The sequence below is a fragment of the Cardiocondyla obscurior genome, linkage group LG16 (assembly GCF_019399895.1).
Source record: "Cardiocondyla obscurior isolate alpha-2009 linkage group LG16, Cobs3.1, whole genome shotgun sequence".
NCBI lineage: Eukaryota > Metazoa > Arthropoda > Insecta > Hymenoptera > Formicidae > Cardiocondyla > Cardiocondyla obscurior.
This window is the reverse complement of record NC_091879.1, coordinates 3,778,484-4,911,593: the sequence shown is the minus strand read 5'-3', so window position 1 is coordinate 4,911,593 and position 1,133,110 is coordinate 3,778,484. Positions and strand designations below refer to the sequence as shown.

General features: G+C 40.4%; 102 protein-coding genes, 7 long non-coding RNA genes, 1 other non-coding gene and 3 pseudogenes across 204 annotated transcripts; 53 read left to right on the top strand and 60 right to left on the bottom strand.

The window, feature by feature from the left end:
• Positions 1-30,222: 30,222 nt before the first annotated feature.
• On the bottom strand, positions 30,223-31,169 carry LOC139109096 (uncharacterized protein PF3D7_1120000-like). The gene is made up of 3 exons (XM_070667910.1): positions 30,735-31,169; positions 30,501-30,654; positions 30,223-30,371 (listed from the first exon to the last, which is right to left on the bottom strand). Exons 1-3 carry the CDS (start codon positions 31,167-31,169, stop codon positions 30,223-30,225), a joined length of 738 nt encoding a protein of 245 aa, XP_070524011.1.
• Positions 31,170-63,305: 32,136 nt separating this feature from the next.
• Positions 63,306-64,602, top strand: LOC139109095 (histone-lysine N-methyltransferase SETMAR-like). The gene is made up of 2 exons (XM_070667909.1): positions 63,306-63,734; positions 63,952-64,602. Exons 1-2 carry the CDS (start codon positions 63,306-63,308, stop codon positions 64,600-64,602), a joined length of 1,080 nt encoding a protein of 359 aa, XP_070524010.1.
• A 15,166-nt stretch (positions 64,603-79,768) lies between these two features.
• On the bottom strand, positions 79,769-81,332 carry LOC139108985 (uncharacterized; annotated as a pseudogene).
• A 51,778-nt stretch (positions 81,333-133,110) lies between these two features.
• LOC139109094 (uncharacterized) lies at positions 133,111-146,155 on the top strand. The gene is made up of 5 exons (XM_070667907.1): positions 133,111-136,172; positions 137,568-138,135; positions 139,775-140,180; positions 145,264-145,398; positions 145,875-146,155. The coding sequence occupies exons 1-5, from the start codon at positions 133,111-133,113 to the stop codon at positions 146,153-146,155; spliced, it is 4,452 nt and encodes a 1,483-aa protein (XP_070524008.1).
• An 8,240-nt stretch (positions 146,156-154,395) lies between these two features.
• Positions 154,396-159,741, bottom strand: LOC139109091 (uncharacterized). The gene has a single exon (XM_070667906.1). It carries the CDS (start codon positions 159,739-159,741, stop codon positions 154,396-154,398), a length of 5,346 nt encoding a protein of 1,781 aa, XP_070524007.1.
• Positions 159,742-163,050: 3,309 nt separating this feature from the next.
• On the bottom strand, positions 163,051-164,507 carry LOC139108934 (uncharacterized). Its single transcript, XM_070667620.1, is given in 3 exon segments — positions 163,051-163,786; positions 163,874-164,141; positions 164,371-164,507. Coding segments are annotated over 3 exon segments (831 nt in total). The 5' UTR covers positions 164,436-164,507; the 3' UTR covers positions 163,051-163,288.
• An 11,396-nt stretch (positions 164,508-175,903) lies between these two features.
• On the bottom strand, positions 175,904-177,349 carry LOC139109090 (uncharacterized). The gene has a single exon (XM_070667905.1). It carries the CDS (start codon positions 177,347-177,349, stop codon positions 175,904-175,906), a length of 1,446 nt encoding a protein of 481 aa, XP_070524006.1.
• A 128-nt stretch (positions 177,350-177,477) lies between these two features.
• On the bottom strand, positions 177,478-178,595 carry LOC139109089 (uncharacterized). Its single transcript, XM_070667904.1, has 3 exons — positions 178,061-178,595; positions 177,719-177,952; positions 177,478-177,650 (listed from the first exon to the last, which is right to left on the bottom strand). Exons 1-3 carry the CDS (start codon positions 178,593-178,595, stop codon positions 177,478-177,480), a joined length of 942 nt encoding a protein of 313 aa, XP_070524005.1.
• A 347-nt stretch (positions 178,596-178,942) lies between these two features.
• On the bottom strand, positions 178,943-179,707 carry LOC139109088 (uncharacterized). Its single transcript, XM_070667903.1, has one exon. The coding sequence runs from the start codon at positions 179,705-179,707 to the stop codon at positions 178,943-178,945; it is 765 nt and encodes a 254-aa protein (XP_070524004.1).
• Positions 179,708-225,524: 45,817 nt separating this feature from the next.
• On the bottom strand, positions 225,525-229,281 carry LOC139108823 (uncharacterized). Its single transcript, XM_070667418.1, has one exon. The coding sequence runs from the start codon at positions 228,888-228,890 to the stop codon at positions 227,370-227,372; it is 1,521 nt and encodes a 506-aa protein (XP_070523519.1). The 5' UTR covers positions 228,891-229,281; the 3' UTR covers positions 225,525-227,369.
• A 7,573-nt stretch (positions 229,282-236,854) lies between these two features.
• On the top strand, positions 236,855-239,440 carry LOC139108930 (uncharacterized; annotated as a pseudogene).
• Positions 239,441-239,453: 13 nt separating this feature from the next.
• LOC139109087 (uncharacterized) lies at positions 239,454-241,398 on the top strand. The gene has a single exon (XM_070667902.1). The coding sequence runs from the start codon at positions 239,551-239,553 to the stop codon at positions 241,396-241,398; it is 1,848 nt and encodes a 615-aa protein (XP_070524003.1). The 5' UTR covers positions 239,454-239,550.
• On the top strand, positions 241,393-242,484 carry LOC139108929 (uncharacterized). The gene has a single exon (XM_070667616.1). The coding sequence runs from the start codon at positions 241,466-241,468 to the stop codon at positions 242,084-242,086; it is 621 nt and encodes a 206-aa protein (XP_070523717.1). The 5' UTR covers positions 241,393-241,465; the 3' UTR covers positions 242,087-242,484.
• A 60,197-nt stretch (positions 242,485-302,681) lies between these two features.
• Positions 302,682-305,224, bottom strand: LOC139108954 (uncharacterized; annotated as a pseudogene).
• A 34,800-nt stretch (positions 305,225-340,024) lies between these two features.
• On the bottom strand, positions 340,025-340,948 carry LOC139109086 (uncharacterized). The gene has a single exon (XM_070667901.1). The coding sequence runs from the start codon at positions 340,946-340,948 to the stop codon at positions 340,025-340,027; it is 924 nt and encodes a 307-aa protein (XP_070524002.1).
• A 14,904-nt stretch (positions 340,949-355,852) lies between these two features.
• On the top strand, positions 355,853-357,608 carry Mrpl17 (mitochondrial ribosomal protein L17). The gene is made up of 3 exons (XM_070667851.1): positions 355,853-356,086; positions 356,289-356,499; positions 356,583-357,608. Exons 1-3 carry the CDS (start codon positions 355,892-355,894, stop codon positions 356,714-356,716), a joined length of 540 nt encoding a protein of 179 aa, XP_070523952.1. The 5' UTR covers positions 355,853-355,891; the 3' UTR covers positions 356,717-357,608.
• On the bottom strand, positions 356,736-359,144 carry Bckdha (Branched chain keto acid dehydrogenase E1 subunit alpha). 2 transcript variants are annotated; one of them, XM_070667840.1, is made up of 8 exons: positions 359,005-359,144; positions 358,467-358,625; positions 358,140-358,335; positions 357,906-358,067; positions 357,679-357,823; positions 357,404-357,607; positions 357,020-357,283; positions 356,736-356,932 (listed from the first exon to the last, which is right to left on the bottom strand). In XM_070667840.1, exons 1-8 carry the CDS (start codon positions 359,059-359,061, stop codon positions 356,851-356,853), a joined length of 1,269 nt encoding a protein of 422 aa, XP_070523941.1. In that variant the 5' UTR covers positions 359,062-359,144; the 3' UTR covers positions 356,736-356,850. The 2 variants fall into 2 exon arrangements, with proteins under 2 accessions (XP_070523941.1, XP_070523942.1); XM_070667841.1 differs by lacking the exon at positions 356,736-356,932 and having other exon boundaries at positions 357,177-357,300.
• A 74-nt stretch (positions 359,145-359,218) lies between these two features.
• Positions 359,219-361,078, top strand: LOC139109043 (dnaJ homolog subfamily C member 17). Its single transcript, XM_070667842.1, has 7 exons — positions 359,219-359,381; positions 359,532-359,660; positions 359,779-359,952; positions 360,080-360,292; positions 360,376-360,453; positions 360,574-360,771; positions 360,864-361,078. The coding sequence occupies exons 1-7, from the start codon at positions 359,313-359,315 to the stop codon at positions 360,978-360,980; spliced, it is 978 nt and encodes a 325-aa protein (XP_070523943.1). The 5' UTR covers positions 359,219-359,312; the 3' UTR covers positions 360,981-361,078.
• Positions 361,063-365,321, bottom strand: Dtd (D-aminoacyl-tRNA deacylase). 2 transcript variants are annotated; one of them, XM_070667834.1, is made up of 10 exons: positions 364,755-365,304; positions 363,624-363,742; positions 363,440-363,543; positions 363,207-363,371; positions 362,995-363,140; positions 362,629-362,863; positions 362,238-362,547; positions 361,846-362,156; positions 361,305-361,768; positions 361,063-361,228 (listed from the first exon to the last, which is right to left on the bottom strand). In XM_070667834.1, the coding sequence occupies exons 2-10, from the start codon at positions 363,691-363,693 to the stop codon at positions 361,063-361,065; spliced, it is 1,971 nt and encodes a 656-aa protein (XP_070523935.1). In that variant the 5' UTR covers positions 363,694-363,742; positions 364,755-365,304. The 2 variants fall into 2 exon arrangements, with proteins under 2 accessions (XP_070523935.1, XP_070523936.1); XM_070667835.1 differs by lacking the exons at positions 361,063-361,228; positions 361,305-361,768; positions 361,846-362,156; ... (3 more) ...; positions 363,207-363,371; positions 363,440-363,543 and adding exons at positions 364,140-364,375; positions 364,460-364,550 and having other exon boundaries at positions 363,682-364,033; positions 364,755-365,321.
• A 2,978-nt stretch (positions 365,322-368,299) lies between these two features.
• LOC139109044 (Golgi to ER traffic protein 4 homolog) lies at positions 368,300-371,078 on the top strand. Its single transcript, XM_070667843.1, has 6 exons — positions 368,300-368,819; positions 368,916-368,994; positions 369,249-369,483; positions 369,568-369,706; positions 369,869-370,009; positions 370,088-371,078. The coding sequence occupies exons 1-6, from the start codon at positions 368,707-368,709 to the stop codon at positions 370,335-370,337; spliced, it is 957 nt and encodes a 318-aa protein (XP_070523944.1). The 5' UTR covers positions 368,300-368,706; the 3' UTR covers positions 370,338-371,078.
• Positions 371,079-371,873: 795 nt separating this feature from the next.
• On the top strand, positions 371,874-374,408 carry LOC139109047 (15-hydroxyprostaglandin dehydrogenase [NAD(+)]-like). Of its 2 annotated transcripts, none has more exons than XM_070667848.1 (7): positions 371,874-372,173; positions 372,601-372,822; positions 372,896-373,022; positions 373,176-373,282; positions 373,402-373,575; positions 373,742-373,881; positions 373,948-374,408. In XM_070667848.1, exons 2-7 carry the CDS (start codon positions 372,727-372,729, stop codon positions 374,072-374,074), a joined length of 771 nt encoding a protein of 256 aa, XP_070523949.1. In that variant the 5' UTR covers positions 371,874-372,173; positions 372,601-372,726; the 3' UTR covers positions 374,075-374,408. The 2 variants fall into 2 exon arrangements, with proteins under 2 accessions (XP_070523949.1, XP_070523948.1); XM_070667847.1 differs by having other exon boundaries at positions 371,874-372,177.
• A 307-nt stretch (positions 374,409-374,715) lies between these two features.
• Stau (double-stranded RNA-binding protein Staufen) lies at positions 374,716-382,308 on the top strand. Of its 5 annotated transcripts, none has more exons than XM_070667827.1 (8): positions 374,716-374,893; positions 375,707-375,784; positions 375,909-376,117; positions 376,200-376,799; positions 376,934-377,481; positions 377,573-378,098; positions 378,160-378,368; positions 378,459-382,308. In XM_070667827.1, the coding sequence occupies exons 2-8, from the start codon at positions 375,732-375,734 to the stop codon at positions 378,717-378,719; spliced, it is 2,406 nt and encodes an 801-aa protein (XP_070523928.1). In that variant the 5' UTR covers positions 374,716-374,893; positions 375,707-375,731; the 3' UTR covers positions 378,720-382,308. The 5 variants fall into 5 exon arrangements, with proteins under 5 accessions (XP_070523928.1, XP_070523925.1, XP_070523929.1 ...); XM_070667824.1 differs by having other exon boundaries at positions 376,185-376,799; XM_070667828.1 differs by lacking the exon at positions 374,716-374,893 and adding an exon at positions 375,140-375,398 and having other exon boundaries at positions 376,185-376,799.
• Positions 382,309-382,520: 212 nt separating this feature from the next.
• Positions 382,521-384,183, top strand: Bug22 (cilia- and flagella-associated protein 20). The gene is made up of 3 exons (XM_070667850.1): positions 382,521-383,029; positions 383,105-383,451; positions 383,558-384,183. The coding sequence occupies exons 2-3, from the start codon at positions 383,176-383,178 to the stop codon at positions 383,861-383,863; spliced, it is 582 nt and encodes a 193-aa protein (XP_070523951.1). The 5' UTR covers positions 382,521-383,029; positions 383,105-383,175; the 3' UTR covers positions 383,864-384,183.
• Positions 384,184-385,204: 1,021 nt separating this feature from the next.
• Positions 385,205-392,028, top strand: LOC139109040 (zinc finger protein 771). Of its 7 annotated transcripts, none has more exons than XR_011546777.1 (6): positions 386,092-386,624; positions 387,842-388,075; positions 388,171-388,400; positions 388,479-388,904; positions 389,088-389,491; positions 391,852-392,028. XR_011546777.1 is itself a non-coding variant. In XM_070667837.1 (5 exons), the coding sequence occupies exons 1-5, from the start codon at positions 385,220-385,222 to the stop codon at positions 389,431-389,433; spliced, it is 1,404 nt and encodes a 467-aa protein (XP_070523938.1). In that variant the 5' UTR covers positions 385,205-385,219; the 3' UTR covers positions 389,434-391,615. The 7 variants fall into 7 exon arrangements, 4 of the variants coding, with proteins under 4 accessions (XP_070523938.1, XP_070523937.1, XP_070523940.1 ...); XR_011546778.1 differs by lacking the exon at positions 391,852-392,028 and adding an exon at positions 390,338-391,615; XR_011546776.1 differs by lacking the exon at positions 391,852-392,028 and adding an exon at positions 390,338-391,615 and having other exon boundaries at positions 386,093-386,624; positions 389,088-389,563.
• Positions 392,029-394,280: 2,252 nt separating this feature from the next.
• Naprt (nicotinate phosphoribosyltransferase) lies at positions 394,281-403,113 on the top strand. 5 transcript variants are annotated; one of them, XM_070667829.1, is made up of 13 exons: positions 394,281-394,428; positions 395,049-395,155; positions 396,172-396,370; positions 396,873-397,043; positions 397,125-397,251; positions 397,348-397,559; positions 398,336-398,454; positions 398,603-398,796; positions 399,552-399,740; positions 400,715-400,940; positions 401,011-401,343; positions 401,442-401,570; positions 401,663-403,113. In XM_070667829.1, the coding sequence occupies exons 2-13, from the start codon at positions 395,102-395,104 to the stop codon at positions 401,738-401,740; spliced, it is 2,031 nt and encodes a 676-aa protein (XP_070523930.1). In that variant the 5' UTR covers positions 394,281-394,428; positions 395,049-395,101; the 3' UTR covers positions 401,741-403,113. The 5 variants fall into 5 exon arrangements, with proteins under 5 accessions (XP_070523930.1, XP_070523931.1, XP_070523934.1 ...); XM_070667830.1 differs by lacking the exon at positions 394,281-394,428 and having other exon boundaries at positions 395,019-395,155; positions 401,023-401,343; XM_070667831.1 differs by lacking the exons at positions 394,281-394,428; positions 395,049-395,155 and adding an exon at positions 395,935-396,076.
• A 132-nt stretch (positions 403,114-403,245) lies between these two features.
• LOC139109046 (palmitoyltransferase ZDHHC22-like) lies at positions 403,246-404,687 on the top strand. 2 transcript variants are annotated; one of them, XM_070667846.1, is made up of 2 exons: positions 403,246-403,431; positions 403,627-404,687. In XM_070667846.1, the coding sequence occupies exon 2, from the start codon at positions 403,696-403,698 to the stop codon at positions 404,563-404,565; it is 870 nt and encodes a 289-aa protein (XP_070523947.1). In that variant the 5' UTR covers positions 403,246-403,431; positions 403,627-403,695; the 3' UTR covers positions 404,566-404,687. The 2 variants fall into 2 exon arrangements, with proteins under 2 accessions (XP_070523947.1, XP_070523946.1); XM_070667845.1 differs by having other exon boundaries at positions 403,246-403,555.
• Positions 404,610-406,504, bottom strand: LOC139109048 (stromal cell-derived factor 2). Its single transcript, XM_070667849.1, has 4 exons — positions 406,275-406,504; positions 405,830-406,025; positions 405,535-405,759; positions 404,610-405,447 (listed from the first exon to the last, which is right to left on the bottom strand). The coding sequence occupies exons 1-4, from the start codon at positions 406,336-406,338 to the stop codon at positions 405,279-405,281; spliced, it is 654 nt and encodes a 217-aa protein (XP_070523950.1). The 5' UTR covers positions 406,339-406,504; the 3' UTR covers positions 404,610-405,278.
• A 6,344-nt stretch (positions 406,505-412,848) lies between these two features.
• Positions 412,849-414,717, top strand: LOC139108897 (uncharacterized). Of its 2 annotated transcripts, none has more exons than XM_070667555.1 (4): positions 412,849-413,319; positions 413,524-413,689; positions 413,771-414,301; positions 414,377-414,717. In XM_070667555.1, exons 1-3 carry the CDS (start codon positions 413,094-413,096, stop codon positions 414,234-414,236), a joined length of 858 nt encoding a protein of 285 aa, XP_070523656.1. In that variant the 5' UTR covers positions 412,849-413,093; the 3' UTR covers positions 414,237-414,301; positions 414,377-414,717. The 2 variants fall into 2 exon arrangements, with proteins under 2 accessions (XP_070523656.1, XP_070523655.1); XM_070667554.1 differs by having other exon boundaries at positions 412,850-413,319; positions 414,374-414,715.
• A 77-nt stretch (positions 414,718-414,794) lies between these two features.
• LOC139108895 (uncharacterized) lies at positions 414,795-416,568 on the bottom strand. Of its 2 annotated transcripts, XM_070667553.1 has the most exons (4): positions 416,379-416,568; positions 415,956-416,266; positions 415,110-415,800; positions 414,888-415,021 (listed from the first exon to the last, which is right to left on the bottom strand). In XM_070667553.1, exons 2-4 carry the CDS (start codon positions 416,261-416,263, stop codon positions 415,016-415,018), a joined length of 1,005 nt encoding a protein of 334 aa, XP_070523654.1. In that variant the 5' UTR covers positions 416,264-416,266; positions 416,379-416,568; the 3' UTR covers positions 414,888-415,015. The 2 variants fall into 2 exon arrangements, with proteins under 2 accessions (XP_070523653.1, XP_070523654.1); XM_070667552.1 differs by having other exon boundaries at positions 414,795-415,800.
• Positions 416,569-432,431: 15,863 nt separating this feature from the next.
• On the bottom strand, positions 432,432-433,597 carry LOC139109166 (uncharacterized). Of its 2 annotated transcripts, XR_011546798.1 has the most exons (4): positions 433,305-433,592; positions 433,068-433,128; positions 432,804-432,953; positions 432,432-432,664 (listed from the first exon to the last, which is right to left on the bottom strand). It is a non-coding gene; the product is annotated as an uncharacterized lncRNA (long non-coding RNA). The 2 variants fall into 2 exon arrangements; XR_011546797.1 differs by having other exon boundaries at positions 432,804-433,128; positions 433,305-433,597.
• Positions 433,598-433,688: 91 nt separating this feature from the next.
• Not11 (CCR4-NOT transcription complex subunit 11) lies at positions 433,689-435,995 on the top strand. The gene is made up of 2 exons (XM_070668025.1): positions 433,689-434,112; positions 434,233-435,995. Exon 2 carries the CDS (start codon positions 434,303-434,305, stop codon positions 435,668-435,670), a length of 1,368 nt encoding a protein of 455 aa, XP_070524126.1. The 5' UTR covers positions 433,689-434,112; positions 434,233-434,302; the 3' UTR covers positions 435,671-435,995.
• Positions 435,996-436,142: 147 nt separating this feature from the next.
• On the bottom strand, positions 436,143-445,254 carry Taf3 (TBP-associated factor 3). Of its 2 annotated transcripts, XM_070668024.1 has the most exons (11): positions 444,841-445,254; positions 444,360-444,531; positions 443,934-444,176; positions 442,660-443,852; positions 441,950-442,543; positions 441,482-441,679; positions 441,306-441,406; positions 441,117-441,229; positions 438,977-439,074; positions 438,214-438,314; positions 436,143-438,130 (listed from the first exon to the last, which is right to left on the bottom strand). In XM_070668024.1, exons 2-11 carry the CDS (start codon positions 444,523-444,525, stop codon positions 437,995-437,997), a joined length of 2,943 nt encoding a protein of 980 aa, XP_070524125.1. In that variant the 5' UTR covers positions 444,526-444,531; positions 444,841-445,254; the 3' UTR covers positions 436,143-437,994. The 2 variants fall into 2 exon arrangements, with proteins under 2 accessions (XP_070524125.1, XP_070524124.1); XM_070668023.1 differs by lacking the exon at positions 438,977-439,074 and having other exon boundaries at positions 440,896-441,229.
• Positions 445,255-445,625: 371 nt separating this feature from the next.
• Positions 445,626-450,082, top strand: LOC139108967 (transformer 2). Of its 3 annotated transcripts, none has more exons than XM_070667680.1 (5): positions 445,626-445,783; positions 446,495-447,001; positions 447,246-447,460; positions 447,578-447,675; positions 449,097-450,082. In XM_070667680.1, exons 1-5 carry the CDS (start codon positions 445,712-445,714, stop codon positions 449,120-449,122), a joined length of 918 nt encoding a protein of 305 aa, XP_070523781.1. In that variant the 5' UTR covers positions 445,626-445,711; the 3' UTR covers positions 449,123-450,082. The 3 variants fall into 3 exon arrangements, with proteins under 3 accessions (XP_070523781.1, XP_070523780.1, XP_070523782.1); XM_070667681.1 differs by lacking the exon at positions 449,097-450,082 and adding an exon at positions 448,451-448,561 and having other exon boundaries at positions 445,627-445,783; XM_070667679.1 differs by lacking the exon at positions 449,097-450,082 and having other exon boundaries at positions 447,578-448,561.
• A 572-nt stretch (positions 450,083-450,654) lies between these two features.
• Positions 450,655-454,771, bottom strand: Fer1hch (Ferritin 1 heavy chain homologue). Its single transcript, XM_070667687.1, has 5 exons — positions 454,339-454,771; positions 451,720-451,838; positions 451,462-451,623; positions 451,205-451,360; positions 450,655-451,122 (listed from the first exon to the last, which is right to left on the bottom strand). The coding sequence occupies exons 1-5, from the start codon at positions 454,412-454,414 to the stop codon at positions 450,967-450,969; spliced, it is 669 nt and encodes a 222-aa protein (XP_070523788.1). The 5' UTR covers positions 454,415-454,771; the 3' UTR covers positions 450,655-450,966.
• Fer2lch (Ferritin 2 light chain homologue) lies at positions 453,740-456,663 on the top strand. Of its 3 annotated transcripts, none has more exons than XM_070667684.1 (4): positions 453,740-454,139; positions 455,532-455,633; positions 455,786-456,063; positions 456,159-456,663. In XM_070667684.1, exons 1-4 carry the CDS (start codon positions 453,941-453,943, stop codon positions 456,447-456,449), a joined length of 870 nt encoding a protein of 289 aa, XP_070523785.1. In that variant the 5' UTR covers positions 453,740-453,940; the 3' UTR covers positions 456,450-456,663. The 3 variants fall into 3 exon arrangements, with proteins under 3 accessions (XP_070523785.1, XP_070523787.1, XP_070523786.1); XM_070667686.1 differs by lacking the exon at positions 453,740-454,139 and adding an exon at positions 454,870-455,026; XM_070667685.1 differs by lacking the exon at positions 453,740-454,139 and adding an exon at positions 454,902-455,089.
• On the bottom strand, positions 456,476-464,556 carry Sl (small wing phospholipase C gamma 1). 2 transcript variants are annotated; one of them, XM_070667653.1, is made up of 20 exons: positions 464,193-464,556; positions 463,141-463,335; positions 462,903-463,052; positions 462,692-462,830; positions 462,390-462,552; positions 461,972-462,285; positions 461,671-461,877; positions 461,161-461,581; positions 460,734-461,045; positions 460,440-460,615; positions 460,140-460,317; positions 459,936-460,010; positions 459,661-459,852; positions 459,281-459,505; positions 459,001-459,207; positions 458,496-458,877; positions 458,213-458,352; positions 458,025-458,132; positions 457,815-457,918; positions 456,476-457,740 (listed from the first exon to the last, which is right to left on the bottom strand). In XM_070667653.1, exons 2-18 carry the CDS (start codon positions 463,313-463,315, stop codon positions 458,025-458,027), a joined length of 3,564 nt encoding a protein of 1,187 aa, XP_070523754.1. In that variant the 5' UTR covers positions 463,316-463,335; positions 464,193-464,556; the 3' UTR covers positions 456,476-457,740; positions 457,815-457,918. The 2 variants fall into 2 exon arrangements, with proteins under 2 accessions (XP_070523754.1, XP_070523755.1); XM_070667654.1 differs by lacking the exon at positions 464,193-464,556 and adding an exon at positions 463,790-463,983.
• Positions 464,557-464,680: 124 nt separating this feature from the next.
• On the bottom strand, positions 464,681-466,973 carry LOC139108972 (odorant receptor 4-like). The gene is made up of 9 exons (XM_070667691.1): positions 466,789-466,973; positions 466,580-466,699; positions 466,300-466,417; positions 465,908-466,169; positions 465,686-465,814; positions 465,500-465,590; positions 465,182-465,318; positions 464,979-465,111; positions 464,681-464,864 (listed from the first exon to the last, which is right to left on the bottom strand). Exons 1-9 carry the CDS (start codon positions 466,933-466,935, stop codon positions 464,814-464,816), a joined length of 1,188 nt encoding a protein of 395 aa, XP_070523792.1. The 5' UTR covers positions 466,936-466,973; the 3' UTR covers positions 464,681-464,813.
• A 182-nt stretch (positions 466,974-467,155) lies between these two features.
• On the bottom strand, positions 467,156-469,821 carry LOC139108964 (odorant receptor 13a-like). Of its 4 annotated transcripts, none has more exons than XM_070667674.1 (9): positions 469,657-469,821; positions 469,469-469,588; positions 468,954-469,071; positions 468,585-468,846; positions 468,381-468,509; positions 468,120-468,210; positions 467,898-468,040; positions 467,659-467,791; positions 467,156-467,587 (listed from the first exon to the last, which is right to left on the bottom strand). In XM_070667674.1, exons 1-9 carry the CDS (start codon positions 469,819-469,821, stop codon positions 467,537-467,539), a joined length of 1,212 nt encoding a protein of 403 aa, XP_070523775.1. In that variant the 3' UTR covers positions 467,156-467,536. The 4 variants fall into 4 exon arrangements, with proteins under 4 accessions (XP_070523775.1, XP_070523776.1, XP_070523777.1 ...); XM_070667675.1 differs by having other exon boundaries at positions 469,574-469,588; XM_070667676.1 differs by lacking the exon at positions 469,469-469,588.
• Positions 469,822-470,840: 1,019 nt separating this feature from the next.
• On the bottom strand, positions 470,841-479,215 carry LOC139109085 (uncharacterized). Its single transcript, XM_070667900.1, has 26 exons — positions 479,104-479,215; positions 478,210-478,903; positions 477,988-478,107; positions 477,639-477,756; positions 477,303-477,564; positions 477,028-477,153; positions 476,844-476,934; positions 476,627-476,763; positions 476,382-476,514; positions 475,258-475,377; positions 475,015-475,132; positions 474,635-474,896; positions 474,436-474,552; positions 474,240-474,330; positions 473,963-474,099; positions 473,751-473,883; positions 473,642-473,671; positions 472,713-472,895; positions 472,537-472,656; positions 472,293-472,410; positions 471,914-472,175; positions 471,714-471,830; positions 471,515-471,605; positions 471,236-471,372; positions 471,044-471,176; positions 470,841-470,963 (listed from the first exon to the last, which is right to left on the bottom strand). Exons 2-26 carry the CDS (start codon positions 478,351-478,353, stop codon positions 470,913-470,915), a joined length of 3,351 nt encoding a protein of 1,116 aa, XP_070524001.1. The 5' UTR covers positions 478,354-478,903; positions 479,104-479,215; the 3' UTR covers positions 470,841-470,912.
• Positions 479,216-479,946: 731 nt separating this feature from the next.
• On the top strand, positions 479,947-486,726 carry LOC139108963 (beta-1,3-galactosyltransferase 1). 2 transcript variants are annotated; one of them, XM_070667672.1, is made up of 6 exons: positions 479,947-481,078; positions 481,773-481,858; positions 482,053-482,290; positions 482,543-482,808; positions 482,899-483,170; positions 483,253-486,726. In XM_070667672.1, exons 2-6 carry the CDS (start codon positions 481,832-481,834, stop codon positions 483,674-483,676), a joined length of 1,227 nt encoding a protein of 408 aa, XP_070523773.1. In that variant the 5' UTR covers positions 479,947-481,078; positions 481,773-481,831; the 3' UTR covers positions 483,677-486,726. The 2 variants fall into 2 exon arrangements, with proteins under 2 accessions (XP_070523773.1, XP_070523774.1); XM_070667673.1 differs by lacking the exon at positions 481,773-481,858 and having other exon boundaries at positions 479,952-481,078.
• On the bottom strand, positions 486,715-489,430 carry LOC139108962 (myosin-2 heavy chain). Of its 2 annotated transcripts, XM_070667671.1 has the most exons (3): positions 489,389-489,406; positions 489,253-489,303; positions 486,715-488,917 (listed from the first exon to the last, which is right to left on the bottom strand). In XM_070667671.1, the coding sequence occupies exons 2-3, from the start codon at positions 489,299-489,301 to the stop codon at positions 487,506-487,508; spliced, it is 1,461 nt and encodes a 486-aa protein (XP_070523772.1). In that variant the 5' UTR covers positions 489,302-489,303; positions 489,389-489,406; the 3' UTR covers positions 486,715-487,505. The 2 variants fall into 2 exon arrangements, with proteins under 2 accessions (XP_070523772.1, XP_070523771.1); XM_070667670.1 differs by having other exon boundaries at positions 489,253-489,430.
• Positions 489,431-489,852: 422 nt separating this feature from the next.
• Positions 489,853-492,860, bottom strand: Rexo5 (RNA exonuclease 5). Its single transcript, XM_070667657.1, has 10 exons — positions 492,720-492,860; positions 492,432-492,577; positions 492,202-492,362; positions 491,849-492,092; positions 491,570-491,768; positions 491,279-491,501; positions 491,067-491,211; positions 490,759-491,009; positions 490,284-490,677; positions 489,853-490,212 (listed from the first exon to the last, which is right to left on the bottom strand). The coding sequence occupies exons 2-10, from the start codon at positions 492,555-492,557 to the stop codon at positions 489,919-489,921; spliced, it is 2,037 nt and encodes a 678-aa protein (XP_070523758.1). The 5' UTR covers positions 492,558-492,577; positions 492,720-492,860; the 3' UTR covers positions 489,853-489,918.
• A 151-nt stretch (positions 492,861-493,011) lies between these two features.
• On the bottom strand, positions 493,012-494,692 carry LOC139108965 (probable RNA-binding protein CG14230). Its single transcript, XM_070667678.1, has 6 exons — positions 494,433-494,692; positions 494,170-494,337; positions 493,894-494,087; positions 493,558-493,826; positions 493,243-493,479; positions 493,012-493,163 (listed from the first exon to the last, which is right to left on the bottom strand). The coding sequence occupies exons 1-6, from the start codon at positions 494,538-494,540 to the stop codon at positions 493,012-493,014; spliced, it is 1,128 nt and encodes a 375-aa protein (XP_070523779.1). The 5' UTR covers positions 494,541-494,692.
• A 250-nt stretch (positions 494,693-494,942) lies between these two features.
• Positions 494,943-498,568, bottom strand: LOC139108959 (sodium-independent sulfate anion transporter). Its single transcript, XM_070667658.1, has 11 exons — positions 498,053-498,568; positions 497,688-497,883; positions 497,350-497,570; positions 497,094-497,274; positions 496,832-496,996; positions 496,592-496,753; positions 496,175-496,315; positions 495,929-496,074; positions 495,586-495,747; positions 495,345-495,501; positions 494,943-495,259 (listed from the first exon to the last, which is right to left on the bottom strand). The coding sequence occupies exons 1-11, from the start codon at positions 498,254-498,256 to the stop codon at positions 495,084-495,086; spliced, it is 1,911 nt and encodes a 636-aa protein (XP_070523759.1). The 5' UTR covers positions 498,257-498,568; the 3' UTR covers positions 494,943-495,083.
• Positions 498,569-499,035: 467 nt separating this feature from the next.
• Positions 499,036-509,564, bottom strand: LOC139108961 (uncharacterized). 6 transcript variants are annotated; one of them, XM_070667667.1, is made up of 13 exons: positions 509,437-509,564; positions 506,854-506,950; positions 504,780-504,871; positions 504,603-504,665; positions 502,488-502,597; positions 502,123-502,245; positions 501,851-502,003; positions 501,591-501,772; positions 501,199-501,507; positions 500,915-501,105; positions 500,619-500,807; positions 499,948-500,004; positions 499,036-499,479 (listed from the first exon to the last, which is right to left on the bottom strand). In XM_070667667.1, exons 2-13 carry the CDS (start codon positions 506,942-506,944, stop codon positions 499,246-499,248), a joined length of 1,794 nt encoding a protein of 597 aa, XP_070523768.1. In that variant the 5' UTR covers positions 506,945-506,950; positions 509,437-509,564; the 3' UTR covers positions 499,036-499,245. The 6 variants fall into 6 exon arrangements, with proteins under 6 accessions (XP_070523768.1, XP_070523764.1, XP_070523769.1 ...); XM_070667663.1 differs by lacking the exon at positions 509,437-509,564 and adding an exon at positions 507,629-508,440; XM_070667668.1 differs by lacking the exon at positions 504,603-504,665.
• Positions 509,565-509,638: 74 nt separating this feature from the next.
• Positions 509,639-524,533, top strand: Npl4 (nuclear protein localization 4). Of its 2 annotated transcripts, XM_070667656.1 has the most exons (13): positions 509,653-510,063; positions 510,509-510,589; positions 510,676-510,880; positions 511,085-511,232; positions 511,303-511,440; positions 511,527-511,830; positions 511,957-512,094; positions 512,187-512,334; positions 512,581-512,741; positions 523,256-523,407; positions 523,479-523,617; positions 523,691-524,010; positions 524,399-524,533. In XM_070667656.1, exons 1-13 carry the CDS (start codon positions 510,052-510,054, stop codon positions 524,445-524,447), a joined length of 1,995 nt encoding a protein of 664 aa, XP_070523757.1. In that variant the 5' UTR covers positions 509,653-510,051; the 3' UTR covers positions 524,448-524,533. The 2 variants fall into 2 exon arrangements, with proteins under 2 accessions (XP_070523756.1, XP_070523757.1); XM_070667655.1 differs by having other exon boundaries at positions 509,639-510,063; positions 511,527-512,094.
• Positions 513,982-522,679, bottom strand: LOC139108960 (uncharacterized). 3 transcript variants are annotated; one of them, XM_070667660.1, is made up of 5 exons: positions 521,991-522,679; positions 518,921-518,977; positions 518,194-518,511; positions 517,331-517,480; positions 513,982-517,252 (listed from the first exon to the last, which is right to left on the bottom strand). In XM_070667660.1, the coding sequence occupies exons 2-5, from the start codon at positions 518,933-518,935 to the stop codon at positions 515,900-515,902; spliced, it is 1,836 nt and encodes a 611-aa protein (XP_070523761.1). In that variant the 5' UTR covers positions 518,936-518,977; positions 521,991-522,679; the 3' UTR covers positions 513,982-515,899. The 3 variants fall into 3 exon arrangements, with proteins under 3 accessions (XP_070523761.1, XP_070523763.1, XP_070523762.1); XM_070667662.1 differs by lacking the exon at positions 518,921-518,977 and having other exon boundaries at positions 521,991-522,678; XM_070667661.1 differs by lacking the exon at positions 518,921-518,977 and having other exon boundaries at positions 522,634-522,657.
• On the bottom strand, positions 524,211-525,819 carry LOC139108971 (EKC/KEOPS complex subunit Tprkb). 3 transcript variants are annotated; one of them, XM_070667689.1, is made up of 3 exons: positions 525,690-525,819; positions 525,552-525,599; positions 524,211-525,471 (listed from the first exon to the last, which is right to left on the bottom strand). In XM_070667689.1, the coding sequence occupies exon 3, from the start codon at positions 525,384-525,386 to the stop codon at positions 524,844-524,846; it is 543 nt and encodes a 180-aa protein (XP_070523790.1). In that variant the 5' UTR covers positions 525,387-525,471; positions 525,552-525,599; positions 525,690-525,819; the 3' UTR covers positions 524,211-524,843. The 3 variants fall into 3 exon arrangements, with proteins under 3 accessions (XP_070523790.1, XP_070523791.1, XP_070523789.1); XM_070667690.1 differs by having other exon boundaries at positions 525,556-525,599; XM_070667688.1 differs by having other exon boundaries at positions 524,211-525,599.
• On the top strand, positions 525,753-527,775 carry LOC139108968 (splicing factor C9orf78 homolog). Its single transcript, XM_070667682.1, has 6 exons — positions 525,753-525,965; positions 526,041-526,149; positions 526,236-526,384; positions 526,492-526,710; positions 526,797-526,930; positions 527,472-527,775. Exons 1-6 carry the CDS (start codon positions 525,847-525,849, stop codon positions 527,633-527,635), a joined length of 894 nt encoding a protein of 297 aa, XP_070523783.1. The 5' UTR covers positions 525,753-525,846; the 3' UTR covers positions 527,636-527,775.
• Positions 527,776-528,009: 234 nt separating this feature from the next.
• Flo1 (flotillin-1) lies at positions 528,010-532,259 on the top strand. The gene is made up of 10 exons (XM_070667317.1): positions 528,010-528,174; positions 528,595-528,670; positions 528,768-528,858; positions 529,015-529,158; positions 529,239-529,358; positions 530,175-530,390; positions 530,467-530,654; positions 530,719-530,929; positions 530,995-531,159; positions 531,235-532,259. The coding sequence occupies exons 1-10, from the start codon at positions 528,123-528,125 to the stop codon at positions 531,250-531,252; spliced, it is 1,281 nt and encodes a 426-aa protein (XP_070523418.1). The 5' UTR covers positions 528,010-528,122; the 3' UTR covers positions 531,253-532,259.
• Positions 532,260-532,544: 285 nt separating this feature from the next.
• LOC139108776 (uncharacterized protein CG1161) lies at positions 532,545-533,841 on the bottom strand. The gene is made up of 5 exons (XM_070667318.1): positions 533,607-533,841; positions 533,412-533,527; positions 533,175-533,289; positions 532,957-533,097; positions 532,545-532,856 (listed from the first exon to the last, which is right to left on the bottom strand). The coding sequence occupies exons 1-5, from the start codon at positions 533,667-533,669 to the stop codon at positions 532,707-532,709; spliced, it is 585 nt and encodes a 194-aa protein (XP_070523419.1). The 5' UTR covers positions 533,670-533,841; the 3' UTR covers positions 532,545-532,706.
• A 267-nt stretch (positions 533,842-534,108) lies between these two features.
• Positions 534,109-538,329, top strand: LOC139109140 (dymeclin). Of its 4 annotated transcripts, XM_070667972.1 has the most exons (13): positions 534,121-534,224; positions 534,480-534,653; positions 534,740-535,042; positions 535,142-535,336; positions 535,416-535,654; positions 535,724-535,939; positions 536,014-536,195; positions 536,284-536,409; positions 536,483-536,596; positions 536,666-536,956; positions 537,039-537,221; positions 537,286-537,402; positions 537,489-538,327. In XM_070667972.1, the coding sequence occupies exons 2-13, from the start codon at positions 534,559-534,561 to the stop codon at positions 537,654-537,656; spliced, it is 2,229 nt and encodes a 742-aa protein (XP_070524073.1). In that variant the 5' UTR covers positions 534,121-534,224; positions 534,480-534,558; the 3' UTR covers positions 537,657-538,327. The 4 variants fall into 4 exon arrangements, with proteins under 4 accessions (XP_070524075.1, XP_070524073.1, XP_070524074.1 ...); XM_070667974.1 differs by lacking the exon at positions 534,480-534,653 and having other exon boundaries at positions 534,109-534,224; XM_070667973.1 differs by lacking the exon at positions 534,121-534,224 and having other exon boundaries at positions 534,245-534,653; positions 536,017-536,195; positions 537,489-538,329.
• Positions 538,330-538,465: 136 nt separating this feature from the next.
• Cals (calsyntenin 1) lies at positions 538,466-556,013 on the bottom strand. Its single transcript, XM_070667969.1, has 4 exons — positions 555,554-556,013; positions 551,302-551,581; positions 547,743-548,554; positions 538,466-546,836 (listed from the first exon to the last, which is right to left on the bottom strand). The coding sequence occupies exons 1-4, from the start codon at positions 555,675-555,677 to the stop codon at positions 545,179-545,181; spliced, it is 2,874 nt and encodes a 957-aa protein (XP_070524070.1). The 5' UTR covers positions 555,678-556,013; the 3' UTR covers positions 538,466-545,178.
• Positions 556,014-556,431: 418 nt separating this feature from the next.
• On the bottom strand, positions 556,432-559,330 carry LOC139109141 (acyl-coenzyme A diphosphatase NUDT19). The gene is made up of 6 exons (XM_070667975.1): positions 559,188-559,330; positions 558,061-558,213; positions 557,452-557,788; positions 557,136-557,371; positions 556,910-557,062; positions 556,432-556,855 (listed from the first exon to the last, which is right to left on the bottom strand). The coding sequence occupies exons 2-6, from the start codon at positions 558,142-558,144 to the stop codon at positions 556,577-556,579; spliced, it is 1,089 nt and encodes a 362-aa protein (XP_070524076.1). The 5' UTR covers positions 558,145-558,213; positions 559,188-559,330; the 3' UTR covers positions 556,432-556,576.
• On the bottom strand, positions 558,706-560,348 carry Sdhaf3 (Succinate dehydrogenase assembly factor 3). The gene is made up of 2 exons (XM_070667976.1): positions 559,604-560,348; positions 558,706-559,521 (listed from the first exon to the last, which is right to left on the bottom strand). Exons 1-2 carry the CDS (start codon positions 559,778-559,780, stop codon positions 559,342-559,344), a joined length of 357 nt encoding a protein of 118 aa, XP_070524077.1. The 5' UTR covers positions 559,781-560,348; the 3' UTR covers positions 558,706-559,341.
• A 951-nt stretch (positions 560,349-561,299) lies between these two features.
• LOC139109193 (cysteine dioxygenase type 1) lies at positions 561,300-567,672 on the bottom strand. The gene is made up of 5 exons (XM_070668075.1): positions 566,573-567,672; positions 562,835-562,976; positions 562,660-562,765; positions 562,242-562,411; positions 561,300-562,130 (listed from the first exon to the last, which is right to left on the bottom strand). The coding sequence occupies exons 1-5, from the start codon at positions 566,812-566,814 to the stop codon at positions 562,095-562,097; spliced, it is 696 nt and encodes a 231-aa protein (XP_070524176.1). The 5' UTR covers positions 566,815-567,672; the 3' UTR covers positions 561,300-562,094.
• A 1,620-nt stretch (positions 567,673-569,292) lies between these two features.
• Positions 569,293-571,774, bottom strand: LOC139109174 (uncharacterized). 2 transcript variants are annotated; one of them, XM_070668039.1, is made up of 3 exons: positions 569,583-571,774; positions 569,443-569,464; positions 569,300-569,356 (listed from the first exon to the last, which is right to left on the bottom strand). In XM_070668039.1, the coding sequence occupies exons 1-2, from the start codon at positions 571,772-571,774 to the stop codon at positions 569,458-569,460; spliced, it is 2,199 nt and encodes a 732-aa protein (XP_070524140.1). In that variant the 3' UTR covers positions 569,300-569,356; positions 569,443-569,457. The 2 variants fall into 2 exon arrangements, with proteins under 2 accessions (XP_070524139.1, XP_070524140.1); XM_070668038.1 differs by having other exon boundaries at positions 569,293-569,464.
• A 479-nt stretch (positions 571,775-572,253) lies between these two features.
• Positions 572,254-578,386, bottom strand: LOC139109169 (titin homolog). 3 transcript variants are annotated; one of them, XM_070668032.1, is made up of 11 exons: positions 577,709-578,386; positions 577,153-577,472; positions 576,961-577,058; positions 576,503-576,841; positions 575,992-576,398; positions 575,738-575,924; positions 575,498-575,615; positions 574,712-575,372; positions 574,303-574,603; positions 573,822-574,058; positions 572,254-572,374 (listed from the first exon to the last, which is right to left on the bottom strand). In XM_070668032.1, the coding sequence occupies exons 1-11, from the start codon at positions 578,155-578,157 to the stop codon at positions 572,363-572,365; spliced, it is 3,129 nt and encodes a 1,042-aa protein (XP_070524133.1). In that variant the 5' UTR covers positions 578,158-578,386; the 3' UTR covers positions 572,254-572,362. The 3 variants fall into 3 exon arrangements, with proteins under 3 accessions (XP_070524133.1, XP_070524132.1, XP_070524131.1); XM_070668031.1 differs by lacking the exon at positions 572,254-572,374 and adding an exon at positions 572,762-573,588; XM_070668030.1 differs by lacking the exon at positions 572,254-572,374 and having other exon boundaries at positions 573,495-574,058.
• Positions 578,387-579,298: 912 nt separating this feature from the next.
• On the bottom strand, positions 579,299-582,244 carry LOC139109190 (DC-STAMP domain-containing protein 2). Its single transcript, XM_070668069.1, has 6 exons — positions 581,628-582,244; positions 580,708-581,249; positions 580,462-580,612; positions 580,216-580,375; positions 579,882-580,145; positions 579,299-579,662 (listed from the first exon to the last, which is right to left on the bottom strand). The coding sequence occupies exons 2-6, from the start codon at positions 580,893-580,895 to the stop codon at positions 579,445-579,447; spliced, it is 981 nt and encodes a 326-aa protein (XP_070524170.1). The 5' UTR covers positions 580,896-581,249; positions 581,628-582,244; the 3' UTR covers positions 579,299-579,444.
• Positions 582,245-582,262: 18 nt separating this feature from the next.
• Didum (dilute class unconventional myosin) lies at positions 582,263-598,217 on the top strand. Of its 2 annotated transcripts, XM_070668026.1 has the most exons (14): positions 582,263-582,769; positions 589,510-589,934; positions 590,100-592,461; positions 592,570-593,127; positions 593,308-593,607; positions 593,831-593,936; positions 594,040-594,226; positions 594,617-594,815; positions 594,927-595,020; positions 595,145-595,180; positions 595,376-595,537; positions 595,742-596,414; positions 596,486-596,768; positions 596,890-598,217. In XM_070668026.1, exons 1-14 carry the CDS (start codon positions 582,743-582,745, stop codon positions 597,007-597,009), a joined length of 5,532 nt encoding a protein of 1,843 aa, XP_070524127.1. In that variant the 5' UTR covers positions 582,263-582,742; the 3' UTR covers positions 597,010-598,217. The 2 variants fall into 2 exon arrangements, with proteins under 2 accessions (XP_070524127.1, XP_070524129.1); XM_070668028.1 differs by lacking the exon at positions 595,145-595,180.
• Positions 598,218-598,409: 192 nt separating this feature from the next.
• On the bottom strand, positions 598,410-601,556 carry Cct5 (chaperonin containing TCP1 subunit 5). Its single transcript, XM_070668049.1, has 7 exons — positions 601,336-601,556; positions 600,486-600,910; positions 600,215-600,407; positions 599,868-600,137; positions 599,332-599,517; positions 598,787-599,105; positions 598,410-598,704 (listed from the first exon to the last, which is right to left on the bottom strand). Exons 1-7 carry the CDS (start codon positions 601,441-601,443, stop codon positions 598,574-598,576), a joined length of 1,632 nt encoding a protein of 543 aa, XP_070524150.1. The 5' UTR covers positions 601,444-601,556; the 3' UTR covers positions 598,410-598,573.
• Positions 601,557-601,913: 357 nt separating this feature from the next.
• Mge (translocase of outer mitochondrial membrane 22 homolog mge) lies at positions 601,914-603,626 on the top strand. Its single transcript, XM_070668082.1, has 3 exons — positions 601,914-602,174; positions 602,603-602,708; positions 602,916-603,626. The coding sequence occupies exons 1-3, from the start codon at positions 602,061-602,063 to the stop codon at positions 603,119-603,121; spliced, it is 426 nt and encodes a 141-aa protein (XP_070524183.1). The 5' UTR covers positions 601,914-602,060; the 3' UTR covers positions 603,122-603,626.
• Positions 603,627-605,642: 2,016 nt separating this feature from the next.
• Positions 605,643-608,347, top strand: LOC139109192 (neuralized-like protein 2). Of its 3 annotated transcripts, none has more exons than XM_070668074.1 (3): positions 605,643-606,645; positions 607,031-607,351; positions 607,476-608,347. In XM_070668074.1, exons 1-3 carry the CDS (start codon positions 606,273-606,275, stop codon positions 607,592-607,594), a joined length of 813 nt encoding a protein of 270 aa, XP_070524175.1. In that variant the 5' UTR covers positions 605,643-606,272; the 3' UTR covers positions 607,595-608,347. The 3 variants fall into 3 exon arrangements, with proteins under 3 accessions (XP_070524175.1, XP_070524174.1, XP_070524173.1); XM_070668073.1 differs by having other exon boundaries at positions 607,019-607,351; positions 607,479-608,347; XM_070668072.1 differs by having other exon boundaries at positions 607,019-607,351.
• A 169-nt stretch (positions 608,348-608,516) lies between these two features.
• On the bottom strand, positions 608,517-611,095 carry Nachrb2 (nicotinic acetylcholine receptor beta2 subunit). The gene is made up of 7 exons (XM_070668085.1): positions 610,396-611,095; positions 610,238-610,282; positions 610,057-610,166; positions 609,693-609,903; positions 609,400-609,577; positions 609,175-609,327; positions 608,517-608,875 (listed from the first exon to the last, which is right to left on the bottom strand). The coding sequence occupies exons 1-7, from the start codon at positions 610,618-610,620 to the stop codon at positions 608,517-608,519; spliced, it is 1,281 nt and encodes a 426-aa protein (XP_070524186.1). The 5' UTR covers positions 610,621-611,095.
• A 109-nt stretch (positions 611,096-611,204) lies between these two features.
• On the bottom strand, positions 611,205-614,087 carry Nachra9 (nicotinic acetylcholine receptor alpha9 subunit). Its single transcript, XM_070668057.1, has 9 exons — positions 613,722-614,087; positions 613,234-613,634; positions 612,805-612,983; positions 612,635-612,676; positions 612,459-612,568; positions 612,159-612,375; positions 611,898-612,075; positions 611,685-611,837; positions 611,205-611,614 (listed from the first exon to the last, which is right to left on the bottom strand). The coding sequence occupies exons 2-9, from the start codon at positions 613,286-613,288 to the stop codon at positions 611,259-611,261; spliced, it is 1,290 nt and encodes a 429-aa protein (XP_070524158.1). The 5' UTR covers positions 613,289-613,634; positions 613,722-614,087; the 3' UTR covers positions 611,205-611,258.
• A 66-nt stretch (positions 614,088-614,153) lies between these two features.
• On the top strand, positions 614,154-624,294 carry Vha44 (V-type proton ATPase subunit Vha44). 3 transcript variants are annotated; one of them, XM_070668065.1, is made up of 9 exons: positions 614,154-614,365; positions 615,491-615,815; positions 617,989-618,612; positions 621,200-621,386; positions 621,463-621,561; positions 621,699-621,907; positions 622,055-622,199; positions 622,279-622,420; positions 622,534-624,294. In XM_070668065.1, the coding sequence occupies exons 2-9, from the start codon at positions 615,530-615,532 to the stop codon at positions 622,627-622,629; spliced, it is 1,788 nt and encodes a 595-aa protein (XP_070524166.1). In that variant the 5' UTR covers positions 614,154-614,365; positions 615,491-615,529; the 3' UTR covers positions 622,630-624,294. The 3 variants fall into 3 exon arrangements, with proteins under 3 accessions (XP_070524166.1, XP_070524164.1, XP_070524165.1); XM_070668063.1 differs by lacking the exon at positions 617,989-618,612 and having other exon boundaries at positions 614,166-614,365; XM_070668064.1 differs by lacking the exons at positions 614,154-614,365; positions 617,989-618,612 and adding an exon at positions 614,772-615,411.
• Positions 624,295-624,448: 154 nt separating this feature from the next.
• On the bottom strand, positions 624,449-626,315 carry LOC139109191 (S-methyl-5'-thioadenosine phosphorylase). The gene is made up of 6 exons (XM_070668070.1): positions 626,142-626,315; positions 625,779-625,939; positions 625,378-625,598; positions 625,101-625,303; positions 624,798-625,007; positions 624,449-624,736 (listed from the first exon to the last, which is right to left on the bottom strand). The coding sequence occupies exons 1-6, from the start codon at positions 626,157-626,159 to the stop codon at positions 624,698-624,700; spliced, it is 852 nt and encodes a 283-aa protein (XP_070524171.1). The 5' UTR covers positions 626,160-626,315; the 3' UTR covers positions 624,449-624,697.
• A 250-nt stretch (positions 626,316-626,565) lies between these two features.
• Positions 626,566-635,165, bottom strand: Mas (trypsin-like serine protease domain-containing protein masquerade). Of its 3 annotated transcripts, XM_070668035.1 has the most exons (13): positions 634,374-635,165; positions 634,159-634,247; positions 633,435-633,989; positions 630,577-630,890; positions 630,352-630,385; positions 629,701-630,230; positions 629,320-629,508; positions 629,025-629,145; positions 628,778-628,954; positions 628,350-628,605; positions 627,963-628,240; positions 627,730-627,884; positions 626,566-627,579 (listed from the first exon to the last, which is right to left on the bottom strand). In XM_070668035.1, the coding sequence occupies exons 3-13, from the start codon at positions 633,535-633,537 to the stop codon at positions 627,412-627,414; spliced, it is 2,325 nt and encodes a 774-aa protein (XP_070524136.1). In that variant the 5' UTR covers positions 633,538-633,989; positions 634,159-634,247; positions 634,374-635,165; the 3' UTR covers positions 626,566-627,411. The 3 variants fall into 3 exon arrangements, with proteins under 3 accessions (XP_070524136.1, XP_070524137.1, XP_070524138.1); XM_070668036.1 differs by lacking the exon at positions 634,159-634,247; XM_070668037.1 differs by lacking the exons at positions 633,435-633,989; positions 634,159-634,247; positions 634,374-635,165 and adding an exon at positions 631,255-631,440.
• Positions 635,166-635,168: 3 nt separating this feature from the next.
• On the bottom strand, positions 635,169-637,387 carry LOC139109083 (BRCA1-associated RING domain protein 1). The gene is made up of 8 exons (XM_070667899.1): positions 637,317-637,387; positions 636,963-637,151; positions 636,731-636,890; positions 636,569-636,649; positions 636,285-636,481; positions 635,995-636,210; positions 635,770-635,879; positions 635,169-635,665 (listed from the first exon to the last, which is right to left on the bottom strand). The coding sequence occupies exons 1-8, from the start codon at positions 637,385-637,387 to the stop codon at positions 635,169-635,171; spliced, it is 1,521 nt and encodes a 506-aa protein (XP_070524000.1).
• A 730-nt stretch (positions 637,388-638,117) lies between these two features.
• Positions 638,118-644,148, top strand: Spred (Sprouty-related protein with EVH-1 domain). 2 transcript variants are annotated; one of them, XM_070668060.1, is made up of 6 exons: positions 638,118-638,746; positions 639,807-640,107; positions 640,265-640,436; positions 640,916-640,941; positions 641,034-641,590; positions 641,786-644,148. In XM_070668060.1, exons 1-6 carry the CDS (start codon positions 638,727-638,729, stop codon positions 641,940-641,942), a joined length of 1,233 nt encoding a protein of 410 aa, XP_070524161.1. In that variant the 5' UTR covers positions 638,118-638,726; the 3' UTR covers positions 641,943-644,148. The 2 variants fall into 2 exon arrangements, with proteins under 2 accessions (XP_070524161.1, XP_070524160.1); XM_070668059.1 differs by having other exon boundaries at positions 638,120-638,746; positions 640,880-640,941.
• Positions 639,287-639,930, bottom strand: LOC139109200 (uncharacterized). Its single transcript, XR_011546802.1, has 2 exons — positions 639,792-639,930; positions 639,287-639,644 (listed from the first exon to the last, which is right to left on the bottom strand). It is a non-coding gene; the product is annotated as an uncharacterized lncRNA (long non-coding RNA).
• Fdx1 (Ferredoxin 1) lies at positions 641,033-648,145 on the bottom strand. Of its 7 annotated transcripts, none has more exons than XR_011546799.1 (6): positions 647,867-648,145; positions 647,719-647,770; positions 647,368-647,615; positions 647,188-647,292; positions 642,517-645,129; positions 641,033-642,115 (listed from the first exon to the last, which is right to left on the bottom strand). XR_011546799.1 is itself a non-coding variant. In XM_070668076.1 (5 exons), the coding sequence occupies exons 1-4, from the start codon at positions 647,970-647,972 to the stop codon at positions 647,189-647,191; spliced, it is 510 nt and encodes a 169-aa protein (XP_070524177.1). In that variant the 5' UTR covers positions 647,973-648,145; the 3' UTR covers positions 641,033-645,129; position 647,188. The 7 variants fall into 7 exon arrangements, 4 of the variants coding, with proteins under 4 accessions (XP_070524177.1, XP_070524178.1, XP_070524179.1 ...); XR_011546800.1 differs by having other exon boundaries at positions 641,033-642,715; positions 644,878-645,129; XR_011546801.1 differs by having other exon boundaries at positions 644,878-645,129.
• Positions 648,146-648,320: 175 nt separating this feature from the next.
• LOC139109181 (follistatin-A) lies at positions 648,321-673,054 on the bottom strand. 2 transcript variants are annotated; one of them, XM_070668055.1, is made up of 7 exons: positions 672,710-673,054; positions 663,477-663,809; positions 657,999-658,187; positions 657,660-657,878; positions 657,049-657,285; positions 651,895-652,215; positions 648,321-651,127 (listed from the first exon to the last, which is right to left on the bottom strand). In XM_070668055.1, exons 1-7 carry the CDS (start codon positions 672,735-672,737, stop codon positions 651,012-651,014), a joined length of 1,443 nt encoding a protein of 480 aa, XP_070524156.1. In that variant the 5' UTR covers positions 672,738-673,054; the 3' UTR covers positions 648,321-651,011. The 2 variants fall into 2 exon arrangements, with proteins under 2 accessions (XP_070524156.1, XP_070524157.1); XM_070668056.1 differs by lacking the exon at positions 672,710-673,054 and adding an exon at positions 665,036-665,721.
• A 505-nt stretch (positions 673,055-673,559) lies between these two features.
• LOC139109179 (angiogenic factor with G patch and FHA domains 1) lies at positions 673,560-682,272 on the bottom strand. 3 transcript variants are annotated; one of them, XM_070668051.1, is made up of 9 exons: positions 682,136-682,272; positions 681,665-681,851; positions 681,349-681,588; positions 681,081-681,245; positions 680,769-680,922; positions 680,542-680,702; positions 680,013-680,455; positions 679,821-679,923; positions 673,560-674,267 (listed from the first exon to the last, which is right to left on the bottom strand). In XM_070668051.1, exons 2-9 carry the CDS (start codon positions 681,827-681,829, stop codon positions 674,124-674,126), a joined length of 1,575 nt encoding a protein of 524 aa, XP_070524152.1. In that variant the 5' UTR covers positions 681,830-681,851; positions 682,136-682,272; the 3' UTR covers positions 673,560-674,123. The 3 variants fall into 3 exon arrangements, with proteins under 3 accessions (XP_070524152.1, XP_070524154.1, XP_070524153.1); XM_070668053.1 differs by having other exon boundaries at positions 681,665-681,854; positions 682,136-682,266; XM_070668052.1 differs by lacking the exon at positions 682,136-682,272 and adding an exon at positions 682,027-682,099.
• Positions 682,273-682,450: 178 nt separating this feature from the next.
• Ave (Protein aveugle) lies at positions 682,451-683,191 on the top strand. Its single transcript, XM_070668084.1, has 3 exons — positions 682,451-682,592; positions 682,670-682,783; positions 682,915-683,191. Exons 1-3 carry the CDS (start codon positions 682,551-682,553, stop codon positions 683,089-683,091), a joined length of 333 nt encoding a protein of 110 aa, XP_070524185.1. The 5' UTR covers positions 682,451-682,550; the 3' UTR covers positions 683,092-683,191.
• Positions 683,192-684,013: 822 nt separating this feature from the next.
• Positions 684,014-686,927, top strand: LOC139109189 (mitochondrial import receptor subunit TOM40 homolog 1). Its single transcript, XM_070668068.1, has 6 exons — positions 684,014-684,349; positions 684,671-684,785; positions 684,949-685,202; positions 685,325-685,477; positions 685,552-685,701; positions 685,778-686,927. Exons 1-6 carry the CDS (start codon positions 684,172-684,174, stop codon positions 685,915-685,917), a joined length of 990 nt encoding a protein of 329 aa, XP_070524169.1. The 5' UTR covers positions 684,014-684,171; the 3' UTR covers positions 685,918-686,927.
• A 2,018-nt stretch (positions 686,928-688,945) lies between these two features.
• On the top strand, positions 688,946-738,692 carry LOC139109170 (box A-binding factor). 2 transcript variants are annotated; one of them, XM_070668034.1, is made up of 8 exons: positions 688,946-690,004; positions 715,712-716,126; positions 716,546-717,502; positions 726,572-726,702; positions 727,115-727,426; positions 735,251-735,339; positions 736,546-736,867; positions 737,083-738,692. In XM_070668034.1, exons 1-8 carry the CDS (start codon positions 689,944-689,946, stop codon positions 737,460-737,462), a joined length of 2,667 nt encoding a protein of 888 aa, XP_070524135.1. In that variant the 5' UTR covers positions 688,946-689,943; the 3' UTR covers positions 737,463-738,692. The 2 variants fall into 2 exon arrangements, with proteins under 2 accessions (XP_070524135.1, XP_070524134.1); XM_070668033.1 differs by lacking the exon at positions 735,251-735,339 and adding an exon at positions 734,478-734,653.
• On the bottom strand, positions 738,683-748,210 carry LOC139109072 (uncharacterized). Its single transcript, XM_070667889.1, has 3 exons — positions 748,126-748,210; positions 739,368-739,511; positions 738,683-739,035 (listed from the first exon to the last, which is right to left on the bottom strand). Exons 1-3 carry the CDS (start codon positions 748,208-748,210, stop codon positions 738,953-738,955), a joined length of 312 nt encoding a protein of 103 aa, XP_070523990.1. The 3' UTR covers positions 738,683-738,952.
• Positions 740,026-757,390, top strand: LOC139109175 (transcription factor GATA-4). Of its 6 annotated transcripts, none has more exons than XM_070668045.1 (8): positions 740,026-740,350; positions 750,215-750,657; positions 750,737-751,343; positions 751,554-752,111; positions 753,003-753,128; positions 753,804-753,939; positions 755,190-755,355; positions 755,754-757,390. In XM_070668045.1, the coding sequence occupies exons 2-8, from the start codon at positions 750,224-750,226 to the stop codon at positions 755,845-755,847; spliced, it is 2,121 nt and encodes a 706-aa protein (XP_070524146.1). In that variant the 5' UTR covers positions 740,026-740,350; positions 750,215-750,223; the 3' UTR covers positions 755,848-757,390. The 6 variants fall into 6 exon arrangements, with proteins under 6 accessions (XP_070524146.1, XP_070524144.1, XP_070524145.1 ...); XM_070668043.1 differs by having other exon boundaries at positions 750,185-750,657; XM_070668044.1 differs by lacking the exon at positions 740,026-740,350 and adding an exon at positions 747,382-748,451.
• Positions 757,391-764,182: 6,792 nt separating this feature from the next.
• Positions 764,183-809,605, top strand: LOC139109184 (GATA-binding factor A). 2 transcript variants are annotated; one of them, XM_070668061.1, is made up of 6 exons: positions 764,183-770,260; positions 804,461-804,679; positions 804,756-805,021; positions 806,577-806,749; positions 806,981-807,263; positions 807,373-809,605. In XM_070668061.1, exons 2-6 carry the CDS (start codon positions 804,489-804,491, stop codon positions 807,696-807,698), a joined length of 1,239 nt encoding a protein of 412 aa, XP_070524162.1. In that variant the 5' UTR covers positions 764,183-770,260; positions 804,461-804,488; the 3' UTR covers positions 807,699-809,605. The 2 variants fall into 2 exon arrangements, with proteins under 2 accessions (XP_070524162.1, XP_070524163.1); XM_070668062.1 differs by having other exon boundaries at positions 764,184-770,260; positions 806,996-807,263.
• Positions 809,606-809,715: 110 nt separating this feature from the next.
• Positions 809,716-814,308, top strand: Hr83 (Hormone receptor 83). Its single transcript, XM_070667888.1, has 4 exons — positions 809,716-810,780; positions 810,891-810,982; positions 813,116-813,538; positions 813,657-814,308. The coding sequence occupies exons 1-4, from the start codon at positions 810,617-810,619 to the stop codon at positions 813,887-813,889; spliced, it is 912 nt and encodes a 303-aa protein (XP_070523989.1). The 5' UTR covers positions 809,716-810,616; the 3' UTR covers positions 813,890-814,308.
• A 2,468-nt stretch (positions 814,309-816,776) lies between these two features.
• LOC139109196 (sorting nexin-24) lies at positions 816,777-817,662 on the top strand. The gene is made up of 3 exons (XM_070668081.1): positions 816,777-816,929; positions 817,044-817,234; positions 817,340-817,662. Exons 1-3 carry the CDS (start codon positions 816,777-816,779, stop codon positions 817,500-817,502), a joined length of 507 nt encoding a protein of 168 aa, XP_070524182.1. The 3' UTR covers positions 817,503-817,662.
• Positions 817,663-818,531: 869 nt separating this feature from the next.
• On the top strand, positions 818,532-821,740 carry LOC139109176 (bifunctional purine biosynthesis protein ATIC). Its single transcript, XM_070668047.1, has 7 exons — positions 818,532-818,754; positions 819,138-819,341; positions 819,455-819,743; positions 819,811-820,302; positions 820,432-820,821; positions 820,912-821,176; positions 821,277-821,740. The coding sequence occupies exons 1-7, from the start codon at positions 818,736-818,738 to the stop codon at positions 821,394-821,396; spliced, it is 1,779 nt and encodes a 592-aa protein (XP_070524148.1). The 5' UTR covers positions 818,532-818,735; the 3' UTR covers positions 821,397-821,740.
• Positions 821,741-821,858: 118 nt separating this feature from the next.
• On the top strand, positions 821,859-823,807 carry LOC139109187 (uncharacterized). The gene is made up of 4 exons (XM_070668067.1): positions 821,859-822,564; positions 822,650-822,721; positions 822,963-823,271; positions 823,348-823,807. The coding sequence occupies exons 1-4, from the start codon at positions 822,139-822,141 to the stop codon at positions 823,570-823,572; spliced, it is 1,032 nt and encodes a 343-aa protein (XP_070524168.1). The 5' UTR covers positions 821,859-822,138; the 3' UTR covers positions 823,573-823,807.
• Positions 823,808-823,925: 118 nt separating this feature from the next.
• On the top strand, positions 823,926-823,998 carry Trnav-aac (transfer RNA valine (anticodon AAC)). The gene has a single exon. It is a non-coding gene; the product is annotated as a tRNA-Val (tRNA).
• Positions 823,999-824,211: 213 nt separating this feature from the next.
• LOC139109186 (protein AAR2 homolog) lies at positions 824,212-825,995 on the bottom strand. The gene is made up of 5 exons (XM_070668066.1): positions 825,513-825,995; positions 825,308-825,423; positions 825,089-825,242; positions 824,737-825,012; positions 824,212-824,641 (listed from the first exon to the last, which is right to left on the bottom strand). Exons 1-5 carry the CDS (start codon positions 825,683-825,685, stop codon positions 824,230-824,232), a joined length of 1,131 nt encoding a protein of 376 aa, XP_070524167.1. The 5' UTR covers positions 825,686-825,995; the 3' UTR covers positions 824,212-824,229.
• Positions 825,996-826,016: 21 nt separating this feature from the next.
• LOC139109177 (coiled-coil domain-containing protein 102A) lies at positions 826,017-829,931 on the top strand. Its single transcript, XM_070668048.1, has 7 exons — positions 826,017-826,130; positions 826,257-826,576; positions 826,791-827,524; positions 827,714-827,942; positions 828,026-828,235; positions 828,315-828,589; positions 828,671-829,931. Exons 2-7 carry the CDS (start codon positions 826,469-826,471, stop codon positions 828,786-828,788), a joined length of 1,674 nt encoding a protein of 557 aa, XP_070524149.1. The 5' UTR covers positions 826,017-826,130; positions 826,257-826,468; the 3' UTR covers positions 828,789-829,931.
• Positions 829,932-830,038: 107 nt separating this feature from the next.
• LOC139109168 (apomucin) lies at positions 830,039-836,080 on the bottom strand. Its single transcript, XM_070668029.1, has 5 exons — positions 835,582-836,080; positions 834,674-834,772; positions 834,479-834,610; positions 834,004-834,391; positions 830,039-833,775 (listed from the first exon to the last, which is right to left on the bottom strand). Exons 1-5 carry the CDS (start codon positions 835,639-835,641, stop codon positions 830,348-830,350), a joined length of 4,107 nt encoding a protein of 1,368 aa, XP_070524130.1. The 5' UTR covers positions 835,642-836,080; the 3' UTR covers positions 830,039-830,347.
• Positions 836,081-836,202: 122 nt separating this feature from the next.
• LOC139109180 (zinc finger protein with KRAB and SCAN domains 4) lies at positions 836,203-841,429 on the bottom strand. The gene is made up of 3 exons (XM_070668054.1): positions 841,306-841,429; positions 839,765-840,565; positions 836,203-839,175 (listed from the first exon to the last, which is right to left on the bottom strand). Exons 1-3 carry the CDS (start codon positions 841,376-841,378, stop codon positions 838,517-838,519), a joined length of 1,533 nt encoding a protein of 510 aa, XP_070524155.1. The 5' UTR covers positions 841,379-841,429; the 3' UTR covers positions 836,203-838,516.
• Positions 841,430-845,902: 4,473 nt separating this feature from the next.
• LOC139108821 (uncharacterized) lies at positions 845,903-851,809 on the top strand. Of its 3 annotated transcripts, none has more exons than XR_011546730.1 (5): positions 845,903-846,257; positions 846,502-848,380; positions 848,510-848,723; positions 849,231-850,634; positions 850,766-851,809. It is a non-coding gene; the product is annotated as an uncharacterized lncRNA (long non-coding RNA). The 3 variants fall into 3 exon arrangements; XR_011546731.1 differs by having other exon boundaries at positions 845,903-846,647; positions 846,853-848,380; XR_011546729.1 differs by having other exon boundaries at positions 845,906-848,380.
• Positions 851,810-851,854: 45 nt separating this feature from the next.
• On the bottom strand, positions 851,855-854,378 carry LOC139108810 (ribosome biogenesis regulatory protein homolog). 2 transcript variants are annotated; one of them, XM_070667408.1, is made up of 6 exons: positions 854,110-854,378; positions 853,763-854,021; positions 853,236-853,537; positions 852,976-853,155; positions 852,736-852,895; positions 851,855-852,229 (listed from the first exon to the last, which is right to left on the bottom strand). In XM_070667408.1, exons 1-5 carry the CDS (start codon positions 854,256-854,258, stop codon positions 852,754-852,756), a joined length of 1,032 nt encoding a protein of 343 aa, XP_070523509.1. In that variant the 5' UTR covers positions 854,259-854,378; the 3' UTR covers positions 851,855-852,229; positions 852,736-852,753. The 2 variants fall into 2 exon arrangements, with proteins under 2 accessions (XP_070523509.1, XP_070523508.1); XM_070667407.1 differs by having other exon boundaries at positions 851,855-852,895.
• Positions 854,379-854,384: 6 nt separating this feature from the next.
• On the top strand, positions 854,385-857,054 carry Syx7 (syntaxin 7). Its single transcript, XM_070667409.1, has 6 exons — positions 854,385-854,891; positions 854,995-855,130; positions 855,394-855,463; positions 855,574-855,748; positions 855,841-856,044; positions 856,128-857,054. Exons 2-6 carry the CDS (start codon positions 855,022-855,024, stop codon positions 856,374-856,376), a joined length of 807 nt encoding a protein of 268 aa, XP_070523510.1. The 5' UTR covers positions 854,385-854,891; positions 854,995-855,021; the 3' UTR covers positions 856,377-857,054.
• A 666-nt stretch (positions 857,055-857,720) lies between these two features.
• On the top strand, positions 857,721-862,502 carry Tm9sf3 (transmembrane 9 superfamily protein member 3). Its single transcript, XM_070667398.1, has 10 exons — positions 857,721-858,061; positions 858,440-858,635; positions 858,922-859,044; positions 859,128-859,381; positions 859,484-859,723; positions 859,804-860,088; positions 860,175-860,383; positions 860,464-860,610; positions 860,682-860,765; positions 860,855-862,502. Exons 1-10 carry the CDS (start codon positions 857,978-857,980, stop codon positions 860,997-860,999), a joined length of 1,767 nt encoding a protein of 588 aa, XP_070523499.1. The 5' UTR covers positions 857,721-857,977; the 3' UTR covers positions 861,000-862,502.
• Positions 862,503-862,917: 415 nt separating this feature from the next.
• LOC139108816 (stress-associated endoplasmic reticulum protein 2-like) lies at positions 862,918-864,996 on the top strand. Its single transcript, XM_070667414.1, has 3 exons — positions 862,918-863,118; positions 863,743-863,815; positions 864,144-864,996. The coding sequence occupies exons 1-3, from the start codon at positions 863,035-863,037 to the stop codon at positions 864,179-864,181; spliced, it is 195 nt and encodes a 64-aa protein (XP_070523515.1). The 5' UTR covers positions 862,918-863,034; the 3' UTR covers positions 864,182-864,996.
• A 138-nt stretch (positions 864,997-865,134) lies between these two features.
• Positions 865,135-867,693, top strand: LOC139108813 (uncharacterized). The gene is made up of 5 exons (XM_070667410.1): positions 865,135-866,102; positions 866,354-866,595; positions 866,745-866,928; positions 867,021-867,119; positions 867,181-867,693. The coding sequence occupies exons 1-5, from the start codon at positions 866,054-866,056 to the stop codon at positions 867,294-867,296; spliced, it is 690 nt and encodes a 229-aa protein (XP_070523511.1). The 5' UTR covers positions 865,135-866,053; the 3' UTR covers positions 867,297-867,693.
• Positions 867,694-868,611: 918 nt separating this feature from the next.
• Positions 868,612-869,666, top strand: Dhfr (dihydrofolate reductase). Its single transcript, XM_070667411.1, has 5 exons — positions 868,612-868,804; positions 868,869-869,024; positions 869,114-869,231; positions 869,332-869,441; positions 869,527-869,666. Exons 1-5 carry the CDS (start codon positions 868,722-868,724, stop codon positions 869,600-869,602), a joined length of 543 nt encoding a protein of 180 aa, XP_070523512.1. The 5' UTR covers positions 868,612-868,721; the 3' UTR covers positions 869,603-869,666.
• On the bottom strand, positions 869,630-870,899 carry Hint1 (histidine triad nucleotide binding protein 1). Its single transcript, XM_070667412.1, has 2 exons — positions 870,519-870,899; positions 869,630-870,035 (listed from the first exon to the last, which is right to left on the bottom strand). The coding sequence occupies exons 1-2, from the start codon at positions 870,717-870,719 to the stop codon at positions 869,766-869,768; spliced, it is 471 nt and encodes a 156-aa protein (XP_070523513.1). The 5' UTR covers positions 870,720-870,899; the 3' UTR covers positions 869,630-869,765.
• A 90-nt stretch (positions 870,900-870,989) lies between these two features.
• LOC139108808 (cyclin-dependent kinase 4) lies at positions 870,990-923,612 on the bottom strand. 4 transcript variants are annotated; one of them, XM_070667403.1, is made up of 7 exons: positions 921,780-923,612; positions 879,812-880,344; positions 878,113-878,235; positions 873,238-873,926; positions 872,657-873,016; positions 872,346-872,506; positions 870,990-872,220 (listed from the first exon to the last, which is right to left on the bottom strand). In XM_070667403.1, the coding sequence occupies exons 4-7, from the start codon at positions 873,904-873,906 to the stop codon at positions 871,998-872,000; spliced, it is 1,413 nt and encodes a 470-aa protein (XP_070523504.1). In that variant the 5' UTR covers positions 873,907-873,926; positions 878,113-878,235; positions 879,812-880,344; positions 921,780-923,612; the 3' UTR covers positions 870,990-871,997. The 4 variants fall into 4 exon arrangements, with proteins under 4 accessions (XP_070523504.1, XP_070523503.1, XP_070523502.1 ...); XM_070667402.1 differs by lacking the exon at positions 878,113-878,235; XM_070667401.1 differs by lacking the exons at positions 878,113-878,235; positions 879,812-880,344; positions 921,780-923,612 and adding an exon at positions 874,097-874,327.
• Positions 884,188-899,644, top strand: Pwn (calcium-binding EGF-like domain-containing protein pawn). Its single transcript, XM_070667415.1, has 16 exons — positions 884,188-884,746; positions 892,413-892,725; positions 892,807-893,142; positions 893,242-893,468; positions 893,699-894,526; positions 894,607-894,783; positions 894,950-895,148; positions 895,304-895,545; positions 895,619-895,746; positions 895,834-896,104; positions 896,207-896,423; positions 896,505-896,630; positions 896,729-896,811; positions 896,958-897,082; positions 897,162-897,404; positions 897,887-899,644. Exons 1-16 carry the CDS (start codon positions 884,689-884,691, stop codon positions 897,992-897,994), a joined length of 3,681 nt encoding a protein of 1,226 aa, XP_070523516.1. The 5' UTR covers positions 884,188-884,688; the 3' UTR covers positions 897,995-899,644.
• Positions 904,677-937,273, top strand: LOC139108800 (uncharacterized). 2 transcript variants are annotated; one of them, XM_070667387.1, is made up of 10 exons: positions 904,677-905,373; positions 921,511-921,585; positions 924,966-928,155; positions 928,285-928,477; positions 928,711-928,836; positions 931,555-931,722; positions 932,405-932,647; positions 934,160-934,426; positions 934,553-934,867; positions 935,009-937,273. In XM_070667387.1, exons 2-10 carry the CDS (start codon positions 921,540-921,542, stop codon positions 935,060-935,062), a joined length of 4,602 nt encoding a protein of 1,533 aa, XP_070523488.1. In that variant the 5' UTR covers positions 904,677-905,373; positions 921,511-921,539; the 3' UTR covers positions 935,063-937,273. The 2 variants fall into 2 exon arrangements, with proteins under 2 accessions (XP_070523488.1, XP_070523490.1); XM_070667389.1 differs by having other exon boundaries at positions 904,678-905,373; positions 928,729-928,836.
• An 8,003-nt stretch (positions 937,274-945,276) lies between these two features.
• On the top strand, positions 945,277-955,627 carry Nkcc (sodium potassium chloride cotransporter). 5 transcript variants are annotated; one of them, XM_070667394.1, is made up of 20 exons: positions 945,277-945,413; positions 949,133-949,267; positions 949,711-949,771; positions 950,203-950,467; positions 950,941-951,194; positions 951,317-951,431; positions 951,534-951,892; positions 952,022-952,253; positions 952,353-952,474; positions 952,564-952,763; positions 952,848-952,995; positions 953,086-953,327; positions 953,434-953,651; positions 953,733-953,844; positions 953,908-954,014; positions 954,171-954,285; positions 954,416-954,564; positions 954,629-954,740; positions 954,846-955,009; positions 955,169-955,627. In XM_070667394.1, exons 1-19 carry the CDS (start codon positions 945,406-945,408, stop codon positions 954,979-954,981), a joined length of 3,090 nt encoding a protein of 1,029 aa, XP_070523495.1. In that variant the 5' UTR covers positions 945,277-945,405; the 3' UTR covers positions 954,982-955,009; positions 955,169-955,627. The 5 variants fall into 5 exon arrangements, 4 of the variants coding, with proteins under 4 accessions (XP_070523495.1, XP_070523496.1, XP_070523497.1 ...); XM_070667395.1 differs by lacking the exon at positions 945,277-945,413 and adding an exon at positions 946,161-946,277; XR_011546725.1 differs by lacking the exon at positions 945,277-945,413 and having other exon boundaries at positions 948,108-949,267; positions 954,846-955,092.
• Positions 945,407-951,031, bottom strand: LOC139108820 (uncharacterized). The gene is made up of 3 exons (XR_011546728.1): positions 950,927-951,031; positions 947,439-947,757; positions 945,407-947,345 (listed from the first exon to the last, which is right to left on the bottom strand). It is a non-coding gene; the product is annotated as an uncharacterized lncRNA (long non-coding RNA).
• Positions 955,628-955,795: 168 nt separating the features above from the next.
• LOC139108807 (cytochrome P450 9e2-like) lies at positions 955,796-958,078 on the bottom strand. Its single transcript, XM_070667399.1, has one exon. The coding sequence runs from the start codon at positions 957,427-957,429 to the stop codon at positions 955,888-955,890; it is 1,542 nt and encodes a 513-aa protein (XP_070523500.1). The 5' UTR covers positions 957,430-958,078; the 3' UTR covers positions 955,796-955,887.
• A 142-nt stretch (positions 958,079-958,220) lies between these two features.
• Erp44 (Endoplasmic reticulum protein 44) lies at positions 958,221-962,371 on the bottom strand. Of its 2 annotated transcripts, XM_070667405.1 has the most exons (7): positions 962,166-962,371; positions 961,574-961,652; positions 961,289-961,444; positions 960,869-961,169; positions 960,669-960,716; positions 959,627-959,922; positions 958,221-959,538 (listed from the first exon to the last, which is right to left on the bottom strand). In XM_070667405.1, exons 1-7 carry the CDS (start codon positions 962,220-962,222, stop codon positions 959,192-959,194), a joined length of 1,284 nt encoding a protein of 427 aa, XP_070523506.1. In that variant the 5' UTR covers positions 962,223-962,371; the 3' UTR covers positions 958,221-959,191. The 2 variants fall into 2 exon arrangements, with proteins under 2 accessions (XP_070523506.1, XP_070523507.1); XM_070667406.1 differs by lacking the exon at positions 960,669-960,716.
• A 103-nt stretch (positions 962,372-962,474) lies between these two features.
• Glg1 (golgi glycoprotein 1) lies at positions 962,475-969,052 on the top strand. Of its 4 annotated transcripts, XR_011546724.1 has the most exons (16): positions 962,725-963,000; positions 963,133-963,490; positions 963,561-964,123; positions 964,224-964,641; positions 964,777-964,878; positions 965,063-965,341; positions 965,503-965,672; positions 965,789-965,906; positions 965,974-966,170; positions 966,245-966,464; positions 966,684-967,010; positions 967,094-967,273; positions 967,367-967,610; positions 967,721-967,827; positions 967,917-968,364; positions 968,817-969,052. XR_011546724.1 is itself a non-coding variant. In XM_070667391.1 (15 exons), exons 2-15 carry the CDS (start codon positions 963,179-963,181, stop codon positions 968,079-968,081), a joined length of 3,402 nt encoding a protein of 1,133 aa, XP_070523492.1. In that variant the 5' UTR covers positions 962,475-962,596; positions 963,133-963,178; the 3' UTR covers positions 968,082-969,052. The 4 variants fall into 4 exon arrangements, 3 of the variants coding, with proteins under 3 accessions (XP_070523492.1, XP_070523493.1, XP_070523491.1); XM_070667391.1 differs by lacking the exon at positions 962,725-963,000 and adding an exon at positions 962,475-962,596 and having other exon boundaries at positions 967,917-969,052; XM_070667392.1 differs by having other exon boundaries at positions 962,725-962,870; positions 967,917-969,052.
• Positions 969,053-972,155: 3,103 nt separating this feature from the next.
• On the top strand, positions 972,156-977,778 carry LOC139108805 (uncharacterized). Its single transcript, XM_070667397.1, has 2 exons — positions 972,156-972,446; positions 973,831-977,778. The coding sequence occupies exon 2, from the start codon at positions 975,322-975,324 to the stop codon at positions 977,215-977,217; it is 1,896 nt and encodes a 631-aa protein (XP_070523498.1). The 5' UTR covers positions 972,156-972,446; positions 973,831-975,321; the 3' UTR covers positions 977,218-977,778.
• An 8,911-nt stretch (positions 977,779-986,689) lies between these two features.
• On the bottom strand, positions 986,690-1,053,405 carry LOC139108819 (uncharacterized). The gene is made up of 7 exons (XR_011546727.1): positions 1,053,332-1,053,405; positions 1,053,154-1,053,258; positions 1,052,757-1,053,049; positions 1,052,597-1,052,640; positions 988,664-988,788; positions 987,865-988,517; positions 986,690-987,749 (listed from the first exon to the last, which is right to left on the bottom strand). It is a non-coding gene; the product is annotated as an uncharacterized lncRNA (long non-coding RNA).
• Positions 997,844-1,051,261, top strand: LOC139109070 (probable G-protein coupled receptor CG31760). Its single transcript, XM_070667887.1, has 12 exons — positions 997,844-998,055; positions 1,028,191-1,028,314; positions 1,030,190-1,030,333; positions 1,032,249-1,032,449; positions 1,038,961-1,039,029; positions 1,042,897-1,043,006; positions 1,043,972-1,044,186; positions 1,045,744-1,045,882; positions 1,046,668-1,046,773; positions 1,047,433-1,047,600; positions 1,048,042-1,048,276; positions 1,048,881-1,051,261. The coding sequence occupies exons 1-12, from the start codon at positions 997,844-997,846 to the stop codon at positions 1,049,189-1,049,191; spliced, it is 2,034 nt and encodes a 677-aa protein (XP_070523988.1). The 3' UTR covers positions 1,049,192-1,051,261.
• Positions 1,013,071-1,015,435, bottom strand: LOC139108818 (uncharacterized). Its single transcript, XR_011546726.1, has 2 exons — positions 1,014,358-1,015,435; positions 1,013,071-1,013,458 (listed from the first exon to the last, which is right to left on the bottom strand). It is a non-coding gene; the product is annotated as an uncharacterized lncRNA (long non-coding RNA).
• Positions 1,053,406-1,058,021: 4,616 nt separating the features above from the next.
• Hyccin (PI4KA lipid kinase complex subunit hyccin) lies at positions 1,058,022-1,065,543 on the bottom strand. Of its 4 annotated transcripts, none has more exons than XM_070667998.1 (9): positions 1,064,915-1,065,467; positions 1,064,463-1,064,597; positions 1,064,033-1,064,158; positions 1,063,695-1,063,912; positions 1,063,468-1,063,614; positions 1,063,181-1,063,311; positions 1,063,000-1,063,116; positions 1,061,538-1,062,039; positions 1,060,556-1,060,695 (listed from the first exon to the last, which is right to left on the bottom strand). In XM_070667998.1, coding segments are annotated over exons 1-9 (1,527 nt in total). In that variant the 5' UTR covers positions 1,065,065-1,065,467; the 3' UTR covers positions 1,060,556-1,060,694. The 4 variants fall into 4 exon arrangements, with proteins under 4 accessions (XP_070524097.1, XP_070524099.1, XP_070524098.1 ...); XM_070667995.1 differs by lacking the exon at positions 1,060,556-1,060,695 and having other exon boundaries at positions 1,061,022-1,062,039; positions 1,064,915-1,065,324; positions 1,065,401-1,065,543; XM_070667996.1 differs by lacking the exon at positions 1,061,538-1,062,039 and having other exon boundaries at positions 1,058,022-1,060,695; positions 1,064,915-1,065,406.
• Positions 1,065,544-1,065,978: 435 nt separating this feature from the next.
• LOC139109150 (PX domain-containing protein kinase-like protein) lies at positions 1,065,979-1,071,980 on the top strand. 4 transcript variants are annotated; one of them, XM_070667993.1, is made up of 9 exons: positions 1,065,979-1,066,395; positions 1,066,765-1,066,953; positions 1,067,039-1,067,135; positions 1,067,754-1,068,178; positions 1,068,265-1,068,441; positions 1,068,572-1,068,982; positions 1,069,073-1,069,229; positions 1,069,307-1,069,372; positions 1,069,616-1,069,755. In XM_070667993.1, exons 1-8 carry the CDS (start codon positions 1,066,294-1,066,296, stop codon positions 1,069,321-1,069,323), a joined length of 1,575 nt encoding a protein of 524 aa, XP_070524094.1. In that variant the 5' UTR covers positions 1,065,979-1,066,293; the 3' UTR covers positions 1,069,324-1,069,372; positions 1,069,616-1,069,755. The 4 variants fall into 4 exon arrangements, with proteins under 4 accessions (XP_070524094.1, XP_070524093.1, XP_070524091.1 ...); XM_070667992.1 differs by having other exon boundaries at positions 1,069,307-1,069,351; positions 1,069,616-1,069,747; XM_070667990.1 differs by lacking the exon at positions 1,069,307-1,069,372 and having other exon boundaries at positions 1,065,982-1,066,395; positions 1,069,616-1,071,980.
• Positions 1,071,562-1,076,689, bottom strand: Taz (tafazzin, phospholipid-lysophospholipid transacylase). Of its 2 annotated transcripts, XM_070667999.1 has the most exons (5): positions 1,076,365-1,076,675; positions 1,074,777-1,074,905; positions 1,073,648-1,073,891; positions 1,073,247-1,073,501; positions 1,071,562-1,073,153 (listed from the first exon to the last, which is right to left on the bottom strand). In XM_070667999.1, exons 1-5 carry the CDS (start codon positions 1,076,477-1,076,479, stop codon positions 1,073,114-1,073,116), a joined length of 783 nt encoding a protein of 260 aa, XP_070524100.1. In that variant the 5' UTR covers positions 1,076,480-1,076,675; the 3' UTR covers positions 1,071,562-1,073,113. The 2 variants fall into 2 exon arrangements, with proteins under 2 accessions (XP_070524100.1, XP_070524101.1); XM_070668000.1 differs by lacking the exon at positions 1,074,777-1,074,905 and having other exon boundaries at positions 1,076,365-1,076,689.
• A 194-nt stretch (positions 1,076,690-1,076,883) lies between these two features.
• On the top strand, positions 1,076,884-1,080,747 carry LOC139109153 (uncharacterized). The gene is made up of 3 exons (XR_011546794.1): positions 1,076,884-1,077,204; positions 1,077,347-1,078,480; positions 1,079,289-1,080,747. It is a non-coding gene; the product is annotated as an uncharacterized lncRNA (long non-coding RNA).
• Positions 1,080,748-1,133,110: the final 52,363 nt, after the last annotated feature.

The window sequence follows — 1,133,110 nt, the reverse complement described above, 5'->3', positions numbered from 1 at the left end:
AAGCTGTACAACTTGCGGAACTACACCCAGAATGGTCGATTAAATCGCTACGTTCGAAATCAACTCGATTGTTGAAAGATAAGTCACAATTAGCCAGATGGAAAATTGATATTGAGAAAGGTGGTACACGATATGATAAGCTTCAAGCTATTAATAATAACGTGTATGATCGATTTATTGAAGCAAGAGATCAAAGAGGACTTGTGACAACACGGATGCTAAAACAATGGGCGATGGCTGTTGCATTTCAATTTTTAGATGGTAATTTCGAATTCAATGCATCTGATAGTTGGGTAAAACATTTTAAGAAAACCCATAATATATCGCAACGACGAGTGACAAAATATGTCAGTCAAAAAGATAGGAGAACGTTTGAAGAATTAATAGAAACAGCAGCAAAATATCAACAGCAAACAAGCAGTATAATTTTAAATTTTAATCCGGATTACGTAATAAATACCGATCAAACTGGATGCGAATATAAGATCACCAGTCATCGCACTTTATCGCATAAAAATGAAAAAATAACTGAAATTGCTGTTGGGCAACTAAACAAGCTCTCACATTCTTATACAGCACAATACGCTATCACATTATCAGGAAAATTATTACCAAAGATTTTCATCTGCCTACAAGAAGTTTCCGGAAAATTTGGTCCACAAATACAAGAACAAATTGATCAGTGGAAAATTAAATATCCAAACGTTTTTGTTACTTGTACAAAATCAGGAAAATTACAAAGTGACACATATGAACTATTTTTGGATAACATTATTCAGCCATATGTTAAAAATGAACCATTTTTATATATAATTGATTCATGGAGTGGACAAACATCTTCCACCTTACATCAGAGCAAATTTACGGATAAAGATGGACTGCCAACGTGTACTTTATCCATAATACCGCCAAAATGTACACCGTTTTGTCAGCCGTGTGACGTCTATTTTTATCGACAAATTAAAAATTATATTAGACGCATACAGAATGCTCCGTATCTTTTACAGCATAACATAGAAATTACTTCTCGAGAGGATATGATTAAAATCCATTCAATTATTCACCATCAATTACAGTCTCCAATATACGAAAAAATGTTAAGGTAAATGAACAAGTTCTTTGACAATACATTTTTATCTGTAATAAAAATCTAAAAATATATTTTATAAAACTATAATTATATTTCTGCATTAGATATGCTTGGTATGCTGCCAAACTCCATGACACGAAAGTGTTTTTCAGTAATGTCAACGCTGTTGCATTCCCTGAGGAATTAAAGAAGAAAAGATGTGTTGATTGTGAAGATGATGAAATAAACGAACTAGCATTTATTCAATGTTCTCATTGTCGTCAATTTTTATGTTTTAATTGTTTTTATAATGAATACCACACAAATGATTGTAACAATTAATCTAGCCTAAATAAATTTATAAGTTTTATTATACGAATTAATATATCTATTTGTATGATTTATATGATACTCCACATTATTTGTTGTCTTCATATGTCATTGTCACACATATCGCTTACCTCTAACATTTATTCTTACGCGCTTATCATTATGTTTTATTACTCATATTACTTACCTCTGTTAGGATATATTACAATTATTAACAGCTATCATTTTAAGTTTAAAGTCGTAGCAAGATGTAACCTTCGGTTAAATTTTATTTAATAATTTTTAGAAACAAAAATGAATTAAGGGAAAATTTATTAATTAAAAAATTTTTTTTTTTTTTTTTTTAATTAACAATGTAAATATTAAATTATTTAAGACATAAAAAATTAATTATCTAAAGTTAAAAAAAAATACAATTATTTAAATAAAAAAAAAAAATTTCAAAAAAGTAACATTACGGGACGCGAACGCACGATCTTTGAACTGTGAGTCTGAGGCGCTCACCGTACGACCAACCGAACACTATTGAAAGACTCGTCGTAACATCTGTACATAACGCGCTCGGAAAACTTTAAACTTTGATTTCTCAAAAACTATTGCGTATCTACACCTAATCGTCGACGCGTAATCTTATATTTTCCTTCTCTACTACCATGCCAAAGCTCATTCAAAAACTGCGTTGGCACTTGGGAACCTCTCCTTGTGAGCCTACGATGCTGTCTCGTCAGCACTTGCATCACCGCGAGATATCAGCAGGAGGCAGTACGGCACTTGGCCACTTCCTTCTGCAATTACGCTGACGAGATATAAGAAAATAATATAAAATGCACGAGCCCCGAAGCTTGTGCAAGTCAGTGAGTTACGAGCCGTAAATCTATTCACGACAATTACATTGTACGCGATACAAGGAAAAAAAATAAAAAACACGTCGACTTTTATAATAAAAACGGAGGCTTTTATTTAAAACATCTATCGCCATCGCGACGGTCCTGGAGGACGGACCCCGTGCACCGCTCCGGTGCAACAAATTGGTGGCAACGGTGGAATCCGCCCCCGGAAGCGTGGTAGCTCCATCGACTAGGCCTGGCGGTGATGTTGGTAGTATATGCCTGAAACAAAAAAAAACATGGAACGTTAAAAGTGAGAACGCAGTTAACAGTCAAGACAACCAAGCAGCTCACGTTGCAGAGACCCGCCGAAGCAATTTACATAGCGAAGCATAAACAGAAAGCAGATACCGGTCGGCAACTAACGACCCAGCATGCGTTACATACCGCTTATGTAAGTCAAATTATTTCTTTTTCGAGCTGTTGCACCGCGGCCGGTGCTCGGGATCCATTTTTCGGGACCATCGGAAGGGTGGAAGGGCGCGGTAGATTTAATGATACACTCAGTTAATATTTAATAAAGATATTTTATGTTTCTTTTATACACTTGCTTCTTATTTGATTCTACCACGATTTACACTGCGTTGAACTATTGGCGTCCTCGTCTCTGCGAAGTATCGGTTGTCGGCACGCGTCCGAAGTCACGTTACGTGCAACGGTCACTGCACATTTTTATCTTTAGGAGTAACTGCCCGCAGCTAGTGGCCCGCGGATATTTAAAGGGTCTCTTATTTTTACGTTGACAGCAGGTTGCATGACCGTAACTCGGTTACCGGACCGATGTAATCTGAGCCGTTTCGGCAATAAGATCTCGCAACCTTTTCTTCTCGATTATCTGTTCTTACTTAATTATTTCATTTTTTTTGTTAAATGTAGGCTGCTGGCGCAGTTTTACTGGAATTGTGTTGCGAGGTTCTATTCCGTTATATTTTTAAGTGTTGTAATGGGGCTCGGGTTACAACATCCCTTCCCCCTAAGGAGAAGAAAAAATTGAGTGTGTTATAACAACTCAAACTTTTCTTCCTTACATGTATCTATGATTATAACTACTTATATGTGTATTATCGTCGGGCGCGGTATCTTTGGGGTAAATTTATTGTTTGTCTGTGGTTTTGCTAAATGTTTGTCTCTTACTTCTTTATTTTGTTTCGGTATTCTAATTCTAATTCTAGTTGGTAGGATATCTTTATTTATTTCTGTATTTTTTCTTGTCTTACATATTTTCATTATTGCTAATGTTCTTAATGTTATCGCTATTGCTACGCATATCGTGGCGCTTGTGCCTGTCGTGTACATAATTACTTGTTTCGCGAACGGCGACTCTTCGCCAATTTGTTTGTTTATTTCGTTGAATTCTTTTTTTAATTTATTTAACTCGTTCGGGTCTTTTATTACTGTGTCTCGTTTAATGTCTTGTAAGTCTTGTATGGGCGGATCATTCTGTTTGACTGTTATGTGTGATTATGTGTGATAAGTTATACTGTGGAATGTGTCTTTCTATCTGGCTTTCTCCTGTCGTACTTTTTGTTGTAATCGTCATGTCTGTCGTAGTTAATTTGCATGCTGCTCTTAATATTATTATTCCCAATCTTTTTATTTCTACCTTTTTACTGCTTTTTTGTTTACATTTTATTTCTATCGTTTGTTCTTCTGCTGTGGAGTATATCCATGATTGCATGTTATTTAATGCAATCCAAAATGTTGCTCGCGATGCAACTTCTCGCGTAACACACGTGTCCGGTTGTTTCGTCGGTTCCGTTATCGCTTTTACTTCGCACGGTGCGCTTGCCGTGTTATGGTATACCGGCTGACTACTGTTACACACATATTTTTTCTTATCGCTGACGCATCGTTTTATGTCTTCGTTATTTAATGCTATGTAATTATTGTTTTCTTTATCTATCGCTACGTAATCGTATTCTGTTTTTATTATTTTAAATATGTTTTTGTTTGATTGGTCCAATACAGGGAATGGCGTTACTCTTTTTAGTTAAAAATTCGTGCCATCGACTGTTGGGAATTTTATTACCGTAACTATTTTTTGTTCGTTGCTATAAGTGCTTATTTCCGCGTATTTCTTTATCGCGTTCAAATTTTTCGCGTCTATCTTAAAGGGAAAGTATGTCCCTTCTGTTAAATGCATTGTTGCCTCTTTAAGTTCTTTAATTATATTATTAATTGGTAGTAATCGTATATTTAGCATTCCTGTTTTCGTTTGCGTTATGAATTCTATCGTATCTTACATGTTGCTTAATAACTCTGTTATTAATGTTCGTAGCATATAAAAATGCTCTACCATTTCTATTTGCCCTGTTACGGCGTCTATTTGTTTACTCAAAAGTTGCGTTGCGTTAACTAATAATTTTTCGTGATATTGTGTCATTTTTTCAATTTTCTGTATGTGACCAATCGAACCGTTAATTACTTTTATTTTGGTTTTTTGCAATGTGTTGTAGGATTAACTGTCTTTTGTTTAGCATGTCTATTTGTTCGCTTATTAGTTTTTCGTCGTCTGCGTCTATTGTCCCGAATAGTTTTTTGTTTGTTGTCCCTATTGCATCTACTAATTTTAGTTTTGGCTGTTGTGTCTCGTGTGTTGTAAGTGTTTTTAGTGTGGTTGTTAGTTTGTCGTTCTGTGTTTGTACTGTTGCTACTAGATTTTTACATCTATTCTTAAAAAATTCTAGACAATGTTTTTCGCAAGCTTTTTTTGCTTCTATTACTCTTTTTGTAACATTTTATATTGTTCCTTTAATTTTTTTATTTTTATAATAATTACCAGCTTCCACAAAACTTAAGATAGCAACAGGTGTCCCACGCTCTCGTAGTGAAATCCGGGCTTGTTTGAAAACGGCGTAATTATATATGGTGGGTTTGTATTTTGCCTTTTTTCGCGGATGCCTTGCATTACGGTAATCCGGAATCTGTAAGGCGATTTGTTTTAAGAATCGTTTTCTCGCGGTGTTCGCATTTATTAACTATTTCGCGCGTGATGTGTTTTGTGTATGTGTTTGTGGTGAGAACAAGATTGTATTTTGATACAAGGTAAGCCGCTTTATTTTTTATCTTTGCTGTGTCCACGTCTCGTGTAGCAGTTATTAAAATTTTTAATATGCACTTTTTTTTGCCTCGGTTTTTTCTGCTCGTCCTGTTAGTTGTCGCTTGCCTTACATTCGTGACAATCTTAATTTATTATAATCGTTAATTAGTCCTTCAATTATGTCGTGAGTGTTTTTGTAGGCCTGCACTTAGGTTCGGACCTGCGCTCGGTCCTGCGCTTCAGCGTCTCTGCGCTGTTTCCCCTTACGCGCATGGCATAGACCACGCGAGCAAGGATCTCTCCTCCAACGCCTCAGATATTTCTCAAGCGGTCTCTTAGCCACTCTGGTTCTCACAAGTTTGAGAGAGGCAACGTGCGTGCGGTAGAAAACGTATTAATCGGCGAGCGGTATAATCCCAACAAGTTAATTAAACAAGTTAATTAAAGTGTTAGTAACAATTCAAACTCTATTTAATTGCCCGCTCATTACCGACTATCAGCATCTCGGTGGACGATCCACCTGGGGCAAGAGGATCGTCCCCACATTTTTTCTTTATGTGGCGACCCCTCGCGCTCACCGCTCACGCATTAGCGCCTACAAAATGGCAGCCCGGCACACGGCGCTTCGCGGCGCCACCACTAGGTGGCCACAAGGGTCACCCACGAGTAAAATTAGTGTGACCTCTGGATATAAGGACGCGCTCCATTGGGGATCAATATTATTAATCCCGCTGAGGAGTAGCACTCTACGTAGTCGCTCCCGAAGCATTTTGGAAAAATAATCGTGCCCCGTTTGCTCATTGGAAGCTCTATCTTCCTCTCCAGAAAAAGTCGTCCAGCCGCCTCGCAAGAAGACAAGAAGGAGCAGAAAGAAGAGGGCCCCGATCATACCCGCCTTGGTATCTAGCACACCTGACAGTACAACAGACATTCCACTCTGACCGATACCGCTGCTGTTGTCACCGCCTGCTTCACTCTGTGAAGTATTCCTGTACGTCGGCAAGTGCGGAACGAAGAACGTATTTTAAACTTGTTCAATTTTCGTCCGGAAACCAGTATACGACGTGCGGCACGTGAATTAAATCTATCGCGATATAAAATACATCGCACCTTGCGGGTCAATGAGTTGCATCTGTATCATTATCAGAGGGTGCAACAAATATTGCCAAAAGATTTCGAACAACGATTGGCGTTTTGTTAAGGTATTATTACTCATTTTTTATACTTTTAATGTAATTTAAAAGCATTATAATAATCACAACAATTTATGCAGGATTCCTCGCACAATATCGGCGGAACGTTTTATTCCCCGATACAATATTATGGACAGACGAGCCCACATTTACACCAAACGGTGTATTAAACTCTAGGAATCGTTTATACTGGTCGAACGAAAATCCACACGTCGTTCGGCAAACCGCATTTCAGTACCGCTGGTCAATTAACGTATGGGCAGGCGTCGTTGGAGATAAAATAGTAAGAATAAAAAAAGGAAAAGATTATTTTTTTATAATTAAAATATTTTTATTTTCTAGATTGGTCCGTATTTTTTCCCTCCACGATTAACTGCAAATATCTACAAACGTTTTATTGAAACGGATTTGCCGATTTTATTAAAAAACGTACCTCTTGCAATAAGACAACAAATCGTGTATCAACACGACGGAGCACCCGCGCACTCGGCACGAATAGTGCGCGAGGTATTAAACGCACATTTTCCCGATCGGTGGATGGGTCGCGGTGGTCCGATTGCCTGGCCGCTTCGATCACCAGATTTAAATGTGTTAGATTTTTTTATATGGGGCTACATAAAAAATGAAGTAGAAAATTATCGAGAAGCCGCTGTAGAAGAGGTTCGTGAAGCCATCGTTGCGGCTTTTCAAAATATCCCTGCAGATATGGTACAACGTGCAACACGAGATGTAGTTCGAAGGGCCGGATTCTGTGTATAACACAGAGGAGGGCATTTCGAACAATTGTTACATTAATAACAATATGTTTTAAAAGTGGACTAGGCCTACCGGGGATACCACTATAAAAAAAACGCACCATGCTATCTACCGTAAGGTGGTGAGGAAATGATAGCGCATCATTTCCCTAACATTAACGTCCTCGGCTCTTAAAATCATTTAAAACTTTAAATTATTTATAAAAATGAATGATATTTACGAACGACCGGGCTTGACAGATTACTTTTCGGTACGTTATTGTATGATCGCGTTTGTTTGTTTCTTTGCCGCGTGCAGTCATTTCCCGCTCACCGCTCGCCGCTCGCCGCTCCACGCGCGCTGGAGCGACAAGGAAGCTGCGAGTGACTGAGCGCGACAGGCGAATAGTTAAAAAAGCACCGTCGTCTGTCGCCCTCATTCACCCGCATTTTCCTTGTCGCTCATGCGTTATACAAATTAATTTTTTTTTTCAATAATGGTTACGAATTTTACAAATTCGTAAAGGACTTTTCGTCTCCAAATCTAATTTCCTACCCACAGTTTTTATATTCGAAGTTTTATTTCAGACACCTTGTATATATTTTTAGTTGTTTTTGTGTTACTTATGTGTTTTGTGTTTTTTTTAAATTCTTCTGTGGATGGTCTTTTTAATGCGGTGGAGTCTTCTCGTCGATGAGTGGCGTGTATCACCTGCCGGCGGGGTTTTATGGCCTTCCGGTGTTTTGATTGCCAGTTGAGTGCTGTGCCACCTGTTCGGACATTGGTTTTTCGTTTCACCTAAGTGCCAAATCTGCGTATATATATAGTATAGTCGTAGAGAAGAGTCCAGACGGCGAGCATCGTTCCATCTTTGAAATGACCACTGGTGAGTTTTTTGTTTTTTTTTTGTTTTTTTTTTTAATAAGGTCTTTTTAATGTTTAATAAATGTCTTTATTCTATTTGCATGTACAAAAGTACATGCAAATGTACAAAAGCATAAAATTGCTTCTTCTTCCGCCTTTTATTCTATAATTAACTTCTCCGCACTTTTTCATTATTGTGTTTGGACCTACCCATTGTGCTTCTAATTTCTTCGATCTTCCTCTTATTACTGTTTTATCGTGCATCAGGACTCGGTCACCTATCTTGAATTTTTTTAGTTGATCTTTTTATCGAAGTTTTCTTTTGATTTTTCTTTCTCTTTTTTTAGATGCTTTCTTGCAAGTAGATTAGATGCGCGTAATCTTTTTCGCAATTCTTGCGCGTAGTTGTCGTATGTATATGTGTTTCTTGGTGCCGTTGCCAGTGCCGTAGGCAAGGTAGCTTGGTGCCCGTACACCAATTCAAATGGTGTATATTTCGTCGTTGTGTATGGTGTCGTATTATACGCAAACATTGCGTATGGTACCCACTCATCCCAGTCTGTTTGGTCGCTGTTTATGTAATGTCGGAGATATTCGGCTAGAGTTCGATGTGATCTCTCTAGCGCTCCGTTGCTTTTTGGGTGGGTGCCGTTGTTTTAATTTTTTCTATTTTTAGCAGTCGGTATACATTTTTGAACATTTTGCTAACAAAATTTGTTTCTTGGTCTGTCAGTATTTTTTCCGGTATGAAGTGTTCGAAAATTATCTTTATTGCGAATGTTTTCGATATTGTACTTGCCTCTTGGTTAGGAATCGGTACCGCTTTACTGAATTTAGTTAATGCGTCTTGGAACGTCAGAATATATTTATTCCTACGTTCGTAACTGTTAGTGGTCCTACTATATCGAGTGCGCATTTTTTAAATACTTTTTTCGGCGTATCTGTTATGATCATTGGCATATTCGTTTTTTTACTTAGATTATTTTTCTGGCATTGTTCGCATTTACTGATATATGCTTCGACTTCTTTATTCATTCCTACCCAATTGTGATAGAGTTTGATTCTATCTAGTGTTCTTCTTACTCCTTGATGTTCTCCTAGTGGGCAGTCATGGTATTTCTTTAATATCTTTGTTCTTTCTTTCTCCGTATATTCCTTTTTTTCTTTTGATATCTTGTTTATTGTTGTTTCTTCCACCGGATTTCTACTTAGCATGTCGGTGTTTGTATTTTTCTTCCCTTCTTTATGAATTATTTGGTATCGAGTCTTAGTCTCCAGCGTATTAATCTTGATCCTGGATTGTTTACACTAAATAACCAAGTTAATGGTTTACGGTTGGTTATTATCTTAAATTCTGTTCCGTATATGTATGCTCGAAAGTGTTTTACCACCCATACTATTGCTAATTCTTTTTCCGTCGTGCTGTAGTTCCGTTCTGCTTTATTTAAAATTCTGCTGGTGTATGCGATCAGTCGGTCTTCTCCTATCGTGCCTTGTGACAGAATCGCTCCTATAGCATAATCTGATGCGTAGGTCGTTACCAAGAACTGTCTTGTGAAGTCCAGGTAATTTAATATCGGTACTGTCGTTAATTTTTTTTTAAGTATTTTAAATGCGTTCTGTTGTTCGATTTCCCGTTCAAATTTCTTTCCCTTTTCAGTTCATTTCGTTAGTGGCTTTGCTATTTTAGAGAATTTTTCGATGAATTTTCGGTAGTATCTCGCCAGCCCGATAAATGCTTGTATGTCTTTTACTTTCATTGGTGTCGGGAAGTTTTTCACTGCTTTTATTTTTGCTAGGTCTGGTTTTATTCCTTTATCTGTAATAATGTGTCCTAAGTGTTATATCTTTGATTCTATAAAAACTTTATTACAAAAACTCATTAACAAAAGTACTTATAATTATAATAGTAAAATAAACTTACCCCAGCTGCGGGTTTATAAACGAAACGTAGGATTTCTTAGCAAGCTCTAACGTGTCTAGTGCGTGTACGTCTTCTAATCGCTCTTTTGTCTTACGACGCCGCGCGGATCGGTAACTTAGAGTATCGATATTACAGATTCCGAATTATCATATAACACTAAGAATAATACTTTTTTTACGAAAGAATTCACACTTGTCCGGTTGAAGTTTCACAAGGGGAGGTCGCGCTCAACGGAACACCGATTTTCTTCAAACTTGCAAGGTTTGAAAACTGATGTTCCTAGTAATACGTGGTAAAACCATACGAAGCACTACTCAAAAATAAGAGAGAAAAGTTAGTTTTAACATTTCCTATGTCTTGAAGTACAGAAAAGTTAAACCTATTTTCGAAGCAGCGTGGTAGTCCAGAGCGGGCGGCTCAGGTCTAGTAAGCGCGGAATCACTGGTTCGATTCACGTTACGTATTTTTTTTTTTTTTAATTTTTACATTTTGGTATAAAATTTAACAATTATATATCTTTCTTTATTATTACAATATTAGATAAAAAGGAGAAATAAAAATAATGCAAGAATATATTTTTTTACAAAGTTATTTATTTTATTAATTATTTACAAGGTGTCCCAAAGTCATGTAGACAAACTTTGGAACTAGATAGATCTCATCATTTTAAGACGAAAAGTTCTTTACCATTTTTTATTTAGAATAATATTAAGCGAGATAATAATTATTGAAAAATGGTCTTTTGGGCAGATTTTACTGCCCCTCGCATCGCGCGGAGACACTTATCCGTCGGTAGTCCTCAATCCTTGCGTTCTCGATCATCGATAATTTTCTTTGTATTATTACGCGTCGTCACCTTTTTTTTATTCCTGATTTAGACCAGTTTATCTAGGCGGGCCGATCGTAACCGCCTGTCTTGCCCCGCGCGCCTTTACTTTCTTATCGATGATCGAGAACGCAAGAATTGGGGACTACCGATGAATAGAGCGTCTCCGCGCGGTGTGGGGAGCAGTAAGTTCCGCCCAAAAGACATAATTTTCAATAATTATTATTTTGCTTAATATTACTCGAAATAAAAAATGATAAAGGACTTTTTGTCTTAAAATGACGAGATCTACCTAGTTCCAAAGTTTGTCTACATGACTTTGAGACACCCTGTATACATAAAAACAATATTGTTATGTTGCACCGGAGCGGTGCACGGGGTCCGTCCTCCGAATATTACACGTACTGGGTGTAAGGTGGCGAAAGATAAATATACTTTATACGTTAATTGTGATTAAATACTGTGTGTTGTCTTTATTTTTCTTCGCAAACTTTGTGTATCGGTGATAGAGTTACGAGTCGCTAGCTCGTACTCTCGTACTGACTTGCACGAGCTTCGGAACTCGTGCATTTTATATTATTATTTTTGGTCTTGTCAGCGAAATCGCAGAAAGCTGACAAGACTGCTTCGTAGGCTCAGCAGATTCCAACGGTTTGGCAATCTGCTGAGTCTTGTATAAAAAATGTAGCGCACGCGGTGGTCAATGACAAGCGTGCCGTAACGGGTTACAACATCCCTCCCTCCTAGGGGGAAAAAAAGTGAGTTGATATTATTTAACTTAATCTTTTTCTTTTTACAATTATATATTTTAATCTATACATCGTCGTTCTCCGTCGCAGCGGAGTATCTGACTTTCGGTTTTAATGCCCGCGGTGGAAGAGCGGGTGTTTTATTTTTGTTATATTTTTTGATTATTATAATAGCTGTAGTTGCGATAATGCTTAATGTAATTACAAATATTCCGTCACTAGTGGTGTACACTATTATTTTATGTATAGGTATTTCGTTTGCCTCATCTATTTCGTCATCTAACTCGTCGAGACTGTTAGTTAACCGTTGTAGTTCTCCCGGGTTAGAGATAATCGTTTCGCTTTTTATCTCGTGTTTTAATTTGAGATTGCTTAACATAATATTTTTTTGGTCGAGTGTTAGGTCGTAAGCGGGTAAGTGAGTCATGATATGCGATTCATGCACTGTTTTGGTTCGTATTGTCATGTCAGCTATTATCACCTGACATTCACCGAAAATTGAAAGTTTCCCGATTTTACTTATTTTAATGGTATTCCTCGGGTGGTTTAAACAGAATATCTGGATCTCTTGTTCTTCAGTTGTCGAGAATACCCATGATTGGGCTTCGTGTAGGGAGATCCATATGGTCACTCTTGACAGGAGGTGTCAGATTTTGCACTGCGTCGGCTGTTGATCCGGTCTCGTGAGCGCTTGTATTTCGCACGGGGCATTTGCCTTTGCGTGGTACTGTTTGTCGCTGCGTTTGCATTTTTCTAAATCGGTCGCGGTTAATTTTAGATAATTATTGTTATCTTTGTCAAAGGCGATTATCTCATCGTCGTTATTTACGACATTAAATATGTTATTGCCACTATACACGAGGATTGCCGTGACTCGCATTATTTCAAAGATTTCATATCCCACTACCGGGAATTTTATAATTGTTATTATCGCATTCTCTTTATCATATGCGCTGATTTCAACGTATTCGTAAATATTATACCAACTTTGTTCGTTGATACGAAATGGGAAGTGATTTCCCCTTCTTAATTTTCCTGCAGCTTCTTTTAATTCCGCTAATATTTTTTCTAACGGAAATAACCGCAGATTCAGCATATCTGACTTTGAATGTGTCAGGAAATCCATGATGTCATGTACATCCTTTAATGTGTCAGTGATTAACGTTCTCACTATGGACACGAAATCTAAGGCGTACAGTCGGCGTGTTATCTGGTCGAGTTTCCAGCTCATTGCCGTTGTCGCGTTTGTTAGATTCTTAATATGTTGGTTCATCTTATTTTCTGCCTCTCTGATGTGACCTATTGTTGTGTTCAGAATTTTTATCTGATTTTTGGCGATATGTTGTAGAGTTTGTTGTTGCGAGTGTAGTATTTCTAGTTGTTCCACGATTTGCTTTTCATCGTTTACGTCCATTAGATCGAATAGTGCTTTTCCTGCTTTTCCGACGAAATCAATTAATCCTCTTTTCTGTGTTGAGAATCCATATATGACTTGTAGCCGATTTATTGCAGCTGTTAATTTATCGTTTTCAGCGAGCGCCGTGTATAATAGCTCGTTGCACTTTCCACCTATGTTTTCTTTGTGTGCCTCATGAAAGTAATCGTAGAGTTTTTCCGTCTTTTCTGTATAATTTTGTATTTTTTTATATTGTTCTTCGATAGTTGAGACATCGGTTATAATTACGAACTTTCATAAAGACGTTGCCATTTGTAGAAATTCCTGGCTCTCATAATACAATCCGGGTGTATGCGTAAAACGGGTGATTGAGTATGGTGGTTTACGTGTATCCGTGTTTTCGCCTATGTTTCTGGCTTGCGTTACCGCGAACGCAAGTCTGAAAAATGAGTAGCCTTTTCAATTTGTGTGTTAGTTCTTTGGATTTTGTATTTCTATGTGGAAGTGTCTGTCAGTGTTGTGGTGTCCAACGTCTACAGTGGGAACGAGCTTTTTGATGAGGTGAGTGCATATTCCGATTAAAATTTCACTTATCTAAATTTTTTATTTTTTACACGGCTCAAGTTCCTCTTTCGTTTACTGCTGCCTTCTAACTTCAAAGCTCTTTAGTCTGTTTCGTGTTGTCTTTTCGAGCGTACCTGCGTTTTAATAAGTACGAAAAAAAAAATTTATTTATTTATTGTGCTTTTCTTTTTTTTTTTTTTTTATAATTATGTGATGTAATGTATATGGTGGTTGGTGATTAATTTTTCCTTTTGCTTTCAGTGTGTGAAAACGTGTCCTCAGGGTGCTACCGGTGCGATGAGCTGCAATCTGCCCCCTTATGTTTGAGACACAGTATGGCTCGGGCATGCCTCCATTTTTGCCCTCGGTGTCGAAGTACATATAGCTAGCCCGCGTTACTGCGAGCTTTGCTCCGCGGCAACGTTGTCGCCAAGTTCCACCGCAACAACGGTGCCGGAGGAGTTGCTGGGCCCTTCAACATCAGCCGAGGGGGAATCTGTGGGGCTGCCACCCCCTCTGTACTTTCCATCCATGGGCTCTTTTCCCCCGATGGTCTGCAGGGGGCTTTCTATCGGGGAGACATTAGTGGAAGAGATACCCTAATTTTCGCATCTGCCTTCCTTCTCTCCGGCAGGTCCTTCATCCAGCCCCCTGCCATCACCGGGGGCAACATCAAGATCTTCTTCGCCGGTGGAGCCCATGACGCCGGAGATGGATCCTCCGTCCTTGGATCCTCCATACCGGTCGCCACCCTCCGAATCGTCTCCGCTACCATATTCACTGGTGGCTTATCGTTCGGGGGTGTCCGCGGCTCAGGATCCGGGACCCTCGACGGCGTCGAAGGAGGTGTAAGGCCTACGGGAGATTATCACCCGGGTGGAGGACTGGGATCTCCGTGTGCGGCTTACGAATGACGACTCCTCGCTCTATAGGCGTCCTGCAGTCTGGTGAGTAATTTTTTTTATTCTTACTTGCTGCTTTGGGCTTCGAACTCCGTCCCTTTAGGCTGCTAATCCGTCGTCCAGTCCCTTCAGCTAATGCTTCTTAGTGTCAATTTTCTGTTTTGTTCTCTGGCATAATTCTTCTTTTGCATGCTTTCTTACTGCCTGTTTTACCGACTCACCTTACTATTTTTCTTTCTTTTTGATGTTTAATAAATAATTTTAATCGATTTGCGTGAACACGAGTTGTTTTCCTTTCCTTTTTTTACTGTATAGTTTACCTCGCCGTGTCTGTCTATAATTATATAGAGTCCTACCCATTGTTCGTCGAGTTTCTTTGATCGCCCTCGCCGTACTGTTTTGTCGTGTAATAGTACGGAGTCTCCGACTTTAAATGATCTAGGGTTTGCTCGCGTGTCGAAATTTATTTTTGCCTTTATTTTTTCTTTATTAACGTGTTCTCGCGTTAAGAAATTTAAAGCCCGTAGTCGTTCCCAGAGCTCTTGTACATAATCTCCGTACGAATGCGTTTGTTTCGGTGTGCCTGACATTGCTGTAGGCAGCAAAGCTTGATGGCCATATATTAATTCGAATGGTGTGAAACCCGTGGCTGTGTGTGGCGTAGTATTATACGTAAACATAGCATACGGTAACCATTCATCCCAGTTTGTTTGTTCTTCATTTAAATAATGCCTTAGATATTCGGCGAGCGTTCTGTGCGATCTTTCTAACGCACCATTTGTTTCGGGGTGGTAGGCGGTCGTCTGTATTTTTTCAATCCTTAATAATTTGCAAGTTTGTTTAAACATTTCGCTCGTGAAATTTGTCCCCTGATCCGTGAGTAATTTCTCCGGTATCCCGTGCTCGAATACGATCTTCGTTATAAACGTTTTTGCCACTGTCAGCGCTTCTTGGTTTGTAATTGGAATCGCCTTACTAAATTTCGTCAAGGCGTCCTGGATCGTTAATATATATTTATTCCCTTCATTTGACACGGGAAGTGGCCCTACAATATCAAGAGCGCATTTTTCGAAAGGTCGCTTTGGTGTATCCGTAATTGTTAGTGGCATTTTTGTTTGCCTGCTTAGTTTATTTTTCTGGCATGTTTCGCACTTTTTAATATATCTTCAACGTCTTTTGTCATTCCATGCCAATTGTGTTTTAATCGTAGACGATTTATTGTCCTTGATATTCCCTGGTGTCCTCCCAGTGGAGAATCGTGATACTCTTTTAGAATTTTCTCTTTTTCTTCCGCTGTATATTCTCGGGTTTCAGCGGTTATATTTATGCTGACGGTTTTTTCGTGCGGCGGGTTTCTACTGAATGCGTCCGCATTTGTATTTTTCTTTCCTGCTTTGTGTATAATTTCATATGTGTATTCTTCTAATTTTAATCGCCATCGGATTAATCGTGAACCTGGATCATTCACGTTAAAAAGCCATGTTAATGGTTTGTGATCTGTAATAATCGTAAATTTGGTCCCGTAAATGTACGGTCTAAAATGTTTGACGGCTCATACTATGGCCAGTAATTCTTTTTCGGTTGCAATAAAGGTTTCCGGATAAGAGCCGCGTTGAGAGACAGCGTTGTGTCGACGCTTCGCAAACATTGCAGTTCGCATCATCAGGGCAGAAGCCCGATATTGAGCTTGCTTGTGGTTTGGTGGTCCTTATATACCTCTTATTTTTTTCTTCCCTCGTTGTGATTGGGGGAGAGGAGCAGTGTTTGTTGTCATTCAGCTGGAATTTATTTTAACGAGGAAACATGGGGAAAATTTCAAGCAAACTTCAAGATTATGAGCGAGTATTTAAATACAAATAAAAGGTTTGTGCGCGAGTCGGTACGCGAAGCGTGAACACGCTCGGCACGCGAGTATGCGGATTCCGCCCTGAATAGAGCGTCACGCGGTACGAGGATGAATTGAACACTGTCTCTGAATCTTTCTTAAAATTGTAACGTCTTTATTTCTGTTTTACAAAACTATATACACGCAACGGAAATCTTATCCCACCCTTGGAGGCTGCAAAAGACGTTCCGTCGAAAATCTTGAGAGGCGTCCGGGCGGGAGGCCTCCGCGAACGGAGATCTTGCACGCGTCGGCGTACGGGATGCAGCCGGGTGATCGCGGTCGCGCTCCTCGCTGCCGAGGATGGAGAAAAAGCAATAAATTGCCCTTGCTATATGATCGGGGTTTTGACGACGACTTGAGCGAGTCTCGCGAGTAAATTCAAGCTCCGGAGACGAAGCGTTTAGAGCTAAGTCACGACGAGACTTTCGCGCGCTGAGAGCTCCTCAAGTGCGTGAGCGACTGACTTCTCGTCGGGCTAGATCAGCCAGGCCGCTTATGAGTCCCCTTCGCGATCGAGCGACGATCTTCACGCGTTGAATGCATGATTCGTTTATGCTCGATCACGAAGGGAACACCTGACGTTTTCGTGTCGGGCGACCGAAACAATTTCGGTCGCTCGAACGAACCCTCAAGCGGGCGTGCGCGTACAGGGTTCAAGCCTGATTCTATCACTTTCGACAATATACTTATCAATTTCACCACCGCATACAGAGCGCGATCGATATTGGTGGCTTATAAGAAAACCGAAGAAGAGCAGCTCGCTGATAATTTGGTCGAAAATCCAGGAAAAAAAAGCGTGGATGAAGAAGATACGGGATCTCATCAACCGAAGAAACGAAAAAACTACACAATCGGAGTGGTAATGCAAAAAACCACATACGTGGGGCTGGAAAATATTGCAAAATGTGTCGACGCTCACTTAGAACTTTTACGCTCACAGGCGACGAGCGTCAACGAGTGCGCACGTAATTTGACTAAGAAAATAGAATTAAATCTTTCAAAGTTACAATTAGATTACAAATTTGTAAAATTAACATTAAGAGCGAATTATGACAATATTGCGCGCACTGTACGCAGTCAGTTACGAGATTTAGCTTTTCTCGATCTGTACTTCGACATTGTATATTTAAAATTAACTTAGCTGCGCTTTACTGAAATTTTTCATATAATTTCAAAAAATCGTACTATGTAACACAGTAAAATTTCACATGTTATATTTTTTGTCAAAAAGAAAATTTTAATATACTTGTATCTCTAATAACGTTTACATTATTTGGACGAGCCTACAAATTCTTCTTCTATTCTATTTTCCACAACTATTCTATTTCCAAGCAGATAGCCAATCAAAATGCGTAGACTCCTCTCCAAAAAATGCTCAAAAGTGCTTTCAGTGAGATTACGTGGTGACGCACGGGAGTCAACCAAACACATTTTGCATCTGGCACGAGAAAAGCAACTTACTAAGAAGACAAATATTACGTCCTGTAAACTCCAAATTTTTTTTTTCCGACACATGGTTGATAGAATAGATAAAGAGAAGTGTTAGTCTTCGACTCCGCGTCTCTTTTTTTCGACACGTATTAGAAAATTTAGTTAAGGGGAAGGTAGATCGTAGTCCATTGTAATACAAAAGAAAAACTTTAGAACCTTCTAGAAAGACAATTCATAACACTAACATATTCCGGTACAGGTTATTGCGTGAAAGCATAAAAAACATGCAACAAATTGTAAACGGGCGCCTACGAAAACCAGACAAAAAGAATTTATCTGGACATGACAAAAAAATCAAAACCTAAAGGTTCATAAATATCTCAACTCTGATTAGAACATCCATCATAGGAAAAAAAAAAAAACTTTTCTCTTAAAATATAATTGCACATAGATTCTGAGTCTTAGAAAACCAAGGGCGCGAGAGGCCCGTGATTACCGGAGTATGTGGTGCAAACAAAAGCAATGAAGTCAGGTAACACAATGCATCATACAGATGGTAAAAGTTTTCCCACCATTTCTCTAAAAATGATAATAAAATTCTGGAAGGCTCGAAAGGGATAACTCTTTGAGATGGGGTATCTTGTAGACATCTTATTCCTAAAAACCAATGGATCTCGGGAACTTCTCACCAAAATCTAGAAACTAAGGGCGGAAACTTAGAAGTTTAAGAAAATAGAGAAGGGATGAAGTGCGAATGCCCAAAAATTGTAAGACAGGAAAAGTGGAGGAATAAGCTCAGCAAATGAAAGATTTGAATTTCAGAAAAGTGAAAATTCGAGAATAGTCCTCCCCTTTTCCGAGCTTATAAAAACTTGTGTTTTGGCGGAGCACGCTCTCTTGCATACCAGATACCAGCGTATACGTTTCCTTAAAACTATCGCGAGTGCCAGTCAGTGCAAGATCGCAGAACAAACTCTAGAAGAAGCATCGAGAAGATCTCCGAAAAGTAAATTTCAACGATTAATTATGTATTCCCGCGAAAATCGATTCCACTAAATGTTTTTATTTAAATCAAGTGTTCTTTAATAATTTCAATCAAACAGAGAAGGGAATGTCCGAATCGGAGTTGCGGAGTTTTAATTCTGTCCGTTGGATTTCGTTGTGAATCAAATGTGTGAAAAAAACTGCTTCCGAATATCGGCTAAGATACGCCGTCGAATAACCAGCAATTTACTGTGGTTCACGCTGCGAAATGTTGCTGGAAGTTTGGCGACTGTCCACGGCTAAGAAAACGGCAAGCGATCCTCGCCAAAGATGAACTACGGGGATTCATTGATGGACGGGTTAAAGGCTTAGGAAATCGTCGGTGACGAGTCTCCTTCGACCCTTTCTTTGTTAAATTCTTAAATCCTGTTTTAATTAAAATTAAAATTAAATTATAAATTTTAGTGGAATCAAATAACAAGAAAATCTTAAAGAAGAGCCGGGCGCGACGAAACAAGCAGATCCGGAATCTAAAACAATTAGTACGTCGGTTTTTCGTCCAATATTTACTCGCGACGGCGCCAAGCGAAGAGGTATTTGTAACTCCTCCGCACAACGAGGAGAGACCGTGGTCCCCACGTCCGGGCGCTCCGCCACCGTCGTCCATCCATGGAGACCCGGAACCTTTATTCGGCTACGTCCCGCCCGAGGAAACTCCTAACGACCACCTCATATCATCAGCTAACATTTTAAACTTTTCGAATTAGTCCACGGAGCCGGGATCGGAACAATTCCGCCCCACGACTCTATCTTATACTCCCGATTCGTCCCTCATATCCGAATCACGGTTTCCCGGAGCTGAGTTTCGCGCCTGTTCCTCTCCTCTATCATTGCCTCCTTTTCCTTTGGAACCCTAGGAAGCCGACTCTCTGGGCGAAGATAAATCCATCTCGCTCCCAGAAGTAGACTTCCCCGATCAACCTTCATCTCCCGTCCCGAGTATCAAGGTTCTCGAGGAGCATCCGGAACCAAGAGAAGTTAGAGACCCTTTTCTGGAGTTTTTTCGCAGGGTCTGTACTCTGTGGACAGATCCTGTTCTGGAAAGGGCCTACTCCATATTGGCCCTGACCATATCGAATCCGAAGAGATTAGAAGACAGGCGGCTCGTTCTGCTCCTGATTCTCATTTCTTTATATATTACCCCGGGGTGGAATTTTCTTTCCTGGCCCCGATGCAGCTAGTCGATCTTGACTTTCCAAGGACCACGGCAAGAGTAGTGGAGATCGAAGAAATTACGTTAGATTAATTCACAGTTATACACAGAATAGACATTTTATACACAAACACACATTTTCTTGTAAATACACTCTGTTTTTTTATTACATTTTTTTGTAAATTGAGGCAATTATTAAGACTTTTTCTTTCTCTTTGTGTTTGTCGACGTAAAGCGAAGCACCGCGTCGAGCTCAGTTGCTGAGCTGTTTTCACGAACAAAAAAAAGGGTGCCTTTTCGCCTAACCGCACACATAAAATCAGTGGTCCTTCGAGCCGGATTCGACGCGTGTGCGTGTTCCTTTTTGTTTCTCGTAAGCAATAAAGTCGGTCGTCATGTCCGACGCCGTAAAGCAGCTACTGCTTTCACAAGGGCAACTGCAGCGGTCCATCGTTCGAGCTGTGGACAATCTCAAAAAGCTGGGTCGCGCCAACGTCACGCCTGCCATTCTTCGCTCTGGCATCAGCACCATCAAGGAGAATTGGGCGCTGTTCTTTCGCGGGCATGCTGACCTGCTGAAGTTAGTGAGTGAAAAGGCTCAACAGACCACTCCCTACTTCAAGGACGGTCATTACGATGTGGTAAAGGACGCCTATCAGTTTGCGCTGGACTACATGAACGAATCGTTGAAGTCGCTCGAACCGCCGGCCGTGAGTTTGAATCAAACCAGCAGTGAGGCTGGGTTCTCGCGGTCAAATTTCTCGTTGTCGCATTTGCCTCCGATTTCTCTGCCTCCGTTCGATGGCACTTTAACTGCGTGGGAGCACTTTCGGGATCGTTTCAATGCGCTAATCATTCAAAATCGCGATCTAAAAGACTTTGCGCGCATGCATTATCTCGTCTCGTGTCTCACGGGCAGCGCGTTAGAATGCGTTCGCGATCTGGCTGTCACCGCCGATAATTTCGAGAATGCGTGGCAAGCTTTAAATCTGCGGTTCGAGAATAAACGACGGCTTGTTCGATCGCATTTGTCCACGCTACTTAATCTTCCTACTGTTTCGAAGGAATCTGCCGAAGAATTACAAACGTTAATCGACAAAGTAAATTCAACGCTCACGTTGCTCAAAAATTTAAAGTGTCGTCCGAAAGACTTGTGGAACGATATTTTAGTGTACATCGTTTCTCAACGCCTCGAGGCACCTTCGCGAAAATCGTGGAGTATACGGATAAGTGATTCCGATGATCTCCCTTCGTTCTCGGAATTACTTGAATTTTTACAGCATCGTCGTCGCGCGCTGGACGATTTAATTGTTCCGGCAGCTCGCATTTCATCGGCGAAAGCGTTGCCGCATAAAATAAGTGCTTCCACGGCGTCTCCGACTTCCGCCTCTAGTTCCGGCAACTCCGCTGCGTCCTTTGCGCTTCCCGCAAGTGCACACCACGCGTCGTCAAGCGCCGGATCCAGCTCTTGCTGCCCGATCTGTCAGGCCAAGCATTATTTCAACGCATGTCCGTCGTTTGTAAAAGGGAGCCTGAGCCAGCGCCGCAATTTCGTGCAAGCGCATAAGCGTTGTTTCAATTGTCTTGGCGGAAATCACAATAGTCGCGACTGTCCCAGCAAATATACGTGTCGTCATTGTCACCAAAAACATCACACGCTGCTTCACAATAATGCGTCCGCAGGCTCAAGTTCATCTTCTTCGCAGGTTTTGTCCGTGAGCGACACGGTGAAATCCGATGATTCTCACGCGGAAATCACGTCGCTTGTTGCGTCCCGCGCTCCGCCCCGCGGAGCAACTCCGGTCTTGCTTGCCACCGTGTGGATCTCGGTGATCGGTCTGGACGCGAATTGCGAGTTCGTGCGCTGATCGATCAAGGATCGGAGATGACGTTCGTCTCGGAATCGGTGTCCAATATACTGCACTTGAAGCGCGTTCGGTGTCCGGTCACGGTCTCCGCTGTCGGTGGCCAGTCCGCCGGCACCTATCAGTTCGCGAGCAGTCTATCAATTTCTCCCGTCGGAATGCAATTATTGTCAATTCAAGTTCTCGCGCTAATCTTACCGAAATTGACGTCCTATTCTCCCCGTGGCGCTACGGATCTGTCCTCTTTGTCGCACCTTCACGGACTTATGTTTGCCGACGACAATCCGATCGGCGGAGAACCGATAAATGTAATTCTCCTGCGCCGATATTTACAATGGAGTCATTCTAAGTGGGCTTAAAAGGGGAGCGCCAGGGCAACTCATCGCTCAAAACTCAATTTTCGGCTGGATTTTGTCGGGTCCCATCGAATCTCGTGACAGCGATGCACGCTGCGCATCGCACCACGTTCGTATTGCCGCTCATCACGCATTCGCTCAGGATAACGACGCGATCGATCTTGCCGACGCGCTCGAACGCTTCTGGAAATGTGAAGAGCCACCGGAGCATCAGACATCGTCTATCGAAGACGAGCAATGCGAATCACATTTTATTAAAACGTATTCGCGCAACTCAGACGGTCGGTTCGTCGTTCGTATTCCTTTTAAGACACCTCCGCCGCTCGATATCGGTAATTCAAGAGCCAGGGCGCTCAATTGCATTAATTCGCTCCTACGTCGTTTTCGCTCAAATCCGGAGCAATCGGCAGAATATCGCGCGTTTATGAGCAAATATACAGCGCTAGAACATATGCGTCTTGCTCCATCGTTGGATCCGCGGGCCGTGTTCATTCCGCATCACCCGGTGTTTCGCCCCGACAGCGTCACTTCACGAATTCGCGTCGTGTTCAACGCCTCAAGTCGCACGTCGAATGGATCCAGCCTTAACGATCATTTGTATGCCGGGCCAAAGTTACAAAGTGACCTGCCGACGGTCATTCTTCGATGGCGAATTTTCCGATTTGTTTGCACCGCGGACATCGCCAAAATGTATCGCCAAATTTTGATAAACGAAAATGACATCGATTTTCAACGAATTTAGTGGCAACCAGATTCGTCGGATGAGATCCGCGAATTTCAGTTATTAACTGTCACATACGGAACGGCATGGGCTCCGTTTCTCGCATTGCGAGTCCTCAAACAATTAGCTCAGGATGATGGTCGTGAATTTCCGCTCGCGCAACATATTTTAAATCACCACATTTACGTTGATGATGTGCTGTTCGGCGCGGACGATACCGTACAGCTCATGGAGAGGCGAAATCAGCTCGTCACACTATTACAACGCGGCTGTTTCACTCTGCGAAAATGGGCAAGCAATTCGTCTCTTCTCTTGTCTGACATCGATCCCGATGATCACGGTCTCGCCTGCAGTCCGATTCCCGTCGCGGACGAACGTTTGAAAGTGCTCGGGATTCACTGGATGCCGTTTGCCGACCAATTTCAGATTCGAGTCACGGTCTCCGACGCGATACCGATAACAAAGCGCTCGATTTTATCCGTGATCGCGAAACTGTACGATCCGATAGGCTGGGTGACGCCTACTATTATTTGCGCAAAAATTGTCATTCAGCAACTGTGGAAATTAAAAGTCTCTTGGGACAATCCTGTTCCCCCATTAATAATGTTGCGGTGGAAAAAGGTGTACAAAAGTTTTTCTTGCCTAAATTCTCTCCAAATTCCGCGGTGGATCGGGGTTAGCGCGGCGTCGAAATTCATTGAACTACACGGATTTGCAGAAGCGTCTAGCGAGGCCTACGCCGCCGTCGTTTACTCCCGCGTAATTTCGAGTTCGGGGGAAATCACCGTCTCATTACTCATGGGAAAATCTAAGGTGGCTCCGCTTAAATTATTGAGCATTCCGCGTCTCGAGCTTTGCGCCGCAGTCTTGCTCGCCAAATTGATTGAGTTCGTCAAGTCGCTTTTCGCCGATTACACCGTTAAATGCAATTGCTGGACGGACTCATCTATCGTTCTTGCGTGGTTGCGACATCCGCCGTCGCATTGGAAAACGTTTGTCGCAAATCGCGTCGCGGATATTCAGGAGCGGATTCCAGCGGTCGATTGGCGCCACGTTGTCACAAAAGACAATCCTGCCGATTGCGCGTCGCGTGGATTAACGGGAGGTGAGTTGTTAACGCATTCGTTATGGTGGCACGGGCCTCCCTGGTTGAGTCGTCCCTCCGCGCAATGGCCAAACTCTCTCGTGACCATCGCTGACGCGTCATTGGAGGCAAAGGCTATCACCGCACACGTGAATTCTGCCGAACCTTTCGACTTGTCCGATCGTTTCTCATCGTGGCCAAAGTTAATTCGCGTTACCGCGTACTTGTTTCGATTCATCGCTCTGTGCCGACGGCGGTTCGATGATCGACAACTTGACTCAGTTCCTGGCGCATTGACCGCATCCGAGTGTGCTCCGGTAAAAATATTTTGGCTGAAATTTATCCAGGCAGCTAATTTTTCTCGTGAATTACATGCACTTAATTCTAGTCGACCGGTCTCGTCAAAGAGTCCTTTGAGCCCGCTCAATGTATTTCTCGATCGCGACGGACTCATTCGTGTTGGAGGTCGGATACGGCGTGCCCCGCTCACATTTACTCTACGGCATCCAATTGTCTTATCTGCTCATCCGCTCGTGACTCTTTTAATATCGCATGCGCATCTTCGCTCCATGCACGGCGGTTTGCAACTCACTTTAAATACGCTACGACGCGAGTATTGGATACTTCGCGATCGTTCCTTAACTAAGGTCGTAGTTCATAAATGTGTGACATGCGTTCGCAAACGCGCCGCGGTTCCGTCTCAGCTAATGGGCGATTTACCGGCCTACCGCGTATCCGCACCTGCCCGTTGTTTTTCGCATTGTGGACTTGACTACGCCGGCCCATTTCTCGTTCGCTCGTCGGGAGGTCGCGGCATCAAGTCTACGAAATGCTACATCTCCGTTTTTGTCTGTATGGCGACTAGAGCGATTCATTTAGAGCTTGTTCCGGATTACTCTACTCCCGCGTTCCTTAATGCGTTCTCTCGATTCTGCTCTCGTCGCGGCTGTCCAACGCACGTCTATTCGGACAACGGGACAACGTTTGTCGGTGCCGAGCGCGAATTAATGAACGCCTATCACGCAATTATTCGGAATCCGCTGATTCACAATCGGTTCGCCAGCGAAAATATTTCCTGGCACTTTATTCCTCCCGCGGCTCCCCGCTTCGGCGGAATGTGGGAAGCCGGTGTTAAAAGTGTCAAGTACTACCTCCGTCGAGTCATCGGGACGCATACCCTCATCTTCGAAGAGTTCTCGACATTACTCTGTCGAATCGAGGCTTGCCTCAACTCTCGACCGATTGCCCCGTTAACGGATTCTTGCAATTCATATGATGTGCTTACGCCAGGCCATTTTTTGATCGGGTCCGCTCTCACAGCTCCTCCGGAGGAATCCACCCTCGACTGCTCGGAAAACCGCCTAAACCGGTGGCAGTTAATCCGACATATGACGGAGCGTTTGTGGGCGCTGTGGTACTCAGACTACGTTAATACGCTTCAACAACGCGTTAAGTGGCGACGGTCTCAGCCCGTTCTTAAGGTCGGACAATTAGTTGTTTTAAAGAATTCTGCTCTCCCCTCGTGCAAGTGGGAGCTCGGCCGGATCACAGAATGTTTTCCCGGGGCTGACGGATTAATTCGCGTCGTCACAGTTAAGACCGCTTCCTCCGAATTAAAGCGGCCACTCTCCAAAATATGCATTTTGCCGATTGACGTTGAATCGCCACCGCCGGCTCCCATCAATCCTCGCTTAGTTCCGTAGTCTGGCGCTCACACTGTATTATTTCGTTGTTTTCGCGTTCATGTTAAATATGTGTGAATTTATACTGCACTGCGTTTCCGCTTATACCTTTGTTAAAGTTCTTTTGTACACCGGTCAGCGGGCTGGAAAGAACTTGCGATTTTCTTTATTTTTTTTTGTACTTGCGATTTTCTTTATTTTTTTGTATTTGCGATTTTCTTTATTTTTTTTGTATTTGCGATTTTCTTTAATTCTCTTGTTTTTTATTTGCGATGGAGTTCGTCGTAGTTGCGACTGCTGGCTGCATGGCGGGCGGCATTCTACACTTGCGTTCACTTGCTTCGATTTTCAGTACTCCGCTCCCGCTTCTCAACGCTCTCTGTAATTTTGAAATTCATAATTTCAAGGCGGGCGGTATGTTTAATCGTCTGAAAGTCTCTTATTAATTTGACTAGAATTTCATCGTCGTTCACGATACGTCCGTGTTTTTCGTTCCATGCTTTATTTAGTCGGTCGCCGCATTACCGCTTATTGTTTACCTCGACAGGTGAACTACGTTAACGTCGGATTAATCCGGTTTTCACCGGTTATCTCGCCACCTGTTTTGTTTTCATCCTCACTGTTCCGACGATCAAGGGCTCGGTTCTGCCGAAACGCGACCTGTTTTCGCTCGAAATACTTCACTTGTAAGTCCGCAGTGCTCACGTTATCACCGTCGTACAACATTCTCGCTCGGCCGCGATCATTGGATCCTCCGCGATCATTCTGTTCATTTTTTTTTTTTTTTTAAATGCAATAAATATTTATTTTCGGTAAAACTTTTGTGACAATATAAGGTGTTTATTTCTCCTCAGAGGTACACCGGGACTTTCGCTTCCCCAATTTTCTGTTTACAATTTCATAAAATATATTTTCAAACTTCATTCTTATCTCTAAACTATTTCTACTTTTATAATCTTCTTTCTTCTCACAGCCGTTTCCTGAAAGTAAAAACTTATATCTACGCCTTTTTCCTATTCTATTGCCTACGCGTCGAGAGAGAGAGATCACACTTCCATTCATACTTTACATTGTTTTGCCTTAATTTTACCTTAAATTCTATCTTTGGACCCCCGCTTCCGACGCTTTTTCTTTCATACTTTCAGTCACTCCTATTTTTCTCCCTTGTTCTTTCCAAATTTTCCAACCAATCTATCCCCCTTCCTTCCCCTCCCAGAATTTCCTCCACCATTTCCTCCCAACTAATCTCGTTTCCCCAATCTATACACTCCTCCCATATATGTTCCCACGTTTCTTCCTTCTCCAAACATATTCTACATTTTCTTTTCTCCTCTTCCTCCCAATATTTATTTCCTCTCATTTCCTCCCCTAATCTAAATTTTGCCATTCTTTGCCATTTTTCTTCTTTCCATCCCAATTTCAAATATCCTGGTATCCCTTCCTCTTTCACTTTTTATAATACTTATTAAATCTTGACTCTCTTATTTTTTTCCATCTTTCCTCTCTTTGCCATTCTTTATCCTTTTTCACCAAATATTCCCCCCTTATTTCCCCTCTTTCTCTTAAATCTTCCACCTCTTTTCCCGACCACCCAAAATTTTCAAAAAATTCCTCTCTTTCTTTTTCCCATTTTCCCTTGCTTCTTCCCTCCCTTGCTCTTTCCTTCATTTCTTCCCAGCACCATTTTGCTAGAACACCTCCTTTCCCTTCTTCTAACCTTTTTTCATATTTCCATGCTCTCATCCCTGCTCTACCTTTCAATTTATCCCTCTGTAGTTCTTCTCTCACCATATATCCTGGTACATATCTTCTTACTCCCAGCAACCATCTCAGGTATTTTTCCTGTAATATCTCCACCTCTTCTCTTTCCTTCCATCCCCATATTTCTACGCCGTAATTAATAACCGACCATACCAGTTTATCAAATAGCCATATTCTTTTACTCCAATCTTTTCCAAATTTTCTTTTACCTATACTCCACACCTGCCCCATTATTCTTGCCGCTCTTCTTACTCTGTCCTTTACATGCTCTTTCTGCTCTCCATTTCTCATAATTGTGTATCCCAAATACTTGAAACTTTTTACTTCCTCTATTTCTTCCCCTTTCCATACCCATTTAGTTTTTTTCCATCTTCCTCCCCCCTTTCTACACCTCATTATCTTTGTTTTCTTTACATTCACTTCCAATCCCTTTTCCTTTACATATTCTTCCATACTTTTAATCATTCCTTTCATGCCTGCCTCATTTTCTGCCAGTAGCGCAATGTCATCCGCATACGCCAGCGAGTAAACTCTCCTGTCTTTTATTCTTATACCCCCCCATCCTCCTTTTTCTAATTCTTCATCTATGTCTGCCAACAAGAGCGTGAACAAGCTAGGACTAAGCGGACAACCCTGTCTTACTCCTTTTGTTGTCCAGAAACTTTTCCCCTCTTTATCCTTCACCTTTACTTTATTCACCGTTTCCTCTAATATTTCTTCACACCTTCTTATCAATCCCTCCCTTACCCCTCTTTTCTTCATTGTTTCCACCAATTTTCTCCTGTCTACAGAGTCAAAAGCCGCCTTCATATCTATAAACACAATTACCATTTTACCTTCCTTTTCTTCTATCTTCTTATTTAGCAAATAATTTAACACATATATTTGATCCACTGTCCCCATGTCTCTTCTAAAACCGGCTTGACTCTGCGGTAATATTTCTTTTTCTTCTATTTCCTTTCTTAATCTTTCTGCTAACACAGATGCATACACTTTGTACGCAGTCTGTGTCAGCGTTATCCCTCTATACTCTTCTACTTTTTCCCCTTTTCCTTTTTTAAGCACCGGAACTATCACACCTTCTCTCCATTCCTCCGGCATCCCCTCCCCTCTCCATACCCTTTTGCACGTTTCCCATAATTTCTCTTTTACTTCCCCCCCCTCCCCATTTCCATATTTCATTTTCTAACCCATCACTTCCTGCAGCTTTTCCTTTTTTCAACTTTCTTATTACATTTTCAAATTCCTCTCTATTTATATCTTCCTCATTGTCTTCTATTCTCTTTCCTCCTAATTCTTCTCTTACTCTCCATTCCACTCCTCCTAACATTTCCTTAAAATATCCGTCCCACTCTTCAATCTTTATTTTTCCTCCACTTCCTTCCTTTTTTTCTTCCTTTGTTTACTACTTTCCATACTTCTCCCTCTGTTCTAATCTTTTCTATTTCTTTCTCCCATCTCACCTTTTCTTGCAATTTTTCTTCTCACATAGTTTTTATATTCTCTTTTCTTCTTTTTGTAATTCTCCTCACTCCCTTCCCCCTTCCTCCAATTTATCATTTCTTCTTTTACTTCACCTTTTTTCTTTTTACAATCTTTATTCCACCATCTTTCTTTTGGTTTTTCCCCCTCCTCTTTTTTCATTTCCTTTTTAACTACTTTCTTTGTTTTCTCCAGTTCCTTACTAAAACTTCTCCAATTTTCCTCCGTATTGTTTTCTTTCTCTCTTTTTTCTTTATATTTTTCCCTGAACATTTTCCTCTCCTTCTCACCCCAAGCCAGTCTCGTGCTCTTTTTTATACCATATTTACATCTTCTCCTCTTTTCTCCTCTCTTTTTTAATCGTCACTATTAACGGTAAGTGGTCTGAGTCCACTTCTTCCCCCACCTTCATTTCTACTATTTCTCCTTTTGATTCCACATTACTGATCACATAATCTATTACTGTTTTTCCTCTTCCCCCTACATATGTCCATTCACCCTCTTCATCTCCTCTTGTACAACCATTAACTATTCCCCATCCTGCTTCTTCCAGAACTTTACAGAATTTTTTTCCTTTTCCTGTAATTTTTTTATCTTTTGTTCTCCTTTTTCTCTCTTCCTTGTCTTCTTCTTCTTTTTCCTCATCCCATAGCCCGCCCTCTTCTCCCGTCCTCACATTAAAGTCTCCTCCTATCAGATATCTCGTTCCTTCCTCTTTTTCATCCATCCAGTTTCTCATGTTCTCTGTTATGTCTTCTAAATCCTCATATACCCCTGCTATTTTCCACCATACCTTTCCACTTTTTATCTTTATTCCTATCATTCCTTTTCTATCTTTAAATTCTAATTCTTCCTCTCCTTCCAATTCCTCCCTCCATCCCATCACCATTCCCCCCCATTGCCCTCCCCTTCTTATTTTTCTTTTCTGCCCCCTTATTTATCCATTTATAGCCCTTTGGCAATTTACTTCTTAACCCCTTCCATTTTTTTTCTTCCAACCAAGTTTCACACATATATATCACCTCCCATTTTTCCATGTTCTTCCAAAAATCTTCATCCTTGTTTTCTATTCCTGCCACATTCCAAAAAACTATTCTCACGTTTCTGTCTTTTACCTCCGCCTTTTCCTTTCCTTTCTCCTTTTTCTCCCTTTCTTTTTCTTTTTGTCTTTTATCTTTCCTTTTTCTATTTTTTTCTTCATCCTTTTCTTTTTCTCCTTCCTCCTCTTTTCTCTCCACTTTTTCCAGCTCATTTCGTTCTCTTCTTCCGCCTCTTTTTAAAAACTTGCATTTAGTCTGTCTGCTATCACCTTCTTTCTTTTATTCCCTTCTTTTTCAAATTCTTTCGCACCATCCCATTTTCTCAATTCTTCCTTCAGGTCATCCCATATCCACATTTCTTTATTTACCCATATCTTTTTGTACCCTATTTTTACCTGTTTTCCTTCTCTTTTCAATTTATCCGCTTCTCTCTTTATGAGCCATTCCACTTTCCTTTCGTATTCTGTCAGATCGTCTCCTATCCATTCCGTCCTGTCCTTTAATTTTCCCTTACATCTTAATATTTCCAATTTTTCTTTGAAACTTTCCATCTTTACCCACACCATACCATAACCTCCTTTATTTACTCCTCCTATCTTATTTACATCCTCTATCTTTGCTTTCACTCCTGTTGCTTCTATTATTTCTCCCACTTGTTCTTTCAGCGCCTTTTTTCCTCACTTTTTATCTTTATACCTCTTATTATTAAATTGTTTTTCCTCCATTCTTTCTTTTCTCTTTCTTTTGCCATTTCCAGCATTCTCGTTCTTTCTTCTAGACTCAAAACCTTTCCCTGTATTTCTTCTGGTATTTCCAGTTTACCTCCCTCATATTTTTTTTCCTTTATTCTTTTTTCCATCTCGTCCATTCTTTTCTCTAAGTCTATCTTCTCTTTTTTCCATATTATCTTCAATTCTTCTATTTCTTTTCTTATTTGTACCTTTATTTCCCTTACTTCCTCCATCTGCGCTTGAATCCTTGCAAATCCACTTCTCATTTCCTTTATTACCTCTTCAAAACCTTCCTTGCTTATTCCCCCTTCACCTCCCTCTCCTGTTGCTTTCACCGGTGATCTGTACACTTTCACACTTTTCCTAAATCCTTCCAAGCCCTCTATTTCGCTTTTTTCTTCCTGCCTTTCCTTCCTTTTCTCTCCTTGCTTCCACGCTTCCAAAATTGGCATACTGTTAGCCCTTTCTCTTTTAACATCTCTACCTTTGCAGGCCTTCCCATTTTCTTTTTTATTTTCTCTTCTCCTTTTTCCTCTTTTCTTTCCTCATTTCCACTCTCCACATTTCCTTTTTCCTGTTCGCTCATTTTTCAATTTTCCTTATCTCTTTTCCCTTTGTCTTTTATACCTCTACCTCTCTCCTTTGCCCCCTTGCCTTCCTCTTTTCCTTTGTCTTACCCACGGTTTTCACCGCCAACCTAACCTCAAAATGAACTCCTCTTTTTACCTTCCCCGATTTTTCCTTTTATTCTTACCTTTGCTCTTTCCCTTCACTTGCCCTTCTTAAAAACCCTTCCCTTTTTCCCTCAAACCAACCCTTTACCTCTGAGAAACTATTTTACTCCCCCGAAACCTTTTTCTACATGCACTCGCTCAGACACACAACCGTTCGCGCTGCTGTCGGAAACGAAAGTCCCGGTAAAACTTTTGTGATAATTTTAAATTTTCTAACGTTTAAGTTTTTTTCTTTTTTTTTTATTTTTTAAATACTTTTTTACTTTTGCATTTTTGCAACTTTCTTTCGAAATAAAATTCCTTTTAAATTATTCAAATATAATCAAAGCGACGATACGACTTATGTTTTACAATTTCTTTTTTTCGTAAAATTTATTTTCTTACACCAATTAAAACTTTTAATGACTATAAAACCAGCTCGATATTTTTTTCTTGAGAAAGAATTGTTTCAAATCGATGAAAAGTTTCAAGTTCGATGATTTAATGATATAACGTATTAATAAAATAAAATATAATTAACTGAACAATATTCGAACGTCGATGGAAAACATTGCTTATTTTCGGATCTCTCAATTCCTCGACTATCGCCGGTCGTCGACGAGATCGCGAGATTTCTTTCCCGACCTCGGCCGCTGCCGAGGGCTCTCTGTGCGGACGCGATGTACGACAGCCTCGCAAACCATAAAATTAATCAGCGCAAATAAACCGTACCGGTGTTTCCCGCGGGGTCTAGCCACCGGCCTTCAGACGCCCGTCGGCTGCCACTCTCTAACGTTAAGTCCTTGCCTCGCGACAAGGATCCACCAAATAATCTATCGGGCCCGCGTGCCCGTTTTACGTGGCTGGGTATCGTCTAAATCCGCGTCGGTCTCCCCGGGAAGCGGAGGGCTGTACAAAATAATAATTCCGCAATGCGGGTGGAAGATCTCACCGAATAAATATTTATTTGTGTGCTCCGGTAAAAATATTTTGGCTGAGATTTATCCAGGCAGCTAATTTTGCTCGTGAATTACATGCACTTAATTCTAGTCGACCGGTCTCGTCAAAGAGTCCTTTGAGCCCGCTCAATGTATTTCTCGATCGCGACGGACTCATTCGTGTTGGAGGTCGGATACGGCGTGCCCCGTTCACATTTACTCTACGGCATCCGATTGTCTTATCTGCTCATCCGCTCGTGACTCTTTTAATATCGCATGCGCATCTTCGCTCCATGCACGGCGGTTTGCAACTCACTTTAAATACGATATCGTAGCTCAATTAACAAAATATTTAGAAAATATTTTTGGGCAAGATAAAAACGTTTATCAGTTGCAAGGAGAATTAGGTAGAATTTATCAGAAGAACGAGGAATGTTGTTATTACATACGCAAACAGAGTACGACTCTTGGGGAATAAAATTATGGACGTGCATAAGAGAATGATAGACGATTATAAACAATTAACAGAAATTAGAAATTCTTTAGAAAAAGACGTGTGTAAATGCTTTATTCGTGGATTGAAAGCAGAGATCGAACAAAGAGTTAAGAGATTTAAATGTGCATGAAACCGTTACTGACGCTTTAAATAGTGAAAGAAAACTGCGTGAAATTACTGATTTACGGCACGGTAAAAATTCTTCCACTTCTAAACCCTTGAATATGGATCGTCCTAGAGAAATTTGCCAGTTATGCCTCAAAGAAGGGCACGCTGCCTCAACCTGTAAGAAATTAGCTTCTCACACGGGTAATTATTTTAATATACCAAATGAAATTTTAATTTGCCAAATCTGCAAAAAACGCGGGCATAGTGCGGATAAATGCCGACTACGTGAAACAAATAATCGTCGATTTATAAATATAATACAGGAGAATAAATTAAATTGCCAATTATGCAATAAACCGGGGCATAATGCGAAAAATTGTCGATTTAATAATAGCAACCAGAATAGGGCAACGTTGATTTGCCAATGGTGCGAAAAATCTGGACACACCGCAAATAACTGCTGGAAAAAGCAGCAGAAGTCTAGAATTACTGGGCAAAAACCGCGATCAGTGTGTCAAATCTGCGACGGATTCGGCCATTCAGCAAAAGAATGCCGAAATAATGCGAGGCAGAATAACTCTAAGGAAGCAGAGTACTGCTGTTATTGTAAAAAGGATGGCCACGTGTTAGAAAATTGCGAGCTCAGAATTACTAACAATAAAAGGCGTGAAGCAATGAATGCGGGAAACGCCGGTGGCCCCTCCAAGGTGGGTGTGCAGCAGGGGTCCGGACGGATCTCACACCCTGTAGTATCTAGCGCGAAAAGCATTCTCGACAAACTTTTTAAGTAAAATCGAGACTTCCATAAAAAGATTCCACGAAAACCAAAACTCCCTCAAACAAAGATTTCCCAAAAAAGAACCCCTACCAAAAAAGAACTCCCTAAACCAAAACTCCTCCCAAAAAAAGACTTCTCTAAAAAAATAATTTCTAAGAAAGACTCCTACAAAAAGACTACAAAAAAAAAGACTCCTCCAATCCAAAATAGAACATAAAATGTGTACATTAATATCAAATACTCTCTATAAAACTAATGAGATCAAATAATTGCGCCAAGAACCTGAAGACAATAGAAAATTATGTTTAAGCAAAACCAAGACTTCTAAAAAAAAAGACCCTCAAAACCAAGACTCCACTGAAAAAAGACTCCCCAAAAATAGAACATAAAATGTGTACTTTAATATAAAATACTCTTTATAAAACTAATGAGATCAAATAATTGCGCCAAGAACCTAAAAAAGCTAGAAAATTTTAAAAGTTATAAACCCATGTACAATCGTACACACGTAGACCTAGGTTCGCCCCGATAATAAAACGTTAACATTACAAACCCATGTGGAACAGTGCAAACGTAGATCTAGGTTCGCCCCATTATGATATAACATGGTAATGTAAAGAAAGAAAAAAAAAAACTTGGCGTTGCGAAACCAAATCTTTAAAATCTCAAATTATAATTTTGTTTTTTACGATGTACTATGCATCAGATTTTTGTAACCACACCGGATGTATATTAAAAATTTAAAATACATCCGACAGTCCGCAGTCTGTACAAGTGGGACGGCAAAAAATTTGTTGCATTGCCCATTTTCAATATTTTTGTTATTATTATATCTCTCACCTTCTTTACATCTTTTTTTTTATGGACGTGAAAAATTTGTTGCATTGCTTAGTTTCAATATTTTTTATTTAAATTTTTTTTTAATTATTTTTTTTTTACTTTCTTTATTTAATATTTTTTTTTTACTTTCTTTCGATTTTAAAGATTTGGTTTCGCAACGCCAAGTTTTTTTTTTTCTTTCTTTACATTACCATGTTATATCATAATGGGGCGAACCTAGATCTACGTTTGTACTGTTCCACATGGGTTTGTAATGTTAACGTTTTATTATCGGGGCGAACCTAGGTCTACGTGTGTACGATTGTACATGGGTTTATAACTTTTAAAATTTTCTAGCTTTTTAGTTCTTGGCGCAATTATTTGATCTCATTAGTTTTATAAAGAGTATTTTATATTAAAGTACACATTTTATGTTCTATTTTTGGGGAGTCTTTTTCAGTGGAGTCTTGGTTTTTCTTTTTTAGAAGTCTTGGTTTTGCTTAAACATAATTTTCTATTTTCTTCAGGTTCTTGGCGCAATTATTTGATCTCATTAGTTTTATAGAGAGTATTTGATATTAATGTACACATTTTATGTTCTATTTTGGATTGGAGGAGTCTTTTTTATAGTCTTTTAGGAGTCTTTCTTAGGAATTATTTTTTTAGAGAAGTCTTTTTTTGGGAGGAGTTTTGGTTTAGGGAGTTCTTTTTTGGTAGAGGTTCTTTTTCTATTTTTGGGGTCTTTTTTCAGTGGAGTCTTGGTTTTGAGGGTCTTTTTTTTTTAGAAGTCTTGGTTTTGCTTAAACATAATTTTCTATTTTCTTCAGGTTCTTGGCGCAATTATTTGATCTCATTAGTTTTATAGAGAGTATTTGATATTAATGTACACATTTTATGTTCTATTTTGGATTGGAGGAGTCTTTTTTTGTAGTCTTTGTAGGAGTCTTTTTAGGAATTATTTTTTAGAAGTCTTTTTGGGAGGAGTTTTGGTTTAGGGAGTTCTTTTTGGTAGAGGTTCTTTTTGGGAAATCTTTGTTTGAGGGAGTTTTGGTCTTCGTGGAATCTTTTTATGGAAGTCTCGATTTTACTTAAAAGTTTGTCGAGAATGCTTTTCGCGCTTATACTTGGCGCTTTTTATACCTTTTTTAAAAAGGTAATTTTTGGGAGATTTCATTCATTTTGTAGTTTAACAGTCCAACCAATCGCTTTCTAAATAGGTTCCGTTAAAAGCTTGTATATTATTGACCGTGCCTCTTGATTGATTTTTTTCGAGAAATTGTTTGACATATATAATAGATTTATGGAAGTCTCGATTTTACTTAAAAATTTTGTCGAGAATGCTTTTCGCGCGCTTATACTTGGCGCTTTTTTATATTTTTTTTAAAAAAAAAGTAATTTTTGGGAGATTTCATTCATTTTGTAGTTTAACAGTCCAACCAATCGCTTTCTAAATAGGTTCCGTTAAAAGCTTGTATATTATTGACCGTGCCTCTTGATTGATTTTTTTCGAGAAATTGTTTGACATATATAATAGATAGAATGGGCCCCAACCAAAGCCCATTCTCGTGAGACGCACCAAATTAATTAATACTTTTCGTCTCTCCGTTGCAATGTTACATTTGACACCTCTAACGTTTTTATAAAAATATTGTTCTCTGGCGCTCAGCAGCCTTTTGTCGGCGCACAGCAGCCTTCTATCTGTGTACAGTAACCAATATTTTAATCATTTCGCAAAATTTCCTATTCAAAGATATTAATATTTTCTCATCCCATCATTGTTTAATCATTACGCAAGGTTGAAACGACCGTAATTCCTGGCCGCGAATATCGTACAAGCGGGAGTGCCCGGACGTGCTCGCCGGACGGACAGGATTCGCGAGTTGAATTGAGAGGTCCGAGAATGCACGAGACGTGGTTTATGTAACAATTAATTGATGCTTTATTCAATTAATAAAACAGAAATACATTAAGCCAATTATGACGAACGCGTGATTGAGACGTCGCCGGACGAACACGAATTTAACAATAGATTCACGATGACGCGGTAATTGGCGCGAGTATGCGCCTGATCGGTACGGTGGTAATCGATACGCGGATCTATGACGGGCGGGCCGTTACAGGTTTTCGGCAGCCGCCTAGATAACGCCCTAATCGGAGCGCGGGGTTAGCGGCGCGAATATTTCCCCGAGTCCGGGCCTGGGCGGGGCCTGATCTATGCACGCGGCGCGAGACGCGGTGATCGACCTAACGTTTAGATCGCGGCGCGAACGCGGTATTCGGACAGCGGGAAGGATGGAGCACCTGTTCGGTGTTGCAGTAGCCGAGAGTACTCGGCCGAGGCGGAGATCTCTCCACCCCGGTTTTGTGCAACGGTGCGAATGGATATTTTCGCCTAGGCAAGCTGACTGTCGATCCGGGATCGAGATCGCTCGAAGGAGGCGAAGTGCGCTTCACCCCACGAGCCGGTCGTACAAGTCTAAGTTTGCTTTCGACAGGAAGATTCCTTTGCGGTGCAAGCGTCAGGAGTTCCTGACCGAGACGGAGTTTGCTCCACCCCGTTGGTTCGCTTGCTCCAGGAGTCGGTTCGGTTCGGATGTTCGCTGCGAGGCGAACGGCACGAGAACGGTGCGCGACTTCCCCGAGTTCGGCTTTTTATCTCGCACAAGGCGACATCCGGGGGTATCCTTGTTCGTGGCGCCGGCCGCGGTATTCCGCGGTACCGTGCGCGTCGCGCTCGCTCGGATGAGTTCGGGGCCGCTCGGATACGCTCGTTCCGCGGGACTTGGCGCGTTCCGCGGTACTCGTTATAATTACGTATTTCGATGATCGGTTTTTTCGGGAGCCCCCCGCGCTCCCTTGCCTGGCCGAGAGGATGGTCGTCTCGTCCGTTCTTCACCGGGAACGATGCTCATTCCGGGGGCATCGTTACATCGCCCCCTTCCTCAGGTTGGTGCATGTATTGGATGCACATCACGGCCGCTGGGACTTTTCTTTACATGATCGTAGGCGTCCGGCGGCGTCAAACCGCAGATGCCATCGGCGGTTTCCCAGCCGTGGCTTATATTGCCGGGCCACATGTACTGCGAAGTGCGGGATCTCCAACACTATCCCCGGCTCCACCTCCACAGGTATTGATGGCGGCGGTATCGGTCCCATCACGCGCAGCGGTTCCAGGGTCGGCCTCGGTGGTGCGGCTGGCTCGGTCCGTCGCTTGGACGGCGGAGGCGGTGGCGGTGTCTCCATGAGCCAGGCCCTCTTCCTGGCGTTCATTGCGTCGGACCGCTGCACCAAGGTCCCGACGCGAGGAACTGTTGGCCGGCTGGTTGTGGTGTCCGGCCTCGCTGCTTCCTGCGGATCCTCCTGGCGTTTCTCCGGCGAGTCGCGAAACAAGCGGACCCATTCGTCCCCGATCGCCGGTGCCGTCGGATCGTATCCCTCGCACAAGATAGCGTTTATCTCCGCTAGGATGTCTCGCTCCATGGCTGGTTCGACTGGTAATGAGAGCGAGATCTGTCTCCGGAGCTTCCTCGGCTTTACTTTGTTGTCGTCCTCGCTCGTTGTTTATTTCCCGGTCGTCGTCTCCTGTTGCCTCATCCTCCGGCCTCATCTTCAGATCCTTGACGTGTACGTGTCGGTACCACTTCCCGCGCGGGCTCCGCAAGTCGACGATCACCGGCGAAATTACGCGACGTATTTCGAGCGGCCCAACGAATTTCGGCGCGAGTTTGGCGTTGAACGCCGCGGCTTTGTTAGATAACGGTCGGTCGCGCTTCCAAACAATATCGCCTATTGCCGGTCTCCATTCTCTCCGCCGGAGATTATAATACTTTTCTTGCCGCTGGAATGCGCGCGCGAGGTGTACGCGGACAAGTTCGTACGCTTCCTCGAGTTGTCGCTTCCGTTCGTTCGGTTTGACGGCTTGATTGCGCGGTTCGTCCGGTCGTCTCAATTCTCGTCCGTGTGTTAAAAACGCGGGCGTATACCCGGTGGCCTCGCTGGCGGCGGTATTAAACGCGAACTGGAGTTCGGGCAGATATTCGTCCCAAGTACGGTGTTTTTGCCGGACGTATTGGGCGATCATCGTTTTGATCGTCCGATTTGCTCGTTCGACCGGGTTGCACTGCGGCGCGTACGCGGGGGTCAGGCGGTGTTTTATTCCGAATTCTTTTAGCATTTCTGTTAATCGTTCGGCCTTAAATTGCGTCCCATTGTCGGATAGAATTTCCTCGGGACACCCATGTCGGAGAATAATTGTCTCCCTCAAATGCTTTTTGATTTCGTCCGCGGTCGCCTTACGCAGTGCGCGCATCTCCACCCATTTCGTGAACCGGTCCTGCATGTTGAGCAGCCACGTATGCCCATTTCGCGAGCGCGGGAGCGGTTCTACTAAATCTATGGCTATCTGTTGGCCGGGATGGTCGATGGCCGTACTGTGCATGATGCCGGTCGGTTTGCTTTGCTCGGTTTTGTAGGCTAAACAGGTGGGACAGTTCCGTACGTATTTCGCGATGTCGCGGAACATTCCGGGCCAGTAATATATCCGAGCGATCCGCGCAATGGTTTTCGCGATCCCGAGGTGGTCCGCGGTCGGCTCATCGTGATACTTTTGCATCAATCCCGGTCGTTCTTCCGTCGGTACGCACTCTTTCCATTGTGCGTCGGTCGGCGTTTCGGTGAAATCGAGTTGATGCAAAAGATGCCGATACAGCCGTCCTTCCGTGATCCGTAAATCCGGATTTTCGTGCGGTTGTTCGCATGCCCGTTGCCACATTTTCCGATGCCACGTGCATTTCGTTTGTCGGACGCTGTTTACGTGATATTGTCGCGAAAGCGCGTCGGCTACTCGGTTCAGCGCCCCTTTTCGGTATCGAATTTCGAAATTGTATTGTTGCAATTCGAATGCCCATCGGCCGAGACGGCCCGTGGGCGATTCGAGTTTTTGCAACCACCGTAGTGACTGATGGTCGGTTACTACGGTGAATTCGTATCCTTCTAGATATCCGCGCATTTTCCGGATTCCCCACAGGACCGCTAGACACTCAAGCTCGGTCGCGCTGTAATTTCGTTCTGCTTTACTGAGGGTGCGGCTCGCGTACGCGACGACGCGTTCCCCCTCGGCAAAATGTTGCGTTAACACTGCCCCGAGTCCGGCGTTGCTGGCGTCGGTCTGGAGCACGAATTTTCGCGTGAAGTCGGGGCAGGCTAATATCGGTGCCGTGGTCAGCGTCTTTTTCAGTGAGTTAAACGCGGCCTGTTCTTCCTCCCCCCAGTTCCATTTAACGTTTTTGCGTGTTAGCGCGGTTAACGGCGCGGCGACGGTTGCAAAATCCTGTACGAATCGCCGGTACCAGGATGCAACCCCCAAGAAACGTCGAACTTACCGGACGGTGCGCGGTTCCGGCCAGGTGGTCACTGTGGCGGTTTTCTCGGGGTCGGTACGAATTCCGTCGCGGTCTACGATATGTCCCAGATATTTGAGGGAATCCACGCAGAATCGACATTTGTCGGGATTCAATTTTAACTTCGCGTCACGCAGGCGGCGGAATACTTCGGCGAGTATGCGTAGGTGATGTTCGAAATTCGGACTGCAAACGATAATATCGTCCAGGTAAACGAATACGTGCGGTTCGAGGGCGGGACCGAGAATCGTGTCTAGCAGTCGCTGGAATGTCGCGGGCGCGGAGTGTAGCCCGAACGGCATGACGCGAAATTGCATCAAGCCGCGCCCTGGTACGGTGAAGGCTGTGACGGGTCGACTTTCCGGTGCTAGCGGTACTTGCCAATACCCGTTTTTAAGATCGAGTGTCGACAAATACTTTGCTCCGCGTAATTTATCTAGCGTGGCTTGGATCTGTGGCAACGGGTACGCGTCGCGCGCCGTTACTTCGTTGACGCGGCGAAAATCTATGCAAAACCGGTGTTTGCCGTCTTTCTTCTTCACAAGTACGATCGGCGAGCTCCAACCGCTTTCGGAGGGCTCGATTACTCCGTCCGCGAGCATCTTTTCGACTTCGGTGTCGATGATATGCTGCATCGCGGGGTTCCGTGGTCGATAGCGTTGTTTAATCAGCGCGTCGGTTTGTACGTGTAAGCGATGCTCTAATTTGTCGGTCGGGCCTTGTACACTCTCGAATTTTCGCATCTCGGTCTCTAAAAATGCTTTTAGTCGCGATTCTTCTTCCCCCCCGATCGGTATTTCTCCCGTCGCGGTTTCGGTGGCGGTGACGTGCGGTGTTCGCGTGACGCATCGGTCTCGGTCGGGAGGTGGTGGAACGCTAAACGCGGCGCGGGCCCATATGTCCACCCCGATTAATACGGCGCTGTCGAGCGTTGGTAAAATCAGAAAGGTGTGCGTTAACTTTTTCCCCCCTATTACGATCGGCACGGCGATTTCCCCGGTGGTGTGTGTCGCCGAACCGTCGGCGAGCCGCACCTGACCGATCGAATCCTTGCATGCTATTCCGTGCGCGTGTAGTTGTTCGGCGGTATTTTCGTTGACGTACGATACCTCGGAGCCGGTATCGAACAACGCCTCATACGTCTGCCCGAGGATCTCGACGGGCAGGTGCGGTCGCGGATTATAATTTATTACGGGGACCGGGGTGCGGCCGCTGTTTCCCCGGTCCGAGTCGCGTTTCCCGCCGGATGGCACTCGCGTGTAAGCACCCCGTCTTTACCGCACTGCGAGCAGAATTTTCGCGGAATTCGCTTGCAGTCGAAGCGTGTGTGGCCGCGCTGCTTGCACCTCCAGCAGCATTCGTTACGGTCGTAACTGGTGGCCAACGCCGCGGTTTGACGGGATGCGGCCGGACGCGGCTGACGGTCGAGGCTCTTTTCGATTTCGGCCACGCGACGCGCGAGTTCGGTCGGGCTACGGACCGTGTCTCCGCAGATAAATAGACGTAAGCGCGGGTCCATATTTTCGAGAAGAATTTCCATCTTCTCTTCCTCCGAATATCCCCCCGCCCGTCTCATGAGGGTCGCTCTTTCGGTGGCGAATTTGCGGAACGTTTCGCCGGTCTTCTGCACGCGCACGTCGATTTCCCGTTTTAGCTGGGCCCGATAGCGGTAGGGTAGGAATTGTTCTCTAAACGCGGTGCGGAACGCGTCCCAGGTAACCCAGTCTTGCTTGTTATTGCGGTACCACTCGAGGGCCTCCCCCCGCAATAATTCCGGCAGCCCGCGGAGCATATGTATCCCGTTGAAGCCATATACGGAGGTCAACTCGTCGACGCGCTCGAGAAATCCCGCCGGATCCTTCCCGTCGAAGTGGCATCCCCATTTCCGTATTTGATTCATGATCTTGGCCGGATCGTCGGTGGGCGCGGTAATCTCTATTAGCGGAGTGGCCATCGTCGCGTGCGACGGCCCGGGCCGTGGTAAGAAATACGTGTCTGGATTATCGCGGACGTATTCGCTGAGGCGTTGTCGTAAATCGTCGATCGTACCGGTCGCGGCTATCTGCAGTTCCTACAGTTCGGCAATTAATTCGGCTTTAGTTAATTTATATATCCACTCTCGTGGCATTCTTCGTTACGGACTAGTGACTTAAAGTCCCTGTTCGGGCGCCATGAAACGACCGTAATTCCTGGCCGCGAATATCGTACAAGCGGGAGTGCCCGGACGTGCTCGCCGGACGGACAGGATTCGCGAGTTGAATTGAGAGGTCCGAGAATGCACGAGACGTGGTTTATGTAACAATTAATTGATGCTTTATTCAATTAATAAAACAGAAATACATTAAGCCAATTATGACGAACGCGTGATTGAGACGTCGCCGGACGAACACGAATTTAACAATAGATTCACGATGACGCGGTAATTGGCGCGAGTATGCGCCTGATCGGTACGGTGGTAATCGATACGCGGATCTATGACGGGCGGGCCGTTACAGGTTTTCGGCAGCCGCCTAGATAACGCCCTAATCGGAGCGCGGGGTTAGCGGCGCGAATATTTCCCCGAGTCCGGGCCTGGGCGGGGCCTGATCTATGCACGCGGCGCGAGACGCGGTGATCGACCTAACGTTTAGATCGCGGCGCGAACGCGGTATTCGGACAGCGGGAAGGATGGAGCACCTGTTCGGTGTTGCAGTAGCCGAGAGTACTCGGCCGAGGCGGAGATCTCTCCACCCCGGTTTTGTGCAACGGTGCGAATGGATATTTTCGCCTAGGCAAGCTGACTGTCGATCCGGGATCGAGATCGCTCGAAGGAGGCGAAGTGCGCTTCACCCCACGAGCCGGTCGTACAAGTCTAAGTTTGCTTTCGACAGGAAGATTCCTTTGCGGTGCAAGCGTCAGGAGTTCCTGACCGAGACGGAGTTTGCTCCACCCCGTTGGTTCGCTTGCTCCAGGAGTCGGTTCGGTTCGGATGTTCGCTGCGAGGCGAACGGCACGAGAACGGTGCGCGACTTCCCCGAGTTCGGCTTTTTATCTCGCACAAGGCGACATCCGGGGGTATCCTTGTTCGTGGCGCCGGCCGCGGTATTCCGCGGTACCGTGCGCGTCGCGCTCGCTCGGATGAGTTCGGGGCCGCTCGGATACGCTCGTTCCGCGGGACTTGGCGCGTTCCGCGGTACTCGTTATAATTACGTATTTCGATGATCGGTTTCTTCGGGAGCCCCCCGCGCTCCCTTGCCTGGCCGAGAGGATGGTCGTCTCGTCCGTTCTTCACCGGGAACGATGCTCATTCTGGGGGCATCGTTACAAGGTTTCTTATTCAGAGCTATTGAGATTCTTTTTTTTTTTAGCAAAATTTTTATAAATGTCTTAACTAACTATCAATTAGATTTTATTTTATTTTTTTAATTAATTAAATAACTTATTGGTCCATGCATGCAATGTTAAATAAATTTATTTTTTATCAATTTTTGTAAAAAAGTATATAAAGATCTTTAGCACCTCTGGGCCATTGTCTTTTTTTAATTCGCGCATTATCTATTTCAATCCAACTATTAGATTGTCTACAAATACTTCTATAATTTCCTTCTTCAATACTTGAACCATAATGAAATATGGCATTCATAACTTTATATGATTTTTCAGCTATTATTACTGTAGCCGTTGGAATATGAGATATATTACAACTACGTATTGCTTTTACAACTTTATCGTCTTTTAACGAAAATATTGCAAAATGAATAATAATTATATCTTTTGTCAATGTTAATTCTTTTTTAAACAGTACACTATTTCCTGTACAATTATCACAAAACCCGTTATCAGTTTGATGCCACTGAGAGTATGTAACATTAAATAAATCTTGTAGATTATAGCTGTGTTTGTTAAAATTAATAATAGGTATTGAAATAAATAAATTATTAAAACAAACTGTTTTTGTATATTGCCACGTAACACACCGAGTAGTAGAAGTTACTTCATGCTCTACTGATTCTCTTATACACTCGTACCTTGTACACAAAGTTGTTAAAAAATCGATTCCATCTAGTTTTATATTCATCGTAAACGATTCTCCTAAATCTTGTCGAACATCATATGTATTTAAATTACTCATTCCATATTCATACCGATGCATTAACATACGTAGAATATTTGATTTATCACAATTAAGCAGTTGCTTTCTAATAGGACTTAAATGAAATAGACATTGTATAACCGTATTAGCATAACATACAACATTTTCTGTATTTTCAAAACCACGTAAAACCCAAGTGGTATTTATTTGTAACATTTGATTTTGCTGACCATTCTCTTGAACGGCTTCGACTAGTTTAGATTGTATCCATAGAATATCTTTCACTTTGATACGACGTTCCTTTTGCATAGTAATTATTTCTGCCTCTGGTTTGTACTTATATTTTAGTCGATTGTACTCGTCAATAGCTTTTTCGTCAGCTGTCACTTTGGAAGGATCAAAGTTAATCAAATGCAATCCTTCCACAGTTGTTACTCGAGACAATGCAACGTAAGATTGACCACAATTAAATATAGAATTGCCTATATCAATAACAGCAGTCTGTAAACTCAATCTTTGACTTTTATGAATAGTTATTCCATAACTCAGACACAGTGGAAATTGTTTTCTTACAACAAATGCTTTATCCACCACTTCAAATTTAACGTTTACTTTTTCTATCAAATATTCTAATCCAGAAGGTAAAAGCAATTTAATTTTTTCCACACAATCAGTAGATATATCTCGTACAACTGAAACTACTGTAGCTATTGTACCGTTCACCAGACCCAATGTAGCATCGATATTACGCCTTATCATAACTTTTGCTCCAATTTTAATTACAATTTCTTTTGAAAGTCCAGCAGTTTTAGAATTATCATCGTCATTATTTGATAATACTTTTAATACTTTTTTTTTTAAATATGAAGTACAGTCAATTGTATCTTCAGCAATTAATAATATCTCTTTTGAATCAATGCGACTTAACATAGCTGTATTGAGAGCGTCACACATATGACGTGCAGGTAGGAGACAAACAGCGTCCGATGAACAATTATTAATAAAATCGCATAATTCCTTTAATCTGGATTCCAAAGAATCACCTTTAAAAATTATTTTTCTATTTTCAAGTACGACACGATCAGTCGTTGTCAATATACCAATACGAATTCTCGACAACAATTGCTTATATGTATCGTCTTCTCGCTGACGCATATTAATCGTCAATTCATCGTAATGAAATAACGTAGACCACAAATTAATAGCAGTTATAGAACCAATGCATTTGTTAATTTTATCATTTGATAATTGCGCAAAAATACAATCTTCACGTACAGGAGGCAATTGAAGTAAATCGCCAAATAAAAGAATGTGTTTTTTACCGAACCAACCATCTTCAACGTCATTTGTATCAAAGATTTCTGTCAATCGAAAATGTATATACATTAAAATCAAATTTGATATCATTGACACTTCATCAATTACAAAGAGAACAACTTCTTTAAGTTCAGTTCGTAAAACTTTTAATACATGATTTGACAATGGTTTATACTTTGAAGTCTGACCATGTTCAACAGGTAATTGAAGTAATCTGTGAACAGTCAAACCATCAATGTTAAACGCTGCTATACCAGTAGGTGCTGCTAAAGCGGTATCTTTGTTGAGATTATGTTTAATCCAACATTTAATCGTTTTAATTAAGAAACTTTTTCCAGTTCCACCTTCTCCACTAACATATAAACGTAATATCGAATCTTTCGACCTTACCGTATCAATGACTCTATCAAATACTCTTAGTTGATCCGCATTTAATTTTGCTATTATTTCTGAAACATCGATATTATCTATTTTCTCACCAAGATCTCTAAAATCTTGCATCGCTTCACCAGCTTCTATATTTTGAATACCAATCGGATTATCAGGATCATCCTGAGACACATTCTTTTGTTGTAATTCTTCATCAACTTGCTGAACCAACTGTTTTGCATTTTCAAATGCTTTTTGCAATTCTTGTACTTTTTCATGATATTGCAATGCCTCTGTAAGATGTAATTTTGCTTTTTCAAATGCTTCTGCATAAGTGTCACAATTATCTTTATTAAGATCGTTTAAATTTCGCCATGGTTTAAACATAAGCAGTAAAGAAAAGAAGTAATCTTCGGGCTGTGTTTCAACATTGTATTTATAGTGATTAATAAGACATGCACATCGTCGTCGTTTAAGAAAATGTTTTATATCTATTTTATAATATTCAATTAATTTATTCTTTGGCTCCGTTGTCGTGACATCATACCACTTTGCGAACTCGTAAAGAGACACTGATTCCAATTTTTCCACTCTATTTGGATAATAATCATCTACTAAAGCCGGACAAAATAAATCTGTGGATTCTTCATCTAGAGCTTCAATCTCTTTACGACTTTTTAATTTTTTCTGTCGTATACGATTAACGTTCAACCATTTAATAGTAGTATTACGATCAGTTCCATATAAAGGAATACTTATTAATGTATCTGCAGCTTCAAGAGCTCCACATTCCCTATTAGTTATAGATCGTAAACCATAATTCCAGAGAACACTGGCCAATGATTTATTTTTATTATTTTTAAAACTCTCAAGATCGAAGTTAGATAACTCACTTTTACCCGCTTTATTTACATACTTAGTAACATACCATGTAAGCAAGGTCGACTTTTCACCAATAAATTGTATATCCATATTTCCTTCCCATGCAGTAAGAAGCACGGGATTATAATCATTAATATCAACTTCATCTTCTGTTCTAGGAAGATCATACAATCTACTTTTATGTTTCAATTGCTTTCTACCTGCTATTGCAGTTGCTACATCTCTCATATACAATGTTTCAGTAACAGGTCGTGGAAATCCAAAACGACACCTACGAATAACTTTTCGTCCTACTTTTTTCGATCGTAGACAATAATCATTATGTCTGTGTCGTTGATGTTTATCAACACGACCGTACAATAATGGTGCAATATTTTTATCTGGCTTTTTGCAGCTAATGTATTGCGAAATAAATTTTAAAACTTCTTCTACAGAAGATTCTCCAAAAATTGGTGAATTTTTTATCCAAATTAATAAATGAAAATGTTGTATGCCTCTACTTTGATATTCTCGTCGCCAAAAATAGTGCGTTACTTCTCCGATCGGAAAATCTTTCGAACAAATAAAATCTATCATCGCTCGAAATTTATTATCAAGAAATCTCGACGTTGATACAGGATCTTTAGCAACAAGTACACTAGTACTCAACGAAGAATCTTGCCATCCATTAACTTCACGAATAAATTCACCTAAATCGTCCCATAACCATTCACTAAGACTTAACGTTAAAAACCATGTTGCAGGTCCGTAATGTCGAGCCATACAATCTAAATCGCTTCTTGGTCGACGCCAATATTGCTCTGTATTTCGAAGTACGGAAAATATAGTATTTAAATTGGACTCCAACAGTTCTTTCGACATAGCTTCTAAATATTCCGCAGCCGTATAACGGCTTCGTGGATCAATTATATTCATTTTATGATAAATTCCACGACTTAACTGACGAATATTTGCTCTATTTAACAAATAAAATAAGTATTGTTGATTCAGTCTAAATTGTGGATGCTTAGACATCAAACGACATTTAATAAATTCATGTTCTTCAAGTTTGTTTGGTCTTTTTTCATCATATTGTCCATTTTTACCGAATGGATATAAATCTGGAAAACACATCAAATCCAAATTCTTTTCACGATTATCCAAAGGTACATCTTGAATTTTTAACATTTGATACAAAGCAGTTGCAGTTTTATTTTTTTTTTTTCATATAATGGATATATAGTATATTGCTCGTAGTAACTCTCATTGTCATCTTTTTGAGTCAACATAGCCTTGCGCTGGTGTAATTGAACTTCATCATATGTCATCTTTTGCGTTTGCAAATTGGAATTATTTAAATCATTTTCTTCATTAAATGGAGCTTCTGCATCATTTTTTGTTTCTTGTGCCTGAAATTCTACGTTATTTAGACTTCCTAAATTTAATTGAACATGTGTTATGGGCAGTACAATGCCAGAATATAAAAAGTTATGAATTTTCAACCATTTTAAAGCTTGATATATTTTTTTTAAATCCACTAAATCTTCCCAAATAATTTTTGATTTAGTTGGAATATTTCTAACTAAGATACGTAATTCGTGATTTAAATTTATTGGATCAATTTTTGAACATAATTTATTAAAAGTTTCTTCTAAAGGAATTGGTAAATGAAAAGTTGAACCTTTAACTTTTTGTATTTTTTGTCTTTCTGGAATTACCTTATGAAAAACTGTTCCCATTTTAACCACAGTCTGAAAAGCTTTAGCTCTCTGTATAAGTATTTTCTCAAATTCGTTCAGAGAAGATATACACTCCGGTACATCATTTGCGAATAAATTATTTAGAATACAATAAGCAGGCAACAGTCCGCTACGAAATTTCTTATCACAATAATGACATATGTATTCAGGATTAATTTTTTGTTGATCTACATATGCCATTAAATCGTTCCAAATTGGATTACATCTACGTGTTTGAACTTTATTAATAACTTTAGAAATATTTTTCTTGTAACTAAGTCTTTCACACGATATACAAATATATCGTGGTGTATCAAGAGAACGTTTTTTCAAAACTTTAAACGCATTTTGATATTTTGAAATAATATCATCATCGCTCATAATTGTATCACTTTGCTGATGCTTGTATATATCCGCTATTTCTTGTGCTGAACGTATAATTTCCTGTAGTTTATCAACTTCACCACAAGTTAATGCTTCGTCCAACTGTAACATTTTTTGATAAGAGCTATAAAGTTGGTAAAGCAAACGTTTAATATATCTCACTTTTGGGAAATGCGGTGATAATAATTGAACTGGAATAAACATAGCTTTACAAAGATTTAAATTAATGTAACAGCTATGTGCGTGACCCTTTTTAGAATTTTCTAAATTTTTATCAAAAATTGTTACAGTGCAATCGTGAATTCTTTGTATTAGTTCTGGAATTTTCCTCAAAGTACACTTATTTATAGCTTCTAACAATTTTTGATATCGTTCGATTAGAAGCGGATCATTAACTTTACATAAAGTACCGCATAACCACGATTTTTTTGCTCGAGCTTCTACCAAAGGTAACGTATTAACAATTTGTCCTCTCGTATTTAACATTAAAGGTTCTGTTTCATTAACTTTGGATGAATTAATATCACAATACGTCGAATCAACGAAATAATTTTCAGACGAAGCTGTATGTCTAGATATACCACAAAATGCACTTATTTTGTCATCAACTGTAATACATTCTGCAGCAACAGACAAACATGTTTCAGATCTATTTTTGAGTTTAGCTAATATTTTATACATATTACGAACAAAAGTATCTCTAATATTGAAACACCACCGAACAATTTGTTCTGCTTTCAATCTTTTATCAATATAAGATTTATTACTATTAGTAATACCTTGTTTGTATAAAATATGTATCACATATGTCTCAAAAGAATTATGAGTTCTTAAATAATTTGTAGATCTAAATTTTGCATATTTTTTAAATATATTTTTGACAGGATTACTATTTTCCACTGCAACTGTGGACTCTAATTTTTGTTTCTGGTAGTATTGCTTATTATAAAGCCACTTACGCTCTGAGTGCAACCTGTAGAACGTTTTTGTCTTTTTGCACATGCTCTGAATTGAAAAAATAAAATATTCGTTTTCGTAAATGTTCTTTTTCTTTATTTTTTATGTATAAACATTGTTTTTTTATGCGATAAATTTCTTTTTTCCGTGCATAATTTTCTCTCCGTTTAGCAAGCTTATATTCGTTACTATTTTCACAGTCTTCTTTCTGTTTAGCACGTTTATTTTTTCTCTTATTATGTTCACATGGTTTTCTCTGTTTAACAATATTATTTACCGAATCTTCTTTATATTTACGCCGCTTTTTAGCACCTTTATTTTTTTCATCTTCATAATTTTGACAGCGTTTTATAGCACATCTCTTTAAATTTTGTGCATAATTCACTTGGTCATTATCATGTACATTGTCTTCTTGCTGACATTGTTTATTTTTATTAATATTATTTAATTTTTGTAATTGCTTCTTATCATATTGTCGTTTTATACGTTTCTTTGTTGCGTCTAACTCTTTTGCTCTTACTACAGCTAATGGTAACACTTTCTGTATTACGCCACATTGTAAATCTTATGGAAAATGCTCTATCATATTAGTTTCAAAAATTTTTAATAAATGCGAACGCATTTTACTCCAATCATACTTTACTTTCTCGGGTTTTATATTGAATAATAACGACACGGCGAAAGCTATGGCAAAAACACCGCAATCGTCACTATTTGGTTGTTTCTGAACAAAAGGAAATATAATTGAATTCTTTTTTTGGAAATCATATGTTGGAAACAACCTTGATAACATTATTAAATGATCTTCATGTACATTTTTTGAATTTAATGAATCATAAATAAATATACGTTTTGTATTGTAATAACTACATACCCAATGTTGTTGACTATATAATATTTGTATATGTTTTTTGTTCGGAGAGACAGGATTTATTGTTTGTGGTAATTGTATCCGCCACGTTGAAACAGGTTTATAATCTGAATGGTTTTCCAACAGATTGTTAAAATAATCCATATGGACATCACTTAACCAATCTCCCCGAGTAATTTCATCTTTTTCTTTAAGTTGTAAAATGACTTTTTTTTGTTTTGAAAACATGTTATTTATATTACAAATTTGTATTTATAAACAACAAAGCAATCGTTTTGTGCAGGCACACAACGGTCTGTGTTTTTTGGCACAAAAGCAGACTATGATCTTTGGTGCAGATACAACGTATAATCTTTGGCACGGAAATAGCCTATGTTTTGGCACAGAAGTAGCCTATATTCTTTGGCGCAAATAAAGTATATATTCTTGAGTACAAATGCAGCCTATATTCTTTGGCGCAAAAGTGGCCTATATTCTTGGGCGCAACTGCAGCCTATATTCTTTAGCGCAAATGCGGCCTATACTCTTTGACGCAAATGCAGCCTACGATTGTAAGCGCACAGCAGCCTACGTATGTAAGCGCACAGCAGCCTACGTATGTAAGCGCACAGCAGCCTACGTATGTAAGCGCACAGCAGCCTACGTATGTAAGCGCACAGCAGCCTACGTATGTAAGCGCACAGCAGCCTACGTATGTAAGCGCACAGCAGCCTACGTATGTAAGCGCACAGCAGCCTACGTATGTAAGCGCACAGCAGCTTACGTATGTAAGCGCACAGCAGCCTACGTATGTAAGCGCACAGCAGCCTACGTATGTAAGCGCACAGCAGCCTACGTATGTAAGCGCACAGCTGCCTACGATTATAAGCGCACAACCGCTTTTATTTTAAAAAATCCAAATCGACCTGAAAAAAAATCCTCCAAATAAACCTGAAAAAAGAAAAAAATTACATTCTAACGTAAAAACGTGGCGTGTGGAGAGAACGGAACGTATGGAAAGAATAAATAACGAGGAAAGAACGAAACATGTGAAAAGAACAGAGCGTGCAAAGAGAACGCAGTGTACGGAAACGAAAAAAACAGAGCGTACGGATCATTAATTGCGTAAATTTATACCAAAATGCTACAACCGCGTTTTCTGATTAATTCAGCCAATCAGAAACGATTCAGCCAATCAGAAGCGCGAAAAGTACAAGAAAGCAATAAAGAATAGATAACAGTCAACAAGAAAGCGAAAGAAAATACATAACAATCATTAAAAAATTTACAACCAAAATGCTACAAGCGCATTTTTTAGTTAACTCAGCCAATCAAAAACGATTAAGCCAATTAGAAGCGCGAAAAGTACAAAAAAGCGATAGAAAATAGATAACAGTCAACAAGAAACCAATCAGAAGCGATTCAGCCAATTAGAAGCGCGAAAAGTACAAGAAAGCGATAGAGAATAGATAACAGTCATTACTTGCAAAAATTTACAACCGAAATGCTACAAGCGCGTTTTTTAGTTAATTCAGCCAATCAAAAGCGATTCAACCAATCAGAAGCGCGAAAAATACAAGAAAGCGATAGAGAATAATTAATAAGATAGAGAATAGATAAATCAACAAAAAACGAATCATTAATTGCGTAAATTTAAATCGACATGCTACAATTGCGTTTTTTGGCTGATTCAACCAAGCAGAACCGAGAAAAGTACAAGAAAGCGACCGAGAAGAGATAACAGTCATAGCGAAAAAATAAGCGAAAATTGTAGGAAAAAACGAAAACGTATCTTACCCTGGTTATCACTATATGCACGACGAACAGTCCTAAGCCCAATCTGCACAGTCAATGTTAAAATTATACGCGATCTATCACAAAACCACAACATAAACAATATTTCACTCTCGCTGTAGTGACAGCCGTCACAAACTATGTAAATATACGTTACGAAACTCACCGTAACTACTATAACTTGTTATAAACTCACCCATAAAACGCAATCGTTTTTTGTTATACTAATCTCAGTTCCCGCCATTTCAAAATGGCGACAATTACGGACGAAGATCTTCAACAAATAGAAGAAAGTTACTTTATTAATTTTAGAAGGTAAGATTAAATGATAATTAATACACACACACACACACACACACACACATACACACACACACACATATATATATATATATATGTATATCTCTTTTTTTTCAGCTACATGGATGATACGGAAAAAAACCGGCAGTCGTCTCCTTGCGACAAGGAGACGGCTGCCCAACAGCAGCCGCCACCTCCTCAGGAAGGATCACAGAACGAGACAATCATAAATATGTTAACGAAAAGAATTGCGGAATTGGAAAACAAACTAAAAAAACGTAAGTATCTTCATAAGAATAATAACTATAATTTTTTATTAATAATTTTTTTTTTTTTTACAGCACCTCGCTGGCAACGAGCCGGCCGCAACAGGGGTCGCGGACGTGGCCGCGGACGTGGCCGTGGACGAGGTCGCGGACATGGCCACGGTGCCGGCGTTACGCATAATCAAACGTTATACTTTTATTAATTAATGTATTAACCAAATAATCTGTATTTCCAGTAATAAACAGTATATAAATGTATTAACCAAATAATCTGTATTTCCTGTAATAAACAGTATATAAATGTATTAACCAAATAATCTGTATTTCCTGTAATAAACAGTATATAAATATAAATGCTATTTACGATGTTATATCTCTGAGTGGTTTTATACATGTTGCAAAACTCAATGAAGTGTCACAAATCGTATCAAATTTATTTGTGCGTAATTTAAAAATTAGTGATGTAAAAAACATAGCAATGAAATTACTATAACATTGGCATTACAGCATCTTTTATGTAAATTAAACAGGTAAATTTATATGTTTAAATTTTATTGCAAATTATTTATTGTCATATTAATTTTAAATATAATGACATTTTACGATAATTTATGTAAATAATACATGTATATTTTATCGTTCAACACCCATTTTTGTGCCATTACTTTCATACATGTATTATTTACATAAATTTTCGTAAAATGCCATTATATTCAAAATTAATATGACAATAAATAATTTGCAATAAAATTTAAACATATAAACCTGTTTAATTTACATAAAAGATGCTGTAATGCCAATGTTATAGTAATTTCATTGCTATGTTTTTTTACATCACTAGTTTTTAAATGATACGATTTGTGGCACTTCAATGAATTTTGCAACATGTAGAAAACCACCCAGAGATATAACATCGCAAATAGCATTTACATAATATTTATTTACTGTAGTAAATTCTTCTATATTGGCAACGATTGTTACTTCATACGCTTCTCCAATGTGATCAAAATCAAAGATTCTCCTAATTTGCCAGAATTTAACGACAACAATTTTGTAGCTTCCGCTTCTTTTTGACGTTTATCTTGTTCATCGTGTACTTGTCCCATTTTACAAAAGCTTCTTGTAACTGTAAAAAATAAAATAAATTACTACAGTATATAAATATATTATTTACATAAATTTTCATAAAATGCCATTATATTCAAAATTAATATGACAATAAATAATTTGCAATAAAATTTAAACATATAAACCTGTTTAATTTACATAAAAGATGCTGTAGTGCCAATGTTATAGTAATTTTATTGCTATGTTTTTTTACATCACTAGTTTTTAAATTACGTACAAATAAATTTGATACGATTTGTGGCACTTCAATGAGTTTTGCAACATGTAGAAAACCACCCAGAGATATAACATCGCAAATGTTAGGTACAAAATTCTCTTTTTGTTTTCTAGAATTTGTATATTCCTTTTCCTCTTTAGCTTTCCTTTCTCTTTCTTCTTTCAGTCTTTTGGAAGCTTCTTCATTCCATTCCTCACCCTTGCGCAGTATACTCAACTGATCATCTGAAGGTGCATGCTCCCTCTTGAAGATCATTATATCGATCAACGCCTTCTTCACCAAAGAAATAGGCTAGGACACTTGCCACTTCTGCTATATCATAATAGAATTATTAAATTAAATTTAATCTCCTTAACATATAATTACATGTCGTTATTTCTTACCTTAACGGGTCATACTTACCTTAACTTAACAAGTAATAGGTCACACTTACCTTAATTAACAGATCATTGCGGATCACTAACCTCACACGTCAAACATCAACAGAGTCGATAAATCAAACAAACTGTCGATAAATCAATCCGCGCCATCTAGTGATGCAAAAACGAAAGGGACATTTTTCGAGACGTAAAAATGACGACGGAGAATCTTAAATAATTTTACTCTTGTAACCAAAACAATTAACGCGATATCTTTATTTATAGACAACGGAGCGAATTAATAAGAACACTTTTATTATATAAGTCGACCCTAATCTATACAATAAGCCTATTAAGAAAGCGATTGGTTGAGCCGTTATTGAGATCTGGTAATCTACGGATTCTCAAAACGTCGTCTCGCGTATAAGAGGCAGTGCCTCGCTGCGCCTATACTTGGCGCGAGGCACTACCGTGCCTCTTGATCCGGAAATGTGTCAAAGAATAGAGCCTGAAATTCGGCCGGTTACCGTAAATTTAGATAGGCATAGTCACGTACCCACGATTCAAGTAAAATTAAACAATCAAAATCAAAACGCGACTTTTATGTTAGACGCGGGATCGGGTCTGAATATAATAAAAGAAAATTTAATTTCCGATAAATTAAAAATTGACTACGGAAATATTTTAAGATTAAACGGAATAAATGATTATCCGGTATATACTCTCGGTAGAGTAATAATGCCGCTACCCAGTGAACATTATGACGTCTTAAAGATGTCTTAAAGACGTCTTAAATTTTACAAGACATCTTTCAGAACTGTCTGTAAGACGTCTTAAAGACGTCTTAAAGACGTCTTACGACTCGTTTTCTGACGCCTTAAGGATGTCTCTCAGACGTCTTAAAGGACATTTTCAAGACACATTTAAGACGTCTTAAAGAAGTCTTAATTCCGTCTTTTAGGACATGTTTAAGACGTCTTTAAGACATGTGCAAGACGACTTTCAGACGTGTTTAAGACAACTTTACGCGTTCCCATAATTAATAATAATTATTAATTTAATTGCAATAAAAAATACAGAAATTAATATTGTTTTTATATTTGTTTAATTACTTAAAAAATACATATATAAAAATACAATTTTTAAAAAATACAAGTATATTAACACATGTATTTTTTAATTAATGTATTTTTATGTTGTACATGTATTTTTTAAGTAATGTATTTTTATATATGTATTTTTTGAGTAATATATTTTAAAATACATTACTTGAAAAATACATGTATAAAAAAACATTAATTAAAAAATAAAAATATAAAAATACATTAATTAAAAAATATATGTATAAAAATATAATAATTGTAAAATACATATGTATAAAAATATATTTATATACATATGTATTTTACAATTATTATATTTTTATACATATAAAACAATTTATACATATATTTTTTACAATTATTATATTTTTATAAATATTTCGCTTCTTATAATATTTGTACGTAGTAAAAATAATTCGTTCCTATTAAAATAGAACATAAATTACTGACAAATATTTTGTGAATATGTAAGGAACCTTCAATTTTTTAAAAATATTTATTACAAAATTGTATTAATAATGAAAATAGTCATCTCGTGGAAGCAAAATTCAAATACAAAAAGATGCTCGAGGGAATTGTAATATACGTGATTAATATTTTTCCTTACCTCAGACATGATAGTTTGCACGAACGATCGTGATAACTTTTTGAGGTTATAAGACTTACAAATCGCGCGGATTTTTCAAATGTCTTAAAGTCGTCTTAATGTTGTCTTACAGACGTGTCGTTAAGACGTCTTGGAAAATACGTCTTTAAGACGTCTTTTCTAAGACGTCTTCACGACATGTCTAAAAATTGTCTTAAAGATGTCTTTCGGTTAAGTCTTAAAGACGTCTCAAAAATGACGTCTTTAAGACATCTTTAAGACATGCATGTTCACTGGGTATTTAAAAAACGAGTAATTTTTCATATAGTATCAAAAGATTTTCCCATTTCTCAAGCCGGAATATTAGGAAACGATTTCTTTAAGCAAACAAATTCGCGAATAGACTATGCCGAAGGACGTTTAGAAATATCGGGAGAAAGAATTTCATTTTTGACCTTCGAAACAATTACCGTTCCACCGCAAACCGAATCTCTATTCTTTGTACGCATTTTTAATCCGGAAATTGAAGTCGGATATGTACCGCGAATGAAAGTCATCCACGGTATTTTTCTGGGACATACCGTCGCCAGGAATAAAGACGGAAAGGCCTACCTGTATATCAAGAGGCACGGTAGTGCCTCGCGCCAAGTATAGGCGCAGCGAGGTACTACCCGTGCCTCTTATACGCGAAACGAAGTTTATTAATTTTCATACATTATCGGATCTCAACAACGGCTGAACCGATCGCTTTCTATGTAGAATCATTATGTAGATCAGGGTCGATTTATATAAGAAAACTGCTTTTCTTTTTTTGCTACGTTGCCTACAAACAAAGATATCGCGATGTAAAAATTGCCTGTAAAGAGTAAAAACATTAATATATTATTATTTTCTCGTCATCATCATCGTCGGCCCAAATTTTGTCCAACTTGTTTTTCGCACCGCTAGATGGTGCGGATTACATTATCAACTGTATATTGACACTGTTATCGACACTATTTATTGACAAGACATGTCAAGACATGTGATGTGACTAATGATGATCGCGTATGTATTTTGCGTGTTAATTAAAAAATAAGGTATGTAGTTCTTTAAAATCAGTTATCAAGACATGTGTAGCTAATAATTAATATAATCGTCATTAATATAAAGGTTATATAGGTTAAGAAATACATATGCAATATAAAATATAAGAAATATTAATTTTTATTCATAATTTTACATTTTCAATTATATATATAAATAGGTCGAACATCTCCACGCAAATTTCCCCGGCCGCCACGCCAATTTCCCCGGCCGCCACGCCAATTTCCCCGACCGCCACGCCAATTTCCACGGCCGCCACGATTTCCGTAACCGCCACGCAAATTTCTTCTTTTTTGAACTTGATGGCCTGCTCGCTGACCTCGTTTTGCTGAAAAAAATGTAAGTAATAATATAATTATTTAATTTAAGATACACAATTAGATATTAGATAATAAAAAAATATATAAAAAATATAAAAACTTACGTTTTAATTTTATTACCAGCTCTTCTAGCTGCTTTACTTTTTTCTTTAAAATGTCCACTTCTGCATTATCCACCTCGGCAACATTTTCTTTTGCAGCTTCCTCGTGAAGTTGCACGTCATCATTCGCAGCTTCTTTACGGGGAAGCTGCATGGCATCTTGTTAGTTTCTTTTTTCTGTACTTTTCAGCTGCTCATCCATATTAAATGCATCATCTTCCATGTGTAGAATCATGCTGAAAAGATATACAATAATAATTAAAATATTACAAGAGAAATAAACTAAAAAGAAACAAATTAATCTTACCTATCGACTATGCTGTTCTGCGACATTTTGCTATTTGCAACTTGTTTATTATAGTTATCAAGGAAAAGCCGTTACTAAGGAAAAGACCGCCAAAAGATCGCGCATGCTCTGTAACCATAGGTGTGTGCGAAATCGGGTAAACTTAACGCATCTATGTTGCATATAATCCATGGTCGTTTTATTTATTTATTTATTTTATACATCGAGAAGAAATGTGTTATTTAAGGAAAAATCAACTTTACTCAGATTTAAAAAAATTGCAGTTGGAGAGGTAATATATATATATATATGTCCAATGGCAGTTTCAACGACATTTTCATATATAACCTGGCAGTTTTGACGACCGGCGTCAAAAACATCGTGGTATAAAGGAAGTTTTGACGACAAGTCGTCAAAACTGCCGTTACAAACTTTTATTACAAAAATGTTAATTAAGCTTAAATGTATAAATATATTTAACGATTTAATTTCAGAATGCAGTTAATTTTGATATTACTACATAGAATTAGTACATTTCATATATACTGTCGCCAAAACTGCCATTGTATTGTTAGCATATGTACAAATAATGTCGTCAAAACTGCATATACATTAAAAAAAAGTCGTCAAACCTGCCAATGCATTGTTAGCATTACTATACGCACTGTCGTCAAAACTGCGCATACATTAAAAAAAAGTCGTCAAACCTGCCAATGCATTATTAGCATTAGTATACGCACTGTCGTCGAAACTGCCCATACATTAAAAAAAAGTCGTCAAAATTGCCAATGTATTGTTAGCATTAGTATATCCACTGTCGTCAAACCTGCCCATACATAAAAAAAGTGTCGTCAAAACCGCTATTTTGTACTTTACTTAATTCGAAAGCTTCAAAAAAGTAAAAACTATTATTGAACTGTATTTCACAATAACGTTACCACAAACTAATAATGAATAAAAGTGAAAACGGTACATTTTCCGACATTAAACCATTAAAAAAACTAAAGTAAATGTAATACACATAAAATACGTAAAGAAAGTTTCAAAAGCTAACAAGTTATTAAAAAAAGTTGATACGTTTTACTGAATCTTAAAACACAGTGGTTTCGCATTTAGTAACGTATAAATGACCTGAGATTATGTAAAATTAAAAACGCCATTGCATTGTTAGCATAAGTACAGACACTGTCGTCAAAACTGCCAATACATAAAAAAAAAGTCGTTAAACCTGCCAATGCGTTGTTAGCATTAGTATACGCACTGTTGTGAAAACTGCCCATACATAAAAAAAGTGTCATCAAAACTGCTATTTTGTACTTTACTTAATTTGAAAGCTTCAAAAACGTAAACAATATTATTGGGCTGTGTTTCACAATAACGTTACCACAAGCTAATAATGAATAAAAGTGAAAACGGTACATTTTCTGACATTAAACCAATAAAAAAACTAAAGTAAATGTAATACACATAAAATACGTAAAGAAAGTTCCAAAAGCTAACAAGTTATTAAAAAAAGTTGATACGTTTCACTGAATTTTAAAACACAGTGATTTCGCATTTAGTAACGTATAAATGACCTGAGGTCATCTAAAATTAAAAATGCCATTGCATTGTTAGCATAAGTACAGACACTGTCGTCAAAACTGCCAATACATAAAAAAAGTCGTTAAAACTGCCAATGCATTGTTAGCATTAGTATATCCACTGTCGTCAAACCTGCCCCTACATAAAAAAAGTGTCGTCAAAACTGCCATTGCATTATGAGCATTAGTATACGCACTGTCGTTAAAACTGCCCATACATTACAAAAATGTCGTCAAATCTGCCAATGCATTGTTAACATTAGTATACGCACTGTCGTTGAAACTGCCCATTGTGCTGAATTTATTCATTTAATAAATTTAAAAAAACATAAAAACAAAATTTTAAAACCATAGGTTGCTCTTTATCAAAGTCGGGGATGAACCCGCGACTCTGCCAGGAACGCAATGAACAAAAAGTTTAACACCGGCTATAATTCAGCACAAATCAAATTCGGAACGTGAAGAGAAATTACGCATACAGTCCGCCATGGGTAAACGCAACGCACACGAAAGCGAGAAAGATGCGCAACGCAACGGAGAAAGATACGCAGCGCAACGCGAGAAAGATACGCAACGCAACGGAAAAGATACGCAACTCAACGCGAGAAAGGTACACGCAACGGAAAAAGATACGCAACGCAACGCGAGAAAGATATACGCAACGCAACGGAAATGATCCGCAACTTGACGCGAAAAAGGTATACGCAACGGAAAAAGATACGCAACGCAACGGAAAGATACGCAACGCAACGCGAGAAAGATATACGCAACGCAACGGAAATGATCCGCAACTTAACGCGAGAAAGGTATACGCAACGGAAAAAGATACGCAACGCAACGGAGAAAGATACGCGACGCGAGAAAGATACGCGACGCAACGGAAAAGATACGCAAAAAAAAAAAAGAAAACTCTGGGCTGCCGGCACGCGGCGATACAATGCCCACCCCCGGTACCCCACCGAGAACGGATCGGCTTCCGAACTTTCCTAACACGCGCACAGGACGTGTCACGACACCCGCGAATTCCTGCTCGAAACTCCCCCTTTCACCCCGGGGCTCCACGCAACACGCACGCAAATACTCGCCGCACGCCGTCTTTACGTGATGGCTGCGACTCGACGTCCCACGTCGTGATGAACACGGCACTCCGCCGATTACAGCTTTTTCCCTCGGTGGCTGAATATACCCGGAGAGGCCGGTATAGTCCCACGGCGCGGCGGAATCCGTCGTCGCCGTCCTCAAATCTGCTCCGCTGCGGTACTTGCGCCGGCTCCCCGTGCTGGTCACGTGATTGGTGGGTGATCGGCAACTCCTCGCCGAATCTCTCAAAAGAGCTGTAGCACAGGATTGCCAGCCCCTGGCCAGAACGGTACGGCACGTGATAACTGCGTGCTCAACAGCTCGCCGGTCGCTCTCCCTCGTCGTCAGTCCCGCCGGGCAGAAAATTCATGTGAGATTCGCTCGGCGAAATCACTCAAGCCCTTCACGGGTGGAAAATCCATGGAAGAAGTCGGCGACAGCCTCCGCACTACCTCGTCGTCGTCGGTCCCGTCGGCAGAGTTCGGCACCTCGGTATCTGTGCGACTAACTCGAGACTCGCGAACGGGCCCGTTGCCAGGCCAACCGCGCCGACGCAATGCTCATTACGGTGTCGGTACCGCCAATTTTCGCGAGTCGGTAAATCGCCAGGTCGGTAAGCCGACACCAAAACCGCGAGATAACGCAGTTTTTCGTTACACCATACATAAAAAAAGTCGTCAAACCTGCCAATGCATTGTTAACATTAGTATATCCACTGTCGTCAAAACTGCTCATACATAAAATAAAGTCGTCAAACTTGCCAATGCATTGTTAACATTAGTATACGCACTGTCGTCAAACCTGCCTATACATAAGAAAAGTGTCGTTAAAACTGCCATTGCATTTTGAGCACTTGTACATTTCATATACACTGTCGTCAAAACTGCCATTGTATCGTTAGCATGTGTACATTTTATATACACTGTCGTCTAAACTGCCTATACATATAAGAAGTCGTCGAAACTGCCTTTCTGTACTTTATTCCACTTTACTCAAAAACTACAAACAATTGAAAAGTTAAAGTTGTTGGACTTTTTTTTTGTAGTAATTGTACATAATTTAACGTTGAAAAAAAATTCTGTCGTTAAAACTGCCCTTGAACATATACAGGGTGTCCGAAATATTATTAGCAATAATAAAACTGTGGGTAGGAAGTCAGATTTGGAGACGAAAAGTTCTTTACGAATTTGTAAAATTCGTAATCATTATTGAAAAAAAAATTTATTTGTCTAGCGCAAGAGCGACAAGGAAGCCACGCGGGAGTGAGCGCGACAGGCGACGGCGTCATTCTTAACCATTCGCTAGTCGCGCTCACTCACGCGCAGCTTTCTTGTCGCTCTTGCGCTAGACAAATTAATTTTTTTTTCAATAATCGTTACGAATTTTTCAAATTTGTAAAGGACTTTTTGTCTCCAAATCTGACTTCCTACCCACAGTTTTAATATTGCTAATAATATTTCGGACACCCTGTATATATACAGGGTGTCCCAAACATACGTAAACAAACTTTTAGGGTAGATAGAACGTCTAAAAAGAAAACGAAAAGTCCTATACCGTTTTCTGAAATTCTTACTCGTTTTCAATAAAAAAATTAATTTTTATACACGCAAGAGCGACAAGAAAGCGTGGCCTGAGTGAGCGCGCGATAGACAGCGGCGAGTATATCTTAAAAGCGATGGGCGGAGTCAGCGCGCTACGAGCGAGACGAAGCGACAGCGCGCGTTGTCGCTTCATTTCGCTCGTGTGTCGTCGCATCGTCTCGCTCGCGCGTTGTCTCCTTGTCTCGCTCGCTACGCGCTAGTTTCGCCCATTCTCTTTAAGCGATACTCGCCGCTGTTTATCGCGTGCCTACTCAATCCACGCTTCCTTGTCGCTCTCGCGCGTATATAAATTTTTTTATTGAAAACGAGTAAGAATTTTAGAAAACAGTATAGGACTTTTCGTTTTCTTTTTAAACGTTCTATCTACTCTAAAAGTTTGTTTACGTATGTTTGGGACACTCTGTATACAGGGTGTTAACGCAACATACACATCAGTATGTCGGGTTGCCTATCAACCTATCGACAGGGGCGGGCTACTAATTTATCGACACTATCTACAAATCGAGTTACCGAAATACTGCAAAATGCTGATCCCTTTTTCCGGCGGGAGAGAGATTAAGTTTTGGTTACTTTAATATAATATTAAATGTAAAATTTATAGCATGATAGGTATTATATTATATAATATAAGGTTTAAGTAACAAAAATTAAAATACGGGAAAATATATCGCCATTCTACGCATAAAATTTTCCCTCACTCGTCTCAGTATGCGAAGATGATTTCGGTACATGCGTCGCAAATTCTATTTTTTAGTACTTCGGCATGTTTTGATTCAGTTTTATACACATCATTTTTTAAAAGAACCCCACTCGAAAAAATCTAGTGGCGTAAGATTCGGAGAGCGTGGTGGCCACTTCTGAGAATTGTAATGCCGTTTATCTTTCATTTTAAAAAAGTTAACATCAAAACGAAGCGTGCATGTCACACAAGTCGCGTTAACATACACGGTCGGTCTCATTAACTTTTGAGAAATTACAATGGAAAAATACTCGTATGAGGAATTAACCGATATAATACTGATTTATGGTGAGTGCCAACGAAATCAGAGGCAAGCGGCTGCTCTGTACGCAAATAGATTCCCGGACAGACGTCGTGTAGACAACGGATTTTTCCACCGTCTCTGTGAGAGATCAAAAACAAATGGCCAGTTTTACAAATCCCGCAGGCCCATTCATGTTCCAAAAAGAAATCGGGAAGTTATCGGTGCTGTCCAAGAGGCTGTTGTGACAAATCCTCATACAAGTACGAGAGCAATTGCTAGGGACTTAAATATGTTCTATGTTGCCGTGCATAAAACTATAAAATATTCGTTAAATATGCATCCATTTAAACGGCATACTTCTCAGAAACTTACACTTGAAGATATGGACCAAAGATTAAATTTTTGTGAATGGATCATTAACCATGTAAGTTTGTTTAAAAAATTATTTGCTATTCTGTTGTTACAATATACTAAACGTAATTATTATTGTTTATTACTATCGATAAAACATTAAACTTGTAAAAAATGTTTTTAAGATGTCTTTTAGACTGTACAGATATTTTTAAAACGTTTTTCAAGCGTGCGTGTTGTACGGGTGCCATCAGCTTCGTACTAACTAGACTCCAATTTATAATTCGCAGGTAAATTTTAATGATGCCGAAAATGATCCATTCTTAAAAAATATTTTATGGACTGATGAAGCCGTTTTTAGAAAAAATGGGTACATAAACCGGCAAAACGAGCACCATTATGCAGAGAACAATCCCCGTTGTATTAAAGAAATAAACATTCAAGACAGATGGACTGTTAATGTGTGGCTCGGAATTATAGGAGATCATGTAATTGGTCCTGAATTTATTCAAGGCTATGTAAATGCTGAATATTATTCAGAGTTCCTTCTGAATCGGCTCAACGACCTTCTGGAAGATGTGCCATTGGCACAAAGACTAGAAATGAGATTCCAGCAAGATGGACATCCCGCTCACACTTCTCGTTTGGCAAGGAATATTTTAAGAGAAAAATTTTCCGAAAAATGGATCGGGCTTTATGGTCCTCAGGAGTGGCCACCACGCTCTCCGGATCTCACGCCACTGGACTTTTTTGCGTGGGGTTATTTAAAAAATAAAGTGTATAAAAATGAACCAGAAAATGCTGAAGAATTAAAACAGAGAATTCGCGACGCGTGTTCTGAAATTATTCCTCGCACATTAAAACAAGTAAGGGAAAATTTTATGCGAAGAGTGGCGATATGTTTGGAAAAAAACGGTGGTCACATCGAACATTTATTATAAGTATAAATATGTTTATGTTTTATATGTTATAAACAATACCGTTTATTATATGTTTATAATTAAAATTATTATATGTGTTGTTTTCCCGTATTTTAATTTTTGTTATTTAAACTGTATAATATTTAATACAATACCTATTATGCTATAAATTTTACATTTGACATTATATTAGAGTGGCCAAAACTTAATCTCCCTCCCGCCGGAAAGATGGATCAGCATTCTGCAGTATTTCGGTAACTTGATTTGTTGATAGTGTCGATAAATTAGTAACTCGCCCCTGTCGATAGGTTGATGGGCAACCCGACATACTGATGTGTATGTTGCGTTAACACCCTGTATATATATATATATATATATATATATATATATATATATATATATATATATATATATATATATGGCGTTTATTTCCCTTGCGGGGTACACCCGGACCTCCGCTCCGGTTACAAACAAATCAAATCTCATAATTAAAACATTAATAACTACATAAACTACATAAACTACAAAAATACAACAAACAAACGTAACTAAATATATTCTTTATCGCGAGAGAGAGAGAGAGAGAGAGAGAGAGAGAGAGAGAGAGAGAGAGGGAGAGGGAGAGGGAGAGGGAGAGGGAGAGGGAGAGGAGAGGGAGAGGGAGAGGGAGAGGAGAGGGAGAGGGAGAGGGAGAGGGAGAGGGAGAGGGAGAGAGGAGAGGGAGAGGGAGAGGGAGAGGGAGAGGGAGAGGGAGAGGGAGAGGGAGAGGGAGAGGGAGAGGGAGAGGGAGAGGGAGAGGGAGAGGGAGAGGGAGAGGGAGAGGGAGAGGGAGAGGGAGAGGGAGAGGGAGAGGGAGAGAGAGAGAGAGAGAGAGAGAGAGAGAGAGAGAGAGAGAGAGAGAGAGAGAGAGAGAGAGAGAGAGAGAGAGACCATCCTAATACCATTCATACTTTTCTCATTCATTTCAGGACTTCCACTTCCGGTGCTTCTTCTTTCATACCTTTAAACTTCTATCATTTTTACGGTAATTATGCATAAAAAGGTCATCCTCTTCGATTTCGATGACTTTGACATATGTTGTAGAGGTCACCTTCCTGAGTGACTTTGACCACTTTTTAGAGGTCGGCCTCTCTTCGTTAAAAAAATATTCACTAAGAAAATTTCAAAAATATGGCAGGTATTTATGGTATTGAGATCGGTATAAAAAACTATATTTACATTTTGAAAAAAGGTAAATAAATTTTAATTTTTAATTTTATAAAATTTATAATTTTCTCCATAATAAAAAATGACAGACAAAAGGTTCGGCTCCCCTGCGGGAAGCCTCACGATTGTTAAAACTAACCTAACCCATTTCATTGTAATTAATGTGTAAATTTTGATACGCTTGAACAGTTATTAACCCACGTAGAACTTAAAATGCAAAGAAATCAAACTGCTTCAGATATACAAAAAAAATATTCTTTGCATTTTAAGTTTTACGTAGGTTAATAACTGTCCAAGCGTATCAAGATTCACACATCAATTACAATGGGATGGGTTAGTTTATTTTTAACAATCGTGAGGCTCCCCGCAGGGGAGCCGAACCTTCTGTCTGTCATTTTTTATTGTGGAGAAAATTATAAATTTTATAAAATTATAAATAAAAATTTATTTACCTTCTTTTAAAATGTAAATATAGTCTTTTATACCGATCTCAATACCATAAATACCTGCCATATTTTTGAAACTTTCTTAGTAAATATTTTTTTAACGAGGAAGGGCCGACCTCTAAAAAGTGGTCAAGATCACTCAGAAAAGTGATTTCTACAACATATGTCAAGGTCATCGACATTGAAGAGGATGACCCTTTTATGCATAATTACCATTTTTACATCCATACACACTCGCCTCTTCCCTTACCTCTTCCAACATTTTTAACCACGATTTCCCCTTCCCATCCTCACTTAAAATATCTTCTACCGCTTCTTCCCATCCCCTTTTATCCCCCCAGTTTGTACATTGTGTCCATATATGCTCCCACGTCTCTTCTTCCCATTTACAAATTCTACATTTCTTATTTTCCTCATCACTCTAGTACAAATTTCCTCTCATATCATTCCCAAGTCTAAACTTTGCAATTCTTTTCCATCTTTCTTCCTTCCATCCCTTTTTCAAATAACTCGGTATTCCTTTCCCTTTTATTCTTCCATATATTTTATTAAATCTTGCGTTTCCAATCTTCCTCCATCTCTCTTCTCTTTGTAAACTTTTTTCTCTTTCAACCATTTCCTCCCCCCTCATTTCATCTCTCATTCTCATTTCTTCTATTTCCTCCACTTCCCACCCTAGTCCTGCAAAAAAATCCTTTCTTTCCAATTCCCATTTTCTTTTCACCTTTACATTTCTCGCTCTTTCTTCCATTTCTTCCCAACACCATTTTGGTAATGTACCTCCTTTACCACTCTCCAGCCTTTTCTCATATTCCCATGCTCTTCTACCCATTATGCCTTTTAACTTTTCTTTCTGCAATTCTTATCTCACCATGTAGCCCGGCACATATCTTTTAACTCCAAGTACCCATCTTAAAAATCTTTCTTGCGTACTTTCTATTTCGTTTCTTTCCTTCCATCCCCAAATCTCTACTCCATAACTCGCAACCGACCACACCAATTTATCAAACAACCAAACTCTCTTTGACCAATCTCTTCCAAATCTTCTTTTTCCAATACTCCATACCCTTCCCATTACTGCTGCCGCTTTCTTACATCTGTCTCTCACTTGTTCTTTTTGCTTTCCGTTTGCCATCATAACATAACCCAGATACTTGAAACTTTTTACCTCTTCTATCTCTTTTCCCTTCCATTTCCATGTCATCTTTTTCCATCTCCGTCCTTTTATACGACACCTTATTATTTTTGTTTTATTCACATTTATTTCCAGTCCCTTTTCATCTGCATATTTTTCTAAGTTCTTTAACATCCCAATCATTCCTGCTTCACTTTCTGCCATTATAGCAATATCATCCGCATACCATAACGAATACAATTTTTCCCCTTTGACTCTTTCCCCTCCCCATCTCCCTTTTTCCAATTCGTCATCTAAGTCTGCAATCAATAACGTAAACAAGCTTGGGCTCAAAGGACATCCTTGTCTTACCCCTTTATCTGTCCAAAATTTTTTCCGTTTCTTTTTACCAATTTTGACTTTACTTATTGTTTCTTCCAAAATTTCCTCGCATCTATCCACCAGACCCTCTCTTACCCTTCTCTTCCTCATGGCACTTATCAATTTATCTCTGTCCACTGAATCAAAAGCCGCTTTTATGTCTATAAAGGTAATTATCATTTTTCCTTCTTTTTCTTCAATCTTTTTGTTAATGAGGTAGTTCAAAATATATACTTGATCTATTGTTCCCATCTCTTTTCTAAAACCCGCTTGACTCTCTGGCAAAATATTTTTTTCTTCTACATCATTCTTTAATCTTTCCGCCAATACCGCTGCATATACTTTATACGCTGTCTGTGCCAATGTTATTCCCCTGTAATCTTCTACTTTCTCACCATTTCCTTTTTTAACAATTGGTACAATCGTTCCTTCCCTCCACTTCTGTGGTATTCCATCTCCTGTCCTAGTATGATAATGTATTTGTTAATTTTTTGAGCGATCAGAAAAAGCACCTAATTCGAGGTCTACGTATTCTTATTCTGGGTTAAATTGCGAACGTTTTGGTACCGTTTGTAAACGAGCATCTAATTTTTTAAACCAAGTTCACTCTTGGTGACCGCGCGCAGTATGGGCTTTTTACATAGCTTTTTGAGCGATCGGAAGGAGCACCTAATTCGAAGCGTTCATACTCTTATTCAGTCTTGGTGAAATAAAGCGATTTATTCATTAATCGATTTTTTATTTATATGTGTTTATAATACATGTAAAATTCTCAGTGAAACCGTCGTCATGTGTATTTTGTCATAGTGAAACTGTATAAAAAATGATGATTTATTACAATAAGATGTTTTACAATTAACGCCGCGGGGATGTTTCGCGGTCGTAGCCGGTTTTATTTAACACGAAAAGGCGGGTGTTAGTCCTTCATATGCGCGAACTACGCGGAGACACGCGTTGAGCACGTGGCCGTTAGATGAGATCGACACTGAGTCTATACAATGAGTTTTGCCAGTGAGTTAGTCTTGATTGAAATAGTCTGTTTAATTGTCTTCGAAAGTCTGCACTGAGTTGAACTGAGTCACAATTATATTAATCGTGAGATCACACGCTGCGAAATCTGGTGAGCTACTGAGCACGAGGTTCAACACGCCTCATGCTGCAGGGTGATGTCTTCCAGAAGATTCTTGGCGTGTTGCACACGGCGAGGATGCTCTGGATGAGTTGCACTGAAGACAAAGCGTTGAGTTTTATGATGAGTTGCACGATGAATAATAATTCGAAGAGAAGCACATTGCACGTTGTTGCACACGAGGCGATGCTTGGCACAGCTGAACGAAGACTGAGAAGTCTCGAGCCGGCAACGCTGTGGCGAGGGCTTAGGCTTCGCCACTAATGGGCGAACACCGGCCCAGGCAGCACCGGACGCGCCATAGAGGTTCGTCGGGCGACCACTGGCCCGACGAGAGTGCGCGCCGCCGAGGTAAGAGTGGGAGCTTCCCCACTCTTATTTCGGCGGCTATATAAGCCGAGCTAGTGTCAGAGCAAGTACCTTGTCTGATTCGAATCCTAGTACCGATCACATCCTCCAGCTCCTAAAGGCTTTGGGCGCTCCCGAAGCCTCTCGTATACTCTCCGACTCGGGCGCTCCTGGTGAGAGTCTTCCGCTGCCTTGGGCGCTCCCAAGGCAGATTATAACTCAGGTTCCTGGAGACCTCGGGCGCTTCCGAGGCTCCACCACTGAGGCGACCGGACACCGCCGGCGCCCCCGGCTAGCCCGGACCACCGAAATCCCCTGGACGGGCGCTCCCGTCCGGGCTTAAGGATCTGCCGTGCGGCACGCCGCCGACGACACCGCCGCGGTCGGGCGCTCCCAACTGCCGCAGATTTAAGGGCACATTGTGCCAAAACACGATCCCCCGGACGGGCGCTCTCGTCCGGCAACGGATCCGCCGCGCAACAACCAGTCACCGGCATCGCCGCGGTCGGGCGCTCTCGATCGCTGCTCTTCGGGTCAGCCCGAGCAACTTCGGTCTCCCAATGGGCGCTCACGTCGGCCCAGGCCGCAACTAAAAACCGAACTACCGAGCTCCGTCATAGCCCGCACGAACCCTGGCTCCGGCGAGCCTTCATCTGGCCAAACTACGCGACACTCAGAACGCTATCGTTACAATGTTTTCGAGAATCGGAGGCAATTATCGAACGACAGATCGATATCAATCCGTCGCCGGCGATCGGCCACGAGGTGCTGCCCCCGCGGCGGTGACATAATTAATTACCAAATTCAAATCTTTGAACAGAAACCGTACATTTGTATATTGCGTGTCATAATTCAATTTTTTTTAATATTTAAAAATGTAAATGTTTCCTATATGTATATGTATATTATTTCTTCCGCAACCTCTTCCTCTTCCTTTTCCTCTTACTCGTCCTTGTTCCCGACCCCGTCTACTTCCACATCCTCGTCCGTAATTTTGTTCATCTTCTTGGTCTCTTATGTCGAATCTTTGAAATTGTCCTAAATTTGTTACATTTGTGTTACTTGTTGGCAAATTTTTTACTTTCTTTAATTTTTTTAATATTTGTGTCATATTCGGTGACTCGTGTTTCTAATTAAATAAACGAGAATTATTTTCAATGTACAAAATAGGAATTATTTTATATATAAAATATTATAAATATGTATATAAATATTATATATATCTGTACATGCTCTAGTACAGCAATTGATGCCTGAGGTTGCTGTGTAGCAACCGATGTACCAGCAGTTTTATTTATATTACATGTTGTTGACGTGCAGGTTGCGGATCGTCCAAATTAATTTCTTGTGAAGTCCTGTACAAAGCTCTAGTTAAATAATTTTTTTGCAAATTTTTTTTTAAATTTGAACTGACAAAGAAGGTTAGGCAACCCGAAAATTTAAATGATACTTTGTGTGCATGTAGAGTAGTTCATTTGTAACACAAAACTATTTTTTGGTTGTGCCAAATTTTACTTTTAAGGAGTTAAACCACCCTTTACCAATAAAAGGGTTTTTTGCTTTTTTTAATATAACTCGAAAACTATTTAAGACATCAAAAAAAGTTTTATACAAAAGTTTATAGTAAAAACAACTATATTTAACTGCAGTAACAGAATTAGATAAAAAAAGTTTTTTAACAAAATTGTTTATAAAATTACAAAAAATTAATATTTTTTTTAATTTTATTATTGCAGTTAAACGGAGGTGTTTCTATCATAAAACTTTTGTATACAACTTTTTTTGATATCTTCAATAGTTTCCGAGTTGTATGAAGAAAAGTGAAAAACCTCTACATATAAAAATACATTATTTCCGTAAAAATGATTTTTGAGCCGCAACTAAAAAATTTTTTATTTTTTTGTTTAATCTATATGCGTAAAGCTTCTCATTATAAGAACGATTTAATCAAGTTAATACGCTCAATAATAATAATAAGATTTCCACCTGTTAGAAGGTTCGTTAATAGAAAGCCGTAGAATTTGCGCAGTAATAATATAATTGTCTTTATTTAATAAGATACGTCCGTCTTAGTAGAGCGGTCGGAACAGAATGAATCAATAGAATAAATAATATGAATAGCGTCGCAAAAGAGAATAGTCGAGAAGTCACGTAGCGCAAATATCGATACGTGTGACTCACCGGCAAGCAAAGAGAATCTAAAAGATAACTACCAAAAGAACCGGAGTGCGTCGATTTAAGACTTTATTTCTGACACCCCTCCTATCGACGTACTCACTAGATTTAATTGTCTCATACAGTTGTAATGTTTAATTGTCGACAAAGGTTTGGTAAGTATATCCGCTGTCATTGAGTCTGTACTCGTGTAAATGATTTTGATTTCGCCCTATTCCTGGACTTCTTTAACAAAATGGTATCTTAAGTCAATATGTTTACTCTTACAATGATGTACGGAATCCTTGCTTAATACAATCACGCCTTGATTATCGCAATAAATTGTGGTACAAGTATCTATACAATTTGATAGTTTTATATGTCGCAATCCTTTTAAGTAAATAGTTTCTCTCGTGATCTTAAACAATCCTATGTATTTGGCCTCTATGGTTGATAATGCCACAGAACGTTGTTTCCTTGCGTGCCAGCTGATTGGTCCTTTTGCTAGAATCATGACACTTCCCGTAAAAGATCTTCGATCGTCGATGTCGCTGCCCCAGTCGGCGTCGACGTATGCGTGTAATTTATTGCTGTTCGTCTTGTAAATAATACCTAGATTCGCAATTTCCTTAAAATAGCGTAGGGCTCATTTCGCTAGTTTCCAATGTGGTATTCCAGGTTGAGAGCAGAATCGGCATAGTATGCTTGCGGTGAATGTCAAGTCGGGACGAGCAGCGTTGGCTAAATAGATTAGTCAGCCGATAAATTCCCTGTACAGCTTATTTTGCATTTCTGAGAATTTTTTTTTTTTGATCGAACTTCTTTGATGATTTTGATGCCTTGTTCGATGGGGGTTGCTGCTGGTTTGCTATCTTGCATTTCAAATTTTGCGAGTAAGTCATTGATGTATCTAGTTTGAGTACGTTTAATTTTTTCTGTGGAGCCGTCACGTTCTATGTTTACGCTCTAGGTGTTTGTTTTAGCAAGATGAATGTCGCATAAGTAAATAATTTAACGAGTTCTCGATTGTCGTTATTTCCATCACGGACTTAAAGGGCCTAAGTCGTTCATTCTGAACATCTGCTGCATTTGTCGTTTTCTCTCATTTAATTTATGAATATCACGCGAACCTATTAATAAGTCGTCGACGTAAACGATAATTATTACGTCGCTTTTTGCGTCACTGCCCACGCACAGTCACCGGCAATAATGGCCTGTCGCACTGCGGCGACGGCGGCTCCCGTGCGTGAGGTGGGGTAGTGTGCCTGAGGCCTCACAGCGGATCGCGTACGTGAGGCGCGGAACGCCGAAAGGAGCGAGAGGACGGGGGAAAATTTGGTGGGGGGCGTTTTCATGCTCTCTCTCGCTCGCGATCCGTGAGTGTGAGAGAGAAAGCATGAGTGAACGCTAAGGAATTATTAAAGGCGCACCTTCGCTCTCTCTCTTGCACGCGTTCGTGTTTATACGGGTAGACAAGGATAGAAGTATATCGCGAGAGTACGCTATTAATTCTAGCGTATACTTTAAGACATTTCGCGACTTTTAACAATCGAAATTAAATACTCATGTTACTTATATTTTAAATATATATTTTTACATTACGTATAATTTAAATTTGAAATAATTTTCGTTTTCTGTCTTGAGAAAGAAATTGTCTTTCTCAAACACGAACGCGTGCAAGAGAGAGAGCGAAGGTGCGCCTTTAATAATTCCTTAGCGTTCACTCATGCTTTCTCTCTCACACTTACGGATCGCGAGCGAGAGAGAGCATGAGAACGCCCCCCACCAAATTTTCCCCCGTCCTCTCGCTCCTTTCGGCGTTCCACGCCTCACGTACGCGATCCGCGGTGAAGCCTCACGCACACTACCCCACCTCACGTACGGGAGCCGCCGTCGCCGCAGTGCGACAGGCCATTATTGCCGGTGACTGTACACACACGGATTTGTTTGAATTTTTTTTATGCCGATGTTTGACAGGTAAGTATCCAGTTTCCTGTACCATTCACGGCCAAATTGCTTCAGGCCATAAAGTGGCCGTTGTAGAGAGCACACTTTGTCCTCTTGACTCTTGATTTCAAGATCTTCAGGTTGGTTTATGTAGATAGTTGTGGACAGGTCTCCTTGGACGTATGCGGAGATAACATCCATATGGTGTACATGAATTTGGTTTTGAACACTTGCAGTTAAAAAGGTGCGAATGGTTTCATATCTCGATACGGGTGAAAAGACCGCCGAAGTCTATTTCTTTTTGTGCTCATTTCAGCGTACTACTAATTTTGCTTTATATCGGTCAATTTCTCCGTTTTGCTTGCGTTTTAGCTTGAATACCCATCTATTGGATAGAACTTTGGCGTCTTTTGGACGTTCCACAAGTGTCCAAGTATTATTCTGCATGAGCGAATTATATTCATTTTCCATTGATGCTAGTCATAAATTCTTATCTTCCCTACTGTAGATGTCTTCTACGCTGTCTGGTTCGTCGAGAGCCTTTTTGTAGGTAAAATTAGCTGCGTCATGGAATAATTTCCTCGGTCTTCCTGGCCAACCGGTTCGCTGGACTCGAGATTGTCCAGGCCCTCTCTTGTAAGTGCTTCGTATTTCTTCATTTTCGAAGGGTTCCGTTTTTAATGAGGTCGCATAATCTTCCGTGTTGTCTTCTTCAACGTCCTGCTTTTCAGTCTTGGAGACAGTTGAATGCGGTGTTTCCTTCTTCGTGTGTTGCTCGATGGTTCCCAGGATATCCGTAGGTGCTTCAAAGTAATTGTTGGTTCGGCTGTTTTCTCTGCTTAATTTTTCATGAAAACGCACGTCTCTTCGTTTAATAACTTTTCTAGTCTTTGGCTTCCAAAGGCGGTAAGCCTTTAATTCTTGGGAATATCCGTCTAGAATGTATTCTTCTCCTTTAAGTTCTAATTTATTGCGTTTATTTTCTTTGTTCAAGGCAATTACTTTGCTTCCAAAGATGCGCATGAAACCCACGTATGGTTTCGTGACAGTCCATGCTTCCGTTGGTGTCATGTTCCCAAGTTTTTTTGATAGGCATCTATTTCTTATAAACGTGGCTGTGTTTTTCGCTTTGCCCTATAGGCTGTTCGGTAGTTTTGATTGTAGCAGAATGCAGCGAACCATTTCCACAAGAGTTCGATTTGCTCTCTCGGCGATCCCGTTTTGTTGTGGGATGTATTTCACACTTAATTGTCGCCCAATGTCTTTGGTTTCGAGATATCCAGTAAATTCCCTTGATACATATTCCTTAGCGTTGTCAGTGCGGATCTTTTTGATCGGGCAACCGGTTTCTCTTTCGACTCTTTTCTTATAGATCTTGAAGGCGTTCAGAATGTCTGAGCGCTTCTTTAGCATGACCACTTGCGTATATCTTGTGTGGTAGTCTATTAATGTTGCGAAATACTTCGCTTCTCTTATGGATTCGACATTAAATGGGCCGCAAATGTCTGAATGTATTAGTCCGAGTTTTTCCTTGGAGCGGCTCGTTGACTCGGTATACGGTAATTGATGGATCTTCGCTTTGTCGCATATTTTGCAGATTAATTTTTCTCGTATGAACTCCATGCTCATATTTTGGACCATGTCTTTTCGTTTCTGCTTATTGAGGTCCTGATAATTCAGATGTCCATATCTCTCGTGCCATCTAAGCTGTTTCGTATCTTCCGTGGTAGAATCCAGTGCGGTGGCAGTGTTCGCATCCGTATATGCGGGGCTCGTGACGTATAGATGACCCTGCTTTTTTGCCCTAATTGCTACAGTTCCATTTTTGCGCTTGACCTCTGCAAAGTCTTTTGTAAATACAACGGTATAATCATTGTCCGTCATGCAAGAGATCGATAGCAAATTATTTCAGATTTTGGGAACTAATATAGTATCTTGTAATTTTAGATGGCTTACGGCGTTTCCTTTGGATTTCACACTTAGCTTTACTGTGCCCGTTCTGGCTGGCCTCATGCTTTGGTTGGTTGCAGTAAATACTTGGCAGTCCGCGTTGTTGTAACCTGAGCTGCACTTCGAAGAATGCGCTCTGGTTGCAAACCATTCCGGAAATACCTTGCGTTTTCGACATCGGGCAAGGACCTCGGGATTATCGCCCGATGTCGAAATAAGGAAATAAACTTACATTTAACAATTAATATAAGGCCGCGCGGTTGACGAACCTCTCCGGTCAACCACCGCGGCCGAAACTCGCTGAGGTTGCAACTCGGCTGAGTATATGAGCGACGGCTTGGAAGCCGTCGCGGGCACACCTATCAGGAGAAACGTGACGCGTGTCAAGTGTATCAACGAAGAAATAAATAAGTACAAAGCATTGCTAACAGAACATCTTTATCAATACTCCACACCCGACTCCTCTCAATGGTGTGGTACACGTTCCGGCGAACGGACCCGCAACCGCACCGTACCCCGGTGTAACAGCGTCTTCAGTTAGTTGAAAAAACTTCTTCGGATCATTGCGCATGTGACGCGTGGCTCCGCTGTACAGACACCATTCATTTGAGTGATGCGCTTCCAAGGAGAGTACGGCCGCAAACATTGCATCCTCCGTGTTTGCTTTGTATGTCTGCCTCTTTTTGCTTCTGCAGTCCGCTGCTCGGTGTCCTACTTTATTGCATTTAAAACATTTTTCTGATAACTTTAATTTGTTTTTAGAATCCCGCTGGTTTTGCTTAACATATTTATTACTTGATTTAAATTTGTCTTTAGCGATTAATGCGTTATTTTCCTTTTGAGTGCTGTGTTTGGCATCTTGTTCTTTTTGCCTCGTTTTCTTTTCTATTAGTTTGGACTTCAGGGCTTCTATGTTTGGTATAGCATCTTGTGATTCGATAGTAATACAAAAATTTTTATATTTAGAAGGCAGAGAATTTAGAATCATTATAGATTGCAGCTTATCGGTTATATATATTCCCGCCTCTTTTAATTCTTTCGAAATGTCGCAGAAAGAGCTAATGTACGATGTCATGCTTTGTGCCGAGTCTTTTCGCATACGGTAAAATTTTTTGTATAAACTGCCTTTTCTTACCGGACCCCTTGACTCGTATGTACCAGTAGGTCCCATGCCTTCTTTGCTGACTCGGCTCGTTTAATATGACTCAGTTGGTTGCTCTTGACACTCAAGGTTATCAGCGCCAAGGCCATCTGATCCTTTGTCGTCCAGTCAATTTGATTCTGTTTCGTTTTCACTATCGCTCCATTTGTGTAGGGCCACAATTCGTTGCAGATCAGCACACTTTTCATCATGAGTTTCCACGATTCAAAGTTTGCTCCGTCGACTTTATCAATGTTCTGTGCACTAGACATTGTTGCCGTGATTTTTACTGCTGAGCGCACTCACAAACAGTTCAAATAGTAAGTTAAGAATTTCGCGGCACTCGCGTATATCCCTGGGTTCATAACCTGTTGGGAGGTTTGTTAATAGAAAGCCGTAGAATTTGCGCAGTAATAATATAATTTTCTTTATTTAATAAGGAACGTCCGTCTTAGTAAAGCGGTTGGAACAGAATAAACAGTAGAATGAATAATATGAATAGCGTCGCGAAACAGAATAGCCGAGAAGTCATGTAGCGCAAATAACGATACGTGTGACTCACCAGCAAGCAAAGAGAATCTAAAAAGTAACTAACAAAAGAACCGGAGTACGTCGATTTAAGACTTCATGTCTGACACCACCAAAAAAAGTTAGAGAATCTTTAAATATTCAACATTGTAAAATTTTGTGTGCAATAATTTATCTTTGATATAAAACTTAATTGTTCGTACTTCAATTCGAGTAACTGATTATGAAATAGAAAGTAAATGTGAACTTTGCGTGATCTGTCGAATGACGAGAAATAACAACAAAAATGAAACGGAGTTAGGTTGTGTCGATAACCTTGTCAAACTTTCCGATTAACTTGATGCGGATGTTTCTGATTCTTGACTCTTAAAATATTAATGAGGAATTTTGTATAAAAATGTAACAATGTATGAATTATCTTATTTAAAAAGCGTGTTTTACGTCTGAATTTGCTGAATCTCGAAATCTTGAATCTATTGTTGCCGTTTAAAACTCGCGATGATTGGTTCACTCTTGCTTGGCTTGCTTCTCGCCAAGCGAGAGAAAATGTCAGCTGTCAAAAAAGAGGTTTTGAGGTTTGGTTTTGGCTTTTTTTTAATTGTTATTATTTTCTTGAATTAATGCGCGCGCGTAGCGCGCGCCTGTACTGTTCTAGTAATTTTTATAAATTTGTGTGGCGGCCGAGACGACAATCGGATAATTGACACTCGGCGCGCCACGATACAGGCAGCCTGGCATACATACGCGTAAGCCGGAAGGCCCGGAAGCTTGGTGGGAGAAAAAAAGCTGTGGGCCTAGCAGGTAGCAACTGCAGCCGCCAGGCGGCGCGGAGGATAAGAGCTTACTCGGGAGTCAAGCACGACAAGGATCGCTATATAAGCGGAGCCGAGGAAGCTCACAGCATCGCCTATCATAGATACGGAGATCATTTTTGTATAAAGCGAAGTAGTGCTCGGAGACGACGCACACCTTTGCCTGAGACAGAATAGTGTTCGGTGTTCCGAAGAGAGAACTCTAGCTGTATGCCGCTGCCGCTGACTGCTGGAGAAGAGCCCAGAGACTGGGGCGAGTAGGAAGAGAACACGAAGGAGCCGCCGTAAGAAAACAGCCCTCACACCGGAGACAGTCTGAGAGCTCTCCATCACCTCCGGTTGAGGCCGCACGGACGCCGAAAATAATTTCGATCAAGACGTTTCCTCCGCAGCAACCGTTGGCAGAAATTCTACGGCCTCCAGGACTGAAGAAGCCGGTGCGACACGCTAACCTACAACTGTTAGAGTGGAAGCCGCAGCTGGCTAACTTTACGCTGCTCAGCCTCACACAGCCTCCAAGGATCTTTCTCACTTCGAGAGACATAAGGATCTGGAGGTACAGTCATTGACAGAAAGGTTGCAACACTTGAAGTTAGGGACACGATTTTAGAAATAGAAATTTGATGTGAACCACTGCATTCGCTTATGCGGCGCTTCACACATATCAAGCGCCGCATAAGCGAATGCAGTAGTTCACATCAAATTTCTATTTCTAAAATCGTGTCCCTAACTTCAAGTGTTGCAACCTTTCTGTCAATGACTGTACACCAGTCTTCGGTGGAACGCAACATCAGGATTACTCTCGTCTATCCCACCAACTCTACCGGTGCGGATAGAGCGAGGAGTACAAGCCGGTCCTAGTACCACGGAGCGAGCGATACAACACTCCCGTGGTAACGGATACAGGGACACAGTACAATCCCCGGGCCACCACATCATCATCTGCAGCCGAACCTCTCATACTACCGGGAGACGACAAATGGGGTCTTATTAAAGTAACGCTAACGGCACCGCATATCTCATACAGAGAGAGAAAACTGTAACCGCGCCAAGCGCAAAACTTTTGTAAGCACCAGTGGGTGCGATTTAATACACTTACAAAGGTAAAATCTGTACATAGAGAACTTGTAAATATAATCTGTAAATAATGAAACTCTACGTCTTCTTTACTCAAACTGAACTCTATCCACAACTATAATACCTACAATTTGCATTGTTTTTTATTTAGTTAAACAGTTTATTTGTACGTATTTAAAACGTTTACATTTACTGTTTGTATATGCGTATCATAATTATACATTTGTAGGGAATTCTTAAAGGAAGGATATCAATACACTAAGTTTTATAAACGTTTATTTCTTAACACGAGGTCCGAGAGGCGACTGTACGCTCGTAGTGCTGGCAAGCGACTGACTCGTCTGTATCTTCCTTCGGCGGCGATCGCCTACGACAATTGACGATCGCCGTTCGAGTTCTCACGTGAACGCTCGGTGCTATCAGTTTTCGGAGATCGCTTTCTGAAACGATAGCAACCGACTAAGAAAAACCCGCGCGCGTATTATGAGGTACCGACAAACGTGTCGGCGTAATTCAATGGCCGTGTTGGCAACTCAGCGGCCGACTTGCTACACATTGTAAGAAATGTTTAAGTGTAAAACAGTAGATATGCTAAATATTATGGATTATAATTAGTACAATAATGGTATTCTTCATAAAAATGTTTAAAACAGAAATATTCACCACACCATGCACAGGGTATAAAAGCATCCATTCCACAAATTTTATATTTAGGTATATGTTTTTCATTTTTAAAGTAACAGAAATCCACTGGATTTTAAAATTCTCCAGAATGTGTTTTTACATATTCGCTTTTAAACCAAGCATATTTTTGAAAAAATTTTTGAACCTAAGTGAAAAAAGCTGATTGTGCGTTAGTGATTGCAACTTTATTTTATTTTATTACGTGAATGCAAATTGTACTTCTTTTTCTTTTGGAATCAATTGCTGTAACTGATTTGGGCAGTGTCCCGTTCACGAGTCAAGTAGTAGCATGCTTTTACGACCAGTATTCGGCAGGTACACTTCGCTAAACCAAGTTTTAAAATGTTCAGATGCAAGTTTCCCTGATTTCGAAACTTGAATATAGATGTTAACTGGACGGAAAAGAGATTCTTCCACTCTTGGACCAAACGTTTCAGTAGATTCCTTGAAATCCAAGTATAATGGTGAAAGAAGACCTCCACTTGCTGAAATAATAGTGTTGTAACCTGAGCAGGACTCTGAAGAATGCGCTCTGGTTGCAAACCATTTCCAAAAATCGAACTGCACTTTCGCAATTGGGCAAGGACCTCGGGATTATCGCCCGATGTCAAACAGGGCGATGAACTTATACGCGACAATTAAAATAAGTTCGTACGGTTGACGAACCTCTCCGGTCAACCACCGCGGCCGAAACTCGCCAAGGTTGCAACTCCGCGGAGTATATGACCGACGACTCGGAAGCCGTCGCGGGCATTCCTATCAAAAGTCACGCGACGCGTATTTACTGTAACTTAATCACAAAGAAAAAATAGAGTGTACACCCGAGATATCAAAAGAAGAATCTTTATTTCACCCAACACACGGCTCAACCTGGTGTATGGCATCGTTCCGGCAAACGGACCCACACCCGCACCGTACCACTGTGTAACAATAGGCATTATAGTGTAACTATGTGTCGTAGCAGATACCGATTGAACCGTTGCTTCAACTGTTTTCATTCCTATTTTCGCCAATGTTCGCCCAGAATGTATTTCAAGGTTGAAGCCACTCTCATCTGCATTATAAATTTCTTCAACTCCAATAACTGGAATGCTAGATTTTACGTTTGAAACAAACGATTCTGCGATATCTCGTAGATTTTCTATACTTTCAAGCGTAACTCGCGTCCTGAATGTTGTTTTCTTACGGGAAACAATTCTATGTACATTCTTACATTTTTTAATCCACCATTTACTTGCCTTAAATTCGGGTAAATCCACTTGATCCTTTGCTTCCAAGGCCCAAAATCTTAAATTCATATCATGTATAATAGTATTTCTATCACAAGCTTCTTCAAACTTTTGCAGTACATATTCCGTTATAAATGCAAATTTGTCTGCATTTGTTCCACCTTTCTCTATACTCATTTTCCATCTATGTAGCTGTTGTAACGATTTAACTTTGAGAAAACGGTTTTGTACACTATTTAAAGTTCGACGTGTCTTTTTTCCGCTTTTCCAAAATTCAACAGCTTTTTTTTGTAATGAAAACCGATCGTTTTACCTTTATCATCAATAATACATTCTTCAGATTCAAATGTGTCTTCATCTCTTTCTGCTGGTGTAATATACTCTACAACTTGTACATCGTGCGGTTCTAATGGATCAGCAAAATCAAGCATGTAATGATGTTTAAATGATGATATTGAACGTGTATCTTGACATTTTTGTATAATGTCACAAATTTCATTATGTACTTCAATTTCAAATGGAGTTAATGGTGCTTACGTGATACTTGCAATCTGAAATGTCGTTGCAGACATATTAATTACGTTTGCAATATTGAACGATGTCATAATAAAGAAAATTCTATCCAGAAAAGATCACAAACTTTTCAATATAATAATGACAGATTGCTGCCTTAAGTAAAACTGGGAATAAAATTTCCTACAAGTTTATACAGGGTGTCCCAGACATAACAAAGAATACTGGGAGGATAGATAGAATTGATTGAGACAAGTAGAAAAGTTCCGTACCATTTTGCAAAATTCTCAACCGTTATTGAGAAAAAAATTAAAATGTATAAATTGTATAGGCGTAAGAACGACAAGGATGCTGCGCGTGAGTGAGCGCGACAGGCGACGGCGCCATTTCTAGCCATTCGCCTGTCACGCTCACTCACGCGCAGCTTCCTTGTCGCTCTTACGCCTATACAATTTATACAGTTTAATTTTTTTCTCAATAACGGTTGAGAATTTTGCAAAATGGTACGGGACTTTTCTACTTGTCTCAATCAATTCTATCTATCCTTCCTGTATCCTTCGTTATGTCTGGGACACCCTGTATAAATCAAGAAACGCAATAAAACTCATTTTTATTAAATAACTTGATATCAATTTTGTTTGCAATAATGTAATGTTGTAACCCGAACCCCGTTACAACACGCAGCATGACGTAAAGCATTTCGGCATAAGATCTCGTAATAAAATAACATCGGAGGATGCGATATCAGCAAGCCGCTTTTAGCATTTAAATAATAATAAATAAAAGAGAGAAACAATTGCGAGAACTTATTGCCGAAATCGCTAAGGTTGCATTCGCTGAACAACCGAAATTCGGCATTGCAACCCGATGACGCCAAGGCCCAGCGTCACTATTAAATAACCGCGGACCGTCACGGACGGACAGTTACGTCTGAGTCAAAAGAGGAAGAGCCCGTGTCGGAAAAAAAGTGATACCGCGCGGTAATTAGAGTTCGGTCGCGTGCCGTGAAAGAAGAGACCTCGCGGAGCCGAGGTAGCGTGATAACGCCGGGACGCGTTCCGAAGAAAGCAAAGAGAGAACAGAAAAATCGGAAGAAATTGTAACACATATCTAATTAAAACAAATTGTGTATTTGATTATATTATAATTTACCGCCCTTTCCTCACGGATCCCGAAGGACGGACCCCGCGCACCGGCTGCGCTGCAACAGTAATATAGTGTTATTCATGTGATAAATAAGAGAGTGAAAACATCCGCATTAAGTTAATCGGAAAGTTTGACAAGGTTATCGACACAACCTGACTCCGTTTCATTTTTGTTGTTATTTCTCGTCATTCGACAGATCACGCAAAGTTCACTTTTACTTTCTATTTCATAATCAGTTACTCGAATTGAAGTACAAACAAGAAAGTTTTATATCAAAGATGAATTATTGCACACAAAGTTTCACAATGTTGAATATTTAAAGATTCTCTAACTTTTTTTGATAGAAATCCTATTATTATTATTGAGCATATTAACCTGATTAAATCGTTCTTATAATGAGAAGCTTTACGCATATGGAGTAACAAATATATTAAAAATTGTTTAGTTGCTGCTCAAAAATAATTCTTACGGAAATAAAGTACTTTGATATGTAGAGGTTTTTCACTTTCCTTCATACAACTCGGAAACTATTAAAGATATCAAAAAAAGTTGTATACAAAAGTTTTATCGTAGAAACACCTCTGTTTAACTGCAATAATAAAATTTAAAAAAATATTAATTTTTTGTAATTTTATAAACAATTTTGTTAAAAAATTTTTTTTATCTAATTCTGTTACCGCAGTTAAATATAGTTGTTTTTACTATAAAACTTTTATATAAAACTTTTTTTGATGTCTTAAATAGTTTTCGAGTTATGTCGAAAAAAGCAAAAACCCTTTTATTTGTAAGGGGTGGCTTAACCCCTTTAAAGTAAAATTTAGCACAAACAAAAAATAGTTTTGTGTTACAAATGAACTACTCTACATGCACACAAAGTATCATATTTTTTTTAATTTCCGGATTGCCTAATCTTCTTTGTCAGTTCGTAACATAAATGTATTAACTTGTTTTATTTTTAACTAACATGATGTTTATTATTATTTGTTGAGATTTTAATACAAGTGACTCGTGGTTGGTTTGATTAAATAAATTAATAAATATAGTATTTGTTTATAACAATTATTAATTCTTTATTGTAACACCTTATATAACGTACAAAGACAGTGCTTATGAGCTCTGCTCATGGACGCGTTAGATCAGGGACTGACGCCTTCGCCTGCCTATTGTTCTGTCCGTCTCCACAAGGGACTTTCCCTTGGTCTTTTTCTTATCAAGGTTTTAAGAATCTAATATCTACTACTTAATAGAGTCACGTACTCTTCTAAGAACTGTTTACTAATTAAATTGAGGTATTCTATATCCGATTAAATTATATAAATTTAAAAGATTATATTTAATATTTTAACACTCCTTCTTAAATTTATATCAGCTTACCTAATTATATTATATTTAACAATTTTCGAAAATTTTCAAATTTAATTCTGCCGAGAGATTTGGTGAATATATCTGCTAAATTATTTTCTGTGTTTATTTTTATGATATCTATTATACCTTGCATGTAATTTTCATGAACAAAGTGTGAATGAACCTCTATATGCTTTGAATTTTTAGTTAAGTTTCCGTATTTGGCAATAGCAATTGTTCCTGAGTTATCTTTAAATATATCTATTGGTTTATCAATATTTTCTCCTAAATCTCTAAACAAATTTATTATTACTTTTATTTCACTAACTGCCTCTAACAATGCAACGTATTCTGCAGCTGTTGACGATTTTGTCACGCTCGCTTGTTTCCTTGATTTCCAATATACAATGTGTCCGGTTTGTTTTGTCACTCCCGAAATTTTGGGGTAGACAAGAATATTTTAAGACGAAAAGTCTTATACAATTATGCAAAATTCGTAACCGTTGATTTTATAAAAATTATTATGTCTCCGCGAATGAACGCTAAGAAATCTATGGGCTGGGCGCGGCGATGGCATTGTTTCGTTTTCTGCAGAAAGTAGCCGAGTCGAATAATACTGATTAGCGAGCGGGTTCGGCGAATGAGCTCTAAGCAACTTAGGGGCCGGCCGCGGCCGCGGCGGCGACGGTGTTTTTAAAGATATAATCTGAGTCAACTCAGAAAGAAACAATCACATATTGAAGTCTTTGCGGCAAAGATGAAACGAATGCGCTCGCGATCATATGATACCGTGCCGACAAACAATTAAATGTTTCCGCGCTTCCGAAAGCACGATATTAACATTAACATATTATGCTGTCTTTAGGATTTCGGACATCAAATAAAACGTATTTTTAATATTAGGAAATTATTAATATTAAGATGTGCTATCATTTCCTCACTACCTAGCGGTAGATAGCATAGTGCGTTTTTTTTATCGTGGTATCTCCGGTAGGCCTAATCCACTGTCATTGTTTAATTTAAAAATTGTTCAAAGTGCCCTCCTCTTTGTTGTACGCAGAGTCGGGCCCTTCAAACAACGTCTTGCGTCGCTTGATGGACCATATACGGCGTAATGGTAGCGAAGGCCGCAACGATGGCCTCGCGTACCTCGTTTACAGTGCCGTTTCGCTGAGGCTCGACTAAGTTTTTTATGTGTCCCCATAAAAAATAGTCCAGCGGAGTTAAATCTGGCGATTGTGGCCAAATAATTGGACCACCACGACCGATCCACCTGTCGCGAAAGCGTGCGTCTAAAAGTCGACGTACTCCTCGACTCCAATGAGCCGGTGCCTCGTCGTGCTAGTAAATCATGTTTCTCCTTGTTGTCAGCGGAATATTTTCAAGAAGACCAGGGAGCTCGGTGTCCAAAAAATATTCATAAAATTCGCCGGTTAAACGTGGCGGAAGAAAATATGGACCAATCTAATACAAATAAAAAAAAATTTTTGTTACAGAGCATTTAATAAAATAATTGTTTTTTTCCGTTTGTACTTGCCACATGATTATCGATGAGTCCCGCCCATACATTTATGGACCATCGATATTGAAAAGCTCCCTGTCTAATAACATGAGGATTTTCATCCGACCAGTAATGGCGGTTCCTTAAATTAATTACGCCGTTTGGCGTAAACGTCGACTCGTCAGTCCAGAAGATAGAGTCTGGAAAAGATGCGTCTCTCCTGCTCTGTGCGAGGAACCCTGCAGTACGAACATTTTTTGATAATTATCATTCTCTCAAATTATGTTAATAATAAGGAAAACTCTCGTGGACGTATGGAAGCGAATATTGTTTATATTAATACTGTAATATCGAAAAGGAAGCCGTCATATTTAGAAAAGATCTGCGTGGTGGTAAAAATTAATAACCATAATTGTAAAATGGAAATAGATACAGGCAGCCCTGTTAGCATTATGAGTAGAGAGAATCTAAGGAAAGTAGCTGCTCTAATTAATACGTTGGAAAAAGTACATATTACTTTCATGTCATATACAAAAAATAAAATACCAATATTAGGAAAAACTAAAGTTTTAGTAAGATACAAAGACAAAAGTATAATGGGCGACTTATATATAGCGGATCAAGAATTAAATACGTTATGCGGTCGCGAATGGCTTCAGAAATTGAAAATTAATTGCTTAGAAGTAAATCAGTCACATATTCAAGACAATATCAACGTTAAGAAGGAAATCAACTTGCTAATTAACGAATATGAAGAAGTTTTCCGGAATGAAATAGGGCAGTAGATGGGTATAGGCCGGTTCTGGACCAATTCGTATTAGTGTGTCCGTGTGACCTAGGGCGAGGGGTAATGACGTCACGCGGGGAGGGGTGTTTTTCCAGGAATTGCTCCTTTGTCTGCGATTCTCGGAATCGATTGTTTATAAATATAACAATAACATAAAAGTTATGAAATTTGATATTTTAATTACGTAATTTGATATTTTAATTACGTAATTTGATATTTTTAAAAAATAAATAAGTGCGTTATCGCGCCGCGGTATTTTCCTGCGGCATCGCGAATTTCAAAGGGTTGGAATTTTTTCAAAAGGGGAAAGAGGGAGGGGTGTCTTATTTTTTACAGGGGGTAAAGGGGGGGGGGGTGATCACGCGAGTCTTAGTCATGGCGTCGGCGGCGGCGAGCGGCGGGGCGGCGGCGGATCGCAAAGGATCGCGCGCCCATCGTTCCGTCTCGCTCGCACCCGTTCGCGCCGCCTATCGTTCCCTCTCGCTCGCTCTCGTTCACGCGTTCGTCACCATCGACTACGACTCGCTCGCACCCGTTCGCGCCGCCTATCGTTCCCTCTCGCTCGCTCTCGTTCACGCGTTCGTCACCATCGACTACGACTCGCTCGCACCCGTTCGCGCCGCCTATTGTTTATAAACAATTTAGTACACGCTCATACGATTCGAATGCGGGTGACGCTGCACGTACACCCCCGGCTAATCGCTCCTCCTTATTATCTGATTTCTATCTCACTCAGATACGTATGTTGCATACGAACGAGGCGGACTCACAATTATAATAAAATGAAGGATGGAATAGAAGCGATTAAAAATGATACGTGCCGATTACAAAAGTATATATTTATTTTATGAATATGCTTTACAATATATTACACATTTTTATACATTTATTACAAGCGCAAGTAGTTCGCAATCTACAATTTGTTGTTCGTCGAAAGAATCGCTGCTGCGTATAGCGCTCACCGCCTCGGTGCGATTTCTCGATGCGGAAGCGATTTTGCAAAATCGCTCGTATTTGTTGTCGATCTTCGGTAGGACTTTGTTAAGTACGTTGAACGTCAAAGAGACGCAATCATCGAAATCCAGCATTCGCGTGAACGTAGCTTCGGTCATCGCCATATGTGTGTCGACCGATTCGAGTCGTACAAGTTTTATTTCGTTCATGCGGCAAATTCGTACTGTGAGCGAACCTATGTTCGCAACGTCGTACGGTTGCTTCGGTCGATCGCGAAGCATATTCAGAATTGTCCATCGATGCTCGCACAGTTTCTTCCAGGTGTCGAGCGACATGGTTAATTCATCTCTTCGATTATCACCTATGATGATCTACGCAAAATAACGCGTACCAACGTTCACGCCGATCTCGAGATATTTGTATCCCGTTTGGGTCAGCGGGTATCGCCGGCAGAGTAAGCGCGTCACGTATCGTTTCGGTGGGACGCTGAAAATTAAATAAGAGCAATCGTAAATATTAATATATTAATTTAAAGTAAATAATTTTTATAAGAAAAAAATACTTACTCGTTAGATGAGGAAGGTTCATTACCGCAATCAATTCGACGCACTTTGTAACAGTTTCTCTCGATGTAATACATTGTCGTATTCGTAATCGTAGACGTAGTCGTAGACGAAGTCGTAATCGTTGCTGCTGTTGCGGCCAAAGCGAAGAATGTACTGATTGCACGATCGGAGGGTACCTCGAGTCGAGGACGGTTGTGAAAAATCTCCTCTTTCATTATTTAAAATTTTGCATAGAGTGGGGTAATATAAAACGCAGTTAGACAAATTATCGGAAAGGGTAATTAAGAGAAAGTGATTGGTAGAAGGTAATTGAGAGAAAGTAATTAAGAGAGGGTGATTGGGAGAGGGTGATTGGAAAAGGGTAAAACAATCAAAAGACGTACATGTATAGGTATGTGATACAAAAAAGTTTTATTAAAAAATTATACGTCATTATTTTGATGGTTACGCCACCAATTGTACAATTTAAATACATTTTGTACGGCACAATTTGTGCAATGTCTTCTACAGCGGAAAGTATTCGAATCGTCCAAATCGTTGAGCGATTCAACGTTTTCAAAATCATCTTCGATGTTCCTGACAATCAGATTGTCTGTGTAGAATTTGATATCGTCATAGTCGTCGCCGTAGTAATCCTCTTCGAGCATATCTCGCAGCCAATCGCGTTTTTCGAGTCCTTTAACGTATACGATGGCGTGATCGTAGCAGTCCTCCTCATTCTGTAGAGCCCTGATGATCAGGCGTTTAGCCCGACTGTACGGAACGTCCCTATTTTCCCACGCTATGCCGTGAGAATTTCGTATTAGCCAGGTAACGAGGCGTCTGTCGTCTCGCGATACTGCACTCCACGGCATAGGAGTCGCAAAGACGTAATGCGCGAGAACGGCACCACCTTGCAGCACCGCCGCTTCCTTCACAACGAAACGTTGTCCAATAGAATAACCTTGCAGATCGACTAACGTTGGCGTGGCCATGATGAGATGGAGAGAGGGATGATGATGATGATGATGATGGCGTTTGACGATGCGACTCAATCGAAGGAAGTTACAATACTGAACACGCGCGAGCAAATTCATTGGTCTTGTTATTTTCCCCCTCCTTTTCAAATCGCATTACTTTTTTAAATGCTTCGAGACAAAATTCGTCACGCGTTTTTGAAGTCGTTCGGTTCGCAACTTCTTATCCGTTTGCGTGAATGCGTCAACCACTGTGTTTTCCGAGGGTGTCATTCGATACGTCATTCCTCTGTTCAATAAGTGATCCGTCGGTCTAGGATCCGTTTGCGTAGTTTTATCTTCCTTCATGCGACTCGCGTTCTCGAACCAACAAGACGGTTGATATTTTGATGGTTTCATGACGATGATGACAATCTCTCTTTCTCTTTCGTTCTTTCTTTATCGACGTTACGCATACGACGGAAGGAAAGTGAATACGCAACGTTCGTCGATTCACCGTTTTACATACACACGTCGAAGATCGTTTCTACGTGATCTTACGTACGACGTTGGTCAACGGATTGTATTGAACCAAACGATCGTGTATGATGAGACAGTAAGTCGTAGTATTCGGCGCTACATTGTCCTTGCACTCAAACTTCAATCTCACGTCCACGGTAGCGGTTTTAACCGACTCGTTTTGACGCGAGCAGTCGATGATGACGAACGGACCGTTGAGCAGAAACGACGTGACAGTGAAATTCGGTTCGAGATACTCGTAGCCGTAATACTCTTTGCAGAAACGCGCGTACGCGTCGTAGAGAATCGCGTATCTACGTTTGCTAAAGTCGAGGTTCATATCGTCGTACGGATAGCACTTTGAATTGAGATAGAGCTTCACGTTGGTCAGTTTGCAGTCGTCGAAACGACTATTGTCCTCAGACATGATTTTCTTTCGACCCGTCTGCAGAGCGAAGACGACGTATCGAGGTTTCTCGAGTTGCGTGGCGGTCTTGATGGCCCACTAGTGCTTGGTCGTGAGTTGCAGTAGCGGAAACTCGTACAGATCCCATGAGCGAAAACCCATACTGACGAATCGACCGCTCTCCAAGGTGCGCAACATCGCCAATTTTTTTACCTCGTTTAAAAGTACGTGAGGCATACGCCATTGTATTTTCAGCAAGTCAACCTTGGACTCGAGCGCGGAACTGCCCACCAAACAGTTGTTGTCGTTGCGCGCTCGTATGAGAATCAATTCGTGACGAGCGTTGATCACGACGCGCCTATAGTCCTCGCAAAATCCCAGCAGCATGTTGAGTGGTACGCAGAAATTGAAGTAACCGTTCGCATTGATCGTGGGACCGAGCTATCCCGCGTTCCGCTGAATCACGCTCCTGTTGGACGAAACGGTCGCGTAATTTTTCAGCGTGCTGGTTATGCCGACGTTTCGGTTATGATCAATCCCCACACCGTCGAGCTCGTATCGTATCTCGTCGAACATGAAGGCGATGCAGTTGTCTCCGAGGATCACGTCAGCTCCCGCAACAACCTTGCCCTTCGTTAATTTTCCCTCAACGTAGAGAAAACTCTCGTGCGGTAGCGTGTACAGATCTTGCTGCTGTATCGGTATTCTTATTTCGTCGCTGTGTTCGAACGTCGTATTGGCGAACGGATTGTAGGCGTGAGTCTCGATCTTGACGATTCGATTGTCGAAGACCGGTTTGTCTCGGATATTCAGAATGTCGGCCATCGTTCAAATAAAGTTATTTCGCATAGCGAATCCGAGCGATCTCAGAAATTCAACGTTCGTTTCGGTTAGTCTTCTTCTTCTTCCTATCTTTCCGACGCTATTTACAGCGAAATGTTTGTAACGCGGTAATTTTATCGGTGGAAAGCTCGCCGGGAACCGGGGTACGAGTAAAAAGTGAGACGTGATTAAACGTGAAAAAAGAAGTAAACTATACTTTATTATAAACTTAAAGATAATGGTAACACAAAATAAGCCTGTAACACAAAATAAATCTAATGCTAAAGTTAACCAGAAAACAAACAAAATACTACTAGTCGCTCGGCGGAACGGTACACGACCAGCCTCTATTACGCTAGTTGCCGAAGTGACGGATCGATCGGCGCTACGTTACGTGGGTGAAGGTACACGGCCGCGAGCCGGCTGCGCGTGGTCCAAAATGGGCCCCGTGTCCGGAGGGAATTACGCGGTCGTGAGGCGGCGGCGCAGTGTGTAGTGCAAGCCCTCCGGGCCGTATCGTTCGGGCGGAAGGGCGCGGTCACGAGTCGGCGACGTGGTGTGTACAATAAGTTCTCCGAGTCGTGTCGTTCGGACAGGAATACGCGGTCGCGAGTCGGCGGTACGATGTACAAGGTAAGCCGCTCAGGCCGTGACGGTCGGACAGGTTTCGCGGTCGCGAGTCGGCGGCGCCGGTTACATGGTAGGCCGTTCAAGCCGAGTCGGTCGGACAAGCCTCGCGGTCGCGAGTCAGCGGCGCAGGGTACAAGGTAGGCCGTTCGGGCCGTGGCGGTCGTACAATCTCCGCGGTCGCGAGTCAGCGGCGCAAGGTACAGGGTGGGCCGTTCGGACTGTGGCGAGGGAGGTCCGAGTCTCGGAGATAGCGGTGTCGAAGGCCGGGTGAGCCCGATCGAGGAAGGCTTGGGAGCGCCCAAGACCTGGAGGGTCGGATGCTGGAGTGCTCTCCAGCGAGGAAAAGGTGCCTCGTCCGCGCTCGAGGCGGTTTATATACCCGAGAGTGGGGGACCTCCCGAGCGGTCGGTGGCGGTGCGCGGTGTGGGCGGTTGGGCGGGCCCACGTTACTAGCCGCGGTGGCTCGCGCTACACGCTGCGGGCGGTTGGGTGGCCCACGATATCTAAGTAATTGACGGTGGCAGCGCGATTTTTCCTGGGCGATCGGTGGTGGTCGCGGCGTGGAGTTTGAGTTTCTAGTTTAGTGGCTTAGGGCAACATTACTCCCCTCGTTCAGTCTATCGTGACCTCCGTAACTTTGCGGCACATCGTTAGGCGGCCGTTCGTGGCGAATCGGAAAATCCACCTTCCCGTGGCGGTGCGGGCCCGCCATTTTCTGTTGTGCCGGATGGCGGACATAGGCACCGAGATGCAAGTTCCGTCCGGCAGCTGGATCGGCACTGCCAAGGGTATCCCGGGCCTGGAGATCCAGCCGTCTTTCCGCAAATAGGCTGGTGGAGCCGGTGGTGGTACAATTAACGGCGCTGCACTTGGAGAGGTGGCCGGTGGTATAGTTGGTACATCGGGCGGCCGGGCTGTCTGGTTGCTTGGTTCCCCCAGCGTCGTATTCGCGATGGTCGGCGTGGTTACTCGGGGGTCGACATGCTCTACCTCCGGTGGTGGCGGTGCCGGGCTGGACCTCTTGGTGGCCGCGATGCTGGCCACGGTCCTAATCCCCGTGTCTGGCTGCCGTATCACTTGCACCGAGCGTATAATTGGCCCGCGGCGTGCGGTGGGGCCGCGCTTTATCCCCGGCGGCAGGGTCGGCTTCTTGGTTGCCGGCTCTGTTACTCGGTGGCTTTTTGGCGGTCCCTGGCCGCTTCCTCCTGCCTTCCTCTCGGCTGGGCTGTTTGTTATCGCCCTCCCTGGATCAGTAATCCCCGGCTGGCTGCTGGTGTCGTCGCGAGGTGGCTTGGTCTCGGCGCCGGTACTGCCCGTGGTGCGGCCCTTTGTCCGAGGCGGCTGCTTGCGAGCCATCTTTGCCTGGCTGCCCGAGGCCGGCATGGCGGCGGCCGAGCTGCAGGGCGCCGCCATGTCCGCGGCGGCAGTGCGCCCTGAGGCCGTCTCTCCCTTGAGGCCGCTCTGTCCCGTCGTGACGGATCTTCGGCCAGTCTTAGGCGGGGCGGGCGGTGTCTCCATTAACCAGCGCGTGTGTCGGTCCCGACTGCTGTCTCCACGCTGGATTTCAGTCCCCGTTCGAGAAACACGGTGTCGACGTCCCGGATCGATTGGCGGCGGCCAGGCTCCCGGCGACGGGCTGTCTGGTAGCGAGTCGCTATCCTCGCTCAGGCTCCCGAATAATTCTTTGCACTTCTCTCGCTGGTTCATCGTCGCTGATAACTGCTCGAGTGGTATCTGGGTCAACGAGGCACGCTTTATATACCCTGATTGCGGGGGCTTTTTGATCGTGGATTGGTCGCTTTTCTTAGGTGGGGGATCCGGCTTTAAGTCCTGAACATGAATGTGCCGATGCCAGCGCCCTCGGCCGTTGCGAAGGTCCACGATGACCGGCGAATGAAATTTCATTACTGTAAACGGGCCCGAATACTTCGGCGCTAGTTTTGCGTTGAAACCATCGGTTTTCCGTGACAATGGATGTTCCTTTTTCCAGACTGAATTACCGATTTGAGGTTGCCAATCCCGTCGTCGTAAATTATACGTGGTTTCTTGACGCTGGAAGGCTCGGGCTAGATTTATTCGGACTAGCTGGAAGGCCTCGTGGAGCGTGCGCTGCATTTGATGTGGCGTCGTTGGCGTGGCGTGGCGACGGTCCTCAGGATGCGACAGGGCTAATTCTCGTCCGTGGTTGAGGAATGCAGGCGTGAATCCGGTAGCGTCGTGTTGCGCTGTATTGAATGCGAACTGAAGTGGCCCGAGATGTTCGTCCCATCGTCTGTGATTCTTCTGTGTGAATTGCGCAATCATCGTTTTTATTGTTCGATTGGTCCGCTCGACCGGATTACACTGCGGGGTATAGATCGGTGTCGTACGGTGTTGAATGTGCCAAGCGCGTAATAGGTTTCTTAGCAGACGAGATTTGAACTGGGTACCGTTATCGGAGATAACTTGGTCCGGGCATCCGTGTCGATATAAAATTTTCTCGACTATGGCGGCCGTTACCGCCGTCGCTGTGGCTTTTCGCAATGGGTGCAGTTCCACCCACTTCGAAAAACGGTCCTGCATAACTAAGAGCCATGCATGGCCTTTGCGAGAGCGCGGTAGAGGCCCCACCAAGTCCATGGTGACTTGTTGCCAGGGCGCCGCCACTGGTGCTGTGTGCAATTTTCCGGCTGGTTTGGTAGGCGATGCTTTATAGGCGAGGCAAGTCTTGCAAGTTCTTACGAATCGAGTGATGTCGCGGAACATGCCTGGCCAATAGAAGAGCCGGGCCATACGAGCAATGGTCTTGGCTGTCCCGAAATGCCCGGCGCTAATATCCGCATGATGTCGAGCGATGGTTTGCTGTCGTTCCGGTTTCGGCACGCATTGCTTCCATTGCATAGCCGGATCAATTTCTTTAAAATCGACCTCATGCAAAATAAGGCGGAATAGACGTCCTTGCTGTTCCTTGTAGTCTGGAAAGTCTGCAGGATGAGTCCGGACCCCGGTGAGAATGCGGCGGTACCAATTATCTGGGGACGGTGTCTCGGTGCTGGCTATAATTGGTTGGCGGGAGAGCGCATCGGCCACTTGATTGGCCGTTCCCCGGCGGTAACGAACTTCGAAGTGGTATTGTTGCAGCTCAAAAAGCCAGCGCCCCAGCCGCCCCGTAGGTTCGTCCAGGCGTTGTAGCCATTTCAAAGCTTGATGGTCGGTGATTACAGTAAAAGAATAGCCCTCGAGGTATCCTCTCATTTTTTGTATCCCCCAGATGACGGCTAGGCATTCCAGCTCGGTGGCTCTGTAGTTCTTCTCGGCCTTATTAAGCGTACGGCTCGCGTACGCGATGACGCGCTCGCCTTCCGCTAGGTGCTGCGTCAATACCACCCCTAGGCCGTTTGTGCTAGCGTCAGTCTGCAAAATAAAGCGGCGGGAGAAATCCGGGCAGACCAGCACGGGGGCGGTGGTCAGTGCGGTTTTGAGCTCGGTAAAGGCTTTCTCTTCGTCGGGGCCCCAATTCCAACGGGCGCTTTTTCTGGTCAGACGGGAAAGCGGGGCGGCTAGACCGGAGAAGTTGTTAACGAACCTTCGATACCACGACGCCATTCCCAAGAATTGTCGTACCTAGCGAAGGGTCGTTGGTGACGGCCAAGCGGTTACGGCCGATGTCTTTTCTGGATCCGTACGGATACCCTCGCGGTCGATAATATGCCCGAGATATTTTAGTTATGGCCTACAAAAGTGGTATTTCTCGGGGTTCAGGCGTAATTTTGCGTCCCGCAGGCGTTGGAAAACCATCCTCAGGTGAGCTAGGTGTTCGTCGAAAGTATGGCTCAGAATAATGATGTCATCGAGGTAGACCAGTACACAAGGTTCGAGTTCGGGGCCGAGCACCATGTCCAGGAGTCGCTGGAACGTGGCCGGGGCCGAATGAAGACCAAACGGCATTACTTTGAACTGCATCAGACCCCGCCCTGGAACGGTAAAGGCGGTAACTGGTCGGCTCTCTGGATCCAACGGCACTTGCCAGTAACCGTCTTTCAGGTCCAGTGTCGTGAGATATCGTTCCCCTCGCAGTTTATCGAGCGTGGCATTGACTTGTGGTAACGGATACGCGTCCTTCTCCGTGACTTCATTGACTTTCTGATAGTTAATGCAAAAACGATAGCAGCTGTCTGTTTTCTTTACAAGTACGATTGGAGAGCTCCAGGCCCCGCGGGAAGGCTCGATGATTCCGTCCTGCTCCATTCGCTTGACTTTTCGGTTTATTACAGCCTGCATGGCCGGATTACGCGGACGGTACCTTTGTTTGATTGGCTGGTCGGTCTTTAATCGTAACCGGTGCGTAATTTTGTCGGTGGGTCCTCTAATGTTTTGGAATTTTCCCAGTTCTAGTTCGAGAAAGTGTTTAAGGCGTTCTTCTTCTTCCGGCGATTGGACGGCGAGTCCGACTTTGTCGAGGCTATTTAGCTGTTTCTGGTGCGAGCTGCTTAGTGGAATTCGCAGCGTTAATCCGATCTGTTCCCACAAATCTACCCCTATAATCATGGGGCTCCGAGCGTGTGGCATGATTGTAAATTGATGCCGGAAGATGTCCCCTTTATGTCTGATGGGTAATAGCAGGCTGCCGGCGGTCTCTGTTGTTTCCCCGTCCGACAGTCTGATTTGCTGTCGGTCCGTCTGACTGCGATAGCCTAGTTTTTCGACTAGGCGTGCTACCTCGGCATTTACACATGAGAGCTCCGAGCCGGAATCTAAGAGAGCCTCTATCTCTGTATCTCCGAGTAGGATCGGTAGATGCGGTCGGGGCCGGAATCTTAATTCTGGCTGGCAGTGGGCCGGTCGGTGTTGTCGGTACCTACGGCCCGTTGGGCGTTTCCCGTAAACGGATGACACTCCCTGGTGAGTACGCCATCTTTGCCGCAACGAGAACAGAATTTGACGGCGGGGCGGCGGCATTCGGCTCGGGTGTGGCCCCTCTGTTTACAGCGCCAGCAGCACTCCTCTCGGTTATAAGAGGCGGCTGCGATGGCCGGGGGATGGCTGGCTTGGTGTTTCTCGGACTGCTCTCGGCGCTTGATGTCTTCGAATTCCGAGGCTCGCCGGGTGAGGTCTTCTAAGTTGTTTATGTCTCCGATTCTAATGTACAGCTTATACTCGGGTCTCATATTTTCGTAGACCTGGTCGAGAATTTCGTCGGTTGACAGTTTTTCAGCGCGGCGTGCCATTGTCAGTAAAGCGGTGGCGTATTGTTTGAACGGTTCGCCAGTCCGCTGTATGCGGCCATGAATCTCCCGGGTTAACTGAGCACGGTATCGGTGCGGCAGATAAAAATTGCGGAAGCTATCTTGAAAGTCGGTCCAGCACCTCCATCGTGCCTGGTTATTACGAAACCACAGTAATGCGTCGCCCTTCAACATTTCCGGCAACATTGCCGGCCGCGAAGGCCTCTATTTGAGCTGAGGTGTTTAACTCGACGCTGAGCTCTTCTCGGAGGCCGCCTGATTGCGACTGACTTTCCGGCTTTGGCGGCACCGTCCTATTTACTGCCATCAGGGGTTTGTAACTTGGGTTAGATTCCACGAATCTTCGCAGGCGATATCGCAATTGATCGCAAGGGCCGTCGTTATCGATTCGTAGGCGAGTCAATTCTTCGGACAAATCTTTTTTGGATAATTTGTAGATCAAGCTCTTCATTTAGCTTTAATCACGTCTCAGTTCGGTCAGGTCCCTGTTCGGGCGCCATGTAACGCGGTAATTTTATCGGTGGAAAGCTCGCCGGGAACCGGGGTACGAGTAAGAAGTGAGACGTGATTAAACGTGAAAAAAGAAGTAAACTATACTTTATTATAAACTTAAAGATAATGGTAACACAAAATAAGCCTGTAACACAAAATAAATCTAATGCTAAAGTTAACCAGAAAACAAACAAAATACTACTAGTCGCTCGGCGGAACGGTACACGACCAGCCTCTATTACGCTAGTTGCCGAAGTGACGGATCGATCGGCGCTACGTTACGTGGGTGAAGGTACACGGCCGCGAGCCGGCTGCGCGTGGTCCAAAATGGGCCCCGTGTCCGGAGGGAATTACGCGGTCGTGAGGCGGCGGCGCAGTGTGTAGTGCAAGCCCTCCGGGCCGTATCGTTCGGGCGGAAGGGCGCGGTCACGAGTCGGCGACGTGGTGTGTACAATAAGTTCTCCGAGTCGTGTCGTTCGGACAGGAATACGCGGTCGCGAGTCGGCGGTACGATGTACAAGGTAAGCCGCTCAGGCCGTGACGGTCGGACAGGTTTCGCGGTCGCGAGTCGGCGGCGTCGGTTACATGGTAGGCCGTTCAAGCCGAGTCGGTCGGACAAGCCTCGCGGTCGCGAGTCAGCGGCGCAAAGTACAAGGTAGGCCGTTCGGGCCGTGGCGGTCGTACAATCTCCGCGGTCGCGAGTCAGCGGCGCAAGGTACAGGGTGGGCCGTTCGGACTGTGGCGAGGGAGGTCCGAGAGCGCCCGGACGAAGGAAGGCTCGGGTGCGCCCGAGTCTCGGAGATAGCGATGTCGAAGGCCGGGTGAGCCCGGTCGAGGAAGGCTCGGGAGCGCCCGAGTCCTGGAGGTAGCGGTATCGAAGGCCGGGTGAGCCCGGTCGAGAACAGGCTCATCCGCGCTCGAGGCGGTTTATATACCCGTGGGCCCGAGAGTGGGGGACCTCCCACTCCCGAGCGGTCGGTGGCGGTGCGCGGTGTGGGCGGTTGGGCGGCCCACGTTACTAGCCACGGTGGCTCGCGCTACACGCTGCAGGCGGTTGGTTGGCCCGCGATATCTAAGTAATTGACGGTGGCCGCGCGATTTTCCCTGGGCGATCGGTGGTGGTCGCGGCGCGGGGTCTGTGTTTCTAGTTTAGTGGCTTAGAGCCACATGTTGTTGTTGTTGTTGCTCGTTCAGGCTTGTTATATCCCGAGCCCTTGGCAACAGAAGCTCGGGAATAACGCCGGTATGTCGCACGCGCACGACCGTTTAGCTTGATCGGCAGAATATCGCCGATCAAGGTAACCCGGCATTTCCGGCCGGGACGCGACGTCCGAGGACAGTTGCGGTTGCCACCCGCGATTCTGCTGATTGCTATGAATTTTTACATAGCAACAGCAGGAGATATATAGGGGCAGCCGCGGCCCGTACGGCCAGTCGCAATTAAGAAATTGAAGTAGAGATACGCGTGGCTTCGAAGACTGTAAATCGACAAGGGGAAATAAAAGGCTACAGCAACTTAAACGAGATATATATTTATTCCAACGACATCCCGTTACACTATCCGGAGAACAGACCCCACAGCACCTTCCCGGTGCAACATCTGGTGGCAACGGTGGGATTCGCCCTCCGGAATCAGGCCGCTGCAAGTCTAGTTTGCCTTAGACGGCTTGTAATGCGGGATCTCTGAAACAAACAAGTGAACAGACGTGAGAACTCATTCATAGAAAGGAAGACAGAAGAATATAAGAAGCAAAGAGAGCCGGACGTGAAACCCGAGCAACCACTGACCAGCGTAACTACGGAGCAGCAGCCAAGCAGGTAAGCGACCGAGCAGACAAACTACGGGACGGAGAAGCGTGCGAGCAGCCAAGTTGAAAACATCGCGACTCATCAGCAACCAAGCAGCATGCTGTTACCGACGCTAATGTAAGTTAGATATATATATATGCATGCAAGACGAAAAAGCGAATAAGATTATATGTACCGCGGCGAATTCCTACTACACTGTCACACGTCGCGCCTATCGTGGTTGAACGGCATTACCGAGCCCGAAAACCTACAACCTATCTTTAAAAGAATTCCGTGCAGGCTAACGAATCAAACGCAAAGTTTTATCCGCGAAATAACGGTAGGCGGCGAAATCTTGGACCGCGATAGCGCGATTTACGAATTTACGAACGGAATCTCCCTCCCTGTATCCATGTATTCGGGTAACGCGAATTTCGTGAATTACCGAGAAGCCGAAGAATCCGGTAATCAAAGTCGCCGATCGTCAATAGGATCGCTAGTGAGCGAAATATTTGCACCCGAAGACCAGCGATTTATATTCATGATGACCGATAACGGCGAACGGAACGAGCCCCCGCTTACAGGCGGGGAAGGCGCGAGAGCGCGAACCTCACAAGGCGAAAGCTCTATCGGCAACACGGAACCCAGCGCGAACACAAATATACCACAGCCGCAGTACCGACACTCCTCGCCAAACCCTCGACAAAGCGTCACGACGCGCGACGACGCGATGCTGACAATACTTGACGCGATATCACTTACCGCAACGCGAGTAGAGAGATTGGAAAACGAATACCTCGCGCAAAAATACGGCAACAGGCTCAACAGAACGGCGGACTCATTGCAGCATCCGGTGCCACCCCCGCGACGACCACAAAGAGATGTCCGGCATTCTCTTAATAACCCGCGGCAGTTTTTAACGTTACAAAACGCAATCGGTCTTATACCCACGTTTGACGGAAACGAAAGCAACGTGAAGAAGTTTATTAAGGCATGCGAGTATGCAGCGCGAAAAGTGGACCCGGAAGACGTAGACGAATTACTGGCGGCTATACTTTATACGAAACTCACGGGACGAGCACTCTCGCGATTCGAATCTAAACAAATTCTAAATTTCGCGCAATTCATACGTGAAGTCGAAGAAGGCTACGTACAGTCACCGGCAATAATGGCCTGTCGCGCTGCGGCGACGGCGGCTCTCGTGCGTGAGGTGGGGTAGTGTGCGTGAGGCCTCACCGCGGATCGCGTACGTGAGGCATGGAACGCCGAAAGGAGCGAGAGGACAGGGGAAAATTTGGTGGGGGGCGTTCTCATGCTCTCTCTCGCTCGCGACCCGTGAGTGTGAGAGAGATAGAATGAGTGAACGCTAAGGAATTATTATAGGCGCACCTTCGCTCTCTCTCTTGCACGCGTTCGTGTTTATACGGTTAGACAAGGATAGAAGTATATCGCTAGAGTACGCTATTAATTCTAGCGTATACTTTCAGACATTTCGCGACTTTTAACAATCAAAATTAAATTCTCATGTTACTTAGATTTTAAATATATATTTTTACATTACGTATAAATTAATTTTGAGATAATTTTCGTTTTCTATCTTGAGAAAAAAATTGTCTTTCTCAAGATAGAAAACGAAAATTATCTCAAAATTAATTTATACGTAATGTAAAAATATATATTTAAAATCTAAGTAACATGAGAATTTAATTTTGATTGTTAAAAGTCGCGAAATGTCTGAAAGTATACGCTAGAATTAATAGCGTACTCTAGCGATATACTTCTATCCTTGTCTAACCGTATAAACACGAACGCGTGCAAGAGAGAGAGCGAAGGTGCGCCTATAATAATTCCTTAGCGTTCACTCATTCTATCTCTCTCACACTCACGGGTCGCGAGCGAGAGAGAGCATGAGAACGCCCCCCACCAAATTTTCCCCTGTCCTCTCGCTCCTTTCGGCGTTCCATGCCTCACGTACGCGATCCGCGGTGAGGCCTCACGCACACTACCCCACCTCACGCACGAGAGCCGCCGTCGCCGCAGCGCGACAGGCCATTATTGCCGGTGACTGTACAGCGACGCGGTACAGCGCACCTTCAGTTAGAATTTAATCAGCTGCGTCAGCGCACAGGGGAAAGCGCGCAAACGTACGGAACCCAAGCCGACACGCTGGTAACCGAGCTATACGACGCGTTGAGCGAAGACTCCTACTCTGCAGACGAAAAACGCGGGATATGGAATTCGCTTCAGAAGCAAGTGTTGAACAATTACCAGACGGGTCTGTTGCCGCACTTACAAACAATCGTCCGGTCGCGAAATTACAGGACATTACAAGAAGCGATAGCGGGAGCGGCAGCAGAAGAGAGACAGCGGCGCACCCATACGCACATATAACGAGCGAGCGTACATCGAGCGAAATTTTCCGCGCACCCCGGCAAACCGCCCCCCCCCGTGCCAACGTGCAATAGATGCGGTAGACAGGGGCATCCGGGATTTCTGTGCCGCACCGGCAGATACGCGCCCAGGTACGGCTTGCCCAGGGCCGAAAATACACCGCGAGTTAGCACAACGGATAAGTTCTGCAACTATTGCAATAAGCCGTATCATACGCGCGAAGAATGCCGTAGATTAAAAAGAGACAACGAGTCATCGCAAGGAACACGACGCGATAACCGAGTCCCCCCGCGAAATCAACACACGACCACGGTGCATTCAACCGTACCGGAAGAAAGAGCAAGAGCACCGGCGAGACAAACGACACACGACGACAGGCGCGGAGATAACAAAGCACGCCGTTACGAGACACGGCCCGCGCGGGATTATCAGGTGTCACACATCTCGAACGACAACAAGAATCGTCATTTGGACTTAGTCACTTTGCCCGTATTGCAAGCCACGGGCGGAAAGATGACGTTCTTGTTAGACACCGGTGCAGCTATTACCCTCGTTAAGGTGGGGAAACTAAAGGGCGATACACCGATCTACACCGAATCGATGGCCCTAACTGGCGTAACCGGATTATAAGGCGCAAACGATAGGAACGACGCGTGTATTAATTTACCTGCGAGATAGCACGATCTCGCACACTATGCACGTAGTGCCCGACGAATTTCCCATTGCGTATGACGGGATACTCGGGATGGATTTCCTTAAGGCGCAACGTACCGTATATAACGTCGAAAACGGACTTGATAATTAATCGCGCCGCGATCCCGTTACAGCCATACGTTCGCACGACGCTACCACCGAGAAGCGAAACGATACTGCAGGCCGTGACCGATAGCAACCAAATCGAAATAATCTATGCCGATGAACTCAAACCCGGCGTGTTCATAGGCAATTGTCTAATTGCTCCTGAAAATAATACCTGTGCAATAAGCGTATTAAACACATGAGACACAGCCGTGCCATTCCTCACACCCGCAGTACATATAGAAGCGGAGACGCAATTATGCACAGTCAGCGCGCTCACGTTACGAGATAAGCCAGATATAGCCGCAGTACAGCAACGAAGAGAACGCATTAAGAAACAACTTAGAATTAACCACTTAAATAAGGAAGAAAAAGGCGAATTAATAAGGATTTGCAAAAGCTTCTGCGATATTTTTCAATTGCAAGGCGACCCGCTTTTCTTTACCGAATCCGTCGCGCATGAAATTGTTACGGAAAAGGAAAGTAGGCCAATTAGCTGCCGCCCTTACCGACTGCCCGAGAAACACAAAGCAGAGGTAAAGGAGCAGGTAAAGAAGATGCTCGACAAAGGAATCATAAGAACCAGCGCGAGTCAATGGAACGCACCAATACTAGTCGTCCTCAAAAAAGCCGACGCGTCCGGAAAACCGAAATTGAGAATAGTCGTCGATTTCAGAAAATTAAATGATATTACGATAGGCGACTCCTTCCCTATCCCGAACATAACCGATATACTCGATCAGCTCGGACACGCGAAGTATTTCACGACCCTGGATTTGGCATCGGGATATCACCAAATCCAGATGAAGGAGGAACATAAGCAGAAAACCGCGTTTTCTACACCCGAGGGACATTATGAGTTCAACAGAATGCCTTTCGGTCTTAAAAATGCACCGGCTACATTTCAGCGCATGATGAACTTGGTCTTATCGGGCCTGCACGGTATCAAGTGTCTCGTATATCTAGACGATATAGTCATCTACGGATCGACGCTAAAGGAACATAATAAGAGACTCGAAGCCGTTTTTAAAACGTTTGCGAGAAAATAATTTAAAATTGCAACCGGACAAATGCGAGTTTTTACGAAAGGAAGTATTATATCTCGGTCATCTAATAACAGAAAATGGAATTCGACCCGATCCTTCCAAAATTTCCGCGGTAAAAAATTTTCCGGTACCGAAAAACTAAAGGACATACAATCGTTTATCGGACTAGTCGGATATTACCAAAAATTTATACGAGATTTTTCAAAAATCGCGAAACCTTTAACAATACTCACAAAAAAGGACGAAAAATTTCGATGGGAGATGGACCAACAAAACGCGTTCGAAATATTAAAAGAAAACTTAACTACCTCGCCGATACTCAAATACCCTGATTTCACGCGCCCGTTTATCGTTACCACGGACGCCTCGGATCATGCAATCGGAGCCATCCTCTCTCAAGGGGAGAGAGGAAAGGATCATCCGATTGCATATGCAAGCCGTATACTGAACAAGACCGAAAGAAACTATAGTACGACAGAGAAGGAGCTATTCGCGATAGTATGGGCGGTGAAACATTTCCGACCCTATATCTATGGGACAACATTCACAATTGTAACAGACCACAAACCATTGATCTGGCTGTTCAACGTAAATGATCCCGGGTCCCGCTTAATAAGATGGAGATTAAAGCTCGAGGAATATAACTACAAAATAGTTCACAAAGACGGCAAGAAGAACACGAACGCGGACGCGTTTAGCAGAAACCCTCCGCAACAAGAAGAAAAGCTTCCAGTACACGTATTAAAAGAAGAAAGTACATATTCAGCAGAAGAAAAAGCAAAGCTCATACACAAATACCACAACACACCGATAGGCGGACACCAAGGCGTCACACGTACACTACATCGCATCAGATTACAGCATGAGTGGCCAGGCATGAGAAGAGACATAGAAGAATACATAAAGAAATGCGAACAGTGCCAGAAAAATAAATTATCAAAGAAGACGAAAATGCCGCTAGTAATTACCGATACGCCGACTAAATCGTTTGAGAAATGCGCCCTAGATATAGTAGGACCGCTACCAATAACTAACAGTAACAATAAATACATTTTAACGTTCCAAGATAATCTCACGAAATTTAGTAAAGCGATTCCTATCCCAAACCAAGAAGCCGCGACCGTAGCAAAAGCGTTTGTGACTCAAATAATTTTCGAACACGGGATACCGGAATACGTTCTTTCCGACCAAAGAACAAATTTTACAAGCAGCATTTTTAAAAATACCTGCAAACTATTACGAATCGAAAGAATTCAAACTACTGCTTATCATCCGCAAACCAACGGCGCACTCGAACGATTGCATCGAACACTGGCCGAGTATCTACGGCACTACATTAACGAAGATCAATCCGATTGGGATGAATGGTTGCCATACGCAATGTTTACATATAATACAACCCCGCACACGGCAACCGGATTGACCCTCTTCAAACTCATCTATGGACATCGTGCTACATTACCGACAGCACTAAAAACCGCGCCGAAAGAAACATACTCGTATGACGACTACGCGAATGAATTACGCGACCGATTACGGGCCTCTAACTCTCTCGCACACGATCACGCGAAAACCGAAAAAGAAAAGGCGAAAGAAAATTATGACAAAGACTCCCGAAAACGCGAGTTCAGAGTCGGAGATTCCGTCCTACTTTACGACGAAACGGTTCGACGCGGCCGGTCCAAGAAATTAGACGCGCTATGGATAGAACTATACATAATAATACATAAGCACAATAATGTTAATTACAGTATAAGGAAAGGTAGAAAAATAATTAGAGTACATGCAAATAGATTAAAAGCGTTTATAGAACATTAAGCATAAAAGCAACCGATTAAGCATAACACACACAAAAAAAAAAAAAATAATAATAATAAAAATATTTTCTTTTGTACTCACCTATAAAATTTCCAGGCACCACCTGGACCTCCCGATATTTGAGGTCACTATCAGTCCGCATGACTAGACGCGGCTCCAACCGGTGCCACAACAATTTGATCTCGTGCCGTGACTCCATCACGGCACAAGAAGGGCAGAAACCTGGCTTAAAAGCCAGGTAACATACCCGACACACGCTGAAGAATGTGTGTGGTTCCACTAAACACAAAAAATTTTTTTTTTAATAACAATAATTACACTATTAAAATTTACTAAGCATACGCATATAAGATAAAATACGCACTGTCAATATAAAATCCTTTTTAGAAAAATCTCTGTCACTAACTTGTCACTGTCCGCACGGAAAGACTAACCGTTACTGACAAGACAAACGAAAGACTCCAACGCTAAAACCAAGAACAAAATCTTGATTAATCAAAACTCCAAGAAAGTAATGATAATCCATGCACTGAACACTGAAACGACCCGTTTTGTCGCGGAAACCGAATATCGCTCTAGCGAGCTGGCCCCGGAGCGCTCGTCGGGATCCCAGGATTCGGTGGGTAGGGTCGCTAGAAGCACTCGAGATTGAATTAAATACTTGAATTAGGTTTATTATAAGTATCGAAAAATGTACAAATGTGAGAAATATTACGCTGCGATAATTTGATTGCGATTGCCAAGGTTCGCTCGACGCGTTTGACGAAACCGCGTTTACATTTATTATTTACACGGCGCCGAGCTGTCGGTCGTTCACCCCGCCGAGTGAGAGCGTCGTCGGCGCGAGCGGCGGGAGCGAGACGGAGCGCGGTGTTGATACGCAGAGCGTTACCCGAAATTTAAAGCGGCGTCGCGGAACAATTATTTGACGGACGCGGAAGATTTCCGTAAACGCGAACGCGTGATAACGAGAGAAAGATAGGAGAGTAGCGCCTGTAAAGCGTCGATCAACCGAGATAGCTCGGTCGAGGTAGAGATATCTCTACCCCGGTGTTCTCGACGGCGCGAAAGTAGCGTGAGGATGCCGCACGATACTACGACTGCTCCCGGGACCGAGAGTACTCGGTGGAGGCAGAGCGATCTCTACCCCTCGAGCCTGGAGAGTACGTAGTTACGGTACGGACTGGAGTGAGCACCAGGAGTGCCTGGTCGAGGCAGAGCTCGCTCTACCCCGTGACGATTATTGCTCGGAGTCGGAGTCGGTGTTCGCTCGGAAGCGAACGGATAGGAACGGTGTTTTACAGCTCCGACGTCGCCTTTTTATACGTAAAAAGGGTAGACGCCGGGGGTTCGCGGTAGGGTGCTTATCGCTCGCGGCGCTAGGTATTCGTCGTGGCGTGATCCGGAACGAGGAGCCGCGGTGCCGTTGGCTCCCTCGGATTCGTTCGCTTATTTCCGCGCGTGTTAAGGCGCCCCGCGCCCTAAGATCTTCACCGGACGGCTGGTTGGTTCGGCGGCAACGGCGGGTCGTCGGCCGGGAATGATGCACCGTCGGGGTGCATCGTTACAACACTATACCAAAGATAAAAAACGTACCTTCAGCCGACGTAGCACCTTCATTCCCACGATGAAGACGATCCGCAACACACACATTGCTTACCCTCAAGACAGCATTATATATATACACGCGCATATACTTAACTAATAAACATTTCAGGTTAACTTTTGCCATCGCAAAGGGCGCTATCGAAACTTCACCTTACACAGTTACACAATTCACTCATGAACCCGGATTATATTATGAGGACCACGGACTTCTTCACATATCCGACACGACATGGAAGTTAGTTTTAATAATAAACATTGCGGAATTCGAAATTAGATTTAAGAAATTACAACACAAAGTCGATGACGCAGAAAATGTCTGTAATAACTTACATGAAACGTACAATGGCGAATTATTAAAAGATAAGTGTAACTATTTAGCAATGTTGATTACCATGCAAAATAATAAATTAATTACGGCACTAGATAGATTAACTTCAACCTACGACAACTGTCACGCGAGAAGAGGACTTATAGATCTAGTAGGAACAGTAGGAAAAACTCTATTTGGTATAATGAACGCTAACGACGAGAAAATCATTCAAGAACAATTACAATTACTAAACGCAAACCAGCAAACGATCCAACACGTGGCAAAGAATCAGTTAAAAATAATAAACGGCACGCTAAGTCATATACAGGAGTTAGAGATAAAGCTAAAGCAACACGACCGCATCTTAACGAACGCGACTATCCTCCTAAGTCAGCAGATAAATAGAGTAACGCGGCAAATGGAGATGACAGAACACCTTAACACATTAAGAATACTCGTGACCGACCTACTGACTGACATACAAGACACCATCGACTTTATCTCTTGGACTAAAAAGAGTATCATTAACACACGGCTATTACCGATTGACAAGATCATAACAGAGCTACTACACGCAACTATTCAATTACCTGAAGGGTCACAATTCCCGTTCGATACCAATCCAAAGAACTGGAATCAAATCGAAAAATATATATCAATTACCGCACACTATCGCGATCACAATGCTCTCATGATCATTATCAAGTTTCCAATCGTTACCGATACGACCTACGAATTAAAAGCGGTCATTCCGTTTCCCGTGTATGACCACGCTAATATTTTTAAAACAATCAAAACCGCGCATGAATATATCGAGCTAGATAAAGAAAACAATAAATATATAAGCTTAACCCGCGATGAAATAAACAATTGTATCCGCGGCAACAAAAAACTTATATGCGAGAACAGCTTCGCGACATACCACGTATCGGATAACGCACCTTGCGAAGTCGTAGCACTCATCGAACCGGGACATCAACCCGAGAAATGCGAAACCCGCCATATCATATCTAACGTTAGTATATGGACAGCACTAAACGAACCTCAGGCATGGCTTTACTCCACATCTTCACAAATCATTGAACTGCGATGTAAACATAAGCCAAGTAAAAAAATAAATATAATCAGATCAGGTAAAATAATACTAAGAGACGCGTGCCAATTAAGTACGAACGATCTCACGATACAATCGAAAACCCTTCTAGGAGAAAGCGACATTAATATTTATATACCAACGTATAATATTACTATGATACCAATTAAAGATAGAACCAACATTGCTAAAATTACGTCACAGTTAAAAAATATACAAAGAGAACCGATTGTACGAAATAAAAATGAACTATTGCAACTAAGCCTAGATTTAAATAAATTACGTACCGATTTAGACAATAATAATATTGCGTCCAAAACAAAAACAATAATAGTGTATTCCGTAGGATTAAGTACAACATTAACCGCACTTACGGTCATTATTATCACTATTACTATAATAAGAAAGAAATATTGTAACAAAAATAGACTATAATTAACAGCAAAAAAAAAAAAAGAAAAACGTATCATATACTTAAAGTCTCAACGTTTTTCTTTTTTTTCTCCCCGAGGGAAAGGGAATTTGTAAAAAAAAAAAAAAGGCTTGAGCAAATTAAAACCCTCAACCCTTTTTCTTCTCCCTAGGGGGGAGGGATGTTATATCCCGAGCCCTTGGCAACAGAAGCTCGGGAATAACGCCGGTATGTCGCACGCGCGCAACCGTTTAGCTTGATCGGCAGAATACCGCCGATCAAAGTAACCCGGCATTTCCGACCGGGACGCGACGTCCGAGGACAGTCGCGGTTGCCACCCGCGATTCTGCTGATTGCTATGAATTTTTACATAGCAACAGCAGGAGATATATAGGGGCAGCCGCGGCCCGGACGGCCAGTCGCAATTAAGAAATTGAAGTAGAGATACGCGTGGCTTCGAAAGCTGTAAATCGACAAGGGGAAATAAAAAGGCTACAGCAACTTAAACGAGATATATATTTATTTCAACGACATCCCGTTACACTATCCGGAGAACGGACCCCACAGCACCTTCTCGGTGCAATAGGCTGTTGGATCGTACCAGCACCGAAACTGATCGTTGTAACGCGAGTCGTTTTGTTTGGTATTAACATAGCACGTTATCGTTGTGGCCGTCGTTGTTGTAGTCGCACGTGCAATCTGACGGTGATCTCCTCTCCGGGAAAGTCGAGCGGTCGACCGTTCTGGTTGGTGACGCGTATCGTGAGATCCGTAACGTATCGCACGATGATCGGCAGGTAAATGACTTGCATGGGCGTTTCCGTGATCTTATATCCCGGTGGTACTTTCGGCGAAAACTCGTGAATCGTGTGCACGCGTTCGCCGTTGCAGTACGCTCCCGCGGTTACGTTACATTCGATGCGGATAATATTCAGATTGATTATATTGATCGGTAAGTCGGACTCGTGCCATTTTCGCGGCTGCAGTACGCGGTGTGGCGAGAATCCCAAAAGCGGCCCCAACGAGTTTGGTTTCAAAAAGTTTACCGTGTACGCTGATTTGATCTCGCTTTTCATAGTGTTGAAGTCGGCGCGAATCGCTATCGAGAAATAATCGTTCTTATCGTTCTTCTCATTACGATTACCATCGACGGTGTCGCGTTGTCGCGGCATCGCATGTTTCAAAAATTTGTCTGTGGCCTGTATCTCATACGATCCCTCAAAAATCGTAATTTCTTTACCGTCCGTGCCATAGTAAAATTTGTTGTTCGTAGAATCGACGTTCGGTATGGTGTTGTAAGTCGCAAAGTCCGTGAGACCGAGCTCGTAATCACCATCACTGAGATCTAACGCCGGTGAGTAGCTCGAATGGAGAACACTGCTCCTACCGGTTAACGTGAGCGTGATCGACATGTTTGAAGTGATACTGAGGCAAAGTGCGTTGCGACGTCAGTTTTTAAACGTAATCGCGTCAAACGTAGACACAGCTGTCCGCAGATACTCTGATCGTACGTTTGATACGATCGTCGATTGTACTCTATCGATGAGACGTTGACTCCGAGATATCGCACCAATTCCACAGGCGGTCGGAGATTACCGAAGCCGTCAAAGTACGCGACGCGATCTCCCCTTTTGGCGTACGCTACCCAGTGAGTCCCCGGACCCGTCACGTTATCCAGGTTCACGATACCGCTCTCGTTTGTACGTGCGCCACTCGTAGGTAGGGCGTCGCGCATAAATACACCTCTGAAATAAGGAACGCGCATACGTCTGGCCAGATGATTTAATTGCACGTTCGTAGTAGCACCCGTGGGCATTTTTAACGTCTTCTCGACGTTTTTTTTTCCTCTCTTCGCAACAGTCGTACCTCTGCCGTACCTGTACGGCTTGAGAGAGAGACCCCGTCCACCGTTGTACGGGGCCAGATGTACGCCGGATCCACCGGCTGCTGCGCGCGCAGCTCTTTTCTCATTTACAGCTCTCGCTATACTCGCAGCTCCACCGACAAGCGATCCGACTGAGCCGAGAGTCGGAATAATCCGCAGCATGCCGCCGCGCTTTGCTGTTGCAAGCATGCGTTTTTTGCGAATCGTACTTCTCCGCCTCTTCGTAATCGTTCTGTTTCTCACAGTCCTCAACCTCTTCTTCCTAGTCGTAGTAGACATACCCATGCCAATTTTCGTTTTAGCTTTCATCGCAGCCCACACGGCTGCTGCGGCGGCTCTCTCACGTAAGCCTGAATCTCTCGCTATAACGCGTTTTCCCGCTCTCTTGGCGAGTTCTCTGTCCGCTGCGTGTCTGTCCGTAAGATCGTTGCTTCGCGCGTACGCCAAGTCGTGCTCGCGACACGCTTCGTCCAACGGATTGATGCCTCGATCACCTCTCGCTGTGCGCTCTTTCAATCGAGTTCCCGGGCCGCAAAATTGATAACCGGGGATGTGCAGTTCGAAGGGAAGGGCGTTTATCGCGCGATTCAACAGACCCTTGCCGCAGCACTTTACTTCCGACGAATCGGTAGACGACGTTGACACTCGCCGCACTCTCGGATTAACGGAGCAGGTCCGTCGATGTGCGTTTCTTGCCAGGGTTGATTGTAATGCTCGAGGCACCTACGGTAGGTTCGAACCTCCGGATTTTCCGTCAAGTGCGCGGGAAGTTTGTCCCACACGTGATGAATGTAATCACCGCAAACGTGCAGTAACACGTCCTTTGGTATGATGCTCAACTGTTCCGCGGTTAAGTTCAACACGTCAAGAGGATGTTTCAGCGCGAGATACATATCGATTAATGAGCTATTCGCGGGGTCGCGCGACTATAAATAGGCGCGCGAGTGATCGTCTCCGTACAGCGGGTACGAGATGCGGTTCGTGCGACAACCGCAGACGATACGCGTCGCGAATTGCGATGACAGATTACGACTGATGGACAGTCTCGAGAGGGAGAAAAAACGCAGAAATTGTGAGATGCTGCCAAACACCGTGCGCGCGATCGTGTGCGGCCCATCGAACTGCGGCAAAACGAACGTTCTGATCAGTCTGTTGGAGAGTCCGCACGGTTTGCGTTTCGAGAACGTGTACGTGTACTCGAAGTCGCTGCAGCAGCCCAAGTATCAGTACTTGGAAAGTCTGCTGACGCCAATTGAAGAGATCGGCTATTTCACGTTCTCCAACAACAGCGACGTCGTTCCGCCGAGCGAGGCGCTTCCGCATTCGATCTTCGTCTTTGACGATATCGCGTGCGACAAGCAAGACGCCGTGAGAGAATACTTCGCGATGGATCGTCACTCGAACGTAGACTGCTTCTATCTGTGTCAGTCGTACGCGAGGATACCGAAGCATCTGATACGCGACAACGCGAATCTGCTGATCCTGTTCAAACAGGACGGAACCAATCTGAAACACGTGTACAACGATCACGTCAACACCGACATGTCGTACGACGAGTTCAGTGCGTTGTGTCGCGAATGCTGGCAACATGATCACGGTTTCGCGGTAATCGACAAGGACAGTCCGCTCGACAACGGGCGATACAGGCGAGGATTCGACGTGTTCGCGGTACCGTCGAGTTGATTTAACAGGTTGTCGAAATCGCGCGACATCCAGTCGTCGAAGACGCTTTGTCGAGAACAGATCAGGGGGATACAATCGATTAATCGATATGACGGGGAAAGATGGCAACCACGACGTGCGCGAGCGTGAAAAGATTACGCGGGAGATCAAGAAGACGAGCGAGGCGATTCGCAGAAAACATCGAGCCATAAAAACCGACACGATCGACGCAGACATTGCGTCGGAGAAGCGTCTCAAACCCATCGTCGAACCTCTAAAACGGATGGTTGAGACCGTCGAGGAATCCGGTATCGCGGTACCGAAGATGGAGTCAAAATCGGAGCGTTTGCCGCCGAAACTGGAGCGACGATTGTGGTCGACATCAAAACCTGAACGGCGTTTAAACGTCACGTTTGACGATTCGTTGTCATCGGCAACGTTGGGTGATACGATTGTAGCTAATCCGTCATTTGGTGATACGACCGTCGATTCATACGTTACGACCGAAAACGTCGAACCTCCGTCGACGCCACGGCCCCGGGCATCAACGCCGCGGTCCGGCATATCGACGCCGCGACCTGGCGTATCGACACCGCGACCCAGCGTATCGCTGGCAACGATGTACCTTGAAGCGGCGAGCGGTGACAGAAGAATAAATATCGACGACGTTTTCGGTATATACTTTGACACAAACAAAGTAATGCTCGGGAACAAACTCGTTGAATTCGACCATAAGAACGACGATATAATCATCGCTGGTAAGAGATATCCTGGAACGGAAGGTCTGTATGAGTTGATTTTCAAGAAGGTACCCGACGTAACTGCTTACACCGAGGCGAATAAACGTCACTACAAAAGCATACTCGAAGTGACGAACGCGCATAAAAAAAATTTCAGCGACGACGGTCGCGTCATGGGTAACAGAGGCTCAAAGTACGTGAAGGTGATCGCACCGCTGCTGTCAGGCGATTCGGCCAGGAAACCGAGAAGAAAAAGTTCCGGTAAAGGATTACCTCACCTCATGACGTTGAATGATCACGCGATCGACTACGTGCACTGGAACGATCCCAACGAGCTCGTGGATCGTCTTAGATTGCTGGATGCTTCGCGCCGAGCCGGTCACAACGCTCACGACAATAAAATTCTGTAAATTATCGAGGAACTGCGTGAGGCTGGTTTGATTATAAATTAATCGACTGAAGGAATCAAGCGACAGAATCGGCGTGCTGCGGGACGTGATTGATCATGTCTAAATCACGCAAGTCTAACGACACGGGTCCTGAGAGAAGGCGACTTGTCGATGAGTTACACGCCCCGGCGAGAAGAAACTTTCCGCGAAGACGCGTCGTGGTCAAGGGATACGACGATTTGTGGCAAGCTGATATCGTCGAGATGCAACCGTACGCGCGTTTCAACCGAGGTTACCGTTACATTCTCACCGTCATCGACGTACTCGGCAAGTATGCGTGGGCAATACCGCTGAAGAATAAAGGCGGCAGCGAAACGGCTGACGCTTTAGCGGAGTTGATGCGAAAGAGCGGGCGATGTCCGAAAAATCTACAAACCGATATGGGAAAGGAGTTTTACAACGCCGACGTACAACGGCTCTTCGCGAAACGTGGTGTCAATCATTACTCAACGTACTCGGTGTTAAAGGCGTCAGTAGTCGAACGATTCAATCGCACACTCAAAAACATTATGTGGAAGATGTTTACGCTCAACGGCAATTACGAGTGGTTCGACGCGCTGCCGTGTCTCGTAAACGAGTATAATAGATTCAAGCACCGAACGATCGGCATGCGGCCCATCGACGTGACACCTGAGATCGCCAAAAAACTTCTCGACACCGTGTACAGCGCGATAAAGATAGCCGCTCCGGCCAAATTCAGAGTCGGTGATAAAGTACGCGTGAGCAAGTTTAAAATGATTTTCGAAAAAAGATACACTCTGAATTGGACCACCGAGGTTTTCACGATCGTCAAGGTGCAGCAAACCTATCCAGCGACCTATCTGCTCGAGGATTATCGCGGTGAGGCGATAGCCGGAGCGTTCTACGAGCATGAGTTGCACCGCGCGACACATCCGGACGTATATCTGGTGGAGAAGGTTCTGCGTAAGAAGGGTCTACGTGAAATGGCTGGGATTTGATGGATCACACAATTCATGGATCGACAAAAACAGCATCGTTTAATAAAGTTTTTTATTTCTTTTTACACATGTACATGCGATTCAATGTATTTTAAAATAAGAAAAATATATAAAACTGTTTACTGCATACATATATACCCTTATTATTTTATTTTACACATTTATATGCGATTCGATGTATTTAAAATAATAAGATATAAAACTACATACTGCATACTGCATGCTGCATACTGCATACTACATACTGCGTACATGTGTACTGCATACTGCGTTCATGTGTACTGTATACTACGTACATGTGTACTGTATACATTAACGCAATCTATAATACATTTGATACATCTGTAATACATATATAATTATAGAGGTATGCGATAATGATTCCATGGTAAGGTGTTGGTCGAGTCTGGCACGAGATATCGCTTGTCGTCATACGGACTCAAAGCGATCTTTGTCTCGGATACGGTGTACACTTGATGCAATTTCGATCTTACGCACAATTGGTCGCGAGTCATAGCGATCTCATTCTCGAGACACTTTACATAATTGTCGAACGTTATAGTTCGCGCCACGACTCCACTCTTTACACTTTTTGCTTTTTTAGTGTCACTTTTACCGTCCACCTTGATCGCGTACATTTTCGCTCTGAGTCCTACAAACTCTGTAACAATTGCACCGTTGCACTCATCCTTCATTAAATCCGGTATTTTTTTGTTCGCGAGAGGTATACCGTACGCGTTATCAGGTGGATAGTCGCTCGTGTCGAACCGCGCGATATCACGCTTCATCATCTCGTATACATCGTCACACTGGACGCTGTACACGAGACTGTCCGTGTCGGTATACATGACGCTACATTTGTCTCCAAAAGTTGGTAACATGTAATCGTGATGAAACTCGTACAAACACACCTTAGATATGTCGAGTATGGACATACCAACGTATATCGGCTTAGCGAATTTCACCTCGAGTTTACGCAATTCCACAGCCACCAAATTTTCCGCGAATACACTTCTGCTGTGAAAATTAGGTTTGGCGATTATCGCTTCCACACCGTACCGACCGTCCCACTACGAGAGCAATCGAACGTCGACGCGATTTCGTACGTTCTCCATCGCTTTACCGAACACCGCCTTGTTCATAAGTTTAAACAAATTTTTCTCGAAATCATTGGTTGCGCAAGTTCGATGTCGCGTGTTGAGCTCGATGTAATCGCGCAACCATGCTGACTGAGTGAATCGCAGCGCACGGTAAATCTTGGTGACGCGAAGACCGTGACGCGTGCACAGCTGCAGATTGCGATAGTGTATGACGTGTCGCTTCTTATCGTACAGCGTAGCCAAAAGTTTTTTATCATGTTTCGCCCCCGGTGGTTTCTCTCGTGTGGGACAGAACGGCAGATCGGAGTGCATGTCGTGCACGCTTGCAGGATACTCGAGATCCACCTCAAGGATATAATTCGTGAGCGAGTCCACGGCGATCGCGTCTACGTCGAGGTTCGCGAGTTCCTCGTCGTCGACCCATTCAAAATCCGCGTACGGTAACGGCTGACACATAGCCCAACCGTACAAGTTGTTTACATCGTAATACACGATGTACGACGAAGGTTTCGACGAGTCGTACCCCGACCGCGTGTATCTGTTATTAGCTCGCGCGTATCTGTTGGAGCATTGACTGAGACCGCCGCGTATACCGCGTTCGACGAACATCACCATATCGATGTCAGTCAACAGTTCGAAATTAATACGCGTATGCTTGAGCATCGCGTCCCACGTGAAGCCGGGCAAGGTGTAGTAGTGCGCGGGATCGAGTCCGTAACTCTCGACGCATCTATCGCGAAAATTTTCAAATACGTTGGCCAATAACAGTACATCGGTTTTGAGGTACAGATCGCTGTACTCGCCTAGAGTTCAAATAGATAATTGCTGCCATACGGTCTCGGCGTGCGCGTAATCTGTCTCACTCACCGTGTCACCGGTCAGCGAGCTGAAGAACGATTCGCGTGACGGTAGGCTCGACTCATCCAATCTTTCGACGCTGTCGACGTACTCGTACGCAAATATACCTTTTCGTGTCAAGAGATCGAAATTTTCCTCAGAAAGTTTTGCAAATTCACCGCGCAAGATTCGCATTTTATCCTTAATGAGTAAAGACGATAAATTGTCGAGGCTAGCGTTCAAAAATTTGTACGAATCTATGAAGCGCAATTTTATCGCAGTTCGCAAGTTCTGTCCCTTAGCTGTATCGTTTACGTGTTTCGTAAAGAGATGTATTTCTCCTTCGTTATCGGCAACAAATCGACTTTACCCTCATACGCCGTGGTGATTTTCTTTATGACAAAGTGTGCGTCGTAGCCTGACAAATTATGAAACACGACGGGGATGTAACGCGTGTCGCGGTATTGCAAGTTACATTTTGAGTGGCGGGACCTCTGTTGTAACCCGATACAACAATAGCTTTAAGTAAGACTTAAGTAAGAACCAAATAATGAAATGATACGGAGTAAGATCTCTAACAGATTTAAAAGAATATTATCTCAGCAACTCGATCAAATGAAAAGATTAAATAAATATAAATCCCGAAATAAAGAGTTGCGAGATCTTAATACCGAGAACAGCAGATTGCATGACCCAGTAACCGAGTAACGAAAACGCAATCTGCTGACATTGTAAATATAACACAGTTAAATACCCGCGGATCGGCAGCGACGGGCAGTTGCTAATAACCTCACGCGCGTAACGTGAGATCTGTCGCGTGCCGTTACCAATCTGACACCGCGCGGAGACGAGCTCCGCGATAACTTACGGAAAGAGACTGAAAGAAGTGAAACCACGACATTTGTGAAATTACAATAAAATAAAGGAACTTTATTAATAAATCGTCTCCTGACTGATTACACCCCGTTGGCTCCGAAAGACGGACCCCGTGCATCGGCCACGGTGCAACACCTCTATACCGACCGGTCATATGGCAATGATCGCGCACACGCTTCTCGTTCACCGCAAACGGACTTTCACACACGTGGCATACTGTCGCGTTCTCATGCTCCTCGCCCTGCGCATTCGACAAAGTCTCCATCGGGACGGTTTTCAATATTATAGTTTTTACGCGATGAGTCAGTTTCACTAACTGCTCAACGAACCACTCGATGCAATCGAGTCCGCGATGATATTCATATCTTGACACCGACTCGTCGAACGAGCATTGCACGTAGTATCCCACGCTGAATACTTCATGACGTTGGTAGTTAAACGTCGTTTGCTCCGGCGACGATGGTGGATCGATCTTTCGCAACACGCACTCCAGATCGGCGTATACGATGAATGGTACGCGCTCCTTGTTGTAGTGGTTGGAAAAGCTGAGCCATTTGTCATCCTCGCTAGGTAGTCGTATAGCGCAGTTGTTTAAAGTTCCACAATCCACGATATGAATCTTAAATTTCTCGCTCGAACTGAAGTAATGAAGACACCAAAAATAAAATATTTAAAAAAAAATATATTTAAAAAGAAAAAATTCAATGAAATATTCAAAACTATACGTACCGATCACAAATGTATTTACGATGCTCGCGTCCGCTTAGTTGTGAGCTGACGAGGCGTGACAGATTACTGATACACTAAAAGTGTCCTACTTCCTGTTCATCGTTGTCGTCGTCGCGTTGTACGTACAATAAATTTACATGTTTCTCTTTCTTCTCGTTAGTCAGGTGTACAGGTAGAACGTTAATTTCTTTTCCACATCTCTCAGTGGCGTACACATTGATCGAGATATCGTTTAATCGTTCGAGTCTTGCAATGTCTTTAAGAGTCGCGGGAAACTGTACACCCTCGACGTTCAACACCGTTGTGTAATGCGGGTACGACGAGTCCCGATTCACGTTCTGCTTTGCGGGATACAGAGCCGCCACTACCGACCACGCGAGACACTTGTCGTCCATCGACTTTACACATATCACTGCTTTTTTAGCGGCTAACTTCCGTGGCAATGTAACGTAGCATCCCGCGCGCATCGGATTGTACTTATTTACGTTGATTATCAAATTCAAAATTTGCGGCAACGTCCATCAGCTGTCACGCTCCTGAAACTCCTCGAGAGAAGCCAGCGTGGGTTTGACAACGTGTAGCCGGTACCACTCGCGCACATTCGTTTCTCGAAAAATCTCACAGTTTTTCGTGGTTATACTTTTGTTGGCGCGTTTGTCCCCGGCCGTAAACTCACCGTTGAACGCAGTATTCACTTTTACACAATTGTTTTTAAGCACGATGTCTCGTATGCGCTCATACACCACGTTACCGGCGTCCTCCAAGAATCGCAGCGGCTCGATATAGTTTGTTTTTAGGTATTTTAGTTCGCTGATAGGATAGAACACTGGTTAGAGATGAACCCTTTCTTTCTAGTTATGTACAAATATATTTACAAGATTATATACATTCTGTTTGAGTTCGTTTAAATCGCACCCACTGGTGCTTTTACAAAATAACGCTTTATAACGTTTATAACCGCCTTTCGCGGTATGAGATGTGTGGGGCGGTGAGCGTCACCTTTATCGGACCCCACTTTTCATCGCCAGGTAGAATTGGCGGCTCAGCTTCCGAGGATGAAGTGGTAGCCCAGGGATCACACTGGACTCCACTATCCGTGACCACAGGAGCGTGTTGTATGGCCCGCTCTGTGGTGCTGGGTCCACACTGAACTCCTCGCTCTATCCGCACCGGTGGTGTTGGTGGGATAGGCGAGAGTAATGGCTCGACTTGATTCCACCGGGGACTAGTGTATCTCCAGACACGTATGTCGCCCGGTGCCAGATAAATTCGTGGAGGCCTCGTTAGTCGTGGAGGCGTAAAGTTGGCGAGCTGTGGCTTCCACTCCAAGAATTGGAAGTGAGTATGACGTGGAGGCTTCTTAAGTCCTGGGGGCCTCAGGATTCCCGCCAGCGGCTGCTGCGGCGGAAAGACTTCGATAGACACGATTTTCGGTGTTCTGGCCTCTTCGACTGGTGGCGACGGAGGACTATCCGGCACTATCTCCGGCGTCAGCGTGGCCCGCTTCTTTCGTCGGCTTCTTCTAGTCCGCTTCTGTGGAGTCCCCGTCTCCGGACTCTGGCTCTTCGTTAACGGTGGTAAAGGCATACGGCTATGCTCTGCTTCGTGGCAACGACTACTGCCTCGTCTTCGTTCGATGTGCGTCGGCAGAGCACTACTTCTCGTACTGTGAAGTGTGCGTCTATACGAGCACTATCGATCGTATTCAAAAAGCGATCTCCTTATCGGATAAGGCGATATCGCAAGCTCCATCGGTGCCGCTTATATAGCGGTCCTTATCGCATCTGACTATCGCGAGAACTCTTATCTCTCGCGACGTCTGGCGGCCGCGGCTGTTATCAGCCGGGCCCGGAGCTTTTTCTCCCACCAAGCTTCCGGGCCTTCCGGCATACGTTCCTGCATGCCGGGCTGCCTATGTCGTGGTGGGAGGGACCGCTATCTCTTCTAGGACGTCACTGGACGCCCTCTGGTTTGATCTCGCGTTAGTGCCGGGACTATCCCGGTGCCCGCACATTAAACCGACGACCCAGTTTTGGCAGGGACAGACTGAGAGTAACAGGTCTCTCGATTTATCCTGAGCCAGCGTTTGTAGATGCTCGAGTCCTTCGGGGAAACTCGACAGCGTTTATACCACAAGCAGGCCGAGGGCAGCCAAAAAGGAATAAGGCAGGCATGTGTCTCTGGCTGTTCGAGGAATTCCCCTTGTGAAGAAGCTGCGTCGGCGTCCTAGCTTTACGAAGTCTAGGCGTCGGGCTGGGCCACCGTCGTCTGGAATCTGCAATTCCTAGCACTTGGGAACAGGTGCGTTGTGCAAACGCGAGTGATGCAGTGGGTTGATAGTGGGTCTTTGCGTTAGTGGTCGGGACGTGATGCGATTATATAGCCTCTCACGTTCAAGTCATAGCTCTGCCTCCTCGTGGCACTCCCGGGCAACGCTTTTGCGGCAAAACGGGCTATGGCGAACTTTCTTCCCTATCCAATATCCTATCCTAGTGTTGCTTGGTTGGCGTGGATTGTGTGTGGAATGCCTCGCTTGCGGGGCCTCTGCGCGCTTTCTGTGCCTTCTGGGCTGCACTTCTCTTTTTCCCCCTTTTTATCCACTTTCTTCTGGGCGGCCCATCTCTCTTTCGATCTCTCCTCCTTTCGTTTGCGGAAGGCTGAGAGACAGGGGCTGCTGCACGAGCTTCCCGGGCCCGGCGCTTCACAATGTGAGGTGACGGAACTGGGAGCTTTTAATCTTTTCTTTTATTTTTCAGGTTTTTCTCGGGGAATATCCCCACCAACTATTATGGACGGCACAACCAGCAGATATAATCTGCGCAGCTCTCGTGGCTGCGCACCGGCACGGGGGTCCCTTCGTTGCGCCGTCATCGTTGGTTGGTGGGTCGGCCCCCCCCGGGTCGTCATCCAGCGACGCCCACCACCCCCGCCTCACATGCACCGCGGGTGCGAGGACTTCGGGGACTGCTTCCGCGAAGAATTTAATCTCCGGTATCGGTCTTCGTACCGTCAGGGTGACTCTCACCAGATGTGATAGGGTTAATATTTTAGGTAGGTCAATGACACAGGTTAGTCATTACGTAGGTAGGAAGTCTTCACCGGTAATCTTCAATCGGGTGGACAGTCAGATAGCAGATTCCGCGAGCCTCGCGAGCGTCATAGCAAAGCAGGTAGGGCCCCACGTAGATTTAGGGAAAGGTCGGACTTCAGATACCTCAATTCTTCAAAATTGGGACTTGAGTGGGAACGATAGTGCTCCTGCGTCCTCTGCAATTTCTTTTTCCACGGGAGTTAGGGTGCTACAGTTGAACATGCGTCGTTCAACTGTAGTGACGGGTGAGGTGCGTCAGCTCGTTGCCGAAAAGCGACTTGACGTCCTGTTATTGCAGGAACCATACGTCAGGAAGCAGGGCAAGGGTCACACCTTCTATGGATTAGGTTCTGGGATGAAAGTCGCTGCTGTACGAACACATCGCCCGTGGGCGGCAGTAGCAGTCTGCAATCCCAATTTTGATTTTCTCTTTGTTTCGCAGCTTAGCACTTCTCATTGTGTTTGCGCAGAGCTGCGGACCCCCAGCTTCTCGTTCTACGTCGTGTCGTGCTATTTTCAGTACCGTGACGAGATTGAGAAGCACCTCAGACACCTCGAGATGGTGTTTCATTCTCTGAGGGGGGAGAGGGTTTTAGTTGCGGTAGATGCCAATGCCCGCTCATCGCTCTGGGGTCCCCAGCAGACAGATGAAAGAGGTGCCAGATTTGAGGACCTCATCAGGGCATTTGGCTTAAATGTTGTGAATCGCGTTGGACAGCCGCCCACTTATTGGACGCCAAGGTGTTCGTCATACATCGACGTGACTCTGGCTTCGCCATCCATGTCCCGATTCATCAGGGAATGGAAAGTTAGATGCGGTTGGACGACTAGTGATCACAATGCCGTAGACATCGGTTTGGGGATGCCGAAAAAGTCGGGCGGGGATCGGTGTGTCGCGAACTCTCGGTTCGATGTACGTCGGGCTGACTGGGAGCGATTCGCCGGGAGCCTGACAGACCTTTCTAGGTCGAAACTCGGGGTCCTTGAGCTGGTGTCGGCGGAAGATGTGGAAACGATGGCAGAGACGCTTGAGGGCGTCCTTTTGAAGGCCTGCACAGCGGCAATGCCACGTAGACGTGTACATAAGAAGTCCAACCCGTGGTGGACAAAAAGGTTGACAATCATCAAAAAGTCAGTGTATCGGCTTCGTCGTGACTTTCAAAATGAAAGCGATGTTTTGTTACGTTGCGCCAAAAAGGAAAAATACCGCTCTTCTTTGCGGAAGTATTCTAGAGAAGTTAGGGAAGCTAAACTTTCAAGTTGGCGTAAATTTGTCACGAAAACCGGAAACAGAGAACCTTGGGGTTTTGTTTACCGGCATCAGGCCGATAAGTGTAGGACGGACGATGTAATCAGTTCACTTAGACAAGGCGAATGCTCCACCATGACTTTGGAGGAGACAGCCGGATGTCTTTTAGATGTCCACATTCCGGACGACCGGGTTATAGATGACACGCCGATGCAGCGTGAGATTCGCGAACGTGCAGTTCAGGCACCGGATTCGGCTGATGCCTCTTCGTTTACTGCGATGGAGGTGGCCTCGACGATTAGGACTTTCAAAAATAATAAGGCCCCAGGACCGGACCTGGTGGAGGTTAGAGTGCTTAAAGAAGCCTATAAGATTATTCCCGGTCAGATAGTTAGATTAATGAACGGATGCCTTCAGTGGGGCGTCTTCCCTGCGGTCTGGAAGAGGGGCTTGTTAAGAGTACTTCTGAAAGATGGCGGGAAGGATGAAAAGGATCCGAAGTCTTATAGACCGATTTGTCTCCTCTCCGTTATAGGTAAACTTTTCGAGAAACTTCTTAAATTGCGCCTCATGGACACGTCATTGGCCCCGGATGGGGTCTCTGACCGGCAGTTTGGGTTTACGCCTGGGCGGTCGGCGGAGGGCGCTGTCGTGGAGCTGCGTCGAATGGTCGCTGCCTCTGAGAGGAGGTACGCCGTCGCGCTGCTCTTCGATATTTCGGGAGCCTTTGATAATGTCTGGTGGCCCCTTGTATTAGATAGTTTAAGAAATAGGAACTGTCCTCGAAATGTCTTTGAGGTGCTGAAAAGTTACTTCAGTGACAGAAGAGTGACTATCGCGGGTAGGAATTTTGAGGTGTCTAAGCGACCCACCAGAGGCTGCCCGCAGGGATCTGTTCTTGGTCCGACCTGCTGGAACCTCATGTTTGATAATCTTTTAAGATTGTTAGAGTCATCGATAGGGAAGCAGTTTATTGTCTATGCGGACGATCTTCTAGTCCTGGTCGAGGGCAACTCTAGAGTAGAATTGGAGAAAAATGGCCAGCGAGTCACGAACGAGATTGTGGCCTGGTGTAGATCCGCAAAATTAGAGTTATCGGCACGGAAGACTGAGGCCGTTTTCCTCAAGTCGGCTGAAATAACTAGAGCACCGATAGGCAGACGGGGAGGAACGCGTCCGGATCGGAAAAGAAAAACCACGAGGAAGATCGCGCGATTCGATAGTAGGCCGCCGATTATTAGATTAGGTAATAATAAAATTAATTTTAAGAATTCGATTAGGTATCTTGGTGTCCATTTTGATAGGGGATTGAGAGTCGGCTCTCATTGCGATTATATTAGCGAATCGGCCGGGTCGCTTATGTCAAATTTAGGTAGAGTCGCGAAAGCCAATTGGGGGCTCCGATTTAGGACCCTCTCCATCATCTACAGGGGTGCGTTCCTGCCAAAGGTGTTGTACGCAGCAGCCGGTTGGGCGGACCTCTGTACGGAGAGGGATATTAGAAAGCTCCGGGCGGTGCAACGCCGAGCACATATTAGTGTTACTGGAGCTTATCGTACAGCTTCCTGGGAGTCGCTTTGCGTCGTGGCCGGTGCTCTCCCCATCGACCTGCGACTGCGGGTGCACCGGGCAGTGTACGATAGTAAGGTAAATAGGGACACCAAGATAGGTGACTTGGAAATTCCCGCAAGCCTTCAAAATGCGGGCAGAGAAATAGAGGCAGAGGCATTAAATATGTGGCAGACCAGATGGTCTTCTTCTGGTAAAGGTCGCAATACCAATGCCTTCTTTAAGAATGTTCGGGAGAGAATGCAAGCCAAATGGTTAAACATCGACCACTGGAGCACTCAAGTTCTCACTGGGCATGGCAACTTCGGAGAACGTCTCGTTTCTCTGAATCTTGCCGAAACCGAGATGTGTGTGTGTGGTAAAGGGGTGGATTCGGTGGAGCACTTCCTGCTTTACTGTTCCCTCTTTGATGCGCAACCAGTTCCTTTGCGTGACGTTGTTCCGGTGGATAAGTGGAAATGGCCAGAGGCAGCTGCATACTTCGCATTGTCTCAAGAAGCTTTTTCTGTTTTTGCCGGTTTTTGTAGGGAAACTCTCTGGCTGAAAAGCTTTGAGAAATAATTTTCTAAAATATGTTAGGTTAGCTTCATAGGAGCCACCAACTGGAGGATTGTCGGAGTCTTTCGGCATGGAGATGACAGCCTCACAACCATCGTGGGATACTGCCGTCTCCCGGTGGTCTCAGGATAAAAGGTTGAACGAGTCAGCTGGGCTGGCCGTTTCATTAGAGGGATATTAGGTAGGGTTTTAACCTATAACCTATAACCAATGGTCTCTTGGCCATTTCCTAACCTTTACCTCTCCTTTATCCCAAACAGGGTCAGAGCGAGTACCAGGCTTGGTGCTGATGGACAGGCCTCCCCGTGGTTCCCCGTGGACACGATTTGGTGCAGTAAGCGCGGTGTTTTCACTGCGTGAGTGGGTGGGAATAGGGTGCCGATTGTGGCAAGCTGCACAAGTTGTGACCAAACTGTCCATTTCCGTGATAGCCCACGGACGCTGCTGGATTTTTCCATCGCCCGGCTCGGGGCCGGTTTCGATAGATGGTGGATGTGAAGTTGCGTATGCCCTAGTGGCGAGGTCGCACGAGACGCCGTCTTCGGATGGCGCCTCTCACATTAAATGCCTATGTCGTGGTGCGCCGAGTGCCAATTTACCGAATTGTCATCTCGGCCGCCACAGTGTTTATCACCACACCCGTTGCGATACGACTTTTGAACGCGGTCTCGATCTCACGCCAATCGAGTTCATTAGTCGTTTTGTCACCATCACCGTCGGCAGCACTAGTGCTCGCGTACTCATCACCCTGGTGCACGTAACGTCCGTATAAATGTTTCTTGGCACCCAGGAGTCGCGCGATACTCGCCACCGTGGATTGCGCGCACCCGACGGATACGCGCGCTCGCTTGGCGCGGCTGCGTTCCTCGAGCTGATTTACTAGCTCGTCGCATCTTTCAGCCCAAGTAAAAAATTTTACCAAGGTGGTCACGGTGTTAGTCTGCAACAGGAGTTCACGCTCTTCCTCGAGGAAACTTCGATCCATTTTTTATGTTTATCACACATCTCGCGCACTCAAAAGTTGAAAGACAACAACAGTAGCAATAAGTACGACAAAGACAACGACATTAACGATAAATACGGCATTAACAATAAATACAACAAAACAACAACATTAGCGATAAATACAACAAAAAACAACGACATAAGCAAGACAACATTAGCGATAAATACAACAAAATAAAAAAAAAACCTACATTAGCAATTAACGCGAATGTAGAATCAAAGTACATTGCTCGTTCACGCAGTTGTGCACACCGGGCACATATCACACGAGATTATAACAAACGTTGCAACTTTGCAATTCGAGCACCACGTACCGTAGAGACTGTCATAGGATCCTACAACGTGTTTGCGAATCTTGAAGATGGGGTCATATAAATCGTATTGCATCGATATCAAACAAGAAGCGCACACGTTGTATCCTCGCTCGTCACCGTAATAAAAATATATAGCGCAAAATTTCGTACGCGGAGTAATCGCGCTTAAATTCTGCAAATTGATCGTTTTCCGCGTAGTATTTTCAACCGTTTCATCGTCGTCGGTGTTGCAGGCACTATCCTCCGACAAGGGATGAACCTTGTCAAATTCTTCATCAACTTCGATTTCTTCGTTGTTTATTTCGTACGTAGTCGTCGATCGCTCAATCACTAGTGAGATTCGCGCATTGTGACAAATGATGTATAACGAGTGCGTTATATTCTACCCCCTACTATCAATTAATCATGTGATTTCATTTCTTACTTTTTCTCGAATTATATTGAGTCATTTACTAATATTCACGGTATTAAAAATTGTTAGTAAAAAACCGTTAGTAAAAAACCGTTAGCTTATCTCTTTCAGATAAAAAATTCAGTTACCCTCGTCTAAAATTATTTTACAAACTTTTACTTTTCGGAATTAAAAACGTGACTTATTTCTTTCCGACAAAAGAAATGTACACCCATCGAATAGCAGCTACCCTCTGTTTTGCAGAGTCTTTGCGTTTAGCCGCACAGCCTTTGTTCTCTGCGTAGTCTATTTTATAAATGAGGGTTGAAGCGAGTGCACATATGTTTACGAGGACAAAGTGAGTGAGAACGAGAATGATAATTTTTATCTCTATAAACATGAAAACAATTTGGATCAAGATGAATCCTTCAACCGTCGAGCAGTCAGTTCTTTGCAACCACTCATCAGTAATTGATCGTCATCGTTTGTCACCAAAAATTGTAAGTATATATTCTTATATATTTTTATATATTTTTAAATATTTTTTAATATTTTTTAAAAACCATTTAATACATAAAAAATTTATAATTTTATACTTTTTTAATTTTTTAATTTTTTTTTTCAGTTGATTTCCAACATTGACGTAAGACAACTGTCCACTTGGCCGATTGAGGTACGCGTGGTACGCGTACAATCACCAACAATGTTTTGGGTGAAATTAATCAACGACGAAGCCTCTCATAAGGAGATGATGGAACGAATGGCCTTACGCATGAGATTTGCAGCACCTCAACTGATACTGTCACCGAATGAAATAATAATAGGAACTCTCGTTGCCATCCGCGAAGGTACAAAATGGCAAAGAGGGATCGTCGAGTACGTCGGTGCTACTTCGATTACTGTAAATTTTCGCGACTAGGCTCGCACAACTGAAAGAATGCCGCATGAATGTTTACGACTAGAGAGCCAATTCCACGAAATGAGGTGGCAGGCAATACCATGTGTTTTAAATGGAATCTTGCCTCTGCGAGCTCAGGTATGGATGGAGCAGGAGGTTGTGCACGCAAAAGTCATCATGGAAAAACGCGGGGATGGATCATTATCAATGATGTTCTCAGTGACAATGCTGCACTTGTTTCATACCTCAGGCGGACAAACGAAAAACGTGCCTATGATAGATGTATCTACATTATTTATACAAATAGGTATTGCAAAAAAAATTTAAATGGGATAAAACGCCGACTGAATCAGTTGCACCGCGAACACAGTGAAAAAAACAATATCGTTATGTGCTGTGTGTAAAAAAGAGTGTTAGAAAAGGACCTTAGGTTCGTTTATATAAATATCCGCTTCTAATCATGAGTGCATTTACGAACACACTTATAAAAGCGGGGATAGAAATCCAGCACGGAATTTTTTCATTGTTCGCTCGTCAATCGGACGGTGAGGATCTCAGAAAAAAAATTATCAGTCATTAAAGTGATAATTATCTATCTGCTCTTGTTGTTATTTTGACTCTTGTTTTTATAATTGTTGTTGTTGTTGTTGTATTATTCTCTGGTTTTTTTTTACCATTTATTGAAAAATGAGTTGCCGTGATTTTTTAATTCGTGTGTGCCAACGAGAAAATTGCAGTAAATACCACGAAATACGCCGACGTACAAAAAATAACTGTACTCAAGGGAGCTTTTGTAAATACGTACATTTTAGCCAAGATGAAGTGGATAATATTAATAACAACATAAGACTACACAGCAATGAGGCATACGAGGAATTGAAACGTATTGCGTATCTCCTACGAGAAACATACCCGGAGGAACAAAAAAAAAATCATGCACGCTAGATTTATTAGAAGAATGTATATGGGCCTGTATAGCGTGTGGAACTGCAAATGCAGAACTGCCAACACGTAAGTATTTATTTGTTACGTCCAGGCCGCTGATGGTTTAAGATAGGAGGAAAAGGATGAGGCAGGTCTGGGTAACTTGACCTTAAATTCTCGAGATACACAACAAATAGTGTACTCGAGATACCGTTCACACCTAAAGCTACGATAAGAGTCAATGTCTCGAGAGACAATTTGACTTCTTATTTAAGCTGCGTGACCGGTGGCCGCTTATCTTGATAAGGTGATAGAAGAATCACCTGTTATCAGGGATGGGGCCGGTGCGACTTAAAGCTAAAATAATCAGAGAAGTCAGATTTATAAAAAAAACAATAACAAATATATTTCCGTAAACTTACATAAGTGAGGTTAATTACAAATTTGACTAATAATATTATATTAAAATAGGAATCCACAAAGATGCTAATTAACTGGAGAGGAAAAGAAATTTGATAGGTGTGATTCTGGGAGTACGAAGGGAATAGAATGATCGGGATGATAAACGTAAATGACAGGATCGTTATCGGATAATTCGGTTTTGACTGCTGGAAGAGGGAAGGATTGAGGTTCCGGAGGTTCTTGAGGCGGGTGAGGATATGTGGATGCTACTTGATCAAAGAAATGTCTGTATCGGTGATTAGGCAAAGAAGAGAAGGGGGAAGAGAAAGAATGTGAAAAACTTGGGAGAGGAACCGGTGGAGGAGTAAGAGGGCTAAACGAAGGAAGGCGGTTCGGTGATTCGATCGGAGTCGGAGAATACGACGGGCCTTGGGCCTCACAATAATCTGCGTAAAGTCGAAGCTCGGAATAGCAAATTTTATAATCGTAGCTTCCGCCGCATGGCATAGAAAGCCTTTTAAGCTCGACGAGTAAATAATCGTAGTCGGATGTATGGTTTTTAAATTCAGCGGAAGAGCGTGGTTGCGTTCGGCTCACTATAAATGAGCGATTTAATTTAGCAATTGTAAATGGAAATTCGAGAAAATGAGTGTTGGACTTACTACTTAGGCGGTTTTTTAATAAAGGCGGATGAAGCTTCGAAATGGCCTTGGCGTCTAATCGTTCTTCTGGCGGATCGGGGAATTCGTGAGATCGGCGGATTAGTGCGTTCGGAGGATCGGCGGGTTTGAGCGAGCAGCTGGATCGGTTGGTTTGAACGGCTAGCGGAACACTCGGAATAATCACACACGAATCGCGGGTAAAATAATGTCAGGCACCAAGAGACTTTTTGAGAATGATGATCCGATCCGCCTGCTCGGGCTTTTTATACAATTCAAAAGGGCGTTGTCGCGAGCTTCGCTTATCATAGGGCTGCCTGAATCATTTTCTTGAATTTTCCATTGTTGTAGATAAAATTCTTTTCTTATAAATAATCTACTTGACTTTTCGTTTATTATTAGTCATCTTTATGGATTCAGAACGTTCTAGAAAGAAAGTTTATTTGTGCCGCGTGTACCGCTTATCATAGGGCTGTCTGAATCATTTTCTTAAATTTTCCATTGTTATAGATAAAATTCTTTTCTACTTGACTTTTCATTTATTATTAGTCATCTTTGTGGATTCAGAATATTCTAAAAAGAAAGAAATTAAAAAGGGCGTGGACGTAACACTTGTGATAACTTAAATCTAATGTACGATAATTTCAAAAAAGCTTTGCTACAAGCTTCTCTTGCTTTTATATCAAATATGTATGCTTCTAGCACTTTAAATAGAACGCATGTTAAACAAATTATAGATTTAACATCGGAGTTGCTAAGTAGTACATACTTTTCTTTGTTAAAAACTAAAGTTATTAATACTTTACAAATATTAAATTGCAGCATTGAAAATTTGCAGGAAATTAGTACTATGTTTGATGATTGTAAAAATATTTTTGATGGCCTGCATACCGAACATCAAAGATTACAAGTATTTCAAGAAAGTGATTGTTACGTAGCTCCTGTAAAATATATTATCGGTAGTCATTATCGGCCTAAAACTCGAAATAACAAAACAATATTAAATCATGAATTTGATTATGGCCAATATGTTCCTATGAAGGAGGTTTTAAAACGATTTCTTCAGTTGCCAAAATGTTTTGAAACCATCTTGTTAAATTTAAAACGTCTAAACAAAACGATAGAATCATTGACTAACGTTGTTCAAGCCAAAGTGTGGAAAAAGAAAATAGCTACTCATTTTCAAGAGAAAATTGTGATTCCACTTTTCTTTTTTTTTGATGACATGAATCCTGATAATATTAGTGGATCACATGCGAGTGATCACAAATTAGGTACTTTATATTACACAATAGCGTGTTTGCCACAAGAATATATGTCAAAACTGGAGAATATTTTTTTGGCTTGTTTGTTTTTATTGGATGCAAAGGTTCATGGCAATAAAAATTTATTTCGACCAGTAATTAAAGATCTTATTGATCTAGAGAACAACGGATTAATTATATCTTCTAATGGAAAAAGCGAACATATTTATTTTAGTTTATGTTTATTACTTAGTGATAATTAGGTATACACACTATTTGTGGCTTATCTGAAGGTTTTAATGCGAATTATGCTTGTCGAATGTGTAAGCAGCACAGAAATAATATGGCTACTGCAACTATTCTCGATCATAAAACATTACGAACACCACAAACTTATTCTGATGATGTCAACATCCCAGTGAGAAATGAGACACCGAATAAAGATCGAATCGACATCGATTCAATCAAATTTGATCGATGCTCACATCGACATCGATTTGATGTCGATTCGATGTACTATTTATCTGAATTTTAACCACAAAATATCATTTGAATATTCTAACATACTGTTACGCCCGGTATGGAGAACGGCGTGAAGCCCGCTGTCTTGGAGCGGCGCAAAGTCCGAGCTCGGTGACGTTCGGCGTGAAGAGTTTCGACATGAAGATTCCGCGAGTTTCAAGTTAGCTGTCACTCGTTGCTAGGGGACAGTTTGTTGTTTAAAAAGAAATTTGTTAGTCTTACCCGTGACGTTGACGGGCGATGTCATTACGTTAAGAGGTTATTTCATTAAATCCGTTTCTTTCTTAAGTCTGAGTTTTTCTTTACGGCGGGAGTGACGCGGAGTGAGAGAGAAAGAGTGAGAGCGCTGCAGCGGAGCGTGTGTGAGTGTGTGAGAGGCCGCCGCCTGAGTTTCACCACCGTGCGTAACAATACATACTGTACGTAAAATATTACCAATATTTACCAATATATTAACAATAATAATCACATATTACCACTATAACATTTTTTTTCGTACTTATACATTCATAGAATGTTTTTGTTATGAATAATATTGATAGACATATTTAAAAACTCATAATAATTTATATTAAACAATCAAATTAGTAAATATTGCAATGAGAAATATTATCGTTCCAACATTGTCTCTTTTCTTTTGATGAGGGAAGAAAAAGTAACCTGTTGGTGCAATCAATTCTAGTACAAAAAACAAATATAATGCTGCTCGAACTGCTCGAAGTACAAATAGTGCAAAGTGCAAAAGAGCAACATTGGTGTCATCCATTTACTTTTGGCATCGTGCATTGTGTGATAACGTGATCCCGTTACATAAGCAAGTTATCTTCAAAAATTGTGGTAATCCTTTTACTTTTTATATTAAATACAGTAGCAGTGATTTATTTTTAATTTGTTGAATATATTATTTCAGTGCGTTTTGTAATAATTTGAATTATTGGACTATAAATTCAATATAACCAGAGTTGAGGTTATGTTAAGTCAGTCCTTGTACGTTGTTGCACCAAGTAACGGTGCAAGGGGTCCGTCCTCCCGGAACACTTGTGTATTCGCGATGAATGAATAAATGTAGACTTTTTATGTAGCTGAGTTTTATTTCCTTCTGTCAATCAGTCCAGGCCTCGGGCAGCGTTACCCTGGTGTAGTGATTATATGAATGACCCGCGGGCGTTCGGTGGCCGCGGGTTTTATACGCGACTGTTGCTAAGGCGGAAAAGCAACAGTCCGCGGATTTCGGGCGCATAGGACAGTGACCGCGTTCGGTCATTGCCTATGCGAAAAAGTGCAAGGCGTCGATCGGTCGGCGGATTCCGCGATCGGAAGATCCGATCGACGCTGGTTGTTAACCCGGCCTGCGCCTTCGCGGGCGCGGCCTTGCTGTTGCCAGGGTCGGGTTACAACAACGTGCTTTTGGTCAATGCAGTTAATTAAGAGACAATATAAGCAGATAGTGGACCAAACGTGCTTCTACGAATATATTGACAGTGCTTTCATTTTCAAGTACGTAAATATGTTGCTGTATTAATTATTACATGGTATGGTGTTATTATGATATATAATGCATTGTTACTTTCCTATTGTTACTTATTATCATATATTCTTGCATGAACATTTTTTATGTGTTATCAATATCAAAATTTCTCGCGATTTTAAATAAAATCATTAAGGTAACGAATTATATTCTTATTCTAGCAATATCTTAATTTTATATATTATTTGGGAATTATTCTGGAACGCTACATATTTTCCACCTTATATATTTTCCTGTAATTCGTCGACTATTGAAAACTGATGTACAATGTCGGAAGATGATAGGCCTGTATCTTTTTTTCAATCGAATGTATTATTTATTACATGTATTACGTCTCCGACTCCGCGTCTCTTTTTTTCGACATGTATTAGAAAATTTAGTTAAGGGAAAGGTAGACCATAGTCCATTGTAATACAAAAGAAAACTTCAGAACCTTCCAGAAAGACAATTCATAAAACACTAACATATTCCGGGACAAGTTGTTGCGTGAAAGCATAAAAAACATGCAACAAATTGTAAACAAGCGCCAACGAAAACCAGACAAAAGGAATTTGTCTAGACATAACACAAAAAATCAAAACCTAAGGAGCTCATAAATATTTCAACTCTGATAGCCTGTCCATCACAGGAAAAGAAAAAATAACTTTTTCTTAAAAATGTAATTGCGCATAGATTCTGAGCCTTAGAAAAACCAAGGGCGCGAGAGACCCGTGATTACCGAAGTATGTGGTGCAGACAAAAACAATAAAATCAGGTAACACAATGCGTCGTACGGATGGTAGAAGTTTGGTTAAGGAATTAATTGTAAAATAAAGAGAACAAGGGACAATGTATGCGGTAGATGTCCGACGCCGAGAAAACGATCTTCTCTTGGTATCGATGACGGTAAACAGCGAATTAATAAACACCGCGGTCGTCGACCGAAAGAACGACAACACGACAAAGGCAATGAACTCCGAACAATTTTGAAAAGGTACGGCGAAGCCTTTGTGTTCGGCAGTATAAAAACGCGGAATTTTCACGCGACGGCGGCACTCTTAAAAACCTCGCAGTATCGGTCCGCGACATTTAATATACGAAAATAACATTGTTACGCGCGGCGATTGCATCGACGGAGATCCAGAACGCGGATCGTACCATATCTTTACTTTTTGTAAAAACTCAGCCGCGAGAATTGCGGGAGAATAAACGAACTAATTGACCATATAATCTACGTCATTCGTCACATTCATTCCAAATCCATCGCGCGTCACGCGGACGGCGTGACGCTTCGAACATTTGGTCCTTCGAGCCGGATTTCTCATATCCGAGAGTTGGCGACCGGTGTCCGGATCAAAGAGATTCGTCGGTGTACGCGGACGGCGTGACATCTGAGGGTCGGACCGACCGAACGAGAGAAGGTCCGAATTAGACCAGGACAGCAACCCACGGCACGAGACGGCACAACTGACGCTGGTTGCGGCCGGGGGGAAGGAAGCGTGTTCGGACGGGGTGGACGCAGCCGGAGAGACGAGGCCGCGAGCGGAGCAGAGGCAAGCGGGCAAACAAGGAGAGGAAGCGCGTACCACAACGGAAAGGGTAAGCTGTGTAGGAGCTGCACCAAATTGTTAGATTCTATTATAAGGCCCATCGGTGTCAGGATCGCTCGAGGAAATAATTGTATTTAGACGCGAACAATTTAACGGAAAATGTCCACGCCCGCGACTCCGCCGGTCTCTGCGGCAGCATTAAAAAGGCGGCGAGCGACTATTAAAGGCGCATGCACCCGGATCGCTGCGTTCGCGAACGGGTTGCGCGAAATAACAGATGAAATACGCGAACAAGCTATAGAGCGGCGAAATCGGTTAAAAGAGTACTGGGAAGAATATGACCGCATTCAGTCCCAGCTCGAGGAGGCCGACGAGAGCGAGGACTCCGAGCGGGTCGCGTTTGAGGAGGGTTATTGTAGCGTAATCGGGAGATTGTTTCGAGCAATTAACGTCCGCGCACCGGTCGGATCGTCACCGGCACCGAGCGGTGAGAGCGGAGGCGAGCGAGGGGTTCATGCGAACATGCGGTTACCGAAATTGAGCATCCCGTCGTTCTCCGGAAAATATGAAGACTGGTTTCCGTTCGTTGACACTTTCAAGGGCCTAATACATAATAATCAGGAACTTCCGGGAATACAAAAGTTCCAGTATTTAAAGGGATGCCTCACCGACGAGGCGAAAGCACTTATCGCGCCCTTGGAAGTGTCAGACGAAAATTACGAAATTGCGTGGAACACCTTACACGAACGATACAATAACAAGCGCGTTATTGTATCCGAGCATATTCGCCTCATGCTGGAACTGCATCAAATGCAGCGCGAGAATGCAATAGAATTAAGAAGCATTTGTGACGGGCTAACGCGACATTTAGGAGCCTTGAAGGCATTAAAAACCAAGGCGGAATCGTGGGATGTGCTGTTGATTTATTTATTGAGCGCGAAGCTTGACCAGAACACTCGCAAGGAGTGGCACGCGTCGGTACCGGAGCATGAGCTGCCCACGATGGAGCAGTTCATGCAATTTTTAAGAAAACGCAGCTGCGTTTTGGAATCAATGGTCCATCGCGACGCGCCGGGGACCACGAGGCGGAATGACACGCGGTCAAATGCAAGGGGCGAGGGAAGGCAGCAAGCGTTGCACGCCACCGCGACGGGAGGCAGATGTGTGTATTGCCGCGGCGATCACGCTGTTTACTCGTGCGGGGCCTTCGCCGCGTTACCGGTTCCGCAACGTATATTTGAAATACGAAAAAGAAATTTGTGCTTGAATTGTTTGAGATCTACGGCACATAGGGCAGCTCAGTGTGCGGCAGGCGGATGCAAAAAATGTAAATTGATGCATAACACACTGCTGCACTTGGGGGATCTACAAAATCGCGAGGCATCGGCCGCGGGAACGTCGGCGGCCGAGTCGACGGTGGCATCGGGCGAGGCAACGGTCTTGTTCGCTCGGCCAAGCGCAGGCGGGGACCGGGGGTATGTATTTCTGTCAACAGCGATTATAGATGTGTTTGACGGCAACAATCAGCAAAAAAGGGCACGTGTATTGCTCGATTCCGGGTCTCAAGCGCATTTCATAACGAAAAGGTTCGCGAGATTATTGAATTTAAATATGCGGCCTGTAAATATTACGGTGACAGGCGTTGGAAGGATGACCGCGCAATCTACATGTATGACGCGGGTCCGACTAAGATCGCGTACCGACTCATTCGAAAGCGAAATAGAGTGTATAGTGACGAACGGGATTACGGAGAAAATTCCCGCGAGCGCGATAGGGCGCGATGCAATTAAATTGCCGACGGGCCTAAAATTAGCTGACCCGCAGTTCCACCAACCCGGCGAAATCGATATGTTGATCGGCGCGGATTTATTTTGGACACTTATATGCGTGGGGCGCATTAAGGCGACGACGAACCACCCTACGCTCCAAAAAACGAAGTTCGGATGGATTTTGGCCGGGCGAGTCGGGGGCGCGCCGGGCTATATCGCGAGCACGTGCGCATCACATGCGGCTGTCACATACTCAGACTTGAGAGATGCGATCGAACGTTTCTGGCGAATCGAGGAGGCCGCGGAACCGGTGATCGGCACAATGGACGAGCAGCGATGTGAAAAAGAATTTATTGCGAGCGTGGCCACGGATCAATCGGGCAGATACATCGTAGGATTACCGATAAAAAATAAAATAATGACGACGGTCGGACAATCGCGCGATATCGCACTAAAGCGATTTTACACTTTGGAGCGCAGGTTGAGTCGGGATCCGGAATTCAGAGCCGTCTACGGTCAATTTATGCGAGAGTACGCGGAACTGGGCCACATGCAAAAAATCGATGACTCCGAGACGGGAAAATCGGGAGCGGTGTATTTACCGCATCACGGGATCTACAAACGCACCGACGGTAACGCGAAATTAAGAGTCGTGTTTGACGCGTCGTGCAAGACCAGCTCAGGGGTGTCGCTCAACGACGCATTACAGAAGGGACCGACAATACAGCAGGATTTAACGTCCATATTGATAAGATTTCGCGCATTGACTTATGTCTTCTCCGCCGACATAGTCAAGATGTATCGGCAGATTCGTGTGCGGGAGTCACAGACTCATCTGCAACGAATTTTTTGGCGTGATACACCGGGGTCCCCGGTGGTGACGTGGGAATTGCTCACAGTCACGTACGGGACGACATCCGCGCCGTTTTTGGCGATCAGACGTTTACAGCATCTGGCGCGGAAACACGCGGCGGACTGTCCGATAGGCTCGGAGCGCATCTTACGCGACTTTTACGTCGACGATTTGCTCACCGGAGCAAATACGTTGGCGGAAGCGAAGAGGGCGAGAAACGAGATCGTCGAGATACTGCGTCGCGGATGCTTTCGCTTGAGTAAATGGTTATCCAACAATGATGAATTGATTCCGGACCACGAGATGCGGTGCCGCGATCCGGTGGCGTTCGGGACGGACGCGGAAAGTAAAATTTTAGGAATACAGTGGGATCCGTCGCGTGACGAGTTCGGATTCCGGAATAATTATACTATTCGCGGCGAGCGGATAACAAAGCGCGGTATACTTGCAGAGATCGCAAGTTTGTTCCACCCGTTGGGTTTGTTGGGCCCGGTCGCGGTAGTGGCCAAATTAATTTTACAAGACACGTGGCAGTGCCAGCTCGGGTGGGAAGAATCGGTGCCACCGAACATTCACCACCGCTGGCTCGAGTTTAGACGGCAATTAACGGATCTCGATAAAATACGCGTCCCGCGGTGGATAGGCGGCCGGGGGGCACGCGGCATCGAGTTGCATGGCTTCTGTGACGCAAGCGAAAGGGCGTACGGAGCGTGCATATACGCGCGAACCACCGATGAGACGGCGCAATTTAAAACACAGTTACTAACGTCAAAATCGCGCATTGCGCCGTTAAAGGCGATATCACTTCCTTGGCTGGAGTTAAGCGCCGCGGCGTTGCTCGCCGACTTAATGAAAAGGTTCGGGCGGCGCTCGGGGAGGTGATAAACGGCGTGTATTTCTGGACCGACTCGATGATCACGTTGCAGTGGATCTCCTCAACGTCGCGAGCATGGAACGCGTTTGTCGCGAATCGGATGGGAGAGATACAGAGAATAACTAACATCGCGGATTGGCGACACGTGCCGACTGCGGACAATCCGGCCGACATCCTGTCCCGCGGCATGAGCATAGGGGAATTGATAAAAAAAAAAAAATTATTTGGTGGAACGGACCGACGTTTTTATCGGATAATCAATCGTGGCCGGAACGGACGCCAATAAAGATAGACACAGATTTGCTTGAGCGCAAAAGGGTAAACGCAAGCGCGGTCGTGGTCGGAGAAACAATCGTCGAGAAATCGTGCAGGGCTTGCTAAATAGATTTTCGAGCATCGAAAAAATAATAAGAATAATTGCCTACTGCTTGAGACTCGGCGGGCGAGGCACGAGGACGGCAAATGCAAGCATTACGCCGAGCGAAGCGAAGGTCGCGTTACAAATACTGGCGAGGAGCGTGCAGCAAGAAGCGTTCCCAGACGAATATACGCGCTTGTTAAACAAACAAGAATTGCGACCGACAAGCACTCTATTATCGCTGACTCCGTTTATCGATGAAGATGGGATCATGCAAGTGGGGGGACGACTCAGACATTCCACGATTTCTTACGACGCGCGGCATCCGATTTTATTGCCGCAAAAACACGAATTAACGAGACGCATAATCGTGATGGAGCATGAGGCGACGTTGCATTCGGGCGTACAGACAACACTGGCGGCGGTCAGACAAAGGTTTTGGCCGATTGCGGCACCATCGTTGGTGCGCGGGATTATTAGAAGGTGTATTATTTGTTTTAAATACAAGCCCATTACAATGCGAGCGAAAATGGCGGATTTACCGGGGAGCAGGGTAACAATTGCCCGGCCGTTTACGCATACGGGCGTAGATTACGCCGGGCCCATACTAATTAAAGAAAGCAAGCGTCGCAACGCAAAATTAATAAAGGCGTACATTGCGGTATTCATTTGTTTTACAATCCGAGCGGTACATCTGGAGGTCGTGAGCCACCTAACGTCCGAAGCGTTTGTCGGAGCATTAAAGCGCTTTGTATCACGTAGAGAAAGGCCCGAGTGCATATATTCCGATAATGGCACTAATTTCGTCGGAGCCAATCGCGAATTAAGGGAATTACGCGAGTTTGTAAACGCCAAACGGACGAAACGGGACGTTCACGATTATCTAGACAAGGGCGGGACAAACTGGAGATTTATACCGCCGCACGCTCCGCATTTCGGCGGATTGTGGAAGGCGGCGGTGAAATCTACCAAAACTCATTTGTATAAAATAATAGGCCGAGCACATCTAACGTTTGAGGAGTCTCAAATGGTATTGTGCGAGATTGAGGCGGTGCTCAACTCGCGACCGATGGCGCCGTTAAGTAGCGACCCGAGCGATCTCGAATGCATTACACCGGGGCATTTTTTAATTGGTGCAGCGCTACACAGTTTCCCTGTTCCAGACTTAACGCAGATCAACGAGGGACGACTGTCGAGATGGCAACGAGTGGAACAACTGCGGCAACATTTTTGGCGACGATGGAGCAGAGAATATCTGCACACCCTGATCCAGAGGACTAAGTGGCGCACGGACCAGAAAGAAGCTGTCCACGAGGGCCAACTGGTCCTCGTACAACAACCCGGGCTCGGTCCTCTCCAGTGGCTGTTAGGGAGGGTGGTTAAGCTTCACCCGGGGAATGACGGCGTTGTCCGCACTGTCACCATTCAAACTAAAGGAGGGGAAATCACGCGGCCCACAATAAAAATCGCGGTCCTCCCCGACCAAAATTAAATGTATGCCCGTTCAAATCGTACGTTTCAAACAAATCGCGACGACGACACCCTCGCTTATCGAGCGAAATTGTTGAAGAGAATTCTTCAAGGCGGGCGGGGTGTTAAGGAATTAATTGTAAAATAAAGAGAACAAGGGACAATGTATGCGGTAGATGTCCGACGCCGAGAAAACGATCTTCTCTTGGTATCGATGACGGTAAACAGCGAATTAATAAACACCGCGGTCGTCGACCGAAAGAACGACAACACGACGAAGGCAATAAACTTCGAACAATTTTGAAAAGGTACGGCGAAGCCTTTGTGTTCGGCAGTATAAAAACGCGGAATTTTCACGCGACGGCGGCACTCTTAAAAACCTCACAGTATCGGTCCGCGACATTTAATATACGAAAATAACATTGTTACGCGCGGCGATTGCATCGACGGAGGTCCAGGACGCGGATCGTACCATATCTTTACTTCTTGTAAAAACTCAGCCGCGAGGATTGCGGGAGAATAAACGAACTAATTGACCATATAATCTACGTCATTCGTCACATTCATTCCAAATCCATCGCGCGTCACGCGGACGGCGTGACGCTTCGAACAAGTTTCCCCACCATCTCTTTTTAAAAATGATAATAAAATTCTGGAAGGCTCGGAAGGGATAACTCCTTGAAGCGGGGGTATTTTGTAGACATCTTATTCCTAAAAACCAATGGATCTCGGGAACTCCTCACCAAAATCTAGAAACTAAGGGCGAAAACTTAGAAGTTTAAGAAAATAGAGAAGGGATGGGGTGCGAATGCCCAATAATTGTAAGATAGGAAAAGTGGAGGAACAAGCTCAGCAAATGAAAGATTTGAATTTCAGAAAAGTGAAAATTCGGAAATAGTCCTCCCCTTTTCCGAGCTTATAGAATCTTGTGTTTTGGCGGAGCACGCTCTCTTGCATCCCAAATAGCAGCGAAAACGTTTCTGTAAACTATCGCGAGTGCCACTCAGTGCAAGATCGCAGAACACGCATTAAGAAAAAGCATCGAGAAGATCTCCTAAAAGTAAGTTTTAACGATTAATTATGTATTGTGGCGAAAATTGATTCCACTAAATGTATTGTTTAAATCAAGTGTTCTTTAATTTCAATCAAAGAGAGAAGGGAGTGTCCGAGTCGGAGTTCCGGAGTTTTGATTTTGTTCGTTGGATTCCGTGGTAAATCGAATGTGTGAGAAAAACTGCTTCCGAATATCGGCTAAGATACGCTGTCGAATAACCAGCAACTTACTGTGGTTCACGCCGCGAAATATTGCTGGAAGTTTGGCGACTATCCACGGCTAAGGAATTGGCAAGCTGTTCTCGCCAGAGATGAACTACGGAGATTCATTCATGGACGAGTTAAAGGCTTTAGAAATCGTCGGTGACGAGTCTCCTTCGACCCTTTCTTTGTTAATCTCGTAAAATTTTATTCAAATAAAATTAAAATTAAATTGTAAATTTTAGTGGAATCCAATAATAAAAAAAACTTTAAAGGAGAGCCGGGCGCGAAGAAATAAACAAATCCGGAATCTAAGGGAGTTAGTACGCCGGTTCTTTATTCAGTATTTGCTCGCGGTGGCGCCAAGCGAGGAGGTGTTTGTGTCTCCTGCGCGTAACGAGGAGAGACCGTCGTCCCCACGTCCGGGCGCTTCGCCACCGTCGCCCATCCATGGAGACCCGGAGTCGCTATTCAGCTATTCTCCTCCAGAGGAATCCTCCTCCGACTTCATAGAAAATATCCACACAAGTCCTGACAACACCTTGGACATCTCGAGACAGTCCACGGAGTCGGGATCGGAACAATTCCGCCCCACGACTCCATCCCACACCCTCGATTCATCCCTCATCTCCGAACCACGGTTTCCTGGAGGTGAGCCTCGCGCCTGTTCTTCTCCTCTCTCACCGCCTCCTTTTCCGTTCGAATTCGAGGAAGCTGACTCTCTGGGCGAAGATAAATCTATCTCTCTCCCAGAAATAGACTTCTCCAATCAACCTCCATCTTCCGCACGGAGTATCGGGGTTCTCGAGGAGCATCCGGAACCAAGAGAGGTTAGAGACCCTTTCTTGGAGCTCCTTCGCAGGGTCTGTACTCCGTGGACAGATCTTGTTCCGGAAAGGGCCTACTCCATCGGCCCCGACCATATTGAACCCGAAGAGATCAGGAGACAGGTGGCACGTTCTACTCCTGATTTTCATTTTTTTATTCATTACCCCGGGGTGGAATTTCCTTTCCTGGCCCCGATGCGGCTAGTCGACCTCGTATTCCCGAGGACCACAGCGAGGGTGATAGAAATCGAAGAGATCACCCTGGATTGATTCACCGTCATATTTGTTAAAAAACATTTATACATAGACACACACACACATTCTTGTAAATACACTCTGTTTTTCTATTACAATGTTAAAATTATACTTATTAATTATGTTGAGAAATAACTTTATATTAAAATATTATTATTCAAACTGAGTGTGCTATATTGTAATCTAATATTAAGTAAATGAAACGTGCTTTATAATCAAAAAGAGTGTGATGAACCTTAGGAACAAAAGAAAGAGATTCAGATGAATCATAAGTACGTGCGTTAAAGAAATTGTATCCCTAGATTAGAGACAAAAAAACGATAGGGCCAGCGGGCCACTAAATAAACCGGAGCATCTCAGATGCATTGGAAAAGCCACTCAGTGAACATCGTATGAGTACAGTGTATCTCCTTTGTTAATTATACTTTATATTAAATCAAACAATTAAATCTTTTTGCTCCAAATTTATTCATCCAACTCTACAAATTAGATTAAAACCATTTTCATATTTCTTAATTTTTTTTGCCAGAACGTTAATTCTATTTTTATATTTAACGAAATAATTAATATTAAAATTGTTAATTCTGCCTGCCAAAACAATAAATCTCGTTTATAATTTTAAACGTAATGATTAGTATTAAATTGGTTAATTTTGTTTTGAAAATTCTGAGTTAATCATTTAATAATTACCCCCATTATTCTCCATAAGCGAATAATCACGCCTGATTCTATCCCAGAGAATAAGGATTTACCTCCTTTCTCTAAAAAAAGAACCAATTACGCGCTCAATCTAAATCTGAAATTCTTGAATATCTAATCTGCGCGTAAAATAGCGTGGATTCGAATCTCGAATCCCACGCAAAATTCGGTGGTGCGTCAACTCCCTACCTTACCCACGAATACCTTTTCTGAGGATTTCCTTCAAATAACCATCTAATAAAAATATAATTTTCCTGACGTAACACTTGTGTTCTTTATTTTATACCTCAATATTGTATTTTGCATGTTATTTAAAGTATATTACACAAAGATGTTTTAAAAGATCTTTAAAACGCAAAGTGTTACTGCGAAAACGAGAACGCGAGTGCTGGGAAGTTTTTTTGCAATTATAAAAAAGAGAACTGATTAATTTGTTCTTATCTTTGAGATGCGATTTATTCTTGCTTTATTACAATAAGAATCTAAGCTGATTCGCGATGTTAGTCGTCGAACTAGCGTAGCGAGACTGACGCTGGGTCGGAAAAGTCGCTTGGATCTGCAGCGAGATCCTTTGTTCTAAATGTTATCTTCGGGGGTTCTCGACGCTTGGGGAACCAGACAGCTCAATTTTCATATGCGCTTGCTGTCGCCAGGCCCAATGATAGGGCATGCAATAAAGTTTTAAACGATTTCTTTTGTTAGCGGGATCCTACGCCGAAGATCTCATATTAACAGCGCATCGCTAGGGCGTCAGAAATATTATACACAGTTTTAGGTTCTTTTTCAACACAAAGTACAAAAGATTATTACAAAACGCCTAAGACTTGAAAGTATTTGTGATGCTTTGAAACAGCAATTCTCTAATAATGACAGTATTGATGAAATAAAAGACAGTGTTACATCTAGTAATGAGTCATTTGATGATGTTACTGATAATGTCATTCTTGACAATAATCAGACTGAGCAAAATAATGTTAAAGATATCGAACCTGCGCTAAATTTTTCTGACAATGAACCTAATAATGTTCATGTTAATGATGTGTCACGATATCTTCCCTCGTCCGCGAGGGAGAGAGTCGCGATCAAAAAGAGACGGCCGTGCACGGACGAAAATCCGTGCACCGTCATGACACGAGGGATAGGGAGGGAGGAGGGGTCGCGGTGCCTGGACCGTATTCCGGCGCGGGACGGCGGGATCTCACACGAATTCAATTTTGGGCGCCAGGCACGGGCTCAGCCGTGCCGATTTTTATCCCGGATCAGCTATCCGTTCCTTGACAATTAACACCGAACTCGAACCACCGTCACGCGCGGGGACTAGCTCATCCGAACGGAGAGGGGCGGGGTATTACAGACGGAATTTCTCGGACCGGCGGAAATGACGGCACAAAATAATAGGTACGCGGACAAAGCGAATACAATTTTCAATCCGTTTATTAACACGCAACGGAACGAGACAAATATGACGAGTGACAAAAAAAAATAACAAAATTATCATAATCGTACGCGGGCTCGATCTTTGTGCAATCACCTAGATCGCGGCTTTAGTTTGAAACGACCGTAATTCGTGGCCGCGAATATCGTGCAAGCCGGAGTGCCCGGACGTGCTCGCCGGGCGGACAGGATTCGCGAGAGAATTGATAGGTCCGAAAATGCACGAGACGTGGGGTGTAACAATTAATTGAGGATTTATTCAATTAATAAAACAATGTACAATAAGCCAACTGTAACGAACGCGTGGTTGAGACGTCGCCGGACAAACACGAATCTAACAGAACGTTTACGATAACGCGGTAATTGGCGCGTGTATGCGCCGGATCGGTACGGCGGTAATCGATACGCGGATCTATGACGGGCGGGCCGTTACAAGTTTTTGGCATCCGCCTAGACAACGCCCTAACGGATCGCGGGGCTAGCGGCGCGAATATGTCCCCGAGTCGCGGGCCTGGGCGGGGCCTGATCGATGCACGCGGCGCGAGACGCGGTGATCGACCTAACTCTTAAATCGCGACGCGAATGCGGTTTTTGGATAGCGGGGAGGATGGAGCACCTGTTCGGTGTTGCAGTAGCCGAGAATACTCGGCCGAGGCGGAGAGCTCTCCACCCCGGGTTTGTGCAACGGTGCGAAAGGATATTTTCGCCTTGGCAAACCGACTGTAGATCCGGGATCGAGATCGCTCGAAGGAGGCGAAGTGCGCTTCACCCCACGAGCCGGTCTTACGAGTCTAGACTTGCGTTCGGCTGTTAGGAAGATTCCTATGCGGTGCAAGCGTCAGGAGTTCCTGACCGAGACGGAGTTCGCTCCACCCCGTTGTTCTGCTTGCTCCAGGAGTCGGTCGGTCCGGATGTTCGCTGTGAGGCGAACGGAACGATAACGGTGCGCGACTTTTCCGAGTTCGCCTTTTTATCTGGAAAAAGGCGACGTCCGGGGGTATCCTGGTACGTGGCGCCGGCCGCGGTATTCCGCGGTACCGTGCGCGTCGCGCTCGATCGGATGAGCTCGGGGCCGCTCGGGTACGTCCGTTCCGCGGGACTTTGCGCGTTACGCGGCACTCGTTATAATTTACATATCTCGCACCGATGATCGGTTTCTTCGGGAGCCCCCGCGCTCCCTTTCCTGTCCGAGAGGATGGTCGTCTCGGCCGTTCTTCTCCGGGAACGATGCTTATTCCGGGGGCATCGTTACAAGTTCGAACCTCTGTTAGATTGCCACAAGGGTCCCCCGTGAACCTTGTTCTCCCAATCTCTCGCGTCGGCCCTGACTATTTTGGTTGCCGGCCACGCGTCTCCCTTGCACGCGACGTGCCTCCACGGGACACCACAACACGAAAGAATATACACGAAAGCTCGCCCGTCGTTAACGAAATCGCGGGATTTCAGTTCCCGACCTCGGCCGCTGCCGAGGGCTCTCCGTGCGGACGCGGTGTACGACAGCCTCTCAGATCATTACAGTTCTTATCGCAAATAAATCAGGTCGGCGTCTCCCGCGGGGCCCAGCTACCGGCCTTCAGACGCCCGTCGACTGCCACTCTCTAACTTTAAGTCCTTGCCTTGCGACAAGGATCCACCAAATTCTCTAGCGGGCCCGCGTGCCCGCTCTACGTGGCCGGGTCTCGTCTGAGCCTATGCCGGTCTCCTCGGGAAGCGGAGGGTCTCACAAAATAGTATTTCCGCTATGCGGGTGGAAGATCTCACCGAATACGCGTCCAGGCCTTCGAGTCGTCCTCGCTCTCTCGCACTCTCTCTCGCTCTCGCTCCTATCGTCTCCCCTAGCTCGGTCTCGCTTTCGCTCGCTCGTTCCTATCTCGATCGCTTTGGCTATCGCCCGCCTCGGTTGCCGGTCTACACGAAAGAGAGCGAGGACCGCGCAAATTTTCGGCACGAGGCCCGGCGTATCCCCACTCTTGCGTCTCGCGGATTTTTCCGCGCGCCACGCCGCCGATTTCCCGCGAGAGCCGCCGCCCTCACAGGGCCCTATTGGTACTAATAGGTTGGCGCGAGCCTCGGATCATCCGCGGTCGTGTTAATTTCCTCGCAGGTTTCTTCCGGCGCCGAGATGCGTAGGCGGCGGGTTTTCTCCAAGGCCCTCGAAATGGGTGGCCTCCTATCCCGGGCCCGTATCTGGTCATCCTCTAGTTCGGACGCTTGCGCCTCCGCGTATAATCCGCTCCGCTCGCTCCCTCCTCGGCCAGGACACCCCACAGTCTCGGCGACATACGGTAGCAACATAATACGCAAAATCGCGATCGTTAATTTTTGTCTCCCAATTAAAGATAAAATCCCCGGAGATTTCCGCAGCCCCTCCTCGCTTTCCTCTCTATCGCAAATTTTCGCGACGCCGCTACGCCTTTGTGACGGTCGTGGGGAGCTGCGACGAAGCAGCGGAAGCCGCCACGTCACAGATGACATTAAAAATATTTATGACAATGACAGTATCGTTTTATCACAAACAGAGGAAGTTGTGGAAGAGTCTGTCAGTTCTACTAAAAGTACATCATCAAATGAAGAACAAAGGTTTCATTTTGTTAATGAAAACGAGAAAGCTGAATATGATAAAAATGCAATACAAAAATGGGCTTGCAAACCAGGTAAACTTTCTAAAAGAAAGTTAGATAGTTTTCTTGCTGCACTTCATCCAGCATTTCCAAACCTACCTCTTAGTTATAAGACTCTTCTTGAAACCCCTAACATTAATTTGACAGCAGTTAATGGTGGGGAATTATGGTATAAAGGAATAATATTTAATTTGAATAATATGAATTTAGAAGAATATTTATTACGTTTTAATGAAATTGTTATCGATATTAATATAGATGGACTCCCTCTCCACAAAAGCTCCTCAGTTAAATTTTGGCCTATATTAGGAAGACTTGTGAGAACTAAAAACAAACCGTTTATTATTACAATTTTTAGTGGAAAAGTTGATTCATTAATTCGAAACGGTTATGCAAGCAATAATATTTCTTATAAATTTAGTATTCGTCATTATATTTTGGATGCACCAGCCCGTGCGAAAGTAAAATGTTGCATTGAGCATTGTTAAAAGATTTGAAATGCTAATTAGTTTTATCACCGCCGCGGAGGCAGCACCTCGCGGCCGATCACCGGCAACAGATCGATATCGATCTGTCGTTCGATATTTTGTTTCCGATTCTCGAAGGCGTTGCCGGCTCGAGTATCTCAGTGTTCACTCTGCTGTGCCTAGCATCGTCTCGTGTGCAACGAAGCTCTTTGTGCAACTCTAGAAGATTACTCATAGATCGACTCATCAGGAAGACTCAAGCCATTGTCTACAGTGCAACTCAGCCAGTGCATCTTCGCCGTGTGCAAAATTCGACGAATTGACCGGCAGACATCATCCCGCAGCACGAGGCGTGTTGAACCTCGTGTTCAGTTACTTAAAAGACTTCGCAGCGTCTTAGCTTCAGAATTTATATAATTTTGCTTGCAGTTTCAACTCAGTGCGAACTCTAACAAAACTCTCAACTCAACCGTGAACTCAGTGAAACTCATAATAAACTCAGTGCGGATCTCACCGGGCGAACACGTGTTCACCGCGTGCCGCTGCGTGGCTCTAACTCGAAGGATTTCAACCCGCCTTTTCGTATAATCTCAAACCGGCCACGACCGCGTAACATCTCCGCGGCGTTCTGTAATTCTCATTTAATTTAGTAACACTCAAAATTTATATAAGCATGGTGGCTATTGTGCTTGAGAGAAGTGTGAGGTGGTAGGGGAATGGATTGATCACCGAATGACGTATGTGAAACTTAATGAAATTTTAAGAACGGATCAATCATTTCGTGATCAAGAACAACCGTATCACCATCAGGGTTAATCTCCGTTGCTAAATATTGCTCTTCTAGTATCTCAATTCCGTTTAGATGCATTGCATCTTATTGATTTAGGTGTTTTTAAAAGATTTCTTTTAGTACTTTAGAAGTAGAATGGACCGTGGAAACTACATCGAAATACTATTGTAGCTATGTCTGAAAATTTAGAAATGTTGAAACATTCATGTCTATGTGATTTCAATAGAGTTCCAAGAGCTTTTGAAGATTTTTCATATATGAAGGGTACAGAGTTCAGACGACTTTTGTTATATAATGGTGTTATGGTTTTTCGTGATTACTTTCATAAAAATATTTATAAACTTTTTTTACTTCTACATTCCGCCATTTACATTTTAAGAAGTCCCATGCTCGTGAAAACTCATTGTGGTTTTGCTGACCAACTGTTAAGAACTTTTATTACACATTGTGCAACTGTGTTTGGCACAAAATTCGTAGTATACAATGTTCATAGTATGTGCCACTTATCTAAAGAATGTGAAGAACATGGCGAACCTGACAATTTTAGTGCTTATCCTTTTGAGAACAAATTATTTTCAATTAAAACGTCTCTGCAATCTGGTTTTAAACCACTGCAACAAGCTGCATTTCGAGATTTAGAGAAAAAACCTGTTAATCTTATATTTGAAGATAAAATTGAGGTACATTTAAAACGTAGTACATTTGTAATAAATGAAATAATACATGGTCAGCAGTTTAAAAGTATTACTTTAAATGGTACAAGTTTCAAATGTAATAAGAAAGACTCATGTTTTAAAACTGTGGATGGGAACATTAATGTTCTTCGCAACATCGTTAAAAGTGATGGTGACATTTATTTTGTTGGACACTCCTTTACTAAGATTGAAAACGCTTATGAGTATCCTTAGTCTTCGTCGGAACTAGGCATTTTAAAAATATTACATTTGAGTGACAAAAAACGTGTTTTTTCCGTGAAAGAAGTTGTCGCTAAATGCTGGCTTTTACCCGATGAAGAATGTTTTTTATGTTTTCCATTACTTCACACTATAATGCCCCTACTGAACTAAGTGTTATCTTATGTATATATTGTATATTTGTGGTGAGCACTAATCTAGTTTATTGATATTCGATTACTAATACAATAGTATGCATGGCATTTGTGTTATAATTTATAACTTGTATACTTGTATTTAATTAAATATGTATTTCTTTTTAGCTTTAATTTTAACTCTTAATATATAATAACTTTTATAATTTAAATATTTATTTTGCAGTTTGTGGTATTTAAATTTTTAACACACGAAGGAGAAAAATTAACTCCCGATGACGACGTTTTCTATGCTGTGGGTTTTACTCGATGGTTTGCAAGTGACCTTAACGGAAATATGAAAACGCTAATAAAGTGGTCTCTTAAATCAGTAGACGCAGGAAGTTTAGTAAAAAAAGAGAAATCGCCTGATCCATATTGGAGAGAAGAGGACGTTTTAATAAAAAGATTTTATGGTAAGTAACTTTTTAATAAAGGGAAAAGATGTCAATGCATATATATATATATACAGATCCTTTATTTTTCAGCTTCTAATGGCCAGTTTCTTCATTTCTGAATAAGTTTACCTTCCAGATAAATTATATGTTCGTCTTTGTCTAATTTCAAGCATAAACAAAGATGGACATATAAACTATCTGGAAGATAAACATATCCAGAAATAAAGAAACTGGTCATAAGAAATACAAACTTAAGTATTACTTATTTTGCTTTTTCTATGTAACGTAGGATAATCGCGATGCGAAATTACCGACGTGCGAGCTAGGAATTACCGGTTAGGGCGCAGCGGTGCGAACGCGTTACCGACGAAGTCTCGCGTCGGCGCAGAAAAAATCGCGATCGTGGCTCGAGAGGAAGCACGCCGGTGTGCTCTCTCGTGATTGTGCGTTCAAACGGAGCGTTTCGTGCGAATAAGTGAGTGCGGACTGTAGCGAGCGGCGACGAGCCACGGCGACGAGCCACGGCGACGAGCCACGGCGACGAGCCACGGCGACGAGCCACGGCGACGAGCGGGGAAAAACGGCGTATCGTTGCGTACCGGTAGATCGGCCGAACTCCTGGGTTCTCGTGCAGTTGAGGCCCCGGGTTAATACTAGATTACTCAACAGTTCAGGTACGGGACCCGGATTGAGGCGTGCCGTGTTCCCGGCGACCCGTAGGAGACAGTTGGCGTGCCGTGTTCCCAGCTCTCATACTTGGATTCGGCCGGCGTGCCGTGTTCCCGGCTTCCATACTTGGATTCGGCCGGCGTGCTGTGTTCCCGGTTTCACGTTAGAGTCTACAGGCGTGCCGTGTTCCAGAGGAACAATTATTTGTTTTTGTCATTGAACGAGGTTCGAGTACTAGGATTCCGGCGCGACGGTGGAAGTCATCCTCGTGCAACCCCTTTCAACGTAGGGAAGCGTCGCCGCCGTGGGACTCGAGAAGACCACGTGAGCGTCACGTGACCCAGGACTTGCGTCTGCCGGTTACCGTATGCGGGAATGCGAGTGCGAGCGTGTAGATCACGTGTCTGATGGAATGCGATGGCCGTTGCCGGAAAAGTTTTGGTTTTGCGTTCGTCTCGGGCAATTCTATATATGTTTAGCGTTAGCCCAGGCGAATTATTAAGGAGAGTATGTGTGTGTGTGTGTGTCGCGCGGAATGGTATATAACGTCGGCTCGCATGGTTATCGTTGCTGAGTGCATGTATAGCGAACGGAATTTTCCGATATACAGGGTGTCCCAGTTGATGTAAAAAAGTTCTTAGTTGTAGGTTGGGCTTCCGAAAATAAGTAGAAAAGTTCTATACGGTTTTGTAAGTTAGGCGTTAATAACCGAGAAAATAACATGTAAAGATTTGACGCCCCTCGTGCGAGTAAGAACGCGCCGCTGAAAGCTACCAAGACGTTAGTGGACCTAGAGGTGTGGCTTATCTTACTCTATTCACAAAGAAATAAGTAATCTATGAATCTCTGTAAATAGAGTGGTGGTGTGGCCCATCCCACTCTATTTACAGAGATTCATAGATTACTCATTTCTTTGTGAATAAAGTAAGATAAGCCACACCTCTAGGTCCACTAACGTCTCGGTAGCTTCGAACGGCGCGTTTTTGCTCGCACGGGGGGCGTCAAATCTTTAAATGTTATTTTCTCGGTTATTAACGCCTAACTTACCAAACCGTATAGGACTTTTCTACTTATTTTCGGAAGCCCAACCTACAACTAAGAACTTTTTTACATCAACTAAGACACCCTGTATATTAAGATACTCATAACTTATTACTTCAAGACTATCTTGATTTAAACGTGCCGTCATGATATATTTATAATTGCATTTTTCTACAAGAAAAGAACACAATTCCAATGTAGATTTAATAGTGATTTTTAAACCATAAAATGAACTGTTTGATATAAAATGATATCCATTAGCTTCACACATCTTTCCCCATTCCTTAAGATATAATGAGAATTCTGAAATAATCTGTATGAAGGAAATTATTTTATATGAGTTATATCAAAGAATAAAAGATTAATTTGTAAAGTATAAAATTTTTCAATTTGTATATTCAAAGTCAAATTGTGTTAATTTATACCTTCCAAGAGTCATTTCCTGGCGCCAAAGATGATATTGAGGTTCTACAGTTCATCGCATGAATAAATTTTTTCATTCGTCGGCAAAATTTTACGGTTCTTTCACAATCTTTTAGATCTATATGTCTACTTTTAAATAGATCCATAACATCCGCAATTCCGAAAAACTGGAATAATTAAAAATATTTTAGTAAATAAATAAGTGGATTTCCATGGAGCACAATTTTTTTTTTATTATGCATTTTATATCTGTTTAGATTTGTAAGTATATCATAGGACAAAGTAAGGTAAAATGGTATATACCTGAAAAGCTAAAGCCACATTTATTTTTTGAAAATATCTGGGCTGAACGTGCTCTTGTCGTAGTTTGAAGTTTACCTTCACTTCTAAAGACGTAAGGTTTTCTACATTCAATAAAGCGTATCAATGCTTCAAGCAAATAGGTCCGTCTGGAGTCTAAGAAAAAAGAGAAAGTACACATTACTAGTGTAAAATAATATAATACATAGAATTGACAGAATAATAAATATTAATACAAACTTACCATAATTAACTGGTACTTCGAATTATTTGTAAAAAAGTTTCTGATACACTTTATTAAATGTGGAAAGTCAGAGAAAAACCATAGACGTCGTGAAGGATCGATAATGTGCTCAATACTAATGTTTTTCTCCGATACTCCAAACATTTTCCACATGGCTCTGTTCCATGACCAGTGTTGTGCAGTACCTAGGTACAAGTACCTAGATACTGTAACTTAGGTATACATTTCGTACCTAGTAGCTGTACCGAGGTACTTTTTTTCTTTGGTACCTATACCTATACCTAAATACAATTTTATGTCTACCGGTACCTATATAAATTATATAATAGGTACATTTTATTTCAGTTACTTTTTAAATAATATTTTTTGTCAAGTAACACGCGATGACGCGAATAACGTTGTTGTATGTGAGTGTTGTGACACTTGTGACAAGGGTAAGTTTAAATTCACGCGCGTTTTAGAAAACTACCAGGCTTAGACGTTATTGGTTCCCTTTTCATCGAAAGACATGATTGGCCGCTTGAGAAACTAACACAGATGCATGTATACGTCTACGTGTAACCGGTAGTAACATGTCGAGCATGCAAGACTTCGCGTGTTCGTGTCAGAGAGTTAAGATTGAGTGCAATACAATTTCTATTATCGATCGGTTGAATAATTATCTCAAGAAAGACTATTCATACGTGTGATACGTGAAACGTAGATGAGACTTGACGAGTGAGTCGAAAGTCAAATGACGTATATATTATCAATCAGATTTTCTTTGAACGGTGAAAACAGCCACACGGGCTGACCTTGATGAGGAGAAGCTGCAAAAGTCGTGACTTTCGTGAGTGACAACCTAACAACTAACAAATGAGTCGAGACGTCGAGAGTCGAGTGACGAATATATTATCAGTCTATAACCTATAACCTACAACTCCTATAAGTTCTAAATCGTTCTACGTAATAAAATATAAAGTGAAAGAGTGTAATGTAAATTCAACATGTTAAACAACGAGTACAACGATATAGTCAATGTCAATATAGATGATCATGATATTTATGATGATCCACATGTGCAAAATCAGCAAAATAACAACAATAATAATGTTGACGGCGTTGACGCAGATTCAAATACTGTTGGTCATTTACCAACATATTTATTAAAATATTTTAAAATTAAAAGTATGAAAGAAAATTCATTAATCGTGGAATGTACACAATGCATTCGTACAAAAATCTTATCAACTCCCATAAATAGTACTGGAAATTTATACAAGCATTTAAGAGTGAGTATTTTCACTATTTTTGCATGTTATTTAAGATTACAAAAACTTCTTTTATATTGTTTGACAATTAGTTTTTAACTATTTATTCATAAATTATTAATATTATTATATTCCTAAAATTTGAAGTTTGATAATAATTATTTATTTATTTTAAGCGACTACATCCATCTATTCCAAATTCTATTAAACTAATAAAGGAAAAATCTATGAACCAAAGTAGTTTCCAACAATCACAATCAGCTAATAAGCATAATAATGTCCAGAAGCAGAACTCACTATGGAGTACAAGAATAAAAAATAAAGAAAAAAATAAAAAAAAAGAAAAGGTTTTTCTAATATTTATATACTCATTTATAAGTTAAAAAGACATGCACATATATGACATCTGACATCAATGACATGTATATATTTTCACTTTTATGGACCACTAATATTTTTCATTGTTTTAGGTGAATAAACTTATTGAAGAATTTATTATTAAAAAAATGCAACCAATATCATTGGTAGAAGATGATTATTTTATTAAACTGATAGAAGGTATATCTGGAATAAAGCCAATTTCAAGACATACATTCCAAAATAATTTATTAAGCAAGATGATGGCCATAAAATCTAATATGATAGCTACATTCGAAAAACAACCTTGGTTTTGCACAACAGCCGATATCTGGAGCGTCAACAATAAGTCATACATTGGTGTAACCTGTCATTTTATTGATAATTATCAAAGAAAATCATATATGTTATCTTGTAAACGGATTATGTTTGCGCATACTCATTCCGTAATTGCGAATGCTCTGTATGAAATACACAAAGAATATCATTTAAAATCAAAAATTGTTGGTATTATAACTGACAATGCAACTAATTTTGCTAAAGCTTTTAAAGTATTTCACACAGAGCCAGAAGAATCAATATCATTAGATGAGTTAAGCGATGAAGTAGACATTGTTACAATTGATTTAAAAAATGATTTGGATGACTCTGAAGTTAATCTTCCAAAGCAATTTCGCTGCATTGCTCACACCTTAAATTTATTTGCGTCTCGAGATTCACTGACAGCTCAAAATGATCAATCGTATTGTAAAATATACACGTCAACTTTTCGAAAGGCAACTGATATTTGGAATTTAGTCAGTAGATCGACAAAAGCAGCTGATATACTTTATAATATTTGTAATTGTCGCTTAAAAATACCTTGTAAAACAAGATGGAACAGTTATTACGATAGCATTAAATCTTTATTAAATATAAAAAATAAATTAGAAGATGTTTGTGAAAAATTAGGAAAACCCAAATTTACAGATAGTCAAATCTCTTTTTTGGAAGAATATACAAAAGTTATGGAACCTATTGCTTCTGCGCTTGACTTTTTACAAGGTGATAAGCATTCTTGTTTTGGTCATGTGTTATCTGTTCTCTTTCAAATGAAACAACAATTAAAAAAATTAGGAAATTTGTATTTTTGTAAAATTTTACGCGACACGTTACTAACAGCTGTAAATAAAAGATTCGAAAGTATAATAGATTTGACGAACACGCACAGTCAATATTATATATTAGCAACTGTTACCATTCCAAAATTTAAATTAAAATGGCTTGCAATGTCTGACTCTGACTGTCTAAATTTAAAAGAATTTTATGAAAATATATTATTAGAAGAAGCGTATACTTTTATTGATAAAGATGTATATGTAGAAAAGTCTTCATCAGAATCAGAAGAAGATACTTTTTTTTCTTTCTTACACGATAAAAATGTAACTGACAATGTAAATGATACTATGTTTGAGTTTCCAAAAACACTTCTCAATTTTTTTATAGTAAAGAAAATGTGGTTTATTAACCGAATAAAGAATATACAGAAAAAGTAATAAAATAAGAATAATGGAGATATAGAGAGTTAGTTCGATATAAATGGTTTGCCGGTTCTGCGACGCGCAAGCAAACCTTTTCAATTGCAGTTTACGTATAAATTGAACAGTTATATTATTTGCTAAGCAGCACGAGCTATTCGTATTGAGAATTGGAAAGCAACTAACTCGTCGGCGTGAAGGCTCGCAATATCTGCTTGCCCTACCTTTGTTCGTAAGGACAAGCGCATAATATTACGGGATGGCCCAGGTTCTCTGAAGATGAGACTTATCAGTCGGTCTACGTGACCGGATATTCAGTTATAAATTTCTTATACTAATAAGTAACAAAAGAAGAAGCAAAGTTTCTAAACGCATGAAACCTTTCAACGCACAAGCATCGCATTACATTTCTTGATATTCTCTTTTTTCTTAACATTCCGCCCGCCTCGTTCTCGCTGTGAACGAACATTTGCTTACGCTAGCATGTTTATGTTTCGGTTGCATTTGAATCATGATTTATTTCATTATCAGCAAACAATGGAACGATTTTAACTACGGGTCGCGTAAAAGTGGTTGTTGCAGTTTTAACGGTTACCACGCGAACTTGACCGTCGGCTCCAGGGTGAATAGCAATAATACGCCCAAGGGGCCACTTCGCAGGCGCAGTGCCTTCCCCACGAATTAAACATAGAGTATTAATTTTTAAGTTTTTCATTGCAACAGACCATTTATTTCTTACATTAAGCGTCGGAATATATTCATTGGACCATCGTTGCCAAAAGTGGTCACGCATTTTTTGAATGAGTTGCCATCGCTTTAGCCGATTCTCAGATATTTCTTGTAATGAAGGTTCGGGTAAAGCATTTAGAGGTTGCCCTATTAAGAAATGACCCGGCGTAAGTGCTTCAAAATCTTCGGGGTCATCGGAGATAGGAAGCAAGGGTCTCGAATTTAAGCATGCTTCTACCTGCGTCAAGAAAGTTGCTAATTCTTCATACGTCAGTGTTGCTTTACCGATTACCCGGTGAATATGAAATTTTGCAGATTTTACCGCGGCTTCCCAGAGGCCCCCAAAGTGGGGAGCACTGGGGGGATTGAAATGCCAAAGCACCCCTTTATTGGTCAGATTATTTTTAATCAATGAGTCATGTGTTATTTGTTTTATAAAATTTCTAAGTTGCGCATCTGCCCCTATAAAATTTGTGCCGCGATCACTATAAAGATGGGCACATAAACCGCGTCTAGAAGTGAATCGCCTGAAAGCCGCTAGAAATGCTTCAGTTGTATAATCTGAAACGGCTTCTATGTGAACGGCTCTGGTAGAAAAACAAACGAAAATGGCAATAAAACCCTTATAGGCTCTTTGGCCTCTGCCCTTTGAGGTTCGCATCATAATTGGTCCAGCATAATCTAGACCTGTATTAAAGAACGGTGGTAGCGGAGAAGTTCTCGCATGAGGCAAACTTCCCATAAGCGGGAAACATGCTGTTCCTTTCCAACGTATACATTTGGCGCATTTGTGTATGAATGATTTAACAATTTGGCGTCCGCCTAGGATCCAATATCTTTGTCTTATTGTAGCTAAGGTTAACTGCACCCCGCCGTGCAGTGTCATACGATGGCACTTATCAATTACTAATTTCGCAAAATATGAATCCTTGCTGAGAATGATCGGATGCTTTTGATTGTAATTAATAGACGAGTGTTGCAATCGGCCACCTACTCGAAGTATTTCATTTTTGTCAACAAACGGATTTAATTTATATAATGCACTTTGTCGCAATAATGTCTGTTTATTTTTAATAGCCTTAATTTCTTTGGAAAAAAATATATCTTGCGAATGCTTAATCCAAAGATTTTTTGCATCCTCAAGTTCGCTTAGTTCGAGATCTTGATCTTGATTTTTACGTTTTCGTAATCTTGCGGGCCAGCGACGGCACCAAGCAGTAATATGCAATAATCGTGTTAGCGAAGAAAATTGCAATAGCATTTCATTTTCCTGTTTTTTGTTTTCAACTATATGTACCCTAGCAGGTCGTTCCTCCTCATGCGTTCGAGGAATTTCTTGATGAAATAATCTCGCATTTAATTCATCGTATGGTGATAACCAAGCTGGCCCGGTCCACCACAGCGGGTGGCCTGCTAATTCCGATGGAGAAATTCCTCGCGACGCACAATCGGCCGGGTTTTCGTTACCGGACACGTGTTTCCACTGAGCATCAGGTAATGTTTCTTGTATCTCAGTTACTCTATTAGCTACATATGTTGACCAACGCGAAGAATGACCCCGTATCCAGGCCAAAGTAACCGTAGAGTCGGACCATAAATAGACTCTATTAATTTTAAATTTTGCAGCAAGTTTTATTTTGTTTACTAAACGCACTAATAGAGCGGCGGCATTTAATTCTAATCGCGGTAAAGAAATAGTTTTTAAAGGAGCAACTTTAGTTTTTGATTGCAAAAGCGAAATTTTGGAAAAGTGAAAGTCGTCATATTCGTCCGGACTAGTGCACGTTACTCGTAAGTAAACAACCGCAGCAATGGCTCTCTCGGAAGCATCTGAAAACCCGTGGATTTCTATACTACAATTTGAGGCAAGACTATTTATCCAGCGGGGCAAGGCAATTTTCTGCAGTTCAGGGAGTTCTGCTTGAAATTTTAACCAAAATTCTTGCTCCTCTTTTGGCAGAGGCTCATCCCAATCTAAACTTTTTAGCCATAATGTTTGAATAAAAATTTTCGCGCGAATGATAACCGGTGCTAGCCACCCAAGCGGATCAAACAGTTGCGCAACTTCTGATAGAATCTTTCTTTTCGAGTATATTTTTTCTGCAATTATATGGATATGAAAGGCAAACGTATCTGTTCTAGGATTCCATTGCATTCCTAAAATCGGGTGTCCCTCAATGGATTGCCAAACGACAGGCTGGTTTTGATGTTCCGTTTTGGGAATTATGTCCTCTATTAATTTCGAGCTAGCAGCCCATTTTTTTAACGGGAAGCCGCCCGCCATGCAAATCGCAACTAGATCTTTTATTAAAGCGCGTTTTCCGTTTACGGAACTCGCTCCGGTAAGAATATCGTCCATATAAGTTTCCGATTGCAACACGGAAGCGCCTATAGGATATTTTTCTTTTTCATCCTCTGCGAGTTGTTGCAATACTCGCAGGGCTACAAATGGTGCACAAGCAAGTCCATAAGTTAAAGTGTTTAACTGATAGTCGTTTACATTCTCAGCAGGGTCATAACGCCAGACAATACGCTGCATTTTTTTGTCCGCGTCGTCAACCAAAATTTGTCTGTACATTTTTTCTATATCCGCTACTATCGCAAATCGATGTCGGCGCCAATTGGTTATTATAGCAGGCAATTCTGGCAGCAAATTTTTACCCGTTAGCAAGACTTGATTTAAACTTATATTTTGTGCCATCCGGGCTGATCCGTTACAAACTACGCGTATCTTAGTTTTTTCCTCGGCTGATTTGATTACGCAATGATGTGGCAAATAGCAGCACACTTCGTCCGTCGGCGCGGGTGAAGTTACTTTAGTCATATGCTCAAGTTGTTGATATTCTGTCATAAATTCATTATATAATTTACGAATCTGTGGTTGTTTGCTTAATCGTTTTTCCAGAGCTTGAAGCATTTTAACAGCTATTGAGCGAGAATTTTTAAAATTTGGAATCGCGTCCTTGCTTAAAAATGGCAATCGAATTATATAACGTCCTGTCTCATCACGGCGATGAGTTTCTACAAAATGTTTTTCGCACTCAATTTCTTCTGCAGTTAAGGCCGGAAGAGACAATTTTATTTCCTCCTGCTGCCAAAATTGCTTAACTAAATCGGACAAATCTATTCCCGTGGTGCATTTATGCACGGATACGCCCTTGCCTGTTGACTCTCCGCCCGCCGTTCCGGAAAGTACCCATCCCAATGCGGTTTTTATTGCAATTGGAGCGTTTATATTTCCTTTACGAATTCCTTCTTCTAAAATAATAGCATATACTTCCGCACCTAAGATCAATTCAATATTAAAAGAAGCTCGAAAATCTGGATCTGCTAGTTCTAATCCGCTTAAATGCTGCCATTCATTGTACATATTTTCTAAACTAACCCCTGAGGCGGTGAGTCGAGACAAAATTAATGCTGTAATTTGTAATGAAAACGGAGTCTTTGTTCCGGATTCTATCTTAAATATTACTTTACCACGAGCATGCATATTTATTATTCCACCAATTCCAAAAATAGGCGTTGAATCCGAAAACCGCGGAAGTTTTAATTTTTGCATTAAAGATTCAGAAGCAAGCGAGACTTCCGAACCCGGATCAATTAGCGCACGCACGGTGTGTTTTTTACCAAATTTATCTGTAACGAAGACCCTGGCAGTCGCAAGCAAAACTCGTTTCCGCTCTATGATATTACGCAAGTGGAGAGCCACTGCTCCTTCCGTGCTGGTTCCGGCTGATTTTTCGGCTGCTTCCGAGTATTTCGGCGGCGCCGTCCCGGTGTTGATGTTCCTGCTGCTGGATGCGTTGAACTCCTCTGAGGCTCGATGCTCGATGGCTCTGGGTCCGGTGGTACGACGCTCTGCGGCGGAGGCATTGACTCTGGTTCGCATACTTCCGGTTGAACAGGCCTCATGGATTGTTGTATGATGTCTGTCTTTGCAATGGTAGCAGGTTCTGGTAGAAGGACACAGATCGTTTCGATGATTTCCAAAGCAGTTAAAGCACAAGCGATGCTCTATCGCGAATTCTTTACGCGCATTAGGCTCCTTTCTTTTAAATTCCGGGCAGCCCAGAATATAATGTTGTCCGTGGCACAAAAAACACGTGTTCGGCTTACCTCCGCTCTGTAACGGAGCTGGGTTAGAAACAAGTGCTCGCGTAGCCCGAAATCCAGATGTAGTTTTAGACGATAAATCACGTCCCGTCGGCTGGATCGCCTCCAAAGTTCGGAGACGGTTTTCCATAAACAGTCTCAATTCCTCATAGCATGGAGGATCTGTGGTATTTCCAATAACCGATTCCCACTCCTTTCGTGTATAAGAATCGAAAAGCTCAATTATTCGATGCACAAATAAATCATTTTCTGCTACAGGCCTCTGGATTCCTTCTAATGCAGCAACGGTCTGCAGCATTCCATTAAAAATCTTTCGCAATTCAAATGCACTCTCTCCTTTCATTTTCGGCAAATTTGAAAAGGAGGTAAGCACGGAACGCACAAGCAAACGCTTATTTTCGTAATGTTCCTGAAGCATGGTCCACACTCGTTCGTAATTTCCTGCGGTCGTCGGAATGTTTCGTGTTAATTGTTCCGCTTCCCCCTTAAGACTGCTTCTTAAGTAATGGAACTTCTGTATTTCTTGCAATGAACTGTCAGCTCCCACCATTGACTGGAAAAGATCTTTAAAATTCGGCCAATCCTCAAAGCGTCCCGAGAAAGTAGGCAATTGCAATCTTGGTAGTTGGCTTCGAAGGGGCTCCGAACTGCGCGGAGATTCCGGTGTCTTTGATGATCCTGCTGAGGGCGACAATGTTAGCATCATTTCTTCCAAAGTAGCCCGCTGATTGTAATAAACCTCTTCCACGATTGCATAATAATCTTTAGTAATATAGGCATGGGTTTTCACTTGTTCCCAATATTCTTCTCTTAATTGATCATGAGCCTTTTCGAATTTCGCCCAATTGGTATCCAGTTGATTGATTCTAATTTCTATCGCACTGGTTGTTATCTTTGCTGATCCCAGCTTACGCAAATTGTCTACGGCTCTTGCAATACGGCCGTGCAATTCCTGTTGGTTGTTGATTAACGTATCGTGATTCTGACTCATCGTAACAAACTTGAACAGTATAAATTTCACACTGATTTACACTATCCGGCTCGAAGGACCAAAAAATGTTTGAGTTTCCAAAAACACTTCTCAATTTTTTTATAGTAAAGAAAATGTGGTTTATTAACCGAATAAAGAATATACAGAAAAAGTAATAAAATAAGAATAATGGAGATATAGAGAGTTAGTTCGATATAAATGGTTTGCCGGTTCTGCGACGCGCAAGCAAACCTTTTCAATTGCAGTTTACGTATAAATTGAACAGTTATATTATTTGCTAAGCAGCACGAGCTATTCGTATTGAGAATTGGAAGGCAACTAACTCGTCGGCGTGAAGGCTCGCAATATCCGCTTGCCCTACCTTTGTTCGTAAGGACAAGCGCATAATATTACGGGATGGCCCAGGTTCTCTGAAGATGAGACTTATCAGTCGGTCTACGTGACCGGATATTCAGTTATAAATTTCTTATACTAATAAGTAACAAAAGAAGAAGCAAAGTTTCTAAACGCATGAAACCTTTCAACGCACAAGCATCGCATTACATTTCTTGATATTTTCTTTTTTCTTAACATACTATAATATCAGATGCTACGAAACCACTGGACGTAAAAGTACAGTGTTTAGCATATTTATCTGACAAATCAAAAAATTTAAATAGCTTAAATAACTACCCAATAATTAAAAAAATTTATATAAAATATAATACACTTTTACCAAGTTCCGCGCCTATTGAACGCGTTTTTAGTGCAGGTCAACAAATTTTAACACCGCGACGAAATAATTTGTCAGATGAAAATTTTGAATGTCTTATATTTTTGAAACATAATGCGTAAGCGTAAGTTCAGTAAGTTGCGTAACACATACATATATTTATGATGTAGAAGTTTAAGACTATTAAATAAACAATAAAAGTAACTGTAACTAAATAAATTTAAGGTAAATTTTATTATACCTGTACCTCGGTAAATTTTTTTTTCGAGAACCTATACCTGTACCTCGATACATTTTTTTCAGTGTACCTGTACCTGTACCTAGGTACTGAACAGAAAGGACCTTGCACAACATTGCGCTTTACATTATGAAATAAGTTTAGATAATGGCATTATCGTTCGGCGTCATGTAAATCAACTTCGTAAAATTGGGGAAATGACTCCGGCAGTCGTTTCAAATACGATCCGTTCTTATGCTCCACCACCTGGACTTGAAAAGAGAAACACTACCCCGCGGAGACACCCAAGTAGCACGGATTCACAATCCGCTGTCGAGAATACACTTGCGGATGTTTCACCCGCAGAAGATTCCGAAATAACGAGAACACCAGTAGTTTCTCGTAGGGGACCAATACGCGAACGTAAACCACCTACCCAGCTACAATACGATAAATTCTAGAAGGCCTTTTGCAAGTTTCTCTTTTTTTTCTACGAGGGGGAGTGTGATATTTCCCCGTAGTAATTCGTATCTCTTTAGATTAGTTTCTTAGTCACTTCGTAATGTATCTTCCGACTAGAACTTTGATACGTCCTTCGTCATTTAGAATGATAAAACACGCGTGCATCTCTCAGCTGCGCTTCCAACAATTTGATACCTAATATCAATATACAGACAACAAAGGATGTATCAACGGGATCGCTGCCTTGGACTTGTAACGGTCCAGAGCAGTTAGTCGCTCTCAAATAAAGCTACCAGATAGACCAACGCTCCAGTCTCACTCTCTTTATTCTAACCGCCTCCCATATTATACCTTAAATTACAACACTACCTAAAATTAACCGCGACCGAATTAGAAAAATGCAAACACAGCGACAAACAATACGTGTGCACTCAAAGCCATCCGATATACCACGCAAAGGCATATGCCCCGTGCGAAATACAAGCACTCACGAGACCGGATCAACAACCGACGCAGTGCAAAACCCGACACCTCCTATCAAGAGCGACCATATGGATCTACCTACACGAAGCTCAATCATGGATATTCTCAACTACTGAAGAACAGGAGATCCAGATATTTTGTTTAAACCACCCGAGGAATATTATTAAAATCAATAACACCGGTAAACTTACTATTTTCGGCGAATGTCAGGTAATAACAGCTGACATATCAATACGAACCAAAACCGTGCATGAATCACATATCATGGCACGTTTACCCGCATATAACCTGACACTCGACCAAAAAAACATTATATTAAAAAATCTTCAATTAAAGCAAAATGAGTTACAAGGCGAAACAATTATATCTAACCCGCGAGAGCTACAACAATTAACTAATAGCCTCGACGAGTTAGACAACGAAGTAGATAAGGCAAACGAAATACCTATACATAAAATACTTGTGTACTCTACCAGCAGCGGTACATTCCTCATAACAGTAACCATCATTGTAATCATAACCATCACAATAGTTAGGAAATGTAATAGAAATAAAACTCCTGCCCTTCCGCCGCAAACGCTAAAACCAAAGGTAAAATACTCCGCTGCGACGGAGAACGAAGAAGCATAAAAAATTGTAAAATATAAAAATTATAAATTGTAAAAAAGAAAAAGATTGAGTTAAAAATACTCACTCTTTTTCTTTTCCCCTAGGGGGGAGGGATGTTGTAACCCGAACCCCGTTACAACACGGAACATGACGCAAGGCATTTCGGCATAAGATCTCGTAATAAAATAACATCGGAGGATGCGATATCAGCAAACCTCCTTAAGCAATTAAATCATAAGAAATAAAAGAGAGAAACAATTGCGAGAACTTATTGCCGAAATTGCTAAGGTTGCATTTGCCGAACAACCGAAGTTCGGCATTGCAACCCGATGACGCCAAGGCCCTGCGTCACTATTAAATAACCGCGGACCCTCACGGGCAGGCAGTCACGTCAGAGTCCGTGTAGTAAACCAATACCGCGTAGTAATTAAAGTTCGGTCGCGTGCCGTGAAAGAGGAGACCTCGCGGAGCCGAGGACGCGTGATAAAGCCGAAACGCGCACCGAACTAACCAAAGGAAAATCAAGAGAAGCGAAAGAACTGTAACACTAAACCAATTAAAGGAAGAAGTATTTATTCTGATATCTTAAAATTATCGCCCTTTCCCACGGATCCCGAAGGACGGACCCCGTGCACCGGTTGCGGTGCAACAACTTTATATGCGTTAAATGCCAAATTTTGTGGCTAGTGATATGTTTATTATGTTTTTAAATTTTGTTTGATTTGTGCAATGATTAGCGCAAATTATTATGTACTGCGTAAACTCAAATATTTAATTTTATTTATTTTCTAATGGAAAGTTACGTAGTAATAAAGTGATAGTTTATTAGATAAAACGTACAAAATACTTTATATGCGTTAAATGCCAAATTTTGTGGCTAGTGATATGTTTATTATGTTCTTAAATTTTGTTTGATTTGTGCAATTTTTTACAATAAAGTGATTAAAGTTACAATAAAATTTTGATATCAAGTTTATTTCTTATATTTACATGTGTACAATATTACTGAATATTTATAATATTACTGAATATTTATACTTGTCTTAATCTAAGTCTCTGACATATTAAATCCTTCTTAAGAGAATATTATTAACAGCATAATAATTTTCAACATATGCTTCATTAACGATTTCTCCTTCGTTTTGATTTAGGACTATGTCCAGTTGATCTCCTCTCATTAAGCAGATGTTGTGGAGTACACAGCAAGCAACAATATGTTTGGGAATTATATCCATTCTTTTCAAAGGAAGCGTTGTTAGAAGGCTTCTAAATCTACCTTTTAATAAGCCAAATGCTCTCTCAATTGCAATTCTCGCTGATGCATGACAGAAATTATAATTTCGTTGGTGTTCAGTTAAATGTCCATTGTCTTTATAAGGAATTAACAAATTGTCATGGAGCTTATAGGCAGCGTCTCCAACCAAGTGACAATCCTCAGGAAATTTAGAGGCATCTCCTAAATAAGACTGAACCTCCGATAACCGAAATACACGCTGGTCATGCACTGATCCGACATGGCCAGCGTAACAATGAATAAATTGAGCATTGTGATCGCATACAGCCTAAAAACAAACATGTTAATTAATAAAGATAAAACTAATAAATTTTTAAAAATTAGATGCAGTGTGAATCCTCACTTAATGTATTACCTGCAATTGAATGGAGTGATGACCTTTCCGATTTATGTATGTTTCAGCGTTGTGTTTAGGTGCAGGGATATTAATATGAGTACCATCGATGGCACCTATGACTTTAGGAAAAGTACTAGTACTTTCAAATCCTAACCACGTTCTATTAATTTTTTCGCCTGTAGGCCATTTTATAATACGTGGTGCTAATGTAATTAATATATTTGTAACTCGTTTAGTTACATAGAACGCTGTACTCCTGCCAACACCAAATCTATCACTAATGGATCTAAAAACATTTAAAAAAGAAAACTACTTAACATGATATTAATTAAGATCTTATTGTAACAACATTGCATTATTCTGTTTTTTTTTTCATAGACACATACAAGAGTAGGAAGGTGATTTAATACAGTAAAACTTGATAGTGTAACAAAGCATTTAGAAATAATTTCTTACAAATTAATAAATGTAGACAAAATTAAGTGGAGTAAAAAAATTACACATATATAGCATACCTTAGTGAATCTGGTGTAGCAAACCTCTACAACGCTAACATTAATTGTTTCTGTGGATCAATCATTGGTGCTCCACTTATGTGCTTTATTAATTTTGCCTCAATGATAAATAAAATATATTGAAAACTTGCATAGGACATTCTAAATCAACATATTAATCAGTCAATATACATTATTTAAAACAATTAACTGATATATTTTACATGTACTAAGCATTTCAACTTTGTCAAATAGTACTAATATTTAAGAAAATTAATAATTATTTACCTGAAATGAGCTTTAAATTGTTGATCTGTTAAATTTGGTATTACTAATTCAACGTAATTTTCTATTCTAGGTACATGTTTTCGTTTTTTCAAGTGTACCTCTATTATTTCCATTTCTTCGTCACTTTCATAAGAGGATGTCTCTAATAACTCCCTCAGTAGGTATGCCACTCCTGCTATTATCATATTTCTTTCGTTTCTTTGTTTCATTGTTATTTAAAAATATTAATGTATATATAGTCTAGAAATATAAATGTTTATATAATCTTTAAATATAAATGTATAAATAGTTTTTAATTTTACTTACATTAATCACTTTTTATGATAATAGATACCTCTTATATGTAGCAATATGTAGTACGTACGGCATATGCTATTTCCTGTTCGTGAAGCTTACTATCACCAGAGAGAAGCCTGAGAGCGGCCACCGGCGTCGATAGACGCAACTGTCCTGATGCGCCCTCTGAGAAAGTGGACGTCAACTAAGTAGACAACGTCCACTTTTTGAAGAAGTGTGCATGCACTCAATATGTCTATATAATTATATAGTCGTTGCGTCTTTCTCAATTCAGAATTAAAGATGATATTCAAATTATTTTATCAATCGCATAAATGGCGTAAAATAATATTTTATTTTTTCACAAGTTAACATAAGATAATACATATATTATTTTTATATTTTATTTGTAACGTTCGAAACAATCAACATTGATTAAAGTTGTGATATATAATTTTTGAAATAATAGGAACATATCTACAAGTTTATATCTCTGTTATACTAAATATATTATATTAAATATTGCTACACTACTATTAAACCGTAAATTTAATAGAACTTTATATATTTTTTATAATGTTCTTTAATCAAGTACACCATCAAGTCGTCTTTACGTTTTGCGTTATTTTTGTAACTTAATATTTTCCTAATTATTTATTTGATAAGTTTTTTATTTTTCTATTACATGTATTTACCGTCTTTGCAGCCTGATTATTATATCGGGTACGAGAATATATTTTAACTATCATTAAAAATGTTACAGCTTGTTTGCGATGATTGTAACATTCATTATTTTTATCAAACCATCCAGCATGCATTTTATTCGTTGCCTGCATTGCTTCATTTGTAAGTTTTTCAAGAAGCTGTGTCGATGTCCAATGCTGATGCCATGTTCGATTGAAACTCATTAATTGTATTTTAATAATATCTGTAAAGAGGCGTGTTGGTCGAATTAATTTTGTGACTGCTGGAGCATCCTCATCTGCATTGGGATATTCACGATATTCTATATATCTTTCATTTGACGTTGCTTCTTCCATTGGTGTTTTCATCATTATTGAACGACAGTTTGTACACTCAATTTTTTTAAAACATTGCCGTGCTACATACCCTGCAAAATATGCTATTGCGTTTTCATTATAATTACTTATATTGTCCACATCATATTCGTGGAGAATGTCTGCATGATTATCAAGTAAATCTGTTATTAATACAGTAGCATCGTCATTAACATCGTCGTCAGTATCATCTACAGCAGCAATATTACTTTCATTCATACAATTTTCAACTGTCTTAATAATTGTATTAGGTTTATTGATGAGAGCTTCACTTTCTGGACATTGCACGTTACCTTTATCGCCTGTTAGAATGTAACCAGTGGATAATATATGTCTAATTGACAGTCGGACCATTCTTGCAGTTGGATTAGGATTAAATCCTCCGCGTTGTCGAAGTTTTGAAAATAAATGTTCAACTGAATCCTGATTGCATAAACCTGTTGCAAGTTCAAATTTTTCATTTTCACTTGTAAGTTCTTTATACAAAGAAAGAATTGCTTGTATTGTAATAATAAAACCTTTAAAACAAGGAATTTGATTTATTTTGTTCGGTAATTTGGACCATCCTGAAGACCACTGTACGAAGTTTAACAATAGATCTTCAATATCAGAATTTTTCTTTGATAATGGCCGTTTTCCGCCAAATGTAATATTAAGACTATATGAGTTACAAGCATCAATTACATTATTTATACGCTCTGCAAAATTAGCTGTTTCTCTCCATGTATTAGAATTTAATTCTTTTGCGTCACCAGCTGTTTTTATTGCAGCTGCAAATTTATTACTAAATAATTGAAATACTCTCTTTACGTTCATTGCTTCAAAGCAATTGGGATAAATATGTGCTTGTGTAATATGAGATAATAAATTTGAGCCTCCTGTTGTTGCATTGTCAATTTTCCAAGTTTCTATAAAATCAGAATATGACGCTATTATTTTTTCGTTGTAATATATATTGTTATGCGTCCTAAGAAAACTCGCTAATCTTTTAACTAAATGTGGAAAATCGTATAAACCATAATATTTTTTATTATTATGTATAAAATAGGGCTTTTGAACATCAATGCCTAATTGAGTATAAGCAGCTTGATTACTTGTTTCTTGATCACATGTTGTAAGTTTTACATTAGCACCCGTTTCACTCAATTTATCTATGCACATCTGAACCAAATGAACTATCTCATGTGATTTCATACATTTGCCTGGAAGAAAATACGCTAATGGCTGTCTCCATGGATGACGTGCATTTAAGCTATCAAGACAGAAGACAAAAACGCATTTAGATCTTTCTGTTTGTTTGCCTAAAGGTCCTAAATCAACGAGACCTTCTACTTCATCCAGTTTTAAAGAATATTCTTCATAGCTTTTAATTGACATTTCGTCCCATTTTAAAGCGCATATTCTTTCATCTTCAGGAATTTGTGCAAATTTTTCTTTTAATTTTTGAAATATAATGTCGCAAAATCCTGGTTTTATATTGTATTCTTCTATCCATCTTCTAATTGTCCTTTGTCCAGGAAAATTACAACCTGCTTTCTTTAATCGGCAAAACGCTGATGCTGAATAGTAATATAATTGTTTTGCAAGCATCTTTTCTTCCTCACTATATCGTGTACGTTGTGTATGTAACTGCAAATGTATCATAGTTTTTGCTACAGGATGTAATTCTTGTTCATTTATTAAGTTTTTTAATATTTTCTTTTTTGTTGTTGCTTGTTTTTGATGTCGACTTTTTGTGATTTTTTTATTTAATTGTTTACATTTACACTTTAGTGCCATTCTTTGCATTTGAAACTCCAAATCTTTTATTTTTTGTCGCAATTTAAAATTCTCGTTTTTTAGTGCTTTAATCTTTGCATTTGAGTTAATCTTTTCTTTATTTTTTCCTTCCATATAATTATAATTTTTATCCGTAAGTGGCTCCAAATAAAGCCAATCCATTGTGTCTTCCTGTTCAGTTTTATCGAAATTTAAAGTTGCAGGCCTATATGTTTGCAAAGTACATTGTGCAGATGTTTGGTTTTCTATGTCTTCATCACTGAGTGAATGTTTTGTTGAATCATTTCTTTGTTTTTTACCTATTTTATTTTCATCGTTTAACAATAAACCAATATTTTCTTGTGCAACTGGTACATTTTGTATTTTATCTACTAATTCATTTTCGATGCTTGTAGACGCACCAGTATCCTTTTCGGTGCTTGTAGACGCACCAGTATCCTTTTCGGTGCTTGTAGATGCACCAGTATCCTTTACGGTGCTTGTAAAAGCATCAGTATCCTTTTCGGTGCTTGTAGACGCACCAGTATCCTTTTCAGTGCTTGTAGATGCACCAGAATAATCTTCATGAGCAATTGGTATAGCATCTCTTCGTAGGCGTTCCTTTGTTGCACTCGTAAATGCTGTAGGAAGAAAATGGTCCTCGCATAATCCCAATTTTCTAAGAGTGTTAACAGACAAGTCCTTTAAAGCCATATTTCCTGTAACAAAAGTGCGATTAATTACAAAAAAATAAATTTTATCGAGCATTTAATATTTCGCATTTATTATTTAGGAATCGTATGTAAATTATGTAAAAACAGCATCTTTAAATTCACCATAATTTCATGGAAAGAAATAAATTTTTATAATTCTAATTTTCTCCTTACGTAAATTAAAGAAAATAATTTTCTAATATTTAAGTTTAATTAATATATTACATAAAATTTTATTACATTTTTAAATATACAAGGAGATCAATAAATTCTCTAAAAGGAATAGGTAGGACTTATCAAGTAGACAAGTAGAAAAGTCCAATATCATTTTGTAAAATTGTCAATCGTTATTGTGAAAAAATTAAAAGATATTAGCGTAAGAGTGACAAGGAGGCTGCTGGCTGAGTGAGCGCGCGACAGGCGGCAGCGAGTACTGTCTAAAAAGAATTGTCAGAATCAACGAGCAAGAATACTCACCGTCGTCTATCGCACTCACTTGCCCGCAGCTTTCTTGTCGTTCTTACGATAGACATTTTAATTTTTTTTTTTTAAACAGTCGACAATTTTGCAAAACGGTACAAGACTTTTCTACTTGTCTCCATAAAATCTCTCGAAAAAAAAAAATTTTAATAAGAACATTAATTTAGTATCGAAACGTTTATGTATAAATCATATCGTATAATCGTACGATTTTATACATATAATTTTACGTTTATGTATAAGCTGTAAAATTGTAAATTTTTGTGTTATTAACTTAATATAAAACAGAGACATACCTGCATTTTGTATCCACATATCACATCTTGTACCCGGTAGTGGAAATCTAAATAATCGTTTTCCATGCAAAAATTTTCCATTCTTGCACTGGTTGTATGCGCACTTATCATAATACGAATCTTTATGATACTGATTCGACATAATGTTTGTTTATTGCTAATAAATAATAATAAATGTCAAATTAGTTAAAAATAGTTAAAAGTAAAACAAGTTAAAAGATTCACGTTACAAACTGAGTAATCTTAACAATATTGTCGTTTAAAAGTAATTCGCGACAAGCTTCTTTGAAATGTATTATACTTTGACGTGTATTTTATTTACGTACCATATATTTTCCTTTTTGTTGAAAACAATTAAGTTTTGTAAAATAATAACTTAAAACTGATATTAATCCTCTTAAACACATTTTTCAAGTAATATCACATTTTTATACATTTTAAAATTGTATGAAATATAATTAACTTTATTGAAAAAGAATAGAGAGGCTGAATCTTTTCGTTTGGTTTCATATAAGCTAGGAGTGCGACTGACTCTCGATTGCTTTTATTCGTAATGCTTAGGCGTTAAACAGAGCATGATTAACAAAGGGACTTATTTAATTACTATTCGTTCTTACACAGCAGATACATTATATGCTAGCGATAACCCACTAAACATGAAACAATGTAACGTTTCAAATTGTTTCGTATATTAGGTTTCAAATGACACATTCTCTTTGTATGTTTATGACATATATGTTTTATAAATATTAACTATTGAAACATTTCATAACTGCGTTCTATAATTTGTTAGTTTTGATACATTTATTTCATTATTATTTTATGAATATTTTCGAAACAATTTTGAAATGTTTTAAAGATATCATATATATTGTTACGTCTGGTTTTCGGTGTAATAATTCTGCTTTCCAGTCGTCTTAGTTGTTGCTTAAGTTGCTTAATTCGTATCCTTTCAAAATTCTTGATAAGTTTGTTTAGAAATCGGTTTATCTTTCAGGTGAGTTTACTAATTTTATGACTTTTGATATCAGGAGAAATAGATTATTTCTTAATATTTTGCTTTTTGTTTTGATATCTCATTTCTTATTAATTATAAAAAAAGAATTTCCTCTCTGGAAGGTTTGAGGCTTGTTCGTTTCTTATTCTATTCCGCTTGATATATATTGTTTTATACTTAATGTGTGAGACTGATTAATTTACTTAATAAAATTATTGTCGACATAAAACTATAAAAAAGAAACGAGGACAAGAAAGGATAAGAAAAAGCAGGAAAAGGGAAAAGACACAGAAATAGAAATAAATTTATAACAACAAGAACCAAGTATATGTAGTGTAATATATATATATTTGTAACGGTGCACCCGGCGATGCACCGTTCCGGCCACAACAACGGCCGGCCGCCGGACACAACACCGTCCGGCGGGGACCCGGGGCGCGGTGCGCCCCAAACTTTATAAAATTGTACACGCCGGCACAGTACGGCAACGCGTAGCCGTTCCGCGGCTAAGTCCATCCGCGGACTTAGCCGAGCGTCTCCGAGCGCCGCCGAACCGCGCCGTCGACGTCGAGGCCCGTCGTTTCCGAGCGCGCCGCATCCCGGGGCCTCGGCGCCACGCGTCGGAACACGTCACGCACCCCGCTGAGCCCCGGCAACCCTGCGCCGTCACTTTTTACATATAAAAAGTCGACGCCAGGACTCAGCGGGACCGTCCTGATCCGTTCACTCTCGAGCAAACATCCGTCCTAGAGCACGAACCACGGGGTGAAGCGAACTTCGTCTCGGCCAGGAGATCCTGGCGCTCAGAATCCTCTCCGTACGATCTCTAACCGAACGCACGACTAGCTCGTGGGGTGGAGCGAACTCCGCCTCCTTCGAGGACTCTCGATCCTAGATCTGCGGTACGGGAAGACTCGGACGAAATACAAGATCCTGTCGCACCGTCGTGATCCACGGGGTGGAGAGATCTCCGTCTCGGCCAAGGACTCTTGGCTAAACGACACCTGGCAAGGTGCATCCTGACCACGCGCATCGCGTCCCCCGCGATCCACCAACGCATCAGTAAATTTCGACCACCGAACGAAATACATTGTATCGCGATCCATAGCACGACGGGCCCCGCCCGTCACGCGGCCCGCACCCCGCATCCTGTCGGTCCGCCCGGCAGGATCGATCGCGACACCGACGATCCGCGGCGTAACCGCGCCCACTATTCCGCGCCCGCGGCCCGCGTACCGCCGGTCCTTCCGTCAAGACCGATCCCGAAATTAACGATACGCGCCGAACACCGCGCCCACGATCTCGCGCCACCCACCGCGCCTCACGTGGTGCATCCGCGACCATCCGCGAATATCCGTATAGCGCACGCGTTTTATCGATCCGCGATCGAAGGGCCGACGCGCCCACCGGCACATTATATCCGCCCGCCGTATACACATTCATTTGTCATCTTCATTGTACATATCTCTATCGATCGGCGTCGCTTGACTAAGCGAGCGTCGTTGTTAAGAAATAAATTCTAATTTGTTACTTAATCCAGTCTCGGTGTATTCTCGACCTTAATATCTCGAATCCTGTGATCCGACGAGCGTCCCGGGCTCGCTGGCCCGTTATTCGAGGACCACGCGGACAGGTCGTTTCATATTTATTGAACACATATTGGAACAATAATGAGGACAAGCAAAATGCGAATAAAAATTTAAAAAAATGCTCGAGCATCTTTAATTCTGAATTGAGAAAGACGCAACGACTATATAATTATATAGACATATTGAGTGCATGCACACTTCTTCAAAAGGTGGACGTTGTCTACTTAGTTGACGTCCACTTTCTCAGAGGGCGCATCAGGACAGTTGCGTCTATCGACGCCGGTGGCCGCTCTCAGGCTTCTCTCTGCTATCACTATCGTGCTATTGGCTTCACGAACAGTTTTTAATAGTGTTTGCGTTGGTAGCGCGATTGCGAGCATTCCGAACACACCCCTAGCTTGCTCTTTCTCCGTCGCTCGGTCGCTCGCTCTCACTCTCACACAGTCGCTCTATCGTCCGCTATCTTCGCGAGTCCACACGGAAGAGAGCGAAGACCGCGCGAAATTTCAGCACGAGGCCCGGCGTATCCCCACTCTCGTGTCTCGCGATTTTTCCGCGCGCTACGTTGCCGAATTCCCGCGGGAGCAGCTGCTCTCATAGAGCCCTATCGGTACTAACAGGTTGGCGCGGGCTTTGGATAGTCCGCGGTCGCGTCACTTCCCTCGCAGGTTACTTTCGGCGCCGAGATGCGTAGGCGGCTGGTCTCTTCCAAGGCTCTCGGAATGGGTGGCCTCCCATCCCGGGCCTGTATCCGGTCATCTTCTCATCCGGAAGTTTGCGACATTACGCTTCCGCGTATGGTCCGCTGCTCTCGTTCCTCACCCGGCAATGATGGCCCGTAGTCTCGATAATATACGATAGCAACAAAATCAACCAAAGCGCGATCATTAATTACCGCCTCGAAAAATAAAAATATACCCTCCGGAGATTTCCGCGACTTTTACCCGCTCTCCTCTCTACCGCGATTCGTCCGGCGCCGCTGCGCTTTATGACGGCCGCGGAGAGCTGCAACGAAGCAGCAAAAGCCGCCACGTCACAGTACATATACCGTTATTAAAATGTTTAAATATTTTATTTTATTAAGAATCTTTCCGTTTACTTTTTATATTATTATTAGTTTTAAATCAATAAATTTATATTTTTATACTAAATGTAGCTAGATTATTATTAAAACTTTGTTAATTATTTAAACATTTAAAGCGTTAATTTTTCATAAAACCCTTGAATCCATTGTAAATTTTCAATAATAAAATGTAGACATAATCGTCTTATAGACTGTATTGCGCCATAAGTAACGGGTAGCGGGACACGATTTGGGTGAAATTATACACATGATCACAAGTAATATTATAGTTTATTTTGAGGCATAAAAACCCTCCCCCAGCGTGGAAGGAGGAAAAAGCCAATTTCTCTTTCACGAGGCTCGGTAGTGCCTCGCGCCAAGTATAGGCGCAGCGTTCTATCTGCCTATTATACGCGAGACCCATTTTAAGAAATTCGTACATGTTTGGATCTCAACAATTACTGAACCGATTGCTTTCTACATAGGTTTATTGTGTACATTAGGGTCAATTTATATAATAAAAGTGTTTTTATTTTTTCGTTACGTTATTTACAAACGAAGATATCGCGATGTAAAGTTTGCTTGCAAGAGTAAAATCACATTTTAACGTCGTCGACGACCAAAATGTCCTATTCGTTTTCGCGCCGCTAGATGGCATGGATTGATTTATCGACTCTGTTTCATTTATCGACTGTGTTTATTGATGAGTGATGATCGCGTAATAAATGTCTATTAAATATTAAAAATTTATGTGAAACCGTACAAACATGAACCTAGGTTTGTCTTGATACTTTGAATAATTTTTTGAATAAAATCTTCTCTACAAAAATATTAATACAATTTAAATTTGAAATAGACTTTACAATTTTTATTATAAAATGCGCTAATCAATTTTAATATTTTTATAATAGTTGCAAAGCAGTTTTTTCTGCTGAACAAAGCCAAAGATTTTTCTCGAGAAACTCGAGTAGTGATAAACAAAACTAAATATTGCAAACTTATATAAAAACGTATGAGGCGTCAATGAGGCGTCAAATGTAATACTACAACGGAGAGACAAAAAAAATTAATTTGGTGCGTCTCACGAGTTTGGGCGTCGGATGGGGCCCATTCTATTTTCTATAATATTACAAACACATGTCGAACCGTACAAGTGTGACACAAGTTTACCCCGAACTTGTTATAGCATCAATTTTATCAAACATTGTTCTAAAAAGTATCAATCGTACAGCAAAAATAAATAAAACAAAGAACGTGTATTTTATGTACAAACTTATATATAAAGGAACACGTTTAGAAAGCGATCGGTTAGACCGTTGTTGAGATCCAAACATCTCAATAGCTCAGAATAAAAAATCTTGCGTAATGACACGCTCGATCACGCTGCTTGTGCACGTAACGCAGAACACTAACGTGTCTCTAGATTATACTATAACTACAAAATAAATAATATTTCCTCCAAAAACTTACCTTTTAAAAAAAAAGGTTTAAAAAAAGCGCCAAGTATAAGTGCGCGAGAAAAACTTTCTTAAAAAAGTTTTTAAGCAAAACCAAAACTCCCCCCAAAAAGATTTTAACTACAAAATGAATGATATCCCCCCAAAAAATTGACCTTTTTTAAAAAAAAGGTTCAAAAAAGCGCCAAGTATAGGCGAGCAAGAAAAGCGTCCTCGAAAAAGTTTTTAAGCAAAACCAAGACTCCCCCAAAAAAAGACTCCCTTAAAATTATACTCTCCAAAAATAGACCATAAAATGTGTACTTTAATAATAAATACTCTTTATAAAACTAATAAGATAATGTAAAGAAAAAAAAAACTTGGCGCTGCGAAACCAAATCTTTAAAATTGAAAAAAAAAACAAAAATTAAAATTACAATAAAAGATAAAAAAAAATAAAATAAAAATATTGAATAAAAAAAAATAAAAGAAAAAATAAGAAAAGAAACATAATTCTAAGAAGACAAAACAAAAATGCTGATAACTTAAAAAATATGTATAATATAACAAAAATATTGAAAATGGGCAATGCAACAAATTTTTTGCCGTCCCACTTTTACAGATTGCGAACTGTTGGATGTATTTTAAAAATACTCTTTAATATACATCCAGTGTTGTTACAAAAATCTGATGCATAGCACATCGTAAAAAGCAAAATTATAATTTGAGATTTTAAAGATTTGATTTCGCAGCGCCAAGTTTTTTTTTTTTCTTTACATTATCGCATTAGTTTTATAAAGAGTATTTATTATTAAAGTACACATTTTATGTTCTATTTTGGAGGAGTCTTTTTTGGGGGGAATCTTGATTTTGTTTAAATATAATTTCTATTTTCTTCAGGTTCTTGGCGCATTTATTTGATCTCATTAATTTTATGAAGAGTATTTGTTATTAAAGTACACATTTTATGGTCTATTTTTGGAGAGTATAATTTTAAGGGAGTCTTTTTTTGGGAGAGTCTTGGTTTTGCTTAAAAACTTTTTCGAAGACGCTTTTCTCGCTCGCCTATACTTGGCGCTTTTTTTAACCTTTTTTTCTTAAATATAGAATTACACAGTTACGGGAATCGTTACCTTAAGAACGAAGGCTTGTGTGAATAGGCGCCCAACGTGGGCAAGATGGTCGCTGCCACGTGTCGCGGTGGCAGCGAGGTCAGCTCGCTGCCCTGGCTCTAGTTAGTCCAGCTATACACTCTCCAAATAGAAACAATGCCGAACAGCGGCGGCAGGCGTCAAGCCCCTCTCAGAGCCGTACAGCGGCTTCTTAACAATTACGCACGGCAATTGATTACTTTCTCTTTACGATAGCTCGCACTCTCTGCTACTACCTCGCTTCGCTCACTACTCACGCTCACGTGTGTTAACAGCGCCAAAAATAAGGCAGCGCCGCATGCGATGGTCCGGGGCGCCATGTCCGAGAAATACGAATGCGCATATTTCTCTATTCACCGAACATACCGCCCGCCTCGTTGACGACGAAATTGGCCTCCCCCGTTGGTTTGTGCTATGATGTCCACAGCTTCATTCTCTTCGTGAGTGTACTAAGCATCTTGGTTGACTGGGTCCAAAAGTGGCACCAATTTCACGATGGGTCTCTTCAGGGTTGAATTCTGCGTTTTCAATGTTACCACTCTTACTCTAATGTCAGTACCTGGATGTACCTCTAATATTCGTGCTAATGCCCATTTTGCAGGAGGTAACCCGTCTTCTCTTAACGCGACTAACTGATCCACCTTTACATTCTCCGCGTCTCTCAGCCACTTCGTTCTTTCTTGAAGGGTGGTCAAGTACTTGTGCGACCAACGCTTCCAATAGTGAGTCTTCATCTTTTGAAGAAGTTGATACCGGGACAGCCGGTTTTCAGGCACATCAAGTGCTTCAGGCTCAGGTATGAGGGTGGAAGTACTCCCTGTGAGGAAATGCGCTGGCGTGAGCGCTTCCAGATCAGCTGGATCCTCCGACAATGGATAAAGAGGACGGGAGTTCATACATGCCTCGATCTGCACTAATGCAGTGCTCAACTCTTCAAATGTTAGCTTATAGTTGCCCACAACCTTGATTAAATGTTTCTTCATGTTCTTGATCCCAGCTTCCCAAAGCCCGCCGAAATGCGGTGCTCGGGGAGGAATAAATCTCCACTCGGTACCGCAAGATGCTAGATATTCAGCCACGTCGTGGTAGAAGATGGAGTACTCGGCATACATATTACGCAACTCAACGTCAGCTCCTCGGAAGTTAGTCCCATTGTCAGAGTATAGGGTTCCACAGACGCCCCTGCGGCCTACAAATCGTCTAAATGCACCCAGAAACGCCTCGGTACTCAGGTCTCCGACCGCCTCTAAGTGGTCGTCAAGGCTCACAGCCTTGGTGGCTAGGCAAACGAACAGCGCTACGTAGCCCTTACACGCTGATTGTCCACGACCAGAGCTTCGTCGTATAGATATTGGACCAGCATAGTCCACTCCACTTTCTGAAAAAGCACGATCTAGATTAACACGTAGGACGGGTAAATTTCCCATTTGTTGTGACAATGGTAGAGAACGGAAACGAGCACATTTTATACAGTTGCGCACAACTTTTCGCACTAAATTCGATCCATCGATGACCCAAACGTGCACGCGTAATGTGGATAGAGTAAGTGAGATTCCTCCGTGCCAACAATTCTGATGTGCATGACGCACATATAACAGTGACAAATTTGAAGTCTTTGCAAGTATGGGTGGATACTTAGCATTATACAGAAGACTGCTGTGGCGTAGCCTCCCATTTACCCTGAGTAATCCTTCTTGATCTAAATATGGATTTAATCTTTTCAGACGAGAATTTCTTGGTATAATTCCATCCCGCTGTAATGCCTGAATATCCTTGGAAAAATCTGCTTCTTGAGAGCACTTGATCAGGGCATGTCGAGCCCTTGTCAATTCATCTACTGTTAGATGGCTATAGTTAACTATTTCCCTTTGCCTTCTTCGTTTGAGATTTTCCATAAACCTAAAACATTGAGCGATAACTCGGACAGCCCTGTTCAATGTAGAAAATCGTTCTAATATAGCGTTTCTCTCAAATCCCGTTTCCGGACCGGCCTCGTGCAGTAAATAGACTTGAGCTGCTTCTTCTATATCAATGGACGATTCTCCTTGCCCGGGCCAATGTTCTCGTCCTTGAGACAGCCATGATGGCCCTCGCCACCACAGCCGAGAGTTAGAGTTCCGCCGCCTTTAAACCTCGTGATGCTAAATCCGCAGAGTTCTGCTTGGAAGGCACATAACTCCATCGTGCATCTGGAAGCTGCGTTTGTATATAAGATACCCGATTCGCAACAAATTGCTTCCATCTACTCGGATGTTTCTTTATACAAGCGAGCGTGACCTGGCTGTCGCTCCAGGCCGTAACGGGCACATCCTTAAAAAAATCAAGTTTCCGGTAATGCCTCAGTAACCGCACCAATAGAGTGGCTCCACATAGCTCCAATTTCGGTATGCTAATCGTTTTTATCGGGCTTAACTTTGCCTTTGCAGCAATTATGTTTACGTGTACAGCTTCATCTTCAGTTATTGATCTACCATATACTACAGCTGCATACGCTCTAGCTGAAGCATCAGCATATCCGTGCAGCTCTACTTTACTAGTACTTGAAATCTTCAGTCACCTATCAATTTTAATATTGTTCAGCTCATTCAATGAGTTATGAAATTTACTCCATCTTCGTGCTTGAGACTCGTTAAACTTTTCATCCCAGTCAACCTTTGCAATCCACAATTCTTGCAGGAAGACCTTACCCACAATTGTTACTGGCGACAGCCAACCTAAGGGGTCGAATAGCCTTGAAAGACATGATAATGCCGTCCGCTTGTTACACACAGAATTCTGCTCCAATCTTTTCCTATCATAACTAAATTGATCTGACGACTGGTTCCACTGAAACCCCAATGCGCTCACAGTATCGAGAGTCTCTATATGTACTGTATTATTAACCGGTTTTGTCCGATGCTCTTCAGGAATAAGGTATTTATGATTTGTTGACCATTTGTCAAGCTCAAATCCCGCCGCTTTCAATAGCAATATTAGCTCATCACGTTCCTCCTTTGCTTCTTCGAGTTGATCTGCACTTCCAAATATATTATCTACAAAAGCTTGATGGCGAAGACATCTGGCGCCTCTTGGGAATCGTGCGCCCTCGTCCTCCACCAACTGATGCAGAGTCCGTATCGCCAGGTAAGGGGCACAACGCATGCCGTACGTTACCGTAGTCAAGCGATATTTTGTTTGTGGCTCCCCTTCTTTCTGAGACCAGATTATCCGCTAAAAGTCCTGGTCATCTTTATGAAGAATAATCTGCCGGAACATCTTCACTATATCTGTACAATATACATACAGAAATAGTTTCCAATTGGTGAGTATTAATGTTAAGTCGTTCTGTAATGGAGGCCCCGACAACAATGATTGATTGAGACTACCACGATTCATGGTTTTTCGTGATGCATCGAAGACCACACGAATTTTCCAAGTTGGTCTCTTCTGTACAACTGCGTGGTGCGGCAAATACCATCCTCGTGTTGTGGAAAGTTCCTCACGGAGTATCACTCCATATGCCCCATCAGCTCATAGATTTGCATGAAGCGATGGTATTCCTCATTTAATTTCAAATTGCGAGACAACCGTCTCTCCAAAGCCGCTAAAGAACGCTGTGCTATTAATCTGGTTTTCTGAATCGTTTCATGAGGTTCATATATGAAAGGTAAGCGGACCGTATAACGGCCTTTCTCATCGCGAGAATACCCGTTTTTAAACATCTCCTCACTTTTTTCCTCTTCAAGACTTAATCGCGATGCAGCTCCTTCAACTTCTTCTAGTATCCATAATCGTTGCAAATCTTGCCTCAGTTTCTCTTCCGCAGTACAGTACATTGCGATTGTTACTTTATTACTAATATGTTCCGCCCGCCTTGAACGATTGTACTCAGTAGCGCCTGACACAATCCATCCTAGTAATGTCTCTTGTGCAATGAGCCCTGTGTCAGGTCTTCGCAGTACTCCACTGCATATTATCGCATTATAAACAGTTGCCCCCAATAAAACATCAATCTTCGCGGACTCGTAATAATGAGGGTCAGCCAAATCTAAATTATCATAATACTTGTGACGAGTAATTTGCAGTCCGGTAGGAGGTAACAATCCAGTCAATTTCGACAATATTAATACTTCACAATCCATCTGGAAAGATTTATGATACTGGGAGTGCAGCGTGATGCTCATCACGGCTCGCACTGTACGTGCCTTCACAGCTCCTATTCCACAGAGCGGAATATGTATTTTCCTACGAGGGAGTAATAGTGTTTGCGCCATAGCCTCAGTTATAAATGAGGCTTGCGAGCCTTGGTCCAGTAATGCTCTGAACGGAATACGTTCTCCGTTGGCATCACTAATGTACGCCCGAGCCGTTGGCAGTAAAACACAGCGTATACTAGATAAAGTAGTTAAACTCCATGTGCCGACATCTAGTCACGCCTGCGTTTTCTCACTCTGCGTGGTAGATTTTTCAGTTGATGTTGCAGTGACATTATCTTGATGCAGCAAGGAATGATGGTCCCGTTTACATGTTTTGCAATGCCGTGTAGATTTGCAATTCTTGAAAGTATGGGGTCCTAAACAGTTAAAACAGAGCCTTAATCGGCGAGCTTCATCGCGTCGACCCTTTGAATCTTTCTTTTTAAATTCTGGACACGATCCTATATAGTGTTCTTGCGAACATAGCGCACATCGCCTTTTTGTTTTATTAGGTAATGATTTAGATGCTGCATGAAAGGCTCTCGCTACCTTTCCTCCTCTCAGGTTCGTTTTATTAGAACTCTTATCTGTGCTACCGCAGCCTCTTATGGATCTTAAACCATCACGCCGGCAATTCAGCCAGCTGACCAACTCAGCCATTTTCGGGTACAAAGATACGGCAGTAGTCTGACCTCCAGCTTCTATTGCTATGGATCCTGTTTGATTTTCACGATAGGCTAGCTGCTCCTCCCACAGCCTTTGAGTTTCCATGTCAAGAGTTTGTAGCAGACGATGACACATCAATGCTTCTATCAAATCGGTGTCTGAATGCGTTAATTTTCTCATTGCAAGGAACGTAAGATGCACCGCTTTAACCCTAGAATTCAGTAACTCGACATCCAACGTCTTTATAGGCCGCAAATCAGCCAATTTGTTTAGTAATAAATTTAGCTGGTAGCGGGGCTTATCGTAGGTATCTCGGAGTTCCTTCCACGCTATGGAATAATTATCGCCCTTCAAAGGGAGATGTGCTATAGTTCTCTTAACATCGTCAGGCAGACTTGCTAGCAGGTATCTAAATTTGTCGAGTTCTGACAAATTCACTCGCTCATGTATCGTGGACGTAAAATAGACGTTAAATGCATGCCAATCCTCACTTTTTCCTGAGAAACTCACTTCTGTCAACTTGGGAAGTTTACTTGTCTCGCTCTTATTTATCTCAGAATCAAGAGTGGCCGTTGAAGTCGATGGTAAAGACTGGGTAATTAATCTCAGAATCAAGAGTGGCCGTTGAAGTCGATGGTAAAGACTGGGTAATTCCTTCAAACTCCGTAAGCATGACAGTTAACTCATCTTGTGCGCTGCGATAATCAGTATCCACGCTCTGTATAATCTCTTCAGTGATGTAAGGATCCGTACTAGCTGAATCAATAACACTTATTTCCAAATCCGTTGAATAAAATTCCTGCCAATAACTCTTGAGATCAGCTAATGCGTTATTCACTTGTGCGACCGTCAAACTTGCTCTAAGAATACGTCTAATTCCAGGCACTATTCGTCGTAGAGCATCCGCTCTCCTCTTCTGTTGGCCTATCAATCTCTTTAGCTGCACGAGCACTATTCTAATATTTTTTTCTCAAACCTTTTGTATATATCTTCTCTCTCTAAAAATAATATAAGATATAAAAAATAGGGAAAAAATATAGATAAGATCCTAATAAGATAAATTGCATGCAAATAACAAAATATTCTTTAATCATCAAAGTAATTGGATTAATAATAAATATATTTAACCTCCTAAATTGCTATTAATTGAATTAAATAGTATTAAAGAATATAATATAACATTGTTACACTAAATAATTGATATGAATCTAATCTTAAATAATCATGCAATATATTAAAGTAATGCTAAATTTGAAACGTTTCCTTCTCTCTCCTTTGCTTGCCACATATAATTATATATATGACTCAATATTCATCATATTCTCAGCTCGACTTCCTTCTTAATTATCTTCTCTGAGGAGTACGTATTTATTCAATCTTGAACGCGTTCGTATATACCACAGTTACAATTATATAAACATTTTTCTTGTTCCCTGTGAAAGATTTCCTTCCGCTACGCTGCGCACAATTGCGATTTCAACCAAACTCGTGAATGCCACCCGTTATCCGGCTCGAAGGACCATGAATTTTCAATGATAAAATGTAGATATAATCGTTTTATAGACTGTATTGCGCCTTAAGTAACGGGTAGCGAGACACGATTCGGGTGAAATTATACACATGATCACAAGTAATATTATAGTTTATTTTGAGGCATAAAAACCCTCCCCCAGCGTGGGAGGAGGGAAAAGCCAATTTCTCTTTACAGAATTACACAGTTACGGTAATCGTTAACTTAAGAACGAAGGCTTGTGTGAATAGGCGCCCAACGTGGGCAAGATGGTCGCTGCCACATGTCGCGGTGGCAGCGAGGTCAGCTCGCTGTCCCGACTCTAGTTAGTCTAGCTATACACTCTCCAAATAGAAACAATGCCGAACAGCGGTGGCAGGCATCAGGCCCCTCTCAGAGCCGTACAGCGGCTTCTTAACAATTACACACAGCATTTGATTACTTTCTCTTTACGATAGCACGCACTCTCTGCTACTACCTCGCCTCGCTCACTGCTCACGCTCACGTGTGGCGGATCCCTCCGACGTCGCACGTCGGATGACGCCACCTCACACATTACCGGCCGTCCGGAAGAGGAAGCAAATTTTAATCCCGCGGCCTTTCTTTTAATATTACTCACTCCATGGACGGACTTTGTCTCGGGACTTCCCCGGCTAATCTTCCGGGTCTCTCCCGATTTACTTTCTTTGAACAACAGCTCTGGAGGCTCGTTGCGTCCGTCGAGCCCTCAGAGTCCCTCTGAGTTTCAGAGCGAGCACATCGCCAAGTTGTCGTCTTCCACGACACTTTATATTTTATACTTTATACTTTATACTTTCAACCGCGTTCCAGTTTGTGCATCGAGTGCATACGTGCGAATTACTCTGCGTGCTCAAGCCTGGCCAGGCCTTTTGCGACTCACGAACTGCGAATCACGAATTGCGAACCGCAAGCTGCGAACTGCGAGTTCCTTGCGTCTGCTGCCGACAGCATTCTTCCGCCGTTGCGGAATACAGATAAGTGAAACGCGGTCTATACCGACCCGCTTTTATTTCCTCAAATGAGAGGATCACTTCTTTTTATTATTTGTACTTTACTTTTCATTGTGTTTATTATCGCTTGTTATTTTCTTTACTTGTTTGTTAAATATATTTGATTATTATTTTGTGAATTTGTCAAGTGTCTGCCTTTCTGTCTTAAATTGTGACCCCTTATTCTGCGCGACTTGTAGCGCCGGCTGGGCACCGTCATCGTCCACACACGTGTGTTAACAGCGCCAAAAATAAGGCAGCTTCGCATGCGACGGCCCGGGCGCCATGTCTGGGAAATACGAATGCGCATATTTCTCTATTCACCGAACACATTGACTGCTAAAAATATCCGCCGGTTCTGACATGCGAGAAACTTTTCTCGCTCTTGTCCGGACGCTGCGCGCTCGTCCGCCACTTGCCGGTCACGTGATTAAAACATGCGGTGCTCTCCCTTTGCTTTACATCTTCTCTCTCAATATCCTGCCCAATACTTGACCAGCCCCTGATTGGAATTGGGTATAGAGAGCGAATAACTCGGGAAACCTCCGAGAAAAAGAAAGCCTTGGTCCTCCGTCACGGAACGAAAACTCATCGGTACGGCACGTGGATCGCCTTATAATACGGCGTGATACACTCATAAACGGCAGCCCGCCGGCCGCCGTCCTTCGTCGTCACTTCTGCTGGTCGAGCGAAAGCTGACCGTTAGTTTTCGTCGTCGGCACTCCTCGATATCTCAGTGGACGCCGACTCCTCGCATTCATCGTCGTTATTTCTTGAAGGTCGGAAAATCGTGGCACGCTGTCCTCACTGTCTCGTCGCACAATGTCCGTACTCACGAGTTTCACGACGCTTCGGTCCCTTACTCACTTCTTCACCGCACCGTCGCGATGGACTGCGTCATTTTGTCGGTATTGCCGAATCTTCGCGAGTCGGTAAATCGGCAGTGTCGGCAACTCAACGCCGAAACTGCAACATAACGCAGACCGTCTCGTTACATACATTTATGTTTTTTTTAAGTTTTTATAATAGGTGTACAAATAAGTTTCCGCCATTTGATCAAATTTGGCGCCATCAGTAAGTTACGGTTAAAATTAAATTTAAAACAAGTTAACCTTGACATATTAGTTAATTTTTATCAGAATAGTATATTCTTTTGTGTGCGAAAATGTCAAGTTTTGAACGAAATAAGCGTCATTTGCGGTAACTATTAATATATTTCTTCAATTTGAAGAAATCTGCAGCTGAGGTGCATCGATTGCTTATAGAAGCATACGGTGAGACTGCTTTAAGTGAAAGAAGTTGTCGTGAGTGATTTTAGAAGTTCAACAACGGTGATCTTAACATCGAAGGTAAAAAACGTAGCGGAAGGCCGAAAGTGTACAACGACGCGGAATTGGAAGAATTACTGAATAAAGATTTGTACCAAACGCGAGAAGAATTTGCATTTACATTAAAAGTGACTCAACAAGCAGTTTCATATTGGTTGAAATCATTGGGAATGATTCAGAAACAAGGACATAGGTTCCACATGAACTGACGTCGAGAAACATTGAACGCCGATTTTGCACATGTGAAATGCTGCTTGCCAGACAGAAACGAAAAGGTTTCCTGCACCGTATAGCCACTGGTGATGAAAAATGGATCTACTACGATAATCCAAAGAGGATAAAATTATGGGGACCATCTGGCCATGCTTCAACATCTACAGCTAAGCCAAATATTCATGGAAAAAAGCTTTTATTGTGTATTTGGTGGGATCAGGTTGATGTGGTATATTATGAGTTGCTTAAACCGAATGAAACTATTACTGGGTCTGTCTACCGAACGCAATTAATGAGATTGAGTCGTGCACTGAAGGAAAAGCGCGCGCACTATTACTTCAGACACGACAAAATTATTCTTCTGCACGATAATGCTCGTCCACATGTTGCGGCGTTTGTCAAGACTTTTCTGCTAACATTTAAATGGGAAGTTTTACCCCACCCGCCGTATTCGCCAGACATAGCTTCATCTTATTTCCATTTGTTTCTGTTGATGGCGTATAGCTTGTTTGAACAGCACTTCACATCATATGAACATACGCAAAATTGGATCGATTCATAGATAAACTCAAGAAGTGAAAAATTCTTCTGACGCGGTATTCGTATGCTGCTTGAAAGATGGTAAAAAGTAGTGTCAAACGACGGACAATACTTCGATTAAAACACAGATACCGTTTTTTTGTAACTGTTACGTTTGGAGCCATTTTCTTGAACACTTGCTTTCTAGGTGAACACTACTTTAATAAAACTTTGACAAAATTGAGGGTCCACGAGCATAGAGATAACACACTATAGCAAACAGAGGCGTCATCAATCGAAATTATTAAAAAAAATCTGGAGGGAAATAATATTTTTCCATACTCAGTGAGATAACCCGTCCAGTAGCCGGAAGTGGACAACTCCGTCCGATAAATCCGTCTAAAATTAGAACACAAAGAATTGCCGAAACAAGCTGATGTTGCGCAACGATCACCAACGGAAATAATAAAAAAAATGATGCCCAGCAACAGTTAAGAAGCGTCAAGACGGCCAGTGTCATAAAAATTCCAAACAATGACTCAGAATGAGAGCAGAAGCGGAAATCAGAAGATGAGACAATACCCCTTCTCTTCGAATTTTTCGGCTATATAAGCCTTGCGCTTTTAGGCCGAAAGCACTACCGAATTTAGAAGCACAGTATTAACACAATCGTCACTCTGCTCGATTTCCTCGCGAACGAACAGTGAGAAAAAAATATCATCGAAAAACTATGCAACATCTGTGGATCAGAGATTCAACGTCTTCTCCAACGTATTTAAACCAAACACACGAAACCATCGACTAGCCTACCCCGCTTACCCCTGAGGAAGCAGCAACTAAGGCCGCCCGAATTCAAGCCGCTACCAGCAGAAGTGAGTTAGAACATAAATCTCGATTATCCTTCTTAAAGAAAAAAGGAAAACATAACACCATTTAATAAACCCCCTGAAAATTACAGTGTCGTATCCCATAAGTTTAACGCGTCAACAACCTACTGAGAATTTGCGACTTGTTCCATCTGGACCATCACCACATCTTAATTTAGTTAATTCGACCCCTTTGCGCTTATTAACGAACCCTGTATAATTCAGCATATCCGTCCTTATCATGGTTTGTGCCACCATTTCGTGATAATGATCATCTAACAGCACAACAAACAAAATTTAATTATATATTGTCATCAACAAGAATGGCTGTTGAAAAAACATTTTACTGAATATAGACATATAGTTTCATTACAGATGTAGTTCCAGCTGCATGTATTTTACATCATTATTGTATTAATAAAAATGATATTGATGTTGATGAATATTATATAAATGATAATTGTATTAACGGTATAGTTGGTAATACTAATAAAACTGTCAATAACAGAGTCGTGGATCGAAGAACAATGTTATTCAATGAGTTATCTTCTTAAATTGTAGTTACGTATAAAGAGTTAAAAAAATTAATGTGGTGTATGTGTCTCGCAAATGCAGATACGTCTATCATGCAAGTCTTTTGACGTCTTATGTTACATGCATCATCCGATGTGAATTATTATCTGTAACGCTTCTATCTCTCAGAACAATAAAGTCAGTTCAGACCAGACCTTCGCCTTGATTAGACCTTCTCCCGATCAAATAGTACAGTGGCGACAAGGATCAAAAAGTTTACGGATTTAAAGAAATCCCGATGCCTACATCGTGGATACAGACGCTAAATAAACAGGAACTCATCGCAGTTTGTAAAGCAAGTAAATTACAAATTGCAGAATCGCATACGATTACTGATCTGCGAAGTTTATTACGCGACTTTGTCAAAGACTTAATTGCAAAAGGAAAAGGTGACAAAGTTAAGCAGCTCAAAGATATATCTCAAGAGAAACAAGCAAGTCAATAGAGTGAAGTAAAACAACAAACAAGTGCCAAAATGGAAATTTCGGCGAACCTTGATTTTGATATCAAGAAAAACGATTGGGAGAAGTATGTCGACAGGATCGAACAGTATTTCATAGCAAACAGTATCACAGATACACAAAAGAAGAGAGCGATCTTGTTAAGTAAAGTTAATGCGGAAACATATGACATAATCAATAAAATCTGCAAACCAGGTGCTAAATCCTACTAAGAAATAGTTAAGTTAGTGCAAAGTTATTTGAAACCGGATGCATCTTATCTAGTATATCGGTCAACGTTTTGTCAACGTATTCAGGGCAAAAGCGAATCTATCAGCGAATATGTTGCTGTATTAAAAAATCTGGCAAACAAATGCAAGTTTACGAACCTGGAAGAACAAGTGTTGGATCATTTGATTACCGGTTTACGGAGTAAGGCAATTAAAAAAGATCTATTCCAAATTGAAAATCCAACATATGCAGCGGCAATCCGAAAAGCGTTGGCGGCAGAAGCAGCCAGTAAAGGTGCGGAAGCATTACAGACGGGTGAGAATTCGGACAATGGCAAATTTTACAAATTTTACAAATTAAGTGAATCCAAGCGAGGGAAGCACAGAGATTTTATTAATCCATCCCAGTCATTCTCAGCTTCTAGAAAGCATTTGAGGTACTCGGTGAGAACGATGTGTGATCTTTCAAGTGATCCATTAGATTGAGGATGGTGGGCGGTCGTTCTGAGGTGTTGTATTCGGAAGCTCTTAGCAATATATTTAAATAAATTGCTCATAAAATTGGTCCCTTGGTCGGTTAATACGCTCCTGAGGCATCCAAATCGACAAATAAAATTATTTATAAAAGAAGCAGCGGTGGTTTCAGCCGTAAGATCTCCGATGGGAATGTATATCGAGTATTTAGTGAGAAGATCCTGAATTGTTAAGACGTACGCGTTTCCTTGAAAGGTTCTTTTGAAAGGTCCCAAGATCGAGAGCTATCTTATCAAAAGCGCGGCCTGGAGTATCCGTAAGCACCATGGGTTGTCGGATTTTTCTTTTTATTAATTTTTGCTCCTGGCAAGGACGGCATTGTTTAATATGTTACTGGATGTTGTGTTTCATATTTTTCCAAAAATAATATCGTTTAATGCGATTGTATGTTTTATTTATTCCTTTGTGTCCACCAGCGGCAGATCCGTGATACTCTTGAATTATTCCTTGACGCTCTTTAGGAGGAGGTACCGTTGTGGTGGCCGTGCAGATTGTAATAATTATCGGATAAAGCCTTGTAAGATCCTTTAATAATTCCATAGTTTCGGTCCAGGGAATGGTGGAAGTGCTTTTGGCCTTGCGAATACTAAATGAGTGAATTCCTAGCTCGATTATAACATTCAGAAAAGACCGAAAACATTCTTGAAGAATATTTCTGTCTTGCGGAGTATTTCTTTATTCTCTTATCGGTAATGCGATTATATAGCGCGTAGATCTGCTTGATTGTAAAACTCACACTCTTCCTAATGTGATTGTATCGATATTTGTAATTTGTTCGTATACATGGAGCTCATAGGGTCCGTCATCTAATGAAGATCCGTCAGCGGCGATGAAAATGACATTTCTTTCAGTCAGAGGTGCTCCGATTTCTTTAAATGATATAGAATTAGCGAGAGGTAAAATATTTTGGACGGGAAGGAAGCAGTGAGAAGAATCCTTGGATGCCTCAGATTTTTCCGAGTGCGTCACGGATGGTTTTGCTTTTTGATCGCCTTTTGAAGGGGGATTTTTTCTCGGTAAATCTTCATCATCGGTACCTTGGTCTTCCTCAACTACTTTCCATTGCTGATTGTGATCTAGACGGAGTTTTTTATGAATCAGATAGAGAGGAAGGTAAGAAATGTCTTGAATAGGATTTTGAGATAGAGCGTCGGCATTTTTATTCGCCGAACCGCTTTTATACACAATTCGATACTCGTATTCTTCTAATTTGAGGCGCCATCTCATCAATCGTGATGTTGGGTCCTTGACGCGATAAAGCCAGGTAAGGGGTTGATGATCCGTGACGAGCAGGAATTTTCTCCCGTAAAGGTATGGTCGGAAGTGATTTACGCTATATGTAATAGCTAATAATTTCTTTTTAATCGTCGAATAATTCTTCTCGGCAGGGTTTAAAACTCTAGAAGTATATGCTATTGGAAGGTCCTGCCTCAGATTACTCTGACTGAGTACGCTTCCTATCGCGTAATTTGAAGCGTCGGTAGTTAAAATGAATTCTTTCTCGAAGTTCGGATACTGTAAAATCGGTTCTTTGTACAATAGTTTTTTTAAAGAATCAAAAGCGTCTTGTGTTTCTTCATTCCATCGGAACGCAGCTCCCTTTTTTAATAAATTTGATAAGGGTCTAGCTATTTTTGAGAAATCTTTAATAAATCTGCGATAATAGCCGGCGAGTCCCAAAAATTGCCGTATATTTTTATAATTTTTCGGTGCCGGAAAATGTTTAATTGCGGATATTTTGCTTGGATCAGGGCGCACGCCTTCCTTCCCGATGATGTGACCTAAGTAAATTACTTCAAAGTGGAGAAATTCGCATTTGTCGATTTGCAATGTTAGATTCGCTTGTCGTAGCCGTTGCATCAATTTAGCAATTTTGATATCGTGTTCCCTCAGCGAGCTTGCATAGATAACGATATCATCCATATATACAAACAGCTCGTTCCCCTGGCGTTTGGTGAGCACCTGATTCATGAGGCGCTGGAACGTAGCAGGAGCGTTGCGTAACCCGAAATGCATCCGGGTGAACTCGTAATGGCCATGAGGAGTGGAGAAGGCAGTTTTATTCGCGTCTTCTTGATGCAAAGGTATTTGATGAAATACGCTTGCCAAGTCTAATACCGAAAAATATTTTGCTCCACCGAGCTGGTCCAAGATATCCGTTATATTAGGTAGCGGATATGCGTCCGGAATAGTTTTCTCATTGAGGCGTCTGTAGTCAATCACCATTCTCCACCTCTTGTTTCCCGTCGAGTCCGGTTTTTTCGGCACAATCCATACTGGCGAGTTGTAAAGAGATGTGGAGTGTTGAACGATGTCCTTGGCGAGAAGTTGGTCTACTTGGTTATCTAATTCCTTACGATGAATGGGCGGGAAGCGATACTGTTTTACGTTTATCGGAATATCGTCGGTCGTGATAACGCGATGCGAGATTACATGAGTTTTGTCTAATTGATCGTTCGGTAAATAAAAGCGATTGTGGTAAAGTTTTACTACCGTGATTATATTTTCCCTTTCTTTTTTATTTAAATGGTCAAGTCGCAGAAGCTGTAAAATTTGAAATACGCGTGAGTCGCTTTTGTTTGCTAAGATAGAAGTAGAATTTGGAAAATCTCCGGAAAATGAATTATTTTGAGAGTTTAAGAGAATCGTCGATACATTCAGTATTGACGCCTTACGAAATCCTACGCGAGAGTGATTTTTTTGAGGACCCGTATCGGGATGTGAGGATCCCACGTAAGATTTTTTTATGAGAGACATAGAGGCGGCTTCCGGGAGATCTTTATTTTTATCTTGCGGCGCGTTTGGACGAAGAGACTCGACAGCGTGTGTGTAGGAATTATACAAAAACGAACTGGACAGAATTTAGAAATTATAAAATATATTAGACGTTTCGAGTAGCAGCTAACATACGCGAGAAATAATAACAAAGACACCGCGAAACGAACAAGTCGAGTTAAAAATAATAGCTCATGTTTTTTCGAGACAACTGCTAAATATAAAAATGATAATAGAAATTCTCGAAGCGACTAATAACACTAGCGACTTAACCGACTACGGTTTAAAATAAGTGGGCAAAAAGACCGCGAGGAAGAAAAAGGGTAGGCATATAAAATAGGGAAAATTTAGTTGCGGCGTGGATCTCTCGATAAGTCTCGCGACGACACAGTTTTTATTTAATTTGACCGGCACCGACCTCCGTACTTCGAGACTCAACAAACGTACTTCCTGTAAGGTTTGCACCACAGCTCTGCCTCTTGCAGAGCGTATAAAGAAGTAATATAGCCAGTTAATTACCAACCAGCCTAAATTCATTTTAACCTGCGACGAGAACGGGCTATAGCAGCAACAGTGGTTGTCGCAAACTTCAAACAGTGTGTGTGAATCTGCGATGACCGTTCAGTAATTTCAGAGGGAGAAGAAGGAATTAAAATTTCGATTTTATGATTTAACGTATTAACGATAGGGATGTATGCTTTACCATTTACGCTTGATACTAAGCAGTCACCGGCGTAAGGGCCGCTGCACGGTACCATGCCTGGTACGTAACCCGTTTTCTTTTTTGGATTTGATATGTAAATTGTAAGCCAGGTTTTAGTTCGGGGCGGTATAACTACGGATTTTTGATTTTTGAACGACAGGGATCCGTTTTTCCAAGTTATTTCTTTAGTGGAATAATTAATACAAGTGTCGTTGCTAATAAAGAATTCCGAACCTAATATATCTTGCGTAACTATAGGAAAATCGTCGGTCACGACGTTGAAAGTTGTAAGATTTTTCGCTACGCGAATGGTCGCGGCACCGATAGTATCGGTTATTGTGTGAAAAGACGGGTTTCAATATGAGAAGTCTATATTTAACACTGTTATGTACAAAAAAAGGTTTAGAAATGCGCGACAGTATCGCAAAAACTCGCACGTGCCGCACGCGATCTATTTGAGACACCTGCCGTACAATGCTCGACGTGTCGAGTAATAGACAAACCGAAAAACCTAACAACGGGAAATCCTCACGCTGCTTTAGAATCGACTGTGCCGCATGGAAAAACGCTGCTCCTTTTATACCGCGAAACGCTCTCGCATTTTCTAGAATATGCCGGCATCGGAAATACGTCATGATGGAACGATCTTGATCGTTCCAGACAAATTTCTTGCCAGCATAACAAATGAAATGTAATTAATTTGAGGTGACTCGAGGCACATAGCGTCGCGCCGAAAATATTGATGCTGCGAGCTAGCGACGAAGCCAACTGTTCGGCACGCGAGCGCGGCGTGATCGACATGGCAAAAGCTCGCTACGTCGTGAAGGCGAAACAATTCCCTTTTTCCCGAACAGTTATAGACTCGGTTATTCTGGAAAGTTGTATTATATTTTTCTTATTAATAACGACGCATGGTTTAAGGCACCCTTTTTTTTATTATATTCGACTGGGCGCCGGTATCTATCATGAACGCTGTTGGGCCGGAAAAAAATTTAGAATTTAATTCGACAGAGGGAATTTCGTGATTGTTTCCCCGGAGGACGTGGATTGTAATGGGGAGTACTCGAGAGTGTGAACAGGACGCGTTGATCCGAGGCCTCGGTTCGTCCCGGTTGTCGGGACCTTGGAGTAGTTTCCCGTTTCATTTGACGAATTAATTACGCGTGCCTGTGCGTCTGCACTGGGCCGGTTTTCTTGCGATTGCTTTTTTCGACATTCGTGAATGAGGTGACCAATATTCTTACAATAATTACAAATTTTTTTCGTGGAATTCGCGAATATTTTGTTAGAATTGAAAGTATTTGTAGGAAGGGGGTGAGGGAAATTGTGCGGTGCCCGATATTCGCGGTTTCGCATTTCCTCTCTTTCCATGCGTTTATAATAATTGTTTTCGCGTATGCATCTGCAAAAGTAGTGAACCCTTCGGCGCGGAGTTTAATTCGGTATTCGCGTGGAAGTCCTTCGTAATAAGCTTCGAGTGTGAAACTATCTATCGCGGTAATCTCGGTGTCGGTAAGATCGCGAGCGAGATTAATTTGGTCTCCTTCAATTATAGCCGTTCTATGATTTTTCACACGCTCGATATAATCTAATATATGTTCTGTAGTAATAGTAGAAGTTAGATTCTTACTAGCAATTTATTCAGTATCATATAGCGATTTAAATATCATATCATATTAATTTTAATTCGGCGTACTCTTATCTCCTTGTACAAAATCCCCTAACTTGGCCCTGATGAGAAAGCTAACGGTGTATGTTGCAACGAGCGAGCAGTCTCGCCTCATCATTGTAGTTAAACGGAGGTCCGCTCGAACCAATAAAGATTACTTTATTTCGTTTACAAGATTCTAAACGGACTTTCTTTTATAATTTATCAGAATCCCTTACAGTGCATTGGTTTTCTTAAAAATTATGCTCAGTTATCCGCGGTAGTAATTTGCGCTCTTCCCCGGTCCGAAAGTGCGTTTTAAGATTTCGAGAAGTTTGTCGACCGTAGGAATAATTTCGTCTTTGACCGCGAGGTATGCGTGGTGACTTAGTTTGTTTTTGATTATTTGTACGAATAAATTTTCATTAATTAACGGTATATTTCTCTGAGCTCGTTTACAGGCTTTTGCAAATTGCCATACGGGTATGTTATGCCCGTCGTATTTCGATATTGACTCTATTGTATCGCGGATGTAGAATTTTGGGTACCCGGCGTCGTCGTTTGCGTCGAAATTTAGTGGAGAAGTTACCGGTTCTAAAACGTGGGTATTAGGGGTGAAGGGTTGGAATGAGGGGGGTGTGTGGTAAGGAGATTTTTCTAAGGGAGTTAATTTTCCTACATTCAATTTGGAAATAGCTTGCGTTAAAGTATGAAGCATTACTAAGAGATCGGATGTTCGCTGCGAAAGTTCTTTTTCGTACCTCTGTATATCGCGAAGCGTTTGTTCAATACCGGGTGTCTCGAGTATTTCCGACGTGGTCCTGGCGCTATCATATTCGGGTGAGCTATCGTTAGGATTCATTGTGAATATTGATGAAGGAATTAATAAAGGTAATTTGAGGCGCGATCGCTAGAGAGAAGCGCGTTTGAACCTGAGGTTTGTTCAATTATAATGCGAGTAGTTGGTTATACGTTTCTTGTATTTTCTTCCTGTCTGTACACCTCGGTAGCGCTTCCTGGAGGCCTTCGTCGTAGTGGCTCTTCGAGAAGATAATGCGGTCTCGAGTTCAAAATTTCGAGGGCGAGGGACGTACAGATTCTCCCTTTGCCCCGCGAAATTCCTTTGTTTAAGATTCTGATTTTTAACATTTTAGATAGTTTATTTTGCAATTCCGATATTTTTCCCGTTCTTTCTATATGATTACGATTTTATTGGTATGGGTCGCTTATTGTTAAGTATTTTATTTAACTATCAAATAAGAACATCGTTTTTTTTATATCTGGTCTTTACTTCCGCATTGCGAATATGTTCGAACTTAATTCTCTTATTTGATAGTTAAAATCGCGTTATGTTTTGATTTCCGGTTTACACGATTGTTGCTCGAGATTATTCTGACGTATTTGTTTTGTCGGTTTTTATTTGTTTAAAAAGACGTGCGGTCTTATTTTCTCCCCTTTCGTTTGTTTTGTTGTTAAAGGACCCCGCACATATCTTATGGAAATTGGCTCTCGGTTAAATTCGCTCAAATTTTGCTATCTTCTAGAATTTGTTATTCTGAACAAAAGTTTCCATGGCCGCAACAAGATCTGACGAGCCGTTTTTACTCTATAAGGGTTCGAGTATCGGTAATAATAGTTTAATCATATACGTATATGAGACTATTTTTACTATTCTTTTCGAATAACAGTACTTTTTGAGTTAATTGTTAAAGTACAATGAAGTTTCCAGCTCTTAGCATTATCCAGGATCAACGACATGGACGTGGCGGGAATCTGATCTCTTATGTGTACACTCGTGGTCAGAAAGGTTGCAACAGTAACAAAGTTAGGTACACAAATCTAGTACCTGAATGAGAACTGCTACTTTTACTCATGCGCAATGAATACGATATAAAGTTATCTAATAGGTATATACGCGGTGTATTTTGAATTATATTATTATATTTAAAGACGCATCGTGTTGCTTAATATATTCATAAAATTATACAAATCCGAATAATTATAAATAAATAAAGATTTAAATAAATAATTAAATTTTTGCGTTTCTTGAACATATAACTTTATTATAATAACTTTTGTAACATTAAATAAACATTTTATAAAAACATAAAACATAGAAAAACAATAAATATTAAACAAAACATTTTTTACATTTTAACAATTTTAAACAATTTTTTGTAACATAATTTTTAAATAAAAATAACTATAATTAAAAAGGCACAACATAAGAAAATATTTTAAATTAACTTGAAAAATAAACGAAAATGAAAACTAAACATGAAACTAAAAATTAACAATAAAATTTTATTGTTACAAAAACACATGGGATACTTGGGCAAATATTCAACAGGAGACAAACTACCGTAATAAATAAAAACTGGCGATCGAAAATTAAACCCTACTTATACCTTTTAATTATAGTACATGTGATATTCTCACTTTATCGTTGTTGCTAAAAAGTTACTGTTAAATCATGTATCAGTAATCCGACGTGGATTATTAAATAAAATATTGGCGATAACCTCGTTTATATTTACGCATTGACAAATAGCATATTATCGCGATAGAGATTACATTGTGTAATGTTATAAACACTAATCTTTTGAAAAGTTATGCAGAGTATGGATTTAATAAACTGTTGCTTCTTTAAACTTTCGATAATAAAAATATATTTTTTTGAGCAAATACATTGTTAAATTCCATCTTAAAACTTTATCAAATTTTTTGAAAAACAAATATTTTTTAATACGAGAAAATCTATTTAATGAATTGTAAACACGACAAGCGCAATTTAAGTTTAACATAAGTGAGCTCGGAATGTGGGCCAAAGAATACAAGTCTTAATACTGTCAACGAGAGAGTCGTATATTTACTAAATTGCGAAAAATTCGCACTAGTTTCACAAAATACCGTGGATGTTTCCGAGAACCTGCTACTTTTGACAAGTTTTTTTGTAACGCGACTGTGCAGAGCCTAACTAGCACCGAACTCAAGAGCCTAAACTCGCCGTGAAATCTCCTTATATACTTTTCTCCTACCTCTCGAAGGTTCGAGATATATCGAGCAAGCGGAAACACATCATAACGAATCATCGAGGAACTGCTGGAAGCTACTGTTCAATAAAATTTTTATAAGGAGAAAATTTAACATAAATAATTATTGCAATACATTAAACTGAAAACATACTGTTACGCCGCTCCTCGATTTTCTCGGACTTCCCGCAGCGTCCGCGAGCTCCAGCCACACTCACTCCCTCACTCACACCCGCGGAACACTTCCACACGGAATAAAATAAGACTCGTTACAAAAGCACAACTCAGAAGCTTTATTTCAATAAGGTTAAAGCGCGTCCGTCTTTGTAAGAATCACAAGGAAGACTGTCAATTAGCTATTTACATGAAGAGAGCTGTCTGTTCTCTAGCGACGAGAAAAACAGACTGACATGCTCTCGATAACCCGGATCATCTTCAGACACCGTTTTCAGACGCGTCCGCCTTCACGATAATCCCGCGCGCCAAAACTCGGAACGGAAACGGGCGTAACAATACATTGTTCGACATAAACAGAGAAAAACACTGACGCTTGGTCGACCCGCTGGTCGTGCACATGAACATCACGTGCAAACCTGTCATATAGAGCCGCTAATACCATAAATTGAAATATAATTCGAACAAAGTCATTTGGGAAGATGGGCTGCACTAGTATTTTTTTTTTTTTTTAGATTAATAATTATTAATAAAATCCATTTAGGATTCCTCGCGCAGTATCGGCGGAACCCGTTATTCCCGAATAAAATATTGTGCACGGACGAATCGTTATTTACTTTAAATAGAATTTTTAATTTCAAGAACTACGTCCTATGGCAACACGAGAATCCGCATGTAATACGGGAAGGAAGCCTCCTTTTGTAACGGTGCACCCAGCGATGCACCGTTCTGGCCACAACATCGGCCGGCCGCCGGACACAACACCGTCCAGCGCGGACCCGGGGCGCGGTTTGCCCCAAACTTTATAATTTTGTAACGCCGGAATAGAACGGCAACGCGTAGCCGTTCCGCGGCTAAGTCCATCCGCGGACTTAGCCGAGCGTTCCCGAGCGCCGCCGAACCACGCCGTCAACGTCGAGGCCCGTCGTTTCCGAGCGCGCCGCATCCCGGGGCCTCGGCGCCACGCGTCGGGACACGTCACGAGCCCCGCTGAGCCCCGGCAACCCTGCGCCGTCACTTTTTATGTATAAAAAGCCGACACCAGGACTCAGCGGGACCGTCCTGATCCGTTTGCTCTCGAGCGAACATCCGATCCTAGAGCACGAACCACGGGGTGAAGCGATCTTCGTCTCGGCCAGGAGCTCCTGGCGCTCACAATCCTCTCGTTCCGATCTCTAACGTACGCACGACTAGCTCGTGGGGTGGAGCGAACTCCGCCTCCTTCGAGGACTCTTGATTCTACGTCTGCGTTACGGAAAGGCTCGAAACAAATTAAGATTTCGTCGCACCGTCGTGATCTACGGGGTGGAGAGCTCTCCGCCTCGGCCAAGAACTCTTGGCTAACGACACCGGTCAAGGTGCATCCTGACCAAACGTTTCACTTCATTCGCGATCCATCGACGCATATCTATATTGTACCGCGCGCATAGATCGAACCGCGCCCATCGCGATCAATTGTACCGCGGGCCCCGCCCGCCGTTCCGCGCCCGCGTCCCAGTACCACCGGTCCGACAAGATCAATTGCTAGATCTACGATCCGCGCCGAAAACCGCGCCCACTGTTCCGCGACATCCATCGCGCCTCACGGGGGAGGCATCCGCGACCAGCCGCGAATTAACGTTGTAACGCGGTAATTTTATCGGTGGAAAGCTCGCCGGAAACCGGGGTACGAGTAAGAAGTGAGACGTGATTAAACGTGAAAAAAGAAGTAAACTATACTTTATTATAAACTTAAAGATAATGGTAACACAAAATAAGCCTGTAACACAAAATAAATCTAATGCTAAAGTTACGCTGAGGATACAGACAACAAACAAAATACTACTAGTCGCTCGGCGGAACGGTACACGACCAGCCTCTATTACGCTAGTTGCCGAAGTGGCGGATCGATCGGCGCTACGTTACGTGGGTGAAGGTACACGACCGCGAGCCGGTTGCGCGTGGTCCAAAATGGGCCCCGTGTCCGGAAGGAATTACGCGGTCGTGAGGCGGTGGCGCAGTGTGTAGTGCAAGCCCTCCGGGCCGTGTCGTTCGGGCGGAAAGGCGCGGTCACGAGTCGGCGACGTGGTGTGTATAGTAAGTTCTCCGAGTCGTGTCGTTCGGACAGGAATATGCAGTCGCGAGTGGGCGGTACGGTGTACAAGGTAGACCGCTCAGGCCGTGACGGTCGGACAGGTTTCGCGGTCGCGAGTCGGCGGCGCCGGTTACATGGTAGGCCGTTCAGGCCGAGTCGGTCGGACAAGCCCCGCGGTCGCGAGTCGGTGGCGCGGAGTACAAGGTGAGTCGTCCGGGTCGTGACGCACGTACAATCTCCGCGGTCGCGAGTCAGCGGCGCAGGGTACAAGGTAGGCCGTTCGGGCCGTGGCGGTCGGACAGGCTCCGCGGTCGCGAGTCGACGGCGCAGCGGCGAAATTTGCCTGCGAGGCCGAAAGCTAGGGTAGGGCCGGCAAGAAAGAGGGAGGTCCGGGAGCGCCCGGACGAAGGAAGGCTCGGGAGCGCCCGAGTCTCGGAGATAGCGGTGTCGAAGGCCGAGTGAGCCCGGTCGAGGACAGGCTCGGGAGCGCCCGAGTCCTGGAGGCAGCGGTATCGAAGGCCGGGTGAGCCCGGTCGAGGAAGGCTTGGGAGCGCCCAAGACCTGGAGGGTCGGATGCTGGAGTGCTCTCCAGCGAGGAAAAAGGTGCCTCGTCTGCGCTCGAGGCAGCTTATATACCCGTGGGCCCGAGAGTGGGGGACCTCCCACTCCCGAGCGGTCGGTGGCGGTGCGCGGTGTGTGCGGTTGGGCGGCCCATGTTACGCGTTACGGTGATCCGCGCTACGCGCCGCGGGCGGCTGGTCGGCCCGCGTGACTTCACTCTATGGTCGGGACCGCGCAAAATCTCGGGCGAAACGATGGTGGTCGCGGCGCGCAGTCTAAATGTTTTAACTCAGGGGCCTAGGGCCACAACGTCTCGCGCAAGCGTTATATCAATCGAGATCTAAAAGGCCGACGCACCCACCGAAGAATTATATTCGCGCCCGCATCATCAATTTTAATTATCTGTCTTGTATATATCTATCGTTGCCGCTTGACCAAGCGGACGTCGCAGTTATTTAATAAATTAATTTTCTTTTATTATCTAAATCCGTCTCAGTGCATTCACGACCTTACACACTCGGATCCTGCGTCCCGACGAGCGTTCCGGGCTCGCTGGCCCGACATTCGAGACCCGCTGCGCAAGCAGGTCGTTTCACTTTCAATTTAGGTGGAGCTTAAATGTGTGGGCGGGAATTGTGAATAATAAAGTAGTAAGTATGTGGACGATGACGATGTCCAGCCGGCGCTGCAAGTCGCGCAGAAAGAGGGTTAGAATTAAGCAAACAGAAAGGCAAACACTTGTATACAAAATACAACTTAATATATTTTACAAAATATATATAAACAAAATCACAAACAAATTAAATAGGTAAACAAAAATATAAAGAAAAGAATAAACGGTCCTCTTATGCGAGAAACCGAGAACGGGCCGTTATAGGCCGTGGCGCAAATTTATCTGAGTTTCGCAGGGCGAAAAGATGCTGTTCGGCAGCAAAACGCTATGGGCTTGCAAATGGCCTGGCCAGGCTGTGGAACGCAGGACATAACACGGAGACACTCGACGCACGGACTGGTACGCGATAACAAAGAAAAATGACAAGTGTTGTGGAAGACGACAGCTTCGATACGTATCGAAATCTTTGCGGCACGATTGTCTCCTTCTGAGTTGACTCAAAACACCGTCGCCGCCGGCCCCTAAGTTGCTTAGAGCTTATTCGCCAAACTCACTTGCCAATCATTATTATTTTATTATTCGGCTACTTTCTGTATAAAACTAAACATTGCCATCGCCGCGCCCAGCCCATAGATTACTTAGCGTTCATTCGCAGAGACATTATAATTTTTATAAAATCAACAGTTACGAATTTTGCAAAATTGTACAGGACTTTTTTGTCTTGAATTATTATTGTCTACCCAAAAATTTCGGAAGTGACAAAACGAACCAGACACCGTGTATAGCAGTTTTTCTTTCTGGGTACCACCCTTCTGCATGTAAGTTTCCCATTTGTACAAGGTTCCATTGCGACAAGGTCTTTACTTTTCTAATACAATTTTGTACTGTTGATAAATTAAAACGTGCTCTTTTTGAACTTTTCCAGAATTCAACTGCTTTTCTTTTATAATCAGCATTTACAATGTCATTCGTACAACTGTCATTTTTTTCAGTTATATCGCTTTCTTCAATATCTTCTATTTCGTTGGACTCAACAATTTCTGCTTCGGGTAAATTTGAGTTCCAATAACTCTCAAATTCTAATGTAGTTTCCGTTTGCGTAGTAAATAATCTCCCCAAAATTACCTTTTTTTTAAAAAAAAGGTATAAAAAAGTGTATGGTATCTACTTATTATGCACTTATATATCTATGCAACTATATCCTTGCAATTATCTTAATCACTTGGCGCTGCTAGTGAATCTGTAACATTATATTTTGCTAACCCTCGCTGGAAAGCCAGGCTTTGTGCTTGCGATTTTACAGCTTAAGCCTCAGAGATCGTTCAGCCGTCGAACTGTTTGTATGTAATAAATCTAAGTATTAAAGTATCTGTTTTTTATTATTTTGCGGACACCTCAAAAAGCGCCAAGTATAAGCGCGCGGAAAGCATTCTCGACAAACTTTTGAAGCAAAACTGAGACTCTTCCATAAAAAGACTTTTCCAAAACCAAGACTCTCTCAAATAAAGATTCCCCAAAAAAAAAACCTCCTCTAAAAAAAAAACCCCCAAAACCAAAACTCCCAAAAAAAGACTTCTCTAAAAAAATAATCCTCAAAAAAGACTCCTACAAAAAGACTACAAAAATAAAGCTTTTTTCAAAATAGAATATAAAATATGTGGCACTAAGCCACGAAAACTACACTTTCCAGACCCCGCGCCGCGACCATCACCGTTCGCCAAAGACTTAGCGCGGCCCCGGCCAAAATTTAATTTACGCGCGGGCCGACCAGCCGCCCGCAGCGTGTAGCGCGGATTACCGTAACGGGTAACACGGGCCGCCCAACCGCCCACACCGCGCACCGCCACAGACCGCTCGGGAGTGGGGGTCTCCTACTCCCGGGCCCACGGGTATATAAGCTGCCTCGTTCGCAGACGAGGCACCTTGTTCCGCGCTGGGGAGCACCCCAGCATCCGATCCTCCAGGTCTTGGGCGCTCCCAAGACTTCCTCGACCGGGCTCACCCGGCTTCCGAAACTGACTTCGCTCTTCTCGACTCGGGCGCTCCCGAGCCTTCCTCTGACCGGGCGCTCCCGGCCATCCTCGACACCGACATCTCCGAGACTCGGGCGCTCCCGAGCCTTCCTTCGACCGGGCGCTCCCGGCCATCCTCGACACCGACATCTCCGAGACTCGAGCGCTCCCGAGCCTTCCTTCGACCGGGCGCTCCCGGCCGTCCTCGACACCGACATCTCCGAGACTCGGGCGCTTCCGAGCCTTCCTTCGACCGGGCGCTCCCGGCCATTCTCGACACCGACATTTCCGAGACTCGGGCGCTCCCGAGCCTTCCTTCGACCGAGCGCTCCCGGCCGCCCTCGACACCGGCATCCCCGAGACTCGGGTGCTCCCGACTCTCTCTCCCTCGTTTCTTCGCGACAACACGGCCCTGGCGTTCCGGCGCGCGGTTGAATTAAGTTGCGGCGCCGCCGACTCGCGAACGCGAAACCTGTGCGTCCGATACGGCCCTCACGGCCTGGTTTGTAATCCGCGCCGCCGACTCGCGAACGCGAAGCTTGTGCGTCCGATACGGCCCTCACGGCCTGGTTTGTAATCCACGCCGCCGACTCGCGAACGCGAAGCTTGTGCGTCCGATACGGCTCTCACGGCCTGGTATGTAATCCGCGCCGCCGACTCGCAAACGCGAAACCTGTGCGTCCGATACGGCCCTCACGGCCTGGTTTGTAATCCGCGCCGCCGACTCGCGACCGCGAAACCTGCGCGTCCGATACGACCCTCACGGCCTGGTTTGTAATCCGCGCCGCCGACCCGCAAACGCGAAGCCTGTGCGTCCGTTACGGCCCGAGCGGCCCGTCCTGTAATCCACGGAGGCCTGTATGACCGACACGGCCTGTTACCTAGGATAAGTCTCGAAGCGACCCGCACTAGCGTTCCCTGGGAATCCAGCTCACGGCAGATAGCCGTTTTTCGTTGCAATTTATTCTTTAGTTTATTACTGTATATATTCCTTTTGTTAGACTAAGTATATCATTTTGACTAAATATTCTGTCTTTCTTTTATTATTAATAAATTCTTTATTTTTCGATTAAACCAAGTCTCGGTTTTCTTTATACTCGCACTCTGGCTTCCGACGAGCTCTCCGGACCGGAAATTACCGTGTTACAAATATGTACATTAATATCAAATACTCTCTATAAAAATAATGAGATCAAATAATTACGCCAAGAATCCGAAGAAACTAAAAAATTATATTTAAACAAAACCAAGACTCTCCCTCCAAAAAGACTGCCCGGAAGAAAACTCCCCCAAAATTATACTCTCCCAAACTTAAACATAAAATGTGTACTTTAATATCAAATACTTTATAAAAAACTAATGAGATCAAATAATAGCGGCAAGAACCTAAAGGAGCTAAAAAATTTTAAACATTACAAACCCATGTGGAACCGTACAAACGTAGATCTAGGTTCGCCCCGATATAATATGATATGTATAATACACTTTTTCTTACAATTTAATATTCTATTGAATACTATTAAATTTTAATACAATTTATATTATTAGCCGTATGAAAGGTTGCTGTTGTTCAACAAAGATATTTATCTTCTTGTTGTATAATATAATTATATTTATTGTACAAAAATACATTAGGTATCTTATTTGATAAATACCTAACACTTCATGATACAAGTGTCTTATTTTACTATAATATTAACGTACATTACATTTTCTATAATATTTATATTTAATGGAAGAAAACATTCTATCTGAGGTAAAAAAAAAATTATAATTATTTGAAGGTTCGACAACGTAAGCTTTATAGTGCAAACTATACTGAATAACTCTCATTTCTTCACAAATAAAAATACAATCTGAATTATTTTCAGAATGATTAAAAATTTCTGTAATTTTAAATAACATTGGAACATCATCTACGATATCAACAAAAATTATGTTATATTTATTAAATCTTACCCCGTTTTTTTCAAACCAAAAAATTTCATAATATTTATTTAAATTTTTCAACAAATAAAGTACAGAACACTTAGCGTCAATTTTTAAAATTTTTCCAATCTTTATACAGTCCGAAAAACCTACTTTTGACATACACCTATACATAAATTGTAATTGATTTTTTTGGCCAATGTTAACAATAAATTTTTTCTGCTACTAATATTATTAGCATTCCTCTTAAAATCTTTATGCTGTGCTTCAAAACGCATACATGATAAATGTGTAAGCGGTCCAATCTTTGATATAATATTAGGATAATGTAACAAAAAGTGATGCTTGGGTTTTAGACGTGAGTTGAATAAAACAAGATATGCATCATAATGTTCAGCTATTAAATATTTTAGGTAAAGTAACATTTCATGTGATATCTGCGTAGAAGTAATTATGTCATTTATTTCCCTAAGAATTAAATAAAATTGCCAAACTTTATTTTTTTGGGGAATGAGATTACCAATAATTAAATTAAAGTTTTTAACCAAGCATAGCATTTCTGATGCTGAAACGATAATGCAGTCATTTACCAAATATTCTTTACTTATTGGAGGCGATTAATTTTTTTCAAAATTGTGGTACAAATAATATTTAATTCGTGAATTCAAAGTTGTTAATAAAAAATATTTATTTTGTAAAAACTTTTGTATAATTAAAGCCATATCATAATGTTCCGGCAAGTTCTAGGATCTTAGGATAGAAATAAAAGTGTTAGGAAAAGTAGGTTATTTATTTCAAGCGTTCTTTGAATTATGCACTTTATTAATGTTTACTAAATGTAAGATGCTGTACAAAATTCACGAGCGCGAGCCGCGCGAGTTTAAAAGCGAGCGCACGAAGTCGCGTGAGTTTAAAAGCGAGCGCACGAAGTCGCGACTTGAAAATACACTTAAAGATGTTACAAAAGAAAGTTGCAATGGACACACGAAAATAAGCATGAAGTGTCGTCGGGCAAGACTCATTAGCTACTGACTGTAGTTAGCAAGCCGAAGGCAAGTGCTAAGCACAAACCCTTTGTTTAAGCGGGGACGCAATCCCGGGGTTCCCGGCGAGTGGATGTATATGGAGCGGTTCTTGATCACTACGTGTTAGTGTATCCGTGTGACCTAGGGCGAGGGGTAATGACGTCACGCGGGGAGGGGGGTGTTAACGGTTCTGGGCCCATGAGACCTAGGGCGAGAGGTAATGACGTCACGCGGGGAGGGGTGGGTATTTATAAATCGCCCCTGTGTCGGCGATTCTAGGAACGAATTGTTTAGAAAATAATAACAACATCGAAACTCTGAAATGTAATATTATTTTTTAAAATGATAAGCGCGTCGTCGCGCAGCGGCATGTTTATGCGGCATCGCGACTTTCAAAGGAGTCGCGATTTTTTCAAAAGAGTCGCGATTTTTTTCAAAGGGGTCGTGTGGCGTCGCGGCGGCAACGGGCGGCGGCGGCGGCGGCGAGCGGCGGGCGGCGGATCGCAAGGTATCGCGCCCATCGTTCCCTCTCGCTCGCACTCGTTCGCGCCGCCTATCGTTCCCTCTCGCTCGCACTCGTTGAACGCAAAGTATCGCGCGCCCATCGTTCCCTTTCGCTCGCACCCGTTCGCGCCGCCTATCGTTTATCAACGATTCTTTTATGCGCTCATATGATTCGAATGCGGGTGACGCTGTACACACCCCCCGGCTAATCGCTCCTCCTTATCTTATTTCTTTCTTTTTCAGATACATACGTTACATATGAACAAGGCGGATTCACGAGGTGGACTTACGCCTCGCAATTATAAGAAGATGAAGGATGGAATAGAAATAATTAAAAAATGTTACATATAGACTACAAAGTATACAGGGTGTCCCAAAGTCAAGTAGACAAACTTTGGAACTAGGTAGATCTCGTTATTTTAAAACAAAAAGTCCTTTACCATTTTTTATTCCGAGTAATATTAAGCGAGATAAAAATTATTGAAAATTAGGTTTTTTGGGCGGATCTTACTGCTCCTCACACTGTGCGGAGACGCTCTATCCGTCGGTAGTCCCCAAACTTTGCTTTCTTGATCATCGATAATTTTCTTTGTATTATTACGCGTCGTCGCCTTTCTTTGATTCCTGGTTTAGACCAGTTTATCTAGGCGGGCTGATCGTAACCGCCTGTCTTACCCCGCGCGCCTTCATTTTTCTTATCGATGATCGAGAACGCAAGGATTGAGGACTACCGATGGATAGAGCGTCTCCGCGCGGTGTGGGAGGCAGTAAGTTCCGCCCAAAAGACATAGTTTTCAATAATTATTATCTCGTTTAATATTACTCGGGATAAAAAATGGTAAAAAACTTTTCTTCTTAAAATAACGAGATCTACCTAGTTCCAAAGTTTGTCTACATGACTTTGGGACACCCTGTATATATTCTAAATATGCGATACAATATATTTCATTATACTTTTTTTCTTACACATTTATTATAATCGCAAGCAGTTCACAATCTATAATTTGTTGTTCGTCGAAGGAATCGCTGCTGCGTACAGCGTTCACCGCTTCGGTACGACGTCTTGATGCGGAAGCGATTTTACAAAATTGCTCGTATTTGTCGTCGATTTTCGATAGGGCTTTGATGAGTACGTTGAATTTCAAAGCGACGCAATCATCAAAATCCAACATTCGCGTGAACGTTGCCTCGGTTATAGCCATACGTGTGTAACGGTAGCGGCTTCCGAGGGCCGCGTAGTTTGCCGGATTTAGGCTCGCTGGAGCCAAGGTTCGTTAGAACGACGATAGTTCGGGCTTCTAGTTGTGGTCTAGGCCGACGGGAGCGCCCGTCGGTGAGACCGAGGTTGCTCGGGCCGGCCCGAGGGGCAGCGGTCGGGAGCGCCCGACCGCGGCAGTGCCGGCGACTGGCTGTCGCGCGGCGGATTCGTTGCCGGACGGGAGCGCCCGTCCAGGGGATCTCGGTGGCCCGGACTAGCCGGGGGCGCCGGCGGTATCCGGTCGCCTCGGTGGTGGAGCATCGGGAGCGCCCGAGGTCTCCAGGAACCTGAAGATATACTCTGTCTTGGAAGCGCCCAAGATAGCGGAAGACTCTCACCGGGAGCGCCCGGGGACGACTCGGGAGCGCCCGAGTCGGACAGTACTAGAGAGGGCTTCGGGAGCGCTCGAAGCGTTTAGGATTCTGGAAGGAGTGATCGGTTCGGTGATCAGGACCAGACAAGGTACCTGCTCTGCCGCGAGTTCGGCTTATATAGCCGCCGAGATGAGAGTGGGGGAGCTCCCACTCTTACCTCGGCGGCGCGCGCCATCGTCGGGCCGGTGGTCGCCCGACAAACCTCCCTGGCGCGTCCGGTGCTGCCTGGGCCGGTGGTCGCCCAGGACTTCCACGGCGACGGCATCGGCCGTCTAGGGGCTGGTGTTTGCCCTTTAGTGGCGAGGTCTAAGTCCTCGCCACACGTGCGTCGAAAGATTCAAGTCGCAAAAGTTTCATTTCGTTCATATAACATATTCGCACTGTGAACGAACCTATGTTCAAACAGTCGTATGGTAGCTTCGGTCGATGTCGAAGCATATTCTGAATTGTCCATCGATGCTCGCAGAGTTCCTTCCAGGTGTCAAGCAACATCGGCAATTCATCTCCTCGATTATCGCCTACGATGATCTCCACAAAACTACGCGGACCAACGTTCACGCCGATCTCGAGATATTTGTATCCCGTGCGGGTCAGCGGTTATCGCCTGCATAGTAAGCGCGTCACGTATCGTTTCGGTGGGACGCTGGAAATTAAATAAGAACAATCGTGAATATTAATATATTAATTTTAAAGTAAATAATTTTTATAAGAAAAAAATACTTACTCGTTAGATGAGGACGGTTCATTACCGCAATCAATTCGACGCACTTTGTAGCAGTTTCTCTCGGTGAAATACATTGTTGTATTCGTAATCGTAGACGTAGTCGTAGACGAAGTCGTAATCGCTGCTGCTGCTGCGGCCAAAGCGAAGACTGTACTGATCGCACGATTGGAGGGTATCTCGAGTCGAAGACGGTTGTGAAAAATCCCCTCTTTCATTATTTAAAATTTTGCATAGAGTGGGGTAATATAAAACGCAGTTAGACAAATTATCGGAGAGGGTAATTAAGAGAAAGTGATTGGTAGAAGGTAATTGAGAGAGGGTAATTAGGAGAGGGGTAAAATAATCCAAAGGCGCAGAAGTATAAGTATGAAAAAAAAAGTTTATTCAAAAATTATACATTATCATCATTTTGACGGTTACGCCACCAATTGTACAATTTAAATACATTTTGCACGGCGCAATTTTTGGAATGTCTCCTACAGCGGAAAGTATTCGAATCGTTTAAATCGCTAAGTGATTCAACATGTTCGAAATCATCTTCGATGTTTCTGACGATCAGATTGTCCGTGTAGAATTTGTGACCATCGTCATAGTCGTCGCCGTAGTAATCCTCTTCAAGCATATCTCGCAGCCAATCGCGTTTCTCGAGTCCTTTGACGTATACGATGGCGTGATCGTAGCAATTTTCCTCGTTCTGTAGGGCCCTGATGATCTGGCGTTTAGCCTGACTGTACGGAACGTCCCCGTCTTCCCACGCTATACCGTGATGATTTCGTACCAACCAGGTAACGAGGCGTCTGTCGTCTCGCGATACAACACCCCATGGCATAGGCTTCGCAAAGACGTAATGCGCGAGAACGGTACCACCTCGCAGCACCGCCGCTTCCTTCACGACGCAACGTCGTCCGATGGGATATCCTTGCAGATCGACGAACGTTGGCGTGGACATGATAATGATGATGATGACGATGACGATGCGACTCGATCAGAGGAAATTTCGTTACTGAACACGCGCGAGCGTATTCGTCAATCTTTTAATTTTATCTCCCTCTTTTCCAAATTGCATTACTTTTTTAAATGCTTCGAGACAAAATCCGTCACGCGTTCCTGAAGTCGTTCGCTTCGCGACTTCTTATCCGTTTGCGTGGCTACGTCAACCACTGTGTTTCCCGTGGATGTCACTCGATACGTCATTCCTCTGTTCAATAAGTGATCCGTCGGTCTAAGATCCGTTTGCGTAGTTTTATTTTCCTTCATGCGACTCGCGTTCTCACACCAACAAGATGGTTGATACTTTGAAGGTTTTATGACGAGAGTTCTTATTATTATTTCATTCGGTGACAGTATCAGTTGAGGTGCTGCAAATCTCATGTGTAAAGCCATTCGTTCCATCATCTCCTTATGAGCTGCTTCGTCGTTGATTAATTTCACCCAAAACATTGTTGGTGATTGTACGCGTACCACGCGTACCTCAATCGTCCAAGTGGGCAGTTGTCTTACGTCGATGTTGAAAATCATCTGAAAAAAGAAATTAAAAAATTAAAAAAGTATAAAATTATAAATTTTTTATGTATTAAATGGTTTTTAAAAAATATTAAAAATATTTAAGAATATATAAGAATATATACTTACAATTTTTGGTGACAAACTATGACAAACGATGACGATCAATTACTGATGAGTGGTTGCAAGGAACCGACTGCTCGACGGTTGAAGGATTCATCTTGATCCAAATTGTTTTCATGTTTATAGAGATAAAAATTATCATTCTCGTTCTCACTCACTTTGTCCTCGTAAACATATGTGCACTCGCTTCAACCCTCATTTATAAAATAGACTACGCAGAGAACAAAGGCTGTGCGGCTAAACGCAAAGACTCTGCAAAACAGAGGGTAGCTGCTATTCGATGGGTGTACATTTCTTTTGTCGGAAAGAAATAAGTCAACGTTTTTAATTCCGAGAAGTAAAAGTTTGTAAAATAATTTTAGACGAGGGTAACCGAATTTTTTATCTGAAAGAGATAAGCTAACGGTTTTTTACTAACGGTTTTTTACTAACAATTTTTAATACCGTAAATATTAGTAAATGACTCAATATAATTTGAGAAAGAGTAAGAAATGAAATCACATGATTAATTGGTAGTAGGGGTAGGATATAATGCATTCGTTATACCTCTTTTGTCACAATGCGTGAATCTCATTAGTGATTGAGCGATCGACGACTATGTATGAAATGAACAACGAAGAAATCGAAGTTGATGAAGAAATCGAAGTTGATGAAGAAATCGAGATTCATCCCTTGTCGGAGGATAGTGCTTGCAACACCGACGACGACGATGAAACGGTTGAAAATACTACGCGGAAAACGATCAATTTGCAGAATTTAAGCGCGATTACTCCGCGTACGAAATTTTGCGCTATATATTTTTATTACGGTGACGAGCGAGGATACAACGTGTGCGCTTCTTGTTTGATATCGATGCAATACGATTTATATGACCCCATCTTCAAGATTCGCAAACACGTTGTAGGATCCTATGACAGTCTCTACGGTACGTGGTGCTCGAATTGCAAAGTTGCAACGTTTGTTATAATCTCGTGTGATATGTGCCCGGTGTGCACAACTGCGTGAACGAGCAATGTACTTTGATTCTACATTCGCGTTAATTGCTAATGTAGGTTTTTTTTATTTTGTTGTATTTATCGCTAATGTTGTCTTGCTTATGTCGTTGTTTTTTGTTGTATTTATCGCTAATGTTGTTGTTTTGTTGTATTTATTGTTAATGCCGTATTTATCGTTAATGTCGTTGTCTTTGTCGTACTTATTGCTACTGTTGTTGTCTTTCAACTTTTGAGTGCGCGAGACGTATGATAAACATAAAAATGGATCGAAGTCTCCTCGAAGAAGAAGAGCGTCAACTCCTGTTGCAGGCTAACACCGTGACTACCTTGGTAGAATTTTTCACTTGGGCTGAAAGATGCGACGAGCTAGTAAATCAGCTCGAGGAACGTAGCCGCGCTAAGCGAGCGCGCGTATCCGTCGGGTGCGCGCAATCCACGGTGGCGAGTATCGAGCGACTCCTGGGTGCCAAGAAACATTTATACGAACGTTACGTGCACCAGGGTGGTGAGTACGCGAGCACTAGTGCTGCCGACGGTGATGGTGACAAAACGAGTAATGAACTCGATTGGCGTGAGATCGAGACCGCGTTCAAAAGTCGTATCGCAACGGGTGTGGTGATAAACACAAACTATATCGAGCCGCTGCGATTCCTGGAGGATGCCGGTAACGTGGTATACGAGCGCATACGAGACATCATGCTTAAAAACAATTGTGTAAAAGTGAATACTGCGTTCAACGGTGAGTTTACGGCCGGGGTCAAACGCGCTAACAAAAGTATAACCACGAAAAACTGTGAGATTTTTCAAGAAACGGATGTGCGCGAGTGGTACCGGCTACACGTTGTCGAACCCACGCGGGCTTCTCTCGAGGAGTTTCAGGAGCGTGACCGCGGATGGGCGTTGTCGCGAATTTTGAATTTGATAATCAACGTAAATAAGTACAATCCGATGCGCGTGGGATGCTACGTTACATTGCTACGGAAGTTAGCCGCTAAAAAAGCAGTGATATGTGTAAAGTCGATGGACGACAAGTGTCTCGCGTGGTCGGTAGTGGCGGCTCTGTATCCCGCAAAGCAGAACGTGAATCGGGACTCGTCGTACCCGCATTACACAACGGTGTTGAACGTCGAGGGTGTACAGTTTCCCGCGACTCTTAAAGACATTGCGAGACTCGAACGATTAAACGATATCTCGATCAATGTGTACGCCACTGAGAGATGTGGAAAAGAAATTAACGTTCTACCTGTACACCTGACTAACGAGAAGAAAGAGAAACATGTAAATTTATTGTACGTACAACGCGACGACGACAACGATGAACAGGAAGTAGGACACTTTTAGTGTATCAGTAATCTGTCACGCCTCGTCAGCTCACAACTAAGCGGACGCGAGCATCGTAAATACATTTGTGATCGGTACGTATAGTTTTGAATATTTCATTGAATTTTTTTTTTAAATATATTTTTTTAAATATTTTATTTTAGGTGTCTTCATTACTTCAGTTCGAGCGAGAAATTTAAGATTCATATCGTGGATTGTGGAACTTTAAACAACTGCGCTATACGACTACCTAGCGAGGATGACAAATGGCTCAGCTTTTCCAACCACTACAACAAGGAGCGCGTACCATTCATCGTATACGCCGATCTGGAGTGCGTGTTGCGAAAGATCGATCCACCATCGTCGCCGGAGCAAACGACGTTTAACTACCAACGTCATGAAGTATTCAGCGTGGGATACTACGTGCAATGCTCGTTCGACGAGTCGGTGTCAAGATATGAATATCATCGCGGACTCGATTGCATCGAGTGGTTCGTTGAGCAGTTAGTGAAACTGACTCATCGCGTAAAAACTATAATATTGAAAACCGTCCCGATGGAGACTTTGTCGAATGCGCAGGGCGAGGAGCATGAGAACGCGACAGTATGCCACGTGTGTGAAAGTCCGTTTGCGGTGAACGAGAAGCGTGTGCGCGATCATTGCCATATGACCGGTCGGTATAGAGGTGTTGCACCGTGGCCGATGCACGGGGTCCGTCTTTTGGAGCCAACGGGGTGTAATCAGTCAGGAGACGATTTATTAATAAAGTTCCTTTATTTTATTGTAATTTCACAAATGTCGTGGTTTCACTTCTTTCAGTCTCTTTCCGTAAGTTATCGCGGAGCTCGTCTCCGCGCGGTGTCAGATTGGTAACGGCACGCGACAGATCTCACGTTACGCGCGTGAGGTTATTAGCAACTGCCCGTCGCTGCCGATCCGCGGGTATTTAACTGTGTTATATTTACAATGTCAGCAGATTGCGTTTTCGTTACTCGGTTACTGGGTCATGCAATCTGCTGTTCTCGGTATTAAGATCTCGCAACTCTTTATTTCGGGATTTATATTTATTTAATCTTTTCATTTGATCGAGTTGCTGAGATAATATTCTTTTAAATCTGTTAGAGATCTTACTCCGTATCATTTCATTATTTGGTTCTTACTTAAGTCTTACTTAAAGCTATTGTTGTATCGGGTTACAACAGAGGTCCCGCCACTCAAAATGTAACTTGCAATACCGCGACACGCGTTACATCCCCGTCGTGTTTCATAATTTGTCAGGCTACGACGCACACTTTGTCATAAAGAAAATCACCACGGCGTATGAGGGTAAAGTCGATTTGTTACCGATAACGAAGGAGAAATACATCTCTTTTACGAAACACGTAAACGATACAGCTAAGGGACAGAACTTGCGAACTGCGATAAAATTGCGCTTCATAGATTCGTACAAATTTTTGAACGCTAGCCTCGACAATTTATCGTCTTTACTCATTAAGGATAAAATGCGAATCTTGCGCGGTGAATTTGCAAAACTTTCTGAGGAAAATTTCGATCTCTTGACACGAAAAGGTATATTTGCGTACGAGTACGTCGACAGCGTCGAAAGATTGGATGAGTCGAGCCTACCGTCACGCGAATCGTTCTTCAGCTCGCTGACCGGTGACACGGTGAGTGAGACAGATTACGCGCACGCCGAGACCGTATGGCAGCAATTATCTATTTGAACTCTAGGCGAGTACAGCGATCTGTACCTCAAAACCGATGTACTGTTATTGGCCAACGTATTTGAAAATTTTCGCGATAGATGCGTCGAGAGTTACGGACTCGATCCCGCGCACTACTACACCTTGCCCGGTTTCACGTGGGACGCGATGCTCAAGCATACGCGTATTAATTTCGAACTGTTGACTGACATCGATATGGTGATGTTCGTCGAACGCGGTATACGCGGCGGTCTCAGTCAATGCTCCAACAGATACGCGCGAGCTAATAACAGATACACGCGGTCGGGGTACGACTCGTCGAAACCTTCGTCGTACATCGTGTATTACGATGTAAACAACTTGTACGGTTGGGCTATGTGTCAGCCGTTACCGTACGCGGATTTTGAATGGGTCGACGACGAGGAACTCGCGAACCTCGACGTAGACGCGATCGCCGTGGACTCGCTCACGAATTATATCCTTGAGGTGGATCTCGAGTATCCTGCAAGCGTGCACGACATGCACTCCGATCTGCCGTTCTGTCCCACACGAGAGAAACCACCGGGGCGAAACATGATAAAAACTTTTGGCTACGCTGTACGATAAGAAGCGACACGTCATACACTATCGCAATCTGCAGCTGTGCACGCGTCACGGTCTTCGCGTCACCAAGGTTTACCGCGCGCTGCGATTCACTCAGTCAGCATGGTTGCGCGATTACATCGAGCTCAACACGCGACATCGAACTTGCGCAACCAATGATTTCGAGAAAAATTTGTTTAAACTTATGAACAAGGCGGTGTTCGGTAAAGCGATGGAGAACGTACGAAATCGCGTCGACGTTCGATTGCTCTCGTAGTGGGACGGTCGGTACGGTGTGGAAGCGATGATCGCCAAACCTAATTTTCACAGCAGAAGTGTATTCGCGGAAAATTTGGTGGCTGTGGAATTGCGTAAACTCGAGGTGAAATTCGCTAAGCCGATATACGTTGGTATGTCCATACTCGACATATCTAAGGTGTGTTTGTACGAGTTTCATCACGATTACATGTTACCAACTTTTGGAGACAAATGTAGCGTCATGTATACCGACACGGACAGTCTCGTGTACAGCGTCCAGTGTGACGATGTATACGAGATGATGAAGCGTGATATCGCGCGGTTCGACACGAGCGACTATCCACCTGATAACGCGTACGGTACACCTCTCGCGAACAAAAAAATACCGGATTTAATGAAGGATGAGTGCAACGGTGCAATTGTTACAGAGTTTGTAGGACTCAGAGCGAAAATGTACGCGATCAAGGTGGACGGTAAAAGTGACACTAAAAAGCAAAAGTGTAAAGAGTGGAGTCGTGGCGCGAACTATAACGTTCGACAATTATGTAAAGTGTCTCGAGAATGAGATCGCTATGACTCGCGACCAATTGTGCGTAAGATCGAAATTGCATCAAGTGTACACCGTATCCGAGACAAAGATCGCTTTGAGTCCGTATGACGACAAGCGATATCTCGTGCCAGACTCGACCAACACCTTACCATGGAATCATTATCGCATACCTCTATAATTATATATGTATTACAGATGTATCAAATGTATTATAGATTGCGTTAATGTATACAGTACACATGTACGTAGTATACAGTACACATGAACGCAGTATGCAGTACACATGTACGCAGTATGTAGTATGCAGTATGCAGCATGCAGTATGCAGTATGTAGTTTTATATCTTATTATTTTAAATACATCGAATCGCATATAAATGTGTAAAATAAAATAATAAGGGTATATATGTATGCAGTAAACAGTTTTATATATTTTTCTTATTTTAAAATACATTGAATCGCATGTACATGTGTAAAAAAAATAAAAACTTTATTAAACGATGCTGTTTTTGTCGATCCATGAATTGTGTGATCCATCAAATCCCAGCCATTTCACGTAGACCCTTCTTACGCAGAACCTTCTCCACCAGATATACGTCCGGATGTGTCGCGCGGTGCAACTCATGCTCGTAGAACGCTCCGGCTATCGCCTCACCGCGATAATCCTCGAGCAGATAGGTCGCTGGATTGGTTTGCTGCACCTTGACGATCGTGAAAACCTCGGTGGTCCAATTCAGAGTGTATCTTTTTTCGAAAATCATTTTAAACTTGCTCACGCGTACTTTATCACCGACTCTGAATTTGGCCGGAGCGGCTATCTTTATCGCGCTGTACACGGTGTCGAGAAGTTTTTGGCGATCTCAGGTGTCACGTCGATGGGCCGCATGCCGATCGTTCGGTGCTTGCGCCTATTATACTCGTCTACGAGACACGGCAGCGCGTCGAACCACTCGTAATTGCCGTTGAGCGTAAACATCTTCCACATAATGTTTTTGAGTGTGCGATTGAATCGCTCGACTACTGACGCCTTTAACACCGAGTACGTTGAGTAATGATTGACACCGCGTTTCGCAAAAAACCGTTATACGTCGGCGTTGTAAAACTCTTCCCATATCGGTTTGTAGATTTTTCGGACATCGCCCGCTCTTTCGCATCAACTCCGCTAAAGCGTCAGCCGTTTCGCTGCCGCCTTTATTCTTCAGCGGTATTGCCCACGCATACTTGCCGAGTACGTCGATGACGGTGAGAATGTAACGGTAACCTCGGTTGAAACGCGCGTACGGTTGCATCTCGACGATATCAGCCTGCCACAAATCGTCGTATCCCTTGACCACGACGCGTCTTCGCGGAAAGTTTCTTCCCGCCGGGGCGTGTAACTCGTCGACGAGTCGCCTTCTCTCAGGACCCGTGTCATTAGACTTGCGTGATATAGACATGGTCAATCACGTCTCGCGGCACGCCGATTCTGTCACTTGATTTCTCCAGTCGCTTAATTTATAATTAAACCAGCCTCACGCAGTTCCTCGATAATTGACAGAATTTCGTTGTCGTGAGCGTTGTGACCGGCTCGACGCGAAGCATCCAGCAATCTAAGACGATCCACGAGCTCGTTGGGATCGTTCCAGTGTACGTAGTCGATCGCGTGATCATTCAACGTCATGAGGTGAGGTAATCCTTTACCGGAACTTTTTCTTCTCGGTTTCCTGGCTGAATCGCCCGACATCAGCGGTGCGATCACCTTCAAATACTTTGAGCCTCTGTTACCCATGACGCGACCGTCGTCGCTGAAATTTTTTTTATGCGCGTTCGTCACTTCGAGTATGCTTTTGTAGTGACGTTTATTCGCCTCGGTGTAAGCAGTTACGTCGGGTACCTTCTTGAAAATCAACTCATACAGACCTTCCGTTCCAGGATATCTCTTACCAGCGATAATTATATCGTCGTTCTTATGGTCGAATTCAACGAGTTTGTTCCCGAGCATTACTTTGTTTGTGTCAAAGTATATACCGAAAACGTCGTCGATATTTATTCTTCTGTCACCGCTCGCCGCTTCAAGGTACATCGTTGCCAGCGATACGCTGGGTCGCGGTGTCGATACGCCAGGTCGCGGCGTCGATATGCCGGACCGCGGCGTTGATGCCCGGGGCCGTGGCGTCGACGGAGGTTCGACGTTTTCGGTCGTAACGTATGAATCGACGATCGTATCACCAAATGACGGATTAGCTACAATCGTATCACCCAACGTTGCCGATGACAACGAATCGTCAAACGTGACGTTTAAACGCCGTTCAGGTTTTGATGTCGACCACAATCGACGCTCCAGTTTCGGCGTCAAACGCTCCGATTTTGACTCCATCTTCGGTACCGTGATACCGGATTCCTCGACGGTCCCAACCATCCGTTTTAGAGGTTCGACGATGGGCTTGAGACGCTTCTCCGACGCAATGTCGGCGTCGATCGTGTCGGTTTTTATGGCTCGATGTTTTCTGTGAATCGCCTCGCTCGTCTTCTCGATCTCCCGCGTAATTTTTTCACGCTCGCGCACGTCGCGGTTGTCATCTTTCCCCGTCATATCGATCAATCGATTGTATCCCCTCCGATCTGTTCTCGACAAAGCGTCTTCGACGATTGGATGTCGCGCGATTTCGACAATCTGTTAAATCAACTCGACGGTACCGCGAACACGTCGAATCCTCGCCTGTATCGCCCGTTGTCGAGCGGACTGTCCTTGTCGATCACCGCGAAACCGTGATCGCGTTGCCAGCATTCGCGACACAACACGCTGAACTCGTCGTACGACATGTCGGTGTTGACGTGATCGTTGTACACGTGTTTCAGATTTGTTCCATCCTGTTTGAACAAAATAAGCAGATTCGCGTTATCGCGTATCAGATGCTTGGGTATCCTCGCGTACGACTGGCACAGATAAAAGCAGTCTACGTTCGAGTGACGACCCATCGCGTAGTACTCCCTCACGGCGTCTTGCTTGTCGCACGCGATATCGTCGAAGATGAAAATCGAATGCGGAAGTGCCTCACTCGGTGGAACGACGTCGCTGTTGTTGGAAAACGTGAAATAGCCTATCTCGTCGATCAGTGTCAGCAGATGTTCCAAGTACTGATACTTGGGCTGTTGCAGCGATTTCAAGTACACGTACACGTTTTCGAAACGCAAACCGTGCGGACTTTCCAACAGACTGATCAGAACGTTCGTTTTGCCGCAGTTCGATGGACCGCACACGATCGCGCGCACGGTGTTTGGCAGCATCTCGCCGTGCCTGCGTATTTTCTCTCCCTCGAGACTATCCATTAATCGTAATCTATCATCACAATTCGCGACGCGTATCGTCTGCGATTGTCGCACGAATCGCATCTTGTCCCCGCTGTACGGAGACAACCGCTCGCGCGCCTATTTATAGTCGCGCGAACCCGCGAATAGCTCATTAATCGATATGTATCTCGCGCTGAAACATCCTCTTGACGTGTTGAACTTAACCGCGGAACAGTTGAGCATCATACCAAAGGACGTGTTACTGCACGTTTGCGGTGATTACATTCATCACGTGTGGGACAAACTTCCCGCGCACTTGACGGAAGATCCGGAGGTTCGAACCTACCGCAGGTGCCTCGAGCATTACAATCAACCCTGGCAAGAAACGCACATCGACGGACCTGCTCCGTTAATCCGAGAGTGCGGCGAGTGTCAACGTCGTCTACCGATTCGTCGGAAGTAAAGTGCTGCGGCAAGGGTCTGTTGAATCGCGCGATAAACGCCCTTCCCTTCGAACTGCACATCCCCGGTTATCAATTTTGCGGCCCGGGAACTCGATTGAAGGAACGCATAGCGAGAGGTGATCGAGGCATCAATCCGTTGGACGAAGCGTGTCGCGAGCACGACTTGGCGTACGCGCGAAGCAACGATCTCACGGACAGACACGCAGCGGACAGAGAACTCGCCAAGAGAGCGGGAAAACGCGTTATAGCGAGAGATTCAGGCTTACGTGAGAGAGCCGCCGCAGCAGCCGTGTGGGCTGCGATGAAAGCTAAAACGAAAATTGGCATGGGTATGTCTGCTACGACTAGGAAGAAGAGGTTGAAGACTGTGAGAAACAGAACGATTACGAAGAGGCGGAGAAGTACGATTCGCAAAAAACGCATGCTTCCAACAGCAAAGCGCGGCGGCATGCTGCCGATTATTCCGATTCTCGGCGCAGTCGGATCGTTTGTCGGTGGAGCTGCGAGTATAGCGAGAGCTGTAAACGAGAGAAGAGCTGCGCGCGCAGCAGCCGGTGGATCCAGCGTACATCTGGCCCCGTACAACGGTGGACGGGGTCTCTCTCTCAAGCCGTACAGGTACGGCAGAGGTACGACTGTTGTGAAGAGAGGAAGAAAAAAAAAAACGTCGAGAAGACGTTAAAAATGCCCACGGGTGCTACTACGAACGTGCAATTGAATCATCTGGCCAGACGTATGCGCGTTCCTTATTTCAGAGGTGTATTTATGCGCGACGCCCTACCTACGAGTGGCGCGCATACAAACGAGAGGGCATCGTGAACCTGGACAACGTGACGGGTCCGGGGACTCACTGGGTAGCGTACGCCAAAAGGGGAGATCGCGTCGCGTACTTTGACGGCTTCGGTAATCTCCGACCGCCTGTGAAATTGGTGCGATATCTCGGAGTCAACGTCTCATCGATAGAGTACAATCGACGATCTTATCAAACGTACGATCAGAGTATCTGCGGACAGCTGTGTCTACGTTTTTTAAGTACAATCGACGCGATTACGTTTAAAAACTGACGTCGCGACGCACTTTGCCTTAGTATCACTTCAAACATGTCGATCACGCTCACGTTAACCGGTAGGAGCAGTGTTCTCCATTCGAGCTACTCACCGGCGTTAGATCTCAGTGATGGTGATTACGAGCTCGGTCTCACGGACTTTGCGACTTACAACACCATACCGAACGTCGATTCTACGAACAAGTTTTACTATGGCATGGACGGTAAAGAAATTACGATTCCCGAGGGATCGTACGAGATACAGGCCATAGACAAATTTTTGAAACACGCGATGCCGCGACAACGCGACACCGTCGATGGAAATCGTAATGAGAAGAGCGAGAAGAACGAGAAGAATGATGATTTCTCGATAGCGATTCGCGCCAACTTCAACACTATGAAAAGCGAGATCAAATCCGCGTACGTGGTGAACTTTTCAAAACCAAACTTGTTGGGACCGCTTCTCGGATTCTCACCGCACCGCGTACTGCAACCGCGAAAGTGGCACGAGTCCGACTTACCGATCAATATAATCAATCTGAATATTATTCGCATCGAATGTAACGTAACCGCGGGCGCATACTGCAACGGCGAACGCGTGCACACGATTCATGAATTTTCACCGAAAGTGCCACCGGGATATAAGATCACGGAAACGCCCACACAGGTCATTTACCTACCGATCATCGTGCGATACGTTACGGATCTCACGATACGCGTCACCAACCAAAACGGACGACCGCTCGACTTTCGCGGAGAGGAGATCACCGTCAGATTGCACGTGCGACTACAACGACAACGATAACGTGGCATGTTAATACCGAACGAAACGAGACGCGTTACGACGATCAGTTTCGGTACTGGTACGATTCAACAGCCTGAACCGCGACAACATATCGCTGTAAATAGCGTTGGAAGGATAAGAAGAAGAAGACTAACCGAAACAAACGTTGAATTTCTGAGATCGCTCGGATTCGCTGTGCGAAATAATTTTATCTGAACGATGGCCGACATTCTGAATATCCAAGACGAACCGGTCTTCGACGATCGAATCGTCAAGATTGAGACTCACGCATACAATCCGTTTGCCAATACGACGTTCGGATACAGCGATGAGATAAGAATACCGATACAGCAACAAGATCTGTACACGCTGCCGCACGAGAGTTTTCTCTACATCGAGGGAAAATTAACGAAGGGCAAGGTGGTTGCGGGAGCCGACGTGATCCTCGGGGACAACTGTATCGCCTTCATGTTCGATGAGATACGATACGAGCTCGACGGTGTGGAGATCGATCGTAACAGAAACGTTGGCGTAACCAGCACGCTGAAAAATTACGCGACCGTTTCATCCGACAGGAGCGTGATTCTGCGGAACGCGGGATGGCTCGGTCCCACGATCAATGCGAACGGTTACTTCAATTTCTGCGTACCGCTCAACATGCTGCTAGGATTTTGCGAAGACTATAGGCGCGTCGTGATCAATGCTCGTCACGAATTGATTCTTATACGAGCGCGCAACGACAACAACTGTCTAGTGGGCAGTTCCGCGCTCGAGCCTAAAGTTGACTTGCTGAAGATACAATGGCGTATGCCTCATGTACTTTTGAACGAAGTAAAGAAATTGGCGATGTTGCGCACCTTGGAGAGCGGCCGATTCGTCAGTATGGGTTTTCGCTCATGGGATCTGTACGAGTTTCCGCTACTGCAACTCACGACCAAACACTCATGGGCCATCAAGACCGCCACGCAACTCGAGAAACCTCGATACATCATCTTTGCTCTGCAGATGGGTCGAAAAAACGTTATGTCTGAAGACAACAGTCGTTTCGACAATTGCAAACTGACCAACGTGAAGCTCTATCTCAATTCAGAGTGCTACCTGTACGACGATATGAACCTCGACTTTGGCAAACGTAGATACGCGATTCTCTACGACGCGTACGCGCGTTTTTGCAAAGAATACTACGGCTACGAATATCTCGAACCGAATCTCACCGTTACGTCGTTTTTGCTCAACGGTCCGTTCGTCATCATCGACTGCTCGCGTCAAAACGAGTCGGTTAAAACCGCTACCGTGAACGTGAGATTGGAGTTTGAGTGCAAGGACAATGTAGCGCCGAATACCACGGCCTACTGTCTCATCATACACGATCGTTTGGTTCAATACAATCCATTGACCAACGTCGTACGTAAGATCACGTAAAAACGATCTTCGACGTGCGTATGTAAAGCGGTGAATCGATGAACGTTGCGTATTCGCTTTCTTTCCGTCGTATACGTAACATCGATAGAGAAAGAGATTCTTATCATCGTCATGAAACCTTCAAAGTATCAACCATCTTATTGGTGTGAGAACGCGAGTCGCATGAAAGAAGATAAAACTACGCAAACGGATCCTAGACCGACGGATCACTTATTGAACAGAGGAATGACGTATCGAGTGACATCCACGGGAAACACAGTGGTTGACGTAGCCACGCAAACGGATAAGAAGTCGCGAAGCGAACGACTTCAGGAACGCGTGACGGATTTTGTCTCGAAGCATTTAAAAAAGTAATACAATTTGGAAAAGAGGGAGATAAAATTAAAAGATTGACGAATACGCTGGCGCGTGTTCAGTAACGAAATTTCCTCTGATCGAGTCGCATCGTCATCGTCATCATCATCATTATCATGTCCACGCCAACGTTCGTCGATCTGCAAGGATATCCCATCGGACGACGTTGCGTCGTGAAGGAAGCGGCGGTGCTGCGAAGTGGTACCGTTCTCGCGCATTACGTCTTTGCGAAGCCTATGCCATGGGGTATTGTATCGCGAGACGACAGACGCCTCGTTACCTGGTTGGTACGAAATCATCACGGTATAGCGTGGGAAGACGGGGACGTTCCGTACAGTCAGGCTAAACGCCAGATCATCAGGGCCCTACAGAACGAGGAAAATTGCTACGATCACGCCATCGTATACGTCAAAGGACTCGAGAAACGCGATTGGCTGCGAGATATGCTTGAAGAGGATTACTACGGCGACGACTATGACGATGGTCACAAATTCTACACGGACAATCTGATCGTCAGAAACATCGAAGATGATTTCGAACATGTTGAATCACTTAGCGATTTAAACGATTCGAATACTTTCCGCTGTAGGAGACATTCCAAAAATTGCGCCGTGCAAAATGTATTTATATTGTACAATTGGTGGCGTAACCGTCAAAATGATGATAATGTATAATTTTTGAATAAACTTTTTTTTTTTCATACTTTTACTTCTGCGCCTTTGGATTATTTTACCCCTCTCCTAATTACCCTCTCTCAATTACCTTCTACCAATCACTTTCTCTTAATTACCCTCTCCGATAATTTGTCTAGCTGCGTTTTATATTACCCCACTCTATGCAAAATTTTAAATAATGAAAGAGGAGATTTTTTTTTACAACCGTCCTCGACTCGAGGTACCCTCTGATCGTGCGATCAGTACATTTTTCGCTTTGGCCGCAACAGCAGCAACGATTACGACAACGTCTACGATTACGTCTACGATTACGAATACGACAATGTATTACACCGAGAGAAATTGCTACAAAGTGCGTCGAATTGATTGCGGTAATGAACCCTCCTCATCTAACGAGTATTTTTTTATTATAAAAATTATTTACTTTAAAATTAATATATAGTAATATTCACGATTGTTCTTATTTAATTTCCAGCGTCCCACCGAAACGATACGTGACGCGCTTACTATGCAGGCGATACCCGCTGACCCGCACGGGATCCAAATATCTCGAGATCGGCGTGAACGTTGGTCCCGCGTAGTTTTGTGGAGATCATCGTAGGCGATAATCGAGGAGATGAATTGTCGATGTTGCTTGACACCTGGAAGGAACTCTGCGAGCATCGATGGACAATTCAGAATATGCTTCGCGATCGACCGAAGCAACCATACGACTGTTTGAACATAGGTTCGCTCACAGTGCGAATATGTTATATGAACGAAATGAAACTTGTGCGACTTGAATCTTTCGACGCACGTATGGCTATGACCGAGGCTACGTTCACGCGAATGTTGGATTTTGATGATTGCGTCGCTTTGAAATTCAACGTACTCACCAAAGCCCTACCGAAGATCGACGACAAATACGAGCAATTTTGTAAAATCGCTTCTGCATCAAGAAGTCGTACCGAAGCGGTGAGCGCTGTACGCAGCAGCGATTCCTTCGACGAACAACAAATTATAAATTGTGAACTGCTTGCGATTATAATAAATGTGTAAGAAAAAAAGTATAATGAAATATATTGTATCGCATATTTAGAAAATATATACTTTGTAGTCTTTATGTAACATTTTTAATTATTTCTATTCCATCCTTCATCTTCTTATAATTGTGAGGCGTAAGTCCACCTCGTGAATCCGCCTTGTTCGTATGTAACGTATGTTTCTGAGAGAGAAAGAAATAAGATAAGGAGGAGCGATTACCCGGGGGGGGTGTACAGCGTCACCCGCATTCGAATCGTATGAGCGCATAAAAGAATCGTTGATAAACGATAAGCGGCGCGAACGAGTGCGAGCGAGAGGGAACGATGGGGCGCATGATACTTTGCTTTCAACGGGTGCGAGCGAGAGGGGACGCTGGGCGCGCGACACTTGTGCGTTCAACGGGTGCGAGCGAGAGGAGACGATGGGCGGCGCGAACGAGTGCGAGCGAGAGGGAACGATGGGCGCGATACCTTGCGATCCGCCGCTTGCCGCCGCCGTCGCCGCCCGTTGTCGCCGCGACGCCACACGATCCTTTTTAAAAAAATCGCGACTCCTTTGAAAAAAATCGCGACTCCTTTGAAAGTCGCGATGCCGCATAAACATCGCTTTTTTTTAAAAATAATATTGCATTTCAAAGTTTTGATGTTGTTATTATTTTCTAAACAATTCGTTCCTAGAATCGCCGACACAGGGGCGATTTATAAATACCCACCCCCTCCCCGCATGACGTCATTACCCCTTGCCCTAGGTCTCACGGACCCAGAACCGTTAACACCCCCTCTCCCCGCATGACATCATTACCCCTCGCCCTAGGTCACATGGATACACTAACACGTAGTGATCCAGAACCGCTCCGTGCGTTCAACGGGTGCGAGCGAGAGGAGATGATGGGCGGCGCGAACGAGTGCAAGCGAGAGGGAACGATTAACACCCCCCTCCCCGCGTGACGTCATTACCCCTCGCCCTAGGTCACACGGATACACTAACACGTAGTAATCCAGAACCGCTCAGTATACATCTACTGAAGCGCAAATATAAAATAATTAACACAACAGTCGTCTATAAATGTAAAAATAAAAATGTATGTGTATATAAACGGTAAAAAACGGAAATCTGTACAAAGGGGTACGATGACAATCAGATAATTCTACTCGAGATCAATCTCGATGATCTCCGAGATCTTGGCCGTCGTTCTGGGAAAGACCCGATCAATTAACCTGATCGGAGCTAGGAAAGGGTGTTCCACCCCGGGATAAAAAACGAGGATGTTCTGATCAGGAGATGCCCTGCTGGCCTCTCTCCTGATCTCCTCAGGATCGAAATAGTCAGGGCCTATGGTGAAGGCCATTTCCGGGACAGGATCCGTCCACGGAATGCAAGTCCTCCGGAGGAGCTCGAGGAGAGGATCAACGATCACTCTCGGTTCCTCTTGCCCTCCGAGGAACTCCACACTTGAAGCGGGAGAAGGGGAATGTTCCGGGCTGTTCGGCTCCTGCCAAAAGACGATATCGTCCTCAACGAAGGAGCCGACCTTCTCGGGTTCCCCAGGATGTATTATCGGAGACGGGATGGGAGAGGAGCATGCTACAGGAGCAGCTCCAGGAGAGTGATCGGCAGAATTCAGAGAAATATCGGGAGTATAGGAAGGAGTAGTAGGGCGGAACTGCTCCGACTCAGGTTCAAATTCGCTCAAAGAGACATTCACTGGTGTCGGACTGGGAAGACGGGCCGGTTCCGCGGTAATGACTCTGTCTGGGGAAACCTCTTCTGGAGTCGGTGAATGCGGGGGAGCGGGTGGTTGAGGAGACCATGACCGCTCTCCTCTTCTACGGGGAGGCTCGGATTTTATCTCCCCTGGCGCCGCCGCAAGCAAAAATTGTACAAAAAAAAACTCTGTACAAGTTCGCGCAGATTCCTAATCTTTATATTTCGGCGCGCCCGGCTTTTCTTTATAGTACGGTTGTTTCTTGATTCCACTAAAATAGGATTTTAATTTAATATTTAAATTATGAATATTAAGGAGATAAATGTATAAGGGCAACTCGCCGTATTCTTTCTCCCGGTTCTATCCTTCCGCCCATCCAAACCTTCTCTCGGATTCACAATCGCTTGAAATCTCCTTTGAGTTCCGAGTCACAGATAGTCACCAGAATTTGGCGGCTTATCGCACCCATCTACTCGTGGAAGCTAAACATGCGAATTGCATAATCGGGAAGGCGGAAGACTTCAGAGATATTCCAAAGTTTCGACATGCGAACGGCACCCCCTCACTCTCCCGTAATTCATTTACTCAAAATATGTGTGACATCTTTTTTTATCCTCTTTTTATTTTTAGCGGAATCAAAAGATAAACAATGTAAAAACTTACTACTTGATGATCTTGATCTAGAAGTTGAAGCTCTTTTCCGTTGGCTCTTCACACTTAGACTTCCTTCACTAGTTATTTGGTGGCTTCTCTCTCACACACAAACACGTTCACTCGATTGAATTTTTAGAGACAATGAGAATGAGTCGCGCCAAAACACGTTGTTTTATAAGCTCGGGAAAGGGGAGGACCATTGTGGAGTTTCAGTCTTACTAAAAATTAGAATTTTATTTGCTGGGCTTGTTCCTCCACTTTTCCGTCTTCGCAATTATTGGTCGCCCTTCTATCAGTTTTCTTAATTTCTAAGTTTTCGCCCTTAGTTTCTAAATTTTGGTGAAGAGTTCCCGATATCCATTGGTCCAGGAGAAAATGTTTATAGGCTCCCTTCCACATGGCTTCAGTCCTTCCAAGCTTCCAGATAACAGATTTCAAAATGTTTAGATAACCCTTTTTATCGGCAGTGTGCAATTGCTGCCTGAATTTTTATAGTTTCCGCTCGCGTATCCTATCTTTATTATCGCAGGTGTTTTGCCTCTTGTTTTCCTAATTCCTAGGATCCACAGCGCAATCTTGATTTTAAAGAATTATTTTTCTTCCAGAATTTCCTTTGCCTACCGCCAGACATTTGTTGTTAATTTAAGACATTCCGAGTCCTTCTGAACTATTAATGTTTTTTATATATTTTGACAAGTCCCTTTGTTTCAATTTTTTTATTCGACATCTGTTGCCCAATCGTTTCAAGTTCCTTCTTTTTTATTTATACATCTGGCGATTCAGGATATTCTGTCAGTAAAAATTATTTTTCTGGAAGCTTAGAACCCTCTCCTTTGATACCAATACATTCGGTATACTTCTCTTTATCTACTTTATCAACCATGTGTCGGAAAAAGGAGATGTGGAGTTTACAGGACGTAACAAATATTTACGTACAATATCAGAAGATAGCTCAATAAATTTATTATTTAAAATAGAAACTTTTAGATTTTTTAATAAGTGGGGCACATCGGCAATAATATATAATTTACGATTCAGATTGCATGGATGTGTAATGTTATTTATAATTGTACAATGTCTACTAGCTGTAATGCCAAATGCTTTCCATAAAGCTTGGTTGCCAAATTCCATGTTGGAAGTAACAGCGTTTACTGTAAGTCCAAATGTTTTGGCTCTGTGAAGAACATCTATAATTATTGGTTGTAACAAAGCAATATTAAGGGGGGTTTCTAGTTTAGATCACGAGTTTTAACTTTATTTTTATGATTTTTTTTTTCCGAAAGTATTGAAGCAATCGATATGAAATTTAAAACGTATATTAATTCAAATCTTATCTATACTGTAGAATTTTTATATACACAAATCCTAATACACATTTTCTTAATTAATTAAAATATATATGTAAGAAAAAAAAACGGCGCTTCATGGTTGCCACGATTCTGGCCTTTCTGTTTATCTGAAACAAAAAAACAAAAAAGATTATTAATTAGTATGCCTGTGGTTATGGTCCGTACCAGAATTATTGAAAAATATTCATACAAAAAAAATTGACAGCATTTTGAAAATTAAGTTTCGATTTTTACGATTTTTTTTTCAATTTAAAGAGTTGTAAAAAATATTATTTTAATAGATATTAACTTGATCGTGGTAGGGACGATAGCCGCGAATGTGCTGAATATGTATAAAAAATTTCAGATCGATCGATAAAGTGGTTTTCGAGAAATCATGGCAACCAGTACGGAAAACATGGTTTCGAGAAAAACGCGTTTAAAGTTTTACGGACTAAATTCATAGAGAAAAATGTTACTTACCATCAATCAGCTATTCCCGGGTCGTACAAATATCCTTCCTCCTGCTCGTAAAAGCTGTTTAACGTTAATTTTTTCTCTCTGCGATGAATTCTTTTTTCAAATTCCGCCAGTCGTTGCTCCGCGCGAGTTATGCGATGTCGGTTTCTAAGCGTTGCATACGTTTCAGCATGGTGTCCAACTTTTATGCCCATCACATTTAATATTTTTTAAATTGGCATAAAGCCCTCATTAAAAATAGTAACAGCCAAAAAAGTCGAAATTTCAATAATTTTTGGCCCAGAATAAAGATGTTTAGGAGCGAAAGTCCAAATTAAAGAATTTAAAGACTCGTTATTTTGCGTTTCTGCTCCTAAACAGCGTTCCAGCAACTCGTCAGATGATAGTTCTTCGTAAATGGGCTTAATTATTTCTAAAACATTATCTCCAAGAGGCAGATTGTCATGGTGAAAATTTTCAAGTGTTGATTCGGCTTCGGCTTTACGCCATTTACACCAACTGTCTGTACCGGCAGGGCAGTTCTGATGCTGAGGCTTTTCATCGGTAGAACTCTTATAATAGTATGTTGCCCATATTTCCTTTTTCATTTCTTCTATAGAGTTTGGGTGTCTACGTATAGCTAAGCCATAATAAGTTGATAGTTCGCTTATTATTTTGTCTGTCAGTTTTCCGACACCTTTGCCGCCAAGACCCTTATGATTTTTTTTCGCATTACGAAGTCTCGTGCCCATTCTCTTTTGTACGTGACCGACGCATTCTTTCTTTGTTATAGTAACTTCATTTTCATACGGATTCATATTTAAGATTCCTCTGAAGGTTTTGCTATCTCCGTCTCCTATATAATTCGTGTACATTACTCCATACTTCTGTTTCAATCTTGCAAACATATCTGTGATAGCGTCCACCTCCATTTTACCTGCACTGCCAATATGATTTATGGAGCACGATTCTTTGTGAGTTGCATACCAATCTTTGTAATCTTTAATATTTTCATTTTTTTTATTGTTCCATAAATTGCAAGCTTGGCAAAAACTAGATTTATTAACGGCATCGATTACTTTGTTTGAGTATTTGCCAATTAGAGTCGATACACCAAATAAAGATGAAAAGCCTCTTTTTTTCCACGTACCGTCTCCAGAAACTGTTAAATGAGTTGCAATATTTCCTGCATTTTCATTTTTCTCCTTCTCTTCAACTGCCTTTTGTAAGATGCAGTTGTATATTGCAGATGATGCCACGTAGATATTTTCCAGGCACGCATAATAAGTATTTGTTGCCATTCCTTGGCAAATATCCATTAACCCGCAAAATAAATTCAAACCTTCTAATCCAACATCCAAAAGTCGAAAAACTAATACAATTCGGCGGTTTATTTCAAATGCCTTGTCAATTAACGGCGATGAATCGATATACGTTTCCTTGCAACTGCAACTCACGCAAATCTTGAATCCCAATCCACGATGTGATGACGGAGAGAACTCAATTTTTTTCTTGCAATCTTTACAAATTACAAGAGAGGCTATTGTTGCAAAAACTGAGAAAAAATTTATAATACAATAACCACATTCCTTTGAAACAGGGAAATCGATATTTCTTGAAGTGCTCAGTTTTTCCGCCGATGTACTAGCAAACGTCGAATCCTGCTCATATGTATGCTGATTGCCTCGAAAGTTTCGTTTTTTTTGACGACTTGCACGAGCCGCTTGATTTCTCGAGCCTTTTCGATCCATTTTTAACGATATTTTTTACTTGTATCTGCTCGCTTCAACGGTCAAAACCGAACTGAGAAAGCAAACGCTCTTTTCGTTTTAGATGTTTTGCTCGATAGTACACACATAAAGAACCTTGTTCTACCAGTTGCTTACCTAAGTATAACGTTACCTGACTCAACCGAAATATAATACAACAATAGGCGGCTGCCTCACGCATTACAAGGGTCACGGAGATATGTGCTCCGGGCGCTCCGTTTTGCGCTGCGCCGCAAGGCCAGACGAGGGAATGTTCCGGCGTGCATAGAAGGGCCCCCGAACTTCGGATCGATAAATCCTTTTGCGTATATATTTTCTAAACTATATACTTGCAAAATATGCAAAAAAATCGATTTTTTTGACCCGCTAAACTAGAAACCCCCCTTAAACCCATCCCCCGTAAAATAATATTCTATTATCTGTTTCCACCGACATGCAATTCCACTCAACATAAATACCATAGCGTGAGATGCTATACCTGTATGTTCTGGAAAAGTTACATCTCCAATATAATTTTGAGATAAAGTATCAAAACTTCTGTCTGATGAAATACTAATTTCATCATATACTAAACAAAATTCCTTATCAATTTCATTCCAATTCGCTACCTTTACTTTCAAAAAGTTGAAGACGTCATCCGAAATCCTGCTGTCAAATTTAAAGTTTTCTAGTTTTCTTCATAATGTACGAATTCCTTTACCCTCCTGGAAAAGGAATATTTTGGCGACAAAGTTTTTCATAACCATTCACACCACAAGAAAATCTTAATCGAAGTGCTTTTTCAATAGACTCATTATTCCATTTCTGCATATTTCGATTTGTTCGAGATTCTCCCAAATTATTTTACAAGAATTATATAGCCTGTAATTATTTCGTCGGCTCACTTTATTTCGTCGGCTCACTTTATTTCGCCGACTTCGTCGCCGTTATGTTTTTATAACTTCTTGTTTTTTCCTTTCTTTTGTCGGCATTGTTGATCTCGCGATCGTTGGCCTCAGCGCCAGGCTAATGCTCAATGCCAAATATACAGAGGCACTTGGTAATTCGTATGTATATTGTGTCTTAATGTGTCTTTAACCTCCGAGCATGTTCTTGAAGGCATGAGTATATAAAAAGGGAGATCGCGTCTCACAGCAGGTAGTACAATTAAAAATTCGATCGGAAGCGGAGTTCACCGCATGCAGTCCAACGTTGTATCAATTCTGAGATCGCTAGTCTCAACTCTTTCGTTTTCGTCGCGCTTCGACGATTCGTATTTACGTGTTTTTTTTGTGACGAGAATCTTACTTTCGGAAATAAACTCTTTTGTAACGTGGATCGCACTTTTTCTTTTCCTCGTATTTCGGACTGAATTTTTGGGAAGGAGATTCCCGGTCGAATACACAACACGATTATTGTTTAAAACTCTAATTTGATCATTGGTAAATATTTTTTGTATATTTTTAACCAAGGCTGTGTAATAAAATTTCTTCTCATCTTGTTTTTTTTTTATTTTTATTATCTTCAAAACACGTTGTACATTAACTGAACGATTGCGATAACATCTCAGTTTCACAGAATTTTGTTTCATAATGCGAGATTGTTTATTTATTATTTCTTGTTGTTTTTTTTTATTGTCCGTATCATATCTTGCATTGTATTATCGTTAATCAGTGGATTCTTCTCAGTAGGGAATAAACACGGGTTCTAACCCAGGAGCGTTGAGGGAGGCGAGGGGACGGGGAAAAAATTCGCGATGAGAGGAGCGCGGGGAGAGGTAGCCGTAGGTGGGAAGAAACCCGGGGGGTATCTGTCACCCATTCATTCCCCCGGTCTCTTCCCACCTACGGCTACCTCTCCCGCGCTCCTCTCATCACGGATTTTTTCCCCGTCCCCTCGCCTCCCTCAACGCTCCTGAGTTAGAACCCGTGTTTATTCCCCTTACAACACCCCGCGCTAGCAACCGCCGTTAATATATATTACAAATAAAATAAAATAAAAAACTTACGTTTTTTTTAATTTTGCCGTATTTTTTTCACCGGCGGCAATTCGCTGTCTACAAAGGCGAATCGTTTCCCGTGGGTGCACAAGTTCATTCGTTTGTCTATAACGTATCCACTCGTCACCCACGGGATTTTCGGGAACAGAACGAGGGGTTCTGTCGAACGTTAATGTCTCCCCAGGTTTGCACTCACCACGAATGTGGTTATCGTAGTATAGACTCAATTGAGCTGAACTGTTTTTTTGGTGTGTGCTACACTACACTCCGCCTGCACTAAACGGGGTGCGATTCCCCAACTCGCGGTGCGCAAGAATATGCAATAACGATGCACACTTTTTTTCCATTTAAAAAGTCTCTTAATTAGACGTGTTACACTTGAAAAAATCAGCATACGACTGGCAGGCGACAGTTACGAGCTCACTGCAGACAGTCAGAAAGAAAAACGAAAGCATTTTTTTATCAACAGCAGTCCCGAAGGTATGACATATACTCGTGAGAATCTTTACAGCGTTTAGCACGTTTGAAACTTAAGATGCATTCTATTACACAATGAGAGATTAAGAAATTATTTCATTTAAAAGATGTATCTCGAAAATGTGACATATACTTACGCAAATCTTTTTACATTTAATTCCGAGTTTTTAAAGAAATATGTATGAGATCAATCAATCAATAGTTCATGGATATTGGGGGAAAAATGCAACAATAAAAATTTTTTTTAATATAAACATTTTAATTATATATATTTATTATAAAATATAACATTATTTGTATATTTTGACGGCAATAAAAAATGTTTTAATATAATATAATATAATATAATATAATATAATATAATATAATATAATATAATATAATATAATATAATATAATATAATATAATATTACTTTCGCGCTCCGAATACTAGAGCTAGCAGCTCACAATCAACAATTTGATTCCCATCATAGCAATCGCTAGCATGTATCGCGCTTACAACCTCGTCACGAGTTTTAGCAGTGGAAGCGATGCTAGCAAATTGTACAAATTTCGAATCAATTATTTTAAGAAAAAATGTTAATTTATTAAACGCCAATGTAATACACTCATCAAGATCAATCATTTTAAGAAATGTCGATTCCATCATCATTAAGCATTTGCCAGCTGATTCAAACCGCAAGACATCCATGCCATTAAAGTTGCGTAGTATGGCTGTCAACGCACCGAGGTACACGAAGTCTTGAGGATTTTTAAAATCGTTGTGGAGCAAACTTAAAATGTTTGCATGATACTCGCAGAGTGATTTCCAAGCCTCGAGAGATAGCGGCATTTCCAATCCTCGATTATCGCCAATAATAATTTCCACATAACTTGGTGTTCCAACATTAACACCAATTTCTAAATATTTAAAGCTTGTAGCCGTCAATGCATATCGCTTACATAGAATACGGATTGCATGATCTTTAGATGAGCTAGTGTAAAAACAAAAAATGACCATATAAAGTTTTTATTAAAAAAAAATTTTTTTAGTTAGAAAAATTAATACTCACTCATTATTTACACATGATGTGCTAGATGCATTAGCTGGCGTGTAATAATTCATATTACACGCATATGATGTAGTATTAGCTGGCACATTAAATTCCATATTTGTATATGATGTAGTTGCTGTATTACTTGGCACATAAAAATCCATCACATTAAGAACGGTAATAACAGATCAGTTTGATGCGCGTGTTACATTTAATGTGATATAATTGTTTCGAGATTTTATATATATATATCCCCACCACTAATAAGAAATGCATCAATTAAGTGGGGGGATTAAATCTTCAAATTGTGTAAGTTTTGTTCCTAGGCAACACACACAGGACACATGTTGCATGGAATTATCATATACATTGGAAGTCCACAATTACCACATGATCTACCACATAATGCGTTTTGAGTATCAATTTCATGTTTGCGAATGGCAATCATTGGCCCACTCACATCAGCTAAATTAATCATACATGGTGCACATACTGCAATAGCTTCACTAGGTGTGCAATAATAAAAAGACAACATACAATGTTTAGTACGTCCATTAAGCGCGAAAAGTTGTGGTGAATCTATTTTTCGAGAAATACAATCTTCGAGATCTTCACTTTGATCACTCATATAATCACTATCGTTGGGCAATCCAATATCATCCTCATCAGATAAATCCATTAATTCTCCATTGTCATTTACAGCATTTAAATCAGCCATATTCTCTTAACACAAAATATAAATTTAGTGAACTGTCACCCGATGGTATTTATATAGATCACATTTGTAGGTAATAGTGGGGATCACAAGCATTAGTCTTAAAATAAAAAATGATATCATAAAGATTGCATCAGAAATGCAAGATTTGCGGGCACCACACGTGCTACTGCATTGCATTGGAAATGCAAGATTTGCAGACGCCGCACGTGCCAGTTATCTCAGGCAATGGTGTGGATTACAAGCGTTTAGTCTTAAATGAAAAAAAAACAGTGATTTTATATAGGCGATAATGTTATGAAGATTGCATCAGAAGCGCAAATTTGTAGGCGCCGCTATACACATGTGCTGAAAAAAATACTAAGCAAAAATTTGTAGACGCCACATGTATGTCACTTATCACTGTCGAAAAGGTCCGTAAATAAAAGGCCGCGCAACTTGAAAAGTACAAGAGTTTTATTTAAGAGAATACATCCGTCTTGGTAGAGCGATCGGAACGGAATAAAGACAATGAGATAGATAATGAATAATGAGGATAGGATCATAAAAGAATAGCCGAGAAGTCACGTAGCGCGAATATTGATATGTGTGACTCACGGGTAACAAAATCTAAGATAGCTAACAAAGACCTTGAGTTCGTTGATTCAAGACCTTATTCCTGACACCCCTCCTATCGACGTACTCACTAAATTTAATTGTTTTATACAGCGGTAGTGTTTAATTGTCGATAAAGGTTTGGTAAGTATATCCGCCGTCATTGAGTCTGTGCTCGTATACGTAATTTTGATTTCGCCCTGTTCCTGGACTTCTTTAACAAAATGATATCTCAAATCGATATGTTTACTCTTACAATAATGTACGGAATCTTTACTTAATACTATCGCACTTTGATTATCGCAATAAATTGTAGTACAATTATCGTAACAATTTGATAGTTTCATGTGTCGCAATAGTCCTTTCAAGTAAATAGTTTCTCTCGTGACTTCAGACAATCCCATGTATTCGGCCTCCATGGTCGATAATGCCACAGAACGTTGTTTCTTTGCTTGCCAGCTGATCGGTCCGTTTGCTAAAATCACGACACTTCCTGTAAAAGATCTTCGGTCATCGATGTCACTGCCCCAGTCAGCGTCGACGTATGCATGTAATTTATTGCTATCCGTTTCGTAAATAATACCTAAATTCGCAGTTTCCTTAAGATAGCGTAGGGCTCGTTTCGCTAGTTTCCAATGTGGTAGTCCAGGTTGAGAGCAGAATCGGCTCAACATGCTTGCGGTGAATGCCAGGTCGGGACGAGTAGCGTTGGCTAAATAGATTAGTCCACCGACCAGTTCCCTGTATGGTGTATTTTGCATCTTTAAGAATTCCTTTTCTGTTTTTGGTCGATCTTCTTTGGTGATCTTGACGCCTTGTTCGATGGGGGTTGATGCTGGCTTGCAATCTTGCATTTCAAACTTCGCGAGCAAGTCGTTGATGTACCTGGTTTGAGTAAGTTTAATTTTTCCTGTGGGCCCGTCACGTTCTACGTTTACACCTAAAATATTACTTAATGGGCCTAAGTCGTTCATCTTGAACATCTGCTGCATTTGTTGTTTTCTTTCATTTAATTTATGAATATCGCGCGAACCTATTAATAAGTCGTCAACATAGACAATAATTATCACGTCGCTTTCTGCATCGCTGTCTACATATACACATGGATCCGTTTGAGTTTTCTTCATGCCGATGCTTGACAGGTAAGTATCCAGCTTCTTATACCATTCACGGCCAGATTGCTTTAGGCCATAAAGTGGCCGTTGTAGAGAGCATACTTTGTCCTCTTGACCCTTGATTTCGAGACCTTCCGGCTGGTTCATGTAGATGGTTGTGGACAGGTCCCCTTGGACGTATGCGGAGATGACATCCATATGGTGTACGTGCATTTTATTTTGAACACTTGCAGCTAAAAAGGTGCGAATAGTTTCAAATCTTGCTACGGGTGAGAAAACTTCTCCGAAGTCTATTCCTTTTCGCTGCTCATTTCCGCGTACTACCAGTCTTGCTTTATAGCGGTCAATTTCTCCGTTTTGCTTGCGTTTTAACTTAAATACCCATCTATTGGATAAAATTTTAGCGTCCTGCGGACGTTCCACAAGCGTCCATGTATTATTTTGTATGAGTGAATTATAGTCATCTTCCATCGCTGCTAGTCATAAATCTTTATCTTCCCTGTTGTAAATGTCTTCTACGCTGTCGGGTTCATCGAGATCCTTTTTGTAGGTAAGATTAGCTGCCTCTTGGAATAATTTTCTTGGTCTTCCTGGTCGGCCGGTTCGTTGGACTCGAGGCCGTCCGGGACCTCGTTGGTAAGTATCTCGTATTCCTTCGTTTTCGAAGGATTCCACCTTCGGTGAGGTCGCATAATCTTCCGTGTTGTCTTCTTTGATGTCCTGCTTTTCAGTCTTGGAGACTGTTGAATGTGGTGTTTCCTTCTTCGCGTGTTGCTCGACGGTTCCCAGGATATCTGTAGGTGCTTCAAAGTAATCATTGGTTCGCCTGTTTTCTTTACTTAATTTTTCATGAAAACGAACATCTCTTCGTTTAATAACTTTTCTAGTCTTTGGTTTCCAAAGGCGATAAGCCTTTGATTCTTCAGAATATCCGACTAAAATGTATTCTTCTCCTTTGAGTTCAAATTTATTGCGTTTACCTTCTTTGTTCAAGGCGATTACTTTGCTTCCAAAAATGCGCATGAAACCTACGTATGGTTTCGTGCCGGTCCATGCTTCCGTTGGTGTAATGTTCCCAAGTTTTCTTGATGGGCATCTATTTCTTATAAATGCAGCTGTGTTTATCGCTTCGGCCCATAAGCTTTTTGGTAGATTTGATTGTATCAGCATGCAGCGAGCCATTTCCACAAGAGTGCGGTTCGCTCTTTCGGCGATTCCGTTTTGTTGTGGAGTGTATTCCACACTTAATTGTCGTCCAATACCTTCGGTTTCAAGATATTCGGTGAATTCCCTTGATACATATTCTTTGGCGTTGTCGGTGCGGATCTTTTTGATTGGGCAACCGGTTTCTTTTTCAACTCTTTTCTTATAAATCCTGAAAGCGTTCAGAATGTCTCAGCGCTTCTTTAGCATGACCACTTGCGTATATCTTGTGTGATCGTCTATAAATGTTGCGAAATATTTCGCTCCTTCTATGGATTCAACGTTAAAGGGACCACAAATATCTGAATGTATTAATCCGAGTTTTTCTTTGGAGTGGCTCGTCGACTCGGTATACGGTAATTGATGGATTTTCGCTTTGTCGCATACTTCACAGTTTAATTTTTCTCGTATGGGCTCCATGCTCATGTTTTGGACCATTTCTTCTCGTTTCAGTTTATTGAGATCCTGATAGTTCAGATGTCCATATCTCTCATGCCATCTAAGTTGTTTTGTGTCTTCCGGGGTAGAATCCAGTGCGGTGACATTGTTCGCATCCATACGTGCGGGGCTCGTAACGTATAAATGGCCTTGCCTCTTTGCTCTAATTGCCACAGTTCCATCTTTGCGCTTGACTTCTGCAAAGTCTTTAGTAAATACAACGGTATAATCGTTGTCCGTCATGCAAGATATTGAAAGCAAATTGTTCCGAAATTCAGGAACTAAGAGGGTATCTTGTAATTTTAGATGGCTTACTGCGTTTCCTCTAGATTTTACATTTAGCTTTACTGTGCCTGTTCCGGCTGGCCTCATGCTTTGGTTGGTTGCAGTAAATACTTGGCAGCTCGCGTCTTCAGTTAGTTGAAGAAATTTCTTCGGATCGTTGCACATATGACGCGTGGCTCCGCTGTCCAGGCACCATTCATTTGAGTGATGCGCTTCCAAGGAGAGTACGGCCGCAGACATCGCATCCTCCGCGTTTGCTTTGTGCGTCTGTCTCTTTTCGCTTCTGCAATCCGCTGCACGGTGTCCTACTTTGTCGCATTTAAAGCATTTTCCTGAAAACTTTAATTTATTTTTAGAATCCCGCGGGTTTTGCTTAACATATTTATTAAATGATTTAAATTTGTCTTTAGCAATTAATGCGTCGTTTTCCTCTTGAGTGCTGTGATTGGTATCTCGTTCTTTTTGTCTTGCTTCCTCTTCTATCAGTTTGGATTTCAGAGCTTCTACGTTTGGTATAGCATCACGTGATTCGATGGCAATGCAAAAGTTTTCATATTCAGAAGGCAGAGAATTCAGAATCATTATAGATTGCAGCTCGTCGGGTATGTCTATTCCTGCTTCTTTTAATTTTTCCGAAATGTCACAAAAAGAGCTAATGTATGACGTCATGCTCTGTGCCGAATCTTTTCGCATGCGGTAAAGCTTTTTGTATAAGCTGGCTTTCCTTACCGGACCCCTTGACTCATATAGTTGCACTAGTAGGTTCCATGCCTCCTTTGCTGACTCGGCTCGTTTGATATGGCTCAGTTGACTGCTCTTGACACTCAGGGTTATCAGCGCCAAGGCCTTCTGGTCCTTTGTTGTCCACTCAGTTTGATTCTGCTCCGTTTTTACTACCGCTCCACTTGCGTAGGGCCACAATTCGTTGCAGATCAGCACACTCTTCATCATGAGTTTCCATGATTCAAAGTTTGCACCGTCTAGTTTTTCAATGTTTTGTGCACTTGACATCGTTGCCATAATTTTTATTACTGAGCGCACTCACAAACAGTTTAATTGGCTTGTTATGAATTTTGCGGCACTCGCGTATAGCACTCTGGGTCCATAACCTGTCGAAAAGGTCCGTAAATAAAAGGCCGCGCAACTTGAAAAGTACAAGAGTTTTATTTAAGAGAATACATCCGTCTTGGTAGAGCGATCGGAACGGAATAAAGACAATGAGATAGATAATGAATAATGAGGATAGGATCATAAAAGAATAGCCGAGAAGTCACGTAGCGCGAATATTGATATGTGTGACTCACGGGTAACAAAATCTAAGATAGCTAACAAAGACCTTGAGTTCGTTGATTCAAGACCTTATTCCTGACAATCACAATATGCACGTGCAAAACTGCTAACATTAAAAAAAATATAAAATTATCAGGCGGCTTCCAGTGTTTCATCTGTTCTCCATCGTTATGAAGGTTAATACTTAAAATGCTGACATAATCGCTATGAATTCATTGAACTTACTTAAAAATGTAAACGTAGCAGTTTGTTATATACCACATATAAAACTGTGGAGCATACATCACATTTTATCATTTAGCATATTGAAATCTCGAGAATAAAATGGATCGACGAGAGCAACAGTTGACAGCGCAAGCAGATCGATTAACTTTAGAAGAATTTAATGCATGGAATCAGCAATGTGAAGAATATATCGAATTATTGGAGGACCAGGGCGAAATAAACGTGCAAGATTATCAATCGGTGCGAAGCAATCATTAGTTGCATGTATTGCACGTATCGAAAGTTTAAGAGATTTAACAAAACAACGTTTCATTCATGTGGGTGCTGGACATAATACAAAAAATAAAGAACTTCGATGGCGTGAAATTGACACAGCTTTTGAAAGCCGCATATTAACTGGTGTGGTAATTAATTCAAATTATATCGAGCCTCGCAAATTTCTGGAAGATGCGCAAGACATTGTATTAAAACATGTGCAAAATGTTATGCATAAACATAACAATATAAAAATTAATGTTGTATTTAATGGTGAATTTGTAGCTAACAATAAAACTGCAAATAAAAGTGTGTGCACAAAAAACTGTGAACTCTTTCGTTCAAGTAATCTACAAGAGTGGTACGAGTCACGCATTATCGAGCCTATTCTCACATCCTTGGATGAATTTCAAGAACGTGACAGCGGGTGGGCACTGTCGCGTATACATAATTTGATGATAAATGTAAATAAACACAATCCATTACATGCTGGGTGCCATGTGATATTACCACAGGAAATTAAAATGAAAAGAGCTGTGATAAATATACAATCTGCTGACAATGCATGTTTCGCATGGTCAGTGGTAGCCGCTCTATACCCAGCCGAGAAACATGTGGATCGAATAATATCATATCCACATTATGCAACAGTGTTAAATCTTGAAGGTATTGAGTTTCCAATAACTATGAAACATGTTAAAAAATTTGAAAATCTTAATAATATTTCCATCAACATATATACGATTGAGAAGAAAAAAATTCTACCAATACAACTCACAGATAAAGTACGAGAGAGACACATTCATTTGTTGTACACACAGCGAGATAATGATGTTGGACATTTTTCATTGATAAAAAATTTATCACGTCTTATAAGTTCACAGCTTAGTAAAACAAAGAAATATTTTTGTGATCGGTAAGTATAAAATGTAAGTAAAAAATGTTTTTTTCTTTTATACAATAAAAAATTTTTAATGCATTTATATTCTTTATTCCAGATGCTTACATTACTTTAGTTCAAGTGAAAGATTAATGGTACACAGCGTAGATTGTGGAAAAATTAATGAGTGCGCAATTATATTACCATGTGATGAAAAAAAATGGTTAAGTTTTGACAACTATACTAGAAAGGAACGAGTTCCATTTGTGGTATATGCCGATTTGGAATGCACCCTAGAAAAAACGAATGCTGACTCTACCACATCTACATGTGCACACCAACATCATAAAGTTTTTAGCATAGGGTATTATGTATGCTGTTCATACAACAAGTCGCTATCAATGTATCGGTTTCATCGCGGTAATAACTGTGTCGCATGGTTCGCCGAGGAACTTAAAAATTTAGCACATAATGTAAAAACAATTTTATCAGCTAATGTACCCATGGCTAATTTTACACGAGACGAGTTGGAAAATTTTAACAAAGCTACACATTGTCACATATGTGAAAAACCATTTGTATCAGATGACATACGAGTCCGCGATCACTGTCACTTAACCGGTCGATATAGAGGACCAGCACATTCAAATTGTAATATAAATTATATGGATTCGAATTGTATTCCCATAGTTTTTCATAATTTATCGGGTTACGATGCACATTTTATTATCAAAGAAATTGCAACTGCCTATGAAGGAACTATAGAACTGCTTCCCATAACGAAAGAGAAATATATATCATTTACAAAAAATGTTAGAAGCACCACCGATAATAGAAATAATTGTATAAAATTAAGGTTTATTGATTCATTTAAATTTCTAAATACAAGTCTTGAGAAGTTAGCATCATTTCTAAGTAAAGATAAATTGCGAGTGTCGCGATATGAATTTTCTAATCTAACTAATGAAAATTTTGATTTATTAACACGTAAAGGAGTCTTTCCATATGAATATGTTGACAGTATTGAAAAATTGGAAGATGTATGTTTGCCTCCACGTGAATCATTTTACAGCTCATTGACTGATGATACAGTATCCAAAAATGATTATGCACACGCTATAGATATCTGGCAACGATTCTCAATTCAAACGCTCGGAGAATACAGTGATCTGTATTTAAAAACTGATGTCTTGTTATTAGTTGACATATTTAAAAACTTTAGAGACAGCTGTATAGCGAGTTACAAACTTGATCCCGCATATTATTACACTTTACCAGGTTTTACGTGGGACGCGATGTTAAAACACACGGGTGTAAAATTTGAACTTCTTACTGACATTGATATGGTTATGTTTATTGAACGTGGTATACGCGGCGGTTTAAGTCAATGCTCAAGCAGATATGCATGTGCCAATAATAAGTATATGCAGTCATATGATTCATCAAAATCATCAACATATTTAATGTATTTTGATGTTAATAATTTGTATGGATGGGCGATGTGTCAACCGCTACCATATGCCGATTTTCAATGGGTTGACAATGTTTCTAATTTCGATGTGATGAGTGTGCCACTAGACTCACCCAATGGTTATATTTTCGAGGTTGATTTAGAGTATTCACAACGTTTACATGATGCGCATGCCGACCTGCCATTCTGTCCAACGCGCGATAAGCCACCTGGTAAGCGACAGGACAAGCTTCTCGCAACCTTATATGATAAGAAGCGTTACATCATTCATTATCGCAATTTACAGCAATGTATTAATCATGGACTGCATCTTACAAAAATACATCGCATATTACAATTTAAACAATCCCCATGGCTACGTGTTTATATAGAACTTAATACTAAATTTAGAACGCTTGCAAAAAATAATTTTGAAAAAAACTTGTATAAATTAATGAATAATGCAGTATTTGGAAAAACTATGGAGAACGTGCGTAATCATGTTGATGTAAGGCTCGTAACACATTGGGGGGGACAGATTTGGTGCTGAGGCATTGATCTCGAAACCGAATTTTCATAGTCGTAGCATTTTCGCCGAAAATCTGGTAGCGATTGAAATGCGTAAACTTGAAGTGAAATTTAATAAACCGATCTATGTTGGAATGTGCATTCTGGACATATCTAAAACATGTTTATATGAATTTCATCATGAGTACATGCAACCTCTTTATCAAAATAAATGTAAAATTATGTATACTGACACAGACAGTCTTATATATCATATAGAGTGCGAAGACGTTTATGAGATTATGAAACGTGATATTAATAGATTTGATACAAGTGATTACGCTTGTGACATAGTGTATGGTATTCCACAAGTCAATAAAAAAGTACCAGGTTTGATGAAAGATGAAAACAATGGAGCGATCATGACTGAATTCATTGGACTTCGAGCAAAAATGTATGCATTACGAGTAGATGGTAAAAAAGATACAAAAAAGATTAAAGGTGTTAAGAGTAATGTTGTCGCCAAGAAGATAACGTTTGATGATTACACACGATGCTTGAAGGAGGAAATAGAAATGACGCGTCAGCAAACATGTATAAGATCTAAGCTGCACGAAGTGTATACTATACGTGAGGAAAAAACTGCTTTAAGTCCATATGATGATAAACGATATATTATACAGGATTCTATTGAAACATTACCATGGGGGCATTATAAAATACCGTTGTAAAAAAAAATTTTATATATTATACATTATACATTATACATTATACATTATATATTGTAAATAAAAAAATTTTTTTAATTATATAAAATTCTTATAAAACGTTATTCTTGCATATCCATGAGTTATGTGAATTATTAAATCCCAGCCACTTTACATAAACATTATTTCCTTGTTTTCGTAACACTTTTTCAACAAGATATACATCAGGATTATTTACATGAAGAAATTCCTGTTCATAGAATCCTCCGGCGATAGGTTTTCCACAAGAATCTTCCAACAAGTACGTCACAGGATTAGTTTTTTGCACTTTGACGATTGTAAATACTTCCGTAGTCCAATTTGGTGTATAGCCTTTTTCAAATATTGTTTTGAATTTGCTAACACGTACTGAATCACCAGTTTTAAACCGTTGTTATATCCCGAGCCCTTAGCAACAGAGGCTCGGGAATAACGTCGGAATGTCGCACGCGCGCGACCGTTTAGCTTGATCGGCAGAATACCGCCGATCAAGGTAACCCGGCATTTCCGGCCGGGACGCGAAGTCCGAGGCCAGTCGCGGTTGCCACCCGCGATTCCGCTGATTGCTATGATTTTTGGCATAGCAACAGTAGGAGATATATAGGGGCAGCCGCGGCCCGGACAGTCAGTCGCTAACCAGAATCTCGTGTGAAATCTTTAATTAATCGACAAGTGTAAAAAAGGAAGGAAGGAAATAAAGAAGTGAACAAGAAATATCAAAGAGGCGACTTTATTCTCCCAAAAACATAAGTCTCTCCGGAGAACGAACCCCACAGCACCCTTGCGGTGTAACAATTGGTGGCAACGGTGGGATTCGCCCCCCGGAGTTTAGTCGCCCTTGTGTCGGCGCCTTCCGTCTATTGGGCGTCCGACTGGTAATGCGGGACCTCTGCAACAAACAAATAAAAAATCTGTGAAAATTCAACTTATGAATGAGAAGATAGAAAAAGACCACAAGCAAGGGAGAGCCGGACGTGCAACCTGAGCATCCCCTGACCAGCGTAACTACGAGCAGCAGCCACGCAGATAAGCAGCCACGCAGATAAGCAGCCACGCAGATAAGCAGCCACGCAGATAAGCAGCCAAGCAGACCGAATACGAGATAGAGAAGCATACGAGCAGCCAAGCTGAGAACATCGCGACTCATCAGCTATCAAGCAGCATGCTGTTACCGGCGTTATTGTAAGTTAGTTATATACATATTTGGGAATCTCACTAACTCGCGGGATAGGGAATGCGCAGGATAGCAAAATAACCCAAGAATAAAAGTACCATCAATAAAGTATATTTCACCAATATAAAACCAATATAAAAAGGAATTCAGACGATGACAAAGGAAATAAGAAGATTCGATACAAAGTTAAATGAAAATCGTCGCGTGCGCGCGGAACGACTTCGAGTGCTGGACTGACGCTCCGACGCGTCGCCAGCAAGGAAGCGCAAGAGGAAGTCTCTTTGTGGCTTATCAGCCCTTTGTTAAAGACGGGACTTCCCGATGCATCACGCGAGCTGATGCAATGCTGCGTCAGCGGAAGCTGACGAAAGAGCTTCCAGAAGGTATGAGATCCAGGGTCCAGGGTCCCGTTGCCAAGCAGGGCTGTTGCTAGGCAAGGGAGAAGATAGTGCGCGGCACTATCAATTGCTTGCGCCGACGGCCGGCCGCAGGTGATGCCGGTACCGTCATCCGTCGAGGTGCGGGCAAATCCGCACCCACATCCACTCCGCCCCTAGAGAGCTGCTCCGAGGGAGATGCGAAAGTCACAGTCCTTGAAGGTGGTGAAGGAGCTGATAATGTCCTGTCCGGATCCGCGGAGGTTGATTCGTTTTCAGCGTCGCCGACATCAGAGAAGGCGGGCTTCAGGCAATCCGTTGAGACTGTTTTCTCAACGCCGTCCACAAGGATGACAAAAACTTTGGGGTTGAGGCGAGAGACGATCGGATGCGGTCCGGTGTAAGGAGGCTCAAGAGGTCGCCGGATGGTGTGTACTCTCTTGAAGACGTGAGAGCAGGTTTCCAGGTCTCGAAAGTGGAATGGGCGTCTTGAAGAATGGTCCGAAGCCGGAACTGGGCATATGTTCTGCATGAGGTTCTGAAACTTATTGAGAAAGACACGGGGATTAGCAGAAAGAGAACGAGAGGTGAAAAATTCTCCTGGTAGTCGCAGGGTTGTCCCAAAAAGCATCTCCGATGGAGAGGCCTGTAGGTCCCTCTTGATGGCAGTTCGTAAGCCAAGAAGTACGGTTGGGAGAACTTCTGGCCAAGGTCGCTGGTTGTTGCACATCAGGGCCGCCTTCAAGGTCCGATGAAAGCGTTCGATCATCCCGTTGGATTGCGGATGATAGGGCGTTGTCCTGATTCGTTTGGAGCCAGTGATCCGAGCGAGAGAGCTGAAGAGGGATGACTCGAACTGCGTCCCTTGATCCGAGGTAATGGTCAGCGGAGTTCCAAACTGGCAGATCCAATGGTTGAAGAAGGCGTCCGCGACAGTATCAGCTGTCATATTCCTGAGAGGAATAGCCATGGGCCATCTCGTGAATCTGTCTATAATTGTGAGACAGTATTGAAAATCCTGGCACAGAGGAAGCTTGATGAGATCGACGTGCACGTGCTCGAATCGATTATCCGGGCAATCGAACTCTTCAAGAGCGGTACGGTTATGTTTTCCTATCTTCGAGCGTTGACAAGCCTCGCAGGAGCGCGCCCAGAGAGAGGCATCTCTCTTGATGTTGGGCCAACAAAACTTGGAAACGAGCAATTTTGTGGTAGCTCGTATGCTCGGATGTGCCGGGTTGTGTAAAACTTCAAATGCCGTTCTTCGTAGAGGCTCAGGTAAGTAAGGGCGAACGATGCCGTTGAACACGTCACAAGCTATCTTGTGACCGTCGATGGTGAGATCTTGTAGCTTCAGTGAAGTAGTCTCTTCAATGGTGGGCAGCTCGTCGTCGCAGAATTGAGCTCGTTCGATGGTGCCAGCGTCAATTCGAGTAGGCATAGAGATGGTACAAGTCCGTGACAGAGCATCAGCAACAGGGTTGAGCTCTCCTTTGATGTGCGAAATTTCCGCATTGAACTGCAGAATGAAGTCCAGCTGTCTGACTTGCCGAGGCGAAGCCTTGTCCGAACGTTGCGCTGCTGCGTACACCAGAGGCTTGTGATCGGTCCTGATCGAGAATTTCCGTCCTTCCAGGAAGCGTTGGAAAAACTTGATCGAAGCAAAGATCGATAGGAGCTCACGATCGTAAGTGCTGTAATTGCGTTCTGTCGGGCTAAGTTTTCTGGAGAAGAATCCCAGCGGAGTCCAGGCGCCGCTGGAAAATTGTTCCAGAGAGGATCCGATCGCAGTTGTTGAGGCGTCCGTTGTTAAGCGAAGAGGTGCTTCGGGGTTGAAGAACGAAGGCCTGCACGCACGAGAAATGCTTTCCTTGCATTTCTGAAAAGCCTCGTCCAAAGCCGTAGACCAGATGATAGGCTTCTTGCACTTTTTGGGGGCTCCTTTGAGAAGCTCGGAGAGAGGTGCCTGATGATCCGCCGCATGCGGAATGCATTTCCTGTAGAAATTCAGAATTCCCAGGAATCTCCGGAGTTGCTCAAGTGACTCTGGCCGAGGAAAGTCTTTGATTGCCTGAACCTTGGCCTCTGGAGGCTCGTATCCGTTGCTGGAGATGGTGAAACCGAGAAAATCGATTTTGTTTCTCCCGAAGAGACACTTTTCCAAGTTAATTGCAAGCTTGGCAGAGCGGAGAATAATGAACAGTTCCTTGAGGTGAACGAGATGCTGTTCATGAGTCTTGGAGAAAACCAAGACGTCGTCTAAGTAGCACTTGACGAAAGGCAGATGATCCAGCAGCCGATTCATAAGGCGTTGAAAGGTTTGCGAAGAATTCCGCAGACCGAGCGGCATGCCCAGGAATTCAAACAGTCCGAAAGGCGTTGTCACCGCTGTTTTCGGGACGTCCTCCGGAGCCACAGGCACATGGTAGTAGGCCCGCTGCAAATCTACCTTGGAGAAGACAGTGCTGTTGTGACACTCCTGCAACAGGTCTTCTATGATGGGCAGCGGGTAGCTGTCTGGTATTGTAACGGAGTTAATCTTGCGATAGTCCCCGGTAGCTCTCCAGTCTCCCGTCTTCTTGGGCACTAGGTGCAGCGGGCTCGCCCAAGGGCTAGCCGAGGGACGGATGATGCCCCTGGCAAGGAGGGTGTTAAACTCCTTGCGAGCTGCGGCCAATTTCTCACCGATCAGACGGCGAGGTCGCTCTGAAATCGGGGGCCCCTGGGTGCAGATGTGATGCTGCACCGCTTCCTTGATGTCCACGAAGACGACGGAGGTAGGCGCCGTGAGATCAGTAAAACTGGAGATAAGCTTCTCGTAATCTCGCGCAATGGAACCGGTCGGCAGTTGTTCCCGAGAAATCGGCGAAATGTTGAAGAAGGAGGCCGGAAGCTGAGATCCCCTGACAGTCAGCGATGTCAGCGGATCCTGCAGAAGTTCCTTCCTCAAATCCACGATGAGTCCGTAATGGGAGAGAAAGTCTGCTCCCAGGATAGCCGTAGAGATGTCAGCTATCGTAAAATCCCACTCGAAATCGCGGCGAAGTCCGAGATTGAGATTCAAATGTCTCTGTCCGAAGGTGTCGATGCGCGACGCGTTTGCCGCAAAGAGTTTGAGTCCGCACGGGCGCGAGTCTTCACAAGACGAGCGCGGCAGAAGAGAAATGGCGGAACCGGAATCCACCAGAAAGAATAAACGCGAACGACGATCGCGCACATGAAGGCGGTTTTCAGAGTTCAGCTTGCCAACGTGGACCGCCTGCGACGTTGGAAAGCTTAGTTTCCCGAGGGTGCCGGAGACGAGGCAGCCTGAAAATCGCAAGGCTGCTGACAGTTTTTCGCGGCCTTTCCCCAGCGCCGATGATAATGACACACTTTGTCCACACGCGTGCTGGGAGGCGTCGACAAAGATGATAATGATCGCGATCGCGGACGTTCGCGCGAGCGAGAGCGGCGCTCGGCAGGAGGATCGGCCTTCATTAGATCGAACATATTTCGGTTCAAGGTAATTAGCTTCGCGAGCGAAACGCGACAGGCGTGAATCGCGTCGGCCAGATCGGCGGCAGAGGAGGGCGAATCCTGGGATCGCTCGCGGTTGCGTTCGGACGAGGGAGACGGAGTTTCGGAGAACGTAGAAACAGGCGTCGCTGACGCCTCGGTTTTAATCTTCTTCGGAGGCTGGGAGATGGCCATGACTTGAGAGCCATTGTCCATCATCTCGTCGGCCGCGGTCGCGAGTTCGTCGAGCGTAGACGCGTGAAAGATACGCAAAAGTCTCTGCGAGCTAGCCGGAAGTAAATCGAGCCACTTGACGCGTAGAACGGCCTCGGTGGCCCTGTCGCCAGCCAGAGTTCGCATATGGCGAAGCAACTGGGACGGTTTTCTGTCACCCAGCTCTAGCTGAGTGAGAAGCTTTCGTAACTGGCGATCCGCGGAATCGCTTAAGCGTTCAAGTATGGATGCCTTAAGGCGATTGTACTTGCCGGAGGCAGGAGGCTTCTTGATGATGTCGGCCACCTCCTGGAGGCTGTCGACGTCGAGCTTGGCAACCACCATGTTGAATTTGCTGCTATCGGCGGTTATGCGGTGGATTTGAAAGGTGGCTTCCACCTGGAAGAACCACAACTCCGGGTTGTCCTTCCAAAAGGCCGGAAGTCGGCAGCTGGCTGCCAACTCCGAAGTTTCCTCCGGATGAGTGCCAGGCACGCGCGGCGGCGGAGGCGCCGCGTGAGGCGTTGATTGAGCCGCACGAGGGGAAGCCGTTGGCCCGTCGTTGCGAGTCAGGTCGACGTAATCGGCCGAGGCAGCCTCGCCTGTCGCAGGCTGGTCCGATTCAGCGGAGGACATCTCCTTCGACGGGGTGAGCATGTTGGCCATGTTCACAAGAACTCGCGCACAAATAACTTGGAGTCAAGTCAAAACAAGTTGTCACTTGGGCGACGGAACACTCAGATCACGTCGGGGTCACCAATTTGGGAATCTCACTAACTCGCGGGATAGGGAATGCGCAGGATAGCAAAATAACCCAAGAATAAAAGTACCATCAATAAAGTATATTTCACCAATATAAAACCAATATAAAAAGGAATTCAGACGATGACAAAGGAAATAAGAAGATTCGATACAAAGTTAAATGAAAATCGTCGCGTGCGCGCGGAACGACTTCGAGTGCTGGACTGACGCTCCGACGCGTCGCCAGCAAGGAAGCGCAAGAGGAAGTCTCTTTGTGGCTTATCAGCCCTTTGTTAAAGACGGGACTTCCCGATGCATCACGCGAGCTGATGCAATGCTGCGTCAGCGGAAGCTGACGAAAGAGCTTCCAGAAGGTATGAGGTCCAGGGTCCAGGGTCCCGTTGCCAAGCAGGGCTGTTGCTAGGCAAGGGAGAAGATAGTGCGCGGCACTATCAATTGCTTGCGCCGACGGCCGGCCGCAGGTGATGCCGGTACCGTCATCCGTCGAGGTGCGGGCAAATCCGCACCCACACATATATATGCAGGGCGAAAAAGCGAATAAGATTGTATGTACCGCGGCGAATTCTATTTACACTGCCACACGTCGCGCCTATCGTGGTTGAACGGCATTACCGAGCCCGAAAACCTACAACCTATCTTTAAAAGAATTCCGTGTAGGCTAACGAATCAGACGCGAAGTTTTATCCGCGAAATAACGGTAGACGGCGAAATCTTGGCCCGCGATAGCGCGATTTACGAATTCACGAACGGAATCTCCCTCCCTGTACCCATGTATTCGGGTAACGCGAATTTCGCGAATTACCGAGAAGCCGAGGAATCCGGTAATCAAAGTCGCCGATCATCAATAGGATCACTAGTGAGCGAAATATTTGCACCCGAAGACCAGCGATTTGTATTCATGATGACCGATAACGGCGAAAGGAACGAGCCCTCGCTCGCAAGCGGGGAAGGCACGAGAGCGCGGAACTCACACGGCGAAAACTCTATCATTAACACGGAACCCGGCGCCAACACAAACACAACGCAACCGCCGTGTCGACACTCCTCGCCAATCTCGCGACCAGGCGGCACGACGCGCGACGATGCGATGCTCACGATACTCGACGCGATATCACTGACCGCAACGAGAGTGGAAAGATTAGAAAACGAATATCTCGCGCAAAGATACGGCGCCAGGCTCAACAGGACGGCGGACTCCTTGCAGCAACCCGTGCCACCCCCGAGACGGCCCCAAAGAGATGTGCGGCATTCTCTCAACAACCCGCGGCAATACTTAACACTGCAAAACGCAATCGGATTTATACCCTCGTTCGACGGGAGCGAAAACAACGTTAAAAAGTTTATTAAAGCATGCGAATATGCGGCGCGAAAAGTAGACCCGGAAGACGTGGATGAGTTATTGACGGCTATACTCTACACAAAACTTACGGGACGAGCGCTCTCGCGATTCGAATCAAAGCAAATCCTAAACTTCGCGCAATTCATACGCGAAATCGAAGAGGGTTACGTACAGCGACGAGGTACAGCCCATCTCCAGCTGGAATTCAACCAGCTACGTCAGCGTACGGGAGAAAGCGCGCAAGCATACGGAACCCGAGCCGACACACTAGTAACCGAGCTATATGACGCGTTGAGCGAAGGCTCCAGCTACACGGCGGACGAAAAACGCGGGATATGGAACTCGCTCCAGAAACAAGTGCTGAACAATTACCAGACGGGTCTGCTGCCGCATCTGCAGACAATCGTCCGGTCTCGAAACTACAGGACGCTACAAGAAGCGATAGCAGGAGCTGCAGCGGAGGAAAGGCAGCGTAGCGCACCCCTACGCGCATACAACGAGCGAGCGTACATCGAGCGAAACTTCCCGCGCACCCCGGCAACCCGCCCACCCATACCCACATGCAACAGATGCGGGAGGCAGGGGCACCCGGGATTTCTGTGCCGCACCGGCAGGTACGCGCCCAGGTACGGTTTGCCCAGAGCCGAATATACACCGCGCGTTAATACCACGGACAAATTTTGCAATTACTGCAACAAGCCATATCACACGCGCGAAGAATGCCGCAAGTTTAAAAGGGACAGCGAGATATCGCAAGGAGCACGACGCGATAACCGAGCTCCCCCGCGAGCACCCCGACGGACGACCACGGTACATTCAACCTTACCGGAGGAGAGAGCGAGAGCGCCTACGAGACAACCGACACGCGACGACACGCGCGTAGATAACGAGGCACGTTATGAGACGCGGCCCGCGCGAGATTATCAAGTGTCGCACATCTCAGACGACAACAAAAATCGTCACTTGGATCTCGTCACCCTGCCCGTATTGCAAGCCACGGGCGGTAAAATGACGTTCTTGCTGGACACCGGTGCTGCTATCACCCTCGTCAAAGTGGGGAAGCTGAAGGGCGATAAACCGATTTATACTGAATCGATGGCCCTAACCGGTGTGACCGGACATAAGGCGCAAACAATAGGAACAACTCGCGTGTTAATTTACTTGCGAGACAGTACGATCTCGCACGTTATGCACGTGGTGCCCGACGAATTTCCCATTGCGTACGACGGGATACTCGGGATGGATTTCCTTAAAGCACAACGCACCGTATACGACGTCGAGAACGGGCTTCTGATAATTAACCGCGCCGCGATCCCGTTACAACCGTACATACGCACGACGCTACCACCGAGAAGCGAAACAATAATACAAGCCGTCACCGACAGCAACCAGATCGGAATAATATATGCCGATGAACTTCAACCCGGCGTGTTCATAGGCAATTGTCTAGTAGCCCCCGAAAATAATACTTGTGCCATAAGCATTTTAAACACACGAGACACAGCCGTGCCATTCCATACACCCGCCGTACACATAGAAGCGGAGCCACAATTGTGCACGGTCAGCGCGCTCGCGTTACAAGATAAGCCAAATATAGCCGCAGTGCAGCAGCGAAGAGAGCAAGTTAAAAAGCAGCTTAGAATCCAACACTTGAATAAAGAAGAAAAAGGCGAATTGCTAAAAATCTGCGAAAGCTTTTGCGACATTTTCCAATTGCCAGGCGACCCGCTTTCCTTTACTGACTCTGTCGCGCACGAAATTATCACGGAAAAGGAAAGTAGGCCAATTAGCTGCCGCCCTTACCGACTGCCCGAAAAACATAAGGTAGAAGTACGGGAGCAGGTAAAGAAGATGCTCGATGAAGGAATTATAAGAACCAGCGCAAGTCAGTGGAACGCACCCATACTAGTGGTCCCCAAAAAAGCCGACGCATCCGGAAAATCGAAACTAAGAATAGTCGTCGATTTTAGAAAACTAAACGACATTACAATAGGCGATTCCTTCCCTATTCCAAATATGACCGATATACTCGATCAACTCGGGCACGCGAAGTATTTTACGACCCTGGATTTGGCATCAGGATACCACCAAATCCAGATGAAGGAAGAGCATAAACAGAAAACCGCGTTTTCTACACCCGAGGGACATTATGAATTTAACAGGATGCCTTTCGGACTTAAAAATGCACCGGCAACATTTCAGCGCATGATGAACTCGGTCTTATCGGGCCTACACGGTATCAAGTGTCTCGTGTATCTAGACGATATAGTCATTTACGGATCAACGCTAAAAAAACACAACAAGAGACTCGAAGCCGTCTTGAAACGTTTACGAGAAAATAATTTAAAATTGCAACCGGACAAGTGCGAGTTTTTACGAAAAGAAGTACTATACCTCGGACATCTAATAACTGAAAATGGAATTCGACCCGATCCCTCCAAAATTTTCGCGGTAAAAAATTTTCCGGTACCAAAAAAGTTAAAAGACGTACAATCATTTATCGGATTAGCCGGATACTATAGGAAATTTATAAAAGACTTCTCGAAAATCGCGAAACCATTGACAACGCTCACGAAAAAGGACGAAAAATTTCGGTGGGAAATGGACCAACAGAATGCGTTCGAAATATTAAAGGAAAATTTAACCACCGCACCGATACTTAAATACCCCGATTTCACGCGCCCGTTTATCGTCACAACGGACGCCTCGGATCATGCAATCGGAGCCATCCTCTCGCAAGGGGAGATAGGAAAGGATCATCCGATTGCATATGCAAGCCGTATATTAAACAAGGCTGAAAGAAATTACAGCACGACAGAGAAGGAGCTACTCGCGATAGTATGGGCGGTGAAACATTTCCGACCCTATATCTATGGAACAACATTTACGATTGTAACAGACCACAAACCATTGATCTGGCTGTTCAACGTAAATGATCCTGGGTCCCGCCTGATAAGGTGGAGATTGAAACTCGAAGAGTATAATTACAAAATAGTCCATAAAGACGGGAAGAAGAACACGAACGCGGACGCGCTTAGCAGAAACCCCCCGCAGCAAGAAGAAAAGCTCCCAATATATGTGCTAAAAGAAAAGAACACATATTCAACAGAAGAAAAAGCGAAGCTCTTACATGAATACCACGACACACCAATAGGCGGACACCAAGGCATCACACGTACACTACACCGCATCAGATTACAGCATGAGTGGCCAGGCATGCGAAGAGACATAGAGGAATACATAAAGAAATGCGAACAGTGCCAGAAAAATAAGTTATCAAAGAAGACAAAAATGCCGCTAATAATCACAGACACGCCGACTAAACCGTTCGAAAAATGCGCCCTAGACATAGTAGGACCGCTACCGACAACGAACAATAATAATAAATACATTCTAACGTTTCAAGACAATCTCACGAAATTTAGTAAAGCGATCCCTATCCCGAACCAAGAAGCCGCGACCGTAGCAAAAGCGTTCGTGACTCAAATAATTTTCGAACACGGGATACCGGAATACGTTCTTTCCGATCAAGGAACGAATTTTACGAGCAACATCTTTAAAAACATTTGTAAACTACTACAGATGGAAAAAATACAAACGACTGCATATCATCCGCAAACTAACGGCGCACTCGAACGATCGCATCGAACACTGGCCGAGTACCTACGACATTTCATCGACGAAGATCAATCCGATTGGGATGAATGGTTGCCATATGCAATGTTTACTTATAACACAACCCCGCATACGGCAACCGGATTAACCCCCTTCGAACTTATCTACGGACATCGTGCTACATTACCGACAGCACTGAAGACCGCGCCGAAAGAAACGTATTCGTATGACGACTATGCGAATGAATTACGCGAACGATTACGGGCCTCCAACTCCCTCGCACACGATCACGCGAAAACCGAGAAAGAAAAGGCGAAAGAAAATTACGACAAAGATTCCCGAAAACGCGAATTCAGAGTCGGAGATTCCGTTCTTCTTTACGACGAGACGGTTCGACGCGGCCGGTCCAAGAAATTAGACGCGCTGTGGATAGGGCCGTACATAATAGTACAAAAGCATAGCGATGTTAACTTTAGCATAAAAAAAGGCAGAAAAACAATTAAAGTTCATGCAAATAGACTAAAAGCGTTCATAGAACACTAAGCATAAGCAAAAAAAAAAAAAAAATAGGCAATAAGCAAAAAAAAAAAATATATATATATATACATACAGCAACAACAAAACCATGTATAGTATAATAAAACGAAATAATTCAACTCACCAACATAGTCACCAGGGACGACAACCACCCTGCGATACTCCAGATCCCTCGTCGTCTGCATCCGCAGACTCGGCTCCAATTTGTGCCATAGATATTGAATGCGGTGGCGGCTCCTCACCCCCACGCATTCCGAGCACACACGAGGCCGAAAGGCTAGATAACATTCTTCACATACGTAGTAAAAAGATTGCGATTCCACTAAAAAACAAAAACACAAAAATAACAATAAATCACGCGAACGCACACACATACATATCTACAACTACACACGAAATAACAATTACTTTTCTCTTTCTCTTTTTTTTTCCTTCTCTAAAACAAATCACGATGCTCCCTTAACGATCGTCAGAGACTTACTAATGAGACAAGCGAAAAAACTTTGACGCTAAAGCCGAGAGCGAATTTTGATAAACCAAAGCTCCAAGAAAGTAATTGTTATCCGTGCATAGAACCCTATACCAAAGATAAAAAGTACGTACCTTTAGCCGACGCTGCATCTTCATTCCCACGATGAAGACGACCCGCGAACTCACACACCTATCCAGCACGATACGTTAACACCTTCACACACACATACTTAACCAGTGAACATTTCAGATTAACGTTCACCACCGCGAAGGGCGCAATCGAAGCCGCACCTTATACAATTACACAATTCACCCACGAACCCGGATTATATTATGAGGACCACGGACTTCTCCATCTATCCGACACGACATGGAAATTAGTATTAATAATAAACATCGCCGACTTTGAAATTAGATTTAAAAAAATACAAAACCAAGTCGACGACGCGGAAAATGCTTGTAATAAACTACACGAAGCATATAACGGCGAATTATTAAAAGAAAAATGTCATAATTTAGCGATGTTGGTTACAATGCAAAATAATAAACTAATAACCGCATTAGATAGATTAACCGCGACCTATGAAGTCCAACATGTTAAAAGAGGTCTCATAGATTTAGTAGGCACAGTAGGAAAAACTTTATTCGGCATAATGGACGTAACGACGAAAAGAATTATCCGGGAACAGTTACAACTGTTAATTGCAGGCCAGCAAACGACTCAACACGTAGCGAAAAATCAACTTAAAATATTAAACGGTACACTAAGCCATATACAAGAATTAGAGATTAAACTCAAGCAACACGACCGCATAACGAACGCGACCATCCTCCCTAAGTCAGCAGATAGATAGAGTAACGCGGCAAGATGGAGATGACGGAACACCTTAACACACTAAAGATACTTCGTGACTGACTACCGGCTGACATACAGACACCATCGACTTTATCTCCTGGACAAAAAAGGCATCATTAACACACGGTTATTACCGATCGACAAAATTATAACAGAGCTACCTACACGCAACGATTCAATTACCCGAAGGATCACAATTCCGTTCGATACCAACCCTAAGAACTGGAGATCAAATGAAAATCTATATCGATTACAGCACATTACCGCGATCACAACGCTCTGATGATAGTGTGTTCCAGTCGTCACCACGACCCGACATACGAATTAAAAGCGGTCGTTCCGTTTCCCGTTTATGACCACGCTAACATTTCAAAACAATTAAAACCCGCGCACGAATATATCGCGTTAGATAAAGAAAATAACAAATACATAACCTTAACCCGCGATGAAATTAATAATTGTATCCGCGGAAGTAAAAAACTCATATGCGAAAACAATTTCGCGACGTACCACATATCCAGATAACGCACCTTGCGAAGTCTTAGCACTCACCGAGCCGGGACGTCAGCGAGAAATGCGAGACCCGCCATATCATATCCTAATGTTAGCATATGGACAGCGCTAAACGAGCCCCAAGCATGGCTATATCGACCGCGTCACAATTTGAACTAAGATGTAAACAACAAGCCGAGGTAAAAAGATAAATATAATCCAGATCGGTAAAATAATACTAAGAGACGCGTGCCAATAAATACAAACGACCTCTGACCCATTCAAAAACTCTTCTAGGAGAAAGCGATATTAATATTTGTATACCAGCATATAATATCACTATGATACCAATCAAAGATGAGAACCAACATCGCTAAAATTACGTCACAATTAAAAAACATACAAGAGAACCAATTGTACGAAGGCAAAAACGAACTACTTTACAACTAAGCTTAGATTTAAACAAAAATGCGTTCCGAACTCGATAATAATAATGTTGCGGCAAGAACAAAAACAATAATAAAGCTATATTCCGTAGGATTAAATTGCAACAGTAACCGTATTCACGGCCATTATTATAATCATTATAATAAGGAAAAATATTGTAATAAAAATAAACTGTAATTAATCAAAAAAAAAAAAAAAAAAGAGACGTATCTAAGCTCAACGTCTTCTCCCCGAGGAAAGGAGATTTTGTAAAAGAAAAAGAGGCTTGAACAAAAAACGAAACATTCAGCCCTTTTTCTTTCTCCCTACTGAGGAGGATCGATATATCGGAAGCCCTTAGCAGCAGAGAGGCTCGGGAATAACGTCGGAATGTCGCACGCGCTATGACCGTTTAGCTTGATCGGCAGATACCGCCGATCAAGGTAACCCGGCATTCCGGCCGGGACGCGAAGTCCGAGGCCAGTCGCGGTTGCCACCCGCGATTCCGCTGAATTTGCTTCATGATTTTTGGCTGCGCAACGATAGGAGATATATAGGGGCAGCCGCGGCCCGGACAGTCAGTCGCTAACCAGAATCTCGTGAAATCTTTAATTAATCGACAAGTGTAAAAAAGGAAGGAAGGAAATAAAGAAGTGAACAGAAATATCAAAGAGGCGACTTTATTCTCCCAAAAAGCATAAAGTCTCTCTCCGGAGAACGAACTTAGCACCCTTGCGGTGTAACACCGTGCTGGAGCAGCAATCTTTAGGCGGCTATAGGCCGTTGCCAAGGATTTGCCTGCGTTTGCAGGGAGGTAACATCGACAGGTCGCATGCCAATAGTTCCGATGTTTTCGCATATTATAATCCCAAAACGAGCTGCTGCAGTGAATCAAACCATTTATAATTTACACATTGAGTGTAAACATTTTCCACACTTAGCGTTTTTAAGCGTTCGATTAAACCGTTCGACAACTGAGCGCTTTCATTACAGTGTATGTGCAGAATATTAGTTAATATTATGTTTTCAAGAGTTTTTGACACGTTTGCGTTGTAAAATTCTTTTCCTTTATCAGTTTGAAGATTATTCGGACATCTTTTATTATTGCGAAGATCTTTGCAATCGCTGTTGCAACTTCGATACTGCTTTTGTCTTTAATGGTACAGCCCATGCATGCTTGCTCAACATCGATAACAGTGAATATGTAATGGTAACCTTGGTTGACACGTGTGTATGGGCGCATCTCGACTACATCAGCTTGCAGTCATCATACCCGCGCACTATGACACGCCTTCGAAAAATTTTACAACTTCTCGCCAGTGTATGCAATTTGTTTACCAATTGTAGTTTTTCTGAGCTTATTTTCTTTGACATTTTTAAAAAGCTATGAGATTTACCGCACTATTAAAAAGTTACTTTTCATAAATATGAACAATAGCAACACCGAAAGCGATAACAAAAACGGTATTAACAATAGAAACGGCAACGGCAACGGCAACGACAAGCACAACGGAACATAAACAGCAACGGCGGCTGTTTAATTCTGTTCATACGAATAAATTTATGCAAGGCGTGTTTACCACAACCTGTAGACTACTCTGTAGTATTTCTATTTTACTTATTCAGTTCATTTAGTTGATCTTTTAAATTCTGCTTTCTGTTGAACATTATTATTAAATTTCACAATTTTCATTCTTTAAAATCTGTAAATTTTGTTGAACATATTGTTTGTTGACAGCATCATCATCGTCCAAAGGTTCAGCTACATGCTTAATTTTGCGTGATCGCGCGTCGTAATCGGTGGATGTTACACAAAGAGCGTTATCGCGCACGTAATTTCTAATTAACGCATTATATCGATAATGTTGATTATTATTACTTCTCCACCATCTTTAAGCAATGTTCCAAACTTGTTAATCGGCATTTCATTATCAAATGATTAAAATTGTGTATGCATGCTTCAATTTATAATAAGGCCCACTTCGCGAAGTTCCTCAATAATTGATAAAATCTCATTGTCGCCAGGCATTGCCAACCTGCATAGCGTGAGGCTTCGAGCAATCGAAGACGATCTACGAAACTCGTTGGATCATCCCAATGAACATAATCGATTTTATTATTGTTTAATGTTACAACGTATGGTATACCTTGTCAGATTTTTACTCAGCACAGGAGCGATTATATTCTTATATTTGTGACCCTTGTTACTCTTTACTTGATTTTGAGAATTGTAGTCACGTTTATGTGCATTCGTTGCCATGGCTATGCTTTTATAATTTTCTTTATCGGTATCAGTATAACTGCTCTCATCAGGGGGAAATCTCCATGAAAATCAATTCATTAAAAGTCCCACTGTTCCAGGATACTTTTACCATCTATCAATATATTATCATTTTTATCTAAATCAACGCAGCTTGTTGCCAATCATCGTTCCATTGTCGTTGGAAATAAACTCCGTAAACGCTATCGATGTTAATAGATTTTCCGCTCAAAACAGCGCCTAAATACTTTTGCCCCAACTCATAATGAGCTTGAAGAGTCTTCCAACCTTCTGATGTTTGCAACTTTTGTCGAATAGATGTTACCAACGGTTCGTCTGCGGTATCGAAAACGTCTTCAATGGAATGTGAGTGTGAACGTTCCCTTGATGAAAAATTTCGTTATTTGCGCGAACTTAGGCGCGTCTCGTTTAATGGACGGTATGGTGTGTGATCGTTTTAACGCTGATTTAATTGGATCGATGCTGTTATCGGCGACGTTGCATTCTGATCGTTTTCGTTTTGGTGTCGTCTGCTTTTTCATCTTCTTCTCCCAATAAAGATATCAACGATGTATTTATTAATCGATTCCGTTTTGGTGTCGATCTACTTTCTTCTTTTGTGGCGAGGGCTTAGGCCCCGCCACTAGACGGCAGATGCCGTCCCTGAGGGCTAACATCGACCCGAACAAGACCGAACGCGCCAAGCGGGTTCGACGGGCGACCACCGGCCCGACGATGGCGCGCTGCGCCGCCGAGGTAAGAGTGGGAACTCCCCACTCTCATCTCGGCGACTATATAAACTGAGCTCGCACGGCAGACCAAGTACCTTGTCCGTTCCGACTCCTCGTCACGAACACCAGTCCTCCAGATCCGATAGGCTTCGGGCTCCCGAAGCCCTCTCTGCTGCTCTCCGACTCCGGGCGCTCCCGAGTCGTCCCAAACGCTCGGTGAGAGTCTTCCGCTGCTTGGAGCGCTCCAAATTAAACTTCAGGTTCCTGGAGACCTCGGGCGCTCCGAGGCTCCACCACCGGGCGACCGGATGCCGCCGGCGCCCCGGCTAAGCCGGACCACCGAGATCCCCTGGACGGGCGCTCCCGTCCAGGTGGTAGAATCTACCGTACGGCACGCCATAAACGACACCGCCGCCGAGTCGGGCGCTCCCATTGCCGCCGCTTCCAGGGCACCCAGTGCCACCGAGATCCCTGGACCCGGGCGCTCCCGTCCAGGCCGTAGGATCCGTCGTACGGCACGCCGCCGACGACACCGCCGCGGTCGGGCGCTCCCGACTGCCGCTCTCGGATACGGGTAACCGTTTGGTTCTCTTGGACGGGCGCTCCCGTCAAGCTAAGTACTGCCGCACGACAAATCGTCATCGGCACCGCCGCCGTCGGGCGCTCCCGACGGCCGCCACCTCCAGGGCGCTTCGCGCCTTCACGCGATCCACGGACGGGTAACTCCCGTCCGGCAACGGATCCCGCCGCGCGACAATAAGTCACCGGCACTGCCGCGGTCGGGCGCTCCCGACCGCTGCCCTCAGGCTGGCCCGAGCGACCTCGGCCCAGACCCCGACCGACCGCTGGTCTATCGTCGTCTCGACGAACTCAGGCCCAGCGAGCCTTTCAATCCGGCAACCCCGCGGCACGGCAAAGACCCTACCGTTACGCTGGCGCCGAACAGTAAAATTGAACACCACGACGACGATGGTGGCTTTATGAAAACGTGGATTATACGAAAGGACTAAAAGGCCGAACTTGCGGCCGAACTAAGGCGTCTCGGTCTGGAATACGACGGACCGATCGACAGAAGCTGAGAACAGACTCAGAAAACCGTGGAAGACAATCCCGGATTTCAACCAATGGCAAGGCGGTAGACGCCAGTCGCCACCACACATCGCAATCAACATGATAGACGATGACGACGATAACGATGGTGTGCATCGATCGCGCCAGTCAACCAAGGAAAAGCAATGGACCAGATTGAAAATGGGGCTGCCATTTTGATGGCCGAGACCGCTCGGGTTCCTAGAATCGAGGAACTCCGAAGTACAGATCTGAGAACCACAGATGCTCCTCGGGCTGCCAGAAATGCTCCGTGGAGACGCACTCCTGTGGTACAGAAATAACCAAGACTCGTGGACAGCGTGGAAAGAATTCGAGGACAACTTCCGCGCGCAGTACCTACCCCGACGACTACGAACGCAAACGATGCGAGAGATTCAAAATCGGCTCAGAAACCGCTGGTCGTTCATATCGCAACGGCCATACAAGAGCGCTAATGCGTCGAACTGGAGGCATACCGAAGAAAGAACAGCTAGACTGGATCTGCAGAGACCTCCCTCCCCACGAATACAAACTGTACATACGAGTGAAGATGTAAGAATCAGCTGAGTTAAGCGAGCAGGCCGCGAACTACGAGGAGATCCGCAAACAGGTAGAATAAACAGGCGAAACAAAAACTGACTACACCAGTACCGACGGCCGCTGCGGTAACGCCGTCAAAAGAATGCTGGCGTTGTAAACAGAGGACACACCCGCCAAAGCTGTGGAGACCACCGATCAAATTTTGTTCCCAATGCGGAAAAGGAGTCCTCACACGAGGAATGCCATCCGCGCCGGAAACGAACGAAGGGCCGGAGCGACGCCGCCGCCAACCGGTCCAACACCAGCCGACAATAAAGGTTCTACCCGCGGCCACACCTGGAAGTAGCAATAGGGAGGACACCGGATACAGGCACTGCTGGATTCGGGATCCGGAAATTTCGTGCATCAACAAAGGAAACCATGCAATTGGCGGAACAGTTAAATTTCGCGCCAGAACGGACACAAGAACGATACGTTTGGCAGACGACCACGGACAGCCGGGAACAATAACGCTCCGGTGCACGGTAGGGGCGACTCTTTCTGGCACGAACTGCTGGTCGGCGCAGCGCTCAAAAAGAAGCGCAATGCTAATTAGGGTCGACCTGTGGCGCAAACTAGGGATAACGCTACACCCACCTCCGAGGCAAGGAGGCCAGGAGGCAGGACGAACCAAGACAAGTGCGGGATTAGCGGCGCATACCCAGGAGAAAGAGAACAACTAAACAAGTTCCTGGAAACCGAACTAGCACAATTCGAGTCCATAAGAGGGACCTACCGACCTGACCACGCACGAACTTCAAAGGAATAAAACCGGGCCAGACACCGAGCAGAGATACCGACCAAGAAACCCAGCAATGCAGGAAATAATAAATCAGAGGTAGAACGCATGGAACGGGAACACATAATAGAACCGTCAGCAGGAGCTTGGAGCTCGCAGTGGTCTTGGTAAAGAAGAAAAATGACCAGTACCACTTCTGCGTCGACTTCCACAAAGTAAACGAAGTCACCGAGAAGAAAGACGCATACCCGCTACCGCAAATTAAACGCCACGCTGGACAAATAAGAGGAGCGCTACCTAGCAACACTCGACCTGAAGGAAGGCTACTGGCCCAGGTGCCCCTCACACCCGAAAAGCCGCCCAACGGCCTTCACGGTACCGGGAAAGGCCTGTTTCAGTTTCCGGGTAATGCCGTTCAGGCTCACTCGGCACCAGCAACATTCCAACGGCTGCTCGACACAGTACTGGGACCGGAACTGAAACCGCACGTCCTTCGTAGCTACCTGGACGACATAATTATCGTAAGCCACATTCCAGGACCACCCTAGAACACCTAAGCGAAGTATTCCGGCGCCTGAGAACGGCTAAACTCCGGCTAAACCCGGAAAAGTGCCACTTCGAAGCCGAACGCAGCTGAAATACCTAGGCCACATAATCGACAAAAAAGGGATCCGAACAGGCCAGAAGGTTAGCGCCATCAGCAAACTGGCCAGTCCCACTACCGTGGAAGTCCATCAGTTCATGGGGATGGCGTCATGGTATCAGACGATTCATCGGGAATTTCTCAACACTAGCGGCGCCACTAACACCTAACGAAGGGATAAATTCTCATGGAGCGACAAGGAAGAAACGGCGACCAGCAACTAAAAGCGGCACTAACGTCACTCAATCTTAGCGTGCCCAGACTTTACGGCGATTCATACTCCAGACCGACACCAAGTAACGATGGCCCTGGGAGCAGTGCTGACACAACAGCAGGAAGGAAGATGGCGAACGCGTTATCGCCTACGCAAGTAGGACGTGAATAAGACGGAAAGCTTAACTATAGCGCAACGGAATTGGAGTGTCTAGCGGTCGTATGGGCAATACGAAAAATGGCTACTTGGAGGGCTACACATTCACGGTCGCCAATAACAGACACCAATCCCCGCTGAAGTGGCTGGCATTTGGAAGAACCAACCGGAAGACTGGGACGGTGGATGTTCGAACTCCAACAGTACGACTTCCGGTGCGATATGAAGGGAAGCTCGAACCAGGTGGCAGACGCGTTATCCCGCCAGCCGAAACATATACTGCAACTGAACGAACGAGGACGTACAGCGGCCGAATCTGACGGGAGTCCGCGCCACTGAAGCGTTCCCGGATTACGAGGAACGAAACGGACGACTATACCGCCATATCCTCCACGATGTCGACTTCCCGAGAGGTCGACCCGTCCGAAACAATGGAAACTGTGCATACCGCGGCCTGAAAGAGCGATACTCCTAGCCCGACACCACACGCCGAACCAATGGCGGTCCACCTCGGGGTCGCAAAAACAATCGCACGAATGGCCAGACTGTTCTACTGGCCAGGAATGTTCCAAGACATCACCCGTTACGTCCGCCAATGCGAAAACTGCCTGGCACACAAGGCTACATCTACCCGCCCAGCCGGTAAGCTCCACACCGAACCAGTCAGCGCGCCGTGGCAGCAAGTTACCATGGACCTAATCGGCCCACTACCACGATCAAAGAACGGTCATGTGTGGCTATTGGTCATGCAGGACCGATTCTCAAAATGGGTAGAACTACAGCCCCTCCGACGAGCCACCGCACCGGCGGTAACAAAAGCAGTGGTCGAAAAAATCCTGTTTCGCCACGGATGCCCCGACCAGATCATCTCGGATAACGGAACCCAGCTACGCTCGAAACAACTGGAAGAGCTACTACAAGCATGGAATATCAACCACCGAACAACGCCGGTATACACACCGCAATGTAACCCCGTGGAACGAACAAACCGATCAATAAAAACGATGATCTCGCAATATACCGGCCGCAACCACCGAAACTGGGACGAGCACTTGCATCCGCTACAATTCGCGTACAACACAGCCCGACATGAGGCCACGGGATACACACACCGGCATATTTAAATCACGGGGAACTCGCGTTACCGCACCGGACGACCGAAGACACGCCACATAAACACCGCACGAGACGCAGAGACGCCTCAACGACGCGCACGAAGTAGTACGCATCAACATAGCGCGCGCATTCCAACGCCGGAATCCCACCACAACCTAAGACGACAGAGATGGCGACCAAAAATAGGCGATATCGTGTGGAAACGCGAACACACGTTGTCGAACAAAAGGGCGGGAATTAACGCCAAACTCGCAGCTCGATACACCGGACCAATGACGGTCAAGAAAATCCATTCACCAGATAGTGGACTTACGGGATGCATGGAAAGGCGCACAAACACATTCATGCGCGACCTTAAGGCAGGCCCCCTGCCGGATGAGGAACCACGTGACCAGGAACCACACGTGACCGGGAACCACGTGACCAGGAACCACGTGACTCCCAGCAATCGGTGTATAAGTCGGTCAGATGGGACCACCGATTCAATATCTAGTAATAGAGCAGCAGAGATGGCTGAGCAGGACATTCTGGATATCTTCGGCGATAACCTTGGCAGTCTAAGCGACGGGAAGCGGGACCCCAGCAGGTACCAGCGAGAGAGGACGGATCCCCCGGACCCAAAGCTGGATGTCCCAAGAGTGGGATCACTCTGTACAAAGGGGCGACCAAGCGCAGCGTCGCCACACGCAGTGGCTATCAGAGCCACCCCCGATGAGGAGACCGGGGAGGCGGCGCCCAGCCGGCCAGCCCGCGGACCAACAGCTGGGACGGCGGACCCGGGACGCCGTGACAAGCGGCACCACGGAGAGGCTCGAGTCCCGAGCAGCGGGCAGACCACCACCACGGGCACCGACAGCGCCCAGGCTGCAGGACCAAGGCAGCCGCCACGAACCGGACCAACGACCCCACGCAGGGCGCAGTCGGTCCGCGAAGACACGAGGCCCACCACCATTCGGGCCACCACCAGTCCGGGCCACGGCCACGGCCCACCCCGTTCGGGCCACCACCGTTCCAGCCACCCCCGTTTGGACCACGCCAGGCTGGGCCAGCTCTGCCACCACCAGAGCAGAGGGAGGGCACTGCCAACGGGAACCGGCACACCGGCAGCATCCGGGGCGATAAACTGCGGGGCGGTGACGGTAGCAACCCCCGCCCGGTCCCGATGACCCATACGTCAGGGTCAAGCTACCAACGGAGGAGATGGTGGACGTCCCGGTGTCCGCGGTATGGAAGAACCGCAAATACCGGGCACGAACAGCCAGCGGGAGGTGGGCTGCTGCGATTCTCAGCAGATGGCACCGTCCGGTTATCTACCGCCGCCTAAGAGAGACCTTAAAAAGGGGGTGATGTGGCGGGGGCTTGGGCCCCGCCACTAGACGGCGAATACCACGTCCCCTGAGGGCTAACATCGACCCGAACAAGACCGAACCGCCAAGCGGTTGATACCAGCGACGATGGCGCGCCGCCGAGGTAAGAGTGGGAACTCCCCCACTCTCATCTCGGCGACTATATAAGCTGAGCTCGCGGCAGACCAAGTACCTTGTCCGTTCCGACTCCTCGTCACGAACACCAGTCCTCCAGATCCGATAGGCTGGGCTCACGAAGCCCTCTCTAACACTCTCGACTCAGGCGCTCCCGAGTCGTCCCCTTTATCCCGGTGGCTTCCGCTGCTTTGGGCGCTCCCGGCAGAGTTAAACGCTAGGGAGTTCCTGCAGGACCTCAGGCGCTCCCGAGAGGCTCCACCACCGGAGGCGACCGGATACCGCCGGCGCCCCCGGCTAAGCCGGACCACCGAGATCCCCTGGACGGGCGCTCCCGTCAGGTGGTCAGTCTACGGCACGCCGCCGACGACACCGCCGCGGGTTGAGGCGCTCCCGACTGCCGCCGCTTCCAGGGCACCCGGTGCCACAGGATCCCCTGGACGGGCGCTCCCCGTCAGGCCGTAGAATCCGTCGTACGGCACGCCGCCGACGACACCGCGCGGTCGGGCGCTCCCGACTGCGCTCTCCAGATCCCCGGGTAACCGTTTGGTTCTCTTGGACGGGCGCTCCCGTCAAGCCTAAAACCTGCCGCACGACAAATCGTCATCGGCACCGCCGCCGTCGGGCGCTTCCCGGCGACGCCACCCTCCAGGGCGCTTCGCGCCTTCGCGATCCCCGGACGGGCGCTCCCGTCCGGCAGCAGATCCGCCGCGCGACGACCAGTCGCCGGCGCCTGCGGTCGGGCTCCCGACCGCTGCCCTCGGGCTGGCCCGAGCGACCTCGGCAGACCCCATGGAGACCACTGGTCTATGGTCGTCTCGACGAACTCAGGCCCCGGCAGGCCTCAATCCGGCAACCCCGCACAGCACGGCAAGAGTACCGTTACACTTTTTCTTCAGGTAATGATATTGGAGATGCTGTAATTAATCGTTTTTGTTTTGGCGTTAACTTACATCTTTTTTCCGGAAAATACGATTCGTTCTTTGATATGGCTGATTCAACTTTGTTGTTCCCAACGGTGTTTTCTACAATCTGTTTAGAGCTCAACGATGGGTTTAAAATGTCGCTCCAACGCGATATCTTCTTCCATTTTTCCCGTCTTCATAGCATGATACTTTTTTGCGAATCGAATCGCTCGTTTGAGGCAATTTTCTTCGCAATTATCTCTCGATTTTAAGTTCACTGTTGTTATTCATATCGAGCTTGACTGATTATCAATCGGTGTATCGACAACGACTGATCTATGATACTACGAAGTCGTTAAATCCCTTTCTATAGCGACCGTTTGAAATAGCACTGTCCTTATCAATCACCACAAATCCATACTTTTATTTGCCAACATATTCGACACAATTTATCAAAATCTTCGAATGACATATCAGTGTTAACATGATCATTATATATATGTTTCATATTTGTAACATCCTGTTTAAATAGAATTAAAAAATTCGTATTGTCACGTATAAGATGCTTCGGTATTTTCGCATACGTTTGACAAAGATAAAAACTGTCAACGTTCGCGTGTCGCCTCATTGCAAAGTATTCTCTTACCGCATTCTGCTTATCACATGCTATGTCATCAAAAATAAATATAGAATTCGGAAGTGCTTCGCTCGGTGGAACAACATCAATATTATTTGAAAATGTGAAATAATTAATTTCTTCTATTGATGCCAATATCTTTTTCAAATACTGATATTTTGATTGTTGCAACGATTTCGAGTATACATAAACGTTTTCAAATCGTATACCATGCGGACTTTCCAACAGATTTATTAGCCATTAGTTTTGCCGCAATTTGATGGACCACAAATGATAGCGCGAATAGAACTTGGTAACATGTTTCCATCATCTATGTAACACACACTCGGATAATAACTTGTCATCAGGGAGTCACCACCTTGATTGAGTAGCGCTTGCTGTATGAACCGCATTCTACCTTCTAAATGAGATCAATATCATCCATGCTGATATATTTATAGTTGTGTGCATAAAAATTAAACGCTCAGTATTCACTATGTTTTTGTTGCTGTCGGACGATTATGGCAGCTTGATTTAACCGCTGAACAACTACAACATATTCCAAAAATATTCTTATTACAACGATTTTCGCAACATATTGACTATTTGTGGAATAAGCTTCCTAATGAACACTTAAAGGCTGATTTAGATGTTCAACAATACCGTCGATGTTTAAAACATTACTATAATTTATTGAGTTATGAAACGCATGTTGACGGTCACTGCGCCATTAATAAAAAACTGTATTGAATGTCACAGAAAATAGGCGAGGCTTGTTAAACAGAGCGATTAACGCACTTTCCGTTTGGTGCACATACCAGGGTACCAGTTTTGTGGCCCAGGAACTCGATTAAACGAACGATTTGCCAGAGGAGATCGTGGAATTAATCCGTTGGATGCGGCTTATCGCGATCACGATATAGCCTACTTACGTAGCAACAATCTCGCAGAGCTATCGTGGCTGACAATATTCTTGCCAACCAAGTGCTGCAACGTATTGTACCAGAAAATTCAGGATTTTGGTGAAAAGGTCGCAGCCACGACCGTATGGGCAGCCTTGAAAGCAAGAAAACAAAACTTGGTATGGGCTTATGTGTAGCGAGGAAGAATACGCTGAAGAAAACGGTGAAGAAACGAACACTTCCGATAGCAAAACGTGGTGGCGTTATACCACGCCTGCCCTTACTGGGTGCTATCGGTTCTCGCGTTGGAGCCGCAGGAATCGCAAAAGCTGTAAATGATAAAAAAGCCTCACAACGCCAACTTGAAGAAATGAAACGTCACAATTACGCCATGGAAGGTCGCGGTGTTTATCTCGCTCCACATACAAACGTGGTGAGTGGGTTGAAAAAATAATGGAAATAAGAAGGAAAAAAAACGCCGATGAGACGTTGAAACTTCCCAAAGGTGCTACTACCGATATACAGTTGCGACAATTAGCGAAACACATGCGCATTCCATATTTTAGAGGCGTTTTTATGCGTGACACTTTACCGATTAGGGGAATACATCAAAACGAGAGCGGTATTGTGAATTTAGATAAAGTTGAAGGATTAGGTACCCACTGGGTGGCATATGCGAAAAGAGGAAATCACGCTATGTATTTTGATAGTTTTGGTAATCTTCGACCGCCACAAGAACTTGCTCAATATCTGGGGAATGATGCAACACAAATTGAATATAATCGCTTACCATATCAACGATATAATCAAAACAACTGTGGGCAATTGTGTCTACAGTTTCTACAGACAAATTGATACACAATTTAAGAACAAACATTATGCTGTAAACTCAATTATCAAACATGTCGCTGACGCTCACGTTATCCGGGCAAAGTAGTATCCTCGCGGTGAGCTACTTTCCCGCTATAGATTTAAGCGATGGAGAATATGAACTCGGGCTGGTTGATTTTGAAACGTATTTTACAATTCCTAATATAAACTCATCAAATAATACATTCTATTTCGATAATGCTGATGATGATAATGATGGAGAAAGTATTACCATTCCCGACGGCTCGTATGAACTGTGCGATATTGCCGAATATCTAAAACGTACGCTCGACGAGCTTCATATCAATGATGTTGCAAAGAACGCGATTTCATATGGTAATGATGAAAAAGATTATCCTTTAACGATTAAAGCTAATAACAATACGATGAAAAGCGAGATTAAGTGTATTTATCAAATAAATTTCACCAAACCATGCAACATTGGATCGTTGTTAGGATTTTCATCAGATCGCATACTCGAGCCGTTACGTTGGCATGAATCGGACGCACCGATACAAATTATCAATGTAAATGTTATTCGCATTGAATGCAGTGTAACGGGGGGTGCATACAGTAATGGAAAACGTGTACATACAATACATGAATTTTCACCTAAGGTTCCACCTGGATATAAGATATCTGAAACTCCAACACAGATCATTTACCTTCCAGTCGTCGTACGAAGCGTTACTGATTTGACGATTCGCATTGTAGATCAGAACGGACGATTGCTTGATTTTCGTGGCGAAGAAATTACCGTGAGACTGCATGTGCGGAGACGACTTTAGTGTGAGATGCTCGTTTTGAATAAAACGTCGAACGTGAGACAAACTAAATACACAGCTTCCACCAAAGGGTTCAATTATTGAAGAAAAAACTTACTACATCAAACGTAGAATTTTTAAAATCATTGGGTTTCATTGTGTGTGCAACATCTAAAAATGGCTGATATATTGATTATTGATGATAAGCCGATCTTTGACAATAGTATTGTTAAAATTGAAACTCATACGTACAACCCATATGCTAACACAACGTTTGGATATAGTGATGAAATACGGATACCAATACAACAACAGGATTTGTATACGTTGCCATGTGACAGTTTTCTCTATATTGAGGGAAAAATAAAAAAAAAAAACCTGACGATAAGTTAACAGCTGCGCTAGGAAATAATTGTGTAGCATTTATGTTTGATGAAATCCGTTATGAACTCAATGGTGTAGAAATTGATCGCAACAGAAACGTTGGAATAACTAGCACTCTTAAAAATTATATATTACTAGCATCTGATAATGCTGTGATGCTGCAAAATGCTGGATGGAGTGAAACATCAACTACGTCAGAAGGATTCTTTAATTTTTGTGTACCCCTCAGTATATTGTTAGGTTTCTGTGAAGATTATAAACGAGTGGTTGTCAACGCTCGCCATGAATTAATTTTAATACGCGCTCGCAATGATAATAATTCCATTATTGGAAATTCGAAATTAGAGCCAGAAATTGAATTGCGTAAAATACAGTGGCGAATGTCTCATGTCATATTAAATGAAGTCAATAAATTATCCATGCTGCGAACTTTGGATAGTGAGCGATATTTAAGCATGACTTTTCGCTCATGGATTTGTATGAATATCCTCTTTGCAGAGTACTACAAAACATTCTTGGGCCGTCAAGGCTGCAACGCAACTTGAAAAACTTCGATACGTTATCTTTGCTCTGCAAACCGATCGCAAAAACGTTATGTCTAAAAAATCAACCATTTTTGATGATTGTAAATTAACGAATGTGAAACTTTTTCTCAACTCTGAATATTATCCATATGATGATCTGAATTTAGATTTTGACAAAAAAAGATACGCCATTCTTTATGATATGTATATACGTTTTCGTAAATGGCAACAGTTCTTATGAGGCTTTTTGCAATGTAGCAGCATTTCTATCATATGGACCATTTGTTGTTATCGATTGCTCTCGACAGAACGAGTCAATCAAAAGCGCCACTGTAGACGTGCGATTAGAATTTGATTGCAAGGAAAATGTTCCTGCAAATACAACCGCATATTGTCTTATTTTACACGATCGCATAGTTGAATATAGTCCACTGTCTAACGTTGTGCGCAAGGTCTTATAAAAATTGCTATTTCAGCAGTTTTTATCATATATAAAGAAACAATTTTATCTACACATCATTATTGTTTCAAACACGCGTTCATCATGATTGCGCCAACGTTTGTTGATCTTCAAGGTTTTAATATTGGGCGGCGATTTATTGTAAAAGAAGTTGCAGTGCTAAGAAAGGGTACTGTTCTAACTCATTACATCTTTAAAAATCCAGTGCCATGGAATTTTTTGGCACAATCTGAAAAATCATGCATTTCTTGGACAATAAAATATCATCATACATTGTCGTGGGAAAAAGGAACCGTGCCATACAACATGGCAAAACAATTAATTACAACAGCTGTAACAGGTGTAGATGGTGATGAAGTGTCACGTCTTATATATGTCAAAGAATATGAGAAATGTGCGTGGTTGGCTAATATGCTCGACGACGATGTTAGAGAAGATTACATCATTGAAACCTTAGACGCTAATTATGAAGATATTGAATCTTAAAATATTTTAGATACTATTAATACCGTGCGATGTGGAAATCATCTTACGCATTGCGCTTTACAGAATGTATTTAAAATATTCAACTGGTGGTCGCAGCGCCAAAAGAAATTATAAAGATTAAAAAAAATTTATGTTAACGGGGATGGCGATGAAGTGTGGCATCTTATATCAAAAGATATGAGAAACGTACATGGCTGATATGCTCGACGGTGATGTTAGAGAAGACCGCATCATTGAAACCTTAGACGCAGATAATGAAGATGTCGAATCTTACAAAATATTTTAGATCCTATTAATAATCATTTTACGCATTGCGCTTTACAAAAAAAATGTATTTAAAAATATTTAACTGGAGCATCAAAAGGAGTTGTAAAAATTTTAATAAACAAATTTATGTTAGCGGATGGTGACGAAGTGTAGCACCTTAAAATATTCAATTAGTGGTTGTAGCGTCAGGAGGAGTTATAAAGATTAAAATAAAAATTATTTTTTATGTAAAATTATGTTTTTTTATTTTAACAAATATATATAAAATATATAAAATATATAAAATATATAAAATATTTAAAATATTTAAAACATATATTTTTAATCTTAATCTTAATCTTAATCTTAATCTTAATCTTAATCTTAATTTAAATCAGGTTTTGGGGGCTGAAATATAATTATAAATTAAAAAAAATACAATTATAATATATTAAAAATATATATATTTATTTTTACCTAATTCCAACTATCCGGCGCAAAGGCGATGTCTTCTTCCATGTTAAACATGTTGCGCAGCCCGAAAACATCACCATCTTCATGAGGGCCCATCCAAATATATCTGTTATACTCCCTATCGCGACGGCGTTCATTTTTTCTCGCATATTTTTTTTTTATATTAATAAACCTTTTTATACTGATTTCTTCCGGATCAATCCAATCCTAAAAATTAAAAAATTAAATTATTTTATTTCTACATTCTTTATTATTTAAATATATTTTTGTGTAAAAAGATGACTTACGGGCTGTACGTGTGGAATTTTTATTTTCATGATATGCTTTATTTGCACCTCATGAAACGGTTCGCTGTCTATGTATATGCGCTGAAAAGTATTATGATACATTTTTTTTTTCATTAAAATAGTTTTCATTAAAATATTTTTACATGATAGTTCTTACCCCAATCGCTGGATATGTCACATCAATGTGATTTTCTATACAATCGTTATAAACAGAATCCATTTTTTAAACAAAAACTTTTATAATAAAAATTGGCTCACAAAAACTCAAATGCTTCACGACTGAATAGATTTTCATCTTACAGCCTCTCTTATATATATACATTTTTGCATATTGATGCATTTTTTAACAGCATTTTTTAAATGATTCGCACGGGTATATGTCACACACACCTTAGGATAGTAGATGATAAAAAATGCTTTCGTTTTCTTTCTGACAGTCTGTAATGCTCTTATTTTTAAAGAAAGATTCGCATGAGTATATGTTTTAAATGTTTATATTATAGTTCAAAAATGTTTATATTAAATATATTGTTTATAAGAAAAAAATATTTGTAAATTTATATTTTTAATATAAAATAATTTCACATTATGTGCAAGAATGCATCTTGAGTTTCAAACGTGCAGCTATAAGAAAAATTTGCATAAGTATATGTCGCATTTTTCGAGATACATCTTTTAAATGAAATAATTTCTTAATCTCTCATTGCATGATAAAATGCATCTTAAGTTTCAAACGTGCTAAACGCTGTAAAAAGATTCGCATGAGTATATGTCACACCTTCGGGACTGCTGTTGATAAAAAAAATGCTTTCGTTTTACTTTCTGACTGTCAGCAGTGAGCTCACAGCTGTAGCCTATCAGTCGTATACTGATTTTTTCAAGTGTAACGTCTAATTTCTCTCAAATGGAAAAGTGTTCGTCGCTACTGCATATTCTTGCGCGTCGCGAGTTGGGGGATCGTACCCCATTCAGTACAGGCGTTGTGTGGTGTGGTACACACCAAAATCACAGTTTAGCTCAATTTAGCTTATATTTAGACAATCGCTTATGTCGTGAAAGCAGCCGTGGTGGAATATTAATATTAGACAGAACTCTTCGTTCAATTCCTGAAAATCCCGTGAGTGACGAGCACATATATGTACTTGATAAGCAGATAAACTTGTGCACCCACATAAAACAATCCGTTTTGGCGGACAGCAAATTGCTGCCGATAAAAAGAATGCAACAAAATTAAAAAACGTAAGTTTTTTATTGTATTTGTAATATATTAACGGTTGTTGCTAGCGCGGGGTGTTGTGAGGGGGGGAATAAACACGGGTTCTAACTCAGGAGCGTTGAGGGAGGCGAGGGGACGGGGGAAAAAAATCCGCGATGAGAGGAGCACGGGGAGAGGTAGCCGTAGGTGGGAAGAGACGGGGGATATGAATGGGCGACAGATACCCCCCGTCTCTTCCCACCCGGCTACCTCTCCCGCTCCTCATCGATTTTTCCCATTCCTCGCCTCTCAACGCTCCTGGGTTAGAACCCGTGTTTATTCCCTACTCTTCTCGCAATTATTATTTTCGCAATTTTTATTATTATTTTCTTTTTTATTATTTTCTTTTGTATTATCGTTAAGCAGTGGATTCTTCTCGCACTGGATTCTTTTTTTTTATTTTTAATATCTTGCACTTCAGTTTCGATACATTGTTCAGAATGACTTCTCTGAAAAAAAAGATTTATTAAAATTTATTACTGCTATGTACAAATAACTGCTACCTTTTTCGCTTTATTTTCAAATATAGTTGGCACAGCAGTTATTTTAAGTTTTCGTTTTTCGTCAACACGAGGACGTTCCCACATATTATTTGCAAAGTACCTATATATAAAAACAAAAGCAACAAATTTTAGTATATGTGTCGCTTAATTTATACTCAGTAAAACATACTTCACATAAGTATGATTTATTTGTCGGTGTCCATCCCTCTTTTTAATATTTAAAATCCATTAAGCACGCGGAATGGGGTCACGAGGACTTGCATTAAAAATCCTTTTGTGTCAGAATTTGAACAGTTTGGTGCTGTGCAGCCTGTCATGTTCAAGATTTGAAGTTAGTAATTAATTATTTCACCGCCGCGGGGGCAGCACCTCGTGGCTGATCACCGGCGACGGATCGATATCGATTTGTCGTTCGATAATCGCCTCCGATTCTCGAAGGCGTTGCCGGCTCGAGGCTTATCAGTGTTCATCTAGCCGTGCCAAGCATCACCTCGTGTGCAACAATGTGCAGTGTGCTTCTCTCACAATTCTTACTCATCGTGCTACTCATCATTCAACTCATCGTTCAACTCATCGCCTTCTCTCCAGTACAACTCATCCAGATTATTTTCGCCGTGTGCAACACGCCAAGAATCTTCTGGAAGACATCACCCTGCAACACGAGGCGTGTTGAACCTCGTGCTCAGTAGCTTATCACATCTTGCAGCGTGTGAACTCACGATTAATATAATTGTGACTCATTGTTTAAACTCAGTGCGAGTTCTCAAGAACAGTTAAACAGACAGATATCAATTTAAAGACTAACTCGAGCGTAAAACTCATTTAGTAGATTCTGTGCGATCTCATCTACCGGCCATGTGCTCAACGCGTGTCTCCGCGTAACTCGCATATTCGAAGGACTAACACCTGCTTTTTCACGTTAAATAAACCGGCCACGACCGCGTAACATCCCCGCGGCGTTAATTGTAAAATCTCATTTTGTAATACTCATTTTTATACATTTAGAACTCATTTTTTATACATGTCATAATAATTAAATTTTCACAAAGAACAAAATCACAAAAATCACAAAATTACAAAATCACAAAACTTCTTGCAAATCACGACAAGAAGGAGACGTGGAAACGTACTCCGTATCGATGACATATGAATAGTATAGTATATGTCTGATGATAATATTCATAAATTGTTTAATTTTATTAAATTTTTATATATTTATTCTATAATATATTCAAATCTCTGTATATCTCAGTATCCAATACGCAAGCGCTATAGTATTATTCGAGGAAACATGGCGGAACCAATCAGGTGGCTTAAAAAGTGGGATTAATTTTACAAGCAGTGATGCCAGGCTGTGGATTTTTGCAGCACGCCGGTGGTGGGGATGAGCTCCCGCACACCAAGCCAGAGGCACGTCCGTGTACGGTAGACAGTACAAGGACGTGCCTCTGGCTTGGTGTGCGGGAGCTCATCCCCACCACCGGCGTGCTGCAAAAGCCCACAGCCTGGCATCACTGTTTACAAGAGATGATGGCCAAACTCTTATTTGAGGGTCTCTAGTCGCGTCTATCGACGCCGGTGGCCGCTCTCAGGCTTCTCTTTGGCATTACCACGGAATAGTATAAGGAGACTAAGCTCTGTATATGAAAGGTGGGACGACTTTTGGCCGAACTAAAGCGAAAATTGGCCAAAAGGAACATTAACGCTTCTTTCGGGAAAATTCAGTACTATAGCGTTTATGTGGCGCGGGTTGTTTGTAACGCTTTGATCTCATCCTTGTTAGTATTATTTTGACTGCCTGACATATAAAATAGAACAACCGGTTAGATCTTTGTTGAGAATATAGTAAATTAATATTAGAATTAGATTGTTATAAAATTTTTATGTACAATTAACTTTTAAAATTTATTACATTTTATAAGAAAAGTTGTCAATATAATGCAAAAGAGCGTTGAATTCATCGAACGTAGTAATTTTAATAAATTTTGAAAAAGGAATTATTTTGTTATTTATAAATACTTTGACACTCATATTATTTAAAACTGCTACACTTTTTTTTATAGTAGCATCATCTTCTATTTTTTGAACTCCAAAAAATAAGTCGTTTCCTTTTGTGTGACACCACATTTCATTTGGCAATTTTAATTTGTCTAAATTATTTTTTAAATAGTTAAAGTTGAATTCAGTTTGTGAATTTAGTGTTTTTCTAATACAGGTTTTTTCTTCATTGCTACTTTTGTTCTGATTTTGATGTATATTTGACTCCATGATGCTTATTCCACTGTTGGTTATTTAATATATGTTCTTAATTTTTCAATTAATGACTGTTTTAACAGAACCTAAAACATCCTCAAATTTAGAATTCACAAAAATAAATATAAATCAACAAATACTATATAATAAATACTTACATAAACTGCAAACAGTTAATGTGAATTAATTAATGTTCCAAATGCATTTAATTTAATTTATCCTTTTGGTCTTCTTTTCTATTTCATGGCCCCTGTTTCTATTTCAGTGATAACACGACGAAGCGTAATTAACTGTCAAATTCTTAATCTTAACTGTTTAATTTAATATATAGGTAAATTTGTGGAGCAATAATGCACAACGCTACATGGTTACTTCTGAGATCATGTGTAAGTTGCACGGACCGTCACACACAACGCGCTACTCACACAACGCGCGATTCACACAGACGCTATAGTACTGAATTTCCCCGCAAGGAGCGCTAGTGTTCCTTTTGGCCAATTTTCGCTTTAGTTCGGCGAAAAGTCGTCCCACCTTTTCGGTGAAGCGCCTGTAGCCGGCGGCGATGGGTAGCAATAAAGTTACTATCTAATGTACTCTTAGATTCTTTATTGGGCCTGTTCTCCGATCCTACCTCGACCGCTGTTACTTGCCGACTTTCCGACACGAGCGTGTGCTCGGCTAGCAGACGTTACATTTTAGAAGGACTCGTGCTGCTCTCGTGTGTTCACTTATATGAACTAATCGGTCTTGCCACCTTTATACGTGAAACTCGCAGGCGGCCAACTTAAATCTAGTCGCCTAGCGACCTAGCCCTTACAGCTCGGCCAGCCTGACTGCACGGCGACTCGCAAGTGATATGGCCGCCTAGAAGTCGGACAGCCATATGGCGCGTGCTATAACGTGGCTACAATACAGGTGAGTCTTTTCTAATTAATATAATTAACGCCCGCTGGCTCGCCCTTATGCTAGATTAACACCTTGCCAACATTTCGTTCGCGGTGCTTCCGCCCCTACACCTACGACTCGCTTGTCGTTTGCGTCGCATAACGCCGTCTCGCCTAATTAATTTAACAAAGGCTCGCCCATTGTCATGAAGCCCATATACAAAAAAGTAGAATATGTATATATACAACGCAGGTTAATAATTGATTTGTAGAAGAAATAATGGGTAAATGGCCTACAATGGCCAACGCGTGCGGTATCGCGTATACAAAAAAATAAAAATTCCGCTAACTAAACAAAGTAATTAACATAATGTGCGCGTAATTCGCAAACTAAATTAACATCAAATCGCACGGTTTTCCTGCCGATACCTCGCAGGCCGACTAATACATATCCATATCTAGGCTGTATCGCAACTTAATTACAGTGATTTTTCTTCTTTTTTTTTTCGGTTAATGTAGAAATGCTATGGCTCCAAGGCCCTTTATACTTTTTCGAATGGTTTGAGCTTATCGGCGCTTAGAATTGTATTATACACTTTGCCATGGAGCTTCATACCAGGCACTTCTGTCACCACGTATCTCCCGTTATTCAGTACTTTTGAAATTACATACGGACCCTTATAATGAGACTTTAGCTTCCGAGACTGACCCGGACGATTCTGAGTGTCTCTTACAAGAACTAATTGTTGCTCACGGTACAATGTGGTCTTTTTGTGCGACGCGTCGTAGTAAACCTTATTGTACGCTCTGATTCTTTCAGTGGCCTCGACAGCCAAATCGCGCGCCTTTTCTCGCTCGTCACTGATTTGACGATCAATGCCGGCTAGCCGGTCCACGAGCTCCTTGACATCCCGGTCGGCATGATTGCGTTGATCATACCCTAATAGAAGTTTACTCGGTGCATCGTTTAACGACGAGTGCTTGGTGTTGTTTATCACGTACTGCACCAAGGGTACGCTTTCGTGCCACGACGTCTCGCTGCTCGCCGCCTTCGTCAACGACGTCTTTATGAATCGGTTCGCGCGCTCAACAATGCCGTTTGCCCACGGCGACGCTACGGCTACTCTACGCACCGCTATCCTGCGCTTTTCGGTAAAGTTTACGAACTCGTTCGCAGTAAAAGCTGTTCCGCGATCCGTAACCAAAGCTTTAGGCGTACCGAATATGTCAAATAATAATTTTAACTGTGTTATAGTTTCCTTGGCCGTGGTGGAACGAGTGGTCATTAGCCACGTATACCGGGTGAACGCCTCGACTACTACGAGGATATGCCGAAATCCTCCTGACTCGGGCAAGGGACCGAAATGATCTACATGTACAATTTCGAATGGTGAGTATGGCCCTTCGACTAAATTTAATTCTCCTTCTCTTGAGTGCCTTGAAGCATTGGCTGTTAAACAAACAATGCAATTATCTAAGTATCGCTTAACTTGCTTCCTCATGTTAGGAAACCAATAAGTGTTTTGTATGCCTTCTAGCGTCTTGTCAAAACCGCAGTGGGCCATCTCATCATGATAAATTCGACATACGGGGTTCACCATCGCTTCTGGTACGTAAAATCTCGCTCTATCTTCGCCTGTCTTATACACTAATCCTTCGATTAACTTAAATTTATCGCTTTCTGCTTTTTCCAGATTCTGGGCAAGCTCCTGAATGTTCGGATCCTGAAGCTGCCTGAAAATTAACTCTGCTTCCAGAGGCAAGGCATCTACTAAAGCCACCTGCCTGCTTAGGGCATCGACATGCGTCATCTGTCGACCTGGACGGTGAGACAGTTTAAATCTATAGTTCTGTAGCGCGAGAGTCCATCTGGCTATACGAGGGTTTAAATTTGCTTTAGTTACTGCGTGCACAAGTGCGTTGCAATCTGCAACTACAGTAAAATCGAGCCCATATAAATATATGTAAAACCTTTCCATTGCCCGTACCACGGCTAGCATTTCAAGTTCAAAACTATGATACTTGTTTTCAGATTGATTCGTTGCCTGGCTAAAATAGGCAATGGGAGCCCACCCTTGGCCCGGCTGTCGCTGCACGAGGACTGCAGCAAGCCCTTGGCCACTGGCATCAGTGTGCAACTGGGTTTCTAATTCTGGATCATAGATCCTCAACACAGGGTATGATTTTAGTTCTCTTTTGAGTGTTTCAAAGGCTTGACTACAAGCTTGGTCAAACTTGAATTCTGAATTCTTTTTCAGTAGATTATAAAGAGGTTTGGCCTTCACCGCGAAGTTCTGGATGAACTTCCTGAAGTAACTGGCCAGACCTAAGAACCTCTGGACCTCGTGCACAGAACTAGGCCTGGGAAATCTGTCGATGACTTCCGTATGCCGAGGACTTAGAGTCATGCCTTTCTCATTTAGTATGTATCCAAGGTACTGTACCTCTTTCTTTAGAAACTGACATTTCTTTAGATTTAATTCAAAGCGATACTTTTTCAATAAGGTTAAGGCTTCTTTAAGTGACTCCAAATTCTCTTCCACAGATTTCGAGGCGATCATAATGTCATCGATATAAACGCTGGCTTTATCCTGACGGATTAACGGTTGCAGCACGTGAACTAGGCGCTTTTGAAATTCCGCCGGACTCTCGCAAAAACCAAAAGGTAAGCGTTTGAACTCGTACTGCCTGTCGGGCGTCGCGAACGAAAAATACTTTGTGTCAGCCGGGTTTACTTTAATCTGATGAAAGCCGTCTTTCATATCTAATACAGTGTAAATCTTTTTGTTTCCTAGGGAGAACAGACAGTCTTCTATTCTCGGAAACGGGTACTTTTGCTTAGCCACTCGGCTGTTCAAAGGCCGGAGATCTACGCAAAGACGTACGGCCCCGTTCCGTTTCTGCACCGGCACGACCCGGGCACAATACGGTGAGTTACTCGGCTGTATTATATCGCGTTCTAACAAATCGTCTATTATTTTACGAATTTCTAGTCTCTGTACATGTGCAAATTTTCGCGGCGAGTACGCATACGTTGAAAAGTCTTTTAGGTTTATTCTCACGTTATAATTATCATCCACGTACGGAATTTCAGCTGCCTCTATTTCTCGCACCAATGTTTTCATTTTTTCGTCTATTTCAGGACCGAAGTCGGTGTGTATATTTTCGACGGAACTTTCCGACGCTGTTGCTACCTCGCATACATCAAATTTCGGCAACAACAGTGTTTCTCCTTGGCTAGCCCAAGAATTCGGTATGTAAACCAACTTTACTTTGTTTGCTTCTAGGAAGTCACGTCCTATTAGCATGTCTAACTTGAACTTGTTATTTTCCAATATATAAGGTTCAAATTGAAATTCTAAATTGGGCCATTGTTCCAAGATAATGAACGTTTTTATTTTTCCGTAGGTTTTAATGGGCGTAGCGTTAAGCGCTTGAAACTGGCTTTCCGACGCATCGGGTTTTGAGCCATTACAAAACTCTGCCCAAACGTTCTCCCGAATGAAAGATACCGGGCTGCCCGTGTCTACTAATGCCCGTAAATTACAATTATTTTTATACATCTTAATTATTCTAACTGGTCGCTCGCTTACGCTTAATCTAACGCCGCTTTCCGCAACCGCCGCAATGACTTCATTCTCTGATGTTTCAGGTAGATCCTCTTCTACGGCTGCGACGCGGACTGCATTCCGCTGCTCGGTGCCGCTGTCCCTGGGCTGCAATGCTGGGCACTCCGGCCTCCGGTGTCCCGGCGCCTTGCAATGGAAACATCGAATATCCGGATTCCTGGCTGGCATACTCGGCCGCTCCGCTTTCTCGTACCGAGGCCTTTCGGTACGTCCGCTCTCGGCCCTCAAACCGGGATCCTTAGATTTAAACAAGTTTTTATTAGAATATGTTTGTCTTTTAGGAGCTTCACTCGACGCGGCCGTGATTCTACGCATCTCTTCCAAGAACTCCTCTACTGTCTCTACTTTGATCGTGGCGGCCGTCGCCCGGAGGGACGCCTTCCCTATTCCGCCCACTAGCAAATTAATTGAATCGCGCACAGGTAAATTTAGTCTTTTAATTAACGCGAGCTTATTTATCGCGTACGCGTGGAAAGTTTCTCGCGAATAGTTCCACCGGCGAGCTTCAATCTTTTGCATTTGTTGGTAGAACGGCGTGCGGTTCTCAAAGATGCGCACCAAGGCCTCTTTCAGCACTTGCCACGATTGCAGTACTGGGCCCGTCTGGAATTCGTACCAGGTTTTCGCCTCCTTGACGAATTTACTGGATGCCGCCAGCAAAACGGCTCCCGGCGCAATCCGATGAATTTGCGCTATCTGGTCGACGCGTTCGACCCACGCCAAGACATTTTCATCCTCTGCGCCTCCAAAAGTAGGTATTTGTTGCGCTATAATTCTTACTGAGTTAAACGGCGTGTACGTTACCTCAGAATATGAATTATTTCCGTTGCTTACAATTTCCACAGGAATTTCTGCCGGCTGCTCCTCCAGCTGCTCGGCTACGTGCTCCTCCAGATGCTCTGCTGCGTTCTCAGCCGGTTCGCTGTACATCGGCACCGTTACGGCTCCAGGTTGCTGCAGCAGCTGCCTCACCTGGTCCAGCAAAAGCTGGTTCTGCTGCCGGATCTGCTCCGAGAAGACCGCGATGAGATCTGCTACCGGGCGCTGGACCTGCATCCGCTGCCTTGGCCCCGCGGGGGGTGCGGACTTCGTTGACCGAGCCGTCGCCTCCTCCTCTTCGTCGCAGGACTGCTCCGCTCCGCTGGATCCCTCACCGGCGCCTTGGTCCCTCAGGTACTTAAGCATAGCCTCCACATATGCCTCCTTATTTCCGGTAACAATCAGCTCACGCTTCTTTGCTTCTTTTTTCAGAGCTTCTACAGTCATGCCTTGCAGGCGTGATCGCTCCGTTTCCTTATTGAAGTCGGTCATCGCTTAGCCGCTTCGATGCTGAGCAGGACTCTCTGCAACTCTGGATCAGGTTGTTTATACACGTAGGAGGCTGCCTACTGCGTGGCCTGCTCCTCTGCTGCCTATACTTCCGGATACCCGTATAGGTAGCACGTGTTACTCGGACTTGCTCCGATTTTTTGTCTTCTGCTCCTGCGTCTTCTGCTCCTCTTTGAGGGAGACGGAAGAAAACCTTTGGTAATCCCACTTCTGAGATTATTTCTGTAGCCGGCGGCGATGGGTAGCAATAAAGTTACTATCTAATGTACTCTTAGATTCTTTATTGGGCCTGTTCTCCGATCCTACCTCGACCGCTGTTACTTGCCGACTCTCCGACACGAGCGTGTGCTCGGCTAGCAGACGTTACATTTTAGAAGGACTCGTGCTGCTCTCGTGTGTTCACTTATATGAACTAATCGGTCTTGCCACCTTTATACGTGAAACTCGCAGGCGGCCAACTTAAATCTAGTCGCCTAGCGACCTAGCCCTTACACGCCTATAGAGTTTAGTCTTTTTATACTACTCCGTGCGCAATCCATAAGACCAATGTTTTAGTTGGTTGGAGCCAAAATGGCGTCCAAAGTTTGTTCTTTGAAGTGTTACGTCCTCGGACTCCACATCTCCTTTTTTCCGACACGCGTTCAATAAATTAGATAAAAAGAGTAAACCGTGACTATTTGGTGACGAGAGAGAACTTCCAGGCTTTCAGAAGAAATAATTTACACTCCGAAATCCTTATCGCCGGATGCTTAAATGAAACTTAGAACAATCACGGCATAGATACTGACGGAAAACATAAACAGAAAACTCTTTAAAGAATATTAGAAGGAACCTAAAACAATTTGGAATCAATATCAAATATCTGGCGATAAGTGAAGCACTTGAGACCGCGACTACGAAGCGTAAACAAACGAAGAGGGTGAAAGCTCCGCAGTCATAAGAATATGACACGCGGCCGGATCCCATAAACAAACGCGATCCGGTGATAACGAAAAGGGGGTCCTTAGGAATTTTCCCCCGACTATAATGACAATATTCTGGAAGGTTGGAAGGGGAAGTCATGCGGGCGGAGTTTCGTACAACCGAGTTTTTCTCTCGAGCCAATAGATATCGGGAACTCCTCACCACTAATTAAAAATCTAAGGACGAAAACTAGAGCTTAAGAAAATCAGAGAAGGGATAAGATCGGAGTAACCAATAATTAAGAAAAGGAAAAGTGGAGGGACATGGCCGCCAAATCAGAGCACTGACTCTTTCAAAAATGAAAATCCGGCGCTAGCCCACCCCTTTTCCAAGGTTATAAAACCGCGTGTTCCTGCGGGACTCACTCTCATTCAGTCTCTGAATTACATATATATATATATATATATATCGGATATATATATATATATATATATATATATATATATATATATATATATATATATATATATATATATATATATATATATATCCGAGCTATCGCCTTCACGTTTGTGACTAGTGACTTCATTGTGTCTTCGAGAGAAATTAATAAAGAAGTTGTCAAGGATTCGTCCGAGAGCAACCGAAGACGACAAGAAGTAAGTTTCATCATTTATTCAACCTTATTACTTCCGCCCCTTTGAAATGGTTCCACTAAGATTCTAAAATTCATATCTTTGAAAATGAATGACGTGGGTATTGCCAGGGTGCCGTTCGCGTTTTCCGAAATAGGCATCTCTCTAGAATCCCTTAGGTTCTCCGCTAACTCGACTCAGTTAATGGATTTCCTCCTGTCAGAGGTTGCGATATGCCGCCAGTAAATGGTGACTATCAAAACCTTAGCTCGAGTAAGGGTCCATCCTGTCAGAGGTACCGAAAGAATCTTTGAGGTGATGTATAGAGGGATCCAGAAGGAGCGATGCGGCGTGTTGCCCTGACATTTTTCCCACTAAAATCATTTCATTAAATTAAATTCAAATTGACACCTTTTAGTGGAATCAAGAAACCTTCGGTCAATTAAGAAAAGCCGCGCCCGAAGGAATCGGAAGATCCGCGAATTACGAGAATTGGTTAGGAGTTTCTTCGTCCAATTCTTATTCGCGGCAGCGCCAAGGGAGGTCACACCGGAACCTCCGAAAGTCAGATCAGAGCGGTCGTGGTCTCCTCTGCCCTCCGTACCTCCCAACTCACCGAGTAACAACAAAGACATTAAGTCGGAGAGGAATACTCCGGCGCAAACACCATCGCCGTCGCGTCCGAGGTCGACTTCGCCGCCTCAACCTGAGCCGGAGCTGTTCCGCCCTACTACTCCGTCCTATACTCCGGACGTTTCTTTGAACTCGTCCGGACCTTCTCCTGGAGCTGCTCCTAGGGCATGCTCTTCTCCCATCCGGTCACCGACTCCTTATCCTGGGGAGCCCGAGGAGGTCGACTCTTTTGCCGAGGATGAAACCATCTCTTGGCATGAGCCTGACAGCCCGGAACGTTCTCCTTCCCCCACCCCGAGCGTAGAGTTCCTGGAGGAGCAAGAGGAACCGAGAGAAGTCGTAGACCCTCTCCTCGAACTCCTCCGGAGCACCTGCACTTCGTGGACGGATCCCGTCCCGGAAAGGGCCTATACAATAGGCCTCGATTCCTTTAATCCCGAGGAGATCAGAAGGGAAGCCAGGAGGGCGACTCCTGATCATAATATTCTCATTTATTATCCCGGGGTGGAACATCCCTTCCTGGCTCCGATCAGGTTGATCGACAGGGTATTCCCGAGGTCGACGGCCCGGATAACAGAAATAATAGAAATAGACTTAGAATAATGTTCTCCATTCTAAATTATTATTATTAGTTTTTAAATTCTATTCTTAATTCATTTTTTTTCCTTTTTCTTTTTCGTAAATTTTAAAATGTTTAAATTATATCTTTTATTAAGTCCTCTTCCTTTTTCTTTTTATATCATTATCTCTCTAAATTCATTTAATCTATTTTTTTTATTCTAAATTTGTATTTTAATGAAAATTAAAATTGCCCATTACATTACTGGAATTTCTGAAACAGTTATTTCATTTTAACCTAAGTATCCTTTGTTGCGAAAAACCACCTCAAGTTTTATCCCAGGGAATAAGAATTAAATTTCTTTCCCTAAAAAGAACAAATACTACGCGCTAGTTTCTCTACGCAACCGACTCGAACCCATTCCTAGTGCGTTTACGCGTGGCCCTCCAAATACGCGCCACGCAAGGATCGGCTATTACGTCACTCTCCAAGCCCTTTTCTTCCTCCTTACCTACTCTCATGCTTTTTCCTAAGCATCCGAGTAGCGGTAAATGAACCCACTCAAAATTTCCAACCTTTGACGTAACGGAAGCTAAACTGGCTGCACTAGTTTACAGATTATCTCTTTTCTTCTTTGGTAAAAAGAAAAAGACAAACTTTAATCTATTCATGGTGCAGTCAATTCAGCTACAAAGAATGAATTTAGTAGTGTAGTACATACGTAGTGACGCCAATACATAGTTAATATTTTGTTGTGTTAAAAAAATATTAAAAAATGCCTGGTTGCTGTGTATTTATAATATAATATGTAAATTTGACGAATTATACTTAAAATTTCAAGAGTTTATTAAAAAATATATTAAAACCTACAGAATTAGTAAACAAATATTGTAAAATATATCCAACAAATTTTCCAAGGTGCCACAATGTTGTACAAAAGTTATTAAAATTATTTATAATTGGAAGAATACATTTTTCTTTTAAAAAAACTTGGCATGAAATATAAATCAAGCAGTTGGAGATTCGAGTCGCTCTGTTGCGATGAAACAAGCTGTAATTAACTATAAATGTATAAAGTAATATAATATATTAAGTAATAATATCCTATTGTTAATATTTAATATTTTCCCTTGTTTTTAACATGTGATTGAAGATGTTAATTTGAAGTATCCGCGAGTTGGAGCCAAAATAATAGACCATTGCGGTACTTTATATATATAGTGATTTTAGTTGAGCGACGAGCAGTGCCTGCTTGGAAAGAGCCGCGAAAGAGGAGTCGGCTGGTAGAAGTGGAGCTGAGCGGTTGTTCGCAGTAATAAAAAGCAGAAAAAGAGACCAGGACTTAGTAACTTAATTTCACTCCATACCAGTCGTTTACAACATTCATTTAACTCAGCAATTGGAAGAGTAACGATGAGTAAGAATTGTGAGAAAAGCACACTGCACGTTGTTGCACACGAGGTGATGCTTGGCACAGCTAGACGAACACTGATAAGCCTTGAGCCGGCAACGCCTTCGAGAATCGGAGGCGATTATCGAACGACAGATCGATATCGATCCGTCGCCGGTGATCAGCCACGAGGTGCTGCCCCCGCGGCGGTGACATAATTAATTACTAACTTCAAATCTTGAACAACCCCTCTTACCGCGAATTAGGCAGGTACCGAATTTTAGACTCCGTCCATATATTCTTACGTCCATGGTTAATCCACATTGGCAGAGAAATCAAGATTTCTAAAGTGGTCTCTTAACGTTTGAGCAGGCATTCTGGAAAATGTTATTGTTGGTTTATATTTTTTTGAAGAAAACCTCAATGAGGCAAACTATTTTAAAATTTCTACAAAATGACCTGCCCAACCTCTTAAGACATATCGATAATAATGTACGCAGACATATGTGGTTTCAACAAGATGGAGTACCAGCTCACAGATCTCGAGCTGTTACGCGATATTTAGACGAAAGATTCCCAAATAAGCGGATTGGTCTGAACAGCCGAATTCAAGAATGGCCTCCAAAATTACCCGATTTGAGGCCTCTAGATTTTTATTTGTAAGGATACATTAAAAACAAAGTGTATGCCAAAAAGTCAACAACCGTTGATAATATGAAAAATCGGATCAGAGAAACTTGCAGAAGTACTAATGCAGGTGTTCTTCAAAATGTTAAGGACGATTTTCAAGGTAGACTAGCGTTTTGCATTCAAGTAAATGGCCAAGTCTTCGAACACCTAAAGTAATTAAACTAAATAGATCTTTGATTGGATTATATTCAAATCTTGACTGGCTGGGTTATGTTATCTTGAAAGTTATTTTGAGGAAATGTGGTGGCCGAGATGACAATTCGGCAATTGACACTCGGCGCGCCACGAGATAGACAGCCCGGCATACACAGGTGTAAGCCGGAAGGCCCGAAAACTTGGTGGGAGAAAAAGCTCCGGGCCTAGCAACTAGCGACCGCAGCCGCCAGGCGGCGCGAAAAACAAAAGCTTTCTCGGGAGTCAAGCGCGGCAAGGACCGCTATATAAGCGGCACCGAGAAAGCTTATATCATCGCCTATCCTCGATAGTGAGATCATTTTGTATTAAGCATACGTAGTGCTTGGAGACGACGCACACCTCGGTCTAAGGCAAAGTAGTGCTCCTATACGACGCACATCTTTGCTCGAAGAATGGAATAGTAGTCGTTATTCCAAAGAAGAACATAGCTTCATGCCGCTGCCGCAAACACTGCAGGACAAGAGCCCGAAGACCGGGGCTAGTAAGAAGCGTACGAAAAAGAGTCGTCGCAAGAAAACAGCCATTACACCAGAGACTGTTCCGAAGAGCCCATCATCACCTCCGGTCGAAGCTGCCAGGACTCCTCGTATCATCTCTATAGAAACTTTTCCACCGTAGCAGCCGCTGGTGGGCATCCTACGGCCGCCAGGGTTAAAGAAGCCAGTGAGGCACACGCATCTCCAACTACTGGAATGGAAGCCGCAGCTAGCGAATTTCACGCCGCTTAGTCTCACTCGGCCTCCACGTATATTCCTCGCTCCAGGAGATGTTCGCATCTGGAGATATACAAGTCCGCGTTGAAACGCGACTTTAAGCCTACCCTCGCCTATCCCACCAACACCACCGGTGCGAATAAAGCGAGAAGTTCAGGTCGGACCCTGTACCACGGAGAGAGCAATTCAACACGCTCCCGTGGTAACAGATTCGGGAACTCAGTACGACTCGTGGGCCACCACCTCCTCATCAGAGGCAGAGCCACTAACACTGCCAGGAGATGATAAATGGAGCCCGATAAAAGTAACCCTCACTGCGCCTCACATCTCTTATAGAAAACGCAAATTGTAATCGCGCTAAGCGCAAGACTTTTGTAAAGCACCAGTGGGTGCGATTTTAACAAACATAACTTGTACATATTTGTAAATACACTGTAAATAGTTAAAAATTAACGTCATCTTTATTTAAACCGAAACAATTCTATCCGCACCGATAATACCTACAGGAAATAACATGACATTTTTCAGAAAAATGTTTCAGATAGAAGTTACTTACTTTTGGATAAAAAATAAGAATTTGCAATAAAAAGTTGTGTTACGTCCAGGCCGTTGATTATTAAAGATAGGAGGTAAGGATGAGGTAGGTCTGGGTAACTTGACCTTATAATCTCGAGATACACAGTAAATAGTGTACTCGAGATACCGTTCACACCAAAAGCTACGACAAGAGTCAATGTCCCGAGAGACAATGTGACGTCTTATCTAAGCTGCGTGATCGGTGGCCGCTAATTTTGATAAAGCGATACAAGTATCACCTATTATCAGGGATGGGGCCGGTGCGACTTACAACTAAAATAATTCGAGAAGGCAGAATTACAAAAAAAAAACAAACAAATATATTTCTTAAAATTACAGTAAAATGCGTATACAAGTTTTAATTAATTATTATTCACAAGGATGACTTTTAAGGAACAGGAGGAGAGAAAAATGTAGGCAGGTGTGATTCAGGGATAATAAAAGGAGTTTGATGTTCGGGATGATAGACAAAAATGACAGGATCGTTGTTGGAAAGGTTATATTCAGTTTTAAACGCTGGAGGAGGGAAGGATTGAGGTTCAGGAGTTTCTTGAGGTGGGTGAGGGTATTTGTCGGCTACTTTGTCGAGGAAATGTCGGTAACTGGAATTAGGAAGAGATGCGAATGGAGAGGAAAAGGAATGAGAAAAACTCGGGAGAGGAACAGGATGAGGATTATTTGAAGCAAACGAGGGGAGTCGGTGAGGTGACGCGATCGGCGATGGCGAAAACGATGGGCCTAGGGCCTCACAATAATCCGCGTACAATCGGAGCTCGGGATAACAGATTTTACAGTTGTAGCTTCCGCCGCATGGCATCGGAAGTTTTCTTTTTAACTCGGTAAGCAAATAATTGTATTTCGACGTATTCTCGTCAGAATCAGCGGAAGTGCGTGGGCAAGTTCGGCTCACTATAAATGAGCGAATCGATTTAATAATTACTTCACGGAAAATTGAAAGAAAAATGAGAATCAGACTTACTACTTGGCAGATTATTTAACAAGCGAAGTTTTAGCGTCAAACGTTCCTCTGGCGGAGCGGTGGATTCGTGATTCCGGTGGAAGTCCGGCAGATTTGAGCAGCTCGTGAATCGGGTGGTTAGAGCGGCTACGGATCGGTTGATTCTTCCTTCTGGTTTTTAAAGCACTCACGAATCGCGGTTAAAGTAACGGCAGGCGTCAAGAGACTTTTTAGAATGTACAATGTTCCGCCCGCTCGCGCTTTTTATATGATTGAAAAGGGCGTTGTTTACGAGTGCCGTGCGCACCGCTTATCATAGGGCAGTCTGATTCATTTTTCCGAATTTTCCGTTGTTATGACTCTTTTCTTAAAAACAATGTACTTGACCTTTCATTTTATCGTTAGTCATCCTTGTGAATTAGAATGTTCTAGAAAGAAAGAAATTAAAAGGGCGTGGACGTAACAGTTGGGGTTTTTATTTAAGATTTTAAAGTTGACCTTAAATGACCTACAAATTTGACCTCAAAGTCAAACATGAGATTTACCATCGGTTGTCTCATTTTGTTTAGAAAATAAAGAAAGGCTTCGAACTTTCTGTTGAAAATTTCCATAGCATAACAAAAAACCTGTGCTAGTCTGCAACGGTTCGGTTTATTGCCTTGGCTGTTGCTAAGCAGGCTTTTATTGCTTTATCGCTTGCAACAACTGCGTGCTCTATCTGTTATTGAGACCTGCGACCGAACTTTCGAGACCGCGGGAAGGCCCGAAATTCGAACCCCTTTGTCACAAGGAACAAAGGCTTGGGCGTGCTTGCTTAGCGACAGCCAAAGGCAAGTCAGTCGCAAACCAGAACGCGTACTAACCGCCCATTTTAGATAACTCTTAGCGGATACTTTATCCTTACTCTTTTATAATTGTCCTAGCTTGAGCAATTTATTCGCATAAGTCCGCGCATGGCTTTTGCTCTGTACAAAGTTTAAAATAAATATCGGCAACACTTTTGATAATCAAGTGTATTTACTCATCATCCTCGCAGCCTCGTTCTTGCGCAAACACCTTTTGAATCAAATAACTTTTGTCTAAAACATTTTTCCCTGAAACTAAAAATAATGAAGTTATTTGGGGTGCACACTTAAAATGGGACACCCTGTATAGTAAGTAAATGTTTCGTAAGTGAACACATAAAAAATAATTTTTTCGAATTTTTTATATCAAACTGACCTGTCTGGGATTCATAAGCGTGCGTATTTCAATCCTGGAGAAGGAGTTTCCATTCCGTTCAGCCGTTTAGAAAAATAGTCTTATTTACGATTGCGTAGAAAAAAAGGAAGATCTGATACCCTTTTACAGGGCTTTAAAGCCAGCTTTGAATGCACACCCTTAAATTTTTTTTTCCTCCACTAGAACGCGTGATCTTCTTCTTCTTCTACAATTAATGGCTCCTATCTCTTCCACGGGATATTACAGCCAGTTACAATGATGATGTTGCACAAGTCCAGAGGAAACATTAAATTGAAAGGTTGGCAGACTTGATGAATGAAACCAGAAGGCGACAAAACTTGAATGTGGTAATAGCAATAATATTAATTATGGTTTTTTTGGATGAAGTCGTCGGGAAATGATTTTGCTATGTATAAACGCAAGTAATGGGCATTAGATTCATAAAGATCACAATTGAAAATAACGTGATCAATGCTTTGAGAGGCGAAACCACAGGAGCAGAGATCTGTACAATGGAGAGATTTCTTGTACAGACTTAAATTTAAATTATAGTGGCCACCACGAAGTCTGTTAATCAAAACGATCATAGGGCGGGTATATGCTACATTATAATACCAGGGTTTAGCAGAATTATTATGGTAAAGATTAAAATATTGAATGCCCTTAGACAGAGACGATTTAGCCACAAAATTTTTTAAGTCAATTTTTAAAATAGATTTAGATATTGCTTGTAAATCAGAATATGGAATTTTAAAATGCGGAAGCACGTGGCATTGTAAATCAGATTTTACAATTAAGTCCGTATATTCATTTCCTGCAATACCGGCATGAGATGGAATCCAAAAAAAAGAAACGGAGCAAGAAAGATCCCTAGCTTGTATAAATTTAGACTTAATTAGAGTAATTAAATAATTGTCCTGGTTGATATGATGAGAGGATAATACGTCAAGACAGCTTTTGGAGTCCGTAAATATTACAGCTTTAGCAATTTTTACCTGAATAATAAATAAAAGAGCCTGATAGATAGCCCATGAGAAGAGTCTGTGAGGGATTTTGAAATTGAGATCTGAGGAATATATACCAGAACCAATAGCAGGAATAAAAGGATCCCTAGACCAATTCGTGTAAAAGGAAACGACATTATCTGTAAGATGAGAGGTGGCAACATTAAAAATTTAATTAATAGAAATATTACTTGGAGGTAAATTAATCTTCAAGGCAGAATAAGAAATATGGCAACAAAAAGCAGAATATTCATGATTGTATGGGGGAGGAAAGACAGACCTAAACACATTATTTCTTTGAAATTCCAATTTGCAAAATAAATCAAAAATCGGTATTTCGTTACGAGCTCTGGTCCTTTTACCCACGAAATAAAGATTGTACTTAATGTCATATAAACTGTTAAGAGCAATACTGTATTTGAACGAGAATAGTTTATATAAATATTTAGAGACAAGATATTTGAATCTAGAAAGTATAGGAGTTTCCTTAGCAATATCCAGAATAATATTTATCAGAATAGACTTTCTGAAACCTAGCGCGGTTTTAATTGCTCTGTATTGCGATCTTTGAATTGAAGCAAAGACGCACTTATTATTACAAACTCTGAATACCAAACTGCCGTACTCAATTATGCTTCTGAAGTAGGACCTGTAAATGTTTAAAAGCGATTGAAGATGAGCTCCCCACGAGGTGTTTGCAAGAGAAGAAATTATGTTATTTAATGTATTACATTTTTGCAAAATAAATTCAAGGTGCAATTTTCCATGCATTTTAGAATCTAAAAAGATTCCTAAAAATTTAGTTGAGTAAACAAAAGGAATAATAACGTAATTAATAGATAGAGGAGAATAAATCTGACGAATGGGAATTTTTTTAGAAAAAAACATATGTTTAGATTTATTGGAAGAGAGAGATAAACCTTTATGAGATCGATATTTACAGATACATGCTAAGAAGCGATTGACAGAGGCAGCGGCCAAAGTGGGATATTTGCTGGAAGAATAAAAAACAATATCATCAGCGTACTAAATAATATTGGTGTCTGGATCAATAAAATCGCCAATTTCTCTTAAATAAATGTTAAAAAGTATGGAGCTGAGAATAGAGCCTTGGGGAGTTTTTTTGTTTGCAAGAAAAGGAGTGGACACAACCATTAAGCAGAAAAAGAATTTCCCTATTAGTCAAAACGTTAAGAAGAAATTTCCTGACTTTATATGTGTGTACGCCGTTACGCGATGCGTATTCGCGAGCGATGAAATCCGGGACCACCCTGACGAGGGTGTCGCGAGATGAACGGAGCAAAAGAAAATTCAATAAATTCAATATCAAAAAACAAACCATCAACCACGGCTACTTTATTTCACGTAAATTGTTGCTTCCGGAACGATCGTAACATAAGAAACGCACGGAAATCTTGACTTGCCGATAAACAGCCGCCGTTCGACCCGGCGGAAATCTTGTGGAGTTTCAGGCGAGAAACCCCCGCGAACGGAAATCTTGAGGTAGAAGACGCAAGGCGGCCCGGCAGACGCGGCCCCGGATCGTTCCGCAAGAAAAAGAACAAAGATAGAGATGATAAAAAACACGAAGTGTCGAATGAGACGCGGGATCACCCACGGAGTCGTAACGCTAAGTTCGTAAAGCAAACCCGTGTTCGAAGAGAGGAAAACTGAGGCGTTACTCGCGATAGCTGGATTGCGACTGACGAGCCGACAAAGCAATCGGGCTCGGCAAGCGAGCCCAGGAATGCGAACACGCGAGCCGCGAAAACCAGCATGAAAAGATTCGCGATGATCCCGCGTGACATACACGTGTCAGGCGACCGAGGAGCTCGTGGGCTTCCTCGATCGCCTGAACTCAGCGACAGGCGTTCGCGAACAATATGGAATGCCTATTTTATGTAAATCTTGAATGAGGATGCTAGGCAGAGAGCTGAATTTTGGATCGCGGCCGGCCACGCGTACAGATGCAGAGGCTCGTCCGTGTGACGCCAGCGCTTCGACTGCCGTCGGATAGAGGAAAAGGCCAGAGCTATACACTATCTGTCCTACTCTTTCAAGGCGTAGTCGGTAACTCGGTAGTTTCGGTATCGCGCAAGCATGATGGTAACCGCTCGAATGCGAACGGCTGCTCTTATTTACCATGTACTATAAAACTTACCATGTTACCATCATTACCATGTAAAATAAAAATTGAAAATAAATAAATTGTTATTCATAAAGAATCCTTCTTTTTTTAAATTAAATCATTTTTATCTCATAAGTTAGCAGTACGAAGTAAGCAGAGTTAATTTTTATAAATTTGTAGCTAATTTGTTGTTAAAAAGTAATTGGCAAAGAAAAAGTTTGTTACTCTCTGCTTTTATTATTATACATTTTTTTAATAATGTTCAAGTAAAAGAAGATGAAGTTGGTCGCAAAGGAATTTAATCGAGATAACGCTTTGTTGCTTATTTATCGCTAAATATTTGCCAAAGGAAAATATTAAATTGCTATTTTCTTTTCTTAGTTAACAAATTGATATCTTCTACGTAAACGCTCGTTATTAGGTAACGGTTGTTGCTATCGATTCGGGGTTTCAGATATTTTGTTTAAAAACTGAAAAGAAGTCATTTCAATTGTTTAAACAATTTTTTTACAAAAAAAGTCACTCATCGGATTCGGTCGCCGGACGATGTTGCGAGTGACATAGTATAGTTTTTTTTTTCAATATTAACATTTTTGCTAGTTAACAAATGGATATCTCCGAGATCGCGTGTCCGACTTTTATAATTTTTTTTTTAACAACGTTACAGCATCGTCCGACGACCAAATCCGATGAGTGACTTTTTTGCAAAAAATTATTTAAACAGTTTAAACATTTTCACGATGTAAAATTGCAATACTCAAATTCGGCGATGCACTATATGAAACCGAGAATAAAAATAATTTGTTGATTCGCAAAGCTTGCTATAATTTCCCTGTTATTAGTCAAAATCCTAGACCTAGTACGCGTGTAAATGCCGCAAAACGAGGATTATCAATCCGCGGCGTGCGGCGTTGTCTGCTCAACGAACTCGCTGCTGTCCGCCGTTGCCGTTTCGCTTAGCCGAGTAATGCTCTATTGCCTGGCCAATACTTTGCTTTTTCGATCTGTTAACCGCCCACCGCCCGCCGCCCTCCGCCCGCTGTTGACCACTTGTTGCCCATGCTGATTATTCAGTTTTTTATTGAAAGTAAATTTCGATAATGTATAAGATAAAGGTTAATTAAAATAAGATGCTGAAATGTAGAAAAAACAAATAAAGTTTACTTTTTTTTTAATTTATTTAAAAAATTAACTTTTCCGAAATCGGAAATGTACAGAAATCGCTGTTCTTTGCACATGCACAATGTACAGAAATATGTTCTTTGCACAAAAAGATATAACGTTTTTTTTGTATTATAACAAAACTATCGTGCCTTCACAAAAGTCATATTAATTTTTTTTCTGATAGAATCGAACGTTAGATGGTTTTAATTATTATTGGTGTTAGCGATAAACGACGAGTTTAAACAGTTGAAATAAATAATACCCGGAGGAAAGAGAAGGGTAAGCAGATTGTTTTGTTTGACTCTATATAAAAGAAGGATCGTTTTCATAACGCGAACTTTAGTTAAAAGTGTCAGAGAAAAATTATTTGTGATAAAAAAAATGTCGCGTAAGTATTTTAGTATTATATATTTTTATTATAGTATTTAAACGTTTCTGGTTTTAAATAGAAATGTTTTTTTTAATTGTAATTATTGTTTTTTTTTTCCAGAAGAAGATTTACAATTAAGCGAGGAGAAATGTTACTTGATTTAAATATTAATGACACGCCGCCGCGCTGCTCTACAATTCAAGCGCTGACTTCAACAATTAAAAAACAAGAAAAAATGATAGAGCAGCTGCAAGAAAACCAAAAAAAACTAATCGAAGCGATGCAGCAGCAACAACAGCTACAGGAGCAGCAATCTTCACAGCAGCAACAGCAGCAGCAGACAGCAGCAAAACGCAGAAGCTGCTGACAGTGACCAACCCCTACTGAGGGGTAGAAAAATGTGTAAGTTATTTTTATTTTAAGTATTTATAACTTACGCGCGCGCGCACGCACACACGCACGCATTCGCACGCGCACGCACGCACGAACGCACGCACAAATTTGTATTTTTTTTTTATTTCAGATTCTAGAAGAGGACACGGACGTGGAAGAAGCCGCGCCGGGTGGTACGAAAGAAATCGGGGAAGAGGGGGAAGAGGGGGAAGAGGAGGAAGAGGAGGAAGAGAAGGAAGAGGAGGAAGAGGAGGAAGAGGTGGGCGCGGCGACTTCCACGTTAATTATTATTTTTAAATTTAATTTTTTTTTATTAATTTATTTTTTATTTATTTATTTATTTATTTATTAAAATTAATTTTTTTTTTATAATATGACGAAATTTTGGAATAAATTATTTTATATTTATAATGGATTTTTTATGTAAATTATTTGATAATTTAATTAATTTTTTGTTTTATGATATGACGAAATTTTGGAGTAAATTATTTTATATTTTTAATAGATTTTTTATGTAAATTATTTGATAAATTAATTAATTTTTTGTTTTATAATATGACAAAATTTTGGAATAAATTATTTTATATTTTTAATGGTTTTTTATGTAAATTATTTGATAAATTAATTAATTTTTTTTTATTGTTAACAAGACTACAATTGGCAACAAAATAAAAATTTTTTTATTGCTAATTTATGTATTTTTTTTATTTTATAACAATCCTCGCGTAACGCACAAATAATAAGCTCGATATACCTAAATAAAAAAAAGCGAAAAGAATTTTTTGTTTTATTGCAATTTTAAAGTAACTGTTAACGCGATAGTTACAAAATTAATTTTGAGACTAAGAGATGAGGCCAGACAGGTACATCGGCATTGACGGGAAACGGTGTATATAAACAGCCTAGCTAGGCAATGCAATAACAGCGGCCGATAGACAACATAGTTTAGCGAAAAGACCGAAAAACTTACAGATTACCGAGGAGGTTATTGACCGCTTCAAAATAATTCAAAATAAAGAAATTTAGCAAAATTTTTTGTCTCAGCGCCGATATTAATAGCGGAGTATCGACGTGCGGGAGTCAGGGTCGTAAAAAAAAAATACCTATCTATATTTTTAACTTCTTATCCATCGCGTGCGAGAGAGAAAAAGAGAGAGAGAGAGAGAGAAAGAGAGCGCTTATATCACTCATACTACATATATAATCATTCATTCCTTATTCATTTCTGGATTTCCGCTTCCAACGTTTTTTCATTAACCATACTTTTGTTCGAGCATTTAATTAATTACGCGTTTTTTTTTATTAACGACAAGCGAAAGACGCTTGATATAAAAACAAGTATAATGTAAACGCGCGATGTTTCACGAGTTATTATTGTCTACCGCGAGAAAATAAGATAAAAATGAACAAGCGTCGACCTAATACTAATAAGATCAAAATATATAATTAACACCGGCAGCAATCAATCCAATAAACACATCCTAACAACGACAATTAAAAACAGCGTTCAAATTTTTTTTTTCTCCTTTTTATAAAATAGTCTAATAATTAAATAAAGTATATAATTGTTAATTTTTGTATAAACATGTAAAAACATTAAAAAAATAAAAAAGTTACATAGGCCTGACTCGAACTAGCGATCCTGCGCTTATTAGATCAGAGCTGTCCGCGCTGGACTACCACGCTGCTTCGAAAATAAGTCTAACTTCTCGGTACTTCAATACATCGCAAATGTTTAAACTCGATTTTCTTTTTTTATTTTAGAGAAGCGCATCAAATGGCTTTACAATATTAATGTAGGAACACCAATTTTCAAACTCTGCAAATTTGAATAAAATCAGTGTTCCGTTGAGCGCGACCTCTCCTTGTTAATAATATACAGGGTAATCAGTGGACGAAGTTGAAAATAGATAGAACTAATCGAATTAAGACGAAAAATCCTTTACCATTTTAAAAAATTCTAAATTTCCGAGAAAAAAATTAAATTTATGTACTCGTAGGAGCGGTAAAGAAGCGTGGGCTGTGAGCGCGCGATAGACAGCGGCGTGTATATGTTAAAGGTGATGGACGGAATCAGCGCGCGGCGAGCGAGACGAGACGACAACGCGCGTTGTCACTTCATTTCGCTCGCGTGTCGTCACATCGTCTCGCTCGCGCGTTGTCTCCTTGTCTCGCTCGCCGCGCGCTGATTCCGTCCATCACCTTTAAGATATACACGTCGCTGTCTATCGCGCGCTCACTCAGCCCACGCTTCTTTGCCGCTCTTACGAGTACATAAATTTAATTTTTTTCTCGGAAATTCAGAATTTTTTAAAATGGTAAAGGATTTTTCGTCTTAATTCGATTAATTCTATCTACTATTTTCAACTCCGTCTACTGATCTGGGACACCCTATATGTTTAAATAAAATTTAGTTTTTTTTAGGCTCTAAAATTTGTCTCCCTTCCTCGTTTAGCTCTTATCATTTGATTAACATTGGTTATTCAAATCGATAAGATTACTAGGCATCACCACGTGGAGGTGAGGATAGGAATTGAGTAGAAAAAACTATACGACGATAAAAGTTATGTTCGAGTAGACACTGTTAGCATTATTAATGTGAAAGCAACGCATTGCATTATTGTTATTCATATCATTATTAACAACAAAAATAAAATGCATAACTTTTTTATATAACAATAGTAATGTCTTCTCAAAAACAACCAAAGTCGTGTAAAATGCTTTTAGTATCCCTTTGAAACCCAAAAAATATAGTGTCTCTTACAGACATGGTGTCTACTCATGACAATAATTAAATTAGCATTTTTTACATATTTTAAAACATATGCTATTAATTTTTTCTCACTTTATATGGTATAAAATAATATAACATGAAAATGCAATAGTATCATCTTCATTATTGTCATACGTGGAGTAGAATACTAATCTACTTTTCTTTTTGGTTTAACGTTTAGCGTACGAATGGTCTGTGGATATTACAGCCGTGACTATTTCATTATTATTAGATAAAGATGCAACAGCATCATTGTCATCATTGTCGTATGCGGAATACAATGTTAAAGTACTTTTTTTTTAATACAATGTTTAGCGTACAAATTGTCTGTGGACATTAAAGCTATGTGATTCTCATCTATACTCATATTTAAAATATTTTGTTTTTTTGTTTGTAATGCAGATTTTAAAACACAAATAGCATTAACACTAGCCGAAGAAAGTTGATTACGTTTTTTCGTTTTTATATCTGTTAAAAATAAAAATACTCTTTCAGAATTGGCATTAGAATTTGGAAATGTTCTAACTGTATTAATAAGTGATTTTAAATTTTCATATTTCTGTATGTTATTTTTACTTTAAAAAATTTCTTTCCACATATTATCAAAGTTTAATGTTGCGAGATGCTGTTTCTCTGCATCTGTAAAATCTAAATGTATTTTAGCCCATTCATTTTTCAAACCGTTCTTATCAAAACCACCGATGGTTTCAGCAACAAAAGAAACGTCATTAAACGTAATGTCTCTGTGTGCATCAAATAACGCTGCATGTTGGAAGACTTTTAATTTAAATAAAAATTTATTATTTATTGGTAATTTTTTACAAATTTGTTCCGCTGCAGTAACATAAAATTCTAAACAATTTTTTCTTATAATATTTGCTTCATCCGCGTGTCCGTTATTAGATAAATCATCTAGATATTCTTCACAATCTGATCCTAAAGTAATATTTTCAAGAGGTTTTTGATTTTCATTTGAAGCAAATGTAACATTAAGTACATTTTTTAATACCTCTTGTTTTAAAAAATTTTCACACAATTGAATCAAAAGATGCATTAATTTTGGATGCAAGAGATGTATTCTTGTTTCAACTGCTTGAAAAAATATATTAAATTTATTAACAAAAATTGTAAAACATATTTTAAAAATAAGAAATATGCCTTTAAGTCTATACTTTGCATAGTACATTTTAAATTTTCAGCTACACTCGATTTCTCATTCACAATCATGTCAGTCAAGAAATGTTTTATAGTATCCCAAGACTCTAAAATTCTTTCAATGCACATATGACGAGAAAGCCATCGCGTTTCACATAATCTTAATAGTTTGTGGCTTGTTTCTTGAAAGCAATTGCAAAATTCACGAAAAATTGCTGAGCGCTTAGGACTACTATTAACATAATATGCCATTTTTTAAATAAAATCCTCGTAAACATGAGGTATTTTATCACATGCAGCATTTGCAACCAGCGCAATAGAATGACATGGACATGAAAGAGTTAATACTTTTGAATTTATTTTTTTAAGCTGTGTTTTAAATGATAAATTTTTCCCTTTTATTACAGCTGCATTATCGCATGATAAAGCAACAATGTTTTAAAATGAAATTTTTAATTTCCACATTTCTGTTTTAAAAGCATTAAATAATTTCTTTGCACTGCAATCTTTTGCATCTAAATTTATTAATTTTACCAATTGTGAATGAATATTTAATGTTTCTGGATCAACGTATCGAACGTGAAACGTCATCCATTTTTCATTTGTAATATCTGACTTTTCATCTATAAAAATTGTAAATTTCGTATTTTGTAACGTTTCTATTACGCGATTTGTCTCGACTGGAGCTAAAACGTTCGAAATTATATTCGAACATTTTGCCGCGCTTAACTTCATACTTTTCAAGACATCGGGATCTTTCGTTACATCTTGAAAATAATTCAGAATTATTTTAGCAGTATCAAATAAAATATTTTTGTCAGCAATTAACGCGGCATATCGAATTTCCGCTATTTTTTTTCGATCATTGAAAGATAAAAATGTTTCATTATGTTCTGTGCATAACTCTGTGTTTGTTTCTTCATACTCTTTTAAATTATCAATGTGCGTTTTGGATTCTGCATGCCGATGAATATTTCTTTTAGTTACATATTTAAACGATTTCTTACAATTAGTACAAAAATATGAATTTTTATCGTCAAGTACTTCACGCAACCAAGGCTTAAATTTTGGAATATCAAGCCATTGTTTTCGAAAATTTCTATTGTATATAGATTTTTTATTAGTATCTTTTATTGAAATAACGGTACTACTTGATGTATTCTTTATTATATTATTTTTATGGCATGCAGATTCCATATGCTTAAAAACATGTGACAAATGACACGAAAAATTTTTATTACTTATAAAACAATGAAAAAGACTATTATTATCAGGAACTCTACCTATCCAAGATTTAAATCGATCGTCAAAAAGCCAACTGTCCGAAAAAACTGAATTCACTTTCTTTTTCGTGCCATCACATGCTTTAGATGCTTCCATTTTAATAAAAAAATATAATTTTAACAAAAAATGTAAAAATATAAATAATTCTAAAATATACCTTATTACTGCTTATCACTATTGCACCATTAAATTCTAGCTTATAATTTATACTAAGCCAGCAGCGTTATCAAGAGGCGCGGTAGTGCCTCGCGCCAAGTATAGGCGCAGCGAGGTATATTAATTACAATTGTGTTCTTAATTCGCTGTACACCTCACAAAACACTTGTAAATCTACTATCTACTAATCGTACACTCACATTTGCAAAAACACGCGCCCAAAGAATTTCGATTAAACATCTAGATTTTAAATTACGGCAAAAAATAAGATACTATAATATCAACACAGTACTTATTCGCGTCTTCGACGGTGCACGACTGACCAAAGAACCCGTTTTAATTTCCTAAACTCCAAGCAAAAGCGCGAAATTCGCGACGTGGGCTGGCTATCGCATAGTTTCAAAACGTATAACAAATAGCCATTGGATAATTTGAAAAAATTTAGACCAAAATGAACCAATGGTCAGTCGTACGTATGTTCTTTTCTCTGCTATTGGCGTTCACGTCGTTAAAGTTTATTGACGTCACTAAATGACCGCGGCCGCGACGTCGTCGACAAACTCGACGACGGCCGCCGCACAGCGCAATAAAAAAGAGTGAGAAAGAATGAACGAGTGAGTGAATAAGCACTTTACAAAACGCAGCGACTTTTAAAGTTTTCATTGTATCAAAGGACTTTATTACCACGTATCAATGGACTGTATTACCATTGTATCAAAGAACTGTATTATTACGTCTATCAGCTAACCCATAAAAATTGTAAACACATACGAAATATAGTTTCAAAAGACGCGCAAAAATTGATGCAATATACTTTCATGTTCTACCCGTTCTAACAATTCTGTAAATTAAAAATATGTCGACAAATAATAAAAATTGGAAATTTTTTTTTTATTAATAAGGCCCGGTTTTATCAACACACGAGTAAATCTAATCGGTTGGATAAACTTTCAGAATTGTAACTACCAAATAAAAAATTGATGATAAGGTGCAAATAAAAAATTAAAATCTGCATAGCGCTGTAATCGATTTAATTTATTAAACATCTCTAGCTCAACCTTTATAAAATTTTCACTTATTCATATTTGACGAAAGTACTGTAGTTTTTACGTCGAAATCTGAAGTTAGATTACATTAAATTAACAAGAAATGTTATGCAACATTTTGAAAAATGTATAACAGTTAAAAAGTTAAAAGTTATTTAATAGAAAAAGGCACAGTCAGTTTCAAATTGATCAACATAGACAACAAGTGGTCAGCGGCGGGCGGCGAACAGATCGAAAAGGCAAAGTATCGGCCAGGCAATAGAGCATTACTCGGCTAAGCGAAACGGCAACGGCGGACAGCAGCGAGTTCGTTGAGCAGACAACGCCGCACGCCGCGGATTGATAATCCTCGTTTTTGCGGCATTTTACACGCGTACTAGGTCTAGGATTTTGACTAATAACAGGGAAATTATAGCAAGCTTTGCGAATCAACAAATTATTTTTATTCTCGGTTTCATATAATGCATCGCCGAATTTGAGTATTGCAATTTTACATCGTGAAAATGTTTAATCTGTTTAAATAATTTTTTGCAAAAAAGTCACTCATCGGATTCGGTCGTCGGACGATGCTGTAACGTTGTTAAAAAAAGAATTATAAAAGTCGGACAGGCGATCTCGGAGATATCCATTTGTTAACTAGCAAAAATGTTAATATTGAAAAAAAAACTATACTATGTCACTCGCAACATCGTCCGGCGACCGAATCCGATGAGTGACTTTTTTTGTAAAAAAATTGTTTAAACAATTGAAATGACTTCTTTTCAGTTTTTAAACAAAATATCTGAAACCCCGAATCAATAGCAACAACCGTTACCTAATAACGAGCGTTTACGTAGAAGATATCAATTTGTTAACTAAGAAAAAAAAATAGTAATTTAATATTTTCCTTTGGCAAATATTTAGCGATAAATAAGCAACAAAACGTTATCTCGATTAAATTCCTTTGCGACCAACTTCATCTTCTTTTACTTGAACATTATTAAAAAAATGTATAATAATAAAAGCAGAGAGTAACAAACTTTTTTTTTGCCAATTACTTTTTAACAACAAATTAGCTACAAATTTATAAAAATTAACTATGCTTACTTCGTACTGCTAACTTATGAGATAAAAATGATTTAATTTAAAAAAAGAAGGATTCTTTATGAATAACAATTTATTTATTTTCAATTTTTATTTTACATTGTAATGATGGTAACATGGTAAGTTTTATAGTACATGGTAAATAAGAGCAGCCGTTCGCATTCGAGCGGTTACCATCATGCTTGCGCGATACCGAAACTACCTTGTTTCTTTTTTTTCGTTTATATGGCACCTGTTCTTAATATAACCCGAACAATACGGCCATGACTAACCAGTAGACGGCGCCACTTATCAACAGCGATATATTGAAAGTCGAAAGATATGATAGATCGAAGTTTTTAAATATAGTGAAGGCATAATATAATGAAGTTACAAACAAGTATAATAGAGCACAAAATAGCTATGGAGAATTAAATAAATAAATTTAAAGATTTTGAAAAAGAGAGAAGCAAATGACAAAGCTTAACTTTAGGAACAACGAGAAGCGGAGTGATAGAGCGATCGATAAAACATTGAGGCGATTCTTTAGCGATGTAAGAGCGGAGAAATTTAGCTTTAGATTCAGACAGAGGACAATTGAAAATAATGTGATTTATATTTTGTGGTGCGAGATTGCAGGGGCATCTATCCGTGGGAGACAAGGAGATGCGATGTAAACTTTGATTCAAGTTATAATGCCCACTTCTTAGGCGACTAATTAACGTAATCATTGATCTATTTAAATCAAGACCATGAAACCAAGGTTTGGGAGAGGAATTATGAAAGGTTGAAAAATGAACAGTTCCCTTGGACAAAGCGGCGTCAGATAAGAAAGTTTCACATTTGATAGAAGTTTCAATTTTAGCCTTGGCTGTGAGATCAACAAAAGGCGTGTAAAAAGTGGGAGAGGAACCTTGTCTGAAGGCTTGACAAGCCAATGAATCAGCAATTTCGTTTCCATGAATCCCTACATGTGAAGGGATCCACATAAGCGTGATGTCTAGATTATTAGAAAAGGCCTGAGAACATTTGTACCTGATGAGATGTATTAAATAATTAGAATTGTCGGGGGTCCTAGAAACTATAGCATCAAGAACACTTCTGGAGTCGGAGAATATAATAGATTTCTGGCATTTAATTGAATAATTGCAATGAGGGCTTGATATATTGCCCAGGCTTCGGCTGAGAATATGGAAGAGCAGGTAGGAAGTTTGTGTGAAATATTAAGCTTAAGGTCCAGAGAATGAATTCCTGCGCCTACGGATGGGATTTGATCATTTTTAGAGCCATCGGTAAAAAAGGAAATAGCGTTGTGGGTAGGATGAGAAGTAGCTGTTCGAAAAATATGATTGTAATTAGAACTTAGAGGAATATTTTTGACTTGAAAGAGAAGGAGAGGAGGGCGGTAATGGGTAGAAAGAAAGTCATAAAATAAAGCAGGAGGAATGACAGAAGAATGGATTAATTTTTTCATATGAATACAAGAGTTAAATTTTTGATAAAACGGAATATCTCTTAGAGCTCTGGCTTTTTTACTGGCTGTAGAAAGTTGGCTGTGAATTTCGTATGCACTATCGCAGACAGGGTTTTGACTGAGAAATAACTGTTTATAAATATATTTTCGAGAAAGAAAATTAAATCTGATAAGGAGAGAGGGTTCTTTGGCCTCATCTAAAATGACGTTGATAGGTGTAGAAGATCTATAACCAAATGCAAGTCTCAGGGCTTTTGTGGCGGATCCCTCCGACGTCACACGCCGGATGACGCCACCTCATACTTTACCGACCGTTCGGAAGAGGAAGCAAATTTTAATCCCGCGGCCTTTCTTTTAATATTACTCACTCCATGAACGGACTTTGTCTCGGGACTTCCCCGGCTAATCTTCCGGGACTCTCCCGATTTACTTTCTTTGAACAATAGCTCTGTAGGCTCGTTGCGTCAGTCGAGCCCTCAGAGTCCCTCCGAGTTTCAGTGCGAGCACATCGCTGAGTTGTCTTCCACGACACTTTATATTTTATACTTTAATACTTTATTCTTTCAACCGCGTTCCAGTTTGTGCATCGAGTGTATACGTGTGAATTTCTCTGCGTGCTCAAGCCTGGCCAGGCCTTTTGCGAATCACAAACTGCAAACTGCGAATCACGAATTGCGAACCGCAAGCTGCGAACTGCGAGTTCCTTGCGTCTGCTGCCGACAGCATTCTTCCGCCGCTGCGGAATACAGATAAGTGTAACGCGGTCTATACGGACCCGCTTTTATTTCCTCAAATGAGAGGATCACTTCTCTTTATTATTTGTATTTTACTTTTTATTGTGTTTATCATTGCTTGTTATTTTCTTTACTTAATTGTTAAATATATTTGATTTTTATTGTGAAATTTGTCAAGTGTCTGCCTTTCTGTCTTAAATTGTGACCCCCTATTCTGCGCGACTTGTAGCGCCGGCTGGACACCGTCAACGTCCACACTTTAAACTGGATGCACTGAATTTTAAAAAAATAGTTAAATTGTTGCGTACTTGAAAAATGTGACAGCCATACTCGATAACACTTCTAATCATGGATCTATATAAAGTAAGAAGGGCTTTCGGATGAGCACCCCAAGAAGTCCCGGCTAATGATGACATTACTTTAACGATTTTGGAACATTTTTGTAAAATATATTCAAAGTGAATCTTATCACGGAGTTTGGAATCCAAGTAGATACCCAAAAACCGAACTGAATCGCATGGAGAAAGAATGTGGTTTTTAATGTTAATATTGAGCTGGTTATGAGAAAGAGATTTCTTTCTAGAAAATAAATAAACTGCGATTTGGACGCGGACAGAGATAGACCTTTGTCGAGCAGAAATTTGTGAATGTTAGAAAGAGATCGATTAATGGAATTACTGGCTATCGCTGGATCCTTATGAGAAGAGTAAATGACCACATCATCTGCGTAAAGCAGAATTCTTGTATTTTTATCCACAACGTCAGTGATCTTTCTAATATAAATATTGAACAAAAGTGGGCTGAGAATGGACCCCTGAAGAGTACCCTTGTTAGTCAGAAAAGCGTCGGAGGGAGAACCCTGATTAACAAAAATGATTTCTCTGTTGGCTATGATATTATAAATAAAAATACGTATTTTTGCAGGGATGCCCAAATCTTCCAGCTCAGATAAAAGTAAATTGGGAAGAACGTTATCAAATGCGCTCTCTATATCAAGAAAAACGCAGAAGGTTTCCATATTATTGATAAAAGCCGACCTAATGTGATTAGTGAGGATGACCAGGTTGTCATTACAAGATTTGAAACTACGAAAACCAAATTGTACTTCAGGTAATACATCAGAAGATTTTAAAAACCATCTTAATCGATTATAGATGCATCTCTCTAGTAATTTAAGAAAACAAGAAAGGAGAGCAATAGGTCTCGCGCCTCTGCCGCCAGATTTAGGAATGAAAATAACGAGAGATTTTTTCCAGACCTCTGGAATAAGCCCAGAGCTAAGAATATTATTAAAAATATCCAGAATAATCGATAGTGCGCAGGACGGAAGGGAGGAAATAATCTTATTATCGAATTTATCGATGCCCGGAGCTGATTTTTTGTTCAATTTTGCAAGAGCAAGCTTTAGTTCACTATTAGAAATAGCCGAGTCGATCCAGACCTGTGAGGGAGGATTGTGAGACTCCAAAATCAGAAGAGAGTCGAGAGTAGGGGGCGAGGAGGTAGGACAGAAAGGGGGACAAATTTTGTCCATAATCTTACTGCAATCCTGTGAAAAGGCGGAGTTAGGAGCCAAGGAATTGTTGAGATGTCTATTTTTGAAGACTTTGGCAAGTCTCCATAACGCCGTAGAGGAAGTGTTAGTGCCGTCAAGGCTTGCACAAACCTTGTGCCAACTAAGAAATTTCTGTTTCTTAAGGGTTCTCCGACAGAGAGCTTTGAGCCTATTGTATTCAATTAAATTTTGAAACGTAGATGAAGATCTATAATTTTTTAAGGCATTTTTTCTTTGATTAACGACGACACTACAGGCGTCATTCCACCATGGCGCAGGAGGCAGTCTAGGAGGAGAAGTGAAAGAGTAATTAGATTTTTTAGTGGATGAATCAGTAATATCAGATATAGATTTTTCTAAAAATTCTGTAAACCGAGAATAATTTTCTAAATGATTTGAAGAGAGGATAGAACTAAACTGATCGAAATTATATTTAATATGACCGGCAAGAGTATCAAGATCTTCTTGTTTGAGTTTGAACTTGTTGCGTATTCTAGAAGTAGGTGGAAAAAAATTTTGAATGATAATACTTATGGGGAGATGGTCGCTACCATGAGAGTCTTCAAAAACTGCATGAGAACAGAAGAAAGCCAAATCTTGAGAGGATATAGAGAGATCGATGAGAAAAGAAGATTGAGTATTATAACTAATGTGAGTGTGTGCCGAGTCGTTCAATAAATGAAGATCGGCTTCTTCTAAGGCAAAGGCTAGATGATCATCCGTGGGAGACTTGCGTTGGCCGCCCCATAGCGGATGGTGCGAATTGAAATCGCCTAAAAAGGTGATGTATTTATAAGAATTTCGCAAATTAAATAAGTTTTGAAAAAAGGAAAGAGGAGTGCGAGAGCTGGATGTCTGTAGACGTTTATAACAGCGATCTTCTTATTATAATTATCGTGGATCAGGACACCAATTAATTCTATTGAGGAATGAGAAATGCTGGATAGATCAATAAAATTAGATCTTAATCTTTTGTGAACCAAAATGCCCACACCTCTTGTCTGAGAAGTGAAAGAGAGATTAATATAAGAGATGAAATTATTAAGTCGAAAATTCTTGATTTGATTAATTAGAATTTCCTGCAAACATATTATGTTGAATTCTTGAGATAGACTTTGAATTTCCGTTAATTTACTGAAAAATCCGCAGCAATTCCATTGAAGAATATTCAATGGAGGATGATGTTGTAGATTTGAAACTGTGAGATTAGAAGGAGTAGATATATATGAAGTCATAATTGAAAAATAAAAAATAAAAAGTAGTTAATTAGAAGGAGGAGAGATAGGTGAAATTAAATTGACAGTCTGCAGATAAGAAAGTATTTGTTTGAATAAATCAAGTAAGATTTGTTGTTGAGGGGCATCAAGCTGAGATTTGTTACAGTAATCCTGTAAGGTTGTATTAATAAGGTTACAAATAACCTGTGGAGAGCATGAGTCTGGCAGGTGTGAAGAAGAAGAAGGAAAACTTTCATTATATAAATTAAATTTCGAAGTATGAGAGAAAATAGGATGGGGATTAAGTTTAGAACGGGGGGCTGACGGAAGATTAATGCGTATATTTGTAGAATTATTGGAGAGTGAGGAAGAAGGAACAGAAAGAAAGGAAGAATTAGGATTGGAAAGTAAGAGAGAGGCAGCCCGTTTAGTTGATGAGCTATTATTTGAAGCTGAGGGTGTTTTAGATTTTGAGTTGAATTTGGAAAACTGAGAGGGGTGAATGAATTTAGGCTTGGTTACAGAAGCGGCGTAGGATGAAAAATGAGAAGAATTTTTAGAAAGATTGGATGAGAAAGGGGAGTTCAGTACTGAAAACTGATTAAAAGATTCAAAAGAGGAAGCACGGTGATTTTGAGAGGAGTTAAGAAGCGGAAAATTAGAGAAGTCAAATCTAGGGTCAGGAGTTTTTATACGTAGGGTAGAAATGAGATATTTTTTCCTTAGCGAGGAAATATGGAATATTTTCTGTAGCTGCGAGAGCCTGAATTTTTTTGTGTTTGATTATTTCAGTGCACTCGCTAGAAGTGGACCAATGATCACCCTTACAGTTAAAACATCTAGGCTTACTATTTATAAATTTACAGGGGTTATCTTTATCGTGGGCAGATTCCCCACAATACAAGCATCTTGGCTTGCTCTTGCAAAACTTGCTAACATGCCCTATCCGGAAACATGAGTAACATATTTTAGTTTTAGTAATATAGGGCGAAACATTGTGAAACATTTTAAAAATAGATATTCTTTTAGGTAGAGATTGACCCTTAAATCGTATACATAAATTTCTAGAAGGGACGTACTTAGTCCCATTCTCGTCTCTAATTCTACGATTCAGTCTGTGTATTTCCAGAATCTTTACATCAGAGCAAACTGATTCCAAAATATCATTAATAAAGAGGTCTTGTGGAACATCTTTGACAATGCCACATTGTGAAAGTTTATATGATGGTATAAAAGCTTTAAGATTATAATTTAAAAAGTCTGCACAATCAACAATTTTGTTGGCAGCATTAAAATCTTAAAATTCAACGAGTATTTTACCGAAACCAACTTTCTTGCATTCTTTGATATCTATCTTAAAGAGGTTATTGATTGTTCTAGCAACCATAAGAGGGTGTAGATTATTGCTACCTTTATCAGAGTTTGAATTATTGGACGGAATAATCATCACATAGTAAGGAGCGCAGTCAATATTAGAATATTGAACAGAGGGGAAACTAGATCTACCAGATTGAGAGAAAGGGGGAAGCGCCGGAAGGGAAGAATTTTTAGAAGCCTGAGCATGCTTTTTAGAAACATTATAATTAAGACTAGACTTATTATTATTATTGATAGAATCGATTGATCTCTTACGATCTGAGGCAGAATTGGAAAGAGAGTTAGTAGAAGAAGAAAAAAGCTTATCTGTAAGTTTTTGTGCTGCCGCTGAGTCCTCGGAAAGTTCCATCACGCGGGAAACAGTTGAAGTTTGAAGGGGGGATGGGTTCGCTTTTTCTGTCGAATCGTTGAATATCTGACTATGTCGATTGCAGAAATCCGTGAACTCGTTGAGAGACACACTTTTATTTCTCTGCGTAGACGTACAGGGAGACGAGTCGCAAATACTGTCTGAATTAGAGAGAAGGGAAGTAGAAAAAGTCGGGGCGACGTTCCCGCCGCCCTCGTCCTCCGTGTCCGCGATGGGACACTCGTCATCCATGCTCGGGAATAAGTCGGGATAACCGGCGTGAATTATTGCACCAATATAAAGCGCGGAACTGAATACTGAAGTCTCAAGCCAAACTATGGAAAAAAGCACCGCCTAAATATAACTGAAGGAATAACCACGTAGAGCTAATACGCCGCTAGGTTATAACATGTCCGCTCGTGACTGATACTCATGCGCAACTCACCGAAACTACCGAGTTACCGACGACGCCGTGAAAGAGTAGAACAGATAGTGTATAGCTCTGGCCTTTTCCTCTATCCGACGGCAGTCGAAGCGCTGGCGTCACACGGACGAGTCTCTGCATCTGTACGCGTGGCCGGCCGCAATCCAAAATTCAGCTGTCTGATGCTAGGAATGACATTATCGAATGCCCCTTCAATATCGACAAAGACACATACCGTATCCTTGCCAAGAATAAAAGCTGTTCTGACATCGTTTGTCAAAGTTACATGATTATTTAGACAAGATTTTGGGCGACAAAAACCAAACTGAAAATCAGACAGAATGAAATTGACCTCTACATACCACTTTAAACGAAGATAAATACATTTTTCAAACAATTTTAATAAGCAGGACAGGAGAGAAATAGGTCTAACCCCTTTATTACCAGCTTTTGGAATAGAAATTATGAAAGAGGTTTTCCATGAATGAGGGATAATATCCTGATCGAAGAATTGGTTGAAAATTTTTAACAAGACCGATTGGACATAATTAGGAATTGCACTTATAATTTTGTTATCGAATCTATCAAAACCAGGAGCCGAATTGAGTTTGAGGGAGTTAAGAGAAATTTTAAATTCTTCCATAGAGATGGCCTCATCCATAAATGTCTGACATTTAAAATTAGATTGATCCAACACCTGAGGAGCAGCAAGAGCCTTTTCAAGATCCGGATTACATGAGGAGGGGCATATCTTAGAGATAGAGGCCTCACAACCAATTATGAAATTTGAATGAGGAGCACTCAAAGCGTTAAATTTCCTATTCCTAAACACCCTAATCAACCTCTGCAAGAAATCGGAAGGAGTAAATTTATTAAAGTCAGAGCATAAATTCCGCCAACTTAAAGTCTTCTGTTTCTTCAATACCTTTTTACAACGAAATTTGCATCTTTATAATTATTAAAATTAGAGATAGAAGGATTTGATCTGAAAGCCTTTAGAAATTGTTTTCTTTCCTTGACAGCTGCTTCGCAAATTTCGTTCCACCAAGGGGCAAGGCTGAAATTTGAACGAGAAATATAAGAACCCTGTTTTTTCTGAGGTCTTTCGGGAACATTATTTATATTTTCTTCCATAAAATTGGAAAAGGAGCTGTAATCAATCAAAGGATTGCCAGAAATATTTTCAATTAAGGCCGGAGAATTGATTTTTAGTGAATAATCTAAAGATTCGATTTCTTTTTTATTTAATTTAAATTTATAATTATATTTGAAAGAGGGGTAAATGAAAAAATTAACTTTGATAAAGATAGGGAAGTGGTCACTGCCAAATAAGTCATCGGAAATATCAAACTCGCATTTTTTTTTAACAAACTAACTTACTACTAATGAGTTCTTAATTTTAGCGATTAATTATGTAGATTTTTCCAGCACTTTTCGCACTTCGCGTGACCATGGTTTCATTCGATTCGGAGAGAGTATTGAATTATACGAGCGCTGAGTTAACGCAAAACCGGGAACGTCGGTTATCACATATCGATTTTTATTAAGTTTTTTCGCAACTAAGTACGGGCCTTTGTAGAGAGGTTTAAATTTCTTTTCTTCACCGGGACGAACAACCTGATCACGTATCGCTACGAAATCGCCTTGCTGGTACAACGTTGGCTTCAAGTGTCGAGAGTCATAGTATGCTTTGTTATACGCTTTTATTTCGTGCGTCGTTAACTGTGCTACTTGTCTAGCCTCGTCGCGTGAAGCCACAATATTTAATGATTCTCCCGCAGTTTCTCTCAAAAACGTAACAAGTTCGCGATCGGCGTGATTACGCTGTTCGTATCCAAGGAAAACCTTGGATGGCGAATTTCCCAATGACGTATGATATGTATTGTTGATTACGTATTGTACAGTTCTTAATTTATTTTCCCACTCGCGCGAATCTTCCACGAGCTTCTTCAGTGAAGATTTGAGGAATCGGTTCACTCTCTCTGCCAACCCGTTCGCCCAAGGGACAGCGACGGCTACTAAGTGGTGCTTTATTTTGCGGTGTTCCGTGAACAATCGGAATTCATTGGCCGTAAACGCGGTGCCTCTATCTGAGGTAAGGCGTTCTGGATTGCCAATCGCGTCGAACAGTGCCGACAGTTGCTTAACTGTTTTGAGAGCTCCTACTGTCCGGCACGCTAGTAGCCATGTAAAACGTGAAAACGCATCGATTACAACGAAGATATACTTTGAATTAGCATGTGAAGGAATTAGAGGGTCGAAATGGTCCACATGAACGGAATCAAGCGGTCCTTTCGCGCTGAGCGTTATTTGCATCTCGCCTTCTCTAACGTTACGGCCATGATCAGCCATTATACAAGTTAAACATCCATCAATATTTTCGTTAACTTTTTTCCGTAACGATGGAAACCAATAATTAGTTTGGATTCCTTGAACCGTTTTCTCGCGTCCGCAGTGAGCCATCTCGTCGTGGTATACCCTTACTAGATTACGCCACATACCCTCCGGTACAACAAATCGCATACGATCAATTACTTTTTTATAAATTAAACCATCTATCATTTGAAATTCGTCGCTCTCATTCTGCTCTAATTCCTTCGCTATCGCTTGTAAGAACGGGTCGCTCAGCTGTCTTAGATTTAATTCATCTACCAGGGGAAGCGCCTCAACTAAGAAAACCGCTCTACTTAGCGCATCGACATGTTGCATTTTCTCGCCCGGACGATGTACAATAGTGAACTCGTAATCCCGCAAACGAATAGTCCAACGCGCAATCCGAAGATTAAGTCGCGCCTTATTCACGGCAAAAGCCACCGCATGACAATCAGTTACAATTATAAACTTGACGCCGTATAGATAAATATGCAGGCGTTCCACGGCTTTGACCACCGCTAACATTTCGAATTCGTAACTGTGATATGCCGCTTCCGCCTGATTAGTGGCTTGGCTATAATAGACGACTGCTGCTAGTTTACCGCACTCTTGTCGTTGTAATAAAATAGCAGCCAATGCCATTGAACTAGCGTCGGTATGCAATTCGGTATGCGCATCACGATTGTACAATCTTTACGTCGGATACGAGGTAAGTTCTCTTTTTAACGCGTCAAAAGCCGCTATACAATTCCCATCAAAACAGAAGGGTGATTCTTTTTTTAGCAGCGCGTGTAAGGGCTTGGCTAGTTTAGCAAAACCCTCAATAAAACGTCGAAAGTAACCCGCGAGGCCTAAGAATCGCTAGACTTCCGCAACCGTTTTCGGCCGTGGAAATTTATCTATCGCTTCCGTATGGCGGGAGCTCATGATTTTTCCCGATCCAGACAATACGTATCCCAAATATATAGAAATACTCGGTATACTTGTTTTGTTCGTTTCATTCGGTTTTAAATGAAAACTACTTTTTTGGTAAATTAGTATCGGGCGACACAGTCTTTATTTAATATCGAGGCGAGAGCTGGGAATAGAACTGACTCGCTCTTTTTCAAGCGGGTCTATTTATTTATTACTCGATGCTCTCCGAATTTTCTAAGTTCATCGGCTTCTTCCTTTGTTCGTAGGAAGAGCCGAGTTACAGGTGTTGTTTTCTTTTTTTCACGTCTTTATTTACCGTCGGGTAACCGTCTTTTATCATAAATTTACTGGTATTATACATTTTATAATTTTAATCCTACATTCGGCCATTTCTGACTTAAAATCTGTCCTCAGATTTCGCTTTGATTGCAGTCATTAACATCGAAATCGTCGCTTACAAAGTCTTCTACCCACGGCTTCATATGATCGGCAGCCGTTGACGTCTCGTTCGGTCCCTCGTGCTCGCCTACCTTCCTAACAATGTATCGTTCGTTACGGAGAGCTTTTATTATTTGATACGGCCCTAAAAATTTTGCGGCGCACTTTAACCCTGGACCAGCTTGTGTTCTTTTAATAGCTACTAGGTCGTCTTCGCTATATTTCCTCGCTTTCTTTCGACGTTTATTATAGTTTCGCTTATTTTCCTCCTGTGTTCGCGTTATACATTTTCGCGCTTGTTCCCTTATCTCATCTCGACCAACCTCGAACATCGCTTCCATTTCCTCTTCGATCAATTCTCTTAATTGAGGATTATTTTTGAGTCTCATATGCGTTCCAAACATTAATTGAAACGGAGTTTTGCCCGTACTCCGACTCGGTACAGCATTTAAGTATTGCTGTGTCTGATTTAAATACTTATACCATTCGTTAGGTTTTGGAGCGGTCAATTTAGTTAATACCGGTATTAAAGTGCGGTTTATCCGTTCTACTTGACCGTTAGCTCGAGGAACTCCCGTTGTAATTAATACATGTTCGATATTTTCCTTTTTACAGTAGTCGCGGAATTCGTTAGAAGTAAACGCGGCTCCTCGATCCGAGATTATTCTTCTCGGGTTTCCGAAATTTACCGCGAGTTTACTCAACTTATCCACGGCCTCCGACGTACCGGTCGATCGCGTTCCAAAAAGCCAAACAAATTTAGAGAATGCATCTACCACAACGAAAATATACCGATAACTCTTTTTCGTTGAAGGAAGCGGTCCTAGGTGGTCGATATGATATGTTTCGAGAGGCGTATGACCCTTAGGTATCGGATTTAAGTACCCGTCTAATTTACCCGTTTTTCTATTTGCCAAAATGCAATCCACGTAATTTCGGATAACAGTTTCGATCACGCTGCGCATATTTGGAAACCAGTAGTTTTGCCTAATTAACGCCTCGGTTTTTTCGATCGCGAAATGACCATTTTCATGCGCTTGCCGAACTATTTGCGTTTGTAATCGTTTCGGCACGACGAGTTGGAAGTCGCCTTTGTTTTCCCTATACAATAGTCCTTCTCACACGATATAGCCATCGTTTTTTTTCGATTCCGCCAGTAAATACATGTTTTGTAAACTCGCGGCTTCCTTTTGCGCCCTTCGAATTCTCGCGATCATGTCGTCCTCTAAATCGCTATTTAATAACATGATACTCGGTAATAGGTTTCGACTCAAGGTATCAACGTGTATCATGCTTTTACCTGGACGGTGTACAATCGATTAATTAAATTCCTCCAACAACAATGCCCATCTGGCGACGCGAACGCATAAATCTTTTTTGTTCATCGTTAGGGCGAACGCTTGGCAATCTGTCACGATTTTAAAATTAATCCCTAGCAAGTACACTCTAAATTTTTGCAGTGCCTTTATTATTGCTAACATTTCTAATTCATAGCTGGTATACTTCGCTTCGGCCTCTGTCGTTTTTCCGCTCGCGTAATATATCGGGTGTAAAGCGCCGTCGTCATTACATTTTTGAAATAAAATAGCGCCGAAGCCGTGCATTGATGCGTCCGTATGCAATTCGGTTTCTGCTTTCGGTCGATACAATTTTAATAGCGGTTTCTCACTTAATATTAATTTTAGTTTATCAAATGCCTCTTTTTCCTTCGCTCCGAATTCGAATTTTACGTTTGCTCTCAATAAATTACTTAACGGTCTGGCAATTAACGCGTAATCTTTAATAAACTTGCGAAAATACCCGGTTAGTCCTAAGAAACTTTGGATTTGTTTTATAATTGTTGGGTGCGGAAACCTCATTACGGCCTCCGTTTTATGCTCGCTCGGTCGCGTTGAGCCGTTCTCGATAATAAGTCCCAAAAATTTTACTTTCGTTTGCAATAATTTACACTTTTTCCAATTGATGTCCAGTCCAAATCTCTCGGCCACGTCTAAAACCTTTCTTAGACTCGATAGCGCGGTTTCATAATCTACAGATGGAATGATCAAATCGTCCATATAAGTTAACACTGTACCGTCTCGAATTAATTCCCGAAAGATCTGATTGATGAATCTTTGGAAAACGGCCGGTGAATTGCACAAACCGAAAGGCGCGTAAAGAAATTCGTACTGGCCATCGGGAACTACAAAAGATGTGTATTTCCTACTTTCTCTTGCTACCGGCACGTGGAAAAATCCGTTTTTCAGGTCGATAGTACTAAATACTGATGCCCCTTGCAATGCGTCTAATTGATCCTTGATTAACGGAAGCGGATAGCAATCTTTAACTATTTTTTTATTTAGTTGTCGGTAATCGACGCACAATCTTGTTCCGCCCGTTTTTTTTTACTAATACTACCGGACTCGCGTATTCCGAAAGCGACGGTTGGATGATGCCCGCGTTTAACCATTCGCTTATATGATTATCGACTTTTTCTTTTTCCACCGGAGATAAACGCCTAGGTCTTTGATAGACTGGTTCATCGTCACAAAGCATGATACGCATCTCGTAGTCAATCTTACATTTTCGCACGGGTTTATAATTGTTTATCATTTTATTTATTTTATTTTCATAATCGATCGTCAAATGAGACAGATCAACATCATTTATTTCGTTTTGGATTTCAATTTTGAATATTTCCGACAAATCGCTTGTCGTCGGAGCCTTCGCGCTAGGCTTGCGGATCGAAATTTTTCTCTCTTCGACGTATAAATTTACTTTATTTATTAAATCGGCTCCTAAGAGTAAGTCACATCGCAGCAGATCGTTTAGTACCACCGATAAATTGGTCGTGTAATGCTCATAGTCTATTTCTAATTTAATTTCGAATCGTCCTTTAGTTTTAAAACTCTGCGCGCCTATACCACGAAATACAGTTTCTTTATGGGTCAAGTTCGGTGACCCTATCTTAAAATATTGTTTTTCTGGAATGAGTGATAAATCACTCCCCGTGTCAATTAACGCAACTAGTTTTTTTATCTCCGATTCTCACATCTTTAAAATATTTCTGTCCCGACTTCGCGCAAATGCTTTTAATTTCATTTATTTTAGCTTTTCTTTTCTCACAATCTGCTCCGATATGACCGAATTCCCTACACTCAAAACATCGCCTACCTCTCGCTTTGTACGGACACGCCGTCGCCTGATGGTTTCGCGCTCCGCAGTTATAGCATGGTGGCCCTTGCATCTCCTTTGACTCGTTTCTCTCGGTGCGTTTTAGGATGCGCTGTTCTCCCTTGCTTTTCTGCATCTCAAGTTGCGTTCTTCCTCGCAGCGTTACCCGCTCGAACGCCTCGAGCAGTGCCCTTCTCGTCCGCATTCGCTGCACTCGCGCCTGATCCCGTAAGGCCAAGTCTGGGATCCCCTCGATGATGTACTCGATCAGCTTGTCTTCCTCGATCTTAATGCGGTTCCCCAAAATCACCTTTTGATGCAGGTATTCGTTGAAAGCTTTATCTTTATTCCAAATGCGTTTCTCGAACTGCTTTCGCATATGTACTTTCTCCATCGTATGGAAAAACATATTTCTCAGCTCCAAAAACAGCTCTTCTACATCAATCTCGGTGTATCTTTGATCGGAATGGAACCATTCCTGTGCTTTGCCTCTCAAACGCGCCCCGATCAAGATCCTTATCAGGTCATCTGACAAACCGTACGCACTTCTGAGAGATCCGACTCGCCTTTCCCATGCCTCGTATGTGTCGCTATCGCCTTCAAAATACGCCAACAAATTTGCGATCGCGTTGATGTTTATTGTACCAGAATCGTGTGAGATCGTCGGACTTCTCACCGTCTTCTCATGACCGCGAACGCCTCCGTTTCCACCGGTCCCCTGCATACGTCTCAGCAATTCGTTTTCCCTTTGCATCAACCGCAACTCTCATTCCATCAATTGTTTTTCCTTACGACAGAGTTCCATCTCTCGACGCATACGTACGACGTCGAAATCGCCCGCACTCGATCTAGCCGCGCTTTCGTTAATCTAACGCGGTTTCTCCACTTCGTTTGGCGTGTTGGGGATCCATTCGCCCGTTGGATCTTTCTCAAATAATCTGGCTATAAGTTCGTTCTTTACGCCAGTCGTCGACAATTCCATACTTCGCAGGATCTCCTTTAACTGGTCCACCGTTAAATTGCTTGCGTCCTTCTCAATGCTCGTCATTTTACGTTTTTTCTTCGAATTCGTTATTTGTTAAAATAGTCTGCGCTTCTCGTATCGTTGTCTGATTCCTTGATTCGATCCCGCAACTTCAAATCGCGGCACGAGCCCCCAAAATTTATAGAAATACTCGGTATACTCGTTTTGTTCGTTTCACTCGGTTTTAAATAAAAACTACTTTTTTGGTAAATTAGTGTCGGGCGACACAGTCTTTATTTAATATCGAGGCGAGAGCTGGGAATAGAACTGACTCGCTCTTTTTCAAGCGGGTCTATTTATTTATTACTCGATGCTCTCCGAATTTTCTAAGTTCATCGGCTTCTTCCTTTGTTCGTCGGAAGAGCCGAGTTACAGGTGTTGTTTTTTTTTTTCGCGTCTTTATTTACCGTCGGGTGACCGTCTTTTATCATAAATTTACTGGTATTATACATTTTATAATTTTAATTCTACAAATATTCAATGGATTTCATTAGAAATTTACATTTTTTTAAATTTAATTTAAAATTATTGCTTTTCAAAAGAACTAATGTCTCTTTTAATGTATTCAAGTTTTGCTCGACGGTCGTGGATGGAATCAGAATATCATCTATGTAAACCAACACACGATCTGTTCGGATGAGCGGCTGAAAAATATGTACTAATCGTTTTTGAAATTCCGCAGGTGATTCCGAGAATCCAAATGGTAAGCGTACAAATTCAAATTGGCCGTCTGGCGTCGCGAAACCAAAATAATGCGTATCGTCTGGATGAACAGGAATTTGATGAAACCCGTCTTTAAGATCGAGGAGGGTAAACACTTTTCTCCCGCTTAATCTCGTGAGATGATCCTCTATGATCGGAAAAGGGTACTTTTGTTTCACCACTTTCTCGTTTAAGGGTCGAACGTCAACGCATAAACGCATCTATCCATTCTTTTTCCGTACCGGGACGGCGCGAGCGCAGAACGGGGATACGCTTGGTTTTATAATTTTTCTGGTCATTAAGTCGTCGGTAATTGCTCGCATTTCAATCCTTTCCGTATACGCAAATCGTCGGGGCGCAAACGCATATGGTTTATTATCTTTTAAGATTACTCGTACGGGTGCACATTCCAGCGGGGGAGGAACTTGCATACGCTCCACATCATCAAACAATTTAATTAATCTCTTTTTATCGGACGGTAAACTTGTAACACCCTCCTTTCTCCCCTCCGTGTGGCCGGACACGGTCAAGCGACTCGCCGCGGTCGTCGGCGAGTCGTCGCGTGCGTCTAGGACCGGCCGGGGTGTCCGCGGAAAGGAGCGAAAGCATTCGAAGTCTCGTGTCTTTTCTTGTATTCTATTTACATTTATTTTCGGATCGGTATTTACAATGTTCTTATGTACAGGCGTTAAGCCGCGGCGCTTGTCGCACGGGCGACGTAAACAGAGTTGTCGGCGGTCGCGTGAGTCTAGGTTTTCTATACAGGCGTTTTTAGGCCGCGGCGCCTATCGCACGGGTGACGCAAACAGAATTATCGTCGGTCGCGTGAATCCGAGCGTGGCGGTGTAATAAGGGGCCCCTATTATGGACCGCGGTTGCTTTAGGAACGGGAGCGCGGGTGGCAATCGCCGAGAACGCTCGGCAGAGACAAAGGACCCTTCACCTCCGGATTGCGCCGCGCTCGTCAGGAACCGCCGAAGCGGTTGGAGATGCTGCCCGGGCGTCTGCCGCGGGATAAGCCGAGAACGCTCGGCAGAGGCGAAGCACGCTTCACCCAGCTTTATCCGCTGTGGCCGGCGACCTGGCAGTTTCGAAGGAAAGGAAGCGGTGTCGCGGCCAAGAACTCTTGGCGAAGGCCGAGAACGCTCGACCCTCGTTCTTAGCGACTCCTGGGTTTGCTTGGTTGTCCGGGAAGCTACTGAGCGGAGACCCGGAACGGAGCTCAGTAGATCGGAAGACTGCTCTCGATCGCTCGGTACCCGGCCTTTTTATTCGGTCTTTCGCGTGGCCCGGGGCGTTCGGGTTCCCGGGGGTTGGCGTCGCAGCGCTCGTCGCGGTCGTTAATAGTATTAATTTTCGCGCGACGCGGGACGGCGGTACGCTTACTTATAACAGCGCGCGTTAATCTTTGCGGTGTTTTAAAAAAGGGTCGGGGCGCACCGCGCCCCTATTCCCGCCGGACGATGTTCGGTCCGACAGGCCGGCCGATGTTTTGCCGGGGCGAGGTAGGTGTCTACCTCGTTACAAACTATCGGTATGTATATCTTGCCACTCGTCGGTGGTATAACTGACAATTTCGTCCACCGCTTTCCGATTCAACATTTCGGCAAACAACCGTACGGTTTCCTCATTTTCAGAATAATTCGATATAATAGTTATTTTATTTCGTCGGAAAAAATCGCGCCCTAATATTAGATCGGTAGGTAAGCTATTTTCGTTCATCACACACAAATCTACATTGTAGTTGATTTCGGGTAGCGATCGTAACATTATTTTCGCTGTAACTATCCCGCGTAATTTAATTGGTGTTTTATTAACAGCGCTATATTTGAATTCCGGTAATTTCCGCAACGCATTTTTATCAAATCGCAATTTATCGAATATAACAGAGCCGACCAAGGATATCGGGCTCCCTGAGTCGTATAATGTTTCGAGTTTACATGGGTTATTGTTGACGCTTATTACTTCTAAAATCGGCGGATCTATTTTTAATTCTAGGTTCGCATTCCTTGTTACTGCTGCCACGGTGTCGCTTGTTGATGGCGTGTTCTCGTCGTGATCGTCTGCTGGCGCGTTCGTGGTTCCGATGGCTGCTACTGCGGAAGTTTCCCGAGTTGACGATGTACTGGGTCGTTCTCGCCGTCGAAGACGAAAACAATCGGCTTGTTCATGTCCCTTCTTTCGGCAGTACACACAAAATAGTTCCTTTTCTGCCCTTGGTTTATCTCCGTCGGGCATTTGTCGGCTTGGTTTTATTTTGTCTTTTTCAGCACGATTCGCGATCACTCCCGGTTTTTTTTACCCATTCACCGTGTGCTATAGTAACATCATGCATTTTTTCCAAAAATTTATAGACTGAATAGGATGGTAACGAAGCAGTTACGCCGCGCAATAAATTACTATTTATCCCCGATACTAAATATTTTACCGTGTCACTTTCGGCAAGTCTTAACGGCTTGAGCATGGCCATTTTAGCTCATGCATAGTCGCGAAATGTTTCTTTCCCTTAAATCCATTTGCGTGCCTCCACTTTATCCAAGACGGCTTTATACGAGAAGCGCGCGCGAAAGGCCATGGTGATATCTTGGCGGAATGTTCGCCAGGATTCTCGCACCGTTAACGGTGCTACTTCCAACCATGCGCGTGCTGATTTGGAAAGTTTCTCGGTTGCCGCCAAGAGGAGGATATCATCCGAAACCGCGTGAATTCTGGCGACTCGTTCTACGGTTTCGATCCATGAGATCACGTCGCTGTCCGCCGAACCGTCGTATGCCGGCAGTTGCGCGGCCAAAAGTTTTACCGCATGCGCCGTCGATGGTGTTACTAACAGCGAATTTTCACTAGGTACCCTTGGAGCGGGCGGCTGAGGAGCGGGCGGCTGAGGAGCTGGCTGTGATTGCGACATTTGCGGGATCGTTTCTCTAAGCGCTCCAGCGCCGATGTAATTTAAAAGTAGATTGCGGAGGAGTTCTTCTTGCTGCTGAAAGCTTCTCTTCATTCGTTCTTCCTGCTTTCTCATCTCCTCCTGCCACACTTCTCATTGTTTTTGCTGCTGTCTGGAGTGCTCGTCTAATACGGCCCACACACCGGGTATCGGTACCGGCGAAGGAACAGGAGACGACGCCGCCGAACTGATAGCCGAACCAGGTATTACCGTTATTAACGGCTCCGGAACAGTGCGGCTTGTGCTCAGCGCCGCTGACATTTCGCCGCCCTCCGCTGCCGGAGCCGCGGCTTAAGCCGTCGTTTTGCTGTCCATTATCAGGTCGATGTATCCTTCCTTCGTTTTGCTCGACTTCAGACCCAGACGACGTGCCTCGGCTTGCAATTCTTTGTACGTCAGCGCGTCCAAAGCGTGCCGATCCATCAACCGATGCCTTGCCTTTTCTTTTAAAAATTATTGTTTTAACTGGCACGTAAAGTCCTGCTCTCAAAACCTCTCTGATTAGCACGAAAACTATATTTCCGAAGCAACTCACAAACTCGCGACTGCGGAATCCCACTTCTGAATTTAACTGTAAGCTACCAGCCGCAGTGCGGCCGAATTATGACGGGCAACAGGAATCGAAAGTGAAGGATCTGCTAGGGAAAATAGTGTGAAACGGGTCCGTCAGACTTTTTTTTAAACATTTTTATTCTGAACGGAGTACTGTGCTCGGAGGCTACAACTTAACTGATTTTTCGAAATATATGCGGCGGTAACGATCATCTCCTTCTTCTACCTTCCAGCCTATCGCAGCTTTAGCTCGCCGGTCTATCAATAATAGGGGAGCCACTCAATAAGGAAAGTTCGGATTGGATCTTGGTTGACCATAGCGCCGTTCGCCATAGCGCGTATTTCAAACGAGCCTTCCTCATTTTTACATACCAATCTTTTTGCAAACATTATTATTAGTATTAGTTGATTTTATAAGTGATTGTGTGACAAGTAATGGATGAATGTTATCGTTATTATTATTATTTGAGATTACCGTGAGAGTGAAGGGTGCTTTATCTTGAACTGAATCTTTTAACATCGTATTAGATTTCAATGCAGGAGATGAAACTGAGGGACTACTATTGTCATTTATATCCTGAGCTTGTCTCTTATTTATATTAGCAGCAGGCTGATTGTAAAATTTCTGCTGCGTCTTGGCAGCAGAGAAATTCAAAGATCGTTTTTTATTAGAAGAAGGGCTAAGATTATCGTATCTTGAAAATTCCGCGTCCCCATTGTCTTTGTTAAAATGCGCATCTTCCTGTATGAGAATATTAGCAGAGTTGTTTGAGACAAAAGGTGAATGTACATACGTAGATTCTGAGGTGCTATCGGTTATTATAATATCACTATTAAAGTTATTTGAATTGAGATTTTCGCAAAATTTGTTAAAGCTATCAAGCGGAATGTCGCCGTTATCAAGTACACTAGAGGAAAAGATGGGAGAGGAAAAGGGAACAGGACTGGACTTGTCCGGACTTGCCCACCCCTCCCTCTCCTCGTCCAAGCAAGGTAGATCTTCCATCAGAAGTACGGCCAAAGGCCGCAAAATCGTTTAGAAGCCCAAAAGATTAGTAGATGTGAAAGAAAACTGTTAGAATATTAAAAGAAGAAACGAATAAAACTCAAAGAAAGCGTAAAACTGACTAATCTATAACTCTGAAACGCGAGCACATGTGTCTCGAATGACGGCCATTACTTAAATCTAAAACGCGTGATATTTAACATTTTGTTAAAAACTTTAATCGCTTATACCTTGGTTTACAGGCGTCCAAAAAATATTTAAAGTAGAGTGTTTTGAAAGACTTTAAAACCCGCTTCGAATGCAGACCCTTAAATTTTTTTAGCTTTACTAGAACGCAAGATATTTGACGTTTTGTTCAAAACATTGATCGTTCATAACTCGATTAACAAGCGTTCAAAAAATATATAAAGTAGGGCGTTTTAAAGAGCTTTAAAGCTTGCTTCGATTGCACGCCCTTTGTGGAGCTAAAAATGTTAAGGGGATGCATTCGAAGCAGGCTTTAAAGCCCTTTAAAACGCTCTATTTTAAATATTTTTTGGACGCTTATGAACCGAGTTATGAGCAATCAAAGTTTTTAAAAAATGTCAAATATCTCGCGTTCTAGTGGAGCTAAAAAAAATTAAAGTGTGTGCATTCGAAGTGAGCTTTAAAGCCCTTTAAAACGCTCTACTTTAAATATTTTTTGATCGCCTGTGAACCGAGTTATAAACGATCAAAATTTTTAACAAAATGTCAAATATCTCGTGTTCTAGTAGAGCTAAAAAAATTTAAGTGTGTGCATTCGAAGCGGGCTTTAAAGCTTTTTAAAGCGCCCTACTTTAAATATTTTTTGAACTCCTGTGAACCGAGTTATGAACGATCAAAGTTTTGAACAAAATGTTAAATATCTCGCGTTCTAGACGAGCTACAGACTTGAGCGATAGCTCATTCGAAGCGGGCTTTCAAGGCTTTTAAAATGTTTTACTTTAGAATTTTGTGGGGCCTTTGTGATCCGAGTTATAAGCGATCAACGTTTTTCAGAAAACGTTAAATATCTCACGTTCTAGACAAGCTACAAACTTGATCTTACTTGATGACAAGGCAAAGGTAAGGAAGAAGTTCTAGCTTTATGTGGAATTCAAGTTTATTCAATTATTTTAACAGAAAGTTGTGTAAAATAAGAAAAATAACTTTTCACACTTTTAATCTCAAAAATGTAAATTTTACATTTATAAGTAACTGTCATTAATTTTCTACTTAATTTCCAGAATTGCCAGTGTGCACACCACTTTCTCAACATAGAATCTTGAAGATGATACCAGCAGAGCAGTTGTTCGAGCCCCAGGAGTCATGCTTATTTAAGAGAGATGATGGTATTAAAAACTGCGACCAAGACAAAGCACCTATAAGGAAAGCAACTAGTTATTACTTGAGACAGTAAGAAAAGGTAAGAAGAATGCACACACGTTGATTTAAAATGGATCTCTACATTAAATTATCTGTAAAATAAGTTTTTGTAAAATATGACTCTTTTAATCTCAAATATGTCAATTTCACATTTATAAGTGACTGTAACTAATTTTCTACTTAATTTCCAGAACTGCCAGCGTGCACACCACTTTCTCAGCATGGAATCTCGAAGATAAAACCAACAGAGCAACTGTACGAGCCCCAGGAGTCATCCTCACTCATAAGAGATCACAGGTTAAAATCTGCGACGTGCACAGTGCTTCACCATGAAGACTAACTAAATTGAATAAAATATTAACTGGATGACAAAAATAAAAGGGAAACTCTGGCTTTATGTAGAACCTAATTTTATTTAATGATTTTAAAAGAAAGTAGAGTAAAATAAGAAAAATTATTATCTTTGAGTCATTTTATGAATATTGAAATTAAGGGGAAGCTAAAGCCGTCGCCGAACTTGCACGGCGTCGATATGACTTCTTCTTCTTCTTCTGTTAAATGGCACTCGTTTCCAACATGGATAGGTGGCGGTGCAGTTGCCCACAGTTCTATTGCCCACGTAGCGATTGGCCACGTATCAATAGAACACAGTGCGATTGGCCACAGCTCAATTGGACACAGATCAATTGGACACGGTTCTATTGCCCACGTAGCGATTGGCCACGTATCAAATGGACACAGTGCGATTGGACACGAAAAGTTGCCCACCGTTCAAATGACCACAGATCAAACGCCCACAGAAAGTGAATTTTTGTTCGTTTGCCCACGGATAAATGCCCACCGTTCAAAAGCCCACAGATCAATGGCCCACCGTTCAATGGCCCACAGATCAATGGCCCACCGTTCAATTGCCCACAGATCAGTGGCCCACCGTTCAAAAGCCCACAGATTAGTGGCCCACCGTTCAATGGCCCACAGATCAGTGGCCCACCGTTCAATGGCCCACAGATCAGTGGCCCACCGTTTAAATGCGACTTTTATATCATATACAGGGTGAATCAGAAAATGGAAGTGCCACTTACCATATAAGACTGGTTACCGCAAAATATTAATTTAATATTATTATTTATTTGTGGACGCGTTGTTTATGGATATTACTTTGTGCGAGGCAGTCAGCGGCAGGATAGAATAAAAATAGTAATTAGGAAGTAGGTATTATGCATAGTGTACAGCATAGAAAATTAATCTTATTTAACAATAATTTATTACGTTGAATTTTATAATGTACTGTTTGTTACAGGTATAAAAATAGATTTAACGAATTTTAAAAGTCGTTGCGATATAAAAAAATAACTGTATTCATATATTTTGATATTTTTTAATAATCGGAAAAAAAATTAACTTACTAACTACACATTCATAACCAATAAGAAAAACAAAAGAAATCGTTACGACAAAAGTATTCACACGCAGCCGATACACATTAGAGTTCGAGTTACATCACGTTCTACGCTTGTAAATAAAATAATAGTATCTAAAGCTATAACGTATCACACTGTATCTAAGTCCATTTTGCAATCTATAAGTATTACAACTGCATGCTCGAATACTAAAAAATAAAACAAGTTACATCAGAATCTCTGCTACATTACAACGGTTTGGTAAAGCGCACTTTGGCATAATCGGATAAAAATATGTTTTACAATTACACAGTCATAAGCGACGAAAAGATACAAAAGCAACCGTGTTCGAGTTACATCACGTTCTACGCTTGTAAATAAAATAACAGTATCTAAAGCTATAACGTATCACACTGTATCTAAGTCCATTTTGCAATCTATAAGTATTACAACTGCATGCTCGAATACTAAAAAATAAAACAAGTTACATCAGAATCTCTGCTACATTACAACGGTTTGGTAAAGCGCACTTTGGCATAATCGGATAAAAATATGTTTTACAACTACACAGTCATAAGCGACGAAAAGATACAAAAGCAACCGTGTTCGAGTTACATCACGTTCTACGCTTGTAAATAAAATAACAGTATCTAAAGCTATAACGTATCACAGTGTATTTCAGTCCGTTTTGTAACTTATATGTATCAGAACTTTGTTCAAAAATAACAAATTATTGCTCGATGAATCTCATTGCATGAATCTCTGTTGCATGAACGAATGAAATAATCTCGACAAATCATAATTGCAAAGCAAAACTTTTTGATCGGTAATTAAACGACAAAAGCAAATAGCACAATTTTCAATATAAAAATTAAACGACAAAAGCAACTAAACAAAGGTGGTACGACATTAGCGACCAACACGCGTCTGTATCTTTGGTTAGGAAACACGTGGAGGTAAGATCGCGCGGGAAATGTGCATTAAGCTTGATACGCAATGCACGGTACACTGTGGCGTCATCCTTAGTCCAACAGCACGTGGCGTCATCCTTAGTCCAACAGCGCAACGAACAACCCAACCAAGTAGATGTGGCGCCATCCGTAACCCAACAACACAGCGGACTACCCTCTATATACCAAATATTCCATGATCCAAGGAACAGACCTGCAAATCAAAAATTTACAATTATTGTCTGGTCAGAAGTCGAACAGTTAACATCTTTTAATTAATTTGTACTTGTTAAATATATATTTTATATCAAAAGCAAACATTGTCATCAACCTCCGATCCAAGATCCCTACAAAATTGGTGACCCCGACGTGATCCTGTCGGAGGTTAGAAAAACTGCATGAAAGTGCCATTCTACAATTATCTACGGGGAACGAAGAAACAGGATCAAACAAAGGAGCTGTCAACGACAGAAACGGAGATGTCACTTCAACATACGCCGCCCTCAGCCGGATCTGATACTACGACGACGACGCGAACAAACCAGCAAGAAAACCCAGTGATGATAATCCAGGAGCCGGACCCCCAGGACGGAACCACAACCTCCGTGGGAGCGGTGCACGTCGCCAAGATTCCCCCGTTCTGGAAGGACAACCCGATTCTATGGTTTCTGCAACTCGAAGCAGCATTTGCCATCAACAGAATCCAGAGCGACGATTCGAAATACAGGTTCGTGATAGTATACCTAGACCAGACAATCCTTCCGATCGTAGCCGATATCTTGCTCAACTCCCCCGAAACCGGGAAATATAATAAACTAAAAGAGCGATTAATCTCTGCCCTCGGCGAATCGACCGCGACCAGAATTCGACGGTTGCTCGGAAGTCATGAAATCGGTGACGAAAAACCATCGGTGTTTCTCCAACGACTCCGTAACCTGGCAAGAGCACAAGCCTCGGATGGAATACTGCGCGCGATATTTTTGGAACAATTGCCAGAAAACGTGCGAACGATCCTCGCGATAAGTGAAATGCAAGACTTGGATAAACTCGCGGCCCAAGCGGATAAAATCGTTGAAATTGCCAAACCTCGGTCAACAACAATTAATGCTATAACACAGCAGCAGCAAACGAGCAACGGACTCGACAACATGACAGATTTGAAGACGGAAATCAATTTCCTAACCAGGGAATTGAGACACAGTCGCCGCCCTCGAAGTACCAGTCGAAACCGGGTTAGCTTCAAAGGAAGATTTCAGAACAAGCCCAGAAGAACGCAGAAAAGGGATTTCTGCTACTACCATAGCAAATTTGGAGAAAAGGCCATCAAATGCGCAGCACCTTGTTCCTGGAAGAAAAACGCACCGGAAAACTAAGATCGCCGTCTCGATTACAGGCGATCGAAGATGGTGTACCGAGAACTCAACGCCTGACAATAACAGATAAGAACGATGGGATTACTTACCTTATCGACACCGGAGCTGACGTATCGGTTCTTCCCAAGAGGTTGGTTCGCGGAACCCTGCATCCAACGAGTTTCAAACTCTTCGCAGCAAACAATACGGCTATCAAAACCTACGGTAGCCAGATACGCATTTTGAACCTCGGACTCAGACGACAATACAGATGGAATTTCATCATAGCGGATGTGCGACATCCGATCATAGGCGCAGATCTCCTGGGACACCACGGATTGTTACCGGACCTGAAACGGCGAAAACTGATCGATGAAAAGACGCTCCTCAGCACCAACACTCCGATCAAAACAACAACTGCAACAACAATCGCAACTGTAAACAAAGGGTGTAAGTACGAAAGTCTCCTAAGAAAATACATTGATATTACTCGTCCCACAGCCATCAACCAGCCAACCCACGAAGTATTTCATCATATTGAGACTCATGGACCACCAGTAGCCGAAAGGGCACGCAGACTAGCTCCAGATAGGCTCGCAGCAGCTAAACGAGAATTTGAAGGAATGATGGAACAAGGGATTTGCCGACCATCGTCATCCCAATGGGCCAGCCCTCTCCATATGGTTAAGAAACCGAACGGCAGCTGGAGGGCCTGCGGAGACTACCGCAGACTCAATAACTCCACCGTGCCAGATAAGTACCCACTGCCTCATATACATGACTTCACAAACCACTTGGCGGGATGCAAAATTTTCAGCAAAATAGACTTAGTAAAAGCCTTTTACCAAATTCCAGTAGCCAAAGAAGATGTCTGTAAAACGGCTGTTATAACTCCATTCGGATTATTTGAATTCACTAGGATGCCCTTCGGGCTGAGCAACGCAGCCCAGTCATTCCAAAGATTTATTGATACTATTCTCAGAGGACTGCCGTTCTGCCACGCATACGTGGATGACGTGCTCGTGGCCTCCAAAAACGAAGATGAGCACCGAGCACACTTGGAAGAAATCTTCAAGCGCTTTCGCCAAAATGGACTCTCCATCAACGCAACCAAAAGCGTCTTCGGAAAGCGCGAACTAGAGTACTTGGGATACACAGTGGGCGAACACGGAATCTGCCCCCCCGAGGAGAGAGTGCAAGCTTTAACTAACTTTAAAAAACCTTATACTATAAGTGAATTGCGTAGATACTTAGGCAATGTAAATTTCTATCACAGATTTATCAAAAACGCAGCAACACTGTTGGCACCCCTAAACGAATACCTAAAAGGAAGCTCAAAAAAGGACCAAAGGCCAATTCATTGGACAGCTGAAGCAGAAAACTCCTTCACTCAAAGTAAACAGCAACTCGCAGAAGCCGCACTTTTGGCGCACCCAATTGACAACGCCAAACTAATACTAAAAACTGACGCTTCTCAGTACGCAATTGGAGGTGTTTTAGAACAACTGCAGGAAAAAGAGTGGAAGCCACTAGGTTTCTTTTCCAAAAAACTAAACGAGTCACAACAAAAGTACTCGACTTACGATAGAGAACTCCTCGCCATTTACTCTAGCCTAAAATTCTTTCGACACCAAGTCGAAGGACAAGATTTAACCATACTTACCGACCACAAGCCTCTGCAATACGCGTTCCTCCAATCATCCGATAAGGCATCTGAAAGACAAAGAAAACAATTAGACTACATTAGCCAGATAACTACTAAAATTGAATACGTTACAGGAAACAGCAACGAAGTCGCTGACGCTCTATCAAGGATTGAAAGTGTCGACATGCCAGTCATTATCTCCACCGATGAGATCTACGAGGAACAGCAAAAAGATGAAGAACTCAAAGCAATCCTACGAGGAGAAACTACTCTAAACCTCAAAGAACTTCGCCTGGACAATGGCGACAAAGCAATTTATTGCGACACGACGAATCAAATCCGAGTATACATACCAGCTACACTCAGGAAAAAGGTAATACATACCACACATAACCTCTCTCATCCCAGCGCAAGAGCCACTAAGAAAATGATATCTCGACAATTCGTGTGGCCCAACATGCAGAAGGAAATAAGCTACTGGGTAAAAACATGCCTACCATGCCAAAGAGCGAAAATCGGCAGACACAACACCCGCACTCCAGAGCATATACCAGTTCCAGACGACCGATTCCACCATGTGCACATCGACATCATAGGACCTCTACCTTCAAGCAACGGCTACCGCTACTGCCTCACCATGATCGATCGAACATCTCGCTGGCCTGAAGCAATTCCCATTATGGATACAACGTCAAACACTGTGGCAACAGCATTCTTCAACACATGGATTTCACGTTTCGGAGCACCGGCAATCATAACAACAGACAGAGGATCTCAATTCGAAGCAGTATTCTTTCAATCACTCGTCCAAATGACAGGCAGCCACCACATACGAACAACAGCTTACCACCCCGAAGGCAACGGCATGATCGAACGCTGGCATCGAGCACTTAAGACAGCAATAAAATGCCACCAGACACAAAACTGGACGGAAGTCCTTCCAATGATTCTTCTAGGACTCCGAGCCTGCTACAAAGACGACATCAAAGCCTCTGCAGCCGAACTCGTCTATGGAACAACTCTAAAGCTACCTGGCGAATATTTTATATCAGAAGACCCCACAGGATACCCAACCATCCTCGCCGACCAACTTCGAGAGAAAATGCGAAGCATTCGTCCTCTACCATCAGCCCATCACGGAAAACGCAAAGTCTTTACACACGAAGACCTCGACACCTGTACCCACGTCTTCGTTCGAATCGATCGTCCAAGAAGACCACTTGAACCACCATACGAAGGACCGTATCCTGTTATCGACCGACTTTCCACATATCTATATAAAATCAATTTCAAAGGGACTCCAACACAAATCAACATAGACAGACTTAAACCAGCATTTCTGCAACAGGAAGATCAAGAAACAACAGCAAGACCATCAACTTCATCATGTATTAACAATATTAGTCTGTTACAGCTTCAACACAGAATCAATAACCACCAAAAATAATTTCGTGTCCCTCCAAGCGGTCCACTAGAGGGGGAGTGAGATGTGGCGTCATCCTTAGTCCAACAGCACGTGGCGTCATCCTTAGTCCAACAGCGCAACGAACAACCCAACCAAGTAGATGTGGCGCCATCCGTAACCCAACAACACAGCGGACTACCCTCTATATACCAAATATTCCATGATCCAAGGAACAGACCTGCAAATCAAAAATTTACAATTATTGTCTGGTCAGAAGTCGAACAGTTAACATCTTTTAATTAATTTGTACTTGTTAAATATATATTTTATATCAAAAGCAAACATTGTCATCAACCTCCGATCCAAGATCCCTACAACACGCAATAAAAGTAAAAAATACTATTGGTCGAAACGAACTTCTCCACTATTGGTTGTGCCTCTGCATTGTGTGCTTCCCGCGCGATCTTACCTCCACGTGTTTCCTAACCAAAGATACAGACGCGTGTTGGTCGCTAATGTCGTACCACCTTTGTTTAGTTGCTTTTGTCGTTTAATTTTTATATTGAAAATTGTGCTATTTGCTTTTGTCGTTTAATTACCGATCAAAAAGTTTTGCTTTGCAATTATGATTTGTCGAGATTATTTCATTCGTTCATGCAACAGAGATTCATGCAATAAGATTCATCGAGCAATAATTTGTTATTTTTGAACAAAGTTCTGATACATATAAGTTACAAAACGGACTGAAATACACTGTGATACGTTATAGCTTTAGATACTGTTATTTTATTTACAAGCGTAGAACGTGATGTAACTCGAACACGGTTGCTTTTGTATCTTTTCGTCGCTTATGACTGTGTAGTTGTAAAACATATTTTTATCCGATTATGCCAAAGTGCGCTTTACCAAACCGTTGTAATGTAGCAGAGATTCTGATGTAACTTGTTTTATTTTTTAGTATTCGAGCATGCAGTTGTAATACTTATAGATTGCAAAATGGACTTAGATACAGTGTGATACGTTATAGCTTTAGATACTATTATTTTATTTACAAGCGTAGAACGTGATGTAACTCGAACTCTAATGTGTATCGGCTGCGTGTGAATACTTTTGTCGTAACGATTTCTTTTGTTTTTCTTATTGGTTATGAATGTGTAGTTAGTAAGTTAATTTTTTTTCCGATTATTAAAAAATATCAAAATATATGAATACAGTTATTTTTTTATATCGCAACGACTTTTAAAATTCGTTAAATCTATTTTTATACCTGTAACAAACAGTACATTATAAAATTCAACGTAATAAATTATTGTTAAATAAGATTAATTTTCTATGCTGTACACTATGCATAATACCTACTTCCTAATTACTATTTTTATTCTATCCTGCCGCTGACTGCCTCGCACAAAGTAATATCCATAAACAACGCGTCCACAAATAAATAATAATATTAAATTAATATTTTGCGGTAACCAGTCTTATATGGTAAGTGGCACTTCCATTTTCTGATTCACCCTGTATATGATATAAAAGTCGCATTTAAACGGTGGGCCACTGATCTGTGGGCCATTGAACGGTGGGCCACTGATCTGTGGGCCATTGAACGGTGGGCCACTAATCTGTGAGCTTTTGAACGGTGGGCCACTGATCTGTGGGCAATTGAACGGTGGGCCATTGATCTGTGGGCCATTGAACGGTGGGCCATTGATCTGTGGGCTTTTGAACGGTGGGCATTTATCCGTGGGCAAACGAACAAAAATTCACTTTCTGTGGGCGTTTGATCTGTGGTCATTTGAACGGTGGGCAACTTTTCGTGTCCAATCGCACTGTGTCCATTTGATACGTGGCCAATCGCTACGTGGGCAATAGAACCGTGTCCAATTGATCTGTGTCCAATTGAGCTGTGGCCAATCGCACTGTGTCCTATTGATACGTGGCCAATCGCTACGTGGGCAATAGAACTGTGGGCAACTGACATACACTCCATGGATACGATCCGGCCATTTGCGGAATCTTGATTTAGTAGCTCGTATTGGTTGGCGGCTCATCCGCCATGTCTAGTGTCGAATAGCGTAGAGCGGAATGTTTGAAATGGATCAATTAGACATTTAAATCCAGGGATTTAAGAAAGGAGGAAAGGAGTCTAACGAGTTTAGGAATAGGTTTATTAAGTAAAGGAAAAATATCATGAGGGTTTTGAGGAAATTTTCCTGAAATAAATTCAATCAAATTAGAAGATTTCTCAGCAGTAAGAGGACAGTGGAATACAATATGATTAATATCTTGTTTCAAAAAACCACAAGAACAAGAGCCTGAATTAATAATGTTTTTACTCGCTAGACTGTAATTGAGATTATAATGATTACTACGTATCCTATTAACAAGAGTTATTTGATCTCTAAGTAAATTGTATTTATAAAACCAGGGTTTAGAATGCGAGTTAAAGAAAGTTGAAAAGTATTGACAACCTTTAGTAAGGGCGGATTCCTGCAGATAATCATTAAAGGCATCATTCAGTTTAATTCTTTGTTTATCAAACAAGTCAGGAAACGGTATTTTAAATTTTGGTTTCCTGCCTTGAAAGCGAGCCATTTTAGCAGTTTGGTCAACAGTTTTATTGCCTAAAATACCGCAATGCGAAAAAACCCATAATAAATTAATATTAATGCCTAAAGAAATGGCTTTAGTAATTTGTTCTTTGATAAGTGCGATAATATAATTAAAGTGTGCAGCCTCCAAGATGATAAAGCATCTAGAACACTTTTTGAGTCAGAAAGAATGACAACCGAAGTAATATTAAATTGAATAACTAATATTATTGCTTGAAAAATAGCCCAGGCCTCGGCTGAGAAGATAGAAGTCTTATTAGGAAGTTTGTGCATGATTTTGAGCTCAGGGTTAGTGAGAAAAATACCAACACTGACAGGAAAGTCATCAGAACTTTTGGAAGCATCTGTATAAATAAGGGTAGAATCAGGAAAGGAACGATTGATAAAACTATCCAAATTAGAGTTGATTGAGGAAGATTTGAAATTGGATAATTCAAAAGGATTAAAATAGAAGATTGGGGGTCTCGTAATAAAGGACTCATAGGAATAATTAAAGAAAGGAAGCGAAACAGATCTATGTACAATAGGAAGGGTAGTGTCAAGAAAATAAAAATTTTCCATAGATGGAATATTATTCATAGCAAATAAATTTTTCTTAATAGAAGTAGTTGTAAGAAAAGTAAAATAACTATTTATACGTTTTATTTTTACTTTATTCTTTGTCTCTTAAAATTTCTGAAAACACGTCTGGACTTGTCGAACAATCTTCTAGAAGTGACTTGTTCCTTCCTTTCTTCCTTCATTCATCACGTGACGTGCATAGTCTTTGTGACGGTCCAGTAGATGGCATTGATCCATCATTCGACAGTAGCGTAATATTGTATTTTATTTTTAAGGATAAATAATATGCGTACATAGTGTTATTTTGAATTTGCATAAAACTTTCAATTACCGGGTTATATTTAATAGACAAATTTTTAATTAAATATTTAGAGTTGAGAAATTTGAATCTTAAATTAAGCGGAGGTTCTTTAGATTCCGCTAGTATTACATTTATGGGGGTAGAATTACGGTAGCCAAAGGCGGTTCTAATACATTTGTTTTGCAAACGTTGGATAATCATGAATAAAGATTTATTTCTATGCAGACGCAAAACATGACAGCCATATTCTACAGAACTCCTAAACATTGATTTGTAAAGCGTTAAAAGTAGAAGAGGATGAGCTCCCCATTTGGTATCAGTTAAAGATGAAATAATGTTAGAAATTTGACGACCTTTATTTGCCAGACACTTGATATGAAATTTACCACTCAGGTTAGAGTCCAAAATGATACCCAGGAATTTAACTTTTCCTACAAAAGGAATACATTGATTATTTAGAGAAATATTATAGTTAATAACAGGAGAAACTTTTTTATTATGAAAAACTATACATTGAGATTTAGTTGGAGAGAGATCAAGGCCTCTTTCCTTGAGAAAAGAAAAAATTTTAATTAATGAAAGATTAATGTAGGAAATTGCAACATTGAAATTAACATTAGTAGAATAAATAACAATGTCATCAGCGTATTGTAATAGATGAACGTCAGGTATTAAATATTGATTGATGTCTTTTAAATAAATATTAAATAGAGTAGGGCTCAAAATGGAGCCTTGAGGAGTACCCTTAAATGTTTTAAAAGGGCCTGTAAGAAAACCATTTTGAACTGCAAATATATCTCGAAAGCATGTGGCATTATAAACAAAACAGGCGAATTTGAGCAGGAATACCAATGTCTTTAAGGTCATTTATTAAAATTTGAGGAATAACGTTATCAAAAGCAGCAGAAATGTCTAAAAAACAGGCGACTGTATAGTGGCCTTTCATGAAACCCAGTTGAATATTGTTAGTTAAAATAATAAGATTGTCATTACAAGATTTAAATGGGCGAAAACCAAATTGATTAGTAGGAATTAATTCTTTAGATTCAAGATACCATTTGAGTCTGGTGTAGATACATTTTTCTAATAGTTTCAGAATACAGGAAGTAAGCGAGATAGGACGATAACTTGTAGAGCCAGGTTTAGGAATAAAGATAACCAGAGATTGAGACCATACTGAAGGAAATTTATTATTTCCAAGGAAACGATTAAAGAGGGAAAGTAAGGCGACAAGCCATTTTTCCGGCAGTGCCCGAATTATAGAATAATCAATTTGATCTAGGGCAGGACTTGATTTTTTTTTGGCGGAAGAGACAGCTATGTTTAATTCATTTAAAGTAATAGGATTCTGAAGAGATAATTGAATTTTATTGTTAGTTAAGTCATCCAAGATAGAATCTTCTAAGGATTGAGGACCGCAAAAGGGAGGACATATTTTGTTAAGAGCAGATTTAATTGCTTCTTCAGCGTCAGAGAACGAAGAAGAGTTGAAATTTACATTAGCGTTTTTCCTTTTAAATGACTTGACAAGGTTCCAGATATAAAGAGTGAAAGTTTTGGAATTGAATTCGCTACAAAAGGATTTCCATCCCAGTTTTTTTTGTTTAAAAAGAGTTTTTTGACATAAGGAATTTTCTTGTTTATACAAATTTAAATTAAATAAAGAAGGATTTGATTTGAATCGAATTAGTGCAACTTTACGTTTTTTAATTGCCTGGTCACAGATAGAATTCCACCAAGGCGCAGGATTTGACTTAAAATTGATTTCTTTAGAAGTAAATAAATCAGGTAGATTGTCTCTAAGATTAACGATTAAATTAATGTGTTGTTTTAAACAGTCTATAAAATTTGAATATTCCGTAAGAACGTCTAGTGATTTGATGGATTCTAATTGATCAGAGTTCGCAGAAAGAGTTTCGCTAAGAAGGGAGAGCTCTTCAGGATTTAAATTAAACTTATATACAAATCTCCTGATTCGACTAACCGAAGAATTGACAGTGGTGAAAATCGGAAAATGATCGCTACCAAAAGAATCATCAGAAGTACGGGAGGAACATAAGGGGGTTAGCGAGGGAGAAGCTAGAACTAAATCAATGATTGAATGACAATTATGGGGATATGAAATTCTAGTCTCATTTTTGTCGTTTAAAACATGAACATTAAAGAGGTCAATATAATGCAAAAGCCTGTTACCGGAAAGATCCGATTTGGAACAAGACCAAGCTTGATGATGTGAATTAAAGTCTCCTAAAATTAACGAAAATTTGTAATTATGCATTAGCTGAAAAATTTGAGACATTATGGAATCAGGTGTTTTGGAATTTGGATGTTTGTAAAAATTAATAATTAACAAAGAATCCTCTTAAAAAGGGAATAGAAATTCCTAAGATTTTAATAGAGGAATGATTTAATGAAGAAAGATCGATAATTGAAAATTTTATGTTAGATTTAATTAAAATGCAAATACCACTTTCGCCTGGATTGACAATGTCTTTCCTTACTATATTAAAACCTTTTAAAGAAAATTTTTTTTAATGATTAATTAAAGTTTCCTGAATAAGAATAATCTCACATTGAGAAACTAGCTTTCTTATCTCTAGATCCTTGCTTTGAAGACCTCTACAATTCCATTGACAGATATCAATTTTTGAAATGTGGTTCAAACAATTACAAGCTTTCCTGTTCATTATTTAAGTTAGTTATATTTGTGGACGTTGACGGTGTCCAGCCGGCGCTACAAGTCGCGCAGAATAAGGGGGTCACAGTTTAAGACATAAAGACAGACACTTGACAAGTTTACAAAATAAGATCAGATATATTTAATAAACAAGTAAAGAAAATAACAAGCAATGACAAAAACAATAAAAAGTAAAGCGCAAATTATAAAGAGAAGCAGTCCTCTCATTGAGGAAACAAAAGCGGATCAGTATAGACCGCGTCTGACTTATCTGTATTCCGCAACGGCGGAAGAATGTTGTCGGCAGCAAGCGCAAGGAACTCGCAGTTCACAGCTTGCGGTTCGCAATTCGCGTTTCGCTGCTCGCAATTTGTGTACGCAATAGAGCCTGGCCAGGCTTGAGAACGCAGAGTGATTAGCACACATGCACTTGATGCACAAACTGGAGCGCGGTGATACGAATGAATTATACAAGGTAAAGTGTCGTAGAAGACGACAACTGAGCGATGTGCTCGCTATGAGATTCGGAGGGACTCTGAGGGCTCGGCTGATGCAACGAGCCTTCAGAGCTATTGTCTCTGAAAAGTAAATCGGGATAGTCCCGGAAGTTCGTTGAGGAAAGTCCCGAGACAAAGTCCATTTCAAAGTCCGATCACGGAGTAAATAATTATTTAGAAGAAGGGTCGCGGTATTAGAGTTTGCTTCCTCCTTCGCACGGCCGGTAACGTGTGAGGTGGCGTCATCCGACGTGTAGCGTCGGAGGGATCCGCCACATATTTAAAGGAGAGGAGCTCCTGGAGAAGGAAAATTGAGATGGGAGCGAATTATAATTGGAAAAAGACTGATTCATGAAATTACGAATAGAATTAATAACCATTTCTTCGATATTACGAAATAAAGGGGGAAGCCAACTGTCAGTATTAATATTTAAATTTACAAGAGGATCATTACAATTTTCTTTAATGAATAAAGAAGACGACGATCTATTAATCAGAGCAATACCATTACCACTATTCAAAGTGGATGTGGCACAGGCTCCAGATTGTTTATTTACAGGGGAATTATGCTTAGAAAGAATGGAGCGAGTTTTAACTAAATTTGTATTTTTGGTTAGGTTACGAGCCCGATGATTAGTGTCATGTTGATAAGATTTAGATTTAGAGATAGAATTCGGTTGAAAAGAATTAGAGTTAGGAGCAGAATTATATGAAGGGAAAAGGGTAGAAGGGGAAGAAGAGGAAAGAGAAGAAGAAGAATGATTAGAAATGATTGGTGCCTTGGTAGCACTACTGTAAGAAGGAAAGAAAGAAGAAGAATTAAAATTAAAAGAAGCATTTGCGGGATTAGATTGGCTGAAGGAATAATTAATTAAAGGATTAGTATTGAAATCATTACGTGAAGCAGAGGAGTTAATTAATGGAAAATTAACAAAATCAAAGGAAGGATTAGCACGAGCTGACAAATTAGAATCGTATAAAGTTTTCTTAGCATCCGCAAAAGGAATATTATTTACAGATGCAAAAGCTTTAACTTTTTTATGAAAAATTATAGCGTCACAGGACATTGAAGTAGGGAGATGAGAGCCTGAGCAGTTAAGACATTTATGAGGAAGATCTTTTTTAGGACAAATAGATGGATCATCATGCTTGTCCTGACCACAATATATACATCTGGCCTTACTTTTACAAGCAGCACTGACATGCCCCACTCTAAAACAGTTATAACAAATACGAGTCTGATTGATAAATGGTGAAACTTCTTGCTTTACTTTACAAAGAAAAATATATTTAGGCAACTGCTGACCTCTAAATTTAATGCGAATCGATTTAGAAGGAATATACTGAACTTTATTGTCTATTTTGACTTTTCTGTTAAGCCTATCAATACTTTCTACTTTAATTTGAGTGACGATATTCTCTTTAATAGATTTAAGATCATGAGACAAGGGAATGTCTTTAATTATACCAAATCTGAAAAGTTTAAAAGAAGGGATATAGGCCGTGAGGTTAGCTGCTTTCAAGACCGAATTTTTGACTAAATTATTAGCTATCTCCGCGTCTTGTAGCTCTACGATAATTTGATTTTTGCTAACTTTTTTAATTTCTTTGACACCGGTATGAATAGATTGAGCTACCGTTTTGCAAACATCAAGATAATGTAACGCAGTGTCGCATTCCTTGTCAGGGCGGATATAAACAAAAAACGGAGGTGCGTCGTTCACCGTGTATTTGGGTTCCAAAGGAGCATCGTCGGGGGGACAGGAGGAAGTATTTGGGTCAGTAAACTGTGTATGTGTTTTGTTATTCGCTCGCATAATTTTTTTTTGTTATATGGAGCGTTCTCGGTTGTCATGGAGATTTTGGAATTAGAATCGGGATCTAAATTTCTTTGTTTATCATTAAGAACGACTAAAAAGTCTGATACAGATTTGTCCAAAGCGTTAGATTTGAGGCAAGATGTAATATTTAATTTAGGGGGAGCAAAATTAATTCTTTTACCTTTAATACTGCAGGAATCCGCTGTTGAAGAAGCTTTAGAGATGTCCATGTGAGACACATTATCACCACTCGTTTGAGATATAAAATTTTCGATAACATCTAAGGGGACAGAAATATTTCCAGAAGGATTGTCATTGTAGGAGGAAAAAATTAAAGAAGTATGAGAGTTGGGAATAGGATCAGGGGGGGAAGGAACCCCTTCGCTTGCCAAGCAAGAGGCCGAAGCCTCTTGCATAATGAAATAACACGAAACAACTATTTAAAAGAGAATTGCGTAAAACACGAAGGATAAAAAAAAAATTCAAACACAAACAATCACAAGAGCCGGAAAACTCGGATATGACAAAACAAAACACTAATAGTCGTCCAGAGAGATTAGGTTATGCGTCCGTATCTTATCGAGTCTCGACTTTTGCCGCTCATGTTCAATTATATCGTTCCACCAATAAACTTGCTTATCTTTTAATCCTGGCATATACGATCTGCCCATAGACACCGAACAAGCATCATACATCACCGTTTCGAGCCTTTTCGACATTCTATCCGGATCCAGATTTTCATCTACTGGAAGCCATTCAAGAATATTCTCAAATAGATCAACATTAAGCTTAGAGCTCTTCCATCGTATGTAATCGTATTTATTTCTTTTAACTTTATAATTTCTTTTGAATTTAAATTTCCAACTTATCCAATCATGGTCAGAAAGATTCTCCTCTTCTTTTAATACTTTCCATTCGAATACACATTCTGTCACGTCATCGGTGCACATAGTAAGATCCACAACCGAAGAGCCCTGATACCGATTACATGTGAAATCTAAATTATTCAATATATTCATATTCTTGTCGAGACACCAATTGTACAATAGCTTCCCTCTCCAATTAGTTTTAATATCCCACTCAATTGAGCGCGCATTAAAATCTCCAGTCAACAATAGATTCCTACCTTCACTTAAGTTATATACATTATCTAAATCCAGTATTAAATTATCAAAATCTCTTCTTTCACAATTAGGCGAAATATAAACTGACGCAACATATAGCTTACCAATTTTAACCGCGATAACAAAATTACTCTTACATACAACTTGTGGAGCCGGTCTTAGCTTATTTGAATCAACATAAATAAAAGATGTTTTTAAATCGTTTGAATACCATCCTGAAAGTTTAGGTTTCCTTGGCATCTCCGTCGCAAATACAATGTCGTAATCAAATTTCTTAATATATCGTAACAGAATCCCATATGCTTCAAAAGACCTATTAAGATTAACCTGCATCATGTCTACGTACTTAATTTTATCCAACATTATAATAGTCGTCGCGATCTCCAGTATTTACACCTTCTCCGTTATTAAAATTATAATTACCTCCTTTCCTATTTACATTCTGAGCAGAGTAACAAAAATATGATCCTATCCTGTGCATGCTTCCGTACCCCGCCTCTTGACATAATACACAATTTATTTTTTGTTTACAGTCTCTCATTGCATGGCCCGCCTGTCCACATCGGAAACAATTCTTCGATCTGTCTTCGCTATTTCTGCATGTATTAGCCACGTGTCCAAACCTCCAGCACCTATAGCATTGTACCTTGCACGCCCGCGATTGATCCACTTTTGCAATGGACCAGCCCAGCCTCAGTTTTTGTAAGTTTGTTAATCTATCTATATAAGTTAAGGGGCCTTTAACCCAGCACATATTCATGCGATTTCTCATTTCTCTGATAGGACTCACCACGAAATCAGTTATACGCGCTTCCACCGCAGTGGCGATGACCCCCGCAATCTCCTCACACGTGATTGAATAATCAAAATTCGAAATGCGCGCTTCTCCCATTGCTACAGGTCTCGTTACTTTTGTCTTTCCTCGTAAAACTCCATTTAATCTTTCAAATAGTTTGTCAGCCCTTTCATGATTATCTTTCCCAGGTAACTCGAGCATCAAAGCGCCCCCCGCCGACATCCTTACTCTCACATTATCGCCGTACTCTGTAAGCGCAACTTCTTTCTTGGCCGCTTTTATAATATCCGCGTACGATTTTTTAATATCATCATCATCAGTTTTTATCGCAACAACCGCATTCCTCGGCGCTCGCCTTATTTTATTCACGTTATTCCTCTTCTTCCTATTTCTAACTAGTTCAAAGTTTAAATCATCCGCTGTTTCTATGTCTGTAGCGTTGTTTCTTCTTCCTTCGAATCGGTTATTATTACTCATATTATCTATAGAGTCATAAATCCCTTTATTTGCATTTCTACTAATCCTATAGGTCTTCGACGACTCCGTCATCTTCGAGTTGCTATCACCCATGATCGGATTATCCACCGGGGTACTTAAAAATTCTGCCTGTTTTTTTGCGCGTAATTTGAACAATTTCTCCATTTCCTCATCAATTAGCCTTGTATCCGCGACTATCTCATCCACATTTCTGCGATTCAATCTCTCCGGCGAAATAAATTTCCCTTTTAATACTTGAGTTATTTTTGGCTTAGATTTAACCCTGAGCGGCAGGTCCACCGGGCGTTTTATATTACCGCTACTCCCTACAGTCGACGAACCAGTCGGGGTATTTTTAACTTCAATATTTTTATTCTTCAGCTCTTTTTTAATCTTAATGTTTTCCTCCGTTACGTATTTCATTTGTTTTGTCAACGTCAACATTTGTTCTTGTATCTTCTCCATATTTTTAGTTAAGTCTTTTATTTTAACCTTTAATTCTTTATTTTCTTTTTTCAGATCACCATTTAACTGCCGCAGATAAGCCGGGTCACCCAAATCGGACGCCCTTTCCATCAGTTTTTCCACAATAATTTTGATGCCGCTCAGTCGATTCTTCATGTTTCCAGAAGTTCGTCCCTGCAAATTTTTTGACTTTGCGCGACTCGTGTCCACCTCCTCTATCCATTCTATCGCTTTCTCACCCATTTCTCGTATACCAGCACTTTTTTCTTTCCCTATTAGACTTTCAATAGGAGAAGGCTCCTTAGATATCCTCGATCACTTTCTTTCTTTTTTAACATTGTGCATGCTTATTAGACTTTCTGACGATTCATCACTTAGCGATTGTATGTCAAACGGGTTCTCTTCTCTCCCACTTGTTTCGTCCATGCTACTAATAATCGATTTTTTCCTTCTCGCTGTAATAACTTTCCTCGCGTTAGAAATTCCAATTGAATCTGAGGAGTTCTCCGACGACTCCATCACTGCTTTTCTTTTCATCCGTTTAGGCGTCTCACCTTCGACCACCATCTGTTTGGAAGCAGGCGACTCCATTTGCCGGTGTATAACAACCTCGCACGATGGAAGTACATAAGTATCAATTTTATTAACTTCAGTAACTTCATTCTCTTCTAGATTATGTATAACAGTTTTTATAGAATCATCCTTATCTATATCCTCCTGAATTTCGTCTTCAATCTCCTCTTCTTTCTTCTTTTCTCTGCACTTCAGCGAAGAAGCTCCAGAGATCGCGCCTTCACAACTAGCTTGGCTGACAGATGCATCTGCGGGCGGAGAGCCTGTCGGCACACCCTCCACCTGCCCCTCACATGCTGACGAACGCGCCACGTCGGGAACGTGGTCACGGCGGAGTGGTGACCCATCCAAGAGGTCACCAGTTTTATTTATATTAATAGACATTAGGAACATTGTACATATAATCTTGTCATTTATTATTTTAAAAACTGCAATAATTTATGAACCGTGCCTTCTGCTACTTTCAAAATCAGTATTTACATATAGTTTAGGCTCCAGATTAAGAATTTCAAATCAAAATTGCTCTAACTTCAATTGTTTATAATTTCACTTTTATACATATGTTACATTTTTAAAAATCGATTTTAACCCGTAATTTACAAACCATTGCCTCGATTCAACTGCAATTTACATATTATATACATCTTTTCATTTAAAATAAGAATATCCCTTCAGTTTTTCACTGCAATTAGCAGCTTCAATTTCAACAGTAATACAATTTCTTTTTCAACTCAATTCATCATAAATATAATGTAACATAATAATCAATCGTATATATAGTCATTAATCATTTTTAACACAGAAAACACAAACGAATGTCATTCTCTATTGCCTCATTACTCAATCTTTCGCATTTTATTATCAAATTAATATTAATTTTAACAATTCTACATTATTTATCATTTGAACAACTTCTCTTAAGCTTCATCACTTAATATCTTGCACAACGTTTTGCTGCTAGAGTCGGTTAGCAAACTAATACAGAATTATCTATCAATACTTCTCATTCTCTCTATTGTGAACTTTAAAACTTAATAACATTCGCCTGTACATTTTAATTAGCTTTTATACAACGGACCATCATTTATTCTTCACTCATACTTACAAGAACACTTTTTAATCATAATTCAGTATAAAGTCACAATCAATATTCATTAAATAGGCAATTATAAGGGGAACAGTAGATAAATAAATAATACACAGTATTCAGCTCAGACAACATTTTAATTTACAAAATTCCTTAGAATCTAATCGACAGACTCAGGACGGGAGCTATTGCCATTATTTAACGTCCCGGCAATGCCTCAATAGAGGCGATAATTCAATGATGAAGCGATGAGCGACAGCTGGGTCTCCACCAACCACAAACCTCATCCACAAACATCAAAGAATAATTAGCTCAAAACCTTCTCTAGGTGACGCCATAAACTAGAGAGCCACAAGAATATTCTGGTGACCTTCTACCGCACATGTAAACATACTGTCGGAAGGCGAGATTCAACAACAGAGAAGGCGTTTTATATAGCGGGGATTTGCACAAACATCCAATGTAATTTTGAATAGGAAACACATAAGAAGTATCAATTTTCCAATTAGTATTAGTAGAAAAGTCGCCAAAGAACTTAGACCACCTAGCAATCAAATAAGCAGAACCACGTGGAGGTATGATTTTAACATCTCCAGGAATAGGATTCGCAATACGATCAGCGATAACACCTGAAACACTAGTATCTGCATAATGATAGCAATCTCTCGGGATAACAGCACTTAATCCAGTCATGCAGGCTTTTAAATTTTCCTTAAGAATAAGATTCTCAGGATAAGCCAACCTCAAACGAATCTTGTCGGCACAAGACAAATAATTAGATAAATGTCTAGTAATAACCACATTCATGAAAGGGCTGTTAGACTGCTCCAGGGGTGCGATGGATTTGCTCCCTTGTGGATCAAACAAACAATCAGAATCAGTAGAACACGATGCATAAGCTGAAGTCTCATCAAAGATATATTTGGGAGCTGGTGGAGAAAAATGGCTAATATCACCAATAGGTGAAGCATTAACCAAAATAGCTCCAGATTCAAGCTTAATGTTTGGTGGATTATCATCACCAATAACATGTTCTTCCTTAATCTCAGGATAAATGTCAATCTCATTAGCATCATAATTACAATCGTTCTGTGAACACAGGACCCCACCATCTGTTGAATAATATAATAAAGAAAAAGATGGGACGGTAACAGGTGTAGAATCCAAATCGTGATCACGCATCAGATCCAGAAGGGCTTCCGAGTCTTCGATATAACAAGATGCAGCCTGGGTCGCCATCTTAAAAGCTCTAACGACATCATAATGTCTAGTGGTAATAACGCCAAGCTGATAAAGTTGACCAACAAATTTGTGAGACAAGTCTTTTAATACCATATCTCGGTAAATCTTGCTCTTCTCAGTATAGGCCAAATTAAGTTTAATTAAACGGCGCATATACATACGTCGTTCAAACGCAGTTTTCGAATTCTTATGTAACTTCGGCATAGCAAAGTCAAGAAGGGAATAGACCGTAATAGATAATTACGTCAGCGTATGAAATCATACACTAAATTCGGAACCTAACCTAACCTAACCTAACCTAACCTAACCTTTTTTTTTTTTTTTTTTTTGAGTGGAGAGAAAATGCCTTTATGCACACCTAAGGGCCGGATCCCTTAGGTAGTGTTGGACTCGCCGCTAGCCGGCCCTACCAACTAAAAACTCCACCACTTATAGGACATTCACTGGACAGACATAGAGACGGACGAACACTAAACGAGTAGTTACAACTAGCCCGTACTCTAATAGAAGTCCCTGTATTATGTACAAAACTACCGCGGTGAAATTACTGTAGTAAGAATACGATATTATATCCCAATAAACCAATAATAATAATAATACATATCCTATTCCTTAAAGGAAATAGATTGCCCATCCAGCAAATAAACTAAGATTAGATAGACTCATAAAAGATATCAATAGAGCTTAAATGGCTATCTATATATAATGTGTTGGGGGGGGGAAAGAGCTACGGAGGTCTTAAGCCTTTTTCTTTCAAAACATCTGTACAAAAAATTGCAAAAACCCCCCAACTCTTTTTATTTTCGCAAATTCGCTTAATTATTGTTGATAATTCGAAATCATTGCCAAATTCGTTCGATAATAAGACTCTATGTCTGTCCCATTTGGAGCAAAATCTGAGAGTGTGCTCAACTGAATCTATAGCATTGCTTCCACAATAAGAACAATCCAATGATTCAACCTTTCGAATTTGAAATAAAAATGGCGAAAACTCACCATGAGAAGTAAGGAATTGGGTCACATAGTCCAATTCACCATACGAGCGTTCAAGCCAACTCCAAAAATTAGAAAAAATAGCCCTAATAGTCCACGTAGCTATTCCTTTTGAACTAGATATGAAGTGGATCCATTGATTCCTTAAATGAGTGCCCTCTTCCGCTTTAATTTGTTTTATCGCTTGAGCCATTTCTCTTTTATTTAGCCTATCTTTCGCTCTTTTAGAGTAACGCCATCGAATATAATTATATTTATTCTTCTTAATTTTAAGTCTTGCTTGATTACAAAACTTCCAGGAAGCCCATCTGTGGTCGGATAAATTTATGTCGTAATCATACACTCGCCAGTCAACTATCGAATTCCCTAGATCCCTTGTCACCAAAGTGAGGTCAATAATCGAAGATCCCTGAGGACGTACGCAAGTCGGGATATTGTTATTTAAAATTGAAATATCCAAATTAACAACTAATTCCTGCAAAAGTTTGTCTCGCCAATCTGTAACTACATCGCTCCATAGAGCCGAGCGCGCATTAAAATCTCCAACAATCATCACATTCCTACCGCTATTTCTATGGATTATTTCGCTAATCTCGCTCAAGAGTGACTCAAAATCAGTTCTATTACAATGAGGTGAAACATATACCGAAGCAAGAACCAGTTTATCCAATTTTACCGCTATAACGTTTCTATTATTACATACAATAGTTGGGGCCGGCCTAATGCAGATCGGGTCAACATAAACGGCCACAAGCTTATTATCGTTGCAATACCAGCCAGGCGTCTGCGGAACACACGGTAACTCGAATGCAAATACTACGTGATAGGTGTTTCTTTTAATATAGTGCGTTAGAATGTCATAGACATATCTAGATTTATTAAGATTAGCTTGTATCATCTTTAATTCAGTTAAATAACTATTACCTCTGTTGCTTGGCATAACCATGATCCATATCAACCCTAGAATAAGTCGGATAATTCACATTTTTATTTCCATCACTAACATTATTCGTTCCAGGATTGTTAGCAGCAGTACAATAAAAGGAACCGATTCGGTGATTGTTACTAAGACCCAGTTCATCGCATATAATACATCTGTTCCTTTTTTTACAAATTTTAGATAGATGACCCGTTTCACCACAACGAAAACAGCATCCTGTACGATCAACTACTTGTGTACAATTATTGGCAGTATGTCCGAAAAACCAACATTTAAAGCACTGAACTCGCCTAGCCTTCGATTGATCCACTCGTGCTATAGACCAGCCCAAACGTACTTTTTTCAAATTAGCGAGTCTATCAATATATATCAGGGGACCACTAATCCATGTCATACACATACCACTCCGCATAGTGATAATATTGCTAACTTTAAAATCCGTGATTTTACCTCCAACAGCCGTTGCTATAATTCCTGAGATTTCTTCCTTAGATAATGATTCATCAAAGCCACTTAATCTAGCTTCACCCATCGCAATAGGTCTTGTAACGATGGCCTTGCCATTGAGAACTTTCCTAAGGTTTTCGCATAACTTATCAGCTTGCTCAAGCGCGCCACCACCAGGGATTTCCACCATCAATGATCCATTCAGCGCCTTTTTTAAGCGAACATTGTTACCATATTCCGTTAAATGTATTTTATCTTTGGCAACTTTAATTATGTCAGCATAGGATATATTGGAAGAATTATCAGCTTTTATTGACACTACGGTCTTCCTGGGTGCCCGTCTTATTTTCTGTCTCTTCACAGTAGTCTCCCGATGATTATAGTTATATGCAGATCCCTCGTCGTTAATCGGGATGTTCTCATCTTCCAAATCAGAAAATGCAACTTTTCTGTTATTATTATTTCTATTATTTGCGATAGCAGGGAAATTATCATTATAATTTGTTTCTTTATACCTAGTCTCAACATTTCTATTACTATTAGTTTTATAATTATATTCACAAACACTTCTTTCCGAACCGGACGTAGGCGTATTAAGATATTTATTATTTAACCTATCACGAATTGCGTTTAATCTTTCAATCTCTTCATCGATAGTTATTGCATCTTTAACAACTTCATCGGCCTTCCTTTTAGATAATTTCTCAGGTGTTATAAAATTGCCCTTTTCAATACTTATTATTTGCGGCTTGTTTGACAACTTCAAATTCTTCGGCCTATCCAACATCCTATTATTCTCGCTATTCCCGGCACTAATATTATTGGAGGATACATTGCTATTTTTCGAAAGCTCCTTAACTTGCATTTTAAGATTAGCGTTCTCCTTAATCAAAAACTCCATCTGTTTAGCCAGTTTAGATACTTGATCAGTAAGCTTCTTTACATTACTTTTGTGTTCGTTTAAACTACACTTTAACTCCTTATTTTCTTGTTTTAGGTACAGAGGATCACCAATATCTGCAGCTCTATCAACAAGTGCTTCAATAACCGTTTTAATGTTCCTGAGATTATTCTTCATGTCACCTGACGTACGCCCTTGTAAATTTTTTGATTTAGCGCGCGCCACATCCACCTCTTCAATCCATCTAACGGCTCGCTCGCCAATCGATTGCGCACTCAAATTCCTGTTACCGAAAAGATCATCAATAGGAGAATCACCTTTCTTCGATTTTCTAATGTTTTTAGATTTAGTTTTAACCTGCTTTTCTTGCTCCTCAAATGAGTCATCACTCAATGAAACAGCACCAGTATCAATTTCAGCATCATCAGAAGACTCTACGATCCAATCTCGACTTGTTAGTTTCCTTGATATTTTAGATCCACGTTTCGGCGGCGAATCATCTTCCTGTATGGCATGTGCTATAGTTCTCTTTTTTGGAGTTCTCATCGGCAGTGGTGTATCCTTACATTTAGTAGGTATCATAGATGGACCAGGACTTTCAGACTCAGAAAACGCAGACGACTCAGCTATAACTTTTTTCTGTATAATTGTAGTATTCAAATCAGTATCATCATCTTCAACATCGGTAGCGATATCCATATTAACATCAGCAACTTTTTTAATATTCCCCTTGCAGATTGAGGCAGATGATGTACCGGGGACTATACATTCATCACCACGCTGACCACCAGCAGTAACATTTTCAGATGGAGCGCCTGCCAGCACACTCTCCACCTGTCCCTTGCTTTCTAACGATCGCGCCGTGTCGGGCACACGGTCGTGGCGGTGCGGCGACCCACCCGAGAGGCCGCCAGATAAATTATTATTTTGAGACATTTCACATAGACAAAAATTTAGTTTAATTCAACAGAGTGACTTTCTCTGCGGTAAAATTTTAACCAGTGAAACCACACTGACCGGGTAAAAAGTTAGAACATTCAAACCTAAGATCCCGGACTTATAACTGTAATTATTGTAGGTCGAATGTAATTATACATATCAAAATTAATAATTATTCAGTAATAATATTGTTCGTCAATAACAAAAGAATCTTCAACAATTAAACAGTTCAAAATAATAATTTAGTACATTCAGTATATTTATTTAAAGTATAAACCTTATTCCAGTCATTATTTCTATCGCAATTATATCCACAGACCATAATTATGCCAAAAACGCAAATTCGATCCGCCAAATATCCAGCCTATCATTTTCGAGCACTAATCAGAGCAATTATTAAATAAATAAATAAATAAATAAGTAAACAGTAAAGAAAACAGCAAATAAATAAATAGATAAAAGATAAAACCAAAGACAAGTAGCCAACAACTTTACCTCGCATACGCATCCAAAACCAAAATAAAATTATAAAATTAATAACAATTGTACTATATATAACAACAACTATTAACAATTTAAAATTTATCAATCAAAAACTAACAATAAACAAAGTTATAAATTGCAGAACCGCGCATACGAAAGCAAAGCCATTAAACTGGCTCTACAAAGCTCATAATGAATGCTCGAATACACAAACAAATCAAATAACGCAATTATTTAACAACAGCATTCCCTGGATTCAACCGTAAAAAGCGGAAGAAAGCAATCACCCAAGCAACATAAAAATCACAAGGTGATCCAAATTCGTTTAAATAAAATCAACAGTAGGATTAAACACTCTCTTTAATCAAAACTTTTATCTCTCTTAGTACTTCATGGAAGCAAGCTATCGTTGACACACTTAAATTATTTGCTATAATCAATAAATATTAATCAAACTAATCCAACAACACCGCGCAAGCGATTCAATTTTCAACTTTCCGCTTTTCTCACAAGCGATTTTAAAAATCAATTCTCATCAATAATTTGCAAACTACTGCTTTAATTCAACAGCAATTCACATATCATGTGTAACTTTTTGTTCTGAACAAAGATATCACATCAATTTTCCTCTCACTTTAATATTTCAGGATTTCATTTTTACACTACTTCAACATTTCTCCCGTATGTACAATTTTATTTATCTAAAAACTCTTTAAATATTTGTCAGACCATCATCAAATTCGGTATTTACATAAAATTCGCAGTTCTCGATAAACTAACAATATCTTTTCAAGCCCCAAAGCAATAGTTTAATAATTAACCCCCCCACAAAATATGCACATATAATCTTATGTATAAATATTTAAAAACCGTAATAATTTATAAACCGTGCTATCTACATTCACCAAATTCAATATTCATGTATAGTTTATACTCCAAAATAAGAATTTTAACTCAATTTTGCTCCAACGTTAATAGTTTATAAACTCACTTTTGTACATATGCCATAATTTTAAAAAATCGATTTTTATCAACAATTTGTAAACTACTGCTTTGATTCAGCTGCAATTCACATGTCATGTGTAACTTTTCGTTCTGAACAAAGATATCACATCAGTTTTCCTCCCACTTCAATATTTTAGGATTTCAATTTTACACTACTTCAACATTTCTCCCGTATGTACAATTTTATTTATCTAACAACTCTTTAAATATTTATCCGACCGTCATCAAATTCAGTATTTACATAAAATTCGCAGTTCTCGATAAGCTAACAATATCTTTTCAAACCCCAAAGCAATAGTTTAATAATTAACCCCCCCACAAAATATACACATATAATCTTATGTATAAATATTTAAAAACCGTAATAATTTATAAACCGTGCTATCTACATTCACCAAATTCAATATTCATGTATAGTTTATACTCCAAAATAAGAATTTTAACTCAATTTTGCTCCAACGTTAATAGTTTATAAACTCATTTTTGTACATATACCATAATTTTAAAAATCGATTTTTATCAACAATTTGTAAACTACTGCTTTGATTCAGCTGCAATTCACATGTCATGTGTAACTTTTCGTTCTGAACAAAGATATCACATCAGTTTTCCTCCCACTTCAATATTTTAGGATTTCAATTTTACACTACTTCAACATTTCTCCCGTATGTACAATTTTATTTATCTAACAACTCTTTAAATATTTATCCGACCGTCATCAAATTCAGTATTTACATAAAATTCGCAGTTCTCGATAAGCTAACAATATCTTTTCAAACCCCAAAGCAATAGTTTAATAATTAACCCCCCCACAAAATATACACATATAATCTTATGTATAAATATTTAAAAACCGTAATAATTTATAAACCGTGCTATCTACATTCACCAAATTCAATATTCATGTATAGTTTATACTCCAAAATAAGAATTTTAACTCAATTTTGCTCCAACGTTAATAGTTTATAAACTCATTTTTGTACATATACCATAATTTTAAAAATCGATTTTTATCAACAATTTGTAAACTACTGCTTTGATCCAACTGCAATTCACATGTCATGTGTAACTTTTTATTCTAAACAAAGATATCACATCAGTTTTCCTCTCACTTCAATATTTTAGGATTTCATTTTTACACTACTTCAACATTTCTCCCATATGTACAATTTTATTTATCTAACAACTCTTTAAATATTTATCAGACCGTCATCAAATTCAGTAAATACATAAAATTTGCAGTTCTCGATAAGCTAACAATATCTTTTCAAACCCCAAAGCAATAATTTAATAATTAACCCCCCCACTAAATATGCACATATAATCTTATGTATAATTATTTAAAAACCGTAATAATTTATGAACCGTGCTATCTACATTTATCAAATTCAGTATTCAAATATAGTTTATGCTCCAAAATAAGAATTTTAACTCAATTTTGCTCTAACGTTAACAGTTTATAAACTCACTTTTGTACATATGTCATAGTTTTTTTAAAAATCAATTTTTATCAGCAGTTCGTAAACTACTGCTTTGCTTCGACTGCAATTCACATATCATGTGTAACTTTTCGTTCCAAACAAGGATATCATTTCGATTTTTCTCTCACTTCAATAGTTTAGAATTTCATTTTTACACTACTTCAACATTTCTCTCATATGTACAATTTTATTTATCTAACAACTCTTTAAATATTTGTCAGATCGTCATCAAATTTAATATCTACATAAAACTCGCGATTCCAAATAAACCCATTGCTCCATTTAATCTCCCAAAATAAAATTTCAATAGATTAAACATATCATTTAACATAATAAAATTCAATATGTAAAATATACAATTCTGAGCCAAATTCAGCACAGTTCAATAAATAACAGTCCAATAAATTAACAATTCAACAATTTAACATTGTAGCATAAAACACAGATGCATGTTTTGTTATACTTGACTATATTAAACATGTTCAACTCAGCAACAACAGCCTTCAATAATATAATTAAAAATAGACTTTTTAGCATTATTTATAATTCTGCTGCTGAAGCTATTACAATTACACTATACATATGCCATTGGAGTCGGACAATGGCATAATTCTCTTTCTTACTGTCATCAGTTAATCATTATAAAATATTCATCATTGTTAACTTAGCACTTCACGCACAGAATTTATCAGTCTTTAATTCAATGAATAAATAAGTCATTTTTCATCCATCTATGTCCTCTCGCTTTAACATTAGACAATAAACAATCTCGCACTCACCAGTCATGCTTTCAACATATTGTTTAATTAACATATCAACAATTCAATGCATCAATAACTTAGCAACAACTATATAGGTAGATCAATAAATATTAAGGGAGGGAACAATAAATAACTTCATAATAATTCACACGTCACTTTAATAAATAAGATTTCGTCCAACAGTGCCAGCTCAAGCTGACCAGGTTATGTGGTCATTCCATCCACCATGTCCAACCAGAGAGCTGAACTTTCGATCGCGGCCGGCCACGCGTACAGATGCAGAGGCTCGTCCGTGTGAAGCCAGCGCTTCGGCTGCCGTCGGATAGAGGAAAAGGTCAGAGCTATACACTATCTGTCCTACTCTTTCGCGACGTCGTTGGTAACTCGGTAGTCTCGGTATCGCGCAAGCATGATGGAAACCGCTCGAATTTGAACGGCTACTCTTATTTGCCATGTACTATGAAACTTACCATGTTACCATTATTACCATGTAAAATAAAAATTGAAAATAAATAAATTATTATTCATAAAGAATCCTTCTTTTTACAAACTAAATCACTTTTATCTCATAAGTTAGCAGTACGAAATAAGCAGAGTTAATTTTTATAAATTTGTAGCTAATTTGTTAAAAAGTAATTGGCAAAGAAAAGTTCGTTACTCTCTGCTTTTATTATTATACATTTTTTAATAATATTCAAGTAAAGAAGATGAAGTTGGTCGCAAAGAAATTTAATCGAGATAACGCTTTGTTGCTTATTTATCGCTAAATATTTGCCAAAGGAAAATATTAAATTGCTATTTTCTTTTCTTAGTTAACAAATTGATATCTTCTACGTAAACGCTCGTTATTAGGTAACGGTTGTTGCTATCGATTCGGGGTTTCAGATATTTTGTTTAAAAATTGAAAAGAAGTCATTTCAATTGTTTAAACAATTTTTTTACAAAAATAGTCACTCATCGGATTCGGTCGCCGGACGATGTTGCGAGTGACATAGTATAGTCTTTTCTTCAATATTAACATTTTTGCTAGTTAACAAATGGATGTCTCGAGATCGAGTGTCCGACTTTTATAATTTTTTTTTTAACAACGTTACAGCATCGTCCGACAACCGAATCCGATGAGTGACTTTTTTGCAAAAAATTATTTAAACAGTTTAAACTTTTTCGCAATGTAAAATTGCAATACTTAAATTTACAAAATTGTTAGAACGATTGGAACATGAAAGTATATTGCATTAATTTCTTGCGCACCTTATTTTTGAAAAATTTTGAATAATTTCCGAGAAAAAAATTAAATTTATGTACGCGTAAGAGCAGCAAAGAAGCGTGGGCTGAGTGAGCGCGCGATAGACAGCGGCAAGTATATCTTAAAGGCGATGGGCAGAATCTGCGCGCGGCGAGCGAGACAAGGCGACAACGCGCGTTGACACTTAATTTCGCTCGTGTGTCGTCATATCGTCTCGCTCGCGCGTTGTCTTTTTGTCTCGCTCGCTACGCGCAGATTCTGCCCATCGCCTTTAAGATATACTTGCCGCTGTCTATCGCGCGCTCACTCAGCCCACGCTTCTTTGCTGCTCTTACGCGTACATAAATTTAATTTTTTTCTCGGAAATTATTCAAAATTTTTCAAAAATAAGGTGCGCAAGAAATTAATGCAATATACTTTCATGTTCCAATCGTTCTAACAATTTTGTAAATTTAAGTATTGCAATTTTACATTGCGAAAAAGTTTAAACTGTTTAAATAATTTTTTGCAAAAAAGTCACTCATCGGATTCGGTTGTCGGACGATGCTGTAACGTTGTTAAAAAAAAAATTATAAAAGTCGGACACTCGATCTCGGAGACATCCATTTGTTAACTAGCAAAAATGTTAATATTGAAGAAAAGACTATACTATGTCACTCGCAACATCGTCCGGCGACCGAATCCGATGAGTGACTATTTTTGTAAAAAAATTGTTTAAACAATTGAAATGACTTCTTTTCAATTTTTAAACAAAATATCTGAAACCCCGAATCGATAGCAACAACCGTTACCTAATAACGAGCGTTTACGTAGAAGATATCAATTTGTTAACTAAGAAAAGAAAATAGCAATTTAATATTTTCCTTTGGCAAATATTTAGCGATAAATAAGCAACAAAGCGTTATCTCGATTAAATTTCTTTGCGACCAACTTCATCTTCTTTACTTGAATATTATTAAAAAATGTATAATAATAAAAGCAGAGAGTAACGAACTTTTTCTTTGCCAATTACTTTTTAACAACAAATTAGCTACAAATTTATAAAAATTAACTCTGCTTATTTCGTACTGCTAACTTATGAGATAAAAGTGATTTAGTTTGTAAAAAGAAGGATTCTTTATGAATAATAATTTATTTATTTTCAATTTTTATTTTACATGGTAATAATGGTAACATGGTAAGTTTCATAGTACATGGCAAATAAGAGTAGCCGTTCAAATTCGAGCGGTTTCCATCATGCTTGCGCGATACCGAGACTACCGAGTTACCAACGACGTCGCGAAAGAGTAGGACAGATAGTGTATAGCTCTGACCTTTTCCTCTATCCGACGGCAGCCGAAGCGCTGGCTTCACACGGACGAGCCTCTGCATCTGTACGCGTGGCCGGCCGCGATCGAAAGTTCAGCTCTCTGCCCCCCTGCATACATCGATGAAACGGCGAGAATGAATCAGGCGAGCATCGAGCATTTAGTGAATAAATTAAGATACAATGTCAAGCCACGTCGAAGGTTTAGCAATCCCGACGGTCCGGAGGGACGTCTTCGCAAATTTCAAAAAACTCTGACGGCATTGATCAAGTACGAGCGACTCGAGTTGAATTATCAGAGAGCCGACGAAACCAGAGGTTATGTCGACCAGGTATTTGTATTATTAATTGTCATTCGCAATACATTATTCAACAATGATTGTTGTTTTAATGTCGTGATTTTTTTCACCGAAGCTCATTTTCTGCACTGTCAGCATATTAATAATTTTAATTAGTTTCTGCGATTCACGCTTGTTTCGAGGCAGCTCCGTACCGTATATCCGATATTAGAAATTTCATAAATTATTTTTATAGTTAATATTCGAAGCAATACGAAATGGACCTGCACATAAAGAAACAATGGATTTGGCCAATTTTTGGATAATAGAAAAGCAACTGGTGCACAAACTGTTTAAAGTTCTTGTGCCAAGGTATGAGAATTACACTACCTCATTTACAAAGCTTCACAGAGCACCGCATGATTATCCCGCGAACTACTACGACAGATCAATTTTGGAACTCAGAGGTAGGTGTTATCCTAGAAATTTTTCGATAGGCCAACAAAGAATTTCATTTATTTATACAATTATTTATCCCTTCTTTTTTTAGGTAACATATATCCAAATGTAGAGCAGTACAATCCATACAAAAGGAATTTACTTCATAATCAGCTGCTTGACGCTGCAAAGAGAGACTATAGGATGGAGAAATACAAAGAGGTTGCAGACAATATAAAACAATAAAAATGGAAGGCAAGGAGAGTTCTCTTAAAAAACGTTCTTGTACAGTCTGTTTTATTAATTATTTAGGACTTTATATTATTAAAATAGAAATAGTATAAAATTTACAATATTAAACGAGGATAAATTTCATTTCTTTACTTTCCGTGAGCGAAAGAGCTTAATGGGTAATGCTCTTTGAATTCTTCCAAATGCTTTTCCATAATATTCATTTGCTTCCTGAAATTTTAAAATTATTAAAAATGAATATAAATTTGATACTAGGAATTCTAATTAATATTTTCGTAACTGTATACCGCGCCATACCTAATGTGATCAGGGATTTCCTTGTAGACGTCTGTAAATAGATTCTTCCAATGCGGCTTGATCTTACGTTCCGCATTCTCGAAAGCATGAATAATTTCCTTTTTCGTGGACTCTGTTAATTCTTGTTCTCTCTTTGCACACCATAATCCAAGCGATTCTAGATACCGGCGGAATTTTGAAACCGGCGCATTGGCATTCCATTTGGCGATCTCGTCAGTCGATCGGTAAGACGTAGAGTCGTCTGACGTACTGTGATGCCCAATTCTAAAAGGTTTTTTTCTCTTTTTTTACAACGAATAATTAATTAACTATATTAAAACTTTTACTGTGCAGAAAAGTATCTTAGTGAAAAAGATAAAATTAATATATATTATTATTTCTCACCTGTAAGTCATGGCTTCTATCAAGACAGGTTTCTGTTCACTTAGGCACAACTTCTTGGCACTTTTTGTGGCATTGTACATCGCGATCACGTCGTTGCCATCCACTCGGATCGTATTAATCCCGTAAGCTGGACCCTTGGCCGCAATACCATCTCCATTAAGCTGTTCTTTCACTGGGGTGGAAATGGCATATCCATTGTTTCGGCTGATTAAAGCAATATCTAATTATCGTTCATTAATTTGAAGATAAAAATGAGGATTACTAAAAAAAATTACCAAATAAAGACGATGGGACACGATAAAGTGGCCGCGAAATTGAACGCTGCATGAGTATCGCCTTCGCTCGCTGCGCCTTCACCAAAGTAACAGATCACGCATGCCTCCTTTTTATCCAATTTAAAGGCGTAAGCAGTTCCTACAGCTATAAAAAGTATAAATTTTTGTTTCAAAAACAAACGCTTGCACGTTTGTCACGATTATTCGTCAAATTTGTGAATGCCAACCTTGCGGAAGTTGGGTCGCTAACGGGGACGATATAGTTGTAAAATTTAATTCTTTAGAGCCATAATGCACTGGCATTTGCCTTCCTTTCCCTTCATCCTCACAATTGCCATAACACTGATTCATGAACTTATCCAGTGGATGGCCACGATGCAACAGCACACCTGTCGCATATTATACTATATTTTAAATGCGTGTAATATGACAGACGAATAATGCACGACTCAGTCTCATACCAGCCTCACGATACTGCGCGTAAATTACGTCTTCCAGCGTCAAAGCTGCAGCTGAACCAATTTGCACAGCTTCTTCGCCAGTATTCGTCATGTAAAACGAAATGCGACCCTGTCTGTGCGCTTCATACATGATCTTGTCCATAATATTCAAAGTCACCATATCCCGATACATTTTCAACAGATATACATCGTTTAGCTGTAATAAAAAAATAACGTTCAATGTTCCGTGCTTCATTTCGGTATTGTTTTTAATTAAAAATTTTGTTTTATTGCTAATACTCGTTAAGCTTAAAAAATAGTCATCGTTCTACCGTTTGTCGATCAAACCTTTTCATCTTCAGGCAATTTAGCCTGAGAAGAATCTATAGTCCTATATATTGGAATAGGTCCATAATTATTTCCATTGATGAACTGAATATTATTCGTGAAAACATTATTAATCCCCAGGAATTGTGGCTCACTTGATTCACTGCTGTATTGTTTTATCTAAAAAAAGAAAAAAAAAGAACTTTTCGAAAGAACAAGACTACGCGAGGCTGTAATTAAACAAATAATTACACAATCGCACAGTATATATGATTAATGGAGTCATTATCACATACGTGAGTTGCAATTCCGTAAATGTATTTTATAATGAATTACATTCATTTTTAATTTACAGATTAATTTCTAGTTGACTTATTTGTTATCTTTATCTAGCTTTAAGAAAAAAAAAAAAAAAAATAGAAAAAAAGAGAGAGAGAAAAAGAATTAAAATGGAATTAAAATTAATTTTAATTATGAGGCGATAAAATGTTGAAAAAAAATTGTGGAAGAATATTACAAGAATCGATGAGCAACGGTTCGTTTACGTGCGAGTAAGTACCTGTAGTAGAATACGTCGAAAACGCGGAGCACTTCGGAGTAAATTTCTCGTCATCATCTTGGATTATTTCTGCGATTACTCCAGTCCGGTACATGAAGCAATAATGCCTGGGAGAACTCACGCAACACACGTCATGCGTGTATACGTAAGCGCGACACACTGGTAGGATAAGTGAGGATAGGCGAGCGATAAACTGAGGTTAACGTAATAACAAGTGTGTTTACATCGATTCATTTTGACATTAAAAGCGAGATACATCCGGTATTCATAGTGAATATCGGTATTCATTATAAACGACATAAATAATCATGGATCCATTAACTCAAATGGATTTATATGGACTGCTTGGTGTAGAACCAACGGCTTCTATGCCAGAGGTAACGTATGCATTTTTACGTTGTTTTTTTTTATACTTGCATTTATGTGTGCAAAAAGCATGTACTTTTATTTTATAATGGAGCCAAATATATCACGTAATTAAGAAATATTAAGAAAAAAAAACACTGACAATATATATATATTTTTAGATTAAAACGGCATATCGTAAAAAGGCTTTGACTTGCCATCCTGACAAGAATCCTGACAACCCGAGAGCTGCGGAATTGTTTCAAGAACTCTCGAGAGTATTGGAAATATTAACGGATACTAAGGCCAGAGTAAGTATATTGATATTTTTTTAAACATTATTAACATTATCATTAAATATTTTTCTTCTTAGACTTTTAGAAAGTCTCATAGCTGGTTTAATTTATTAAAAATATATTATAAAACAAGGCAGCATATGATCAAGCTATTGCTGCCAGGAAGCAGGCAAAGGAACGTGTAAGACAGTTTGATGCCAAGAGGAAGAAATTAAAGGAAGACTTGGAGGCACGTGAGGAAGCCTATAGGAGGTCATGTGAGCCTGCATCTAAATCCCAAAATAAATCTGATGAGGAACAAACAAAAGTATGTGACTTAATTATTTGTAAGATTTTTTAAATTATTTTATTTATTTATTATAAATTATAAAATATATATTATATTTTATTAAATTTTTTTTATTTAAATACATAAAATATGTCTAATTATTTAGGCGGAAGTCAAAAGATTGCAAGAATGGTACAAACAAATAGAAGAAGAAATGGTTTTTACACGAAAGCTCTTTTTGGAGAAACTCCATGAATCATCAAACAACTCTACATCTGATGTGGGAGACTTTCGAATTAAAATTAGATGGAAGGTACCAGATGGTGATTCAACAAATGGTGGATATAATTATGATAATCTACATAAAATATTTTCCAAGGTAACGTTATATATTTTTAATTTTACTTTTTTTTTTTCGATTTTAGATATGTTTAAATGTTTTTAAATATTATTTTTCTGCAGTATGGAGACATAGGTGCTCTTGTCGTATCTACAAAGAAAGGCAGTGCCATGGTTGAATTTGGAGATAAAAATGCAGCAGTAAGTCTAGAAGATGTTCGATAATAATAAAAAAAAAAAAAAAAAAAAAAAAAATAAAAAAAAGATTACATAACATTAAATATTTAAATTAAAAATTCTGTAATAAACTGTTTATTTTAGGAAACAGCACTTCTAGCGGAAATCGGTTTAGCCGCCAACCCGCTAACGTTACGTGGTTTGTGGGATACACAAAAACGTTCAAGCAATACTGCGAGTAGTACAAATTATAACATCGGAAAGTCTACATTTCCTGCAGCCGCACATATGAAGAGTAATCCGTGTGCAACTGTTAGTTTTTCTTCTGCACCTAATATATTCGTACGTATTATTTGCAGCTTATAATAAACTGAAGGTCTTAATTTATTGCGCGCGTAATAACACTGTAGTATTTTTTTTTTTACTTTATATAGACACAGCAACCGAAAATGTCGGACGCAGAGCTTGAAAGTTCTGTTTTGGCTAATTTAAGGAGAGCGGAGGAACGCAAACGTCTCATAGAGAAATTAAAGGCAGAGGAAGAAACTTAATCGTAAAATTAATAGAACTTTATTTATGTATTTATTTTTTCTATGTGAGAAATGTATCCGTGATAAAATAAAATTTAATCTTTCAATGTTTAACTCTACTCAATTCGTCAGATGTAAAACGCAATACTGTCGAAATAGCATTTAACATGTGCCGTTTGCTCGACACATCGTTCGTTGTTAAATAATTAATAAATACATTTTTCAGATATTCCAGATTAGCACCCTCTCTCGATTTGCATGCTTCTAATCTGTAATATAAATTTTTTTTAAATTTGTTCTGCATGTAAAATATCTATTTGACTGTTTTTATTACATTATAGTTACCTAGTGATATGCGCCTTTAACTTTTTCATTTCTTCCAGTTGCTGTTCTTTTATGTGAACCATTTCTCTTTGTTGTTCTCTTAAAGTAGCTTCTAATTCCAAAATTTTTTTCCTAGATGATGACATTTGCACTTCTTTCCTGGCTAATTCTTGAGTATAATGTAATATCGGAGGACTGTCGTTCGTCAGCAATCCTGTTACCAAATCGTTAACTGGCTCGATAGTATTTTCGTATCTCTTTAAATGCATATTATTTTCCGTTGCACCGGCAGTATCTTTATTAGGTAATAATGCTCGAAATGACGTTTTTAGTGTCAATATTTCTTTATCCTTCTCCTCCATAAGAGCTATAGATCTCTCCCTTTGTCGCAATAATTGTTGTTCCAATACGGAAATTCTATTACGATACTCGTTATCTTTTTGGTGCAACGTATGCTCTAGTTTTGAACATTCTTCTTGAAATAGCTGGGAACAGTTTGATTTATTATTTTTCTAATGGAAAATTATATATATTAAAAATTAATTATTATTAGGATAATTACTTTTTGTTGATGCTCCAATTGTTCCTGTAAAACTTTTTCTTTATTTAACATTTCGCTGTTAATCGTACGTATCCTTTCCTCCAAATTGCTATTATGAATTTTAAGTAAATTCAACTGAGTTTTATCGTGATCTTTATCATGCATCAGAGTAAGACAGTGCCTTTGTTGTTGAGTATTACGAAGTACATTAGACGACGTATTATATTTGCACATTATTTGATGCTTGTAATCTTCAAATTCTTGTAAAAGCGCATCATATTTTTCCTTGTAATCCGGATGTTCATCCCGTAAATCTAAACTATTTAGTAATGCTAAACATATATATATTTAAATTATTTATTTAAGATCATAATTTTATCCTCCACGCTTTATCAAATGTTAATGTCACTTACATTTTACATAGGCCGAGTCTTTCTTTTTATTGTCAAGATCTAATAAACGAGTATATAAAAATTTTATCTTGGAAATAATTTCCTCCGGATGATCACTCGACGTTATTTCGTTGTGTTCGATGTCCTGTAAAGCAGCTAATTGGTCCTTTAATTTTTGAATGACTAATTGATCCTGTTGCCTCAATCTGTCGTAACCACCAACAATTTCAGAAAGTTCAGCTAATCGAGCCTCCAAACCAGTGACCCTTGTCTCGTGCACGATAACCGAGAGTCTCGCTTGCTGTTCTGCAGCAGCCACTCTTTTTTGCTCCTACATTAAAACATACTTAAATTTGTTACGTCTCAACAACTTCGCCATATAACGTGCAAAATAATTTTCAAAAAATCTTACTTCACGAATTGCATTTAAATGTTGCTTTTTCATTAAGGCCATCTCAGATTGTAAGGAAAGAAGAAGCGGCGGTGTCTCTTTTGCAGCTTCTTCAGCTTGTTTCAGCTTGGTTTTGGTAATTTCGAGCTCGGCCTCGAGAATCTTGCATTGCGTCTTATTCGCAAGATGCGTTTTCAATTGCCCTTCCAAATGTTCTTTACTACGTTGCTCTTCGTATAACAATTTTTGTAATTCTCTGAAAAAAAATTGTTCGTGGATATAGCTTATATAGTTTTAATGTAAGATATTAATTTTTATATTCTGATCGTAATCGTAAATATTTCTGAAATATATAAATTTACATGATAAGAAAAATTATAACAATACTTTAATTTTTTTACAGATTCAGCATGTTCTTTCTCCCTATCGTGCCGCTCCATGATTAATTTACACTTTATATGCTCAATTTCGGAATGATTAACATTTTGAGCCTTCTTTAATCTGTCTTTCAGATCTTTAATTACTTTTTCACACTGCAAATATTAATGTTTAATTGAACAATCCTGATAAAAAATTAGATATTAAATTTTTCATCTTACTTCATCACGTTCGCTTCTTAAATGCATCTTATCCACTTGGAAATTTGCTTCCATTTTTGACTTTTCTGCTGATAGAGTGGCCAATTGATTCATTAATATACCTAGCTGATTTTTTAAATGCTCTATAGTTTCGGTATCTTCCGGATCTGTTTGACTCGCGCGTGTCTAAAATTGATAAAAATCATAGAACATTATTAATATAATTAATTGTATAAGAAAAAAAATTATCCTACCTGTTGGTTGGATGTATCATTTTTAAGAATGGATTCTTCTATTTTGGATTTTTCTACTTTGCTTGTATCTTCTATATTTTCATTGATTATTGCAATCTTCTTATCTAAGATAAGAATTTTTTATAAAGCAATGTATTAAGAAATTTCTTTAGCGGTATATTCGCGTATTAAAATAAGTCTGTACCTTGATTTTTTTCTCCTGATAAATTATTCTCATTTTGCCCAATGCTCTTTTTCTCTTCAGAAGTTGCCATTATTGCTTATCAAATATAAATTATTGAATATTTTAATTCGTTAATCAGTCTGAAAAAAAATTATTAAATTCGACTTTAGATGTTAATGTAATTTAAATTTTAGAAAAATTTATTTAACATGATTAGGTTTAAAAACACATATACATTAAGTTTTAAATAAGTTTATTTAATCTAATATGACATATTAATATATGTAAATATTTGATTCAGTCGGAAACTTTTTTATTCTCTGCATTCCCAGTATTATCATTACAAGCAGACTTAGTTGAGGACTCTATTTCTAGTGTTACTGGACCGCTATTCTGTATGCAAACTTCCATCATTGCACCAAATTTACCATCTGCATAAATTTGTCAAAAATATAAATTAAAAACTTGTTCATATTTTATTTCATTTTTAGCAAGTACAAATAAATTAATTATACATTTATTAGACTATCATATTACCTTTAATCAATTCTGGGACATATTCTTTACGAAGTTCAGCAAGAAAATTCATGTAAAAGGACTCTGATTCTTGAGCAGGCATTGCTCTGTGAAAATCTAATTTATTCCCTTTTAATACATGATATAATGTAAACTGACTAATGCACAATATTTCATATTTTTTATCTGCTACACTGGCACCCCATCTTTTACCCTTGTCACCATCAAAAATTTTTGTATTTAATATTTTCCTTACACTAGGACAGAAAAATTTACATTTAGTTCTGTATGTATACATCTAAAACTATATTCATTAGTATTATTTCTTTTTATTTCTTTACATGTATTTCATATCTGCCACTTCATCATCTCTTTTTATACCAATTAATACACATAGTCCATTCCCAATGCTACTAATAATTTCACCATCAACTGAAACATCAAATTTTGACTTTAACTATTGTCATATAAAATCCCATATGATTCAAATTATTTTTTATTAATCTATTACAGAAACATCAAGCATTAACATTCGTATTATATAATAAAATTATTTCTTTTCGTATTAATACAAATTTATGCAGATTTGTAAACATTTCGGCAGGAAGTATGTCTAATTTACAAATATAATTTTACCTGAAACTGAAGCTTTCGATACTCGTTGTATCACAGCCTTCATATTAGCAATCGTTCAATCTCACGCACGAGACTGATACGCCCTAATGCTAGAGCTGATAAATATTTCTTTTCAGAATTGAATGAAGTGGGCCTTCTTCGATTTGCTGGACGTCCAGTTCAAAGGATCCAAGTACTAATTGCTACAATACAATTATTGTAGTCGGTGCATTAAAGGCACAACATGCGCTCTCACAAGAAAACGTTCTCAAAATACATGACACATGCGGCATAGATTGGTCCATCAATTTTACTTTATCAAGTTTACTTGTTGCAAGAACTGCAGCGATGCAAAGCGATGTTATCAGATGTTATGTGCACAGCTGTTTGAGATTTCAGACTTGCTCTTTGTAATTGAACTACACGAACTAGTTCAGAAGTTATCTCTTTTTTTTCTAATATGCAAAGAGAGAGATAACCTGTCAACTAGTGCACAGTGGTCGCAGATTTTAGACGGGCACATACGCACACTAGGCGCAATGCCGTGTCCGTGTGTGCCCGTAGCGCCTGCTAATGCCTCGGACGCAGAGAGTCCAACTCGGAATCGCGGCTTCCACGCGACAGATACAGAGGCTCGTCCGTGTGAAGCCAGCGTTTCGGCTGCCGTCGGATAGAAGAACAGGCCAGACCTATACCCTGTCTGTCCTGTTCTTTCGTGGCGTCGCCGGCAGATATCTCAGATCCGCTTCTCGGTAACATCGCGGAGTCTTAAATAATTTTAAATAGTACGAAATCCGAGTCACCGAATTGTGTACGGTTCAACATTTTTAAAGTATAATGTAATATAAGTTTTTAATGTACAATGCAACAAAAATTTTCCGTCCCACTTAAACAGACTGCGGACTGTCGGTTGTATATACTTTTCATATTTTCTGCAAGTACAACCGGTGTGGTTAAAAATTTTTGATGCATCCTACACATCATTTCTCCTAAAGCAATATAATATTAGTGCAAATAAATATATGTAATATATGTATACAGGCGCGCGCCTGTATTTTAATTCAAGGAAATAAGACAGCTGTCTTATTTAATTCATTAAATAAAAAAATTGTAAAAAAAAAGCATCATTTCTCTGAAAGTAATATATATTAAAGTATATGCATATAAAAATATATAAGTATACATAAAACATATGTAATATAACAATTAAAATAAAAAGAAATAAAGACAATTAAATAAGAAATTTCTAAAAAAAAAAAAAAAAAAGCATGCGACTCACGAATCTGCATGAGCTTCAGCGGAGTTGTTGCCGGTGACTGTAACATAAATAGGAAAATATTAATCAGATATGTTAGTTAGTTAATAAGACTCATATAAAAAAAGTAAAGGTTTCTTTTTAATAAAGATTTTGATTTAAAAATTAATGCTTACCTTAAAGTTGCTTCGCCGATGCAGGATGCCCCCCGGGTCTGCTCCTCCTCTCAGATGGGAGGTCGTCGTCGTCGAGTCATCTTTTCGCGCACTGGAAACTCTCGCGAAATACTGTCATTAACCACCAACACTATCACTCATAATTTAAATTATCACCCATTAGTTTACATTATCACTCACAGTTTAAATTATTATTAAAACACGGCACCCCGTATTATAAACGAAAACGCGACACTGTACACTCACACTCACACTCACTCACATAATATTCACCGCGCACTTCATAACACTATGACTCATATTCACCGCGCACTTTATTACACTATCACTCATACCAAGTTTAAATTATTATAAAACAAGGAAAAATTGTTCGAATAGGACTTTAAAACTACTAAAATACGCGTAGCACAATCCGGCGTAACGCGAATCTCTCAAGCAGAAGATACCGTTTCCCGAATTGCATGTAATAGTAGTGACCTTTAATAACGGCATGACTCATTGCGGCAACGGCGACTAACGCGCGTAAGCTAGGGTAAAGTGCGTCAGGCCTTACCGCGGATCGCGTACGTGAGTCCTGAAGTACCGAAAGAAACGAGAAAACGAGGGAAAAGTTGAAGGAAGGCATCTTCATGCTCTGTTCTGTTCGCGACCGTGCATGTGAGAGAGAACGCACGAGTGATCGCTAAGAAATCATTAGAGGCGCCTATAATTATTTCTTAGCGATCACTCGTGCGTTCTCTCTCACACGGTCGCGAACAGAACAGAACATGAAGATGCCTTCCTCCAACTTTTCCTCGTTTCTCGCTTCTCTCGATACTCCAAGGTTCACGTACACGATCCGCGGTAAGGCCTAACGCACTCCACCCTAGCTCACGCGCGTTAGCCGCTGTCACCACAGTGAGTCAGGTCATCATTGCCGGTCACTATACACTATTAGCACGTCTTACCGGACAGAAAATCAACACTCCGCAAGAGATAACGCGTACTCCGGCTGTACGACGATCAATTAAAAAATAAATTGAAACGCGAATTACTATATCCCGAAAGCGCGAAACAATATTCCGATCACGAAAAAGCATCCTTGTTTTATGATAAAATAACGTTCTCCGCGCACTAGATCACTCGCGGGATATTCACGACACTTCCGTTAAATCTTTAAACACGACCCTGAGACGTAAGCGCGGTCTAACTGTCACTTTAATCCTTCGGTCGGTGTAACGAACGATACAAAACTTGCACGAAGCATCGATATAAAACGGGCCGCGATATAAAATATTCCTACCGCGGTAGACACTCGCGGGATAGTCCACGACACTTCCTATTAACCTTGGATCCCGACACAAGAATCTAACTGTCACTTCAAGCAAGGTCCACGTCACCTTGTTGCGCGGTCAAAAGTCGTCGGTAGAATGACCGCGAAAACTTCCCTCAACCCCTTCCATGTTTTTCCTACTATCGCGCGGGATATTCTTTACCCCCTTGTGTTACCCCCACCGGGGGGGTATTCACTATCCCGCTTTTTATCTCTACCGTTATTCAAAACGCGCAACGACCTTTTTCGTTAAATTTTTTATTTTGACTCAAGAAATCAATAGATCAATAAGATATCGAACAAAATAAAATATTATTTATAATTTCACTCTCCCGCGTTTTATTTCTACCGCACTTTAGAACGCGTTACCGCCTTTCTCGTTAAATTTTTTATTTTTATTTAAGAAATCGATAGCTCAATAAGACATCGAACAAAACAGAATATTAATTGTAATTTTTCTGTTTCAGATAGTACTTTAACATTGAAGGAAGGACCGACCCGACATTCCGCAGACATCCTGAGAAGAGGAGGAGAACCAGGAAGGGTATCAGGCATCGGCGGAGCAACTTTTTGGTGAGAATTAATTCTTTTTTATAAAATCTTTATTAAAATAAAGCTTTATCTTTACATTAATTTAAATGCTAACATATCTACATTAATATGTTTTATTTTATGTTACAGTCACCGGCAGAACTTTAGAACTCTGCTGAAACACATACAGATTGGTAAGACATGATTTTCTTTTCGTAGTTTGTAATTGCGGTTTTTTAAAAAAATAGCGCGCGCATAGTTTCTTCTAGTAAATTATAAAATCATTACAAAATCTTTTTATTTTACTGTTAAGTTTATATTTCTGCTCTCATCTTATAACTCGGTGATGTTAGTGTGAAGCGAATCTGTGATAACTGCCGGCGACGCCGCGAAAGAGTAGGACAGACAGGGTATAGTTCTGGCCTTTTCTTCTATCCGACGGCAACCGAAACGCTGGCTTCACACGGACGAGTGCTGTATGGGCTACTGAATGTCTCGATCGGGTCTGACGCGTCGATCGTACTACTAGGCCGAGAAAATAATTTCTTCTATTAGGCACCACTGATTAATTGAAACAAATCAATAAAAAAAATATAATAAATTGCAGTAAAGTAAAATAGGCAGAAAAAAGAACGCGCACGTGTACCAACGTTGCCAGCAGCGCGTGCGACCGCGCGAGGTCCCCAAAATAGTGTAAACATGGCCTCGCGGTACAGTCACGGTGTCCAGCGAGTTTTAGCGAAATTAGAAGCCTCGATAAATTCGGAAAACTATTATGAAGCCCACCAGATGTATCGAACTTTGTATTTCAGGTGAGAGTCGGCCAAGCCGACCGCCTCGCGCCGTCGAGCCACGTCTCCACGTCATTAAAAATTTTGTCCGTCTCTAACCTCCTCCGCGCTTTGCAGATATCTCAGCCAGAAAAAATACTCGGAGCTTCTGGAGTTGCTTTACAATGGGTCGATGCTTCTATTACAGCACGAACAGGTACGCGTAATCGTTCACGCCTCGTGAGTCTCAAAGAAAAAAAAAAAAAAAAAAACGTGTTTCTTTTAAAATAATTATTACCATTTTTGTTGATGAGGTGAAATACTTCCTTACCTATGTGTTTTTAAATAAATAATTAATTAATTAATAGCCGAGAGATGCGTCAATAATGGGATATTAATTGCAAGGAAAACCAGGAACAGTTTTAATAATATTATAATGCTTAATGTTTTACAATTTATGTATTTTTATAGTATGCAAGTGGAGCTGACTTAGGAATTTTATTTGTCAATGTTTTGACACAATCTGAAACAGTACCTGTGCAAAGTTTCTTTGAGAAGATTACAAGCCTGTTTAGTTTAATGAGCCCTACATCACCTGAAAGAGAAGTATTTGTGCAATCTGCACTTAAATGGAGTGTAAAGAATACAGATTATAAAACTGGCCATCCAGATTTACATCAAAAAATAGCTCAAGTATTTTGGAGAGGTAATTTTGCAAGAATTAATACATTTTATATTTAATGCACTCATCCTGGATGTGGTATGAATAATGAATTTATTTTTCATTTAGAAAAGAATTATGTAATGGCAAGGCAACACTTTATACATAGCAGAGATGGTTCTGGGTGTGCAGCTATGTTGGTTGAACTTCACGAGCAGCGCGGATACATGAATGAAATAGATCTCTTCATAGCTCAAGCAGTTTTACAGTAAGCTTTGATTAACTCTACATCAATTTTAATATTAAAAATTTTAATAAGAGATATATGTTATAATTAAAACAAATGTAACTGGTTTAAAAATGTAAGTGCATTAGAACTACTTAGCTTAAGGTTTTGACATTTAATTCTATATGTGCATATTATTTTTAGGTATCTTTGTTTGCAAAACAAAGCAACGGCACAAGAGGCCTTTAATTCTTATACTTCAAGGCATCCAAAAATAAATAGTGGCCCACCATATCTCCTTCCTTTATTAAACTTTTTATTTTTTCTACTCAAAACCATTGATAGGTACGTCATACTTTATGTAAGTGATATATTTCTGATTATATAAGTACATCCTCCATTTTCCAATCTGGTGTGTTGCAGTGGTAAGCTAGCCGTGTTCACAGTGCTTTGTGAACAGTACCAGATATCTTTAAACAGAGATCCATTTTATCGACAGTACTTAGACAAAATAGGCCAACTTTTTTTCAATATTCCACCTCCACGTCCACGTAATCAAGGATTATTCGGTTCGTTATTGCAATCTTTCTTTAACGGCCTGGAAGATGAGGATTCGGACGACGAGCAACGAAACACAGCCTCAACGTCGCATGCCGCGCAAGAACTTGATTGATTAAAGGTGAAGCAACACTGTGCAGTGTGATGCTGGATACCGAACTTTTATATATTATTCTTCGACCCAAATATTTTCACCGACTGCACCTGTGTTAACTGAAAATGGAATTCCAAATTATGGACGTTATGTTCACGAAAGGGGAAGAATACTAAAGAAATTACTGTTATTTGAAGAAACGGTAATTATGAAATATGTAGAACCCTGACAGTACACTTGGACGACTTACAGGAATTTATCAAAGTTGTAAGTTATGTATACTGAATTCACAATAGTAGAATTCAGATAGGCACCTTGCGTATATATTTTATACATATCTAATACTTTCTATACTCCTTTTAGTCAAATAAGATTCACATATGTGCAATAACGTAACGCATGCTTTTGAATAAAGTCTTGAATGATTAATATTTGAAACGAGCAATAACGATAAGTTATTGAATTGTGTGTAAAAAAATTGGAGGAAACGTGAATTAACGTTATGATAGAAATTAATATTCTTCTCATTTTGTATGTACATGCTGTTATGAATTCAGGAATCACACTTGGACTTTGAATAAAATCCTTGCCATTAGTTACGACTTGTATACCGTGCATATAATCATGAATATACATGTATGTAACTGCAGGATCGAAAAATTATTTTATATAAACTGAAATACGTGTGGACAAATAAATGTGGCATAATTGTAGCTTCCGAAAAGAAAGAAAAAGAAAAAAAAAAAAAAAAAAAAAAAAGAATGCTTACCGAGACTGCTTGTTGCCGAGAAATCGAGAGATGTACACTCGGCATAACAAGCGATATATTTATTTATTGGATTCTCTATTGATATGGGTAATTATTTAAAACAATAGAAAAATACAAATTCATATATTTAATTAAGAAAATAAAATGACCATCGCACTGTGTAATAAAATCTTCACAGCATTAATTTAATAATATAACATAGCTGTGTATTAAAATAAAAATGAAATTATAGCCAACATTTGACTAATAAATTTAGCTTTGTAATAAATATATCTCTAGAAACACTTGTAAATGTATCCTTCATTATATTTTATTGTCCATTATATTATAGAATAATAAAATGTCTGATTTAGCATCGGTTTACTTCCACCAATATTAGATTGTTCGATTTGTCATCGGCGATAGTGCCGCTTACGTAATGGACTTTCTCGAAATTAAAATAATTATTTGATTTTACACTGAAAAGCAGATATGGCATGGCATTTGCTGAGGCGACGGCAGCTAGCAGAACGCGACTTTAGCGTCGTGTGCGTCGAGTTACATATGTGCCGCATGTATTTTATACCGCGCCGGCCGGTTTGCCGAAGACTGATTTTTCCCCCCGTTCTCTCAACCCTTGCCTCTGCCGCTTAGAATTACGTACATACATACGTATATACCGCGCCGGCCGGTTTGCCGAAGACTGATTTTTCCCCGTTCTCTCCTCTCATCTCCTCTCATCTCTTGGCTCTGCCGCCTAGGATTACGTACGCTAGCCGCTGTCGTTGCAAAAAACGCTACGTCTGCTCTTCGGTGTATGGACTTAACATACGAAATGACGAATTTGTCGATCCCAAAGTTTTTCAGCGCGAAAGCTCGGCACCTCCGCCGTGCTACCAATTTACTCTTTCTAATCTTCTGATATTTCTCGAGCGTTTTCGAAGTCTCCGCGCCGAGAAACCTCGTTACTAACGAATTTATCATTTACTTAAAATTTCTCGACCATCTAAAATGTCTTTATTGTTTTTTCTAGGTTAGGTCGTTAAGTTAAAGTTAAAGGAAACTATTTTACGTTTAATAACTTTCGCCAAAAAACTTATACGAATGCAGTACGTACGTATATGAATCACATTTTTAATACTAAGATAAAATTAATAATACATGAAATAAATCGTGAATATAATTATATATTAGTATAGTGTATATATTAGCTTTAATCTCTTGGCGAAAATAATTTATTGCAATATACATATATACTAAAGAAATACAAATTTTAAATTACAATTGACATGCACAACTAACAGTTGTGATATATCTTAGCGCGATATACATTGCGATTACTAAAGATAACTTGTAAATTTTTTTTTTTTTTTTCTCTATTTCACGCTATTTGCATTCCAGCTGTTAAATTTTTTAACTAGAACACTCATTTAAATACAACTGATAATTATTATAAAAGTTTTAGCGATAAGTATGGAAATAGCTGATTTAAAAGTTAGATATGTTGTTTAACGTTCTTTATACAATTTATTTAAGCGCGAGTCTGATTGTTGTCATTCAAAAGCTGTATACGTACGTACATCCTCGAACTCTATTTCGTACACAAGGAATTTTGAAACTTGAGCTTTCTTACCACAATATCAATCGTTAACGTCAACGATAATGGACAACGTGAAGAATAAAACGGCAATCGTCACTGGCGGCGGATCTGGCATTGGCTACGCCATTACAGAAGATTTATTGCACAAAGGTGCAAAGGTATTTAACACTTGAAATTAAATTTGAGAAATCCAGAGAAATATTTTACATTTTTACTCTTTTGTGATTCTAGAAAGTTGCCATAATCGATTTGCCACTAGAGCGCTGTTACAACGCGACAGTAACTTTGCAAGAAAAATTTGGAAAAGACCGTGTCGTCTTCTTTCCAACAGATATAACAAACGCAGAAAGCTACAAAGGTAAATGCAGGATCTCTTAAATATTTTTAATTACAGAATTTATTACCAACGATTACGGCATTTATTCTATTTTACTCTAATGGGTACATTTTTATTAAATTAAAATATTTAATTGAAGTATTATATAATATAAGTCGTTGTTTTAATTATCAGAAACCTTTAAAGATATTGTTAATGTTTTTAATGGTCTTGATATACTTATTAATAACGCTGGAATATGTAAAGACAACAATCCTGAACAAACGTTTGCAATTAATGTCGTGAGTATTGAAACTTTGAACTTTCTTTTCTTTTCTCTTAATAAAATATAATTTTTTAATAAGGAAAAAAAAGAATATTTTTATAAATAAATTATTTTACAATCTTTTTATTTTTATAGGTAGCGCTAATTCGTGGTTCGATGCTTGGCTTAGATTACATGGGTAAACATAAAAATGGTAAAGGAGGTACCATAGTAAATATATCATCTTTGTCTGGTCTTGGACCTTTTTTTTTAATGCCGGTATACTGTTCTTCTAAACATGCTGTTATCGGATTTAGTTCTTGCCTTGAGGTAATAATTAAAAGTACTTAAGATCTGGTTAAACCAGCCCTGGTTCAAACAGTGAGATATATTCCAAGGAATCTTTTTTAAAGATGTTATTTTTTAGTATTTATATTATCTTTCTATACGTCAAAATCATTTACGATGAGGGTAAAATATTACGTCTTTTTTTCAGAAATTTTATGACAAAACCGGAGTTCGGATTCTAACAATGTGTCCTAGTTTCACAACAACGTTAATGACTTCTGTTGCTCAATTAAACGAATCTTTCGATATTCTTGACGAAAACTTGTTTAACAATTGGAATCATCAATCGTAAGTATACGTGACACGATAAGAATTTCTCGTACAAAAGTCTGTTCAATAATATATTTATTGCAGAGCCACACATGTGGGACAAGCCACGGTTACGGCGATTCAGAAAGGTGAAAATGGATCATATTGGATTGTTAAAAATAATGAGCCACCATCTCCGATCAAATTGGTGAAACATACAGAATGGCTATAAATTTAATCTTTTAAATATAAACTTTATTTAAACAAACGGATTTTTGTTGAAAGAAAAATCAAAATAATTAAAAGACTATATACAGTCAGATCATAAAAAAAAAAAAAAAAAAAAAAAAAATATATATATATATATATATATATATATAAAAGGTATTATAATTATAACGTACGTCTTAATAATTTGTTTGTAACGTGACTCGAAAATAAAACCTGCAGATTAAAAATGTAAATTGCAAAGATAATTTTAATTTAAAAGTTTGCATATATATACATACATACATGATTGTATTTCAAATAAACTGAGACAATTATTATTTCTCGCCGAGACCGTTTATATAATTTTTGTACCGCATTTAAATTGTATACGCTCTCATGAGTGTAAACGAGCGGATGCTGTTCTCTTTTAGTTTAAAGATTGAAAAACAAAATCTGAAAAATCACGAAGCACGTTGCGATATTTAATCGCTGATGTTCCTTATTCGTTTCGAGATAAGTTATCTTCGAAAAATGAAGGGGAAGAAAAAAACGAGACGAAGAGTAACGGTAAGATCTTAATTGTCGCGTTCGTCATTTCCCTCCCGCCGGAGCACGTCCACCGGGACGTGCGGGAGCGCGATGACGTCACCGTGCCGCCGCTAGCTCCACATCAAAATGGCCGCATTTTAGTCCACCGAGTACTTTTCTTTACTGTTTGCCAATAGCCGTGCTGAGGGCCTGGCGGTGTTGGTTTGCGTCTGAGCGGATCTGTTTCGCCGGAAATTTCCCCGTAGTGTGCGACGCGCCCAAAATTTCCGCGAAATAGAACGAACGTGACCGGGTAAGTGTCGGAGAAGTGAGAGCAAAAAGGGAGTGCGCGCCGCGCGCGCGGCGTGGCTCCGTTTGCACGTACAAGCCGCCCGCCGGACCAAGCCCATTCGGTCGGTGAGACGGCATTTTATTTATAGATATGGGACGAGGCATCGACGTCGCTCGCTCCTCCGCAAACCCCCGAAACACGCATCGCGCGTACGAAATTACGCGCGGCCGCGACGACGTGATCGCGTCCCGCGTAAATAAACCACCACCCGTTCTACCGGCTTGCTTTTCCCGCAAAAAGGTTATATCGTATTGTCCTGCTACCGTCGCGACCGACCGGATCGCGTTCACGCCCGCAGATTGCCATGCCCGCCCTCCTCGAAGCCTGCGTTTGTTTCCACGTGGAAAGAGGAACGGGTGGAGGGGAATACCTCGTGGACGCGCGACGTTACATTTTGGAGTAAATTGTGTTTCCCGGAGCCGTGTCTTTCTTTATTAACCGGCGAGGTCATCCAACGGCACGAGTGGTAGACTGGACCACTTATTTATTGATAATCGCCAAGTATTTTCTTTTTTTTTTTTTTCTTTTTTTTTATTACCTCTTCCTTTTCTGATTAGCTAAATTGGCAGGAAAGATTCGTAGTCTGCCGATCGCTAAGCTGCAGCTTATCGTGACGAGCGAGGGTAAAACAAATGTATTTTGTGCTCAAAATTGATGCCAAGATTTTTATCTTTTGAATAATTATACGTAAAACGAATGTAAAGATGATACGTAACTCAATCGTTTTGAATTAGTTAAAATGGGATTGAATGACTTTGTTCTTTCGTTTTGCAGGTTTGTCTGTGTAGATTTTCATAAGATGTTACGGCACCAACATCACGCAATGCAAAATCAACTTCGTGATCACAATAGGTTAATGTTCTAATCAATTCTTATTTTTGCATGTCTGTAAACTTGCGACAAGTTAATATAAATACAAGGCATTTGTCTAATGCAAAGACTGAATGCAATAAATAAAAAAAAAAAATGACTGCAGAATGGCAGGACCAATGCGGCCTATGCAGCAGGCTAACATGCCCCAGCTACATCAGCCTCAGCATTTGCTCCCGCATCGGAATCCACATCAACAAATACTGTCCATGCCCCCTCATCAACAGCATATCCATCACATGCAGCATCCTGGCCCACCGCATGGAAATCCAAGGCAACCGATGTTGATGGGTATGAATACGCACAATACAAGCAGTAAGTATCGATATATAATAAAAACTTTGATTTTTATTTTTGATTATCTATATGAAAATTGATGCAGAATATTTGTTTTTAGATACCATGGTTAGCGTTAGCATGAAGGACCAAGCAAATACAGTTTCTGTGACTCTTCAAAATGTACAACAGCCTCAGTATTCACATCAGCAGCAGCCTCAACAACAACCTAATAATCAGCAAAATCAGCCACCTCAACAACAGCCGACGCAACAAGTACAACAATCACAATCTCAGCAGCAGGCTCAACATGTGTCACAGCAATCAAATGTGGAGCAATCGAAAGTGTTATCGAACGATGCTAATGGAGAGTCAAGAGACGACAATGGATCTGGTCAGAATCATGCCAACGCAACTAATCCAGCTTTGGCAAACATGAAAGAAAAAACACCCATGTGCTTGTTAAATGAATTGGCGAGATTCAATAGGATTCAGCATCAATATAGACTGACCAACGAACAAGGACCAGCGCACAAAAAAAGATTTACAGTGACGTTAAAACTGGGAGAAGAAGAATATGTCGCCGAAGGTCCTAGTATAAAAAAGGCTCAGCATAGTGCAGCCACTGAAGCATTGACGAAAACTTGGTACCGTCAACCTCCACCTAAACCTACCAAGGCTATGAGAATCGGCCATCTGGGCAAATGTCCTACAGGTTCTGGTAATTTCGTAGGGTGAATTTTATATATAAAAAATAATGTATAGAAACCTTTAATTTTATTTTTTTTATCAGAATTTTTTTTTTTTTTTTATTTTTTTTAAGTATTCGTCTAAGCGTATTGTTTTTTGTTACAGGACATTTGCCACCCACTGTCGAATTGAACGCGTTAGCAATGAAACGAGGTGAACCAACTGTTTATACGTTCCGACAAGCTCCTCCAGCTGCGTTGCAACATCAATTTATGCCTCATGGATTTGGTAGTTTTCCACGAATGTATAATCCGCGACTAGCATACAATCGTGGAGTTCACGCGGACCTTCAAGGATTGTATCTCGTCACTTTGAAGGTTGGCGAACGTGAATTTACGGGTAGAGGTTTAACGGGTCAAGCAGCACGTCATGATGCAGCTAGCAGAGCCTTGGAACAATTACGTCAGTTGCCATTACCAGAAGAAATAGGAAATGTTAATAATGCCACCGAAAACGGCTCCCTGAGTGGCATTGATGATCCAAACGCGGAATTGAAAAGTCCTGTATCTCTTGTTCATGAGACCGCACTAAAACGTGGTTTGCCAGTCAGTTTTGAAGTCGTATCTGAAAGCGGTAAACCTCATATAAGAACTTTTATGACAAAATGTACTGTCGGCGAAAAGGTTACTGTAGGAGAAGGATCCTCGAAAAAAGTAATCTTATTTTAACATTTCTCTATGTAAAAAAGAAAGAGAGAAAAAAAAAAAAGCAATTGCTTACGTTTATATTGTTTATATTTTTTAGGTATCGAAGAAACGCGCCGCCGAGTTGATGTTGGACGAATTAAAGCGTCTTCCTCCATTACCGGCTACCATACAGAACCGATCAGTGCGAGTAAAACGTAAACCACCAGCAACAAAGAAGAAATCTCGTAATTTAATTAAAGTTTATCAGGAACCTCGTGCGGAAAATGAAGCTGCAGAGGAAGTTAACCCAGTTTCTCGACTAGTTCAGATTCAACAAGCAAAACGTGAGAGAGAACCAATTTACAATCTAATAGATGAGAAAGGCGCCCCAAGACGCAGAGAATTTGTTATGGAGGTAATCATGGGCCAACATTCCGCTCAAGGAATCGGACCTAACAAGAAATTGGCTAAAAGAGCAGCGGCTGAGGCTCTCTTGGCACAATTGGGATACAGTAAACCGTCACCGCAGCCTGCAAAACCGTCCATAAAGACGGGAGACAGCGATAATACAGAATCAAAGCCTAGAAAAGTTACATTTCTTGAGGATGAACAAATAAACGACACTCAGCCTCACTCGGTAGGAGGTAAGAAAAAAATATTGACGATAGCTAAGTTCGACAGATAAAAAATTTTGATCGTTCTTAGGTACCATAGGCCGCCAATTAGTACCTGGTCTTTTATTGGTGGACGGAGGTCAAGAATCTAAACTGGGGAATGGACCCAGCGTACAAATAGTCGCTGAAGAATTGCGCGAACAGCAGCAGCAGAATACAGCTGGGGTTTCACCCAAGGATCAATTGCATTATTTATCTCAATTATTTAATTTCAGCGTAGAATTTAGTGATTTCCCGAAGGTAATTTGCTTCATCTACAGTTATTAAAAGAATATTACAATAATTTTAATTATTTAAACTGGAATTAAACTATTATTCTTTATTGTTTAGGGAGTGTCTATAAATAAGGAATACTTGTCACTTGTGTCGTTAAGCACTGATCCACCGCAAGTTTGTCACGGGAATGGAGCGACAATAACCGCGAGTCGCAATCAAGCGGCTCTAAGGGCGCTTCGTACACTTAGTAAATTGGGACTTGATAATGCCTCGAATACAGGACAAGTGAAGAAGGATAAAAATGCATCTGGTGATGGAATACATATTAGCATTCAAGTTAAAAATAACATTATGGATGGAACTATCGATAAGTAACTGAATAACACTTAAGGCATATATAATATTGAGTTACATTTATTCTTAGAACACTGCAAAAGAAAGGTAAATTAATTTCATTGTCATAAAATTCTTTTCGAAATTGATATGGTTAGATAAGATTGTTTATTAATTGATAATTTTCATATTTTTGAGACGGTACATTATTTTTGATAAAATCTTATTTTTCCATCGTAAATCTGAATTTTTGAAAATCTGATTTCTTTATTCTCTTTACATGTATATATATATATATTTAGGTAAAAACTCTTGTATAATAATTTGAGATTACCTATGATTGTAAAAATATATTTGTCCATTACAAACGCGGTTACCAAGAATTTATGAAAGCGTTATGCATGCTCTAAATATTTTCATTTTGTATTTATTATTTATATTGCTAAACTGCTATTATAGTAATTACTAAGATGCATCAAAATCGATATTCTTCTACTTGAATAAATTTATATAAATTTAATTAAAAATAATTTTTTGCATACGTTAATATGACATCTTTGGATCTTTTGCAGTGTCCTAATTACATTGAAATAATAACGTTCAAGCATCAATAAGCGATATGCATTTAATAATTGTGTAAGAACTCTTTCGTTTAATGAACACGTCTGATTAGTCACAGTAAACAACGACACGTTTCTGTGACTATTGGAAATCTGTTGTTATGAATTGTAATAGGGTATCATTGAACGATTTGTGTATTATAGCAAAATTAATAGTGCTATAAAATTGCAAGGAACAATATTGGTGTTTGATCGTCATTGCGATCCTAGCAGTGACAGATATAACTGCTATATTTATTGCAACATTTTCATTGGCAGGATCACAATAGCAATATACGTATCTACAAATGATTCAAAACGGTCATTCTCCAGTTAGGATCAGTCTATAATATATAATGAACACTTGTAGGGAAACATTAAATAAAGTCACACCTGACCTGGAGATGAAATGCGACCATCTCTTAACTTTTCAATTAAATTTACATATTATCTTAAATAAAAACTTTTGTCTTGTTACGTAATATGTTAATAATCATAATATGGTTTTTTTTTTTTTCTTTTTGTTTTAAATCTTTGGCTGTTTGAAATTGATCACTTGATATTTTTTGTGTGTATAGTTTTCATTATCGTACATAGAAAAAAAAGAAAAAGAAGAAGCGAGTTAACTTTCTGTTATGAGTCGCATGTAAAAATTATACACAAAATCACGTATTTTTCCAGAGTAAGCTATGGCTGCGTGCGCTGGAGATATACATTGATTAAAACAATTGTGTGAGGAATTAAGTAGCTTTAAATTGATAAAACATAGATAATGCGAAATACACTGTCCGTATGCCCCAATTTGCTTTTCTACGGGGGCCAGAAGCAATCTGGGGTCACATATTCATGTATCGTAAAATATTAAGAAGTGATGATGGGAATAGAAATTTCCGTACATCTATCGTTCGAATGAAAAAGTAATGATACGTTGTATATAGGAAATTTCGATTAATATAAATCGCAACAAAAAGAGAATAGTAATTAAAAAAAAGAAGAAAAAAAAAAAAAATGTTTTTCGTTGCGTCAAGACCATTACAAAATTGTTGTAATCTCGATATATAGAAATATCATCACGAAATAAGCGAATTTTGTCTGGTTGAGAAGCGAAGGGAATAGAAATTTCCATACACCTATCATTCACGCGGATAGACAGTAATGATAAGTTGTCGGAAATTTTGATGAATAAAAAGGTAATGTACAAAATTTGTGCTGTTGCATCAAGACTATTATGAAATTGTTTAAATTTTGCTGGGAAATAATCGTGACGCAACGGTGAATTTTGTATTATTGCATTGAAAAAGAAAAATTAGAGCTCGGAAAAGGAACCGAATAGCAAAGTAAACGGATCCCCGTCCGCTCACTCGTTACCCACGATGTAATTATTATTATTACGTAATTCGAAGGTATCTGTATTACGATACGAGTATCCACGTACGGATATCGGAACATACAAGTATTCGCGAGACTGGTTTAGCCCCAGGTAACGGACGGGCGAGTGGGTATCCGGATACCCCGGATATTCCGAGCTCTAGTAGGAATACTAAAGTGGAGGAGATGTAATAATGAATGAAGATAAACATTGAGAAACGGTACAAACTTTGTTTGTACAAATATTCACGTAACTTTTACTTCTCGAACTTAAGTTCTATGTGCTTCGTGCAAACTATAACGAACGTTGCCTTTTATTGATACGGCGGTGTAACGACACAGAGCTTTGTACCGGCGTTCTCAACCAAGCGACTTGCTATCTTCTATTCATTGCTCTCGTATATTACATTGCGATTTTCTGAACAAGAAATTAAACAGTTTACATTAACTGCGACTGTATATAGCGGTTAATAAACTGTACTTGTTGATTAAAATCGTATGCAGTTTATTCATAATGCCCGATACTCGGTACATTGAAAAATTTGTAACAAATGTTCGCGGAGCTGGATCTGTCGGTTAAATCGAGATTTGTTTGAGATATTTGCTGGGGAAGAAAAATTATTTATTGAATCTTCGAGACTAGGTGGGTTTTGTTTTGCCTGATATCGATCGCTTATCATAAGTGGGCCTTTCTTGTTCGTGTGGCATTCAGTATTATGAGACACGGTAGTAGATTCCATTACATACATATAGTTTTTCAAGAGCCGAATAAGATGAAGATGCGACTTGAATCATTTACATCGTATTATACCCTGTAAGAGGAAGAGGAAAACAATTTCATGCTATGAACTGTAATATCGTATAATTAATATTAACGAATAGATAAGCGAATATAACGTATCAATTTACCGAGATACCGGAAACGAAGTCCTTGGACACTTTGAGGAGAGAAAAGCTAACGCATCGCGTTCTGCTTGATCTGTGCAAAGTGTCGAAGAAACCGGGAGGCTGATGCGTCGATATTGTCAGGAAGAAGAGATTGTGAAATAATTTAATGCGTAATCCACCATTCGTTTTAAATATCGTTTTATCGTACCGTTTTTTTAATCATACATTTATACAAACGCGCCACGTTTGCTTACTTTCGTTTAGTATTAGAACGACCGCTGCTGTTTCACTAAATTACGACGTTATTATTACGTAAAGCTTTTGTAAAATATACCAACTACTTGCAGTTTTTCAATTAGTTGACGGGACGAAAACGTCCCGGATGCGACACGTCGTAATATTATATTATATTATATTATATTATATTATACAATTATGTTAGAATTACGATTTTTAAGTGAAACAATGTCTTCGTACGTTATTTATAACGCATACGCTGTATGAAACAATCACGTAAATGCGAATCCTCGGCAACCTCCGTCGAGAGAATGATCGCCTGCCCCTCTCGAGCGCGAGTAGACGTGTCATTTGCCCTCGATGAAGCTCTAATTGCATTTTCGTAAGTGAATTGTACGACGTATAGGAATCTACTGCTTTCCTCTATCCGCATCAGTTTGTATTTGACGTTGATGAAGATCGTAGAAAGGTTTCACGTACATGTATATGGCCTTTTTACTGTGCGTTTCAAATATACGCATGACAAGGTGGCACACGAATACCCAAACCTCACCTCATTTTTACCTCGCCTCAAGACTTAAGTTTTCATTAAATGTATTTTAGTTTATTTGCCAAATTCCTGCGAGATGCGTCGACCCCACCTCGTGGCGACGAACTCGAGGAACTTCTCATTTTCCAAGTAGCAAAAGTGATGGTTCTTTTTTTCCGTGACAAAAATTCATTTACGGGTGTTGCCGTCAGGAAAGGGAAAACAGGGAGACGCGCGTAAATGAGAATCCTTAGAGAGTTGCAGTTCCTTGTTTCGCCGCGAGATGCTGCTCTCCGCCGTCCCTTCAGCTTCTCGCGACTCGATTTACGTTCGATGGTGATGTTTTTTTTTTTTATCATTGCAGCTTCGCACGTGGACCGGGAACTAAAGTCGAATGTGTCTTAAATTTAAGAACGACATTGGCAGCTGATTCTCGTTTGTAATCCCGTCGGACGTGCACTATTTGCAATTCTAAATTTTCCCAAGTGGTTACTCGATTGTGCCTGGCGCAAACCTTTATTCTACTTTTATCCAACTTTGGGGTAAATCACTTTAGCGCCTCCCACTTAGACTTTGATCTTGATTTCGTTAGTAAAACATTCACGTTTGAAGAGAATATGTAAGAACGTTTTACGTAAAACGTTAAAATTACACTTGACGCGCCCTGATGTTGCACCATGTTACATAGTTCTCCTAACTTCCAAATAGAAAGACCAAAAAGATGGAACAAGGTTAGATCCGTCGATTCCTCGGTGTTGCTCGTCGGCGTTAGGGACCAAATTTATCATTTAATTTGTGTGTTACAGGTTTGACGGAAAAATAAAAGTGACGGGGTCACATTTTCGAATATACAACCCAAAAAAATTAACGGCTAAAAATGTTCAAGAACACCTTCCAAAGTGGTTTCCTATCCATCTTGTACAGCATTGGCAGCAAACCATTACAAATCTGGGATAAGAAGGTAAGAAACGGACATATCAAGAGGATCACCGACAACGACATCCAGAGTCTCGTTTTGGAGATACTAGGCAGCAATGTTAGCACAACGTATATTACGTGTCCCGCTGACCCAAGAAAGACTTTGGGTATCAAGTTACCCTTTCTGGTAATGATTATCAAGAATTTGAAAAAGTACTTTACATTCGAGGTTCAGGTAAGAGTTTATTATTATTATTATCATTATTATTATTATGCTAATTTATTAAAGAAACATTTTTTTTGTCATCTTTAAAAAAAAAAAAAAATTTATATTATTGCAGATAATTGACGACAAAAATGTACGTCGTAGATTTCGCGCTAGCAATTATCAATCGACAACAAGAGTGAAACCGTTTATATGTACCATGCCAATGAGACTGGACGATGGGTGGAATCAGATACAATTCAACTTGGCAGACTTTACACGTCGTGCATATGGGACGAATTACGTGGAGACTCTCAGAGTCCAAATTCATGCTAATTGTAGGATACGACGAGTATATTTTTCAGATCGCTTGTATTCAGAGGACGAATTGCCGGCAGAATTTAAATTATTCTTGCCCATTCAAAATAAGGCAAAGTGTTGAGAGTTGGTTTAAAAAATACGCGATATAAAAGAAAACAAACGTTCGATACAACTTGACTTTCTTTTTAATTTGTTCGAGTTAAAAGAACAACATAATAAATATAACTTATTGACGTTTCTTTACCTCAACTTTATGTTGCTTAGAAATCACATTTAGTAATTAATGTAATTAGTTTTTTTTTTTTTTTTTTTTTCCGTGACTCGTCGGATGTCAAAACATAATCTTTAATTATTTCCTCTTGCGATAAAATAGAAAATAAGTTTAATTGTATTATTTTTATTCCGGAAGAAGATTATTAAAGGTTATGTTTCTCTTCGTTATTGGCATTTGCTTTTCTTGCGCGCTATTTATGCGAGACTGACGAAAACGGTGCGAGGGAACAAATATCGGAAATCTAAATTCTGCACAAAGATAATAATGTCCATTTTATAATAGTAACGCTAAATTGTTAAGATAATTAGCTTTAATAACAAAGTATATCTTTCAACGTTCACTCGAACGTTTATTTAATTTTTCATCAATTATTCTTGCAACCATATGCCGCGAGAGAAGCCAGCTAGAGGCAATTTTTTCCCTTTCGTACATCTTTATCGAAATGTTAATTATACGTTTACAATCATGGACGTAATATATTATTCGTTCCATTTGCTTTACCGACGTTAAATCAATGTATTAGGACACCCGTGCTAATTACGATTGTGTCGAAAATGTCGACGAGATAAGACGTCATCGCCGATCGGAGGCGTCATCGTCATCGTCATAGTCATTGTCAGTTACGCGTCGCGATAATTACGTTTCTCCTCCCGCCCCCTTCCCCGAATTCATTCCGAAATGTGCGAATTCGTTGCGCGAGGTCCGAGGAGGGAAGGGGGAGGGGGAGCGGGAGCGGGAGAAGCTGTGCCTTTTTCTACCTGTCGATTCCGCGCTCCAGCGAAAATCATCCCGCTGCGCCGGGAACAAAAAGGGGCGAGGAACAAACGTCGATACGAATAATTAACGAAATAATGATCGTGTCATTATAACGAGCCCGGCGTGATTAAGGGTTCGGGGGGAGGGAGGGGAGGAATAGCAGGGCAGCCGGGGCGTTTCGCGGAGCGGCGAGAGAGAAGCGGGGTAATCGCGAGCGCACACACACGTACCCTCGGCGGGCGTATTAATTGCTAATTATTAAGTATTGATTTTTTTAAATGGGGACGTGGAGCGTAGCGCCGGCTCCCCGCTTCGTCTCGCGGGGGGAGGTGACGAGGAGTGAGATGGCGAGCGGAAGGGAAGGGAAGGGAAGGGGGCGTCCGCGTTGTCGAGTGGCGGACTATTTTCCGCGGCGCGCGCGTCGCGTCGCGGCGCCTGGCGAGGGAAATGGCGGGAAATCGCGGGCAACGACGGATTGCCGACGGCACGGCGGTACAACGGCACGCGGCGAGAGCGAATGAGCGATGGACATCGGCGACGGAATGCACGTGGCGGCCGCGCGGCGGCCTTTTGAGATTGAAGAAGAAAATCGGCGAGGGTCGTAATCGAGGCTGCGTGAGTACTGAGCAAGATGGCGGACCAATTAAGAGAGGGTCGCGACGCCGATGCGCGTTTTATTCTTTGCGCGACGTCGTTCGTCGCATCGATGTAATATACGATTTTCGCGAACGGCGGGGACGGCGGCGAATACGTGGGACGCGCGCGCGGCGCCGCGCGCCGCGCCTCGCCGCGCCGCGCCGCGCCGCGAGGCGCCGGCGGAATCCATAAATAAAACAATTGGTTATATACATATGTTTTTCAAATCGACGAATGCTATTATATATTTTGTATTGAGCACCCGCGGAGCGGCCGCGGAGGGGCGCGGGGGCGACGGACGGGGGACGGACGCACGCCGACGCCCGACGACTACCCGCGAGGCGAGCGCGCGTCTGTTTTTATAAAGAGCACACGGGCACGACGACTCGCGTCGCGTCGCGCCGTGCCGCGCGGCTTATAATCTCGCCCAATCCGCGGCTCCACTCATAAAGTATACGGCGGAGCAAAAAAAGAGGGAAAATCGTTATAGAATAATCAAGCCGTCGCCCGCTTTCGGCCCGCCGCTGCCGTCGGGAGAGACCCGCGGCTTCTTCTCGCGAGCGCATCGTCGTCGTCGCCGCCGCCGCCGCCGCCGCCGCCGTCGTCGTCGTCGTCGTCGTCGTTGTCGTCGTCGCCGCCGCCGCCGTCGCCGCCGCTCCTCGCGACCGAGGATGCTCCAACGTCGTTGCTTGGCTACGTGAAGACGTCGCGTCGCGGGCCGACTCGGTGATTCGGCGCTTCGCCCCGCTAAGGTCGCCGTCCGTTTTTTTTTCTCCGGTTGAGAAGAAAGAAAGGAAAAGAAAAGAGGTCCGATCTTCGCGACGTGAAAACCCGCGTGCGTGCTCACCCCGTTAACTCGACGACCCGCCAAGGATCACCCGCCGAGCACCAAGTCTTCCAGCGGTGGAACGAGAAGAAAAATTATCCCCTCCTCTCTTTTCATCTCTCCCGACACTCCGTGCTTTCTTTTTTTTTATTCCCTTTTACCGTTCTTCCTCCTCGCCACCCTCGGTCGCTCTCACCGTTCTCTTTTTGAAAAATGAGCACGGCGGCACGCGATTCCGAGCAGCGCGATCGGCAGGCGGACCGGTTCGCGGCGCATTGCCGGATTTGTGCAGCTGACATCGCCACCGATGACGACGGGATGCACATTTTCGCCGAAGACGGCCGGCGTCATTATCTACAGACCAAAATACGGAAATATCTGCACATTCTGGTGAGTGAGAAAAAAAAAAAAGAAAAAGAAGGTGACGCGAGCGCGTTTTCGCGCGTACACTTTGCGCGGCGAGCCGGTTCTGCTTTTTTTTCCTCTCCCCCTCTTTTTTTTTTTTTTTTTTTCTCTCTTCTGCTCGCTCGCTCGCTCGCTCGCTCGCTCTGCCTTTTTTTTTCTTTCAAAATTCGTACCCTTTTGCGCAGTGATCACGTGCCGGTCATGTTTCCGGCGGAATTATGAAACTGTATCGCCGCCGTTCGCCAAACGTTGCCGATTTTTGGAATCGGCCTCGGGGAAACGATCGTGATCAATAAAAAAAACAAAACAAAAAAAAAAAAAAAAAAATTAACGCCAAACTGGATCGCAATCTCGCGATCGTTCGTGGACCCTCTGTTCATCGAGAAACAACGACGAGTTCGCGGGAACGAATCGACTTGTTCGTTCTATAAATATAACTGCGACATTTTCGCGAACGGGTTACGCCTTAAAGCCGCCGGCCGAAAAATTAATCTGCTCCGCAATGAACCGCGAAATGTCACGACGTGTCTCTCGCGTTCGGGAAACGTGTCGCGTGCGACACGACGTGACGATTTAAGGGAGCGTGGCTGCATGCGAGGATGACTCGCGCGGAGCTGCGGGGAAGGGGGTACGTCGGCCAAGCGCGACCATTTTGTGCGGGGCTGCAAAAGTGTTAAAAATTAGCATTTTATTGATTGCGATAAGTATACCGTGCTCGCTGCACGTGTGTGTGTGTGTGTGTGTGTGTATCCCCGCTATATATAAGCCGACTACATCTATAAATACAATCGGAAATGAGGGAGGCGCGGATGGCACGGGGAAATGACGCGCGCGATGAATTGCGTCGGTCGACCATCGCGATCGCCGCGAAGGAAGAAAAGTAAGAAAGAAGACGAGAAATTTCGGAGCGAGACTTGCTTTCGAGATAATGGAAATGTTTTCTTCTGCATTTCGGCAACGTCATCGGTGCCCGCGAAAGTTAGGTTAATTGCTGGATGATGGAGGAAGAATTCGAGGGATGATAGTGACGAAATGATAACGCTACGCTTAGTTCTGCAATTGACGTTAATTGCGGGACGTCGGTCATCTGGAAATGACATTCGTCACTTTGCGTCGAATTGATATTTGTCGATGTATAGAATAAAATTATTTTTACAAAATTAGAGATGTGCAGGATGTTGATTTGTGTAAATGCTTTACAGGTGTCGTTGGAGGACAAGTTTTCGAAGATGGTCTGTTCTACGTGCATCAAGAGATTGGAGGGGGTCCATCGTTTCGCAATGATGGCATATCGTACCCAAGAGAAGTTGAGATCGCTGCTTTATGATAACATTGACAATACAAATCCTGTACAAGATGATATAAAGATACAGAATATTAAAGACCCTGCAAAGAAAGCGGAAAACCGAGGGCTGTTACATTCGATATTGACAAAGGTATGCATAGTAGGTACTTCTTTAGAGATAGTTTTTTTTTAGATATATTATATTTTTATCTGTAGTGTATAATGTATCGTCACGGTCGCCCGTAGGGTGCAATAGAAATTTTAACCGAAGACGAGCCAATGGGACCACAGGAATCAAATTCTCAAGAAGACAAACGTTGCACTCCGAGCATGGAGGAAATGGAGGTAAAAGTGGACCCAATGCTATTTTTACAGTGCGGGATGGAACAGTCTGGGTCAGAAGCTTCAGATTCCTCAGACAATGAGGAAGAAATAACGAGGACGCATACGCCAGAGCCATTATCTTTAACAAACAAGTAGGAATCGTTGTACTCTTAGTGGTAAATATTGTATCGATGTCCGAGCGTGCTGGCTTTAACTATTCGTTTGTTTAGAAATACTCGAGTGGAAGAAGATGAAGAAGAAGAAGAAGAAGAAGAAGACGACGACGACGACGAAGAAAAGAAAGACAAATATGAATCTAAATCGCCAGAGGACAGTAGGAAAAACTTATTTCATGCACCACCGAAACCACACGAATGTACGATATGTACCCGATCTTTTATATCGCAAATTGGCTTGCAAAATCATTTGTGGTCACATTTACCCAAAGAGAGAAAATTTGACGGAAAGCCTATTTTACAATCTCAACACGTTTATTCCACAAATGGCGTGCTTCACACGAATAGTGATAATAATTCGTCCAGCAACTTCATCTGTCCAATCTGCAGTAAAAAGATTTCTACAAAGGGAAATTTAAAAGTGCATTTAGAAACTCACAGGCCTAAAGGAAAGTATGGCTGCGACATATGTGGAAGAATGTACGTTTGCATTCTTATAATAAATTTTGTAATTATTTAATATTTATTTGCGTTATAAACATTTGAGTAAAATATTCAATAACTTAACTTTCGCCTGTCTGATAGAGTGTAAGAAATATTACTCATACCATTGTCTTGACAAAATATTTAATTAATATTAAAGAAAAATATAATTCCTTACAGTTTCAAAACTCAGTCGAATCTATTCAGACACAAGGAGTATCACGGCGGCGTACAGTTTCCTTGTAACGTGTGTGGGAGAGTATATCCAACGAATTCGACGTTACGCGCCCACAGTATAACACATTCAGACTTGAGACCGCACGCATGCCCGCTTTGTGATAAGACGTTCAAGCGAAATCAGGATTTAAAATTCCACATAAATCAGCACACGGGTGCGAGGCCTTATCAGTGTCCTTACTGTCCGAAAGCTTTTGCGAGCTCCGGCAACTGTTTTTCACATCGTAAGAGAATGCATCCCCGGGAAGTCCATCGAGATCGACAGAGAGCGGCGGATTTAATGAGATGAACCATGGGCAGTCAGTACGAGGACTGGTCTTAGAATTTCGGATGAATACTCTGCCGAGGTGATCGTATATTGATCGTGTATTAATATCTGTCGTATATTAAATTTATTTCCAGAGATTAACGGTGCTAAGGTACGAGCAATTTTGTATGTTTTATTCTTAAATTATTTATATACATTTAGCATTAAGTACGTTGTTGTTGGTATTGCATATTTTGTTAGTTATTTATTGAATACGTATGTCTTTCTACCGTCTGATAGAAATGTTCGTTAATATGAGATATTGATGAACTTCCATTAATCGTTAGTAAGCTTAGCGTTGAAGCTTTCCTACAGCGTAGCAAAGTAAGTTTGAAATTTCATAGCCAGATTTCAAGTGTTAATACTCTTAGTTTTATTTTCTATAATAATAATAATAATAATAATAATAATGATGCAATTTATACATCTTATTTAGCGTAATAATAATTATTAAATGTTTTAAAGAATATAATTTTTCAGTAATTTTGTTATTACAAGGATGTCATTTAAATCTTAACAGATTTCGTTGCGTTAGCACAATTAATTTTTTGTGATAATAACGTTTACACTGCCAATTTATTTTTTATTTTCCTAACGTTAAAACATTAGGATAATTAGTAATAATTAAGGTTTGCGGACGAGGAGGTATTTCCAAGAAAGTTTACATGTGTAGGAAAACGTGTTATAAAACTAATTCTATTTTACACTATATAACATTATCTCGACAACTCTGTGATAATTATATTGGTATCTATTTATCCTGGTTATGAAATTTACAACTTACCGTGTAATAAGAATATTAATCTATGAGCAGATTATATACGATTGTAGCAGATTATTCAAACAGTGACGAATATTCTAAAGAAAAACATTATTTTACTCACAGCAATCAAGCAGATATTCCACAGGGAAGTTTGTACGGAACATATGACCAAAAAGTGAAAAGAGAAAATTTTACGGAAAAAAAAAAAAAAAAAAAGAAGAAGAAGAAGAAGAAGAGGAAGAAGAAAAAGTTTTGTAGTCTGTGACATATTTTTAGCACAATACAAACATCATCATAAATGTTAAGACTGTATACGAAAATTATGTGTCAAATTAGATAATAACTTTAAGAGCGGATAAGATCGAATATTATATGAAACAAGTCTAGTCGTCTAGCAGTATTAATTATCAATAAGCAAGACGTGTAGGCGCTGTAGTCGATATTACAAATACGATCATGACGTTATTCTTATAAGTGAGATATATGAGGTAAATGTTAAACAGAAGTCTGAGTAGTTCTAGGAAGGAAGATTAAGTTAGTTAATTAGTTAGGTAGTTTATGTAACGTAGATACAATTAGTCCGTGCTTCCGTATACATTCGCACACGCGCTAAACGTCACAGAAAGCGTAATAGAAATCATTACAGGCCCTGAGAAAAAAAAGCAAGTACACACGCAACATTCAGTACGTAAACAATAAGTAGTTTGTATTGCAAAGACAAAAAGAAAGAGAGGAAAAAAAAAAAAGAAAAAGAAACCTAACCACCATGTATAATCACATTAAATTGATACAGCATTATTAGCTCATAGAGATATAAGCGTGTATTTTGTGATTACGTTTTTTCCGGACGCTTGCCGATATATTATAATTATATACAGACACTTATAGATATAGATAACAATGAATAGTGATATTGTATATACAAAAATAATCAATTTTTGACAGAGAAAGAGCATCCGGGAAACCGCTCTAGTGCTCGCGGCTCAATCGTCGTCATTCTTGCATTTTAGACCTTAGAGAATCAAAAATTGAGTATTTTTCTAAAACCGACACGCCAAAGACACGCAGTCCTAATAATCGAAGCTAGTAATTAACAATAATTCAAAAGTGCCAGTTGTAATGCAGAAAATTAACATAGCGTATTTAACAACAGACAAATACCACGGAGGATCATTTTGTAGAATAGTTGGTGTTAATAAATACACCAACTGTGACGTTTTATTTATTTATTTATTTATATATAAATAAATAAATAAATAAATAAATTCACTGTATATAATTAGTTGGACTTGCATCCCGCGTTCATGACATATCCATATAAAAAGAAGTGTCTGTCATTGAACTGGCGTGTGCGTTATCGATGACCCATGTAATTATGAATAAAAACAACGCAACTTCAAACGGCCATATCATTGATTTGGAATAGAGCGGAAGAACATTTTATCAGCTCGTATAAATGGACGACGTGCACAACGTGCGATAATACAACCATAGACCAACGTCGTAAAAAAATTTTATAAGGTTTTCGTTTCTGAGCTGTAAAAATTGAAGCGGATATCAATTTGTTATTCAAGTAAAATGAGTAATTCTTTTATTATAAAAAAAAGTAAAATATTAATCGAATCATTTAATTGCAGATATCTGATAGCGGAGTTGGACGGATTTTGCCGTTATCACGCAAATGAGAAAATAGGCGACAAATTTCTCGCGCAAGGATATCCGCAAATGTGCTCAGCGAAACCAAACGATTGACATAGATCCCAGACGACTTTGCTCAGGAATAAAAAAGCACTGGGAAAAAGATAAGATGCAACGTAATATATCAATGTCGTAATCGGTATACATTATCGCGTCAAATTACACAATATACACATCGAGAAATATTGATCGTGATTTGAGATAAAAAATCTTTTTTCTGCATGAATCGCTATACTAGTTACCGATAAACAATAATGCGATAACTGACGTGGTGTACGTATACTGATTGCGAGAGACATTTGTCACGGAGAGCGTCCGACCCTATCGCGATCCCCGCTACTTCTTCCCTCATCCTCTCGATCAGCATCCTTCGGGCCCAATCCAGTCTCCCTCAGTTCTCGGTAGTTCGCGCGATATGCCAACTGTGGGTTTCGTTTCGTGTGAGGATCGACGCACATCGCGATAACGTCGTATGTACCTTAACTGCCGCTGCTGACGCCGCGGCAGTTAATGCCGTATCCTGCCTTTCGTTTACACACGTGCACGTTGTACGCGCATTGCGGTTGCGAACTGCAGAAAGAAGATTAACTACACTTTGCTCTATATTTCACTCGTATCTTACCTGAACATCGTTACTTTCCTTTATTAATCGTTATCTCATTGGAATACCATTCTACTGTTTCTCTCGAAAAAGAGATATAAATCGAGGATAATCAACGCAAAGAAAACACACACAGAATGAATTAATGTTCAATGAGCTTCTTATCACTTTTGCGTTATATTTATACAAACTCTGTCATATCTTACGATTAATTAACTTTATCGCTTGGACATGAATCTAAATAGATGAATGACATTCTATAGATATATAATATTATATTTGAGAGCTACATTTTAAATGAGTGATAAGATAACTATATATGTACATATTTTTTGTTTAATAGTTTATTGTAATGCATCACGTGCACGTCCTGGGTGGTGATCCGGTATCAGCCAAGTAATAAAAATTTATATGAGATAATATTTTAAAGAATTTTATCGGAGAATGTTTTTGCTTTCAACTCTTTCTCTTGGTACTTATATCAAAGTTATTTGACTGATGGAAAAATCATTTTATCACTGATAATGTAATCGAAATAAACACAATTAAAAATATTAAAAAACAAAGGAACGTAACGATCTTCAGAGTAGAAATGTCAGTGATCCGCTATCTCGATTTTGAAATAATAAAAATTAGTTTAGTTGTAAATTAGAACGAAATTGCTCGGATGCGATAATCTCGTCTAACATAATATAATACAACGATTGGGAAAATTCCGACGTGACTAAAAAGAATACGTCTTTGTAGACTTGATAGCGTGATTCATCGAAATGAGACTCAAAGTTCCACTTGGCGACCACAATTCCAACCGTGGAAGAAGTGACACGCAATTTATAAATCGAGAGTCTCCCGCATTAATTCTTTTTTCCCGCACGTCAACTTTGACCGGATTCGAAAAGCTTCTTCCTTCCTTCCTTCCTTCAGCTGTCGAGAAAAAGATTGCCGCAACGACGTTGCGGCAACGTGTTGCCCTTAACGATACCTATGTTTAATCGAACTGTTAGCTAATTGCCATCGCACCCTATTACTACTTCTCTTTCTGCAAATGTCTAAATTGACGTAAATTAATTCTCGAAAAAGACATAGGTGAAAATACGTAAATAATAATAATTAAATGATTTTTTTTTTTTCCTACATTTCTTTCCATATTACAAGAGAATCCTTAACGTGCCGAAATATGCAATTTTCTTAATAAAACTCGTAAGAAATTTTGCTGAATTTTAATACAACATAATTTATTTTTTCTACTTTGATCTTTTTATAATGATAAATATCGTTCTTATCTGTAACGCAACGAAAAAAGATTCGATATTTGCAAAGCTAATTAAATTGTAGATAATATACCGCGCATTAGAATATTTACGCGTGACAATGATCTATAACTTATATACATATCTTATCTTTCATACAATCTATATTTAAAAGAAAAAGATCAAATTAAAAGTAATAGTCGCAGTAAAATATCCTTTTGTATGTATATGTGTAATTTGTTTTTATTATTTTTTATAGCAGGGATAAAAAAAAAAAATATGTTACCATTTCGACAAAAACAGCCAACACTTGAGAATTGATTCTTGCATCAAACCCTTCAATTACTGCATCACCCGGCTTATGTCACGAATTAGCAGGAATGCATGCGCAAGCACGTTTGTGGTGGAGGGACTACGAGTCGTTCCTTCACGGTTCAGGCCTTTTCTCGCAGAGTGTCTCGACGCTTTGAAATAAGACGGAAGGCGAACGGCTGAAACCTTGGCACAGCTGAAAATATCAAGGAAATTAGTGCAAATTTGTAGACTTACGGACTTGTGTGTGATTCCGAAACACGCGTATGTACAAGAATTACTTATAGAAGTGAACAATTGGAAGAATCGGAAAAAGAAAATATTTTGCGCAATACGAGATCGACGATAAAGTTGTAAGTAAACCACCAATTATTAAGGTAGAACTCGGTCTATTTAATATTTAAATACGAAATTAATATAATTATTATAAAATTAATCAAAGTGCTTCTGCATGTGTTCCTGCATCAGATACATCTTTTACTTTCCATCTTTAAAAAAATACACTTGTTGGTCACAGTTCTTTTATGCAGGTGCAACTTGTATACATCTTAAAAGTGAACTAATCGTAAGGGAACGTAGGCCTTGCAATATTTGCCTTTTATCTCGTTAAATTCTCCATTTCTTTTTTTAATTTAACAGTGAAATTGCTCGCGAGATAGAGAGATACTATTGTTGACCTAGTATTTATCTGCAAAAGATCTGGCACAATGTATTATACTTGTAAATTGTACTTGAAGAATTTCAATTTGTAAGATAAAGATGTTGAGACCTTTTTAAAAAACGAGAACGTGGGAAAACAAATTACACTATCGCAAAAGTTTTTTTTTTTTTTTTCTTGAAATAAAAATTGCAGCCAAGAATTCTTTCGTTTTTCCAGATTAAGTAAATTTTTCCCAAAATCTCGTTTTTTTATTAGATTCTTTAACAAATATTTGCGTTTTTTTTTTTTCAAATAAAAAATGTTTCTCCAAAGGAAAAGCGCTTTGCGGCACGAGGGTTGTACTTTACAAGGGCTGCGCGGGCAAGATGAAACGCACAGCTGAAGTAAAGGATCCCATTCATTCCACTGTTCACCTACAGGTAAAAAAAACCAATTCAATAAAGACAATTATTATAGGACAGCTAACAATAAAAGTATATGTGCTTTCTTGAGTCATCGACTTTAAAGAATTTCCTGAACTTGCACGAGAATAAGATACCAAATTACACAATTCGTAATCTTCTTCCGCACGTGTTAAGAGGGAGATTAAAGTAATCTGCGCTAATTAACGTCATTTCTACCGATGCGGACTAACTTTAATCTCGGTTTAACTTACTTTTCGTCTCTTTCGAGTTCTAAGAATCAGAAATGAGAGCTGAGAAGTTAAGTCGAGATAAGATAAATCTTATCGGTCCTTACTGACGAGTAATCGTGCTCTTTGCCTACGCTTTGTGCGTGTGGCAACCTTATGGTTTTCGCGCGTAGACCACCTGAAAGTTGGGTGCGCGATCGCGCAGACCCACGATAACCGAAGGGCTTGGCATCAGCGGGTGTAACAGGCCGTGCCAACGACGTCGCGCGTCCTTGAAACGTTCCCTATCGATTCCCGCGAACCGGCAGTACACACAGCGGCTCGCGCCAAGGCATGCTAGTCGACGACGTTATCACGTCGTCGTCACAGGTTCGGATAACCTGGTGCCCGTCACGCGAAGTAAGGCCCCTCCGCCTCTCGCATTCCTTTCCCTTTTTCCGCTCCTCCCGTTCCACGGTGTGCTTGGCTGCTACCCGTACCGCCACCCTCCTCCTCCTCCTCCTCTCTTTTCGACCCCGGAGTCGCGGAGGCTCCGTCGACGTTCAGTGAACATCAAGCTCTACCCCAAGCTCCAAGTCTTATCGTTACTTTGTCAATCGTTGCCGTTATCGTGTTTTTCCTCGCAAGATAGAACCAAGTCATAAAGGTTACTTACGCGACTAGATTGATGTAATATGCGTCCGCGCGTCTAGCGGGACGGGTAATACGCGTATGTGTATAATCTTTGAGTGTGCGTGCGCGCATGTGTACGTACGTACGTACGTACGCGTGTCTGTAAAAGTAATGCATCCGTTCGTTTTCAAGATGCAGAAGGTGCAGAAGGTGAGCGTGAGTACTGCAACTGCAAGTGGAAGCGCGGCTGTTGCGGAGAAGGAAAGCGCCGAAGTTTATTCGGGGCAGTGGGCACACGCGAGCGATCCTCCTTTCGAGATGTCGACGGACGACGACGGCGGGACGTGCTGCAACTCGCGGCAGAACGGCATCGTTCAGCCGCTGCTCACAGGTACACGATGGGCAAGTGCGCCTCCAAAAGTTCCTCCTCCCTCAAAGCTAACCTCAATTGTCGCAGGCTCGTTTGCAATTTCTCCCTTTTTTTCTCTGAAAAAAAAAAAAAAAACCTACCTACGAACATTACGCGAAAGACGAAAACGCGTTTCGTCGATCGAGCACGCGGGAGTACATGACGTAACGGTGTAATAACGTTTGTAAATAATATTCTGCAACGATGACGTAAGCTACGTTCGAACATCGGCGGCGGGCTCATCTCACGTTGGGGCATTTGTCAATGAATGTGACACAAAGTCTCTTTCACATGCAAAAGTGCACGTGCGAGCGTTTCTCGTAGTGCGCAACGCAGAGTTGATTTTTCTTTTGTTTTTCTTCTTCTTTTATGACTCATTCTCAACTCATCACATCCTTTTCTCTGTAAGATTTTTTCAAACTGTTTCAAATGGTTTTTTTATTTTTTTTATTTTTTTTTTATGACGAACAACGCTTGCTTTCAGACTTGTATCAAATTACCATGGCTTACGCTTACTGGAAGAGTGGCAAGATGAACGACCACGCTGTATTCGATTTATTTTTTCGCAAGAATCCTTTCCAAGGGGAATTTACAATTTTTGCCGGTCTTGAGGAGTGCATAAAGTTCTTGAATAAATTTCATTATTCCTCCAGTGGTACAGTATTTTCTCGAAAGCTTTTTACTACATATATTATTTTTTTTATAAATTATATCATATATTTTTTTTTTTTTGCAGATATCAAGTACCTGAAGTCGACTATGGATCCTACGGTAGACCAAAGATTTTTTGATTATCTGCAAAGTCTTACTGCAAAGAATGTCACAATATATGCAATTGATGAAGGATCAGTCGTATTTCCAAGGTAAATTTATGTAAAGTTATTTTTAAAAATAACATTCCAATGTGAACAATTTTCATCAAGTATATATATATGATTAATTGTTGATTTTAATTATAGAGTTCCATTGCTAAGAGTAGAAGGACCATTAATAATGGTGCAGCTCTTGGAAACGACTTTGTTGACCCTGGTTAACTATGCAAGTCTAATGGCAACCAACGCGGCAAGATATCGCATGGTTGCTGGAAAAAATATCACGTTGCTTGAATTTGGTCTTCGACGAGCGCAAGGACCAGATGGAGGATTGAGCGCATCCAAGTACAGTTATGTTGGTAAATATATTGTTTTACTATAATTTTTAATTTAATTTAATAAAATTTTCCATTGTGGTTCGTCATTATAAGTTTATTTAAATAAATTGGAATTTAAAAATTGTCACATAAAAAGTCAAATTCAATTATCAGCTGCTATTTTTATTTGCGTGACGCACATCCGTTGTAGCGATTATTATGCACGGCAATTACTGTACGATATCGCAACGTCTTATATTGCGAAAACTTACATGACGTAAGCGCATTTTTTTTTTTTTTTTTTTTTTTTTTTTTACACTCATTTTATGTTATTTTTCTATTGCTGATAAAATGTGTAGTTATCTTTTACGTAATATATTTTGAACAATATTCATATTCTTGTCTATTATTATATGCAAAAAAACTTTAAATTTAACGACGCCAATTCGTAATATAATATATAATAAAAACGAAGGTGTCTGGTATCACTCAATCACCCTTACACTATACTCAACAATTTTGTGATCAATACATTGTACCGCTCGGTGCCAGTTGGTCCTGCCTAGGTGATGAGTAACAATTTAGGAGGTCAGACTGAGAGTATATAGTTCCAATTTGACATATATATATATATATATATATAGATTACATCCTCAACATATGCATAAATATATACAGAGTGTTTCATAATCAGTTGTAGAATTTATTTAGTTATAAATTATTTCACAATTATTTAATTGATTCAAGATATATGAAATATAAATTGAAAAAAATTAAAGGCGATTAAATAAACTTTAATATAATTTACCATGGTACAGGTGGATTTGATGGCACTAGTAATGTCTTGGCTGGAAAGTTATTTAATATACCGGTATGCGGCACACACGCACACGCATATATTACATCTTTTACCAGTATCAGTGATTTGCAAGGGAAAGTAAGTGCGTTCAAGAAAAATTATATTTTATCAATTAATAAATTAATATTAGATAAGCATTTAAATTTTAAATAACGAAACCCTATGAGAAATCCTGTTATTATCAGCAAAAGTAATTAAAAAAAAAATTAATCGATTTTTCTTGCAGACATTAGCGCATAAGGAAACGGGAATCGTTTTAGACGTATTGGAACTCGCTTGCAAGCATCGTGATACTATTGCCAGTGAGTTAGGAGCTTTAGCCTCGCAAGCCTCTAACGGAGAATTAGCTGCTTTGATCAGTTATGCCGTTGCTTTCCCAGAAAGGTTTACTGCTCTTGTGGACACGTACGATGTTAAGAGGTATGTAATTAGATCGCGCACTTATTTAACGCTTTTAAGTAGAGCGTTCAATACTTTTTTCTTCCGAAAATTGCATCTTATAAGCTTTTTTTCTTTTATTTTTGTATCAATTTTATATTTATTTTTCGCATGACGTTCGCATTAAATTTATTTGTATTGTTTTTTCATCATTGGTATACTATAATGTCTCATATGTTACGTTAATCGATTTTACTTTCATTATTTGATAACCATTTTTACATTTCTATCTAAAATGTATTTTTATCTCGATACTTAACACGTAATATGTGTATTAATAAAGATGCAAATAATTTTTTAAGAACATCATGGAATTTTTAAAATTGATTTAAAATATTATAAACATATTTTGAGACATTACGTATACTATGCACGCCAATTATTAATGTATAAATTAGCTTTTATGCGGTAGGGGTAGGTTGTGTGACATATATACGGTTAGATTAGTTCTAACTATGCGCACAATGTAGTAATTTATTTTACTTGTTGTAATTTTGGTTGTGCAAATAAAATGTATTTCATACATTTTTTTTTTGTCATCTTATAAATTGATTTTTAACTCGAATAAATATAATTAGTATGATTAAATCAGTATTTCGAAGAAACGAAATTACATTTTTAATTTGATCTTACTAGCGATTGTACATTTATTTTTATCAGCGCGTCGCGCGAACAGGCATTAAAACATGTATATGTACACACACACACACTGTAGTTTAACAGGAATGTGTTTGTAGCATTGAGACGTCGGCCACGAGGCAGGCACAAGTAGCCAGCCTAAATGTAAAGAATAAACTTCTAACTAACGGGTCCAATACACACGCTCAAAATGGTGTGAGAAACAACCCCTTTATATCAGAACCAACTTCGCAACCTCACAAGAATGGCTTTTTAAGACGATGCGAATTGGGTGAGCTCTATGTGAGGTACGATATCGCTCTGTTTGCCTGTTTTGCCGAACGCAATTCTTTCCTTCCTCTTTCTTCTTAGAGCTGCGCTTTGCAAATTATATTTTAATATTTATTACGATACCAAAAGCTATTAATATCCTTTCATAAATAATGTATTGTGGTTGGAAATTACACATTAATAAAATATATAGGACGTAAATTGTCGTGTATTTCTATAATTCTTCTGTTTAAAGCTGACATAATTAATTTAATCTTCTCTTCTTTTTACTTAGAAAAAATATTAAATGGAGAACAGAATTCTGTAAAATGGGCAAATTGTTAACTATGTTATATAATATTATTCTCATGACATGGCAATTGAAAAACGAGGAATTTTTTTTTTTTTTTTTTTTTTTAGAATTTAGTTGTATAGAATATAGTAGGTACATGCCATACTGTTGATCTTATATAGTGCCCCTCCCAATTCTGCTTCTTAATTCTTTCGGTATTTGATATGGGCACATTCCATGTTACACATATTTGTTCCCTGTCTTTTGCCTGTTATTTCTAGATAAAACGTAAAATTATCATGACGTTTCGGTATTAAGTATATCGATTAGCAACATTTTTGTTTGTCCAAATATCTAAATTTTTTTTTAATTTGAACAGTATATAATTGGTTGAAGTGCTGATTCTATTATATTTGTATTAATTAAATGAATGCTTAAGTTAGATTTAGTCTTAGCTCTTTTACAATGCTTACTTACTCTTTTATTGTGCTTAATTTTTTATGTGCAGTGTTTTTTATTTTAGTTTTAAACTTGAATCTGATGTTGCAAACGGTATAAAAATAACGTGATAAAAATTTAAAAGATTTGTTTTATAATTTAATGTAGAATTATAAAAACCGGGTGTTTAAATTACTTTTTTTATTTAATATTTAGTTGTAATTAACAGCGGAATAGTATCCATTATCTAAATGTCTCATAGATAATATACTTTTCAAATAGAAGCGGTCTTTTAAACTTCTGCGCGGTAGCGTTGGCTTTGAACGATTTGGGATACAAAGCTCTCGGTATTAGGATCGACAGTGGCGATTTGGCATATCTCAGTAACGTGGCAAGAGATATTTTTGAAAAAATAGCTGTCAAGTACAATATACCGTGGTTTGCCAAATTAAAGATTTGCGCATCAAACGACATTAACGAAGAAACTATAATAAGCTTGAATGAACAGGTAAAGATTTTCAAATTATGAATTTAGTAGATGAATGAAAAAGAATATAAAGAGTATGAAAAATATGAAGAATATTTTCCAGAGTCACAAAATTGATTGTTTCGGTATTGGAACCCATCTCGTAACATGCCAAAGACAGCCAGCGCTGGGTTGCGTATATAAAATGGTCGAAATAAACAACGAACCGAGAATCAAGCTCAGTCAAGAGGTCGGAAAAGTGACGATACCAGGCAGAAAGAATGCCTATCGATTGTATGGATCTGATGGCTACGCCCTGATAGATCTCTTACAGAAAACAACAGAAGAACCACCGCAAATAATGCAGAAGGTTCTTTGTAGGCATCCATTTCAACAAACTAAAAGAGCTAACGTCACACCGACCCAAGTAGAATCTTTGCACAAGGTAACATCTGGCTATAATAATAAATTTTTAAAGAAAAATTATTTATATTTAACACCCACACATATGATACGTTTAACAAATAAAAATATATCTTATAGATATATTGGAAAGACGGTAAGCTATGCCAGCCATTACCTACGTTGCAAGAAATTCGCAACAGAGTACAAGAGTCCCTTAATACATTACGTAACGATCATAAAAGAAACTTGAATCCAACACCCTATAAGGTAAAAATTAATATTTAATTAAGTTTAATGTTGAATATATTTTGTAGGAATTATTATTATTATTATTTAAATTTTTTTAACGTCTGTTACAGGTAGCTGTCAGTGATACCTTATACAGATTTATCGATGAACTGTGGTCACAAAATGCACCAATTGGAGAATTACGGTGAAGCATACTACTCTTATGCAAGAATATTGTTAAACTAGTCTCTAGCAGTTATAAATATCAAGTAATAACAGTATCAGAAATCATATATTTGCAGGTGAAATACATAATGATAAATCTTTTCTCTAAGAGCAACGATAAAGGATCGTCGCGATCGAGTATACATGCATATAAAACAAGAATACAATTGCGCCTTGCTACATTATGAGAGAAGAAGAGAAAATATCCTAAAAGCATATTTTTTACATTTTTCATTGTTGAAAGTTATCGAGTTATATTATCACCATCGCAACAGTATATTTTGGTAAATCTTGCGCAAATCATACTATAACATATTTATATAGTTTTACACAATTTATAGAGCGAAATATTCCGTTATAGAAAATATCTATTTACAAAAGGTAGTTTTTTCGCGCGCTCACACAAATATTCTTATTCCTATTAAAAAAAAATACAAGTACAAAGTAATGTACAAAAAAAAAAAAAACAAAAAAAAACAAAAAACAAAAAAAAATTGTGCTTGCGTGTTAAGGCATGCACAACTTATATAGTTAACATTACAATTAATTCTGTAGAGAGACTAGTTTAGATCAAACGTAAACACACAAGATTAAAATACTTAAAAAAAAATAGCAATATATAATAGTATAATTTGTTCCATTAGTTTGTCTTACTCTGATCACATTATCGTTACATTACTAATCTTTCTCTTTCTTTTTTTTTGTGCTTTTGTTTTAATATTATATATTTATAAATTTTAATTATATTATTACTACATGTATAATTTATAATTGCTGAAGACTGTGTTTAATAATATTCTCGTATAAGAGTTATATTATTCAGCATACATTTATCGTTGTTATTTACAAATGTACAAAGAGTGTAAGTGTATTAATTATACATATTTATAATTTTACACTTATGTACATACAATATGTATAAAGATCATATTGCTGTATGTATATACTCCGAAAAGAAAAGCGGAAGAAAAAAATGAATAATGTATTTATCTCAAATTGATACTTTACAATTAATGAGCAGAACTCAAAGGTGGATTCTGTTTTGTCTCCACGTTTTAATGAATTTTTTTGGGAGGGATTTTTTTCTAGTATAGGCTAATATATGAAGTGTCAAATATTTATCCAAGGAAAAAGTTTGTTATCTGTCATTAATTGATTAATGTTTAATTGTATGCTACATACAATATTAATCTGTAATTAATTGCTTATGTTTTACCTTGTTTTTTATCATGGTTTAACTACATACTTTCAACACAGATCTGTTATCGTTTTGTAATCTTTGTTTAAAAAATGTGTATGGATAATTGTAAAATATACCGGTTTTTTTATAGTGAGAATAAATATCATAGAGCTGTTACGTATATTTATAAGATTGAATTAAAACCTTCGACGATCATCTGTTCTTTTTTTTTTTTTTTTTTTTGTTTTTTTTTTTTTTTGCAATATACATATGTCGTTCGAGTAAAATAATTTTTTATTCGACTATAAGAACAAAATTATTTTATTATTTATAAAAATGTGGTTAAATTTTTTATAATGAATTAATTGCGATATTTTTTACAAGTTAACAAGTTGTTATCTCGTCAATGTCTATCAACAATATAAACTCTATTACACATATGGCAGGCATGTTAAAACGTGTCTGTCTAAAAACATGCGTTATTACTGCAAAGACGTGAGAATATTTTCATGAAAATTATATATAACGATTGCCTTCCAATGATCGTATTTATTTATAAACGTAACAACGATCTGGGAAATTAAATAAGCTTGAAAAAACGTGGAGAAATGAATTGGAGGTTATAATCAAGGCCAGTGAATGATTTTACAAGCTGAAAATTAATAATAATATTCATTAATTTGGTTTCAGAACTCGGAACGTGTTATACGTTTGTAAAAATTAAACCTTTACATCATTGTAAAAGAATTATCTATTGTTATGCCTCAGCTGCAGTATATAAAAACATGCATAAGGATAGTCAAACAATCGTGCCCTTTAGTGACGTTAGTATCCACTATATTCGTCATTGGGATTACGATTTACATAAGTCAAAAGGTCTCACCTGTCTTTGTCTTTCTCTGCATGCAAGTGTATCTAAACTGGTACTCGGTGTACAGCATAAGCTGTAAATCAAATCCAATGAAGGTCAAGGAAATACAGAACAACCTGTGCAGCGTAGTCACGCAACAGCAGCGCAAGTTTGAACAATTTGACAATACGCAGCTACCGGCTCACAATACGGCCTACAAGTTTTGGCATTGCGAGAAATGTCAGAGTTACATGTGCAAGCCAACTCAGCATTGCAGTTTCTGTCAGAAGTGCTTTCACTTCAGGGATCATCACTGCTTTTTCCTGGGTGCCTGCATACTTCGTCAGAATATGGGCAATTTTATATTATTTTGCTTCTACACCTCGTTGACATGCTTGTACTCCCTGTGTGTGTTGGGTCCTTACATGTACGAGAACATTAATCATATAGTGAAAAGTGATGCGGATTATTTCAATGTATTTTTAAACTTTTGTTTCCCTATCGCCCTGGCAAAGTTGCTGCACTCCAGAGACAGCTCGAGTATACTTTTAGTCACGGTATTCGATACCCTGATGTCAATTCTCTGCATCTGTTTGGTGCTCGGTATCTGGAAATTGCACAGTTGTTTGACTGGTAAGCAACGCTACGTCAACATAACAGGAAAGCAAACTGTGAGAGAGATCTTTGGCAGCTATGGTCTATCAAATATCATTTTTCCATATAACGGTCTCGTGGGCACGCGAGATATCAACGGCAAGTACGAATTGAAGGAAGTATGAAGTTAGTCAAGTAATACAATTGGATGAAAAAAGTCTAAAACATATACTTCTTTATCACGTATTTATGTAGCAATAAATATATTCATATGTACAATACAAATGTATTCATACACGACAAAGAACACATGCTTAAGTGCATTTTATAATTACCACATATTTTAAGATATCGATAAGGTTTATAAATGTCGTTTGTCAGCAGATTACTTTTTTCAAACCTGCAATTTATGTAATTGCATGGTAATCCACTTCTACAGTAAAGATATTTTTCTCTAAAAAATGATCACTCTTGAATCAATATTAACCAAAATTATCCTTCAACTCAATTACGCGAGCATATTTATTCATTTATTAATTTTTTTAGTTAAATATTCCATATAAATCATATTGCATTTCTTATTTATTTAATTAAATTATAAATTATCGCTCATGAAATTAAACAGTAATGAGAATAAAAAATAATACCACAACTTTAATCCAATTATTTAAATTTAAACAATTGACTTCAATCTTTCTTTAAATAAAATATAATACCAATATTATTTTGAAAGTCTAACTTTATTATAAATTAATTAAGCTCGAGAAAAGAACGTAACTTAACAGTTGAGCGATATTTTTTTTTCTTTTTTGGTAATATAATTACGCATATCTCCTTAATTTATTCGGTTTTTCTCATATATACACGTCTTGTAAATTAAACTTTTCATAGATGAAAATTACAATTCTGTATGTCGATAATGCTGCGCTTTTAAATCGTTAGGATGAATAAACAGCCCTTCCATTACTGACCATTGTATGTTAGAACTGCTCAAAGAGTATTCACCTACTATTTCATACTGTCCATTAATCGGAGTGCCATAGGTCCTGCTAGTTACAGCCAAATATCTAAAAATGTGCGATATAATTTACATATTTAATTGCACAGCATTAATTTTTACTTACATTTAATTTTATAAAGACAAATATCTTTACCTGTCAGTATCTATGTGTTTTAATGTAACTGTATCATCTCTCTCCCAAAAATCACTTTGGCATATCAACATCCAGTTATCACCGGAATCACCCTCACCCTTATGATCTCCATAAGCAGAGACTTCCTGTTTTCCAGACAGGGGTGAGCTAACGAGATGTGAGTGAAGATTCTTCTTTGTTGCAACATGTTCTAATCTAATAGTATCTCCACAACTAATTGGCTTTCTATAAAATAAAAATTGTTACAAGTTATACAGAAATAAAATTCACAACACAAGTATTAACTATGACTCACCCTCGCATGCATTGCTTTCCCGATTCAGCTTTAACCAACCAGTAAGAATTACCATCTTCTTTGGCACTGGTACCTGTTACCGATTGCTGTCCACTGCCACTACCATACTTCACTTCATGGGAATGCAATCTCACACTCAAGTCTACATTCATTAATTTTAGTACAGAGCCACAGGTTACATAGGGCGTCCCTTTAGCTGCAAAATAAACACAAAATTAAAATCTGTTTCATAAAAATTGCATGCACATTGTTTTACTTCAATATCGAGATATACCAATTACATATCAATGCATTTATAATTTAAAATGTTTAATTGAGATGTAATAGTACTAAAAAATATTAGGATAAAAAATTTGAATGCATGTATATCAGTTTGATGACGAAATATCATAACCAATCGGCTTTACACTTAATCGTGTTCTAACGAAATAAACGCATACAATACCTTGAATATAATTTATGTGAAGCAAAAATATTACAAAGCTTGAAAAAACCATCACGTAATCCATTTTAATTTAAACAGTGCTTTTGACAGCAATTAGCAACTAATCGAGTAAAACTGTTAGAGGTGATAATGACACATACACTAAATTTCTATCGAGAGTTATCAGCAGTTATCTGAATCCAGTCAGAGTCGCGTTGAGCTAAGCACGCTGACGCGGGTGACGTGTTATTATTTTATAAGTTACCTTTTTATTTTGCTTTATTTTATTTATATTTAACTGAATTTTACTTAATTTAATTTAATTTTACTTTATTTTATTTTATTTTAAGATTTCTGACTTTTTATTTTGTTAAGTAAAAAAACTGAATAACGTTCGGAAAAGCATCTGATATTGTGCAAAAGAATTTAGCCAATAAAAGCGCAGAACTAAGTCTGACATGAATGTAATGACTTGAGGAATAAAATTTCGTTAAATTAATCATAATATTGAATCAGAAGATTGCAAATTAACGTTAAAAATAGGAAAATACAACAAAATTAATAAATAACGCAAAAAAACAAGCGTAAATATCTCACAATTGTTATCAACCAATAGAAACATAATATTAATTCCGATATCTATGCAACGACTCGAGAAATAAAATTTTGTCAAATTAATTATTATTTCCAATTAAGAAGCTCTAAATTAATGAATAAATAAAGAAAATGTATATTAAGTAATAAATAACGTGAAAAATCAGCGTAAAATATCGTGCAATTGATATCCACCAATAGGAACACAGTATTAATTCTGACATTTATGAAACGACTCGAAGAATAGAATTTTGTAAAATTAATTATTACATTGCATTAGAGTCTAATGCAATATAATAATTAATTTTACAAAATTACAGTCTAATGATTAGACTATCGTAAATTAACGTGCAAACTAGAATGATATATAAAAACTAACAAATAATGCAAATAACAAGTGTAAAATGTCACGCGATTGTTATTCACTAATAGGAACATAGTATTAAGGGGAAGCTAAAGCCGTCGCCGAACTTGCACGGCGTCGATATGACAGGCCAAGCGCAAATTCCGTACCGGAACGTGGCGACATCTGGAGCCTTGTAATACGCGTGCATATAAGAATGTGTGACGTCTCGACTTATAGATTTAGGGATTTCTAGGGAAATAGTGAAAAGAACCAGAGCGTCGATATTTTAATTCTCCACTCTAGGTACCCTAAGGCAGAGAGCTGAACTTTCGATCGCGGCCGGCCACGCGTACAGATGCAGAGGCTCGTCCGTGTGAAGCCAGCGCTTCGGCTGCCGTCGGATAGAGGAAAAGGTCAGAGCTATACACTATCTGTCCTACTCTTTCGCGACGTCGTTGGTAACTCGGTAGTCTCGGTATCGCGCAAGCATGATGGAAACCGCTCGAATTTGAACGGCTACTCTTATTTGCCATGTACTATGAAACTTACCATGTTACCATTATTACCATGTAAAATATAAATTGAAAATAAATAAATTATTATTCATAAAGAATCCTTCTTTTTACAAACTAAATCACTTTTATCTCATAAGTTAGCAGTACGAAATAAGCAGAGTTAATTTTTATAAATTTGTAGCTAATTTGTTGTTAAAAAGTAATTGGCAAAGAAAAAGTTCGTTACTCTCTGCTTTTATTATTATACATTTTTTTAATAATATTCAAGTAAAAGAAGATGAAGTTGGTCGCAAAGAAATTTAATCGAGATAACGCTTTGTTGCTTATTTATCGCTAAATATTTGCCAAAGGAAAATATTAAATTGCTATTTTCTTTTCTTAGTTAACAAATTGATATCTTCTACGTAAACGCTCGTTATTAGGTAACGGTTGTTGCTATCGATTCGGGGTTTCAGATATTTTGTTTAAAAATTGAAAAGAAGTCATTTCAATTGTTTAAACAATTTTTTTACAAAAATAGTCACTCATCGGATTCGGTCGCCGGACGATGTTGCGAGTGACATAGTATAGTCTTTTCTTCAATATTAACATTTTTGCTAGTTAACAAATGGATGTCTCCGAGATCGAGTGTCCGACTTTTATAATTTTTTTAACAACGTTACAGCATCGTCCGACAACCGAATCCGATGAGTGACTTTTTGCAAAAATTATTTAAACAGTTTAAACTTTTTCGCAATGTAAAATTGCAATACTTAAATTTACAAAATTGTTAGAACGATTGGAACATGAAAGTATATTGCATTAATTTCTTGCGCACCTTATTTTTGAAAAATTTTGAATAATTTCCGAGAAAAAAATTAAATTTATGTACGCGTAAGAGCAGCAAAGAAGCGTGGGCTGAGTGAGCGCGCGATAGACAGCGGCAAGTATATCTTAAAGGCGATGGGCAGAATCTGCGCGTAGCGAGCGAGACAAAAAGACAACGCGCGAGCGAGACGATATGACGACACACGAGCGAAATTAAGTGTCAACGCGCGTTGTCGCCTTGTCTCGCTCGCCGCGCGCAGATTCTGCCCATCGCCTTTAAGATATACTTGCCGCTGTCTATCGCGCGCTCACTCAGCCCACGCTTCTTTGCTGCTCTTACGCGTACATAAATTTAATTTTTTTCTCGGAAATTATTCAAAATTTTTCAAAAATAAGGTGCGCAAGAAATTAATGCAATATACTTTCATGTTCCAATCGTTCTAACAATTTTGTAAATTTAAGTATTGCAATTTTACATTGCGAAAAAGTTTAAACTGTTTAAATAATTTTTGCAAAAAGTCACTCATCGGATTCGGTTGTTGGACGATGCTGTAACGTTGTTAAAAAAAAAATTATAAAAGTCGGACACTCGATCTCGGAGACATCCATTTGTTAACTAGCAAAAATGTTAATATTGAAGAAAAGACTATACTATGTCACTCGCAACATCGTCCGGCGACCGAATCCGATGAGTGACTATTTTTGTAAAAAAATTGTTTAAACAATTGAAATGACTTCTTTTCAATTTTTAAACAAAATATCTGAAACCCCGAATCGATAGCAACAACCGTTACCTAATAACGAGCGTTTACGTAGAAGATATCAATTTGTTAACTAAGAAAAGAAAATAGCAATTTAATATTTTCCTTTGGCAAATATTTAGCGATAAATAAGCAACAAAGCGTTATCTCGATTAAATTTCTTTGCGACCAACTTCATCTTCTTTACTTGAATATTATTAAAAAATGTATAATAATAAAAGCAGAGAGTAACGAACTTTTTCTTTGCCAATTACTTTTTAACAACAAATTAGCTACAAATTTATAAAAATTAACTCTGCTTATTTCGTACTGCTAACTTATGAGATAAAAGTGATTTAGTTTGTAAAAAGTTCTTTATGAATAATAATTTATTTATTTTCAATTTATATTTTACATGGTAATAATGGTAACATGGTAAGTTTCATAGTACATGGCAAATAAGAGTAGCCGTTCAAATTCGAGCGGTTTCCATCATGCTTGCGCGATACCGAGACTACCGAGTTACCAACGACGTCGCGAAAGAGTAGGACAGATAGTGTATAGCTCTGACCTTTTCCTCTATCCGACGGCAGCCGAAGCGCTGGCTTCACACGGACGAGCCTCTGCATCTGTACGCGTGGCCGGCCGCGATCGAAAGTTCAGCTCTCTGCCCTAAGGTCTAGGTTAAAGTTGCTCTTCTTTAGTTTAAGGGGCAATCTGCATGCATCGATTATACCCCGGGATGGCAAGAGCCGTTTGGTGGCGGTGCAGTTGCCCACAGTTCTATTGCCCACGTAGCGATTGGCCACGTATCAATAGGACACAGTGCGATTGGACACAGCTCAATTGGACACAGATCAATTGGACACGGTTCTATTGCCCACGTAGCGATTGGCCACGTATCAAATGGACACAGTGCGATTAAACACGAAAAGTTGCCCACCGTTCAAATGACCACAGATCAGTTGCCCACCGTTTAAATGCCCACAGATCAAACGCCCACAGAAAGTGAATTTTTGTTCGTTTGCCCACGGATAAATGCCCACCGTTCAAAAGCCCACAGATCAATGGCCCACCGTTCAATGGCCCACAGATCAATGGCCCACCGTTCAATTGCCCACAGATCAGTGGCCCACCGTTCAAAAGCCCACAGATCAGTGGCCCACCGTTCAATGGCCCACAGATCAGTGGCCCACCGTTCAAAAGCCCACAGATCAGTGGCCCACCGTTCAATGGCCCACAGATCAGTGGCCCACCGTTCAAATGCGACTTTTATATCATATACAGGGTGAATCAGAAAATGGAAGTGCCACTTACCATATAAGACTGGTTACCGCAAAATATTAATTTAATATTATTATTTATTTGTGGACGCGTTGTTTATGGATATTACTTTGTGCGAGGCAGTCAGCGGCAGGATAGAATAAAAATAGTAATTAGGAAGTAGGTATTATGCATAGTGTACAGCATAGAAAATTAATTTTATTTAACAATAATTTATTACGTTGAATTTTATAATGTACTGTTTGTTACAGGTATAAAAATAGATTTAACGAATTTTAAAAGTCGTTGCGATATAAAAAAATAACTGTATACATATATTTTGATATTTTTTAATAATCAGGAAAAAAATTAACTTACTAACTACACATTCATAATCGATAAGAAAAACAAAAGAAATCGTTACGACAAAAGTATTCACACGCAGCCGATACACATTAGAGTTCGAGTTACATCACGTTCTACGCTTGTAAATAAAATAATAGTATCTAAAGCTATAACGTATCACACTGTATCTAAGTCCATTTTGCAATCTATAAGTATTACAACTGCATGCTCGAATACTAAAAAATAAAACAAGTTACATCAGAATCTCTGCTACATTACAACGGTTTGGTAAAGCGCACTTTGGCATAATCGGATAAAAATATGTTTTACAACTACACAGTCATAAGCGACGAAAAGATACAAAAGCAACCGTGTTCGAGTTACATCACGTTCTACGCTTGTACATAAAATAACAGTATCTAAAGCTATAACGTATCACAGTGTATTTCAGTCCGTTTTGTAACTTATATGTATCAGAACTTTGTTCAAAAATAACAAACATCAGTATAAAGTTATGTTGTATCTTTTCCGCACGAAGTAACACGCCTAAAGATTTTATCTCTTAAATCTAAACATATTTTTACATAAATATGCTGTAATGTCTTATGGTTTTCTAATCCTTATGTAGGTTTCATACGGGTCGTTGCATATGGGACGACGCTTAGCTTCCAAACGTTTGATACATGTAACGCAACAGGCAAGATGTCCACAAGGTACGAAAGCATGTGTGCGCTCGTTAGTAAGGCATACCGTGCATATGTCTGAAGAAGATTTTGCTTCTGATGGACTTAGAGACAAAATATATGTATACAGTTATTTTTTTATATCGCAACGACTTTTAAAATTCGTTAAATCTATTTTTATACCTGTAACAAACAGTACATTATAAAATTCAACGTAATAAATTATTGTTAAATAAGATTAATTTTCTATGCTGTACACTATGCATAATACCTACTTCCTAATTACTATTTTTATTCTATCCTGCCGCTGACTGCCTCGCACAAAGTAATATCCATAAACAACGCGTCCACAAATAAATAATAATATTAAATTAATATTTTGCGGTAACCAGTCTTATATGGTAAGTGGCACTTCCATTTTCTGATTCACCCTGTATATGATATAAAAGTCGCATTTGAACGGTGGGCCACTGATCTGTGGGCTTTTGAACGGTGGGCCACTGATCTGTGGGCTTTTGAACGGTGGGCCACTGATCTGTGGGCTTTTGAACGGTGGGCCACTGATCTGTGGGCCATTGAACGGTGGGCCACTGATCTGTGGGCTTTTGAACGGTGGGCCACTGATCTGTGGGCAATTGAACGGTGGGCCATTGATCTGTGGGCCATTGAACGGTGGGCCATTGATCTGTGGGCTTTTGAACGGTGGGCATTTATCCGTGGGCAAACGAACAAAAATTCACTTTCTGTGGGCGTTTGATCTGTGGGCATTTGAACGGTGGGCAACTGATCTGTGTCCAATTGAGCTGTGGCCAATCGCACTGTGTCCTATTGATACGTGGCCAATCGCTACGTGGGCAATAGAACTGTGGGCAACTGACATACACTCCAAATCCTTCTCCTATTCTATTTCCCACAACTATTCTATTTCTAAGCAGATAGCCAATCAAAACGCATAGACTCCTCCCAAAAACGCTCAAAAGTGCTCTTAGTGAGATTTCGTGGTGACGCTCGACAGTCAACCAAGCACATTTTGCATCTGCCACGAGAGAAGCAACTTCCCAAGAAAAAATAAGAAAGCAAAAATGGAAAACGTGGTAATAAACATCTCGCACCCGGTCAGAGAAATAAGTATATTTTACACGAATATAAACTCTTAATTATTTTCTTTAAGCGTAAATAAAAATAAAACGTTGTGGCCTGAGGCCACGAATAACTTCAGACTCCGCGCCGCGACCACCACCGTTCGCCCAAATTAGTCGCGCGGTCCCGTCCACGATTAACATTAAAGCTGGCCACACACAATTTCCGTAACAGTAACAGTAAGGCTTTCGACCAATCGCGTTGCTTGATTTGGCCGTCCGTAACCGTGGCCGTAACAGTAGCAGTAGCCGTCGAAAATTTCAATATGTTGGAATTTTACTGCTACGGTTCTTACTGACAGCCAATAAGATTGCGAGATTGTCTGACGTCACAATATATCGACGAAATGGCAAATAACTTTCAGAACTGTGCTTTTGTGCAATTATTTTTAGTTAAAATAAATCATAATGGATCACTTATACGACAAACAAATATACTCCCAATCAGATGTATATTTTAATGAGTTTGAACAAGATATAAGTCTGAATGAAGTAAATACAGAAGATGATGCAACTCTGATTGACATCATAAGAGGTTATCCTCATCTATATGCAAAAAACTTAAAAGATTTTAAAAATAAAAATGTACGTGAGCAATCATGGTTAGAAATAGCATCTATTTTAAAATGCTCAGGTATGTAAAATTTTATAAATTTACAACTAATATATAATTAATATATATATATATATATATATATATATATATACATATATATACATATATATATATATATATATATATATATATATATATACATATATATACATATATATATACATATATATATATATATATATATATATATATATATATATATATATGTGAAATTATTTACAGTGGAAGATTGTCAGAGACGATGGTTACGTTTAAGGGATAGATTTTCAAAAGAACGAAGATTACGAGATACAGAAATACGAAGTGGTAGTGGAAGGGTACCAGGAAGAAAAGAATTCTGTTTATATGACAATATGATGTTTCTTTCAGAACATATACAGTCAAGAAAGTAAGGAAATAATGTAGATAAGAAATATGTAACAAGGTATCTTAAGAATATATTAATTGTTTTTACATATTAATGTTCCAGAACCTATACAAACTTGCACGTGGCTAAACAAAAATCAGTTAATCTAAACCCAGCATCTCCCATTTCATCAAGCATTCAAACATTTCAAAATCCTTCATCTCCAACATTAATATCTCTATCACCTTTAATGTCACCATCAAGTTCAGAAAATTCTCGAAATACTCCATCACCTCAAATACAAATTTGTCAACAATCTCCAACTCTTCAAAATAATTCTCGAAATACTCCATCACCTCAAATACAAATTTGTCAACAATCTCCAACTCTTCAAAATAATTCTCGAAATACTCCATCACCTCAAATACAAATTTGTCAACAATCTCCAATTTCTCAAAATATTTCAAAAAATGTTCCAATAAGAAACTCTGCATTACTTTTACCACATACTATTTCAACAGTCACCTCAGAATTTAAGTATTCCTGTAACAACTCCACAACCGCTTCTAATTCCTCAGACTTTATCTGACTTCGATAAATCAATAAACTCAGAAGAATCGTCACAATTAAACACTTCGACACTTAAAGGAAGATGTAAGTAACTGTTTTTAATGTATTAGCTGCAACTTCATATTTTAATAGTTAAATAACTTAATTTTGTTACAGCAGAAGAAATGCAACAGCGAAATGTACACCAAAGATGGATCAAAAGAAAAAAACCTAGTGACTGTATTGAAACAAATTTTTTAAAAATATCATCGGAAATAAGTTCATATATTAAAAGTTCGCAAAATACAACATCAAATGCAGGCGATGTGGAATCATTCGGAAAATGGATTGCATGCGAATTAGAAAAACTATCTCAAATAGAGAAAAAACAAAAAATGGAAAAAATAACACAGATCATATTTAGTTAATAAGGTTTTTATGTTTTTTATTATAAGTATTGGATAACAAAACTAATTATATTTCGTTATTTTGTGTTTTCTTAAAATTATACAATCAGTTACAAAAAATATATATATATATATATGTATATTATGTTATATGTATATAAAAGTATAAGAATATAAAATAAATTTATAATTATTAAATTTTTTTTACTTTTTAGTTTTTATTCTCTGTATGTACCTCTTCTAATATAATCGTACTGCCACGGAATCTCTCCTGCTTTGGTGATAAAGTAATTTGCTAAAATGTCACGTTGTTCTATTGCGTTTCTAGTCGCTCGATGTGCATTACTGGGTCGTATTTGTTGTGATTGCATCTGTTCATTCCTCCAAGTTCCTTCAATTATTTGACCGTTTTCTAATTCTAAATCAACAAAATGTGATGAACAGTATAATCGTTTCTCCGGCACATTTTTTTCATCTTGTGTTTTTAAAAAGTTATGAAGACATACAGTACTTATTACTATTTGGTCAACAGCTTTTAAATCCAGGCAAATTGGTCGACGAAAAATTCTCCAACGTGCAGAAAGTATTCCAAATGCATTTTCTATCGTCCTTCTAGCACGAGATAATCTATAATTAAATATTTGTTTTTTCTCTTCCAATCCTCGTCCAGCATAAGGTCTCATAAAATTTTTCATCAGTGGAAAAGCTTGATCACCAATAAAAAAATATGGAGTAGATTCATCACTGCCAGGAAGTTGTATATGTCCTTGTGGTACACCCAACTCATCATGTTTAATTGCTTGGCCTATTTCAGATGAAGCAAATATACTTCCATCACTGATACTACCATTGGCACCAATGTCAACAAGAGTAAATTTGTAATTAGAATCGCATGCAGCTATAAGAACAATGCTGAAATGTTTTTTGTAGTTGAAATAGACACTTCCAGAATTTGGCGGTGCTTGAATATTTATGTGTTTTCCATCAAAAGATCCAACACAGTTTGGAATATTCCAATCTTGAAAAAAATTTGTAGCAATTTCTTTCCATTTTTCTGACGTTGGAGGTACCAAATATAGTAAAGATAATACTTTATTTAATACTATACAAGTATGTTTAATGACTGAAGATGCTGTTGATTCTCCAATTCTATAAGCAAAGGCAATAGACAGTATCTGATAACCAGTAGCCAGATATCTGTAATGACAAATATTATTTAATTTATTGTGTCTCACATTGTGTTTGATCAAAGTGTTTACTATTAAAAAGAAAAATAATCTACATATATCTTCTATTTGCTATAACTGTGCAAACTACACAAATTCATACATAACTGAATACACTTAATTAACCTTAAAGTCAGAGACAAACGTTGCTCTGGACATAATGCTCTCCAGTTTCTTTTCTTTAAAAATGGTTCTACCAAGTTTAATAATAAATAAAAATTATCGACACTCATTCTTGTGTATCGAAAAAACATTTCTGTATCATCCTTTAGTTCTTGAAATAGAGCATTAAAATCTCCTTGCTGATTGCGATTTTGATTGATATCTCGAACCCACCATCGCCTATTAATCCAACGCTTGGTATAATTTCTTTTGCGTAAACAAATGTATCCAAACATCCAGTAATGGATATGTAATAAGAACATATTATCCATAATCTAAAAAAAATTTTACACTTTGCTTAAAAATTAAACTTTTATGTTAACTAATTTATCTCTTTATTACTTTAAGTTTATAATATTTATTTAACTATAATAAAATTATACTTACTCATTTATATTTGTACTCACTCAAAATTAATATAATTAAAAAAAACTTTTAATTGTAATCATCACAAGCACTCAGAGTCAAAATAAAAGTTTAAATCCGCCATTGTTACCGTGGCAACACTGCGTTACAGAACATAGTGTGTTTTGCAGATTTCTACGTTACTGTTACTATTACTGTTACGGAAATTGTGTGTGACCAGCTTAAGCACGGGCCGACCAGCCGCCCGCGGCGAGTAGCGCGGACCCTTCGCAACGAACGACATGGGCCGCCCAACCGCCCACACCGCGCACCGCCACCCGACCGTTCGGGAGTGGGGGCCCCCACTCCCGGGCACACGGGTATATAAGCTGCCTCGAGCGCAGACGAGGCACCTTGTTCCGCGCTGGGGAGCACCCCAGCAACCGATCCTCCAGGTCTTGGGCGCTCCCAAGACTTCCTCGACCGGGCTCACCCGGCTTCCGAAACCGACTTCGCTTTTGACGACTCGGGCGCTCCCAAGCCTTCCTTTGACCGGGCGCTCCCGGCCATCCTCGACACCGACATCTCCGAGACTCGGGCGCTCCCGAGCCTTCCTTTGACCGGGCGCTCCCGGCCATCCTCGACACCGACATCTCCGAGACTCGGGCGCTCCCGAGCCTTCCTTTGACCGGGCGCTCCCGGCCATCCTCGACACCGACATCTCCGAGACTCGGGCGCTCCCGAGCCTTCCTTTGACCGGGCGCTCCCGGCCATCCTCGACACCGACATCTCCGAGACTCGGGCGCTCCCGAGCCTTCCTTTGACCGGGCGCTCCCGGCCGTCCCTGACACCGACATCTCCGAGACTCGGGCGCTCCCGAGCCTTCCTTCGACCGGGCGCTCCCGGCCGTCCTCGACATCGACATCTCCGAGACTCGGGCGCTCCCGAGCCTTCCTTCGACCGGGCGCTCCCGGCCATCCTCGTCGCCGACCTATCCAAGACTCGGGCGCTCCCGACTCTCTCTCTCGTTTCTTCGCGCCAACACGGCCCTGGCGTGCCGACGCACGAACGATTCAAGTCGCGGCGCCGCCGACTCGCGAACGCGAAACCTGTGCGTCCGACACGGCCCTCACGGCCTGGTTTGTAATCCGCGCCGCCGACCCGCGAACGCGAAACCTGTGCGTCCGACACGGCCTTCACGGCCTGGTTTGTAATCCGCGCCGCCGACTCGCGAACGCGAAACCTGTGCGTCCGACACGGCCCTCACGGCCTGGTTTGTAATCCGCGCCGCCGACCCGCGAACGCGAAACCTGTGCGTCCGACACGGCCTTCACGGCCTGGTTTGTAATCCGCGCCGCCGACTCGCGAACGCGAAACCTGTGCGTCCGACACGGCCCTCACGGCCTGGTTTGTAATCCGCGCCGCCGACCCGCGAACGCGAAACCTGTGCGTCCGACACGGCCCTCACGGCCTGGTTTGTAATCCGCGCCGCCGACTCGCGAACGCGAAGCCTGTGCGTCCGACACGGCCCGAGCGGCCCGTCCTGTAACCCTCGGAGTCCTGTATAACCGACGCGGTCTGTTACCTAGGATAAGACCGGAAGCGACCCGCCCTAACAATCTCTGGGAATCCAGCTCACGGCAGGTAGCCGTTTTCGTGACAATTTATTCTTAAGTTTATTTCTGTATATATATATATCTTTCTTTTCGTAGATTAAGTGTATCATTTCAACTAAATTCTTTATTTTTTCCGATTAACCCAAGTCTCGGTTTTCTTTATACTCGTGCCCTGGCTTCCGACGAGCTCTCCGAACCGGAAATTACCGTGTTACATGGCGCCCGAACAGGGACCTGACCGAACCGAGACTCGAGTTAACACGAATGAAGAGCTGGATTTACAAACTGTCCAAAAACGATCTAGCCGAAGAATTAGCGCAAATTCACATTGACAATAGCGGCCCTTGCAGTCAATTACGACACCGACTTCGAAGGTTTGTAGAAACCAATCCCGACTATAAGCCCTCGATGGCTCTTAATAGAACCGATCCACCGAAACCACAGTGCAAATCACAATCAGCCATCCTCATGGAGGTACCAGACGACGAGCTACACGCCTCCAAACACCTGGATGCGTTTGCGGCTGGCACACCGCAGCACCAACCACTTCCAGCATTCAGCCACGTGGAAGAACTGTTACCACTTCACGCCCCGGCACCAGAGGCTCGGATGGAGGGTGCCGCCATCAGTCGGGCCGAAACAAGTTCTTCTCGTGAGGACGAATCTGTCAGCCTGACCGATCACGCGAAAGTTATCAATCAAATTAGAAAATGGGGCGTCCACTTCGACGGAAGAGACCCGTTCGCCTTTCTCGAGCGCATCCAGGAATTACAGCGAGCATACGGCTACCCGGGGGACCTCTTGCTGCTAGGGCTACCCGAGATGTTAAAAGGAGATGCTTTGCTCTGGTTCCGAAATAACCAGGACCAGTGGAAACGTTGGACCGATTTCCAGGAGAGCTTCCGGAACTATTATCTGCCCCACCGATATCGCGCCCAGCTTACGCGAGAAATACACGGCCGAATACAACGAGCGGGGGAACCGTTTAAGCAATATGCTACCGCACTGCTAACCATGGCCCGTCGAGCGGGGAACCTGTCCACCGACGAAGTACTAGACCGCGTCTACGAGAATATGAGGCCCGAATACAAATTATACATCCGAATTCGAGACGTGAACAACTTGGAGGACCTCACTAACCGGGCAGCCGAATTTGAAGATATCAAACGCCAGAAAAAGGAACATACCGAGAAACAGCAAGCCAGTCGACCACCGGCAGTAGCCGCCGCCGTCGCCTATAGCCGAGAAGAGTGCTGTTGGCGCTGCAAACAGCGAGGCCACACCAGAGCCGAATGCCGACGCCCCGCCGTAAAGTTTTGCTCCCGTTGTGGCAAGGACGGCGTTCTAACAAGGGATTGCCACCCGTTGACGGGAAACGCACAACGGGCCGGGGGCGTCGACCACGCCGACCGGCCCAGCACCAGCCAGAATTAAGGTTTTGGCCCCGGCCGCACCTGCCGATTACGCTCGGGAACAACGAGATTGAGGCATTACTCGACTCGGGATCCGAGCTGTCATGCGTCAATGCCGAGGTAGCAAGGTTGGCCGAAGACCTGGGCCATCGTCGGTGGGCGAATCAACAGCAGGTCAGACTGGCGGACGGAGAAACCACGGAGACCGCCGGTAGTCTGCAACTTCCAGTCTGTTATAAAGGGAGGACGTACCAGCACGAGTTTACAATCATGCCGCACGCTCGCACGCCCATGATCATAGGGATAGATCTCTGGGAACGGATCGGTTTAACCCTGCGGATCCCACCTGGCAGCACTCGGCTGAAACGAGCATGCGTTTTGAACAAGGCCGGGTTGGCCACGCAAACACCAGAAGAGGAGGATCGCCTCAAACATTTTCTCGAGGTAGAGCTTGGAAAGTTCCGAGATGTGCGCGGGCCTACCGACAAAATTACTCACCGGTTACGCCTGAAAACCGATCAACCGATTAAACAGCGATACCGCCCACGCAACCCAGCCATGCAGGAGGTAATAAATCAGGAAGTCAACCGAATGGAGCAAGAGGGAATTATCGAACCCTCCCGCGGGGCATGGAGTTCGCCAATTGTGCTCGTTAAGAAGAAAGACGGCCGGTATCGGTTCTGCATCGACTATCGTAAGGTCAACGAAGTAACCGAAAAGGACGCATACCCGCTGCCTCAGGTTAATGCCACGCTCGACAAGTTGCGAGGAGCGCGATACCTGACTACACTGGACCTGAAGGACGGCTATTGGCAGGTGCCACTGGAGCCGGAAAGCCGACCAATCACTGCGTTCACGGTCCCCGGCCGAGGCCTGATGCAGTTCAAAGTCATGCCGTTCGGACTGCACTCAGCGCCGGCCACGTTCCAGCGGCTCCTGGACGCAGTGATCGGCCCCGAATTTGAGCCGTGGGCACTGGTTTACCTCGACGACATCATCATCCTCAGCCGTACGTTCGATGAACATCTAGACCACTTAAGGACAGTTTTCGAGCGCCTGCGTGATGCGAAGCTACGCCTAAATCCAGAGAAATGTTATTTCTGCCGACCACAGTTAAAGTACCTGGGACACATAATCGATCGCCGGGGTATACGCACCGACCCGGAAAAAACGTCAGCCGTAACCAACTGGCCACCACCAACAACCCTCCGCCAAGTGCGACAGTTTTTGGGCATGGCTTCATGGTACCGCCGATTCATCGAAAATTTCTCCAGCATCGCGGCCCCGCTGTCACGTCTTACCAGGAAACATGCCCGCTGGAATTGGGGCCCCGACGAGGAGAAGGCGTTCTCCGGCCTGAAAACCGCACTAACAACGGCGCCAGTACTGGCCTGCCCGGACTTCACTCGCCGCTTTGTGCTCCAGACGGACGCTAGCACCAGTGGCCTCGGCGCAGTATTGACACAGCACTTGACGGAGGGAGAACGGGTGGTTGCGTACGCCAGTCGCACACTCAACAAGGCGGAGAAAAATTACAGCGCCACGGAACTGGAGTGCTTGGCGGTTGTCTGGGGTATACGAAAAATGCGTGGATACGTCGAGGGTTATTCTTTCACGGTAGTCACCGACCACCAGGCATTGAAATGGCTGCAGCGCCTGGAGGAGCCCACTGGACGACTGGGGCGATGGCTGTTCGAGCTGCAGCAATTCGATTTCGACGTACGTTATCGACGAGGGGCGGCAAATCAAGTAGCCGACGCACTCTCCCGACAACCGATCGTGGCCAGTACCGAGGCAGTAACCTCCGATAACTGGTACCAACGCATCCTCACCGGAATTCGGGAAAACCCAGCAAACTTCCCCGACTACCGAGAACAAAAGGGGCGCCTGTTCCGTCACATCTTACATGAATTAGATTTCAAAGAAGTCGAACCATCGACACAGTGGAAACAATGCGTACCCAGGCCGGAGCGGCAGCAGACGATAGCTCGACATCATGAGGACGTTAACGCAGGACATTTTGGCACCGCCAAAACCATTGCCCGTATGGCCAGATTATTCTACTGGCCAGGCATGTTTCGCGATATCACCCGCTTCGTAAGACAATGTAAGAGCTGCCTCGCCTACAAGGTATCACCTACGAAGCCAGCCGGAAAGTTACACACAGCACCAGTAGCGGCGCCATGGCAGCAAGTAACCATGGACTTGGTCGGACCCTTGCCACGCTCGCGGAAGGGCCACACGTGGCTGTTAGTTATGCAGGACCGGTTCTCAAAATGGGTAGAACTCCAGGCATTACGCAAGGCAACTGCGGGGGCGGTGGTCACCGCCATAGCAGAAAGAATCCTGTACCGGCATGGGTGCCCCAACCAAATTATCTCAGACAACGGCACGCAGTTTAAGTCCCGCTTGCTAAAACGACTACTGGCATCCTGGCACATCCAGCATCGTACGACGCCTATCTACACCCCTCAATGCAACCCGGTCGAGCGAACTAACCGTACCATCAAGACGATGATCGCACAATACACGCAACGACATCACCGGCGCTGGGACGAACAGTTAGGTCCCATACAATTCGCGTTTAACACCGCTCAACACGATGCAACCGGATATACGCCCGCCTTCCTAAACCACGGGCGCGAATTGGCGTTTACACATCCCGACGACCGCCGGCACGCCACACCGACAACGCCGCACCGAACTCAGCGCGCGCTGCACGAGGCCTTTCAAGTGGTCCGGATTAACTTAGCTCGAGCATTTCAACGCCAAGAAACCGCCTATAATCTACGACGACGAGACTGGCGACCTAGAATCAACGATACCGTATGGAAAAAAAAGCACCCGCTGTCACGGAAGACCGACGGCTTTAATGCAAAACTGGCACCAAAATATTTAGGCCCGTTTACAGTGGCCAAATTCCATTCGCCAGTGATAGTGGATCTCCGCGACGCCCGAGGGCGCTGGCAGCGGCGCATCCACATTCAAGACCTCAAGCCGGACTCCCCACCCGTAGAAACCGACCAATCCCCGACTGAGACGGCCCCACAGCTAGGGTATATAAAGCGCTCACGGCCACGGCCATCATCAGTCAGTCGACCGAAAGCAGCAATGGCTAATCGAGAGAAGATGTACGAGCTTTTTGGAAGCCTGAGCGAAGGGAGCGAGTCGCCGCCAGCCAGCCCGCCGCCAGGGGCCTGGCCTCCGCCGATCGACCCGAGCCACCGCTATCCGGTGCCACGTGTGGGGACGAGCGTCCAGCGAGGAGACGGCAGTCAACGGGATCACACCCGTTGGCTGGAAGAGCCACCACCCGCTCTTCCGAAGGCGCCCCGAAGAGGCCAAGGACGTCCGCGGGCTCTGCCAGATTCAGCCGCCGGGGCGACCAAGACCACCGTCGCCCGCTCAAAAAAAGGACCAGGGCAGACGACGGCAACAGGCCCGCAGGGATCAGCCGGGAAGGCGCAGCCCGCCAGAACGAGCACCTCGGGATGCCGCAGAACCGACGGCGGCCCAGGCAAGACAACGGCGCCCGAGGCCCACCAAGGCGAAACGAAAGATCCGGGTACGAGCCGGCCACAAGCGCAGCCGCCAGGACCATCGGCGGCGCGTAAAGATCCGGCCGAACCATCTGCGAAGCACAGGCAAAACCCGCCACCACGCCAGGGACCAACGATTTGGGCCATGGAAATTCTCCAGCCGGCCCGACGTGAGCCAAGAAACATCGCCGGAATCGAGGTCAGCATTCCGGACCGAGGCCAGACGGGGCTGACTGCCATGTCAGGAGGACCGCTAGCGCACGGCAGAACGACCAGGCTGAAGGCGCCGCGCATTAGGCCAGTTACCGTAGCCGCAACGACCGAACCGGCAACAACCAGGGCTCGGGAAGAAACGGTGAGCCTCGCGGCAGCAGCCAGGATGTCAACTACCACCAGTACACCCACGGTTCTGCCTCTGCCGCCATTTGCATTAGAACTAAGGCAGACCACGACACCACCAGTGGCTCCACCATCAACGCCACCTGTGGCCCCACCGACGACGACGCCTGCGGCTCCACCACCGACACCTCTGGCAGTTCCATCGCCAACGCTAATGGTGGTTACATCGCCAGCACCACCCGCCTACGTCCGCGAAAAAGGATGGACATCGAGGCCAAACATCCCGCTCGCTGTGCCAGTCCAACTCCCAAACGGCGAAATTACGTCAGTGCCAATGTCCGCTATCCGCCACAACCGGAAGTGGCGGGCCCGGACCGCAACCGGCAGGTGGCTACTGCGCTTCGCCCCCGATGGCAGACTCACGATGTGCCGAAAGATCCAGGGGGAGGCCTCTGAGTAAAAGAGGGGGTGATGTGGCCTGAGGCCACGAATAACTTCAGACTCCGCGCCGCGACCACCACCGTTCGCCCGAATTAGTCGCGCGGTCCCGTCCACGATTAACATTAAGCACGGGCCGACCAGCCGCCCGCGGCGAGTAGCGCGGACCCTTCGCAACGAACGACATGGGCCGCCCAACCGCCCACACCGCGCACCGCCACCCGACCGTTCGGGAGTGGGGCCCCCACTCCGGGCACACGGGTATATAAGCTGCCTCGAGCGCAGACGAGGCACCTTGTTCCGCGCTGGGGAGCACCCCAGCAACCGATCCTCCAGGTCTTGGGCGCTCCCAAGACTTCCTCGACCGGGCTCACCCGGCTTCCGAAACCGACTTCGCTTTTGACGACTCGGGCGCTCCCAAGCCTTCCTTTGACCGGGCGCTCCCGGCCATCCTCGACACCGACATCTCCGAGACTCGGGCGCTCCCGAGCCTTCCTTTGACCGGGCGCTCCCGGCCATCCTCGACACCGACATCTCCGAGACTCGGGCGCTCCCGAGCCTTCCTTTGACCGGGCGCTCCCGGCCATCCTCGACACCGACATCTCCGAGACTCGGGCGCTCCCGAGCCTTCCTTTGACCGGGCGCTCCCGGCCATCCTCGACACCGACATCTCCGAGACTCGGGCGCTCCCGAGCCTTCCTTTGACCGGGCGCTCCCGGCCGTCCCTGACACCGACATCTCCGAGACTCGGGCGCTCCCGAGCCTTCCTTCGACCGGGCGCTCCCGGCCATCCTCGTCGCCGACCTATCCAAGACTCGGGCGCTCCCGACTCTCTCTCTCGTTTCTTCGCGCCAACACGGCCCTGGCGTGCCGACGCACGAACGATTCAAGTCGCGGCGCCGCCGACTCGCGAACGCGAAACCTGTGCGTCCGACACGGCCCTCACGGCCTGGTTTGTAATCCGCGCCGCCGACCCGCGAACGCGAAACCTGTGCGTCCGACACGGCCTTCACGGCCTGGTTTGTAATCCGCGCCGCCGACTCGCGAACGCGAAACCTGTGCGTCCGACACGGCCCTCACGGCCTGGTTTGTAATCCGCGCCACCGACCCGCGAACGCGAAACCTGTGCGTCCGACACGGCCCTCACGGCCTGGTTTGTAATCCGCGCCGCCGACTCGCGAACGCGAAGCCTGTGCGTCCGACACGGCCCGAGCGGCCCGTCCTGTAACCCTCGGAGTCCTGTATAACCGACGCGGTCTGTTACCTAGGATAAGACCGGAAGCGACCCGCCCTAACAATCTCTGGGAATCCAGCTCACGGCAGGTAGCCGTTTTCGTGACAATTTATTCTTAAGTTCATTTCTGTATATATATATATCTTTCTTTTCGTAGATTAAGTGTATCATTTCAACTAAATTCTTTATTTTTTCCGATTAACCCAAGTCTCGGTTTTCTTTATATTCGTGCCCTGGCTTCCGACGAGCTCTCCGAACCGGAAATTACCGTGTTACAACGTTTTATTTTGTTAAAGAAAATTGTGGTCGATGAAATAAAGCTGGAGAAAGCAAAAATGGAAAACGTGGTAATAAACATCACGCATCCGGTCAGAGGAGTAAGTATATTTTACACGATTATAAACTCTTAATTATTTTCTTTAAGCGTAGATAAAAATAAAACGTTTTATTTTATTACAGAAAATCGTGGTCGGCGGAATAGAGATGGAGAAAGTGCAGCTTCAGCGCGAGGTGCGGGTCGTCATCCCACCGCAGGTAGGTAGTATATGTGTAATATTCACTCTCTCAAACAAAATTTGTAATTTAATATTTATCTTTTTCAGTCTTTCGACATTCGTGAGGCTATCTTCCGAGGAAAAATAATTAACGGATACCGCATGGATCACATGCGGTACGAGAGAAAAATCTTGCGGAGGAATACAGGCGAATTGTGGGAGATGAACGTATTTGACACGTTCGATCTCCGATTGCTTTTCAACCTCCCGTCTCTCTCTCAGGAGGAAATTAGAAAAGCCCACGGACTCGAGCCAATGTGGGACGCCTCTGAAGACGATTTTAAGACTGCGGTCGGGAAAATTATACCAAATTTCGCGCAGGAAGAAGAAGAAGAAGAAGACGATGATAATGAGGGCGAAGAGGAGAACAACGTAAATTAATTAAATGTAAAAATATTAAAGTAATTGTGTGTATGTGTGAGTGTGTGAAAGCGTGTATGCAAGAGTATGAGAGAAAAAATAAAAATATTATTTTTGTAAAATGTGTAAATAAATTTCCTAATTTAAGTTTTTAACATTTATATTTCTTATTTCTTTCACCCTTTACGCACATTTTCTTTTTCTAACTTAAAACTCTACCGTTTATAAGAAAAATTCAAAATAAAAGAAAAATTAAAGTAAATAGTAAAAGTAAAAAAGTAAAAAGTAATAAGTATAAAGTAAAAAGCAAAAAATAAAAATTAAAAAGCAAAAAATAAAAATGAAAAGTAAAATGTAAAATGTAAAAAGTAAAAAAAAGTAAAAAGTGACAAAAATAAGTAATACAATAAAAAATTGAAAATAAAAGAGAAGAAAAGATTTAACATAAAAAGCTAAAGCAGTAAAATAAAAAGTATTTGGAAATAAAAGAAAAATATCGAGGGGGGTACATCTTTGTGTAATGTTACGCTTCTTTTAACCTGTGAGAGAAGGAGGGGGCGAAAAAAAGGTGAGAGAAAGAAACAATACTCTGCGAGTAAAAAGTCCGCCAATAAAAACAGCGTTAAAATTTTCCTGGCTTTTTCGACTCGAGTAATTTTTAACTCTTAGAGCTTTAGAGCTTACTATGTTAATATAGATCGGGCCTAATTCTAAGAAAAGCTAGCATTTTACCTTAAAGCATATATTACTGGAGGAGGAATAGCCTATAATTTCCGTGTTAAAAGTCTGTGACCAAGTTCAGTGTGAAAAAGAAAGGTAAAGTATTACCATTGTTCTTAATGCGCAAACGCGAATGATTTATTTTATATATTAATTTTTTTTTTACGATATTTATACATTTCGACTCTTACTTCATGCATTTCGCTAAATAAAAAACATGTACACTCAATTTTTTTAAAACATTGCCGTGCCACATACCCTGCAAAATATGCTATTGCGTTTTCATTATAATTACTTATATTGTCCACATCATATTCGTGGAGAATGTCTGCATGATTATCAAGTAAATCTGTTTTTAATACAGTAGCATCGTCATTAACATCGTCGTCAGTATCATCTACAGCAGCAATATTACTTTCATTCATACAATTTTCAACTGTCTTAATAATTGTATTAGGTTTATTGATGAGAGCTTCACTTTCTGGACATTGCACGTTACCTTCATCGCCTGTTAGAATGTAACCAGTGGATAATATATGTCTAATTGACAGTCGGACCATTCTTGCAGTTGGATTAGGATTAAATCCTCCGCGTTGTCAAAGTTTTGAAAATAAATGTTCAACTGAATTCTGATTGCATAAACCTGTTGCAAGTTCAAATTTTTTATTTTTACTTGTAAGTTCTTTATACAAAGAAAGAATTGCTTGTATTGTAATAATAAAACCTTTAAAACAAGGAATTTGATTTATTTTGTTCAGTAATTTGGACCATCCTGAAGACCACTGTACGAAGTTTAACAATAGATCTTCAATATCAGAATTTTTCTTTGATAATGGCCGTTTTTCGCCAAATGTAATATTAAGACTATATGAGTTACAAGCATCAATTACATTATTTATACGCTCTGCAAAATTAGCTGTTTCTCTCCATGTATTAGAATTTAATTCTTTTACGTCACCAGCTGTTTTTATTGCAGCTGCAAATTTATTACTAAATAATTGAAATACTCTCTTTACGTTCATTGCTTCAAAGCAATTGGGATAAATATGTGCTTGTGTAATATGAGATAATAAATTTGAGCCTTCTGTTGTTGCATTGTCAATTTTCCAAGTTTCTATAAAATTAGAATATGACGCTATTATTTTTTCGTTGTAATATATATTGTTATGCGTCCTAAGAAAACTCGCTAATCTTTTAACTAAATGTGGAAAATCGTATAAACCATAATATTTTTTATTATTATGTATAAAATAGGGCTTTTGAACATCAATGCCTAATTGAGTATAAGCAGCTTGATTACTTGTTCCTTGATCACATGTTGTAAGTTTTACATTAGCACCCGTTTCACTCAATTTATCTATGCACATCTGAACCAAATAAACTATCTCATGTGATTTCATACATTTGCCTGGAAGAAAATACGCTAATGGCTGTCTCCATGGATGACGTGCATTTAAGCTATCAAGACAGAAAACAAAAACGCATTTAGATCTTTCTGTTTGTTTGCCTAAAAAGCCTAAATCAACGAGACCTTCTACTTCATCCAGTTTTAAAGAATATTCTTCATAGCTTTTAATTGACATTTCGTCCCATTTTAAAGCGCATATTCTTTCATCTTCAGGAATTTGTGCAAATTTTTCTTTTAATTTTTGAAATATAATGTCGCAAAATCCTGGTTTTATATTGTATTCTTCTATCCATCTTCTAATTGTTCTTTGTCCAGGAAAATTACAACCTGCTTTCTTTAATCGGCAAAACGCTGATGCTGAATAGTAATATAATTGTTTTGCAAGCATCTTTTCTTCCTCACTATATCGTGTACGTTGTGTATGTAACTGCAAATGTATCATAGTTTTTGCTACAGGATGTAATTCTTGTTCATTTATTAAGTTTTTTAATATTTTCTTTTTTGTTGTTGCTTGTTTTTGATGTCGATTTTTTGTGATTTTTTTATTTAATTGTTTACAATTACACTTTAGTGCCATTCTTTGCATTTGAAACTCCAAATCTTTTATTTTTTGTCGCAATTTAAAATTCTCGTTTCTTAGTGCTTTAATCTTTGCATTTGAGTTAATCTTTTCTTTATTTTTTCCTTCCATATAATTATAATTTTTATCCGTAAGTGGCTCCAAATAAAGCCAATCCATTGTGTCTTCCTGTTCAGTTTTATCGAAATTTAAAGTTGCAGGCCTATATGTTTGCGGTGGCGGTGCAGTTGCCCACAGTTCTATTGCCCACGTAGCGATTGGCCACGTATCAATAGGACACAGTGCGATTGGACACAGCTCAATTGGACACAGATTAATTGGACACGGTTCTATTGCCCACGTAGCGATTGGCCACGTATCAAATGGACACAGTGCGATTGGACACGAAAAGTTGCCCACCGTTCAAATGACCACAGATCAGTTGCCCACCGTTCAAATGCCCACAGATCAAACGCCCACAGAAAGTGAATTTTTGTTCGTTTGCCCACGGATAAATGCCCACCGTTCAAAAGCCCACAGATCAATGGCCCACCGTTCAATGGCCCACAGATCAATGGCCCACCGTTCAATTGCCCACAGATCAGTGGCCCACCGTTCAAAAGCCCACAGATCAGTGGCCCACCGTTCAATGGCCCACAGATCAGTGGCCCACCGTTCAAAAGCCCACAGATCAGTGGCCCATCGTTCAAAAGCCCACAGATCAGTGGCCCACCGTTCAAATGCGACTTTTATATCATATACAGGGTGAATCAGAAAATGGAAGTGCCACTTACCATATAAGACTGGTTACCGCAAAATATTAATTTAATATTATTATTTATTTGTGGACGCGTTGTTTATGGATATTACTTTGTGCGAGGCAGTCAGCGGCAGGATAGAATAGAAATAGTAATTAGGAAGTAGGTATTATGCATAGTGTACAGCATAGAAAATTAATCTTATTTAACAATAATTTATTACGTTGAATTTTATAATGTACTGTTTGTTACAGGTATAAAAATAGATTTAACGAATTTTAAAAGTCGTTGCGATATAAAAAAATAACTGTATACATATATTTTGATATTTTTTAATAATCGGGAAAAAAATTAACTTACTAACTACACATTCATAACCGATAAGAAAAACAAAAGAAATCGTTACGACAAAAGTATTCACACGCAGCCGATACACATTAAGGCTCATCTACACGACGAGGCGTAAAAGCGCAGCGCAAGTGCGCAAGCGCAGGCTCAAGCGCAGGCGTAAGAAGTCTACGCCAGAGAGCTGAACTTTCGATCGCGGCCGGCCACGCGTACAGATGCAGAGGCTCGTCCGTGTGAAGCCAGCGCTTCGGCTGCCGTCGGATAGAGGAAAAGGTCAGAGCTATACACTATCTGTCCTACTCTTTCGCGACGTCGTTGGTAACTCGGTAGTCTCGGTATCGCGCAAGCATGATGGAAACCGCTCGAATTTGAACGGCTACTCTTATTTGCCATGTACTATGAAACTTACCATGTTACCATTATTACCATGTAAAATAAAAATTGAAAATAAATAAATTATTATTCATAAAGAATCCTTCTTTTTACAAACTAAATCACTTTTATCTCATAAGTTAGCAGTACGAAATAAGCAGAGTTAATTTTTATAAATTTGTAGCTAATTTGTTGTTAAAAAGTAATTGGCAAAGAAAAAGTTCGTTACTCTCTGCTTTTATTATTATACATTTTTTAATAATATTCAAGTAAAGAAGATGAAGTTGGTCGCAAAGAAATTTGATCGAGATAACGCTTTGTTGCTTATTTATCGCTAAATATTTGCCAAAGGAAAATATTAAATTGCTATTTTCTTTTCTTAGTTAACAAATTGATATCTTCTACGTAAACGCTCGTTATTAGGTAACGGTTGTTGCTATCGATTCGGGGTTTCAGATATTTTGTTTAAAAATTGAAAAGAAGTCATTTCAATTGTTTAAACAATTTTTTTACAAAAATAGTCACTCATCGGATTCGGTCGCCGGACGATGTTGCGAGTGACATAGTATAGTCTTTTCTTCAATATTAACATTTTTGCTAGTTAACAAATGGATGTCTCCGAGATCGAGTGTCCGACTTTTATAATTTTTTTAACAACGTTACAGCATCGTCCGACAACCGAATCCGATGAGTGACTTTTTGCAAAAATTATTTAAACAGTTTAAACTTTTTCGCAATGTAAAATTGCAATACTTAAATTTACAAAATTGTTAGAACGATTGGAACATGAAAGTATATTGCATTAATTTCTTGCGCACCTTATTTTTGAAAAATTTTGAATAATTTCCGAGAAAAAAATTAAATTTATGTACGCGTAAGAGCAGCAAAGAAGCGTGGGCTGAGTGAGCGCGCGATAGACAGAGACGAGTATATCTTAAAGGTGATGGACGGAATCAGCGCGCGGCGAGCGAGACAAGGCGACAACGCGCGTTGACACTTAATTTCGCTCGTGTGTCGTCATATCGTCTCGCTCGCGCGTTGTCTTTTTGTCTCGCTCGCTACGCGCAGATTCTGCCCATCGCCTTTAAGATATACTTGCCGCTGTCTATCGCGCGCTCACTCAGCCCACGCTTCTTTGCTGCTCTTACGCGTACATAAATTTAATTTTTTTCTCGGAAATTATTCAAAATTTTTCAAAAATAAGGTGCGCAAGAAATTAATGCAATATACTTTCATGTTCCAATCGTTCTAACAATTTTGTAAATTTAAGTATTGCAATTTTACATTGCGAAAAAGTTTAAACTGTTTAAATAATTTTTGCAAAAAGTCACTCATCGGATTCGGTTTGACGATGCTGTAACGTTGTTAAAAAAATTATAAAGTCGGACACTCGATCTCGGAGACATCCATTTGTTAACTAGCAAAAATGTTAATATTGAAGAAAAGACTATACTATGTCACTCGCAACATCGTCCGGCGACCGAATCCGATGAGTGACTATTTTTGTAAAAAAATTGTTTAAACAATTGAAATGACTTCTTTTCAATTTTTAAACAAAATATCTGAAACCCCGAATCGATAGCAACAACCGTTACCTAATAACGAGCGTTTACGTAGAAGATATCAATTTGTTAACTAAGAAAAGAAAATAGCAATTTAATATTTTCCTTTGGCAAATATTTAGCGATAAATAAGCAACAAAGCGTTATCTCGATTAAATTTCTTTGCGACCAACTTCATCTTCTTTTACTTGAATATTATTAAAAAAATGTATAATAATAAAAGCAGAGAGTAACGAACTTTTTCTTTGCCAATTACTTTTTAACAACAAATTAGCTACAAATTTATAAAAATTAACTCTGCTTATTTCGTACTGCTAACTTATGAGATAAAAGTGATTTAGTTTGTAAAAAGAAGGATTCTTTATGAATAATAATTTATTTATTTTCAATTTTTATTTTACATGGTAATAATGGTAACATGGTAAGTTTCATAGTACATGGCAAATAAGAGTAGCCGTTCAAATTCGAGCGGTTTCCATCATGCTTGCGCGATACCGAGACTACCGAGTTACCAACGACGTCGCGAAAGAGTAGGACAGATAGTGTATAGCTCTGACCTTTTCCTCTATCCGACGGCAGCCGAAGCGCTGGCTTCACACGGACGAGCCTCTGCATCTGTACGCGTGGCCGGCCGCGATCGAAAGTTCAGCTCTCTGCAGGGGGGCGAAACTGAGTCTTATAAAAAGTGGGGACCGATTTTCAGCGCCTCTATCGCTGTCCCCGGAAATCACAAACTAAACGCGATGACGTACGATGGCGCGCGGAGTTCAAATTAATATGCCTGGGCGCGCGCGCGCATATGCTTTTTCTATACAGTTCCATATTACGATATAAATATTTATTTCATTTATAATTATAGAAACATTAAAAATGATATAAAATAACAATATGTAATATTTATTTCATTATAAAAATTGTAAGTACAAATTAATATACAAAGAATATAAACAAGAAGAACACTATAACTATATCCACTGGAATATAATCGTAAATAAGTTGCTTTGCGGCTGGCAGTCTTCTTACTCTTTTACTAGCTTCTAATATGAAACTTTGTAGTTTATTTTTTAATATTGTCCATCCGGGAACTGGCTCTTTCCACGCACTTGCAACTAAAGTAAATATGTACGAGTTAGTCACATACAACACTTATGTCTCTATATAGTAATTATATATAAACTTAATGTAACTTAAATAAAATAAATTAAATTAAATTACTTAAATAAAAAATTATATGTAATATAAACTCACTCATTATTGAATGTGTAATTTGCATGATGTAATATTTCTTGCGTCTTTGAATTTAAAGTAGCGTCTTCCAACGTGTCAATCAGATTGAGAAATGTCTTTAGGTCCGCTGATGCTGGGTAGATAATCTTGTCGACATCATGAAATACTGGGCTGCGTTCAGAAACTTCCCCGGGTAAGTAAATGTTACCCAAATTATATATTTGAGTGCTTGTTTCCTATGTTGTTTCCGGTATTTCTGAACAAATTTGGGTAACATTTACTTACCCGGGAAAGTTTCTGAACGCAGCCTTGAATTAACATTATCACTGGAAACTTGAATCAACGCCTGAAAGAACAAATGTCATAAGTAACAATATTAATATTGAAACGTTTGATCGTAATAATCCCAAACAGTAACCACACGTCCAAATGTTTTAATATTATTACTGATAAAATTATGAATAAATATATTTTAATTAATAATATTAAAATAATTTATAACATTGTATATGTTATACCTACCAAAAAAAATTATGCACAAAAAGTGTCCTCTTTCTTAAAATTGTTTGTAAAATCCTCTTCAGGAGGGTCCTTCCTCGTCCTTCCTTCCCTCCTGGTCGATGCCTAATAAATTTCTCTAAATTGATATCGTGATGTCAACTAATGTCAACACGTCAACACTCGACACACTCAATCAACTCAATGCTCAATGCACGCAACACAATAACACATTGTATCTCACGTATACTAAATTGGCGGGAACAGTGCAGAAAGTTGCAGTCAGATACACTGGTACAACTCAATTCAATATGGCGGCCGATTGTGCTGCCGTTTGTTGCTGTCCCCGCTGTACTGAAACTTCCGTCCCCAATGAAATGGTGGAAGTTTCGCCCCCCTGCCGGAGTGAGATCAAATGACAATCGCTCGGATTAATGGCCCGTCAGTGGTGTGGGATCAGGTCAGTGAAAAACATTCGATTGGCGGCGAGCGTCATCTGCACCTCTCTGGCTGGATAAAACATTCCACAATGGACGACGTGAAGAGCTGAACTGGCTGCACAGGCTGCACTCTGCAGTCTACACCGGTTCAGAAGGTTATCTTCCTCCTCCCTGCGTTTAAAAAACAGAGAACGACTCCGAACGGGTGCAGGCCGTTAATCCGAGAGGAGCAGGTCCAGCTTCGGCAGTGAGAAAGAAATCGTTGGTAAACAAACTTGCACAGCGGAGGAAAAGCAGACGAAAAAGACTAGTTACCATTTTATAAAGCTGGAGCAAAGACGTCAGCTGATCAGCGACGCTGTTTATTATCTCCGGGATCCTGTCTTCAAAAGGCATGCTTTTAAAATAGTTCCTACCGTCGAGAATCCGTCCGTAATTTGTCTAAACACGTATGATACTTCCATGCGGAAAGTAACTTCGATTTTGTATACATACATGATTTTTTAACGAAGGGATAAATGCGGAACGTTCCGTCGAAGAAGAGAATTTCGTCCCGAAGATTTTGTTTCGCACGTATCGAGGATGGCTGAGCTTAGCCCGAAGGACATTGTGAAACTCCTGGACTTGCTCAAGGAGGAGAACCTCGACACAAGCCTGGAGAGCCTTTGCAGTCAGCTGCACCAAACCTTCTCTAAGGAGGAGCGCTTCAAAGTCGGGACCGTTCTGCTGCTTCAGCTGCAGCACGTCGATCTGTTGCCTAAGCATGTTCAGCGGACCATAGCGTTGACGTTGCTGTACGATTTATATCGAGGTGAGCCGCTTGCCTCCACGCCTTTCGCTTCTGTGTTCGTCCAGGTATTAAAATTACAGGAAGACACTAACGGCAGCTCGAAATCACCGAGCCACACCGGCCATATACCGTTCCTTTCGAATTGCGAGAAGAACCTGCTGGTCAATTTGATGGGATACAATCAGAAGGACACGATGAAAAAAACACCACGCCAGATTGTGGACGAGCTCTCGTTCGCCGCAGTGCCGTCCATAGATCTGACAAATTTACAACTCCAACTGGCTGAACACCAATCCGAATTGCCATCCGTTAGTAAATGCGGAAATCCTATAATACTGCCCGATATGGACCACTCCAAAGGGATGGAGTACGACGCAGCGACTGTAAAAAATATAATCGAAAGTCTAACTATAGGCGATCCGCCTCTGTGCAGGCAAAGCTATCGTCCGGAGTTCCTGAGGCTTGTGCCGCCGATTTATCACAGCATCAACGAGCTGGCCTGGTATCATGTCACGGAGCCGACTCAATTTACGATCGAGTACGACACTAGCATGTGCGTGTCGAACTGTGCCAGCGCTGAGGCGCGTAAACTCATGGGCAAGGCCTTTAAAAATGTTTTAACGCTGACGCAGCAACAATATTTGATCAGTGAATTAGAAAAAGATCCGAAGCTCGTTTATCACATTGGACTCACGCCTCCTAAATTACCCGATCTAGTCGAGAATAATCCTTTGATCGCCATCGAAGTTTTATTAAAGCTAATGCAATCCAGCCAGATCACGGAATACTTCAGTGTTCTGGTGAATATGGAGATGTCCCTTCATTCCATGGAGGTTGTGAACAGATTAACCACCACGGTGGATCTGCCGACGGAATTTGTGCATTTATACATCAGCAACTGTATATCTACTTGTGAAACTATCAAGGACCGATATATGCAAAACCGCCTGGTGCGACTAGTTTGCGTATTTCTGCAGTCGTTAATAAGGAATAAAATTATAAATGTGCAAGAACTATTCATCGAGATACAAGCATTTTGCGTTGAATTCAGTCGCATCAGAGAAGCAGCCGCATTGTTTCGACTTTTAAAACAACTCGAATCCGGCGATACCGGAGGACTTAATGCTCCACCTACCAGAAATAGAACAGATTTATGTTAAAATGCACCATATTTTTATTTCAAGTTTATCTGGAGTAAAAGAATATAATAAATCGATTAGGTAATTAAATTTAATAAGAAATATAATTATTTAAGTATTTTTACATCACATTTTATGCATCTAATCGAATAAAACAATATTGTGGATTATATTATATTATTATAAATCGAAAAAAAATTAAAAAATTAATCATGTATTTAAAAAAAAATTATCTTGTTTAACAAAACATAAAGAGTCTCTCTTGAAGAAAGTTTGAGTTACAAAAATTTATGTTATTTTATTGTAATGTTGTATGTATGGAGTAAATATAAATTTTTTATGTATATATATATATACATACATAATATGTATACATAAAACTTTGAAATTATTTATATTTTAGAATACGACTTGCAACGTTTTTCCATATTCGTGGTAATTCATTTAATTTCATGGCGAGATATTTTATCATGCAATAAATACACGCTTTGCAATATATGTAAATAACGAATTATAATTGTACAATTTTTACAGATTTATACCTTATCGTACTCTATACTTCAAGTACAAAAGGAATTAATTACAATAATTGCAGATGATATAATTTGATTTCTTTTATGTTCTAGATGAAATGAACAAGTACGTGTTACGTTAACGTATGTACGTATATGTGCATAAATGTATATATACATTTCGTGACGTTAATATATAATCGATAATTTTTTCATCAGTATTTAAAGAATTGTTTTATAAAAGGAAAATCTATGGTGAACATAAATATCTTAATTTTTCATAATTACAAATTCCGGCATGATAAATTGTTTTAAACTATTATAATTATGTTCGTATTAATAGATTCATGATCCCATTTCTTTAATTATTTTTGTAGACATAATTATGCAGATCGTGAGGTTCTGTATACAATAGAAAAAAATATTAGAAAAAAAAATAAATATTAAATATTAAGAATAAAATTAAATATAACATAACGAAAAACAGTAAATATCGGATATAAACGTGGAAAATTGCAAATATTTAAACATTCCGTCACTTTCATTTGTTATGTTTAATTCTTAATGCATCGGATGTTAATCCATTAAAATTCCATGTCTGGAAATAGAATACTTCCTAATTTCTAATATTTTCTCGATTGTATTCAGGGCTCATATATATGTATAACTGGTACAATTCTTATAAATTGGTGTTTGTCTTACTGCTATTATTGGTCTAAAAAATAGCTTTTTTTTCTACTTAAATCATATTTCGACACACAATATATTACAAACGTTTCAAAATTAAATATTTTATATCTTGTACATACGATACAGTACTATAAGTTATTAATGCATACATTACGGTTTTGTGAAATGATTATTAGCATAAAACACAGTAAAATTCCTATCAAAGTACTTTGTTAATTATTTTATTTGCAAACTGTTATATATAGCCTTCCACCATTAACCATATGTATGTATTTATATACATATATATACATAAGAATGCATATATTTATGCATATACATATGATTGTAAATTTATTTTTAAACTGATTACATTAATTAAAAGCCGATTTCTTTTTTACTTTTTGTAAAAAAAAAAATCAGTTTTGAATTATTATAATCAGTTTCCAAATCATTTATTTTATATTTATATGACAAGTAAATTTAAATATTTATGTAGTTACATTATTAATATCATTTTTGCACACAGCTGATTCAGCTGGCGTATGTGGCATTAAAAACAATCAATTTGCATTTTTTGAAGCGTTTTATGTTTTATCTGCCAATAATATAATGTGCATTTCTAATATAACTAAGAAAATATACTACAATTCTTCTTGCCAAAATTTGCAATAAATTACACAATAATCGCAACGTAACACATAGATGTATATAAAGTAGAAAACCAAAAAAAAAATTTGTCTAGTTGTACAGAGACAGTTACGACATTTGTTGATATTTTAAATAGTAAAAAATTTTTTTTTTTAACAATTAAAATATCGATAAATGTCGTGACGGGTTTAGAAAATATCTGTACAGACTAGTAGAATAATTATCATTTACATTTGTTCAAAATTCAATTCCTGCCATTTAAATTACATTGCACAACTTAATGACCTCCTACTTCTTTTTTACACTCTTTACTTTCATTACATTTTTCGTACTTTTTCCTTTAACAGACATCGACTTTCCTTTTACCGACTTTATCTGCATCTTACCGTCGCCCTTAGGCATCTTTTTCGTTTTCACGCTCTTAACGTCGCTCTTGTTATCTTTCGCCTTGACTTTGGCAATGCTTGGTATAATGACACCGGGTCTCACGAAGTTAGACCCGGCTGACTTATACTAGGCGGTTACTTTCACCTTCTTTTTCCGTTTTTTCTTTTTCTTATCGTGCACCAACTCCTGCTTCTTCGCTATGCAAAAGCGACAGTACCAATCCTCATCTTCAGCCGGTGGAACTTGCATTCCGACACACACCCTGAAATATTAAAGAGTAATTTTTTTTGTAAGAAATTCCAACATTGTATGCAAATTATATAGATGATATCGGATTTTATTTACCAGTGGTACCATGCATCACAATCATCGCAACCGATCATCGGCGAGCCATCATCCTGCTGGCCGCACGCCGGACATATCCACACTTGACGTCCCACTCGATCCTGTAACACTCATCTCAGGATAAACAGAACTCGGCGAACATTCATCTAAACCCAACCCATCTCTGACGAACTCGCTCTGGAGTTTTGAAAATTAATTTAAACATTTTCCGACATTTGTTATTCATCAAATACCCATATATTTTAATGGAATGCACATATAACTTTCCGATAACACAATGATTTTACAAGGACAGAGCAGTGGACTTCCGGTTAAGGTATTTTGTTATGTTGTCCATAAATATTCTCTCTTACTAAGAAATATTTTAATATTAAAACAAGATATCAACACGATACTTTCATAGAGCCTTTTTGCAAATCGTTGCAAAAGTCCTTAAAGAATGCGTGAAATATATGTATCTTGATGGAGCAATGATTTATGATAGGATGAGTTGGAGATGAACTTGTCTCTTCTTTTTCAGCATTTAATACACATTTCTTTTTTTTTTTTCTTTTTTATGAATCGTATCCTAGCTTTTTTTATTTCTAAATTTATTCCTATTTAAAGTAACTAACGTGCGCTTTGTTACTTCTGTATTTATATTTTTGCAATATACGTTTTGTGTTGCAGCTAACATATGAAATATGAAAACTAATTGTCCATAGCATCGGCGCACAGAAAATACCTTGCAATGTTCTTTAAAAGAGGTGTAAAGCGTACTCACCACGGTGGTGGCTGGTGTTGTAGGCAATACGTTCCTGCCATTTTCTTTGTCTTCTTTAGCAGCATCGTCCTTTTTAGGAACTGGATCTGCTTTCACCTCTGTACCGTTAAAACCGTCGGTTATATTCCTAACGGATCTCTCATGCTAAATTTTTTTTTTATGCAACGTGCAAATCTCATGCAACAGTTTACTTTCTTTCTTTTTTTTTTTGCTATATAAACTTCTCAATATTTCTTTTGCTGTTTGTTAGTACATCATCAAACTATGTATCAATAATCAGAAACTGTGAGTATACTCATTCATTAAATGAAGAGAAATAAAAAATTATTAATTTATCATTATATCTTGAGCTAAGTAAATTCTTATAATAAGGTTCATGTAAAAATAAGAAATGTGACATTAGTTACATTAGTAACTGATAAAACGCATGCTCTCTAATGCTACTTAGTCAACAGTCAAGCAGTAAATTCAGAAGTGGTACAAACTTCTATTGCATCTTGTAACTATTTGTATGTAGAGAATATGTATGTATGCGCTAATGTGACCGTACTTGCTAAATAAAAAAAAAAGGAATTAACGAGAAGCAAAGGCATGTAAGATAAAGTGTATAGTAAAAGAAACTATTTCCTTCACTAATGCCGAAAAGTCGAAAATAAATTGCATATTAGAAACTGACATTGTTTAAACTTTAACAAGAGAATTGAACACACATTAACGGCAAAACGATAATTCTGCGTTTTAAAGACACAGTTGATATCAATTACGACACATTTTTACAGTAACGCCTCTAACAAAATTATTATTTAAACTGCGAACAGATATTAAATCTCTCGGAATATTTGTGTAATTTGTATAATCGCTTAAATATGTAATAAGAAGAGACAAGTGTATCACATTATATATTATATGTATATAATGAATGATAAAATGATGACGATAAATGATATCTTATCCTTAAAATACTGGATTAAATTTTCTTAAAGTTAGTATTATTTGTTTCTTATGAAGAATTATATTTGTTCTTGTATGCAGTACTCAATTCTACAAATGGCAAATTCAAGATGCAGCTGTTCAGAAAAGCTTGTATATTCAGAACATTGTGAAATATAAGAAAGAAAAAAAGTTATCAAATTTATTAATCGATATATTTGTTCTGGAAAATATTAATTAAATAATTCTTCATAATTTGTGAGATTTAAACTCATGAATGATAAAAAAATGTCTTTTCTGAAAAGCTTTTTGTACGCTCTAAGTCTTGCAAGACGGAACGGTGAAAATAGATGGCAAACAAGCATTTAAGATTTAATACGTGAAAATTAAGAATGAAAAAATAGTTAAAACTCAATATGAGAAATGGAAATATGAGCACTGAACTCAAAAAGAGTGAATAAGATAATAATTGCAACATAAATACACAGTAAATCTAATATAGCTATAAGAGAGAATGTGTACTACATTTATTATTTGGACAACATAACAATATATAAAAAAAAAGAGCGTGATTTAAGGGGAAACAAAAAAAAAAACTAATAATAATTATGATACCGTCACCACAAAATGTAAAATGCATAAATTGTATGAATAGAAAATTGGAATTCTGGATAGGTTCGTTATTAAATACCGATGGGTTGGGTTTATTTCTTTACACAATAAAATATTATGCAATAATTTAAATTATTTTTCTTCAAAATTAATTTTTAAACTTATTAAAACAAATTTTACTATCAGATTGAATCGAATTTAATTTAGTTAATCGTTTAAAGCTTCTTCTTTTAAATAAATAATTTATTTAATCATTTATCTATTTACCAAAGACTGTCTTTCAGAAATACTACTTGTAACATTTCCATTCCAAAATCTTGAATTTTGATATTAATTGTAAATCTCCAGTACGTAAGTATCGTAAAAAATGTACTTACAAAATAATATGGTAGTTGTTGTGGCGGCGCTAGAGGGTTCGGGAGTTTAGGAGGATTGTCAAACTGGGGTGTAGGTATTGGCTCACTTTGAGATAGATTTTGGAAATTTGATTTCTTTGCTCGAGGAACTGATGCAAGTGGCGCACTAGTAAGATTGGCAGTGAAAGAGTCTGTGGGAAGAGCAGGGCTTCCATCTAATATTCCCTCCTCTGTTTTCTTACTTGCTGACTTTTGCTTTGGTGGTCGTGTTACTAATGCCGATATTTTCGCCAATTCAGGGCTAGGTTCCCGCTTGACTTCTTCTTCGGGCTTTTTCACAAGTGGTTTAATAGTTCTGAAAAAATAAAAAAAAAAGTAATGATTATTTGTAATATAAAATGGATATAATATAAAATTTATTTATAACTTACATTTTTTTCATAGGTGCGTTGTCCGGAGTTGCAGGTCTAGGAGAAGCCGTACCTAATTTTAACGTAATCTTTGGAAGAACCTCTGGATTCTTTTCTTCCTTCTATAATAATATACGTAAAATAAATTAATAATTATTGTTTTTTACAATTATTATTAGCGACAAATGTATAAATACCATGTTCTTCTTGTTTTGATCTTTATCCTTTTTCTTTTCCTTTTTCTCTTTCTTTTCCTTGATCTTTTCCAATTTTTCACGTTTCTCAGTCTTTTCCTTTTTCTCCTTCATTTTTTCACCTTTATCTTTGTGCTTCTCCTTTTTATCTTTTTTCTTCTTCAACTTATCTTTCTTTTCTTTTTTATGTTCTTTAGATTTCTGGAAATGTTACAAATACATACGTTAAATTATAATTATTATGCCTTGTCTTAATTAATTCTATAGTTATTTAATAAAAATCTATCAAATAAATTAAGAAATAGTAATAATATATTGCGTCATTGATAAATACAAATGCAAATATTATCGTGCAAAGGAATTCTGTTCATTAAAATTAAAATAAAATAAAATAAAATAAAAAACTTAGATATATGTGATTCGAAATATGATCGGAATATCTAATGAGATATGGTATCCTGTCGAATTTACCATATCATTCTTCTCTGTTTTTTCAGGTTTAGAGTTTTTCGACGGTGGCATTTGCGCAACGGGTACTGTTTGTGTGGGAAGCGTGTTTGGTGCGACAGGTGCAGACATTATAGGCGGTGCAACGCCTACAGGTAGTACCTTCTCAGGTACTTTCATGAAAGGCGATTCTTTGTTTGGCTTAAACATTTTCGTAAGTTTGTTATCCACCTTCTCTTTGTCCACCTTTTCACTCTCGTTTAGAATCGATGAAGGCGTTGGCTCTGCCGGTGGAGGGATCGATATCTTTTCACGTTCCATAGGTTTTATTTTAGATAACGGATGATCCTCGGATTTTATGGGTGGACTGGTGAAACGCGGCGGTATTGGTAAATTCGGCATCGCCGGGTGAGGTCCTGGTCCGCCTCGTCCGAGCGATAACGGAAATCGTGGAAACATCGGAGGAATTAGACCAGGCGCCGAAGGAAATGGAGGGAACGGAAAAGGAAACGGAAGAGTGATCGGAAGAATAGGCTCTTTGTGCAGTGGCTCAGGTGCCTGCGGAGTTTTGGGCCGGTCTGGAATATCCATTTCTGTCGTATCATTTGAAGGTTTCGTCTGAAAAGCAATAAGCAAAATGTATTATTTTATTAAATTAATTAAAAAATAAAATCACATAAAATTAATGCACATACTGAACACGTTAGTATCGCGTATTTGAGAACGTATCTTACCTTTTTCGGACTAATACATGGTTTCGGATTTTTTATTTTAGGTTCTTTCTTTTTGCTGCTCTTCTCTTTCTTCTTTCGCTTTTGCTCCGGTACCGTGGGTACGCTCAATTCAGGAGTTTTCGGTGTGCTCGGTGTGCCTGGTGGTGAAATGTCAGCGTCGTCAAACATATAAACGTCTGACGATAAGCTCTGTACGTCTGCTAAATCGCTGTCCGATTGTATATGCACGTCTGGAGTGTGAGGCGTTTTCTTCTCTTCGCGTCCTCCCTTCGCATCTGTATCGTTACGATGTACATGTTTCTCTGGATTTTCCATATCTATGATCAATTCAGGTGAGTTTTCACGCGAATCAAGAATATCTTTGAACTTATGTGGCTCCGTCGTTTCTTTATCTTTTTCTTCACGAGGTTTCGATATCTTTTTAAATATGTTCAGCTTTTGTTTATCTGGCTCCGACGGCAATTTGTCGACGGTTTCCTCTTTTTTTTCCACGACAGGAGGAGCGTCCGCAACATCTACTACCTTGTCGGCTTTAACTTTCGGCTGCGTCGTTTTCGATGGCTTCGGACTGCCGGTGGTTGACTTCGGTGACGCGACTTTCGGCGTCGACGGCCTACTACCCAAGTGCTCTTGTAACGTGGTAGATTGTGCTTTGCCGCCACCCGGCTTTAATGGTTTTAATTTCGCCAGCTCCTTCATGCCAACCAATTTTTTTATTTTGCTCTCGTCAATTTTATCCGGCTTGAACAGCTCTTTTGCGCCCTTTTTTTTCTTATTCTCTTTATCCAGCTTACGATCTTCGCCACCTTTCTTCACAACCTTCTTCGGTTTTTTATCAGTCTTGAGTTCGGGCGGTACCATCGGATAAGAGCTCGGCTGCGGCGAATCTGATCGAACCTGATGTGGTGTTCTTGCTTCAGGTAATTTTCCTTCTCGCGCGGGTGACAAAAATCCAGAGGTGGTCATCATAACGCTACTTATTTCACGTAACGGTCTGCTTTCTTCTAGAACCTTAGCTCGCTTCACTATGGGACTTTCGAAAGACACCGGATCGCCTGGCCGTTTAAAAACGACTTGTGGTGACGTTCTATGAGGCGATGTGTTGTTCGAATTGTCCGATGACGTTCTACTGCTGGATGTTAAATCTGCCGTGCCGTTCGTTAAACTTTCATTCTTATCTGGTACGTACTCCTCTGTAATTATTAATCACAAGTAAAAAAATCTAGCTTAATCCTGGTGTAATTATTAAAATTGCTTAATAAAAGAAACATTACCTTCGGTATCGGGATACATAGCCGGCAAATGTTCATGCACGTGTACCGGTCTCGTAACAACTTCGCGACTACCCGGTTTTAAAAAATTTAAATGATTTTCACGTCGAACTGGATACTGTGGTATTTGTATAGGACATGGAACAGAATCTACATTTTTCACATATTCAGCTAATTCCTGTATATCAATATTCATGTATTGAAATGCTAGTCCTAAATCGTCAAGATTTGGCTCTGTTCTTCCCACTGTAAAAGCATTTTGATAATATTTAAATTACATTTAAATATTTTGATTCATAAAATATTAGAAGAAATTAGTATTTTATATTTTTTTCTTTATGGTTTATAAAATAAAATATAAATAAAAAGATAAAAAACTAATGAGATATAAGGCAATTGCTGTTAAAACTAATAATATAAGTTACTTACAAACTTCTGAATATTGATGAGTGAGTTTTGAGACACGTAACAAATATTCCTGCATAAGGTCCACCAAAAATTCCATTGGTGAGGTATTGATAGAGTGCCATCCTATTGTCTGGCAAATCTGTGCAACAACTATTTTTAACACATTCCTGCTGTATTCAGCTGACATTTTTACCTATAAAAATATATAAATGTATTATATTCATATATTATTTTTAAAATTATATAAGCAATTCTCATAATTAACAAATACATCGACGCAACGTTTCCACTTATTTAAGCAATTTATTAAGCAACTCTAGGAAGCAGCCTCAAGAAATTACAAGCTATCTTAGAGGTTAAATATAGTGATTAATTGCGAGCATTAAACATACGGTAATTACAACCACCAATATACAAAGTATAAAAATCAAATCAATGTATAAGACGCTGAAATAGCGTCGATAAATTAAAACGATGTAGCTGGAGTTAAAAAAAAATTTACCGTGATCGCAGTGATAGCTGTCTGTAAAACATGCAGGGGACCAGAACGGATCGCCGCGGGAATTCGCCGTCGAGTTTCTGCCGGCACGGAACCAACAGGTGGTCCAGGTACCTCAGGAGAAAGGTCGTCTACAGTCTGTCACCAGCTCGAAGAGAGAACCAGGTCGCGAACGGAATGTCCTCTTGCCCGAAGAGGACAAGCGCGACGGTGAGGGTGTCTTCTGATTTATTTTTCCGATCGCTACATCACATAGCCGACGCGTGCAGGGTGGAAGGTAAGTCGAGCACCCACGGTTTTCGCGAGAGGGTGCCCGTTCGTCGAACGGCGCACTTCGAAAAAACGTTGCCACGAACCACGCTACTCGCGGTTACTCGCCACCGCCATCAGCCGCCATTGCTCTCCTTCCCGCGGAGTCGCAGCTTCGCTGTGCTCCGCTGACAGCGGCACGACTCGGCGCGCATATACGTAGCCGCGCGGACGCCATCACGCGTGCGATACAAGAATAAAACAGAAAAAAAAAAAATTCCAAAGAAAAAAATTTCGAAGAAAGAACCCCGTGCTTAGAACAACGTGCAAAAGTAAAGGAATCGATATCAAATAAATTATTAATAATATTCTAACGTCTCAATGTTAATTTTTCAGCTCACGGCTCTCGGAAAAGCGCAACTTAGCGAAAATGATTCGACCACCGTGGACGGATGCCGCTATTCGTTGCGCGCACGCGTCGCGGCACCGCGATGCTGTTTGGTTGCCATGGAGACGTCGCCGGATGTTGGTGCGTTTCGTGCGCGTCCCGGGCCCCGGCGTTTCCTGTGACGGCAAGCCTTACGCCATATTACCGTCGAGCCTACGAGAGTTACACGTACGACGCATGGCATCTTCGCACATTTCGTTCGTCGCGCGAATCTGCACTCGAGGGAAGACGGCGATGAGCGATATCGAGGTGAGTACGAGGAACAAATCCCGGCCAGATCGCGCCGAGCCGCGAATTCAACGGTAATCGCGAGGAACGGCCTCGGCATAGCCGTTATCGATCCAGCAACACGCAGTTCTTGCCTCCAGCCATTATTGAGAAGGCGAGAGCTCGCGACGGGCTCGATACAAGGATGCCGCTTTGCGTTATTTTGGTCGCGGAATGCGCTCCGGAGTGAAAATGCATCGTCGAACTCCTGGGCGAGTTCCACGACGACTTCCGGCCCGAAAATGACTCCTCGCAAGGTTATAAACTTGGATATCCGAGTATGGATTGCTCGGCACCGCTCAGATGTTTAGAATTTGCGATCGCTATCGCTGGCAGGGAATTTAATTTTAATAAGATACATAAGGGTAGTACATATGTGTCTTTTAGGTTAGATCTTTGTGTGTACTTTATCTGAAGCAAACTTACGCTATTATATTCTTTTTTCTGTTCGCAAATCTATCTTAAATTTTAAATAATTAATATTACTATTTATTAAAGTATTTTGTTAATTTTAAATTTAATTCACATGAGGTATACGGTATTGGTACATGTTTCGTCTTTTTCTTTTTTTTTTTTTTTTTTTTTTTCCTCAAATACTTTTTATAAAATATAGCAGTGATTTAATTGTGTATCCTTGTGTGTGTATAATTTATTTTTTATTAGACACTTCTAATATTCGTCTGTAATTTGTAGAGAAGTGGCAGTCGCAGCGCGAGCCCCCGTCGACCACGGACAGCGGACGGTGGCCAAAGGGACTCACGGTCGCACTCGCGGTCGCACTCCCGGTCGCGTAAGTCTCGCGAGCGGAAGGACTCTCTCAGGGACGTTAAATATTCGAGGTCGCGCAGTCGGTCCGCGTCACGCGGCCGGAAGTCATACCGCGGCAGCAAGTACACAAGCGTCAGTCACCGAGGGAGCCGTAGCCGGACCCGTTCGCCGTATCGAGGAGGGCGTTACTCCCGCAGCAGGTCCCGCTCGTACTCGCGTTCGCGGTACTCCCGCGACAGACACGTATACCGGTCACATTCTCGCAGCCCCATGTCGTCCAGGAGGCGGCACATCGGCAATCGGGACAATCCTTGCCCGTCCCGATGCCTAGGTGTTTTTGGCCTCTCGATTTTCACGACTGAGCAACAAATTCAACAGATATTCTCGAAATACGGCCCGGTGGAGCGAGTACAGGTCGTTATTGATGCAAAGGTATGCCCTCGATAATTATTTTTGCACGTTAAGATGATAAAAAAAAGTCCCCACGGGTAATTGTACCGGGGAAAAATAACTGCCAGAAATATAGAACGGTCATACTCGAGGGACATGTGACGCGTTAAAGGCTTCTGGCCACATAACTTTGCATGAATTTACACGTATAACGATCCAGACGTTAAACGTACTTTGTGACTGTGCAATTTTACGATGTCGCTCATGTAATTTGTATTTTTTGCAGACTGGACGTTCCCGAGGTTTTTGCTTTGTATATTTTGGATCGTCCGAGGATGCGAAGGTGGCTAAACAGCAGTGCACCGGCATGGAAATCGATGGGAGAAGAATTAGAGTGGACTTTTCTATTACGCAACGAGCTCACACTCCTACTCCAGGAATATACATGGGGAAACCGACACATCTGCACGACAGAAGCTGGGATGCACCGAGACGTAGAGAGTAAGCCAAGAATCGCTTATTCTTTGTGAAGTAATACAATAGTTTAAGCGCACGTTGGAAAATGTAATTAATATAATTATTTCATTTTTTTAATATGCTATTTTAATGTTGAAACAGAGTTAGCTACAGAGGAAGCTATCGTCGCTCACCCAGCCCGTACTATAGCCGCCGACGTTCACGCTATGACCGTTCTAAATCACGTTCTTATTCGCCACGTAAGTACGATCTATATTCTAATTTGCATTATAATATAAGCTGTCTACATAGATATGTGTCTCTATATTAAAAGTGTATGTTAGAACACATGTGATCATATTGTGTACTTACATATATAGAACTGTAAATCTGTCCAGCAAAAAAATTTTATTTTTCATTATTTCTTGCACAATGGTGCTTACTGTACTGTACATTTGGTTTGTTTTACTTCACTGTTCCATTTTATCGAACACTTGACCGAAATGTGGAGAATTTTTGCATGTTTGATTATTTTTTCAGAGAAAAACATGACTTTTTGTCATAATTCTCTATGTTTAGCCGGGGTTTTTTTTTTTTGCTATGTCATGTACATGTCATTAATTGCTTTTTTGAAATAATTTGAGAAAATTATGAAATGAATAAAAAATTGTATTTGCACAAGACGTTTAAAAAATAATTTATATATGTAATATATTAATAATTTGTGCTGTTCGTTATTAATTTTAATGAAATATGCGCGGAACATTTTATCTATTATTTTACCGTATTGAAAAGGAGTCTAGCAATGTACGACATAGTAGCATTTCTGCCGGATTCATATTTTCGTAGACTGCTTATATTTCTAATCGACATGATAATGTTAATTAAATTGCAAAGTAAGTATTTAAGTTAGCAAGAAAACGGCAGACGGGAGCATCAAAGAAATGCACTCGATAAATCGTACGGTAGTAGCTAAGCAGTGATCCGTAACTTGCGTAAACAATCATGGTTTTTTTGTTGCTTAATGAATTTCAGGTCGATATTAAGTGACATGAAGTGATGCGAGGCCAGGATTTCGGCAGTTCCAATGTCATTGACCCAAATATTTCTTCAATGGGTCAAAATTATAAAATTAATGAAATCACATTATATTACTATTCTTACCTTACCCAATTCTGCATCGTATGCGATACAATCTTACAAGCGTTTTAGTTACAATATTATAAACAATATCGATTACGAAAAAGAAATGCAAAATGTAGTAGTGTGTAGCATACTGTTTGCATGAAAACCAGTAAGGTTAGAATAGGCAAAACCTTATTTTCATAAATTTATATCGCTTCCTATCATTGTTATGAAGATAAGGTTTAATTTGTGTTATAATACAAGGCTATAATGTGAAAGCTGGAATATAATTGAGCGCTTGATATTTGTGATGCTTCTAGCTTACAGTTGTATTCCAGCCGTCGGTTAGAATCTTTAAAAGAATGTGGACGTATTCTCTTTAACGCAAAAAAAAACAAAAAGAAAAAAAATTAATAATAAAATAGACTTAAATAAAGCAAGAAAACGAAACGCAAAGACACAGATAAAAAAAAATAATAAAAAATAACAGAAAAAAAAAATTAATCACAAGCTTCGAATAAAAGTAAGTTCTCTAACCTGTTTGTTTGTTTATAAGGTTTTGAATCAAGAGGTATTGGATGATAGAGGGAAGTTTGAAGTTTCACTCTGAAAAAATGAGTTTTGAAAAATCGAAGACAAGATATTTGAAGAACACGTTTGTCTTGCTTGCATTATCAAGAGTCAGAAGGTTTTCTCGGTTGCTTGTGACAAAGAATATGATCTGCAATTCATTTCCGGCTGAGAAGCCTCAAGCCTAGAAGAAAACGTCAAGTAGTGCAAGCCCGAAGACAGAGTCGAGTTGATCGTCAAACCCCCCGACCGGGACGGAGTTCATTTTGGTTGGGGGTGAAAAGCAGGGGCGAACGTGTTTCCGAAAAATATTGAAGAAGTCCATCGAAAAATCTTTTGTAGAATAGGGACGAGCGTAAGGTGCTCCCAGACCTTTATACCGATCATATTCTTTATCAGTTGGTTTGGTTGCCGCACGCCATTCTATTCGCTCTAGAAAGTTGCATATACATATATGCACGTATATGCAAAAACCTTTACATATGCATACGTGAAAATAAAGATAAAGTTTGTATGCTTCCTTTGTCACATCCTTTCCCTCCACCATCCTGACACCTCCGTTATTTGCAAAAGGACCTAGTTCTATTATGAACTTTACTTGGCAGTAATAGAACTACCATAGCATTTGAATGATAAATGTTACTTCCGTCATTATTAATAAATCTTTTTCTTTTTTTTTTCTTTTTTTTTTTTTAAATTATTTCTTTTTTTTCCTCTTTTTTTTTCTTTTCTTTTTTTTTTTCTACATCTTACAGTTCGATGCGCATTAACGCAAATCGCTTTTTACACTTAGGATAAAAATAATATTACAGATTAATCCTTTCCACAATATTCCTGCGCGTTATCGTTACTTTCGTAAATCTTTAATGATCTTAATCTTGTAGAAGTGTGTGTAGAAGTGACGAAAGCCCAATTGTCGGGACTTTCTCGGTCAATGCCAATAAAGTTTGCTTCCAGCAAAAAAAAAAAAAAGTTTATCTGTCAAATATCAGTTCCCGTATCACGTGTATCAATTATTTATGAACAATCTACGAACTTTAATTAATTAAATCGATGATTAGATTTATAAAATAAATGTCACTTCATTAAATGTATAAAATTATTTTTTTCTTTTAATTTAATATAAAACAATATGTAAAAAATGTATTGAATAAATGCTGTGCGCGGGAAAATTTTTGTCGCTGCGTTTGATAGTGTGTAACATTATACTTTTTCAACCGTCTGTATTTGTAATTTGCGATAACAATTAAAAAGCATTAAAATTAAGAGATGTACTCTGAAAAGCAGATGACATTCTCTGTGACGAGCGGCGACGGGCGGCTGGCGTACGTGACTTTAGAGTCGTGTGCGTCGAGTTTCAACATGTACCGCATGTATGTACCGCGCCGACCAAATTTCCGATAACCGATTTCTCTCCCGTTTTCTCATTCCCTGCCTCCGCCGCATAGAGTTACGTACGCTAGCCGCCACGAACGTCATTCCCGACGGTGAGTACACATCGCTTTAATTTGCGATCACAGAAATTACCGCTGGATAATGCAGCATTTAAAAATAATGATTATTTATTCATTTATTTATTTATCAAGGATAATATACTTATTATGAATTAACAAACATTGTAAACACGTACTCTTACAATATTATATATTAGGCCACATTTAGAAATATATTTGAAACGAAAAAAACTGTCATTACATCTTGAATTTCATAGTAAAATGTAACCGAGGGTATACGTAACACATAATAATCTGCATTATACAATGTATTCTAAACGTGGCCATTAAAAATTTATAAACGTTTATAGATAAGAATATTTCGAACTGAATTTCGGTATTTTTATATAGTCAAAAAAGTTTCTAGATTTCGCCGCTCAACAATTTCTTATCGAACAAAAATTCACCCAAAGGTCCGTGCGCTTGCATCATTTTACCCAATGTTGATATTTTCCCAGCAAGATCGCGTTCTCCCTTGTATTGTTCGTCCAAGAAATCGCTAGTGAGGTAATCTACCAACTGCGAACGATTGAGACGTACAGTGAATATCATTTCATATAAAGTTTGTTAATTAAAAACAATTTTTTTAATCGATACTCACGTGGTAGTCATTGAAAGAAGATGTTTTTGGATTTTCGCAAGTTGTGATTATATCACGAATGCTGCGCGTAACTTGGGTCTCCAATTTCAAGGCTTCAGCAAGAGCTTCTTCTCCGCTGTTCCATTCTTGACGCATTGGGTGCGTGCTGTTAATCGTCTGTACGACGTAAGAACAAAAAGAAACGTGTTACAACTAGCTTAGCTGCGTTTTCTTTTTTAATATTGCACAAATTTATTAACGCAAAATAAGATACGTACCAAAGGATACTTGAGAAGCTTACTAACGTCGTTCGTAAGCTGTCCACGCATCAGCAGATATTCAATGAATTTTATTGCATGCTGCCTTTCCTCGCTCGCGCTTTCGAAAAAGAACTTGCTGAAGCCAGGACGATTTATAGTATCGCGTGCAAAATGGGCACCCTAATAAAAAAATATATATATGCAATTTTAACGTACTACGTCTGTTATCAATTATTTGTTATAAATTATTAGAGTAAAATGTTAAGAGATATGTACCATTGCGAGGTACTTCATCGCAGCTTCCATCTCGGTCTTAACTTGAGCCTCCATGAGCTTTATGCAAGGATCAACCATGTCTATCCATGATGTTGGTATATCAGCAGGTTTAAGTATACCTAAAAAAAAAAAAAAAATTAATCAAAGTAATAAAAATATTAATTGGTCTTCTAAGTAAGGATAGTATAAAGGGTAATTTAATAATCATTGTTTTACGATAAAATTTCTACAATATTGTGTAACAACCCATCTCTTAAATAGATAAGAAGAGCACGTACTACTTTATCAATATGTTATCGAAAAGATGAAATATTTTATCAGTGCGTGACTGATTGCTGACAGTGCTAATAGCATCTGTTTCTAGATAAAATGTAGTTTAACGTTAGGGGTAAATTTTTTTTCTTTGTGGCCAAGAGACAGCTTTCTTTGTCCTTACGAGCGTAATTTTCTTTTCATTCGCGGCTCGTTAGTAAAAAAAAAAATTAATTATTCCAAATTATAAAACTGTTATCGTTAACGTTTCGTTACATTAAAAATTAAAAGCTGATTAATAATTTTGTAAAACGCAATTCTCTTTTCTTTTTTATTTTACACGTGTTTCATTTAAATTAAGTCGTAACATTAATTATAAATTACGCTTGTACGACAACGAAAACTGTTTCGTACAATATGCAATTAATTCGAAATATTAAAAAAAAAAAAAATGACTTAGTATCCATGTAATGAATCTGTGCCAAACGGAGAACTCAAATCCATGCATGTGAATGAGTCATACAAATGGAAAGGGACTTTGGAATTGGTACGAATCATCATCGTCACAATTTATTATCAAAAGCTGGCTTTTTTTCTTTTTTAACACATGTGCGCGTAACGCAGAGAAGATTGTTACTCCGTTTATCCAAGTAAAAACATTTTATTCTATTTTTTAAAGAGAAGAAAAAGAAAAAAAAAACGAAAAAGAAACGAAAGACTTTTATCGCGGCAGAAAAATATTTGCTTTCGAGTCATATAATTCACATTCGTCTAAATGTAATATTTATTTAAAATAGCTAGCACGATGCGAGATGCGCGCAACAAATTATAGATATTGCGAGAGAACAAAGCTGAGGCAACTGCGTATTCGTATGCGAATATACAGTCCGGTTTATCGCGCATTGATAATAACTACGCCGATTTCCCGAGAACTAATTTCGTCTAACGACTCTAGTTTCATCCTCGTTTATGCCGTGCGGATTGACGATATTGGATCGAGTTATAAAAACAACATTTGATAAAATCACGCCATTTGCACGTAAAAATGTAGGCAGATAGGGATTGGGAAAATATCTTGACGTATGCACATGTGTCACAAAGATCAAACGCGTCTTCGGACTTGTCTCAAACTTTCCAAGAGCATAACTGGCAATGTCTAATAATTAATTTATCGTTAATAAGCAGAATTTCATCTTACAGCTAAGGTAAAAAAAAAAAAAAAAAAAAAAAAAAGAGAGAGAGAGAGAGAGAAAAGTACATTTTCAACCGAGATTATCAATCGTTATTTGCATTCACATGTATTTGCTTACAGGCAGTGGCTCGAAAAGACATTAACGTTGCCAATTTATTATTATACACGATTAGTTTAAGCCTGATCAATATATCTATGCTGAATAATATATATATATATAAAATTTCGTCACTCTTGATTAATCATTAGCAAACATTGGTAACAAGAGAAGCAGAGAGATGTGATAAACATCAGCTGTGAGTGAATCAGGAAGAAACAATCGGCTATCTTTGGACATGTTTAATCTATTTTTGCTTTTTTTTCTTGCGAAGAGTGAGCTTGCTACTATGACCAGTGCTCAACAAAAGAATTTAAAGCTGCAATGTTGTTTTCTAACTTAAATAGGCCCGTATTTTACAAGGTATGTAAAATTTGTACCAGAGACTTGTTTCTCAAGATAAAAGTGGTAATTCTTGTAAGTCTTGTAAGGAATAAATATGTTTTTTCCCCACAGATCACGTTAGATCCATGTGAATTGTAAGTGGATATACATTTGACAGACGGCAACAAAGCCATGACAAGCATGATACAAGGGTATTTCTCACGAGGAGCGTGTCTTCGAGCGTATGTAAATATCAGCAGCGAATTGTGGAAGAAGAAGCAAGCAATATTAGCGATGGAATACTATCGGTTTTGTCAAAATTGTCCGAGTGAAGGCACCTCGATAGAAGCCACTTAATGGAAAAAAGCAGCTTGGACTGCGTCCAAAGATACGATTGCTCAATCGAAGGAAATTATTGCGTTTGTTCCGGTAAATCAGCCGATTGTCTCAACAAGGTGCACTTGGTGCTCAGTGGGAGGACTAGCCGCAGGACTCCGTTCATTTTTCGGGTCCTGAGTTTCCTGACAACATTCTACTGTCCTATTTTAAAATCAGGTACCGAGGAGCTGGAATCGAGACCGAAAAAAAAGATGAAACGCGTCAAGTCACGCTCGTTCTTATACATAATGAAATACAGAAGATATTGCGTCGTTAAATCAACGCGCCGAGAGTACGCTCGTGGGCGCGCGGACACATGCGTGCCTGTAATTTGCCCCGCGAGACGAATCCGCGACGTGTCGATTTGTAAACTTACACTTGAGTCCATCGCCGAAGGTGCCGCCGATGCAGACCAGGGTGACGAGAAAGACGTGGAGCGGCAGCTTTGTCATCGTGATGTTGCGTGCGCGCGCGCGGGAGAGAGATAACGAGATACGTGGAGGAAGAAAAGAAAGAGACGGTCGGTTCGGTGGACGTAGCAGGCAGGCGGACAGGTTATGGGATCTCGGGGAAAATGTTGGAGAAGTAGAGAATTTGTATCGCGAGATAGGAAGCGCGGCGCGGCGCGGCCTCGTTCAGAAGCAACCTTTATACGCACTGGTATAGAAGGCTGGCTTCGTTGGAGCTAGATAAGAGAGCGCGGCGGCTAAATGCGTCTTACGGCGGTCATCGATCACCTAACGAACACGACAATCGTTGAACGAACGCGCGACATTCGCGGCGCGGCACCTCGCACTTTAACCGCAGGAAAGCGAGGGGAGCGGGCGGGCGAGGGGAGTTTTCCGTCCGGCGTCCTGCGTTTCAACGTCCCTCGCCTAGAGCGCGACCGTTCGCGCATGCGCCGCTCGTCAGCTGACTAATTGAAGTATCGCTCGCTATCGCTGCGTCACTACGAAATCTCCCATCTCCGAGTGCGTGCAACGGGCAACGTTCATTGTCGGGGGAACGTCGAAGCGAGAGTATTCACGTTGCTTCCCATCGAGCGTTGCACACCGCCGACCCAGGTATTCCGCCATTTCACTCGACAACCGCCCAAGTCTTCGCGAGCCGATAACTGTCTTCCGCACGTATGTAGATAAGAGAAGTTATTCTTAAGAGGATAACGTGCGCGTTTTCGAGGAAGATGGAAGAAGGAGGGAAAGGGGGAGGGGGACGTCTCGTTTTCGCGCGACGTACGAAACGTATTGCGCATTTGCTTGCGCGGCCGTGTTCCGTCTTTGTCTCGCCTCCGACCTGTGACTCCGTCTCGCCTCGCCTCCGACTTCTTCGCCTTCGCCTTGCCGTTATTCACCGGGCGGCTGCGAGGCACGTGTAGTCTGCTCCGAGAAAGAAGACCCGCCGGGTTTCTCGATATAAATTTGAATCGACATGTAACACGCGTATTTTCCCCTTAATTGTAAAAAATTGTTTCTTCGGGAGGGATTTTTCATAATTGAAATTCACCTAAAGCGTCGAGTATCATAGATGTTACTTTAGAAGAGATATTTCATTCCTATTAATTATTTTCAGGAAAGATGTTGTTCTTTGGAGTGCTGTCCGTTCTTTTCCTGACCGTTTCCGCGGAGTATTGTTACACCGACGTTGAAAGTGCCTGTGGCACAAATCCCAAAAGTACGTATATTAATACCCGATTGTATCAAGAGCAATTGAGAATATTCCAAGCTGTTAATTTCAGCGCATGGATATTTCAAATTAATTTTATTGACGAAAGTAATCAGTAATTAAAAAAATATATTTAAAAAAAAAACAATTAATGCTTGCAGATGGTGGATTAATATCGAATTGTAATGCCAAGTATGGAGCTATCGATACCCTTCAAGCTGATCTTCAGGCGTATGCGAATGCTAATATTGAAACTAGCTTTGAATTTCTCCTGATGTCCACACACTTCGGAAATTACGAGGCTAATAGACAAGGGTTTAAGGGGCTGTACCGCAAACTTTCAGATAACTCTTGGGAAGAAGCTATAAATTTGATCAAATACATCGCACAGCGTGGTGGCAAGATGGATCTCAATCAACTTCCACGTTCTAAGAAGCCTGTTAGTATCTTTTATAAATTAATTTCAGTTTGTCCGTTAGCTTTTCTCGCGAAGACAATGATAGTTTCATTATGCTTTGTTGTTATTACTTACAGATCAAGGATAGCAAAGTATTGGAATTGACCGAACTGAACAGCCTGGCTAAAGCACTTGACAGCGAGAAACAACTTGCCGATGAAGCCTTACGCATTCACGCTCAGGCGCAGCATCACACCAAACAGGATGCGGCTGTCGCGCATTATATTGAAGAACATTTCATGGAATCTTTGTCCGAACGTGTCAGACAGCTGGCAGGTTATTCAAATGACCTCAAGAACATGCTGGAGGAACGTGATGCATCCCTTTCCATATTCTTATTTGACGAGTACCTTAAGCAAACTTTGTAAAAAGCTATCTACTGTTATAACTTAGAACGCGTATATATTTCAATTTGTATAATTCAATTATCATCATTATTATTATTACTATCCTTGTCTATACCTGTTTCCAATGTGATCCTTCATATATAAAGTACAAGAAATAAACGCATATAGAACTTTATTTCTTACGTTCTGTAACAATATATGTATGTATGTTGCAATAAATAGAATATTGAAAACATATCAATGTACACGCGCACACACACACACATTCTTTATCTTTTTATCAATTACAATTCGAATAACGCATAAAATTATTTAATTTGGTTGTCCACTCGTATCTGTAAGAAAACTAAATTTACACGTTTATTTTACGCAGATATGTCTTATCGCTCATCACATAAAGTACATACACAGCAAACCTAACATACGCTACTATTAAATTCTAATTTACAAATATACATATTTAATAATACAATGATCAAAATTTAATATTCTAAAACATAACATCAAAATATATAAAGATAATTTGTATATGTATCGATTAATAATTAACATTTTGCGATTCGGAAGACGTAGATATTGTTAAATGATAAAGCTACACAGCTATAAAATTGTATGAGTAATGTATTGCATACGTACGTATGATTACCGAGGAAGACGCTTTTTGCCATAAATGCCCAATATAATAATACTACGAATATTCGACAACTACTTAATTGAGAATTGTTATAATCGAAAGATATTTATAAAGTAATTGAGAAAAAGATATCTTTATTCTTGACCGACTTAATTGAGCATTACTCATCGTTGAAAAATTAACAATGAATAGAATATTACATCTGAATATAACTCGTTATGTATAGAAAAACTGCGCAGCGATCATGTTTAATGCAATCCGTGTGCGCGCGCGTGTGTGTGTGTGTGCATGTAAAACAGTCAAATATATTACAAGAAAAAACTAGATTAATATTCGAATATACTGTATCGATTCTATCCATCATCATATATTTATAGATTGTCTCTCTCTACCTTTTAAATTTGCTTTTTATTTATTTTAATTTTTAATCTTTATCCTTCTTTCATTAAGAGCACATTAAATCGAAAATAATTATTTAATTTTTTTTTAATATCGCAACTATGTAAATAGGTACCTCTAACAAATTTATCTGTACTCATATATCTCTAATTTGTCAAAATCTAACGTGAACATATATACATACAATTCTCTAAGGATATATAATCTGATATAATACATCATTGATCTTATAACTGTGCCATCGTGATTAGATTTTATTTTACGATGATTTTCCATCACCTGAAATAAATTAACGATTTATTAACGTATACGGGTACAAAAGTACGCGATGTCAAAGTAAGACAAATACTTACTTTCAATCACTATCCTTATACCGAATCAACAATTTTATTCGTTTGTATAATTAATATTTTTTTACCGACTTAATTTTTGATGCTTTATTTTACACTCGACGTATCTGTATGAGAAAAAAAAAAAGAACTTATTAAAAATTAGATCATATTGCATAAATTATAATTTAAATATCAGTGTATTAAATAATGTTAAATTAAATTTATTATTACCTATAAAGTTGTGATATTAATATGTACTAATAGGGAGGCAAGCTCAAGATCTTCGCTATATACGTTTTTTAATGGAACGCTTCTATATCCCGTTCGTAGACAACGTACCTAAATAAAATTAATTTTAATGAAAGAGAAAAAGAAACAAAGGTTGAAAAAAAGTTTTAAATGTTAAGATAAATACTCACTGGATAGGTAGCTTGTCCTATGAAATTGTTATCGCCGAACATATCTTCGTCTTGCACTAAAAATCGTATAAGAGCAAAATGTGGATTGAATATCTCAAATTCGCACGTTTCATTCCACATTGGATTAAATCCATTATCCTCTGTAAGTTTAAAATGTACATTTAAAAATATGTTTACTATATAATTCTATCTTAAAAAATTGTAGTTTGTAATTGGGGTCCCTGAAAAAATAACGCGCGCGTGGCTTCTTCTAGTTCTTGTAAATTAAAATGCAGATACTTACGTATTGTCTTTGTTGTTAATTTTGTGCCAGAGTCGAAATCCGCACCTATAATTTCGACTTCGACGGACGGGCTGGCAGTACCTCTTCCTGATCTCATTAAATGTCTCGCTCCAATAATTTTTAAACTAATCTTTAGCGATTCGACACCATACAGTGTATTTTTGTCATATGGATTAAATTCAGTGCTGAACATGAACTCCGGTTTCAACAAATAGCCACAATTGCCATTTTCCTTAAATTTAGCTTGATTCAATTGCATTGATTTATCTCCTGTCTGATAATTCAAAGCTACCATTTGACAACCAGAATTCCACATTGGTACAGGATTATAATTAGATGAATCGATACGTTGTCCCTTCGGATAAACTCTACTGAACTGAACCTAATAAAAAAAAATAGAATTAGTTAACCAAACGTTTATTAATTAATCAATAATCAACATTTTGACATTTTAATGCGTTCGCTTATACGCTCTTTCTCTCTTAAAATACTGTGCACACGTTACCTGATGATATTTTAGAAAAAATTTATTTTCTTGTTGACACATTAATTTTTCAGCCTTTGTTTCGGGAAAGCTACTCATTTCAGTGAACGTAAATCCCTTAGTTCTTATTCGCTCTATGTTAAATGCAACTGATCTACAATATACTATAAGATTGGACATTTCCTTGGCTATTCTCCATGCTCTTTCCATTTCTTTATGTTGACTTTCCTAACAAGAACATATATGCTGTACATAATACGAAGTAATATCTCAATTTTATTTAATGAAAATTAATATTTACCCTCACGCTTGCATTTTGTGCAGTCTCTTTGATACTTGTCATCCACTCGTACGCGGTATCTTTTGAAAGTGTCGCGACTTCAAATACTGAACACATATTAGGATTTTGTATTCTTAACATCCATTCCAAGCCCGATCTTTCTCTAACCGGAATCAACTCGACTACAGCACCCGTAATATCTAATGAACCCTTTTGCAAGCTACCGAGCATCATAGAATCTGCCGACTGATAAAATAAAATATTCTCAAATTAAATGCATTATATGACGATTATACAATAATTATAGTAAAAATATGATTGTGTGTTTTACATTCATTATTATTTTATCCGATCATTATTCACGTGCGTAAATACATAGTTCGAAATAATTTAAAACTCACATCTCCTTGAAGTTCTTGTTGATCAATTTGTTCCACATAATTAGCAGGAAACCAATGCTGTTTTTTGCCACCATAATCACCTCTCCACCATCCTCCGCTTAGGGGATTAACGTTAGTAATTATAGCATGTTTGACCAACGTCAATTCGTCGTCTCTTTTAGCTTTATAGTCGTAAATAGCTTTGACGGTAACCTTTTAAAAATAATTTAATACATTAAGACATATATTAATACATTTATTAATTATAAAAAAATTAATTTAATTGAATAGCTTACTTGTGAATTTACATTTGTGAGACTTGTAGGGTCCATATAACCTGGGATACCGTAAGATCCATCATCGTTATTATCCTAAATATTGAGAAAGAGTAATGTATATCATAGTATTCTTTATTTTTCTCAACATTTTAATATGTAGAATTAAACATGGAATTATATTCTATAAATTTGAAAAAAAAAAATACATAAACGAATACATACCAAATCCATTTTTCTTGCCATATCCTTACTAACGGGATGGCTTAATTTAATTTTTTTAAATAATGGATGCCGTTCGTAATAATTGACTAATTCAACTAAACTTTCAAATTCTACGGTTCCAGTAGTGTAAAGTCTCCCTTCAAGTTTTATTTTACAATGTTTTATTTTCTTTTCCGCTCTATAATAATTAAATATAATTTAATATTAATATTAATATTAATTATATTAGTAAGAGCGAGAAACGGTCTGTATAGAAAACTGGAAAACACGTAAAAAAGAAGACGCTTTAAGAACACGTACCTAAATGAAATTGCGTAGCAATTACTGCCGCTAGGTCTTACTAAAAATGCACCATCCGTAGGGATACGCTTTAGCATTTCTTCTGCTACTATTCGAGTACAATCCGGATGCCACCACTCTTTTTCCTCGTGCTTGTTTGGCTGCGGCACTGGTTCTTGCAAAGTAATTAGAAATTCCTGCATAGAGAAAGGCACGGCATAACAATATACTGTCTCGTAATTTCAATTCGCAATAGATTCTTTACTCGTATAATTTATATCTTTACATTAAAATATATTGTATTTTCTTACTTACTTGGCTTCTAAGTGGGTGATTACGATAATGAGTGATTAAACTGTACAGACTATCAAAGCAATTCGTATCAATAAGATAATACTGAGTTTGGCCCATTTCTTGCTTCAATTTAATACGACAATGGTTCACCTTTCCTTTACGCCAAAATGACAAACAGTAATCACCTACAAATGTAACGCATTGTCGCACTAAAAAAGTACCATCTCCAAGATAGGAATAACGTCGTAATAATTCTTCAGCTTCTTCTCTTCCTCTAGCTAATTTTCCGTGGAACCATTTCTCCCCAAAGTGTAACTCGTTATTTGGCGCGCCCTTTTAAAATTACAAATGTTAGTTATATATATAATATTAATGTAACATGTATTAAAACATTAATTTATAATTATATATATATTGTAAATTGCAATAATTTATGGTATGTACATACATCCAATGATCGTCGAACGTTGTTTTCTTCATCGTCATCATGTTCAGTTTCTTGTGCTCTCGAAAATGTATCTGTATAAAACAGCTTTTGTTGCGTTAATACGAAAAAATGAGGATTCCATTCTTTATCGATAGGATCTTCCAGATAAAGAATTCCATTTTTCACAGTATTCCTGAGATCCATTTCTTGTCTGCTTTCATCATTTCGAACAAGAAACGAGGATTCGTCGACACCGTCGGGAAGTTTTTTATGCTTTAGCAAAATTTTTCTACGTAATGCGTAAGGCGAAGGTAGAACGGTTTCATTCTTGTCAACAGGTTGGACTAATAACATGTCGCCAAATACCTCTTGCATAGTCGTTGCCATTTTACGTTGTTGAGGTAAGGTACAATTATCCTCGATAGATAAAATAACAGGATATCTGCACATAAATTTTGCCAATAGAAACTAAAATAATTAAAAAGAGAAGTTGATCTGTTTGTTTCTCCATCTCGCTTTTTATCAACTCACTCAGATGTAGCAAAAGCATGCTCTTTGATAGTTTTAATAACATCCAAAAATTTAATCTTGGTGGTGAGAGTGTGTCCATGAAATATAAATGGCATTCCATCTGGACCATCCCAACAATCAAGCTCTATACATCGGCAACCCGCTCTTAACGCACGCACGTAGGCCTGACAGCTGCTCTCGCTGCTGATCTGATCTCCCATCAAATATCTAGAAAATTACATTGTATGCTTTAGACTTAAAGTCTAGTTAAAGTAAAAAAATACGACGCATTCTTATTTATTTCATTAGAAATGTTACGTACGTATTATGTGATGACGCGATCCAATAATGCGCAAGAGGTCTCGTCATATCCTGAGAAACTTGATTAAACTTTTGATTCCATATATCATTGTGCTTAGAAAATAAATAATCTATAAATTCTGAGAAAGTAAAATATGGTTCTTGTATGTCTCGTTGAGAATCTTGTAAATACTCTCTAATAAAACGTGATACTTCTGATTTATTATTTCCTAAGTTATCTTGCTGTTCTGTTAATAAGAAATTTTGAAATTCTTGAAGCGTGACAGTTTGTCTACTCTTAGAATAATTTAACAATTTATTCCAATCCGTGAGATTCTGCAAATCGATTATACCAATTATAATTTGCATTGTAACTGACAAAATGTTATAGCTAATTATTATTTTTAATCAAGTTTAATCAGTTTAAAATATTTACTTACATTTTGATCAAACATTAATTTGTGATATAGAATAACAAAATCATCAAAGCCAAGTTCGTTCCGATTTCTTACGTCTACCTCTTGAAACAATTCTCTAAGTCTGTTTGTAGCAATTTTGCAATTAACTCGAGGCAAAAATGCTTTGACATCTTTTAATGTGACCCTGTTAACCGAGAGAAAAAGAAAAGAAAAAAAAAAAGACATTAAAACATGACATAGCTAATATACACGTTCGTTATATTGTAATAAAACGTATGTAAAAAAAAAAATAATTAATGAATTTTGTTAAAAAAAGAACTTGCGTTTCACGAGAGTTTTCCATTGTGTAAAACTCTTTTCTTAACCATCTTTCGACTTGCAATGGGTACGGTGCGTTTATAGTATCGTGCACTAAGTGACGCAATCCTTTGATCCACAGCTCACATTCTTTTTCACTAAGAGCTAAGAAAAATACAATGGCAATAGTAGCAAAAATAATTAACAGCAAGATCAATAGATACACATGATAATCACCAGAAATGGAAAGAGTTTTCAGTCTAAATTCTGATCCATAATATACCACAAAACATCTTAGATTTTCAATTCTCTTAGCATCTTCAGGCCATTTTTCAAAGTCTTTAGATTGTTTTCCTATCCTAACTTCTTTCATCTCTCTTATTTCCACTGTAATAAGTATAATACATAAAAAATTATTATTTCAGTATTATTAGAGAAATATAATTAAAACTAATTTGTGAGAGAAGCTTGTTACCTGAGCCATCAAAAGGTCTAAAGGTTGCACTTCTTGACCAAACAATCTGCCTAGTTTCTCTCCTAATCATGAGAGTTTTCTTTTCCGGTCGTTTTCTTGGGAAAAATTTTGTTACCACAGTACCTCTTTCAAGTTGGCTGATAACTTGTTCCATTTCAGGAATAATTCCATTCATTTTGGATAGATATGTTGACTCTGTAATAATTAAAAATGTAATGTTTGACTTGGAAACAACTAATGGTCTTGTAATTTTCAAATATTTCGAATGTTTTACTCTGTAACTAGCCAAAGACAAAAATGTGAGTACTTGCGCGAACGCGATCTATTCGATCATGTAGAATAAAAGCTTTTACAATATCTAAAGCTTATTTTAAAAATCCGATTGAGGAATCGGATCTGTACCATTGTAACATAAAAGGTGAGCACAAAGGAATTATTTTTCTCGTTATCCAAGACGTGAAAAGTACGTTACAAAATATATGCCGGTGTACCGGATATGAATGTCATTTTTTTTCGTAGTTTGCTGCATAAAAAGGAGAGAGTGACGCGCGATTACAAAATTACGTTTCTCCGAACGCGCTACGTCGCCGACGCACCAAGTATGCAAGCGGTACGTGCAATCTGATTAACGAGTTGATTTATTCCTCACCATTCGTTTCGATGTCACGCGCTTGACTAGAGAAACGATATTTACATGCTCAACCTTTTGTATTTACGAATTATTAGGCGAGGTAGCTTTTTCCCCGTAACCCCTGGAAAAGCAATCATAACCTAACCGAGTATCCTCGGGATCATTTTTGCTAAGTAACATGACGAGTAAAAACGACGCGATTAGAATTACGGTTCCAGCCGCGCGCATTTCTATAATAAAACGCTCCCGTTCGTCCCTTAATTGGCTCGTGGGGAGTCAATTAAAAAGAAGACGACCCGACAAACGTGACGTTAGTCGGGTATCGTGAATGTTTCCTCGAGCGGTCGCGCGCGCGCGCGCGCGCGACAATTTCCATCACATTTATCATGACGTTCGCAATGCAGTTAAAGATATGTCATACCTGTCTCAGAAACGATACGCTGTTAGTTACACGATAAAAATATGTTTCACTTATCATGTGTAGGTATCGTTTGTGATTCGCGTTTACATGAATTAGAGACTTGCGATTGTTTCCGGTGCGAGGTGCAAAGACTGCAAGGTGCAAGAGAGAGGACCGAACGTTTCATTCATACGGCGCTACATGCCAGATATCACTGTATGTGCAGGCTCGGACACACGCGAGCACACACGTACGGCGTCGTAAATGCCTCTACGTCTCAAAGTTGGGCGCGTATCGCGCCACTTTTGGAACACATGTGACTTTCCAACCGCCACGTACTTGGTTATTTTCACTTCGTGCCGTGTCACAATTGACAGTATAAAGATTAACGTTCTTATTATTTTTTTTTTCTTTACTTTTCGACGAACGAAAGTACTCGAGTGGCATAAAATTAACGACTCGTCTTCGTAATGTCGATTTCTATTTATTGGCGATACGGTTACAAATACTTTCCAAGTTTGTATTTTTTTTTTTCTCCTTCCTTTTTTTAATTCCACGATACATTCGCGTTTATTTGCGTGTTTGTTGATAAGAAGGTGCTTATCTCTAATGAATTTCCGTAAACGCTTTGTCGCGCAAGTTTCACTCCAATGTTGCGAGGACCGTAAAGTATGACATCGAGGTTTGCACGACCTTAAAAGTAAGTATATTATTGAAATCACGTGAAAATTATCTTACCAATCGATACATATTTGGTGCAATTGCGTACGTATTTACTGGTAAAAGTCACTTTTTTTTTTTTCCTACCGTGGTGAAGTTTTCTATTGAAAAAATGTAAATCTTGCAAGCGCTTAGGAAAATAGGATTAAGAGCCTTTTCCATCACAAACATTAGCATCTTTTGCGACTGGGCAGACATTTTATACCATGGACTGTTATAGCTGCAACGCTATGAATGGTACGCTAACTAAACTTCAATAAAACAATTAATTAACGTAAAATTAATCTTACATTTTGTCGCGGGTTTGAAGACTGTGATCGATTAGCTTCTGTCCTTCGAAACTTAGGCAGAATAGATGAATCAGCTGGCTTAAGACGAATAGCACATACCTGACCATTATCAAAATTCCAGCGTTTTGTTGCGTAATCTTGCGTGTGAATATGAAAAAAAATATATATATACCATTTTAATTTCTCGCACGTTTGCAGTGTTTTGCGTTGAAATAATTGTAAAGTGCGTTAAGTCTCTCATTCTAATATCATAACGCGTAAAGAACAATGCAATAAATGTATTTTAAAATCTTGCGTCAATTAAATCGAGATACATACTTGTAACAAGGTAATGCTGATCATTATTGTATTAATCACTATCTGTATGGCGAGCGTTAACGAGAACGTATCTTCGATCAGCTGAGCGAATCTACGGCAAATATAAGATGTGCACGATCGAGTAAAAAATTTTCTCGCTGCAAGCGTAAAAGTTTTTTCACCGTCGTACGTACACGAATCACTCACTTTAAAGCCTTTCGATGTGTGCACACGGAGAATGTAATTTCTTTACGATGCACGTCACTTGGGCCCGCATGAGAATATAAAGCGTTTACATGGTCGTTACGCTTACGCATCAATCGCTCGAATCGCAATCTGTAAATATACTCGCAGTAATATCGTGGCGCACATAACACGTACGTTAATTTCGGTGCATGATAATAACGATAATGATAACGCTCTTTTTACCCGGCTAATGTCAAAATACTGCAAACGTGCTCGATGTAAGTTAGAAGCATACAATCGTGAGCCACTATCCCTGTGACGGCAATTTCCCAAGCGACGATAGCGTGTAAGAAGGTGTACGTAAAATATTCTCTCTCGTCGACGAAATAATGTCCCGGGTAAGCTGGTAGCACAGGACGAGATTCATTCAGAGGTAATGCAACATCCAGTATCGGTGGTATAAGTGACAGGCATATAAATAGAAATCCAGTTATGAAGCAGTACACTGGAAAATAAATCTAGTAATCGCCGAATGTAGTCTGCAATTGCTTGAAAATTGTAAGCGAGTTTGAACGACGTTAGTAAACGCCAGGATTAAAGCTAAAGATAAAAAGTATATATTAATTAATACTTACGTGAGTATCCTAACGAATATCGCCTGCCAGTTTCAGCATATCTCTGCATAATCTCGCGCTCTTCCGGCGTTTTCAATTCGTCCCATTCCATAAACAGCCAATCAATTAAAATTTTTATCTAGGATTGATCCGTCAATTAATAATCAATTTCTCCATAGCATGAAATACGCTCTACAATATACGTTTAAGTTTATTGCACATATATTAAAGCTTAAAGATACCGCGAAATCGGACGCGCATAACGAATCGAGCGTCACGTAACATGACGCTAAACATATACCTTATATTGGTTGAAGCAACACGTGTACAGTTTGATCAATGTTATAACCGCCAACATGTGTCCTGCCAAGGTTTGAAATATACATTGCAAGTCCCCTTTGCACACGACAAACTTAGCCATCTGGAACGATATTCTATTTGTGAAAATGTTCGTTACGTTCATTTCTTTTTTTTTTTTTTTCCATTTTTTTTCTCGAGGATGTCAGTTACCTGTGGAACAATAATAGAAAATGTACTCAAAGTTACGAGGCTTAAGCAGAAAATTCTCATTTTTTGATTCTGATACGGCCATAGACCTGCCAATGATGCAATCTTTTTAATAACGCTGTAATAGTGGCTCCTCGAGGTGGAACCCATAATTCAAAGACACCTCTGTCTGATCGACTAGCTTGAGAGTTTTTTTTTAATTTTATCCATGGTCTTCGTCCCTCTCGATATGAAGATGTAAAAATAACTTATAGACATTGGACATGTCAAATGTAATTTACATGTACAGTAAGTGCTACGCGGTCTCCCTGTTTTCGCGTATGCGTTTCTAATCGCGGTGGGTTCCCCCGTGGCAATGAATGACACGTAGTCTTTACTACGGGCATTTATTTGCTTGACAGTAAATACAATGTAGAGAAAAGCGACGTTCTGCTGATGGTTATACCGTTTTGCAAGTTCCCTCCGAATGGAACGTTGATCGCCTAGGGAAAGTCTTATATTTTTTCTCGCTCGACAAGCTCTTTGGAAGTTGAACCGTCTCATTTGAACGAATCAATTTGTATACAACACACAACCACACACGGACTATTTGATTAGCATTCAAGCATTAATTAAGTATCGAACAATAAATTAATGTAGAATAAAAATATGTAACGTAGATACGATTAACAATAATGTATTATTTCTAACGGGAGGATTCTTCTTTCGACGACACCAGTTCGCGTAAATAATTAAATGGCACAATTGAAAATTACTGAAAGGACGCGAGCACCGTACAATATGACATCGAAGTTTGTAGAACCTATAAAATAAAAAGTGCCACGTTAAAATGGAATTATTTTAAAACGCTCATAATAAAGTCATTCTTCTTACCGTGGTAAAGCTCTCAAGAGAGAAAATGTAAATCTTGCCAGCGCTCAAATAGCTCAGTCGAAGACTTTTTATCATTACCAGTGTAATTAATTTCTGTGATTTAACGGATACTTTGTACCAACAGCTATTATATCTATAATGTTACAGACGAATGTATGTCATACGTAAAAATTTATGCCGATACAGAATAGAGCTCTCAAAAAGAAAAAAGAAAAAAAAAGAAAAAAAACGGCTTTTACATTTTCTCGCGTATCTGAAGACTGTGATCTATCAGCTTTTGCCCTTCGAAACTAAGAAAGAACAAATGAATCAATTGTCCAAAGACGTATAAGGTGTATCTTATTGTTTGTAAAATATTACTGCTGTCGTCCTGTTGTACCATCTATAGAATAATAAGTATTTATATTACATAAAATACGTACCGTTTTCCGTGTATGGATAATAAACGTACGAGTACGTACTTGTAACAATGTGATGCTCAATGCTATCGTCACTAGCAGTATCTGCATCGCGAAAGGTACGGTAAAAGTATCCTCAAGAAGTTGCGCATACCTACGACACAATTAAAACAAGATTTTATTTAATAACGTAGACTTTTTTTTAAAGAAACTTTGAGTTTTTTTATTGATTAATTTTGTGCGTTCTTTTATTTTATTAAACGAAACATTTCTTTTCACAACACACGTCGCTAATAATCTAATGGTACCTTTTAGTCAATTTACCTTAAAGCATTTCGATGTGCGTGCACAATAAGCGCGATTTTTTTGCAGTACGTATTATCCGTGTTGTCGGTATTAATAAACTTCGTGGCTTCGTTATTGTGATTACAGAATAAGCGTTCGAAGCGAGACCTGAAAGCAATTCGTATGTACAACATATTTTATATAAAACACGAGCTTGAATCTAAAAACATATTTAATACTTACCCAACTACGTTAAACATACTGCAAACGTGTTCGATATAAGTTACAAATATACAGTCGTGGGCGATTATTCCACTTATAACAATTTCCCAAGCCACGACAGCATGCAAGAAAATATAAAAGAAGTATTCTCTTTCATCGACGAAATAATGTCCTGGATACGTCAGTAGAATAGGACGGGATTTGTTAAGAGGTAGTATGATATCCAACACTTGCGGTATAAGGGACACTGACATGAACACGCACACGGCGAAACAACAATATACTGCAACAGCAAAGCGTTCATTATGCGCAAACCATAGCTAATCTGCAATTAAAAATAATCATAAAGTCAACGGTGTATAGGCGAAAAATTGCACGGTTTATTCTTACACGAATATCCCAAAGAATATCGCTTGCCGTTCTCGGCGTATCTCGCTATAATTTTGTACTCTTCTGACGTCTCCAATGTATTCCAATCGATAAATAAATGGTTGGTGAGATCCCTCATCTAAAAAACAAAGAAAAATATAATACAATGTTTTAAGTATCTTAGTAAATTGGCTCGTTATGATAAAATTCTAAAGTTTAAGATGTTATAAATTTGAAAGTAATTTAAAATAATTTTTCTAATAATTCAACAGATGCAACGTAATCGCTTAGATGTGCGTAAGTGGGTGGCATGCGTAATGTGTGCGTACTATAAAAAAAAAAAAAAAATACGATTGACTTGAATATCGATTGTCTTTTTTCGTTATGTCGAGGGTGCCTACACGTTCAAGTTTTATTGCGAACGTATATGCACATAATGCATATACATGTATGTATATGCCTCCAACTCGATCTTAATTTGTTGAAGAAGCGCGCCGAGACTTTAAGAGAAATAAAAAATTATATATACACAGTACTTTGTAGCGATTAAGGTAGCACGTATACAGTTTCACCAAACTCATAGTTGTTAACAACAACGATGTCATAGTTTCAAAAATACATTGCAAATTTTTGTCACATACCACAAATCTGGCCATCTAGAAGTACATTTTGCATTATTAAATTAATGCATTAAAATGAAAATGTTTCATATAAATCTTCTTACCTGTGACACATTTATAGAAAGTGCGCTCAGAGTTATTAAACCGACACAGAATAATCTCGTTTTCAATTTTTGATACGGCCACTGCCCAGCTAATGACGATACTATTTTAACGATGTTGTAATGATTCAACATAATGGTATCCATAGCTTGCTTGTGATCCTTCATCTTTGGTCTCGCACAAGCAACTGATTAAAAGTTTGCCGTCATAGTTATTGCACTTTGCTTTTGTACCCTTGGTGCGAGAAATATGCCCCGAAAGAAATTTCAAACATATATTTATCACATGCATAAAACAAACGCATAACACAATGATTATGCGTAACAACTGCGTTCCCGCGACTAGTTTCCGCATTTCGTGGAGTGACATGTCGATTATATGTCTGTTATTGAACAGGAGTGACACTTGCGTACATGCCTCATCCGTGACGAACACGTTTTCTGCGAATTTATTTTACAAATTCTTTCCTGCGCGCGGGACGTATCGACCAACAAAATTTTTTAAAGTATTCTTTTAACACACGAATGATCACGGTAGATATATCCTCGTTCCGTCTCTTTCTGTCTTCCTAGAAACTGACGAAAGTACATAAAAGATTTTATTGCACTCCTCTGTTGAATTTTAAGTTGAGAATTAATAGCAGAATATATTCGTCTTCAAATTTTAGATCCATCTTTAATATTTTAATTAAACGAACGTGATCAAAGTAGTAACATGAACGCATGCATACATAATATGCAACATGTAATATGCATGTATGTATTTTAATAAGCGGATGATGGAAATAAAAAAGGCAGACTTTATCTCACAATTTTCGCGTTTTAACAACGAGTGAGTATGCTTATATAATTTTGTACCTTGCAATTGTATCGTGGAAGTTCATTTATATTAATTGTATCACAAAAAGAATACTAATTGCTTTATAATTATTCAACCGCACAACTACAATCAAATACTTCCAGTACATTAAATTTTTTATTATACAAATTATTTTCTCGTTATGCAACTTTTGTTTTATTCTAAATATATTAGTACATGTTTTTAGAGATGTAGAGATAAAAGTTATAGAGATAACAGTTATAGAGATAAAAAGCGAGTGATATAAACTCGTTACTATTAATACAATATTATTACGTAAATGTTACTTACACACAAACGGACAATAGACTTGCCTTGAAATATCACATAAGAATTATATTATACTTGCGACCGCGTTGAATACAGATTTGATACTAAAATATTGACCGCCACTTTTTAGTTAGTCAAAAGACGAAAGTACGGTAAAGTATGACATAGAAGTTTGCAGAACCTGAAAAAAACGATGCACATAATTAAATACAGTATCATCTTGCACACAACGCTTAATAACAATGTCTATTATAATTGTACATGGGAATAGTTCTGCATTGAGAAAATATAGATTTTGCCAGCGCTTAAAAAAATGGGCTGAAGACTTCTTTGCATCACAAACAGAATCATCTTTTGCCACTTGGTGGATGTTTCGTACCATAAGCTGTTATAGCTGCAACAGAATACTTTAGTGGATCAGCAAGGTAAACTTCATAAAACGTTTCATCTTACATTTTGTCGCGAGTTTGAAGACTGTGATCGATCAATTTCTGCCCTTCAAAACTTATACAGAATAAATGGATCAATTGACCAGCCACGTAAAATACGTATCTTATTACTTCTAAAATATTGGCATCCTGTTGCGTGATCTTCGACACGAAAAAAAAAGAATATTTTAACTCTCTTTCCGTATTAGCGTGAATTTTTTCTTATTAATTGATAAAGTACACAATTATTTTATTTTAAATGAAAGTACGAAGGACACATGTTAGATGAAAACTTGAAACGTACTTGTAGCAAAGTAATGCTGATTACTATCGTATTTATTGCTACTTGTATGGCGTACGCTAACGAAAAACCATCTTCGATCAGTTGAGCGAATCTGTAACGAATATGTGACATACGTGCGAATCAAAATTTTTTTTTTTTTTCCCTTTCGTGGCACCATCGTCTTCGTTATTTTCTTTACGTCAATCAACCAAATACTCACTTTAAAGCTTTCTGATGCGTATGGACGAAAAATGCAATTTGCTTGCGGTTCACCTCACATGTGTGAGGATGAAAGACATCGGCGGTTTTATTGCATATCATTCGCTCGAAGCGAAGTCTGTAAATATATTTATATATTAATAATAATAACGTGGTTGATAAGAATTTTTCCAACAATCACAATATAATACATTTTTTTACCCGATTAGCGCGAAAATACTGCATACGTATTCGATGTAAGTTAGGACCATGCAGTCATAACTAACGAGTCCAGTCAGAGCAATTTTCCAGGCTATGATGGCATGCAAGAGAATGTAGTAGGAATATTTACTCTCGTCAACGAAGTAATATGCTGGATACGCCGACAGTCGGGGACGTGATTCATTGAGAGGTAAAACAACATCCAACACTTGCGGTATAAGGGACATTAACAAAAACACATACAAAGCAAAATAACAATATACTGCAACAGAAAAAAATTCATTATGGTCAAATTGTAGCTGGACTATAGTTAAATTACAATTACATAGAATTATAAAAACGACGGTATATAGACGAAAATTGCACGATTTATTCTTACACACGTATCCTATAGCATATCGCCTGGTGTTCTTGGCATATCTCTTCATTATTTCGTATTCTTCTGGCGTTTCCAATTCATTCCAATCAATGAATAACTCGTCAATGAGAACTTTCATCTAAAAGCATTAATGTCAACGATTACCATTAAACAATTTCTTTTTTCATAAATTAATATACTTTAATAATTAAATCCATACTAATAGGCACGCAAAACACCACGAGAAATAAATAATTTTACGTACCTTACATCGACTGAAATAGCATGCATACAGCTTTACTAATATTGTAACTGATAACATGTAAGACGTCGTAGCTTCAAAAACACATTTCAAATCTCTATTGCAATTAACCATTTTGGCTATCTAAAAATTAAAATGTTGAAGCTTGGTTGCACAACTTATTGAGAATTGATATGTACCTGCGGAATAATTATAGAAATTACACTTAATGTAATCAAAACGACACTAAACAGGTTCCTCGTTGACTTCTGATAAGGCCAGTGTCCTGATATTGACGATATTTTCTTTACCATGCTGTAATAGTGATTACAATTGGCGTTCATAGTTATAGTCACAGGCCGTCTTTCGTTGCCGACTTTCGTCTAGATAACTGATATAAGACTTTTACTTTATCTAAAAGACCCCTATCTCTTGGTACGCAAAGAATAGTTTGACTTTTGGACGTGTCGTACATAATGCAAATTCTGCATACTTGCAATTGGCTTTACAATAATTGTATTACAGAACACATTTCTGTGAAACATTTACAAATGACAGGTAAATGATACGGATGGAGAATAGCACTTATATCTGTGACACTAAATATAATGTAGAGAAAGGAGAAAAGAAAAGGGATCGAAACTTCATTGATAGACGTATTGCTTACTATGTTAGCAAGTTTCTTCCAAATAAGACTTTTCAATCGAGCGCTCCTTTTCTTTTCTCACGGCATTTCTGATAGCAATGTTCGAAGATGTTTGTTAAATCTTTAAAGAAAAAACATGTCGTGCATCATTAAAGAAGATCCGAGAATGTTTTGCGAAGTAAAAGCGAAGTAAAGAAAAAAATTCCAGTGTATTTAATTTTATATTATACAAATTAATTTTCTCGTGATGCAGCTTGTGTTTTATTTCAAATATATTAATACATGTAGGTCAAAAAGCGAGTGATATAAATTCTTTACAGTTAATACTACATTATTACATAAATAATACTTACGCACAAACGAAAAATAAACTTGCCTTCAAATATCACATAAGAATTACATTTTACTTGCGACCGCATTGAACACAGGCTTGATACTCGAATATTGGCCGCTACTTTTTAGTTAGTCAATAGACGAGAGTACGGTAAAGTATGACATAGACGTTTGCAGAACCTGAAAAAACGATGCACATAATTAAATACAGTATCATCTTGCGCACGACGCTTAATAACAATGTCTATTGTAATTTTACCGTGGAAAAGTTTTCCATTGAGAAAATAAAGATTTTGGCGGCGCTTAAAGAAACCGGCTCAAGACTTTTATGCATCACAAATAAAATCATCTTTTGCCACTTGGTGGATGTTTCGTACCAAACGCTGTTATAGCTGCAATAAAATACTTTAGTGGATCAGCATTACATCGAATTCTGTAGCAAGGTAAACTTCATAAAATGTTTCATTTTACATTTTATCGCGAGTTTGAATACTGTGATTGATTAATTTCTGTCCTTCAAAACAAAAACAGAATAAATGAACCAATTGACCCACGACGTAACATATGTTCCTTACTTTATGTAAAATGTTGGCATCCTGTTTCGTGATCTTCGACATGAAAAAAAGAATATGTTAATTCTCTTTCCGTATTAGCATGAATCTTTTCTTATCATTTGATAAAGTACACAATTATTTTATTTTAAATGAAAGTAAGAAAGATACATGTTAGATGAAAACTTGAAACGTACTTGTAGCAAAGTAACGCTGATCATTATCGTATTTGATGCTACTTCCAATGCGAGCGCTGACGAAAAGGCATCTTCCATGAGTTGAGTTAATCTGCAACAAATATGTGACATACGTGCGAATCGAAATTATATTTTTTTCCCTTTCGTGGCACCATCGTCTTCGTATTTTCTTTACGTCAATCAACCAAATACCCACTTTAAAGCTTTCAGATGCGCATGGACGAAAAGTGCAATTTTCTTGCGATTCACGTCACATGTGTGAGGATGAAAGACATTGACGGTGTTATTGCATATTATTTGTTCGAAGCGAAACCTGTAAATATATTTATATATTAATAATAATAACGTGGGTGATAAGAATTTTCCCAACTATCACAATATAATACATTTTTTACCCGCTTAATGCAAAAATACTGCATATATGTTCGACGACAGTTAATAGCAAGCAATCATGACTAATTGTACCAATTGAAATAAATTTGTAGGCTAAGACGGCATGCAAGAGAATGTAGTAGTAATATTTATTCTCGTCAACAAAGTAATATGCTGGAAGTATCTGCAGTTTGGAACGCGACTCATTGAGAGGTAAAACAGCATCCAACATTTGCGGTATAAGGCAAATTGACAAATTTACATATAAAGTAACATACCAAAATACTGCAACAGCAAAGAATTAATTATGCACAAATTAAATATCTCAATTTTAATGACATAAAAATAATAAAAAAAAAAAAAATGACGATGTATAGATGAAAATCGCACGGCTTATTCTTACCAAAGTATACTATAATATATCGCCTGGTGTTCTTGGCATATCTCGTCATTATTTCGTATTCTTGCGGCGTTTCCAATTCATTCCAATCATTGACTAACTGATCAATGATAATTTTCATCTAAAAGCATTATGTCAACGATTACCATTAAACAATTTCTTTTTTCATAAATTAATATATTTTAATAATTAAATCCATACTAATAGGCACGCAAAACACCACGAGAAATAAATAATTTTACGTACCTTACATCGATTGAAATAGCATGCATACAGCTTTACCAATATTAAAAATGATAGCACATGAGCCGTCGTAGTTTCAAAAATACATTCCATACTTCCATTGCATTTAACCGATTTGGCTATCTAAAAATTAAAATGTTGAAGCTTGCTGTACAACTTATTGAGAATTAATATGTACCTGCGGAATAACTATAGAAATTACACCTAAAGTAATCAAAACGACATTAATCAGGTTCTTCATTGATTTCTGATAAGGCCAGTGCCCTGATAATGACGATATTTTCTTAATAACGCTGTAATAGTAATGATAATTGGCATTCATAGTTATAGTCACAAGCAGACCGTCTTTCGTTGCCGACTTTCGTCTAGATAACTGATATCAGACTTTTACTTTACCTAAAAGACTTCTATCTCTTGGTACGCGAGAGATAGTTTGAATTTTAGACAGGTCATTTATAATGTAATATCTACATATTTGTGATTCGATTTTACAATAACTGTATCACACAATACATTGTTGCGAAGCATTTACGAATGTCAGGTAACTAGTATGGATGAAGAACGGCAATTATTCCTCTGACACTAAATATAATGTAAAGAAAGGCGAAGTAAAAAAGGGTCGGAACCCCATTGATAGGCGTATTATTTAGTATGTTAGCAAAGTTCTTTCCAAATAAGACTTTTCGATCAATGGAGCTCTTCTTTTTTTTTCTCACGGCAGTTCTGATAACAATCGCTTCGTTCAAAAGATACAATCTATTTTTTTTTCTTTTTTTTACATTTATTTAAATGTAATAAAAATGACTCTTACTTTTACTTTTGATAAAAACCTGATATAAATTAGGTATGTGGATTACAAATATTACGTATATGATTAACAAAAGTATATTATTAAGTACTAAAAGTATTAGAGAAAAAGAGAGACACATATCGTTTTCAATGGCTGATTGCTGACATCGATCAGTTGATTGATACAGGAAGTTACGTAGGCTATTGAAAAGTTGCGAGCACCGTAAAATACGACATTGAAGTTTGTAGAATCTTTAAAGCCGAAACATGTCGTGTGTCATTAAAGAAGCTCTGAGAAATTGTTTTACGATTCAAAGGAAAGTTTCGTTTTACCTTACCATAGTGAAGCTTTGAAGAGAAAAAATATAAATTTTGCCGGCGCTTAAAAAGCTCGGTTGAAGACTTTTCATCATCACCATCATAACTAATTTTTGTAACTTCATGGATGCTTTGTACCAGAAGCTGCTGTACCTGCAATATTTTTGTGATAAAATACACGAAATAATGAACAGTTAACATATAATAAAATATAATTTATAAAATATGCCTCTTTTTTTCGGTAAATTGAGTATAATTATCTTACATTTTATCGCGTATTTCAAGGCTGTGATCTATCAATCTTTGTCCCTCAAAGCTAAGAAAGAACAAATGAATCAATTGGCCAATGACGTAGAACACGTACCTCGTTGCTTCTAAAATATCGCTAGTTTCTTGTGTAATCTGTAGTACGAGAAATAAATTGTAATATTTTTTTTTACAGAAATAATGGGTGTCGAAATTTTTCGGATTATTGGACGTACTTGTAGCAAAGTAATGCTCATCCCTACTGTTACTATCAACATCTGCACAGCGAAAGGTACGGTAAACGTGTCTTCGAGAAGTTGCGCATATCTGTAACAAACGAAAAAAAAGAATGTCTCTATTATCAACGTGCATTCTTGTAAAACGAGCCCGTTACTCGTGTGATTTACGTCGTTTACTCACTCTAAAGCTTTACGGTGCTTCCGCACGAGGAACGCAACTTTTTTGGAATAAGTATCATCGCGATTAATTGACGACATAAGTTCCATTTTTTTTTTGCACTCGTGAAACAAATGTTCATAGTGAAATCTGTACAGTTTATGAATTTTTAATAGTTAGCTTTGTCAGATTTCAAGCACATTATGCACATATTGCGAAACAAACAATATATAGAAGGAATAATATATGTACGTTTTTCTTTTATAAATAATATTTTGTAAATGAAAGTTTTTTCTTACCCGGTAATAGCAAACATGCTACAAACGTGTTCGACGTACGTCACGAACAAGCAATCGTGAGCAATTATACCAGCTATAACAATTTCCCAAGCTACAATAGCATGCCAGAGAATTTGAAAGAAATATTCTCTTTCATCGACGAAATAATATCCTCGGTACGGCGGCAATATAGGGCGAGACTCGTTAAGAGGCAGTACGATGTCGAGAGCATACGGTATAAGGGACATTGACATGAAGATGAATATCGCCGCGAAGCAATACACTGCAACGTATGGTATTTAGTGTGCACATATATATTTTTCTCTCTCTCTCTCATAATTACGTGTCTTGTCTCACCGGAGTATATCAAAGAGAATCGTCTACTATTTGTGGCATAGGACTTCATAATTTCATACTCTTCAGAACTATTTAATTCTTTCCACGCGCAGAACAAATGCCGAGTGAGGTCTTTAATCTGGTAAAGAGCATCGATCGATAGTCACTTGTTACAGATGAATTTCTTACGATTTACCCGAATTAGTTAGAATTAAAGAAAAAATGTATATTATCGTTTTTTTTACGTTTTCCCACTTTTTTTTTCCTAATTTCTAATTATTTGCAATTTCTTCGGCTGGACACATACGATTATATGTTATATATATACATATAATCGCGATATAATTGATACGTATGTTGCAAAACGTACTGTACGAGTGTTGAATTGGAAGGTGTACACCTTTAATAGAGCTACAAATGACAGTAAGTATGCGGTCATTGCCTTAAAAGTGCAATTTAAATCTCTTTTGCACATAAATTGATAAGCTAACTGAAAAAAAGGAAGAAAAAAAAAAGTTTAAATGTTTTTTTTCTAACAAGTATTCTTTTGTCGGCTCAACAAAATAATATATATCGTATGTGTTAATATTACCTGCGGGATGAGTATAGTTAACAAGATTACAGTCAACAGGGCTATACGTAACACTTTCGTTTTTGGCTTTAGATACGGCCACATGCCGGTCAGAGATGATATTTTGCAAACTATATTGTAATAATGGCTGCAAGTAGTTTCCATAGTTCCTCCTCTTTCAAAGTCACCAATCAAGCTGAAACTTTTTGTTAATGTAATTGTGACTACTGGCAACGTACGTGTGCTCGCATCACGTTCGTGACGACGAACGAATTAAAAAGTCTTACCGTCGAGGGATGTAAATAACATGTATTCCTCCATCGAGCCCGTGACGAATGATTGCCACTTGCGACAATCATTTCTATCCAAATGATTGACACGTAGGTGTTGCATATAATGCTGGCTAGAGTTTGCCGCAGCATTTCTTCCTTTGACGTTAACCGTAAAGTGAACAAAAGTAAAGAGAAATCCCTTTAAAGTATAAAACGTATCGATTAAATAAAAAAATAAAAATAAAATAAAATATATTATTCGCAGGATTAACGTGAGGTCGAGCGCTCGGTTGCAACGAACTTACGTTTCGAGATTGCTTCTTGAATCCGCCTTACGCGATAATATAAGAATATAAACGCTGCATTCAGACTTAACGGCATCAGATACGATCGACACTTTTATAATTACGTGGAAAAGAAAACCCATGGTACCACGATATATCCTTTACGAGAAATGAGACTGTTTCAATAAACAGGTTTCAATAAACAAGATAAAAAGCGATCACTACAACCTTAATTACAGGTTTTATAGAAGGGGTTGTACTGTTCAACTGTCTCATTAGGGTAATGTTACATTACATGCGACAAACAATTGAGGAGCGTTGATTGATTGGAAAATATTCATAGAAAATGTGTACAATACCTTTCCGTCGCTTCAAAATCTGTCGCCCAAGTTACGATACCCAGCCGAGTTACGTGCTTCTTCTGTGGGTCGTGATCAACTGTTTTCGGGATCTGACGTCCTTTGATTCTCTCCATTGCGTGAGTGCTGCCTTAAATTTGCCGCGCCTCAACCCAAAACTATAATTATCATATATGTCGCCGACCGATGGCGCTCGAAGTTCTCTTCATTGGCCGTACATTTGGGTTTGGGTCATTTGGGAGCTCGTATTTTTAAAATGTTATAAATGTTATAACATCAGGAGCCGTATGTTCCAACTTCTTAGCAAATTCACCTGTCAGGTAAACATATTCCTATCTTTATTTTCGATTTATCGCGAATTTCGAACTCAATTATATTTTCCGTAATTATCTTTAAAAAATTAATTAATTTAATTAACATAACGTCCGAATATAATGACGCGTGCGTAGCTCACGCTTTGTAATCTCTAATATATTATAAAAATAGATCTCTATTGTTATTAACTTTTCTTTTTTTTTTTTTTACACTTACAGATGAGTTTGCAGAAACGATTTTTAGATTGAGATAATTTCATCTTTCGTCATTTGTTATATTACGACTGGCAGGCTCGAGGAATTTGAAAGAGATAAGTAAATTAAACCGATCAAAGTTAATTTGCATTAATAAAAACGGATGGCATTAATTACCCCGTGGCGAGTGTACCGACGTCGAGAGGGAAAAGGGAACGCTCGGAGTTGATCGGAGGTGCAGAAAGTGCGGGCGACGAGCGAACGTCGCTCGGTCGCTCGACGCTCACTTCATTTCGCGACAGGTTTCTCGCGCCTCGATCCTCGTCTCCCTTCTCTTCGTCTACGAACGCGACGACGTTCAGTTCGCCAGCGAGCAGCAGCCACGAGATCGCTTACGCGCGCGGTTTCGCAAGAGCTGAGATATCACATGAAGTAGTGTGGGCGATTACATTGCGGTTGCTAAGCCAGTGCGACGATATGGGAACGTGAGTGTATCATCCTCGTCCGTGTGTTACGCTACGTGCGTTCGGAACGAAAGCGACGTGAGGAGACCTGTTCCGGGTGTCGCGAGGGCAAAGACCCGGGCAGACTAGAAGCGAAGGAGGAAACGTTTCACGGCGAGGAAAACGAGAGTCAACGGATTCCAATGGGGGACGTCCACCCGGACGAGTCCGGCCTCGTCTGCACCCGTCCCGTACCCGTCGCGCTTGGTGTGATGTGAGAAACGCGTGCGTTCCTCGCGTAGACGCGGGAAAAGGAGAATCATGATAAATCGATCTAATCGAATTTTAATCGAGCGATTAAATTGAAAGCGCGTCAAGAGCAACAGTTCTGTCAAGTGTCGCGTCGCGGCTAAGTTCTCCGCGGTCGGTGTATCGCGATAAAAAATTTTTTTTTTTTAATAAAAAAAATACCCAGCACATATGAAAGGTTTTCTCGATGTCGTGAGAAACGATAAACGCGACTCGCGGAAACGTGACCTTTTGAAAAAAGGCTCGATAAATGCGTGCGATAATATTTATAACTCGTTACGGTAATTTGATGATTGTTCGATTATCGCTCTCTGTTTTATCGCGATTGAGGATATTAATTAACGTGCGGGCTTGTTACCGTGGGATTACGAAAAAAATTACCGCGCGCGGTGGGAAGCCGGTGCAGGCGCGCAGGCGTACGACGTTCGCATGCATACGACTTCCTCAGGGGCCTCGAGTCCTGTGTTAGGGCGTCGCGTGACAGTGCCGGCAGAGCGACGAGAAAACGAGACAAAGAAAGATCGAGGAAAGGGTAACGAGCGCGACGACGTGGAGATCAATGCGTTATCTATGCTTTTCGCGTAACCGTGGCACGTATCCACACCTTTTCCGCGGTACGCGATGTTTCGGTGAGCCGAGCTGTCATTCCACACGGACGAGGTAAATGGAGAGGCGCCAGATGCAGCGTGGACACGCAGTCATCGCGGCCGCAAGGTAAGGTTTAGTTTATTCGCTCACTCGCTGTCACGGCGAGGTCTCATTAAGACGCGAGACGCGCAGATAAACCGGGTGCAATCTAGTTCAGGCCCTCGCTCGCGAGGCACGAGCCTCCGGGTACACGACCCGTCGCCGGATTTCTGGCGCCGTGAAGTAATTGGAATCACGAGATTATTGTTAGATCACCGGTTGGCGATTGATAGCTCGTTTGACACCAAGGCCAAGGTTCTCCGTTGTTCCTTTGTAAGAGTAATGCATTGCCGTCGGTGTGCATTTCCGCAATTACGAGCGGATAATCACGCTGATGCCTACAGTTAAATATACCTCTGATGCGGAGGGCAGAGGCAAAAATAATTAAAATTAAAATAATGAAATGGTTTCGTGACTGTTCTCGATTACATGATGTAAAAATCTCTCGCGTTTCAAATTTAAAACCTGCAAGATTGTGTTTACGTTACCAGTGAAATAGTAACTAGTTTGTGATAAGGCTAATGGAAAGTCTATTGTTGACCAATAACGTTCTCCATCGTATGGCCGGCCAGATTTTTTAATGGCCTTTGTTATGGCAGCTGTATCTCGTGAACTAGTGGGTAACTCAAACACCCATTCAAAGTGGCATTTTTTTTGCTTGTATCCTGTACAAAAAAAAAATAGTTAAATGAAAGAGATATTCTGTATTGCAAAATGCTAGGACATCTATATGTTAAGGGATAACGAATTCTCTAAAGTGTACTACCAATACCTTGCCAAATGTTGAGGAATACATTAAAACTCAAGGTAAATTATAATTATTGCAAAAGCAAATCTTTAAACTTGATAACATTCTCATACAGAAAGATTTTTTTATAACTCATATATTTAGATTATTTCCGGTTACTTAGACTGTCCATTATATTCCAATTTTAAATCAATGTATTAATATATTTGTTGTTGAAGAATTGATAATTAAGGTTTTTTTTTTTTTTATATAGATGGACAGATCGCGATTGCTGCCCATGGATTCGCACGCAATCACTGTCAGCAGTAGTGGCAGTGTCAAAGGCAGGGCATCTTTTGTTCGGCGATTGGCAATAGGATTTGTGATTCTGGCCATATTAGGCCTTTTATATGTGCCAGCGTATCATTCTGCTCAGAGTCCGTTTTCAAGTTTCAGTGAAACTCCATCTTCTGCAGAGCTTCTTGGCAATTCCCGTTTAGCACCGTCCGTGGGTATGCATCTATTCCTTAATTTTTTATAATAACATTACTTTGATAATCTGTAAAAATATAGTTTTATTAAAATGTATATCAAATAATATAGTAAAAAAATAATATTAAAAAAAAATTTGTAATAAGTAATAAAAACAATAAACGAGCAACTACAAAACAAACTACAAGAAATTAATAGAATACAATATAAAACCGTAGTTTTTATACGATGACATTTAAAAAATAATATGACGCAAATAAATTTAATTGCAGCACAATTGCCTGGATGGTCGTATAACACATCGAGAGATCTTTGTGTGTATATTCACCCGGAGAATAATACATCGATTCTCAGTCCCACCGGTATCTGTTCACTACCGCCATACCTACTAATAATTATATGTTCGGCAGTCGCAAATCAAGAGGCCCGTGCAGCTATTAGAAGTACTTGGGCTAATAAATATAACTTAGATAATTTGTACAATTCAACAATAAAAATAACATTTCTACTAGGAAAAAGTGACAATGATACACTCAACGTAAGTATTTATAAATTTATTCCTGTATATTGAATTTAAAAAATTATTTTTGCAATTTTACGTTTATTTATTGCATTTTTTTTTTTATAGAATTTAATTGTCGAGGAAAGTTCTCAATATAATGATATTGTACAAGAGCGTTTCTTTGATACATATAACAATTTGACACTAAAATCGGTCATGATGCTGAAATGGGTAACATCGAATTGTGATCAAGCTAAATACCTCATGAAAACGGACGATGACATGTTCGTGAATATTCCCTTACTTCTGCAAACATTGCGTTCGAGACCACAAGCTGAGACTCTCCTAGGTTCTCTCATTTGTAATGCTAAACCAATACTAGATCCTAAAAACAAATGGTAAGTGTTTTCTTATTTCTACTACTCGATGAAATTTTATAGGAGGAAAATAATTTAAGACGGCACAATTTTAATTGCATAGGTATACACCCAAGTATATGTACTCGGAGAAAACATATCCAAACTATTTATCAGGCACAGGGTATGTTATGAGTATGAATGTGGCAGCTAAATTATATCAAGCGGCATTGGTAACACCGTTGTTACATTTGGAGGACGTTTACGTCACGGGTTTATGCGCGAAACGCGCGAGAGTTCGGCCCGTCAACCATCCTGGATTCAGTTATACACCTCGCAAAATAGATCCTTGTGTGCTTAGGAACGCTATCACTACGCATAAAGTTAATGCATCTAATATGTATGTGATTTGGGTAAAAGTGAACGATACGAGTGTTTCGTGCTGCAACCGTACTCGTATTGATAGAAAACCGATCACTCTGAGCAGAAGTGGCAGGAATACCGGCTATTACGTCTTTAAAAGAAAAACTATAAACAAGTGCGTATAAGTATTATTTTAATTAATTCCACGCATTATAAGACTAATTTTGTTTTTTTTTTTTATTGAGCTTCCTATTAAGTGCGAGTGGAATCAAATAAGACGAATAATGCAGAAGCTGTGAACTTCCCAATTTAAAGCTTTAAAGAAACTTTCTTCGATTCCTATAGAACAAAATATTTATTTACAAATCTCTGCAAGCATCGAAATATTGTTAATTACTTTCTATCATTATACCGTTTCTATTTATGCAGTTTACGGATTTCATTATAAAAAAAAAAACGTTACCTAGTTTTAAAGCGATGAAATCAACAATTAGTTTTCACAAGTCTTCGATTTTGTCAGGCTGTGTCGAATTTCCATGAATAGTTTACGATTAATAATAAGTCTTTAAGTTTTATAAGACTGCAGCCAATTTGCACCGATCGTTTATTGGTCAACGATTTACTTTCTTTTTACAAATCGTAATTTTATGTGCAGCGTAAATGGAAAATTTAAATAATTTCCTATGTGTCATATAATGTACACAATACGACTTTAAAAGGAAAACCGGACTCTAAAAATTCTTTGATTGATAAAGTTTTTAAAAGTCTACATCAATCAGAGATCGCCTAGGGTCACAAACTACGTTTAAATAGCAACCTCAATCGAGTTTAATACATCTGTAGTTCTTAAACTAGGCAATCACAACTGTTCTTTAAAATAATCAAGTGGCTGTGATTGATTAGTCTAGTAATTATCGATGTTAGATTAGGATGCTAATTATTTTTTTTTTTTTTCTTACAATTAAATAAAAAAAATTTTAAGCTAACATCCTAACCATAGGCCTTTTTAAACAAGGTTACAATAAGTGCATAAGCGCATTTATTGGTTAATTTTCTTGTAATACCTTGTCTTTTGATATATTAACGTTAACCATTGACATCTGTGCAAGTGGTATGTGGAGTGATTGTAACAGATAATATAACGAAGGGTTTTTTGTATATTTTTCTATTTGAACCAAAGTAGTATCTAAGAATAAGGTGTCAATTAAATCTTTTATGTAATTTACATTATCTATTTCTTTTATTCGCGTAAGATATAAAGAGGAAAAGGTAAGAAAATTGCAAGATTGAAAATATAATCGGCAAAAGAAAAATTACTGTCACGGACAGATTTTTTTAAGTGTTAGACGTCTCGTTTGTCACTTCCTAATGAAGTCGTAATGATTTTATCTACGAAAGTATTGTAAAAAGTTTCCCAGAAGGTGTGATTTTGTTACCATGGGTTTTTACAAGAATTTACAGTTGAATATCTTATTTGTAGTCGAAAGTTAAAGAAGTAAGGTTTCTTTTATTTTATTAATAGAAATAACTCTTCCACGTACTTATGTGAAATTATTTAGGAACGTGCTAATATTGATTTGTATTTCAGCATCTCTTAAATAACCTGATGTTTCTTCAGTATACATATGACATATAAAATACGAACAAACTGCATCCTCAATTTAATAAAACGCAAAAATTATTTTCAAGTTAAAAGCAAAAGTAATGAGTTGTACGAATAAGTTGTGCGAGTCTATAGTCCATATGCAGTTTGCAGAGATAAAAATTAAGTTGTCTCCAAAACATATCTATTCAACTTTATTATAAATAATAAGCATTTTTATGCGTGTACTTTTTAGTATTAATTTTTTAGAACAGAAGTTTCGTATAAATTTTACATATGTGCAACATATTTACTTATTACAGCTTGTGAATTAGATTTTTTCAAGAGCAAGTTTTAGATATGTACATAAATTACATTGCTTTTAATTAATTACAATAATTATGTAATAGAGCATTTATCGAAAATAAAATTAAACAAAATTATATTGTAGTGCGGCAGAGTTTGATACTTTGTTAAATACATTTTTATATGTACACCGAAGAGCAGATTAGCGTTTTCTGCGGTGATAGCGGCTAGCGTACGTAACTCTAGGCGGCAGTGGCAAGGGATAAGAGAACGGGGGGAAAATCGGTCATCGGCAATCCGGCCGGCGCGGTATAAAATACATGCGGCACATATGTAACTCGACGCACACGACGCTAAAGTCGCGTTCTCTTGGTGCCGTCGCCGCAGCAATCGCCATATCTGCTTTTCGGTGTACCAGTTAACGATCTGGTTTACAATTTATGATATTTCTATTGTTTGAAAATTTATTTATTAAATTAAAGCCGCACTGCAGTATTAGAAAAAAAAATATATATATATATATATAAATATAATAAAGAGAGATAGTAATAAATTATTACAATAATTGTTAAGAGCTTGATGATATAGCCTAACACTTGCTTAAAAATCTTTGATCTAAACTCTAATAGGAACTCATTATAATTTAGCGTTTAAACATAATTCGAAATTTGTAATACATCGCGTATATCATTTTATGTCATATCAGGATGAAGAAACTGTTAAAACGAACAAGAAATGGTTCAAAATTAATGTATTCCACGGTCCATTACGAGATAATTGTAACTTAGGGTAAAAAAAATGATTGAAATGATTCTATGGAATACCCTAGTGGCCTTAGAAAATTCAATTTTATTTTATAAGAATAGATCTACGACGCTGAATTTTTTACTGTTAGTCTCCGTGCTAAGTGATTATGATACTTGGTGCTATGCAACATCCGAACGTGAGTGTTGGCGAGTTGTAATATAATTATTGATACATATTTGCGAAAATACATTACACAAATGTAATACACCATTACTATCATTTTGCAATTTCTGTCACTTTTCATATAGAACATAAGTCAGCCGAAAGATACACTTCTTCCCATTTACAGATACAGTTTCGACGGTCGTATATGAAACATAAATTAGATACATTTTATATCCTATTATAGTTATCAAGATATTAGTTACATCTGTGTAAAAGCATTTCTAACGCTTAAAAAAAAAAAAAAATTAAGAAATAAAAGAAAAACAAGAACATCGTCTGAACGTACATACAAGAGGAATTGCCGTATAAGATAGATAAATGTAAACCTTGTTATGTTGCATTTCGAATAAAACCAAAAGAAAATGTTGATACAAATATTTATTAAAAATATACATATATCGATTCATATTTTATATAAAACAAATACATTATGTATGCATTGTATTTGTTTTACGTATATAGGAACTTTACTTATGGATATTGATTTTTAATAAAAATTAAGGGGTTTAAGAATAGACCGTTTTAATCAAATATGACATTAACAGAACGTACAAGTAACGATTTAAACTCGTGAATTTTATATTTTAATTTATAGCTATTAGTATTTAATTAATTTTATTTAAGATATACATGATTTATATAGTGATATAAAATATAAACAAGAGCATTTTTTACAATGATGGTTTAGAGTTGTTAATGCTATTTATCAAGTATTTATTATTAAAGAAACAATTGCAGTTACCACTCTTTCCGAAATTGTTAATAAGACAATTTACATACGCCACAAAATTAATTTATATTATTAAAAGGGGTCGCGATCATATTTAATAAAAAATTATTGTAAAAAAAAAAATAATTACATAAGTTTTAATAAATTTTTTGTATATAATATAAAAAAATCAAAAATAAAGTGTGCGAAATACATGAATATAAAAAAATAAAATTAATTAATTTTGATTAAACTTATACGAATAATTTGATAACTGTTAAAATTACAATTGTTTTATCAGTAAAGTAACAGGCTACCTGCTATTAAATATTTTGAAGACAATATAGTTTACGTTACATTCTTACACATCATTTTTACACCAAAAACATATATACAAAAAATTAATTACTCGAGCATTATTTTTGGTGTACTTTTTATCTTCTTTCTAAACAGGTGTAAGGTGAGTTTGAGTGGGCTTATTTTTAATAGCTTTTGCATTTACTTCTTCGGTAAGGCCAAACGCCGACAAGTTTTTTATTACAGAATTTAAATCGAGCGTTAAATGTTTATTCCTCAAATTTTCGGTAATCTTTTTCAAGCATTTTGAACGATAACGCTTAGCTTTTTTCTTTTCTATTGTGTAATTCAGTCTGCAGGCTCTAAATTCCTCTTTCAGGTCTACCTCGCGATCGTTATTTTTCACGACAAGCAACGCGGTATCCTGCTGCCAAAACTTTTCGTTATTTTTCAACTTCGAAGTGAACTGCTTCGAGGTGCATATCGGAACTTTGAAATTGTAATCGGCGTCTACTTTCTGCTCCTCCGATTCTATGTCAATTATTACTAAGTCCTTTGACCGATCCGCTAATTTACTTTTCTGAATATGACTTTTTAATTCCGGGCATAATATTAATTTACGTTCAATGCCGTCTTCATTGCTTTCAGACGTTCTTTGTAACTGCAACACGTTCACGTCGCACTGATCTACATTCGACATGAAATTCCTACTTGTAGTTTTAAAGTATATCTGTACTTCCTTCTTATCATTTTCAAGTCTATCTGGTATATCATCCAACGACGACACGAACGGTCTCAGATCCGTTTTGTTACCTTTTAAATAATGTCTGAGTATACTTGGCTCCAACCTTTTGCCTTTACCTTTTTTCATTCTTTTGTAAAGTTTTCTATTGTTGAAAAAATTATGTTTCTCTTGATTACCTTCTAGATTACACGTGCTGAGCTGGGTGACCAGCTTGTTCACCCTTTTACGTTGCTTTTTCGAAAGTTTGTAGCCGACGTCGAAACATTCTTTCTCCTCGGCCGGCGACGCGTTTTCTATTATACAATCAGCCTCGTGCTCGTTCTCCTCCACGTCCAATTCCTTGCTCACCTTCCTGTAGGCCATATCGTTCTTTTCAGTAATATTAGCGCTCAGCACGGGCTTGCGTAAAATCAAGTTGTTCTGCTCCTCGATCCTTTTCAATTTTCCATGTATAAAATTGTGCTCCGACGGTTTGTATATCGTTTTGGCCGTGTATCGTATTTCGCTAACTTTCTGATGATGCAGAGGCGGGTAAACCTTTGCGGTTATGCTTTGCGGTACGAAATTTTGCCATTCGTACAACTTCCAAACCACGGCCTTGTCCTCGAGTTTGTTTTTGCTGAGCGCGGACTCCACTAAATTAACGCCGTCGTCTTCGTGCAGCTTGCACTCAACCTTAACGTTCTTGGTGGTATTGTCGAACAGCTTTTCCCACCACGGCTCGTCCTCGTCGTATCCTATACCAGTCTTATTCTGATTTGACGTTAATTTTATCGGCTCCTTTATGCCGTTTCCATTTTTACCGAGTCCTTGCCCTGTGCATGCGAAAAGATAAAAAAAAAAACAAAGATCGACCTTTAGTTTCGTTTAGTTTCTGTATCCCGTTGCCGTCGTATGCGGACAGCCGTGTCTCATGCGATGTTAAAAAAAAAAAAAAAAAAAAAAAGGGAAAGTAAGAAAGCGAGAAAAAAAAAGTATTAAAAAGCCAAACAAAGGCAGGAAAATCAGGAAACTTGGCGATTAGAAAACGAACGAAAATATTAAAGTTACGCATCCGCCATACGACGGAGAATAATGCGTTGCATCGCGCTGTTTTTTTTTTTTTTCTCTCTCTCTCTTTTTTTTATTTCGAAGACTCGTGAGATCATACCTTCCGTCCAACCGTACTTCATCAACTGTTCCTTCGCGAAATTAGCCATCTCTGCGGACGATAAATCTCGTGAGATTTTTCACGTTTAACGTGACCCGGTCACACGTTCGTACACCACGTTGCTTCGTGCACTAACCTTTGTAGGTCTCATACTACGGTCGAAGGAAGAGGGGAACTGAGCCTAAACCATAAACCTCTAGTTCAGGCAAGAGGGGACGTTACACCAGACATGCGGGAGGGACTGCCCTCCGCCATTTTAGTTGCCCGACTCAGCTGTTTAACATATTTGTCATATGCTCACCATAACCCGTGGTCACCCGTGGTGGATCCGTGGTTTCCTAATAAAAATTAATGCATAGCTCCAGGATGTTTCATGCAATAAAAAAAAAAAAATAATTGCACTGTTCTATCTGCTGAAATTTATTAAACTTTATTTGTGAGATTCGTCACAAATAACCATTTATTTCAGAAATATAGTATAAGATAAAGAAAAGGATTAGAAAATATATTTCTATTAATAAAAATTATTTGTACAAGCGCATTAATCACCTAAATTAATACATAGCCGAATAGGTTCTTCCTTTACGATATTATCGAGTATTATTAAATTTATTTAATTTTTTTTTTTTTTTTTGGTACAAAATTTTCAGATTAATATTTTTCTTTTCAAGCTCGTATGACAACGTCTGACGATACTTCAGTTTTAATGTTCAAGAAGCAAGAACCATTTGCATTATTTTGTTGTCCACTAAATATGACGCAGCCCAGACTGTTTATTGCACTGCATTGCCAAATTTTTTGAATCCATTGGTTTACGATACCAAATGTCTCCTCCAATTCTTCATTTTTCAATTGCTCTTCCTTGAGTTTTACATGGCACAGAACAAAGGAGTGTTCCAACATGATTTCTAAAGTTCGTTCTACAGCGTGCTTATCGTCATCCGCTATTACAAGGCGTACCTATAATTATAAAAGATAAATATTAGATGTAGTTAAAAATTTATGTTAGATATTCATGTGTGCACACTAACTTGATCATCCTTCGTGAAACTCTCATCGTCCATGACATTAAGAGAAGAATTTGTTAAATACTTGGAATATTCGGACATTACGTCATCATTGCCTACGATAGCAGCGGTGGCACCTTTATTTTTCGTTATATGACTAAATATCGATGTGGCGTATTTCTTCATCTCTGTTTTTTGCGACGTTCGTTTCTCGTTGTCAATTTTCATTTTTAAAGCTGCTATGCTACGATCACCGATTAACACAGCATCTCCGTAATCCACGCTATTTGCTAATTTTAACTTTACCAATTTCATGGAAGCCTTTGAATCTTCTGTTGAGCAATGTCCATCTTTGTTGTCTTGAATAATTTCACCAAGAAACTCGCGTGCCAAAATCTGTAATTTTGTTTTCCTATACCTGTGTCAAAGAAACGGAGGATTAATTGAAAATACACGTGTTTCTATTAACAATATTTGCAATAGTAATATTTCATATTACCTGTCCCCGGTAAGATTAAATATTACGGAAGTATCAATTATGTAAGGATGCATCATTTTTAGTGTATGCAAATCGGAATTTAAGCTCTGCCCTACAAGAATCGCATCCGAAGGAAGTAACGTTCTTAATTTTTGCTGAACATCGTGCAACGTAACCGTGACATCCTGCAGCATACTCTCAGTAATACCGCTGTACCGAGTCAAATAATTCGTTATCGGGTTCTCTGGTTTTACTAAAGTGTCGTAAATGACCTGTAATTAAAATAATTTACAAATTATCCTAACACACGAGCATACGATTATACTTACATTCATGCTCTCATCAACAATACTTATTCTGGTGAGTTCGAGATTGCCACTTGTCGTCAGGCACATTTCGCAATCCAAGCCGAACATCGGTGACGTTGATGTGGTTTCTTTATAAATGTCTTTTGTAAAAATATATGAACCGTACCTACAATTTTATCAACTCGATTAATTATAGTTTTATAATTAATCTACAAATTTAATTATTTTTTTACCTTTCCGCTAATGTTCCTTTCAGAGGTACGGGATAATTTTCCTCCACCATTTGCCATAACGACAAAAGCAATTTTGTCCGACAAAATTTATCGGTCGGTGGCAAAATTCCGTAAGAGTTTATCCCCGTTTCATTAGTATTAATTGAATGCATTGGAAAGACAGTTCTTAGTAGTCTTATAACATTTCCATTTGTTTGCAAAGCAGTTTCTAAGGAGCCATATTCTGAAAATAAAGATATTTTAAAATATGCAAAGTATGCCGAAAATAAATTTTATATTTATTTAACATACGTTTAATTAATCTATCGCTTTGAGTTCCTGTTAAAGGAACAGCTGCAAGTTCCTCTGTTATGGATGCTCCATAGACAGCAGGCGTTATCACTTCTAAACGATGTTTTAAGTTGTTTGCTATATGTGGGAACAGGTTCTCGTAAGCCACATAATGATAAGAAGACAAGCCTTCAAGCACAAAAACTACGGTATGGCTTATCTTTAAAAAAAAAAATTATTATAAATTTTATAATTTAACTAGTCTCAAAATAAAATAGCTTAATGCAACATTAGCTAAACCTTATTATATTTTTCAAGCTGACACCATCGTGCTGGTAAATAAGGTGAATGATGTCCAAGCAATGAATATAATAAAAGATGCTGTATATCACTGAGAAATATTGGTATCCTTTTTCCGATATTTTGGACATTTAGAGTAGCATTTTCACCAACTGCTTTGAGAGTGAGCCTTGGAATTGCTTGCAGCCTTTTTTTACGCTTCCTAAGTTCTTGCTTCAAACTTGCATATTGTTCATCACTTAATCTGTACATATGTAAATTATAAGCACATGTATACTTTTCCAAATTAATCCAATGTATTTTATACATATAAAGCGTTGTTTAAATAAAGCATTATTTACGAGACAACAAACCTAGGTTTTTTATTATTATCCCGTGATTCCGATTCATCGACAATGTTCTCTTCATAGACTTGTGAATTGTTCGAATTTTGCTCGCACGATCGCTTACGAGTAAAACTGTCGTCTATAATATCATCTTTCGAATTGCTACGCGCGTCAGTGACAGCTTCAACCTAAAAATAATTTCGTAAAAATAATTTCAAGAACATTGTTCCAAATAAATTAGAAATTAAAATACAAACCTTCTTTAAAGCCTGTAGCTTTGCCGCCTTATCTTTATCATTAAGTTTTGCAATTTCTAAAAACGCTGCCATCTTTGCCGTCTTTTTTTCCAATCGTTGTAATTGTTTAGCCGTGCGCTCTTTCATAATTTATACGATCTGATTAGCTAAGAAATAATTTATAAATTGCAATAAATAAACGTACAGGTTATAAAATCATTTCGATATAAATTTGATGTTATTATATCGCATACGTCGTTACGAATTTCATTTATTTCCAAAGTTAATTTAGCAACAAATTAACATTACCTGTTGACGGGGTTTAACATTATTCTGATTCATTAATATACCGATAATAATACATTACTAACACGCACGTGCTGCGTGAACAACATACCACAAGAAACATATGATTTTCAGGTTAGACAATTTAATAATGGCATCGTTTCGGCGACACAGAACAGATTATGCGCGAACGAAAAATGCTGCCGATGGTTCGGGTTGTTGAAGCCCGTTAAATAATGAAGCATTTTACGAAATAACACAGGATAACACAGAATATAGGACTGCTAGCGATATACGTTGGATCGAGAAATATTTATTAAAATCTTTTTATTTTCCTTTTTGTACCATATGGTTGATGTCTTCTTATATTATTGCGAATTTTCATACGAACAATTGTTTTCAATTCACGTCTTAAATTATTGAGTTCACCACTCGAAGCAGCTTTTGCACTGAAGAATTTTATAGCCTCTGAAAAAAAAAATTCGTATAATCCTATATTTTCGTTTTATTAATTTTTTTTTTTTTTTATTTAATTTTATTTACATACCATTAAACCGCATGTCGTTGTGATCAAAAAATAAAGTATCTTTACAGCCAAACAGATTATTTTGTTGAATATCTTCTTCAACTTCCGAAATTATTTGATGTTTTTCATTTTGTATTTCTTGTGCATTTTCATCATCAGATAAATTATCTTTAAATACATTATTCGCATTAAATCCAAACTTAAATTTTTGGATATCTTTATTTTCTACAGCGAATGTATCGTCATCCTTAGTGTTTTCTGAAAATTAAAGTAACATAAATGAGTGCTGAACTGAAATAATGTAATATTAAAAATATTATATTTTTTAATAAATACTTGAACTTTGATTTTCTTTTCCGTGCGTTTTTAGTAAGCTAAATTCTTCTTTCTGTTTCAGACTTTCGGTCAAGACGTTGGATACAGTAAAATAAATGTCCTTTGATACTTCTGGAAGTGCAGGATTCTCAATTTCTAAAGGTATTTTATCATGCTTCTTTTTTTTAGTATTGGTTTCCTTAGTTTTCAGTTGTGCAGATTGTGTAGGTTTTACTTCATATTCCCCATGTCCATCTTTAGTTGGATCATATCTTATCATCAGTCCTTTTCTGTAAATATTTTAATATTAAATAGCCCAAACATTAATTATAAATTGTTTGCTTAATAAATTCTTACTTGGTAGCTTCAGGTTCCTGATTTTTTACACTAAGAGGTATTCCTAAAATATTTTCTAAGATATCCAACTGTTTTTCTTTTTCCTTCTGTAAGTTATATTCATTTGTGTCTTCAATTTTACTTTCCTCAGTCTGACAATTATCTTCTGTGAAACGTTTATCTAGAGTAAAACGTACATCGTTGCCGAGAGTGGTCTGAATAATTAAATTGTACTAGTATTATTATTTCAGAAGAAAACACATAAAATATTTTTTTACTTAAAATATATATATTTACCTTTTTATCTTTTTTTACTTTAAATTCTTCTTCATTCCACAAGGAATCTTGTTCATTATTATCATCGTCATTATCGAACAAATCTTTCTTAATCTTTCTCTTTGATTTTAATGACTGCTCTTCATCAATGTCATCAAATATAATTTTTTTATTATTTTTAGTATTATCCTAAAAAAATGATAATTATACAAATAAAATACTTCGTATATAACTTGTAATAAAAAAAAAAAATATGTATATAGATTTAATATGAATAAACTTACCAAATTACTTAATGCTTGCTTTATAAGTTGTTCCTTTGCTTTAAACGACTGTTTTTTTTCCTTCAAAGAACGTAAACGTTTCTTCTCAGATTCCGTAATTATGCTCATTGTTTTAAAAGCTATTGTAATTAAATAAAAACAGTTATTTAGTCATGCGCCTGTTAAAATAAACAAGAAGTTAAAAATAAGATAAGAAATTCGTCAATTCTGGCGTTTTGCGGCCGGAGATGTCAGCGATTCTTCTAACCTCTCTATCTATCTCGCCGCGAGAACATGTAAAAGTATATAGATAAATTCTCGCATGGTAGAGTTAACATGGCGATTAAGCGGTACATTTTTGAATTCAAATTTACAATAGAAATAAATTAAATGGGCAAACGGAGAGTCTATGTATAATTAAATGTCGCACAACGTAAATAAAATAACATATAGTAAAATAATATACAACATACATTACATTTATGTTAACATTATTTAATAGATATTTAAAGGAAAGTATATTATCAGGGATAGTAAAAAAAAAAACTTTATTTTCAAAGTCTTTTAAAATCTAATATTTTTGTTATAAAAACACAATTTAATTCCAAGTTACTATTATTCATATGTATATAATTAAAATAATTAAATTAAACGAAGCCAAAGTCACTTTAATTATTGTTGTATCTGTGACGATATTAAAGTTAATTCTTCGGCGTTGGATCCAGAATTCTTTCGTCGAGTATTCGTGTATGGAAGATTTTCATAACTCAATTTCTCCGTTTCTGTTATTTTTTTTACTGTAACATTGATCGAATCTTCAGAATCTTTAGTATTAGATAATGCATCGTCTGGAAAAAAAGAATGTTCATTAAATTACATCCTAATTATTTTGTAGTAATTATATTGTGTAGCTTTTAATTATTAAATACGCACTATAGAGAATATCCCCGATGCTTTCATCTTTCTCAATAAGTCGAATGTATTCGCTGTCAGCGAGAACGTTAATGCTTTTTATAACGTCAGAATTAAGATGCAAAAGCCAGAATCGGTTTCTTTCGCAGTTTAATCTATTCGATAAGATTTCAATACCCTATAAACACCATATATAGTTCAAATAATACATTTGCTAATTAATAGAGAGAAATTATTCAATTAAAAAAATATTATCTGTTACCTTGATTGAAGTATAATCGAGATTAGTAAAGTTTTCGCAGTTTACAATCAACGGAATATTGTTTTCAGCTAAACTCATGGTCATATTGCAGAAAGACGCTACTGCGGGATAATGGAGACAGATATTAGGTTTTAGCATTACGTACCTATTTCCTAAATGAGTCTGGAAAAGAGTAATGTTAATTTATCAATTTTATTTCGGTATATACTCGATACATTTTGTTTATACCCTAAGAAAATTGAAAATAAATTATCTTATCTATTACAATATACTATATTAGAATATATTAAATAAAATATATGAAAAAAAAATTATTTTCGAACAGTATATTATTCAAATTTACCTTGCAATTGGTTACATGTAGATTCAATTTTGTTGACAGTCGGATAAATAAAATCAAGTTGAAGAGAACTCCTAGAAGAAGTCCAATTTCAATACCGATAAAAACGGCGAGCGCAAAGGTTCCTATTGCCGCAATAGCATCCGTTTCTACAAGAAAAGAAATATTACATAAGTTATTCGTATGTTTCATCTCTCGTTTAATATGTGTATACACACGCGCGCGCGTGGAAACATGATATATACTGACTGCTTCCTCTCCAGAGTAATTTTATAATCTTTAGGTCAATCATGAATAGCACAGCGCTTATCAATACAGCAGATAACGTCGCACGTGGAATGTAAGAAAAGTAAGGCGTTAAAAAGCTCAATGCCAGCAATGCCATAGAACCTGCAAAACACAATATCGTCTATTAATTTTTATCGCATCTTTTTCTTGTGCGCTATACTACAGATTCTCGTATTATCATGCAATGTCATACAGCATATTACGCGCTATCGCATCAAGATTAGAATCATAAATTTCTCTAGTTATGCATGAAAGTTCCGTAATAATAAATTATGATAAAATGTAATAATTCTAGCTAGAAACCTATTCAATTTAATTAATTTTTTATTTTAATTTTTATTTTAAATTGTAAATTTAATGCATTAAATTCTCTACTACCGGAATATAAACCAGCCATGGGTGTTTGTATTCCGCTGGCACTGCTGACTGCACTTCGAGTAAACGCCCCAGCAGTTGGCAGAGATGATACGAAGCTACCGGCTATGTTGCTGAGACCAAGGACCAGCATTTCTTGCGTCGCGTCGACATTGGCGCCCATTGCTGTGAAAATTAAATTAAAATTATTAACAAATCTTTTATTTATTTAACAATTATTGAAAACATTATGAAAATCCATACCGAACGCTTTAGCTATCGCTACGTTCGCCAAAACGGATATAACAGGAAGAATTCCTAGTCCAATTCCGTAATGAGCACACATGTCGATAAATGTATACGTTTGATTTCCCACTTGTGATGAAAAAGGTGGTAACGAGACTTTCGGTAGACCGGGCTCTATTTTTCCTGAAAAATTTATAAAAGTTTTATTAAAGTCCAAAAGATAAAAACCGTTCTCAGTATAATTGTAACTAATAAATAATAGATTAATACAAATCGGTACCTGAGAGTCTAAACGGAACAGATCCTGTAAATACCTCGAATTGATACGCTATCGTGGAACTTATAAGTACAACGAGAGCGTTTCTGCCAATGGAAAAGTACCAAAGTGTTTTTTTTATTGTTGCACTTCTGGAAGCATTTTTCTGATTTTTTGCACAAGAGCAGTCGATATCTTTCAATTTCTAAAGATAAAGTCTATATAATATTTGGGCCATAACAATCGTTTTAAATTGTCCGCTTATAATCCCGGCACTCACTCTAAAGATCAAGAGAAACACGAGGCTGAAAATCCCGAGTGCGAAATCGGCCGGCTGAATTTTATTAATATTCTTAATCATTTTATACAGATTGTCTGCAATATTTTCTGACTTATATTTTAATCCTAGTAGGCCCTGCAGCTGAGCGATTATTATAATTACCGCTCCCGCCGACATAAAACCAGACGTTACAGGGACCGATATAAAATCCACCAGGAATCCTGCAAGAAAGATAATATCGATTAACATTATACAGAAATAGTTGCAAAATGAGATTATAATTTTGAAACAAGAATATAATTAAAAACTAATTAATTTGATCATTTCGAAATACAAGCCTAGATTTAATACGCCCATTAAAAATTCTATGCATCCAGCAAGAAAACACAAGAGTATTACGAACTCCTGCGGCATGTCTCTTGTGTACTGCAGTGTTAGAAGAGACATTAAAGATGATGGGCCAATTGAGACTTCTTTGATAGTTCCAAAGATAATATAAAAAAAACCACCGGCGAAACAAGAGTACAGGCCATACTGAAAGCATCATTTATAAGCGTCGCATAATATTTTTAACAACATAAAAAGATGCGTCACAAAAATTATATTTTTAAATAGATTAAATATTAATTAGATTAAATTAGATTAAATATCCGCGTAAGCATAGTCTTAATTATATTATAACTAGTAAGAAAAATTGTAATACCTGTGGAATTCGTTCAGCCAGCATCGCATAAGCCATACTTTGAGGAATCATAGTCAGACCCAAAGTGATGCCCGCTATGAGGTCCGAAACGGCTTTCAACCTGGTGTATCGTGGTAGCCACTCGAGCACCGGTATGTATTTCTTTACTGTGAAGCGTGGCTTCCGCTTCGAAATCATAATCGGCGGACATTCTTCCTCGGACATATCGCCGGTGTCGATGAGATGCGAGAGTAAAAAAAATTTTTTTTTAATCCGGTGCGATTATTTCACTCTGACGGGTTCGAGATCACGAGCGTGTTTCAACATCTGATCTCTCGGCGCTCTCGCGCGAGATCTTATCATTCCCGCATGCGTCTATCCCCAAAAGCTCGCTGGAAAAATTCCCACGTGAAAATCTTATTAATTGCGCGATTAACTGTCGCCAGTTTCATATTATGCGCGCTGTTGACAATTTGATAAAGAGCCGTCCAAACGGGCGCCAGTAACTTTGTTGTGAGATTAGCAACAACAGCTGACTTAGCACCTACTTATTAACACGTTCTACATCTGATTCTCTCGCAATTTAGTGCAAGATACTTGGCAGAGTAATCCCAACGCTTGAGATTTGCCCTTCTTTTTTAACATCTTTACAAAACTACGAAGAAAAAATAATACGTTTTACAAGAAAAGTCGCTGTTAATGTCAAAATTTTATTACGTTTTCGCACGACGCTCTTCGCCGTGCAAAAAACAAATATATGATGTGGAGTGTAGACGTGTGTAAATGCTTCAACACGCCGTTATTCGGTGCAGCTAATATGGAGATTAGATTCAATGTTTAATTATTGTATGCAAAGCATACCATGTGCATGAGGTATGTAGAATGGGGAATGTTGCAGGAGTATGGTGTGTGATATGTTACGTGTAAGTGGATTGATTGTATGATTAATGTAACGAAGAAAGGTGTGGACACGTTTGTAACCTTTAGGGAAATAAAAATAAAGATTATTATAATATACATATTATAAATATTATAATAACAGAAATAATTTATAATTAATCTTTGTAAATAATAATAGTAATAATAAATGATTTTTTTTTTTTGATAAAATCTCTAAGTAAAAATTCATTTTAATATAACTTTACTTGTAAACCTAGCGAAAGCGTGTCCAGTTTTATTTCGCACTTAAGAAACACGACATTTTCGCCCATGATTTAACGTAGCTTTTTGTTAACTTGATCGATTTGTTCGTCAATTCTCTGGGAGGTACCCTTGAATTTGCTTGGTTCGGGTCCGATCATTTGTATCAGCTGCGGCACCTCTTGCCCGCTGATCTGCGTGAAACGTGCTAGCGACTTCATACATGTGAATAACTGTTCCTCCGCAGGAGTGCCATTGAAATATTGCAGCAACGCCATTGTCAGCTCCACTGCGACGTCATCGAATACCTGTAATTTACACATAACGTGAAAATTTAAGACTACATTTTAATCATCAATAAAAAAAAGAAAAATGATATTTATGTTAACACTTTATATGATGCGATATCAAGCAAATAATTATAAGATTGCAATATTAAATGCGAAATGTTTGAAAGCTCCATGTCCATTTCAAAGTTAATGTAATTAAATTAATATTTTTTTCTTAATGTTCGCAAAAAAATAATTACACATAAATTTTAATTTTTTTTTTAAGTCTGAAACTATCGCTGTTAAATAAGTCCTCTGTAAACGTTAACATATGTATATAAAACATTATCGAACACTCACACGTTCAGGAATTAATCACGGTCGTTGCGTACATTATGTTATATATATATATTACGCACGTGTATTCGACAGTACGCAAGACGTCGATTAACAGTTAACGACTTACCGCAGCGCACGGTTCGATTTAACATGGATTTGGATAGGTACCTTAGAAATGCTGCCTTTTGGTAAAAGTCGCCGCAGATTTTTGCTTTTGTTCATTTTCTGAAAACACAGTATCCGATTTCTGGAAGGATATCCGTCACATGCTACACTATCATTGCCGCACGATTAAAGAGCTTCAGTGTGCACATGCAAACGAGTATCGAGTGAGTCATGTATCCTTTGAACCGTTTTCTTTTTTTTTATTAATGGTAAATGCGGGTATTCTCTTATATATTCTTTTCGTTGCTCGTTCGAATCAAGTTACCAGGAGTGGACGTCCACGTCAACGGTCACGTTTAGCATTGACAGTGATTTAAATAGCTGATATTCTCCTTTTTTTTTTGTTATTAATAAAGGCAGCACTTCTTTTTCAAGGCACAGTGCGAGCTTGTTCTTTTGAGATATCGGCAAGCATTCCGAAAGCGGCATTACAAATAATCGTGCATTGAAGGAATGCTTTAATACTAGAATTTCTAAAAAAATTATTTTAGAAAACTACTTGATGTAATTAAAAACCTATCTTCAAATAAAATAATTGTAGAATTGAAAACTACGGTAAGATGCCTTCGATTTGCGAAGCGTTTGCAGTAATGAGTTACAAAAATAAAAGCACATATCGGCGAATAAGTGAGAATGTTAATCGGACGAGAAAGGATACAGACCACAGTTTTTACCTCCTTGCAGGCAAGATTGTGGATGATGGCCGCACCGCGGATCTGCAGATCTTCCGAGTTTGAGAGCAGCGAGTGTACTGCAACCTTAGTTGTTACTCTTATATTGCTGACGTTCTGATTTTGATGCTGCCACTCCGATATATAGAGCAACCATTCCGAACTGCTGAGATTTTCGAACATATTTGCCAACTATTTAAAACAATTAAAAGTATAAATTTTATAAATTTCTATCAATTTCCAGTTAAAAAAATATAATATAAATTAACGTAACATTATAATAAGATACTAGTACTTACGAACTGTGCGAGTGGAAGCTGCTCCTCCGGTGGATGTCGATCAATATCGAAAGCATAAGTCATGATAATATGCTCTCGCCTGTCCTGATGCAATAATAAAATCACATCGTCCTTCAGTGCGGCGACAGAAAGGACATTCAATAATTTTACTCGTACATCGCTATCTAACGATTTGTCGTAGAGAACTCGACCTAAAATTTAAATGTTAACATTTTTTTTATTTAATCAAATAAAGATAATTTTTTAACTATAAAAAACGAATATGTATTATTTCAATAACTCACCAACAAAATTTAGAAAATTGTCGCCTAAAGCCCAGGAGCCTTCATCTTCCAAGACATATTGCCGTAGTTCGTCTAGGCATCTCTGTTCCTCGTCGTTCAATTTTCCTTTAAGAGCACTTACCAAGCTTTCATACTCCGTTTGCACGTCTACCAAATCTTTGAACACTATCGGTGGATCTCGATGGCGCTTTTTCTCTTCTTGTTCACGTTTCTCGTCTTCCTCCATCAGTTTCACTCGTTCAGACGGAAGCATTTCCGCGGGCGCATTTTCTCCATTAGCTGTCTGTTGTTGCGCTTCGCCAACTGCATCTGATAACCAATAAACAAATAATTAACGTCAAAACTTCTTAAATTTTAAAATTAATATAATCGGGATGTTAAATTTGACATACTCTCGCTTTCTGCCATATCTGTGCAGTAATTACTCGGCCCGGTACTATTACTATCGCTACCGGTGGCTTCCCTGCTGCCCTTTTCCTTCTTTTCCTTTTTCTTCTTTTTCTTCTTCCGGTCCTTTTTCGCTAGCTTCTCGTTAATGACGTTTCTCCGTTCCTCTAACGCGATTGAATTCAATCTGCAAGTGTGTCATTTGGAAATTTTTGTAAAATATTTACGAAAAGAGGTTGATACGTAATTACGTGCAGAACTGTACCTTGCTTCTTCGATAGCTGTGTTCAAAAGTTGATACTCCGGGGAAGTTTCTCTTTGAATTCTCGCCTCGACAAATCTTTGACCGACTGTAAATCCAGCACTCGCGTTGCTGCTCAAACTTTCTATCAACGGTCCTAAAGCTTGCCCGATTGGTCTGAGAACAAACATAATTCGTAAATGAATAACGCTTTAAAATAAATTAAATTAATATTTCGATTTTTTTTTCTGTAATAAACATTACATCGAATATCATATCATGGCGATAAAACGTACGTTTGTAATATCTCTTCCGGTAAGTCAAGGATGTACTTGGGAATGCCGTTGCCCACCAGGAAGTTGCTGACCTCCTCAGTGAAAGAATTACAATTGTGTCTGAAGAGATTGTACGTGCCCGGTCTAAAGGAAGTAAAGTATAAAACAAAGACAAAGCAATTATTATTCGGGTATTAAAATAAAATTAGATATTAAATAGCGAAGCCTATACAACAATAGAACAATATAAGTGCACGTAAGATAATGCACGTGAAGTATCCTTCCGGATTTTAATTTCAAAGTCAAGATTTAAAAAGATGCAAATTACGAACGCGACAATTTCGGAGACGTACGCAAACAAAAGTATATGAGTTGATGATACTCACGCGAACGTGGACGTTCCCAGGCCGTTTATGTACTCCAGAAAGACCGAGTAGGGCAGATAAGTTTCCCCGAGCTTCTCGATTCTCTGCGGATCCCGCAACTCCGTGCCGCCCTAAAACACGAGATCCTGGTGTGCGGTACGCTGTTAAAATCGCGTTCGGGAAAACCGCGGCGCGTCGTCAATGTCAATTTTGCGGCAGCTGCGCCGATCCCGCGGCCGGTTTCGTTCGTCAGAGTGACAGAAGGGAGTAAAAGAGAGAGAATGAGAAAGGTATAGAGAACACCCCGCCCTCCCTCCCTGGCATTAGTGATGCGCGTAATTTTAGAACCACGACAAATCTCGCCGCTTCGCCGCGAGGAATCGCCGAAAATAGATGCCCGCGGTTGAAGCCGCGACCTCTTCTAGAACGCAAAAGAAAAAGAGGCGGCCCGGCGGAAACGAAGACCGAGAAGAGAGAAAAGACGGGAAGGTGTCTATTATTCTGAGGAGAGCAACAAATATATGGACACTCTGATAGGACCACCGTTCAGGAATTGCGTTATTTAATTAGCGCACCAAATCACCAGGCTGTAAACTTTTCCATTCAAGCTACCTTGAAGAGCTACAAGCTTTCAAAACTATCACAGATATTTTAACAACGTGTTTTTATAATTTTTTTTCATTAAAAATTATCCGCGAAACCGTAGAGATGCTATTTTTTTTTTTTTTTCACAAAAACTATAATTTTCCAAAGTACGTTTCTTCACTTTCCATGTTCGTGAGCCACGTAAACTCCTCTTCCAGCGGCTACGATAAGAAGCCGGAAATGCAAACCGTCAAGCACTTGCGAACTCGAGAGGACTTCGCGGTAGGTAATTAATTAAACGGATGAAGAAACGAAATTTTAAAAAGCCGCTTTCCCTTCGCTCTTCTCGGGAGCGTTCCCGGGAGTAGGAAACGATTTCGCACGCGGACTGCCAGTGCTCAAAGCCGCCACGGTAAACGAAACACGCCGACGACGTTGAAGAATACTCGTGTGGCGCGCGCACACACTTCCGAAATTGCGATACGCGTTCCTAAACCACTGGCCGAAGACGCCGTACGGAAAGAAAAAATAAAAAAAGAAAACATTACGATTATTGCTTCCGCCACCGGCGGTTGCTTCGACTCGCACGAAGAAACTACTCGAGGAAAGATATTCGAGGCAGAGTGATTTCTGTTCCTGGTCTCGCTCTCTTTATCTTCGAATGAAAAGATGACTGTAGGTACGTATTTCATCTAAGCTCAAGTAAAATGAAGAGAAACTGTTTTAGGGTAATCGCACTATCTAGTTCAGCTAGATAGAAGGGTGAATTGGCTATGCAAGTACAATTTACCACACTGAAATAATCAGGAAACATTTCGTTGCATGCGGGATGTAAGCACGGATGGACTCACCTTACCCTCGCCTTACGTCGAGTCTGAACTCGTGGAGCATGGGCAGAAAAGAGAGTGACCGCGAGAGAAAGAAAGACAGCAAAGAGAGAGAGAGAGAAAGAGAGGAAATAGATACGTACGTGCACGCACGTGTGTGCGTGCGGGTGTTCACGTTTGTGTACAGCGGAATTATTTTCGGATTGAACCGCACCAAATTTAGTTCCCGCTCGTGTCTAGCGTATCGTATGGCCCGTCAGGCGACTCCGCCGCTCTACGACTAGACCTTCCGATGATCGGTTCGCGACTCCGAGAAAGCCGGAGGGTAGATCGGCGCAGCCCAATAGGTCTCTGATAGGTTCACCAAGCGGGAAGCGGCCGGGTCATTAAATTCCCTCAGCTCGGTTGATAGCGGTGATAGCACAGTCCCGGTTATTTATACATATTGCACTTGCCCAGCGATGAACCCTCTCGGACGGCGACGAGGTCCGACCTGAGATTGTTAAATCTTGCTTCGGCAACGTAAAAAGAGAAAAAAAAAAAAACGTTACCGGCGTGGGAGTGGAATATGCCACTGGAAGAATGATTCGGATGTTTATTCGGTAAACAGAAATCTCTCGCCCTCCTGAGAGCTCGGCGGAACATGGTGCTTACGAGAAACGTTGTTGACACTGGCTCCGGCCAGAAGCCGCAATCGACGTTTTTTACGCGTGGGAATACTTACGAGAAGAGAAGAAAGCACTCGGGCGGAATATCGAGTACGACGCGATAGAAACCACCTGCGTGACTGAACGAAAAACCCCGCGTTGTATTTCACCGGCTATCGTGATATGAGAAACGCTAACTAAACACATCCCGATCGAGATAATCGGGCCCGTCAGAGGTGGCGGAGGATACTCACGGGTCGGATACTCTGGATGCCAGCAGGACCGAAGAAATATTCCCTTCCGTACGCGACTATTGCCGTGTGCCATATTCCGTTCAATTGGCGACCTACGGATTAAAAAGTCAGAATTAACAACGAATAAAATGTAATAAAATAGAGAAAATAAATATTAAGATATTCGCATATATCATGAGATATTTATGACTTCTTATATTAAATAAAAAATTTAAATTGAACGATAAATATCTATCAGTCTAAATAACATTAATTTTATAAAATTCAACGATGTAAGACATCTCTCATGTAAAAATACGCATATGTTTCTTGAAAGAAAATAAAATCAAAAGAAAACTCGCTGCTTTGAAATTATTGCGGAAGCTGAGCTAGTTCCAAGTTGTTCCGAAAGAATTTAGGATTATATGAAAACGGATTCTATTTGTATCATCAATGTAATCCAACGAGGCAACCTCGAGACAGGCTTATATTCAAGCTCACAATATTTGTTCAAGGACCGACGGGGGCGATATAATAATTGTCACGTTTTGTCCTCGTATAAATTCACCGGCTAGATCGGTGCGCGAAATATCGCGTAGTCCCGGATAAAGCTCGGGCTTGCGGACCCGTATGTTCCTCCTTCGACCCAGTTTTGCCCGCGGAAATAGCTAAGTACATCCGCGTACACGCCTTGCTTCGTGGTTTTCTCATTGCGCCTCGCGGGCCTGCCGGTGATGTCGACCTCGCAAGAAATAACCCAGCCGTTATAATTACTTCCAGAGCGGGACGAGACGTCGACGTTTACGATAAATTCAAAAGTGGCGAAGTCGAGGCTTCCGATGCCGGTAGATGTAATACATTTATAGAATGCATTTATGTAATAAAAAAAATCTTCAATTTACCACTTTATAATTAAGAAATATGTATCCTTTGTTACAATAAAATACTTTTCCAAACTGAGTAAAAAATAATTACTAAATAATAATTCCTTGACTATCACATGTAGCATTAATTTAATTAGAAATAATAAATTCTTGTACTTTAAAGTTTAAAAGATATTTCACAAAAGATTTATAACTCACTATCCTTTTATCAAAATAATTTACATCCACAGGCATTGATCCTCCGAGATCTAACTTGACATTTGTTTGGTCTGGAGTTACTGCCAATTTCCAGATCAAAACTTTCTCAGAGTCGAATGAACGCTGCACTCGACGCAATCGAAAATAGCTCAAGAGTGCGGGAACGTGGCTCAGGCACGTGGAGCACCGCGATTCGCGTGTTGCTTCGCGCTTTACGCCATCCGCATGGAATTTCGCATGGGATTACGGGGCAATTCCCGCTCCGGTACCTCTTCTGGCACAGCTTCCGCGTTGGTTCCGTGTCGCACGCGCGATTCCATAAATTATTGCCGTGCATACCGCGCGCGTTTACTGTTTCTCCTACGATAAACTGTCTTTCGAGCCATTCATTTCTACATCCCTAAAAATTAGTCTAGCACCTGCGCCGCGAATAAACCTGCTATTTATATTAATTTTGAATTCCATTTTCTATATTTTGAGAAAATGACTCCCTATCATTTGGACGCGTTTCTCGTTGCATCGTAGTAGAATATATCAGCGATTAATCCGACGCACGTAGGTCATGCGAAAACAACGTCGTCGGTCTCTAACAATGAGTCATCGTCACCCAAAGTGTCGTCGATTCTCGATTTGGCTGTTTATATTTAAGTCGCAAACTTAATTTGAACCCGCCTATGCAATCTGGCGAAACTTACAGTGTCACGAGAAGAAACAATGCAACAATAGCGATAACCTATGAACTAATGAGCGAAAATGACTAAGAAGAATTGAACAGAATAAATAAAAATATAATCGCGTCAACTTCCTTGTTATACAAATTTAAATCGCCGCACTTCAACGATATCATAATCATAAGTTTGAAATGACAAATATCTAAGACCACGCCTAACATTCAGAACGTCTACTTTGATCCTAAAAAAAAATCAATTTAAAGAGATAAATATAAGTGATAATTACATACATACAAGTAGATATTAATATTGTCACTTATGTTATAAATTTCTAATGCTTACCGATGAGTATCGGTGACATAATCGCTGCCATTCCCTTGGTAAGATCATAAATGTACAGCTCCACTGTCGTCCTCATATCTTCTTCCTCCATTTTGCTCTGAAAATATTCAATTCTATATTAACAATTAATTAGCATGATCTGCGCCGGTGAGTCAGCGATTTAGACGCGTTTATACGCGTACGCTGTGTAAAGGCTATAATAGCTTTAGCTTTATGCATGAATCGTTTGATTTGATTTAAATAAAGTAAAGAAAAAATTGTGAAAGTTCCAAATACCGAAAGTCAAGCGTGTAGATGCAGTGCAAATTTCGTTGAGTTATTATGTACTAAAAGTAGATATTAAAGAGACTAATCAAATAATTGTCTTTGAATATATTGCTCCTCGAAGCACGTTCTTGCCAATTTCGAAACTTGTATAAGCCAAACGTATCTATAAACAAACGTGGGTATTTATCAAAACTCTTGGAACGATAAGACGGCGGCGTCTTAATTCGAAATTTGTGAATACATAACTGAATCTTGAGATTTAATCGTTATGTAACTATTCTACAGTGGCATATCTACTTTTTGCCACAAAATAACATTGTGCGAAAAATGCTCTGCTTTCTGAAATGAATCCTTTTCACATTAGTATTAAAATACAAGTTATTCGCGTCGGGGATATATCATTTGGAATTAAAAACAAATTACTCAAATTAAAAAGAAAAAAAAAAAAGGTACAAGGATATAAATCAATAGCGGTTTCGGGGATCAAGAAGAGGAAGCTTTGGCTTACCTTCCTGCTCTCATTGACAGCTTAACAGGTGGATTATCGAGTATCTCCGTGGAAAGGAGGGAAACAAACGGACCCAAGCAAGTTGACCGAGGGACGAGAAGCTGACGTGGCCGATGCCCAATGCCAACGATGTGGACAGAAGGTACTTGACGCGCGTGCGAAGGGTCTTCTCGCGAAGGCACCCGGGATGTGCCTCTCGCGCTAGATGGCTACCGGCTAGCAAATGCAAACTGATCGCGCCGAAATTCTCACCGGGGTACGCGGCCTCCGCGGACCGCGGAGATCCCTCACGGCGCGGTAGTCGTTTCTTGGCAGGAAGAAACGGGCAAAAGAGGGTCATAAGCGGCGGTATGCCGGTAATCGCTGTGACGCGTTCTCCTTTCGCCAATTTATTCCGCAATTTCGCATCGTCAGGATTTATTCTTGCAATGGTCGTCCGACGTCACGATTATCGCAAACGTCTAGCTCGGGTGAAGCCGCCTGGAGGAGGATCGGCACGTCCAAACGCGTTGGCGCGTGACTATCCCGTTCTCGCTTAGTCATTGTCGTTCTACGTCGAGTGACGCGAGCACTCGCCGCCGGTCGAGTTCTCATACGCAGTATACTATTATAGAGCGTATCTCTCTCCGTCCTCCGTAGGCGTATCTCTTTTTTCTTTTTTCCGATACACGATTTTATACGTCCCTCGTGATCTCGCAGCTATTCCGAAATATATAATGGACGTTGGCCAGAGACCCTGGCAGACGCATTTTGGAATATGCACGCGCGTCAAAAATACGCGTGATTCTCCGTTCCGGATGAGAGAGGATGCGACGCAAATCGTGGGGGGTATCTCTCCGTACCGTTTTCTGAAAGAGAGAATATTTCTAAATTCGAATGCCGGACGGTTGTGCGGCGAGGGAGACTAATTTTTAGCGGCTGAAATAGACGTGCCTTCTTGGAATCAGCGTGACGTCGTGGGACGGCTTAATTCGCGATCGCGGGTATTCGTAATTAGCAATTAAGTAACGGAAAGATTCGGCTAATTCGTAAGGCACGCAGAGTTCAGGCTGGCCGAGGTCTAATTAGCAAAGTTCCATTGTTCACCGGCGAAGGATGCGTTTGATTTATTTATATCCGAGTGCGATGCACCTGGTGGAGCGGAGCGGCGACGGCCAAGAGCCGGATGGACGCTCTCGGTACCGGCGAGTAATCGTTTGGCGTACGAAGAGCCTGCGAACGATTATTTTTATAGAAATTCTACTTCGAGTAAACTCGCGACGTGGATCAATCGCGAATCAAGCTAATCAGAGTATTACCTGACATTTTCTCTAATCACGAGCGGTCATACCGCTTCTTCCTGAGATCGAGAGCGGGACGAAGCACCCGGCGGGTTCTCCGGCCAACGATGATTCCTGAACGCGCGCGCAAAGCCGGAAGCGCGCGACGCGCACCAACCGATTTCGCGAGCGCAGCGCCGGAAATGCTACATCGACGGCGCTACGCTCTTTCGAAAGTGCGCCCAGGGGTCGGCGTCCGCTTCTACCCCGCCGTAAAACGGGTTGCATAGTGGATGGAGATCGCCGCGAGAGAGGAGAACGTGTGACAGAGTGGCGTTGTCCTCGTCGTTCTTGTCGTCCGTCTATCGCGCGCGCGATTACGATCCGACGATCAACGACGTCGAGGCGGGGAGAGGGAAAGGGAAAGGAAATAAAAAAAAAAAGGGAGAAGCGAGTCGCGAGGAGAATTCGGAGCTTCGAGGGAGACGGAGCGCGCTCGAGTGAGAGAGAGAGAGAGAAAGAGAGAGACAGAGAAGAAAAGTGACTTACCTGACGAAGCGGAGCGTGGAAGACCCCCCTCGGAAACGTGTGTGCAGTGGCACTACGGCAACTCGACTCGACTCGTCTCGATCGACACTCGCCCACACTCGCCCTCCCGGTCGACCAGCGGCAGACGCGTTCACCTAGCTCCTGCTCGTCGAGATCTCTCGCGGGAGTTCGTTGTACCGCGGCGAACAGTGACGGTGACGAATCGGCCGTGTATCCGCGGAGTGCTTTACGTTGACGCGCGCTCAGCTGACTCCTGTCTCGCGTCTACGGTTCACGGCGTCGCGGACGTACAACGGTCGGGAACTGAAGAGTTTTGCGTGCGCCCGCATTCGGCATTCGGTGGATCGTCGCAGACGGCACGGCTCCTGTCGCCCGCGAAGAAAGAGAGAAGCGAATAGTGCGCGAGAAAGACGGAAGAGAAGACGCGAGAAAGGCGAAGAGCAAGAGAGACAGCGCGGAGGTTAGGTCGTAAGCCCCACCGACGTTGACTCGACAGTTTTTCCTCGTCGCGCGGAGCGTCATTGTGGGAAGCTAGGGACTTTGGCGCCACCACACACTCGTGCGGCCGTACGACACAACGGATTAAACAGCTGATGCACCACCGACACCGGCGAAATGTCAAATATTGTAAGTGTACGCAACAGCGGCGGCTCCGCGGCCCGCAAAACGTCCTCTTTGACGCGCGCGAAGCTGCTTTTCCTTTTTCCCTTTTTCGTTTTTGCCGTCGCAACGTATCCGCGAGAGAAAAATTCCTAGACGCGAACGCCGACTCGCGTGGCGAAGGTTATCTGGATTTCCTTTATTTACCTTTAAATTTTTATTCCGAGCGAGTAAAATTTATAACGTTCGAAATTTTTATTATTATGTTAATTATGCAGTTTTTATAGAGGGAGGAAACTTCCTCTCTGACAGGTTTTATTATTACGATGTCTGACGTGGACCTTTGTATGTACGTGACAGATACTTTTTCCTTATTTGGTTTTTTTTATTTTTTTTTATTTTGAAGAATTTTTACTTGCGGTAAAAAAAAAAAAAAAAGCTTGTGCATTATATGCTGTTCATTTATTTCCAGATCCTGCGTGTGCAGTCTCCAGAGGGTACCAAACGTATAGAAGTACTACCTTCTGATACAGTTTCTCAACTTTATGAAAAGGTATAGATTGTAAAAAAATATTTAATTTTTATAAATATATACCGTAAAACGTTAGTATAATTAATTTTTCTTTATCTGTTGTCTAGGTTTATGAAGCCTTTGATTTGAATAGTTTTGGATTTAATCTCTGTAAACAACGAAGTCAGAAAGAGCCACTTACCTCTACTCGAAGTAGAACGGTGTCAGGGATCGGTCTTTCCCATGGAGATATACTTTATCTTGTGCCAGCCAATGGCACCCAACTCTGGAGTGCTCCATCAACCAGTAGTGCCTCCAATAACACTTTCACAGGTATCGATTTTCTTTTTTTTCTTATTGCACTAGTGACAGAATTGCAACACAAAAGCAATTAGAATATTACGATAATATTACGAAATAATATTACGATGCTAGATTAAAATAAAACACTGTCGTTCAATATTAAAAACTGCACACTGCAAAAAAAGCGATTATTTTGTTTTTTAAATGTTAAACCTTTTTATATTGTGTAATCAGAATCAGGCCCGATGGATACTGCAAACGGCGTTACAAATCGTTCGTCTGGTATTTCGCGACCTTCTCTGTCAAACGTAGTCGAGAATGATATCGATGAACAATTGTGGAAGTTGGATGGCACGATTCAGCGGAAACGCGACGAAAAGCTGTAAGTAATCTTAACAATTTAGAAACAGTGACAGAATAAAAAAAAAAAAAAATTAATTGTATACTTACAGTTGTCGGCACGGAGCAAAAGGATGCTGTGTTCATTGTTCGCCGCTTGAACCTTTTGACGAAATTTACCTGAGAGAACAAAATATCAAGCACTTATCCTTTCATTCATATCTCAGAAAGCTCACTGCCGGTGTTGATAGGTACGTGTGAGATGATGCGTCGTGAAATAATTTCAAGTGTTACAAGATATTCGACTGTATCTCGCATATGTATATATTTGTCGCAGGGGCAAGTTTATACAATTAGACGACATAAGCTGCCGTATAAAGACTGGCTGCAAGGATCATCCGCCGTGGCCGCGAGGAATCTGCAGCAAGTGCCAACCGAACTCAATCACGCTGAATCGCCAGACTTATCGGCACGTGGACAACGTTATGTTCGAAAATGCTAGTTTAGTAGAACGTTTTCTTAATTACTGGCGTAGCACTGGGCATCAACGTATCGGCTATCTATACGGAAGATACGAAGTACATTCGGATGTTCCGCTAGGAATTAGAGCAGTCGTTGCGGCCATATATGAACCACCGCAGGTACATAGCGCTCGTACAATCTTTGACAAATCTATAAACATACATTTTTGGTTAACAAATATCGAGATAATGTTCGCGTTATTTTTTTTTTTGTGTTTTTTTTACTTTTTTCTATTTTTTGGTCAGGAAAGTACAAAAGACACGATAAGACTTCTGCCAGACGAGAAGGAAGCGTTAGTCGAGGAATTAGGCCGGACACTTAATCTGAGGAGAGTCGGATGGATTTTCACTGACCTCATAGCCGACGATATCAAGAAGGGAACGGTAATTTGATACACTTTTATTCCTTATATGATTAACTCTTAATTCCGAACTCGTACGTGCGGCGATTAACTTTGTTAGTTTTATTCAACCAGGTTAAACACGTCCGCAATATAGAAAGCCATTTTCTATCCGCTCAAGAATGTATTATGGCTGGGTATTTCCAAAATCAATACCCAAACCCCTGCCGCTTCTCGCCCAACGGTTTTTTCGGCTCAAAATTTGTAACTGTTTGCGTCACAGGTATGTTAATTTTACTTTAACACATGTATTCTTTTTTGCTTCGAGGATGTTAGGTTGACCAAAAAGATCGTTTCTCGTTTCATATTTAGGACATCGCATAGGAAAAGAGGAACGAATTTCTTTGATCAACCTAATAATACACAATAATAACAATTTTCTTCGTACATTACGAAAATTTTTGCTACGAACGCCATGCAAAACTAGTTGTCTGATATACATCCCTTTTTTTTTTCCTGAATATTACAGGTGACGATAAAAATCAAGTGCACATGGAAGGCTATCAGGTATCCAATCAATGCATGGCGTTGGTACGAGACGGCTGTTTGGTTCCTACAAAAGACGCACCGGAATTGGGCTATGTGATCGAGTCGACCGATAAGCAATACGTTCCGGATGTCTTCTATAAGGTAAGTTTAAACATATCGTTTTTATTTTCTATTCGATTACGCTTTCCTGAATCACTTCGATCTATTAATACATGTATATATCGAACGAGTGCCTTCGAATTTTTCACATATGTCTATCGCAGCTTAATATTTATTTGGAATTTACGCAATTTCGTCGCACAACTTAAGATATAGATATAGGATACAAACAAATTATAATACATGAAGAGGGAGAAGAATAGTTTTATAACTCAAAATCGATCGATTAAAAGTACAAGAACGATGAACGTTCGTTCACTTCGTACATGTATAATGAAATAATAAAATTCGTTCAAACGATACGTCCTACGGTGTGATTACCGCGAACCTGGAGAGAAAAGGAAAAAAGAAAAAAAAAAAGATCTTTGCGTTTTCAATGATTGCCGCAATTCGAGAGCGAAAAAATAAGAGAGAAAGAGATAGAGCGGAAGTAATACAAAGGAGAAACACCGAGGGAAATAATGGCGAGGTAGAAAGGCGAGGAAAAAACTTGTCCAAGTGCTTACAGCCGCTCAATCGTTTAATCGCACGCGAGGGGCCAGGTAAATCGGTCGGTCGTTAAAATCGATATTACAAGCTATGCGTTGTTACCTCATCACGTTCATAAAAATATACGTAGTTTATATATTTGTATATATATATATATTATACGCGCGCGCATAGGTATCTGTATTTGCGTGTGTTTCGTGTGTATGAATGTGTACAGGTGGGCCTGATCTTTACTCGCTTCGATACAATATGTTCTTTTTCTCACGATTGCGACTACGATTACGTGCTAAGAGTTACAATTTGTCGAAGTCTTTCCCGTTCAAGAACGAAACGAGACAATTCGTTCATTCATCCATCCGTTCGAACACACAATCATCCAATCTCCCCCCTCAAACCCCCCTTACGGTCGTCGTGTATACAACATTGTACATGTGCAATCGATAATAAAAATGCCTGTCCGGGGAGATGCGTTACTTTATCGAACGTTTTCTCTGTCTGCAAGCTTCGTCGGACGTTCTCTAGATCTTAGATAGGTAGCTAGAGTCGGCCGCTGGTCTCTCTTCTCTAAAGAGGAGAGAAAGAGAAGCTCGACGTAATTCGCTACATTTTATTAACGGACAGCATTTCCACTCTTGATCGTACAGGAGCGAGTCATTTATCCCTAAAGACAACACGAGACGTGACGCATTTTCGCATTGCGTCAATCATCGCGATGTCGATCGCGAGAGACGCGTTCTTTTTTTTTTCTTATTTCTTTTTTTTTTATTTATTTTTTAATCAGCTAATCAACAAGTGTTAAAACTTTCAAGTTCAACATCGAATGAGGCTTTTCTTCGAGAAGGCATATCCGCGACGACGCGAGTGTGCGATTTCTGCTTATTACGCGTGAGTGTGCCTTGCCTTGTACGCGCGTGGAGATATTACGCACGCACGTGTGTCGCGTGAGAGGGAAAGATACGCGTCCGTTCTCCGCGTACGCGCGCGCGTTTGTGACACTGTATGTAACGATAATAACGCATGGGACTTCATTACGAGGATTCAGACGAGTAATTATAACGCAGTTACATTATATCGTAGTATTTTCGATATACTATAGCATCGAGGAATGATTCGTTTAATATATATATATTTATATATATATCCGCACATTTCTTTCTTTTTTTTTCTTTCGTTTCTCGATTAAACGACACGAGGCTTACGGTCTACGTAGTAGTATTTAGGCCTTGCATACATATGCGACATATTGAGATCTAATCTTAAATACAGATATAACCCACGACGGTTCGCAAAGAACGAAAAGGGAAACGAGTTCGGGCCGCAAGTAATCGAGCAGCGGTGTCGCAAGATTCTTCTTCGCAAAACGCGCGCGCGCGATGAATAAAATCTCGTTTACTTTTTTTTTTTTCCTTTCTTTTTTCATTTTTTTTTTTTTTCTTTTCCCTTTTAGCTCTTTTTCCTCGCACCTCTGGAACGGAACGGGACGATACGCAATCGCCGTGTCCGACGAACCATAAACCTGCCCTCCTACGTGATTAACTATGCCGATATCTCTTCTTTCTCTCTCGGCTAAAGTACCTAAACGAGAGACTTGCGTACATGGAATCACGCGATTCACGACTTTTAACAGCAAGTCGCGAAAGTCGCCAAAAAAAAAAAAAAAAAAAATAAAATAAAATAAAAGAAAAACGAGAATCAAAAGAGACGATTTATTTTGCACGCGCGCAAAATCTAGTTGTCTCTTTCGTTTCTTTCGTAAATGTGCCACGCATACGCGATTGACACACGGATTCTGTTACTTCCGACAGTTCGCTATACTTAAATTCCCAGATTATTAACTACGTTGCGTGCTTTTCTTTCCCTTTTTATTCGCTATCTACGACCCTAAAACATTAGTTGCGCTTTGCAGCCGGCCGGAGAACCGTCTGCCGCGAATTCGCGCGGTATTATTTTCTCCATTATATCACGTTCAACGCGCGCAACCACGCGTTCTATGAACTACAACGTCGTAGAAGAGTTAATGCCGATAATAGCCAAAATAAACGTCAGACCTCTCTCTCCCTAAAAAACAAATACGTCGTATCAGCTAGAGAAGTCGTATCGATATCACGGTCGATCTCTGAGGTACGTATGTGTGTGTGTATGTGTATCATCGTCGTTATTGTTAGCAGAATCTCGTATCGATTCCCAGTCAATAGCAAAATATGGATTTTTATCTCTTTTTCTTCTCGCACACGCCCATGTTTTAAAAATAGATTCGACATCTTTAGACACTATTGTTAATAATTAATTAAGTTGCATGATCGTACGGAGCGTTCGAGGATTCGCGGAGCTAATAAACGATGTCGCGATGATGTCCCCGAGCGGACTTACGCGCGGTGGATATAATATAACAATAATCGTCTCCCGTCGTCGGACAATTACGTGAACGCGAATTTCTTTTTTGCACATTTCTTCTTACGTATAGGTTTATCTCGCGGCCGCAAAACGCGCGAGCGGGGACACCGTAGCGACTTCTCCTTCGGTTTATCTAGAGCAGGAAAACGTATTGTATACGGCGTTATATCATATATGTATACGGAGTAGTACACTCTTTTTTTCTCGGAGATTTACCCGGCGTTACAACAAACCGCGCGACAGCGATAGCATAAACGTTACAATTTACCGCATTTTGTGATTAGAATATTCTTGGTAGGCTTGCCGGTTTGGTCACCGAACGTAGATATCTTCTCCACCAACTCCAATCCCTCGACTACGTGACCGAATATGCCGGTGAAGCCGCGCATTTCTTGTAGTATTATGCGAAATTGTGAGCCCACCATGCCGAGGTTGTCGTGACGTTTTTGGGTTCGCCTCATGCCCACCGCGCCCCTAACCGCTGGGAACTTGGTATCGTCTGGCATGAAATAACCGTCCTCAAATATGCTGCGTCCACCGCGGCCGTTGTTAAGCTCGAAGTCGCCCGTGATGACGGATTCGCCTTCCCAACACTGGAATATCGTGCACCCCTTGTAGCCAACTCCGGCCTCCCCTGTCGAGAGCACGCTGAAATTCTTCGCCATCTTCGGTGCCGCATCTGGTCGTACCTCGATTACAATGCGACCGTGAGGCGAGCCGTTTACCTCGATGTTGAAGTAGTACAGGGGATACGGATTCGTGGGGCCCCGTGTCAACGTCGCCGTTATCGCATTGGACGGCGGCTGCGGGGACGAGTGGACGGTCACTAAACTACCGCCGCCGGCGCCGGTACCGACCGCGTCAGGCATAAACGTAGACTGTTGTTGCTGATGCAATATAGCATTGGGCGGTGCAGGCGGTACGGGTTTAACGGACGGTGAACCGGGTGGAATGAGCAGCTGCTGAGGAGTTTGGTTGGGCCCCGGTCCCGGTGGCGGTGGCGGTGGACCCTGATGAACGTGAACGGATGGCGCCTGTTGCGGCGGCGGCATCATGTTTGAATGGTGGTATTCCATCGAGCCATTCTGCATGTGTTGTTGCTTGCTGACGACGTGGCGCGTGTACAATTGTGACATGCAATAATTCGCGAGGAACAAAATCGGATTATGCGTGGCCGCGAGGTGATTTGACAAACGGCCACCGTTACCCTGAGGAATGATTGGATCTCCCGTGTGTATGCCTGCTAACGCCTGTTTTAGCAAAGCAAAATCGAAGATCACTCCAGAGTTGCCAATGAGATCATCGAGCTGGCACTGCAGCATCATGTCCTGATATTTCGACTGCAGCCTTTGTTTCTCGAGAATTAGCTGCGAGTGTAGACTATACACGTCGTCCGGGGTTTCGCTCATCTGCAGGCCGATCTTCGTCTTACCTAGGGTCTCGCGCGCATCTGTTATTTCGTGACCCCAGCCGTTCCGCAGATCCGTCTCTACATGCACCTTCAACGTCATGCATGCCTCCAGCACTTTTAACAGAAAGTCGCGTTGCTGCGCAGCCAGTCTTTGAATCTCCGTCGACAGTTTATTCACGGTGACTAACTCCAGTTGAACCTGCAAAGGCATTTTCTCGTTGTTAATTTTTCATTTCCCCTCGCGGGAATCGACATGAACGAATAGTCAGGGACTTACGTCGGATATGAGCTGTTCTTTGGCATCGGTTTGCGATTTGATCTGATGGTTTGGATGATCCTGCGGGCTTGCGCACGCTCTACAAAGCGCCGTGCAACATGTCGCACACCACAATGCCAGCGGCATTCCGTGTGTGTGACAGTTCTCGCTCTGCGAAAATATTTAAGCGTTATCGATCTACGAATAGAGAAATCATGCACGCGTTTACACGATAAACACCCCAAGTTCGCGACCTGCCGGCAGGAAGTGTCGGAAATAAAAATACGAAATTCTTCCCGTTTCTTCGAAGATACTCGGTGGAATTTTTTTTAAGGGATAAAACACACGAAATTATCGCGGCCTTGAAAGTAGTCTGTTCACCCTCGGGGATAAAAGAAGAGCGATGACGCTATTACAACATTATCCTATTATTGCCGGAATCGTTCCTTCTCGATATGGCTTCGCGTACGAATCCTGCGTTTCGCGTATCATTACCTCGTTCCTCTCGACAAGTTATTTATTTGTAACAATTTTATTGCATCCCGAATAATGTCGTTATTCAAACCTCGCGTAATATTATATCACAAAAATTATTCCGACCTTTTATCTTGATGCGTTATCAGCGTTGTAATTTAGTCGATTGTTTCAAAGTCAAACACACGCGTATTCGGTACACTCGCCGTATCCGAGCATAAAGAATGCAACAGGTCACGTTATTCTCTTACGATAATCATTCTAGTCGGATGGTTGCAAGCTTGATATTTTTATGCACCATTTCCGTTGAACTACCGTCGAATATTTCACGGACAACGTCGAGCCAGCCCGCAAAGTTCAGAGAAAAAAAAGAATTGCGCTCGCGAAGCGTTGAAACAATCGGCAATTACCTTCCTCTCCTTCTCGATGAGTTTGCTGGAAGTGTTGTTCGACGTGATTTTTAAACACGGCAAATTATTGGCCAGGGCAAGAAGAGCAGAGTGAGTCGGTAAAGCGTCCGGGCCCTGATCACCCAAGTCCGTCTTTTTCCAGCAGTGAGCACAGAATAGGTCGCGTCCTTTCAACAGATTGTTCTCGATGCACCGTAGGCAGAAATAATGCTTGCAGCTAAGGTACTTTGGGCACTGCTCCACGTCATTGTACTTCTGCTTGCAGCAACCGCAAAGCGTCAGCTCCTCCAGGTCCGTTAGCACGCTCGGATCCAGCATCTGGAAGCGCAACACACACGTACACATGTGCGTGCGTATCCTCCTCGTGCCTCGCTATTTCTTTTTGCCAAAACGCGCGCGTTAACAGGCAAGCGGTGCACATACACACGAATACATGTAAAAACCCTTTTTTTTTTTTTTTTTTATTTCTACTTTTACACCGCGTGAAGGAACATCGGACTCAACGGGACATTTCCACCGTATCGAATCGCGAATTCAATCGTCAATCGGTATCTAACGCAGGAAAAAAAAAATCGTGATAAAAAAAAAAAGAGAGAAAAAAAAAAAGAAAAATTCTCTACTGCATCGTCATTGTACGAATTTCATTCATTCACTCTCGCTTGCCGCGCTATCCACCGTTCTTCATTCATATCCCGCTCAACTTCATTCTGGGAGAGGTGAGATTTACCTGTTTGAGCAACATCACGCCGCGATTTACGAAGCGTAGCGTCGGTTAAGCGTGCCCCTGAAACAGATCGCGATGACGTTTAATCGCAACCGATGGCTCCTTCGCCTCCAGGGAGGATGTCGCAAGGATTTTTATTTTCGCAGATACGCGCGCGATTCGCAATCGGCTCGAGGGTTACGCGCGGCAAAAGGAGCTTTCTTTCACGGCGAAGCTGCTTTTGGCGAAACTAACGAGCTTCACCGCGTGGTCACGTAGGCACTACCGCGATTCACGTAGAGAAAGCATTTTCGATGGATAGACTTGGTATATAAGGTCATGCCGTCAACCGCGTATGTAAACAAAACGCTCGGTACCCTCCGTCGTTCTCTCTTTATCTCTCTTCTCTCGCCGCGTACCGTTTTCTCTCCTCGCGCTGCCTCGCTCGGTATTTCCAATTTCACATATCTGCCTTTTTTTTTTTCTTTTTTTTTTCTCCGTGCTCGCGGAACCTGTCCCTAACGTTATTACGACCACCACGTAGACTCCGTGCGCCGACTCGACCGTAGACTCGTCTGCTGTGCCGTCGCCCGTGGACTTTCCCGGTTTCAAGAACGCGCGGCGCGAAACCGCCGCCGCCGTCGTCGTCGTGTCGGCCTATATTCCTTGACCCATATCGCACCTCGTGCGTCATCGAGTCATCGACGTTTTCCCTGTTAACTGTACCTCTCTCTCTCTCTCTCTTTCGCGTGCGCGCAAGGTACGTACGACGGCGTTGTCTCGAGGTATTGTTTACGTCCTTACGTTAACAGCTGGACCGCCTGTTTTTTTTTTTTTTCCTTTTTTTTTCCTCGCTCCGAAGCTTGAACGTGCGATTCGGAGGAATCGATACGCCACCGCCGCCACCGCCGTGTCGTCATCATTCTCGCACATGTGACGACGAGTAAACACTCGCCGCGCGAATCCAATTCACGTCCGGGACCGAGACTCGTACGACGGGAAAAAGCGAGGTCGACTTGAGCTCGCCCGCGATGCCGCTCGCCCTTAACCCTTTTTTTCCCCCCTTCCCTCCACCCCCCCCGTTTGCCACGATCACCTTGACCGTGCGACCCGGAACAATTTCCGATAAAGCGTCGTGTGCGTGCAAATTACGATACGCAACACGTGATGACGCGCTGCTGAAACGATATCTGGATTATTTTTTTCCCCGAGACGCTGCTCCACGTTTCCGAGAGGTAATCGATGGCAGCGAGTTATCTCGATATCTAATTTTGAACTTGACGCACACGAGACCGATATCCCAATTTTCGTTACCGCTACTGCGTCCCGCTTCGTTCCGATAAAATCTAAAAAAGAACAGTCCACCGATTATTAGCGTACCGCGGAAATGTCGAATTTTGATTCTCGTTTTTCTGGCCGCCTACCGAACAGTCGAGCGTCTTCGACACAACGGAGATAACGTGATCGAAACAGGTCCCGGTATAAAATTCCTGCCCGAGGGTTTTTAAACGCGCGATCGAGACAGCGAGGCACGGTTTACGTTGGAAGCTTCGCGTCGGCGCCGATAATAAATGCTAATTAAATCTCATTTCCGGCGTGAGCGCTTTAATCTGAGAATATTAACCTTTGAACGGAACCACCTTGATCGCAGTGATATATCTCTTCGATTAATCGGTCGATCTTTAACTTTTCTCCCGCGCGAGTCTCGGAAAAATTTGTACAAGAACCATACCGGATTACTTTTGTTTTTTTTTACAATAAAATCCTGATACACGCTCGTCCACGATCTTCCACGTAAATCTTTCGGGCAACATGACTTTCTGCTTCGAGGCACACGTTGTATAAACGCTCTTGTAAAATCTCTACAAATGAGAAACTCGGTCTTTAACAATCGACATAACCACTTTTTGTAGCAGCGAATTGAATTTACGTTCCCCGGGTAAAGTGAAAGAAGACTCACGGTCTGCTACGAACCTTCGTACTCGAAACGGTCATCGCGGATGTCGCGTGCAACGGCGACGGTGACGGTGCCGAAGTTGCCGCTAGGCGCACGCTCACCGTACTTTCCGCGGAAACTTCAAGGAAGAGGGGTTAGGTGGACGGGACTGACGGTATCCAGCGCGATATCAGCGTGATAGATAAGTTGTTATGCAACGAGGGACCTCGGGAGAAGCCGTCGGCTCGTTCGCTTGCTCGCTCGCTCGCTCGTTCGTTCCGGCGCGTACGAGAGGAAGACCTACGGAGAGAATGAGAGAACGATACTTGGCGACGGTCGCGCGCATGCGTTGGAAATCCCGCCAAAACCATCGCGGGGAGTTCGCTCGTGGAGCCACGGGGTTTCGCCGTTCCTCGGGTACGCGACGTCGTGCCACTCTCGCGCGCGCGAAACACGCGCGAGAGGGCGAGGAGGAAGGAGACGAAGGCGCACGAGGGGGGTCGGGAGGAGGGACGAATCCTCGGATCGGAGGCGCCGGAGAACGGGCGGACGGAGTGGAGGAAGAAAGGACGGACGTATCGAGTGTACGAGGCGCTTCCTCGCGCGCCACACGTCGCGTCGTTAATCGTCGACGGCAACGATCACCGGCAATTCGGCAGCCGCGCGTCTCGGTCGCGAGGGTTTTACCTGGTGCGCGCCAGTCTCGCCGACGGCCGAGCCTTCTGCCGATCGCCGACTCACGGCGAGTCACAAGCACGCGGAGCGAAAACCGCTCGTCGACTACTGCGTGTTGGATGGATTCCGCGCGCGGGAATGTTGCGCGCGCGCGTGTTCTTCGTCTCGCTCTTCCCCCGTCCGTGGAAGTACGCGCGCGCACTTTGCACGAGTATATATATACATATATATCTATCTATATATATATATATATATAGATATACATATATATATGTATATATATCATACAACATACGTACTTTCTCTTTCTCGCACACTCTACGTACATGCTCGGACGTGCTTTCTCTTCAGGTCTCCCTTTCGTGCACGCATACACGCAGCCGTACACGCACGCACATTCAGACGCTCCGACTCTCTCGCGCCTCCGCTCTCTTTCTTTATCCCTTTCCCCGTCTGTCTACACAGGATTCGTAGCTTCCGTACCGTGTATACGTCTCGCGTACGTCTCCCTGCCACGCTATGGAGGCTGACCGTTGGCACTCGTCACTCACGGCGCGTGCCGCGGCGATGCTCACTGCGCGACGTACGGTTCGGCAGCTTTGATTTACATCGGGTCTGACGTCGCGCCGCGCGCGGTCCCGCTCGCACCGCGGAACAACAACCACTACCACTACAGGAACAACAACCAGCACCACTACCACCACCACCGTCGCCGCCGTCGTTTTGTCGTCGTCGTCGTAATCGTTGTTGTCGTTCTCGTCGCCACCGCCGTCGTCAAGTCGTCTACGCGAGATCGTTTTTCGTTAAATCGTTTATGCAGGTTCCTTACTTTATTTCTCTCTTACTACTATTCGTATACGTATTCCCTATCTCTCGCTTACTCGCTCGTTCTCTCTCTCTCACACACACACACACACACACTCTTTCTCTCTCTACGCGTGTCTTCTTGATGTATACTTTTTTTTTTGTACTTTTCGCGTTACGTGGTTTTATATCTATTTATCGAACGTCGTGAGTGTTACGGTGGATAACATAACGACGGCGTGCCGGTTAACGCGGCGTGGCTACGGGCCTCGGCTCATGCGAACGTTCTGCCACATCATGATGTTTAGTTCACTAAACTAACCACTAGCATGGCGGCGACCGACCGACCAACCGACCGACCGACCGACACACACCGCGTCGCGCGCTCGTCGCTTACGTGCTTCTCGCGCTCTACCTCTCCCCCTTCGTCTCCTCTTCCGCGCCGTATCGCCGACTCGGTTCTCCTCGTCCCGTTTCGTCGCTGCCCTCCACCTCACTCCGTTCGTGAGCGTCCATACGTTTCTCTGTCGCCAACCAAGTACCCTTCCCACCTCGCCGACGTTCGTCGCCGCGTCCGTTTCGTCCGCTCTCGTGATCTCGTCGCGTGCGTTGCGTGGCAAATGGCCGCGCGACGATAGTGTCGCCAGTCATGTGCGCGAGCGCGCCAGCGTCGCCTCGCGGCGGCATGTCCGACTCCTTTTTCCTTATGGCGGGAAAACGTAAGCCGTTCTGGAAGAGAAAAAATAAAAAAATGCAATTGAATTAATTAACGATCTACTAATCAATCTTCTTGAGAAATCGTTTAATTTAAAGATCCTATGCAGGATGAGAGAATTTTTAGATCTAGGTGACTATCAGGAATCGATTAAATTATTTTCTTTCTTATCATTGTCAGCGTTAAAATATTAAAAACTAATTATTGATTTTTTTTTTATTTTTTTTAGGAAAAAGATACGTACGGAAATGAGGTCACGAGATTAGCAAGACCTTTGCCAGTAGAATATTTATTGGTGGATGTACCTGCATCCACCCCACTCACTCCACAATTTACTTTTTTTACCGATGATAACATTACGCCGTTTCCAGTCGAAAACAGGTATGTAGACGAACATAAAATCACATGAATGAAATTAATGAAGTAGTTAATATTCCATATCTTTGTTTCAGGCAAGTCGATGGACAGGTGCAGGAATTCAATTCATTATGCACCTATATGCAGCAGTTTAACAGCGATCAATTTCTGGAGGCGACTTCTGATTTTCATTTACTCCTCTTCATCGCTACCATGGATATGTATCCAATGAAGGTACAGCTTCGTCGATTTTTTTATCTATAAACTGGCAATGTAATAATTTTCATCGATGAATATCGTCTTGCAGGATCATATGTTGCCGCTGCTCGAAGCAATTCATAAAAAGGACAAACCGAAAGCAATGGAGTGGGCCCAGTCCGAGCATTGGGCAACGGTAGAGCAGCTCATATCTGTGTCCTCCACATCATCACATCCTCCGCAAACTTCGTCTTTCGGTAATAGCTCGAGGACACTGCCTTCTGCGACCGCAGAGGGCAGCGGAGGGGTAGGCGTTGGTACCGAGCAGATTGTTAATCCACCACCCGACCAAGCTCTTTGGACCTGTTCCCACTGCACTTTTCTCAATGCTGCGGATTTAGCAGTTTGCGAGATGTGCAATCTGCCAAGGTACTCGTAATAAACTGTCAAAGCACTAACGGCAAATTCAGTGTGCGTTTTAAGGGGTGCTGTCTTTGAATCTACTACTTCGCTTCCGCAGGATCTGACCGTAATGTGTCCTCGCGGATGTAATAATTGTTTTCTACGCATCTTTGGCCTTATTTATGAGTGAATAAAAAAAAAGGGAAAAAAAAAGAACACTACAAAAGTATTTTTAAACTGCCATTTTCCCTTCCCGACAGGCTTCTTTCCATGTTCTTATTTTTAACTGTAATTAGTTTGCATTAATCCGACAGCTTAGATATTAAGCGTAACAGAATGTCTCGTAAAATTGTGACTTAAATTAAATTCTGAAAGATTGGCGATATTTACTGTGGGTTGTTTTATGTGTTTCCAGAGAAGATGTTGAAGAATATGATGAAGAAATGATGAGGGAGTTGTTTTGATAACAAAATCGTGAGTTCAAGAGTTCAGTCAAGCCTAATGATGTTACAATGATAGAAAATTGCATCAACATTTCAGCATTAAACACTTAATAATCGCACACATTTCACAAATATACTTTTTTCATAAATAATGCTCGATTATTACTTCTCAGTATAAGATACAAGTATATTTTACAAAATAACTTGTAAAAACGATCTTCAAAAGCGAAATGTAAGGGTATATAATTGACTGATAAAAGTTAACTATAAACACACGGGCTGTTAACATGTTACGTACATATCCACTATTTACTTAAGTCATATTTCAAATAAAAGTTCTTTTATCCTTAATAATAATTGACATATAAAAAAATGAAAAAAAAAAAAAAAAAAACTATTGTTCTATTTTATCAATCCTTAATTCGATAATATAAATTCCTTACAACTAATTCTCGAGACAACGGTGTCAGCAAGACTCGAAACCCGCAGTTCGTTCTCGTCGATCTTGTAAGTCTTTTTTATCAAGTTGACATCTGCAAGCTCCGACAGTTTCGATATAGGCACTTTCTCGCCCTTGATACTTTCCGAAATATTCTGCAGCACGGCTTGTTCCTCGCCAGGCTTGTGTATTACTATCACCAGGATGCTCGTATCGTCGTCGCCAACACCGAATTCGGCCAAAGAACGAGATATGTTCTTCGACATTGACAGATAAAATAAAACCTCCGTGTACACGGTCTTCGTGATTAATCGATTCCGCTTGGCGTTGAGGGCAGCTTTATTAGCAGCGACTACTGCCTGGAGAACGTCTATCACGAGAGAGACTTTTGCCATGCAACAGTGAAGTTTCCCACTGATAAGTTCTTGGCGCACCTCGGAAGCATTCGTGACAGTGTTAAACAGCTGCAATGTACAGGACAAACCAGTCTCCTGGTCCAATTCAACGGAGTAATCATCCATGTCACGTATTGTAGTAGCAGCCTTCGATCATGAATGATAATATCGGTAATATATCAGTCAACTCTGCTCGGATAATGAATTCCTTCTGCAAACAATAAATCGTAACAATATTTGTACGATCATACGTTACGTTTTAGAAACTATGCCGAGCGGCTAATGTAATACTTGCGCGCACAGCGTCCATTTAGTAACGTTAAATTTATTATATCAATCCTGAAACAAAAAAAAAAATTAAATTAAGGCTGCATAAAATACATAATGATTATAATAAATATCGTAAGGATATTGCGTTCAGTTTTTCACCTTTCGCTGCTCGTTCTGTTCCTGCAGCGTTCACTCGCACGTGAATATTCTAACGACATCTAGCAAATCACGATGGAAATAAATTTAACCTATTTGCTCCGTGCTTTTGCTCCGTTTTGCTGGAAAGAAAATAGTTGTGATTATTAATGAATATACAATGAGCAGCGACGACGATAAGACGCCCACCATTCAGTTTAAGAAGAAGAAGAAAAAATCCTTGAGAAAACGCGAGGTTCAGTCAGACAATGACAGCGAGGAGGAAAAAGTGTCTGTCAGGCAGGGATTTAATATATTCTGTATTTATTAATTAATAGTGTAGAAAATTTAGATTGACCGAGACCTTTATTTCAGGGAGAAGGTTGAGGAGATGAAAATTATTCAGAAACTCCGTGAGAGACCTGCTGGGGTCGATGTCGTTGGTTTGGCTCTTGGAGAAAACGTTGCGTCTGACGCTATAACGGTAATTTAATTATTTGTCATACATTTTTGTATTATTACATTACAATTAAAACGCATTATACATTTTTTTTTTTTTTTTTTTCTTAGTCGGATCCTTTTAATATGAAAACTGGAGGAATGGTAAATATGACTGCGCTAAAAAATACGAAACACAAACCGGCAAACGATGCATATGAAACTGGGATTGGAACGCAATTTAATGCGGAGACTAATAAACGCGACGAAGATGAAGAAATGTATGTCTGGCCACAGGTTTTTTTTTTTTTCGTGCTTGTTATATTTATTGGTATTTAATCAGTAGCCAATATATTATTAAAATTATTAAATTAAAATTATTTTTTAGGGTCAAGTACATAGAAGAAGAATTATCGAAACGCAAGAGTAAAAATAATGACGATGCGGCGAACAATGGGAATAACGATAAGGGATCGTATTGCTCGCCTGAAGAGGCAGCATTGCGAGCAGTGCCAGAGCATTTGAGGCAAAGCTCTGCTAATCGTAGCGAGGAAATGCTTTCGAATCAAATGCTGTCTGGTATTCCGGAGGTTGATCTTGGCATAGAGTGAGTGAATTATAATACTGTTATAAATGTATTTCTAAGGTAAAAATATTTTTTACTTTTTTACGAAAGACAAACTTGATTTTCAGAGCTAAAATTCGTAACATTGAAGCCACTGAGGAAGCGAAATTAAAGCTTCTCTGGGACAGGCACAGAAAGAAAGATGGACCATCACAGTTTGTTCCCACTAACATGGCTGTAAATTTCGTACAACACAACAGATGTAAAAATTTCACTTATTTAATTTCGTAATTATATATATATATATATATATATATATATATATATATATATATATATATATATATATATACAGAGTGTATCATTCCATATTGACAAACTGTCAGAATTAGATAGGTCTCGTGGATACAAATTAATAAGTCCTGTGCCATTTTGCAAAATTTTCAATAGTTATTGAGAAAAAAATTAATTTGTCTAGCGCAAGAGCGACAAGAAAGCTACGCGTGAGTGAGCGCGACAGGCGACGGCACCATTTTTAGCTACTCGCCTGTCGCGCTCACTCACGCGTAGCTTCCTTGTCGCTCTTGCGCTAGACAAATTAATTTTTTTCTCAATAACTATTGAGAATTTTGCAAAATGGCACAGGACTTATTAACTTGTATCCACGAGACCTATCTAACTCTGACAGTTTGTCAATATGAAATGATACACCCTGTATATATATATATATATATATATACGACGAGAAACGATATGTACGATATTCCTAAATTATTAAACAATCGATTTATTACTAATTTCAGTTAACATAGAAGACGCGGATTTCCAAAAATCTCAGCAAGATTCCGGCGATAAGAAAAAATACCCCACCAAAGAAGATATTCGAGGAAAGCGAAAAGACAACGGTGAGAAGGCGACGGACGATTACCATTACGAAAGATTTAAAAAACAGTTCAGACGATTTTGAAACCTGTCGATCAAAATCACTTTTACAATTTATCATTTTATTACATATTATGTATATATTTCAACTGCGCCTCTTACGTTTAATATTATATTTGTAACGCGATTAAAAAATTCCGGAATAATAAAACGTTGTGTTTTAAATCTCTGTAACTTTTATCACAAGATGTAGAATAAAAGGAAAAGATAAGGATTATAGAAAAAGCTCGTTTTCTTTTTTTAAAAAACCTCGGACCTTTAAAATAATTAATTTCGATAGCGAAAGATTACCGAGCTCTTCCAGCTCCGCTCATGCGCTTTGTGCTTCGGAGACTCTGGACCAGCACCAGGGGTTGGGGGGACGAGGGAAAACGCCGGTGGCAGGAGGGAGGGGAGGGATTTGCGCTATCGTGTTGGACGTTTATACTACAAGAGGCACGTCGACGTCAATCGACTGCGTGGAAACTCACGGTCTTTACGCATAGTGGCCGTCTTTACTTTGACGCGTAATTATGAGTTGCGGATTCGTCACTTGCGGCCCGAACGAGGCTCTCGTCGTCTCAGGTAATAGAGTGCGGGGTTGATCTACTCTCGACCGTGTCACTCTTCTACATATTTCGTCGCCTATTTTTCTCCGATCTAATTGCGCTCGTAGAAAAGAGGAAAAAAAAAACATGGAAGAAGCGTCCTCGAGCTTCCTAGATAATTGATCCGCGTGACGAGACGGCGGTGGGGAAGCGGGAGATCGATTGGGAACCGCACCTATATGATGCCACGATCGCATTAGAATCCCAGATTACTGTCTGCTACCCGCGAATAATTGAGTTACCGCCCGACAGATCATATATCGTACACAGATCGTACGCAGAATTGCATGCAGCTAAATTATATCATTCGTTAAGAATTTAATAAACCGCAAATTCCCTCACGTTCGCTCTCGGCTCTGTATCGCCACTTTTCTACTTTTCATTGAATGTTTTTCAGGATGCTGTTACAGCAAACCTCTCTTGGTGCCTGGAGGCCGAGTATTTGTATGGCCCCTCGTGCAACAAGTACAAAAGTGAGCTTATTATAAGTATATGAGTCGTAAATAATAATTCTGGTACTTACATAGCATGATAAAGCCTTCATCTTCGTTGTGCATTTTATTTTTATAGAATTTCATTAAATACGATGACTTTACAAGTCGAGAGTCCGACGGTATATACCTGCCAAGGGGTCCCGATATCTGTAACAGGCATAGCACAGGTAGTTGAGAAAGAATATTTGGATATGGAAATTATGTCAAAAAATATTACATATATTTATTATGGTTGTATGTAATAGAATTGACATAAAAATATACGATTTAAATTAAATTGGCAATCACTTAAAATTATTTATTGTAAAATCGATTTTCTTCAGGTAAAAATTCAGGGACAAAATGAAGAAATGTTATCTACCGCATGTGAACAGTTCCTTGGAAAGTCTGAAGACGAGATACATAATATAGCCTTAGTTACTTTAGAAGGACATCAACGAGCTATTATGGGTAGTATGACTGTAGAGGTAAGTAAAATATTGGCATAAATAGATGTACATTGTTGTATATTAAATTCTATAAGCTCATAGTTTGTTTTTTGCCACAGGAAATTTATAAAGACCGTAAAAAATTTAGCAAGGAAGTATTCGAAGTCGCGAGCAGCGATTTAGTTAATATGGGCATTACTGTCGTATCGTACACGCTGAAAGATATTAGAGATGAAGAAGTAAGTTTGTTGCATTTTTTACTGTAAAAGCAAATTACCGGTACCTATTTATAAACACACAAAAATTTATAAATTAAACGCGTGAGCATTAAAATCTTTGATTAAGAAAAATAACGCTAGTAACGTAAAAACTATAATTGAATTACTAAAGTATACGTAGTGTAGACACAGAGTAATTCAAAAGACCCCCTTTAAACAATTCAATAATGTTAATTAATAATTAATACGTGAGTATAAACTTTTTAAATAATTAATATAGTTAGATTTTGTATGTTGCAAACAAAACATTGAATACATTTTTGTTTTGCTACTTGCAGGGGGCAAAGGTACGTTCAAATTTAATTTTATCGCTATTGTATCTGATGTCACAACGCACATCGCTATGCCTTCTAACATTATTATTAATTCTTCAGATTTTAAAACAAGAATTTTTACTGCTTTTTATAACAACACAGTTGTGCACACCGATTTGGCACTCGAGTATTTTTATATAGTAAAGTATGAAAATATTGCTGAAATTAATTTTTTATTAATAAGATATAAATAAATTTTTATAAAAAATAATATTTAAAAAAAAATACTATTTCGTATGCGATATCTTCAAATTTTTCTATTTAAAAATATTTTAAAATCTTGATATTGAAACAAAGATGTATAATTTTATATACATATGCATATATGTATATACGTATACATATATGTTGCCTTTTTATGTCTCTTAGACATTGCTTATTCAAATGCTGGAATCATTCATTATTTGTTGTTATAAATTTTATTATTGCGTGCAATAATTATGAGTGTATAAATTATTTATAGGGGTATCTACAAGCGCTCGGTATGGCACGCACAGCGGAAGTAAAAAGAGATGCCAGAATAGGCGAAGCAGAAGCTCGCAGAGATGCTCAAATTAGAGAAGCCATTGCCGAGGAACAGAGAATGGCTGCGCGTTTCTTAAACGACACGGAAATTGCAAAAGCGCAACGTGATTTCGAATTGAAAAAGGCTGCTTACGATGTCGAAGTTCAAACCAAAGTACGGACATTAGTGACGCGAAAATCCGCAATATGTTTCACGAACAATTTTTGACATAGGTATTATTTATTTATAGAAAGCTGACGCAGAAATGGCTTTTGAGTTACAAGCGGCAAAAACCAAACAAAGAATTATGGAAGAGCAGATGCAAGTAAAAGTTGTGGAGCGCAGTCAGGAGATCGCGGTGCAGGAGCAGGAAATGATGAGACGCGAAAGGGAATTGGACGCCACTGTACGACGTCCTGCCGACGCAGAAAAATATAGGTATTCGATATTACTTATAAATAAAGAACTTTTTGTTGTGCATCAATTAAGATTTGATTTTTAGATTAGAGAAAATGGCCGAAGCAAATAAATTGCGTCTTGTTATGGAGGCTGAAGCTGAAGCTGAAGCTATTAAGATTCGCGGTGAGGCAGAAGCATTTGCCATTGAAGCGAAAGCTAAAGCAGAGGCAGAACAGATGGCAAAGAAAGCTGCGGCATGGAGCGAATACAAGAGCGCAGCCATGATCGACATGATGCTTGATACGCTTCCAAAGGTACTTTTATCGTTTAAATATCTCATTAACATAACCGGAAATATTAAAATTTTAATTCATCTTAGGTTGCTGCCGAGGTGGCCGCTCCTCTTTCCCAAGCAAAAAAGATAACTATGGTTTCGAGCGGAAACGGCACTATTGGTGCGGAAAAATTAACCGAAGAGGTTTTCAATATTGTACAGCGTGTGCCAGATCTTGTTAAAAGTTTGACCGGCGTGGACATTGCAAAGGTACTCGTAAAAAACTTGTGAATATTTGCTTCATAGAAATTTAAGTCAAATTTTATCACGTATTTTCTTTCACAGTCCGTACACGCTGCGTAAATGAGAGATATTTAAACGAGCGACATGAAGAACAATTAAGTAATTTTCCTCATCTGTTCTTCAATGTACATTTATAAAAAGTATTCAGTGGATTCCTCCGTTATATATACATTTTATTTAAGTATTTTACTCTGTAGTGTGGGCCAAGTGTAATTGATCGAAATTTCTATATAAAATCGAACACTTTCACTGCCATATTAGAGTATCTGTTTAAAACGTGTGTAGCTATATGGTTTTGAATTTACTCATTACATTCGGTTTCGAGTATTACTAAGCTGGTACAAGTGATCTGATGATATTACAAAAATTTAAAACACTCTCTGTAACCTACCTCGCACAAGGAATTTCGATTCAATTTTATTCATTTTAATATCTTACTAATCCAGTCAGTGAAAGTGTGGTATAGCATTACACCTTCGCTTATTACTCATATTATTTTTATACCAATCAATTTTACGTAAGATTTTTTAACTGCTTAATATATTTTCCTAACTCGATGTATTTTTAAATAAAAAGTGTGTGCGTTGTCGAATCTCTTGAGGGCCGATTATGACGGGCCTTCCGTTTATCTAGAATTTTATGCCAATATGTGCCGAATGCAATTTCTCCAAATGTTCTATTACATGTATCTGATAAATATAACTTGTCGAGTAACTGTTTAGATTTATTAGATGAAAATATTTCATGTTTCTTAACATCGCTTAATACCGTTCAAGGTAAAAAAAGATCTTTCATATAATCCTGAAGATAAATTTATACATAACATTTGGCGCGAGCATTCTATTTTCTGTATTGACAAAAATAAAAAAAAAATAATATATTTTATCCCACGTTTATATGCGTACGAAAGTCTTAGAGATCACTGTGATCCAATCAATCATTTATATGAATCATAGTTGTAACTTTAAATAAAAGTCTTATAACTAAATGACCATGTAAAGAGCTTTAAACAAATATATGTTCGATTTTGTGTAAAACTGACACACAATTAAATAGTTACGAGCACACTCACGTGTTTTTGTTATCTTATTCATTACACATATATATTCGCAATAATTTTAGAAACGAGAATAAAAAATAATGCGCGCTCTGTAGTCTAATTAGTCTAATAGATAAAAAAAAAAAAAAGACTCGTAGCTTACTATGTTACGTTTTATTTCTTTGACAGCTGATGTAAAGATACGCGATGCTAATTTCGCGTTAATTATTTTAGAAGAAATTTTATTAAAGATATAAGGGGTAATTTCTTTTTCGCAGCTGAAACTATTTTTGAAAATAATTGCAAAAATAGCTGCTGACGCTTAATATTGCTTTATTACTGCAATACATTATTTTTTTTAAACAAACTATTCGCAGAGAGTTTGCTTTAAAAGAATCAAACAAATCATTCACCACAGCTAGAAGTATTCGGGGTGAATTTAAATAATTTACATACTTTGGGGACAAAATGTGACTTAGTTCAACATAGTATGACGATCGTAAATATTCCGCCTCTGTTCTCGAACCTGACGCTTCCACTTGTCTTGTTGGTGTCCAACACGATTTAAAACATTACCTCTTTCTCCCATTGGATGAGATGTTCCAGGTGCGATAGACGAATCGTCCTTTATAATAAAATAAAAAGAGCAGAATGAGCATACTACACACACTTGAATACAAATCAAAAAAAAAAAATACAAGGCCAAAATTACATTATGCATTTACCTCTTCATTATTATGTTCATGATAACCAATATTCACTGAAGCTTTGTGTATCCGCTTATTCAGCAATGGATCCAGACAAATTAAGAACAACATATAAATTACTAACAATGAGATAACCCATATAACTATTATCACTACAATCTGCAACATAAAATTTTTATCACATTATAAGATCATTAGAAAAGCAGTGCAGAGTTTATCAATAGAAAAATACATACCTTAATGATAGTAGTATTTCTATTTTCATACTTGCAGTCACATCGAGAGCAAAACACTTCCTCTTTACCCTTTATTTGATCACCAAGTTGTGGCAGGACAACATTTTCGCACTTGCTGCAAATTATAACAAATCGACAATAATTGAGAGACAAATATCACATAGTGTGGGCGCATAATGCAAAAGAATTGTTGATCAATCTCAATGCATGCATTTTTACGCGTTCAAGCGGAATTACCATTGCAATGGTGGGACGTTTATAATGTATGTGGAACGCTCCGTCGACTGCGTCGTGTTTATAACGGAGGAGAGACTTGGGCAAATGCACTTGCATCTCTTGTCGTCATACTGTGCCTGGAATCAATCGCAGTTGTTAGATAAAAGCGTCCGGGTTCCCAGTGGAACAGAATATCGCGAGAAAGTGCGCTCTAACCTCAGACCGTTGCGACAGGTAGACGACGATGATTACCGCGACGGCAAAGACGTGCTTTAGCATCGTGCTCTTCTCATCGGTAAAAAAAAACGTAATCCCCGTAGGTGCGACACGCAATCACATGTGACGGCGATTAGGGAGTGCGCAAAGCTCTCGTTAAAAACATAATACACCAAGTTGTCAAACAGTCACCGTTCACTTTTAATCCTCCTCTTATTGCCAAGTCGAAACCACGAGATAGTACAGGGAGAATTAACGAGATGGAGCCTACGATCATGCAACAACTACTGGAATAGAATTTTGCAAAGTTAATAATTAAACAATGCTCACGCTTCGCGTGCACGTCATTATAATTGGAGGCATTAATTAATTAGAATTTTTTTATTACCCCAAAAAACCGAAGTTGATTCGCGTCGCGAACGGGAATAAAAAACCGCGTCTTCGAAGCCGTGCAAGTAATTCAGTTGCTCGGACATTTCGCGCCTCTGTTCTTGGTCGGTAAAAGAAATTCGTTGCGGACGACGATGACCAAGTCGTGGTTCTATCGGTACATTTAATGTCAATGTAAAACTTCTCGCTGTCCATGCGTTATGTTCGTGTCAACTGACCAATAATTTTGTAAGTGCGCTTTGTTTCGTCGCTTGAAACGTATTACTCGAAGCAGCGGGAGGCTTTGATTCTAAGGCGGTGCCGAAGTAACGCGTAGAGCGAACCGTTCTCTGTACACTAAGGTTCATTCGGAGGTTATTAGCTCGCCCGATTCGTCGCGGCGTTTACGCGTACACGAGATAACGTGTCCTTTTGTCGTAACAAAAGCTGTACTATCGGAGCGTAGTCATGTACAGCTAAACGAATATTAATTGCATTTTACAGTTAACCGTACGTGTCTATTTGTTCATGCTGAAGCGTCGTCAAACCGAACTGTCAATGTACTGTCAATTGTATTATTTTTATGAGAATTAAAAGCGAGCAATTTTCGCATTTATCTCTCCATTCATGGTGCAAAAAATATCTTTCGATCGAGAGAAACTCAATCTTACATATAATGTAATTATTATAAATATAAGCGCTTAATATACAAGCAGTACAAATAATTGTAATGGGTATTAGAAGTTGTCTTTCTTTCTTTGTAGAATATTAATTGGGGCAATGGGTGCAACGCCGAGTCGTTATGAGGATCTCTCCAAGAATGTACACCTGGGAAGATTTTGTGGGAAGGAGAGCATACTTGCAAATGATCCATTCTGGAGTATGTTTCTTTCTTACAACATAAGACCACCAATCACAAGAAATGATCAAATAGAATTGGATTCTCGGTTAGATTTGTCATGCCAACAGTTGCTTGTTAATAATTTAACTACTGGCAATTTTGGTACTTTGATACAAATAGCTTTGGTACGCATCAATGAACTACTAGCACCTGTACAAAATCAAAGGTAAGCATTTATTTCTTTTTTATTAACGTTTGACTGTAGTATTAATTAAATAGAAAAAAAATTTCTTTTTTCTAAAATGATACATTGTGTTATTCACAGCATAATATCAGCATGGCAAACCTACAATGCATTATTTGCTGTGAGGTGCATTTTGAAGTATCTTATTGAGACAGTTGGTGAAGAACAAATGCTAAATCATATTGAAGCACCACAAATAACGAATGAAGCACTTCCTTATAGATTGACATATTTTATTGAAGCATTAATAGAACTTATTACTAATGTACCTTTATGGTGGGTGAAAACAATTTATATATTTTTTAAATATTTCTAAAAAGGCTACAAATATTTGTATCTTTTTTTTTTTTCACAGTGAATTTACATATGTCGTTCATTTGGAGGCAATTAATTGCTTGCTTGTACTTCTCTCGGTACAATTATTTTCTCAAACTGCAGCTGAATACAGTAAAGTGTATAGGATAGCGATGCGTTTAAATCAACATGCCCCTGCTATGGTGTGTACTCTGTTACATAACTTTATCCAACAAGAACACGCTCCTCCGGGATTATTGACGCAACAATCCGGAGGCAGTATTGTATTCAGTATTGCCGGTAAATATGACAATGTAACAAAATATGACAGTTTATTTTATAAAGTATTAATATGAAGTATTATTTTAGCGGGATTGTGGAATGTAATAAGAATGGGCATAGGTAGCAGTTCGAAAAATGTACAGGTCGCACATAACGGTATTGCTGAGGATGAAGAAAGAAAACGTGACACGGAAACTCCGCTTGCTAGTCAATCCCTATTACTTTTACTGGTTTTATCGAATCATTGTACTGCTATACAGAATCCATATAGAAACGCGCTTTTCTCTTTTATAGACATGCAAGGTAAAGCAGATTTTGTTCAAGACTTCTGAGTTTCTCGGCGTACATCGCATAAATTAAAATATATTTTGTTACAGAAGATCATACTATATCGCAAGGACAAGTGACGGATACCTTCAAATTTAATCTAAATAAATTATATAGTACGATTTGTAAGATACCAAATACGGATGAAGTAACGCTTTTGCTTTACATGCTATTACACAGAAATTCAAGTGTGAAACAAGATATAATGAGAAGGCCTGACATACAATTATTGGCAAGTAGTTTGTAAAAGCATGTGCACATATATATATATATTTTTTTTATTAATATTGGATAATTTCGTATTATTTTTTTGTTCACAGGTAACTCCGATATTACAAATATTATACCATGCGCCGAACAATACATCCCATCATATTTATATGTCTCTCATCATCCTACTAATTTTGAGCGAAGACGAGACGTTCAATAAACGAATACATGAAATTGTAAGTATCAATACTTTGTACAAATATCATCTTGTAATAATGATTGTCATAATTAAATTTTTTTTTTTTTAAGACGCTTAAAGGTGTAACATGGTACACTGAAAGATCGATAAGTGAAATATCATTAGGCGGTCTTTTAATTCTCGTTGTGATACGCACGATACAATATAATATGTTTAAAATGAGAGTGAGTGTAATATTTTTATTTAAAATATTCGAATCTTCATAAAATATAATATTTTTTATTATTTTTTAGGACAAATATCTTCATACAAATTGTCTGGCCGCTCTCGCTAACATGTCGGCCCAATTCACATCCTTACACCCCTACGTTAGTCAGAGGTTGTTGAGTTTGTTTGAAACTCTTGCGAAAAAGCATGCACGGTTAGAAGCAAAAATTTTAGAACAAACGCAATTGACAACTCTTCCTCCCAAGGATAGTATCGTCCTTAATACGACTATTGATACGACTATTGACTTAACAATTAATACTTCTAAAAAATCTGTTGAGGCGTCCACAGTAAATGTTGTTAGAAATCAAAATTTGGTAAGTTATATTAAGCCATTCTATATTTAATATTTATTAATTAATTTTATTTAATATAATGTTAATTTTTTTTTTTTTTCAGATTCAAGACTTAACTATACTTGAGGAAGTTTTACGGATGGTGCTAGAAATTATAAATAGTTGTCTAACTCATAGACTCGCACACAATCCGAATTTAATTTATACTCTATTGTATAAAAAAGATGTCTTTCAACCATTTAGAACACATTCTGCTTTCCAAGACATCGTACAAAATATTGATTCAGTAAGTTTTTACTTTAAAATTACGAACAATTATTGTATGTGTTAATATTTCAATATATTTTTAGGTAATTAATTTCTTCTCGTATAAATTGGAACAAAAGGATCAATCACAATTAGGAGTTACTCAAGTATTAGCCACTATCCGACAAGGAACTTTAGAGTGGCCAAGAGATCGTTTAAGGGTATGTAAACGATGTTACAGATTATTACAAAAATGTTCGTATTTTTATTATAATGTTAAATTATATATACGTACTCTTGTTTGTAGAAATTTCCGGAGTTGAAGTTCAAGTATGTTGAAGAAGAACAACCAGAAGAATTCTTCATCCCTTATGTGTGGAGTGTCGTTTGCCAAGGAGCGTTGTTGCATTGGAATGCAGAAAATATTAAACTATTTCCTACCAATAACGGCGAAGCAACTATAATAGTTTGCTGATATTCAGATGAGGGGTGCATTGTATTATAAATACTTAAAACGATAACAGATTAATATGTAAAACTATAAATTTACAATAGAAATGGTCACAAAACTAAAAATCAATTTTCTTTTAAATGGATGAAAATGGACATTTAATCGAAACTAAAAATTAAAAATGTATGCAACAAAGAGTATAATTTATGACATCGAGTATGGCATAAGAGTATTACATACGATGTAATCTTATAATAAGCAACTTAATAAAATTTTGTATAATTTCGTAATTAAATATATATACCGATTGGAAATACTTTTTAACAGAAAAATGAAATCGCATTACTAAATTACACATAGTGGTGCAATTAAAATGGCACGCAAGCTCAGTTTCGACTTGCGACTTATTTGTAGATAATTATTGGTAAAATTGAGTTCCCTCGTTAAGTTGAATATAATATTTATATAATTCTGTTATACACATTGTATATATACATGTGCAAATAATTTTTATTTAATATAATATATATATATACATCTAATAAAATCTTTGATATTTATAAATGCCACGTTTTATTTCTTCAAAACGCACGTTTAACGTAAACTGTAAGATCCATTGAAGTGGGACGTAGGAAGCTTCTAATATGTGAAAGGGCAACGTAGGGGTAATGAAAGTAACACCCTGTCCATTTTTAACCGGCAGGTTATTAGAAGATTGCAAGAATGATTTATTTGAAAATATTTCAGGCATATATAAATTCATCTTACTCCGAGCCCTTGTCGAACTATCTTAAAATTCGTCAATTACCTGCCGGCTACATAATGGACACATGTCGAATGTACATCTTTATTAAACAAATACAGTTGACGTCTTAATGTTATTTATAATGTCGTTATAGATAGTATTTCATTTTTCCTAGCCTGTGCAGCGTGTATATGCGGCCGCGCGTGATCTCGTGTTGTGTACGTGTGTGTATAGTTAATATACTATTGCTATAATAATATACTTCTCATTTTTGTCTCGAACGATCTTTCAGTTTGCAGAGTTAACAAGATAATTTGACGTTTCTGTGCGTCGCGGTGCAGACGCGCCGAGTAACTCAGTGTGTCACGTTAAAATTAAAGACTCGCTTAAAGTCATAAACATTGCCTTAGCCATACGTAACGTTACGGCTCGAAACGTGTGTGCTTAGCGTTACAGATAGTATTTTTTTTTTTTTATTTTTATTATTTTTTTTTTTTCCTTTTAATTATTTATCCATAATAATTAAATCCCTTAACTGTAATATACTATACCGTTACTTAATCTTATTAGTTAACACACAATCAATCTGCGATGGGAGGGAATTTAGTCGGCACGTAACGATATTCCGCATTACGGCCTAGCTAATCAGTAGTCGATTTATTTCACTCATTACGCATAGCGCAACTTACCTTTTCTCTTGGTTTTTTTTTTTTTCTTTTATTGTTTGACATCCGATCGTGTCGCTGCTACGCGCTATTTCTTCCGTGTAGTTCTTTTTCTTTAATAGTGTCGCGTATAACGAGAAATAACAACGAGAAATCCTGGAGCGAGCGATCGGTGTTTTATGAGAAATATATATAATACACGTGATACACGCTCTACATGCTTTTTATAGCTTGGATGCACTTTTTAGCTTATTCGATTTCAATAACTCCCGGAATACGGAAAAATGAATCACTCGGAATATATACCCAGCAATCTCATTAATGAACTTCCTGCTATCAATTTGAATTCGTTCTACTAAAAACTATCAGTACATCAATTATAATCCGAGCGCTCTGTAAAAAAAAAAAAAAAAAAATACAATAAAAAATGTATAAAGAAAAATAAATTTGACGAACGAAAAATTCGACCGAATTGCGTTCGCGTGGGAAAATAATAAAAAAAAAAGTTTTACCGCATATCCCCAAATTTCGCGAATCGCCGAAAGATTAATAATGCCTATCTCTTTAACATTTCTCGCTCGACACTTCGAGAAGAGACGGGGCGAGCTGAAGACAAACGATCAGACGGCAATGGCACGGTCGTTCGCTCCACGGAGCGTTATAATTTCTCGATTTATACACGCGCGCGTGATCGCGCATTTATACATGCACGTTTTTTCACTGTCGCCGCATCGGGATAAGGTATGCGTGTATGTGTGTGTGTATGCACGTGGGATATGTACGTGTACGTGTAAAAGTCGATACGCGTCGGTGGCGGCGGGCGTGTAATATGCGCTGAAGAGAGATTCCCACCCCTCGCCTGATCGTGACAGACGAAGGGTGGTTCTCCTCCCCGCGGGATTTCGGAAGATAAGATTTGACGCGTTACTCAGATTTATCCGAGCCCTCTTGTTCCGTTCTTAAGATCGAAAATATTTCCTCTGACTGTCTTGAGCGAACGGCACATATGTGTGTACGTGGAATTTACCGCGGCGACGATGGTCAGCGTATGACGCTATCTTGATGCGCATCGATCCTCACACGAAAACCATAATTAATGATATCGCGAGGCGCCAGCCGCTGAGAACCACCGGGAACTGAGGGAGAGAAGTCCCACTTACCACCCATTATTTTTTCCTCCGTCCACCCTTTAGGCCCAGGGGGTGGTGATCGAGAAGACGGAGAGAGAAGTCGTGGGTGATAAGCGGGACCGTTCTCTCCCTCAATTCTTGATGGCTCTCAGCGGTCGGCGCTTTGCGGTATATTAACTATGGGTTTCGCGTGAGGATCGACGCATATCACGATAGCGTCATACGCTGACCACCGTCGCCGCGGCGAACCTCATATCTGCTTCTCAGTGTACGTGTGCGGGTTGTGTGTTTGTCTGTGTGGGTAGATGGGCGAGACGAAGACGTGGGGAAGAGTACGTATAATTATATACGTAGACATACATACATACACGGGGGTATCTGTGCATATGCATACGTACACGCTCTAGCTGGCTACAAAATACAATGGTACGTTACAAATTCATATTTTTCATTTTTCTTTTTTTTTTTTCCTTTTCCCCTCTTTTTTTCCCATTACTCTTCCCACTTTACCCCTTTACATCGTCGGTTGCAAACAGCTTAGATATCTTTTATATATAATATATATATTATATAATAATATCATCTAGTTGGTTTTGTTTTCTGCGTAGTTCCTTTTATCTTCCCCGTTTAATTAAAGTGATTAAGTACATCTTTAGAGCGGACGCGGCGCACTCGATTGGATTCACGCTGCGAATCACTTCTCGTCTCATTGATTTCCTGATTTCTATCGATCGCGAGGGACCTTCGGCCACCCGACATCTCGCTCGCAATAACGAAAGAGTCGCTCTCGCAGGCGCACGAGCATCCCTTATTTCATCACGCTCGGGAAAACGTCGTGTCGCCGCACATATTTCCCTCTTCGCATAATATTAAATCACGTACACAGAAAGACCGCTCGGGATCTTGCGTAACTTGAGCCACGTGTTGCTGCCGATTTCGAGTCATTTGTGCGCCAAGATTTCGATCGAAGACGCTTTCTTCCGCGAGGCAAATATTTTCAGATAGGGAGCACCCCGCTGGCGAATCGTCGGAGCGATAAGAATAGAGGCGATAACGCGCCGGAGGAACTGTCTCGCGTAAATAAGGGAGATGCGCCGTGCGCGTGCGATATTTTCCCCACATTTTTTTCCCTTTTTTTTTTTTATTTTTCGTTACACCGACATCGCGCTCATTCGACGCACCATCGACGAAGAAAAGCGAGCGTGGGGTTTGTTTTACGATGTCGCGTGCACGACGGTCAAATGAAATGGGAATCCCAAGTAGCTCTCGAACTGTTTAATTCGCGATGCACTTACGCTCGAGGATTAAGCATACAAACGCGTGTGCACACATTTACGTAAGCTAATTTAGACACACTCGTGAAGGCCAGATCCTTTCCCGAATTCGGTCCTCGCGACGCACTTCCTGGGTTGGAAGGCCGTCGCCGAGCGACCTGGCTGATTTCGATTGATTGTTACCTTCTCACATCGTGTTTGCGACTTTTATTCGTCTCACCTTTCCTTTTATAAAATACGAGATTATGTTACGAGATTCGCGTTGCAGGGTGATAAAATCGCGTTAAGAGAAAAACACTAGAAAAAAGAAAGACAGTACAAAAGCAAGCGTACACGCCGGTATTTTATTATTTTATATAAGTGTATATATGCGATCTGGTGTAGTCAGGAACAGATAAACGATCATGCACGTCTCTGTTTGTCTTTGTTCTTTCTTATTTTTTTTTTTTTTTTTTTTTTTTTTCTTTTTCCCTTTTCTTTCTGATAGTCGCCGAACTCCGCTTTCTCGTTTGGAGCAATCCGAATTCTCGATCGAAGTATCTGATTTCGTGCGAGTCGGAGAAATGCGTAAGAGAGGGTGCGGGTGTTGGGTGACCCTCCTCGGGAACCGTAGATGGGAAAAAAAAAAAGAAACCTATCCCCCGAGAACGAGAAAGAAACCTTTACGAAGTCGCGACGTTTCGCGGATCGCCCAGGTTGATAAGGCGAGACTTCTCAAAAAACATTTTTTTTTTCCTTTTTTATTTCATTTTTTTTTTTTTTTCGACGAATCCCTTATAAAAATGATATGATATGCTCATTGGAAAAATAAATTGTTCATTATAGTTCCCTATATGAATATAGATATATCCGTACGCGAGTTATTCGGTACTGATGGTGCCTCCGCATTCGTACGATTCGGTATAATTCTAGATTTACGCCAACACAGAGACGCACACATGCACGCGGGATACGTTCATTATTTCGCGGCGATAACGGATGCGCAGCCGTCGTGTCACCATTTCGATAAAAGGGAGGGAGGGAGAGAGAGTTTAATGTACCTCACGATGGGATCATTGCACGTGTGTGATACGTTTTCCGACACGGAACCATCGACAGGTATTGTGCATCAGAGCCCGTGACAGCCCGCCGGACGGCGGCGCGTCGCCCGGAAACGACGTCCCGGCCAAAGCCCTTTCGTTACCCGACGAACGCACGTCCGACCCTTAACTTTGCGCCAGCAGTTAAACGTTTAAATACAACCGGGACTTTGTGCAATAGCGCGATTTCGGTTTGGCAGGAGTGTTACTTATGCAAAAGCTGAAATCGTTTGACGCGGCAAGCCGCGCGGTGCCGCGTGGAGGGTTTTTAAACGCGACGAGGCAGGGTGGACCCGTCACCGGGTCGGGGTGTTGTGGCGGAAAAAAAAAATAGAAAAAAAAAGAAAAAAAAAAAAGGAGAAAGATAATCAGATGCAGTTGAGATTCGCTGTATAAAGTATATAATACGAATTCAGCGCGCTGCTTGCTTAAAAGGCACGTAAAAGCATTAGTTTTCTCCGTGAAAAGAGCGATTGCACGATACGACACGTCGGGGGTGAGATTAACGGGAGAAGCACGCTCGATGGCTTCTCCAGCCGCTGCGCATTACTTTAGAATAATCGTCTACTACTCGAGACGAAACTCTCGCCGCGGAATAATGAATGGACGCCCGGTGCATGTGTATGTAGAGCACGTGCGTGTCGCGCACACATAAACCGAGGTACACGGTTAATCGCCGTTAATTCGTCAAACGCTCATAAGAAAGTCAAGACTCGGTACAAGGGAAGCAAACGATCCACCCCTCGAGCGGCTCCTTCACGTGTCGAGTAATTTTTAATTAATAATTAGAAATGAATATTTATACCGAAGAAAATTACACGGCACGTGAAGCCTCTGCTGGCGAGCAGGTGGATCGTCCCTCGTGCCGAACATTTCGCCGAGCGTTCGCGATTTAATGGCCGACTAAGTTGTTTTATCAAACGCGCCGTTTCAGTATGCGACACGATTACGCATTATATACGGATATGACGCCGATTATCTTAACTGTTGAAGCACTAACATGAGATGCGTGGCAATGTCCTTACTTCATTTTCCGCAAATCTATCAAGGAACATTGTGCAGAAAGAAAAAAAAAAAGAAAAAAAAAACAATCAAAGACGACTTAAAATTAAGAAAAAAAAAATTAAAAAAAAAAAATTATATATATATGTATATTCGGCAAGCATCGTATGGCCCAGGCTCAGCCCGATTTACGCGCTGCAACGAAGCGAATAGCATCTTCGTGTCTACCACGCGCGTTTCGCCGCCAGTATGTTAATTTACGTCAACTCGTGCCACGAGCACTTTTGATCAAAATATGAAAGACACGATTATTGCGAAAGAATTACATTCATGAGATCAAATGCACCTTAGATAGATGAGAAAGCTTAGTCGAGAAGACGAGGAAGAATGTAGAGTCGGCTCAGCTCTATTTCGCCTTGGTTTCTTTTTTTTTTTTTTTTTTATTAATAACTATGCTACCGGGCCGTCCTGCTTATAATAATAATTATAGAAATAATAATAATAAAACAACTTTTGATAAAGTGGCTGGATGTAGCCGTAGCGATTAGTAATAATAAAATAGCGATAATCGTATGTAGATTAAAAAGGAGGAAAAAGATAGTTAGGAGTATAAAAAAAAAAACAAAAAAAAACAAAAAAAAAGAGTTCCCTTGTCCTACTACTACCAATGATGAGTCAAGAATATAAATTAATAACTGCCGTAAATATTCCCGTCGGACGTATTTCCGGCGGGACTTTAAGTATCTCTTGCGTGTATCTCCGATTCTACCAAACATCAGCGACATGTGTTCGTAGGTAGAAAGAGTTAACTATTTCGATAAAGCGTCCCGCACTCTTACAGGTTCTTTTTCATTTTTTTTTTTTTTTTTTTTTTTTCGACACTTAAGACGAGTACTAACTGAATGCCGTTTTACATCGTTACCTCATCGATTACATCGACGTCATCTACGAGAGAGGATGAGAGGGCGGGGGAGGGACGGATAGTACGATAACGCTTCTCGCGCAGTAAAGAGGGACAATAATCGTTTAGAGAATCGATCGAGCGATGCGTGTGGTGCGGCTTAGAACGTTAAATATTATTCTATATTCTGAAGATTGGAAAAGTGTTCGGAATTGACACGCCGACTGAAGCATCTCGCGCGGAGACCCGGTCAGCGTCGACTTCCCGATTTGCACGCGTGCTGTTTAATTGAGACTTGGAACTGTGATCGTACCGAAATATAATCGCTTAAAATGTTAAAAGTGAAACTCGCGTTATTCTTCGCCACTCCGCTTCGCTTGTTTTTTTTTTTTTCTCTCGTACAGAAAGCGTAATATTCTAATCCCTTAACGACGCGCGAGAGAACCTTTGAGAAACTGATTCTTTCGGACACAAAGTCGCGCTCGACGAGAGGCATCCGTACACGATAATCCGAAACTTTTTTTCTCCCACAGATTGAACTCGTAAGCCGCCGATAACTGTGCGAGGAAATCTTCGGCGCGGAATATTACCGAGACGCGCTCGGCGAACATTGCGCGGTCGCGCGCGGCGAGAGAAGAAACGACATACGATGGAAAAATTTTTGCAAGTGGCACGCGGCCAGTACTCCTCTTAGTATCACACGAAGAAAGAGGGGTGTGTGAATGCTCAGTGTAAAGATAGTAGAGTGATTTAAACGTCACGATGATCCCACTCCAAATCGTGCGGCGAGTTGTGGCGGCGGTGGCGACCGTTGCTCAGATCGCAGTCGTTCTCGCAGTCGGAGCTGTCTAGGTCGTCGTCTCGGAACGAGCCATCCTCGGAATCAGAGCTGCCGGAGTCGTCCACGTCCTCGTCCCGTTGGCTCTGGTGGTGTTGATCGTGTTCCGTCAACCTGTCCATCGGATTCACGGTGATGGCGAGAGCGGAGTCGTCCCAGGCCATCTCTGTCTCGGCAGCGAGCTCGTCGCCGGCGGATCGTCGTCGTTTGGCCGCTCCACGCACCCGCGCAGCACCCACCACCGCCATCAGCAACAGGAAGCCGATGCAAGCCGCGGCGACAATGGTTACGGCGTGGCTGCCGCCAGTGCCACTGATGGTCCTGCTGCCTTCGCGAAGCGCGGCCGTAGCGTATTCCTCCGTTAGATCGGCGTGATGCGGCGAGAGTTGCGCGTGACCTGGTGCCGGCTCGACGATTCTGGCGATGGGCGGCTCTCCGGGTGTCGTGTGCGGCGGAACGGTCGTCTTCTCCTTGGGATGAATCACGGCCAGCGTTTGGACGTATTCGTTGCTAGCGAAGCGACCGCTCAGTTCGGAACAGGTGAGTTTGAAGACGCGATCGAGATAATAAGCCGGCTTGCGATTCGTGTACATAATGAGACGGATGAGTTGCTGGTAGTTGTAAGGTGAGTCCGCGCCGGAGAGGACGACGCCGTCCCGATCAACGCGCGCGGAGATATCGTGGAATGCGAGCAGAGCGTCACCAGGGAGTCCCAGACTCTCGTGATCGGGATTGAGGCTCGGGTAGACGCTGACGGCGCAGGCATCCAGCCGGGCAGCTGTTCCGGCGGTGACGCGCGCGTCGGGGAACACGCGTACTCCCAAGCGAAAATCGGCGTATTCCCGGGCCACGTAACCGGTGCCGTTGACGGTGATGCCCGGTCGAGGAGGCGGTAGCACGGTGACGTAAGACTGCACGGTCGGTACCGGTAGAGGCGTACTTTCACTGCCCTCGCAGACGATCGTTGTATCGAGACGGAAATTACGGCGACCGGGCGTCGGGAAGCGTCGGGTGTTCGAGTAACCGATGCGGCGCAACAGGGTCTCCACATTCGTGCGGTTGTCGCCGTCGATGCGCACCTCGGTCATATCAGAATTGGTCAGCAGTTGTGTACCCGGCTGCAACAAGTCCATCGGCGGCACGTGTATGCCTTCCTGGCACCGCCGCAGGCACGAGAGCACTTCTGGTTTCTCGTTTCGGCCGACTAAAACGGACAGACCGGCGAGATAGCCCCGGAAATGATGTTTGGTTTTGTTCTCGGAACCCTGCCAGCACGCCCCGACCACGAGGGTGGTATTGACGCCCTTGGCCGGGTGCAGGGGCCAGTCGTCGATGACCTCGGGATTCTTCTCGTCGGACCGCCACTCCTCGCCGTCGACGTACAAATTGACACGCGGGAAGTCCACCTGTACCGCGAAATGATGCCACTTATCGTCGCATACCTGGCCGATTTTCCAACGCCATTCAGCGGCGCGGAAGATGTTGGGATCGCCCTCGGAGAAGTCGCGTCGCAGCAGCAAAATCAATCTGCAGTTCCTTATGAACAGGGCGTAATGGTGCCTATTCATCTCTGTAATTGAAACGGCGGGGCGTTAGTTGCACCTTTCGTGACGCCCGCCGCCGCGCGTAATAAAGCGTTGAGACGCGCGACGGCATTAAGGAGAGATTTAACGCGAAAGGGTAGAGAAGCCGGGTGGGACAGAACGAGGGGGAGAGAACGTTTATAACCGAGGATTACACGTCGCCCATGGAGACCGGTCGGCATTTAGAAAGATTTGTATTTCAGACCGGGCTAGATAGGATATTTGAGTTAAACTCTTCGCGCGAGGCCGAGCAAGCGTACGACGACCTATATAAGCGCGCTCGACCTGATTTCTTGCCAAAATTCATTCCGTGCAAGGATTAAGCCGCTTTGTTTGAAACTTGACGATAATACCCCGGCGTTTCCGCAGAGTGAACGTGTATATTTTAACGCTTGGCCGCGCGCGCTCCCGCCGGCGCGTAATGCATTCTGCTACATCGGTGAACACCGCTTGACATCGGAACGACTGGTGGCTTATCAGCTGTTTAAAATGATTATTGTTTCTTCCGGGAGCGAAGGAATATGGAAATTATTAAGTTCATTGCTCGCTTCTCGCTTTAAAATCAATTAAAAACCTTCCAGATTAAATCTTTACGATACACGGAGACAACAGCCAATTAAACTTTTAATATCGCAAACATTTTTATACCGTTATTTACTTCATCGAGTTAAAAAGTTGTTTTTGTCGACGGGTATCTTTGACGAAAGAACGTTTATCGATAAGAATAACAAAAACGAGATATTAAACGAATAGAAAAATTATCTGGCGGATTAACGTTAAAAAAATTAATCGTGCAAAACGATGAACTGGCTCGAATGTTAAAGATACATTTCAGTCAAAGCGCCCAACTTAAACGTTTATAAGAAGTTATTAATTAAAAGTGGATAACTTACTGTGATCGTCAGCGGCGCACAAAATATGCTCTTTGACATGCGGATCTTGTCGCGGGCGTGGCCGATGCTTGACCCAGACGCCGACGGTGAACTTTTGCGCCAGGCTGTGTTCCAGGACGTCGTTCGGCACGATCGCGGCCGAGTCGACGCCGTCGAACTCGAAGATCTCGTCGGCCTCTCTGCCTTCGTCCCGGGAAAGGGCGGCCGTCCAGGAGGTCGTGGGGCCCGGGGTCGGCAGCAGGTCGACGCTGTCCCGCGAGGCGCCGCACAGCTTCCGCTGGCTGCGAACCCCGTAAGTGTCGCGGTCGCAGCCTTTGCCGATGTGATCGGTGGCCAGAGTCAAGGTGGCGCGGACATTCCGCAGGATGCAGGGCGCGTCGCAGAGGTCAAGCCGCGCCGAAGGTAACAGAGGCTGGGAACCGACCCCGGCGGCGTAGTCCACTCTCTCGGGGACACCGCGCCATCCGGGTGCGCACACGCGATTCACCTTGACCGTCACCATCGCCGGCGCCGACTGCTTCATGCCGCAGTCGTAAGCGACCACGCTGAGTATGTAGTTGTGGGATCGCTCGTAATCCAGAGGCTCGGTGTTGCGGATCGCGCCCTCGTTGTCGATGATGAACGGCTGATCGGCGGTGAGAATCTCGTACTTGCAGACGTCCCCGAACTTCGGCGTGCAGTCACGGTCAGAGGCCTCGACGCGGACCACTTCCTCGTAGAGGCGACCTTCGTCCACGGTGCTGACATAGGCCGGCTGGAGGAACTGCGGCGCATACTCGTTGACGTCAACCACAGTAATGTGAACCGTGGCGCTGAAATTGAAGTAATGCACGTGCATCTCAAGGTCTATTCTCCTATACAGATAACGGATGCGTCGCAGAAGCGGCGGACATACATGCGTGACGAAATGCCTAGATTCTTCGAATCGCCGCGTACCTCTCCGCGTGCTCGCGATATTAATATATTCTCGCACTTGTATTTTTCCGGAAGATCCGCGCAATTTTTCCATAAACTTCAGATGGAATTGGGAAGTAGAAAAAAGGAAAAAAAGAAAAAAAGAAAAACAAATAAAAAAATTCAAGTTACGCAGATGCGCTGCGCCTTAACAAGTAATGTTAAAATGTTCACTTCCAGCCAGCAGAAAAAATTATTTCGACTGTTCCGAAAATAAATTACAACCGTGGAATTTCCATTACGACCCTCCACAATGAATTTAAAAGGGCTTATTTCCCCAGCCGTAAAGATTACTTTAATAACTTTCGCATCGAGATAATTAGCTATTTCACGCCGCCATAGATACGCTTATCTTCGTAATGGATTTAATTGTAATGGTTTTTCGAATTAAGGATAATTCGATGCGCCATAAAAGCGACGCGACGACGATGGAGGAAGCGATCTATTTTGATATTTCCGCGGTGCCGTAACGGAAGAATGTATTTTATCTCGCGCGCCCGACGGGAAAAGATTTAAAAGAATTACAGCAAATACTGTCGATATACTTAATGTAAAACATTTATGTGACAGTGCTCGCTTGCAGCAATATCGGAAATTTAATACGCAGCATACAACGGGAAAGTCAATAATGCGATACCGCGGAGACCTGCACGTGTGAGAGAAAAGAATTGAATTTCGACTCGGAATTGTTTCGTTACCAAAAACACGCGTTCAAACGGCGACCCGTTCGGGTTACACGCTCGAAATCTATTTACGTTGGAAATTTTAGACACGGTGCAACCAATGCTTCCGAGCCGGTGCTCTAAAAAATCCGCTAAACACACCGTTAAATAATAATAAATTATTTGAACCCTTCACGCCCGCACGCCGACCCGTTTTGACTTGTCCATATTAATATCATAATAATGCGCCTGATGCACGGATACATCGATACCCTAATTGGAAATTACGACGTGTACTTCGGCGGCCGAGGCACGCGATAATCAATCGATTAGTCCTACCCGCGTCGCAGCGAAATTTTTCTTCTAACGTCGTTTGTGTTCTATGAAAAATTCACCGCGAAATCTTTTATATATATATATATAAAAGCGTCGTGTGTTTCACGTATGTATATACGAAATGTTTCACTATTGATCTGCCAGTCGTTGGCGGTGATTCGGCGAGGTGAGACAGAATGCCGAGACAGAAACAGGACAGACGTCACGCTAGTTTTTCATAGATAATTTATCCCTGGCCCGCCGCTCTCTCTCTCTCTCTCTTTCTCTCTTTCCGCTTTACTCGAAAATTTTACCTCGCGCCGTATAATTCTTGTCTCACCCTCTCAGGTCCACAATACATTTTATTAACTGACGCGATCGCGAGCGTAAAAGTTTTATTCCGAGGGACGTGTAGCATTTATCGAGGCGAAAGATCGGGAGCAAACACGAACGGACGCGAGGGAATAGTCAGCAGTTATCGTTTCAGACGGGCGTGAAATCGCACAACCTCGTAATGAGAAAATTTGTGCACTCAGACTGGGAGAGTTATTTCCTCATTTGGCCGATACAGGCCGTGGCATAGAACAGCGCGCGCGGGCCAAAAAAAAAAACGGAAAAAAAAAAAAAAAAAAAAAAAAAAATTGGTATTGTGCTGGCGCGACGTGCGATCCGATGACCCATTTTCGCAAAATGACTTATTATGAACTTTAACTGCAGATAAATACAGGGTAAGATGATACATTTCCGATATGGCGCGGGCACGTCCTTTTTCCATGCCGCGATATAATTTGAGATGATAACGTGAAGGACGCGTGCATACGTATAATTTAAGAAATATTAAACTGCCATCGGATTTAAATTACGAACGTAACGAAAAACGGCAAATATTATAAAATTAAATATTTAATTTCTTTTTTTTTATATATACTATAATGCACGCGTTTCGTGTTTCTATTTCCTTTGCTCTACGATAAACGCATAATATAAAAAATATAATAAATTTCATACAAGTATTCTGTTATTCCGCGTTTCGCAAATTTACCTGATAAAATTTTCCGCCTGTTTTTATTCCTTTTTTTTTTTTTTATACATGCGAAATTTTGTTTTAAAAACATAAAGTTCTATTTATTTAATTAATCTATGAAATGTATATTATCCCGTAGCCTTCGGCGTCTAAATGCTTTTCTTTTTCAAACGGATGTGTACTTCCACTTATCTAAATATGTAAGTAAAAAAAAAAAATAAAAAAAAAAGAAAATGCAGATAACTGCAGTGTATGAAGAAAATTCCGGTGAGAGATGGAAGTGTACATTTCTACTTAGCCGTTATCTAGCGCCGAGAGCATCATACGATAAAGAACTTTTTCAGCGTTGAAGCAGTCGCGTGTTGAAGCGGGGCCGACTCTCGCAATTATAAACTTAGGTGTAGTTCTTCCGTATCGTCTATTCCGCTCTACTTTCGTCAAGTTTACTTTATCTCGGGGGAGAGTTTTCGCGAATAAACGCGCGTTACGTACGCGCGCTGCTGCGTTTACAACGGGGGCGGGAATGAAAATTCATGCTACGCGGATCGCTCGAGCGGCAAGCAGCGAAGGGTGTTTCCCGCCGTCGTGAAGACGCGTTACTTACTTTTCTGATTGCACCCCGTTGCAGCCAACCGCGGCGATGTCGAACTTGTAATTGCGGCGTTTTTCGCAGTTCAGGACCCGGAACGCCCGCAGCTCGGCCATCCCCTTCTCCTTCAGGACGATCTCGAACGGCGCCTCGCCGTGGTGCTTGTTTGCGATGCGGAAGGAGCAAACTTTCGTTTCCAGGGCGCGGATCTGCGGCGTGACCTCGACCAGAGTTTCGTTCTCCTTGACCAGACCGTGATATCCGCTCTCGAGGCTCTCCAGATCCAGCCGTGGTGCTGCAAAAACAACCCGCGCTGATCAGTCAACCGTCCACGTCATCTCGTTTGGAGGCAAAGAAGAGCCGTCCTCCCACAGTTTCCGGTTTCGTTATTTCTAACAGGGAGTCACCGGTGTAACCAAATCCACTCGCGTTACCCACCGGCTCGTCTTTCAAAACTGTTTTCCTCCCTTGTATTTTTTTTTTTTTTTTCGGAGAAGACGAGCGGACAATTTCGTTAATTTTATATCTGTTAGACCGGCATTTAGAAGCGAATCTGACGGTCACGAGTTATCAAACCGGGGGTCTAAAAAATCAGTATTAAGGTCAGCTCGCCACCCCCCTCCCCCCGAATTTACATAGAGCGGTATATGAGCGTATCAATAAAACGTTCGGCATTCACAGCTATATTGTTCTACGATGATCCAGCCGGGTGTTTTATTGATAGAGGTGCTCTCGCGTTGTGTGCACGCCGTTATGTAAATTCGCGCGCTTCAGTGATGCAAATTCCGAATTCACTGGCATTTCTAACGAACCGTTGGAAATTAATGGACGAATTCGGGGTCGATTGGAAAAACTCAGTCAACGTATGTTTGAGAAAGTCCACATTTTTTTTCTCTCCCGCGCCTCATCTCCCCCCCCCCCGTCGCGTATAACAAGCGAACTTTTTAATTAAGCACTGAAAAATATTCGTCGCCAGTTACGGGGCTTTAGCGCAATAAGGGAGGGGGAGGAAGAGAAGAATTCGAAATTCGAGTAGAAATGGGTTAAGTGAAACAAAAGAGGCAGCAGCTCGTTAACTTAACTTGTCAACTTCTTCAACATACGGATAATGAGAAAAGCGTTAAACAACTGTGGCGCACAGAGAGGAGGGAACGTTCGTTCTTGTTCACGTCCGCAACAGTGGCTCATAATTATGCCGTTAATTGCTAACACTGGCAGTTTGAGCTGGTAGTCAACACCTAATATGCTCCCGTGAGCCTCTCTCGACTCTGGTGTGACCTAAAATCACCGGGTCACATCTGACGGATAAACTCTGCGAACGGTTCGTACTAAAAAAGATTTCGTTTTTTTTCTCTGCAGAGATTTGAAAGAACCGCCCCCGACAGTTTTTCCGAGCTCGAGCGGGTTAAAATCAAGCAAACACATACTTAAAAGCGATCGATAACACTTCTTTCGACAACCGGGTTTCGTTTGTCTTTGATTTTATTATTTTTCAGAATGAAAATCTGCAGAGGTGAAGCTACACGCGCGGCGTAAACGATGCGTTATCAAAAAAATGTGTGATACCTAAAACATTACAATTGTATCAAAATATTCAGGGTGAGAATTTAATTCAACCGAAAGGCCTCTGGTGCCGAGCCGGACGATTCATTTAACGTCAGATTTCCATATTTCCATAATTATATAATTTCACGTGTGCATTTTAAGCTGAATAATTATTTATAAGCAGTATCTCCCGATCGCCGAATGGAAGTCAATTACGAAATGTATGCATAATACGCTTTTCGATTATCTCGCAATTATCGTTAAGCGTCGGCTGCGTCAAAGCTAGTATCGCTTTGTCCCGTGTAAAAACCATGCTCGCTCATACATACATCACGAAATCCTACAATTGTATCGCCACTTTACTAATGACGCTCGCGATAGGTTTGAGCTGGACCGACGTACGAAAAAGTGTGTTGGCCAAGGACGCGGAGTGTCCCGGCGGTTTCTCCGCATTCGTATCCGCCGCTCGTACAAGTAAGCAAATGTTTGCGCGAAGAGGAAGGCTGTTTAAACAATAAAAATTCTCGATATTCGCGGCGAGATATTTTTTTAATTTTTTTTTTTTTTTCCTCTTTTTCTCTCGTTCGAGGTGGCCGACCGCGCCGCAGTGGAACAGATATCGTCCCGTTGAATGGGAAAACTCGCGCTGCGGATGATACCGCTTAATTAACACCGCGTCTCTCGCGGCGGTGACAAAAGCTCGATCATCTCTCGTTGGAATACACATATACGTCCGCGCAATCGGCGGGACATCTAATTTCGGCGGGCCGATAATTGCGGGCCCGGACGATCGTTAATTAACTGCTCGTGTGCGAAATATACTTTGACGTGCGCGGCGTGTTATCGGGGTGAAGCATCGGGAGCCGCCGACGCCAGAATGCATTCAATTATCGCGATACGCCAGCGATGTGGGACCCGCGATTATCGGCGTGGACCGCAAAGAAAGTCACGGTCTCGAATATTGTTTGATCGTGGAAAGCTGGTCGTCGCCGGCCAGCGCCGGAGGGGCGGCCCTTCTAATCTTAGCGACTCGGGGTGATTAGGGATAATTAACGATCCGCCACGCGGGATGCGCCGAAATATTTTTAAACCCGGCACGTAACGCGATCCCTCCCGCCTCCTTGTTTTTATTTTATTTTTTTTTTTTGTACCCTCTTTCGGGAGATGCGACGGGAATATTAAATTTACATCACTTCACACTCGTCACTCTTCTTCTCGAAATCGGTCTAATTTTACTCTGGGGCTCTCTCGAACGTGATTCACACCTAGTTTGTTATTCCCGCAGGCATGACTAATACCGTCATTCGGTGAACGATCGTAATCGAGTCCCGTCGATCGCCGGAGGGGTGCGAGCCCCTCGCGCGAAAAGTGCATTTAATTAAGCGGATCAAGTTCCGTGGGGTTTCCGAAACATCGACGCGGCACGGTTATTAAACAGGACACGTCGGCGGAGGAAAAAAAATAAGGCGAGGCGTGAGGCAAAATAACGCGGACGTTAAACGTAAAAATGTTAGAGCGCAAAAAAGAAAAAAGAAAAAAAAGAGCAAAAAAAAAAAAGAAGAAGAGTCCGCTTTATCGCGTACTGCAGCATAGAAGAACGTATCGATTGTTATTCGTCGCCCGGGTGTTAGCGTCAATTCCATTTGTCGTCGCGCTTTTTATCGCCGTTCGTATTTTTGTTTACGTCAAGTTCAGATCTGGGTGCGCGTAAAAAAAAAAGGAAAAAAAACCGAGAGGAAGGCTCCCGCCCGCGGCCGACCGTCGGATGCAAACGCGTAGCCGCGGTCGAAAGAGAGACGCGTCTCGCCGCGTCTACCTTTCGGCGGCCTCGTGCGACGGAACGTATTCCGGCAATTCTATCGCGCGCGAACGAGATTCCGCCGGGATTTGCATAACGCGATTATTCCCGTCGCGAATTTTGGGCGTGTTAGCGCGCCGCGCGGCAAAAATCCCCGAGATATCTCTCTCGGCGTCGCGGTAACGAAGGCGACGGCGAAATATCACGGAAGAATCGAGGGGAATTAGGGGTCGAGGCGAGATTCAATCCCGAGCCTACGGACGGCGAAAGGTTCCCCCCTCGTCTCGCGCGGAACTTTCCCGACGGCTTTTTGTTACGTCACGCGAGGAGAACCCGTTGTGGGGAACGTCAACAATCGAAAGCGCGGTCGGCGCGCGAAGGGTGGTCGGTGGGGATCCCGATCCTCCCCCGCGTTTCCTCACTAACCGGGAACCCTGGCGTGCTCGGAGAGGTAAGAGAGAAATCGCTCGACGGCGAAGGGTTAACAGCCGCCTTTCTTTCCTCAGCCGTTTCACGCGGCGGCGGCGGTGGCGGCGGCGGCGGCGGCATATCGACCGGGTGGGCGCAGTGCAACGTTCAACTCGTCGTACCGTGTAACACAACGAGATACGGAGGCGCAGGCAGGCAGGCAAGGCAAGGCACGCACACGGTCAATGGGTTCGTCGTGGCGGCACCTCGCAGGTGCCGCGATCGTCCGTCGCACCTGCGGGTGGCCGCTGCGCGACGCCACTCATCGTCGTTCCCAACGGCGTTTGCGGGCCCGCCGAGGTTCACGTAGACACGCGCGCGTAAAACGCGATGCCGGATGCGCCTCGCGGTGGAGGCCAGGTAGAGCGAATGTAGGACACGACGGCGGCGCGGCGGCGGAAACCGAACAGACGGAGGGAGAAAGGGAGAAACAGTAAAAAGAACCGAGAAGTTCACCTCCATGATCGAAGGAGCTCGATGGTGTCGACTCGAAGGCCGCGGCGATGCTCGCGTGGGTGAGCCCGACGCACAGAGCCAGCAGCCCGCAGAGCAGCGCACCCGTCGTCGCCTGCGGCAGCATGATTCCTCCGCTCCTCCTCGTCCTCGTCGACGTCGTCGTCACGGGATCGTGCTGTCTGACCGCGCGCGGCGTGGCTTACGAGGCACCGTACTACCGTGACTCCGTACACGCCTCGGGCGGCCCAACTCTCCTCTCCCTCGGCGGCGTTAAACGTCTCTCACTCGCGCGCGGCTCTCACGCTCCAAGTACGATCCGCTTTTTAAAGGAGCATCGCCGACCGACTGCACGGAACTACCACACACGGGACGGAACGGACTCTGTCGCGCGCGCGCGCGCTCGCTCGCTCAGCTCGACTCGCTCACTCGCGCTCCCGCGACGGCACACCGCGGCACACACAATCGCGGAGTCAATATTTGAGCGGAATATCGATTCGCGGCCGTCGGGAGTCGGGAGAAGAGAGGAGACGCCAGTGCCGATTCTTGCCGCGCTGTCCCGGGGCGGCGCTGGCATTGCTCCCCCTCCTTCCGCCTCAAACCCCGTTCACACGAATCTTTTCGATGGGCGGAAACGCGCACATTCCGACTCATTCCACCCATCGAATTAATTTAATTACCAGTCGTTAATTAGGTGTCGAAAGAAGAGCGAAGACCCTCGCGAGCTGTAGAAAATATACGTTTAAGCTTTCTTCACAAACCTTTCCTCATCGCCATCTTTGAGTTACGCTACGCACCTCGCACGCATTCATTGCGTACACGTTGCGTGGTTAGATTACTCGGTAACAATTTTTTTTTTTTTTTATTAGACGCAAACGGTATTATATTACGGTATTATATTACGAAAGTACATTAATCGTAGTAAAATGTTTCCTCGAGTCTTCCTAGATATAGCTAAAAAAAAATAATTAAAAACTATTCATTAAAATATATTTCGAATAGAGGCAACGCTTTCGTTATTCACGCCTAGGATTTATTTTCAGTTTTCTTATCACCATACGCTACTTTCGAATACCCGGGTATTGGAAACGCCACGCAGTTGTCTTCACCGTTGTCGGTAAAAATTACGTCGACCTTCGAGTCGTGGAATTCCGCTCGATTTTTCACCGCAGTTATTTTTTGAAAATCACTCATGGTAATATCCGACCTGTCGATCAGCTGTTTCTCGACCAAGCTGGCTTCATCCGGGTACATCGTGTCGCCGGGCAGGACCTGAATAGTGCCATCCTTCATTCGGAAACGCACCTGCAAATGTACCTTCGTTGTATTTTATTTCAAGTGGAACATTAATTTACGTACCGGCAGAAACAGTTGCGCGCCTTCTTCGTTGCGTTTCACGGCGACGTTTAGGAGACTATCGATGCTTTTGATCTTGGTCAAGTGTGCAATTTCGCACTGCTGCGGCGGCGGAAACGTGATGCCCATTGAGGACAGTTTGTCTGGAGTGTCCCACTAAAATCGTTTCTAACAATTAGTTCTTGCGGGTTAACCGCGCCGTCGCACAATACCGTTTAAGATATCTCACTTTCAGATCTTCCATTTCCTTGGCTTCGTATTCGGCGTGCGGCACGTGCGGCATGCAAGTCAAGTAGAAGGCGGTGTTGAAGCGCTTCTCGTACGCGGTCGTGGGTGTCAGCCAGTTCCTCCATTCGTGCAGCGCCCACAAGTCCGGATAACACTCAAATTTCTCGCAGAGATTGAGGAACTCCGTTGCGTCATCGTGGACTCTGCTTTGCCACGTTCGCAGCTCGCTCTTGGGAACTGAAAGATCCACGATTAACGTTACCACGCGTCAATTTCACCCGTAATTTTGCTAATTAATTCTCCAATTAATTTTCCACCTGACACATGCTCGGCCCAACCGGTAGCGGCATCGCGGTGCTTTTCACGTCTGCATATCAGTATCCCGCATTCCTCGAAAGTCTCACGAATCGCCGTAATACGCAGGGAGACCTCTTTCAGCAGCTCGTTCTTCTTCGTCTGATAGATCTGCGGTCGCGACGAGGTCTTCGGCACCAGACAGGCAAGCCTGTCGCCGTCCAAACCAAAAGCAGCCAAGTGCTTGCACCATTTCAAATCGGCGTCAGCCTGATCCACCGTGCCGCCCGGGAAGACGTACAATCCCGGCATGAAACTCGACTTCTGATGACGCTTCAAGCATAGCAGCTTGTAATTGTGCTGAAATCAAGTGTTACGTAGAATGCTGGTACATTTAAATTCCACTTCTTGACAGATATGTCGATATTCGTGCCGCATATACACGTCGCGCTTTACAAGGTAGAATTAAAAAAAAAAAAAAAAAAGATGCAAATGTCGTTAACACTGTGGACTTCCGGTCGGCTTCTTTCTTGTGTCACACGCTTGTGGAACGAGAAAGTGGTGCCGGCGAAGTCATTGACACAACTAGAACACGCGTACGTGCTGCGTACACGCTACTTTTGCACACTTACGACTGCAGGCGACAATGCGCGACCGCACGATTGTCCGTGGCGTGCTGCCAGTATCAAAGTTGCTGCGTCCTGCCAAGCTTTCATCTTGTCCGAGTCTTCTTCCGTCCAGAAGATGCACTCACTGCTGGCCGACTGACGGAAGTCTGCAGATATCTATTGCCGAATATCGTTATCAGATTAAATTGATTACTATCTAATCTACTTTCCTGTTTTCTTTCTGTCTCGTTTTTTTTTTTATTTTTTTTTTAAGACAACAGAGATGGAAACGGAAATTCGAACTCAGGAAAGTTGCGTCCAGTACTTCTACTCTGTAATTTTTAACGACAGTTTCGTTATCGTTATGCTGTTATTGCACAGATATAATTTTAAAAAGTTAGATAATGATAATAGAAAAAATGACGAAATTGTCGTCAAAACGATAAGTAGCTCAACATTAAATATATAAAGTAAAAAAAATTAAATTAAAGAACAAAACAAAATTATATATTAAATAATATCTGATGAACAAATTCATTGTCCTTTAATTTCATTTTTTTACTGTAGACCTACTACATTAGATTATTGTCATGATAAATTTCATCACATGATATTAAACCTGAATCACAAACTCAGACTACTTGACAACGGAAGAACCTGAGTGGACACTACAATGTTATCTTATTTATTACCTTCTAGACAATTTCTTTACATAGCATTTTTTACATGCAATTATTATTAATACATGGTATTCATCATGAGTCATTAATCACTCGCTCTTGTCTTTTACTGTCTCTTACTCAGAGCACACTGTGCACGATTATCTAACTTTCCTTGAAAAGAGCATATGACCATTTCTATCAATAAAGTTAACGAGACATTCCTGTTTTTACACTAGAAAGTACAAAAGTCGCACTCCAAGTATTCACTCAGTGAATCATGCACCTTGCACCAAAAGAAAAAAGAATAAATAAATAAAGATTTCTCAGTTAACTTTAATGATAAAGATTTCCAGGTTTTTCTTTCAAGGAAAGCTACATAATCCACACTTTTTTATTTAGCAGCTCATTTTCTATTAAGTGTCCCAAGTCCATTGTCATAACGTTTCAATTTAACAACTACATATCACACTACATGACACTTTTTCTTACGTCCGACAAAACTACTAGAAGATGCGGTCCAGGGCAGTCGTCGAGCGCTGCCGATCGATCCGAGTCGCCGAGAAGACGTTCATTTGCATATCACAATATCATTCCGAATATTCGAGGCACTGAGAGGTCGAGGATCACTGGATACGTGGCGTGACTACGTCTTGCCCCGCGTGCCGTCAGGGTTCCCCGTCGCCGCTATCATCAGCTCGTATAGTTGGCACACTTGCTCGTCCCGCAGCTTCTGCAGATCCTCCTCCTTCAGGTAGCGTCCGAGTGGTCGACTCGTGTGCGGACCTTTCAACCCGAGCTGCTCGGCCAGGGACACCGCATAGTTCTGCGAAAAGAGAAATCGCGAATTGCAAGTCGCAGCGCGCAATTGCACATAACCTCAAAATCGGCCGCGGCCTCTAACTCACGGTCCACTCGTGAAGGAAGACGTCCGCCTCGCTCTCCACGCATCCCTTGTGTCGTCGAAACTCGTCGCGGACGTAGCCGTCGCCCAGGATTCGGATCTCGGCAGGTAAACCACGATGCAGCCTCAAAATTGTCTTGTACAGCATCCGAACGCGACGTACGTGCGTTCGGGTGGCCATGACGTACGTTATGCGCACGCTCGTCGACAGACTTTTCAGCGTTCCGTCGAAGAAATATTTCTTAAAATTGACCTTGTCCGTTGGCTGTTAGCCGAGCTCAGTTTTGACGCAAGTGATAATTCAACGAACCGAAATTATAGGCCTTGAATCTCCAATATTAAAATAATCCGTTCGGGCCACGTCGTCGGCGCTCAGCGCAAGTTCCCGGCTTTCGCTTTGCCTCCGTAGACTCGTAGACAGTTTTTCGTGTCGTGTCCATCCAGGTAAGACGGTTTTCGCCATTTTCCCTCCCCTCACCGCGCCTCACCCGCGACCTCCAGTGACCATGTTCAGGTTCAGCGGCAAAAAACGACGTCGTGAAGAGATGGGTGACCCCTAGTGCGCCGGCCAATCACAGCGCTTCATCGATCGCCTGATCTAGAACGATCTGCGCGACCAGTTGCGCAGTAGAACAGGTACGCCAGGCCACGTGCAGAGCACCGAATCTCGTGACGAATATTGCGGCGTCCCCGTGCGTTTCCTCGCAGCTTATCGTCGCGTACCTTACGTATCGCGGACCGTCTCGACTTCGCTGTACGCCGTAGCACGTTTCTTGCGTCGAGATCGAGGGTTCAACGGGAGTGTCGCGAACTATCCCGTGAGTGCCTCCCGCACGGAAGGATGAGTCGACACGTCCCCCATCTACCTTATATCGGCGAAGCAGCCCCGAGGACTCCTTGGCAAGAAGCACGGGGAAAGAGGAAAGGGGTGCTCGCCAGCAGCGGTCAGTCGCCTCGTATTGCGTAGGTCCGGAATCAACGGCTGTGGGCGCGGGGAGCACGGGGAGCAGGGGGGACGGGTGCGAGTTAGCTCTGCTTGCGCTGGAATTCGCGTCCGGTCACTCACAACCAAAACACGCGCGCGGTAAGCTGAAAACAATACGCGCTGAGTAAGACCTTGAATAGAACAGCATGTTAATCACAGTTCTTCTGTTTCAGATAATATTCCGCCATTCAAGGAGGACCAGCCCGACATCCCGCGGACATCCTGAGAGAAGGAGGAGGCCCAGGAAGGGTATCCTGCCCCGGCGGAGCAACCCATGGGTATATATCAATTTTTTCTTTGGATTTTTAATAACGTTTTTTAATTTTTTCATTTCATTAAACTTTATATCTACTAAATAATTGTTTTATTTTTTTGTTTCAGGTCAAGAGAAACTCCGCTGCGTCGCATCGGTCAGTGCCGCACGCCGATTCGAAATTATACGAACTGCAGCCGGTTCGTCGGTCGTTCGGGGCTGCCGATAGTTACCGGGCGTTTTTTTTACGATTCTTTTTTATTCGGGAGTGTCGAAAAATTTGTTAAGTAATTTTCGCGATTGTAACTTCACCCGGTCGCGTTCGCGAGTTTCCAGTGCGCGGAAGGATGGCTCGTCACGTCCCATCTGAGAGGAGGAGCAGGCCCGGGGGGCATCCTGCATCGGCGGAGCAACTTATAGGTAAATATAAATTTTTTCTTTTTTAGAAAATTAAAAAAAAAATTTTACCTTTTTTTTTATTAATCTTATTAATTTCCTGGCATGTGTATATTAATTTTTTCCTTTTTATGTTACAGTCACCGGCTGAATTCATCAACTCCGCTGATGCTCATGCAGTTCGGTGAGTCGCATGTTTTTTTTTTTCATAATTTGTGGATTGGGTCTCTTAAACCGATAACACATCGTCGATCATAGATTCAGACTCAATTATAATCACGTTCACGAATTAGGATCGTTCAAAAACTAGCGCACGCAAAGCGTGCGCATCTATTGTTCTTAGTCGTTATAAAATTTATATATTGCAAATTATATATTGCAAGTTGGCTAACAAGCGAGATAGAACTTATTTCTGACAAAGAGAAATTAGAATATTGTAGTCGATATTTCAGTGACACTCAAGAGCCATGCTTACACGTCTCTTTTCCTTCGCATATTTTTCATATTACATTATTTAATTATTTTCACATTATTTATTATTCTTCAGTAATTTAATTTATTAATAAAAAAAAGGGAGAAAAAAAAAAATAAGAAAGACATGACCGAAAAAGTGTACATACAATCATTCTTACTTATCTATGAGTCCTTACAAATAAAGTTAAATACTTAAAAAAAAGAATATTACGAAAGTTGGATAATAGAAATAGCAGCACAGTTGTGAAAGACTGTCAGTTTTAATTTATGCAGATTGATCGTTCAAGTCCAATCCAAGATGATGCAAATCGTTTTCTGCATCCGATAAGAGTATCGTCGTCGCTTAATTCGCATATCGCTAATGATGTTTCCGCACTCTCGCTCCGACTAGTTATCCTCGGGAGATCTGGCGTCTTGAATTTCCTATAAATTACAAATTAGCGTCACGAGTGATAAGAAAAAAAAAAAAGAGAATAAAAAAACCTTTAGGCTTTGATAAATATCTGCAAGGCAATATGCGCAAACTTGTCTTACCCGGTTCCTCTTTTCCCCGTATTTGGACCAGAAGGTGACTTTGCACGTCGACTTCTGACCCGTCTGCTTGTTAAAAACCGAGCAGGACGAAAACGGCGGCGAGTACAGATGTAGGGAGACCGCAGGGTTCATCGCGCTCGGATTCTCAACGCGATGCAAACCCAGGGAATCTTGAATGGAAATACCGCCGGGTATTACTTGAGAGATACACTTCGGAATATTACAGAATCCGCGCGTGAATAATTTTATTCACAGAGCTTGCGTCCCGGCGTCCCCCAATTTCGCATGCAAAAGCGGCACGGTCGGGATTGATATCCCGTAGCAAATGGTATACGAGATTCACCAGAATTTCGAAGCAGCTCATTTATGGCGTATCGAATGCGGAACTTCGCGTATGCGGTTTAATTAAAAGTCGTACCATTAATGTAGCAGATCTCGTTTACGTCGAGCGTGTTCCTCTCGAGTTCCTTGAGCTCTTCCGTGCTGTTTTCCACTTTGGGGCCCGCGGGCCACGCGTACCTCGTCTAAAATAGAATTGCACTTGTCGATTTTGATTTTACGTTTGATTTTTCGAATCGCTGGAATTCTCTTACCTCGCACAGTTTCCCTTGAAGGATTTTCATCACGCAGTGCGCATTAGCATGATCGTGTATGGCTGACCCGTGACCTTCTCCCCAGCACAGCACCATAAGATTGAACCTGCCGTTTCCCTCGTCGACCAGGTTCCTCGTATATCTGCGCACATTAATATCGCACGTTAGAACGCAAAGTTTTCCCTCGGGAAAATCTTATTCTGCACTTGACGAAATAATCTCTATACCGTAGAACTTTTAGAAAACCTCGGTGCCTTCATTACACACTTATGCTTAAATGCGCATCCATTTAAGCAATTATACCAAATCGAACGGATAGCCAAATATATACAAATATTTCTCGACTCGATAACAGGTTTAGAAATATCAATCCGTCTTAATTAAGGATTACATTTACCGGTTTTAATGTTGTTAACGCGAATCGGATTTAGCGCGAGAAACTTTATTACGAAATCAGCTTTTATAATCGATAGAAATATTAGCCGCGGCTTGGAATCAGAAACTGGTTTCGGTTAACTAGCGATGATAAATTTCAACGAATACGCTCGCAATAATTGATTCGCGCAACAAAGAAAGTGCTCTTGTTTTATGCTAATTTCATGTAAATTGAATTAAAATTAAGAGTCACTCGATATAACATTTCACTGGAAGCGGCCAGCTATTTAAAATTCCCAATGCGTCGCGGTAACACGGAGTGATTAAATAATTTTTTTCGCGTAACGCACGTTTTATTAACAATGAATTTATTATCTCAGATGGAAGAGCATTGCTCACAGAGCTTTAATATAAACGGAATGCACGATTTACGAATCGGTGATCCGCGATCCCAGCAACGAATGCGAGGTGCAACAGAGCGAATATAATTTGAAAGTTTCAATGTATTGCACGGCATACGTTTCGTTCGTTTTTTCCTTTTTTTTAAAATATTTTTTTTTATGAGTGTCATGCGATGTACAGATACCAATGTTCTCCGGATTGCGCGGAACGCAAACACACGGGGAAAGGGAATACATGCATGGAAAGTACGTATAACCAACTGACTGTTCACCGGTCGATCGCCTCTGGGTGTTTATACATCGCTGCTCAAACTATCGATGCTAAATATCTTGAAATAGCAGATTATTAAGATTTAACATCTATCGTGAAAACATAAAGGAAGTATAATTTTTTCAAACGGTCTAAAGAGAGAATTTTGCTTTTACTTTATTTACGTATTTATTAATAATTACTTTGAAAAATATCGTTAATATTTATAATTTCATCGGCAATTGCTTTGGCTCAGAAATATCATTTTTGTAAAAGAAGTACATTTGTGGGGTCACTTTAAGACGGTTCCGTCGGAATAGAAATGTTTTTAATTAAATAAAGATTGTCGGTACGTGACAACGGGGGAAGGAAAGTCAATCTCAAATTAGTTCCTTTTTCTTTTTTTTTCAAATCCCGCCGAAGATTGTTATCTTTACGTTTCTCTAATGGCAGTTCAAGTGTTTAAAAATATTCGAGCGTACACAATCAAGAGTTTAAATAATTGTTTCTATAGAGAACATTTTCTTTTTATTTCTTGGCTATTTTCAAATTAGAATTTATTAGCTACGTGTCAAAATGTTTCCGAATTTTTTCAATTCCAATAAATCTTATTGATTGGAACAGTGATATTCTAAACGAATATTTAACACGCTCGCTGGGCACAAGTGTTCTTCAATGCAATGCATATAAATAAAAATACATTGAAAAAAAAAGTTCAAGAGGAAAAATCGAACTGAAACAATTTTACTTCGCGCTCTGTATTTTTTGCACCCTCCCCCCCCAAAAAAAAGAAAATAAAAAAAAGAAAAAAAAATTAAAACAAAAAAGATTTTTGATTGCAAAAAAATTGTCACAGGTTTCGTTTTTACACCGGCAGATTTTCCGTCTGTTACATTGCCTAATTTGTAATTATCTCGTCGTTACGACTTTCTGTATTTTTAACAATTATTACGATCCGCAATTGCACGCTCGCTTACGCAGGATAAGCCGCGCTGGCGGCATTAAACAATGCGATAACCCATTGAAGTATCGCGCCGAAAGTGTTTATCTTTCTAGCGGCCTTTCGTAAGAACGATCTCGGTGGAAGGAATATTTGTCCGCTACGCGGGCAATATACGTTCTACTTTGTCTTGACAGCAAAACCGGTAAACGTGCTCTATAGTTTCCGTACTTTCCCGAGTCACGTGGATTTCCGACTACTGCACACGTTAATTCCATCTGCGTCCAAGGCGCTCGTTATCTCTCGCGAACTCGTAAACTCATTTTCGTTTCTATAGGGTACGGTCGCTAATCTAATCGGAAGGTGTCGAACTGCACATTGCGTTATCGTTTCTAATTACCGATAATGTGCAATATCGCGTTGAATCATCTATTTACGGCCGTGCAGTAATTAAAAAAAAAAAAAAACAAAAGTTAGAAGTTAAGAAACTTAACTCTTGCGTAAAATCAATAAGAAAGAAAAAAAAAGAATTAATAATAACAGCACAAAAGTTTTTAAGTTTTATTATCGGAAATGTTTTGAATGTCTGAAAATTGCACGCAGTAACGATTTCTGTGCTAAGTAAAACGTTATCTCTGCTCTGAATATGAAAATACGAGTTGCATCGCCCAGTTCGTTGCAACATGTTCGCGAAGATAACATTGTCGACGATGTCTAATAATCCTAGAATACCCTTTTCTTCCTTTTTGGCTCTCTTATCGGATAAACATGAAGCTGAATGCGGAGATACGTCCAGATCGCGCGTAATAAATCCGTTAATCTGATTATCGTAATTAATGGCGTGTGTAATGAACGTAACACATCCCAGTAAATAAACTTACGGGACGCAAAGAAACTTCTTTTTCTTCCGATTCCGAGCTCGTTTCCCGCGTGTCCTTAATTTATACGAGGGTAGTTAACGAAATTATTAGTTAATTAGTTGCAACGTTATTTTAATTCTACGCAAGCTGTCTCACTTGACCTGGAAACTTTCCATTTTCTCCGATTTATTTCTCGACATCAATCGCGCTCAGCGCTTCTTTGTAAACACGGTTTCTTTTTTTTTTCCCCCCTCAGATTACGTATGTTTTGTTGTATATTACGGCAGTCAGATCGATACCAATCGAGGGAAAAAAATTTAACGATAGCATAAATCCACCGCTATCGTATCTGGCGTTATTTAAAGTTTTTGTTTTTTTTTTTTCCTTTTTTTAATTTTATTTCTGACCGTCGATTTCACGCGCAGTGCCATTAGAGCCATAGGCTGAGGGAACACGCGCGCAAGCAACCGATAACCCACTCTGAACTCCGTCATGTTAACTTCATTTCACAATTCCGCATTGCGTTGTACATACGTTCTATTGACACCCCAAATATGTTGATCGGCGAAAATATTTGTTCTCATCCGTTTCGGTATCGAGCGCACATTGTCCACTGACGCATTTCTCCGGAATGTTCCTAATTGACCGTTACCGTTATGCGCTGATTATGTTTGTAATAGTACTGTAATTATCGGTGTGTAATTAACTGATAGCTAATGAAAACATTTCCGTACGCACGCCGCAATTCTCATCGTATCGATAAATTATGCAGGTACATTAGATATATATTGACGCATCCCGCGGATAGCGCGTGTAAATCTTGCCCGAGCGGCGTTAATTTATCGTATTAGAAAATTGATTCGTAAAAATATATTTCGTCAAACGCTGAGTAACTAATTAAGTGCGAGATACCTAAATCTGTCGAACTTGGCAAATTTCTTCCACTCTGCAGGATTGCTCTTGTAGTTCATCATCAGGTCTTGAACGTGATCGATATTTACGTGATCCGTCTCAAACGCTCCGTGCAGCGCATCTATAAGTTCCTGGAGGGTGGAAACTTTGTTCCGCCGGAGTTTCTCGGCGTTCTCAACGAGACGCAACGCTTTTCCGCATGGCACGTCGTACCGTCGGTCCTCTCGATTGCAAATCTCCATTTTTCAACCACGGTATCTCGACACTTCGGCGATTCTATTCAATCGGCAAAAGTTTCTTTCTCCTTTCCCGCGGGCACAGGGAGGAACGTGAGATAGCACACCACCGGGAGATACTTAAGCACCGGAAAAGCCGTGAACGTTAAAATGGAATTCCTGACTCGTCGTCTCGTGTGTCTGTCCTCACGGTACACGCTGCTTCTAAAGCGAAGGAAAGACAAGAGATTTATACGAACGTCTTTAGCCTCTATACGCCGGGAACTAACTGCGTGAACGTACTAATCCGTACTACCTCGATGTCTTTGCTCGCTTACAGTTGGTGCCAGTCTAGTACAACGCGGGTACAGCATCTTATATGCAGTAAGCAACGTGCCCCCTACTCCCAGCGTTCGTTCGAACGCCAACATTTTGTGAATTTCGTAGTTTGTATGGGGTACTTTTCAGCCTTCGTTGTTGGAAAGATTCGAGGTAGATTTCTTGCGATTTCATTCTTGTTTGAAAAAGGGTCCTTCTCAGAAGAATATATGATTTATCGCCTTCTTACTATTGGCGTCTTATCGCGATCTTCATTTCCCAGGTAGTGCACGGTATGCTGAAATGAATAGCATAAGATATGTTAGAAATTTTTTAATTCTTTTTTTTCTTTCTTATATCGGAAAGGCATAACTTAATTTACACATTCGTGCATATTTAACTTGTGAAATATTGGACAAATGTTTCAACTACGTCATCGTATTAATTAAATTTTTAATACATCAAACGTTATCGTGTTGCATGACAATTATTAAAATATTGCTAATTAATTTCTTTAATTTCCAAGTTTACGTACGCGCTTTTTGATATACGAGGCATTTTAATAACATGTAGCTGAATTCTTATCTTGATCCAAAAAAACAAACATTACTAATCATAGTTACCCATTCTTATCGCGCAAAATTATTATGAAATTTCAAGACTTAAAAAATAATTACTTATTTTTGTCATTTAGCGTTGAGAACAAATCTTGTTTCCTACCTAGAAAATTATCAGAACCGAGTTTAGAATCTAAATTAATTTCGTCACTTACCATTTTATAATCATTTTTCTGTTAAAAATCTTTTTTTGTTTCTGCTTGCGTTCCTTGACGTCTATTTTCCACTAATACAAACTTTAATCTCAATTTAGTTTATTTTCTACTTTTTTTTTTTTTTTAATTTAAGAAATAAAAAAAGAACGATAAATAAATTAAATTAAGATTAAAGGACGTAGAAACGGGTTTGAATCATCACACCTCTGTGGCTTTGATTAGTCGACTGTAATGCAGCTGCAGCAAAGAATACAACAAAGAAATAGCAATGAGAATTACGTGCAGGACCTTTATTGGCCCTGACGAACCAATACGCGTTGTTAACAACCATTTAATTGCAATTGGATTATTTACAAAATCATTTCTCATTCGAAAGTATGGACATAAATTAAATACTGACGACATTGCATTAAAGAAAAAAAATGCCTGTAATTAACACCCGTGCCGATATATGATTTCTACTTACGTGCACGGCAGACTTTTGCAATAATAACATTTTGCCAGTGGTCTCCTGTAATTGATTCTGCTATTTCCACATTTGCATAGCGTTAGTTGGCAAATACAGCCAATACGTCGAATTGACTTTTCCAAGGTACTTTTATGCTCGCTTTTAGGACTCCGACCACAGCGACAATTATTCGGCGATTTGCTTATAGATAACTCTTCTATTTCGGCGTATCTGTAACAGAGATAATTTATTTTACAAAGGTTTAATAATAAGATAACTTTAACGACGAGTACTCGTATTTTCGTTGAAACTCGTAAACTATAAAAATTTTAATGACAAGTAAAAATTAATCTCATATGCAAAAAATAGAAATAGCTCGTTTAAAAATTAAATTCCTTGCATTAGAAAGAATTTTCATTTTAGCGTCTGTCGGGCGCGCCCTTATATGAACGAATAAGAAAAGCATCATTCAGGTAAAAGATTCTTTTATATACTTGACACGATTCTCGACTTTCCTTTCTTCCTTTCTCTTATCTTGATCGACTGGCGATTTACAGCAGCAAGGATTCTTCCAGCATCGTGCGCAGCATGCAGACTCGCTGATCCTCCGCTGTAGTTCATTCATCACCTCCGAGAAACTATTTGACCGTTGATTAGGTAATTCTATCGTATGGCCTCGCTTTGGTTTTTCGTAACTCTGACGTTCTTCAGTAAAGCAAGATCTGAGGTCCTCGGCATTTTTCGCAAAGCCTCGCTTAGATTCCCAATTTGGTTTCCAGTTAGTCACGTAAATCGTTTGATTTTCCGGTCTTTTGACAATCCATTTGCAATCGCGAGCGTAACCCTCGTCGTCTCGACAGTTGCAAACATCTAATGGTAGCCCGCAATATGAACGCTTTCCGACTGGTACCTTGCATGTGCATTTGTCTTTAGGATTATCGCAGTACAGGCAAATCATTGTCCTCCCGCGGTTACCTTCGTCGTAGCACTTTACCGAAGTAAATGTAGTACAGCAACATTGATTCCTCGGTCTGCCACAGTTAATGCAACTTACTTGTGATTCACGTCTAGCAGATATTTCGGAAAATGGTAACTAAGAGATTTACAAAATACTTACATTAAAGGATTATTTTCATCTCCTACAGTAAAATTAAAAAAAAAAAAAAAATTAAAATAATGAATAAATATTAACTAATTTATATTCAATAATTATAATATTCTTTTAATATTATGCAATATAGAATATTTTTGTTTTACTCGTGTTCATTAATTCTTGAACAGTCGCCGCGAATTGCACTCCGCCTGTATTTGCATTCTTCGTGAGCGTACATTTTCATTTTTCTGCATTCGGATTCCTTGCAACAGCTTCTGCAGATATGCGGGCCGATCGTTAAAGGTGATACATCATGGAATTTTGGTTTATCGATCTTCAAATAACTTTTGGAATGCGGTGCGCAGGTGCATTGCGTTGTCAATAAACAGCAAACGCAATACATTTTCTTCCATTCGAATCTATTGTCTTTGTAAGCACAACCTCCAATAATATTATCGCACTTTGTGCACTTGACAATGGAATACGCATAATTATTCAATATAAAAGCTAAATCGCGTTTACAAAGGGTAGATTTTTGTGGTTCTTCTTCCGGGTTCCCTTGGTTCGCACAGTCTTTCGCACACTTAGCAATTGAGCACGCATCTGTATTCGAATCGGAAGGTAGACCGCATTTGTAAAGAATGGGCTTTTGTGACTCTTCCTCTGGTTCTTTCTGTGGGCACGTAACATGAATCTCTGTTGTTTCATCTTGAATATCTTTGAAAACTTCATCTTTATCAGATTCTTCTTTTGAAGAATCATCTTCGGCATTCGTTTCAATTGTATTAACTCTCATTTCAGATGCAATTGAATCATTCGTTTTTATCTCTTCCACGATTTCCACAGAGGCATGTTCCTTCAAAATTGCTTTTTCTTCTGGGATTTTCTCTTGGTCAACATGAATAGTCGTAATTATTTTATCAGGAGTAGATTCTACTTTAGGCTCTTCGAATTTAAAATCAACCGTTGTTGGTATGTTATGTGATTTCTTTTCCGCGATGATACGCAGTAATTTAGGCACTGTCCGATTTTTAGGAACCGTGATATCAATTATTGCGGCAGTCTGCTGGCTCGCAAAATTGAGAGTATCGTTATCAGGCTTATCAATTAATTTTACTTTCATTTCTTCGGCCTTTTCTTCCAAACTGTTCGAGTTCGAGCTATTTACATTTTCTCCTGCAAATTTATTTTTCATGTCGTTTAAAGATAATCTGTTAACGTCGCTTTGGCCGACAGAGTTCGAATCGGGAATCTCTTTACGAGTTATTTCCTTTGGGGTGTCTTTGGAGTCAGAAAGTGCCGTCTTGTAAACTATTACTTCTTCAGTAAGTCTATTCGGTTCTCCAAGTACCGTCTTAGAAACTGCGATATCTTTCGAAGGCTCTTCAAGAACGGATTCCATACAAACTTTTGTTGCTTTCGACGAGGGTTCTGCTGAATTTTTAAACCTTGTTTCATCTATGTTAGTACCTTTCAGATGATTCTTACGAATTATCTCAAAATCTTTTTCACTAAACTCTGTACCTTCCGTTAATGTTTTCGAAGATGTTCGACGAGCGAATACTTTTCCTGGGCATTCTGCGACGTTGCGCGTGTCTTCAGGAAGCTCTTTTTCGACTCCGTCTATGCTCGCGTAATAATCTTCGTCCTTTTCCACGATACAACTACAAGTGGACCACTCGCGAGCCACTTGTTCTCTTTGCCAGCGTTCGAAAGATTGCAGAAGTTTACGTTCCATCCTCTTCAGGATGTTGTTGCGTTCCATTATTGACTCCTGAAGTGTTTTATTTCGACATATACGGTCGTCTGCAAAACGCAGTTCGTTGTCATCTCCACCAACATTACGTCGATCCTTATTTTTGTAATGATCCCTTCGTTCCGCATCGGTGCAAATCGTTCTCGATATGAAGACCTCACGGTCGTCTAGCCTCGCTCTCGTTTTCGAAGGATGCTGAGTGATCGAAGGTTGTGTTTGTCGAGCACCGTCGCATACGCTGAAACTCGAACACGGAGCTATGGAAGATGACAAATCTCGCTGAGGAAAATCTACGTCGCATGTATTTTCGCAATAGTGACCATCTTTGGTCGACGAGGTCGTGTCCTTGCACCAAACGTTTCCGTCGTTAACTTTGACATTCATTTCCTGTATGCTTTCCGCTTTTCTCGATTCTTTCTTGCTAATCTTACGTTGTAACGATACGTTATCGTGCGTGGCGTTATCACCGCTACTCTTCTCACAAATTAAATTAGGCGAGCGCTGCATCGTTTCCCGCTTTTCTTTTAAGCCGTTTATTAATTTGCACGACGTGTTAACGCATCTCGAGCTGGTATTAATTACATTGACATTTCTATCCATATCGTCTAATTATTATGTAATTGTTGTTAATCGTAATTATATCTATAATTATTTATTTTTTTGCTGACCATCTCAGCCAGCTGCGCTGCATTGATATCTTCCTCACATCCAGACGACTTCTCTTTCGCTATATTCGTTATATCCGTGCAAGCTTCTCGTTTGATCCTTTCTTCTCCGCATGTTTCCAAAGTGCACACGCAACTCGCCTCCGGCATCCCCTTATCATTTTCCGCCTTATTTTCCAGCTCCTGTTCTCTCATGATATCTTCTCCTTTCTCTTCGGCTACGCTAAAGCTTTTAAAGCTCCTTTGCTTCCTGCTTTCGGCTGATCGGCGCAGACCGGCGTATCGATCCCCGATGTGAAAAACCGATGGTCTTTACGTCGTGAAACGGGTGAGCTACAATACATTTGCACTGTGCAAAAGTATCCCTTGCGCTTGAAATATCGTGCTTTATCTCTCGAGTCTTTAAATCCTTTTTCGGCCGCGAATCCACTACTTTTCTGTCCGCTTCGGTGTTCAACCCTAATCGTCTCTGCCTGTACAAGCTCCTTAACCCCATTATCGTGTCTCGTGACGCATGTCTTCCTCAGCTTTGTTCCTGCATAAATAAATGTATAATTAGCCTGGTTTTCTATTTCCTTTGCTTTCAGAAGTACTCACGTTTCTTGTAAAAAAATGCAATTATTTATACTTGAAAATTTAAGCTACTTGGTTAAAAATATCACCCTGACATCGAATAACGGTATATTTTCTAACGACATAAAAAAAAAATATCGAAACATGCACAACTTATTTTTTTAATACTGAGATATTCGATTGTTTTTTTTTCTTTTTTTTTAATGTAAACTTTTGCTCCGGAATTTTATAATTTCATTAAAAATTTGTTTGCATAAATTTAGTAATACCCAGAAATACAGAACGGAAGTTGTCAAATTATTCCTAAGGACTTCGATTTTAAACTTGCTATTTCTAGCTACTATCATCCTTTTTTTTTTTTTTTTCTTTATGTTTTGATAGAACTCGCAGAAAATCGACCGATACATTATTCACGTAGCTTGTTGATCGCATTTCCGATGGCCACGGCTTTCGGAATCCGTCGTGATTTACGAGCGTTCTCAATTTGTTTGTGAAAAATGCACGATCGCCTTTAAGGGTGCCGCGTAGTAAATGCGTTCTTATACAATAACTTTAACTCGTGCTTATTGAGCCTGTTAATTAAACGTTTAACTGTAGTGGTATTTAGCAACACCGATAAGAAATCTGTTGTTTGCTTTTGATTCGGGTAATCGTAACATTTGTTTTCATACGAATATTTCAGCGCAGCTGCATGTTATTCGGTTACGCACATAAATTATTACGCTCACATGTATCGTACGAGTGCGAATAACCGTTTTTATTTTTTTTTAATATTATATCAACTCTGACAAATAAATGTGACATGTTCCATGACGTACATTACGACACTAAAGACGCCTAAGTCGCGATATCGTCGACAGTTCGTAATTATTCCTTATTATCAATGAAACGAAATTGTAAAGTTCTAATTATTTAAATTTTTACAAGAAACGTCAAGTTAGATATTTAGACGATACTACTAATCCAATTAAAAATATTTATTATTATGTAACACATTTATGGAATATCAACGTTGTTATCCGTGATTTCGTCAGCCGAAGTCGAATCATCAAATCGACGATCACGAGGGTAACTGCAAATCGATGACATTTCGCTAAATGACTCGCTTTCAAATCTTCGCACTGCTCTATATATCGTAGTGCACTCTTCTTCTGTCTTCTGCTTATCGCATGTAGGCTACGCGCAAACGACAATTATAATGTTAAACTGCGACACTTTCGAACGTTAGAGCATTTGTACGCCAAACGGCCAGGGAAACTAATGGTCAAATTAATTTCAAATTGTTTCGGCTTCCACAATGAAAGCCAACGTGCAGCTGAATATTCTATACTTAATTGCAATTTGCACGTACAAATCCACTTTGAAATCCTAATCCCGGTTGAATTTCTCGCGAATAAAGTTTCATTTACCTTAAACCTGTTAACAACTTTCTCAAACTTCGGCGCCGCCGTAAATCCTTCATGGTCTTCATTTTTGGGAGGAAACAATTGCTTCAGGTCTTTGCATTTGTCTGCGCCCTGAGATAATGATATTGGAGGTCTCTCACTAGCCGCTATCATTTTCTTCCGAAACTCACGCACCACGTCTTTGAAGGTTTGCGTTTCTTGATACGGAAGGGTATTCGCCTCGGTCAGTCTCGTGGAGACCTTGGAATATATCATATCGAAACTGAGAGATATTCTGTATCTTTAACCTTTCATTCTTACAGCAACAGTATATTCGTATCCGCTTACATTGAGGATACTTTTTATTTCTAACAGTCGCATAGCAACGAACCAATGTATTAAAATTTAATTAGCGAAGAAATTACTTAAGTTACATTAGCAGGTCGTTAGATAAGAATCGTGAAGTTTTTTTAGATAATATTAAAATCGAGATAAATTTTCTTACCGAAGTCAATCCGCTAACGGTTTCACGAACATTACATATTACAGAAGTACCGCATGCCTGATCTCTCGATTTAGCGCTCGAGGGAGAATCTCTCGTGCTTCGAAGAGCACTCAAAGCTGTCCATCTTCTAGCTTCCCGTTCCTGAATTAATCTCATTCTATCGTGTTCCTTCAGCTCTTCTATTAAACCTGGCGCTTGATATGGGGGTAAATATTTTTTTAACATAGGTATTTCCAATCTAGTCTCGGTCACATCGACATCATATTTTCGTTTTATTAGCTGCTTCTTTTTTTCCGATGAGCTGTAAATGTCATAAATAAAATAGTTAATTTTTAATTTAATTAAAAAAAAAATTACATTGATTTTATAAATGAAAAAGATTAATTAAAAAAATTCTTTGTAGTATTACCGCGGCTTACGATGTTTTTTACATTTATCGATCCCCTTTTCTTGTTCCTCTTCTCTTTTTTTGTCTTTTTTTCCTAAACCAGTGGCTCTGCAAATTTTTGCTCCAATGTGAGATATTTTATCGTATCTTTTGCATTTTTCAAGTTTTCGTAAGTTCGCTTGAATACTTTTTGCAGATACCGCTGCCGATTTTCTAACTTCATGCTCAGAAACCTGCACACTTTTTTGTACCATTTCAATATCTTCTACAAATTTCGCTGTCGTTCTATCAATACGTATTTCCGGCGCTCCCGATTGCTTCGTTAATTTTTCCACGGCAAGTTTTTCACGTCCTTTTACTTGGCACGTGACGCCGTACAATTTTAAACTAGCCAGCGGATCGTACAATCGAGCTTTATCATTTGCTACCGAAGTCGACGCTATCACTTTTTCTTTACTTTTTTCTGCGCCGGCTAATTCTTCAGCTTGTTCATTTTTGGCATCGCATTTTCTCACACCATTTTCTTCTACGGTATTATTTGACCTCACACTCGCTCTGTTATTTTTCGCTAATAATTTCCTTTGACCATTCTCGAAAAAACTTTTTTTTCGACCTCTTTGTCGATCTGTTTCACCATCAGCCATTGTTTCGCCCGTAGAGACTATTTTTTCTGTCTTCGTTTCTGCAAGTGAGACAAGTGCGATACTTGATTGACTACTCTGTTCCTTTTTCCGCGTAAAATTGTAAAACAAAAGGTAGCTCGATCTGATCTTTCCCAATCAGTAACAAGCCATTCCTTATTCGTACCTGGTACTCCGTTCGTTGTAGATATTTCATTACTTTGTTCAGTAATAGCACTCGAATCTGATTCACTTCCATTGTCTCTAACGCGGGAGGATATTTGTGGCGTGCATGCGCAGGGAATCTAAATAAATAAATTTTTAATTAATACAATGACATATATTATATTAAATTATATAAGAGTTTAAAAAAAAAAACAAGTAAAGAATTAAGATTGCGTCATAGAAATAACAACGATAAATATACTTGAGCGTAGTTATCACGTTTAGTGATGTTCCACTTGTCTCTCCTCTTATTGTCGATGTCGAATATCCTGGTGTCCGATAAAACATTAACGCGGTCTGTAGAGCGAACACATTTCCGTTCCAGCTGAGAATCTTTAATCTCGTCCACTTCAAAATACGCCGTGTCCCTTGAAATCGGCTGCAAACGTCTACGTATCGCAAGTATTAACAGTATTTTTTTATTACCAGAATAATATTTCTCTCAGATTAATGTACCTCGGTAACTCTTTCGCTGCGAATTTTTTTTCGTGAGGATATTTCACTGTCGTATCGTCAGCTCTGGCATGAGAATCTGGTCGGCGACAGACCGTCCCGCGTCGTGCGCGATGCGAATCATAATTTCTGCTGTAAATATTACCTCCGGAATCGTCATGATCCGAGATGATTTGCAAACAATCTACTTGCCGATCGCGCGGTTTTAAGAGCACGTCCCGTTCGCTTTCTTCGTCGGAGGCAGATGAGGAAACGGAGGAAAAGTCCTTACGCCTAACGTCCTTTTTCGTAGTGCGAATTCGTCGATACATTCGTACGGGCGAGGTAGATTGATTTCGAGGCAGCATCCGTGCTATTCTATCCAGAAGAGACGGCTTTCTCATTCGCCATTCGCCGTCGCTATCGGTCGTCTGTAAAGAAACGAAAATTCACGGTAAACGATCCGCGCAGAAATTACTGATTAAAAATAAAGTGGAACGAATACGCCGGTGCAGCAAGTTATTTTACCGCGTACCGTTCTCTTGCCGAGCCAAGAAATTTTCGTGAGTGCAGCAAGGATTCTTCCTACGCGAGTACTTCGTTCTCCTGCTTTGCCGGTGCCGTTCTTTAAGAGTAATTCCTTTGAGCCGTCGTCCATCTCAATGTGAATCACCTCTTCCTCATCTAGCTCCTCCGTGGAGCAGGACTCGGTATCCGCTATCGACGTAGACGAGCCGGAATCGTCCTTGCGCGGGGAGGAGCGAGATTTTCTTTTCAACCTGGCACGAAGTCTCCGACGAGCTCTCACCACGAAACAGGATGTTGGATCCTCGCTGCTCGAAGTAATATCCTTCGCCAATGGCTCATTAAAAATCTGAATCAAGTATTCGTTGCTCAGTCTCTCTTATCCGATTATTGAAATCAATTTTTTTCCCTCCTATTATTAAAATAATTAAAATTCCAATTAAGACATCAAAAAGTCCGATGTCTTACCTGAATTGTAACGTCTTCTCTGATTTTTTGTGCTTCGATGTCTCTGAACGGTACTCTCCGACGCTTAATTTCTGTCTCTCGTGATCCTTTTTGATAAGCTTAATGATACATGTGTCAATTAGTATTTTTAAAGATTTGTGCGCATTTAAAAACGTGCGTTTATAAAAAGAACATGATGATATACATACGTACTGTAACTATAAACCGAATCAGAACTACTTTCATCGATATCGACGTCTGTTTGAACAGCTTCATCCTTCTTTTCTACAAGTACTCTTTCAATTTTTCCTTGTTGTTTTTCTGATATTTTTTTGGATATTTCTTCTTCCACCGCTAGTTTTTTCGCTACTATTTTTTTTGAGATTCTTTCTTCTGATGGTACCTCCACTTTTTCTGTCGCAACTATTTCTCCTTTACGTTTTTCTTCTACAATCGGTTCTTCTTTTTTATCGATATTAGTAGTAATTGGTACAGGCCCCTTTTTCACTATTAATTGATCATCCGATGAGTCTCTGATTTTAATTAAGATAAAAAGTTTAAACAAGTCACACACAATATATTACGTAATTTTAATGATATAGTTTAAATATTCTCTAAATTATAATCAAATGCACGTACGTGTGCTTTTTTTTTAACGAATAATTAAGAGATAGCTTTAAAGACTCAATATATATCGTGATAATGGTATTACTTTCATTTCCCCGTTCTGTAAATTCTCTCGCGATGCAAGTTATCGCCTAAAACTTACTTCTCCTCGCTAATATCCGACAAATCACCATACTCGACGGGTGATCGGCAGATCGTGCAGAGATTCTGCAAGTCCGCAAAGCATTGAATGCAGAACAAACCGACGCAATCTGGCGTGGCGCACTTAATGTGCGGTTCCTGATCGTAGCGTTCTACGGCACCGCACAGGAGACACACGTTCTGCTTTCGTGGGAACAATTTGTTCAGGAAAGGGCAGATCGCCAGGCAACGCTCCCTGAACGTGACTCTCTCAGTCGTCTCGCTCCCGGTCATGCCGAACTTGCGACGCAACTGGCGTCGTGCGAATTTTAAAAAACTCCCTCTCGATCTGCATGAAAGAAATTTTATAATTAAACACAGATTAGTACGTACATAATTTACATCGGTCAAAGTAAACGGAAAAAAAACTAGAATAAACAATAATAAATCGGACAACCGAAGAGAAATCATTGTCTTAATGCGATTTAATATTTAAAAAAATCTTTTTTAAACATTTTACTATAAAAGCTCGTTGGATTTTAATATTCAATTTAAAAATGTCTAAGCAACGTGTACTTTTAACGTAATCGGCCGACATTAGCCTTTAATAATATTTTACGAGATGAGCAGCGTAAAATTCTTTTTGTTAAAAGTACCATAATTACATACGTGCGTCGACTGGTCACTTCATTAACTAATTGAAAATGCGTTACCTAATTATGTGATTATACAGCCAGGTGGCTCTTTGCTTAGCTCTTTCCGGGTAGTAATTGCACATTACGACGTGTCGCAGTCGCAATCCGTACGGCTCAAATATTGCCATGATCCAGCAGAAGGCGATCAACGTCGCGATCTGCGTGTACCGATCAAAATCTGGCGGGATTGGATCTGGGAGGCAGAACGTCATATCGATCTCCATATCCTTCGCGTGTAGCGTGAAGGCTTTCACGATGCTTCGATAAAGGTCGGCAAGGTAGCCGTCACCAGACACATAGACGCCCACGAAATTGGGTCGTTGGACCTGGAGATCGATATATACGTTCCGCCATTATATTACCTTCTATCGTGATTATTCTACGCCGCGGTATATATCTGACCACCGTGATTGTCGATATTCCTCCCCGCACTCTACGGAAATCTCGATAATAAAATTGCGGTTCTAAGCTAACAGAACATTCGATCAACTCAATTCATATACGTCAATTGTGATTTAATTCTTCGGTCTTTTAATTGCTAATCATTAATTTATAGGTAGCGTTCTGTCGCTATATTTATCGCGGTAATTATAATATTGAAGATAGGAAAAGCTTCGAGTGTTATAAATAAAATTCTCAAAGATACAATTTTTTTTTTTTTTTATAAATTTATGTTAGTGGTCGAAGTACCTGTGCTTTGATCTGTCCGTGATGTCTAATGATGTTAAGGATCCAATAAAGACTATAGTCCGCTATCATGTAAATGCAAATTTTGAACGTCGCCAAGATTAAAAAAACGGCTGATTTTGCTAGCTTAATTCTTTCGATTTTGATCAACGTGATGGACGTCAGTGAAATATATTGTTTTCGTTCACGGCGGTTTAACGGCAGAATGGTTTCCTTATCCTGACGTGTTCTTATTAGATCGATAGTGCGCAGATCATCAGTCAAGTACCGGTTATCGAAGCGTTCGCTTGTCAGCCATTTATATCGATAATGCAAAATCCTGGTAAATATTTTGACTTATAATAGATTGCAATTTTACTCAAACATCCTTTAAATTTTACCTTAGCAACATAAAGAAAATGAAGAAGGTAGTCATGAAGCTCATCCAATCGAAAACGGCTAAGAATCTATCGGTCCTTGAGCGTACTTCAGTAATTATATCAGTTGATACGTCTTCAAGAGTTTTACTTTGATTCGTCTCAAAGTGGAAAGAATGCGAGAATTTCACTTTAACGTAGAACATTGTTTTCAAATGGCGAGAGAATTTTTGAATTTCTGCAGAAAAGAAAAAGAGAGAGTATTGTATTAGAAAAAAAAACGTCAAAGCTTAGCAAGCTGACGTAAAAGTTTATAAAACAATGAATATTTTAGAAATACATAAACGTGTAAAATTAAAGTTTGTACTCACAGAAATTTCCTACAGAAATATTTAAAATCTGTTAAAATCTGAACTCTTCCGAAACTTTATCGTGTACTTTCAAAATTTCAACATACTTTTTCGCACGGCGTTGACTATAGTATCGGCGACGTAAGACACGAGCATGCAGATGAAGTCTAACGGTTTCACTATGTAACATAAAGCATCGACGACGTATGTCAGATTGCAAATCCCTCCGAAAAGAGGGCCGAGCTTCGCTTTGCAGTCGGAAACCGCACCGTCGAAGACTCTTTGACACCTGTCGAACGGCGTGCCTAACTTCTTGTTACAGATGTTTACGATGCTGCCAAGCCATTGAAAAACCGACGTGATCACTCTCACTGAAAGATACGGTTTTGAAGTATACGAAGATCGATTATCCGCGAAGTTGAGGAAAGAATGTTGACTCACGTATACTAAGCACGAGTCGCTTGATCGCCAGAAGAGTCTGTTTAATCTTCTTCACGAGTACCTTCACTGTCTTTATTACTTTCGTTATCGCGTCTCTCAGGGCATAGAAGGGTTCCTTTATCAAATCGACTACGTTCTTCACGGCTTGTTTTAATTGATCCTGTGTGTTTTCGTGGTTAAAATTAATAATGACAGTAATAATGGCGAGTAGAACATGCCTAAGCGAACTTGCTCGTAAAAGCTTACCTGTTCACAAGCTAAAGACTCCGAAAGGACACTGATATTATGCAAGATATTCTTTGCCGGTCCCGTGAGTGTTAGAATAAAGGCGTAGGCCATTAAAGCTTGTCTGCCACGTTTAGAAAAGAATTGTGGTAGTAGTAAAAACACAATACACCTGTGGGAAAGTTAATATAATTTTAAATATTAAAAAAAGAATTTAATAAAAAAGTATTTTTTTTAAATCAACACTTTAGAACGTTTAGAAATTACCTTACACGATAGGAAAATGCTAAACCAAGTGTGAGAATCATTCCGAGAATTGCGCACAGCATTGTGGCGGATGAGAACGTAAAGCTCAGTTGAATCACGAAGAACACGAAGAACATATAAGTCAGAAATATGCCGCTCAAGAATCCAAACATGCTTTTTAAAATATAATTCTCGAGCGAGCCGTCCATACGAAGGAGCCTCGCTTTTTTATAAACCCACGTATGTTTTATAGAAGAAATTATTTTATTCCAAACACGTTTAAGCTTGCTTCTGTATCTGTAAGGAGAGACGAGTATTAATGTATTTTATTTGAGGAAAACTTTTACGTATAATATAATAAACGTGTCGGTGAATGGAATTAAGTTTGAAATTAATATTGATCGGCCGGTAACGAGTTAAAAGGAATTAATGGCAGGCTCACTTTAATCTTTTTCGCCGGAGACGCTGGTTGAAAGTCAAACGTGGCTTGACACCCTCGGAGATCTCAATCGATCTCAATTTCTCATCTTCGTACCTCGACCTAGCTTTCTCGAGTTTTCTAGCTTTCAAAACCAATTGGAAAAATGACATAATCTTAGTTAATTGCTTCTTCTCTTATTATATTTTATACGCCCGTTATAAATTATTTTAATTATCTTAACCAATAAGTAATTAATGAAAATGTCACTGAAATGAATGTCATGATACTGCATTAACTGAAGTTTCAAACAATTCGTATTCGTTTCTGTTTTTTTTTTTTTTTTTTTTTTTTTTATTAATTATTATTAAATATATTTTAACCTGACATTTTTCTTTCTCAGAAAAAGCAAGAGTATGTAAAAAAATAATATTTAGCCCTGTATTACAATTAAACAGAAGCGCTAATTTGATATTGCGGCCACATAGGTGGTCGAGAACTTCGAAGTAAAATAGAATAATACCAAAATCCGTGAAGCCTAGAATTTCCCAGCGCGAAATCTCCGAAAGCGTTCGAGAATAACAGAAGTTTAGAATGTATGTGAAGATGGCCGATAGTCATAGCGCCGCTCCCGCCAATCGATGGCGCTATCTTTAATCGGCAACGAGAAGCTCGCGTTGCATATTACTCGATGATAAAAGGGTAATATGCTTTTACTATCGTGCAATAAAGCGTAATACCCGATAATAAAAAGATAATATTATCTTACTGTCGAGCAATAAGCATATTACAGCACATTACCCTATACCAAGGGTATATTACCTTCTTAAAAAGGGTTACCATAAACCTTCTTGAAAAGAGTTATCATCGAGTTGCCTGTTTAAAAAGTTTCCAAAAAAATCCGCTCGGTGTTGAACATCGCTAGTGTCGGTCTTCGATTCTTGAAGAAGGACGACGTGATACCGCCGACAAGTAGTCGAGGAAGATAACGATGTCACCCGCACCTATAGGCCGACAAAGGTGGGCGTCGAGGTCGCGAGAGAGGGGCGCGCAATCTAAACCCGATAACGAGCCAGCTGGCTGGCGTCGGCAGTGCCGTCGTTTACGTGGAGGTACGACCTGTGCGAGAGCTCGCTCTCGCTGGTGGGGCCCCCGTGCCGGATCGCCTGGAAGGTCAGAGTCTATCCCGGGGAACAAGTCGAGACCAGGTACAAACCGCTCGCGGTTGAACACGGAGACGCTCGCGTATCCTGAGGAGCAGCACGCTAAAGAGAAGTGAGGCAAAGGTAGCGAAGGACGACGCGCAGGGTGAAAAAGAAGAAGAAAAAAAAAAAAAAAGAAAGAAGAGGAAACAAACATGCCGTGAACCTTGCAAGGTGACAATGAGTACGACCCAACGAAGTCGATCAGTGCTCTCAGCGCGTGCGGTTTTCGATCGCGTGCGACCGACACCGTAGACACTCGGTCGTCGTCGTCGTCGTTATCGTCGTCGTCGTAATCGTCGTCTTCGCCGCGCAGGGTGCATATGTGTACGGTGTGCAGAGGTGCGCGCGTGTGACCGTGTTTTTCCTGATACCCGTGGTACCTTCTGACCCAGCTTTGACCTGATCCAGGTGCCCGACACCCGGACCGACCGCGATGACTACGAGGGAGCTCTACGTTAAGGTATGCAGGTTACATAGAGCATATTAGATAAATGAACGTAAGCCGCGCATCCTCGAGGAAGATGGCAGGCCTCCTCTGACGTAAATAAAATTGCGCGCCGAGGATTCTCGCGCGCCGCCGTTTCAATCCCTCCGGGAGGGATTGACGCCGAGTTTCAAGGGGATGTTCCAGTTAGGCACGACCAAAGCGTGGCTGTAAACCTCGTTCCAAACCGATATACACAGGCTTCTCTCGCTCGTCAGACGATTCCATAGCGCGCGTAGCAAATGAGCCTGTTCCTAAAGCTGTTGCTCTATTTCCTATACTATTAGGTTTTTCGGATGAACGAAAAGAATTTCAGTACTCTTGGGAACAAATACGAAGCGTCTTTGTCTTGGAGTAATTTTCTTTCTTTCAACTCTCAACCGTTGTTTACGATCACATATATTACCGCGTGCGCTGTTGTAATTTGCGTTCAAAATTATTTAAATTACTCCACGTGAATAATATCCCGCAGTCTTACTCGACGTGATTTAGCTGCATGCATCAACTAAGGAACTCGAGGATTTGCAAATGCCTTGGTTATACAATCAGTGGAAATTGCAAGAATGACGCTGGCCGCTAGCGAGTTTATGGTTGAGCGTGCGAAGCTGCGACACGACTTCGTTTTGTCGAAACGTTTGACATTTGAGAGCAAGCAAGTACTTATATCGCCAGGCACAACTTACGAATCAGGAACAGAGTCGACTCGTTTCAGCTTAGCTATCACTTTCTTTTTACGTATTAAGCAAAAAAAAATAAAAATAAAAAACCGAGGCCTGCCCTAATTTGAGGTGCGTCATCTCGATTCGATTCGCAACGCATAGGATATAACAAATCAAAGTTTATGTAATTATTATTGTGTCTGCAACACACCCGCGCGAATATAGGCCATCCATTTACATAATATACATGTCGTAGTTTCAACATGACACTCTCCAGTTGAAGAGAAAACTCTACTTCTCACGGCTCTTTTTTTTTTTTTTTTTTACTCATTTAAACGCACAACACGGGCGTTTCTTTCCGTTTAATTATGCTCGCTATTATTCTCACGTCTACAAGACTCTTGTCTCATTCCCTTCTCAATGATCGTCTTTATTTGAGACGAAAATCTTTTCCTCGGTTCCGACAGCAGGGTTTAAAGAAGCGTGTCAGTTTGATGAATTAGCTGTTGGCCAGGAATTATCATCGTGGCGGAATCCAAGTAAACAGATTCTTAAATTTCGTTCAACATTCCATTAAACTCGAACTTTGTGTACGATATTGCGTAAGAATCAATAACACCGACCTGACGTTCTACCTACAATTCTTTACTAAGATCAGTTTTGTACGTTTGGTTGTATACATTTTTTATCACGCGGTTAATGTCTTCTTCTAGGTCTCTCTTTTAAAATTGATTCCGAGCAATATTAATATCTCTATCGTGACGCTTTCGTCTGCGTTAAATATATATTATTAGGTTGAAAAGGTTAGCGAATTTATTTATACGTGCATTAATGAGTAAAAAGGCGGAGTCTTTCTCAAGCCTTTGAGATTTCTTTCCGAAAGTAAAAATCAATAACCGCCAGCGAGAAAACTTCTATTACGGGAGACCTAAATTCTGGGCTAAATCAGGCGGCACGATCGTTGAAATGACAGCATGTGTTTGATTTACCGCGATAATGTTTCATTAGCAGTACGAATACGGTGACGTGAAAAACACTTTCGATGCAGCAGCTCGATAAGGTGCGCTTTTCATCAGGCGGGAGAAACTTGGAATATAAATATTAAAAAATTGCAATACAGTTAATAAATTAGCGCGCATGCTGCATGAATGTATTGTAAAAACATTTCGTGTGCAAAATCTGATAGTAATCGCAGTTCAAAAATTTAATCGCAAAGAAAAAAAAAAAAAAAAAATAACGTATCGCACACATTATCTTTCTATAACCCGCGATAAATGCAGGCGTGAACGTGCGTGCAAAGTGAAACGCAAAAAATAAAACGACACCTAACGCGCCTTGGGATTTAGCGAAGTACCGCTGAGTAATGAAGACCGAGATTAGAAAGCGTTATTGCCTTCGGTTTACACTATTCCCTTTAAGCTCGCGACGCTTCTCCCCGATATGGTGGTTGATTTATCGCGGCGACCAGGTGAGCGGCGGAGGTTGTCTGAGGTCGGGCATCATACTTTCTGTTATAACAGGTTTTCGCTTCTTCGGACCTAAGAGGGGAAAAGTGTCGGGAACATCGGCGACGTGAGCCACCGTCCCTTAGGTGCACTTTTTACATTTATCCGGCCTGAGCCCACCTACGACTACGCGGCTCTTCGGGAGCTTCCACAGTAATTTAGAATAATATTTCGACGTGAGAATTCTGAAATACAAGTTTGCCGGATAATTCGCTCTTCGTCGCGCATCGCGAACAAATTTTGCCGGAGCAAAGAACTTGAGCTCTGAACGAAATCTTAATTAACTCACACATTGTTAGCTAGCGAAGCAATTTTCTCGAGATTACCTGCCGCGCGAAGCTTCTTTAGATTAAATTAGCCGTCGCCGCGACTTGGAGATACGTTCCTTCACGATCAGCGTGAGGATTCTACCGGTCTTGGCGACGCTGGAGCCAAAGAGTGTAGCGTGATCGTCTGGTCCCGTCGCGTTTTGCTTTTCTGCGGCAAGAGAAAGGTATCTGCTTGGCCGCAAGCGAGGTTCGTAGATCGCATTCTTCGAACTGATCCCTCAGCGGGTTGTTCCCATTTTTTTTTTTCTTCCTTTTTTTACATAAGAGCACGCTCGTGACTCCAGCTGAATTGAAATTGAAATTAAAAATGCATGGTTACGGTTCGTCATTAAGACTCATAGAATTGGACCTCTCAGTCACGCGTGGTTCGTTAAATATTAATGTCACCGTCGGTCTGAGATCAGCGCGGCACTTGCATTTCTCAATGCGCGAATGTTGCGGGAGAACCCTTTCTCTTAATAGAGAGACCGTTCTCCTCGTATTGATTATACCGCGTCGCGAACGGAAAGGACTTTCGTGTCTCAAGATCACCGCGCACAGACTCTCTAATCTATTATCGATCGCGCATAACGCCATTTCCGCCGTTGATCGTCGAGATTAGAGCATTTCACCGCGGCGTTCTTTGCGATAAGAGAAACTCCTGCCGGCAGTCTAGCTCGCCTCATCGGCGAAGCGATTCTTCTTTCTCTCGGGGAAGAAATGTTTCCTGTGTTAAATAAGGCGTTACGTCGGTCCTTTATGATTCTTCCTTCTCTAATCGCGCGACGTAAAATCCTCGCGGCGATATCCCACAAGAGGCGGTGCCGGTTTTACGAAGGCGCGCATAACTAACACCCGCGGAATAGACGCGTTCTCACGGTCGCATGCCTGTCTTTCGCGGATGGCTAAATCTCCTTTTGTTCATCGGGGGCCGATTAATCGCGCCCGGCTGAGGCATAAATCGGAAGCGCGAACCCACGATAGTTTTTCACAGCGCGTCACGCAACATTACGTTTTACTACGCGCCGAAGGGTGAATTATATAATACAATTTAATTGGCGTAATTATTCCGAGTTAAAAACTGACCGCGGTTAAATGTAACGACGCTATTTTTCACGGCGCTTGGCGTTGTGATTAGTCATAATTAAATGCGCAATCTTTTTATACCGCAACCCGTAGGCGCGAGTATACTATTTGTTTTTAGCTCCGATAATAAATCGAAAAGTTTCACGTGTTTCAGAAAAAGAGAAAGAGAGAGAAAAAAAACGTACAATTTTTTTTTTTATATCTAAAGTTTATCTGAAAATTAAATGCGTTTCCGTGTTTAATGGTCTATTGTAAAAAAGTAAACGCTTAATGAGTCAACGTAAGCAATCGATCTTACCATTGCGTCGCTGATATCAATGATAGAGAAGATAAATTCTATGTAGTTGTTTCCACCGTCTGTTAATAGACCTCGAGGTTTTTATAGTCTGCACGATAGATCATCCACGTGCGTTTTACAGTTCCCTACCGGAGTTTAAAAATATTACCAGCCTGTACGCGCTTTTTCAAGTGCATTATCGTCACTTGACGGTCTCCGAAGTTAATATAGAATATTAAGTATGAAAGATAGAATTTCAGTAAACGGTGAATATAATATAATATTTCTGTTAACTATCCCTGAATTTTTACCGCGCGCCTGTGAGCTCATTTAATTCGATTATCTTCCTGCATTTTTAAACTTTGATTTTTATGTAACAGCTATCCACGGCTATTCGTTTCAGTTCATATTTAAAATGTGCCTGTGTTTACGCACAAAATATACGTAACAGACCGTTGAGTTAAATTCACTGAAGAAATCCATGTCAGCATGAATCATACGTTCTGGGATGGCCTCGTAGTGATAAGATTGCAACGCCCCTCCATTTGTTTTTAGTTAAGTTTGAAAGCGTATTCGAAAGGCCCGAGCCGCAAAATATTATCGCATTCATTATGATAATTCTTTTCAGTAAAGTAACTTAATTAAACTCCGCATAAACGTGAGCAAGAAATTTTTTTTTTTTTTCTTTTATTCTTTTTTTTTTTTCTTTTTTAACGTTGCTGACGAAACTTGATAAATTTATAATAATATTTAATTTTCCTCAAATTTGTTGCACGTGAGGAGATTATGTGAAAAGTATTCACACGATTAAAGAGCTTCACGTGCGAAATGCAACGGAAACCTTACATAGTAGCGAAGCTCGGGTACGGGACAATCGAAAGGGTTTGCATTGCCTGCCTAGAAGCAACTTCGTTGCATCTCCTACGCGTACGAAAACCTCGCGTGAAACTTTCGGAAAAGACGCACGTCGCTAATTCCGGCATTACGTAAATATGTAAAATGCGCCGTAACTTTCTACGGAACGCACGGATCACTTTTGTCTTCTGGACACCTCGACAATTAAAGTCTAGCTATGAGAACCCGGTAGAGAGGCTCTGGGTTTTTGTTCCTCTTCTCGCGAGCCCGTGGTGATAATTGGCCTTGCCGCTGTTGCGTCGTTGCATATTGCGGTGCGGCATAGAAAGCATGGGAAATCATTTCATCGGTATGCCTCGCCACGAACCGAGAGAGTCGTAGAGCGAGCCGAAGACGTACGTTAATCCGCATAGAATTTCGACACGGTAACATTTGCAAGTTGCAGTATCATTCCGAGAGTTCGCGTTAATTGATCGGCTGTAATTCGTAACTTTCCACGCCTTTCGCGTAAATAATATGCATGCAGAATGCTGCACGCTTCGCGAGTCGCAGGAGCGAAAGATGTATTTGCAGAAAAAGACGTAAAGAGATAAGAGTTTTAATTAAGCCACGTCGGTGATTTCGCGAGCGTTACGTATTATTACCTGTCTTCTTTATTTCTTCTTCAACCGGCGAAACGGTATCTTGCGTAATTAATGACACACGTGCACGGCCCACGCGCCGTGGGAGCGAAGTTCAGGGTCGCATATTTCATCGTCTTTCCGCATAAATGCTGTTAATTGGCTCGTACGATCGGCGCGGTTGATGAAATCATTTATGAATTTTAAAAGGACGAAAAGCCGGGCAGCTCTTTTTATTTCCGCCCGCCGTCGAAAGATCTTCGCACGCGCCCGCGGAGATGCGATCGACGCGGCACGTTATTATCGTGCAATAATTAATAAGACGGTGCTCGTTATCATTAGAGTAAACGTGACGCTGCGAATTAATAACTAGTCTTACACGGAATTTCACACGATGTTTTATGTAATTGCAAGCCTACCGTGAATTTGGCATTACCGTGACAATGCAGTTCATTCATACATTTTCTTCAACTGTAATTAAATATAAAAAAAAAAATTAAAAAAAGTTATTAATACAATCTTGATATCTGTACATAATCGTAATTATGCAGACAAAGTTTTTTTTTTTTTTTTTTTTTTTTTAGAATTTTATAGACTCAAGTAAAACTTGTCGCGCGATATTTATTTCTCATTTCCACGAAAAAGAAAAAATTAATGTATTTAATTAAATCATTATTCCGCCTCTGAGACTTACTAATTACGTTCGTGGATCATTGACGTTACTTGTGGGATGATCCGGAAATGTGGGACGGCGAAAGGGAAGTCGCGACTTCGGCAGAAAAACCAATTTACCGTTACTTGACATGCTTCTGGCTAGTACAATTGGGTGATACCGAGAGACCTTACTTCGACAATACGTAGAAATCCTTATGACACGAAAGTACGTTGGGTTTGGCCGGGTGCACCGTTATTCGCTCACGAAAGTCATGTTCCTAGAGAATGTGCAAAACTGTATCCGACGATCGCTGGCACGGAATCATTGATCTTATATTATTATACATTGCTCTGTTCGCGTATGATTAATGCTGGTTGTCACGTTAAATACTGAGATTAAATAGAACGGTAATTCTACGTTCGTACAATGTCTTTTATCGTACGGGAATAATATATGATAACATTAAGTGCATGAAATAAGAGCGAATTGGAGCATTCGCCGACCGAATCGATACAATTCTTATTGGCGACCTCGTGCTTTATGCGCCGCTCCAAAAGGAAAAAAGCGGGTCGTCTTTGCGGTGCCTAAAAAGTCAAAAGTGGAGTACCAATTAGCGATTCATCGTCTTTTTAACAATTTTATAAGGCCTCGCTATTAACAGCAGGGGATGCGCATGAATTCTATATTAAACTACATAATAAAACCGACGAAACTTTATCAGCGCAAAAATAACGTGCGAAATCGATTGCAGGACGGCCGAGTATGGGTGCCGCATCCGGAGAAGGTATGGGAAGGCGCCGTGCTCCTGGAGAACTACAAGCAGAAACAGCCGACGTTGAAAGTGCGCACGGAAGAGTCGAAACAGATAAAAGTATTGGAGATAAAGTCGGACAATGATCTACCGCCGCTCCGTAATCCCGACATTCTAATAGGAGAGAACAATCTCACGTCGCTGTCGTTTCTTCACGAGCCCGCTGTTCTCTACAATCTCCAGATCCGCTTTCAACGGCATTCCATTTACACTTATTGCGGCATCGTCCTGGTAGCCTTCAACCCGTACAACGAATTACCAATCTACGGCAATGACACGATATGGGCCTACAGGGGCCAGGCGATGGGTGACCTGGAACCCCACATATTCGCCGTGGCTGAGGAAGCCTATACAAAGCTAGAAAGGTGAGTAATCTTTTTAACATTTATTTAGAATAGCAGGGTAAATTTTTTTTTTTTTTTTTTTTTTTTTACGTTAAAAAATTATACTGCTAATTATTAGTAACAAAATTACGAATAAAAAGAAAAAGAAACTTTAAAATAATTTAATTTAATTTAATTAAATTTTAGGGAGAACCATGATCAGTCGATTATCGTCTCTGGCGAATCGGGCGCCGGCAAAACGGTCTCTGCGAAGTATACCATGCGGTATTTCGCGACCGTCGGCGGATCGGCGACGGAGACTCAAGTCGAGAAGAAGGTTCTCGCCTCTTCGCCTATTATGGAGGCGATCGGTAATGCGAAGACTACCAGGAACGATAACTCCTCTAGATTTGGAAAATTCATTGAGATTCAGTTTAATAAAAGTTATCACATCACCGGCGCGAGCATGAGGACCTACCTGCTGGAGAAATCGCGGGTGGTGTTTCAGGCGTACGAAGAACGGAATTATCATATCTTCTACCAAATGTGCTCGGCAGCGAAGCGTCTTCCTCACTTACACTTGTCTAATCAGAATCAGTTTCACTATCTTAATCAGGGTAACAATCCCACGATCGACGGCGTGGACGATCTCGCTTATTTTGACGAGACGATAAACGCGCTGACGATGCTCGGCTTCACGTCCAAGCAGCAGGACGACATGCTACGCATATTGGCGGCTATCTTGCATTTAGGCAATGTAGATATAAGCAGCTCCGTGATAAAAGACGCGAAGAACAGCGAAGTAGACACCGAATCCAGCTACATTTCACCGTCGGACCGGCATCTGCTTGCCTTTTCTGAGCTGCTGGGCATCGAAATAAACGCGATACGCAAATGGCTGTGCCATCGGAAGATCGTTTCGACACGAGAAGTATTTTTGAAGCCTATGACTGTGGAACAAGCGAACGGCGCCCGTGACGCTCTGGCCAAGCACATTTACGCCGAGCTTTTCAACTGGATCGTGACTAACATCAACAGCTCGTTGCAGTCACCTAGTCAAGCCCATTGTTTCATCGGCGTACTTGATATTTACGGCTTCGAAACGTTTGAGATAAATTCGTTCGAGCAGTTCTGCATAAATTACGCGAACGAGAAGCTCCAGCAACAATTCAACCAGCACGTTTTCAAGCTAGAACAAGAAGAATACTTGAAGGAGGACATCGAATGGACCTTTATCGATTTCTACGATAATCAGCCGTGTATCGACCTGATTGAGACGAAACTCGGCATTCTGGATCTCCTCGACGAGGAGTGCCGCATGCCGAAAGGCTCGGACGCCTCCTGGGCGGAGAAGATGTACACCAAGTGCATCAAGTCTAAGCACTTTGAAAAACCGCGTTTCGGCACGTCAGCCTTCCTGATTCATCACTTCGCCGATCTCGTGCAATACGAAACTGCGGGCTTCCTGGAGAAGAATCGCGATACTGTAATCGAGGAGCAAGTGGATGTGCTAAGAAGCGGCGAGAATAAATTGCTGAGGAGGCTGTTCACTGACGAGGACCCGAAGCTGGCAGTGCCGCACACGAGAGTGAAGGTGTCCACCCAGAAAAGTGCACCGGCGAGCACGGCCAATAAGCAGAATAAAAAGACGGTCGGCTCGCAGTTCCGCGACTCTCTCAACATGCTAATGGCCACGCTGAACGCTACGACGCCGCACTACGTGCGTTGCATCAAGCCGAATGACGAGAAAGAGGCCTTCGAGTACAGTCCGGTGCGGGCGGTGCAGCAGCTGCGTGCTTGCGGCGTTTTGGAGACTATCAGAATTTCTGCCGCGGGCTTTCCAAGCCAACGTACGTACGGTGACTTCTTCCAGAGGTACCGCTGCCTTTGCAAATTTAAGGAGATACGGCGAGATGATCTAAAAGAGACCTGTCGGCGAATCCTGGCCAGATACATCAATGACGAAGACAAATTCAAGTTCGGCAAGACCAAGGTGCTTTTCAGAGCCGGTCAAGTGGCGTACCTGGAGAAATTGCGAGCGGAGAGGCAACGTGATGCTTGTATAATGATCCAAAAGACCGTGCGCGGCCTGATTCACCGTAATAGATATAGGAAAATTCGTAGGTCGATTCTCGGTCTTCAGAGATACGGGAGAGGTCTGATCGCTCGGCAAAAGGCAGAGGCTGTGAGGAGAGAAAGGGCGATAATAAAAATTCAGAAGTACGTGAAAGGTTGGCTGCAGAGGCGATGGTACTTAGAGGTGAAGCGCACGATTCTTGGCTTGCAGACACGTGGCAGAGGCAATATGGCTCGTGCTAGGTTTAGGTTAATGAAGGATCATGCCGCTGCAACGGTGATTCAAAGATTCGCTCGTGGATATCTCGTCAGAATGGCGTGCAAGAAAAAACTCAGGGATATCATAACCGTGCAATCGTGCATCAGGAAACGCCAGGCAAAGAAAATCTTTAGACGACTAAAAGCCGAGGCCAGAAGTGTAGAGCACGTTAAGTCACTCAATAAAGGATTAGAAATGAAAATCATTACGTTGCAACAGAAAATAAACGAAATGGTAAGTGATGTATTACTTTTTTAATGATATGTACGAGTTATTTATTTTTAATAATCTAACATAATACATAATTGCATTTAAGAAATATACCAACTTTTGTAATTTCAGGCAAAAGAGACTCACTACTTGAAAAACTTGCAAAACGAACTGATGGATTTGAAAAGCAAGCTAGACAACTTAAAATCTGTCGACATCGAGAACAAAAAATTAAACGGAATGATACAGGAGAAAGAAAAGGAGTTAAAGAAAATAAAGGAAGTTTTACAGCAAGAACAGGACGAAAAGATGGACATACTACACGACAAGAATAGAATTGCTTTACAAAAGGATGAAGAAAACAAAAAGCTACGGGAAGAAAACGAAAGACTGCGAAAAGAACTCTCGATTGCGACCGAGAAGTTGAAGAGCAATCAGCGCGGTGCTGAAGAGAATCTTAAGTATCGTATCGAGCAGGAAAAAGATCTACTTCGAATGGAGCAGGACCAGGATCGTGGAGCTTATCAGAGATTGCTTAAAGAATATCACGATCTGGAACAGCATACGGAAATGCTGGAACAAAAGCTACTGGAGGTACAAGGAGTGCTTGGACACTCGCGCTCCTTGAGCAATGCATCCAGCGGCAGCGGAAATCCGACAACAGAAATTCCGCAAGATGATCAGAACGTTGTAAGTTGTAATACATGTTATTAATGCACAAATATTTTTAAACATTTGCCATAAAAAAAAAATTGTTTCTTTAGTTATATTTTTTTATAGATTTTAATTTTTTATTTCTTGTTAGAGACGCTGTTAAAAATTTGAGGTAAAATAATATTCACGAGCTCTGTATTTTTTTTATTTTAATAGGATTTCGGTTACGGCTCTGTGAGATCCACGGCTTCCTCGTCAACGCCCTATTCGCGAGTAGAAACGATAGATTGGAGTCAACAGCGGTCAGATAGTCCACCCGATGGAGAAGTTCAACAAAACAAATCGCCTTCAGAAGCACCTGCACCCGCACACGCGCCCGTGGACATCGGTCTCGTTTTGAAGTTACAACAAAAGCTTAAGGACGTCGAGAAAGAAAAAGGCAGACTGATTAGGATGGTCGAGGATCTCGAACGCGATAGTAACGAGGAATCTACCAGAACGCAAGATTCGTTTAAAGTAAGAAAAAAGAATTACATTGTAAAAATTGATTTTTCACATTAAATTATCACTTTTGCGACGAGTTTATAATTAATTCGAGTTCTAGCATAACAACTGTCGATTTTCTGACACGAATTCAACGTCATTAAAAGATTATCGTAATAAATCCACTTTACTGTGCTTCGTCACTTCCCTTATCTTTATTATCACTGATTAATTGAGACAATGTGGCTTGTTGCAGCTCCAAGAACTGGAAATGGAGAATGCGCAACTTAAAAAAGATCTGACTTCGCTAAGGAAGTCTGTATCCACTGGTAGTCCATCGTCCGCACAACAAAATCTCATGAGTAATTTTATATTACAACTTATTAATTTTGCATTGACAGTAAAAAAAAAATAACATAATGCGCTATAAATAACACAGAATAATACTGATATATGATATTGCAGTACAATTCGAAGCGCTGCAAGAGGAACTGGAAAGGAGAAGAGAGGAGTGTATTCAGCTGCATAGCGTGCTCGCCGATCATACACGTAGAATGAAGAACTTAGGTGCGAATTATGGTCGCGACGTGGACATCGTAAATGAAGACGGCGAGCTGGTACTTGCCTTCGAAGCGCAGAAAATGATTAACAGGTAACGCAAAACGATACGCTTAGCTGACTATTGACAAAGTGCCACGTTTAACAAGTCTTTTGTCGTTTGTGCATGCATTTCGATTTTAAGTAAACTTAAAACAAAGGCACCGAGAGGAGAGTGAGTTGAGCAGATTCACGAGCAGATTCACTTGTTTGAATATTATTGAACTGTTCAATCAGAAAAAAAAAAATATTTCTTTTTTTTTTTTATAGTATCGTAAACTTCCCAATGCATTCGAATTAATTTGTTTTGACATTCAGCGAAATATTAGTAATGGGCATAACTTTTTATTTACATCGAATGATTAATTAATTTGCGATTGAACAATTCAAGAGATTTTTTGCAATAATTGTCAAAAAATCAAAACTTGATTTCTTTGTTTTTAAGACAACTGGAAGATGAATTGCAGACGAAAGAAAGGAACTGGCGATCGCAAAGAGACGAATGGCGAAATGAAATAGACAGACTGCAAGAAGAAATTGAGAAACAACAAAAGCTACTCTCCATTAATTTAAGCAAATCGCCGCAAACTCAAACGGAGCTTTACATGCAGTACGAAGTTGCGAGATTGACGTCTGAAAATCTGGTAATTAAAATAAATTTTTGTATCAATAATGTAGTTGATAAATTTGTATTTAATTAACTTTTAAATAATTATAGAAATTAATATATTTATATTTCACGCTTTTTATTAAAGGAACTTCAAGTAAAATACGATAAAATATCGGAGGAATGCAGACGTTTCAAGAAACAATGCAAAATTCTAGCAAAACGACTTAAGGACGCTGGCTGTAAGTGTAATAATTATAAATTTATAATATAAAAATTATTCAGAGATAATATTTAGAGATTCTGCGTATTTTCTACTTAGAATAATAATTTAATAAGATAAATTAACTTCTTATGCTATCAAAGACGAAACGGAGGAACGTTCTTATATGAAAGGCACCGGTAAGTTTTGACAGACATTAGTCATCGTGTCATTGAATCCGAATTGTGTGCATATACAAGAAAACAAATCGAACAAAGAAATAAAAATTTTAATAACAAAAATTATTATATATAATCTCAATTTTATGAAAATTAGAAAGAAACTATTACGCGCGCTATGCACGTGTTATTTTTCGAGACATTTTATTTTTGCAGTGCCCAATGTGGTGGAATACGCAAACGGATGCGTCGGTATTTCCGGCACTCACGGAGATGGAAGTAACATGCCTATTATTCGCAAAAAGGAAAGAGATTATGAAGGAATGTTCGAATTCAAGAAAGAAGATATTAATATTGTCATACGTCATTTGGTCATTGGTAAATTGTCGCTTTACATATCAATACACCTTTCGAGAATTATTTAATTTATAATTTGTACATTTAAATAATTTTTCGAATTTATCTACGAAATTTATTTTGTGAGATATTAGTTTAATTCTAAATTTTTTTTTTTTTTTAATGCACGATCTATAGTTTAATCATTCAATGTTTTATTTTATTTTATTTTATTTTTTCTTTCAGAGTTAAGGCCTCGAATAGCTGTAACGCTGTTACCAGGTTTACCGGCTTACATTCTCTTTATGTGTATCCGACACACCGACTGCATTAACGACGATGACAAAGTGCGGTCGCTGTTGACCGAGTACCTGAATGCCGTTAAACGTGTGTTAAAGAAACGCGATGATTTCGATTCTAGAGTGCTTTGGCTGAGCAATACCCTGCGATTGTTGCATAACATGAAGCAATATTCCGGCGACAAGCCATTCCAGATCGAGAACACGCCCAGACAGAACGAGCAATGCTTAAGAAACTTTGACCTAAGTGAATACCGTGTTGTACTTAGTAACGTAGCTCACTGGATCTTCAGCAATCTCATCACGAATCTCAAAGAAAGAATCCAGGCCCTTACAGTACCGGCATTACTAGAGCATGAAGCTATAGCCGTTCCGAGCGACAAATCCGGGCGGGTCAGATCAGCGTCTATGGGCGGCGAGCCGGATTCCACGCAACAAAAGCTAGAGAAGCTTTTGGGCGAACTAACATCGGTTCACAAAACCTTGCAGTATCACGGCGTGGATCCCGAGGTCGTGGTACAATTGTTTAAGCAATTATTTTACTTTATGTGCGCCAGCGCTCTAAACAATCTGCTGCTGAGGAGCGAACTTTGCCGATGGACGAAGGGTATGCAGATAAGGTAAGATAAATCGTTAGCCTTTAATTTTTAAAATCGTAAAAAATTATATAATGTCTTATTTATTATTTAAGGTATAATATGAGCCATTTGGAGCAATGGGGCAGGGACCGTCGATTAGAAACCGCGTCGGAAGCGTTGCAACCTATCATACAAGCGTCACAGCTTCTGCAGGCTCGCAAGACGGATGAGGACGTTAATTCCGTCTGCGAGATGTGTAACAAATTAACGGCCAATCAAATAGTGAAAATTTTAAATCTGTATACACCCGTCGACGATTACGAAAGCCGGGTTCCTGTTTCATTCATTAAAAAAGTACAAGACAAATTAAAGGAGCGTGGCGAGAACAACGAACAAGTAAGCTTTTTCCAGTTGGTTAAAAATGATCAATTCTTCGAAATAAAAAATCCTACGCATTCAAGTCGCAAATCTAAAAGATTTTTTTTTTTCTAACACGATGGATCTTTTTTTTTTTCAGTTACTAATGGATCTAAAATATACCTATCCCATAAGATTTTCCTTCAATCCGTCGGATATTCGACTTGAAGATATCGAGATACCCGAGGTGCTTCATTTGCCCATGCTCAAGAAGGTGTAACGCAAACCAGGTAAGTTTCTGGTCAAGATCCCCACTCTACTGTACTGTACTGTACTGTACTGTACTGTATGTCTTTAGTTGAAAACGTTGTATGTACGCGAATAATCGAAACTCGCTTAGTCCATTTGTTCGTACGGAAAGTTAGTGATACCGGTAATCCGGCTACGTTTAGACGTAGATACATCGAGAGAGCGGCTCATCGATATCACGTTTTATATGTTTCTTTTTTACTCGGGTAATTTATAGATTTTGCGATATGTCATCGTATTCCAAATCACATTCGCGTTCGAAGTCAATTCCGTTCACGTAGATAGACGATCAGGGTTCGGTAAGTGAGAAAAAGAGCGATATTTTCAATTATTGTTATTGTACAGCGTTGTACGTCGAAATATAAAGAAGGCATGAGTAAGAAGCTCTTACAAGGAAATTAAACATTTGATTTGAGATTTATTAATCGATATTATTTATAACATAAACAAATAATATTCTCGGATGTCTCACTTGCACTATTTTTTCTTAAAATAGTATGTATAAATAATGAAATTTGTTTGCTCACTTATTTTCTGAATAACGATTGAAAATAAGAATTAAAAAAAATTAATTTTTGAAAATATAAAAATTACGATAATAATTGTGTGTAAATATGCATTCAGTTTATTTGCGACGAAATTTTTTTCTTTGTATATATAGCATATTTAATCCTTGTAAGAATTTCGTACGCACGATAAAAGTGAAAACTTGTTGAACATGTAATTAATGTAAAAAAAGAAAAGAGAGAGAAAAGATATAACGTCATGTTGGAAATAGAATGTATATTTTGTGATACGAGAGATAAAGAACTGTTATAAGATTGGGTCCGATAACGGACTAATATATGAATGAGAAAAAGATATAAAGGTGACCGAAAGAAACAGGGGTATATAATTGTTGTATTCTAATTTATACATATGTACATGCAATTGTATTTTGTGCCATTTTACTAGTAGAATGTAATATTTGTTTGTTATTTCGTTCAATCTGCCATTAGTTTCGTGCATTACCAACACATTCCACAAAATAAAAAAAAAAATAAAAAAAGAGAGAAAATATCCCTTCCCAAAATGTTATAGACAGAATATATTTACACTATATAACACCTGGACTCAATGTGACATATTTATTTGTTCCTACAGTGAAAATAAAGTCGAGGTGATAAGCTTAAAGCTAGACTAACAGCCTGTTCAATTTAAAACCTGGGTTCGAATCCTGTAACTTCACATACAGAATGAAAAAATTCTGTACAAAATTATTTTACTGTGATTAAAAAAAAATGAAAAGTACAAGAAATTACGTATAGGAAATATAAAACATAAGTGCCTGTGAATCAGGTAGGTATCGCTTAATGATTGTATTGCCAAATATACACGTATAAATTTTAATAACTGATATGAAACAATTTTCAATTTAATTAATCGAAGTTCTAAATTATTATTACAAGCGTAAAAAAGAATGCAATAGAATGATATACCAATTACAGAAAATCAGGTATTTAATATAATAAAAAATAATTAAATATACTTAATTTTTAAGTACCACCGTGGTCGTAAGGCGATCGTACGTCGTCAATTTTCAGAATCATCTTGACGAGTTGAGTTGCCAATAAAATCTGTTGCGTCTTGCTCGTTAGAGTTTCAATAACATTTTGTTTCTTCATATCTGTAACAATTAATTCGTAATTATTTCGTGATTAATATAAAAAAAAAAACAATATATAATACATTTAAAAATTAATACATACTTGCTGTGCCTCGATTTAAACAATCGATACCAAGAGCGGGATTTTTTTCAGCTAATTGACGTGCTTTAATTTCTGCTATGGTATCGACAGGAGAAAGACCTGAATTTTCCGCGAGTGCCATAGGAACACTCTCTAAAGCTTCAGCGAACGCACGGAAAGCATATTGTTCCAAAGTGCTGATTTTGTCAGCTTGTGCCATGCAAGCTAGTGCGCAAGATATTTCGGCTGCACCTCCGCCATAAAGAATCCTATTATCTTGTACCACATTACGCACAGTACATAATGCATCGTGTATTGATCGTTTTGCTTCTTCAATAATCTATAAACATAAAAACGACATCGTCTATTATAAATTAAAAAAAATTATTTAAGTAGCACAAATGTCGCATTGCAAAAAAGTAAGTTCAATTAATATATAGTATTGAACAGTTTAAATAACAGCAATGCATTATTATTGCAAGGTGTCTGGTCAGTTATGCACATTGGAAAAGGTACTACTGAAATTCTCCTTGCTCGTAGAAATTATTTTTATTACTACCACGTACCATTTTGTTACCGCCACGAATAAAGATCGTCACAGCGCGAGAGTTTTTGCATTCCTCGATAACCAGCATTCGATCTTTTGTTGTACCAAACGTTAGTTCTCTGACGACACCAGCATGACCAAGTTTTTCCGGCGTCAATTCTTCGAAGCGAGGTACGATGCGTCCACCAGTCGCAATAGCAATAAGCTATAAAAAAAAATTTAATTCTTTCATGCGTATCTTATGCACAAAATGCATAATATGATAAAAAAAATTCATTATTTTTCAGATCTCATAATCTTTGAATCATTGGAGCCACCACGAGAGTCGGATCACTAGCTATTTAATTTTGAAAATTTGTTAGTTTTCTTAAAAATTAATATAACATTAATTTGTAAGAAAACATCGATATTTTCAAAACTAAAACAAGCCAATTCCCCAAACTCTCGAACCTCCTCTAACGCTCTTTTCTCATCATTATAACAAGCAACAATTGCTTTATAAATAATGAAACTTGATGAAAAATTAAAGAAAAAAAAATTATTAAAATTACTTACTTCGATTTCTGGACCGCCAACCCATCTAACTGCAGGTAAGTTATTTTGCAGTAATAAATGATTGGCTTCGTCATCAAATCCCCACTGACAAATAGCCAATGTCGTACCGGCGTCTTTGACTTGCTTCACTATTTCCGTAAATTTTTCGCGCTCGTAATCGCGCAAAGCTTTATAATCCTCAACGGATGTGACGTCCAACTTATGTTTTGTTTTAGGCTTCGGTGGTTCAAATGGACATGTCAAGATGGCCAATTTAACATTTTCTAATCTCTGTAATATTACATAAATATTAAATATAATTAAAAAAAAAAGAAAATGTCATATAGAACATTTTCATTAATATATACTTTCGGCATTTGTGGATGGCTGAAGTCCTTGTCGACAACAACCCCCCGTACTAAAACAGTATCCTCCAATCTACCACCAACTTTTCCTTCTATCTTGATTAATTCAAAGTTAACATCGTGTGTAACAGGATCCAGAACTGCCAGTACAGCTTGCACAGCTATTTCTGCCATTTGTCTATGATGTTTGTTGACACTGTAAGATATAAATGAATAAAAGGTGAGTAAAATAATTGTTAATTAAAATCTAAAAGCAATAAAAAAATTTAATTACATTTTCGACCCTAATGACGTCATAGCTATATCGATATACGGCTCTAAATTCTCGGGAGTTCCTTTAAAATCGTCTGTTATTGTCTTGAGATGCTCAGATGCACATTTTGCTGCTAATTCAAATCCATCAGCAATTCTAATTGGATGAATTCCTTTGTCCAGCAATTGTTCAGCTTGTTCCATGAGTGCACCAGCTAGTACAACTACTCCGGTAGTGCCGTCGCCGATCTCATCATCTTGAGAATTTGATAGTTGAACCATCAGCTTGGCAATTTCATGGTCCACATCCATATTCTTCAAAATTGTGGCACCATCATTAGTAACTGTAACATCTCCATCTGAGCTTACCATCAATTTATCCAATCCTTTAGGCCCCAAAGACGTTTTAAGAATGTTTGCTACGTTGCGCGCTGCCAGAATATGCGACTGTAATAAAAATTTGTTAATTTATTATTTGGTAATATTCGTAGCCATGGACTCTTCAAGCCATGTCTCCTTATATGGTCACAAAAAATCCAAGGTTCCTTGAAGAGACCGATCGAAATATATTAATTCAAAATCTTTTTATCCGAGTCATATGTCAAAATCTTAAAAAAAAATAAGAGGCAAAAGATCAATTTCGTATAATTCGATTTAAATATTTCGTTCTATTTATCGCCGAGTCCTAAAATACCGCCATTATCGCTCGCACGTGGTCGAGCGTCTCTTCTTAATTCGAACTTAATTAAACCTCGACATTTTCGGTGACGCATCGATGATACTGATTTCGCATGTTATATGTAAAAGAATTTTTAAAGATCGACGTCAGAAATTATAACGAAAAGGTAAAAGATTTGTCGCAATTAGCTCACCTTGATTGCGTCGTGACCGGTAAGGCGTTGCTGCCTATCTTGATTACGGATGATGATAAAAGGTCGGCCGTACTCGTCGAACGCTACCGTTCCGGGTATAGCAGTCATGTTGACGACCTGGCGAGATCCGAAACTGTCGGATCACTTCCTGGGGAAACAATTAACCTTCGTGAAATCAATGGGTGCGGCGTCACGTCTGTAACGTCGTGACTACTCCATAAACTTCTAAGTGATGATAGATAGGCGGATTTTCTTATGCGTGCGCATAAAATGGAGCCTCCATTTTATATACCACGGGGTATACAATACCTTTAAAGTATCCGTACATCCTGCAGGTTGAGCATCCCTACGCAACTCGACGTGCCGCGATACGCGCGAAATTCACGCTGGTTTGCGCGAAAAGAATCCGGTGGGCGCGACTTCGAGATCGTCTTCGTGGGAATGGCAGCGTGGGCAGCGGTGCGGAGAATTCTGTCTCGAGCCGCAGGTACAACAGCATCCGCGCAGTCGTTTGTATCGCGCGCTTACGAAGCTTGAGTCACGTTGTATCGGCACGTTATCTGCTGGAAAAGAGAAGAGAGAGAGGACGAGTAAGAGAGAGAGCGTGAACGCACCGCGCTGTACCGTGAACGTGCTCGCGACGTGAACAAGAATTTCCTTCGGCCGCGTTATTCTTAAGACATAATCGGCGAGCGGGACGCGTTCTCGCTCACACTCTCGCGTATATGGTTTCAGTTGAGGAGTTGGATCATCAGGTCGACAGCGGCATGGGCAGCAGCGACGCGCGCTCACCCGAGGTGAAGTCGCTCCTCCCCGACGACGATGACGACGACGATGAGGTACAGACTAAAGTTCCTCGGCACTCGGAAAGAAAGAATGAAAAATAATTCATTAGATAATTCGCTCCGAGCTCCGAGTACAGCTTGTATCGCCACGTTTGTAAAATGCAAATTTTTGCGAGACAAACTATCCTTGGAGTCCTGTTAATATGTGGGCCTTTAATTTGTAGTCCTGTTAATACTGGCCGAGATCATTAGAAATTATTATTTATTGGTAAAAGAAAAATTAGCTTTCTGTTATCTCATGTGAAAGCAAGATTGGTAGTTATATGTATGACCCACACATGTACGCCATGTGCTTTTCTTGAAGCTTGAAGTGAATAAGAAAATTTACTGTTCTTTATGAATGTGATAATTTTGCTGCCTTTTATTTTTACTGCTCCTGTTGATAATAATAATAATAATAAAAAATTTGTTTTACTATTTAGGATGAGAGCTTAACAGAAAGATTATTAGGACTTACTGAAATGTTTCCTGAGCCAGTGCGCAATTTTGGATATAATGTTGGAACTTGCCTATGCACATGTATTAAAGGTAATATTGCTTTAGCATTTTTAAGCCTTAAAACATATATATTCTTCTTGAAATATGAAATAAAATTAGTATTTTATGTTTTATTAGTATCTTACACAAGGATTTATCCAAGAAATTATTTATAATATATAAATTATTTATATATTATTAATATTAATTATCAAGAAATTAAAAGGATAAATAATAGTTTTTTAATTTTTTTTTTAGGTCTCTATACATATTCATGTTCGGCCACATGGCTGATTTTCAGTTCGTCCACTATTCTCTTTGCGCCAATTATCTTTGAGATGGAACGCGCACAGATGGAAGATTTGCAGCGTACACAACAGAAGCAAGTCCTCTTAGGTCCTAATACAGCTCTGTCTGGCGTTAACACCTCGGGTCTTCCAATGGCACCGCCTGTTCAGCGATAGATCATTATAAATTTACACGTGCACGCATACAAAAATACATACAGAATTACCCAGTTAACAAAAAAAAAAAAAAAAAAAAAAAAAGAGAGAAAAAAAGAAAATTATTTGAGTTTTCCTGTTCAGTTAATTACTAGTGCAATTTCGTGCATCATAGAAGTCGCACAAATCACGAACAAATAATTTTTGTCTCGATAAAAATTTGTACGAATTGAACGTGCGTGATGTAGCTTCTGTAAAACTGAACGTAAAATTTGAGGTAATTATAAATTTGAATTGCTCAATGAAAAGACAGATAGATTGCAACAATTACAGCATCCGTTCGTCTAGTCCACCTTTTGCCTTTACACTTACACATACACACGTACATGTCCATCGTTCCTTCTGATAATTTTAATTGAAAACTAACACACACACTGGTATCGCATGGCATTTTATTATCAAACGCGTTGCAGAAGTGGCAGTGATAGCCTTTTAATGAAGGAAAAAAAAAAAAAAAAAAGAACAACCCCATCATTTTGTTTACTTCGTGAATAAATGATTAAGAGAAAAGCGGTGCATGCAGTTATTTGTATTAGTAATACATTTGTTTGTGGAAAATGCGCGGTGCTTATGCCGCATGTGTTATTATCTTTAATATATCACGTTATATTGTAATTTTGAAAGAACAAATAAAAACCGTAATAGAGTATTATCTTTAACTTCGCCGTGTCTTACGTTTCTACGTAAAATTACTGTTAATAAATAAATAAAGAGCAATCTTGTGTATCATCGGTTTCTATGTAGGTGTTTGATTTGATTATATAACATTTAATAACTTGAAGAAATTAATTGCAGTTTTTGTAATAAAAACATTAAGATGACATTTAATATTCCGACGAAGATCGAGTTATTAATTGTTGCTTAAAATTTATTTAAAATTCAAGCGATTAATTGTAAAATGTGTACCGAATGTGTAGGTGTATGTATGTGTAGGTGTATCAATCGGCCATGATTAAAGACAAGCCGTACTCGGAGCTAAATTCCCATCACTGAGCCGTAGCATACATCCAGGGGGGCGAAACTTCCACCATTTCATTGGGGACGGAAGTTTCAGTACAGCGGGGACAGCAACAGATGGCAGCACAATCGGCCGCCATATTGAATTGAGTTGTACCAGTGTATCTGACTGCAACTTTCTGCACTGTTCCCGCCAATTTAGTATACGTGAGATACAATGTGTTATTGTGTTGCGTGCATTGAGCATTGAGTTGATTGAGTGTGTCGAGTGTTGACGTGTTGACATTAGTTGACATCACGATATCAATTTAGAGAAATTTATTAGGCATCGACCAGGAGGGAAGGAAGGACGAGGAAGGACCCTCCTGAAGAGGATTTTACAAACAATTTTAAGAAAGAGGACACTTTTTGTGCATAATTTTTTTTGGTAGGTATAACATATACAATGTTATAAATTATTTTAATATCATTAATTAAAATATATTTATTCATAATTTTATCAGTAATAATATTAAAACATTTGGACGTGTGGTTACTGTTTGGGATTATTACGATCAAACGTTTCAATATTAATATTGTTACTTATGACATTTGTTCTTTCAGGCGTTGATTCAAGTTTCCAGTGATAATGTTAATTCAAGGCTGCGTTCAGAAACTTTCCCGGGTAAGTAAATGTTACCCAAATTTGTTCAGAAATACCGGAAACAACATAGGAAACAAGCACTCAAATATATAATTTGGGTAACATTTACTTACCCGGGGAAGTTTCTGAACGCAGCCCAGTATTTCATGATGTCGACAAGATTATCTACCCAGCATCAGCGGACCTAAAGACATTTCTCAATCTGATTGACACGTTGGAAGACGCTACTTTAAATTCAAAGACGCAAGAAATATTACATCATGCAAATTACACATTCAATAATGAGTGAGTTTATATTACATATAATTTTTTATTTAAGTAATTTAATTTAATTTATTTTATTTAAGTTACATTAAGTTTATATATAATTACTATATAGAGACATAAGTGTTGTATGTGACTAACTCGTACATATTTACTTTAGTTGCAAGTGCGTGGAAAGAGCCAGTTCCCGGATGGACAATATTAAAAAATAAACTACAAAGTTTCATATTAGAAGCTAGTAAAAGAGTAAGAAGACTGCCAGCCGCAAAGCAACTTATTTACGATTATATTCCAGTGGATATAGTTATAGTGTTCTTCTTGTTTATATTCTTTGTATATTAATTTGTACTTACAATTTTTATAATGAAATAAATATTACATATTGTTATTTTATATCATTTTTAATGTTTCTATAATTATAAATGAAATAAATATTTATATCGTAATATGGAACTGTATAGAAAAAGCATATGCGCGCGCGCGCCCAGGCATATTAATTTGAACTCCGCGCGCCATCGTACGTCATCGCGTTTAGTTTGTGATTTCCGGGGACAGCGATAGAGGCGCTGAAAATCGGTCCCCACTTTTTATAAGACTCAGTTTCGCCCCCCCTGTCACTCCGGAAAGTGTTGCTCGATGAGCGAGGTTCTCCGTGCAGCCGCTCGCTTCGAACACTCCGTAGCCTCCGAACTGTCCGGTCGAGCGCCATAGTGATCAATAGTGATTCTTGATCCTGGTTGATCTTCGCAGCCTCGCAACGAGCTCTTGCGGTTCTACGCGAACGCGGAAGGATCCAGAAATGTTATTTCACCCGAGCTAAATGCACCACCTCAACATGTGAGTTTTGCGAAGTCGGCGATCGTCGAGTCCTCGCAGTCGTCGCGACTGCACTTCGAGAAGTGACTTTGAGAAGAACCTAACCTGACGGACCCGTTCGCGCGACGGTGAGTCTTACGACGATCAATTTAATCTTCTTCGCGCTTCGTAGACTTTACGATCGCACGTACTAGACCGTTCTTCGAGAGAAACAGCTTTCTTGAGGAAGTACGTCGTTTTATCAAGTACTTTTGACAAGCTGTTTTACGCGCGATTACTCTTGTGCGGTTCCTGCGGGATTCTGTTCAACGATGACGCGTTATGCAAGTGATTTGTGTTGGTTGATCTAACAACGTCAGGCATGCATGCGGTACAATCGTACGTTCATGTTTTTTTTCGGTTCAACGTACCCTTGTCCTGTGTCGCGCCACCATGAGCGAAGAATCTAAAAAAATAGTGACTAGGTTTCATCCCATCCATGGCGAGAACATCCTCCTATGTGAGGATAGTACAGTAGCCGTGCGTACCACGAGCTTCGCCAACTCGGTGGCTTTTAGTGAAAAGCCATTGCAGCCTGGTGAGATCTTTCTCGTGGAGATTGAGAAAACAGAGAGAGGATGGAGTGGACACATGCGGCTGGGCCTTACTCTGATTGATCCAGCTTCAGTTAACAATAATCTGCCTCAATATGCAATGCCTAATCTGGTTAGATTGGGTAACACATGGATTCTTGCCATAACTAGAAATCAAACTATCTGGGATAACTTTGATGGTGGTCTATCATCAACATATTCTTCTCTTACAGGTTACTATCTGTTAAATAAAATTAGAATCTTGTCAGTGTTTCATTTATATTATATTAATTTTGCTTGAAATAATTTAAAATGTTTATAATACAGCTAACTTAGAAAAATTATAATTATTTTATAATTATAAAATAATAATTATAATTATATTTATATATAAATAATTTTTTTTTTATATTATATAATAATTAATTATATATATATATAATTATTATATTTATATTAAATAATTATATTTATATATATATAAAATAATAATTATTATAATTATTTTATAATTATAATTTTTCTAAGTTATAATTAAACTTAGAAAAATTATAATTATAAAATTATTAGGATACATATATATTATGTGCTTGTTCATCATCAAAGGTATACCACCAGGAATACCAGCCAGAGAAAAAAAACTGGTCACAGATGGAGTCAACGTGCAAACATCGCGCGGTGTTATTCCTTTCAATGCTCTAAAGCCAAATATAGATGGTTCTTCTCAATGCATCCTGCCTACAGACGCAGGCAGTCGTATCGGTATCATGTATGTACCACAAGCCGGCTGTCCCGATAAAGCAGAAATGCATTTTATTATTAATGGTGAAGATCAGGGAGTATGTGGGAAGGATATTCCTTATAAAGCGGGACCCTTACGCGCGGTGGTGGATGTCTACGGCACCACGAAACAAGTTCGAATAGTTCAACTATATGGAGGTGAGTATTAACTCTTTAAGTCATCCACTTTTTCATAGCACCACATCTTTTGAATACTGTATTTTATATTAATCTTGTTTTTTTTTTCTCTGCGTTGCTTATAGATTATTTTTGTATGTTTCAGCAGTATCAACACTGCAGAGTGTATGCCGTGACGCTATATTGCAATACACCAAAAGAAATGCAGTTAATCTGCTTCCTTTGCCGAGACTGTTGAAGGACTATCTGTTATATCAGTCGTAGTGAGAATCAGCTCATTCCGTTTTTGCATATATGTTTAGAAAAACTCGTTAATTATATATTTTTTTCCCCGGTGATATTTTCAGTGTTTGATACATATGTATGTGTAATACATGTATTATTAATTATCGAAGACTGCCGAAGACTCAAAGCACTTGTACAAATTTATTCAATTTTACACATTTTTGTGAATTGTATATTACGGAAAAAGGCTAAGTCTTTATATTACAGTTTTCACTTCTAGTTTGGCTCAAAATTTATATGAAACTTTTCTCATTTATAATTAAAAGTTATGATATTTTAATATGTTGCCTTTGAAAGCAGTCATTAAATATTATTCATATTCGGAAATATTTGTCACTAATATGCTAACCATGCGCTAAAATAAAAATAATACGCGAAATATAAAATGTATAACGTGCAGCTCCTAATTGTAAATCGAAACAAACTTTATTTAATTAAAATAAAAATTAATTTTTTAGCCAAATTAAAAGTGATAACTTTATTATAGGAATTTAAATGGTTGACATCTATGTAACAAAAAAATTTTTTTTTTACTCGTGGATTTTAAGAACTTCTGGAATAGAAATGCTAAATTATAACGTGTACATAATGTAACAAAATGTTGATCGCTGCAAAATTAAGAAAGTTTTCAGCGAGATTATATTGAAAGTTTAAATATAAGTTTAAATATAAGTCATTGATAAATGATCATTTATGAGACATAATAACGCCATATTAAAAGTTAAGTATATTTTTGGGCAGTTATTTTTGCTCTACCTATATTTCCTAAATCCTTTTTTATTATAAAATACATATAGCCTCTGTCATATTACGAATCGCGAACGTGATTTTAGATTACGATTTGGAACTTAATTAATCTAGACATTTTCAAGTAATCCTGAGATGTTAAAAAAAAAAAAAATTAATATGTTGCAGCATAATCCGTAGGGTAACACGTGCTCAATAATACAATATAGGCGAGAAGTGCACTTAGAAATGCCAACCATCCTATAAGCACTACAATATATTTCCAAGGCGATCTTTTGTTATTTGATTGCACGAGATCAGTATTGTCGTCTACATCTGCTTCTATCTTGGCTGTTGCCGCTGGATCGAGAATACTGATTAAAAGAATTCGTCCAATTCGGCTGCGTAAAATAGTTGTTGTGCCAGCTGAGATCCATGCAGGTGGTTCATTACTTAATTGTTCCATTTGTCGTAAAATACTAGTGAGTACGAGAGCAAATGTTGCTATCCCGAGAGAAGCCTCGTAAAAGAATACTGTGTAATTGAAATTTTTACAGATATTAGTATCAAAATATTAATTGTTGAAGTATTACGCATTAATAATTTACTCAGCAACACAAGTCAACAATGGCAACGCTAATTTAATAAATTTCTATTCGGCAATGCAATATAATATACTTCGTACCTGACAGTTACGCATTTGAATAAAAATTTATAAAATTGATGCCATGTTACTATTAACTCGTGTTTGTTAAGTAAGAGTTAAATTAATATCTTATAAATTGCAAATAGATTTTTTACTCTATTAATTTATATCTTTTTAAAATACGTACGCATTTTAGGAGTATTAACACCGCTCCTTGGCATTTCCCAATGCACATCTTGTATACACAACAAGTGACAAATAAAATTGAGATTAGCGATTATCATTCGCTCAAAAGATTTTGGTTCTAGCCATAGTGTCATTAAAGTCATCACCATTAATACTGCGAACAAGTATAAAAACTGCGAATTCTTATTATATACGCTTTCAATAAAATAAAAAATCTGATACATACCTATAGAAGGTGATATATATACGATATTTATGATACCCCAGTGACTTTTTAAAATAAAATGATAGGAGACCATTTTTACGATCGAATCTGAATTGTATTTAAATCTACTTTCCCACTTTGTTATATAAATTTTTACTAAATTCCACTCAACATTTTTCGATGCTATATCTTTACGTGACTGCAAATTAAATCAATTAGCAGATAAAAAAAAATTGTCTTATGCATTTATCTTGTAAGTACTGCTTATCGTTTTAGATACAATCTTATTCTAATGAAAATTAGAGAAATAATACCATATTCGGAGAAGTAACAATCTCAATCTCATCACCGGAATGTGACCACGATCCAAATTGTAGAGTGCAATTCAAAGTATTGAACGGCCACCACGTGTTATCTGCGAAGCAATTTGTGGCATATTTTGCTGCTATTACTGTATGTACTTTTCCTTCCTTCGAGACCCAACACTTTGCAGTCTCATATTCCGATAAACTTTCTCCAATTCGTCTAAACGTATAATTAATAAATTTGATAAATCACACTTGAATCTAATATTATTTAGTTTAAAAAAAGTTAAGAAATATTTTTTTTGTTAACTGTAAGGCGATTAATTTCAAATTTTAATATTAAAAAAAAAATTAACATAATTGTAATGCTTACTCGTTGTGTATCAAAATGTCAGGTATCCAAATTCGATAGCCCAGTACAGTTATCTCTTCAATATCATCGTATTGTGCGGGATTCCATGTCAAATGCGAATCATTCCATGACTGTTCAAATACAAAAGTAACGTATGTAAAAAGTTCTATGGCAAAAACCACGTAGACTTACATAAACTTACCATTGTTAACCAAGTATGCAATGTAAAGGTTTCGCTTTCATGAGTCTGAAAATTAAATTAAATTTTTAATAACACAACAAATTTGATTCATCGGATTTTGTCGGATAATTTACAACGTATTTTAGAATATGTAAAACTTAAGTCAATTTGATACTTGCATATTGAAAAAAGTATGGATCCAAATCAAAATACACACGCGTGCTGTTATTATTAGTCTGAACTGGTCTCACAGAACCATCATATTCGCAAAAAAGATGCCTTTTTAATTTCACCACAGACGATTTGGTTTCAATATTGTTACAACTAGTGCTTTGAGCTATCACATTATTGCACACAATGTTAAAAATAAACAGCAGGATGGAAAATAAATTCTTTCTACTCATCTTCAAGACCTATACGACGGTCGATGAACAAATTTACAACTGAATCGCTTAGCAATGGATCGTATGAGAGTAAAACTAGATGATAATTATACGCCCAGTGAAATGTAAAACTGCAGATCACGAAGACCGCCCCCTAAAACAACAAGCTTTTTATCAATGATAGAAACAGTTTTTTTTTTAATCGATGACGTGCACAATTTTTTTTTTTAATACGAAATTATCTTAATTTTATCGACTTTCAATGGTTTTATTTAACTGATGATTTCATGATTTCACGTTAAATTATTTTACTTCTAATTTAAAGCTAAAAGATACAGAATTAATAGAAAATGATCGTAATTCTCGTGAAAATTAAATTTAAAACAGTAATTTAATTATATTAATAATGATTATTTTTTCTTGGTTAATATAATTACTAATACCCTAAATTATGTGCATTGCTCGAGTTAGAGTACCATTATCAAAATTAAAAATAGAAAGAGTAACAGTATCAAGTGCATTTTAAAAATAATATATTATTTATTAATCTTTAACAAAAAAAAACCCGAAAGAAATATATTTTTAATAAAATTAATTTACAAAACAAATTATTTAAAGAATTTTTAATATTACGAAGAATAGTTTTGATACACTATGAATTACTTTCCGACTCCTGAAGGCACAAGAATAATTAAGATGATGATATAAGTTAAAATAACGCAGAAGAATGACAACCACTCGATAATAGTAGCAAAATATCTCCAGGATGATTCTTTTATCTTCATTTTGTACTTTGGGAGATCTGAAGAATCTTCAGCCACTATACTTTCACCTACTATCTTAGATTCTTCATCATTCGAGACCAGAATTCGACCAGCTTTATTACTTAAGATGAACGTTGTTATAGAAAACATCCAGTTTGGCATATCCAAACTCATATTTTGCAGTTTACGTAACAAAGCCGTTAGAATTAACGCAAAGGTAGCCAATGCTAAAGATTCACGGTAAAATAACACTGAAATAAATAAAAATTACATTAATAATTTATTTGTAATTTATATTATATAATTTTGTATGATTCTCACTTATATTAGGAGGATTAACACCATTGTACGGCATTATCCACTGCAAATCGAACATGCAGAGTAGATGGCAGATAAAATTTACGCTTGCAATGGCTATTCGTTCAACTGATCTTGAATCCAACCAGAGCACCGTTAGAGTGAGAAATATCAAAGCTAAAAAAGGCATTTATTTAGATTTACCGTCTAAGTTCGATTTTACAAAAAATTCCTTACCAATGGCTGGCGTGATATAAGATTTATGATTTATATCGTGGTGTCGCGTCAATAAAAATGTATAATCGATTCTCGGAAAAGTATCGTTTGGACAACATTTATACTTTTTCACAATTTTTTCTGCACTTAACAATTTGAAATCCCATACTGTATTATTCTCGTAACTGCTCATGTCAACCTGCAAAATAAATATAGTTAGATAATGTTTGTTCCTTTTTTATTTTAATATAATAATACGTATAATAAAATTAAATTCTTTACTCCAGTTCCGTCTAAATGAACATCAAGCTCTTCTCCTGTATGCGACCACGAACCAAGTACAATACGACATTTGTGCTGATCATGAGGCCAATAGGTAAAATTCGGACTGCATTTTGAAGTGTATTTTATAGCTGGTATGCAAATGATAGAACCCGTATTAAGCACCAAACATTCCGTGTTGTAAATTGTGTTGTAATCATTAGTCGATAAATCGCCACTAAAAGAGTTGAAAAAGAATTATTTTCTTATATTCGATTAAATTTATAAATTATCTCTTCGTTAACGACAAAGATAACATACGAGTTGTAGATGTACAGATCAGGTATCCAAACATCGTAGGCTTTCACGTGAATATAAGTAATTCCACTATAATCGCTCGGCACCCAAGTAAGGAATGCATCGGTCCAAGACTATCGATAAAATATCTTATTAAAATAGGAATGTAATGCAATAATTAAAAAATATTTTCGACTCACGTATAACATCCAACTATGAAGATTTAATACACCATCACCGTTCTGCAAATAAAATTAAATTCTTCTTATATTAATTAATCACGAAAAAAAAAATATTTCTTTAAAATAATGTGTTAAGAATAAAATACTTTTAACGTATTATAGTTATCGATCTATAACGGTGCACTTACAAATTCCATCATCTTCGGGATGAGCTTAATAGTTACGTTAGTAACTGATTTGTGATGATTCGAACGGACAGTGGTATCGTAATCGCAAAAGAGAAATTTTTTAAGCTCCAAAAGTGGCGTATTTTTCAGGCTTTTGCATCCTCGTTCTACAACATCGTCTTCTTCTGCGTCAATATAAGCTGAAATAGACAATATATATATATATATTAACATTAAAATTTAATTAATATAGTAATTGATCGATTAAATTATTTTTTTATTAATACCATTTTGTTAGAACAGTCTTAAAACCATTTTATAGTCACCGAAATTTGTACGTATTATTGAAAATGTGAATTTACGTATTAAATTAATGATTATAAAAAAATATGTGCAATGAGATAATGTACATAATACTAATTAAGATTTAAAAAAGACTGATTAACATACCACATAAGCTGCACCAAGAACTTATGAAAAATAATAATATCTGTAGTATTTTCATTTTGATGAGAATGAGCCAACAGCTCTGATTCAACTAATTCTCTTCGTTATAGTAGCATAACAATCAGATGCCTCGTGAAATTTGACACTGGTGATATGTTGGACGCCCCCAAAATCGCTTAAGAGCTACAAGACACCTAATTACATAAAAACAATCTTCGTCTGGATCATCAAACCTCTTAAAATTCTTCATATTGCAAAGCATTATTGATTTAATTATTATCCCACGTTTTTTGCAAGTGTCTTGTGCTTGGAAAAAAAAGAAAAAATATCCTGGCAAAGTTTATACGATCTTGAGAAGAAAAGAAGATCGACAGGCACTAATCCTCCGAGTCCTTATCTCTTATCTGTAAAATTTGTTTTATTTAATTAGAACGAAAATATTCTACCCTTGCAAAAATGTTTTTCAAAAAATAATTAAATAATTTAACTACCTTATAAAAAATATGTCTGAATTATTTTTGAAACGCTGATTATTTTGAAGGAAACGCCGATATGTTACTCTACTCTTCCGCAACTCCGTCCATTTATTTCTCATTGACGGAAATGGCTTCGAAATGAACATGTTCGTCAAAATTTATTAATCGAAGCGACCTTCGGTTTCGTATTATATATATTAACCACGACTTTTAATTCATTCGGAGGGGGTGGTCAGGTGGTCACTTATTGACCATTAAAGCCCCAATACAATTCGAGAATAATTAAAATACAGAAAGCCAATTGGCCGAAACAGAAGTATGCTTCTGTTGCTCCGTCTGCTACATCGCGTGCGACGCGTCGGCGGTAGGTTGGCACTTCTGACAGCCGCTAAGTCAGCTGACGGCACGGTGTTGTCGGGGCTGTGCCGCTCGCGGCTTAGTTGTCGGGTGGGTCACAAGGCAGCAGCAGCACGCAAATTGTTATCACGTGAGCGATCACAATGGTCTCTGATCGTTTCGCCGTCGACGTGCAGCGTCGTCCAGCCCGCGAGATCCTCTGAAGTCTCCTCAAGTGGGAAAAAGGGACCTGACGTTCGGCCGCGCGACCTCGACAACAACGCGAAAGGAGGCTGAAGAGGAGATTCGGCGATCGCTCGCTGGTACGTGAGTCGTGGCCGCGTTTACATTCCACCTCGACGAGAACGCACGCGCGTGCTTGGTCTCGTGACGGCTGCCTCCGGCTGCATAAAACGACGCGATTGCCGAGCGATCCCGTCCGCGAGGAACCCCCAGGCGCCGATTACCCGGCACGTAATTATCAAACCGCCAAGTTTTCACGAGTCGAACGTTTCACGCTCCCCCGCGACCACCGACGACGACGCATCCGTGCGTTATCGATCCTCTCGAAGACGGCTCGAGATTCGCCGACGCCATTGGATCTGGAAGCGACGATTAATTTTCTTTTACCTGGGATCGCTTTCCGTCCACTCGTGCATGCCGTTAAGAATCCGGATATTTCGCCCGAGAACACGCTGCTGCGTCTCTTGGCGTTACCGCGCGTTGTTACTTCTTCTACCTCTATCTCTCTCTCTCTCTCTCTCTCTCTCCCTTTTTATCTCTGTCTTTCTCTCCGTCTTTCTCTTTCTCGCTCGTTCTCTGTCTCTCAATATTGATCGGTTACAGATAGATAAAAACCGAGTCTATTAATCGAGTATTAAATCTGTTCTCCGTAGACAAACTAGTTGCTATTAATTTGGAATTTTTTTTTCTGTTATTTGCCGTTGAAAGAAGAAAAAAATTATTAATAAAGTTCATTTTAGAAACTGAGCGGCTCGTACGCACGGTCACGTGGAAAACGTACCTAATTACATAACGAGCAGGCACTCGCTATGCCACACCCCCATTCGTGCTTCACATTTGGCAGTACGCAAATACTCGCGAATTTAATTCTTCAGTCTACGATGGTCGGAATCGTCCCTCGGCTTTCGAAAGAGCTGCTTTCTGCGCGAATACGATCGGCGCAGTGCGCATCTGATTTAGCGGGCGACTGACAGGATGGCAAGTCGTGCTCCGGTTTTTCGAATTACCTGTAGATAAAGCAAAGTGTCAGTGAAACGCAAGACAATTATAATACAAAGGCATATTTCCCATTTGAAATGTTACGTTCACTTTAGCGACGGATAACTTATAAACTAGAGAAAGTTCGGTAACTAATTTATTTAAACGTAGAATAAGAATTGCTCAGGAAGATTTCGAGTCGCGTGACGTTATTATAACTGTTTCAGGTATATTAGAGATTTAGTTGCAAGACACCATCACTCAAGATGACGGAGTACTGGCTGATATCTGCCCCAGGCGACAAAACCTGCCAGCAAACCTGGGAGACCATGAACAATTTAACATCTAAGCAACATTCGTTATCGGTGAACTACAAATTTCACATTCCTGATCTGAAAGTCGGTACTCTGGACCAGCTAGTTGGCTTGTCGGACGACCTCGGCAAGCTTGACGCTTACGTCGAACAAGTAACGCGTAAAGTAGCAACGTATCTGGGCGAGGTTTTGGAGGATCAGAGGGACAAGTTGCATGAGAACCTGATGGCCAACAACAGTAAGTAAAAGAAAAACTTGTTGCCTTGTTATCTCTTGGGCTTTACATTATATTAATGATCGTCCATGTGATAAACAAGTGAGGATTAAATCGTCTATTCAGGGGTCCAAACTGTTTATTCTTATTTAATTAGTTTAATTTTTATTTGGAATATTAGACAACGTTTAATTAACATCGTAAAAAAAAAAAAAAAGAAAAAGAAAAGTTAATAAGCGCTGCAAGATATCTTTTTCTTTTATTCTAATTATTTAAACTCGCATTTCCCACTTTCTTTTAGAGAATAACGAATAGATATGTTAGAAGAGTAAAAGTAAAAAGATGCGAATCTATAGAATATCACAATTCACACTATTCAATATCATGGATACGTGTGCATGGTGCCGATTATCCGAGTCGATTAAGAAAGCTAGTCGTAGAACTAATTTTACGCGTTATCGTTGGTGAATAAAAATTTTTTTTTTGGACCCTTGCTAACAGGTATCGATCGATTGTCTATGCATCATGTTCTTATAACGTTCTAACTTAGGATGATACGTTCTGTTAACTAATTAAAGCACCAATGAATACCACACAACACGAAACATGCACACTTCGAATTATCTTTTTTGTCAGTGATCTTCGATATCTCTCAGTTATGATTACCCCAAGTTTTATTCCTGATTTACTGGAAGTAAGACTAAGTTCAATTTGCAAAAAAAAAAAAAAGTATGATTCCCCGTTTCTCTTTATGGTACCTCATGTTGTAGTTCGATAGAATGAGACTATAATAATTTTGTCTGTATACACAAATAGGACGTACGAAACGTATGATATGTTGCATAATGTTAGAACATTTCTGCATGTTTTAATAGTTTAATTAGGTGAATACAGACAAACTTCTGTAGTATATATGTATTAACATCTATATATATGATGCATATCGTAAATTGAAAATAATTTTACTCTTTTCCTTTTATTATTTATTATAATATTAAATAATTACGTTAACAATTCAGCAAATTTTAATAGACTTTAATATATTTATATAATTAATTAATCTTTAATAAATTATAAAATGATATGCTTCATATAATATCTAGTTGATATATTTGTAGAATGCTTATTCATGTGTTTAGTTGTTTTCGTTCATTATCTACTAAAATTTATTTTTACATTTGTGATGTTGCTTGGCTTACTTTTGTTTAACTTTGACCACATTAACCCTTTTTTCCCCACCTTTCTTTATTATTTTATTAATAATTGCTCGTATACATGCACTACGCAAAAAGTTTATATTAAGGTATAAAGGTGAAAAAAAAAGAAGCTTGTCGAAAGACACAGATACGTAATACATATGTAAAGGACAAACGAAACAAAAGTATATAGACAGATTTGAAATTACGGACCACATGCGTGTCGGTGAAAATTTTTCGCAGGACGCGAAATCGTTTGGGTTACTGTGGTCACAAAGCTCTGATTAGCCACTATAAGATTTTATTTTCCTTGGTTCTCTTATCGAGCTTTCTTTCATATTATTATTTGTTCGCACCGTATAATTTCAAGTCGCAATGATTGTTACTTCTTTATTTTCCAGTATATACATTTTGTTCGTATTACTTTATTTCTCTCGAATAATTCTTTCGTTGCTTAGTTTTTCTACTTCGTTATTTTTTTCATACTACATTGGAGTATTTAACGTTTGTATGATAATTGTTAACAAGGAATTACATTTTTCTCTCGGTACATTTAAATTAATATATAGAAATAGAAGCAGCATATACCTGAAAGAATAGATAATGTTTTTGGCCATCTATTTTAATGTAATTTACAAATGTGAAAAAATAGCCATTTAAATTATAAATATTATACAATTATTTAAAGCTGAGAAGAAAGCTGAAAAGTTAATACATTGTCGAACGTTATTAAAGATATTATTTTTTATCTATAAATATCTCTTGGAGCATTAACATTTATTTAATTGATATTTTATATAATTAAAACGATATTAAATCTACAATTTGCTACTTCGGTTAATGATAATTCGTTAAATACTCCACGTTTTCTTCTCCTGAGTTGTTTTTCATTCAGTTTCGTCAGCATTGTCGTTAGGCGTTTGCGTAGGAGACAATAATAGTTGAGCAAGACTTGAATAAGAAAGATCGCGCGGAGATTGGGACTGGGCTGTAATGGATAGGTCAAACATCAATGGATGGGGAGAGCTCGAGCCCCGAAGGGGGTCCGGACACCCCGCCAAACACCCCCGTTACACCATCACACAAGACTACGATGGAGCATCACAGACAGTGGAGGGAATTGGACAAGTCCGAACCAGAGCCGGCCGCCTGTTTAGGTCAGCATCATCACCAACGTCATCATTTCCACGACCATCATCATCACCACCATCAACATCATCATCATCATAGCTCCCATAAGCATCACAACGGTCATTCTCCCGTGTTCGAAAAGAAGTCGTACGATCTTCAAGGCATCTGTGATGTCAAAACTCAATCCAACAACTATGCCTCGTCAATATACTCATGCTACCATGCTCATTGGTGCGTTGCTTCTGTACCTTCGACGCCACGCTCCAGCCCTACTCCCGCGAGTCCGACCCTTTCCTCTCTCTCATCGAACTGTAGCAGCGAAGGGGAGTTTGGGTGGCAGCCACCGTTACGCCCGGAGACCAGAACCACCGTAAAAGATCCAGATCGATCAATCTGCAAGTCAGTCGGAGGTGACGATGACAACGATAACGATGCGGACCGAAACAGCGACCAAGACCAAGACCAAGACCATAGTGGCAATTTGCCGAATCCAGGTACCCTGCCACTGCCGACCGATACGAGGCCGTCATTCCTCCTCCAACTTGTCCTTATCCTTGATACATAGCTACAAAGCTTTGTTCGTCCCGTGCACTACGTATTTCGTTTAAAGACTGAATTTCATCATCGTTTTCTTGGGAGGTAAATGCAGGAAAAAAATTTAAAGTAGAGAGATTGTCAAAACGCTTGAGTAGAGATATTTGTTATAATTTACAGGATGATATAGACACTTGAAAAAGTCTGGAAATAGAAGTAAAGAACAGAGGTAAGAAAATAGTTTTAAATTCTGTAACATAAATTTAGAAGAATAACATTTGTATTTTAATACTAATTTTTTTTTTTTTTTTTTATATCACCTTTATACTTTACACACCCACATACATAAATGTAAAACATATAGAATATTTTTAATAAGGATGCGTTATTTATTTTTCTGTCTTCGTATAGTATTGTAGTTAAAATTATTCTCTTAAACGTGTCTTAATAATTTTTTAATATGCATTTGATTTACAATGAAAGTATTTTTAAAAAGAAAATTTTTTTTTTAATCGTAAAAAAACAGCAAGAAACACGATACATGACAATCTCTCTTTCTCTCTCTTTTTCTCACATTATCTTTTTTTTCTCTCTCAATAAAAACGATGTATTTAAATTAAGATTAATACATCTTTTAAAATTGTAATCAAAAATGGTTTTGATTGCATCTAATGAACCGAATTAATAAACCGAAAGTTGTTAAAGGAAAATTACATCATTCCGTAGCACATCCCGATTATAATGAGTGTGTATGTATTTATTTATTATTATTTTTTGTATTTTTTTTTTTAATTGATTTTCTTCAAGAAGTTTCGCTGATGTATCTTTGGGTTTTGGCTCGTTTGTCTTCTGTCTTTTCTACTAGTTATGTATATTATTATATACAGTTTTACACCGTTGTATGAACATAAAAAGCTCAGTATCCCAGTTTGTGATAAATCAATTTGCTGTAAAATTTGATTGTTCACTAGGCAATCCAGCTTCTCTTAATTTTGCTCTATTTTTTGTTCTTTCACAGCTTTTGTATATTGCTTCTGTTCTTAATTTACGAATTATTGCAATTTTAATTAGTGCGTGAGTGTGTGTTTGTATGCGCGCGTGTGTGTGTATGCGCGCATTTGCGTGTATGTTGTACGTGTTAAAACAAAAAGTTACAGTAATTTATGAGAAGATATATATTCGCTATCGTTTATGTTTAATATTATTTATGCGTGTATGCAAGACATAATTGAAATAAAAACTTAGGGAAGTAAATTGCATAAAAAGAAAGAAAAAAAAAAAAAAAACATAAAGTATAGTAACATTTAACATTTAAATGTACTCGGAAATCTATTACACGTTTTAATTTCATTCTAATTATTTCATCCTGAATTATATTTTTGTTTTCCTAATGATAATCTTTAATTCTTATTTTAATAATTACTATATAATTTCAATAAATTAATCACATTATTAATACAGACGATAATACATATACAAGACAATGGTTTGTAGATAGTAGCACATATTATAGCACAAATAGCATTGGTAGAAATTAATTAATATTTATCGATCGGTACGTGAATTTACGATTAATACTATGCATGATTAGAATAGAACTTAACAAGAAACAAATGTGCTTTATAATTATTATATGTAATTTATGTTGCTCTTATATAAGAGCTACGAGAAAACATATTTCCACATATCTAATTTAACAAAACTAAACAAGAAAAAAAAAGGGAATAATGTATTATTACCATTTTATGTATTTATTTCACATAGCACAAACTGCTTTTTTTAGCTACTTCACTTATCTTATCGCATTATTGCACATTAGTTTACGATGGCTAATTACCCATATCATGTCGCTGAATCCAAAAAATAACACATATTCTTAAGATATTGTTAAAACCTGCATGTACAAAATTATACATAAAAGTTTTAAATTTTAGATTACACGCGATTATTTGTGTGTATTAATTAAAAGTTTTATGCACAATAGAACTTCAATTTTATATTATATTGTTGTATTATAATTTTGTGCACAAAATTTTATATAAATAATGTCAAGTGTGTTATGTTTGTGTAAAAAAATTAATTCTCACAAGTATTCATGTATCTGTTCATTATAAAGTGCATGATATTTTCTATGAATGTTCGGCTTCTTTTTTTTTCTTTTTTTTTCTTTTCTTTTTTTTTTTTTTTGTAATGCATACAATAAATAAGCGGCATTGTAAAATCAAAAAATTGCTTGTATGAAAATCATTTATCTCATTATTTTATATATTATTGTTTTAAAAACGTTATTTCAGACATTAGATTTATTATAACAAAAAAAATACATATATGAGCATTTGTATATGTTGATTATATATATGCAGAGCTTAAGAAAATTATTAATTTTGAATGTTTGAAATTTTACATTTACTACACTTGTGTGCGTAAGGTTTACACTCGTTATTAAATGTTAAAAATATGTAACTATGTTCTAAAGCTCTGTCTATAAAATTGCTTATTAAAATTGATTGTCCAAAAATAATTGAATTAATACTTGAAATTTATTAGGTGATCTGCCATCATATATAACTCGATTCCAGTGGGACATGGCCAAATATCCCATCAAACAATCTCTAAGAAACATTGCGGATATCATCAGTAAACAAGTAGGACAGATTGATGCTGATTTGAAAACTAAATCTACGATATACAACAATTTGAAAGGCAGCTTACAAAATTTAGAAAAGAAACAGACGTAAGTTTTAATTTTTTTTTTAATTAGATATAATCGATTATGTAAATCTCACTAAATGATTTTTAATTTGCAACAGCGGAAGTTTATTAACACGAAATTTAGCGGATTTAGTGAAAAAGGAACATTTTATCTTGGACAGCGAATATTTAACTACTTTGCTTGTAATTGTACCGAGGTAAAGTGATGCAATTATAATTTATTCATTTTCCTATTATAATATTATTATTAATATTTAACATTAAAGTCAACTGAAATTTATAACTTACAGATACGTGAGAAATTACTATTTATATGTATCTTATATTTTTTTAGATCCAGCTTTCAAGAATGGTACGGTGGTTACGAAAAATTGACGGATATGATTGTACCACGCAGTACAATTCTTATTACTCAGGATTCAGAATATGGTTTATTTACGGTTACTTTATTTAAAAAAGTAATGGACGAGTTTAAATTGCACGCTCGTGAAAAGAAGTTCATTGTGCGAGATTTTACATATAATGAAGAAGAATTAGCAGCAGGTTTGTTATATGGAAATTTTTTAATGATTTACACGACAACTTATTGTAAACGGTTTAATAATTAAAAAAAATGAAAATAATTCATTAGATATTTTTAGAAATTAAGGATATATAAAGTATAAATATTCTAATCTCATTATATTTTAGGAAAAAATGAAATTACGAAGTTAGTAACTGACAAAAAGAAGCAATTTGGACCGCTTGTTCGTTGGTTAAAAGTGAATTTCAGTGAATGCTTTTGCGCTTGGATTCACGTTAAAGCTTTGCGCGTATTTGTTGAATCTGTTCTTAGGTATTACTGCATCTGAATGCGTCTTATTTAAAGACATACATATATAATATTAATATATTACAGTATAAATAATTTGTAGATATGGTTTGCCTGTCAATTTTCAAGCAATATTACTCCACCCGCATAAAAAGTGCGCGAGAAGATTACGCGACGCTCTAAATCAGCTTTACGCTCACTTAGATTCATCTGCTACCGGTACAACGGCGCAACATAATCAAGATGTAAGTAAATATATATAAATGTGCATTAATATTTAGAGTTAAAAATAATATGTATATACAAAAAGGTATGTTTAAGCGAAATATTTTATACTTACGTATTTTAATTTTAACAGAGCGTGGATATACCAGGATTAGGTTTTGGCCAAAATGATTATTTCCCGTATGTCTACTACAAAATCAACGTGGACATGGTTGATAATAAGGTCTAATCATTAATATTTGCTTTTTTCCTCCCAAACGTTGCACTTCCTTTTATATATTGGGATGATAAAATTCAATTACATTAAGAACCTGGCGGTGGGTACATACAAGTCTTTCACTTGTATCAATATACGAAAAGAATACACCTTCCAGAAAACTGAATTTTATTTTAATCGTCGTATTTAATTAAATCAGGTTATATTGTAATTGAAAACTTGTCACATAGATTTTGCCGGAAATCATTATTTTTCTAAACAATAAAATTGGAATGTATAAATTATGATTTATTCAAATCTGTATATAATAAGTTGTCCATTGTTCATTCCTTTATATATAATTTTGGCATAGTGTATCTTTATGTATTTACACAGCAATTTATTTTAATCTTGTTCTCGATACTTGAAATCAGCGCGAGACACATTTTACATGATAACGCGACACAAAAATGTATTCAAAGTATAGTTATCATAATGTAATTAATTCTAACCATTCGTCTGTTGTATACAGAGTTGAAGTGCTGATCTTTTCATTAATGCATAAGAGAACAAAAATTAAGAGAAAAATTATATATATATATCTTGTCACATCACTTGTAAAGAATCACACTAAGTGTGTCATGTTGAATATTTATCAAAGCAAATTGTTAACCGCTAGAAAAGATATATATATATATATATATATATATATATATATATACTTATTTTGTCAAATACTAAGAATTTTCTGTCATGTATTTTTATCTAATATTTCATTCAAACAAATTTATTGACGACAAAAATAAGTTTTACGTTCTCGTAATATACGCAAATTGAAAATTTTTATTCCTAAATTGACTGCATTATTCTAAACTAATGCAGCTAGTTTAGGAATAAGAAAAAGCCCTATATTACATATAGTTCGTATGAAAACTGATAGTCATATTATTACGAAAAATTTTAATATATTATTAACCATTCAATTAAAATATATGCTTATTATAATTATTATTTAGCGCCTAAATATTTTAACAAATTGAAAAAAATCCTTATGCTAACAGTCAATTTATTAAAAGAAATTTTTAATGTCTTTATTTTGTAATACTGAAATTTTACTAATTGGAAAATAATTTTTTTTTTTTTTTGAACAAGTTTATATATATTATTCTTGTACAAAAATACATGACTTTATTTCTTAATTCTTATTTAAATTAATTATTTTTTTAGTTAATACCGTTCCAAACTGCACAAAATATTTTTTTTGTGAATATATTATAGTATAAATGCATACAATAAAGAAAAAAATATTTTTTAAAGAAATTCTCATTAAAATGAGATTAATTTCTCATATTAATCACAATGTAAATTGCTTGTACATAAAAAAATGTATAGCATCCATAGTTCCATATTATATTTTGAGTTGCAAGATTATTGTAAAACGCAATTCAGTGTAAAATGTTTTAATTAAGCGTTAATTATATTAGAAGAAATCGATGACAATACAGAATAAATATTGTCTACTCCTTAAGTCTATACAGAAAAATAAAACTTGGAATGTAATAAAAAAAAAAAGATACATATACACGGAAGCAGTTCAATTATGTAGATACGTTTAAAGAAATGATTATACAGTCAATTGACTTTTGCGCGAATTGTAAGTAAAAATAATTGTATAATAAATATTAAGTTTAATTGTCAGCATTCTTTTGTTCATGAATTTATTACTGCATTCCTAGACAATTATAATTTATTGTTATTTCTATAAATATATCTGCCTTTCAATACTTACATGTGCCGCGGATTACCTTATAAATGTAATAAAAGGTAAACTGTATAGAATCACACAACAATATAACAGTTTATGTAATAATTTGTATTTATAGAAACTTATTATCTGTGGTTATAAAAGTTATCATAAAATAAATTGATTTTTAATATAATACCTCTCTAAGTAAACGATAATGCAACTTTTCACATGGAATGTGTAAAAGTTTCATAAAACTTTGTATTGAAATCTTATATATTTTATGTAAATTTGATATGTTTATGATTATATAGGTAGGAATGATTTTTTTTCAATAGGCTATTTTACAATTTAGTCTTATTTTTTTGTAGTTACATTGCTGCTCTCAATTAAATCCTGAAATTTATTTCTTCATTATTACTAGCTACTAAAAATATATATATATGTATATACATACCTTTAATTTGAGAATATCCTGCTCCCAATCTTCACAGCCAATAATCTTTACCGCTTCTAGTAAAACTTTCGTTATTTTATCAACGTTTTGTCTGAACACAACCAATACATCTGCTGCATGAACGGTATCTTCGGTTTCTTTCCAACAATCATAATCAGTCGCCATTGCGACAGCTGCATACAGAAGACCAGCTTCTTTTGCTAAGAAAACCTGATTCCACAAAACATAAAAAAAATAAAAATTATATAATTAATATTAAAAAATTATAACAGATCGTATATTAATTTATCGTAGTATTTATACCTCTGGACATATAGTCATGTTGACCAGATGTCCACCCCAAATACGCAGAGCATTACTCTCTGCTTTGGAGGAAAAGCGCGGTCCTTCGATAGTTATCACTGTTCCACCTTTTCTCAAGTTATAACCTAAATTTTTTCCCGCTTTTAGTAAAGTGTTTGACGTTCGTGGATCAAACGCAGGCTCCATTGGCATGTGGCATACTCCTTCAATTTTGCAAGAAATATACTTTAATAAAGATACATACGCATTGTGCAAAAATATAAATTATATACCTTACCACTGTACTTTGCAGATGTACCATCGTAAAATGTGCCTTTTCGTGAATTCGTTCTGTCAATAAAATTATCAGGCACAACTAATTGTCCCCTACCGATATCCTCGATCAACGATCCACATGCAGTAGATGCCAATATATGAGTGCAGCCGGCAACCTTGAGTGCCTCTATATTAGCGCGATAATTAACTCCGGTAGGACTAAATACATGTCCTACACCATGTCTGCATTGAATCAAGACGCAAGAGTATTTTCATTAATAAATAAGAAACGACTTTAGTTATAATGCTATCAACTAAATGAACAAGTAAATAACTTCAAGTAAAAGATAAATTAAATCTTATCGTACAAGGTCTGACTGCACGTTTTCAACATATATTTACGAGTAAAAAAAAAATTTTTACCTGGCTAACAGAACCACATTTACTCCATGGATGCATCCGTGATAAAGATCACTGGATGGATATCCAAAATCATTCTTTGCATTCTCGCGACTCGTAGTGCTGCTACAATTAAACGATTTGCTTAGGGTTTCGCCCAGACCCGAGCCACATATTATTCCTACCTAAAAATAAAAATATAGTATTAGTATAATAATCCTCTTATACATTTATCTGTAATGCACAATGTAAATATTTTTATTAAATAATGTTTTGAAATTAATCGCGTACGATATTTATATACTTAGTCGGTGTATTCTGAATGTAATTCAAGTACGACGTGTAAGCTAGAGATAATTCATACGAAATCAATTAATATTATATTACCTTGATCTTATTTGCCATAGCAGATGATTTGTTATCTCAAACTTGTACAAAATTCGTTTTTATATGTATTAATTATATGAATACGCGCACGAATCGATTCCAGCGTGAATACAAACCGCGTATCGCGTGACTACAAGAGGTTAATTAACACGGTGACACGTAACCTAACCCTCCTTGTTTTTTTTTTTTTTTTCATTAAACTATAGGAAGAGCAATATGGAGCCTTACGTCATTTGTCATAGATAAAGATAAGCTGTCACTGATAAGTTATCTAATTACTATAATTAGAATTTTCATGTAATTTAGATGACTCTAGTCGGGAAGTCCTGAAGTTAATTTAAAACAAGTTATTCCGTATATAAAAAATTAGTCTTCGGATAAATATTCGTAGAACAATCGAATAATTAAGAATTAAAATGCGGTATCTCTATGCAATCATTTTAATTCTTATTATAAATTTTTCTTTTTTTTTTTTTTTATATATATATAAGAACAGTAACATCATTAAACAATAAATATTTCCGTCTTTGATGGCTTACAAACAGTACACGTTTTATGCTGCACTTAAATTATACTGACACTTAATTTACTTAATTATTAAGGTTGATATCAAGGTGTACGATCTATTTGCGCTTGGATTTAACAATAAAGATCTTAAATATCTAGGATGTGAGCGGTACAACTTACGAGTAACGCGATAATATACAAAGCATAGAACGATCATATTTTTAAAGCCTGGATGAAAGGAAAATATATAAAACTTATAAGTTCCATCGGGAAACATAATTTTGCGATTTAATAAGATTAAATACTAATATTTGCACACGCAACAGACATAAGATTGACGTAATCGTCTTTTTCGTTTGAAATCTATGAATATAATAAATTAGTAAATAGAATAATAAAGTAATAAATAAATACAAAGTATAATTTATTTCATATCAATTTTTTTATATCTATTTTTATACACATTAATTACTATTACTGTGCAGAGGAGAAAAGACAGCGACTTCATTTTTTTTTCTCTCTTTTTATAGATGAAATATTGCATAAACTACATAAAATATATATGTTAACGAATATATGCAGTATACTTATAAATAATTTCGAACTTATCTCTATATGTCTATGTCTTTTCGCCTCTACCTTATGTGTAGTATAATGCACTATGCATCATCAAGCGCGGAAAGGTACTATAATGTTCAAAGTCAATAAATAAATACATATAAATTAGATACGTTCGATTATCGAAGTATCCAAAAGATAAAAACTAGAGATTATTCACCGATATAATCTGATTTATCCAACCAATGTAAGAGGAGACTTTTACGTACACTCCCGGCACGTTTTGACGACCGCAGCCGAATCCCCAAGACACCAGTCCGGCCAATTCGTAAAAGCCATCGTCTTGACATACCAAAGGACCTCCACCATCACCCTACATATTAACGTAACTTGTTAATTTTTTTGTTAGATTAAATATTTTTCAACAAAGAATTTGTATTAATTAAGTGCTAAACATTTTTTGCTACAAATATGCTAAGTACGTACAGTCGATTATTTTTATAGATATAAGAAACGAATATACCTGACACGCGTCATTCCCTTGCTCACCACCGGCGCAAAAACTGCTAGCTGGTAGAATGAAGATCTTCTCAGTCACCGCGTTTACTTTCCTTATGCATTCAGCGTCACTAACGATCGGTATCTCCGCTTCGCGCACCCGAAGAGGTATAGGACCAGCTATGGAACAGCATCGTACATTGTTACAGTAAACGATGAAATGCATATACGAATATTCGCGCACAGATATGTAACTACCTTCTCCCATGTATCCATAACCGGTAACCGTGCACCTCTTGCCGGCGGTATGGCTGACACCCCGTGCCGGCAAGCAGACTAAACAAACTCCATCCTTTAGCTCCGCTTGACCATGTAGCTTCAGCAGAGCGATATCGTTGTCGAGAGTTTGACTGTTATGATTGTGATGGATGTACGTCGTTGCGACGCGCAAGGTTTGAGCGCCCGGACTTCCATACTTACGAGTAAGATCGTGATCACCCACCCTCACGTAAATCGCGTCACCAGATCTCACAATGCTGAAAATAAATGCGTTTTTTTATTTTAATAATTTTTTTATCTATTCCGCGCGTACGAAAGATTGTATTTTTTTTACATTTATCTACACAATAAATAATATTCACTCACTTTGTGACGCAATGCGCTGCGGTGAGGACCCACTGGGTGCCTATCAGCGCGCCTCCGCACAGATACTGGTTCAGGGAATTTATTAAAGCGATCTGCCAACACCACTCGTTGGCGTCCGCGTCTTCACCACCTACCACACGTGAGACTCTTTCGGAACTTCGTGCTTGAATCGGTCCACGCGAGGTTCCCTTCACGCCGCAAACGTACTTACTGTACACCGGACTTCTAGTGGTAGTGATAACCGTCATCGCCTCATCTATGAAATTGACGATCCTTTATACGGATCTTGATACCACCAAACAATTAAGCTGATTTTAATTTAAAATTGCATCAATGTAGTAATTTAAATTTAAATCAGCCTATGTTGCCAGAAAATAATATCTACTAATTCTACGATCTTGTAAGCGATAAGTTTATCGAACACTTACACGGCGTAGTAAACGGTGTGGTGTAAGGCCGCGAGGTAACGTGGAACGTGTCATTTCTATTAGTTAAAACCGGCTCTGTAGAATTTCCACCATGGAATTCTCTTATCAGAGATTTCGGCGCGCAGCACTGATGTCCCTGTTTCTTGCACTTGAACAGACTCGTCACCTCGGCATTTCCTGCGAACGTGTTGAATAAACATGAGGCATCGTCCACGCGAAACACATTCTTTGCGCGACCGCTACTTACTGAAACAGGTGAACGACAAGTAGGATACGATGCAGGAACCGGGACAGTCCGGACGTGGATCCGGCGACGACGATACTGTCGTCGGCGGTCGCGGTGTCGGTCTCGGCCTCGGCCTTTGCGTCTAAAATATTAAGAAGCAGAGATTAGAATTAAATATTTTACAAGTTTAACTATATACTTAAAAAAATTAAAAAATAACGATACTTTTAATTAAAATTTTTTACGTTACCTTTATATTATAAATTGATCGATAAATGTTGGATATGAAAGCGTTATCGAATAACAAATTAATTACCTGCGATTGACTTTTTGTATTATCGCAACAGATGGAACCAGACTGACAAGTCGACGTCTTCGCTATGATCACATTCGGTCGTTCGCAGAAAGCTGCCATGAGGGTCAACAAGCAAAAACCAGGGCACGGCGACAGCTTCGCTTGTGGAGTTTTCGTAACCGGCCGGATCGTCGTCGTGGTTGTTGTTTCCTAAACAAAGCGACATTTTTTACGCTTGCTACCAATAATTTCACAGTAATCTTACTTAATTGTATATATTTAAGCAATATCGCTTTCAAATAAAAAATTTTTTAAAGAATTTTTTAATAATTCTTGTACTTTATAGCTTCCCATAACTTTTTTAGACAGACAAAATTTATTTAATATGTTAAATTTTATTACCTGTTTTTGCGGTTCACTGATGCAGCAGACCGTTAATACGGAATCATCAGGAGGACAGTCGGCATCGCCGTCGATGTTTTCACAGAAGAGAGCAGATAGACCACTCGTGCATTTTCCTTTGCACGGTTTAAACGGTACCGGCTTTGGTCTTGTCGTCGTCGTTGCCGTCGATGGCTGCCTGGTAGCAGGCGTTATCGTCGACGTCGACGTCGTCGAAGTCATCGTCGTCGCCGTAGTCATCGTCGTCGCGATTGCTGTGGCACTGGCAAAGACGCTCGATGACGATGCATTCGGTCGCGTTGTCGTTAACGGAGATGAAACTTTGCTGGAAGTTCCTCCGCTATTCTTCTCGTCGTAACGGGAAGAATTCAGTCGATCTATTACTTGAAGCTCGGGTGGCGGAGTGTCCCCGAAAGCGTCTCTGGACACGCAGCACTTGTAGCCCGGCTTACAGAGGGTATCTATCACTAACACGGCGTCGCAATAATCAGCGATTCTTTCCGCCATGCAAATGCCTGAGCAAGTTTTCACTGAAAACGACAGTTAGTTTTAACACAGCTGATAATTAGTCGAGTAATAAATTTCAATTATATTAACTTTCTGACAATACAAGATTAATTATATCAACGATAGTATCTGTAATTTTCTTACTTGACGACTTCTCACTTGTCTCGTTGTGGCCTTCCTATAAAAAGAAAAAAAATATATATATAAATTTAATGCAAAATAAATTATATAAAAATATAATTTATATAAACACACACGTGCATTTTACGTGTGCGTGCTGCGTGTATGTATTGCTTTCTAGTAATAGCTTTCTAAGAGTAGTTTTTCAGCTCAGCTTATTTTCTCTATTACTAAATCTGTTGAACATACCGGTGTAGTTTTTGTCGAAGAAACAGAAGGCGACGTATGTGTGCTGAGCATTGTGGTGGTTGTCGCAGGTGTCGTAGAAATCGTCGTGGTCTTGATAACCGTCGTGGACATGATCGAGGTGGGCTCCTCGTCATCAATCGCATTTTCGAACGAGCCGGTACCATTGATCGGATCCTGGAGGCAGCATCGCATACTCGCCGTTGGACATTGCACGTCTTCGAGAACGTCATCACACATTAACGTCGCCAGCGCGTGCACACATACACCCGGGCAGTCAGCGATTTTTGCTGTACTTGTTAACGAATTTAAGAAACCTGTAACATAAAAAAAAATTGTTATATTTTAATTCACAATAAAATTACTATTATTAAAACTGACATCACGTAGTAATTTAAACGAGAAAACTAAATTCCTCACAATTTTATTAATTACAGAAAAAAAAGAAAAAAAAGACGGACAAAAGTATTTATTGTAAAAGCTACGGTGACATAAGTGTTGGCGGTGATCAGAATTGTAACGGTTCCTATTTCTGAGTCAGAGCCCGACCGAGGGAAAGAAGGAAAATATATTCGATTCGAATATGCCGAGATGCGGGTCGGGGTAAAGCCCTCGTGGACTGCAGAGATAGATGTTACTTCACAACTCCGGCGGCAGTAAGATTAAAGGAAAGCCTCTTACGAAATTACAACTGTCGCGCCTGCCGCTGTCATCAATGTAACTGTATATATCGCCTAGACGTAGTGGAGGTCAACGAATGACAGAAATTCCTGCATACGTAATTTTATTGGCAAAACCACCTTTACGAAGGTGGTCAAGAATGGCCAGGTTTTGATCTTGACGAATGTGAGAAGCTAATGAACTGAATGCTACCTCAACTGTTACCGAAGCTCTTCGACGGACCAGAGAATTCACGTCAAATTATCACATTTCGTATGAACAGCACGGTTCATTAAATTATTACAAAACATTCCTGCGAACAGAATAATTTATATACGTTAATAAAAATCTAAAGAAAATTATTTGCCAAGAAATTCTTACTTAATCCTTCTAAATGTGCGATATTAAATTAGACAAATGTTTTTTTTTTTTTTTTTTTTTTTTTTAATCAATTACTCACAAAAGCGAGTCCGATGAATAAATCGTGCATGTATTTTGTAACACTGCAGATTTAATGATCGACGTCAATTCGGTTGATTATGAATGGATGAAAGTATCGCGTCATGTGCGATACACCACAACCGCGTTCCGGCAAGAAATTCGCACAGATAATATTCGACTCCCTCGGCTGGTTTCACTTTGGCAGGCATAACGGACCAAACAAACATAACGGTAGTTAATGAACGGTTCAACTCAGACCGCGTATATAACTATCTTCGACGTCGCACGTGTTTTATCTAACGCCGTGATTCAATTTCGGATTCGTGTGAATGATTATTACGCGAAGCCCGAGCTGCTCCCTCCGCCAACGCGAGCACGGATTCCGAACTAGAATCTTAGGGTACATATCATTAACGAGACATTAAAAGACGTTCATTCTATTTTACATATTGATCGTCTTAATTATAGTAATTTGTAGAATTCAAATGATTTTAATTTAAGGAATTTAGAATTACCGTAGCGTGAAATACTATCAACTCGAGATTCTATCATTGTAATTTCACAAAATTACGTTATATTTTCTACATCACGCAATGCACACATGAGTTTAATTAGAGATGCATGTTTTAATCAAAATTTATTCATTCCGACACTCGTCTATAAAAAGTATTTCTTTGTCACTCTCTGTAATAAGAATTTAATTACAATTTCATAATTAATATCTAGAAAAAAAATTAATAAATAATAAAACTCAATTTTAAAAATTCTTTAACATAAAAACATGTAAAGTTACCTAATATTTTCAATAAGCTCCAAACGATAGATCACATTTATAAAAATCCAAATTTCCCATAATATAGTAGAAAACGTCTCAATGTATCGTCTTTCTGCTTCAAGATAAAAAAGCAATAACTAATTTTGCTTATTGTGATAACGGTAGTGAAAAATCAGGCTGACGGGAAGTCCGGCTCCGCAAATAATAACCAAATTGAATAAAAAGTAAAGCTAGCCTAGGTACGTGGAACGAAGACGAGTCCATCACTTCCTAGTTTTTAAGCTTACAAGCAGCGGCCCTGTTACGGCTAGCGAATCGCGACCATCATCCGCATAGCACTGCTCAACTCCTAAAAGTGGAACAGTCGCATCCTTCCAGATTCTATCTATAAAAGCGTGCGCCGCATACAGTCAATGCACGCGAATTTCTATTTCTCGAAGTCACCGCCATCGCTTCCGGATAACTTTTTGTCGGCCGTATATTACGTGCATTGCATACGAAAAAAATCCCACCGCTTGTCAAATTGGGAAAAAGGAGACAAAGTCGATTCAACACAAACAGCTCTGACCTAAAACGGATCTCAAATTTAACAATGCTTTAAAAAAAAAAAAAAAAAAAAAACATTTTAAAAACAATAATTTCACGTAACTGTAAAAAGATACAGATGTATAAGCGATTAATAAAACTTTGTATAATTATAACGTAATATTACTTGTCGGAAATATTTTTTTTACTGAATGTAATGATCATTATTTTTGTTCCCCTTTTCCAGTCGCTCACATTTAAATGACTGTAAGTTATACGTTGATTCTATCTCTTCATCAGTCTTTTTAATAATACATCCGTTAAAAAATATTAATGCAAGTCAAACTATGAATTTTGCCACGGTTTGTGATAAATCTTTTCTCTACAAATTTTAAAAAATAATGTAGTATATTAGTCTTTCATATAATGCCTTAATTAATTGTAAAATCACTCCACTTACCTGATAAGAAGGTACTAGCCAAGGAGTCATCATCCTGCCCGCCAACTAATCCGATGAGCGCGAGCAGAAGGACAATGCCCTCAGGGGCGACTCTTAATATCATCTTCAGCCTCCCTTTAATTGTCTTTGATTTTTCTTCAATCAAATAAAACAGTTAAAAAAAAAAAGAAAGAAAAAAAAAAGAGAGACAAATTGTCTCAAATATAGATCCACTGTTTTGTTCGCGCGGTCTTGATCACGTGCGTATCAAACTGTCTCTCTTTGCCGCCGAGTTCAACGTTCACTATGTTGCGTCGTACGGAGTCACATCGCCTGCCTCGGCTTGTTTGATGGGCACCGACTAGGTAGAGATCAGGGCCTACTTGTGGGTCAGGGTGTGCGGATCCCCCACCTCAATGCGGTGGCAGCCCAAGAAGGTGAGAGAAACAGAGAAGAAAAAGAAAGAAACAAGACGGAACGACTGGTCGACCGGCTTTGTGAACGTTATCCGGAGGGGATAGGGTTGTTGACAGGGGCGGTGCTAACTGCAATTTGTTTCTTCGTTTTAATAAACCACTGCAACGATTAAAATCAACATTCAGATTATTGCTTATAAAATAAGTAACATTATTTAAAAAAAAAAAAAAAAAGAAAAATATCTAATAGATATTTTAATCAACTTATCAATATTGAAGATCCTGTTTACAAAATTCTAAAGTGCCGATTAAAATTTTTTTACTCTTACTTGAGATACCAATGGCGACTGCTTCATTAACAACATATGGCATGTCTTTTAATTTTTCATTTCCGTAATAAATGATTGCATCCACGAACCTACATCAAAAGAAATCAATATTTAATCGACAAATCCGTCCCTGTTCTTTTCAGTATGCATTCTTCGTTTCTTCCTCGATAACTGATCATCTAGGCATTTTTCTTGAATGCGCTACGTACTCATACCTGGCATAGACTTAGTCCGCCGCTCGTTATCTTCTTCTAATCCTTCAGCTTTCCTTCATGTGGCCGGATCTCGCTCCTTTTTCTATTTTCCTTCAGTTTTATGCTTTTCTTCCTCTTTCCCTCTCAATCCTGTTCTCCTTTCTAGTCGTTCTTCCATCGTTTCCTTCTTTCCTTTCCACACATGTGCATTATGTATGACTGTAAATACGAATACACACCCGCGCATATACAGGTATATGTACGCACAAACATGACGTGCATGCGTGCCTGTGCGCGGCTAGCGGTACTTTATCCGTAAATGTATGAGATACCGTACGATATTTTCTTCCAGAATTGATCACACTTGCACACAAAGTGGCATCGCCTCACCGATTTATAGCATAAATTTCTTATAGAATTTTTAAGAATTATTTAAACGTAATAGCTATTAAATTGACATAAAATTTATTGCACCACACGTTGATTCGTATTTATGTTCAATGCATAATCGGTTACAACTCTCTTGTGCTACTGAAAAAGATAATAAAAATTATTGAAAAAAAGGTAAATGGTTTCTTTAAAAATTATTTTATTTTAAAGGAACGCACAAATCTAAAAATAACATTTGTATTAAACTATATTTAGTTTATTCGTTAATATATTTTATCAATAAATTAATTTTGCTCATTTCTTTTTAAGAATATTGCACAGAATAAATTGTTAAAAAAAAATGTACAAAATTTTTATTTTACTTTACCTTCAATTTTATTACAAAGTTTAAATGTGTGGTAGTAATTCCAAAATTAAATTTATAATTTAAGCACAAGATAATCCCAAGTAAGCTGGATCAATAAGAGTGAATCTTTCGATGCATTCAATTAACCATATTAAAGGAAGACTTTTAATGTGTGACATATTGTACTTAATAAGTGGTTCGCCTTTACCTGGCATGTATATAACATAATGCGTACACTTGTGCAAAGGATGAGATACATCATTTGCGGTATGAAAAGGTATCTCTGGCGAATTATCTTTTATGTCTTCTGGATCAGGTTTTCTGGTAAGTATTGTACCTTCTCCTTCCTTGACAAGTCTTATTAAATCATCCTTTGTAAGTCGCGTATTATCGATGCAATAAGTCTTATTTGCTTGCAGAGAAAAGTAAAAAAAACAATTGTTAAACAGACGTGGATTTTTACGTTCGGCATTTTGCCTCGCTTTACTTGGGATCCCAATGTTAGGAGCACCACTAACTTCGAGCACTTCAAGGGGGAGATTAGACACTTCATCTGTAACTGTTGCTAATTGAATCCCTTTAAAAAAAAAAATTAATGTTAATTATTAGCATGTATTGATATATAATACGTAATTAACATTCTTATTTTATATTTATACACAAATATATTTTTCATCTTACATTCACTATTCAGAATCCAGCTTCCATAAATAATTGCAAACAAAACATCGAGTGTCGATTTTGTAACATTTTGCTCATTTGTCTCCACTATTACATGTGTAACTGTCGGTCTAAAATCCAAAGTATTATAAAATATTTTTACATATTAATATTTAAAAATAATTAATATAAAAAATATATATATATATATATATATATATATATATATATATAAAAAGATTGTACCTATATGTTGTTAAAATTTTGAGTTTATGTTTCGCGGCCACAAGACCAAGCAGTTTCTGATTTTCGTGCTTTAAGTTTGACGCAAGAATTACAAATTTGTCACGCGTAGGAACAGATGTACACGATATATTTTGTGTTTGATTAAGGTCCGATACCTCTTCAGACGATGATAAATCTGTCAGAAGTTCTCGCATCTCTTTAGATTTAGAATAATAACTGCATAATTAAAATAAAATTATACAACAAAGCTATCTTTAAAACATTCTTTACAGATATGATAAAATACATACATAGGCTTTTTGCCATACTGATCATGTAGATTCTTATCAGCTTTATATTGCAATAACAATTTAGCTTCCTGTATTTTGTTCTCTTTAGCAGCTTCATGTAATGGACTTCGACATTTATAACCTAATAAATTTGGTGATGCTCCACCACTTAGTAGTATTTCACAAATTTCTTCAAATCCATAACCAACAATTTCTTGCTAAAATAATATAGAATAAATTAGAACAATGATAATGCAAAAACATTTTAAAAAGCATTATAAAAAGACATATAGTGAGGGTTTTACCAATGGAGTCCAACCAGCATGATCTTTTGTATTTGGATTTGCACCAGCCAGCAAAAGTTGTTTAACTCGTTCAGCATTTTTCTGCAAAATAATTAACTCTTGGAAGTTTCTTAAAAAAATTTTTTATTTAATTTAAAATAAAATAATATAAAATATCTGTACCTTTATGCATGCTATGTGTAATGGTGTTTCCCCTTTGTGATTAGCTTTATTTATATTCCTCATACGCATATAATCCTGCTTCTTTGGTGTATGAAGTACTGTAGATATTGTATTATTCTGTGATGTAGTAGATACACTTGCAGAACTTTTCCATAGATCTCTGAAATGATAATTTATTCTTATGTTACTATTTATATATTATATTCCTATTTAAGCTAACTTGTAATCTAACCTTTTCTGAATAATTTCTGCAACAGCATCACAATTCTGTACAAGATTGTTGATCAAGTTGTCAGACTTAATTTCATGTGGCTGTACTGATACATCACATATCATACAATTTGTTGCAGATTGGACACAATTTTTACAGAAGAAATGTCCACAAGTTATGAGTCTTACAGGAGAATTTGGTTTGGATCCACTATACAAAAAGACAATGCAAAATCATGGTATACACAACAAAAATATAATGGTAACAGTGATAATAATTTTGCAATATAGATGTGAATATAAACTTAACTAAAAAAATAAGATGACAAATTATACAATTTAAGAGAGTGCAATAAAGAGCTTAGCGAACAATTACCATCTCGCACAAAGAAGGACGTTTGTAAAATCTTGCAACGCCTTGGCAGTATTTATCCACGAAGTCGTCATGGTTCCAGTTTCTAAACATTCGAAATAATCGAATTACAGTATAACGCGTAATACATTTGAGTGGACAACGACGCGAGACGTCCTGATGCAATATCAAAATTTATAATCATCTACGAACTTAACAAAATACCTCGTCAATTCTTTTCAACCTCAGCTGGCTCAAGCTGGATTCAGCGATTGCCAGCGATCGCTTCCAATACTTCCGATCTTCATCCGCCCGCTAAAATGACTGCGACAAGTGAATTCGCTTCTGAAAGAAAAAAAAAAAGAAGATCGCTTTTACGTTGGTGTCACGAGCGCGATACTATTCGCGTCGACCAATCGCGTAAACTTATTTGGAAAATCAGCGAAAGCAGATTTTCAAACGAGAAGACGCGATAGGTCGGCGCAAGGAACGTCGGCGCGAAACGCATTTCTGATCCCAAAGTCTGAAAGAAGACGCTCGACGTTGCACTAATTCCACAGTTCATCTTTGTTCTTCCGATGCGAGGAGGGAAACGGAGCCGCTGAACCGGTGCAAATCAGTGCGGCGCGGTTTGACTGGTAAGAACGGTCCCCGATGTACTGACCGGGCGCGTTCGCCGACGAGCAGTTTCACCGAAGCATCGCGCTCGGCGCCCGCGACTGCGTGTGTGGTATCGATGAATGAATCCTGTTGCGCAGCCCGGCGGCTTTATTGTAAAGCAGTCAATAAGTGCTCCGTGGACGCGGTTTATCGGTTCCGTCGAGCCGCGAGTGCGCGCCCGCAGCTAAGGTGTCCGCGAGTTCGCCGACACGGTCCCGGGTGGCGGATCGGTTCGATTCAATCGCGCCGCGAGATCGGGGGAGAGCCGCAGGTCCGGTGGGTGTTAGCCGCGTTCCTCGCGGCGAGGCGAGGTGCACCCTCGCGCGGGGCACACCAGTTTTATCATGGTACACTCTCGGGAAGTCGCGGCTCTCGTACGAAAAAGCGCCCGACCGACGGGATCAAAGTGAAGCGGCGTACGCGGCTGGCACGGGGGGAAGCGCCGGAGCGGGTGCCCGATCGAGTATGGTTCTGAACAGGCCGCGCGGCGTGTAGCATCGAAGGCAAAAGTGGCAAGTGGGCGTGCGGGGATGAATCGCACGGGGAGTGCGAAGTAAAGGTGGCGGAGGACGCGGACGAGGAGGGCGGCGGGTGCAGGAAGACTGGGGCGCTGTGTCGGTGTTGATACTCGTCTAAAAGAAGAAGAAAAAAAAGAATAAAGAGGAAGAAATAATCTCCGCAAAGTTGCCACGGTCGAATGTCTTTTCGATGTGATGAAAATGATGAGGTGTGGAAAAAAGTGGACCTGGAGTGAAGGCTTCGATACTTCGAATCATGACAGAGGCGTCAGACGAGTGAGTATGCGCGCGTGTACGGGGAACAATCCTTTTTTTTTTTTCCTCTCGTTTTTTTTTTCCCCCCCATGTACAGCGAGTTTCATTGAGAGGCAGAGTCCACGAATGTGCTCGGCGAGCCTCGTCCGGCAACACGCGTTCGACACGTTTATTAATTCATCTTTTTCCCTTTCGACACGGAGGGTGAGAGATGAGCTATGAATTCGTGCCGATCCAGGTTAGCTGGAGAAAAGAAAAAAGAGAAAAAAAACAGGACTACTGAGAACTCGATTAATGAAATTTGCTGTATATCTTTTTTAAGACCGTTCCATTCTGTTCGAGAAATGCGTTCCTCTGTCGTTAATTTTATTGTTAAACGACGTCGAGTGTGTTGAGAAAACTGAGAAAACTACTGGCCCAACGCTACAAATAAAAGATTAATTGGCTATCTTTTTTTTTTTTGCTACTAATTTCTAAATATAATCCAGTATAGCGCACGATAAATTGAATTTATGTCTTCCTCCGACCATCTCGTCTGGCGATTTACCATAAGTTATCTCATTTCGTTTTTTCTTTCTTTTTTTTTCTTTTTTTTTTTTTTTTACTTTTTATCCCCTTTGTTAACTTTTGTTTCTCTGGCTTACGTTACGTTAGGTATCTCCTATTCATTTCTCTCTCCTTTTCCCCCTTTCGGTCTTACGAATGGCCGTTCATTCATCGAATTGATGTCGCTGTGTTAACATCTGGCCGGATCGGCGCGACGCCGTCGTATTTTAGGGAATCGTAAATACGTGCAATCTTCGGCTGTTCAACGTTTGCGCGTTATACTTCGATTCTTCTTTGAAATTCGACGACTTACAATAAAGAATATTTGCAAGCCAAATATCTTTTACTATAAAATGTACATTAAAAAATATTTCTGCAATAATGTGAAATGATATAATCAGCAAACGTAGGTACATTGATCGTTTATAATATAAAAATGTGTCGTCACAATTATCTATCTATTATTTTACTTTATTAGATATGTGTGTCGACTGATAAGTAATGCAAAAAGTATATTTACGTTTATTCTTTGCAGTGGTAACTATCTGGTAAGGGTCCATGCCCAGGTAATGACGAGAGATGACAGTTCTGGTGGTTGGGTTCCTTTAAGTGGCGGTGGATTAGCAAATGTTTCAGTCAGGCGTAGAGCTATTCCTTCGGGAGTGCATCAAATAAACAATACCAATGGAACCACCATTCCTACCAATCCTACGCATTCCGTCTCCAATGCAGCCGTCAATCTTCAGAACCATGGATCGTCTAATATCTCCCCACCTAGCGCAAATAAAAGGAAATATGAATACTTTATTTATGGGAGGCGTATTACTGATCAATCGGTAATTTTTCAATTTTATAAGTATCTTATTATCTAAGAGAAATTTCTGAATAGCAGCTATATTTAATAAATTACTTAGTATTTTCGTAAGATGTACATCAGTGATATATTTAATGTCACGTTTAAATAAAAATTAATTACTTCTTTTTTTTTTTTAGGTTGTTCTTAGTTGCACGATTAAAAAAGAGTTTGAATATAATAAGGTAATGCCAACTTTTTATCACTGGCGAACGGGGGAAAAGAAGTTTGGTTTAACATTTCAAACGGCTGCCGATGCAAGAGCGTTTGACAAAGGTGTCCGAACAGCGATTGAGGAACTATTGGTGGAAGGTATAAAAATTTTTTTTTTTTTTTTAATGAATTAAAGTATAGAAAAATTATTCGTGAATAATTTATATAAGAAATTGTTATGCTTTGCGACAAAATGGACGACTAGTATGGTTTTCACTATTTTTGTAATTACGCGAGTTTTTTTTCTTTTTTTTTTTTCGTTGTGATCAATGTTTTTTTTAATTTCAATAAAATAATTTGCACGACATATTAATGCACTAATACGTTAAAATATCATAACATTTAATTCTCGTAGAGTAATTATGTAAATAAATCAATATTGTAAAACTGTGTTCTAAAATATCTTATTAACTCGTTCACATTATTCATTTTGCTGCAATTTATTATGGATCGTGTAAACGGTAACTTAATCGTTTTACATTCATATTTTATTATACATTCGTTTTTGATCTTATTAAAAATCTTATGTTTTAACGTTATAGGTTTGTCCGGTTTAACGTTTACTACCAATATTCCAGAAGATGGAGATGAAGATGTTTTTATGGTAAAAATATTAATTTTATTCTATCAATTTTCATTTAAAAAATAATTAAATAAAAAAAAATAGAGCAACAATTTTTTTATTAAAATTTGCAGACTTTGAACTTACCAGTGGATCCACCCGAGCCACGCTCGCCTTCGGATGCACCTCATGGAATTCGAGTGCCGAATTATTCTCAATATTCGGAGCTTCCTGACTCACACCGATCTATCCATTACATTGGTGGTTCTTCTACCATCAAAGCTCCACATCCGCAACATCCTCTAGCTTCTGCCACAGATATTGGATCAGACAATTATCCCTATGTGCAGCTTACAACACTTAATCACGAATATCTATATCCTATCATCGACGATCACAAAAGTGAGAGATTAGACGGGCATAATACTTCTAACAGTGGAAGCTCTTTGAAGAAACCTGACACAATAACATCACAACCTTCTAAAGATCCTATAAAACGTAACGTACGTTTACGTTGCAAACATTGCCAGGAATTATATTCGGAGCAACATAATCCAAAAGGTTCCTGCGAATACGCTCCCGATCCAATTAGACGTGGAATTGCAACAATCTCTTGTTTATCGTGTGCCCAATGTATGTTATATCACTGTATGAGTGATGCCGAAGGTGATTTTACACAAAATCCATGTAGGTGAGTACAAAAAATTATATTAAATTATGGTTGGCCGATTTCTATTTTTTTTTTTTTAACTTTATCGTGTTAATTATTTTACCTATTTAATTATAATTAATTTCTAATTTAATTTATGATATATAAAATTTCTTAACAATTTTTTTTTCATTAATATTACACAACATTTGAATAAATTGAGAAATGTTAAATCAGTTGTAGTACGGAAGAAGGATGTGGACGTAGATGGTTCGGTTTGGCCTTGTTGTCACTGATCGTTCCTTGCTTGTGGATATATCCTCCTCTTAAAGCTGTACATTGGTGCGGAATGTCTTGCGGAATGTGCGGTGGACGTCATCATCCTTCGGACTAGCTGAAAGAACCCTTTGGTGTCTCTGCTCCATACTCCATTGATTCAACCTTCTTTACATCGCACAATGCAGTCGCCAATATTTATGAATGTCATGATTTGAGTATGGGTCGTTGTCAGAGGTATCAAAGGGGTCGACAGTTCCCAGTGCACGCACTTATTCATCAGAGTCATCTCTAAAAAAAAAAAAGAAAAAAATCAGTCAAAGAGAAAAGACCCAATTTAGCAAAGAATGTTATAAATACAGGTGTAACAAAAAAGTACGGCGAAAATTTTTGCGAACATTTCTCGTGCATAGAAGATGAAAAAAAATGTTATATAAACACTTTTATACAGAAATATTTTGGGGACAATCCATAATATTTTAGAAATATATCTGGGAATCGGTATGACGATGGGCGTTTTAATTGTTTTAATATCTATTTTATACTTTATGTCAGAGAAATGTTCTTCTAAAGTTTTGCCGTACTTTTTTTTATAGCCTCTACACACAGAGCTGTAAAGTATACATAATATCCCTATTCCATACATTTTGTATATTTTATTAGAACAAAGTGCATTATTTAATCTCACTCACGTGTACATTGGACAATTTTCGGTAAAATCAACTATTTTACACAATTAAAATCGATCTGTGGAAATCAGCAAATGGACTCAGACCAACTATTTGTGATATGTGGTGCACATTGTGAGAGTGTTAGCTTCTGTGAGTCAACACGAAAGAAATTTTTCTATTCTCAGTTGAGTGATGTTTGTTCCACGATATCTAATGATTCCTAACGGAAAAAATAAATAAGGTAATTGAGAGTGTATTTCGATAAAATTAGCAGTGTGCAAAAATGTAAAAATATATCGTAAATTGTCAAGTTATGTTTTGAAAATTTGTCAAAAAATTAAGCCAATCTTTCTAATTTATCTTCATATTTCTGCATGTTAACACAAATGCGTGCTTATTTATCCGGTGTCTTTAAGTATTCTTAAATTAATGAACAAAATTTGACAAACTTGATAATGTGTGAAAGACAAAAAACGTAAAATTTATCCTTTATGTTTCTTTCTCTACATTTACCTTTTGCTGTTACACGCTCGAAAATCTAAGGCATATTATGTTTAACATAGGAAGTACTTGATTCATTAATATTTTATTTAGAAGTTTATTTCCTCGTTTTAAAATAATACTCTTTTAAAAATATAAAGAAAAAAAAGAAAAAATAAAAGGAAGGATGACTATCAAACAGTAATATATTCAGCAATATAAATGTTTCGTTTTGAATAATAAATTTTAACATTATAAGTGGTAATATTATGCTTGACTTATTATAATGACAAATGTATAATATACGTACACCCCAGGATAAAAAAATAGCACATGCGTGGTATTATTAAGTTTCCATGAATGTATAAGGAAATTACAGGTGTGTCTATCGCATTCCGCAGACGTTTATAAATATAAAACGTATGAAACTGAAGAGAAAATCTGCACAAATAAAAAGATATAACTTGTTAATTTTTCACCGTCAAATTTAGGAAGTTATAATTATATTCATGGAAACTTAAAGATAGCACACATGTGCTGTCTTTTTTTTTAAGGGTGTATGAATGTATGTACGCGTGAATGTATGAGAATGTACATGTATGGACGAGTGTGAGTAAAAAAATGAATTATTTTGAAAACTAGAAAAATTTTATATATTTAAGATTATTTCATGCAATTATTTAAAATATTAATTAAGTCACGACACAATCCTCGATTGCACGCTTATTATCAAAATTATTATAAAAACGTAAAAATACATTAAGCATTAAATTAATTAGATAAAAAAATATATTAATTTTCCAAAGAACATCGGCGTCGAAAAGTTGCATTCAAAAGTTTGAAATTTACAGAATTATATAAATATTAAATTAATTTTCCGACTGTGCATTGAATCGATGCCATTAAATTTATGTTAATAATTTTTTTTTTTTGCGTAGCACAGGGTTAAACAGCGTTTTAATAATTTTCTAAATAAAATTGTTGCCATTTTGCAACAGTTATTTTTTAATACTTTATCGACGGGGTGCACCAATTGGCGTCTCAATTAAAACGTTATTTATAGGGCATACCAATTGGCGTTCTCTGTGCAATAATCACATTGCTATGTGTAAACAGTATAAGTATTTCAAACGATATGTAATTTGAATAATGTTAAATAAATAATGCAGAAATGATCGGAAATCTTTTCAATGCGATCCTCGAATTTTTATATTAATGTCTCGATTCAAAAATTATTCTACTTATTTCATTTTGCGAAAGTGACAGGCTCATTGTTCACAGTAAAATTATCCTGTCGATAAAGTATTAAAATCAAAGAAAAATATGTTGCAAATGTATTACGTAATTAATACTAAATTGTCAAAGACTGATAATTAGCAGCTATAAGCGAAAAGAAATGTAGACGCATTTCAATATGTAACACTTTTCATAGCCACGTTTGTTCTCTGTAAAAGTAAAAACAAATGCTTAATTATTTTGCAAACGTATATATAGTTAATATGATAAATTTTCGAATTGTGTATCTTAGTTCTGTAATTTTTAAACGACATTTAACGTGAAACAGTGGTTCCGCATCTCGAAATGAACACTCCGGATAACTTTACGCACACTACCTATTTATTTGAACTGCTTCCCCGTGTAATTTACTTAAAACAGTTTAGAACCGAATCGGAATACGTATCGTGTACAATGGTGTAATAATTATATAAATTAATGTAATTAAATGTTTCTGTGTCTGCTAGGTACAGTCTTTTAGCAATAACTAGACATGATTCTTTTAATAATTAATGTTCAATCGACTTGTCAAGTAACGTTGATTTGATTGTAAGTGCGCACAGAATGTAGAGTAAGCGATATAGCGACCGATCGTTTTGAAACGTTTTGATTTCGAAATTTACGTACATACACTGGAAGGCAGGTAAAGCGTTTGCTTCGGCGAAGTAAAAATCGTCGAACCCGCCGGATTAATAGAATGCGAGCCAGGCGATGATGTACACTTTTGCATTCGAATCATGCCGAGCTCGGCAATTTTTAAAACTTAATAACTTGTTCGACACTGCGAAAATTAAAGTGGTACGTGGCTTTTCGGCTTGATCAGCTAGTTTAATCAGCTCTATCTGCACCTGAATACTGTGTTAATGATCATCCGATACTCTGTATAATAATTAAGTAACGGTAGTAAATATATATTTTTTTTTTTTTTCTTTTTTGGGTCATATGTGTGCGTGTGTGTATGCGTGTGCGCGCGTATGTGTGTGGACGTACGTCTGTATACGAAGTACAGTTAAATTTTTCAACAAACGCGTGATAAAGCCAAATGAAAAAAATGCACATGTGTTAACTCTTACGCGGTCGTTTCGGTCTTAATCAACGTTTTCCTTCGTGACGAAAAATGCAAGTTCGGACGACTACGATTTAGTCTTAAGATAAGGGGTATGAGAATTCTATTTCGTACGCGATCAATATGCGAGCGCAGCTTTAATTTGTACATTCGGACGGTGCAAAGACGTTGCGACAGCCCTTCTCGCCCAAATGTCTCGTTACGCATTGCGTAAGCTCTCCTTTGCTGACCCGGCGTATAAAACTTCCGTAATCACAATGTTATACTTTGCGTTAAACCGCGGCCTCTACGTTTTTCCCAATCCACGCTCCGAATTTCCGATCGGTTCCTGCTCCGTAATCTAATTTAACTCTGTGCCCTCCGTTTTTGATAAAACCAGCGGGATTTCGGGTCCCTTCGCATTTTCACGTAGAGGATATACTTACGTAGGCAAAAACATACTCGATTGATTGTCGATTTGCGAATAAGAGTCGACGTTAGCGCAGATCGAGAGCGTCGCTCGCGCTAACACATGTGATAATTCCTACAGAGCGTAGAGTGTATAAAACTTTTGTTTACGTCACTTTAATTACAAAATACATGTGATAAATTTAATCAAGAGAATAAGAGAGAAAGAAAGAGAGAGAAAAAATATCGTAATTAAAAGAGATTAGAGTAATCTGTAATAATATAGAAACACAAATAAAATTTATACAATATTATTGGTGATGTCGATACTAAAAGATAAATAGAAAAAAAAAATATATATATATATGAATGAGAAAAGAAAAATAAAATGGAAGAGAAAGAAATGTGAATAAATGAACTGAGGAAGGCATAAGAGAAATAAAATAGAGAATAGGTATAAGAGGCAGCAAATAATAAGGAATGGAACAAAGTTACAGCGTGAAAGAAAGATAAAGAGAAAAGACAAGCGGTATTTCATGTGTGCATGTGTTGCGTGTACGTATGCTTGCGAGAGAAAGTAAATAGAAAAAAAAAAGAAAAAATATATATATATTAATAGAAATGCAAATCTGTGCGGATATAGAATATCCCACCCATTCCTCAGGAATATTAAATAAAAAGCTGTTGGGCGAGTTTCAAGAAATTAAAATAGACGAAAGAATATTTTCTTAATTCAACAAATGGTTAATATCAATTGAGTGGCAATTAGTTATTGTTAACGACATTTAATTGAATAAAAATATTTAATTGAAATAATTATAAAATAATCTTTATAGCGATTATTATAAATGCGCCGAATAAAGGCTATTCGGTTTTACGTTAAAGAAAACCGATGTTCCTTGCCAGTAATTTTTTGGGATATTCTATAGACCTCGAGCATACATTTGCATTTGTAAGTAAAAAAATAAGTTTGAAAGTTCTCAAATTGAGAAATTGTCTGGTGCCTGTCTGGGATATAACATTTTTTTATATTTGTGGCAGCACAGGTTTGAAAACTAATTAGTTTTCACTACTCACATATAAATGTTGCAAATTCAAGAAATCAGATTTTTAATTCACAAATTCATTATACCATAAATGTATTGTGTTAATATCATGACTGTGTTCCGATATTCGTACGTATACGTGACGTAAATTATAGATTTTCAGACAGTGAATATCGAAACGCAGCCCGTATATAATTGTAATTAAAAAAAAAAAAGATAAAAAAAAAGAGAAGTTATGTATCATAATTTATGTATAAGAAATAAATATATTGTACTATACAGTAAACGTTACATAAACGGTACTCGTCAAGTTTTATTTTCTATGTATTTTCAACTAATTCGGTGGCGTAATACGTTTGACCGACAGATCATATAACGTTCCATAATGTTATTTATTACAAAATATATTTATTTATATCAGTTTAAAAAAAAACCTACTTTAATGTGGAGTGGGTGTATGTCCATCTACGTAAAAATTTCTAGTTGCCTTTGGTAATTTTAGTTCTATGCCGTCTAATTCTTTCTTCAAAATTATTTGACAACCTGAAAACAAAATTACAACATAAAAAGGCTATACATTTTAATAATGTTGTTTTTAAGACAATAGTGAAAATGTACCTAGCCTAGAATTTTCTTTCAAAAAAGGTGCTAAATCTAAAAGGTCTTCTTCTGATTCTTCAGGAGTCGGAAGCTTGTCTAAATAATCATGATGTACATATACATGACAAGTTGTACAAGCTAAACTTGCTTCACAAGCTCCCTCCATGTCAATTTCATACCTGTGAGCAAGATAAAGTACATTGTCTCCTACTTTTCCTTTTACCTTAATTGTTTTCCCAGTTTTGTCGATAAAAGTGACGTTAACTCTGAAAAAAAAAAAATGATAATAACACAATTTTTACTAACAGATACCATAGCATAATAAAATAAATATAAATTTATTACAATATAGTATATTATTTTACATACACATCTTCTTCTGACTTTGGATCTTGCATTTCGTATTCCCCATGAAACGTAACTAAAAAAATATATTAAAGTTTTATTTAATAATCATCGATTAGATACATTAATAATTTTATTTTTTTTTTTTTTACACTTGAAGATGTAGACTAACCTTTAGACGTGTGAATCTTGTGATTAGACAGTTTAATTAAATGATGTATCGACGCATATTTCTTTTGCCTCATACAGAATAAATACAGTGGTCGTATAAATGTCATTTTTTAAGGCAATAAAATAACGATTGATAATGCTCTGGCTGAAATTATTTTTCATTGAACAAAAGCTACTCTTTCAGAGGTTATACGAAATAGGTTATAGGTTTAGGAAGGTAGCAATGACGAATTTCTAATCTGTCTCTTGGCGAATCACGAAGGCTTCCTAAGCTGTCTTCACCAATCCCGCGTTCGCCTGCTCAGGCGCATGCGCATTAAGACACTCGGTAGTGCCGCCACTAAAGCCGTCACTTGTGAGTACCGCCATCTGCCAAAGCTTGAACTAACATATTTTGTTACCGAGATTTCTTAGTTTAACGACTTTAACGGTTTAATGCAGTTTAATAAGTGGGATTACTCTTGGCCTTTTATTTCCAACAGATTCACGGTCACGGTCACATCGTAGGCTCGACTAACGCAACGCTTGGTACGTAAACCGAAAGTTGTTCATATAACTAAAATAAATTAAGTACAGTTTGTTATTACATAAATACTATTAATATGTGAGGGATAGGACGGAAGCATTTGGGCGATCGATGATGCTCAAGTCGAGAAAAGTCGTATGCGCAAGATGAGAAATTCTGCAATATATATCGCATACGGAATAAATCCGCAGTAAATGTATTGTGATAATCTGTAATTTTTTTTTGGTAAAAATCGTGGCAAGCTGATAACAATTCGTTACGTGTCATAGTCATTTTCGATCGCCCATACACATTTTGTCTGAGCCATTAATCTTCTGTCGTGCAAAGCCGAATAACAAGTGCCGACTTACGTCAGTCACTTGATTGCTTCTTTAATATGCTACTTTTGGGAGACACTGTTGCGCTTTATGCTAATCTTACGAAACATATTTCTCCTATATTGCGATACTGTAACACAATGCGATCGGTATTCATTGAAGTTGAACATAGTGACCGAGGCTGTTTTGAGATCAAAAGCGAAAAGGACTTTTTTCAGCAAATTTAACGACGCCCTGTTGAGGAAAAAAAATATAAGAAAAAAAGAGAGGGAAGGGGTGGAGGGTGAGGGTACATAATGCCAAAGTTATATGTCTGTTGCGTGGGAAATTGAACTTGTTCATTTAATACCAATTACTGGTCGTCTTCAGCGGAACGTTTATCTTACGACTGTTAAAAATTTTCTTCGCCAAAGTGGCACGACTTTGATGGATTAAGTGACATTGATTCGTTCAACGTGATGATAATTTCCAGCAGTTGCAAAATAAACCGTTCCGCCGAACACGATTGTTAAATTATAATAAAATCACACTGAGTTATGGTGATGCGACAGATTTTATACAATGCATTTTCGATTATGTACCGTCCCCGTTACTTTTCACTTTTAATAATATTTAAGATTATATTCTTCTGATTGGGGTTTTTTTTTTAATTTTTTTTTTCTTTCTTTTTTATACTATTTTAAAATTAATATTTCTATTAACGAAAGACACGTTACTCTTTTACTTTATTAATGTGTCGCGACATTTATCATTGGCATATATTAGAAGGTCTCTATCATATACATATAATATTGTATATGTATATATACAGGAATTTTATATATTTTGCAGAATATATATATATATATATATATATATATATATATATATATATATCTATATATATATATATTAGGATCGTTAGGATTAAATTGTCGATTTGTTAACTTTTAAATTCTACTTTACTTTCCGTAACGAAAATTTGACTGGTATTAATAGTATTAACTGCAATTTTTTTTATTCCTAAATATTTCGAAGTAGTAAAGCCTCTAATTAAAAAATATATAAGAAGAATATATAATCGTAAAAACACATATAATTAAAAAAAGAAAAAAAAAAGGGTCTACCTGTCGTTACATATGCACGATATTTACTCACATTGTCGAATCTAAATTTTCTTCAAAAGAACAGAGAAAAATGGATCACTGATTTTGCCACATAATTATATAAAAATCATACTAATTTTGCTGAGAAATTATATATATACATATATAATTAATTTGATGCAAATTTTGGTATTGCTAGTATTAGTATAGGTATAATGTGAAAGACTGCTATTCGCTCCGAGTTATTACATGTATTTCTCGAAACGAGGAATATTATCACACGCGTTCTATGGTCATTTATATTATCTTTCATATAAGACTATGTCAGATATAATACGTTCATACGATATACGCTGTACGCACGCACGCATATATACGTTCATATCCACGTCTACACATGTGCATTACACATTTGCGATTCATATTCTTCAACTAATATATATTATAGCGGGCTCGAGAAAGAATTAGGTGCGTCGATGAGGGGGGTTTGAACAATCTTCGATATAATTGTAGATATGTCGATAAGTATTCGTACAATTTCATGAAATTCGATTACTTGATAATTGGCGCAGAATAACGTGATTATCTTTATTTACGCCGTGCTTGTGGAGAAAATAACGAACAACGCACTGCAGGGCTCAGTTACAACATAGATGTCTCAGGGGAAGGGGGAGGGGGGAGAGGGGGGGAAGGCTTAAACATTAAAATAAATATATCCTTTACGTTAAATAAATACATTGTTTACATTAAATAAACCGTTTTTTTCTAACTGTCTTTCCAAGTACTCGTGCATTTTTTTTATTATTATTTTTTTGGGGGAAAATTATTAAGTGTCTTCTATGAGCGTTTAAATACCTTAGTGTGATTCGTGTGTTAATTCTTTCGTTCTTAATTAAAGCAACTAGAACATGATCTTGCTTAACCGTCCTCTGTTCTGAGTTAAGCCTCATGTAGTTTCCTCTAATCTATTTGTTACAAATAAAAAGTAATAGATCGCGCGTCGACGCCGATCCTCCGAGTTCGCACTTCACCGTTCTTTTTTTTTTTTTTGTTTGTTTTTTCTTTCTTTTTTTTTTCTTTTTTTTCTTTTTCCTTTCTTTTCTTTTTCCCCGAAGCTGTCGTGAGGTATGAGCACCTAATTAGACTTCTAAACTAAAACGGCGTCGTTACGGTCATCGGTCGCTTTTCGTTGGACATTTCGCTTCTCAAAATTTAAAGCTACGAGAACGGTACGGAATGGAGGCCGTACGGAGATTTGGCGTAATCGTCACCACTCACTTTTGCATCTTCGTCCGCCAAATCGACCCCGTAGTTGCTCGAAGTGTCATCTTCCTCTGTGAAAACAGAAGTAAATTACTGAGCAGATTATCGGGAAGCATCGTAATCGAATATGAATTTCTACCTTTTTTTTTTTTTTTTCTATTGTTTTAATATTCGTGAGGTTAATGGACGTGTAATTGGGGTCAATTACGCGACACGTTAAGTGAAACGAAGACGAGTGGTTACACTTCGCGATCCACGAATACCCCACGAGGCCAGAATCGTTTGCGTTTTTTTTCGCGCAGTTTATCGCTTATCGTGCGAGGACATTCGTTAGGCAATATCGAGGCGTAGGCGCGCATCGAATACGATTCGGATACAGCGGCCACGAATTTCATGCTAGATGATCGTAACTAGAACAGATTATAACTGGACGTTTACGACACGGGTGACTCACTCATCTCGCGGAGAGAGATACAAGTGACCGGACCGACGGGTATACATGTAATAAGATCTCTAATTGTAAATGACATACTTATTTTTTTTTCCTTTCTTTTTTTTTTTTTTTTTTTAATTATAGAATTATAAAAAGTAAAAATCATATATATATACGCGTATATTTACTTTCACGTTGAACGGCATTGTCCGCGAATATCGAAAAGCGCATCTTCGGCTCGCAGACTTTATAGTCATAATCAATTCAATTAACTTTTGCTATTGCGAAGATCGAGTCGTCCTGCTTCTCCGGCAAAATATTCTTTGATCGCTCGTAAAATCGACGTACACATCGGTTAGGCCGCTGTAGGACGACGCTAAGTGCTGTTAATTAATATTAACTCACCGACATAAAGAGGTGCCGTGTCGTAAGCGTTACAGGGGCCCGCGTGCCGTGTCTCAAGTACGAAGCCGGTGACACAGGCATCCTTGATAATGTGGCACCAGCTAGGATAAGTGATGTTGTTTGTCGCGCACAGCACGGTCGTCGCTGGATCCCGGTCCCGGTCTCGATCGCGATCTTTGTCACGATGCGACCTATTCCGGACGCGTTCCCGTTTACGCGGGCAACGATAGGTGCAGGTCACGCAGCGTGGCCGCCCGGACTTCATCTCGGACAAACAAGTCTGGCCCTCCCGGCAGCGTATCTTCGTGCAATCTGCGCTCTCTGTGGAAAAGCAAGCCGCGAAAACAATTAAGGAATTTTAACGAGCAAAATATATCGGATTCGCGGGCGTAATTTACGGTTAACAAGTGCGCAACGCCGCGCGTTACAACACCCCGGTTGCCTCACGGCGTCGATAGGGCAAAATGCCTTCGTACGTCGCGCGGCGAGTGATCGCTTAGAACCCAGAGCCGTTTCGCCGCTATCGTCGTAGCTGATCGTCGGCAATTATTTTTCAGCGTACTCCTCGCCGCGGCGAGGAGCGCGTTCGATTCTTCCACCGGGCGAAAAGATTTCCTCTCCGTCGGCGTGACACACTTAATTCGCCGCGCGATAACCGGATAATTTTCATTCGCCGGGCTCGCGGGAGATCAATCGGAGGCGCGCAAAAATCCGTGCCGCGTTAAATGTCAACGAGCAGCGAGATGCATGTGCGCCGATCGTAATATGTATGCGCGTACGTGCGAGTCCTCCATTGACACGTCGAAAAAAAAAAAAAAGAAAAAGAAAGAAAAGAAAAAAAAAAAAATAAGCAAATTACTTAGCGCCTTCGATGGCGAGGGTAAACAGCCGGGCCATCTCGAGTGGAGGATCTCGGCGAGCGTAAGATCGGAGAAGAATGGAGAACGTGGAAGAACGCGGGGAGGAAGAGGCGAAAGAAAAGGTGGAAGGTGGCGAGAGAGAGAGAGAAGGCGACGATGAAGCTCGCGGAAAGCTTATGTGCGCTCCGGTGCGCGGATCGCGTATTTACAGACGCGTGCACTTTCGCGCCTCGGGTTCTTAAATCCGGAGGAAGGTGATTATTTGCATCGCGACACCTCGTCGTCGCTAAACCGGCTGTGTTATTTACTTATATTACGCGCGCGTTGTGTACGCCGTGCCTCATCCAGGCCCGATCTTTTTCTTTTTTCTTTTTTTTTTTTCCTTTTCTCGTTCGTACGCGAGCGTTTTCGCAGCCGCGAGGAGAGCTCGAGCTTTCAGGCGTAATTGATCGACGCTGTCAACCGGCGTGGGGAATGATACGGCAATAAAAGCAACTAATATCACCGCGATACGGTGCCTATTTATTGAACGCGCTCGTCGGGATATTTACCCGCGAGGAATACTCGCGATAAGTATAATTAGCGCGAAAGGCGCGCGACAACGCATAAACGCGTGACGTAATAATCGTGAGAGTAATTACGAGCGTGTTTTTTGCCCTGTTAATCTAGCTGGGCGATATCTGCTCCGTCGTTTAACGATTGTTAATGGTTAATAAAGCGATAGCCGGGCAGTAGTCGGCGATACCATTGTCGCGAGGCGCGGTGGCAAACGCTGCGAATTCGGGAACGCGTCGAAAAAAAAAATTATTGCGAAAACGCAAACGGCAATGTACGGAAACGCGTATCTCAGCTAAGTGGAGGGACACTCTGGAAAAGCAAACGCAACATTCGCAGTTGTCGCGCGAGCGTCGTACGCGCAATCGATTTCTTCTCACGACAATCAAGCGCAATCATAACGTCCATATGGCCGCGAACGGGGCAAACGTTCCTTACGGAGGTGGATTACGTCTGGTATCGAGATCGCGTTTAATTAATACGTAGTATCACTGATCGCGGCGCGGCGTACGCGGGCCCCCCTCCTCCCCCCCTTAAGATACAGGTAGAAAATCAAGTGGTGAAAAACCGCGCACGAGAGACGTTCGGCGCCCAAAGGTAAAAGGAATAGGTGACCCCGCGCCGAGCGCTACCATAACGCGCCGGTGAAAGAGAGCCCCGGATACCCTATGCAAAAGGCATTTCGATTGGAGGCATGCGACGGTGAATGTCGATGTTGAGACGCGGACACGTGGATGTTGATACGGTTGCGAGAAAACGAAAAAGGGAAACGGCGGAGCGAGATGAAGCGATGTTGGTCCCACCGGCCAATGGGAAGAGGGAAAGAAAAGGGCAGGATGGAGGAGGAGGAGGGGGAGGGGGGAGGGAGAAAGAGACCGACTCGGGAGGATATGGAGAAAGCGAAGGGGATAGACAAAGAAAGGAAGACGGTAGACTCTTGTGCCGGTCTAATAAAAAAAGAGCTTAGCACGGACAGCGCCGTGCTTGGCACTGGCCAGACGCCCGTGGCCTCGCCGAGCTGCACCGTGCCAGTGTGCACGGCGTTACTGAATACTGTTACCGAGGACCGTGTCCAGACTCGCGAAGGGATGCTGCGGTTTCTTGTACAAACTTTACGGAGCCGCGCGCTCCGCCTTATTGCCCCTTTTTTTTCTTTTTTTTTATTCTTTCTTTCTTTTTTTTTTCTTTTTTTTTCTCTTTCTATCTCTCTCTCTCTCGATTATTTTCTATCTCGTTTTCTCCCGTTCTCTTTCTTCGTCCCCTTCTTCGTTTCTGCGCTTTCTTCGATTTGCATTTGCCGCCGCTTCTTGTCTTCGTTATTTCTCCATCGTTTTTCAACAACACGATTCTCCGCTGATTCTCCGGGACCCGTTGACGTTTTTCTTCTCCCGTTTCTCTCTCTTATTTTTCAATCTCAAAAAGACGATACGTACGCAGGCATGTCTCGCGCAGCCGTTACCATGCGACCTCATGCGAGATTCTTCACCTTGTTTACGTCCAGCTTCAGATTCCTCTTCATCTCGCTTAAAACTAATAAACGTAGGTGATCTCGGTAACCCAGCGTCGTGCAGGTTCACCAGTTCCCTCAAAGTGGTAGCGAGTGGAGAACGCGAGGTGAAGGGAAGGAGAGGGAGGAAGAAAGAGAAGGGTGAGAGGACAGAAAGGAGAAAGAGAGAGCATATTTTGCCGTTGAAAACTTTTAAACAAGAGCATTGCCCGGTTCCACGTGTGTTTTGCGGGCAGTTCATTTTGATTTTATTAGCACTAAAGGATTGGCTTGCGAAGCGAAGTAAAAACACTTGAAAAACAAATAGCTCACTTTGCACCGATGGGAATAAAATCAGTAGCGAGGAACGCTGACAATTTCCAAACGACAAATTATTATCGCGACCGACACTGATTATTCAGTGCACGAAGAATATTAATTAATTAAAAATCAAAGTAAACAGCGTAAAAAAAAAGAAAAAAAAAAAAGTTCTCTTGCATTTCAAAATTATGGAAACGTAGAATATTTTTATTTCATCGTCCCGCAAAATTTTATAAAAAAAGAAACTATTTCTTTCTTTAACAAGCGACATTCTCAGGAATATCCGATGCAACTATTTTCGTATGCAATACTTTCGTGCAACGTTATGATATAATATTTCTGACAATACCCGCGCGAAGCTTTCACATAGCATTTTTACGCGAAAGAAAAAAGAAGAAAGGAAAAAAGAAAAAAAAAAAGGGAAAAGAAAAATCGAAGCTTTTGCGAGACGTTGAAGTTGATCTACTATTTCTCAGTCGTATTTTTTATGCGGCGGTGACCGATTTCAGCCCGTTCCCCTTTGATCGGAATGCTGACCGATGCCGAATTCTATCAACCGAAAGTTATTTTTAATTCGGCCCGGGACCCGAGAGTGGGAGGGCCACGAGGATAAGTGTCGAAAACATAAAAGACTGCGTGTCTCGGGTTTTAATATGTACAGATATATGTGGCTACACTACGTTACGTGCATTCGACACGCGCGTGTGTAAGAAGGGACGTACGCGCGTCGGTATGTGAGTGCGTGCGTGCGTACGTGCGTACGGGGCGCGATTGTACGCGTGCACGTGTGCGCGCGCGAAAGGTGTGTAGGTGCATACGGTGAATGACCTGAAGGGCAAGGACGTTACAAGGACACATTTGCGAACTTAACAACGCACGGCGCATTTACGATTACGCATTACGATTACTTGCTTCTCACGCTGAAACGTACCGGCACTCCCCATTCTCGCGTTGGCGAAAAGATCAAAAGTGAAAAACGAAAATTCGCTAAAATAGCACGGGAAGGGAAATTCGCGGCGATAGGTACAATTTTTATCCGCAGGCACGACGAAAAATCGCTCGCGATAATTTATATACTTTGCGCATAAATTCGTTCATTCGACGAGAGAACGATTTCGATTCCGCCGAGGAGGCAGATGGTTTTGTACGTTCGAAAACTTTTCCGACGCGAGACTTTGCGAGAGGAATTAATAAATCTTTGTAAGGTAATTGCGCGTATCCCCGCGCGCGCGTTATGCATGTGTGAGAGAACACTATCTGAAATAATCAAGATGCCAGATGGTTGTATGGATCGCGTGATATTCCTTGAAGGATCCCAGATGGGTTCCTGGAAAAAAATCTGTCAATCTGACTGATAATCGGCGATCGTGTCGTGTTCCGAGCTGAAGGCTTATGACAGTTTCTCGACAGGAGCGAACAGAAAATGAGACTCTTTGTCTCTCCATTCGGTTCACCTTCTTTCGTTTTATAAAATAAATTTTTTTTCCCTTCCACGGTTCGGCCGATCGCGGCTCTGGTCGATGAACTTCCTGGAACGATTTTATGATGCTTTCTTTTTTCTTTCTCTCTCTCTCTCTTTTTTTTTTTTTTTTTTAACATTTACGCTTATTTTCTCGTCCTCTTGTAATATCAGACATTTGTGAAAAGCACGGCGGGCAGGAGTCATACCTTGTAGTCTCATCATACATCGTCGCAGTCGCCGACTTCGCGAAGCGGTCATTAATTCCGAGATAATTTATTCCGAGCCACGAAAGCTCTATATTACTGTATCGCTATATTATTTAGATCAATTGACGGAGTTTTAATTTTTTTTTTTTTTTTTTTCCTAAATTCCACGCGAGCCTTAAAAATAGCTTTACATATTTAGTTTCGAAAAATAAATCTGCACACGCGGGCAGGCGTAAAAGAAGGGAAAGAGAGCGAGCAACTTACGTTTGCAATGACCCTTATAAGCGACGGGAATGGCGCGACCCGCGCGGCAGGCGGCGAGTCGCAGGTGGCAGGCACTCTTGTAGGTGTTTCCGTCGGCTCCGCAGACGGGGCGTGCGCCGGCGACCTGGTGCGGGAGTGCTTGGGGGCACCTGCGGGCGCACCTCACACAATGAGGGCTTAGGTTCTGGTCCAGCAGACAGCTCCGACCTTGGCCGCACCGGACCCGTGCGCACGAACCTGCTCGACACTTTGCACGTTATTACGCACAGTCGTAAACCGCCTTCGTGATAGATGCATTGCCTTTCTTCATTTTTTTTTAATTTTTTTTTTTTACTCTCCGCCATTAACCGCCCCGGTCTCTATCATAATTGCGCGCTTCCGTTTGTTCAGTTACGCGGCCCGAATCGCAAAGCTAAGATTTTTTTTTTTTAAGCGGCCGTAACTAATCCCGAGTATCGTACTTTATTCTATTAATTTTAATTGTATTAAGTTTCCCTTTTTTTTTCTTTTTTTTTTCGGGGGGAAAAAACAATGATTATATGTTAATTAAAAAATTTAAATCGTGTTTCCACGGCAATGCAAAGACGATCAGCTTATTTATACATACTCACTTTGGCAGTGGCCGTTGTAGGCGACCGCGAGTTCGTGACTACCCTTCTTGCAAGCTCGCTTTTTGAGTCTGCACAGGCTCTTGTAACTCTTGCCGTCCGTGCCGCAGACCGGTCCACCACCATGCGGTGCTTTACACTCCGGACTGCACACGCACCTCGGTCTTCCTCTGCGTACCACGCACTTTTTTCCCTCCTCGCACCTCACCTCGGCGCAGCTCTCTGTCGAGTGAAATGCAATTCGTAGCCGCGCGGCGGGTTGACGACGGACGTGGCGGGATTCACCGGTTATCGTTACGTTTTTTAGCGTTCGGAAACGGTACGTAATAGCTTATCGCTCACCTCGGCAAGGACGACACTGCACACCGCCGCCGAGCACTCTCCAGAAGAAGAGACTTCCGCTGTCCAGGTCCTCGTCGGAATAAGCAGTCGCCGCCGCTGCGTTCGACGCGCAGCAGTTTTCCTTCGTGACACCTTGCGACAGCAGTTCCTTGCAACGGCCGTTACTGATAGACGACCAGCATATACCACCTGGCACAGATTGATCCACATGAATTACATGAATTACCCGCATGACTTACAACGCAGGATTTCCTTTCGATCAAATAGCAGAACGAACGCGCGGCATTATAAATGTAATCAACGAAATATGCGGTTCGCGTGCTGTAATTCTAGAACAGTTAAACCGAACGTGGTACCCCCACGCTTTTAACTATTCCTCGGGAATAATATTAATAATGCTGAAGCTTGGATCACTTCCAAGTTTATGTTGCTGAACTAGCCGAGCATGTGCTAGCGCTGCTCGATGATTCATGCGCGATCACACGATATGTTCATAGTTTTGCAATCGGTCGGTTGTGCAAAGCCACGATTTAAGATCTTAGCTTGTACGTATAATTATAATTCGTGTAGTTTTCCACGTTAAAATTGAGCATTTTATTTTCTTTCCTTCTATCTTTTTTTTTTTTTTTTCTTTTTTTTCTTTTTATCTTTACGAAATAGCTTTACTCTCCGTCAATAAATTTTCCGCGCCGTCGGTTCTGCGATACGATTAACTAGTCATTATTACAGTTTATCATTCGTAATTATCAACGATCTGCAATTACTGCATCGAGCTGTGCTCGCGCGTTTGTCGCTAAGAACGGAAGAGGCGGCGAAACTATTATCATTGTCTCGTTATGGGGTGAAAAGGAAAGTCTGGCAAACGTAAAAACATTAATATCTGGATTCGATATGGCGCGACGGGATGAGATATGAAGAAAAGAGGAGAAGAAAGAAAGTGGGAGGAAAGAAAGAAAAAGAAAAAAAAAAGAAAAAAAGGGAAAAGAAAAGAAAAGGAAAGAAGATGATGAGAGAGAAAAAAGAGAAAGGTGAAAAAAGAAGGAAGAAGCTGGTGGAAGAGGGACGCACGGAGGATGGAGGGCAAGGGCGAGAGCAGGGAAAAAGAGGAGAGGAGAGAAGAGAAAAGGGGGAGGAATGAAGAGAGGAATGAAGAGAGGAGAGCGAAGAGAAGGGAGAACCATGGTGCAATGCCGAACGGCACGGTTTGGCGTGTCTAGACCGCGACGTAGCCACCGTTTGGCCCAGTTACGCCTTTCTTCCTCGTCTCTACTCATTCTTCAAATCCCCATTCCTTCCTCGCCGAGTTTCCTCGCTTTTTACTTTTCGAGCCGCAAAACGCTGGGCACCGCCAAAAATATTCGAACGATATTTCCTGAGGCCAAGGTCTCGGGTATTACCTTCGTCGGCGTAATCCAGCTCGATTGTCTTTCATGCGAGCGTTGAAAAAAAAAATCCATACGCGCGAATAAAGTATTAATTGACTTCGTTACTCGGAACGGTACGCTTCGCATTTTTTTTCAACCTCTGTTAACGATACGCGAGACGATTTAAGGATATTACAAAAATCTTCAGTCTATTTTGCTAAATCGGCTATACGTGTTTATCACGACGATGGCGATAAAAGAAAGAAAGAAAAAGGAAAAAAAATTATTGTAAATCTGTTTGTAGTATGTAATGAATATGCAAATGCGCAATCCCTTCTCGCTTGTTTATGAATCTCGTACACAAACTTTAATCGTCTTGGGCTGTTCCGGTATATACTGACAAAACAACACGGGATGTCGCGAGATCGTGCGGCAGCAGGTGGTAAAAAGATCGGTGCTTGCTGAAGCAAGCGCTGGGCAGGTATTCGCGACGTGCCGTAGGGGAGACGAGTTCTTGCCCGGACAAGACGGGCACGCGGTTAGTTATCAAGGCTCAGAGATTGTCCCCACGTACACGGCAACTCGACCGGTTGACCAAAACCACAAGATTCCCCTTTTTGTTCGTCTCTTTCTCTTCTTCCGATCCTACTATTTCCGATCCTCTCGCGTTCTCTAGCAATCCCGAAACGTCTATTCTAGGAAAAAAATATGTCAACCATGACGTCATGGTCTCAGGCACACGCATACATACGGGCGAACATTTTGACTTGTTCGACTATAAAAATCATCATCGACGGGAGAAAGTACGATGAATAAAGATTATTATTTTCAATATCTCTCATTTATGCGGTTCTAAAAATTTATTTATTAGAACGAGAGACTCCACGCTTAGAGTGGACCTCAGTTATGCTTTTTGATTTAGTTTTATTGTTCAAAGGTGTAGAGTTTCCTTCCCCCCCGACTTGACGTCGTAAAATTTTGCGTTGTGTTTAATTATCGAGCTACAAAATAAATTTTTCGAACAGGAGCGCTCCTCGTTTCGTCGTCCGGCTACGATCTCGCTCTATCGCCGCCTCAATTGACTTTGAGACTTGTGACTTGAATTATGTATAGGCTTTGCGTCGAATGAAGCGAATTAGTATGTCACGGGTGCCTTCTTGCATGACAATGTCTTTGAGATTTTCAAATATTATTAACTTTCTTCGCGTTGAATATGAAAGCCAAGTCGCACGAGCGCGCGTGCACGCACGAATAACTCAAGTGTTTTATCGTGGGCTCACCATCTCTCAAGACCGCTGCGCCTTCGGTCATGCTCGTCTCGAACTGTTTTTACCATACTCTACCCATGCGAACGGATACGGATCCGAGGTGCTAATCCGATGCATCTATACACGCCCAACTAATAGAACCAGTTTTATACGCACTGAAAACTAGCGTATATTTTCGAAAAATACTGCTCCCTTTCCTCTTTTCCACGCGGTATTCGTACCGATTTAACGTTATCTTCTCCTCGCCCGAGCCCAAACATATCGGCATGCCTAAGACTTATATAATGCCTCATGTCTTTGCACTTTCAGCTTTATCTCAAGGCGCTCTTTAATTACGTCGCAGCGCGGCATTTATCTAATATTAGATTCGGTAGGACTGGAGACGGAATACTTTGTCTAAAAAAAAGAGTGTATCTCTTTTAAATTTAATCTCCGTGCGTATAACTTTTTTTTTTTCTTTTCTCTTTCTTTCCGCGGCGCGTTAAAAATTTTTCTATCGCTTCTCAGTGAGAGGAGCTGCGGGCGCGGCGCAAGCTGATCTCCAAAAAAGAAAAGAAAAAAAAAAAAAAATTCGCAGTAGTTCTCAAAATGCAATTTCTTTATTTATCACGTGCGGGCCCTTCCTTCCTCCTTCACGTCCTTCACGGGACCCACAAAGTCTCCCGTCCCCGTCCTTCTTTCACTCGGTGGCATCGTCCGCACGTCTAGAGGCTGAAGCGCCTCTCGTTGATGCGGAGCACTGACCCGCAAACTGGTTCCTCCATTACACCAGGCTTTCTTCCCCCTTCCCCTTTTCTCTCACTTCATCTTTTCTTCTTTCTCTCTGTCTCCTCGCTTCGTATACCCTTCCCCTCTCCCCCCTCCCCTCTTTATTTCTTCTTCCTTTTCTCTTTCATGCGTGTGCGCGCGAGCGCGTGCATGCATGCATGCATGCATCTCTTCCCTCCCCCCCTCCCTCCCTCTCTCTTTCTCTCTCTCTCTCTCTTTCTCTCTCTCTCGCTTTCCTTACGTTTCAACGTGTCCCTTTTACTTAGCTTCTCCGCATCCATATCAGACTCGGCAAAGCTTCCTCCCTTCCTCTGCGGAACGATCGGTCTCCAAGAGTCAAAGATTCGGCAAGAGAGAGCGCTAAAACGGACGGCGCTGTATCGCCTGTAGTTTGTATCCGCGTCTTTAATCAGCTAGGCCTTATTATTCCTCGCCATCTCCTCTCCGACGCTCGCTAAACCGCTTCTACGCGACTTACTCGCGTCGATCGTCCCCACCGAGATCAAATTGCGAAGTAACGTAATTCACCCGGTAAAAAAGTGAGCTAGCAGTTGTTTACGGTATGTCGAATTAAAACCAGCTCGTGCCGTGTGCCCGATGAACCGATCTGTGCCTTCGAGTACCGAAGGGAAAAAAAAAAAAGCACGCTTCATTTGCAATCCGCATGCGTCTTCATCCCGCGGTCTATGCACATTCCGCGAATGCTTTTCTAAAATTATCGGCGCGAGTGTCAAGGAAGTTTTAAAGCTTCGCCGAGTCTGCGTTTTCGGTCACCCGTGCCCGCGATTTCAAGCGTCATCGTCGGCACAAGCGTCGATTTAATCGTCAGATTGATTCGCGCTTTATCACCTATTCGAAAGACGGTCGATCGCTCCGTACAATTCTACAAATATTCAGCGTTGTCTTTAAGACTAATCGCACCTGATCATTAAGATCGTCTCGTCGCCGATCAACGTTCCGGCTAAAACGTCGGATCGAACGCGCGTTTAATTACACGCGAGGAAACAAACGCGATAAATTATGCTTTCGCCGAGATGCCTTCGATAAACGCTTTACGGCGATATTAAATTCGGGAGGAAAGGAGATCGCGGACAGAACGACGGAGATCGTCGTTGCAGAAAATCGAATCGTCATTCGCGTTGCCTTTCACGTGTAATTCTTCATTGCTGATTATTAACAAATAAAATGAGAAGCAAAAAAAAAAGTATTTCGCCGTTTCGCTTTTGCTGGGATCCGCGAATCGTCCGCCGCGTCGCAAAAGCGCTAAATTGACGAACGGCTAGCCCGCAACGGCAAATTGCGTTGTTGAAAATTATAGCTTAGTGAAATCAGAAATTACAAATTGCACACCAAGATCTTACAATGTTACAAATTGCTCGTGATAAAGACAGCCTTCATCGTACAAAGAGGAACCCAGTGTCTAATGACATATGTAGCTTATCGAAAGAAACTTTATTTTAATATCATCACGAAGTAGAATATCGCTCCAGCCAATTTTATATTAAATTAAATTAGATTAAATTAAATTAAATTAAATTATGGTAATACTTAAAGTGCGTTTTTCAAAGTGAAAATATTGACTCAATTTAAATGATAAATTAGAGGATAAATTCTTATTAGATAAAATTTCTTTATTATTAATGTAATCATTATCGTGTTAACTTTTTTCTTCTTTTCTTTTCTTTTTTTTTTTTAATTTAATACTGACATACTTATACGAGAGAAAGGGAGAAATAAAGTGACGGGGAAAGAAAGAGAGAAGCGAAGGTAGAAAGAGACATAGAGAGCAATTTGTACATTGGACTACAGGAAAATCGTTAAACCGATAGGGCGAAGTTTCATTTTCCAACCTCGTTTAGAAGAAATAATTAGCAATGAAAGTTCGCGCGGGAATTAAGTACATTAGGCTGTCGAGCAACGATGTTGAGCGATTATTGCATCATTATTTCTCGCAAGATTTATAACAGAGTAACGTTCGAACGAAGGCTAATTTTTTTTTTCTCTCTCTTTTCTTATCATCGATTTGTCGCGACGCGAGGATAGAGTCGACATAAATACCGCCAGGAAAAACCACTTACCCGCCGTTGAATGGATCTGGAGCAGTAATCCGATTAGCGATACCAAGAGGAAGGTTCTATATGGGGATACCGTGATATCCTGCCGCAAGGCCGTCATCTCAGGCGGCCCGCGCCAGGTGCTCTCCCGACGTGCCGCTATCCCTGCGGTGAATCTCACCTCGGCTTTCTCAACTTCCGCCTTCGTTCCCGCCAGGTCTGCAACGTGCCGACTTCGTGTTTCACATTTCATCTGCTTGCGCCGGCTCTTGCTCAGTTCGGAACCTTTGTTTTCATCGTGCGAAAATCGTGGCGGTGGATCGTGAGCTACGTGCCGATATCGATTCACTGTGCTCCCTGACAGAACGAAATTTGCATCACAGATTCGGCTTTCTACAATACATATACATACGTCGCGGGCATACTCTTTTCGAAGCGCATCTCCGCGTACGCGGCACGGCTCACGAGCGTTTTCGGAGTGGAAGTTTTATCCCTTTTGCATCGAGCTAAGGCGGCATGGTTAAACGAGGGAATTTAATTTTCGCTTCACCGTGGTCACTGCATTTTTTACGCCCGCTGCACGTGTTCTACCGTGGACATACACAAGTTATCGTCGTTACTGGGAAATTTACTTTTTTATTTTATTTTAATATTTTTTTTTTTAACGAACGGTGCCTGTTTATGGAAGTTAAAGTAAATTATATGTATTACGGTATATATATATATATATTTTTTTTTTTTTTTGCGGGTAATTTGTGAGTAAAAGTTCCTCGCAAATTAATATTACCACGACGTTACTCAATTTTCTACGGTTTTTCTCTTCATTTTTTTTCTAGATCGCTTGATAAAAATTAATAACTTTTAATAGCCGTTTAAATTTTCTATACCGCCTAGCACTAAAATATCACATATATATTGCGTTTTTATCTGAACGTTTATAGTTTTGCCTGTGTATTAATCGGCACGTTTCCTTTCTCTCTTCATTTAACAGTCACAATGAAAAACGTTACGGAACTTCGTCATCTCGCAAATTTTTTTCATTACTCAAACGTCTTATCTTTCGTGTGCAAATAATAGAAATGAGGTTTCCCAACGGTTTTCCCTCAGTGTTGAATCCTGTTGAGCCGCGTAATCTTGCAAAGACTTGCACGCGATTCTTAAATCGCGTTCACGTATTACGACGAGTGTGAGACGCGAAAATGGATCGATTCAAACACCTGTGGATGGTTCGAAAGTTTCGCGTAAAGTGTAATGGCAGTATCGTTTTATATCTGCCCCGTCGGGCCGGGACGCCCCGCGAATATTTATATCCTCGTTTGATCAATCGATTGTAGCACGACACTTTTGCGAAGCCACCAATCGCGAGTTACCGCGACACGTGGTGTACGCGCAATTTAACGAAACGCAATTGCACATCGCACAAGCAACGACTTTTCAAGGATCCCCCCGTGTTACCCGACAAACACATGGTACAACCAACTTCCGCGGCGTCTTTCACGCCTCGTATTTTTCAAGCGATCGGATCCCGCAAAAATTTTTCCCAAACCGGATACACAACGGACCGTAACCCGAGCGCGATTTACCTCAGCATTCTCGACGTGGATAGATGCCGTTTCTTATCTATTTCACGATTATCGATGCAGGCCGCACTCGTTAGATTCACGACATCGCGATGTCGATCCTCTAGGAGTCCCGTCTCGCGGGCGCGGAACGCGCAGATTTTAAGTCCCTCGTAACTAAGCGCGCGAAAGACTGCCCAGGCAAATTAAGAGGAGCAGTCGACCCAAGTTGGTAGTCAGCGGCAACAGCACAAGGCGAAACGTTTCGCCGTATGCCGAGCGGAGGTCTGCAAAAGCAGCCTGCACACGCGGTCCGCGCTGTGTTGTATCTCGTCCCCACTTCGCTTCTTTGAACGCGCGATTGGGACGGTGACGACGGTGGTAGCGGTGGCGGTGGCGGTGGCCGATGGTGGTGGCGGTGGTGGTGGTTATGGCGGTGACGGCGATGGTGACGGCGACGGTAACGGTGACGGTGACGGTGACGACGGCGACGGCGATGACGACGACGATGACGGCGACGGCGATAATGACGGCGACGGGGAACGGGAATAAGAGCGAGAATGACGGCGGTGGGAGGGACGGCGATGGTACTGGCCATGGCCGTGGTGGTGGCGATCGCGATTGCAGCGATTATTTATCTGTATGCGCCATGGCCCCTCGGTATGCATGCCCCGCACATTTTTTTTTTTTTTTTTCCTCTCTTCCCACCGGTGGGCTTCTCCCTCCCTCCCACCCCTTTACTTCCCTCTTTTCTTCTTTTTCATTATTCTCTTCTTATCATTATTCTACTTCTCGTTTACCGTGCTATTTACATTCCTCTTTTCGCATCTGCGCGCGCTCCTCGCTCTTCCGTTCTCCCTACAGGATGCGGAATCTGCTTACGTCGTTCCGTAGCCGGTTACGGGCTTTTGTCCTTTTGCGTTCGTTCCGCGGAAGTTATTAAACAAAAAAAAAAAGAAGAAAAAAAAATGAATAAAAAAGAAACAGAAAAAATTTGGAGACAAGCACTCGGTAGTACCTTGCTCGTTTTTTTTTTTTTTTTGGGGGTATTTTAAGCTTTCCAATTAATTACATTTGAAGCGCATCGAAGTAAATTATTTTTAATAATTGACTTTTGAGAGGAAAGATAAACGCGTTATGTTTTGATGGTAAGGGCCGACGACGATTGGTGGACGTACCACTGGCCTATATCTTTTTTATATATATCTCACGACTTGGTGCGGGTCGGTTTGGTGCGCGACCTCCGACAAAGCCTCCCGGAGCACATGGCGATACCGAATCTGCTACTATACATATACTATGTACTCTTTGAGATACACCTCGTTTACACAACTACCGCTAAGTTGCCCCACTGTAGATACTGCGTAGAGAAACGGACGAATAAAAGACAATTACATCCTCTTTAATGTGTCGCAACGTGCCTCTCCTATTTTTTTTTATTTTTTTTTTTAATTATTTTAATTTTATTATTTTATAATTCTTCCTCTCACGTTGATCGAAAAGCGCGACCTCGAACGAGTGCGCACAGATCCGACTTAATCGCAAGTTTATTACGTTCTTTACATTTGCATAACTGCAAGAGGAAAAAAAAAAAAAAAAAAAAAATATGATATAACCCGACCGCAAGGATTAAAACGAGAAGAAAGGACCCGAGCAACAATCGCAAAACTCGCGTACATATATTATATCATATTCATAGAGTTTCGTACTGCCTACGAGAAAGAACGTTGAATATGTTCATTTTTGTGTGCGAGGTCCGTGTGCCTTTTAGACATCTGCTTACGTCTAGGTCAATAGATTGAGATTATAGTATATTACCGGGACAATCGGAAGCCGCAAAAGGTGACGCCGATTGTGAAACGAAACCGCAAACAACGCGTTATAATTTTCGGAATAGACACGCCGGGCGAAAGCGTATCAATAGTTCGTTTTCATCCCCGGGCGTGCATGTCGAAAAAGCTTGTAAATTTTTTAGCAAGCACGTCCCGTCCTGGTCCTAGTCTTCCATATTTTTTTTTTCTTTCTTTCTTTTTTTTCTTTTTTTTTTTCTTTTTCTCTCCTCGCGATGAGTAGTCTTTTCGTTGGAAGCAGCATCGCGCCGTGCAAAGGTAACCATTCGCTAACTGCGGTCGGCAAGCGAAGCGAGACTGAATATATCGTTGTTTTGCCATGTCTGCCGACAGTCTAGACTCGCAGACTCCTCGAATCCGGCCATTCGACGTCACCGAATGGAGCGGACTTTCAGAGACGGCGTGAAATTCGCAAAACACCAACCGGGAACGTCGTGTTTTGCTATCGGGCGGGCAGGTAGACGGATTCGAGCCGGTCATTTTTGCCCGGCTACCCCGCCAGTCGATAAATTCGGTCTTGCTTTACGCAAGATTACATGCGCACTCAACGTTTATTATATAACGCACGGCCGATTCCTGACGGCGTGCGTGTACACGCGGGTGGAATTACGCACGGAGTTATGTCAACGGGGAGGCCTCTTTCAGTCCTCGCCGGGGGAAATTTATTATTTCGCGCTCGCATGTGCGAGGAGAGGTGGCCTCTGCACCCGACGGATTCATTTTCGCGCGAGATTTTGCTCAACGCGAGAAAGCGGCTGAAAACGTGACGAGCGCGAGGAGGGGAAAACGTCGGAAGACACACCGTCGGGGATCCATCTCGCCCGCGGACGGGATACGTAACTTTCCGTCTGCATCTGCGATAATATACCTAACTACTTCACCGCCGCGTCTTAGACACACTTTCCGAGCGGCTCCAAAACCGCCGGGTTACGGCCTCGTACTCGCGTTTTCCATCAATTGTTCTTGCCGCCACATTCAAACGTCCTCTACACTCCGTAATTCCTACCTCTTTGACTCTTATAATTCTCGTTACGTACTTTTTATTTGTTACCGGCTTTTCATCTCTTTATTTCTTCTCCTGTTCTCCGGCGTTTATTTTCCTTTCAAGGCGGGGGCAAGAGCCCGTAAGCCACCCGGTGCGTATTCTTCTAACGTTGCACGCCGCGAAATCTTTAAGCTCGTCTACGAGCGGAGACGTCGGCAGCGCGAAATAAAATAGAACTTTTTTTTTTTCGACGAAAAAGGGACTTTTTTTCTTTTGCTTGTCCTTATCGCGCGTCTCGCATGCTTATTTGCGTATCATTTCTGCAGAGGCTGCGGCCTATTGTTAGACGCTGTGTTACTTTGGCGTAGATGCGCATGATTGTGGTCAGATATTACCCACCATTGACAATGGTACTTGCATAAGCTATGGGTGCTTGGCCGAAGAGGGCGAGAGACGAACGGAGAAATGGGCCCTCTCGGCTCGGAGATCCTGAATGGTAATGATTATAGCAAATTGCTCTTGCTTGGCTTGGGGTGCCTAATAGCCACTCAGTGGGGTTGTTGAAACTGCTCGCCCCTTCGTTCAACCTTTGATGCCCCCGACCGCGAGTCAACCCTTCAAAACTTGATTGTTTCTACCCTGTTCCGCAGCGCGTACCGTTCCCTGAAATTCGTTCTCCTTGGATGTTCTCGATACGTCTTATCGACGTACACATTTTTCTTCCCATAATGCGCCCGGGGGCGGGTCCCTCTCTAATTTGTTCCTCCTTCTTTCTTTTTTTTTCTTATTTGTCATGTATTACGAATTTAGACGCGATGTGACGTAATTACAAAAATCGTTTTCGTTTCTGTGTAATTTACAGTATCGGAAAGTGATTCTGTATCTTCGACGTTTTACTCGTAACTATTTTTTTTCTTCACGGAAACGCGTTTAATTTTTTTTTTTTTTTTAATTTTATCCGCGTTTAAAGCTACGTGCGATTATTGGGAAAGAGATGTAAAATGTTTATGACGGGTTTTAATTGGAAGAAGTACGACGACACGGGCGGAAAGCGCACAACGCGCCGTCGTCGCGTCGTCGTAGTATCAAAGGATGAGCAAGCGAAGGAAAGGAGGAAAGGCGAGTTAGGCATGGAGAGCGAGGCATATGGATCGTGTTTCAATGGACATTGAGATATTAAACATCGAGAGCGAGGTATGTGGATCGTGTTTCAATCGACATCGAGATGCCGTCGGCGGAGAGAGTTACCGTTAAGGAATCGATAACGTTACACTTACGTGCAGGCCGAGACACGTGCTTCGGTCCGTGCACCGATAACTGCGCGAGTTAAACAGAAATTGTACGACGATCGAATAACGATCTCGGCGATCGACGTACATTAGAAGTCTTCGCGGGACGGTGCCTTTCGTACGTCGGCGAAGGAAAGAAGGAGAGAAATAACGCGGAAAGCGGCTGGAAAACGGAAGGGTAAAGAATACAGGGTGGAGAAGCACGCGCCTCTCGCTTTCTTGCACGTGTTACTGAAATGCAGAACTAGAGTAGCAACCCAATTAGTCAAGAATAAAAGGCTGAATGTAAGAGAGACGAGGTTGTAACGTGTCTTTTTCGAAAAAGAAAGAGCGGAAGAGATAAAGAAAAGAGAGATGAGGAAGAGAGAAAGAGAGAGGGAGAGAAAAGAGAGAGACCGCGGTAAACATGCTACATAACTCGCTTTCGCAACACTGTGTGCACGGCGTTACATCGACGATGACGACAGGCGATGGTCGCGTATAAGTACGTACAGTACAGCATGTATGATCGTGCGTATGCGGGATTACATACGGAGCGATGTGCCGCATTTATGTAGCCCCGTCTAGACGGCCGTCAGACGTATTATTGGGTTCACGTAACTCTGCGCTACATAGCTATCGTATTACCTATGTTATGCGTGCTGCTCGCGCGCGCTCGCGTATGTACATGTGCCGCGAGTCCTGGCGCGGTAGCCGCATACGTGACGCTCACACCCTCACACACGCCCAGTGATTTTAGCTTCAACTGACGTAACTGTCGCTAATTACGCGATCTATTCTATAAATCGATTTGACGCGCCGCTTTCAATTGCCACACGTGTAAGTTATATATATATATATATAAATTATATGTGTGCATAAAAGAACATTCGCGCCTTTGCTGGTGTGTGTGCGCGCGCTGTAATCATTTCCTGATAACGGGGTCAGTCACCTGTACCATTTTCTTTGTTAATGTATCTCAAAAATTCTCACGATACTTCGAATGAGTATATATTACCGGCAATTAAATATTAAAATTAATTTGGCATATTAAATATCGCGGATATATTTGTTCCCCCTTTAAATGAAATCAACGTACGTGACAACGTATTCATTTACGTTTACGCTTCGTGTAAAACCTCCGCGTTCGAGTCTGCGATTAAAATAAGGTCGGGCCCGTGCCCGCCGCGTGATCTTTTCATTTTTAATTTTGCCAGTTTCTTTACGGTTATTTGCGACGCCCTATGTCATCTTTTCATCCTACTCTTTTGTTCTATTTTTCGTGTCCTACCTATGCGATATTCTCGTTTCTGACGAGTCACAAGTGCTCGTATCAAAGAATGTGACTCGTTTTCTCGGAACTCATCTCCTTCAACGGCGCAAATCTATTTATAAAAGCTTGGAGCTCGTAATGTGCTAAATGAACAGGTTATTCGCACATTACGAACAACATATATACATATATATATATTTGTTTAAAAAATTATTGCAGGAAAAAAAATGCAGAATCGATCAATGTTAACGTGGAACGAATATTTAAATTAATTTTATTTTTAACGCATTGCAAATATATATCTATATATTTATATGCGTGTGTAATAATTACCCGTGGTACTTAAGCCATACCTTGCGACAGTATTAATGTTTATAATATCGATCTTATCTCGCGTGGATCTTATATCATACATGTTTTGTCTCTTGACAAATTACTGAGACATAACTAACTGACATTTGATTTGGATCGCTCGGGATATTAATACGATCGCGATCGAGCTCTCGTGTGTCCGATGCGACAGTGATTTCCTGAACGAAAAAAATCACATTCGATACAAAGAGACGGCTCAGGCGGCGGCGGCGACTTTTTGCCGCGGCCAAAACGTGGACAACGGTCTGACGAGGAGCATTGCCGTTCAAGTTTGAATAAGATATGGGTCAGGGTGATGGAACACAGACTAGTCTACGAAACGGGGAAAAATTATTTGTTACGAATCGAACAAGCCCTCTCATGGATCAACGATCTCGGAGGAATATTTCTTCGCGCGTTGCATAAATCAGACGTTCGTGCAATATATTCACTTTGATATCGTCGCGTTGTACCTTCAATGATAACGGCACCATTTCGAGGTAGTCCAACGTCCAGATATTTTTTTCTTTCTTTCTTTCTTTCTTTTTTTTTATTGCGTACTGAGAGAAGCCGTCAGGTGTACTCGCATCGTGTTTCATATAATATCATCGCGACAAAACATTTATTCTTCGATTGTTAATTAACGCGAGCACATAGCCCACGCACGCTCTTTGATAATATAGACACGTGCGGGAGATAGGGGGCAGAAGGGGGAGGGGGAAGGGGTGTACTGCAAAGCGTATCCTGCACTGTCTACTGGCTGCTACTTCATGCGTGCGTCCGCATTCCTAGCCCCTACAATTACAAACCGCGTAAAGGTACACACGTATGCACATACGCGTACGAGTGTACACGTTTGTCTATTAGAACGCGCACGGTGGACAAATGCTAACAACGGCCACGGATTATTACCCAGCCAGAACCAAAACCTTTGTTGTTTCCGTCGGCGCAATACCCGACATCCGGCCTGCCGATCAAACGCAGTATTATTTTCATCATTAAAGGCTTTTGGAATCTAAAACGATATTTTTTTTTTCCTCTGTTTTTCTTCTCTCTTTTTTTTTCTTTATTTTTTTTTTTTTTTGGTCGACGTTAACCTCGACCGCATAAATCCCTGGGTTCGACGTGGATTTTAAACCCGACAGTTTTATTATGCGTCGATTACGTTATCGTAAGTGGAACGTAATAGTTTTAATGATGTCAGCGATTCTTCCTCTCACGATTTATATTTTTTATTATTTTTAATTTTATGTTAAACTTCCTCGTTTTATTTCTTTTTTTTTTTAATCACGATTTGATCTTAGAAATAAATTATTATATTATTATTATCACGACGCGCATAATTGTTTGAGAAAGTATTTTTTTTTTTTTTGCGAGAAGTCTGAAAATTAATGCGTAACGTTGTGCACGTGCACGAAGAAGGGAAGATACTGGAGGAGTATCGGAAGTTTTTATGAAAGGCACGAACGATAGATTTTACAACGCAATTCGAAACGTAATATTACTACTTGCTAAACGCATATGGTAGCCGCATTATTGCACTTGCAGGTCGTAGAAATACGTTTCATTATTGATCTCATTACACGTATGAAATTATATATCTGGTCATCAGTTTTCTCTTTCGCCCACGTACACGCGATCAACTACATATTATTAAGATATTTATAATCGAGCGTTGTTATAATTATTATGACTAATCTGTCCGGTTTAATTAATATACATATACATATATATATTTTTTTTACCCTGTAAAATTTTTTTCACCCTGTAAAAAAAATATTATATACATAATACTTTCGTTACATTACATGTACGATGCGTGGACGGACGTAAGCAATACGTAACAGGCAAAGAAATGCATGATGCATGAAAAACAGAGTCGATCGATTGTCAAATGGATAGGTCGTTTCGGGAAAATATGGGGAAAAATGAGAACGGTCAGATTCCAAGTTGATTCTCTTCTATCTTTACCTCTTTCAGCGTCAGTAGAGAAATGCATCAAGGCCAGACGAGGCTTGTCCACTAATCCACTAGACTAGAGAGAGCCAAAAAATGGCTGACAGGCAACAAACGAGAGCCATTTGTTAGCACCGATTTGCTCTGACGTTACCGTTGTCTAGACACTCAATGTCCAGATCCGCTGCGATTCTCTTCCACTGCGCCTAGTGTGCGAGATACGTTTTGTGCGTAAGCTCCTCGTTTTTACATTTCGCCCGTATTTACGTAAGAAGCGCTCTAGAAACGTCTTGAAAATAACTCATTACACATTATTAATTTTAACATAAAGAAAAAAAAAAAAAAATAGAAAGAAAGAAGAAAAAATTTGTTTTATTCTCACCTTGGGAGGAACTCTCGCCGATTTTTTTTTTTTTTACGTACAACAATTAAACCCGTGATACAGTTTAAGACTTTCTTTCGAGGCTGCTCGATTCCTTTTGTTCCTGCCACGCTGTGGTCCGACATTTTACAAGCCCTATAAAATTCGCGTACGGCCCGGAATGGAAAAAATAGTGTAGTGCCGAGGCTGAATCCGCGAACGGGCACTATTAGCTTCAGGTATACCAAATTCAGATGCATAAAACTGACTTTTTATCGCGGTGGACGGAAAAGGGACTGGACTTGAGCCAGTGATATTTTCGTGAGGTTCTTAAACGCGGCATAACATAATATTCGATTTCTCTTCGAATATTTAATTAACCATTGCTCTATCATTATTTTGCATACAAACGCGACGAATCGTGGTTTGAAATAAAAAATATTCCCGGGAGAAAATACGCTCGGCGACTGCCGATATCGAACGAAGAAGCTTGAGCAACGATCGTTTAGGAAAGAAATTGCGAATCTTTTTATTTGTGTAAGTTATTAGTGAAACAAACACGCGTTATAAATGTCAGATGAGTACGTAATCGTACATACCTTCCCCACCGTGCGCACACACAGACACATAAACATTTATATATATATACATATATATAAACAATTTTTATATAATAAATATATTTGTCGTAAAGATTTAATTTAAACCAATCGTCAAGTAAATTAATTAAAAAAAATTTTCTCCCACAAATATGTATAGAGATAGAAAAATAACTACGATAATTAATAAAACTTGATCAAAGTCGATCAAATATTTTTTACACCATTCATATCGCATCGTGACTTTTTTTTTAATTCACTTTTCTAGATCCCAATATATTTCGCGCTTCAAAAATTTTCGATATTTATTAATCGAATTTAAAAGTAATGAACAATGATCTTTATCTTCTCAATTCAATAAATTAAAATAATTTGTTGAATTGAAGAAATTAGGTTTCTAATATAGTACATGTTTACGCGATTGTATAAAAATAGTTCGTTACCTCAGTTAATTAATCGCTCGTTAAAGTTACTCCACTATTTCTTTATAACGCTTTTGCGTTTTCCGCCAAACTGCCTGCTTTTTCTCCGTGTTGGAGTCTATCTTGATGTTAGGAACCTCCATTTCCTTCGATCCAAAGCCAACTTTATTATGATAGGCTATGATAGGCAGCTGTAACAGAAATGGAATAAAGATTTTTTTTAATTATTCATTAAATTTCTTGATAGTACATTTTCAAACGGTGTGTATGCCGCCATATTTTGTCACACATGAGTTAGCTACCCAGAAATTAATTTAAATATTACCTAAAATTATTTATTTAAATAGTAAAATCTTGTAATTGCTGAAAAAAAAAATAAAAAAATTACTCTCGCATTTATTTTAAGAATAATCTACTGTAAAGTTATATGCAATATGCACGAGAGAAAGAGAAGAGGGAAAAAGGATGTCTACAATGAATTATGTCGAAGAGGTGAACGGTGTAAAATATTCATAAAATAACGTCTGCGTATATATATCATCGTCGCATCGCTAAATTATTTTACCCAGTCGCAGTAATCTACGACCCAGATTTTGTAGATCCATTATAGAAAAGGGGAGTTAAGATAGTTCAACAATACCACGTTCATACAGGATTCAAAGCGTTGGAATTAAGATGAGAAATATAATTAACAGAGAACGATAATGCATTACGGTTTTTTCTCTCAGACTTATTGGCTTTTATGCAAATTGACAGGAGGAGGGGGAGGGGAAAAAAAGAAGTCTGACGTGTGAAAGCTTCTAAAATAAAATGCACTTAGAATTATTTGTCGCAAAGGGATGTGAATTATTTCGGCTGGACGATGCTTTATTGATACCGCGCAAATTGATGGATTTTTTACTCGGCGCGAAAGCTAAAACTGGATAAAGATGGAAAACAGTCATATGGGTCATATTGGCTGATTAAACGATATAACCAAGCGAAGACAAATGCACCGTGATTACCGGATTAGACTCGTACCGACAACGTCGCGACGTCTCTGCCTCTTTCTGCTTTTCTCTTTTAATTCATCGTTCAAACCCAGACACCTCTAACACGGTATCGCGTACGCTAAATCGTCGGAGTCGCACCGACGGCGTTATCAATATGTATCAACGTACGTAATTCACGCGACGAAGTGCAAAACTTTTGCGAGAAATCGACCGCGAGGACTGTCTGTCGGATTAATTAATTTATGGAAATACGCAAACGACGAGTCGAAACGATCAGCGGACCTTTGATCGCCGCTGTTCATACATACGAATGACTTTGCGCCCAGATAAGGGAGGGAATAAGCAACAATAACGCAGTTAATATAATTAGCGTTTAACGGAAGCTTTCGGTGTGACTAATAAAGGGAAGGAAATACTTAGGTCGCGCGTAAAACCCAGACAGCACCGCGATCGATCACGAGAACAAAGCCAATGCCGGCGTACAACATTAGGAATTCGCGGGTTCTCCGAGACGCGATGGTAGGGTGCCAGACGGTCTGCACCAGTTCGAAAGTTTGTCCTGGTTTACCCGTCTGGCACCGGGAAGCGATGTGGACGCACGTGCGCCGCACCTTGACAGCTTGAATATGGGTTCCCAGCATCCGTGCCGGACAGCGCGTATTGGGTTCGAAACTTTGCTCGTTTACAACGCTATGTGTCTGTACCAGTCGTCCGTCAATCACCACCATCGCCACCGCCGTCGTCTTCGTCTTCGCCTTCACCTTCACCACCACCTCTTGGCCCGTCCCCCCTTTTTCTTTTTTTTTTTTTAATTTTTTTTTTCCCTCTTCTCTTTTCCCCGTTTCCCTTTTTCCTCTGCTCCTCTGTCAATGTCATCGCCATCGAATATGCGGCGGAATGGACCGCGCGTCATATTGAGATTCAGCTTCAAGCTTCTTTTTCCTCCCTCACTGTCCTTAAATCTATCTCTCTCTTCCTCTCCTCCTTCTCGCGGAGAAAATTCCATTTTAAATCGTAAAAGACGTTTATAGGAATCATTTCCAGTACGGTGGCTTCGAAATAATTAGAAGTAATTTATCGAGTAAAAAAAGAGAAAGATAAAGATTAAAAATAAGATATTCTTGATCTAAAGAAGATATTTATCCTTGGCGCTATTTTAGGGATAAGCCATCCGCGAAGTCGTGGCTTGCATTTGCATTTCTACGAGGGTACACTTTTTCGCGGGTCGAGAATATTTAGTGTTACACAAATACGTTCAACATAAATATAAACGCAAACGCGAAGTGCATTATGAAGATTTATACTGATTGCATGTGCGTGCATGTGCTTTTACGTGTGTACACAGGCATTACACGTTTTAACCGCGCGCGAGCGGATCTCTTGTGATAATCCTGTGATGGATGTCTCTAGGTGGTCGGCAAGCTCTACCAGCCAGACTATTCGGTCTATATTGGCATGTTTACCCAGACAGAAGCCGTCTGGCGATGATAGGGCAACCGATGTCTCTCCGCTGGAGGCGATACGTGCAATTCGATTCGCTAATTAAAGAATACATACGAAGCGGCAATTAATAACATTAACATAAAAGCAGGCGAGTCGTCGCTCGGTAAGATCGTTTCATCGGCATTTTATCAAACGGGATACAGCTTGGATTAATCTACGCGTTACACTTCGACATCTCCGCCTTTAGATTATCCAGAAATCTAATAGTCATTAGGGAAACATTATGCGAGGCTGCAATTTTGATCGAGGGGAGAAAACGGAACGGGTAAAGGCTTAGAAAATTTAGCGTGCGATTAAAAAAAAAAGAGAAAGAAAAAAAAATAAAATAAAATGTATAATAAACGTGAAATTCGGATGCATTCTCTCCGTCGCGTTCGTGTCGCTCTGGATCGCGTCTAGATATATCCGATAACGCACGCTGTGTGCGATGCCGATGTTGACCGAGATGTATGCATCGAGCATCGCTGGCGCGCTGTAATTAATAAATCTCATTGTACATATTTGTATGTCGATGTCGGGCGATTATTTGACCAACGTTTGCGCCGCGCCGGGGCACACACATGCACCTCGTCTGGGCCGATCGACCGCCTCCGACTGAATTGTGCATTCCTTGCTAACTAACGTTACGAACGGCCGACATACAAACAATGTATACGTGTACGCGGCACGTGTGTACGGCAATAGCCGACTGTTAAGCCGGCGTGTGTGCGCCCACGTGCGTGTGCCTCGTATGTGCACGGAATTGTACACCCGCGTCTGCTTCTTCCTGGTTGAGTTCTGGTTAATTTCATTTCCTCCTTCCTTCTCTCTCCCTGTCTCTGTACGCGTACATATATAAATATCTCTCTCTCTTTCTCTCTGACCGCGAGAGAGAATTATTACCAATTTTCTACTGTCGCACGTAAAAAAAAGAAGAAAAAAAAAGAGAATAGATCTCACATCGATGATATAATTTTTTTCTTTTTTTTAACCTGATGGAATATTATTCAAGCTTCGGGTTTTTAAACTTTAAATACGCGCGCGCGCCTGACGCTTGCGAAATAAATTAATGATATACGAAAGTTAACGGGAATGGAGACAAGATAATTAAGAAAAAGTGACGTTAATTGATTCGTTATAGCATAGTCGATCGATAAATATACAGCAGCGATATTACATCGAATTTATTTGTGCTATCAGTCCCTCTCCCCCTCCACCTGTTGCCTCTCTTCCGCGTTATTGCAAAGATTTGTCTTTCCTGCTTTTAATTTTTCTTTTTAATTCTATTTTTTTCGAACTTTTCCTTTTTCCTCTTATTTAATTTTGCTTTATTTTTTCTTCTACTTTTTTCTAACCCTCCACCTTTTGAATATATTACAACCTTTCTACGTTACCTTAATTATTAGATTAATTTTTATTTATTCATTTTCGAAACGTGATATACGAAAAATATATATTAAAAAATTTAATGTAAAAATAAACAATGTATATCGAGCTTTTGGGTTTCTCTTTTATTTTTTCCTCCGAGGACTGCAAACGAATGTAATACGGGAATGGATGTAAATCGTAAAAGGAATCACCGAAGAGATGCGCTCGCACTTTATCCGTAAAATGGCTCACGGCAGTCGATATTCAAGGAAGTCTATAAAATGAAGTCGTTGCAGTTTCTAAATGCAGTCCACCATTACTTTGCGCGGTCCATACGTTCACCGTACAGCCGTCGCTTCCTTGTTCAACGGCAGCGTTTAAAATCTACCCGTACGAAATATCGCGGAATCTTTTTATCACATAAAAAAAAATATTTAAAAAAAATAATAATAATACGTTGCGTTTATCGTACGTTTAATATCGCCGGCCTTTAAAATATCTTCAAATTACGTTCGTCTTTTCTCAATACGTTCGATTTGATTCCCGTTATCGATTTTATCGGGACGTAGAAGTTGTCGCAGGCGTGTCAGGGAAACGTTACCGCGAATCCATAAGTACATTTTTACACTTTGCTCGTGCGAGAAGATAAAAAGAATTGTGACTCGCGGTGATCCTCGGGCGCGCGTGCAGAATGGAGCAGCGCCCGGTGAAGCACTCAGATAAATGAAACCGTGGAGATTTTAGTCGTTAAAGTATAGTATGGCTTTGCGTACGTAGACCACGACTTCGCGGCGGTTTTATACCTCGTGGTTTACTAGCGATCGTCGCTGGTGAACTTAACAATGTCTGGTTTACGGGCTCTCAACGAGGCGAGGCGCATCCTCTCGACGAGCGCTTTCCTTCCGCACTTCGTACTCGCGTATCTCTTTTCCGCTTCCACCGTTCGCGATACAGATTATATCATTGTAAAACGCACTCGAAGACGATGCAACTGCAATAGCGGTAAATAACGCGTAAGAAATAAAATAAGAACAAAGGAAGAAAAAAAAAAAAGAAAAGAAATTTATTGTAAAAAAGGAAACTGTTTGCACTTTTACAGCAAACGGATCCTTGGCGGGATAAGATCGGCGAACAATCGAAGGACGGGTTTCGAGACCCGTGCTTGGTTTACGAGCAAAAAGTGCAGGCGACTCTATATCTAGCGGAAATAACGGTTAGAGCGGCGGAAAAATTTGACAAAAAAAAAAAAAAAGGCGGATGGGGAGGAGACCTGCTGGGACAACAGGACGGGCAAATGGATAGCGAGGCGACAGCGAAGGCGACACCCAAGTACAGACGAGAGAAAATAACATGGTCTCCCCTTATCCCACCCTTTAATCCTTTTACGCGCCCGGTCTCGCTACCGCCGACCTGCGCCCCGGCGTATCCTGGTATATGCAATGGGGCATACGATGCGTCTAGACAAAATAATGATTTGGATTTCAATACATTTGCATTCATTACCCCGGGGCGCTACTCTTTCCCGCTCATGGACCGCGATCCGCGCGGTCTCTTCTTTCGCAATTTCGCATTTCGCAGAGCGACTCGTTATCATACGAATGCTCTCCTCGTACCGACAGCGCCCGTTTCATCGCCGTCGAAATGCGACACGACGGGCAACGGGACCAGGTCGGCACGATGCAGCGCGACTAAACAAGTAGGAGAGACTGACTAATGAACACGAGCATCCGTTCTTTTAATTTAATAATAAACTCTATGACTAATTTTTAATTAAATTCTTTTTTCGTAAAAAGTGTTTTTTTTTTTTTTAATTACAAGTGTTAAGAGATTTTGAGATGCTTTATGATTATTTATATGGTACGATAGTTGAAGAAGAAATTAATAATATAATAAAAGACTTACAGGCTCTGTTCTTCCTTCTCCACCATCCTTGCCCAAGGAGCAGCCTTCGGACCAACCCATCTTCGCAAGTAGCTTGAATCCTTTATTGTCTTTTGTTATCGATCTACGATTGAATAAATGTGCTTATTAGAAAACTTTATGCATTTACGTAAAACATATAAAACGATGTCTTTTAAAAGATAAGATACTTACGTGTCAAGGGAACTTTGTTGCGTCTTGGCGTAAGGATCGGAGGAACCAACGTTTTGTCGTCGTGCTTGCGCTCTATCTTGATAACCCGAAGCCAACTGACTGCTGGACACAACGTCATCTTTTTCAATTCCGAATTTATGTTTTAGACGACGCAACTCGTTTTTATGAAGCTTCGTCTTCGAGACTTTACTCTCGTTAAAACAAACGTTTTGTTGAATGAGGCCTGGCTCGCAATGACCGCACGTTTCATTTCCATCATGAATGTGACATAATAATTTCGTTCCGCCGACTTTAATAACTGACCCGTGCATTACTTCTTGAGGTTCGGACTCTTGTTTGGCCACCGACAATCTTTTGCCATTTATAAATGTACCATTTCTTGAACCCGAATCTATTACTTGATACTGCTTCTCAGTTTCGTTGTATACGAAACGTGCGTGATACTGTAAATATATGTATATTATTAGAAGAAAATAAAATTTTAACAAAAGATACGGTTTATAATTTTTTTTTTACCTCACTTACATACCTTACTAATATTTATATCCGGTATAAGCACCGAATGATCTCCTTCTCGACCCAGGGAACCTCCCGTACATGTCACGAGAAAAAGAGAGCCCAACTTCAACTCTGCCAAATCTGTTTCTTTAACAATAATTCTCATGCATGGCGGATAACTTTTCGCTAAATCTGAAATTAAAATAATTTTTCATAGAAACATAAAATTTAAAAAAACGTTAAACACAAATAACAAACCTTGTTCCTCATTGTCACTTTCGCTATTTGTAGACATGTCGGGAGCAATTTCGTCAAAAATTTCATTCTCACTTTCTGAACATTCACCCTCTTCAGGTTCTTTATTTTCAACATTTTCTTCGTCACTAATAAACTTTCGCTTTTTTATATCGTCCTGCAACAGATGGACACATATGCATGTTAAAAACGTAAGATAGTCTGAAGTTTATTTTGCATTTTAGTAATAATAAAAATTAAAACCATTAATTTATGTATTTTAATTAAAAGTAAAATTTGAATTTCTTATTAAATTATATATATATATATAATTACTTTATGTGTTTTTTCAACTCCTTGGTCTTCCTTCTTTTCGGAAGTTGGACATTGCACAGGAGCAGTCTTGTTCACACAGATTTGACTGTGAAATTGATAAGTATTACTAGTTTTATCATAATAATAATATGTTCCAGTGTTTCCATCGTAATATAAACCTTGCTCCTAAAATAATAATGATTCAAGATTAATATACATGTATATGCACAATATATATAACGAGTTATATATCTTATCATAAATTTATAGTATTCGTAAAGTGACATACCGTATCGTAATAATATCCGGTGTTATAATCGTAATACATTCCCGATGTCTGTTCATAAACAAAACCAGTCTGCAATACAGCAGATTCTGCAACCTGTTTTACTTGATCTACTATACTAAGTGATTTAACATCGCGATTAATATTCCAATCGTGCGACGACGATTTATTAAAATCCGCTAGATCTGTTTGTACTCCACAGTGAGATATATATGGTTTTGTACAGACCACATTTTGTTGTTTCTGCAAAATAAATAACATATTATATATAATAACAAATAAAAAAATTAAAAAATAGCGATTAACTGAATGTAAATACCTGTTCCTGGAGCTTCTTTCGTAGCTTATTAATTTTTTTGCGTTGCTTTTTAATGTGATCGCGCAGTTTATTTATTAATTTCAAGACATGAGGCAAACTATGCAGCTCTTCCGTATAATCTTCGAAATCCGACACAATTTCTCCTTCTTCGCTTTCACTGTGCATTTTATATTCGTTTATAATTTACCTGCTTAAAAAAATTAACAGCATTACGTTGTATAATTATTTAAAAAAATACGAAGTCACAGAAGATTAAAACATTCTACATAATTATCTCACTTAACCAAGTTAACCTAAACCAATCTAAAATTCTAGATCAGCGATCGCGTTTTAGCAAAAATTCAAATATTTCAATATCTTACGTTTTCTTTTTTTTTTTTTCTTGTATACGATTGTAATATCAAAGATTAATATTGTATATATTGCACGAACGATTAATCACAATTGTAACAAGAGTGCATCACGTATTACCAGAACAGAGATCTCGATAACAGACACTTTTCTTGTCGCCGAACTGAAAGACCACTCTCGCAGGGTAGGTCGGAAGACCTTAGGTCAGTTTTATCAGCTGGGGTTGGTTGCGGTAGTTTACAAATTTATCTCCTTCTTTCTAGTGCAACGAGTTCGGCCGAGAAAAACAATTGCCTCGTGGATTTCATCGATCGATTGGGCAGACGAGAGAGGGAGGATGTCGGAGTCGTCGGAACGTCGGAGGGGTCTTGTAACAGCTGTTCTAACCTAAAAGACAGTCGTACATGGAAGTCATCGATCATTTGTTTAATACAAATAACAGCTGAGAATAGTGAGTGGCGTTTAACTCTCTGGTGACGTATCTTAATTCTCACGTTACTTACATGTCATCGTCGAGCTTCCGCGGAGAAGCAGAATGGTAGAGGAGGGTATTAATCCCGCTGTCCCCAGGACAAAGGTAACGTTCAGATCACCAGCGCACAGGATTTCCCTGTCGTTCCAGATTTCACGTTAAATTTCCACTGCATTTTCCAGAGCAAGACAACTCGACCGCGTCCGGTGTACCTGTGGAATGTACTGGACGTGCAAAAGTGGCTGAGGCGGCATTGCAGTGATTATTACCAGCAATACTACGAAAAATTTTTAATGGCAAGTGGTCTCTTACCTTTTTCCGAATTTTGTCTCTCTCATTGTGTGTCTCCTTGCATTCACAAGTTGCATACGATGAAATATTTTTATTTAGTAGCATAAATAAATTTTTTTTAATTATATTATTTTAGCATGACATCACCGGCAAGACGTTGTTGAGGATAAATGAAAATAGTTTGCGGCGAATTGGTATTGATAACGAGCAGCATAGAACGTACATATGGAGAGAGATTATGAAACTGCACCTGAAAACAGATATGTTAGAGCTAAAAGATATTGAGCGACGCAGTAATATGAAGCTCGACTGAGTCACGTAAAATTCATACAGTTATATCCTTTTAATGTTATCCCTCTCTTTATAATATATTACGTGTATATATAATGTTTAATATACTGGATATTACAAAATGTGTGTTATTTATTTTTGCTACCTTCTTAAAGTTTCCTTTTACATTTAATACTTTTCTGCAAAGAATTATAATATTATATATTTTACATACGACTTACGTGATACTTCAGCACCTTTCGTTACTTTAAATATAATTTAAATATATATTTACACTACATTACGTACATTAATTAAAAAACATATTAATAATCAAATAAATGATATTTAATTCTCAATTACAATTAAATAAAATCGGTAATTTAATTTAAAAGTCAAGACGACAAATCCGTCAATCTCGGAGTTTCGCGGTGCCGAATGTCCGAAAACGCTCGAAAAGTATTAGAAGATTAGAACAAATTAATTGGTGGCAGAGTGTCGTTCCCGCTAATTCCGTGGCCACGCCTCTTTTATAATGGTTACCATCTGCCATCACCGTGGCCATCGAACAGAGAGAAGCTAGATATCTAACTTCTTTCTGATCGCCAATGGCAACGGTGGCGGTTCGTAGCAAATTTTCTCGAAATTAAAAAATCAAACCGCACATATACCCGATGGTAATAAAAATGGTAAAACCTTCGTTTTCCATTACCATTGGGCTTGTTCAACATCACATTTTGAATAATTAATATTAAAATGATATTAATAACGATCATATAATTAAGAATTAGTTATAATTTTTAAATTAAAATTTTTAGTGTAGAACAGCATCTCTTGGAGTGCACATAAAAATCGTACTTACGTTGGTACCCTTGGTGTTACATGATCTGGCATTGAGCACGCGCTGCAACACGCTCGTGGAGAGAACTTTTTGGTTATCTCTCTTACAAATGGCGATCTACGGTGAGACACGCCATGCCGTGTAGTCCGTAAATTTGATTTGCCTTGCTGTTTAAATAAACGTCGGAACGTTCGGCGTGCCGTGTCCGATTGAACGACTGGAGGAAGTGCGAGTCTGGACGAGCAACGATCTCGATAATCTCGCGTGAACGAGCCGGTGACAATGGGTAATACGCTAGCTGCCTCCGCGCCTCCTCCGCCGCCTCCTCCGCCACCGGGTTCCGGGCTGATGCCGAATTTAGGTAAACCGGATCCGTCCACGAGTGTCTACGCGCCCACCGAGGAACCCAGCGTGATGGAGAATCCGGGCACCCTCGACGATATACACAAGAAGTGTAAAGGTAACCTCGGGATCTCACGTCACGATCCCGGAACTCTTCCATTTTCTCTTCGAACCCGGCGCTTCCGAGTTTTCCCCAATTTATCACAGAAAACTTTCTGGCAGATCGTTTGCTTGGCAATTAACAATTAATATACGATCTTCCCCACTCAAGTGATTTTCGACTTTGAACTCATTATATCTATTATGTTTATTACATTTTTTTTTTTTGATTTTTATATTGCACTTTCTAACCATTTAAGTCTTCTTTTTAAATGTTTATAATTTCTCTGTATGTATATTTTGTATGGAACTGGGAGTTGATTACATTTGTATTTTGCAGATACTTTTCCTACAAATTTTGAAGGAGCAAAATTAGTAGTCAATAAAGGATTAAGCAACCATTTTCATATTTCACATACCATTAATATGAGTTCTGTTGTACCTTCTGGCTACAGGTAAATAAAAATAAATAGAAATTTACTAAATAATTATTTAAAAAAAATTATTAAATTAATAAATTTTATTTAATAAATTTATAAAATTTATTAAATAAAAATAAATGGATATTTGCTGTATTAGCATCAATGCAGTTTTTTATAATACTTTTTTTTATTTTAGATTTGGTGCAACTTATGTTGGTACAAAACAAATTTCACCTACTGAAGCATATCCTATATTATTAGGTGATATTGACCCAAGTGGAAATCTTAATGCTAATATCCTTCAGCAATTTGGTTTAAGACTTAGAGGAAAATTAGCAGCACAGGTACAAAGAAGTAAATTTACTGCTGTACAAATGACAGCTGATTATCAAGGAGATACATATACCTGTTCATTAACGTTAGGCAATCCAGACTTTCTTAATTTTTCTGGTAGGTTAATCAACAAAATATATACGTAAAAAATTCCGTAAAGTGACCGCTTTCTATGGGACACACTGTGCATATGTCTATTTTTATTATATATTTTTAATATGTATATTTTTTTTTCTCAGGAGTTCTTATTTCACATTATCTTCAAAGTTTGACGCCATCGCTTGCAGTGGGTGGCGAACTTGCGTATCAATTCGGACATGGTACAGATATTGCATTAGCATCCCTTGCAGGAAGGTATAAAATCGGTGACTCTACAATCAGCGCTACCATTAGTAAGTAATTGTTAACCCAACAAACTTACGATTACTATACAATTTCTTAATTTTTTAAAATATTATTTTTTAAGGTCCAACCGCTTATCACTTTTGTTTCCATCAAAAAGCTAGTCAACAATTACAAGTGGGTGTGGAATTAGACATTAATTCAAGCTTGCAAGAATCGACAGCAACACTCGCTTATCAAGTCGATTTACCTAAAGCAGATTTAGTGTTTAAAGGTGTGTGCTCAAAATCATTTGGGAAATATAATTTTATCCAACTCATTTATCTTTTAATATTTTTTTTCTTATATAGGTAGCGTAGATACGACTTGGACAGTAGGAGCAGTTTTAGAAAAAAGATTACAGCCATTACCATTCACGTTCGCGCTGAGCGGCATGATCAATCACAACAAGCGGCAATTCAGATTAGGATGTGGCCTGATCATCGGTTAAGAACCAAATACTACACAATATTCAAGGATATTCGGGATCATGCTTTACGTGCAGTCGGATAGTCACGTAATTCTAGGATTTACTGTCATATTGCCATTTGATGGTTACGAGGGCGTGTTGTTTCGTTGAAAATACAACTTCTGTTAAACGAGCGTGTTAACTTGATTAAAAGATGTATATGTATTTTCAGATTAGATTTTTTTTTTTTTTTACTTTAACACACTGTCTACGTTTTCGTTTTCGTCTACAGCAATTTGTTATTAAGATGTTTATTATATAAGTGTATACAACTTTGATAGTTTTTCCATTATAAATTTCAAGATTTCTGTGAATAAAATATTACATCGTCGTGACATGATAAAATTAATATTTTATTTTTTAATATTGACTATATTAATTTCTCAAGAATTTCTATATAGAAAACAGAAAGGAATAAATTATGCTCATTTATCTTGTGAAGACAGTTTCGTTTTATATACAATTTACATACATTGCTGAATGTATTCGTTGAATTAATACGGATCTTTTGTGAAAAATTTACGATTTAGAAATGATTTGTTAACATTCATGCTGATACATTTCAACTTTTAATCTATCATTAGAAAAAATTATTGTAAATGTGTTATATATGAAAATATAACGTAATGCCATAATTAAAACAATATAATGCCTAGAAGATAACATTTGCTTTATACTAACGATTTGATTCATGCATATAACTGTACAAATCGCCGTAAATTGACAAGACATGCGTTATAGTTGTGAAAAATCCACTGGTTAAGATCGTTGCAACACTCTCGCGTTTAGTTACTTCAATGTAAAATCTCGTTTCTTTGAGACAGCTGAACAAAAAACTAAGGACATCTCACGATTTGAAGATACAGCCGTGCACGTGAAAAGATTCAGGGTCTTTTAAATCTTTAATTAGTTTGTACACAGTTTTATTGTAAGTACGACAGAATAAAGTTGTATATTGTTGAATAAAATCAGCACTTATTATAAATTAAAAACATCCTTAATTACCACTTTCTAGATTACGAAAGATATTCCGTTATCGGCGCGCAGTGTGCTTTATCTTTGGTCGAACGGGTTGAGTTCCTGAGGTCAAAGCGTGCAGCTGCGAGTTCATTTCCCGGAGGAAACAATAAGCAATTAGCGCGAGGATCGTTAAAAGCTCGCGGTGAATCGCGCATGTGGCACGCGTGCGAAATATAAGCGGTCAAGCTCGGCAAATAAATCCGAGACTGGCTCGCAAATGTATCGATGTGTTACTTTGCAAGCTTTACTTTACAAACGAATGTTTTCAGCTATTTATGCGACTTCGTAATATCGAATAAAGCAACGTTAATCATATCCACAGCTTATTGAGAGAAGTTTGCGAGAAAATTCCACGTCCAATTTTCCCTGCAAGTCTTTATTCCTAGCCGTATTTTTAATCGGCCCAATTTAAAAATATTCCGATTTCGCGCGTTTCTCGCCGCCATTACAGTACCGTTAGAATCAGTTCGAAATGCACGGAGCGAGAACTGTCCGTTGTTTTTCGCGAATTTTGCGCGTAAAAAATGCACGGTAAAGCCGAATTTGTGCCGGGAGTGTTAATTGAGGTGACAGGTGACGTGTAGAATGTGTTAATTGATACACATGAGTGCTTATAATAGTAAGTATCCAATGTGTGTAATTAACCAATATGTTAATACACTATAGCTCATCATTTACTTCTAGATAACCTATTATTCCTTCAATGAGGCAGTATGATTTTCTCCAATGGATCCTGAGATGAACAAATTATACCGCAATACACTAGCTGGTTAGTTAAATATCTTATTAATTATTTATATATTTGCATATTTGTGGCAATAATTATGAGACTGATACCATGAGATATTTATTCAATTAATCAATGCAAAGTACTTAAATTTACTTGAACAATGTCTATATACACCCATTTTTTAACTCTGATAATACATGCATAATTTTTTTTTGTTTCAGGTATAGCTTGGAGTGCATATTTAGCTAGTGTACAACACCGGTGAGCAAATTTATTTATCATATGTTGTTGCTTTGTTAATTGTTCGTACCCTCAGGATACTAATTACCTGTTTTCTCTTATAAAATATTTAGTGATTGGTATTCTTTAATAGTGCAGGATAATGATATTAGATGTGTCGTAAATCTCGACTTCAAAGCCTCATGTTACGTATCAGGAATGAATTGCGACGCTTATTTTGGCATAGTGTGATTTAGAGGTGTATGCTTAGGTTGCATCTAATGGAAAAAATTCGCTCTCGGCTCGCCGTGCGGCGTCCCAAATATTTTGGTAAAACCAATATTAACGTATACGCGAACGTTACGCGAGCTAGCAATAATCAATTGGCGGATGAATGAATGAACGAGTGATCGATTAGAAGCGAACGAATGAATGGATAGGCTTGTCCTTGACAGCCAAGTGTCTGTAACCTGGCACTCTTGAAACAGTCACCGAGCCGTTTGCTTATGCTTCAGCCTCGCCGACCTTATAAACACTCCTTCCTTCCCTTCTCATACTCTTTATGTGCCTCGGACTTTTGCTGTGTGCGTGATATTCTTTTTCATTTCGTTTTGTCATTCAGGAGTCGCTCAAAGGCAAGTTAAAAAAAGTCTCAAAGTTAGAAGACAAGACAACGTTGTCGGATATGTAATTAGCGTTATCCTACGTGGCGACATTTTTTTAATTCAGAGTAATATCGAAGTGAAATTTAAGGCTTGAAAATTACGGCCCCACGAAGTGAGTTTTAAAATAGGAAAAATTTCATGAATGGGCGCAGCTGCGACGATATTCGGTTCGAGGAATCGTCCGCCGATTGGACAACGTTCCCTGTAAAAAAAATTCCAAGGTGCGAGCTAACGGGAGCGCAAATAAAATCGCGGGTGGACGCTAGCGGGTCGTTAATGTTGTGCGCGAAATATGCAGGACAGTCGACCTCGGGGCGACTCGAAGAGAAGTAGGGGTAGGAGGTGGTCACTAGCCAGCCCCCTCCTCCCTCGGGCTGATAAGGAAACGTCGCGTAGATGGATATAGAACCTTGTGCGATAATAGCCTCGCATACTGCCGCGTCGTGTGGCGATTTTACTACTCCCATACTTTTCTCTAGCATGATTCGCGGTGCTCCTACCATCGCGGCATCGACATGAGGCACCAACTCCCCCTCTCGAGTTCGCTACTCCGCTCGCGATCACAACTCGAATTGGTCGTTCTCTCTCCTCTGTCTCTCTCTCTCTGGGCTATTTTACACTATTCCCTCTATCTTTCTTTCTCTCTTCCTTGTTCTTCACGGACTTGCTCCGTCCTGTTCCTCGACCTATTCACTCCCCCTCCCTTCGTTCTTCTTTGTTTGCGTGTTCATTCTCGCGATATCTTCGTCTTGCCTTCGTTCACTCGGCCAGCTCGCCAGCAAGCTCGCATCGGCCATCCGCGAAGCCGCAATTGCCCGCTCATTTTGCGTCTCTCTCAGCCTCTCGTTCTCTTTCTTTCTCTCTCGCTCTTTCTCTCTCTCTCTCTCTCTCTCTCTCTGCCCCTTTTGTTTTACCGTCTTTTCTAGCTCCGTTCCTCTACTTCTCACTTCGTCTCTCTTCCTCTTCTGCTTCGTTTGCTCTATGTGCATAATATACGCGAGCCTCGCTCCCGATCATAGAGCAGTGGCGCGAGTTCTCGTACAGTCGGCAAAAGCCCGGATCTGAATTTTCGTTCGGTCGCGGTGTGCACGCAGCATCATCTAATCGCCCCCACGATCTTTCGCGTGCGCAATAGCGGCAGGATCAGCGCGCGCGATTACTTTCCAAGACAGTGTAGGTGAGGATGACCGTAGCCGCGATCACCCTCGTCCGATAAAAAGTGTCAAGTCTTTCACGCAGTGCGAATTGCAGATCGGAGGCCGGCTGTCAGACGGAAAGCTCCTTCTTCCCCCCCTCCCCCGTCCCTCTTTCTCCTCCTTGCGCGACGTGGGACATCGGGCACGAGGTGATCTGTAGCGAACGGGCGACCGCGAGATGAAGAGACGGAGCGACGACGACGGCAAGCATGTGGCCAAGTATCGACATCGAGAATACGGTGAGTGTCACTTCCACCTTTCGCGACCTCGGTAAGGGTGGGTCCACGGTCCCCCCCTTTCTTTTTCGCGGGGGAGAGAATTTTTTTTTTTGGACCGATCGAAGGCTCGGCGACACCCAAACCGAGTCGATTTTTGCGCGCGATCGCAGGCAGTCTCCCGGTCCCGGGACGCGGGACAATTTACGGTAGCATGTACACGGTGTGTCACTAAAGCGCTCAACTGAGTCGGTGGTCCGCGAGTTACTGGAGGCCAGGGGCCGGTTGTGAAGGATGTATATATGTTGGATATCAGAGTGATAACGCTTGCCTCTGGTTTTGCGATAACGTCCGCCGGCATACGTGCGTGTACTACTGGCCGATGCAGCCGCCGGTTGCACTCGGCCTCACCGCGCCCGTCGCGAATCGTCCCTTCGTCGTTTACGCCCCGGCAAAGGGAATTTTCGGCACGAAAAATTTTCTCGCTGTTTGTTTTAAAACTATTCGAGAACGTATGCACGCGGTCGCCTCTTGGCGACTTCGCTGCTGTTATTTTATTAAATGGAAAGTCGCGCTGAACTGAGACGCGCGCTTTTCTTGTTTAAATGTTGCTCCTTTTTTTTTCTTTTTTTTTTTAATACGAATACATGATAGATAAAAAATCGTTCATGCAGGGAAAAATACGGTTTACATTTATTTTACGGATTTTTATTTTAATGTAATATTTTAAGAGAACTTTATTTTTCGCGAGACTTATTAGCCGCGCCGATAATAAAAATCGCACCGTCGCTCTCAGCGTTTTGATAAAGTTATGAACGCATCGGTAGTACCTGTTGCAGTCACTTTGACCGTTCCCTCGACCGTTTGAATTTTATCGACTCGATCGTCAGGGTCGCCATTATTTCTATTTAAACACTTGCACGCTGCGTCACGTGTCTTCTGAGTCATTTTAACGCGTGTCATTTCGTGATGTTTAAAGACGAGCCGCCACCTTCGATTACTTTTTGATTCAGAGAACTTTGTCCTGCTGATCGCGACGCATCCGCCTGTTACGCTTCTTGACTTATCGAGAACTGACGAAACGCGACAGTGGAATAAATAAAATTCCGAATTTCCATTTCCTCGTTTATTTCGCGTTACGTAACCGCTTCCGGATATTAAAATATATAGAAAGTAAAATTTTTAAGGATCAGCTTGCAGAATAATTAACGCGACGCACGAATTTCTACGCGTGGCACCGGAATTAAAGATTCTTAAATACACCGAGGAAGAAAAAGTGTTAACTAAGCAAATCGCACGGCCGGTCGAGCAAACAGGATTCGTTAATTCACAAAAATATCATGTTCTTATGAAGATACATTTAACACGACATATTTCAAATGAAGAAACGTCAGTTGAAAATGTTTAATTGAAAATACTCAACTGAAAATATTTAGTCATATCAACGGTGCTTTTTTTTCTTTCCTCGGTGCACGTACATACTTCCCGCTCGAAATATTAATAAACGAAAGATTGTTGCACGTTGGTCGCGTCGGCATGCCGGAATTTTATGAGTCACATGTCTATACAAATAGACCGTTTGCTTTTAATACCGTAATTATTACGGTATTCTAATCTCAGCGGGGACTGAATAAATCCCGGTCCCCGCTGAGATTAGAAAAAAAAAATATATGTACATCGAGGAATCGGTCTTTTTCTTCGCCCGACTAATTTCCAATTTCGTAACTTGCACTTTCGATATTTCTGTTTACCAAACTCTACTCTCCTTCCAAAAATTCAGTAACTGCTTATTAAAACAATTTTTTCGTACGACGTCTGTTGACCTGTTGCGCCACTAGTTCCTGTAAACGTTTGAGCGAACATGCCGCGATAACAAATATGATATTTTATATGAAGAAGGTGAAGTTCGAAAGATCTCATCGCGTCGAGTCAGACGATTTCGTACTTTCATTTCGTAACTATCTTTACGTAAATATATCAAAAGTGCAAAATGTCAAGTTGTCCGTGCAAGTTGTTTTTACAATTTTGATCGGATAAGTAGTCACAAAAAAAAGAAAAAAAAAAAAGAAAAAAAGAAAATTAAGAACATTTCGTCTCTCATATTTTTTATGACAAATTTTAATTTTTTAAAGTATAAGTCGTTATCTTTATTGCCCATTTGCAGCAGTCGAACGTTTAATAATGTATCGATATTATTTTTATCACATTAAAAGTGTATTACACAAACGGGACTTTTATACTTTTTCCACTAGTTAGTTAATTAAAAAAAAAACGAAAGCACGCGGTCGTTTAACAGTGGAAAAACGCGCAGAAATTGGCCCCCTAATACTCGTAAATTTAAATGACCGGTAATTTGCCAGGCCGGCCGGGACGCCTATTATCCAGAAGTTCTACTTTTAGTTCGGTATTAAGGAAAGATGGAATTTTTAAGAAGCCGCGTATAAATATCGAAAAATCTTCGAGATAGCCGCGATCGTTCTCGTTGTCTGTGAAGTCGGCTTCGCCGAAGGCCTGGTTTCGCCGTACAGTCGGAGGCTTGTGCCTGCTCGGGTTCAACGTGGCGAGGTCACGGTGCCGCACAAAAGTCATGGTTCACGTAAACCGATGTTACATTAAATCATCGCCATCGTCATATCAAGAGCAGTTATTGCCGTCATCCTCCGCCACGTCGCCTTCGTTCGCTGAACGCGCTGGCGTACACGCCGGATTTAATAGTGTAATTTAAATTCCTCGTTTATACATATCCAACAAAATCGTAACCGAGGCAAACGCACCTCGAGAGAGGAAAGAAAAAAATAAAATAGAAAGAAAGAGAAAAAGATTAATCGGAAAGGCTCTATTATTAATTTGTAGAATATTTTCGGGAGCGTATTGTTATCTAAGTTAACAAATGATAATTTGTTTTGGGTCAACGATAAAGGAAGTGACGGGCTGCTCGAGTTACGTTATTAAACCATTACGCTATAACGGCTCGGATCTGCGTCGGCTGCAGGAACGGTAATTAACAATCACCCCCCCCCCCGGATCACGGTGCGTTTCTTCGCGGCGCAAGATTTACGGCGATATCGTTATTAATAATCGAACGGAGATTCCGCACAGTTTATCTGACTCTGTGAAAGAGTAGCCGCTAAAAATAGCAATTACAGAGCTGGCATATTTTTAACCTCCAGATAAAGTCGCGTCGACTGATTTGGTTTACTTTTGACGTAAACGACTAGTTTTCCAGCGCCGCGATAATTTTTTTTTTGCTTCTTTTTTTTTGTTTTGTTTTTTATCAATATTAAAATTTCGCTCTCGTTAGACAACATCGTTAACCCGGACGGAGCGTACAAGCTATTGTGTTATTGGTCCTTATCGTTCTGTATATTTTATCGCCTCTTTCATTCTGGCGACACTTGCAATTTCGTATCGCGTGTTACGCAGCAGATAACGTAACGTATCTCTCGTAATTACCGAACTGATACGCCTTTCTACCATAATTATTAGACGATCCCGCAAAGAAGCCGTGATGTCACATTGTTAGAATATTCCCGTCGATAAAAATTAATCGAACGGCAACGCGTCCGATTAGGCTTGGCCGCAATGTAACTTGCGATAATTAATCATTTATCGGCGTAGCCGCAACGTAATTTATCGGCAATTAATCTGCCTCCTTTTTTCTTTTTTCCTTCTCGCAGATATATTTTACGCCGCGGTGCGCATTCACATTTTCATAAATAGAATAGAATAAATAGAATTAAATAAAGAAAGCCGGAGTGATCTTTTGTATACGAAGTATTTATGAAATTACTACCAAATGCGATAAAATGATCTAACGTAACTGTGGATATCAACGATGTATAACTTACGCTTTCCATATACTCTACGGACTGTGAAAGTTCCAAGTCCATCCACGTTATCATACGTTTTACAGCTAAAACACGTTTCACGTCACGACCATAGTACGCGACAATAACCGTGTCGTTTATCAAAACTTCATGCTCCTGTGTCTGAACATTAATAGCGACTCTCAATTTTGTGTTTTAATTGCCGACGCTGCATGTTACAGCGATAATCTAATCAATTGCAACAGCTTAATATTGGTGAAATTTTATTTATACGTTCTTTTTTTTTAATATAAAAAATATTTATTCTTGGTAATAATCGTTGATAACAGAGTTAATAAGATTTTTAATTAGTTAATGAGAATTTCATAAATTAAAATAAATGGTTTATTTGATTGCGGTAGCCTCATAAAACTCTCGTTGGACTGCAAGTAAAATCGTTCGAAGTGCTGTTCGAATTAGTATTATTGATCATTAAGGCAGTTGGGAAATGGGGAAGATGAGAAAAGAGATAAGATAGGAAAGAGTGGGCTCGTAAAGAGAATAATGTGCTTGGGATGCTCCAAAATGGCTGCTATGGTGGAAGGCGAATGGCCCGTTAAGAGGAATCAAGTTCTTCCTACTAGTTAGCTCCGCCTTCGTCTAAATTTACTTGCTAACCGACTCTTGGTTAAACATTCCCCTCTTAATTCAGAAATTAGCGAGTGCTCGATAAGCTGTCTGTACGTTATTTTATTACGAACATGTTGCAAGTTATATGTATTGCACAATTTAGAATTTTATTAATATTTAACTAAATCATTGAATATATTAAATTTTTGGATTTAGATTTTTTTTTTTTTTTAATAATAATATTTTAATATTATTTTTTAAATGTAATATTAAAAGAAAAAATTATTTATCGTATTCGTCGTTTACGAAATTGGGTAAAATATTTTTATTTAAACCTTAATTTTAAGCTTATCTTTTGTTCCACAACCGTGAAATATGATTAATCTCCATCTTTTCACGAAGCTCTTGTGCGTTTGTACCGGAAAACCAACTTTAATAGACAGCAAAAGTTTTTCAGCATAATATAGATAAAAAGTCAATGCTGCACTTGAAAATAATGAACTGTGCATTTTTTTGAAAGGAAAATATTATCCCTGAAAAAAAAAAAAAGAAAAAGAAAAAAAAACGATAGCGCATTTTTTCGATGCATCTTCTTTTCAAGAAAGAAATAGAAAAAGCTTTAAAAGGATCTTAGAGTGACGCAAAGATATAATATGTTTATAGTGTATCCTTAAACTCAAAATTCTAATTTTTCTTCGCGTCGTATCGACGCTATGCAAGTTTGTTGTCCACTCTAGGACCCCCATCAGAGAAAGCAAGGGCCTCCAAGCCTCAGTTTCTGGAGATTATGGAAAGATTTTTTATGGTTATGAATATTTGTTTGAAAGCATTGTGTCTAGACATCCGTCACTTTTAAAGATAAACCTAGAACAAATATCTTCAAAGCTTGGCGTAACCAAGCTAAAAACATTTCTTTTTTTCCGTTGCGTATTATTTTTTTTTTTTATGACCCTATTAGTTAACAAGCTCGGAACAATGAAATCGTGTCGATCTTAAATAGAATTTTGCGGTAAACTAATCTAATGCAGGGTTAATTAACATTTTATAAGAAGCTAATCAATATTTTGACAGTTGCGGTAGAGTTGTCAGTCGCGTCATTCGGTTCAAGGAATCGATTTACCATATGGAAATTTTTTGACGTTACTCGTTACGTAAGGACAGCTAGCCGGTGGTCGCGATATCTGCGATGAATCGTAAAGAATAATGCAGGTCTTATTTCTGGGTTCTTAATTTTAACGAAATTGCTTATGAATCCACGAGTGAAAGGAAATATTAGCAATTTGTCAAGAGTAAATGAGCTGCGGTACCTTTATTTTTTTTAGACAAAGGAAAACCGGCTAGAAACACGTAGCGAACGATTCCTTATGTTTCAACGATGAAAAGTTAAAAATGAGATGAAATGCGAATTAGTATAATAGCTCGTGAGCAAGTGTAATTACAAAAATTTTTTAAAGAAGACATTTCATAAAAGAAAGCCAGAAAGAAAGAGAACGGAGAGGCTTGTGCCATGACAAAATTTTTCCACGCCGCAAGTATAATCTTTTCTGTAATATCATTCAGGGCTGCCGGTGGGCATTGTTTTCGAGTTTCCTGAAATGACTGAACGCGCAGAGTTCGTGCACGCACAAAACATCTTAGACCGACGGCATTCAACAACGCAAAGACCGCGAGTTGGTGCTTAACGGTGTACCGGGTGCGTCGGAAAATAACGTGAAACATTGCCATCGCGAGATTATTTCGAAATATCGCTCGTTTCAGTGTTATAAATTTATTAGAAATTTTATTGCGTCTATCCGCCGCGCAATATATTTTTTTTTTGAAACCCACCTGTTTAACTTGCGGAAAATAATTGAAAACGTAAAAACTTATTTGTCGCTGAGTCTTTTTTTTTTTATTTGAGGGAGGGAATTATTATATTATATTATATGCCGCGAATCGGCGAATCTACGCGCAAACATGCTAGTAAAAAAAAAATATATATATTAATAAAACTTGTAAATCTGGACTTGAACTAAATCGCAATGGAAACGATAAGCGATATTTTTGCGATAAGCGATAAGTAATTTTTATTTGACGAAGAGTGTTATTAGTTAGCGTTATTAAAGCGTAGTTTTGCACATTGTTTTTAATTTTGAACGTTAATGCTTTTTTGAGGATGATTTTTAGGGCATTTCGTTTAAATATGTTTTACCACATGCGATAGAGAAATAGAAAACGTTCTATTTGCGCGTTATTTAGTCTTCGTGCGGCAGCAAAATAACTCACTTTAATTGCCAGTACGAATGACGATAAGCCAGCTATTTCGTAATTCAGACCAAGTACGATAATGTAGGAAAGAAATACTAATAGCTCGATCTTTAGAAAATAGTTTATGCGACATATGTGTTTTGCTAAGCGAACCACTTCCTTCGGTGCGGCGTGACTTCCGTCGAATTTATTTCCGCTGCAGCGTCGTATTTTCTATTTCTTTTTTTTTATAAAATCTAAATATTCTAAATCATTAAAATAATAATAACGATATATGCAACGTCGAAAGTATCTCGGATCTTTCCATCGTGGAATCGTCCTCTTCGACATTTTTCATTAATCACGTCGTTTCAATTAATTCATTAAGCCCGAACGGGGGAGAACGGGGAGTAAACGTTTCGCGGCTGTCGTTTCGCACCATTTCAACGAGGCTTTCCACACGTGTAATCGCGGACTTCACAGGCTCGACAATTTTACCGGGAAGCAAATCGGCGGCACAATTCAGAAACACGTTTCTTGCTTTCGCAACCGCGCGCGGAGTCGCACTCGGGCGGTCGTGCACGTGCGTATTGGCCTCCGCACCTTTCTCCGTCTCGAAAACGCGCCCTTGCCCGACCGGAAAGCCGTCGGCTCGCTCGCGTACGGCATTTCCGCGACCGCTCCGAATTTTCCACGTTAACGCAAACCCGCTGAAGCAGGGGGGGAGAGAGGGGGGGGGTTGCGAAAAGACGGCGGGCACTTTTTATTGAGCGGTCCAGTGCACGGTGTACCGTATCGTTTGCGGCTCTCGCGGTGACTGATTTCACAAAATGTCGAGTGCGTGATAATGCACACACAGAGAACGACTAAATGCCGACGATATCTGACTTGTGCACTGGGTTTTATCTTGGTGGCGTGCCGCGCGAAATGGTGGGTGGCTCTCTATCGGACCCCGGTGTACCAGCCGCGAGCGATAGGACTTATCTCACAATATACCTATACGAGGTGTCTGACGAAACTTAGCCTGAGCTACGCGGCGCTACGAATACCCGCGATCAGCTTGCCAACGTGCGCTCATTGTGCATCTTCGAATCGCAAAACGCGGAAACAAAACGCGCAGCTTCAGTTCTTAAAAAAAAAAATTAAAAAAAAAAGTTCTATCGCTGTATATCTCGAACATTGACGTACATTAATCCAAGTCGTGTGCAAAGAATCTCTTATGATATAAATTAATATCGTTATTTTTTTTTGTCGCCAAATTACGCGCGAGAGACGTTGAATAATTTTTTTTTTTTTTCTCTCCGTATAATTGCAAAAAATATATTCGCGAAATAATTTTTTTACAGCGCACGATTAATATTCAATTAAGTTATCTGTCGCGGTTAAAGTGTTCCTCCGGCCGACGAAAATTATGCAGCCGATCGATTTTAGAATGCGTTAGACGACAGGGGCTAATGAGACGCATGCGGATGTCGAGTTATTATCGTTTAGATAAGAATCTGTTCGAGTTCCGACACCCGACACGATTCCCCATGATCCGTGCTCTTTGTTTACCCTGCGATCCTTTACCGATCGCGCGCGTGTGTTCGCGTGCGTGTGTCCACGAGTAAACTTCTCGCAATCAATCCCTTTATCCTTTTCCGGAAGCTCGAACGTTAATCATTTTTAATCTGGACGCTTAGACGTCGCAGCGGGATTTCCTTCGATATGATTTACGCACGATGAATATATTTACGCGCTCTGAACTCGGGTAACTTTAAAAAGTACGAAGCCGCAACGGTGAACGGCCTACCGTGACGTCGATCAATCTCCGATACGCTTTGGATCTGCTGAATTTTTACGAGATAGATTCGTGAAGATTGAATTTCCACGTAGAGTAATATGGCTCGATCATCTTTCGACGGTGCTCTCGCTGCAACGTACGCGCTCATAAAAAATCCGTAAAAAACGCGGCATGCCGTATGGAATCGTAAATCCGCCTCCTCGGTAAATCGGAACACGTCGATTCGCGATTTCGATCGACAGGAGCACAGCTGAGGCACAATTGTAACCGTACTCTACGTGGCATTCAACCTGAAGTGCACATGCCAACGGCGCGTCCTTGAAAACGCTCTTACTCTCCTTTCGAGTTTTAAAAAAAATTTTATGTCTTCGTTAACAAAGGATTAATTTAAATACTTTTTGATTGCAAGCTTGAAAAGACTCGTAACCCTTTTAAAATTGAAAAGGGACTTTCACGAAAGCAAATAGGTATTGTCTAAGATTTTATTACATCACGCTCAAAAGACTTTCGTGCAACTTTGAAAAGAAAGAAAGAAAAAAAAACCAGATAAAGAGTGAAGGGGGGTGAGAAAGAAGAAAAAAGATGAAAAAAAAGGAGAACTGTAATAAGCTATATTGAGAACCACTGCCAGCTTGCAACTAGTTCAGATAAGGTATCGCTCGGCGGTCGTTGCGCGCGATAGCGCTTCGCAGTGCGACCCCGATGTAACGCATCGCCACGCATTTACGATTCCTACAAATGCACGCGGACATTTATGCGTCTTCTACATGCATAAACGTGTGTAAGCGCGGAATAGAAAAATCGAAAATAGAACGTACGCGGCGTACGGCGAATTAAAAGTTTTCATTCGAACGTTCTTTCGGTCGTGTCCAATATTTTAATTTGTGCGTACACGGAGAAATTTATTTAATAAAAAACAAATTACTATTGCGTCGTGGTAGTCGTAGACCCTCTCGGAATTGTCAAATTAAAACGCGGACGTCGGTTGGCTTCGATGGATTAAATGCCAGCGTAGTAATTCGATCTTGTAAATCTTTGATGGTCCAGCTACTGTGACGTCATATCAATTCTTAGCAAGAAATTTTCTCCGGGAGTTATTAGTTTTTCTTTTTTAATAAATAAAATTTAATCAGGAAACTGTCCCGTTATTATTATTATTTCTTTTTTTTTTTTTTTGGTAGTTAAAGAAATTTTTTTTAATTACTCGCGTGTTACGCGAGAACGCGAGTCGAGGGACGAAAAATCGGAGGAACGCTAGGCTCGAAGATAAGAGGTGGAAGACATCGCATTGAGATGTCGGACTTTCTCGCTCGTCCCGGCAGCAATATCCTTACGTTAAAATGATAGTCATGCGTATCGAGTAGTACGAGAGCGTAGTATAGCTACCATTGTTGATAGGGTAATCTCTCGCGGCAGAGATTAGCCAAGGACGCGGAGATAAACTTCTACATCGTTAACACCCTCCCTCTGCACCTTGGCGCGATATAAACTCGCGCCCGTTCGCCACGATCTTTTTCGCTCCCTCGGTTGCCACTCTCCTCCGACAATCGTGACACTACAAAATATTTCTAATCGAGCCGACACGATGATAAACGTCTATCGCGTAAGAATTCGCGGTGAATCGAGATTACGTCGGGAATTAAATTTTGCAATTTAAATTCTTTGCCATTCTACCGAGCCTGCTGTATTAAAAAGAAAAAAAAGAAATAAAATAAATAAATACGTCGAGCGAACTAATTTTTACTAATTTTGTCCGTAAAGATCTTCACGGATTTATTTTATTCGCGAGTACGAATAAGAATGTAATACTTATAGTACCTTTCGCGGTTTCGATTTATTTGACGGCAGGTCGGAAGTTGTTACCACGACGGGGAATGAAAAATTGTTGGGGAATTTTTTTTCGAAATAACTTATATGAATTTATCTTATCTATCGTTAAAATATGATTGCCTGGGCGAGCCGACGGTTTATTTTTGCACCTGGTTGTGAGGGTTGTACGTGAAATCCTCTTCAAACGTGGCTTTCTTCGAGGGTGGACAGCTGAGCAGCCAGCGTCGTCCGCCCTCCGTGGGGTCCGCGCGCGGTGATAAGAAGTAAAAAGGCGGTTATTTTCCCATACGTGCCGAAGCGGAAACGCCGCATCGCGTAGCGTCGCGTCGGAGAGTGCGAATGAGCCCCATGCGGGTTTTATCGTGCATAAAATGTACCTCGGCCCACTTTGTGAACGTTGCTCGCGGCTCATGTTAATGAGCACGTGGATTGCATCGTTGCCATAAACTTAGGATTTCGTAGGCTACCGTCGTTTTTGCGAAACAGTTGAAAATTCAGAGTTCTTAATTATACAAAATACTGACGCGCACGAATAATTTATTTTTATTATTTTTTTTTTTTAGTAGAAAAATCTTTAGCAATATATATTTTTTTTAATTATTCCGAAAGAGAGCACATTATTTTAATTATTAAATATTTAGAGTACGTATATTATATGTATATCGTTTAAAGTATCCCAAAACATATTCTTTAGGATAGACAAACTTCTGTAAGAGGATACCCCATTGATTAGTAAAACAAATCCTTTCTTTTTGACCGAGACATATCCCTCGATCCCTCGAGACAAGCGTTTCGGAACAATGATTTTTTTAAGCACGCAGACATTCCTCCCAAAAAAATAAAAACGACAAGATTACTTTTCTAATATGCAATATATAAAATTGTTACGTCAAAAGGAGGGGAAAAAGAAAAAGAGAAAAAGACAAGTTGGCAGGAGAGATCGAGGAACCGGTGCACCTATTTTAATTCGTTACTGTTTCCGAATAAAATTCTTTAAAAATATCGGTCCCTCAGGAACTCAAAGCCGCCCCCGAAAACGCCCCCAGAGTTACAGTTATCTACATGTGCCAGACAAACAGCCTGTCAAAACACATCGGCAACGCGAGCCGTTTCTGTTGTGCGCAGGGATTTTAACCAGTTATTGAAAACGATACCGCCGATGCATTTAGCGATACGTATGATTAATCATCGACTGATTATTGGCAAAAAAATTATTTTCTACGAAACATACAACAGTTGTGTCGATCAAAATTAATTGAAAGAAAAGGCATCTGCTCCGATGCGAAAGAAAAGAAAAAAAAAATAGTATTTTTAATTAAACGCAATTAATATCGGTATAAAAAAGACGGATTGAGAGCCACTGACGTGGGGGTGGGAGGTGAGGGGGGGAAAACGAAGGTGACGGTAAATCGAAGAAGGACGTAGGAAAGCATACGAGGTATTATAACAAACTGCCGTGCAATATTTTATGGGTTCCATAAGGAAACGTCGTGACTCGCGATTGTTCCGCGTGTAATACCGACGTAAAGGCGATCGACTTGGCGCAATAATTAATGCGAGAAATACGGATCGTTCCGACGGGAAAATAAGCGGCCGCTCTTCGTGTTCTGCCGCTACGTCAACGCGGCTTTACGATTTTTAAACTACGTTTGCGTCAAAAGCGCGCGAGGAGAAATCCTTCGACGCAATTGGCGCCGATTAATTTTATTAATAATCTCGACTCTGCGCGCTCGCAAAGAACAGAAATATTTTAACGATCGTTGAATTAGCGAGAATGCCATTGCGTGTTAAATTAATGCGAATTAAAATTTCGCGCTGTAATTAAAATTAACGCGGCGAGGTACGAACTAGTATTTTATTTTATTTTATTTTATTTTTTTTTTCTTTTCTTCCCGAGATTTTCGTCGTAATTTCGAGATGAACGAGATTTCAAGTAACGTCGGCGATCTGATATCTAAAAAAAAAAAAAATTCTCTGCGCCCGAATGCTTGGAGAAGGATTAACTACCGTTGGTCACTTCACGCGTTTGCTCGTCGCCGCGTGCATTTATGCAATGCGCTTCTCGACGTGGTCCCGCGCGGCACGGTATTCGCGTATATCGCGCGAACGCGACGTCATCGTGGATGTCGTACGTGCACGTTGCATCGCCGTTCTGCGAGCTAATGCCATCTGTGACTCGCGATACGAACAAGCGACGTGAACGTGCAATTTTTTTTCGAGCAAGTTTCAACGCTATTTTTTCGGAAAAAAAAAAAAGGAAAATAGAAAACGTCCCGTCTTTCTCTTATTAGCGAAGATATCTACGCATATGTACTATAATGATTAATTTCCCGAAGGCACAAAGCCCAGGCAAAGCGTAACGTTAGAGAATTTTAGATACGCCGATAGTGAAACACATCTGATTGAAATACGTGATTTATATCGTTAAAAAAGATAAGGGTTGAAACTCTTTTTTCTTCACTAATACGTCTTTCTAAAATTCTCTTTTTTTTCTTTCTTTGTTTTCTTTTCTTTTTTTTTTCTTTTTTTTTTTATGTATCTCTCGTTAAAGTATAATTTAATTGCGGAAAGTGAAACGCATTTGCAGCTACGGCACGTAGCTGCGAGCGACGTAAATTCTTTAAGCCCCTGCGATGTATTTATTTGTCTTTCACCAATGGCCTGCGCATCCCCCTTTTTCTCGAGAGGTCTCATAAAATCTTAATCCTGCGCAACAAAGTATAGCCGTTAAATAATAACGGGACAAATATTTGTCATCGTCCTCTCTCGAAAGAAAGGTGGTCGACCAGTCGTCGTCACGACGGCGACGCCACAGACTCACGTTCGCTAAACGGTCTACGCGACGATCAAGGATACCTTGTAAAACGTCTGGTCCCTTCGCACTCGCATTCCTCTCATTGTAGTCAATTTCTCACGGTATTTCTTTTAGGTAAAATATTGCAATCTATCTCGAGGCACGGATACAAAAATCTCGTCAGATTCAAGCAAGTGGACACGACACTTCGGTCTTTTAAACTCGAAGCGACACGGAAAGCTTTATGACGCATTCCGTTGCGACGTTCAATTTTTTAACTTTAATTAATCTTATCTGGGTACTGAATTTGGAGACAGAAATTGTTTCCACTTTAATTTTTAAATAACAAGGAAAAATAAAAGAAAAGAAAACGGACGGATTTGTGACTCTGACGATGGCTTGCGAGTGTCTAGCCATAAAACGTCGGATTGTCTACCCAGTCGATCCACTTCTCGCGGAGTTTATCAGGCGCGGAAAGCACGACGAAAGCAACGGGGAACGTTATCCTGATGATAACGCGGGGGGCCCTAATTGTTATGTTTCTGTCGTAGTCGCGCCGAGAGCGGCGACTAAATAATAATGCGGCCCAGCTAGGCGGTCAGACCCGTTTGACCAGAAATGCGTAACGCGGACAGTGCGAACGTTTGATAAATACATCATGATTTCCGGCCGCGGTCGTGGGAGTGTCTTCGCGAACTTCCCACAAAGTACGTTTCATCGCCACTGAACCTTCAAAGTCTGTACCGCGAACTTTTCAAAAGGGAAATTTATAAGAAGCTTGGGTCAGCCTATATAGTTTCAATAATAACTTTTTAATAAAAATATAATTACTTCCGTCGGATTAAAATATTGCAACTTATGAGAAACAATTTTTTTTTTTATAAAATAGATATTTTTATTTTTACATATATTGCAAATTTTAGACGAGTAATTAAATCTAAATTATTTAGATAAATAACTGTATAATAAGTGTCATCGAGGAATAAAACGCGGCAGCGCTAGTAGTTTTTTTCCCTCCCTTCTTTTTTATTTTTCTCGTTCTGTTCTTCTTTCATTATTTTTTTTTCTTTTTTTTTTTTTTTATAAAGTAGATTTTGTTATCGCTTTGGGGCAGGAGTCCGGCAACGAAGCCGGATGTCCGCCCACGCAGGATATGACGTCAGAGCTGCCGGCAAGCCAGCAAGTACCGTAAACCTGCCCGACTGCTTGCAACGCAAATATTTCCTCTTTATGCGTCTCTTTCTTTTGGTTAGTTTTACCCTTTGTACTGATTTGGTTATTCCCTTTTATTCGTTCTTTTTTTTTTTATATTCGTTTTCCCGACATGTGATTCAATATTTTGAAGTGCGCTTTGAATAAAATGAAACGATAGATAAGAGCTCAAATGTGACACGGTGATTCATATTTATTGATGACGCTAGTGATAGCCAACGACGATGGCGTTGATAATTTTATTTTAGAGTAATAATAAGTTTTGTGTTTACTAAGGACCTTAACTTGTTTCGCCAACGAGATACACATTGCCCTTATAAAACAGAGATAGAATTCAACGAGGAAGAAAAAGAAAAGAAATTTACCCTGAAAGTTATCTTCGAAGTGTGTCAATTCTTTTGCTACGAATACAAATGCCTAACGTAAAAAAAAAAAAAAAAGAGAAAAAGAAAAAGAAAAAAAAATGATAAAACATTTCACCGGCTCACGTCCCGTGTCACCGGAATTTTTAGTTAAATTTATATGTATGGGCCTAACCTGCGTTGCGTAAGTACCGTGTCTAAAAAGCGTCCTAAGAATGGTAATGGACTGTGAAGCTAAAAAGTGTTTCAAACTTTTAGCTACTTCGGAAATAGAGTCTTCGCTTTTTAGCAAGACAGAAATACGTTTAAGAAAATTCGAAGTATGAGAAATATTTCGCTTTCGACGCGAAAGATTTTTTTTTTTTTCAAGATGCAATTTTAATTTAATCACCATTTTGATATTTAAAACTGACGATTAATTATTACTAATTGGGATCAACGTAGTGAAAAATTGTTGCGTTAAGTAAGATTCAAATAAGCAATTAAAGAATTTTACTACCGAAGGAAAACCTCTCTCTATCTTTCTCTCTTCCCCTTTTTCTCGCTCTTGCGCCGTCTTTACGCACACAATTATATCGTGTAATTATCGTCGAAGCTATTCACTTTTTTATAAACATAACTCCGTATTCCCTTGGCGATCCCGGGAACGGGGCCGTGGCATAAAATAATATCAGACCAGGGCTAATAAGGGTCTCACATTCTCAGTTGCGATCTTCGGATTTCGGGATTTCGAAAGTCCCCTGAGCCTAATACCCCATTATGCGGTAGATGTGAATATAGTAGGGCACCGCTCACGACCTACGACCTTCTCGTGACTGATTTACTGTTTTCTCTCGACTCCGAAACCGTTCCCGAATCGCCGTCTCGCCCTTCGTCCCTCCTTCCACCCGCGCGGCGCGGCTATTTCGTAAAATGCTGTTGCGCTACGACGTATGAAATATCGGTGTACAGTGACCTTTCCCGAACTCCGTAATCCCGACGGAAAATTCGTAAGATCTCGTCGCGCCAACTCCGCCGAGATATCGGCGGGTGGAAATTCGTGGCTGCGACGCGGCGCGCACACCGAACGTGAAAATATTTATCTGTTTCACAGCCTATAAAAATTTACAAGCAGCAAGTGCTCGAGGTATTCGTCGTGTGTTCCCGAAAGTCGCGATAACGCAGAATCGGCTCCGGTGCGCCGTTAGAAATGTAATAAACTCTTAAGCAAGCTATTAAGTTTTCGTCGCCCTCATCGAACATGGCAGATAAACCGTCAGCGGTTAAACTCGAGTACTCCGAGAGATGCGCCAGATTCTAATAGACATTAGGGAAATATTGCATCTTGAGAGAGAGAGATACGTCAAAGGCTCGAGATCTTTTTTTTTTCTTTTCTTTTTTTTCTCGCGTTATTTAATTTGGAAATACTTTCAAGAATATTCTTAGCGAAGAGGCTTTATCGGTGTCTGAAAAATTGATCGATAGCAATCAGCAATCTCATTAGTTTCTAGCGGTCTCTCGACAATTAAAACACTATTCTAAATCATTCTAACTTAATATAACGAAGTCATGAATATTAAATTATTAATAGATAAAAAAATAAAGAATTAAAAAATGTGAAATAAATTATTTACGGTTTAGAACTTTCGTAAATTTGTAGCAACGATTTTTTTCAGTGCGTGTGCGTTACGCGGCAGATTTATACGTCGAAAGAGGGATAGCTAGTCGATAATTTTTTGTTTAGAAGTGGCGCTTAAATCGTAGGCGGCAATTTTTCAGAGGAGGGAAAAAAAAAGAAGAAAAAAAAAGAAATAAGAAAGGGCCTAGAGGTGCCGGTGTAAAGGAGCGGTGCTTAAACACCCCGTTGTGCGCGACTCGATTTCTCTTCTCGCGTTACGCCACGCTGTCTGTGTTTCGTTGTTTCGCGGCTCGTAACGGCTGAAACTCATCACGAGAGGGAGACAGAAGGAAACCTGTCGACAAATCTCTGGCCGAAACGCCGCAGCGGATGTCCACATAAAGGGCCCGAGAGTGCACAAAGTCTCTGGGACTTTATAAACCACGCGTTGTTAGAGGTACGACGATCGAAATTTATAAGGGCGAAGTCTTTTATTACCGTGGAGTAGTTCGGAATTTAGACAAGGGTCACAGTTCAGGGCAACGCGAGAGTTTCATCATTTAGATATTAATATTTCTAGATATTATTTATTAATATTTTTTTACATCGAGTGGCATTTATTCTGTGCGTTTAGTATTTTCCCGACGAGTTACCGAGCTGAGATTTTTTTCTTCCACGACGTTTTTCGAGAAGGCAAGCAAATAGCGCGACGGCGCGCGAGGACAATTAAGAAAAAAAAAAAAAAGTCTACGAAGGAAATGGCAAATATCCTGACTCGTCTCGGGCGACACGGCACTTCCGGCTCGGTTTATGGCACCTCTCTCTCACCTGGTCGACATTGTTTCTTTCTTTAAGACGTTGCTAATAACTTTACCGCCCTGCGTCTTTTCCGCGCGCCGCTCTCAATATTTGCTTACCTTCCTTCGTCGAAATGTCCTGCACCGGATTGTACATATAGAGAGAACTCACGGTCTTTTTAGGGCTGGCGTTTGGTTCAGTGTTTCCGAACTGAATGCGTAGTCGCATTAAAACGCTCAAAACAATTCGTTTTTAGATGTCAACCGAATAGTATTACTTTTAGAAATAATTTATGCAACAGGGTACTTCACTTTTACGTTTGTCGCGACTTGACGCTGAAGCCTTATTTTTATTACGATGCTAACATTTTTTTTTTACACGCGATATTATTTATTTATTAGAAGTAATCGTGCGTGCGCTATGCGCACGCTATTTTTTAAAAAAGACTCCAACATGCTACGTAAAAAAAAACATGCGACTCACCAAACTGCATGAGCTTCAGCGGAGTTGAAGATTTCTGCCGGTGACTGTAACATAAAATAAAAAATATTAATGTAGACACGTCAATATATTTGTTAATAAAATTAATAAAAAAAAGAGTTTTTTTTTTTTTTTTTTTTTAATAAAGATTTTAATTTAAATAATTTATGCTTACCTAAAAGTTGCTCCGCCGATGCAGGATGCCCGTCCCGGGCCTGCTCCTCCTCTCAGTTTGCGTGTCGAGTCATCCTTCCGCGCACGGGTAACTCGCGAGCACCCCGACCGTGATTTTATAATCGCGAGAGCAAATGACTAATTACAGTCTTACGCGCGATGCTGTTACGGCACTCTCGTTTGAAAAGAAAATCGTATTAAAAATTCACTCGTCCGAATACTATGCGACACTCCCGTAAAGACGACCGACGAACCGTCTGCGGTTCGTTAAATATTAATATCGGCGGTAACGGCACTATAATATCTGTAACAGAAAAAGATAGAAAATGGAAATTAGTGACATATTGTACATCAAGTCAATTAAAAAAAACAAAAAAATTCTATGTAAAGCTGAAGTGATTCTTACCTTCGAGTTGTTGCGTCGATGCTCGATGCCTTTCCGAGGCCTCCTCCTCCTCTCAGGATGTCGGGGATGTAAAGCTCGCTTAGATCCTGCAACAAAAAAATTAATATTAAATTGCAGGAGCGTTTACATAAATATTTATTGAAAAATTATTAATATTAGAGAAAAAGAAAAATATAATTCTTACCGTGGAGCTGCTCCGTCAATGTACGATGCCTTTCCGAGGCCTCCTCCTCCTCTCAGATTGTCCTCATCTGTAACAGAAATCGAACAACGATTAGTAAAAAATTATTTTTTACTACGACGATATTTGTCGGTGCGTCCTAACTGCGTGCTCGACCTGCAGCCAGCGCAACTAAGTTTATTACATGCATACCGCGCGATGTTTTGGGACGCGACCGCTGGTTCAACCTCACCCGCTTCACCCTGATACACGCGGCACGACGTAGAGGATCTCGATCAGGAACGGCGATCGTTCGACGAGCTAAGCTAATCCGTCCCCGTGATATGAGTATGATAACGTTAACGGGGATCAAACTTACTTTAAAGGAACAGGAATCGTTCGCCCATATTCTCCGCGTGGAGAGAAGGGTGGAGGATGCAATTCGTGCCAGGATACGTCTCTGTAGATCGAATAATTACCTCACTTCCGGCGCGACCGCGTGCTCTCTTAACTACGTGCCGTACAGTCTACCTGTGCCGAATGAGTGTGGTGGGGGAAGTCACGTAGCTCGCGCTCACCGCTAGCCGCCTACCGCTCGCTCCCCCACCACCCATCTCCCTACCTGCCTCCCCGCGCTCTCCTCGTACGTCTCACCCTTACGCTGTTTAACGCGCTGCACAAGAATTTTTTTTTATTTTAATTTATTTTATTTCAACCGCTATTCTTATAGATGGTGGATTCTAAAGTCACTTTAATCGTTTGTTCAATTATTTGCAACGAAAAAAAGACACGAAGAAGGAGCAAAAGACAATTTTGCTCGCGAAGCGTTCTATAATTTTTGGTAATTAAAAAAGTAAACTTATTCCGGATAATACGCCCGCAGGGAAAATTATAACAGAAGCGTCCGCTTTAGAAGAAGCCAAACGGCAACTTCGCAGCGAGCAGAAACTTGCAAAATAAATTCCAGCCATTCGTTATTGGTACTTAGACTAAATAGAGCGAGAAGTAGTCTATAAATCAACGGACTCGAAGTTGTTTATAATAAAGGCGAAGATAAAAGAGAGTGGAGTCTCCGAGATAAATAGGGGTTAGTGACCCTTTCTCGACCCGCTCTCGCAACTGCTGTGTGTAGGTATTTTTCTCCTTCTTCATCTCGCTCGCGAGAAGCTTTCCTCAAATGGGAACGATTTACCGATCATAAACTGTTAATTTTGACCGCAAATGAATATCTGCCGATCGACGCACCGAGGCCACTAAAAAAAATGCCACATAAATCTCGTGTCAGAAGATATCAGGCGAGATACTCGGCGCGGAGTTTCATATTCTCGGGATATAGATAATTTAATATTTTTGATTAGAAATCAGTTAACAGTGTGTTCAATTGACTTTTAGAAATAGATTATTTTCGTGAAATCTGACGCGTGCAAAATAAAAAAGTTGTACTTTTTAAAATGTAAGAAAAAAAAAAAAAAAAAAAAACTTAACGTTTACAAGAAAATATTTAAATACCGCGTGCTATTTAATATATTTATAAAATTGCACTAAATATTTCTCGGCGAACTCCCGTGAAAAAAAAAGCGAGACGACACATTTTTTTAATACCCCCTCCTTTTTTTTTTCTTAAATCATACGTAGGATTAAATTTCTAAATATCCCCATAAGTGTGGCTAATCCTTGTCGTCCTTTTGACGCAAGAAAAAATACGAATGGGTTTCAGGGAAAAGAAGTCGAGATGAACATGTCGAGTCAGTCGTTGATGCGCCCCAGCCGACTTGTAACTTTTTTTTTTTTTTTTCTTGGGGTTCTCCGTTTTATTACCCATTAATTTCGAAATGACGCATGATTTAGCGCTTTAAAAGAAATTTAAAATCTTGATCGTCCGATGTTTGTCGCTTCTGATCTTTCCGCGTCAAGATAAGAATATTAATGATTCATGATTCATTTTTAATTAAAATATAACATTGTTGATCGGTCTTAGTCCGAGCTATTAGAAGCGTAGTTTCGATCGCCGTTCCGCGAAAAGATTTAGGTAATTTTAACTAGGCTGCTCGTATTATTTAGGATCGCCGCAGCGCAGTCGGTCGCGCGTTGCATTCGTTAGCATGAATTTGATGCTTTATGCGTCAGGTGATTAATAACTTGCACACGTGCTCAGCAAGTTCGGTAAGATTATTGCGTATATTCGGAATTATTAGCAAAATTCGTCGAGCTCGTCGAAATTTGATTTTACGTAAAATATGTTAAGTAATAACGCGGCTTGACAATTTGCGCATTCATTTCCTTAAAACGTTTATACGGCTACTTTTGGAGCAGCTTCGCATCTCTTTATTCGATCTTTTTCCACTTTAGATTTTTATTTTTATTACTCTTATTAGTTTATTATTTATTTATTATATTCCAAGTACTTTGTTAATCTTATCGCTGATTGTACATATATCATCATACATCACGTAGCATAAATTTGAAAAAAAAAGTAATTTTTTTGTAGATAAGTTTTCGAGGGTTGGGGAGGGGAGAGACAAAGAAAAGGAAGTTCAAAAGCTGATGAGTTGGCATAGCGGAGAATAGAATAAATCCTTTCTTTCGTTTTACAACGTGGTCTTTCAAAGCGCAGCGAAATTTCCATTACCGACTCCGTCTTTTTCGTCTTATTTCGTACGTCATTGGCGATCCGCTTTCTTTGTCTGTACGCAGATGCTGATAAAACCGCGGCTTATTGTCCGGACATATTGGTAATTGGGTTAGTTTCATTTTCTTGCCGCTACTGTGTCGCGGAATATCAGAAAAGTGCCGCGGAAACCTAACGTAGCAAATGTCGAGAGAAGAATTAAAATAATACTCGAAGGATAATTTTTTTTTTATTACGCGCGATAGGAATATTAATGTAATTGTGAGAATAATTGATACGCGACAATGTTAAAATGTCTCGGGTCATCTTTTCTTTTTTTCTTTTTTCTTTTTTCCTTTACTTTCGTACTGCCTGCACGTGCAAGTGTGAGAAACGTATCGTGGTCGCGTGCCGCCTCGTATCACCTTATCAGCCTTATCACATTTTATCGGGTTGAGGTAGTAGTTTCGTACGGCTCCGCGTTAAGATACCGAGGTGTCGTTGTGATCACAAAACGTGAATGATTTATCATGATCTATTTATGGTTTTATATTGGCCAATTGCCATATTTATGTCGGACTTAATAAACATTAATTCGCCCTTCGACTTATTAAATTAACATTTTTTTATTTTATATAAAAAATTGTACGATTCAATCTCGTTTAAATAATTAGACAAAGAAAAGAAGAAAGAAAGAAAAAAAAAGGGGGAAATTAGAAAGACTTTTAGCAAACATTTTTTTTTTAAGTGTGAATAATTGAAATTAATATCTAATATAATTATTATTATAATTCATTGATTGTCGAAAATTTTAATGGAACCGGGTTTATTGCTGTTTATTAACTATTAGCTCTATCTAAAGTAGATACTCTACGAGCGAAAGTTAACGCAAAACTGTCAAGGATACGAGGAAGCGTAACGTTAAGCAGATTAGCTCTATCTTGAGCCGCGGGATGAATGAGTTACGTATGATTATACAGCGATTGCATTATCTTCTATTTCTACTGCCGGCAGTTATCATAAGCGTGCGTACGGCGAGTGGAGTACACACCGCGATTGCGGGCTTTCTATCGCCTTTTAAGAGTCGCATAGTAGCCTAATCTGCAACGGCGGTCGCAATCGTCGGTGCAGCTTCAATTGCAGACACTGTGACGACTTCTACTCCGGCGGCGTGCCTAGCGACGCCGAAAAGCATTTACGTACGCGAAAGCGTTTGCGGCGCGAAGGATAAAGGACGGGAAATTTTATTCGTTTGATAAACAGTCATTACACAGCGCGCGTCGTTCGCTATTTAATTTTTTTTTTTTTACAGCGCGTTTAACCTGCGCAGAAATGACGTACATCGATAAAGGTCAGCTAAACGCGCGACCTCGCACGACTTGCGATTAGACGTCATGAGTCCCTCATTTCTTTGCCGGCGATCGAGCGTACACGGCGTGAAAAATAATAAAAGTTAAAAGAAATCTTTACGTCTTAAGAAAAAATTTTTTTCTTTTTTTTTTAAAGAGAGATTGATGGAACAATCTCGCTATTAAAAGTAACATTTCATTGTACGGAATACTTGAATGTTTCTTCGCGTATTGATCGTCCGATTTTGATCGACGGACCGTGCGATGATACACATACGTTTTTCTTTGTCATCGTTTTACGTGCCAGTAATAAACGCTGAGGCGACTCGTTCGCCATGAATCATTTCTCGCGGATCGCAAATCGCAGCTTTACGAACGTTATGTCGAGAATGTCACCCTCCGCGAGCGATGTACGCGAGAACACCTGGCCTTCTTCTTATCGGCAATAGGTAGAGCACCCATAACGCAACGTCGTACTTGTTCAACGGCTACTTCACCTTACCTATTTCACCTACAATGCAGTCCCTGTTCTTTCCGTGCTATCGCGTAATATCTTTTTTGTCTTAAATTTCAATACAGATAAAAAGATAATTGAAGCGAATATTTGATATAGTTAATCGTAACGTTTTAAAAAATATATATATATTTTTTTTATTTAAAATATATTTGCTGCGTATATTTTATGTATAGAAGAAAGTAAAAAAAAAAAAAAAAAGAGAGAGAAAAAGAAAAAAAAGGGGGATGAGAAACAAAAATAGAGATAAAGGGGCTATTCAATCTCTGAAAATCTCGTCGTAAATCGCATCGATATATGTACGCACCGTATTCGTCCGTATTGCGGATAACAGAGACTGTTTTTGTGGGGGTCTGGAAGATAAGAGCAACCTCTGGCCTCGATGTACAAAACCTCTTCCGCTCGTCCAGTGACTCTGAAACTCGCTCTCGACTACCGTGCGGGAAAGTGGGTGCCATCAAATCGTGCGTTTATAATATGCTGTATCTTACAGGATAATAAACGCTTGACTCCCGTGCTGTAATAATTTCGAGGGCGCCGTATTACGGACACTTTGCGTATCGCTGCGATCGGCAATTTGGAGATGTATAAACTTATCGAGTAAAATAGAGCCGACAATTAACGATAATCTTTTTTTTATGATGCTCGATAAATGAAAAACTGAAAGTAAGAGACACGTGGATAATTTTAATTATAGTTTTATAGGCATCAGATATTGGCCCGATAAGTAAGCAATATTTGATTAATATCGCGGGTATTAATGACCACCGTAAAATTAAAGTTGATTACACGCATTTGTTCGTCGTCCGTATTGGCTATTTGTTTGTTTCACTATTGTAACAATGAAAAAGGTCCTCCGCTCGGCCGCATGTCGCATATATTTTCTTTTCTGAATGATTAATCGGGGTCGCAGCTCTGCATCTCGTAGATAATACGACGGGGGCGGCTAATTCCTTTTTGCCTTTTAGTATTTTACACAAAGTTCTTTACTTTGCGCGTTTAAAATAAAATCCTTGCCGATTGCACAGTTTTAGTAAAATTTGCGAATGCAGAAACGTGATTAGAATAATGTGAATTCTTTTAAACAAAATCATATTTTTAATTTCTTTTTTATATTTTTTTTCTTTTTTAATTTAATTATATTTTTGAGAAAAAAATATTATACTGTAAATGAAAAGATAATTCACATTTAATAATTCTTAAGAGGCGAAATTTTATGTTTTAATTTTAAATGCTTTGATTTAACTTCGATAAGACTTATCGCAAAATTTTAAACATATTTTCCAGTCCTCGCGCCGTACGTAATTGCATTATTTTTTGATGCTCAGACAGTAATCTTAACGACGGACAATATTATCAGTATAACGTTCGACTACCCCCCGCATATGCGTGCATTAATTGAGACGTTGGTAAGAGCGAATTGTACTTGGACCTTTGTGCAAAAATATGTTTTTTAATAGGATTGTCCGCGCGGCAGCGACAGATAATCCAACGAGCCTGACCTCTCCAATTCGATTAGGTAATGTCAATAAGGTCGGTTCAATGTTAAACGGTCGATATACCGCCTTCAGGGGTGATATTACCGCAGTCTGAATGAATTCCGCGAAGAATAGATATTCCATCTTACAGATTTACGAAGATATAATCTAAAATTCTCAAGAACACGTACGTCGATACGTGGATTAATTACACAAATATCGTTAATATTCTCATAATTAAAAACCGAAGCAAGCCGAGTACAAGCGCGAGATAAATACGATAGCGACACAATTTTTCATTTTAATTAAGTCTTAAATAAAATAAAATAGAAACTTATAACTGCGCTCGTATCGGATACTTGATTGAGTCATGCGACAATTTAGTTCGGACTTTAATTTTTTTTCCCGTCACAATTTTCTCCCTCGCTCTACAGAAATTCTTTCTTTCTTTCATTTTTTTTCCTTTTTTCCCGACACAGATATAAATATTAGTCAGATGTGCAATAATATCTGAACTTTGTCGGACGAGTAATGTTACGCGCCGCGATCGGATGGATTGTACGATCGCACGTGACATTCCTGAGGTTTTCTCTCGCGCGCCGCACGTTCGCGCGGTCGATTACTCAGCGGTCCGCGTGGACAATCGAGCCGCACATCAAATTGTCACGATCGACCTATATCATAACGTTCGAGGTCCGTCGGTGTTCTATCGAAGGCGGCGAGAACTGTGCGCGTAGACTGATGCACAATTCGCTTTCATTGTCTGAATTATAAGACGTAGACGAATAGTGGCGTAGACAAAGAAAATCGCGCGATGCTAATTAAGTAAAATTAAAAGTCTAGGATTGCCACACGCGCGATCGTTGGTCCTAACGCGACGATACGCGGTGAACCCCTCGGTGATTAAAAATAATATTTTTATCGTCCCAAGAGAGAGAGAACCGCTCGTGAAATCATTCTCCTCGTTTCTTTGCTCTTATTCGCCTCGTTTCTCTCTTTCGCTTTCTCTCTCCCCTTTCGTTCTCTCTTTCTTTCCACATGTACAGTGGCCCGTCCGTGCCTGAGTAAGTGCGCGCGCCCACCACTAACGACGCGTAGATAAGAGCACGTGGTTATTTTTGTAACGCACTGGCTAGCAACAGTTCTCGGTGTCATCACGCGGTGTGTCCTATGCCTCTGTCGAATCTCGATCGATTTCAACATTCCTGGCGGCTTATTTTTTTTTTTATTGCGCGCTGTTCGGCTCGGCCGCGACGGACCGACGGCTAGCAGCTCCGTCCGTCTCGTTCGAACTGACAATGGGAATAAAAGCCCCTTACTATTTTCGCGCGTTACATAAGTTTATAATTAACGAACCTATATACGCGATAGAATCGCGTGCAGCGTTGAGATAATTCGCAACGTTTGATCCCCACAGATGGGAGTCGAAATTTTCGAATATTTGAAAGCCAACGATAATTAATACGAATATAGGTGCAATTTAATTTTTATTACTTCTTATGATTTGCTTTGACGATAACGCAGTCTTGATCGGATATGTCGGAGCCACGGATTCAGCCTCGCAGCCCAAGGAGGCGATCGTCAAGCAGGAGGAAGAGGGGAAAGCGGCGACGACAGCGATAAAGAGCGAGAACGTCATCGAGAACGAAGTCGGCCAGCAGGAGCAGCAGCAGCAACAGCAGCAGCAACAACAACAGCAACAGCTGGCGTTTGCGACGACCGGGGAGACCGAAGAGGAGGACAACGGTGTGGGCGTGCTAGAGGCGGGACAACCGGAAATGGAAAATGGCGCCATGGTTGAGCCAACCGGTGCCGAAGCGGTCGCTATTGCGGTCGCCGCCGTTTCTGCCGCCGGCGATGATCAAGCCGACGAGGATCCGAACGCCACTTATACCCTTCACGAGCTCGACTATCACTCCACGCATATAATCCACGAGAGGTAAGCGAGCCAGGACAAATACTTGGATCCCCCTCCAAGGGGGAACATTCCATCGATCTCTCTAAGAGAATGTAATTTAATCGCGGAACTCTGCACCACTTTGTAACGATGAAACGAAACCTCTCGCTAGCACCGCATAGAGTCCAATTTTGTTCCTCGCATATTTCTACGTTTGTTCTACGGCGATTCATGTTCGGACGACATGATTTTAAAGAGACATTAAACTTCGTTTTTTCATCCCTTTCATTGTTCAGCTTTTTTAAAATTTCAAAAAAAAAAAAAAAAAAAGCAGTAAAACTCATTGGTCGAGTTCTTACAAAGAACATTGCAAGCTATATGATTCATACTGCTAATTCATTGTCTTCCACCGCATGTTGATTGATGAACTTGTCTTTTCTGTTCTTTGTTAATCCTTGAAGTTTTGGGGGCGGTGATATGAGGGAGGAGCACCACCAACAGCAGCATGACGTACACCACCACCATCGTCAGCAGCAGCAGCAGCAGCCGCCGCCACCACAACACCATCACCAACAGACGCAACAGTACGTTCAGCTTGGGGCGAGAGAGGTCCCGGTTCCCGAGGGAGGGGATAACCGGCATCCGATGGAGGCCTCCATCGCGCCGGAGGGACGCCGCTCTGGCAGTCACATGCCTCACTCCACGATGCATCGTTACGGTACCGAGACGCTCTCACCGACCACAACGGACCATCATCACCATCAACAACAGCAGCATCATCACCATTTGTCCGAGGTGCATCAGCATACGACTCTGCCTTCCGCTCATCGTCACTTGGACGAGTCGCAGCACCAAGAGGCCGACGAGGACGTGGACCGAGGGGTGAGCGGTATCACCGCAGCCATGAGAGGCGCGCGGGGCGATTACTTGGGTGTCCTCTTCCCGAATCTCTCGTCGTCGAGCACCGCGTCCAGCAACGGCGGCAGCAACCACCATCACCACACGTCGCATCATCTCGAGGACGTGCTGTCGGAGGAGTCTTATTTGCAGCATCAGATCCGCACCAGCGGGGCACCACCGACTGGCGGCGGTTCACCATCGGTGAGAACCGTCGGTGGGTCGCCAACCTCTAGTCACAGTCTTCACGACGACCAGGGTCTGTCGTCGCCTCATCACCAGGGCCAGGAGAGTTACAGTCCCACCGATCAGGGTAGACTGCAGTCTTTCACGCATCTCACCGCTATGCAACCACCGCCGTCGGTGCAGGCGAACCACGGGCTTCAGGAAACTGAGCGCGTGCCCGATCCGCTGTACATCGACTCGATCTACACGCATCACGCTGCCGGTACTCCACATCATCATCAGGACCAGCACGATCAAGGTTCTTCCACGCCGCATTCTCCGAGCTCGCTCTCCAGGTTAGTGATAATTATCATTATCGTTGCATATCATGTGTCAGATGTGATTATAATTAATTATTCGTATCTCGTTATCGGGGAAACTTTTTTTTTCTTTCTATTTTTTTTTCGTGGATTTATCTTTAAAAAAATTCTTATTTTTTTTTTTTTAATTTCTTTGATTTTTCTTAGAATATAATTATTTTAGTAGATAGAGTAAATCTACGAGACCGGAGTTGAATGTGAAATATTTTTCAAAGCGCAAATTGTTGATTAGCATAATTTATCGACGTCACTATTCATTCTAAATTAATTTCGTAGCGAGAATTTTTTTTTGGCGACTTTTTTTTGAGACGCAGATTACTAAACGATACGGACGGTCAATTCTTATCTGTCGCGCAACGCCATGAATTGAATTACACTTTATAAGTTCGACGTGTGCTGTGTCAGCAATATAGAAATAATTTTTATCGGAAGTGCGGTGCGATCAAACGCGTCGCGCCGCAGGACGTGTACCCGGATTATTGCGTCCGCGCAAACGTACGCGGCCCTTTCCTACGCGCAAAAATATTTACTCGCGAGTTTTAAGAGCTATCCCGCTTCACGCAGGTCTGTATGCGTAGGCGATACTTAATATACAGGCCGAAACAAAGCGCAACCGTCGGAAGACTGCCTGCCCTATGCTAACAACCATATGAAAGCGAAGATTGTCCCCACCCGCGCTCGCAGTCCGTGTTTGTTGATTTATCTCGGGCACGAGCCCTTGAATTTAGGTACTCGAGATCCTAAGGTGGTCGTCTTTTTCCGTCACGATCCCCCTTGATACAGTTTATCCCTTCAGTTCTTTTTTTTTAATTGACAATTAATTTTTAAGCAATTTTAACAGTCTTTCTTTTTTTTTTTTCTGCGTTCCATTACGATCGATGGACTTTTAACGCACTTGATATTATTATAAAATTAAAATTCCCGAGCCACGTATTTTAATAAAGCTAGAATACATTTTTTAGAACGATGATCAATAAGTGCAAAAATTAAACGAAGTCGTAAGACGGTATTTTAATTGATAAGAAGCGTCGAGATTGATGACGGGCGAATTAAAGCAGAAGTAAAGGTTTCGCGGTTCGCGGTTCGCGCTTTTCTCTCCGTGTCCGATGCTCGCCGGCGATAAGGGTTCATTCACCGATCGAAATGATCCACAGATCGCATTGTTTGCCACCCTCCTATTCCGGGAAGGGAACGAAACCGATTGCTAGCATCGCGAGACTTGCGTTGAACGCTTCGTGCGTCACTATTCGCGGTTCCATGTTGATTCATTTGATCGGTGCGTGCAATAGCTATTGAATTTATCTTTATAACGTGACAATAAACGCAAGGAAGAATCGCACCTTCGGCAAACACGAACATGCGGCAAAATAAAAATTCACGTAACAAAAAAAAAAGAAAAATTTTATTCTAGAAAGGAAGAACCCACGTAACGAACCGTGTGCGTTATAGTGCTGTGTTAATTTTTATTCCGTTCGTGATTTTATCAATAATATCTGGCCTTATCAGTTGCGCCGGATCTGCATCCGATAAGATTTTATTGACAGATAAATGCAATTGACTGATAGATTTCTATTGACTACCTGGCAATTCTGCGAAAAGAGAGAGCATGTGGATGATCATGCTCACTTTCATTGTGGCGGATGTAATCGAGAAGAAATGTAAAATGAGAGAGAGAAAGAGAGAGAGAGAGAGCGAGAGAAAGAGAGAAATAAAAAAGAAAGAGAAAGAGGAGGAGAAGGAAAAAGAAAGATCAAGTATTTGCACTTCTTAACTCACGCACTGTACACATGCACGGGTCGCGACCTATCAAATTTGATAGCAAAAGTTCGAGTGCAGATTGCGATCCATTTTTTTGTTAATTTATTTTTCTTTTAAAAAAATCTTTTTTTTCCCTGTTTTTTTTTTTTCCTTTTTTTGTTATTCGCTGCTTTTGGCCCATTCGAGAGATTGCGCGAAAGAATTCGTTCGTTTTTTTTATTGCAATGACTACGCGAACATGTTCTGTCTTTAATTTGACAAACGATAGCTGTCGTAGTAGGCTGTGTAAATGAGAGAATTATTTTTCAGTCTACGATTTTAAAATCGCTACGACGAACAAAGGAAGAAAAAAAAATGTGACAGTAAAATCGTGAATGTTAATATCGCTGTAGCGACTGATTCATTAAAGAAAGTTTACGTTTCCGAATGCATACATACGCGCACGTCCCCGCCGCCTTCTACGAATCTTATAAAATGAAACCCTTCGCCTCCATTCATTAGACAAACTCGGACCGTTTGATCTTTATATTCTTTATTATGATTATTATTTCAGTGCGCTTTATTGGTATACCAAACGTCATTTGTATATTTTTCTCTAAACTTTTTAGTCCTGGAATAAAAGCTTATTTTTTAAACACACCTTACGCTCAATGAAACCAAGAATTTTAACGAGTCGAATATCTTACGTAATCTCGTCGTGCGCGTGTGTGGGCGCACACGCGTATACTTATTTCCTTAAATATTTTTATTGAGAGCGAAAAGAAACTTTTTACGCACCGAACTCGTGGTATCAAAAGCCGCGCGCGATACACGTGCAATACGCAGCTGTCTACACCTAAGAACGAATTCCAACATTTGTAATTCTTTGCTACAAGAGGTAGGTCTTTTCGAACATGCCGGCGGAAATGGCACGTGGTGGTAGATTTCACTTTACACGTGGCACACCGCGAAACATCGATTTCTCATTCGAGATAATTACTTTCCCTAATCGTAATATTCTAAAAACTGCTCTACATGATCCGTACAAGTTTAAAATAATCCCTTATTCGCATCGAATGGTACCACAAATAAAAAAAAATAAAAAAATAAAAAACCCAGAGATAAACCGGGATAGTAAAGCGAGCCCAATTTCTTGGGAGCTTTGTTTCAATTTCGCAGGTGCGTTTACAAAAAAAAAAGAAAAAAAATTGGCCGATTAAATTCGAGCAAAAAAAAAAGAAAACGTTGCGTCCCGTCCGTGTTATGACACCTCGCCGGCGGTCTTTCGGGACAGGACGAAAGCAAGTATTCGCCGCAAGGCGTAAGAGCCGGCCAGAGAACGTCAAATAGTGGGGCGTCTCGAGTGGACGATAACGAAAGTGGGGATTCCTCGTGACGGACTCCGTCGGAAAAGGCGAAGTTGGGGTACACTGCGAAATGCGATCGCGCCGGATGATATCTTGGGTGGAGGGGAAGGAAAAAAAAAAAAAAAAAAGAAACACGTAGAAAATAACAAGTGGGGATAATTGTCCGTCACATTGCAGGAGGGCTTCCCCGAGTGGGGGAGGAATTGCAGTAGGGGAAATCCTGACCACCTTCGAGGTCCTCCAACTCCGTTCGGCTCGGCGTTTCGTGCACTCTGTCAGATTATATTCCGCTCAGTTCTTGTCTGCCCGGTGACAGATACGGGACGCTCTTCTGGCTCCTTTTTCTTTTCCCCGGCGTCGCTTTTTTTTCTTTTTTTTTTTTTTTTCTCGCCTTTTCCACCCCGCACGGCGAAACGAAGGACGAAAAGGGACGAGGACGTGATACCGTAGCGTTTACACCCGTCGAGATGCAGTGAGTCTTTCTAATGAACGATCTATCTTATGAATGATATGTTTTGTCATTTGTCGATTAGTCTCGTTTTCAATGCTTTTATATCTTCTCGGATGATGCCCCGTGTGTTTATTTTTTACTGTGCCACGTAACTATCTAAATTTCGATAAAAATTACGCACGTGTTACGCAAGTTCGATAGAAATACAAAGTTCGGGAAGTATAATGTTACACGTAGAAACAAATATTCATAAAGAAAAAAAATATTTATATTATATATAGATTTATAAATAGGTTCATTTAAGATTTTGTCACTTCAATAATTTTTAATTACAGATTCTTCTATTTTTTTTTCTTTTTTTTTATTACATTAATGTAATATGAACTTCGTACGTAATCGCAAATAAATTGATACACGTATAATCGTTAACAATTTGGATTAAAATATTTTGTTTTGGATTTGCCGATTAAAAGCACGCTTTCTTTAAAAACCGAAACCTTTATCTCGTATTAAATAAAACTCAAATTAATTGGGCAATAATTGATACGCGCGGTGATCATACAATTGCAGTGTGAATAACAGGATGAGTTCTGAAACTGGTATTAATTGATATTTAATGGCACTCGATCGTATAAGTTCTTAAATAAAAAAATAATTTTTTTAAAGTCTTTTCTTAACACTCATACTTATGTATATTTAATTTCATTTACGGTTCATAGTTATTAATTTATTTGTCGAATATTTATATTAAAATTACGTAAAACCAGTTGCTTCTTACTTATTAAAGAAGTAACAATTTTATCTTAGCACCGTAATATTTAATATGTTTCTTCCACATTAATTCTACACGCGCTTCCTCCGAAAAATATAGTTCCCTACGTGCGTCGCGCATCTGTAAATATTAAATTCATATACCACCACGATTTAGTCTTACATGTCAACCCTGACCATATAAAAAGATCAACGGTGATATCTTAAACAATCTCAATGCGGTTAAGTAAATACGAAATGGTACCCTTCTTATCTTTCGTCGTATGAGATATCTACCGTGTTACAGGATTCTTGAAGCACATACAAACAGCATGCACTTTTCGTTCAAATATCTCGCGTAATCGTAATTTTCTGTAATTTATATTTTATTCTATTCTATTTTACTCCGCGTATTTTAACGATGACGGCTAAAAAAAGAAAAAAAAATAGGAAGCTTGAATTCTTGCTTGAACAAGCAGTTCTGATATTAAAACATAATTTTTTTTTTTTTAATTTAAAAATTGCATACAAGATAAAGATTTTTTTTTTTAATTCAAGTAGACAAAATTTTTATTTTAATTTAAATCGTGATACTTATTTAAAAATATGAAAAAATGTGCATAACTATTTTTATTTTTTTCGGGATCTTATTTTAAAGTTTATTTTCGTCGTGTGTCATTATAAAAAAAAAATTTAGAACTTGATATCAATTTTTTTTTTTTTTTACCGATATCCTACGCAAATATGCAAATATTTTTACCTCCGGATAACGTGTATATAAATATGTGCTTGATCGGTAGACTTATCGTTCTCATCTTTACGTTTACCCCGCCTTCTTCCACGAGCCGTCGTGAGAAATGTCTTATCAACTCGGTGGATTCAGATAGTCCTACGGCAGCAGGGCTATAACCCCGCCGACATTAAACTCGCTATATTGGATTTCGCGAAATTTGCACTCCTCGTCAACCGCGAGAAACCCTCGTCTTTCTCCACTGACAAATAGTACGCATATTATATCTAGTTTATCTTCTGTTTATTCAATTAATTTGCCGGTCACTATAATTCTAACGTAGAACTCCCCTCGAAAATCATTTAAAAGGCTGAAATTGGCTTCGTGAAAACCGATTGTCAATGTTTTACGATATCCGATTTTCGCGTAAAGGTGCGCGTTGCATTATTAACGCGGCATTAGCATTGACATTGTTTGCGATCTAAGAATCTTTCATCCGACGAGTTACATTGACCTTACGGATAATCTGAATAATCGGGAAGGTTGTTACGTGGTCACCTCTTACGTCTGCGTCTTATAAAACGAAGAGACGGAGACGGAGATTATTGGAGGCGGCGGTGGCGGCAATAATTAAAAGCGTGGCGAAGGTTCTCAGAAGAAACCCGAGATCCACTATTCAGCTCCCTGTGCAGTCGTTGTTACGCATGCATAGAATATGCGCGCATACACACACGCCGACTATAAAATCGCCCTCGATTCCCGTTAGCATGGACGTTACGTCATCGAGCATTAGACCCCCATTCGTATTTGTCAAAAGCAAACTGCAGATCGCGCGAAATATTTTCACCTCGCCCGGAGGAGCGAATAAAGATTCGTTGCACTTTTTTTTTTTTTTTATTTTGCCTAACGCGTCGCGGATTATTATTTCGCGTCGCGTGAAAGCGAATTAATTTAATAAATATGATACGTACGTAATCAAGACTTTACAAATTTTGTTAAGATCACGATATTTGTAAATTTTCTAATATTTTTTTTTTTTTTTTCTTTTTCTTAAACCATACTTTTTTTTTAGGGGGCGGGGGAGGTTTAGAATTGTAATTTTATTTATTTAGGACTTCATCAATATTTGTTGTACATGGGATGCGTTGTGTATTTTTTTTTTCTCGCTATTTCTGCACCTTCCCTAGTTTGTCGAAGAAAGGTTCCTTCCGCCACCACCGCCGGTCGTTTACATTGCGAAACGCATTAGCGTTAGACGGATCGTGTGCATCGTGTGCACCGGGCGCGCAATTGCATGCAGCGCGTGCCCATTTAATACCGTTTCCTTTCGTATTAGTGGTTTACAAAGTACCCGATTGCACCTGGTACACAACCGTCCAGGATACGCGCAACCAGTTTCACGGAGAACGGTCTCGCTCCCGATGCGCTCGGACGTTCCATCGCACTTAGCCGATGCATTAAGACGCATCCTCGTGCCTGTTGGGCTCGTGTTAGACGTACGACATATCCTAAGACAATCGGAACCGTTAGGCCGACTCTCATCCACCGGTATTTGCATTGCCGATGTAAAATGCACGCGCGTAGTTATCACGCGTGTAAGTTTCACCTGCGGTCGAGTGTACGCGTAAATTATTATTCATTTTTCGACAAGATTAGGTTTCCACCCTGGAACTTAATTATTTTCCTCTTTCGCTAATTTTCTTTTTCTACGATGTCTAGTCCAGAAGAAGAGATACTTTTCCTAAAAAAAAATTTGATTCTGTTAGCGGAATTATTATGTATTACCCTTTTTTTTTTCCTTCGTTATCGTACCACTCATTCGAAGATTAATTTACATCTTTTGTATTGTTAAAAATATTACCACCGATATCAGCTCGTCGATTTGTGTCACAACCTACCTCAACGTTATGTAAATATAAATCGCCTAAGCAGATTTTTCGAGGGGTCAGACTACATCGGGTGTCGAATTCGCCGTTAGCCTGCAAATTTCGTATTCGTCACAACTTTACTGACGATCGAGAGCAATAACGCTGGGGTATGCACTTTTGCACGCGAGTCGCAGTTTTTGTCTAGTGACTCACGTGCTAATAGCTCGCATGCCGTTCACGTGTGACGTAAAAAAAAAAAAAAATCCAAGTTATATTTAATAAATTAATTTTTTTTTTTTTTTAATTTAGTTATTGCTTATATTTTAATTGTTAATTTCAGGGACTTATAAAATTAAGTTTCGTCAGTTCAGCTGTAATTTTAAGTATTTGCATATTGCAATAGACCAAAGAATTATAAGATTGAATGGCCAGCCATTGTTTGCCGTGATATTTAAACATACGATTTTTTTGTTTAATCTTCGACGAGACTGCGCGCTTTTATCGGCGTTTCTATCTGTATTTGTTAATTGGCGGTGAGTTTGGACACCACGTGAGAAGTCCCCGGCGATCTTCAGCATCGCGAAAGCGATCGCAAAGGTGTCTCTGAACACGTACCGGTATGCAGAAACGTGCTTAGGCCGCCGCGCGGCTGCTCAAGGCTGCATCCGTATTGACATCATCGCGAGCGTACGGCGGTGCTTTCGTTTATTTTACGCCGGTCGCTTCTTTACCTTGTTTTGGACACGTTAATGTGCTCCAAGATAAAGTGCACGTGCGCGATGCGCGCGCGTGGCAATGCGAAGAGCGCCGGCAATTTAATGATTTTTCTTCGCGCATAATTGCATACGTAATTAAAAAGAAAAAGGAAGTCTACCGCGGACTCAAAAAATTTCACCGAGACTTATCGCGCCGAAATTAATTCAAATAATTCAACTTACGAAAGTCATAAATTATTAAAGTTACCTAAATTTTATTTTATCTTTCTTTTTTTTTTTTTCTCTTTTAATAAACGTGTTTGAAAGTGCAGGACACGCGAGACTTTTCCTCAGTACTTTAAACGTGGTCGCCTGTAATTTTCTTTTCGGGAACGACGAAGGAACGCCTCGGCATTCCGCGCGCACACGTCATCACTCTGACTTCCGCGAAGCGGGATTTTCACGGCTCCTTGGGAGGCATTATCCAGAACGATTTACTGGCATTCTTCACCGAAAAGATAATTGTCACGTTGAAAAAATGCATCGTAAAGAACACACATAATTCGCTCGTGCCGTACGGCTAAAAGCTCGTTACGCTATTTTACGCTCAGGTAAAACCCCGCTGCGTCGTTCGAGTGGCCGCTGAGCCGAAACCAGGTATAAACAACTAGTAATGGCAATGGTAATGGAGTAGCCGTGTCGTTCCGGACTCTCTTATGATGAGGGTCAGTCCGTGGCAAAGGACGAAGGGACACCAAAAGGGGTTGGCTCTTCCGTTTGTAAGGCACGCGCCCGCGTTTGCGCCCGCATTCGACCAAACCACGGCTTCCGCTCTCCCGCGACGGTTACCTTCCGGCGTTTCTCACACGGAACAGCGATTTTGTTTTCCTTCTTTTTTTTTTAAAAAAAAAGAATTTTTTTTTTAAAGTAATATAATAACGTGACAAAGTTCCGAACATGTGCCTACAAACTAAGTAGGAAAACGCTTGCATTTACGAATAAACTACGAGAAAAAAAGTGAAGATAATTCTTCAGGGAATTCGAATTGAGCGATTAACTCGAGCGATCGATTCGCGAGATACTCCGTCGCTTCGCGATCCGCAAATCCCACGGGTAGGGGCGTATTTATTCGCGAAACGTGATCTGATTGCAAAATACGAAATGTGATCCGCAATTGGCACTGTTTATTTAATTTTCTCATTGCTATTGGTGTCTCTACGGACATTTAATTAACTTCGGTCTTCTTATGCTTTAATATTTAATACGAGCGTTTAATTAAACCGGACAAACTAATCGAATATTTTTATTTAGTATTATCAAAAGACTAGAACTTATTAAACAATTAAAAAAAAAAAGATATATATAATGTAATAAAATAATTAAAAAAAAAAAAAAATTAATATGAATTGTCTTTCGCGCTTTGTAATTACAGACTTTGCTGTTACAGTTCGTCGTTGTATCGGCCGATAAATAACACGATGGGCACCGTGGCTGGAACGGGAGGGACCTACACTCTCCCTTACATGACGAACAGCCCTACGGAATTGCCGTCATCTCCACAACTGTGGAACGCTCCAGGTAGGTATCGACTACCTGAAGACGACTACCTGAATTGACGACATTCGCGTTGCTTAAACCGGCTAATCTTTATTAATCTCCTCTGCATTGAACAAGTCGCTTTTACTAAATTGTCATCGTTCCATTAATCATAATTCTAAATAATTATTTAAAATCTCTTTGTAATAACTTTACGCTGATTCGGCAACAATTATTTTAACGCTTTGCGAGAAGCGGGCACAAAGGTAAGCGCCTCAGTTCTGAAAGAGGCGGGTAATGTACTTCGTTTGACTGTTATTGTCGAGAAGAACAGATCTTTTAAATCGATTTTGGGGTAAAAGCCGCTCATTGTTGCAAAAGATAGAATTCGTAAGTTATGAAAATTTCTTCTTCTTTTTTTTTTTTTACACGACGCGCTTTGTTACCTCAACAGTTACAGGTTTGAATACGCTGTCCATTCCGGAGGATTACGGTAGTAAATCTACGGGTACGGTCTCCCACCAATCTTTACCGGCGTTTTCGCAACCGTTCGGTACTCGAACGAGCTTCCGCGGTTATAGTCCTCCTTACTCGTCCTCTCAACAAAACACAACGGAAACCGCAGCCGCTGTGGATGCAACATCTTGGACGTACGCATCGCCAGCCGAAACGTTGACGACGCAATACGGGACGCCGTCCAGGCGACAAACTGTTAATCCGGGAACAGCACCGACGCAAATTAGCGCCGCGGCGAGTTTGACAGCAAGTAAGTAAAATATTTCTTTTTTGTATTAACCAAACGGAAGCTAATAATACTATAGCTTTTATCGTTAAATGTAACCGGACTGAATTAATAATGGACTAAAATTAGGAGAAAGTCTTTGAATACTATTTTTACGCATAAAAAAAAATTAATATCAAGTAATAATTGCTATATCTATATTTTCTTTTTTACGAATAATAATTTTGTTTTTAATTGAATTAATAATTTGGTGAAAGAAAAAAGAAAATTGTTTTTTGCAAACGGAATTAAAAGATGTGACGATGTGGCGTTGAAAAAAAAATGTTAACGATTAATCGACAGCAGGCAGAATATTATAACCATAATTTAATAAGCCCATTCTTTTCGTTGTAACGATACAACTGCAAAAAGTCACGCGAGATCTTTCTCAAACCCGGCGAGATTATATTCGCTTATCTCTCGAAATTAAATCCGCTTACGCAGCTTCTGAAACTTGTCATGCCACGATATTAGCGGCGATCGTCGAGCATTCTCACAATTTAGGTTATCAAATCGCAAGGTTTGTCTTCAGCAATGAAATTGCAAGAATCGACCCGAGTATCGTCATAAGATAACGTGAACGTGCGTCGGTGATTTTTCATTGATTCGCGGAATATAATGAGAAATATTCCGCATAGCTTATTAATTATCGCGACTTTCAACCGTACGTGTTTTATAATTTTTTTCACGTTCCAATAACAATTTCCAGTAATACGTTTGAATCTTTGCGGGACATTTTTATACAGCAGTTCTTTTTTTTTTTTCTTTTTTCTTTCTCTTTGCTTTTCTAAATCCGACATATTCTCCGAACGATTCCCTCGCGGTTCGAAATACGAAACCGCAAAGTGCAGAGCGACGCAGGGAGAGCTGGAAGTAACCGATCCGTATAAGCAACCCTCGTTCGAAAAGATTCCAGAGCCTCCTGCGGTCGTATACGTCGGCGCGCCCTATCACGCGTTCCTGAAGTGGGCGGTGTCCTTTGACGGCGACGCGTTTTTCTCGCGCACGCATCTGCGACGGTGCGGGAATAAATAAGCGCCGGCGCTAAACGACGCGAGGTGGTATCCCGCGCTGCATCGACGTACAGCATGGATATCGTCAACCGTGATCGGTGGGCGTATTGCACGTATAGGCATGCACGCTCCTTCGGGCTCTTATCAAATTCCGCGCCCGACGCAAACGCGCCATTTAAATCCGCCTCGTTCGAGAGTCGCGTGATCAACGAGGAAAAAAAAAAAGAAAAAAAAAATAAGGCGTGTAATTCTTTAAAATTTTTTTATCGTTATTACGTTTCTCTGTCCGCGGAGACACGAAGGAGAAGCCGTCTTTTCGTAGTCATAGATATTTATTGTATTACGTCACGTCGATATTCCAACTCTCATTGAAAATATTTCACTTTATTAATTTTTTTTTTTTTTTTTTTTTTTTTTAATTTTACGATACACGCAATTCCGGTCAGCGAGGTACTGTTTCCGCGCGAATGATGATTCGGCGGTAATTCAAGCTCTCGCGACGATCGCGTTACAATTGTCATAAATAACAAGGAAAAGGATTCAACGTTCCGTTCCCGGCCGTGGAGATTTCGGTACGGAGGCGAGACCGGCTCGACCGCGGGTGGCATGGGATAATCACATAGTTGTGACTAATTCGTTCACGGTACTAAATTAGAGCTGCTCCGGCAGACCACTCGAATATCGTGTTTCCTCGAATATCGTGTGTCCTCTTACTTGACACAGCATTCCCCGGGGACAATATTTCTCGTGCGACTTTTTTTTTTAGCCTGGCGCAACTATTTATGAGCCACGTGAAATGAACGTTCAATGGATGATCAATTGGATAGGTGGTGCGTATCTTACGAATTTCCATCGTTATCGGGGCGGTCTGAAAATTTATCGCCCGCACGGGTCACTGGCTGCTGACCACTGACATGTCGACTTTGTAAACGAGAATCCGCGATACGGATTCGCGGTTTTGTTGTGTTTTGTTAGCCTGTCGGGAGCAGATTAACTAATAAATACCAATGAACTCTTTTCCAATCCGCAATCGGTCATATACATTTTGTTCTTTGCGATTTTGCTAATTTTACTCGCGCTTTTAAAAATAATAAGCAACCTTTTTTTTCTCTGCTCCGCGAGAGCTTCGCGGTTCTCTAAAATAATTTATGTTTGAAACTTTTATCCTTGAGTTAAGTTAAGATTAATTCAGTTATTATTTTAAAAACTGGTATAGAAAATTCTTTTCAGAGAATATATTATTAAAAAAATTTTTCTTTTTTCTAAGGCTAAGTGATTCATTTGCATCGCGATGTACTTTTTTATCTCGTAAAAATTGTTGAAATTCCAAAGTTCTTTATCGTCTACGATTTCGGGCTTCGCGATTGCAGTGAAAGACTCGTCAACGATCTGCGGCACCTGTTTCCGCAACATAAAATCGCCAACGGCTATCGAAAGAGACATTGATATGACCGTGACCTAGGCTGCGGGAACGCGTAGGTCTAATCTAGCTGTGTCTACGTGCGATACTGAGGTAATGATAGGGCTGTATCTGACTGACGCGTGTCGGCTTCCGATAATTTCGCCATATTTTCAGGTGTCGACGCTTTCAGGTATCTAATCGAATAGTGATGTCGGCGACGCGCGGTCAAATTTATTCTCCGACTTTACAATAAAAGCAACGCGTTTCTAATTGCGAGATATCCATGTTTTACAAAGTAATCGAATCTTCTAATAAAACAAATTTCAACTCTTTAATTAATTCTTTAAATTAAAAAAAAAAAAAGTCTTTATTTAACTGACGCCTTATAAAATGTGCGTAAAATAAAGCAAGCTCCGCGAATAAATTCGAGAAAATGATCGGTGCACGGTTACTTTTGAGGAACGCTATTACGAGATACCCAGCAAAGTAGTGCAAGCTGGAGAGATTACTCTGGCAATCTGATATACATTGAAATTACAATGTTCTTGGATCAATCGGAAATTTATGGCAATGTAATATCACGTTCGCGAGGCATGTCGTGTCAAAGATAAACTCGATAAGTTTGATTAAGACGCAAGGCGCTTCTTTTTTTTTCCCTTTTTTCTTTTTAAATACCTCCTTGGTGTCGTCTGCAATTAATTTTGGGTCTTATGCAAGCGCGAGTTCACGACTGAGGTCGACATTGCACGCAGCTTGTTACTTACGATGCGCTCTACCTCTCGCGTCCCCTCCAACTTCTCTCTTTCTTTCTTCATCCGTTTTCGGCAATAATTAAGACCCGCTCGAGTGATAACGTTCGACGGGTACATTGAACGTTAAACCAACGCGTCTCGATCATTTATTTTAGATACTAATAATGACGCCGAGATAAATGTGCCTCCTCAAAGTTCACGGAGGTCGACCGGACCTCTTTATCCGTCTGACATGAAAGTCACGCTGAAAAAGCATCGAGTTAATGTTGAAAATATCTTGTCGAATTTTTAATCGTCGCCGTTGAAATATTTTTTTCACATGTGTCTTTACTAATTAAAAAAGAAAAAAAATTTTTTTTAATTAACTTTGAGTTTTTTGTCTCTTTCTTTTTTTTTCGTTGAAGATCTCGAAGAAATTCTTCGGACGTTTCAAATTATTTTTGTATATTGCGAAAAAAAAAAGTTATTCGAATTGAACGTTCACTCTTTAATCACGTCGCACGACTTTCCGATTCTTTTTCTCGCGCTCCGATTTATTATTTTTGTTTCGATTTTTTAAACCGCCGGTTTTTATCTGCAACGTAATTTTCGGGTATCAACGATGCACGTAATGAAAAACGAAGTAATTAACGACGTAAACTGCGCCGAGCGAATAGCAATGGGGGCAAAAAAAAAAAAAAGATGCGTTTCCGAGGGTTGCATTGATCGGAGAGGGAGAGTCGGAGGAGTTTAAGTGGTTCTTCAGGAACTACAGCCTGCGGTTACACATGCCGCACCATCCGGACTTCGTTGTAGCAGGCCGGCAACGAGAGGGACGCTTCTTTTCCTTTTAACATACCGCGACCTCGAGTGTTTCATCCGCGAGTCCATGCTGGCTGCGATTTAAGTTTAACCGTGCCAGACACCTATCCCCCTCCCGCCCGCAGAACTATTTCTCTCGGTGTACTTTCGTATACGTCGATGCAAGAGCCCCGCAAGAGTCGTGCATCATCATGAAGGACCGTGCACGTGGCCGTCCCTAAATTAATCCAGCCGGTCCGAAAATTTTTTTCTTTTAGACTAGAACGCGCGACTCGCTTTTTATTATTTCTATTTTTATAAATGAATCGTATTTTACTTAAAAAAAAAAGAAGAAGTTATAATTAACATTTTTTATCTTTTAACTTTTTTTAAATTTACTTTTAATTATTTAATAATAAGACTAAAGGGGATAGAAGAGAAGAGTGAGTAAACGACAACTGCATGGAACTCTTGCGCATTCGGCGCGAACGAGAACCGATTGAGCCTTTCCGTATGAAATAATATGTCGCAAAGGCGAGGGCAGATTAGAGTAGAGCGAAGGAAACAAAAGCACAGGTGAACAAGAATGTTAATGCGACGATAACGCAGTTATTATCGCGTCGAGGTATAATCGTCTAACTGTGAAATTAAGTCCGCCGGAATGCCGCGAGGAATAACGTGTGCTGCGGCGATTTGTTGTTTAATCTGCGACATAAAAATACGTTGCGACTTTTATTTTTTTTTCTGTTTAGTGCCCTTTTTATATATATATATATATTTCTTTCTATTTTTTTTTTTTTTTTTTTTTATATCGTTGTCACGATTCGCAGTTTCTCTGTCTCACGATACGTGCTCGAGGCTAGGGTGTCAGGAAGGTCGGAATGCAACGGCGGCGCCGTTCGGGTGCGAAAGTGCAACGTGAATCCCCATATGTATTTGGATCATAGCGAGGACTACGTACAGGATACCCGGCTACGTCAGCTACTTCTTGCTTACATAATATCCGGTTGCTTTCCATTCTGATTCTACCGCTATAATCTCGAGAAGATTCTCCTGTCCTCTGACCTCTTTGCTCCCACGTCGGTCCAGTAACTCAATGCCTGCATTTTAATTCCTTGGTACTCCCTGTCCGCCCCCTCCCCGGTGTCCTTTCATATCTAGTTACGGACGCCTTCTCTACTTCGAGAACTGCGTGCCGCGCTATGGGCGCGCGATGAAACAATTCGAGCAACACGATATCTTGATCTTAATTTTGATTTGATTTAGAAACACGATATGACGCGTAGGGAAAACAAATGGATCGGCGCTTCGTTAATATACGGGTGTACATGTAAGTGGACGAGAGACCTCGTGGTATTCGCAACGATATTAAACAGTCTAATTCGCGTACGCGTACATGTAATTACGGTTCAAACTGCGGAAGGGGACGGCGTTATCTCGTGCCGCTTCGCCCTTTCGGGTTCCTCCTCGCGAATTAATATCTAGCTATTTATGGGTCAAGGTGGTGACGTGAAAGCGTAAAAACGCAACTCAATCCACGCGCGTGTGCGATGCGCCCTGAAAGAGTTCGTAGGACTCGCACGGGCATCAGCAGCTTCTTGCTTACCTACATACAATATCCGATTGCTTCCCAGTCGCGTTTCTGCCGGATGTGCTACTCGCGTACGCCGACCTCTTCGTTCTCTTCTTCGCCGTTTCGCTTTCCTTCGTTTTTTTTTTAAATTTTTTCCTTCTTTTTTTTTCCTGTTTTTTTCTTCGCCGAGTAACTCGAGACAAATTCTCTTATTTTTCTTCGTCGTCAAGTGACGCGTTCACCCAACTCTCGCTGAAAGGCATAGGCGCGATTTACGCGTATCATAATTCCGACGAATACCTTTCAGCGAAGGTTCAAGTAATTTCTGACCGGCAATCGCGCCCGTCGACTTTTCATCGTACGGCAATAATTTTAACTAATAATTGGACCTTATAATTACAGTTCTGTACGCACGAACGACGCGTTTTTTAACGTGAAACATAAGCACGTGGCTGCTAGGTTGGCCGGCGTCGTTATCAGCGAACGCCGGAAACTCTGATAATGCCATGTCCGTTTCCATCCTTGCTTCGTCACTTCTACGCTTCCTGCATCCTTCCTTTTTCTTCATTAAATACTCGTCATTCCGTTGCATTTTCCGTTGTAATTTTTACTCTTAATATTCTAATTATTCTTAATATACCGATATACTCTACTTACTCTTGATATTCTGATATAAAATTCTTAATGGTTTAGTTTTAAATAGAAAATTGCTATTCAAAGTATAAATTATTTACTTATTAAATACTTAAATTTATTTATTAAAATTTCTCTGCGAAATTGTTTGAAATTTGTAATAATTAATTAATCTGAAGAGAGAGAAAGAGGAAAAATTATATATATATTTTTTTTTTCACATTCTATTAATAAATTTATATGTTTTGGAACAGTTTATTTTCTATGCCGCGGTCTAAGAAACTATGCATATTCATAGTCACGTAATGGAAGTGGGGGAGTGTTGCGAGCTAACGAAACAATTGTTTCTGAGTGGTCACGTAAAAAGAGGCCACTGCAGATATGGTCACTCCCGTCAGAGACACGTGTATAGTTTTCTGTTTTTCTTTTTTTTTTTTTCTTTTCTTTTCCTTTTACCTGGTCGCACAACGCACCGCTTTGAACGTCATTTTATAAACCGCGAAAACGCGCGCGGAGATTATGCAGTTTTATCTTTGCAACGGAAAGAAAAGAAATTTCGCACATTGCGCCTGCCTGCTTTTCTAATTGTACATTTATATTCCAGATACTTGCTAACGCGGTATTTATTAGATATTATTAAAAAAGAAAAAAAAATGATAAAATTGCAAGAAATCGCAAGTACTGCATCGTTATTACTATCTACATTTATTATTTCCTTTTTTCGAAATTTAATTAAATTAATAAAGAAAAAGAAATAATAATTGAAAAAAAAAAAAAGAAAGAAAATGATGTAAATTGTGTCACGCACACGTGCCTATTTGTCACGTGCTGCGTCCGCGCCTATTTGATCCTTCTGAGAAACCCAAGTGTGAATGAAATACAGTGCACAACATCGAAGCGGAGTACTTTACGGAGGGCCGCGAGTGCGTGAACTGCGGCGCGATTTCCACACCTCTATGGCGTAGAGACGGTACTGGACATTACCTCTGCAACGCATGCGGTCTCTACCATAAGATGAACGGCATGAATCGTCCATTAGTTAAACAACCACGTCGCCTGGTAAGGAAGGCTTCCACGGTGACGGCAACCGTGAGGGAGCGGTCTAGCAAAGTCGTTCGCAATACTCAAAGGCTGTGCGTTAAATCCGCTTCGTCAGACCGTTTCTATTTTACGTCTCGTTGCTTAACTTTCGTCGCTGTTGCTCAAGCAAAATTGGTTCCGAACGAAACGGAAACCATCGGAGTCTTTAAACGACACGTAGAACTGTAGACGTGTCTGATGAAAACGATATTTTGCAAAGCACAAACCGAACTAGCCGCAAACTACATACTCGAGAGGAACATGAGAGAAACAGACAGAAAGAGAGAGAGAGCGAGTTAGAGTCCTTTCTCGCTCGTTCTCGTCACTGTCCAGGAGCCTATGTGGAAATTCGCCCGTGACGTTCTGCCCCCCCTTTTTTTTTTAATATATCCGAGGGATGCGTAGCAACCATCCCCGTCTTCGGACACAGCAAAATGAAACATCTCGCGATGTTAGACTCGCTCTTTGCGAGGTTCAATGCACCGTCGTGTGTGTACCTAATACACGCAGGAGAGAAATAAAAGAAAAAAAAAAAAAAAAAACTACCCTTAACGTATGGCCTCATGTCTGTTTCAGTGGCGGACCAGGGCAATTTCTACAAAGACTTCTGTGGGTATAGTGGCGCCCGTCGCGCCCTCGGGGAGGAGAAATCGAGCCGTCGTTTGGTAGGTGTCATCCTCCCAAATCAGCACTCTCTCTGTCTCTCTCTTTTTCTCTTTGTCTGTTTTCCCTTTACTTTCATTGATAACGTTCTTTCTGATAATAAAGTAACAAGCACCCTACGCCCGACGTCCCTCCGGCTTCTTTTCATCACCGTACCTCGTCCCAATCATTTCATTACTCTTATGTATATTATTTTAGCTTGTCGTTGATTCCGTTACCATAAGTAAAGCTTGTAACATACATTTGACATCTAAGACTGTTACGTAATTTCGTTTTATAATCGAATAACGCAAAACAGAAAGAAGTACGTAGGCAACTGAGTCGAGACTTGATCAGAAAATCTATGTCACGCCATGATAAAAAAAAAAAAAAAAAAAAAAAAAAGTAACTATGTGCAATTGTGATTAAAATGTTGGAAAAAATAATTTTTTTTTCCTGCTCCAAGTTTCCCCGTAACGTTTCTATCGCATTGACATATCACGCTTTCTTCGCTCACTCATCATTATACGAAACCGTTGATTATCGAAGGCAGGTCTCTACCGTTCTCGTCGCCGGTGGCGCATTTCAAATAGAGAAAAAAAAAAAAAAAGAAAAAACATTCGAGTCGTAGCCCCGAGGTGCCACTATACCCACGGTACGAGCACTTTCCTTCCCGAAATCACGTGCAGCCTGTTGTAAAGTATGCCTCGCAATCACCGTGGCCGCTTGCCAATTTCCGACCACACGGAATGATTCTTTGTGTCTGTTGAGTTTTTCCAGGCTCACGTGATCTTCGTGACCGAGGGTGGCTCGGCTTTTCTGCTCCGCGGTCTCTACGGTACCTTGCACACAGAAAGCTTTCTAATCACGGTAATCCGAAGTCTGATCCTATTTCCGAGCTTGCGTCGGAGCTCTTTAAATTTATAATATTTATAGGAAAAAAAAAAAAAGTGATCGATCGTCCGAGCTTTCTATTTAAACATTCGAGTGTTCAAAATTTATTTTCCGACGTTACTCTCTCGCATTGCCACGCTAGTTTCTTCCGGCACGAGTTTGCTTCTTAGAGTGGCACAGTTTAAACGCTATGCCTTCATCAGACTTTTTTTTTTCTTTCTCTCTTTCTCTCTCTCTTTCTCTCTCTCTCTCTCTTTCTCTCTCGGTTGCGAAATCATTCTAAAATATTTTGTTGCTCAAGGCGGTAGCGTGTAATAATTATTTTATGTCCCTAGTCTGCCACGAGACGCCTTGGTCTCGCTTGCAGCAATTGCGAGACGACGATGACATCCCTGTGGCGTCGAAATTCGCACGGCGAACCTGTGTGCAACGCCTGCGGCCTTTACTACAAGCTACACGGTATCAACAGGCCGTCGACTATGAAGAAAGATAGTATTCAAACCCGGAAGCGGAAGCCTAAGGGTGGAATGAAGAGCAGCGATACACCCCTTTCGGGCAACGTCGCTCAGTGCACAAACAACAATAATAATAATACCAACAACAACAACAACAATACCAGTAACAACAATAATAACAATAGCTTTAAGCTTGAACCAGGTATGTAAAAATATCTAATAAATCTTATTATTAAAACATTTTAATTTTGCACGGTTTCCCCGTTAGTTAAATTTAATTTCTCCTTACAACGTTTCGCGAATTATTTATCGAGTCTAATCAATCGAATAAATGCACTCGCTTTTATCATTATATTACTCTAAGCGTCGGATTCAAATTTGATTTATAAAAATATAATTTTTATGTTGATTTTTCAGATCTTTTACACCCTTATGGCAACGTAAGAATGCGCAGCGACGTGTCTCAAGCGTCATATCCGGGCAGTACCTACAGCGTCCATTCCGCGAGAGGATACGTGACCTATCGACCCGTGTATTACGATTTAATTACTTCGCAGCAGCAGCAGCAACAGCAGCAGCAACTATTGGAAACCCATTCGCCAAAAATCGAATGCCCGTCTCCGCCTTGCACGCGCTCGCCCGGAATGGTCTCGGCCGGCCAATCGCCTGACCACCACCAGCTCACCTCGCCACATATCGTTACCCTAGGTAGTCCATCGAACAGTCCAGCCGGATCCAAAATTATACTAGACAATGGTCACCTCGAGAGGTCCACGGTAGTGTCGATATCATCTTAAGCGCGCTATTCTAAATTTTTCTATCGGCGCAACAGACGCTGGCCTGCTCAACTACTAAATAATTGAGTATTCGCGATAAGATTACTTTTCGATGGACGGGGGAGTCAGTCTGTCGCACGAATCCAAAGAGGACTGGAAAGGATCAATATCTCATACGGCCTAATGATACCTTCGGATTAAAATTTCTGTCCGAGAAGTAGCGATCGAAAAGTAGCCGATTCTCGACCGGGATCGAGCTCGGATCTTCGCTCGCTCGAACAGCCCGTGTCTCATTGCGCTATGATCGCCGCGTTATGCTGAATGTACTCCAGGAAAATTAGAAGCTCGTTAAGACAGACAACAAACGGAAACTTAGTAACGAAGTGCCCGCGTGTTTCAGAAAAATTAATAACTTTGATTTAACTGCTGCTTTCAATTCCTTTAATCAGCGGGACGAATTAACGACGCTCGCAATTTTTTTTTTCCTACGCGCATTGTGATATGCAGAATTGAAAGTTATATACCTTTTACAAATATGTGAAAATATGAAAAACAGTGCTGTTGTAAATAAGAATTTTAGAATGTTTTAAAACTAGAATTTTTCAGATATTTTGTTTGTTTGTTTTTTTAGAAGAAAACTTTTTAGAGGAACACGAAGTGCCTCTTTAAAAAAAAAAAAAAAAGAAAGAAACCCAAGTAGAAAATAAATTTCTTTGCTTATTTTATTCAATTTTTTTTTTTTTTTTTTACCAAAGAACGCTTTGATGAATTTTATGTTGACATTTAAGATAATACCAAATTACGAATGATATTGTATCTGTACATATATATATGCATATATGCGTACGTATATATACATGTATATATATAGGGGAATTTTCGTATGTAAGATTAAATATAAGTGACTTTATATTTTAGCGTAAATTTACATAAAAATATAAGGATATTCTAATATCCTTTTTAATAGTGGTTATGTAATATTTTCGATATACAATGAAATATATTGCGCGATAAAAATGATAAAGATAATGTAACATAATACAACTAAATGATAAGCATATAGCATTAACGGTGTATATTATATGAATAAATATATTTGACGGTTCTGCGAATAAATGTGTGCGAAAATTCACGCATTTTCTCCCTTTTATAATAAACCGAGTTGAGTTTTGTTAGCTAGCTGTATCAATATGTTAAATATATTTTCAAAATGTTGTGTATTTCTAAATAAAAATAGGATATTTTAAAGTTTCTTTTTTTTTCTTTTTTTTTTTAAGGCCATTAGAATTTAGTTTTAATGATTTATGAAATTAAATAATTTATATTTATGCCGCACGATAGCAATTTTATTCGAGCTTTTTATTTAAAAAATAGCATTTGGTGCGTCGTTTAAAATAATAATCCGCTTTTTTAATTATTGAATGAGCTATTTAAATTACATTGTACGCAAAGCGTTTAACAAGATTTCTCTATAACGTTCATCAAAACATCGGTTGACGAAAAGCGAGGAGTCAGTGAACGACCGAAAGTTTATCCTTGTGTGTTTTGGGTGATAATGCAATGTCTGGGCTAATCTTTGTAGCCTCATATGCCTCTGCACGCAGTGACGTAGTTCATATCGTGATTTATAAAGACTTGAGAGAGTAATCAGCTGCTACTTATATTACAAAGTCAGGCGCTATTCAACTTACAAAATTAAAACTCGTACTTCCGATTCAACATGCATTTCTACGAATACTAATAAATTTTAATTAATTAATAAGAATTTTTTTTATAAGTACAGGGAATCTCGTTAATCAAATAACTTTGAAATAATATTCTTAAAATATGTCTTTGCGCATTTTACGTTGAATTCAACGAATCTCGATTATGTACGTAGAACAATAGTTGTTACTGAATCATTGTCTTGTTACAACGACGTCTCACCTGACCGTCTTATCAGCGGTATTCTAGTGTGTGCTCTGTTACCGTGACAACAACCCTCCGCCTTCAGGCTCCGTTCCCCTCCTCCGGCGAAATGATAAAAAATGATAGGTATGAGCTTGTACACGGCAAGGCAAGGAAAGGTCCCTTGTCAAGGGGCACGAGAATAACCTGGGACCGAGGGTAAAGAAAAGGTAACTGTAAAGAAATGTACCGTACAAAAGATAAAGCTCTTTCCATTAATTTCAAATATTTAAGTTCCTTGTGCCAAGACTTTTTTTTTTGTAATATTTCCTTTTTGAATATCACCAGTATATTTTTTTTTTTCTTTTTCTTTTAATTTCTCCTTTCAATACACGGTTGTCTTTTCCTGAAACATTGGTCACATTTTACAGTGATTCGACCGAATAAAGGGGAACGTATTTTAGTACATAGATAATTTCTCGAAAGCTCTTTCTAATTTTTAACGCACCGAGCGGTTACTTAACTAGTTTTCTGGAAAAAGAGATCCTGCCGTCGTCGTTTCATTCGCGTTCGACCGTCGCAGTTTTTCCTGAGCCGCGATTTGATGTTATGCAAAGTCTCGCGGAGCGGCGGTACCAATATGGCGAGTCGCGGAAGGGATCCGCGGCGGTGGCCGCTTTGGAATCGTAATCGGTTAATATTTGATGGCACCGCGGATAAAATCGGAGCTTCGTTCTCACGCTACCAGGCGGCAGTTTTAACGACGACGACGACCACGGCGACGAGGAGTATTCGCACAGCAGGCCACCTCGCTCTCCTCGTGGAAGCGCACCTGTGTCAAGCGCGCGCCGCGTGCGTGTCTCGCTCACAAACTCACTGGTAGACGCAGTAACGACGAGGATCGGGCTCTAAGAACGTCGGAGCACAACGTGGAGCGTCGCGTGTAGCGTCACAAGTAATTCCAAGGGGAACACAGTCGTTTACTTCAACACCTCCTCCTCGTTCTCCTTCTTCGTTGACTCGTAAGTTGAAATCTCTCATCCTTCATCTCGCGATTTTCGGCATCGGGAAAATCTTTCGCCCCGTCGTGCAAAACCGGCGCGGTAATGAACGCGTCGAACAAATGGAACGCGACTTCGGTCGACGTTAACGACAGCGAAGTGTCGTCGTTAAATATGTATAATTGCTTTTTTTTTTTTTAATTAAAAACTAAACGTCGAAGAATAATGAAGCCTGAGACCGCGGTTTCGTAAATTTATGGAAGTCGGGAGCAGCGAATTCGCCCAGCGCGATTTTACCCGCTTGTTTCGTTGAAAGAGAGAGAAGGAGAGGTTTACGAGAGGAGGTCGAATGGAAGCGGGCATCCGTGGTAATGCGAGCAACGCCGTGCACGAAAGGAACACTTGTGTTTTATGTTCAGCCCGCGCCGACACTTGTGTTTTGTACGCGGTCCGCTTCCTTCTCCTCGTCAACGCGATCTCGATGTCAAAATCTAGACGCAAGTCACACCGATTCGATCGGCAGGTCTTCTTCTCACCTTCCTCCTCTTTCTTTCTCCCTTTTTTTGTCTTTCTGCTTTTTCTCCTCCTAATTTTTCTTTCAAGATCTCGCATCTTTTTCTTTTTTACTCCATCTCTCCCGAGGCCTTGATTCGCTAATTTTAAGACACGTCTGCGTGTGCGACTATAATTCGCGCGAACAATATTAATATGAATGGCTGAGGCGACAGTGAGCTCATTAAATTATGCATAATGTGTTCGGCAAACTCGATCGAAAATATTTGCGGATTTTTCAGCGCTCCCGTTTACGCGATATTAATTATTTTAATGTTTAATTAATCCACCCGCGTCTGGCTTATGAGCGAGACACATCTCAAACAACTAGGCCGCTCGGCAGGATCGTCGTCGATAGTGCAAATATCGTTAAATCCATAATTCAAATAAGTCGAAACACCGACGGTACGTATATTTATGACGGCAGATTTCGAACGGACGGATTTTCTAAGATAAAAACGTACCGAGGATTATTTTTTTCTACAAATTTCATAATACGATTATGCCTGATTGACGTTATATTATATTTTTTTCGCCTGCGCACCTGTACTAAGAGAAAAATCTAGCTACTTCCAGGAGCCAGAATTTTATAATATTTCCAACAATAATTATCATTGACCCGATTACATTTATAATTGACTCGATCAGGTTCATTTATTATTAGAAATATTATAAACCTATGGTTGAATGCAAAAGTCACTGTATTTTTCTCTCAGGGTGTTACATATTTTATTTTTAATCCTTCTACTTCGAATGCTATACGAATCCCTTCGGAATTATTACCACTCGCAGCTATCATCTCCTCGGAATAGCTCATTGACACTACATCGTATCACTAATTACATATCGGATTGCGCGCATGAATACTTATGAGAATTTCTTTCTTTTTTTTTTTAATTATTTATATCAATTCCATAATTGATGGCACTGTTCGAAAATCACTGAAACTCGTCGTTTTCATGCTCGCACACACTTCTGACAGAAAAGAAACTTTTATATACGAATTTTTAGTTTTTTTTTTCCCCCTCCTCGAACACGTTCGCTCTACTTTCGAGACGGCTGCCTGAACAGATTTTTCGATTTTACTTTTCGTTCGCACGTCGCAAGTCGCGCGGCATCGGCATCGGCGCTTCACGCGGCGTCTGGCACGAAACTATTTGCCGCCAGGAAGAAAGATATCCCCTGAGCGCAGATAATATTTTATTAATCATTAAGCACATAGCCGCCGTACATATAAGATAATGGGAATAATATCAGGCAATGACGATAATACTGTTTGTCGTGTACGTTAATTATTGGTCCTCGCGTCGCGGCCGACTTTCGCGCTGCCGCCGTCGGCGGCGACGTCTCTCTTCGATTATTGCGCCGATTTATCGAAGAAGCAATCAAATTTATTTTACGGAGGCAGCAACGAGTTACCTTGGCTCCGCAGGGAACGAAACTGTGATGGCGATCGAAAATTTCCTTTTGTTACGATTTTTCAGTATTTTTTTTTTTCAATTTGCACGGTGAACAAAGGGCATGTCAAACAGAAATAAAAACTGTCGAAAAAAATTACATGAGAAAATATTAATTACAAATTTGCTTGGAAAACATCACGTGTGTGGAACATTTTATGATCTCGAGTTATTTATGACAAAAATATATCATGCAACACAAAAGTGTATTTTACGTTAGAATTACGCTATTGTTAGACAAGTTGAAAGAGCTCATGAGATCTTTAGCTATCAATTAAAATTGCAGTAAATTATTTTTCTTTTTTCTTCTTGGGTTTTTTTCTTTTTTTATTTTTTTTATTTTTTTTTCCCAAGGTCCCGTTTTTATTCATAGCCGAATGAGCAGATACAAATATTGATACAAAAAGTTTCGATTCCACTGCAGAAACGCAAATACTACCATAGCCAACCAAATTTACTGCGCGCTTATTTTAACCTTTTTCTTTCTGAGCAATGTAACGCCTATAAAATCTCATATCCATAATATCGACGAGGCTGAACAATCTCTTTTCTTTCCGAGCAATAAAACGACTATAAAATGTCTCTCATAATAACGACGAAATTAAAGGAAAAAAATACCAATTGTCCGACTGAGTTTTGTTTCCAACTTTTTCATTTCTCATTTTCAAATATCTCGTGACAAGCTGGGTATTATATTTGCGACGAAAACAATGAACACGAAACTCTTGTTTATTTAACGCGGTCGTAGGAGCGATGTTAATCCCGTCGACGTTAAAATCGAGACAGTTTTCTGTCCCGTTGTAAATTTCAGTAATTGCGCTGTAAAACCTTCTTCATCTTTGCACGCGCTGCGAACGTGAAGCATAACTATCGAGTCACTTAAACACACGCTATAAAAGACTTGCGCGACCGCCATTTTGATGCACAGACATATGCGCTGTGCTTGATTATAAAATGATGACAAATTGCAATAAAGTTTTATTGACTTCTCAGGATTCAATGAGACGTAAAGAGCCTAGCTGTATTTCCGTTGCGTTGCATTTCCTTAAATTTCTTATTCCCGAACCACAACGCCGAATCGTAATTTCGAATCGTAATTCTTTTAATAGTTAAATGATAGAATCATTTCGTTTCCCTCCCGTTCTTGTAATAAAATTTAAATTTACATATTTTTATTGAGAACCGCGAGAAATTCAGTTTAAAAGTAAATTAGTGAAAAACTTTGAATTATTTTTTCGCGATATAAAATTATCTCTGCATCGATAAAACGTGCAAAAGAAAGAAAGTAATATTTTTAATTTTTGAACATTGCATATATAGGTATATTAATATTCTTTAAGCCGCATGATGTCAACGGGCGAAAATAAGATATCATTTTCACGTAGATTCTCAGCGATACCGATTTCGCGCGCACACAAGCGTGTCCCAATCACGTATCTACACACACCTGTACTTCTCTTTTTTTTTTTTACACGTACGACGATAAGGGGTTTCTACGTGGCTGATAAAGAAAATGGCCTCGGCGCGTTCGCGCCCCGTTTAATGACGTAAATCCTCTTTGCTCGCTCGATTTTTATTTTCGCCATGTTTGCCTCGGAGAAATATGAAAATTGGTCGCGTATTAAATTTCCAGCCGCGGAGTGGCTGTTCTAAACAACCTGCCACGTATCTCTCACTTTCGTCGTCACTTACGCCTCTTTTCGCGGACTTTTTTTTTTTGCGGTAACCAGCGTGCGCTCGTGTTTGTACGCTCCGTGAATTGCTCGCTGCTCACTCTGATAGATCTGCAAACTTTGCCTTCGTACGTCACGTGAAATTTCTTTTTTTTTTTTTCCCTCTCGAATCGAAATACGCGGAAAACTTCGGGGAATTCGCTCACTGGTGTCAAGATAACACTCGAAAAAGAAGGTTCGAGGTAGCCGCGGACGGTAGATACGCCGCGAAGTCGTACTTATTTTCGCGGGGCATCTCTTTCGGAGCTCACACTTATCAGCGATAATCGATTTCGCGCGTTGCATCTTGGCTGAAGTATGTTTGCCGATCCCGTACCCGTGTATATTCCCTCCCCGGCGGATTTGCGAAATGATTCACTTGGGAAAGTCCGCGGGCCGACACAGGCGGAGAAGTAGAAGCGGCCCTACGCGCTCCTGGCGAATCCGACGACTGAAATTATCATTTTAGCTGATATACTAGCTAATGTAAGGATGCAGTTTTATCTCTTATTATCATGGGAAACGAGATAAATCGCGATAGTGCCGTTTATTTTGACAGCGTGGCGGCACGCGCACCTCCCCATCGACGCCACGCTTTGTATATCGGTCCTGATATTCCCCGTTCAGGTGATCTTCGCCGGGTTCTCGGCCGCTCGGCTCTTACTTTCCCCTGTCTCCTTTGTTCTTCCGGTCTATTTATAACCGTATATCTACCACTTTTGCTTTAGGTGTGAAACAATAAAGCCGCGGCCGATAAAGATCGCGTGAAATGCGCGCGAGGCGCGCAACGTGGAAGGCAGTTTTATACTTGTAGAGATCGATCCTCTCGTTTGTATCCTGATTACCTCAAGTACGTGTTAAATATCGTTGTTAAATATTATTAAAATATGTAATTAATTTCTATTTAATTTTTATTTAAAAGCCATTCACCGAAGACTTTAATTTGTTAAAAATTAATTTCGAATGCGTAATAAAATATATAAAACGGACCGGTCTATGCGACCCTCGTACGAATAACAATAGAACGTAAAGGTCCACGGCATAATGAAAATTATGTACAAAAATAACAGTTTATGAATCGTTATCTCGTATTTGAGGAATGTCTGAGTTCTCGGCTATTTGAACTCAACGATTACACAATGCCTCTGGTTTCGTAATACAGTTTTTCCTTTTTTTTTTTTTTTCTTTCTTTCTTTTTTTTCTTGTTAGAAAAACAGATTCACCGAGCACGAAACGTTTGTTTCGGAATTTGATTGTGCGTCATCGCGTCGCTCAGAGATCTCTCCTGCAATTATACTCCATCACGTGTCGCAGTTACCTTTTGTTTGCCGAGTGCTGTTTGCCCGTCTTTGCGACATAACACGATTGTAAAATTGAACGATCGCCAAACTTCGCCCATTAAAGTTCTGTGTGCAGGTGGTTTAGCGCGGCTGCACCGCGCAAAGTTAATCCGCGCCGATGCGTTTTCTGGCCTCGTCGAATTGCTTTATCAAGCCATCGAGTCTCAGGGAAAAAGAGGGATCGGTTTTTATGGTTTCGTTGGAAATGCATAATACTCATTTGCGCTTCGCGAGAGACAATAACTGCTGAATTCATAAACCCGCTGTGCAAACGGCGAAAAATTTACACGATAACTTAAAAAAGAGAGAGAGAAAAAAAAAAAGAAATTAATGCGTTATTAATTTTTTTACGCGAATTCATTTATCGTATACTTATTAAAATCTTATTAAAAAATTTTCATTATTTTCCGACTAATTAAAAAAAAAATTAAACTGTGCAATATTAAATTCCATTATAAATGTAAAAACTTAATATCGTTAATGTTTTACGTTACGTAATCATTAAACGACGGATACCGGTGAGTTTCTAAGATTTTCCTAGCTTCGCGCCGTCAGTTATCTCGCGATTTAATCGTATACGTAGTTCAACGGGAAAATTATTACATGCCCGACGCAGCTTGTCCCACCGAAATTTCGGTGTGTTGCAATTGCGTATTGTAATCTCGTCTTCTTCTTTTGTCGTCGCTCGCAATAGCGCGCGCTTATCAGCGAAATATTGTTTCAAGAGGAAGCGCGGGTGTGTATGTGTGCGTGAATGTGCTCTTGATTTCTATCGAGCGGAGTCGCTTGCCGGTATCGCTGCGATCGCAGGTAAAAGTATCTGACAGCGTCACGTACGCCATTCCGGACAATTCCATGCGTTCAAAGGTTCGACCAGTAAATGTATTTGTTTCCCTCTTGAGCTTCGAGAAATCCTCCCGTGGCTATCGATCGTGAGGATTGATAAATTTATGGCGGCGAGCGCGTCCTTTTATCTTAATTACCGACTCGTCGAGATCGTGTCGGTTGATTCGCCTCAGAAAAATAGGGAACGCCGATTGTACGCGGTAAACCGACCGGCTGCTTCGTTTCGCCGGTTAATTAAACCCAGAAGCCGATTACGAAAATCAGGTGACTGACCTACGACTATGACGTGTTCGCGAAACAAGGGATTTTTTTTTTAAATATTTTTTTCTTTTTTTTTTAATTTAATTTTTTTGTCTTTGTCTATTGTACTTTCCGATGGTTGAACTTTTCTTTGTTAATTTAGACATGGTCGTAGACAATATAGTTTTTATACTCTGCTGCGGCGAGTCAGGTGTACGTCAGCGTTTGGTCATACCTTTCCTCAGGTATCAAAAATTGTGACGGTCCCATCGTTTCGTTTACAGAAATGAATCAGGTGCGCGATGACGCAAGTAATAGTCATTTTGAAATGACTCTTCCGCGCGTACGATATAATTATCATTACCGTTTTGCCCTTTTTTTTTTCTTTTAATTAATATTATTTTATTTTTTTTTTTTTCTCCTAACTTACGTACCTCGTGAGTGGTACGGATAATAATCAATCGGTATCGCGATGCCAAAAATTATCTACGATTGAATCCGTTCAGCTTACTATAAGTTGTTCGCGTACGTTATCGCGGGAATTATTTCAATATTATCGTTAATTACTGGATATTGGGGGGACACGAAGATAGAGACGTAAATACTGTAAACGTCGGAGCCGGCGTTCAGTTTCGTGATTTCGGAATAGGTGCCTCGGCACAGCCTGCTTTATTGAACGAGATAACATTACGAATTCGTCGGAACGATCTCGTTCTCTAAGTGGTCAGTGTACGTAGATGAATCATCATCCCCTTGTGGCCGAGCTATTCCCGTTACAAAATGGCGATGCAAGGCATTAGCAACGATGGCCGACGACGAGGACAAGATCTCGTGGACATGTTTCGCTCCCTCTGCGTCCCTCGTTATCTCTCGTCGTCGCTTCATCGCTCTTATCAACGAGCAAACAAACGGACTCCCTCTGCGACCTTTTTCCCCCCGGACCGTCATGCGTGTAATTCGTTCAATCCGACCGGACAGAATCACGAACGCATGGTCTCGTTGGACTTTACCGTCATATCTGACGGTGTAATACAAACAGCGTCTATGTAAGCTAACCGACGATTGCGTAAAAAATTTGTGTACGAAGTGTCACGAAATACCATTAAAAATATAAAGCCCGAAAAAAAAAAGAAAAAAATATATTAAGCTCCCTTATTTCATGCTGACGACGGAAAGATTCAATTTCGAAAATAATTAAACCCTTAATGCTGCAGACGAATTTTTTCTAAATTCGGGGAGGGGGAGTATGCAGAGTTCGCCGGTCGGGGAAAAAATAAAGCGGGAGGGGAGAAAAAATTAAAAAAAAAAAATATATATAGAAGTAAAACGCACGAAGTTTTACATCAGATTTTTGCGTCGAACTGCAAGCTACGAAAGACGAGAAGCGATCGATTCTTGCCGGCAATAGCAATAGCCACGAAGAATCTCGCTATCGGCTGACCAATGAGGCGCAAGGGTCCGCCCAATCGGTCGCTCCCGCTGCACGTAGTAGTATATCCATCTAAATTGTCCGCCGCGCGTTTTCCATGCAGTTCCTCTCTCTTTTCTTCGTTCTCACGTTCCCCACTCTCCGTCCCTATTTTCCACGCAGTCTCTTTCTCTTTCTCTCCCGCCTCGTTTAGAATCAGGCACCAGAAAGTAATGCTCACCGACGTGAGCTTTGCTACGATTCCACCTCTTTCCTTCCACCTTCCGTCTCTTTGTGGGACACCACGACGAGTCATCTCTTGCCATCCTCAGTCCTCAACTCAGTTGCAAAGCGCTTCCCGTCGGCGGAGCGTCTTACTTTCGAACATCATCGTCGTCGGTTAAGTTCTCTGGCCGCGGATACTGCCGAGTGTGCACGCCGCGCATTTTTTACATGCTATCAATTTGAGTACATCGACATACTCGGATCCGGAGGGTGTTCGTTGACGGGGCTGCGGTATCAAGAGTAACCCTACGTCGAGCTCCAATGCGACACGCGACTAACGAGGTATCAGTGAATTGTCATCTTGCACGAAAAGCTTAAAAAAAATTATCGACCGGACGACGCAGCCGTCTTGCACCTTAGAATTAATTTTTTTTAATCGCCGCTATCTACATGTTTTTCATCTAGTTACAGACAGGTTTCGTTGCACTCCCTTTTGCAATCGTATCGATCAATAAAAGTATAATCAGCACGAGGCAAGTTTGATGCATAGTGCATTGAGTAATTCGGTATTATAATTAAAGATTGAAACAGAAATTTATTTAGCGACTGTAGAATTTTCATTATTAAGCTTCATTAAGTTTATTTATTAACGTTATCTCTTATCGCTGCAATATTTTTTGTGCTCTGGCCACCATAAGTTTTCTACGAAATTCATCACGAAGTTTACCTACGAATAAAATTTTCTCCGGCTGTTTTGTGATCTTAAATTGTTATTTAAATTTACATCGCAATTAATTTTTTTTTTCTTTTTTTTCCTTCTTTTTTCGTTAACTTTATTACACCACCGCGGCAATAAGTCTCAACGTCGATGTTGCGTTACGATTTGATTTCACGCTCGCGATATCGGAGTACGAATTGCGAGAGATCATCGCCGATGAAGGTGTACCGGAAGTCGCGCGAGGTCTTTGTCAAAGAAAGAGAAGCGTCGCGTGCTTCTTGCGCCGGAAGTCGGGACTTGACATTGCCAAACGGAAGTGTGACGCAGGACAAACAGTATCTCTCGCATTTTTTTCTCGAGACGGACGAGGCGTGTCCCCGGTTCTTTCCCTCTTCGCCGCCTCTCGTCACTAAACCTGTTGCGCACGTTTCTGCCATAACATTTTCGTGTCGCGTGCCTAGAAGAATCATCCGAACGGATGACTAATCGAGTTCGGAGGACCGTTAGCTCTCATCCTGTCGATCAAACTTTTAGCCGTCAGGCCGTGGCTTGATTCGTTAGGAATTCGAAGACGTAATTAAGTAATTGATATTAAATTTCACGCGGATTTTAATTGTTTTCACGGAGCTTGCATTATTATATTTTTTTTGCAAGATCGCTATTGAATATCGATCAACGCTGTACACGACGGGATATTAAATTGTTCCTCGTGTAATTGTCGAATAATATTTATCAGAAATTCTTTCTCCTAAAAAAAATTAATAAATCTGTTTCGAGGGTATCTTAAAATATGCAACGTTGAGTACTAATTATTTTTTTGACCAGCGAAGAAATTGTCCGCAATGATATTACTTGAATTCTCTAAAATAAACGTTATTGGCGAAGGTAAAAGTTTCCGCACGATCGCCGACCTAGACACCAATCTCATCTGTTATCCGGTTGAAAATCCGACATATGACTTTACTTGTACCGTTCCGTTATCGCGACGATAACGCTATTCTAGCTTTTGCGCGCGAGTTTTTGCACGTGGCCGCGTTGTTGCCTGTCATTAACATTTATATTACGTTGTTCAGGATAATTAAGAGATCCCGAAGAGATCTTGCATTTATCTTCTCGCTAACAATAAGCCAGAATAAATAACGTAACATATAATAGAGTTTCCATTTAATTATTCTTGTCGCAAACGATAAGAATAATTAAGAAATAAATAATATTATAAAATTAATAAGGGGACCGTGACGAGCAACGATATTAATCGCGGATGCACCGACGAAACTGGAGTTAACGGATTTAAATATCCCACGCATGAGATAAAATAATTATAATCTCCCTAAAATAAAGCCTCCACCTTATTTAGGAAGTGATGAAAGAGACGTTGGTAAAACAGGAGATCAAAATGGAGTGGGACGGTCATCGCGCGGATGACAACCCATCGCAAATACCTGTGACGGAAGACCAGACTACCGGAAGTCCTCAAAGCGTAATAACGACTAGAAGACACGTGAGAACGATCACGACCGCCGGCCACATCACGGAGGGGATCGCGGAGGTCGATCCGGAATCGCCGGACTCGAACTCGGTCGTCGGGGGCCTTCACCAGGGACTGCAGCAAAGAAATGAGCAGCACGAACAAGCCCGTAATTTTCAAGACGAGCAGCAACGGACTCAAGCGCAGCAACACTACGTGCAGATTTCTCACGCGGGCAACGAAGATCAACAACGATCGGTGGACCAGCAGCGCGTCGTTTACGCCGCTGGACAGGAGGTCCAGGTCGAAGTCGCCGAGGCCTCCGACGCTACCATCACGCTCACGGTTAAGGAGCCGCCCAGGTAAGAATTAATTGAATCGATAGCTCGAATTAATAAACGAATCGGGGAGATATTCAAACGTGATTTCCACCCACGGAAGATACGAGACACCCGCGCCGGACAGAATGGAGGACCGGATGTACGCGTACTCCGACGGCCACGACGTCCGCAGGGAGAACCACGTAATTACCGTACAAGTGCCCGATCATCGACGAGCCCAGCCGGCCGGGCACCAAAGATTTAGCCCCCACGAGAACCATCAGACTTCCGAGACGAGCGCGGGCGCCCGGTACCAGACGTCGCCGGTATTGACCACGACGGAGGACTACGACACCTCGACGATCGTCACGCAATCGGGATCCACGGTTCACCTCGGGTCAACGGCGCCGCCGTACTCGCCTCCGATCGACAACATACGCACCGGCCAGCAGCAGCTCGTGGCGACGAGCTACGCCGACGCAGGAAGTGTCGTCAAGTACGACGCCGAGACCACAGCCGCCGCGGAGACTATCAAGGCTTCTAACACGTACACCATACATACGCTGGAAACGGTCGCCATTCCGCCTACTCAGACCGTTCAGTACACGCAGTATTTATCCGGCGGCGAGACTTTTCAACCGGCGTCGACTTACAGCTACGCTAAGCCGGGGGACCCCGTGATTTTAACGTATCCGTCAGGAGCTCAGCTCGGCTCGAGAGTCACCGAGGTAAGAAATCACGACAAGTTCGCTTGGTCGCTTAATTACGTCACATTTTAAGTACAAATTTATAGTTTCTAACTACCTCTCTATATTCAAACTTTCTATATTTAAACCTTTTATATTAAAAAAATTAAACTTTTTTATAAAAAAAAAAAAAATTAAAATTAAAAATTAAAAAAAGGTCTTAAAAAAATCTACGTTTTGTTCATGCAACAGGTAGAATCCGGCAGCGCGTACATGAAGGGTGATCCTACGCTGGCGTCATCCTTGGCCGCTAGCCGAGCGGTTCCACTGCAGCATTACGAGCAGTCCAGCTCACCGAGTTCTCAAGTAACGCTGTACAGCCCGGGCGCGGGTTCGTACCAATACGTGAAGCCTTCTTCGAGCGATCCCTACTGGCCAAGCAACACCCCATCGCCTCCGAACTTAGAATACGTACAAGGCTATCCAGGTATCACCGCGATCTCCGTCAGCGATTCCGCTAACGTGCAGCTGTATCCCGGCGGATACAGCGTTTCCGCGAGCGGAAACGGGCCGCCACCTTGGGCCAGTTTACCGCTCCCTGGAACGGACGAGGCATTCGAGAGTGCCGTCATAGCGACGGAGCCTAAAGAGTGCGTCAACTGCGCGGCCAGTATGACACCGTTGTGGAGAAGGGACGGCACCGGTCACTACCTTTGCAACGCTTGCGGACTTTACAATAAGATGAATGGCGTCAACAGGCCACCGATGCGATGCCCTAAACCGAAGCAGTCGGTTGCGCCGGTAAACATTGTGCGAATCCCGAGATTACAGTAATATAATTATCTAAATCTGTAGCATTAATATTATCTTAGTAGTTCGAGAGTTGTTTTAAAAAAATAGCCCTCAGTCTATATATTTTTTTTCTTTTTTTTTTTTAATCTTTCTTTCTGTTCTATTATTTTTTTTTATGATTATTAATTTCTTTATTTTTTTTTTACAGCCTAGTGCATCGAATTAATTTGAATCGCTTTAGCTTAAATAACTTTTACTTAAATTTTGCACTGCCCTCATTTAATTCAGTTCTACGTCGGAAGTTCTAATTGCTGGGTCCGAAAATTGTTTGACCGTTCGCGAAAATGAGGCCGCCGGTATTTACCCTGATAAATTTTACCTATGAAGCGTACATGGCTTCGATATTAAGTAACATTCTCGCTCCCTCTGTCTCTTTCTCTCTCTCTCTGTCTCCCTCTCTCCTCCCCGTTTCCCTGCCGCTACCAAAGACAGAGGGAAGAGGAACGTTATCTCGAGCAAATAATCACTACGGGACTCGCTGGCGGCTGTTTGCTCTATTTTTCTCGCTCCGAGCACTCCCATTTCGTTGTCTCGATTCTTCAAATACTCCCCGTCTGTCGACGGCGTCGCAACATTTCATGTCGTCATCGACCACCGAGGTGACGATTCTCCCACGAGCTCTCTCTTTACACTTGCAACGAGTACATTTTCGATTTCACCCTCCCCGCCCTCTTCCAATCGCTTGTAATTTTTAATTATCCAGCCCGAGCATCGCTAGCGAAAGATAACTCAATTTCGCAATTTTCTACCGCGTTATCACTCAACTTTTATTTATGTCTTTCCGTTCTTTATTTTGCAATTAATACGAATTTGCAAAAATAACACGAAAACGCTCTCCGTTTATTGCAGACTAACGTACGAAGGACGGGGGTGCAATGTGCAAATTGTAGTACAACCAACACGACCCTCTGGAGACGAAACAATAACGGCGAGCCAGTTTGCAATGCGTGCGGTCTTTATTTCAAACTGCACAGCGTAAGTTTGAAAATTATATATACGTTCGTCAATTACTTAATACTTTATTTGAACAAGATTAAAATTTTTTTTTTTTATTTTAATCTGCAATTATCGAAAGTGACCTAACACGCGGTAATACGGCGAAAAAAAATGACGTGTCAATTATTCTCAATTATTCAATTAAAAAAGCAGCAAGTTTCATTTCCTATCAGTGATACTTTCGAATGACATTCCGAGTAACAGAACTGTTGAAACGCCTTTTATGTTCGCGCAATATAAAAACGCGAAGAAGCTGGAGGACAAATTTTTTTTAATTAACATTAATCTTACTGCGAACTGGTCAGCACGTCGTTATCGGACTTTTTGCGATCGCCAGCCGCGATAACGGCGACTTGATTGTTTTTACACGTGAGACGACCCCGTCTCGGCGGTTGAAGAGGAGCGCAGCTTATCGCGCGAATCTGCGCGAGCGATCGTGACAATAAATTTAATTAAAACAGAGAGATCGATGCGCGTCCGTTACTTTTTTTTTTTTTTTTTTTTAATTAGCCGCAGCGAAAATTCCAAGTACGGGCGGCGGTAACAATACGGTAGAAATAAAGAAACGGCTGGTTCTAACTAGCCGAAGATCACTTGAAGAGGCAACTGTTCGCGATCTCTCACGCTAAAATGTATTTCGATTAACCCGTACAGGTGAACAGGCCGCTGAGCATGAAAAAAGAAGGGATACAGACGCGAAAGAGGAAACCTAAAAATCACTCGAGCATCCCCGGAAGTTTAGCCGGCCCTAGTGGACTCCACAAGACCGACATCAAGTCCAGTCTACTTGGTGAGTCTTCGGTGAGCAAGTCATATACAGTATTATTTTTTTTACTAACACCCTTCATCAGCTGGCATTTTAACAACCGCGCGCATCCTCATCACGTAGACTAGCGTTTGCCAAAAATTTGGCAGTCTAACAAACTTCATTTTTTTCAAAACGCCCGTCGAGCATCTAGATTAACTAGATCAGGTGTACCTACAGGTGGGAGTCGGTGGAAACGCGCGGGTTGAATTTCAGAGCTAAAAATCGGGCCTTAATCGGCCATTATCGTCGTGTAAATAATAACTAACCGGTTTTCCTCCGCGGACAAATATCATTCTTCACGGAGCGATCGGCCAATAATTCCCGTCCCCGGCTATCGGCAATCGTGATGGCCGACTAAACACACGCGAGCACGGCGAGGGGAGGGAAGCTCTGACAAGAGCATACAACAACCGATAGTGCCTCGGATTGGCCGGGGCTCGGAATATATTCCGATAGCGGCTAACGCATACTTCTCGATCGATGGAGGATTAACCTGAAGAATAAGCACGCGTTGAGATACGCGGGAAAGAAACGTGAAGCCTCCGACTAGTGAATATTTTTTTTTTTTTCTCTTTCTCGAGCGTGAAACTGCAATAGAATTGAATTGAGAAAAAGTATTAAGAAACGCATATGATTTTTGAAAGTAAAACTTTACGATTTTTAATTAATTAAATAAAATCGCAGCGCGTTCAGTTAAAACATAATTTTTTTTATTTACTGTAATAACGTTATTGTACGATGTTCCGAATTAACGTGACCAATTCGTTATTAAATTTGGATTACAACGCGTCGGCCGCTCGGTCCAAGCTCCTTCGGTTTCGCGAAACTCGGATGTAGAAACAGTGAATAATAAATTCGCGAAATTTTACGCAAGTTCTTATCTTTCCCGAAAATCACGCCGCGGCCTTGGTTCACTTCCTAAGTGAACGGCAAAATAAAGATTAAAATCGATTAATGATCATATGACCATATTCTCGAATATTCATCGCGATAAGAAGTTGACAGCCAAACTTTTACGTGTAATTAATTAAAATAACTGAGGATATAAAAAACAAGATAATTACTGACAAAAAAAAATTCTGGTATTTTTTACGAATTATACTAACATAATAAAATACTGTACGTATAAGCACGTATTGCTTGTCGGAAGAAATTAAAAGTAATGCGGAGGGATGATTAACGCGTGAAATTATCATGATAATATTATATATATTTTTTTTTTAATTTTGCAGTGGACTCGTTGCAGTTGAACATGTACGCAAGCGGGGGTGGGAGTAATGGAGGGGTCGAAGAACATTGTCTTCCTGTAGGTACACCAACTGGAACACAATTAGGGCACGCACATTCGCCTCTTGCATTACCTACCGCCGCCGTATTGAATCGCCAAACCACCCTTACGTAAGTCATTCCGCTTAAAAGTATTTGTGCTAAAGATTTCAAAGCATGGCAAATTATTTTCGTTAATAGACCGGGTATTAAAAAAAATAATAAAGTCGATGTAACTTCAAACAGAAAAAATGAAAAAATTGCAAAACGATTGCACGAACAGTAAAGAAGAAATTAATAAAAGTAAATATACGTAGAGTAATTAAATTTTAATTAACATTAAAATAGAAGTGATGAAATAAAAAGTTAAGGATTTAATTATTGACGTAAAATTATATTTCGCTCAAAGTTTGAATTTTATAAATTTGTAAATTTAAAGATAATTTAATATTGAAAAAAAAAAATTTTGTTGACTTAGAAATTTTATAATTTTATTATTTTTTAAAATTAATTTAGTTTTTAAATTTCAGCGTGCCACCACTAGAACCAATCACTAGTCAATCCAGCAGCGACATCGCCTCGGTTATAACATCAACTACGGTTGCTCATGCTGAGAAATCGTGAGCACTATTCTGTTCTGTAGAAATCTATAGAAATTCTGTACTTGCCGACTGTAGCTGTAACGCGATCGTGTTATCAATTTTATTGGGTTCAACAACGAAATACGTTGACTATTGCCGAAATACCGATTGCATCAAATGCAAATAAAATCATATTGTACAAAAAAGAAAATAGCATTATGCATTATGAATATTTGTATTCACTTAAATTTGGCGCCGAAGAAATACACTTAATCTTCATAATTTTAACTTTCACATGGAACACTGGGTTACAATAATCCAGCAAATTTTTTTAAAAGTAGAATTTAAAGAAAAAAGTATTTTTTTAATATTCCTAACATATTTCTTTTTACTAAAAAATTTTCTTTGGCGTAAAAAAAAAAGAAAGAAAAAAAATAGTTTTAAAATTAATGCATTAAATTTTGAAATATGAGCAAAAAAAAATAGAGTTGCCAGGATACGGTGCCATATGAAAGTAAAACATGAAGGATAAAGTTTTTTTTTTGCTAAACGTTCTAACGTTTATCGATATAAAACCAAAGGAATAATTTCCTTTTCAATATCTAATTATCTTTTTAAATTAGAAAACAATTTTTTAAACTGTGTTCCTATATCGCTTATTTATATTTATTGTTAGGCGTTAATTTTACCTAATCATTTATATACCAGCTCTTGAGAAGCTTCATAGCGTGGCACATTGTAATCGATACATTTATCCTGTTCTCTTCTACTCTTTTGCTTTCCGTCGTGTCGACTTTTACATGATAATCAAATGTTTTTTAGGATTCGATGCATAATCGGTAATGCCTGTCCGCGATCTTTTTCCCCGGATCTTGTACTACCGATATTGCAGAGACTACGTCGCAGAGAAAGCCTGAACTGATACGCTCCCTATGCCAAGAAAGGCGGCGGAGGAAAAGAAAAAGATCATTACGTTTTATCGAGAAAATTCAAAATTTAAATAAAAATTTAATTTCTATTTTTTTTTTTTTTAATATATCGCAAGTAATTAATCTTCTTCTTTTCCAACGAATGCGTTCTTCCTAAGTTTCTTTTTTTTATCGGCAATACGCGACATATGAGGCATATAGAATATTAATTTTTAGATAGTGCGATACATGCAAGATGCGTTTCGAATAATTAATGCTAGATTTATCGTGCGGCTTGTTACTACGCGGCATGTATTTTCGTCTGTGTGTCGAATTTTGTAAATATGCTCTTATGCCGTGTGATCCAAAGAATCATGTATACCTAGATATATCGATGTATAGATGTATATATATAAAATTCCTTTTTTTTTTTCCCTCCAAAGAGTAATATATAACGTAAATTACCAACGTACTTAGAAATACCTTGCAAATCGCTTTCTTCAAGATGGAAATTCGATGCCTATCAGAGTCGGACCCAGATTTTGCAGAACAGTATTTATTTTATATGTATTATAAGTGCGACTAGACCAGGAGAGATAAATATATATATATACATTTTATTGTATCACAAAAATTGCAAGTTATAAATTAATTGAAATAAAACAATTATAGATTGAACGCAGCAGATTTTTAATTTTATCCCGTGTAAATTTTCACAGTCTTAATTAATTGACGTATAATAAACCGGGAACCCGATTATTTTGCTGTCCGCTGGCGATTCATCATATCTTAATATTTGAAGAAGAGTTCTCGCGAAGATAGCACCCGTTCACGTAATTATCTACGCTTGCGACGTGTATTTCATTAATTGACACGTCAAGGATAGCCAATTAAACTATTTAATTAACGTCGCACAAAAATTTATTTATAGCGTGACATCCAAGCGTGAATAATAAAATACGCGGGGTCCATTATCATTGATCTAATTGTATCAATTAATACGTCTCCTTTTTTTCCCTCCCATTACACCAAGATAATCTATTTATTTCAAATACGACGCGCTACGACTACGATAAAAGTTCCGCATTCCCTAATTATAGCAAAAAAAATTATAAGCTCGTTGTTCATTAGTAATTATATTAGAAGCCACTAAGTTCTTGCTGTAGATAAATTTATTAGAGAATATTTCGTACGCGAACAAACGTTTTAATTTCATAAAAGGTCTCGTAAACAATTTTATAACGTTTGCGCTAAACAAAATCCGGTATCTTTGGTGTGCGTATACGCGTACGAGAAAAAGCAAAAATTGCGAGATGCAAAGGAGAACAGATATGAATGGGAGAAATGTAGAGAGAGAGAGAGAGAAAGGAAGGTAGAGCGCTGGACCACAGGTAAAAGGTGACGGGCGAAGAGAAGGAAAGGCATCACGAGGGGATAAAAGAGAAAAGGAGGCAAGAGTCCATCAGCCTAAAGAGCGGCTATCGTGCCGGCTAAGGGCTATTCCATGTTAGCCACTTTCCCGAGCTCCTTTTTTTCCACCTCTTTATTCCCCTCCGAGGCTCCCTTCATACCGTGGCGCAAACGTGGCGCCGCCCTCGAGAATCCCTTCCCCGTGTTCTGTTCACCAAAAGTAACCTCTCCGTCGTTCGATCGCGGCTACTTCGACCTGTCCTTCCTTCCACCGGGAGAAAAGGTTCTCCCTGTCATCGCCTCTATCATCAATTTTCTTTCGCGAACAATTTTGTGAATTGTAATTCATCGTTTTTTTTTTTTTTTTTTTGAAAAAGGGTTTTAGTGCGTTAAATAAAATTATAAATCCTCCCTCCATAAGAAAATTTACAAGTAAAAGTATTTTACAAATATTTTTCTTAACATACATATATACTGCATAAATACTTGTGTAATTTAATTTATATGTATATACCTATATTGCAAAAAAAAAAAAATTATATACGGCTTTATTACACAAACAGTAAGAAATGATTTAATTTCCAATTGGCATTATATATTTATTTTATGTACATTTATTCATATATATAATAACGTATATGTATGTTAAGGGTTCCGTGAAAATACCGCCATCCGGAATACGAAAAATTCTTATCAGCGTGAAGAGCGAGATTAGATAAACGCGTCACAGACATTTGCCCGATGGCGCGCGAGCAAAAACATATTTATTAGAAATAAATATTGGTCAAGGCATGCGGTGAAGCAAGAATATTTCCAAGACCGAGCTAAACAGGAGTATTTGACGAAACGCTTGCTTGTCTCGGGATTATCTAATAATTATTAAAATGCATATTTCGCCTAATATAAAATCGACAATCCTTTCGAATAAGATAGCCTGAAATTTTTACTGCGACGTCAGAAGTGCGTGCATTAACTCTACCTTGTTGGAAATATTTAAGAATTTAAGTAAAACGCCGCGAAGCTAAAAAATCGTGAAATTATTTTTTGCAAAGTGAACCTTCGTCGGCTTTATTTAGTTTATTTATTCGTTTGAAATCTGCCAATTTGTCACGGCTGTGACTCGATGGTATTATTACTAAACGGTAAAGCATCGCATATGCAATATCGAGGAGAGTACCTTCTAAGAAATGCAGAAGAAAATGCGAATTGTGGCAGTTTAATGTACCGATGAGATATCGTTGATCGAGGCTAAAATATCTCAATGCTAGTAGCGCGATACTGACCGGATTTGCAGACACTTTGCGGTGACAACAGTCAGCAAAGTGAGTTAACATCTTTGTTTCGAACATCGATATGATAATATCCGACTTCACTAAAAGAATCTTTATTTTATTTTCCTTTTTTTTATTTCTTTTTTTCGCACCTACTTATCCGCCGTTCGAATAGATTTCCCAAAGTTTATTACGTTATCGTAATACTCTTTTATTATGTATTTGCAACGTTACTTTTCGACATCTTTCGATATGATGATAATTACAAAATTACATATTAACGCCGCCGTTATAAAGTCCCATTACAAACCGATTTTAAATATTACACATCGGTGGCCGCATAAAATTTCCCCGCGGTAATCTCGAATTAAATAGCCGCAGTCTAACTATAAACAACGATAAGTTTAGCTGGCGAGCCGTCATTTTATCCTTTCCATCGTGCTATTATTGTTTTAATTTATTCAGCACGCGCTTTGCCATAATTATCATGTTATCGGCGCGATTGTTTCAGCAGTACCTCAAGACACGCAGCCCGACGTTGGAAAATAATATATTTTCGTCTTCCCTTCTCTATTAATATTTTTTTTTTTAACAATTAATGTGGTTTGATAAAAATATAACTCGCCATCGTGATTGGCAAATGTCGATTATTTAGCGATTTCAAGATCAAATAAAATTTTACAGAGATTCGACAAAATTGCTCAAAGAATACGATTAATAGAATATCGAAATAACTTCCAACAAATTAAATTAAGACTTTAAGTAATTTAATTTTCTTAATCAATGAATAAAAATCGATATAAAAGGCGTAGAAAATTAATTATCTTCACAACCTTTCTTTTTAAGTAAAATTTTATAAAATTTTATGAAAGCTTATTATTTTATGTACCTTCTCCTAACATAATTATTAAAAATTTATGCATCAGTGTGTACTAATAAAATTGTAAAAGCAAAGAGTATTTATTCGGACATCAAGTCGGCAACAAGCCGCCATTCCGTCGGCGAACACCACGGAGACGTCGCGAATGGCTGCCCCTAGTATAATCGTCTCGAATTTACCTTAGAAATTCTCAATGGCAGAGTATTAAATAATGCATGCGCGGACAGATATGAAATATAGAACGCAATAAGATATTGTTTCTGTCTGTCGGTGTAAATTTACAATTAACGATAGAACCAAAGATTCCGCTCCGCTCCGCATTAGCTTTCAATATTTCGTTAAATATTTCTCAGTATCTAATATCAAATATTAATATCGTCATTTAATGTATGTATAACACAAATTACACCCGTACTCGTCCAACCGGAAAAAAATAATATATGTATATTATTAGAAATGGTAATCATATGATAAATTTAAATTGCAGCCATTATCGTTGGATACGCTTAATTGACGTTTTATACTCTTTGCGGGGAGGAAGTGCAATATCAAAAGACGCCTGTTGCGAAAAATGGTTCGTTATAATCGAACCTGCGCCGTTCGATCATTTAATCGCGCCATGCCCGCCAGAATGCGATCTGGCGCATGTTTATTATTTGTAAGTTGCGGTTTTACCGCACTTTTTGTAAATTAAACCGCTACTATCGCGCTGTACGCGCATTTCTCGATAAACTTGATGATGCATTCATTAACTTCCAACGGACGATACTTCGGCTCAATGATAAGGACCGCTCTCGTTTAAGGGTGGTTGATAGCAATACGCGATAACAGGGCGATGACAAAGACGCAGGCATCGCGGGTTTTATAATTTCGCAAGAATTTGAAAAAGTATTTATTAAAAAAAAGAAAAAAAAAAAAGTAGAGCGAGAAAAAGAAAAATGTATCATTAACTTTGCAAATAATTAATATAATAATAAACCATATATTAAACATTTTAACAAAGTAATTTAATCAAGTGGTCTATAATTTTTTTATTTTATGTAACGATACCATTTTTTTATTGCTTTATTATTTTCTTTCTTGCACGTTGGGAGAAAGATGTTATTAATCGATGTATTAAAAATAAATCACGTATGCAATATTTAATATAAAAATTGACTTTTTATTTTCCCTCCCGCCGGCTTTTCCTAAGATATTCCTAATTGAACACTCGTGAGATCCTTATTCGCGTCTCGCACTTCGCTCATCAAGCGTGCCTCATCCCGATGCGCGATTTCGTCGATAGACCCCTGCCTCGTGTTACTTTATCCCGCGCATTATTTCCCTACCTTTCCTACCTTTCTTCCGTCACTTCACGAGTTCTTTTTCGACTTGTGGCGACTCGTTCGCCCACAAGGCTATTACCAAGACCTACGGTCGATTCCGACGCACCCACGTTCCCCTCGGACGCGGTCGCATTCGCCAACACAAACGTGCACGCGGCCCGGTTTCCAGGAAGCGAGAAGAGGAACGCCGACGAATGCTGTTCACGATTAGATTGGGTGGACCTCCACCAATTCCAGAATGGATCTGCAAGAAGAGGATTGCGAGGCTCGTCTAAACGACGCGAGGCGGGAAGGAGACCCCGAGAGCGGTCGCCGCGAAAGCGTTTCTAATTTACTGAATCTCAATCGGCGAACGCTATGCAGTAAAAAAAAAAAAAGAAAAAAGAAAAAAAAAAAGAAAAAAAAAATTGTTTTTGAACTAAAAAAGATTTCATATCGCGATAGATTAAATATTTTAGATTTGCAAAATTGGGAGATATACCCTCGAACGTTTAACATCTAAATTAGAGAATTACGCGAACGAGATGCGAAAAGCTTTTTACTAGGTTACTTTTTTTTTTTTAATTCCTTCTCGAAATCGAAAATAATTTAATGTAAATAAAGAATTAATTTATTGGAGGCCTTAATGACTCAGAGCAGAGCGAGACGAAAATAATGGAACTGCGGTGTGCGAAGAAGGGCGACCATCCCTAGCTAAGCTGCACCCTTCAATTTTCTGATCGGCGCCACGCCTATCTCTTCTGTTACTTAACGGTGAGCTGCACCGGCCATATTTTATCCCAACATCCCCACAAGATAATGCAAGCATTACTACGCTTTCGACTAATCGATTAGCCCTAATTAACGTTGACGGACGTGCGTTATACAACAAAAGCAATTAACCAGCAATGAAATTGATATCGATTTGATGGATAAAATTCGATTTCACGTACCACACAGGATTTATAAATAACATATTGAGTCTGTCGAACAATAATAGTTATTAAATAATATACAAAACGGCAATTTTGATACTAATTACCACGTGTCTATATATTTACGGTGCAAAACTACCGAAGAACCAAAGGAAATTTTTAATTGCGTAGGTCTCTTTTTTTCTGTTTTTTTTTTTTTGAGCGACGTATATGATATTTTCGATGCGTTATCTAATTCCGATGCGCCAGAAAAATTCCACCGGTGAAATTCTTTCGAGGGCTACTGTTAGTACCGCTACAATGCTGCTGGCTCGAGACAACGCGAGGGCACCGGAGGAGTCAAAGAACGAATCTTAATTGGCGCCGACAATCCGGTGGCGACGTGAAACGAGAGGACGCGAGACGGGGAACGCGAGAGGTATAAAAAGGAGGAAGACGGCGGACGTGAGGGAAGAAGACCGGCGATCGGGCCGGGAATAAAACCTGGAAAAACAAAACTGGCCGGACGACGACGCTAATGCGTGCTACGGGATGGAGGTACACAAGGATCGCCTTTTCCTGGAAGCAGTTGCCCGCTTGTCGGAGGAGATAATTTTTGTTCCGTCGCGGGACCCCTCCGATGGCCGCGGGAGGACCACGGTGACAGCCTCCTCCAGAGGCTGCCTTCGTCTCGTCCACCTCCGTCCCTCCGCAACACCTCCCGACGAGCCACCTTCCCCCCCTTACCCCCAGCTGCCTCTTTCTTTCCGTTCGTTGCACTTTTACGTGTATATTTTTATATATTAAATTAATTGAATAATTTTTTAATATCGTAATAGAAATTCGATTCAGTGCGAATTAAAATACAGAAACCTAAACCGTCCCTTAACTTCAAATGAGACAAATCTCAAGTCCAAACTTTCGAACTAGATAGAAACCTATCGCTTATTACTGGATCGGACTATTCCTTCGCCTCCGGCGAGTCTCGGACTCCGAAGCAAGGCCTCCCCCCGTCTCTTTCTATCAATTCTTCTCCTCCCGTATAACTAGCAGCGTTCCTTTTCCTTAATTTTCTCTATTAACCGTGTCTCTCCTATCTCTCCTCTTTTCATCTCGAGTGCCCAGTCTCCTTTCTTGCTCCGTTCGCCCGAAGCCTTCAGCTCCAACTCTCGGCACTTTATTCTCCCTCCCCTCCAGCCATTTAGCCCCGTCCCTCTCACCTTCCGCCGGGAATTGCATTCCAAGTCGAGGTCGCTAATGGACGACGAATGGTCAAAGGGGTGTGAGTGCACGGAAAGTGCACTCTTGCCCTCCCCGTTCTACCGGGTTCCCTCGTTCCTTCCCCCTCCCTACCCCTCCGTGCCGCCAGCTCGACGAGAAAGAAATCGAAACGAACGTTCTCCGAGAGAGAACACCCCGGCCGTGTCTCGGTACATACCTGATTGCCCCGTTTATGGTGCCGCCATGATGGAACCGGCGTCCGGACGCTCCCGCACATTCCACCCGGGACATAAATTAGTGATATTTTATGAATTTTATATTGCACGCCGCGAGACGGGGGCCTACGGAGGACACGGGAGGACGTCGCCGGCTTATTGTGCGGGAAAGACACTAACTCGCCGGGAGGACATAATTTTATATTTTACTCAAACGACAGGCGTTAACATTTAGCTACAGTGTCGCGGGAACATTTTCTTCCTGTTATTTTAGATTGCGCGGCCGCGTAATTGCCATTAGCGATTTGCCTTTTGAAGGAGCACTCGCATCGACGGAAAGCTTCCCGCGAAAATATACGGCGAGTAGTATTTTACCGTGCGACTTTTTGCTTTTATTTTTTTAGACCGCGATGTGATGTTTAAGAGGAGAAACAATAGCCGAGCCCGGCGGAAAGAGCTGCTCCGCGGCTGTTAGAAAAATCGCGATTTCGATTGGCGTACGTTCCTAATCTTGGCTGAATTTAAAAGCACACGCTGGTCAGAGTTAGAAATTTTACAAGAGCTGCAAAGGCAGCACTTGCTTCTTGCATAAATGTAATTATTTATTATGTAAAAAAAAAGATGTTATTAATATTTATATTAAATTTTATTCATTTTAATAAAATATTTATATTAAAATGAAAATAAACCGTTATCAGTGAAAATAGATTTATAATCACTTTAAAAAATAGGCATATTTTATTGCACATGCCAAGTGACGCGATTAAACTCGTGTAGATACTTTATTTACTTCGCTCCACAAACTCGCGGAAATTAATAGCGTTAATCAAGCGAAATATTGGAGTGCGTCAAAAAGATGGCAATCCTCACATGTCGATCGAAAAAGTCGTGACATAAATATTTCAGTAGTTGAGCATCGAATTTACAGCCTGATAAAGGTTTATGCGCGGAGTCGCGAGGGTACGCATTCGCCCGATGGTTGCGCCTATAATCTGTAATATCGAGTGTCCGAAGAGCATGGGATCCCTTAACTGACCTTTCGATATTGTTGCGGAAAAAAAAGATTACGTGCAGCCAATTTATTAAGGCCCGCGCGTATCTGCGATCGTAAACTAATGCGACGTTATGAGCAACTTTGAAATTGCATACGTATTACCAATAAAATGCGAAAAATAATTCTCACCGTTATGCGCTACATTTCCAACATAATAACTTAATTTTTATGTATTATTTACTCGCCACTGACGCAGTTTAATACAGCACGGCATTTTACTTTATAGTTTTTCTCCCTCAATTGTACTTCAACTTTTAATGCATACATTTGTTTAATATAATTTTAATATTTAAAGAATTATATCTCCAAGTTATACTGATTTAAATAAGTTTCTCGCGACGGAATTAGTTGGGACCGATGCTTTTAGCAGCTTCCTTTTATTTTAACATGATCACAAAACTGCGGGATCACATTACCGTTCGGGGGATTTTGTATAGATCGTATCGACGCGACAATTGGTAGCCAAGATCGTGTTCGGATAAAATAAAAATCTGGAGAATGGCAGAGAAAACAGCTCCATTAGATGTTGCCTCGATGTCACGAGAGACCTATCATCGTATATCACGCGGTGCTTTCAACGCGCTCTTGCGAAAATGTTAAAATGTTAATTGCGATTACGTTTTACGATCAGTAATAAATTAAACGATTATCGGAACAAAGACGAGCGTAACGTAATGTAAAAATAACAAACGTAATTATATTTTTACGTTCAGCTTGATAGTTTTGGCAGCAAGAAATTATTCAACAAACTCAAACGTTCAGAAACTACACGAGAGCGGGGGATTGTTTTGCTTTAATAAAATTTGCTGCTCGGCTCTAAACATTCCAAACATATAATTTTGTAGAAACATTGTAGAAAAAAGAAATCCTTGGTTGAAAGGGTGTCGTACCTTAATTCATTCTACGACTCGAACCTTGATAAACTCGCAGCATCTTTCGCTCGCTCTCTCTCTATCTCTCTCTCTTTCTTTCGAACACATTCTCTTACTTCGACTCCATCGGCATTCCACGTCTGCAGCCGAAAATGCATTTCTAGACAACGCTTTATTTCAATTCCGAGTAAGTCGTCTGTTCAGTTTCTTTTTTACAAGCATTGTCTGGTGCATCAGTATTATCTACCGTATTATATCTTAATATACAAAGTGGAATGACTAATACGTACGGAATTACGGAAAGACAGTAAAGTTTTAAACCGATAGCAAAAATCCTATTAGAATAGATAAAAGACAAATATTTCAGAAGCTCATATTTCTTGCAGTAAAAAGGAAAATGTCATCTGAAATGCAATTATTAAGCTGAGCTTTTCAAGCACGTAAAATATAATTCGCGTAATAAATAAGTAACAAAGAAACGAGTAAACGACCGAGCGGAGAAAGAGAAATTAATATTAATTTTATTTATTAGCTGTCAAAGAGCCGTTCAGTTAAAAAAAATACGCGAATAGAATTCTCTGCCTGCCGTGTTCGTATTACGTTTTAATCTATGCAGAAGATATTTTTCGTAAAACATCTTTTTTTTTAATGGGCATTGTCTTTCGTTTGAAAAAGTCCAAGATAAAAATGCTTTTACTCAGGTAGAAATAAAAAAATCGTAATAATGTCAAAGTGACACCAAAATTTAGTGGCTTCGAGTATCATTATTGTGATATTTTGTCGTTTCCTAAGTATTGGCACCGTCACAAAGTCTTTACAATTTTATGGACGAGATCTTGAGAATATAAAATGCCCGGAGTGTTTCGCTTACTTCGTCGATCGAAACTATCTAATTGTTAATTATTACATAACGTAATAAACGCAGTAAAAAAAATTTATAAGAGCATGCAGTTTGCTTCGCGGAATTACATTGCGAAATTATATCACGACTATACGCGGTAGCTCCTTTCTAAGTGTTCAAAGAAAGTATTTCGCGTTGGGTTCTTAGAAGTTTTTTTTTTCCACTTTCTCAGATAACTAAGTACCTTAATCCTCTTCGGAGTGAAAAAAAATCCCGATTTCTCCGGACGAGGATTACGAAGGAAATAGAACAAGATGCGAAAAGGTCAGTTCCCTTTTGGATATCAGCTACCGGCTTTATGATAAGTATCAACTTAGAAACTTTACTTGGCACGCGATCTCCGTGTTTCTCCCATGATGAGAAATGCACGCACGGCTCCCCCACCTTTCTTCCGAATATATTTTTTTCTAAATAACGTGAGTACTTATAGCGATCACTCTCGTGTCAGTTCTATAAAAACGACGGGCAACAGACGCTTTAATCACCGTGCGAAGCTATTGAAAATCTAATTAATATAAAAGATTTAATGCGTGCCCGGACATTTCTTTACAAAAAGAAAAACAGTCGACAGAGCTAAGCTTATTTACGATAAAATTAATTGATAATTAATCAACCAGTGACAATTACGCGCCTTTTTCTACATGTAGAAAGAAAACTACAAATGTTGCGTATACGCAAGAGTAACTCGGTATACAAGAGCCTCGGTGTTTATTATAAAATCTACTTTACGCGTTTCGAAGTAGAAAATGTTTGTCGAACAGTAGAAAGCGGTGCTGCTTCGCGAACGGTATATTAAAAATTATAATCGCAGTTTGTAATTTATAATATAAAAAAAAAGCTTACACACGCATGTGTAACAAGCGATATAAATTCTATCGAGCCTGCCAATTTAGCGATATTTGTGAGTAATTGCACGCGCGGCTAGAAGATACAGAACGAAAATGCTAGTCGCATGCTGGCGGGCGGTTGAGTAACGCGGCTACTAAGGATCACGGCGTTCCGTAAAGTTCGCGCGCACGTTTATCTGCGGCCAGACGGCTGATTTATTATAAGTAATGGCGATAAAGGCAAGTAATCACGGCCTAATCGACCGGCAATTAACCTCACGGTTCCAATTAACGAAATAAACCACGATCGTATTTCTGGTTGAAATCACGGAGTAATAACGAGGCTTGGCTACCAATCTCAGATCTGCACTGTGAAATTATGTCGTTATCGATATTATTTGGCACATTGCATCGATATCGATAGCAATTGACTAAAAAAATAATTAACGCTGACTGAGATAAGGCAGCACTGAAACTGTTTCAAAGACTCGTAATGTAGCGATTTGTACTAGTTATATTAATCTAAATTTATACTAAGGATCCTGTTTACCAACTTCAGCTATATTTTTTTCGTTTTTTTTTCTATTTTTTTGGTTTTATAAAAAAAAAAAAAAAATTTTTTTTTAAACGTATCTTAAGAGTTCGTGTAACTTACATTAAATAAGTTAGAAATGAGTTAGAAATGTAAATATATAAATGTATACGTAGATAATAATCAAATAAGTTCCTTGCTTCTTAGTCGACAAAAATACGTCTAATATAAAGATCTTAAATCTGAACTGGTCCGCTCGAGTGAAATAAATCGATTCTATGGTCTAAAAAGCATCTCCTTATTAATAAAAATTGTATCGAAACATGGCTGATCAAAGTACGTACACGTGTACAAAATAGCTCGCGTGGAGAGAGCTGGTGCGAGCGAGCGAGGAAATTTCAGACGGTGTACCGAGGTAGTCCATAAGTCAGACTCAAGACGGTGCGGATACCCGAAGATATACATGAGGAACGATCCGGCGTGCCTTCTTATCCACGTCCGATCTGGTCGGACATTATAGGCGCGACAAGGTGGAAAGGAGACGCTGACGCCAATCGTGGAGGAAAGAGCAAGAGAAGAAAGAAGAGAGAGACGATGAACGCTGAAGTCGGGGAAGGAAATGCTGAGAGAGGCGAAAAGAAAGAGAGGAAGGGCAGGTAAAAAAAAAATAAAAAAAATAAAAAAAAAAAGGGAGATTTTATGAAAATCGATCCCAGTAGATGTGTGGTCGCCGCCTCCTGGAACACGGTCTCGGACCCGGTTGCCTCATGGGCGTTATTCGCTCCGCCTCTGAAACTCGTCGCGATCGGATCAGAAGAACCGCCTAGTCTGGTCGCTAACGATCCAACAGTCCCTCCTCGCGCCCGTTTCCACGTATACCTCACCCCTCGCTCGCCTCGCTACCATCCCTTCCTGGGCAAGATCGGGAGACTCCACTCAACGGCGTCGTCATTGCCTCCCTCACCGCGGCTTCTCCTCGTCCTGAGTCACCAACGGGAGAGGTGACTGTCCAGGACAGTTTCAAAGACGCAGTCGCACCGGCTGCACCACGTCTTGGAAGCAGTCCTGTGTTACCTCATACACAAACAACGCGAGTGGGAACGCGACGACTATCAAACGTGATCCCCGAAGATCAAAGAGATCATCCGGAGGCGTTGACAATTCGAGTTGGAAACTAGTTTGACTAGATCGATTCCGAAGTGGTTGACCTTACTTCCTAAAGGTTGTGACTGTCACCGGGTTTAAGGGTGAATTGAAAGTGACGATATGACTCGACTCTGTGAGAAAGGTGCACTGTCGAAGATACTTTTGTGAACGTGAATGATAAAGCAGTAAATATTCTCGGGAATTAATGGTACTATCCAACGCAGCAGACATTATGAAGTTCACCAGAAAATAATGAACGTTTAAAATGTATTGTACTAATTGTTGAAAAATTAACTTCGAACAAAAAAACAATTCTAATTACTTCTGGATATCATACTTTGCAAAAGAAAACCTACGAACTCATTCTCGACTAACATTGAAGACGAATCATCAGGTAGGTGTTTGATACACTTTCAGCTGGACGGTCGGGTGCTTTGTCTAGCACCGCAGAGCAAAGAACCTCGCTACGCAGAAAATTACCGAGTTTTCCGGGAAAAAATTTTCCCTTCGACTCGTAATAATCTTGGAATTTGGCAGGTAGACAGGGGTACGTGGTGACTCACTGTCAAACAAACGACGACCTTCATTAAAACCTGGCGCCGCCGTTTCTTCACGGTTTCCAAAACGAATTGCGAACATTTACTGCGCAATAATTATTCAAAAGGAGTCATTGTCGATCGAAATAATAGATAATCTAGTGAAATACAAGTCCTGCTTCCGGTGAAGATTCGCAAATAAGATTTCAAGCAGCATGAAGTAGCCTGATCATAATTTCTTAAAGCTACCGAGTAATTAATATCCTCAATAAGTATCTTCCTACAGAACATGTACGATTAATTATTTGATTGGCACGAGAGAGAAGAAAACAGTGAGAAGTGGCACGTTGCGATGCGCAATTATTAATTAGACACACAGTGCTGAAGAGAAGACTACATAGCTGAAGATTTGCTGACGTACGAAATTTCGACAAAACGAGGATGCCGATTATTAGCTTATAATATGTAAGTAAAAATTTATATATATGAATATATATATATATATTCTTTTTTTACAATAACAAAATTTTTTATGCGTTACTAATTTTAATAATTTATTACTAAAAATATTAATATATTATAAACTAACTTGGTGATTGAATAGAGCCTGTTAATTGAACATTTGAGGAAAAAGAACCTAGCGCAATTTAACAACAATGATGATTTTAACGAATCACTATGCACCGTGCCAAATAGAACTGTATTTGAGAGAGTAGCCTGATAAGGATGACCATCGCGCGAACGTTACGCTTATCACGATGTACATTGCATCGCGATCATAGTATATTTATTATATAGATATGTAGCCCGTTATCACTCGTTTCCGCATATTAACATTAATTAGCGACGATAACGATAGCGATAGCTCGTGTATAGAAACACACAATTTTCGTTTGTGCATTTGTAAATTTTTCATCGAGGGCAGTATTCAGATTATTGTTTAATACAAATAAATATCGCGTAAGCTATAAAACTGATCGTCAAACTGATTTTCGTCGATTAAAGAAATAGAATCTTTGTCGCTCCTAAATTTTCTTTTTTTTTATTTTTATTTTTCGTCTTTTTAATTATTATTTTATATCCTATACAAGTTCTTTCAAGATTTTTATTTTTTATTTTTTATATTTGTAATTAAAAGATTGATTTATGTGAGTTTATTAAAGAAATTATTTAAAACTAGATGCGTCCCTTATTTATCGTTGTATTATTTTAATACGAAATATTATATGAAACGTTTTATTGCAGCACGAAGGACTTTAATGTGAATATAAAGCATCGATGTTTCGATAAGCGAACTCAATGTCAGCTTTTATATGCATTTCTAGAATTAATTTATTAATTCTAGCACGCTACGCGCGCGGTATTTTTTAAAAGACCCCAACATGCTAAGTAAAAAAAACATGCGACTCACCAAACTGCATGAGCTTCAGCGGAGTTGAAGATTTCTGCTGGTGACTGTAACATAAAATGGAAAATATTAATGTAGACATGTTAGTATATTCGTTAATAAGATTAATAAAAAAAAAAAGTAATTTTTTTTTTTTTTAATAAAGATTTAATTTAAAAAATTCATGCTTACCTAAAAGTTGCTCCGCCGATGCAGGATGCCCGTCCCGGGCCTGCTCCTCCTCTCAGATGGGACGTGTAGATCTGTAACAAAAGAAAAAAAATTTCATTCTAGAGATGTTACAAGTAATCATTCTTTAAAAATAATGTACGCGCTTCTAAACGAAATATCGAATAAATTATTAAAAATAAAGTTTTTCTATCACGACGAGCTATTAGATTTGTGTTTCAATAAAGTTATTTAAATGGGATTAGCTAGTATCGCGTATTTAAAAATTGTTGGATACGCATGATAAATATTGTGGGTCGCGTGATGAAAGTTCGGTAAAGTCGACAACGGTGATTAACAGCATATCGACAGCACCGGACACCCTTGTAACTGTAAGAGCTGTTCGATGTTACCTGCCGACCGATATCAATTAATTTCAGTCACTGTTAATTATTCGGAAAAGAATACCAAGAAAGCGGCATAATATTTAATTTTATATGGATGCAAATAATTGGTTCTAACTCAGTACCTCTTATTTGTCTCTCGATCAGCAAAATACATGCACGTATAATTGAAAAGGAAACTTAACAAATTTTGTACAAAATATTACGGGTATTTTTTTTTTTCATAACGCTCAAGCATTTTTTTTTTCGAAATTTTAGAAACTTACTTTAACAGTAAAAATTCGAGATCAAAATATTACAATATAAATATCATAAAGAAAATTATATTCAATATATTCAATATGGAATTTAAATATAATATGATACGTAATAATTGCATTAATAAAATTACAGTCCACGTTCCGTTCGGTCGAGTATTGAGAAAGATTTTTAATTCAAATACCCTCGGAAAATAAACGCGCAGAGTTAAATAAATTTCAAAGTACGCCCAGCGAGCGGAAGAATAGCTAGGCACATTCCTTAGAAAAGCACGACTGCCATCGATAAATTGCGAATTATTGCACGCACCTGTCGCATTATCAGTTAATAGTTATTACAATCGAGAATATGAAACATTTTACTGCATAGCATGACATTATACCGCCGCATCTGGTGTAAGCGATAGCCGCGAGCCATAACCGTACAGTCACAGTTCGTTATCTAATCCCCTTTTGTTATCTGAAACGAAATTGGAAGCAGCGCCTTTGCTTGGACACTGCCTTTCCACGTTTCGATTCTTACCGTGCGTCGCATAAAAATTGTAAATACGACTTAAATCGTACACCTCGGCTGCACGATTAATATTTCGTTCTATTTATTATCGTTCAATTAACGCGCGCGGAATTATTTACAAAATTTATAAGCAAACGCGTTTCAACAACGTCACGTTTAAACGAGTCTGCCGATGGACAGGAATTCTAGCGATCGTAAATATCAATTTATCTATCGAGACGCCGCGCCAGACACAGTCAGTGATCTAGCATCTGTTGCCCGAGATATTTGCCAGGACCACCGTGGCACTCTGTCTGGATGCCGCGTTACCTGAACAGTTCTAAAGTCTTTCTTTTTTTTTTTTATTCGCCTATTAACCTTCGGCGAAAATATTTTGGTTGAATCCGACTGTTCTCTAATTTACCGCCCCGAAAAATGACTGATAAAATAATATCCTTAGACAAATGGATGCGAAGCTTACTCTACGTCGCGCGACGGCCTGGCGAGCTCCATAAAAATTACGCACGTTTCAAGATAGATAATTAGTCGGCTATTGTTGCTAGTTAACACACGCACAGACCGTATCGCGGTGCGGGAAATAGCTGTTTAGATAAAACTTTTAGTAAAAGAATGGCGGTGCCGGCATATTTCGATGCATTACGATACGTTATTCATGAAGTTATCATCGGCTCCTTAACATCACCCTGTTTATATGTTACAGTATTTCGCGTTCTAATGGAATAACGATCATTGCACTTTGCGGTATATTTGATTATATTTTCTGATAGGCGCGTTAGCATTTTTTCCCCTTTTCTTTTACTTCTAATTATATCTTGCAAGTGTGTATTTTTTTTTTCCTTTTTCTACGAGTTTGTATTAAAATATAATTTTTAATCGTGAAAAAATTTTTTCTTTAACGCAGGTATTGACTGATAAAATAATTGACAATTTAAATAAATGCTCCGAAATAAAAAAATTAAAAAATTCCCATAATAATATTCGCTAAGTTAATTTTCCTTTTAAATAAAATTTCGAGAAGGCAGGATGTCCGGTAAATTTTTCCGAGACAGGAGGGCGTCCAGGTGAATATACATATAACTATCGGCCGCTCGTAAAGTAGAATCGCGTAGGCTTCTCGCCCCATGAAACAATGTCTGTCGCCACATTGCGATACGTCCGTACACCACTCGCTTTCGGTATCGAGCATGTCTTTTATCGCGGCGCGAAGTCACGCTCGTACGCCTTACTAGCGCTCGACAAGTGTCGGGACATGCGGGTGGAACTCCGCTTTTTATCCTTTCCTTTACCGCGCAGCATTTTATTCAAGAGGCCGATACTAAATAATTAAATGTGTTAGCACTTATCGGGAAAGAAAGCTATCGATACGTTCAAATCAGGGCGAGTGCCGCGATTATTTAACGCATAAATGCGTATGTAATTTTATTTCCACTTTAATTTAATAACGACTTTAATAATAATTAATTCATTCGTAATTTCATATACATAGAACGTTATCAGAGAAATAATATCGGTCATTAACCATTGATGAGATGATATTATGGGAGCTACACGAGTAGTATTAAATTTCTTTTTCATCGATCTTAAGAATTATCTTCTTTTTAACTATTAAGAAATGTTTTTTTATTTTTTTTTTGCACGCGTTACTCGATGATAAAATAATGAAAGTGTACCGTTACATTTTGTTTTATTAATGTTTCGCGAAATCGCTAATTTACAGAGTTATAACCGTCGCGAACAAGCGAGCAACATGCCTGGCAGGGAATTATGCATCGTGATTTAGCTTGCAAATGGCGTCATTTGAAAATTGCTCAGTCGTGTTTACTACGTAAGACCAGAACATACTACTATCAGCCACTTCACGATAGGCTATCGCTCTACCGGGTGCTCTTTGGCGATTATTTTACATCCGCTTGAAATAGTTCCTAATCTTTCTGGCGATGAGACCGGCCACGTTCCGCTTGCATTTTACTTCTTTTTATTTTCTTATATTTTTTTCAAACTCAAAGCTCGTGTAATATCGTAGACAGTCCTATAACGCTCGAGAGCCTTCGTGATAAATGATTAATTCCGAGTTACCCGAGAAATAATATAAAATACAGTTAGAAAAATGATCAAGATGTTAACTTCTTCGTTTCCCATAAATCGCCTCGAGGTAAAGTGTCTCAGCGCGAGGGTTAGTCTCTCTTTTTTTTTTTTTTTTACGGGAAGAAAGAAACCACTTGCACCGATCTGAAGTGGCGCCAGATCCTTTACACGTTTTCGAGGATGCACACATCCACAGAAACGCGCGCACACGCGGTCGTGTGTGGGTGGATACAAGGCGGCACGACTATGAAAGCGTTGGCTTTTCGGCCCTAATTAGTTGTCGCCCGACATCTCGTCTTATTCCCAACGGAAAGCCCGACTCGACGACGACAATGTCGCGATCGTCGAGAATCCTTTCGTTTTCTCTCTCTCACCTTTCTTTCTCCTCGCGACTAATTCAGCCTCCGTGAAATTACCCGATCCGACGCGTCGAGACGTATTTGATCAGTTTTCTTTCGTTCAAACAAACGCGAAGCGGATTAATATTAGCGAACTTAATGTAAAAAAATAAAATATTTCCGCAAATCGGAGCTTTCCGATAGGAACGACCGGTCCGATAAGGTTTCCGAGCCGCGAAAACCGTTCGCCGCCGTTTCGTGGAAGAAGGCACAGCCGTAAGGACGGCGATCGCGCAATCGCGTAACCTTTAGGATAATCATACGCATCCGCACACTCGCATTTATCCTCGACGGCGAGGCACTCGGCGTCGCCGCAGATCCATAAACCACTTAGATACCCGACAGCGAGTACTTTCAATGCTCCCTTACCCACGTGCTGCGAGCCTTAAATAAGCGCTATTGCCTTCGCGCGTCGCTACACCGAAGTCGCTTCGCCACGGCAGAAGTGCTCGTTCGCCGGGCGTTCGCGAAGCCAACGTGCTGCATCACGGTGCTATGTGATTTTATATACCGACGGATACGAAATTTAAGTACGTTTCGTACGTCGGAAGAAGGTAGAGACACGTCCCTCGGATCCCTATGCATCCCCTTAAAACTCTTTGAAATCTGAACGGCTATTCTCGGAGGATAAACCCGTGATTGGAAAAATAAAAAACCCTCGTACGGAGAGCGAGCGATTATTAATTCAGATCTAATTCCAAGATATCTGCATTCACGCCGCGTTTGAAACAAATCGGATCGCGGGATTATTGACGAGTGACGATCTTTGTTGGAATAATTGGAAAGTCATCTTTGAATGCCCCCGAAAAATATGCCTCTCGCCGCCCACGAAGTCATTCCTCGAGTCGGTCCTCGGGCGCGAGATCCGATCCTGCGGGATCGAATCCGCTTTCTGTCACATGTCGAACTGCATTCCGAGAGATTCGGCACGCCGCATAGGGAATAAACTCGGCCCGAAATTCGCCGGCGCGCGTTCGCGTGGCTATTGCGAAAAGATCGAAATTTAAGCGACGTCCGTACGGGTGAAAAAAAAAAAAAAAAAAAAATCCTCAAAGCGTACTGCTCGTCCTTAATCTTCGAACGCGGATTTTGTGAGTGTCGGGACGGCCGAGAGAGGAATATATAAAACCGTTATGAACGCGGGATATCACGTCGCCTCCGTTCCTCCGAATTTAGGTAGGCGTGTTGAGTCGATCCGATATCATTATATAAGACCGAGAGGCGCGAATTTTGGAGATTTCTCGGTGAAAGTGCCCGTCTTTTCACTCTCGCGGGAGCGCGGATCAATTTTTATTAAATAAAGACCAATTACCGAAAAAGAGCTTCAATTTTTATTAACGAATTAAATCGTTAATTGATTTAAATGTCGCCGGCGAATCGGCAAAATATGTACAATTAATTCTTATTGAGGAAGCTACGAACAACGAGTTTAATATTTCGTAACGATTGTTAAATATAGACGAAGTTATCATTCGATTATCGCGGCGACTTCGGGCAGTAAGTGCACCGTCCGTATTCTGATCGTTTAATCTTCGTGCCTCGGTCGGCCCGATGAAATATGATGTCGAACAAGTTATGATAATATAAATAAAATGTCAAAAATATCGGCAATCGAGAGCCAAAAGTGGAACAATGAACTCGGGACCAGTTCTCGATGTGCGGCTTGATGCGATTCGTAATAACACCGGCGGCGTGCGCGCGGACAAACCTACACGAGGTCGTTTTCATCATACGGAGATGAAAGTAGAGCTCGGCGACACCTCGAAAGTATCAACGATCGTTCTCGACGAACGTACGAAATAATAAAGCAATTACAATAAAATTAATTAGCGCCGTCGCGTTTCTTTCAACTATATCCAAAACTTAGCTCGTCAGAAATTCGTTCCGTCGACAGAAATATCACGGTTGGGTTCGAAAATAATTATTTTCTTTCCTCAGTGTGCGCTCGTAACGGACACGCATATACGCTCGCACGGTCGCATCCCTTCGCCCACGTCGGTCGCCCTAGATACGATCTCGATTATATTGCCCGGTTTCTCGAAACTATCGAGGAAAGGGCCTTTTCTCGGTCGCGCAACGAGCGATCCGGTAGCGGAAGAAATTATCGCGAGATCTAGTCAGCGGGCACCGTCGGCGCTCCGATTTCCCTCGATCTGCGATCGTTCGCACCCGAAACTCGAGAGCGGGGAATAAAGTCGCGGATCAGCGCGAAGATACGCGCGCGAGATAAGAATTGGAGAACCGTGCGTTCGCATCGCGTTACGCGCAGGAGAGGCCGATTTAAGTAGCGGCACCGCGATCCGCGCGGCGGCATAAAGGTGTTCGAAGTATCGAATAAATTAGCGCCGACCGCGTTGTTAGCCTAGGCTGGTGAAGAAAGAAGCGAATATCTTGGCGAATTTCTAGCTACGGTGGCTTTCCCTTTCTTTATGCTTTAAGGTTCGGTGCGTTCGAATATAATTTCTATGTCCTAGCACACGTACATGCATTTAAATGGTGAATTTATAAACGCGATAAATAATGTAAATATAAAAAATATTATAAAGAGTGATAATTTTTCACCCATTTCTTGGACCTTCGAAATTCAATCTTTTTTTCGTGCCAAATATTACCGTTTGATAAAATGTTAATTTCAGTAAAATTTTAAGATGAGCATATTACAGGCACGGTTTTAGAGATACAAGGGGATGAAAATCACGGATTATGAGAAACCATCACTTTCATCTCTTCATATCACTGGAACCCTGCCAATGTTCATCTTAAAATTTTTCTGAAAATAATATTCCATCACATAGTACTATTTGGTATAAAAAAAAAGTTTAAAATTTGTAGTTTAAAAAATAAGTAAAAAAAAAATATATTAAGTCTTTTTGCCATCACTCTTTACGTGTTAAAGAGTAAGATCAATTCGCGTTTACTTTTGATGCTGCGTTACTCACAAGATATCGCATTTATGTTTGTCGACAGTCATAAAATGATTATTAATGATTTTATGAATCGATAAGAATCACGATGACTTTCTGCAATAATAACGTTGTTACGACGTCCGACCGGCTGATCGATAAGATCAATGACGATCGGCTCGCGCGTTAAAGACCGCACACGCATGCACGCTGTCGTAACCGGCATAATTTGTCACGTATAAAATACGCACTATTTTAATTTAAACTGACATAAGCGGGCGCAGTTTATAAATTAAAAATAGCGTTGACAAGCGTTTTAAAGCAACGCAGACGCGGCGGCGTAATAATTAAAACTGAAAGAAAAAAAAAAAAAAAAGAAATAAGTTAATAATTTTTATTAATAAGATAGATTCGTAATAATTAAACAGCGACGTTAGAAAGCAAGCGAGCCGTTTTCCTAATAAAAAAATACTTCCGAAGAACGCAGCAATAATTGGCGGCATAAACAATAATTAATAAATTCGAAGGGTGACGCGTTAAAACCGGTATCGTGGCAATTTGGCTCGCGTTCGCTAGCCGAGCAAATGGAGCAGAGGCAACGGGGAGATCGAACCGCGGACTGCCGACGAAAGGATTAAGCGCACACCTGCACTCGAAACGAAGGGAACGGTCCCTCCGTGCTATCCGAAGCGAAGTCGCGCCCGTCGATCCCTTCTGGCCTCTCCGACGGCCGTTGCTTCTTCGAGCCGGGCCCGATCGAGCCCCACGACGTCTCATTAGCCGACGATGTAATTTTCAGGGAGCTGTCCGTTAATCCTCTCTTCTTCTTTTTTTCACGCGATCGCCTCTCGGCCTCTCGCTCGCGCCGCCGCGCGTCCTCTCCGTCTTCATCCGGCAGTTCCCTTTGATCCGGTCCGAGGGACGCTTTCCGGGATCTTGTCCGCTGTCCCCGACATCCGACGTCGCCGCCTCGGAGGCGCTCGAAAACGCCGACAAACTGGTTTCGTCCTGTACGTACCGTATTAGCGACATAAAATTCGTGAGAGGCTCGGAATTGAATCGGCCGAATGGATCAGTCAATGAACGCTCGAAAAAGAAAAAAAAAAAAAAAACCTCGTGAAATAGAATAAGCCCCGTCGGCATATTTGCACAAATTTGCGAATTGTTCGCAAACATCCGCTGCTTCGGTGCCACGATACCGGTCGTCTCGAAAACAAATCCTGCATTTTTCTTTTTTTAACTTTATTTTTATTTTTTTTTTTATTTCTTTTTTTTTTTTAATTTTTGCCGCAATAAATTTTTTTATTTTGTTTTATTCGGGATAATAATAGACGTTCGTTGAATCAGAAACTAAAGGATCGAAAAATAGTATTCGGCGATTAGGGAACGAGACGCGCGATTAAACGCCGGGGCAGGCTGATCGGCCGATTGAAATATCGCGATCTGCGGCGCGGAAAAAAAAAGGGTCACCGATGTGTTTTTTATATTTAAATCACTCGTGGGGAGGGGAGAGCCTAGAAGTATAGAGGAGTCGGTGTGCGGCCGCGCTCGCTCGCGAGAGCTGGTTTCCGAACGGATCCACGATCTCCGATGGAGTTCTCGCCCTCTCGTTTCTTTTTCTCCATTCCTCGCGCCTCGCCCGGATAAATTGAAACGAGCTCGGAGCCGCAGCGGCATTAATTTAACGCGCCTTCGCTGGGCAATGACCGGCGGACGTTCTCTAAACGTTCAAAGCTCGGCCGCGCCCATCTCTTCCGATGCCGCGCGCTGCCTCGCCGGGCGCCGGTGACACCCGGTACGCCTAAGGACAAGCTTGTTTCTCTCCGTAAGTGATTACACGTAACTTGCGAGACACGTGAGTTGTAGTTACACGCGTGTGCGCGCTCGTAACGACGAGAGTTACGAGGAGAACGGGAAGGCTCATCTGCCGTGCCATCGGGGCTCGATATTCACCGAAATCCGCGTCTCTTTCGCCGTCGACCTTGCCTTCACCGTGTTCTCCAGCGTGCTCGCGCGCGCCAGCCGAAGTGCCCCCGTCGCATTAATTACGAATTATCGATCTTTTTTTTTTTTTCTTTTTTTTTTTCACTGACCTCCCGGAATGCCGGAGTGCGCGCGGGCTTCGTTGCGCTTAATACTTTGATATTAATTATTAATATTAATAAGACGCTCGGCGAGCGCTTCGCCCGGCAGGTTTACGCGCCTCGCCGTAAATTAAATGTAAAATAGTGCTAGCTGATAAGTGGATAAAGTGAGCGCATGCAGATTAGATATAAATAGTTTTCAGCGTAATTGAAAACGCTCCTCTCCTCGCGGTGGTTTCGCGACAAGGACTCCGCGACTCCTTTTCCGCGTCGATAATTAGCGCGGCTTCCAGGCACCGCGGTGGATTAAGTTCCGCCGAGATTTACTGCCAAAGTACCCCAAGTACGTAATCACTTTTTGTCGTTCGCACCGCGGTTAAGGAGTGTCTCAATATTTATCTGAGATACACGTCATAATATGTACTAATCGCACATCTCGTTGGAATATAAACACGCGGTAATGCGTACTCCGGCCTTTCCATGATTACGAGCGTCCACTTGAGGCGAGAAACTTCCAGGATACACTTGTACCCGTCTCCTCCTCGCGTTCTCGCTCTCTCGCACCTGCGTTAGTTACGGACCTACGATCGTTATTTAAGAGGACTCGTCTACAACGATCCCGCGAACGGCCGTTCGCGGTGTAACCGTCGACATACGTCCATGTCGACTGTCCCCCTGAAAATATTTAAATTTTCCACCCCTCTCTGCAACCGCGGGATAATAAACGCGTGCTATTTTTGGAAGCGCCGCAGCGTCAGTTATACTTATAATTCGCGGCGTTAAAGCAAGTATGTCGCATGCAACGAGGGCGATCCCGGAGAAACGAATAAATGAACCCAGCGGCGTCGACTTAGGTTCGATCACGGGGAAGATCCATTAAAATTTAATGTCCCCGACGGACAAGACGGTCTCGGCAGCGCGAGTTCTCCAAAAGCGAGTGAAGTCCGAAGGGGAGTTGGAGGAAGAGGGAGGGGGGGGAGGAAAAAGCGAACGACAGGCGATATACACATCGCCATTAACTCGCGAGATTAATTATCGCTCTAACCGTGAGGGTCGGACCTTTTAACGCGTTTTCTATCGACCTCGGCGACGACGTCGTTAGCGGGGCGGACAAACGTTCGGTGTTCCATCGGTGTCCGTGGATCATTTGTCCGTGTGGCGCGAGTCGTCCGGTTAGCCGCTATTTCTTCGCGCGCTACGTAGCCGGTATAATCGTAAATTATAACAACACCTTCGGCCCGGCTCTCGCTGGAAGCCGAGATGCGCCCACGTACGCGCGTGTGTGCGCTCGTATGCGCAGCGATACACCTTCCGAATATAAGAACTAGCGAAAGAAAGAGAGAGAGAGAGAGAAAGAGGGAGGACGAGCGTGTCCGTGAGAAAATTTATTTTGCCTCGAAGCTGGTCTCCGCCAAACGTCCAGGAGAGCGCACACATATGGACGAGCGCGTATGTAAATGTGTAATAAAAAAAAATAAAATAAAGAAGGAAGAAATAGTCTTAGCGAATTGAATTTTTTTTTTTTCGAAAGACACTCGATCGACGAATCTCTCCCGATCCTGGCCTTTATTACCGCGCCTCGCGGTTCGCATGCATAATTACGGGAACACCGCGCTACTCGCCGCGATTAAATGCGAGCGATCGAGCGGCCGCGCGTATCGTCAGGCTCGAGATGAAAACGATCGGGCTGATATTCGCCCGCTCTCCCGCGCGCAAAATCTTCTCCGCGGCTCCCCACGTCTGCGTAAATAATTTAACGCGGAACAGCCGCGCTGCCGCGGTCGACGTAAACCGCGCCACGCGAATTAAAAGTCTTCGTTTAATCGCGACGATCCACTGCCGGGAATGTTAACGACGTGGCGCGATATTATCTGGCTGTCGATGCCGCCGCTTGGATTTCCCGGTGCTCTAACATCGCTCATCCAGATCCACCGCTGCCTACAGAAGTTCTAGGCTATCGATTATCTTTGAATTATATCGAGATTCATTTAATAGCGCCGCGAACTTTTTCGAGATACCTCGATTCCCCCCGCTCTCCTTCAAACGTTGAAGTAATTAGTTTCTAATTAGACTGCACGTAGACTCTTTCGTACTTTATCGCGTTAACTCGAGATAAAATAGTCGCTTTAGATAGTCCACGCGGGGTATCTGGAAATTAAACGATCGAAGCGGGAGCGAGAGCGACTTTGACAAGGTTCTCTCTCTCTCTCTCCGTCGAGTAGCCCGATCTCGCGATTTGATCCGAATGCGGATTGACACCTGGACTCGACGTGCCGCATGTCAGATTCGCGGCCGACCGGCTGCGGCTAATCCGGATGGTACTCTCGGGAACAGGCGCAACCCCGCCGTTTTCCGGCAACTGTAAATCCGCAATAAAATCTGATAAAATCGTATCGAACGCGGCGTCGAGCGGGGATCTTTCTCTCGCCTCCTTGCCGTCTTTCTCCTTCGTCTCCTCTCTCTCTTTCCCTCTCCCTCTCTTTCTTTCTCTCGGTATCGGCCGAAGACCCGTTACGTCGGAGGACGGGGTAATTAATTTCGCCTTGCAAACGCACCTCGGCACTAGGCCAATGCAAACACCTCCTACCACCGCGAAGGAAGGTAAGCCAGGCGGCACACGATGACGCGCAAATATATGCACGCGCACTTACGTATGCGTGTATATGTATATGCATTCGCAGTCGCGCTTGGATTTTACCTCGCGCCGCCACATCATCCGCTTCCATATGATTCGCAGGAGCCGCCGTTCGTCCTGCGAGAATATAACTGTTTCCACGTCGAGGGAGGCGCGAGATGCGCGACGCGCAATCGCCGGCTGTTATCGTTATTTCGGCGATATTAAGACTTGCCATCGCGCTTTTAACGCGGATGATTCCCGTCGTCTATTCCGAAATCGCGTGAACTGTACGCAACGGATATGCGTACGCCTGCAGAAACGGCGAGTCTTCGTTCCGAAACGTTCGCCGATACGACCGAGTGCCTGCTTTGAAGATTGGAAAAATTTCTCGGAGAAAACTACGAAGACCGCCAGTTGAAAAAATACTATCGCTTTAATGAATTAACGAACAGTACGATCGTGACGGTCGCGGTATTAATTACCGGCCTGGGAAAAGTACGTGATGTTTAAAAGAAAAAAAAAGAAAAAAAAAAAAAGAAGAAAAGTTTTACACGCTCTCGTATACATATATCCGAGAGGCTCAGCAGTGCGCTTCTCGTCGGAGGTATATTAATTGAAGCCGCTTAAATTATTGCGAGTTGCTAATTGCGCGAGCCACGGCTTCTCCGATAGTTCATAGGAAGAATCCTCACCGCTCGCGATTGACTATCTAATTACTGAAATAAATAATACCCTCGGAAAGGCTTCTTTTTACAGAGCGACTGAAAAGAGGATGAATTTGCCGAAAAAAAATTACCTCAAACATACAGAACCAGATTTCTTGTTTAATTTTTTTTTTTTTTTTTTCTAAGACGTGCAAAGAAATTTTTTTCAACGTGAGATTAAAATTGTCAGAAGGAGTTAAAGTTATTAGACCGTTCGTGTAGTTACGAGGTTTCCGAAGAAGCGAGTATCGCGCGAAGGAAACGCGTGGAAGGTAAAGGGCCGCCGACAGCGTTCTGAATCTTACAGCAGCTACCTCTGATAGGATTTACGATACGACATAGCACATATCGGCTCGCATTCCGGCGATATCGCGAGTACGCGGATGAGCGCAACGTGTACGCGGCCCTTAATGCCGACATTCGTTGCACCGATGACGTATCGACGCGACACTGCGAACGAGGAAGCTGAAGTTTCTCCCGCGCTCCGCATTTATTATTAATGTTACGATATTAATAATAATAAATTAGTCTAGATATTCGGACATAAATCTTGATTCGTGAGATCGTACTTGAACGCGCGCATCTACTAGTTTTTATTTCGCGAGTATATTTTTTATATCTATCTTTCATCTTTTATAGCATCAAGCCAGTAGGTATGGAGAGTTTCCTAATTTATTGCGGAATACCTAAGAGCGCCGTTTAAAAAAGACGAAATGACGGAACGATTACGGTCCTCTCTCCGTGTAACAAAGTCGAGTCTCGTTACACCTGGGAAACGTTTTATCGTATCTCCATCGGCCTGCATTAATTCGCGATCGATCACACGTGACGTTAATTAATTACATTTTCGTGTCGACGGACGCCGACGTGATTTTAAGACCGCAGGTAAGATCGCGCGGATTAATATTAATCCGATCGAAATTTTCCTCAAGAATCTGCTATACATAAGCGTCACCGGAATTTTTCTAAAAATCCCACAAAATAAATGTCTCTTAATTATTAAAAATTTTACGTTGATTGAAACAAAAGTTCAAGAAAAAAAAAAAAAAAAAATTAGTTAAAATTAATGCTAAAAAAAAATTGTTTAAGATGCAAACTCTTCTTATGCACGAACATTTTATAAATAATTCAGTCTGCGGGGAAAAGTTGTTCGTGTCTATATAATTCGAAACCCGTCGGTGTTGAAAATAATTTTCTCAAGAATACTTTTAACATTCGTAGTCAAGCTGAAATAATCCTCGTGCGATTGCGTGCGCCTCATACATATTATATGTATACAGGTATACGGTTTTCTCTCGCGACGCCCATGCGATCGTGCATTGAAAAGTTAAATTGTATCGCCACGCGCAATATTACCTGCGTGATCGGCTTGCGATCGGCCGATAGTTACAGCCGTATCTGGCTCACCCTCGGGCGGATTCTCACCGCGGCCAAGGGTAAGTCATCAGCGTGGGCCATAAATTCGCACGCATGAACAGCCTCGTCTCGGCAGCGCGAATGGAAAGAGAAACGGGAGAGAGGCCGGGAAAGAAGAGAGCAAAGAAGGAGAGAGACAAGAGAGAACTCGATAACTCCATTAAATCTCAATAAAACTCTACGTTCAACTCCCATCTCGCTTTAATGCACCTCCCTCGGTGGGAATGTCGCGTGACGAGCATGCAACGAGCTCTCCTCTGCCGATTGCATCAAAATACAAAATTCACGGATTTCCGCGGTCTGCGCCTTTCTTCGGCGACTCGCTATCTATTTTCGCAAACGTAATTTTTTTTCTTCTGAAAAGAAAAAAAAAAAGAAAGCAGGCGTTTTCTCTAAAACCGCGAGTGCCGAGAGGTGTTTAAAAGATAATGTGGAATAGCGACGGTTCGATTTGCAATTAAGTGCACGATTGAAATACGACGCGCGGCCTCCGATCTGCGATTTTCGAGCCTCGGAAGTATTTTGCACGATTTTCCAGGCGCGGCACGCGTGTTCGCGTGCTCGGCTTCGATATATCGCGCCGATTGCGTAAGCCGATTAACGGTAAAATCGGTCGCAACGAGACGAACGTGCGCGCGGTTCAATTCGTGAAAAATCGACACGCGATCCAATGCGCGCGATGCAACGTTATGCGGTCGAAAGGTGTCTCGCAGCCACCGCCGCCGCCACCGCCGGCCGATGTAGTGACTGCAATCGAATGCATTCAAGCGAGACGCTGGCTCTCTGCATGCGGTCCAATAGAGCTTCCTCCGGTAGCTCGATATCCCGGGAATACGCGATGAAGCAGGGCACCGCGGCGGTCGTCACTTGCGTCGAGAAGTTGCAAGTTGTTATGAGAAACCTTATTTTTGTACGAACCAGTAAACGAAACTGCTTATTGGTCATTACCGTACGCGAATAAAAAAAAAAATTAATTACAAAAAAAAGAAGAAAAAAAAAAGTAGAAAAAAAAAACCCGTTAAGAAGAAAGAAAGAGAACGCGCTTCTTTGCGATAATCGAAACAGACCGCTACGGTTTGCGCAAAAATACTCGGCCGTTTCCCGACACGCGAGGAGATTCTTTTAATCGAATTGAAAATAACGCGGCGTCAAGTAAACTACCTCGAGGAGGCGCAACTTTCCGCAAGTGCTGCGATTATGAAAATTATCACGAGGTCACGATTATGTCAATTTGCTTCAATGTATCAACCGCCGTTCGCCGTGATGTAATTAATCTCCATCGGGACGCAAGCCACCCAACCGCTCGTTACGAACGATCGCTCGGAGCGAGCGCAATTATTTCTACGGCGCAGCGAATATAGCGTGTTAATCGCGCGCGCGTGTCAGCCGGGGAGGATGCGGCCGGATACTGGTGGCGAATACGCGGCCACGCGTGCTTAATCTCCTCCGACGCATGAATCTGTCCACTCGTTATTATCGAAAATAACTGAACTCTGGCTCTCCTGCGCTCCGACCGGCAGCTTTTCCCCCTTCCCCTTTTTGCGCCGCGGCCTTATTTATTAATTTATTTATTATGCCTCTCGTTTAAACGAGTAGCTTACGCTCCTACATACGGTTACGTTCTCGCAAGCGCATATCCGCCGAGGATGAAGTTATCGCGCGATAATTAAAAAGAAGAAAAACGGAAAAAAGAGAGAAAGAGAGAGAGAGAGGAGAGGAGAGGGAGACCGCGCGGTCTTATCAAAGTCGCGCATCGGACGGTTTAACTACTTTGCAGATTAGCTGCGCGGATATCGTACGGACCGATAAAATCGCGGCCGTATCTACCGGGCACAATAATCGTAACGTCCTGGCCAGGGGACGCAATAATAATTGTCCGCCAGAGCGAATAAACGTAATGGAGCCTTATCGTTAATTGGATGATAAAGGGAAAAGTATCGTCGCGCACCGTCCGCGGATCTTCTTACCCGCCACGCTCGCGATTTAAACCACCGCCGATCTGGTGCTTGACCGGTTTAGATCGCGGCTTGAGGAAAAAAGGCGCAAGAAAGAAACAAAAAGAAAAAAGAAAAAAAAATTTGAAACGGAAAAACCATTTATCGCGACCGAGCGTTATAAATACGCTTAGCAAAGTAAATACCGCGAGTAACGAGTCGCCGCGATGAGAAACGGCGAAATCTCCGCCGTTACTTAGAACAGAAGGCGCGATTACTTTTGCGCTTGCTTAATATCGTTAAGCATTTTCGCAGAAAACATTGCCGGAGTAAACCTCAACAGCCTAGCCGGTCTACTAACTGGTACGACTGCCAAGCCGACATACCGGTGTCCCAAGTGCGTATAAATTGGTTTTACACAAAAACATGTACATTAAAAAAAGAAAAAAAAATTAATTCCACGGAAACATAATAATTATATAAAAATTAATTATTACGTAAAGATATATTTCAGCGTGACGATATTTACGTTGCTCTCTCCATCGAGTCCGCGAATTTATATTTTCTATCCAAAAATCTGATCGGCGCTCTTTGCCTTCGATTTTCAAAGTAACATTTCCATCGCGAAAACCTGCCAGAGAAAATCGATCGTCCTAATTAAGCGAAAAGGATACTTTTCCCCGCGATTCGAGGACCGGTCTCGGCATCTCGCGCGTGTGCACGCGTCGCGATCTAATTATTCGGCTGAATATTTGGACGAAGTACCGCGCCGTAGAATGCAAATGTACCCCGTACGAGTCGTTGCTTTAATATCTACGATCGCCTGTCAAAATGAACGTTGGCGAAAGCATTCTTGGCACTCTCGGCTCCTTCGGAATCGCTCGCAAACGATCGATTCGCAGGCCATCGGTGCGATCACGACCGGTCTCCGCCTCTCTTTCTCTCGAATCATACGCATATATATATATGCATTATGCAGCGACCGGCTAACGGACCCGATCGCTTAATTTTCTCTGTTTGTCGCAAACAGTAAGTAAGCTGACACCTAATTAAGATTTACTCGCTCTGCTCGCGGAACGGAACACGCGATCTATTAATGGCGATAACTAACCGTGGAAATGTAACGTAAAAAAGTGAAAAAAACTCGACGGCAGTGGGTGTACTTGATTTCATGTATGCATATATATTATATATATATATAGCGGATATTAGTGCAAAATAAAAATAAAAATCCCTGAAAACGGTTTCCATGTTTCTTTTTTCTTTTCAGCGACGGAAGGGTTTGTTAATATTTATAGGACGATGAGAAATACGATAATTTTACGAGATATGCTAATGACGTTTGTAATGTATGGGTAAAAATATTCCAACGGCTTCTGCATCGTAAATCTGGAATCGTTTAGTTGGATTGATATGCGAACAATGGCAAATCATTGAACGAGAATGTTAATGTGACGTATAATGCGACATATTAATTGCCACGTGTAATTCTATACGATTAATTTGTTTAACACCGCGATTATTTATCAAGCTCTTATCTGCGAAGCAATTCTATTTACCGATAGCGGATCCATAATTATATACCATCTCAACTATGTGCAATTAAAAGAAAATGCGTCAACTTTGAAAGTCGCCCGTTCACCCTGCGGACAGGCGCGCCGCTCGTCGGTGCGAACATTTTAAATTTCAGAACGACTGTCTTCGACTTACTTTTCGTTCTCAAACAAATTTTATTTCAGAAACTCTTTAGCTCGAAGTTAGCCGCGTATTTAGAATCCATATGTGTGCCGCTGCAAAAGCACGCCGGGAGGAAAAAAAAATAAGAGGCGAAACGTCTCGCGCCACCGGAATGGCAATGTCATAAATCTGCATTTGGTTTTTCAATTCGTGTAATTGCTCTCGGAACGTTCGCAAGACATTTTCTCCGTCTAGCCAAAAAGGACGAGCGGCCACTCGCGCCGGTAGCGTCGGTCCCGCATCCTGCGTACAATCCAATTATAGCCGCACGATCGGTCGCGGACCAGATCGCGGTCGCGCTTATCATAAATCAAGATTAACGGTCGGCGAAGATTTTCGCAGTCCGGTCGGCCATAAGTATCGACTTTTTGAAAAGCCGCGCCGCGTATAACTGCATAGTGTCTTGGACTGCTAATGCGAGCCGGCCCCCAGACGGAAAAGTACTCCCATGAGAGCACGATCGATTAACGCCCCACGCGCGTTAACGGGTTAAACATCCGCGGTGATCAAACGATATTTCATGATTTCTTCGTGCTTTTCCGCGATCGTTCTCTCCTGCCCGGTTTCCTCATCCTCGTCGTCATCGTCGACGACGAAACTGGTTTGTCCCCCGTCGCGGAAGAGGCGCGGGCTTTCCAGGAGCGGATGTGTATAAGCGAGAACTAATAAAATGTAGAATTCCTAAGAAACCGACGCTGCTGAACGAAAACTCGGTAAATTCGATTTAGAAATATCCCGTGAAAGAAAAGAGAATTTTATTTCCTGACGATCCTACTTATTTCGAGTACAATTCTTAATTGCAAAGAAATAATCGCGGGGTATACTCTTCTTTTTTTTTTTTTTTAATAAAGATACAATTATACTAGTAATTCATCTTTTTAATATTCGACGTTATCAAGACTTAATAATATTCGACATCAAACTTCTAATTAAAAAAATAATTACGCGCGGACGGAGAAAATGCGCCGCGGCGCTATCGAGGCTTTCTCGCGGATTGGTTACACGGGAGAAACGGATCCATTCGGGATCAGGCGATTTTCGATCGTCGATCAAGTCGAGCGACCGATCCCCCGACGTACGCAAACCGGTCATCACCGGGACCAGATCCACAACGGGTTACGATAAATCGCGAGTAACGGCCGTCCGGGGGGATTCGCGCTGCCGAGTTCGTGTTAATTTTCTGTTTGTTTTCTAATTAACTTCTCGCGAGGCAAGCGAGCGAGCGAGCGCCGCGTCGTTCGGGCGTGACCATATTACTGCGCGAGTTTCACAGGATTATAATACCGGCTCGCCGGGATTACGTCGCGCTTTAATAAATTCAATAATTAAGATACTACGGGGATTAAGAGAATAATATAGTGTATCGTAGTGTCGCGCCTCGTTTCAGTTCCTCTGGCGCGCGATTAGCCGGATTCGCGCGCTTATCCCGCCCGTGAAAGCGACGTGCTCTATGCGTCGCGCGCGTTACTTCGTCGTCACTCCGTTTTATCGCCGAGAAAATATTAATATTCACTTCGGACATTCAAGTCCTGAGCGTCCTTCGTCTCACGGGCTTCTCGAGAGTCCCCGGGGACTCGCCTACCCTTTATATATCGATTCGTATTACTATATGAGACTTTTACGACGGGGCCTCTGATCCTTTCGCAATATTTCGCAAACGCATCGATCATATCGTCTCCCGTCAGCGCATTAAAAATGTGGCCGCGAGAACGGAAGGCACTGTCGTCTCCCTCCCCTCCCCCGGTTCAAATAGAACTTAATGAATGAGATGTCGACCAGATAATTCGACGGAGCTAAGTGAATTTTTACGAGGGACCCTCGTTCTTGTCCTCGTTCCCATGTGTTTTTTTCAGCTCGCCGACGCGTGTGTTCACGCACACGTCACCCGGTGGAGCCTTCGCTTCGCCCTGCTTCACGACCGGCCGCGATCACGACGAGCCCCACGATCAACGTAACGCGGCGCAGCGCGATACATTTCGTTACAAACCCGGCAAAGATCTCGCGGTACGTGCGTCGGGAAATAAAAGGCAGACGACGAAGGGTTAGTTATTAAATCTTTTCGGCGTTTTTCTCCCCGAGGGTTCAGAACTTCACGCGATGGAAGACGCGCTTTCGACGGAACAGGCAATCGCGATAAAGCGCAGCGCGACGCGGCGAATTTGATATTATAATTATACCCGTCCTCGATTTCGCGATGCTCGTTTCCGGCCAGAGCCCCTCGTTAATTATATTTCCATGTGGAAAAATTCGCAATTATAATTTCCACGGCGAAGACGACGCTCGTATTTAAATGAGACGTCCGGTTAATCGAGCGGCGGTAACAGGAATAAAAATTGGGCGCTAATGTATAATCGCGTGATCGCGCAAGTTTGAACGGAACCGCTCGCGATACGTTCGATCAAGTCGGGTGTGCTAACCCACATATAATAAATCCAGGCTATCGCGATAGCGCGCACAGTAGCGGCGTAAATACCTGCACGCCGAGACGGCTTCCAGTAAAACACAGGTGTGCTCTGGCGTCGAAAGACAGGCACTCTGATTAATTACGTTTATTAAAGTTCGCGTCGCCTCAACGATGCCTAAAGAAATTAACGTGAACGAAACGGACGTTCGACGCGACTTTCGCAGGGTTGTTTGTACGAGATTAGAGCGGACTCTCCTCATATCTCTGCGAATTCCTTAAGAAATTCTTATTCAATTCGCTCATATAATTACGTCAGAATATAGCTACCCAGTAAATGAGAAATACATTTTTTTTTGTATTTTAATTAATAATTAAACTTCAGTTTTATATTTTAAATAGGTTACTACACAGATTAGCGTATACTTTTGATATTTTAATACACGAATAAAATAAGAATTTTTTAACAATCGAGTTCTTTGTATGTCATTTGAAATGACTGCCTGCGATGGCGTCCGAAACGCCATAACCGAATATTTTCTACTGTATCAGGGGCAAACGAGGTTGTTGGGGGAGGGAAACTAACGACAGCCTACTGCTGTTCTCCAACGCAATCTAATTTCTTTACGATATTAAATAAAATGTTCCCATTACCGATATCGATTTATCAAAATTACAAATTAAATAGTTTCCAATCTTAAAGCCTAATTTATTTAGAGTAGAATTAATTTCTTTTATTTCTGTATTTAGAATAATAGATTGTAGCGTCGCAAAATTCGACGTTACGAGTCCGTCTATCGGCATCGGCCATTTGACCAGAGCGTGAGCGCACTTCCGGTCGCGCGTTCCCCGTATCTAATCGGCCCCGGGATCAGCCCTACGTCGAATTCCCGTCCCGTCGGTGTCGGATGGTGCCGCATGGATGGACGTTCAGATATTGCGTGTAGATAAGCGCGTATGATGCGTCACGAGCCCGGGCTCCGCTCTTACCTGGCAGGCCTTGTGTATCGCCACGAATCGGCGTCGCCGAGGTAATACCGGCCGCAGATGCCGGCAACAGCCGTCCGCCGCGCCATCGACCTTATTGGAAAGTCATGTTCCAGACTAAAACCGGAAGTCTCGGCGAGAAACGTTCCCCATCGCGATGGAGTGCCTCTGACAGAGGACTTGCCCCGAGTCACATTGATTCATCGCCCCGCTCCGACGCGATCATTAGCGCGGCGTTTCGTATTTCGAATCAAACGTTCCTCGCGATCGATTTTTTTCAAGCGGTAAAAAAAAAGCGAAAGGCTCGGTTCTTAAATAACGTTAGATGGTTTTCAAAGGTGACATTTTTATTGCGGCATTTCTCGACTTTCTTTTTTCTCTCTTTCGCTCTCTCGAGCATGTCGCATTCGGAGTTCAATATCCGTAACGTCATCGCCGGAACGCGCGTTCAAATCACCCGCCCACGACTTTCGCGCGGCGCGAGAGCGCGCGATAATCCGAATAAAAGGACGACTATCGCGCGTATCTCGGCGACAACGATGCATTGGAGGCAGGCGAGAACCGAGCAGGCAGCCCGTCTCAATCGCGCGACGAGAAAACCAACGCCTACTAATCGAACGGGACGAAAACGAAGACGGTGACGGTGACAGCGGCCGCGACGACGACGGCGACGTTGACCCGGAATCGCCGCCCGATACTTTCGCACGCGGGCGCAAAGGAGGCTGCGAGAAGTCGCGTCCTACGTCGAATCGAATTCGGACTCGCGCGCATACCGGCCTTAATTCACCTTTTTTTCGCGATCTGCCCGTTACACGGCACGGTAATCCCTTCGAGTGGCTCCGAACAGTTATTGAATTCTTATTAACGCACCGGGCGGCGTGCATCCCCGCCGCGGAGGAACTCGCATACGCGGATAACCGCACCTGCGTGAACGTCGGCTGCGCGCATAAATCTCCCTCGCATTCGAATGAATAGCGAAGGCGCCGCGTAGAGAATGAGAGAGGTCGCGCTTCCCGGTTCGGGGGCCGACCGGCGCGCAAAAATAGGACCGCGCGGGCGACGTAATTCACGATGTAATTCATAAATATTTAAGCGGCATTAGAAAAGCGCGCCTGTGCTATATCAAAGTACCCACATGCCCGTGTCTCCGCGCTGCGGGCATTTGATTTTATTCCCTCGGAGTTTTGCAACGTACCCGCCGCGGTGTATCCAGCGGCGAGAGACGTGTCCGTTTAAAGCGCGATTTCATTCAAGAATGACGCTTCAACGAAAAATAAAAAAAGAAAAAAAAATCGCTGCACAAAAATATCGATCACGAACGCAGGGTCTCGTATCGTAATACATTTATCTTCTCGACCTTCCTGTAAAGTTCACCGTCTCTCAAAATCCGCGGGCTCGGCTCGCATAATTTTCTTCCAAAAAACGAGAAATCGATTTCCGTGTCCGCGAATTTCCGGTCCACAAGTTTCAGCGGCTAATGTGGAAAAACGGGATCGCGCGACGTGATAAACGCGCCGCATAAATACATCGATAATGATGTGGGAAAACTCTCGAAATTACGATAACGAAGTCGCTGGACGTGTTCGCGATCGCGCGCGATGGTATGCAAAAGAGACTGGGCACTGGCTTATAATTTACGATCTAGTTAAACATATTAATAGATGTGCTGGCGTAATCGCCGGTGGTTCGAATTTATCAGAAGCCATCGGCATTTAGCTTACATACGCGGAATATCTAAAACGCCCTAATTAGATTTAATTACACGTGAACGGGCAGTTTCGTGTACATTCTTTCCCTCCTTCGAGCGATTTTTCTCACATTGATCAATTTCTGGTTTAAATAACCGTTCAAATTTTTTATACATTTCTGTGTAAACACGTTTAAAGTATTTAGAGTTATCAATAATCAGTTCTGCACGGAGAAAGCTTTAATATTATGAAAATTATACTACTTTAAGAAAGAATTTTTTTTCACAAAAAAGATTGTATTCAAGAATAAGAGTAACTATGGTGTCACAGCGATGGTTATCAACCATCAAGTAATTATGAGATTAACTACTACGATCTGGCCCTTGTTTGCCGCGGCATTTAAATTTATAATAAGAAGATGGTCCACGACTACCATAATAATTCTTAGGACAAAATTCTCTTCGTATACAGATAAGTAATAAACGATTGCAAGTGGTTAGATAAGCGGAGTCGAATTTGAAAATCAAAATACGCTGCCATGAGAAAAAAAAAAAGAAAAAAAAAAGTGTCGACAATAGCTTCTGAACGGATATGAACGGGGGATAAGAAAAGTGCGAGACACTCGATTTCCGTCGTATATACGCGTGCGTCGCGTGTATTATACGCACGCACGCTGCTCGTCGCGGCTCATCCGGTTTCCGTGCTTATACGAGTCCGCGTCGTTATTCCGCGCGATTGAGATCTCGTTTACTCCGGGACGCGCGAAAAGTCCGGCGCGCGTAACTAACGGCCGCGCGAAGCGAAGGGAAAAAGGGCGCTTGGAAAGCGTTCAGCGGAGCCCCTCATACGAGTATCTATTTTATTTACACGCCTGTACCGTTCACTCGTTGACTCACTGGTTTTATGCCGCGCGCGAAATTTTACTGTCGGCAAAATTCTGCGAAGCCCGCTGGCGGCGCGCTCGCAACAGCCGCGGATTGTTGTACCGCGGAATAATAATTGGGTAATAACCGGGCCGTCGGATAGGTACACGCTCGAGAAGACATCCGACTGCACTCTCTTTGCGGACGTATAAAGTAACCACTTCTATAACGGCATGCGCGATATTTTTCGACGTCGCATGACGCGGTTCGGTCTCTCGCGCGAAAATTCTAACATACGAAATCTGTATATTAACGTTTAATTTTTACCACGCGCAGGTCCTTTTTTAATAGTTGAGCAAAATTTTTTTTTCTGTTGTTCGCCGTCCTCGAGTTTACTCGTCAAACGTTTGAAATAAAACGCGGCTACGCTCGGCGTTTCCACTTTTATTTGATTCCTATCGAGATTCTCGCCGATTCAGAAAAAAGAAAAGTTGAGGTAACATTGTTTCGGCATTCTATTAATGAAACGTGAAATTTATAACGGTCGAATGACTCAAATCGGCGCGTCCCGCTTACACCGTCGCTCCTCTTGGCGAAGGACGAAAACGTTGCTCTCTAGGTAGACGGACCGTTCCATGTAATGTCGAGACCGACAAATTACTTAACGAAACTCGACCTAAGCCCTGGCGCCGATCTTCGCATCTACGGCTTACCTTCGACTTGCCGTCGCTGAGATGCCAAAAGCGATTCCGATTTTATTGCTTCTTAACACCGCTAGTGCGTGAAAGGCGAAATATTTTTCTTTGAAAGGTTTTGTGGATTTTTTTTTCTTTTTTTTTTTCATGCAGATTAAACTTTCCGCAAAGTGGGTAAACTAATTAAAAATTGTTGACAACGCGAAACAATGTTAGTTTAAAATTTTGTTTAACTTTTTATTTTACGCAATGTTGTAAAATAAAATTAATTTTTAGGAATTTAGAAGAAAAAAAATATCCCAAATAAATAGACCAAAAGTTTGCGATAAGAAGCGACACAAATTATTTTTTTTTGCAATATTCCGTTTAATGACGTAATAAATGTTCATAAATATATGACTCTGAGTATCGATGGTTCTTCGGGAAAGCATTCATACAACGTGCATATAATCTACGCTTTCCACGGAAATATTTCAGATTTACTGGCTAGATTCAACCACTATCTCCTTGCGACGGACAATAAAAGCAGCGATAAAAAGAGATCGTTATTTCCAGTAAAATATACGCGGCAGTAAATCAGAGACAATTCGCTAAAATGTTCACAAGTGATTCGAACGACATTTTAATTGTTTAAAAAAGAAGAGATAAATTGTAAGAAAAAAAAAAAAAGAAAAAAAAAGAAAAAAAAACGAAGAAAAGCGACGTTCATTCGTCATCTCAGGAAAAATATTCACGGTAATGAAATCTATTTTCGGAATTTGTGTCACTTCGATATTCTATCCGTCGCGGCGAGTGATAATACAAATGGAGCACGGTTGCGTTACATGAGGGAATCGTATGCTAAGAATTGTTGTGGTGTCGCAGCAATCGGACCATCAAGAAATCACACCACGACTAGCTATTTAAATTAATAACTTCTAAATAACCCACAGCTACCTCGGCGCCATTAAATAAAATTAATACATTTGAACGTGAAATTAATAAAATAACGAAACCTAGTATCCCAAGTAAATAAAGTTTCCTCCGCGTACCCGGCAAATTTCCTTTTACCCGACGCGTACGCGAAATGTCGAAATCTGCATTTCAATTGCCATTTGGCTCCGACCTCATCGGCGCTTAAGCGCGCGTACCTGCGCTTTAAACATTAACGTGCTTTCGTCACACCGATTGACTCGTGCAATCGAGCCGAGTACGCCGTGACGTATGAACGCGCACGCGAGAACATGAGACATTTCCAGGTGGCGTAAAGAGAAACGAAGTAGCAGAAATTCTCGTTGCGCAGGATGCAAAAATCCCGTCCCTCCTATCCCGCTCTTCTATCCCTCTTTTTCTCTCTTTCGGTTCCCTCTTTCTACGCCTTCGCGGAGGCGATGTGTGTGTTCACCGTGCGCGTAAGCGTAAATAAATTTATTTCACGGGGAGATTTATACTAACGACGGGGAAAAGGCTTGCCGAAGCATTAAGTTGGATGAACATTGACATTAAACCATAAGTGCACGCTGGTCGTTGTTATGGTCCAATGCGTGCACACGGCGAGTTATATGACGTATTTTATGGTTAATTATATGTACTCGCCTGACTAGATAAAGTCAATAAGCGCCGCGGATCACTTGCCGTTGTAAAGAATTGTCAATAAAATGCTGAGAGCGTTCGATCGAAAAATACCTATTGTTATTGAAAAACGTTTTATTTCTTTTTTGTTTTTTTTTATCTTATAAAATATAACATGTCGATTCCCTATTTAAAAACGAAATGTAGAGATTTTATTATTGCCTGATTGTTGCCGCTTTTTTACGATGTTGATTAATTCTCTAGGCTCACTTCGTGTCACGAGAGTGAGTTATATTTTATTATTTTTTTATTATTAAAAAAATTTCAACGATTATGATTTTTTCTCGCGTACTATATTTTATTACCATCACCTTATAAAAAATCATGCGACTCACCATCTCGATGGGCGATGGCGGAGTTGAAGATGTTGCCGGTGACTGTAACAAAAAGAAAAAAAATTATTAATGACGTGTCGTCAAAAAAAATAAAAAAAAATAAAAAAAAATAAAAATTAATTCTCTATTATTTTAATACATATACGCTCGCATTTTCGTGAGCATCTGCGGCGTCGTCGCAAGGTTTCTCACAAGATCTCGGGAAGAAGAGGCGCGTGCCGAAACTGGACCACAATCCTTCAGGGATCTTATCTGGTGTTTGCATCTACGGTCTCAAGTTACCGAAAAGCGAATCCGAGGCACCCCGGAGCGGTCGGATGCGCATATCTCTCACCGTCTCACACATAATTTCTCAGGAATTGTGTTAATTGAATAGGATAAGATCGATATCTCCTTTCTCATACATTTCCGGTTTAGTAAAAAAAAAAAAAAGGCCCGTAAAAGCGAAGATTTTTTTCGCTAAATCGAATATTTATATTTTATTACTTTTTGCGATCTAAATGTATTAATTATAAATACGTGACACTTCTTAAAGATATGGGTAAAACTATTTAATATATTTTACAAAAAAAAATATGCATTATTTAAAATATACCGACTTGACTAATTAATTTTGCGTCTATTTTCGATATAAGAAAAAGAAAAACTTGAGAGACAGCTCGCGGAGTTAGTTTATTGGCCTAATCGGGCTCTCTCTTTCTTGTTATCAGCGACTTCTTTTTTCCAAAGTGTCGAGGGAAAGAAAAAAATGCGCGACAAGATCACCTTGACTGCGGTTTTTGGAATCGAGACTAAAAGATTCGCGTAAATGACCGAAGAATCGCTTTTCGCCGGTTCGTTAACGGTAATTAAATTTATCGCGCCGAAATTAAATTTCTAAGAGTTTTTCGGGACATTTACTTGTGACATTCGAGACACAATTCGCCGGCGCAAGGGATCGATGAATCGTGACTGGGATCCCTTCAAAAGGGCCACTTATTTACGGAACGTCAAATTTACGGAATCGCGTCACGCGATTCCTACATCTTCATACGTCACGCACACTCGTAGGAGAATAAAATTCTTATATCTCAAATAATGATATTTAATTGAAATAATTGCAGCCTATTAATAAATATTTCTTAACTCAAACCCTCCCACGAACGCGCGAAGAAATCCCGCGAGGATATTTCCTTCCCTCGCGAAATTGCGCTTCGCGTTTCATTATTTCTCTAGCGCGGTTGCTATAAAAAATTCAGATAACGCTTCGAGAAGTGATCGCTTCACCCAAATGTAATTTATCGAACGAAATGTATTGAAGAAATGCGGCATAAATTGAGTTGCGTGCGCAATTGTTGAAGATATTCGCATGCCTAACACAAGGTAACAAATAATCCGCGATAATGTCAGGGAGGCAAGATAAGCTCCCTCAAACACGACGAGAGTCCCAAGACATCACCGGGCCTCTGTGTCACCTCGAAGTTGAGGAAACGAAAAAAAAAAAAAAAAAAAGAAAAGAAAAGGAAGAAAAGGACGACCGTTGCGCGCGATGTGTGTGATACGCGTGTGCGTGTGCGAGTGCAGCTGTGTGGGACCTACAAGGAAACCCTTCTACGCGGTCGGCGCCGCGCCATGGCGCCTCGGCACCAGCCGGTCCTCGGGATGAGAACAGTTCCGATGCACCAAAGCACTTGGTCGTAATCGTCAGAGACTCGTCTTCCACGAATGCCGCCGGATTAAAGCTCCTCCGATCGCGCGGCCCGCGACGTCTGGCCGACGTACGCAAATAGCGCCGCTTGACCCTAGGACCGTACGCCCTCGAGAACGCACGCACGCGTTTACGTGTCATTTATCACGCGTAAAAATTTTCCCACCCGGTAATTTGTGTTATTGAATTAATTGCTATTAAAGATCGGGACGTGCGCCCCTCAAACACGTAAGCCTAATGCAAAGATTATCACTCGGAGACTTGTCGCACGACGAGAATCGAATTAATGTACAATGAATTAATGATTTTTAAATAAATCACTTTCATCATTATTGCATATTATTATTATTTATAAATACCTACGAAACACTTGAAATAAAATTCAAAAAAAAAAAAAATATATAAAAAACAGACAGAGAGCAATCTATAATTTAATCGCGTGGCAGCATCCGAGTTCTACGCGCCGTAAAAAAACTGGGAGCTCTCCACGTCCGCCTCATTCTATTTAGTCCCTTTAATCGGTGTCCATTACCGATATACATATACCTGGTACCGTCGACACGGTGGCGTCGGACCCTTCTAACTTGTCGCGACTCCGCCGGGCTCTCATCTAAATTCCGTGTGATCCGTAGAGGGTCGTGAAAAGTACGGCGCCGCGTTGATGTGGCGCCGCCGCCGCCGCCTAACATCGAAACGCGATTATTTTCTTAACCGGTTCCTATTAGAGAATCCGATATTTTCCGCTCCACTAGAGAGAGATCGCTCCCGTGGAGCGTCGCGATCGCGCGCCGGGCAGTTCGTAATCGCGCTTAATTGCGCGCGCGCCTCTTCCATTCATTTTTCATTTTTTCTTTTCTTTTACTTAATTTTATTTTATTTCGCATCGCGATGAAGCAGTACCAGTCACGTGGAAAATATCTGTCCGCCAAATAAATGTATTCAGGCAGCTTTCTCTCTTTTCTTATAAGTATCAAGTATTAAATGATAATTTAGCTGCGAAGTAGAAAAGAAAAACGACAACTCGCGCGATTGAATAATAAGGCACGTTAAAAAGAAAAAAAAAAAAAAGAAATTAAGTCAAGTATTCATATCGTATCATTAAATTATATGTACATTGACTAGATTTTTTAAATGTCTTTTTTCTTTTTATTTTTTCGCGTTTATTTCAACGACTGTATAATAATTGAATATCTAAAGAATAATTTACGCGGTTAATGTTATGATACTAACGCAACTCACGTATACGTCAGTAAACTGTATTCGCAACGCCGATATTTTAAGTAAACGATTACTTTCAGAAGCGATGGGGTGAGCCGAGATACAATGAGCAGCCGTAAACGTCACACAAACGCGATTTAACAGCCGTATAAATGCACAATTTGCATTTAATGAAAAGTACGCCGCGGTTTTCATCGCGGTGGCAAAAGAACGTCCGCGAATCGTCTCTGTTTGGTAACCTGTAACCACCTTGTAAATTGGAGCGACGGCGTGTAATTTGTAAGTCGTGAACAGAATTTATTACTCGATGGCGTAACGTCGGCCTGACATCGTAAATCACGCTCGCATTAATAATAGCAATAATATGGGAGCACCCATGTTAGCGGCCGATATAATTATGGTGCTATTATCAGCGTGGTAAATATGCGCGTGCATGTTACGCGCGCAACGTCGCGTGTGCACGTAACGAACTCGTGTAATCGCATCTCCGCCTGCGAGATTTAAACGCATCTTTAAGCATAACCGAGAAAGAGAAAGGGAGAAGGGGAGTTGTTTTTCAATCTTTACCGCCGTGCTACAACGCGACAAATAGAGTTGTACGGTAAATGCATGGACTTTTCAACATCGCTTCGATTACCATAAAACCTTTTACCGAGTAAAATTCTCAGGAAACTTCTTTTCATGTTTTCCACCCAGAATGCCATATTTATTTTCGATAAATCGGCAACTACGTTTTTTTTTCTTCTTTTCTTTTTCTTTCTTTTTCTTTTCTTTTTATTTGATGTACGGGGTAACTAAGGACGAATTAGTTTTCGTCGCGTGACACACGCCCGTGGCTTTCTTCATGCTGCGTGGCTCGGCAAATAATTAAATTCCCGACGGAAAATCGATATCTTGAAAAATCGTAACTATCGCTCGCCGCAAATAAAAATTGTAACAATAAAAAAAAAAAAAAAATGTATTTATTGAATGTCGATCCGTGAAAAATAGTGTATTAAATATATAATAATAAAATAAGCGACGATGGCAGTTTTAATACAGTCTAATGCAATCAGACCTGAAATATTTTATTAATGCGTTACACATATGCGTGTGCACGTAACAACAAGCACAGTGTACCGTAAATTATTTTAATGAATAGCGCAGGCGATCTAATACTTTTCACCCGCGATAACGTTATCGACGACGAGATTTGCCCGCAGTTTAGTTATCGTCGCCGAAATATGAAAATAAGTCGATTTCCTCGCGCGCGTCGCATTGCTTTTGCAAGATTTTCCCGGCACGTTGTCAGGCGATATCAAAAGCGATATAAATGACTGCGATGCCGATAAGTTATGCTAATTTTATTACAGTCGTTATGGTCGTGTGTGATATACGTGTTTTTCTATCGTAAATTGAGATAAACTGCGTTGCCACTTGTTACGCTTCGTCAAGTAATGTAACGTCATTAGCACCAATTAAAAGTCAATATTATCTGGCGAAGCGAGAAAAACCGCGAGCCACTAGAATAGCGAATCGCGCTATTGGCTGGATCTGTTCGAGGGCGGACGAAGGATTATGCATATAAACTGTCATACCTCGTTGTTTTTAATATGTATGCTTTTGACAGTCACTGATACAAGCCAATAAGCTACGCTTTGTAATTGTAAAAAAATATATATGACATCAGTAACTTTTATTAATTAAATAAATTAGAATAAAAAAAAAAACAATCTCTAAAACCAATATAAAACTATAAATTTTCTAAATATCAATTATTAATTTTTAATTCTGCAAGAAAAAAATGTAATTATCATTAAAATAGTCTTCGATTATCGTAAATTGCCTCTCGACAGATTAATAGACTTAGCATTAATTAAATATGATGCACAACGATATGCCTTCTAACTTCTCACTTCGCCATAAAATAAAAGTAAAATCACCATCGTGGTTTATTATAATTAAGAAAGAAAAAGAAATTAATTGGGGTTGAAGGAAATAGTGAGAGATCTACGAAAAGCTGGAATTTTATCCCCCGCGTAATTTTAAATAAAAAAATAAAATAAAATAAAATAAAATAAAAAAACAGAAACAAGGAGATTTAATATGAAAATAATCGTCATTTCCTATCCGAACAGTTTGTAGAATTGGTGTAGAGCGCTTGTCTTTGCTTCTACCTCAAGCTGACGGCGGATTTTCATTAATCATTGGCACCTCGTGATATCTGGTCTAATCCGATCGATCATTATTCACCTCGCTAACGCGGCAGGTCGCATAATGCGGTCGCATGCGCGTTCACCTACGTCCCACATCGGTGTGCGATTTAAACACACGTGCACGCGATCGCACACACGCGGCGAAAACCTTAGTCCCGCCTACACGGGGTATATTTGTGACCGCGATGGCCGCTATCAGTATCTCGGATTCAACGATCGGAGCCGGCCGATGAAGGTGGAGACGCGTCTGCGCGTCTCCGTGCCTCTCTCTTTCTCCGGCGGCGCCTTTATTCGCTTAGCAGTATCTCTTTCTAACGCACGCAGTATCGTTTGATCCCCGCTACGCACCGCGGAAATCCCCACCCGAAGTTTGCGCGGGTTTTTTTCTTTTTTTATTTTTTTTTCTCGCCGTTTTCTCTCCCGCGACTCCTCTCCGGCATTAGCACCTCCGTGGAACTCCCCTACTTCCTCGGCGCCGTTTGAGTTTCTGAATTTTCCCCGCTGAACGCGGACGCCGCGAAATTCGGCGGGATGGAATTTAATAAAAAGCACGTCGCTGCTTTGTTGCGACAATAGATCGGATCAAATACGCGAATAAAATTTTTTTTTTATATAATTTACTTTTTTTGCTTTTCAACGTTTTTCTTTTTTTTTTTTTAATTTTGTTATGTAAAGAGATATATTTTACGCTTAGTTTCTTTGTGGAGTGAACCTCGTGTTATCTGTTCACCGCTCCTTTCGAAGGAGGCTGATTCCTGGTTCCGTCGCGGAGGGCCGAATCGTAGAACATACCGTGGTATTACGATCGCTCGCTTGGAGAACGCGTATCCGAGACAATGGAATAGCTGTAGGCGGCGAAAATTTAATATCAACTATCTCGTTGTCTAGATTACTTTGCATTTAGGAATGCTGGCGGTTTCACCCTTTTGTTCGCTTGAATAATCGAAGCTAGTTAAAGCGAACGTTATCCAATTTTTTTTTTTTATTTCTACTAGACGTTTCTGTTAATTAGTAATTTACTTATTGGCATAAATCGATATTGTTTATTTCTTTTCAAGAACAGCGACTCGCGCTCTAATTAACAAAATGCGATAATAAATTAATAAAAACGAAGAATAGATGTTTCTTTAAAAGCACTTAAGATAAGAAAAAAAAAAGAAAAAAAAGAATCTTTTTATACTTTGTTATATTCACAGGTATGTTTTACGTTTAGTCGATAATATTCGCGTTCTCTCAATTTTGCAGCGCAAAACGCGCCACGTTTTATGCATCGCGCTCTAAAGGGCTGCACAGATATGGCGAGGCCGCGCGTATTCTTAAGGAGATGTGTACTCTAACAGCGGAGACACGTGGGCGGCACAGAATTCACACCCTGAAATGTATACGGCGTGCGAGAGATACCGATATATCGAGTCGTACTATTTTCGTTTCTAACAATATTGCGAAATAAATTCCCAGCGTGCCACCACGGCCCCGGCATTAGCGAGCATCGCGAAATATTGTGAAATCCATGGGCGCATAATAAAATCGCGCAAAATTGCCTTTCAACCATAATTGCCAATTATCACGAGCAAGTGACTGTGATCGTCAATTACTAATAATTACTAATGCAATTTCCTAATCATCTGGATCAAGTATATCCACGAACTATTTGTCTGTTAAAATTATTTTGCTCTTTCCGTATTCACGTACTGTCGCCTGTCGCAATAAATTTCACCCCGAGTTTAAAAAGCGCTGCTTGACCGAAAAAACCCCCAAGTCTCGATCCGATCGTCGCAACAGTTCCTTTTAACAGGCCGACAAGACGGAGGAGATCCCGACGGCGATCGTGACGAGATTCGGCATTTATTCACGACGATTCTCGGTCTCACGGGGCGGCTCGCGCCGCGTTTTGCTCGCCGTACGTACACGAAGCGGAATCTCAATACGCGCGGCCGGTTATCTGCTCTAAACGGATCATTAACATTATCTGCCCCGCGGGATGTATTATTGCCGTTTCCATATTACCGGCGTAACGATATATCTTTCCGCGGTAGCGAAATGAGATTGCCGGCGGCGGATCTTTAGCGGGTAAAGTACTTGCCGCAGTGCTTTGCGGCCTTCGTACTTGTATTTTGTATTGTCGGCGCCGACTAAAGAAATTACCCTCGTGAGATTAAGAAAACCTCTTGCCACAGTTGCTTCATTACGACAAAAGTGATTCGTTACGATCGTTAAAATACCACGTCATAATTATTAAAATCTCCCGGTGCTCGGTGCTCGATAAAACTAGCGCAACCGAAGCGAAAAGCGGATTCTAAAATACATGTACGCCATTCGTCTGATCCCGTAAATGCAACAGAAGCGCGTTACTAATTTTTCTCCGTTCCTCCGGCAGACGGCCACGGTGGTAGCTCTCGAGGAGGATGTTCCACGGGGGCGGAAGTGGCGGGTACGGCGCAAGTTCCGACTACCAGCAGCAGTCCCAGCAGCAGCAGCAGCAGCACGGCCAGCAGCTCCAGGCGCCCGTCTACGTTCCGTCGTCCAGGCCGGCGATCCCGTCCGCGGCTACGGCGGCGCAGTATCACTCTTTCCCTACTTCGCCCTCGCCCGCATGGTACAACGACCTTTGCAAGCTCACGCTCGAAAGGTTAACCGTGAGACACTCACATGCGATGCTTGGTTCTTTGAAGGGAAAAAACGGCGGCGGCGTCCTGGCAGCACGGAGTGGAGACGTACGCGGCGCACCACGCGCTCGCCGGACACACCAGCGGCACCGCGGCGGCGATGGGACCACACGCCGGACCGGGTCACCCTCACGCGGGACATCCGCACGCGGCGCACCCCCATTCGACCCTCGCCGCGGCCGCGGCCGCGCCCTTTTACGCGCAAAACGTGGCGATGATGTCTTCGTGGCGCGCTTACGACGGCGCCGGCTTTCAACGCGCGTCGCCTTATGGTTCGTACATGTATTTCTTTTTTTTTTTTTTTAATATGTAAAAGTATTTTTTATGTCTATTACACGGATCTGTTCATTTTTGCAAGAGTGAACGATAAAATGATGTGGAAAGTAAACGTAACATATACTAATATTTCACGTGTCGTTAATTTTGGAATAAATTTGTTAATATTAAACGTTAGTGAGAATTGAGAATTTTTTTGATATATTAATAATTTGTATTCTTGTCGAGTACTTAATATTATATTGTTATCGGTGTTGCGCCAGTTTTATTCGATGAAAAAAATTATGCCTAATGTAATTTCATCAGGTCTTCTCTGCCACGTTTGAAATTCGCCCGTGATGGCGCGTGAAAACGGCGGTGCTCATATCGGTTTTCGCTGGCGTGCATCACGCGTGAAGTCGCAATGATAAATAAACAAAAGTTATGAGAACTACCCGTATGCCGCGGCGATAAGATATGCAGGCATGCAATTTCCTACGGTGCCGATTAGTTTATCGAAACCACAGACGATATCGCGAGCGGAGCTCGCGAGGGAGTGCTCATGGAATTCTCAAGCGGAGCGTTTCTGTGACGCGACTCGAAAGCTTCTGGTAAACGTTCGTGTCATCGCAGACGAGAGACAAGGGCTTTCTTCGCGTAAAAAAAAATTAAATACTAAGAATTACAGCGGTGCAGCAGCAATTGTGAGCCGTCAGAAAATTATACCGAGAGAAGTATTTATTTTATAGACCCAACAATTTTATAAATCCAACCATAATTTCATTACACATATTTTTCTCTCAGTGCGGCAAAATCAAATACTATATCCAGCCATTGTCCGCCAAAAACAATTCTTAGTGCAAAGCTTTTTCAGCGTAATAAAAAATTCCCACCCGATAAAATAAAAATAGCAGCGTGACGAAGTCGTTTCGTTTAATTATTTGCAAAATATAATTTTTTTTTTTTTTTGCGAGCCAAGCCGCGGATTTTTCGGCGACGCGCAATGAAATAAAAATCGTGTCGACGCGCGCGCAAAGAAACGTTTGATTTCGTGGTCGAAGCTGACGGCACCGTTCGAGAGAAAAACGCTACGGCTCCGGCGAGGAGAAAGAAGCTACTTTCCTTCGCGGGCGCTATTCGCCGCCGCGCACGCAGCGGGCCATGTGCGATGGATAAGTGATAGCGGCGCCTTTGAAGTGAGCCCGGTCGATCCCGCGGTCAAGTGTTTTACAGCGCACCGACGGGGAATCGGTCCAGAAAGCCGGGCGCGCGGGCGGATGCATGCTCTGGAGAGCGCACGAACAGTTCCGTCGCGCATTCTCTGTCGTGCTCTGCTGTCTAACTTTAAATCCCGCAACAGGCGTTCTCGAGACGCGCGTAGATAAATGTCTTATCTCTTCAGTTTGGTCAATTGCACGGAAAGTGCTTACAATTTTTTTTTAATTACACGTACATATTTAAATTGTACGTAAAATTAATCAGTAATCTGTGCGTAATCTCTGTAATCGTTGAAGTAATAGAAGTAAATATATTTAATTAAATTAATTCGAAGTCGAATTAAAATAATTACAGACACCGCGATGGATTTCCAATTCGGCGAAGGTCGCGAGTGCGTAAACTGCGGCGCGATATCGACGCCGCTCTGGCGACGAGACGGCACGGGACATTATCTTTGCAACGCTTGCGGGCTCTATCACAAGATGAATGGCATGAACAGGCCGCTTATTAAACCCTCAAAACGCCTGGTAAGTTCATCCAAAAATTAAAAATAAATATCACCGATCCGTCGAAAGTTACAAATGTCTTTGTGCATCAAACTGTTTTACATTTATAATGTAATATATTATTTTTTTATCGATTCTTTAAAAAAAAAAAAAAGATCTGTTTGGTTCTTCTAAGAGTATCTATATTACTTAATCGCGATAATCGCGTTCGTACAACCTGAACTATTTTGACATGCCTTACAAATGGGACAGATGTCGGATTTTCAGACCGCGACGAGACGACTCGGGCTGTGCTGCACAAACTGTGGCACCCGTACCACCACTTTGTGGAGGCGCAACAACGAGGGCGAGCCGGTGTGCAACGCCTGCGGGCTGTATTTTAAATTGCACGGGGTTAACAGACCGCTGGCCATGCGGAAGGACGGTATACAAACAAGAAAAAGAAAGCCGAAGAAGCAGACTCCGGAGCAAAACGCTAGATCATCCCAAGGAGATCACGAAACTACTGCCTCGTCTACATCTTCACCTTCTACAGGTTGTTAAATTTTTTTATTTCTTTGAGAGTATAGTAGGAAGTTCCTATTTCTCATTTATTATTTATTCCGATTTAATTTTAATGCGACTTCTCGGTTTTTTCTCGACAGAGTTGAAAAACAACCAACAGCAGCAGCAGCAGCAGCAGCACCACGTCGAGGTGCCAAAGTCATCGGGCACCTCGACGTCGACTGACAGACCCGTTTACCTCGGGCATACTTCCCTCCTAGCCACCGGAAGTGTACCCGCTGTAAAAACGGAGCCGCGGAGCTGCGACGGCATCGTCGGTCAACCATACTCATCTTACTATCAGCATCCACACCAGCTCGCTGTCACTAGCGAGCATCAGCAACAAAATTACTACGGCACCCAAGAAGCACCCTATCATCATCAACATCACGTCACTACAGCAGCCAAATTACTCGCGTCCTCGTAATTCTTTATTCTTAGTAACTCAAAATTTGTTCACTAGGATCGAAATTTAAATTTAAAAAAAAATTTTTTTCAAGAAGCTAAATAAAAAAGAAATTTATAATACGAAAGATCGTGAGGCTTTTGATGAAGATTTTAAATTAAAAAAATTTAATTAGAAAAAAGAATAATCCAAATATTTAAAGAAAAAAGAGCAAGAAAGCTAACGACGAAATGAACTCATTACTGCTTCATTCCTTGTTTGTCAACCCTCGGAAGAGAGAGAGTTTAAGAAATGAACTTAAGTGTGAAGACCTCGAAAGGTTTTTAATTTTCCGGGGGTTGTACGTAGAAACTAATCCCAGCGATCGAAAGAGCATTTAAAAGCACTCTTGGAATATTAATTAAAAAAAAAAAAAAAGAAATTATTTTTCGTATAAACAGGAGACGTCGATGGCGAATAATCGATTGAGCGGTAATGGTTTATGTGGTTAAAAGACTTTTTCGACAGATATGTGAAGGGAGTAATCTCCTACAACATGGGACTAGTCAGTGACGTGCAAATTTTGTTTTAAAATTAAAAAAAAACTTTCATTCCTTTACATTAAAATTTAAAATACTATACGTAAATTCAAATAAAGTATTCTACACCTAAAAAAAAGCAAGCTTTATTTTTAAAGAAGATTTTCAACAATTATTTCCCATAAAAGTTTATGTGCGAACGCTTTAATGTACAATAAAATAATTTGACGACAAAATACCATTAATTTGTCTTTAAAGAATTTAATTCAAAACGTGTCGTTAATAGGCAAAAGCTGGATCTCTAGTCAACGACAGGGATTATTAAAAAAAATTGTGAAAGACGACGCGTATTGTAAATCATTCTGTTAGCTTAGCAGTAATAATTGGAATCGCAAGGAAATTGGACGAAACTGTAAGATGCTAAAAATGTAAGAACGCAACGCATTTCGTGTTTGATTTCGCGCTTCTTGCGTTTCAATATCCAGCATGTGTAAATAGCTATTATAATATAATTAGTGCGAGAGTGCTTCCTGGTTTTATAAAAATGCGAGGGTACTTAACGAAAACGACAAGCTATCAGCAAGGCTCGTGTGCAAATAACAACATAACTTCTACATTTAAAAAGCGATATTAAACGCGATTACTGCTTTTGAGTTTGCTGATCAGATAATGACATTGACAACGACAAACCATTAAAGAGTGGCGATAGAAAAAAAAAAAATATACCTTCGTTACATTAAAATGTTAAAACGGTATTTTTTTTTTAATTTATACTATCTACGTTTGATTGCAATTTTTTTAAACAACAAATACTGCACGCGAAACAGGAGTACTTAATTGTAAATAATCTACATAAACTATTGCAATGTTAAGAATAGGTAGACTCTTTCGGCCTCGACAATTTCATTGCTTTATTTACTGCTATATACATAATTAAAACCGAAACGTATAAGTATTTTTAATTAAAAAAAAAATTATTCTTTCTATTTTTTATACTTATCAGCAAATATATGTAACTTATTATTAGTAACCATTAAATTTGTAATTGTAATAGATGGAGAAACACAGCTAAGTAAGTGCTAAACTTTTCATTGCAGTAAATAAAATTAATTTCTCGAGGCACGAATATAATATCAGATTTAGCCATAATCCTAGCGCACGATAGTAAATCACTTCAAAAGATAAATAGAAGTCTGATGAGCCATTTTTATAATTTATTGACTCGAAGCCGCTGTTACGGTTTCTTAAACGAATACGTTTAGTTTACATTAATGAAGAATAAACCTTTGTGTATAGTTCCTCTGTAACTCTACTTTTGCAATGCGCAATAAATAATTTTACTCAATTAAGATGGCAAAGAAGTTACATTTCTTTTTCCGAGTTAAAAGAAAAAAAAAAGAAAAAAAACAGCGAATTACATTACATATAATAAATTGTTTTTTTTTCAATTTATTTCGCAAATAATAATATTATAAAATAATTAGGAGAGTTACCTTTTAAACTTTTGTATATGGGCTAATAAATTATTGTACGAATACGTAATTGATGTTGATATGAAGTACCTAATAATAATGCACACGACATTTGTAAAATTAGACGCATCTATGATATCTTTTTAATTGTATTCCCTACAAATTAACCCTCTTCTGTCGAATAAAATTCAGAATTTATGATGTACACGCGGAAATAAGAAATTAAACTGTGAAATTTTATTTAGCGTACTTTTATGTATCCTTCAAGCGTTAAGAGACAAATACTGTAAATCGAGAAAATAAAATCTTTTGTAATAAAAAAAAAGAAAAAAAAAAAAAAAAGATTGCAGTTTCACTTCTACAAGATAGTTTTCAAATTATTAAATTTATTGTAAAATCTAATATATTATAATTATTTTTCATCGCGCCGACAAGCGTGGCCGTTTTTATTCTGGAATAATTTTATGATCGAACAATCATGTCACGTTCGATCAGCCTATCGCAAATATTATTCTTTCGCGTTTTGACGTTTGAAGTGACACGCCGACCAAACTCCCAACTTACCTCCGACCATTTACCACCACCAACGATTTAACCTTCCCTCAAACAGGGGTGCTTTCCACGTCGCGGCAGAGTTTGTTTTCGTTCGCGAACCTGGTCGGACACGATCATCTTGATCGTTGCTCGAATATCGCGCGATTTATATTAAAATCACGAAAGCGCGTCTGATTTTTACGTAATTTTAAATTTATTTTGAAATTATCATATTACAAAAAATGGGTAAATATACTTTCATTTCGACTACAGATAAAAATAGTTTCGACAATACGATCACGCGAACCGTTTAAAAAAAATATTTTAAAAAATGCAAATAATTAATTTTCCGTAAAGTTAATTATTTGTAATATCCGAAATTAATTTCAATGCTAAAGCTCCGGGTTAATAAACGATGACAATTTTTATAACAGGAAGAACTCTACCTACGCCAGTGTCCTGTAAAGTATGTGGTGATCGATCTTATGGGAAACATTATGGTGTTTATTGTTGCGACGGTTGTTCGTGCTTTTTCAAGAGATCTGTACGTCGCGGCGCTCTGTTCACTTGTACAAGTTCGTACGCTTTTAATAAAAGTAGTAAAATATCTTGGTGTTAAAAAGAAAATAATTCTAGGATATCACGTCGCGATATTATATCAATAATCAGATTAATAATTCTTTAGACAGCGACGGATCCTGCACCGTTGATAAAGCTAGACGAAATTGGTGTCCGCATTGTCGCTTAAAGAAGTGTTTCTCCGTTGGCATGAACACATCGGGTAAATAATATTTATTTTTTAATATACTTTATCTATCTGTCTGCCTGTTTTTTTTTCTCTCTCTCTATTTCTTCACCAATAAATTAAATTTTTATTTTGTAACTTAATATAAACCAATTGCAGATATATATAATTTACATTTGCGTGCAAACTAAGGCAATTAATTAATTATTTGTATTGCTTGTACAATTAAATGTCCAATTCATACTTTTTTTTTTCCTTTTTTCTTTTTCTAAAAATGTATTATAATTCTCGTGACTTGTAACTTTTTGTAATTACAAAGAAAATTTAATTTATTATTTAACTTCGTTCCGAGTGATATCAAACTAATGATATTTTTATAAAATTTCGTTCCCGACATAAAATCATCGCTAGGCAAACGTAGCAAGGTGCTAACGAACTCAACGAGATGCAAACAACGGCGTGTGCCAGACACGTGCCTCCACCCTTAACGCTATTCAGAAAAGTTAATTGACAGCGAATTGTAATCTGAACAATCACTGTTTACCTAATGCTTATTTCGTATTCATTTATATTTTTACCGCAGAATATATTAATTCCCGTAAAATATGAGATATTTATTTTAATTTAATATCAGCGGCGACGCTTTAAAGAACGTTATATCAACGAACGATCTGATACGCCTAGGATAAACCGGACGGAGACTAAATCTGTTATAACTAACGAACGCAAACCGTAACAGCCATCTTTGATGGATAATCTCGTAAATAATTCAGTAGCAGGCATTGCCATAACGTGTCACGTAAAACGACACCAAGTGTCAACTCCGGTCGTCAGCTCTTAAATACACAAAGCTTACTCTGCGATCGGTGAACTAAAACTATCCTACTGATATTGTTCGCCTACATCTTCATATCGATTAAAAGCGCGCGAGTGTAAAATAAAATCGTGTAACAAATCTTTAACCTAGAGCCACATTTTAATCTCAAAGACACGTTTGACGAATACTTGTTTCTTTCTAAAAGTTCTTTCTTTTTTTTTTTGTATTTATTTTGCTTCTCTCAAACTCAATAAAAACTACACGAATCTAAGCGTTTTGATATATCTTTTTACAAGGTGCTGTTAAATGTTTAAAGCAAATGTTTTCATAGCGGTGCAAGAGGAGCGAGGACCGCGCGCTCGAAATAGCGCGCTCTCAAATCCGCAAACTTCTAACGTGACTTGGAAGCCCAGAATTGACTCGTCAGCGGGTTATTGCGCGCGGTTTAATACCTCCGAGGTGTATCAGCCTTTCAAGAATCCCACCCTAAACAATACTTTAATGATGAAGACGCCTGAGGTCAGGGAAAATATTCTTTTCCCCGTCACGTCGCGGCACGCGCAGCCGGCAAGGATCATATCGCCCGGTAACGTTCTTCCCCTCGGAACATTAAAATACTCGCGGCAATGTCTGTGACGGAAAGCCGATTGTTCCAGATTTTTGGTAACTATACCCGAGTGGAAATTTATCCAGCCAGTCTAACTTTGCAGCCAGCGATTAGATCGCGCGAGATTAAATATATTTTTTAACTCGAGACTAGCTTGATACTCGCCATAAATTATAAGAAAGTATTTATTATTCAGCGGAATATCTTCAAACAGTGAAGTTGTCGTTTAAAAAAAAAAAGAAAGAAATAAAATCTGTCTAGTCACTGTCCAGCGCGGACCGTGTTTCTAAAGAGACATTTAAACGCTTATCGCCCCGTACTTGTTTACTGTTTTGTTCTGACCTAACGCAAAGCTCGCTCGACTGCCGAATTCACTGAGCAAAAACTGGTTCTTGCTGTCCCCTGCCCGCGCGTCCTACACCTTGCGAACTAGGATTCTTGGAACGCGAAGACTGCCGGTCAGATGTAATCACACGCACGTAACTCACACTACCGCGGCGGTCGACTGTTCCGGAGAATTCGGCAGTCGAGCATTGCGTAAAGTCAGAACGCGCGGTATACTAGTAATACGCGGCGAAAAGCGTTCAGATATCTAACTTTTCTACCTCGTTATTGCTAAACAACCACGAATTGGCTAGCTAATTATTATGTAACGATGGGGAATCAATTTCCACTCGGATACATTTTTTTTTAATCATTTACAAAAAAAATATGAGAACGAACGCGGGTTTACTTGAGAAATAAAAAACCCACCAAGAAATTGGAGCAATTAGCTATCTAATCCTTTCGCTATATTTCGCTGTCGCAATACGGTATCCTTGCGAAGAATTTAATTTATTATATTTTATATCGCCTGCAGGTACGGCTATACAATACGAAATATCAGCGCAGATATTCCTAGCTGCCATTCGGAGTGCGCGACGTCATCGTGATTTTTCAGTACTGAGAGTGGAGGAGCAGAACAAGATCCTACGCCGCGGATGGTCCGGCCTTTTCGTTTTGCGTGCGGCCACGTGGCCGATTGATTTGACGCACGTGCGAGGACAAGGTGCAACGAACAGCGACAGCGCGTCGTCCTGCATAATCGCGACACGCACCGCGATCGCAAAGCTACAGCTCGACGACGTCGAATTATGTATCTTGGACACGTTCGCGCTTTGCCGTCCCGGTAAATGAACATAGATATTACTCGTGCATGAGAGTTCAGCGATTATTTCGATAGCGCGCGCGAAATTCGCTCGGCGACGAGGACGCAATAAAGCCCTGCACGTTGTTCTAAATTACAGAGATCGCCGAGACCACCAATGGGTTTCACGTGATGTCACAAGCGCGAAACAACGCCGTGGAGGCTCTGATACGACACCTCCAGCAGCGAGACGACCGCGAGAACAAGCTGGCGAAAATTCTATTTGTTCTACCTCTGCTCGCCGGATGCTGCTCGCGGGAGTTAACCGAGGAACTGTTCGCGCCGATTATCAGCGACGCGGATTTGGAAAGGGTCATCGCGTCTGTACGATAAGTCTCTCGGGACATTACTTAGAGTTCTACCGACGTAGATTAACATTGATCACGATTGAAGCGAAATTGAATATGATAGAAATGGCCTATGATCGGTAATTGTATTTTATCGAGTATAATTTAGTGGACGTATAATTATTAAAAATATGTGAAATTGTCGAACATGTAATAATTGATAAAGAAATAAATAAATGATAATGGAACTTGTAAGACTAATAATTTTATGCAACCTATCATCAACCTATCATTTTTTAACGTCTATCAATTCTGTAAATGGCATCGTTATCTTGTAAATTTTTAATACTATTATTTTCTCGTGTACAATATATTTTTCCTCAAAACGCTAAGCATTGTGAAAAGATAATTTTGACTCACCGGTCGATGCGCTGGGGCGGAGTTTTTATACAGCTGCATACAGATGATCTGCAACATACAAATAAAATATTCAAATTAAAGAAGCTGTCGACATAAAGTTCATTGTTTAAAAAAATAGTTTTTATGTAAATTTAATTAGCTTTTTAGTTAGGCAACTAGAGACAAAGTTATTTATTATCCAAACGAGATTTTATACAAATTAAACGTTTCAAAATGGCTCAAAAATCGCAATAAATAATTAAAAACTTTAAACTTTATGCAAATAAAAATAATTTTTACCATGGGGTTGCTCCGCCGAGGCAAGATGCCTTTCCTAGGCCTGCTCCTCCTCTCAGAATGGTTGGGATGTTAAGCTGATCGTCCTTCGATGCACTGGTCACTCGCGACACTCCCGAATTAATCTAAATCGCGCGATACTGATCGGCATTCCCGCAATAAATCCGACGAACCGACTACTGTTCGTTTATTAAATTCCGGCGATGACGAGACTTTCACTTCTCTGTGTCTTAATCTGAAACAGAGGAACACTTTCCTTGATTTATCGGTCGCGAAAAGTACATGTCGCGTCGGCTAACAAGTTGTAAGCTGCATAGAGTGGTGATTTTTCGGCGCGTACCGGCTCAACTAACTCACGACCTGACCTTGAATAGCCGGACGCTCGGCCAAGAGTTGATACTTCTCGACGAACAGCCCCAACAGTATTTTCCGTATTCATTTGCCTCGAATGTCCTACGCACCACGTCGGCCAACCGTACCTACTTGTCCTTGACGCACTACGCACCATGTTGTCCAACCGAACTTACTTGTCCTTGCTCGCACTGTGCATTACGCCGACCGACCGTACCTACTTGTCCTTGAACGCACTACGCACCATGTTGTCCGACCGAATTTACCTGTCCTTGAACGCACTGCGTACCACGTCGACCGAGATCCCGACTATCATGATCGAAACTATGTCTATGTCTCTCGCAACTATCTCAATGTCTTTCAGAGCTACGTATCGCGGCACTCGTCGATCGAATTCTACTGCGATCGAGCTCCGGCTACAGATTGACCGACTGACCTTCGCTGCTTCGAACGATACTTCCGTCGGCCACTGATTCTGCACGGGTTGTTAGCGGGGCGGCGGTAGAAACTAATTCGCGGGTTATGGCAGTCGGCCCGGAAACGCGAATGTAATTCACGATGCGTGAAAGGGGGATAGCCACTTACTTTCTAGATCCGACGCTTCTCGCAAGTGCTCCCCGCGTACGGAGCAGTCGTCTGCGGTCGACGGAGACGTTGAATTACGCCGGAATGTCCTTTCTTACCACCGCACACACGAATTATTTCCGGTACGAACGGATTTGAGTATGAGAGCTGCGTATTGCGCCATCCCACGTGCCACGAGTGAAGGTGGGCAGCCAGGAAGTCAGCCAGTGCAGCCATGCGTGCGCAGCTCGCTCACCCCTACCACACTACCATCTACCGGTTTCCACTAGTACGAAATTGAACGCTCTGTAAAATAATTCATATGTCGTTATATCAAATAATATTTCAAATTAAATAATTAAATAATAAAACACATTATTTTAGCATACAGGGAAAAATGACGCGCATTACAGGTACCTCGTAATGTCTAGTAAAAAATCAAGAAAAAAATTAGATAATTTAATACGACAATTTAACACAACGTACTAATTTCACGTATTACTTTTATAAATAATTAAAAATATGGGAACGAATAAGCAGCTTCGTAGACTCGTATACTTTTAAATAATCAGTATAAAAAGACTAAGAAATTAATAAGCCGTAATACCTCGGGCTCATTAATCGCTTTCATTTACGCAAGACTTTCGAAGGATTGATCTCACTCTACCTTTGATGCTTAACAAATGCTGAATAAAATCGGAATAATCATGTCGCAAGTGAGAATTATTTAAGTATTTTAAGTTCTCACCTAAATAAGGAGCAGCTTTCGATGTCCGTTACGTTATGGTCCGATGGCTTCGCGAGAACTGAAGATTTATTCATTTAATGTTGGCTATCTTGTACATGTACTTAGTACACCGAAGAACAAATATGGCATTTTCTGCGGCGATAAGTAGAGAGAAGTTAGTTATCTAACTTTATAGAAGCCAACCAAATTAATAAAAAATTTATCTAACTTCTCTCTGGCGACAAGCGGTTAACGTATGTACGTTACCCTAAGCGGCAGAGGCAGAGGATGAGAGAACGAGGAAAAATTCATCATCGGCAAACCGGCCGGCGCGGTATATACATGCGGTATTACATATGAAACTCGACGCACACGACGCTAATATTACGTCGCCTTACCTGCCTTTCAGCGTGCTACATTACCTACCGAACCTCGAGCTTCTCTCGGATTTTCTCTAGATGAGATTTCCAAAATCAAGTCAGGACTGTCAGGAGCCAGTCTCTCCTGTTGGTCTTTTATGTCGTTTTAGATTATACAATTTATCTTACGATTGTTTTACATCCGAACATTATTTGCGGGAATCATTAGCGATGCGATGTACGAAGCCTTTATTAGCGGTTATCGTTTAGCTGACGTGTCACATGGCAAGCCTTATCATGTTTATTGTATTGAGGTTCTGGAATCCAAGACTGGCGCTCGATATCTGGTCGAGAAAAGGTACAGCGAATTTAGCGCATTGCATCGCAAGGTACGTTAATTACTGATAATTATGTCATAAAAAAAATATGTAATGAGGAATATTTGTGAAATATTAATAGATCGTATAAAATGTATCGATAAACTCTACCTTGTTCCTTTCTAGTTGAAGAAGGATAATTCGGATATCGCACCATTTCCACCGAAGAGAGTGAGAAACTCTCAACCAAAAGTATTAGAACAACGGCGAGTTGCTTTGGAATTGTATATACAAAAAATGCTAAGCCTGCTAGCGACGAAACAACAAGTTCTCAATTTTTTAGGAATTGAGAGCCAAGAAGCTGCCTTCCATCAAAGGTACTCATTTCATTTTTTTAATATACACTGGAAAAAAAATGTATTTTAACATATAGTGAAGTCTTATATTAACATAATGTTAATATTGGTTATATATTTTTTAAGAATACATAAAGCTACAGACCATTCAACCCATAACCATCCCAATACTTTGGGGCACCATCCAGTATTGACTTTTCATTGTGATCCATATGTCTTAGCAGATTCAACCAGCAGTCTTTCAGATGTTGTGACTAATGGTGTATTATTAGGTATATACAAATCTTGATATTATTCTCAATTTTTTAAAAGTGAAACAATAAGTTCACAATGCTTTTCATAGCAATACAGAAGTCTAAACAAACAAAAGAAAAATAATTAATTTACAAATAATGAAATTTCTATAAATATACAAAATTTTTTGTAAGTGATATACATCAAAACTTAAAGATGACAATTAATTTTTATTTCTGTTTTATATGTAGGATAGAATTTTATTTGTAGAGTAAGTTATAATTTTTTATCTGAAAGTATATTCAAAGTATTATATTTGACAAGTGTAATTTTATTGCATGCAAGTGAACAAAAATGTTGATGCATAAGGTTTGTTTAACTCATTTACATTTAAATATAAGTGACAAAGTTCTGTGTAGAATTGATTTGTAACTACACATTTATAGTTTTGATACTTGTTCATATACTTAATTAATATCAATCATTAACATAGTTTTTATTCTCAGTATGACAAATATGTAATATTACATATATATATATAAATGTTAATAAAAAAGCAAAATTAAATAACGTTAGATTATTAATTCAATGTTACTCCTATAATTTCTCTAAGCACAATTACCCACATAGAATATATTTCAATATTAAATTTTAATTGTTATTGGACTGATATAACTTTTAAACAATAAATTGTGGGTACAAGTCTTTTTTTAGCCAACTAATAATTTACTAATGCTTCCAGCCACTTTCCAGAAATTAAGACAATATATCTATATGTCCTTATTTTTTTTGCCAAACATATAAAAAAAAAAATTATCAATGTTTCGAATTATAATTATATAATAATAATATAATAAATGTACGTACTACGACTAATAAAAACAACCGTTCGTCTCTTGTTAAAAGAATGTTACATCTGAAAAGCCGGTATCTGTACATTGGTAAGATCATTCAAATACATATATATTATAATATTACTTATCTAAATATAACGAGATAACTTTTGACTTGTTATTTCTTAGATAGTTATTGCGACATACCTTTCAACGTCACGCATTCATTATCATATTTACTCTTCGCCGCCTGCGGGGGTCTGGGGAGATGGTGTGTGTACATTGTATCGTTCGATATAATACACGTTCTTTGGCAGCACATCCTCTTTGCTCCACTGCTCCACGTTGGTTCTAATTGAGGAAGTTTCTTCAGTGGAATATTAAACCGGTTTTCTTCGAAAAGATAAACGTTTGCCTGTATAATTCTGCATTTCGTCTAAACCCAGCTTTTGAAAATGCCGGCGAGAAAATTAGGTGAGTTATTTTTACAAGTGAAAGGAAATAAAAATAATTTATATGGAATTAACCTTTCATTGAGCAACATGTGATGGATCACATTTGCTGGAACTATAGTTAATTTTTTTTTTGTTAATCAAACAGTAGTTTAAAAAAATGTTTCTCGATCTTTTATTAAAATTTAAGTTATGTTTTATAATTGTTTAAATGTTTTACTGTAACTATGTTATTATACAATAAAAAAATATAAAATAAAAAAATATTAATTTTAAAATTTGCATTTTTTAATCTTTTGATTATTTTCTCCATATTCGTATTTAAAATATATTATTTCTGACATCTTTATTAACTGCAATTTCAAGCAATGATACAGATATTAATTAATTTTATGAAATTTTCAGCTCTTTTAAGCGTGTCTGATAAGACTGATCTGTTACCGCTGGCGAAAAAGCTACATGAATTTGGATTAACTTTAATTGCATCTGGAGGTACTGCACAGGCGTTGAGAGATGCCAAGTTACCGGTGCAAGACGTTTCTGAAATTACAGGAGCACCTGAAATGCTTGGTGGACGTGTGAAAACTCTTCATCCTGCTATTCATGCTGGTAAGAATAAATTTATTACAATTAAGTATAATTAATTATATTAATGCAGTTAATGCAATATATACGATACATATTTTATCCTTTTTTTTTTTTTTTTTTTTTTATTGCAACAGGAATTCTTGCCAGATTGACAGATTCTGATGCACAAGATCTTAAAAAACAAAATTACGATCTTATCCAAGTGGTGGTTTGTAATCTGTATCCCTTTGTAAATACCATTTCGAAACCAAACGTGACGGTCGAGGATGCGATAGAAAATATAGATATTGGTGGGGTAACTTTATTACGCGCTGCTGCCAAGAATCATTCTAGAGTAACAGTTATCTGTGACCCCACTGATTATGAAAGGGTCATCAACGAGATGGACACTGCTGCCGATAATAATACCTCATTGCAGACTAGGTGAGCTTACACAATGTAATGTGTTATTGCAATCTTCTTTTTCCTTATGCTTCTATACAACTTGCAGGCAAACTTTAGCTTTGAAGGCGTTCACGCACACTGCTGAATATGACAATGCCATTTCGGATTACTTCCGCAAGCAATATAGCGCCGGCATCTCTCAGCTTACTCTCCGCTACGGTATGAATCCACATCAGAAGCCCGCACAAATATTCACTATTCTGGAGAAATTGCCGTTGACCGTATTAAACGGATCACCTGGTTTTATCAATCTATGCGATGCGCTAAATGGCTATCAACTAGTGAAGGAATTGAAATCTGCTTTAAATTTACCAGCGGCAACTTCTTTCAAACACGTAAGTCCGGCTGGAGCGGCAGTGAGTGTACCCTTAGATAATATACAGGCAAAACTATGCCAAGTGGACGATCTTTACAATCAGCTCACGCCTTTAGCGACTGCTTACGCTCGCGCGCGAGGTGCTGATCGGATGTCCAGTTTTGGCGATTTCGTCGCGCTGTCTGATCCGTGCGATGTTGTAACAGCGAAAATCATCTCAAGGTACAGGATTCTAATAATCGTAATATTAATATAACAATGTGATGTACAATTTTAATTTTTATTTATATTAATTTAATTTATTTAATTTAAATTAATTAAATTTATATTAATAATACTATTATTATTTAGGGAAGTTTCAGATGGCATTATTGCACCCGGTTACTCGGAAGAGGCTCTTCAAATATTGAAAAAAAAGAAAGGTGGCTCGTATTGTGTGCTTCAAATTGATTCTTCTTACGTACCATCTCCCATAGAACGAAAGACTTTATATGGTTTAGTTATGGAACAGAAACGTAATGATGCGGTGATCGACAAATCGACATTTGACAATGTCGTGACGACTTTGAAAACATTGCCGGAAGATGCAATCCGTGATTTAATTGTTGCCACTATAACTGTAAAATATACACAAAGCAATTCTGTTTGTTATGCAAAAGATGGGCAAGTGGTCGGCACGGGAGCTGGACAACAATCCAGAATTCATTGCACTAGACTTGCTGGAGATAAAGCTGATAATTGGTTTGTCATTAGAAAAATAGAAATAGTTATAAAAGTTGTCTTGTATAACACGTGTAATACATATGTATATCTTTTTTTTTTTTACTATAGGTGGCTTCGTCAACATCCGAAAGTAGTAGGAATGAAATTCAAGAAGAACGTAAAACGAGCAGAGATTTCTAATGCTATTGATAATTACGTCAACGGATCTATTGGAAAAGATATGGAAGAAGCGAGCTGGGCTGCCATGTACGAAATAATTCCTGAAAAACTATCGGAAAGTGATAGAATCGAATGGATCAAAAAATTAGACAATGTTGCTCTAAGCAGTGATGCCTTCTTTCCATTCAGAGATAATGTGGACAGGGCTAGACTTGTACGTATAATATCATTTGTTTTACATAGATACAATTGTTTAAGTATTATAAAATTGTATAACTTAAAAGTTTTTCCAATTTTTTTTTCTTTTTTTACAGAGCGGTGTCAAGTTTATCGCGAGTCCTGCTGGCTCTACAAACGATGCAACGGTAATCGATGCTTGCAACGAACACGGAATAGCTCTGGCTCATACTAGTTTCCGACTTTTCCATCATTAAATCCAGAGCTCTATATACATTGTTAATATATTTTTGTGATTTATGATGCATTTAATCAAGAGATTCTTTTTTTCTAATGTTATAGTGGTTCAATATAAGAAGCGTAACATAAAAATAATATTTTTATACCGCCTTTTGTTACTTCAATTATACTACATGTAAAAATTTAAATATAAAATCAAATATATGTATTTCTATACTATGTATGTACACACACACGCACACAGAGTATCCCATTTTAAAAGATCAAATATTAATTTTGCTTTAACATAGTTAAACTTTAAATAACAAGTAAAGAATATGTACTGATAATTATCGAAATAAAATAATAATTTTTTTTTCTACATTTTCTATACTATTAATCCGTAACTTCATACACGAATATTATTAAAGTGCAACCGAGATGGTGCTCGAAATAGAACGAATACCGAACAGCTAAAAATACTACATGCCTCTGCTTAGTCGTCGATGTCCAGTCGTTCCGGTTAGTAATCCAGTAGTGTTTCGATAAAAGTGTTTTATTTTAATTAAAAAATAATTGTCTGAATAGAAAACGTCCAAAAAAAAATGTAACGTGAATAAAAGAAAAGTAATAGTTTTTTGTTTTTTCTTTTAAAGAAATCAACCATTTTTTACGCTTTTCTATTTTCTTTGTAATTTGGCGTAATAAGATTGACCATCGCGACTGAAACTCTAAATTTAATATATTATACTATTTATAGTACAAGAAAAAGAACAAAAAATGTCTAAAATAGAGAAATCAGATCTTGTAGCAGGCGGAGATGCAGCTCCAGTTGAAGTGACAAAATCTGATTGCATTGATAATACAGACGCAATTATCACAGAGAAAAACGATGTAATATTAGAAGATACTTCTGTAGAAAATGCAAAAGAGGTATTAAACACGCAAACTGGAAACGAACGTTCGCTAGAAGCAATAAATGATGCAAATATGCCTGTTGGAGAATTAGTCAATCCAGATACAGCCACTATAGACGACACAAAAATTATTCAAACGCCTACAAAGAAAGAAAACGTTAGTGTAACACAGGACAAAGCCCAAGATATTAGCCCAAGTATCAAAGCCCAATTAAACACCGAAGAATCTAATAATTCTATGATCGCTCTTCAAGATAAAGAAACATCGAAATCTGCTAGCGAAGAAAAGGTATGAAATTAATAAGAAAAAATAATTCACAGTCAAACAGCTTTGCTATTTATTAATATTATTATTCATCAATGTTTCTTTTCAGGCGGATACGTTAAAGCAAAATGCAGGAGATAATAATGCAGCGTGCATATATAGATTGGAGGCAGAAGTACAGGTGAGAAAATCTGCTACAACTACAGATTACCTTGAAATAATTGATTAATTTTATTTTGATAACGAAGTTAAAGCCTCGCGTTAAATAACCGAGTTTTTTTTTATTTAGTATATCTTAAATAATTGTTTTAAAAAATTCTACAACTTTCTATAATAAATTAAAAAATTAACTTCGAGGGAGTGGAGTTTTACCATCTTTCTTTAGTTAACATTCATGCAGAATCTATTTGTATAATCGACAGAAAAAAATAAAAGAATGCAACAGTTATCAGAAGAGGCTGGAAGAAACGGAGAGAAAACTAGCTGCCTTGCAAGCATCCTACGACGCGATAATAAATCAAGGTGATGAAAATACGATGCAACAATCGATGGAACAGCTGCGTGGGCAATTGCTACAGACGGCATTGATGTACGAGGAACGTAATCGCGTTGTCACGAATCAGGAGAACCAGATCAATGCTTTGAACAATCAAGTGACCTCGTTGAAAGAGGTGGTATCAATTACACGTGATTTGTTGCAAATCCGTAACATGGAAGTGAAACAACTACAAGTGAGTTAACAATCTTACTCGAGGAGAAATTTTACAACCTTAATTTTTTTCATTAAACATGTGATATATATTGCAGGCTGAAGTTGATAATATGGAAAAGAAAATCTCCGAAGAACGTGATCGGCATAACATGATGATTAGTAAAATGGATGCAGCAATGAGACTTAACGCTGATCTCAAAAAGGAATATGAAACTCAGCTGTCTCTGTTTCAAAGTCTTCGTGAGAAATACGGCGAGAAAATTTCTTTATTATCTAAAGAGAAAGAAGCTCTTGAAACGGCCGCTTCTGCACCTGAATGAATTTATAGCAATGTTTCTGTGACTCACATATAGCTTAATTTAATTAAAATTCTATATTGCCTGACTGAAAATATCATTTATTCTTTTTAATATCTTTTTTGCTTTAATTAATTGTTATCATTATTCTAATACGATAATTAATGGAAAATAAATGTTTAATGAAAATAAAGCTAAATCAATACTTGTTTTATGAGAAATAATAGTTAATAAAATGTTTTTAGAAATGTATACCAAATTTTACATCCCTAAGATATTAAAAAAAAAAAAATTATAAAATTAAAGAACGTTATATATTCAAATAATTTTAAATATTAGAAGATAAGTACCTGACAAACAGCTCTTCTCTCACATGTGTTTCCGTGGTGTAGTGGTTATCACATCCGCCTAACACGCGGAAGGTCCCCGGTTCGATCCCGGGCGGAAACATTTTTTTTGCCTCTCTGAAAAAAAGAAATTTAATTACAATATTAATATTTTTATAATAATGAATATTTTGTGCAATTATTATATAATATAAATTGATAATTTACCAAATCATTTGGCAGGCCTGCGCTTGTCGACACCCTGTATAATAATTGTATAAAATATTCAAAAGACATTTTTTATTTATAATTATTCATAAGTTAAATTAAGATAGCATTATTTTCGTCTATCCTTTTATTGTGCTAAAGTTACAATAACGGGAGCTTCATCATCATCTTCTTCGAGTAAATTCGAAAAGTCCCATAGAAACTTAGCAGTGAGTCGGCCTTGTAAACGTGTCGCATATGATTTTAATTGACCGTCCACCTCGGAATTCGATTCAATGTTACGAAATAAGTTGCACAAATTGTGATATACAAAATTATTACTTGCTACGATATCGCAAAGCACTTCTTCCGGTACATATAACAAGTCCTCCTCTAAAATTTGCAAGAATTCCATATAAATAGAACGATACTGTGGAATTGCGTTATCCGCGCCACAAATCAATATTACGAGCTTTTTCCATTGTTCGAAAGCATCCAAGCTCTGACCAGCTAGGAAGCAAATAAACGTCAGCTGCATTTCACCGATGATCTCCATAGGCCTAAACATATGCAATTAATTATTAAAAACTTGCAAAAAAAATCGACTTTTTCAATAATTCAACATTCGCCTTTTTTAATTTTAAAATTTTCTTACTCTCGTAATTTTTTCAGTATGCTATCCAAGACATAACTAGTATCGAGAGAATGTTGCGTTATTTCACTTGGAGTTGCATTATCAGGATAATGCTTATCCGGTAATTCTGTCAGCCTGAGTTCTGTGCCAGGCTTAGGTTTTAAATCTGGAAGCAGCAGCTCTTCCTTGTCTTCTTGTGTGAGCCTACTATATTTTTTTTGCTTGCTTGCAGATTCTGTGCCACGTGGTCTCAAAGCATCACTGCAGTGTTCCAATTCCAAAGCAGACTGCACATAACTAAAATATAATACAATGTTTCAACAGTTATATATTTATTTTTAATATTTAAATAGAAGGCTTACCATTTACTTACCCACAAAGTGGTGAACATCTTGTAACAAGAGATGCAGTAATCCTATTTGTTAATTTCATCCATGGTTTGAATATCTCATATGGATATGGTCCTAAGTATCTGTCCAGCTCTTTTATGTTATCTTTCAACCTCTGAACTGTTTCCTCAGGTACAGCTGTTCAAAGATCTCATGTAATATGAATTTGGGATCTTGTGATATTAATAATTCTGATTGCTTACATTCCAAGCTAATAGTTTCCTCCTTGGAATCCCATCTTTTCACTAAGAATTCACTTTTCTGGAAGTCATGGAAGAAACCAACTCTAGGGGCCAGCTCACCAAATTTGTCTGCTGCACTATAAAAATAAATATTATATTATTAAGCAAGCTTAAACAGTATCACTGTATATGTACAAGTATTTTATGCATTATTATTTTATATTACCTGTAATGCACGAAGTGAATTCCAGGCGGAATCATCTTGATTCCTTTAAAATTGTGTCCTACATTCCAGGATTTTATATCAATACCGACGTCAGTGCCAGTCGGTACATCCAAAAACACTAAAGTAGCACCTTGCGTCAATAAAACTTGCGCAACGCTTTGATCTATTTCCATTTTATCCTATATTTTATTATAAACGTACGTGTGCAGAAATTACTAAATTTTCCGAACAAGGACTACTCACATCCTCACTACAACAATGCAAAGAACACAACCTCTAACGTGCATACGTGCAAGAATAATCTCCGTTCTCGAGATACGGAAAGATCAATCGTCGGGTCGTCGTGCGCACTGTGGCGTGTTATTATTTAATAAATTAATTAATTAATAATTCTCTTTTTATTTTGCTTTGTTTTGGAACGTCTGACTTATCGTTTTACTGATCGAGTAATCGTCGAAGACGAGAGTGGCGGACTCGTAGCGGATTTCTTCGTCACTATCTACAGGCTCACACCAGTTTACACTCCTACGCTCCTTATCGTAGAACTAGTGTTGACATGACAGGTTTTTTAACCCTTACATCAACTTTAACGCAGAATTATCGGTTTTACAGACACCAGTGAGACTTTATTAATTTTTTTTTAAACCTTTATTTCTGCGCAAGAACACGTCGAATGTATTTTTCCCAAAATCTGTCTATGAGAATTATGAACTAATCATTTACCTTGTATTTTGTCGTTTTAAGCAAAAGCGTGTCAGATGAAGTATAACTCTCTCGATATCGGAGATTGGAAGTAAAGTTTTTAATAATTACTGAAGAATGCTCGTTCAAAATTAAATTGGTGCCACCGAAAAGTGCCGTGAAGGAGGTGTGTGGAGCATTTCAGAAGGATTTTGCCTGTAAAGTGGGCAGTGAAAACAAAGATCACTTATTGTAGATCACGCGTTGCTCGCACTATGGCACAATCGACAGCAAGTGGAACGTCTTCGAGGCGATACATGCGGGAGCACGAAGTACCGACTTCGTCACCTCGTTATGCTGACAGTGAATGGGAGTCTAAAGAGGTAACATTTCAGCATGCTAAATTGTGTTAAAATCTTATTAATTTTAAATACTTTATCATGAAACAATTAGTTACACTTTATTTTATATTTAATATTATATTTTCTTCTATTTATGTTTTATAATAAATTTTTTTTAGTAAAAAAAAGCAAAGCTGAGCAATTAATTTTTATCTGTTAATTAGTTGTTATTAGTATTTTTTTTTTTTTTACACAGGCCTTAAGACAGAGAGAGCTTGAAGAGGCCAGAGCTAGAGCAGCACAAATGGAAAAAACCATGCGATGGTGGTCTGATTGTACTGCTAATTGGCGCGAAAAATGGAGCAAAGTCCGAAATGAAAGAAATGCTGCTAGAGATGAGGCAAAAGCTCTGAGAGCTAAATTGGAGATTGCTGTAAAGGATGCTAATTCCTTCAAGCATGAATCTCAAGAATTAGAATTGCAAAATGAACAGCTGAAGAAGGAAATGGAAAAGATACACATGATACTCTTAAAACATGCAGGGCAATTTGATCAACAAATCTTTACCATTCTAGAATCAGATCCACAATTGAGAGCTACTTTTGGGTTGGATGAGCAGCTGGATTTTTATAATAATATCGAAGCCAGTGATACATTGGATGTACAAAGAGATTTGCTATCTTGTCAAAATTCACATCAAGTGTCTAATATTATTTCAGGAAGTCACAATATCTTACCCGAAAGGGATATTGAAGAATACGTCCTGCAAGGAGCAGTGCCAAAGCACGCCGTAGAATTGTATAAAGACAGTCCCAATAATTCGTTGGATAAAAATATTACAAAGCTAGTCGTAGATAATAATACTAAAAAGGATGGAATGGAGAAACAATCGCCGTTAGATATGTATAGCGACGAGACTCTTACTCAAACGATGTCCGCATTGCAAATAAAATTGGAGGAAACAACAAAAACTATTTCTATGGAAAGGGAGTAAGTTTTGCATGAATGTAAATTAAAAAAAAACTGACTAGTTATATTCAGAGCTGTAAAAAAAATATAATTACAATAACAGTTACGATTACAAATAATTCGTAATTATCCCGTCATTGATTACCAAATTAGTCACTACTTGTACGGCTCTGATTTTATTATTTATAATATTATTTTATTTTTATCAAGGGAAAACAATTCTTTGCACCGAACTGTGGAAAAATTAAAAGCTGAGGTTAAACAATTAAGGGAACAATGTGAGCAATTATCTGAAAGCAGAGCCGACGCGATGAGAGAATTATCAGAGTTAAAAGAACGTTTTCAGCTCGAGCTTAGTGATGAACATTTAGTAGATTTAATGGACAATACGAGTAATGGAGAAAGCATGGATCGTCGTTTAACAGAAATGAGGCTAGAGGTAAGCTATTTGCAAATTGCATTTTTTGTTTTTAAGACAACGTTAAATATAAAAATATACGTCTTTATATTTTAAAATTTTAGCTGGAAAAACTTCAAGCCGAAAATGCAGCCGAGTGGAGTAAAAGGGAAAAAATTGAAACTGAAAAGATTTCTTTGGAACGCGAGAATAAGCTGCTTCGTTTAAAATTATACGAGCTGCAAGAGGGAATAGAATCGGGACGATCACGGCCAGTATCTACGGTGGACACAGATGCGAGACAGTTACAACATGAAATTCTAGTTCGCAACATGGTCAGTTTAATAATCTTACGAAATTAATAATGCTACTTAAAATTGTTATACTTTACCTTTCATTTTACAACACTCGCAGGTATTACTTGAAGTAAAGCAATATCAGGCGGCACTAAAACAATCCTTAGCAGAAAAAACAACGGAGTTATCACACACGATGAGACGATCGGAACAATACGAAATGGAAGTTAAGCGAGTAAGAGCGAGAGTCGAAGAATTAAAGAAGGAGTTGGTAGCCGCTCAAGATGAAGTCGACACTGCTACGAATAGTATACGAAAACTACAACGAGCCAACGAAGATCTCGTAGAGCAACTAAACTCTGTAAACGTACAGCTGGAACATTTTAGAAATAGGTAAGGAAGAGAATCAAATAATATTAGCTTATATTTTTGAATTTTCACTAGAATTAAAAAAAAATATGTACTTTATCGCAGCAAAAAAAATTATGAAACGCACGAAACTTCAGTAGACGTTAAAATAGACGAAACTGTAAAACAAGAGCTCCAAACGAACGATTCTAATGAATGTACTGAAGGTACGTTACTAATATAATAATAATTATCATTTTTGGATCGATAGAACAATAACTGGACACAATTACAATCTGCGATCGGCAATAAATCTAGTATTGACTTGTGTCGATAGTAACCGGAGCATTTAAGTCAAATAACGAAGACGCAAACTGAATAGGTGATCTCTTAGGGCCTAAAATATAGAACAAATTTCACAAGTGTTTTTCTTTCTCTTTAAATCTTTGGCTCTGTGTTGGACGAATTGTACGTGTTGAAAAATTATTATAAGCTAGGCGCCTATTGGGTTTAAGCCCTAAACACGTCAATACTTCTAGAAGAGTAAATATATCGCCACCGACAAATCTAAATAGCGATGGGAGTTAACTGACGCGAAGTCAGCACTCGCATTTACACATTACAGAAATCCATTAGTTACATATACATATAATTTAATTATGTATCATAAGTTTAATTACTATTAATTATTAGGAACGATGGATGCAATGAATTATCTGCAATATTTATTGTTCAACAGTTATCAATCGTGAGAAAAATCGTACTTGTTTTTATTATTAATTGTAAATAATTATTTCATTATCGCTCATATTCGTGTTTCTACTTTTGTAAATTATTAACACATCTTTCCTCATTTTATTTATCATTAATATGTATTTTAAACACAGTTGACATTCCATATTTTTTTATGTGCGTATCTTTTTCTTTTTAAATTAATTTAAAGATATTGCGGGTGTATACATAGTATATACTACATGCATATTTGTACACACATTCGCGAAATATATTGTATGATGAAACTTTATGTTTTATCAAATGTTTTTTGTCTGTTCTTTCGAAAAGACTGAAGAAAATCGATTAGCAAGACACGGTGTGTACAAGATACGATACCTGATATTTATAACTAAACATTTTATGTCAATACCGAAAATCTGTATAACGTAAATTAAAGCAATACTCTACATCGGCGGTTACTTACCACAACGTAGACGTAACGCAGATATAATGAATTGTAGATAAAATTTAAACTTTCATACAATACAGTGATCTATGTCAAATTAAAAAGGTTATTGTTAATTATATTTCTTGACCGAAAAGCGAAAGATTTTTCTTCGAATTAAAATGTATTTTATTGACAAAATTTAATAAATAGCGGCGAATAATATAATACGTTTTGTATACGATAATAGTCAATAATTTAGAAGTACCTCCATATATAAATAAAAAAAATTATAATATCGTAATGCACAAGAATATTAATCTAACTTGCAACTTTATGGATTTCTCAAATAATAATAATTTTTATCCACTAATCTATAGGAACGAAAGTGTTTTTTATAAATTTATTTTACTTTTATATTTATTTTATCTGTTGAAATCTGCAAAAGAAAAATATATATTAATTTATGACAGAGTGAGATTATAATAATGCGTACGAAAGCAACTAGCAAATTACAATCTAAACTACACGATCTAAGCGAGTCACATAATTTCTGCTATACTATACAACGAAGAGAGAAATTATTTATTGTAGGATGCATGACAAAAATAATTATCGTTGCATCCGATATATATTTTAATGATTCAACACCTTATAGGTGTGCCATTAGAATACGTTGGTACTTTCGGCTTGCAGATTTTTGTTCTGCCGTTGGAGCCGTACACAACGTTACAAGAAAAAGTAAAATATCCGCAAGTGGAGCTCTTGGTATAATATCGATGCTCATATTTTTTTGGTTCGTTGTTACCATTCATTTTACCGGCAAAACTGTTAGTTACCGTGTAATAGCTCGGCTTCGTTGCTATCGCGGCAGTAGGGTTCGTATATTTGTCAGAAGACGAACTTTGACTGATAAGAGAGCCTTGATTTTTCGCCGACGGACGGCTGACGTAACGCTCGTAATTTGTCTGAAGCGATCTAGTTTCTGTAAGCATTGGTTTGGTGTTATTAAAATCCTTCGGTACCAAAGATACTGTTTGCGACTGAGACTTACCGTCGCCTTGAGCGACGGTTTCTGTGCCGGAGACCGACGTTACTCGGCCGCGGAATCCAGGCGGAATTGTGTAACCTGATACGGATTGCCCCGGCTGTAAAGTGTCACCCGGTCGCGGTAGATTAGAATTTTGGCTAGCTTGGACGTTGTACTGATTACCTTTAGCGACCTGTATCGTCTGCGATTGACTGCGACTCTGCTGCTGAAAGATTTTCTCTACTTTCTGATTATTTGAACCGGAGCTCGGAAAACTTTCCGCGAACTTTCCTTTCGTCGTCAATTTTGAACCCGACGGAGCAGAATAATCTTCCTCGTCCGCGTAATCATCGTCGTATTCGTCGTACGTTGTATCGTCCGTTCGCGACTTTTCGGTAGTTACTGCTTTTTTATCTGCGACGTCGTCTAAATTATTTTTCGAAGCCAAGACTACAGTCTGCCTCGTAGTTGAACTACTTTGTAAGCCTTGCTCGCGATTTTTATTTTCTTGTCTGTCGTCGTAGTTCGAGCTCGTCGAGCTTGACAGTGCGCTGTCAATATTCGCCGATTGCTTCAGAGATGCGGTAGGTTTAAAAGACTTGAAGAGTTCGGTGCCGGTAAAATTAAAAGGCTTTCGCGAAGATGCGGCACCGGATCCAGAACCGGCTTGCGCTCCGCCAGTGTACGTGATCCCGTATTGAAAAGAACCTTGCAGTTGCGACTGAGATTGACCTTGATAAGTACCGCTTTGAGCCGACGCTATTCCACTGCCGCGAAACGGCCTTCCGTGTTCTTCCGCTTTCTCATCGTCGCTCTTTACGTACGGCTGAAAACCAATCTGCGCCTGACTGGAAGTACTACCTTCACCGTTAGCCTGAGCATCTGCCATTCCGCCCTTCGAGCTTGCTTGCACTTGCGAATTAGTGCCGTGATTCCAGCCGCTACTCTGAGCACCTGTTGAAGTAGCTCCAGAATCGGAATCTAATTGAACTTGTGTCTGACTCTTACCAAAACCTGCCGTGCCTTGCGCGTTGCTGGTTGCTCCGTCTTTACCGCCGCTAATTTCGGTTTGAGCGCTCTTGTTCGAGTCACTGGTACCGGCCTGAGCTGAGAAGGTACCGGAGCCGCTATAGGTACCTGTTACTTGCGACTGAGCTGTGCCCGATCCGTGTTTACCTTGAGCGGAGGCACTTGCTTGAGTACCTGAGTCCACTTGATGTACAGAACTCGTTGCCTGTGACTCAGTACCATCGTCTGTTACACTCGTTGAACCTGCTGGTCTACTTGGTCCTCCAATTTGCGAAACTCCTCCGGTTTCTGTATTTATAACCGTTCCTGGATAAATTGCGCGATCTACTCCTTGACCATTAATTCTGCCTGACAGCTGACCGGGATCTAACTGTCCAGTAACACCAGTTTCTCCAATCGTTTCACGTCCTGTTGTTCCTGTTGAAATACTTCCTGTTTCCGGAATTCCGATATTTGCACCCGGATATGATCCGCCCGGATAAGTTGATATTACGCCACTTGGATATAATATTTGACTAGGATATACGTTTTCACCAGGAGAAGTAATTTGTTGTGCGCCAACAGTATATGTACCTGGAATAGTTTCAGGATATCTGACACCTGGGTACATAACTCGAGTACCCGTTACACTATCTATTCCCTCAGATATTTTTCCAGGTTGAATATTACCATTAAGATGTGGATAAATTTGACTACTCGTCGGTTGACCGTTTGGATAAGTTATTACTCGAGTATCAGTGCCTGTAGTCGCAATGATACCAGGGGCCTGACTTCCGGTTGAAGTGCTTGCTGGAACACCTTGAGGATGAAATATAGTTTGGCCACCACCGGGATAAACGCTTGTTCCTTCTGGCACAACAGTGCTAGGATATGACCCGTGGTTTGTTCCTGGAATATTAAGTTGACCCCGATCTCCAGGATAAATTCCAGTTCCAGGATAAGTTCCTGTATTAGAAACTCCAGGATATGTTCCACTCGGTAAGCCTGTTGCAGATACAGTACTTGGTGGATAATTTCCAACACCAGTAACAGTAGTGGTACCTGTTGCTACTGAAGTAGTTACAACGCCGCCAGGAGAATAAATACCTTGTCCTGGTTGCACTCCCGGCGCTATATCTGGACGCGTTTTGACTTCTGTCATTATATTACCAGGTACTACTCCTGCGGGATATGGACGATCTCCTGTGATTATAGTTCCAGGTGGATATGTTGTACCTCCTGGCATTACAACACCTGGTTGAATACCACCAAAATACGTGCCGTCAGTTCCTGGCGTCACAGTACCAGGACGGACTACACCAGGATATGTTCCACCGGTTCCTGAGATTATAGTTCCTGGTGCCACAGTTCCGGGATGGACACCGCCAGGAAACGTGCCACCGGTTCCTGGAATTATAGTTCCTGGTGCCACAGTTCCGGGATGGACACCGCCAGGAAACGTGCCACCAGTTCCTGGGATTATAGTTCCTGGTGCCACAGTTCCGGGACGGACGCCGCCAGGAAACGTGCCACCGGTTCCTGGGATTATAGTTCCTGGTGCCACAGTTCCGGGATGGACGCCGCCAGGAAACGTGCCACCGGTTCCTGGGATTATAGTTCCTGGTGCCACAGTTCCGGGACGGACACCGCCAGGAAACGTGCCACCGGTTCCTGGGATTATAGTTCCTGGTGCCACAGTTCCGGGATGAACACCGCCAGGAAACGTGCCATCGGTTCCTGGTATTACAGTTCCAGGACGAACACCATTAAGATATGTCCCAGGTCGACTTCCAGGAAGAACACCGGGGCTAACTTGGCCAGGAGTCACTCCAGGATATGTTATCTGACTGCCAGGATAAGTAACTCCAGGAATAAATTTTGCACCAGGTTGCGTAATAGGCGTTCCTGGAACAGTCCCTGCGGGTACTCGTATCTTATCTAGCGTTCCTTGGATACCGGAATATCCGGGACAATCTTCGCAACCGGTGCCACCTGATGACATACTTTGCGCTTGACCCATACCGCGACTACCACCTAAAGAAAAAAGTATATTAAATTACATACACAATTAATTAAAAAGTATAATATAATTAAAAATTCTAATCTCGAATCATAAAATCTCAATATTGCAAAATTTTTATTTCTTAATTTTATTTCTTATTTTTAAAACCATTTAAATATAATTTTTTTTATTAAAAAAAATTTATTTAATTATTGTACAATAATAAAAAATAATTGCATATCAATTATTAAAATACTCACTAACTATTGCGCGTGAAGATTGCTGAGTAGCTTCAGCTTCGGCTTTACCCTCTTTTTTTTCGTTATTACCGAAATTCAAATATTGAGATTGCGTCTGTCCACGAAACTTTCCTCGGAATTGATTTATTTGCCGACGTTGTCGAATTTGATTGACACTTTTATTTGATTTTTCTCGCTGGTCATGGTAAATCTGTCGCTTTGCCCGAGCTTTCAAAGGTATTGAAATAATATCAGCTATACGTTTTGACAAAATATCATTTTCATTTATAGTAATTTCATTAAAAAAAGAATCGGCAGTATTTCCCGGCGCGGGTCTCATGGTTTGCAATAAAAAAATATTGCGCCCGTTGCAGAAATCAACGATTCGGCCTCCAGCAAGCTGCCATGCCTGTTTAAAATATTAAACTTAATAATAAAAATTTTTTTCCGAATGCAACATATTTCCTTATTATAAACATTGTTATAATATGATTACCTTCGGCTTTGTAATAACTGTCGACGCATAGAGTACTTTAGATTGTCGTTTCTTACGTGACACATTCTGATTATGCTTTATATTTTCCAGATAACAATCGTTCTCCTTCCTGCTCTTATATGCAACGAATTGCTGTTTCGGAAAAATCAATTTTAATCGGCTTAGCATTTATATTGAGATAAGAAAATCGCTTACCGTTACATCATCAGTAAAAGACCATTGTTTCTCTTCACGATTGTTTTCTACGTTTCCCATTTCATATTCACGAATAGATCGATCAAAACGTGTCTTTTCCTGTGAATAAAAAAAATATTAAAAATATATCGTGTTGCTATGAAGTCTGTTTAATATTTAGTTATTCTTCATAAAAAGTTTCAGCTTCTAAAAAGGCCTTTCAATGAAAGAAAGGGTAAAAGAAGCGTTGCGATCGAAAATGGGGCCATTCGTAATCGTTTGTCCTGTTTTACTTATCTCATGAGCTTTAACCTTCTACCATTTATTTATTGTCGAACCATTGTTAAAATTAATTTTGTACAAAGGCTAATTTTTTTTTTACAAGAACGCTGCTGTAATTATTTTTTTAAATCGCAATTCGTCCGACTAAATTTATTTCCGGACGTATGAATGAAGCGGCAAGTAGATGGATACTCAAAAGATCATGTTTCCGCGTTTATCGTCCAGGATAAATGATACACGTCGGCGATTTGCTGAATTTCACAACGTGCGAATATTAGCGACGCAAAGTGTCCTAAATTTCAAGAAGAAAAGATAAGCGCGGTTATCTGTTATTCCGAATTGATGAATAAACGGCTCGTGCACACAAAAAGCACACAAAAAGCACACAAAAAATCCAAGCGTCATTATTTACAAGAAGAAGCAAAACGTATTTAATCACAAACCGATTTTTTTTACTATATTAATTATTAAATTAAAGATAAAGAGCGCGCAGCGAGTTCACCATTTTTCCTTGCAATTAAAATGAAAGTTAAGCGGAGAGAAGTTTCAGTCGCAATTTTTCACAATTTAATAATAATAATGTTAATATAAATTTTGTACACCGTTTTCATATGAATAAAGACATATCGAATATTTTGTCAACTTACGTGATACCTCGCGAGTGTCGTGCTCGCGAGGAATGTGAAGACGATGAGGTACAGCCGCATGGCTCGAACCTTCTGCGAGATCTTCACGACTGACGCGAACCGATGTTTCTTCTAACTCCGCCGGAATAGATTCCCACCGACTCTCCTCGGTTCTTCCGCTTCGTCTCTTCTTCGGTCTCATCGTAGCTGGTCCCACGAAGCGCTGCTTGGAACCGTAAGGATCCATGTAACCGCAGCCAGACGAGACTAAGAATTGCTGGACGAAATTCTGGGAATATGCGTCATGATGTAAGATGTAAGTGCGTACAGATGCTCGTGTGTACGATGTTATCTCGTATGGCCTCATCTTGTCGCAGAAGATCTTATTACTGAAAGATATGCGTCCATGACCATCATTGACTGAGAATTATTGCACGCTGCAAAGAAGAATTATAGTTAATTTAAACAGAAATTTGCAGATAAATTTTCTAAGATCAAACTCACTGATTAAACATCTTCATTTATATTACGCAATAACTATAATATTAAATATATATTATAAGCCCCATATTTATTAAATACGTACTTTTTTTTTAAATAAAAAATCATATTTTACTATTGAATAAATAGCCACGTCCGTCAGTCAGTCGTGCAAATATGTATCAATCGTAAACGACATTGAGTTAATTTATCGGGTTAGTCACTTTCGCTTTCGTTGGCCTAATTACTCAAGTCCAATCTATTTGTTAAACACAGTTAGTCGCTGTTTATCCTACTACCAAGCGTAGCGAATGATCGCATGGTTCATCGGCGCGATAATGAGTTCAATAAATAAAAAGGCGAAACGAGAGTATTGAACGGGAAGCTTTATATGGGCGCACGCGTGATGTAATCCGATGTATCTTCGCATACAATTAAATTATTAAACACATTATTTTTTTTTTATATATAATTTTGTAATATCTCGTCATTGCAACAGAGATGAGGAAGAATTAAAGGACCTCGTAGAAGACAGGAGATATTTCAAAGTTAATTCAAGCGTATCTGAACGTATACATACGCAAATGTATCACTTGGTATATTAATCTTTCGATAGATAAGATTACATTTACAATTCGTAAAAAAGATATGTTATACAAGTAAATGTTTCGCATAGGCACTCCGGTGTACAAATAGCACGTATAAGTTGTAACAGTTATAACAAATCGCTATCTGAAAACGATTACGTCGAACGACGTCTCTTGCTCACGACTAAAATCTAATACGTAAAAGTGGGAATGCTGCTATTTACAATATATGGTCAACGCGACAATACGTGCTCAATCGCTAGATAGGGATCCTTACTCTCGTCGACGGGCGATCCATTGAATATGACTAGGATGCACGTGTGCGTCCGAATCGCTCGTCAATTAATCAAAAGCTTTACGACTCGAGCGGATTCCTTGAGGCGAATCGCCTGTAATACGCGACACATTTATTACACCTACATCTTTATTATAAGCCGTCGCCACTCGCATGATCTTGCCGGTCATTGAATGAAAAAGGGAAATATGCTGTGATATTTAACTTAACATCCCCTTCCCACTGAGATAAAGTGTCTGTGCTAAGATGAATTAAGAGCAAACTTTTTCACGACGGCAGATTGCGTTGCACGATGGCGAAACGGATTCGACTAGTTCGACACTCTGCTCGGACGCCAATTTTCTGGCGCCGCAAACGAACGAAAAGAAGAAGGCTCGTTTACCTCCGCTATAATTAATTTGCTGCCGGAAAACGATCTGAACGATGCGCTTTCGTTGGACATTTCACACGATATTCTAGTTATAGAATTAATACAGTAAAGTTCATCACATAACAGGTGGATACATTGGTAAGCGCGACTTAAACACTGGATCTCAACTTATTACTATGATATAAAATATATAGTATTATATGTACATACATATATATACTTTTTATTTTTAAATATTTTTGGCAGATGATCGCATTGCCTGGGACCAGCTTTTTGCGACAGTTCCGAATCACAGATACACGCCTTCGCTTTTAAGAACGTTCTGCATGCAGCCTACATCCCATCATGCAGTCGTATTTTTCGAGTAATTTGCGAAAATTCTTTCTTCGAAGGCAACGATGAACTGTGCCAAGTCGTTACATCGCTCTCTTCGTTCATCATTAATTTACGGTGATAAAACGCAGAAACTTTCCACTCGATTACATTAAACAACGTTTACACACTCTCGCACTCTCTGAGGTTCGCCGTATGCATATCATTCGTACGTATTTACATTTTACAAAGTTTTAGTAGCTGCCTCGAAGAGCCTCGGAGAATCTCATTTAATTCTGTAATAATAAAACATAATGGCACTGTAATTCAGACGATGTCGATGATCAATCTCAATCGCTTACGTCGCGCAGTAGCAACGGATTTAAATAGATAAGGTCACGCGTTTGACGTTTAATAGGTGCTCTCAAAAATTTCTTTTCACGCGTCTACATTCGTGTGCACACCAATTTTATCAAGTTGCGCGTATGTAAAATACCATCGAAAAGCACAACTTTACGTCACACACAAGGATCTGCGCTAAATTAAACACGCTTACAAATTTAACATTTCATTACGACTAATTGCTAGGTGGTCCCTAATTCGGAAGATAATAATCTTGGAATAATATCTGTCATACACAACGTTATGTCGTTTCTTTGCTAATTCGCAATGTTATCCAGTACTATCGAAAGTAATTTTCGTTCGAGTGTATATATAGAAAACGTGTATGTAAAATTAATGCAGTTAAAAAAAATTAAGAATCATATAATCTAATAGAATTTTGCAAATTAAAAAAAAAAAAAAAAAGAAATCTCTTCCTTCTTTGTAAAAATGTGTGCTAAAATAAGTACAAAGCCAAATAAATTATTAATATTTGGTGATTAACTTGGTCGCTGAGCAGCGATCTGGCTTTTAAGCGATGGCCAGGCTCAAAGTCATCGTGGTAGGTCTCGAAAAGGACGAGGATTTCGGATCGGAATAATCAAACGTAGCCGAGGAACTCTTAATGTCGTTATCAAAACGGAGATGCAGGTGCTCCGGATTTGACGATATCACCGACGTTCTGATGACCATTCTGGATTCATGTTCCGAATCCTTAGTCATCAGATCGGGTTTCTCCGGATCGTCTGAATTCGATTTTTCTCTACAGGGTCGTTTCGACGGTACCGATACGTCTGACGCTCCGGTGTGCCTAATAATCGCGGAGACCGCGGACGACGTGTCTTTTTGCTCACGCTCAAGTCCTAATCGTGGAACTATAACGCTGGTAGGTGACGCCGTGATGCAAGACGTTTGTGATCTATTCAAAGACGACAATGGTGCACTAGGTTTCGCCGACGACGTTGATCTTTGTTGCTCGATCTGCTCGGGCTTTTCTATGGACGGCCGATGATGGGCACGCATGCAAGACGATTCCTCGTGCTTATACAGGTACGATTTGAGAGCAAAGGCCTTGCCACAGCGACCGCATACATGGGGCTTGGTGTTGGAGTGCGTTTGTATGTGAGCTCGTAAGTTTGACTTGTCGGCGAAGGCTTTGTTACAAATGGTGCACTTGAAAGGTTTCTCACCTGAAAGAATACAATTATTAAAAATATCGAACTTTTAAATGTAAATTAAAAAAAAATATATATATGTAGAAAAATATGTTACATTTTATATTATTAAATATATTTGTTGTATATTAATTTATCTCACAGTTGCACGTCTGTCATTCACAGATGAAAATAGTGCTGCGTCTCATGCCAAAATCAGACATTGTAAATGATTAATTTGAATTCATCTTCATTGAAAGCTCGTTAAACCTGTACGACTGTACTCACTTCGAAAATAGTTTTCCTTAGTTTATTTACGCAATATCTATTATTGTAAGAAACCGCAATCGCGGTCACGGACGAAAAACAACTCGGACACTCCAACAATTTTGTTAAATTAAACTAGCAGAAAGAAAGAGAGAGAAAGGAGAAAGGTAGGGGGAAGAGAGAGCGAGAGCGAGAGAGAAAGAGCGAGCGAGAGAGAAAAAGCGAGCGAGAGAGAAAAAGCGAGCGAGAGAGGGACAGAGAAAAAGAAAAAAATCACAATTAACTCGCCCGATTATGTAACAGTTAATGAAGTTAAAGACATAAAAAAATCTGCACGTAAAGTGACGCTTAGATATACCTGTATGCGTGCGTATATGTCCCTGCAGTAACCACGGCCTCGAAAAACATTTGCCGCAATAGTGACATTTGCAGCCCTGATTATGGGTCCTTACGTGCATACTGAACGCCGGCATACTGACGTAAACCTTGTCGCAGTGTGGGCACCTCCTAGCCTTTTTATCGCCGAGCGACCGGTGCGTTTGACGGTGCCTAGCCAGATTCGAGGATGTCGAGTACTTCTTACCGCAATCCGGACACTCGTGATCTTCGCTGTCCTCTGATTTCGGCTCGATGGCGGCTGTCCTGCGACTTTGAATCGACGCGGTCGAAGGTACGGATGTCGGATCGGCGCCGATCCCGGAAACGACAACCGGCATTTTCGCGCGGCACGAGTCCTCCTGAGGAGCGGACGAATGCCGCGGCGACAGCCGAATCTCCAAAGAGGCCGTTTCCCCGGTGCGAGTCTCCAGAATCTCTCTCTCGGTCTCGATTCGTTCGAGAAAGAGCCTCGTACGCTCGCCCAAGACTTGATCCTGACTTCCTATCATTTGTACTGCAGGTCGAGGACCCAGGGTCCTGCTCGTCACCTCCGCGGGATACTGCGCGATCCTTGGGGACACCGGTCGCTGATAGATGACATTGCTGTGATGAATCAAAGTACCGGCCGCTGCTGCCAGACTGACTTCCGCCAATTTCGTCAGGTTGTACAATTCCTCGGGGCATTCGGATGACGTCTCACTTCCGCATTCACTGGCGCCATCGGAAGTTGGTTGACCGCCACTGTAATCGGCTAATCTGACGCTCCTCTCGGGACTGTAGTCTGTGCAAAAACAGATCGGCAGGTAGAAGCATTTTGATTGAAAAGAATAAATTTATTTCAACGCAATTGAAGGATTTGATTTAACTGGGTACTGTATGAATATTTTAATTTATGTATAATGAGCTATTTTACGTTTGATTGCGTCTCTACAAGCTCACGGTGTCTTTGAATTTTAACAGAGTAATCCGACGCCGACTCGTGAAACATCTTCGGAAGTAAAGCTTGGCTTGCTTGTCCTACCGTTTTTAAAGGGAGATTGGAAATAAATTAACTACGCCATCAATCCTTGCTTGTCTTTTTCTAGCGTGAGTAATGGGTGTATTTCGTGTGTTTTATGTTACCTAGCGATATATGTATATGTAGGTACGCATACGGTTTGCGTTCGCATAAGGAAGCTACTTTGGGGTTGACGGCATCGAGGTGGTATGCGCTGAGCGGATCCTTGCACGTATGACGCATCTATCATCTGTCTGGTCTGTCTCTACCTCTTACATTTACTCTCTATACCTTGTTCACGAAGTAAGGACTGGTGGATTTGCACCGAAATTACGTGAGAAATATGCTTTTTTTTCTTTTTAGAAATATTAGAATTTTTTTTTATTTCCCATTAATATTTAATGCCTTTTTAATTTGTGATAAATTAATACGATAATGATTAATAATCTAATTAATCGCAATTTATTGAAAAAATATTTAGTAAATTTTGTACGAAAATTGCTGTGCGTGAAATTAAAACGTACCTCTTTCAGATCCCGCGATCTCTTCTTCGATACCGTTGTATCTGCGATGCGTAATCAGAAACGCCCGTGGCATCTTCCTCGAGGCTTTGATTTTTCTCCTCAAAGCGCACAAGTCATGCTTATCATCTTAAGACTCACAAACCAGCACACTCGTTGCACCGACTACTATTTATAATGAAGGTATGGCGCGAAGACTCCGTAAAACCGATATTAAGCACAATATTAAAAGGAAAGATCTGTTTTAGAACGTAAATCGAATGACGGACGGGGGTTGCGTTCGCTTCGGCAATTTCGGGCGCAATAGTTGCCCCGGCTAAGATTCGGGGCTACATATAGCAGCGCAACCTTCCTCGCCCTCCACCTCCGTCGCTGCCACCGTCGCCGCGGCGCTTTTCGTCGTCGTCGTCTTCTTGTTCTTCTTCTTCTTCAGCTGCACGCGCCTACAGAAGCGTGCCCGCCCGGTTCCCTCTTATGCGTGTGGTGGTCTTATTGGTGTGTCGGCAATGTGCGACACGCGTGGCGAGTGCATATGACCTGCGGTGGAGGGACGAAATGAAAGCCTCCCGCGCGGGAGGAACAATCGGCCCCCGCGGCTCGCGTACGGTGGTTGTTAACTACCCCTATCTTCTTCCTCGACAAGTTGTCCCGTCTTATTATCACTCATTATACTCCATCAATTCGACCAATCTACGAATAAATGCAAATCAGCGAATTAATTGCATGTAAGTTTAGTCAAATATAATATGATCGCGTAATAGTTAATTTTTTAAATAACTGAATGTTACGAAAAGTATTGGAAAAAAAGATAAGACGTATATAAGTTGCATAATTTGATATTTTCTTAAAATAGCACATGGTTTTGTTCCATCTATTTCTCTAAAAGAACTTTGATTTGAAGCATGAGGAATTATCACATGCATTAAATATGTTGTACAATACTTTGAACCGATTTGTTTCTAAGGATATAAATTTTCGATCAAATATACAACGAGTTCAAGTATAAACCGGTATCGCTCGTGTCTAAATCGTTATTTCAACAAAGAACGATGGCAAACAGATATGATAACGGCGCCATTTCGTCGGCGGTTACAGGGTAGAAGCACAGGTTGGTGCGCTGGGTGGTTCTTCTGGCGCGACGCCAGGCGTCCGCCGAATTTAGCACCGCGGTGCTGACTAACTCGCGTGGCATTCATTCAATCGTCGACCAAAAAGCCCCGCTGCTTGCATAGTATCTTGCTCTTTGCGCGAAACGCGTGTTCTAAAGCGATTAGAAAGAAAAAAAAAAGATTAGACTCTTCTTCACAAAGTTTATTTCATTTTTTGATATGAAATTAGAAAATATGCACGGAATTCGCGGGACGTTACTTTTTGTCGGTATTTTTGTGATTTCTTCCTGCTTTAAAAAGTTAATTATTGTTAAATTATTTTTTTACTTGCCATTGCTAAACAGTATCAGCTTTACATACTTTATAAGATTAATGTATCAGAAATATAAATTCTGATTAACTTTATCTTTATTTAAAAATATTAATCTATTTTTGCGATACAAATGACGAAGCTTATATACTCGTTCCTCAAGAATATCCGCGATTTCAGCAATTTAGTGAGAATTTATGATTCACGGTCGACTTTTCCTCTGTTTGATATATTTATTCCCACGTCATTTCCCCGTGCTACGTAAAAAATGTTTAAAGTTCTTTAAGAGAAAAATTTAAAAAAGAAAAAAAAAGAAATTGCAACTAAATACTTGTATTGTTTTTCAATAAAACTTATAATTTCAGGAAACCTCTAGATGGGAGCGGAACAGGTGTCTCGGTGGCGGTATCGTAAATCGTCGACGGTATCGTCGTCGAACGTGGCCAAAAATAAAGTCACGAGCTTCGAGCGCATTGAGCGAGCAAGAGCATCTTCAACCACTGACGCAATTCAACTACAGACATCCATTAACGTAACCGGTACTAATAGTGCTAGCACCTCGTGGTTTTCTGTGCGAGTTTTCGGCAGCATCTACGGGCGCATCCTACAGGTGCCCAAAGGTATTTTGTTCGCCCACTAGTGCGATTCGCGTATTTTTGACGCTCTTGGAGCTCATCCAGATGCGGAGGAGGAGGAAATACACGACGTCGTCGAGAGCGATAGCGAGGAAAGAGATCTTGACGGATAAATCGCACGGGGTCACGTGCGGTTCTATTGAAAAAATATTTGACAATGTTCGAAGAAAGCTCGAGCTGCTCGAGATTCGATTAAAAGGTAAAATGAGATTTGAATATTATTAATCTTAATGACAGAGTGATAATAGAAAAGGTAATAAATTAATTAACGCCAAATGATTTATACAAGTTTAACAAGTTGAGACATGTTTGTACGAGGGGAGTTTCCAATTTTAGGTAATTTCTCGCCTGAGAAAGATGGATAAGTACGAGGGCGGATACAGTTTTTGCGTCGACGGTGAGGATACCAAGTCATTAGGAGTGATTCTACGGGGGCGGCAAAATCGTTTAAGACAAGAAAGCGTGACTGTATCGTGTGTCGTCTTGTAAAGTATCCGGATGCGCACGGTTCCTCCTATAAATCAGTAGCCTTCCACGCGCTACCCTCTTTTTCTCGAGCGCTCGTGCCGGCGGCGGCAAGTACTTTCCGGAAAAAAGAGAACAGCACGCGATCGCTTAGAAGGATCGTAAATCGGCGACTTTCCCCGTGGAGTACGTACATACATACATGTATAAAAGCGGCGAATGGAGATGGAGAAAGAAAAGAGGGAGAGAGAGGACTTGGACTTGGCCGCTCCTCCGGCGGCCTCGGCATGGGGTTGTCGTGCTATTTTCGGGCCCCGCTGGCTCGATGCAGCTGTCGTGGTCTTCGGGTAAACCACCTCTCTTCTATTCCACGGCCATCTTCGAGGCGCGACAAGGTAAGCCGAGATTGGAATCTAGAATCTCGCCACGACATTTGTTCGTTGGCGAATTTTTTTCTCGAACACTTGTTTGTTTTACAAAAACGTTGAGAAGTCTTATTTCGTTTTTAATTAAGTTAACACTTGTTAAAATTAAAGTAAGCATTTTGACAGAACTTCTCATTACATTTTCATATAAATTGAAATGGTATTTTTGCTAACGTTATAAATATATTTGTCTCAATTTTATTTGTAATTTTATCTTAATAAATTTAAATCAACTATAGAATCGCAATAAGATTATTAAAAATTTAATATCGGCAGCAGATGGCTGCTGAAAAATTTGTATACGATCACAAACATTTACGATTTTACAGTAACACCGTGCACAAACATCGCGAAATAATAATCAATCCTTCTCAACAGAATTTTTGAAGCTAAACACTCACGTGCGCCTAGGATTCGTGATCGGACGAAGAATCTATTAAAATTAAACTACGGATTCCGAGAATAGCAATAGGATGATGAGAAAGCGCTTCCGCGAAACGTCGGAGAGGAAAGCGGAATAAAAGTCCATAGGCTGTCTTCTACGGAGGAGCGCCTACTGGAGGATGAGGGATGAAGACGAGGCCGAAGATCTGGCTGGTCGCCAACACGTCAGATTTTCAGCCGTTTACGTGTACTTCCAACTTTTCCGTCTGCGCTTTCCTTCAGCTCCCCTATCTTCGGCATCCTCTAGGATCTAGGGTGCAATGACACCGACGATCTGGCCGGGAGCAGCTTAATGACTATTCTCTATTCATGGTACGTGAATCATTATGCGGGCATAGGCGTTTACACGCGCCTCGATTATTTCGCCGCATTGTTGCTGCTTTTAGGCACGTGAGCGAAAGGCTAAAACAATGCGTCGTGGTAATCAGGCAGATAGACCCGATTTTGCCTTTGATCAAATTTTACATTGTTAACAAACAGTAGAAATGCATGTTTAATTTTTTAAAAGAAGAATAATAATTAAATATATGTACGTCGATTAGCGAAAGTTGTATAACAGACATTTTAGAGGTACAGGTTTGAGATATTTTGACGTGACGAAAAAATGTAATGAATTGATACTTTCGATGGATCGAGCAAGGTTTAGGGAGGAAAAAAAAAGGTTTAAAAAGTGCCGGTAACAAAAAAAACTTCGACCAGAACGACTCTTAATTTAGTTCTGGGTGCAAAAGGTTAACGCTGGGTGGAAACGTTTGTACATAAGAAGCGCCTCCCCTAAGCCCTTGGGGGAGAGCACCGTAAGACACGTTGGCTCGTGTTCGGAGGAATGTCCTCGAGGATAAAGGGAGACAGTTCCTTCCGGAGACAGCCGCGATCAGCCGCCTGTTTCATCCCTTTTCTTCCCTTTCTCTCTTTCTTCAATCGTGTGGCTATTCTTACACCACCATCGGTACGAATTCAGCTACTTGCCCTTCGCCTCGGCATTACTGGTGAGCTCCCCTTCGAAGGGAAGTCGCTTAAACAGACATTTGATATTATTCAATAAAATTCTACGTTCTAGTTTTCACGTAATTAGACTTTCACATTTGTAAACGATAATCCATTGCCTTATTTTACGTGCATCTCAAAGATAGATTACGAAACTTTGACATAATCCAGAGGCAAGATCTCTTTTCCATTTTTTTACTTACATCTATCTTTTCATTTCTAGGTTCGGTTCCTAACGCTCCGATCGAAATCGCAGACGCCTCGTTCTCCAGCCAGTGTAGGATTTCGTTGTGATGTTCGTAAATGAGCCCTCGTGACTCGCGCTTTTGAATGGAAACCGACGGGGCCGACGGTTTTTACCGAAAGCTGCCACAGGATGCGGGTGCGCGCAACGAAGAAGGGGTGGCAGCGCTCATTTTCGTTCCTTTTGGCGTTTCTTTTTTTTTCTGACTCGCCTCTCCCTTGGTCTCGCGAAGATCGAAGAGGAAAGAGAGAAATACCGCCAGCTGATCGCCGCCAACGACGCCGCCGCTTCTGAAAAGAGGGCCTCTCGCAAAATGCGAGAGCACGTGCTCGTCATGTATGTGTGCACCCTTCGTTTTTGGCTTTGCATGTCTGCTTGCCACCTGCGAAGACGAGTTCGTCTTCGTGATGCATACCGCAGTCTAATTTTGGTCGCAATTAATTAAAGGCTACTCCACTTTTTATAAAATATCGAAATTAAAAGAACAAGATAAATTTTAAGCCATATCTCTATGCTTAGTTAAGATTGTGTATTCACATACCGGTGTCTCTATTCTCTTTCTTTCATTATTTTTGTTCAGGCAGTCTTTATCGAGCGTAGTGACAGGAAAAGGAAGTGAACTAGACGGTGAACAGCTAAGGTCATGGTCTCGAACGGAACAAGTGATAAATTTGAACATGCGTATTATCAGCTAGATGCGTTTCATCATCGCATTTGTATATCCCAGTAAGTTCAAACTAGAAAAATTTATGGAGATCATATTCCAATTGAAAAGTTTGTTAGTCAATCGCTCTTCTTTGTAACTTAAATTCAATTTCTCTTTTATCTTACATCGAACATCTCCGTCATTCGTTTATTGTGATGACGAAGAAAACTTTTTCATCATTTTATTAAAACTCCTTGTAATTTTATTTGATACATGTGTCGACAGTTGATCTTCATCACGGCGGAAATGCTATTGTCTGACAACGTCGTCCTGTCAGACCGTTGGAAAAACGGCGAGGATGGGTGGTTAAAGGGATCTGGAGAGGGTCGCAGATATACATACAACCAAGTCACCGGTGGCAATAGGCAGGCACGCGACCGACACGCGCCTACTCACTCCACCTCTCTCTGTCGCGTCGTCTCTCATCCCTGGGCTCGAATTCCCTTTTTCACCGCCTTCCCTTTAACATCTACAAGACGCATGCGACCCACGCGATCATCTCGACGTTACGCCCATATGGGATCTCAAAACGTCGCGTCGATGGTAGCATCGGATAGTAGCATAACCGAGGAGACTGTTTCGCCAGAACGATTTAATCCATTTTTTTTTTTTTTTATAAACTAAAACATAAAAGAATTTCTTAGATGTGCTCTTGCGACGTTGTAGAAATTGAAAATGCATTTCGTATTTTCTAATTACCTCGTTTAAAACATAATTATTTTGAGAGATACGTTTTGACGTAAAGAAGTTCGAAATAAATATTGTACAAACATCGCGTGCGTCACATCGTGCCTTGTGTAGTGGTATAATATTAGACGACTTGCGGGCGCTCATCTCGTTCGTTGATATCTCGCTTCTATAAGATCCACGGAAACATCGCGTGTATGCGTGTGCGTGCCCATTCAGAAACTCTTCTTTCTAGTGACCCATTGAAGAATCCAGCTGCGAGTCGGTGCATTTGTTTAGCCGTCCCCTTGTAACTTGTCATTGCCTCGATTAAGAAACAATACTTAGAAATTAATTAATGAGGTAAGTAATTCGAAATTTTATTCGCACAATTCATATTGAACTCGCGCGCATTTAGAGTATGGGTTTCTTTTTATACATCGAGCAATTGTAGAGCATTACGTAGGACACACTTAGTGATTGAAGCTAGAAAAAGAACGATTAAGGTCGATGAAAACAAAAATGCGATCTGTCGTAACGAGGGAAATTGGACATCTCTAAGTTTAGCTGCTATTTGTATGCAGATCAGGGACGCGGATTCGAGTTGCCAAGGCACCATATAAGAATCAAGTTTTTTTTTTATTTTTTGATTCTTTTTATGGAGAGATTTGGAAAGAATATACGTATAAAATATTTATAAGCGGTGCATTTTTTACATTCTGTTTCAATTCGAAATATTACGCGAGATTTTCAAAGTTCTTTATTGAGTTTTTTAAATGTTAAAATTTTAAATCGTTAATTAAACACAGTGCAGTTAATTATATAAAACTTTTGATGTAATTTAATGTGCTACTTCAATTAATCGAGTGTAATTTTTATCATTCGACCTGATGTCGTTTGGCAGATCTCCCTAGAAAAACGCCACCGATGTTGCACAAGAATATTTCTTTACTGCAGTCTAGAAATACTAATTTCGAAGTCGCATCCCACCGATTTATCTTTCACCTATTGACGAAAGCACAGCGTGACAGGAAGCACGGCTCTCGTGACGATTGTTGGTTTCCGGACAATTGCGCTTATTTCTTTGGTATTTATTCTGGAAACTTATCTGAATTTTCATTAGCTTACTAGATAAAAAAAGTAGTTACGTATGCGTATATAATTAGTTATGTAAATTTATATAAGTTATTTATGCAACTCTTATGTAAAATTTCAGGCAATCGGCATTCGCCTAATTTTGTGCTTCTGACATCGTAATTGAAGACATCTCGCACAGGTGTGGCTAGCCCTTAATAGAAGCAGCAAATAGAACGACCACACACATCATGGAGTGTTATTAAAAAAATTTAATTGACTTAAGGATATGCCAACAGACTGGTACTTTAATCACGAGTCAAGATATCGCAATTTTGTTGCAACGGAATTACGAGGTGAGTTTTGGCTGATTACCAACGATTAAACGGTATCTATAGACAATGACGATGATAGCAAGCGCTTGGCATGGCGCGACATCACGCTTGTGTATCGCAACTCGTTTTAACTATCGCCGTTTATATTATGTCCGTGTCTACCTGTCGTCGGCAGCACAAGAATCCGTGGATTCGGCTGATGCCAATGATCGAAAAATAGATACGAGCACAACCTGTTCGAAATAGCTGAAGAAACCTATAACGCACGCGACTTTCTCAAGCTCTCTCAAGCCGTAACATTGCATCTAAACATGTAGATTGCCACTTACTCCGTGAGATATCGGTATAAAATCAGTATAAAATAATACGTAATATATTAACGAAATGATGAATTTTTTTCACACCGACATTTAGAATACCGACATACCAGAAATAATAATGTTGCTCAATAAATTGTGTACGTTGAATATTTCAATGCTGAAATATTCCAAGAAGTTCTAGTTTTCTATTTAATTTTCTTTTTCGCAGGTCAAGAGATCACTCGCGGCCGACAAGGTGTCTAAGACCAAAAGGAGGAAGGAAATCTAATTATAGAAGTCGTTGTACCGCGTGCTTGGCGGAGAACCGTGGAGGGTATGAGTGCGGGTGCACGAATAAGAATCGGTTGTGCATTGGGCGGCCATAAAATGCAGTCTGCATCCGCTCGACGCAGATGTACTCGTGTACTGCGGAACGGGGTTCGTGCCTCCTACGAGAAAGTTCACCGCGCAAAGGATCTCTCATTTTGGTACTAGGCGAGCGACCGAGATGTATCCGGTGCAATGAACTGGACTAGAATTAAGATCCACGAAACGCCACGTCTTGATTAATCAGACCGCGCAAATCGCACCAACACCCTTGTGTCTCATTGTTCTCTCTGAAAAATAATTTATTTAATGCTCGACAATAATCGATATCTCATTGAGAACTTTTCTAAAATATTAGTACGCTAACTCGGATACTGCGTGACTTTGTTCATTACGCCACTCACTAATTCGGGTGCCATATGGCTCATTTACTAACCCGTCCGACACTTCCTGTCTTGTGCGACGATAAAAAAAAAAAGATTTTAATATTGCATGTTGAGTTTTACATTTCAAAAATCACTAGAACACTTTTAAATTATACAAGTGCAAGTGCATACTTCATAATAAGTTACAAAAAAAAAAAAAAAAAGTTATTTTGCACGACTTAATTGAATTTGTACGAAAATTTATATTTATTGCTTTTTTTATGTATTCAATTAATTAAGATTAAAATCAAACAGTTTTAACGCACTTTTTTAATGCGACGGGTATTAAATGGCAGCGTTAATTTTTAATGTCGCTTACATGTAATGTAAGTTCTCGCATATCCGATTAAAATTTCTGGAACAAAGTCCGATCGTGCGTTGTACGTCGACGAGTCCCCAGCCTCCCAGGCTTCCAGCTGCTAGTAGATCTCGCGCGTGATCAGCTCGTACGGGCCGTACCGGGTAGGCTGCGATTATTATTGTTTCCCTTTTTCTCTGCTCCTTTTCTCGACGACTTCCTATCTCTCTCGCTTTCGGAGTAGCACCCGAGTGTATGCCCGTGACGTGGCCATGTAAGGGCTAGGCGGGGGTGCCGTGCTGGGGCCGCTAATTTTAGATCGACTCCCGTTCTTCCAGGAGTCGACTCGGCGAATCGGCAGCTGGTGATTCGATGAGGCTGCTGCCTCGCGCGTGCATGACTGCACGACGCACGTGGGTCCGGTTATACAATGCGTGTCGCGCAGCGTCCACCGGTCATCCCCCTTCTCACGTCGTGAGGACGGCCGAACGTGCGCCCGTCGTCCGATCGTCCTGGTCCAGATGTACCTCGCGATCTCTCTTCTTCTGAAACACGCAGTCACGATCGATCAAGAAAGACCACTGTAAATCAATGTTCTAATATTACTCTTACAAATTAAAATATATAAGTATATGCCATGTACCTAAATTATTGTTAGTTTTAAAACTTTTTATTTGACTGCATTAGTGTATATTAATAAAGTTCTCGTTTTAGGCCCACGGAATAGAACATGACGTTAGCGAGAAGAAACCGGAAACGAAGGAAGCGGAGACTTTGAAAGGCGTCAAAGAAAGAAAAAGAAAGCCGCGGATAGAAAGGCACCCGAGACGCATCCTTTCGCTTCCGATATAAAAAGGGGAAATGAGCGTATGTATGAGCGTTTCTTTGAGCGCGAACTCAGGCGACAGGGGGTAAACGAGAGATCTGGTGGCGGCTGGTGCAGCGGATGTTTGAAGTTGAAGAAAACGAGGCGGTGGTTCCTGTCGTGGTTGCATCCCGCGCTCTCCCGCGCGATCCTCCTTTTCTCTCGGTCAGCGTAGGAGGCACACATTTCAGCGGATGTGATGTTTAGGACAGGAACCACCCCGCGACGGCCGCGACTGACAAAAAGCCCGGCGCCGTATAAATAGGCGGTGGTTGTTGCCACCGCGGTTGGCGTTGGCGCTCGTAAGCTGATATCACGCGCTTTTGACCTACATAACTCGGTTTGATTATTTGTGAAACAACGTGTGATCGGTCTTTTACCCCTTTTTTCCTTGGTCTCTCTTTTTTCGAGAGTTGATACCAAAAAAAAATCGTGTCAATCGTTTTAGCTTGCGTCAAGATTAAGCTCAATTAAATTAAACATTTATGGCGCGATCTTTCACTACACACGTGTTAAATAAAAGTTTTTAAAGTCACGCAAATACATAAAAAGTTAGAATTTTTTAATTTCTTTGAACACGAAGATAAATATTAAATTGTAATTATTGAAAATACTACTGTATGTACGAGTTTTGATATACTCGGACACGGCATGTGGCCTGCTGTCTCTTCTGGCTCCTGCTGAGATATCGAAAAACCTCCTGGCGTCGTTCGGCATGCATATGCTCAAGCACGGGCTCTTTCTGGTTTTCGAATTGTTTCATCCGGTCTTATTATCCAAAGAGAACGAAAGGTCGGGATCAGGCTTGGGGACCAACGCAAGGTTCACACCTCCTCAGTGCGTTCTGTAGGATTGTAAATAGATTCTTTTTGTGATTGGTTACGTTCATCAACTTCGTGGGAGAGGATCAATGGAACGAAACCACTTATTCTATTAAATTCTTCTGCAAAGCAATTAAATATCGATAGTGATTCAATAAATTGTTAATTTTACATTTTTTACAGCTATAAGTAAGGAAATACTGTCAATGCTATAACTAGTGGTATTAATAATTCAATATATAGACCATAAATGCACGATTGAGAATGAGAGCGCGTGGTACGTATGTACATACATACTCTCTTACGGAACGAAGTATCACCTGCTCGTATTGTTTAACCGAGTGAAATGAAACGACGTCCGGTGCTGGACCAAATTGCGGCCGGCGCGTGCCCGATTCGCGGAAATCCGACACTCTTACTTTAACGACATTCTGCACGGTGCAGGCGTTTAAAAATCTACTCTGAAAAGCTGCAGCCGTTCCATAATACGATCTGAAAGAATCATACTTACGTTTTAATGTATTTTTTTATTCGCCATTATTTGAAACGTTACATTTTTATTACCACACATATAAATCTTTATTATTAATCACAAATAAAAAAATTGTTTTGCAACTCTATATCTTTAAGAGAAAATATTAAAAAATTTTTATTTGATATTAAATTGTATTTTACAGCAATATATGCTGCAATGCATAATGATGTATTCTAATTTTTATCAAGAATTAAAATATCATCAATGTGCACACATAGAAATAAACCACTTGCCTTTCTAGAGAAGATGACGATATTAAAAATAGTCCGAACTGCCGCGCGCATAAATATTCGACACGTGAATTGGGTAAAGAAATGGATTTAATATTATTTTAGTAGATATATATAAAAAAAAAGCTTATTTTTAAATAAAATAAAAATAAGCTTTTTTTATTTTATTAAAATTCTTTTCATCTAGAAAATTTAACGAAAGCAAAGTTTAAACATAGAATTCAATTCATTACCATAAATAGTGTTCAATTTTATCGTCGCTTTCTACCGCCAACTTTTTTATGCAAATCCCGTTTGCCCTTTCCCGCTTTTGGCTTTTTAGCGGTTTTATTCTTCTTGTTTTTCAGTGCTCCTTTCCTCTTTTTACTACCATTTGTTGCAGACTGCTTTATTCTGCAACATAGAAAAATATCACGTTATTATCACGTTCTGCGTTACGCATATAAATTAAATCTCCATATGTAAAAATTTACTCTGCAACTCCCGTCGAGTAATCATCGCGCAAAATCTTTGTATTGCTCCTCAAAACGTTGTCCACTAGATTTTTATTTTGACGTTTCTCTTCAATAACGTTTAACGGAGGTGCTTTCCTCTTTCTTTTCATTCCTGGCATTTCTTTAGCAATTCCTTTCGCATCTTTCTCTTTAGGTAACCTACACAAATATTACATTGTATCATTCTGTTTAAAATAAAAATTGTTTAGCAAATAAGCTGTAATATTCTAAGAGCTTACTTAGATTGAAACTTTCCAACAGATGCTGTCGACATACGCGCTACAGTTAAAGCTTCGGAAAGCTGTCGAGAATTCGAGAAATGTTCTTTAGTAGGCAGACCAACCCTTGGTAATTTAATGCTTTTTGATTTGGCTATATTACGAAGTCTTTGCAATTCATTTTTAGATTGTCTTTCCTGTTTAGCTTCCTTAGCTTTGGAAAATGGATTTTCGGTCGGGTCAGCATTGTTTTTGGCTTCTACCACCCATTCCTTTTGTTCTTCAGCCTTTGCTCGTTTATAGCCATATGTTGGAATCCATTTCTAAGCAAAAAATATTTTAAAAATTAATTAAATTAAAGGTTAATTATGAGTTTTTTTTTTTTAATGATTAACTTATTATTAATTTATTTATTATATATATAATATAATTATTATATATATATTATATATAAAATAATTATTATATATATAATATATATAATATAATTAAATTATTATTAATATAATTTTATTAAATAGCAAAACAGTTTGAAAAATAAATCTTACCTTTAACTCATTGTCCCACTTCAGCTTAGATCTGCCTTTCTTCTTAGTTTGTATTCCCTTTTCTTTAGCAAATTGCTGCCACTTTGTCAAAGGTTTGGGTTTCGGAATTGCGCGTGAACGCGGTAATATGTATTCAGGCTTAGGCAATATAGCCACAACAGCTTCATCCACTCTTTCCACTGGCAGTTCCCAGATTTTATTAATCAGCAATTGCACATTGTCTCTTGTTAAATTTTTTAGATATAAATTAGTCTTCGATCTGCAAATACAACAAGTATTAAAATAATTTTTCAGACAGTAAATTTTTTTTATAAGACTATTAAACATGTGTGCAACGTGGAGGTTACTTGAGAGCTTTTGTGTCCAAAGGATTGTAATCGGATGCGAGTAGAGTTCCCAGATCGATCTCGAGCTCTACATCTTTGTGCACCTTCGTCGATTTACTTAAATCTGTATTTTCTTGATTGTCTTCTAAAATTGATTTCACTACGTCCATCGTGAAAGCCACGTGAGTTTAACGTACGCGAGATATTTTTGTGTTACGCGCAGAGCGGTCAGATCGCAGAACGTTTTACAATGCGTTTCGGAGCACACGTGAATGCGAGTTGTGCGAATGAACTTGTTTCATTGGATGTGGAGTGGTGTCACGTGCTCGCCTCGCTTCCGATTCGGAGTCTTCGTAGCTCGGAGCACGATAGCCGATAGTTCTGATACGTTGTCGCACGGTGGTCATACCTCATTGTACCTCATAGTCCTCATACCGTCTGCAGAAGGCGGAAGTGGAGAGATTGGATCGATTAACGCGGAAAAAGAAGAGGCCCGCGACGTGACTTGCCCCAAGGATTTTATGCCAAGATCGCTAATGCGCCGTGCAATGAGATACCGGGTTTGCCGAAAAGCGAGATTCGTTGCTACGCCAGTTTTGTGACTCATCGTGCAAACGATCGACCCACTTGTCATCTCTGCGTTGACGAGTGCGTGCACGCGCGCGCACCACGATTTGTCATCTTTGACAACTTGATCATTACCGTAATTGCGTATTTGCATCACAGATTTTTCCTGCCGCACCTCACCTGCTTCGTCGTCCAAATAACGAGAAGCGATCGTTACATTTGTATATCGATAATTGGTTAGTTCGGCTCAACGTTATTATATAGATAATTTAGATTATTTACAGAGATATATAATTTTAATGTATGCCGCTATCATTTAATTAAATTTGTATAATCCAGCTAACAACGTCAGCTGACAACGTAAAGATGGATGCTGGATTTTCGTCCTATCACAACGGTGGTCCTGCACGGGAGCAAGACTTCGGCAGGTTGTCCCAGACGATTGGTACCTCGATATTGAAGATAACACAAAATGGTAAACGATTGTTAATTATTAAAAATGATACAGAAAACGTGAGACATTTATTTTGACGATTTGCTTGCAGTGTCTTTTTTTTTTTTTTTTTTTTTTTTTTTTATTTATTATTTATTTATTATTATTAAATTTTAATGTACCTTTACTTGTACACAGTATATGGCACAACCACATCTTTTTTTTTTTTGTACATTTGATAAAATAAGACAGTGTTCATTTAACAATTTTGCAGAAAATAACAAGCTCTTTTCTTTTGTATGCAGTATCTTCCATGCAGAAAATGGTTAACCAATTGGGCAGTTCCACCGATTCTCAAGAGCTTCGGAATCAATTGTAAGTTTTGTAAAAGTACAAAACTAAAGATGACAAATTAAATTTTACTTAATTTATTCATGTACTTAGATTATAATAAATTATAATTTCATCAAATTGTCACTTTGTAGACATCAAATACAACACTACACACAGCAGCTGGCGAAAGATACAAGCGTTCATCTTCGAGATTTGGCTATGCTAGCAAATAATTCTGGATCTACAAGTCCTGGAGAGCAGAGACAGCGAAAAATGCAGAAAGAACGTCTTCAAGACGAATTTACTGCTGCATTGAATACTTTTCAAGTAAATTTTTGTTATATTTACTTATTTATCTAAGTGTATTTTATTTTAACATTTGATACATTAATAATTAAAATTTTTCGTGTTTAATTTAGGCTGTACAAAGGCAAGCTGCTGCTAAGGAAAAAGAAATGGTCAGAAAGGCTAAGGCTAGTGCAGGTATTCCGCCATTTGGAGAAGAGAAACAGGATACACTCATTGAATTGCAAGATAGTAGAACCTATGGAAATGATCAGCTACAAGAACAAATGAATATTCGAATGTTGGAAGAACAAGAAGCTAGTATAAGGCAGCTGGAGGTAAATATATTTGCGATTAATAGATTTATATATGTATTAATTATATTTTATGTGCATAATTATATTATTTATTACCTTTGCAGAGTAACATTAGCGACATTAACCAAATATTTAAAGATCTTGGAGCTTTAGTTTACGATCAAGGGGAAGTAATTGATTCTATAGAAGCGTCTGTTGAAAGAACTGAAGTATCTGTAAGCGAAGGCGCTTCTCAAGTGAGACAAGCAAGTATGTATCAGACCAAATTGCGCAAAAAGAAATGTATTCTCATTGTGATTGCAGTAGTCGTATTATCTATTCTGATTGGTATCATAGTTTGGCAAAGCAAGTAAAAGGACATACGTACGTTTACGACAGTCCACAGAATGATATGTAGTGCTATAAACTGCTATTCGTAAACAAATTGCAAAATCACGAAGTAAAATTTTTAGTATCTTTTTTGTTTAACTTTAATTATTATAAAATTACACAAAAGCATCGTCGTTATCGTATGGAAAAGTTGAGAAACACGTTTCTTGCAAATTTATTCCATTTAATTGTGATAATTGTAGGTGCAAACTTTAATTTTCAAACAAAGATCTTAATAATATGTCCGAGATTGCCGCAGTCCATTTGTACGTTTCAATACTCATGAATTATTTACTTGATAAATTACATTATATAATATAAATACACATAAATAATATGCTTATATGATATTTAGGTAATTTAACGCGATTATATGTAATAAAGTTAAATACGTAAATGCGTGTGTGTATGTGTGTGTGACTGTGCGAAATGCTTGTATAAAATAAGTAACGGAGTATGCTTGTATGTGCAATGAAATTGTTTGTGCCTGTAAAATATCTTAAAGATTATTTTAAACAAAAACTTTAAAGCAAGTGTCAGAGAGCATTATAATACTTAAAAAATATATAAAAGAATTCATATAAATTAATGTATTATATCTAGTTTAGAAATAAGTTTTGTTTAAAAAAAAGATATAATAAATAATATGTATATATAAAAAAGACTGGCAAGAGCAAGCTTTAGCTCTAATTATTCTTACCATACAAATCTAAAAACATGTGTAATTGATGAAAAAATTAATATCTTTAATAGAGGAACTTATGTATATGTATACTTACATTAAGAATTTAATACCGATAATTATATAAAGCTACATAATTTTATAAAAATATTTATATGAACTTTTAAATTATTAACAAATCGCATGAAAATTATATGTAAATTACAAAAATATATTTATATATTAGCGTATTTTCTTGAATATGTTTCTTTATAAAGCCAATTTTTCTAAATGTGTATTTTTATTTATATAATATACATCAGTAAAAAAATTATTCATAAATTGTATATGCAATAACGTTGAATCAGAACATTTAGATAAATTATCGTTAATTAATAAAAGAGTTTAAACATTAACAAGAAACGTTGAATTGGTTGGAAATTGAATGGAATTGGATGGAAAGTTGAATTTAATCGAAAAACAGGAATTGAATGAGAAGTTTAATCGAAAAACGATGAACATTCACGTTGATTCCCTATTGACTCAATTTGTCGGTAGCGACTGTGGCGGCTCGTAGCGGTATTTTTTAGTAACTCAGAAAAATTTTATTATTTGATTGGCTCATAGTATGGGACTTACTTGCTATTTGTTGAAGAGAGGAAGAAGATCACCGTTCCGGCATTCCTGATACGTGTCCGTCCGTCACCGCCGTGCGTGCGTGCATCGTGTGTGTTTTCCGCTCGCCTGTCGTTCGTGTGTTGTCACTGGCCCGGCTACGCGTACGGTACACCATTACGAAATCTATATGGGGATTGTCCGCCGTCGCCGCGTCTCGCTGGTGGGATCATCTCTCGTTCGTGCGTACGCGTAAAGTAAGGGCGCCCGGCCGGTCGGCGCGCCTCCGCCGTTCAAGAACGGACAGACATGCGTCGGGGACGGCAGTTGCTCTGTTTTCTGGCGCTCGGCCTCCTCGCGCCCGCGGCCCTCGCCGACGAGCACAACCACGTCGTGAGTACCACCTTATGCCAGCTGTACAGCCGACAACGGATGGCGTCGTGTTGTCCCGAAATGTCATATTACCTGCAACCCGCTGATGGCATTTAAAGGCCAAACGTTACATACATGATTCTTTACGTTATCTTTTTCGTTCCCTTTCCCCGTCTCTCTTGTACTTAGCAGAGACGGTATCTGCTCTATTTGATTTCTATCGGAACAAACCGTTTATCGTTACGTCTACTTGTCGCCGATAAATTTGATCTCGATTTTATAATGCAGCTTTCTTTCGGTTGTATTACATCGAAATTAAAAAATTTTTTTTTTTTTACAACACGCTGGCAAATTGTATGTTATGAATCAGCTGTAATTAACATGTGTGTTTGTTTTCAGTATGAGGATCGCGATGAGGTTGTACTATGGATGAGCACTGTAGGGCCGTATCATAATCGTCAGGAGACATACTCCTATTACTCTTTACCATTTTGTACAGGCACAAAAAATGTCATTAATCACTACCACGAAACTCTGGCAGAAGCTCTGCAGGGCATTGAGCTGAAGTTTAGTGGGTTAGAAATAGAATTCAGAGGTATACATTTATCACTATATTTTTAAGACTAACAATAATGCAATTTAATTTATATAATATATTGTTTTAAAGAAAAATCGCTTTTTTTTCTAAAATAAATTTTACACTTGCAATGTGTACATTTTCAGAGCAAGTTTTAGTTCAGTGGCAGTGCTATGACAAATCAAGCCATTGTAGCAAAAGAATTAATTTTTTAAAGAATTAAATTTTTTTAAAATTAATTAAATTAATTAAATATCGTTTAATAAGATATTACATTGTTCTAACAGCTTACTTTATGTTTCAGAGGATATTTCAAAGACAGAATACTGCCAGATAAATTTAATTGAAGAGAGGCAAAAGGCATTTGCATATGCCATAAAAAACCAGTACTGGTATCAAATGTATATCGACGATTTACCAATATGGGGTAATTAACATAAGTATTGCACATATTGCACGTATTGCATTTATCAAGGCAATAGAACTTTGCTATCTTAACCATTATTATAGGTGTTGTAGGTGAAATAGAAAATAATGAGGGAGTTGCAGTATCAGATTCCTATTACATCTATGCACATAAAAAGTTTGATATCGGATACAATGGCAAACAAATAGTAGACGTTAATCTTACCAGCGACAACAGGGTGAAGCTTGTGCTGAATGCACGTATACCTTTTACCTATGAAGTTAATTGGAAAAAGAGTAATATCAAATTTGAAGATAGATTCGACAAATATCTCGATCCTAATTTTTTTCAACACAGAGTAAGTTCTTATGGCATTTCTCAATTTTTTTAAATAAATGCAAAATGTATAAAATAACAAAATATACATTAATATCATTAAATAAAAATTTTTTTTTTTTAGATACATTGGTTTAGTATTTTTAATAGCTTTATGATGGTAATTTTCCTTGTCGGCCTTGTCTCAATGATTTTAATGCGCACTTTGAGGAAAGATTATGCCAGATATAGTAGAGACGAAGAAATGGACGATATGGAGAGAGATTTAGGTGACGAATACGGTTGGAAACAAGTACACGGAGACGTGTTTAGGCCTGCGAGTCATGCTATGCTTTTCTCAGCTCTCATAGGCGCGGGTTATCAGGTTACATACATTTTATCTTAATTTTTTTAAATATAAAAAAAAGAAATAAGTATTATAAATATTCTACTTGTTATATAAAGGTCACAGTAGTGGTGTTGAGTGTAATTATCTTCGCTATCCTGGGCGAACTCTATACAGAACGTGGTTCCATGTTATCAACGGCGATATTTGTATATGCCGCTACATCGCCCATCAACGGTTACGCGGGTGGTGGACTGTACGCGCGGATGGGCGGCCGCGTGTGGATCAAACAGATGATCCTAAGCGCTTTTATGCTGCCGCTAATGGTCTGCGGCACTGCTTTTTTCATCAATTTTATCGCCATGTACTACCACGCTAGCAGAGCGATACCTTTCGGGTCTATGGTTCGTAATTGCATATTTGAATTCGATCATTTACGCTGCCCGATTCACGTTCACATGCACATATATGCATCATTGTACATACACAGGTTGCTGTGACGTGTATCTGCATATTTGTGATATTACCACTGACGCTGGTAGGTACCATATTAGGCCGTAACCTCGCTGGAACACCGGATGCTCCATGCCGTGTGAATGCAGTGCCTCGACCAATACCCGAAAAGAAATGGTTTATGGAACCGCTAGTGATTATAATGCTCGGTGGAATCTTACCCTTTGGTTCAATCTTCATTGAGATGTACAAAATGATTTTATTTGTTATCTTGCTTTCAAGTTATTCATTTTACAGCTATTTGTTATATCCGTTTATGCTTTCAGGTATTTTGTCTTTACCTCATTCTGGGCGTATAAGATCTACTACGTCTACGGTTTTATGTTACTAGTGTTCGTTATTCTCATGATAGTGACGGTATGCGTCACCATCGTATGTACATATTTCTTGCTGAATGCCGAAGACTATCGATGGTAAGTTCGCATAATATGCGCCTTGCTTTTTTTCTTTTTTTTTTTTAATACAATACACGTATCATTTACAGGCAATGGACGAGTTTTCTTGCAGCGGCTTCGACAGCCGGTTACGTCTACGTTTATTCCTTTTACTACTTTTTCTTTAAAACTAAGTAAGTATATTGCTTCTCGTGATAAGCAAATGAAACAAACGAACAAACATTTGGAATTTTAATTATACTATGACGTTTTGTTTTTGCAGAATGTACGGTCTCTTCCAAACGGCGTTTTATTTCGGTTACATGGCACTCTTTAGCTTGGCTTTAGGTATCATGTGTGGGACAGTTGGATATATTGGTACCAATGCATTTGTGCGAAAGATATATTCCACGGTCAAGATAGACTAAAAGCGCATCATTGAAGTATTTACATCGTACGATGTAACTCCTAAAACTGCGTACGTGACACTCGACGTTATTGACGAAATTAAGTATATACTTTATTCGTGCAAAGTAACTGATTATCACATCGCTCGAAGATTTAATTTTTTTTTTTCAACTTTACTTGTCATTGATTTAATTATCTGAATTAGAAGCAACATGACGTGTTTTTTAAGGTAACATTCTTCCAACGAAACTCACGTCGTTAGACATTCAAATGGTGTCTTCATTTTGCGCTCGTTTGTTTGTTCTTTCTAATTTATTCGATGCAAGTAAAGATACGCTGTAAACGGAACTTATTACATTAATGTATACATATGCGCGTGTCGCAAATGCAGTCAACTGTCAATAATAAAATAATAATAAGTGTTAGTCGAATCCCGTACGTGTCGAGCCGGAGCTATTATACATACAAAATTTCCGTAATCGTGCGAGTTTAATGTCGTCATACATTTTTTATTGATCCAAGTATGCCGGTAAAAAAAAAATTATAATCTATATATTTATTTAATAATATAGCATATTAATTATTATGTGCAATAATAATTAATATGTGTATACATATATGTCCGAAATAAAACTCCGAATTTTTATTCCCTACCCATAGTTTTCAGATTCGAAATTTTATTTCGGACATCTTGTATATGCAAATAAGATATAATTGCACAGTTGCGATTGTTCTTTATCATGTATGTGTATATCTTGCTTGCGAACGACACAGCAAATTGATCATACAGAAATCAAGAAGTCTCAATTTACTTTGTATTTAGAGACTCGAGCTACAATGAAGTATAACAAAAATTCACGATGTAAATTAATTTTATGTGACCCTTGAAGATTAAGTAGAGTATGAAGATACTGAAAATTTGTAACAAACTGCGGCAAATTAGGCATGAAGTTAATTAATGCATTATAATTTATTAAATTCATAGTTTTATAACGTTCTGTCGTTGATATGCAAACGTCGTATTAGGATAACTGACTTAAATTCTTTTTTTTTTTTTTTCTAATTGCGTGATCAAGTCGGTTTATCAATTACACGTTTCATTATCAACGAAATAAAATTCTTATCTACTAAATGGCTTAGAGTAAGCGGCAAGAATCGTATCGGGAAGTGCCGATACAAGATCTTGCTTGCGGTATCGAAAACCGCACAGGTAATGATCTCGTCCGCATTGTCCTCGACATTATTATTTCCGTTTGTAGAATTTACGAATGAGTCCACATTTACAATTTTCTTCCGCGGACGGGTGATCATCCTGCATTGGGCAAATTGATTGCCATCGACGAAACGTTAATTCCGCAATTAGACATATAGGTAACCGAGTAAGAGATATAACGATGAGAATATTACGTTTCAGTGATTTTACCGAAAAACTAATGTTGGTGGGAGTCTTCGAAAATAAACAATTTGTTGTTAGATGTAGTGATTCTGAAAAAAATATAAAATTTCTACGTATACAACAACGATCACAACTTTTTATCTCTCTTTCTCTCAAGTTTATATTAATTTTAATCAGTGTTTTAATTCAACAAATAAATTATTTTAATAACGTGGCATCTCGCTTTCTGTTAAAAGTTCAAACATACACCCGCCGAGGATACGACGGACACTAATCCACTTCCGATTCAAATACACGTTTGAGGCCTTTTTATTTCGTTTCCGTATTCGTTGTTTTTTACATTTATCGAAAATAAATATTATAGATATTGCATAAAAAAGAGAGATAAAACAATGTCGTCGTTATTGCGCCGAGTGCCGAAAACGATCGCGAGAAGTGGAAAAAGAAGGTTGGTTGACTACGATGGTGACCGTGTGGCACGAGGGAGCAAACTATCGCGCAACTGCCGCTACTTCACGTGTCACACGGCGCACACGTCGGCGGATACGTCACGAGGCGCATAACAACGCGGACGCGGAACGGCTGACTGTCAGGGGCACCCTCGTCTCGGTCTTTCCTGCCGTGAGTCTTGCCGAGAGAGTGTCGAGCGTACGTAGACGATGGCGCCGAAACAGCGGATGCGCATTGCTAACGAAAAAGCGACGAAGAACATCACGCTACGCGGGAACGTCCCCAAGTCGTCGGTAAGTCTTCGACGCGATTAAATCGCCGGTCTCTGGGGAAAACAGGCCTTTCGATTCGTAAACTCGCGCGGAAATCCGGCAGATACTCGCGAGGAAGTTCCCTCCGTCGCGACTTCGACGTTCGAAGGATCAACTTACGGGCGAGGACGACACGACGCGCGATTCTCGGCGCCTTCGACGATTCATCTTTCACGTCTACGCGAGAATAGTTATGCATCTGTTAGCCCGGGATGTTGAGGTTATAGGTGGACATCTGTTTGTGACAGACGGCTGTCAAACGCCCTACTTTTCGCTCGCCGATCGTCGAAATCGTTCGTTAAATCGCTGTCAATCGTTCAATACTTTAAGAATGATTTCTATCATAATGAAAAGCTTTTGTATGTACCAGCAGACCGAACAACTCTACCATATGTGAAGTAGCTTCTATGTCAAAACGGATCTGTGGCAACTGTTGATTTGATAATCAGTTAATTTATTTATTTCCTGAATTACTTAATTTGTTAATAATGCCTGTGCTCTAACGTTTACCAAATAATTACTGAAAAATGTTTTATTTATTCATCACACACTGCATATTCAGTATTTTAATTTCTATAACTAAAATGGGTTCTTTTGTAATGGTAGAAATCGCAAGAGGAGGGCTCTCCAGTTGGACCATGGCTATTGGCACTGTTTCTCTTTGTTGTATGTGGATCTGGTAAGTCTATATGTGATAATCTAATCATGCCAAATTCTAATTCAGATTTTTCTAGTCCAGAAACAGATACCTTTGTATGTTTTCTATATTTGTATCTTATCCATACAGAGCCAAGTAATTTAACAGAAATAAAACAGCTATTTAGTTGAGACTAAGAAATTTTTGCAGTAACTTAATATGCAACTTGTATGTGACTTTATATAAATTGTAAATTTGTATTAAAGTTTTTTTTTGTTCTATCACAAGTTGTGTTTATTTAAATTTTTATATATGTAGTTATATTATTGTAGGAAATATACTTTAATTAATGTGGCATTGTTTGTTACAGCTGTGTTTCAAATCATCCAGAGTATCAGAATGGCTTGAAGAAATGCAATAAGCAAGACAAAGGCGCTACTGTTGATCTTTGTATGACAAATCATTTACAACACATTGATTTGCAAAGGAGACTGACAAACCATTTGTATAGATTGTAAAGACCATCGGAGAATACGGGGAACATGAAGCATGGCAAAAGTTTAGACAGTAGCTAAAAAATTATTTTCCCTTTTGCAGAAGAAGCTCAAAAAAATTTATTTATAACACTTAGCATTTATAAGCGTTTAACTTAATTGCGCTACGCATAGACGAAGGGAGAATGCTCGAACGTACAAAATAAGTCCTGTCCCAAAGAACAATCTATCGAACTCATAAACTTACGAATTATGAGAAAGAGGGAAAATTAATTTACTTTTATTCAATTTTTTACTATTTCTTTTTTTTTTACAGTTTTTGTTAACGTATTTACGCTGTTTTCTTCCAAATATATTCTTTCGTCTATGTGTATGTAGTAAATAATTGTATATACACATACAAATGATTTATCATGCAGATTTCTCCTTAAGCAGATCTGCCCAATTAATGCTGCATGTAAGCTCGACTCTGATGATTGGACAGATCTGTTTCAAAGCATTCCACTGTAAACAGTTGGTAGCTTTATGTTGTTATAATGGCTTTTGCATGATTGCTTATGCGTTGTAAGCAACATTTGCGACAAGCCATTATATACATATGAACTCATACAGATATATATATTATACATTTCAAAGAATGATTTGACTATATAAAATATTTGCTACTGACAGTGCCCACATTGTCTCTTTTAATGGAGTATATTATCAATAAAGATATATATTGTTTTACATGAGATATGTTAAAATAATCGTATCTCTGAAGGTACAGAGACTGCTTTAGAGCAGTCCTTCCACCCGATTAATTGCCCATCCAATTTACGATCTGTTTTTCAGTTTAAAAGATGCGTTCATCTTGTATTCGTTTATCACTCATGGATAATTCCCAAATGTTTTAAACTCAGCTGTGTAATTATTTAATTTGATCTATTTTACTTGTTGTATAATGTAAATTAATTTGAGTTGCATGTGTTTTAACCGTACTAGAACAAACCATGTGCACGCCTCGCGTGCGCTATTTTTCATAAAGTCCTAATTCGTGCGCATCATAATTGGGGACATTAATTATAATAGTTTCTATACGATGATTACATTATAATTGAGTAATCTATAGTCGACGACGTGTTCAAGAGACTCAATTACAAACTATTAAAAAAATGCGACTTACCAATCTGCATAAGTTTCAGCGGAGTTGTAGACTTCTGCCGGTGACTGTAACATAAAATTAAACATTAATGTAGACGTGTTAGTATTTAAATTAATGTACAGGCAAAGCTTCATTTTTATAAAGATTTTCTAAAAAAGAAAAAAATTGATATTTACCTATAAGTTGCTCCGCCGATGCAGGATGCCCCCCGGGCCTGCTCCTCCTCTCAGATGGGACGTAACGAACCATCCTTCCGCGCACTGGACACTCGCGAGATAGTCCACGACACTCCCGACCGTCTCAAATCCTCGAGTTCGACACGAGAAACGGGCTACGACGCACGGATGCCTCGACATTTTCGTTTCGAACTCGACCGCGATTTGTAGTTCATCCTTCGATAGACAGATGGTCTTTTTATATTTTCATAGTCAATCTATTCTTTCTGTGAACACAGCATGAACAAATGGACGCTATTGCGCATGCAGAGAGAAACGGTGGTTTTTGTTTCAAACGTCGTGCTTAGTGTCGAAGTGTCGAATTATCGGCTGATCGGCTTGATTACTCTGCATCTACGTTAATTAGAATTCAAAAGAAAAGTTGCACAGAAGTAACATTAAAATTGTGATTATCAGTAATCGTAAAATGTCTAACATATTCAATTTGTTGAGCGGGCTTGCTGAACCTAACGAAGGTAAGCGTAATAATTTTGACATGGTTATAAATTTCTACTAAAAAATATTCATACTTTTTGACATCTTAATACATTTTAAATACATAAATTTTTAATACGTTGTAAGTATTACGGGCAAGATGCTTTATTCACGAAGAGAATTGTGAATAATTGTACAGATATTTGACAAAGAAATTTTCTATTGAGTGGAAAACCTAAATAAGTTAAAATAAACGTTGAAAAATGTATATAAGATAGAAACTTGTTTATAGGTCAAATAAAGCCCATGGAAAGATCTCTAACATCTCATGAGATTAGATTGAATTCTCTCAAGAATGGAGGTGCAAAGCCAAAAGGACTGTCAATAAGATCTAACTCTGAGATGAATATATCAGCCATAAATTCTATTAAGAAAAATAAACAAGAGAATGAACAGAATGGTTCAAAGTTAAAAGTAACACAATTGGATAATGTTGGATCTCCATTATCTCCTAAAAAACTAAATTCATCAAAGGTAATACTGTTTACTCTTGTTGTATAATTGTAGTTACAGTATATATCAAAAACACTTATATGTAATCATGATAGAATTTTTGTAAGGCTTAACAAATCTTTACTTCTTACCTTATTGCTAATTGTTAAGTTTTTCTTTTCTTTTTATAGAAGTTAATTACACAATCATCAAAGCTTAAAGAGACTGCTTTCAGAGATAGTACAACTAATAAGTGCACAAAAAATCAATTAAGTCATGATGTTTTTAAGAAGCCATTAGTTCCTAAAAAAAATATTAAAACATTTCCCAAGCCAGAAAAGTTAGCATACTGGTCTGATGATCAACATAACTTTGGTACATAAATCATTACTTTAATTTTATAGAAAAATAATTTATTTTAATTGTATTATTAAAATTTAAAACTAATTAATTTTTTTTTTTTATAGATTATGGATATATTAAAACTATAGAAAAAGAATATAAAGATCTGTCTTTCAAAGAAGAAAAAAATCAAAAGTCTCATCAGAATAATTTGCTTGCATCAGGTATAAAACTGAAAATTTTATGTTTATAATATTACATATTTATTTAACAACTTTTTTTTAGAATCAGAAAACTTACTGGATATTCCAAAAATTAAATTTGATGATACCTGTGATGAAGATTTATGTCCTGATATACCAAATATCTCTGACATATCTGATGATGAATACCTGTCATAATAATTATAAGAAGTGAGAATTGCTAAAAGTAAATGTTTAAGGATTATTCTAATTATACTAAGATTATAGTAATTTATTTGTTGCTTGTTCATATGTATTTTTATATTATCAAATACCATTAGAATATTGTAGTAATTGAACACTCATTAAGTTACTTAAAATGAGTAAATAAAAAGTTAAAATTATTTTAAGAGTATGAAATACCCAATATTTTATATTACAAGTGGTAAAAGCTAGCTATTACAGAAGACCCACGATAATTCTATAAAAATTTAATGGAAAACATATACATATATTTTATTTACAAGATTAAGTATCTTTCAAAGGATTGTAAAAAAAAAAAAAAAGACAGTCTGGCTTAACAGTAGATCAAGTTTAAAATCATAGTTACAATTAAAGTATTTATAGATACAGAATATGTATTTTATGTCTCGGTAAAATTATTTTTTCCCAGACTTTTTTATGCCACCGGTGACCAAAGGGCCTTTCTGACTGGCTTTTTTTGCTGCTTCCGCCAATGCTTTCTGTTCTTCCTTTAGCTTTTGCTTAAATGCCATGTCCTCGTCATCCAAAACTTTGCCTTCCTTCTTCGGCGCTTTTAAAGGTTTTTTTTTACCTCCTTCTCGGCCAGACATTCTAAAACATAAAAATGAATTAGTCCGATTATCGTTAGAAAAAAAAAAAAAAGAAAAAGAAAAAACAGCTCCAACAATTTTTTATAGCGTAATCATTACAACAAATATAACCTCTGGCGAAATAAGAAATAAATTACAATTCTTTTTTTTTTTTTATTATTTACTGTATATAATATTTTATATTATATACAGCTATTTTTTTTAATGTTAATAATAATTATAAGAATAGCACTAAATTAAATTCATAAGTGATATTTGCAGGAAACATTTAAAATAATAGTAAATACGACATTCACGAAAATAACACGTATACCAGACGAATGATAATTCTTATGACTATGAAATTTAATGAGTAATCAAATGCTTAACCTACTTGTAGTTTTACTTAATTGCCAAACTGATTCACGAGGCGATATATATCAAATTAAAAAAATTTAGATACAGATCAACGAACGTTTATTCGGCAGGATAAAACTGTTCCTCGAGATACTCGTACAAATCCACAAGGTTATGCCGCCGTGAATTATGAACTCTGAAGTTCGGTGACTTTAAATCTGTTTAGACACTTGGGTTACCGCGGTAACGTTCGCCGCGCGGCGGAAATCTATATATCCACGATAACCAACTAGACGTTTGTTCTTTCAGACATGGCCGCATGCGGCGAAACGAGAGCACCTTTGTAAACGATCAAGCAAGATTGGTAAACGGCAGTTAGTTATCATATAGGTATACTATACCTATATATCTATAGCATAGGTTTACGACGAAAAGGCAAAGGATTTATCTCAATATGCCACTTAAATTGGAATTAATTGCTGCAGCATGTGACAATATGGGCATTGGGATAAATGGCAATTTACCTTGGCGTTTAAAGTAAATATATTATTGCGTTACGTGATTAAAATCGAACGTAATGTTTAAACAAAGTTGTTTGCAGGACGGAAATGGCCTTTTTCACACGTATGACGACAAGTACAAACGATAAAAATAAAAAAAATGTTGTACTTATGGGAAGACGCACATGGGAGTGCATCCCCAAAAAGTATAAACCTTTACAGAATCGCATAAATATGGTTTTGACATCACAAATAACGTAATTACCGATGAAATAAGATGTTAGAAAGTTAATTTTTTTTTTTTTTTTTTTCAGATAATTAAAATAGATTATATATTAATTTTTAGGGATCTTGGACACGAAGCAATTGCGTGTAAAGATATACCACACGCTCTCGATACGATTTTACAAATGCAAAATCAAGTAGAAAGGATATGGGTAATAGGTGGCAGTAGAGTATACAAGGTAATATGCAAGACAAAGATACATAATTAATCCTGCAATTAATTCGAATGATTAGTATAAATATGAATTTATAACATTCATGTATGTATTTTTATGTTAGAGTGCTATGGAATCTCCGAATTTCGGACGATTGTATCTGACGCGTATAAAGAAAAAGTTCGAATGCGATACGTTTTTTCCTACCATTCCAAACAATTTTGTATTAATCGAGTAAGTATTAAAATATTTTTCTGCGCTAAATTAATTATTCTGCATTCACATTACAGCTTTCTAATATTTAATGTAATAATTTCAGGGATGCAGCAGTACCTCAAGGTGTGCAGAAAGAAAATGGAATTGAATTTGTGTATGAAGTATATGAGAAAAGATAAGTAATAAAGTTATACGTCTTACGATCGTTTAAATTGTAAATAAATGAATTTGTTTTATTAGGAAGCATTCTCCAATCGGTATTTTCATCTTTACAAATGTTTTATTAGTAGAAGATAAAGACTTTCGATGGTGAATGCTTACATACATAAATGCATAATAGCATTAGCCAGGTGGCCACTGCAGTTGCCGCCCACCAAGAATATGTATATGCAAATGATATACAGATTGCGCACCATGTTTTCCATCATTAACGACTAAGCGAAATCCATCTGTCAAGCCTTTTTGCTTTGCAACTTTGTGTGCTACATTCACCAAATGACCAAGCAAAGGTTCATCATCATCTTGAGCCTTTGAAAGTTGCGAAATTGCCTTCCGTGGTATCACCAAAAAGTGTACAGGTGCTTGAGGATTTATATCATCAAATGCAACGCACTGTAAATCATAAAATATTTAATAAATTAATATTTATATTAATGTTCCACCGAGTGAGAATATAATTTTTTTTTTTTTTTTTAATAAAAATGCCTGAACTACAATTTTTTATTCGATATAAAACTTGATAGACTAGAGGAAGTGTAGTTATATAACAGTTACAGAGAGTAATGGAGTGAGGTAGTAAACAACAATCATGTTAGATAATTAGACAACTTTTTTTTTTTTTTGCTGCACATATTTAAAATAGTTAAGTGTGATACTTCAAATAATTAATATATGTGTAAATCAATATAATTGCTTGAAATGTATTTGTATTGCTCATTTTTGTCACTTCTGAATTAAATCGAGCAATATTTCAAGCAAAATAACACTTAATATTTTCGGCAAAGAATTATAAATTTGATCCCTGAATGATGACAAGTAGAATTGGTTATGTAATTCGATAAATAAACGTGGCTTTTATATTTCATGTCAGCTCACTTGATTGTCCTCATAAATGAAGTTGCATGGAATCTCTTTCCGTAATATCTTTCCAAATATCGTGTCACTTTCCTCCGCAGCGGTCTGTGCCTTTTCTACTTCGGACGCCATTTTCCTACGACTGCCGGAGTAAACCGGTAAGCTGCCTCTAACTGTCAGATGTTTGCATACGTGCGCTGTGAAATTTGATAGTAACCTCATGTCGAAAATCGTTGACGGCGTCACGAGTGTCACGACCAGTTACTACAGCTCGTTAGCTGCCTCGTCACGTAAGTATATGTTTTGATACAATTTTTTTTTCTGAACTGGCCGCAGCGTTATATTATTGCACTCACTCGAAAGTGCAGCAAAAGCGAACAGGCGACGAACGAGGTCTCGAAGCGCGCACTACAAGTTATTCGTTTTCCATGTTATTACGATTAAATATTACGAATAGATACGGGCCGATTGGAAATTGCCTATAGATTCGAATTTCCTGCAGGTAAAACTATAAAACTTTTATTTCGTAGGACAGTCTTCTCTTAACAACGTATTAATTTTTCGGCATTCTTAACACAATAATGCACTCTAAATGCATATAAATATTGTCACTTATTGCTTTATACACGTGTCGCTATTGTACATTAATAAAAATATGCTATTAATGATTGCAATGGCTCATGGTACGTACAAAATATAATGGCAGTGCGCTTTCTGGTTTTCTCTGGAAGATCCTTGAATCATTCCTGCGTTTCTAATGGGTCGCAAAGGCCCCAGTCTTACAAAAGTAATTCTACTTATACGAAATATTTATAGCTAATTTCGCGTTAAACGAAAACTAAGTATGTGCATCACACATCAATACAATCGTTTCTTGTATCTCTAACAGGATTTGCCGTAATTACGCGTATCTTACACAACTAATATTAAATGTCGTGCATACAATTATTAAACTATTAATTGCCAAGTAATAACTGTTGTAAAATAAAAAGAAGTTACTGAATTATAATTTATAACGTTGTTATAAAAAGACGACTGACTGAAAACATTAAGAACATTAATATTTAAATAAATAACGTATCAAAAATAATAATAATTGTCTTATCTTTACATTGTACATAAAGGTACGTCTAAGATAAATTAATTTAAATATAAGCTTATTTAATAAACCTATTAGGTTGTTATATTTGTTATTAATAACTTAATTATGCAAAGCCAGTTATATAAAAGTAAGGGATATGTATAATGACTACTACTTAATACAATGTAACAAATTTAAATGCAAATCGAATTTATAATATCGTAGGATTTGTATGCACGAGTAACTGTTAATACTCAAATTAAATTTAATAATCAACATGTTACTGGTAATCCTACACATATACTAATATTTATACTGTTCTAGTAAACTTAAATGATACATATACTTTTTTTTCCTGCATATAATTACGTCAGTCTGAGTTTGTCTAAATCTAGTAATAAGTCTAGCTAATGGAACAGTCATTGTACGCTCTCTTCGGAAAAATATCGGTGTCTTACGGCTTGAGCTGCAGTTATACGACTATGAGGATCAAACATGAGCATATTCCTTATTAAGTCTAATCCATGTTCATTGAGATCTGGTATTATTGCACCGAGAGGTTTGGGTGGTCTATGTGGAAAAGCTGTCCAACTGAGCGATACATTCTCCGGCCACGCTTGTTGCGACGGAGTACCCAAAACTCTAAAATAAAATAAAGAAACATATATATATATATACATATATTATATATATATGTATATGTATAACGCGACAGGATATCAGACGTAAATTTTATTTTGCAAAATAAACAGAACAAAGTAACTTACTGAAAAATCCTATCGAGTTGATCACCTTCACTGGTACCTGGGAACATTGGTTCCAATTTGCAAAGTTCTGCTAATATACATCCGACAGACCAAACATCTACAGGCGTAGCATAGGAACATCCTAAAAGTACTTCAGGTGCTCGATACCATTGGGTTACAACCTAATTGTACAAAGTATCACCAAGTTTTATAATAATGTTAAATATTTTCTTTTTTTTTTTTCGTGTAATTTATCGTGTAATAAATTAAATTTCGAGTTTATTGAAGTGTTTGGGGAGTGTAACATATTGAATATAACATCTGTTACATACCACGGATGTTAATCTCATTTCAAAGTCGTAGGTTTTGGCTAAGCCGAAATCCGCGATCTTAATTCTCCCTTCCCGCGTTACCAACAGGTTTTGCGGTTTTAAATCCCTGTGAATTATTCTATGGCTATGCAAAAACTCTACTCCGCAAAGTATCTCTTTCGACATTTGTCTTACGAGATATGGCGGAATGTTCGACCGCGGCGAGCTATTCCGATAACGATCTATGTACGAAGCTAGATCTCTTTCCACATGTTCGAACACCAACCAGAGGGTGAGGCCGCGGTCTACTCTTTCAGAATGTGCACCGTCACCCGACGGTAAGTCGAGGTAATCTCCTTGGCAGACATCCAATAATCTGACCTGAATAAAGAAGAACAAATATCTATCAATATCTAGCATTTACATCTACGATACATTAATAATATAATTAATAAATAAAAATATCTGCCTTCGTTTAAAAGTGCAGAGTATTGAATATGTCACGTCGCACATATATATTAAATAACGATAGCTATTTAATTGACATACAATCAATAATAAAACAAGCTCACAAAAAAAAGTGTGTATTAAAAGATACTTACAATATGTGGATGCTCGTATCGTTCAAGTGATTTTAGAGCGGCAATCTCTCTTAGTGTGGACATAGGCAAACCATCCTCCGTTAAAGGTATCCTGACTTTTTTAAGTGCCACAATTTGACCGTTAGTCCCATCTTTAGCTCTGTACACCGTTCCGTAAGCGCCGTTCCCAATAAGAGACAGATCCTCATACGACGCGTGTTCGCGCAATAAGAAACTTTGTACTGTCGTCTCCTCCGATCTTCTTCCGGAAGGACCAGAAAGCTCGCTCTGATCGCTGTACTTCATCACAATCGACTTTAGAGTACCAAGCTGTTCTTCCTTCGAGGTACTCGGGACTGCCTCAGTTAAGATCGCCGCAGGGTCGCTTTCTTGTTCGGGAAGATCCGTTTCAGTCGATTTCCGGGACGCTTCGCTGATTAAAATCGACCGTTCCGTCGTTTCTATCTGCGCTGCAACATCTGAGAGCTGTTTGTCACCTTCCTGAACGAGCACGACTTCCGCCTGCAAAGATATTTCACTCGTGCTCAGCGTCTCGGTGTTTTTCACTTCTACATGCCCCTCTTCGGATGACTCGGATGAAGTTTCGGACTGCTTAGGCTTTTTGGGGGCAGTTGGCGTCGATAAATCTGGTTCGAGCTCTGTGCTCGAACGTCGTGATCTACCAGCCATCACAACATTTCGACTTTTATCTGAAACCAATATATTACTATTATTATTATGTCATACTATACGTACGTAAGACGTAAAATAGACAAAGCCCCCGGATCAGTGTCTTTTCCTCGTTCACGTTTTATTAAAATTTCAAAACGCGCAAGCGGGACGTGCCGGGCCGTCTGCTACGCGACATCTGCATCAACACCTGCGCTCATTTAATAGACCACTATGCAGTATGCCGGCCTCGTCGTCGGCTGTCCAGAACATCTTGTGAACGCAAGGGGTCCTTGCCCTTTTGCTTCCTTCCCTCAAATTCAATACGAAACAAGTCGAATAGTAAAAATTGGAGACATCGGACCCTCGCGAAGAGACAGAAAGTTACGATAGAAGAGATTTCCTATGGTATAATTTATATGGTTTTATTAAATTTGTTAACTGTAAGCTGGCTGTATGAAAAATTGGTCTTAATATCGTAAAATATTTTTTTTTATAAGATTCTTTCACGTGAGAAAAATCTAAAATATTTTTCGTTTAATCGAAAAATAATTGCGTAATAAAATATTCTTCCTCTGTTACGTTAACGACCTAACGTTGAATAACATAATATTGGTAGTTTTAGGGAAGAACGTTACGCAGACGGACGTATTCTCGTGGCTTTGATTAAATTCTTCTATCAACTTCCTCTCGCGATAAGAAGTTCCAAAGCCGAGCGGAAGGAGAAAAAAAAATTTAAACGATTGAATGAAGAAAAGAAGCTAACGTTTATATTGCGAGAATTTTTTTTTGCAATATATATAAATATAAGTACGAGTCTGATATCGAACTAGATAAAGAAATAAAAAAAATTAGTGACCGTCGATGTGTTTCAAGTTTCATGGAACTACTGTGAATAAATTTTGGACGGTGAGATCTACTGTGAAGTAAAAATAAATAATTAAAAAAATAAAATAAAATAAAATAAAATAAAATAAAATAAAAAAAGAAAAAAAAAAAGAACAGAAATATTAAAGCGACTTATGGAACTGGAGAAAAAAGGCTTCGTTCTGGAAACAACCAGCGACTTGGTGGTATGTACAGAGCACATTTTCTCCAAACCATCTTCCTGGAAGAGGCAGATGTTTCCACGGTTTCGTTCAACACCACGAAGAAAGAAATAATGAAGGCAACGAAGCATAGTTTAGCAATACCTTTTTTAAAAGCACATATCAAAAAGACGCGAGTGCGTACGCTCATTCATTTCTGCGACTACCGTTCATTCATATTTATTATATTTATTATATACGCCGAGTTGCTCGCTCAGTATCCAAATGTAAAAGTCGCGTAATGCTTATATTAGAAAAAAAAGAAAAAAAAAACATGACTTTTGCTGACAAATTAGATAACGTAAGAACTTTCGAACGTTGGAATGTCGGATTACTCAATCTTCTTATCGTACTACTCGGAAAAGTACGCACGACGAACACACACTTAGCAAAGTTTCCATCTAAAAAAAAAAAAAGAAAAAAAAAGAAAAAAAAAGAAAAAAAAATTAAAATAAAAAAATGACTTAAAAGAAATAGGTAACATTTTACTTCGCTCATTTTACGACGACGTAACGCCGTCGAAATTCTAGATCGCGCGAGCCGCGCGGGTAAAGTAACACGTGTCACAATTGTTTACGCATCACGCAATGCGTAATGTCAGCGGCATAGCGTGAACATCGCGCGTCATCTCAATTGCAACATAATTAAAGCCACATTTGCCGCTCGCTTGTTTGCAAAGTCGAGCATCGGCGTGCGTACGTCCGTATCGAATAAATGAACGGCCACGTGGGAATGTAAAACACCGTGTGCCATTAATTGGTTACACAATGTGTTGTCACATCACGTTTGGGTAAATTCAAAATTGTCTGTTAAAACTTTTCTTTCTTTCTTTTTGTTCAATTTAGACGACGCGAATATTTCGCTCGCGAATACAGCCTCGCGATTATTCACCGACCTCTCCGTAAAGTTCATACGAATAACGCAGGTTATCTATAAATGTGCAAGTGACGTCTTATCGTGGGAGAATCCTCATATTTCTTAGAAGATACGGGATAACTGCAACCGCTGCAGCTTCGCGGTGGAACTGCAGATTTGAATGAACGCGAATACGAGATAGGCTGCGGTTTTCTCGGTGCCCGGCATAAATTGTACATTAGGAAACGAGCTGGCGGGAATGATTTTCTGGGTTGAGAGGCGTTTTAGCCGCCCGAGTCAACACGCGCGGGTCAATAAATACGCTAGTGGTAGCTAGGAGTAGCGACGAACCAACCACCAACCCCGTCGCCAAGCTGTCGCTTCTTGTCTTATCTTCACACACGCCGAGGCATTCCACACACTCGTCTTTCATAGATACGTTACCCGTAATCCCATGGAAGTGCATTTCTCACGATGGGGCATTACGAAACGCGGCGATAAGTGAAGGCTGTACGGTTTTCGTGCGCGCACGTATGAAGTGAGAAAGAAGTTGTTATTTTTAACAATTTCGATAAGTCGCTCGTAAAGACTCGCCGATTCGTCTTTTTGTTAACGCGAGCGTTTGTTATAATACGACGGAATGAAATAATTAAAGAGACCGGTGGGAAAAGTACATCCGACCGGTATTTATGATAAGAGTATCGCCGATTTTCTTTTTTTTTTTTCCCCCTTTCTTTCTTTCTTTTTTTTTATTACTCGCGCGTAAGAAATTAGAAATATCCATGCATTAAAGTCTTCGCAACTCAACATAATTAATAAATTCGCCATGGTCCCGGGGAAATGCGAACTATTCGATTGCCTTTGACGTCTTGGAATTTTTGCTCGTCAACGGCACCGGCGTTGGAAACAAACTCGAATCGATTTTTCATCCGGGGGTCCCTGCGAAGAAGCGATCGGCAAATGTTCGCGGCGAAGGGATTTCGGGTATACCGGCCTTACACACGCAACGCAACGCGAGGATACGTTTTACGGCGGGATCCCTCACCTCGCCTCGCGTCAGCCGATAATGCAAAAAGAAGAAAACTACCGAAACCGGCCGCTCATATTTCACTGCGAGCTCTGCTTTCGAGAAGCCGGCTCGACCGATCTCTTTCTCTCCCGCGGTCCCCCCCTCCCCCTCCCCCCCTCTCCCGAAAGGTTCTTCGGCGCGTCTGTGCCGCGTTCCAGGCCTAGCGGGTCCGTGAGCGGCGGCAAAACCCCGAAATCGAATCCCCACATTCCGCGTTTACCTACCTAATACCTACCGATGCTGAGGTGCTGACCTCCCGCGTGAGGAGCGAAATAGCAGAAACCGCGAACGACGCGTACACTACGCGGTGGGCTGCGAGGAGATAGCGAAGGCGGCGGTAAAGATGACGGCGACGATGACGACGGTAAGCGGCCGCGGAAGATAGAACGGCGATAGGAGAAGGCGGCGAGGCGGACGGACGGACGGACGGGCACGCCGCGCGCGCGAGACGCACAACACAACTGAAGATACATGTACGGCCCGGGCCTGAGCGCGCGCCGGAAACGATATTAACGAGTGCCTCGGCGGTACGTACTCGCTCGTAAGCACTCGCGCGAGACACAACGGGGTTATGCGCCGCACACAGGAGGCGACGACACGTCACGCGTACAAGCCGTACACCCAGCCCGTTCGCCGCTCACTACTACTCGCTAACCGCCGGCCAACGAATCGTCAGGCTGTATCCGGCAATCCGCCGTTTCAGCCGGCAGGAGATCCGGCACAGACCGAGCTGTGGGTCAAGCCGAACAACCGAGGCTCGTCACGTCGGCCTCAAGCCTCAACGGATCCGATCAGTTGACGGCGGGCCCTCGAGCGGGTTGGCCGGTTTCCGAAGGGATTGTTCATCGTTGCGTTTTATGCATGCGGTCTCTCTCTCTCTCTCTTTCTCTTTCTTTTCCTTCTTTGCAGCTGCCGTTCTATTTTCCAGCTCGAACCACGATCGGATTACCGAAGTAAGCACACTTCATTGCTTCAGAAAAAAAAGAAAAAAAAGAAAAAAAAAAAAAAAAAAAGCGAAAACGTACGTTTAAAAGACAACTTAAAAAAAAAATTTTGCGACAATTTGATGTTACAGAAATATTTGTCTAATCGTAAGTATTGACAATAAATATTTTATCTTATTTATAATTTAGATAAAAAAAAATAAAAAAAAGGAATTAATTTTTTTTTCTCTCTCTCTATTTTTTAGAGCAGTCAACATTCTGTTGTACTTACATATTTATGGCCACAGTAAGCGATCCCTAGAGCGGACGGCGCGTCGTTTAAATAGACTTTACAGGTGACGGAGGAGGTATAACTTTTCGTCATCTTGCGGAACCTTAGTTTGGGAAGCGCTGGCTGAAAGAGAAAGGGAGAGTGCGCCGCTATTTCGAAGACCCCCAAAAGCTTTTGTGAATCGCTGTTTCGGAGGGACGCGACGCGACGCGGTACCGCAGCCGATAGCCCGTTTTCGAATTACTGAATGGCAGCGCACGCGATACGCTCCGCCGTTTATATGAACGGAACGGAGTGGAGCGGGATTGCGATTTCTCGGCGATACGTTCGCGGAAATGTATGACGTTTCAGCCGTGTACTACCTGTTTACGGTATAGGAATGTGATTCACTACGCTCAGTCAGTCATCCTAGAGTAACACGTCATTCGATTCAAGTCTAGAGCAATAGTCGGGGGCGATTCTTGGACGGTATCCAAACATATTAAACGCCGGATTCTCTTCTGGGAAATGCAAGCTTTCGGCAATTCGGTCAGCGAAGCCATTCGCCGATCAATCGTCCCGAGTGTTCCACCGAAAAAAAAAAAAAAAAAAAAGGAAAGAAAAAAGGAAAAAAAAAAAAACTTGCAAAGCTACAACAGCCCGAGTACGCAACATGTTTAGAAAGAAGTCAAATTAATTTGTAAGAAACACGCAGGCACGTACGGCATACCCAACCCATACACCCGTACACAAAATGAGACCGCGGAGTTCAATAGCCGCGTTAGCATGCGAAGGATGCGCGGCGGCTTTAGAAACGAGGAGGGCCCGGGGTGACAATCGGTTACGAATTACCGTTTTGCTTAATGAAGATTACCGAGATCTACAACAACAGCCTTATCCGTCGCGCGACGATGAATGACTTCTATTTCTTTTTTCTTCTTCTTTTTTTTTTTTTTTTAATCAGCAGAGAACGGACGCGATAGAAATCGAAATGTATAGCTCGACGTTCGAAAGATAATTCGTGGACTGAGTCACATTCGCGGTTTATCGAGAGCTGATTGTCAATACGCGACTTTGACGTGGAAGTAATAAGATTATTATTCTTCTGCCAAATTACATTACATAACAATTACGTTCGGCGGTCACGAGGCATATACAATCGGGCGTAAGTTTCCGAAGTAATTTCCTTTCGATTTCACTGAGAAACGAGAATAATAAAAAAAAAAAGAAGCACTTATCCGCTCGCGAGAAGTCGGGCGAACACGAGAATTCCGTGGCGTTCTCACCGGCGCCGACACGAACGGGGAGGGCAGACGTCTCTCGCTGAACGTTTTACCATTCTAGACCACTCGTCTTTATCAGTAGCACAAACACGTGATAAACCTTTTTAATCAAGCTGTTATATTTACAGACACCCAATTCTATCTCGAACTAAAAGCGAGATAGATACGCCGACACAGCATGTATTATTTTCACACCTCCGCGACGAACGTATCTTCGCGCGTTTAGTAAAAAAAAAAAAAAAAAAAAGAAAAAAGAAAGAAAAAGAAAATAATCTCTTATGTCGTCCGAGTCGGAATTAAGTCTTGCGATGTAATTCCTACCCGCTGTCTACGGTAACGCAGGAATATATCATCCCGGGACGCGCGGTAAACGCACGGAAAGGAGAAAGCGCCCGTGGTAAGAGAGAAAAGCAAGGGTAAACAAGAAGAGAACGCACCAGTGCAGCCTCACTGCATCCTCGAACGCGGTCGGCGCGACGGCCAGACAGTAACGCAGGACCACGTGCTCGCAGGCGTCGGACGCGCTCGCAGGCCGGCTGGCAGACGTTCCTGGTGAGCTCGTCGATCGTCATCACGGCCGTCATCACGCTGAAGGCGGCGCCAGGTTGCGGATGACCCGGGCGCTCTTCTTCGCGGCGCGGCGGGGACCGGCCGGGAGGGCCTCACTTTCGTGGCCTCTCTCTCGCTCTTTCTCTTTCTCACGCGGCACGGCGACGAGCGTGATGTTGCGCGCTCCGAGACATGAATGGAATGCTTCCTCTGGCGGGCGATGCACGCACGCAAAAGACGAGCCTCGACACTGGAATGGAATGGACTGAGGGGTTCCAGCCACGGGTCTGGCCCCGGGAGTGGGGCCGGCTCTCTCGCCAGACCCTTTACAGGGCTTGCTTTAATATCAGGAACGTATCTTCTATGCCGAATCAGCTCCGTTATGTATGTGAACGCGGCGTCCTGCGTGAACGCTCCAGCACTGCAATATTGCAAACAGTATAATTGTGTTAAAAAAAATTAAATAAATATATATATATTTGTTAATCGATTTTTTCTTTTCTTTTTTTTTAATTGTTAAACGGAACATTTTTAGCCAGTTTATTTATATTTAGTATTTTATTAATTTTATTAATAATTGCAAGCACGTCTTTATTGCATATATATCTTCGAATGACTGACTAACGCGCTGCGCTCGTTTATGATTAGAAGACCTTTCGTCCGCGTCATTCGGTTATTCAACCAGCTCATGCAAAATTATTCTACGTGACGAACCAGTGATGCATCTAACGCCGCCTGTTTCTATAAGTGCAGTAACGCAGTGACGCATGCTGCAGCCAGATGAACGTATGAATCAGTGACCATTATTGCCGCCCAACGAGCTATTGTACTTTCGGCCGTCCGCGTGGCTAACAAATCCGGAAAGATGACCGATAATCAATTGAAATAACGACCGAAGATCTCCTGTTTCTCCTCTCTTCCTATCTTGTTTCATTTGCTTTCACAAACTTCTTTTTTTTTTTTTCTCTCTCTCTCTTTCACAGTCAATTAACGAGATATTGTACTTCCGGTCAATTAATCTTAGAACTATATTTTGATTAACGTTAGCCTTTTTCAACTTTATTACTATTGCATCGTGAAATCGAATGAAAACTGCTATTTATTACTGCGAGTATCGCATTTTGTATTGATAATTGAGGCAGGAAGAATTAGATTAGATAGCAAGGCGAGTCCTTTAATCTTATGTTAGTAGCAACGGATGGCGCGACGCACGATACATTCCACATGGAAAATATCCGGCTGGGTCTGGAAAAATAAAGAAGACCTATCCTCCGTTACGTGCCGAATAATAAGGGCCCGATGCACCGACAAAGTAACTATTTCTTTGTCGTAATGGGCCCTCATTAAAATATTCAAACCGCCTAGAAGAGGAATGCGCATTTTAATTGCAGATTGTTTCCGAGAATCCACATAGTGGGCATATGTGGCCTCCAGAATTTACTTTATTTCTGAATGGGGACTTAATTCTCGGTTTTAATTTCCAAGCCGCGGTAAAAATGTATTGGGACGCTCTCGAAGGAAAATAATAAAGGATATAATGCTGGGGTTGTCTTTAGACGTTGCACCGAGAGAAACACCTGGAGAACGTCTACACCTGGTTGCTCATAGAAGTCCTTTCATCGTGTTTTAGCGCGGTACTCTGAGAGGGACGGTGAAAGCACAATGAACCAACTGTAACCCTAGAAAACATGTCGATATGCACTTAAGTTTCTTATCGATACATCGAAAGAAAATGTATTTATACGCTGCAGTCTAAGGAGAAAAAAAAAAAAAAAATTAAATATATCTTACGCGAGCAAAAATCGCGTCCAGGTCATCCGTTCGCGCTCACTTTTGACGCGATCTTGCGCTTCGCCAACGCTAAACCAATCTGGCAAGGAGCCGAGCTCCTTGCTCGTTGGCGCTTTTAGCGTTTTCTGATATAACGTACGCGAAATAGGACGTGGGTTAGTGGCTCCTTTATTTTCGTTCCAGCGCGGACCGAACAATGGGGGATCTAAATTGGGCAAAAACCAGTCCGACATCTAGTTTGGTAAGGTCGGAGAGGCATTCTGGTGCACAGTGGGACCAGGAGCAACGCCAGGGGGTTAGCCGAGAAGGGCAAGCCGGGCAAGAACGGCAGAAGGCAGGAAAAGAAAAAGTGAGGCCAGAGGGAGGCACGTCGATGGACTCACAATGCGGCGAGAATCGTACAAAGCGACCAAGATCGGCGATCGATCCAGCGAAAAGCGTTCTGGAGTTCCCTCAGAAGCCGCAGATCGACTCCGCAAAAATAAAAATCGCGATCACCACGGGGAAGATCTGTTTTGCGTTTATGCTATTCTACCACCCGCCTAGTTAGTTCACTGCACTCTCGAGTTATAACGCAAATTTCGTTTTATTTATTAATTATATCTATATCTATATATAATAAAATATTTTTATAAATAAATAATCTTTGCCGGGTATAATTACCTAATTAAAAAATTTGCTTATTCGTATATCTATTAATGATAAAAGGCACGAGAGGATCACGAGTTATCAGTTGAGTCAGACTTGTGCGCACGACGCATCATATGTTGGCAGAAATCGGTAAAAGATGAACTGAAATTACCGACGAATAATTCGAGATACCTTCGTTAGAGGAATATGTAGATAATTATAAGTCATACTTGTAATTAACAGCCGCTGCTTGACATAAAAAAATTTTTTTTTTTAAGCAAAAAGTAGACAGAAGCTTATATAAAATTTCAATTGTAACAGCTTTAAAAAGAAGTGACATTAATGATATTTCGAGGCTCCCGTACTCGAGATGCATTGAAATCCCGTTAGCTATACATGTGCGCAACTTTACACACGTTACACAATTACTTACAATTACTTGATTGTACAATGTACATGAAGCAGAATTTTAATGACATTTCTAAAGATAATTCTCTTAAATTAAAATTGTTTTTTATTTTATTTCTATTTTCTCTATTATTCTAAAGCTTTATTTTACAAGTTATACTCAGGAAACTTTGTAAAAAAAAAATCTGTAAAATATGTAATACATTTTAAAATAAATCACAGAAAAAAAAGAAAAAAAAATTGCGTTTTCTGAATCTGACGATTTCAATTCCCACTAAGCTTTCCATTTCTATTTTCCGTTTTTACGCCGCCGAAAGCCTACCTGTTTCCAGTTTAGAGAACTGGATACACAGACTATGGTCAAAAGTTATACAGTATCGGTCCCGCAGGTAGAGCGGCAGGCAGGTAGACACGCTTCGTCGCAGAAAATGTTGGGAGAAAGAGAGAAAGAGTGATGGAAGTGGGGAAAAAAGACTGCTTTACGGAGTAGGAATGGTGGCAGAAAGCCATGGCATAGTAGAAGTTAGCCACGAAGACGACGTACATACCCGACGTACTTTCAGCGGTGCACAGTGCACCATAGCTATGGCATAGTTAAAGTGGGAGAAACCGTGTATGACCGTTCTCAGTCTGAGCCAGTCTCGTGTGAACGACCGTGAAGTGTACCTCGGATAGTGCACGTTCAGGACCTTGAGTCCTATCCTTTCCGCACTGACACGAGCTGCAGGATAACCAGCTGTTAATCAACCTAAACTTAGTGCTCTCATCGCCGTGCACCGTTTCACCCTCGGATTTCAATAGAAAAAAGAAAAGAAAGAAGAAAGAACCTAGTCGGCATTGCTGATTATTCGTTCTCTCAAGAAGAAACTTATTGCTCCACTTCTACGCTTTTTGATGTGTGCCTCACAAATGTTTTTTATGTGAATTAATTATTGAGGAAATTGCACTGGATTTCGCGAATTGAGATATTATATCGAGAACCTCGTTGGTTTTTTTTTTTTTTTTTTTTTTGATTGATTCGTTATTCTGCATTAATTTAATTTGTTAAAGAGATTGCAATATTGTTTTTAAAATTGTAATTGTTATTTTGTAAATTTATTACGTTGCTATACTATTTTTTTTTTTTTTTGTAAAGAGTACTTTACGTTTTAATCAGTCCAAGAAATATTTGTACGTTTTTAATTATAAAATTGAGATTTTATTATTTTTTTTTCTTTTTAAGGAAGTAATAATTGTTACTAAAATTATTTTGTTAAATATAATTATATCCAATTTTACGTTTTAATAAAATTTACAAGTTTTCTTTGTAAGAGTTAAAAGAAAATTATTTTAAAAAAAAGTTCCGACAAGAAACTTATTCATTTTTTTTTTTTTTTAAGTAATTCAAAGTAAAATACAACTTAAAGCGAAATAACGAGATAACATGAATATTACAAATATGCAAAAAAGAAAAAAATAGTCGGCTTTGTGAAACAAACTATCTCATCGAATATTAAATTAAAGTCCGGCATATTGACCAAAAACCTGACGTGTACGGCAGTCTGATCCGCCGCCAAGTAGGTCAACCGGCGTGTGCGAGAGTGCGAGACTGAGTAAAAGAAAAAAAAAAGAAACATTACAAGTGGCAGGATAAGGGAAGAGAGAAAGACAGAGAAAGAGAGAGAGAGAAAGGAAGAGGGCAAAGGAGGGAAAAAAAAAAAAGAATGGCGTGCCGTAGGCAGCGCTCGTGAAGTCGACTTTCCTGATGTCCAGCGGCTCGTTGTAGGCATGTTATCTAAAATGGCGGACATTGGCAGACACCACAGCTCGTTTCGAATTGTCAAAGATCGACTTGGGTGCGCGGAATCCTGAAGGGATCCACGCGGCATCGCGTTAATCACATTTACATCCTTGATCTCATTAAGGATAAACCGGGGTGCAGAAGCAGTCTGCGATCATGACGGGACCCATTGGGTCGAAGGTCCTCGCGACCTTGACGATCCTTATACTAGCCGGTAAGTTTGAATAAAGAGAAGTTTGGAATAAGACAGCGAATTAAAATGAAAGAGAAGTCTATACACGTGAGACTCCTAAAGCACTTTGGAATTTATCTGACCCACGATTGTAATATCGTTAATTGTAAATACCTTTTTTTTTTTTTCTTAATAAAATACAATTTTAAATAAATGCTACGAGATAGATTTTTAAGATTCCGAAATATTTGGAGACATCAACGAGCGCAGTGCAATATCGTTGTGGCGACATTAACGCCGAATTTAAATATGTCAGCGTCGCGTTATTTTATTCGGGTGATTAGCGTAATTTACGAGAATTAAAATGCAACGTGTCTCGAACGTGTCACGAACCTGTCCGATAGGTTTTTTTTAACGGCGTGTCGGTATGCCCGTAACCGGTATCTTGACCTCCACCGAAAAATTTAATAGATTCGAGAACGTTGGATTGGCGTTCCATCGAGTCGCACTTACTAGCTATTAAATAATTCAGGAATATTTTATCATTTCCTCGTTGGACGTAATGTCTGTGAACTTTGCGAGAATTCCATCAACACGACTGTACTCATGTATGAATACTGATGTCTATTTTTTTTTTTTTTTTTTTCGACAAGCATGTCAAGAATTCATGCAAATATTACGCGGCTGCGTAAATAGAAGCACGTCCGGTTTCTCGCGGCGGCGTATGCGTCAGTACTACCTGAGGAGATAAGCGCTTTGATATCCGTGCCGTGTTATTACGCGTCTGGTTTCAATTATATGGAAATCTCATTTGTTAAATCAAGTTCGCAAACTCGATCCGCGGTACATACGAAATGACGAAGCGCACATACGAGAGTAACGTGGGATTTAATTAATTAATATCTCGCCGTGCGTTACAATAAGCTGCGCGGAGGAAACACCGCGTTCGCCGGGAGAGATTTCTCCGGTTTCGCGAATGGAAACGTTCGGAAGTCGTCACGCAGTCGGGTTGAACAGTTGGCGACGAAAATTACGAAACGCGTGCGGACATGTGCAATTCGTTCGATACCGCTTTGAAGCCCGCATAAAATTGTAGAAGTCGAATAAACGTGACGTGACCTAGATTTTTCTCACTCGTCATCGACACGTCGCTCCCGTAGCTTTCGTGAGTTTTACCGTCGTCACGTCGGACTTTCCGTTTACGCAAGAAGAGATATTTGCATGAAGCCACCAACGTCATCGCGAAGGCGCGCGCGGGAGCAACGACACCGCGAATTCTACGTACGTATATCCGGCATAGAGTTTCATCACTCCCCCTGACTTTCGCCCGACCGCACGAACCGTGAAAGTGTCACCAAATCGCTGCGTGGACGGTGGAACAAAAAGCGAAGGCTAACGTTCGAAACTACGCTCGTAGAATTCGCCACCTCGATGATGCGCCGAGATAAGAGTCCACTTATCTGCGAAAAAAAAAAAATTTGCAAAAGCGAAAGTCGAAAGTCGAATTTCAACCGTGACCTGTACTTTACGTTGCGCGAAATGCGACGCCAATTGTAACGGCCGTCGTGGTTCGTAAACGAGAATAACGTCGATTTTTCCAGCCCCGCGTTATCAAATTGCACCCGCGCGAATACGAATTGTCGCGTTTACCAGCGAAAAGAATAAATATTGGGCTGGAATGGTGTACCGTTAACTCTGCCGTTACCGCCTCGAGAGACGGCACATAGCACGGTATACACGTCCATGGGTAAGCCCCTGTCAGGTTTCTTTCCTGCTTCTTTACGGTTGCGTTAGACAAAATTTATTGACGTTTACTTAGCGCGAGAAAAAAAAAAGAAAAGAAAAAGAGAGAGAAAGAAAAAAAAATAAAAAACAGTTAAATTGGTCACGGTGTTAAAAAATTATTAGCGTGTTCCAGTTTGCTTCGCCTTGTTTCTATTATTATTTCAAATATGTGTCAATTAAAAATTGGGGAAACAGATAGGATACCGAAGGAGTGGTGCGCTCAGTGGTCGTGTTCGAGTTCGCTCCACTGCAAACAATAAAAGATTACTCGACTACTCGAGATTTAATGCAAGAGCTATTAAAGCGCGCGCACGTTATGAGAAATTTGTCGAGGCCGTGAGAACCGGATCGATCTTTTGAATTAGATGGGACAGGCCGGAGATTCTCATGCTCTAATCGGTACTCTTTTTTTCCAAGTCGTCCACGCGCGTAATCGCCCTAATGTCGGCTTCGGGTCAATAGTCATTATCGCCGGGATTATCAACTGAAAGGCGTTCGAGAGAACCGGTGATATATTTTTTTTAAGGCTTAGCTTCGTTCTCTTTCTTTCGTCGTTCGCAGGTACATCGATTACGGCGAGTGATGCTCCGTAAGAAGCTAATTAACGAAGTAAAAGTACCGCTGAAGATCGTCGCGCTGCATAGGTACTCTCTCGCATATCTGCCCGCTAATTATTTCGAGTACGATCGCACGGAGGCGACGCGACGTTTCGTCTCGTCTGACCGAGAGCGGGTATCGCGGTTCTCGTCGACGAGATGCAGAATATTCCGGTCCCCACGAGAGACCCGGCGAGACTGCATTCCGTTCATTACAACGGTGGCGTCGCTTGCTATGCAATTCACCTACATTCTCACGGCTTCTCCGGCTCGCATTAGAGAGATCATAATGCCCGCGAACTCCGTTACTCGTTTGCGGCGCGCAAACTGTAAAAAATATATATCTTTCATTAATGCGCGCCCGATAAAACGTCGCCGCGGGCTGCACCCGAAACAGACCGGCTGCAGTTTTAAATAGACGACTTCGGCGGCTTCGACGAAATTTATTTCGCGCTTACTCGATCGTTGTTACCTTGGCCGACGAAAAAAGTAGCAGCCGCACCAGCCGCCGCTCGAACATCGCGATTTATTTACTTAATTGCCTGATTACTCTGTAATAATAATTATCCATAACTATTATTCGCTCGTAACGCTTTTGATCGATACTTTGCTAATGTGTGCTCAACGTTTTATTTTTCATAACTTGACATACTTTTCAAAGGGATAACTGTATACCAGTCGGGAATCTCATTTACGCCGGGCGTTGCATTTTCATTGAGATTAAATTATGTTCTCTTCTGCACTGTGTACTCTACCAATTGTCAGCTCCGTCAGACAATAATGCAGGAGTTTGTTTGTAATTGCGATGTATTATCCTGTTACGCGAAATGTCCTATTGTCGAGAACATCGGGCTTCTTGCGGCTTTCAGGTGTAACTAGACTTGCAACAGATAGTTCGCGGTGCATATATTATGCTGGATGCCATTGAAAGGAGATGCCGTGAGAATGCCAGGCGAATTACACACCCGTCGCTATTCCAAGGGTCTGATAACTTTTATTATTATGCGGAAGTGAGCGGAGTACGCATCCTAAGCTTTTCCAGAATTTCCGTCGGCGTCCGCGTATTTAAATGACATTCAAAGTACGCGCAGGAAGAAAGCCACGAAGAATCTCGCCACATCCGCTACCGCATTTTTTTTTATTTACACGTATTTAATTGTAGTAACGTTTGCATATAAAATAATTAATTATTTCAAGCATTTACGTCGAATCTGACTATTTAAATATTATATATATTTTCCAACGAGAGTTAATTTAAGGTAACTCTTAGCGATCGCGATTTATCGTATTTTAATGTCATTAGTTGTTTTATCATTACTTCACATCAGCCTTTGCCGTTGCGATTTAATTACGATAACAGAGCACTACGCGTGCTGCAACGGTGCATCGTAATGAAAAGAAAAAAAGAAAGAAGTCCATGTACGGAACGCGTTTGAATGCAGGCTCTAAGACCGAGGTCCGTAATAGATGTAGTTACGTCGAAGTTTGAGGTAAATAATCAAATCTGATTGGCGATTTTTTTAAAGCTCGCTACGTTGTTGTAAAGTCCCGGGAGTCGATCGCATCGAAGAGAACAATCGCGTCGGTCGATGATTTATTGGGTGTGTGCGATGCGCGGCGGAGGCGAGGCTTCTTCGGGAGAATATTTACGAGCCCGGCCGCGGCGAACCGACTCGCGGAGGCACAAATGTGCTTTTTACCTGAACGATCGGCACCCTTCGCTAATGAATAATTAATAGTCGACGCCGCGGTCGGCCAGCAACGCGAGCGGCTTTAATCGCTCGGCTGGACCGGCGCGCCGGCAGCAACTTCTTCGGGGTCTAGGGATCTCGAGGAGGCTTAGCCGCCTATTATCTCGCGGTACCGCTCGGATGATGAGCGCTGATTATGTTCACGTTTTATCAATTTCCACTTTTGCAGATACGACAATTTTGCGCGACCGTAATTGCGACGACGCGAAATGTATAATTTCCTTGACGAGGCTGTTTCGCGATATTATACAATTCCGGTATTCTCGTAATTCGCCTTGTGGAAAGAATAATTGATTGAAACCTTTACGGTAACTCATATAGCCGACCGATTGTTATTATCTAATTTTCTAGTATTGCCTGCAATTTAAATGTCAGCCCGAACATCTTATTGATTCAGAAACAATTCCGTATATGATTAGAAGTTTTTTTTTTTTTTTTTTTTCTTTTATGTACGCTGTTCGGAGAGAAACGTAGATAATTTTGATTTGATACTGCCGATCTTGTTTCGCGCTATTGTCGTCAAAGGTGAAAGTCGCGAGAAGAGGGAAAGGCCCCTGGAAGGAAAAAGAAAAAACGGTTCTCTAATATGCACACTTTCTACGATAAGTAAGAAATGCATCTTTGTGATCTTGCAAACGTCACGTCGGCTGCGAGGATATTTAAGCGGTCATGTACGTACGTTCCATTAGGTGGACGCGATTAATTGTTTTGTCCGGCGTATTCCATATTTATAGGCGATATTTAGGTCGGCCTGGGTATTATCGAAACATCGTGATCTATGCCACGGTGCGTCGTCTTAGTTTCACTTAAATTGCTTCGCGCGTCGCTGCATCCCCGCGCGAAAGACACGCTATTATTCGACACGTGTACGAAATGGAAGTCGCGGTTTGGAATCCTCAAAAGAGAGCCCGCTACTCAGGACTCGAGTGTGAATCAGTTGACTTGAAAGTCGTTAAACTGGATATTACATGCGCGTTTAAAGAAAAAAAAAAAATTATAATTATCCGACAGATTACATCACGGAATAAAAATTTTGTTTGGTTACGGTTGAAGTTTGATAAGACAAGCGAGTAGGTAGAAGTTCCGGGTTTAGTTTCAATTTTTTTAATTTAAAAAAAAATTAAAAAAAAGGACCGGAACCATTTAATTTACGGTATTCTTCGATTACAGTTACCGCCGACTTTAGTTCTTTTTTTTTTAATTCTTTTTTTCGCCGTTTGATTGAGATACGTAAGTCTTAATTCTAATTCCTTTTTGCACAATCTACGTTAATGGTTTTAAGTTCGATGCAGATTTTTAATTGTATTATACATACAGAGAAGTTTCATTACATAAAACGGAAATGCATTGGGCATCTTTATCCTCTTTGGTGCTTTTATTTTGTAATTATAACATTAAGGAAGCAAGGCTTAGAAAATTGCGAGACAAACGTTTCATTTGCGGTGCAATTCCATGTGAAACGGATGAGCGTGTTATGATAATATTAAATGTGTTATCGCCAATCATGTGGGAAGAAGAACTTCACGAGAAAAATTCAACGTATGCTAGCCTACCCTTTCTTACGCGATAATAAATTAATTACATGAGCGAGAGTCACTCTCTTGGATTGATCTTTGATAATTTCTCAATCATATAATTCTTTTGTAAACTTGATGCTACTCGAGCATTTTATATCTAAAGTTCAACACTATTCTGCTTCCGTTATAACGATTTCTTAATTTTTTTTTTTTACAATGTGTTTTTTTTGTGCCTTTTCTTGCTGTGGATTTTAAAGAACGGAAAATTGCGTACCTCAAAAATTTTACCGGCCATCAAATGCGAACGTTCATCTTCGCCAGCTGTTTCTGCAACGTTTGACAAACGTTTTTACGTTATATACATTACATTATCGTCGCCGAGTTAAAACTCGGTTAAAAGCAATCGACGAAAATTAAGTACCCATTAAAGCCGTCCGTCCGATCTCTAAACGAAACCAATTTTACTACTTTTGTCTCGGCAAAACTATCGCGAGTGTAATCGAGACAAGTGGCCGGCCGTAGCGGTCACTTCCGTATATTCCATGATTGGCTTTCCTATCGGGAGGAATCTAAGACCGCTGATCGATTTCGACGCGGCAATCGCCAGCGATGCGCCCGACTGCCGATGTCATTGAACCTTTTTACCTTCGATTGAAAGGCGCAAGGTGCTATCGGGGCGCGAGAAGGAGAGGTGAACCGAGGCTGTAAGAGCTCTAGAGGTGAACAGAGCGCAATCGTAATTTCATACCCGTCACGTTCGCGATTGGTCAAACGGCTCGATACCGGCCTCGAGAATGTCAACCGCTCAAGTACCGTTCACCTCGACGGATTGACTGTGGAACTCGACTGTCGACTTTTTTTTTTTTCTTTTTCACTCGGCATGGATCATCGTACTGGCTGATCCGCCCTTTCGCGAGAAGGAGAGACCGGTGAGATCACCTGACTGCTCGAGGGCAGGGTCACGGATACACCTTCCCGATGGTCTTGAAAATTCCCGCTTAATTTACGTGCCGAAGAATTTGTCCCGAAATCGAAAAGGTTTCCTCCCCCTCCCTCTCACTTTTTCCTCTTAATTGTTTGCGCAAGTATTCCACTTTAATTCTCGATCATCGCGTAATATGTCGCTCCGAGAGGAAAAAAAAAAGTAAAAAAGAAAAAAAAATTAAAGAAGGATTTATATCGTGCAAAATTAATTCGTCGAGGAAACGAGATTATTTACGGTGCGACAGATAACCGGAATGGTTGCGATAAATTTTCGCTAGCCCAGCACAAAGGGCTATTTCGCGTATCTGCGGCAATCGTGCGATTTTAACAGTTTCCTTCCGGAACCTTTCTCGTTTAATAGGGTCGAGGTGCGAATCCAACGTATACCGTAAAGTACCTTTTCAGAGTACCGTTTGAGTGCGAAATTATTTCATCTGTGTCTCGATCAAGTGCGCGAGATCTTTCTCACGCGAGGCATGGCAGGGCTAATTACGCCCTAATGACGATATAATTATACATTTTTTTTTTTTTTTTTTTTACGCGATGGAATGAGGAAGTGACCACTGCGATTCAGCATGCCCTTTTTTTTCATCCGCTGCAACAATCCAGCGGTATATTCGCGACCCAGCCCTGTGCCCTGGCCTCTTTATTCCTTTGCATACCGGCACGTCGGCGCTAAAACGCAATTTGGTCTTTTGTGAACGGTCGCGTTGATGAGATATCACGAAAAAGGTTCATCAACCTTATATGCAAGTAATATATACCGCGGGTCCCTCGAGCATGGCGAGTATTCCTTATACGACCGTAAGTCTAATAGTCTTCACTTCAGTGGTTTACCGTTTTAATATTCGCGTAAAGTACGAGCATGCATTACTATTAGGTTTATCGCCCTCACATAAGAGATGTGTAATAAAATCGAGCATAAGTACAATTTCCTGTAGCATCATTAATAGAACACAAAAATTATATATGCGTGCACAAAGTGTCTTTTCTTTTTCTTTTTTTCTTTTCTCTCTAAAAAATTGAAATTATATAAACGTACGTAATTTTTTATCATTATTACTATTACTTTCAGATGTGTTGGCGATACAGAACGATAAAACGTCCTCCCGGATGTCTCGGGAAAACATCGTGCTGAGTGCCAGCGCTTACACTGGTCCCGAAAAAACATCGAGTGGAAGCCAGTTGGACGAGACGCGAACTTTTCAAAAAACTAGTCCAGCGTTTCAGCTGGAAAGCTCGAAAAACTTTAACGATTACGACAGGGAAGAGACTATCGTGTTCAAAGATACGATCCACGACGAGACCGTCGACGAGCTGACGTCGTCCAAGCACGTTGCCCACATCGACGGCAACAACATAGAAGCAAAAGCTGGGGAGTACTATCAGTAAGTTCGATTTCGTTTTTATTTGCTCGAAATAAATATTTGCTCGAGGACGGATTGTAAAATGATCGTTGTCGCGAGTAGCATAGCGCCCACCAGCAGCGAGTCGATGTCGGGGGAAGGACAAGGGGCTCCGCTGAGAGTAGATCTTCTGTCGGAGCCCCATCAGCTGGCTGGCGCGCCGAGGCAACAAGTACAACATTTACTATTAACGGATCAGCAGCGGCGAGGTCGTCAAGAAATCCCGAAGACCTATAGCGACCACGCGCCTCCGCCGATCCTGCAAACCGCCTCGCCAGGTCAGAGACAAGCGAATCCTGACATACAGGATATAATCACCGGTATCGTTAAGCTGCTCAACGGCAACGTAAACGTGGCCGCTAACACCGTCAGGCCGTTGAGGCCGATACAAGCCACGAGGTGAGCCGAATAAATTCGAATTTATTATAATATTTTCACGTGTAAAAAAAAATTACGAAGGACCGTCTGATTATTGGTAACGACATAAAAAATTTGCAGGATTAATAATAGAGGACCGCCTAGAATATCGGACGTGCCGCCGTTGCTGACGGATTTTGACACTCCCGGTATGAGTCCACCACCGCCGCCACCGTCATCTCATCCTTATCCGTTCGAGAAGCCCCCTGCACTTGACAAGCCACTGGAGAGACCGATTAGGCCCTTCATCAGCGGGGTACCATTACCGGAGCAAGTCGTGCCGCCTTGGAGCTGGGACTCTTCACATAGTACGTTCCATACATCCGCAAATAATTATGCATTAATTAATCATTTATTTTGTATGGATGCTTTAACATAGCGGAACGTAAATATATGAAAGAAAATAATTTTCCGGATAGTTTAATGAAATAAAAGTTATTTAATTATAATTATAAAGCAACCTTTTTAATTTCATTCTTTTTCTTATTAAAATTAATCGAAAAAATTATATTACATTTTTTTTCTTTTTTTTTTTAAGGCAACAGACGTCCAGCACCGCCTTACAAACCTTCGCTACCATCGCTGGATTCCTCTTTCCATCGCGATAAAAATCTTTCGACGACCGAACATTCGTATGATTTAAAACCGGAATCCGAAACACCTCACGAGAGTTTTACAATAAAGAAAGATGCTAGTCATCAAGAAACACTCGAAAACAAAGATAGTAAAAATAATACGAGAAATTCTAGTGCCGATAAAAATCGTGTTGAAACCTCGGCAGCTAACGAATCGACTACTCAGAACGCGACGAAGAAGATCGAACACGAAGAATCCACGAAAAAGCATCATTTAATTCACAAATATCATACGCCGTCAAAAGAAAACAAGATCAACAGCGAGGAAACGTTGATTCTCGGTCTCGCTACGAACATCGTTTCTGCCCACACGACGCAACGCGTGGAATCTTCGGTAACGTCCTCAAACGATCACATTAAAATTACGAAGCCGTCGAAAAGCGAGGAAAAATTGTCCACAGTACCCAAAGGGGAAAAGCCAATTGAGAAAACTACCTCGAAGATATTTTCGACCAGCACCCTGAATATCGAGACCAGTTCGTCCGTTCAAGTGATCGAAACTACGTCGACGAAAACTCTTCGGCCGACCGCGACCACCGTGAAATCAAGCGTTGATTCTCACTTCGGTGTGGCCTTAGAACCTAGTAGAACCTCGGACATCGAATTTATAGAATCGACATCCAGCGTCTCCACGCCCACCGACGGCCTCCCTACGACTTACTCAACGAGCTCGATCACGATGGAGAAGAGCGAAGTCGTTCGTCCCACGACTTCAATTGCAAAAAATACGGGTGCGTAAAAAGACTCGAATTTATTTATAAAAAAAAATTTAGTATAGATTAATAAATAATTTGTGAAATAATTGCAATAGAATCTACTGAACGTTATCGGCCACGACCAGGAATCGTCCTCGACGATACTTTAGATTATACCGGAGCACAAAAGCTGCCAAGTCAAAGGCCTTATACACCTTCGAGAATCGTTCCATCTCTCGGTGACGTCTTTGACGTAACAGTTTCGGCGATCCAGGGACCCGGAGGAAGTTCAGGTAACAGAATTATAAATTAATATGGACTTTACGTCATTTTTGTAGCGGTGCACATTGAATTATTAATTAATTTAGTTCCTCGTTAATTTTTAATGCAACAGAACTTTGTACGCGATATATTTTTTTAATTACTTTATTTTATTTTATATTATTTTTTTTTAATCAGGCGAGAGCATTAGAGTGTCTCTAAATTCGGCTGGCGGTGACGTCATATTAACTTCCGCAGTGGGCGGAGAAGGTTTCGTGAGTATCGACGGTAAAAGAACGTATTTGAATTTGTTCGATCACACAGATCGGACGCTTGTACCCACACACGTGCAATCGCAATCGACTAGAACTCAGCTGCCGCCTAACATCGCTACTGGGTACGATTCGATTTCGTAAGCCTTTTTTTTTTAAATATAGAGAGCATATAAAAATTAATATACGTATATATCTTTCAAAAAAATTGTACAAGATGAACTTTTGTTAATTGAGATAAAAGTGACACGGAAATGGTTTTCTATTTTTTTTTGGCCAGTCTCGCAATTCCGCAACCGGACATTCCTGTTGCCACATCCCGCCCGAATGGATCAAATCGAAGGCAGCCACCCTTATATCGAAGACCTACGCAGCCACCTGTCAGAATAGATACGTGTATCGTGGGCGACACGAGCACGTGCGACGCGAGCCAACACGAAGCCTGCGCGACGGTTCAAGGCGTATCAGCTTGTCACTGCAAGCCAGGATATGCGAGATTGCAGCATTCTCTGCCGTGCAAAAGTTGGTAAACTATCGAGAATTGCGAAATGCACGCTTACGATCCGTAGTTAACGTTCGATATTTTAATTTTCAGAGATTGTCAGTATCGTTGTGTCAATCAGAGTCGATAAATTTTACGACAAAAAAGTCGTATGGGATCGAGGACTAGCTGATAAAGATTCGGAATCTTATCAAACTCTTGCTTACGAGGCGAACAGAGCTGTGAGTTATATTATTATTGATTTTTCAGAATATTAACGAAACGTTTAAATAACTTATTACATACTTAATTTTTTTTTTTTTTTACAGGTCGAGTCTGCCATGTCTATGACACCGTTTTCAGATGAATATATGGGATCTCTTATAAATAATATTTATCAAGGCGATATCAGTCAAGGGCAAGGTGGAGTTTTCGTAAACGCTACTTTAAAGCTCACTTACGAACCGAGAACGATCAGGCCAAGCTTAGCCGGCGAACTTCAAAGACATTTGTTAGGCGTTATTCATCGAAAAAATAATAACATCGGAAACAGTGCTTTGTACGTGGATAGTCCACCAGGATCTATATCGAACTTGCAAGGTAATAATCGAGCCTTGGTGGCCGTATCAAACAGATATGTTATCTTCAAAGGAACAGTAGAACGAGAACTTTTATCATAAAAATAAATCTCTGGATTTACAGATCTAGATGAATGTGCCTCGTCGGAATTGAACGACTGCCATTCATCCGCCAGCTGTATTAATAATTTTGGCGGCTTTACGTGCTTCTGCAATTCAGGATTAAGGGATCCTCATAAAAATGATCCTAACGAATCGGGGAGAACGTGTTTGTCATGCCCCTCGACCTATTGCAATAATCGCGGAACCTGCTCTTATCAGGGAGATCAGATGCAGTGCGCGTAAGTAAATTTGCGACTCGCTCAACAGGATCGTATATTCGTCAAGTGCGTAAGCAATTCTTTTTTTTTTTTTATCTTTAGATGCACCGGCAATTATTACGGCGCGCAATGCGAGGTTGACGGCGAGGTTCTAGGCGTCGCTATTGGAGCATCTGTAGCCGCGTTAATAATCATAGTTCTTACTCTAGTCTGTCTCGTTATGTGGAGGTAATCAACGCGAAAGCAAATAAATTTTTTTCTTATGAAATCGCTAATTTTACTATGTGTATTAATGTTATTAATTTAACTGTACTTATATTTTGCAGTCGTAAATGGTCTCGCGAACAAAAATCTGCGGGTTCTCCGGTTTACGGTTACATTCAAGGTGGTATACCAGGTACCCTTCCAGGTAAGACTAGCAGTTAAATAAACTTAATTTTTTGCTGGTAGATATAAATTAAAAAAAAAAAAAAAAAAAAAAAAAAATAAAAATAAAAAAAAAAATTTTTTTAATTAAAAAATAAAAAAATAAAAAATGCAAATAATTGTTTATAGGCACTTTGGCAAGGGTCGGTTCTGTAGGTACTCTGGCGTCTGTAAAACAAGGTCCCCCAACTAACTTACCGCCCTATATGTGGGCACATTTCGGAGAGCACATGGCTACAGCAAATCTGTACGCGGTACGCACCAATTTTTTTTTTTTTTTTAATTAATACTTAATAATAATAATTATTTTTTATTTAATTTTATTATTCAAAGACTGAACCTATGGGTCCCACGCGACCGAGCTCGGCGATGTTCGGTTATCCACCTATGAGCGTTCACGGAACATTGCCTCCGGTCCCATTACCGCGACTTCAGACCCAATCACGGCCAAGACCAAGACCTCAACAAGATCCGGATAGCTCGGATTCCGAGCCGCAAGATAAAGACAGAGCTGACCTAATTCCGCAGAGCAGTGGCTTTCATGTACCGAGGCCAAAGTCGAGATCTTCATTAGCGGTAAGCATTTGTTTAACTAATTCAGCGCGTATTATATTAATGTCGCAAGAAAAATCGATTAAACGAATTATGCGCGTACGCGAAAAGAATTCATCTACTCATTTGCAAAATTTTATTTACAAATTAAACAACCGACGTAGAGAGTAATAAGAATTTAATGGAAAAACTTTATTACGTTAATTGAAATCCAATAGAATTTATCCAATAGAGATTAAAAGAAGCAAAGAGATATGCAATAATTATAAAGCCAATTCCCATGATCCTGAAAGAAATCCGATAATACCGCAAAGAAATTTTCGATTAATTTATTTCAAATCGACTTATTTTCTATCAGTCGACTCCTCTTCATTTTTCTCCGATCCCTCCTTTTCTCTTTTTCAATTTAATTCAAATTATACGTATAATATATTTAATTCCGATTCTTAATTTATTATTATTTTTATGATCCGGAAACTAATTGGCGGAAATAATTCATATTTCAGAATCAAAGTGGCATTTATAACGACGTGGAGTACGATCAGGGTGACGTTCATCATTTATCAAAGAACAATATCCCGATGTCAACGTACAGGCCGTATTACAGAACGTGAAATTCACGGCGCGAGAAGCGATACGTTCGCGCACATTGTCGCGGGGGGGGGTGGTACTAAATAACCCATTGTGAATTTTATCGTCTAAAGTGCTCAATAAATAGTGCATTAGGACGCGATGCGGTGCCGCTGGTGCTGGCGCAAGGTAATCCCACTGTGGGAAACGGCGACTTGTTCCAACAAATTCGTCTGAGCAAACGTACCGTATATACGGAAGATTTGTACACGCGGAATGAAAGTGCGCCCGTTCGTATCCCGTGCGTATTAAGCGGATTAAATCTAGCTCCCTCGCAAAAGTCGTGTTCTTGTAGTCACGCGATATCGTGCTTGCGATAGGTCAATTAACTTTTTAATGTAACATTTACGCAAATATTTATTATTCAGTTTCGTTACTTAGGTTTAGATACTTCGTAAAATCCAAAAAGTCCGTCTACATCGGACAGTTTTAATGAAAGAGATGCACGTACGCGGTGGAGTTATGAATATAAATATATATATATATATTTTTGATTACTTTTTAATTAACTCGTTATCACTGTTAGCTCAATACTCAGAATAAAAATAATTTATATAAGACCAGACTGTTTACGATTAGTTGTAACTGTTCAGCAGAAACTAACTGCTGCGTTATAAATAATTAAATAATTTCGCGCGCAGGAAATCTAATTTTTACAATGTTAAATTACTTTAAGGAGTTAAGAGCATAATTGTATCCGATATAATTACAATTAATTTATTGAACTCTTCCCGAAAAAAGGTTTACCGAGACCCGAGGACGGCGAATAATTTTTCTTAACGCGTCACGAAGCATTAGTATTCTAATTCATTAAGCACTCGATGTAATTACATATTTTTTTAGATTGAATACAAATCCCTATTTAAAAAAGCATGCAGGTGTAGAAGTTTCATTGTTGCCTGCCGCCGACCATTGTTTATGTATCCCGACCGCTATCTCAGCGCAGCTTGATACGATACAAAAGAATGCATACACCGAACATTGCGTCGAATATTAATTTTAATGTACGACGAAATTGTAACTCCCAGTTACGTCGCGATATCTCCATCAGATTAAATTTATTGTACTTTCCGTTATTAACGTCCTAAATAATTAATGTCCGAATGTATATTTAAATTACGTTTAAAGAAACGAAAGGTGCTTTAAGTATTACGTAAGACACGTGCAACCGTAATTTGTTGCCGGAAGTTATTAAATGTAAAGCAGTCGCCTTTAAGGAAAAAGCCAAGAGCAAATGAAATACGCAAGGCGTGCGCTCTGTAATATCTAATGTTAATTGCAATTAAAATTAGTTAAAAAAATTTTTTTCTCCAACCTGCTACTGTATAAACCGACACGTATTGTACAGCAGAAAATTAATGAAAACACGAAGCTATGAAATTAAATAGCAATAATGAGTAATAAAACAAGAGCAATTAATTAAACTGTAATTAACGTTTAATTAAAACACAACTGGAGCAATAAATTACCGTCTTCACGTTTAATTATTTACGAAATTTTTACGACGAGAAAAATGCAAATAAAATATATAACGCTAGCGATGTACTCAGCTTCTCTGTAAATTATTATATCGGATTATATTCAGCTAAAAGGAAACCGAATAAATAATAAGGCATTACGGGATTACGATCGCAGATAAAGCTCTGTTTGATTTCGAGTAATATCTGAAAATTTTAATAATTACGATTCCGTTGTCGCGGCAACAAAGTCGCGCTGCGCACGTGAAACGTCATCGATCCGCGGTGACATACACCCAGCCGGGACAATATTGAAATAAAACATTTAACCAGGTAAACTCCCAACGAATGAACACTAGATACGTGCGTATTGGTATAAGTAGGAGAGGTGAACAACCTCGATCGATTTCCACCGAGAAAGCTGTGGCTGACTGCACAATGTTTCAAACGTTTTATACTTCTTTAAGTTCGCGAGGTTTTTTTTTTTTTTTTCGCTGTACAAAATTTCGCTCGTGCTCCAATGTTAAAACACTAGCCGCCGTAATCTTAATCTCGAATTCGACGACCTCGCGGAATTATGCGAGATTAATTTATATTATACGCAATTTTCGTGGAATCTTAATTTTATATTTTCCAGCTAGTTTCGCCGAAGTAATCGAGGTGGCTAATTAAACTGCTTCTTTTTACACCGGAACTCAGCATTAATTTAGTACTAATAAGCTGAATTTATGCTCCATTATAGTCTTTTAATCAAAGGGGTTTAATGAAACGAACAGGGTGGAGAAACAGTTTGCTCTACAACGTTCTTTCTTTCTTTTTTTCCATATTTTTGTTCCGCACGCTTTTGAATATTCTCGTAATGGTGCACTTCTTCTAGTTTCTAAAGTAGTCAGTAGGGAAATTTCGCGTGAATCACCGCCTCGCGGTACAATGCATTTCACTTTCCCTATCTACGTTTATTACCCGATATTTTTCTGGACTTACGGCATTGTCTCGCATCTTTTTTAAATTTATAGAGACATTACGAGACATTTCAAGAAACGTTACGCCAAATTTATTACGGAAAGAAACGTTGGATCGCTCGCTATTAATTACATAAAAATCGACATATTTTTCAAACGACGTCGAATATGCTTGATATTTCTCGAGCAGAACGCGGTACGCCCCCAAGATAAATTACAAGTTCGATGGTTTTAATAAACATCGCATCTGGATTGAAAGTGTTATGCGGCGATTGCATTGCACTTATCAACGGAGAACAGCTGGAATTACACGACGATGACGTAAATCGATTAGCGGTATTTTAATATTTAATTCATAATTTTTTTTTCTTTTTTTTTCTCTTTAAGTGGGCGTATTAACAAGAGCGCTCGCGGTAATATATCTTTTTTAAAATTATCCCAGTTATTTTTCGAAGAGGCGAAATTGATTTTCGTTGTCGTTACTCAATTAAAGCGCGGGTCGTGTCAAGGAAATTGACCGGCCGTCCTCTATTAACCCTATTGAGGCGACAACCTCGCTTTGTAATTCCGTAATCCTATATTGCAACTTGATTCGTGCCAGTTGCTCCTCCGCCGCAGCTTTGGCCTGATCTTGATCACTTCAATACCAAAACGGGGGAAAAAAAAGGTGCAACAACGCTGCTAGTTGCATTTGCGAGTGACGACGCATTTTCGCGGAGAACAATTTTTCTTTTTCAAATAGATATATTAGCTTTTATTCGATTAATCTCGTTTAAGGTTAATTAAAATAATGCAAACGTTAAGGTGATCGTGGAATTAGTATAGGAATTTCGAACAACAGTAGTAGGTGCTGGCTCGTATGTCAAGGAAATCCTCTCGGATTTTAACCTCCGCCTCTCTAATGTCAGAGCTTGCTAAGCTAAGCCTTGCGATTTCCTGGGAAACCTTGGTCTCGTTCATCGTGAGCGATTAAATAGGACACGATTTTTGTAAACGAATGAAATGATATATAAATATGTAAGTTAAATGTAAAAAAAAAAAAAATGCATGAAATAGCGTATAAAGATTATTGGCTTGTGATAATAACGAAACTCGAATAAATTTATAATTTCGATTTAAAGCAAATTAATTTTTGATACAAATTTCTATCTTGCAATGTAATGCAAATAGTTTTAACAATTTTTTTTTGTACAACGTGTGAATCGTGTAAAGTAGTGGATACGCGGATATTGAGCTGACATATCGGGAAAATTTTTATCAGTCGGCGTCGCTGATAATTCGGCAAGGGGCGTGATCAATTTTATTTATAGCACATGCATATTACATAAAATTATATATATATATCCATATATGTGTGCGGTTAATATTTATTTCGGTTTATAAAAGATCTTTATAAAAGATTATAAAATATCTATTCCGTTTTTATCAAAAGATTTTATTTTATAAAGTTTTTTTCTTATTTTTTTTTAACGTTAAAAGTCATACGTCATTCTCTTTCGTTCACCGCTTTTTTGATTAATTTTAGAAATCCCCTAAATAATTACATAAAAAGCGTAAGCAATGACAATAAATCATGAGTTATTCGTTTTGCCTACATAAATCAAATAGCGAGATTGCATAATAAAATGACGATTCACTCGTTGATGCTTGTTAAAACTATTCGCTTCATAATTAATTTTATTTTAAATTCAAGTCAAATCTACGCACTTACGAGTTGAGGAACAAATGTTTCCGTTTTCATTTTTTGTCACGTAAATCGTTTCCTTTTCTTTTACTTTTTTTTCCTCGAGTCGAGTCATAAAAGAGAAATCAATAAAACTCTCGGTTTTACTATTACCTTATGATTGCGGCAATCTTTAATTATACAAAAATGTGACTTGCGTACCGAGGCTGTAATCTGTAATCGGTCAAGTTACATTTTTCATGCTCACTGACTCCGCTTGCATTGCAGCTATCGGTTTTGTTTATAGAAAGTCGGCAAATACAGCCGTAACGTAATTTTAGCGAAGCGCCAAAGGTATCGTTCGTTTTAACATGCGTAAATACTTTAACGTTCTCCTTTGACCGACGTTTCTAACTCTCAAAAGTCGTTAACGTATAGCTAACAAGATATTTGATGATTTTAGAGCATCTTGTTACGAGTACACGACGAGAGGCTTTAGTCGCAAAACTGAATTTCATGCGGAAGAGTACCATTAAACTTTTCGTCGATACGCAATAAGCTTAAGAGGAAAGTTTCAGCGGTGTAATAATAATGGTTTTTAAAGAGCCAAGGCTGCTCATAAATTTTACAAGTTTGCGTCGAGTTTTTCAATTATCGCTCACGACAAAAAGTTTTCGAGCTTTTTCTATTAAATAAAATATAGGATTGCACAGCGACGGCAGTGACGAGGTACGTTATCGGCGGATTAAATCGCGGGATAAAAAAAAATTTACATAGTATCCGTTATCACTGCACAGTTGAGTAAAGTGTGCAAACGTGATTTTTGGATTCGCGGCACCAGGAAGTCATGCATTGTTGCAAACGTGCGGTGGATTTTCACGTTTTGTCGCGCGCACGTACGATAAAGAGTGTGTACATAACAGACGTACGGAGAAAAAGTGCATTCTCTTGCCGTCACAAATAGACGTCAGCGATGTGATTTACGCAAAAAAAAAAAAAAGAAAAAAAAAAATTCCAACGGCCTTGCATATCGTCGCGTGAAACGTGCTCGACGTGTGGAAATCCGGACAATTGAAAGCACGAACCAAGCAACGATTCCACCGGCGAAAATTCAGAAAAACTCCCTGCCTCTTTGTACTATTCACGTTATTTAATATATTATTATTCATTAAAATATTATATTAACCTTGTTACACTTTGACGCCGTTTACTTTATCGTTTCCTCCGCGATTAAAGTTACGTGCAGTTTAAATAAGAGACCCCGGAGCGCTACGATGATTTTCCTCCGCCAGGCATTTCGCAAATTTGATCGCGTTTAATAATCGCATTCCCTCGAACGCGAAACGAACAGTTTTTCAGCAAAGTAATTTATTTAGCGGGCGGATTAATGTAATTTATTACTTTAATGCACGCGAGACCGCTGTAAGAACGGTCATTGCCGTTCCGCTGGCGGTTTCCGGAGTCATATGTGCCAATTTTCGAAAGACGGGGCTTCGTAATGAGGGGACAAGCATAACGGTGCACGTCACGCCGACAACTTTTGTATTATTTTCGCGGTATCTTGCGCGTGCATATATCGCGGATAATTGCCATCTGTGCTCCGCGGAAAAATACTCTGCAACATGCGGAGCCTCCGTTTCGCCATGCCTCTTTGAAATGACACGTAACCAACGATTCCCGCGAGCTTTTGCATTTACGCTAAACAAGACAGACGTTGCGATCAAACGCGCATTTTTACAGCGACGCATGCGTTTGTTTTCAAGAGTGGAAATTAATTCAAATTCGAAAGTTTCATTCGTTACGAATATATTACGGATCTTTCGTCGTTTCCGCGAGCTCGAAATGTAATCGGCCGTTAATCGCCTGGGCACTGTTTAAAGGCTGTTGTTCGGGAAAATCAGCCGGCGAACAATAGATATTGCGCGGCGTTATCATCCCGGCGTGGATTTCCGCCTTTTACTACCAGTTTCATTCCGCTCCGCCGCACGCGAATCGGTATGCGCGCGAATACGCGAAGTACGTGTACGTACGTACGTGTACGACCAGAAGGCCTTCCCCACCGCATCGATCTTGTCATCTCCAGCAGGTCGTGAAAGAATCATGACTCCGACCGCAATGTTTGCCTATCATCAGCATTCGCAAGCTTGCGATGAAAAGATTGCGAGTGTGCGAACGAGAGTTTTACGAGACGGCCACGATTAGGCTCGGTTGTTTGCGAACGGCTTTATGAAAAATCTTTTCCCTTCGTGTCAGTTCAGCCGCGGCGAGCGAGCTCACAGTCGCGATGTCGCCGCGATATGTTTGAAAACATTTACGTACCTCTCGCGAATATTAATCACTGTCGCTTTATTAACCGCGCGCGTGCTAATTAGCGACGACAAGCAGTCGAATTTGTACAAAAAAAAAAAAAAGAAAAAAAAAAGGAAACGACGTGTGTCAAACGCGTCGCGCTCTATCGCGATTTTCGCCATCGTGCATCATTCGCGACGGTAATCGGAATCGTGTACAACTTATCGCGACGAACGGAGTTAAATACCACTCGCCATTGGCGAACCGGTGCATCATTCAACGAGGAAACCTCGGCCGACGGTCGCGATCGGTTCCTCGCACACTTGGAGAACGCCGATCTGCGGTATCGCCTTTTACCAGGAACGACGCATGCGCGCGGTACCTGTCGGCTTAAACGCATCAAAGCATACGACGCCGCCTGCACCTCCACCGTCGCGGACGGTCAGTAACGCGCCGAGCGTCATTGTGGAAAGGTGGCATTTTTTTTTTTTCCTCGTTCCCTTCTCCGGTTCGTTCGTCGTTCGCGCCCGCTTGGCGCCAAACCGGAGGCAGAGAACGGGGCAAGTCCGCGCGTGGCTTTACGCGTAAATTCTTTTTCACGGGTCCGCGCGTTTACCTAATTAAACCACCGGGCCAGCTCGATTCGATCGATCGCGGCGGACGAAGCGCGAAGTTGACGCATATTAAAGCAAGTGCGAAGAGAGAACGCGTCGTCATGGGTACCATGTGTTGTGCCCCGCGGGTGTAGAGTGCGGACTGCGCGCGGTAGGACGAGGTAAGGGGAACGGGAAGCGACGTGCTGAGAAAGGATCGAGGATACGGTACGCGTGGGCTAAACCGCAACTGGCCGGGACCGAAGTCTCGTTGTCGGTGCACGATAGAGAAACGGAGCCGGAGGAGACGGGCGAAGACAGAAGCGGCAAGGAGTAGACGATAATGCGGAGCCGCTGTTTCCACCTTCAGCGACAGGACGACGTTCGGATTTGCTCGTAGTAAGTGAGATAGACCGCCGGAGATGTTCCCGCGGAAATAACAATCCGACCGCGATCGAGTTTCCTACGGCGACATCGCGGGGGGGGATCGGCCCACCCTCGGAAAACCTCCCCCTTGCTAACAACTACGCTCCGTACTCTTTGGAGCAATCCAAATTATATCTGCATTGATCACCGGGGTTTGTCAATCGTGAAAATGTCTTATCATTATTATTATTATTATTTTAAATATAATTTAAGCAATATTTCTGTTTCTTTTTTCTTTTCCTGGCTTTTTTTTTTTTTTTTAATATATTCTCGACGTTCAATCTTTTCAAGTACTCGCTTTCCTTTTAATTCAACGAACAATAAGTGAAACGGCTGATAATGAATAAGAAAGTACGGGTAACATTTATCACCTCGTAAAAAATGATCGAATCTCTTTTTGTTTCTAAGCTCCCTTTCACGTAAATTTCTTTGCGTATTCTTTTGAATCAAATAAAAAAAGGAAAAAAAAAAAAATAAATTATATGAAAGCGCGCGCGTGTGTTGGTTCTCATACGATCGAATGTGACACACTTGCCACGTAAATTCGAGACTTGTGAACGGCGAAAATTAAACATATGAAACGTGAAGCGTTTCACTATTGCATCAGTCACGTATCGATGAATTTTATATCTACAATAATAGCAACGAATCGTTACAATAATATAGGCCGCGGAAGTATCGAATTTCAACATGTAAATTCTTCGTTTAAAGAGCGGGAAGATAAATACCGCGAATATTACATTTTAAAAAAATAGAAAGAATTACTGACGAATGAAAATGTCGAGCGCGCCAAATCGACGCGCAGCAACAACGTTACTTAATTTAATTACACGAAGCACTACGGCGTACGCATTATTGGAAACGCAATGGGACAATATTTCAAGATGGTAGTCGCCCGAAAGTGATCAATCATTCACGCACCCTTTCACATTTTCCTCGAGATGCCTAAGGCAAAAGTCGATCGCCGAATAAGGGAAAAGACGCCTAATTTATTCTCTGCTTGTTAATTAACAAACTTTTCCGTATGACACAAAACTCGCGACACCGATGTCGGACCTACATCTCTAAAATTCGCGCGGCATGATGCTTGAACATTTAAAGGTGGACCTTTTTTAATCGAGCGCCGTTACGTCTGCGTTAATCAGAATCGCGATGCCAGCCGGCGATCCCATTGCCCTCGATTTTCACGTAAGAACGGTCACGCGTCGGTTCCGTTGACGTTGCTTTAAAGAGTTAAAAATAAGGTGCAGTCTGTTTGAGGCGATCGACCGTAAACTAAACGGCACGTATACTGCGTGCGAGTGCAATATAATATCAACCGGAGGAAATTATTCCTAAGCACACGGACACGTGACTTCTTTAAAATGCAGCTCCTTAGCGAACGCGACCAGCGGTCGTTTCCATCGGCACGACTCGCGTCACATAAATGTACAAATTTAATTTTATATAATATATAATTGAGAATAAACGCTCGCTGTGTTCTATTCGATTTCATTGATCCGGCAGCACGTAACTCCGCGCCGTATGTCTGTTTCGCAAGAGGCCGCACGTATTCAAGAATCCTTAAAAGCCCGATGAATACTTAGAGTTGCAAGTAGCATTATGTAATAATTCCTCGACGTCGCCGGTAAATCAGCTAAAGAAATTCCCTTTGTGTCGCGTACGCAGCATCGCGCCCACCGTTTCCATCGTAAGTCGCAACATCGTTTCTCGAGAGGGTAAAATCTTTTTCTATTTTTTTCTTTTTTTTTCTTTTGCGAGACACGAAATTAATAAGCGCGGATCATTTGCATTTTCTCGTTTCGATTGAAAATGTACGCGAGCTCGTTGTAAGACGGCCCTAAACGATCATTGGTTATACTTTTGTACTACATAACTTCCAATATCGCGCTTAATCGTTTTGCTTTCGGTTTCAGCGTCGTACTTTGGTTTTAGTCATCGGTAGAGTACTTTGTAGTAATGATACGCGATCCTCGCACGCACTCATTCTTCCGCATCTCATAAATAACGTGGGGCACGTGAGCGCTGAGAGTTCCCATCGCGCAATTATGCCCGTAACTTTTCCTTACCGGTACTCGTTTATCACCTACGCTTTTCGCGCGGCTGATTAGCTAGTGGAAAACGCTTAACACGCGATTAACCTTCGGAGCAACACGTAAAATAAATGTAAAGCGGTTTGGCGATCGTTCATTTCGAATTATTAAATCACGTATCTGTTACTTTTTAATTTTTTAATCTCTTTTTTTTAATTTTTTGTTGCCACGAGCACAATCCTCGCTTTTTTAAACAATACAAAGATTACAACAAAAACATCTGGCGTGTAATGCTTTTCGGCTGAAGCGAGTTTAATCGAATTCAAAGTCCATATTTTTTTGAAGAATGCAACGCTTGCAATTAGTCAGAGATGCCATTAATCAGTTGAAAGCCTTGGTTATCACAAACGTGTATCTGATTTCTTTTTTCTTCTCCTTTATTTTATTTTATTTTTTTTTTTCTATTTTTTCTATTTTTTAACGGGTCAGAGTTTAATGAGAACAAAATCCAGCTCGCAGACAAATCGCGCCCGGCGCGATTACAACGCGCGCGATCGTTATTTGAAAACGATCAAAGCTTTGTGGCGAATTAATCGTATAATGAATTTCAGCGCTGCGGAATTTACGGAGTAATTTTATTATTTAATAGCGGAGCGTCGTGCTGAAATTGCAATTCTGGAATGTGGCTCCGGGCCGGATAAAGAACTCACTCCAATAACAATCGTAAAATACGCAACGGTACGTCGCAACGAATACCGTTACTTTGACCAGATTCTTCTATTACATTAGTTTCAATTTACTCCGCGTAATTTTCCTACCGACAGAATTTTTGTGGCGCGTATCTTCGCGGAGGAATACAAGAGGTTCTGTTCGCCGAACCTGCAAGAATGACTCAGACAATTTCAGAGGAAGCTTGAGTCATAATTTATGAAACGGTCTGCTCAAAGATTGCGCGATCGCGCCCGTCAGGTTTTCCTCACTCTTTAATATTATTATTATTTTTTTTTTTATTGCCTTGCGTGCAGATTATTCGTTTTTAAATTGCACAGCATCGAGATATCTAGACTGTTAAGCATACAAAGCTGTTAGATAGTACTGATGACACGAGCTCCTGGTCAATACAAAACAAAGAAAGATTCGCAGAGTTAAAACCTGCGATTTAGTGTTCGCGATAGGAAAGTTTTTTTTTTTTTTTTTTATTTAATAAAGCTAACCCAAAGCTGAGGTTTAAGATTAATATTCAAGATTAATTTACTAGACGTACTCTCGACGTGTTGTTATTAAAGCGAGCTCTAAACTGGTCAAAGAAATCATAAATGAGAGAAATCTAGGACATTATGTACAGTCTGTTACAATACTGCTTATCAAATAATACTGAATATTACGGTCATCGGTGCAACAATTTGATTCGAAGCGCGATAGGAATCGACGCAATTATCCGCATTTTCAGATCCTAATCAGGCTGCAATTACAATGTATTACGATCGCGTATATCTGCTATTTGAATTTACAATGAGCGCTCACGGAATACCGAGGTTCTCACCAGGATTGATTGCGGATCGATTTTGCATACCGCGTCAAATGCGAGAAACGATCTTATTTTATTTTATTTTTTTTTAAATTTATTTACTCGTTTTCTTTCCCGTCAGATTTTTACACGGCAGAGCGAGCAGTGGATGTACAGCAGATCCGAAAAGCTGGGTCCAAAATCTTACGCGTGTCCGAATACGCGAGGTGTACATTTGGATACACGCGAGATGTCCCGTTTTAATCTCCGTTGATAAATATCTCTCGCAACGCGCTGCGTATTTTAGCTGGCTCAGAAAGGATATTACACAGTCGAATTTTCGTCCGGACTTTTGTCCGACGCTTTTATATCGGGCGGAGTATACAGGTGCGCGTTTTTATATCGCAGTATGCCACGCTGATACCGTGACGCGAATTTATATTGAAAATGTCGACTGCGTCGCGCGTTGCAGCTTGCTTTTTTTTGGGGGGAATAAATAACTTCGTTACCGACAGCTTTGTATTAAAAGCAATTTCTTTTTAGGGCTTAGAAAATAATTAAATTCTATGAAGCGTAACGTTTTTTGGGAATCAATTACATTTATTTGTGTAATCGTAAATCCGTGAACGTTTTGTCGATTGCCTATTCGCGACACGCCGCACGATAATCGAAGGAATGAAAATGCTTTGTATAACCGTGGCAGATGACTCGTCAGTGCCAAGCAATGCGAGGAATGCCTGCCACTGTCTTCCATGAAATCTTTTCTCCTTCGTCGGTTGGGAAACGAAGCGCGAGCATGCGATGCTGCACGGCAGGAAACGTAATTGCCGCGGTCCCTTTTTCTTTGGAAAAATAAACTTTATCCGGTACATTATCAGATTTATTAACGTACGCTACGTTACGGCGGATAGAAAAATGTTACGTCCTCCTCTTCGCACAGCATTTTATACCCGGCGGTTCGTTGGTCACATTAGTTTGTTTTCCCTTCCATTAAGGCACATTTAGGCCGGTAGCTTTTTCCATCGATAATTAATTTGATAAATTCGTGCAAAAATAGCGGGCTGAATACGCGGCGCAACGTCATTACGAAAGCATTTTACGTATTTTCGCGTTTTAATAATATTTAATGACACTCGTGCCGAAAATATTTCAACGATGCTTTAAAATTACGTGATTTTTCTAATTTTGAGACGAATCTGTGAGAACCTCGCAACCCGTAAACTTTCAACTAACGTAGGAAGTTTTTCTACAAATAAAAAAAAAACTAAAAAAGAAAAGAAAACTTGTCTATCCGTATTTCTTTGTCGCCTCCCTGCGCAGCTTCTCAGCTTATTTTCTTTCACATGCCTTCGCGTACGCATGCCCCTACGACGTGACATTCTCTTCACGAGCACACGCAACGCGACAGTGTCATTATGATTTTTAATTTGTGCACCCGTAGGACAAAGCCCTCGAGCCCTCGGCGCGCAGCATAAAAACGCAATAATGTATGTACCTGCACCTCGTCTGGAATTTATATGCAAATAAGATCGCGAGGAAAACGATGTTCGTGGAAGACAATAATGATCGGCGATAGTAACGATTAATGCGCGAGTCCTCACTGTTATTAATGTTTCTGTTGCTCCTACGTTGTAACAAACGTTTTCGGGCTTTATATTAAAACGCTATTAAAATAATAATACCCTGCGTATCGCGGCGATGCGCTCGTAAGCTTTTAACGACGAAACATTTTCGTTGGAACGCATCTGAATTATTAAAGGAATTTATAACGCACGTATACGTATTCGTAAATCAGACACAGCGTATAATGCCATTTAAATCTCGATATCTTTATTTAAAAATTAATATCTGATTTACTTCACGGTGAAACCGTCTGCGAGAGCACTCGTCCGCCCGCGTTTGTTTACGTTTATCATACAACTGATATTATTTTTACTTCTGTTATTTTAACGCGCGTCTCTCTCGATGTCATTGTTTGCGTAATACCGTGCACAATGAGTCATTTCATTTTACGATCAGATGGGCTATTCCGTCGCATTGTCGGGGCATTGGAATTAATATCTGTGACGGACGCACACTCGCGCGGCGCGTATGTGTCGCATGCATGCACAGATACACGCGCGCACACTCATTCGTACGTATATATGCGGGTATGCGTAGACATAGACACACGTCTGACTGAGCTTAACCAATTTCGTACCAATTAAAGTTGCGGTTGTACGTATGCGGTGCCCGCACCGTGTAAGGGATATGGAAATATAGTTTATTGTGATGTACAATACGGCACGACGGCAATTTGATCACGATCAAAAATAAAAATCCTACAAATTGAAAATGACTTTTGCCACGATACGTAAAATCCATTTTCGAACTCCATACCGGGTTATTTTTCTATCGTCTGTTCGGATCGAGATGGTTTCTTAAATTGGAAAATTTTTTTCTACTTAGCGGGTAAGAGCGTTTAAGATCTTTGATCGATTTTGAACAATATTTGATTGTAAAACGGTGACGTCATGTGAGATTGCGCAAAATATTCAACGAAAAAAAAAAAAAAATAAATAAAAAAGAAAGGAAAAAAAAAAAAATACCTCTCCATGCGAGCCAGAGATTCGTATGAATTATTAACCAGAAAAACATGAACGGGGGCGGAGTATTTTAATAAATAATTCCGCGGCTGCTCCCTTTTGGGTGCTGAAACTTCGGAACTTGAACCGGCGATTTTTTATATCGATATCCAAGCCTTTGATACTGCATGAGTCACGTCAACGTCAATAATATTCTAGCCGCTCGGCAATCAATGAAACATTCGAGTTAATATGTCACCGGACACCGTAAGAACATCTCGCGCGTCAATACGCAATGCGACGATCGATTCGGTTTCACGAGAGTACACAGAAGTATTTTGCTATCCAATGCACGACCCTTGCATTAATTATTATTATAATTATTCAACGCGCTCGCTGTTGCATTAAGCTCATCATAGCGACAGAGGTGCTAGTTTATCAAATGGTCCACCAGTTAAGCGGATTTGAAGCCGACAATACATAATGCATCGTACGCTTTTTCGTGGACTGGCGAGGTCATAAATAATTTCACTCAAAATATCGCGGCGGTCGTAAAATATCGACACGAGAGAAACTCCGCCTGTTGAACTAAAGATATTATAGACTCGACCCGTAGCAAACTTCGCCGCTAATTCTGGACGACTCGATTTCTTTCCGTCGCTCGTTCATAAGATTCGCAAGAGGGAGAAGAATAAATTAGCAGCTCGAAATAAGCTCCAGGTGAGAAAATACTATCAAGCGCGAATAAATGACGCAGTGGTAAAAGACATTTTATGTACGTGTAATCGGGCTTTGTTTTCTTCCATTTACATCGTCGCCTCGGTAAATAACCATCCCGTGCCGCACGGACAAAGAGTAACGAGTAGCCGCGACTTGTGTAATGGCATTAAAATGTCAGGTCAAGTGACTGGCGAAGCTAAGTCGGGTCTGTGCAATCGTAGCCTCTCCGTATGCTCGATCTACGCGAATATAACAGCCACAGAAGGGCGCGCCTACTCCCATTCTCCATGGGTGCACTCGTAAATGCCGCGTTTGAATTGCTCATCTGGCAATTTTTTTTGTTTCCCCCCCCCCTTTAATCGTTGCGCAGTTAAAAGGAATTTTGTCTATCGCGCCATTGCGAAATATGCCGTGGGAATTTTTGCTCGCGATGCTCGCGCCTTTTCTCGTTCCGGCATGCCATGGAATATCGCAAAGGGATATCACTCGGTTCGCGACCCACCCGTGTTCGATTTTCGGTGCTGCGGTTCGATTTGAAGGGAGCTTAATCCGCAGCGAGTCGTCGTGGCACACATTACGTGCTACGGCCGGTACGCGTTAAGGAGAAACCGGAAGCGTCTATTTTCAATCGCGCGTCAACCACGTCCGGCAATTCTCTATATTAGTACCGTACTATTCGAAAGATTCCGCCGTGATTTGTCACGTGAATATGCGTGCGCGCGCGACGCATTAAATCAAACACATTGAAGTGGACGGCTATCTTGCTCGCAGATTAACACGATAACATTGCCAGATAATCCTTTTATTGGAACGCCAATTTGGTACTCGCCGTCGAGAGCCGAGGTGGCATATACTATATATATTCATATAGTATATATATACAGCCGTGGCTAAATCAAAATTATCGAAACGAAACGGTTCTGAAATTTCCGTGACACAACTCGGTGCCTGCAACGCGTTAATATAATTAACGTAACATTTTCCAAAATTACCTTTTCGCGAATAAATAATTATTACTTAATTGCCTTTACGTAATGTTATTCGTGCGTTATAAAATAAACCGCTGTTAACGTGAACGATCAACTCGGTCAAAGTAAAAGCTTCAATTTCTTTTTTTTTCTTTTTTAATTCGCTATTTTCATATCACGAGTGACGTTCCGTCATGTACACACGCGTTAATGAATTTCAATGATGAGCCTACTTTGCAGCGAAGGGAACCAAGGTTTACTTTTCAGAGAGCCGTGGCCGCTATCAACTCCGCTCTCTCCTCTCTTTTTCTCTCTATCTTTCTCTTTCTCTACCTCTGTTGTTTTAACCCGGAGTAAAATATTGTTTCAGTGTCAGCGTACTTCTCTCTTCTCTCTCATTGCTAAGCGATAATATTACGTTATATAACATTTATCTACACGGTGAAGCGTATTCTCGGGTGGTAATTAAGGGCAGAGGATTATCAAACAGATGTCATGGCTACAATATTTTATTCTCCTTCCTGTGTGCTTTACAAGCGAGTTATCGTTCAATCTTTCTAAAGAACTCTTTGTACGCCACTTGTTTACTGCTCTACAAATGCAACGGTCGAAAATTATTATTACTATTATTTTTTTTTTTTTTACAAAGTAAAATAAAGAAAAAATATTTTACGCGAAACGAGACCAACGTTGAATGTTAATTAACCAACCACGCGTGAATTTAATATTTCAACAAATGCGTAACGTCTACGAGCTATTAATAAAGCCCCAATGAAATTGCACATCCATAAATTTTTATTGCGCCGTAGCCGCTGTATGTTACGACTAATCCAACTTTCACTACTTCGTAAAAACGAAACTCCGCTTCCGGACAGACATTGCGTGCCTGCTGGCTATGCCACACTTTCCTTTGTGTCCCTAACAACGCACGACCAGAAATTATTTAGATTTCGAACGCCATTTTATTTCATTAACAAATAAAAGGAAAAAGAATTCATAAATTAATTTGCATTCGTTTGTATCTCGTTAAAAAAAAAAAAAAAAAAAAAAGAAAACGATTGCTTCAGCAGACGCTTAATCTTTACCTCTAAAAATAGCCTTTAGTATTATTATTCGACGTTGGGTTTAACAGTCCTGTTTAACAATTTATAATTGCTAATCGCATCTTATGTACCCAACGCGCGGAGGTTTGCCGATGAGGCAATAAAACGCGAATGTCGGGTATTATCGAACAAAGGATATCTGACGAGATGCGACGCGATTAATCGTCCGATTCACGCCCGTGGAAACATCCTGGGAATATTTTCCACGGAGAAACGTCGTTATGCCGGCCTCGCGCGAACAATGCCCTCCTCGTGACGGTAATTCGCGGTCCCCATCGCTATTTTGCAATTTGCTTTCGCGCGATGCGAGTGACGTTACTCGCCTGTGACACAATGAACAGGCCGGGGGTCTTACGGGAGATCGTAATACGCCGTGGCACTCCTAATTAGCAGCGGCACGTCAAGCGAGGATAGACGGCAGCGGCGAAGAAAAAAAAAAAGGATGCCGCGAGTGCTGATAAATTGGCGAAATTAAAAATCTCTTGTATTTTCGAGCTAGCTCTGAAGTTAACGCACGGCAACGGAGCGAAATTCATACCTAGATTATCCGTATCATTATCCATTATCATTATCATTACCCGTATCACTTGTGATTCCTATCGCAGAGGCGAATGAGCTGACTAGTCCCGCGGAACCGAAATACATACTGCATTCAAATGTATACGTGATTTGTATAAATATATATAAAATCGGCGTATGTATATAAACATATTCTTTTTTTTGTCTTCTTTTTAGCGCGTTCGAAGCGAGCATTCTCCCGTGATCCACTCGGCGGCGAACAAACTAAAGAGAGTGTAATGGGACGTCATTGTTCGGCAACGCAAGACAAGGCCGTAACTCGTTATTGGATAATTGAGCACTCGTATTCGACACTGTTACTCATACTCGTATCTACGCGCGATGCTCGCCGCGGCGTGATGGGTCTACGAAATAATAATTCAATCTGTTTAGTGCCCTCCCCCCCCCCGGCAACAAAAGCACTCTGCAAACAAGACGACGATTTCAGAAGCGCATTACGGCGAAAGCCTCCCGGCGTCGGTGAAGCAAATCAGGCCGCGCGCGGTGGCGTTGATACATACCCGCGATATCTGTAATTATCTGATAACGTGGTAACATCCGTCGCGGCCATGAATGTTATTTTTAATCGTAATTCAGCGATGAATATTTCGCTCGGTCGTTTAAGGCTCGCGACTCTCGGCCAGCTGTTTGCCGTTTCGCGCAAATCGGCCGCACGCGATGAAAATTATTATTCGACATAGCTGCTTAATTACCTTTCAGCGCCAGATTTAATTAATCGGAATAGCGACGTACTCAAATACGCGTATTCGTAGAAGTGGCATTTTTTTTTTTTTTTATTAACTCGTTCGTATTCGATGCGGCTATGCTGAATATCGGATAACAATATCGCGCTCGCGAGATAGACTTATCTTGAAATTAAAGACACTCATTTAAACGCGATACTCGATCGAAAACTTTTAGTTAATTGCCTTGCTCTTGGTTGCGATCAAGTGGCTAACTTTGATGTGACTTTAGCAGTTAAAATGGGAAACAATGCGCCTTGGCATTCAGGGAAGCGCGAAGGCGGTGGGCGCTCCGGCTTCTTCGACGTTTCAGCGAGTAAAGAGGATAATTATTACAACGTTTTAGAGAGTGACGTAACGTTGTTTCCCTAGTGGCGTTACCAAACGAACCGGAAAATAGGACGATTGCCGTTTCCTCGTTTGAAATACGGTCGGCGGAGAGCATTTCGGTATTGCTTCCGATCGATGGGGAAAAGTTCTTTAGATATTTAACGAAAAAGTGCCTTTCCTTTTTAAACTCGGATCTAAAAATGGGTCTGATAAAAAAAAAAAAAAAAAAAAAAAAAGGGCATTGAAGAGCGCGAGTCTGTTGCGAAGGTATTAATTAATTAATATACGCTCGTAGTTTACTTTATCCTTGACATGAGAATTTATTTTGCATCACCGCGAGGAAGTCTATCGAGCAGCATATGCGTTCGATTATGTTTCTCTTTTTTTTTTTTCCAGCTCGCGTAACGCACGCAATTTCGTAGCGCGTCCACGGATCAATCGATCGAACGTTTCCGCATAGCCATATTCATAAAATGCAGTGCACGCATAAACTACTCATTAATGCAAATTTGTCGCGACTCGCGGCACAAACGTGGGCGCGCTCGGCAAAACAATGGGGGACCGACCGTGAACGAGAGAATCGATATCCGAGTGTCATTCCGTCATCGGTTGACATTCACGTTGCATTCGATTGACGACACTTGACGGCCGCTCCCGCCGCTTCTGTTTCGCCGATGCGTCGCGCATCGCATCATTACGACCCTAATCAAAATGATACCACGTCGACTGCAATTGCAACTGAATTTTCCCGTGTTGCGCCAATCGATATGTGTTTTACTTTTTTTTTTTAACAATAACGGAATATTCAGAGTATTTATTAATATATTAATTAACGAGCGACAGATTTGTTTCGCGTTGCTTATCGAATTTCCTTTTTTTTTTTTTTTTTTCCCCTATGTATAATTGAATTACGAGAAAAATATTGTAATTTAAAAATTTATCTCTCATAATTAAATTGTACAATTCAATCAAGCATGTGTTTCACGGTTTTCAATTCATGCGTGATTTTATGTGGAGTCAATAAATATATTTTGCTACGAAAATTAACCCATTAAGCAAATTTCTTTCCCTTTGTTATAATATCTTTCCAATGGAGACAAATATACATTTATTGTACCATTAAATATACATCTGGTATTATTAATGATCGAACCTGCTGCGTATTTAATTACAGTTACTTGAATAATGATGAAATAAATCAATTAAAAAATAATATTTTTATCAATTAAATCTAATACTTGCAGCATCTGGTACAACTTTTTCTACTTGCGTCGAAACGTCTTCCGCGATCATATTTTTATTTAATAGCCGGTTTAAATCGTTATACTTTAATAGAAAAACTAAAATAAATGTTAGGAAGCACTCTCATGCATTTCTCGAGACGTTCGAGAAGTCCTCATCTTCCACGCTACATATCTCGCAAATATTAGTTGCGCAAAAAAAGAAAAAAAACAAAGAAAAAAAAAAGGGAACCCGTTAGCACCGTTGGTCCGAACTGGTTTTCCCTCGCCCTAGCGCTTACTTCGCGGCCAAGAAACGCGAAGACGTCGCGACGGACGTTGCAGTTAGTGGAGCGTGCACCCGTGTGCACCACATCCGGCGAAACACGATGAAATAAAAAAACCGCGGTCAGTTTCAGTCAACAATGAAACACCCACAAGGAACATGCACCGCTGATCCGCCATTTATATTCTAGACTTCTACAGACCGATAGCCTTTTTTCTCTTTTTTTTTTTTCTTCCTCTCTCTCTTTTCTAAGTAACGTTCAATCTCGTTTCTAACGGGGATCCGAAAGTTAACTTGGTAACTGCTCATCTTGGTGTAATATTTCGTTTGAGTTATACCGTAGCCCACTTTTAACGTGCAACGATATTCAGTACGGTTCTCGAAAGACGCGAGAAAGTGCACGTACGCGCGGTACGGCAACGAAATTTGCACGCTCGAATTACGCGAACTCTTTCGTATAACAATGAGCCCTTAACTACCCGCGAGAGAGTCGCCGGTGGTTCTATTAGCATGTAAATGAAGGAAGTTGAGTAACGCAAATCCGCGGGCGGGGTTTGTGTGCATTTGGGACGCGTCGCGCCTCGAAATAAACGACGCGGAGGGATGGTTTGCGTGCTAGAAATCTGTGTATTTCACTTTTCCGTAAGCTATGACGATGGATCAAGTCGGGCGGCAGCTCGCGGCGTTTCGCGTTCTTGCTTCAGTAAACTGCTTTTCGTACCGCATCGTTCGCCGCGGCTAGGAGAAAGTGCAGCTTCTCTTTTTCCCCTCGCCTATCTGCGCTCTTCGCAAGTTTCTATGCACATCCGAAGCGAAAGAGACTTTTGCGTAATTAAACTTTTACCGATTGCCCGCGCAGCGTCCTGATTTTTCGAACTTGTAGGCGTTATTTTTCTTTTTGGGTTTTTTTTAAATTTTTTTTTTTAATTGTACAAGAGTATAATATAATTAGAAAATGTAACCCGTAACTTTGAAGTCTGAAGACAAGTTTGCGAGATTACATCTAGCAGACTTGTTCAGATTCAGCAAAAGGGGAATGTTGCAATAGTACCGAGATATTTTCCGTACACCGAGGTACACCGAGGCAGATTTAGCATTTTCTGCGGCGACAGCGGCTAGCGTACGTAATCCTAGGCGACAGAAAAAGAGGATGAGAGAACGGGGAGAAAAAAAATCATCGGCAAACCGGCCGGCGCGGTACATACACGCGGCACGTGTGAAACTCGACGCACAACGACGCTAAAGTCGCGTTCGCTAGCAAACGTCGTACCTGCTTCTCAATGTACAAGCGATTTCTTCGACGCGGAGGATATCCGCCGCTGTGACTCAGAGCTCGTCGTAACACACATCGGCATTTAAAAATTACACTAAACTTTCTACTATCTCTCGATACGTTTCACGTTCCGGAGAGATGAACGGGACACAGTGGCCCAATTCGCGGCCGGGAAAAAGCTTTTCGCGACGGAGTGCGGAAAAGCGATCCAATCAACGGAAACAAAGGCAGCAAGATTGATGGAAAATGCATGCTTTATATGTTCTGCTTTTCGTGCATGCTGAATCGTCATCGAATGAAAGTGTGGTATATATAGTTTTACGTAGTTGCGACAGATCAATTCGGCACAATAACGGCATTCGCTGTAACGGAAGCGATACGAGATGAGGCAAAGAGAGAGAGAGAGAGAGAGAGAGAGAAAAAGAAAGAGAAGTGCGCTGGCCTTTCTATACAGTTAAAGTTACAGAAGTACTTTTCAAACTTAAACATTTTTTTTTTCTCTTTTTTTCTTTTTTAATTACACATTAACAAATCGTCGCGGCGAAGTTTTAATAAAGAAAGCGTTTACCGACGTACGCAAATGGCAACGGCGTAGCGCAGACCGCGAAGCATTAGGTTCACAGTGACCGGGCAGCGTTTGGCGTTCGATATTTGGGTCACGGTAAACGGCGGGATCCGATATCCTAGACCTAGACGAAACATCTAGAATCGGCGTTCAAAGTTCCTGCCCGCGTGCACAAAGAGATGCGCGAGCAATAACGGAACATGGAACTGTTGCGCGGCTAGATTCTGTCCCCGAGGCGAGCTAACTTGTACTAATTTAATTGACAAGCCTTGAGGTTGGCCTCCTTTGGTGCCACTGACTGGCAGAATGATTTCCGCGAGCTGGCATCGCAGACGCTCGTAGCTTACAAATCCGGCGCGCATGTACCGTTCAGATGACTAAGAGTGCACTTTGATGTTTCTCGCAGTTCCCGATTTCACCCTTTCACGTGATAATTAATTGGATAGAGATGTTCGCGAGCCTCTATTCATCTCCTCCTCCGTGTTAAATTTATTCCTGCTTGCGCGCACCGTGAGAGACATAAATATATACCGAACATCATCGCGGTTATTCCGAACAAAGAGAATAAACAGAATGGATTACAGATATTTTATCGCGCGCAACGTTTTGCGAACAGGAAAGACGACGTTTTCATACGTTTGCTACATATTTGCTTTCGATGCCAACGGAATAAATTCTTCGCTCCTGATACTGCAGGAGAGTTTCAATCTCTTTTATGTACTTTGCCTGGAACTTATTACAGTCTCAAGGCTGATGTATAATTTGTTTCGGCGTTACTCGTTGGAAATATATTTAAATAATCTTACTTCTTTATACCGATAGAATCGCCTCGTCGAATATTGTTCTTAGATTTAAATATATATATTTTTTTTCGATAAAAATACATTTATTTTAAATAAGCGATTTTTAATAAATTAAATATCTGGAATGACCGACACGCCGCGTTAAAATTACGTCTTCACTCGTAAAACGAAATTACGCTTTTTCGATTCAACGGCGTTGCTTTATGAAGCGTCACTTACGCCAGTATTTGACACTGTGCCGCAGACTACCTAGGATATTTAATAGATACTTTGGACACGCTCTCTTGGGAGCCGAAGTAATAAGGAATATGAGCGAGCTCGCCGTGACGTGCCTTGAAATAAGGGCGATAAAGCGGAACATCCAGTTTATAAAGCTAAGCGAGGAACCATTACGTGTAATATAATCATGGCAAATGGACAAAAGAGAAAAAGCCGGTCAACGTAATTTTTATCTTTCATATCACATTGCATCTCATGCATCGTTATGGACCAGCTTACTTCGCGACGCAACATCTGAGTTTTTAAAATTCCATGCGACGCGGATTTTCAATGCCGCATAATCGAAACCGCTCCGGACGGCCGTGGGGAACCTATCTTTTGTTAGCTAAATTACGCATTTTTTTTTTCCACACACGTCAGCGACAAATTATACTTTCTACAATTGCTTTCTACGATCAGAGTCACCGGCGCGATGCTAGCACGGTGCGTTCGTGCGGCAAACGAGGCGTTGAATTACCGGAACGCATCAGCCTACATATTATAGAAAATGAGTAATCGCGATCGAACTTCGGTACGACTTCGTCTTATTTACACAGTCGAAGCAAAACTGTTTTACGTCTTTAAGCGCGCCTTGCAGATTCCGATTGTGTAAAGAATAATTCTTTTTTTTTTTTTTCTTTTCTTTTTGTGAGAAGTTTCTATTATTCTCTTTACGAAAATGGAACGGCTCGAGCACGGCTGGTTGAATAGAAAGAAAGACTACCCGAAGATCTGTTGATCATCCTTGACCGACTGTACAGCATCTTTATACAACGCTGGCTAACGTAAGATGAAAACATTTAATAAACCTAGAGCTGCATTGCGGACTGGAGTTATGTTATATTCCCTAAGGTGGCAGGAGGGGTCGTAAACGAGGTCATCCTCACAATGTTGAAAATTGCGTTTGAATATACGTATACTCGAGCGAGAGCGGTATCCATTCCCCGAGCTTTTAGCCGACACTTTTTCTTTGAATATCAATCGGCGGGCACGGTACCGTCGACATGAAATATTTATAGTTTATCATTCGCGAATATTTTATCTTTTTCTATCGGCGGGCTTTTTCTATCGAAGCTGAGCATTTTATTAATAATTATAAAACGGTGAAGTGACGAATGTATACTTGTGCAGTTTTAACACGAGCTCTTAAAACGACATTGTACTTTTTTTTTGTTGCAGATTGAGCGGGAAGATCTTATCGGTCAGAAATGACGCGAAGAAGAACGTTCGCCTTCGTATTAGGAGTATGCATAGGTGAGTTTTAAAATTAATTTTTTAAATTAATATTTAAACTTTTCTTATTTAGGATAAATTATTTTTAACAGCGCGCGACGTTTTCTTTTCAAGAAATTCTACTTCGCGTGCGTTATTAGATTCGGGCATTGATTATAATTATTTATTTGCAATCGAGTAATCTACAGCCGAAGGCGTATTGCTGTTTCAATTACCTTTTGAAGCTTTCGGTTAGCGATGAAGCGGTTAGGTTGAGGTAGGTCAGATTTGCCGTCCGACTGTCCGTCCGTCCTTCCTTCCTTTCCGTCCTTCCCTCCTTCGCGGCAGTATTCCGGATTATCCTGACATCTCGTAGCACACCGAATCACTGGACACTACACTACACTGCTCTGCTTTTGTTTTATAATCACCGTCACTGATCACTAAAGCTGACACTCGCGAGACGAACGCCCGAAAGACTGACGGATTATCGCGGCGATATTTTACGACTGATATTAAGCGCGACGAACGATCAGCTGCTGTCCGAATTTCCACTCTCGATATTCGTAGTTGTCCATTTCCACCGGGGATTTTGCTCGAATCGTCCTCGATCTCGGCACAGGAAACCACTTCGGGATGTAAAACGATGTCCGAGTCTTTTCTTCTTCTTCGACCGCTTCGGTCAATTCCCGTCGAAGGCACGAACGTCGAGGATTTGTATCAAGAGGCGAACGAGGCGGATCGCGATGTTAAATGTTCCCCGCGCACTTTGTCTTCGTGATGTTCCTCGAGTCTCTTGCTCGATACGGGACGAGAGTCGCGGCCGCGATGAAGAAGGCGGGAAAGATGCAGATCTCACAATGGCGGTCGACGAAACTTCTTGAATGCCGGTGAAAAAGATGGCAGGTGAAGCGGGATGGTATTGCCGAACATGGCGAACTTTAGGTTGGTCGCCCCGACCGTTGCGCCCTCTTTTTAACCTTTGCGTTCCGGGGCACTTTTTCGTGGCGTGAAACGAAACGCAGAACGATCAGTGGAACGGCCCAGCGATACAGTAAACGATCGTTCGTACCCGAGCCGACAAAGTCGGCACTCGTTTGTAGGCAAAATTATCCTATTCGCGGTCGAAAGCACGCGTAATTGCGGAGCAATAATAAACACGTCCGTACGCCCGCGCCTCCGCAACTAGACTAAGATGGCCGTCAGAGATTTCGGCCCTTCGCGGGAAAAAAAACTACCGTGAACATAGTGAGACAACCCGCTGAATGTCGCTGAAAAAGATGGCGGGTGATGCGGAGTCGGTAATGCCGAACGTGGCGCACTTATGATGATTGGTCGCTCCGATCGTTACGTTTTCCGCGTAACCTTTGTATTCTGAGGTACTTCGAGACGCGGAACTAAGTACAGAACAATCAGTGGAATGGCACAGGGTACGAAAAACGTTCGCTTGTACCCGAGTAGACGACGTCGACGCTTGTCCGTAAGCGAGATTATTTTATTCGCGGGTGAAAACACGCGTAATTGCGTAGCAATAATAAACACGTCCGCACGCCCGGGCCTACGCAACTAGACTGAAGTTACAGTCGAAGATTTCGGCCCTTTGCGGAAAAGAGACTACCGCGACGAAAGTGAGACAGCAATATGTCCGTTCGTCAATTGAACACTGTATTTTTCACGATGAGAGTCCGTGTGGAATTGTCGAAGCGTCGAGATCAACGGTAAGTAAAGCAATTAAAAATACGTCCTCGCGGTAGTTTCTTTTCCTAAAAAAAAAAATCTAACAATCCGAATATATTTCTGTTCCTTAAAAAATGTTTTTTTTCTTTTTTACTACACAGAATATATTAATGCAGTAAAGCGATCGTTAACAGTAATTCGCAATTTTTTTTAAATAAAATGCTATTCTCTAATTATTCAAGGAAAAAATGGAAAATAAATTTCCAAGCAATTTATAGACGCTATTTTTTTTTTTTTTTTTATACCGCACGCGTGACGGATTGCCGTGGAGGAGAATAAGCCAGCATCTCTCGGCTGCATCCTGTTGCATTGTATAAACGCGTGATGTAAAACTTGCCAATCGAGGTGACTGCACCAAGTACTGTTAGGTCTGCTGCAACGAGCCTGCTTGCATGTTAACTGTAACTCGCAGTTTGTCAGCAAAGTTTTTCCATCTCAGCCTCGAGCGTCGCTTTTCGACTCGCGAGGAACATAACATAAAACGCACTCTCCGATCTAAATCCGATCTTTTAATTTTTTTCTATTTGCATTCCTTCGGAAGGATCTTAAGTCTGACAACGACAACGTTCCCGCGAGTTTAAATTAATTACCTGGAATTAACGTTCGCGAGATAAGCGTATCTGAGCCGGTGATGCAATGGATAATAAGGTGGTTATAATAAAGTAATTACTTTGACGATGTTTCCGACGTGGTGCAACTATTTTTCAATTACGAATAAAGAAATCTAAACAGTCTAGTCCGTCTTTTTTAACACCGTTGCAGTAAAAGAAAAAGAAAGAAAATAAATTCGTGCGCGCGCGTTATTTTATGCGCATTAAAATTAACACTTTCGCGAGTGTGCACTTACGTGCATTGTCGAGCACAATACCATACGATCAGAGAACAATGTGTAAATTCCCAGTAATTACGTTAAAGGAATCGCGTGTTAAGTAATGAGCTAAAAGACATCTATTATTAAAAGATTTGTACGCCGCATAACTAGGTATACCGTTCACTCGACTTGCAGCGGAGCAATTATTGTTTTAAATAAATGATACATTTCCAACGAGTGGTGCAATTTTTCTGAAAAAAAATAAAAAATATTCTCAGCGCCCTTCGGATAAAAGTTACCGAGGTAGAAGTCAGGTGGAAGACTTTTTACCGCGAGTCTACGCCAATAAAATAAATTTATCTCGGCTTCGACGGCGGTGCTCGAAGTAACCAGCCGTCTCGTATCGACGTAAATCAGCAAAACACGAGGACGCATTCGAAGTCACAGCATAATTCCGAGGTCTGTTTAATATTCAAATGCACGCTCTCGCCGGCGGTCGCGCGAACGCTTTCAATTTGCAGAACGCGAACTGTATCGCAGAACCTCGTGAATAGTTTCGAAGGAGCTCGCCTCCGGTAATTCCATGGACAACCGGTTTTTCGAACAGTTAAACGCCTTGTCTACGCACGCTACATTTTTTTTTTCTTTTTTTTTTTCTTTCTTTTTTTTTCGCATCGAGAAAAACCAGATCCTGCGGTTGATGAGCGCGCGAAGCATTTCTGTTTTCGTGCGCCAAACCAAAGTGCTTGTCAGCATATTTGTGATCAAAAATAAAAAAGAGAGAAGAAAAAGAATATAAAATAAACATTGTAGTCCTAAAAAGATAGGCGTGAGCTTTTTTTTAAAGTTACAAAATCGAACTGCGCTGTTTCAGGAACTTTGCTGCTACTCTTCGACAATGCGGCGGCGGAAGTTACGGAGGCGTCGGCTATCGAAAAATCTGAGTCTCAAAAAGTATCGACTTCTCAGGAACTCACGAGACTTCTGACAACAGTACCTGCTATTTATCAAAATCGATCATCCGCGGAAGAAGATGGAGAACGTGCCGAGCTGACGAATCGAAAAAGTCATGACGCGGATGATAGATCACGGCAAAGTGTCGTTAACAGCGCAAATCAGGATGGAGAAAAGAATGACGTAACGACGCGTGGAAATTTGCACGTAGAAAAATCGAGCGACGCGCTGGAAAGTACGTCGCCGGATGGAAGCAGAAAGCCGAGGTACGGAGAGATCGCTGAAGGCCCCGGGAAAAGCACCAGCACAAAAGTCGTTTCCGAAGATCTCTTCAGGCTCTCGAGTAAGAACGAAGTAACCGAAGAGACTGCGAAGCTATCTTTTAACGATTCGAAGCAGGGCAGCAAGAACATAGAAGATGACGCGCTTCAAGAACCTCTCAGCCGTGAGAAATTCAATACGACCAAGATCGTGTCTCCGAATACAAAGGAAAACATTGTCAACGAGAAGTTAATCGCGAACGTTACGGATATTTTGAAGACGAAAGAAGCAGGAGAGAAGTTCTCCGTGAAATATGAAGAGGAAAATGACGTAGCTACGAATAAACAAGAAATATCGACCGTCAAATCTGTCAAGGATCCTCATTCGACGACCGCGAAATCTACGCCGGAAGGCGCCGTCAGACCCGACGAAAAGAAGGAGAAAATGATAAAGCTCGATCATAAGGAAGTTGTTTCGAGAAAGGACAAAAATACGATCGTGACTGACTTGGAAGAGGAAGCGGAGGATCATACAATGGAGGCACATGATCGTGAACCGACTACGATGCACGGTGAAAATTCTTCGGGATTTAAAAAAGGTGCGAACGATCTAGGAACGACTGCGTCCGAAGCACTTGATTTGGAGAAGAACGATGAAAAGCGGGACGAGAAAACCGTCTCATTAGCTAATGACACTTATGTCAACTATAAAACTGTGACGGAGAAAGATCCCAAAGCCGGGGCGGGAAATTATTCGGCCGACGTGGATGAGTCGCGCGAAAAAGCCGATCCGAAAGACGAAGTAGAAATCGTTAAGAACGTGACTCACGCGTCAGTGCTGAGGATCGTTACCACCGCGAATGACACCGTGAAAAATGATTCTCGTGCCAATGAACTTCAAGAGGGAGCCGCTAATGCGAAGGATGAAAATTATCCTGAGCAAAGCGCGGATACTTCTCTTTCTAACGTGACTACTAAGAGCGATGTGGAAGAATGGAAGTCAATAGGAGAGCCTGAAAGCCAGGTGAAGCTGCCCGAAACGATGACTCAGAGCGTGCAAGCTGAAGAGCGTACCTCATCCACTTTCGAAACCACTCCCGGTCTGCTTCCGCAGGGTAGAACTATTGGCTTTTCCGAAGTTAATAAATTTCCGAACAGCGAAATAAAATCCGGAGCGTCAATGAGAACCGACGGGAGACTATCGGTCACTCAGAGTGTGCGAAACAGCACGGAAAAAATAGAGCAGAGGCCTTATCCGTATTTGAAGTCCAGCAAGGAGTCGCTTCAAGTTGTAACGGAGGCTAATTTAAAATTGAAAAAGAAAAGCGACGACGCCACCGAGGAAACTTCCGCATACGAAAACACAATCGGGAGAGGAGAATCGGAAAAGAAGCTCGTCGTTACAGAGCCGTCGGTTGTGATAGAGAACAGCATTCAACAGCACAAATCGAACAAGAAAAGTGTAAACGAATCCGCAAGTTCCACGACGAAAAGCCTTTCTTCTTTGACGCCAGTGACTGCGACTCCGATTGTTTCGATCGATGCCGAGCCGGCGAATAGAACTTTTCCGGAAGAATTTAATGGCAGCGTGAAGACTACGGAAATGAAACGCTCGAAGTCAAACGAGAGCGACGCATCAAGTGCGAAGGAGGAGGAGAAAGTGATTGTGGATAGAAACGAAGGCTACGATGTAACTGGAAATGGAATAACGGAAGTGACTCCAGATGGCAAGGAAATGAAATCACGTTCTGGCGTAGCGACAGAATCGTCAGCGTTGCATACCACGGAAACGAATACATCTAAGGCGACGTCTTTGAATACCGACGTTCAGATGGAACCGGAGGAAGCTAAGATGATCCGGTCAACTTTTGTCGTTACTGAATCCACAAGTTCGGTTCCGTTGGATAAAAACGCGACGACGGAAACGAACAAGTCTAAAACTTTAACGTCGCCGGGAGCGGAAACCAATACGTCTGCTACGACCTTTGAAAATTCTACGAGACCGACGCCGAAGACGAACATTACGCTGCAACCTTTTTTCGGCGTTAATCAAACCACCGAATCCGTCTCCGTCACTTTAAATCCTGACGAATCTTCAATTCCGACAACGACGTCCGTCGAATTCGAGTTCGTCAGCCTCACGGAGGTGGGATCGTTGGGAGCTAATACGACGGAAAGAAATATCGAAGGGCGAACTTTCGAGGAACAAACGGTACCTTCGAGGACCACAATTCGAGATCCGTCCGTAACGAACAGCTCGACGGAAGAATCGGTTACCGCGACGAAATCAGAAAAGTCCACCGAATTTCCGATAACGACCGAAGATGGGACTCCGACGACGAACCAAATATCGGATATGCACAACGAAACTACTAGAAATCCTTTAGACGGCCAGGATATTTCTGTGAGCAATAGCACGGAGTTGACGAGGAGCGAAGTTACCGTAAGCGTTATTGATTCCACCAGTGCCGCTATCACCGACGCAGCAGCAGCCTCCGGCGTTACTGAGGATCCTTTAAAGTCTAAGAATTCAAGTTTCAACGTGAATATCACTGAGGCGTCCGCTCCGGGCACGACGGAACTTTCCCCAAATATAGGCGTCGGGACAACGACTAACATCACGAAGAGCCCTTCGGCTACGAGCACCTTAGAGCCGGTAATACCTTGGAATACGGCGGGCTTTACGGAATCACCTGATGAGGAGATAACGGAAAGTATTCAAACCCTGTCACCAGACGAAATTACACTGTTGGTTAAATTAGTTATCGAGGGCACTCTGCGTGAGATTTGCCCGAGGCTGCAAGATCTGAAGAAGGCGCTCGCGGACGTACTGCGAGACGAGCTGAATAAGTGAGTGATTCGCGAGATTTTTATTTTTTATTTTATTTTATTTTTTTTTTTATTTTTTTTGCAAAATAAACGTTTAGATTGACACAAGTAAAAGATAAAATTTGATAACGTATAATGTACATTTTGCAGGCCCGTGCAGCCGAGACAAATTATGGTCTACCAAAATCCTTGTCCCGAGCAGAACTCATCACCGACGCCCACGGAAGTTTCCCTAATCTCGATTCTGATTTACGTCGTCGACGAGAACGGCAAGTTCGACGCCGGCATGACGAAGATTCTACCAAGTTTGCAATACAAGGTGTCTCCCAATTTCCCAGTGAGAGTAAGTTGAAAACGGCGGAGAAGGTCAAGCGCGGATTAGAACATTGTGAACCTTGTACACACCAACGCAAGTCCATTATGATAACTTTTGCTTCGGCACTCCTGGTGTAAATGTAATCTCTTCGATTATTACCCTCAGAATCGTTTATTACTCGCGAATACCCTTCAAGTTTAATTATTATTATTATATACAGTCGCAATTATCGAGAGCATACTTTTATTAAATTTCTTTAGGTCATTTATTCTTTTCAGATCCACAAGGTTCTTCTGGTACCGGAAGCGGACTCTGGAAACGCGATAGCAGTGGTTGTAGTCTCCTCCGTGGCCTTTATTTGTCTGGTTCTTTTAGCTGGCCTTTTGGTAAGCGGTTTTATTACAAGCGTTTAAAAGCTTAAGAGATGTTTACGCATCATATTTAATTTGCGGCGATTATTCGGAATTCTTTACGTAAACGTACGCGTAAAAAAAAAAAAAAAAAAAACTCCGCGCTGTAGAAACTGCTTGACGTGTCATTTAATTCTATTGTCATTAATTCAATTTTCGTTCAACATTTTCGCAAGAATTTTACAAGCTTGAGTCGTTCTTATTTAAGCCGTTCTTTATATTACTTTTTTTTTAGAGATATCGTACTTTGCACGCATATATTTTCTTGTTTTATTTTTTTATTTTTACGTTCATGCATCGCGCGGTATGTTATTAAAAATTTGAAGCAAGAAATACTAATATTTTAAGATGACAGCTGCGCAGGTCCGCGAAAATCTATGCTCATTGACGTAATCTGCTGCTAAATCGCACTTGCGATAAACCTCTGCTCACGGGAGGTTTACGTTACGTGTCGGTTCGTCTCCGTCCGTCCATCTGTCCACACTCATAATTCTCTCGCAGTGTACGTAATACGCTCATGATAACATGCCTGTATATATGTTTTCATCTGGGAGATGAAAAACGGTGTTCTCTCTTCTTTATCGCTGCGGATGACGAAGACAGAGAGCCGTGCACGCGTAATACCTTGCGGCACAAGCGAGTTCTCTTTTTTTTTTTTTCTCCTATTTTTTCTCTTCTCTTCTTGCCTTGCGATAATGGCGGCTTATTATGCGACTTTTTCCTTTAGTTGCGCTTATCTCAGCGTTTCGTTTATTTGTGTGATACTACGCATTGTACACGGTTGCGGTCCATGCCAAATGCAAGCTAATTATTTCATAACGCGCGCAAAAAAGTCTCGGCTGAGGATTTATTTTTGTTCCGTACGAGGAAATCGAAAGACTTTTGCAAATTGTATTATCGCGTAATGGGTATTTCCATTTGTGCGAGGATTAAGAATAATAAGAATATAATTCAAGTCTTTAAGATGCTGACAAGATCGCGAAGATTGTAAAAAAAAAAAAAAATAAGAGAAACAAAAAAGGAATTATTACGTTGATATCTTTCGCATTACGTAACTTCGATGTTGGAACGTGTTCCGCTATTATTTTGATAATAACGATCCTTACAGAATCTACTGCAACGACGATTTCTCCGAGAACTAGTAACATTAATACCGTACTAGTACAGCGTGCGATAATTAATTTTAATCAACGCGTAATGCAGTCGTGTAACGCCAGGCGAATAATCTGTACTGCCCTAACTTAACAAATCAATTAATATAGAAGAGAAAGAAAATTACTGCAGCGTTAAGAAATGCAACGGTACTGTCCCATTTTCGAAATTGTATTCCCGCCGTTGCAAAAGCAATCTTTCTTAATGAGCGAATCAAGTAACTCTATTAAATCGGCAAGTTAAGCGCGAGAGCGGCGTTTCAAGCCGCGAGAAGGAGTCCAGGCGCATCTTTAGAAAACTAACAGCTTTATTCAATTATACAAAATCGATAGTATTAAAATTAAATCGTCTTATTTCAAAAATAAGAACGCGGAGACCTAATTATTGCCAAATAAATCGCGATGTTAATTTATTCTCTCGCTTGGCTCCTTTCGAGCAGCGAGTTTAAAGATTAATTTAATTTTTATTATTTTGTACCATTTAATGAACGATATTTATATATATATTTTTTTTCTTTTTTTTTTTACGGACAGGAAGTACGATGCGAGAATAAATTTATTGCTACACGTAAAGGAATATAAATAATTATATTTTTTAAGAACCAGGCAGTACTCGAGAACGTCTTCTTGCCGGAAGAAATGAAATGTCATTTGCGCACGCGGTTGTCCAGCCTTGAATGGCTGATTAGATTGACTAACAAACGGCGCTTCGCACTTGATCAGCGTCAACGCGGCGTGTCTCTTACGGTCTTAGCCGTGCATGCGAATGACGATGTCGAAACGGCCCGTTGTTCGTTACGTGTCTCGAACGCGTTATTTCATTTCGCTGACCGTCGCGAGATTTCCTCGATCTCTTTTCGGATATGTCGGTCATGTGGCGTAATTGGTAATACGCGCGTCGCGGCTTAATTGCAAAAAAATGGGCTTATCAAAATGCACGATTTAAAATTGCAATTCTTACGTTCGATATACGCCGACGATCGTTAGCTTCGACAAAGGGCAGATACGACATTTTCTGCGACGAAATCGGCTAATAGCATACGTGATTCTAAACGGCAGAGACAGAGGATGAAAGAACGGGGGAGGAAAAAAGTCATCGGCAAAACCGGCCGGCGCGGTACATACATGCGACACATGTGATTTACGTTCAAAGGCGGAAAGAGGAAAATTGTCTACGCCTCGTAATTGATCTTACCATAAGAACGACCGCTTATCAAATATTAACGAAGGGAAACAATCTACAGTAATTACCGTCGATATGCTAAATGCTTAAATTAAATTTATAAATCCGTGGCGCACCTATATATCGTTTGTAAATATATTTTGCACGCTGCCGAACTGCAGTTTTTCATTCAGTGCATGGTCTCTAAATTAACCGTCACTGCATTTCGGGATATCGTGAGTATATGTAGATGATGTTACGTACTGTTATAATTATAAAGCGCGAGTGGAGTTGCAAAGTTGCGAACAGTAAGAGGCTAGTTTTTGCCATTCGTTTCGTCGAATGTAACGGCCCGTCTAACCTGAGTTTAACTGCTTGCAGTTCATAATGAGAAAGAGGCAAACGAGGTTCAATTATGGAGAGCGGTGCCGACCGGTATCCTTGGATGCATATAGCCTCGACAGCGTTTCGGCGTACAATAGCGTGAGGCGCAAAGGTGCGGCAAGATCCTCGAAGAGAAGTTACGGCAATCCAACCTTCGAAGATTCGGTAAGTTTGAGAAGATTGATAGCGAACTCTTTCGGAACGGTTTGAATTTATCATCGCGCTGTTAAAACGTTGATCTCGGGTCTAACTGCGAATCTATGTACGCACTTCTACCACGACGATGCATCTTTTTAATAACACATTTTCCTAATTCATTATAGCAATAATTTTCCTTTCTTTATAGCTGTTACGTGTTACAAAAGTGTAGATCTAAGTTAATTGTTCAGGTAAATAATTGTGTACGAAAGAATAATACTTTTTTTTTTTTTTTTTTTTTGGAAGAATGTAGCAAACGAGTAGCATATTAAGCTTTCGTAGTTTCGGACGGCAATTAAAATGCATTAGCTCGCCCCAGCGAATAAGAAATGCTTGGGCACCTATTTAAATTTTCCACCCTACGCTAGAATATATTGCGCGACGGCACCAAAGTACGTGAACGCGTTATAAGCTTCTGATTTATTACGCTTTATTAAAGTTGTCCAATACCTACGTGTATAAAGTTAAATTTCTTCCAGCTCGAACGTATTATCTTGCTTAATTCAATTTAGAAAATTGACGTATGCAAAATATTTCTTAATCGATATCGAGTAGCTTCCCGTGTAAGCTTCGGTCAAAGGGAGGAAAGGTAGCCGTTCTCTCTTTCAGCGAGCGCGAGCTCTCTGTGAAAGGCATTCTCTTATTTCAGAGCGCCATTCCCTCTCATCCCCTTAACTTCGCCGGACTTTCATCTTTCTGTAACGACGTTAACGCAATCACCGAGGAGTTCACAGGCATACCCCAGGTCTCGGCGAAAATAGACGAGCTGCCTCCAGGCGCGGAGCTAAAGAACAGGTACGCGAACGTGATACCACTCCCGGAGACTAGGGTGCCGTTGCAGAAGGTGAACAACGACGCCTTGACCGAGTACATCAACGCTAGTTACGTGCGGGTGAGTAAGACGCTTTGTTTCCGCTGATCTCGTGGACGTAGCTCGTCCAGCAACGTATCTCGCTGTTAATAAGGAACCGCCTTCGTCGTCTCGAGCGCGGTATCGCCGTTCGAGGCTTTAGACTTTACTTCCCCTACGGCGTTTGCGATACGAAACGTAATATTATACCCTGAGCTCGAATTCGATCATGACTTACGGCCGGGTCTCGAAATTACGGACTTCGTATTACCGTACAACGCGAATCAATTAATTAGCGAGTCGACAGGGACCATCTTTACGTGAAGATATGTGGCCTACTTGCGCTCGTTTCATTTTTACGTGAATTACGGGCGTATTGTATCTGTGTCATTAGGATAAGCGAGTGTTTATATGAGATCAGATTACGTCAGCCGTGTCATACATAACGAGTGTTAAAGCGTTAAAGAGTGTAGCAAAGCGTTTTTGCGAGGCGCGTGGGAAAGGAATATTGCATAACGTTGCCGGGAAAGTGAGCGCGTTGTAGCCTGGTCGCTGGGAACGTGGATGCGGAAGCGTTAGGAATTGTTTGCGGAATATAACTGGTTTGTCTTTTATCCTCGATAGCTTTTACAAAACGGGGTCAAAGAGACTGCGTTTGTCTTGGAAAAATACCGCGGCGCTTCTCGCACATTTTAAAGGCTGAAAGTACCATTAATAAAAATAATACTCGAAGAAGACGTACGTGGAATCGTTTTTTCGTTGCATAAATCGCGAGGGGACGTCGCGAATTTAATCTATCGTGCGCAAAACGTCGTAACGATTTACGCGACGAACAATTTTATCTAATAAACACAATGTGCATGACGAGGGCATGCAATTTTCAATTTATCGCTTGGGAAATTTTCACTTTGTCGTGAGAATAAAAAAAAAAAAGAAAAAAAAATAAGTTAAATTAATAAACCAGAAAAGAAAATTTTATAAACAGGTAGAGTCGCGATTTTTTTTTCCTCTTCTAAGTATCGCACAGAGTTCTTCGCCGCTCGACGCCCTAAGGGCGCAGAAAATCCATTTATCTCGTACGAGCTAAGACGCTTTTGCGTGGGATTTGATAGGAACGGACGAGATTTCCATTAAGAACGAATCGATCGATCAACAAGCGTGCCTGATGGTATCGCTTCCGCCTTCGGATTGCTTCATATTACGGATACAATCAAGTCGCCATTCGTAACGCTTCCACCTTACACATGTACACATATGTACGAATATATATATGTATATGTATAGGATGTGTGCGTGTGTGTGTGTACATCTTGCAATTACGGAACGTACAAGCATTAATGCGCGCCGAATGTGGTCGATGGAACGCAGCTTGACGTGTAATTAATTTCATTTCATTCTCCATAAAATCGCAATAATGCTCTGAACCACGATTGCGCGTTTCAACAGAACAGTCATTGTTTAAAATAATTATTTACACGACATTCCGATTTTCTAGCTTGTAATTAAAAAAAGAAAATTAATTAATTAATTAAAAATTATTCTTTCTTTTTTCAGGGGCCTAAGAATGCCATGAAGTATTATATCGCGTGTCAAGCGCCAATGGAATCGACCGTAACCGACTTTTGGCGGATGATTTGGGAGCAGCAGTGCAAGGTGATTATCATGCTGACCGATCTTGTCGAGAACGAAGTGGAAAAATGTACGGAATACATTCCACCGTCAGAGGTAACGGACTGCCATCGACTTTACGGTGATTTCCAAGTTACCTTAAAGAAGCGGGAGGCTAAGGAGAAGTACGCTATTTCCACACTCCATTTAAAGGTGAAAATGATTTCTAAGTATATATAAACTTAATGATCTACGTAGAAATTCTAGCGGTAATGGCACCAAGTTAATTAGCGACAAACGTACGTTAAGCAGCAGCGATTAACTAAATATATTTTGCAGAATCTGGAGAACAATACGTTCCGAGAGGTGTTCCACATTTGGTACCTATGGCCGGTGAGTGGCGTCCAATCGGACGGTACAGGCCTAATAGCGGTGCTTCTCGAAGCGAGAGCACTCCAACGAGGTGGCCCCGGGCCCATCGTGGTCCATTGTAGTCCCGGCACAGGACGCACTGGCACTTTAATAGCCCTCGACCTAGGAATTAGACAATATGAAATTACGCGAACCGTGGACGTGCCAAGGGTTGTTTACACCATCAGGAGAGATCGGGCTGGCGCAGTTCAGACCAAGGAACAATATGCTTTCATATACAAGGTACTGCTCAAGATTCTATCAATTGTTGTACGAGGATGCACGTAAATGCTCGTTCTTATTGAACCTGATTTAATTACGTAAATTTAATAATTTATAGACTTTACAAATAAATGTTAATTTAAAATGCAATGTTTCTTTAAGGCACTAAACTTGTACGCGACAAAACTCGCCGGCGGCGTGCTAGAGTCAACGTGAAGCAGAACTTTTGCGAAAATGGACATCAATTGAGGAGATGCAGCTGTTTGGTTATCAAACAGCGTGTGCACGTGAAATCGAAAGAACCTTTTCCTCAAAAAGGTTTTCACATTGATAGATAACTGTGCAGACTGAAGGAAATAAACTACGAAGATGCCAAATATTGTCCAATTTAAAGACAGTATTTTAAGGTTGGTTCAAAATAAAAAATAAGAAGAAGAAGAAAGGACTTTTTTTAAGTTACAAAATGAAATGGTAATTAAGAAATAAGTATAAAATACGGTGAATGTGTTCTGTTAAAACGCTGAATGGTGCATAATGATGTATTGGATTGCGAAGAGCTAAGCGTTATCTATAGAAGAACATAAAATTAATTTGTGATATGTGAACTCTTAGATTACTTGTAAGTTTGCGGATATTAACATGATTCGTTTCGTTTTGTGTGACTGGTAATGTATGCTAAATGTCTAAGATCAAAATAAGAAGCGAAACGAGTTTAGTTGCAATTTTAATATCGAGATTAATAAATTTTGTTTTTATTTCTTAGCAATTTTTATATAAATGTGATGCTACTTTTGAAATAATGCCAATGAAATACTCCCGTTTGAAAATTAATTTCTAAACCAAACTCTACGTTTTTTATTTAATTATTTGAGGTTTTACGTATATTTATTTGAGATTTAACACACATTTATTTATGTGTGAATTATATCTATTAATTTTTTCAAACTTTGAAATTGAAACGCACATCCTTATTTAAAATATTTCTTGACAGCATATGTAATTTGAAAATTCCAGCTCACTTAAAACGAAAGAAGGTTTGAGCCTGATACAGACAACAAAGAGATATTTTTTTAAACATGCACGCAGAAATAAAAATTAAGTAGCTTAAGTTTTGGGCGAATTGTAAGACAGTTGTACTCTTCGAGTATGTAAAGAGTACAGTTGTATGTTAAATACTGTGCGTATCTCGATACAAGCAAAAAGGTGCGAGTGTATATTATTATTTTTGGTAACACATTTATTTTGTAATAATGCCTAGGCAAAATGGTTTCTGATTTTTTTTTTCTCAAATCAAATATTTTATCATTGTTATTGTTATTGTTGTTATCATTGTACAGAACATATCTCAATTCCGTGACACATCGCTCTCTATAATTGTACATATGTAGAATCTAAATGGTTATTCCGACAATTACGTTGATTAATCGACTTGAGAGATTTTATTTATACATAGTAAGCGTTAATCGTTGATTCCTAGGCCGTGAAATACTAACGTTTTTCCTTTTCTACGAGCCTAATTGTACGGACTTGAAGTGAATGTCCGTCCACAAGTGCAATGTACCAAGTGTATTTAAAATTTAGTATAGCTGTGTTAAAGATTAAAGAAGTGCAGTCTGTATTATAACCCCTGTATGTAACAATTCAGCGAAGACGTGACGCAATCGACTCTAACGTTCCGAGTTAGTGTGAGAGTAAATTATTAAAGGATTAATCGTCAATCCAGTGAATTTTATTTATCCGATTTTATTGCAAATTAATTTTAATTCTTCATACTGTTAGAAATTATTTTACTCGGGCTACAATTTCTTATTCCACTGATAATTAATTAAACGATCGATCGTTTGAACATTATTCGTTACTGTAATAAAAGTATCACAGTGATAGTCTGCGACATGATCGAGTTTATAGAAAAATTCGTAAGTCAAATTTACAGAAATATATTAAGGAGCATTGTCTTTCAGATATTACATGTTTAAATGGCGCATTGTATGAATAACATAAATATATTATTCATTATTATATGAATTATATAACTGCGATAATGCTAATTAATTTATCATGGCTGTATCTGCGATCGTGTATTGTGATTTATAACTAAATACAATTATATCGAACGATGCATGCGAAACTAAGAACGATAATTGTGTAAAAGGACTCGATATTGTTGTAACATCCTGACGGAATATGAAATATGAAAATCGATAGGCTAAAATCATGTTGTATCCAGCGTTAAATGATATAACAGGATTTACAAGTAAAATTTATCTAACAGCCAATTCTGGAAGACATATCTTGGATCACAATTATATGATAGATAATATTACATATAGAAAAATGTTGAAATTTTATGTATATTACTTGACAGTGGATGTTGTACTAAGCCAAGTCGAGATGTAAGCATAATATAATTAAAAATTATAAATTATATTCAATGAATCATAAATTTATCTATTCCTCACATTAGATTTACGTATTCTTTTTTGACGGAAATAATTATCGCATGTATAGAAGGCGGCTATGTTTTCGTATTTTCAGTGTCTGTCAAAAGCTGCACAATTAACGTATTATTTTTAACCGCGATAATGCACGCGCTAAACATGGGCCGGTATTTTTTACAGATGTGAAAAAGGGCATACGACGTAAGAGAAGATGATAATGCGTAGAATACATCTGTTATTTATAAAATCCCGCGGTTTAAGTAACGTTGTCAACTTTGTGCATTAACGTTTGAATGCAGCTGCAAAAGAATTCTTTCCTTATAAAAACGTCCCTATTACAATTTTATTATTAAAAAAAAGAAAAGAAAAAGAACATAAATTCTTTGCAAAATAAAACTAGCGGTCACTCATGATGTTATTAAAATTGATCTTACGATTAGATAAGGGATAAGATTAGATAAATTTAAAATTCTATCATAATGTATCGACCACATGTTTAATTTATAAATAATTGAAATAGAAATGATAATTTATAACGTTTATGTTAAATGTGCATTTGCTGAATTTTTTATTTTTCATCATTAATCGCGTTCGGCATTATCATTATCACGATCTGAGATCCGAGGTTTAAGTAAAATCGTCCCTTTAACGCATCGCAAGTCAAGGTGTTTAATTACTTATTATAAATTATTTTTAAGCTACGTGGTGCGCGTTTGCAAAAAGAATGTTCTTCGGCAATTGGGTAAGTCCGTTCATATGGATTAGGTTTCGCTTACTTCATCCTTATGGCAAACATTGGTAGGTATGTCTCGACGCGTGGCGCTCTATCTATCGATCGACTATGTTTTCTTCGCAGCGGTTTTACCCCATCCAGCACACTTCTTGTGACGTATCCCGTCACAAGAAGCTTTTACGCCTCTTCTCCTAACGGAGCGGCAATAAAGAATCTTGAATGTGACACATGTAAGAGATACCGATACCTTCTAGACATTCTACAATAATCGAGAAGACATAAAAATATTTATTCCCATGGTAAATTAATTAAGTTAATTAAAAGTTTTCGTTTCTTATTTGCCTCTCGTGGAGTTAAAAAAAAAAAAAGAAAAAAATGTTTTTCTATAATAATTATTTAATTACTTTAATAATTCAAAAGGAGGACGATTATACGAAAAGAAGATGACGCAGAAAACTATTATTTTTGTTATCGCGATAGTGGAGATTAATTTTAACTCCGTGTTTTTTAACGTTAGTTAAGTCGCAACTTAATTGGTATCCTTGACTATTATCCCTGTAAACCACGTTTCATACAAGTGAGGACGAGCGCTTCGGAATCCCACACCTTGTCGCACTCCAGATGGTCTACAAGATCGGTTGGATTTGACTGGCTTTAACTGGATCGTGGCTGTTGGATCTCGAGATGTCCGGGCTTATTCACACCTATGCCGATTGCGTATATTCGAGAAATAATTGTTTGCAGAGAACGAGCGGAGAGGCGTCCCGGTCTTTTCGTCGAAAATTATTTAGTTTTGTTCTCGAAAGTGAAACAAATTTCACGGATAAGAAACGGAGGAGAGAGAGAGAGGGGGGGGGGGAAAAATTAAATTTTTTTTTTAAAGCAAACACGATGACCGGCCATAAAGACAGTCACTCATTGCCTTCGTGGAGACACCAATTACAGGCAGAAGTTCGTGGAATCGATTGCAATATCCATCCACGACGGCCGAGAACCAAGCAAGGGGTGGAATGGCACTTGGCCTCATTGAAAGGATTACCCCCTTTGTTATTTAATCGCAGATGTGTCATCGATTTTCCGCGCAAGCCCATGCCTTGAGCACGTGCATACTTCCTTGAAGCTGTCTTACGCCATCCACGAATTTTCCGCGGTATTTTAATAATTTAGGTGACTCACCGGCGTTTGGGACAAGCTGTGACACACGGCGAGCGAATAGAATTTCCGTTCGGTCGCAGTTAATTCAAACGAGCAACATTTATTATACAATTGCAGTCGCGGTAATTATTTGAAGTCGTCCAAGTCTTTTGAATCGTCATTCAAAGTCAGGCCGAGATCCGCGAAAACGTTTTCGCGTTCGCGAGCGGGCTCGACGGGCCTTCGGGGTAAACGCCGATATTTGCGGTAAATAAATAAACGGATGTTGAAAGCCCGGGCCAAGTTTGACAGCATTTAAGTCAAACCTCCGTCGGTACCGGGCAGTGCGCCAGTATCTTCGCCAGCGCAATAACGAAGTAACACGTTGAAATTGATAAAGAGCGCCACGTTAGAGAGCCATAAAAGTGTGGGTTATAACAATTTGGCAGTTGACATAATATTCCGATTTATCAGATCAAACGGTATCGGCCTTATCTCTATAAACACGTCTGTTTCCTTACGGATTGAAGAAAGACCTAGCTGTGGCCTCCACCTCGCGCGGCGTACGGGAAATTCAAATAAACCTTCCAGTAGACCCATTTGCCGCTTGTATTCGTCATAAAATGCTATTTAATCCCGACATGCAGGCGTATTGTAGAAAATTCCGTACAGTAATACGTCTTTCTTTTTCTTATCTAATCCTACGCCCGTACGTTATCGGGACTAATAGTTCTCGCGAGGTAGCCGGTGTACGTACACTCTTAAAGTCAGTCATTGCACGCGAGCTGTCGAATTAGATGTTAACAGAAGTCATTATCTCTAAGGCATATACAACGTTTCGCGAGTTGCAACGTCGAAAGAGTTACGTCCAAAGAAATACCGAGCGCGTGATTTAGAAGCAATCATGCCGCACTCGCATGGCCGATAATTAGCGTTTTACCAAAGCAAACGAACGGCACGGTCTGTAATGGAACTGAGTCGAATAATGGATTATTAACGAATACGATTATTAAATGCAGCAGCGAAACGGAATTTATCATTTAACTTGGAAACTGATTAATTTGATGAAACTTTTTTAATATGGACTTTAATTTTCATTTATGAGTAATAAACTCGTACGATTTTGCGCAACTGCAAAATTGTTTCGCACATCGGATATTGTACGATACTAAGAACTATTTCATTAATTATAATAATTTTAACGTGCAAGTAATTTAAAAGCACGACGGTGGAATTAATTTCTATCGCGTGTTTCCTTATTATTTTATTTATTATATTGTAATATATATTATTATATATATTATTAGTTATTACTTGAAGAAGTGCATTTAAGACTGTGTTACTAAAATAAAAAATTGTTAAAGGGCAACAACAAATAACGATGCAAAACGCAAATATAAATTAGCATTGCGTCACGATGATAAGGGTTCCTATCTATTTTTATCTTACCGTTTCTTTGTTAAAAACGTAAGTCTCATTAAAGTTAATAATAGATGTTAATACATCTAAATTTGTATTTCTTTTTTATTTTAAGTATACCTACGTTACGTTTGCATTAATCAATGCGTGTCAAATATTTACTTGGCTAAATAGTCACACATGCCACGAGCTTTCATAAGTATGATCTATTAGAAGATACTTATACAATTTAATTATAGCTTTCAACAACAGTTATTAATCTAAATCCAATTTGACGTTACGGCTGAAAGTGTTGAATTAAGGATGCGTTTCTGTCGAGCGAGGGATAAAACCGCGTTTTTATTTTTATTTTTCAACGTAGGTGTATTTCCCCCCCAAAAAAAGTAACAGATACTGTCGAAGGATGTCTTATTGGTTTTGTACAATATGTCTTATCTGACTAAACGTCATGTAGACATAAGTACTTATCATCGGTGTACACACGAGAAGCATCACCATCTGGCAGACTGCGAGGGAAGGAACTGACCTAATGAATTCCGCCTGCTTTATTTAGAATCCCCTCGAAAACGCATAAAATCCGCGCGTGCATCTCGGCGGCCATGTGCACTCCGTAAAACGGATGTAAACTTGAAGAGGTTTACGAACGTCTTGCATTTCCTGCCCCAATTGCAATCCTATCGAATAGCGTGCCCTCCACGCTTTCAAATTTCGAACGAATTTAACTTTGCGATAAATAATTAATTCCCTTTTTTTTCTTTTTTTTTTTTTACGATTAGTTCACGATTTTTGTATGTAACTTTTAATCACAGAGCGGGAACTAATTTTTATAGAAAATTGATAGGAAGTAACTAACATTTGTGCGCGAGATAATGGCTCTTAGAATTGTTCTTGTTACTGTAATAGTAATCGTAATAAATTACAATTTTATTATCACAGGTAGAATCTTTAGCACACATATAAAAGTCAAATATAAATTCCAGGGAAACGACGCAACGCGTTATGAGTTAATTATTACACATGTGATGTAATGTAAAGCTAGCTCGCTGTTCGCACTCGGTGTAGCAAGATCCCGCGGAATGTTAACGTACGTTGTACATACGTACGTACAAAAGATGCGACGATGTAAAAGATAAGGCGAGGTTTCATTAAATTATTGACTTCCTATTCGAGTCGTGATTTAAGCGATTAGATAATTTTTCCCGAACGCGATCTCGTTTCATCGTTTTTCACATATCGACAGGGTACTAGATTTTTTTATTTTATTTTATTTTTTTTAATTATTTATAATTAACAATGAATATTTTTATAGCAATACATTAACAGCCTGAAGTGTTGCTGACTAAAACTATTTGTCGGCTGTTTGGAAAAATGTCGCGTCGTTCGTCAATTTTACCTCAACGTGTTCTCACTCGCGTTTGATTTACAGAGTACCTACTCATTAATCATTACAGTAATTGCAAATTGGCAATTTCGAGTTAAGGTGATGCAATTACAGCGATGATATATGTGAAGCGCGAAAATTATACTTGAGACTCACATCCTTCATTCAGTCGCATAACTTTTTAGCGTATACCTAATTCATAAGTTACGTATTATCGGATGAAAATAAATCATAAAATATATGTAGAACAATAAATAATATTATAATAATTATATTGGATTTTAATAAACAAAATGTGTTAGTATTTTATTTTAAATGCAGCCGCAAAAGAATTAATATACCTACGATATTTATCGGCACTTTATTTCAGTTACACAGTCTAGGCATTTTTCTGCCTCTATTAAAAGGAAATTAAAATTCCCCCGTCTCACAGTTTTCGCTAAGGAGCTCTCCAACAATTGTAAAATGTTCTATCATTAAATCGTTATTGTCACGCGACAAAATAAATAAAATAATTAAAAAAATCGTTAGGGGATAAACTGTAAAGACGCGTTTCGCAACTTCGTCGTTAATTTGGATTTCCGCGCAATTCTGATGCCACGCGAGCTATAACGAGCCTTCCTGGTAGATTACGTGCCTACACAGAACACTTATACTGTAGATTTTTATGTATGACTTCGACATGCGGCACCTTGAGTGGTTCTTCCCTCGCGATATAGGGATACGTGATGGATTATGTAGAAGTTAAAAAATTAAAAAACCAGCAAATATTGATTAACACAATATTTACTGAATGGCGTTTATTTAATGCACGTAATTCGCTTGAAAAAAAAAAAGAAGCTACGATTATTAATAAAAATTTTAATAATATGTCAAAATAATCCAGCTATTTTCGGCAAAATTAATTCTCATTCCGAATCAAACGTCTTTGTGAACAGTAAGCTTTTGACGAGCGTTGGCCAATTTTTTTTTCTTTTTTTTTTTCAACAATTACTCAATGCTGCATTATACCTCGAGTACTGCATAAATATTTTTAGCATAAAAGAAGTACGCATGCAACCGCTCTCAATATCTGATGCTCTCACAAAACGCGGAAGTTATGTATAATACAATTGCGACATCGGGACCAATTATAAATAATTAAAGTATAAAAAATAATACAGCAATTGTCTGCCAGCTGTGTTGCATTGTTCTTTGAAAAATTTGACGTCTGGATTTTAAATGAGATTGAGCTCGGACAAGGTAGCGTAAACGAATTCCCCAACTATGGGCGTGTAATTGATATAACTTTAGCCAGTGACATACTTGCCGATATCGGTTTAATCCGGTAAAGTATTTGAGCACGCGTTATGGTACTTGACGCAAAATGGATATATAACGCAGACGATAACCAAATGACACACAGCCAACGTAGCCAAAGTTATTATCTTTTTTTTTTTTTTCTTCGTCTTTATGGCACTCTATAATAAACTAGTGACTTGAATGGCATGCATCGAGCTTAATTATGAACTTACAACGTATTTTTTATGATAAGAAAAATTGGCACAAAATTATAATTGCCATTGTCGCAATAGCTTCTGTTGAAGGACTTTTTAATTATTTCCTTTAATGCACAAATTATTTTTTTTTTTTAAATACCAGTTATCGAAAATTCACCACGTTATTTGTAGAAAAGTTCGCTCGCAGTGAACTATTTTTTTCTATCTTTTTTCTTTTCTTTTCTTTTAAGAAATCAGCATGTTTGTGACAATGCGTTAAATGAATGATAAAGAAGACGTATCCACCACTTATATGTATATTATTCCGACGTTGCGCGGCAATAGATTTGATTATCAGTTGCTCACACGTGGCAGTAAACTGTCGTTAGCGTAAAACAATGCCACCAGCGATGAGACCTACGTCAGCTTTAGAACTTTTTGTGTATTCTAAGGTCGTTGATATAGATACGCGGTAATAAAATTGTCATATGCGGCTTCTAATCATCTTTAAAATATCTAGGAATGTTTCAAGTTCACCTATTTAGACAGCCAGTTAAAACTATTCGTTTTAAATTAAAAAAGTTTATGACCAAGTATCGAGTATAATGCACTTAAAAAAAAAAAAAAAAAAAAAATAAATTATTGTAGCATTATGAGTTATTAGACGTTTGGTCGTTTTTATTCTAATAAAAATATTAAAAAATGTCCCATCGCACGGTGCACCGATATGACAAAATAAAATTAAGGTTCAAGAATAATGCTACTTGCTCGTGCTGTTCTTTAACTATCTGACTCTAACTTGACCGAAAAATAATTACCTAAAACTAAACCGATACTTTCGGTCTCCGCACCTACGAACTCTCGATGATGATAGCATAATAAAGAGCACCTGGGGCTCACTTGTACAATATACTTGATATGGTTCAACGGAAAAGAATTTAACGTTGGTCATGGCATTTTTTAATCATTTCGTATGCAAATTTACAGATCGTTGCTTCCTCGATAGATTCAGCAAACAAAGCGTGAAATTACGCAGGTATAACAAAGTGTTTGTAATATCGTTCGGAGAAGCAAATACGATAATTATTGATTTAACTACTTATCAATGATCATTTTATTACTTATTGAGAAAAAAAAAAAAAAAAAGTGTAATCGTAGATAAGGAAATACCGATGTGAATATTACGAACATTGTTAGTAAATATAAAACTCCATGCATTTTTTAAAATACCGTAGCACATTGCTGAATAAAATTTGTAATTTAAATTAGTACAAGGTCTTTTAAAAATTTTATAACGTTCCGGATAAATGTTCCGGAAACGCCGCATAATTTTTTCTTTTTTTTTTTTTCCTTTTTTCCAGAAGCTAGTAAACGGTTCAACGGTTTAGTTTACACTTCGGTAGTAATAAAGCATGACTGTAAGGTGTGATTGTAAAATGTTCTTCAAAGGCCAGCGCAAAAAGCGTTGCATCACTTCGGTCAGCACTGCTTATTAGGAACAACAATAGCAAACAATAACTCGACAGAAGCGCGGCCAGATAATCTATTCGCGTATCTGCACTTCCTTTCAATATATAAATTTCAAAAGCAATTGAATTTTTCGCGGCGGCATTTCCAGAAAATTGTCTTTAGCTGGACGTAGATATATCTTGCCGTCAACGTAAACATTAAGTAAACGTCACCGGCCGCATTGACAGTTCCTCGGCGTCTATATAAATGTCGGAATCACTGAAAAAGGTAGTAGTCGCTCGCGGAATTCGATCGACGACTTGCGCGCGATAAGAGCAAGTACTCACCAGTTCGTTGCGATTTCGTTTCGTCACGCTTTTATTATAAAGTAAAATTTTCTGGACACGTACGATTCAACGGGCAAATAGTTGAAGTGAAAACTTAACTTGGAAACAAGAGAATATTATTAATAGCGAACTTCCCTTTTCAGCAATTTTTGTGACTTTAAAATAGCGACGAGTGGTGAGATGCCAAGGTGAGTTGGATCATTTTTTAAAATGCAGATACTTTTTTTTTTTTCTTTTTCTTTAATAAATTTGTAAATAATTTTTTTTGGCTACGTTCGACTCTTTTTCTTTCCCTTCGCACTTCTCGTTTCGCGACTTCTTTCGAGAACCATTGTCCATGGTGCGTATAGTTTTATTACGTACTCTGCACAAAGCTTACTTCTCTTCACGCTATTCTGCCGCATTTAGAGGCGTCAAAAGATTTTAAAATATGAGTGAACCACCATGGTGACCTTCGTGTCTTCTCATCTCGCGCCGTGAACGCTCCGCATTTTTCTCCGTGGCATTTCGCGAAGCGCGATGAAAACCGGGCTCGTTCCTCTTAAAAGCTCGTTTTTTTTTTTCTTTTTTTAACCCTCTTTTCCTTTTTCTCCTTTTTCGCTCGTTTCCGACGCGAGCACGTCGAGGTTTACGAATATGTGCACGCAGTCGCCCACGCGGGCTGAAAAGATCGATGAGCGCACGTCTCATGCGTGCCGCGCCGCGGTTTTATTAATCTTTTGGCCATACCCTTGCGTTAATTGAAATACTTTTAGGCGGCCGTGTAGCAATTTGTTTAAATGTTATGTTGCACAGTCTTACGCTCGGAATTGGTGTGGGTGTGCGTGGCACTCGACCGCACGAGCGAGCAGGGAAAGGGAAGTTTCGACGCATGCTTCTTTCCCTAACGCTCGCGTTCGAGGGTTCTGAACCCGCGAGGGGTTCAAAAGTTTCCGCGACGCTCGGTGCCTCGTATCAGATTTCTCGCGGCTCGCTCCGGTAAAAGTGCGACCTGACAAATCGCGAGTGTGTTGCTCATCCCCCGTGCGATTTCTCTAGTGGACCTTCGCGTTGTAAGTACTATGTCGAAACTGCCTCTTTGTGATCAAAACGCAATTTTATCGCCGGCCGTTGTCTTATCTCCGGGTTATTTAATTGTTTCATAATCGCTCGACTGCAATTCGAAAGCGTCAACAAGCTGAGTGGAATTTTGAAGAACCGCTTCAATTAATATATCTATTTCGAAGTCTCTTGTGCCGCCGAAATGTTAAAGCTCTCGAACTAATGGCTGATTAAATTTCTTCAATTCCGTTATACGTAATTAAATCTTAATTGTTTTGACAATTTTTACCAGCGAAAATAAAAGTTTGTATGAATTATGTGGACCTTGTGCAAACAAATTTAATCTACGCCATCCGTCTAATTATATTATAATAAAACTCGTTAGCGAAGAGTACATGTCATTAATGATATGTATACGCATTATTGAAAACGATGACAAAAGCCATTATCTTTCAAATAGATTGATTTAATCATTCGGTAAAGGGATATAGAACTGACGTATTATTTTGATCGATTATCTGCTGGCGATTCGCTGTCACGTAAGTCATGATAAATCGAAGTCTCTCGGAACGTAGTTGATAAGGGAAGGGGACCGTCAATGGGGGTGTATTCAAGGACATCGTGGACATCTTGGGGTTATCGAGACAGATCGACAGCGAAAATCGCAGAAGGGAAAGGCTCTCGGATAACGCCGGGAAATCGTTTCATAGATTAATTTGTTTTGACGTTGTTGAATTGCGTTTGCACATACGCTCGCGTGAAGCAGCCAGAGCCGGGAAATCGACGCAAATGAATTGCTTCGCAAGCATCCGTCATCGATTTTTAATTACCAGTTGACCGTACTTTCAATTTCGTTGACCCGTAATTATGCACGTACGCGAGAAGTCAGAAAAAAAAATTGCAGAAGGCAAAACTTATCCTTTTTTTTTTTTTTTTTTTTTTAAATTTAAACATTGACTAGAAAAAACCATACGCGCGCTATTTTTTAATAGACCCCAATTACAAATTGCGAAATAAAAAAGTCATGCGACTTACCAATCTGCATGAGCTTCAGCGGAGTTGTAAAATTCAGCCGGTGACTGTAACATAAAAAAGAAAATATTAATGTAGACATTTCAGTTAATTAATGAGATTAATAAAAAAAAAATTTTTTTTTTTTAATTTATACTTACTTAAAAGTTGCTCCGCCGATGCAGGATGCCACCCGGGCCTGCTCCTCCTCTCATTGTTAGATGGGACGTGACGAGCCACCCTTCCGCGCACAACTAACTCGCGAACACCGATCTTTGATTTTACAATCGCGAAAATGAATAATCACTATCGCACGTTCCTGCCCGACACTCGCGATTATAATAAAGCCGTGTTAAAAAATTACGTCCGAATACTTAACGAATTTCCGATACGACCGACGAACCGGCTGCGGTTCGTACAATTAATACTATCGGCGGTTACGACACTATCGTTGACAGCAGTGGATGCAGCTGCGTCGATCTGTAACAAAAAAAAAACAGGAAAATTTAATATACGGCAATGATAGAATCAATTATCAGCTAAAGGCGTCACGCCAATTTTTTACAGATAAGATTACATATTTATTTTATTTTAACGTAAGTTTGTTCTTCCGGTGCCTTTTAATATTTCCACCTTTTTTAAACAACTTCATAATTGATTAATAATTGGTAAATTAACGATTTTACAGCTAATTAATGTTTAATTTTGTCAAAAAGATACTTCTTTTAAATTTTAATTTTGTAAATCAAAGTTTAATTTGATCGATCACATATTTGACCTGTTATTAAAATTACAAACTTATAAGTAATATTCTCCAATTTGCCTAATAACGTGGTAAAGGACAATTTTTTTTCTTTTTTCGATTGGAGTACTCTTTCACATTATTCTATCAGGCTGTTATCGTGTAGATGCCGAGAAGCGCGTATCTGCAATCGGCAAACATAGAATACGTCTTCATTAAAGAGATTCTCTTGGAAACCTTATTAAATTACTTGGTCCTTGGCTATCATAAAAAGTATCGAACATCGAAATGTCGTTAATGCACCGAGTGCTCGTCAAGCGTGTAAACTTTTCCTTACTTTCTTTTTAATTATCGTAAAAGTCCTAACGTATTAAAATAAAATCAACAATATATAAAAACAATCCTTCCGTTGTACATCGAAATTACGTTCTCTAATTATCAGCGACTAGCTGTTTACAAATTTTTTTTATCGCGCCGGCAATAAATCTTAAAACTGGCGAGGCGGTTGAACCACGCGATTGAATTTTAGGAACCACTGGCCTACTAATCGGTCAAAAATTTGCATGTCGCAAAACGCAGTCATATTACTATTTATAAGTTTGTAGGGAAAGAGAGGGCGGGAAGAAGAACGAGAAGGCGAGGCGGGCCACATACTTCGGAGCAAGCTTATTAAAATTATAAATACACCATAATGTTCAAGTGCGGATCTCGGAAATATTTTCACTTTTAGAATTTTCCGAATAACTTAGACGGGACGTAAAGACCGTGCGGATCGCTGGCGTTATTAATTAAAATACGAAAGTCGCGCGCACGTCTGCGGATATCTGATCTCTGACTCATTGCCCGCAAATGCTCGTAGCATTTTCTGCGAAGTACTTTCGTGCGTGGCCTTAATTGCCCTTAGTTCCCGTTGTCACTCCGTAAAACCTTCTAATCAATACCGAATCACGTGTCGTCTTCCGAAAATTGCATCGCGCACAGTGTTAAAGAGATTTTATTACGCGAAAAGACTTGAATGATACAACGAAGTAACTGTGGCTTGATCAATAAGTGAGAACAGTTGGTAGAATAAATAAAATGTCATTTGTAAAATATGCTTAAATTTTTTTTCAGTGAAAAGATGGAGAATCGTTTTCAGGGCAAAGCACCGGAAGATGACGTAATTGGGCAATTACCGCAAAATAATAAAAGACCCTCTTTGAGTATGGGTGGACTGTGGGACGTAGTTCCACGATTGGATCATTACAGGCATGTTTTTTTTCATTACAGTACTTCGATAATACAAACGAATATCGAATTAATAATGCGCATATTTTTAATCGTAATAACGCGCGTGTTTTTAATTTTCACATTATATATTTCATTATATAAAATTTATTCGGAAGTGAAAATTAAATGTATTTAATTGTTGCAAAGTTTAATATAAAATTTTATCACGTTTCGGGTTTACTTTTATATAGCCATAACGTAACGTTTTCCACGTTTTTCTTTTTTCTCGTTTAAGCAATATTGGAAAATCATTAATGATCTTTTTCCGTATTTTTAACGTGAATAAAGTCAACAATGTCTTGTTTCTTTTTTTTCTTTTTTTTTTTGTACGTTTATCCGAAAAGAATTTATTCGATTCAACGAATTCGGCTGATCGAAAAATAACAGTTCTATCATTAAAATATCACCGATCCTTTTTACAGATTAAGCCGTCGTGCAAAAAGACCGTCTCTGAGCACGTTGCACGAAGGGAATCTTATAAAGGTGAGAAATACATACGTCGGAATACCCGACAAGTATTTAACACTTGAGACATTATAATCAAGGAAATTCAAAATTTTTTAAACACGAAACGTTGTGCTTTCTGTAAATTAAATATAAATAGCACTCGTCAACATTTATATAAATTGCGAAATAATTAATTGAATTAAAATAATAACGTTTCGTAATTTTTAATTAAGTTTCAAACGCTACCTTCGTTAAGTCAGTATTACTCGTGCTAATCAAATGTAACTTGCGCAATTTACCGTAAGGATTATCATTGTTATATACCGTATCAGAATTATCATACGTGATTGCAATTGTGCAATTTGCGACGCCGGGTGACGTCGCCGTTGAATTAGCCGGTATCAAATTGAGCGGCTCAGGCAAGCAACGCGGAATCGAGCCTCTAAATAAACTGTTCCCTGCTCCAGGACGCGAATGCCATCGAGACCGGACAGGCCGGTAGCGTCGTCGGTCAGCAAGGTCACGGTGGAATAAAATTAGGATGGATCCAAGGCGTTCTTATACCGTGCTTGCTGAACATATGGGGCGTCATGCTGTTTCTGCGACTTTCGTGGGTAGTCGCGCAGGCCGGCATTCTGCAGACTATCGTCATTATCGGAATATCGGCGGTCGTCTGCGTCATTACGACGCTTAGCCTCAGCGCAATTAGCACTAATGGGGAAGTAAAGGGAGGTGTGTTACGGTAACGCATTCTGTAATTCTTTTTTTCCAAAGGAGTGGCGCCCGTGCACACCACCGCTCTATGTGCGGTCATTAGATGCTCGGAGGTTTTTTTCCCTGAAGATTCTCATCGGAATTATTTATCCAATTTAGCCGGAGCAATTTGTCTTGATAGAGAGAAAGCGAGATAAAGAAAAATGAAAGAGAGAGAGAGGGAAAAAGAGAGAGGGAGAGAGTGAGAGAGAGAGAGAGAAAGAGAGAAAGAGAGAGAGAGCGCAATTATAATTTTCCTAAATTTCAATATCTTTCTCATTTGTCAAAGTGCTTATAATTATACATGCAACAGAGTGGCACTTTTTTACTTTAATAATGAATGCTAAACGAATCCTAAACAATTAATAATTCGTTGTTGGATGTTCTATACTTTAACTTTTGCAGGAAGATTTTTAATAATTAAAAATGAAATAATACCGGTTGATCTGCAGGTGGAATATATTTCATCATATCTCGTTCTCTCGGACCCGAGTTTGGAGCATCGGTTGGCATCGTGTTCGCATTTGCAAACGCTGTAGCGGCTTCTATGAACACGATCGGTTTCTGTGACTCTCTCAACGATTTGTTGAAGACGAATAGCCTAAAAATCATAGATAATAGCGTTAATGATGTTAGAATCGTTGGTGTAATAGCGCTCATTATTATGATACTGATCTGTGCGGTCGGCATGGAATGGGAGTCAAAGGTAAAATTTGCAGAATTGTTTTATTTAATAAAAAAAAATAAAAATTAATTAATTAAATAATTAATAAAACATTAAATAAAAAATGAAAATACCAATTAACTCTTGATGTCGTCTTTTTCTAGGCGCAGAACTTCCTCATAGCAATCATCATAGCCGCAATCCTCGATTTTTTAATCGGTACTATCATAGGGCCACAAAATGAAGAACAAATAGCGAAAGGCTTCATAGGATTCTCTGGTGGGTACAAAAGCCACAGTTAACGAAGAGATAATAACGATACGTTACATAAAAATTTATCAGTTAATATTAAAATAATTTAAAAGTGTATTACCCTTTCAGCGGATGTGTTTCAAAATAATCTCGGACCGAACTACCGGTACTCCGAGAAGAACAATCAAACTTTCTTCTCGGTGTTCGCGATTTTTTTCCCGTCCGTTACCGGGATTCAAGCAGGCGCTAATATATCCGGCGACCTCAAAGATCCTGCGAGCAGCATACCTATGGGGACACTGCTCGCTCTGCTGATCTCTATGCTGAGTTACGTAACTTTCGTCTTCTTCGCCGGCGCCGCGGCTATGAGAGACGCAAGCGGCTTTATGAATAACACTATTACGAACAGCACTTTTCCGAACAATACCGTCATAAGCGACATTGATTGTATTCCCAACTGCCCGTATGGTCTGCACAACAGCTATGCGGTAAATATCTCAAAAGCAAATGCCGTGGCATCTTAAAATCATTGGCGCCGAGCAGACTGATTCGGCGAGTCGATAAAGCTAATTACACGTTGATAAAATTTTATGCGAAATTACTTTGTTTTTTTTTAGGTTATGCAGTTAATGTCCTTGTGGGGTCCATTAATTTACGCCGGCTGCTTCGCCGCAACTTTGTCGACAGCGCTGACAAATTTGCTGTCGGTGCCGAGACTCATTCAAGCTTTGGGTCAAGATCGAATTTATCCCGGATTGATTTACTTCAGCAAAGGATATGGAAAATCCGGGGAGCCTTATCGAGGATACATCCTTACATTTGCCGTCGCCGCTCTCTTTCTTTTAATTGGTAAGCTGTCCCTCCCAAACCGCTGCTAATTTATTTCAAGTTTTCTTTTTTACCTGTTAATTCCGTCTTCTAAAAACTTTTAATTGTTTCCCTTTTTAGCCGATCTCAACGCGGTCGCACCGCTCATCTCTAACTTCTATTTAGCATCATACGCTTTAATCAACTTCTGCACCTTTCACGCGGCGTTGATTCGACCTCTCGGATGGCGGCCCAGTTTTAAAGTAAATTAAAAATTTGTTTAGTTAAATAATTCGCAAAATGTAGAAAACGTTTCTTAAAGACACTCCCTTTTTTCTTTTTTTTTTTGCAGTACTATAATACTTGGATCTCTCTGATGGGTTTTATCCTTTGTGTGGCAATTATGTTCCTTATCGATTGGGTGACTTCACTTGTTACCTTTGTCATTATCTTTGCCCTATATCTTATAGTAGTTTACCGTAAACCAGATGTTAATTGGGGTAGCAGCACTCAAGCGCAAACCTTCAAGACTGCAATTTCCATCGTCTACAGGTATTATTAATTATAGTTAATATTTTAATTTATAAAGATTTTAAAAGCCGGATTTTTTGACGTGAAACTTACGATAATTTTTAGGCTGAACTCCATCGATGAACACGTGAAGAACTATGCTCCTAAGATTTTGGCGCTGACTGGTCCACCTGCCGCGAGACCTGCGCTGATACACTTAGCCAATCTCATTACGAAGAATAATTCTCTGTTAATTGCCGGTGAAGTTTTTCCGGTATCAAATCGATTGAGTCGTAATATAAATTGCTGTACATAATCGTCTTTGTGATAAAATTGTGACGCTAAATATTCAACGAAATTTCAGACGCGGCTGTCGTATCGATTACGCTCGGTGCGTTTAAATAATGGCTCATTTTGGTTGCAACAACAACGTATAAAATCGTTCTATCATTTGGTGGACGATTTGAGCCTGGAACGAGGCGCAGCTGCACTGATGCAGGCTACCGGGATAGGCAAGCTGGCTCCCAATGTGGTTCTCATGGGTTATAAAACTCACTGGTCAACGTGCAATCACAGTGATTTGCAAGAATACTTTAACATACTTCAGTAAGTAAATTGATTTGTTGCTGCAGCATTCCCTTGAAATAATAATTCTATTAATGTGAGTGACACAAAGTTACAAAAAAAAAATTAAATGCTTGTTCTTTTCTAGCAATGCTTTTGATAACAAGTTGGCTGTGGCAATTTTGAGGATTGCCGAAGGCCTAGATTGCTCCAGCATCACTAACGGGGAAGATACAAATGGAGACGACGACCATGGAGGTCTCGCCCAGAGCAGTTATAATTTGTCGGGGAACACTCTAATGCACGCCGACAGTAATATTTCTATGTGCGCACAAATTCCCAGAGTGCAAAGCGTGCCGATAATAGGTAAAAGAAAAAGAAAAAGGAAACCATTGTTCCTCTCAAATCATTTTATAAATGTAATTATATTTTAATTTTATTTTGTAGGTTCTCCATTTTCCACGCCCGATACAACACCTGTGATCGGTTATTCAACGATACATTGGAGAGCTCAAGAGAATTTAAAACAAAAGAAGAAACACGCGGTTGATAAATTACTGTAAGTTTTTATTAAAGCGGTTTTAATTATTTTTATTTTTAACGATGTTATTAATTATTTCAGCGAAAGACGAAATGGCGGAATGGCTTCCATACCAGAAAATGTTACAGTCTTTCAAAAGAAATACAAAACGGGAACCATCGACGTGTGGTGGTTGTACGACGATGGAGGTACTTTATAAAGTTAGATTTTATCCGTGATGATTGAGGTACGTACGTCGACTGAGTTTGATACGGACACGTTACGTATGTACCTCAATCATCCGCATTAAAGTCGTTGGAGAATTTATGACTTATTTGTAAGTGGCAGAAATTTGTATTCGACAGGTTTGACGATCCTTTTACCATATATAATCAGCACTCGCTCAAACTGGAAGCACTGTAAGATGAGAATATTCGCCCTGACTAATCACAAGCACGATATCAGCGCGCAAGAAAAAGAGTAAGTAAATGACAAAAATAGTACTTTATAATATACGAACATTAATAATTAAATTAAGACTCCTGCTCGCTCGTTTCGGTCATCGGGAAACCTTACGATTTCGATGTAAAACTTTATAATTGTGTTGCAGAATGGTTGAAATAATGAACAAAGCGCGAATTAACTACAGCAGCTTGAAGATAGTGGACGATATCGGCGTCGAGCTAAAGGAGGAGACGCGGTCTTTCTTCGATAAATTAATATCCGATTTTCGAATAAACGACTCTTCCGAAGATGGCGGTGAGTTATTAACACAACTTTCATTTTCAGCAATCTATTAAATCGATATGATTATTATTTTTAGAATGTTATATCACCGATAACGAACTACAAACATTACGAGATAAAACGCATCGGCAATTGCGATTGCGAGAATTATTATTGGAAAACTCGAGTCAGTCCACCTTGGTAGTTATGTACGTATAATAAAAATATTAAATATGATGCATATATTAAGGCTTGCAATATTTCTTATCGGGAGGTACAAGCTGGAGTTTGTAATTATTTTTTATGATTATTAGGTCCTTACCAATGCCAAGAAAGGGTGCAGTCTCCGCGCCCTTGTACATGGCTTGGCTGGAAACACTTACGAGAGATATGCCGCCCACGATTCTAGTTCGCGGAAATCATACATCTGTATTAACGTTCTACTCGTAGTCCACCGAGCATGATCTAACTATATCTAGTACGTCAATAACAATAGAGCAACTTTTAAGCGAAAGATTAATTTCTCGTTGCTGTAACGATAATATAACTTTAGCAGCAAATGTGAGAAAGCAAATCATTAATTATACTTCGAAGTAATCAGAGCCCTGTATAATAATATTAAAATACTTTGTTACAGAAATTTATCACCTATTTTTGACAAGTCTGCAAAGTACATTTGCATTGTCAGAGAATGAGAAAAAGGACGGAGTAAATGAAAATTCTGATACCTGACTGATAAATTATAAACCTAGAAGAGTGTGATGACGAACATAACGAAATTTGGCCGTATTCGACCATCAATAGGATCCAGCGAGATTTTTCGAATATGTGTGAGTATGATTTGGGTGGCTCGAATGAAGAGCACATTGATTTGGGCAGGAAAGCTGAAATAATAAAAATAGTAGCGAATGAAAAAGACACAATAGTGAAATAGTGAGAGTTGAGGAACGAAGGGAAAAATAATCAAGTGGAAGAAGAACATTTCGCGAAAGTTTTAATGTGATCGAATTAGATTATCTCGGGTTAGAAATGTTAGCGTAATTATTAACTATTAGAGGTATTAACGCTATTTTTATTGTAAATAACTTGGTTATTTTTTATTAAGTTTAAAAAAGTAATAAAATTAATCTAAAACAATAAACATGTACAATGTAATAATTTAGATTTTTAAATATTAAAATTATTTTGAAGAAAATTATATTATATTTATTGTTATTAAGTTATAATGTTATTAAAATCATTATTATAGTAATGACGAAAAATATATATTAAACTTTTTTAAAAAATTTTATTTAATACTTTTTAGCGAATTTTATTGTAGTTTCGGAAATTTTAACACGGTCATTAACTGTACTATTATTCACTAGCAATGTTAGGAAGCACAGTATTATTTCTCGCCTGAATCTTTAACCAGAATCCTTCTTCCGCCAGCATGCTAAAAGTCGCCTTGCTCAGCCGCAACGGGCGCATAGTTTTTGCGCACATTTTTAATTCGCAGCGAGCTAACAAATTGAATAATACGGCCTTGGTTTCCAATAACGCAAATCTGTTGCCTATACACATCCTAGGACCAATTCCGAATGGTATATATACAGATGAATTTACATCTTTCTTGTTCTCGTCCAAGAAACGTTCAGGATGAAACTCATCCGGCTTCTCGAAATATTTTGGATCCCGTTGCAGAGCGTAAACAGGGAACCAAACGCTCATCCCTTTTTTCACGAGGAAGGGCTTTTGTCCAGGCTCTGCCGGAGGCAATTCAAAATCTTTTACGCACAATCTGTCCAGAACAGAAGCTATAGGCCACAATCTAAGAGTTTCGTTGAGCACGGCGTCTAAATACTGCATTCCATTCAGTACGTCGTAAGTTACTTCTCCGTTGGTTGCCTTCAGAACTTCGTCCACCTCGTCGCGAAGCTTTTCTTGAACATGCGGATTCACGGTGATTTCGTGAGCGGCAAAGCACATCAAGCTGGAGACCGAGTCGAAGCCACCGAAGAAGAAGACGAATGCCTGTGCCGTCATATCCTCGATGGTCAATTCTTTTCCAGGTCCTCGCTTACCTCTGGTCTCCATCATCAGTTGCAGCATATCTGGTCGCACGATATTTTCCACATCTCTGGTGTGTATCGTGCTCTTAATAAGATTTTTGAAAAATTGACCTACGTGATCGTCAACGAATTTAAAGCCAAATATCTTGGAGAGCGCTGGTATACTTCTAGCTAAGTATAACTTGATGTTGCGTAAAGTATCGAAAGTTGTAAGATCCTTTCCATAAACGTAAAACTCGTTGTCACGATCCCTCATAGAATCGACGCTGATGCCGAAGGCGCAAGTTGCAATAACGTCGTTTGTGTACCTGGTGAAGCTCTCCTTCATTTCTATAACATTCTCGTCCTCCGGCAGCTTGGAGAGGAAATCAGTGAAACTAACGGCACACTCGGACATCAATTTAAATAAAGCCTTCATTTTACTAGAGGTGAAAGCTGGGCTTAGCAAAGCCCTCACATCTCGCCATCTTTCACCGCGAAGCGAGAATAGATTTTTACCGAATAAAGGATCGTTCTCTTCGTCGATGAAAGTCCGATGGTCGGGAAACATTTCGAAGTTTTTAACACCGATGGCTTTAATAAGTTCCGGGTCGCGGATCATCACGACCGGATTCATGCCGTCGAAAAATCCAACATATTTAGCGTTTTGATTTAAATAGTAAGTCTTTTGTACAAGTTCGGCCAGTGATATCTTACGGAGAAAAGCTGGTGCCATATTACCCATAACAGGCACTGGTGGTAAATGTGCGATTCCATATTTCTTGAAAAATTTCAACTTTTCAAAGTAGTAGTAATAAATGGTGATAACGCCTACTACAAGAGACAACACTATCCACGTATCTATCATGATGGCAAGTTATTCCAGCGAACTACGCTGATCGTTCTGACTTAATATCGCTTAAGTCACGAATATACCGATGACTATTCTGTTACCAACGGTTCCTTCTTTATATAACCGGCGTCATTGATCGTATTGCGCAAGATAAGATATGACCTTCGCTGCCTGATAGAACGCGAAAGTGTAAACGAGCATTTGTAAGTTACACAATGTCTCGTAACTTATGGGTTTATTCAATATAAATGCTTTATTAAACTATATTTTCTTCAAGCTGCACGAATTACGTAGCTTTGCAAAGTAAGCGCAGAAGAAAGAGCTCTGTAGTATTTTTACAGAACATAATTTACGAGTTGCGTGATATCACGTAACATACAAATCTAATCGTATAAAGTACATTTTTCTTCGTGCAGTACCGCTGTAAGAAAAATAGCATATTAAAAACTAAGTGTTAAAATAAAAATTAGAGAGAAAGTAACATAATTATAATGACATAAGGTTGATTATTTTCAATTAATTTAATTTTGACCTCAAAATGCTCATCATTGTAATGATTTAATCGATATTTTAATAATTGATTAAAGATCTTAATAAATGATTGATTAAACGTGCCTTAATTAATCTACTTACATAATCGAGTTTAAAGAAAGCAATGTAACGATAATGACCGAATCATTTACTGACGAATAGAATTGAAAGGATTATCCCTATAAACGTATAATATTATTTAATATTTGGTGAACACTCCCTAAAATATTAAAAAACATTATCGCTTATAGGGATCTTATATTAATATAATAATGTGACTTAGAAATTTATTTATTAACAGACAAAACAATATCATCAATCATACAAATAATGCATCCTATGACTATCTTACGAGGGCACGCTGAGATTTCACTTACTCGAGTTACGATCATGCAATAGATAAAGTATTTTTACTTTCTCTCTCTTCCTTTTATACATCTCATTCAGAAACAATTGCCCCATATGCAATATGATCAACGCATACACGCATTACGATACTATTGTATATTTTCGAACACATTTACGCTTCATGTTCTCGACGAATGTGATCGTTCATAAATGTTGCTAAATATTGTGCAAAGATTTTTGATGGGGTAGAATATGAGAAAGCAGAGGTTACGTAAATCAAATTCTTTTACATATAAAGACTGAGGTTCACATCGGAATTGGAGAGAACAATAACGACGTCAACTTGCACGATCGTTTCATATATGTAAAAAGATCTGATACCCAATTATTGACACTGGTAGATGCAGTTTCACAGTCAATATAAAAAATGCTCTCAAATAGCTCACTTTAAGAACAGACGTGTCTTATCAAAAGGAAAAGAGTTTTCTGTTCTTAGCCGTTCGTTTGCCGACAATAGATCGTGCAAACTTACTTTTATTTTTATAAAAAATAAATTGCTATATCGTATTTTGTATCTATAGATGTGAAAATTATGTATAATTAACAAATAATCTCTGTTAACGTTTTTTTTTTTTTTTAAATTAAATAACAATGATTGGTGAGTAATTCAATCTCATCCTACGGAGAGAGAGAGAGAGAGAGAACGAATTGTAGAGAAGGAAAAACGGATTCGTCGAGGTTTAAGAAGACTTGCGTTACAAACGCACTATGAAAATAATATGTTTTTATGTCAAATGTTGGAAAATCCCCGAATGTAATTCATTTTTTTTTTTTTTCTAATATACTGGATATAAATTAATTACGAAAATCACCCTGCATTGTACCACGTTCGATTTCATTATAGTTCATCCTTAACTATGGTATATCTATTTTTGCTTGGTGCCAGTTTTTTAAATGCAGACTCCGGCGGAGTTGTGGGCGTTTTTACTTGTCCTCCCGTAACTGGTATTTCATTGTTACTGATATCAGGACCATAATGAAACTCACGATGAAGCTTTCCGGAATACAAATCCTGCAGAAAATCTTTGAGTTTTCCTTCCACAAAAATATCGTTAAAGTCTTTAAACAAATACATGTGTCTAAAACTGTCTATCGCAATTAATGGTAAATCTGTTGCTGTTTTCCCTAAATGATGTAGTGGATGCGCAAATTTCAGGCCGTCGGCGGTTAAAAAATTGACATTTTCTGAAAGAGAAAGATCAGCCGAATTAATATTACGCTAAAGTATTATAAATAATTAATAGTTAACATGAATAAAAATAGATTAACATACGTTTTTCACTCATTAATGACTTAGTTACGATATATTTGTACTGCTTAACGCTTTGCAAGTCATCAGGAGCATGAAACAATATAAGGAAAGGTAAGCCTTCCTCCGTTAGTTCTTCAGCATTTTCAAATGTTATTTCTCTCACGAATGGCACGCATTTCTCTTGCGCCCACACATTTAATTCATCATAAACTGACAAACTTCCCTTATAAGTTTCATCGTCTTCAACAGAAAGAGCTTTATCCGATCGGAAGACAATAATAGGCTCTCCTGGAGGATGCATCGTTTTGCTTGCATTGCTACACATATTATTTAAAAATATATTTAAGTCATACATCTTTATTTAATAGTAAATATGTATTACTTCGTTATTCAAATAATATAATTAATACAATTAAAAAATATATATAACTAGAACAAAATTTAGAAATGTGTAAATGTGAGTGGAACTTTAGATCAGTTGATTTCCATCAATACTTCAATTGCCGATTGTGGCTTGCTGCCGATTTCCTTGAAACTAAAAAAAAACTCGTTTATTACCATTAAATTCGAGTCTAAAAAATTCCGAGAAAAAATGCTATGTGCCGCTACTATCACCGACCAAAATTGAGATAATGATTGCAGTCAATTGACGCGAAATCAGATATCTAATTTTTTTAAAATTCGTCTGAACTAAAGTTTAATTAATTTTTTTTTTAATTTTAAGAAAACTCGGTTTACATTTAAAAGAAGAGATGTTTTAAGTACAATGTTAGATATATACATGAATAATTTGTTGTCCAAGAATTATTAAATATAAATTTTCTTTAAAAAAAAAGCAGGAGAAAGTGACATGCGTGTTCTGTAATGCTTAATTATATACATATATATAAAAAGAAATACCTGAGTTGTATGTCATTATATGAAATAATTAATAAAATTAACGTAATATTCCAATAAGATTATATTATACAAAGAAAAATTTTTTTTAATAATTAATGATTACGAAAAATAAAATTTTCTATCACAAAAGTGCCTGTGAAATTATGTATACCACTTTACTTACAATAAATGTAAATGCTGTCCAATTTCACAGTTTTGATTGGAGCAAGTGCTTGTTAAATAAAATATTGTAGTAATTATTATAAAATCTAGACCACACGTGGTATTCTCGTGTTAATAGGAGTTTTTGCATTTATATAAGCTTTTTTAAGAAGTGTGTATTATAAAGAAATTTATGTAGACTAAAAATAAAAAATGTCTTACCCAAAACCAACGTAAAACTGGCAATCTTCTTTCAAATTGGTGGCGACTTTCCTAAATAATTCATATTCCGGTACATCTTTCCTTTCAAAGTATCCTATAATCATACGTTTTTTATCGTCGAGTTGGCTAATTTCCCTCAAATCGAAAAACTCTTTAATAGGATCTTCCAATTGCTTTCTGACAAATTCTTGGAATGCTTCTACCGATCGTTGCCCTCTATATTCTCTTTTAGTTGGTTGTCCATTTCTTATTATTTTCAATGTTGGATATTTAGTTATATGAAATCTAGATGCCACAGATGCTAAGAAACAAAAACAGCTCTTGAAATAATGTAAATCTGATGCATTTAATATTCAAATTAATACAAATTATATATACTTTATATACTTTAAGGAAATTTTATGTTTAAAACATACTTACTCTCGCGATCACAATCTACTTTGGCCATTACTACTTTTCCAGACTGTGGAAATTCTTCCCTAATCTTTTCTGCAGCTTCATCAAATATTGGGGCTAATAGATTGCTAAAGCGGCACCATTGTGCATAAAAATTGATAAACACAAGTTCATTCTCAGCTGCAAAATAAATTGTAATTAAGAAAAGTAACTATACAGTCTTGATTATTAGCAAATTTAATTGGACACACTAGTGTGCATACATAAGTTTACTAGCATTTGCTGTTTATACATATGACCATGTTTTACCTAATGTTTCATCAATGTTTTTACTTGTAAGTGAAAGGGCACCTTCTGTTACTTCTGCTATACTGTTTGTCAGATGTATCTAAAAATATGCAATGTTAATTGTACACCATGTATATTTAAAATCATAAGTCCTCCAGTTCAATTCTTAAATTATATAATAATGATTTCAAATACAATAACAATAATCGTAAATAAAATCGTAAATAAAAATGCTAATCTTATCTTCAAAAAAATATTTATATCCAACACATAGAATTATAGAAAAATTTTGCAAATTTATGGCGGACCATGCGAAACGTGATTTTTCCTTCAATCAATCGTTCATTTCTCAAGTTAATTATTATTATTCTTTTTTTTTTACGCAAGGCTATTGTAATCCAACGGTATAGGTTATGGCGTCGGACACGTCGCGGTATAAGCGATTCCTTGAAGCGTCTTGGCATTAGGACGAATAAATTGGCTATTAAAAGACAAAGCAGAGAAGCCGAGGTGCCGCCGTGGGCGGCCTCCGTTAACGGGAGGATCGCCGAACCGCCGACACCTTTCGAGTTCCAAAATGACGTGGCAACGCGACCGCCGTGATGTTACTTACCAACAGACAGGCGATCGTAAGTACTTTGACGCGGAATATATCACAGCGGGCTGGCATCTTGCAATCTCGCGACGACTAACTCGGCGGTGCAACGGAGTTTTGAAACACCATCAGTGCACGGCCGCTCGCACGTCAACTGCTTACGAGCTATATACACACCACACCGTTTAATCGAACGGAGCGTACTGGCATCCTCGAAACATCGATTATCGCGACGCGTGACGGCCGGCTTTTGAAATTCCAATAGGTGAAATGTGCGCGCACGAGCTCACGCTTCTGTCACTTCGACTTCCGTCATTTGCAATCGGTACTTCGTCTTAATTTTGTTTTTTCCTTCGACACCTGAGTCTACAGGCAATTGTCGACGACAACTGAATAAACTAGTCTGCGTATTTTAAGCACCAGAAGTATACTATGCATACATGTAAAGGGTAATTTTTAATTAAATAATAAATTGTCCTATTTTTAGCGTGTATATTATTTATATATTATTATTTTATTCGGATTTACGTCGTTGTAATATGTGTTGCGTTATCGACGCCGACTTCGTTCGGATGTCGGCTACCGATAATACGCCGGGAAATGAGAATAGTATACCTTGTGGCCTGTAAGATGACGTTGTGAAAATAGACGACCGGTGACCTCGCTCCGTGTGTCATACAGTCATATTACTCCGCTCCAATCGTGTTTGCTCGCTGGCGATCGGTGGGTACTAATACTCTCGCGTGTATGACGTTCACGTCACACGGTAGATGATCAACAAGCGTAAAAAAAAAAAAGAAAGAAGAGGAAGCAACAATAAAAAAAACCGGCCACGGCTAGGGAGATTTATAAGGTCGCGCTCTCCTTCGTTAAGTTCCCTCTTTTAGTCGAACAATATTCTCCTTGTTAATTTAACGACTCTCGTTGATCGAGTGATATTAATCCCTTTCGAATAAACTGTTACTCAAAGTCGTGCTCTTTGCAGGATTAGTGATAATGATACGCTGAAGAACGAGGCTTGAGCGTCGAGAATGGAGTACACCTGGCAAGTACTGTCCGCGATACTCGTCCTGTCGTTGCTGCAATGCACAACGTCGGCGTATCCCGAAGACGTGTCTGTACAGCGGGCTGACGAGCCCTCAAGAATCGGCTGGGTCTTTTCCGACGACCCCGCTCGGGTTAGGAGGGTTCAAAGAGCCGTGTTCGAACGCAAGAGAGAGTTCGAGGATGAAAATCCACCAAGGATTATCAACGGCCAGTGCTACGAGAAGTTAAAGCACCTTTGCAAGGATATAGATAGTAACGATGAGCTCACGTTGCTCGAATGTATTCAGACATTCAAGGTACACGTTTGTATAACCGAAAAGATTGGAGCAAGTACAGGGGGTATTAATTGCTTTGTTAATTTTGCAGCCAACTCAGATATCTGGGATCAATCAGAAGTGCCAGGAGGCAATTTGGTACTATATCAAGAACATCACGGATAATCAAAATATAGAGAGGCTAGCGAGAAAAGCATGTGGCACGCAACTGGATAGTCTACAGTGCTCCAATTCCAAAAAAATTCATGGAGCTTATTTGTCCTGCCTAATTGACAAGCGGGAAATGGTCAGAGACCCTGACTGTATCACTTATATTCAAAGATTGGAGTTGATTGCCTTTAGTGATTTTCGAATTCTGATACCCTTTACGACCGACTGTGCAAATGATATCAAGACTTTCAAATGCGACAATTTGCAGCCGTACAGAGATATATCGCAAGGTCAGATATTAGCCTGCCTGCAAGAACATGTTGAGCAGCTGCAACACGATTGTAAGAGACATATTCTTCATGTATCTGAGATCCAAGCAGAGAGTATCAATTTAGATCGTCAATTATTTATGGCGTGCACTTACGATCACGTTAAGTTCTGTCCTAATATTCAGCCAGGGAGTGGCCAAGTTTACAAATGCTTAATGAAATATAAAACCGATAGGTAGGTATTTTTAAATGTATAAAATATTGCAATACTTTTTTCAAAAATTTGTTAATTTTGTTTAGAAATTTTCTATATTAACATATTTTTATATTAATAGATCGATGACCGCACAGTGTCAAGAGCAATTAACGAGGAGAGAAAAGCTGATCGCTTCCGACTATAAAATTAGCAGGGGTCTAGTCAAAGCGTGTAAGGAAGATATTAGAAATAATCACTGCAGACGATCAGTGTCTGAAGACAAAGAGATTAAGCTGGCGCAGATTCTGCTTTGTCTAGAGTCAGCCATGAAAAACGGTACCAAGATCGACGGGAATTGTCAGGCGGAAATGTTTGATCACAGGAAGCTACTAATGGAAGATTACAGATTATCGCCGGAGATTGTGCATAAATGTGCCAATGATATTACGATGTTTTGCAACAGTCTCGAGGTCGGCGGCGCCACGATTCACTGTTTAATGGAGCATACGAGAACGAGAAAGAGGAAGTCAAGAGTTGCGCCGGAATGTCAAAGAGCGGTAAATAATTGAAAAAAAAAAAAAAAAAAGAAAATTAAGTTAAAATTTATATGACATTTATATGACTTCTGGCATTTTTACGAACACTTGACAGAATTTTTCACGATTTTTAATGAAATTTTTTTATTACTTTAGTTAGAAGAGTTAATTATGGAAGCTGACGCCGGCGAAGATTGGAGAATTGATCCAGTTTTAAGAGAACAGTGTCAACCTGTAGTTAATTTAGCTTGTAGAGACGTAAGCGATTTATCTTTTCATACAAATGTAAATTTTAATCGACAAAATTTAACTGGCGACATGTGAAAAATTATGCACTTTTAAACTTACTTTTTATTCAAATATGCTTTACAGCTTGCATGAATTTATCAGATCTATTTATTATATCTATTTTTTTTATGAAGTATTTTAATGTTTGATTTAGGTGCACGGCGGAGATGCTAGAGTGATATCTTGCTTAATGGAACAACTAGGAACAGAAAGAATGACTGAGGCTTGTGAAACAGCTTTAGTGCAAATACAATACTTTATCGCTAGAGATTTCAAACTTGATCCGCAATTGTACAGAGCGTGTAAGTTCGACGCCATGCGTTTGTGTCATGCAAGAAACGCATGGGCCGGCAATGGTAAACAAATGGATCCTGAAACTGGGCCTTTGGTATTGCCGTGTTTGTATCGGCACGTCTACCAAAAAAATATGACGGTAAGATCATTTAAAATGCAATAATTCAAGCAGACTTGTATAAGTAGTGATTATTATTTTCTTTTACAGCTCTGAATTCAAATTATTAACATTTTGTTTTAATTTTTTAATAACTCTTGCAAAAATTTTTGTTTTTAATTGCTTCGCGTTTATATTTTTAGTTGAGAGGAGATTGCTTGGAAGAAATTAGGAGAGTTATGAGGCAGCGTGCTATGAACGTCGACTTGCAACCTGAGATAGAAGAAGTGTGCTTTAATGAACTGGCGTCACTTTGTTACGACAAAACGGCAAAGGGAGAAGAGATTCTGTGTTTGCAAGATAATTTAGAAAAGTACTCATTATTTAATGCAATAAAATTATATTGTTAATATTTAATTTTTTCTGATATTGTTGATTTTTGTTTGACATAAAAATATTCATTTTTTTAATGGAATCTATTAATTGCAGTTTAAAAGAAAAATGCAAGTATGCAGTTGGAAATTTTACTGAGGAACAAGCTGAGCGTGTCGAATTAAATCCCATTATTTCCACCGCGTGTCAACATATTATGGAACGTCACTGCGAAGTATGTCTTGAATTATTAAATACTTATTTCTTAAAATTTTTTTTTTTTTAATCAATAATTGTTTCAGGACGTGTTAAAATATGGAAAAGATGAAGGCGATATGATGGAATGTCTTATTGAGCACAAAAACGAGTTGGACGCACGTACTGATTACAAATGTAAAGCGGCTGTGGAACATTTTCAACTAATATCCTTGAAGAATTATCATTTTACATACAAATTTAAAGAGGCTTGCAGACCTTATGTTAAGAGATATTGTTTTAAGTGAGTTACTAATATGCAAAAAATTTACATATCCTTAAACTTAAAAATAAATTGTATATTATATTGTAACGTAGGTCCAAGACGAAAGCTGACGTGATAGAATGTTTAAGCTTGATTGTACAAGAAGATATAATGAAAGATTCTCAGCATCATATAATGAAAGATTGTAGACAACAGCTGCGAGCACAACTTTATCAACAGCGAGAGAACATTCACTTCGATCCTGTTTTACAAGCAACCTGTGCGGCAGACATTAAACAATTATGCTTTAACGTAGAGCCAGGCAATTCACAGGTAGTATGTCTATAATATCTAAGACAATATTTCGTATTGAATTTGCACTGTATAAATAAAAAAAAACGAATTTACTTAAATATTAGTTTTGTAAAATGTTAACATTAAACAATATTCGTTTGTTTTCTAAATTCTGCGATGCTGAGCTCTTTGATTAATTGGCTCTAGGCGAATTCTAACGTTACGATAAATTTCTTATTGAAACTTGGATTGTTTTAGGTATTAGAATGCCTGGCGTCGCACAAGGCTAAACTATCGGACATGTGTCATAAACAGCTGTTCAAGATTAGGAAACAGGAGTTTCAAGATAGCTCAAGTGATGTTCCTTTATTGAGCATCTGCCGAGCCATGATCAAACAGTACTGCCATGATGTGAGCAAATCGCAAACTTTGGATTGCCTTAAGAAATATAAAGAAGAACTCACTTTCGATGATAAATGTAAAAACATTGTAGTTCGACGGATGATCGAACAGAATACAGATTATAGGTTCAACACTGCATTGCAAAGTGCATGTGGCTATGACATCGATAAGCATTGCAAAGAGGTAAAAGAAATTATCTACATATAGATTAATGTACGATTTAACGTACATTCATAATTAATTTGCGAATATATGTATTACTTTAGGTATTGATACATGAACGGACTGATAAAGAGCTCGAAGGAAAAGTAATTGGATGTTTAAAGATCAAATTTCGAGAATCGAAGTTGTCAGCTAAATGCAAGCATCAAATGACTAATATTCTTAGAGAAGCTGCATTAAATTATCATTTAAATCCATTATTGGCAACAATGTGCGCACATGAGGTAAAATATCATAGAATTATAACAATTTACAATTTAATTTAAGAAAATTAGAATTTAATTCTAATTGAGTTCACAAAATTCTTCTGTTTTTAGATTAAAACTATATGTCGGCTAGAAGAAAACGAGCCTGGTGCAGTCGAGGAATGTCTTAAAAGAAATTTCAATGATGAAAAATTTGAGGGAAGATATGGACATATGAGAGAAGAATGTCGTATGGAAGTTGCAGATTTGATAGAACAATCTAAAGCTGATATTAACGCGGATCCCTTGTTGCAAAAAGCCTGTGCCGTGGATATTAGCAAATATTGTAGTGCTGTACCGCAGGGCGCGGGAAGACGTACGTAATTTCCATTTAAAATAATGTAGAGATTTCATTGCTGCCGTTTTTAACATGCATTAAATATATAATAGCAACTATTAACAATTTATATAATAATTGTACAACAGATATAATGTGCTTGCAAAATGCGTTGGAAGATAGCAACAAATCCTTGCAACCTGATTGTTACAAGATGCTAACTACAAGAATGGAAATGTTTAAAAACGCTGCCAAGGTTCGTAGTATGCCATTATATCTAATTATTTTTTTCATTGTGCCTTTATGAAGAATTATGTCAAAATTAATAAATTTTTCTTGCTACAGTTAATTCCGCCGCACACGATCGAGGAGTTATATTCAACAGTGAATCGTTCTCCAGCGCGGCGTTATTTTATGATCGTCGGTTTTACTATGATCGGAGTGATTTTCATTGTCGGTATGTTCTGCGGTCGAGTGACCAGGCGAACGATGATCATGAAGAACAAGTGACGACACAGCCGGGACCCGTCCACTAGTGAAATAACTTTCTCGTGAAATTAGCCGAAGGATCGCAATAAACTTTAACATGTGCGTTGATTTTGGTCAGCGACACAGTATGCGAGTTTACAATAAGAGAAGAAACATCAGTCTTTTTATACCTTCGTTTACGAAGTTTTTAAAACGTGAATCTTTGTATTGATTAATACTTGAAGAGAAGGATGAGATGGAAAGGGTTACGAGATTTTTTACGTGACTGTTTAAGTGCACACGATATTATACAAAACGAAATTGTGTAAGTGTCTAAAAGCATATAAACATACTCGAGAATTAAGCTCCTGCTGATTCGATTGGTCCGCTTTGTACGTACGACGTCAGATTTGGTAAAATTATAAACTGAAAAACGTGATAATTGACGAATAAATGACGAAAAAAAGCGAATGAACAGGAGCCTTAATAATGTGCGTAAAGAGATAAATATCTAGAAATACTATGTGTTACTGTAACATTATGATTCCAAAAATACAGGGTGTTTGTTCTATAGGATTTGTAACAAGCTTCAAGAGCTCGTCTATTTGTACACTTCGAAAAGAATGCTCTTAAGTTTTTTACAAGAAATGTCGAAAAATAATCTCTGTTATTTATTATTATGCGCTGCGAAAGAGACATTAATTTCGAGTAGGATTAAAATCTGCGATTTTTTTTACGACTATTTAAAAAAGTGAACAATAATTTTTTTTTTTTTAGAACCGAGGATTATTCTCAATTATATCTTTGTCTGCGAGATATTTGTTTAAGAACGAAAAATAAAGAAGAATGAACTAGCCAGCGAAATTACTCGCCTTCGTTCGGTGCTTTAACAAGAAAGCAGCTGTAAACGCTAGTAAGTTTGAACAACCGCCACTTAAGCAAGATTTATAACAGTATTGCCTTGATTTGGAACCTCCATAAGTGGTGAAAATACAAGCGCCTAATTATTTGAAGTTCTACGTTTCTCTTTTCCACCCCTCCCAGGGGTTTTACTCAATCTTCGCGATGCAATTGCGGAGATAGAGTACGGCAATGCGGCTTACAATGCAGGTTCTAGAATAACTCGCGCGAAGCGAGTGTGCAGCGATTACTCCTGAGGGACTCTCGCGGTCATCCGGTAGAAACGAATCTGCGTACAAGCGGATGAAGCGCGGGAAGAAGACTGACATTTCCGAGCTCTCTGATACCTCGCGTTTACCGAGCGACGATTTACACGAAGACTGCGAGTTGCGAAGCATTTCGAATTGATTTAGTCTCGAAAAAAAAACGAGCGGTCGCAAATAAATTTATCATGTTTTTTTTTTTTTAATGTAAAGGAATTGAATGTGTAGAATTATGATTATAAGCTTCTATTTGCGAAACCACGAAATGAAATATTATATGTGCAGATGTGTGCACATAGTATACGCGTGACAAGGATGGCGGCATTAACTATTAACAATTCTTATCTTTTCTGAATAAACGCGAGCGGCTCCCATTGGTTTTAAACAAACGAGTAATTTTGCAGATAATATCGCCGGCAAAAGCGCAAACTGTCAGCAATCACGCGACAGTTCCGCCGAGATCGAAAAGTACATCTAACAGAAAGGAAAGAAAAGAGAAAAAAGAAAGAAATTGCTCGACTCAGAAAATGATGCAAGTTGAAGTTGAAGATTACTTTCACCGTGCCATTAATATTTTAAATGCGTAGTTTTAATTATAAATTATGAAAAGCTTTCGATTTTCACGTATCGTCGGGCGATTTTCCGTCAATAATTAATATTTTTTCTCGCGGCGATTATCGCGATCGCGGAATCCCGAGCTTTCGTAAATTGCGCCAAGAAGTTTGCCATGTTCATTTTGCGCGCAGCGCTGATTCGTCGAAAATTTGAATGAGATTTCGTTGTGCGCGTCGCCGAACGGTGCTCACCGCGTCGAGTAAATTGCCCGGCGAAATATCGAGTCCTCTGCGTGTGCTGGAATGGAGGTGCATAATGGAGTTAATTAGCGCACGCTACCATGTCGCGACTGGGCCGTGTTGCTCGATATTCTCAATTATCCGCGCTGATCGCGCGCTCGCTGTCCCAGTTCGCGGTAACAACGATAACAAGGCTGGGAAAAAAAAAAGGTGGAAACGCGAGAGGAAAATAAAACAGGTAAATCGAAGCGCGGAAGCACGCGGAAGTAAGCGCGCGTTTTTTTTATATTTTTCCTATTTCTTTTTTTCCTTTTTCCAATCTGCTAGACCGAGTTTTAATCCTCTGGAAAATCGACGATTAAAAAAGTTTTCGAATCAATTTTTCCGGCGGCAGTTTTCGGATATTAACAGATTCGGTTCCCGCCGGCTTTCGTTTCTCTTTCCTCTTATTTTATTTTAACGGCAAGAAGTCACGGTGGAATTTTTTTTAATATTTGTACAGTTTAATGGAAGGTAATATTTAATTGTTAATTTAGGGAATATGTTTCTTAGAATATAACCTTTATTTTTCACGATCGATCAGGATTAGGTCATCGATGTGACTTCAGGGCGCGCCTCCTACGCGTGCAGCGATATCTCGATATTGGGAAAAATAGTTGATCTCGATCATTTTTCCAACGCCGAGGAACGACGCCGGACGTACGTGCCATCAGCTCCGACGTTTTCGACAAAAATTAAGGTATCAACAGTTTTATTTCGCGCGGCGCACGTACGCGATTTAATCATGAATCACTACGATCCGCGTCGCGAAAGCATCCCTGCATATAAATTTTCTGCATCCGACCTTCCGCGGATAATCGTGCGCCGAGCGCGCACTTTTGCGCATTCGAGCCGCCATTTACTCTCCCCTTGCTTTCCCGTTTGAGTTTGCAATTTATCTTTTTTACGACTCGCCGCGTCCCGAGTTGCCGATCGCGTTTCGATCAGCTCGCTGATTTTTGCGCTTTTACTTCTTTTTTTTTTCCTATTTTCCCCTCCCCGCGTCTGAAACACGCGTTTTTCACACTCGAGAACGAGAAGCTAGGTTGGCGTCCGATTGAAACTGGAAAATTGTAAAAAGCATACAACTGCGAGAGCCTGTCCTCTTTCTGGGAAACGTTCTCGCGCGTCTCGTTGAGAATTCCATCGATAATTTCGCGTGTCACGCGATACGGTCGGCGGATTTTTTTTTTCTTTTTTTTTTGTTTTCTTTTTTTTAATCAAACGAAAACGGATTTACTCCGCGGGGAATTTCTGCAAAAAAAAAAATTGGTAGATCGTTAACTTTTTAACGTATCCGCGTTTCGTTCTTATACGCGTGCGGCGAGCGTCAATTTACATGCCTGTCGGCCGAAAATCGAATACCGCGATTGTTTATTTTCTGTATAATTTCTTATTAACTTTCGTTACAATTTCGCGACAGGTTGTATTATTTGGGATTGAAATCCGTTGACTCGTGCTTTTCCAAATAAGCTTAATGAGATTAATATTAGTCGTTGCCAAATATGAGATTTTATATATGCATTACGCGATATTACCTTCGGGGCGTCAAATATTTACGGTACGAAGTGAAACGATGAAACATAACGGGCGGGGAAAAAAAAAATCGGGTCAAATGAATAAAGATGACGTTAATGTTCGATTGCAGGTGGCGGGGACCAAAGCGTCTGCTTTGAAAAACAAAGGACAAGCAAACGTTCGTTTCGTTGGGCACGAATCGTCAGGATGCATCTAAATATAAGATCCTGGCATCGATTACTGTGTTAATTACGTGAGTATAGAAATGCACATATTTTTATGGTGCGTAATAAACGCGTAATGCGTTGAGGCTTCTAGAAGCCAGAATGTTCGCGTGGTCAGCAGAATTTTTTAAAATTTTCTCTGATACGTTTCGCGTGCGCGCCGTAAGTTTCATAATCGCTTTGTTTCTTAGGAACGAAGGCGGTAGCCTCATTTTATCCGCACGTCCCACCAGGAAGCGCAAAATGTCGCGGAGATGGCGTACCGAAGATGAAGATTAAGATCTAGATTAAGCGTTGGGATGCCGGCGCGAAGCTGGTTGCATCGGCAAGAGAGAGGGGTAGATCATGCGCCCTGCACCCACACATTGGACGGCGCGAAGGGTGGCGGGTTTCCCAACCCTCGCCGACAGTTTGACGCCGCGTGCGAGCGCATACAGATCCGTCGCGATCGCCGGCTCGCGAGCGCGCGAGAAAAGGGAGGCAAGACCCCGGAGAGGAAAAAAAAAAAATACTGAGGGAAAGTTCGCCGTTCTTCCAGGGAATCGTCGTAAAATGATCGCCGGCGGGGCGAGTTTGCACCCCCGATCCAACCTGAAGCTCGATGAGAGAGCTCGATCGAGAGGCGCGAAAGAAAGTAAAACACGCCGTCAGAGATTCGCTGCACGCAATGTAAGGTGAATCGTACGCGAATTTTTTTGGGGTTTTTTTTTCTTTTTTAGGGAACGATAAAAATTGCGAAGAACGCAGTTCTATTCGTTAAAGCTACGTCGATATACATTCGTTGATTTTATTATCAATTTAAAGCGTTTGCGTCAGACGTTTGGTTATCAGCGCAATCCACAATTGTTCGGAAACGATTAACAACGCTGATTTAATGCAAAATAGAGTTATGTAGGACGTCGTTAAATAATTTATTGAATTAATCGAGAAGTAGCATTCCAGTTTCGCGTTTAGAACTTCCATTATTTAGATTCGATCAAAAAAAAAAAGGGAGATGCGATACGATTCAATGCGTTATAATAGAAAGAATGGGATTAATCGTCGGATATATTGTTAAAAATAAATGCAGTTTGAAACGTTTTTTAATCTGAAGAGACAATGCGGCTTTGCGAATCAAATTTTAAAGGCGAGAAAAAAAATTCTGCAAATAAATGTTGATTACCGTAAAGGAAACCACGCCAGTTTTTCGGTGCCGTGAAAATAAAAAGATCGCAAAGGTTCCCTTCGCTCGTCATCTCTTTAACTTGTAAACGTAGGTTACGGTTTCGCGATTTTTATTTTTGCCTTTTACGCCCTTTTGCGAAGAAATCGGAGACAATTCGTAAAGGTCGCTGATGGGAGAGCGAATTATCTGCGGTTATTGAATTCAAAGAACTCGGACGAGTCTCTTTTAAAGTGTCTATACATTTGATCGAGTAAAAAGAACAGTTCCACGTGTAAATGAAAATTTTTGTGGTCCTCGCAGATAACGAGTGAAAATTTTGCAAAACCACGGGACGTTTGTAACGAGATCACATTAGCTAATCTGTAATCGAGCATCGAGCACGCACCTCAAAGTGAAATTATTAATTTACGTAATTAGTGACAACGTGCCAATATGGATTTAATTTTCACTAATAGGTATCGAATTGTACGCGACTTTCAACGTCAGTTTCGTGTTGCCGTTATTTCCGATAAAACCGTGAGGATCTCGCTATTGCTCTGTGATTTCGCGAAAGCTCGACGATTATCATATAATTGAGGGCGCATTTTATTTGCACGATTTATTGTTATGATTATTTGTACGTTTATGCTGGCGTTAAAATTTTATCGATATTTAACGTTACCGTCGGAAAAGGGTATATAATTCGCAATTAAAATCGACGAAGCTGGTATGCTGCGTTTCACGGTTTTATCCGTAGCCTTAACTACCCACTTAATTACGCGGAATGCAACGCGCGTTATGGCGCGCGTTACATAAACGATTACGATTGCTCGCGCAAACGGACCGAGCTGGCGGCGAAATAACTGACTGGCGGGACAAATAAATATGTGCACGCTCTATAACAATTAGGTACGATGTTTGGAACGTCAACACCACCGTTAATCGCCAGTGGGTCGAAACGGCGGCGCGCACCAACGGACAAATTTCTCGCGTGCGAATTTTCGTCTATACACCACGAATGTCTGTATCCCTCGCCGCAATTGCAGCCACATAATGCGATATAATGTGAGTGCCATAATCTACGAACATGTGTGTGAGCCATTAAATTAAAAAGGGCGCAGATCGTGACGGCAACGTCGGCGAGAGTCTCGATTAATTACATTTCGCACTCGCGCGAAATTGCACCCGGGGATTCACGTCCGAGTCAATGAGGAACTTTTCGCCGCTCTGAATCGCGATAATTATACCCGGTAAAATAGCCGATCAGCCATAAAGTTTTGACCGCGTCCAGATCGGAGGATCAACTCTAGATTCAATGCTGATGCCAACGCGTACGGGATATCGTGCAAAGAACCTTGTGCGCCGAACCGTTTCTTCATCATCGCCGATTCACGATCGGCGCTCCGATGACGCGTCCACTATCCGGGATTGAATTTCTGCGGAACTCTGGTCTACGGGAGCATCGCGAAATTTGAGCGAGGCGTAGCCGCGTGGAAATCGGATTATCGCGCGGGAGGAAACGGGAGACGTCTCGATTAGCGGTCCGCGCAAAAACACTTCGCCCGCGGTCTGATCTCGAGAGCAGCGAGAGCGGATCGATTCACCGCAAAGTATCCGCCGACGAGAGCCGCGGCTTCGCGATACGGCCAGCGCGGGTCTCGCCAGCAGAGGCGAAAAACAAACGTTTGAAATAGTGCCGGTTCCGGGCGGAAGATAAGTTGATTGTGGAGACGCCAAGAGGAGCTGTTAAGTATCCGGGTCTATTAAGGGGCACCATCCATTAAGGGCTATAAAGTTCGCAGAGAGGAGATCGCACGGAGATTCAGAAGCGCTCGGCAGCGGGACCTATTAAACGCCGTGGAAGAGGTCGTGAGATCGGGAGGATGCTAGAGAGCGGCTCTCACCGGTTGCAGGATTGAAATTAAGGGCCGGGAATTCAGGGGAGCGTGAGGAGTCGTTTGAATAAAATTCTCGTCTTTAACGTATTCTCAGCGGTGTAATTAAGGGCCGATGCCGTAAATGCGACCACCGCGAAAAAATTGTAACCACGTTGTAGCGTTAAATTAATCCCGAAAAGTTTTATATGATGTAATTCGTGCTCATTGTCGTAATCATACGTGCGGAAGGAGATGGATGACGAACGCTTTATGGAGACGTTGAAATTAATTACAGCGGGGAGGAGGATGTTAGATTGATCTCAAGAAACATATAATTGCGCACTAATGTATCAAGCATGTCACGTTATCGCGAGCAGCTGCCGCAAACCGCTGTTACACGCGAACGATTATCACGTCCTGGCGATGTCGGGATTGAGATTGATCAGGCTTGAACGAACGTGCCGTCGCGAGTGGCTGTAACAAGCGGACGGTTTGTCGCGAACGGGAAGATGAGCGGCTGAAGATGAGTGCGTCAGGTATCTGGTGCATGCTCATCTTGCTCACGTTCACGCAAGATTCCCTCGCTACCCATCACGAGAAGGTCTCCCAGCTCGAGAAGCCGAAGGAGTACCTGCGCCATCAGCAGAATTACCGCTCGCCGGGCTTCGCCGACCGCAAACACGTCGATCCGACGGAGTTCCACGCCGTTGACGGAGCTCTCCGCCCGACGATCGTTCACCCGCTCGCGGAAATCGCCCGCCCGGGGGCGGAAGCGACGACGGCGGAGAGATTGAGTCGCCGCACGGAAAACCGTCCGACGATCGCGCGAGACTTCTTCCGGCCGACGGAGATCCATTCTGCGCGCGAAAGTCGCCTGCGTCTCGCGGAAGTGCGCTCGACCTCGCAGAAGCTCGTAGAACGCGAGGAAACGCGCCGCCGTGCCGTCGCGATAAGATCGGCGGAGATTCTTCCAACGTCCGGGAAAATTCGCGCCCCCTCAGCCGAGGTCGTAGCGGAAGCGCGTTCTGTTCCGCAAACGGAAGACCGGAATTTCGCGGCGGAGGTCTCATCGACGGAGACCCGATCAGCGGACGTTTTCTGGACGGAGATCGATCAGGCGGACATGTCGAGCATCGAAAGATCGCAGATCCGTCACGGGAGATCCAGGAGCCATTTCGCACGGCAGAAGATGGAGGATTCCGCGAGGGACGGTTCGAAGGACGCGGCAAATAGGATCAAGACTGACATTCGCGGTGATCGCGAGAATCACTTCGAGACGCGCCAAGTAGAAAAAACGATTGATTTTCCGGAAGGATCCGTCTCGCCGAGGCGCAATCATTCCTGGCTTTTCGAGAGAAATTTCTCAAAGGACAACTCGGTCAACAGCCAATCTCCCGATCGAATTGAGAATAATGTTTCAGAGGGACTGGAGAGTTTACTCAAGCTGTATCAGGGTAAGAGGGACAGCGTCGCCGAGGAAAATACACCCGGTCTTCCCACGCGTAATCTTTCCTGGCTGATTGAACAGAATATCGCTAAAGATAATGCGAACAGCCGGGCCCTCGATCAGATCAGAGACGAGACTTGGAAAGAGAGCATGGAACGAGACATTCAAGATACACTAAAAGTCCATTATTCGGATAACCACGGTGTCCTACGATCGAGCCCCGATTCCCTCAAGAGCTCTTACAAAGACGACCCCCTGAGCAAATTGAAGAAAGCGATGTCTCTAAATAGGACCGCCGCGTCGGTATCCGCGATCGAGCGTAACACAACGGAGAACGTCGACGCGCTCGAGGACATCAGCGAGTCCGGTCGCGACCTCGAAGAGGAAATATCGCAGGACGCAGTTCTGGATTACGCGAGCTTCGAGGAGCCGGCGAACTCCTCGTCGTACGACCAGTCGATTCGCAGGAGGCTGCAAACCGCCCAGGTCGACATCGTTACGCGGTTCCTGCGAATAATCGAGAACCAGCATACCCTGGGCGAGAACTGTACCGCGGGCACGGATTTGAATCTCGGCGAGGGGGTGGTTGACCAATACGCGCAAGAGAGATTTCGCCTGGAGGCGGAATTCGCCGTGAATCGCGCCAACATGCTCACGCGACTCTGGAAATACGCCCCGGAAGTGATGCTGTCGTCCGAGTATCTACTGCACGCGAGCGTGCTCTCCATGGTCGAGTTCGACGAGGACATCTTCGCCGCCGGCAATTGTTACGACAAGCTACAGTACCGAGACCGATGGCTGTATTGCCCTTTCGCCCACCGGCTGCCGAACCAGGATGGCATCCTCGTAAAGGACCTCGCGATCCAGTACAAGTACCTGAGCAACAGCAGCGAGTGGTTCTACATCGCCAGAAAAAACGCCGAGAGGGTGATTGCCAGCTACGAGCAGTTCAGCCGCGGTAAGTCATTTTAATTATCGCTTCTATTTTTTTTTCATTGCAATCCCTGCCAGATCGACAAACCTTCTTTTTTGTTTGTTTGTTTGTTTGTTTTTTTTTTTTTTTTTTTTTAATTACTCAAGATAACGAAAGAAAAAAAAAGGAGACAATTTTAAATCAATAAACGTGCGCGAAAATTAAACATATTTCATTCAAACTGATTGAATCTCGCGAGAGTTGTATGTTACATACATTTAATAACTCGAACGTATTGTCTCTGCAATTCGCAATTGTGTAGACTAGATATTGAGCAAGTTGATAACAAAATGCGACGCGGACGTTCGCGAATAACCGCAAGCAAAATTACAGCAGCCGAATACAGTCGTACACAGCGTTCAATTAGTTTAGCAAGCGCGGCGGTAATAGGTAGTTGTGTAACTACAGCGATAATTATAATGTGATACTCAAATTTATAATATATATTAATAACAAGACTGGCGGTATCGCTATTAGAAGCGCGCAATTAAAAACGCGTGAACTGCGTATGGTTTTTCACTTTTCGTTATACGGTTTTACTTTCGGCCTATTTCGCGAGATCACCTACGCATTATTATCGCAATTATTGAAAGCGTTGTCATTATATTGTGTACGCCTGGCCTTCGCTAAATACCGCTCTCTGCTTTAAGCATTTCTTAACTTCGCTGTCTTTTTTACTTTTCTGCTTTACGCTTTTATACACTCGTCTGCAAGACGATGGTGGTTGCAGATGCCCGCGAGGCATCGTCCATCTGTCAACTTCTTGAATAAACTGCTCCATTTTTAGCAGACAGCTGCAATGATTACATTTTTCGTTTAACTTAATCTTTTTCGCTCCGCAAACTGGAGGCGCACGTCGCGCGAAAGACTTTCCTATTTGATTACTTTTAATCCACTTAATCCATTAACGAAAAAAAAAGTTAATAATATTTCCCTTCTCTCTTTCTTTTTTTTTTTTTTTTTTTTTTTAATTTTTTTCGGAATAAAGGAAATTCCATTGCTAGCTGCAGCTGTTTAATTAACATTAATTAATTACCACTCCGCAAATTATCCATAGCGAACTCGTGGGTACCTTTTACGTGACGATTTTGCGTAATAACGAACCGCGTGAAGAAAAGTCCGTAGTTTCGTCGAGCTCACAAAGAACGTTAATTCGCGACGAGACGTGTATAATCGTCCGCTTATACAAAGCTTATTTCATATTTTTAAACGCACTGTAAACGAAAGTCTTGCATTTAGTTGATATTATCGAAGAGAAACAAAGAAAAAAACAAACAACTTTCTTCGCGCGATACAGCTTTTTATCTTAAATCGCTTAAGTATAAACTTCAGAGATATTGCTTTTCTTAGTAAACGATTTAAGCTTGTTAACCCTTTACCGAGTAACTTTTTTAATCTCGCTGATGGTAGGTAAATGTCTTTTTTAGGGTGCGTGCGGAGGAACGAAGTCGTATAACAGACATACGGGTAGAAACAAAAAAAAAAAAAAGAAACCCGGCAATTTCTTATTATTTAATTATCTTTTAATACATTAATTAAAATTTCTACCTACGTCCGAAGCTGTAACTTTTATTTTTCTTAGCGAAAAAATTTTATTAACGTTGAGTTAAGAGGAAACTTTAATAAAACGTCCTTTTCTCCTTCTCTCTCTGGAGACTAGTATAATTTATTATAATTTATGATAATCCTATAATTTAATTATTGAATAAAAAAGGATCAATGAAATTAATTCACTGCATTTGAGTAAAGTAAAAAAAAAAAAGATGCAACAGCTATCTATCCAACTTGTGTAGAATATTTTTCTAGGGTTCTTTTTTCTTTTTTTTTCTTTTTTTTCTTTGTTCGAAATAATTTTGTAACAGAATGCAAATTACAAAAGAGTAAAATGAAGAGAGAAACGGATAAAGATGTGCGACACATTTGTGCGTTAAAGTTTAGTCGTTTGCATACATAAATATATAAATCGTATTTGCATACATAATTTGCATATATCTATTTTACGAGATATTTATCGTCGTATCACGTGCGACATATTGTAGCAATTTTTATTTCCGCGGCAAATGATTTATTACAAGAAATTGTATTTGATCATCAGACGTCGATACTTTTAATCTACGGGCCGTCGTAAATTAAGATACTTTATCAAATAAAGCTCCGAAGTGTGAGCAATAATTTTAGCCTTATCTTTTAATTATAAATGCATGATACTTCGTAATTTTCATTCGAAGCTCGATTACAAAAAGTTTATTAACGCAGATGGGAAAGAGAGAGAAAAAGAGAGAGGCGGAAAAAGTTTTTCTACGGGATATTATTTGCCCTGAAGAGAATGTTGCGCGTGCCGATAGAATCGAAATCTTTGTCGATAATAGCCAGACTATCAATGGGATTCTCTTGAGCAGAAATAACTTAAGCAAAGGACTTGAATTGAGTTTCTTTTTAACAAGACATGAACAATGTTTCTTGGATAAAGTGAAATGAATCTCATCCTGCTGTTTCGAATTTTCTCAAACCATAATCTTTAATCTAGCAAAGTTTCATTTGCAGTTTTATCCGTAAAGTCTCATCTTATTGTTAGATAAACATGAACGTCTCTAATTAAAAGACGAAGTACTTAGAAGAAATTTTGTTTACATATGAAATGAGACGAGAGATTATGATACAGCAGCGTGTAGTATTTAAACATTTGTTGAAAATGAGAAACTTTACGAAAAGTTTAAAGAAAAAATTATCATTTCAAAAATAAAAAAAAAAAATTATTATTTGTACAGTTTTTGAGAAAAAAAAAATTCACGAAAGTTGGTATTTTTTTAAAGCTCGCGAAACGATAATCTCCTTTTAAGGAATATAAGCCGAAAATTAAACACACCTGCCAAAGAAGTCAAATGGCGAGGAAATGATATAAGGGATATCGATGAGTAATGCGTTGTTGCGGAAACTGCCCGGAGCTGCTTTTCTTATTTATAGGACTTTTAAGCAGTATTCTGTGATATATGCGCCGTGGACGCCGAGCCAAGAAGGGTAAAAATATACGTCTCGTGCAGGAAGTTACGCTATACGTATAACGCATGTGTTAATTCAATGCATTATTTATGCGCTAACGGAAAAGAAATCTGTGATAAGCGATAAACGTTATGATGGATTTGACGGACGTATTGCGATGTATTTTGCAGATACGCGACAGAAAATTAATGGTTACCTAACGTGTCAAATCAAAGTCATGTTGATGCTGTAATTAATTTTTATAATTACAGCGTTTCGAAATCAAAGAGAAAAGAAAAGCGGAGAGTCGGGGGGAATTCTAATATGTATATAAATCCGCGGATTAATTTTAATAAGGCGTTTAATTGTGTTGTAGGCGTCGTTGACGACGACGACGACGGTGAATCTGGGGTTCGCCCAAAGGGCGGTTCTGCGAAATGTCCGGGGGATAATAAAAATAGTCGAAATAAACTGTCCGCGCGATATAATGCGAGTTCAAAAAAGTATCGCGGAGCGCCATATATTTTCATTTTTGCAACGGGATGCCTCGCGTGTTGCGAAATCATCCGTCATTTACGTTCCCCGCGGAATTACGGTACCTTTGTTATGCGTTCGTATTCGCAATATGAATTTAATACCGAACCCTTTGTGCGCCGCTGTTAAATTAGAAATTCAAATAACCCGATCATTTCGCATTCCGCGAGTGCTATCGAATACTTGGCGTCGATCATCTCGTTGGCAGGTTTCCGAATAATCCGCATAATAAGATCATAATGGTTAAAATTATAATGATTGTATATCGTGAATTCGTGCAATTTGATGTACTTTTTTTTATTCTTTCTTTTTTTCTTTTTCTTCTTTTTTCGGGGATTCCGTCGTTAATTATTCAGTGCTCATCCCGTCATTTCGAATAGTACGCGCAAAAAGAAAAAGAGAAAACCCGAGCGGAAATTCATCTAGCTAATCTGATTCAGCAGCTGGTGGTTAGATCGCGCAGAATAAATACGTTTCTTGACTGTCCAGCGTGGACCATGTTTATAAATAGAGATATCTAAATGTTTTTCGCCGCGTACTTGTTTACTGTTGTGGTCTGACCTTACGCAACGTTAGCTCGACTGCCGAAATCGCCGGACAAACGCCGCCCGCCGCCCGCGCGTCCGCCGCTTTGCGAACTTGGAACGCGAGGACTGCCGGCCGATGAAAACGCACGCACGTACGCACACTACCGCGGCGGTCGACGGACCCGGGATAGGTCAGGACGCGCAGACAGATTTAGCACACGGCGAAAAACGTATCGATATTTTAGCTTTTTTAGCTCGTTATGAGGTAGTAATAATTATCTTTTACCTAGCACGTTTTGAGTGTTACATTTCTGGCTCGGTGCTGGACAGTTTTATCAGACAGCCACGAGATGAACCACGAATTGGCTGGTTAATTATTAGGTAACGGTGGGAATAAATTTCCACTCGGGAAAATCGTGCAAAATATAATAGTATTGCTAGAATTTATACGTTTTGTTTTCGAGTATAATTATTTCTCTAATGGTACAATAATTGTTATTAATTACAATAATTTTCATTCCGCGAGTCTCTTTACGTTTAAGGTCTTTGCAGTAATTATTTTACGCGGCAGTACGCTCAAAGAAAACAGAAATTTTTAATTATTGGAATGGAATTATCGATCTTATTATTGCACTTTTATTAACGAAGAGTTCAAAGTCTCAAATTTTTTTTTCTTTTTCTTTTCTTTTTTTTCCCCCTTTTATTTAAGTGTCGATCTATCAATTTGTCTGATCTTTCTGATTGATTTGTCTTCACTGATTCGCGAATAATCGCCGGCTCTCTCGAGCGAAAAAACTTCGATTAGCGATGAGTTTGCGCTTGCACATTAGACCTGCGGACGATTTTTACAAGTGCATGCACCCGAATAAGAAAAGTGGCGTGATCGATCGATTCCTGCGCCGGCTATCGAAAATAAACTGGCCTTTTGACCCGAAGTATTAGCTGCGGAAACATTAGCGCGTCGCTCGTTGTTGCGTTAATTAGCACGTAAATCAAACGTGCATTAATTAATGCATAAGTCAATCGCACAATATGCCACTGACTAGCGGAACGTTCAATATTTATGCTATTGCGATTGTTCTATGCGACTGCTTATTATTTCATCTATTTCTCTGCTCGACGCAAAAGATAACCATTTGAATTTTGCGCAGAAAAAAAAAGAAAAAAAATGGAAGGGAGAGACGGAGAGAAACAAAAAAAAAGAAAGAGAGAATCGCTGTTGTAGAAACCACGCACGATCCTTCCGTCTAAAGAATAAAAAATCTGGTGGATCGAGTCGAATTTATTATCGACGCTTTTTCGCGATGCTAATTCGTTCTCTCTATTGGCTCTCTATTAGCGCGCGCTCCGTAACGTCTGGTAATAATAATCAGTGGGGTCGATTGAAGTGAGACCCACGGATAGTTCGAATTTTAAATTAGAAAAATTGTCCGCTACCACTCGGGATTCAACCTACTTTGCTAACTTTCGCATCGCGGCGCAGTGTTACTTCCATCCAATCATTATAGTTTTTCTGCGACGCGAGTTTATAACTTAAATTCGATACGGTCTCCGATAGATTACTTTAATCGGGTTATCCATTCGGTCGTCGTGAAAAGCACACACGTGTACGCGGCGCCTGTGTATACGCGTATATAACTTTATGTAACTACCCCCATAGAAAAATGTACATAACGTGAAAATATTATATTAAAAACTATATATTTCATAAGTTTAATTGAAATATTTGCACTCATTGTATACGCGCGACATATATTTCGGATAGAGTTTTGAACGTCAAATAAAATATGTCACTAAGATATTAAAAGATCCAAGGGCGGGAGGTTTTTTTAACGTCGTAATAATATTAAATAAAAAAAAAAAGAAAAAGTGACAGCTTCTTTTTAATCTTTTCGGACGCGTGCAAAATATAAATTCTGAAACATAAAGCTCGAACATTCCCATTTTCCCTTTCGCATTCGACTTAAATGTAGCCAGTAGTTTTACAGCTGTCACCCTTTTATCCAGAGTTGAAAACTGATAACTATCGTGCGGAACCCTTAAAATGATCTATGATCTCGAGCGCGTCCTGCAGCGCGTAGCGATTGAAAAAGTTGGTTTTGTTCGGCGAGCACAAAGAATCCGACTCGGATTTTAATAGAGAACCGGCTCGGGATTACTTCTCGTTTCTGCGCAGGACTCTTGATTGTCCGCCCGAAATTGAATGATCGCGAAAGAAAGCAAAACGAAATCGAATTATTTCGTTCGACGGTACGATCCGTTCAAGGAGATAAACCGTCCCGGGACGCGGAAACAAGACGGGCCACCGATGTTGGAACAGAAGAAGTTTTCCCGGATCGTTAAAAATACAATAGGGCCGCCGCGTTTGTTTGAGATGTACACGAACCCGGGAAAATTACAAGATAACAATTACGAACGTACGAAAAAACGTAATTTCACGGGCGAGTGTCGGCATTCAACGGTCGGTTGCTACAATTACAGGGCGCGAAAAATATATTTACGGTCGTATTAACTAAAATTACTGTCTCCCACTGGTTTTTGCGCCCCACGGGGAATAGAAGTGACAGCGCTAAGGCTTTAACGCGGCATTCGTTTCTATATTCAGCGTTTCTCACTGGGTTAATGCGAGTCCGTTTTCCTCGGCATCGGGTTCTTATATTCTTAGAACTTCATCCTTGTTGTACATTTAAAGTAAAGCCCATCTGCCGCTAGATTTTATTTCGAGATGCGACCGGATCGAATGGTTTATTTATTCGACGTTGTGGAAAACACGGCGGACAAACGTCTTTGAATTATTTAAGATACGGAGGAAAAACTCTTTGGAAATTTTAAATAGTATACGGACACGTATAGACGTACGTAATAAAATATGCAGTTATTCTTGATGGCTTACTTGCGTTTGTTAAATTAATATACGAAGTCATTTCGTGTGAGTTGATTAACAATATTTGACGTTCGTTCTCGATTTTACGCAGACGGTTGGGGAAAATTCAGGTGAATTTTTCACGCTCTTTCGAATAAAAAGATACCGAGTTATGGCGTCGTGGGTGGGAATTATTCGAGTTTCGCTGTAAACGGAAGGCAACTACACTGCCGCACAATAACGGCAACTGGTCATCGATCTCTCGGGTTTCCTTCCGCTCGTAAATCGCGCGTAAAGGAAAGGCGGAGAGGTCCCCTTGTAATTCGAGGCGATATAAAACGATCTCGGCGACATGAAACGATTCCGGTGCATCATTCTGCCATTAAAACGGTAATTTCCGGGCGAATCGATGTCGGCGCGAATGTTAGTCGTGATTTCCGCGACTCCGCCGAGTTTTTCCTCCGCGCGGCCGAGGAAACTATTCGGCTCATTTGTTCCGGTTTCACTGCTCGCGTTTATTAACAAAAAAAAAAGAAAAAAAAAAAAAGAAAATAAAGGTCTGAGGGACCTGTTTGCTTGAATAACACCACGCAGTTCTCAATTGAGTCTTGGAAATGAAATGTAACTTCAGTTATTACATAATGATAATGCGCTGGACGTTTGTTAACCACGATGTGTCTCGGGACACCGCTGAGGGCTCGCTGTACTTTAACCGACTTACGCGGACACGTTTAGTGATATGTAATAATTAAAGAGCACAATGCCTGCCGACTTGGTCCGCTACGCTAACAGCGGGGCTTTCGCGGAAATTGAAATGTTTAAATCATGAAATATAGGGATGTACGTAATACCTGTTAGAGTATCTTAGCGATATTACACGGCGCGGCATTTACTAAACGTTCGTCCGCTTGCTCTGCCCGAAATGTCTCTCAAGGGTTGTAATCCGGTAGAATGCCCTAAGAAATTGGCAATACGCGTTTCCTTCTACTTTTCTAATGCGCCGCAGTATCGGAACCATTTGTATAACAGGCTTTTAGACGCGGTGGCGGCTTCAATCTTCTCGCTCCCGGCCCACCCGTTCAAGTTTATGCACGATCGTGTTTCTCATCCGCCGCAGGAATGCGATACATCCTCCTGCGGCTATTTGCCTCCCCTTCAAATAGCGGACGCGAGAGACAAATGCGGGTTCCGCAAGCTCGATAATTGCCGCGGCAGAGAGCGCCGATATATTTATTGACAGGGTGTATCGATTGTCCCGCAGGTATACGCGCGCGATTCCCTGAATAAGGCCGTCCGACGTTTCGCGTATAATCAATGACTCGCCTACACGGCGATGCATTCAAGGACAATCAAACTCTTTTAATTATGCATCTGATGGGGCTCGCGCCGCGGACTGTCCGAGATCTGGCGCGCAAGCTACTGAATCAGTCAAAGTCCGCGATGAAAGGCCGGGCCGAGGAGGGGGAGGGAAACGAGGGTGTACTGTACGTGCACGTTTTAAAACATAATTGGAATGTTACTTCGCGAGGGTTTTTATTGCTAGATAAACTATGTACTCTTCAGTACCAACCGCTATTCATAAAAACATCGCGTTTGCATTTCGCTTTACGAAACGCTTTTATTATAATTTGTAAATAACTGCTGGAAAACAAATTTAATATTGTTTCAAATCAACTCTTTGCGTGGATAAAGTGTGAGCAAAAAAAAAAAATGTAGATATATATATATATATATTTCTTTACAATGTGCGTTAAAATTTACATATTTATTATTTTTTTATGCAATAGCGAAAAATATTAGATTTATAATAATATATTCGTAATACGGAAAAACGACACGGTGCGCTTTAAAATATCGCGAGAGGCGAGATACAAAAGTATAAAAATTAAAATGAATGGTGTATAGAATTGAAAGTATAAAAATAATGTTTCAAATAATTTAAAATGGTGGATTTTTGCAGATAATTATTTATAAAATGAATCCTCGGCCTCGGAAACGAGAATTAAATTACAGTTCCGACAAATAGAATTCTTGGCTGAAACTTTGGACACAATCTCTTGAAAAGTTTCTATCTTTGATCGTTTTGAAATTCAGTTCACGCAGATAACATCTTATTAAAGGAGCAGTCTAAAAGTGATCCTCGATTAGTCGATAACCATCCAAAGATTTTCGTTTATCTTTATTTCTTTTATAAGTCAGTCGGTGTACAATATTTAAAAAAAAAAAAAAAAAAAAAAATAATTAACCATTTTTACACGCGTTTTATTTGAGGCTATGAATAACAATGAAACTCTGTATATTATCTACATTTTATTTTTTGGTTGATAATCCCAATATTCATCTATCGGATAAATGGATGAAAATATACGAGCAATAATTCGAAATAATAATCAAAGAACCACAACGGTGGGTCTTGCGAATTTGTTTTTCCGTCGCGGACAAATACGAAATGATTGAAATTATAAATCAACATCGTTATTATTTATCTGGCTGCTGTTGTGAGGTTTTATTTGATTTCGCGATAAATCCGACTAAACAATCATTTTCTGAGTCGGATATGCAGGTAACGCTTCGGTATCTCGAGATATAAAAGTAGCTTTCAATATGCAAAGTTTTTTTTTATCCAAAAGCTCCCAAACTGGATCGCACTTTGATTTTCGGAAATGTCGAAGTTTACCGCGAAGGACAAAGGCTCCCCAGCAAACGTCTCGTTTGCGGGAACAATGTGGGAGCATAAAGGGAGACTCGAAACTCAATATTGCGCTTGCACGCGGGCACACGATGTCTCGAACGAGCTCCATCGGAAAATTTCTGAGCACTTTCCGCGAAGAAGCCTCGAGTTGTCCAAAGCGTACGTATGCTCACGTGTAAAATCGACGGAGAATCGTTTTCACGAGCAAGATGAAGTCGTGCGAAAAAAAGAAGGGCACTTGTTTAGCTTCCCCCAGTTCTGATTTAACGAGACGGATCGACGGAATATTTCGTTGTAATATTGCGGGGAAAAAACGTGTTTGAAAAGCCAACAAGTTGGTTCATACGCTGCCCTCAAACTTGAACCATTCAAGATAATACAAGAGAGCTAATGTTACAACGTAAAATGTCGGATTCTTTCACGCAAGCTTTTAATTTTAATAAAGTTCTCCAAACGGTTTCGTGAGACACGGCAGGCAGTTTTCGGCCTGTCTTTTTAAACAAATCGAAACTGCTGTTATTATTATACCCGTCGTTATTAATAACTTTTTAACGTGCACTATTCTACGCTATCGCGTGATCGTTGGGATCGGCGGAAGAAAGTTTTCTCTGATAACGGAGTTCATTTTCCGCGAGGGAGTAAGATTTTCTTGCAACAGTTGCGTTGTCTATTGTAAAAGTATCTTGAAAATTTTCCGGTTTATATAGTAACTCTGGGGTGGAAAAAAAAATCTGAATAATACAATACGTTCGCCTTTTGTCTCGTATTGTTGCAATTATATTGGGTACCGCTTTTTTCTTCGTGTTAGAAGAAACCATGCGCGCGCTATGCGCACGCTGTTTTTTTTAAAGACTCCAATCTACAAACTACGAAAAATAATCATGCGACTCACCAATCTGCATGAGCATCAGCGGAGTTGTTGAATTCTGCCGGTGGCTGTAACATAAAAAGGAAAAAATTAATATACACATGCCAGTAAATTAATATGATTAATAAAAAAAAGGTACAATTTTTTTTTTAACTTTCTAAAAAAGAAAAGATTTATATTTACCTATAAGTTGCTCCGCCGATGCAGGATGCCTCCTGGGCCTGCTCATCCTCTCAGATGGGACGTGTCGAGTCATCCCTCCGCGCACAAGTAACTCGCGAACGCGTCCGGGTGAAGTTACAATCGCGAAAATTACTTAACAAATTTTTCGACACTCCCGCATTAAAAAGAATCGTAAAACAAAACGCCCGGTAACTATCGGCAGCCCCGAACGACCGACGAACCGGCTGCAGTTCGTACTTGTTTAATTTCGGCGTACGATACTTTTCTCCTTCGGATTTTTATCTAAGCAGAATTTCTTGTTTCGCTCAGATAAAAATCCAAAGAAGTGTTGAGCTGTAATGATATCAACGTAAATTCCATACAAATGTATGCAATTTACGTTGACATGTGAAATTGATATTAAAACAAAATATATAGTTAATCAAATATTTTTTTTAATTTGCCTATATCGTTTTAAAAGTTTTAATTTAGGGTACCGACGCGATGTATTAATTTTTTATTTTATTAATTATTTATTTTATATTGTGTACTAACATAATTGTGCCGCGGGTAATATAGAATTGTTTTCCCACCCGAAATGAATATGACTAAAATTTACAAAAAGGAAACATGCGACTCACAGATTGCAGGCGGCGGAGTGTTGCTAAGATGATCTGTAACAAAAAATGAAAAAAATTAACTTGTAGAGATCTCAATTTATTACTTAAAAAAAAAAAATTACACGCGCCTCTAATTTTTTCAATTTAATAACAAAATTAAATTTATAAATCGGCAAAGATAAAAGAAAATTGATCCTTACCACTGGGTTGCTCCGCCGATGCTCGATGCCTTTCCTAGGCCTCCTCCTCCTCTCAGTACTGGGCAGTCTTAACGGGGATGTCAGATTAATGCTCCTTTGATGAAAGGCCCCCTCGGAATTGTTATCTGAAACAAAAAAAATTTTATTTGGTTAGTAAAAATGGAAAAAATTAATAGTGCAGTGTTACAAATAATTATAACTATTCCCTGCGAAGTATTCGGTTCACAAATACCCTAAACGCGCACGTTATCGATTGCGGTCTGTTTGCATCAGCTAATATGTTTACTTACACGCAGCAGCCGACCGGCCGGCACATATCCACGTTTCACGTGATAACCGCGCAAGATGTGTACGCCGCGCGCTCGACCGACCTCTACTTTCGGTCATGCAGCTATAAAAATATGTTAACAGAGATTCCCAGGCCTCACATTCCTACGCTACGAATATATATCTCCCGAATCTATCGCGGACTGGTCAATCAAAACCCTCTTCCCTCGAGCCCGACTCTACTTATCGACGCTTCGTTTACGGCAACGAGACGTGAATTTAATGTACGCGTATGCACGTGGTTTTCACTTACTTTATATCGAAAATATATAGCCACCGGTATGCACAGTTAATGCGGGAAGGTAGCCCACGCCTGATTTTGTGCCCCTGGCCCGTCGAATGTGCGTAGATTTTTAATACGTACGGAGCACGTGCTCCGTACGTACGCCTCGTTCGACCGCTGAAGAAGGACAGAGCGAGAGTGGGAGTAGTGGGGGAACGTAGCTCGCGCGCGGCACGTACGCCGCTCACTCCACCCTTCCCACCCCCCTGGCTACTTGCCCGTCTCTCTCTCTCTCTCTTTCTCACTTCTACACAATTTAAAGCTTTATAAAATAATTTTATACGCTGAATATTAATTGCGAATTGACGCGATACCGTATTACAAAACCTTCTTAACAACTGACGATTACTCTCGTCCTTTTCTTTAATTACTAGTCTACTTTTTTAAATAAGAAAATTACTTCGCGTTACGCATAAAAGAAGGGAATTGAAAGCGAGAAAAGAAGGGGAATAACTCAACATTCCTTTATCCATCTTATTAAAAAAGTTTTCAGCGCCTTCGTGCGAGGAACTGCTTCGGAGACATAAAAGTATATACCCGCGACGGGGGTTAAATCGTAGGGTGGCTATCACCGCTTCGGGCCTCTGCCCTTTTTGAAAAGTCTGCGGCTCGTGTGGCACTCAGCTCTTTTTCTAGCGCCCCTTCCTTCCGCGCTTTTACCTTTCGCGGCAATTGCTCGACCCCGACTATCTTTCCCCGGCCATTATCGTCTGGCCGCGGTTATTGGCTGCTATATTCGCGGAGGCGACATAAATTATTGCTACATTCCGGTACGTGAGCACGACTAGCTTCTCCACTTTTACGACGATTGCGAGCGGCTTCGACCGGCTGCCCGCTCGTGTAAAACAATATCGGGGGAAAGGTCAACCCCCGAGTCATCTAGGTCAATCCTCGGCTAAGAAGATTTTAAATGTTAACCTTTTTTAAACCGAGAATTTCCTTTTCGCGCAATACCGATCGAAATCTATATTTTTAACAGCTATAGCCCCTTTTCCCCTATGGCCTTTCCCGTAGCTTTAATGCTTATAAGATATTTGTACGGCGAGTCTGTTAGGCTGGACTAAGTTAAGTGGAGTACTCTACGTATGACCCAGCTACCGCTGACTGTCGCGAGTCGCGGCTAACTGCTCGCGACTAACGTTCCAGGCCTTGAATGTTAAAGGCAAAGAGATAAATGAAGATCTACCATCGCTAGTTTCCATGCTAAGAAAGATTAATCTGGAATTCATCAAATTATAATCCTCCATTAAAACTTAGCGCGGTAACATTGAGACACACCGCGTATATATTACCAAGTCACAGTTAGATTGGATAACTGCTTCGGAAGTTCTTCTAAACACAGTCGGAGCGCTTTCCGTTATCCGAGTTTCCGAGCTATTGCATTATTTTGTCATTTTCATGGAAAGTAATTATCCTATAGATCTCCAGCTTGTTTTCCGATGAAATTTCACCGTGCGCCGGAAGAAAAGAGGGACTTCCTCGCGAACAGTCGTCGCGATTACAAATAAATTTTTGTCCTTCCGCGACAATTTCCCGTTTCAGCAAATAGCCGCCTGCAGCGAAAGCGCGTTTCATCGTTTATCGTTCAACGCCGCGCGTCCAGTCCATCGTCCACGCGTTGTTCCGTAATAAAAATACTCGAAAATGGAGAACTACTTAAATTAAATCCAGCCTGCGCGCGCGCGTGTGTACATTGCAATACAATTTACACGGTCCCGCGCGACCGACGTAACCATATAAGAAGGAATAAAAGACTTGGGAAGCAATTTCGAACAAATTAAACGGACTGTCCCTTTGTGAAGCTCCTCCTCCGGTTTCTGCAGAAAAATAGAAAATATAATCAAACTGTTTCCCAACGTGCGGGAATTCGGACGCGAGGGACGTACGTAATCACCGAAACTTTTATGAATTTATCCTTTTTCTCAAATGCTTATTTGTCCGGGTGAAAAGCGGATATTACTGTTGTGAAAGCTGCGATTTTGCAGTATACAAAAAAAAAATATATATATATATATAAATAAAAAAAAAAGGAATTGCGATATTGTTCAAATTGAACGTAGCATTGCTGGCTTCCGGCGGTGTTATCGATATGCTGGATAAAAATCCGCACAATGTTTGAAACCATGTAAGTTATCGATCGTTGTATGCACCGACTTGTACAGAGGAGCGCGTACGGTCCTTTGTAAACGCAGTCGCGGATTTAATTATTTTTTATTTGCTCGTGACCCGTTGCTTTCGCCCGAGATATTTTATTTACGCGTTTTACGGCGTGGCAGTTGAAAGATTAGTAACAAATAGATTCGAAAAATTTAATCGCTCGAGTGTCGGCAGGCTCAAACGTGATTACAATGAAAATCGCATTAAACACAGAAGATCGCTCTCCATTAAATTCGTATTATATTGCGTGCACTACTTTTTCCCCTTTTTTTTTTTTTTTTTTTTTCTCGCAGGAGAAAGATTTGTCGCGCAGAGAAAACGTTATCTGCAATCGCTTTGTCGCGACACGTCCATGACATATTTGTGTTTTCAGCATTGAAAAAAAAATAAATAAAACAAACGTGCCGAACAGCTCGAGTGTCGCGGGACTTAAGCTCCGCGAAAGATTCCGGTGTCGCTAAAGCCTCTTTGAAATTAATTGAAAAAACATGTCCCCTTTAATTGATCCTCGCGAAACGTTACGTTCGGTTCAGCGGAAAGCGATGAAAGCCCGATTTGTTCCTTTGTAACTCTTCGCCCTCTGGGCTGTAATCGAGCGGCGGGTCTCTCGAAAAGTAATAAAAAAAAAAAAAGAGGGAGGGGAAGAAGAAAAAAAAAATTTTTTCTCTCCCGCCTGCCACCCGCGGAATTAACGACCGTCGAGATACGGCTTGGCGTGCAACGGAGATCATTCGGGAAAACTTTCCGGGGAAGATTGCCGCTCCGCCGAGGACGCTCAGATCCCTTGGTATCGATATCGTCGGTGAAAAGGGGGCGGAAATGTCACGGCGACGTGCACGGTTCCTTCAACACTGGCCCGACAGACAATGCTGAGCTCAGCGGTTCTGTCGCGAGCGCGATCGATATGTCGCGAACTGTGTAGACGCGATGCCTCGCGGCAAACGTGATCTCTCCCATCGCCCGTGCCGATGCATGGGCGATGCGATAGCGGCGATACCGCTATTGTGATACCGCCGGGCGTGTAACGATATTGATACTCGCGTCGCAGGAAGCGAGAGGCCACCACCCCACCCGACGCCCTACGTCTCGTTACGAATCTTTCACAAAGCGCCTCTGTTTCTTGACACGGGGAATTACGCCGTGTTAAGTTCCCTTTGTTACGCTGAATATCTACTTACAGAGCGAATCTACTTACGCGGTATTTCTCTCCCGGGTGTAAAGACAGGTACGGTCTCCTGAGAACGTAAGCCTCTTACCGCGAGTGGAACGCGTCTTTTTTGTCGGCCGCGCTAGGTCGGCCCGCTTCCTATCGTCTCATTTATTTCTTTCTGTCGTATCGGGAAACCGGCGTTATCTTTTAATCCGCATTCTCTCCGGCCGCGCTCGCGTAATTGAACGAGATCGTCTGAAATCTCTTTACGCCCCGCGGAAATCTGCGTGTAAAACGAATAAGCTGCAATCATACGCCGCGTTTAGCGTTAGGCGCGCCGCGGTTGGCTTCTGTAATCTGTATTTGCGCGGGGAAAGGTTTTTTCTTTTTATTTATTTTTTTAAATATTTTTTTTATTTTTTTTTTCCCTATCGTCGAAAGCTCGGCGAGTTTATTTTAAATATAGAAATTTTGCACATGCTCGCGTTGATTAGCGAGGTGGAAAGAAGACGTATTTAATCGTGATAAATGTGTTAAAAGGGTACGTTTAAGCGAGCGAGCGCACACTTGAGCGCGCAAGCATCGCGAATAATTCATACGCGTTTTCTCGCCCGACGTTTTACCCCGCTTTTCCGCTAAAACCTTTATATCGAAATTGCCCTTAAAAATTGTATTACAGCTATAAACGGTACTTCTCTTCTTGGTGTCCTCTCTCTCTCTCTCTCTTCTCGGTTTGCGCCGTCCATGGAAATCCCCCGCGGGCGCGTGGAGAAATTCCCGGCAGGTTTCAGACAACCACCTAAGGGATCGTGTATCCATCTCGCGCACACGTGCACGGGAGAAACTGCATGCATCCCCAGCTACGTTTCTTACCGAGTTTTGGGGTCTCGTGACGCGGATAAAAGCTCGCGAAAGACGCTCGATAACGTAACAAACAATGGGTCGACGCGCTCGGACGAGCAGCGTGTTCGACGATGAGAAACGAGAACCTCGGGGACTCTTAAAGAGACTCTCGCCACGGCCTTTTTACGACCTATAAAGGGATCCATCCCCCCCGTTTAATCGCTACCGATTACAGCCGATCCGCGAAGCCGCTCTCGAATGACATCGCTGTCGAACATCTTGAAGCGAAGCCCCGCGCGCTTCAACGAGCTGCAGCGGACGGGAAAAGTCTCCGCAAAACAAATAATATCTGTCGCGATATATATTTTCGCGTATGAGCATGCGACAGGTCATTTAATGTATTATGATTCACATCCCGTTGTAAATGTTCTTTTAAATATCTATAATATGTGTAATATTTTGAAATATATATCAGCAATTTCAGTAAAATTGCAGTAAATACGTAATAATTTATTAGCATCGTGTTTTTACATTAAAATAGAGGCCAGCTATTAATTATGATATTAATGACGATACATATGCCACGCGTTATTGATGAAATTCGGAGATAAATGTCGCACCATTACCCGCGATACAACATAAAAAAGAAAAAAACTTTGGTGAAACGGGGCGTGCTCTTTTTATTTTTTTTTTTATTTTTTATTTCTTTCCTTTCATTGGAAAAGTTTTTAAGCGCGATTTGAATGTGCCTGAGTGACACATTTCTCAAGTTTCAATATGAGAAATATCAGCGCCGTTCTTCTTTACGTCGATAATGTGCGAATTATTCGTGCTATGGATAAGACGGATCGAACGGATCGAACGACAGATACGTCCACGCTATAGCCTTGTCTAAAGATTATAAGATGCTTAAAGTCCTCGTGGCCCGATTACTTCGAGCGATTTAAGAATTATTTCTCAACGAAGCTGCAATCTTACCTGGCGCGACAGATTCGATTACCGATTTTTCTGTATCGCCCGCAAGTGCTGATTTCGAAATTTACGGGACATTAGGTATCTAAAAGTCCGAGAGCTCGGCTGTAAAAGTATAAATCGGAAAAATTCAGGATTCCGCGGATTCGAGCAACGCGGAGGAATGCCGCGGTGACGTCAAATCCAAAAGATCCGAGTTCGTAAATATGTTAAGTATCAAATATCTCGGCATGCAACAAATTCAGGCTTCGCGTACGCGGATCGCGGATAGTTCGAGATATGGAATTTCAGAAAAGAAAGTAAAAAGCGTATCGGTAACGCGCCCGAGAAACCAATAATGTACTCCACCATCAATCAGCGATTTTTTTGCAGCAACGGGATATTGAAAGGAAAATGTTACGAAATATAACGTATGTTTCTCGCATACCGCGCGCACTTTATAAAACGCTCGAGAAATGTGGTGAGGAATTGCTAACATCGTAAAGAGACATGGAGGAAATAAAGTAAGTGATTCGATCCAGAGTAACGTACACTGTAAAAGAATTTTATTTATTTAATTCTGCTTTTCCCGTGGATGCTCCTTTAAAATGCTTCCCCTCTGCTTTTTCCATCTTTGCCCGCCCGCCTTTACCGACTTTAATGGCACTGGAGCTGACCTGAAATCAAATTGAATATTTTTCTACGTCAGTAAATCTTTTGGTGTTTTTGCTCACCGTCCTTCGCGACCACGTTCGATCTCTTTTGAATCCTTTCAATGATCAGAAAGAAAGAATTCGGATCTTTAATGGCGCACGCGCGCGCTTCCCCGCAAAAATATACTGATTAAATTCGGCAGATTTTATTTTTTTCCCTAACTTTGTACCAACGCCGATGCAAAAACGAAAGCGAGACAACATTCATCTAAATTCGTGTGTTGCAGTTACGTTTGTAATTCTACGAAACTGCAAACAGAATAGCCCCTCGGTACATTTCTTTATTCTTAAAAAAAAGAAAGAAAAAAATAAAGCAAAAAGAAAAAAAAATACTTTAACGAAAAAACTCCTTAATAAGTTTACAAAATAAGTTTCGCTGAACAATTTAAAGACAGGTATTTCTAATTGCTATTGAGATAGCTCGGGGATTAAAAATGCAGGGATATTTAAGAATCTAGGTACTTGCCGGTGTCGTAACGGAGATTAATAGACATTTCCTAAACAGGTTTCGACAAGATCGGAATTAAAAGAGGAATTACCGTCGAATAAATCGTGCTGGGATTTTGATCCTGCTGGTAGGAACGAGAACGGGGAAAAGAAATGGGAAGCAAAGGACGGAAAAGAATAAAATAAAAAAAATAAAAGAAAAAATAAAATAAAATAAAAAAGTAAAATAAAAAAAAACTGAGAGAACACGCGTTACGGCGGCTGGCGTCGTATCAGGACGCTTCCTCGATTTTTCGTCGGGAATAAAAACGCGTCCCGATTAAGAGCGTCTTAATTAAGGGCGTTTCTCTCCACAGTTAGGTTGGGTTATCTTCATACGCGATAATTTCACTCGGCGACGGTCCCTTTATCGGTTCATCGCTGGCACAAGCATATATCGCGCGCCGTTTTCATTTTTACGTTCTCGCAAGTGTCATAATTTTTGTCTACTGTCACATTTTTACAATATTTTAACCGTTGACGCACGCGCCGGGGGTCATATATCTTTATCCCGTTTCGGGTGTAGCGCACGCGAGTCGCGAAATGCGGGTGTCCTTTCTCTAAATACGTACAGTCGGGTTAGATAAAACGTGAACGAGCTGCGTTAAATAAAATGAATATGTGAGAGAAGCTATGCGGGAAATGTATTCTTGCCTCCCGTTTTTAGATGACTATATTAACTCTCTTCCCCTTTCACCTTATTTTCTTCCATATTTATGGTGCGCTATCGTGTCTACGATAAAATACGAGATACTTGAGAGTGAAATTTTCTCACGGACACACATACGCTTTTATAAACGTTGAGACGCAAGGAATTAAGCTGACGCGGTCGCGTTTATCATTATCGGTCATTACGGTTGACTTAATTACAACCGGCGGTTCGTACCGGCGACGGTGGTCCCGGGTAAAGTGGTGAAAAATGGCAAGGAGGAGGCTTAGGCTCGCTTCGACAGTGCTCCGATTAATTTAATCGGAAGCTAAATTCAACGGAAGATCCAATAAGAAAGCTTGTTGTTCGAAACCCTTTTTCTATTGGACACCAGATTTCCGATTAAATTAATCGGAGGTTGGGGTCGAAGTGGTCCTTAACTACGTAGATTGAAAACGGCCACGAAAAACGTTCCACGTGCGGGAAGGGTTCGTCGAGTGGAAGAGCTCGCGCTTTTCGTGGGCAGCTTTTATCTGCTATCTGCCGCCGTCACCCAGTTAAATCTCTCACCCTTGTTACTTCGTGGCGTGTATACCATGTTACGCGAACGGCATCGATTATCCCGCGGAACGCGCAGCGCGAGGAAAATTGGGCGAGTAACGTTTCTCACGTTCGGGGGGGAGAAAGGGGGGGAATCATGACCGATAAAGCTCGGCAATTTCTTCATGTAGGAAGGAAAACGACGCTGTGACTAGGACCGGTGGCGAGAGACGAGGAGCGGGTCGACGGAAAAACAGATACGACGAAGCTCGTTTCCTTTATCTACCACGGAGAACTCGGAGGCGATTCCTCGTGGCACCTTCTCTCGTATATTTATACGAATCCTTAATACTCCCTCTCTCTCTCTCCGTCTGCAGTGTGCACGTCGCACATACTGAGATACACGTGCGAGGCTCTTATTGTTAGATCCTTGAATTACCGGGACCTTACACGGAACCTTACACAGTGGATTTCCAGAGAGCTGGCCGTCCGGATCGTCGAGTTTCTGGAGATTAACTTCCGGAAACGTTGCGCCGGCGAACGGACGTGAGAGCAAAAATAAAGGAAAAACACTTTTGAGAAAATTAATTCAGATACCGCGCGAAGAGAAGCCAAGCCCGCTTTGAAGATCGTCTGCGCGAAGTAAAAAGCTTATGAAAAATCGCACTTTTGCGTGAGAGCGGGCGGTACAAAGGAAGCGTGCATACATTTACATCGCCCAATGCCGAGGCGTATTTTTTACGTTATCAAATCAGACGGATGATAAATGATAATTGTTATCGAATTGCCGTCAAAATAAATTATTACTGACATAATTAGAGAAATGTCTAATTAAAATACAATTCCGGTCCGAGTGCGGCGGTTAAGCTTTGATTAAACATAATAATTAATTTTTGACGGTGATACAATATTGATTAATTCGACGGGGGTAATTAGCATTAACACATAAGAATTTATAATTGCTTAGCTTTGTGTTAAAAATTAAATCAGCCGTTACCGCGCGCAACTAATTAAGTCGTCATTAAAACGGCGAGATGTCCTTTAATTAAATTTCGGGGGAGAATAGACTCCGACCTATTTAATGATTTCTCCCTGTCGTTCTATTCCAGGATTCCACACTTACACCCTGAACGAAAGCGCTCACACGGAAAGGGAGGAGGACGAAATCTTGACAGTGAAATACGAGGATGGCAAATGGTCGAAACCGTATTACGACTGCGGGGGTGGCAATATCTGGATGCTGACCTACACCGTACCCTTCTTCGGGTACGTCAACGATACCTACTTCTTCAAGTGAGTGCTGATTCTTTTCGTAACGCCAAGCGCGCGTTTAGCTTACTCCGCCGGTTGACAAATCGCGGTCGCGCGGCAAGGCTTTTTTTTCTCTGTAATTCACTTACGTTATTACGACGCACGTTTGTATTCCGCCATTCATTCGCGACCCCCGTATAATAAACGGCTTGCAAATTTTAATTACGCACCGACGTTGATATCGAATTTGTTTGCGCGGCGAAATGTAATGAAAAACTTCAATGCTCAATCTGTCGCTGAAAACGCCCGAACATAAATATAAATGAAACTCGTAATTTACGTAATATAAACATCAGATTGAATATAATGAATAATTTCGAACTCTCATTATTGGGAGAAGGTGGAATACGGTCGGTTCTATTATCGAAATATTACGGGGGAGGGATCTCATCAATCTTTAACTACGTCGTATCAAAGGATCGGGCACAAACGAGAATCTGAGAGAACGCCGCGTAATGTAAGTGGCACTTACATTACGAGCGTACGTACATACACACTTTACTATTCGTAAATTAAGGAGCTTGCGCCACTCGGGCAGATTCTACCCCGTCATCTTCGTTCCTCGATCGTACTTAAATCCGAAGGGTCTTTGAATCGGGTAGCCTCGAAAAATGTTACGGGAATCCCAGAATAGAAATCTTGGAAGAATTTCAAGAATCCGTAAACTCAAGTGTCAAAGGTTTCGCGAAGTCGGGGGGAATCCTGAACGTGATAACGTACAATATTTTTACTAAATCGTCACAACGTGAGGAAGTGCAGCGTTAAACTTTTTTTTTCTCTCTTTTTCTTTCTGTTTTTTTTTTCTTTCTCTCTTTCTCTCTTTATTTCCTTCGCCTGTCGCTGGTGAACTTGCGATGAAAGAACCCGGCAAATTAGAGAATTTATTTAATAGTAAAATACTTTTCCTTCGGAATAATTTCTGGAATTACAGCATAAAGAGGAAGAAGTAATTAACTGTAACAACAGTAATTAACATTTTCCTTTATTAATTCGATTACGCGGAAATTCAGTTTTCATAAAAATTTTCTTTCTCTCACGGTGATTAATTTCGACTTGGTTATAATAGTATCGCAATTTCTTTCGGCCGTCTCTATCGCCGGCATTCGGAAAAGCCGGTTTTACGGGGCCGATGTGTCAATTTCATCTTAATTACGGCGTAAATTTGATCAGCAGATTGGTACCATTTGCGGAATAAAACCGCCGCGATATAAGAGGAGGAGAGCAATATGGAGGATCATGTAATATTCACGTTGAATTTTTTTAATGACGCTCTCAATTTAAGGATCGGATAATATTCAGTTACGCTCGCCGACGTTCCGCTTTCCCGCTTTCTCGCAAAAATTATAAAGATATCATTTTCCCGCGAGCGCGCTTCACAATAGCAATGTCTTTTTCGTTAATGAATCGAAAAGGGAGGAAGAGAAAAATAGGATAAACGAAGAAAATCTGGCGATATCCGATATTTTAAACGTAATAAGTCCTCCAGGGAAACTACGCGGTATATATACATATATATATGTTATCTCAAACCAACTACAGAGATATTGAGCAACTTGACAACTTCGATTACAGTTTAAGCGAACTTAAAGTCAACGTTCTCTCGAAAAATCAATTATATTCTATTTAGAAGTTATTTACAAAAATAACAAAACTTTAACGCCCTCCCTTCTTCTCTCTCTTTCTCTTTTGTTCCTTCGGTTTTTCTTGATAAACGCTTCTTTTTAATCGACTTTGAGGTAGATCTTATCGTGAATGAGTAATGGGAATTAATTTAACCGAGTCACTATTTTAAACGTAAATTTCGCGCCGCCTTTTTCACGGTTATAGATAAAAACCAGCATGGCGCATTTCTTACGACGAGGAATTACATATTTATCAAAGAAAGAACGGGGAAGAAATTTTTCATAATACGGGGAAACTGTTATAGCAGAAAACAGGAATAAAGTTTTATCGAAAGACGACTTTGCATACGCTGTTTATCCAATATTTATATTTTATTCATATTTTATTTACTAGGGAGGAGCCCTAGAAGCGTACCGTGTGCCAAATCAGTTTATTGTTACGTTTATTATTTCGGTCCGTGTATCGCGACGCATTATATTTATGGCTGATAAAGAAGTAGAGAAGCTTACGTCTTTTCTTCTATAAAAGTGCACTTTCAAAAGAAAAGCGCCTTATGGGTTCTTTATCTTTCTCCTTTTTTCTGTTTCCCCGCCGGTCTGGTTATCGCAAAAGTTCTTGATTTTTAAACGTAAGATGTTATTACAATAATATTAGCAAGAAATTTATAGTTTGCGACCAATCGTACTTTAATTGCTCGTAACTCAACCGCGGTAAGGAGTGATTGCGGCGTGACGTAATCAAAATCGTGAAGCTCCATCGCGTTAGGCGTATAAATTTCAAGAGGTTTACGATTATTAATTAAAATTAAATTACAATAATTTAGAAGTTTATTCAATTGGCATAGCGAGCGTAATGCCGGGATATGTATTTAAATACCGCGGCTGCTGGGCAAACCCAGATATCACTGGCACCGCGCCGCCAGCAAGGAGAAGAGTCGTGTTATTTCGTAGTCGCGAAACACGCGGGCGAGTTTGCGATCTTGTTTCCCTTTGAGCGAATCGGTGAAACTGCACGAGTCGAGAGAAAGCACAAAAGGCGACCGCGTAGTCGCATTATGCCGAGCTAATGATAGAGCGGCCCCATCACACCCTCGCACGCCCCCGCTGCACGTACAAGGGGGGGGGGGACGGGGGGCAACAAGTGAGTGGGGTGGAACGGGTCCGGCGGAAAGTTACATCGAAGTTGCCAACTCGCTCGGACGCAACCTTGTCGATATTAGCGGCAAAGTTACCCGCCAACAAACTGTCGTAACTAGGAGTTTTCCGAAGATCTACCGTCCGGCTAACCTCGCGGCGTAGAATCGCCCCCATTCCTCCATGCGTTCATTTGAAATCGTTAAACTCCGTCAAACTGTTAAGAAACTTCCCGCACGTGAATACGAAAACAGTTGAAACGTCCAATAGAATAAAAAGCAAATAAAACAATTCCACGTAGCGTTACGTTCCCCTGAGGGTCCCTTTGCCCTTTGATACGAAGAAATTGCCACGTTTTGGAATAAAAATGAGAGGTTCTCGCCGAGTAATTATAACGCTCTTTAATTTGCGTCGAAGATAATAGACTGGTAACCGCTATTATTTTCATACCGTGGAAATAATTTCTTTTGAGCAACTGTCCCGGTCGGTTTCCCTACGGGTTGTATTTAAATAAACAAAGATAATATATCAGCGAGTTATGCATCTCGCCGGCGCGCTATCTTTTATAGAAACAGCTTGCAAGAAAAAGATATCAAGGAAACTGCTAAGAGTTTATCAGTCTCAAAAGAAGAAACTTCAGTTTTCTCAATCCCTTTCATTATTTAGACTAAAACTTGCGTTATAAAATATCCCGAAGTTATTAGATTTAACTTTTCAAAAATGTTATCCTGCATGAAATGTCGGGGCAATAAGCACGTTTGGTGTACACAGGAACTTTTTCTTGTTAAGAACCGATACTATTTTCTTTGTCGAAGATATATCGGAGGAAAAATAATTTTAAATTCTGTTTCGATAAGTTTTTCTATCGTACTTGAATTACATCGCTCGGGCTTAATAAAATATTTACGGAGAACTACAAAAATATATACGATGCCTAATTAAACGCCAATGGAAAAATTGTGATGGGATTCGTTTGATAAAAAAGAAAAAAAAAAGAAAAAAAAAAAAGAAAAAAGAAAATTGCTACGTTACCACACACGGCCAGATAAATTTCTCCAACTTTAAATTAACAATTACCTGATTATATCTATACTAAAGGACTTTGCGACATCTTCTCTCTTGATCCAACTTTTGACCATTCGGACAAACATACTTCTGTTCGGTAACGATACTTCTACTCGGTGCACCTATAATATGGTACTGGACAATTATTTCTTCCGTTATCGTTTCGTACGTCGATGTTTCATGCGTCGGTATTTCATATGTCGACGTTTCTTCTTGACAAGTTCGGGGTGGAATCACAATGGCCGTCAGTATCACGACTATCAATAAAATGTTCGCGTACAATTTCATTTTAAAACAATACTGCAAAATTTTTGTAAATCCCACAAAGTGATACAGTCCCGATTGAAATATTATTTAATTTTTTTAAAGTCTTTTTTTTTCTATCTCAAATTTTAATTGCCTTTCTGCCTCTTTAATTTTCTTTTATTAATTTTTCTTTTTTTACTGCTACATCCGTACAGTTCTGACGCGTAAACGAAAAGGTCTTTAGTCGAACTCTGCAGTTCGCCTCTTGCAAATCTGTTATTTATATCCCTTCGATCGACTGAACGAAATAAAACTGGTTACAAATGGGACTTTGCTACCATATTCGAGGAAGCGAAAAAACTGACTAACAAAACCGAAAAAGTCCGGTATTTATTCACAGCAATTAACCTTGATACACCATGGGATGTTCGATAAGAAGAAATAACATGGAGATGTGTGCGTGGAAACGTAGCAATTAAAATATAACAAGCAGACATTTATACGTCGATTCGCGAGATATTTACGTTTAAATAAAAATAAAGAAAAAAGTGTACAACCAGCTAATTAATCCGGCAACGTCTCGTGAATCTTAGTTAACTTGGATACTTTGATATTTTGCATTTCCAATAATTACCTTATCTCTGCGTACTAAAAGACCGGCGACAAATATTGTTTTCGTCTCTTCGCTGGCCTTGCGGGCACGAATAATACCTTGTCGGTGCATTTATAAAACTATATCCACCACCACGGTAGCGGAGGCGTGGGTACGGTGCGTAGACACTTTGACAAGCTTCAGGTCGAATCACAGCCGCCAATATTACAATTGCCAGCAGCATCTTCACGAGTAATTTCATTTTTCTGCAATATCGCAAGTTCCGGGAAATAATAAAAGGCCAGAGAAATCGAATCTCTCGAATATCCTCACGTGCACGCAAGGAGACGCGTCTTATATTTTATTTCTCACATTCTCTTCGATTCTCGTCTCTTTTGAAAGATATATAGCGTCTAATTTCTTTTTACAATTAGATATGTAGGTACAGTACTCTTTTTCTTTTTACGTGTATTAATTTTGTTTTTAATAATTTTTTTTTACTCGACTCGCGGATTTGTTTCTAGGATCCGGGCAAATTAGGTATCTATACATTTTGTTCGTCGCGGACTTCATTTTATATTCTTTCGCTCGGGCGTATTTTTTTTTTTGTCTTGCATAACTGGTTGTTAATGATATTCGCTTCTAGGAATTAAGAAGTCATGTAACGACCGCCACTCATTCACATTAAATAAAATTTACTTATACGTGGAGAGGTATTATTATAATTTCGAAGCGCGGTTGGAAAAATAAGAATGTATCTTGAAAGAAATATGACTGGATGTAAAATGTGACGGACAAGCATGCGAATAATGTTTCTATTTCTTCAGAAAAGGTGGTATAAGTCTTTTTGCCATTTATACGATATCTTATGATTCTGCGAAAACGATAACTATTTGAAGATTCAGTTATTCGATGTCGTGTATCAAACTGTTACGTGTCAGGAAATATTTGAAAAATAGGATTATTGATACATCGAGAGAGAGAGAGAGAGAGAGGGGGGGGGCGGGAGAAGTTCTTCCTGTAACGCGTACTAAATATGTCTCAAAAAGCCTGTCAATCTGGAAGAGATACCTACGCAGCAACGTCTCTCTCGCGTAGGGAATTATTGCATCTGTATGCACTCGAGACGCTGCTGCGTCTTGATAAAATGTACAGAATAAATATCTCTTTTCCGCAAAATAACTACACTCAGACATGAGGCTGATGTAAAAATGTACGCGGAGACACAACGAAATGCATCCGTATTTACACATTTCTATTTGATACTGAAACTATTCCGTTCACTTCTATTATTTTACCTATTATTCATTAAATGACTTGACGACACGTTCCCTGCTGATCTTTTCGCATGCCTTTCGGGCAAGGAAAGTCTCTGTCTGGAGCATATATAAAACTTTGAAGCCTGAATGTCTGGGTCGTATTCTGTGGGCAAACTCTAGGTACGATCACAGTGATCACCAATATCACACTCAGCAGAATGTTTAAGATAAATTTCATTTTCGAATTTCGGGAAACAATTTAAGTGTTGAAATCTGTCTAATCGTCGCCCGTTTTTCTTTTGTAATTTATCTCTCGTTTTTTTTTTTAATTCGCGTACGAGGTATTCTTAAATTTTATTTATATACTTTGCTGTCTCGAAACTGATCTTTCTCACAAATTAAACTCTTATACCGCTGACGCACGCACGAATTCTACCTACTTGTCCGTGGCAAACCCGATATTTGTATTCTTTCGATTACGTAAGCTTTTTTTTTCTTTTTATCGTGAACGAAATTTGCTGACAATAAAATTCAAGGCTTCAGGAATCAAAGTAACTATCAACTAAGGAATTCAACTGCTATGAATGTTAATTTATAAATTAAAACCTCGAACTGTCTCGCCAAAAAGAGCTGGTAATGTAAATTGAAAAATAAACGACAGCGAAAAAATATGTTAAAAAAAAAAAAAAAAAAGAAAGAAACTTTTGCATTTTAATATAAAAACGCAAGAAAAATAAAAGATACGTGATAGCCTCGATATTTGAGATAACATATGATCGCTTTGATTTTTTTTTGTATTTTATTTTTATATTTATATTATTCAGTTAATATTTTTTTCGCGTGTTAAATGGCCACGCGACATTCTCCGTAATTATCTCTCTTTTGGCCTTCTGGACAATGATACATTCTACGTGGACTATTTATAAAATGAGCGTTTCCTCTAGAAAAGTTTCTTGTAATAGGACCAGTATATATGTATATACTGGTCTTCTTCTAGTTTGTCTAATTTGCATTTCAAACCTGTTTCCTCGCAAACTTCCAAGCACAATTGCGATAGTCATCAACACCATGTTTATCAACAGAATACTTCTTGAAAATCCCATTTTAAAACCGTATTGTAAAACGCGATAAAAATAAAATTAAAAGGCCGTTTAAATATCGAAATTCAAATGCCATTCGCTTTTACTTAGCAATTGCTTCTTCCTTTCAATTACACGAAGTTAATTTTGAAATCTATTTATATATTTTACTTCTTTCAAGATTTAAATCTTTTATACGAATTTAGATCTCTGTAGGCGCATAAATAACTTTTTCCTGTTCATTTATCGCGAATCCAATAAATGTATCCCTTCGATTACGTAAGTTTTTCAGTGCAAACTAGCTGACAATGGGGTGCAGGTTTCTGGGAGCTAAGAAACTCCGGCAGTTATAACGATTTATTTAGGGCAAGTGTCGATTTAACTTTTCTTTTTTTTTTTTCTTTCTTAACGCACCAAAAATATTCGACTTATTGAAGAAACTAATATACAATTTTTATTTCATAATTTTTTAATTAAACAGTAAATACCTTTTTTATGTATTAAAAAACCCGGCGGCATATTCCATTCTTATCTTTCTTTTGGCCTTCTGAACAAGGGTTTCTAATCGGAGTGCTTATGAATGTTCTTATGTCAATAAGTCCAAAATCCACCGTTTCATTTTCGGGCTCCGGTATTTCGGTCGTGTTTTCTCGACAACCTCCAAGTGCAATCGCAATAACCGACAATATCATGCTTATAAGCAAGACTCTAGTTAGAAATTTCATTTTTATGTGGTATCGCGTAACTCGGAAAATAATGAAAAGACGTAATCGTTCAAACGTCGAACTCCCTTCGTTTCTATTGTGCAATAGCTCTTCCTTCAAACTGCAAGTATGTGAAGTGCTCTCTCGAATTTCACATATGTTTCACTATTTCGGTTTCAGTTTTTCACGCAAATTTGACTTTTATACGCTCTGACGCGTACACGATGTCTACCTATTTGTTCATCACAATTCCCGATATTTATATTCTTTCGATTACGTAAACTTTTTTATTGTGGACGAGAAACTTCCTGATAATAAAATTCAAGTTTCTCAGGAATAAAAAGAACTATCGAGTGAGGAATTTATTCGCTATAAATGTTAATTTATAAGTGTTTCCTTGATATGATAAAATATTTAAAACCTCGAATTGTCTCGCCGAAAAGAGCACGTAATGTGAATCGTAAAATAAACGACAGCGAAGAAATATATTTAAAAAAAACCTATTGCATTTTAATATAAAAACGCAGCAAAAATAGAAGATAAGCGATGGGCTCGATATTTAATGTAACACATATGATCGCTTTGACTTTGTCGTCTCTCATTTTTATATTTACTAGAATAAACTATGCGCGCGCTATTCTTTAATCTTATCTCAAACAGTTGGTGCGTTACGCATGAAATAGCTTTTTAAATGTTGCCCAATGTTTATACCTTTTTCGTGTGTTAAAAAGCTGGGCGGCATGTTCCGTTAATATCTCGCTTTTGGCCTTGCGGGCAATATTCCATTCTAAGTGGACCATCTATGATGTCAGGTAATAATTTATCTACTTCTCTAATTTGCATTTCGGTCGTGTTTTCATGGCAACTTCCAAGCACAATTGCAATAATCATCAACACCGTGTTCATCAGAACACTTATTAAATATCTCATTTTAAACCCGTATCGTCGAACGCGGTGAATAAAACTAAAGGACCAATTAAATATCAAAGTCCAAATGTCGCTCGTTTTTATCTGACAATCGCCTCTTTTTTTCAAATTCTTTTTCAACAAGGATTTTTTAAATTTCACTTATGTACTTGACTTGTTTCAAGGTTTTCACAAGTTTGACTCGTATAACGCTGACGTACACAAGAATTCTATTCAATTGCCTGTCGCTAATCCGATATTTATATTCTTTCGATTACGTAAACCTTCTTGTTGTAGTCGAGATTAATTAATAATAAAATTCTAGCATTTAGAACCGGTGACTGTCTTACTTCTTTCATATTTCTATAATTATGTTACACGATAGATATACCTTTTGTACGTTAAATGATCCGGCGACACATTCCTTGACCATCTTGTTTCTGACCATCCGGACAAGGATTTCTAACTGGGGTATTTATAAAGCTGACTGGTCTTACTTGCACTTCAGGATACAGTACTTCGGTCGTATTCTTTTTGCAAACTCCAAGTACAATTACAGTAGTCATCAGTACCATGCTTATCAGCAGGACGTTTATTAAAAATCTCATTTTAAACCCGTATCGTCGAACGCGATGAATGAAACTAAAGGGCTATTTAAATATCAACGTCTAAATGTCGCTCGTTTTTATCTGACAGTTCCCTTTTTTTTTTTTTTTAAATTCTTTGTCAACAAGGATTTCTTAAATTTCACTTATGTACTTCGTCGTTTCAAGCTTCGCACAAGTTAGACTCGTATAGCGCTGACGTACACACGTATTCTATTCATTTGTCTCTCGCTAATCCGATATTTATAGTCTTTCGATTACGTAAACCTCTTTATTGTAGTCGAGACTAATTAGTAATAAAATTCCAGTTTTTCGGAATCGCATTAATTACCGATCGGAGAATTTAGCTTTTGTAAATGTTAATTTAGTTTTTTATTCTTTATTTCTTTTTTCGGTGTGCTAAAATATTTAAAACGTAAAACTGTCTTACTAAGAAAAACCTCGCGATGTAAATTATGAATTGAACGACAAGTAATAGGTCCTGTGCCTAAGGTTTTATTTAAATATATTCATATTTAAATATAAATCTAAGAAAAAAAGTAAAGAAGATACGATAGATGCATTTGGAACTGGTAATTTTGTTTCTTTCATATTAATTAATTATATTACACGGTAGATATACCTTTTGTACGTTAAATAACCCGGCGACACGTTCCTTGACCATCTTGCCTCTGGCCACTCGGGCAAGGATTTCTAACTGGGGTATTTATAAAGCTGTTTAGTATTATTTCCGTTTCGGGAGGTAATACTTGGGTCGTATTCTCTTCGCAAACTCCAAGTATAATTACGGTCGTCATCAGTACCATGCTTATCAGCAGGACGTTTATGTAAAATCTCATTTTCAATCCGTATCACAAAACGCGGACGACAATTTAAAAAACCCGTTCAAGTATCGCACGTCTTTCGCACGTATTTCGCAACCGCTGCAAGGTGTTTTGAGATCTTACATTTATATTCTACTGTATTAAACTTCGAAATTTATTTCTCTCACAAATTCGATTTTACTGCGCTGACTCTTACATCACTGACGCATATACCAGTATACTACTTATTTGTTCATCAGAAATCCGATATTTATATTCTCTTGATTACGCAAGTCTTTTTATTGCGAACGGAACGAGCATTAATCTCTTGCAAATGATAATCAGTACCTCTTATATCCTCAATGTGCTAAGATATTTAAAACGTAATAGTGCCTCGCCAGAAAGAGTTCGTAATATAAATTTTAATTTAAATGACAAAGAGGAAACATTGCGGATGAAATCACAATAAATATGTTTTTTTTTTACCTATATATTTTTATAATTTACGTTACGTATTAAATACCTTCTTTGTTAAATAACATGTCCAATAACGCGCCGACATGTTCCGGAGCTATCTGTTCTGTAGCCTTCCGGACAAGTATTCCTTCTTCTAAATGGTGCATATATGAGAGATAAGAATGATAAATTCATTATTGAATTGTCATCACAAATTGTAGATACTATTGTCGTAGCTGTCAGTATCACACTTACGAACAGAATATTAATAAACAATCTCATTTTTAAGAACTATCAAACAGTTTGAGAAACGTAAAAGTGTGTCAGCTCGTCAACAATTCTTAGTTATATAGTCGTCGCAAATTCGATATTTATATTTTTCACGAAGATTGAGAACCGATAAACGTTTGACATAATGACGACTTAGCTCAAAAAAAAAAAAAAAGGAAAAGAAAAAAAAACTGCGATTGCTGATAAACATTTAGAGACGTATAAATGTAAGTTAATTCGATATTTCTTAATGTGTTAAAATACTTCAAAATTTTACTTTTTATTTGATAGTTTTATAATTACGTTGCACAATACCTTTCTTTTTTTTATGTTAAAAAACCGAGCGACATATTCCGGAGCCGTCTCTTCTCTGGTTTAATGGACAACGATTTCTTTTTGGCGCGTATATCATCATTTTGTTTACAACTGATAACGTAACTGTCTCTTCCTGACAAATTCCAGATGGAATTCCAATAATCATTAATACCGAAAATATTAGCAGGATGTAGATGAATAATTTCATTTTTTGACGATTACGAAAATCAAGTTTCACTTTTGAGTAGGAAACGATTACTACGTAAATAGCAAGATAATATTACTTTATATACAAAATTAGTTATCAGTGTCAATATTGAAAACTGATAACCGATGTGTAATGCGAAAAAATGTATATTTCCACGAAATTATTATATTTAAATATAAGCCTGCACCAAAGTTTTAAAAAAAATACGATAACCTCGTGTCAGCCGCAAATAACATGCTCAGCGTTAGATACGCATATCCGCCGTATTGATAAACCGTACTTTATTATGCATCGGATGTACTATAAATTACAGTAAAAGTACTTAACATTATTTCTGCCGGACGCAATTGAGTTTCGTACGTTCAGGATTCACAGTTTCTCTTTGTGACTTTATCGCGTGACGCTCTCTGTAAAATTCAATTCAAAATGTTTGATAGCCCTCCCTATATTCCTCGGACAACGGTTCTACTTTTTTTTTTTTTACTTCCTTATGTATCCGCTTTACAACTTTGTCGCCGACTATAAACTTACAAGAATTCCCTTGGTTCTTCTTGCAATGAACCTTCGCCGACTTTTCTACCTCCGGGAAATAAGCACACACATTGTCACTTTTTTTTTTTCATTGCGCGTCCACTATTTATAACCTCATGTTCCCCTGATTACACGAACTCCATTAGCGTAATGGAAAAACTGATTATAAACTAGCGGATTTTTTTGCATAAACTAACGAGCTCAATATTACATGTAACATACATACATGCAGTCAAGATTACCAAGATCGTGTAACATATTGTTTGGAACGCACGAATGTGTTGAAGCTCTATTAATAGAATAGGTAGTCTGCGTTTCTATATTTAATAAAATACCATTAACTAACTAGATTTTTATACAATATAAAAAAAAAATTTTGTTTTTCCTTTATCGCAATTTTGTAAAAATACATTTAATTATTATAATTTATTTTTTAACCCTTCTTGTTAATCTCGCTCGCTTTCTCTTTTTTTCTGTCTTCCAGTATTCCGCCACCCTAACTGCTTCGCTATTTAAAACCTTACGACAGTATCACTTGCCTTTTTTTTTATTTTTCTTACGTTCAATTCTCTTCGCATGTCTGATCGTTTGGATAAATAATTGAATACTGCAGCTTTTCTATTTTTGCACGCTATATATAATCTGTACAAGGACGATTGTAAAAATTATTACATATGTTACCAACGTTCGAATAATCAGTTACAAGTTGAATCAACGTGTCCTCTTTTGAAAAGGCCAAAGGAATTCAAGTGCGATAGCTTAAGCATTTATTATTCGCGCGGAGAATTTTTGCAGTTTTGTACAATATTTCGTGAAATTTGATCAAGTTTGATTTGATACAGGCGTGAAAATCATATTTGAAACTCTGTTCTATCCTTATTGAAAGTAAGTTTCGAAATGTTAGTTAAAGTCACCTGGAAGTTGCCATCGTTATATTACAACACCTTGCGACATTCTCCGGCTCCGTCGGATTTCTGTCCTTCAGGACAAAGTTCCACATTCCTTGAAGGAGGTCTAATGAAATAACGACGGATAAGAGACGGAGTAGTATTATTCTCAATATCTGATGACACGCCATTTTCCGTTCTATGCTCGGTGGTTATTGCGACAGTACTTGATACGGTATCTTTAGTTGCACTATTAGGTTTACATGTTCCCAGTGGTATCGTAGTAACTGCTATTAGCGCAGTTATCAAGAAAATATAAAAAAATGCATTCATCTCGTTGCGAGTATTCCCTTTACGATCTAAAAGTAAAAGAATTGAATCTTAAATTTGATTCCTAATTCAATCTCTCATTATATTTCTGAAAGTTTCTTTTTTTATTTTTATTTTTATTTTTTTAATATATAAATTTCTTTTAAGATCAATTCCTTTTCCACGTTGATATCTCGATACGTATTGTAAATACTTTTGTAACCTAATTGCTGAATCAATAAAGTTTAAAACTTTGCGGTTGTAGTTTTAGCTTTTTACTTGGTCAGTTCTTTTGAAATAAATACTCTTTTCGATCTTCTCTTTCTCTCTCTCTCTTTCTGTCCCACGCACACGTACACACGTATATTGTTTTTGTTCTAATTTCCTCGACGTTTACAATCTTACCACAATTTCTTCAGCAAATTGAATTTACCACTGCATCTGACCGTTTCGACAGACTAATCTATATTGCTATTTCTCTATTCAGTATCGGCTATATATAATACACGTATTTTCCTGGTCAGCATGAATATCATTGATTTTTATGTAAATAAAACTGGTTATATGAATGGAGGGTACCCCCTTTATTTTATATTAACGCAAAAATTATAATTGCTAAGATACGAATCGAAGGCCGATACACACGTGACTTCTACCAGTATCCGAATACTACACAAATTTTTTTTCGTTAATTACTAAACTTTTTTAAATGTGGTTTTATCAGCGGGAGGCCTCATATCTTTGTTATTTAAATATCCAATATTTTAAATAATAAAATAAAACAGGGAAAGACATAAAAGCTTGTACTTAACGAGTTAAACCAATATTACGCTTTAGTTTTACGCTTAATAACTTCGCCTATTGAAATTTGGTTTCCTAACAGCTTAAACAATATTCGCATATATAATCTGTCTATTTCTCGCAGCTTTGCATTATACTACCGAAAATGTTGGCGTGATTATGTTCGGAGGTTTACACCACCTCTCTGTTGGGAAACAGGTTTGCAATATTAAATTGATAATTACTTGCTTTGTCTTATCTGCTTCAGCACATCCTGCTAGTCTTTTCTCTGCCCTTTTTAATAGAGTGATTATAGGATCGTTTATATAATCGTTAATTATATTTAAAAAAAAAAAACAATTTTTTTTTAAATTTTTGTTTTAAGAAGGAAAAAATATATCGTACATATGTATAACGAAGGACGACGACGAATTTTGTGTTCTTACACTTGGCTATCTGCATTTTATTTCAACTTTTCAATAATTACGTTTTTATCGTCCCGCGCAAATTAACGCGCATTGCGAGAAAATATAAATTTATTCATTGCATAATATAATAAAATGCATTCTGGAATGTAAAACGAGCAGAATTTACGCGATCCTAATAACGCCGTCCGATCTTAATCAATTATGTTCTCATATAATGCATAACGCGTAATGTAATTAAAATTAATTGCACGATGCAAATTTATTAAAGCTCTGTGAATACAGGATAAAGAATATTTTCACCCCCCCCCCTTTTTTTTTCTTTTTTTTTCTATCGTTGCTACGATATTTTCTACAATTTTACTTCAGCTTTGGCTGATATTGCTGAAATGTTGATATGCGCAAACCTGCAAATAGACGCAAAATACATATGTACTTGGAGAAGGAATCTGCCAAAAGCTGAAATGCATAATTTTCAGAGATGCAAAATTTGCACTTTAAACAGACTTTCTAAAGTGATATCATAAACTTAATAACCTTGTTAAAATAATACAATTATATTTATATGTATATCTTTATGCGCGATATACTTTATTTAACAATATTCGTTGTAATATTATTTTGCTGGCTAAGTTAAAAAAAAGAAAAAAAACTAAATCTATTAAACTGTCTTATCTATTATTACTAAACCTTGTTTCCAACCTCCAGTAGTGAAAAATCAGTTTCAAATTTGACAATCTATTTGTCATTTAAATTTCAATATACACGGTGACATGCGGTTTGTAAAAAATAGCATACAGCTCTGTGGGTTGTTTTTCTATTAATAGTTAGACTTTGTCAACGTACATAGTTTTTATCGTTTATACAAAATTTCTATAGTTTCTGTAGTTAATTTAAAATTTAATTGATACGGACATATCATAGACAAAAATAAGCAAGTAAAGATATTTATAAAAAAAAAAAGAATACTTATCTCATTACGATAAATTGAAATTCGTATTAGTCGAAATTTAATGAAAGGAATATACGCGAAATAACGTACATTGACAGTCGCATTGATTGTGTGAAAACAGTTCGCTTCTCCGATAATACAAAACAGACAAATAGCTTGGCTAATCTCTCATCGTGCGTTACGATATTTCACTGCTGATGTTCGTAGTTTTCGGACACGAGGCTCGTATCGTTGGATCTGTAAGCGTATATAAAAAATAGGATCTCACGAATGAATACAGTTCTTGTTTGGCGACACATAAAAGAAGAATTATGTGCAACGGCTTTAAATTTTTTCGCATTTTCCTTTTCAGACGCACGCGTATACTATAAATTTCGTTTTATTGGTATATTCAAGCAAGCAATAGAATCAGCCGGGATAATACCATCGCTGAAATAAACGTGTGGAATATAGACAGGAGTGTTCCCGAAAAAGGAAACGAAAATACGTGCGTTTCATAAGAGCGATTAGCGAGTCAAAAATTTGCACGGCAGAATGAAACGTGCACGATTCTATGCCGAAATATAATTCTGAATTAAGTAATTGAATTTAAAAAAAAAGAAAAAAAAATATATAAAATGTTAAATAGAATTTCTTGTAATAGTTCTATTTATTTTAGAAACTTTTAAATACTACTTTTTGTTTAAAATACGTCCGCGATCGAACAAGCGCGAAATCATTGATCGAATCACGAAACCGGCGTGACTGTTACATGCGACTGAGATCCTGAATTCAACTCTGCCGTCGGTTTTTCGGTAATAGCCAGCTCTTTTTGTTTTCCGTCCAACAACGATGACAACGCGGCAGTCATCATCGTCACGGCAAGGATTAACAACGCCAGCAAATTTTCATTTTTGTCACATTCACGCAAAAACCGTTTGACCTCGATTCCACCGCGTATGACGTACGCGAAAGTATCTTTGTTAAAAGAGCGAAACCGTTTTCTCGCTGGTCCTTCGTTATTCCCGGGCGATATTGTCGTTAATTACACTGAGCGATGACTATTTGCCTCCCTCGCACGTCCCGATTTTTATGCAAGCCCTACCATTTACTCGACTTCTAACTTCTACTAGTTGAGATCACCCTTAAGGATTTACCTTGCATTTAGCCGCGGGTTAGTGCTTGATACTTTGCAAAAGTAATCGGCACTTTCCGTTGGCATCACGCTGCTGGCCAGGGGGACACGGAAAGTCCGGCACCGTTATGATATTGAAGGGAGCCACGGTTACTGACGCTACGGTAGTGGACGCCACGTTCTGATCCTTCCTCACCGGTGACGAGATGACGGCCGTCATCGTCACGGCAACTATTAATAACGCGACGCAAAATTTCATTCTCGATTCCCGCTAGAGCTATCACAGGTACGAAAGCTCGCTCCTCGAGCGAAATTTTCCAAATTTCGTGAGATATCGCGTGAAATACGTTCCGAAAAAGCGGGCTTTATAAAGCCGCTGCTTGCTAAAGATACTGCGTAGTGACTGGTTAATTTTTCGCAGTAGATTACCACGAATCGGAAGCATGGCTTATGATAGTTTTCATTACGGGAATTACGTCATATTTACGGCGAAGGCCGTGTCAAAGGTGGCGCGTAATCTTTGATAAGAATATTATCAAAAACAAGATTAATCTCGCAATATTTCGTAGAATGAAATAAATTATAACTAAATTCTAATTTTGATTCTCACGCGTATGTTACATTAGTAAGAGAGATTAGAAAGTGTTTATGTTTAATTCACGAAATGCGTATTACGTTAAATAAAAATATAGTTTTACTTCCGTGACATGTATTTTAACTTCTGATTTACATCGCGGCTTATTTACCGCGATATTCTAAATATCGTAATCTTATGCATATATTCTGCGGTTGTAATTAAAATCGATTTTTCTGCAATGATGAATTATTTAGTCTGACATTTTCTGGAAAATAGCCAAATAATGGCAGTCAAAGGTGTTTAATATGTTTAACTTAAAGTTATCGGTACAGCTAGCCAAGTGTCGTTTTGAATTGCAAATTGAATGTGAAATTCTATAAATATGTATACGCGACTGGCTCGAGGAAAATATCATGTCCCCGAGATTGCGTGAATATCGAAATTATCGAACAATAGGACGGCAGATAATAGAGAGAGAGGGTCAGAAAAAAAGACAGGGAAAAGGAGCTTAGGAACACTGCGACAATTGCGTTCTGCTAAAGCTCTCGAAAAGTTAGAAATGTTTTACTAGCGACGAAAGGTTTTACCGACCCATTATTGTTTAAATATTTTTAAGGCAAAAAAGAATATTTTATTTGTGTTCTATGAAGTCAATTTCACAGACGGTTAGCTGTTCATAGGAAAAATAATCGTTGCGCAAGAAACGATTGGGTTTTATGACGATAAAATTTAACTTTTCTGTCTAACAAATATTTGACTTTTGCCACGAATAAAGTTTCGCTTTTAGTAACGAAGTAGAGTATAGCTTAAAACAAGCCCGATGTATCTCTAGTTTCTAAATTGAAAAAAAATCCTGTTGATCAAAACCAGTATAGTATTTTCAAATAAAAAAAAAAAAAAAAAAAACATTTGAGTTTTAGTATAAAATATAATTTGTAGAGTAAATACAATCTTAAATCTATATAGAATTTATAGATTTAATAAAAAGAATAGTGTCATTAAGAAAAGATCATTTTATTATCTCTCGTTTTTAAAATGACTCACGTTCTTGTCGTAAAAATCGCTTTTAATGGTTGTTAAAATCGCCTTTTTTTTTTTAGATTTAATGAAAGGTTGCTTGCTGATTTTAAAAAAGCTGGATTTACGATTGGGCAATATTGAATTTTTATAACAAGTTAGCTTTTATGTGGGAAAAAAAAAAAAAAAAATATAGTAACATTTAATCCTAGAGAGCAACAAAAATGTATAGATCGCAACTTTTACGCCTGTAACTCCGATAACAAATTCGTTTGTTAGTTTCCAAATCGAGCCTTTTCTCGCGAGAGTATTTTATAATGATTATACGATGTTGTACAATCAAATCGCTCATGAACTCCCATTTAATTGTACTGTCAATAATCGTTATAAAAGTGTTAAATCTTTAATAGAAATTTTAATCCCGCAGGTGCTTAAAATAAAAGTTGAAATAATTTAATTTTATATTGTTAAATTTCAAATGTAATATTTTAAAATATCATCACGATATTCGGGAATATCAAGTAATACTGTGGTTATCTCCTCTTCGATATATACGTTAGCGAAAATTTATGAAATTTCCAACTATGCGGTGACCGGTTGCGTGAATCTGACCGGCATGTCAATCAATGGTTTAAAGGCCGCTGGTGCGGAAAAAACAAAGGGACAAACTAACCGTGTGAACCGTTGATCAATACAATACGGGTCTCCAACGTCCGTTAGCGTCGCGACGGTACCGCGTGCCGTCTCTCACGATCTCGGTCCGTTCCGGCACGGTGATGATGTTCCTTTTGACCCGCCTTTTAATTTCGCTTCCGTCTTCCGTGACAGCCGGTGTCTCCTCCGACAAAATGGTGCCGACCTCCTGCGCCTTATCGGCCGCGATTCCCTCCACTTTTTCACTGTCAGCCACCGGCGTTCTTTCGGCCATTGTAGCGATTCCTCGATTGTCGGATCCTTAAACGATTTTCGATAATCCTATTTTTCCCTCTAATCTGCCGTCAAATCTTCGCGGGGCTCCCCGTCCTCGGATCTTTCAGAAACCCGGCCCCGTTGTTTTTGAATATTAAATAGCCGGCGTAAATTTTAAGCGACAATTTTAAATGTAGGAGACGGCAAGAGATAGAAAGGCCGGGGGTATTTAGAATTCTTTAAATAATATTCCGAAGTACATTTTAAAATATTAGAAGTTTAAATAAATGGGGCATTATAAATAAGCTTTTTTAATTAATTATTTCGCGAGTTTTAAATTGTAGCATTTTAAAAGTTATTTTTGTACTCACGTCGCTCTGCTTTTAAATCTTTTCTTTATATTCTTCTTCAATAAAAAAAAATCATCAAGTTTTATCGAGTCAAATTGTAAGCAATATTTCAAGAATAAACGCCACAAAATATTCACTTTATAGCAACAATCGTCGATTGAGCATCGATTTTCCGATCAGTTTAGCTCTTAACGCTCACCTATGCAACTTCGAACTGCCTGACTAAAAAAACCGTCGACTATGTAGCGAAGGGATTGCAGTCACATGCTGCTCTCCTACGTTAACACGGGAACATAAAAGATACAGATCTCGTGGCATGTTTTTCGGTTCTAGGGACTTAGTAAGAGTGAACAACCTACGTGGCCTGGCGGAAGTCGCCGGCCTAGACCTAAGAAACCCACCTCAATAACCGGCAAACCGCAAAGAAACTTTTAGACCTAGCTTGCTCTTTTTTTTTCAGCTGAACTAGCCGCACTAGTTAAAAGTTCATCTTTCTCCTTCTAATATAAAGGGAGAAAAATCACCTCTAAACTAGCGCAGCCAGTTTAGCTGCAAAAAAAAAAAAAAAAAAACAGACCTTAGATGACGTCAGGGACTGGAATTTTTAGTCCCACCTGCTTCTATCACTACTACTACTACTACTGCTGCTGCTGCTGTTACTACCATACAAAGACGAGTCGTTCTTTTATCGTTTTTCAGAGCGACCTCGAAAGGTTTCCCGCTACATTATCGGTATCCCCTATTGCCGCATCGTAAAACTTGATATTTATCGTTTAGCATTATATCGACATTTTAAATATTCCTCTCTATTTTAAAACAGGCCGCGTGTGAGAATATTTGATCAGCAGTTACATTTTTTCCGAGGTGCGCATTCGTGTCTCAGTGTGATTGAATGTTTCATCCCGATTCTTTTCTCGTGTTGCGTTATTATTTAATTTCTCGAATTCGCGATATATAACGTCGCAAAAATAAATTCCGCCCGTGGAATATGTAATCAATGTAAGAACGGTGTGCATCTTCTTTTTGTTTAATTAGCACGTATCCACGACGCTCGAGAGAAATTACAGACGAGAAAATTAGTATTTCCACTTACCAGAAATCGATACGTAGACAGCTATTTGGCTGTTCAAAGTTCTTGTTGGCGTTCGCGATATTGCGGCGTATTGTAACAACGTGTGTTACTATCTCGACACGTGAATGTTATCTACCGGCGCAATTTACTGCGCATCTCACGCCGTACCTTCGGTTTACTCGGCAACGATTTCGCAACGATTGACGTCTCTCTTTCCGCGCCGGTTCGATATTCGGTCTTATCGTTATCGGTCGCTATCAATTGGCAAGCGTAGAGGCCTTATCGCAAATAGCCTTTGCGCTCTTTATTGCGCACGAAAACGGATTCCGGGATTAGAGGCGTTCGAGCCCTTCACTTCTGACGAGGCGCTTTCGATTACTGTTGTTGCGAGAGGAAAGGCAAACGTTACCCGGCGGCTGTCATCATCGCGCAAAAGTAAATTCAGGCTACAAACGTAGCCAGAGAAGAATGGAATGCAGTTGCAGTGGATTACTGTTAGACTCTGGAAATTGCAGCCGCCGCGGGGGGCAAAGCCGGCAGGCAAATAGAGAAGGGCACGCGATCGATTACCAGGGATTCCCCTTTAATCTTCTAGTGGCAAGCAGCAAAGTCTCGCGAACTTCCCCACCCGAAGGAAGTGCGAAGCTTCCGCGAAGAAAAATAGTTCGATTACCGAGTGATTAAATTGTATAATTAAATGCAATGAGATTGCACCAATCTTTTATTCGAAGTCTTTTTTGTTTTATTAAGAATCAAAATTTAATCTCGATGTATTACAATCGAGATCCTCTATCATTTTAATCTAATTTGATAATCGTAATAATTTTTTTTTCTTTTTTTTTTTTTAATTAAAATAAAATTAATATTAAAATGCCAATATAAAAAACTTAGCCAGCATATGTAATGTGTTTGTTATTAATATTTCGCGAGTACTGATAACTGGGAGTTACGAAAAATTTTTCAATTATCGTTAAGTGTTTAATTTTTCATGTCAGGCACAAAGCTCGGTGGATGAAAAATTAAATTAATAATTCGTTATTATTTCACTTTGCAACTACTTGAGATATCGGCGATTTTTTAAACCCCTTTCTGTTTTGTACATAATGTTTTCTGAGAAAAACTTCCGTTGAACTTCCTTAACAGGCAATTTATCGATAAATTCGTAACATTCCCGCAACTTCGTAATATTCACTACTGGACATTTTAATAATGCAGTTTACGAACTGGAATTGCGTTAAAGAAGACGTTACTTAAAAATAATTAGCTGCGAAGTGAAGATATTGTCACTTGCCGGCGTCTTCGCGGACCGACAAGTTTGAAGTTTCGATAGGAAAGGATCGACTGAATTTGTCAAAGGATACGGTCTCCCTTTCGCCCAAGTTTGACGTCCTCGTGAAATACCTCGAATATTCTATGCATTTTAGAAGTACCTCTCCGCGACTTTCGGTTATCTGCGCCGGGAGTGACGTCTCGATATTAGAGATTTAAGTGGGGGACTCGTTAAATAATTGTGAAACACGGCGCGACGTAATTTTCCCCCGCTAAGATTTTAATTGAATTACCGATGGAAAAGCAAACACGCCTCGCGTTACCGCAATAGGGTGCACCGCTCTCGCTGCGGATCAAAATGATCTGCGACTGTGGAAACGCATAAATTTCCTACCTCCTCGCTTTGATTGGTTTTTCGAGAACTAATCAAAGTAGGGAATATGATTTTATTCGATCACAGCCGCAGCCGCTCGTTTTCATCCGAAAGCGGGAAGTATATTCTGACTGATCCGAAAGGGTGACAGCGAGGAATGAAACACGATTACAATGGACTATAATTAGGCTACTGAAATAGAGCAAAATTCCCGAGGAGGACGTCGGACCGTCCAGGTCGCAGAGCGCGAATATGGAAGACGACGTGTCTCCCCTAGATCGATATCTCAAACTGAAAGCAGCTAGTATGATTTCGGGACGAGAATATAGAACAAAGGCAATATTATTTTTATCCGCCAATACGAAATATTCATTCATTTGTTTGCCTTCAAACCGCAAAATAACACCGCTCGCTTTCGGCGCAGGTGTTGAAACAATATTGTCGCGAATTGCATTATCAATTAAATCGCCGAACGTAACTTTGATTAAAGTTTACGTCTTGTAATCAAGTTCGTTGAATTAAATTTTGCGCGACGCGGTGAGGTTGAATCACGAAGGGTATCGAGAATAAAGTTTTTCCAGGCCGTAAATCGTAAATTTCCGCGCGAGCTGTCAAAGCTCGGGTACAATTACATTTACAAATCTTCATTTCACCCTTCTGCGGTTACTTTGATCGCTCGGCAAAACATTCATGATGTTAAGGACAAAAAAAATAGCTGCGGATTTAAAACCGCCGCGTTTACGCATTTTTTTCCACGCCGGAAAGTTAAATAAGACGTAAAGTACGTATAATTGTAAAAAGAGTCTTCATGTAAATTGCCAATTATAATATTATAAAGTTTCATCGCGAAATCCAGTATTACGCAAATAATACTTGCTAGAAATTTTATTATTAAACGTGTGTATATAAAATGAGTCATGTAGATTTATAAAGATTACGTGACTTAGCGCAACGCGGCTACGTCGTCAAAGGATGCGACTCTGCATTTCGACGCCGTATGTGTTCCGGAAGTACCTGCATATTTCCTGTCATGCCATTTTTCGCGGGACAATGTGTAAAATTCACGTTCTCATGCATACCTCGCTAAAGTAAATTCGAGAAACTTTCAAAACTTGAAGAGCGAAAGGGTGAAAAAAAAGAGAAAAAAAAAATGAAAGAGAGAGAGAAAGAAAGAGGATTTAAGAGCAACCGTGAAGAGTCAGGAAATTTTCAGATTTCTCTTATTTAGCAATCTTACGCGAGCGGCAGCCGTTTCTGCGACGTCGGGAGTACCGTGGAGGACATGGCGCTTTGTAGAGACTACGAGGACGCTTACTTCGTTGCGAGTGAAATTGTTTTCACGACCGCCTTCGCTTAGTTAGTTTTAACAGAATTTCGCCTCTACAAGCTCGTTCTCGACGTATCTCTCTCCCGTCTCTCTCTCTCTTTCTTTGCTTTTCCCGCCACGGCTTTCTGTTCGCTGAAAATCCCGCCGTAAAAGCCATACGAGGTGTGCTAAAACCGCGTATCCCGCTAACTGCTGATACATCGGAGATGCGGAAAAATGATAATACCGTAATAACGTAGCAGCTATGAAACTGTTAACTAAATACGTACATATTGTACGTACGAAATTATCGGCTAAATACGTAACACGATATTGTCAAAATGTGACACTGAAATTACATGAAAGAATTATTCGGGTGACGTTCGCGAGAGATTTTTAAAACAAAAGCAAACAAGAGAAAAAATAAAAAAAAATAAAAAAAAAAAGAAAATTGAAAAGCTAAATGTGAAATTAATAATTTAACGCGGTAAATTCCACGGAAATTTCGGAAACGTCGCGCTTGGCAACAGATATTTCATAGTCCTCCCGAAAACGCGAGTAATATAATTAACCGTTGCCTATGTGACTAATAATACGAATGGAGCTCGTGTACCTTCATGCGCTCTTGTGATGCGCATTATGCATTACGTCTCGCGAAAGCGGTTCGCTGATGAGTTACGTATGGAATCAAAGAGACAACGGCGATGACGAAGACGCGGGGATGATAACATTCGGCACCGCGACAGCCGCGTCGTTCCCTTTCCATTGGGAATACCTCCGCCTCCGCCTATCTCCACCTCTTCTCACTAGGCTATCTACGCGTTCGTGCATCGTTTATTTCACATCAAGTGCAACCTGGGGGAATCTCCGTTCGCAGATATGACAGATTCTTCAAGGAGACAGAGCAGAAACTGAATTTCTTACAATCGCGAAGCGAGAGACTCGCAGTTGAGGCGAGAAGCGTGTTAATTAAAAGAGTCATTTAAATGTCTGGCGTTTCCGCCTTTTAACTAGTTTATTTTCAGTTCGCTCCCTCGGTTCGTTTTATATTTTAGATTTAGTTTATTTTGTACGTATTTACATATAGTGTATATATATATATATTTTTTTTTTTTTATTGCTTTAAATCGATCGAGTTTCATTATTCTTGACTTTTAAATTTGTTTTTATTTAATTTCAATATTAATCCGCGCTCACATATTTAATTCGCATATTTGCATACCTAAATGTAAAACTAACTTTATTTTCATTTGTATTCTATTTTGTCGTTTAATATGTTTTTTTTTTTTCCGAATTTATTAATTAATATTTGGAACGTTACTTTAAATTCAACTGTTTGACTGCAGTTTAATTTACTTCGTAATTAAATTTTAATATTTATAATTTTTATTTTTTTATTTTTTACGAATTGCATAAATAATTTTTATCGCTAAAATGTTTTACATTTGCTACACCTCTCGGATATTTTAAAAAATCTGTGTTACTTGTTATATCTTAAAAAAAAAATAAAAAAAATAAAAAAAAAGAGAGAGAGAATAAAGTGGCAGCTGACAAAGAAAGGATGAGATTTAATAGAGAGAAAAGAGTAGGTGATATCTAAGCGCGCTATCTGGGCCAATGACTATCCGAGCAAACTAGGATCAAAGCCAAGTCTTATATGCTAGGACTCCTTGAAATCTGGGTGCCAGGAATTTGGTATTCAGGGAAGTTAGCATCCAAGCATGTTAAGACCCAAGAAAATTAGTACTTAAGCAAATTACCATCCAAGCAAAGTAGAATCATGGCAAAGTCATGTACAAGGTGTCTCCGGCCATTTGAGTCGGATATCCACGATCGCCCGTGCTCGCTTGACCCTCGGTCCCGGCGTCAGCGATTCTTTCTCAACGGTCCGAGCGCGGATTTTTTTGAAAAAAAGTTCGATATTGAATCGCCATTCAGATGAAGTACCGGCGAAATCACCCGAGGAGGAAGATATAAGGTATAGTTACACCTTACTTTCGCGGGTGACTACGAGCGAGCGAGTAATCCGTCGAGTTTCCTTGAAGGAAAGATTGGCCAAGTTTGTCGAGGGATCAGCAGACTGGAAGGAAATGCAATCGGTCGCGAACACCTTGTATCCCACGCTCCCCGAAAGCCGGGGGTCTCTTGTTCCCCAAGTTTCCCAGTGAAGGGGGGGGGGAGAGGGATCTTTAACTTCGCGCATCGGGGAAGGACGGGGAAGGGGGGGTGCGAACGGCGTCATAATTACTGGTAATTATGTCAGTTCTGTGTCCGGCTGAAAAATCCACTTAGCCGGGGCCATCCAGTTTCCCGCTCTATTTCGCGCCCGGACGGTTAAACGAATTATCTGCTAGAGAAGAGTTAGCGGATCTAATTTGTAATACGGTAACCGGCCTGGGCTCAGGCTTTCGGCACGGGTCACCGCGTTACCACGGCATCGGGAGTTTGCGAAAACCTCCGAGGCACATGCGCGCCTAATTTATACGTTTAAACCGGTTACCTTATTATCCCCCGACCTAACTTGCGCCCGGAATTACGCGCCGATAATTATACACGTCACGTCCCGGCATTCTTATGGCGCGGCCCGGGGAATAATGGCGCGCACACGTATGCCTCGTTCTATCGCCGCATGATGACGAGTAAATAAATAAACGCAGCGCGAGCGCGCTCCCGGAGTAGATAAAATCAATTAAGGTCAATTTGCGAGATAATTGGTACGTGGAATTTGTACGTAAAATCATGAGAGCAAACATTCTTTTCCATCGAAAAGTCAATTCGGAGCGAATTCCTCACTTTAACATAATAAAGACGAATATACGTGCGGGAGCAAAATAATAGCGAGGGAGAGAGAGCTGAAATTTTCACGTAATGAAATTAGATCTAGTTGCGTTACGGTAAACAGCGCGTTAAAGTTGATCTCTGTGTACAAATTTATATCAATTAATTTACGTAAAATAATTTGATGTTTGTAATACAAATAGAAGAAGCCAAAGAGCATTTTCATCGAACATTAGACAGCATATGACACGCATACATATTCTCTTAACGTTAAAACGGTTTATTTTGGCGGTAGGGGTTAAAACGTTGTTGCTTTTAGTTAATTTCGTATATATATGTGCATTAAATTACGCTTGCCACAAGGTTCTTTCTATTATACGCTTAAAATGTTGCTGTAATGCGATTATCGAGAGCGGACACCACCGAACGTACATATTTAGATATACCTGACCGAACATAACACCGATTTTAATTTTTTTTTTTTTTTTTTTTTGTTTAACTCTCGTAAAACCTATAAGCGAAGTGCGTTTCGTTTTGCAAAAATGATTACAATCCTCATTTTGCGACTTATTCATTTACATCTGTTTATTCACATTTTAATGTAAGTTTTAACCGTTGCACCGGCGGCTATTATAGATCGCGGGAGTATTTACGCGCACTTAATCGAACAATAACAAGACTCCAGCTCTACTTAACTTAATGGAAGGTGAAGTCGCGCTTTCGTGAAAGCGATGATAATTCGGAATTCCCCGTTGAAACCCAGGCCTTTCGCAGCTGAAATCGATAATCGATACGACCAATTTGATGAACACGGGGCCGAGATATTTCCAGCATTCCTCACCTTCCTAGCGATGAAGTATGCAGATATCATACCCCTTATAGAATCTTATTATAGCCCGGCGAAAATCCTTATATCTTAAATATGTTCGTATACGGAGTGTTCCGACCCAATCGTATCTCCTTTCAACGAGGCTGTCGGTTTCAACTATTCACGATACGTAACAATAATCGTTATCGGTAACCGTGAGCTGCTATTATTTCATAACTTTCAGATACCGCAATAATAATATTAAATTAATCTAAAACTTTTTTTTTTTTTTTTATCGAAACAAAATCCATTTTAATATCCGCGGAAATTTACCGTACAATTACGTGCGGTAAAATAAATAAAAGAATATAAAAAAAAAAAATTATATATGTATATACATATTAATTCACATTAAATGTTAACAAGAAAGACTTGAGTGGCGAAGTTAAGTCCACATGCAGTTCTATTTTCTCGTATTTTGTATTTACATATGATATATTTTATTTAATCTGATTTCGCTTTAATCTGATTTTATTTTACTGCGAATGGGAGACCTGTCTGTGCTTCTCACAGCTTTCAAATATTTATATTGATTGACGTTGCCCGGTAGAATAATTGGATTAAATGCTGCAGGAAGAATCCAACCAACAACCGCAACATTGTTAGCCGGTTTTTGCATACAGGACGTAATCCAATTAACTATCTTCCTGCGTAAATAAAATCAAATTTTGCACTGGATAAGAAAAGAACTCGGGGAAAAACAACGGTGTCGTCTTGTTAACAGATATTCGCGGTAAAAAAAGAAAAAGAAACGAAACAAAAAGAAAAGCTTTGATTCGCGATGCAAAATTACCGATCGCAACAAGTTTCCGCGGGAAGCCATCGCCGGCGAGAAACGGAGCGGAAGGCAACATTAAATCAATAACCAATTCATTTTAATAACAAATTTAGATATGTTGTAAATGTGCTGTCACATGAGACGGGGAGTTAATCTAAAATGTGAACGGGACTCAGTTATGCAAATTGATTTAACCGTTCGGAGGGGCTTCCAGTTCTATTTCGAGAGCGGCCATTTGAACCGCCTCTGTGTCAACGGAACAAGAATCCGCGCATTTCTCTCCCTCTTCCTCTCTTTTTTCCTCTCCCCCTGTCCCTCCGTTTTCTCTCTCTTTCCCTCTCTCTCTCATTTTCTACGAAACAATACGCTGATATTAATTGTTGGCCGCCTCCAACGTGGAAATGGGAAATACTACACTTTACGAAATTCTATCCCGGCCCCGCTGCAGCTCGGACGGAAATTCTTGCGATTTTATAGTAACAATGGCACGCGCTGGTACGAGAGTACATTATTGCCGTATTCGTATTTGCCTCCGTTCCTCGTTCAATTTCGAGATATTTTTCAAAAACTTCGCAGGACAAAGTACTCCGCTCGCGACAGGATATGAAACTAGTCATTGTTGTCTCAATACAAAATTGTTGCACAGTCTGCAGCGACGGACAACGAAATAAGCGCACGAAAGGAAATCTATTCTGTCTCTTCCCTCCCACCCCTGTGAAACTGCATTCCTCCGGTTCGATACCAAATATTGCGCTTAATTTCTTTGAATTTTTTATGCGCGGCAAAAAATTTACGTCGGCGTCGTATTTCTTAAACACTGATTCGGAATAATTATGTTCGAATTTTACATTTTAATTTTTGACGCGCTAAATAAATAGAATAAACAAAAAAAAAAAAAGAGGGATTGAAGCGGAGCCCCGTGTTGAAGTTTCCGCGTCTATGCAGCTAAGAAATCAAATTTATTTAGCGTCCGTTGTCCGAGTGAATTAAAGCGCTTTTGCCATGGGCTCTAAAACGTTTCCACTCCAGCGGACTAAGTGAAATCACCATTCACGAAATATCCGAGCGATATGTTCCGCCGGTAGCGAAAATTCGCTCGCAATCGCACGTCGGAAATAACGTTCGCTTTGCCGTTCGCGCGTTTAAATCCAAAAATGCAAAATTTCACGGACCACCGCGCGCAGAAATCACGGTAAATGTCGGCGGATGGAGAAGAACGGCGCTATGTCGCCCCGAAGAATGCAATATCCGTTTAAAGGAAATTTGTTATCAGCGCAACTGCGAACGCATCGTAATTCTTGCAAATCAAGAATCGATACCGGCCAACTATCGAAAGGGGAAAGGGGGATACGACGCGTTGTACACGGTGTCCTAGGCCTGGGCGGTGCCGTTCCTCGATGGGGTTGCGAGAGAGTTAAAAGTAATTATTGGCGCTTTTGATATCGGGAAATTTATTTTAGACCTAAATAACTGAGAAAGGATTCTCGCTATTTCAAAGGGACAGCGGTATCTCGCAATGCACGCGTCCAGACCAAATAGCACGCTATCCTAGCTGCTCTGTTACTTTTTCTTTACAGCTCGGGACCAAATGTGTTAATTTTAAAGCATATTTATTTTTTTTTTTAGTTTACAACAAAGAGGAGTCTTAAAAAAAATTTTAACGTTCGAGAGTCCTCCTGGGTTATCGTAGTCCACTGTTCTACGCAAGTGTTAACGGAACGTTCGTGCGAGATATAAAAAAGGCTAGGTTGAGAAAAGGAATCGATGCAGCATATTATATAAGTTCGCTGAATGAAGTAACTGCTGATATCGTGTATCCGTTCCGCGTACAAAGCAACCGTATTGCGTTTTATGTCAGCGGAAGGATTATCGGGTTACACGAATCGGGAATCAGCGGGAGATATATTACACGCATAATCGGCTGCAACACGCGCGCCGTTGAATTATGCAGCGGCAGACACGGAGCAGGAGAATTTGATTTGATGTTAAAGATTATGTATAAAACGAGAGCGGATCCGACACGTGCGCGCCCGAGAGAAATTACGCAATCGCGCGAGGGGTTTTAATATCATCGCCCTTTTAATAATGTCGCCGTCCACGTTGGAGCTCGCATCGAAGAGTCTCGATGGGTTTTCTCCTTTACGTGCCTTTCTCGTGCAATGAAAATTTTTCTACGTCCTCGCGAAAAAGTTTCCCCGACCACCTCCCATTCCGAGACACCTCGCGAATATAAATAACAAGGAAACCTGCCGCCGAAGCGTGTCAATTCCTCAGAACGCGGAGAAAACGCAATTATACGAAGTTTGCGGGCAAACGCCAGTTACGAACAGATGTTAGCTATCGCTCGAGTTACGTAAAAACAGACACGTTAGTTTCCGCTACTAATCTAATCCCGATAAGAGCGGCGTCGAACGGCTTCTCGCACGGAGAGATTTCATCCCCCCAGTGCGAAGTAACTGCGCGCAAGTCGCTCGAGCGAGTCTAAGCGTAAGCCTATCTTGCGCACGCGGGAGGGCTCCGGTGGTTTAATCGCAAAACGTTTGATTTATCGTTCGCAGGGGCACCAGCGGTATCGACATAGACCTCCGCCGAGTAGACATAGATCAGTGCCCGCTGCCGGCCGGATCGACGCAGCTGAACATATTCGCCGCCAGCGACAAGTGCAAAAACCGCACCACCGAGGTAATGCTAATTTCTCTCTCTCACTCCCGCCGCGTTCTTCTTGAGGATCGATGCCTCCCGCGAGTGTCCTTTCCGGCGTCGGGCGCGACGCGAGCTTAAGCGCCGCGCGGGACCAGGCAAAACCGCTGGGGATATGTTTTTCCGCCCGGCGACCGACTCTATTTGTAAATGCCACTGTCGACCCTGTCGCGCCCGGCTTCCGCCGCGCGAAAAACACCCCGCTCGCCCGCCGTTTTTGTCCGCCCCCTAACAAACCACCCTCGCGCGTTATCGGCGTGTTTTACTTTTCATAGATTAAAACCCGCAAGGAAAGGGGGGGAAAAGAAAAAAAAAACCGCGAGCGGAACGCGTCAGAAGCTCACCCTCTTTCCTTTTTTTTTTGTCTACGTTCGAGTTAAATTTTCTGTTCGCCGGGATTATTGAGTTTTTGCAGTTTAAATTGCCGGATTTTGACGTTCAAATTGTAGTGTAAGTCACGTACCTTCCCTTCCGGTGGATTTCTTGACAAATTTCACGGAACGTTTGCTGCGGCAGAAGCCCCCGAACGGAACCGGCGCTAACTTCCCTTTGTAACGTGATTTTAAATTCTCAATTAAATTTTTTAATTACAATTTTGTTTTTCAACGGCCTTCGTTATGACGGAGAGGCACCGCCCGAAAATTTTTGATAGTTCACCTCCTCCGCGCGCGAAAGTGCAGGTAAATACGTCGGGGAAAAATCCGGGAAAATTACTGGGGGTGGTTCAGAATGGCGTACACATCACTTTCCTGGGAGCGGCGCCTTATGTAAACCCCAAACTTTAAAACCCTCGTGTTTTTCGAAACCCCGCGCGTTTTTCCGATTCGCGGCAACGATAACTCACCGAACTTCGAGAGGGTCGCAATTTCAAGAGAACGTTTTCGAGCACCCTTCTCACCTCCTCGCGCCCTCCTCAAAGGGTGAAACATGTTCGTTGTCATAAAAACGATATAAGAATCATTTTTTACGGTTTTCCCCTCGCACTCTTTACCTTTCATGACGCTATTCCGGTTCCATTTTATCGCCGTTGTTTATTTCTATTTGTTTTCACCGCTTTGGACTAGTTTCCTGCGGCGTGGCCGCAGTTTATCGTGGATCTTCATTTTAATGGAGATTTTCATTATAACAGTGATATTTTTTAATATTACCTCGTTTTTTTTACTTAATAGCGACACATAAATGTATATATCCGCCATGTACTACTTCGCCGGTTTTTTTCTTTTTTTTTTTACGCCACGTACAATTCCTCCTAATGAAATGTTTTTAATTTTGCTGTTTTAAATAAATAGATCCCGCAATTTTTAAAATTAAAGTATTGCAATCCAGACGTTGTTTCTCTATTGATTTCAAGTCCTTAATTGACCTATTTCAAATCAGCCATAAGTAAAAAGCTTCAGGGCTCACATGATTTATTTTAGATTTATTTTAATATAGAAAAATTTTCTCCTGTTTTCTGTCTTTTATTTTTGTGTAATTAATAATTTACACGTTCAAATATTTAAAGTATTCGCGCGTACTTGCCTTGAATATTAATTGTAACTCGTTTTTAATTTTTCTTTTACTTCTTTTCCTCGTTAAAACAACGTTAGGTCAAAACGAATTATAAACATTATTTTAAATTATTAACGCACGAAGGCAGGCTAAATGAATAAACGTTAATTTTACATGGCATATCGTAATGAAATGCGGGATTAATTCATAATCAAGTGGTACGCTCGGATCGTGCCCGGCCGCGAGATCCGCAAATCGAATCGGATCGGCTGTCGCGAAACAATTCCGATGGATTACATGGTAACGAAAGGCTTGAACACGCAGTACCGATTAGATACAATTGATCGTTTTGCCTTCTATTCGCAGTGCATCGCCATTCCCGGGCTCGGCTTCCGCCGCGGTAGTTATCGATGCATTTGCAAACGAGGCTTCTACTACCCGGACACGAAGTCGGACAAGAGGTACTACAACGGCACGGTCATCGAGGAAGAGTACGAGAGATTCATGATGGTAGGTAGATTAAAGCCAAAGCTAATGTGTAAAAACACTCCCCGCCCTTTACCTCGACTCGCCGCCCCGCGAAACGTTTAATGTTGCCTTGTAATATCTTTTTCTCCCACCCGAGAAACCTACTCTGCACCAGAAGCAGCGGAATTATGTTAACAAAATACGCGGGGTATTTCGTCTTCATCAAACTTTTATGAACCCTCCGTCGCAATAACGGCTTCTTTGCCAAATATGAAGTCGATTACGTAGGTCTCGACGTATATTGATGGCGGAATCTCTTGATGAACTTTAATACGACAGGAAAAAAAAGAAAGAAAAAAAATCGGAAACGTATACTACGTCCTCCATTTTGCAAAAGTCTGCAACGATTGATTATTCGATTGAGAAATAATTCACGAACTCGGGTAGAATAATTTTTTTTTTTTTTCCTTTCTTTGTGCGTACCGGTATTAAATTATAAGTGCAACAATTATGCATTTCAAGGGGCAGGGGGAAGGGAAGGGAATCCCGGGGGAAATATATTTGGTTCTGTTCATCCATGTTCCAAAGTAAACAATCAAGGACGTGCCGCGCAACTCCGAGTGCATTTCGATGAATTTTCAATGAATTCAGCTCGCCGTTGTCGCGCGCGTAAACGCAGGCTGAATGGAAAATATCCAGCTGATATCGCCGCGCGCTCCACTTTCGCTCCCGTTCGATTTCTCCGCTCGTTCTCCAACGGCATCAAAAACGGAGGAGGAACGCTCGTCGCGCGACAGCGCAATTAGATCGCCGCCGTCGGCGTAACGCGCATCCCATTATGGCAGACGGCGCGAGTGGAGAACGCCGCTTTTTCCCCGACGCGAGTGGAGAACGCCGTTTTTTCTTTTTTTTTTTTATTCCCAACGTAGTTTTCACGCCTGTTAGGCTGGCCGTCACTTCTGCTCTCGCGGAAGTGAAATGGGTATTGACAGCGAGGTGCGATGGCATCTATTGTCACCGCGCGTTACGTATCTTTTGTGATTTGATGGGCACTTCCATCGCGACGCGGTAAAACTATTTTTCCAGAGTCGCGGCCCCCGCGTTCGGCGCGACCGTTCGCAACCGCGAGCGATTACAATGGACGACGTTTCTTCCGCCGAATATCCTTAATAACCGTGTCCTCGGGATATTAACGACGTGTCACCCTTTTTTCGTCTCCCGGCGGACGCGTGGACGGTGTATTGTCGGCGCGTGAAAGAACGCCAGAAAGAGGAGAAATGATTATTCTTCAGATTTTTTTTTTTTTTTTTTTTTTACGAGAGACGTCTCCTTCCGAACCATCGCGGAGGAAAATTCGATAAAGAGAGCCGCGAAAATTATATCGTTTCTTTTAGTAGTCCTCAATGCGAGATGTTTAATGCATCTCTCCTATTGTGTTTCTTACGAGCGTTTTTTACTGACAAAATTTGATTTTTTTTTTTAAACGTAATTGTCATTTTTTACCGCGACGACCATCGACGGCGTTTTGATCGCAAGGATATATATTGTTTTACGGATAATTTTCGTAAAAATTTTTTTGTTATTTTGCTCTTCATTATTAAATTATACTCTCACGATGTATTTTAACGTCAATTCTGATAAATGCAGCCTAGTGCTTGAGCGTTTACGATGGAATTTACATCTGAAAGCGTACCACGAAGAGGGGAACTTTCAAAAGAAAAATTTGCGCTTGCCTACATCTAGCAAGATGTAATTAATAATTAATTAATTTCACTTTCAAAAATCTTACAATTAATTAATTAATTAATTAAATAAAATGGATTACTTTCAACAACGGTGAAAATAAAAAAAGTTTCTTTTTTAGCCGCGACAGTTTATTTCTAGAAACGGCAGGACTTCGCGGATTTCTTACGGCGAATCCCATCCCTCAGAGAAATAATCTCGCGTTTGTCAACAGGGTGAGAAGAGCCAATATGCTGAGAGCGGCGTGTTTGAATGCCTGCCGTGCGCCGAGGGGTGCGAGTCCTGCGAGGACGGCTCGCCTTGCGTCGTATCCCTGAACTGGCTGATGCGAACTGCGATACTTATCCTGGAGTGCTGTATCATCGCTTGCCTGCCAGCCGTCGCTCTTTTCACATGGAAATACGGGCATGTGAAGGTAGGAGGGCCGCGGGGGCTCTTTACGCCAGAACCCTTTTCGAACTATCGATGGCATCGTTTAGCCGGAAAATAGCGAAAACGTTCTCGCTCCCGTTTCCATAAATGCAACATGCCGCGTAAGCGCGGCGCGTTCTCGCTCCCCTTTAATTACGCTCTATATATTTCGGATAAATATATCTGATGGAGAAGTCTGCGAATTAATATTAGCGCACTTCCCAGCTTTTCCACTAGAAATGGATCTTTATTTTTTCTTTCTTTTTTTTTTTTTTTTCGTAATTTACAGCGAGTACCTGCTGCTGCAGCTTAATTATGCGAACCTTTGAGATTCGAGGCAATAAAAAAATTGTAGCTTACATATTTCTTTAATCTTTCATCTCGCGCTTCTTTAAAGTCTTTTTCAATGTTTCACGATATTACCGATATTTTTGCAGAAGAATATTCCTCGCTCGTTCCGTACGGAGAAGATTCTGCAGGCTCGGGGCTTAATTCTCAAAGCTTAAATAAATCCGTACAATAAATTCGCAAAGACGACACGCGGAATACATTTTCCCGCAGGGCGTTCGTATAAACACGAGTCAATAAATTTCGAAAATCGTGATAGTTAATAGAGAGAACGTGTTCCACAAGCGTATAAATCTCCAGTCCGCATGGAGACAAAAGCCCAACAGGAGCCCAAGTAATGTCCGCAGTAAAATATCTATGTAGATGACATTCCGTCCAAGATCCATTATTTATGCGAGAGTAACGTAAGTCCGCAGTTGGATGGAGTTTAAAACGACATTTTGATTTATTTTGCAAAAATGAGTTAAATTCATAAAATTTTACAACTTTAGTCACACGAGTAAGTAATTTGATTTAAATACCGCTTTAACATGCCATATGTTCTATGCATATACGTGCATTACTATAATATAATTGTTTTTTTTTACGCGAAGTACCCGGTTAACATAAAATTAGTTTTGTTTTTTTTTTTAATAATTTAAATATTAAAAATAATATGAGTTTCCCACCCGAAATTTATTATAAAAAAAAAGATGCGCAGCAGAGGAGATTCAGTTACTAAATAACACTAGTAAATATATTTAAAAAAAGAAAAAGGAAAAAAAATATATATGTATAAAAATTTATGCTTCAGCAGCGTGATATCCTATCGTTTTCCTTGCGCAAGTTCTATTCTTAGACTTCCGACATGTTCAGTCTGACAGACTCGTTCGAAAGGGAGGCTATCTCAGCGCGGCGACAAAAGCTCGGCAGTGGAAAGAGAGTGCCGTTGTCACGCCACGGATTATCTTAACAGTCGATCGGATAAATCGAGGTTAACACGTTAATCCCGTTCAGCTTAGATCGCAGCCTCCGATTGTTCGAAAGGCTCTTATCGCCAACGTAGAGCTACTGGAGGCTATGTAGGATCTCTCTAAACGACGATACCTGACATACGAACGTGTCTCGTAGTCCAATAAATACGTCACGATGACCGTACATTTCGCGACCGTGTCCGACGTAATTTCGCGGCCAGGTCGTTTCTCCGAACGATCCGTTCGAACAAATTTTCTCTCCGCTTGTAACATTACAATCGTCACGTTTATAATAAATTTATCACATTAAATATTAATACAGCCCGCTGTCAGCCGTGCATTCAATTTTGACACGTCGCTAAATAATTATCGACGTTATCTCGCATTATCGCAGCCGCGGATATACGGATGAAGCTTCGTACGAATAAATCGAACAGGTAAATAAACGTGCGGATACGTGATTCTCTCGCGTCGGTTCTATATTCAGATAAATCCGTTTTTCGATCAGGAGCTTATTCCGAACGTTTCCCGCCGGTGCTTTCTTCCGCGGCGAAGTAAAATCAACGCCCGGATATCCGGATTTCGTATTAAAAGATATCGGCGGCGGCCGCGAGAAATGTCGTCGGCCGCGTGGTGTTAATTAGTCCCACCGCACTGTCGACACCTTCGGCAAGGTCTGAGGCCCTTGAGCTCGTGAAACGGTGTCTCGGCCTTTAACAAGGGCAAAGCGCGGCGCTACCATTCGGCCTGTCTGGATATCAAAGAGGCACTTTGGGATCCGACACTAATTAACGCAATAATGCCACGTGGCAAACTCCCCGGTATTTTTGTGACAGTAATGACTCGGGAATTCCGAAAAAGAGAGGACGGACTAATGAAGTACTCGCAAAAAGCAAATCGCAAAAGCGCCTTGTCGACAAACGTCGCGAAAAAATACGTAAAATACATATTTAAAATAAATATACATATATTTATGTATATATTGTATATTTATATATTCCAAAAAGAAATTTCCTTTTTCGTTATATTTTTTACTAAGCTGATTACTTAGTTAGCTTGCACCTGACTGTCGTTTTTTAACTACGCGCATGTGTTCCTTGCATTTTTAACTTTACTGAATACGCAATGGGGCTTCTCGACGCTGAAATATTCACATATTTATCATACGGATTCCCGTCGTGTCTTTAAATCATTCGTACTTTGAGTGGTACCAAGCGACCGGTGTAAGCAGGAATCGTTCCGCGTGCACAAAGCCGGCCGCGACGTCGCGAATGTGAAAAAGCAGGGCGAACAATCTCGGCGAGGGCTCGTTTTAATTGAAAGCACCGGGTAAAAAGAGCTCAAAAAAAAAAAAAAAGAAAAAGTAAAAAGAGGAGACGCGGTGAAGATCCCGCTGCGCGCGCTCGACGATAATTTCGCGGAATTTGCGACGGAGTCGTTCCGCTGAATCTCGCGGAGAAACGGCCAGATTTTCTCTGGTACACTGTCACCGTAATCCCAAAATTGGTGGCGCCGCGCCATCGTCGCTTGTAGAATGGGACCCCCTGCCTCTTGATTTTCCACGGATGAGATCCGAGCTTGAAACATTGCGACACGCCCTGAGAATACCGTGTATTAAAATTGCTCGTGACGTTCCGTAAGCTCCCGTAAAAAAGAAAAAGGAAAAAAAAAAGTGACGCCGCGCGAGATAAGGGAAAGATATCGGTCGGGTCCGGACAGTGCGTCGTGATACATGACTTTTTGGCACTCGCCTTGTAAAAACGTGTGCAAATTTTCTCAACGTAAATGTAAAATAGAAGATAAATTGAAATTAATCGCCGAGCGTTTCAAGTCATCGCCTTTTATCACCGGCCGCTAATTAAGGACGGCAGAATTAATGCGTTCGTTACGTATGGCCGAATTAAAGTCGAGCGTATTTTAATTTAGATGACGCGATATCGGCGGACGGAATAGCCGGCCTTCTTCTTCCCCGTAACGGTCTCATTAATAAATCTGAGCCGGAAGACAAACGAGCGAAGCGCACGAGTTTAGCAAATTCGCGTGAGTGTATTCGGGCATTCGATGTCCCTCTGCAAGCGTCCATATTTGAGTTACGATTTACAAGCTTAATATCGTGCCGTAATCAGTCTTATGAAGTGGCACATGATACATACGTGTGCACGCGTGTGGGAGTGTATGTGTACAGGTGGTGGATAGTACAACCCGGTCGCAATAGTCAGTGGACGTAACGTGGATTAAATCGAAACCAGAATAATGGAACGCCCGTGCGCATTATTATTAGTTCACGCTGGCGCTATTAAACGGCGACGGTATGCTCATATTCGTATTAGAAATGGTTTTATCAAAGACGATCGGAGGATCAAAACGTCTTCCTGACTCGGCAAGCTCGATCCGTGTATCGAATCAATGTATTTTTAGTCAATGTATTATGCGCCTCGTTACTCATCAAATTGAGAGCACTTAACGATTTGCTAATTGAAACGCCATTCTCCGAAATCAATCCCGGGTGAATCCAACCCTTTAACGGACGATCCGAAGTGCGTCGTATTAATTCATGCTGCAAGTTGCTTCCGCGGTATCCTCCTCAAGTTTACACTCAAGTTCATGGAATAATAATGGCCAAGTTTGTACCGTAAATTGTATGAATTTCAATCACACCGTCGTATTCAACATTCGCATTAGTCGACACTCGGAGCGCCGCAGCCGGCAAGTTCGTTCGTGCTCTTTGCATTTAATTTGAAATTCTGAATTCGCAACTTCTAATTACAACCGGATAACCGGTTTGTCGTCAGAACGTGAAGAACGTGGATGTAGATTACTCGCGATTTTACCTGCGCAAGCACAAAAGAACAGCGCCGCGACACTCGGAAATCTTTCGGACGTCGCGTAAACTCTCTAAAGTGGTCGGGAGTGATCGTTTTTCGGTCGGGGTGGTCCGGGGGGCCTGGCTACAGAATGCGTTCGTCTCCCGAAGAAGTTCGCGAACTGCGGATACGTTCTTCCTGGACTTACCGCTTCGGTAATTCGTGCAAATCGCCTTTTGCCAGAAAGGAAACTGCACTTTGCCGCTCGTAGCACTAATAGCCTATGTAACTCTCGGGCGGGGGCTGAAAGCGCGCTCTCATCCCCTTTTTCTCCCCTCCCCCTCCCGCCCCTTCCGCGTTCCCCGCGCCTTTCCTCTCGTCCTGCTTTTTATTTGTCATCCGCGCAAGATGGAACGTGGATGCAAAACGGAACAGGGTAAAACGGAAGCGGCAAATAAGTCCGTCTGTGGAACGCGAATGAAACAGTCGGGACACGCGAACGGGAAATTAGCTTTGTTGCGGGAGACGAACTTTAACTCACTTTATTCGCTATTATTCTCCCTCTCGGCGCCGGCGCTGCGGCGGATTTTGCGGCACTTCCCATCGCGATGCCCGCGACCTTTCCTCTACTTCAAGCACGCTTCTTGAATATCGTATGAAAGCGCAAATGGACGGGACTGGGCGCGGCGCATTTATAACCCGTTATCGGCCCCAAAGAATTTCAGCCGGCGATCGCAATAACACGCCGACAATGAGCGTCGCGCCGCGCCGCGCTCGCGAGCGCTCATTAAATATTATCGCGCTACGAGTTTCATTGTGTTACGAAAAGTATTCCGTCTTCATTAATATCGGGCCCGCCTGTCACCGCGGCGGGACCCGCCGGCTGAATAATTTATGAGCTGTATGAGCAATTGAAAGATTCGAGCTGGCAGATATCGCGGAAACGTCCGCGGCTTCGCGGGATTACTTTAATAGAACCGTAATCTACGGGAGTTAGGCGAGGGTGGTTTACGCGATGCGGTTCACACCTTTCCTTATCAGGCATGCCGTTCTGCTAATGGCCGGTAAGAAAAAAAAAAGAAAGAAAAAAAAAGCACCGCGTACATATTTTAAGACGCCGGTAAACCAACTTACTTTCTTCCGTCGCCGACTGGCACGTTAGCAAGTTAAAAATATTCCAAGAGCGCTGATAGCGTCACGCTAGTTTTTCTCCGGCGCAAAAAAAGATCATGTAAGCTGCATGTAACTGACTTTTTAGCGAATCGCGAACAGATTTTTCGGGCGCTCTCAAAGACCGTGTTTGCTGTGCTATCGTATCGTAATATTTGTCGCGCTAAAAAATGTCGTCTAAAAAAAAAAAAACGCGCATGGCATCTGAGAAATGCGAAATATAAATATTCCCGAAATATATAAATTATTTTACATGCAATCATTTGTGACATTTCGTTCTGAAGTATTTCGAATAAAACTGTTTTAGTATTAGAACAAAAAAAAAAAAAAAAAAAAAAATTAAATTGAGTAAAACATAAATATTTTATTGAAAAGCATAACAGGAGATATGTGACATACTTTCCCCCATTTAAAGTTATTTCGAACGATATTGCAAATATTTTAGGCCGTTTTTTATTTTTCCCTTTTTCACATTTTTCTGGCTTTTAACCAAGCGTGCCGCGGTGTCTAATAAAAGCGATTACGCAAATCGCGCTCTTTGACCGCGATCTCTCTAAACAAACAGTTTTTGTCGAATAAAATAAACGGAATAAGTAGCAGCGAGCATGTGCAGATACTCTATTTGCTTGTGCATAACCAACATGTATATTTAGAATATAAACTTGAGGGGCATAATGCTGCGAGAACAGCTGGCAATATAAATAAAACATTTCAACGGAGTAGCTCTTAAATAACAGATAACGCGAAATACCATTGAGAAATTCCGTGTTCTGCGGTGCTGCCGTTGAAAATAAATGATTAGCTTACGCCCGCAGCGAGCGGGCGTTTTGCCGCGAGCGGCGGAAAGAGCAGAACCGTGTCCATCCTGCTTAAGAACTTATTATTTTCGCAACATTAAACTAATAACAAGTTAAAGTAAATATTAAAAGACGCGTATAAAGGGAAAAAGTAAAAACATTCTCGAAGCTTCGGGTTATGAAAGCGTATCGGGAAAAATCTTGACGGTTCGCAAACTCCGGGCGCTTCGAAAGTGTCTCCGTGTCTGTATAAATAAACGTTATAAACTATCGCGCGGATCGGGAGGGTGGTTTTTGACGCGGGCGCGGCTTTCTGACGGGTTCGCATCGACGCTCGCGACGGCGGGAGAAGCGCGATCTTTCCGCTCGCTGCTCCTGTCGGCGCAGTTGATTTTTATTCACGCGTCGGCGCGCGAATGAACGAGCGTTATGATTTGTTGCAGGTGGTGCGAGCGGCCAGCCCGGTTCTGTTACGCGTGATTGTTCTCGGCGCCTTCTTCATATACTGCACGGTAAGTGGAATCCCTGTCTCGCGCGGTCTCGGCACCACGATTTTCCCGGAGCGTTTCATATTCATGAGGGTGGTAACGTCGGGGTCCGATAACAAAGCCTTGCTCGCGCGCATGCAGAAGCCCGCGCGACTCTCGCTCTATCTTTCTCTCCGCGCGCCGCAGCATCCCGCCGGGTTGTAACCGCATCTGTCGCGGCGACTGCCGCCCCTAACGTATGCACGCGCCCAGTGCGCCAATTATGATAACACATAACTCGCGATATCGCCGTACGCATCGGTCGAGAACGCCGTGCATCCGCCAGCTATTAACGGCCCTTGTGCCCCGCTAATTAAAGCGGACGTGCGAAACGCCGTTGTCCGGACCAGCAGAAAAGCCCCGTTCCCTTCCCTCCCCGCACCGCCGTGGACTCCCGCGAGGAATCGTAATCCATCGGTTTTCTGTCCCGGCCCGTAATTACGACTTCGCTCTCTCTCTCTCTCTCTATCTTTCGCGCGCGCGATCTGATGTAACTTTCGAAATACCCCTGGAGTTATGAAGTAGTCGCTTCAACCGTGTTAAATTGCAGGTCTTTGCAATTAAGCCGCTAATCAGATTTCTCCGCGAGTGCACTCGCGAGAGAACAACTCGGAGCGACGGATCCTTGACGAGCGAAAGAACGAAGCGAGGAAGGAGATGCCCTTCTTATTACGCTTATTACTATGCGGATTGTTATCAGATTAGGCGTGGTTCTCGTTGCAGCGCGGTACTCCCGTTTTCACGTTGACAAGCGCACGGATCACGCGACGGGGTGAAATAATTTCAGACATCGTATTCCAGATACTACGCCGAGTTTTGACCCGTACTGACAACCAACGCGGCGCTTATTCCGCGCACGTTCTTACGTTATATATCGGGCTGATAGCGGAATTTCTATCGCATTTCGCAAACCCGCTTTATCGAATCCGGAACGGATCCCCGTCGAGAAGTCATTTGTATAAACGTAAACCCCAGGGAGCTCTCGCGTATCCACGATCTTCGCTCGTCTTAAGAACGAGCCGACCTAAGACGTATGCTTAAGTCATCGCGCGAAGCGAGATGCTTAATTAATGGCTCGCGAGATATTTAATTTAGCTTTATAATTCCCGTCACCGCCGCAGTTGAAACGGCTGCGTCGTTACTCGAGATTTCTCGGGCGAAAAGTTCAAGCGGTTTGCTGCCGCGGTTACATCTTGCTTGAAAAAATAAAAAAATAAAAAAAGAAAATAAAAAAAATAAAATAAAAACGCAATCGCGTTATTTCGAAAGCAGAAAAATCACGTCTGAATTCGTTTCTGCAGCGTACATTGCAAATGAGGTTTTTCTTTACATCCGTTATTACTCCTCTCTCGAATTCTCTTTTTCTTGGGCGAAAAGATTTCTCAGAGGATACTCCGCAACTTTTGGATTAATATTTTTAAAAGAACTTTAGCCCCGGAAACAATCGATCGATTACTTTCTTAAAATTTCTTATTTTTACCTCGAGATCACTTTGCGATCGTTTTCGCGTTATTAATTGCGCATCGTTGCCGGAATAATTAGTTGTCGATTGTAACGAAGCGGAAACTATTTCGCGCGCACGTATCGCGGGGAAAACTGTTAAACGATGAACTTTAAATTGTAGTCATTAAACGGGAACTACACGGGCGCAGGCATTCGGTGTTTACGAGAGGTGTTTGCAGGGAAGTGGTTATGTGACACTCGCCTATACCGAAGTTGCGCGCAGTACGTTTCTCGGATTGTTGAATTTACTACGAAAGTTTAGCTGAAGCGACAACAAGTACGCTGCCGGGGAGTTCCGCAGTCCCACGTGGCGTTCGAATCAACAAAAATTAAACCTAATGTTGGCGCAGCCGCTTCCGGTAAAGCGGTCGAGAAGCGAAACTCCGGTGATATACAACTCGCTCCTCCGAAATATCTATGAGGTGAAGCCCCTCCGCGACCGTACCTCGTTTTTTTTGTTCTTTTTTTCTTTTAGCACATCCCGACCACGTCGAGATCTCATCAATGGAGATTTGAGAACAAATTTTTTAATATAAAGTACTTTTAAATATTCAAGCTAAATTTTTTATCTGGGTGGCCGCCACCCAGTATGGATTCTGCGCGAGTATCGAGCCGCGAACGCCACGTGTAAGCACCGGCAACGTGATCCTCTCTGTCAGAATGGCGACGTGATTTTTCTCCCGGCGGAGTAATGGCACGGCCGTTGAAGGGGGTTAGTATCAAGATGCGGCAGACATTTCAGGTTTCGGAACGTCGTCGCGATGGGAGAGCGTGTGCCTACGTAATGTTTGCTCTTACGAGGCACCGACTTGCCGGATGGCTTCGCTTAAGCTCGAAGTACCATTCTTAATGGAACGTCATTTACCCCGGTTATAGAGGGATACCGCGGCGCAGATTTCTCCCTAAACTTTGGTGTTACATCTCACTCCTTGGCGGCGAGGGGCCACGAATGTAAATCGCGCGATACAGAACCCGGAAAGTCGGCGTAACCGCTATCGTTAAATTTTGCGGGTGAGGCGCGTGCGTGCCGTCCGTAATTTCACCTAGTTCGTCGATCTCGTAACGTCTTATTAAGACAAAACTGCGTTTCGCAACTTTACAGCATTTCCGAGAACCCGGGCTTAATTCTCGAGCGCGAGGCGAAAAAATTCACGGTAGTTGCTTCGCGAGAAAGAAAATTTATTACATTTTTTAACGTTTTATTTTTCTTTTTTTTTTTTTTTATTGCGTAGATGCGTTTTTAATAAACGCGAGTACGCGCAATAGGAACGTATATTTATGTAAAAACCGTTTTTGCTCACGCCTCTACACTATTATTAATAGATTTGTTTTTCTTGTATTTTAATAAATTTCTCTCTGCTATCTTATTTTCTTTCTCTCTCTCTTTCCCTCCCTCGCGCGAAAATCATCAGTCTCCGGGAATTCTAACGTGTCTATGAATCCGTGTTGGAGTCCGAAGTTTATGCGATGTCAGAGCGTCGTGTTACACAAAAGAAAAATCGCTCGAAAGTGCTCGTTCAGCGAGAATTCTGTTTTCTTTTTTCGCACTGTATTCTTTCCCCCGTGCTTTCTACACCGGATTTTCCAATATTATTCAGATATTATTTTCACGACAACTTTTTTCCATAATACTGATAATACCTAACGGGCTTCTTTTTTCTTTTTTTTTTTTTACAAATACCTAGAAGTAATTTAGTTAAATAAAGGTGCGAAGGGAAGGCGGCTATTTCCCTCGTTTTTATTCGTTATTCACTACCTTCGGGAACGAAAACGGCAAATTAGCTTCGCGAATTCAGTCAGCGGCAAAACAGACATTAAAAAAATTTAAACAACGAAGTAGAAATATCATTAAACGTAATGATGTTTTAATAAATATACGTTCACGTTACGCCTCTCCCGCGCGTTGTGCGCGCGAATACGAAAATGATACGTCATAATGTATCATTTCCGTATCTGATATGTTAAATATAAATTATTTAGATATTAGTTAATGATCAGTTTCATCATTATGTATGTATATCGCGGACGCATATATTTCCACAACGGTACATAAACGACTGTCGCGGCGCGGCCGCGTGATCCAGCGGGCGGCACTCGTTACCGCTTTCAAAGGCGCGTATCTGAAGTGCTTTAAATATTACATTCTAATTACGTAATTACGTGTGACCGGCGGGGCCGCGGATGTAACGAGGCAATTTATCGAAATGACGCGGTGAAAATTTACACGATTGGTGGATGCGGGAGTTGGTGTGTCCCTCGTGCACGAACGTCGGGGCGCGACGCACGATCGTCGGAAATTGCTCACGCAGCATCGCGCCTCGCAGGAACATATATGTTCGCTTGTTGCAGACGATAGTAATGTACCCCCGGCCAAACATCATCACGTGCACCGTGCGCGTATGGCTACGAGAAATTGGCTTTTCTCTCACATACGGGGCACTCATGCTCAAAACGTGGCGGTAAGTGTACCTCTCTATGACATCACATTTCGGTCACTTCGTGACTGTCCCACCCTATTCCCGCCGCGACGACTGCGTAGTAAAAAAAAAAAAAATTGCATGCAAATCGCCAGCTGTAATATACAGCTGCGTACGGTACGCGAATTTACGTAAATTTTTACATTTATGCAAATAACTACGAAAATTCCTACGATTATTATTTAATGTAAATTTGCTGAATTTTTAGAATGTAATTTTTTATTATTATTGTTGTTGCGGTGTGTGCATATGTAACTTTTTTTTTTCCCCCGTTTTTTTTTTCTTTTTTTTTTAACAGTGTCCCACTCTCCATCAAATTTTACTGTCATGTACATTCGATTTGTTATATTCATCTTGACCCATTTATCTCGAGCGCTCTCTCACCGTTTCTTTTTCAATTAGTTTGGAATTTTCCTCTCGCGTTCTGTAATCGCAATTCGTCTTACTTCAATTACACTTTGAGATATATATTTCGATTATTTTGTAATTTCTTTGATATTCTTAATTTAATTAAACTGTCAAAGTGTTAAGTCTTATAAAAATTAATGGGAATTGATATTTTTATTTATTACTCCTTTACCGATATATTTTCCCTCTATATAATTTTACGCTGCAATTTTTACAACGCTCTTTTACACTGTTCGAAAATCTGTCAGAGTTCATGCAACATTTATGAGCAGCTCAATTGTGTCGTTAAAAAAAAAAAAAAAAAAAAAAATTACAATGCTATTGATGTCCGCCAAATATCACGCTCGCAGAATATTAATAGATCTCGATCTACAAAATGCTACCAGGCTCACGCTGTTTAGAGCGTTAAATTTGTAAACTTCCTGATCGAGAACTCGGTCAGTCAATCGGAAAGAGAAATAAACTAAAAGAGAGTTGTTCAAAACGAAAAGAAAAAAAAAGAAAAATAAAAAGATTCAACGAGAGATTTATGCTTGCAGAATATCAGTGATCTTCCGAGTGAAATCGGCGAAGGCCGTGAAAATAACAGACGCGAGCCTGTTGAAGAGGCTCGGCATCATCGTTCTGACGTTCAGCGTGTTCCTGAGCATAAGAACCCTGGTCGCACCCCCCGTCGTGATCGTCGCGCGGACCGCTGACGATCTCAAAGCATATCTCTGCCGAACTGACTGGTGGGACCACAGCTTCACTACTCGTGAGTACCGGCGCGTCGTGCGTAAAAAAAAAGGAGGAATAAAAAAGGAAAAAAAAAGAGAGAGATAAAAAAACCAGATATCGAGTCGCTTTAATCCTTTGCTGCACGCTCGGTACCTTCGATACCGCGGACTCCTGCAAATCGCGAACCGTATCGTAAGCCCCGGTGAAATACGAGCGCGGAGTTATCGTATACACACTCGCGCCCGTGTATATTGAACCTCGCAGAAAGTAGGCGGCATTGGATTAACTTTGCTTTTATGGAATGATCGATCCCCCGCGCGCACGTAAGAATGCGATCGAAAGTTCGCGAGAGTTCCTGATGAATTAAACTCCGGGCTCGCTTTTCACCCTCGGGCGTCTTCCGCGAGCTCTCGCGCCGGGGCTTACCCGTTGAAATATTTAATATAGAAAGTTGCGAGGGGCCGAGGCACGGCGGATAGACGGTAAACAAGTCTACGGGGAAGGTGGAAGGGAAGGATTTCGGTTTTCCAAAAATTTTCACCGTGGAACCCTATTCTCGCGAGGGGGAAAAGGGGGTTGGGGCGAGGGCAAAAATTGCGCGGGGCGCGTCCCGCGGGACGCACCAAAGTAAATGAGGCGCGAAAGTGAGCATCTGTCTCTCAGCGTATCCCCGGTATCTCGCCTATATCCATAAGTTCCTGTATTATACGTGGCAGGTAGCATTAGTTCGTATTACCCGCTCCATCCCGCGCCGCACGTTTACGTGTGCCTCTGTCTACCGTCGTAAAATATTTAGCGAGTCTCTATCGTTGCGCTTCTCTTCCCGTCGGAAAATCGCTCTCGGCGGTGTATCAAATTAATTTACATTAAATTAGAGGCATTTAACGATCGTATCGTTGTACGCGTGCTCGCGCAGTTAATACGGCATTATGAAGGATTAGAGCGTATTAGAGATACAATATACACACGTAACGTGTAATGCGGAAGTTGGCGCGCACGTGAGCCATATTGATTTAGTAATATTGCAGCTGGCCGGGCGCGATTTTAAATCAAGATGGATAGTGCGTGGCACGTAGCGGCTTCGAGTGGGGCAACCTTGCATTATAATTAATTCGCATTCATCTGCCGTCAGAGAGCAACGCAAGGGGCATCACTTTTCCTCATAACGATCCCGCGGAGAAACTGTCCGGCCCCGCGAATCCTGGGCAAACACGCCGCGCCGCAGCCCCGAAGGCTCTTAATTCCTTAAAGCCCGCGGAATTTTACGTTTCAACGGTCCGACCGTTGAATGCATAATGCGACCGTCAAGTGATCTGATTGCGTTGCATCTGACGGTTCCCAAGGTTGCCTCAATCAGGAAACACAAGTAAATCGCGATCCATCGATCTCCCCCCGATTTGCGGAGTCGTAACTGGGACGCAAATTAACCCTCTAGCTCCGGCTTTGCACGCGTACGCGAATCGGGAACGGAAATGGAAAATAATCCCGGCCCGCGAAGTAAACGCGCCCCGAGCTGCGATTCCACGGGCCTTTCGGCGAAAACATTAAGCCCGCTATTGTGACTAATGCGACTTGGGATTTCGCGTGATTTCAGTCGAGGTCATGTTCCTCGTATGGGGCATCCGGTTGTGCATCGTGGTAAGAAAGACCCCGTCGGAGTTTAACGAGAGCCGATTCATTTCGATGGCGATCTACAACGAATTTCTGCTATCAGTCTTCCTCAACGTTTCAATGTAAGTGCGCGCCACGAGGCCTTTTTCTCACCTCTCGTCACTCGCTCGATTCCCTTTTTTTTCTTTTTTTTTTTAAGCTTTTTTTTTCCCCTCCCGAACGTCGCATTCAGAGCGATTCTCTTAGTCGCGAAAAGCCAGGAACAGGATTTTTTTTTCACGATTAAGTCCATAATTAAAATTCCCCGGAATTTTATATTTCAAGAATTTACCCCCGTGGAATGCATAATGCAAGTCAATTTGGAGCGACCCTTATTTTAAATGTAAATACTGTCGGCGGTTTTTCAACATGTTCCGTCTTAACTGCAATTTAATGACAGACTTCCTTGACGAATTTATAATTAACTTTTTTTTTTCCCTCCCCAGCGGCACTCGATATCGCGAGTTACACTTCGATTTCTTTTTTTTTTTTTTTCTCTCTTTCTCGCGAGATTAAACGGCGCGGCGATAAATTCGAAAAAGGTAATGTAAATTTTATTTCCGCCGCGCGGTTGCTCCTTCTTTGTTAAAGCTAGCCGTCTAATTTTGAAAAAAGGGAAGGCGGCGGTTGCGCGAAGTCGCATTTATCATTAAAAACTTAATGCAATCAAGAACGCGGCGCGTCCCCAATTTAAGGATGCAGTTAGAATTTTCGAGATAACGGAGGAGGGGCGGGGAGGAGGAGGGGGGGGAAGATAAAAATAATGGAAGATCTGGGACACCCACACAGTACAGCGGCTCGTTCTTACGTCACGAATAGCGCTTCGTGCGGCTAACAGCTCTGAATAATTTCTTTCCCGTTGCTGCAGGTTGTTCCTGCAATCGCCGGCCAATCCGGATTTATTGTACATCATATTTTTCTGCCATACCCAGCTTACCGTCACATTGCTGCTCTGCCTGATATTCGGCAGTAAAGTAAGACATATTATTTATTACAGGTTTACTAGATGGCAATCATGCTTTACGGTCCGACACGCGCATTGTTACAACGTATCGATTACTGTGCACGCAAACTTTTTATTAATTTTCTTTTCATTCTTTTTTTTTTTTTTTTTTTTAACTTTCTGTGAATTATTCGAACTTTACAGTCGCGCGTTTTGGATGCATGTGGACTTGAATTAGTTCAGCAAATTTAAATTAGTTCGCAGTTTTCACTCGAGAAATTAAAAGAGGCTTCGACTTTTGAAACGTTAAATATTAAAAGTAACTCTCGCAGAGAGTTAATAAAAATATTTTTTTTCTGTTTTTTTTTTTTAACGAATTTCATGTATAAAATAGATGAAAGTTGGATGATGTTTGATCAACCGCAATCAGTCTATAAATGGATCGTTTTCTTCCCTCCCGTGGTTTACAGAGAGAAGCAAAATAGAAGTTTGGTATCGTACGGGGCTGAAATTCAATCGGCACGAATGAGATTAAATCGCGTAATTTCCGTTTCGTTTTCTATTTGCTTCTTTCTCCTCTCCCTTTCTCTCGCTCGCTTTGCAAGATTACCGCAAAGTCCTCGGTACTAGCTTGAATAGAAACCCGGCGCTGTGTAAGTTTGGTTGTTACATACGTTGCATTTAACGAAGGCTTACGTGGTGTTCCGCGACGGTGGGAAGGAGGAGACGATCGGTAAACTTTGCGGCGCGACCGGCAAGTTCCTGGGGAAAAGCAGTCGTCCGCAAGGCACTAGCAACCAGACCAACTCGATATCGCTTCAGCAGGGTAATTTTGCCGAAGAAAGCGACTCTGTCACGGTAAGCACTCCCGGTAAACTGAAACCGTTTCATCCCCCGGTCCTGAAAGCGCGCTTCCACACCGGAAGCTCGTACCTCACCTGAATATAATCCCGGCCTAGATCTAGACTCGCGACGAATTCTGATTGCATTGCCTTAATGTTATCCTAATTTCGAATCATAAAGTTATGAAGTCTCACAACCCGCAAAGTTTTAGAATCCTAATCCTTCAACCTGTAAACTGTTTAAAGCTTAGAGCTTAAAACTTTAGAGCCCGGATACTATTACAGAATCCCGGAAGGATTCGGAATCTTAGAATCGCGAAATAATAAAATTTTGAAATTTTTAAAAAATTCTCGGAAGTTTAGAACAGTCCAAGAATGTCTCTTTTGCTATTTGAAACGCGGCAAAATTTTTGCACCTTAGGCTATTGGTGTAAGGATTAGGATGTCCTCTTTTCAGGACGAATTCCGCCGTTTGCTCAACCAGTTAGAGATCCTCAAGGAGAAGAACATATTATTAGGAAATCAGGAGCTATCCAGCAAGCTGGCAGCTATGTTGGACGCTTCGAATCGAATCGAGGCTCAAGTGTCTACTATTCAGGCCATCTCGACTAGCATCGTTCAGTTGAATGATCTCAATAAATCGACGAAGGAGACTAATCTCGGACAAGCTTGTCAGGACCAGGCTCGCGCAGGTAAGAACTTTAAAAAAAGCTGCCAGCTGAATTTCTCGCGAAAGGATTCAATGGGATTGCGAAACGCGTTATAACCTTTTTCGAGATTAAAGCATTCGGAAATAAAACCTCGTCGATAAAAGTTCTGTATGAACTAAAGGAAAAACATTTTATATATATCTATATATATAATATACATTCAGAGCTCAAAGCTAGTAGTCGGAAATAAAATTGGAGGAATTTTTCCAGTTTAAAAATGGCACGGATTTAGCAATAATCGTGGCTCCGGGGACGGAAGATAAAATTAGAAAAAGTATAAAATTCTGACAAAAGCGGTGTACGCGGCCGGCCATATTTCATTTGTATTTAAAGTTGGAAATTAGGGGACAAGAAACTTGTGCCCGATGCGTTGGAGGTCCGGGGAAAAGGAAAATAAATGGCGTTGCAAAATAAACTGCCCTGTAAACGGGGGTCTGTTAAATAAAATTTACCGTGGGCACTGGGAGTCTAAACGAGAGCTTCATTTATTTATGCTTTTGCCTTTGTATCCGTTTCGAGATAATCTATTAATTTTTCACTGCGTCTCGCGGAGCCCTGAGGGCGGATAACTCTACCTTTTGTTTAGGTAACGGTTCTCAGGGCGAAAATCGATGTCGCGCGTGTATTGAGAAAAACGGTCTCGGGGGAAAGGACACGCGGGATACGTCGAAGGATAATGAGACAACGGAGTCGAGGAAAATTGGAAAAGACATCGCCGTGTCAACATCCTCCAAGCACGGCATTGAGGACGCCGGTAGGGAAATGTGTCACGGGAAGGATGGCAAGGAAGCTGATTTGAAGGACAAATCCAGGAGCAAATCCGGTCACGCTAGAACGCACGCCATAGTTATCAACCTCGACGACAAGAGCAGGTTTTCCGAAGAAGTTACCGTGTAACCTTACCTTTGAGTCTGAAGAATAAACGGTAATTGCAAATAAACTCAGCCCGCCGACGTTTTTAATTAATTCGAGACCGACAACGTTGACGTGAGTGAAAATATTATTTATCGCCTACGTTAAAAAATTACGAATATCAATTAATGGATCCTCGAGAAGATTGACATTTGCCGGCAACAATCGATTTACAGAGTTCCATAAAACGAATGACTAATGAAGAAAAAAAATTTTTTTTTTCCTCCCTCCTCGTCATTAATAATAGCTGATTCTGTCAAAAACAAAAAAAAATTTTCGCTCGCTCGAATTCACAAATTTATACTATGAATAATTTAAACCGACATTTGAAAGAAGTTTTTCGTAATTACTACGGTTGATTGATCTCCCGATAATCGGGAGGAATAATAACTCCAGTGACAAGTTAGGCGTTTTAAACGTCGTAGAACGTCTCGAGGACTGTCGGAGCGATTTGCTGAAACGGCGATTTATCCGCGTGAAAGTTAATTAAGCGGCCGTTTAATCGTCGTGAATAATAATCGATCGCGTGTTAACGAGAGACTCGCGGCACATATCGATTTTTTCATATTTCGGTGTATATCAAGTATTCGTGGAGTAGCAGAAAAAAAAAAAGAAAGGAAGAAAGATTTAAATGGTTAGATTAATCATACGGTTTGGCATTTTTGAGCGGGAGCCGATCATATTCTAGTGCGTCATTAATGAATCGTTCGTTAACCCTTAGGGAGTAATCCGCTCTTTCCAGCGGTAAATCGATCTCAAGCCACGGGCTTTCCAAGATCAAATTGTGCTTCGTCAGCGTGTTCGCGGATTACAAGGTAGCCTGCACCTATAATTATGTATTAAAAGCGTGTTAAAGGGACGAGGCTCATTAACCCTTTCCAGCTCCCCCGATGGCGCGCGGCGTTATTTAAACTGCACGGCCGTTCTAATTAATTTCCTAAGGACGTGTTAAACGTTATGCGATATAAATGTGTAATATATAACATATTGCGTTTTATGTAATTACAGTACGATTACGATTAGTGGGACGAAACGATACGAGATGTGCACTGAACCGTGTCGCATGATGTTACATTATATTGTACCATACGTATTTGTCAACGATATACCGTTGTATTATACTGCAAATCGAGATTGTACTTGGACGAAAAGAAAAAAGAAAAAGAAAAAAAAAACGAACGTAAATGTCAGTGTGAATTTATCTAGGAAAGCAGACCGCTCCGAAAGATTATCTGGGCTCGAAAGGGTTAAGGGAAATAATTTTTTATTCTGTCTGTCTGTCTTCGCTAAACGATCTTGCGTACGATGTGTGAAGACGTCAATAACGATTCGCTCAATAAATCTTACAATAATTTTATTGCAATATAAATGCAAAGCTCGCGAATCTGTGAAAACCGCTTCAGTTGTTACTCATGCATTTTAATATTCTTAGAAACGCTCAAGTCAGTCCATTTTACAATTAGATGAATTGCTAACTTCTTGAATTACGAACTTTTCGCTTCTGAGAACTTTTGAACCTCGAGTTGCCAATTTTTCTTTTTTTCCTTTTTTTTTTTTTAAATCTGCATTAAATGTTATCGTTATTTTTTTACAGACATTTTCTACATATCAAAAGTCTAATCTGTTAAGTTTCTATAAATATTTCATTTCGTTGACGTTCAATAGCATTTTATATGACAGTGATACAAAAGTAATTTCATGTATGTACGTGTGCATTGCTCGCTGTGACATAAAATATTACTTTAATAATTACCGTCGTTGGCCGTATAGCTTACTGTACGTATAGTTTAAGTCAACGCGTTGCATTGTATATAAAAAAAAAAAATGCATAAATATTAAAATTGATGAAGGTGAGATAATTAACGTTTAAATCTGACATGCGATTTTGCACCTTGCAAAATAAACAATCTTATGCTTCAAACGTAACCAGCCGTTAAAGTAAGAATATCCTACAAGTGTTAAGCTCGTGTAATTATTAATGTGAAATCTGCGGAAAACTTATTTGTAGAAAATAATAATAATTAAGGGAAAATATTTATTCCTATGGAAACCGAATTTTGTTTCTTCTTTTCTCTTTCTCTTTTCGTAAAAAAAAAACAAAAAAAAAACATAATTGCGGGAGAATAATTTTTTAAGTCATTCAAAGCTGCTCCAAAATCCAGCTTATTAAGCTAACAGCTCGTTATGAGCCTCCTGGGAATCTCCGGATCAAGCTTTGGGTTAATCGTACCGCAGCTGGTTTTTCTTGTTTCTTTCAATTCTTTTTTTTTTTATATTTTTTTATTTCTTTTTTCAAAAAGACGCTCGCGATTAAATCTATTCTCGACTCGTTAGATTAAGCGTCGGTTACAGAAAGGGGCGAGTTAGCAAAGATTTCCCGTCTCAATCAGACAGTTTCGCGCAAGAGACGCGGATTAACGGATTCAAGACGGATTCCACCCCAGCGTTCGCTTAATGAAACTTGCAGCGGAGGTTTCCCCGATCGGTCCCGATTGATGCGAGCGGCTGCTGCGTCTTCGTACCCTCATACATACTAATACGGCACGTATTCGAGGCACTCGACAATCGAATCTCTCTACCGCTACTTTCCCTTTTGTTCGCCCCGTACCCGAATTCCCCGGCAATTAAACCAAAGGATTCTCGTGCTTCGACGGGTTGATCATTTGCCAACGGGGAGATTAAGAAAAAGGGCTGCGGCGGAAAGAAGTGGCTTCGAAGAGACACGACGAGGAGGAAAGAGTTGAATTCCCGCCCCAAGTCGACGGTGTTTTACGAACTGCATCCGTACAACGGATGTGCCAATCTCGTCCCAATTGCCCACCCCTCCCTCCCCCCCGAACCCCTCTTTGCGGACAAAAAGAAAGGTGTAGGGTACGTGCCCCGGGCGGTATAACGTCGAGATCACGACTGCGACTACGAGGGTTCGCTCGTAGCTTCGTATTGATTTTCATATAAGAATACGCGGACATCGCCGTTGAATTATCGAGTGCCCGGTGCAGAAGAGGAGCCTGTCGAGGCTCGCTAGAAGCGTTGGCCCTACCTCGAGAATAATTCTACCGGAATTAGTCGTTCGATTAACCGTTTGCCCGCGCGCGGAACGGAAACGCCGACGAGCACCGGGGCACCCGCACCGCTGCTACAACGGGCGCGGAAAGACGGATTAGGATGCTCGATTCGAGAATGTCGGTCAGATAGGCGTATAGCGAACTTTCGACGAGCCCGAGACGGCCGTAACGTTTCACGATTCTATAATCGATGGGATACGTCGCGGTATTAATTGTAATAATTTCTACATAGTAATTAGAATTGAGTACTTGACCGACGGTCGACGGTGTGTTGCCGGTTTTAGAGACTCAATCCACAAACTGCGAAAAAAAACATGCAACTCACCAATCTGCATGAGCATCAGCGGAGTTGTCGAATTCTGGCGGTGGCTGTAACATAAAAAGAAAAAAATTAATATACACATGTCAGTAAATTAATATGATTAATAAAAAAAAAGGTAAATTTTTTTTTTTTTTTTTCTAAAAAAGAAAAAATTTATATTTACCTATAAGTTGCTCCGCCGATGCAGGATGCCCCCCGGGCCTGCTCCTCCACTCAGATGGGACGTGACGAGCCATCCTTCCGCGCACAAGTAACTCGCGAACGCGTCCGGGTGAAGTTAAAGTCCCGAAAATTACTTAACAAATTTTTCGACACTCCCGTATTAAAAAGAATCGCAAAAAAAAACGCCCGGTAACTATCGGCAGCCCCGAACGACCGACGAACCGGCTGCAGTTCGTATAATTTCGAATCGACGTGCGGCACTGAGCGATGCGACGCAGCGGAGTTTCTCTTGACCTGAAACAAAAAAATAAAACAATTATTTAGTAGATATAAAATTTAATTAAATGAAAAAATTAAAAAAACGTTATTAAAAATCCAAAGAAAAAATTGATATATACCCATGGGTTGCTCCGCCGGGGCAGGATACCCTTCCTGGGCCTCCTCCTCCTCTCAGGATGTCCGCGGGATGTCGGGCTGGTCCTCCTTGAATGGCGGAATATTATCTGAAATAGAAGAACTGTGGTTAACATGCTGTTCTATTCAAGGTCTTACTCAGCGCGTATTGTTTCAGCTTACCGCGCGCGTGTTTTGGTTGTGGGTGACCGGACGCGAATTCCAGCGCTAGCGGAGCTAGCTCGCACCGTCCCCCCTGCTCCCCGCGCTCCCCGCGCCTACACCCGTAGACTCCCGAACCTACGCAATACGAAACGAGCCAGCTGACCGCTGCTGGCGAGCACCCGTCCCCTACCCCGTGCTCCTCGGTGTCCCACCGCCGACGTAGGATAGATGAGAGACGTGACGACTCATCCTTCCGCGAGGGAGACACTCGCGGGTTCGCGATGGTTCGCGACACTCCCATTGTACCCCTCGATCTCGACGCAAGAAGCAGCCCACGGCGTACAACGAAGTCGAGACGGTCCGCGATACGTAAGGTACGCGACGATAAGCCGCGAGGAAACGCACGGGGATGCCGCGATATTCGTCGCGAGATTCGGTGCTCTGCACGTGTCTGCACGTGCCCGGCGTACCTGTTCAACTGCGCAACTGGTCGCGCAGATCGTTCTAGATCAGGCGATCGATGAAGTGCTGTGATTGGCCGGCGCACTAGGAGTCACCCATCTCTTCACGACGTGGATTTTTGCCGCCTAACCTGAACACGATCACTGGTGGTCGCGGGTGAGGCGCGGTAAGGGGAGGGAAAATGGCGAAAGCCGTCTTACCTGGACGTATTCCATCGGGTCTTCACTCCAGTCTCCCTCGATCCCGACGTAGGAAACTGGCTGCGACGTAAGGCGAGGTTACTTTTGGTCCTGTAGGCTTCCCGTCGGCGGAGTGAACGGTGTCGTGAGTGTGTGCCAAGTGACGACCGAGACGGATCGCGGTTGTCCTCCGTCCTCCGCGCACTAGTGTTCCTCAAAGATCACTCGTTCGTAACCGGGACGAGACGGCCGCGACGACGAAGACGGGCGTAAAAAGAGTGAGAGAGCAATAGATTAATTGAACGCTGTCCTTCTCGCACAGAGTTCTCGCAAGCGCCGAGATCAACGCCGAATTAAATTATTTACGTTCTTTTTATGCATTCAGCGAGCTCGAAGGGTGTTCTTCTAAAAAGAAAATAAAAAGACAGAGCATATTTTCGCGATTCCGAGATCTATCGCACTTTCGAGCTACGAAATTGTTGCCGTTATAAAACTAATGTTTGAGCCAGCCTCAAAAATAATTTAATAATCCGAATATTATTCTGTTTCGTAATAATTTATATTTTCTAAAAAAATCACAGAAAAGCGGCAACGATTAACAGCTAATTTACGCGTAACACCAATTTTTTTTTCTTTAGAATAAAGATATAAAAATTAGAAAGCGGTGGTAATAACAGCGTTTGTGATTTTTAAAAATTCGATAAAATCCCGAAATAAAAGATGAGACTGCGGAGAATACACTTTAATCCTAGATATAAAAAATTCAACGTTTCCATAATTTCCATTTACATTAAACAGAATTAAACAGACAGATATCTATAAAAAAAAAATAAAACGACAAAGAAAAGCCTATAAAATTGACTTTCAATCATAGTCGAAGATTATAAATTATCAAATTTTAATTTTGCTCGTCGTATCATTATTAGTTTTCTCTTCGCTCGGATTCGAAATAAAACAGGAGGAAGGTTCGGATAGATTAGTAACTGCGGATTGGAGATTGAACAATTCCACAAAATTCTCATCAATTCTCGCGCGCAAATAAATGTGGAATGAGAAATAAAAAAAAAAGAAAAAAAGAAAAAAAAAAAAAAAAAAGAGTGATTGCGAGACCCATTTCTTGATGAATTCGCCTAACCTGACAGTCATTTTACAAATTGCCGACGGGTCGGTTCACTGAAACATCTCTGTCCGGTTTGCGATGTCAACAACTATGCGTATCACTCTGGGAGTTTGCGGCCGACCGCGCACGTTCCGCGCCAAGAGTTCCATCGGCACGAATCCCGGTGAGTTCCGGGGCGATTTGATTATCATTCCTCTCCGAAAGCGACGGCGATAAGCTTCGTCGCGGGCGTACACGCGCGCGCGAGCAGGAATTTCCACGGATTTCCCTCCGCCTGGAGGTCTGGGGGAGGAGGAGGGGGGTGGGAGAATCGCGGTCGCATTACGAGCGGATTGCTGATGCTCGATGAGGGAAAAGGGAGACGGGATGGGTGGGCTTTTCATATCCCCGGCTTTGGCCGCGGTCTGATATCGATACGCGCGCGAGCGATCGTCGCCGGCGCGCGAAGCTGCAGCACGCGCGCGGTAATTCCGGCGGATTCGTGAAGCCACGAGATATCGCAATGCAGCGGCCCTTTGAAGTCAAGAAGCGGTCGGAACGGAGCGCGCTCAGCCCTTCCGCCGCGATACCGCGTCTGAATAGGAGACGCAAACACGCGAACTCTGATGAATCCCTTTTCCGAGCGCGCTGCGCCCCGAAGCGGGAAGCGAGGATTTCCCCGAAACCACGACCGATACTCTGAAGCGTAAAGCGCGATGCTTTTCGTATTAAGGAGTTAAGGAACTTTAAAAAAAAGATAAAAAAAAAGAAATCAATACCTTCGGCATATGACAGATGCCGGCGGAAAAGTTCGACTCCGGTTTTGAATTTAAGATACACCGATAAAACGCGCCACAGGTTTCTAACTCGAGAAAAATTTGAATTAGAAATACATATTTTTTCATTTTTATTTGAAAATAAAAATTATTTATTAATAACTTTTTTTTTTCTTTTTTTTTTACGCTTTAGAGTTCAGTCTGTAAATAAATTTTAATGAGCATAAGCAGAAACGTGATTGAAATATTTATGAAAAATTGATTGAAAGGTAATAAAATGTTTTTAGCGACGCTGATTACTCGACGCTAATTACCCACGTAGATAAGTCTATGAACTTCGCAATTTTATCAATAACAGGGTAGCAGATTTGAGTCGGGATATTGGATCGTGTAATAATGTTTATGAGATTTCAGGAATCAAATAAAATTTTTTAACAAAGTGCGAGATAATTGGCGGTGGAAACTAAACAGATCTATTCAGAGTGCAATGTAATTATAGCAGAAATCGAATAATTTACTGTTTCGTAATCGTTTAAATTATGTATATCTTTCAATTACAGCAGAATTACATAATTTTAGAATTATATAATTCTGGACAAATATATATATATATATATATATATATATATATATATTCATATAATATTAATCCGTAATTAAGCAGTCAAATTAATCCACTAATCGGAACTCACAATATTAAAGACTAATGACTAAAACGTGGAAATTTGTGGTTTCGCAAACAATCGTTGCAATAATCACAAACAGCATTGCCACTAAAACTTTATTTATTCAAGTCATTTTCTGTTTTAATTTTAAATCGAATTCTATTTTAACCAAAGATTTATTGCAAATTTAATTAGCTAGACTTTCGAAAAATTCATTACTATCCGAGCGTGACGGGAATATAATTTGCACCGGAGGAAATTAAATTTCGGCCGCATCAGCGGGTTTATTGCCGTTTGTTTTCGTCCTATGAAGTTTTTAAAACATTCTACCGAGCGCCGACCGATCTATCAATGTACTTCCTGTAATGCGAAACCAATATTGTCAAACTCGTCACGCTCGTCGTTGCGATATAACTATATCATCTGTTAATAATCTATCCCGGTTATGACCGAAATTTCTAGGTATTAATTGTCATTCCCAGATAATAATTGATAGACGTCACGATCAGTCCGCGTATTAATTGCGTTACGTGGTGGTCGACGTGACGGCGCGCGGCGTCGACAAGAGATTCAATTTTTTTTTTTTTTTTAATTTTTTAAAATCGAAATCTGATGCGGGAGAAATGCAGTTACGAAACATATAAATGACTTTTCGAATGACGGCGGCGTACCAGCGTTGCTGAAGAAATTCGGAAAATTAAAAAGCCGCGAGAGGCTACAATTTCAGAATCGGACCAGTTTCGACATCGGACACGTTAGAGCACGCTGGAAAAAGCTCGGAAAAATGTTAACAATCTTCCGCGAAATTGGAGATCTGCGCGTTTGCGCGATTCGAGATGCTTTTTTTGAAATTTCCCCACATCCACGTTCTTATCTAAATCCGTATAATCTTAAATCCTTGGATTTGATCTGACGTTCTTTTAAAATTTGCATGCCGGAAAAATTGCCTTATCTATATATTGTTCTGAACACCTTTAAAAATTCGGTGCATCTTTCGACGGTGCATTTGCGATGTAAAGCAACGGTAAGAAACAAATAAGTCTCTCGGCGGAGGCTGCCGCCTTGGCACCTGACGTGAGAATCGCCGAAGACGGATAGCGGGATAATCCGTGCGTTTGTCTTCTTTAGCTATTATATAATGGAAAGGGACTTATTTCCCTTTCACGGTCAGATCGAGGATTTACAGCCGTGAATCTGTAAAGCTGATAGTCGGCCCGATTTCGTTTCGCATTCTAAAAAGCACTCCGTAAGCGATATTTCGACAGGCACTATTGATCGTCTAAAAGCGGCTTGAATTATTCACAAATAGGAGAGCACCTAAAAATCTAATATTCCAAAAATTGAGATAGAAAAATGCTCTCATGAAAATGTAAAGATCTAGAAATAAAAATACCTGAAAAAAGGTTCAGAAAACAGAAAATAGTTAAAAATATGATAAAATATGAGAATTTTCCACGTCGCGGTACACAAATGACAGAGGAAATTAATATTCTCTATATAATTCTCTGTTTTAATTACAATTCGGCGAACATTTTTAAAACAGTTTTATTTCAATAATACAAAGACAAACGTGGAGGGTAATTTTGCATACGTTTTCCTGCATGAAAATAATTAGATATGTGTATCGGTAACGTATATTTCAAACGGTTATCCACATTTATCTCATCGCATGTCTATCACATTGAATAAGAACAAAGAAAAGTAATCGTAAAAGAGTCACAAATAAAGTGGTGGAATTTTTTCTCATCGTGGACGTCATTAACGTTTTCAAACAAATGTATTTTTTTTTTTACAATCCATACGTTATACTTTAATTAATACAATATAGGCCATAGAGCAATTAATTATTGACCCTCAAACAAGCATTGACTCCGTTTCTTTCGTGATATATTGCTTCGCAGTTTGGAACACTTCGACCTATTTTAACAAATGCAATTCACCATATATTACGATTCTTTTACATTTGAATCAAAAAACTTTCGTGTCTTTTTTTCTATACAGTTTTTTTTTTATATAATATTTACACATTAACAGTTTTAGTATAACTCTGAACTTAGAACGAGCATAAAGAAGTGGGAATTGATTATAGTGCACTTTGAAGAATTTATGGAATTGACATCGCATAAACTTTAAAGGGAGAGCTAATTATCACGTGAAATAGCAGAGCGTGCTGTAATCTTTGGCGCATCTCTTTTTCATTCACTTTACGTCTATATTTGTACATCTCTTCTAAAAAGAAATGCGCAAAGACATGCAAAATGAAGGGGAACTTTGAAGCTCTTTTAAGAGTCAATCAATATTTTTTTCATATGTATGTTCTGAACACACGTTAATTTGTAAAAATATCCAAAACTTCTTTTTTTATGTTGACAAAAAATTCACATTGCATCTGGAAGCCACGATTCTTTTTCCTATCTTCTATATCACTAATCGAATGTGTTAAGCTTAGAATTAGAGATGTAGAAGGCTGTGCCGATCTCGCACGAAAACGCAAAGTTTTAAATACGATCCATATAATAAAATTCCATAATTCGTATAATAAAATATAGGGCAAAGTCGCACTTGAAGCTCTTGTTAAAAAATATATATCCATTCAATTCCCATTTTTCCATGCACGGATGACATATTTCTTCGATTAGTTGACCATTTTCAACGTGGGTCAACTTTCACGTGAGAATAAAATTTCTCTTTATATCTGAATTTCGTAATTATTTCCAACAATCACATAAATATCATATATACATATATCAATGTTCATATTATTCTATTTATTTTCATATATTTATATATTTATATATATATGTCAACTATTTGCAAAAACAGATAATTCGTCATGAACATTTAATACCATTGGAACAATTATGACAAATTAATAGTAGGTATTTATCATTCAACCCAGATATGCCTGATACTCTATCTATACGTACCTATTCAGCTCGTTTATATAATTAAATGACACCGCAGCTTTGTTTTAAACATCCATTTTCTCACTCTCTCGCACTTTCCTTCTCTCCTCTCTCTCGATTTTATACTGCGTTTATGACAACTGTAATGTAACTTTAGACACAAATTTATTATATACGTGGAATCATAGAGAAAAGCTTGCTACAACTACAAGGCACACATCTGGGTCAAAATATATATGTATTGCGTAGAGTGATAATACTTGTTTTCCTGCATGTAATGATCTATAATTTCTACAAGTGAAACTCGATAACTGCATCTGAATAAAGAGGTATTACAGTGCATGATGACGTATATTTATAAAATATATAGAATAAATTAATTTTATTACAAAAATTAGTTAATATGCACCAATATACACAAAACACTTAACGAAATAACCATGTATCTTTAGTTCATATTGTTCCCTTTCCGATTTTCACATTTATCATGGAGATCAATAGAGTAATGGACTGACTAAAACTGCTACATGTCAAGAAAAATATACGATCTTTACAAGTATCGTAATCCAGTGGTCATATACATGTACCATTGTTGAGAAAATAGTGCGTGTGATCTTAAATAATTCTAGGAAAAGGCAACGTGTACACATTATACATGGATTTAATAAGGTCTTGCTAGATGGAAGAAAACGGCTTATCTGCTCGATATATTCAGCCCATTACTATGTTCGTGTAACATTTGTTCATAGATTTCTATCGCCATTAAACGGAGCTGATTTGAATTGAAGAACCAATGGACTCTGTTTCATTATGCGCCCTTAAATTAATAGAATTTTCGATATTACTACCATCGGTAACGTCGCTACTTAACGCCAGTCTCTCACTTTCAATCAACGCTACATTCGGATCAATTATAATCGTATTATTTTCTACATTATTTTTCTTTCGAATCGCACATCCGTTAACGTTACCGTCAATCTCCACTGGTTGTTCGTTATTTAACATTGATAAACTTCCTTTAATACCTTCCTTCGACGTCGCTTGAGAGCCGAGCTTTTTCTCTTTTTCGGACGACGCTACGTGAGCATTTTTAGCAACCTTCCCTTCTTTCTCTTTCGGTTTTTTTCCAAGCACGGGAAAGTTCGTAATCTTCGAAGCAGTCTTTTGATCCTTTGATTGTCTCATGGAACCAATACGGTTCGGCTCTGCTGATTCAGGTTCTTCCATGATGGACACGAGGTTACCCTTATTCTCTCCAGTAGTTTCATCTTTTACAACTTGTATTGGTATGTCATCTGAAGGCAAAACAAAATGTTTTCCGTATTATAAAGTAAGAAATTTTTATCGTCAACTTGGAATTGACAATGGAAATTGACAATAAAAGCAATATTAAAAATTAACAAGCACTTTAAAGGCAAATAAAACACATATATAATTATTATCTGAAATTGCATGTGTGCAAAATGTATATTATATATATTTTAACTATATTTGTCTAGAATAAATTAATAAAATTGAATATTTAAATAACATTAATTGCATTATGCATATGCAATAAAGGAAATTTTTTATTTTATTAGAAAAGTTTTATATAATATTTTGTAAAATGTAAATCAATGGCATTAATTTTTATTTTTAATTATTTATATTCATTATATATATATCGTAAGTAAGTAAATTTTAAAAAACTTAGGAACATGTACGATATATAAAAAAAATAGAGAATATACAGAGAAGTACAGAGCAGAAAAAAAAACAAATTGCAAGTAATACTTAAATAAAAACAGTGAGAAATAAATTAACTAAGGAAAGGAACATCGAATATGTTTTCTAGTCGAGCAATATACTTGAAAGTCTTGGTGCGGGAAGATAAATGTGCCGTGTCGACATGCATGTTTTCCAGTCAAGCGCTGGTTTCTGTTTAGATTTTGTTTTATGCGTATGTCTCATTATAGCTGGGAGTGGTATTTCTGAAAGGAATACATCCACGAGTCACATGAATTATTATAAGTTCAACAGCTCATTCCTGCGTGTGTGCGCTAGTGTATACCAAATGAAAATATAATCGCAAATTTGATGAATCATAGCGTGATGAGATTTACGCCATCCTACAGTGTTGTAACTGGAATGATAATACCATGTGTTTGACGATAGTGCGGCAGTGGCACAAAATTGAATTGATCTACTGTTGCCTTCTGTATATACATTTTCCACCGATTCGCAAATGATCTCTCCCAGAGCCTGTTCCTCTAACAAGCTATAGAGATGCGCGTTAGCTGCCAATCTATCGTCGGGGAAAGTAGTGTCGCACATTACGTTACTATCTTTTCTAGCTTTCTGGCTGATATCGTCCTTATTGTCGGTAGTCGTTTTCTTTGACTGTTCTTTGCCCTTTTTGGGAGAGGACTTTATCGGTGAGCTTTGGCTGCTGCTGCACATACTTCCACGTCTAGACCCTTCCAATGAGGAGGAAGACTGCGCCTTCCCTATTCCTGCATCCTTTTTATCGACCGAATTTGGAAGTGCGTGCTTCCAATGCCATGGACGACGTTTGTGGCTGCCAACTACTGCTGGTCGCTGTTGCTTCTCGGTTTGACAATTGCTCAATTCGACCGCAAATAACTTCTCATCCAGATCGTCTAATGACATAGGCGCGCAATCCACATTTGTTTGGACTTTTTATATACAATTCTTTAACTTATTAAATATTTTTTTTTAATTTTATAATACATGAATTCGGTTTAACATACTTTATATATATATATTTTATGATTTGCTACTTAATAAGGAAATCAAACAATACAGATGAAGGGAAACATGAATAATACATTGCACGTGATTTTCCCGAAAATGTGTGCAGTTACTGGTATCAATATTTGCTTGTTTGGGCAACTATTTCATTCATGGAACAAAAAACGTTTTCAATTCAGCAATAATTTCACAAAACTTAGAGGAATTCACATGCAAGCTTGGACCTAAGAATACTCGACACATTCACGTCCATGCATATATATCCGCGTGTGTATTTTTATGATTGTTGTACACTAAAAGACAGATATGACGTTTGCTGCGGCGACTGCGGCTAGCGTACATACATGACCCTATTGTACGTGTGAGACTTAACGCACACCACGTTAGAGTTACGTACGCTAGCCGCCGTCGTAACAGCAAACACCATATCTACTTTTCAGTGTACATATCGGAGTTGTGTAAAAAAATGTAACTAATTCAAACACACAATTATAATTTTATTTATACGTGTTAGTTAGTCACCAAATATAGCTGTTAATATTGTTAGAATTTTAGCACCTTTATTCATCAGAAATATTTTTTAACGTACAAACTTGCGTAAACCATGGTAATTACATTTAATTTTAAGAACAATTTCAAGAAAATTTTGTTAGTGTTACGTAAGAAAAGTTGATAGAAATAGATTTAAATATTTTCTTTGCGTAATAAATTTAGATGTGATTTTAAATGTACTTTCTTAAATTACAATCTTGCGTTATTATTGCTGTGGGTAACTCTCTTTTTTATCACATATCGTCGTAAAAAGATTATTATTTTATAGTAGATATAAATACAGTATAAGAACATACCTGGTAATTTCTTAGTACGGAAGGAAGCATTTGTGATCATAGACTTTGAAACGGTTGGTGTAGCAGTTGCTGGGGATAATGCAACACTAATTCCAATTGGTCCATCGTTCGGCTGACCTGAATAATCAATAAAATAATTGTTAAATTTTCATATTATTCAATATTATTCAATAATAATTACCTGGTGCTCCAGAACTGGCAGAATTACGTATAGCATTGGTGACTAACATAACATTTGGATATGCTTCATAACAAGCTCGGTTATGAATATCTTCTATAGCTTGATTTCCTATGTACCAGCATTCATTATACCTGTAATAAAAATGTTATAAAATCTTTCTACGTAAAAAATACAATTTAGGAAATTAGAAAAAGTTTGACTTTATCGAGAAAATGTATTAAGATTTGCAGTAAAAAATGTAGAAAATGGATAAAAATGCAGTTAAATTCGCAAAATGCATTACATACATGGCAAAATATACAGCGTGCAAAAATTCCAAGAGAAATTGGCTGGATACCGGTATACGTGGCAAAAGCCTCGGAACAAAGCTAGACTCACTGCCATATGACGAACGTTGATGATGTCCTGGTTTCATAAATCCTTGAGTAACAAGTCTGTAACAGAAAATAATAAGTTACATTAGGGCTGCAAATAAAATTATACTTTTGTAATTTAGAATTATAGTTAGACTTACTTTGTTGCAACTTTGCATAATTGTTCCAGAGCAAATTTATTTATATATCCAAGTTGTTGATTGTAAATGAAAAGCAGAGCTGTCATAACTTTCAATCTATTTTGTGCATTCAATGTTTCTACTTGTTGTAAAGGACCCCAGCTCACAAGTTTTGAATTACATTCTTCAAAACGACGTACTGCACTTTCTGTCAATGATGCAGGTGCTAGACTCGCGGGCTATTTCGAAAAATAAATTATAATAAAAAATTACAGAATTAAAATCTTTAATAATAATGTAAAAACAAAGTAACTTAGAAATGTTTATTTTTTATAGCGTTTTTTTATGTATCAACGTACCTCATGATAAATGGATAGCATAGCAAGAGATGGTAATCTAAATGAGATCGCTTTTTGTTGTCCTGATTTATCGACCACCTCTAGATTATATAATCCAATTAATAGAGTCTCAAGAGAACGACAACTCTAAAAATTAGATATTAATAAATACAATTAAAATTTATAATATTTTTTTTAATTATTAAGAACGTGATTCTTTATAAAAATAGTAATAATAATAAATCTAAGCCTCACAATTTTGTAATTCTATTACATTGAGAAATAACACAAAATATTATTTTTTATGTTCTTCATATTACATAATTCGACTTAAATATCAATTATACTACACTATGACAGCGTAAAGCATGATTGGCAAATGATTCAAGTAATAAGTAATTAAAACAATAAGATACTGTTATTTACATTTTCAATAAAAGCACAATTTTACCTTAATATCACCATGTGCAGCAGAATTTAAATAAATATATATTAGAGTTGGAAGAAACTGCAGAGTAAACCTTTGTAACTCTAATTCCCGGGATCGATAAAAGTTGTACAATTGATTACACACTTCATCCATTAACTGCAACAATAAGTTAATATATATTTAAAAAGTTTTAAACTTATTATATAATAAGAGTAACATGCATCCTTTCCAGAAATACTTGAAGTAACATTCTAACATGGTTTGCAATTAATGCCAGTTAATTATAGATTATTAATGACTCATGTCTATGCTAATTTTTTTTTTTTTTATACATGTCATATATATATCAGATGAATCATCCAACACTGATAATGAAGTAACAGTTTGATATACAAAACAATCTTCCTCAGGAAGTAGCAAGTCAAGTAACAGCTGCAATTCCTATAAATACAAAAGCTCTAATTGCGTTATACCTCGCTGTACTTGGTGCGCTCTTCCAAGAGCATGTAGAGCGCCCGCACGATCTCGTTGTCCTCGGCGAGTGTCCTGGCGAACATGTGCAGCTCCGACGGTGCAACATCCTTGCAGTCCGCCAGCCACTCAGTGATCAGGCTTTCCGTCATCTTTAGGGTGTGCTTCTCCTTCGTCAACAAATCTCAAGAGGAGTCTTACCGACGCCACGGAGTCTCGGCTTCGACTGCGACTCGCTGGCCGTCGACGTGACGGGGATCATCACACAGGCTTGGCACGAAGTGGTCGCGCGGCCACGCGCGGCGTATCAAAGAGAAACGGACACTCCAAGCGAGCGACTCCAGGTATATAATTACTGACCGTAAATCTTCACATGCATGTCCCGTCGAGCTCGCGCCACCGACCTCGAGCGCTGTAACTCGAGAAGTCGGACTTGACCGCCAAACACCGCTTAGGTTATCACTAGTCACCGTTGCTGACAACTGTACCTGATTCTTCACCGGGTATCTCACGTTGGGGATTAGTCCATGCGCGGGCGGGCTTGGCAAGTCGTCAAACACCCCGTCTCGATAAGGAGATCCATCGAGAAAGGAGGAAGAGGAACACGCACGTCCCGCACCGATGGATCAGCTGCACCCGTGCGCCGACCAGCTGCACCTGCCCTGCACCTCCCCGCGGCGCGACAACCTGTCACTCGTCACGCGACTTGGAGAACTGCACGTCCGTAAGATTTACATTGCCCACCTTCTCTCAGCCGCAGAGGAATTAAATACACGCTCGGAAAAGCCACGGAGATTACGCAACGTCGTTTTAATCGACCACAACCGAGATCGAATCCTTTTTCGACCAATGGCCACGGCGCACGAGTATCTAGATGCGCGTGGAGCCTTCGAAGACGACGGGACTACGCAGTTGACTTAAAGCCGCCGTTCACAGTCCGATTCCACCACGTATCTCATGGACGGAACGGATGACCGCGAGTGACGTCACACCCTGGTTACAAGATTGACAGGTCGCTCGGCGAGCGTCGTCGGCATTCGGTTTGTTCGCGGCGACGCGACACTCGATCCTTGGGCCTCTGATTGCGCGTCGAAGGTGTTATCGCGACGACGGAGAACGGGAAGAGGTGAAGGGCGCCCGTGTACTACGTGCAACACCACCCTTCCCTTGCGCGCGTTGGTACGCGGTGTCGTGTGTCGCTGACGTTGGAGAAACAATCCGTGATAAGGTGATCGCCGCCGCCGTTTGTCGACGTGCGCGTTCGTGCTCCGATGCTGAAATGAAGCAGAAGCGCGTCATGTATGGCGACGCGCGGAAACTGTGCGAGAGACGAACGCAATCGGCCCCGTACGGGCCCAGCCTCACGTCGGACTAACGATCAATGGCTTTATTCGAGAAGAGATACACGAATAAAGTGTTGTTAGATGATACGGAGCAGCTGACCAGTGTCATCGAAAATGCAAGGACCATCGACGGACATACGGTATGGCCCGGGTATTCTCGCTCCCTTCTTGTCTGTTACGTCTCTTTCCCCTTATCTACATATATGTATACCTCCTCCCTCCCTCTCTCTCTCTCTCTCTCTCTCTCTCTCTTTGATTTATCCTGTAATCATCTCGATCTGTTTATCTCGTTAACTAAACCTGTCATTGTAAAAATTTTCCTTGAGTCTTGTTAAAAGCAATTATATTTTGTCATTGTGATAATTGTAGGTATACATACGTATAAATGCATGTTACTTGACAATGCACATTGCAGTTAGCTGTAGATGTTTTTTAATTCTATTTTTATATGCAGTCTTGCTATTAAATAAGTAAGGAACAATTTAAGAATTGTTGATTTGTATATATAGGAATACGTAATCAAAACACAGAGAGGTCCACTTCCCGAAAAATTCTGGCGAGTGAGCCGACGTTACAATGACTTCGTACAGCTCAACGCAGCTTTATCCATATCTGGCTTTGACCTGCCACTACCACCAAAACGGATTATTGGTAACATGGAGCCAGACTTTATAGCTCAGCGACAAATAGCACTGCAGGTTCATTTTAATATTGAGACGTTCAGTTTCGTGCGCTATTCATGCGAAATGTGAAGCAAAAGATAACGGTTTCCTTTTTTTGCAGAATTATCTAAACATAGTACTAATGAATCCTATACTGGCATCGTCACTTCCCATGAAAAAGTTTTTAGACCCCGAGAATTACACTGCACCGTTACATGGTAAGCTAATTTTTTTGCTGAGGCAATAGTATATTTTTTATACAATGTCCGCGATCAAATAAAGATAATTTTGAGGATAGAGCCTTCGGAGACAAGCATAAAAGTCCATACCATTTTTTATTTTTCGCTTTAATAGATATAACGTTTAACAGATTGAAATAAGCCGTCTAAAATAGACGGTGTTTTCCCACTGCGTGACTTGGATGACGCATGGATTGGGCCAATGGTTTGGCGGCGAGACGAGTGGACTAGCGAAGACGTGTGTGCGAGATAAGAGACGTTCCTGTTCGCTTATCTCGCCTGCACGCCTTCTCCCGTCTCGCCATTAAAGATCGCTCAATCTATGCGTACAAAAGGCACTGATTCTTCGCTTAAAAACGGTAATAAAATACTGAATTTTTAAACGTTTATACCTCGCTTATTATCGCGAAAAATGGAAAATGGTACACGACTTTTTTTTACTTGTCTTCAAAAACCCTCCCTACCTTTAAAATTATTTTTATTTAATCGCGAACACTGTGTAAAGAAAACTTACAGCAAAATGTACAGTGATTTCCACCAATGGTTGACTCTTCAGCAAAATATAAAAGTTATTTTTCTCTCTTTTTTTTTTTATAGAAATTGCACTACAACAAGTGTCATTAGCATTACGAAGTGATGCCAATTTCGAAGTATGCAAGCCCATCCCTGACATGGGATGGCGATTGAGAAAACATTATTATACAGTAAAAAACCGCCAAAATCCGAAACAAGAGCTTTTGTTGGCTTGGGTTGAGTTCGGCCCTGATAAGCACTTGCAAGATAAAGATATACAGGGGGTTTTCAAGACTTTAGGCTCTCTACGACACACTTACATCGAACCGATGGTACACCAGCATGTTACAGATAATGGGGCACTAACGATAAGAAATTTTTATTCGGCGGGTACGTTACGTGATGTCTTATGCATCACCAAGCCTAAGCAGCCATTTATAAAAAAGTATGGAAATCCGAAACAAATAAAAGCATTGACGGTACAAGAAATTGCCACATATGGTTATCAGGTTAATAATTATTACATACAAACATATATTCGTATAAAATAAAATGTTTTGAAATTACGACTTGTAATTAATAATACGATTTGCAGATATTAGAGGCTTTAGGATTTCTTCACGAGAAAGGATTACCTTACGGACATTTACACACCGGTAATGTTCTTTTAACTCCAAGATGCGCTAAATTATTGGACATAGAAAATGGGCTCCTAGGACTGCCAGCGTTCTATCGGCCTTATGTGGTTCAAAGGCGCAAATTACATGCAACGGTAATTGCATAGAGATAATAGTTATTTTATGTATAATTAATAATAGTAATTAAATATAAAATATTAAGATATATCTTTAAAATTTTAAGAGTTTTTTATTATTATTAAATTCGATATATTTTTTTGACAGACTCAAGTTGATGTATACTCATTTGGTCATGTTTTGTATGAAATGGCATTTGGACGACCACTTTTGGAGGCAACGTGCTCCGATTTGCCACATTGCGAAGCAAATTTGAAAAATTTGTTGGAAGTTATCTTATCGCCAGAAGCTTTGAAACAAGATCTACCAACAGTGGTTCGATTACTGGAACATCCATTCTTCGAATCGGCGAGGCGTGCCGCGTTGGCAATTGGCACTGTAGAAAAGCCGTACTTCAAACTGAGCAATCATTTAAAAGAGGCTTTACAAGAAGCTGTAAACAAAGCCGAACAACGATTGCGCGATGAACAGAAAGTCGCCCGACATCAGAAGAGACTTGTTAAGGTACAAGAAATGATGAGCTCGGAAGAAGAGATGAAGAAACGAAAGCATAAATTGGTGGGTACACAAAAGTAGAAATAAACTTAGAACGAAAATTGAATGTTGACCGAGACATAATTTTATCTTGTTATATTTTTCTGTTTACAGAAAAAAGAGCAGAGGCTGGCACAGGAACAACGTTCTTCCTCGCAATTGGGTACGAATGGGACGAAGCAAATAAATGGTAAGAGCCCAGAGCGTTCAGAGAGTCCAACAAGCACTTCCACGGCTACCAGCGTTGGAACGTTAACTCCTCCATCGCTTCGTAAGTCATTATAATACTTTTCATTGTTATTGTCGCTAATGTTAATTGACATTTACGTTGCTACATCTCTTGATTAGCTGGACACAAAAGTTGATGGCGCGTACTGAGGTCATTCCTTTCACGTAGGTCATTCGAGCATTCAGGTCTCTTTAATGTCTTTAAAAAATGTTTATAATTATCTTTATTTTTATTTTTATTTTGCCAGATTTTCCTCATCATTGTTTTACAGGGTTTTTATATAAAATGTATTTTTGTAATTACATGTTCAGTTTATTCGATTTATATTTTTTAGTATATATACAATTTTTTTAGTTGAAATTTTTAGATTAAAATGCATATATTATGCTATAAAAGGTTTACTGTCATTTTAATTTTGTTCACTACAGGTTCTGTGGAAATTACTCAAGTGAATGCAGTTCCTGGCAAAGGTGTTCCACCACCACCACCACCACCCTCGCTGCCACCGTCAAATGAAGCGTCCGGTGGTGCATCGAATAGTGTATCGAAATCGTCAAATGACCGTGCCGCTTTACTCGGAAGTATTTGCAACTTTGACAAGACTAGATTACGAAGAATCACAAATGGACATCGTTAGACATATTAGATATATAGGAAAAAGAAAAAGTCACGCTGATTTTTTTATTTCAGATTTGACATGACTGCTGTGCAATGTCGAACAAAGAACTTCCTCTGCTTGATTAGGACAAGATACACGTACCTGTAGATTATTATGACGGATCCAAAAGTTGTCTGAATGATAGCTGTATCGTGCTTCTTGTGACTAATAGTATTAAATATAATTTCTTTTCGATCGCGACACTTGCATTTTATGAATTTTACAACATATTTCGATATCTTATTTATTGACGCTCGCCATGTGAACAAGATTTTAGCTCAGTGCAATTAATAATGCATAAAATTTGTAATATATACATGATCGATATTAGTCCCGTTTGGCCTATTCTGCATTTTTACGAAATATAATACAACGCTTGCTTCGTCTATTATAGACTTGCCGTCCAGGAACGAGCCTAAACGTACAGAACAACCAATCAAAATATTAATTGCTTTGAAAAAATTTGCCATCTTTACGAATCGTCTCATGTCGCATTCTCTCATATGTGTATACATTAGAAATTACATGAAAAAATATAGTATAACGTAATAATAGGATTGTATAATTGTGCATATTACCTAATTTACAAAAATATGCGTACAGTTTATGCTGGGAGCAATTTGAAACATTTTTATATTTATTTTAATTGACTTTAATGACTACTCGACTGTAAACGAAGAATATACATTCGCGATATGATTATTCAAGTAATTCGATTTTTCTAGTCCAACATATCTCTACAGTTAATAGCATCATAGAAATTTGTAACATATCTTGTTTAACGCGGGCCAAGTTTCGCGATCGATTTTATATTATTATTAATCAGGACTTATTTCTCTTTATATATATAAATATGTATATCAAATTTGTTTAAATATAAAAAGAAAAATGCAGTGATACGCAATGGGGTGATAATACGTATGTATATTAAGTAAATCTTCTCTCGTTATACTCATCTACTGTTCTGTCTATTCAAAGTTTATGATATACATTATATATATATACATAGTTCTCGTTCGTATTCGTATATACAGTGCAATGCGAGGATCGTACGCCGCTTTTGTATCGCTCGTAAGACCGGAATGTCCAGTTTTACAAATTAAAAACGTGCCAAGGGATATGCGGTCTTCGTATTGATAGATATAGGCAGTTGTGTAGGTCCTAGTATAAAGTGTTTCTATATGTCGACATAGTCAAGTATATGTCCCGTATAATCGATTTGTCTCTGTGGATACTGTAACGAAGCCTGTAATATATAATCATACCTTTTAATACATTTATTGTCTTAGGTGCATATGGCAACTGTATAATTATGATTCGTGAAATGATTTCTGACGTAGACGATGAAGATATATATCAGACTATATATTCATCTTTCTACTTTTCAGGATCTATTTATATAAATTTTAGCTTCCAAAAGATTATCTATATACATTCAAAATAAGGAAATAAGCCCTCGTAATTTCACAAAATTATACGTTTAACAAACTCTTCCAAAAGGATTATTACTAAAATATAGTTACATTAATATATTTAGTAATATATTTTTCAGAAAAACGTTGAACTGAAGAAAGATAGAGAGTTAATGTTTATCAGCAACAAAAATTATTCACTTATGATAATAAATTGTGTTACACACAGATAATAAAAAAAAAAGAAAAAAAAATCAACGAACTCCAAGAGTCCTTCGTAATCAACATGATTTTTATTCATTACTTTAGATTACCTTTTTGCAGAATCATTGCCTTACACACATTTGTGAACAAGTAGTGTACATAGCATGCAGAAGTCGTGTAGAAACCTTACATATTCTAGGGAAGGGAACAAAGTTTACGTTTACTGTTAAGAGAAATGTCAAACGATGAAACAAGAACGTTTTATTTCAGACGATAGAGAAAAACGATATTTTAATACTTAATAATATATTCAACAAGTATATGATACATAAAAATTTATCACGTTCGAATAGCCCCAAAAATTTTGATAGCAGTGTGTATAGTATAAAAGTATATGTATTCGACATTGTGTATATACGCACACGCACGGGAGAGTGCATAGATATGCGATTGTCATAATAACAGCTGTTGTAACGACTTAAATATATCGCAATAAATATAAAAAAAAAAAAAAAATAATCGTGTGGCGAATAAATATTAACTCTTTTTTTCTCACAGATATTCAAATAAAATAGTAAAAATAGCTTCCTATCCATACTTTTGAAACAAGTTTGTATGCAAATTTCAAAATTACGTTACAACTTATGAGTATCTTCCACGAAGGCGCACTGTGCATCAGTTAATTACAGTGTTCGGTTATCTTAACTGCAAACGTGAATGCCTATTATGTATTTCCTAATAAAACAAGTATAAATAATTGGCACGGTGCTTGTAATAAGAGCGCGAAGCATGTAATTAATAATCGCCAAGTGGCCGCAATATTCGTTAATGTGACACCTAAGAATTCCAAAAATAAACAAATGGATGAGGTACTGGCACGATTTTTATGTAGTTACGTTGTTAAACCTCAGTTACATTACGTAGCTTGCACTTGTACTATCAAAACTTTTATTGACATCGTAAAATCATTGTTATAATTATTCGTACTATGTACATATATATGAAATATATATACAAAAAATCTTACTTTTACACGCGTCAAGTAAGCCATTTTGTATAGATGCAATGTAGATAATTTATAAATTATTTTACAAAGCGGAATAATAGACGTTATCCAAGAAATGTGTAACTCTCCGAGAAAGAATATGTATCAAAAATTTGTGCACTTTTCATTATAAATCTTAGACTCGCTACAAAAAAGTAATCAATTTTTTTTTGTTCGCAAATACGAGTTAATTTATAACTATTTATAACTTAAAAATTAAATATTTTTAAACAATCTCAATAATATATTAATTAAAGAAATATATGTGATTATATAAAATTGCAAAAGCAAGTGCACAGTTTTTTAGATACATTACGTAGGCGTATCAAATGATTTCTCGGAGAGTTACGCGGATTAAAAAAAAAAAGAAAATCTATGGAAACGTCATAATCCACAAAAATGACTTATACAATTGATGCTTACGTTACGTTATTCAATATTGTCAAAATACTATTACAATATACGGATATGCGCATTGAAAAGGAAACTGATTTCGCAGATTTACGTTTACATACAAATCTCACTGTTGTTGACGCATCAATTTCTTCATATATTTTTTGGCAAATTAAGGCTAGACGGAAGGACGACGGAAAAGTGATCGTCTTCGTCATAACTCAGCGTGAAGCTTTTCGGTAGCTGCTTTCAATCTAAAAATATCAAAATATTTTTTCGGTTTTAATTATTTTTACAAATTTTTTTTTATTTTTACAGGATGAAAATAAATTCAACTTCAACGTTACCTTGAAAGCTCTTTTTGAATGCGATCAGTTATCGCTTTTCGCGCTTCCATCTCACTCGCTTTTGACTCCCGGAGTTCGGCCAGCATTCCGCTAAAGTCTATAGGCTCACCGTAATTCATGGTAACTCTCTTTCCCACTTTAAGCATGTACGGCGGCTCGTTGGGAAGTACTTCATCCATACCAAGATGATAGATAGGAATTACGATGGGCGTGACGGGGGATTCTAATATTAATCTACCCACGCCCCATTTCAACCTAAACAATGTTATCAATTGTACGTTTTTGTTCATTACGTTATTTCCAACGTGGCTTCTGCAACATCTCGCAGCTTATCGCGTTGAAATGTGCACAAGCCACGTTATGAAAGTGTGGAGAATTCAGAAGGAAACTTGAATACGAACCTCATGTCTTCCTTAAGCATATTGACTTTTCCCTCAGGGAAGACGTGCACCCAATCGCCAAGGGCTAGCCTTTCGATGCAAAAGTCCATGGCTTCTTGGTACACGCCGTCACCCCGGACGATGGGTATGCACTTGCCGAGCATGAAAAAGTAGGAATGCCAGACATTCGTGAAACAAATGTCCTGCGCAGCTAGCGACCATCGCAGCTTATGTCGGTTGAAGCAATACCGGAAGTCCAGGGTCGCTAAATGAGAGATTTTTCTTAAATTCGTTCATTCGATCGCATATCGGCGTCGTTCTGAGAAAGAAAAATACGTCTCAAAAGAGGGACAAGGCGCACATGAATATCGAGGCTATGACTTAATTAAAAAAAAGAAGAAAAAAAACAGAAAAAAAAAGTTGCTTTTAATTATCAACACGCAATTAAACGCCGGGGACATAATAAGACTAAGAACAAAGAAACAAGGGTGAGATTGCGCTATCGGGTTATCGACAAACGAATGACGTAAACGCTATTCACGCTTATATTGTAACTCATTGTTAATTAAAACATGTACATATGTATACCGTCATTGTTGTTCGATTATACCAGATCGAGCAAGTCTCTCAGATAATCGTCTCGTTGCCACTTAGAGCCAATTATTAAATCTCGTCCGAGTAATCCAGGAAGAAATTAATTTATCGGTGCCTCGGTGCACGGTTGATAATTTTATCTCGAGAAGTAACACGATTTCTTTTTTTTTTTTTCGGTCGACAATGTGCCAAAGTGGCAATCTAATCATCAGGCCGACAACCGGATGGGCGTCCGAACTCGAGCCCGGCAGTGTTTTGTCCTTACGTCTTATCATGTCGCATCGTAAAGAGTGCCTCGAAGCGTTGTTGTTTTATTAGGCGGCGAATGGACGGACCGTCGGCGCTTTGCACCTCGGACGATTCGTACAATCGCGCCGGGCATTTTATTTCTCTCAATTTTCTCGAGACGATAAATCAGCCGCGCGCGAAACGCGGAGTTCTTAGGGCCTCGCAGGGGGAGGCAGGGGGGAGGGAGGGAGGCACTGATGATACGTTATTATGCGCAATGCCGTGAGGCATTTAATAAACGACGTGGAGGGAGAAAAAAGTCTCTTACCCCATATACCCGGATCGTCGAAGCAACTGTGATGATTCGACACGGTAATGAGCGGAACGTTTTTCGGCCGGAGGTCTAAGGCGCGCACGATAATGTGCTTGTTGTACACCGTCGTTTTGTTCAGCCATTCTTAAATGCAGAAGAGAGAGATTCTTTGTTAGATTAGGCCAGATGTAACGGGACTCGGTCGCCAAGTTAAATAAAGTTGCCAAGAAATTGGAGCAATCGGCCCTTGAGAAATTGCAACTTTTTGTTGGATCGAGCATGCTCCGATTTCAATCGCCTTACGTTGCGGTTATCACGACGCTACCTGTAATTGCCCGTTACGTCTAGAATCATTTCGAATTACGTAAACAGATAGAGAAAAAGAGACAGAGAAAGAAAGAGAGAGAGAGAGGGAGAAAGAAACTTAATGATGCCTAATGGTTCGCTATGATTGAAGCCAACGACGGTTAACACGTTATCCACGAGTAAAAACAACGCGAGGCGTCTGCGGACTTGGAAAAAAAAAAAAAAGGCGCAGCAAAACGATCGGCGGTCAGCGCTGTTATTGAATTACATATTAAATCGCCGTGACTACGTCATCACAAGACCGTGTCGCAAGTACAATCTCAGGAGGCAACCTTTAGAACTGCGGCACGAGCAAGTTTATACGCAAATACATAAATTACCATAATGTTTATCGAATTAATTCCGGCGAGCAATCCGTGAAAATACGATTCGTGCGAAATGCGTTTACATAATTTTCACGCGAATCGCGAAACATTATCGTGCGTAACAAGAAGTCAAGATAAACAGCAGCGTTACGTTAAAAATGAGCTTGTCATGCAAAAAATTTTATCGAAACGTAAAAGGCCAATTTGCGTCGACGTCAAAGGAAGGGAACTGAAGCCGAGACCGACAATTAGCTCTCATTAATCGCTATTCATCAGATATGTAATTTCGTTATTACTTTACATCGCACGAGAAAAACGTTCGGCAACAATCGGAGGTGATTTCCGCGAGGTATCGAGGACGTGGTTTTCAAAATTTTACTCGTTTGTAAAGCGCGGTGCATATAAGGAACGTTGCGCGAGAGACGGGTCCATTCAGCGAGCAGTCACTATAATTAACGACGATGATTGATGACGATACAATGACTTTGACCTCTTCCTCTCTGCTTCTCTCCGGCGGAACGATATCGGCGAATCGTTCACCTTCAGCACTTGGTATCGTAACTCGCGTGACTTGCGTTCGGATGCACTCAGCGTAGTGCACGGGCGCACTCCGCGGTGACCCGCGAACCCGACGTTTCTTTTCCTCCCCGAGACGACGTCGACGTTCAGCGACCAGCTCGGAAAAAATTCGCGGACCGCGGCAGGCGATGCGTACATATTTTTATTTAACCTTCGTGCACGTCCCGCGCGACCGAGCACGGCCGATGGTCACGGGTACTCGTGGCGCACGAGGAGATTCGCGCACCTACCTGCCGTCGCCTGTCGTCGACCGGGGTCGGCCCGGGTGCTGCCCGTGATCGAGACGCGGCTCCCGTCGCCCGGGAACTCGTGCCGGGCGAATTCCGCGCGCGGGCCGGCGGCGTGCCTCTTACCTATGATGATTTTCGAAAAAATGCCCACCGCCGCGAAGGTTATGCTGCTCGCGATGTTCCACAACCGGGACGGGTTCCGTAGTTTTGGTATGATCCACTTGATGTCGTATACCATCGCGTCGTAGGCCACCACCGTGCCCGGCGAGTGAGGAGAACGGACGGCGGCGCGGCGGTTGTCTGAACGATCGGGAAACGGCTTCCCCGCGCTAGATCGTCCGGTCTTTCGTAACGCGCGGCAGCCATCTTCCTGGCGAGTCCACGAGCCATGTTTCGCTTCCACGAGTCACGTGGCCGCGCGTCCACTCCATCGACGCCACACCTGACTTCGAGGCCGAGTGTTTCCGGCACTGGCGTTGCGGCAGCTTCGTCGCCGGTGGCGCGACGGTTCAAACGTAAAATTTTAGTTCGTGTTCCCTATCTCGCTTACTCTTACCCTCGACGCCGTCGTCGCCGCGCCCGCCAAAACTCTTCGACGAAGATTTTTATTCTGCCCTTCGACACGAATAAGAACAATGAGCCGCCCACGCTCGTAATATAATTAATACAACTGCTTTACTTTATCTCCTATTTCAGATATATCTTTTCCACGATTTAATTATTCCGCGATCGGACGGTCAGATATAACAGAGCCGGGACGCGCCTGCGAGAGACGGTCAGAAAGTGGAAAACGAAGAACGGATAACGTGGTGAACGCGGAATATTAAGCGTGGGAAAAAAAAGACGAAGGACGCACGATAAGAAGGAAGAGAAGGCGGATAGCAGGAGAGCTGCGAACCGAATAAATGAGAAGGACGCCGTTAAAAGGGCCGAGGCAGAAAAGCAGGCTCGCGCGTTAGAAATGTAAGAAAATAGAGTAAATTGCAAAATTTCAGTAAGAATTACGCTGGTACCAGCTGCCGAAATTAAATATCGCATATCGTCGGACTTCGAGGTCCATTACGAGCGGGCTTATCGACGGATCATAAACAGCCATGTCTTTCAGTTGACAGACACGCCACCGGCTGAACGAGACAAAGGGAATCAATTGGGGAGTCGAGAGGAACCGCGGGAGCGAGTTAATTGGCGAGTTCCCGGAACCCGTCCCGCTTGCCGAGCCATCGGTCCTCTTCTGGCGGACAACTCTGATAACTTTCCGCGAAACACGCGCGCGAGTTAACCGCGAGAGTAACAATCGACACGCGAGCCGTTGACTTGCACGTTCGTTTGCGATCGCGAGTGAAAATCTGTGAGCGCATGTAGGGAGCGGCGGAGAGAAGAGGAGAATTCGAGAGTCCCGGAGAAACGAGAGATGAGAGAAAGAAGAAGAGAGAGAGAGAGAGAGAACGAAGTCGGCGGACAATGATGCAAGAACGCGAGCCGAGCGATCGCCGGAACGATGGGTCGAAGAGGTGAGGGGGAGTGGAGAAGACACGGCAAGGAGAACGTTCAGTGGCATCCGCGGTGCGATGGAGTGGGGAGAGGCTCGCAGAAGCGACCGAGCAAAGTGGGAAGTTGGGGCCCATCAGCCAGTTCAGTCCGAGGCTCGCGGCCCGTATCGTGAAAAACAAGAGTGCGCGGGAATACGCCGCGAACGCGTCCCCCCTTCCTCGCTACCGGCGAGATCTCCGTCGTTTATTTTTTCGGTTTCGCGTGCATCGGATCGGTCCGAATCCAGTATCTGCATGACAGTCGGCAAAGTGTGGCCCGGCGACGTTCGTCGGTGCGAATCGCCGCGTGTAATCTCTCTCGGATCGTCGAAGGCTCGGCCGACAGAGTGAAGTCCGCCGACGTGAAGCTGACGTCACGTCACGAGGATAACCAACGACGCGAGGTTTTCGCCGGTGTCGCGCAGCTCGCGGATTCGCGCCAATTCGGCGGTTGGCAACGAGAGATGACTGACGGGTGTACGTCGAGTGCGGGTCGCGTTTCGGACGTTCGACGTGGACTCTCGCGTGTGTGCGGCGATGCCGGGAGGATGCCCGTTGCGTCGTCGTAATCGTTCCCCGGCGTTGCGCAGTGAATTCGCAGGACGACGCGACAAGTGCGGCAGTGGTGGCGATAAGTGCACGCTCGCGTGCCAACACCAGGCGATGCAGGCTCGCAGAAGCGACGGACAAGGAGGCAACCTTTGCTAAAGGTAAGGTACGATCTACGGTCGAACAGCTCGGTGCACCGGCAACGCGGTTCTTGGTGCCGATAAACCGCATCGCGAGAGACAAAAGTGCGCGGTAATACGCCGCGAACGCGTCCCCCCTTTCCCCCTTCCCCCCAACGAACGACGGAGAGCTCGCCGGTAGCGAGGAAGGGGGGAAGGGGGGACGCGTTCGCGGCGTATTCCCGCGCACTTTTGTCTCTCGCGATGCGGTTTATCGGCACCAAGAACAAAAAAGAACTTTTCGGTTTCACGTGCGAATATCCGCGCGAGTTCGTGCGCGCACGTGGACATTAGTTCAGCGTGCGTGCTGTAATCCGGCGCGCGGTCACATTCGTTGTTTTCTTTTTTTTTTTTTTCTTTTCTTTTCTTTTATTTTATTTTATTTTCTTTCTTCTTTCTTTCAACCCAGATCGTTAATTATTAGTATAATAATTCGCCGGCCGTCGGCTAAAGTTCGTCGGCCGTCTGTGAGTTATTTATTTCATTATATTTTTCACAAATTGTGCGACTTATTAATCTGATTAATTTAACGTTGTATCATGTATATTTTATATATTTTTTATTTCTTTAAATATTTTTGCATATTATTTTTTATTTTGAATTCTAACGTACAATTTTATTTTGAATTTTAACGTAAGGACAATTTTATTACATGTCTCACAAATTGTGAAATTTATTATTTTGACTGATTTATTGTTGTGTTATATATTGTATTATATATTGTGTTATATATTGTATATTATATTTTTATAACTATTGACTGTTAATCGAAATAAAAAAATAACTTCAGTGTGTGAAGAGAATAAAAAGCTGCCGCACGTCCCTGTAACCAAAAATCCTACCACAGAAGGAAGGAAGGAAGGAAGGAAAGAAATTAAAGAAGGAAGGAAGGAAGGAAGGAAGGAAGGACGAAACGACAGACATCCCGCTGTGATTCAGACCCAAATATATGTAAAACATACTGTTCGCCGGCCGTCGGCTAAAGTTCGTCGGCCGTCTGTGAGTTATTTATTTTTATTACATTTTTTACAAATTTTGCTTATTAATTAATTTTGTATTTGGGTGGGATGTATTTGCTCGTATTGTTCGTTTAAAAAAAAAAAGACAAAAAACTACTTTTTATAAAATAGTGTCAAGCGACACCGTCTTTATTTAGTATCGAGACGAGAGCCGGAAATGAAACTGACTCGCTTTTTTCAAGCGAGTCTATTTATTTATTAGGCGATGCTTCCCGAATTTTTTAAGTTTATCGGCCTCTTCCTTTGTTCGTCGGAAGAGCCGAGGCACAGGTGTTGTATTTTTCGCGTCTTTATTTACTGTCGGGTAATCGCTGATCGTTCGAGAAACATCCTTAACACGTTATTTAATAATACAGAATTTTGGCCCTACATTAATTCAACGGTCCGATATAATTTTTAAATGAAATAAAATTTGGTTTCGGGTTAGAAATATTTTTTTTTTTTAATTAAATAAACGTATGTCCAATAAAAAATTTTATTTGTCCACCTTTATAAAAAAAATTATTTAAAATTCTTAATTTTAAATTATATTTAATTTTAAATTATAAAATTTTTTATTAGACATACGTGGACAAACAAATGCAACTTAATTTTTAAAAAATTCTTAATTTGGGGGTGCCAGTATCACACACCTAATGCGTCGGGACTAGTTCGAAGACTGCGTGTCTCTTTCTCCTCGGCCTAAACAATAAATGCACCGCGCGCGTCAGGTGCAATTTTCCGCATCGATGAGCCACGCCGATGGCAAAACTTCGCAAAAGCCGATGCGCGTGCCCGCGAGAAACGTCTGCGAGAATCGTAGTTTTCACCTTTCGAGTGTTAGCCGAGATAAGTAAAACGCTCGTGCCGCAAGTGCGCTGTAATTACCGGTCCCGGCTCTCTTTTCCCGCCGGCTGTCACCCCTGCTTTAAGCGAAACGCGAAATAAGGAAAGCGGGCTACGCGGCCGCGCCGAGGAAGAAGCGGAAAGGCACTCGCGCGCGTAATTAGTACCTTTTTGCGTCATTAACGTTCAGGCGAGCGATAGCGCGAACGCAGGCATGTTAATGGACGCGATAGCGAGCGTGTCCGCGAGTGTTCCCCCTCACCTCTCGTACTTTATAATTCGTGAAACGACCAATTAACGTTCTGAGAGAAGAAGTAGGTGGTCCGACTCGCCTCCTCCCCCTCATCTCCCGTAAATGTAATTCTCGAACCTGCGTTTCGAAACGTTCCTCTCCCCTTCCTCCCTCCCTCCCTCCCGCGCAAGGTGCTCGCCGGCCTCCTCCAATTGTTTCACCGAAGTCCCTTTTCGCGGAAGAGCTTTTCGAGAAGATTAACCCTTAACGATTACGTCTGCGCGCGAACGCGAATGAAATTCTTAAGTCACTTTGACGACGAGCTCGGCTTGTCTGTCAAGCGGAACCTGGGTACGTTAATTAAATTTTTCTTTTCTGATTTTTAAATAAATTTTTTCAATTTTTCAATTTCTTTTTAAAAGTCGGGTTCCAGGTTCACACAGGTTGGTCGTTATCGTAGTTATTCCACTTTACGCGAGACAGATGAGCGGTTATCTTCTTTTACGATCTCAGAAGAAACCGAGCGAGGAAAGTTTTCCAGCGCGGAGCTGGCTAGCGATGGTGGTTCCGTTCATTGGGTTTATAGACCTAACAGAGGCGTATGATTAGATTTTATCGGATAGTCGCTACTGCTGCTTTTCTCTCGGCGATGCCTTTGGCATACGAAACGCTCGATTTTTCCTGGCGATCCCGAGCCAGACGGAAACTTTCGCGCTTTCGACGTTTACTCGTTTCCCGGGAGAGTATTTTAATCAACAGAAAATTTCTAACCGAGTCTCCATCGAGTCCCGCGTTCGCAAAAGCGTCCCCGCGATACGAGGCGGATTCGAGCGCCGGTAAACCGCAGATCTCGCTCGATCGCGGCGTTTGTTTTCGACGCGTCCGGCTGACGTCGCGGACCCTCCACCGATCGTTCGATCAGGGCCTTCGACGCGAGAAATCGAAGGAGGCGCAGGGCAGGCGGTTAGGAGAGAAGCCCGGTGCCCGCTTCCCCGCGCGGCTCTCTCGCGGCGAGCTCGAAAGAGGGCAAAACGAGCGTTTCTCGGCGTTCCCGGGTCGTAGGGTCGACTCGTCGGTCTCACGCGAGCCCTGCGTGCAACGAGGCCGGCGATGGGGGCCGTTCCAAGACGAATCGGCTGGCAACCGAGGTAACTTACGGTCAGGGGGATGAGACGGGGGATACGTATGTTGGTCTGTAATTAACATACCGAACCTCCCTTGAACCAGCGCGCCGGGCTCGGTCGACTGGCTCGTTCGTTCGTTCGTTCGCTCGTTCGTTCGTTCGTACGCTTGTTCACGGGGTTGCACGTACCGCGGCTTCGCGAGACGTATCTAGTAGTAGTACCATCCGGGATTCATTATCGCCTTGAAGCCGGCCGGCACCGACAGATTTCATATTCCCGGTCTGCTCGGTCTTTAATACGCGCGGGCGAGAGTTTACCCTCTCTCGCTATTAAACACGAGTGCGGCCACTCGGCTCGAGACGCGTAGCATCTCTTCGCCCTGTCCGAGAGACCGGTCGTGGGCGTTCGATCGGAACTGACGCGAGCCTCGAACGGCCTCGGCGTTTTATTTTTCCTTGACGTAATGAAAGTAACGCAAATACGGCGCCGACAGAAGCGTGCATCGTGTGCCTAGCGCGATATTCATTCGCTAACTGCATTAATTATACGAGACGCGCCAGACAATTCTCCGGCTAGGCGCGATTAGAGTCAAGAGTCAAGTACTGGTTAGGAGGCTCGCTTGTTCGTGACGCGTGTCTTTCTAATTAAGCATCGAACTAACAAGAGAAACACCGGGGCAGTTTTATCTCTCGCCATTGATTTCATGCGCGCGGGATGCGCCCCGCGGCTCCGCTTCGAGTCGTTAACGTCATTAGGCTTTCTGCGGCTCTGAGAACGGCCGCTCGATGAATCCGGCAATCATCGGCCGTGCCGCAGCCGTCTTTCTTCGATTGTCACACGTTACATGTTTGCCGCGCGGTGTCCGAGTGCAGAATCGCGGGGAAAAAATAAATAATAGAAAAAGACGAAATCTCGTAATCCGCGAGAACCCGCGACAGCTCGATGAGCCCGACGAGGAAAGTGGCGTATAATGAACCCCCGTTATTTTCGATTCGATTCGTCACGAAGTAATAGCTGTTAAAACGCCGGGACTCCGTCATCTTCGTCGCGAAGAATCCGCCGTTCTTTAACGTCCGGTGGAGACGACGAGCCATCGACGAGCGGAGGCTCTGCCTCTTCACGATCGCCGCGGCATCCTGTCGTTGTCAATGTCTCGTTCCGATGACGCGGGAAAGTGAAATTACGGCACGCGGAAGTTTCAGAGTACCGCCTGACTTTACATGTCTTAGCCGCGAGTTTTAACTACGAGCTTACTCCCGACGATCCCCAGCACCGCGTTGATGACATTCTAAATTTTAGTGTAAAAGGATGTTACGGCGCATTTTTTAACTCCGCGCTTTTATGGACGCGTCGTTAAGGTTTTATGACTTTATTTCTATCCGCGCCGCGGTATCATCGTTCGATAGGAATGATTTATGCGCCGCGAGATAAAAAAAAGCTACGAATATCACGGGTGTGTGTGTACGCGGAAAACAATTTTTACGCGGCGGAATAAGAAGTACCGTACTTTGTTTTATTTAATAAGCGACTCCGCTCGTGACGCCCATATTTTTCGAGAGAAATATAGTCTCTGATCTCGGGATGCTGGGGCTCCAGGTGCGCGTGGGCTCGCCCGGAGAACACCTGTCGGGTCGAGAACGACGTCGCCGACTCGCGCGAGATGAGAGTCGGGCATAGGCGTTACCGTGGCGCGTCGTGTAAATAATATTAAAGACGAGAGCACTTTGTTAATCGCGATTTGAAGGGGAAGGTCCGGACCACGGTTTTACCTCTAAATACGAGAATCGTGCCGCTGCCACGGTTAAAAATGTCCTTCGGATAAACGCGAGTAGGCCTAATTAGCGGCTCCCGAAGCGGTCACGGTCCACCGTAAAAGGCAGAACACGGCGCGGTGCAGGGGTAGCGCGGCGAGAGGTGATAACCACGAGGAACGAGAAAAAGCGGCCGGATCCGTTGCCATAAAAATCATCTCGGGATAAGTGCGTTTCCGAGCCGGAGCGATATCCTCCGGTCGCCACAATTGGTCCTCCGGCCGACAATATTCGGTTTATGTGTACCCTTTCATTTTTAATTAGTAGGACGGACTGGACGACGAGACGGTAATTTACACGGCTCGTAGGCTAAGTGGCCTCGTGGAATTTCATCGGGAAAACTTCGTACATATCTTTTTTTTTCGTGCGCTTTCACACGCGCAGCTGTCGTCCTCCTCTCTTTCCCTCGTCTCTGCGCATTCATCATCGAGATCCTTTAAATCACTTCGCCGGCCGCATAAACGAACTCCGGCCGGACTCATTAACGAAAAGAGATATTCGACCAGCGCGAAGGCCATTTATACGCGTTCAGTCGTCGGGATAACGAACTTTTAAAAGCGGGAAACTTCGCCCGCTCGAGCGCGATGATGAAGTACAGGCTCGTCTAAATCCTTCGCTTTCGACAGGTTCGGCCTGTCGACGAATTCTTGCTTCTTCGTACGCTGCACGCGAACGTGGAATTTCAACGTCGTTCGGTATTACCCACTGATAGTTTTTGAGGTGTGTGATTCTGGCACCCCCAAATTAAGATTTTTTAAAAGACTTGTCCCGAGGACAGCATCCTGAAAGCAAACGTGAATTTAGGGTGAGCGTGTAATTTTGACACGGTACTTTCTTAATGCCCGGCTGCGCTAAAAGTGTTTTTTAACCCGGCACATTTCAAAGCGTAATTAAATCTCGGGAGCACCTTTCGTGACTTCCAATAACCGTAAATTATGTGATTATCGCAAGGTATTACGATCGAGGGCGCGTAATTTTGTCATCGTCACGAGACGTAGACTCGATCGTCGCGTGACGCAGAGATCTTGTTTAATTATCGTCTGAAGAGTCGTCGCCATCGGAGAAATCAGCCGAACGCGAGAAGACACGCTCGTTCCGCCCGAGCGGCTTGAAATTGGTCTTTTCGCTGTGCCGATCGAGGGAATCTTATATCTCGCGGTGACGGCGAAATTGTACGTGGGGCCTCCCGTGTGACTCCGCGAGTACGCTCGTCCTGCGACCGGAAACGCACATCCGATGCAGTATTACCGCGCGCTCGCGCGGTAATTATCGTCGTTTTGTTACCAAACGAGACTTCCGCGGCTTCATTCGGACCCGTCGAGATCCGTAACGGAACGTTACACGCCGCTGAAAGCGCCTTTTCTTTTCTTCATCCCGACCCTTCTCACTCATTATGTACGCCTTTTTACACCTCGTAATCGCACTTACACGCACAATGCACGGACGCGACTGTGCACGCAAGTGCGTTTAATTGCGCGTATATATCGCACGTCATTATTGTGACACATGTATAAATCGGTCAAATATAAGTACTCGTCGGCGAGTCGTTTGCTAACCTGCATATTACGTTAATTAAGACACCGGGACGCTTCCGGTGTTCGCTAGGAATTCAGCTCGCAATTACTTATAGAATATCGCGAGCCGTATGAACTATGCGTCCGTCGTGCACGACCGCATTGAGTCCCGGCTGTATAAATAAGCGAACTTATTACTCCCGATGCTTCTCTAACAAGCGCGTAAGGTCTCGCGTCGTAAATCCGCGCCGATGTAAGCGAAACCGAAAGTCAACCCGCGATAATCGCCTGCGCGTTCCTCAAACGTAATCACGCCGGTGTTCGCTCGACCGATCGGCGGGGAGGGCAAAAAGGGCCCTGATCGTCGTTGCAAAAGGGCTCGCGGAACGGGTTTGCGGCGTTTAAGGTGTATTAGACAAGCGAACGAATGAAGTCAGAGCCGCGGCAATAAAGACCTTCTCGTTTGCGCTAATGCGACTGGGAAACTGCGGGAGCTTCCTAGGCCGAGTGTCTATATCAGGTGAACTTACGATCTGCGCCACACCCAGCCACCGTGAGTTGACGGAAAACCCACGTGCCCTCGCAGGGACATCAATCGCGCTCGGCCGCGCGCATTACGCGACAAGTCTGCCCGCGAAAATAATTAATTAACGGCACTATCTAATGCAGGGAAACGGGTGGTTACGCCCCGTACGCTCGAATTAATAACCGAGGTCCGTAATTAGCGGGTAAGCGACAGCCACCACGGCCTTCGATCGTCGACGATTAACTGACATCGGCTGTAATTACATCCCCCATGCGAGATTTTATTGCGACGAAAATCGCCGCGGCAACCTCGGGCGCAGCACGCTAACAACTTCGCCTGCCTTCTATCGTAACGCCATTAATACCAACATCCTAACACGATTAATTCTAATCGAGTGAGCGGTTCGTAACTCAGGTGCAAAAAAAGAAAAAAGAAATATATACGCGACGGAGATCGGGCACGATATGCAAAATATTCAGACTTGCGAAACGTTGGCAAGGACTTTTGAGAATTTGAATTTTCGTAGGGATAATTACATACAGAGTAATTACGTTGATTACATCGCGCGTTAAGCCGTTGACCCATCAGTGAGGATAAATGTCATGTTAATTTTACGCGATGCGCAAATATGCACGCGATTCTCGCAAAAGCATGTTGATAGCCGGAGAATGCGTGGAACTGTCCCAGAGAAAGAGAGAGAGAGAGAGACACGCTGGTACAGTCTCATGTTACATGATGTTCTCTATAAAAGCGGACATCCCTAACCGATAATCTCGTACATCCACTTATATATATCACAATTATAGGATTGCTCGATCACAGCGCGGGTCATTATCGCTGACGTTTACGCGACTTTAAGTAACGATTTGTATAGAGAAGCGGAATATATGCGGCGCTCGAGTAACTTGTTGCGGTTGAATTATGATTAGCTGCGGGAACGGTACTGTAACTTAAAGTAATAAACTATTTCTAAACCACAATTGCCTTGCACTTAACCACAAATCGAAAGTCTAATTATTATTCATTAATTTAATTTAATTATTAATTAAATCTCTAAGAGAATATGAAAGATATTTTTCTAATATTATTTGCTTCTTATTTAAAAAATCGAAACTGCAACGTTTAAAATTTTTCAAGTATTTTAGTATACATAAATTCTGTTAGAATTTATTTTTCTACAGGGGTTTTTTTTCTTTTTTTCTTTCTTATTAATTTATATTATAATAACACCGCTAATGTCCCATTTTATATTAACTCTGATGCGCTCTGTATATCACGCCTTTTGATATCTCTTCCATCTCGCTCCACTATCTTTTTACATTCGATTGAAAGGTGTGTGATGCTGGCACCCCCAAATTAAGATTTTTTAAAAAATCTTAATTTGGGGGTGCCAGCATCACACACCTACGTTTGTGTGCACGTGCGAATATCCGCGCGAGTTCGTGCGCACACGTGGACATTGGTTCAGCGTGCGTGCTGTAATCCGGCGCGCGGTCACGTTCGTTGTTTTTTTTTTTCCTTCTTTTTTTCTCTCTTCTTTCGATGTCCTTCGAGATCTGCGAATCTTGGCGCGACACTTGCCGCGTTGAATCTTGTATTACCTGTTGCGATCTTGTACAGATACCTGAACCATCGATGTCCATTCTTTGTCAGCTTAATCCATTACTAATTCGTTCGTTCCTAGTACAGGTGGCATGGAGTCCGCAAAAGTTGCCGCAAGTAATTTAACATTTTTGTTATCGCTATAAGATTTTTCTCTTCCTTTTGCTGAGGTTAGATACTTAATTTTCATCCATTTTGTAGAGAGGAAATTGCTTCTGTAATTTTTAATTCTGTTTTGTATTTTATATTTATACTATTCGCGTTACAAAACGTATTATAATTCCATGGGTCTCTGATCGAAGTAATTTTCAAGCCGGTGACTGTATCGAATTTTGAATTTCTCCGACCGATTGACGTGGCTAAGGCCAGCTGAGATTTATTACATTGTGTGTAATCGCAGTGTTATATCAGAACATCAAATAATGTGACTTAGACGGTAGCATTTATATTCATGTCGCTTGTAAAGCGTTCTCGAAAAGAATCGTGTGACGTGACAGGCTCTCAAAGTTGTCGTACGACGTTTAAAGTAGATGCGTAGGCGTTGGCTTAGTTCAATCGAAGGTGTGTGATCCTGGCACCCCAAATTAAGATTAAAAAAAAAATCAAGTTGCATTCGTTTGTCCACGTATGTCTAATAAAAAATTTTATTTGTTCACCTTTATAAAAAAAATTATTTACAATAATTATTTTTTTTTTTGGTACCAGCACCCCTACGATACAATTTCTTTATTTTCTGAGTGCCATACGTTTGTCCATCGTTTGTCCACGTATGTCTAATAAAAAATTTTATTTGTCCACCTTTATAAAAAAAATTATTTACAATAATTATTTTCTTTTGGTACCAGCACCGCTACGATACAATTTCTTTATTTTTTGAGTGCTATACGTTTGTCCATTGTTTGTCCACGTATGTTTAATAAAAAATGTTATTTGTTCACCTTTATAAAAAAAATTATTTACAATAATTATTTTCTTTTGGTACCAGCACCGCAACGATACAATTTCTTTATTTTTTGAGTGCTATACGTTTGTCCATTGTTTGTCCACGTATGTTTAATAAAAAATGTTATTTGTTCACCTTTATAAAAAAAATTATTTACAATAATTATTTTCTTTTGGTACCAGCACCGCAACGATACAATTTCTTTATTTTTTGAGTGCTATACGTTTGTTTATCGTTTGTCCACGTATGTCCAACTAAAAATTTTATTTGTCTAACTTTTGAAAAGAAGTTATATTTAAGTTAAAAAATTAAAATTATAAACAGGGTGTCTCAAACAATGTGTCGCTTTCAAAGACTATGGGTAGGAAATTGGAATTGAAGACTAAAGTCAAATACAATAAAAAAAAATGTTTAATAGTTTTAAATATTTAAAAATAGAAAAAAATTAATTTATGTACGCGTAAGAGCGACATGAAAGCTGCGTGCGAGTGAGCGCGACAGGCGAATGGCGCCGTCGTCTGTCGCGCTCACTTAGCCCGCGCTTCCTTACGCGTACATAAATTAATTTTTTTCTTTAAAATTATTGAGTTTTTTAAAATTGTATTTGACTCTTCGTCTTCGGTTCTAATTTTCTACCCATAGTTTTTAGAAGCGACACATTGTTCGGGGCACCCTGTATGTGAGGTATATATGGTTTTAATTTTTTAACTTAGATATAACTTTATTTTTAAAGTTAAACAAATAAAATTTTTAGTTGGACATACATGGACAAACGATGGACAAACGTATGGCACTCAGAAAATAAAGAAATTGTATCGTGGAGGTGCTGTTACCAAAAGAAAATAATTATTGTAAATAATTTTTTTTATAAAGGTGGACAAATAAAATTTTTTATTAGACATACGTGGACAAACGATGGACAAACGTATGGCACTCAGAAAATAAAGAAATTGTATCATGGAGGTGCTGGTACCAAAAGAAAATAATTATTGTAAATAATTTTTTTTATAAAGGTAGACAAATAAAACTTTTTATTAGACATACGTGGACAGACGAATGCAACTTGATTTAAAAAAAAAATCTTAATTTGGAGGTGCCAGCATCACACACTTCTAACAGAATCCTATTCTTCTCTCGCGTTTTCCCTTTCTCTCTGTGCCGCGCGGTGCGGCGATAACGCGAGGAAGACAAAAGCCACGCGCGCGAAAAAGGGTGCAGGGGGGGACGGGGGCGTGGAACGGCGGAGATATGATGTACTGCGCTAATAACCGAACCCACCACCGGCTGCGGCGAATCCTAACGATGTTTTAAGCCGTAATTAATTTACTGCCCGACCCCCTTACCTAGCCGCGCCGGCGATCCGGCCCACCAGCCGGCGTGTGACCCTTAAATCCCCCTTGCGAGAGCCCCGCGGACGGTCAATATCGGCGGGCGGGTTGCGATTCTTCCGTCGTGCGACACAAAACGCCGCGTCATCGCGTATGTGCACGCGGTCAACGCAAAGTTCGGCCGGGACGCCCCGGCTGCTGTCCGTACTTTGAAATTCAAAAATTTCTCCCGTCGGTCAATCGGTTTGGTCACGCGGATGGAATATCTGTAATCTCACGACTAATGCGGTATCCCGTATCGATGCGGCCGCGAATCTTTCTCGCGCGATCATCTCCGTCCGCGCGGAATATCTAAACAGCGATCGGTTTGCATACGGTAGGCAGGTAGATAGATAGATAGATATGCGTATTCGCGATGCGAGTAGCGTGTGGGCGTGAGCCGTCGTTAATTTTTTTTATTTCTTTCTTATTTCTTCTCTCTTTATTGCGACCGGTCTTTTCTCACGGCGAGCTACCTTACGTATCGTTACAATCGCGCGCGTCGATTCTGCACGCCGCGGTAGCGATCGACAGTCAAATCGGCGCGGAGAGACGCTCCACCGTCTCTCTCCTCTTCGGACGTGAAATCGTAACGAGATCGACGCCCGGCTGTTAATGGACAGAATTACGTGCGCACCGCGTTTGCGGCTTTCAACCATTGACGCTCGAATGCGCTCTGAAAATGATCGCCGCAGCTCGGACGGCGGCGTCCGACCGCGCGCCGACATTCCTCCGCGTCTTTCTCGCGGTATTCTCGCTGAATTATTCCCGCGTTAAATAAAAGAAATCGCGCTGGAATACTCTTCAGTAATAGATTCGTAATGGGCTATGGTTACGAAGTTATACGCCGGCCGGGTCGGCGAAATTATTTCACAACCGCGGTGAGTTATTTGAATGAAGTGGCTGCTACCAAACGGCGACTTATTTAACGGAATTGCGAAACCGTGAAAAATACGAAGGCCCGCCATTACGTTATTAGGATATTGCTGCGACGTCGCGTCCGTCCTGGCGTAATTACCCGACTGACCCTATTCCTCGATAATGACGCGAGTACCGTTGGAATTAACGACGCCGCGACGCGGGGATAACCGCGGGGAGATAGAGAAAGCTCCGAGTGTCATGACTTCTGAACCGTCATTATCCCGGAGAATACCTGTCAGTCCGTTCGAGGCTACTTTATCGTTTTCTAAAACCCACCGCACGATTTACGCGAACTGCCGGCGAGGTGAAAGCTATAGCCGCGGGAGGAGGCGGACGTCATATTTCCGCGAAATCGACGAGAATGCTTCGAGCTCTAAAAGTCTCGTTGCCAAGAACGAAATGGTCACTCCGCGGTGATTGTGGCCTACATCGAGATTACCTTTCCGGCGAATCGGAACGCCGCCTCTCACTTCGCCAACATTTGGCAGCGAGAGCACTGCCTATTTTTTTTTTTTTTTTCTTATCCCCCTCTCACCCCCTTTCTCTACGTCCCGTTACGACGGACCTTTCTTCCGCCCGCGACGGAACGCGGGACGAGCAGCTACTTGCACAAAGTACCTCGAAAATACGCGGCGGAGGTGGGCAGGCCCTCATTCCCGGGCTCGCTTCCCTTTTTCCTGCCGTTTTGCCCGACAAACATCGCGGTCGTTGTCCCGAGTCCAGGACAGCCGGCGCCCGACGTCTGGCGTCTCGGCGCCCGTTTTCTCGGCCCCGTCTTCGCAATTCGGTCCAGCCGTTCTCTAGCCATCACCTCCTCCTCCCCCGCGCCCCCCCACTCCCCGTGCGCGCGCGTTGCATCCGCGGGAACCGTGCGAGAACGCTCGTGCAATGGAGAGAATGCTGCCGGCGTCGCGACGTCTGGGCAATGAGCACCGACAGATAAAAGATCGAGATACCGCGGAACGAGGAATAAATACAGGCCGCCGGGCGAATAACTTTGCGCGCAAGCAGCAATCATCGAAACGGACAAACGAAGAGAAACATGGGCAAAAACGTAACTTGACCGGAAATGTATTATTTTTATCTTATTTTATTTTACCTTTTTTTCTTTTTTTTTATCGATATTATCGCGATGAGGTTTCCTAATTAAGTGATTATTAAATATCATAAAAACTACTCAGCCGGTGACAAGTTAATAAGGGCAAAAAGCTTTATTGCCCGTAATACGTGCCTTCGCCCGTAAGAAGCGCAGGCCGTTGTTACGACACATAACACAAGTTGCATTTGTTTGTCCACGTATGTCCAATAAAAAATTTTATTTGTCCACCTTTATAAAAAAAATTATTTACAATAATTATTTTTTTTTGGTACCAGCACCTCCACGATACAATTTCTTTATTTTCTGAGTGCCATACGTTTGTCCATCGTTTGTCCATGTAAGTCCAACTAAAAATTTTATTTGTCCACCTTTATAAAAAAAATTATTTACAATAATTATTTTCTTTTGGTACCAGTACCTCTACGATACAATTTCTTTATTTTTTGAGTGCCATACGTTTGTCCATCGTTTGTCCACGTATGTCCAACTAAAAATTTTATTTGTCTAACTTTTGAAAAGAAGTTATATTTAAGTTAAAAAATTAAAACCATAAACAGGGTATCCCAAACAATGTGTCGCTCCCAAAGACTATGGGTAGGAAATTGGAATTGAAGACTAAAGTCAAATACAATAAAAAAAATGTTTAATAGTTTTCGTGAAAAAAATTAATTTATGTACGCGTAAGAGCGACATGAAAGCTGCGTGCGAGTGAGCGCGACAGGCGAATGGCGCCGTCGTCTGTCGCACTCACTTTTTTTCTTTAAAATTATTGAGAGTTTTTTAAAATTGTATTTGACTCTTCGTCTTCGGTTCTAATTTTCTACCCATAGTTTTTAGAAGCGACACACTGTTCGGGTCACCCTGTATGTGAGGTATATATGGTTTTAATTTTTTAACTTAGATATAACTTTTTTTCAAAAGTTGAACAAATAAAATTTTTAGTTGGACATACGTGGACAAACGATGGACAAACGTATGGCACTCAGAAAATAAAGAAATTGTATCGTGGGGATGCTGATACCAAAAAAAAATAATTATTGTAAATAATTTTTTTTATAAAGGTGGACAAATACAATTTTTTATTAGACATACGTGGACAAACGAATGCAACTTGATTTTTAAAAAAATCTTAATTTGGGAGTGCCAGCATCACACACCTCACAAACGTACGCTCTCGGTTCGTCGTTCGAATACGCACGAAGTCAACTTTTCATTCGGATATGCAAACGTAAGAGGCTTAACTTTGACATAATTGACGCTGCGACATACGACTCGCGTCCCGCAAAAATTGCCTGCCTCTGTGATGACAGAGTAGCATCATGAATTATAAGCGTATTCCTTGGTACGGAGCCAATGGAATTTTTTGTCGTCACTTGATTGCGAGGATTAACGAGAAAGATGCACCTGTACTGTTAGGCCGACAAGTAAAGTTCTGAAATTTTATTCTGTGCCCGTAATCGCCCGTATATCACCGACAAAAAACCGGATACAATTGCAATTTGAACTCGATTCGAACAACCGTGGAATCTCTCGCGGCGATAAGAGGCGAGACGCTCACCTGTCGGACCACCGTGAGCCATTGAAATTTAATAGCACCGCCGGAATTGAGCGATAGACGTTCCACGTGCAGATACAGCTGACGCGCGAAGAGCGGCGGCTCTCCGCTACAAATTGCACCCGGGTAATTCAGTTCCTTGACCGCGAAGTCTCGCAAGAAGCCGAGTCCATCCCTGTGGCGCGAGTGAACGACCGCAGCTTCCCGTGTTGGTTCATAAGTCACTTGCGAAGGCCGTTATGCCGCGAATGCGCGAAAAGTGATTTCCTCAAATGTCGGCCGCCGCGGTTCGGCGCGACCGACGAAATTCCGCGATTGATTCGCGCGGAATTTATCAACGGCGGCAAGTCGTCCGACCGCTATCGATTTCATTCATCGGCTTCGACTTCGCCGCGATCGCCCTTGAATCGCATCTCCCGTTTCAAAGATTTTATATTTAATTTATTGTATCACGTGTGTAATTTAATATTAATCTTCCGGAGGTATAATACTGAGAAAGAGGGCGAGATAAACGCGGGGATGTACTCAAGCTTGCTACTTGGCGGCAGAAGTTAATAGTTGCGAACGGCAACAAACCGACGTGTTATAACCGATCACCAGGAAGCCCCTCGTGTTCGCCGCGAGCTTTGTCTTAACGACGAGCTACGTACGCAAAGTTACCGTCGATCGCCGACTCATGCTTACGAACGTTCCTCGTATATCCGCGCCGTACGTCATGATGCGAATCATTGCCACCGTGTGCTCGCGGGGTCCGAACGCGGACGCGAACAAAACGTCGACAGTTTTATCTCGAGTCACGTTGAAAAAGAGGACGAGCTAGTAAACGTCGGGTGTAATTTTATAGTGAAATACGAGCCGAACGGTACCTACTCGTAAAAAACGTGCCATCCGAATACGCAAATCAAAAATGTTAGCGTTGTAATTGGTTGACAGGAATATTCAGAATGTCAAATAGGCCTTTTGTTAACGAACAATATTTCACGTTTATTAAATGATTCGATCGCGACTCTCAATTACATCAGATCGCTTAACGGTTCGGACTTAACGACTGCCCCGCCTTTCCAGAGCTCGCCTTAAATATTCGGCTTACACCCTCTTTCCTTGCCGCCGCGGATAAGGTGCTCCCAAACATTTTTCTTGTTTTTGTCTCCACGGCATCACGCCGCCGAGACATCGATCGTCGGACAATATGCATGATCAGCCGCGCGGCCGCTGTTTAACTTAACTCTAGGTTACAATAACGCTTTCGCGCCTTTCAGCGTAAAAAAAAACTTCTTCGCGTGTCGCGTGTAAAATAAAAAATATTACGGAATAAATATGTTCCCGTCGCCCTTCGTAAAAACACCGCGCCGCTCGCTACGCGGGTCACTCGAAGATTCAATTCGGCACGCATTAATCTTTTCCCGAATGTCCTCTCTATTTGTCGCAAACATTCACAGCGTGGACGCGCGATAAACCGTTGGTCGAAAATTTACTGCACCGCGTCGGTAGCCCGCTCGAGCTAAGGCGCGAAACCCGCCCCGAGAATTCACCTTGCGCTCGCTCGCCGGGGCATGATCTTGCCGGCGACGGACGAATTTCCTCGCTCGTTTTTGTCGGATCCGGTTAAACGCCGGGGAGACCGCTTCAGAAATCGCGTGGTTGAAAGAACCTCGCTACGTGGAACATAACGGTGTTACGCGAAACGTGGCGAGTAATTCGAATCACACCGAAGAGGCAGTCGATCAATTTAAATAAAATCGGATTAAATTAATCTCCTCGTCTTAGCCCTTCGTCGGCTTCATTTTATTCCTTTCCATTGAGAGTTCGAGCACTTAATCAAAATTAGACGAGATTTCTATCACGATTTTCTGCAGACTAGAAACAAAAAAAAAAATTAAAAAAAAAAAGAAAGTTATCTTTGCGAAGGGATTTTGATTATGATTTGATATCTTTTTCCGTTCTTTCGTTCCGAGTTGTGTCTCCGAGGTGCGTTTGATGACATAATTAACGTAAGTCGTGCCGGGCCAATCTACCGAGGGTGATTAAAACTAAAGTCCAAGCCCGCGGGAGAAAAGCGGCGTCGAAGGCTGACGCTTCTACTTATCTGACAGGGGGGAACGAAACCGCTTGAACACGCGCGCACGTGTGCGCGTTCGCATTCGCACACAGGGCACGCACGCAGAAACGACGCCGATCGATTTTGCGCTTCGCTTTATCTCCACGGTCCTCGGTATTGTTCCTGCGGCTTCCTTCGCCCGCGACTTAGCGAAACCGTAGATCCAATAAGACGTTTTTTTTTTCTTTTTTTCCTTTTTTTCTTCTTTCCCCCGCGAAGTTTCGGCCCGCGGCCGCTCAAGTTTCGACGGCGGCCTATCGTCTGAATACCAAGTACCCGCCCGGGGCAGGCGAGACAAGGGGAGATCGGCGAGATCAGCGGGTCCCCAGAGAGACGCGTTAGAAAAGAAAGCGATCGTCCGCGCGCGCGATTTTGACAGCGACGGAAATTTTTATTGATAGTGGACTCCGCCGCACGTTCTCGAGACTCGAACAATAACGTATTCACAAACGCCAGACGCTGGCGGAAATATTTCCGTAGAAAAGTTATCCATAGCACAACAATAAAATATATTCGAATGCACGAGAATCCAAATTCCTAAAAAAAAAATTAAAAAAAAACCAAACTCGAAAATATTAAATCAGAGTAGTTAATTAATTAACTATATAATTACAGTCTTAAGCGCGCCGTGCTGGGATAATGAAGGAAGCTCGATATAAAGTACTGTATCGCGCTTTATCATCGGGCCAACGATAAGATGTTCTGCAAATCGCGGATTCTGGAGTCTCGCGGAACGATCGGGAGGATTAAACGCGGACCGGCGTGAATTAATAGCTCGTTTTGACTTCATCTGAAGTTAAATTAAGATGGATTATCGAAATAATGGCGAGGGCCGAAGGGCCGAACGCGGGCGGTGTGTAACGAAGGGCCCCGTGTGCAAACGAGTTAATACGCATTATTCTCGGTCGTGAGAGAACGCGAAATCCACGAACGCGCGCGAACGGGACATTAGTTTGCCACGCCGGAGGATTACCGGTAGCTGTATCTCGTCCTTAATCCTGATTTAGGGATGCCGAGGCGCGTTTTCTCCAGGCAAGGAGACCCCGCAAGCGTGTCGGTAGACGGCGGCGTACGTCTTAAAATATCGCCGGGGTCGCTCCAGAGATCCGCGAACGCGTTATTTGATTTGCGAGATAATTAAAAAGATTCATAAGTAACCCTCGGGCGTCCGCAGATATGCCGCTATTAACTCGCACGTTTAAGGGTTCATCGAGATGCACTCGAACCGCAGAAATATGTATCTCGGAGTGCGTACGCGTTTCCATTTGAAGCGCGCGTTGATTTGTATGCATATGCAACGCGCGATCGTAGGTATACGAGCGTATTTTGCAACCACGAATACGCGCGGACAGTTTGAGCGGCTGAATTCCGCTTATCCGCGAACATCTACATCTCCAGGAGTGTGGTTATCTTGAATTTATGGATGCGGAATTTTATGGGGGCCTCGCACGCCTTTTACAGCGATGCGTTCATACACATGCATACGTGAAGCGTATGCGTCAAGTATTCCTGCGCGTCGCCGTGTTAATGCGCGGATACAGATTTACGGAATTATGTTCTGCTCGCACGATACGTACACTTCTGCGACAAGGTAGATAGTGAATTACACAGAAAAAAAGTCCGAAGCTAATATTTCGTACACTGTTAGAAAAAACCTGAAATTTCGTTCACTATTAAGATATGAAAGTAAATTAAATTTAAAACATTTGTAATAAAACTGAACTTTAATGTACATTTTAATAAAATTAATTAAAGTATATAAATGTATTAAATATTAATACATTTTTAATGCGCAAATAATGAAAACAATTTTAAATTACAGTACATTAAATACATTTTAATGTACGTGTATATTAAATTTTAGTGTAATAAATATATATAGCGCTTTAGTCGCGCAAACGCCGTTGCTAGGGATAACAACCATGGTTTAAAAAAAATTTTTTTTTAATAAAAAAAGAATTGATCTTGGATTGAAACTTGTACATACATATTTAAATCAACGGTGCCGTTGTTTTACTTGTTTGTGAGGGTAGCATTCTCAGTATGGGACTAACTTTTTTTTTTTTCTTGCATGAAAAAAACGGTTCAAGAGAAGCGTGCACGTTTCAAACGACTTAGATCCAATTTGGCAACCATTTCGCAGTCACGAGGGCGCGCGAAAATGATTTACGCACTTGGCATCCCCGGCGTGTCCCCCGCCGGATAATGCGTCGAAGTGTGTGCCAGCATCACACACTTAAGTTTTTGCCCAGAGAAAATTCGACGCAGCATCGATTTTTTGCATCCCTTTATTTCCGGCATTGTTAGATACGTCACCGTTTGCGACGGTCCCGATCGAGATATCGCTACGGAAACCTCCAAAGTCGCGCGCGGACGCGAGTAATCCGCGAGCCCGAAGCGCGAAAAGATATTCGTTTCTACACGAGCTTTCTTGCCGTTGACCACGCGCACTCGCGGGCCGAATCAACCGAGATGGAAACTCGATCTCGCGTACTGGAGCGTAGCCCGTCGTCGGTAGGAACGCCGCAGCGCGAGCGAGGGAAGACGAGCCGCTACGCTCGGGGAGCACGTCAAGCGAGGACCCAAAGGTCTTCAAGTTTTTGCCCAGCTCGCATGCGAGAGCTGCAACAGGGAGCGACATTCTTCTTCCTTCGGATCGTTCTTCCATTCTCTTCTTCGCTCGGCCGGGCGCATTCGGCGGCGGCCGGCCGCGGCTCGATCTGAAATCTATCGGGCCTCGTCGTGATATAAATCACGCGTCTGCATTTAAATTTGAGTACAATTTCGGTTGAAAACGGCAGCTGGAAAGTCAGGCTTGTTTACGGCTTTTTTTTAACGAGGTGTTGAATAAATATCAGATTCTAACGGCGTTAGGTTTCACCGTACGAGGTCGTCGTACAGGAAGAGTTGTCACCGAGGGGAATTCGCTGTCAGAAAGACTAACGCGTTTACCTGAACTCGTCAGCGGTAATTAATTTCGAACAACAATCTTTTTGCATTAAGCCTAGCCGAAGGGGATCAGATTTCAGCGTCGTGACATCGCTGCGGAAGGTGTCGCGTTCCATTATCGCATGCCGACGCATTCCGGCGTTTTCCGTTACCTTAACGTCGTCGTTAGAGTTTCTCGAGTCCGCGCAGCCGGCATTCTCTGGCTGCCGGCAAGCGGAGGAAGAATTTCGGGCGTAACGGGGAGGGAATCGGCGCGAAGAAGCCGAAGAGGGGGTATACGAGCTGCCTTAACGGTACACGGCTTTCCGGATGCTTTCCTTCAGCGTCACTTTGATCGCACAATGCACCCTTCGCCGTCTGGGCGAGTCGCGTTGGCGTAGTTAATAAAGTATGTTTTAATCAAGCCCCTGACAATGTCCGTGGGTGCGCCTGATAGACGACCGCTACGCGGTCCGAATTTATCGATCTCGGTTTAGGAATCTCGAGAATGTTTCGCCAAGTATCGATAAGCTGTATAAAAATTTTGACATTAGAAGCCGCCCTTTGTTTCGATATTTCCATTTCAGTAGAATCTTATTTGAAATTCAATGTAGCGGTCTTCGAAGCGGAAATTAAGAATTATTCAATCGTACTTTCGTTAAAGGAAAATCGACTGGGTGATAGTCGTTGATTTCTCGAGCGGGGAAAAAAGCGCGGAAGCTTTGTCGGGATGTCTCGCGCGCGGGATATCTGACATGCTTATCTAAATCACGATTAACGCGCTTCTTGCGTGGCGCCCTTTTACGACGGAGCGCGCGTTTTTCTGCCGACCCCGCGAGCTTCAAAGAGGTGGACGCGAAGAAGACGCGGCCGCTTTGTCGCGACTTCCGGCGGCGGCCAGTTAATAAATTTTAATTTGCGCGGCCGCGCATCGCGCCGCAAACGCGAGCCTCGCGAAATGGGGAAAAAGGGCGCGTTTTGCTCACATTCTGGGTGCGCTCGTGGCGTGCCGCGCGCGGCTGTTTCGCCTTCCGCGAATCGTTAATTGTAATTTAATAGGCAGATTTACGGTTTTTGCCGGTCCCGCGTTTTCCTTCCGCACGCGCGGAAGCAGGATGAGCAAACCCGGAGCGTTGGGCAAGCCGCGTACCTCGCCCGGCCGTTTGTCAACCGTTAAACACCGGTCACCCTCGCTCCCTCTCCTCCCATTTTCTCCCCTGCGCACCTCGTGGCCGATAACGCGGCTCTCTTGATTAACGAGACATCCCATATACAGGGTGTTCCACCCCATCTTGACAAAACTCTCCGAGTTAGATAGGTCTCGTGGATACAAGTCAATAAGTTCTATGCCATTTTGTACAATTTTCAACTATTATTAAAAAAATAATTAAAATGTGTAACTTAAAAATGACAAGGAAGCTGCGGGCGTGTGAGCGCGACAGACGAATGGCGCCGTCGTCTGTCGCGCTCACTCACGCGTAGCTTCCTTGTCGCTTTTGCGCTAGACAAATTAATTTTTTTCTCAATAACTATCGTGAATTTTGCAAAACTGCAATGAACTTATTGATTTGTGCCCACGAGACCTATCTAACTCGGAGAGTTTGTCAATATGGGGTGGGACACCCTGTATATCCGGCCCCCAGCTGGAAAGACCGCGGCGTCGTGACAGCGGGCGAAAGGGGAGTCGCATTGTTGCATTCGTGCTTTACTGCATATTGCGGACGCACCGGCGGTTCGCGTACAGCGCGCATTTCCAAGTTCTCGATCGCCGGGACCATCCGCAGGACATATTACATTTCCGACGATGGCTAGTCTCCTCTGGCCATTGATATTTCATCTCCAATACCTGACTACGTGTCAATACACGACGGGAGGGAAAGGGCTGGTCAGATATAATGTTTTTTCTTTTTTTTTTTTTTTTTTATTTATTTAACTTCTAAATTAAATTTTATTAATAATCCCTTTGCGAAATGATTAACTGCGAGGTAACTGACAACGTCGTTCGCATCGATTATTACAAGGTTATTTTCATAAATCTTCTCGGCAAATTTCTTTATATAATATTGTTGCGCAAATTGGCGCATTATTAGTGCACCGGGGTACTCCATTTTCTCCGAATGAATGAAAAGCTTCCATTTACAATCAGTTTAAACGGCCCTAAAGTACAGACGTGCCTTCGCTGCACTTATCTGCGCAAGCTGCGTTTCGAGCCTGCGACGTGCACGCGATCCTCGCAGCTCGCGTGCTACGGCGCTCGTTAAAATAACGAGACTTTCGTGACGAGTTTTGTATCGAGCATCGAAATCCAATGACCGTCGACGTGCGGAAGAACGTCGTAATTTTCGCGCTTAAAATTGACTTTTCCCGAGATCCGTCTCTCCGTGCTCGTCGAAAATAAAAAGTGATTCACCGCGGTGCCGGGAAACATCTTTCCACCTTGCTATCGCCGGGAGTAGGACGGTTTCTTGAATGGCGAGCAGCGGACCGCGTCGTAAATTTCGTCTGCGTTTGCATCCCGCTTTGATCCCGCCCCGCTTACACAATCCGCAGTTGATTTATGTCCGTTTCCACCCCGAATCCCTTCGAAGAGAAAGAGGTACGCGCGAAGCGCGCGGCCGGCGGAACGTTACACGCTAATGCACCGGAGGATCCGAGCGTGTCGCGCGCGTGTAAGGAAAATAAAAAAAAAAAGGGGGGGCCCGGGGAACATGTAACACCGGTTCGTCGCGGCGTGCGGTGGCACGCTTGATTGGACTCCGCGTTTCACCGACCGGCGATCGATCGCGGGACCTTCTCGGCGGGGACTTCGATCGCGGCACAACGAGTACTTTGTCATCGGCGATATCATTGCCGCGGGCAGCCCTTCAATAGCGCTATCGCTCGCCGAGTCGAACGTAACGAGCGACACGGACAGTTCTCGTTAAGACACTCGCGGGCGACTGGTACGCGCGCGAGGCTTCTCAGATCGTTACAGCATTTTTTTCTTTTTTTTGTTTCTTTTTTTGACTCGCGTGATTATCTAATATTCTTTCGCAGAAGAATATAATTATAGTTACGCGTTCGCGAAATCGTGAAAATAATACCTACGGTATTTTTTTTAATAAAGAATAAATTTATTTGAGAAAATTGGAGCGCAGGTCGACGGGACGATTTCAATATCCATCGCGAGTCCCGGGCTCGATCTCTCACCCGAAACAAAAAGATTACCCCTCGATAAAAATCGTGCGCGTGTGTGCCGTACGCGGCCGGCCCTCGCGAGGGGTCTAACCTTCGCCCGTGCATTGAGTAATGCGTCTGGTCCGCTTTAGCTCCGCCGATTGCACCGGCGATGTGCACGCACGTGTCCCGTGTCCCCGCAGACTCATCGCTTTAATGCGGCTACAGACGTACCGATCGGCGATCGATGCTCGTCCGTGGAGCCGAGCGCGCGCGGGCGATAAGCGTGCAGTTTGCAGGTCGGTCCAGCGAATTTTCGATTTACGGTCGCCCCCTCCTCTTCCTCCATTCAGTGGGGGCATTTACGTCTTGCACGCGATCATTTTTGCCGGGCGCCTCGGGATTATTAACGCACCGACGCCAACCGCGGCATACCTAATCGACTGCGCCGGCTGCGGTCTCTCGCTCGCGAGTTGTCAGGCGAGTTAATCACTCCGCGGAGCACTCCGCAGCGCGATCGCGACATTTTTGCGGGTAACGAGCGAGCCGGCGAGCCCCGCATATTCTGGACACGGGAATGTTTAATCCCCAGCACTGTCTGTTGGATGTTTTTCCCTCCTCTCTCTTTTTTTTTTTTCTTTCTTTAAGTTATTATTTTTCCTGGTGAACTACTATGTGCCCGGCGAACGGTTTAATTAATATTACTATTTATATTACTATTTTATATCACTATTTTACGGGGGCCGTGCTAACTTCGCGAATCTAGCACGGCACTTTCCCTTCTAAAGTACTAGAACTCATTGAAAATAATTATTTTTTCAAAGAGTTTTAGATAATTTTAATTAAAATTTATATGTACGTACATTTTCAAATTAATATTTTGTTATTTACAACTTTTAATGGAGGAAGAGAAGGGGGCGGCCGTAAATCGAAAATTCGCTGGATTGACCTGTAAACTGCACGCTTATCGCTCGCGCGCGCTCTGCTCCACGGACGAGCCTCCGTAAAATAGTAATATAAATAGTATGATACGATCACTTCGCGCAGAATACTTTTTATTATTTATAACCTCGGCAATTTTAGTTTTTTGCATATTCCATCTACGTATACGCGCAAATTAAAAAAAGAATACGCGACTATTTGAAAATTCATGTAATTTTACGTCCGTCACGGTTGCCTATAATTTTTTTTCCCCTTTTTTTCGTTCTTTTTCTTTTTTTCCCTACGGGACGCCCGATTATTTCGTTCGTTTCCCATTTATTAGAGCACGGCGCGCGTTGCACGATGCGTTTCATTTCGTAGTGATTAGATTTTTTGGATTGCTCCTAGTCGAGTTATGTGGTTGTCCGCGTCGTTTAGGTCGGCGAACGAATAAGCCCGAAAAATACGGGGCCGTCTCTCTCGTTGCGGACGCCACAATGGGATACGAGGAACACGTATGCGCAGGATATAGGACGCACACGGAACATCACCTTGCCCTGACCGCGAACCGGACTTTCCGCCTCTCTTCGTCCCTCCGCACCTCTCTCTCTCTCCCTCCCTTCCGCCCGCTATTTCTTTTTCTTCTTCGCTTTCTCTCCGCCACGCTCCACTCGCTCCTGCCTCCGCGCTGCTAGGGTAACGCCAACGACGAGGAGAAAATATTCATAATGCTGGATTAAGCGTGAGAGTACCCTCGGGTAGACCTGCGCGACCGACGGGGTGGCTAGCCAAACTAATCAAGGGCCCGCCCCATTTAATTCTCACCCTCGTTCCCTCTTTCTTCCTCGCATCGTCGATCGCGACCGCACGGCCAGGAACCGACCTCTTTGCTCCGTTTCTCCTTATTACCTTCCTCGCGCATCTTCCTTGTCCGCCCTTCGCCCCCGGTGCACCTTTTTTTTTCCCTCCCCTCGTCTTCCTTCGGCGTTCCTACGAAGCTCTGTTTTTTTTTGTTTTTTTTTTAATACTCTTGCAGCGGCCGCGATCGCCGTTGTCCGCTCCTCCTCCTCCTTCTCTTCTATAATCATCATCCCGGTATCGCGTATCGAACAGCTGCGATATAACCGCGTAGCGCTACCCACGATATGGCGAAAGGGCTCCTCATACGAGAGAGGGCTCATTAAATCCCCTCGCGCCCATTATACTCGAGGTCACTCTCGATCCTAGGCGTGTGGGGCATAAATTTTTCCAAGGGCTCATTACCACCCGGCTTGGCGTCATAACGAATGACGCGCGTAAAGCGCACCGCGGCTTGATGTACGCACCGCGCGATAGGAACGCACGGCGCGCATATGTCACCGTATCCGTCGCATTATTCTCTCGAATTGTTCCAGACGCGACGTTAAAACGGAGATAAAGGTGGCTGGTTGCTTAAAAAAAAAAAAAAAAAAAAAAAATTAAATTAAAACAAGAGCGAGCAACATTTCTTTTCAAAATATTCTTTAGAAGAACAAGATCGTATTAATTACTAATATTTTGAGAGATTTCGATACTTTTAACAGAGATAAGAAATCTAAAAAATATATCTTAATTTATATCTTAATTTCGCACGAGAGATTATAATTTTAATTTCACCGCGAGTTTATAGTAATACACTTCCACGGGAATAAAGATCAATTCTCTCAGGGGGTCGGCAAGCAAATAAAAGGAACCTTCTCGTAAATACGTAACGCGCTTGATATAATGTAGCAATGATACGTATGCATCACGGCGGATAATTGAAACGTATTTCACTCGGACAAATTCGTAGATAGCAACCGGATTTTCAAGCCCCCGATCCCCGCAGCTGGAGGCCCCGACTTCTTTATGCACTTTCTTACGAACGTCGGTCGCTTTCGTAGCCCCGGGGCGGCCATTTATGAATTAGCTACTTGCGCGAAAGAAACGGAGAAGTATATCGAGTAATTTAATATCCAATTAATAACCGATCGAAAAAGCGGCGGCCGTAACTTGTGCGCTGAAATGTTGATTAACCGCGAACATGCGCGATATCGCGAGTGAGCCGCTCTCGCTATCGCGTCTCTTTATCGGACGCTGTACCGTCACGCGTTATCGAAATCGGGGCGGACTTCATCGAAGCGCATTCCCGAGCTACCCGCCATATCATTGTAAGCCGGCCTGGCATTCGTGTCGATCTTTATGCGCTCGTGCACTTGTTGTTTTGCGCCTCGTCATAAATTATAACTTCAACGTGGTTAATCATTCGCTAACTCAGTAATCGTGCTGCCTCCATTTTGTTGTTGCTTTTATTATATGCATTACAGTATTTTTAAATAATATTTTGTAAAAAAAAGATAAAGAAAAAGATACTTCAATTATTACTAGAAAGCGCGAGCTTATTGTAATTATTTTGCACTCTGTAATTACCGCCACTCTATCACGCGGCGAAAAGGGACAGGAGAAAAATAGTAACGTCGACGGGGAAATTATTTTATTTCCATCGTTCAGGAATATTAAATGAAGCGTTAAAATTATCCGGTAAAAGATCGATTGGCGACCGGTTCGTAGCACGACCGGACGCTGTGTTGTAAAAATTTCCAGGTTCGTTAGAATTTTAAGGAGGTACTGGTCGCGCGTTCGCGAATCGCAGATACGCTGGGAGAAGCTTTTCGTTAAATACTCGCGTCACTGATGAATAATCTCCCTGAGAGAAGCTGCACGTGAGAACGTCGCAAAATTTAATCCGTCCGGCACGGTTTCTCAATCTGTTCTCGCGGTGACTTCGGCATTTTGCAATTAACGACGTAAAAACAACGTATATGTATTAATTGCCATTTTTTTTTATTGATAATGTACATACGTTACATATGCATGTTAACCAGATCGAAACAAGTTATATTTCATGTCGTAAGCCTTTCGATTTAAAGCGTGCATTTTAATCGAACAAGACCGCCCGTTATCCTCGGCGATGTTACATTTACGAATCAAAAGGCCGAACACGTATCCGCAATACCAGCTCGCTTGTCGAAATCAATTTAAAATACGCAGGGCAAAATATTTGTTTCATAATGCGGCAAAGATTTTTTAACGGGTTGCGCTCGCCGCGCGCGGCCTTGGTTGTTTGTTTTTGTTCGCCGGGTGCTACAAGGTTGTGCGCACAAGGCCACACTGCGTGCTTCATTCGCCAGGTGAGCGCCTCGCAGGTAACGGCGCGTGCCGCACCGCGTGTCGCCGCGTAACCCATCGTGCCGCGATCTTCTCCAACAAACAATTAGTTTACCCGCGCGATCCTCTTACTCGTGACGACTAGGTTTCTCGGTTGTTCCAAACACCTGTGCCGAAATATGAAAGTGCGTCTTGATATTCGTGCGCGCGTGAGAAGTAAAATAAACTCGGAGCGTGTCCGATGGGAAAAGAAAACCCGTAGAGCTGCGCAGTTCACAATTCCGCCTCTTGCAACGAATGCTGTAAGTATTACCTTTCATTCAGGCAATTGATCTTTACGTGTACACGCGAAAAATTAGGAGCGTAGGGAATTTATTTTGTTCGGAAAGAAGTAAACGATATCGTGAGGTATTTTACAAAGATAGGAAGATCGCAGTCAGCTCTAATAACCGGCGAGACAACTAATTTACTTTAGCGGCTCGCTTGTACAGCATCCGGGCGTTAAATAAGAAGCTCCCATCTTCAATCCAGTCGCTCTCGGCTATCGCTATCGCGAATGGAATTTCATTCGTCGGGTTCCACTGAGCGTGCGAATCTTCGTGCGATTCGAGAAAATCATCTCTTCTCGCCGGCGTTCGTCAAGGAGAGAGAAAGGAGTATCCGGGAAAGTAGTAGAAATAGAGGAGAACGGAGCTAGTCGTCGTCGTTTTACGACTAAAAGGGGGGGCCTGCCCTCCCGTCGATCCTTCGGGCGGAATGAATCTCTTGCTGGGTAATTAGGCAGATTACTTTCCGGAGTCGTTCGAGTCCCGGTTTCTTACTCCGCAGCCCGCAGTAGGTGCAGTATATATTTCGCCCGCGCCCCCGGTAGTCGGGGGTTCCGGAGGACAATTAAAGGAAGAAATTCTTCGAGGCTCGTGGGGGCGAGAGAGCGCGTCGGCACGACGTCGCAGGCGAGTTCGGGCGATTCGGGCGCGGCTTAAATTCACCGCAAAGCTAATCGACCAAAAGGCGCGCTCCTGGCGGAAGTAATGTCGCGCTTAAGGGCCTCCTTCGTCCCTCCCCCTCCTTCGGGCTCTCTTCAGAAACGCTGCGGCGATTACCGAAAATATCGTTGCGGCGGGAAAAGGTCTCTTTCTCTCTTCGTCGTCGGTGGAAGGGCCGCGGGATGAAAGAGCGAAGGTGGTGCAACGGAGAGAGGCGCGAAAGGCCACAAAGGTTACCGGCGGAGAGACAGAGAGGTACGGAGAGCACCACGCGAATGTACCGTTTTTATTTACGACCGAAGGAAGATCCAGGCCTCCTTGGACCATGCCGACGGTCGCTTCCCGTTAATTAAATAATATTTCTCGTGAAGCCCGCGGGAAGCACCGGCAAAAGCCTCACGATAAGAGCCGCGGGGGGAAGTCGCGTCTCGACGACGGGGAGAGAGAAAAAGAAAGAGATAGGAAAAAAAAAAAAACATGGCCCCGCTAAGAGCACTTATTGCAGTATTGAGATCGTAACTCAGAGGCCAGACCCGTCATAAACGCGCCTCGTGTGTCCGGCCAGTCTTTTCTTCCCTTCCCTCCTTTTGTCGTTTCCCTTCACCGCCGCCTCTCGATACCACGCGGGAGGATATGTTCAACAGTCGCCCACGGACGGGGACGACAAAAAGTACAAGTACCCGCTCGGAGTCGGAGTCGTATAGAAAAGCTCTGTATGCTTCCTTTCATTCCGTTTTGTACGTACGTACGTACTCAGGATCGGGGAACGGCGTAATTTGCAGCTGTAGGCAGACATTCAATCTCGTAACACCTCCGCTTTCCCACACAAGGCGCGACTGAAAAGTAACAGTTTCATTTTAATTGATTGAGTAAAGTTTCACATTGTTACATCTGTTATTTCTTTTTTTTTTTTTTTCCTTTTACTTTTTGGCCGTCGCGGTTCGACTTTCTAATATTTATTACCGTTATTCACTATTCGAGCAAAATAGAGATTACCTGATTAGTTATTCATAAAAAAAATCGACTCTCGCGGCTCAAGGAGAAATGCGATATGACGAGATGTCAACCGCCTAATTTACTCGATAAACGGATCGTATGTCGCGTCAGCGCTGGTTTCTTTCCCCCGTGCTAAAACTGGTGTTTCCGCTATTAGCGAATGACCGTGGTATGCACACGAACGTGTAATAACGCGAGTCGCGGTAACGATTCGCACACGCGACGCGACGTAGATGGCGATCGCGGCTTGATAATAGCGATTTACGTCCTATAATCCGGCTCGGGCGTTATCGAGCCCTCGCGCTATCAGCCTCAGATCGGGTTTTAGAAACCGCACTTATCTGAAATAATGCGGCGAGTACTCCGTATTTTATCGCGCGATGCAGTAACGGATCGTCCGGTCCATCTATCGCGATTTATTATCGTTTCAACTTTCCCGGAGGCCGTTTCACCTTACGTGAGAGCGTCAATACGCGTCACGCGATTATTGAACTTTTTTTTTCAACGCAGCCGCGATCGGATTTCGATTGCGCCATTGTCCGATCGACGCGAGAGCGAATTAAAATTTCACGTTGCTCTCGACTAAAGAAAATCTTAATTTAAATCTTAATTAAAAATCATTTTTTTTAATATTAACACAATTATACGCAATAAATAACTTTCCTTAAGATTTTTTCGCGCAAGCGATTCTGTATTGCAAAAACACGTACGCTTACGCACACCCGCGTAAACGTAATAAATTTGATAAATAGCCGAAGGGATACGCAATCGGTAATGGGATCTGCAACAACAGCGCCGTTTTTATAAAACGAGAAACTAATTACCGAAAAGATTTTTTCTCGTCAGGCCGATATACCGTCTCCCCCGAGTGGATCTCGCGAAATTTATAACCCACGTCAGATTTATCTGCTCGATAAGCGATATCCGTGCTGCGATTCCGATCCCACAGGTATACGCGCTTTATACGTCCCCGTCGCCCATAACCATTGTTTTTGCCCTGCCGCCGTCAAACCGGCTTCATAGCCGATAGAAGCGAGCCAAATCCGGTTATTTCAGAAGTAATAATTAATTACGCGTCATTACCTTAACCGAGGGGAGGGAACGGCCGAGTCCTCCGCGTTCGAATTGACAACGAGCGAATTAAGATCGGACGTGGGCTTCGCCGAGAGCGGATATAAAACTCGAGATGCCGCGCTCCTCTTTTCCTGACGGCGGGCGCGGAGGAAAGAGGGAACGATCTCCGCGTGGCCGTTAACCCTTTAAGTGTCGGCTGTGAACTCGATCTACTCGTTAGGTTATCGCGAGCCGTTCGGTCGGCGCGGGGAGGAAACTGCGGAATGCGCTGCAGGTAATCGAGAGGAGCGGCAGAACCTGCCGGATATCGCGAGGAAAGGCGAGCGGGCTTCGGACGCTCGTGACTTTTGATAGAGCTTAAATGCAATTCCGTATGCGTGCGCCAGTGTTTCTCGCTTTCTTTTATCTCGATCTCGCCGGGCGTCTCTTTATCTCCCGTTCCCGAAACGACGCGCTCGAAAAACTTCGCGACGGGAAGGAAGACCCGGCCGCGATCTTAAAGCCGGCTCGGCTCGATGCAAATGCTTGCACATTAATTGTCTACGCGCGCGCGCACGCTTGCGCGATCGCAATTAAGGTAATTGCGCTCGTTAGAGACGAGAAGCGAGGCCGGCAAAAAAATATTCGGAAGTTCCGCGGGATAAAAGGGTCGATTCCTTTTCCTTACTGCTCGGCGAGAACGACGTTCTTTCGAGTCACGCTCGTCCACGTAACGATGCGAGTCCCCAGGAATGCCGTCCGCGTTATGCCGATGAAATTGCGTTTTTTCCACGTGTTTACATAGCACTGCGCGGATTTTTTGCGCAAACTGGAAGCGCGTACTACTTCCACCTGAGCTGCACGTGCTTCTCTCTATATTTGTAGCTCGCCGTTGTCTTCGTACACGCGCAGAAATCGGGCGTAATTGAAGGTGTGTGATGCTGGCCCCCCAAAATTAAGATTTAAAAAAAAATCAAGTTGCATTCGTTTGTCCACGTATGTCTAATAAAAAATTTTATTTGTCCACCTTTATAAAAAAAATTATTTACAATAATTATTTTTTTTTGGTACCAGCACCTCTACGATACAATTTCTTTATTTTTGATATACGTTTGTCCATCGTTTGTCCACGTATGTCCAACTAAAAATTTTATTTGTCTAACTTTTGAAAAGAAGTTATATCTAAGTTAAAAAATTAAAATCATAAACAGGGTGTCCCAAACAATGTGTCGCTCCCAAAGACTATGGGTAGGAAATTGGAATTGAAGACTAAAGTCAAATACAATAAAAAAAATGTTTAATAGTTTTCGTGAAAAAAATTAATTTATGTACGCGTAAGAGCGACATGAAAGCTGCGTGCGAGTGAGCGCGACAGGCGAATGGCGCCGTCGTCTGTCGCACTCACTTTTTTTCTTTAAAATTATTGAGAGTTTTTTAAAATTGTATTTGACTCTTCGTCTTCGGTTCTAATTTCCTACCCATAGTTTTTAGAAGCGACACATTGTTCGGGTTACCCTGTATGTGAGGTATATATGGTTCTAATTTTTTAACTTAGATATAACTTCTTTTTAAAAGTTGAACAAATAAAATTTTTAGTTGGACATACGTGGACAAACGATGGACAAACGTATGGCACTCAGAAAATAAAGAAATTGTATCGTGGAGGTGCCGGTACCAAAAATAAATAATTATTGTAAATAATTTTTTTTATAAAGGTGGACAAATAAAATTTTTTATTGGACATACGTGGACAAACGAATGCAACTTGATTTTTTAAAAAATCTTAATTTGGGGGTGCCAGCATCACACACCTTTCTGTTAGCACGTCGTACGTCCGGTAACTCGGCGAATTTCCACGCCCCGATGAATTTCTCCGATCTTTTCGGATCGCGCCTTACATGCTCGCGTAATCTGCGATCTCTCCCGATGAAGTGACAAGTCGCGAGGCGAGAGCGGATGATAAAAATTCGCTTCTCCATCCTGTCTGACTACTTCGCACGTCCCACGCGTTTCGATCGCCTCGAGGGGACGCAAAATTGTAAAATATCGGCGAACGACCCGCGGCAATTGCGGAGATACCCGGCGTGCCGACGGTCTGCGAAGAGTGGGGAAAAATCGCGGGTCGTTCGGCCGTCGGTCGCACCGATTAAGCTCGACGTATAATTGGCGGCTTAACGTCAGCGATATACGCATCCGCGCAATTTTCCGCGCCCACGCGTCCCACGCTTTGAATGTACCCCGAAAGGTCGGCGAGTTTAAGCTACCGCACAATGGAAAAGGGATTATCCCTTTTGCGGCAGCGCTTCAGCCCTTCCCGCCGTCGCGCCGTGAATGATGCACAATAATGCCTCCAATTGACGGTAAATTCAACGGTAAAGAGCATCGAAGATGACCGCCGTCAGTTGCGTGACTGCGATAATCGCACTGGATGAGGAACTCGACCGTTATTACCGGCACATTTTTTTTTTCTTTCTTTCTTTTTCTTTTTTTGCTTTTCGTTAATAAGGTAAGGCGACGTGAATATTATTTTCAACAATTCTCGGCGGACCCCGTGTGTATTCATGGTATTCAGAGGCTGTTAAAAATGAGCGTATCTCATTCCGTTCTGTCTGTTTAATGATCTATAGCTCGTAAAGTTTGCTGCCGAGAACTCATTTCAGCTTTTCCTAAATGTCGGCGGGGAAAAAATGGGAAAGATGATTCATTGCGCGTGCTTACATGATTGATGCCGTTTTTAATTTCTTTGTTAAATAATTCTCACTGTAGTAGGTAACGAGCGAAATAAAAGTTCGCGCTAGCGGGTCGGAAAAGTCTTACTTTTTTACTGCGTAACGTTAATCGTTTGACTTTGACTTTGCGGTCTCTGACCGTCGGAAACTTCATCGGCACTAAACGCTCTGACCTCCAAACGGAAATGTACTTAAGCGGCTGCTTTCTTGCATTTACGAAATTACGGTCGTTAACGTTGTCGCGAACATTAACTGCGTTCCCCGACATCAATTCAAGCCGCACGGTTTTTTTTCTCTTTTTTTTTTCTTCCTTTTCTCCTCAAAACTCAAGTGGCAGGATGAAAGTGGAGCGCAACGGGGCGCCATAACCCGTCGTTGGATGCCGTAACGCTTCGTGCTCCTGTTCTGCCGAAAATAGCGACCCTTAATACATTGTAGAAAAAATTACACGCAAATATAAGAGATATTTTGTAATAATTCCGTGCAAAATTACATGATCTTTTACGATCACACAATTTAATAATAAAATTCTTAAAATTATTACTTAATAATATTAAATAATAATTTTATAATTTTTCTTTTATATTGAAATCATATTTGAAATTATTACTGTTTTTTGTGTGAACTTGTTAAATTTTTAGTGCAGTCTTACATTGTTACATTCGGTAATTTGCACGTAATTTTCTTTACAACGGTGCGTTTCGACCGGGCCGCATTGCATGCACGAAGAGAGCAACGTTCACGAAGCTCTCACAAGCAAAGAAACCGGTCGATTTTGGAGCCCGAACGCGATCACATGCGTCGTGCACTCTCAACGTGATCGAGCCCGGCTTTCACTTAAGTGCTCGCGTTAAGCGGATTATCGTGTGTGCACATCGTTACGAAAAAAACACGCGAACTGTTATCCGCGTGGGAAAAAAAGTAGGCGCATCGGGATTAATCGGTCAGGTTCCTTCCCGCGGTCGTCTAACCTTCTGGCTCTTCATTATCGCGCTCTAATTTACCATAATTGTGGAAAATTGAGCGGCGTCTCGTGCGATAAAAAGACTCGCACGATTTCTCTCGGCAGCCTCAATTCTCGGTAATTCCGCGTACGTGCTCCTTTATAATTTTCTGGTCACCGTGATGCTTTTTATTTCACCGCTTCTTTTATATTATTTACAACAAAGGTAAACCTTACAATTTTTACTGAAACAATTAAATAACCGAGGCCCGCGCGAGTTCTCTCCACCGTTCGATTTCACCGTCACGTACTTACGGTATTCCCGACACTTTATCTTTCCCTAAAATAAAACGATAACGTGATTCGAGGAGGGAGAAGGGGGGCATGACCCACGTACGCGTTATCTCCTTGCATAATCCGATGTCTCCTTCTGCGCCACGGAGCGAGATAAAAATTCAGACGAGATGGAACGCGACGCGCCGGGCGAGAGCGAGAGAAAGAGATAGGGAGAGAACGGGCGTCACGAAGAGACGCGCGAAGGAATCGCCGCGAGATCGGATGCTGCGAGGAGCCGGATGAGGATAAGACGCCGATGGGCTCGCTCTGGTTACTTTGCCGCGTACGAGCGACACGGAGGATCGACAAGTGCACCCTGATAACGATCGATCGCAACGGCCCCGTTTCTTCCGCCTCGCCTCGTCCCCGTGCTGGGGTCCACGATCTTCGCGCGAGAGCGGTATCGAATTTCACGTGTGTACCTAGGAATGCGGGGCCGCGCCGCGCGTAACTCTATACGTCGGTCACGCACGGAGGATTCGCCCGCGTTTGCGGGAGCGTAGCTTCGTATTATGCGCGCGCACCGCGCGGATGATCGAGGACGGATTTGCGGAGGAGCGGATGGATCTGAGTCCATCGTCGGTAACAAGCTTCATATCCGGCCGCTACACGAGTAGACTTCTCGAGCTGTGCCTCGAGAAGAGACGAGGGAAAAAGTCTCGAGCGCGCGCTCGTTCCCCCGACGCGCGATCCAATCTTCTTCATTGGGAAGTTGTGTTATCAACATCTTTTGGAATTAGATTAATAACTAGACGTGGGTTTGCTACGTTAAAAAAAGCTGTATTATAAATTATATTTGTATACGAATTTATTTAAGGTCGGCGTCGAAAAGTAGGTAATACTGTTTTGTTAAAAAATTCCACGAGTCTCGGAAAATTTATATTATTGTAAATTTTGTTTTAATAAAATAATATCGCGTTCTGCGGTGCAATAATAGCGATGCGGAACACCGCAAGATAGTTCGAGGAACGAGTTCGCCCTTGGCTTCGTTGTGCATTTTTATGAGATCGCAGCTCGAACGCTGGATGCGCATCGCGGTCTTACAACGATGAATGTGCGCCGGATAGAGAGCTCGACAATCGCTTCGCCCATACCTATTCTTCTTATACATTCCGCGGGCGTACGTTTGCGAAGAAAGACACGCCGCGATACGCTATGAAAATTATCAATCGATGAAAAAGCCGCGCATCCGGCTGGCAGATGATTTTCTTTGAAATGTAGCTCGTCGCATAAATTAAAAAAAAAATTTAAGAAACTTAATTTAAAAACTTTTTTAATTAAAAAGAAAGAAAATCTGTATTTAATTCTGCCAATAATAATATCTCCTCTCGTCTTTGTTAAATAAAAGACAATACAGAAATCTGTAGGGAGTCATTTAGAAAAAGGGCGTTTAATTTAAAGACTTATCTTATACTTGCGAACGTTACTTTCGGAGATTTGGAAAAAAAGTTTTAAAAGCTCATCCTCCGATCGCGTTTGCTCCTGGTTTCTTTCGAAACTCGGTTTTTTACGTGGGATAATTTTGAGGGTGGCGACCGAGCCGTGACCAGCCGCGAGGGAAAAGTCATCTTGGGAGAAGGATCGTGGTATCGCATGGCTCCATTTCGGTCGCGTCACTTTTCGCGCACCTCACGTTTTCCTTTTCGCCTCGCTTCGGTAGCCACCTCCATGTTTTAAGACACCGAAAGTCGCGCAAGTTCTTTCGGCGCCTCGTTGTCGCGAATATATATTTGCTCATTTTATGTATTTATAAAAAGGGCTTGAAAATTTCTTTTTCTACAGTTTTATATATATATATTTTTTTTTTTTTTAACAACTTGTCTTTATGATAAAATTCTTACGCATTTAATAAAATTACTTTTAAACCTTTATACACGAACGCGGCACTTTTCTCGTTACATAAACATTTTGCTAAATTTGCCCGAAATTAGCAAGAGAAAGTTATCGTGCTTGAAAAATCTTACCGGGTGAATCACCGGAAAAGGCTACTTTTTTACGGTAAATTACCCCGATCCTAGTCATTATGGCAATCCTGGTGCTTCTCTCGGCGCGTTTTGCACGTATTAAAATACGGACTGTGCTTCCTCCAGCGCGGCAAGTGCTCCGATTTACAAAGTGGGAATGGTTTTCCTCTCGGAAGTCGGGGCATTCTTCATCCGCGCGAGAGCATCGATTTCATGCCGAACTGTTTTATAGAGAACACGTGGAACGCGCGCGCCTTCTCCCGGCTTCGGTAGAATGCGGATAAATTCATTCGCACGAGCATTTAGCGCGGAAATTGCGCTTCTTTTTTCCCCGGCAATAAAATTGAAGTGCCCATTAACGTTGCCGATTGCCGTGTCATTTCGCGAAACAGCGCACGCGATACAAACGAACAGCCTCGTCGGGCTAGATGAATGGGACGGTCAAGAGAGGAAAGTCGTTTGTCGGGAGGAGGAACAGGTGCAGGCGGAGGAGGAGGAAGCAGGGGAGGATGGTGCGGGCAGCGTCGATGTGTGTTATTGTGCTGTATTAATTATGAGCGACGCGAGGCGGCGATTAAGCCGGTAGAAACCAGAGGCGACGATTTAGCCGATGTATTCGCGCGCGCGCGTTTGTTAAGATTGAGCGATAACAACATTCCTCCGGCGCGATAATGCATCGCGTTTTATTAATTGCTCTTAAAAGGGCCGCGCGATCGTTTGTACCCGTCACGTTAATTTTGCGGTTAAAAAAAAAAGAAAAAGAAAAAAAAAAGAATAGAAACCGTACCGTCCGCAGATCATCGATCGCAGGTTCTTTTCCGCCCTTCTCGACTACTATTTCGCTTTCTGCGCGGATACACTTTCCCTCCGTTCCACCCTGCACCCTTTCCTTCTCTTTCATATCTCGGCGCACGAATTCCCACCGGTTTTTCTTCGACTCCGACCCGAAGGGCGGGCGAGGGGGATACGCGCGGGCAAAGGGACGGCGGATTCGACTGATTCGAAGCGGAAAGTGAGTTTCTTTCCACGGGAGTCCACGTTCCTCCCTCTGCTACCCTTTTTTTTTTTTCCTTCCGTTTTGGTGCGCCGTGCGAAAGTGCGGTGCCATAGGCGCAGCACGTTTCTTCAACTAAACGTTTTGCACGCAATTCCGCGAGTCCGAAAGATTTTATTTCCTCCGTCGCCACTCGTCTAACACGTGCGTGCATTTTTTCGCTTTTTTAAAAAGATCTAAAATCTTTATTGTCTACTTTTAAAAAATGCTTCTTATATTGAATTATATTTGGGTTTATTTTTTTTTTTTATTTTTAATACCGGCGCGTGGCATTAAAATGGACCCTTTTGCACGCGTTACTTCTCGATTTATCTTTATCCGCGGGTACTTTTGTTTGCCTTGTATACATGTATCTCGAGATATCGGATATGAAGTACGCCTATGAGGCGGAAACGCACGTGTATGTCTCCAGGCGCGCTGGAGGCGGCACTCAGCCTTCGGGATAAGTTCGTTAGGGACTCTACCCGTTGCTGTCTTCTCCTTCAAGACGCTCCCGAAGGACGGAGGGTCTTTCGAAACTTAGCGAGACCTCTCGAACTCCGCGCCTCTCCTCTCTCGGTCGCCCGTTGTCTAATTTCCAGTGCTTCGACGGCCGTTTAATTTTGAAAATTTACGAGGCACTCGCCTCTTCCTCGTCGCGCACGTAAGAGAGTAATGAGGCAGTAATTAACGCGATGCTCTACGTGTCAAGTAGCCGTTAATAGCGAGGCGCTAATTATTATGTTAATCGAGCTAAATCGCCGTTTGTTTTATTCAAATCACGTGAAAGTTAACGTGTAATTCCACTCCGGCGGTAAATTAATAGTTTGAGCACAAATCTTGTACGTAGTTTTTCATAGATTCGTTATCTCGTGAAGAGTAGGCTTCTTCCTTTCGATTTTAATGAGGGGGCACATTTGATCCGAACAAACGGAGCGAATTTATCTCTATTCTCACGTGTATAATTCGTATCTTATCTTGAGATCTGAACTTAAATAACGCAAACCCAAACCGACTGGTGATTAGATGGAATTCGACATCCATTAGCATATTAGTTTTTTTTATTTCAGTGAATAAATTAATCTATAGCTACTTTTCCCTTTTGTTGCAACGACGCAGGAGCGCATTTTTTTTCCCCCCTTTCGCAAAGGGTAAGCCCGACGAATTAATTTAGGTGCGGTTGAACGTTTCAAGAGAAAACGTGGCTTTCGCTCGACACGCGATGGCAGCGATCAGTGCAGTGGGATGAATCGACACTTAGGTTACTTGCATCCCATCTTCTTGCTGATACCGCTCTCGCTCTCCGCTTCTCCCCTTGCCCTTTCTCTCCCTCTTCTCTCGATACAGCCGTCCGCAGGGACGACGACTCGCCAGGTAAAAAACGCGGCTGGTCAAGCGACCAGCTCCGTGCCGGCATCGGCCTGGAACAGCTTCGCTCCCGAGATCGGCTTCGAGAATTCCGATTCCCAGGAACATCGCGTCCGGGAAATGAGCGTTAAATCAATCGCGATACCGTGACCGATGGGCAACAGTTTGGAAATTTACCCGGAAAAAAAAAAAACGTTTAGACTAACGATTTAGATCGGCGGCTACGTTTATTCTTCTTCCGTGCTCTTTCCCAGAGAAAAAAAAATTCTCTTTTTAATAAATTAAAATGTAAAAGTTGAAATTAGCTGCGCGTTTAAAGGTGTGCGTTACATAATTTTCTGCGAGACCTCAGCTGGGGTCAAGAGCACGAGTCGGCGGTAAAAGGCTCAATTAGGAAGCTGTCTTGCACTTTCGCGATTGTCCGCGCGAAAAGTTGGCCAAGGACCGCAGACTCTACCTTCGGCCGCGTATCGATCCGCGGATCGTACGTTCTCGCGGGGCAGAATTACCTCGTCGGGTCAAAAAAACGTCCGGGCAGCTTGCAAATCCGCCGCGGGTCACGATTCGAACGAGCTGCATCCTGCGGGCCGCGTCACAGCCAGCAATCGTCCGCGTCGTTGCGCTCTTAAAAAAAAAAAGAAATAAAGAAAAAAAAATATTAGACTTTGCGTTGACGCAATAAAAGTATCATTTAAGGCACTAAACTTTCGACTCCCGTTATAGACGAGCGCCGGCAAATGATTTTTTTTTTCGTTTTACGATTCGGATTATTCCTTTCGGCACTATCAATCGCATCTCACGAGAATACCTCGTCGAGAAGACGTCGTAAAAGTCTATCATTAAAAATATTCGAAACCGGCCCGAAAAATTGTCTACCGAGGCGGTGTAAAGCGACCTATCACCTCGCAACGGGAATGTCGCTTCCGTATCTAAGGCGGCATCTTTTTATGGATGATCAGCCTCCGTTTCCCGTCATCGCGATTTCAACTCGATATCCGTGGTGGACTTAAAGGGTATTTTATGTTATCAGCACGAAAATAATTTTTAAGACGTCAGCGGGAGCGTCGATTTCAGCCGTTTACGAATGGACGATATTTACGGTAACTTATTAAGATAAGTGGACCGTCAGTTTCTTCTCGTTATCCGAAAATTGAGCAGCGCCGTCGCCGCGAGTTTCTTTTTATACCTACGCGTAACTATTTCCTGATTATATTAATTCGAAATATGTTAAACTTTTTTTACGTGCGTTACTTTCTCTCTCCGAGTGCATTAATTCGTTATAGTCAATTTGTTGAAGCCCTTAAGCGACTCACGATCGCGCCGATCAATCCCCGGGTTTCAATCCGCGGATAGATCGGTCCCTAGACGATTCGACGTCGACCCACGGAGAATGTCGTCCTATATCGTAACCGGCATCTCTCTCCGCGGGTTGTAACCACTTCTTCGCCGCGCGACAGTGTTCGCCCGTTCTTCTCTGCATTCCTCCCGAAGGTGCGCGCGCGGCTTTTCGAATAATTCCAAGCGATAAGGCCGTCGCCGATGAGAGGGTTTATCGTTCAGGGGGTACCCTCCCCTCCCGTGCCGCGCCGCGCCGACAGGGTGCGACAACTAACCCCCGGGTTTTTACCCTCCGTTCCCCCTTCCCTCGTGTCATTTCCTTTTCCTTCGCGATTTCTCTCCACGAGCTCGCCCTGTAACTCAAAGGGACGAGTGGAGGGCCGGGCCTAAGTAAGAAGCTACCTGAAAGAGGAGGATCAGCGGGGGATGAGATTTAAGCCGATGACTCGTAAATCGCGGCGGCCCGTATCCGCTGGCTCCTCGTCGAGTCGATTGCCTCGGACCGATCGATCGTCCGCGTTAGGTTCGGAGGGGCCAAAATGAAAACGAACGCGCACGGGACGATTAAGAAAGGGCGCGGACAATGAGTCCTCGAGTACGTTTATTTACCGCGCGGACACAAACGCGAGCCGCTCTTGCGTTTAAGTACAAAGCTTTGAAGTATTTATCGTATCTAATTCCCTACCGATTACGATTAAGAAATTGACTCTGGAGATATCCCCCTGTCGCTGCGAACGACGTCGCTGACATTGTTCATCCGGCGTGCGTTTCTTTGGCGTAGCCTCGCGGATTCGTTCGCTCATTTTTCCGCGTCGACCGGCCGGGAGTGCGGCGGCGCGCTTCGACAATTTATCGCCAATAATAACGCAGCCGGCAGTCGTTCGCGCTCGTCAAAACTTTCTTACCCGATGGGCATACATATATCACGGCCGGGGCACACGGCTGGGTCCCGCTGTCTCGTCTCGTGCCGTCCCGGGGGCGGCCAAGTTTTCCGTTTAATAAGTCGCTGCAATTTTTCACCCTTCTCCACGAGAGAGGGCCCCCAGCGCGTTCTTGTGCCTGCGAAGGGTCGCCCAGCGTCTCCGCCTCTTCTCGCAAGAGAAAGCAAGAGAGTAGAGCCCTTCTTCTCCACGAAGGACGGGCGCGAAGGGTCGACTTTTCCCGTCAAACTCGCGTTAAACTCGTCCCCGTGTATTATGGCAGTCGCGTTCCGTAACGATTATGACTTTAGCCGCGATAATTCGATAATAACGCCGGGATTCGCATCGATCAGCTGAGAACTTACGGTACTACGCGGGGCGAAGGTTGCACGGCCGTTTATTCACGTCGGATACGAGTAATTGCCGAGATGTGCATGGAGCGAGCGAGTTTAATTCAACTGACAACGACGGACGAGAAAACAAGCCGACTTTCGGCACGACGAAATTCCGGCGGGACGATTCCTTAGCGTTTCCCCGGAAAGTTTACCGGTTATCGCCTCGTTACTTTTTATCTACCTCGAGATGAACATGGAAAAATAAAAAATATTAACCGCTTCGTTCCTCTGCGGGTTAATCCGAAAAATTGCGATCCGAAGGATTCCCAGTTCGACACTCGATTTCTATACAGGGTGTCCCAGCCTATATCGACAAACTCACAGAATTAGATAGGTCTCGTGGATACAAGTCAATAAGTTCTATGCCATTTTGTACAATTTTCAACTATTATTAAAAAAATAATTAAAATGTGTAACTTAAAAATGACAAGGAAGCTGCGGGCGTGTGAGCGCGACAGACGAATGGCGCCGTCGTCTGTCGCGCTCACTCACGCGTAGCTTCCTTGTCGCTTTTGCGCTAGACAAATTAATTTTTTTCTCAAATAAATTAATTTGTGTCCACGAGACCTGTTTAACTCTGAGAGTTTGTCAATATGGGGTAGGACACCCTGTATATCGTAAGGTTCCTCGAGAAGCGAAAGTTTGCCCGTTACAGCGATACTATATGAAAATCGAATGTCACGGTGGAATTTGAAGGAACGATTTCTTTCAGCCGCTTCTTTTACATGCCGAAATAAAATCCCGCAGCCCGCGAATCGATTCTCTAAGGGCGAATTTATCGCGATTGTGATCCAACGTTGTTTTCAAGCTTTCATAAGTTTCGGGGTGATCGCCTTTCGTTTATTCTCCCTATTTCTTTTCTTTTTTTTCTGTTCGCGATAGATACATGTTTCTCGGACCGAAAGAATCCGAAATCATTATTCGTCGGACGCGCGAGCGGCGTTTATTTACGCGCGGTTTTTATCGCGTGTCCCGTAAATGGAATTCCTCGATAAAAATGCAAACGCCGGCAATTATACAAGTCCTTCGATATCGGCGGCGAGAGCGCAAAGGGCCCCGGATCCGCGCGTGCAAATCCTGAGGGCCTCCTCGAAAGAGCATCGTCGCGTCGTCTCGTAAATTCGTGCTCGCAAACTGCGGTAGGTTTATTCCGGGTTCGGCTCAAGCGGCTCTCCTTTCGTCACTGCAATAATCGCAAAAAAAAAAAAAAAGAAAAAAAAAGGAACGCCACACTTTGGAAGAGTCGATTTATCATCGCGGACGAACAACACGAATAAATAACGCCGACCATAATTTCGCATTGAATGAAATATTACCGAGAGTAATAACAGAGAGATGTAACAACTTGCTGTTTACGTCATCGAAACCTCGCAAGCGACGTGGATTTTTCGTGGACCCCGTTGATCCCTATCCGTGTGAGTTACGTAACTCGTCAATTAAAGTGAATCGTATACTCGTAAAAAAATAAGGCTAATAAAAAAAAGTCAGAAGAATTACTCGCGTGTCTAATGACTTCCCGTGTTCGACGTATGGGCTTCGCTTCGGCTGGGGTTGACTTGAGCCAAGGTTGCGAAAAGCGAGAGCAGGAAAATAAAGAAAACAAGCGACTTTCGGCCCCTCGGATGCTCGATGGCGTGACGCATCAGTATTCCGGAATCGCGCCGGCCGTTCGTCTCGCGGGACAGGAATTCAAACCATTTCGATCGAATTTTCCGCTGGCTCACGGAGCGAGAATTTACGATGACTCGCCCTTACGCGAGAACCCCGCCACGTGGGCCTACTCGACCTTCGTCCCTCGCCTTGCGACGACGCTTAATTGCCATCGAAACAATAAGGAGTCGCGAAAACTTCCTGGCCGATGTTCAATTTGGCAAACGGGGACGATCGCGGTTTCACCGAGCTCGTAGGGGAAACTTGGCGCAAAAATTTAATTGCTCGGTAAATTTAACGGGTTATTAACACGCCGGTGTTCTAGACAAATAAAATATTTTTTCAATGACAATAATCGCGTAATTATTAATTAAGATTATGTGAATTTAAAAGGCTGCGTTAGTTTTAATTGAATTTCCGCGATGAAGGTTTCATCCCTGGCACTGCTCTCTCTTTTTCTTTGCCCTTTTCCCTCGTTGCATTAAGTCGAGAGATCATTTTGCAGCCGCCTTCCAACGCCGGCTTTCTCTACGCTCGTCCCTTTGCGTCTCCACCCGTCTCAACGTCTTCTCTCAGACAATCGTACCTTCACGCGCTATTTTCGAATAAAGCACAGTCGGACGAAGAAACGCGACACGTCGTTTTCGAAACGGATCGGGCCGCTCGCTGCTACCCTCGTTTTGCTTGAAAGCGCATCTACGTGCGCGGAATGCAACCACGTTGCGAGCCGTAGAATACACCCCGACGCCGACGGTTCGAGTCTCAACATCGTCAACGCAAGTGACGCGAAACATCGCATCCTACTTTCAATTAAAAAGGAAAAAAAAAAACAAAAGAAAAAAGAATTACTAACTTTAAAACGTGCAAAATTCATCTAAAACATTTAAATCCATAATTATGTATGCGCTACTTTAACAAAATCGTCTGTCATCGATTAATTATCGATCGATAACTTATAAGATTAACTTTTCCGAACGTCAGCCTTTCTCCCAGCTCTCCCTTTTCCATAACACGAACGCAGCCACTTAAACCGAGGAAAATTAGACTGAGGGTACGGGACGTATCTTGAAATTAATTTAATTAGCGGTCGACTTAGCCTCAAACTCGCATCAAACGCTAGTTAATCGCACCTGTCGTTGTTATCGTCGCCGACGTCGTCCGCCAATTCCGCAGCCGTAACAATTACTTATTGCTCTGCTCGTTCAGTTCGAGCTGCAGCAGCAGCAGCAACCTACATCTTCGTCTCTTTTCCCTCGCTTCGTCCGCCCCGCCGTGTTCCTCCGCGCGTAGCCCTTCGTCCTTCCTTACCTCCCTTCGAGGCCCCTTCGGGCTTCGCTCCTTCCTCTCCGCGAGCTGCTCGCCTCGGTGTTCGACACGGGAGTCGGGTGCGCTTAGACCGTGCAGAGAAATCCAATCAATCCGCGATTACGCGCGCGGGGATGAGCAAACGCGGGAATGCGAGGACGGGGCGGGATTCCCACCTCGCGTCGCCTGCACCTCCAGGTGTTCAGGTTCGTGGATTAACGCCTGTTGGAAATTATATTTTATTTGCCCGGCCGCCGATGCCGACCCTTCAATAATCACGTTTTGCCAGCTCATTGCTAGAGAGATGGATCATTACTGTAACTGAGTGTAACACAATTGCGAAACTTTCACGACTTTCAAAATTCAGGCTTCGACGTAGCGACGGTTGTATCCCGCTAGGCGTCTGTCTCAAGTCATGAGAGTAGATATTCCATCGCTTTATATGATTATTCCGCTTTTACGAAATTTCAAGAGAAACTTTATTCATAATATAATCTTTAAATATTCAAACTTTATTTTGCCATCGTTGCGCAATGAATTATCCAATTTAAATTTCGATACGCCGATCATTTCTCACGAATTCTTATCTTTCTCATGAATTTTATCTCTATTTTATTTCAAGTTCCATCGTCTTTGCTATAGATTTACCACAGAAGAAGCGGGAGTAAATAACACGCGCGCTTAGTAATATATCTTAATAACTTACAGTGGCGTTAAAAGAAATTTAATTAAATCGAAAAGCTAATGACAAAAACGTACATCGCTGCGATGCCCGGCTGTAAGAATCTTGTCGAGTCACCGCTGGACATCTTCGTCAAGAGTGGAAGCTTATCTCTTCGGCACGCGCTGCTGCGCCCGGAAAACGCGGCCCTTATCACGCCGGCATGACAGTTAGCAATGTAACCGCTGTCCGCCTTCGCCTTCTGTGGAGTTAGTTCCCTCGCGTGTATCCCAATTTCGGAAAAGGTTTATCATAAAAGGGAGGGAGGAGGGGGGAAACGCCACCCGGAGGCGTCCATTACACGCTAAACCAGATTAAGATACGAGCGACGGATATTAAGGGCTACTCTTCGAGCCCGCGGCGTCGCCCTTTCCTCCCTCTCGCTCTCCCAAGACGAGGGGAGAATTAAGACGCGAACATCGGTCCGTATCAACGTTCTCGTCATCGCGTCCGATGAAAAACCGGCCCCGCGCGAGCGTGTCTCGCACTGAAAAAAAAAAATCTTCGCTTTCGAAGAGAATACTTTTCGGGGCTATAAATTTCCGCGCGCTCTCAGTCTGCGAGAGAAGAAGGGTTTCCGCGACCCTAAATCAAGGTCGCCTTCGCTGCCCGCGTCGTCGCCGGCGTTCCTTTCGGCCCCTCGTCCCGCCGGCCTCGGAACGCTCCTCGAAGGCACGAGCCTCCACGAGCCTCTCCATGAGAGATATGATTTAGTACTTTTGACGGGATTAATAATTTCCAACGGGCGAGGGAGGTAGCAGATGTCGAGACATTTTCGCGCCACCCGCTTGTCGTCGCCTCCTCGTCGCGCCGGGGCTTTCTTCGCCTCTTGCTCCTTACATCTCCCTCCCCGACAAAGGTGAATCTGTCACGGGCCCCATGACGGATTTACCGCCGTCCGCCTGCACCCGCCTCGAAAAGCCGCTCGCCCGCGACGTAACTCATCGCCGAAAGTCACGTATTATTACCGCGTAGGCGGATGTAACGGCTCCCCGCGTGATTACAAAATGTACCCACCTGTTCGCGAGGAGGTCGAGGTGCGACTTTTTACCGAAGCTTATTGAAATGATTTCAGCCCCTCGCCGTGGCCGTCCCACCCACCGGAAAAGTGAATACGTAAAAACCCGTTGTAAAGCGCGTGCAATTTTATTACTCCGGGAAATAATTTTTCTCCTCGATGGAGAGACGGATTTTCTTTCGCTAGCGTTCTGTTATTCGACGGTGGAAGTCCACGGGTTGAGATAGGTTCGGAATGAAAGGCGAGATGAACTTTGTCATAGGCCGCGATACCAATCTTCAAAGGTAACCCGCTCCTACAACGTCGCCCGTCGACGAGAATCTCTCCCGCGCAGACAAGCTGCGAGTATTCGTTTTCTTTTATCTCTCCTGACACGAATATATTCATCGTCCGACTGGTATTTTTGTATGCCGCGCTGCTATCTTTGTCCACTCAGCTATGTCTTCATCGTGAATTTAAACATCTCTTTTTGTAGAAGACGCCCGGAACGTCGCGCGAGCTTTTGATAACTGAAGGAGCGAAAGAAAAAAAAAAAGAAAAAAACTATTTCGACTCGTTATTTATTACAGAGGAATTTAAAGATTTCTATTTATCCAAAATAAAAAAATTGCTATAAAAAAAATATAGGCAACTTATCTTTCGGAGTTAGATTAATATCATAGAAGGTAGAAGCCAAAGCCCTCGCAAACTGAGAGCGCGCGGAAATTTATAGCCCCGAAAAGTATTCTCTTCGAAAGCGGAGATTTTTTTTTTTTTCAGTGCGAGACACGCTCGCGCGGGGCCGGCTTTTAAGAAACGCCTGCTCGGGGGCAATTAATACGTTCGCTCTCTGCCGGCGATTATGACTCCGTCGCTACGTCGGACGCGCGTTACGTTAGAAACTCTCGCGAGGTCCCCGGGCGACTCGGGGCTGGTCAAATGTATAAAGTACGGCCGCTAATTGCACCGCAAACGCGCAAGAGGGCCCCGATACGAATTCCCCGGACGCAATCTTTGTGACAGAATAATCTCGCGAGCCTGATCTGTTACGTAAAAAGAAGAAAAAGAAAAGAAAGAAAGAAAAAAGAAAAAAAATTTAGTTAGCTTACATTTTGTTGCGTTTTTTTTTTTTTTTTTTATCGTGTGGAAATCCTTTTACGGATACCCCCGGTTTGGGAACTCCGGGGGTTATGTGGGACTCAGGTCTTATGCAAGCGTGCTGCCTAATACCCACTAAAACCACACGGGTGGCCTCGCGCAGGCAATGATTTGAGGGCGGCACGGGAACTACGGATGTATTGCAAACTCCGCACCGCCCGCGCATCGCCGCGGCCCTCGTTTGACTGAGGGGGGCCTCTGCCTGGCCAGGGTGTCCCCTTTTTTGACGGAAGGGAGCCCCGGCACCGCGTGCGCGATACCTGGCAGTTCCAAGTCTGTCTCGAAATAAGTAGGAACGGAGTTAATTGCATTCGCGCGTATCAGGAACGATTATACGGGCGATCGAGCTTATTAGGGAAGGTGGAAGACGCGGGCAGCCGGCGGGTAAGACCGGCTTATGGCGGGCAATTCGTTAATCCTTTATTGCAATGCGCAGCATCGCGTCGTGTGCAAATAACACGGCTCCGCTCCATCTCGTCTTGTTCTACGCATATTTTATGCTAATTTTTTTAAATAATATACAGGGTGTCCCACCTCATATTTGCAAACTCTCAGAGTTAGATAGGTCTCGTGGATACAAGTCAATAAGTTCTATGCCATTTTATACAATTTTTAACCATTATTAAGAAAATAATTAAAATGTGTAACTTAAAAATGACAAGGAAGCTGCGGGCGTGTGAGCGCGACAGACGAATGGCGCCGTCGTCTGTCGCGCTCATTCACGCGTAGCTTCCTTGTCGCTTTTGCGCTAGACAAATTAATTTTTTTTTCAATAACTATCGTGAATTTTGCAAAACGGCAAAGAACTCATTGATTTGTGTCCACGAGACCTATCTAACTCTTTTTCTTTCTCTTACGAGGAAACAGTTTGCGCGTCCTCTCAGCCGTTCGCGATTCCATGTCGATGTTTACCTCGCGCAATAATTTGCGGTAACTGCCGCGAGTATCGTTACAAAGTGAAATAAAGTCCGCGGAGACGTCGCGAGTGACGGAAATTAAAGATGAACGAGATAGTCGTTTATGGAGATACGCCGTGTGTAATTTATTTTTAATTAAGTTTTGGACTTTATTTTACTTTAATCAGAAATTATTAAATCTCAGTTTTTTTTTTGTTGTTTTTTTGCGTTACGTTAAATGCTCCCTAATGAGCGCGATCGTGCGCCATCACGTCGCGATATCGAGTTTACGTCGCGGTATCGGTGCCATCAAAGTCCCTCGAATAATAATTCCGACGTGCTTAGCATAATATCTCGATGACAAAGTGGACTGGTGATAAATGATCACTTCTCGTAGGATGGATCCCGCGTCTCTTTAGCGGCTTGCGAAATCCTCTCGCGGTTTCATTCGGCGCGAACGCGCCTCCGGGACCCTCGGCACCGAGGATCGATCTCGAGAGTTCATTCATCTCTCGAATTCTCTCGAGATTCTCCAAGGTTCATTACACGGAGCCGGTGCTTCTCGGTCCAGCGGCGGCGGGTGCTGAAAACCTGACGTTGTTTGCGAAGTCAAAGTTGCCCGAAAGTGCGGACGCGGCATTTAAGGATGGCATCCCAGGCCCCGCGTTCCGCCGCGCATCGGAGACGGAGTAAGAAAGAGCGAGAGGGACGGAGGGAGAAAGTTAATGCCGGGTTACCAGCGGCGGTAGGATTCTTCGTTAAACACTCGCGGAGGGCTTTAACGCGCGAAACACCTCTATATACTCCCTTTCCCTTCCTGCCTCCACCCCGCCCGTCCCTCGTGCCTGAAGGCTATTTATATCGAGCCCGATTGCCACGAGGGTGCCCGGGCCGTCGTATGCAAACAAGGCGCTTGTTTCTAAATTGGGCTGCAAGTTCGGGGCCCGTCGTTAATTAATATATCTCGTGATACTGCCGAATTAAGCGCGCGAAACGTGCGCCTTCGGAGCGGGCGTCGCGCGGCGAGGGTGCGAGCGGGCTTCCGGCAGCCCGCTCTCGTTTGAACGACCGCCCTGGGAGTCGTACCAATCATAAACAGACCGTCAGCGGGACGACGGCCACGAAATGCCGTAGATTTTCGTCGGGCGGACGTGACCGAATTGCGGCGAGACGCGTTAACAAAATATGAAACCTCCGTACATCGTGCGACGTACTCGAAAAGCGATTTTGTTAAATTACTGACTCGACGAATTCGATCAATTTGCATTAATTAGTTAATATTAATTGCGTTCAACTGAGAAGTTATGTTTTTCTTAATAAAAAAGACGCGAGGCGTTCTTAGGGAGGTTCCAAAAAAATATAATTTGGAATAAAAAAAACTTGTGGGAATAATCGACGGGGATGAGAATAGTTTTGGTGCCTAACAAAATACATGATTATATTGCTTGTTGAATCGTAACGATTCAAGACATGGGTCGACCATAGGTTGGCCTCAATTTATGAAACCACGGACATCTCTGCTACGAGCGTGACTGGCGTACAGATAGTCCGACTTTAGAAAGGCTTGTTGCGATCACCCGTAGGAATGTAACGTAAGAAAACACAGGTTATCAAATTTAAATATTTTACACTCAATTCGAACTACACATAAGAGAGGATACACGGAGCGCGGTTCTGACGGTGTCTCCTAGATTCCAGGTCACTTGCATGGAGTCGCTTGGGGCTAGTTCATTGTGCTCTCTTCTTTTGTCCGTTCTAATTACTTCGCTGTCGGTTAAAATTCCTTTGCAATCTATAGGTGCGAATCGGGAAACCAAATTATTCGTTTGAATATACAGCGAGAAGAAGACGGACAGATAAAGAGATTATTTATTATACGCGGAAAGTTGCGTACGGCTTTTTGTTTCTCAGATTTTGTTTAACAGCGATTTTTGTGGACGTAGCTCGTGCCCGATAATGCGACACGGTTATGCGGAAAAAAAATTAATATGATAATACGATTTCCGATTATAATCGACGAAAATTTATGGCATGTAAATTGCACTTTTTTTTATTCTTTTTTTTTTGCACGTCGCGCGCGTGTAATGAAATTTGGAGAGGGCGGCGGGGACTTAACTAGATTCATCCGCGCGCGTGGTGTTTAAATTTACTCCGGCATTTATTACGTGCATTAACATGGACGACGACTGACGCGAGGTGGTAATAAAGAGAACTGTGGGACGGAAACTTGTGTTATGGCGGGGCAAGAGTCCGCGGCTAATAGCGGTATCTAATTACCGCGGCGTTGATGTCGATTAATTCAAGCGGGACGTGCTCGACGGTATCGTTAAACCTTTCTTGCCGCGGGCGTCTTTCCTGGGTAAACAATTCCTAAACGAGAACTCGTTCAACGGCTTATAAAACTTTGCCGTTTAATTCATCATCGCCAACACCGTTCAATCGTAAATTCGCGAAGAAGACACCCGCGATCGTCGCCAAAATCTAGACGAGCGTATCACGATTACGGTGCCACTTTGCGCGCGCTAGACGCAAGTTTCTTAAAGCAGCTTGCCCGCGCGGTGTCGAATCACGGTTTTCCTCCCCCCCTTCTCGTACGATTTACCATAAGAATGGTCCCCATTATCCCGTAGATCCGCGCCGGGAGATATTCCGAGTTGAGAATGGCCGAAGCCGGGCTAAGGGGCTGGTGACAGATGCTCTGTATGCAAATTCCCGCGAGCACCACCCGTGAAAACCCCATAACACGCCATCCTCCGGCCGATTCCACTCACCCCCGTCTCGCCGCGCCCTCCCCCGTCTCGCCCACCTGCACCCTCTCTTTTACCGCTTCTTCACCGTCGCCGTTTTCCCCGACGAAGTCAAGGCGCTCTCGCTCGTCGCGATAAAGACTTTTCGCCTCTCCCCGGGTGTCTTTTCTTCTGCCGCCGCCGCTTTTCGCTCCTGCTCGTCGAAAGATTCGAGAACAAAGAAAGGGAGAAGCGTATCGTGCGGGAAACGGAAAAGGCGTTAATTGAAAGACGTTGGGGGCGGAGGTCTCGTCTGCCTACGTGGCCAATTTCCTCGATCTCATCATCGGGAAAGGCGGAGGTTCCTTCCTCTCTTTGTCGATTAACTGACCGTCGATATATTTCGCGAGTATCGCGGTATCGAACGTTAACAGCTTACCTTCCTTTTGACGAAGCCGTAAAGTCGCAAAATGCGAAAATAAAACTTTTGGCTGTACGAAAATCGAGTTAATAATCGAAATACAATACCGCGTATATATAGGAAGTAAATATATATAGTAAATATATATTTTAAATATATATATTAAATATACAGGGTGTCCCACCTCATTGAAATTCACCGCGAATCTCGCTTTCCATCTCTATCGCCGTCAGTCGAGAGCATAGCCGCGCGCTTTGATTCGCGGTGCCATCCCTCGCTCTTCTCATCGCCCACCTCGCGCAGAGAGCCTCTAGCCACCTATCCCAACTCTCCCCCTCCCCCCCGTTACCCTCCCGTTCCCTTTGGCACCGTTCTGTTTTACTCTCGAGTCACATCCGCCTTCGCGTTCGCCACGACGCCCTTTAATTTAGGGACTGGGTCCCGTCATCCCTCCGTGGTTCTATCTCGTCCGTCTGTTCTCTCTCGCGATCGATTCGCGCGCACGTGTCTCCGCGTCCTCCTCTCGGTGTCCCTCTCACCCTTTCGCCGGGAAAGCGCGATTGTTGCGCGTGTTTTTGCATTTCACGAAACATCGGTGTTTGCGAAGAGCCCACACGCCGAGGTTTCAATCACTCTCGCACTTGTTATCGCCGCGTCCCGCCCCCTCCATCTTTATCCCGTTCGCCTGTCTCGGACATGATCGATTTACACGTGGGTCCACCTTCCTTTCTCTTCCCGCGCCTTTGTCTCGGGGGCATCACGGACCGACGCGAGTGATCGATCACTAATGAATAAATGCCTACTAATTGGTATACGAGAAGTTCTTAGACCCACCGGATAATATATTTTAATAATAAATTTGTCGAGCTATTTAAGTATCTTATTCTATCGGTATAATTGAATCGACAAGTACACTTCAGATGTACTCTCACCGTCAGGAATGGCCTTCGTAGTGCTGCGACGGCGCGCCGGACGGCGCAGATCCTTGGCGAACAGCCGATGAGAATGCCCGGCACTTTGGTGCGTTCAATTTGAGGGGTTAAAAATGCGTGTCGTTAAGAAGACGCGTGATTACGGGACTCCCGACGACGCGGAGAAATGATGACCGTCGCCACTTGGCTCCTTAATGAGGACGCGCGCGGTCCGAGCCCACGGGGTGCACATAATCTTCAATACGCAGACAAATCCGCGCTGATGAATCGCGCACATTCACACCCTCGGCCCCCTTAACCCTTTCCCCCTTTTCTCCACTTTGCTTGCTTCCTTCCTTCCTTCCTTCCTTCCTTCGCTGCGTGCCGTCGATAGAAACGCGTTCTCACGTTAACGCGACGCGTGAGACTGCTTTCAGCCTCCGTCGAACGAAATTGCTTTCCCGCTGAGAAAAGATGTTCCTATCATCCGTCGAAATTGGATTATTAATGAAAATCAATACGCTTTTGTGACGCTTTTGCTAGCGCCTTTTTTTTTTTTTTTTTGTTTTTTTGTTTTTTTGATAGGCAAATCGCGACTCAATCGGTCAGTAATTTTGCGACAGAAGTTTCTCACTGCGATCGGAAAGAGAAACGTATGACGGTTTCTTCGTATGTTTTCTCTCTGTGAATTTATTGCCGAGACACGCTCTCAGGTTTGAACGATCGCGCGGCCTTGAACACAAACACGCACCTGCGATATCAAACACCTGCGAAGGTTGAATTATTTTACGTTCCGCGCGTAACAATAGGCTTACATGTAATAGCAGTAGACCGCCGTGAATCTTGCGTTTTATGCTGTCGTATATGCGAGCGTATGGGATAGTTAAGATTGTTCAAATCTTACATTTATTTCGCGTTTCACGTTTACGACTTATATAAATTGTTAATATAATAAAATTATTAATAATTATTGTTAGGAATATCGCAGCCGTATTTCTTAGGAATAGATTCAATTCGAGAAACGGTCGGGAAGACCGGCTCTCGAACAGGTTTACGTATAAAGGCGAACGTCGGTGAACGGCATCTCGTATCCCCAAGAACGGCAACGCGTTGCGGACGATCGTACGCACAGTTGCTGTGCTCGCAGGGGCAACTTAGGTCGCAGTTGCTGCGGACGACCCCCTTTCGACGGAAGCATACGTTCTCTCCATCAGGGCAAATAGAATTTGCGGTCGTTCTCATACCCGCGCGTTCAATCCCGCCTGCGAAATCGTTGCCGCGCGCTTTCTCTCGAGGAGAATCGTCGGGGTGGATTCCGGGGTAGAGAAACGGAAAAGGGAAACGCGACGGAATCTCTCGGAAGAGAAGTGGACCGAGCAAGAGCGCCGAAGGGGGAGAGGAAAGGCTTGCGGCAGGTGCCACCCTCGCTTTTACGAGCGGTCACCAAAGGGCAGTATACCGGATGTCGTTTACATAGGAATCGCTCATCGGGGAGGAACTCTCCGCCAGATAAACTCTAGATTTGCGCGAACGGACCGCGCGGAAATTTATGCAAAGCTCGACGATCCGTCGCGTTTCGTCTTGCGGCCCTTGGTTCCCCTCCCTACCCCTCCCCTTCAATTCGTAGCCCCCGGTGAGTCGCTGATGGAATGATTGGCTTTTCCACGACACTTTCGTTCACCCACGCGTCGTCCACCAATTGGATTTTAACAGATAGCCGCTACGAGATTTGATACGCGAAGCACCGTCGTATCGTTAGGCGCTCGATAAATAAAGCTAGCAACGAGGGATCGATGATGAATTCGGACGCGGTCAGAAATGATGCCGAAATATCCTTTTCGTTCTCTATTTTGTTGCCGAAATTTTTCGAAGAACGGTAGGAATTTTATTTGATCGTTTTTCTCATTTGAACCGTCGTCTCAAGAAGACGGTCTTCGTCATTGCTGGAACAAGGGATGATACGACAGGGCGAGCTCATCAGGCGAGCGTGTATCCGCGGCGAATACTAATGCGGCAGGGAGTTTCTAGGGGAGATCCCGCAAACGCCCGTACTGATATCCATAAGCCAAACTACCCTCTTAGCTTTTGTACAACGTCCAATAGTCGTTCTTTGGTAACGTCTGTCCTGAATAATCGAAAAACGGTTCAATTCGCTTCATTTGCTAGCAAAACGTGCGGGATTAATGAAAAAGGCCAGTCTTTATTAGAAGATATACCGTTTTATTAATTAAAAATCTCATTACTCAACACTTTACAAAAATTACTTAATACACAATTTTCAGTTCTACAAAATAATATAAATTGCATTTTATTATTTTGCGTTATTAATTATGTTTTTTTTTTTTTAATTAATTAATTATAAATTTTTATTTTATCTATTGACGCCGTTCGGCGCGGCGTGTTGCTTTAGGCTTACGCCAAAACGTTCTTTAAATTGCGATCGGAGTTCGGCCGAACATTGTTCTCGCTCGATCGCGGCGTTATCTCGCGACGAATTCCGCCGCGCGATGAAATCGATCGAAGTCCGCGTCTCTGCGATTTATCATTCTTCGAGGACCCACTCCGTTATTCCGAAATAACGGATGCGCGACGATCCGTCTCAGGATTACGTCGTTACCCCACGACGCGTTCGTTTTCCATTTGACATTGATGTATGCGCCCAAGCTAATCTGGAAAAGCGCGCCGTCTGTCGTGCCGCGAGTTCGACGCTTCACGACTGGACCGTAGTGCCTTTGTCAAGTGCAATACGCATATGTAACCGGATCCGTCGCGTCAGGCAGAAGTTTATGAGGCAAACACGGCGTGCTCCACGAATATATCTCGAACATATGTCGCGAAGATTAAAATATTAATGCCATTTCGTTAACTACTTTATTAAATTACTTATTAAATATAAATACATATTTTTTTTAATATTGCGACACAATATAAGCCAGTTTCTATATGCGTCTCTTGAAAAC

Coding starts and splice junctions, on each gene's coding strand:
- Fdx1 (XM_070668076.1), bottom strand. CDS start 647,972: ATGACATTTATACGACCACTGTATTTATTCTGTATGAGGCAAAAGAAA. Junction 647,771..647,866: donor CAAGATTCACACGTCTAAAG/GTTAGTCTACAT, acceptor ATATTTTTTTAG/TTACGTTTCATGGGGAATAC. Junction 647,616..647,718: donor CCAAAGTCAGAAGAAGATGT/GTATGTAAAATA, acceptor TTTTTTTTTCAG/AGTTAACGTCACTTTTATCG.
- LOC139109170 (XM_070668033.1), top strand. CDS start 689,944: ATGAAGAGACGGAGCGACGACGACGGCAAGCATGTGGCCAAGTATCGA. Junction 716,127..716,545: donor ACGCATATAATCCACGAGAG/GTAAGCGAGCCA, acceptor TAATCCTTGAAG/TTTTGGGGGCGGTGATATGA. Junction 734,654..736,545: donor TTAAACAACCACGTCGCCTG/GTAAGGAAGGCT, acceptor TTATGTCCCTAG/TCTGCCACGAGACGCCTTGG.
- Sdhaf3 (XM_070667976.1), bottom strand. CDS start 559,780: ATGGCCACCCGAACGCACGTACGTCGCGTTCGGATGCTGTACAAGACA. Junction 559,522..559,603: donor TCTTCCTTCACGAGTGGACC/GTGAGTTAGAGG, acceptor CTCTTTTCGCAG/AACTATGCGGTGTCCCTGGC.
- LOC139109086 (XM_070667901.1), bottom strand. CDS start 340,948: ATGATGCAGGTTAATCTTAATAGGTCTTTTGAAGCATATGGGATTCTG.
- LOC139109048 (XM_070667849.1), bottom strand. CDS start 406,338: ATGGATTACGTGATGGTTTTTTCAAGCTTTGTAATATTTTTGCTTCAC. Junction 406,026..406,274: donor TCACATAAATTATATTCAAG/GTATTGTATGCG, acceptor TTTATTTTGCAG/CTAAAGGGACGCCCTATGTA. Junction 405,760..405,829: donor GGAAAGCAATGCATGCGAGG/GTGAGTCATAGT, acceptor TTTATTTTATAG/AAAGCCAATTAGTTGTGGAG.
- Hint1 (XM_070667412.1), bottom strand. CDS start 870,719: ATGAGGTTACTATCAAATTTCACAGCGCACGTATGCAAACATCTGACA. Junction 870,036..870,518: donor TCATTTATGAGGACAATCAA/GTGAGCTGACAT, acceptor TATGATTTACAG/TGCGTTGCATTTGATGATAT.
- Fer2lch (XM_070667684.1), top strand. CDS start 453,941: ATGGAAAAAAGCAGCTTGGACTGCGTCCAAAGATACGATTGCTCAATC. Junction 455,634..455,785: donor CTGTGGCACAAATCCCAAAA/GTACGTATATTA, acceptor TAATGCTTGCAG/ATGGTGGATTAATATCGAAT. Junction 456,064..456,158: donor TTCCACGTTCTAAGAAGCCT/GTTAGTATCTTT, acceptor TATTACTTACAG/ATCAAGGATAGCAAAGTATT.
- LOC139109193 (XM_070668075.1), bottom strand. CDS start 566,814: ATGGAGATTTGCAATCGAGAGGACCGACGGTACGACGTGCCATGCGGA. Junction 562,977..566,572: donor GCCAAGTTCGACAGATTTAG/GTATCTCGCACT, acceptor TAATGTGCGCAG/ATATACGAGGAACCTGGTCG. Junction 562,766..562,834: donor TTCAAGGGAAACTGTGCGAG/GTAAGAGAATTC, acceptor ATTCTATTTTAG/ACGAGGTACGCGTGGCCCGC.
- Not11 (XM_070668025.1), top strand. CDS start 434,303: ATGGCTGAGCTTAGCCCGAAGGACATTGTGAAACTCCTGGACTTGCTC.
- LOC139109196 (XM_070668081.1), top strand. CDS start 816,777: ATGTACGAAGCCTTTATTAGCGGTTATCGTTTAGCTGACGTGTCACAT. Junction 816,930..817,043: donor TTAGCGCATTGCATCGCAAG/GTACGTTAATTA, acceptor GTTCCTTTCTAG/TTGAAGAAGGATAATTCGGA. Junction 817,235..817,339: donor GAAGCTGCCTTCCATCAAAG/GTACTCATTTCA, acceptor ATATTTTTTAAG/AATACATAAAGCTACAGACC.
- LOC139109090 (XM_070667905.1), bottom strand. CDS start 177,349: ATGGAAAATCTCAAACGAAGAAGGCAAAGGGAAATAGTTAACTATAGC.
- Cals (XM_070667969.1), bottom strand. CDS start 555,677: ATGCTGCCGCAGGCGACGACGGGTGCGCTGCTCTGCGGGCTGCTGGCT. Junction 548,555..551,301: donor AACGGGGTGCAATCAGAAAA/GTAAGTAACGCG, acceptor CTTCAATTTCAG/CGCCACGGTTCACATTACTG. Junction 546,837..547,742: donor GTGCGCCGCTGACGATCACA/GTAAGTTATCCA, acceptor TTTCAATTACAG/AGATGAATAGGCACCATTAC.
- LOC139109043 (XM_070667842.1), top strand. CDS start 359,313: ATGGATCCATTAACTCAAATGGATTTATATGGACTGCTTGGTGTAGAA. Junction 359,382..359,531: donor CAACGGCTTCTATGCCAGAG/GTAACGTATGCA, acceptor ATATATTTTTAG/ATTAAAACGGCATATCGTAA. Junction 360,454..360,573: donor TTGGAGATAAAAATGCAGCA/GTAAGTCTAGAA, acceptor TGTTTATTTTAG/GAAACAGCACTTCTAGCGGA.
- LOC139109192 (XM_070668072.1), top strand. CDS start 606,273: ATGAGCGAAGAATCTAAAAAAATAGTGACTAGGTTTCATCCCATCCAT. Junction 606,646..607,018: donor AACATATTCTTCTCTTACAG/GTTACTATCTGT, acceptor TCATCATCAAAG/GTATACCACCAGGAATACCA. Junction 607,352..607,475: donor AATAGTTCAACTATATGGAG/GTGAGTATTAAC, acceptor TGTATGTTTCAG/CAGTATCAACACTGCAGAGT.
- LOC139108965 (XM_070667678.1), bottom strand. CDS start 494,540: ATGAGCATAATTACGGAATCTGAGAAGAAACGTTTACGTTCTTTGAAG. Junction 494,338..494,432: donor AGCAAGCATTAAGTAATTTG/GTAAGTTTATTC, acceptor TCATTTTTTTAG/GATAATACTAAAAATAATAA. Junction 494,088..494,169: donor AAGTAAAAAAAGATAAAAAG/GTAAATATATAT, acceptor TTAATTATTCAG/ACCACTCTCGGCAACGATGT.
- LOC139108961 (XM_070667667.1), bottom strand. CDS start 506,944: ATGGAGGAAGAAGATATGAGGACGACAGTGGAGCTGTACATTTATGAT. Junction 502,598..504,602: donor GAGTGCTTTCTTCTCTTCTC/GTAAGTATTCCC, acceptor CTCGTGTTTTAG/GGCGGCACGGAGTTGCGGGA. Junction 501,106..501,198: donor CAATTTTCTAAATTTTGTTG/GTGAGTTATTGA, acceptor TTTAAATTTTAG/GTCGAGTTCTCTACGACAAA.
- LOC139109175 (XM_070668041.1), top strand. CDS start 748,431: ATGCGACACGCGACTAACGAG. Junction 751,344..751,553: donor TCGGCTCGAGAGTCACCGAG/GTAAGAAATCAC, acceptor TTCATGCAACAG/GTAGAATCCGGCAGCGCGTA. Junction 753,129..753,803: donor TTTATTTCAAACTGCACAGC/GTAAGTTTGAAA, acceptor TAACCCGTACAG/GTGAACAGGCCGCTGAGCAT.
- Naprt (XM_070667829.1), top strand. CDS start 395,102: ATGAAACGCACAGCTGAAGTAAAGGATCCCATTCATTCCACTGTTCAC. Junction 395,156..396,171: donor ATTCCACTGTTCACCTACAG/GTAAAAAAAACC, acceptor TTCGTTTTCAAG/ATGCAGAAGGTGCAGAAGGT. Junction 399,741..400,714: donor TTGGGTGAGCTCTATGTGAG/GTACGATATCGC, acceptor CTTTTCAAATAG/AAGCGGTCTTTTAAACTTCT.
- LOC139109094 (XM_070667907.1), top strand. CDS start 133,111: ATGTCCACGCCCGCGACTCCGCCGGTCTCTGCGGCAGCATTAAAAAGG. Junction 138,136..139,774: donor ACGAGGGCCAACTGGTCCTC/GTACAACAACCC, acceptor TGTAAATTTTAG/TGGAATCCAATAATAAAAAA. Junction 145,399..145,874: donor AAAATGGGCTTGCAAACCAG/GTAAACTTTCTA, acceptor AATGCTAATTAG/TTTTATCACCGCCGCGGAGG.
- Spred (XM_070668059.1), top strand. CDS start 638,727: ATGACAGAGGCGTCAGACGA. Junction 638,747..639,806: donor ATGACAGAGGCGTCAGACGA/GTGAGTATGCGC, acceptor TATTCTTTGCAG/TGGTAACTATCTGGTAAGGG. Junction 641,591..641,785: donor TTTACACAAAATCCATGTAG/GTGAGTACAAAA, acceptor ATGTTAAATCAG/TTGTAGTACGGAAGAAGGAT.
- LOC139108967 (XM_070667679.1), top strand. CDS start 445,712: ATGGCATCTTCGCACATTTCGTTCGTCGCGCGAATCTGCACTCGAGGG. Junction 447,002..447,245: donor AGGTCGTTATTGATGCAAAG/GTATGCCCTCGA, acceptor TATTTTTTGCAG/ACTGGACGTTCCCGAGGTTT. Junction 447,461..447,577: donor GATGCACCGAGACGTAGAGA/GTAAGCCAAGAA, acceptor ATGTTGAAACAG/AGTTAGCTACAGAGGAAGCT.
- LOC139109189 (XM_070668068.1), top strand. CDS start 684,172: ATGGGTAATACGCTAGCTGCCTCCGCGCCTCCTCCGCCGCCTCCTCCG. Junction 685,478..685,551: donor TACAATCAGCGCTACCATTA/GTAAGTAATTGT, acceptor TTATTTTTTAAG/GTCCAACCGCTTATCACTTT. Junction 685,702..685,777: donor AGCAGATTTAGTGTTTAAAG/GTGTGTGCTCAA, acceptor TTTCTTATATAG/GTAGCGTAGATACGACTTGG.
- LOC139109087 (XM_070667902.1), top strand. CDS start 239,551: ATGGTACACAGCGTAGATTGTGGAAAAATTAATGAGTGCGCAATTATA.
- LOC139109187 (XM_070668067.1), top strand. CDS start 822,139: ATGTCTAAAATAGAGAAATCAGATCTTGTAGCAGGCGGAGATGCAGCT. Junction 822,565..822,649: donor AATCTGCTAGCGAAGAAAAG/GTATGAAATTAA, acceptor GTTTCTTTTCAG/GCGGATACGTTAAAGCAAAA. Junction 822,722..822,962: donor GATTGGAGGCAGAAGTACAG/GTGAGAAAATCT, acceptor TATAATCGACAG/AAAAAAATAAAAGAATGCAA.
- LOC139109184 (XM_070668061.1), top strand. CDS start 804,489: ATGTTCCACGGGGGCGGAAGTGGCGGGTACGGCGCAAGTTCCGACTAC. Junction 804,680..804,755: donor ACTTCGCCCTCGCCCGCATG/GTACAACGACCT, acceptor GGTTCTTTGAAG/GGAAAAAACGGCGGCGGCGT. Junction 805,022..806,576: donor TCAACGCGCGTCGCCTTATG/GTTCGTACATGT, acceptor AAATAATTACAG/ACACCGCGATGGATTTCCAA.
- LOC139109070 (XM_070667887.1), top strand. CDS start 997,844: ATGATTTCTCCCTGTCGTTCTATTCCAGGATTCCACACTTACACCCTG. Junction 998,056..1,028,190: donor AACGATACCTACTTCTTCAA/GTGAGTGCTGAT, acceptor TATCGTTCGCAG/GGGCACCAGCGGTATCGACA. Junction 1,043,007..1,043,971: donor CTCATGCTCAAAACGTGGCG/GTAAGTGTACCT, acceptor TTATGCTTGCAG/AATATCAGTGATCTTCCGAG.
- Didum (XM_070668026.1), top strand. CDS start 582,743: ATGACTACGAGGGAGCTCTACGTTAAG. Junction 592,462..592,569: donor AACAGAAAATAAACGAAATG/GTAAGTGATGTA, acceptor TTGTAATTTCAG/GCAAAAGAGACTCACTACTT. Junction 593,937..594,039: donor CGCACAACAAAATCTCATGA/GTAATTTTATAT, acceptor ATGATATTGCAG/TACAATTCGAAGCGCTGCAA.
- Pwn (XM_070667415.1), top strand. CDS start 884,689: ATGACGGGACCCATTGGGTCGAAGGTCCTCGCGACCTTGACGATCCTT. Junction 892,726..892,806: donor AAAGCTGGGGAGTACTATCA/GTAAGTTCGATT, acceptor TGTCGCGAGTAG/CATAGCGCCCACCAGCAGCG. Junction 893,469..893,698: donor GAGCTGGGACTCTTCACATA/GTACGTTCCATA, acceptor TTTTTTTTTAAG/GCAACAGACGTCCAGCACCG.
- Dtd (XM_070667834.1), bottom strand. CDS start 363,693: ATGGCAACTTCTGAAGAGAAAAAGAGCATTGGGCAAAATGAGAATAAT. Junction 363,141..363,206: donor TAAGAAGCGAACGTGATGAA/GTAAGATGAAAA, acceptor TAATATTTGCAG/TGTGAAAAAGTAATTAAAGA. Junction 362,548..362,628: donor ATTTAAATGCAATTCGTGAA/GTAAGATTTTTT, acceptor GTTTTAATGTAG/GAGCAAAAAAGAGTGGCTGC.
- LOC139109091 (XM_070667906.1), bottom strand. CDS start 159,741: ATGAGTCAGAATCACGATACGTTAATCAACAACCAACAGGAATTGCAC.
- LOC139109179 (XM_070668051.1), bottom strand. CDS start 681,829: ATGCACAGTGAAAGCGAAGAAGGAGAAATTGTGTCGGATTTCGAAGAT. Junction 680,703..680,768: donor AAGTGACAATGAGGAACAAG/GTTTGTTATTTG, acceptor TTTTAATTTCAG/ATTTAGCGAAAAGTTATCCG. Junction 679,924..680,012: donor CAACAAAGTTCCCTTGACAC/GTAAGTATCTTA, acceptor ATTCAATCGTAG/ATCGATAACAAAAGACAATA.
- LOC139108964 (XM_070667674.1), bottom strand. CDS start 469,821: ATGAAGGATCACAAGCAAGCTATGGATACCATTATGTTGAATCATTAC. Junction 467,792..467,897: donor CTTCAGATACGCGAGAAAAT/GTAAAAGCCGTT, acceptor GTAACATTATAG/ATATAATAGCTGTTGGTACA. Junction 467,588..467,658: donor CTCTTGAGAGCTTTACCACG/GTAAGAAGAATG, acceptor TTTATTTTATAG/GTTCTACAAACTTCGATGTC.
- Sl (XM_070667653.1), bottom strand. CDS start 463,315: ATGAATGGAATTATTCCTGAAATGGAACAAGTTATCAGCCAACTTGAA. Junction 459,506..459,660: donor AACAAGAACTTCAAGGAGAT/GTGAGTTTTAAA, acceptor TTATTTTATCAG/TCGGCAGATTCTATGATGCT. Junction 458,878..459,000: donor TTTTTCTAAAATATCATCAG/GTAACGTGTGCA, acceptor TTTTTTTATTAG/GTTCAGTTCAGTAGAGTTTA.
- Stau (XM_070667824.1), top strand. CDS start 375,732: ATGTTACGGCACCAACATCACGCAATGCAAAATCAACTTCGTGATCAC. Junction 377,482..377,572: donor GAGAAGGATCCTCGAAAAAA/GTAATCTTATTT, acceptor TATATTTTTTAG/GTATCGAAGAAACGCGCCGC. Junction 378,369..378,458: donor AATTTAGTGATTTCCCGAAG/GTAATTTGCTTC, acceptor TTTATTGTTTAG/GGAGTGTCTATAAATAAGGA.
- LOC139108823 (XM_070667418.1), bottom strand. CDS start 228,890: ATGGATCGAAAAGGCTCGAGAAATCAAGCGGCTCGTGCAAGTCGTCAA.
- Cct5 (XM_070668049.1), bottom strand. CDS start 601,443: ATGACTGCTATACCCGGAACGGTAGCGTTCGACGAGTACGGCCGACCT. Junction 599,518..599,867: donor TTGGCGGTCCAGAAATCGAA/GTAAGTAATTTT, acceptor TTTTTTTTATAG/CTTATTGCTATTGCGACTGG. Junction 599,106..599,331: donor TTCGTGGCGGTAACAAAATG/GTACGTGGTAGT, acceptor TTATGTTTATAG/ATTATTGAAGAAGCAAAACG.
- LOC139109072 (XM_070667889.1), bottom strand. CDS start 748,210: ATGGCAAGAGATGACTCGTCGTGGTGTCCCACAAAGAGACGGAAGGTG. Junction 739,512..748,125: donor TCGTAGCAAAGCTCACGTCG/GTGAGCATTACT, acceptor CCCCTTGACAAG/GGACCTTTCCTTGCCTTGCC. Junction 739,036..739,367: donor ACCGCTGATAAGACGGTCAG/GTGAGACGTCGT, acceptor CACTGCGTGCAG/AGGCATATGAGGCTACAAAG.
- LOC139109141 (XM_070667975.1), bottom strand. CDS start 558,144: ATGAAAGCTTGGCAGGACGCAGCAACTTTGATACTGGCAGCACGCCAC. Junction 557,789..558,060: donor GCGCATTGTCGCCTGCAGTC/GTAAGTGTGCAA, acceptor ACTTGATTTCAG/CACAATTACAAGCTGCTATG. Junction 557,063..557,135: donor AGGAAATGGAAGATCTGAAA/GTGAGATATCTT, acceptor AAACGATTTTAG/TGGGACACTCCAGACAAACT.
- Nachrb2 (XM_070668085.1), bottom strand. CDS start 610,620: ATGAGTAGAAAGAATTTATTTTCCATCCTGCTGTTTATTTTTAACATT. Junction 610,167..610,237: donor TGCATACTTGGTTAACAATG/GTAAGTTTATGT, acceptor GTATTTGAACAG/TCATGGAATGATTCGCATTT. Junction 609,904..610,056: donor GACATTTTGATACACAACGA/GTAAGCATTACA, acceptor TTATACGTTTAG/ACGAATTGGAGAAAGTTTAT.
- LOC139109177 (XM_070668048.1), top strand. CDS start 826,469: ATGGCACAATCGACAGCAAGTGGAACGTCTTCGAGGCGATACATGCGG. Junction 827,943..828,025: donor TAACAGAAATGAGGCTAGAG/GTAAGCTATTTG, acceptor TTAAAATTTTAG/CTGGAAAAACTTCAAGCCGA. Junction 828,236..828,314: donor AAATTCTAGTTCGCAACATG/GTCAGTTTAATA, acceptor CAACACTCGCAG/GTATTACTTGAAGTAAAGCA.
- LOC139109168 (XM_070668029.1), bottom strand. CDS start 835,641: ATGCGGCTGTACCTCATCGTCTTCACATTCCTCGCGAGCACGACACTC. Junction 834,773..835,581: donor CGACACTCGCGAGGTATCAC/GTAAGTTGACAA, acceptor TTTTATTCACAG/GAAAAGACACGTTTTGATCG. Junction 834,611..834,673: donor CTTTTACTGATGATGTAACG/GTAAGCGATTTT, acceptor TTTCCGAAACAG/CAATTCGTTGCATATAAGAG.
- LOC139108968 (XM_070667682.1), top strand. CDS start 525,847: ATGAGCAGCGACGACGATAAGACGCCCACCATTCAGTTTAAGAAGAAG. Junction 525,966..526,040: donor GAGGAAAAAGTGTCTGTCAG/GCAGGGATTTAA, acceptor CCTTTATTTCAG/GGAGAAGGTTGAGGAGATGA. Junction 526,385..526,491: donor CGCGACGAAGATGAAGAAAT/GTATGTCTGGCC, acceptor ATTATTTTTTAG/GGTCAAGTACATAGAAGAAG.
- LOC139109150 (XM_070667990.1), top strand. CDS start 1,066,294: ATGGCTTTATTCGAGAAGAGATACACGAATAAAGTGTTGTTAGATGAT. Junction 1,067,136..1,067,753: donor TTACACTGCACCGTTACATG/GTAAGCTAATTT, acceptor TTTTTTTTATAG/AAATTGCACTACAACAAGTG. Junction 1,068,983..1,069,072: donor AGAAACGAAAGCATAAATTG/GTGGGTACACAA, acceptor TTCTGTTTACAG/AAAAAAGAGCAGAGGCTGGC.
- LOC139109095 (XM_070667909.1), top strand. CDS start 63,306: ATGGAAAAATACTCGTATGAGGAATTAACCGATATAATACTGATTTAT. Junction 63,735..63,951: donor GTGAATGGATCATTAACCAT/GTAAGTTTGTTT, acceptor TATAATTCGCAG/GTAAATTTTAATGATGCCGA.
- Flo1 (XM_070667317.1), top strand. CDS start 528,123: ATGAGTTGCGGATTCGTCACTTGCGGCCCGAACGAGGCTCTCGTCGTC. Junction 529,159..529,238: donor TGGGTAGTATGACTGTAGAG/GTAAGTAAAATA, acceptor TTTTTGCCACAG/GAAATTTATAAAGACCGTAA. Junction 529,359..530,174: donor AAGATATTAGAGATGAAGAA/GTAAGTTTGTTG, acceptor AATTATTTATAG/GGGTATCTACAAGCGCTCGG.
- Glg1 (XM_070667391.1), top strand. CDS start 963,179: ATGGAGTACACCTGGCAAGTACTGTCCGCGATACTCGTCCTGTCGTTG. Junction 963,491..963,560: donor AATGTATTCAGACATTCAAG/GTACACGTTTGT, acceptor TTAATTTTGCAG/CCAACTCAGATATCTGGGAT. Junction 964,124..964,223: donor ATGAAATATAAAACCGATAG/GTAGGTATTTTT, acceptor TTATATTAATAG/ATCGATGACCGCACAGTGTC.
- LOC139109186 (XM_070668066.1), bottom strand. CDS start 825,685: ATGGAAATAGATCAAAGCGTTGCGCAAGTTTTATTGACGCAAGGTGCT. Junction 825,013..825,088: donor AGATGTTCACCACTTTGTGG/GTAAGTAAATGG, acceptor ATTATATTTTAG/TTATGTGCAGTCTGCTTTGG. Junction 824,642..824,736: donor ATACTGAAAAAATTACGAGA/GTAAGAAAATTT, acceptor GCATATGTTTAG/GCCTATGGAGATCATCGGTG.
- Rexo5 (XM_070667657.1), bottom strand. CDS start 492,557: ATGAAAGAGCGCACGGCTAAACAATTACAACGATTGGAAAAAAAGACG. Junction 491,769..491,848: donor AGCTTGAAAAATATAATAAG/GTTTAGCTAATG, acceptor TTTTTTTTAAAG/ATAAGCCATACCGTAGTTTT. Junction 491,212..491,278: donor AAAGGAACATTAGCGGAAAG/GTAAAAAAATAA, acceptor ATAAAATTGTAG/GTACGGTTCATATATTTTTA.
- Hr83 (XM_070667888.1), top strand. CDS start 810,617: ATGACAATTTTTATAACAGGAAGAACTCTACCTACGCCAGTGTCCTGT. Junction 810,781..810,890: donor CTGTTCACTTGTACAAGTTC/GTACGCTTTTAA, acceptor TTCTTTAGACAG/CGACGGATCCTGCACCGTTG. Junction 810,983..813,115: donor CGTTGGCATGAACACATCGG/GTAAATAATATT, acceptor TTGAGAAATAAA/AAACCCACCAAGAAATTGGA.
- LOC139109180 (XM_070668054.1), bottom strand. CDS start 841,378: ATGCCACGGGCGTTTCTGATTACGCATCGCAGATACAACGGTATCGAA. Junction 840,566..841,305: donor GATCGCGGGATCTGAAAGAG/GTACGTTTTAAT, acceptor GTTTTTGCACAG/ACTACAGTCCCGAGAGGAGC. Junction 839,176..839,764: donor ACATATACGCACGCATACAG/GTATATCTAAGC, acceptor GTATTCTTTCAG/GTGAGAAACCTTTCAAGTGC.
- LOC139108897 (XM_070667555.1), top strand. CDS start 413,094: ATGGATCACTTATACGACAAACAAATATACTCCCAATCAGATGTATAT. Junction 413,320..413,523: donor ATCTATTTTAAAATGCTCAG/GTATGTAAAATT, acceptor AATTATTTACAG/TGGAAGATTGTCAGAGACGA. Junction 413,690..413,770: donor GAACATATACAGTCAAGAAA/GTAAGGAAATAA, acceptor TTAATGTTCCAG/AACCTATACAAACTTGCACG.
- LOC139109047 (XM_070667848.1), top strand. CDS start 372,727: ATGGACAACGTGAAGAATAAAACGGCAATCGTCACTGGCGGCGGATCT. Junction 373,283..373,401: donor AAACGTTTGCAATTAATGTC/GTGAGTATTGAA, acceptor TTATTTTTATAG/GTAGCGCTAATTCGTGGTTC. Junction 373,576..373,741: donor GATTTAGTTCTTGCCTTGAG/GTAATAATTAAA, acceptor TCTTTTTTTCAG/AAATTTTATGACAAAACCGG.
- LOC139109096 (XM_070667910.1), bottom strand. CDS start 31,169: ATGCCAATTTTGGAAGCGTGGAAGCAAGGAGAGAAAAGGAAGGAAAGG. Junction 30,655..30,734: donor GAACGAGAATGCTGGAAATG/GCAAAAGAAAGA, acceptor TGAGGAAAAAAG/GCGCTGAAAGAACAAGTGGG. Junction 30,372..30,500: donor AAAATTGGAAATATTAAGAT/GTAAGGGAAAAT, acceptor AGGTAAAAATAG/GGTACAAAAAGATATGGGTA.
- Syx7 (XM_070667409.1), top strand. CDS start 855,022: ATGGATGCTGGATTTTCGTCCTATCACAACGGTGGTCCTGCACGGGAG. Junction 855,131..855,393: donor ATTGAAGATAACACAAAATG/GTAAACGATTGT, acceptor TTTTGTATGCAG/TATCTTCCATGCAGAAAATG. Junction 856,045..856,127: donor CTAGTATAAGGCAGCTGGAG/GTAAATATATTT, acceptor TTACCTTTGCAG/AGTAACATTAGCGACATTAA.
- LOC139109085 (XM_070667900.1), bottom strand. CDS start 478,353: ATGGAAACTACTTGCAGCCATTATTACAATATAGTTTGCAAAATATCA. Junction 477,757..477,987: donor TCCAATTCAACACTCGTACA/GTACGTTTTGCA, acceptor GCTCTTTACCAG/ATTAAAGACCTCACTCGGCA. Junction 472,657..472,712: donor TTTCTATAATTATTCCGCAG/GTACATATCAAT, acceptor TTTAATTTTTAG/ATAGCCAAAATGGTTAATTG.
- LOC139109088 (XM_070667903.1), bottom strand. CDS start 179,707: ATGGCGCAAACACTATTACTCCCTCGTAGGAAAATACATATTCCGCTC.
- LOC139108895 (XM_070667552.1), bottom strand. CDS start 416,263: ATGGATAATATGTTCTTATTACATATCCATTACTGGATGTTTGGATAC. Junction 415,801..415,955: donor CGTTTGTCTCTGACTTTAAG/GTTAATTAAGTG, acceptor TTGTCATTACAG/ATATCTGGCTACTGGTTATC.
- Mrpl17 (XM_070667851.1), top strand. CDS start 355,892: ATGAATCAGGCGAGCATCGAGCATTTAGTGAATAAATTAAGATACAAT. Junction 356,087..356,288: donor CCAGAGGTTATGTCGACCAG/GTATTTGTATTA, acceptor TTATTTTTATAG/TTAATATTCGAAGCAATACG. Junction 356,500..356,582: donor ATCAATTTTGGAACTCAGAG/GTAGGTGTTATC, acceptor TTCTTTTTTTAG/GTAACATATATCCAAATGTA.
- Bckdha (XM_070667840.1), bottom strand. CDS start 359,061: ATGATGACGAGAAATTTACTCCGAAGTGCTCCGCGTTTTCGACGTATT. Junction 358,626..359,004: donor TTCGACGTATTCTACTACAG/GTACTTACTCGC, acceptor TTCTTTTTTTAG/ATAAAACAATACAGCAGTGA. Junction 357,608..357,678: donor TGTCCCATCGTCTTTATTTG/GTAATTTTTTTT, acceptor TGCTTTAATCAG/CCGAAACAATGGATATGCCA.
- LOC139109040 (XM_070667836.1), top strand. CDS start 386,448: ATGAGCACGGCGGCACGCGATTCCGAGCAGCGCGATCGGCAGGCGGAC. Junction 386,625..387,841: donor GGAAATATCTGCACATTCTG/GTGAGTGAGAAA, acceptor AATGCTTTACAG/GTGTCGTTGGAGGACAAGTT. Junction 388,401..388,478: donor CCATTATCTTTAACAAACAA/GTAGGAATCGTT, acceptor TCGTTTGTTTAG/AAATACTCGAGTGGAAGAAG.
- LOC139108959 (XM_070667658.1), bottom strand. CDS start 498,256: ATGTCCGAGGAAGAATGTCCGCCGATTATGATTTCGAAGCGGAAGCCA. Junction 496,997..497,093: donor TGTTCCGTTTAGACTCTCAG/GTACCGATTTGT, acceptor TAAATTTTTCAG/GAAAAATAGAGCCCGGTCTA. Junction 495,502..495,585: donor TCGATTATACTTCAATCAAG/GTAACAGATAAT, acceptor TGGTGTTTATAG/GGTATTGAAATCTTATCGAA.
- Nkcc (XM_070667393.1), top strand. CDS start 949,113: ATGCTTAAATTTTTTTTCAGTGAAAAGATGGAGAATCGTTTTCAGGGC. Junction 951,195..951,316: donor GCATGGAATGGGAGTCAAAG/GTAAAATTTGCA, acceptor GTCTTTTTCTAG/GCGCAGAACTTCCTCATAGC. Junction 954,565..954,628: donor CGACTCTTCCGAAGATGGCG/GTGAGTTATTAA, acceptor TATTATTTTTAG/AATGTTATATCACCGATAAC.
- LOC139108810 (XM_070667407.1), bottom strand. CDS start 854,258: ATGGACGTAGTGAAATCAATTTTAGAAGACAATCAAGAAAATACAGAT. Junction 853,156..853,235: donor GTTGGAAAGTTTCAATCTAA/GTAAGCTCTTAG, acceptor ATATTTGTGTAG/GTTACCTAAAGAGAAAGATG. Junction 852,896..852,975: donor TACTCGACGGGAGTTGCAGA/GTAAATTTTTAC, acceptor TCTATGTTGCAG/AATAAAGCAGTCTGCAACAA.
- LOC139109181 (XM_070668055.1), bottom strand. CDS start 672,737: ATGCATTTCTCTACTGACGCTGAAAGAG. Junction 657,286..657,659: donor CTACAACGGCCACTGCCAAA/GTGAGTATGTAT, acceptor AGTGTCGAGCAG/GTTCGTGCGCACGGGTCCGG. Junction 652,216..657,048: donor TTATAAGGGTCATTGCAAAC/GTAAGTTGCTCG, acceptor GCTTTTCCACAG/AGAGCGCAGATTGCACGAAG.
- LOC139108813 (XM_070667410.1), top strand. CDS start 866,054: ATGTCTAACATATTCAATTTGTTGAGCGGGCTTGCTGAACCTAACGAA. Junction 866,103..866,353: donor GCTTGCTGAACCTAACGAAG/GTAAGCGTAATA, acceptor ACTTGTTTATAG/GTCAAATAAAGCCCATGGAA. Junction 866,596..866,744: donor AAAAACTAAATTCATCAAAG/GTAATACTGTTT, acceptor TTCTTTTTATAG/AAGTTAATTACACAATCATC.
- Hyccin (XM_070667995.1), bottom strand. CDS start 1,065,064: ATGACGGAAAGCCTGATCACTGAGTGGCTGGCGGACTGCAAGGATGTT. Junction 1,063,615..1,063,694: donor TTATGCAAAGTTGCAACAAA/GTAAGTCTAACT, acceptor TTTCTGTTACAG/ACTTGTTACTCAAGGATTTA. Junction 1,063,117..1,063,180: donor TGCCAGTTCTGGAGCACCAG/GTAATTATTATT, acceptor TTGATTATTCAG/GTCAGCCGAACGATGGACCA.
- LOC139108800 (XM_070667387.1), top strand. CDS start 921,540: ATGACGCGAAGAAGAACGTTCGCCTTCGTATTAGGAGTATGCATAG. Junction 931,723..932,404: donor ATCCAACCTTCGAAGATTCG/GTAAGTTTGAGA, acceptor CTCTTATTTCAG/AGCGCCATTCCCTCTCATCC. Junction 934,427..934,552: donor TTTCCACACTCCATTTAAAG/GTGAAAATGATT, acceptor TATATTTTGCAG/AATCTGGAGAACAATACGTT.
- LOC139108805 (XM_070667397.1), top strand. CDS start 975,322: ATGAGTGCGTCAGGTATCTGGTGCATGCTCATCTTGCTCACGTTCACG.
- LOC139109140 (XM_070667972.1), top strand. CDS start 534,559: ATGAGAATTAAAAGCGAGCAATTTTCGCATTTATCTCTCCATTCATGG. Junction 534,654..534,739: donor AACTCAATCTTACATATAAT/GTAATTATTATA, acceptor CTTTCTTTGTAG/AATATTAATTGGGGCAATGG. Junction 536,410..536,482: donor ATAAACGAATACATGAAATT/GTAAGTATCAAT, acceptor TTTTTTTTTAAG/ACGCTTAAAGGTGTAACATG.
- LOC139108929 (XM_070667616.1), top strand. CDS start 241,466: ATGCGTAAACTTGAAGTGAAATTTAATAAACCGATCTATGTTGGAATG.
- LOC139109083 (XM_070667899.1), bottom strand. CDS start 637,387: ATGACGACTTCGTGGATAAATACTGCCAAGGCGTTGCAAGATTTTACA. Junction 636,891..636,962: donor GCAGAAATTATTCAGAAAAG/GTTAGATTACAA, acceptor TTATCATTTCAG/AGATCTATGGAAAAGTTCTG. Junction 636,482..636,568: donor ATGCTGGTTGGACTCCATTG/GTAAAACCCTCA, acceptor ATATTATTTTAG/CAAGAAATTGTTGGTTATGG.
- LOC139108807 (XM_070667399.1), bottom strand. CDS start 957,429: ATGATAGATACGTGGATAGTGTTGTCTCTTGTAGTAGGCGTTATCACC.
- Npl4 (XM_070667655.1), top strand. Junction 511,233..511,302: donor CGGAAACGCGACGAAAAGCT/GTAAGTAATCTT, acceptor GTATACTTACAG/TTGTCGGCACGGAGCAAAAG. Junction 511,441..511,526: donor CTCACTGCCGGTGTTGATAG/GTACGTGTGAGA, acceptor TATTTGTCGCAG/GGGCAAGTTTATACAATTAG.
- LOC139108972 (XM_070667691.1), bottom strand. CDS start 466,935: ATGGGTTCCACCTCGAGGAGCCACTATTACAGCGTTATTAAAAAGATT. Junction 465,815..465,907: donor AGTATTTTGACATTAGCCGG/GTAAAAAGAGCG, acceptor GTATATTTACAG/ATTGCGATTCGAGCGATTGA. Junction 465,112..465,181: donor CTTCAAACCCGCGACAAAAT/GTAAGATTAATT, acceptor ATAGCGTTGCAG/CTATAACAGTCCATGGTATA.
- LOC139108963 (XM_070667672.1), top strand. CDS start 481,832: ATGTTGAGGAATACATTAAAACTCAAG. Junction 481,859..482,052: donor GGAATACATTAAAACTCAAG/GTAAATTATAAT, acceptor TTTTTTATATAG/ATGGACAGATCGCGATTGCT. Junction 482,809..482,898: donor GTGACAATGATACACTCAAC/GTAAGTATTTAT, acceptor TTTTTTTTATAG/AATTTAATTGTCGAGGAAAG.
- Ave (XM_070668084.1), top strand. CDS start 682,551: ATGGTAGAGGAGGGTATTAATCCCGCTGTCCCCAGGACAAAG. Junction 682,593..682,669: donor CCGCTGTCCCCAGGACAAAG/GTAACGTTCAGA, acceptor TGCATTTTCCAG/AGCAAGACAACTCGACCGCG. Junction 682,784..682,914: donor ACTACGAAAAATTTTTAATG/GCAAGTGGTCTC, acceptor ATATTATTTTAG/CATGACATCACCGGCAAGAC.
- LOC139109176 (XM_070668047.1), top strand. Junction 819,342..819,454: donor TCATCCTGCTATTCATGCTG/GTAAGAATAAAT, acceptor TTATTGCAACAG/GAATTCTTGCCAGATTGACA. Junction 820,303..820,431: donor ACAGCGAAAATCATCTCAAG/GTACAGGATTCT, acceptor ATTATTATTTAG/GGAAGTTTCAGATGGCATTA.
- Nachra9 (XM_070668057.1), bottom strand. CDS start 613,288: ATGAAAATACTACAGATATTATTATTTTTCATAAGTTCTTGGTGCAGC. Junction 612,677..612,804: donor TCCCGAAGATGATGGAATTT/GTAAGTGCACCG, acceptor TTTTATTTGCAG/AACGGTGATGGTGTATTAAA. Junction 612,569..612,634: donor TTCATAGTTGGATGTTATAC/GTGAGTCGAAAA, acceptor TTTTATCGATAG/TCTTGGACCGATGCATTCCT.
- LOC139109046 (XM_070667846.1), top strand. CDS start 403,696: ATGCCTCAGCTGCAGTATATAAAAACATGCATAAGGATAGTCAAACAA.
- Dhfr (XM_070667411.1), top strand. CDS start 868,722: ATGCCACTTAAATTGGAATTAATTGCTGCAGCATGTGACAATATGGGC. Junction 868,805..868,868: donor AATTTACCTTGGCGTTTAAA/GTAAATATATTA, acceptor AGTTGTTTGCAG/GACGGAAATGGCCTTTTTCA. Junction 869,442..869,526: donor AACAATTTTGTATTAATCGA/GTAAGTATTAAA, acceptor TAATAATTTCAG/GGATGCAGCAGTACCTCAAG.
- LOC139109191 (XM_070668070.1), bottom strand. Junction 625,599..625,778: donor AATGTGGTTCTGTTAGCCAG/GTAAAAATTTTT, acceptor GATTCAATGCAG/ACATGGTGTAGGACATGTAT. Junction 625,008..625,100: donor ACATGACTATATGTCCAGAG/GTATAAATACTA, acceptor TTGTGGAATCAG/GTTTTCTTAGCAAAAGAAGC.
- LOC139109190 (XM_070668069.1), bottom strand. CDS start 580,895: ATGGACGGCTCGCTCGAGAATTATATTTTAAAAAGCATGTTTGGATTC. Junction 580,613..580,707: donor GCATTTTCCTATCGTGTAAG/GTAATTTCTAAA, acceptor ACTTTCCCACAG/GTGTATTGTGTTTTTACTAC. Junction 580,376..580,461: donor AGTCTTTAGCTTGTGAACAG/GTAAGCTTTTAC, acceptor GAAAACACACAG/GATCAATTAAAACAAGCCGT.
- Fer1hch (XM_070667687.1), bottom strand. CDS start 454,414: ATGACAAAGCTGCCGCTCCACGTCTTTCTCGTCACCCTGGTCTGCATC. Junction 451,624..451,719: donor CGATGAAGTACCTCGCAATG/GTACATATCTCT, acceptor TTTTTTTATTAG/GGTGCCCATTTTGCACGCGA. Junction 451,361..451,461: donor AGCTTCTCAAGTATCCTTTG/GTACGTATCTTA, acceptor TACGTCGTACAG/ACGATTAACAGCACGCACCC.
- Taf3 (XM_070668023.1), bottom strand. CDS start 444,525: ATGTCAGCTGAATACAGCAGGAATGTGTTAAAAATAGTTGTTGCACAG. Junction 443,853..443,933: donor TATGTATCCCGATACCGAAG/GTAATGTTTCTT, acceptor TAATAATTACAG/AGGAGTACGTACCAGATAAG. Junction 441,680..441,949: donor AAACAGAGAAGAATGATATG/GTAAATTCGACA, acceptor TAACATTTCCAG/AAATCTAAAGAACATAAAAA.
- LOC139109169 (XM_070668030.1), bottom strand. CDS start 578,157: ATGATTTCTCTTCGGTTGTCCGATTTATTATTGTTTATTCTAGTTTTT. Junction 577,059..577,152: donor TGATTCGGTTTATAGTTACA/GTACGTATGTAT, acceptor TGTATCATTAAG/CTTATCAAAAAGGATCACGA. Junction 574,059..574,302: donor CCGTTAGCGGATTGACTTCG/GTAAGAAAATTT, acceptor ATATATTCCAAG/GTCTCCACGAGACTGACCGA.
- Tm9sf3 (XM_070667398.1), top strand. CDS start 857,978: ATGCGTCGGGGACGGCAGTTGCTCTGTTTTCTGGCGCTCGGCCTCCTC. Junction 860,384..860,463: donor GGTTCAATCTTCATTGAGAT/GTACAAAATGAT, acceptor TTATGCTTTCAG/GTATTTTGTCTTTACCTCAT. Junction 860,611..860,681: donor AATGCCGAAGACTATCGATG/GTAAGTTCGCAT, acceptor TATCATTTACAG/GCAATGGACGAGTTTTCTTG.
- LOC139108962 (XM_070667670.1), bottom strand. CDS start 489,301: ATGGCTAATTTCGCGAAGGAACAGTTGATGAAGTACGGTTGGACGGAA. Junction 488,918..489,252: donor GAAGTACGGTTGGACGGAAG/GTATGATCTCAC, acceptor TCGCATGCACAG/GGCAAGGACTCGGTAAAAAT.
- LOC139108960 (XM_070667660.1), bottom strand. Junction 517,481..518,193: donor TCATCGAGAAGGAGAGGAAG/GTAATTGCCGAT, acceptor ATATTTTCGCAG/AGCGAGAACTGTCACACACA. Junction 517,253..517,330: donor AAGAACAGCTCATATCCGAC/GTAAGTCCCTGA, acceptor ATGCCTTTGCAG/GTTCAACTGGAGTTAGTCAC.
- LOC139109174 (XM_070668038.1), bottom strand. CDS start 571,774: ATGGATAGAAATGTCAATGTAATTAATACCAGCTCGAGATGCGTTAAC.
- LOC139109044 (XM_070667843.1), top strand. CDS start 368,707: ATGGCCTCGCGGTACAGTCACGGTGTCCAGCGAGTTTTAGCGAAATTA. Junction 368,995..369,248: donor TTCTATTACAGCACGAACAG/GTACGCGTAATC, acceptor GTATTTTTATAG/TATGCAAGTGGAGCTGACTT. Junction 370,010..370,087: donor CTACTCAAAACCATTGATAG/GTACGTCATACT, acceptor GGTGTGTTGCAG/TGGTAAGCTAGCCGTGTTCA.
- LOC139108808 (XM_070667401.1), bottom strand. Junction 873,017..873,237: donor GATACGAGCATCCACATATT/GTAAGTATCTTT, acceptor TTCTTTATTCAG/GTCAGATTATTGGATGTCTG. Junction 872,221..872,345: donor CAACTCGATAGGATTTTTCA/GTAAGTTACTTT, acceptor ATTTTATTTTAG/AGTTTTGGGTACTCCGTCGC.
- Mge (XM_070668082.1), top strand. CDS start 602,061: ATGGTTTCAGTTGAGGAGTTGGATCATCAGGTCGACAGCGGCATGGGC. Junction 602,175..602,602: donor ACGATGACGACGACGATGAG/GTACAGACTAAA, acceptor TTTACTATTTAG/GATGAGAGCTTAACAGAAAG. Junction 602,709..602,915: donor CCTATGCACATGTATTAAAG/GTAATATTGCTT, acceptor TTTTTTTTTTAG/GTCTCTATACATATTCATGT.
- LOC139108776 (XM_070667318.1), bottom strand. CDS start 533,669: ATGCTAAAGCACGTCTTTGCCGTCGCGGTAATCATCGTCGTCTACCTG. Junction 533,528..533,606: donor ACCTGTCGCAACGGTCTGAG/GTTAGAGCGCAC, acceptor GATTGATTCCAG/GCACAGTATGACGACAAGAG. Junction 533,290..533,411: donor AACGTCCCACCATTGCAATG/GTAATTCCGCTT, acceptor TATAATTTGCAG/CAAGTGCGAAAATGTTGTCC.
- Taz (XM_070667999.1), bottom strand. CDS start 1,076,479: ATGGTATACGACATCAAGTGGATCATACCAAAACTACGGAACCCGTCC. Junction 1,074,906..1,076,364: donor TTTTTCGAAAATCATCATAG/GTAAGAGGCACG, acceptor TCTGCATTTAAG/AATGGCTGAACAAAACGACG. Junction 1,073,154..1,073,246: donor ATTCAAAAAGAGCTTTCAAG/GTAACGTTGAAG, acceptor TGATATTTTTAG/ATTGAAAGCAGCTACCGAAA.
- LOC139109089 (XM_070667904.1), bottom strand. CDS start 178,595: ATGCGTTGTGCCCCTTACCTGGCGATACGGACTCTGCATCAGTTGGTG. Junction 177,953..178,060: donor GTCTCAAGCACGAAGATGGA/GTAAATTTCATA, acceptor CTGATGCTTCAG/CTAGAGCGTATGCAGCTGTA. Junction 177,651..177,718: donor CAGCCAGGTCACGCTCGCTT/GTATAAAGAAAC, acceptor ATACAAACGCAG/CTTCCAGATGCACGATGGAG.
- Bug22 (XM_070667850.1), top strand. CDS start 383,176: ATGTTCAAGAACACCTTCCAAAGTGGTTTCCTATCCATCTTGTACAGC. Junction 383,452..383,557: donor ACTTTACATTCGAGGTTCAG/GTAAGAGTTTAT, acceptor ATATTATTGCAG/ATAATTGACGACAAAAATGT.
- Vha44 (XM_070668065.1), top strand. CDS start 615,530: ATGACGGAGTACTGGCTGATATCTGCCCCAGGCGACAAAACCTGCCAG. Junction 615,816..617,988: donor GAACCTGATGGCCAACAACA/GTAAGTAAAAGA, acceptor TGTAATGGATAG/GTCAAACATCAATGGATGGG. Junction 622,200..622,278: donor TTTGTTGAATCTGTTCTTAG/GTATTACTGCAT, acceptor AATAATTTGTAG/ATATGGTTTGCCTGTCAATT.
- Mas (XM_070668035.1), bottom strand. CDS start 633,537: ATGATATTAAGAGTCGCCCCTGAGGGCATTGTCCTTCTGCTCGCGCTC. Junction 628,606..628,777: donor CACACCGTTTACTACGCCGT/GTAAGTGTTCGA, acceptor TCAATTTCATAG/ATGAGGCGATGACGGTTATC. Junction 627,580..627,729: donor AAGGGAATGACGCGTGTCAG/GTATATTCGTTT, acceptor GTTAATATGTAG/GGTGATGGTGGAGGTCCTTT.
- LOC139108816 (XM_070667414.1), top strand. CDS start 863,035: ATGGCGCCGAAACAGCGGATGCGCATTGCTAACGAAAAAGCGACGAAG. Junction 863,119..863,742: donor GGAACGTCCCCAAGTCGTCG/GTAAGTCTTCGA, acceptor TTGTAATGGTAG/AAATCGCAAGAGGAGGGCTC. Junction 863,816..864,143: donor CTTTGTTGTATGTGGATCTG/GTAAGTCTATAT, acceptor TGTTTGTTACAG/CTGTGTTTCAAATCATCCAG.
- LOC139108971 (XM_070667688.1), bottom strand. CDS start 525,386: ATGGATGATTACTCCGTTGAATTGGACCAGGAGACTGGTTTGTCCTGT.
- Erp44 (XM_070667405.1), bottom strand. CDS start 962,222: ATGCCAGCCCGCTGTGATATATTCCGCGTCAAAGTACTTACGATCGCC. Junction 961,445..961,573: donor AAACATTGATGAAACATTAG/GTAAAACATGGT, acceptor TTTATTTTGCAG/CTGAGAATGAACTTGTGTTT. Junction 959,923..960,668: donor GGACAGCATTTACATTTATT/GTAAGTAAAGTG, acceptor TAATATGTGTAG/CAATGCAAGCAAAACGATGC.